This window comes from Pezoporus flaviventris, unplaced genomic scaffold, assembly GCF_033815535.1.
Source record: "Pezoporus flaviventris isolate CSIRO_AGI_PZ_B2104156 unplaced genomic scaffold, CSIRO_AGI_Pfla_v1 ptg000017l, whole genome shotgun sequence".
NCBI lineage: Eukaryota > Metazoa > Chordata > Aves > Psittaciformes > Psittacidae > Pezoporus > Pezoporus flaviventris.
The window spans coordinates 76,280-1,141,423 of NW_026892565.1; the positions used below are offsets into that span (position 1 = coordinate 76,280).

Below are 1,065,144 nucleotides of genomic sequence, written 5' to 3' on the forward strand. Positions count from 1 at the left end.
CTTCATCTGATGTGGCTGAATACTTTGAAATTTCAACTCTTTTATTTTTAGTCGCATTACCCAACCCAAATTCTCACTTTAATAGGAAAAAAAATTAATAATAATCTGTTATTTAAATAGGACTTTTGTCTCTCTCTGCTATTCTCGTTTCATCTTTGGCATATATTTTCTAAGCAAACCTGTGTTATGGATGGAGTCATGTGCTTCCCAAAGTGTGTGAGTGTTTGAGACAGGGAAGAAGACAGCATGCTGGTGGGAGCTGCTGGAGACAGCCGGGCTGTGTCCACGCTTAGGTTTTACACCGTGGTGTAGACCACATTTTACTGGGGTATTTTGGACTTTAACAGAGCTGTATAGCTCTGTCGTACAGTAATAGATTACTGCACATAATAGAAGTCTTTATATAGATGCTGGAGCACATTTCTTAGCTACAGATGTTTCCTTCAAAGAGATGTTTCCTGCCATAGAATCACAGAATGCTTTGAGTTGGAAGGGACCTTTAAACATCATCTCCTCCAACCCCTGTCCCATGCTAAAAACAAAAGCTATTGGCATTTTGTCATACCAAGAAATGTGTACATTAGAAATGCTACTGGGGGATTTCATTGTGCATAACAAGACCCTGTCTTTTCTTCCTTTTCTGTCTGCAGAAATGTACTAGGGGCAGTCACAAACAGATAATACATTAAGCAAGCTCTTAATTGTCTTTCCTTCCATAGCTGTTTTCCTGGCCACCTCATTTTTGGATTTCCTGTGACTCCTTTAGTGACTGCACCATTTAGCTGCAAAAGAAAAGGAAGAATCCAGGCTTAAGCAGTTTGGTTTCCCAAGCAATCATACCTTTTATTATCCCCAAAGCCAAAATTGTTAAATTATGAAGACATTTCTGTTACCTTTGGTGTCTCCAGACATAAAAATTAAGAAATAGAAACACAAAAGTATTTTTAAATTTAAAAAATAGATTTTATTATATATATGTGTGTGTATATACTTAATCAGTGCTTTTGGAGACCCTCATGTCTCCCTCAGGCTGTGCTAGGGTGTACTGACTCTGCTCCATTTGCTGCCTGCTGCAGGGCATCCCTCACCCTTCGAAGTCCAGGGCTGGTCCCACACGTGTCTGCAGTGCTGCCCTGTAGAGAGCCAGGAGCAACCATTCCCATTTGGTAAAGTTCAGCCTGAAAGCAAGATGTAAGTCAGTATTTCTGCACTGTTGGTCATGTCTCTAGAATGTGTTATTAATGGAAAGAAGGTCTAGGATGTTACTAGTCTTGAGTTCCTGTTCTGCTCCAGGTCTTCTGCCTGTGGGTGTTTCTTTCCCTCAGCCCTTCTCTAAACCATTTCATTCTCTTTGACCACAGTCAATTTAGTGAAGCTAATGGAGCTCCTTCTCTTCAGGTCAGTGATGATTTCACATCCTTGAGTTCCTTGCTTAATTCACTGAGAAAATCTGTGATTCTGAAGCCAGTTTTCGAATCATAGAATAGTTCGGGTTGGAAAGGACCTTAAGATCATGCAGTTCCAGCCCCCCTGCCATGGGCAGGGACACCTCACACTAAACCATGGCGCTGTTTTCCGAGTTCCCTCCTTGCCACTGGCACAGCCCTGGCACCGTGCATGGGGCTGGACCACGGGGTTCTCCACTTTCCTGCTCTCATCAGAGGGTGTTTGCTTTGAGGGAAGTTCAGGAGCAGGCTCTGCTCTAATCCTTCCCTCCAGCTGGGGCACGCTGCATCCCTGCCTTCCCTCTAACAGGAAAGTAAGCGGCTCTCAGGAAAGAGTTAAGCTTTGGGATCCTTTGCTGGGGAGAGGGCTGCTCTTTTGTTTGTTTTGAAGCGCTGGCAGGGAAGTGGGGAGGAGAAAATTACCTAAGAGATAGTGAGGTTGCCATGAACTGCACAAAACTGTGAAAGGAGAAACTCCACCTCAGTCTTGAACCATAAGCACAACCCCTGAAGAGAAACCCACCCCACAAGTGAGTGATCTCAAAGGCTTGAACTAAACCCAAGCAGCTCCATGAGCTCAGAGCTGCTGCAGGACTGAAAGCACAAGAGCTGTCACGGCCAGATCCAGTTGTGGTGGGAGCTGCGAGCAGGAATGCTGTTCTGGGGAAGTTTAAACATCATGAAGTGGAGGCAGCTCTGCTGGATTGCGTTCTGTGTTGTGGAGCTGTGCGGTGAGTACTGACTGCAGCGGCTAACCAGGGCTACAAGCACTGAGCAACAGAGCAGCTGGAGACTACTGCATGGGGCAACTTCTTTGTAACTTAGGGAACAAGGAGGGGGACGCGTTTTAATGGGTGTTCAGTGGCGATCGCAGTTTCACGCTGCAGTGATGCTCTACACCAGGCATCCCAGCCAACGCATTCCAGGTGATCCGCTGCACGCAGAAAACGCTGCTGCGTTGAGAAAGAGGCGACTCAGGGTGGAAGAGCACCCTGTAATATTACAGATAACAGGAGGGGATGCTGATGCAGCACGCAAAGCGGTGGAGTGCAGCCACGGTTCAAGTCGTTTCTCAGTCTGTGTCAGTGTAAATTAGCTTTACTTTTGTTTTGTGGTGGGAGCTAAACATTGTCTGGAAATCAAATCAATCTACATAAATATTAATATCTGCTATTCCAGCTCTTCAAATATTCATCATATGAAACAGTGAGATTTTCTCGAGCTAGTGCTTTTTAAAGGGTTATATTTTAGGGAAATATTATAATTTTGGTCCCAAATCCAACAACCATGAAGTAATAAAAAGGGACTTAAAAATGTAAAGCAGCACGCTGTGCCAGGACCCCAGGTGTCTCCTGAAATGTATTTTTCCTTATTGACATGGAATAAGTAGTGAAAGAATTTGCTGTATTTTGTTCTCCTGTTTCCCAGTGCACCTTTCATGTTCCCTTTGCTGCCAAGGTCTATTGCTCATCAGAGCCATTGGGCCTGACCCTCCAGTCTGTTAATTTTATAGGAAGGAAAAAAAAACCATTTTATTAGAGAGAAATAGAAGTGAGGACTGGCTGAAGGGTGTAAGGCACAAGTGTTCACCTGAAATGCAGAACCTGAGTTCCTTGTAGTACAAAGCACAAGTGATAAAAAGCTGTGCCTCAGTAAAGGCAATGGTACTGGGCCAGAGCGGGTTTAAGGCTGCAAAATGTCATTGCTGGTGCTGGCACAGGCGAAGCTCCACAGTTCTGCAGGGCGTTACAGAGCTTTATTAGCACTGGCTGGAAGCGGAGGAGGTTTGGTTCTCTGCACAAGTAGGGATCTCACCCCCAGGCTCTGCTCTTCACCTCTTTGGGGCATCCCAGGGACTTAAGCAGAGGTTTCAGTTGGGCAGCTCCCAATGGAAATCCCAGGTCTGAGGGACTGAGCCTGGATCGGCTCCTGGAGAGCAGCTCCTGAAACACCTTTGGTGAAGGGCACGTGTTTTAAGGGGACGCAGTTCTTCCTGTGAGGGTGCTGAGGCGCTGGCACAGGGTGCCCAGAGAAGCTGTGGCTGCCCCATCCCTGGCAGTGCTCAAGGCCAGGTTGGACACAGGGGCTTGGAGCAAGCTGCTCCAGTGGAAGGTGTCCGTGCCCGTGGCAGGGGTTGGAGCTGGAGGAGCTTTGAGGTCCCTTCCAGCCACTCTGGGATTCTATAATATTTGTACCTAATACAAACAATAATTTTTTTGGTCTTTTCTCTTCTCTAATTACACATTTTTAACTCATCTCTGCCAAACTCGACTTTTTAAAAGAATCTCTTTTCTTGTCCTTTTAAAACATGTTTTCTTCCCTTCATCCCTTTTGCAAGACCTAGAAACGTTGTAAAAGTGAGGGAAGGGAAAAGGAGCTTTCAGACTCGCAGACACTTGGGGGATGTGATTGCTCGTGGTCCCCAGGAGGGCTCCCAAGCACCCAGTGCCAAGGAAGCCCCTTGGTGCAGCAGGTCGGGGGGCTCCCCGCAGCCCCCTGCCCCTGCGTGACACCGGCCCCACACCCATATCCTGCCTGTGAGAAGGAAAAGGGGGAGGGAAGGGATTTTTATCAGATATTTCCAGAGGGAAGAGGGCTCCACCCGCTTGAATTCCTGCCACATGGCTGAGAGCAGTAGGACTGGGGAGGTGTGAGTAATGCTGCTGGAGCTGCTGCAGGGAGCATGGGATGGCTGCGGCCGTGCAGCCGTTCCTCATCCTCCTCTTCCATAGGCAGGGAAGGGCCAGATCACCTTTGCTGCAGCTCTTGTAGCTTCTAGAGCGCTGGCTGAGCTTGGGGAAAGGCTTTGTTAAACACAGCAAAGAATCCAGGGGACTATCCTGGTTCTGTGTCAGGCACTGGAACAGGCACCCAGTTACCAAAGGGTTTGCCAAGAGGTTTTTGTATCAGCCAGGATCAGTGTAGGAACTGGAATTACTGTTTGGGAAGCCCCCCTGGTTGCACCTTCCACCTTGCTGGGGGGGATGTGCAGGGGAGAATTGTAGGATCATGGAATGGTTTGGGTGGACGGGACCTCAAAGCTCCTCCAGCTCCAAGCCCTGCCACGGGCAGGGACCCCTTCCACTGGAGCAGCTTGCTCCAAGCCCTGTGTCCAACCTGGCCTTGAGCACTGCCAGGTATGGGGCAGCCACAGCTTCTCTGGGCACCCTGTGCCAGCGCCTCAGCACCCTCACAGGGAAGAGCTTCTGCCTAAGAGCTCATCTCAGTCTCCCCTCGGGCAGGTTAAAGCCATTCCCCTTGGCCTGTCCCCACAGGCGCTTGTCCCAAGCCCCTCTGCAGCCTGAGAACCCCCGTGGTGGATTTGCTGCAGAGTAGGGCACAAATGATGTAAATGTCTCTCCTGTTTGCTGAGCCTTTGCCATGGCAGAGTTTTGCCTTCTCTGGTCCAGGTTTAGTGCTCAGGGATGAGCGTTGGACCAAGCCAACTACTTTAACATTGATAGTGTTGCTGAGATACTTCCTAAGCCCCATTATTAAAATCTCTTTAAAAATCAGAGGCATTTAACTTCCTAGCTACGGAAGGAGTTTAGGCTTTTTAAATGGGTAAACACAATAGTGAAGCACAGTTTGCTTTCACATGCTTTTGCTCCTGCATGTGCCAGCACTCCCAGGTGAAGATTTCTCTGAGGTTAATAAATGGTTTGGCTTAAACTCTCAAGCCCTTCATACTAACAAATGGGCCGAGTTTAGCAAGGCCAGTAAAAATGTGTGGTGCAATAAATGACCCACTTCAGCTGAGCGCCGTGTGGATTATCCAGCCCACATCTGGATCAGTTTTTATCTCCTGGGTCCAGAGGTTTCAAACAATTTAGCCATGTTTTCTATAAAAAAGGCCTGCATATGCTACAGTAAAGGGGAGGAAAAGCAATACAACGTGACAGGTCTTCTCACAACCGACACTGAGCAATAACCCAGGCTTCATTTTATGATGTTCAGCGGTGAAAAGACTTTGCTTAGAAATACCTCTGGTGCTTTATAAACATCTGGAACAGTTCACAGGTTCTTGGGTGGCTGCAGCACTTGGGGAGGTCAAGTCCAGGGGCTGCATTGTTCTGGTGATGGGAAGTTCCCTGCGCATGCCCAGGCAGACACAAAGCTGTGAGCAAAGCGCGGGTTTAACTTGTGCTGCTCCTTGTGCTGGGCACGGAGTCACGCCTCCTGCTTTGGATTTGTTCATCAGAAACGTGGTGCTTTAGGCAGCTGGAACTGAAATGTCTGAGAGAGAAGAAACTTCTGGCTTCAACAGGAGCCAGAACCTCAGTCCCAGCTCCAGACACCTGCACGGAGCCCTCGGCAGAGCCCCCCCTCCAGCTCCCCGGTGCTCCTGCTCCCAGAGCAGCTGCAGCCTGCACGGGCCTGGGATGGGATGGGATGGGATGGGATGGGATGGGATGGGATGGGATGGGATGGGATGGGGTGAGATGGGATAGGACAAGACAGGATGGACTGGGACAGGACAGGATGGGATGGGATGGGACAGGATAGGACAGGATGGGGCAAGACAGGATGCAGTGCGATGGGATGGGATGAGATGGGATGGGATGGGATGGCACGGGATGGGGTGAGATGGATGGGATGGTACGGGACATACAGGATGGGATGGGATGGGATGAGACAGGATAGGACAGAACAGCGCAGGATGAGATGGATGGGATGGGATGTGCCATGACCACAAGGCCGGGCTAGTGTACTCTCCCCCTCAGCACCCACTGGCTGCAGGAAGAGCCAAGCAGCTCTGCCCCCTGCCTCCCATGGCCAAAATGGACCTCAGGGATCTCAGTCTTTGCTTTTTCTAAGCCATCCAAGTTCTCTGGACCTGATAAGCAGATGCTGACATCCCACACGGAAGAATTCCTGCCAGGACAATACTACAGTGTGCAACACATGAGTGCATGTGTAACGGGCAGGGGATGCTGCCCTGGCGCCAGCGCCGGGTGGCTGATCAGGACCTGTTGGTGCTGCTCCATCTCGAAGGCTGGTTTGGAAAGATGAAGTAACTTTCCTTGGAGCTCAGGTTCCCCTGGGCAGAAAGACAAATGAAACAGCGTGTTTTGTGAGGTTTTCTCAAGTGTCTGGGTAAGAATCTTAAACAGCAAAAGCCCTGAGGTAGAGACTGAAGGTGTTCTACAAAAGGGGAAATGGGTCTTACAAACAGAAGAGGTTAAGGAATGGGAAGCGATGCGTTTCCACTGACTCGTAGTTCATTTCAGAAGGAAAAGCTGGAAGTGTCATCTTGGTAACATACCAGGAAGCAGTATATAATCTTTAAGTTAGAGCAGCAAACCATTCTCCAAACATTCTGTTTTACCTCCAAAGATGTTTTCGCTCATGAGTCAGTGCTGATCCCAAGCCAAAGGGAATGTTTCTATTTACTTTGAGATTGTGCCTGCAACTGCAGATCCAGCTTATTTTTCCTGAGGCGTATAAATGATCTCTTCCAAGAGAGTCTTTCCTCCAAGGATTATAAAGCCAAACTTACTATGAAATCCAGCTTTGTGCAGAGCTTTCTGCATCCCTCAGTAAGGCTGAGGATGGGGAGGGATGCGGGCAGAAATGAGCCGGTCCTCCTCCAGTGCTGCCCCAAGAGCCCTCTGCGCCTCAGGATGCTCGGGGGCAGGCAGGGGCTCAGGGCTGGGAGAGCACCAGCCCCTAACACCTCCCTCTGCCCTCAGGTAATGCTTGTGGGAGCTCAACACACAGCCCCACACCAACGGCCACAGCATCGCAAGGCGCCAGCAGTGCAGCAACCACGGGAGCTGCCCCTGCAGCCACCAGCAGCGCCGAGCTCACACCACAGACATCTGGTAATTACCACCCTCGTTCCCCCCAGTGATTCCTGGGGGCATTTGCATTGGTAACCAGGTTTATGAAGTGCATGGGTTTGCCCTAAGAAACCGTGGAGTTGGTGCAGGGGTTGTGGTCTCAAAAAAGAGCCTGCTAGTATGGGCAACATCTTTAATCCTGGCCCCAAAGATCCCACCGGGGACAACCCAGCACTGCTGTCATCAGGAGGGGTGGATTGGACCCATTCTGTTCAAAACAGCCAAGAGATGATGGGACAAAATGCTCATTAATATTTTATCTCAATATACCTGTTACTTGCTCAGCAAATGGCACCCATAAGAGCTCTGCCAACCTTTCCAATACAAGGCTAGGGTTAGGATCTGAAGGGGTTTGGAGCAGGGGTGCTTGCAGAGATGTGTGGTGCCCTTCTCTCATGCTGTTTGATGTCAGTACATCTTCCTGACAACTCTGGGTCAAGGAGGAGATGAGGGTGATGCAGGGTAGGGCAGGCCATGGCATCCTTGCTGTGGTGCAGTGTATGCCCAGGAAATGAGCCCATTGTAAACAGATTATGAAGTGCTTGTAACAATTAGATAACTGAAGCAAGTCTAATGCACTTTTCTTACACAGCCAATAACACGTTTGGTATTGTTGGCTATGACAAATCAATATTGTACTCGAGTCACCGCAATGCCACGCACTGATTTTAGAGGACTTAAGCTTTCTCATGTCTCCTTTTCATTGCATTTCTTCACAACTGAAGCTGCTGCCAGGTCCCTGGCAGCCAGCCCCACATCCCAGGGACCCAGCAGTGAGCAGCCGAGCCCCCAGCCCAGCGGAGCCCACACACAGGCACTGGGCACTCCCTCGGACCCAAACCACACCAGCAAAGGGGTCCCCACATCTGAGAGCCCAACAATGCATCCCAGCACCATGGCAGAAACCCCAGGGTCTGTGCAGGCTCTGATGAGCTCTCCTGCCCCCACCTCGGGGCATCCTCCCATCCCGCCTGCCACCACGCCACCGCACACCGCCAGGGACAGCCTGAAGGTGAGGATGGGGCTGTGGGACCATGAGGAGGCTGGAGCTGTCTCACAACAGGTCACTGATGCCACCGCTGTGTTCTTGCCCTTCCAGCCCATCACGTGCCACAATGTCAGAGAAGTGAGTGACACTGGAGCCATCTGCTTGCAGCTCAACGAGACCAACACTTGCGTGAGTTGCAGCCCCGGCTGGACACCCAAGGGGGGGACTGCAAGCAAACGCTCTCAGGCTTGCAGTGATGGGGTCACCCACCAGAGCTGGCGGGTTGGTTTGGGGTGAGGAGCTCACACTGTTATCCCTAGGGCAGAGCATCTGAGCTGTGGGGATGATCCCAGCAGTCCCAGGAGGATCCCAAAGGGATGATCCCAGCAGTCCCAGGGTAAACACATCCTCCTGGTTGCATAAAACCTCCTGTTTAATGATTAAGCTCTGGGGTCAGTTTAGCTTTTAAAGTACCTCCCACCATGTTGAACGGGAAATTGCCTTTGTTCTTCTCCTTCCTCTTCCCTGTTGGGAATGCGAGGGCCTTTTCTTGTCTTGCCAACTGCCCTAGGAAAGGAATCAGGGCATCTGAAGGAGCACGGGTGGCTGATCAGTGGCTCCATCTGCACAGAGTCCTAAGGGAATCCCAGGTTTTCTGGTGCCCTTGGCCTTGTGCACTAAAAATGAAGCAGTTATAAAAGCAGGAGAGGGTCTGGCTGCGATCCTGGTGTGGGTGGGAGGCCAGAAACCTTCCACATTGGAGGTACAACCTGTCAGAGGCGTGCTGGATCTTGTGGCACAGCAGGCTTGGCAATGGGCTAAAATGACACTGATCAATCTTAGTGCTGCTTAGCCGTACTGCCACCACTTAGGCGGAGCGAGTTCTTCCTTGGCTTTGCTCTGCAAATGGCATTTAGACTTGCTCCTGTTTACAGGGACTGTATTTTAGCAGGATTCACATGGGAACTCCTCCGGGAGCAAGTGGTTCTGGTCACAGATGCCATCTAGTGGGAAAGGACACTTGGGCACAGGGGCAGCACCCCTTACCCACACATTGCATGCCTGCGCAGACACAGATGGATGCACCTATAGCACACAGGGTACCCATGGAGTCGTGTCTAATTGCACACACTTCCCTCCATGGGAAAAGAGTCCAACTGCCAGGCATGTTTCTATGGGAGCTTTCACCCGAGAGCAGACGTCTCCCGTGCCTCCAGCTCATGGAGTGGGAAAATCCAGCTCAGGCTCAGCAGCCACTGAACCTGGGAACCAGATAAGAGCATCTGTGAGGGGAGCAGATAGGAGGGACCGTGTCTCACTTTCCTGCTTGGCCTTTCCCAAAGCAAATGAGCAATGAGCTGGCACCCAGCACTGCTAATTGCAAGGGGAAATTCTGACACTCCGATGAGTTCTTTCCACAGCAGAGAAAGGAAAATACACACTTGGGTCTCTTGTTCCATCTTGGCCTTTCTCACCCCAAGCCAAGCTCGATAGAAACAGCTGAAACTGATTTGTTTGTTATTCTCCCATGGATAAGTTCCTGCATTTCTCTATGCTAAGAGGATGAGGTGATCCCAGCACAAGGCTGAGGCAGTTCTAAGCAGAAAGAGGAAAGCACTGAGCTGCCTGGTGGCAGCGGCAGGGATTTAATGGGAGCCGGTCTCTGTCTTGAGGGAGGGGAACGGCCACAGCTCAGGTGATGTCCCCAGGTAGGAGGATGTTAGGGAAGCTCTTAAGGTCTTCTAGCAGCTGTGGGCTCTCTGCAAGCTGTGGCTGTAAATAGCCCCAAGGAGAAAGCCTATTCTGTCTGCTGCAGAAACTGGGCTACAGAAGAGGAAGGCTGCAGCTCCTCACTCCTCTTCCTCTTCCACCCAAGAGTCGGTTCGGGTCTAAAATGTGAGAAATTGGTATTATTTTTGCCTAGCCTTTGATCAGCAACCTAGCAAAAACATTGAAGACATTTCCTAAACAGGAAGGCTCAATGCTTCTTTGTTATTTCCCTCCTTTCCCAGCCCCTGCCTGGGACTCTGAAACAATAGGGCTCTTCAGGCAGCTATTTGAGTCCAGAAAGTGGAGAGACTTGCCATGCAATTTCTATCCTAAATTTAGCTTTGCTTACATGCTATTTGCAAGAGTTGCTATTGATACCTTCATTTAATTCATTTTCATTAAGTTAAGAAACAAGAAATGAGCATCTCCATTTCCTAGGTGTTGGCACTGGGGCTCAAAGCAGTGGGGAAGTGGGGAGGTGAACGCCTGACCCCCAGCCCAGCGCTGATTGTCACTTCTGGTTGCTTCTTGCTCAGCTTTGCACAGCACAGGGAAGCCACCAAAACAGCAAGGGTGGATGCCCAACACCCCCATAGCACCAGCAGAGCCATGGTGGTTGGCTGGGTCGGTTCAGTGGCTGGTTTTCTTGCACCTCTTGCAGAAACACTTCCTAGAGATGAAGGGATCGGACTTGTGGAGTGCAATATGTGAGGAGGGCACCCACCGTGTCCCTACCCCCTGCCAGATCAAGCTCGCTCAGTCTGAGGTGGATCATGACTGTATGCTCCTCATCCTCGTCGGCGAGAGAGGTCAGTTGGGCTGATGCCTTTGGCTGGCACTGATGATGGGCAGTGGGAGAGGCTGTGGGGCACAATGCAGAAGGAGGCTTCTCTCTGCAGCTACTCTTTCTTATGGGGTCTTCTGGATACACAGAGCTTTGGTGTTGCCTCAAGAGCAGCTCCTCTCTGTTCAGCAATGGGCAGGCTCCTCGATGCTGACTTCAGCTGCAGCATGACCCTCCGTGTAATGTGCCTCTCCTGTTTTAAACCTTGCAGATCCTGCTACAGATATGCTCCAGGAGTCCCACTGGGAAAAGGTAAATTCCATAAGCAAATTCAGCTGGGAAAAAAAGGGTGGCCCGAGAAGCTGGAGAAAGGAGGTTTTTAGATGGTCAGTTAAGACCTGACCCTGCCTCCATCTCGGAGGTGCTTGTTGAGCGTTGGCACATGAGATGCTTCGATCCCAGCAATAACTGAGGATGTAATCAGCACTTGGCTGCTTCAAAGTAGTACTCTGGCATTAATCAGTTCCTCCTCTCAGCACTCCAGTGAGGCTGCCATTGGCTTGGAAAGCTGAGCTCCAGGTGCCTGCATAAACAGCAGCCATCAGAGCTGCAACAGCAGCGCACAGCAGCAGTGTTTGCACTGGGAGTGTTTGTCCCTGGCAGTGTTCAAGGCCAGGTTGGACACAGGGGCTTGGAGCAACGTGGTCTAGTGGAAGGGGTCCCTGCCCGTGGCAGGAACTGGATGAGCTTTAAGCTCCCTTCCAAGCCAAACTTCTCTGTGATTTGATGCTTTCAGCAGCAGATGCATGCTCTAAATCTGAGGACCTGAGCACTCAGGTCCAAGGGAGAACATTGGGCAGCAAAGCCCAGCTCTGTTTACACGATGTTTAACAAGGAGGTGAAGAGCAGCATTGTTTGAAGCCTGGTGCCTGTTCCGCACATGTTTCCTGTTTGTCGGACTCCCGGCTCTCTTTGGTGGTTTATGTTTTCCAGTTTGGAATAAAATCCCTCAAACGGGGGAGCGTGAGGAACCACCAGGACTTTTCTCAGAAGACCCTGATTGCCTTGGTCACATCTGGACTCATGCTGGCCTTCCTGGGCTTGGCTGGATACTTCCTGATGAAGCGGCGGAGCTGGAGCCCAGCAGGAGAGAGGCTGGTCAGTGCTTACAGATGGCAGAGCAGCAGGTAGAGACGAGCCATGGGGTGCCCAGGTGGGAGAGGAGGGGGCTCAGCACCCACAACCTGCATGTGTGCCCCCAGGTCCTTCCTGGGCAAGGAACAGAGCAGACAGGGTGAAGGGAAACCTCTCCTGCCTTCAAAACTTAGCTGGTTGCTCCTGTGGGGAAACAGCCCCTTTCTCCCTCATACTTCTAGGTCTAACACTTATTTTTGCTCAGCAGTAAGAACTCATCCAGCAAGACCCCTCCAGAGACACCGAAACCTTATGAATTTGTCATTAAAAGTGACGCATTTTAACTTCCCATTCGCTGCGTTTGAGTTATCTGTCTTGTACCAACGCTGTAATAAAGGCTGTTTCTCCCTCTCACTTAACAAGCAATGGTAATAAAATACATCAAGAAAGAAAGAGGCAGAAATTTCCTATTTTCCCCCTTCCAGGCAGGCTGACTGCTGAGGACTCTTCCCTACCAGTGGCTTTTGGGGTGTGATCCCTTTGTAAAGTGAGGATGGGACATGCTTTCCCCTCATCGCTGCTTGTGGGCATGTGGAGAGTTGTGTCCTGGGAAGCCGTTAGGTTATTTCATTGCCAGGAAGGATGCCCTCAAAACATGCAGATGGGAAGTCAAGTGCATGTGTCAGAGGCAGGGATGGTGCAGTTTGGGCTCTCAAGCGTGGATGCCATCTCCTGGATGCTGGCAGCAAGGGATAGGCAATGTAAATCTGTGGCTGCCCATGGAAATGCATGGGAGAGTCAGACCAGTTTCCAGGTGAGGTTTGTTCAGCACACCTATCTCATTGCCATGGATAAGGGTGTCATCAAAGGGGCTGAGCAGAAAGAGAAACTCTGCAGCCTGTGCGGGTGGATGCCACCAAGTAGACAAGGAACAGGGCTGCATGCTGCTAGCCAGGGACCACTAGTGCCCATTGCATTGCTATCAGGCCTGCCACTGTCCAAGACATGGGAGATATCATGGTAGGGATGGAGGATATTGCTCTGCATCCTCCAGAGGCATCTGCTCCTTACAGCAGCAGCAGTAACCAGCCACACAGCACACGTTTGCATTTGCTGGAGCGCAGCCCTGCACTTCCGCTGGCACCTGGCTACGAGCTATAGATGTATTTACAGGCTGAGAGAAAGGACAGGGAAAGAGAAAGAGGCCATTTCCATAGCTTTCATTCCATGGTGCTTCTTATTTGGCTGAAGTGGAAAGCAGAGGTGGTCTGTCATGGAATAAGAGAAGGGTTTGGATTGCAAACCCAAGGCAGGGTCAGCTCCAAGACCTGGTTACAAGAAAAAACCCCAACCTGACAGCTTCTCTTTTCAGGTCCAGGAGAAAAATCAAGCGCAGTTCCTGGCTGTTTCTCTTGCTTCATCTTGCCATAGTTCAGGCCCTCTGTTCCCCTCCTCGCCAGCCAGAGGAGGTTCCCATGCCTGCAGTTGTTTGTACCTCTCCTGTCCAGGAAGCGCCGGCAGCCAAGCCGCTGCCTGCAATCAAAGCCGGTCGCTGTCAGCCCTTTCCCTCCCTTAACTCTCTGTTATTTATGTACCTGTTTAGGCTGAAGACCCGTATTACACAGAAAACGGTAGCCAGGGAAACACAATGTTGATGATCCCTCCCCAGGAGCAACCGGAGCTGCAGGAGAAGCCAAACCTCAACGGCGGCACTCAGGAGAATGGGACTGGCCAAGCATCCTCCAAGAACGGCCACTCGGGCCGGCAGCAGAGCCCCGCTGACACCGAAATGTGAACCAGGCTGCAGGTGCATCCATCCTTAGTGTGAACCAAGAGGGGAGCAGAGAGACAGGGGAGGGTAGGAGTTTTCTATGGACAGTTAGGGAATTGCAGACCTTCTATTGCTACTATTCTTATTCCTGTGAAGAACTTCCAAATCAGCCTAAAGCACATGAAGCACCAAAGACCTGCTGCTCTGCCTCCTCCTCCTCCTTCTCCCACTGACCACACAAGACACTTCTTTGCAGCTCTTTGTCTGCTTTTGGTGTTAGAATAACATGAGAAATGCAATTGCCCTTCGTCCTGGAAGCTTTTAAGCAGAGGCAGACTCAAGGTCCAGAAGCTTTGAGCCAGACTTGAAACAGCCAAAAGTTTTGGTGGCAGTGTGTTAGGCTGATTAAGGTAGTTAAATTGGGATTTCAGTGACAAAAGCCTTCCAGGTTTCAGATGATTTCGGTTATCAGAGGTGTTTTTAATCTCGTCTTTATGTGTAAGTGCAGGATTTCTTCTTTTCTTTTAAGAACATGAGGCATTTAATCCCCCTTCTTGTGCTTTAGGTCTCCTTTAGTATTTCCTACTCCAGCAGAATTTGCTGAAGCTCCGTGTAAAACGTTCCACGTGGATTTGAAGGCTGAAATGTGAATAGACCTCAAACTTGTTTCTTTTTCAACCTTAACCCGTAGTTGCTTTAGAGTGAAGATCTCCCCCAGTCTCTTCATGTCAGGGACTGGAGAGAGCAGTTTGACGAGGCAGAGCCAGCAAGCAATGAGATGGCGAATACCTGATGTGGCTGTAGGTGGCTCTGCAGATGCCTGGGGTTGGATGTCCCACCACCCTCCCTCCCGACACGGGGGGGCTTTGGGAATAAACGATGCCAAAGGGCTCCCAGTGGGATGAGCGCTAGACCCAGAACTGGCTCTGCTCTGGGTGTTTCTCCCTCTGCATCAGCAGCAGGTACATGAACAAAAAGAGGTGTTTTTTTCTTTCAGTAAGTGAAGACCAACAGCAGGAGCAGCTCCTCCCCGGCCCAAGCGGCATCACTGAGGTTGAGCTCTGTGCAGCTCAGTGAGAGCCAAGGCCCGGGGGCAGGTTTGTGCTCAGCCCGAGCACATGCAGCTCATTTTTAGGGAGCCAAAGCTGGTGTGGCACAAGCCTGGTCTTGATGGTGCAAGATCATGAGAGGCTGCAGCTCAGCAGATGCTGGGCAGACCACAATGCCTGCTGGCACCTCCACATCCAAAATAAGGACTAAACCAGCCCTCGAAGCTGATCTACACCCTCACTAGTGACGTTATCACAACCTTTTCTCAGTGCTCAGCACCTGAGGGGAAGGCTTTGGTTTTGGTACAGGGCTTAAAGGGATGACAGCAACATCCATCATTACCTGGGGCTGTTTTCATGGGTGCAAGTGTCATTTAAACACGGTTTAGAGGAGTTCGGGTTTTGTCTGTTTTGGTGTGAATTGATGCTCCCGTATCTCACTGTAAATAAATCCCAGTTGAAAAATAAAAAGTTGACTATGAAAATGCAGTTTCTCCATTGTGTCCTTGGAACAACAGCGTGTTTATCCCACTGGGATGCGTGGCTCTGGCTGTGCCAGCACGATGAGAGGCCAACGCCTCGCAGAGAGGCTGTTTCCCAGCAGCAATACTATGACTAAAGGCTGTGGCTTGTCCTGTGCACATTTTCCCTGCCTTTCAACAACATGTTTCAGGGTAAGTGACGTGCGGCAAACTATAAAACCTTGTTTGTTGGATTGTCTGGTGTTTAACATGCCCAGATAATCCCTGGTGCAGTTTTATGGAGTGATCTGCAAGGCTGGGGTCTGACCGGACAGCGGAAGGGGGTGTGTGCATATGAAGATCATAGAATCATAGAACCCTAGAATGGTTTGGGTCGGAAGGGACCTTAGAGCTCATCCAGTTCCAACCCCTTCCACTGGAGCAGCTTGCTCCAAGCCCCTGTGTCCAACCTGGCCTTGAACACTGCCAGGGATGGGGCAGCCACAGCTTCTCTGGGCACCCTGTGCCAGCGCCTCAGCACCACTGCCTGTTTTGCGGCAGTCTGGGGTAATGTGACCTCCAACAGATCGGCTGCAAGGGGAACAGAGGCAGGGAAATGCAATTCCTTTCTTTCTTTCTCTCAGGAGAGCCCTGGAGCAGCATTCCCAGGGGCTGGATGTGCACCATGGGGTCGGACAGTGCGCGGGGATTGGCTTTTCTTTCTTGGCAGCTGTCTATCTACTCGGCACTACTCACTGCATCAATAGTGGGAGATCTAATCAAACGTCAGGTGCGTTTTTCACAGCTCAGGCTATGTCCTACAGCCAAGACCAGACAATAAAGTTACAGTCAAGTGCTTTGGCAAGACAAAAGGTTTCTCTAAAGCATCCAGATTGAGGGAAATGCCTTGAGTGGAGGTGGCTGAGCAGGGACGGAGCCGAGCCAGCGGAAAAGCCTGCGCTTCCAGCTCAGGAAGTTTTTGCCTGTGTGTAAGCACAGGCAGGCTCAGCAAAAAGAGGTATTATTATTATTCCTTCCTTATCAGCCCCCTTGCATTCCTTCCTTGCGGCCCCACCGTCTGCCTGGCAGCCTCCCCCTCTCCATTCCATGCTGGTAGCTGCTTTTGGGGGGCTGAATCCACGGCAGCTTCCATTCCAAGAGCAACCTGCTTTCCCATACACACGGTTCCAGGCCGAGGCAAGTGCTCTTGCCTGGTTCACGATCTCACGGTCTGCTTGTATATAGTGTATATACAGTTCAGGTGCTGGGATCCTTAGTGTGTAATGCCCTGCATGAAAGCATCCTCTGGGGAAGAATGGTGGCAAATTCATATACAAATATGATACATATACAAATACAATACATACACATATACAAATACTATACATATACATACACATACACATATGCATATACAAATACAATACATACACATACACAAATACTATACATATACATATACATACACATACACATATGCATATACAAATACAATACATACACACATACAAATACTATACATATACATATACATACACATACACATATGCATATACAAATACAATACATACACACATACAAATACTATACATATACATATACATACACATACACATATGCATATACAAATACAATACATACACATATACAAATACTATACATATACATATACATACACATACACATATGCATATACAAATACTATACATACACACATACAAATACTATACATATACATATACATACACATACACATATGCATATACAAATACAATACATACACATACACAAATACTATACATATACATATACATACACATACACATATGCATATACAAATACAATACATACACATATACATATACATATACATACACACATATGCATATACAAATACTATACATACACATATACAAATACTATACATATACATATACATACACATATACATATACAAATACTATACATACACATATACATATACATGTACATATACACCAATGCAAATACAAAATATATCTATACATACACAAATACAATGCAGATACAGATGCAGATACATATACATTACATATATGTTAAATATAAATACAAATATAAATAATAGAATAGAAACTAATATATATCATATAAATAATAGAAATAGAAACAGAAATGGAAATAGAAATAATAGAAATAATAGAAGGAATAGAAATAGTGGAAATAATAGAAATAGAAATGTGATATGGCCAGGAAGTGCTCTGTTTCCCAGCCTGAAAAAGAAGCAGGAGCTCTGACCCCCACCCAGGCAGCCCCAAATCCTTCTGCAGGTTGAAATCAAAGCCTTTTTCAGCAATGAAGCAATATCTTCCTAGCTGAACTGCCATAAAATGCTACTGTGAGTGGAGGCTGGCTTGTTCTGTGCAGGCCTGAAACCAATCAAAATCATCAGAGCAAACAGGTTTTAATTAAGTCTTATTAACAACGATGTCCCTCAGTGGCTCTTCCATCCCCTTCATAATAAAACAGCTCTCACAGGTGAGAAACCTGCCCTGCAGTAGTCAAACCCTTCACAGCAAAGCAGCACGTCCCAGGGCAGAGAAATACAGCTCCTTCCTCACTTTTCTGGTTGTTCGTTTCCTTTCACTGATTTATTGCTGGGAGGAGCTGCCCCGGTGCCCAGCATCCCTCAGCAGCAGGATGGGTCTCGCACAGGCAGCAAGATGCCCATTTGAGGATGAGGATACCAGTGTGTGCTCTTCCTTGGGGAACCCTCAGAAAAGATGAGCTCCCCTGGAGCTCGCCACCACAGTCGTTAACAGAGCTGTTAGAGCTGTTAGAGGCTACAGCACTCCTATTTCTCTTTAATTACACCAGGTAATTCTCTTGAATTACCTTACCGGGTAAGGATTTACCTCTTACAGGCTGAGCGGGACCCGGTGCCCAGTGAACCCACCACCCACTGCGTGGAAACAGAGCAAGCCATGGCCTCATGCTTAAATGCACCAAGGTGCCTGCATGGCTTTGAAACAGCAGGAGGAATAGTGCAGGGTGTATTACACATACCAATGCTGCTATCTGCTGGCTGCGCATCGCTAGAACATTCAGTACTTTGCTCTATGGGGCAGCTGGTGCTCGGGTAACAGTCCCCTGTTGAAGCAGCCCCTGCAGTGGAGTCCTGCTCCACCACAACCCCTGCTGCAGCCCGGAGAGGATGAAAGATAGAAAGGGGCTTTGGACAAGGGCTTGTAGGGACAGGCCAAGGGGAATGGCTTTAACCTGCCAGGGGGGAGACTGAGCTGAGCTCTTAGGCAGAAGCTCTTCCCAAAGCACTGAGGGATTCTATGGTTGTGACTTTAAGGAAGCAGTAACACACAGCATGGGCTCTGCAGCTCATTTTTGAGGACTAGGGAACATCTAAAATGAAATTTCTAAACTGAATTTCCCATCAATCCACTTCCCGTCTGCTTGGTCGATGCCTGATCCTGCAAAATCCACGTGGGAGTTCTATGGTATTTGCTGCACCATCTGCTGCGAGGCCAAGCAGGCTTTTCCATCCAAGCACAGGGAACACGTGTGACACCTCAGGTGCCTGATGGAGAAGAAGCTGCTGGAGCAGCAGTGGTGGGGCCAGGGCACATCCCTGTGACCACAGCTTGGGAATTTGGCTTCAATTCCTGTGTTGTCCCAGTTCGGAGGCAGCCAAAAGCTCCGTCACCATAAGATGGCCATAAAGAGGCCTTGGTAAAGGGTGATGTTTATGCTCCTTCCCTCTTCAATCCTTTTCTAACCATAGAACTGGCATCACGTACAGCCCATGCGTATAATCTGCGACGATTCTGCCTTTGCTTCTGAGGTAAAGGGAAGAGCATCTGTGCAGGGCTTTTCCGTCGCCCAGAAGAGAAATGGTATTTACAAGTATTTGCATTACAAGCACTTCACAGGTGTTTCATTCAGAGTCTTTAATCGTAGCCTTCAGAGCCATTTAATTTGCTGGTGTTTTGATTTGTAGTAACAGACGTAAATGAGATTATCTATCCCCTGGGATAAACTGTCAAAGGCAAGTGCTGAAGAATTGGGCTCTAAAACCATTTTAATGTGCTGGTGTTGCAAACCCTGAGATGGAGCCACAGATTAGCATGAGCCAGGACTTGGGCCTCAAACACAATGTGCAGTGTGAGAAGCACCTTTGAGTGGGCTCACCCCCGAAGGAGGCATAAGGGCAGGAGGAAACATCTGCAGAGCATGCAAAGAAAGTGTGCTCAGTGCCGGGGGGCTTCATGGGTTGCTTTTATAACCATAAAAAATACCAGGAGAGACAAGAATAGGTGAATATAATAATATAATATAGTATAATATAATATAGTATAATATAACATAGTATAATACAATATAGTATAATACAATATAATTAATATTATATATATAATATAATATAATATAATATAATATAATATAATGATGTGCTTTCTTGGAAGAGGGTTGGTTTGGGGGTACAGCTGTGGAGTCCGATGTGGGAATTGCATTGGGTTCCAATTTTCCTATTGATACTTGTTCACGTTCCTCTTCTGGAGAAAAAAAAAAACGGAGTTTTGAACAGTTTTTCTGCTGGTTTTCTGAGGGCAAGTTATTTTCTTGGGGGAAGAAGAGGTTCATTCCAGCTTCTCACTTGAACTGCAGGAAAAAAGGCCTGAAAACAATTCTAGAACCATAGCATCCCAGCCTGGTTTGGGTTGGAAGGGACCTTAAAGCTCCTCCAGTCCCAACCCCTGCCACAGGCAGGGACCCCTTCCACTAGAGCAGCTTGCTCCAAGCCCCTGTGTCCAACCTGGCCTTGAGCACTGCCAGGGATGGGGCAGCCACAGCTTCTCTGGGCACCCTGTGCCAGCGCCTCAGCACCCTCACAGGGAAGAGCTTCTGCCCCAGAGCTCATCTCAGTCTCCTCTCTGGCAGGTTAAAGCCATTCCCCTTGGCCTGTCCCTACAGGCCCTTGTCCCAAGCCCCTCTCCAGGTTTCCCGTGGCCCCTTTAGGCACAGGAGGTGCTCTGAGGTCTCCCCTGAGCCCTCTCCAGGCATTGTGTCTTGCAGAAGCCACAGACGATGTCCCCAGGGCCTGTAAGTAGGAAATCTATTTCCAATTACATATGTTTTTATTCCCATAAATTAACCAATGCTCTTCCCACCCTTGCCTCTTTGCTATTTCTGATTCTTGTGATTCCCCCTCCCCATATTTTCCATCTTGATGTCTGCATCTTCCTTCTTCCCTTATCTTCCGCCGGCCCCAGAGGCTTAGCGCTGCTTTGGCAACATGCTAACATGTTTAGGAACGATAAGACATCTAATTAATAGTTTAATTAGCAGTACAAGGCCTTAATAGTTTATTAAAGCAAAGACATTCAAAGAATTCTTCCCCTTCCTTGCGTTGGTACAATATAATTTACCAGCAAATGATAAACCAGGTCTGAGCAGTGCTGAGGCTTTTAGCAGGGATTTGGTGCTGGATTCCTGATTTCATGGGGGATTTTGCACCATTAATATTATTTTTTAGTTGCTGCTGTTGCTTGAAAACTGTTTACCGCATGAACAACAACAACTGCAAAGGAAGCAGGGTGCTGCCTGAAAAGGGAATGGAGGGAGCTGCCTTCCCTTCTCCTGCACAGAAACAAGTCCTGTGGGGAGCTAAACTTGCTCTTTAAGAGGCTCTGCTGAAATGCCAGGTCGTGCTCGGAGCCGGGGAAGCTCGGCCCGGGCGGGCTCCCATCCACCGCTCCCTGTGCACTAATGGCTGTTAAACCTGATTATTTTTAGATGAAGGTATCCTTGGCTGAGAGCATCCAGAGGGGCAAGGACCAGCTGGAGATCCCTCCTGCTTTTCCCAGTGAGAAACTCAGCGTTAAACCCCCCTTTGGAGAGGGGAGAAGGAACCCAAGCGGGGTTCCCCAGGCCGCCGCGTTTTCCCTCTGACCCACACAAAGATCTCTTTCTATATTTATCACAGTGTCCATCGGGCAGAGCCCACTGGAACCAGGCAGGGGAGCTGGGGAACAACCCAGGGATGAGGCGATCACTGAGGAAAGGGTTGGAGGCAGTGAGGGGGCAAGTGGAGCTCTCACCAGCCTCCCGGCTCCATCCACATTATCCCTCCCCTGAGGCTGGCTGCCTCGGGAATGCTGCAGGGAGATGGCAGCGCCCCAAGTCCTGGCCATGTCCAGGGAGGTTTTGCTTGGCTCTGGATGGAGGCACCGCTGGGGAATTTCCACTGGGCTGCGGCCGGAGCTGGCGGGTCAGGAAGGTGAAGCTGCCTTTGGCTGCAGCAGGGCATGCAGGCACAGCACCCCATGCAGCCGAGCATCCCTCCAGCTCCCAGACCTCTCGTGTCCCCCGGTTCATACCTGCAGAACCAGGGCTCCTGCCCACTTGGACCAGGCAGCTTTTGCCACCCTGTACAGTGGGTGTCCATGGGACCAGAGCCATCCGCTGCCCCATGGTCCCAGTAACACTGGTGCAGGGGGCACAAAACCCCTCTGGTTTGTGCTCCATGAACCCCCACACCGAGGATGCAGGCCAGTGTAACCCATCTCCTTCATGGGTGCTGGCCGGTGCTAGCCCTGTGCTTTGCAGGGATGAAACCCTATACAGGGAGTAAGCACTTGGAATCACACAGGGAAACGTCTGGAATCACACAGGGAAACGATGCAGTTACAAGCCTGGCAAATTGAGAAAATGCAAGACTATGCAATGTTCTTACTGTCAGCAAATTGCTTAATCTGTGCTGAGCCGAGTTTCCCATCCATTAAATGGGGAATGATTATCCCCTGCTCCCTAGGAGGGAGCGAGGAATCTACCCACCGAAGCTTGCGCTGGCGCTGGGAGGGAGATGCGCAGGGACGCACGTAGTGGCTGGAGCTGGGAAACCCAACTTCCGACCTGGAAGGAACGAGTCGCATTTTAAAACCAACCCTTAGGAATTAATTTCTCCCTTTGCTACTTTTTCCCTTTTACTGAGGAAAATCCCGAAATAGATTTATCCGGTCCGAGCAGGACTGTAAAAGGTTTCCGTGGATGAGAACATTCCAGGAGCCGTGGGAAAAAGGAGGATAACGCGGTTCTGGGGCGGGAGGGCACCGGACGCACGGTGCCTCCTGGGACTTGTAGTCCGCTCGGTTGACCTGGCCTCCGCCGGAGCCGTTGCGCAGCACGCAGGTACGGGGCCGAGCCTCCCGTCCGTGTCCCCCGCTCATCCCGCACGCATCCCATGCACATCCCGTGCATCGCCCCACGCACGGCCGGGTCCTATCCTGGCACCCTGGGCTAGGGGAAAGTGAGGGTCTCTGCACGGTCCCGGATTACTGGGCCGGCCCCCCCCCGGATGTGGAGTCTTGGAAAGAGCAGTAGTAAGGGTAATAAGGATGATGATGATGATAATAACGGTAATAATGATGATATTCTTCCCTGTGAGGGTTGTGAGGCACTGGCACAGGTTACCCAACCCAAAACATGCCAGGATTTTATGATTCTATGAAAATAATGATCATAACATGACAACAATATTCATTATCAATAATAATATAAAAAAAAATACTGTGACAACAACAAAGAGAATAATCAAGATAATGATAATGATGATAAGAATTAGAAGAAGCAGAAGCAGCAGCAGGGGATCCTGTTACACTTCAACGAGGGGGTCCACACAGATAAATCTCAGCCAGGCTCACTCCTGTCCTATAGGATAAGCGGGAATGGCTGTCCTAGACCAAACGGGAGCACTCGGGGGAACGTAGGGGCTCTCTCGCTGGTTATGTTTAACACCAGCCCACAGGGGTTGCAAGCGGCTGCTTTACAGCGAACGTCCTGTTTCCCCGGCTTTTCTATTGAGAGCCAATAGCTGCAGGCAGCATCGCAACTGCCTTGCGATGGGTTGTTACGGTCTGGCTCCTGCTTTCCCCCTCTCGCAGAATATACGATGCCACTTCTGTTTGGGGACTGTTTTAACAGCGAGGTGGCGGAGACAAAATTGACTCAATAAACTTGCTTTTCCCCTTGTGCAGCTTTAACTTAGATAAACGGGCTTTAAAGTCCCGCTTTAGCGTGGGATAGGGCTGTTTACCCTTCATCATTGTTAGTTAATTGCTGTTTGCTTAAATATTTAGTTTGGATTAAGTTCTTTTATGTTTTTTTTCTTGAAAACTAATAAATAAAGGTGTGTTTAGGACTGTGGTAAAAGGCTTTGTAAGAGGCTTCTTAAAGATACTCTGCAGCAGGGAAGCTCCAGGAAGTTTTCTCTATATATTGCATTTCAGTTCTCTGACTTGGCATTTGCTGTGTTGTTAATTGTAATTAGTCAAGCAAAAGCAGCAAGGGGAGTCCACTGTTCTTTCTGCTACTGCAGGCTTTGAGTCTACATTACCCAAGTCATTCCTTATCCTGAAAAGTAAAAAGAAACAGTTTGCATCATTTAAATCCACAAAATCCAACTCAGGGCTTGCAGCCTGCCTGCGTGCAGTGCAGGAGGACAGTGCAAAGAAAGGATGGGTTTGAGTGAGTCCAGAGGAGGTCACAGAGATGCTGCAAGGGCTGGAGCAGCTCTGCTCTGGAGCCAGGCTGAGAGAGCTGGGCTGGGGCAGCCTGGAGAAGAGAAGGGTCCTGAAGGGGAGACCTTAGAGCAGCTCCAGTGCCTCTCCCGGCGTGTTGTGTCCCATTCTCCATGACACACTGTCCTCCCGTTGCCAAGGAGCTGATCATATTGCTGGGAGCCAGGACTCTGCTGAACTGCTCCATCATTCCCATTCTTCCTCTGCCTCCTCCCTACCTCCCACTCAGCCCCGATGGAATTACATTAGGAGGGATGATTCTGCAACCACCGTCTCACTATTGGGGCTGGGTTTTGGCAGTTTCAGGCAACAGGGATGTGCACGAGGCCAAGCCCAGCAGTGCGACTGTCAGCCCGGCTGTGACATGCAGGGTGCTACTACCACGGGGTGACTGGCACCTCTGCAGATAACTCAGGTTGCCATGGTTACAGATGGAAATAGGGCTACGGGTTAACTTGGGTCAGTGTTGCGTCAAGCACAACACCCTGCATGGCTCTGTGCACCCCTGGGACAGTGAATGCTGGAACAAGGAATCCCCAGGTCACCTCCCAGCAGTGAGCCTGTCAGTTAAACTTCCTGAAACTTCCCAGGCCTTGGGGTGGAACAGCCTCCTGCGAGCCCTGGGCAGAAGGAGCTGTCACACCCTGTGACCTGTTGTTTATTACTTACTGGTGCTCCCCAAATATTAAAGTCTTCCATAAGCTCTGGTTTTTCTGGGCTTTCACATTCTGAATCATAGAATCATGGAAGGGTTTGGGTTGGAAAGGACCTTAAAGCTCATCCAGTTCCAACCCCTGCCACGGCAGGTTGCTCCAAGCCTTGTTCAATATTTGGGGAAGGAACACTATTAGATATTTAAATATTAAATATTTAGATTATAGACATTAGGCAGAAGCTCTTCCCTGTGAGGGTGCTGAGGCGCTGGCACAGGGTGCCCAGAGAAGCTGTGGCTGCCCCATCCCTGGCAGTGCTCAAGGCCAGGTTGGACACAGGGGCTTGGAGCAAGCTGCTCCAGTGGAAGGGGTCCCTGCCCGTGGCAGGGGTTGGAGCTGGAGGAGCTTTAAGGTCCCTTCCAGCCCAAACCAGTCGGGGATTCTACAATTCTATATTAGAAGCTGGCGTAGATTTAAACCCAATCTGTGCCATCCCCTCATTGCCAGTCCTTGCAGCAGGCTGGGAGCTGATCCTCAGCTCTCCCCCTGACAGGACGAAACGATGCCGTCATGTACGGGCTGGAGCTGCTGGAGCTGATCTCTGGGTTAGGTTTGGGTTTTTTTTTTTTCAAAGGAAAAGAGTTGGCAGGCACACGAGCAAAGCTGAAAGTACTTTCATCTGGGTTGGTTTGTAATGGTTTATGGTTTGTTTTCTCCTTTACGAATTACCCAAAGGAACCGCTCAGAACAAAGGTCTCCCATTCGGGAAAGGGGAAAGAAAATCTACAGGGAGACTAATGTGATTCAGTAGAATTAGCCAAGAAAAACCCCAAAAGAACTGAACAAATGAGAGTATTTTATCTTGGGGGAAAAGAAATAGTTCACCCTCTCATTGAGGTTTGTTTGCAGAAGGATCCCAGGCTGGGCAGAGAAATCAACTCGTGCATCAAAACGTGTTTTGAGATTAGTTTTTAGTTATTGAATGGCTTTTAGGACTTACCTGTGGTTTTCAACCACTTCTGGCTCTGTAAGTACAAAATACCTGTCTCACCTTTTAACCTGTTGTGCACCCGTGCTTTATGAGAGGCTGCAGGAGAGAACTGACCCAGGTGGTTTAAAAAGGCAGTTTGTGAGGAGAAAGCGGCTGAGAAAGGAACCTCTCCTCACTCCTGCTTTTTTACCAGGTTCATTTTAAAGAGAATAGCTTATAATTACATGTATTTAGAAGCACCTGGAAGGCTCACAGAGACCCAGAGGCCACTCAAGAGCTGAACAAGCAAAACCAGTTTAGCCCTGGCCAAAATCATTTGCAATCCCATTGTCCAGGCTGAGCCAAGAGGCAGAGATAAACCTTGGCCAGCACCAAACCCGGCATGACCAGCAATTGCCACCAGCGACGGCGTCGGTTCGACCAGCAGAGCCGCTCTGAAGATGATCATTTTGCAGTAACAAAAGGATGTTTTCAGCTAAGAACAAACACTTCTCGGTGGTAGTTTGGGCGGCCTCAGCAGCGGTGCTGGTGCAGGCAGCGTGGTGCTGGTGCTTAGCACGTCTGGCAGCTCCCAGGCACCCGTGGGTGCTGTGCTGGGGGCGGGAGCGGGGCCACAAGTGCTTCAGATGAATCACAGCAGATTTCCCAATCTCACTGTGCTGGAAAAGCCGTCCCTGGCAGACGCAGGCACTGGGTGGGATGTGGCCTCATCCCCAGCCGTGCTCCCAAGCCCAAGCCTCTCTGCCCAGCCGCATCACCCTCCTGTAGGTGCATCCCTGATGGTGGGCAAAAGGAGGAGCTGTGCTCTTCCATGCAGCCTGCTAGCAGCACAGCAGTGCCAAGAACGCTGCTTAGGAATGTCTAAACAAATTTTTCCCTGTTTATGCATTTCCCAATTGGAAAATACTGCTTTGTCATACTAAGGTTGGCGGAATTCTTCATAGAATCCTGGAATGGTTTATTAGCATAGTAGTATTACTGTTTTGATCTTATTATCATAATTATTGTTATAGATAGAATAATAGAATTCTAGAATGGTTTATTGCCGTATTATTATAATTGTGGCTGTTTTCATATTAGCATTATTAAAATCATTATTATAGACAGAATAATGGAATCCCAGCCTGGTTTGGGTTAGAAGGGAGCTTAAGGCTCCTCCAGTTCCAGCCCCCTGCCACAGGCAGGGACACCTTCCCCTAGAGCAGCTTGCTGCAAGCCCCGTCCAACCTGGCCTTGAGCACTGCCAGGGATGGGAGATTTTAATGGGAGATTTCCTCCTGTCCAGGATTTAACCCCAGGGAGCTGGGAGATGAAATCAGGATCACTGTGCTGCCCATCACCATGCCACCCCGTGTCCAAAATCTCTCCATCATACCATGCAACCCTCCATGCTGCTCCCCCGGTACTTGGAGGAGTGTTGATCCTCAGTTAGGTAAATCCAAGATATTGAAGGAGTGTTTAATGGATTTTTCCTTTGTTTTCCCAGCCAGGTCTTTCAGTTGCTGGCTGTTTTTCCCAGTAGCAGTGATGTGTGCAGGGCTTGAGCAGAGGAGCCTCATGGTTACCTACTGATTACTGCTATAGAAATGAAAAGGAAAAACTCCTGGCTTCTGATAAATCACAACTACATTCTAGCTGCAGCTAAACACTTAAATTGGTAATTAATATCCATCCTTTAGGGTGGGGAAATAGTTGTTTTCCATCCTTTCATGGGCTTTTCTGGGAGAAATAAACTACTGTAGTTTGGAAAGCAGAGGTTTAAATCTGTTTATTTCATACTAAGCATGTTGTAATTCTGCTTATGAGACAGCAAGTCAGCTCTCTGCGTGTGCATGTTGTCCAGGAGGAAATAAAACCAACAGGGACTTACGGCAGTTCCCTCGGGATGTGCTTGCGTGGGACCAGGCTCCTCCTGGGCTGCCAGTAGGAAAGCGTTGCTGGTGAGGTCTTTAAGTCTTTACTTACTGGAGCATACGTTACCTGAATCCCCGTTCTCCAGTGGTTTTGAGAGCAGATTCCCAGCGCCGGGTGCTGCGTTAAGCCTGTGCTGATCAGCTGGAGCTGGGAAGCCGAAGGCCAGCGAGGCGGGACGCTGCCGTCACTCCCAGCGCTCCCATCGGAGGACTGCGTGTTCCTGGGGTTACGCAAGAACGGGCAGCGGGTGCCCCCAGCCCCTCGCTGCCGCCGTGGGCACCGATCCCCCGTCTCCCGTCACAGCCTCTGCGTCCCCACGGGAAACGGGAACCCTTGGGAAAGCAGAAGTGTGGCTCGAATGAGGATTAAGCTATTTTTAGCAGCTGCCTTGTGCCCTGTCCGGGCTCCAGCTGGGATGTTTAATTCTATCTGGGACGACTCCTGCAGTTGCACCAGGATTGATACAAGGATTTCCTTTTAGACCTTGAATCTGTTGTATTTTTGGCTTAGTTGATAATGTGTTTTTTACAAAACCCCCTTTTTCCCCCCCCACATCTACAACAGCTGGAAAATCCAGCAGTAAAATAATACAAACATTGCTGTATAATAAAAGAAGTTGCAGAACTTTTTTACTATCATTATTATTCATTTTACTGTGTAGTTTGGAAACGTAGTCATGGATCAGGAATGTGTTTTACCCTGGGCTGCACAAACAGCACGGAAAGAAAATTGCATCTATTGAGTAAAATCACGTAGTGATACCCATTATAGCTAAACAGCATCAGGACAAGACATTAAAGACAACTCTGAGCACCTCATCATTTACCCAGCCCGTATTTAAATACCTGCTGCTCGTATGTTTAACCTTTGAGAATGTGTTTGTAAAGGGAACTTCAAGGAAGACCAGCAGTTAGGAAAACACCATGAAACACACTTGGAGAGAGATCAATGGATTCCTCCGTCCCTCTGCACTCCCCACACCGGGTAATGTTTGGCCTTTGCAAATATCCAGCCCCACGTGAGATGGGCCGGGCACTGGGTAGGGGAAGGAGCCTGGGCATGGGGATGGTACCTGTGTGGGCGTGAGCTCCCTGTGAAGTTGTCCTTGCCGTGCTCTCTAAGGGCAAGGTGATCCAGCCGCACTGGGACAGGGAAGATGCTCTCCATTGGAAAACCCAGGCTCCGCAGAAAAGTGCCATTCTCCCCTCTGAAAACAGCAGTCAGCCCAAGGGCATGCTCTGTGCTATGTGTAGAAGGGCAGGGTGTATTTTACTCCACACTCCACCTGTCCCCCCGTGTATTTCAGTGACTCATGAAGCTCTGAAGGGCTATTTCCGTGCTCCCACTGCAATCCCAGCACCTCCGGCTGCGCTGTCAGCACACCTCAGCTGCACACAGCACCCCCGCCGGCTCTATTCTTAGCAGCTAATAGCTGAAATAATTACTTTTGTCTCAGCGCTGTTGATTCCTTAGATTTGGAACTGAGCAAAACCTGCAGCTCTGGGAGCCCGGCTGCCCCATTCCTTCTTCCACCACCGGGAAGCGTTTCGGGCACCACACGGACCAGGAATGCTGCGAGACCGTGGGCAGAGCTGTGTTGGAGGATGCTAAATACCGTGAACCCAGCTTCTACACAGGGCATTAGCTCTGCTTTGAAGCAGCTTCGATGTTAATGTGGTGCCACCTCTTTGAAAACGATCTTGGCTTTTCCAGCTGGGATTTTCTTAGACTTCACAGGGTAAATTCCAGGAAGCCAGGTTTTCAAAGGGAGGGGAAGGCTTTCACCTGCAGCTTCCACTCCAGCACCTGCTTAGTTGTGTGGGCTTGCTTTGCACAAAGAATGCAGACATGACTACCCGATGCCAGCACATCCCCAACAGGTCCCAGGAAGGAACCCACACCTCCAGCTTTGCCACCTTTTGATCTCAACCCCAGATGTTCCATCCAATTCACAGAATCCCAGACTGGTTTGGGTTGGAAGGGAGCTTAAAGCTCATCCAGTTCCAACCCTGGCAGATGGGCTTGTTTCTGCTGGTATTCCTTGAATGGAGCTGGCTGGGAATTCTGTGATAGATTTCTGTTGGAAACCATCATTTTGCTGAGGTCATGTTTTGTGAGGGAGCTCTGACAACTTTCACATTTAGAAAAAGAGTTATCCCACATCAGCAGTTGGAAAACATTCTATTTTGCATTTTAAAGCCACTGTCAGGACTATTGGTTGGTAAACTGAAAAACACTGTGCTAAGGGACATTAACTTCTACATTCCCCTGTCCACCTCTGCCCCATTCTTTGCTCCTTCCATGCATCAGAGAAATAATGTCCCAAGCCATCACTTACGTGGCTGCTGAGGTCGAGGGATTATAGATTTACAGCTGTATGGGCTTGCTAAATTGGGCAGGAATTTGTTTGGCATAGTCGAGGCCTTTGCATTATTTGATCTCAGCCTTTTAGTTAAACAGGAACATGCCCTGATTTTAACAATCGCAGTTTCCTGCAGTCGGAGGAAGGAGTGGCCGATGGCATTTAAACCGAAAGCTGAGCCAAGGCTGCACCAGCAGGAAGCTGGAAGTGCAGGCAGCAGCACCAGGGTTTCCTTCGTCATTAAAAGGATCAAGGACCTTCCTCAGAGATTATTCTATCACCCACAATACCAATAATTACGTACATGAGGGTCAGACTGCTGCAACGCCAGGCTACGTTTTACTGCTATTAAGGTCACTGTAGCAGAAAACAGCATGGACAAGCACACATTTCTTCTGCTCCCTGATGCAGTGCTCCCTGATCCTTCCATGATGCTCACAGAAACTGTCAATTGACAGCAGATGTGGTAGCAACGGCTCAGGGTTCAATCACAGAATTATGGAACGGTTTGGGCTGGAAGGGACCTTAAAGCTCATCCAATTCCAATTCCACCCTCCTGCTATGGGCAGGGACCCCTTCCACTGGAGCAGCTTGCTCCAAGCCCCTGTGTCCAACCTGGCCTTGAGCACTGCCAGGGATGGGGCAGCCACAGCTTCTCTGGGCACCCTGTGCCAGCGCCTCAGCACCCTCACAGGGAAGAGCTTCTGCCTAAGAGCTCATCTCAGCCTCCCCTCGGGCAGGTTAAAGCCATGCCCCTTGGCCTGTCCCTACAGGCCCCTGTCATGACATCTTGTTATGCTGTCCAGCACTATCCACACTTTTTCTTTCAATTAGCACGGCAAGCACTGTTTCAGTCAGTGACTAAGTTACTCCTCACTCTGGACTGGCTACTTTCACTGGTGAGAGTGATCTTCCCTGTCCCTGGCCACAGCCAGAGATTATTTCCAGTTACCAAGCTTGCTTCCTAGCCTGGGACTTAGAAAACCAAAGTTGTGCCTCCTGCTTTTAGGAGTTGTTTGACCCCAATCAAACAACACAAACCAGTAACAAAACATGAGCATGGGCTCCATTTCAAACAGAAAACCAGCCCAGATTTTTACCACAGAATCCCAGCTCACAGAAAATGCCAAATCCTGACCAACAGTGTGAGAAGATGCCTTTATTTTTGGGGTCCTCATTCAGTCTTGAGTGCTGAAGCTTCCCAGTGTGCCAAGCTTTCCCAGTTACGCACTCAAGCAGTTCCCCATCGCAGTGCAGCTTTGAGACTTCTTGTGAGCCCGAGTGCCATCATAAAGTAAATACTTACACGCAGGTAAAGGTCGAAATGTTCCATGGCTGGTGATCTGCAAATGCAAGTACACCATAGAATAAATGCTGCCTTACTCCTGAAAGCAATGAAAATGACATAACATGAAATAAATCAAAGCTCCATTTTACTTTCTTAAGATTGACAAAATCATTGTGAGTTAAAAGCACCAGTCAGCTGTCCCATTTCTGAGCCTCCGAGCCTTTGATCTTGCTTCAGTGCTCTACACAATCACACTCAGAGCTTCACGGTGTCTCGTGGGTCCAGTGAGATGGCCTCTGCCTGGCCTGCACCGCACTGGCACGTTGTAAATCATCCGGATGACAATGAGGAAAACAGGGAACGGGGGAAATCCGCACTGCTCCTGCATGTTGGAGCTTCTGAGAGAACTCCGGGGTAACTGAAACCAGCACAGGCAGCTGAACATCACAGAAAACACTGCCCTACTTTAGTGAGTATCGCTGCTGGATGACTCATTTAAGTAGCCGTAGAGCTCTTACAGTTTTACGTTCGTTAACTGAAGTAGTTAATGCAGCTTCGGCCACAGAGCGTACGTGTAAGGCTTGAAGTCCCGTGGGTTTGATTGCATAAGAAACCTCGTACTGTGGCATTTAGTTGATCAAGCACTACTTCTTGTGGTCACATGGACGTCTGATTTCCCCTTGCATCAGCTACAACAGATCTTTTCCATCTTTTGAACCGGTGCCTACCTGTTCAATTCACAAGGGTCATCCCCTCCATCCCACACAGGGAGCCTGTGCTGCTTGCCCAGGTCCTGAGCTCACAGGATCTTTTTGATTGTAGAATCCTATGTGAAAAAGCAGGAGCTTGCAATTCTTCTCATTTGTGTCTGGGTATAACAGGTGTCATTTTCAGTGTAGTACAGACAAATCCCAAAATAGTTCCAGCTCTTCAGATGCTGCAAAGAGAAAAAATAGTGGTTACTTCAGCTTTGGTTGTAGTGAAAAACCCAGAGCTCACAGCCAGCTCTGAAGTCCAGAGTTAAAATGGCAGATGTAGTAGTGATCTGTCCCTTGATTCTGTTTTTCAAATGGGCTGCTGGCTCCCTCACTCGCTCTTTTGTATATCCAGACCGACGCACGAACTCCCTCAGACGGTGCTGGCTCTCCATTAGCTTCCCTTTGATTCCTGATGCTGTAGCTACCACTGATCCTCCTCCACATTTCCCGGTTTTGAGGCTACAAGACAGCAGAGCTCTGCTTCCCCTGCCTGGTGCTGTGGCTGACTGGAGGCACCGGAGTTAATCTGGGGGATGGTCTTGGGGCGCAGAGGCAAGGAGAGAGTGTGCTGGGTGAAGCCTGCTGTGAATACAAACTGCCTGTGGACTTCGACAGAGATTATTGGATTCTGGTACTCCAGGAACACAGTTATTAGTTCCCCTGCCTACACTGAGCATTTTGAATCTGTGTGTGCGATAACACTTATTAATACTGTTCAGATTAAAAGGAGCCTATAGCTTTTTAGCACTTTGACTACCTTATCTTACAGAATCCTTCTGCCCAGCTGCAGAACCACATTCAGCTCAATGTCCTGCACCCAGCATAGCAGGGTCTTGTGGGTCCAGCAGCAGCCTCCTGCTTTTATGCCTGAAAGACCTGTGTTCATTCACAGGAGCAGCTCCTTTTCAGTTGCCTTGTGCTTCAGGGTACATGCCTGCTGAGGATTTGCAAGACGCAGGCCTAAAATCCTTTCTTTTAGGAAGTCCAGTATCAGTTCCTGTCACCGAAACAGTTAATCAAAAAGCACCAACTCTCTCCTGGAACGTGTGTGTGCGAGCGCGCGTGTGTGTGTTTTTGTTTTTTAGAGCCAAGAAGATTTGCTTTGGTTTTTTTTAAAGCAGAAACCACCACAAAGTTGGCTGTGGTTTCAGCTGCGCTCGTTCGAGATTTGTACTTGCTGACTACCAATCCTAAAAGAGTTAACCTAGTAAGGATGACTCAGAAGCAGAGAAGGAGATGCGAGGCTCCGAGCCTCGCAGGAAGCAGAGAAACAGAGGTGAGGAACATAATAATTACCAAAAAAAGGTGCAGAGTCCAGGAGCGACGCTCCCCTCGGTTTGCCTGGCCCTGGCACCGCTGGCACGGGCTCCCTGGAAAGCTGCAGTTCCGCTCTTATAACACAGGGAGCAGGCTGGAGAATTTAGAGCTGCGTCACAGAGCTCAGCGAGAGAGTGAGAGAGCAAGCTCCGTCGATAGGTCTTACCAGCAACAGCCCTGCTGCAGCAAGAGGGGAGAGAAGCAGCAAGAGAGGCAGAGAGGGCTCCAAAAAGAGAAGTAACGCTAACACCAGGGACTGTTCTCCTGCCACCATCCAGTGTCCTTTAAAGATCGCATTCGGGCTCGCTTGGCGTAGGAGGCTTCGCCCATTGACGATGCTGGAGACCCGGCGCGCTTAATCCCATGGGGAGGGAGAGTGGGCAGACACCAAAAGGGTTAACGGAAAGGAAATTTCTGGAACCTTCTATTCTGCGGCGCTACACAGCGAGCGGAGGGCTGAGGACTGCGCAGATGGTGCACGGGCAGAGCTCTTCGGTCCGGTTCGTCTTTCTCACGTACGTACCCTTTGATCAGGATGGGGCTTGAGCTGCATCTACGTATTTAAATTATTTGCAGGGCGTCCCTTTCCCCCGGCGCCCCCGAGTTCAGCTCCCAGAGTGCCTTTCTTATTATTTTGGCTGGGTATGATTGCTCTGTTCTGCGTCAGAGCTGTTTTCTCAATGGAACGACGGCACAGGTTGTACTAATGTCACTCTTGCCGGCATTGCTGTACTGCAGAGGAGGGTAGTAGTGGTGGGGGAGAGATGACAACTTTGCAAAGACTGCTGTTTTCATGTTTTGCTTGGGTTTTTTATCTCTCCCCCCCCACCCCCCCACCCTCCCCCCCCCGGCAGCTCTGTAAAGGCTGGCACGTTGGCAGGGCTTTGGCGGAGGGGTTAACAGGCGCTCTGCGTTTCAGAGCTCGGAGGTTTGTCACTGCGTAGTTTGCAAAGTGGTAAACGGTGACGCAGTGATCATTGCAGGGCATGTCGTCCAGTTTTTAAAAGCACTGGGGAACAGGTAGACGGTGCCTTCCAGACGCTTCCACACCAGCTGAAAGGGGTTAAAGATGAGTCGAGACGGGAAGCTAGCGTTTAGGGATTAAATGTCATCATTTTGGCGTTGGAAAGTTGTTTACCTTGCTCTCTCCGTGTCTCCATGTTGGCAGCCTTCCAGCTCACATGTGATAGTCTTCCCTGTACTGCTGCATCATTAACTAAGTGGCAGAGCTGGCTCCCCATTGGCCGGGGAGGGCTCTCAGCCCAAAGGCGCCGTCCGATTGGTGGAGGAGGTGATGGCAGGTGAAAAGCTCTCTCTGATTGGTCGAGAACTGGGTGTCAAATCTCAACGTTGATTTCACTTGCTTCAAAGTGCCGGCAGCTCCCTGCCCGCTCCTGCTGGGATCCTGGGTGTCCCACAGGCAGGGGCAGCAGGCAGGACAGCAGCAGTTACCTCCTCGGTGCAGTGGGTGCTGGTCCTTGCTCCCACGGGTGTCTCTTTCGTGGGTGCCGGTGAGGTTTCATTTTGCTGTGCAGTTCCGATGATGACGTGTCAGAGCTCCAAACCACGGGGAAGGGGAAAGTCCTGGGGTTTGGGGCTTTTCTCTGTGCTTGCTTTCTTCCTTCTCCCTTTTAAGGTGGTTTAGTGTGAGCAGGACTGTAAACTGCTCAGGGCAGGGACTGCACCTGGAAATTATGTCGTGGGAAAAAGCAAAGCGAAGAAGACTCTTGCCCAAACTCAGCTTTTGTTTGCCCAAGTGCGAGTTTGCCACAGGCTCGGTAACATCAGGAAGGGCTGAAGACAGTCTTGAGTGATGGGTCTGTAAAGGTTTGCCAAAGAAATAATAAGGTTAGAAAGCAGGAACTGAAGGATCGGGAAGGACTGGGTAAGGATGGATGGGAGATGTGGGCAGAGAATGGCTCCAGAGAGAGGATAAGGAAATGAAGGGGAGAACATTCTTCTCTCTTAACCGTTTACTATACTATTTTTTCACCTCTCTTCTTAAAGTGACCAGCAATGAAGATGGCAACTCTGCCTGGAAGTGCTGAGGACACAACCAGCTTTGAGCTTGGTCCTTCTGGCCGAGGAAGCCTCCTGATTATGCAGTGGAGTGGTAACTTTGCTTTCTCATGCGGCAGGGAACGTTTTTCCATAGCCTTTCATCATACTGAGGCTTAAACAAGTTTAAAGATAGGGTAGCATAAGCATTTAATCTGTATTACTCACTCGCTGACCTCTCAAGTGTCAGGTCCGGTTGTTTAGCAACAACTGCTGGGTTCAGAACCAGCTCAAACATGCTGCATCCGCCGTCTCCATTACTTCAGTGTAGCCTGTCCTGTGAGTGAGAGGGAGAGAGAGAGAAGGGCTGTATTTACACACATACACCCACCCTGACCAAATTTTGGTTACAAAAGCCATAAAGGCCGTAGGCGCTGCGGTTTTATCCTCGGCTCCGCTCTTTTGCGCAGTGCCATAGACGGGAGGACGCCATTCCCAACAGCAATGCGGAGCTAGGAGCAGGGAGGGAAGGAGAAAACAGACAGTAGGTGCCACTCCCTACTTTTTCCCCCCCTCATTCCCATCTCCACCTTTCTTGCCTCTCCCTTTTTGTGCCAGATTCCATAGGGAATTTCAGACTCTTACTGCAGTCGTCACAACCCCTCCTGACTCACTGAGCCTTCACTGGCTTTAGCTGGCTCCCTTGGAGCATCCTTGCCTCCTGCAGCGCCAGTTCCGCAGAGCAGGGGAACAACAGGAATAGCAGCAACAACGGTGGTCCCTGCAGCAAGACAGACAGGCATAAAAACACACAAAGATAGGAACAGGGCAGTCATAGAGGTAAATCTGTACAGCCAGGAGATAGACTAAGAAACAGTGATCTGTGGCATAGAAGATGGGTGGGTGGTACAGACAACCCTTTGCATAGTTCCCCATCACACCTGTGGGGGGAAGGACCGAGTTAATTTGCAAAGCTGTTGTCTCTTCCAACCTGGCATTCTATGACATTTCCCAGTCCTTCGAACCGAGGTGAAACTGGCAGTCAGTGCACTTGTTTGGGCATATACGTACTTCTTGAGTATCTGTGTGCAGTGTTGGGATGCATTTGGTTTGATTTCTTTTACTACCATCTTTCTGCCACAGTGCTAGTTTAATTGCGTCTAACTGCAGGGAGGGTAAGGAGACAGAGATAAAAGAGGAGTTATTTCAATGTTAAACTTCAGCTGTAAATCTCATTACTCAGGAATTGAGGTTACTGTCAGCAGGTAAATCTGTGGGACTGGCAAGAAACAAGGCTAAGAAGGGGACGGACATGGCATATTTCTGTAGGACAGTAGCGATTTTGTGCATGGGGATGGTGGTGGTGTTGTACGTGGCTAACTGTTCCATAATGGCTTTCTGCGTATTGATGCAAAAGCACTTGGGCAAGCTGTGATTTCTTCCTCCCTCTGACACTTGTGTGTGTGTGACATTGTGTAAGCTGATTCATTTCTTCTAGAGTTTGGTTTCCTTCCTTTGCAAAGTGGGGTTTATTCTACCTCTCTGCCTTAGTGCGGCATAATGACGCAGTGTTTAACGCGCTGGGGCTGTTGGCAAAATACGTGCAATTTTCGTGGGCATTTTGATTGTTGAAGGACTGCAAAATTTGGTAAAGGAAGTTACGGATTGCAAATGCTCATGACATAAATTTAAAAGCATTACCATCTTCTTCTTCGCTGCTATCGAGGGAAGGCTCTCTGAATGACGCGACAGCCATGATCTCCTGCTGCACTTGTTTTGCCGATGGTCATGTTACATCTGTGACGCAGCCCGATTTTGCTGTTGGCTCCTGTCTGTGCTTTATGGAGTTGAGCTGAGGAAGGCACAAGCTTGAATACGGTTAGAAACATTCATTTAATGTGGATGGTAAAGTTCACAACCATACCTGAAGTGGCAGGGATATTGGCATCCTCCTATCTCCCCACCCGCAGATGGTGAAGGGATCTGGATGAACACAACAGCACCTCTGGCCATTTTGTTGCTCGCAGGGTAGGCTCTGAGCCTGCAGCGCTGCTGCTGCTGCTGCTGTTAATTTCCATGTTACACAAATACTGCGTCGGGCTCTGTGTCAGGAGCTTTACTGATGCTGTGAGAAGCTTCGAGTCTACAAGTAAATGTTTTGCTTGTCTTATTTGGGAATATTCATTAAAATATCCAAATGCCAAGTGTTCTACCCTCACTCCTCTTACAATTTACTTCCAGACGTAGCCAGAAAATTCACTGCTGCTGCGTATTTTTAATAAAACAGTGTTTTCTTACTGTTTAATATGGGTGTGGCTGGAGGGGAAAGACAAGATTTCAGTCGGTTAAGTATCTGTATCGCTGATGCTAATGGACAGATGTAGGCAAAAGCTATGAGTTGCCCATATTCTCTATATATCCATATATAGATAATCCCAAGGCTACGTTGTGAAGATGCCTGTGTAATGGAACAAGAAGGGAGGACTCTCTTCTGTTCCACTCACCCCAAAGTTTTGGTGCAGAGCAGTAGAAAAAGCCAACATAAGAATGTCACAAAATGGTTTCAGCAGCATTCAGAAATGCCAGTGCCGTTTATACTGGCACAGCTCCGAGAGAGGTACCATGAGCTGCCTGCTGCAAGGTCATTCCCTGGACTCACTGTCACCAACCAGTTAGTTCAGGAACTCTCAATCCACATTTCTTGCAACTGTGGCAGTGCTTGAGTCCTGAACCTGGAGGTGAGGCTTGAAAATTAATGTTACTGCAGTTGTGAGCCACTGGGTCCAAAACTGTAGATCCCCAACACTCCTGCGTCTCTGAGGTGTTTTAAAATCGCTATGTATAATTTGTTTCTTGTGCTAACTACAAACACTTTGCACCAGTTCCCTCACCTGCTTTTCCCCCAAGACTTCCTTTGGACTGCTGGGAATCAGCAGTGGTGGTGTAGTTAAGGACTAGGCATCAACTTCCGCCATGTTCCAGAAAAAATAAGTGTCTGCCTGTATTTGGAGTTCTGTTCCTGCACTTGTTACCAGGTGGACTCGGCCAGCGGCTCCAAGTTCACCAGTGGCTCTTAAGCTGGTATCATCTCTCGTGTGCTTGCAGTTCCAAGTACCTCAGCTCAACAGCAGCCTTGTTCCCTCCTAGGTTTCCACGCTTTTCTCTGGTGTTCCTGTTTGTCCCTGTCACTAGTTTTTGCAGTTGCCTCGGGGCAACATCAGCCGTGGATATGTTTGGGCTGGCTGTCGTCTTCTCACCTTCACAGGCAGCAGCAGAGTGGTTAATGCCTCAAGGATCTTGAGCAAAATAAGTTATTTTTTCCCCATCCTGCCCTGACCACGTTTAAAGTCAGCCTTAGCTTTCAGTAGCATTATTCTCTACTTTTCAAAGGGAAAGAACCTGGCTGCTAATCCTGATGCCAGTGACGACTCTTCGCCTACAGGGAGGCATATGTGAGAGCTTGTCTGCTAAAAACTGAGCCAACACAGTGTGATTCAGACCTTAAGCTTTCCAAGGAAGAGAGCTATTTCTGAGTTAAGCACATCTCTTCAGCTCCCCACACAAACACTCTTTATCCAGTGCAAATGGTGCATAGTAGGTGTCCAACAGCAGCCACTGGTATTTGGATATACAGCTCAAATGCTTCTTAAACATTGATGATGGCTCTCAAACATACAGCAAAGTTTCAGTGACAGGATGATGGAAATCCTGGGAACAGGTACAAACCAGCAGCTCACGTGCTCAGGGAAGTCAGCCATAAGTTCGGCCCCTGGTTTTCTCCAGCTTTTTTGCCAGGTCCTTATACTGCAGATAGTGTGAAGCTATGGCAGGGTAGTGAAGGCATGCTTTCGAACATACAGATTAAAGGCAAGGTTATACTTCAGTGAATGTGTGGCACAGAAACTGTGCTTTTCACTGGCACAGGACATTCTTTTGTCTCTTGAACGACACAAAGAAAACCACAGCTTCCCTTGACATTACCTAAAGTCGCTTTTGGGGAACACTACGTTCCTGAGCTGATCATACAAATCACAACAATAATCTCCCTGGGCCTGCTTTTAAGACCTGTATTGACTGATACTTTATATTCTAAGGTGATGCTTAGGTACAGAAGTTAAGAACAGAAAATTGCTTTCCTGGTTTCAGCTACTTTGGTGGATGTTTTTAGTGCAGTTCTGGAATGTGCTGTTCAGTCACGCTGTGCTTGGCTAAATTAGATGAGCTCTCATTGCTGCACCTTCCTGATGCTCTTCCATGACCTAGGTCATGAAAATGCCATGCTTTTCTTCTCCTCTGTAGGTTTGCCCAGTTTCACCTTACTGTTCCTTGTGAAATCTGAAATCCTTCAGAGGGTTCAGTGCTTCTGTAGTTCCTGTGCCCTCCAAATAGGCTGTGGTTTTGCTTAGGAACTCTCAGAGTTTAACCCCAGCTGGCAACTAATGCCACTTGCTCGGTTCCCCCCCTGCTCCCCGTGTAGGATGGGAAGGAGAATCAAAAGAAGTAAAACCCGTAAGCTGAGGTAAGAGCAGTTAAATAATTGAAATAAAGTAAAAAAAAAAAAAAAAAATATATATATATATTAAAATGGTAACAAAAGAGAGAGGAGTAAGACCCCCCAAAACCAAGTGATGCACAGTGCAATTGCACACCGATGCCCATCCCATCCGGAATCAGCAGCTCCCAACCTACTCCCTCTAGTTTCTATACTGAGCATGAGGTTACATGGTATGGAATATCCCTGTGGCTAGTCGAGGTCAGCCATCCTGGCTGTGCTCCCTCCCAGCTTCTCGTGCCCCTCCTCGTTGGCAGAGCATGGGAAACTGGAAAGTCCTTGACTTAGGGTAAGCACTACTTAGCAACAACTACAACATCAGAGCGTTATCAATGTTATTCTCAGACTAAAGACAAACCACAGCACTGTACCAGCTGCTAGGGAGAAAATTAACTCTATGCCAGCTGAAACCAGGATAAACGCAAAAGTGGAAGAAAACTGGATGACTTTAGGCAGACCAATTCAAATCAGCAGATGGGAATCACAAGATTAGAAACTGTAGCCCTAATACCCAACACTCCTAGAATTGTCACCATGCTAAAATCACTCCCTTCAGATCAGAATAGAATCACAGACTGGTTTGGGTTGGAAGGGACCATAAAGCTTATCTAGTTCCAAGCCCCTGCCACAGGCAGGGACGCCTTCCTCTGGACCAAGTTGCTCAAACCACCCACTGTGCCTAGGTCAGTGCTGGCATTCAAGTGTCTTGCCCTCAGAATGGCATGTTCTATATCCAAACCACCAATACCCGTGTGCTGACTGCCAGCTTGTTGCTCAGCATTGTGCAGGAGAATCCTGGCTGGCACCAAACCCATTCTGGGAACAAGCACTGTCAAAACTGACTCAAAGCAGCAAGAGTTAACCACACACTGGCGTGCCTTCAGGGAGGCCATCATGCAAAGAGAAAAGGCTGAGATGCACCTCTAAGACCTCATCACAAGCCCGATTTCAGCCATTGCAAGTGGTACCTATCACCTGTGCAGCCCTAAATGGGCTGGAAAAGCTGCTTCATTAAATAAAGAAGCAAACAAAACCCCTCACCCCCAAACCCCGGAACATTTGGACTGTTTAAAAAAGGAAGGGTTAGACTGACAGGCAGCTCGCTGACAGCTCAGCACAGTTAGACAAACGCTCTGACAGATTACCCTTAATAGGAATCCAAATTAGTGACTTGAATATCAAGCTGGCCTGAGTGTCCCATCACTCAAACAGAGCTAAATGGGACAATAAGCTCCACAGGCTCTTATCCACAGTATGCCACAGCCCAGCATCCAGTCTGCCTTTGGGTTTGGGGGCAGATGGCACAGGGGTTGCAGACCCAGCATACCTGGCTTTTAACTTTACCGTTTATACTGCAATTGTAAAGCTACGATAGTAGGACTAAAGGAATAGGCTACGTTCAGCTCTGGAGTTTGTATTCTGGTCCTACTCAAAGAAAAAAAATCCATTATGCTTCAAACTCCCAAGAGAACTACATGCTTTTGCTGCCCATAATAATAGCAGCATCCCTAGAGCCATCTTCTAGTCACAAGCATCAGCTTCACCAAGCAATGCAGCATCCACTCTACCTTCACTCAGCCTGGGTCAGTGCTACTGCTGACACAGAAATCATTACACCCTCCTTACTAGCTCAGACTGCATGTTAGGGCACATTTGTCCATACCTGACCCACGCAACACCACACAGTAACAGAACTGCACAACAAACAGATGCAGTTACATGCTCCCCTGGGCTGAGGAAGCTTTTTTTGAAACCTTAGAAGTTCACTCATTTCAATTCACCTTACAGGTCACCACTTGCACTGTCACACCCCTCTGTCCTGCACCTGGCCTTGCTCTGACTCATTCCTTGACTGAGGATGATGCATCAAGCTCCAATTCTCTGTATGTACAACGGGAACGCTTTCTGTAGGGGAGACCAGAGCGTGATGAACCATGAGTTTCACTCCATGGTTTGCACACAGGGCTATAGAGAGATCCGTTTTGCTGTAGGTTGTAAAAAATCAGCTCTGTGACATCAGGCTTGCCTTGCTCCTGCAGACTAGATTAAATGTCTTGGGCTAGGGAGGAAGATCCCTTTATGGGGGAGGCCGGGATTTCTTCCCTTTCTGCCTTTGTCTCGTGTAGAATGTATAAAGCAGTGTGGAGTCCATGAAAGGCTTTGAGATGTTCCTCTGAAAGAAGCTACAGAACAGTACTGCTACTAAAATGTGTTTCAAAAAGGAGCAAGAAAACAGAATCATAATATTGTACTTTTCCTACTGTTATGTATTGAAAACTCCAGAACCCACTGACAAAGCCAGCTATAGCTGATAGTACTTGCTTGTCTCCACACATATGTGTGTGTCCATATGTACACCCTGAACACACACCCAGCAAATGTCTGAGATGAGCACTGATTTATTTTTCTGCATGGGTGGTATTAACAGTTGAGTGCTGTGTATCACAGGGTCTTGAACTACTTTCTTTTCCTCCTTCCCTTTGCATGCTGCCTGCCCAAGCACGCTGCTAGGTTTGGAAAGAACAGCCTACACTGGCAGAGATGTATCCCTCATAAAAAGTGTACCTGCAGTTTGGCAGAAAGGGCTGACATCTTCTGGCTGCTTGCAGTGAAGGGGGAGCTTGTCAAGGCTATAAGACAAGCTTCAGGTGGTCTGGAGGAAGGGCAGCAGCTCTGTAATTATGCTGAAGTGAAATATGGTTTTATCAAGCTAACAAATGAGGCACTGGTCATCGACTGCTGCATGGGATTTCTTGGAGAGGTTAGTCTCCTTTGGAGAGGGGAAGGTATGCATGGGTGTTCAGACCCAGTTCAGACTGCTGACAGAAGGGAGACTGAAATGAGCTCTTAGGCAGAAGCTCTTCCCTGTGAGGGTGCTGAGGCACTGGCATAGGGTGCCCAGAGAAGCTGTGGCTGCCCCATCCCTGGCAGTGCTCAAGGCCAGGTTGGACACAGGGCCTTGGAGCAAGCTGCTCTGGTGGAAGGTGTCCCTGCCTGTGGCAGGGGGCTGGAATTGGATGAGGTTTAAGCTCCCTTCCAAACCATTCCATGATTCTATACCTCTAAGAGAAGCTCTCATTTTGAGCAGCACAAACATAACTGACATTTCCACCAACTGTTTTCTAAAACCCTAATATAAAGATTTCTTTTTACTGTTAAGCCACATGCTTACTACCGAGACAAGAAAAAACCAAAGCAACCCCCACCTGCAGCCTGTTTCTGAAAGATGCTGCTGTGGTACTTTATCTGGGCTGCAACCAAGCTCTTGTCAGCAGTAACTCTCAGTCCAGCTTTTCACTGGTACGTGTTAACACTGATATTACAGGGTGCCTCATAAATAACTGTGCCAGCAAGACAGACACTGGGGAGGGAACCTGCTTTCCACTTGTCTTTCACCCTGTTGCCCCAGATAATGGATTTAGAAACTACAGTAAATATGCAGACTGTAATCTAGTACAGTTCTTTCCCCTTCCTCCACCCCACTTTCTTGGAAGGACATGCTCTTTTTCTCTGAGCTTTCCTCTGCTGCCTGTGGGTGTGCATTAGGATGTAGGCACTGAAGCAGATTCTTGGATCTGGTTACAAAACTAATGCAAAGAGCTGCCAAAAACCCAGGGCATCAATAAGTGAAACTCCCAGCTCCAGTTCTGCTGCACTCCATTCCATTTTACATCAGCTTCTGCATCATCAAAGGTGAGACATGGTGGCCAGGCTTTCGTAGATCCTGAGTTATGCATGTGTGGAGTCATATGCAGAGGTAAGACACCCCATCTATTCCCACTGTACAATGCCGGGTGACTACCATGGGCTGTGCTGCACTAGAGCACTGCTCAGCCCTACTCCCATTCCAGTAACCATCAGCCACTAGCTTTCACACTCTCCTACTTCCTCGACAACTTTTGCTGAACCATTTACAGTTTGATTTGCAAATGCTCCTTTTTTAGGTTTTGTTCTGACCCACACTTGGAGTAGTTTCCATGCAATTTATTTTCGTTACCCCTATATGAATTCCAAACTTGTCTCACTAAACTCCACAACTCCTTGCTTATTACAAGCATGCTAATTGCAGGCTGCATGATACAGCTGACAGAGGCAGTTCCATCACGATAGTCACATTTCCTTCCCCTGTCCCAAAGCACCTCATCTGTCCTGTCCTCTCTGCTGATGCTGAGCTCAGGAAGCAATGGAAAGCCACACCACTTTCTCCCTTGGACAGAATGAGGTTTATAGCCTGGTTCCATGGCAGTGGCATGAAGAAAGTGTTCTGTACAACACAAACTCATCACCCAGCACTACCATACTGCACTTCAGGAGCCTTTTTCAGTGCTTGCTGGTCAAGAGCTTCAGCATATTCCACCTGGCTGTGAAAGGAAATGAGTTACTGCCAGAGTGGTGGGTTTCTTCATCACATATTTTCCTCCTACACCAGGCTCAACTATTCATAAGATGCTAAAAAAAAATCTGTGCCAATAAAGTAACTAACCCAAAGTTCACTGTCTTCCTTTCTAATCAAATTCAATAAATGAATTTTTCTTTAGGTACGATGGAGATGAAGGATTTTCTCTCTCAGTCTGCAGCCAAGCACCAGATGTGTCTTCCTCTGGAAGCTGGTTTCACATGGTGGCTTAGATTTTCCCACTTTGTATCTAGCACCATTTGAAATCAGTGTTCTAGGAGCAAGAATTACAGCGTGGGAAGAGAGCAAGCAGCTGCTGAATGCACCAATGGCCTCTACTCCTTAAACCAGCACTTTTCCCACTGGCTATTTTTTTGCCAGCCATCCACTTTGTAACATCATCTGACTTCTAGACACTCATACAAGCACTGTATGCACCCTCTCAAGCTAGGGCCACCACAGAACAGCTGCCTTCCAATGTATTTCTACTTAATAAACAATGGATATGAGTTCAAGTTGTCCAGAGTAAAGTGATCCAAAAGTTGCATCAAAACCAATGCAGTACTTCTTGCACCTTCACAGGCAGAGTGTGTTTTCTTTATTATACAGTCACTCAGATCCTAACATTTACTTAAAGCAAATGTATTTCCACTCTGTGCCTGGGGACTCTGTGGCCATAGAACTTATCATTCCGTAGCTCCCTGAGACTTGCAAACACAGAACAACCTGAAGTCAGCAGTTAAACACAAAAGTGCCTTCAGCAATCATGCTGCTGTCATGCTGGTACCCACAGAATCTACTCGAAGTTTATTACCGGTAACTTGTAGTACTGTTTCTGTAGTCTTCTATCCCCTTGCATCCAAACCACTAAAACGAAGCTAAACTATTTCTTGTTCAACCTCACCATTGTCAAACATTCTACACAGAACAGACGATCGCTGTGTGGATGAAGCGTTTGATCAGAGCACTGAATAGTCAACTTTAAAGAACATGTAGCTGCCATCTACAAGAGGATCCTTCTCTGAGCCAGGAAAATGTCTCTTACACAGGCTGACCGATTTCTCTTGGTGTTCAGAGTCTCAGTTTTTGTCTAGCACCATTTGAAATCGGTTATGATGTAGGGGGAAAAGCAACAGTAATGGAAAACTTCATTCCCCCGCCCCCCAAAGTCCTTAGAGACAAACACCACCAAAGGCACAGACTTCACTAACACGGTATGCTTTTCTGTTCTCCGACCTGAAGTTACACCTGGCCATCCTGCTCAGAAGGAGGACAGTCAGCATCACGCTCAACTAGGAGGGATGCTTCAAGAGAAAGTGAAGCATCTGTTCAAACACCTCACTCAGATTCTTCAACTCAAGCAAGCCAGGGCCCATGTGTCAGCAGAGCCACCTAACCTTGACTGGTTATATTCCATGTGCTATTTGTTTGCCTTAACCTGTTATTTACTCAGATCTTTTTTTCCTTTGAAATAAAATTGTGTCCTACTTGGTATCAAGCTCTGTCTCAGGCAGACAGATGACATGTTCCCTGCAGGACAATACCTGATTGCTGCAAGTCTCTTCATTTCAGTCCCCAGCTCCATTTTCAACCCCATGAACCATGCTCAGAAGTGAGCATTTACACTGAAGTGTACCACTGAGAACCCCACCAGCCACTGACACTATACGCAATGTTCAAGTAGCACCTATGTTTGGTTACTCCCACAGCGAGACCATCACTTGCTTTACCAGTAGATGGCAACAAGAGATTTTTACTACATGCAGCCCTTTTCTTAGCACAAAGTTCATGTGTTCGTGACTCTTTAATTATCAGCTCCAGATTCTAAAGTGAAGGAATTCACCTGGGACTGAGTTTTAGAGAAATGGTACAGAATTAATGGCAATGAGGACAAATTCAATTGTAAGTGTTTCAGTCAGATTGCCTGTCCCGTCAGTGCTCACTGCAATCCTCAAACTTTGGAGATTGTAAACCTGTGTAGTCTACAGATAGAAATTCTCAGTCCACACCAACTCCTGTTGACTATCACAACCTCAACTGAAAATAATATGATTCTATGATTCTATATTAGTTATTTTTCTATTGCATCCTCTCAAAGGCTTTATCTTCTAAGGCAGCTCACTCCACATGTTTCTTTGAAAAGAAAATTAAGCATATTGTGAATGTAAAACTCAGAACTAATCACATTCTACTTAACATCTGACACACACTGGACAACAGTGCCAGAACACTGAGCTTTGCTCTTAGTATTGTACCGCAACAGCCACCTGATAATCTGTCTGATCTCCATCAAGCTTTTAACACATTTTTCAGGAGTGAACGCTGGTTTGGGAAGGATCTGGGATATTCCCTTCCCTTCCAAAAGAAAACCAAATGCTGCTGAGCAAATCAAACCGCATTCTCTACACTGCCAAACTGCAAACTTCCATCTCAACAGTTGTCACCTAACACAAGTTGGGTACATGAAAAATCAGCTGAAGAAGCATGGGAAAGTAGCTGCTTGGCACATAAAGAATGAAAGACAAACACTTACTGCTAAATAATTTAACATTTTTATTTGGAATAGTCTTTACATCTGGAAAAAAAAGGTGTAAAAAATAAGGCCATTTGGTACAGTTGTTTCACTCGAGCATGAAGTGCATTTCAGCATACTTTAAAACATCCAGGATGCCATACATAAAAAGCTACTCGTGACCAGCACACACTCCGTTCCCAGTATATTACCCCAGAGTTTACAAACCATTGTCAAACTAGGTATCAGCTAGACCATGAACAGCAGCAAGTCATTCTGTGTAGCCAAAACCTCTTTTTAGTAACCAGAGTCTATTATGAACTCGAACAATACAGCTGTTGGGATTGTCCCAAAAAGCCCTAGAGAGCCCTAAATAGTTCTATGTTATTCCAACAATCTGCTCACAACAGTGGGGAGCAGTGCCAATCTACCACAGAAAAACATGAGGAGTTTAAAGGCTGCCTTTAAGCTACATCTGAAGTGAGACAATTTGGGTTTTCTGGGAAAACTGGTTCTTGGAAGCTGTCTGTATGCTGTTAGCAAACTCCAGGATTCACAACGCCAAACCCTGTCCTAAGGAAGCTTTTGGTTTTAATAAGGAATTAGGAGGAGGAAGGATGCGATGCATTTAAAGTAACAGCTATCAATGCACATCTGAGTCTCCACTCATGGCAAACACTGTGCTGTAAGCTCCTGTAGTCACAGTCTTGACTCAAACACTTCATGAAGCAAGCAGCTACCTAAAGAGAGCCCTCATCTACCACCACAGCCAGTATATCCATTCCTTCATTCCTGCAACTCATCTGGTTGGTATTCCTTTAACATGGAAAGAGAAGGGAGTCTGACAGGGAAAGGCTTCTGTTTCTCAACAGATATTTAATGCTAAATCTAGTGTTACAGAGCTAAATTTAGCATTACAGTCTTTACACAGATTGGGAACATGGAATACATTATTTCAAGTGAAAAAAGCAAGGAAGCTAGATCCACCCAGTGCCCTATCCTGGAAAGCAAATGTGATCTTCAAAACTGCATCAAGGCTCAATAAAAATCAAGCATCCCAAGGACCTTACTGTGCACTCCCAATAGGACATGGCTACCACTGATTTCTCAGCAGTTCCTTCAATTAAGCACCTTCTGTCAACAGGCCAAGAATTCAAAAGCAGGGAATACCTTTTGCTATAGAAACCTTCAGTTTCCCATTCCAACTAATCTACTGTAGTCTTTCTGGGACTGTATCAAAGAGCCAGAAATATATATGCCTTCTTCTTAAAGGCAACAGAAAAGCATAAAACTCTGATTTAAAGGCACACTTTAATTAACTAGATATACAGAAACCAACTTTAGCAAACAAAGAGGTAGCATATAGAAGAGCTAAACTATGATAGTTTCAAAGAGACATAACCTTAAATGGCACTGACTGCTTCAGGGAAATAAGAATAAAACATTTCAGAACACAAGAGAACATCATCTTTTAGAGCACTTCAAACAGCCAAACTGAATGAGAAGCACATTCAGATTTTAGTGAGCAGAACTGGATAGTCTTCTGTAAGAAAAGACGTAGCACTGAAGGCAGCAGGAGCTGGTACTGGGACAGGGATACATTCAGTGCTCCCACAGACACAAACACTTTTGCAGGCCACATGTATGGGCCTTCAAGACCATTTCACATATACAGAAAAGACAGTATGAGTGGCCCATAAAGAAAAGCAGGTATCTCTCTCTCTATATATTTGTTTTACCCTATTAATGATCTATGATAGTTAATCAGTAGTCTAAGACATGATACAAGATATTAATCTACAGGAACTTTAAGCAAATGCAGTCATTTTCCATTCCTGATTGGGACATTCAACTGCAAATTCCCTCCCACCCCCAAAAAGGTCATTCATGCTTTACAGATCTTATATTCGGCAGTACATGGAGTGCTGTCACGTTTCCTACAAACAGAAAAACAAGTCAAATCAGAGGGTTTACATTCAAATAGTTTTTACATTCATTCTGAAAGCACATCCTTAGTTTTATCATCAAATCAACAGGTAGTCATGAAACTAAATCATTAGTTGCCCTCTTACTAAGCAGCTGCTAGACTGAGGAGATTTTTACTCCATTTCATCCACTAGACTGTCCAGAACAACCCACAAAGTAGAACAGCATTTGATCCAAAGGGATCATTTCAAATGATGAACAGACCATGCCTGAGAATTATCAACAACTGACACAACAGTTACAGGATCCCTAATTGATTTGTGATTCCTAACATCAAGAGCATCCCTTCCAATTCATTTTAAATACAGCATGTTATTTAGTACATATGTTTATAACCAGAAGCTGTGGATTAGGTTATGAGAATTTGGATTCTGTAGCCTGCTAACAGCAAGTTTACAAATACTTAAACATCTGAGGATTGAAATTTGTCATTACACCCATATATGTGTTTAAGTTCTTGAATAATTCCCGTTTTGCTTTGCAGAAATAAATCACATTCCAAATCTCTGCACTACTACTCAAAGTCACTAAGGAGTTCTAGATACCATAATGCAAACTCGGGGTTAATAGTGGAAACCTCTTACTTCAGGGGTAAAGATGATATTACTTAATCCTTACATCAGTTTGTAAGAAACCTTGAGCTTAATTTTCATATATGCAACCCCAAACTTATGAAAACTAGTGAAAGTCCCTTGTTCTTTGGAAGTAAATAAAATCAAGACCTTTGCATTAAAGCAGGAGACATCAATGTTTCAACCATCACCTCCTCAGAATTTGTGCAATGCAGAAAAACAAAACAAAGATACCAATTTACAAAAGGACTTGCAGTGCAAACTGTTAAGGGAGAATGAAATACTGACAAGGATCAGTCAAATGAAGCCGTCTTGTCTTCAACTTATTTTGTTGCAACAAGGTTTGAAGAGTCAGGTGTTTGGAAGAGGTGATTTGACCCTACACAAGTGCAGGAGTAATCATAACTATCATCAAGTGCATCTGACTACTGGACTAAGCACTAAAAGATAGGAGAGGAAATCAGTCTTAAACAAGCAAATCGATTTTGATCCCTTTTAAGGCTACAGAAGTTTGAATTTGAGAAAGAAATCATCTTTTCATAAAAAGGTTTAAAAAGACCACCTTGTTTGCACCTTCTTTTATCCTTCTAGAAAGTTCTCAGTAATCCTGAGATGCACATAATTTGGTTTTCTCTGAATGGAAGCACACTACCACTATAATTCTAGTGTCCCTGTAATGTAGCAAAAGTGGCTTCTACCTCCAACGGTCTTTTAATGACAGGGATTTACACTTTGAGCTAATAAAAGTAACCCACCACTGGAATCCATATCACTGAAACAGCTGCAAACATTCTACTAAGCATGTATGTAGTTTCTATCTGACACAAAAATTTTTTCTTCTTCAAAGACAACCCAACCCTCAGATAGGTGCTTTGCAATCACTGGAAGCTCTCATTTACCACACTGAATGCTAATTCTTTCTGCAATATATCCTATTCTCCTCAAATGAAGGGTTAGCATAGTCTTTCCTCTATGAAACTGAGCTATATTCCACACTTCTCCTGGAATTCTAAGTAAGCCATAATAACACAGACACTTGAGCTTCATTGCAAAAGTCCAAATGAAGTGGAAAGTGTATATATACCTTCTTAAGATTCACTTATTCATTTGTGAAGTTTCTTCCATCTCAGCTGGCTTTTAAAATACATGTTTCCTTGCAACTCTCATCAACTGTATATGAGCTGAACAGCAGAAGGGGAAAAACTGAATGTCCTATAAAACTGGCAGATTAAATACACAAGAAAGAGAGGGCAAGGAAAGATTTGGGCTGGCATTTGAAGACAACAACCCAGCAAGTGTGAGGCACTGAAGCACAACAGTTCAAAGGCTCAGCTATATCAAACACAGAAAACTGAAGAGGAAGAACTAGGCCTTCACAAAAGGAGATTAGATGACGGCTTTCAGACAGAAAGAGGTTTAACAGTCAGATGTTCACAGCGAGGAAGCTTAAGGAAAGCACTGGGCACAGTAAGACTTTTCATGCTGTAAAATTTTCAGGAATAGACCATTCTTTAACTTTTGATGATTTTGCTTCAGATCCCTCCTTTCTACACCCCAAGAAGTCTCTCCACAGATGAAGGCAGAAAGTGCCCAAATAAATTAACTCCCATGTACTCTTATTTGGGCCACACAAAGTGCAGATTGTCCAAATTACGGGTGAAAAGCAATTGCTCAAAAGCGCTAAATTAGTTCACAGCACACAGGTACACAGCCACTCTGGCCCTTCTAATGATCCCGTACTGTCTACATAAAAGATACTTAGGCTAAAACCTCACTGGATACAAGCTAGCTCTGGAGTTCTCCCAAGAAGTACTCCATGTACCTCATTACAAATATGAACTGCAGGAACATTTCCCTCTGGTTTACTTTACGTAAAGGATCCCTTCCTTTGCTTAACATACCCCAGATAAATTCCACCAGATTTTGTTGCAAGGCATGTCAGCTTTGACAAGGTGCTTCTCAAAACATTCTATGTGTACCCCCCAACTCACTCTGAATTTTCATTGTATAGCATGTTACAAATGACTTTTCTAACAAAACAGGCTTTTTTCAAGAAGATAAAAAAAGACATTACTGCAACAAGCAATGCACGAAGAGGCTGCTGCCACCCCTCCAGGAAAAAGCATACACAACCATCAGCTGTTTGGAAGATAAAGTTCAAAAGGCATTATATGTCTCATTAAAAACAGAGGAACAGTACTTCTGCATCTAGTATTTTACAGTTGACTTTGCATGTCTTTGACATAGGGACAGCAATCATTGCTGCTGCAGGAGGAAAAACTGAAGTGGATCCACACACTGAACGTTCTAGTAGCAAGCCAGACTCTTTGCTTGTTCAAACATCGTAAGAGCTCTGGTTTAGGCCAAGTTTCTTTCACATTTTCTATGTAATTAAGCCCATCTTATTTTACTCAAGGTGCCTCTGGTCCAAAACACAAAATACAGTGGTTCTCCAGTTACCCTTCGCTACCATTGGGATATATTATGCAGAAGAGAGGAAGCTCCTTAGTCCATTTCTGAGGCTTCCAGTTCATGTAAGCCACTCTGGCTCTTAAAGCCTGTGAGACTCAGTGACACCAGAGGGTATCCAAGCAGTAGAATAACACAAGCCCACAGAAGCCAATACTACCACTGGTTTTAAGAGGTCAACTGATATATTTTAAAGCAGATACAAACAGTACATTCCTCAGAAAGCGTACCTATGCCAAACAACAAGCTTAAGAACAGTGGGGGTTCGTTCTCTAAAATTAGTGCAAGTGTTAATCAGCAGCTTATCTACACAGCAGATACAAAAATGAAGTCAAATACATTGTTAGGCATTTTAGCTTCCCATCAGCTGCAGTGGTAAGCTTACATATAGTCATCAGATGTTTGAAAGAGTAGATAAAGCTCAAGAAACGCACATTAGCTTTTGTTCATTTAGAAATATGCAATAATAATGATGATAGAAAGTAGGCTTACTCACCCATTTTGTGCAAAGAACTTCTTATAGGCCCAGAAGGCTGCCAGGAACACAACGACTGCCACAATCACTTTAGGAAGAATTAAAGAGAAAAGCCTTAGAGCAATGAAGATCTTTTCTAGCTCACAAAAAAAAAAAACCTCAAAAAGTTCTTCCTACACAGCCCTAAACAACCCCTCCCTCCCAAAAACACCCTCAAATTTGCATGGCTGATTTTACAAATGCTTTACTCAAGACTTTAAGACAGTTCAGCTCAAGAACAGACCACCAAGATGGCAAAAAAAGCTCAGTAACACTAAAACAGATACTATGTCCTAACATTACTTTTGACACCAACTTTGTAAGAAAATGGTAGGCTTACAAAACTGGGTCACAAATGCAAGGACAGAAGATGGACTAAGCACTTCTGTTCCCTGGCACGCTGCCAGTAAACCTAAGCTCTGAGTTGTTTATGGAAGTCACTAAGTTGTGGAAGGCTGTCTTTGAAATCTGTTACAACATCGTACATGAGGGGGCATCACTGCAGTCACAGTGATACCACAATGACCACGATGTCAATTCCAGGTAAAAAGTACAACCCACAGTGTATCTTGTTCAGGTTTTATAAGATACTTACCACAAATGATGGCTGTAATATAGGCACCTAGAAACAGAGTGAATCAGTATCACAAGAGGAACACATGTGCTTCTTAGTCAAACATTACTATACAAATATTCACAAAGTCACCTCAAAAAGATCAAGCACTTCTGTCAACACGATCCTGCTGCAAGGATTGTGTTGACAGTCTGTATCATAACATTTAACTGAAAATATTCCTATTTTTAAATGGGTTTTATCACAACCTATTTTCCTTATGTCAAAATAAAAGAAGAAAGTTTGCATTAAATGATTTCTCCCATATACAAAAGAATGTCCCCATGAAGTAAAGCTTCTGTTACATGCATTTTTATTCTAGTGCAGTGCAAATTCTTACAGTTCGTACTTACTTAACTGGCACGTTGGCACTGCAGGAACCCAGCGATTTTCTCCAGTATACTGAATTTGAGCTTCCCCATGTAATGTGTAGCCTGTGTAACATTCAATCGTTATCATATCCCCCACAGAATATGAAGTTTTTTGTCCATCAATTACTTTACCATAATTTATATGTGGAGTCAAACCAGAACTTATAGGCCCACCTGGAAAGAGAAGGAGAGGAGGGGAAACAGGAAATAAAGGTCAAGAACAGAGCTGGTACATGAAGCAGATTCAAGTTGCAGTCAAAAAGCTGCTACATTTGTGTAAATGTCAGAAGCTCAGTCAAGCCTTAAGACATCTTACATGCAAAGGCCTGCTGCTTCCTACAGGTTGCAGCTACTTCTGCTGCTGGGCATGCTTCAGCCACAGGAAGAGAAATACATGTCTGAGCTTCATTAGGACAAACAGCTGCATGACAGTAATGACAAGCCCTGTCTACACATGCTATTGATTTTACCAATTGAGCCTTACTAACATGCACAGTCTTGTAAAGAACTCCATGTATTCTGTCCTTGGCAAGTTACTGTCATCTCTTCAGCGCCATGAGGGAAAGTACAGTGAGCACTGCACTTGATCTGAACAGACTCTCCTCCTTCATACACCGATTTTGCTGGAATCACTACTCCATGTGTGATCTCCGGGGCACCACACACACTTCTAGTAACTGAGACATGGATTTAAAAGTAAGTTGAGTGATAATAAATTTGAAATCATTCATAATTCACTGACTCACTCCAGAAATACATCTTTCCTTTGTATGAGAAAAACAGATCAGCAGATCTCAATAGTTTAATTTTACAATGCTAAGCATAAATGTTTCCTTTTGAAGACTTAAACATCACTACAGGTGTTAAGATAGCATGATCTTATGATGTGGCAGCTAATAAATTCATATTTGATTGTTAATTATCTTTATAAGCTCTAGAATCATTGCCAGGTGCCTCATCAGACTCATTCATTATGGAACACCCAAACATACTCTTTGCAGAAATGCTTCTCGTACTTGGGAGCTCATTATGCGTGTGAAAACATCTCTCACTGTACTATACAACATTCCCTTTCCCTCTAGCACAAAAAGACAGGAGAAAGGTTATAGAAAGACCTCTGCAATATTCCCAAAGACTAGAGAACACAGACACAACGATTCCGATTACTTTAGAAGGACACTATACATTTCCTCACAGTGCATACTCCTAGGTCTTTCTATCACAATTCAGAAACACATTTTTTCTCCTATATTTACAGAGGAAATCACTGGAACAAACACCATGAGGCTATTATGATGCAGCAGCATCACAGCATGTCCACAGCACAACTTCTATGCACATTTAACTCGAATCTCACTCATCTGAATAGTCTTCACTCAAACACCTAAAATGCTTGCCCACAGGCAAGGCTCCATGTCAACTTCCTTTAGCTTCTGACTCCACCTAAAGTCTTATGATTTTATATTTTAGTTAAGACAGATTTAAAACATTCTCAACATACAAGAGAATTTGGATTCTTTTTAAAGGCTTACTTTTCTTACAAGTTGGTTTTGGAGGAGACCAGGTGTTATTTTCTCCACAGAAAATTACCTCTGATCCATTCATGACATAGCCTGGATCACATTCAAACATGACAGAGTCCCTGTAGGTATAGGAAGGTCCAAATCCACTTGTTTTTTTTCCATTTTCAACTTTTGGATTTTCGCATTTGACCACTGAAAGAAGAAAAACAGCTCTGAAACATTTGTTAACAGTATCTATGCAACAGATAAAGCTTCCTTCTACTAGTTGTGAGCATCCTTATCTAATTCCTTAAAGGTCTCTGGAGAGGCCTTGTAAGACAGTTACTCTCGAAGAAGGTCCTTGTTTTAAGCTACTGAGTCACTGTAACTGAACACAGATGAATAAAAATTGCAGTAATAGGTATCATCACATTCCACTTCCAAAAGACATACTCCTTGCAATAATCTAGCTTCCATATACTTGCTTTTAAGACAATTTTTCTTCAGCTACCCAGGCTTTATGGCCCCTCCACTCCCTCACTTTGTCCTTGTCACTTCTACCAACAGCATGCTCATATATATAAAGTTTTAAGTTAAAGTTAGTCATACTCAGTGTCATAATCAATCAACATCCATAGTACAGTTGCTCTATTTCCACTGGAACTGTATCATACAGTACCAGAGATCTGTTTCTTCTTTTCTACAGGGAAGTCTGTTATATCCTCCCCCGCTAAAGAAGGGACAGTATTGAAGTTTTAGAGTCACATAAAAGCTATAACCCTAGAATGGATTGGGTTGGAAGAGACCATAAAGCTTATCCAGTTCCAATCCCCTGCCTCAGGCAGGGACCCCTTCCACTGGAGCAGCTTGCTCCAAGGCCCTGTGTCCAACCTGGCCTTGAGCACTGCCAGGGATGGGGCAGCCACAGCTTCTCTGGGCACCCTGTGCCAGCGCCTCAGCACCCTCACAGGGAAGAGCTTCTGCCTAAGAGCTCATCTTAACCTACCCTATAATAAATAAGTATATTAAAATAAAAATCTCAACAACCTTTACATTGTGGAGGTTCTTCGCTCCAAACACCATTTAAGTCTGTATCATATGTGCAGAAAATAGTAGCTGAGCCAATCAGCGAGAAGGGATCCGTGCCTTTTGGTGCCTCGTCACACGTATAGGTTACTGCGGTCTGATAAACATAGCTGGCTGCTTCAGTGTGGTGCCCATTGGCTATACTTGGAGGAGGTTTGCAAGGAATTCCTAGAAATAAACATCACAAAGTATCCAATAGAATCTCATTGTTACCTTGTTCATCTCAGAAACAGCCTTGATTTTCATATTACATCATTTAAAATCTGATAGGTAACTATTGTTAAGACAAGCTACAGTTATAACTGAGAGTCACTAGTGGTCATTTGGTATTATAGGGGGTCTCAATTTCAAGAAGAGGCTGACCTTAAACTAATAGGAGCTAATTACCACAGCCACTGATATTTTTCAGTGGTCATGCCTCAGGCACACGCCACAGAGTTCCAAAATACTAAAAACCAAAATCAGTCCTCTTTTACCATCATTTCTTATACTGGAAAGTTTATAGCACAGCTGTTTTTAAATGAACTACCACCATGTGAATATGAACTTCAGCACACTAGTAATTCACTTACTTTCACAAAGGGGAAGATCTCTATCCCAGTCAACGCCTTCATTCTTAATTACACAGGTAATTTCACTAGGTCCTCGTAAACGGAATCTAGACAGGTAAAAATTTTTGAAGAGGTGAAACTTAAGAAATCTCTCATTTCTCCAACAAGCACCCAGAAACTTTGTTTCTGTCATTCTGTTCTGTGGTAAGGGGCACATAACACACCAAGCTGCTGCTGTAATGAGAAAGATACTTGATTGTTTTCTTGTTAACAGTCTTAACTTTGAAAACGAAAAAGAAGCAAATGACACATCACTAAAGGAAGTGATGAAAATCACACCATATTTAGATGTGTACCATCTAACACTAATGCCCTAAAGATACCAATGCTAAAGAAATAAGCTGTTAAAAGGAAAGGGAGGGAAAAAAGTTGCAGGAGGCTAGTGCTTTTAAGTTATTTAACTATACACAGACAAGTGGGCCATTATTCAGTAAAATAATGAAGAGTAATGCATGTGTATTTACTCCCTCTGCCACAGGAGCATTAAAAGAAGACATTAGAGGTAATACCCTAGTCTTCAGAATCGGACTACAAAGCTTAAGCCTTAGTTGATGCCAACAAGTAAAACCAGGGAATCAAATCAAGTTTAGCCGTAGTTGCATTTACTCCAGGTAAAATTCAGGAGACATTTCAAGTCAGAATTGGAATAGAGCCTGCATAAGAAAATCTGGGATTGGTTCAAATCTGGTCTAAACAAGAAAAGAAATAAAAGAAAAAGGACTCATTAACTCTATCAAAATACTTACCCTGCTCTACAAGAAAAAGTAGCTTCTGAACCAAATGTAAGATCTGTCACATTAACAAAGCCATCTCCCAGTTCTCCTGGATGCCTACATTTTCTCTCTAGGGAAGCGAGAAAAAGAAATCAGTCTACATCTCTGTAATTATATACAAAGACTAAGTCTCTGGCATATACTGCTCTTCCTGTCATTAGTATTTTTCATGCTTTGTTTAAAATACTACAGAATCCTAATCCTTACTCGAAAAAAACAACTCTAATTCTTAAACACCAAAGGGAATCAGCATCCGAGCTCATGCACACATTACCTGTACAGAACTCCTCTGTGGGTGACCACTGGAAGTCTTCACCACATGTCCGAGTTAATGATTTTCCAGCAATTCTCATATATCCCGGACGGCAGATGTACGACACCGAGCTTCCAACGGGAAAACTCTTCATTGTGCTGAATCTCTCCTCAAGTTCTGCATACTGCAGCCTGTCTGGAGGCTCACACGTGCCTGTCAGAGCAAGTGAAAAGGGAAACTAACGCACAGTCTTGTCACCAAAAGATATAAGTTGAGGCTTAATAGCTAATTTAGTTGGGTTTAAGGACTCATCGGTTAAGAGGTGACAATCTTAAGAGCCACAGCTGTCTATATATTTAACTAGGTTTCAACTTTTTAATATATATTTTACTTGCAACCAATGACCAACTCTACACTAGTATAGGTTACTCACTCCTTTGTTTTCTCAAGTTCAGCATTCCACCCAGACAATGCATTTCCTTCCAGTTCATATGTTTTCCTCTGTCTAAATCTTGAAGTTAAACACATGACTTAACTCCCTGTATACCCATCTGCAGCAGAAAAAGCCTGTTTATTTAGCTGCAGGGAAAACAAAGGAGCCAGCCACACTCACATAGCTCATTTCCTTTCTTAAGGCAAAAGCCCAGCAGGTGATGGAATTGAGTTTAAGACAAAGGGAGACACACAGACCTACAGACCCAGGGACATACTGAGGTGCTGTTAATGAAGGCGTAAAACTCCTCCATGCCAAAAGACACAGAAAAACACATTCAGGACCTTGAAATCCACATACAAATGCCAGATCCGCCCAGTCACACACACACACGCACAGAGACCTCTCTGAAGATACCCATCATTCAGTCCCTTCGTATTTGCGTTTAGAGATTTCCCTCCGGTTTACACCTCAGCCTCAGGGTCACAACCGGCACCCGTTACCACCGAAGCCTGCTCGTGCAGCACAACCTTTCTCTCACCTTTCCGCCCCAAGGCCCAGCCAAGCCGCCCGGAAAGCTCGCTGCTTCCGCCACCCCCGAGCCCATTTCCTCCTTCAACCCCCGCTTCCCCCCTAAGGGCCCCGGGAAGGCCCCTCTCAGCGCGGCGGCCCAGGGGAGGAGAGAACGAGCTCTGCTCCCCCCCCCACCAAAACACTCCCCCGCCATGGCGGGCAGCGAGCACCCGTTCCTCACCCTGCGCCCGCGTTCCACCGAGCCACGACAGCGCCAGCACGAGCCCGACCGCGAGCCCCGGGCCGCGAGCAGGAAGGCGGCGCGGCGGCCCCATGACCGCGGCGGCCTCAGCGACAGCGGCCGCTCCGCGCCTCTGCCGGGCCACGGCGGAGACGCAGCGCGGGCTGAGGCGCAGGCGCGGTGCTGCCCACCCCGCCTCTTCCCTCAATGGCGGCGGCAGCTAAGGCGGAGCCGCTCCGCCTCTGAGGCCGGTGCACAGCGGCGGTTCCCCGGCGGCGGCTCCCCTGGAGGTGAACCGGGTGTGGGCTTGAGCGCACCGCGTCCTGCGGTGAGGGGGAGAGGCAGAGCGCGGTTAGCGGGCGCAGCTCCAGCACCAGCAAAGGGTCATTAACCGACCCTGGGCAGGGCGGCGCCTCTGCGAAGCAAACTGCGTGTGGTGCAGAGCAGCGTGATAATGATAAAAACACTTAAAACTCTAGAGAAAAACCTAACGCAAGTGTTGTCCCATGCTCAGCTTTTATTAGGTTAAGCAGTCATAGAGGAACGCTGCTAATAAGCGCTCCTAAAAGATGCAGAGCAGCGCTTGGTGATGCTGCACATGTGAAGACAGTCGCTATTAAGACAAGTTGTGGTTAAACTCTTGCTTTCCACACAGGAATGCGTTCATGGATCTTGCTTATCGCAGCGTTTGCATATAGAGAAAGGAAATGTTCCTCATCGGCTGGCAGCAGTGTAGAGAACTCCCTTGGAAATACCCCTGTACCACAGGCAACCTGCGCTTGGTTAGATCCTTGCAGCAGGACGAGCGTTGATGTCCTTTCCACAGTAAAGTGCCTTTTTTTGGCTGCAGAATTCCATTTTCAACATAAGCAATGCTTCCATGCAACCTAGAGCCACTCTCTGTATGGAGAACCAGTTCCGTGCCAGGTTGGTGGCAGCACAGGTGCCCAGCCTAGGGAAAAGATGACACTGGGGAGTTAAAATGAGGCTTTTCCTGGTATAGAGATTGTGTCGTAACTCAGGGAGGGAGGAAAGAAGTTCTGGGAAATGCATTGTTGCAAAGGAGGGATTATTGAAAGCAGCCTCAAAACAATACAGTGGAAGAGCGGATGGTGCCATTTGGTAGTCAAAGCTGGTTATGGTAAGAGTGCTCCGAACAGTGAAAATTCGTCACTATCTTCAATAAATTCAGCGTGAAGACTAAATGAAAATGGCATTGCAATAAGTGTAAAAACAAGCAAACCCCCCCCCCCCCCCCCCCAAGGGCCAGTTCAATGTCCTTTTTCTTAAGGCAGATTTTTTAGAGAGCAAGCTCTCCTATAATCCATACAAAATCAAAGCAGGTTTATGGCAGAAGCAGGCATAGTCTGCAAGTCTGACCTGTGAACACCATCTATTCAGGTGGTGCAAAAGGAAATGAACACATTGAGGGTTTCAGAAAGAAAAACAGGATGTTTATAAGAAAGCCTAGTCCATTTTATTCAGCAAAAGAAAGCATCTTACCATATGATTGAGAGAAAATAGTTTTCAGCTTGAAGGACTATATTGGAATGACTCAAGTTCCTGCTATAAATGACCTTTTCTGTTGAGGAATAAAAATCCATACCTTCTATTGAAGACACGAACACTTTGGTTCAGTTATCTCATTCAGAGGGGTTTGGTAACTGTGGTTTTCATATGTATCATAATAGCTAAGTGGAAAAAACACCAACAGAAAACAGTGAACTGCAAAAGAACACTCAGGTTGGTTTCCTCTAATGAAATAAAACAACATAAACCACACCATTGATTCCAGGTTGCTGTGCCTTGTACAGTTTGCAAGGAGGAGGTGAAGATACAAAAGCCCCTGGCACACTCAGGTAAATACTTGGGGAGTATAAAGCGTATACAACTTGGGACTTGGCAACAAAGGATCATCCAGGAGACCGACAAATGAGCATCCAGGAGACTGCCTTACCCTTCCTTCTGCTTGGAAATAATTTTCCAGACAATGCCTGCCCCCAGGAGAAGCAGGACTCCTGCAGCTACGACTCCTGAAAGAGAAGAGCATGTATTATTCTCACTGTGCGTTTTAAAGTATATCAGCACAAAAGATATAACGAGGCTTATCTTTAAAGCAAGCAGAAGGAAATGGTGCCACCAAAACCACTGCATAAAGCTAAGACCTGGCCACAGAAATGTTTCTAAGCTGCTTACCTACACCTACGGAACCAGACTTGTGTGATGCTGAAGGGAAGAGAAGAAATAAAATCAGCAAAGTATTCTAACAAAATATGGTGCTTCTCATCAGTATTTGATCACTTTACCAATAAAGGTTTTACTTCTAAGGCCTACAATAGAGAATTTCTTAAAAACCACACTATTGTACCCTCTTTTTTTTTAAATACAAAAATCCATTTACACGTTTAAAATTCATCTGTGTGTTTCTATTTGGTCTTTGCTTCATTCACATGTCACTCACTCAGTTTACAGGCGGGTATAGGAGGGTCCCAGCTGAAGTCTTCTTGGCACTGAATCTGACTGACACCTTCCAAGGTGTAACCGTCATCACATTCAAGGGTGATGTTAGTCCCAGAGCGATAAGTGTTTCCTGGAATAGCTTTCTTAACACCTTGAACTTCTGGGAATACACATCTGATCTCTGCAATTAGAAGTAACAAATAAAGGGAACATAAAATACAAGAAATACAAATGTGGGTTATTTAGGACATTGTTAGTGAATTCTGTCTGAATGTAACCAGGATTTCATTCTCATTCCACAGGGTAACTCCTTTCTTTGTGGGTGCAGAAGTATGTTCACTCCCGCACATGAATGCTTATGCAGATCAGCTACTCCACGCTGATATGGCAGAAAATCCTGTGTAGCAGGGTACCTCGGGAGAAGCGTGTCAGAGAAAGAGGTTTTTCTGATACTGGGCTACCAAAACACTGGGAGAAGAAAGGTTTTGTGGAGAATTCTGTGGGAACTTAAGAACCAACTGCCTATAACCCACTTCTAGTCAGTAGAAGTCCCTTGCCCTTCAAAGATGTCACCAGATACATTATCAATAATTACTTTATTAATTAGTCCAGCCATCTAACCTACTTATACCGATTCCATGAAGTGAGTTGCTTCGATGTAAGCCCCAAAGCACCTTTGACAGCCCAAGCCCAAGAATTCTGGAGGAGATGGTTCTCAGTGGAGACCAAAGGGTTAACATCACCCTGTAACTTTACCCTTTGTTTTATGTCCTTTCTTTAATATTTATTTTTACTAACACACGTAACAGTTTCTAAAGAGAGTTCAAACCCATGAGAATGTGGAGAGACGGGGAATTTTTCTGTGAGTGCTTCCTTTAAAGAGCCTCTGGCTTATTTACGTAAGTTTGTGGTATGTTATTTCCTCTCATTGTTATCCAAGCAGCTCCACCAAGGAAGTGCCCTGTGTGAGTAACGAATTTATTCCAGTGAATGCCCAGGTTTCTGTACAGGAACACCCACCCTAGGAATTTTGTGACACTCATGAAGTTGCCTTTAATCAGGTTTGCCTGATGACTGACCTTCACAGTGAGCTACACAGAAGGCACAGAGAGGCATTTTCCAAGAAGGGAGTAGTCAGGCTCATGGGCAAGCTCCAAACCGACCATCAGAGAACTTCTGTGATAGAACAATCACTTCCTCTGCTTTGATAACTGGGGAGTGAGCAACACAAAAAGGGAAGGAAAGGGAGGGGAAAAGTCTACTCTTCTACTAAAAATAAAAAGCTTTTAGTGGAGGACAGTGGGTACATGACTCATTTGTAGTACCAAGAGCAGAGAGAGAAAAACATGCAAGAATTACAGCTGCCTTTCAGAATTGCCTCTATCATACTCCTGTCCTTCTGTTAGCATGAGGTTCCCATCCTGCTTCTTTACAACATTGTACTCTTCCCAGGGATAACAAAGAGTAGTTAAACTCATAATGAACAGATCAACACTGCCTAGCTATGATATAAAAGTGGTTCCCAAGCAAAATAAGGGGATGGAATTCAGTGTTAGCTGTAGGTTTTTCTGCTCTGATTTTGGCCTGTGTAGCTCTCTGAAGATTTAATGCAAATGATTTAGTGTGAATGCATGTATCTGCATGGCTGCATGTCTCCTCAGGCCAGTTCTGGTTCTGCCACCATAAGCTGATTAAGCACAAGCACACCTTTGCACTGAGGAGGAGGCTGGCTCCAGGTTCCTTTCACCGTGCAGTTGATGAAAGCATTCCCAACGAGTGAATAACCAGGATTGCAGCTGTAGGATACAGACTCTCCATAGGAAAAAGTGTCAGAGATGTTGACTTTGAGCTTCCCATTGGTGATGTTTGGAGGACGGAGACACTTCACAACTGGAAAGTCAGGGGGAGAGAAGCGACGTGTTGACATAAAGACCCTTATGGACTGCCAGAGGATAGCTAAGGCACCGTAACCTTGGCAGCCTTGATCCCATTTACTTTCTTCACCTAGGCTCAACAACTGATTTGGTAACCCTATAACTCCATTAGGCTTTGGAAATGGTTACAAACTCGATCTTGTTCTTATCACCCATTCAGTAGTAAGGGACTCTTATTTAGTCCTTGTACAAATCTTTCCCTAAGGCAAGTCATGTTAAATTTTCCTTCTTCTTAGCTCCCTAGAACAAAAACACACCTTAACAGAGCGGAGGATGATGACCCCAGGCTCCAGACTGTGTGCAATACATGGGTGCTGACCCAATGAGAGGGAAGCCAGCCTCGCAGATGTGGCTTACAGGTGTTCCACGAGTGAATAATGTTCTTGCTGGGCCACTGAGAGACCCATGGGCAATATCTGCAGGCTTGGAGCAGGACTGTGCTAAGAAGAGGCACGTGCAGATCAAAACAGAGCTCGCAGGGGCAAGAGAGGAAACTTTTGAGCATCTGTGATGTGGAGGGACTCTGGTCTTGTTTCAGCAAGTCCTTAGACAAACACCACTCCATGCATTGAGAAGATCCAGTGAAAAGAGCATAAACACACCTTCACACCGAGGAGGGGGATGGCTCCAGACTCCAGATGTTGTACAACGAACAGATTTATTCCCAATGAGGGAGAAGCCCCGTTTGCAGAGATAGCGTACAAGTGCTCCTACATGAAAAGTGTCTAAGAAACGTCCACTGTGCTCCCCGTTGACAATGCTTGGAGGAGGCTGACACTTCACTTCTGAAAGAGGAGAGAATGAGAATGTGATGTTCAATTGTAAAAAAGGTGGTAATGTACTCCTCTCCCCTGCAAAAAAGTGGGACAGGTTGGGAGGAGGAGTTGGTGTTCAGTAAATCTTGCTTTTTCTTGTGATATACCTACCTGGCTTTGTGGTGGTGTGAGGATGACGGTAGTGTTCTGCCACTCCATCTAGATGCAGCATTAAGAGTTTAAAATACACATTTGGTTGAGCAAATACAATGCAGAAATTGACCTTAATTTTCCATCATCCTGCCTTTACAGCAAAAATTGCACTCCTGTCCTATAGTGTCCTGCTGTGAAGCTACCAAATGTCTCACTTTCAGGAAATAAAGAGGTAGGTTATGGATTGCAACAAGCAAGCTGAGAAAAGAGCATATCACGTTTATACTTACAGCATTACCAAACACCTGGCTCATCTCCTGTGTGAGGAGAGAGGCATAAATAAAAGGAGCAATTTCTGGTTTCTCCTTAAAGTAGTTGGGAGGAAACAGGAAAAATAAAGTCAGTGTTGGCTTCAATGAGCGGGTAGGAGCAGTGGGGAGGAATCTGCAGTGCTGGTGGGTCAGGGTGCTGATACTTACCCTGCTCACAGACTGGTACTGGTGGATCCCATGTTTTATCAGCTTGGCACTGGGCTGTGTGATTGCCTCGCAAGGTGAAACCTTTATGGCACTTAAAGCTAACGGTGTCTTTGTACGTGTAGCGATACTTCAGAACAGATACTTCCCCATTCTGGATCTTTGGGGCTGGACATACCACCTCTGAAAAGTAAATGGGTTATCTCAAAGAGGAAGCCATGTGTATGCTGTAACTGATGCATATCTGAAGTCCATCCTTAATGTGCCACTGCTCAGAGGAGTTTTATGGGTAGTACTTGGAGGCTCACAGAACAATCATTTCAAGAACTGAGGGCTTTTTAGTACCTTTAGGTACCCTGGAGTTACCACATTGTCAGAGAATCCCAGACTGGTTTGGGTTGGAAGGGGCCTTGAAGCTCATCCAGTTCCAACTTAGATCCAACTTAGATCTCATCTAAATCTACCCTCTAAATCTACGTTATTGTATATATAAACATAGTTTGGTGCCTATAAATAGAATAATGCAAATAAATATATTAAATGGTGTAGAAATCTGTAAGTACTGTTAGTCATTCTCAAGACTACTTTACTATCCCAAGCTCATGCCTTCTAAAGCAATTCCATCTGAAGGAAAGACTAACTACAGTGATCAATCCTGCAAAACAGCTTTGTGGTTTGGATAACAATGCAGTATTTGGAAGATCACGGTTTAATTTGACTCAATATCCCACTCTTGTACTGCAAGACACATTTCTTCCTGAATGTATTATGTTTCTGAAACAAAAGGGACAAATCCCTGTGGGCATCTCATGGCTTTTCTACCTAAGTCTACATAAACAAGCAAAAAAATCCTAGAGGAATATTCTGCTTTAAAATCTTACTCCTCAAGTCCCTACTTATTTTAAGGAAATGCCACTTTTTAATTTTAAGGGCTTAATTTGGCCCTAATTCTGGGCCAGGTCTAGGGGTGACCTACTTTGACAAATGGGAAGAAGACCACTCCATGCGACATCTGGTCCAAAAACCCCGCATCGCCTGTGAGACTGTCCAACCAGTCGGTGCCTGGAGTTGCAGAGAAGGAAATACCAGTTGATCCCAAATAATCCAGCTCATATTTTGCACTCCCTCTCTGACACTCCCCCCAGAGGTTTCCTTCTGTAGCCTCCTGAATTCTGGCTGGTCATCAAGGTGGTATTTGTTGGTTTGACACATGGATATGAAGGAACCAAGTTCTTTTTTCCTAGATCCAAGAGGAACAGCAATGATCCCAAACTACTCTGGGTTAGGTTGGTCAGGTGCTAAGTCAGGACACAGACCCAAGTGATTGCCAAACCACTGGAGCCTCCTTGCGGCACTCTCAGCTCTTACTGGGTGGCCATCTGAGAAGCAGACTGCAACTGAAGTTTGCAAAGGAAGCTGTTAAGCACAAGCAGGGGAAAACAAGAGACGCTTCTCCCTTTCCTGAGCAGGCGACTGGAACCAAAGTAAATGGCATAACTGGAACCAAAATACAGATTCTGCCTTGCTGTGGGAGAATGGCTGCACAGAGGACTGGGTTCAGACACTTCACTGTAAGTTGCCCAACACCAAGCTCAGAAACAGTCAGCAAAGGCAGTGTAGGACTCACCCTTCTTCACATGTGTAGCTCACGGTTGACCCAAAAAGGAGATCAGTCAGAACAACTCTGCCATTCTTTGGTGTTTCTGGGTATTTACATTGCTTCCCTGAGAAAGAACAAGGCTGAGTTTAAACTCCCCCCTTGCAGTTTTGTAAGGCACTATGAGAAGGTACCTTAAGGATCTGTCCACATTCAGACACCAGTGAAGACATGATTTTGAAAAGGCCAAGACCTGCCCAAACTATGTGACTAGTAAAGCCATGTAGGAACCGTTCTTTAAAGAGCTGCTGTAAGAAACCCGCAAATGCATTGGAGACAGTTGTCAACAACCAACACCAAACATTGAGCTATTCACTTTTACAGAACTCTAGCGCTTCAGACCACGTGTAGTTTTGGAGGCATGTCAGAGTTGGGGATACTCTGGGGTGTTTCATGTATCCCGGGGGGCAGCGGTATCGCACAGTGTCTCCAACAGGGAACTCCGTCAGGTTCCTGTATTCCTCAGTGAGCTCAGCAAAGGTTAAGTTTGGAGGTGGGCCACAGCCACCTGTCAGGAAAGAAAACACAGGGAGAAATCGGGATAGCAACTACATAAATGGTATGAATGGTATGTACAGTGAGTATATACATCTATAGATAAATGTTTACAGGCCAAACAAAGGGGAAGGACTGATGAATTCAAGGGAAAGGACGAATCCTACAGGCTTTCAATGGTGGAAATTCCCAGACTATCCATAACTCCCATCTTGGGGTGTACCTGCACACTGAGGAAGAGGAAGGCTCCAGTTTCCTGAGTCAGTGCAGTGAATCGATGCCTCTCCCAGGAGGCTGTAGCCAGGGTCACAGCTGTAATTTACAACCATCCCAGCAGTGAAAACTTCCAAGTCCTGGCTGCTGTGATTTCCATTGTCAATATTTGGAGGTGAAGGACATTGCAGCACTGAAGAAAGAGGGCAAAACAAAATTGACAAAGGGGATGGACACGGTGACAGGCAGGAGGGATGCAAACAAAGTTAAAGAGAGCCCAGCTCCTGCATGTGCTGGAAGCACACTTAAACCTGAGGGTGTTGCTGGATGTGCAGTTCTAACCCTTCCCATGCCAGCTCTGTAGGTTGATGGGTTTGCCAGCTCCGGGATCAGCCAGGCATGGGATGGATGCTCAGCAGGGCAGGACATGGATGCTCAGCTGGGCACAGGGTGGGTACTCAGCTGGGCTGGGGATGAATGCTCAGCAGCGCAGGGGATGGATCCTGAGCCAGCCCTGAATGCACAGGATGCCGCAGCAGCAGCCAGCCCTACCTGCGCAGCGTGGGTAGGGGAGGCTCCAGTTCCCTGAGGCTGTGCACAAGACAGAGGGGTCTCCAAGGAGGGAGAAGCCGGGCTGGCAGCTGTAGCTCACGGACATGCCAGTGGTGAAGTTTGCCTCGAGCTCTGCACTGTGCGTGGCGTGGGCAATGGTGGGAGGTGGAGGACAAGGCAGCACTAACAGGGCAGGAGCAGAGAACAGCGTTTTAGTGCTTTTGCCACGTGGAGAAGCACAGGTAATACAACAAAAGACTGTCACACCTTATGTTTTGTGGGTGAGGCAGAGAGCAATGCCTCATCCAGCACAATGGCCCTAAGCATCCTTCTTCTAAACCCCCACGTGGTGGTACTCACCTGGCTTGCAGGTAGGCACAGCAGGCACCCAGCGGCCATCGGGCTGGCACTTGGCTGCACGGCTGCCCCACAGCACATAGCCCGGGTGACACTGGAAGGTGACGTTGGCCCCAGGGTGGTAGGCAGCGCTCTGTCCTTCAGCCACTTCTCCATCCTGGATGCTGGGGCTTGTGCAGGTGATCACTGGAAGCGCAAAGCAGCAGAGCATGGGCTGGGGAAGGGGCTGCCGGCACTGGGGGTTCCTTCTTTGCTTGTGCAATGTCAAAATTCGAGGAAGGCCATGCAACCATGATGGTCTGTTTCCCTTTTCACTGGGGGTAACAGGATTTACAGCTCACCTTCACACCGTGGGTAAGGGATGCTCCAGGTTCCAGACGTCAAACAAGAAACTCTTGTTTTCCCAGTGAGGACGTACCCCATGTCACAGTAGTATTTCACAGATACTCCTGGGACAAACACCTTCACGTCCTTGCTGTCATGATGGCCATTTTTGATATTTGGAGGGGAAGGACACGGTAGCACTATAGGGAGGGGGAAAAAGAGCTGGTACCACAAGCACCCGCTGTAGGGTAAGGCAGCCTTTTAGCTTCTTTCTTTCCCATTAACTTTTCCCAACTAGATTGGTCTGTCACTGAATTGTGTTTCCATCCTACCCTCCCTAACCTTCCACCCTTCAGGTTTTTCAGGCTTATTCATGTCAAGAATGATAATTTCTCACTATTTGGGCACTTAGAATGGTTAGTTGCCATCTGTGGCCCTAACAGCTTGCTCTGGCCTTTCTGTGGTTGTGACCTGGATCAGACATCAGCCTGGCTAACCCTCTTTGTGGATTCACTTAAATAGATGAAAGCCCTACATAACAAGGGCCTGAATCATAGAACCAATTAGGTGGGAAAAGACCTTTAAGATAATCAATTCCAACCATTAACCTGGCACTGACAAGTCCACCACTAAACCATGTTCTTAAGTGCCATATCTATATGTCTTTTCAGTTCCCATCACCTCATTTATACTTACTCTTTTCACAGGTGGGGACAGGAGGGTCCCACTTGCCCCCAAACTGGCACTGAGACTCTTGAGAGCCCTTCAAGGCATAACCAAAATCACATTCGAAGACAACGGTATCCATGAGTTTGTACATGGTCTCCAGCCCAGTTGATCTTCCGTTCTTGATCTCCGGTCTTTCACAGCCGGTTGCTGGAAATGAGCAGCACAAGGCACTGCTGGGGACATGAAGCTCATCCTGGGTGTGGAGGGACACTGACCAGGGGCAGTACCTGCTGCTGAACCTTGCCATCACTGTCATGGGCATGCCAACATTACTGACTCTTATTCTTACACAAAATACCTTTATTCAGATGCTCCTGAGGGTCTGTCCTTACTAAGGGACAGAAAGGGAAATCCAAGCCGCTTCCAACCTGGCCTTGAGCACTGCCAGGGATGGGGCAGCCACAGCTTCTCTGGGCACCCTGTGCCAGCGCCTCAGCACCCTCACAGGGAAGAGCTTCTGCCTAAGATCTGACAAAAGAAGCCAACACTAACACACCTTCACATCGAGGCAGGGGCCGGCTCCACTTTCCCCTGGCAGTACAGCTAATGGAGGCATTCCCAATGAGGGAGTAGCCATCCCTGCAGGTGTAGTTCACAGCTGAGCCTGGAAGGTGGGTGTCCGAGGGCTGGCTGCTGTGCTGCCCGTTGGCAATGCTTGGAGGGGAAGGACACTTCACCTCTGCAAAAGAGGCAAAGCAGGTAAGAAACGTGGACAGGGCACAAAAAATTAAGAAGCCAACCTTCAAACCCAAAAGGAGGAGGACAGTGGATGCCATTAATTCCTTTGAATATCTGCCATGTTAGCTCACACGCCGGTGGGGTCAGACCCCGCACACCCAGAGCCCTACCTCCACATCGTGGCGGTGGCCCGCTCCACACGCCGTGCTCCCCGTCTGCAGTGGTGCAGATGATGGAGGGCTCTCCAGCCAGCGGGTGGCCGGGGTCACAGGTGTAGGCGACCACATCTGCATAGGAGAAGGTGTCCCTGGAGTGCCCGCTGTGTGTCCCATGGGAGATGTTCGGAGGTGGGCCGCAAGCGATACCTGGAGGCACATAACAAGGTGGATTTCAACAGCTCATTTGCAGGACACACACACTTCCCAGGAAGGGAACGGATGGGGATGAACCCATGTCAGCGGTGATGCTCTCTGGATACAATGACCCAAATTATCCAGAGGCAAACCCTGCATGGAGAAAAAAAATCACACGTGGAAAAGAAAACCTTTGCCCTCACGTAAGTCACCCCCTTACTGCCTGTGTCTGGAGGTGGTGGGACAGTTCTTACCTCCCTTTCCATATCCACTGGGGACACTTGCAGAGAGAGACTGGCCACACCATTCCTACACATGACCACTAAGAAATACTTATCCAGTAACAGGGAGTTTAATTAACAGTTTTACCAGTTTGGACCAGGATAAATAGGAAACTTTTGAAAGTATTTTCAGAGGCAACCAGAACAAAACAAAAAGAAAAATGAAAGATTTTACACATGCAGTGAGTGGAGAAATATTTTGCAATGAAATCTTTCTCTTGAAAGATGTGCCACTTGCAAAGCATCTCCAAGGACCTTTTGTCGTGGCCTACTTACGCTGGCAGACAGGAGCATCTCCACTCCATGAGACACGTGTGCCGGAGACCTCGCAGGTTCTCTGAGAGCCTCCAACCAACTTGTACCTGGAGTCACACAGAAGGGTCTATTAATTTACATTAAGAGATGTGAACTTTCTTTACAACCCTTATAAGTGGCAGCCAAGACTTCTGACTTGGGAATGAGGTTCCTCCATGAGGAGCTGAAAATCTGCTTCACTCTCACTTGGCAGATGGATTCCACCAGTCTCAAGACTCACCCTTTGTTACAAGTGTAATTGACTTTGGATCCCAAGAGGAGGTCTGTCAGGACAATGGCTCGGCCATTCTCTGGATCCCTTGGGTTAGCACATTGTTTTCCTAGGAGGGAATGCCAGCCACCATTAGTCATAGAATCCCAGACTGATTTGTTTTGAAAGGGACCCTAAAGCTCATCCAGTTCCAACCTCCTGCCATGGACAGGGACACCTTCCACTAGAGCAGGCTGCTCCAAGCCCCTGTGTCCAGCCTGGCCTTGAGCACTGCCAGGGATGGGGGAGCCACAGCTTCTCTGGGCACCCTGTGCCAGCGCCTCAGCACTCCCATAGTAAAGAATTAGAAATGTGTCCTGCAGTACAAGAGTGGGATATTGGATCAAATTAAACTGTTATCCCAACCACAAAGCTGTTTTGCAGGATTGATCGCTAATAGCCTTTCCTTCAGATGGAATTGCTTTAGAAGGCATGAGCTTGGGATAGTAAAGTAGTCATGAGAATGACTAACACAGAGAGCGGGCTGCATAAAGAAACCTGGAAAGCTAGGAAAAGATGAAAATCCAACACTTCAGGTTTTTCAACCCTTCCAGGACATACTTTTACAGAACTCCAGTGCCACAGACCACTTCCTGTTCTCAAGGCATGTGATGGCTGGTGACATCCCGATGTGCTGGGTGTACCCAGGCCGGCACACGTATTCCACCGTCCTCCCCACAGGAAAGAGGGTCTGGTTTCTGTACAGCTCCTTCAGCTCAGCAAATGCCAGCCTGGCTGGTGCATTGCAGCCAGCTACCAAGAAGGATAAGCCAGCTTATTGTTAGAGGAGTTAAGAAAAAGCAGAGCTGGGAGAAGTGGGGGTCAGGTTAATGTTCATAGCACTGTTGGAACACTTGCCCTGCTCGCAGACTGGCATGGGTGGCTCCCAGGTGCTATTTAGTTGGCATTGTACCACTTTGTGGCCACATATAACATAGCCTGGCTCACACTCAAAGGCAGAAGTGTCCTTGTGTGTGTGTAGACAGTCCTAGGAGACACTATTCTCCCATTATGGACCCATGGGACAGGACATCTTGCCTCTAGTCTTCAAATTGGGCATTTATGCAGTGTGTGGCTGCAAAGCCTCTGAGGGTTACAATCCCTTTTAAGACACAAGTCTGAAAACAATTTCCCCATAGATGATGTAGGTACTGCCCACATCGAGTGATGCTGAACGCTGAGGTGTGACCCCAGCCGAATTGTGATGCTGGAGGCAGCGGGGTGCTCCTTCAGCCTCCCCTCCTCTGCCTGGCCTCAGCTGCAAAACAGCCCTTGAAGCTCCCGCCCTGGCAGGCACATATTGCCGTTGTCTGGGGGTGCCCTTGTCTTTCTGAGTATGAAGCAGTAGGGACAGAAGGATTCAGCCCAAGTACCCGCACGTGCACACTCAACCCTACCTCCGCACGACGGCGGGGGCCCGCTCCACACACCGTTCTTCTCATCCAGGGTAGTGCAGTAGATGGAGGGCTCTCCATGGAGCGGATATCCAGGGTTGCACGTGTATGTTACAGAAGTGCCAAAGAGGAATTCATCCAGCAACTTGCCTGTGTGCTTCCCATTGGGAATGTCTGGAGGCGGCTCACAAGGGATACCTGCAGAGGGGCAGAACAAGGCTGCCAAATTCAAAGTACTTGAAATCCCTCAGTCTGTGGGGCATAAACACTTGGCCTAGAGATGGAGTAACTGCAATAAAGTGATCTTCCAGGGGAGGCCTTGTAGGCAACTGGATTCCATCTCCCTGGACAGCAATTTCTATGACAGAAAGCAGTCCAACAAGATTAACCTCTCTGGAGGAAACACCTACATGCTTTATTTTTCGTACTGTTTAAGAAATAAAAGAAAACCAAATACTTTCTGTTCCTCTCTTGTACTGCTGAAAACGCTCCAGCTTTCTACAATCCATTCAGCTTTGAGATCTTGTACCTGTTCCCAGAACATTTTCTTACAACATCAAAACAACATTCATGCCCACAGAGCATAGAAAATCCCCGTGAAAGCTTTGACTGGGAAGATTTGTCAGTCTCTGCTGGAGAATATGAACTGAATCCATGCAAACCCCTGGAACTGAAAGCTACTTACGCTGACAAACGGGAACATCACCGCTCCATGCAACACGTCCACCAGAAATCTCACACCGCCTGCTGGCTTGTCCAATTAACCTGTGCCTGGTGTTCAAAGGATTAAACATTCATCCCAAGCCATTGCAGTTTGAGTTACTCCCTCCTCGCAATCACCTTGTCCAAAGCCCCTCTCCAACCTTGTCAGCCCCCTTTAGGCATTGGCAGACAGTTATAAGGTCTCCCTGGAGCCTTCTCCAGGCTGAACAAGCCCAGCTCTCCCAGCCTGTCTTCATGTATACATAAGACAGTGAACACCTTATGTGGTTTATAGGTACAGGACTCGACACAGCAGCTTCTGACAGAATCCATTTATTGGGAGTGAATGAAGAGGAGGAAAAGAGGGAGACTTGCCTCGTACCTCTCTCCTTGCTGTTTTAAGCAGTAGCCAAAACCAGGACTTACCCCTTTTCACAGCTGTAGCGCACTGTTGACCCGAACAGGAGATCTCTCAGGAAACTGATTTTCCCATTCACAGGTTCACCAGGATGGGTGCATTTTTTCCCTGGGGAAGAAAAAACCCATTGTAGGCTTCTGTCTGTCTATACCACGGAGCAGCAGATGCAACTCTTACTCCAGTAACCCATTCACATTTAGTTACCCCCAAAACGGGTTTCAAATAGCATGAAGTTACATGGCTTTACTAGTCACATACTCTTGGAAGACCAGAACAACAGGAAGGTTTATGCAGCATGGACAGAACCTAGCACCTATTCCTTCTTGAACAACGGACACCAAATCAAGGAGCTATTCACTTTTACAGAACTCTAGTGCTTCTGACCACACTCCGGTCTCAAGGCATGTAATAGTAGGTGACATTCCTGGGTGTTTTGCATATCCAGGGTGGCAAGTGTATTGCACAGTCTTCCCCACAGAAAAATCAATTTCATTTTTATGCTCCTCCTTTAGCTCAGCAAAGTGTAACCTTGTAGGAGGCCCACAACCACCTATTGAGAAAGAAAACAGACATGAGAATCAGGCAGGACAAGCACAGAAAGAACACTGTTCTGAGGAAGGCTCTTTCGTTTGCCTTGCAGAATGGATTCTTTGGATTAATATAGCCATTACTAAGCAAACACAACATAGTTTCCCAGAGGATTCCGGAGGATCAGATTCTTCTTACCAGGATATAGATAAATCTTCCACTCACAGGTTTAACAACCCTTTTTTGAGAGGTTTAGGGGATATAAAATAGCCGTGTACCCTGAGGCAGCTGTGTCACGATTTACCTGAAAGTCCAGGCCTCTTTGAGAGCCCTTGGTCATGGTAAAGTCTACCACAGATGGGAACAGGAGGGTGCCAGCTGCCATCCTCCTGGCAGATGACTTTAGCACTGCCTTGCAGGCTGTAACCATCGTGACACTGAAATGTCACCGCTTGCCCGGGTGCGGAGAGAAGCCCTTGACCATCCACTTGCCTCCCGTTCCGTATATAGGGATGTACACAGACAGCAGCTGGAAGCGGTGATGTGCAGAAGTGAAGTGCAACACGAGTTGGAACAAAAGAAAGAAAGAACCCGCAGGCTGTCAATATTGTAATGACAAAATCGATGTCACCTCTATAAACCTCCCCGTCCCACCTCCGCAATAGAAGGGATGGAAATTAGTTTATACCATGCACCACTGTCTATGGGATTAACCTTCTCTGAGAAACTGGTTTCAATGGTCAGGGTCTGCTGTCCCCCCCATCTGAGGAGACAGACCATAAACCCACCTTCACAGCGAGGGCCGGGCTGGCTCCAGTTCCCTGATGCTTTGCAGAACACAATGGCGTTTCCAACCAGGTAGTAGCCAGGATCGCACGTGTATGTTACAGACATTCCCATGGTAAAAAATGATTTGTCTTGGCCGTTGTGACTTCCGTTGGGGGTCTCTGGAGGCATGGGGCACGGCTGGACTGCAACAGGGAGACAGAAAGCCTTAACTCAGTGAGAGAGCAGCGTGCAAGGGAAGGGAGTCACTACGAAGATGGGTTAAAGCCCATAGCAGGAACGGCTCTGCCTGCACACGCTGCTCCTGCCTGCAAGGAGCATCTACAGGCAGGGCCACCAGCAGGCACCCACACTCACCCCTCTCACAGCGGAGCACTGGAGGATCCCAGGTGCCCCCAGGCTGGCACCGAGCCTCGTAGCTGTCCTCTGCAGCGTAACCAGCAATGCAGTCAAAATGCAGCGACTCCCCAGCTCTGTAGGTGCTCTGCAGCTCATAGACCTTCCCGTTCTGCACCTCGGGCATCTCACAGCCGATTGCTGTGGGGAACACGGACAGCAACCTTCAAACCTCAATGCATGGGCCAGATGCTGCATGCACAGCCCGCTCCCTTCTCATCACTGCTGCAAGCCTGCACTGTTCCTACAACCAGAACATCCAGCATCCTTTCCTCCAGCCCCACACCTTGCAGTGCATCCTCCACGCACCTTCACAGCGGGGCAGGGGCCAGCTCCACATCCCAGCCTCTGTGCAGTTGATGGACACATTCCCAACTGGAGCGTAGCCATCCTGGCAGCTGTAGTGCACGGTCACTCCGCGGGGAAACCTGTCCAAGGACTGTCCACTGTGCAGCCCGTTGGCGATGTTCGGTGGCCGAGGACACGTCACCTCTGGAGAGGGAGGGGAAAGCCCATGAGAGTTGTCTGGGAGAGGTGACAGCAGAGAAAGAGCACAACTGAAACCTCCTGCACATCAGGCATGGGGAAGGGCAGAGGGCTCACACCCCAGGTCTGTCTGACAGACCAGTTGTGGGTGCCCTGTCTCTCCTCTGGCTTTTCTGGAGAGCGAGTGTTGAATGGGTTCATAAACATCCATCTTGTCTCCCCCAAAGGCTGTGTCACTTCCCATGCCCGTGCGTGGTCCCCAGCATCATTACTGGCTCTGCCTGGGTGTGCTGCAGCCAGAGCACCGGGAGGAGGGTGCTGGCCTAGAGACCCTTTTGTACTTGGTCTCACATTAAGGGATGTGCCAGTTCTTGAAGATTCACTGAGGATTCCCCACCAGCCACCTCCAGCATGAGAGGCGCAGCACACGCAGCCACAGAGATACCGAGCTCGGGATTCACGGATGTAAGCGTGCTCTTTACATATAATTAAACCTCATACTTCATTAAAGGGGAATTTAATCCCCACTGAAGGTCTCAGGGGCAATGGCCAGGGTGTACCCTGTGCTCAGAGCCACTCTCTAAGCTTCTTGCCGAGGGGGACAGATCACAAACCCACCTTCACAGCGAGGGCCGGGCTGGCTCCAGTTCCCTGATGCTTTGCAGAACACAATGGCGTTTCCAACCAGGTAGTAGCCAGGATCACACGTGTATGTTACAGACATTCCCATGGTAAAAAATGATTTGTCTTGGCCATTGTGATTTCCATGTGGGATCTCTGGAGGCATGGGGCACGGCTGGACTGCAACAGGGAGACAGAAAGCCTTAACTCAGTGAGAGAGCAGTGTGCAAGGGAAGGGAGTCACTACGGAGATGGGTTAAAGCCCATAGCAGGAACGGCTCTGCCTGCACACGCTGCTCCTGCCTGCAAGGAGCATCTACAGGCAGGGCCACCAGCAGGCACCCACACTCACCCCTCTCACAGCGGAGCACTGGAGGATCCCAGGTGCCCCCAGGCTGGCACCGAGCCTCGTAGCTGTCCTCTGCAGCGTAACCAGCAATGCAGTCAAAATGCAGCGACTCCCCAGCTCTGTAGGTGCTCTGCAGCTCATAGACCTTCCCGTTCTGCACCTCGGGCATCTCACAGCCGATTGCTGTGGGGAACACGGACAGCAACCTTCAAACCTCAATGCATGGGCCAGATGCTGCATGCACAGCCCGCTCCCTTCTCATCACTGCTGCAAGCCTGCACTGTTCCTACAACCAGAACATCCAGCATCCTTTCCTCCAGCCCCACACCTTGCAGTGAATCCTCCACGCACCTTCACAGCGGGGCAGGGGCCAGCTCCACATCCCAGCCTCTGTGCAGTTGATGGACACATTCCCAACTGGAGCGTAGCCATCCTGGCAGCTGTAGTGCACGGTCACTCCGCGGGGAAACCTGTCCAAGGACTGTCCACTGTGCAGCCCGTTGGCGATGTTCGGTGGCCGAGGACACGTCACCTCTGGAGAGGGAAAAGAAATTGCCGTATGGGTCAGCTCTTTGCCTTTTTGTGTGCTACTAAGAATGTTCGGGTAATATCTGGAATTCTTCTTTGCCATCCCCATGTCCCTCCCCATCTCCTTTGCTCCGAGCTGTTTCTGCCCCTCCAGAGCCAACCTGCAGCACTTTGGTTTGAGCAGACAAGTGAGGAGAACAGATACATCCTGGCTTTGCTTTCCCACCGCATTTGAGAGGACACAAGAGGGAACCTTCCCCACGGCTCCGCCGCATTGGGACACTTACCCTTTCTGCACAGCGGCAGAGGCGGGCTCCATCTGGAGTCAGCTTGGCACACGCTGCTGCGCGAGCCGTGCAGGGTGTAGCCGGTGTTGCACGTGAAGCTCACGGCGTCCCCTGTCCTGTAGAAATACCAGGTAATGGGTATTCTCCTCCCATGCTGGATGTGTGGGAACGGGCACTGGGCACCTGGAAAAGGGAGAGAAATCAAATGTCTTTTACCTGCACAGCCCTTAAGCTGTTCCTGCTGTGCTGGTTGCTGTGTTGATGGTGTCCATGCAGCTTGGTGATCCCTGAGCAATGGGATGTGGTGGAGGCTGCTGCTGGGGCTGCAGGACCCCTCCATGCCCTGCTAGAGAACCCCAATGCTTCCTCTGTTCACAAAAGCCAGATGTCCAACATTTCACATCAATCACCTGGTGAGGCCAAGAGCCTTTCATGGCCTTTCTGCGTGCTTCTAGCTCATGAGCTGGGAAGCACATCCCCTGGGTCTGATCTGACTGGAAAACATTGGCAGGACTACCCAGGAGCAACCTAACTGCAGTGAAGGGCTCTGTGCATGCAAGAGGCAGCAGGGATGCACAGCGCACCACTGTGATGATGCAGGGATGGACCCAACCAGTGAGAGCAAAGCCTCAGAGGTACAGACCTGCCGGTCCCCCTTACCTTGAGCCCCAAGTGCGGTGGCCAGGAGCAGAGCAGAGATGCCCAGGAGGTGGAAAGCGAAGGCAAGCACCATACTCCAGTCCCTGGCGCAGACTGCGGCTCTCAGGGGGCCGCAGGAAGATATGAGCACCCCAGTTCCCTCCTCATGCGGAAGGAGCCACAGCTGTGGGGCTTCCCAGGGATGCAGGACAGGAACCAGTGGGCTTCTGGGCGTCACCGCTGGGGAGGCTGCAGGTCCCACAAGCTGCTTATGCTGCTGTTTAGGGCCAGGGAGGATGGGCCCCTAGGACACCCAGGCACCTGTGACAGAGGGTGGGTGCAGCACAGAGGTGCTGATAGCTGCACTGTGCCTGCAGCAGGGAGCATCCTCGGGTAGGGGAAGTGGGGCAGAGCCTGGGTCGTGTCCCCAGGTGGTGACTGCAGCTGAATGGGCACAGCTTGTCTGCCCCAGGATGGGAAAGACAGAGCAGGACATTCCCACCTGCTGCCTGCATGGAACTGGGTCCCACACTCACACACCACCCTGCAGGCATGGACCCAGATCCTCCTGGCCTGACCTGGCTGCTCTGGGACTCATCCTAGTCTCATCAGCATCATCCCATGCTGCTGGATGGAAGAATAAAAACCTATAGACAGGACTTTCTGACATAGAATCTGTCACAGCAACCTCCTCTCCCCACCTGGTACCGCAGAGGATGCTCTCTAAGCCTAATGAAGCAGCAAGACACACATTACTCCAGTCTTTTTATCCCTTTTATTGACAGGGAGCTTCCTATATTTACATAGCCAACATTTATACGCAGATTCTAAAGTAAAATTATGTACAACTCAATTATAAACACAGTAGATAAGCTCTCTTCATCAGTAAATGTTGGTGATGAGACCCGTAAGCTATGTCACAGCATTCACAGTTCCTTCCATGTGGTTACAGGGAGATCATTTCAAGCTGATCCCCAAATCAGGTATTAAATCATTTGGAAAAACCACTTGGGACTATATGCAGGAGGAACAATTGTGTTGGGATTAGAATACCAAAACAGAACCACACGCTAAGCTATGAAGCTTTACATTGTGTTTTGTTCACCTCATCACTCACACAGCTTATGGGAAGAGACAGATAAAAATAAGCAGGAATCTGCTTGTTCTGCAAGACTGGCTTCTGAAAACAGGATCTCAGCGAGAGCTGACCAGGACAGTGCTCTGCTGGGAAGGGAGAACTCTGTGGGGCCATTTAGAACAAGACAAATGTGTTGCTGGAAACAGACACTTGAGTTTTTTCCCCCCTCTCATTTGATGTTAACAAATTAACAGGAAATCAAGGGTGAAAATGCAGAAGCAAAAAAAGATGCAGTAGACACATTTCAAACACTTCCTGCTCCCAACCACGCATCACGAGAAGCTCAGACGGGTTATTCACCTTCTGCATCAGACAAAACCCCAAACCTCAGTCTTGCTTTACCAGCAGCTGAAAGTCCTGGCATCTCCAGCTGGATTTGTTTAACAGGTTTAAACTGATCACGGTTTTGTTTCCCTAATAAGCAGCATTCCCAGGACACCTTCAAACCTTTATTTCAGTTTACATGATGCTACATACCTCTTTAGCTTACTAAGAGATCACTTAGCAGGGCCAAGTTAAAACCAGGCAAGGACACCAGCACCACACAGTAGGCTTTCACCAATCAAATAAATCAAGGGCACTTTTGCACATCTTTGGTTTAGGCAAGGCGAGTTGGGCCCCGTTATCCAAGCTGTCCTCACGGCACTGCCAAAGCCTGGCTCAAGTTAGGGATGGGACAGCTTCCACACTCGCCTCCATCCACCTTTGCAAACCATCCTGAACACAACGATCAACTAAGGTCAGGTAAAACAGGATGAAAACAAAGCACACAAAAGACATGGGGTTTGTGTCCCACTGGAGTAAATTAAGGCTTTGGCTTGATGTGCCTCTGTGCCTACCTGGGGTACTGCATCATAGCAGTCCCGAGGCACCCTGGGGCTCAGCCAGCATTGTCGGGGTGCACAGCACCACCTGAAAAAGCCTTTTCAGTGCAAACTCGGCATTGATTCAGTGCAAACTCAGCAGCATCCCCCCATCAGCCGCCCCAGGCAGGTGATTTGTGAGGAGAAGTGAACAGATTCACATGCAGCAGTTTCCTGGTGCTGGGTGGCATCTGCCAAGACATCTGCAAGTTCCACATTCAGCAGATACCTCAAGCCCATGGATGAGCTCTACTGCCCCTGAGCATCCCCTCTCTGTGTCCTTCATGGGGCTTGCAGCCCACTTAAAGCTTCAGGAAAGCATGAAGCCAGTGCAGAGACAGGGTGTTTGTGCGAGGTACTTGCAGAAGAGCCTCAACATGATACGAAGATAGTGCCAGGGCAGAGCTATTCAGCTGTAGTTTAAAGTTAACTCGAGCAAACAGTGAGAACAGTAGCTCTTTGTAATACGGCATTTAAATTGTTTTCTCTCTAGTTAAGTTACTGATCCGTAAGAATTGCTATTTCACAACGGTTCAGACTCACCTTGAACCGCTGCCTATGTATGAACATTTTCAATGCCTTCAGTACTCACAGACTGAAGCATCCTCTTTGTATCAAACCATTTTTTAAGGATGCATCACTCAAGTGAAGACATTCACTGTTAATCCTCACAGCAGCACTCTCCACCTCAGAAAACCCCAAATCCTGAGCAGGACCAGGCACAAAGTGACCTTCACGGGGCTGAGAAACTGAACATGAAGTGAAGGGTTTTCTTGAGCCTACTCTACTGCAGCGTGAAGGTCTTAGGCATCACTGCAGCTTCACACAGGGATAATGCACTTGATTCCTGACCAGCATTCCCAGCCTCCCAGCCCGGCACACAAGTTGCTTTGTCCTTCAAGGTCTGTTGGCTGCTTCTTTGAGACCAGTTTCACAGGAGGGACAAGGGGAGCACTGGGATCGGCGTGATCAGGTCCAACACAGCTTTAGGTGCCTCCTGCTGTGCCCGTTCCCTAATCTAGATGTCCATAATGAGCATTGCCAGCAGGAGGGGGAAGATTCCTACAAGAGACAGATAAGAAGCTTCAGTTTCATTATACATTCAGCTCTCTTTTCCCTCTGTACCCTTTTGCCTCCCCTTCCCGTTTTCACAGCATGATCTTAAAGCAACAACATACATATGACAACAGACAAAGAGAAGGCTTTTAAGTCTATTCCAAACAGAACACCCAGGAGACAACAACAAAAGATGGGCAGGAGCACAGTACAGGGGTGCAGGAATGGGTATGACTTACCAGCAATGATCATGCTCGCTCCACCTGGAAGGGAAGCAAACCAAAACGTGAAACTCAGCATGCAGTCAGCACAGTAACACATCAAACTACCCAGGAGGCTCAAATCCGAACCAATGCACGTGGAAGACAATTCAAGCAACACGTGGAATGGGACCCCGAACACCTCCATGGATGTTCACCTGTTAAACCCCAGATGTATTTACTAGGATACATTTCCAACATGTGAGTCTGTGCCACAATCTGTGTTCTTTTGGCAGTAGATTTTAACTGAAGCTGTTTCAGGAAGAACCAAAGACTTACTACTTGGTAGAATTATGTGATTTGAGGATTCAGAGAGGAAGGAGAAAAATAGAAGACAAAGAGGCAACAAGACAGACATAGAGATTGTCACCTCTGCATTGAGGAGCCGGCTTGTTCCAGTCTCCCCAGGATTTATCTCCTGCAATGCACTGAAGAAAGGCTGCTCCAGCAAGGGTGAAGCCCTCCTTGCATTTATAAGCTACAACGGTGCCATGAGAAAAGTCCATTCCCTTTGTGCCATTGTGCATCCCATTCTCAATCCTGGGGGGCTCTTCACAGAGAGCACTGGGGAGCAGTCCTGCAGGAGGAACATCAGCAGGAGTTGGGCTTGTTCAGCCTGGAGAAGAGCAGACGGCTGCCCCATCCCTGGCAGTGCTCAAGGCCAGGCTGGACAGGGCTTGGAGCAAGCTGCTCTAGTGGAACGTGTCCCTGTCCATGGCAGGAGGTTGGAACTGGATGAGCTTTAGGGTCCCTTCCAAAACAAACCAGTCTGGGATTCTATGACTCTAAGTGTGTTGGAGCACTTCTCCTAACTGGAAAGGTTAAGAGGTGCATGGGGGAGGAGGTACAGCCAAAAGCAGAGGTTGAAAATACTTCGGGCTTTCTTGCTTGGTACTGCACGTTAGACTCAAATCAACCTTCCCATGTTGGGCAGCTCATTGGGCAAGGACAGAGCAGGAGAGGGGTGAGGAACAAAGTCAAAAGAATGAGAAGAGAAAGAAAGCATTTACCTTTGCATTCAGGGGCTGGACCACTCCACTGTCCCTTCAGGTCTTCATCCACTGTACAGTGAATCGTGGCATCTCCAATAAGAGCAAACCCCTCATTACAGCTGTAGGTTACAGCCATGCCAAAGGTGAAGTCTCTGTTCCCATTGGTGAGCTGCCCATTCTTGATAGGAGGAGGTGGTGAACAGGGAATAACTGCATGGAAAAGCAACAAGAACATTTCCATCAAATATGAAACTGAGGTCTAGCTACTAAACCCAAGGCCTCACTGCACAAATTACTCTTGAAATCCTGAATTTTACAGTGGATTAAATTAAGAAGCACCAGTAAGAGCAGCTCAAGCCCAGCATCAAGGCAGCTACACCAGTGCAGCTCCAACTGCTCTCTTAATGGCTCTGTGAAGGGTTTTCCCCTCTTACTTTCACAGTATGGAGGTGTTGTATCCCAGTCGACTCCTTTTCCCGATACCACACATTTGGCGTAAGGTGACTTCTTTAATTTGTACCTAAAGAAAGAGAAGTTCAGTACTTTCCAGACAACAACCCAGGAAGAGTCTTCCCCACTCTCCAACACTGCATGAAGTTCTTAACCAGAGGTTGTCCTTGCTAAGAAATAGGATCTGGCCATCTCAAAGACACTCAATAAGGGCACGAGTAAGAGATGAACTGAAGCAGTTCAGGGCTTTACCAAGCACACGCCTGTTACCAGATGCTCAACTCACTGAAGACATAGTATACGGTTTTACTGGGGAACAGCACTGGGAAACCAGAGAGGGGAGAGGGTGGATATTACTGCCTGTGCTCCCTGACTTCTGACCCCCCGCTGGTCCCCTTTAAGCAGTGATGCACTCACCCTGGATGGCAGGTGAATGTCACCACTGTCTCAAACAGGAAATCGGCTGCACTGACATTCCCGTTCTCTATCGTGGGAGGAGCACATTGCTGCCCTAGAGAAAAAGGAAACAGCACGGGAATGACTTCAAACCCAAGACGGCATGACCCAGATTTCAGAACAGCATCTCAAGCTTGTACAGATCACTCCCACTGTCAAAAGGAGAGGAAGAGAGATACTCACGTATGCAGAAGTCCACATCTGCAGACCAAGTTCCATCGTGCAGACAAGTGACAACAGAGGACTTCCCACTTGCTGCAGCATAACCTGGCTTGCACTGATACTTCAGCTCAGTTCCAGCAACAAAGCCCTCAGCCACAGCACTTGTTAACTCAGCAAAAGGGAAGTGTGGAGCAGGACCACAGTGGACTAACAAGTGGAGACAAAAGCAAGGTTAGTTACAGAAGAGTACCCAAAGGGTCTGCAACAACAGCAGTGAACTGCATGCTTGGAGCACACAACGCCTTAATTTGTTTAAGTCTCAGTGTCTGGGATACAGTTTGCACCCAACCTGTTAGCAAACAGCAGCATACATCACAGTTTGCTTAACTGGAGGTAAGTTAACATGCAGATGGGGAGCAGCTCTGCCTCAGAGACGCTCCTTTGCTGACCAGCAACCCAGCCTGCAGCACTGTGATTCAGCTGAGCTTGGAAGCCAAACCCCCGCTCCACCAGGTCTGGAAGTGGTGAAACAAGTCTGTCAGGTGTAGAAGCAGATTTTGTTCAGCCGGGAGAAAAGAAGGCCTTAGAGCAGCTCCCAGTGCTTAGGACCCAAGCCTGCATGCTCTGCAAGGGCATGGCTACAAGTGCACAAGGGTCAGAAGCTCTTAGACCTAATTCACTGCAATTGCTCTAGGAAATAAATTTGCTTGGACTCACATGGGTCACACGTTGGCAGAGGCGGCTCCCATGTACTGTCTGCTTCACATGTAACTACACTGCTACCATTCAAGAAGTGACCAGGACTGCACTCAAAGGTCACTGTATCTCTATACACGTGCCTAGTGCCGAAGCCAGATAACCTTCTCCCATTTCTCACTTCTGGATTTTCACATCTGACCACTGAAAGCGAAGGGAAGACAAGAAGAGTATGTGTTAGAAGAAGGAAAAGCCCTGCAGTGACACCAGAGATACTGCACAAGCAGCTTCCTAAGAGCACTGCTGTCCCTTCACTTTGAGGGAGGCAGGTCCCCAGCGGGGAACGAGTACTCCATGAACAGAGATGTCATTTAGGGACTGCATACACGAGAGCTTTGTTTCTCATTTGCAGGAAGCCCTGGCCATGGGCAGGGAGAGGGAGGTTGCCTGTGGGCTGAAGCATCCATTAAACCAAGCTCTGCCTCTAATCACTGTATTAAACTCCCTGGGAATCCTTTTAGACTCAAATCAACCTTTTCATGTTTGGGAGCTCATTGGGCAAGTACAGAGCAGGAGAGGGATGACAAACAAAGTCAAAAGAATGAGGAGAGAAAGAGCATTTACCTTTGCATTCAGGGGCTGGACCACTCCATTGTCCCTCCTTGTTTTCATCAGCTGTACAGTGAATTGTGGCATCTCCAATAAGAGCGTACCCTTCATTACAGCTGTAGGTTACAGCCATGCCAAAGGTGAAGTCTCTGTTCCCATTGTTGAGCTGCCCATTAATGATAGGAGGAGGTGGTGAACACGGAATAACTGCATGGAAAAGAAAGAACAGGGTCAGAACAGCAGCAAACTACCTGCGGCTGCTGGCCCCTGTATTCAATTTGCTCAGCTCCACTGAGAATGCTTGTTTGGGGGAGAGATAAGGAGTCAGTCTCATTAAAGGCTAATGGAATTTGCATTAGGAACCACGAAGAAACCATCCACCTGCCATTCCCAAACTACCAGTTATATTGTAATAGCCTCCAGGAAGAGATGTACATAAAACATTGAAGATCTGCTTACTGGCACAGTATGGAAACTTATCCCAAGTAACTTCATTGCCTTTAAGGACACATTGCGCAGACGGTGCCCCAAATAATCGGTACCTAAGAAAAGAAAAGGTTGAGTCTCTTTGGAAAAACTTGGGAAATTCAGAAAGTTACAGTTTTAACAAGATTATCTGGAGAAGCAGAACCCTCAGGAACAGGCCCCAGCTATTAAAAAGCTCTGAGTCCCTCATAGGTGCTGTCTGTAAGCATCATCTCCCCAGGATCCCAAGCCAACACTTACCCAGTGTTACAAGTATAGGTTATTGTGGCCCCAAACAGGAGATCTGTTGTATACTCAAAGTTCCCATTCATGATGTCCGGTGGTCCACACGACTTCCCTGGAAGGGCAAGTGGTCAGCATTATATGTCACACATATATTATATATATGATAATGAAACAGGTGACAGTGCTGCTCACACACAAATAGAAAGGAAATAAAAGCAGAGATAAAGCTAAGGGCAAATAAAAATCCAAGACACACAGTGAGAAAGGAAACTGGCAAGAGCGCAGTGGTCTTAGGGCAGAGGTCTTGGTCCAAAGGGAAGCAGAAGGGGATAGGTACTGACCCCAGGGGTAGTAAAGATGCATTACCAGGAGGGCATCAGACTCCCATGACCTTTTCCACGCCATCCCTTGTTTCTGTGCAAATCTACTATAGCTTTTACGCTATATCACCGGGTGGTAAAGTCATTAAGAAGGGCAGAGATCATCTCCCAGAGATTAAAGTTTCTAAGGAGGTGGGCACTTGTTGTCCACTGCCCTAAAACCGGTAACCCAGAGCATCCTTCGCAACTGTCTGGGATGCAGCAGAGATCCCTCCCCCCAGTCCCAGAGCCCGCAAGGGGTGAACCCACCGATGCAGAAGTCGGGGTCCACCGACCAGCTGGAATTGGAGCCACAGGTGACTACCGGGGCCTTGCCCCTGGCCATCGTGTACCCCGGGCGGCATCTGTATCTCAGCGCGGTCCCCACGGTGTAGGGCTCCTGCGGGGCCGCTGCGGGCTCCGCGAAGACAAACCGCGGCGGCTGCGGGCAGTCCCCTGCTTGCAGAGAGGATGATGGAGGGGGGGGTCTCGCCTCAGCCCTTCCCCGCACACCCACGGCCCCGGCCCCAGCCCCACGCCTCCCAGACCCCCTTCTCGCGGTCCTGGTTCCCCGCTCACCGCAGGCTCCGGGCAGCACCAGCAGCACCGCACAGAACCAGCGCAGCTCCATGGCCGGGAGCCAGCCGCCCTCCGCCGCGCACCGGAGCGGCCCTTTCCGGGCCGGGAGGGGCCCGGCCAGAGCCGGATCTCGTCACGGCTGTAGCACAATTAGCGGGGAAGGTTCCGGCTGCGGAGGGAAGGGGGGGTTTGGCTCTGCTGAGCCCCGCGGGGCGATGGCTCCCACGCCGCGGCCGCTTTCTCCCGTCGTGGTGTGAAATGACCCCGCTTAACGCCCGGGAGGCGGCCAGGCGCTGGGGTTCAGGTCTGCCCCCCGACTCTCCCCGGTGCTGAAGGAGGGTTGTTCTGACCTTGGAGCTCATTAACCCAGCGCGCATCCTGCCCGTCCCACGATCTGCCTTAAGTGATGCCGAAAGGCGCGGAAGTGTTTGCGCTGGGAGGTGCTCAGCTCGAGAGCGGATCGAAGCCACCCCCGGTCCTCCCGTCGAGAGCACTTGTCGGCCACCGTGTGTTGCACCGTGCCCACATCTCGTCATTGCACCTCTCCCTCAACCAGCTGAGGTTTAGGGAGCGCTGGAGGCACCCAGTTGGAAGGGATGGTCGAAAAGGGATGTCCTTAGCGGCATGTGTTAGTGGTGGACTTGGCAGTCCTGGGGTAATAATCGGACTTGGATCATTTTAAAGGCTTTTTCGAGCCTGGTTGATTCTATGATTCCATTGCCTCTCCTCCTCAAAGTAGTATCGGGTTTGCAGCCTCCAGCACAAGCCCATGGAAGTCTGCTGCATCCTGGTTTGATGTCAAACACAACAGCAAGATCAGTAACTGCACCTTTCAGTCCTACCCATAGCAATGTCTTTTGCCAGAACACCAATAAATTCAGTCTCTTGGCAAGCGCCAACAAAGCAGAAGGGTGATTTTTACAGCTTCTGTACCATCACTGTTAGTTTTGTCCCCAAAAGGAGTACAAGGAGTACAGACCAACAGGGAGCAGACAGTTTAATCCTTGAGCCCCTCGCTGCAGCTGCAGCCTGGTGTTTTGGGTGTGGGAATACTTGGGGTTGGGCAAGGGAAGGATGCACCTGGAGAGAAGCTCTCCCCTCCCCTGCCATTGCCCAGTACTGACGCGGGCTCTGCTCCAGCAGCAACCCCTGATTCCTAGGACAGGCTGGGCACCAGGATAGCACTGCAGCGCAACAGCAGCAATTACCTGATTCCATCTGGCAAAGAAGGAGACTGCAAAAGCCTTTAAAGTGCTCTATGAGAAGGTTTGATTAGTCAATATGGCAAAAACCCAACCCCCAGGATATTGCTTCTTTTATATTAGGTATAAAATGTTCCAGATATTCCCTTATTTACAGAACAGTTTTACTGTAAATACAGCTATTTCACACTCGTATCTGCACTCTAGTGAAGAAAACTCAGTTACAAAGTGATTAAAAAATATAACTAAATCTTGCAAGATTGTGTAATGAGGGTGTTTGCTATGAAAATATTTTCCTAGTGGAATGAAACTGGATTTTTCAAGCCTTACTTCAAAAGCTGTAAAAATAAGGTGGTTTTTTTTTCGTACTAAAGCAAACAAAAAGGTATTTAATAAACCAACGTGGTGCTGGATTTGCCAGGAATTTTGATTTTCCTGCTCTTCCACAAAGGAATTCTTCATGGTGAAGTCACACACTTGACTTCAGGTCACCTTTATTGCACTCCAAACTTCATCCCGACAGCGTCAGGAGTTAGTGTAGCAACCATCCCCTCCCTCCAGCCAGCTTTGTGGTGCTCAGGGTGCTCCAACCACTGGCAATTAGCCTGCAATAGGGAAGTGAGTGGTTAATCTGGGTTAGTCGGTGCGGCAGGGATGCGGCTTTGGGAGGAGCACCCAGTTCGTGGCACCGCATGGCCCCGCTGCGGTGACCCATTGTGGGTGCCCCTGTGCCCGTCCCTACCATGGAGTGCCTGGCAGAGGTGCACATGGGTGGGTGCTGCGCAGATGGGGCAGCGGTGGCAGCCAGGGGTGCCGGGGGGGATGAGGTGAACCTGGGTCCCCTCTCTGGCCAGGGGACACACGGAGCAGCTCCAGGTGTTGCTGTGCACAAGGGAGAGGTGCAGGCGGTCAGTGCAGGGCAGGCAGATGGGACCTTGTGGGCTGTGGAGAGAGCAAAGGGTGAGCCCTGATGGGGTCATATAGAATCACAGACTGGTTTGGGTCGGAGAGGAGCTTAACATCATCCAGGTCCAACCCCTGCTATGGGCAGAGCCACCTTCCACTAAAGCATGTGTCAGAAACCACTCCTTGCCAAGCCATACCGCACCAGCACCTGGTTCAGTACCAGTTTCGAAGGCTGGATCAGATGATCCTTGAGGTCCCTCCCAAGCTGGCTCTGATGACCTCAAGGATCATCACCTTTGAACCTGGTTTGAATCAGAACCTGGTTCTATGATTTTGTGGAACTAACCATGGCTAGGGGTGAGAAAAGCATCATAGGCCACAGGTGACATGAGGCTGATCCCCGTGGGGACAGCTGAGGAGCACAGGCTGATTGAGAGACACCCAAGGAAACCACATGAGCATCGTCCAAATAAACCTCAGCCCAGCTTCACCTCACTCTGCTTTGCAAGCAGGCACCACACTTTTGCCCTTACGCAGAGCTATAAGCAAGCAGAACCAACACCTCCTTGTAAACTAAATGGTCATTTCTTCATTTTAAGTGGTGAACTCTCGGTTTTGAGCACGCTGGGTGCATACCGTGGTGCCCACACTGGCCATACCACCCTCAACCCTCAGACCACCCTCACCCCTCACTCCACACTCACCTCTCATCCTGCTGTTGGGGCTGCTCCCTGGCCACCACGGGGCTGGTATCACACTGACCCACATGAGCACGCATCCAGCTTTCACAGACAGGACAGACGTGGTGGCCGCTGTGGAGAAGCACCACTGAGGATGTGCACTGAGTCTCTTCATGGAGACTCCAAAATCCCTGTGAAGTTTGGCATCTCCAGCTCCCCTGGTACTGGGGAACCACCCAGGATTCCAGATACCTGGGATCAGCTCCACCACAAACCTCCTGGCTTTGATAAAACCTGTGATTCTTTGTCTTTTCTGACACATCCTGCTTCATCAGAGAGCTGGAGCAGCTCTGCTCTGGAGCCAGGCTGAGAGAGCTGGGCTGGGGCAGCCTGGAGAAGAGAAGGCTCCTGAAGGGGAGACCTGAGAGCAGCTCCAGTGCCTGAAGGGGTTGCAGGAAACCTGGAGAGGGGCTTGGGACAAGGGATGTAGGGACAGGCCAAGGGGAATGGCTTTAACCTGCCAGAGGGGAGACTGAGATGAGCTCTTAGGCAGAAGCTCTTCCCTGTGAGGGTGCTGAGGCGCTGGCACAGGGTGCCCAGAGAAGCTGTGGCTGCCCCATCCCTGGCAGTGCTCAAGGCCAGGTTGGACACAGGGGCTTGGAGCAAGCTGCTCCAGTGGAAGTTGTATTTTTAAGTGGAAGACAAACCTTTCATGGTCCATGGGCTGCTCTGCATTGCTCTGCTCTGGAACAGCTCCTCCTGTCCCATCACCCCTCCACTCATCCACAGCTTTGGCAGGAGAGCTGAACACAGGGAAAGAGAGGAAAACCTGAATCCACCTGCGCGTGTGGCTTTCCAAGAATGACAGCTGCCCTGCAGAACAGGGCTGAAAGGAACCAAAAGAATTCAAACTGCAAAAGCTGCCCTGTCATAGAACGCTTTTTGTTGGAATGGACCTTAAAGCTCATCCAGTTCCAACCCCCTCCCATGGGCAGGGACACCTTCCACTCTACCATGTATTGACTGTTACAAGCTCTCCCCTGAGCCTTCTCTCTCTAGCCATGTATCAATGCTTTCTCCCCCCAGAAAGTGCCCTTTCCCTCTGGTTTGCTTCACAGGGACCCACGGTACCTCGTGCCTGCTGGGCTCTGGCTCTCCCCATCGCCGATGCTGGTGACCGAGTACGTTCGCGGTGCTGCAGGCTGGGAGCTCAGCCAGTGCTGGCAGACGGCACAGCCACGGCGTTCAGGCTCGCTGTGTGGGGCCAGGGCAGCGTGGAGCCGCTCCTCGCATGTGGGACACACGTGGCAACTCGTTGTGTGGCTGCAGGTGGGGAAGACAAGGGGGGAAACCCTCCTGAGGAGCCCTTGGGGCAACACGAAACCCTCCCGTGAAACCCTCTTTGGCAGCACCGCGTTCATTGCGTCACAGAATCCCAGCCTGTTTGGGTTGGAAGGGACCTTAAAGCTCATCCAGTTCCAACCCCCTGCTCTTGAACACTGCCAGGGGCTGTACCACTGTGGTCAGGCACGGCAGGCCAGAAATAACACTGGTGGGAGCAGTGGGAGTAGTCAGAAGAGCGGCACAAGCTTTTGGACAGATGAACAAGCAAACCTACCAAAAATAGGAATGCCACGGCACAGGCTGCTTCCCATCAGCCTTCATCTCTGGGTGCATCCCTGGATCCCTTCTGTTCGTCTCCTGCTTTTGTAAATGCATATTGAAAGAGCTGAAGAGACAGAAAGGAGAAATGCACAGAATAAAGAGCAACTGAGCAACATGGAAAGATCGTTCTAACCATGCACACATTTACCGAAGGCAATGGCCATCACTCAGAGTTCAAAGGAAACCCTTAGGGAAAGTTATGATTTATATGGGGCAGCTTAGGCTCACTTACTGGGTTTTATTGTCTTTCCGTCTCTTGATGATCCCAATGAGAATTCCAAGGACTACTGCGGGAGCTAATAAATAAAGAAGGAAAGCAGAACAAAACAATACAGAACAAATGCACCGAGAAACCGGTGTGGAATTTCAGCGAGATCCCACGGTTTGGTAAAAGACTGGCAGCAAAATTCCCTGAGATTCCATGCCCAGAGGCCGCCCTCAGCCAGGAGAACACCAACCCCCTCCTGTGTCTGAACAGAAACCGCAGCTCCATGCGGTCGTGCTGAGCTTGTGGAGGGTGTGATCCTTTTATAAAGCACCTCCTAATCCCTTCCTATTTTAAACATGCTCGCAACTTTTAGCACTTGATCCCTTTTGCAACCAGGATGCTCCAAGCCCCTCTAATCTCTTATCTTTCAACGTCTGCAAGGCTTTCTAAAGCAGCGTTATCCATGCAAGAGTGACAGGACGTACAGGTTTTGGTTTGGGTCTCACACTGGCTTCTTTGGCTCCTTTCATGTCATCCTCGCTTGATGCAATGTTTTATACTAAGACATAATCGAGCCGATGCTGCTGCATTAGATGATCTTAAGGTCCTTTCCTACCCTAACTATTCTATGATTCTATTACCTAATGGCAAAATCCACCCCTGAATCCTGACCAGAGTCTCTCAGTGCTAAGGAAATGAACAAACCAAAACCACTGACTCCAAGGATTGAACAGCAAATAACAGCTTTGGGGTAGAGAAGTGTATTTTCAGTTTTAAACTACTTACCAATGCAACTGGGGATGAGGACACTTGCTAGAGAAAAAACCAACGGCACTGACGTTAATAAAATGAAGCCAACAATGCAGCTAACTAAACGGGGTGTGTGTGTGTGTGTGTGTGTGTGTGCTGAATTCTTGCTCACAGAATGATGTTATTCAAACCCAGAAAACCACAGCACTGCTGAGATGACAAAATGCTCTAAACCAATCTGTCATTAGCTACACTCATCATTATGCTCCTCTTGAGTCCCTTGCCCCACTGCCGGAGCTGAGGTCCATAGCCCCAGGCTACCTCCACCCTCACCAACATCCACATACAGCCAAGATAACATCAGTGGGTTCTACTGAAATATTTGGCTGCATGGAGGGAGATCCAAGCATCCAAATGCAACCCTGCATCACATCAGCCAAGGGGTCACGCAGTTGGGATCAGAGAGAGAAGGGGATCAGACCAGGGAATAAGCCCGTGCAACCCCTTTAGAAACTGGAAAATGGACCCACCAAAGCAGTAAAGGCAGCAACAACAGTGAGAGGACCTGATGTGGGTGCAGTTAGTGCAATTGAAAGGTTTCTGAGGCAGAAAGGCTCTCCTGGACTCTTACCTAGCCAGTGGCCATTCTCTGCTGTCTTTTCTTCCGAGGGTTTGGTTTGGTTTGCTGCTGCTGTAGTGCTAACTGGAGAGAGAAACAAAGGAAAACCAGTCAAAATTGTATTTTATTTAATCCTCCATTTATATATGATACAGAGACTACTTCAGATAATAGAATTTATTATGGGCAGGTGACTTGTGTATGTGTGGCTATGACAACAAGGGCTGCAGAAGAGTCACCTGGGACCTCTTGGTGACAATACAGCTGTAGGACAGAGGGAATCTGCTGCCCTGTTTGGCTTTACAGCCCGGTTAAGTGCACAGCAAGAGCAGGATGATTACCCAGGCATGCTTACCCCTGCATTCCGGAGGAGGCCTGCTCCAGACACCACTGACCCCGTTCTCTGTTGTACAATGAAGGGTCTCATTTCCCACAAGCTGGAGCCCAGGGTCACACGTGTACATCACGACTGAGCTGTATGTGAACTCCTCTGTCCCACTGCTGTTATGCTTCCCATTGGGAATAGCTGGAGGCGGAGGACAAGAAATAGCTGGGGGGGGAAGAAAACAGTGACCGTGAGATGCTTTCTCCACAACGTGAAGAGAGAAAAACCAAGAGCTGCTTGCACATGGGCTGCAATGGAGGGAAGCAGGAGCAGGAGCGCTGTTCCCACTCTCAGCACACAGTTACTTTCCAGCCCTTCCTGACCTGCTGTCCTGTGTACACCAGGCAGCACAGCCTGCAGGGACACCAGCCCTTCTGGGTTCCTCCTTTGTGGCTTTCACATGCAAAAGGGAAGAGTGATGATAGAATCACAGAGTCCCAGTCTGGTTTGGGTTGGAAGTGACCTTAAAGCTCATCCGGTTCCAAGCCCCTGCCATGGGCAGGGACACTTCCCACTAGAGCAGCATCAAGGCTGGTCCCTGCTGTCACCACACCAGAGATACTGACCTGACCTCACACGGTAAAATCAACACATGGTTCAGTATTTCAAGTGCTGGAGAGCTTCACTTACCCTGGCAAGCTGGAATTTGGCTCCAGGCAACATCCCCTTCCCTTATGGAACACCGGACAAGAGGTGACTCTCCCTTTAATGTGTACCTGCAAAAGGCACATCCCCAAATCTGCTTGTTGGCAGCACCCAAGCATGTGTCATATCTCCCCCAGAGGTGCTTAGGACTCAACAGGCAGAGCCCCGTGCCCCAGCACACACACAGGGTGATGGGAATGGAGGGTCTTCACACTCACCCATGGTTACAAACTACATCTGCTCTTGCACCCAGCAGATGATCATTGGTAATAACTTTGCCATGTTCTGGATTTGCTGGAATACCACAAGATTTCCCTAAAAAAGAGTGAGATTATCCCAATGTCATCCCCAAACAGAGTCCATCACCCAGCGGGCAATAGCCAGTTCATGCACAGAGCTGAGGGGTTTGGTTATTCCAAGTCTGTGTACAACAAGGGTGCTGGGTGCTACCCCACAGAGCTAGCACCCTACCCCATACACAAGCCACCTATTCATACACTTCAGCTCAGGTTAGTGACTTCCCACAGCCCTCCATGACTGGTCAGTTAACTGACATATAGTTACACCATCGATTCCTTACTACACGTGCTCAGGGAAGGGCCTTTTAACCTGGACAGGGATCTTTTGACCTATAGGCATGATTTTTAGTATTATACTGAGGCTATAATGAGGATAGTTCCCCTAAAGGACACTCTAATCCCATTATGCTGACACATCAGAGTCATATCTTGATGATGTCCATGTGTCTTCAAGATGTACCAGGCTTCAAGGATAGTTTTTCCTGATTGGAGATTCCTCAGGCTTGTTTCTTAATGTGCCTACACAAAGCCTCCTCCCTGGTTATCGATTCTCTTTGTTAGGCAGTGTTGTTTCCAGGTTACCCTGACCTTTGGGAAGCTCTTGTATCTCTTCAGGCTTTTCCACAGTAAAGTGTCAGCTTCATAATTATGTGTCTACACAAGTCCCAGTTTTTTAACTATATGCCTATAATGCTTAAGAAACTGCAAGGATGGGGGAAACCCCACAGACATCACAGCATGGCAATGTCAAACCTGGCATCTGGTGGTGTTTCGTGCCAAACATCATCAAACAGAAGCAATCCTAAAACACAACTCAGACGTAGCACTTGGAATGCAGCCCCGCGGATGCAGCTGGGGAAGGATGCTGAAGCGAAGGGAATGACACAGGGACACTCACTCTGACACAGCTGAGGAACCTCTGACCATGTTAAGTCCTCAAGACACGTGCTGGTGGGGAGCTGGTCTGTGGTGTTCCTGTAGCCTGGGCGGCAGCCGTACTTCACTGTGGTACCAACTCCATAGAAGTTCTGGGTTTCATCTTGCTGTGATACTTTAGCAAAAAGCACCCGGGGGGGGCTGGGGCAGCTGCCTGGGAATGACAACGACACCCTGAGCGTGCAGGTAGAAAGCCAAGGTAACAGTGTTCTGCGTTCATAGAACCGTGCAGTGGTTTGGGTTGGAAGGGACCCTAAAGCTCCTCCAGCTCCAACCCCTGCCACGGGCAGGGACCCCTTGCACTAGAGCACCTTGCTCCAAGCCCTGTGTCCAACCTGGCCTTGAGCACTGCCAGGGATGGGGCAGCCACAGCTTCTCTGGGTAACCGGTTACTGGGCAACCTCCTTTGCCAGCTTCGCCATTGAAGCATTTAAGGTGGGAAGAGCAGCCAGTTCTTCCCGGCAGTGCCAAATCTTCCCCCGAGCTAACCCTTGTGACAGCGGTGCCAGCCTCTCCCCTCGTCCGTCTGCTTCCACGAGCCAACAACCTGCTTTTATTGCTGCATGAGCACCAGCACATGGCTCCAACAACCTAAGCAGGGTTGGGAAAAAGGGTCAGCGAGAGGTTCTCTGCTGAGCAACTTCATCGTGCATCACTTTGGGTGAGGAAACCCTTGAGGCTGCGGTTGCTAAAGCAGCGAACGCTTTCACAAGCAGTGGATGTTTTCACAAGCAGAGTTCCCCTCTAAGCAACTCTTTCCATAGAAAGTGAAATACTTACGCCCACAGAACTCCGGGAGGTTGGACCACTGGGAGGTGGCAAGGCACTGTATGGTATCTGAGAGCAAGGGGAGCTTCGTGTAACCCGCACGGCATCTGTACGTTACCATGGAGCCGACGCTGAAGCTTTCCCGGTGTTGAGGGTCCTCCAGGGGCTCTGCATTGCTTATGGTTGGCAGTGGCCCACAGTCACCTGGAGTAAAACAAACCTGGATTTAATGGGGTGCCTGCTGCCAGCGTGAGTACCCGGGGCAGGGCACAGCATGGGTTTGGGACACGCAGAGTGCAGGACAGCGCAGCACATGCACCCCTGACGTGCACCCGCAGTAGAGCAGAGCATGCGTGGAGCACACAGACACATGGACAACACACATGTACAGGACACACGCACCCAAATGAAACACATGCAGCCACGACGCACATCCACAACGCGCACCTACGGTAGCACAGCACACGTGGAGCACATAGAGAACATACGTGCATAGGGCATATACATCCGCACACAGCTTACACTGCATGGAGCACACACATGCATGGAGCACGCACATGTAGGGGGGGACATGCACGCACATGTAGGGGGGGACATGCACCCACATGGAGCACACAAGCCCCGCAGCACACACCCACAGTGGAACACAGCATGTGTGGAGCACATGGAGCTCACAGACACACGGAGCGCGTGCATTCACGGGGCTCACACACGGAACACCAGTGCTCACCCTCCACCACCTCCCGTCCCCGTGTGCTCACCCCAAGCCGCGGGCAGCAGCAGCGGCAGCAGCAGCGCAGGCAGGAGCGGGCGGCGGCGGCCGGAGCCCATCACCGCCGCGGCGCGCCGGGACCAGGACCCAAGCGGAGCGGAGCAGCGGGTGCGCAGCCGGGAGCGGCCCCAGCAGGGCGGGGAGCGGGGCCCCTCCCGGAGCAGCTGAGAGGGAGGGAGGGAGGGAAGGGACGGGAAAGGAGATGCTGCAGCCGCCAAAGGTGGGGCAGCGCAGCTCGCTGTGGTACCACCGTGCAGCCCCGCTCCTGCACACGCTTTCAGTGAAGGACAAGCAGGTGATGGCCCGTGGGACACAAGGTAAGGAGCAAAGGGATCTGTGCGTACCTGGGATGCAGCTGGGCACCCGTGGGTACCATCTGCCGCTGGCCAGGCACCGCACCGTGCTGGTGGCTCCCAGGGGCACGTAGCCGGGGTCGCACGTGAGCGTGGCTGTGCTGCCCGAGGTGAAGTTCCGTGCAGGTCCCAGCTGTCCATGGGTGATATCTGGGACGGGGCACTGAGCCTCTGGGGATCACCGGCTCCCAAACCAGTTCCAAGCATCACCTGCCTGTCCCTAGGAAGAGGCTTCCTGGAAGAGAGGTTTTTCTGCAAGGAGAGAGGAGAAGGGAGCTTTCCTCCGGTCCGAGGGATGCACAGGGGACCAGAGGGCTCTAAACCAGCTCCACTTTGAAGCTGCTGATTGAGCTGCTTCTCTAACACCCATGCACAGAACAAGGCAGCGTTTCCACTGTCACTCTCCCAGTTAGACATGCAGCTCCTCACATGGAAGGGGAGGCTCAGGGATGTCCTAAGGCCCAGGCAGGCACAGGAGCAGTTTGTTCAGCTCCATGCCTGCACTGGGAAGCTGCTCTGGGCTCCCTGCCCTCCACACGGATTGCAGGAAGAGCCAAAGGAAAGGTTGTGGCTGTGTTTGCTGCCCTGTCCCGCTCTGATGAGCAGTGCTGCTGCTAAGGGGGATGTGTCACCCCACCCCGAGGAAAGGGCAGCCAGCAGCATCCCATCTGCCTCCCTCTGCCTTTGTTATCCAGGAAACGCTGATGTTGCCGCTGGAAAGCTCCATCATTTTATTTTAGTTTACTTCCCCCACTTGATTTCCCTTTCCAATACAATTTAAGCTCCAAGCATACCTAACAAAAGCACCTGCAACGAGGCCAAGGGATGTTTTCATGAGGGAGGAGTCAAGCAGCCTGGATAACATATTCCTTTCAAACACTTCCTTGTGACCACGCTGACAGGTCATATAGAGATGTCTTGGCCACATTACAGGTCACTGGTCACTGAGCTGGGATGGTGGCTGCACAATACAACAGGAGGTTGCTAAGAGGAAAAAGGAGGTGTTAAATGTAGGGGAATTCTCTTGTAAGAGCTGTCAGCAATGACCTCAGCAAGGGAGAGCAAGATGCGCACAAGTATTTGGCAAAGAGCTCTTGCAACACTTGGGTTTCAGGGAGTGGCTGGGTTCTTACGTACTCAGAAGAGCCAAGTGCTCGAGGTTCAACCCAGTGGAATCTCCTCAACAGAGCTCAGATGAGCCCCTTGAACCAGGCTGTTTTCCTACCTGAGGCCATGCAGGAGCATCTCTACCTGCCCAAACCATCAGGCCCAGCTCAGCCCGTCCCCCTGCCCCCATTTACTGCCCCATTTTAACCCAGTAACGGCCCGAGCACCGAAACCTCCTGCTCTGGAGCTGCCCCAGCAGCTGAGCCCTGCGATAGCGGCTCTGCCCTGCTCAGCTGGAGCCAGCAAGAGCCACTGGCTTTATCTTGCCCTGACATCCCTTCCCCATGCTGCAGAAATCAGGCCAAGCAGATGGTGATGGCAGAAGCGACAGCACAGAGGGGAGCCTGACCCACGCTGCTCTGTGTGTGCTCACGCTGCGAGGCTTGGACCTGGAACAGCACGAGCTTTCCAGCAAACCAGGGCTGAGCTGCTGGAGCTGCTCTTGGCTTTCCACAGACCTCGGCTCCTTTCCATCCTTGGGCAGGGCAGCAGCTCCCAGCTCCCAGAGCCTTCCTGGAGATGTCCCTGGGTCTGCCCGGGCTGAGCTGGGGAGCCACAGCTCAGGACCAGGACACTGAGCAGGATTAAGGCAGGTGTGCCTTACTGGTAACATCACTTACCAGAAACACTCACATTCCCAAACATTCCTGCGTGCATTTTCTTTCTTTTTCTGAAGAAACCAAGTTAAATTTTCATATGAGGCCATTTAGAAAAGAAACAAGAGTGCTGATAAAGAACCCCAAATCTGAACATTGCCAACACGTATCTAAAAGCTGATACCTTCCTGAAAACAGCGTCAGCTATGGAAAGGGAAGAGCAGGCAGCTGAATTCACAGGCTACCCTTTATAAGCAATTACCATTTATTACTAATTGCAAGTAAAATCCCATTAAGACTTTGGGAGCTTTAATGTTCAGTGTAGAGCAAAGACAGTAGCCGGCCAGCAGCATAACCCTGCCATTTCCAGGTTCTCTCTTGCAGTGTGACCACACAGGAGGGTGTATTTAGCAGTTCCTTCTCTGTGTCTGGGAGGAGTCCATGTGCTCCCAGCCCGCAGCGTTGCAGAGGGGCCTTCCTCCCTCGGGACAGCAGAATTGGCTTCTTCATGGCTGGTAGGTACCCAGTGGCTGTTATTGTTCATGTCTGAACAGAGATAGGAACTGCAGAGCACTTGGGTCTGAGACAGAAAACACTTTAGCTGAAGAAAGTGCTTCAAGTACGGAAGGTACACAGATCAACATTCGATTTAGCATCTAAAATACTGTGGTTTCCTAACAGAAATGAGCTCCTAACTTTGCAGGGGGGAAGTCAGTACTTGGCTTTCAGCACAACCCTGCCTGGGTGTATCTGCAACTGGAGCATGCTGCAGCCAGGAATTCCTGGGCAGTGAAGGGAGCAGCTCATCTTGGCTGATCGCTGTGGGTCTTTTACAGCCTCTCCTGTGCACTGGTATGTGTGGTGCTGCCTGCGAGCAAGGAGATCTGCAGGTGCGGAAACACTGAGTTGGACTGGCTGAGATATAACCGAGCTCCACCAGAACCTCTGCAGAGGGCTGGGGGCTTCCTGAAGATCTGCAGCTTCCCAGCCTGAAGGAAAGGCTGAAAAGATCCATAGGGAATCCTGACTGCATTCAGGATGTTGCTGGAAATTGCTGAAAGAGAGAAAAGCTCAGCTGGGAATGGGCAAACTCTTGTGTGATTTTCAATCAGTTAATGGAACATTAAAACCTAACCATCATTTTAAAAGATACCTCCCAATGGGTGCTCTGTCTTGATCGTTATCACTTCCAATTGCATGCTTGCAGTCCCCACCCAGACACCATTCCCAACACTCACCCTTTTTATGGGTACAAGAATCCTTTGCACCGGATAGGAAATCTGTTGTAGCAACACTTCTGCCACCTCCAGCTTCTCCGGGCTGCCCATGACCTCGCTGGTGTGGAACAAGGTCTGTGTTAGTACATTGCCTCTCGCTGCTGAACAAGGAGAGAAGTCCCAACACTCTTAAGGCCACATGGGCCAAAGTTACCTCTTGCTTTTCAATATGGCAAAAACTGAGCTAAATCAGATCTGTGCTAAATCAGATGAGGGCAAGGAAAAAACTGCTGAAATACCTTTAATACAAAGCAAAGCTTTTGTAAGAGGAGGTCAATGCAGTCAAATCTCATAGAAGGCAAGAACACAACAAAAAAGAAATCACTTACTTCCACAAAATGATGCAACTTGAGACCGTTTTAAGTTCTCAAAGCAGCCAGCTTGGGGGAGGATGCCAGAGATGCCCATGTACTTCGGAGGACACATGGATCCTTGGCTGGTCCAAGGAGAATGGTAGGGTTTGGTTTTGTACAAAGGAACAACGAATCTCAATGGGGAGGTAGCACAGCTCCTGGACACTGAAGAGGAACATGGGCGAAAATGGCAGTTCCAGGTATAGGAGCAAGCAGGGAGTTTCACTGATGAGTTCCCCTGAACTCCAGTGATCCTACAGGGACTGACCTGGTGTCTTGGAGAAAGAAGAAGAATGGGAGTAAGAGATGGTATTTTGGAGTGACTTTTTATAAAGGCTGAGCTTCATTTCCCATTTCGAAGCCTTCTTCTTAGCTGGGTGGATGGCTTTTTGTTGGGAACCTGAAAGAATGAAAACCATGGTGTGAAATGGCTTAAATGTGATAAAGGAGCAAATTCAGCTGGGAAACGTGGGTCTTGATTCAGTGTAAGATCCTTCCGACTCACTTTGGGGAGGAGGACTCCTTTCCATTTGTTTTACTCCAAGTTTGACAGGTAGCTTTTTCTCTAGGGTATAAAGAGTAAGCATCGCTTAGCACCGCACCTTTCTTACACAGCCCTTTCCTTACTCACTTCAGCACTGCTTTTCTCCCTCTTTCAAATTGCAGTATGACTTACACCTGGCATACCCTGTACTAAGCAATCACAGTATTTTAAGCTGGTGCATCCTAAATACTGAATTCACAATAAATACTAAACTCAGATGAAACCACCTTTGCACGCAGGCACAGCTCTGCTCCAGACTCCCTTTGTTTTGTCCATACTGGTACAGCGGATGCTCCCATTCCCAACGAGCTGGAAGCCAGAGTCACAGCTGTAAGTCACGGTGGAGTTATAAGCAAAGGTTTTTACACCTTCACCGTCATGTTTTCCATTGCTAATGTGAGGAGGTGAAGAGCAGGTAATTACTGCAGGGAAAAAGGTCAACATAAGCATTGCTAAAAGCTTTAGTAATAATGAAAATGCAAAAGGTTTCTTGAGTCCATCTAAAACTCAAAGACAATAAACTTCCGGACAGCTGACGAGGGGTAAAAACTGGCACTGAGATCTTCCTTGATTCTCTTTCTTTTTGTTCTTTCTGTTGTCACATCTTTCTCCTTCTCCATTCCCAGGGTCCCAGAGCACCAACAGACCCCTTGCCATGCCCTGGCTGGTGGTTCCTGCAAGCCTCATCCCATCGACTTCGCTGCAGCCTTAAGTCATGAGAAAATAGGTTGAACTTGTGGGAACAAAACTGCTGAAAGGCAGTGTCAGCAGCACAATGGGGATTTCTCAGCTGCGGTGGTGGTGGTGGAGCTGCCGCATAACATAACAAAAACAGTGTATGAAGACAGGCTTAGACTGGACATTAGGATCTACTGGAGCAAAGTCAGAAATAAGGGTGGATTAACCTTACATTCACAAGTTGGAAGTGTACTCCATGCAACATCGTTCCCTTTAAGCTGACACTGGATGAAATGACTCCCGTTTAATCTGTACCTAAGTGAGAATACACAAGACAAGAAGCATTTGCGTAACTATTCAGAAACAGAGAATGCAGGTTTTTTCCCGTTACCTGTCTGCTCAAGAATGGAGAAAAGGCAAATTTAAAGCAAGCAGATGTGCACACTGATGCACACACTGATAACAGGAGAGCTCCTTCACCTTGCTGTCTGCCAGGATTCTTATTAACCTGGTTTTTAGGTGATTCTCTGCTTTGGAGTGAGCATCTTCCATTGCAAGGATGGGAGCATGTGCTGAATCCTAGAATGGTTTGGGTTGGAAGGGATCCTAAAGCTCCCCCAGCTCCAACCCCTGCCACGGGCAGGGACCCCTTCCTCTAGAGCAGCTTGCTCCAAGCCCCTGTGTCCAACCTGGCCTTGAGCACCGCCAGGGATGGGGGATGCGAATGCCAGACAGCACTGAGGTTAGCCACGGATTCCCACACGGGCTCGGGTTTGCTGAATCAGGAACTGTTTCCCCCTGTCTGCTTCCTGGCGGAGAACAGCCCTGGGATTGATGCTGCTGGCATCCAGTGCCTTTCCCACGCCACTGCCTCCCACTGGGATGAGGGGGTGAGGTGAGGAGCTCCCTCCTGAGCTCATGCAGCAGCTCTAAAGGCTGGGACTCAGCCGCAGCTGCTGCTCACACCCCAGCAGTGCTGCAGTACCCGGTGTGCTGGACCTGCTGACAGCCCCGCTGCGGCGGTGGAGGGCAGGCTCCCCGCAGGCTCCAGTGCTGCCTCCTCCCTGGCACGTTGCTTTTGGGTCGTAAAGGTGTAGCTGTTCTGCCAAAGGCTTGCCAGGAAAGCCAACAACAGCAGGGACCAGTGAGGGGCAGTGAGGGTCTCTGTGTCATTTGGGATGGATTGGCTTCCTGGAAGCTCCATACATCTTGTCCTGACAGCACCAGCACCTTTCCCAACCTCTGATTTACATCCTTCTGCTCAAAAAAAAAAAAAAAATCACCATTTGGGCAGGATCGATAGTATCTGATCTTGCTTATACAGATAACGTTATTCCTCCACCCTGATGTGGTGTTTCCAAAGATCAGCTGAACTGCAGAAGGGTGGGACATGCTGTCATTTCCCCAGCATCCATCCCAAGGGAACATCTGGAGGAAAAACCCCGGTGTTGTATTTGAGGCAGCTGTAAAGACTGGCAGAACGAGCCAGATGATACCAGCTAATTCCTGCTGGGGAGGGAGGGATACAAGCTGGAGATGCAGGAGCTTCCCTTTGCATGTCAGTCTTTTGCAAGTGGCCCTGATTGAAAGCAGGCAGAAAGTGTGAGTCAGCTCAGTGAGTGAATGGAAAGAGTGCTTCACTGCAGTCTTCTGGACATCACTGACCTTTAAACATTCCAACAGAACCCCTTTTTATTCCATATATCTCAAATATGCTAAGCTGAAATGTTCAAGGCCAGGCTGGATGGGGCTTGAAGTAACCTGGTCTAGTGAAAGGTGTCCCTGCCTGTGGCAGGGGGTTGGGACTGGATGAGCTTTGAGGTGCCTTCAACCCACACCAGGCTGGGATTCTATGAAATATTTGAAGCAACTTGTTTTGATGCATGTAGTTATAAACTGAATGTACAACCAGCCCTGTTCGGTTGATGCACAGGGGCAGTTCAATCTCCTCTGCATGCCACTTGATAGAAAAGGCAGCCACAGATTCAAACCCAGTCCCTTCCCTTCAGCCATGTCTTATTCCTTCCCAGCCCAAAGATGCAATTCAAATGGGAAAAGCAGCCCCATGCTCTGCCCTCTGAGCAGCACCACAGGAGTGATACACAGTGAAACAACATCCCAGCATCCCTGCCCTGGACCAGAGCTTGTATTCCAGCAGCAGTGTGCTGGAGCTTAGAACACTGCCCCGGGACTCACCCGTCCTCACAGAACACGTTCACTCTGGCTCCGAACTGCAGGTCTGTCAGTGCGACCAACCTGCCCCCGGGCAGCGCTCCTGGCTCCCCGCAGGCTTTCCCTGCCGGAGAATGAGGCTGGCGTTAGCAGAACCCGCGCTGATGGGGAATTCCCGAGCAAGGAACAGACTTCGGGGGTTATACCCAGTGGGACCAGTGTTTTACTTCACAAGCGTCTTGCAGGAGGGCAGAGGAGGCTGTTTGCGGAGGTATTCCCGTTTCCATAGCTTAGCAGTAAGTTACTCAGCTGTGAAAAAGGTATTGCTGCCACACCACCAGCCTTCATATTACATGGATTTCACCAAGAAACACGTTTGGTCTGCATTTTGAAGTGCAACACAACTGCAATTCGGCACCTGTCCTGTGCATGTACCCCATCCAGATAGAGCCATATGGAGCAGAGCAGAGATACTCACTCCTGCACAGCTCAGCCGCTTCTGACCACTCCAGGTTTTCAAGGCAAGTGCTGGTGGGGGAGCTTTCCGAGGTGTTCTCATAGCCGGGGCGGCAGACGTAGCTCACATTGCTCCCAACAGGAAAGAAGTTAATCCTCTCATCCACCTTGGAGAGGGCAGCGAACCTCAGCCTTGTCGGGGCAGCGCAGCTCCCTGGCAGTCAAGGAAACCTGACCTGAAAGAGCTGCCCTGGGGGAAGCATGCAAAATAAACCCCGGCATTGCAGAGCTGCTCTTGCTATGGTGCTTTTGGAAAGCTCCTCCTGTTCAGCACAGGTTATGGCTGGTTTCTTACCAGGCTGCTATTCTGCTGCATGCCCTTTGGCAAAACAAGGATGGAGATGTGATAACGGCGCAGGCAAAGCTGTTAGTAGGAAATAAGGAGTCGCAGCCTCTGCAGCCTCTGACACCCAGGGTTTGGGAGGTGCAGGAGCATCGTGGGCTCCAGCCACCATCCAGCTGACCCCATCACTGACCAGCAGGGATCCTGCACCCATCAACAAGCAGCAGCCATGGGAAGTGGGTCTGTACCTTGCCAGGGGTGGTGATGCCACTGTAGAGCAGCCACAGTAAAGGGCAGAAGCGTGAAGCCAAGCAAGAGGCTCTTTGGAGCTGGGTCTCAGAGAAAGGAGGTATTTACGGCCGCAGGGCTCGGGCAGCATGGACCAGCGTGCGCCAGGCAGGCACTTCACCATGTCTGATCTCCCAGGGATTTTGATGGTGCCTTCGATGCACGTGTACATCACGCTGGATCCAATAGGAAAGCTGATGGTGTGCTTATCAACGGATGGCCTGGAGTAGGTCATGGGAGGTGGGGGCCCACAGTCACCTGTGGTAAGAGAAGACCATTTTGGGTGAGGCCTCCATTCCCTGGCCCCTTCCCCAGCCCCACTGAGCATCCCAGCTCCTGGGCTGGCCCAGGCTTCTTCTGCAGGCAAAGGTGCCAGGCAGGACTGCATCCATGAGAGCATCAAGCAATGGGTCCCCCCAGGTTTGGGGATGGTGGTGGCATCACCCACCCCAGCCCCGAGCAGCAAGGTGGGATCCAGACAGGTCTCACTGGTCCTCCCCGTACATCCCATGCTCCTGTACTCACCACGAGCCACAGGCATGCCCAGGAGCCCCAGCAAGGGCAGGAGCAGCATGGAGTATCCAGATGCCCGTGCACCAGCAGGTACCCTGCAGGTCAGGGTGCCTGGGTGCTTCCCCCATCCTGGTTCTCCAGACTTCATTGCAGTGATTTCTGTGCTCCTCTGTCAAGCACGGCTAGCTCCAAGGGGCTGTTTCTGAAGCTGGGAGGAGATGCAGCCCAGGAGACCCAGCCAAGCCTCTGCAACAGTGGAAACCTTTCCAGAACACCCAGGGAGCTAAACTCTGAGTCAGGGACATAGAGAGCAGCCAAGGGTGTGGGACAACTGTCATCCACAGCTCAGGCAATGCCTCTGGTCCTCCTGCCTCACCATGAGCGATGGGGGGATAACTCAACCCTTTCATTTGACTTGAGACTGGCTGTAAGCACTAGTTCTTACCAAAACCAAATGCTACCAGAGCAGAAAAGACCCTCACCCAGCCCCAGTCTGTACCCAGGGTAGGTAAATGCCCCCTGGTTATTTGCTGGCAGGTGATGCAACCAGGATCTTCCCTAAGCAGGGTTAGGGAAAGAAAAAATAGAAGCATTTTCCTTTTTGCTTGCTAATTTGTTTCTTGATTGCCTGACTCATTTATAAGCAGGAATGGGTGGGAGTGAATACATCTGCATACTGACTAACAGGCTGAAGTATCCCTGACATCAGTCAGGATGACTGAAACACACTCTTAGATACACGGGGGATGTAACACCCAGTTCTTACTCGTGCTGATGGGTTTTGAGCCTTGCACAGGGAGATAAGACACTTGCTGTTTGCAGTCTCAGGTGAGCTCAGCGCAGAGGGGAGCGAGGTGTCACAGGAGACGGTACAGCCCAGCTCTCCCTGGGGCACAGGCAGTACTGGGGTGGGTCTGAGAGTGCCTCTCATTGCAGAGGATGCTGCGGGGATAATGCACAGCTTGCATTTTCAAAGCATCTTTCTGCGTAAAGATGGGAGGTGCCATCTCTTCCCTGGGTGCTGTCGTTTGGCTCTAGTAACTTTTACAGCAGCTCTAATAAAGCGTTCATCTGGCAGTGATATCCCACTGTAAACCACTTGGGCAGGAGATGAATTAGAGTCTGGATCAGAAGAGCCCTTGGACCACGCTGGAAATCAGCCAGGCAGATCACAAGACACCATGGTGGCACCTTCAGCTTCATTGCAACCCGCAGGGAAGGAGTAGTTGCTGCATCCCAGGGCCACACAAAGTGTAAATCATCGTTTATTGAGTAATGCGAACAAGCTTTGGGTTCTGATTCTCTGCACATCAAGTTACAATATCTATTCTCAGCATTTGCTTGCCAGAAATAAGGATGTTGAACACGACGCCAACAGAGGTATCTGAGCCCAGTGCTGGATCAGAAACCTCTTGCTCTTAAATCCAGGGATTAGCAAGCAGAAGCCTTTACAGAAGCGCTTCTGTGTAGTCACCCTTAACTAGATGTATAGAAATCATGAGCTAGATTAACAGGAAATTACGTAGTTCAACACTCACTGCATTGCTGTTTCTAGATAGCAGGAGTGTGCTGTGCTGTGAGAGGCTGAGCGCAGCGCAGGCAGAGGGTGAGGCGTATGTGCACAAACACCTTCAAAGAGAACCACTCATCTCAGCTGGAAGCTTACTCCTGTGGACTTCAGTCCCCCTCCTCTTGGCTTAGCAGTGACTCAGAGCTCCGTTTACTTTCTTACTACACTTCCTGATAGAAGATGTGACACAGCGCACTTGTTACCCGGCAAAACAGACTTGTCAGGTTTAAGGAAAAGAGCAAAAACCCCTCTGGGCTCCAGCATCTAGCACAGCAAAAGCAGCCTCCCATGCACTGCTTATTACTTGTCTGGCTATAGGCATGCAAGCACAAACCATAAAGCTGCTGATAATCTCCTTATAGATACCGTGGCTAAATAAACTGCGTGTTCATCAAATGAAAGGGGACCTTTACAGTGCGTTTTTGGACTCAGTTGTTCAGGTTTTCTAGTTCCACATTTAGTTTTTTAACCTCCAGCAACAGCTTTTGTATTTCCAGCAGAATTTTCACTTCTGCTGTAGGCACACCGCATTCGAAGGCTGCTTTAATGTAACGAACCTCTTCGCATACATCAGCATCACCATCCTTCTTCTGTCAGAAAGTAAAGCAGAACAAACAAAACCCAGGAAAAAAGGATGTAAAACTGCACTGCAGCAGATGGGAGCCAGCCGCTCCTCAGCTCAAGGCTGACTGTCCCACTTGCCTCAACACAGACCCCATTCCTCACTGGTACCATCAAGCCAAAGCTTTTAAGAAGCTCAAGCAGTTCTTTTCCATACTAGATATCAAGCAGTAACCATCCAGACCATGGTACTTACACACTTGGGCAATGGTGTCCAGTTGCCATCAGGCAAGCATGTGGCTGTCGAAGACATGTCTGAAAGGTGGTATCCCTGGAAGCATTCAAATGTAACAGTCTCATTTGTTTGGTACCACATTTTACCATCCAAAGTGCTATTCAGCCTTCCATTGGCCACGTGCGGTTGTGGACACAGAACTGAAAGGAAAACCCACAGCAGAAGGCAGCTCAGCAAGAGACTCGTTGTTATGTAGAGAGAAAAAGACCCCACAAAGCTTGTGATGCCTGAGGCAGACCAAGTGGACCTGAATCTGTGGAGCCATGGAAACCAGATGTTAAAGCCAAGTTCCTTCCCCAGGCTCTTCAAGGGAGGGGGCAGATGGTCAGGACACATTGGTTGTTTTCTGTCTCAATTTGGCCATCCCCATGCAAGAGGCTGCAGACATCTCTCAGTACAAATGCGCACTGAAGAGAAAGCCAACAACGATGGTGGCTCCTGACCTGCCTTAGAGCCTCCTTTGTACCTGAGCATCCAGAAGAAACCAGCCTGGTAAGCACCAGCCTTGGGAAGTTTGTTTCTTCTGCAGAGGGGAAGGCACTAGGGAAACCCTGAGGACAGACACAGGCACATGATGCTGCACCCCAAGCCCTCTGCACGCTGCTGGTACCCACCGGGCTGGCAGGAGGGCAGAGGAGGGTGCCAGGTGCTGTCAGCCAGGCACCGGCTCTCGGCATCACCACGCAGCACGAAGCCTTTGTCACAGGAGAAGCGCACGACTGCTCCATAGGGAAACGTGAATCTCTCTGGAGTCATCCTGCCCCTCTCGACCACGGGCCTGGGGCACCGGACCACTGCGGGAGGAGAGCAGAGCGGTGGGTTTGGCTCTGCCCTTCCCCAGGGGCAGCGGGGACCCAGGTCTGGTGGGGCAGAGCCAGTTCCTGGTGCTCTCTGCATCAGTTTTATACTCAGAGCCCCAATTCCTGACCATCTGATGGCCATCAAGGTAGGACAACCAGTGTCTCCTGTTTCCACATGGATCATCGCCAGTCCAGAACTGTCAAGCCTGTGAATAAGCCTACAAAGGAAGCAGGATCTCCCAGCAGCCCTGCTCGCTTTTAATCCCATTGAGTGCTAATATTGCCCCCAGGTCCTGGCTTCAGTTTGGTCCCATACAAGAAAAAACAACTCACCCCTGCACTCCGGGGCAGGTTTGCTCCATGCCAAGCTCACCCCATCATCAGAGGTGCAGTAGATGGAGTCGTCCCCAATGAGGGACATACCCTCCACACATCTGTACTTCACTTCTGAGCCGTAGAGGAACAGCTCCATTTTCAAGCTGGAGTGCTGCCCATTGGTGAGTTTTGGAGGAGGACCACAGGCTGTGGGAGAACAGGGAAAGGGAAGATGAGGATTTCCTTCATTTAGCAGGGAAATAACAGGAGAAGCCAGTTCTCGATGTTTATACATAGGGTTGCTCTCCATAAAGTCTTCCTCGCTTCTCGTCAGCACTGGCTCCACCAGTGTTCCCAGAGTGGCCCAGCTAGCCACCCCAACCCAGCACAGCTCGTGTGCCAGCCTTCAGGCAACCTTCCCTTACCCCTCCTCTTCTCCATGAGGAACGATTCTGCTCCTAAACAGGGTCAGGGAACCGTGGGTATCATAAACCTCTTGAGCCCCCTCTGAGAAGTGGCTGCAAGTCCCATTCTCAACATACTTAATTCTAAAGCTATTTAATGATGTGACGTGGACCCCTTCTCCAAGAATCAATACTCAGATGATTTCTTCACTGCTGCCCCTACCTTTGCAGAGATGCAGTTGCTGACACCCGCTGTTGGCGCTCACCTTTGTCGCAATATGGCACAGGGGGTCTCCAAGTCCCATCAGACCAGCACTGGATCCTCTGGCTGCCCCTCAGCACGTAGCCATGCTCGCACTGAAGTTCCACCTGCTGCCCAAAGGTGTATTCATCTTTCCTAGGACTGATTTCCCTCCCGTGTTGGATATCCGGGCTGGGACACTGCACCTCTGAGGAACACCAGCATCAGAAAGAGTTTCCATGGATGGGGTCAGGAGGGAAGAGCAGGAGACATTCACAGGGAGGTGTTTTCCCATAGCAGTGGCCTGCAGACCTAAAGAACTTGCCAGGCAGCCTGTTAATGCTGACAGACGTCTCTAACCGGGCCCGGCATGCTCAGGGATGGCAATTATGTGATAACAGCCATTCCTCTTGGAAGGCAGAATGATCCAAGCCCTGTAATTAGCTATAAATTGTGCTGAAGGGATGAGACATTACGAGCTGCATCACTGTTTGAACAGCTAAATAATCAGTGGGAGTTGCAGCTATTTCTTCCCAGCCATGCTACCCATTGAACAGCAAGCTGATCAGCAGTGAGAGCCAAAGATCTGCTCAATAAAGCCCTTATGGCACGGCAGCACTAGTGGGTGTTTTGAAATGATGTTGTGACCGCATCATTACATTGATGCAAAGGCAATGGTGTACTTACCCTGGCAAAGCCTTGGGACCATGGTCCATGTGAGATTTTGAAGACAAGTGGTTACTGGAGATACTCCAGGGAGCAAAGTATAGCCGGGTCTGCAGGAGTAGGTCACGGTTGTCCCGACTGGAAACTCGCGCTGAAGGTTTCGCTCCGTGTGGTCAATAACAGGAGGGTAGGAACAGTGACCTGGTGCCGGAGTAAGGGACAACATTGACCCTCAAAGCTGGGGGTGAGGCTGAGCCCTGCCTGGGTGATCCCAGTCTATCCCTTGGGCACTGGTGGAACCACAGAAAGAAGCCAAGGGACAGCAGCAGCCATGAGCATCGCTGTGGGGTAGAGTGGCTGAACCAAAAAGCAAAATATAACGATGACAGATTCACCAAAGGATGCGACTCTGATGAAGGTCTTTATTCTATGTATCTCATCGGGTGGCCCTGCGGCAGGCAGAACAGCCCTGCCGTGTCACCCAGGGGCGATGGAAGAGCAGAGAGGACCCCTGCCACCAAAGGTGGGGCAGCGCAGCTCGCTGTGGTACCACCGTGCAGCCCCACTCCTTCACACGCTTTCAGTGAAGGACAAGCAGGTGATGGCCCGTGGGACACAAGGTAAGGAGCAAAGGGATCTGTGCGTACCTGGGATGCAGCTGGGCACCCGTGGGTACCATCTGCCGCTGGCCAGGCACCGCACCGTGCTGGTGGCTCCCAGGGGCACGTAGCCGGGGTCGCACGTGAGCGTGGCTGTGCTGCCCGAGGTGAAGTTCCGTGCAGGTCCCAGCTGTCCATGGGTGATATCTGGGATGGGGCACTGAGCCTCTGGGGATCACAGAGTCACAGCACAGTTTGGGTTGAAGGAAGCTTAAAGCTCCTCCAGCTCCAACCCCTGCCACGGGCAGGGACCCCTTCCACTGGAGCAGCTTGCTCCAAGCCCCTGTGTCCAACCTGGCCTTGAGCACTGCCAGGGATGGGGCAGCCACAGCTTCTCTGGACACCCTGTGCCAGCGCCTCAGCACCCTCACAGGGAAGAGCTTTTGCCTGAGAGCTCATCAGGGTGTTCTTACTAAATACAGCTGCAGCGACCAACTGTCAGTGCACCTTCATCTGGTAAGTAAGAGAAGACAAATCAGTTTAACAAATGCAGTGACTGAGGCCGATATTAGTGGTTCCCAAGTGTGCTTAAGCAGCCATCACCCACAGGACTTTAAACCTGTGTTTTTATCATTGTACACCATCAAATGCTATTCCTGACAGCACTTGCTCTAACAGCTACAACTCACCTGCATGCTGGGGTGGGTGACTTCAGAGCCCTGGCAGCCACTTCCAGCATCACATCTGCACCGGTCCGTGGCAGGACTGCTGATGCTGCCTTTGGTACCAATACCCACAGAAAGAGCATGTCTCTACTCATAAGTGCCTTCCCCAGGCCCCAGCTTAGGTATCAGCACACCCCTGGCAATGCTGGGGTTTGGAAAATGGACTGAGAAGCATCATGAAGTAGAAACAGATGGTATTATCTTACAATAAATAGGGTGCAAAGGTGGTGCTGGCAGGAGGGGGCTCTGCAGGGAGGCACTGGGGTGGGCTGTGCATCCTGGCAAGTGTCTCAAATGGCTTATTTTTAAAGGAACTGTCAAGTTTGAGACAGAAACAGGGTTATTCCTCTTCCTAGAGACATTAGTCAGCAAACACCCACGTCTCCTGTGGGTAGGGTGACAATTCACCAGCTACCTTCTGTGCGGCTGTTGGTTGCCCCAGGGCATAAGCATCAACCTGGGTATCAACCTGCTGCCACTCAGATTGCCAAATACAACCTTTGTCATGAAAAACTAAGCATTACCTGTCTAACTGACTCTCCCCATCTTACCACCACCTTTGCCTTGAGCTCCAGGCTGGAAGGGCATCTCCGCCCCTGGGAACTACTTCTCATCTACTGCATGGATGCTCAAGGCAAAGGGTGATACGCTCCCTGCGACACAAGGTCTGAACTCCAGAAGAGGCTCTGCAGCAGAGAGACCTGGCCCTGCACTGCCCCAGGGACAAGCTCGTGGCCTCCAAGCCAGCCGTACCCAAACACCAGTCCCTGGAAGATTCGTAGCCCAGTTTAAGGCTTTTGAAGAGCATTGGGAATTTGCAGTGGTGGGTCAAGAGGAGCAGCTAAAGAGGAGAAAAGGGCAATTAGCAGCAACCAGTGACCTCAGATCATCCCTACAAGAGCATCAGGTACAGGCAGAGCGTAGCAGCAACTTCAGCCAGGGGAAGGGCTCCTGCTGAGTTTTACCAGCCCACTCACGGCATAGCTGATCCGTAGGCAAAGCTGAGCCCCAGAAGCAAAGCAAACAAGAGGAGGAACACTCACCGAGACTCCCAGCCGGCTGCAGCACAAGCACCACCACTGCCAGGAGATGCCCCAGCCAGCAGGAGAGCGGCATGGTGAGACCCTTCCCAGCCGATAGCTGCTGCAGCGCACTGGGGAAGGGGAAGTGGCTGTGGGAAGTTGGGGACAGGCCAGAGGAGCTGACGCTGCCACCCCTCAGCCCTCCTGACCTGCCCCAGGGGAGGGCGGCCCTCCCTGAGCTCACCAGCAAGGATGTGCCACCAGAGAGGATGCGGCTGCTGCTGCTCTCCCCCATCCCTGGTGTGCTCAAGGCCAGGCTGGATGGGGCTTGGAGCAAGCTGCTCTAGTGGAAGGTGTCCCTGCCTGTGCCAGCGGCTGGAGCTGGATGAGCCTTCAGGTCCCTTCCAACACAAACCATTCCATGAGTCTTCCAAGGTAGGGACAATGGGAATAAAGCTATTTTACAGATAGAACAGCGTTGCAGCATTCTGGCTTCCTTCTGGTGCTCTAAGGGCAATGCTACATGTTCACTTTGCCTCTTCATCCTGGTGGTAGGCAGGGGTGGGGAAGGCAGCCCTCTCTATGCCTAGCCAAGCAGTGATTATTGAAGCACCTCTTTCTTTTCCTACAAGTAAGACAATTATTAAAAGCCAGACACAGCTGTCATTGCGATTGCAGTTTTATTATGATCTCGTGGAAGGAGCACTGCTTGGATCACAAGATGCCTGCTTACAGAGCGCTTCCCCTTTACCGGAGGCTGCAGAAAAGATTCAGCCGTAACTTTCTCTATGCTTTGCTTTCCCCCAGCTGCTCTTGGAGCACACACAAAGATGCAGCGAGCGGCACCGCTGTGGCCTCGGATCCATCTGTCCCGCTTGGGAAGGAAGCCTGGCATTTTTGCTTGGATTCGAGGCATCCTCCATTGGGCCTGCTCTGAAAGTCATCGCTCATCAGGCAGGTAAGTGCTTGTCCACAATAATGAATGCAGCATATATGAATGGAGGAGCAACAGGCTCGACTGGGTTGGAGGGGGTTGTGAGGTGAGTGCGAGTTGGTGGCTCTGACCATGTCCATGTCCCTACAGCATCGGCTTGGCTCCCACAGGGATTTACTTTTCCTTCAGCTCCTTTCTAACTGAGCCCTCGTCAGTATAGCAAACATAACTAAAATGCATAAAGTGATGCAGAAACCTAACAGAGTAATCTCTAACAGAATGAACCACAAATGGGAACTTTCTGACTCCCCGTATGGCCAAAGGGTCAAAGTTCCTTGACTGATTACTTGAATATTAGCACAAATTACAAAGTTGTAAAGAAACCCTCAGTGAGAATGACTGTTCCTCATGCAAAGAGAACAGTTCTTATGATAGCAGTGGTGACAGTCAGCCATACGCTGTGGTTCTTAGCTCCTTTTCAAGCTTCTGGATCTCCAGGTACAGTTTCTGGACTTCCAGCAGAGTTTTCAGTTCTGCCAGAGAAACTCCACACTGGAAAGCTTCCCTGTTTCGAAGGATCTTCTCACACGTATCATGCTTTTTCTTTAAAAGAACCGGAAGAAAGACAAGGCGTGAGATGGCTGCAGGGAGCCAGGGCTCAGCATCCCCCTCCCACCCCAGCCCCAAACCAGCCACATTCGTGAGCTTGGACCACTCCTTGCCCCATGCTAAATGGGGCAAAATACAGACAAAGCCTGGGCAGATGGGCGGGAGCTTGAGCAACCTGCTCCATGGAAGGTGTCCCTGCCCCTGGCAGGGGTTGGAACTGGATGAGCTTTAAGGCCCCTTCCAACACAAACCAGTCTGTGATGACACTTACACAGGTGGGTGGTGGTACCCAAGTGCCATTAGGCGAGCAGGTAGTTTCTGAACTTGAGGTTTGACGGCCATCACGCTTGCAGAAGTAGACCAGAGTTTCATTCACATTATACCACATCTTCAGTGTGTAAATCACAAGGTCCTCCTGTCTCAAGGGCTGAAAACACTGAACTGAAAGGAAAATGCATGCCAAAAGAAGAGATGTAGTGGGAGGAGAAAACACCCGGCAAATCCCAGCTGCTGCTGGTGATTCAGAGGAGCAGCACCCCTGGTCTGGGCAAATGGGGCTGGTACCCACCGGGCTGGCAGGAGGGCAGAGGAGGGTGCCAGGTGCTGTCAGCCAGGCACCGGCTCTCGGCATCACCACGCAGAGCAAAGCCTTCATCGCAGGAGAAGCGCACGACTGCTCCATAGGGAAACGTGAATCTCTCTGGAGTCATCCTGCCCCTCTCGACCACGGGCCTGGGGCACCGGACCACTGCGGGAGGAGAGCAGAGCGGTGGGTTTGGCTCTGCCCTTCCCCAGGGACAGCGGGGACCCAGGTCTGGTGGGGCAGAGCCACAGTTCCTGGTGCTCTCTGCATCAGTTTCATACTCAAACACCAGGACTGACCCTCAGGTGCCTGCAGCAGCCCCAAGGGGACCCCACCAGTCCCTGGTGTTACTGTGGTGCCAAGACCTTTGCACAGGAGCCAGAGGAGCTGCACAGTCATTAAGGTGCACTCGGTTTGGAGCTCCTGGACCAGGGCAGGTCCTGGCTTCAGTGTGATCCCATATAGGAGAAGCATCTCACCCCTGCACTCCGGGGCAGGTCCGCTCCACACCAGGTTCACCCCATCATCAGAGGTGCAGTAGATGGTGGCATCCCCGATGAGGGACAGACCCTCTGCACAGCTGTACGTCACCTCAGTGCCATAGGAAAACTGCTCCTTTCCCAAGCCGGAGTGCTGCCCATTGGAGATTTGTGGAGGGGGGGCACAGACTGTGGGATAAAGGGAACGGATAAGAAAAGGAACACACAAAGAACCATTACACTCAGGTGAGAATCAAAATCGCTTCTGGGAAATCAGAGCAAGAGCTAACTTTGTGTTTGGAGTGTGGCAAATCCACCTGGGTCACATCATCCACAGCAAGAGGACACCTCAGTGCTTTCAGCCCCTCATCATTGCTCCCCAGAAAGAGATGCAGCAGGCAGGTCACCTACGGATGCTGTTTCTCAGTACTGATGCACAAGATTGCTTGTCTGCACTGCATTACACATACCTTTATCACAAAAGGGTAACGGGGGAGCCCAGGTTGCATCAGCCTGGCACTCGGTCATGTCCTGGCCCCTGAGCACATAGCCTTTATCACACTCCAACCTCAGCCGGGTCCCAACTGTGTAGTCTTTTTTGTCTTGATAAACCTCTTTTGCGTGGGCAGTATCTGGCCTTGGGCAACGAGGTTCTAGAGACAACAGAAAATAAAGGATGCCATCAACCTCTTTCCTCCTGGCAAGTTTTCCTGAGCTCTCAGGCTCAGGATGTTTCCAGCAGCTCGCTGATACTGCTCAGGTATGCCATCACTAGGTGAAGAGTCTCAGCAGTGGCAGTTGGTTACGCTGCTGCTTTCTCTTCTGAGGGGAAAACACAGAGAGAACATCCCCTGCTCTCGAGCCTCGTGTCAGCTAACCAGCCCAGCTGCTGTCCAGAGCACAAACCACATCCCCTTCCAGCTGGGCTTCTTGGGAACCTCCTAAGCATCTGAACATTACCAAACCCCAGCCCTTTGCATCCCAAATCCCCAGACCTTGCCAAACCCCCATACTTTCTCCATGGCAAACCCCAGGCAATGTAATGATCCATGTGGATCTTTTGCTGCCTACCTCTTCCTAGTTAACACAGAACTGGATCTGGGGATACCTGGCAGTGGAGCAAAATCCACTACCATCACCTAAGGCTGCATGTAGATTTCTCTGTGAATACCAGCAGACAGCTACAGCTGTACAGAGTGATCCAGACCTGTGCAGTCAGAAATAAGCACTAGCCAAGTCAACATGTTCCACCAGCTTTTACCTACCTGGAAAGCACTCTGGTACTGCTGGATTCCATGTACCATCGCTTGTACACGAGAGCATAATGTTACGGCTACGACCTTTGAAAGCATAGCCATCGTTGCACGTAACTTCCAGTATGTCTCCATACACATAATCTTCTTGACCTTCCTGTACACTTAAGGGCTTTCCATTCCTGATGACTGGATCTGGGCAACGAATTCCTGAGCAATGCCAAACATGAAGTGTGAAACCGTGGCAAAGCCATCTGGCTGACAGCACATTCAGAAGGATGAGCCTTTTGTAAGACAAAGGCACATCACAGCACTACATCTGCCCCAAGCATCCCTGGGCAATCCTGGGGTGTTTGCAAGGGAGTCTAGTGGATGGAGCACACCTCAATGACCTTTTCCCACAGGTTCCAGGGACTAGAAAGCATAGCTGGTAAATAAAGCAAAGAAACCTGTAGCTGGGGAGTAAATCAAAGGAGTTCAAGAGTCACAGCACAGACCACACTGGACACCCAGAGCACCTCCTTCCTTCCCTCACCCTGTGCTTTGCACAACAGCAGAGCTTAGACAGTTTATACATTCAGTATCACACACATCACAAGGGTAAGTAAAGCAAAGGAGCATCCACTTACTTTCACAAGGATAGGGGACTTCAGTCCATGTGAAATCTGGCAGACACCTAATGTGCCATATGTCTTCCCCAGGGCTGAACTGGTGGCCCTCCCAGCACTCGTAGGTAATGACAGTGCCCACAGGAAACAGATTGCCAGCAAGTTTTGCTTTAGCAGCATTGTGCACATCTGGAGGGTCACCACAGCTACCTAGGAATGAAATAGCAATTTAGGGACGTTGCCAGGAATAGATCAGTGAGGTCCATGATGGTACGTAACACACGAGAGAATTTGGGTAAAGGGCTGGGCTCACGTTATTCCTTCTGAGATGCACTTAATCCCTTTGGAAAGGGGCTTTGCAAAAGGGCCTGTAGGGACAGGCCAAGGGGAATGGCTTTAACCTGCCCGAGGGGAGACTGAGATGAGCTCTGAGACAGAAGCTCTTCCCTGTGAGGGTGCTGAGGCGCTGGCACAGGGTGCCCAGAGAAGCTGTGGCTGCCCCATCCCTGGCAGTGCTCAAGGCCAGGTTGGACACAGGGGCTTGGAGCAAGCTGCTCCAGTGGAAGGGGTCCCTGCCCGTGGCAGGGGTTGGAGCTGGAGGAGCTTCAAGGTCCTGTTTACGTTTTAAACCATTACCCCTTCTCCTATCGCTACATGAGGAGGACATCACTGACGGGAAGGCAGTGGGGGAGCAGGAGCAGGGCTTGGTCCAGCACACTTACTGAGCAGACAGCGTGGCGGCGGTGGGTCCCAGAGCCCGCTCTCCCTGCAGGTGGATGCGTCGCTGCCGTTCAGGGTGTAGCGGAAGTTGCAGTCGAACACAACAGTGTCCCCATACGTGTACTCGGCCCGGTACCCGCTCAGCAGCCGCCCGTTCTCCACGCTCGGCTGCTTACAGCTCACCACTGCACCAGGGAAAGCCACCACACAGCAGTTATGCTCCAGAGGGGACATGGAGGGGTTAAAAACATTCCCATAGCATAAGGTGGGTTCACCAAAACGGCTGAAAATGGCCACGAGAAGGCAGGTGGATGTAGCACAGCAGGTTTCTGCATTGTTTTACACAGGCCAGTGGCTGAGATGCATTGTGCGGTCTTCAAAGGCTAATGAAAATCCCATTCCCACATCCCTGCTGACTCACTGACCATGAGCACTCGTGGTCCCTGCAATGGGACACCCTCATTGCTGCTGCTGCTACCAAACTCGGAGGGTCTTAACTGTAAGAGATGATTCCATAAAGCAGAGGGACAGCTCCAAGGAAGAAAACAGCTCTATCAGGCAGGGCAGGAGGCAGTGGGAAGCGGCTATGGACAGCTGCAGTGCCCCAGTGTGTTTGCAAGCACACGATCCCCTCACCTTTGCACTTTGGGGCTGGCTTGCTCCACACGCCATTGACGTTATCTGTGGTTGTACAGAAAATAGAGGCATCTCCCACCAGCGAGAAAGGTTTCTCTCCCTTTTTGACAGCGTTGCACGTGTAAGTGACGGATGCTCCGTATTCAAAGAGCTCTTTGCCTGCTCCACTGTGCTCTCCGTTAGCTATTTCTGGAGGGGGTGAACATGGGATTGCTGGGGAATGGAAAGGGGAATGGTAGAGGGAGGGAAGAAGAAAAGAAAACGTTTGTTTAGAGCCAAAGGTCTGGTAAGAAAAAGCTGAAACGTGAAGCACCAAAAAGGTCAGAAATTCAGGGCAAGTCTCAAGGAGCTGCCCGCCAGCCCCTGGAGCTGTGCCCAGGGCACGGGGTGGTTTTGGGATATACCAGTCCTGTGGGCAGCTCCCTCACAGGCAATGAATAAATAGTTCTACAGGATGATACAGGAAGAAAAATGCAAAGGAAAACCATTTCCAGACTCCACCATGCTTGGAACTGCTGAAACCCTCAGCAGAGCAACGCAACCTCGTCTTTATCCATCACCAATTACATCTGTGCAGTTGATCAGTGCAGGAGCTCTACTTACCCTCACAGATGGGAATATCTCTGTCCCACGTAACAACCCCATTTTTAACCACACACCAAATCTGAGGACTTCCAACCAGTCTGTACCTGTGTGAAACAGGGGAGAGGGAATTACTCGACAAACTCAGGTTCTGATGTGTTTCCTATAACACCCCCCTCTTATTCGTTTGGCTTCCTATCATAATTACAACTCATCAGGAACGGTTTAGAAAGGGCCAGGAAGCTGAATCTGAGTTAAGGGAGAACTGCCTCAAAGCAGGAGATGAAGAAAACTCAGTCTTAAAGCTTTCAAAGGAAAGCTTAAAAGATACTTCACACAGTCTGCAATTCCCTGCACTCATAAGGCTTCTGATAGCACAGGCTTTAATCCAGGGGGAAAAGACTTCAGGAAAATCACTGTGGCAGAAGAGGACCTGCGGCCGGGGTGCTCCTGGCTTACCCAGTGTTGCAGGTGAAGTTCACTGCTGAACCAAAACTGAACTTCTCTGACAGGACGAGTCTGCCGTTGGCTGGCTCTCCGGGGTAGATGCACCGCTTTGCTGGGGGACAACAGGATGGAGCTGGTTCTTACTCCAGTTTTTGGAAGAATCAGGAAAATGCAGCAGGAAAGCAGAAGCCTCCTTCAGTACTGAGCAAGGGGACGGACCAGAAACCTCCAGATTTGCCCTCCAACCCCAAATCACTCCATGAATCGTGATGCTGCTAAAGAGTTGCATCACGACCTGCAGCCAGCCTCTGCAGCTAAAGAGGGGCTTTGCAGTGACCTCGGCAAGTGTGACAGTGCTTCTTCACAGTTAAAGGATTCTCCTGCTGCAGGCCTGAAACACTTATTACAAAGTGCCTGAGCAGAGCGATCAAACAGAGCCAGCATCACAGCAGAGCTCAGCTCTTGCCATCATTGCCAGTACAGTGGAACAACCGGTGATTCACTGCAGGTCACTCGCTTCCCAGCATCCCATGAGGTCAGTTTGGGTGCTACTCCAACAAAATGAGCTGATGGCATCAAGGAAGAAAAAACTGAAAGTCAACCCAGCACATACTCACGTATACAGATCTCCTCTGGCCCATACCACTTATCGCCCCTTCCGCAGGTAAGGAAGTCTCTGACATTAACATCTCTCATGTAACCCGGACGACAGACGTATTGCACCACCGAATTATGGGCAAACGTGGTAATGCCTTTGTACCGCTCTTTGAGTTCTGCAGATGGGAATCGTGGCGGAGCATCGCAGGCACCTACCAAGAGAAACTCCATCAGAAAGATGCTGGGAGGAAAAGCAGCAAGAGTTCAGGGCTGATTTACTCGGAAAGCCCAGGTGAGGACACTTGGGTGGCTAGAAACAAAGAGGAGCAGCACAGTGTGTGACTGGGGATGGCCGAGGCTGGCATGGACGGGGAGGAGCATCACCACACAGCATTCTGTTTGCTCCTCATACCTCATCCAGCACTTTCAATGGCTGGTCACAAAGCCCAGGTAAACCCTTTCCTCTCCCCAGGTCGTATAAATCACTGCACCTCTTTCAGCTGGAATAATTTCGTGTCTGTTTTACACAGAAAGACAAAAAAGGCAGAGGAAGGGGGATTCTGATCACAAAAAGATTTACAGTGTTCTCAAGGTGCAAAGACAACAAGGAAAGGAGAAGGAACCCCAGGAGAAGGTTTTCCTTTGAGGGATGCTGGTTTATCCTGTTGGAGTCATTCACTTACTATCAACAGCCACAACAAGAGCGATGGTGAGGAATAAGCCCAGGACAGCGGCACGATCCCTCTGCCTCCCCAGCTCCAAAGCTGGCATCTTTGTTCCTGCCTGGAGATCCCACAGAAGTTACCACATTCTTTATTCTAGGCCTGTAAAATAGCAGGGGCCTGCTTACACTCAGGGTAACCATAGCTTACACAGACAGCTCTCATTTCTCCATCCATTTCCCAGCAGCTGTAGCTGGGAGCCAGGAGCTATTGTAACCCTCTGCTGGCAAACGGGACTGAGACCCAGCCTAGAGGAGCAGGGTCCAGCAGATCTGACCCAAAGACATAAAAACAGACTGCAATCAGGACAACTGACTGTAACTCTTAAGCCGTTCCCATGGGCTTTATTCCCTTGTCTTATTTATTTGTATTTTTGAGAAAGCAGCTTGTGATTAAACTTTTAAAACAAAGGAAAAGAAAGATAAAGACTCAAACTGGAACATAAACACTTTGTAGCTTGTCAGGTTCAACTACATGGCCAACACAGCCTTCTTCCCAGCCAAGCAGCCAAATGAGTATCTGCCGGGCCACGAGTTTATCTATGCCTTCTGGGAAACGGCCCCTGAAACTTAGGGGTAGAACATTTATTTTTAGTAATGCGTCTCTTGGAAGCAAAGCCATAGTGGGATGAAGTCCTGTTGGAGTCCTCAGTAAGTCCCCTAACAGTAAACTACACAGAGAGAAGTACCTAAGCAAGAAGCTAAATCGGTTTTGTGCAAACAACATTAACTGGAGCAAAACCATGCAACAGACAAGTCCTTCAGGAGAACAAAGTGCTTTACAGAATGGAGTTTAAGTGCTATTTGGAGTAACCTGGTACCCCTGGAGATCAGCAAGACTCCTCTCTGTTACCCAGGATGAGCCTCAACCCTCCCAACACCATGTATGTCCCAAGCACCTACCTTCCCTCCTGGAAACAAAGTCTTTCCTGGTGCTTTCTGCCCTAAACTTAACACCACTCTTGGCTGTTTCATTCCTTTGGCTTCCCTTCAACCCTTGTTACCCCTCTTGGTTTCATTCGATTTAATTTACTGATCCTTCTGCCCCCCTACTTTGATGAGAAGGCTCCAATCCAGTTCAAGAGCAACATCGCTTAAAGCTGCGTGCCTTGAAGTTGTCTTACCTGGAGGTTTGGTGACAGGAGATGGAGACCCAGCGTGTTGAGCTCTTGCAAGGCAAAGGGATGACTGTCCTTGTCCAGTCCCCCTGTCACTGCAGGGCTAGAGGAGGAGTTATGATAAGCCTACAGGCTCCACACAGAAAAGTTTGAGTCCTGCAGAGACCAGCCTTGTGCCATTGACCCATAAATCATTAACCCCTCCTCTGAGCAAGAAGGAAGTCGTTTGTTCAACCCACAAAGCAAAACAGTAGAAAACTGAAAGCAGCCTGGGCAGATGTTGAAATTGTTTGTTTTCTGTGAGGAGCTGCCAGCTCCTTGTTGGAATGATCCCTGCTGAGCAGGACGCTGCCCATTCCATTGTGCAGCAACGGCACCCGGTCAGTGCTGATCCCCAGGTGATGCCCAGGGAGCTCCTCAAGAGACTGCTTCACCCTGGGGCAATGTCAACCATGAGCTGATCCCTCCTGACCTCAAAAGCCTATGGCAAGTGCTCAAAGTAGAGTTTCCTCAACCTACTCCACCTACCTCCATTAAAGCAGCTGAAGCTCAGCAGCACATCAGGTCTCGGGCAGCATCAGCTCGGTGCTCACCATCCATGTCCACAATGGGAACGCAGTTGCCCTTTGTCTCACTGAAAGCCCTTCCCAAATGCAGCTGTCCCCAGTGGGTCATTTTCCACTTGCAAGAGCTTTGGAAGGAACTGAGCCCTTTGCTCCTTTTGCACTTCAGCTTCATCCATGCTTGAATCACCGCCGAGAACCTGGCAATGATGGACTTTTCACCCCAGGCTGTGCTTCTCACATTGGTTTGTTCTGCCAAAACCGAGGCCTTTTTTGCCAGAAAAAGGTACCCCGTCATCCCTACGTTGAGAGGGATACCTCCCCTTCCTGGAGCTCGCCTCGGCTCAGGCCAGAAATGCAATGAAACAATAAGAGGTTTTATTCTATAAAGCACAGCAAAAGGCTCCCTGCCCTCACCCCACAAGCAAGGGCTTGCTCACATCAGGTCTCCTGGTACTTCCGAGCAGGCACTTGCCCTCCACTAAATATTGACAAGAATCCAGTTAATCACAAACACAAACAGGCTTTCAGGATTTGGTTTCCCCATTATGGGTCAGAACAAGCCAATCTGTGTGCTGGAAAAGCAGCAGCTTCCCAGCAGACACCCAGGAGGTTTGTTAGTATGTGCTCAGGGAGCAGCAGCCAAGGTACAGCCATCGCCTGCTCTGACAGCACTAAACACTCCTAAGACCTCCTCAATCCACAGCTTGCAATGGGATAAGCAGGATAAAAGGGGTTTTCCTTGACCATATCCAAGGTGACATCTCTTCAGGCTGCAACTGGAGAGTCCCTTTGGGAAAAGCTGGTTTCCAGCTGCTGGAAATCAGTGTCGCCAGTTGCTCCTCTGTTTTTCATCTAGAAAGAGTTCAAGGCCAGGTTGGACACAGGGGCTTGGAGCAAGCTGCTCTAGTGGAAGGGGTCCCTGCCTGTGGCAGGGGTTGGAGCTGGAAGGGCTTTAAGGTCCCTTCCAACCCAAACCATTCCATGATCCTATGAAAACCAGCCCACAACAGGGCAAATAATAATGGAAAATAACAGCGAGAACTAGATCTGTATTATTTTAAAATCTCTTTATTGTAAATAAATGCTGATGGGATATTTATGCTCAAGTGCAGAGAGTTCACAACAAACAGCACAGGTTTATATACACTGCATTTCTTTGAAACCTAAAAAATCACATTAGGAAGCAGTAGTGCAGCCAAATTGCAAGTAGACGTGTAACATCGATCTTACCAAACACAAAGATGCATTTGCAAACAGTGTTCAGGGACAGAGCAGCAGCAGGAGAGGCAGAGGTGGCACCAGCAGCACCCTTTGAAGGAGGACAGGGTGAGGGTTTAGGATGTACCCATGGAGCTGGTGGTTCCTGGAAGCACTGACAGCAATGCTGCTGCTCCCAAGGCTTCCCCATCACCTGCTGCCAAGCTACCAGCAATAGGATGACTTACAGTGGTGGCAGCTCTAATGGTGCAGGCAGTGTATGCAAACTCCAGCTACCTGGGCTGGTTTGAAGCCTTTTTCCTTGCCTGATTTTCCCCATCACTGGTGGCAGAGATGGAACAGATTTTGCCTGAGATCACTGCTCTCTAAAATAACCCATAATGCTGACGGAGCAGCTGTTGGGCCCCTGGACCACAGCTCAGGGTGGCTGCCACCACCACCTCCGCTGCTAGAAACAGAGACACAGAAAGTGAGGGAAACACAGAAAACTCCCAAGTCATGAAGCAATGCTCCTGAAGGAACCAAGCCCCCTTCCACACCTCCCAGCTCCTCACCTCTACCTGCCCAGCCCAACACACCAGTGCCAGTACAACCGAGAGCACAAGCAGCTGCTGAGCCTCAGTTCAGCCCATTGTGCAATCGCTGTTTATCCGGGGGTGTTTGCACGCACAGTGCCAAGGAAATCAGGTGATTTCAAGGAAAAACCTGGCACAGGGACCTGTATGGGGCTGGGGAGATGTGTGGGGTCACTAGCATCGTCCCAGCCCCACTGCCCCCAAAGGCTCAGCAGGACCCGGGACCATGGCAGGTATGACTCACCCACCTGGCAACAATGATGATCATGAGTCTGCTGCTGCTCTGCTCTGGACACCTGTATTTAGGCCTTTTGAAAGTTAAAATGCAGGAGGAAAAGGCTATTATTAGGCTTTGATTAAAGCAACAAGGCACGAACACTGCCATCTGCAGAGGTGGCTGAGAGGCTCCATCCCATGACCCAGCAGCCTACGACCAAAGCAAGGACCCACAACAGGAATAAGGTACCCACAGTCAGTGATAAGGACCCAGAGACCTGATTTTTAACAGTGATTAATACAAATATTAATTACAACCAACATCATAGTAGCTGCCTTCATGAATCCTGGCAGGTAAAAACATGTATTTTGTCTCCTTACAGCCATTAACTACTCAATGATACAAAGAGAATTAACTCCTTCACAAGTTATTACTGCATATTGTGCATAAACATCCTACAGTACATTGCTACTCCTTTTTTACTCACAGAGCAGGAGATGGCTGGACAGGAGCAGCCAGCCCAATGTGCTTTGTGCGTTTAGAGCATCACTGGAGTGTGACAGCGAGTACCACCATGTAATAGGCTGGAAATCTCTTCCTGCAAGGTTTTTTGGCTCGTTTCTAAGCACTGTGACATTTAAAACCCAAGAACAGACTCTGCTCCTGCACAGCAAACCTGTGCCCCCGTGAGAACGGCGGAAGGAACAAAACTATGACAACTCAGTTTCTCACCCACTCAATTTCTTTCCTCTGCGGCACAATTGCTTTAGATTAACACATGCTTCTGCTCCTCAGAAATCCTAAGGGGTGAGGATTAATGTCTGGGCCTTTGCCATGCCCCTTCCTATCTCAGCTTTATCAATTTACAAGTCTGGAGTGCTTAAAATAACCCAGATTTGAGCTCAAAATCTCCAGGTAAATCTCAGGCTTCAGGGCTGCTGAGCTCCTCTGCAGCGCTTCTCAGGCACAAACCCCTGCTCTGGGTATGGCCAACATCTATTCCCACATTTAAAATAAGCAACCTGGGTCCCAGAAGTTGCTCCTACGGAGGCAACTTGAAACCTGGAGTCAACTTGAAACAGCAGGTCCAGAAGAGCCTCCTGCTTCATACCTAAATGCCCCTTTCTTCAAGAAGGGTAGGAGCAGGATAAAATGGAGTTTGGCATAACTGGCTTTGTTTTAAACTGTCAGAGGGGAGATTTAGGTTGGAGATAAGGGAGAAGCTCTTCCCTGTGAGGGTGCTGAGGCGCTGGCACAGGGTGCCCAGAGAAGCTGTGGCTGCCCCATCCCTGGCAGTGCTCAAGGCCAGGTTGGACACAGGAGCTTGAAGCAAACTGCTCCAGTGGAAGGTGCTGTTCCTGCCCGTGGCAGGGGTTGGAGCTGGAGGAGCTTTAAGGTCCCTTCCAACTCAAACCAGGCTGGGGTTCTATGATTCCAAGTCAAAATCTGTGGGAGAAAACTCAATTTGGAGTTTTGGTGGGGATTTAAGTAACACATGAGCTGCACCACACGGCAGCTTCCTCACCTATGCACTGAACACTAAAGCAGCTTAAACTCTATTAAAAGCAGCATTATGCATCAACATCATTCACAGCTTTTTCATAGGCAAGTTTAAAAACCTTGTTGGTGGGCTTAAGTTCTGGTACATTAAAAAGACAACTGGTAAAAGATCTTGTGCTTCTAGCAAGCCCTGCACATGTGGCCCTGAGAGCAAAGTGATGCTCTCGTTTTCTGTTCTCACAGATAAAAGTGTCCATAGAACACAGGAAAAATGAGAGGAGGAAGCTTAGATCTGGGTGCAAAGCCAAAGCAGGACTTGAGCTCAGTTTCAACAGCACTAAGCTCTTTCCAGAGAGGGACAGGAGGTTTGATTCCCTTCTGCCCCTCGCAGGATCTGCTGACCTAGCAAGCGCCGTGTGTTTTATAGGATGAGCAAAAGCCTTCCCAGAGCAAAGGAACCAGCTCGGATCTGGGGATTTAAATCAGGAGTCCTGAAAACAAAGCTGAGCAATGCCTGGAGCTCTGGGGACAGTTAAACACCACGAGTACTGCACTTGACATTAGAGATGGTAACAGCTAAATAAGAACTTGGGGATTTGGTCTGCTTACACCAAAGAAAAGCTGCTTTGGTGAGTATGAGTATGACCATTTTGTCCTGCAAACACTGCAGTTAATTTCGCTACCTGATGAGGAGGACAAACAGGGGACCCCAGGAAGCCCAGGAATAAATTAGCTCACATCCTTCTCCAATCCCATGGGCAGACACTGCAGCATTCAGAAAGAAAAGACACAGAGAGGCTCTAAACACACATTTCAGAGGAGAGGGTGGGCCGAAGCGGCAGCAGCTCACTGCGCTCCAGGGATGCTCAAGTCCAGCCGCAGGGCTCTTCCCAGCCGTGGAAATCCCAGATGAAAGCCAAACCTCTACACCGTTAAACTGGCCATCCTCTACAAATGAGAGAGAAACAGGACACGTTAGACCAAGGCTAAGTCAGGAGATGTAAAGCAGGGACAACAGAGCTCAGCTTAGTGCTGGGGATGGACAGAGATACTACACCAGCTCCATATAATCACTCTGCATCATTCCAGCATCCATATAATCATTCTGTATGACTGAGACCATCAAAGGGTTTTCTTCTTTACTTCTACCCCAGCAAATAATGAGTTGCCTCACACTTTGCATCATCCTTTAACCTCTTGCAAAGCTCTATGAGAAGGGTTTCCCACCCTGGGACCATGCAAGCTCAGCTTTTCTGGAGGCAATAATGAAGCAGGCTGGTTACTGAGGGTTGCTCACTTTTATTTCTCTTCTCCATAGGAAAATACACTTCCAGAACAAAGAAACATTATAGGAATCATTTCACATATTAACCACAATAAATACTTCTAGTTTTGATAGAACTACTGCCTCAGTGAGGGCTCAACAGACACCACAAACACACTCAGGTCAGTACAAGTGAATTCAAATCACACAAGTTAAAACCCATTAACCAGGATTTCCTACAGCTGCTGTTCATGCAATGTCTCAGAGCACAGAAAAGGCTCCTTTTGTGCCATGGCCAGTGCCTGCCCTGCTCAGATGCAGCACTCACACTGCAAACCAACGTGTGAATCAATAGGTCTAAGCTGTCTTTGTTACTGCACCAGCACTGGTTTGCCATTAAGAGAACCAATGGCACAGCTCTGGAGCCAGTTTGCTGCCAACCAACACCTGAAATCCAGCAGTTGGGAAATCCAGACCCTGCATATGTTCTATTTGCAATTAAAAACCAAAGCAAAGGAAAATTAAAACAGTTTTCCCAACAAGGACACTTCGAGAGTAACCATCATCAGGGCTAATCCATAAGAGCTGCTCACATGCTACCTTCTCAAGCAAAACAGCAGTACTAGGAAGGAAGGAAGTTTGTACTGGAATTGAGGAAGCTGGACCAAGTTGCTATCATTTATCTGCATCCCCTCCTAGGAAATCTGTGTTATTTGTTTAAATATAGGGGGAAAGAAGCACTCCAAGTACATACATTCATTTTCTAACCACACGGCCCAGAGCAAAGGCAAATCCAAAGGGGCAAGGCTTTGATTTTTAGCCTATGGATAATATTCCTCTGATTGGATTCTAAATTAATATTAGTACAGGAATAATTTCTCAGATTTAGCACAAGCTCCCCAGCTCAGGTTCTTTCTCCTTTTCCCCCTCATCATCAACATTAAGGCCTCTGAAACACAGAGAGACAGGCAGCTTTAGGAGAAACAGGCCCTTTTGGCATCACTACTGGCTGGACCATTCTCAAGTTGCCATCCCAGCCTGGGAGATGCTCTGCAGCAGGACCTGAGCCTGATGCTTTGTGCGCTTCCACAGCTTTGGCAGGTCAGTAAGAACACTCTGCAGCATTATTCAAAATGCTATCCCAAACTAGCAAACAGGAGACAGAGGCATGTCACTTTGGGATCAATCCCATACCTTTGTGTCCCATAACATCGCGGTGACAGAGTAAGAGCAGCTGCATTGACAGAATGGTTGGAAGAGCTTCACTTCAAGGACAAAGTGCAATTAAAGCAGAAAACTGCACATCCAAAAGCCAAATACATTCAAGGGGGAGTTTCTCAGGGCTGGAGGAACATTACCTGAGCAGAGGCAGGAGCTGCACCTCCCTTCTCTGGAAGGGATGAGCTGCATCCTATGACAGCAAGGGGAACACCCTGCCACAGGGGAAACAGGAGCTCACCACCCAAACCTGGACCCTGTTTCAACACTTGGCATCTGGAAACTGAACCAGCTCCTGCTTTACTTTCTTTGCACATAACCCAGCTCTCTGACACCAGAGCACCAGGAGTGAGAGGATCTGTCCAAGGGCAGAGGCAAGGAGGGAGCAGAGCCTTGCTGAGAGCAAGAGCAGGTCAGCAACAACCCCAGCAGCCCATGTGCAGCAACAGCAAGCCCCCAAGGACACAGCTTGTGCCATCTCTGAGCCCACCCTTAGGCACCACCACCCTTGGGTGCTCCCCAGCACAGCCTGCTGCTCCCAGAGAGGGACATCACTGTTATCCCAAAGATGAGGGATGCAGCCAGATACTGTGGGTCACCGCAGTGCATGGGGATGAGCATGGCTCAGCGCAGAGGATGCACTGTGAGAGCTGCCAAGAGCCATCCCACAGCCCCATGCAGGGACCTGCTCTGCAATAATGCAGCCAGGTCCCCAGACAGAGCAGCAAAACCCCCCTTCACAAGACAAAACCCATCAGCACTGTGTGTACTGCAGGAGGAGAAACACCCGAGGAGCCAAGAGCAGGGTTGCAGCAGGGTCTGCCCCAGGCACCAGCAGAGCAGGGCTGGTGGGAGCACAGCGAAGCGAGGGCATCTCCAGCCTTTGTGCATGGGGCAGCAGCCGTGGTCTCATCCAAGCCCCTTACTCAGAGGTTGAGGGGGAAGCCAAGGGTTCGTGGGTGATGCTGGCTGCAGGCTCCCTAAAGAGAGGGGGACAGACAAGGACATGTTCTCCCCTTAGGGTGGGAGGGAGTCACACTCCCTTCGCCCCCAGTCAAGGGGCCTCAAAAGGGACGTGGTGGTGAGGACTCAGTGACAACAGGCACCCGCACAGGAAGGTTTATCCACCCAGCTACTTGTCAAGCACATGCTAAACCCCCCCAGCTCCCTCAAGCCATGGGGAACTGGGGCTGAGCAGCACCACTCCCATCCAGCCTACAAAATCCAACAACTCCTGCAAAATCTCTGCCATCCATGGGTCACCAGATGGAAAGGAGACATATATGGGAGCCAGCACTGCTCAGGACGGGCTACATGGCTCAGCCTGGCAGTGCCAGTGCAGCCATTCCACATCCTGGTCCAGGCATGAAGCAAGCTCAGGGTGAAACACACTTTATGGGCAGCCATCAGAAGCATATTCACCAGTAAAACCAGTTGGAGCCCCTGGATTAGTGGGCTCAGCCTGGTAACATACTTCTCCCCCACTGAGGTCCCCCTTAATGACAGGTCCTTAATGACAAAGGAAAAGACTTCCTTCTGCTCCATGCATCTGTCTTTCACCACAGTAGATTCCATGCAATAGTAATCAAGAGAAGTCCTACTTACTAGACCAAAAGAGAGTACATAGAAGCTGCTTTCAGTGATACTCACAGGCAAGCAATTCCCCCTTGAGGCTGCAAAGGAAAGAAGAAACAGCACAGGATAGCTCATAGTGCATTTTAAGGGAGATTTTGAAATAATAGGACAAGCAGCAAAGCAAATGAGGAAAGAAGTGAAGCAACCCCAAAGATGCCATGTCAGGGAGCTGGGGGGAGGCTTGTATCACAGAGGAGCTGATACAAGGCATGGACGGTGCTGCAGTGCCTGGCCACCTCCTCCCTCCACTGCTGCTTATCCCAAGGGCTCCATTCAGGCAAAAGGTCCTGGGGCAGGACTATTCCCTACCACACAGCCAGCCCAGAACCCAGGCCTTACTAAATGCTCCTTCATCACTACAAGGATGAAGGGTACAACTGCAAACGGGGGGGGATCCCTGTCCTGGGGCACCCACCTCAGGCCATCAAGGTCCTCTCCAGCCGAGACATGAAGCAGAATTGCTGTGGCTCAAATCCACCCCAATGCAAAGCCCTGGCTGGTTCGGTGCACCAGAGCCCTGGGATTTGGGGGATGCCTGAGCCTCATGCTCTAAACCGAGCATGGAAACACCAGCAATGTTCACCCGTGCTGCATCACCCCTTCCTTTGCTCTCTGGTCACTTACCCCGAGGGAAGGGGGGGAAGCTGGGCTCACTAATAGCTGGGGAAACATTAACCTCTAAAGCATCCAAGATTAAACAGCTTTGGTAATGGCTCTCTGCACATTACAACACACATGTAATGTGCACATTACTCTGCATGTTACAACATAGGTTCTTTCCAACCCTAACTTCTATGACTCTGTAGGACCCAGCCAAGACCTCCTCAAAGTCCCCTCCAAACCTCTTTGCCTGTGCTCTCCCAGGCACACACCTCAATTTAACCTCATTTAACCTCAATTTAACACCTCATTTAACAGCAAAACAAGTTTAAATGAGCAAAGAAACAAATGGGACTCTGCACCCAACACTGATGAGGGCCTTGGTGCCTTTTTTAAGCCAGATGAAACACCAAGCACCCAAAGCTGCTTTATTCTGGGCACCCAAAGAGCCCAAACTTTGTTCAATAAGCTGCTGACAACGGGATCTGCAAGAAAACAGGCACTGACAAAGTCATGATTCAAGTATTTTCTACCAGGGACTGGAGCAACACTTGGCTGCAGCATCTAACTTAGACAAAGAGGATACTTGTAACTCCTTCCAGTTGGGTTTTTGCCAGAAAGCATCACCCAGAATCAGCCACCCTGCCAAAACCCTACTGCACTGATGGAAACTCACCTGCACAAAGCCTCATGATCACAGAATGGCTTGGGTTGGAAGGAACCACAAAGCCCATCCAGTTCCAACCCCCTGCCATGGGCAGGGACACCTTCCACTCAATCAGGCTGCTCCAAGGCCCAACCAACCTGGTTCTGAAAGCCTTTGGCACCACAATTCTAGTTTAATGGGGTGACTTTGGGGGTTATGAGTGTCTAATCCAGGAGGATTCTTACAGGGAAACAAAGCCCCTGGGAATGGGCTGCATTCCAGACAGGACCACTGACAGCTGCGGGTGATGGTGGGGAAGGGAAACACAGAGAAGGTACCACCTGGACCTCAACTTGCAGCTGCTGCTGGTCGGCCCCATCTCGAGCTTCCAGGGATGGGAAAGGCCCCACGAGGTCGAGAGGTTTGCTCCCAACGCTGTAATGGCGCGGGCGCTTTACCGTGTCCGCGCTGGCCCGCGGCGTAAAGCTGTTCCTTCTCATCCTCGCAGGGCTTTGGCCGGAGGGAAGCTTGTTCTGATCCCAGGTGGAGGGAATCACAAGGAATGAAAAGGGGAACCACAGTTTACAAACGCATCCACGACGGCGCACACCTCCCCTGCAGAGCACCAGCAGGGGCAAACACCCCATCCGCTCGGCTGATCTGCCTCGGAGGCCACTGAAAAGCCTCTTTCTGAGCAGTTTCACTTCCCTTTGAGAGTCTTTTGCTTAGCTTTGTTCAGGGAGGGGTGGTTTTGGGTCATTTTGGGGTTTATTTTCCTTTTCTCCCCACAATCAATTTAGCATAATTAGAAATAGAAAAACTTTCCATTCTTTGTGTTTCTTCTCCCCCAAAGCAGCCGCATTGCCCGAGTAAAGCCAAGAACAACAGAAACAGCCTCCCACTTCTCCAGGCGAGCAATGATTTCGACACAGGCATCACACAGAGGTCGCAAAGCGATCAGTGACTGACTGGAAAGCACCAGCACGGGACCGGGCACAAAAACCTTGCTGAATATCCTCAGTTTAGTGTTTTGCAACCAGCTGGATTTAGCTCCACAATCCCTCCAGCCACAGATGCAGGTTCTCAGTCTCTTCTCTCCTCGTTTATGGTCCCTTGGCATAGGGGATTTTATGTTGGGACACAAAAACCAACCATATCCCAGACAATCAACCAATAGCTCTTTATACAGCACAACAAGAAGCAGCTAAAAAGCCTAAACATAGCAAAAGAACTTAAGATGTGATGCACTTTGATTTCCTGTGAGCTAGCACAGCAGAGAGCTGGTTTACGCTCTTTAATCGGGGGAGCTAATTACAGGCAATCACTACGCACCATTCCCTGATGGATCAATCCCTTTGCAAAGCTGCATTTACAGAAGCAAGCACCTACAGTAACAGCAGCTTCCACAGACTCAGCACATAATTACGTGGTGCCTCCACAAGGTGGATGGCTGAGCAGTCATTGAAGTAAAGGGAGACAGGAGCTCATAAATAAAGCCAGAGCCTGAAGTGTTTCCACTACTGCTCCAAGAGGATTCACGGTGCAAGGGAAATAAATTGGACCCATCTCCTCATGCCTCCAATACGTACAAAGTTTAGGAACACCGCAGTCTTGCTTTGCCCCAGACACTTGTCTCTGCTGATGTCTTGTGTGTTTTACAAGGGAAAACCCTCTGTTCCTGCCCCGCAAGGGCTGCGAGAGCCACCAAGAACCACCCCTAGAACCCAGCCTTACCCCAGTGGCAGCTTTACAAAGAGAAAAGCTCATCAAGACAGTGAAGGAAAAATAAATCACTTCCAAACATTCTGGCAACTCTTTCTGAGGTTATCACCATTAAGAGAAACAAGCAACAACAACTCCATCAACTGAGACCAGGAACTCCAAGATCTCCGTTTTAAACTTGCCCGTTCTGCCTCCTACAATAGCTCCGAAAGCATCTCTCCCTGGCCTGGGAAACAAACTAATTCCACCCCCTATTAATTCTGCTTTGGGGGGGGGATTCTTTCTGAAGCAAGCCTTTGTGCTCACTGACAGCAGGAACTGAGGAGTGTTTCAGGGTCCTTACTTTTGGAATGGGATAAAGCCCGAGCAGTGCAGCAAGAACTTACTGAGTTCAGACAGGGTTTGTCACGATGGGTGTTCACTGCTTCCACGTTCAGGGTGATTGTCTCCACTTTACAGCCTTTACCACAAGAGAAGTTAATATGAGGAAGGGTAACTTAAGAAATAATCATCTTTTATTTTCATACTGGAAACAGCATGGGAAGTGAGCAGCAATAAATGGGTTCCAGTTTTAAGACAGCTCAAACAAACAGGACTTCACACTTGAACTACATTCTGGCTTTGACCTTCACTGTTCAGCCCTGTTATGGGGACTATAGGTCCATCCACAAAAAGCCATTTTTAACTGACTGCACCCCAAACTGGAGGCACAAACAGCCTCAAAATGGGTGAAATCCAGAGATAATTATCACTTGTGTAGGAGATGGAAACACCCTGGCACCCACATATCTCCTCTCCCACTGCTCCCTCCAAACCCTCCCACAGTCCAGAACCTTTATATATATTAAATACACCACCAGAAGCTTCTATAGCTCAGCTGGTTGCTGCCAGACATGAACACAAACCCGCCCATTAGATTCCCTGCCCATGGCAGTGGGTTGGAAGTAGATGACCTTAAGGTCCTTCCCAACCCAAACCACCCCATGATACACACACACATAGACACCAGGGGAAGAAAAGACAGTATTTACCATATGCCACAGGTGTGAGCTTCAGAATGGTGTGGAGAGGGCATCGCAGGTAGGGCAGCTCATCTAGGACAGAGGCAGGCGTTATGGGGTATTATGGGGTGCTGCCCACACCAGCCGCCCCACTCTGCCCAGGCTTTGGGTGGGAACGTTCCACATAGCAATACTGGATGCAGCAGTGGGACAGGACCAAACCCACCATTCCCAACACATGGGGCCAACAAGAGGAAGCCTCTCCAGCTGCACACAGGTAGGAAAGCACCACAGCAACAGCTGCCATGGACCCACGGGAGTTCTACTTGGAGTGAATAAACTTTACTAAAGGCTTTACTAAACTCCAGTGCCACTCACTGGAGCATCATAAAGGAGCCTGCACTGGAACTAGCTTCCAGGTGAGTATGCCACAGAAAGGATCAGCATCAATCAGCAATGCAGCACAACTGCCAACCCTTTGGGTCCCCATGCACCACAAAACTTCCCCTTTACATTGAAATAAAGTCCCTATAGAATACATAAGTGCCACCGGTGAAACAGCAGCTGAGCAGAGAGTGAGCAGCACTCTCCTGCACTTCACGCAGGGAGAGCTTCTTGCTCCCTGCCCCACTGAACTGCAATGGTTAAAGTCTGTGAGCAATGTTTGCTTTGCTTTTTTAAGCACCTCTTGCCTTGTGAGAAATCCAAAGAGCAATTACAAGCCACCCTCCCCGACGCCCTGCAAAGGAAGCAGCAGAGAAACCAGCCCCTTCCACCGCTCGCTTATTTTTGTACCTGCACTCTTGTCAAGAAAATAAGCCAAGAGGCACCTCATAACCGCCTGGTGGGAGATGACGAGGACGTTGCCTTGCCTTTCCAGCTCCATAATTACTGGCTCCAGGCGCTGGACCAAGTCCTGGTAGGACTGGAAAACAAAATGGGAATTTGTCAAGGCATTTCGTAAACAGAGGTTTAAAGCAGCAGCAGCAATTTTAGCACAGCTTCACCTTCAGGAAATCATCAATTTCAGAATCAAAATGCACACATTTAGGGATGATCTGGTGAACACAGGGAGAGAAAACGGCAAAGAGCAGAAGGTGAAACTTAAGGTCAGCAACCCGCAGATTACAGGAGGGTTTGGATTACGGGTAACTCTTCAGGAGCGCCATAACAAAAACATAAAATGGCCAGTTATACACTGAAGGTTGTGAGGTAAACCCAGAAACGGCTCCACACCACCCCCACATTCATCTCCTTTCCATTTTCTATGGTGAAAATTCAGGCTTTGCCCACATGAGTGGGATGCAGAAGCCCCTCAGTGTCCAAGGGGGGCATCGAGGGACTCAGGAAGTGGCTCAGTTCATTGACTGAAAGGCATCATCTGCACACCATGACAAAGGAAATCAATGAACCTTCTCTCTGAAAGACAATTATGGATCCTAACGTTTTCAGTTGCTCACACAAATATTGGCAGAGAAAGAAAAAATAGGTCAAGTCTTTCAATTCTACACATATCTCTTTGGTTTACATATACTGTATCATTGTTATTCTCTAAGGGTCTTCACCTCGCCTCCAGGATAGCGATAAAGGTATTTCTCCTGATCTCTCAATGCAAACTCATCTGGATACTTGACTTCAATTTCTCCATAGGTCATTTCTTCACATACCCCCTGAGGAAAGAACAACTTGTTACAACCCACCCCATTTCAACAGAGGAGATGCAACAAAGAGAAAAAGGCAACTGGCTGAGATGAGCAATTCCTTTATGTGATGAAAATGATGGACAGTATATCTACCATGGCCACACCAATGGCCTTCCAATACCTAAAGGAGCTGACAAAAAAAGCTGGAGAGGGGCTTTGGACAAGGGCCTGTAGGGACAGGACAAGAGGAATGGCTTTAACCTGCAGAGGGGAGACTGAAATGAGCTCTTAGGCAGAAGCTCTTCCCTGTGAGGGTGCTGAGGCGCTGGCACAGGGTGCCCAGAGAAGCTGTGGCTGCCCCATCCCTGGCAGTGTTCAAGGCCAGGTTGGACACAGGGGCTTGGAGCAAGCTGCTCCAGTGGAAGGGGTCCCTGCCTGTGGCAGGGGTTGGAGGTGGAGGAGCTTTAAGGTCCCTTCCAACCCAAACTGTGCTTCTACAGGCTGGAGCACATTATACATGGACATGGTTAGAGATGAATAAGAAATGGTCATTTTATCGTAGTAAATTTGGTTTTAAGCATTATTTTCTGCCTCGGAAAGCTAAAGGCTTCAGTCAGCATTTCACTCACAGCGTCGATCTCATTGAGAATCTTCCACTGCTCGTACATGACCCCCAGGGACTCGGCCGTCTGGATCGTCCTTTTCAGCTGGCTCGTCCACACCTTCAGGTCAACGATTTCCTGCTCCTCAAGGAACTTCTTCAGCGCCTGAGCAAACTGGAGAAAACACCAGGGGAGGTTAGGAGGGAGCAGGAGCTGCTGCCACTCTTCAGAGCATCATTTCAAGGGCCGTGGCTGTTGCAGCAAGATCCATCTGCGGGGCTGCCCCTCGCAGGAGTCGGATGCAGAGCCCGGCTCTGGTCACACAACACATACAGCAACCCGGGTGCTGCCAAACACTTACCTGCTTCCCACGTGGTGACAGACCAGAATCCCCACCAATCTTGCCAACAAGATTATATTCACTCTCACCATGTCGGCAAAGGTAGATGGTACGCGGCTGGACATGAATGTTCATTAGGTAATAGACGATTTTACTCTGGATGTAATCCTGGACTCTGTTTACTAGGAACCGCTGTCCCACATTGATCACTTTAATGAAGGAAAGATCTCTGGAGTCAACATAAGATAAGAACACCCACACGACTGGTTTTAAATATGAAGCACGTGCATCTGCGGGTGTAATCTAGCTATTAATCCTCTAGTAAAGGCATCAGCACTACCACTGGGTCACTCCAGCAGACAGAAGAGACACTGAACTGCTTGCACAAGGAGCTGCATTACGTTGCAGTACACTAGAGAAAAACCCTTTCAAATCACTTGGGAACCACCTTCACACAGGCAACTTTGGGAGAGCAGAGGCTCCAGCAGACACATTATAGCATCCGGAGCCAGAGAACAGCAGCGACAAAGCAAAGCAGCTCACGTGTGCAAGGATAAAATGCACCCCAGGGCTTTGCTTACTTGTCATAGGCATCAGGATCCAGAGGCTGGTAAGTGACCTTGTAGCACTCTATCCTCTTCAGGAAATCATCCATCACGTTCTCCCTGTTTCTCTCTGGGTAGTCAGGGCTGGAAACCTTCACCTCCTGATAAGAGACAGCACCACTTTGTGAGAGTTAAGTAAACTCACCCGGGGAACAAAGGCAAAGCTGAATAACATTATTCTTCCCCTTGGAAACAAACAGGCATTGTTTAACCCTGCCCTGTGGAAAAAACCCTGCTCCTGGAGAGGAAACAAAGGGCAACTCTGAAGGCACTGTGGTGCTTGGCCCTCTGACAGACACAGCTGCCTTGCTGCTCGCCTCCCCCTAACAAGAAAGCACACTTCAAGGTCAAACATTTCTCAGCTTCATTTGATTTCCACCTTCTCACATAGCCTAACTGCATCTTTAGCTTTTCTAAAGCTGCAAACCTTACAGCTGCTTATTTAGGTGAAACATAAGAGCAAGATGTTTGCAGACACTGCTGTAAGCTATTGTGGCTGGTGACCTTGTACTGAGCACCCTCAGAAGGCACAGGCAGCCAAGCCTGGTAAATGCAGCACGCACCAGGATATTGGCAGCAATGACTTCTGGATCGTCACAGACGGACTCCACAAAAAACACCTACAAAGAAGGCAAAGAAGCGTATTTCAGAGAGTCAAGAACTCTACCCTGGATCAAAACTCAAGCGCTCCTGCCCCAGGGAGCAGTAATGCCCCTCGGTGCAGCAACTACAAATTAAACACAGCAGCACCACTACCTTGAAAGCATTTTCTTTAGCAAAACTTAGTATCAGGTCCCGTCTTTCTCGAGTGGTGTTGGTCGCATCAAACACCTACCAGAAAATGAGGAAGCAGCAATGAGCAACTTCATCTAAGGCTTTTAAACCAGCCCCAAAACACTGGGGGTAACAATCGAGTCCCCAAATAACGTGGGCAGCTTTAAACTACCCAAACATAACCCATATTCAGAGCAGCAAAGTCTTACAGCTATTTGCCCACACTCCTCCAAGAGATATGCCTTCACGTCTTGTAGAGCCACCAGGGCACATCGCCTGCAGGAGAGAAACAAGTACTCTTAGAGCTGATGGAAAGCATTCAAACACCAAAGCTTCTGAACCACTGGGAGAGGTTTGAATACCTTCTCCCTCTGCCCATGGAGGACCCATCCCTGCATCCCTAAGAACCCCAGGGATCATAAGGCACCTCTGCCTAAAACCTGCTTGTGGCAGGATCCCTGCATGCACTGGGCTGCCTCATCCCCTAGTTTCAATCACTGTTAATTTGTGCCCCTGAAATACAGAGCCTGCCAAGACCTGAGACTAACCAGACCACCACAGAACAGTTCTGCTCCTTGATACCAACTTACTTGCGGATTTCCATGGCTTCTTTGTTATCATGCCTGAAGAAGTCATAGGACTTGTAAGACTTCACCGCTTCCCGGCGATACACTCCTAAGTTAAACACTTCACACACAAAAAGACAAGCATGTGAGACTGACAGCACTGCACAGGCAGCTCTCACACTGCTTTCTGCACAAGGGCAGTCCCAGCACACACCTTTGGTGGGCACCCCGATCCAGTTGAGGTAGCGGGTGAGCTTCTTGGACACGTAGGTCTTGCCGCGTGCAGGCAGGCCGATCATGACGATCAGCGTTGGGGAGTTGGTCATGTAGGAAGCCCATGCTGCAAACCCAAAACCAACCCAGGAGCATCAGCAGCATCGCAGAGTATCTGAGAGCAAGAACCAAGCCCCAGCCCAAAGCCATGCAGAGCTGCCCATCTTGTGCCAGTATTTAAAGGGAGGCTACAAAGACCACAAGGGTCCCCAGCATAAGAAGGACACGGAGCTGTTGTCAGGCTTTAACCTGCCAGAGAGGAGGCTGAGATGAGCTCTCAGGGAGAAGCTCTTCCCTGTGAGGGTGCTGAGGCGCTGGCACAGGGTGCCCAGAGAAGCTGTGGCTGCCCCATCCCTGGCAGTGCTCAAGGCCAGGTTGGACACAGGGGCTTGGAGCAACCTGCTCCAGTGGAAGGGGTCCCTGCCTGTGGTAGGGGTTGGAACTGAATGAACTTTAAGCTCCCTTCCCTTCCAACACAAACCATTCCATGATTCCAGAAAGATGGAGACTCCCTTGTGCAAAGAATCACGTAGGAAAAACAAGGGGCATTGGGTACAAGTTACCCATGGGGCAAGAGGCAAACTTTGCCCAATGAGAACAATATAATCTCCCCAGGGAAGGGGAGGACTCCCCCGCTGCTGCCCACCGTTACGATCTGGCTGGACAGGGTGCTGGGACATTCAGCCTAGGTCATGCTTTGCCAGGGAAGACTGGACCAGATGCTCAGAACGCCCTTCCCACCCCGGGATTCTAAGATTCTCCGGTCTCCCGGATGGTCAGACCCCCGCCGTGCATCTCCTAACGGGCTCCCTGGTGTCCTCACCGCTCATTAACCACTCTGCGGTCTCCCGGGTGTCAGCTAATGAGCCGCATTAGCCTCGACGCGCCCGCTGAGCTAATGGAACTAATACCAACCTTTAGCCTTAAAGCTATTTGCTATTTACCGACCGGGCAGGAGCCGCCAAGGGCGAACGTGCTTTAAATAAAACACTCACGTTCTAGCAGAAAACAGCCCGAGTCCCGGAGCTGGGAGCGGAGCAGCACCGGGAGGCACGGAAAGAAGGACGGGGATGAGAGCGCCGAGCACCCTCGGGAGCGCACGGGCAGGACACCGGGCACCGGCTGCGCGCCCGCGGACGGGGGGGGGGGGACGGACGCGGGTTGAGGAAAACGCGCGCGGTTTTAAGCGCGATCCTTAAATTAGATATAGATTATATATAGATATGGTTTTAACCCCTAAAGAGCGGCAGCGCGCAGACCCCATTCCGGACCGGGCTTACTCACAGCACTGCTTCTCTCCGCCGCGCAGACCCCCGGGCCTGCCCCTCGGGCCGCCGCCGTGCCGCGCCGCCGCCATGGCCCCGCGGCGGCGCGCCACGAATGCAAATCACACGCAAATTATATGCAAATCCCTACATGAGAAGCGCGAGCGCGCCCCGCTGCCCCCGACCCCGCCACCAGCGCTCCGGTTGGATGCGGCCCAGCCAATGACGGCGCGCGGAACGGAGGTCTCGCGAGAGCGGGCAGGACGGAAGCCGGCCCGTGAGGAGGAGGAGGAGGAGGAGGAGGAGGAGGCGGCGGCGGCGGCGGCGCGGGGCGGCCCCGCCGAGGATGCTCCGGCTGCGGTGCAAGGCCCGGAGCGGCTCCCACCCGCTGCCCGGGCTCACGGCGCACTCCCGGCTCCGCGACATGCAGGCCGCGCTGGCCGCCCTCACCGGCGTGCCCGTCCCGGCACAGCGGCTGCTGCTCGGCTTCCCGCCGCGGAGCCTGGACCTCAGTGACGGCGAGCGGCGGCTCGGCGAGCTCGGCATCCACTCGGGTGAGGGCCGGGCCTGCGCGGTGTGGGGTGTGGGGGGGCGGACACCGGCGCTCCATGGGGTGTAATTAGCGTAATGAAAAGAGGCTGCGGCCCAGCACGCCCCTCATCGGCCGCTGTCGGGCCGGTTCCTCCCCCCGGCGGGAGCTGTCAACACCCGGCTCGCGGTGCTTCCTGCTCGCCGGCAGCGCCCGTCGTGGCTTTACCCGCGTGTCGAGGGTCCGCAGGGCTGGGGCCCGGTGGGTGAGTACTGCGGAGCCTCCTCTGCGTGCTTGGTCCGTGGGCTGTGGTGTTACCGGCTGGTCTGGCAGAGGCGGTTTCCCATCAGGATATGGTGCTGAGGGGGGAAATGAGCACAAGCCGCAATTATAACAATGCAGCCGCGTTGCTTTGGTTTAGGACCAGCAGCACGTTTAAATGCGGTCTGCAAGTAGAAGTGTTCAAGGCCTGGCTGGGCACAGGGGCTTGGAGCAAGCTGCTGTAGTGAAAGGTGTCCCTGCCTGTGGCAGGGGTTGGAGCTGGAGGAGCTTTAAGTTCCCTTCCAACCCAGACTGTTCTGTGGTGCTGTGATTTCCCTCAATTCCTCCTCCTCCTGTGTTTGACAGGTGATACACTGATCGTTGAAGAGGACGCGTCCAAAGCCAAGACTGACTCACCCGTGGTTGCAAAAAGAACGATGTCTAACTCGGTCAGGGAAGCTGTGCCTCTGCTGGCCAGGAGGGTTGTGCCAGCAGATAACTCCTGTCTCTTCACCAGTGTGTACTATGTGGTCGAAGGAGGCGTCTACGACCCCGGCTGCGCTCCAGAGATGCGCAGCCTCATAGCCCAGATAGTAGCAAGCGATCCGGAATCATACTGTGAGGCAGTTCTAGGGAAAACCAACAGGGAGTATTGTGACTGGATCCGGAGGGAAGAGACGTGGGGAGGAGCCATCGAAGTGTCCATTCTGTCCAAGTTTTACCAGTGTGAAATCTGTGTGGTGGACACACAGACAGTCAGGATCGACCGCTTTGGGGAAGATGCTGGTTACACTAAGCGGGTCCTTTTAATATATGATGGGATTCATTATGATCCACTTGAGCGTAAAATCCCAGACTCGGACGTTCCTCCCCAGACCATTTTCTCCACCAGTGATGATATTGTCCTTGCACAAGCTTTGGAGTTGGCAGATGAAGCCAGGCGGAAGAGGCAGTTCACGGATGTGAATCACTTCACGCTGCGGTGCATGGTGTGCCAGAAGGGACTCACGGGACAAGTGGAAGCCAGAGAACACGCCAAGGAGACCGGACACACCAACTTTGGGGAAGTGTGACATCTGCATGAGGACGGTTACATCGACTACCTCATCGGTCCAGAATAAAATTCTGGATTCCCAGATAAGCTGTATGTAATCCTACAATTCCGTTCACAGAGCTTGAAAAGCAAATTAACTTAATGATGGCCAGGATGCACAGGTTTGTTATGGCTAGGGATTTATCCCAAGGGATTTGAAGTAGGTATCTTCTCGCATGCTAATTTATAGTACTTTGGCAGGTGGTATACACTGGCAGCTAGAACTTGATTCCTGAAATAGTCTTTGTGTGTGTGAACTGAGCAGACGTATTAAATCAGGCTCATTCAACACTAGCATAAAATCTAGCCTTTAAATTGCTGACTTAATCTCTCTGTATCATGTGTTCAGGGTAATTAAATTAAGGGTTTGGGAAACACTCAGATCAGCATTATTTATGCTAAGGATTAGACTCTGCACATGCAAGCAGTTCTTGCAGGGGAAACTGCTCATTTGGTGCACACTTAGGGATGGAAAGAGTATCTCCAAAGCTGCCCTATACTATGTTACCATCAGAAGTAGACTGTATTGTGTGTGTGAAGTCATGGCTTTAGAGAAAGAAATGGCCTCTAAGCTTTAAGGTAGCCTTCTTTAAATTAATAAGTAGATGGTTAAGTGTTGAATAAACTTACTAATCCTCTGTAGGTAGTTTTTAGTTGCTTGAAAAATAACTATCAACCCCCTGGTGTTTACACTGCATCAGAACATAGGCATGTTTCTTGAAATAGTTTGGACTCTTATTCACAATAGTATCTGAAATCCTGGCAAGAGGGAAATAGAGTAGTTAGGGAAGTGACTCAGTTTGTTACATCCATTGAAGCAGACTTGGGTATAGCTCATGGCCACAGTGTTACTAAGCTGTACCAGATTCCAAACACTGTAAATGAGCACTTTAAGGTATAGTTCTCACTCCTTCCTGCTAAAAAGTTTTGCCTTTTTTAGAAGGACAGAGAACCCAGAAGGGAGGCTTGAATTTTCTTCATCTGCATTCTGCCTTAACGTGTTTGATTTGTCACCGATGACTGTTCAGTGGCAAGACTTTAATCCTGATAATGAAGGGTGCAGTTTAACTTCCAGAACAAAATAAGCTATGAAGACTGCCCTACTTCTCGGACTGTTCACGATCAGGGAAGTTGAAATTGGTTGAATCTATCTTGCCTCACAGCAGCTGGAAGTGCTGTTGAGGTCTTTTAAAAGGTGCTGTAAAGGTGCATATTACTGAAGGGGATTTTGGTTTTTCCTTGATGAAATGCCTACAACACATGCTTGTTTTAATGACTTTTAAAATATCCTTAACCTGCTCTTTTTCTGTTGCTGTTTTGAGTTACCTTCCTTGCACTTTTACAAATGGGGAGCAAGAACCTGCATCTTCAGACTGAGGCAGAAATCAATCCACTTACCAAAGTGGAACTTAAGATCTAGTGTTACCTAAGCTGGTGCAGCAAAACCGTGTTTGTAGAAGGCACGTTTCACTGAAGTTCTCAGCAGAGGCTCCCAGTTGGACCTTGAAATACAGGAGGGTCTTATCAAGGAAGGAACGTAATTACAGAAGTGCTTTGCTGAATTGAGGCGTGAATAATTAAGTATAAAGGACAGAATCACTATGGACCAGGTGTCTTTTTAATTCAGTATTAAAATACATGTTAGCACTGTTGGGAGTTTCCTATAGAAAGCGACTTAGTTTCCAGTGTTAAACTTCACTTGGCTTTTAGTCTGTCATAGGAAAAAAACAAACCAAACCAAACCCCCAACATTAAAACCAGTTCTCTAGAAGCTGATGCTTACAAACCTAAGGAAATACCTGACAGTTCAAAGGAACTTGAAGATTACACTGTGTTATAACTACTTGAGATGAAATACTGTCTAGGAATGAGACCAAGAGACTGTCAATCCTCAGTTGTATTCTCAGCTTTCCCATGGAAGCAGAGAGACGCCTTGGACAAGGAGCTGAGCCTCACCATTGCCATCTGTAAAATGGACATAAAACCTACCTCAGAGAGGTGTTCCCGGTGACTGGCTGGGGTGGCTTTGAACCAGAAGTGGAAGATACATATTTATTGCCTGCCATGTTTGCAAATGCATATTGGCTTTGGGGAGCTTTGTGTCCTGGATGGATTTCTGCAGGCATGGAAAAGGATTTTTCTTTGGGGTGTTTCTCAGTTGCAGTATTTTGAAGATGAGGGTTATTTAATCCGGAGCGCTGAGCTTTGCTATGTCATGTTTGCATTGGAAATCGGCTCCCAGAGACTCAGTTCCACTCGAGGGAGATGTGTCAATATCACTGCTTGGATGTTTTCTTTTGTTGCCTAGAAAATAAAATCTCTTTGGTTTAAAAAATGTCCACTGACACTGCTGGAGTTCATCTTTGTAAGAGCTGATGCTGTTAGACACTGACAGATGGATTTCAAACAACAGGGATCCGTGGTGCTGCCTGCGAGTCAGAAAACTTCATGTGATTCTCAAACTCTCCCAAAGTGTCTGCATTATCTAAGATACAGGTACATTTGAAGTACAGCCCCCTCTGTTTCAAGTGTTGGGAATGTTAGCTTTGGGGTGGTTTTGGTATCATTTTTACCAGCATTTTTGCCTGCCCTTAACAATACAGTTACAGAAGCATCACAAAAGCGGCCCGCTGATAAGATGAACTTCAGCACACCACTGACATATTTACACTGATCTGTTACTAATTGTACAGCAGAATGTTAGTTACACCTGTTTTACCCTAGAGGTGGGACGTGGGCTTGGGTCCTGGCATGGAATAGCATCACCCATACCCAAGGCCTGCAAAACGTGGGCTTATGTCCTTACCGTCATTCCCAATCCCATACAAGTTTAAAATGAGCATTAAATTCCTTGCTGAATACTTCAACACAGGGTTCAGTAACTAAATGAGCCCTGGAAACGGGAAGGTTTGTTTTGGGGGTGTGCTTACTAAAAGGTGGATTATTACTGGTATTGTTTTACCAAGTTCTAGAACATCCCTCAAATAAAGAGTCCTCGTTTCCTGGTGCCAGTCTGGCTGTTTTACCAGCACTAAATTCCTTCTTTAATTAAAGGAGAGCCCCACACACTAATCATGTGGCCTTCCACAAACATGTATTGTACCAAGAGATACGCATCAACTCGTGGTTCTAACAGCACTTGAAAAGCTTGTCTGAGTTTACGTGCTGAGCAGATGCTGAGCAAGGGCTTTCACTGGTGGAGGCAGCATGTTCCCACTGCAGTAAAGCAAGCGGGAGCAAATGCTTCTAACAGCTTTCATTCCCATTGTAACCCTGTGGCGCAGCGTTCCGGTACCTGTATCATCCGTGCAACCAGTTGGTGTAACAGCTTGCCTTAAACACGTGCTCTGGATTGCAAAAGTTGTGTTGCACCAATAAACGTGACCGATGCATGTGTACATCCTCAGTGCAGTCTGTGCCTCACTTCTGGAATTTCAGGTTCGGGCTCAGTTCACCAGGGTGGTTTTGAGGTCTTCACCCCTTTGCAGTGCAGCCTGGGTTGGGTTGAAGGGACCTTAAAGCTCCTCCAGCTCCAACCCCTGCCACAGGCAGGGACACCTTCCACAGAGCAGCTTGCTCCAAGCCCCTGTGTCCAACTTGGCCTTGAACACTGCCAGGGATGGGGCAGCCACAGCTTCTCTGGGCACCCTGTGCCAGCGCCTCAGCACCCTCCCCATCTTCCTAATGTCCAATCTCAATCTCCCCTCTGTCAGTTTAAAGCTGAATCATTTAGTAGCCAGACTTCAGGAACATTTGGGTTCAGTAGCATGCTTACCCACTTCATGGATGCAATTTCCTAGGGAGTAAATCAGCAGTTTTCTGAAGGACAAACTGAATTCCTCAGTTCTGGGTAAATTCATGTAAAAAAGAGCAATTGCCAAGGAAAGGGCTGAGAAAAGGAACATCTTACACAGAGCAGAATATCTTAAACCTGCAGCTTTTCATGGGCACAGTCATAGCAGAGGCCACTGGGCCAGTTTGGGAACAGTATCTGCTGTACTCATCCCTTTTCTAGAGACATGTTCAGGAGTATAACAGCGCTACAACCCTAATCCACCCTGGGGCCACAAAGCCACCGTGAAACTACACCATCAATGCAGAACACAGGTTCATTTATCTATATAAATATATATATTCATTTATATATATTTCACTAAAGCAGCCTTATCTATTTGCTCTTCTTGAAGCAGGAGAATGAAGCTGACTGCCTTTACCATCAAAACCCGTATGTTAGAGAAACCAGACCAAGACACAGCCACCTCTGGCAGATCTCACTGCTCGCAGCACTGGAGGGCAGCTCTGGCTCCAGCCCCACACAAACCCTGCCATGGGAGAGCCCTGGCAGGGAACCTCTTTAATAAGAGGAACAAAACGTTTGCAGCTTGCTGGTTTCCAAATGACAACTCTTCATCCTACAAATTACATGTCTGCCTGTATCTTAAATCATCCAAAGCATCCAGCTGTAAAACTGCCATCAGGTTTTGCTCTGCTCTGGACCAGGAAGAATAAAATGGCTGCAAGTTGTCTCACCTCAAGCATTCTGAGCACCAAAATGCTTTCTGGAACACAAGAATGCAATGGGGAAGTGAACAAAATCAGGATGGCCAAGAGTGCAGTGTCTGTCTTCTTTTAATTAAAGCCTTTGGGGAAATTTTAGGGAGCTTTATTATACCTTGAGAGCTGACTCCTCATTTCTGCTGCTAAGTGAATGTTAACCCAGCTATGGAAACAGATCACCTCAGTTCTCTACCTCTTTTCTGTAAAATAGGGATAATAAATAGGGTTCCTTGCTCACTTCACAGCTATATTAAGACTTAATTATTTCTTTAAGCTGCTGTGTGAAACCAGGTATTAACTACCTAGTCTTTTCCATAACTGATTGTTAGCATCCATCCTGTCCATACAATTTGGTACAAGGAAAGTGTCCAACAGTCCTACAGAGTCAGATGAACCTCTTTATGTTAACAGGTATGTTACCAGTGATGAGTTTCCACCAGGGGCAGGACTGAACCACTTGTGCTCTCGTGTTTATGAACAGGGTGAGGCACAACGGGTCTGTTGACATGCCAAAGTCCCTTCACTGTATTGCGAAGTTTTCTCTGCATTGTTTGACTACTCACATAGACTTCATGCCGTGTATCTGAAATCACACTTTATTTGGGGTTGTAGCTATTTATATTCATTGGAGGAAGAGGAATGTGGAAAAAGAACAGGTTCTTTCTGGGCAGCTGATTCAGAGAAGCTCAAGACTTCCTTTAATGGATCATGACACCTTCCTGACCTACACAAAGCCCTGCAGGCAGAAAGCTCTGCCTGGTTTCCTGCACAGATTTAAGGCCTTGTGCTATCAGCACAGTGCTCTCGGGACACACTTGCCTTTGCTCATTCACACTGTTTGCATGCACAGTAAGAAAACACCTTGGGGTCTGATTTACTCCCTCCCTTAAAGCTCAGAACTAAGCAGAACTTAACAAAACCAGTGTGAATCCACCTCTGTTTAACCTGCTTCACCACCCAGCACCACGCCAGGCAACACTTCAGAAGCTCTTGCACTAAACCTAGCTCGACGCTGCAATCACTGTCTGTCACAATGCTCAGGCAGTGCTGGGGCTGCTACTGCTGCTCCAAATCCATCACATTCACACCGTTCCCTCCCTCTGCTGCAGGCTGGCATGGGAATCAGGGCTGGCTGGAGCTCCCGAGCCCTCTGGCTCCTTGGTTTGCTTCTCAGCACACGTTCCCTTTCGTAACAGCACACAGCTGGGGCTCAGCAGTGCCAGGGGGAACCTCTGTGCTTCCTGGCTCTTCTGCTTTCTACCATGGCTTTAATTAGCTCTGTTTCCACTTCCCTGTTCTGTGCAGCAGGGAACACGTTGCAACACAGCCTTTTTCTAAGAATAAAACCGCCAAAACGCCAATATAAAAGTTAAAACCAAATTATTGAGGCATGAAAACTGCAATGAATTTAGTGGCTGTCACTGCTTGGATATTCAGAGTTACTCACGTTGCAAAGCACATACAAGTCTATGCTGTGCGTGTTTGTGGGGGCAATGGCCTAAGCACTGTTTGTCAGAGAGAAAAGCTGTGATTTCAATAGGAGAGCCCAAAATCACGGTAATAACAAGCCCCTGCAGTTCTTCAGGTGCTTCTGCAGCACCACCCGGGTCCTGGGGGTCAGCATCACCCAGCGCGGCACTGGGTGCTGCAGGTGAAATAACTGGGCACAAGAGGAACATTTTCCCCAATGAGAACAATCAATCACTGGAGTAATCTCCCCAGGCAAGTGGTGGGTTCCAAAACACTGGACACTCTCTGTTAGGATTCGGCTGGAGAGGGTGCTGGGACATCTAGTCTAGGTCACGCTTTGCCTAGAGAGGATGGAGCAGATGATCCTCAAGGTCCCTTCCAGCCTGGTATTCCAGGATTCCTCTGGAGAGAGGCAGAGGAGGTGGGAATGAACACACAGAGGGGGCTCAGTGCCTGCAGGGAATGGTACCAGGAGGGGCAAAGGGGAGCTGCAAGCTCAGTACCTGAAGAGTAAGCCTCAGAACTGCGAGGACCTGGGCACCTCCTCCTCTAGCACGCAGATGAAGCTTAGAGGTGAAGCTTTCTGCCTTCAGAACCTCCTCACAGCATCCAGCAGCAGGCGGTGAACTTTTGGTCCCTGGGAAAGCTTTGGTGATAGACGAGTACATACCTGTTCTAGCAAGAGGCTGTGGCTTTAGAGCCGAGAAGGAGCCGGGTCCTACCCTGAGCTGAGGGATCTCCTGCACAAAACCACCCCAGAGAACAAACCAGTTGTGGGGTAACGCGGTGAGCAGCGCACAGAGCAAACGCCCAGCACAGGGTTTAATTACTGCGTACAAAAGTGCTTGGGTCGGGGCTGCTTTGGGCTGCTCCGGGTGTCAGCGAGCAGCTATGCTGCAGAACAGGATGTCGGATTAAGGAGACTCCAGCGAAACCCGTGCTGAGGACATCAGAGGGCAGCAGCCGGAGCTGGGAAGTGAGTGAGAGCGGGGTGGTACCGAGCTGAGCAGCCCGCAGCCTCCCGGGTGCTGCCTCAGAGCCCGGCACGCAGCGACCGGGCTGCTTGGGGCAGGACAGGAACGGGTTTTAGGGGCTCAGCTGCCTGGAGCAATAGGAAGAGGTGCTCTGCATGGGTGCAAGATGGACTTCTCTTGCCCCAGTGCAGCAGGCTGCGAGTGAAGGGCTGGGGGCTCTCACCCGTGAGCACGTACCTGCAGAGCGCCGGCACAGCCTTATCTCCACGCAGGAGGGTTAATGTGTAACCCGGCTCTGTTTGGTTAACCCAGGAAAGCAAAGAAGTGCTGGGATAGGCACGGTCAGGACAAGGATTTGGGCAGCGCGGAGCGACGGACGTGCTGGTAAAACAGGAGCAACGTTAATGGTCTGTTCTTTCTTGCCCTTCACTTTCTGTCCTTTTCCTGCTGATGGGCTGCGGGAGAGAGCCTCTGCCCCAGGGCGCACAGGGCTGTGGGTGCTGGTGGGGTTATGTACGTGCTGTGCTTCGGGAAGGTGAAAGCGTGGTGGGGCTGTCCCCAGTGAAGATGGACGAGGTGCTCTGAAGGCGGTGGCAGGGGGAAAGCTGGGGGAGACCCAGCGCTGCCAGCGGAGAGGCTGAGAAAGTGCGTGCTCAGGACAGCAAAGAGCTCAGGCAACTGCTACCTGCACTTGATTTACTTGTTTGAACAGATCTGCCATCACCTCCTTCCTCCCTGAGGTGCGATCCATCCTGCTGCCAAGCAGGAGCAGCCAGGATGGTACCTGCACAGGACAAAGCCCTTTGCTGTAGGGGTTAGGGTTTGCTTTAGACAGCAAAACCACCCCGCTTCTTTAACAGGGATGGAGAGCTGGGGTAGAGGGCTCCTAGTAGCACTGGGTGTAAAAGAAAGTAGCCTCTTCGTATAAAGCAATTAGCATTAATTGCTACCCAGCACCTCTGATGTCTGAGGGCTCAGAGAGCTTTGTAAAGGACAGTTACGGCAGCTCTCCCTGTTAGCTTCTCCTAACAGGATTTTTAGTGGCAGGAGGTATAGACATGATAGGAAAACAGCTTCTCAAGTGCCGTGTACTCTAATGTAAATGCTCATGGGTTTCTTTGCTGTTACTCAGCAAAAGGACCTGTAAAATCCTTCTGGTTCATAACCCCTGGGATTTTACAGCACTGTTCCCGAGCTGGGTGACCGCGTTAGAGCCATAATCACATCAGAGAACTGGTGGGCAGGAAAATGAGCTGCTTTCTGCATAGATCCTCCCCAACACGCGATGAGCCTGAACTTTGCCTCCCCACGGAGGGGAGGGTCCCAAAACCTTGGCAGCTGCTTTAGGTTTCTGCAAACGCTGTTTGAACAGGAGCAGATTACTTCTGCCAATGGCCACACGGTGATGGGCATCCTTGGGGCGCCAGGACCTGGAGGGACCCCCGAGCAGAGCAGGGCCAGGCTTTTTCTGTGCTCTCGAACGGGTGCAGCAGGGAAGTGGGAGGCAATGAGGAGCATTGCAATGAGGCAGCAGGAGCCTCTTGCTGCTTAGAAGCAGATTCACATTTCAGACTGGAAATGTTCTGGGTCACGGTAAATCCACATGTCTTGCGGAAGCCTAAAAACCCCTCAAGCTCACCTTGTGTCCCTGCTTCCTGACAGCTAAAAGCTCTGGCTATAAAGTTATCTGAATTCAATGGAATCCAGGGTATTGCTGTTTGAAAGGCACCACTTACTGCGGTGTCATTTAAGCAGTAAATAATGCCTAAACTGAGACTGAAACAGGGGAAGGATTAGATCTGTCAGGGGGTGCCTGTTGAAATCTGATTTTTTGCGGCATATCCCAATTACAAAGGAATTCTTTCAGGCTCTAACCCTCTGAACAAGCAGCCACTTCGGCTCACTTATCACTCCATCTAATTCCCTGCTCCAAGACAAAAAGCAGCAGTATGTTCCTGTGCCATGGCCAGGTCACGGCACAAAGAGCTCCTCTGTCTGTCAACAAGCAAACCCTCTCGCATGGGTCCCTGTGTGCTCTTGGGGGGGGGGTTGTTTTGCTGTTCTCAGCCCAAGCCTCTCCAAACACCTAATAGGTGGTGTTGGTCCATTTCGGAAGCTCGCTGCTTTACACCCATAAGTAATGATGCCTTTCGTGGGGCACTCAGCATCTCCCCGCAGGCCATGCACCCTGCAAGCATATAACTGTCCCCTCTGCCTCCAGGACCATGCCCCAGGCACATCTCACTGCTAGCAATCCCAGTGGCAGGTTGTTTGTCAGGCAATTAGTACCCCATTTGGGTCCCACTAGTTTGGGGGTGCAGGCTGAATCCAGAAGAGTGGCAGCGGTGCATTGCCATGAGCAAAGGGGGATGCTGGAGACCCGGTGCTGCCCTGCTCCCCGCAAGCTATGCCAGGCACGTGCCCAAACACACCCAGGCGTGCCCCAAAGGAATGGGGGCAGCTCCCCATGGCCACCACACCCCTGCAGCCCCAGAGGAAGGGTGGCAGGAGGAAGCTCTTTGCCAAGAGGAAGCTCCCAGCAGAACAAGGCTGCAGCTGAACAGCAGCGTTTCGGGTCAGCGTGATCAGAGGTTTGGGGGGAAGAGATCCTATGAGTTGGAGCTGGGCTGGGGCTTGCATTGGGATGGGATCACTGATCCCATCACCGAGGCTGAGCTGGGCTTACAGCTTTTTCCTTCACTCAGGAACTACCTTACCCACACCTCCAAGATAACCACCAGCATGGGATGGCTGTGGATAAACAGTCCAGAGCTTACAGCCTCATTAGTTCCACAGCCTGCCTGCTTGCATCGTCTTGGGGTACGGGACCTTGCAGGTTAATGCCTCTCTTCTGCTTCAGCCAGGACGTTGCCCCCCGGGCAGCCTGGAATATGCCTAGGAAGGAGCTGGGAATGGCTGGCTGCAACTCCGGCAGCTGCGACAGCATGGTCAGCACGGCCTCCAACCACTCACAGCATGTAAGTACCCCTGTTGTGCCCAGCCTGGACATGGCTCCAACCCCTGCCACAGGCAGGGACCCCTTCCACTGGAGCAGCTTGCTCCAAGCCCCTGTGTCCAACCTGGCCTTGAGCACTGCCACGGATGGGGCAACCACAGCTTCTCTGGGCACCCTGTGCCTGTTCTCTGCTCAGAACTGCTCCCCATGAGTGCTCTGGAAGCACTCGGGTACCCTGAGGCATGCTCGGGTACCCTGGAAGCACTCGGGTACCATGCTGAGGGCAGCACAAAGACCAAGTGAATTCCTGCTCCAAAGCACTCCCAGATTTCCAGCCCTGCCCCATCTATGGCAGCAATCAGGAGCCTTCACTGCTGCAAGGCCTCCTCTGGGGAATGATACCCAGAGCCCCGATGCTCCCTTGCTGCCTGAAGATGCCGATGCAGATAGTGCTGGCGCTGGGTGAGCTCCCCAGGGAGAGATTAGACCAGTTGGGTAAGTGGGTCAGACTGGCTCCAACAGGGGTGACTTCACCTGGACAAGACAGTGAGCAGTCCTCCTGGCCGACATGAGATTAATTCCTTAGTTAAGGCAGAGATGAGTTCGGGCCATGGGTGTAGATGTGTCATTTTTCACTATCTGTCCATTAAAGCTTGTTTGTCTCCCAACACCGAATCCGAGATTGATGGACTAATTACATCCTGTCTGACTTGGAGCATAATTGATACGTGCAAGTGCAATGCTCAGTCCTAAACAGGTTTTCTATTTGATAGATTGCAAACCAGAACCAAACCCTCTGGGATGTATTAGGGATGGAAAAACTGGTTGCAATATTGCCTGGTCAAAGACTTGGATAAGTGTCTGTCTCTGCAAAACAACTCCACCTCGGACAATTTCTCCTCCCTGCTTGTTGATTTGATGCACACCCCATCCTTTCCTGCCCCTCTTTTTTAATGGTATATTGCTTCTAGCACCTTGTAACTTGGTGCTTCCACAGCAATCACATCTCCTGGTACTTGAAATACAACAAAAAGTAAAGATCTTGCTGGGAGAACAAGGAGAGGGACCACCACCCACAGATAAGTCTTTGGTATTTATGATGTTTAGGCAAGCTTCTGAGATAAATCACTGCTCATCAGTACCCACACCAACAGACCACCCATGGTACCCATCTGCTTATATTCCAAGGTAAAAGACTAAAAGGTAAAGACCAAGTTTCCAAGTTAAGAATAACCCATCTCCTGATGCTCATTTCAATATAAAAATGGCCTTAAGTATATACCTTAGGCTTTTTTTAGAGCCATTTGTCTAGTTTTGTGTAGCTGTAAACACCAATTTCTGAATAGCCACTGGCCAAGAGCTGTCACACATCTCCTAACTTCTTTCTCCTCCCTCTGCTGCCTTTTTTCCCTCTTTTTCAGAGCGATAACAGTTATGACTACTTATCTGTAGAAGAGAAAGAATGTCTGATGTTCTTAGAAGAAACTATTGGCTCCCTGGATGCAGAAGCAGACAGCGGGGTCTCTACCAACGAAACTGACTACACGGAGCCCTCCAAGCTGCCCGGGACCCGGCCTAAGAGAAATTCCATCACCCGGGGTAAGCTGGAAACCCATGGTCCAGCCCTGGTTTGCAAAGCCAAGTGCTCTGCTATGGCTGTTCTGGCTTAGGAGGCAGGAAGGAGTGTGTTTTGCAAATGAGGTGTCCATGGGGTGCATGACTTCATCTCTCTCTTTGCCTAGATCTGGAAAATGGGGCTCCCCTCCTGCAGCACGCAGCTGAACAGAATGGTAAAAACCCCTCTGCCTTCCCAAGGTCAGCTCCAGCAGTGGTTCCAAGCTCAGGCTATTCCAGTCTTCCAAGGATCACCACTGTAGCAAACGGAGCCTCTGACAGCAAAGTGACTGTCCACAGAGTGGAGGACCCAGTGCCAGGAGAGAAATCCCCGCAGGAGATGGCCAAGGACAGGCTTGACCAACCCAGCAGAAGGAGCCAGATGAAATCCCTGGAATCTTTGCTTATCCAACCTCCAGATCCCTTCCAGGATGAGCTGGGGAGCCATGAGTGGTCACGCAGCAATCGCTCAGATGACAAGAGGGAAACAGCCAAGGAGACCAAGACTTGGATGTCCTGGGGCCAGCCCGAGAAATCCACATTGGAAGAGGCCCCTCAGGACCCTGATACCAAGCGCGGGCCTCCCACAGCCCCCAAACCACGAAAACTGCCACCAAATATCATCCTGAAAACCAGCAAAACCAGCCCAGTGGCGCTGGCCGCAGAGCCCAGCCAGAAGGTGAAAGCATCGCCTCCATCCTTGGGCAGCGACGCCACTGCTGAGAAGGTGAATTCAGGGCACCTCGACCCCAAGGAGAGGGAGAAAGCCCGGCGGGAGGCATTGGAGAAGCTTGGACTGTCGCAGGACAGGAGGGAGCCCAGCGCCCACCTTCACCCTACGGCACATCCCCACCCGAAGGAGGTGCCATTCCCCACCCCTGCGGAGCCCGAAGCAGGCGATGGGGCAGCGGAGAGGTCGGTGCCGGGTGTCCGGCAGATAACCTTCAAATCCAACACCTTGGAGCGCTCCGGGGTAGGGCTGAGCAGCTACATGGCCAGCGCCAAGGAGCAGAGCGTCAAGACCAGCAGCTCCTTGGGCAAGATGTCCTTCATCGAGCGGCTCGCCCCCAGCTTCCTCAGGAGCAGCCGCCCCAGGCCAGTGTCCCTTGGGACGGGGAAGGACTTTGCTGGTCTGAAAGAGCCGGGGCAGGCGGAGCAGGAGAAGAGCAGCAAGCGGCGATCGCACCCGCTGCAGAGCTTCCCCAGGCCACCCCGCTCCTCTGTCAGCGTCAAGATTTCCCCCAAGGGTGCCACGGATGAGAACCGGCGAGAGGCGCTGAAGAAGCTTGGGCTGCTGAAGGAATAGCTCCGTGGGCAGTGGGGCTGCTGGGCAAGCGGCTGTCCCCCCATATCCAAGTGCTTTCACTGCCTGTCCTCAGGCAGCACACCCATAACCATGTTCTGCTGTGACCTCTCTCCTCAGCGTCTTGGGGGAGGTACCACGAGAGGTATTTGGAGCATCACCAAATGAAGCACCACCACGTGCACATCACGTTTTGTATATAGCAAATGTATAGGAGCTATTTATGCGAGGTGTCGCTCAGCGTGCGGATGGGGCGTATTTTCCTACAAAGTCTTTAATGCACTTGGGGATTCACTGGAACAGGGAAGCCATGGAATTAGGTGTTTGGCTCATTTTAAAAGGCATTACCTGTGGATAAAGCCTCTCTGGGAAGAAGTACTGGACTCTGCTGCTCCTTTAGGATTTTGTGGTCTTTTATTAACTTTATCAAAGCCTTTGAGGCCTGAGCACTCACCTGCCCCATACAAGTGCCTCCCAAAAGCCACCACTGCCATGTACAAAACCATCAGACCCACGGGCAATGGAGGGGACGCAGTGATGCTCCCCATGCACAAGTGCTCCTCAGGGCCTGGCTGGTTGCACACCCACTGCGAGGCTACGCCCACATCCATCCCTGACACCCTGGATACAGCACTTAGACACAAACATCCATCTTCATTGTGGAGTGACAATGAACAAACAACAGGTTGTGTTGGTGGCAGACCCAGGAGTGCTGCCCCAAAGGAGAGATGCAAGGCTGAAACGGCACCACATCAGCCCCTTTCAAACTCTTCTCGCGTCACTCAGACCCAGCTGATGCTGTCAGTGTTCATGCTACACACCTTTTATGACAAAGGTGGTTTATTTCTGTAATAAATTTGTATATGATCCAAAAAGGCTTTGTAATACAGAGGGATGTTGCAGTCAAAGCTCTGGTAAAGCTAAGCAATGAGTTTAAACCTTCAGTATGTCTTGACTTGAGGAGTGGGGGTGCCTCACACAGCTGGGCTTTGCAAATGAGTCTGAACCAAATACTTGGGCCTCTTGCAACCCAGGACCCACACGAGATGAGATTTTGTGCAAGTGCTTCCAGTGCAGCAAGTAAATACAAAGTCTTCTACAGCACTAAATCATTTCCATCACTGACCCTGCAGTACAAGCAGCTTTCCAAGAGAGTGTTGTGAATACTAAACAGGCTCCTGCTGACAAAACCCAGAGCAGGGCTTCTGATTCCTCTCCAAACAGGCATCAGGAGCTTTGGTTTGCATGGAAAGGAGGGGAGGGCATCCTTCTGCAAAAGCTGTATCATTTCACACAACAAAGGTGTGCACAAGCGGCGGGCATAGCACTGAGCCATGTAAAGAATCCAAGGAATGAGAGAATGATGTCTGATGAGCTACACCTCATAGCAGCAGGGAAATGCTTGTCTGTAGTTCAGCAATTAACTAAACTAGTTCTGGGCTGGCCAGCAGCAACACAAACCTGTGCCTCAGGGAGGAAACCGGAGGCTGCATGGGTTAGGGTCTGCCCAAAACCTCAGCAGGTTGCTCAGCAAGCACCACGTTGTATGTACATTGGCTCCAAAAGGGGGAAGGAGCCTCTGTTATGGAAGGTTACTAACTCATCCAGCCTGAGCCCCGCACCTTATTTCAAGCCCGGAGCTGGGTCAGTAGTGGCCAGGCAGGACCAGCAGGCTGCTGCACAGATGCAGGCCATGGGAGATAACTGCACCCCAGACCTAGGTGGCTGTGGGGATGGCTCTAACCCCAGCATGGCTGAAGGTGCAGCTCTGCCACATGCCTGGAGCATCACCGGTATTTTAATGGGTTTGGGAGCTGGTCAGGGAGGGTTGAGGTACCCTTACACAGGGTGTAACCTGTGAGCTCTAGGCTAACGCATGGACAAAGCCACGGGGGCTGCTCTGTGCCTACAAACGGATGCTCACACCACCACCATCCTGTCCCCTTCCTCCCTAGCTGCCTGCTTGTGCCTGAAGCAGGAGGTAGAATGAGCAGCTTGGATTTAGGAAGCTGACCCCTGACACTCCAAAAAGCTCCGTGGAGCCGAGAGGTGGCCGTGAGAGCAGGATCCATCCACCAGCAGCAGGGCTCCTCTCCGGGTGGCACGGAGCAGAGTCATGTGTAAGCTCTTGCATAAGGTCCCAGACCGGGAGTCACAGAGCCCGAGGGGATAACAGCTCCGTTTCCAATAGCTGCAAACACATCTAGCCTGTAAAAAGCTCTATTTTGCTTGCAGGATTGAACAGGATTGAACAGGATTGCCCATCGTGAGTGATCCAACCCAGAGGGCCCAGCAGCAGCAGCACTTCCCATGGAAAGGCACGGATCTGGAGTTCATTCCCAGAGGAATGACCCTGATCTCCCGTGGCTGCTGTTTCAGTTTATTCTGTTCCCGTTTTACACTACCTGAGCCGTGTGCACTGCTCCTGTTCATGAGCATCCCTCTGCCCCATCACAGCTCAATAAGCAATCTTTGGAAGCGAGGTTTCTGCAAGGAAGTCTAACCAAAACTCAGCTTTCATGCTTGACACGTGTGTTACACTGTAGTAGCCCTGGTTCTAAATAAAGGGCTGGAAGAGAACCCTTTGTTTCCAAAACCAGGTGCTTTTAAGGGAAGTTCAGGTTCTGTTTCAGGCCAAAAATGCTTGCAAAGGTACCTTAATGCTCTCCTTTCTCATCAGGTAAACAAGGTGAGATTACCTTTAAGGCTGCAGTAATCATGCATCTACATTACGCAAGGGATGTGCACTAAGAGCCTTCAGCAGCACAATGCTGGAATCAGCAGTGGATAAAAAGGGATGGTCAGAGGAGAGGAGCGTGTGGATGAAAAAGCACCATTAAACCGTGGCAGCACAGGATTCAGAGAGCTGACCCCTTCACCCACAGCTTAGTATTGCACCTCCCTCTCTGCTTTCATTTCTGTTGTGCTCTCACTGCCTTTAAAGTCAATGATTTGCACTTGAAAGTCCACGGCCTGAGCTGGGTGGAACCTCTCCTGCTGCCTGCCTGCGCATGGGGCAGGTTGAAGCCTGCAGATCCCACAGGCAGCACCAGTTGTCCCTGCTTTGCTCGCAGGGGAAGCAGCATCACTCACAGCAGCATCTATCACCCAGGTAATTGCTCCCCAGCCCTGGCCTGCTGGAGTACTCCCTCTGCGCCAGGCAGCAAGGAGCACACTCTGCTACTGTAACATAACCCATAATCCATTGACTCAAAGGAAGAGATTTACCTTTGCTCCAGCCCAAGAACATCTCTCATCAGCAGTCTCCAGCATCGAGCTGTTCCTCAGCCAAGTGCCCCGGGTTCATCACAACGACCTGATGTCAGAGCTATCACAGCAGCAGCAGCTCCAGTTTGCTGACTGGCAGGAGTCAGAGCAGGGGATGAGCCTCTCTTTTATAAGGGGAAAAAGGTGGTGGGTGATCAGATGAGCTACTGACTGCCTCAGCTGTGCTCCACCAGCGCTAAGAGGCAAGGGAAAGGCTGCTCCTGGCTATTAATGCCAATTAACAGCAGTTGGGGGTGTCTGGGAAGTGGACATGAGCAAAGCAAGAGTAGAAAGCAAATCCGTCTCCAGGCTCAGCCGGATTCCAGCTGAGTTCTCTTGTCTGGGTACCTCCGAAAGCAGCCTTCACACTACTTAATTCTGTGCATAAGCTGTTTGGTTTGTGCTCAGGAGGCAAAATCTCAGCAGACCCCAGCCAAAAACCAGCCGTGAAGAGAGATCCTAATGGAGCAGCAGTAACCTGGGGAGCTGGTAGATGCACCCTCAATGCCTTAATGCAGACTGTACGCACTGTGTTTATGCGGTGCGACGATGCTAGAAACGACCCAAAGGAAACACTCAGCTTTGCATCTTGCATGGAGTATTCATCTGCTTCCTAACTATCAGTCCCATAGTGGCTCAGACGTATCATTTCCATGTCTACATGAGCCTGTCAAGACCTACTATCCCAAGTAAAAGCATTCTTGCGCACATCTTTCATTACAAAGGTTGAATTGAGGAGAAGGGGTTCGTTAAATCCCGGTGGTATCAAAGCACATCAGCTCTGCTGGGAAGTCTCCAGGAGAAATGGGTTGTCTTAATAGCAGGCTTTGTCACCGTGCACTGGGGGTGTCAGCAGGGAGCCTTGGTGTCCCACGGGAGGTTGGGAAGATGGGTTGGTGACTGCTGGCCTCACATGTCTGCAGCTGGAGAACGTCAGACCGGGGCTGGGGGACCCATGGACCCACTGGAGTCGCTCCAGATCTGTGGGAGGGGACTGTAGATGTCCAAGAGCCTTTAACCATGTTCCAATGGGGTTTAGGCAATAACCTGCAGCTGAGTCTCTGCCTTTTCCCTGCTCACATGATGAGAAGACCCCCCTCCAACTCCAACTCCTGCAGAAGGAGGGACACATTACCCCTATTCCAAGGAGTATTGCTTCATTCAGTGCTTTGTGGGGTTTATTATAGGAATGCATGGCAAACAGAGGAGGTGTGGGGAGTGTTCCTGTGCAGTGGCACTTGGTATTCCTATTGCCCCATCCAGCACAAGTGACCGCACAAGGAGGAAGGCAATGGGTCTGTGCAGGACCTCGGGGTGAGGACTCATCCAGCCACACGCTGTGTTTAATACACAGGCTGCTGCTTCAGCAGCGATGCCGTAATCCCCGTAGGCATGTGGAAACCCTGCGAGCCTCTTGGTGGTTGTGATAAACCAGGCCTTTGTGCAGTCAGGTGTGCTGGAAGTGCTGCTGGGCTTCAGCAGTCTCAAGCATAGGAGCAGCATTCCCTGAAAACCAGTGTCCTCCTGGCTCCCCCAAGCCAAGGGCTGGCTGGTGTGCAGCACCATCATGCTCGAACGTGACTGTGCAACCGGTGTCCTTTGGTGAACCAGAGCTCTCAGACCCACACGGTCTGGGTGATGCCTGTCCATGCCCAGGACAGCCTAGTGCAGGGTTTGACCCGATACACTCTGCCTTTCTCCCCACTACCCTGAACGCTGCCACGGCAGCTCCAGTGTGTGGTGCTTAGCACCGGAGAAATAACGACCTGCAGATACAGCAAAGACCAAACCGAACACGTTCAAGCCTTTGGCTGCTGACTCCTGCTGTGTTCAAACGAGCAGGGGTTTCCTGGTTTGGGTTGGCTTTGCTTTACTTGCCAGCGACCCCGATTTACTGGATACCTTAGAACCAAACTACATTCAACGCTCCTCAGTCCTGCTCTTCAGATCCATGCTCTTGGTCAGGCAGGGGCGCGAGCATGCTCCTGCCTCCAGAGATCCCAGCTGTTCCTTGTTTCCAAATACCCTTTAAGTGGCGCAAGAGCCAGAAAGGCTCATTGTTGTTCCTTGGACAGGGGTTTATGTGCAGTGATAACGTATTTGCCTTGCTCGAAGCACACTGCCCTAGCTCAAGTTTAATCATTAACTCCTGCGGGCACTGCAGAGCAAGCGGGGCTTGTCAGGCTTTATTAACAACTGACTGCAGACAAGCTGTGCTAGATGCCGACAGCGACCTTGACAAGTGTGCAGGGGTAAAACACGTGTGTGCAGAGCCCTGGTGCTGCGTGGTGCACACCACACTGATCAGATTCACTGCCCAGCATGTGTTTGCTATTGGAAGGCAAAGAAATTCCCTTAGCAAGCACAGCCTAGTAGAAAAAAGGCTCTAACTTGTCTGAAAGTCTCCTTTAGAAGAAGGTGCAAGGCAGTGGTACTCCCCAGGAGGGTCCTTTCCACATGCTGCCATCACTGTTTCCCTATGGAGCCATCCACTTTGCTGCTGCTGCTCCCATTACCACCCCAGGAAATGCTGCTAACAGCCCACACTGCTCCCAGCGCTGCTGCTGCCCCCACTGAATTCACTTGCTTTTCTCATTTAAAGGGTATTGGGTCCCCATTTGTCCTGGGGTGAGCTTGGAACTCCTGGGACCTTGTACAGAGACCCAGAGGTGCATTCCTGTCCCCGGTTGGATGACGAACCAGCGGTGCTGTGGGTGAGCTTGCTTCTTACAACCCCTTACGACCATCTCTGTCAAAGGCAATCTGCCTCCACCCCAAACACCTTGACACCCCACTGCTCTTCCGAGCAGCTCGGGATGTAGAACCTGGCCCCACTGGCTCCTCCCAGGCCACTCGCCTGGCAGCAATCCCGCTGCCTTTCATCTCTCCCTGCTCATCCCCTCCTAAGCCCGGTGCTGCCTGGCCTGGGGTGCCGGTTTCTCCCAGTTCTCCTGCGATTCTGCTCCTTTCTGTCCGCACATGGGCTATGGCGTTTGCTCCATGTCGTAGCAATCCCAGCCTGGAGAAGAGAAGGCTCCTGAAGGGGAGACCTCAGAGCAGCTCCAGTGCCTAAAAAGGGGCTGCAGGAAACCTGGAGAGGGGCTTGGGACAAGGGATGTAGGGACAGGCCAAGGGGAATGGCTTGAACCTGCCCGAGGAAGGATTTAGAGCCATTTTCCAGCTGGGGGTCCCCCACTCATGGATCATAAACCCTTTATTCCAACAGCAGATCCGCGCTTCCTCCGCCGGGTGAGCGGTTGTGACACCGACACAGGGTGGCAGTGTGTGCCCAGGGAGCAGCTCCCACTGGGCGCCTTCGGAGAGGTGACACTGCAGATGGGGACCAGGGGTGTTGGCAGCCCTTGGGGTGCAGCAGGGTCAAACACAACCCTTGCCCACAATAATAAATGATGCACGGGGATGGTTTCTCGTGGTTTGAAGCCAGGCAGGAGCTTAGCACTGGACAGCCTCTCACCTCCCCTCTGGTGGGATGGGGAGAGAACCAGAAGGGTTAAAATGGGAGAACTCAAGGTTTGAGGTAGAGCAGTTTAATTGAGAAAGCAAAAGCCATGCAGGCAAGCAAAGCACAGCAAGGAATTCATTCACCACGTCCCATCGCAGGCAGGTTCAGCCATCTCCAGGGCAGCAGGGCTCCAGCATGCGTAACTGCAGCTTGGGAAGGCAAACACCACCTCTTCCTTCTCCCTCACACAGCTTTATATGCCAAGCATGGCACCCTGTGGTCTGAAATATCCCTTGCTTCGGTTGGAATCAGCTCTCCCAGCTGTGTCCCCTCCCAGTTCCTTGTGGCCCCCCAAGCCAGCTTTGCTGATGGGGTGGTTCAAGGAGCAGAGAAGCCCTTGCCTTTGTGTAAGCTCAGCTCAGTGATAAGGAAAGCATCCCTGTGCCATCAACACTGCTTTCAGCACAGACCCACAACACAACCACTGGGAAGAGAATTAACCCTAGCACAACCACAACCAGCACACACGGTCCTTCCCCTGTGTGTCCATGCCCAGGGGCTGAGACCTGCAGAGACAGGGTACCCAGCCTGTCCCAGGAGGAGGGGACTTCACCCTTCCTAGTGCTTAGGAAGGTCATAATAGTTCAGGCAAATAGAAGAGAAAGCAGGATATGCAGCAGTTAACCCGGTAGTACAGATAGAATGAATTATTAACATCGCTGGGGAGGCAGAGAGGCTTTGCCTTACAGGAAGCAATAAACCACTTATGAGAACAACCTCTGAGGGCACAGAACACTTCCCAAACCCGGGGCACAAACCTGTTCCCTGACTCTCTGCTGTGTTTCCAGAGCTGAAGGTCCCTGCAGTGCTTGGTTTGCCCACCCTTACTTGGTCCTCAGCTCAGCCTTGCAGCCTCCTCACTGCCTTGCAGAAGTGGCATCAGCTCAGCTTCTCCTTTGGGTCCTCGAATGATGCAGACCTGCAGAGGCATCTCTGAGCACCAAAGGAAGGAGCTGCACCCCAAAGCATCAGCTCAGCCTTGAGCATCACCCAGCCAGGTCTCAGCAGGGAGGGGGTTTGTCAGGGGGTTCAGACTGAACGTTGCAGCTGCATTTGCAGCATGAAGTGACACTGAGAAGCCTCAGGGGACTCCCACATCAGCTTTATGTATCCCATGTTATAGCTAATACAAGGGCAATCCTATTGCTTTGCTACAGATGGGGTAATAAATGTCCTCAGATTAATTCTGCTGAAGCCTAATCAATATTGGGAAGTTTATTGCATGGGTTTGGTACTAAACAACAATTACTGCAATATAAGCAATAATATAAGTAATCATATCATGATAAAGAGAGCAAAACTGCTTAACAGGGATTTATCCTCATCCAGGGAGATTCCAAAGTGCTTCAATGACTGATTTACACAGAACATAATCTGACTTCAAAGGGTGTCTGCTCCAAAGGAAGGGACGAACGGGACCTCTGGACCCAGCCAGCACAGCACTGGGTCAAAACAGAGCCACTGCTGCCAGCTCTCCTGTGAGCACTGAACCGCAGGCACGCTGCAGCGGTCTGGTACAATCGTGCTATTGGAGAGAATGATGAAGTGATAGCAGGAAACACCTTCCTGGGAATTACAACAGGAACGTGGGCAAGCCTTCCTCACCGCACAGCTGGGCTGGTTTATGCTTCTCTGGAAAGAACTCAGCGCCCTGAGCTCCCCAGTGCCAGCTCCTGTCCACTTCCATACCTCACAAGGGGATACTGGAGGAGAGCACTGCAGCAAGAGTCACAAGACCACAGAATCCCAGTCTGGTTTGGGCTGGAAGGGACCTTAAAGCTCATCCAGTTCCAACCCAAACCATTCCATGATCCTACGATATTTCAGTATCAGTCATAGCTAAAGAGAAACCACAAAGCCCACAGATCCAGTTCAGTGCCCTGAGCATGCACCCTGGAGCTCTCATCTGCCCCCAGCCAAAGCAGCACCATCATCTCCATCCCCAGACTCCCTCAAGCTGTAGCTCCCTGCTGTCCAGCCAGAAAGAGGAAGGCAGAGCACATTAGCAACCACAAACCACGCTCTTGTATAAAGGATCCGATTTTGCACTGTTCCTGAAAGAGCAATCTGCCTGATAGCATTTTTATAGAGCTCATTTTCCCTTTGAAGGGGCTAATTCAGCTGGCAGCAGAAAGCCCACACAGTAGAGCAGAGGCTGCTGTAGAAATCACTTCCTCATAAGCCAAACTCCAGATCAAATGGTTTCATCTCAACTTGACTTTGTTGACTGTTCTCCTCTGATTCAGCCTGAGTTTATAACTCCTTTATACTCCTGGGGGTAAAAACAACAGCCTGCATTGAGGTACTTCAACCACCCATAGCTGAATCCAAACCCAACCTAATTCCAGTGTTTCATCTTTCCAGCTCATCAGGCAAATCACTTCTGCTCCCAGTTGTGTTACCAGCTCTCCTTTTACTGATTTTCATCACTGTTGTTATATTTACCCTGACCAAAGTGAAGCTTCAAGAAGAGAGGGGTAAGTTTGGCCAAGCAACAGCTTTTGGGTTGGGGTTGTTGTTTCATTATGATTCCCAAGAGCTGGAGTCTGACCCACTGACCCATCCGGCTCTGCAGACACACATCCATCCTGTGGGTCTATCCACATCCACCAGTGCAGCCTCAAAGCACAAGTGTACCTGAATGAAGAAGTTGATTTTTGATTTTTAATGTGTTTAAGCACATGAAGGAAATGGAAATCCTAAACCTGAAAGCAAGGTTGAGCGTTTGTGGATAGAAGATTTATGGCTCTGTGAGTGCTCGGGAATCCTGAAGTATAAAGGGCAGGGAGCTGTGTGGCATGAGCAGGTATACATTGGGCTGCTTCTCATGGCCAAATCCAGCCTGCTCAGTGCAAAGATGACAAAGACTTGTCCAGAAACTCCTTACCCACGAATGATGTTCAAGCATACATGTATCTGTCCTGTTCTATACCACATCATACCCCTAGGGATGAAGTTAGGGACAAAACCCATCGACAGCAACAGTGGTGAGTGAAAAGACATTTTTCACAAGAATGAAACTGGGAGCAATGGGCCCAATCCAGTGCCTGACATGCTGGTGTGTTTAAACAGGCACTAGAGGGGTGTTCCCTCTGTTGCATCCATGTTTTAAGGAGAAGAAAGCAGCACCTATTCAGGCTGATCTGAACCCTGTTACAGAGCAAATGACAGAGAAAATCCCGAATCCAGAAGTGCCTAAATGCAGGACAGACTCCAGCAAACACAGGTGAGTGTCTTCTGGAACTGGCAATTCTATCTCCCTTGACAGAACAGGATAACAACTGATTTTAAGCAGAGGATTTGCAGCTTAGTATGTAAAATACCTCCACAGGACAGACACCAAGTTTGTAGTCCAGGAATTACAATCCCAGAGTCCATGACTTACGTTCTGATGCCAAATTATTGCCTTTATTAATTCCCAAAAGCCATGGATTTCAAAAGACTTGGATTAAACCCTATATGAGGCTTATACATTTATTACAGGGCTGATGACAGCTCTTGCTTACGCATAGTGAAGTTATCGCTCTTCCTGCTGGCTTGCTTCAATAAAATCTGACTGCTCGCCACCATCTGCAATATCACGCAGCAGCAATTCTTGTTCACTGTGTTGCAAACCTAGTCTTTTCTGTCCCACTGGTGCAGGACAGTCTATGCTGTCCTTGGAAGATTCAGGATGACCAGCTGTATGTAAGAGTCGATGTCTTCTGGCACAGTATAACAACAGTGGGCCTATCTTGGAGTAGCAAAACTCTTCAGACTCGTAGCTTCAAAATCAAATCTTTTCAGCCCAAACCCAAGAAGCAGCTTTGCTTTCTATGCTCACAGTGCTGCAAACGGTGCTTTGCTCCAGGGGGAGGAAAAGCAAGCTCAGGTTTGTTTGCTTTCTGGAGATGCCAAAGTGCTTTGGAACCTGTGACTTGGCAGGAGGACGTTTCCTCATCTCTTAAAGCAAGTAAATCTATTTGCATGGGACAACAGATAGCTTTTACCAGAAACCTTAAGGGCAAAGAGGGCTGCTTGGTTAAAGATATAGGGCATCATCCCTGGACTAACTTTGCTTCCTGGAGATGCATGAGCAGTTGGAGGTCCCCTTGGCTGGTTTCTGCCTGCAGCCAGGCCACCTTCCTCCTGCACACCCTCCTCAAACCCAGGCTCTGTAAAACACATCCCTGTGCAATCTGCAGGATGGAGATGAGGTGAGCCTTGAAGCAGAGATGCTGGCACCTGACAGAAGGGTGCCTGGGAGAGCAGGAGGTGTAGGAAAGCAAACAGAGCTGTGCCTGTTGTGGCCAAGCGAGCTCAGCAATATGCCCAAGACACAATTCCAACAGTTGTCAGAGAAGCAGCACTGGTAGGAAGGACGGGCTTGCAGTGGGATCAGCACCTGTTCCCATCTGTTCCCATCCAGGAGATACGATCTCTCAATTCAAGATCCCCACCAAATCACCCAGTGCAAGCACAGCAACAACGTTCCTCACCTCAGAAGCTCCTTTCTCATCATTGCCAAAGCTGCACATTCATGGGAAGAAAGCAGCTCGATGCTCCTATCCAGAGGAAAAGTACTTCCAAGGCTGGCTTAAGATCTGATCCATTTGCCAAGCATCCCTACTCCACGCCAGGCTCTCGCTGCTCTCAGGCACAGCAGGGACATCTGGAGCTGCCATTGTGTTTAAGCTCATCAGCTTTCACTGAGAGCAGGTGGGAAAAGCTTTGTGTGACCCCCCTAGTTAAAAGAAATCACTGCTTTTGCACCATTAGGACAAGGTAAAGCAAGTTAATGATTCATCCCACACAGCACAAACACTTTCATCTTCATTCATTTTTCTTGCTGGTGCAGTTCCATTTCTGACAGCCCCACACTTCGCAGGGGATTTGTATTTGGGTCCCTGACGTGCCTACAGCAGGAGAGCGAAGAAGTGAGGCTGAAGGTGGCCCCAAAGCTCCTGTTCATTATATTGAGTTTTAAAGAATTTACAATGTTCTTGGCTTGGATAGACAAGAGCAACCCTTGCCCACCCAGAGACAGCAGGGAGGGGAGGCAACCTGCTCTAACAGTCTTTTTGGGGACACTGAGGAGAAAACCCACCTGGTTTTGTCCAGCTTTGCCCTATAAAACCGTTCCACTGTTGGCTGGGGGTATCACAAGATCAGAAGCCAGGTGAGCCCTTGCAGCAAGGGGCTTTCCTGCCCGGGATGATGGGATACACAGTCACAACTCACGGGTGATGTGATGCTAAAGAGGAACGTGCTGGCTGGACCCTTGTGTACTCAGCTAAACTCAGAGCCCATGAGGCTCCCCACTGTCTCTGTGCCAGATGTAGGCACAAGCACCCATATTCAAGGAACCACAGCTGCCCTACCGTCCATGACCTGACCCATGCAGCCATCAGGCTTCTTCCTGATGGAGGTAGAGCTGCCCTGGACCATATCCCAGAGCCCACCCTTGGGGTGGCTGTTGTGCAATGGCAGTGTGTAATCAGGAGGTAAATAACAACCCTCAAAGCGACCACAGAGTCGGGACGGGCATTGGTTCTCCTGCCCTCACGTGGGATGCTGCTCACCTGCCAGAGCTTTTGGATGCTATTCCTTTAAGGCACAACAGGTGGAAATGCAGGGCTAGAGGTAAGAGGAGTATTTAAAACAGGCTGGCACTGCCAGAGCCCGTGTCCGGCTGCAGCAGGGAGCCAGGACACTGGCACCAGGTCCTGAGCTCGGGCACCAAGACACCAGCAAGACTAAGGCTGTCTGTCTAAAGGAAAGAGCCAAGTGTAAGTAACGCTTCTTTGTTGTCTTTCCAAAATACAAGGTCTTTGGCGGCACTGCTCTGAGCTGTGGAAGAGGAAGAACACAAGTTCTGAGACACTTTAAGGAGTCTTCCTCACCCGTGTGTGAAGGGAAGCAGCAGTTCTGAAGGAGCAGAGGATAAGCGTGGAGGTCTTGCTGGTGGGGAGGACCGATTCCTTTTGGAAGCAGGTCAGAAGCATAGGATCAGGCTTAGGATGGTTGTTTTCTTCCCTTCAACCTTTCCTTTCTGGGGAAAAAGATCCATTATTGTTACAATATTTGCATTAAGTTTTAACCTAGAAAATAGCAAATGGTACTAAATATTACTGTGGTCACCTAAACTGTTGCGACTCAGTCTGTGATCTTTACGGTCTTCCGAATCACAACATGGAGATAGTTGGTGGGATGCAGATTTTGATATTTAAGAAGAGAATTGGTGCAGTTACGTCCTAAATGAGCTCTGAAAAGCCATTGGGTTTGTGCAGTTCAAAGGCAAATAACTAGATAACTGAAGCGTGAGAGAATGGGATGTACATGGCATCCTGAAACTGAAGTCAAAGACAGCTGGCAGACTCCTTTTACATTTAAACCGACAGCAGAGGGGTGGGTTCTGCACCCCTCAACTCTTACACTGCAAGGAAATAGTCATATTGGACTTTAACACACAGAAATACCACCTCCTAAATAGCAATTGCGCTGCTGTTATCAGTGCGCACATCAGCACGCTCCATCCATCCAGCAACCGTCACTGTGCTGCCATAGTAAGTTCTTTTGGATCCTAGTGAGTTCCTGCTCCTTGCCATATTAACAGTATTAAACTGGAATCATAGTTTAATAGTGTTGGTTTCACTTTCCAGCCCAAGACATAAGAAACAAAGAGCAAGAAACAAATTAACTACAACACCCTTATGTGAAAAGCGAGATGCTGGTGCACAGGGCATCTAACACCTCAAAGGTCACCAGCTAGTGTCTGGTATAATCTAACAGCTTAAAAGAACATCAGACTAGACCAGCAACCCAATCTCAGCAGGAATTTCAGTCGCTGCCATGGTTTTCTCACCTGTTTTGCAGAACACGGTGCTCAGATAGGACAGTGTTTACCTGGCATTTACAAGTGTTCTCAGCTAGGGTGGTCACAGGTACTGCAGAGGTTCCTAAAAGTTGCCGATTCCCTCTTAAATCCTGATCAAGAAGATCTGCCAAGCTGTTTCTGCTCACTGCATCACCAAATTAGCACCTCCTATTTATACTTTCCATATGGTAGAGGAGGCATTGGTTTGGAACATGAAATACTTATTTTCTCTCTGTGTTTAGGTCAGCTTGATCTTTTATGTTGAAGCTGACTGCTCATTCACAACCCCAAGAAAATGGGGTGGATTTGTGGCTTTTCCCTATCCCAACACAGCAAATAAAACTCAAAGTAAAGCCATGTATGCAGTGATCCTAATGAGAGGCTTAAAAACGGGGATAGCCCCGGTCCTGTGCAGCAAGGGTTCTGTTGCTGTGCCTTTCTTCTAGGCACAGAAATCTTCAGCACCTCCATAAATCACCCCTACTACAATATATATACACTCCTCAGTTTGTACATTATAAATATATATACACACAGTGTATGTACATACTCCTCCTCACAGCGTAACTCCTCATGCTGCTCAGCATCGGTTTGCATCTCTATGCCTCCCTCAAGGTGTGAGTGGGTCCTGCTTTGAAAGTATTTGAAGGGAAAAAAGCTACTACCCCATTCCATGTTATTATTTCTCAACTATTTGAATAACAGTAACTATCTGACCACACAAAAGGCTAGCAGTACAAGTGTGGCAAGTAAATCTTTGCATTTTGTGGATGCCATGGCACAGCCTTGACACCGGTCAGCATGAGGAGCAGTAGTTAATAGCTAACGGATTGTTTCTCAGAGCACAGTCCTGCAGCTGAGTCAGCAGAATTTGGGCACTGGACTCTGGTATTTCAGAGCTTGCTGGGGTTTGCATAACTCAGGGGTCAGGTCCTGAGCTCTTTCAAATCATTCTAAATGTGACCATGCTGCTCCATTGGACTGATAGGGTCACGAGAGCATCGAAGAAGCCCAGAGGTGGGCTTGTGGTAAATGATGTTTAGAAGAGCTATTCCTGCTGGGAAGCTCCTGCACCCATGTGAGAATTCCCATCTCCCAAAGTCAACCGCAGTACTGGTTCTGTGCTCAAAACGCTTCCAAACCTGTTGTGCTGGGACAGGGGAGAGAAGGAAACCAGCAGGTTTGGTGATGCAAAATGAAAGTAAATACACAGAGATCTGAGTTACAAAAGGGAGCGCAGCCCCAGCCCATGGTTGGTAGCAGGCCGAAGATGACCACTGTTGCAACAGGGACTTTGCAAACACCAGATTTGTGCAGCTGAAAGCCTTTTTCTCCTCTGCAAATCCTGTGCAGTGAGGGAACAGGAGGAGGACTGGTGCAAGGCTTTAATCCTGCTTCCCCCCGTTACACCTAGCAAGGTTTTAAGCTAACCAGAACTGGGCGTTCACAGCTTCTATGCCCCATGCTACAGAGCAGCTTCTCAGATGCACCTTCCCAGTGGGAACAAATAGGTTCCCTTCCTGCTTTCCCTCCTGACAAGCCCATTGCACTGCCTTGCAGAGAGTTTCTCACTAGGTTTGTAACGCATCAGGTTTAAGACAGCAGCTTCTTTGCCTGCATGGACACGCACAACACAAACCCTGTGTCCAGGTTCCAGCTCCCCCAGTCCCTCCTGCCCAGCAGCGCTGGTGCAGGCTTCCCTGGAAGAACATCCATGCCATTCCCTCTGGTTTCAGGCCTCTCGACTCTTACATAGCCCCGTACAAACCTTTGCTGTCCCGTCTCTCTCAATTCCCACTCCATGCGCAGCAGCAGCAGCAATACAAACCCCTTGCACAGCCACTTACTTGCAGTCCCCTTCACATGAGCTCAGCAGCATTCTCTCTTCCCTGGAGCTCTGAGGTTTAGACCTTGTGCTCCGAGCAGAGGCAGCAAACCCAGCAGCAGCACTTCTTTGCAAGCAAGAAGGAACTGGAGCTCCTTCAGCATCTCAGACAGCGCTTGCTCATTGCAGAGTGCCCAGCAAAGCTTGTTAGCACCATTCCTGTGGGGCAGGAAGTGTCACTGTCTGAATGCAGTGCAGCAGGGAGGGGGGTTCCAGCCACGCAGTGATCAGCAAGGAAATTCAGCACAGAGTTTTATGTAACCGGTGGCTGTGCTTGCTCAGACTTGTTATAACGGGAGTTTTCTTCATGCACTCAGTGAGAGAGGGAAGGGTTTAACAGCATCCGAGAAAACGGGGCTAGAGGCAACTTGGAACTGAAGGCGCTGGTCATGCAAGCATGCAGGAACCGTTGTTCTTGCGTAGGCATGAAGGCACATGTGGCCTCCAAGATACAAAGACATCTTTTGTGCTCTAACACGCCTCTGAAGACCCTGATGCCATCACTCTGGCACACATCTTTCTGGACACAGCTACAGCTTTGCTCCAAAACCAAGAGGCTCCTGACACAGTTTTGTTGTCTGTAACCCTGAAGCAGCTTTTGGGAAGGAATCAGACTAAGAGGTGTGCCCAGCAGGAGAAAGCTGCACTGGGATCCTGCCTGCACTGCGGAGGAAGGGGTGGAGGGCAGCAAGGTGACCATCAAACAGATCTGCTGTTAACAGGGGGCAAGTATCAAGGCCCTTTTTGTGCCATCTTGTTTGCTTTCTGTGGAATACATTATGTTTGCTTTGCTGGCCACTTGTGGGATACGTATGAAAGAGCATTTGTCATGCTTAGTGAGTTAATGATTAGCCATGGACAAGTAGCCACTGGGCAATTTGAAATCACAATACAAGGAAGAAAGCACAAACAGAACACCTTTCATCTTCACACGGAAATAAAAGCCTTTTTCTTCTACCGGGAATTACCCTTCATAAAACTGTGTCACTTGATGCCCTGAAATCAAATTCTTCTGTATGTTTGGAAAGACTTTCCTTGGCACCTCTCATTTCCTCTGTTCCACCTGGACTAGGCAGGTAGACCAACAGCCATGGCCAGGAAATGCTGCACCATGTGTCCAACAGCACACTCAGTTCACACCAGAGATGATAGCCTGGTGAATTGAGAGGCTTGGCTGCTTCTGAGCCATCCCTGGCTCACACATCCCCCCAGACCAGTGGGGAAGGGCAAAAATATTCACCCTGAAGACTATGGACATGTTTCAGGAGACACAGTTTGGTTTGCATGCCCCAATAGCCGTCACTGAGAGCAGGAGTTAAACACAGGCTTCATGCAGGAACTGTGCTCTGTGACATAAGGAAGGAAGTTTTACGGCAAGACACTGGCACGGGGTGCCCAGAGAAGCTGTGGCTGCCCCATCCCTGGCAGTGCTCAAGGCCAGGTTGGACACAGGGGCTTGGAGCAAGCTGCTCCAGTGGAAGGGGTCCCTGCCCGTGGCAGGGGTTGGAGCTGGAGGAGCTTTAAGGTCCCTTCAATCCAAACCAGGCTGGGATTCTGTGAGAACTGGTTTTCCTAAGGAGTGGTCTTGGCACCCGGGCTCACACGTGAACAGACCTTCTTTTCACTGCATGAGCAACAGTGAAAGAGAATATGACCCCACCTCTTAGACTGTTAGAAGCAGCATTATCTCCTGGCTGGGGTCAAGTGAGCAGCTTTGCTCCGGGTTGCCACCTGGCTCTCATGCCTGCCAGGGCTCAGGGTCTTTTGGACCAGTTTTGGGTCATCAGCCTTGTGATGGGCTGCTCTGATTTACAGCATAAACCCAGAAACCACTTCTGAGTTTGAACCGAGTCTCCTGTGGTTTGGCCAGAACCACCTTTGATGCTGTGCACACCACTGCTGCTGCCTGCCCAAGGGACAATGCCCTGGGGGCCTCTGCTCTGACAAGAACAAGGCAGGAAGGCAAGAACAGTTATAGCCTCCCTCTTCCCCATTCTGGTGCTTGGTAGAACTGCTTCAATGCTGCGTTTCCCTAGCTCAGGTAGCCACAACCCTCATATTCTGCAGGCATAAAGATTATTACTTGATCTATTAACTTCAGAACTTTGCAAGTGTGATTATTCCTTGACTTCTGTGCCTTTTCCAGGGAATGCAAGCAAAATGACTTCACTAGCATTCATCCTCCTGCTCGCCTTCCTCCCAGCTGAATCTGCAAGGAGCAAATACCCCCCCAAGTCATCAAGTAGGTGCAACCTGCCTGGGGTGCTGGTCTTGTGGATGGCCTTAGACTAGAGGTGGCATTACTAAGGGGGAGAGTAGGGTTTAGGGAGGGTTTCTACCCCATCACTGCTATGGGACCTTTCAGACTGCATGATGCTGCGCAGCCCTGGGTCAGTGCTTGCCCTGGTACACCCGACCCGCTCTGCAGTCCCTTCAGGTTGTGTAGCACAGCCAACGCTTACACCCAGCCTGCTCTCCTCTTGCAGTCTCAAGCCCTGTGTTCGGACCACAGCAGGTATATGGTCTGCTCAATGGGTCCGTCACCGTGACGTGCTTCTACCCTCCCAGCCGAGTGAACAGACACGACAGGAAGTATTGGTGCAAGGAATCAGCCAGAGGCTGCTTAACTGTTACCTCCACCAGCGGCTACACTGCTCCAGGCTACCAAGGCAGAGCCTCCATCACCGACAACCCCCAGGAAGAAAACTTCCAGATCAGCATCTCCGAGCTTACAATGGCAGACGCAGGCACCTACCAGTGCGGTGTTGGGGTCAACAGCAGAAGGCTCTCCCACAAAGTCAATCTGGATGTTTCTCAAGGTAGTTACATGGGGCTCCATAAAGCAGTATTTTCTTGGGTTTTGTTTTTTTTTCCATCCATTTCTAACAAGGCTCCACAGACAGCCTGTCCAGTGTCTAAAAGCTGAAGATGCTCCATGCTTTCAGGGAAGAGCAGTTTCCATTTTCCCCTGTGCCCTTACAGAAGGAATTTTTGGCCTAAAATTCCAGCATTAAGAAGACCAGATTAAACAGCACCACACTGCTGAGTAAGCACACAGAGCATGGTGCAAACATGGGACTCAGATCATGGCACATGATCATATAACATATGATCATAGTAGATCAGAATGTATGATCAAAATAGAGAGAAAGCCTCTGCTAACAAAAGCCTTTAGAGGTCGCTGGGAGTTGCAGTTACAACAGAGCAGGCAGCAGACACTGACTGGTCTCTCTCACTGACACAGATTCACATGTACCCGAGGGAGCCGAGCTCTTCTACGTGAAGCTGCACAGCACTTTGACCATGACCTGCAGCTTCGGGAGCGATTATGAGAGCGCAAGGAAATTCCTGTGCAAGATGGGTAAAAACGGCTGCGTCAACATCATCGACAGCTACGGGAAGGTGGATGAGGATTACACAGGCCGAGCTCTGCTGAGCAACATGCAGAGTCCAGGCTCATTCAGCATCATAATCACTCAGATGAGTTGGGAAGACTCTGGGTTGTACCTGTGTGGGGTCGGTGTCTATGGGCAGGATGGAGAGACAAAGGAACTGGATGTGCACGTCTATGAGGGTAAGTTATTCCCTGAGGGCTTTTCCCTTCACTTCTGCTTCTCTTCAGAACCATCACTAGCAGTCTCATGTTATTTAACAAGAGCTTCAGCCTCCCTTTGCAGAGTACTGTTATCCCATCCTCTCATCTAAATCCTTCTTTCTACTCATTTAGCTACCTATCATACACTAAACCATCAGGAATAAAGCTTATAACAAGACTTAGTGTTCCCAGCTATCCAGTCTGCCTAGCCCAAAGCTCCAGCAGGCAAATTTTGCCTCCCATTTTGAGACAAGCAAACTGTCTTTTCAAGACTTAAACCCTTAGATCCCCAAATGACAGATGTACAAAGACACCCTGCCCTTCCCCAGCAAGGCCAGGACAGCCTCCTACCATCCACACCTCTGAGCTTCGCCTCACCTCGCTTTAGCCATAAGAGCATTGATCTGGTAATATTTATTCTCTTGGGAGAGCAGCACATGGATAGGAGTCAGACGTGTACAGATGCTCCTTTCACTTTTCTCTCCAGAAACTAGCGTTCCTCAAGGAAAGCCCACGATATTTGGGGTAAAAGGAAGTTCAGCAACGTTTGAATGCCGCTATAAACTTCTGGAACACTCCTCAGTGAATTACTGGTGCAAGTGGAGACAGAATGGGTGTTACCGGATCATAGACAGCTTCGGGTATGTGGCAGGCTTATATGAAGGAAGAGTGGCCATGTATGACAACCCAGATAACCAGACAATCACTATCATCCTGAACCAGCTGAAGGACAGCGATGAAGGCTATTACTGGTGCATGACGGACGAGGAGGAGGAGCAGAAGTCATCAACTGAGCTGAAGATCGTGGAAGGTACGAGTTTGCGCATTGATGGTGCTCTCCCAGCTCAGCAGGTACAAAACAACCCTCTAAACACCACGAAGTAGCAGATCTGGCCTTTTAGGAAGAGATGCGAGGTCAAACTCGGAAGGTGAAACCTTGTGCCAATCCAGCAACACCTCAGTGGCTTTCAAATGGAAACACAAGGTTTCAGTTTCATGGGAAAGTGCTCACAAAAGGTTTCTCATACAAGTATTTAAGCCATGGGACAAAAAAGAAACCAACCAAAAACCAAGGCAACCTTCACCCCAAGGTGCATATACAGCATCCTTAACGTGAACTTCGCAATGCAAGGAGCACCCCCCCTCGCAGATACACCTCCTGGTTCATCTCTAGCAGCATCACTACCTGTTGACTACAGTTCCCACCACTGAAACCACTAACATCAACCTTGATGTTCTGCTTGCCTTTGCAGGAGAGCCTGCGCTGCAGGGAAAGAAGGAAGTAGAGGCACAAGAGGGTTCCCAACTCAACTTAACTTGCTCGTACCCATGCCGGTACTACTCCGACCAGAAGTACTGGTGCAAGTGGAGCAGCACTAGCTGCACCCCTCTGCCTGCTTCTGACCAAAGGCAGCCAGGGCCGGACGTTACGTGTGACAGCGATGACAAGACCGTTGTCCTGAGCTTTGACTCGGTGGCAAAGGCAGACCGAGGCTGGTACTGGTGTGGCGTGAAGCGCAACGGCCTCTACGGGGAAACCATGGCAGTGTACCTGTCCGTGACCGCAGGTGGGCTCCGAGGCAAAGGCAGGCGGGGGTTTTCCTGCCTTCCTTCCGCTGAGAGGAAAGTCTGCTCCGCAGCCACTAGGCTGCAGCACCTCAAAGCGGTAGGGCTGCCGTCCAGGCGCGGAGATGCCGGCATCACCCTGGTTCTGCCCTTGGCGCAGATGTTTTCGTTCTCTCTTTGGTTTTTACTTCCCGACCATTAAAAAAGCCCACCAGTCTAAAGGTCACTTCCTTCCACACCGTTTTTGCTTTTTAACCCTGTCCTCGCTAATTACTGCTGCTACAATTTGTAGCATGGAATCATAGAACAGTTAGGGTTGGAAAGGACCTTAAGATTCTCTCATTTCAACCCCCTGCCATGTGCAGGGACACCTCAAACTAGGCGATGTCACCCAAGCCCCTGTGTCCAACCTGGCCTTGAGCACTGCCAGGCATGGGGCAGCCACAGCTTCTCTGGGCACCCTGTGCCAGCGCCTCAGCACCCTCACAGGGAAGAGCTTCTGCCTAAGAGCTCATCTCAGTCTCCCCTCGGGCAGGTTAAAGCCATTCCCCTTGGCCTGTCCCTACATCCCTTGTCCCAAGCCCCTCTCCAGGTTTCCTGCAGCCCCTTTAGGCACTGGAAGTCCGTTCTAAGGTCTTTCCTGAGCCAATGCACAGCCAAAATCCACCTCAGTGCCACATCCACCAAATACACCCAATGAGCTTGTGTCCCCCTTTCTATGCTGCTGCTCGTGCCATTAACAGCCCTGCTTCCCTGGATGATACAGGAGGCAGTGCTGGCCGCAGCCTGGAGCCCCTGGATGCTGATGTCCCCAGCGCTCCTGAGGGTGATTTCACTCCCCAAGGAAGAGCCAACAGTGCTGCTTCTGAAAGGTTAGTTTTCTCCAAGCCTGTCATTTCTTATACTAATATTAATACATAGCCTTCTATTAACCCCCTTTTGGTGCTGTGTTTGTACGCTGCATGCTTGAGCAACATTTGAGCACACAAAATATCTTGCCCTCAAAGAACTTCAAACATCAGAGGAAAACAAATACTAGTTACAACAAAGGGCAAGATGACTTGGAACTCACCTCTAGCTCAAGCAAATACAGCCCCAGAAGGAATGGTTGGAGATCCCAGGTACAGCAAAACTCATCGAAAATACTTCTGTCAAGATCAGAGTTTTCCTTCACGTTTATAACCAAGCTGCTGATGGAGGGGGTGGCACAACCTCTGTCCTGCAGGTTTATTTGGTTATCAGTTGATTCTATGTGTTAGGATCCAGTTTATCAGTCAAATCGCATCCTGCTCACTCAGATTTACCACGTTGTAGGGGGTTTTGACTGCTGGACATTCAGGTAGGTTACTCAATCTTGAATAATTCAGCAATGTATTCCACAGATTAGTTACTTATCTTTCCTTCCATTCCAGCCCTAATCAAAGCGGCCCCAATACACTTCTGTTAGTCCTGGCCCCTGTTGGTGCTGTGCTCCTCATCGCTGCGACAGCTTTTGCTGTGTTTAAATACAGACAGATGAAGAGATCTGGTGAGTCCCTGCTCTGCTTCCTGCAGTCTCTCGAAACCTCACATTAAGGTTATGTTAATACTAAGATGAAGGTGATAACTTGTGTGTGCTGGGCTGAGCTGCTCCCCTTGTAACCCCCATGCAGACAAGGCAAAGGACCCCATTTTTCCCCTCCATGCATCCCCATCACAAACGGTGCCTGGGCTGAGGCAGAGACCAGGCACCGCGTCTCCTTGCACAGAGGCTGTTGGGATGCTGGTGCACTCGCACGGATCCTGAACAAGCCCACAGGGTACTTATCTCCTTCCTCTTAACAGAGCTGGTGTCCGTTGGGAGCTACAGGACAAACATCAGCATGTCAGATTTCGAGAGCGTGAAGGACTATGGTGCGAGCAATAACGCCTGTGTGAAAGAGACCCAGGAGACTCGGATAGGAGGGGACGGTAGGTGCTGACCGATGGGATGCTCTCCAGCCCCAGGGGTTGCAGAAGGACCCTACGAAAGCCACAAAACCAGCCACCGACGGCCCCTGCACCTCCCTTTCTCTCCCTGCAGAGTTCGGCACCGCCGCAGCCACCCCAGAAAGTGCTGCCGAGACAAAGAAGGCAAAAAGGGTAAGAGGAGACAGGAGAGAGCCCACTGACCTGGGAGACGCCAGCACAGCCCTTCAGCCCCTGCCCAAGGAGCTGCTCCCTCCCAGGGGCCTTATTTATACCCAGATGCTCCCAAGTAACCTGCATCCAGCACCTGATGCAGATCAGCCTCTGAGGGGGACCTTAACCCTTTCCTGATCCCGTGTTTTAGCAGAGACAGTAACAGCAGCCACCTTCCTTCAGCCAGCACACGCAGTCAGCTCCAGGGAGCATCAGGAAGGTTGGGGTTGGGTTTGTTATTGTAAATATGAAGTACTTGGATGAACCAGAGCCTTCCCCTCCTCAGGCAGTGGTCCAGGGCACAGAGGTAGGTAAGGAGGTCTCCCCCATTTGACCTGCTCCTGTGGCCCCTTGGGTTAGATGATGAGTGCGTGGCACCACGAAGGGTGCCAGATGCAAGCCCTTCTTGTTCCAAGTCCCTAACCAAAGGCAGCGTGGAGTCTTGGTTTAAGTGCCAAGAGCTGAACTGGAGAAACAGGAAGCTATCAGGAAACCAGTAAAACCCAGCAGCTTTAGGACTGGTGAGCTGGGTGCCATCATGCAGCGACAGGCATGACGCAGAGCCCCAAACCTGCAACGTTTGGGGTCTTCCCGTGGCTGAGCAAAGGCAGGATGCTTTCACATTGGTGTGCAGTCTGCCTGTATCACCCTGAGAAGCTCTCAGCCCCAAAACCCTCCCCTTTCCCCCACCACCTGCGGCTGTGGCTTTGCAGCCACCTCACAGTGTCCTGCTGTCCTTCCCATAGAGCTCCAAGGAGGATGCTGACCTTGCCTACTCCGCGTTCCTCCTCACCTCCAGCAGCATCGTGCAGGGCAGCTTGGGGGGCGACGCTGCTGCCCCAGATGTGTCCCCCCAGATCTGAATGTGAGGGACCGAAAGGCAGCAATGACTGGAACCAGCTCCACCTCGAGGACCAGCGCAAGACACCAGCAAGCAGCCCTGGGCCTTGCTCCCACCGTTTGCTATAGCTTGATCTTTTTTATTGCTTAAATTCAGCTTCTGCTCTTTTATTTTCCTTCTCCTTTTCTCTCAAAGGCAGCTGAAAACCCTCGAGAACCATGTTTCCCACTTGATTCCTCTAAGCTTTCTCACCCAGAGGGCAGTACCTGCAGACCAGACATGGTCTGAAGTGCTTTTGGACACAAGCAATAAAAAATGCCACGAGCTTTCAGCAGACCAGGGGACATGCAGTCCATGGGAGGGCACGGGGAGAGCACACCCGAACTGCAGTAATGGTGCAATTGGGAGAGGTGGAGGAGGCCTTTCCCCTCCTTTTACTGCAGCATTAAAGCATCACATCTGGTGTTGCAAACGACATGGGATGGTAGAAGAATCCTACACTTAATGGAAATAAATACCCTGCAGATAAAGTAATGTAGGTAGCAGTAATGATGGAGTTGGTAGCTCAGCAAGGTGCTAGGCAATGGTTGGTTGTGTCAGTCTGCAGATGCTGAGTTTTCATCAGGGATAAACCCCATCATGGACCTCCCACTATAAGCACTGAGCTGAGCATGAGGGTAGCAGCTCCAGTGGGATTTGTGTTTACAGGGCTGCTTTCACATCCACATTGCAACAGTCATCACCTTACTGATAGCAAGGCTGGGAGCTCAAATACAGAATCCCAGCCTGGTTCGGGTTGAAGGGACCTTAAAGCTCATCCAGTTCCAACCTGTGCCATGGGCAGGGACAGCTTCCACTAGAGCAGCTTGCTCCAAGCCCCATCCAGCCTGGCCTGGCTCTCAGGCTATAGCTCATCTCCCTCATCTCCCGGGCTGTATCTCATGCAGGATGGTGGGAAGGGGGCTGGATATTGGAAAAGCTGTGGAGTGGCCAGGACAGGTCTGCACCCGCCTGGAGTTGCTGGAAACGAATGAATGATTCTGGTGCAATAAGCAAGGTGTGCACTTGGGAAGTGTCCCCGGGGGGAAGCTGTCATAAAGCTGCAGGAGAAAACCCCTTTTGCTCTCCCTTTGAAACCCGTTTCCTCTTCAGCCTGCCCGCCGGCATCCTTCCCTCAGCTCCACTCCTGCACTGTGCTGGGAGCCATAGGGATGAGCGGAACGCCCAGAGATGTGCAGCGCTGAGCCAGTGAAGCGTGCATGGACCGAGGCGTGCAACCCCCTGTGCAGGAAATCATCAATGAAATACGATCAATAACCCCTGTGACAGATTAAGCTGAGGGGATGGAATAAACCCCACGCTTCTCACTCAGTCTGTGACCCAGAGCCCACCATGATCCATGGAAAGGTTCACAAGGACCTCCCCAAGTAGCCCCATCTCCTTCACCAGACAGTTCACCAAACATCCAACTGATTCCCTTTGGTCAGTGACAAGCTGTGGTACCTCACTGCATCACTGCTTCGTTCCTAAAGGCTTTTCTTTAACACAAAATCCTGGTATGTTGAAGATACCTGTCATTCGTCAATGGCTGATTTCGGGGTGATGGTATCATGAACACTGATAGAGCATGGAGGGATGTGTTCACCCATTCATGCCCTAGCACCAGGATAAGCGAAAGCCATGCTGCAGAATTCCATGAGAAAGCAAATTACGAGAATCCAAGAGCCGAAAGGCTTTCCTTTGGCAAAAGCAAATATTTGAGGAAGGATCGTGAGCAATGAAGGAGATCTTTCCCTTGCAGTGAATCACCAAATCCCGCTCAGGGTGAAGCACGTGTAGATGTGCTGTAGGCAAATGCTGGTGAGCTCACACTGCCAGGTTATCACCGAGGCTTTTAGGGAAGGGACGAGGAGCCTCCTCCTCCTCCTCTGCAGCTCTTCATCCTGTTGGTGCCCCAGGAAAGGTGCAGTGCCCCCCAGGCTGACACAAGGCTCTGGCAATGCCGGGTTGCTGCCAGAGGTCTGTGGTGGGGATGAAACCACAGCAGTACCTAGGTTCTCCGTGAGGACAGGAAGACCTTATTCCATAATAACAAAGCCTATCCTCTAGTCTTACTCAAGCCTTATGTCTCATGAATGAAGCAGCAAGACTTTATCACTTGAAATATTAGGACTAGGGTGTTACCAGGGTTTGCACTGGTTGCATTTACCTGGGCCCTCACACCAAGTGTGCATAACACCTCCTGGCTGCATGGAGAGAGGGCTTGGGTGCTCTTCATTCATTTCCTAAAGCATTAGACCCCTGTAATTTGCAGATACTACAGCAATATGTATTTATACATTAACATCTTGTGCGAAAACACATTAGAAAAGGGATTTAGAGCATGCAGAACCAGTGGGTACCAGCAATGTGTGTGCAGTCTGTGGTGCCTGAAAAAGGCCCAGGTGTGTGGAAACAGACCAAAACTAACCATAATGCACAATAAAAGTGGTCTAAGGGACAAGGAGGGGTGATTTAGGATCACTCAGGTTTGAACTTTGCTGTCTCTGGCATGCCAGGAAGGATGCATCACCTCTGGGATGATTGCATGACCAGGAGTGACAGTATCTGCTATGAAAGGGCACCCCAGTGAATTCAACAAGTTTCATCAACAAGAAACATGTAATTCCTCAGAATCTGGACAGACTCATCACAGTTTCAGGTGGGGTTTATTTACAGTAATTGTAACAGATTTCCACACAGCTTACTATTGTCAGTAAATTACACAGTACACGCATGACCCTTTTTCTATTCAGCAACCACGTATCTCGTGTAGGAACTGTTCTTGTACTGATAAGGCACAAAATATCATCTCAAAAGGAAACACAGATTTCTAAGGCCTGACATACCTACTAGGACCTGTTCTTGGGAGCATTTCTCACCCTCTGAACCTCATTTCAGCCAGATCACACAGCAGCAGCAGCCACATAAGACTGAGCCCAGATGTATGGGCACTGCTCTGCAGCATTGACTACACCAGAGTCATTCCAGCACTCATGAATATACATTCTCTATACAAAAAAAAATGATAATTTAAGCAGTATTTTTATGAAATGATCATAGTTTATGTCTGCAGCAAGAGAAACCCTATGAGATCTTCCTTGGAGAGCATCCTTTGATAGAAGGCATCTAAGTGAGTGCTGTGCTCATTTGATCAACCTTGATATTTCCACCTTCATGCAAGGCTCTGCTGATGCATTCACCTACATACCCTGTTGGTAAAACACCCAGTGTCTGACTGAACACAGCTGCAGTCAGTGGGATTCTGCAGTGGTACAGCACATTGTCTTCCTGCGCACCACTGGTGTGTGCAACGTGCCAGCAGCTTCCTTAGCCCCAGCCTTTGGTGGGCGGTTAACACCTTCTGCTCTCTGAGACTTCTCCATCCAATCTAGCAGGATGTCCAGCTCACCCAGGGATTTCATTGCTGCAGATGTGACATTTAGCTGAAAGGATATAAAGGATCCAGTTGTAAGCAAAGATGAGTACAACCCATTGTAAGGAGAATCTGAATTGAATTACCAATTATAAGCCTTAGTCACCAACTTACCCCTTCGTAATTTGCAAGTATTTGCTTAAATTTCTCAGTGGATTCCTCCCCACACATGCATTTGTTTTGCTCATGCTAAAAAAATAACAGAGAACTAATTTATTTGAGGGGTTAATTGCAAACAAATAAGAAATAAGCTGGAAATCGCAGCCTGACACCTTGTTAAACCATGGAAAAGATCCTTAAATCAGACTTCAGCAAAGAACAGAGTTTACTTCAACAGGCAGAGGGACAGGATAAATATTGTTCTTGAGAACTAACGTGGGAGTTTGCTGATGAGTGGGCAAGTATAAAAACTTCCCAGCGAGCAGATGCGCTCCTCACATCATGCTGCTTTGTGTCCTTGTTAAAACCATCTTTATAAATAGGCTGCATCTTTATGTTTAGGTTTATTTATGCACCAAGTACGAGGAGGGGAAACTAAACTGGTGCAATACCCAAGACTTACACACTGCCTGAGCGTCCTCTTCATGCTGAGGAAGGAGTTGGCTATGCTGCTGATCTTTCGGTTGATGTATGAATCCTCGGTCTTGCAGTGCTTGAAGACTCTGTCCACGTAGAAGTTGAAGAGGTGATGGGTGATGCAGCACCTTTCTGAAGACTAAGGAATAAAATCCATTTATAAAAGGTCTTCCAAAGTGCTAGACACAGGTAATGACCCACTTTTCTGTCCTCATCTCGTCTCTAACATCAAGCATGGCAGCTGAGCACAGGGGTTATGTTTTGATTCAGATAAAGCTTTTCTCGGTGCTTGATGTAAACTGGTTATATACATAGGGAATTATTTCAGACTGCTTCTGCAGCAGTTCCATCCTCAGCAAGCCTCATTGAGTCAACAAAATAAATAGCTGATTTCCCTGCCCGCGGCAGGGGGTTGGAACTGGATGATCTCTAAGGTCCCTTCCAACCCAAACCATTCTTTGTAACTAGGTGTAAGAGCCTGAGACCTGAAGCAGTGGCCCATGTCTAGAACTTTAGAGTGTAAGAGAGCTGAACAATACTTAGTTATATTTCACCTCCCAAGATCACATTCACCCACTTCTGGCTTCTATAATAGCTTTCCACCCAAACCCTGATTCACTTTGCTATGCTTCTGCTGATCGAGGCAGCGCGGAGTGCAGTGAAGGCTTCTGTAACTGGAGCATCACATGCAACAACAAGAAGAAAATCTCTGCCCACCGTTCCTGGAAAGACAGTCAAGGTGAAAGCCCCGGAGCAGGAACTGGCAGTGGGACACCCACCTCCTTTCACATACGTGATCCACATCACTTTATCCTCCCTGACCTGCCTGGTGTCTGTGTTTCGTAGAAACTTAGAAGTAGTCACGGTGTTGAACAACTTCCTCAGAAGCCCTGAGCTTCACCTCATCACCGGTGTCAGGGTGCTAGCTGGCCAGCATCATTCAGAGAAGAACTGGAGACATGATAAGGACACCTACCTTAACCTTGTGCAGAGAGTGCGGGTGGGACAAAATGCTCAGGGTCCTGATGGGGTCTCTGGCTTGCTGCATGGGACAAGACAGAGATGGTGATGGACATGCCGGCTCCAGAGGGGCTTCGGGAGCCACCGACTAAAGAGCTTCCCCAGCCCTATAAGAGTATGGAGCATTACTTACAATGTTGGCTTTAATTGCAGTGAAGCCAAGCCTGATCTCAGCCGTGCTCATTGAAACCCTGCAGTGTCCGAAGTGGAAGATGCTGTTCCCAGCTGTCGGCATCAGATTCAACCAGCACGACACGGAGAAGAGGCAGAGGAACAAGTGGGATCCCTTCATGCTGCTGCAGGATGCCAGCACAGACCTGCTCAAGGAAGACAATACTGCCTCGTTATCTTCCCTAAATAACACAATTGTGATGCTTGTGAAAATGCACATATTTTATATAGCACTTGTACATGCACACATGTATTAAACCCCCCCACACTGACTGGTATATCCTATCCATTGCTTTTTTATTCCCCATGTGCAAGAGGGAAAATCAACCAACCCCAAGTATTAAACAGAAGGTTTCAAAAGACAAAAAAGCAGTTAAATATTGCATGTAAATAGAAAGTTATTAAAAGGAAATGAATCATCAAAGTAAATACAGATAAATTACATTAGTGCAGCAGGAGGTAACTGCAACTGAGAGCAGCAGATCCCAAAGTCTGATCCCAAAAGAAACGCTTCCCCTTAAAAATACCACACTTCAAATGAAAATTGTTAGCACTGAAAATTAAGGTTATTAATGAAAAACAAAACCCTTTTAGAGAGACATTACAGGAATAAGAGGGAATATGCATAAAGACATAGAGTGTTTTACCTGGTTCTATGATGCAGTTCACACGTCTCGCTGGATTCTGACCTGAAGATCTCCGAAGAACGCGGTTTTATCCCGGTATCAGGAGGAAACAACTCCTGGATTGACTTTTGGAATTTTCCTTGCTTTTCCCAGCATGTATTTCCCTTTGTAATTTACTGAATTAATGAGCTAGTGAAAGGGACCAGCTCCCTCACCCATAGGTGCTTCCACCACCTACGGAGGCGGGAAATACTTGGCATTGTCGTGTCATCTTCCCTTTGGGAAGAAGGACTCAGCCAAAAGGAGGGACCATCATGGGGGTTACATTCCCAAAAAGCCAAGCTTGGGTCCTCCCCCCAGCATAAACCCCATTGCCAAACCCCTCCTGGAAAGGAGCCATCCCCAGCTCATCACAGAGGCGTTGGGATGCGGGAAGCTGAGCAGCAACCTCTCCCTGGGGATGCCAGTGGTCCAAACAGCCCAGGGCTCCTGGCAATAGGACACATGGTGCACTAGTAAAAATAGCATGATTCAGAAAGTTGGCAAGAAAGACCTTTCTCCATCACTGTCCTGGCACATGGGGCCTTCACCTGTCAGGTACAGGGAGCCCTACCCTCAGGCTTGCTCCTCAGGTGGATGGACACTCATCTCCATCAGCACGTCCCTGGTATTCAGAGCCTGGGGATGTGAGAGGCAGGGCTTTGGGGTGACACAGCCAGAAGTCCCTTGGTTTTCAGGACCACCGGTGATCATAATGCACAGTCCGAAGTTATCAGCCTGCAGAAGGACAGAAACCTCACTCAAACCCGTGAGCATCCACCAGCCCAGGAGCAGCAGCAATGCTTTACCCACCAGCAAAGACTTTGACTGCAAAGCCTATGATTACCCTGCTGCAAGCATTACCTGCTGAGCAGAACTGATAGAGACAAGGCCCTTGAGCAGACCAGGCATGCTCTTGTATCAACATTTCAGATCCACACTGTCCCCAGGGATCCAGGTCTGCCAGCTGAGGCGTGCTGTCACATGAATGTGGCACTAACAGAGCAAAACCCAGGCTGGTTCACCACGCTGTTGGCTCTGAGGCCAGTTTGGTTGTTTCTGGTGATAGCAAAGTTCAACATACAAAGAAGAATGAGCAGTGTAAAAGCTTCTTCAACCACCTGTACCCAGGAGGGGAGGTTAGATGAACTTAGGGGGCATGGAGATGGCAGAACACCTCTCTCTGAGTGAGAGCAGGAGCCTGAGCCTGTGGCTGTTGCAATGCAAGTGTCTGCTATGTGCCACTGCCTGTGGGCCGAGGCTGTTCTATAGAGATTTGCTGGGTGAGTAATTTATTGATAACCAAACTCAATGCTGAGCATATATCCATCACCAGGGGACAAGTAGGCAAATAGATTTTATGCCCAGGCGAGTCATAGGATTGCATATAGTGCTGCTGAAACTGCCCCAAAGGCAGCAACCATGCCTCCCTCACCCTTGTGCCTTCACACTGTCAAAGAGCCAAAAGGCAGGTCCAAACCTGCATTTGGCCATGCTGAGGTGTCGGAGGGATTCTCAGCAACCCAAGGCTGGCAATCTCTGCCTTCCTCCCCCCATTCCCAGCTGCTGCCTGGAATTGCAGCGAAAGTTTCACTTGGAGCAGAGGAAGCGGCACCGCAGCGTTCCCCGGTTCCCGGTGCACACCCAGCCTTGGTGAGGAAAGCAGGGAAGAGGCAATGAGTTCCTACTTCATTATGTAAATTGCAGATGACAAGAAGGGATTTCTTCTCTTTTAGGGTTTTTTCCTGTTGGTAACTGAGCTGCCTCTCAGGTCAGCCAAATGCCAGCAGGCAGCAGCCATGGGGTAAAAACTGCCAGGCTGGTGGAGGAAAGATGCTGGGGTGATACAGAAATGGGACTGAAATGTCATATTAGCAGGGTCGAGAGCCTTGCTCTGTTATAGACCTCTGCATGGTACCTGGGTGGGCACCCCTTGGCTTCTCCATCCTGTCAGTGACCATTTGAAAGCAGAGGCTATAGCATGACCCTTGCCATCAGGGCAAGGAGGAAATAACCATGGCAGCACAGGGGAAAACCATCCAGGTAGGTTTCAGTTGGGGGTTTAAGTGTATGGACAATGATGGAGGTTGATTACCCCAAGTGCTGGACCTGTGGGAGGTCCAGAACCCCCACTTTGTGGAGCAGATGGGATGGCATCAGCAGGGATCTCGGCATGCATTGGACTAAGTCCCAGTGGAAGCGAATCATTCAGGCTTGGCTTTCCCAACAGCCTGCCTAAGGGAGGCTTTCACCTACCTGCCATGGAAATAGAGTCAATAAAACAGCAAGTTGTTCCTCGTGTGTTCTGGGAAGGAAGAGGAAAAGGAGAAACAGGGATTTCTGAACCACGGCAGCGTGATGATGCAGACGAGCTCAGACGGTAAAATGGGAACTGACTCCCTGAGGGACTCTCAGCATAATTAAGCCTTTTGGTTACTGCAGGGTTGGGAGTGTGCAGGGAGCAGGGATGTGGCCCTCTCCCTGGAAAACCTTCCAGCCAATGCGAGAGGGCTCCTCCCTTGGGATTTTAAGAGTAGTTAAGCCCCGAATAACAAGCAAAGGCAGCACAGAGGGTCGTTAGCCAGCTGCCAGAACAACCCCCATTTATCATTAGCTTGACTGAGAAATCATTTGGACAAACCCATGGCAAGCATGGGCTCACATCTGCAGTGATACAACTCCAAAAGGCACAGGAGGGGTTAGCAATTCCATGGGGCCAAAGGGAACGTCGCCGGTGCACCCTGGAAAACCACTCTTGGAGCTGCCTCTTGGACTGCTCCAGCCCTTGGCAGCTCTGACTGCTGCCAGGAACAGTGCTCTGGATCCTGCCAAGGGTAGCATCACCCCGCTGTGCAGCGCTGCTGGGTAGCAGCAATGCCTCAGCAGCAGCAGGAAGCACCAGGCCATCGGCTTGCTGAAGTGACTGACAAAGCAGAGGTTCCTGAGGAGCCCATGGCAGATGAGGCACTCACTCACAGACAGCCGGTTACACCAGGGAAACTCAGCAGCCGCTCCCAGCCCTGCTCCAGCATCATGGATTCACTTCCCATGCGCTTCTGCAGCGCTGCTCAGCATCACCGGGTGCTGACCTGACTTTATTCATTTCAAAGAGCCAAAAGCTTTCAGTTTATCCTAAAAAAAAAACCTTAAAAATAGGCTATAGCCAAGCCGTTGGGATGCGAAGGAGCCAGGCTGTCAAGGACTGACCACAGGCACACGTTAACGCCGGGTTTCCAGTAAAGTGTTTCAGAGTGATAAGGTACCGGTTTCAATAAGTGCATTTCAATGCACTTTCCTGCTAGAAGAAGTTGTGATAACGCTTTACAGACCATTCTTGGTTTGGCAGTCTTTTTCACTACTCATCTTTCACAGCAGCATCTCAGATTTGAAATGACAGAAGAGTGAATGCCAGCAATGCCTGCAGTAGTTTCAATAAAAGAGAAAATGAGACTTCATAACAAAGTCCAGCAACAACACCTGAGCTCAGGAACTCTTCCTGCCACCCTTCAGGAAGAGATCTGCCAAAACAACCAGCTCAGCCACCTGAAACAAAAATGCTTGTAGGATTTTACATCCCTCCTGGTAATCCTGTGGCTCACCAAAGCCCCCACCAAAGGACCATAACACTGTTTCCACACGCAGAAGAAAAACCTACTTGGGTTTATGCACTAGAGCCATTTCTCCTATACTTGCAGTGGTGTGAATTGGCAGGCAGACCTACCCTAATCATAGCCGGGTGCTCTGACTGCAGCAGTGGTGCTCATCCTCAGCCCCTTCAAAGTCAGAGCTTAATTGTCAAGCAGTCACCTGGACCTCCCCTTCAGAGCCCATTTCAAATCCCATTTGAATAAGTGAGAACATGGCATGGTCTTCTTGAACCCCAGGGATTCACACCAGCATCCAGATGGATGTCACCCGTTGTCATTCTTTCTGCACTGACAAGCAAAGCCTCCCAAAGCCTGACTGCTCTTCCCTGCCTTCATTAGCACAGTTCATAATTGACAGAAACCAGGAGCTGGATAAACCGAAAGCTTTTGGCTATTCAAAATGAATAAAGTCAGGCCAGCACCGGATGACGCCAGGCAGCACCGTAGAAACGCATGGGAAGCGAATCCACGATGCTGGAGCAGGACTGGGAGCAGCTGCTGGGTTTCCCTGTTGGAACCACAGGCAGTGAGCAGGCTCCCCAGCCCTGCACTCCCTTGGCCCCAGCTCTTTGCATTTTGTCTGCAGCGCTGCTGCCAAAAGTGAGAAAAAAGAATTGTTTTTCTCAGTAAACTCAACAAATGACTCAGAGAAGTCGGCGCAGTTATCGCCCGATCGATGCGGTACATCGTGTGCCCTCTCCTCAGGCACGTTTCTAACCATAACCACTCGAACAGCTCTGAAAGTCAGACTCTCAATACTGCCTTTTAGGGAGCAAAGCACCGGCTCAGCTTAAGGAAATGCAGCTTTTATTCATCCCAGCTCGCGAGATGCCCAAAACTTCTGTTTTCCAGGATCTCTTCCGGAGTGGCTCATGGTGTGCAGGGCTCTTAGCAGCTTTAGGACATCCCCTTGCAGGCAGAGCAGCTCCTTTCCCAGGGCTGAGGGAGAACGTCCCCCATCCTGATGTAGGGCATTACCCATGACTGTCGCTCTGGGGCTGATTCTGCCATCCCCTGTTACCTGCAGCCCATCCCAGCACGTCCCCAGGTGCACGTCTCACCACAAAGGGGACAGGACAGAGCCACCACCCCCAGGGAGCATCACCCCCTTGCAGTGGGTGGCCCCAGGCTCACCCCATCCTCACTGTGCATGTCCTAAGCCAGGTCCATGCCACAGAAAATAAGTCTCAGCCACCACCTTGCTGAGGCAGACGCGACACTCATCTGTGTGACTCACCCAATGGCAGCGCTGCCAAGCCAGGATTTCACCCAAAGAGGGTAAAGAAACCTGTACAAAGCATAGTGCTTTTGGGGTTTTTCCCCCCTCTGAGACTCACCTTTGTGGAAAGGGAAAAGCGTGGTGGAGGATCTCAGACACCAACACATCTCTTCTGCAGAAAACCATGCATTTAGTCACTGGAGTGGGGTTTGAAGGTTAGCTTCTTGCTTCCCTTGTTCAAATGTGAGCTCATATTTTGGTTATCATAAATGGCATCTTCCCCAAAGGGAAACGCATACGGCAGGTCTTTACAGTTTGATAACACTGCTAAAGAGCAGCTCTTCATAGTGTTCCTTCAACTGTCCAGCCCTTGGGCTTCAGCATGTGTTCAGAAAAGGGCAAGTCCAGCTCAAACCCAGGAGCTCTGTGTGATGCCAGGGACAGCCCAAAGGAGGCCAATGCATCACTGCTCAATTCAGGAACTGGCTGGAGAATCCAAGTGCTCTTGGGAAGTTTTCACCCCCAAAACTGCAAGAGCCCAGGAGTTATGAGAAAGGTTTGGATTCCAACTGCTTGGGAGAGAAACCTGGAGAGGGGCTTTGGGCAAGAGCCTGTAGGGACAGGCCAAGGGGAATGGCTTTAACCTGCCAGAGGGGAGACTGAGATGAGCTCTTAGGCAGAAGCTCTTCCCTGTGAGGGTGCTGAGGCGCTGGCACAGGGTGCCCAGAGAAGCTGTGGCTGCCCCATCCCTGGCAGTGCTCAAGGCCAGGTTGGACACAGGGGCTTGGAGCAAGCTGCTCCAGTGGAAGGGGTCCCTTCCCTGTTGGACACAGGGGTTGGAGCTGGAGGAGCTTTGAGGTCCCTTCAACCCAAACCAGGCTGGGATTCTTTACGTTTCAAAGACTCAAATCTGCCGCTTCAATGAATGAGGCTTTTTCAGTTCCCAGGAGGTTTCAGAAGCCTTTTTGATGTGGCCATCTGACATGTTAGCAGTTGGGCTTCTCTGAGCAAATGTCATGCTGGAGTATAGAAAACACTGAAGCACAGCCCAGATTTGGGGCTGCCTGAGGAGCACCTTGCTGGCCTGCAATGAGTGCTGGGGGACCAAGACTGCACGGAGAAAGGCAACTCTCTTGAAAGGTCCTTCCGAGGGAGATGCCTGCATTGGTATGTATGACAAATGCCCCACGAGAACCCCTGTGCAACTGAGATTTGTTCCCTTTGCCTGCACCTGATTTTTAACCTTTTTCTCTCTTGCATTTAACACCACGCTCAGAATTCACATTACCTGCCAATGTGATGCTTCACTTGTCCCTGAACTCCTCTGGACATGGGGTTCCGCTGTTGACAGAGCAAGTTTGCACCTTGGAAAGTGGGCAACCTCTGAGAGACCTGAGACAGAGAACCAAAGAGGAGGTAAAAACAGAATTAGCCATAATTGAAGCAAATAGCTTACTCCAAGGATAGGGATGTTCCACAGTGAGGCTGGGGATCCCCCATGGATGCTCCCCTGACTCACAGCAGCTTGTATGGACAGTTCTGGGGTGCTGCTCCCCACCGATGGGCTCTTCTTTGGAAAAGACTTGTTCATGGCTAGAAAACCAAACATGAAGTTCTGTGAGCATCCAAATGAAGTCGCAGAACACGGCACCAGTTCGCAGGCACCGGCTGCAGCCCATAGAGGTTGAAAAGGAAGAATGATCACACAGAATATAACGATAGCATGGGGACAGTGATCTGGGTTAGTCATCTAGGTAAGCAGTAGCAGAGCAAAGGCTTTACCATACACAACGCACAGGTAGCAAGGTCCCTAATGCTCAGAGGGGCTGCTTCTTATGGGAATAGCAAAGCATCCCTAATTCCTCCTCCAAAGCCTGAGACAGAGCTCTGCATGGTGGGGTTATTTGGATAATCACAGCAATGCCCAGGAGAGAGAAACATCCATCTCATCCGTTGAGAAACATCCATCCCATCTGCCGTCAACAGCACCAACACCGTGGCACCGGCACCAGAGCAGGGTCTGCTGAAGTGCACAGTCCTGTCACCCAGCTCTCCTGCTCCTCCCATCCTGATTTTTGGAAGAACTAGAAACACAGGGCATTTGTTAGAAACCTGGGCTTGGCCTGGGATCTGAGCAAGAGATCTGAACCCCTCAGCACCTGGGTTTGCCCAGGGGGTAAAACATGCTGATGGTGCAGGCAATAAATGATGCCTAATAGAGGAGAAACTGAGTGCTCGCTGCTATCAGCTCAGGTTTTGGATGATCTGGGGAGCAAATGAATCACTCCAATAGCCAGTCAGAGCTGGCTTAGATTTAGCTTTCACCAAAACTGAAACTTGCACATCAGTACAGTAGCTGTGGATTCTGTACGTAACCCAGCTCCTGAACACAGGTTTCGGTTTTGCCTGGGGTAATGTTGCCCTGAGCACATCTTAGCTCAGGACTTGAATCAGTCTCAATTTCACAGCCATGAGGGGCCGAACCTGGTTTCATCGGTGCTGGATGAATGAGAACCCATGTGGAGGCACCCAGGGGGCCCCAGTGCAAGGGTGAGGGTAAGGATAGGGAGGGTGAGGGCAGCAGAAAGGGCCCTTGCCCTCACAGCCACTCAGCTTCCCTATTTCCTACTCTGTTTGGTAGTACATGGTCATGAACACATGGCGAGAACCAGCTTGACCCCAGGAGATCCCCATTCCCACCACAGCCCAGGCAGTTGGAGGACACACACTGAAATGTCCATGGGAAGGGCTTGGAACTGGATGAGCTTTAAGGTCCCTTCAACCCCAACCACTCTAGGAGTCATGATTCCTTCCATGAGCGTGGCTCTTACATTTGACTTCAGATTTTCAGCAAACCCTTGCTGCCAGCCCCTTCCGAGGAGCAGGCGCTGAAACGCCCATCCCTCCCTTCCCGAAAGGCAGGAGACCGCCAGCAGAGGAAGTTCGCTTCAGATCTTGTTTTCTTCTTCTGTTTTTAACACCATTTCCAGTGAGAGGGGGTTTCCACCATTCACATTTATCTTCCACTTCCTAGTTACAGCCCTCAAAACCTCCATGGAAAGCAATAAACAATAAACAGGACAAAAGTGCCCGATGCCATTGCTGAATCTTCCTCGGGTTCCCATGAAAAGAGGACTCCGAGGCAAACTGCTGGGGCCGCACAATGAGACCAGCACCGAGCAGACATGGGGCAGACACCCTGGAGGGGATAAGGTCGTACCCCTGGGAGCAAGGTGATTTCAGCAATAGCTTTTCAATCTGCTGAACTTTATTGCTTTCATAACTCAAGGTCACGATTATTTTGGGTCTTGGTACTTCAGATGCTTTCCAGGAGAAAGAGCCAGGTTGTATCACCCCCTGTCTGTAAAATAAAAGAAGGGAAGATGAAACAGAAGGGGGATCTGAGCACAGGGAGGTACAAAGTTGGGAACAAAACCCTCTGAAACTGCTGAGAAGCACATCTGATGGAATCGCTGCTTACATGAGGCCAATCTCGGATCATTCTTCCTCCCCCTCCCCATGGCACAACTGGCTGTGCTGAGGCTGTTCATTAGAAAATCCTCAACTTAAAATAAGCAAATTCCATGGAAAAAAAAAGAAAAAAAAAAGAAAAAGACTTTCTAGCAATTCTATTTTATTGCAGGTTTTCTCTGGAAGGGCAGTGTCAGCAGCTGATTGTTCTGGGAATCTGCATCATGAAACTTGTTCCCTTTGCTTGGGCTCATCAGAGGAGCCTCCAAAATGTTCCAGTTGAATAGAGCCATCAGTAGATGTTCTCTGCTTGAGTAACACAGTGCTCGGAGCCTGGGCTTCATCCTGGACAGACTGGTTCACAGGGGAGCCCCAGGGGCCACAGTCTTCACACCAACGATTTCGGAGCAGAAAGCCACAGTGGGGCATGTGGGAAACCCCCCGGCAGCACCAGGGATGCTGCAGCATCCCTCAGGGCATCACGTGCCATCACGTGTGGCATCTCCAGCCATGGCACGTGCTTCACTGCGTGGTGTGGGGTGGAAAAGAAAGCCCAGGATTTCCCAACCCCTCAGCACCATGTGAAAAACCACCCCAAAACTCCACCACGGAGTGAGCCAGCCTGTGCTTGGCTTTAGGGACAAGGACTGAAATTGCCTCTGTAAGTCACCCTGACGGTCACATTACGCTTCTGAGCAGCTGGTTTGCACTATCTGATTTCTCAAACCGTGATAACCACTTTCTGTCTTATGACCATTCCTAGTTATACATAACTTGTGTTTGTATTACTGGTCAGAGAGTTAATGCTAAACCATGACAAAGACAATATTCTCCAGGAGATCCACACAAGCCACTAATACCAAAACTAGAAACTCTTCAGAACAGCACTTGTGAAATGATCTGTTCAAGAGATCAAGGCAATTATGTTGCTCACAATGCTCAAAACAAAAGGCAGTGAAGAGGTATTTGGGTAAGTCAAAATGGACCATTATATTCAGGGGATTTTGAATACTTTTACCTTCTTTAACTTACCTGCAAACAAACTCAGCTGAGAAAGCTTCATTAGAATCCGGGAATCACATCATCATTTGGGCTGGAAAAGACCTTTAAAGTCATCAAGTCCAACCAACTGCCAAGTCCACCACTAAATCATACCCTTAAGCACCACATCTACATGTCTTTTCAATACTTCTAGGTATGGTGACTCCAGCACTTCCCCAGGCAGCCTATTCCAGTCTTTGCCAAGCCTTTCCACAATGAAATTGTTCCTAATATCCAATCTAAACTTTCCCTGTTGCAATTGGAGGCCATTCTCTCTTGTCCTACCATTTGTTACTTGGGAGAAGAGACTGATCCCCATCTCTCTACAGCCTCCTTCCAAGTAGCTATAGAGAGCAATAAGGTATGCAATTAAAAGAGTGCAAATACTCCTCAGTTAAATTAATCACCCAAACACATGGGAGGGAGTCTCCATTACTCGATACTTTCAGGTGGCAATTCCAGCTTCATTTAGATTAAATAGACGTTCTGGACCTGCTAAGAACTTACATAAGGCTCCCTCGATGTCATATTGGAAGTCACAGTAGAGATCACCACAACATCTTCTACACATGATCAATAACCTCTTTCTGGACACTTAGATGTTACAAGGCACATCAATGACACGGGTTAAATTTCCAAAGGGTGACTTGGGATTTACCTGTTGGGGCTGATGATGAGTCACATTGTAAGTCTTGGCAAGGGTGCTAGAAAGCAGCTTTCCAGAAGTGAGAAATCCAGCGTCATGCCTTGCCAGCAAAAAGCAGCAGTCCCCTGCATGCTTTGCCCATCAGGAACTGTTAGTCATCGGCAACGGGGCTGCCGAGAGGGCAAACACCACTGCTTCAAAACCGCTCTTCACACAAGGTGAATTCAAAGCCACCACGCCCCTGCCTCCCCAAAGCGTCACTGCTTGCAGAGGGATGAGAAATGGGGAATTTCTGAAAAGGAAAGGAAGAAATGCACTATTATGGCTGTATCTAGAATAGCGCATAAAATACGCAATGTTCCTTTGTCTGAAAGCAATGACAGAGACCAAGAAGAGGAAGAAAATGTACAAACTTGCCCACATGTTGCTAACTACCATAAGAAACAACCCCGGAGTCATGGAAGGCCAGGCTGGATGGGTTTCTGGGCAACCTGATCTAGTTGATGATCTTCCTGCTCATGAGAGGGCTGGACCAGATGACATTTGAAGGTCCCTTCCAGCCCAAACTGTTCTATGATTCTAAGTAAGCTACACACACAGGCAGCCCCTTTAACACAAAGGATGAGATGCCACCTTGCTCCAGGACCCCTGCAGAGCCAAAGCCCAGCTAGCGCTGGCTGCGCAGGACCACATCCAGGACAAAGCTCTCCACATGGCACGCTGTGGGGGAAAAGCACTTGCCTGAATGCCTCCGCTTTGCTGCAGAAAGGCAATTCCGCTTGTCCTGAGGAGTATTTCTTGAGAACCACACCACCCATAGAGGTCCGTGGGAGGTGGGGTAAAAGTGCACGAATGGCTTTTGAGTAACACACTTTCCTTCCTGAAATGATCTGCTTGGCAAACATGAAAGCTGTTTCCTAAAGGGCTCAGAACGACACCCACATCCCCCGGACACTCTTTAGGAAAAGGTGCTTTATTCATTCATGCAACCGCTTCGTAACGCTGCGGAGTCAATGCATTTCCACAGCAGTAAGCACGAGTGAGTCAGAGCGAAACTGCACCGTCAAGATCTCTGACATGGCAAAGGAAACCCAGGTAAACAGAGCAGAGTATCGGCCCTGCGCAAGCCAGAGTTTCCTTTGTGGAATGGACACATCTGGCTTACGCTCGTAACCAAAACCAAACCCAAAGCAGGTTCCAAAACAGGGAGGAGGGAATTGCACAAGGGTGAGAACAGCTCTGCACGCTCCGGGTGGCAAGCTGAAATGACTTCATGGAGACCCACAGGCTGCTCAAAATAGGAGAGGTTTGGAAATGAGAGCTCAGCTCCTTGGCGGGAAGGGAGGAAGGAGGGCTCCGGGTGCCGTGCCGTGGCTGCACCGGCTCCTGCAGACGAGATTCCCGTGTGGCCAAAGACCCTGCGCTTGGATCCCACAAAGGTACCAGCACCTGAGCCTGTGGACGGGGCCGAGAGGGACCCCTTTGCTGCAGGGGACCTGGCTTACAGAGACGTGCCTGGGGCTGCAGCCTTCACTGAAAGGAGCAGGTTTAGCTCTGGGCTATGGAGCTGGTTTAGCTCTCGGCTTTACCCCAGGCTGCATGCAGACCCACTCCAGGGCACTGCTCCTGACAGCAGCTCACCCACTGGCCTTCCCACATCAGTTTTGATGAAACCTAAACAGCCAGGGGGTTGGGGCTGGATGAGCTTTAAGGTCCCTTCAACCCAAACCATTCCATGAGCCTATGAAAGAAGCAAAGAATCTCCCGGGGGGGAGCCAGCAGGGAAAGGTGAGATTCTCCCAATGGAAACAGGTTGAGTTTAAAGTTAACCACTTTTGTCTGAGCCACGGACTGGTCCTGCTCTTCTCCTTTCTCACAGCTTCTGCTGGTGGTAGGGGGAGAAACTGCACTGCTGCATTTAGAGCAGGGGAAATAAAATGGGTCACCAAATAAATGACACACGCTGTGATTCAGATGACGAAGTGTGCCTGCAGTGATTCACTGGGAGCAGGCCTCCCCCGCTCCTCTAGAAGGGGCAACATCAACAACAAAAGAAAACAAATCAGAACACAAAATCCCATGTTGTCTCCTCCTCAAACCCTTTGATTACTGATGTTTCACTCCCTTTACTCTTACTCATGCATACGCACACCAGACATTCCTTACTTCCTCCCCTAAAAATACAATCTAAATAAGACTAAATATATGGTCACAAACAGGACTTTGCATTTTCCAGCTTTTGTTTTTTTTGCAACAAATTCCTTCACAGGGGATTGCAAACTGAACTCAAGGAAGTTCAATGCAGGGAAAGTGATGAGAATTGAACTGATTTGTCCAAAGGAATGGACTTGAGGCAGGCTGGGCGGAATGTGCTCTTTCACAGTAGCAGGGGAGCTTTCAGAGAAAATCCTGATTTCAGAGAAGCCAAATTCGTCTCCCCTTTCACTTTCATGGATAAGGGATTGCCGGTGAAATCTTTATCACAAGGAAGCAGGGGGAGGCGTACCAACACATACAAAGAGAGCAGGAAAGGGGGAAAGCGGAAGAGAGACGTCAGAAGAATTATCTTCCATTCTGAAATGGTAATTTTATCAGAGCTGGGACAATAAGTCCCAGTGAACACAGTACACCCAGTTCGCAGAGCCAGCACTGGGCTCCTTGGATAGGGTTTGGGTCTATTTCTAGGAAATGAAATAGGATCTTAAAGCAGAAACATGAATAGCCATGACCTGCTAATACACTTCAGCTCTGCACACCAATAGTGGCTCAAACCCTGCTCCAGGGATGCAGCCATGCAGCTTAAGGGACACAAGCAGCAGCACATCCCACATCCCAGCCAGCCTGGGCTTTCCCACTGCATCCCAGCCCATCAAAGACCTAATCCCAGCAGCATTCAGACACAACACCAGCGGAAGTTTGGGAGCACAGCCTTGGAGCCTGCTGAAGGCAGAGCGAACTCATTGACTTCAGCAGGTATAGGCATTAACTGGGAAAAAACACATATTAAAGCTTGAGATTTAAGTATACTATTATCTGTTTTATATGTGTATATATATACATAATATGAATTTGCAGCATAGCATTAGAATGCCAAAAGGGGAGGCAGTGCATTGATGCCGGTTCACTAAAAGCAATGCTGCTGATCTATGCATGGTGCTGGGGATCCTCAGTGCAGGCTTGATAGGGGCAGGTTTAAAAACAGAAACACTTTATCCCCTCCTAACAATAAGGCATTCACCTAAAAATGCAGTGTGAGAAGGCAGCAATAACCTCACACAGCGCCTTGTCCTCTCTGCATTATTTCTGAAGCTTTCCCCTTCAGCCACATTTAAATTTACAAGAAGCAAGCAATGACAAAAACAAAAAATGCAGAGTCTAAGCACAAAAAGATTTGATGGGGTGTGAGGAGAGGAGGGAGGTCAAGAGAACAGGAAACCCAAGATGACGGGAAACCCAAGTGACATTTTGTTTTAATGAATGACTTAAAACCCCAATATTGCTCGCCAGGAAATGGGGAGAGGAAACGGAGAGATGTTTTGAGAGTATAAATTAGGGGCTCCATCAAGGTGAAGGCTGCAGATCTGCTTCGATTCCCCTCCTGGGAAATTCAGCCGAGAGCTGGACCAAGCTTTCCTCTCGCACCATGCAGCCCTGCTCCTCAGCCCTGGCCTTGCTGCTCCTGGCTGCCTGCACCCTGCCTACCAGCAGCTCCCCGGCTGAGCCCAGCTGCCTGCACTTCCCAGAGCTCCTGCCTGCAAAGCTGAAGGAGCTGAGGATGAAGTTTGAGGAAATCAAGGATTACTTTGTGAGTAGAAGCCTGCAAGTCCCATCTCCTCCTTGCTCTGCTGTGTGCTGTGGGGTGAGGGGGAAGACGGCTTTCTTCCTAGCACAAGTTTGGTTGGGTGTTACGCGACGGGCTGATGGGGGTGAGCAGAAGTTGGGTTTCATTGCTTGCTGAGAGACAACATGCAAAGGTTTTCTTCCTAGTTTTAGTTACCATGAATTCAAGAGATTTCATAATGAAGCTTTGCCAACCTCACTAGCCAGACTTCCCCCTAAATGTTGCAGACAGAATCAATAGGAAGGAAATAGTCCCTTCTTCAAGGCAACAAGGTCCAGCCTTGCTGGAGAGAATGCTAGATGAAAAGGGAAATCTTTTGCTACAGACTTTTCCTTTGAAAGAACCACAAAAGCCTGAACATGGTATTTTAAGCCTGGAGAAACACTACAATAACTAGCACTTGCTTTGGTACCTGTGAAAGGTGACTGACAGGAGCCTCAGGGTTGCTGAGAAAGCAACACAAGATATACTCAGGGCATCAATGCTGACAGAGATGGCTGGTCACATCATTGCTGCTATTTTAGCTGCTCAGTGTGCTTTAGCGATAAAACAAGGCTATTCTCCAGGTTAAACCTCAAGATAGCGTCATAGCCCATATTTATCACCCAATGAGCACAGCCAAGACTTTAGATTTAAAGCTTGCTGTAAATCTTTCACTACGTGTTGGGAAGGAACATTTCTCACCTCTCAGGAAAGCTTGTAAGTACCTTGGTGCTGCAGGGTGATGCTTTGGGTCTCTGGTCTTCTGCAGCTCTCTGGTCTTCCTGAGCTGATGGTGCAGAGGCACCACAAGAACAAACACCCTCTGCAGACCCCTTTTCCCCATTGACTTAAGACCTAGAGATCACAAAACCAGGGGGATTAAACCCTCCTGCCCCACTGAGCAGCCAGGCTGGGGCAGGTGCCTGGCTTCCAGGGGCTGCCATGACCTTGGGACCTATATGAAGAGCTATTTGCATCAGCAACAGCCTCTTACATCAACACCCTCTGCAGCTGAGGAGGGTTTGCAGCACTGGCAGCAGCAGGAGGAGCCTCACACTAATGAAATCAGCAGCACTGATGTTTGTAAGGTCATTCTCTCGCTGTCCTGACCTAGCAGTAGTTGCACTGCAAGATTATTGGGAAGAAGTTCCTAACCATTCCATGGTCCTATGATTATTGACCAAGGAACTGGCGCACACCAGTACACCTGTAGCTGGTGTTACGGAGTTGGTTGCCCTTTGCTTCCGTGAAGCCATGAATGCAAAGCAAAATGATCGCTTGGAAATGTAACTCCTGTTCCCATTGCATCCTTCTACAGCAATCAAAAGATGACGAACTTAGCATCCAGCTGCTCAGCTCTGAACTGCTGGATGATTTTAAGGTAAGAATTACAATTCTTATCGAACCCCCTTATCCTTCTCCATCTTTTGGCCAGTGTTTTGTAACAAAGGAGGCAGATTGGAAACTGGGACATTTCTTAATGTCACATAAGGACAGTCCTCCAGGCATGCACTAACACATGTGCCTGCAGCAGGGCTGATGTGTGGCTCATCACAGCTGCAGCGAGTGGTTCTAATGTGCTGCAAGTGCTCTGACACCACCCACATACCCCAGTGCTGGTGGCCAGCCCCACTGCAGTTACCTCCTTCCATCCCAGGGGAGCTTCGGGTGCCAGTCGGTGTCGGAGATGATGCGGTTCTACACGGAGGAGGTCCTGCCCAGCGCCATGAGCGCCAGCACGCACCACCAGCAGAGCATGGGTGACCTGGGCAACCTGCTGCTGAGCCTGAAGGCGACGATGAGGCGCTGTGTGAGTGGGGCTCAGCATCACGGGGGGATGAAAGCAATGGTCCAGAGAGGCTGGGCCAGTCTTGGACCAGCAGCAGGATGGGGAGCAGGTGCTGGGTCTCTACAGGAGCAAAAGAACGAGTGTTAGGATGGTGTGGAGGAGCAGGCAGATCCCATAGGGATGGGGTTTCTCCTAGCCCCTACTCTCCAGCTTTCATCACTTAAATAACAGTGATTCAGAGGCTCTAAGGGGACGGGGGGTGGAGGGTCCGTCCCTTACCTGGGTGCGGGGCATCATCGGTCTGCAGCAACGCATCCTGAAACCGCGCCTGCTGTGACTGTAACCCCATCACATGCCACAGGCTGAGTCAGACGGGAACAACCCTGCCCAGGGGCAGAGAGCACTGCAGGGCTTAAAGCAAGGGGCTGGGATAAGGCTCAGGGTCCCAGGCTGGGTCACACCGGGCTCCTTTCATCAGTGCATGGTGCAAAGCAGCCACGGTTACTGCCCCGAGAGCGCCATGGGGCAGGGGAAGGTGGAGAGCAGTGGGGCGGCAGTGACGAGGGCAGGAGGAGGGGAGAGCCGGCGCTGCACGGCCCGGGAAGGAAACAAGGAAACCCGTGTGGTTGAAGCCCTTGTTTTTGTCCCTTTGCAGCACAGATTCTTCACGTGCGAGAAGAGGAGCAAAACCATAAAGCACATCAAGGAGACGTTCGAGAAGGTGAGGTCCCCGCTCCCGTGGCTACGCTGGGTTGGGAGGAGCTGGTGTCACAAGCGAGGCAGCAGGGTTTCCTGCTGGCTTCAGCCTAACAGAGAACAGTTATACAGAATACGTGCTCAGTAATACAAAAACCTAAGGCAGGGAAACCCTGAGAGTGATGCTTGAAGGGCGGGTTGCCCTGAGGGGTTGGGCAGAGATGTCAGTGGAAGGGGACTGCATCTCGCGACCACGCATCACTTCTGTCATCACGTCCAGACTTAGACTTGGCTTTCGCCTGCAGATGAATGAGAACGGAGTCTACAAGGCTATGGGAGAGTTTGACATTTTCATCAACTACATCGAAGAGTACTTGATGTTGAAGAGAAGGAAGTGAAAACGCCTGCGGGTCTGCATCTTGCATACCAAACCCTGCTGGTTTGCCAGAAATCACCTTAGGCTGCACGAGCACGCGAGAGATTAAGTTATTTCTTAGGGTTCAGGTCACTCACTTCCAGTTTAGTATTTAAAAACTGAATTTACTATTTATTACTTCCGATACCTCAGTGTTTTGTGTTTACAACGTCCTGTGGAGAAAGAGCTTGTAAAAATACTATTTATTGTTCACTATTCTAATGCTGGTTACGATTGTGCTATTTTATTCATAGCTTTAAAACACCCAATGCAATGTCCTTCTAGGGAGCAGGTCACGAGCAGAGCTTACCCTGAGCGCAGGTCCCTTGATCAGGAGCAATTCCAGCTCTGAAACAGAACAAGTTTAACGTTAAGCAAATAAGCAATCTCATCACATTCTATCCCTCTATTTATTTGTGCAGTCGGATGGGTTTATGCACAACCACGTCACTGGATCTGCTGGTGGAATTGGGCACTGAAATATTCCAAATATGCAAAATTCCACAGCCTTGCTCAGAGCAAAATAACTGGAAATATAACCAAGGGCAGTTTTTAATCCTGGGCATGAAAAGCAAGGCGGAGGAGGAGGAGGACCTGCACATGATGATGCCACAGCAAGAGCTCAGTTGACCCTGCTCTAGACTTCAGCCTATAGATTAGTCCAGATGAAACTAAAAATACAGTAATAAGAATGAAATGTTTGGTTCTAATAGAACTTAACCATTGCTAAGGCCTGACTTCCAGAGCTGCTGGGTCAGCCCCTCTGCACTTCCTAAAGGTTAATTTTAACTGTTTTCCAGTCTCTGATTGGGTTTTACTTGCTGGTTTGTTGTGGGGTTTTGCTTTTAGAAGGTAAAGGGTATTTCATTAACCACCATTTTAAGGTGGCCTGTGTAATTTGTATTCAAATGCTTAAAGCTGCATGCAGCACTCGAGCTCATGTTGTTTCTAAGCCCATGAATGAGGAGCTGCAGCAGCCAAGGGCTTCAGGGGGGTGGCTGAAGCAAGAGCAGCTTCAGTGCCCCCAAGAACATCTGATTTTAGGGCTCCCCTTCCCCAGTCTCCTGCATGCCCCCAATGAGAGCTACAGGACACTGAGCCAGGGGAAAATGCCTTAACCCAGAGGCATTTGCTTCTAATATTTAGAAGTATTAGGGCATCAATGTGACGAAACACTGTCAGTTTTGTTGTTGCTTTGGAAGCTACCATTGAAGAGAGGCTATTTATACTGCATTTATATTATTTGTACATTTATGGTGACAGAAGGGCATTCCTGCTGGCAGCCTGCCCATGCAGGAACTGGTTATCCCAGAGCAAGGGCAGCTCCAAGCAGGAATGCTGCTCTGTCGGTCGCTCCTTCTACTGGAAGCAATCAGATAGCATGGGAGCCAACTGTACACAACTTCATTTAACTCTGGTACCGGGACACATTAAGCTCCTTTTGAGCCACCTCTGTAGTCATTTTTCCACCAAATACCTTGACTTTGTAGGTTCAGGAGAAGCAAGGACAGCCCTGGAGCTGCAGCAAGAGCATCAGCAGCTCCCTCCCTGGGGGCTTCATGCTGGGCCTTGGCCACGGCTTCTGTCACCACGTGAACTGTTGCATATTTGTCTGTATGAAAAGAAACCGTTTATTTTTGCTAATAAAGACCTCCTGGTGAATGAAGCCTCTGTTCTGGTCACTGTGAGGGTGCTGAGGCGCTGGCACAGGGTGCCCAGAGAAGCTGTGGCTGCCCCATCCCTGGCAGTGCTCAAGGCCAGGTTGGACACAGGGGCTTGGAGCAAGCTGCTCCAGTGGAAGGGGTCCCTGCCTGTGGCAGGGGTTGGAGCTGGAGGAGCTTTGGGGTCCCTTCAACCCAAACCCGTCTGGGATTCTATGATAAATCAGCACTAGGGCATAGGTGCTGAGCCCAGCAGGCGTAGATCCAGGCAAGGAGGACCACCAAGGATTCGCTGAGCCATAGAACCAACTAGGCTGGAAAAGACCCATAGGATCAAGTCCAATCCCTGCATTAACGACCCCAGAAGTGAGAAGACTTGAGGTCCTCGCATCGAAATGCAAATTTGTGACAAAATACCTGCTAGGGATTTCTCACTGCAGGGAAACCCTGGCCCCAGGGCACTCCATGGGTCCCTCAGCCTCCAACTCCAGCAAGAGTTTCAGCCATCGCCCTTTGCAGAGCAGCACTTCCAGTGAAATAGTTGGTTATGTGCCTGCATGTCATGGATTATCACCAGGGCTTTAATCCCTGTACCTCCCTTCCCTGATCCACAGGGGATAGCTCTGGTAGTAATAAACCCAGAACTCAACCACTGGACCCATTCCTAAGCTCCAGCTCACACCAACAGCCCAGGGCTACCTGGTCATGCTCCTGTTTCACTTTCAAGCCCCTTTCTTTGCCATGGCTCTTTGAGGTGTACAGCAAGACTCCAGGTCTCTATTTACAGCTGGGTTTTCACTCTGCATTGCATTAGAAACAGAAAATAATCAGTTAATATAAATCAATATGACAAGTTCTGAGTCTGTTTCTGCCCACACTTAGTCTGGAACTGGTCAGGCCTGGAACTGGTCAGTGCAATTGCTGAGTTTGCCCCAAGAGGTTATCTCTGCTCTCAGTAAAACCTGCACTGCTCAAAGCTTCACCCCAGGCTGACCTGGTCCACACGCTCCCCTCACCCCTCTGCACCTATTTTCATCCCTTTTGTATCATTTTACTTCCATAGGTAAGCAAGAAGCATCTCTCAGAGTCACCATGTGGAAGAGCCCGTGTCTCCAGCGCAAGGCAGGAGCCCAGCAGAGGAAAGGGCAGCATCAGCTCAGCTGTGGTGAGTTTTCAGTAAAGCTCAGTCACTCTGGTTAAAGTAACCACAGGAAGGAAGCAGATGGGATGCCTCTTGCTGTTTGGAGAACAAAGGTTTCCAGGTACCTGATGCCACAGGAGTGGTTTGAATCAGCAGAAAATAGAGGCAGAAGAAGTCATCCTGCTCACGGGGCATCAGGAGACTGGCAAGATGCAGGGATGCAGCTTTGCTCCTCCAAAACTGGGTTGGGAAGCTGGTGGGGCTGTAGAAATGTGCTGCAGGGCTCCACGCAAAGTGAAGTCAGGGCTAGGTCACCATGCAAAGGAGCCCATGCCTTTTGTCACCAAAACACAAGGATGTTTGCATCATGATGCCGATCTGGTGGGCAAAAGCACACAGACAACCCTCTGACTAAGGAGATGTATCACCTCCAAGGAGTTTTAGGAAGGCTATTGTGGAAACCCCAGCAGAAGCCATCTGGGCAGCCAAAGGCAGCATCTACCACGCAGAAATGATGCTTCCAGCAGAGGAGCAATCCCCATGATTCATTTCTGGCCATGTCCTCAAGCAGCTTTTTCCCACTGCTAAAACACCCCAAAGGGCAGCCTGCAGAGCTGAGTCTCAAAGGCACCATTACATCCTGAAAGCCACTGCCCCGGTGCAGTGCATCATTCCCCACACCTAGTGCTGATGTAGTTCCTGCCCATCTCAGTGTCAGTCTGGGTGTTACAGTAACGGCACGAGACTGTCGCACAGCTCGAGGAGGTGGTTTTCCGTTGGGTTTGATCCCACAGAAGCACATGGTTTCCTTGCTGGGTGTCTTCTTCCTGGGAGCTCAGCACATTGCCTCCTCATACCTGGGAACCCGAGCCACCTGCCTCCTGCTGAAAAACAGCGTTCCTTGGCAGGAGGAAGACGAGCATCTACTCTGGATGCTTCAGCCTGCTGGGGTGCCACAAGGACCAGGGCTTTAAGCAATACAGGGGGATCTTAAGCACTAAAGGGGCAAAATCAAACCAATCAAACCCTATTTTAACTATTTTTGAGTTGCAAAAGCTGTCAGAACTTCCCTGATTTGGGTTGCGGTTACAGTTAACGCTTGCTGTTTAATGTGAAGACGCCGCATCACTCAGCCCGTGCCGCTCATGCCTCTCCACGGCCTAGATTTCAGCAGCACGTGACGGAAATCAGGGCTTTTGGCATGAAAGAGGTGATGCGGAGCAGCACGAAGAGGGGCACACGCGTTGCCCAAGGGGCATGGGGGAAGTGGGGATGGCCCCAGCTCTCTCAGGCTGCCACTTTCTTATCTCAGCTGTGCCTGGGTGGTGAGAGCCTGACTAATACCAGGCACAGGATTACAAAAGCCAGGAGTGATGCCACCAGCACCCTGCCCACTGCAGCCATGCTCAGGGGCCTGTTATATGGCAAGGGCTTGTCTCCATCTCCCAGGGACAGCATCCCATGGACCCACCAGGATACAGAGGGAGGGCAGGACGCCAGCCCGGAGCATCCTTTTGAATGTGGGGAACCGGCACATCCCACCCCTCCCCATGGGGCTCCACTTTCAGTATCTGAGCAAGTGAAATCTAAGCCTGACACTTATTCATCTGTGCTCTGCCTTTACCCGTAAGGTGGAGGAGCAGCAGCTCTGGCTGTCTCATAGCGAGAGGCATGCAGGGGCATGAGTGTTTCACCCTGCGGTGGGGGGGTCTGGCACACATCAGGGGGCTGGAGACGGGAGCCTTCGTGGTCTCAGCATCAGCGGGATGGCAAACGGGGCTCGTACAGGGATCACACGCAAGGCTGACGAGTTCTCTCGCTTTCAATGAGCAGCAACAGCAGCCCAGTACGCGCAGGCAGCGCCGGCGGCATCAGTCCTGCCTGAGCCCCTCTCGTGGGACAAAGCACTGCATGCTGCAGGTTAAGAACCCCACAACGCTACCGGCTGCTGCCACAGAGCCCGGACCGCAAAGGGAATGACAAACAGAGCTGGGAGCAGGGGGAAGCGGAGCGGAGCAGCGCCCCTGGCCGCGCACGGAGCGGGCGAGCCGGGGCTGTGCAGAGAGCGGGGCTGTTCCCAGAAGGATGCCTGCTTTCAGCGAAGCTCCCGTCCCATGGGCTGGGCTGGGCTCTGCTGCCGGCCCGGCCCCAGCGCCCGCCAAGGAGCTGAGAACCTGCCCGCGGCTCCTCCGCACGCCGGAGGTTTCGCAATGACTGCGGGCTGGTTACCCTCAGCCACAGAGACCCGCGGCAGGGTGCAGGGGAGCCGCTTGCTTCCCTTTGTGCTAAATCATAGAGCCCCGGCCCGGCTTGGGTTGAAGGGACCTCAAAGCTCCTCCAGCTCCAACCCCTGCCACGGGCAGGGACCCCTTCCACTGGAGCAGCTTGCTCCAAGCCCCTGTGTCCAACCTGGCCTTGAGCACTGCCAGGGATGGGGCAGCCACAGCTTCTCTGGGCACCCTGTGCCAGCGCCTCAGCACCCTCACAGGGAAGAGCTTCTGCCCCAGAGCTCAGCTCAGTCTCCCCTCGGGCAGGTTAAAGCCATTCCCCTTGGCCTGTCCCTACATCCCTTGTCCCAAGCCCCTCTCCAGCTTTCCTGCAGCCCCTTCAGGCACTGGAGCTGCTCTCAGGTCTCCCCTTCAGGAGCCTTCTCTTCTCCAGGCTGCCCCAGCCCAGCTCTCTCAGCCTGGCTCCAGAGCAGAGCTGCTCCAGCCTGCTGCTGCATCCCAAGGCTCTTGATCTTGAAATGCAGCCCCAGGGTGGTTCACAGGGTGCCTGTCAGGGCACAGAGCAGCAGGCTGACAACACAATGCTATGAAGATGCACAAACCTCATGACATTTTTGGGTCCTATCCCAACTGGCAATCTATTTGTGAAAGAGCACGGTACAGATGCTCACTCACATTTGGGATTATTAAATGATGATGCAAGAGGAAGGAAGGGAATTGCTTGAATTGGTTCCCATCTCTTTAGGTGTACCAGAGCACTTCCCGCAGCTTTCTGATGGAAGAGGAGATGGAGATTCCAGCCCACAACATAGGGAGAAAACCTTGCTTGGATAGAGATAGAAATTCAGCAGCTGAACCCAGCCAGTTCACATTTTCCACCTCTGCCTTCTGTGATCTGTTGCCTTTTGCCCCTTGGCAGGGTCTCTCCACCATTTCATCACAGCCTGAAGCAACAAAATCATTTTCTTGGCTCCAGACGAGGTTCCTTTCCTGGCAGCAATGCCAGATTTCTTTTTCCCTGACCTGAAACTTCATTTCCTGACTCTTTTGCAACGCTGACCCTGGCTGCTGCTATCGGCACATCTCGCACACCCTCTCCATAACCTGCTTGCAGCTTCCCACCGCTGGGTCAGCCAGAGTTGCTCTGATTTTCAGAGCTGGGAGGAACAGCTTTAATCTTCCCCGTTGGAAAAGGTGCTGCAAAGGTGAGGAGCAGGATTCCCCTGCACCGGTTCTAACCTGATCTCTGGAGAGCACCTCTTGCTGTTAGCGAAAAGCACCTTTTGCTCCTGGGCACCTAATTCCACAGCTGGCTTTCAGTCATCACTGCCTGTCATTCCAGTCAGCTCCAGGGAGCAGAACCCCTCTAGCTCAACGTTCAAGCAAGCCTGATGCTAACAAACTGCTTGACAAAGCTGGCAGCTTTAAGCATTAACTGAGCTGTGCCAGTGCAGCTCATCCCAAGCTCCAGAGCAGGAAATCCTCAGAACCCTCTGATGTGGAAAAAGACAACCAGCATCAGACCTTCCATGGGAAGCTTTGCCCTCTTAGGCTGAACAGCCAACCATGGGCCACAGGAGAGAAACGCAACCTAAGTCAAAGCCTCTTTGGCCAACAGAAGCCTACAACCAGCTTCCACGCTTGCAGGCACAGATAGGCCATGCAGAGAAAAACATCTACTCCCAATCCTAATCCCTGTCATTAGAAAACCAGAGGGCATCAGTAAAACAGCAACGGCTTCGCACCCAATTGCACAACACGCCTTCCTGTCCCGCTCATCCCCATGGGCCCTGAGGACACTTTGTCCTCCTGGGGTTGTCCAGGGTTGACCAACACTGTGAAAGGGCAGCAAACCACATCTCGAGGAGGGGAGATGTGGCTCCTCAACACCGCCCTTGCAAGAGCAGCAGCCACTTCTTGCATTGGCAGGCAAGGAAACGGAGATGCCCGTGATTCATCTCTCAGGTAGCAGAAGACAGTGATGCTCTACCTGGAGCAGAGCCAGACTTTAGATGAAAAACCAATCCTCTTGCTAGTGAGAAATAGAGGGTTTTTTCCTTAGCAGGAAGTTTGCTGCTAAAAATAAGCAGGTGGGGGGGGGGCAGAAGGGGTTTATTTTCCTACTAAGTGCTAAAAATTAAAGAAGTTGTGGTGAATCTTTCACATCTTCCTTCGCAGTCAGCAGGTCACACGTACAGCCCCTTGATTCTGCGTGGTGTTGGGCGGCTGCGTCAAAACACACAGGTACATGGATTACGTGGAGGATGAGGACGCTCAAAGGTTACCTTACATGGAAATTCAGGTTGAATTCCGCAGCTTCAGCGCCAAGATGAGACAGAACTGTTGGCACAAACCACATCCCTTCAGTGTCGACAGCAGCACGGGATGCAGGCGGATACCTGCGAGCTGGGGGCCCTGGAAGCGATGCGCAGCCCTCCCAGTCAGCTGTCTCAGTGTGCTCCAACACGAGGTGTGGAGATGAAGAACCTGCCCAAAGGCTCCCCAAGCCCTGGCAGCTCTTAGAAAGTGGTTAAAATGAAGGCAGCCCAGCACCAGCATCACAAGAGCAAGGGCAGTCAGAGGTTCCACACAGCACAGGGCACAACAAGGAAAGAGGCATCCAGGTCATAACCCAAATGTGTAAGAGAACAAGTCCTGAAGGCTCCAAGAAGACCTTCAGAGGAAGCCCTAGATGGCAGCGAACCTCAGAAAGGAAGCTGCATCCTGCTTTTGTCATTTTGCTTGTGCCCAGGCATCTTCTGTGTCTACCTCTATAAAACACAGCCTCCAAAGCCCAGCTTCAGGGGGGACACACACTCGTGTTGGAGTGCACTGGGTGCTCATAAATCCAACCCTGCTTCACTGATCCCATGCCCTGAGCATCCCCGTGCTGCCCCTGCCCCGTCTCCAGATTTCCATCCTCCAGTGCCACCACAGCAGGCAGGGCTTGCAAATGTGGGCCACCATCCCTCACGTGCAAAAAGACTTCTACCCTTACACCAAAGATGATACAGCCCAGCTCCCCTTTGAGTGGTTTTCCAAGTACCATGTGTAGCATCAGTGTCATCTCCCGCACACAAAACTGGATTCCTCCACGCTGCTTTTCCTCATACTTACCTGTGAGCCAACAGCACGGAGCTCTCCCCCAGCTCTCCTCTGCTCTTCAGCCTGGTTACTGACAGCACTTTGTGACAAAATCTGTCTTTTTGCGAGCAAAATTTGTGAACAAATCTGTCTCCTGTCTCTTTCTTTGTGAACAAATCTGTTCTTTTCCCACCTACTTCATTCTAGGGCTCTATAAAGACTTTGCTTTCAAACCTGAAGCAACAAAACATTGCCCTGCACGAGTGTCTGTTCTCACCCAACACCCACACGGGCCCAGCTCATTCCCTGTAGCATCAACAGCTTTACAGAAAACAGAACTCTGTTTTTACCCACCCATCAGACACTGTGAAAGCAGTGACAGAAAGAAAGAGTCTGGTGTGACGCAGCGAGGACACAGCCCCCCAGAGAGGGTGGGAAGGAGATGTGGTGGGTGGAAAGGGGTCACACCACATCCACCCCTTCAATTCCCGGAGCTGGGACACCCACGGCAGACCTGTTCTCTGCTGCCAGCTTCAATCCCAATGCCAAAATGGGGGGGTTCCAGCAACCCTGGGAGCAATCTCCCATCCCAGGCAGCTCAGTGGCCATCGGTGCCTGCTCTGTTCTGTTCTGTTCTGCTCTTCCCTCCCCAGACACAGATACAACGCATTGCAGGCAACAGATCTTCCCACTGGAGCTGAGATTTGTGTAATTAAGCACTGCTAGCTCCAAGCAGGCTCTTGGTAACAAAGATAACCTGAACCTCGCCCCCCCAAGACAAGCTCAGGGGCTTAGTGCTTGTTTAGAAACCCCTTTTCTTCCCCCAAACACTGAACCCCGTGAGGCTGAAGGGCACCTGTGGGCTGAGCCCCTGGGAAACCAGCCTGTGCTTCACACCCCCCAGCGCTGCGGCTTTGCTCCGTCCACGTTTCCACACGGGTAGAGCGAAGAGCATGGTGCAGAGGCACCGTTTACTGTGAGCCTTTCAGGTATTAGCTCACTGCTCTGGAACTTGGCAGCTCCGGACGTGAGTGACTCCTCCCTGCTCGGCTTTCGCAAGGGGGACTGGAGGAGCTCACTGAAGCTCCTCTTCTTGCGCGTCTCCGGCTCGCATCTCGCAGCACCTTTGTGGGGTTTGACTTCGTTTCTTCCTGCCCAGCTGCACAGCAGCATCCCCCAGTAAGGGATCTGGAGAGACTTTTACAAGGGATGTAGGGACAGGCCAAGGGGAATGGCTTTAACCTGCCAGAGGGGAGACTGAGATGAGCTCTCAGGCAGAAGCTCTTCCCTGTGAGGGTGCTGAGGCGCTGGCACAGGGTGCCCAGAGAAGCTGTGGCTGCCCCATCCCTGGCAGTGTTCAAGGCCAGGTTGGACACAGGGCTTGGAGCAAGCTGCTCCAGTGGAAGGGGTCCCTGCCCGTGGCAGGGGTTGGAGCTGGAGGAGCTTTGGGGTCCCTTCCAACACAAACCAGGCTGGGATTCTCAGAGGGGAGGTGACAGCCTGGTTTACAGCCCTCATGCAGCTCAGTGCCATTTACACCTTGAGAATCACTGCACACAATTCCAGACAGATTTCTTTGGGATGCACAATGCTCAGGGTGAGGGATCCCAAAGGGCCACCATGTCCCACCAATTGCATGAGCAAGCTTACACTAACCTGAGCTCTTCTAACCCTGCACAAGGACAGCACACCACCATGCTCTGCACATGCATCCAAAGCACCATAAGGAGATGCTGCCTAGGGTTAGGCTTTCCTAAGACAACCCAAACATTTCCTCCTGACAGGTACAAGCCGTTTGCCAGAGATGGCCAATGTCCAAGCCCCATCCAACTTGGACACTGCCAGGCCCCTCATCTTTTAAGGTCTCCCCTTCAGGAGCCTTCTCTTCTCCAGGCTGACCCAGCCCAGCTCTCTCAGCCTGGCTCCAGAGCAGAGCTGCTCCAGCCCTCGCAGCATCCCCATGGCCTCCTCTGGCCTCGCTCCAACAGCTCCACGTCCCTCTTGTGCTGCTGCCCCAGAGCTGGACCAGGACTGCAGGGGGGGCATCCCCACAGTGCAGCAGAGGGGCAGGATCCCCTCCCTGAGCTGCTGCTCACGCTCTGGGGGTGCACCCAGCACACGGGGGGTTCTGGGCTCAATCACACATGGCCAGCACTGGTACCAGCACCCAAAACCCCAGTGCAGCAGAACGGGGCTGCCAGCAGAGGCGACAGCAGGGACCAGTCCCCTGCACCCAGCACCCACAGCCGGATGCACACTTCCCCCTGCCGGCACCCGGGTGCAGCACCCATGGCCACGGTCACATCCTGCATCCCACATCCCCCAAACCAGCCCAGGTAGGGAGGAAACTACAGACACGGGCACATCTCAACCGACCATCCCCAAGCAAAGGGATTGTGCAAGGACCAAAGTGCTGCATCCCCAGAGAAAACCTTATGGAGCTCAGCCCCTTGGGTTGGGTTAAAAGACCCAAGCGCTCTTTTACCTCTTGGGAGGTAAAAAGCAACTTCGAGCCATCAAGGAGAGCAACCACCAGCCTGCAGCACCGGGGTGCTCCTTCACAGCCACACAAGCAAGGAGGAGAGACCGGGTGACGCATTAAGTGTCTTTAATCCAAAGGGCTGAAGAGCAGACTGGGAAGATTAGTATAGCCAACAGACAAAAATAAAATTAAAAAAAAGAAAAAAGGAAAAAAAAGGATAAACCCCAGTTTTTAAAGCAAATTCAAAATCCGCACAGTGTCTAAAAGATCACCTAAAAACTAAAACATTGCCTTAAAAAAAGTTTGGTTTTTGGTTTTTCCCCATTCAAACACATTTAACGCAGTGAAACACCGTGACAAATAATAATCATAATAAGAAGAATTCATGGATTAAAGACTCCCGAGCAGCCGTACTGCTCCCGGGAGCACAGCATCGCTCCCAAAGCCCTGGAGAGCCGGTGGCAGGGATGGAGCTACAGCAAGAGGGGCAGCAGGACCCCAGCCCCAGCCAGGGATGGGGCACTGCTGCTGCCCCAGCTCAAGCTATGGCCCCGCATTGCCTCCACCACCTCTCCAAGCCACCCACTTACCCCAGGGCAGCATCTCCCCGGGGCTGGGGGATGCGGGAGCAGGCAGATGTGGCCGGGAAGCATCTTTTCCCCACATCCCTGCGGAGCAAGGGGGTGATGTTTGTGGGGCACTCGCCTCCTGCTCACCCCCCTGCCCACCCCTGAGGTCAGAACTGGATTCCAGGCACAGGTACAGACATGGGGGCCAGGAGCAGCTCCACGACACACACCCCAGCACAGACAGACAGCGACACGGACGGCACTCGCGGGGAGTCAGGGCTTCCAGGTCAGGGAGCTGGGGGATTTTTGGCTACCCTGCTTTAAAAGCAGCAGTTTTCCAGGCCAGCAAAGCAGCACGGTGGCCACGGGGACCCTCCACCCCCATGCCAGCCCTGCCACACACAGCAGGACGAGGGAGAAGGCAGCTCTCCTTCCCCATCCCACTCCCAAGCCTGGAGCCCATCTCTAGCCAGCACCCACACAGGGAGCACGCTGTCCTTCAGCTCTACAGTAGTTTTTAAAAAATATTTATAGTTCTATACCCTAAAAAGGTCACCACAGGAACTGTCAGGTCTTTGGAGAGGAAGGAACAGAAAGAAAATCAGCATCAAAACCGTTTCACAACAGAAGATAAACTCCAATTACCAGCCAGATTTCACCTAGAGGACAAAGCCCCGGCTGCAGTGTGTGGATCTGATTTTGGGAGGGGGGGAATCTTACCAGGAAGGTCAGAAACACAGGTGAGTAGCTAAAAATAACTAGTCTGGTATAAAGGTCTGAATTCCATGCGCTCATAGAACAGTCTTTTTTTGTGTTTTCCTTAAAAAATATATATATATAGTTATTGCTCTGTGGAGGGCGGGCGGGCGCGGGGCACCCTCAGTGGGGCAGCGCAGCAGGCTCCGTGGGGTTTGCTTTCTTCCGCCTCTTCATCAGCAAAGGGTTGGAGGAATCTTCGATCTTCTTGATCTTGATCTGCTCGTAGTCCACTCGCATGGTGGCCAGGGCGCTCGTCATCTCCTCCTGTGGGTAAGGAGGCAGCCCCATCAGCAAAGGCCTGCATGGGCACAGCCCTCCAGCATCCCCCAGGCAGGTTATCCCCCTGCCATGGGACTGAGCTGCAGCTGGGGCTGAATGCTCCACTGCCACTTATTGCAGCCCCCTCCCAAGCACTGATCTCCCCAGGATGCACTGAGCCCAAATGAGCCTGGGTTTGTAATGAGAAGGCACAAGTGGGCAGTCCCCCTGCGGTACCCGGGGTGCAGAGTGTTTCAGAGGCAAGAGAGGTTTTACCTTCACATCCTCCCATAGATCCTTCTCCTCTTTCAGCACACGGCTGGTGTGCAGTGGGGTCTGGGGCACCTGCATGGATTGCTGTTGAGAGAGAGGAGGAGCGTGAGTTGGGAGCCACAAGCATTCCCTCCCATCCCTGCTCCATCCTCATCCCCACCCCATCCCCATCCTCATCCCTACCCCATACACACCCCCAGCCTCATCCTCATCCCCTCACCTCACCAACCCCGCACTTACCATGATCCAGGGGTGGTTCATGAACTCTGTTATCGTCATGCGCTGAGTCGGGTCCGTCTTCAGCAGGTTGCGGATCAGCTGCTTAACTGGAAGGGTTTGTGCATTAGCGGCTCCCAGCAGGGCTTTCCCCATGTTCCAAACCTGAGCCAGCAGCCCCAAAATGCCACCACGCACCTCCCATTCCCTCCACGCCAGAGCTCCCCCTGATCAAACCCTTCAGCAAAAGCCTCTTGAAGCTGCTGCTCCACCAAGAGGTGCCCCACGCTGCTGGACACAGGGCTGACCCCAAAGGGACTCCTCAGCCTGGGGACCGGGTTTACCTTCCTCCGACACTTCGGACCACTCAGGATTGGGGAACTCGTACTGGCCCATTCGGATTCGCTTCTTCATGCCAGGCGAGATGGCCAGGCCGTGGTTGGAGTAGAAGGGGGGGTACCCGCAGAGCCTGCGCCGGGAGAGGGAGCAGAGTCATCGTCAGCCCAAGCCAGCACCCGAGGGGCACAGGGCAGTGCTGGGAGCAGGAACAGCACAGCCAGGAAAGGCTCAGCCCCAGCAGCCAGCTCGGAAGCTGCATCCCTCCTCCTGACCGTGGCAGGATGGAGAAGGACCCACGGGACTTACAGAATGTACATGATGACTCCAAGGGACCACATGTCGCAGGACTTGTCGTACTTCTCTGGGCCCAGCACCTCCGGGGCTGGTAAAGAGAGAAACAAAGTCCTGAGCCCAAGCGGCAGCACCGGGAGAGAGGGATCTGAGCATCCCATGGAGCTGCAGCACGGCCACGCAGGCAGCAGGGGCAGGAGCTGCAGGCTGCATGCACCAGCGAGCACCAAACCCTGCAGCAGCCACTTCCAAGCATCCCAGTCAGGAGTTGCCCCCAACACCACGCAGCGATGAAGGCTCCAGGCTGGACGCAGAGGCGATGGGCCGCACGTTGCACCATCTAAACCTCCTCCAGCCCTGCAAACCTACAAGCTCAGACCCCCCCAGCCACTTACCCACGTAGTATGGCGTGTAGCACGGAGTGGCCAAGGAGTTGTGCGTGGTGGTTTCTTTAGCAAAGCCAAAGTCCGTGAGCTTTAGCACAGCGTTGGGCCTTTTGGAGGTGTACAAGAGGTTTTCTGGCTGTGGAAACACAGGAAAGATGATGTGAGCAGAAGAGCCGGAGCAGGCTGGGCACTGCCCGAGGCCAAGCAGGGCTCAGCACCACTGGGTGAGCGTGCAGCATGGTACCTTCACGTCCCGGTGCGCAATGTTGATCGAGTGCAGGTACTGGATGGCTTCCCCAATGCTCTTCATTATCTCTGAAGCCTCTGAAGCCAAAAGAACCCCCCCCCATGCCAAACATGAGAAGCCTTTATAAGCAAAACAAGCATCGCTCCACAAGCCAGGGGCCAAACAGCCTGGCTGAGGCCAAAGGGTTTCCTCTACCTGAAGCAGAGGAAACCTCTTCAAGCAAAGCACCCCACAGCCCCCACCCCTGGGTCAGGAGCATGCAGCAAATGGGAAACTCCCATGGGAAGGGATGGGGCACACTCCATCCCTGACCCCTGTACCCAACAGCATGAGCCCCAAGGAGGGGCTTGCTCTGCAGGTGGGGACCCCAAATCTGCAGGGAAACCACCGTAGGATGGGAAGCCAAGGGGGCATCAGGCTCAGGGTTTCAGCCATGCAGAGACTTTTCCTGGCCACAAGAGCAGAGGGGGATGAGATTTATGAGAACCACAGCCCCTGGACTTCATCTTTTGAGGGAGGGAGGTATTCCTGGAGATCACTGAAGCTCCTGCATGTGCTGGCGTGGGATGGATGGTCTCAGGAGCAGCTGAGAAAACACCCCCTAACCCTGCTCTCAGGTGAGCACACAAAGCAGAGCCACTCACACCCACATTCCTCATTCCCCACGTGCAAAGCCTTGCTGGGGATTCAAAACAGCGATTGAGGGAACGGGCTGGACCAGAGACACTCCTATACACATCGAGACACGGTCCAAAGACAAAACTCCAGATCGCAGTGGGCTCCATACCCCGTTCTGTGAAGGCCTGGTCTCCCCTGTCCTGAATTCTGCTGAAGAGCTCCCCGCCGTCCAAGCTGCAAGAGAAGCAGAAGGCGTCAGATGCTGCGGTGCCCGCCCCACACCAGCACAAGCAGCACCGAAACCTCTGACGCTCAGCCAGGAGCTGCACAAGGTCAGCAAGAAACCAACCCCGTCCCCATCCAAACCCTTGGGTGGCTGCTTCTGGGCACGGGGCGTTTCAGAGCCTCCCCCTTCCAGAAATGAGCAGGGCCGAGGCTCGGTGCTGGCGGGGAGGTGCCGGTGCGAGCGGACGTGGTCTCGCCACCAGACCACAGGAGCACATTTACAGTAAAGGCAGGCAGCACGCTGAGCGCTCCCGGCACGGTGGCCTCCTTCAGCTCACGAGCCAGCCGCCTCCCGGCACGCGAACCCCTGCACAAGTGCTGAGCAAGGACCACGGCACAGGCTTGGTGTCGGCGGCACCACGATGGGCTCACTGGTGGCATGGGGAGGCAGAGGCTGAGCCCCGCTGCAGCACAGCTAGCGCCCACGTGAGGTGCTGGAGAAGGACAGTGTGGCGTGGTTTAAACCCAGCCGGTAACTCAGGACCTTGGCACAGTTCCCTGAAGTACCCTAAGGAAAACTCAGCTCCCAGAGAGATCAGGAGTGAGAGCAGGGATAATTCTCCATGAGAACAGTGATAACGGCACTTCCTGCCCCTGCCTTATCTAACAGGAGCAGGAACGGTTTCTGGCTTTCCCAGTGCTGATAGCATCTCCTGCCAGCACCCCTGACGTTCACTGGACATCTGCAATACACATAACACGCAGCCACCGGGGTCAATCACTGCACGGAGACACCGTGCTCATGCTGCAAGTCAAACACTGCCTTGTGACGGGCACTGCACCCAGAGCATCCCTTGGACCACAGGGAGCTGTCATTGCCCCAGGGACGCGTTTCCTACCATTCAGCTACTGCTCTCACCCCACACAAGCCGATGCGCTGCACAGCCCTTTCCCATCCTGCCTGCCCAGCATCCCAGCACAGTTCTCAGAAAGCTCTTCCCACACGAGAGCTGCTCACGGCTGCCCCAGCACTGCTCATGGCGCTCCTCGCACCCACTGCCCCCACCCAGGCAACCTACCACTTGCCAGAGGAGAGGTTTTGGCAAGGAAGCTGCATCAAATCACAGCTGCGGTTGGGATGTGGTTTCAATACTTTCCCCTTCATCCCTCCTCCTCCTCCCCAGGTTACAGCAAACATCTACCCGAATCGGAGCCGCTCGACTGCTGCTGCGAGAGACGCAATAGCATCAATGGAAGCAGCAGCTCGGCTTGGCTGCGCCTCACCCTGCAGCAGGCTGCTGGGCTGCCAGGAACCTGCTGACTCCCCTGACTTCCCATGGCCAAAGCAAGTTTGGTTATGATCCACCTGCAGCGAGAACCACAGGCCCTAAGCCTCCCGACAGCAGAGCGAGTTTTCAGAATGACTCAGAGCCAACCCAACTCCTGTCATCCCTCCAAGACCAGCAGCGCAGCTCCTCTTCCATGGCTTGCATCCCTATGGCTCACCGGCTGCGTGTCCCCACGGTCCACAGCTCCCCTGCAGCAGTGCAGGAAGGTGCTCACCTCCCCTTTTGGCATCACCCCCCCGGCCCTGCAGGGCTGCGGGTGCTCCAGCGGGGACTCACCACTCCATGACGATGAGCAGACACTTCCTCCCCTGGTAGAGGTTCTCGTAGACATCCATGATGCGGACGATGTGCGCGCACTGCGATGCTCGCCAGTGCAGCTCCACCTCCCGCCGGGCCTTCGGGCAGTCCTGCAGCATCTGTAAGAGAAACGAGACCCCATCAGCACCGAGCTCCCCGAGGAGAACTGGGCTATGACTCCCCATGGGCACAGCACCCACTGGAGAAGACGCAGAGACAAAGGCCAAGTGCGGGTGATCTCTGCAAGCAGCATCGAGGTGAGCTCCAGCGCGCTCTGCAATGCCTCCATCCCCATCTAGTGGGAAGAGCACGAAGCCACCCGCTCTCATGAGCTTTTTACCCTCCCTTCCAAGGCTGGTAAAAGCTCAGCCCGGCTGCTTGCCACCTTCCCACGCTCCGAGATGCCTCCCTGGATGCCAGCCATCCTGTGCCACCAACCACCAGGGCTTCCAGAGCGCTCACAAGCAAACCTCTGCACACGGGGACCTGCAAGCACTGCACCCCTGGGTGCCACCGCACAGCCCCGCTGCACCCTCACCGTGGGCACCGTTGCACAGCCACACGTGCCTGAGGAGGGGACGAAGCCACTGCCAGATGCTCCCCAAACAGGAGCAGCTCTTCACTGAGGCTCCTGCCCTTCCCAGAGACAGCTCAGTTGCCAGGTGTAGGAAGGATTGGCTCATCTGCCAGAGACTATTAATGACCACGTTCGTCAGGACAAACAACCAGCCTTAGTTATTATACTCCTAAATATAGAACAACAAACGTGTCTATCTTGAGCGCAGTTCATTTTCCTTCCTGTCTCTGGCAGCTCTAAGGCCAGGCTCGGTGAAAAGCCCCTGTGCAGGTCTGCGGCTCCAGGGTGCATGAGCACACATAGAAACACATCCCCTGGGTATCACAGGGTCATGGGATGGGTTGGGGTGGAAGGGACCTTAAAGCTCCTCCAGCTCCACGGGCAGGGACCCCTTCCACTGGAGCAGCTTGCTCCAAGCCCCTGTGTCCAACCTGGCCTTGAGCACTGCCAGGGATGGGGCAGCCACAGCTCCTCTGGGCACCCTGTGCCAGCGCCTCAGCACCCTCACAGGGAAGAGCTTCTGCCCCAGAGCTCATCTCAGTCTCCCCTCGGGCAGGTTAAAGCCATTCCCCTTGGCCTGTCCGTACATCCCTTGTCCCAAGCCCCTCTCCAGCTTTCCTGCAGCCCCTTCAGGCACTGGAGCTGCTCTCAGGTCTCCCCTTCAGGAGCCTTCTTTTCTCCAGGCTGCCCCAGCCCAGCTCTCTCAGCCTGGCTCCAGAGCATGGCTGAGACCCCTGGCCCACAGGGAACACGGGTTCATGCTCACTGCAGCCCCAGCAGCCCCCCACTCAGTGCCTTGTTACACACGAAACCATCAGCGCTCACGTGAGCCCTGGCAGAGTAGCAGCGATTTGCATCCCTGCCTGCAACAGCATTTGCCTTTTGCCACAGGGAAAAGAAGCAACAGCATCCACATTCAGCCACCCTCCTGTAACCCCGTTACACGGGTTTGGCTCACACCTCTCCTGCTTCCAAGGTGGAGGAAGCTCACGCCAGTCAATAGGGTGTGAGGTGAGCTCTGGCACCAAACCATCTGGAAGCCTGGGGAAGACCAAAGAGGCCGAGCCCCCTTTTGCACCAAGGCAAAAGGAAGCCAGGGCAGGAGGCTGGACAGTCCCTCCTTGCTCCTCTATTGCTTAAATCATCCTAAGAACCAGGTCCTACCAGAGCCAAAGCCATAAGGGTCAGACACCCCCCCCACCCCAGCAGCCACATCAGCAGGGAAGGGGTCTGGAGAACAGCTTGGTTATTTGCAGCTCTGCTCCCAAGAGCCTGGCCTGGGGAGCCAGGAAGCTGGAGAGAAAAACCCATTTGTGATTACACACTGGGAAAACGGGGCGGCAGGAAGCAGCATTCACATCGTTCCGCACAGGACAAGCAGGAGAGCTGCAGAAATCCGTGCTTCCAACTGTCTGAGGTCAATCAGAGGCTTTGAAAGGAGCTGCACTGTGTTTCTGATGAAGCGGGAGGCAGCAGCCTCTATTACCTGCACCAGCACAGCTCTGACGTCTGCTTTTGTACTTGCAGGTGAGCAAACAGCCAGTGCCAGGCTCCCTCCGCTCCCGGGATGCAGAAGCTGCTTCTCCAGCTTCCAGAGGGGCAAATTAAACCTTATTAAAGCAGTGATTTGCTCTATTTAGGAAATGTTCCCATGGCAGGTGGGAGCGGATGAGGCTGCATGGGGAAGACCATTACCGCTGCAGGAGGGATGTGGTGATGCTCAAACCATGCTAGAAGCAACCCACAGGCCTGGCATCACCCACTGCACACACACACACACACACACACACACACACACACAAACCTCCATCCTGCCCCTGTGTGCCCCAGGTAGCCAGGGATGTACAGAGCACAAAGAGAACACGCTGTCCGGTCCTGGTCCAGGCAGCAATCCCAACAGGTCCTCACCAGTTTCTCCTCTGTAGCAGTGAAACCCCCGGTGGGTGACACCCTGATGTGACAGGCATTGCTCTGGCCATAGGAAGGTACTTGGGGGTGTGCAGTAATGCTGCCCACATCCCCGATTTAGCTCCAGTAGCCAGGGCAGCCCAAGATCTGTATTTCTTGGCTTGCAACGAGGAGGCTGGGATGGGAAAAACACCTCTTGTTTCCCTGAGATTCAACAAGGGTGAACTGCCCCCATTGCACTCCCGCTGAGGGCACCAGCCTGGGGACACTGTCCCCTCCCACCAGCTTCCGAGGTTTTGCAACCACAGTCATCCCGAGCACAGCCACAGTTAACCCTTCAGAGAGGGGTGATGGCAGCGGATGGACACCCCTGACTGCTGCTCCCAGCTCAGCTTTTCCACCTCTTCTCTCCTGCTCCCCTTCCAAAGGTCTTCCTGGACATCAGACTCCTCATTATTTCCAATGGGAAAGGGTGCATAAGTGTCTTCACGACGGGGCACAAGAACCACATCCAGCCTGGCCTTGAATGCTTGGGACCTTCCAGAACCCCTGCAGCAGCTTTTTTCAGCACCTCTGAAAGGCAGACCCTGGAAGAAGCTGCTCCTGAGGATGAAATGGCTCAGGGGTGTCCGCAGGGGGACGGCACCCCCCCGAAACCCAAACCCCAGCACGCCATGGAAGGGCCGGGGGGGTCTGCCCCATTCACTCAGTCACACGTTGACCTGAATTCCCCCTCCACCACCTCACACCAAGCACGGGGAAGGTGGGTGGGCGCCCGGGAAGGAAGGAAGGAAGGAAAACGCCGGAGGAAACAAGGGAGCTGGAGCCTCCCACACTCACATGTGTCCTCAGGCAGCACTGATTCAGTCTCACCGCCTCCTCCTGGCATGATGTGCCATGAATCAGGGCTCCAAAGGAAGCTCCCTCCTCCACTGGCAGCGCAGGAGGTCCCAGGCGAGCTGCCCCTCTCCCTGGATGCCACCACAGCCCCAGTGGGGCTGTGAGAACACACTGCGCTCGCTCAGGTTGCCAAGACAGCCCTTACCCGAGAGCCTGCAAGGGAAAACTCAGCCCCCATGGGAGCCTGCCAGGACCGCTGAGGACGAGGCACAGACCGGCACGCCGAGCCGCTCACCCTGCAGGGCTGCCCCGCTTCGCGCTCCAGCTGCTGCTGCAGGCAGGGCTATTTTTATTGCCCTGTGTATTCTGATCGCACCTCGGCTCCCAGCAGAGCAGCACAGGCTGCACTGCCTGGCCTGGGCAGCAAGCACCCCTCCAGCAGGACGCTGCCGCCCCGAGGAGCTCCCCATCGGGCACCACAGGGGTTCAAATGGACTCTTCTTAAGTTGCAGTAAAAATAAACCCACAGTGAAGACAGACAGGCTGCCATCCCCCTGTGTCACCAGCAAAGCAGCGGCTCCCCTGCCTCCATTGCGCACATGAGGTCCAGGATCCCCTGACCCGGGTAGCAGAGGCTGTTTCCTAATAAACCAAAAGGGTTTCTCTCCTCAAAGGATTTGCCTCTTCTGATCTTTCCATGCGAACCCGTCGCCAACTGGTGTCAGCTGCTTAACGCGCTCACAGAGCCGGTGCTGGATGCTCTGCACACGCTGTTCCCACCACGCAGCACTGGGAGGCAAAGCCCCATCGCTCCCTGCATGAGGCACAGCGCTGGAGCGGGCTGATCAGCCCCCACGTGTCTGTCTTCTGCCTTTAATGCCAGCACATTTGGGTGATCACCCCCAAGCTGCTCCAGCAGCACAACACAGCAAAGCTCCGTTCCACTCTCCCTGCTAGGAGCTACAGAAGTAAAGGCACGAGTTTCAAAGCCCAGAAGAGGAATTCTGTTACCAAGCACAGGGGAACTCATGGCTCAATCACAGCACAGGAACAATTAAACGTGCAGCTCAGGAAACCTCCCCCACACGGTCATGGCTCTTTTATATAAACCTTTACATTAACCCATCCCCACTGCTTACATCCAGCAGTGCTCAGTCAGAAGCAATGGGACTTTCCTAAGCTGGGATCACTTCTGCTCTTGCCCACGCACGCGGAGCCACAGACAGGCCCTGCATGAAGAGCTTTAAGCCCCAACAGAGCAGGCAAAAGCCTCATCCTCACGTTTGGTTTGCCTGGGGAAGCCAGAGAGGAGAGGTGATGTGTCCGGAGGAGGAGCTCTGCACGGCTCCCACAGCGTCCTGCCTGCAGCGTGCCCCAGCCTGCCACGCCGGGGTGACTGTTCAGGAGGGTGGCTGCTGCTCCCTGATGGAGACGGCTCCATCTGAGCCTCCAGGTTTGCAGGGCAGGGCAGCACCAGCCACCAGGTACCCCCCATCCGGAGGGATGCGGCTGGACCATTCCGGACGGATGCGAGCGCAGCCGGCTCCGTGCATCAGCGGCTTCATCCCCTTCCTGCTGCGGACAAAAGGTCAACCTCCACATTCACCTGCCCCAGGGCAGATGGAGAGGTTGGAAAAAGCATCCCAACAAAAGATGACAAAGAGGGAACGGGAGCGGAGACGCAATTCAGAGCGAGCAAACGCGCACTGACGCACGCTTGAGCTGCTCGGCCGCATTCTCCAAGCCTGAATTATCGGAGAGCTTGGAGGAAGACCCAGAGCCATCGCAGGGAAAGCTTCCCCCTCGTGTGGCCTGAGACAAGCAGCAAGCCAGGCACAAGGATGCTGCGTGAGCAAGGGCCGAGCTGAAAGCCCTGCAGGGAGCAGGAGCGGGCAGACCCATCCCGGCTCCTGCCAGTGATGTTGCAATGGGGCAGAGGATGGAAACGGGGCAAGGGAAGAGGCGGCTGTTGCACCACGGTTACACAAGGAGCCCTGCTCACCACAACCATTGCACAACCCCTGTGCTCCCACAGGGGTCCCAGCAGCTCCCCACGGGGGTCCTTGCCCACAGAGGATGCTCAGGACCCCCCAGCCCACATTCCCTCCCCAAACCCAGGGCATCTGCTGAGCATTGCCTCTGCCTGTAACAGATGCAGCAGCTATTCAGCCTTTTCAGGCTGCAACAAAAGCCTCTCCCTCCACACAAAGGCAAAGAGCAGAAGAGAAGCCTGGGCTTCAATAAGAGCCACCTGCCAGGGGCCTGTGTCCCCAGTGTGCAATCGGGGTGCTGCCCCCCGGCCAGCCCTGCTCCGCACAGCCCATGTCCCAGCAGCAGAAGTATTCCTGGCACACGGATTTCAAGGAGATGAAGCTCCAAAGCGGGTACCTGGGAGCAGGACCCTGGATGCTGAGGAAGAGCCACCAGCGTGGTTGGGATGAGGAAGGAAAACTCATAGGGAAAAGTCAAAGCAGGCGAATGCTTCAAGACTTGGAGCAAGCTGCTCCAGTGGAAGGGGTCCCTGCCCGTGGCAGGGGCTGGAGCTGGAGGAGCTTTAAGGTCCCTTCCAACCCAACCCATTCCCTGAGTCTATGGAACACATCCCAGGGCCTGGCTCCGCAGGGAACACGTGTGAATGGATGTAATGGGGGGCTCTGAGCCACCTCTCGGTGTTTCAGCCATGGGGAGGCCACTGCCCTTTTTAGCAGCATCCAGCTCTTTTTCCTCTCTTCCCACTCCTTAACTCCCCCCTCTCTGCCGAGCTTCAGGGCCAGGCTCAGCTCTTGCTCCCTCCCCAGGTTCCCTACCGGAGCGGCTCCCGATGGGAAGCGCCGCACATGTGCTTTGTGATAGGAAGTGGTTGATATTTCCAGGTGTGATTAACACAGATGCAAGCACTCACGTCAACCATTAACTAGCACTGACCTACGGCCTCTGCGCTTCCCTCCGCAGGCACAGCCTGAACAAAGCCCTCACCGCGGCACCGAGCTGCCCCTGCCCCGCGCTCACACAGACACCAGGCAGGAGAACGGCCTCAGCCTCCACCACGCAGCCCATGGGCAGCCCCAGGCACTCGAAGCATCACTTCAGGTCCTTTGCTCCATCAACTTCACAGGGACAACCCTGCCCAACCGACCCCTGCCCCAGGGACAGCTCTGGGGGGGGATTGCCCCCATCTGCATCCCAGAGCTGCTTTTGTATCCAGACACATCCCTTACTTCTGTACTTGACGAAACAACTCTTCCCTGTGAGGCACGTCCTGCCCAGCAAAGCTGTGGCTGCCCCATCCCTGCAAAGGGATGAGCTTTAAGGTCCCTTCAACCCAAATCACTCTGCTTCTGACTCCAAGCTGGAAGCGATGTAGGGCAGAGGCTCCGACTGGCCAGACCCACACTTATGAGAAGCCCCCCAACACCCATCGCTTCCCAGCAGCTCCTGCACTGCACAATGATGAAGTTTCTTGGGGCTCAGCTCATGGGTAGGGTGCCCCATGGGGCAGTTCTCCTCCCAGCAGAGCCAGCATCCCATCAACACACACCCCAGAGCACTGCAAAGAAATGTAGATCCAAATACATACATTTAAAGAAGGGAAAAAAGATCCAACCCACACAACTGAAACCACAAAGCTGCATCAGGCCAAGCACTCTGCAGCACCATTCACCCCAGTGCTGGACACGGCACGGCCTGGGGACACGTTTCCTCCCCCAGTGCCAAGCCTGGGGAGGGTTTCACCTACACACCCTCGGATGTCGGTGACGACAGCACCCTTTGCATCATTCCGTCCTTTCCTCAGCTGTTTATTTAATAGAGCTTCGCCCTCGTCATGGGCTCTGTCAACACCAGGGCTCAGCAAACACCTTCCTGGATGAGGCCAGGATGTGGTGCCCCACAGGCAGCTCTGGGGGATCACCACAGGGATGCAGAGGGAAGCATCCCACCGGCAGTCAGGACCCCAACGTGAAAGCTCAGAATGGTGCCAGTCTATGGGGTTGGCATCACACTCCAGAGCAAGGGCTCAACAGCAGAGGTTTGATGCTCTTGAATCTCTTCAGCACACACACACAGGCTGCCCTTACTCCAGAGCCCAGCAAAGCCAAGCTAACTGCCTACACCAAAAGCAACTCCCATTAGCTGGGCCTCACAGAGCCCGAGCCAGCGATAGGAATACCAGACAGGAATCTCCGGGAGGCCCACGGAGAACATCATCCCCCACGAACCCCTCCAGACTGCAGCAGGGGGCACAAGCCCCAGACCAGCTCCAGAGCTCCCAGGGAGCAGATCCAGGTGCCAGCGCTCCGGCCCCGCAGCCGCCCGGGAGGCGCCGGAGCTGCTGCCCAGCAGCATGCAGAGACCACGTTCTGATCCGTCCATAGACTCCGCAGCATCTTACTCACCCAGGCTTCATCAGCCCCGCGTTTGCATCTCTAACAACAGGCACCCAAGGCTGGGCTGCCCGTCTGCTGCAGCGGCGAGGAGCTGGCGAACAGGAGCACCAGGACACCTCCAATCTCCCTCCAAAAGACCTGGAGCGCTTCCCTGCTGAATCCCCCCACCCACAGAGCATCTCACATCCTGACAGAGAGCTGTTATCAGCAACTCGCCCTTATCACTACAGATACCAGGAGTTTCAACCGAGTGGAACAAACAGGGCTGGGAGAGATGGAGAGGGAGATGGCAGCGATCCTGCTCCAACACAGATGCACAGCCCCTCACATCAGGAACAGGGGCACTCCTTGAAAAGCACTGAGGGCAAAAGCAAAGGCCTCTGCAAGGGGAAAGATGCCCTCTCCAGGAGCTTCCAGCAACCCCAGGCTCCCCGAAACAGCCCAGCTCTGCCTGCAGCATGGGAGGTACCCGGAGTCACAGATCCAATGGTTTCCAGGAGATAACCCGGGTTTAAACCTCCTGCCAAGCCCACAACTCCCAACACCCATCAGAGACACTTACGCAAGAGCCGCCCGGATGCTCTCAGCAAGCTGCCCAGTGCAATGGGCAGGGAGGTTGCACAATGGTTGGAGAGGAAAAGGGAGTCAGCAGAGCCCAGAGGGGACAGGGCTGGCCTGAGCAGGCTGCTATGGGTGACAGTGGCTCCGAAAGCAGCAGCTATGGGAGCTGTGGGGCCACAGTTGTGGGACCTTAAAGCCCATCCAGCTCCAACCCCTGCCCTGGGCAGGGACCCCTTCCACTGGAGCAGCTTGCTCCAAGCCCCTGTGTCCAACCTGGCCTTGAGCACTGCCAGGGATGGGGCAGCCACAGCTTCTCTGGGCACCCTGTGCCAGCACCTCAGCACCCTCCCAGGGAAGAGCTTCTGCCTAAGAGCTCATCTCAGCCTCCCCTCGGGCAGGTTAAAGCCACTTCTATTAAGTCACGCTGAGGATAACATACATGCTTCCTGCTCTGCTTGGATCCAATTGCTTTTTCCCCACCCCAGCCGAGATCCCTGGATGCCATCCCCAATTGCAGGCAGCGCTGCTCAGACCCGGCTCCCACCCGCACCTATGGGTGCGAGAAGAGATGAGCTGCGGCTACTGGAATTCCAGGCTGCAGGGATGCGCTGCCAAATTTCCACAGCAGCCCCAGCTTGTGTTCCAGCCGCATTTCCCTGAAAACACACATTTGGCAGGAGATCCAAGGAGCCTTTCGAGCGCTTCAGTGCCACAGACCAGAGGACACTGGGAAGACAGCAGACAGGGAGAGCAGCTCTGGAGAAGATGCTCCCATCCATGTCTGCCCCACAGAAACCCCGGAGATGCTGCAGAGACAAGGCAGGCTGCTGACGTGCTGTGACACAGATGTACCCTGTTCTAGAGCCATATGACAATGACAGCTCCAAACCCCATTTACCCCCCTCTTCTGCGGCCAGCAGACCTGGAGAGGTTGGACTCAAGAGGGAAGCTGGCTGCAGCCAGCAGCACACAACACGAGGCAGCAAAGCCAATTACAAGGACGAAGGACCTGAGTCCATCCCTCCAGCAACCCCAAATCCACGGCCCAAAGCGGGTAAGAAGATCTAGCAGGAGCAGAGCTGCAAAGCCCCAGCCTGGCTGGGCGCCTCAGGAACATTCAGATCTGGGTTTGCATTTCCAACTTTATCCCCAGTTTAGGCTCCAGCTCGCTGGGTGCCCAGGCACAGAATCACATGCAGCCCTGACGCCAGCGGCTTGAATAATCCCATTACCCATGACGGCAAACGCTGCGCCGGCTGCAGAGCACCCCACTGGGAGAGAGCACCTTGTCCCAGCAAAGCAGCACCCTGGCCCAACGCTCCAGTGCATGGGAAGATGCTCCCAGCAGTGCTCAGAGAGGAGCCACGCTGGTACCTGATGGTTTGCACTGTTCCACCACGCTCCAAACAGCACTTGCGGCTCATAGCATAGAATCACAGATGGAACCACAGCATGGTTAAAGCCATTCCACCTTGTCCTGTCCCTACGTCCCTTGTCCACAGCCCCTCTCCAGCTTTCTTGCAGACAGAATCATACCTACAGGAATCACTGCATCTCCAGCAGAACTCGTGTTTCAGGTCCTCTCGGGTCAGGGGGATCTACCAGCACTCACAGCCTCGTGGTCATTAGTCCCTTCCTGAGGCCACAAAGGAAACAGCGAGTTAATGCAACCATTAAACCTGCCGGTCACTGTAATCCCTACCTCGAACTGGTAAGATCTTAAAAGGCTGAGATCTTTGAAATAACTTAGCCATGAGGTACAAAAACCTGACTGTTTAAAAGGCTCTTAAAGCTCTCTGCATTCAGACCTGCTCTCATGTGCCCTGCTCTAACCCCCAAGGGCTGTTCCCCATCCATCTCCGTAAGGGAACAGGCTGTAGAGGCAGGAGCCCTATCCAAAACAGGCACCAGTCACGCACACAGTCCTCGTGCCAGCCAAAGGAACACGCAGTTTAGCATCCTTCAACTGTGGAAGACGAGGAGCATCCACAGAGGGGATGGGACCCACTTTTAGTGGGATACAGGTCTCAGGGGCTTTTAAAACCCAGCATCAGAGATGCTCAACGGCTCTGGACCACGCTGAAATACCGATTCAACATCACCACCCAGGCCTGAAACAGGCTTCTTGGGGAGCAGCTGGTTAAGGCTGTGTTCCAATGCCAGCCCCCGGAGCTGGTGGAGGGATCACCCTGGTCCTCATGGATCCATCAAAGCCACCCTGCGAGGTCCTGCACGGCCTCTCCCAGCTCCCGCCTCCCTTGTGCTGCCTGCGCCACTGCCCACAGAGGAACCAAATGGTGTGGGGCAGCCGCTGGGCTGCTGTGGGGCACTCGGCAGCAGCCAGGCCCCAGGAGCGGGGCTGCAGCAGCCGCCCTGGCCGGCGCAGACGGTGGAGGGGAGGCAGGAGTTATTCTTGGAAACCAGGAGGTGAGGTCATGCTGCCTGAATGCTGCAACTTGAGGCCAGTGGTGCTCGGAGAGGAGCCTGACTCCAGCGAGGGCTGCGGGTCGGGAAGCCGGCTGGAGCCAGCAGGAAGAAAGGGTTTCTTAAGGAAGGGAGAGCTCATTCCTCCTGGTTTCTTGTGCAAACCCCAGCAAAGGGATGGGCTTTCAAAGAGCATCAGCTGCTGTCGCTGCTGCAACCAGACCACCCTGGTGTGGGGCACGTGAGCCCACCATGAAGGGTCCAGACACGGAGCCACGCTGCTCGCTGTGCTGCAGGGATGGCCAAATGGACACTTCCGACCCAGACGCTCCTCCCACACCCACGGGAGCCCCACGCCACCCATCAGGAGTCCATCCATCCCATCGGATCCCACAGCACATCCTGGAGGCTTCCGGAAAGAGAAAGTCCCAGACTGGTTTGGGTTGGAAGGGACCTTAAAGCTCATCCAGTTCCAACCCCCTGCCATGGGCAGGGACACCTTCCACTAGAGCAGCTTGCTCCAAGCCCCATCCAATACTGCCAGGGATGGGGCAGCCACAGCTTCTCTGGGTGAAGAAGTCCCCAACTTGCTCTTTCAGGCTTCTTAGGTAGGAACTTTCTGGGAGTTTCCATCATCTTTGCCTTACCCATCATCCAGCAAACACACCAGACCTGGCTCTCAGTCTGCACAGCTTCAGATCATCAGTTATAAACTGCTTTAAATGCTCTGGAATAGGGAGCATGTGTCTGACAACGCTTAGATCACCACTCACTACCCAGAGGCAGAGCTGGCGCCTCCACAGCCCTGCAGACAGGAGCTGTCCTGAACACTGGGCTTTCCCCATGCCCGTGCTGGCAGATGGCAGAAACCTCGCTGAAGACCAGCGGGAGCTCAGCGTGAATGATAGAATCCTCGTTTTCCCTGGCTGTGTTAAATCACACAGGCAGGGGCTGTGCTTCCACCCTGGAAACAAGCAGCTCAGCTCCTAAGCCTTGTCCTGCTTCTGATGGGCTGCAGGACCTTCAGTAAACCACTGCGCCTCAGTTCCCCGCCTCTGAGAACGTGGGAAACACCACCCTTCTTTGCAAGACCTATGGCTGATGGCATGAGATTATTATTAAGAGGAAGAGCCCCGCCACTTCCTGGGCATGCACCAAAGCAAAACCCAAGCCCCTGCTCCCAGGCTGCAATCAGTCCATCTCAGCTGTCACTTGGGCTGCTCAGGACATGTCACGCATTTAGAAGAGATTATGGCAAAACCGAAACTGTTTAAACAAACTCAAACCCCGAGACAGGAGACTCCTTTGGTCAATGAGATAATGAACCACTGCCTTGGAAAGCTCCCAGCGATGGCACTACGCTTCCCAAAGCTTTTCAACTAGGGCTTGCAGAGAAGGCCACAGCAGAGACATTTCTGATTATATCAAACACGGTAGAGCTAAAAAACATAAATCCCCCACTGAGAGAGGAGCGCAAGCAGAGAGCTGCTCCCCACGAGTGCGAGCCCAAGATCCTCATCTACTCCATTCCTTACGGGGTTATTTTTCCAGCTGGATTTGGTGGGGGGGGGAACAAAGCACTCTGATCTCAAATGAAGCTGCAGGAAGCCACAGTAAACACAGTGCTTTGGTCCCCAAAACAGCTCTCTAAGAATCCTTGCCATGGTGGCAAAGAGAGCATGAGGCCGCCAGCCACCCAAGCACGCTCAGCCACAGAACTGCTCAGTTCTCAGCTATGAGACGCCTGCCCTATTTCCACAACAGACATCTCTCAAGAATAACGACCCACAAAGGCACCGGCCTCCTTCCTCCTTCTCCATCACAGAAACCATCTCTCACAGATTATCTGATGAGGCTGAGAGCCAGACTTAAGAGCATTTCGCAAACACGCCCCAAGGCACCAAGGATGCTCCAGAAACAGGCTGCCATGGAGGGGGCAAACCTGCAAACAGTCTCCAAGGCCCTGCGAAGCTCTTCCAAAGCTTCCCAATCCAGGTGAGGATTTCCTCTTTGAAGCTGGGGTTGGCAGTGAGGTTTATTAGGCTTTTTTAAAGGAAATCTGCTCCAAAGAGCTTCATTGAGAGACACATATGATAAAACTTGCCATGTACCATTCCTCGCTCCCACTTTCCATCTGGCTCACCCGCAAATTAAGCCATTAACCCGTATCTTGCCTAAAGATGAGTCTTAAACGTGGGATTTGCAGTAGGTGAGACAGGCCTTGCTCCCAGCCCCACTGCTGCAGCCTGTGTCACTAACACCAACAGCCTGACCACAACCAAGCCAGGCCAGCGGTGACCTACATAGGGCCAGCTGCACAGAAATGACAAGCCTAATTTTGCCTAGTCATACATCACACCAAGGTACAAGCAATAAAGGGGTAAGAAACCACCTAGACCTCACATTTCAGCTCCATCCATCACCCCTCCACAGACTTTATGTTCCCAACCGGCAGTAAATCACTGCACCTCAAAGCAAGCCAGGTCATGGGTGACTGGGACCATCGGTTGCCTATTTCCCACCCAATAACTCAGGGATGCCACAGTTTGGATATTGCTTGGCACCAAAGAAGAGAATAAAAAAGAGGGTGGAAAACTGCAAAATAAACCATAAAAGCCTACCCGAAAAGGAGTATCTCCCGTTTTCACCAGGTGCTACACAACAAACCCAACGACCATCCATTAACTCACACACAGCGCTATCTTATTTAATGATGCGTCTCTGCCATGGACTACTGCACTGGAAGGAGAAGAAAACTGGCTGTAACGTTTCCACTGCTGCTGGAATGCTCCTGAAGCACTGAAAAGTTCTAAGCAAATAAGGCTTGGAGCAAGCTGCTCCAGTGGAAGGTGTCCCTGCCCGTGGCAGGGGTTGGAACTGGATGAGCTTTAAGGTCCCTTCCAACACAAACTGTTCTGTGATTCTGTGACTCTCAGCAAAACCCTAACCTAAAACGTCTCAGTTTGGGAGAAGGATGTTGCTTGGGACCCAAGAGGAAGCACAAGAAAACCAGAAAACCCCATTAGCATCAGGGGGAGACACAATTCCTGCCTGGCAGCGAGGATTGCATTATTATACAAGACTTTGGAATGGTAAATGTAAAGAGCAGTGTTCCAAATGGAAAGGTTTGCCGCACAACTAAAGCAGGCAGCACAGAGAGATTTCAGCTGTGGCTTCTGGCGTTAGGCCACGAGGATTCTTTTAAGCATCATCTGAAACATGACAACTCGATGGAATCACTTCTGCGGATCCTGCTTTAGGTCATCTTTCCACACTGATCCAGCCCATGAGTAATTCGGATCCAAATACCTCTCGTCAGGTCTCTAAAGGAGCTGCGTACCAGAGGAGGGGATGAAGTCAGCACACATCATGTCTGGAGCGGTCACCCCACCACGTTTGGGCTTGGGAGTCCACTCCGTATACTGCAATCAAACCACTCAAGCCTGTAGCTCCCACTCACCGGGGCAAGCCCGGTATGCACCGGCTCATCCAAGAGCCCAGACTCCCAGCGCTGCAGTTCTGAAGGTGCTGGAAGGAATCACTTACAGCAGCAGCTGTGCTGCTCTTTGGGAAGCCAGAGGCACGTCCGACCGCTCAGCTGAACCCTTCCCTCCCCAGCGGGGAGGTGCGAAGAGGCCGGGGCAGGGGACAGGGAAGACAACCAATGCTTTCCCAAAGCAGAGATTTGGCACTGAATACACCTCACCCTCCGGAGCCACACGGATGCTCCGTGCCACCCTCCCGCATCCCCATGCGAGCTCCTGCGCTCTGAGACACTTTCCAATGCAGCCAAGGAAGCAGCACGACTCATGGAAGTAAATCCTGACTGCACTGCGCTCTGGCGTGGGCAGGATAACGGCCCCGACTATCCCAGTCTCCTCTGCCATCCTTCCCCTTTCAGGGCTGGAAAAGGGAAGTGCTGGAATCTGCACTTTAAATACGTGAGTCAATGTAGAAGCGAGGAGGAGCCCGTCTGTCAAAACAGAAGAGGGTTTTACTAATTCCCAAGCAAACGAGGTGACAACACACGTCGCCTTGGAGTACAACAGGCTGCAGCCCACGAGAAACGCCTGTGCTTCCAAAGGCAAAGTCAAGCTTCCACCCCTCCACTGACCCCCCCTCCTTCACCGCAGGCACCCAGCACCATCCCTTGCCAGCCCCATCACCCCGGCAGCATGACTCGTGCCTCCGGAGCCCCCTGTTCATTCATTCATTCAGGTTAGGAGCCCCACGTACCCACAGATGGGCAGCTCTAACAACAGCAGAGGTGGGGGTTATGGGTTTAGGTGGGCTGGTTTTTTATCCTCGATGGATCTCAGTAACACCGAGGGTTTGAACAGCTCATGTGTGGGCGCAAAGCGCGTGGATGAGAGAGAACACGGCGCTCCCTCCGAGCAGCCTGCCTGCACCCGCGTCACCCGGCGTGCCTGCATCCATTCAAACTTCCCCAAGTCTCTCCAGCAGGGAGACACGCTCCCCCCTTTGCTCAATACAGCTCATTGGGGTAAAGAAGGAATCCAACGCGTTACCTAGGGGGGGTTGAAACACACCTTTGCGGACACTGTAAGGGAAGCAAGCTGGGGATGAGGGGTACAGGTGGGAACCCTGCGATGTTCCCCGTCTGACAGCAGGGATGACAACAGCGGAGACAGAAGAGACCAGCGATGGGAGAGGGACACCCAGGTGTCAGGGAACCCCGTGTTCCGAGATGGGGTGACCCCAACCAGCCTGGGGACCCCCCTCCGCTCCAGACCCTCCCACCCTCCCCTGGATGTCATTTCCCTTCACCTCGCATTAGAAAGCCGGAAAGCCACGTCCTAACAGGGGGAAGGAACATCAATTAAAGGCGGCCGGGCGGCAGCGGCTCCATTGTCCCGGCCGGCCCCGCCGCACGCCCGCTCCCGCGGACGGCGCTGCCCGTTTCCCGTCCCCCCCGTGGGGCCCCCGGGACCCCCCGCTCCCCCCCGCCGCAAACATCCTCCGTCAGTGCCAGGCCTCGGCGCCGCTGCCCGCCCCTCCGGCCCCTTCCGCAGCCCGGCGGCGGGGCGGAGGCAGCGCGGAGCCGCCCGCTCGGTTCCCGGTTCCCCCCCGCTTCCTTCGCCCTCCGTCGAGGGGGGCTCCCCCCTTCGCACCTTGAGAGCGAACTTCTCGCCGCTCTTCTTGCTGAAGATCTCCAAAACTTTCCCGTTGATGCCCAGCCCCAGCACTTGCGTGGTGACCTTGTAGTCGTCCGTGATGGCATTCTTCCGGATCAGCAGGCCGCCCTTCCCCGGGAACGGCGGCGGCCCGTGCTGGGGAGCGGCGGGCGGCGGCGGCGGCGGCGGCTGGGGCGGCGGCGGGCTGGGGAAGCCGGCGGGCGGCGGCGGTGCCCCGGAGAGCATGGCGGGAGCGCGGCGGGCCCGACGGGACGGGCGGCGGGACTCGCGGCCGGCGGAGCCCCGGGGAGCGGGATGGGGCTGGGGACGGGGGGGGGTGAAGCAGCAGCGCCGCCGCCGCCGCCGCCCCCCGCCGGTGCGCCCCGGCCCCGAGAAGAGCGATGGCTCCGGTGCGGCTCCTCCTCCCCGTCCTCCTCCCGGCGCGGCCCGGCTCTGATGTCAGCGCCTCGGCCGCCGGGGGAGGGACGGGGCGGGGCGGGCACCGGGCCTGCGCCCGCCGGGGCTGGGAGGGGGGAAGGCGGAGGAGGGACGGACCGGGGCGGCCCCGCCGCTTCCCCCCCCCCTCCCGGAGGATGCGGGGCTCGGGAGGAGCCGCCGGAGCCAAGCGACGAATGGGAACGGGTCGCGGGATCCCCCCCGCCCGGGGTCCCGCGGGGAAAAAGCATCTCCACGGGCTCGCGCCCGGCTCGGCCACAGCTCCCGGGAGCGCCGGGGACCGCGCGTCCACCGCCAGCACTGCGGGGAACCGCTCCGGCAAGAACAAAGGCGTCCGGTAGCGACTCGACTGGTCCTGTCCCCACGTTCAACCCAGATCCCAACAAAGATGCTGAGGAGGCCGAGAGGGAAGGGATCGTGCCGAGGTGCCACACAGCGTTGGGCTGCCTGGCATCCCCACCAAGGTCTCTTCAGCTGGAGCACAACGGGAAATCAAGACTTTTCATGTAGGCATGTAAAAAGCCTGGCCTGGTTGTCACTGACGCCCATCCCTCCCTAACCCGCGTCACACAAAAAGCAGCCAGTGGCCCTGGGGAAGAGAGATGGAGAAACATGCCCAAAGCCAGGAGCAAGTGGCAGAGCCTTGAGCGCTCTCCTGAGACCCAGCCACTGCTTTTTTGGTAGCCAGGTACATGTCCGGGCACGCACAGGAGCCCCCCCTGCAGAGCCACACCACACATGGGCTCCAGGCTCGCTCTGAACCACAACAGGCTCTGGAAGCCTCTTTGAGATGCCCTCATGGAGGGGCCTGGTTGGAAATCAGTGCCTCCATCCACGCCAGCATCAGCAGTTTCACCAGTGTCACAAGGACAGAGCAAGCCATGGAAGGGGAACTTCCCTCCTCTTCACAACTAAAGGAAAACAACAGCAAAACAAAATGACTGCAGCATTCAGGAGAGTGGGCACCACGGCCATGGTGCACAGGGCCCACAGCAGGTCCCCAACACACAACTGCCACCAGAAGAAAGCAGAATCATAGAATCCCAGCCTGGTTTGTGTTGAAGGGACCTTAAAGCTCCAACAGGGAAGAGCTGCCCCAGAGCTCAGCTCAGTCTCCCCTCAGGCAGGTTAAAGCCATTCCCCTTGGCCTGTTCCTACATCCCTTGTCCCAAGCCCCTCTCCAGCTTTCCTGCAGCCCCTTCAGGCACTGGAGCTGCTCTCAGGTCTCCCCTTCAGGAGCCTTCTCTTCTCCAGGCTGACCCAGCCCAGCTCTCTCAGCCTGGCTCCAGAGCAGAGCTGCTCCAGCCCTCGCAGCATCTCCATGGCCTCTCCTGGCCTCGCTCCAACAGCTCCAGGTCCCTCCTGTGCTGCTGCCCCAGAGCTGGACCAGGACTGCAGGGGGGGCATCCCCAGAGAGCAGCAGAGAGGCAGGATCCCCTCCTGAGCTGCTGCTCACACTCTGGGGGGCAGCATGGAGGGGGGGGGGGGGGTGTTCTGGACTCAAGCACACACTGAATCCAGAGCCTGAAAGGAACAGGACAGGGAAGAGCGGCAACAGGGAAGAGCAAGCTGTATCCTCTGCCCAGCCCTGCACCCAGGCAGAGGCGCTTGCACCAGAGCAGGATGCAGCTGGTCCACATCTGCCATCCCAGCAGCTTCTGTGATCAATACGATCCTCTCAGATTTTCACTCAAGCCAATAAAAGCACAATAAAAGGCAGTTCCAACCCGTGACTGATGGAGAGCTGAGCGAAGCAGCAGATCCAACTAATCAAAGTACATCATTAGCACTGAGAGACCGAGGGAGGTGGCAGCGATAGTCACCAGATGGAAGAGTGAGCAAACCCACACCAGGCACTGGCAGCTTTATAAATAAAGCTCTTGTCAAATCGGTGGTGCCTCTCACTGTGAATCCCGAGTTTCCCTGTGGAACCCACAGCACAGAGGAGGCCTTCACCTGCTCCCAGCACGCTGCGGTGGGATGCTCGCAGCAAGAACATTTCCTGCTGGGAAGGTAGGCTCATTCTGGGAGTTGCAACATCTCCTGGAATCTGACCTTGCATCCTTCACCCCAATAACAAGAGGGTTTGGGGGGTCAAATCCAGTGCATCCTGTAACAATGGATCACAGATCAAAGATGCTTTAGAGCAGCTGGTGTACTCCATGGGGTTTTCCCAGCATCTGCCTCCCCTCACTCCGGCTTGTCTTGGCACGTTTGACAAACTGAGCTTTTAAGCCCAAGTTTGTCTTCACAAAGGAATCTGGGCAAAGGAAAATGAATCCCAGCCCGGTTTGAGTTGGAAGGGACCTTAAAGCTCCTCCAGCTGCAAGCCCTGCCACGGGCAGGGACCCCTTCCACTGGAGCAGCTTGCTCCAAGCCCCGTCCAACCTTCTCTAACCGAGCCATTTCCCTGCTGTTTCAGCCCTCTTTGCTCTGTAGCCCTACGTCCAAGGCAAACCCCATTCCCGCGGCAGCACGGGTGGAAGCCCCGCTTCCCAGGGCAGCCTCCCCAGGGGGTGGCCGCGGGTGCCGCTGGCGGTGCCGGGTGATGTGGTTGAGGGTGCCCGGGGCGTTCAGCGCGTCGCGAGCTCGCCCAGTCCCGGTGCCACCGAGGCCGAGCCGCCGCGAGGTGGCGAACGGCCCCCGCGCAGCCCCGCCGCGACGGGCGGATGGGGATGGATCGGGACGGTCCCTTCGTGCTGTCAGCCCCCCCCTCCGGCAGCTCCTGCGCTGGGACGGAGCCCAGCGCCGTGATTTATGGCGCAGGACCAGCCAAGCGCTTTGAGACCGCCCGGGCTGGAAGGGAAGCACCGAGGTGAGCAGCACCCAGCCGCTGGCACGGCTTCCCACAGCAACCCCCTGCAGACAGGCTGGAGACAGGCTCGTCCTCACATCTGGGGTCCTGTTTCCAGGTTCTCCACGAACAGACTGAAATCAGGCCCACAAGCACCAAGATACCCTTTTCCCTGTTGATCTTTCACAGGGATGAAAGCGTGGGGCACAGCCAGATCCTCTGTCATCCACACATCACACAGCGGTACACAGCAGAGAAAGAAGCACCATGCGGGGACCACCAGCAGGATGCTGGTGGAAAGCTATCCCACTTAAAAGGTGATAATACCCTTAAATAATCCTGCATGCTTTTAGGATAGGGGATAATAGAATTGGAAAGATGTTGTTAATTCCCATGATAGATATTAATCTCATTCGCAAAGCAACGGGAGGATTGGAATAATGATGGGAAGTAGCGCGGGGAGTTGGTGCTGTGAGGTTTTTCCCATGCAAAGGCAGCATGTTGGGAGGGAGATGAGCTCCATGAGGACATGGTGGGATGTGGGGAGCTGCCACCCCAGCTCTCAGGGTGTCTCTGTCCTAAGCTGCGTTGCTCCAGGAGCTCCAGCTCTGCTCCCACCAGCTGCTCCTGCTGCGTCTCAGCCCTTGGAAGCGATCCTCAGGCCTGGTTTGTGGATCTGTTTATGAAGCACTGTGGGATCCTTTAGGATGGAAGGAGCTTTTTATAACCTGGATTTATCACCCAAAAAGCAACCAGGAATTTTCTGCATTCAGTTGCTCATTGAGACAAGTCAGAGCACAGCATTTAGATGGAGAGCCCATCTCCTAACCCCGCCAGAGCAGGGGGTGTCCCTGGCTGGCCATACCAGGACCTTGCCAGGAATATTCCCCACTGGCACCACCCTTCTGTGGCAGAAGGAGAAATGCCCCTTGGCACACAGCGGGGAGAGGCTTCCCCTCGGCAGATTAGCACCCAGCTGGCTCTGGCGTTGCTCACATACTGGAGCAGGATGGCTCCATAAACCCTTCCCGCTGGACATAGCGTAGCTGACACACAGAGCCCATGACTGCAGGAAACACTGCTCAGGATTACATCCGTCTGCTTGACAGGTGCAAGGATTTTCCTCCCTTTTTTCCAGCCGGCCCCTCCACACATCTGAGGCTGAGCTGAGCTCTTAGGCAGAAGCTCTTCCCTGGGAGGGTGCTGAGGCGCTGGCACAGGGTGCCCAGAGAAGCTGTGGCTGCCCCATCCCTGGCAGTGCTCAAGGCCAGGTTGGACACAGGGGCTTGGAGCAAGCTGCTCCAGTGGAAGGGGTCCCTGCCTGTGGCTGGGGTTGGAGCTGGAGGAGCTTTAAGGTCCCTTCCAACACAAACCACTCTGTGACTCAGATTTTTCCACCAGGAAACTGTATTCTGGTTCATCACCCACAAGATGATGCCAAAGCTACTTCCTTAACTCACAGTCACAAACCCCACTACTCAAACACAGAAACACAGATCTAAAAGATTTTCCTTTGGAAGGGATGGAGTCCAAGTGACAAGCAAAAAACCACAGATCCCACACAAAACTGAGCCTGCAAGCAAATATTAGTGCTTGCCTAAGGCACATCTGAGGCCCCATGGCCTCAGAACAAGGAGCGATCAGCATCTCATGTCCAGCCCTCACATCATGACTCCAGCCCAATGTGTCCTGGTTTGTAGGATGGAGCTGTCTGCTTCACCACCTCAGTGACAGATCCCATCTCATGCCTCCCCATCACTCAGCGCTATGTGTGATTTAATGGGCAGCTCTGGAGCAGAGATAGGGAGCCCAGAGGCTTCTGAGTGCCAAATAACTCAGCTGAACTTGAAGAGACTCAGCTCCCTGTCAGCAGGAGCTGGTGTGGGAGCAGGTCAGGAGGGAGCCTCAGGCTCCTGCATGGCCCAGAGACCTCGCAGGGGCTCAGCCAGTGATATCTGTGACCTGAAAAGATTTGGCAGAGGCCTGACACAAGGCAATAAAGCTAAATAAGAGCCTGAGATGGGCAGACAGCATCCCCAGCCTGGGCCCATCCGCCCAGGTGAGCCACAGGACATCCTGCAGGATTGCACAGGATCACCTTGGAGGGACGAGCAGGGTGAAAACCAGAGCACAAAGTGGAAAAGGACATGGGACAGAGGAACAGCAGCACATGAGGGTCACAGGCACCGGGCTGGGTCAATGGGACTTGTTTTAAATCAGCATCCCAAGGCACCCTACCCCTGGGAGTCAGCTCATCCCACACTGCTGAGACCCCAAAGCAGGGCATAGGAGAGGGGTCTTCACACCAACCCAGGCTGAACCCAACCTGCCAGCACCTCCATGAGCCCCAGATGTGCCTCCCTCCTCTCTGTGCCCCCCCCCAACCCTGTAGGCACCCCCGTATAACCCAAATCCCTGCCCGCAGAGAGGAAGCATTAGCGTGACAAGATTGTGGTGATTAGCTCCATTAGCATAAGCAGCTCCTGGGCTGGCCCTAATCCAGAGGGACACAGGCAGCCCATGCACTGCTTGCCATCATCCCTGGGCTGTCCTGAAGGACCTGTGTGAGCTGGAGGAGACGATGCTCACCAGCGTCCCTGTGTCAGTGGGAGCACAGCACTGCATGCCCGCAGAGACCACCCGATGCTCCCAGTTCAGCCCAACCCTTCCTAATGCAATTGTCACATTGGGATGGCTTTTTGGCTCCCATGGCTGCCTTTCAGCTCACGGGCTGCTCCAACAGGAGCACAAAGTCCTCAGGGACGGTTTGCCCTGTGTATTTTATAGTGCAGCTTTGTTTAGCACACCAAGGCAATGCTATAACCCAAAACCACCTCGCCTACATGGCAAGGAGCGCTCTCTGCAGGTTCCCACGCAAACCTGGGCAGTTACACATCCCAGACAGAACAGATCTGCATAAACCACTCTTGACTTGCACCTGCAGAAGGCTCCTTGGTGGGAGCCCAACTCACCTGCATGCAGCACCCAAAGGGAAGCACTGAAGAGCTCACAAGGATCAAATAGAGAGCAAACACTCAATCCTCCCCCTTCCAAAGCAACACAACCACTCCCTCCTAAGAGGAAAGCCCAGCACTGCTGGTAACAAGAGCATTTATTAATAACAATTAACAGCATTAATTGCCAATAATCAGCAGCTGGGCCTCACTGATCTCACCAAGCAGGGAGTGCTGCCTGCCCTGCCTGCAAGGAGAGGGCACTGGGGCAGCCCATGAGAAGGTAAAGGATTTACATTGGATATTGGGGAATAAATCCTTCATTCTGAGGGTGCTGAGGCGCTGGCACAGGGCGCCCAGAGAAGCTGTGGCTGCCCCATCCCTGGCAGTGTTCAAGCTGCAGCCGGGGCATAGGCACCCCCATTTCCCCCTCTAGGGGGGGAGGCAACACCAGAGCTTAGCAACACCTTGAGCCTCCCACCTCACCAGAGCATCCCTCAGCCCCCATCGCCCTCCCGCATGGGTACCGGTGGTGCTGACAGGGCTTTATCTGGGTGGAAAAACACTTGGGGCACCGAGCAACAGCTAAAAGTGCCTGGGGTCAGGTCCCGAGCAGCTGCCGGGGCCGGGCTGGAAGGGCTTTGCCCTGAAGCCGCTGCATCCGCCCCGGCGTGCTCACCCCAGTAACAGGAGATGCCACTGCAGCAGTGCTGGGACCTGGCATGTGGCAGGAGCCAGAAATAGACCTGTTTGTGTGGCAACTGAGAAAACAGCAACGGGAGCAGGCAGGTGGGGGGGGGTCAATGGTTTGGTTTGAGGCCAGAAATAGGTATTTGGGTGGAAGAGATGTGTTTATATTTGAAAGGGGATTTGCTTGGGATGGGAGCCCCATCAGGAGCTGCGCCTGCCTGTGCTGTTTCCATGCAGGTCTGCGTCTCCCCTGGCTCCAGCAACACCAGCGCTGCTTTTCCATGCACCACCCAGTTTTGGATGCTGTGTACACTGGGACACGCTGGCTACGGAGCCAGCAGGGTGCAAAGGCAGGCTTGAAAAGGCTTGTTCCAGCGTCCCATCACACAGAGAAGCTGTGGCTGCCCCATCCCTGGCAGTGCTCAAGGCCAGGTTGGACACAGGGGCTTGGAGCAAGCTGTTCCAGTGGAAGGGGTCCCTGCCCGTGGCAGGGGTTGGAGCTGGAGGAGCTTTAAGGTCCCTCCCAACACAAACTAGGCTGGGATTCGATGAACCAGGCTGCGCCCCGATGTTCAGAAGACATCACCCACATTGCTGTGTGCTATCCCCTTCCCACAGTGGCAGGATCCAGTGGAAGGAGGAAGCTCCATGGCCAGCAGATGGTTTGATAACTGAGTCCAACTGCTTATATGCAATGTAAGAAAGGAAGGGGAGAGCCACCTGAAACGGGGTCCACCAAAAGCTGCATCTCTTGTGGCCCTATGGGGAACTAAAGCATCTTTCTGTTGCCAGTTCATAGGAAGGGCCGTGTGTGCATTAGACCCAGCACTGTGATGAGGAGAGAAGCTCTGGGTTTAGTTTAATAGAAAACAAACATCATCAAGGAATATTTATCAAGGTTTGTGTCATTCTTGCTCCTTTCCCATCACACGGGGATGTGTCAAAGGATCACGCTTAACCGTGCAAGTGCGTAAGAGGGGTCTGGAAACAGTTATAGCAAAGCATGTGATTCCACTCAGCCAGGGAAAAGAAGAAGGAACTCCAGCTCGGAGCTCTTTTATTCTCCTGCCATCTTATTGCTGCTTCTGACAGCCCCACCAGTGTCCCACAGGGCGAGAAAGACAACGATGAGGGAGGTAAAATGCTGCTGCGCAAGGAACTGCAGGCAGAGCATGGAACCAAACCCTCGGGAGCTCAGCTCCACACGATTGTCACTGCAAAACCACCCGGAATGGCTGGGAAATGGAAGCTGAGCTGTTTGCTGCCCCCCCAAACAAGCAGCGTTATAACCTGCCCATGGCAGGGGTTGGAACTGGATGTGCTTTAAACCTGTCTATGGTTCTATTCTATGATTCTAAAGGTGCATTTTTGAAGATCACTGGGGTGTAGGCACCTGGAAGGTGTTGGAAAACACAGGTACCCCCTCCCAGTGCCCAGGGTCCTGCACGGAGGCTGTAAAAGGCAAAATTGCCTGTAGCCACCCCTGCTTTTTCCACGTTTCTCTCTATCTAAAGAAGAAATCAGGATCTAAATCCTCTCCACATGGAGGAAAAGGTGGGCAGCACATTTCTGTGGGCGTATTCATTAGCCCAAGCCTGGAGGGTCTGCCCATCTCCCTTTCCATCCCATGGCAGAGGAGCTGGCAGCATCAAGCCCAAACCATGCCAAAGGCTCATCACTCGCTGAGCTCCACACAGGGCACCAGCAATGAAGGGAATGGTGAAGGGGATATACAAGGGATATACAGCTCATGTCTCAGAGATTCAGCCTCAGGCCAAGGAATACCCCTCTCTGCTTGCCTGGCATACTTACTCTGTGCTTATGGCTTTGAGAGCAGAGTTCTGGTGTGAATGACTTGCATGACCCCTCCTGCGTGATGACTTTGCAGCTGGCTGCCCACCGCTCAAACCTCAGTTCATGTATGCATTGTTTGATCATATAGGTCCTAGCTAAAGGCCTGGTTATTCCAGCATGATTTCATCTTCAGACTATTCCAATATCCACTCATGTACTGTAGGCTACCCATTTATAGGTTTCTAATAAAAGCAAACCGTCCTTAAGAGGCTATTACTGGGTTTCTCCTTTCGGCCCAGGGATAAGCAGGATTCTGGGCTTTAAAAAGCTCTCCAGTGGGCTCAATGAGAAAGTGACAACTGAAGAATGTCATGGCCGAGCTGCGCCGCATTCTAATTCCAGCCCTGCTGAGGAGATCAGAGCATTCCTCACGTGTGGCACAGACACACTGAAACCATCTCCTCACACAGAGCCGGAGAACGTTCCAGGCATCTCCAGCCAGGTGCCACACAAGGTAGTGTGGCACCCAACCCAATCCAAGGCAAATTACATCATTGGGAGAAACGAATACTTAAATAAACCATAATCAGGACTTTGCTAAAGAAAATTCTGTCTTTATTTTCCTTTTAAAAATGAACCGGAATACAACTTGAGGAAATATCTGTTCATTACATTGAGATACGATAGCTTGAGACCGACTTATTCCCAAAGTGTTCCTTCACAGAGTTATAGTCACATGCACCTTAAATGTTTCCTACAGTCCCCACCATATTACACCTCATCACAATACTTATAATAAACAGGCTAACCTGTAAAGTCTTCAGACGTCGACATTGGGTATGAACATCTGCAATGTGTAAGAACCCCTGAATAGTCATTTGATTGCACCGAGACAGATGTAGGCTGGTAAAATAATAAGGCACAGTTCTCCGGATGGGGAGCACGGGTTAGTCTTTAGCAACACTGACTTCCTGAGCCAGTCAGCCCGTCTGCAAGAACTGCATGTGGAGTCCCTCAGTGCAGGGACAGCGTTCACCTACCCAAGCCTGCTCTGATGGCCCCAGGGTTTTACCTGTTCCAGGGGGGTTAAAAAGCTCTATCAGTGGAGAATGCAGAAGGGCTCTTGTATGGGAGGAACAAAGTGTATGCACCTCCCCAAACCCTTATCAAGTTAACAATAAAAATAAAACATAAGAAATATCAAGTGGTATCTGTGAGAAGCTCCAAGTATAAACCCATGATATCCAGTTTACGGAACTGCCAGGAACCCACAGCTCCGGGCGCTCAACATAGAACCAAGTTAGAAAAGCCCTTTAAGGCCATCAAGTCCAACTGTTACCCCAGGACTGCCAAAACTCCTGGCTTTCTCACTGAAGCAAAGGCTTTCTGCACAGTGTGGCTTGGATCTCAGCTGGGTGCTGCAGGGAAGGGCTGCAGAGGGATCCACAGGACTTTGGCTTCCACTTCCACAGCAGCCTGTGGGATTTGGAGCCAACATTGCAGCAGGGATGGCCGGGTGCAGAATCAGCCGTTTGCTTGTCGGGCTAGGATTAGTAAGACATTGCTGAGATCATCATGTGTATGTTCCACAGCCAAAACAGCTATTAGTATTAGACAAGGAAAAATAGAAAGAGCTGTAATCTGCAGTGAATACCCCTTTAAAAAGGACCCCACGTTTAGTCTGGAGGTAGTTTTAAAGCAGATGGGTGTTGCAAAGAACCTCTGCTGAGAAAATGCTGCTTAAAAAGTTTTCAACTGCATCAAAGTCCCAACAGGGCACAAGGATTGGAAGGAATTTCACACTGAGCAACATACTGTTCCATGAAAGCCACAGAATCCCAGACCAATCTGGGTTGGAAAGGACCTTAAAGCTCACCCAGCCCCAACCCCTGCCACAGGCAGGGACCCCTTCCACTGGAGCAGCTTGCTCCAAGCCCCTGTGTCCAACCTGGCCTTGAACACTGCCAGGGATGGGGCAGCCACAGCTTCTCTGGGCACCCTGTGCCAGCGCCTCAGCACCCTCACAGCAAAGAACTTCTGTAAAGCTTTCCAGTAAGTCTGTTGTGAATGCTCAGGTCACTGCACAATGGGATAAAAAACTCTAGCAAAGAGCATCTGTTGTACACAGATCGCTGGGATCAGGTCGCAGTTGGAAAACAAGCTTCATGTTCAGCAGCTGGTGTTGGTAAGATCAAACCTGCAAAGAACTAAAGGCAGCCTGGGGGGGGGTGTGCCTGTAGCACCATGCTCTGCAGGGAAGACAATGGCTTCCCTGTCCCACCGAGCTCAGCGAAACCCAAGTGGCTCCCTGCGTGGACAGGCATTAACTACTTGGAGCCCAGTGTAAAAGCAAAGTGTATCTGTCAGATGGGATGTTCAAGGTGGCATTTGTTTAGATGAAAATACTGCTAAACCCAACAGCTGGAAATGCAGACAATAAACAGAGCATATCATTTACAACACAAAGACAGCAGCAGCATGGTAAACATTGGAAACGTAAAGAAGGTTTAAAACAGAAACGTGATGGCTGTTCTGCTGTAAACCCAAGTAAATGTGCATTTGTTTTGTGCTGACTTCCTAGAACACAGCTGAAGTTCCAGTGGAACCTCACCATGGCTGGCAGGTTAACAAACCCACAAAGCAGAGAGTGACCCCAAACCCAAAAGCTGCTCTGGTAATCTATTGAGACCGGTTTAGTTTTAGATCACTTTTGAAACCACACCATCCAACCACGCAGGCCATGGTCCAACCCTCCACACATGGATGTGGGCAACTGTGCTAATTCACAGGGAACACAAGTTAGGTGCTTGCAGGGATGATTCCTCAGCTCTGTCCCAGCTAGGAGATGTATCAGCTCACGTGGAGGGCTCTCCCAGCGCGGGGATACTGTGTCTACTCACTGAAAGCAACCATTTCATAAAGAAATGGCTTAGTTACTGGAAACAAGACCAAAATATTCCCTGGAATATTTATAGAAAGGATGGAGAAATCCTTTTCAACACAGTAACACACTGCTGAGGCTGCTTCCTTTACCTCCTCACCTACTATGGCTATGTAGACAAGAGCCCCAAATCAGTAAAACAGTTAACTATGCTCTTCATTTTCAAATGCAGTCGTTCCCAGGAAGAAAGATCTAGTCTTACAGAGACACAACTCATAGCAGGCACCCTGTGCAGTCAGGTCATGCTCAACACATTTTCTAGATAAAAAGGAATTAGTTCTTGCCAGCTAATTACTTCAGCTGCAGCTTTACAGCACCAACCTTGAGATTGCTGTGTGTACACCAGAGGCTCCCACATTAGAAGTTACCCTCTAGCAACTACTTCCCAGAAGCCACAAGAGAATGATTAGTTCTCCATTTGGCATTTTAGAGAGGAAAACAGTTTAGAACCAAGATACTGCTCTGTGTTCCTAAGAGAAGACCTGTTTGTACAGCTCCTAGCGCACCAACACTCCACTGCCTCCTGCCAGGCTCAGACACCACCATCACTTTATGCTCTCTATACAAAGTGCTTTCCTATGCATCTTTCCTAACAAGCTATTGCTCCTGAAAGGTTTCTTTCTCCTCACTCACCAGGTATATTCTGTTAAAAAATGCATAGATAAAGGGCAGAGGAGGAAGAAGAATGTTCCTGGCTTCTGAAAACATGCCACATCTATTAGCAATTCTGCTAAAATCAATGGTATCTGCTGCCACTTCCCCCCAAATCACTTCCCCAATTCGCCATTCAAATAAAACTTCACTAAACCCATCAAAATAAAAATATACCAGTCATGTATTATTGTGAAGTAAGCCATGAACATACCATAAACCCTAGTACTACTTGTAGCTGCACAGATAAAGGTTAGACTGTTATTTTACTATTCTTAGTAAGCTTATTGACCTCACACTCGTAAAACAAAAGAACTCAGAAAAGCCATGTACACGAGAATCTCCATAAAACAACAGCCTTGGAAAGTCTGGAGCTTTGGCTCTCTTTCTGATGTTTTATACAGGTCTCCACCCAGCATTTCACCAGTGCTGTAATTAGAGCAGATGAGAAAATGCAGCCCCATCTTCTCAGAGGAAGGGTCTTGCATGGAACACGCGTTCACCTTATCTTAAAATTCCCCCCTGATACTCCCTTTAACATTAAAAACCTGCTACACAGAAACTCATTCGATCTAAAACCTGTTCAGAAAAAGCTCGAAATTGTGTTTAAAATTCTGTGCAGGCACCTGGCAAGAGATCAGATGGTTTTGCAAATGGACTCGGGCCATGTGGCTGCAAGAAGTAACAACCCGAACAAGTTGGGCTGTTGTGATTACAGCTCACGCCACCTTTTCATGTTCTGGGAAGATAAAGGAAGAGGAAATACAAGCTCACGGATTTCAAGAATGAGAAAACACAGACATCTCTCTCTCAAGGACCTGAAGGAGTAAGATTAGAAGTAAAGCAACTCCTCCCATAGGGCGTTTTGATTTGGATTCACCAGTTCTCGCACCTTCTCAATCTTTTCCTGGTATTCCACAGATTATGCTTAGATTTCAGAGCATGCTTCCAGTTATTAGGTGTGCCCCTCCACTCCCAGTTTCTATTTACAGTCCTGGGCCTTACGAACTTGTACTGTCTGATAGGGGTGGCATGTTTGCTTTTTATTAAAAGAGCTCCATGTACTGCAAAGGAATTCACTCTACAGGGGAAAAACTAGACATTAAGCTGACCAGAATCTCAAAGGTGTGAATAAACCAGCTCTTTAAGTTCATCAGTTTTGGTTTGTGAACAACACAGGCAAACAAACACACACACCTGGCAGAACTGATGCTGAAAATGAGTAAATCTGAGCTCCCAAGCAACACGGAATCGATTCATTAGCCCTGAACAAACCAGCACACACTTGGAATGGATCAGTCCTGATCTTGAATTCCCCTCCCAGCTTTCCATGGACTTCTAAAGGAAATAACAACTGCAGAGAAGCTGTTAGTTTGATTGAGATATATCCTCTGTTTCAGGGCATTTCTATGCTCCTTTGGAGAAAGACAGGTAATGTTCAGATGATAAACTTTCAACACCAAATTCCTTTGGTGTCTACATCCCATGGTACTTCTAAAAATCTCAGTCAGGGTAGATAAGGGGAAAGCAATGCAGAGAAATTAAATTCTTTAAACATAAGTTAGCAATTTGCAAGTTCCTAATGCATTACATTAACACATTTGTGCTTTTGACAACTGATGTAAAAACTCTCCCCAGAATAAAAAGACTTCAGTTGGAGATGAACTGAAAGATGTATTTTAAATCCATTTTCCTTGCTGTCATAAGCAAAAGAATCTGTTAAACCGTCCTGATAAGAATCAGTTTGATTTCTAACCCAGCATTACTGGCATGTCTGCCAAACTGTCGTTTTCCTCAATAGCTGAGCTGACCTACCCAGTCAGGTAATATATGCACCACATTGTGAATGAAACAGTTGGATAAAAGTTAGCCCTTGAAATGTGTACATTTTGATGGAGCTTTTTGTAGTTGAGATTTAGCCTCTAATAAAAAGTAAACCCATTAAAAACCTCTGCATTTGACTTCCTTACACATTATTAACAATTAAAATACAAGGGATGTATTCTGGAAATGCATCATTCTCCATTAGCTGACCAGTTTGGGTAGCACAGTACATAGAGGTATACCTCCACTGGAGTCAGTGGTTAAGTTAGCCCTCAGCTTGTTGGCTACTCCAACTACAGGAGGCAACTTGGAACCTATTCCTGTGAAAGAACTTGTGTAGCTGGAAATCCTCTTAGTGGAGGGTTTGTCAGTGCTGGGTGGTTTGGGCGTTCGTTTACAAATCCAAGGGTGCCTTAAAGCTTGACCCGGTGTCATGCGTGTGGAAGGATCCCAGCTGAGACATTCCTTCAAGAACTCTATAAACAAGGGATCATCACAACCTTTCAGTGCTGTCACCCAGTCTTTGTTCCCTGGAGCACCTCGGACTTTACCCCGGCGTGATCGACTCCCATTAAGGGTCACTCTTCCGTCTGCATGTGTAGTCACAGTGCAGTAGCGAGGATGACCCTTAGAGTTGATGAAGTTCTTGGCTCGCTTGGATTGATCCAAAAGCTTCTGAGGTGGCATTCCAAGAAGTTCCATCATACAAGCCAGTTGGTCTCCCTCATCCTCTCCAGGAAAGAGAGGGTATCCAGTCAGTAGCTCCACCAGAATACAGCCAAAACTCCACATATCTATGGGCATCCCATAGCGACTTCCCAAAATTACCTCTGGTGCCCGATAAAATCGAGACTGAATGTATGTGTAGACTCTTTGGTGCTCGAAACAGCTGGACCCAAAATCTATAACCTTGATTCCACTCCTCCCCTGCTGTTTTAGGAGGATGTTTTCTGGCTTCAAGTCACAGTGTATGATTTTGTTTCTATAAAGGGCATCCAAACACTGCAGGATAGAGTGAGCAAACTTGCGTACCAGTTGAATACTGAAGCCCTGAAACTTATTTCTTTTAATCAGCTCATACAGGTTCATACTCAAGAGTTCAAATGTCATACAGATGTGGTTCCGAAAGGTGAAGCTTTCCAGCATGTGGATAACATTCATACTGCCCGTTTTATCCTGCTTCTTCAGATGCTCCAGAATCCGGATTTCTTCTGCCGCTTGGCGATGGAATCTCTTTTCATTGCGCACCATCTTTAAGGCTAAGTGTTGGTGGAGTTTGTGGTCGTAGACTTTAGCAACTTGTCCAAAACTGCCCTTGCCAATGATTTTGAGGACTTCATACCTGTAAGCAAGATGGTCGTGGGGCACGTGAATGTAGCTGCCTTGTTCATCATCATAGCCTCCGTTGTTGGGACCACCGATTACCCCTTGCCTCTTTTTTGCAGCTGGACCCACAAAGTAGATCTCAGAAAAATTAAATATCTCCTGCTGTTCATAAGCAGATAACTGATGTTTGTACTGTTTGACAGCTTGCTCTGGAGCTTGGGAAATGGCTTTATGTGCTTTTGAGGAACTACCACCACCTTTAGAAGTGCTTATGCTCTCTATACTTTTATCTTTCGTCAGGGAAGGAAGAGATCTTTCTGAACTAGTAATTCCCGTAGTCTGAAGAGTGCTACTCCTTCTGTTCCCAGAGTCCTCAAATAATTGCTCCACTTTGACCTGACTTCCAGTCAGAGAGTGATCCTTCATCCCAAGTTTGTTGCTAGAAACCTACAGATGAGAGAAAAAATAAAAGCTTTATTTTACCATTTAAAGCACAGACTGAGAATAAAATCAACACCATGTAAAACATCAACAGATTTTGCATTTCCATTAGGAACAAATGTAAAACGCCTGACCTAAACTCACTTGAGTTACAAGCATAGTTATAGAAGGGTACACAGGGAATGCAGCTTACTAAAACAAGCACCAACATACTTTTAAGTCCATAAAGGGTAAACCCTGGACAGTCAGACACTCCACAAGGACACAGTACCTATCTCTCCTAGCATGCTCGCAGTCGGCAAACAGCCGGGGAGCAGCTATGTTTAGCTCTAACCGTGGGTGCAGCAAACACAACCAATGACAGATGCAAGCTGCACCTGTCCGAAACATGCAACGTAACATCAATGCACAGGAATATTGCAGAGACAAGTGTGCCAGAGGAGACAAAGAAATGAGAGAGCAGGTGACATGAGGCTGGTAGAATGGGCTGAGTGAGGAGCAAAAGGGTGACAAGAGAGAGATGAACCATATTTAAAAGTGAACGAGTGGGTTTTCTGTGAAGGGGAAATACCATCATATCCACAACTCCCTTCAAAATCATGAGAACTACACAAGTATCTTAAGACAGACTTTGAACAACTGAGAACTCTCACTCCAACTTGGTTGACAGTAGTCTGTAACCACTGCCTCTTACCACCATATATTAAGCTATTTACATCTGAAATGGACATATAAAAGGCAAGAAAAGCACTGTGAAATGATTCAAAAGTGTTATTTTTACAATCTAGTAAATGCTGAACTCCCCGGTTCAGCTCCTTACTAGAAGAGCAGCTATCCCCCTTTTCTACTCACTGATGCTCCATGCTGATCAGCAGCAGTGAGGTGTTGTCTTAGCCCATGCAACCCTGAAGAAGCCACGACTTAGAGTAGCAACATCTGTTTTCCATTTTGGCCTTTAATCTAAAAATAAAGACTTGAGGCACATGCCAAAGCGAAGCCCTGAAAACCAAAATAACTACAGAGGAATCGAGCAAAAAATATAAATAAACCTGCAGATCCACAGCAATAAAACCAAATTCCTTTTTAGTTACATACAATCCAACATCTCGGCACAGTCAGTAAATCAGGGAAGTGAATGTTCTTGCCAAAAACAACTACACACGTCTCTTAAAGAGTCTGTTTGTTGGTGCTGCCTTGAAATGTTAACTCTTGCTCGCAAGCCTTCAAAAAAAGGCATTTCCTGCAGAAGTCACTCCTTATCAATGGCAAGTAGGGGCTGTCGGATATATCCTACCAATTGCACTACTCTGGGTCCTATCAACCCCCAAAATACAGTGCACTGGGAGGGACACACCTTTCCACAAAGCCTGAAACACAAAAACAAAGCCCAACCCTGGTAGCTTCGAATAAACGCCTTTTTCTCGGAGCCTGGCTGAACCTGTGAGATAAGAATGACACGTGCAGAACTGCCTAAAAGACTACTTAGTGCAGCAGACTCCAACAGGGACTTCAGAGATAAACATAAGCACAGAATAAGGTTCACACTTGCTTGTTTTCATGGAGGGGACAGGAGAGAAGGGGAAAACCAAACCAAACCAAGCCTGTCCCATAGCAGAAGTCCAAAACACGGTGTTAACTGTCTGAATGTCACCAGTTGTAGCAACATGGAAGTGACCTTGCAATCAGTACTACACCAGCAACTGCTGTTGCTAATGCTGCTGTTTGTAGCAAACATTTGGTACCTTTGAATCCCTAAATAAGGAAGGGATTCATAATTCCACTTATCCTGCAACTATTTCTTAATGAAGAAACTACACCTTTGGATCTCAAACCCAACTCAACAGCCATTCAAGCAGCGAAAACTCCAATTTCATCCTCAGAGAACCAAAACCTTTTGCCATGTGACAATGAGACACAAATATAGATCAGTCTTAACTTGAACTCAGAAGAGCTACACTCAAAGTCAGATGACTTCTGGGGAACACGAGCTTTCTTTCAACAGCTTCTTTTTACAAATCACAGGCTGCACAGGTTTTGCTTTATTGATAAAGCGCTATTTGCAGTCAAGAAATTCAACTGACAAAGAAGATTTTCACATACTTATAGCAGCATTTTAACTGAGAAAGAAACCTTCAACCCAGTTCCCACACAACTGGTTTTGCACAAGCGCATCTGAATTAAACTGAATTAAAGCCGTGTACTCTCAAAGCAGAGATATTTGTGTTCTCTTATAGCTAAGATGAAAAGAATGTACAGCTGCAGACATCAGAACCCTTGAATTGTCATGGAACATTACATTGTAATAACAAAATCTTGCATGAAGGAAAACAAATATCACTTCTTTCCAGATATTTTCCCATTAAAACTGAGCATCACGATGTTCATTCCTGCACACTTCATCTCAGTTCTTGCTCACAAGATACCACTGCGGTTGTGTTTTTTAGATGTGTCATCATGGCCAAACTAAGCGCTGTATAATCCTTAATCTTGCCTTAAGAAGTAAACAGGCTTGATGGACAAAATACAAATGAAGAGTGGGAAACACAATGTTCACAGAGTTATAGCTATATTTGTATTTAACTGGATAGTTCCATTCCATTTTCTCTTTGGTTATGAACAACTCAAGTTACACTATGACTTAAAGCCTGCAGTTTAAAAGCTTCCATGTCCCCGCAAAAAAACCCCAAACCACCCACTGCTCTTCAAACTCCACTACTCAACAAACCTCTGTTTCCTCTACTCTCTCTCAATATTGCCAAAAAGGGAAAACACAAACCCACGCTACTGAGTTTGCCCAGTGAATGGCATGGACCAAGCTAATTAATATCTGCTACAGTAAATTCCCACAAGGTGATGATCTTCAAATGCATCTTACTCCGTGAAGTGTCTATTTTCACTTCTTAGAAAGTGGGTTTTTTTTAAGCTCAAGCTCCTTCACTTCTGCCAGAATTCAACAAGAGCCAGATCACGTTTAGAAAGCATACAAAGGTCAGATCACTGTACAGCTAAACACGAGCATGACTGCTCAGCTGAAAGGGAAGATCTCGTAACTCCACATCTGCTGAGGAAACAGTATGCTTATGAAGAAGCACGTTAACACCTTCACTCCATAAAGAGCTATTTTGCTAGCAAGCAAAGCAGCAGATAAGGGCAAAGTTTTCAGAGAGGAAAGATACTTTTGTAAGACGTTTTGGCAGCCATGCAAACCCACGCTGCTCCTCCTGCTGTTCCCAAGTACTTATCTCCCTGCATTTTCATGAGGGAAGCTAAAATGGAACCGTGTTAAGAGGTAAAACAAAGCATCTGTGGATTTACATACTTACCAACATACAAGGTGACATGGCACAATGCTCCAACCTTCTGGAAAGCAACTTTCTTGATTACAACAGGCTGAGGATAGTAAGATGATTTCTAAGGCTGCCTAACAAGCTCTGTGTTGAACACAGTATCATTTCTATGCTTAGTAAAAGCAATAAGCAATCATGTTAATAAGCTACTACAAAGCTGCACATCCCACTTAGATTTATTCTTTGTGGGGAGACATCTAACTCCTTGACAGTTCTCACTTCCACACAACACAACGTGAAGACCCAGACGGCTTTAAAATACTCACATTAGCTCTCGCCAGGGAAGGAAGTCCTGAGGGGCTGTGTTCTTCATTTGTAGCCTCTTGGTACCTAATTTGATCTATCCTCATGTAGGAGTCATACAATCCATCTCCAAACCTGGCTGCAAACGTCCCACACACGAGCCAGTTAGTCACAACAATTCACAGCTATACAGACAAAGCTGAAATGTGTCTCAGCACATTTCAGGCTGTAAAATCATCAGTTCTTGTTCATTTAATAAGCGACATTTAGGATTTAACTGTGTTTTAATACCACAACAGAATGCAAAGCTCCTGGAAAACCTTAATTTGCGACTCTTTAAAAATCAGCTTTTGCACTGCAAATACATCTTTAATAAACACCAACAGATGCACTCCCCATTTTCCCTTAAGTAGGATAATCCCGAACTGGCCTCACGGAGAGGGACAACCGAAAACGAGCCTAACTGGAATCGGACTATCCTCTAAAGTAGGTTACCCGTTGAAAGCGATACGTGGGAATTACAGTTAGATTTGCTGCCGGGGCGTGCGTGCGTGAAACAAAACGTTCACGTGCCCGTCTGCACCGTGACTGCGGACAAACCCCGTTCAAGAACCGAGAAATGCAGCTCCTAACGCTGCCGGCTCCGCATCGCGCTTTGCCAACGGGAGAAGCCCCGGCGGGAGCGGCCTGACCCGGCCTTCCCGAGGCCTCGCTCCCCGCCGGACCCCCGCACCGGGGAGGGCCCGGCGGCCGCCTCAGCCCTCTCGCAGCCCGCCCGGCCCCGCGGCCGCCTCACCTGCACCGAGGGGCGCCTCCGGCTTCCTGCCCAGCAGCATGGTGGCGGGAGGGGAGCGGCCCCCATCCCCCGCCGGGCCCGCGCTCCGCCGACCGGCGCTGTCCCGGCGCCCGCCCGCCCGCCACCGGCCCGGCCGTTGCCAGGGAAACCGCCCCCCCCCGTCACCCGCCGCCGGGCGGCGCCTGCGCAATGGCGGCGCGGGGGAGGCGGGAGGAGCGGGGCCTGGCCGCCCGGGGCCGCGCTGCGCTCACCGGATGGGCGCGTTACGTTGTGAGCCCCTGCTCAGCCCCTCCGCCCTGCACCGCCCGCTCCTCGCCGCTCCCGCTGCTCCCCCGCCCCGGGAGACGCCCCACAGCAAAGCCCAAGCGCGGGGGAAGGGGCCCCGTTAGGGCTGAGCCCGCTGCGGCCCCGGTGTGTCCGGTCTCGGCGGGGCCCGCGGGGGAAGCGGTTTCCACCCGGACGCTTTAGTGCGGCGGGACCATGGCGGCTGCCGCGGCCTGAGCGGAGCGCGGTGCCGGCGGGGCGCGGGCCCGCCATGTTCTCCAGGGCGTTCCGGGTGAGATCCAACACCGCCATCAAGGGGTCCGATCGGTGAGTGCCGAGGGGGGGGGGGCCGGAGCCGCGCTCCTCTGCGGGGAGCGGCTCAGGCCCGCCTCCTGCGCTAGGCCCGTCCCGGTGCTCGGTGGGCCCGGCCTGCCGTGGCCGGCTCAGCGCCCACAGGGCGGCGGCGGCCGTCGGCTTGCGCTTGTGGCAAACACGGACCGGCGCTCTGAATCCGAAAGGTACCCCTCGAGAGAAGGTGCTAATGTAATTAAATGAGATTCAGGTTAATTATGTCGAGGCCTAACTGGTCCTTCCCCTCTGCATTCCGTGTAGTGATGGTGTCTGACTTGCCGGCCTCTTAAATTCACTTGATGTATCTGTGAGTGGCCACACAAACCCGCCTTGTGCTGCTCACCACGTCTTAAACATCAGTTAAAGTGGGGGCAGAGGGAGAGTTCCAGCTGTTTCTCCGTGCTGTAGGTAACAGAGCCAGGCTGAGCAAGTCCAGCACTCCCAGATCTCTGCTCAGAGCAGTAATGGAATCACAGCAGGAAACAGGGGCAAAGACAGCAGCAGAAGATGTTGGCAGGTCATAGAATCATAGACTGGAATTGGGTTGGAAGGGACGTGAAAGCTCATCCAGTTCCAGTCCCCTGCCACAGGCATGGACACCTTCCACTGGAGCAGTTTCTCACTGTTTTAAAGTAGAATATGAACAGAGAGAACATATTTGGCCTTTTCTCAGTATTATTCCAGCTATCTCATTTGTAAACCCAAACACAAAGCTATCCTGTGTGAAAAGGTGGGAATCTCATGAACAACCAACAAAACAGTAATGACTGTTCCACGAGTTAGTTTGAGTCTAGACTGCTTTGTAACACGTTTGTGATTTTATCATTACAGGAGAAAACTACGAGCTGATGTTGCAGCAGCTTTTCCTAACCTTAGTGCTGAACAATTGGCTGAGTTTATTTCAAACAAGGAAGAGCTTAATGTCATCAAAATATACTGTCACAAAGGGGAGGCTGTCACTGTTTACATGAATAACAAGAACCCAATACTGTTTGAAATCGAGAAAGCTCTGTATCCAACAGGTATGGGGAATGGACTACAAAAATCCTCCCTCTTTACTTACTGGGCACCAGCCTTTCCCCAAAAGATTTCCTTGCATCTGCCTTAAGTACTTACCCTATAATATCGGTATACTTCATAATCTTCAGTGCATTTATTCGAGCAACATCTTTGCAAAATTAATGGCATCTCTGGGTTCTTTTTGCAAAGGGAAATTGATCTGATTTGAGGTTAGAAACCAGGACACAAGTCATAGTTTAGCCTCTTACCCCCCCTTTGCTCTCTTTTGTCCGCTGCAATTCTCCCCTCCTGGAGTAGCAGTTTAGTTCAAAGTGTCCTTGACTTAAGGAAAATGATGCAAACGTGTCTGTATCCTTTAGAATAATTCTCAGGAGCTTGAATGAACAAGCAGTTTAATTTTCTCCATCACTTCTGTTAATTGTAGGATTGCTCTGACTTCAGTTTTCTTGATTGCCCAAGTAACAGGGGGAGTGTTTAGTTGTGGTTAGTATTGTACTGCTTAAAGATGGGAAGAAGCAACAGCTAGAGAAGTTTTCAGTGACGTATCTTTGAATCTGGTTCTGTTTTGGGACAGTGTACACCCTGTGGGTCTACCCAGATCTTCTCCCTGCTTTCTCGACATGGCCCCCTGTGCTACAGAAACTAGCAGGAGGAGCAGGTAAGAGGACTAGAACTTTGCCACAGTGCATGGGTAAAAGGAGTTGCCTTCAGGGCTTTTTTGATGTTATCTTTCCCAGTGGCAAAAATGAACTTGAAACAAAAAAGGGTAAAGAATAAGCACTCAAAAGTAATTCATGGTGGTGACCTAAAAAGGGAAATTAAATGAGCTGTAAAAAAGCTTGTGGATGAAACAAAGTAGGTTAAGCTGTTTAAATGCACTGTTCCATGTGGGAGTGTCAGATCTGGAGATACCTCCTCAGGGTGATGAGCAATGCTGAGCTGGGACACAGAACTGCCTTTGTCATTGGTCTTTTCTATTACTTCCCTTGAGCAGCTGAGTTACTTTGCTGCCACCCCGCTTCCTGTCAATTCAGAGGTGAACTAGCTTATCCTGTGGATAAAAAGCAAGTTTATATTGGAGCCTGAAGTTGTAATCACTGTCAAGTAAACTGTGCTTGTGCAGGTGAGGTTGAATTTGAATTCCTGGATTTCTGGCTCTGCCACCTAATTATGGATCAAGGCTAACAAGAAAGGAGTTTATTTTCTGGAACCTGCTTTGGATGCATTTCAGCCTTAGAAGAATCAGGTCTTTATAAACTTTAAATTGCTGAACTGCTCAACCAGAAAAAGATTAAATTGCAGCTGCTGCAGCCTTAGTCTGGAAACAGAAGTGTATGTTGGGAAGAAATGTCTTTTTCTCATTACATAGGATCTAAAGGAGTCCCTCTGCTTTTGGGGAGATAAAGTGCGTGAATGTGTAGCTATGATAGACATCAGAGCAAGCCTTGCTGCTGACTTGTAGTGACCTAGTTTCTGGGCAGGGGAGGGAAGTCTTACTAATGGGAGAAGAAGGTTGATGAAAGAGGGCTGCAGGTCATTCATCTCCCATGGCAACCAGGCCACCTCTGGGTATGATCCAAAGATAAGAAGCTGGCCAGTGACAATGGCCAACAAAGGGAGAGGTAGAGCCACATCTCAATAAAAAAAAAAAGAGGAGGAAAGACTATCCAGTGCTGCAGACATGGAGGGAGGGAGCAGATTTAGGGAGCATTCAGTTACAAAGAGAAGCAAGGTAGTGCAATTTGTGAATGTGTTCTGTGAATTTAAATACCTACTGTCTGTCCTGGTTAGTTCCATAATACACACATCTGACTTACCTTGTCACATTAAGGTCTTTGTGTGATTTCTGCCCTCAGAGATGTGGATACTTGCTTGCAAGTGCAGGATTCGTTCTAGATTTGCTGAAAGTAGTTGTGACAGTGAATGGGAGGAAAAATACTGTTGGCTTCTTCAGCATAGGCATAAAATCTATGATGCTGAGAAAGAGAAAAACTGAGATGCCTTCAAAACCAAACCATGGAACACAGGTCAGTCTCTGAGACAGCAGGCTCTAGACAGCTGAAGCTGCTGTGAGGGAGAGCAGAAGCTCTTTGTATAGTTCTGTGATGATGTGATGCCACATGTGCAACAACGAAAACTGTTTGCTTACATGCCAATCTATTCATCCCAGGTATGAAAGCAGGAAGCACAGTAGAAGGTGTAGCGTTTCTGTCCAGATTAGCCAGGAGATGGTTAAGGCTTCTTCCTCCAGCTGAGGAGAGTTCACAGCTGAATGTAGCTATTGTGTGAGATCAGGAGGGCTTGGTCAGTACTGGCAAATTTTAGGCAATTCTCTCCTCAGGGAGAGAGCTGCTGGGATAACCTGCCCTTGGGACAGGGGTGAATAAATGGGTAGTTTGAGACACACCTCATACTTCCCAGTTCTGCAGATTTTTGGGATGTGCCCAACAGCCTTGTGAATGGGATCTCCACAGGGTGGTAGCAAGAAGTGCTGTCTTACTAGGAGACAGTAGTAGTTGTAGCTGGCATGTGCTCAGCTATTAAAAGGCTTGGATTTTTTGCTGAGTAACAGGAGGGATGGGGGTGGAGGACTTTCATTGAGAAATGGATGTGCTTTATTCTTCAGATCTGATGCTGCCAGGAGTGGTAGTGCCACCTTCTGGCTTTCCTCAGGTAGAGCGGGGCACGCTCTGTGCTGTCACTCTTTTGGGAAACAGGTACGGAGGATTCCTTCTTCATGTCTTTGCTTAGAAACTAAACATGAAATGAAGCTATTTCTTTTGCAGGGAGACTGGGGGAATTTGAGGCAATCAAAGCAGAATGGTTCTCATGCGCTTGGTGCTCTGTACACTGGAAAATAGAGCAGAAAATAAAATCCACTTAAGTTTCTGCGTTAGGATGCGTTTGAGCGCAGGTAGACAGCTTTAAAAATTGGTTCTTTTGGACCTTTGGGGGCACAAGTGGTAGATTTGGTTTGAAACAGTAACTTTTTAAAGAAAAGATTGTATTCTGCACAGTTGTCTTTCCATAACTGAGGAAATTCAGAATGAGGGAACTGTGCTAAAGCTGTTGGGATTTTCCTCCATGATAGTCTCTTTTGGCAGTGCGTATGCTTCTTGTATTTTGTTAAAGTAAAGAATGTGTCACTGCACAACTTTCAGTTCAGTATCACAGCTGCATGTATCCTTGGGATTCTTTGTAAGACTTCACATCCAAGAAAGATAACCACAAAATACCTAGATGCTTTAAAAATAGTGGCTCGTAAAGAGCAAGGACAGTGTAAAAGAAATTCAGTATATCACAATGGCACAGGCTGTCTCTGTCCAAGTTGCACAGCGTATTTGTACTGCCTTGCTGTAATACTCCCTTCTTTTTCCCAGAGCTCCAGTAGCAGTTGGAGTTGCCACTATGTCCACTGCAGAGATGCTGGCTGCTGGAATGAAAGGGAAGGGCTTTGCTGTCTTGCACACTTACATGGATCACCTCTGGTGAGTATCATTTTCTGACAGAAGCAGGTGTCTGTCCTGACATCTATCCACTGTATATCAGTTCCTTCAACCTGAGTATAATTATTATAGAAATGAAGCTGGAACATCTCTGTTAGATACTCTGATATTAGAAAATCATCTTGTTCTAGAAAAAGTGAATTTTGAATCTTTTTTTCTTAAAAATGGTTATCTCTGCCAGTGTCAACTAAATAAATGATTCACTCTGCATTTGGATTCAACTACTCTGCTCAGTTTTAAATTAACATTCATGTGCAGAACATAGAAATTATGGAGGAAGAGGAGTTAAAAATATATAGTTTTGAGAATGCAGAAAAAGATCCATGCAGCTGCCAGTGCCTTTTTATCAGGCTGACATTTGTTCATTGTCCTACGGGCTTCAAAGCAGTACACAGGAAGCTATGTTATGTTTTCTCTTCCTTTTATAGGGAATATGGTGACAAATCTAATCCTCCTACCTTAGCTCCCTTGGTAACAGATTCTGCTGAAAAGGAGAATGCTGAAGATGAAGAGAGAGAGGGGAAAGAGCCTGTCATCAGCCTGTCCACTGATCCATTGCAGCAGATGAATGTTGGTGATTTGAGCCTCCAGGAGCGAGACAGTTGTGCAATACTGATGGGAAAGGAGGAGCTCGAGGAGAACAGGGCTGCAGAAACAGCTGAGGATGCCAGTACAGAGGGGCTGCAGGAACCTGAAGACAGTAGGACTCCACAAGGTATTTTTGCATAGACATGAAACCAAATTATGCCCCTTTAGTTTCCTGGAGCCCATACTCACAGTCTAGATTATTGTGCGTTGTAGACAGCTCACTGTGAGAATGAGGTAGAGACAATTCTGTGGGTCTTAAAGACAATCTGGAAGAGCCGAGTGCTGTGTTCTGAAAGACACAGTACTCACAGCTTGCTTGTCCTTTTTTTCCCTCCCTGCAGAGCAAATGGATGCATTATTTAATCAGTGCTTTTTCCATGCCTTAAAATGCAAAGTAAAGAAGTCAGATCTTCCTCTGCTCACCAGCACATTTCTACGCAGCCATATGTTCTCATGCTGGTATGTGGTAAGATTTGCATGCTGGGTTCTTGTCTTTCAAACTGTGGAGATCAAGTGTGAATATTTAGGATGAAGTTTCTGACTCAAAAGTAAAACTCAGTCAATCTCTAAGGTTATTTCAGTTCTTACTCTGATGTGAAGATGGTCCAGACCAGGATATGCACTTGGTAGCTCACTGGAGTTGGCTGACATTTGTTTCTAGATTGCTTAGTCACTTAAATGGCTGTTCGCCTACCCACAGGAATGTCAGCGCTAGTTTCACTCATCATGTTCTATTTAGTAGCATGTTTGAAGTAATTCTTTCTCTGTGTGATTTGTATTTGTGCTGTTAAGAAACTTCTAGCATAAGTAGCAAGATTTAAGAAGTGAAGGGTGACTTGTAACTAAAGACCTTTTAAAAAATCCGTTTATAGCCCTGCTGGACAGCAATTGGACATAAAGAAATCAAGCTATAAGAAGGTGAGATTTTTCTGGCTGGTTAAAGCAAGTGACTTCAAGGCAGTCAGAAATACATGGAAAAGGGATTTAAAATGCTTGACTCCACATTTCTGATTGTTACTTCCTTCAGTTCTCTAAATTCCTGCAATATATGCAGCACCAGAAGATCTTACAAGTGAAGGAGCTGAACAAAGGTGTCGAGAGCATCGTGGAAGTGGACTGGAAACATCCAGAGTATGTAGAATATCGTAGTTTTTTAAAGAGTTGGTAGTCTCTGAATCAAAGTCAAATATGCTTAGACTAGCTGGACAGATTTACGTTTCCCCCAGCGTCTAGGGTTTTACTCTGAGTGAAAAGTATTTAATATCACCCGAGTGAAGGCACTTACTTATGTGTACATTTGAAATATATACAAGGACAAATACAGTGATTGCAGCTTATGCTTCAAAAGGCTGTTGATCATGTCCTTTAACCCACAAACGCTGCCCCTCCTGCAGTGGAATGCATCTGGGGGCACTGGCATACTATACAATACATTGTTAGGTTTTAGCTTTCCAGTGAAATGGAAGCGTTAAGTTTCAATCCCCTTACACCAAATAATTCTTGTTTCAGTGTTAAAGCATTTGCAGTACCTGAAGGATTTTCTTCTGCCTCTGCTGCTCATGACAGCAAGAGTGAAGACAGAGAACAAGCATACCATGCTCCTGAAATCATTCCACTTTACGGGGTATCAACAAAAATGATCCCACTCTTTCAGGAATCTGGACACAAGTAAGCACTGGACAAGTCCAACAAAACCATTGTTACATGAAGAGAGATACTAACAAATCCATGCTGTTACCCTGTTGTTAGCCCTCAGGGGGAGGGCTGTCAGGAAAGGTGATGGGAATCAAGAATATATTCATTGTTTCACAAAGGGAAGACAGGCAAGAGGCTGTGACAGCTGCCTTCAGTGAGTACTCACATTACTTCTCCCACAGCTTAAGGGGGTGATAAGTGTCAAAATTGATATAATTTACTTGGATTGTATTAGTTTGCCATTGGATAAGGCATATTCTACCCTCCCACATTATGGTTTACTTAAAAGGGGATGCCCAGATAATTTAAAGAACTCACTTGCCTTCTTATTTCCTAACCTTGTCTGTTTGATGTAGTGTAGATAGCACTCAGCAGCAGCCTTTCTTCAGCTTGAGCACTGTAGTACAAGTTACCCACAGTCCCCTCAAGTTAGGGGTGCTGTTAGGCTCATCCTCCCAAAGTAGGCTCCCAGAAGCAAGGGGCTGAGAGTCTCTGTAATTACTGTGAACCTTTTATCAGGTGTATGGCAGCTGAGGTGTAACAAGAAATCACTCCCTAACTGATGTATTTCAGTACTGAGCTGTTGCTACCAAATGTAGTCAGGGTAGTTGCTGTATTCTTAGTGACAGAACCCAACACCTAACTACTTAAAGTAAAAAGTTTTCTTTCTCTTTAGAAAAGGCAGCAGCCTCTCAAGCAGTGAGGTGAGAAACATCATTATTAACTATGTGAAGGCTAATGAGTTGGTGGATGAAACAAACAAAAAGTAAGTAGACATGGCATTTGTCCTGCCCTGCTTCCACAGGAGGTGCTGAAGTGGGAGCTAAAACGTGAACTACTTTGCTTCTAATGCCTGTTGTTGTTTTGTAGCCTTGTAAAGGTGAATGCCATTCTGTGTGACTGCCTGTTAGATAAATCGGAACAAGATGAAATCTCACACCTTAAATGGGATGACCTCTTGAGCAGGTGACTGTTTTCCCAATGTGGTGTTTATGTATTATGCAGCTCTATTGCATGCACCTCAAAGCCATGTGTTACTGGAGCTACCTAACTTGGAGCTTCCTACTGGTAACACAAGAAAGAAGTACTCTGAGACCTCCGCTTGGAGGCTTTCTTAATCTTTACCATTTAACAAGCATCTAGCATTAACTGTTGTTAGTTTTCCATTTATCTGCTAACCACTAATCAGGGAAGACTTACTAATCAAACAGTGCCTGGTTCTGTGTGTGATCGTGTACATATTTATAAAGCCATCCTTTGGAAGAGGTGGCTGAACATGCCCCTTGCAGGCAATGGTAGTCATCCTGCTCTTTATGTATCACAGCTTCTGTATTTGGGACCTAAACCCACCTTCTAGATCCAAGAGGCCCTAGTATCTGACACAAGACCATTGTTCCCACACATTGAGAAACTTTGCCTCAATAACCCCAATGTCTTACTTGCCTTGAGCTTCTTCATCACACAGTGCTTTGGAGGCACCTCCAGCCTTTCTTGATTTCTGAAGCCAGGTTTGCTCGGGGGACAGTAACACAGCTAATGCTGAATCTCAAACTGAAGTTGCTTCACTCATCTGTGAAAAATACAACTGAGCAATAGCTTAAAGATAAAGAAGATTTTCTGCTGCAGCAGAAAAGCATCGGTGGTACCAGCCTTGCTGTACTGTGTACACTAACTGGATGTATAAACTGTGTTCAGGTGCCTTGAACGACTGCAGCCCTTGCACCAGGTGACATTTTTTGGACAAGAACCTGTTGTGAGGAAAGGAAACATTGAGCCCATCGACGTAACCATAGCACAGAGGTCATCAAATAAGAAGGTAAAAAAGAGCTAAAATGAGGGGGTTAGAGCAAAGCCCAGATTGTGAGAGCATCTTTGGCAGCTCCTTTATCTTGGGGTGAATGAGCCATGACTTGCTGCATACAGTGATATTTGCAATCATTATTAAAACCTGTAGGTGACGATTATCAAGAACCTTGAGCTGTATGGACTAGACCCACAGTGTGTGGCCAACATTCTGCAGCAGAAAGTACAAGCCAGTGCCACCATCGCCCCAATACCAGGAACAAAAGACAGAGTTCAGGTCCAGATCCAAGGCAACCAAATCCATCATCTGGCCAAGATGCTGCTAGGTAAGTAGGTTCAGGAACTGGGCTGGGACTGAGCTCTGAGTATTTACCTGAACTCTTGGTTGTGTTGCAGAAGAATACCAGCTACCTCGGAAATACATTCGAGGCCTTGAGAAGGCTCCAAAGCTTGGCCGGAAAAAGTAAGAGGGAAAATCTACTGTAAGAATTACTCAGATCTCATTATTTATACAAGTGTTCTGCCAACAAATCCAGGCTAATGGAGGGGCCCTCATCATTCAGAAACGAGTGCTGGAGGTTTACAAGGTCTGAGATTCACCCCAATATTAATAACTGCTCCAACTGTTCATTTTTCATAAAATAAAAGACTGAATAAACTCCCTGGCATTATCCTTTCTCATCTATTTTCTGGAAGTTCCTAATGGTGCACTGGTTTTCTGGCTATTTAACATCTTTGGTTTGCATCTTTTAACAAAGGTGTGGTAGTAGAACCTCCACTGAAATGAAAGCAAAGTACATTCCAACACATTGTCCTGCAACAGGCCAGTGTGTTCTGCCATAGATGGTGTATGTCAGAAGTAAAACCCGTTTGGTTTTAGATTTTAGCCTTTTAAACGTTACTAGGTATTAATATCAAACACTTTAGCACTGAGAATGAACTCCATTAGCTGGATTTTTATGGTTTGCATTAATTTTATATACATATAAGCATATTTTAATGTACAACATCAGCTGTGATTTATCACAGGTAGCAGGTCTGTCAAATCTAGATAAAATAGAAGATGAATGGAACACGTGGGTCAGGGTGCACAGGGGTGGATGTTCTGTACCTCTTTAGCTGAAGCTTCAGCACTTCACAGTAGGATTAAGAAAGATTCCTCTATTTTCCCTTTAGACTTAACACATGAAAGTTCCATAGGAGGGCGCCAGAAAAGAGACTCCTTTCATTACTGACAGTTTTATTATTGTTGTCTTTTACACTGTCTGCATATGAACAAGGAGTTTCAGAACCTTCAAAAGAAGCTGGAAGTGAGACATTTTTTAATAAAAATGCCATAGAATTACTAGGGGAGTAGTAAAAATAAATTACAGCATTGCAAAATGCATCTCACTTTGCCATAGAAGCTTTGCTAGTCCATTCTATACACAGTATTTTACATGGTTTACAAGAGACATGAAAAATAAACTCACACCAACTAGGCAAGACAAGATGCTAAACCAAAGGCACTGCCAACAGGAGTTTGCGCTTCAGGGGCTGATACTTCCATCCTAAACACAGAGAGTTTGAGTTTCCAGATCTGCTGATTCTTCAGATGCCCCCATATCTTGAAAAACCAAAAGAAAGAGCCCTCCCTGCAGGAGGTTTTCAGCAGCATTCACAGTAATTGCATAAGAAGCCATGCCTTCTACAAAGACATGCTGGGTTCCAGGGAGGGAGAGGGGAACAGTCACCAAAACTCAACAACGAAAGAGGAAAGCTTTACAACTTTTAGCCAGAAAGGTTTAAGGGATTTAAAACCAAGCATCTGGATCTTACTTCTCAGAACCAAGGGCAGTTTTTACAGTGTTCTTGCTCTGGACTGAACAGATTTATACAGTGCTTTGAAACTCAAAGCACTCCATCAATGATATTTAAATTCCATCAATGATATTTAAATCACAAGTGCACAGTGAAGTAATAAGCATTCTTCTAAATGGACAAACAGCCCCAGAGCATGAAAAGTGCTGCTTCAGTTGGGCTGCTGCCATGTTGTTAAAGGTCATCTGGGTGTAGAGTACAGTACAGCTGGGAGGCCCTTCCTGCACTGTGTGCCAGAGGCCAGAGCCCTGTTAGCAAACCCTTTTACACCTCTGACTAAAGCGTGAGCTGCAAGGAAGCTTGCAGAAAGGGGCGTTCACACAAACCGAGGGGCTTTCAGTGATGCAGGTACTCTCTTATGATTTATAAACACACTCAAGTACAAATCCAAGGGGAAACAAAATAGAATCCCAAGCAGTCACCTTCAAGAAAGAAACAAAACGGTTCCTCATCCCTCTGCGGACAGCAGCAGCCTCACCACAACAGTACTTTGGGATCAGAGGGGGACAGACTGACAAGGCCTCTCAAAAGCCCCTTCCAGCTTCCTCCTTAGCCCAAATGCAAACATTTTACACTTAAGGGGGGGAAAAAAAAAGGCACTGAGGTAAATTTTGGACTCTTCCATATGGTCTCTGCGGTCACCGTTACCCAATAACCTGTTGCCTCCCTTCCCATGTCAGGTGGGATCACTGCAGCCTACAGCGAGCTCGCAGGGACACTTGCTTATCAAGCCAACACAAAACCCTTTCACATGCTCCGCCTGTATTATTGTCCCTTTTCTCTTTACACTTTGTGGTGTAAACCAAGGGAAGGCTGACCCTGGCTGCGAGCAGCATGCCCAGTACAAAGCACCGAGCAGAGTAAACACAGGAACCATCCTCTGACCAGCATCCCCACAGCCTTCCTTGCCCTGCAGACACAGCATCAGTAAGACCAGGGGCTCTGGTTGGAGTTATGGCATTAACTGATGCTCCAGCTCAAGGATCTTTGTGAAGTGCGTGGGTCAGAGATGGTGGGAGCCCTGAGAAAGGGAGAGAGACATTTGCTGTCCTCTCCTAGCTCCACGTAGAGAGCAGAACCTGGGCATGCAGGCAGAGCACCAGTTGCACGTGGGGAGGGAAGGAAGGAGGACAGCACATGTAGAGAGCAGCACAGGGAAGGAGAGGCTGGTGTGTCATGGACAGGAGTAGTGGGAAAGCAGCACAAGGAGGATCAGTGGGATAAAGCATATCAGAGGTGGGCAGAAAGCATCTGAGGCTACTCTTACTCTTCCTGGTGCGAAGGCTCCTGGTGCCACCTCCACACCCTGGCCCTGGTTGGAGCTCCTCTCCCTCGGTGCCAGACCTGTTCATCAGTTTGATTTATGAAAGGGGTTAGGTTTGACTTTTCCTGGGTTGCTCTGGTGGATGTGTATTGCTAAACGTTCAGTACTGACCCATCAGCCTCAACCATCATCTTTATACCTTCCAAACAGAATGTCTTCAGTTATAGGTCCCAATTCCTACAGGGTAGAAAACTGGTTAAAAACCAGCCAACTTAACGTGAGCATCAGGGGGATGTGCTTTCAGTCACATCTGTTTTCACAACTGGAAGTTAAATAGAATCAAAACAGATGACTTTTCCCTAGAATTAAGATCACCAAGTTTCACTAATGTGTACTAACAACTCTTTGGGTGTTGCAGCTGCCTTGGGCTCAGAACTTGGCATTTCCCTGCTTCTCTCAGCCCTGAACATGCCCATAAACAGCCTTGGTTATGGCTGCAACACCCACATGGTTTGGTGCAACCACCTCCTGCTTCCTGTGCTCTACTTATGAAACCAGAACTCAGCCACGTGGGCACACGCAGTGAGCTCAGCACCTCCACACGAGGACACGCAAGTCACTGAGAGGAGCGTTAACAGCAAGCGTGACCCTGCTCAAGACATCAGCCAGTAGGTGTTCCTGCTGGGTTGCAACACGGAGCATCTTCCACGGAGCTCCTCTGACGGTGTTTGGTTGGTTGAGCAGCATGGTTTGAAAACAGGCTCCCCGTTCTCTGGCCCTGGGAGAAGAGCTTTCAGAAGGAGAAAATGCAATATGTTCACTTGAAGGACTTCAGGAGAGGATGAAGAGGGAGGGTGACTACTATAAGGTGTCCTGAGAAGTGTCTTTTCATTTTAAAAGTACTATCTAGCTTAGTCTGATCCCAGTGCTTCCAAAGGGTTATCCAGGCTTCCCTTTGGCTTCTTTCAAGGTCTGTTGCAGTCTCTGTTTAAACTTCTCATACTTCCTTTGCACTTGCTGGATTTTGTCCTTTTCTTCTTTGTCCAGTATCATCAAGAAGTTCTGAAGCTCTGGGATGGAGAACGCGTCCCACTGCAAAACCAGCAGAAACAGAGGGGAAGTAAGCACACATCACTCACCTCATTGATTTTGTGGGGTTATTTTCCCCTCTAAATTAGTGGAGAAGAACAATAAAAGACATTTAAACATGTTAAACGTGGTCTCCAGATGATGACTGGGATTGCTTAACAAATACTGCTCAGCACTGCCATGGGAAGCAGCATTCCTGCAGCATCTACACGACTGCAACCAAAAACTGACTGTGAATTTAGCACCAGGGCGTCCCTGGCTTCTACTTGAATCAGTGGATTACTTCTAACAGCATTTAGCTAATCTGATTTGTGAGGATTAACTCCAGGGTGGCGTTGCTTGGTTCTGTAACCAGATTAGGGGTTGGCCATCAAAGCTGGCTCAGCATTTTCACAGCTCAAGTTTCAGGTTTGTTTTAATATTAAGCTAATTTAGGAGCAAGAAATCACCAAAATCTATCAATATTCTTATTTTCAATGAAGGTCCAAGCAGTCCACTCAGCTGGTAAATTAAGTTTGGAGGAAAGAAGCTGATATCACCCTCAGTAGTTCAGAAAGCAAAGCCCATAATGCACATCCCAGCCCTGCGATGCTGCCACGTTCTCCACAACACAGTTAGCGTGCATGTAAGAGCCAAGGGAAAGAGTCACCAACGTACCTCGACTTCCCCTGTTTCGTTTTCCTTCAGCACAAAACTGAGCACATCTGTGTCAGGACCCGCCAGGAGCCGGAGGTACAGGGGGTACTCGGTGAGAGGCAGCTTCTGGAAGAGCACTGCAAGGGGACAGCAGACATCCGCAGTGAGACCTGGGCTGCCAGGCCAGGGGAAAGCTCAGGAGGTCAATGGGAGCATCTAAAAGTGGTTCGTGTTGCTCAGGGTCAAAGGGGAAGTAGCTGAGTCTCTAACATGGATCCGGAATGATCCTTGTGAGGTCTTAGGTGGCTTCAGCCGCCTTCTGAAAACTGAGTTCTCCATTCGCATGGACCTGTGTAGGTCCAGCCATCTGTTCATGGTTAAAGCCATTCCCCTTGGCCTGTCCCTACATCCAGGTTCCTCTCCAGGTTCCCTGCAGCCCCTTCAGGCACTGGAGCTGCTCTCAGGTCTCCCCTTCAGGAGCCTTCTCTTCTCCAGGCTGCCCCAGCCCAGCTCTCTCAGCCTGGCTCCAGAGCAGAGCTGCTCCAGCTCTCGCAGCAGCTCTGTGGCCCTCACTCAAGCAGGTCACTTCATCTGCCTGCCTGACACACCAAGCCCTGTGAGAAGCCTTCAGGTGTGTCCCTGGACCCAATGGGCCGCAGGGAAGCTCAGAGCATGGACTCACCTTGCCCGTCCTTCCGCATCTCCTTGAACAGTGCAAACTTCTGGGGGTTATCCACCACCATGAACTTCTTGAGGAGCCCCTGGATCACCTCGCTCACCGTGGTCGTGCTGCTGATGTGCAGCTGCTTGATGGCATCCAGCGGCAGGTAGAAGGAGGTTCTCTTGTCCGTCATGTCGGCCAGGTTCACCTCCTTGAGGGCATCGTAGATGGACTGGGGCCGGATCCCCGCCGGCACCGTCACAGGGCGCCGCAGCTTCAGATGCACTTTAATGAATCCCGTGTATGTCCCATCGTCGTTCTGAAGCAAAGGAGAAGGGGGTCAGGCTCCTGGAAGTCTTTCCAGTCCTTCCTAACACCTACAAGGGGCTTTCAGGTCTATAGAGCTGTGGGTGACTGCAGGACCTCGGTCCTGCTGGGACTTGGAGGGTTTCTTATTAATCACATCAGAAGTAACCCATCATTTCGGGTTAGTCACTATTGATTTTGTCCTGCTCCTTCCCCTCTGTACTGACTCAGCCCTTCCTTGTGTCTTATTTAAAACCAAGGCTGATACAAGTCAGTTATGGAAACCATTACATGTCATTTGCACTTAAGTGAGGATTTGAAGCCTCGGGGCAGATCTCTACCCTCACATTCAGCAGGATCTCCCAGCTGTATTCCTCGTGTTTTATTCCCTGCTTATTGGTGAACAGAGCCCAGTACGTACCAGCTTCATCAACAGGCAGTTTGTAACTTTTGCATTGTACTTCTCAATCCTCTGCTTGATCTCCTGGATGGTCGGAGGCTCGGGTTTTTCTTCTTCTACTGTTTGTGTTACATTCTGAAACCAGAACAGACAGGCTTTAGCTGTAATGTGTGCTGGATAACTGCATTCTCAGGACCCCGAGCTCACCCCAGCAGTGTGATGGCAGAGATGGTCCATACAGCCAAGAGGCTTCGTGTGCAGGATGCCACATCTCTGCCCCAAACCACCTCTATGCACCAGTAACAAGCAGTGGAAGGTAACACAAAACCCACCAGAGGCACAGAGCAGTAAATGCGTCCCAGCGCAACCCAGGGCAAAGAATCCAGCCTCTAAAACCTGCTTTCAAAAAGCCACCTCCACCTGCTGAGCTTCTTGCAAGGAAATATCCCATAATAGTCACATCCTATTTCTAGCATTCATGACTTTGCCTACCCAAGCCAGGCAGCCCCTTCGAAACACATGTGCTTCCAGCAGGCTCACCCGGGCAGAGCCTGAAGCTAAATCTGCTGATCACTCCTCACTGCTCTTATCCCAAGCTGTGGGATTACAGCTCAGAGCAGCGGAATCACACCAGGTGGTACAATGACTAATAAACCAGTCACTGCAGACCCGTTCAGTGGCTGCCCATGCGTGGGGCTTTGCTGGGGGCGGCGGGCACTGCTGCTTGCCCAGGATTTAGGGAATATCCTTTTGGAAGGCAAAGCAACAAACGGGCTTTACCTGCAGGTCACACATGGGAACGTCGCCAATGAATGATGGGAGAACACAATCCCATTGCAGCTCCCGGGAGATTCCCAAATGCAAGTCAGGGTTTCGAGTGTTCAAGGAGAGAGGCAATGGATGGCTTTGCAGGAGGCGGGTGGCACGTCGGGTTTGCAGTGAGGCTGCTTTCCTCCAGGGACGCAGAGGCAGAGCAGGAGGTGTTGGGGGAGCCTGAAGGAGGCTCTGATGAGGCACCAGGAACACGCATTTGCAGATGGTTTCTCTGTAGCAGCCTTGAGCCATGCTCCCACCTCCCCTGTGCCCAAGGATCATGGCACTGGCTGCAGGGGCTCATGGACACCCTAGAAACGGAGCACCAGGATGTGATCCCTCCCCAAGGCACCCAGTGAAGTGCTTCACGGAGCAAGGCAAGGAGGAGAGGGAAACCCAGAGCACAAAGCTGAAGCTACTGAGCCACAGCCATGCCCCCGGCAGACATGCAGCGAGCGGGACACCCCCCTGCATCCCATCCGCATCCCCTGTGGATGCATCAAGCTCCAAAGAGGTACCTCAGACAAAAGCACCCACTCGCCTCCAGTGTCCATCTAGAACAGTCTGCACTGACAGAGCTACAGGAGCATTAACAGCAGAGTTACTGCTCCTGTGCCTGTGGGATGGAAGCAAGGACCTATGTAACCCTGCACTGCCTGTCTCTGTGAGGACACACAGCTGAGGAGCATCCCCACAAGGTACCAGCCCAGAGATAAGGATCACATCAACCCATGGTGCCAGACACCAACCAGCAGCAACACTTCCAGCACCCAAGCAGCCTCGATGACTTTATAGCCACAAGACCATTGGAAACTCCCTGCACGAGGCTCCTCTTGTGCTTCAAGGTCTGACACTGCTGGGTTACCCAAAGCCTTTCAATGGGGTCTCCTCCAAAGCACAGCCTGCAGCATCCCAAATCCAGACCTGCTGCAACAAGCCTGTATGTGTCCTGGGCTGTGCTCAGCAGGCTGGATTCCATAGCTCACCCCCTTCCCTGGAGACAGGCTGTAAATACATTCTGCCTGAAACCACGAGCAGCAAGCCCATATTTTATGCGGGCTCACTCAGGAGTTAGCATTAGTGAGAGCAAGAAGCGTGAAGGGATGCGCTATCGAGGCTGGTGAGGCTGAGAATGCAAACTGTAACCTCTAAGACAGGAAAGAAAAGGGGAAAAAGAACCTTGGGAGCAACGCTGCTCTATTGCCAAGCAGCCCCACAGCACACAAGGATGCAGCAAGCTGTAAATAAGCCAGGATTGCCCAAGGCTACCCATGATATTTCTTTTAGGAGGATAATCAAGCACAGGACAAGCTGGAATCCTGGTTGCAATCTGCAGGACAGCTACAGCCTGGGGGTCGAGAGCCCCAGATTCATTGAAGTGAGTCCCAAGTGAGAGCTCACAGCTTCTGCTTGAGAGTGACAAACAGCACGAGACCTCTCGGAACGCTGACCTGGCGCAGCATGGACATGGTATGAGAGACAGCTCCTGGTTCAGGGCCTTAAACCTGGAGAGGGGCTTTGGACAAGGGCCTGTAGGGACAGGATGAGGGGAATGGCTTTAACCTGCCCGAGGGGAGACTGAGATGAGCTCTGGGGCAGAAGCTCTTCCCTATGAGGGTGCTGAGGCGCTGGCACAGGGTGAGGAGAGAAGAATTGAAGACAATGAAAACCTTCCCTTTCAGGGAAGGGAGGACGCGCACTCGGAAACCCTCCACTTCCTCACATCACCCATTTCACAGTGCTGGAGCCTGGCACCCACCAGGGCTGCCCCAGAGTCACCCAGTGAGGCAGCACTGGGTGCAGCCCTCCTGCATGCACAGACCTTTATCTGCAGGGGTAAGACACGCTGGGCGTGCTCACTGCCCGTCACCATGGCACACACACAACCCGGTGCCCACCAGCATCCATCCAGACACGCACCATGAAAGCCTGTCCCTGTCACTGCGATTTGCTTCTCCCCAACAGGGCAAGTCCCTCCCCTCTTGTGATGTTTCCAGCTTAGGAAAGCAGCGTGTGCCAGCAATTAAGAGCTTTTGGAGCAGCTCGTGCGCTGATGCCACCCGGTTTCCATGGAGGATGCACGGCGCATCCAGAGCCGCGGCAGCCAGGAGCGGAGCCGGTCCCTGGGGCTCCAGCAGGCACAAGACAGATGTTAATTGCTTCATGCTCTGGGGAACAGTAATCACTCACGGCTCTGGGACGCCTGGCTCAGGAATGTGGTGCTGGTGGCACCACGTCAGAGCTCTCACACCGTGCCCCATCCCTGGCGGTGTTCAAGGCCAGCTTGGACGCAGTCTTGGATGACACAGCTCAGTGTGCGGTGTCCCTTCTGGAAGCAGCCAGCAGCTGGGATATACCCTGTCAGGAGGGCGCTTTGCCCCTTTCACCTCCTGCCCCAGCAGCACTGGGGAATGCAGGAGACAGCTCGGTTCCCACTTACAAATCACTGCTTTCCTCTGCCCATCCTGCAGCTTCTTCATGCTCAGACCCTCATCGTGGAAAGCACATTAGGAAAGAGCCCCTAATTTCCTTATTTACCACATTGATTTGTTTGGGACTAACCCAGACGGGAGCCAAAGCATCCATAGACCCCATAGACCGCATCGCTCCAGCACCCGCTGCCCATCCAGCATAACCCAGCACTTCCACCACACCGAGCCTTCATCTGCAGCTGGAAGAGCCAACACCCCGACGGCGGAATTGCCCTAAGGAAACGGGACTCCAGCCCTTGGCCGTCACAACCGAAATGCTCACGCAGGCGCAGCTGTGGGTAACAAGTTGTTCTCTCCTTCCACATGCAACTGTAATTGAAAAGGAAACCCTGCATTATGACAATTGGGCAAACGCAGGGTTTAGCAGCCACGATGCGTTCTCTAAGGGTCATTTTACAAGTCATCTTCCGCCCAGCATGGAATTAATTTGCTTTATTAAGCTCCCGGCGTCAGTGGCAGATGGTGTAACAGTTCCCACTGCAGCACAATCTAAGGTGTGCAGAGAAAACCAATCTGCACTGGCAAACAAGAGCAGTGTCCCTGCGTGGGGCTCTGTGACCTGCAGGAGTTAAGGCTGCACCTCCGAAACAGCAGGTTGTGTGGATAGCATAACCCAGCACGGGACACCCCAGCCCCTCGTCCCTCACATCGGTTGTGGTGCAGAAACCCAGGCAGAAGTTAGCACTTCTCACAGTAGCAATGCCTAAGGCCAGTTCTTAGCAGTGCTTTGGTTTTAACAGGCAAACTGCAATGTGCTGGGAGAGTTAACCTGGACCAGCGGCGCGACAGAACAGCGCCAGAGCAAAGCAGCTCTTCCCTTCCACCCCAGGGGTGGCACGGGAGCAACTCCACCACAAGACTCTGCCAGCTCCCCTTCCTCTGGCACCCTCACACCCGAGGGACAAGAAGCCTGTAATCCTTTATGTCTTTTACAGCCCCAAACCCAGCTGGGGGCAGGGCCCAGACCAGCCCAGGGAAGGGAAGTGCTGCTCTTTCCACCGTGTACGATTAAATCAGCTACTTCTTGCTCTCCACTGTACCCAGAGCTCTGGTTTTGCAAAGCTGCTGCTGCAGAACGCGCAATTCTGTCTGAAGGAAGAAAAACAGAAGCTTTTAACCATAAACCGTTGCCACATTTCCTGTTGCACCGGGGCAGGATGAAACAAGCTGTTAACAAAACAACAGCCCCATAGCTCTGCCTGCGCCTGAGCCCGGGCAGTCACTGCTGGACCTGCGGCTCTCCTGGCTGGAAGCAGGGAAGAGCAGCACCAGCCGCACCACGACGCCTGTGCCTGCAAAACCAGCGCATTCCCATCGCCTCCATCGCGCCATCCTCACGTGCAACTGGAAGTGAAGGGATGGCAAGCCTGGAGCTGCCAACTTGCTCCCACTCACACTGCACGGCCACGGATGCTGGAGGTGACCCACCACGCTCAGCTCAGCACACAAGGAGTTTACCCGCGCCTATGAGGCTGCCGTAACATAACCTGCAGCCAGCCGTGGCCTGCAGGGAGATGTGGGCATCCCGGGGCTGCACAGCACCAAGCCCGGGCATCACCGAGTGGTGAACCTGCCTGGCTTGTGGCTGCCCCATCGCTGGCAGTGCTCAAGGCCAGCTTGGACACAGGGGCTTGGAGCAAGCTGCTCCAGTGGAAGGGGTCCCTGCCCGTGGCAGGGGTTGGAGCTGGAGGAGCTTTGAGGTCCCTTCCAGCCCAAACCATTCCATGATTCCATGCATCCTCCCACACCCATCACAGCCTGCGGCAGACGCGCTCCCCTTCCATAGCCTACAGGATTCCTTGCTTGCAAGAAATAGCAGTTGTAAGGAATGGCTCGAGCCCCATCTGGCACTTGGGCTAATGCTTGGCAGGACAAAGGCTGCCCAGAACAAGCACCCTGAGAGGAGCAGGCAGCCGTGACGCTCAGCGCCCATCACCTGGAGCTCAGCCACAGCCCCTTGGCCACCCCAGCCTCTGCTTTGCAACCTACTACTCATCTAATGAGCCGTGAGCTGTGACATACTTATGGGGGAGGTAAAAACCCCATGGGCCATCCTGATTATGGTGACATCCTCTCAAAAGAAAGCCAAGAAAGGCAACAGACACAATCCCTGTTGAGCTGAAGAGCATCCTTCCTACAGCCTCTCCCCTTGCAGGAGGCAGCCCCCAGCCTACAAACCTTTTCAAAGCAAGCAAATCTGCACCATTCCAGACCTCTGCATTGGGAACAACAGCTCCAGGCAGGACCTGGGCGCTTCCTGATGCCGTTGCAAGAGGGGATGATGCCCTCTTCCCATGGCTCCCCATCCCACCTCAGCCCCGCTCGGTACCAAGGAGCCGGTGTGTGGTTGTGGCCTGGATACACAGCTCAGTGGCTTTGCTAGCCACAAAACCAGCCATGGAAAGGCACTATAGGAGAAAGACTGAGCCTGCACTTCCAGAGGACACTCCTTGGAGCAAGGGCCACTTCCCTGCAGCCACGACCCAGACACTATCCCTGTGCCCTCGCTCCCAGCCGGTTTTCCTCAGCAGCTATTTAGCTAATGAGTTTGAATAGCAGAGTGGTGGAGATGGATTTGGCCCAACACCACCACGTTCTTGGCAATGACTGTCTTATCTAGAGGCAGGAGTGGCCAAGCCCTCCCTGGTGTGCTCGGGCACAGGTCCATCACCATTTACATCAGCAGCACTGCCACAGCTCGCATTCCCCAAGCTCTCCCTTTGGCTCCTCTGTTCATTCTGCAGGGGTATTCCAAGGACCAATTCTGAAGGGAAGAGGTCATCAATCCTCAACTCCTCTGCTTATTAAGGAAAGATTTGGTGTAAAACATCAGAAATCAAAGCCTGGAAGCGCTGCTGGCCAGGGAGCTGTCATGGAGAGGAGCATCATCAGCTCACACCCTGCGACCACTGTCACAGCACAGCACAGAGGACTGGAGCGAAATGTGAATGCTTCAGATCTGAGCCAGACACGTCACAACTGCCAGCTCAGAACTGGCAGAAGGGATGGGGCAGCCCCATCACAGTCACCAGGGAGCTGGGACATCTCTGCTCTTGCACAGCTCTCCATCACTGCCAAACACCTCCCTCTTCACCACGCACTCCCACTGTTCACAGCACTATATAGGGAAAGGCTCGAGTGCTCAAGCAAGGAGAGGGGAAGAATTATACAACAGATCTGGAGGAAAAGCCACCAAAAAAACCAACCAAGCATCAAAAAAACCCAATGTATTTCACTCCCTTTGAGAAATTCAAATGAGATGCTGAGGTTTACTTTGGGGTTCAGAGGAAAAGGCAGAAGACAGAGGGGCAGCACCTCTCTGGAGGAGGGGGAAGGATCCTCACTGCATTTCAGAGAGGTTAGAGGCAAGTGAGGGTGGGCTCAGTGTTTTGATTGCCATGGAGATCTTACTTGGAAACCGTTCTTCCTGCCACAGCAGCAGCAATGAGAGCTGTGTGGGTCCTCCCAGGAAGCTCCATCCGAACGGGGTCAGGGCTGGGCAGGACCCCACTGGGCCACAGCCACTGCCTGGGTGTGTGAGACCCTGGAGGCTGGGTGGATCAGAGGGATCCTCAGGAGCAGCAACGGGGAACCCATCACAGGAGCAGGAAAAGCCTCCTTTTCCCTCCCCAGGAGTGGTGCCCCATGGCCACCGCCCGTGCATCCCACCACTAAGAGCTCCATGCCCTGGACCCCTAAACTCGTCAGCCCACGCCTGGATCCCATTCCAGGCAATTCAGGTGCGTTCTGTGCCTCTTGTGTTTTCTATTCTTGGACAGAAACTTGCCCCTTCCCCTCTCTAAGCCGGCCACTGATGCAGGGCTCCTAAGAGCAACCCTGCAGAGCTTTAGGCCATCAGGCTTCAGGCAGAAGCCACCGATCAGAAGAGTCACAGGCAAGAGATCCCTGGTGATGGGGTCACATCTGAGATCTAAACCAGTTCTTTGCTAAGAGAGGATGATTTGCAGTGATGGTTCTGATAACCAAAGGAATCACAATATTCCTAGAAAGAGGCTCTTCAGGCTGTTCTGGGTATTTAGATTAGGTTAATACAGCTATTTCAGTCAGAAAAATCGTTTCTCTAATCACAGTGCTCAAATTCCATTCTACTGTTTGAAATGGCAGTCCCCCCCTACCCCACACCCAGCATATTTCCTCCACAGAGACTGTTTCATGGGTCTTTTAAGACATGCATCCCTACGTTATCCGTATTTAGCTTATTCCTGCCCAGCGCAGGGCTGGTGACTGCCCTCACTGTGCATCCTGGCCTCGGGAATCGTTCCTGGGCAGCTAAGGATGGACAAACGCTGCCTTTCCCAAGAAGGTTAATGCACTTTTGGGTCTGAGCTCATGTCTTCTGCCCGTGGCCAGGAGCGGATGCAGTACCTGGCAGGGCAAAGCAGTGCTGTTGCCGTACACTGCTCTTGCAGTGGTGGGAACCATAGAACCCCAGCCTGGTTTGGGTTGAAGGGACCTTAAAGCTCCTCCAGCTCCAACCCCTGCCACGGGCAGGGACCCCTTCCACTGGAGCAGCTTGCTCCAAGCCCCTGTGTCCAACCTGGCCTTGAGCACTGCCAGGGATGGGGCAGCCACAGCTTCTCTGGGCACCCTGTGCCAGCGCCTCCCTAGGCTGCTCCCCAGGCACACGCTCTCCTTGCTGCCCTCCTCACACCATCCAGCCCAGCCCCACCAGAGCACCTCCACCCCCTCATCCTCCTCCTGCCACGCTCCAGGGCCAGCTCCATCCAGGACCTGCAGCACCACAAAGCCCCCGCAGACCCCTTCCACCAAGGCCTGAGGATGGTTTCCACCTCTCGCTGGAGACACGCAGGAATCCACCTCCGCACACAGTCCCGTTACACAACACCATTGGGTCGAGCAGCACATTCTCTGTGTGGGGGTTTCTTTTGCATGCACAGAAACCATTTACTCCCTGTAATACCAACCCCCCCCAGGCTTCATCTCCTCCAGCAGCCCTGAGCTCTGCACCACATCCAAGCAAGGAGCTGGGTGAAAGGGGCTGGAATATCCCTCTGTGAGGGAGCGCTGCTGAGCATGAATGGGATCAGGATGATCTCAAAAGGTAGCTGAGGATCTGCAGTGCCCTGGCTTGAGAAGAACAGTGTTAAACCAGCATGGGGTGCAGCACCTACTGCACACTAACACCATCATCTTCTGCATCTCCTCCACGAATGAATCATCAAATGACATTTAAAAACCAGCAGTACGTGTCGGTTAATCATAGCGAGAGGGAGCTGCTGCCTAACAGGGAATATCCCACATTGAATTCAAATTGCCAACGGATGGAAACTCTCAGCCCCACCGTGGGGAACAGCTCAGGTCATGGGGAGAGCCCTGAGGATCACACCCTGCACAGAGCTGAACCCCAAAGCATCTGCTGGGGGTGGCAGCTCAGCAGCCTCATGCAGACACAGCAGAGCCTGGAGTCAGTGCTGGTGGGCTGCAGGGGAATCTCTAGGTGAAGGAGCTGCTCCCCGGGCCAGATCTCATGGCTCGGTACCGCAGGGCTCCTGTTCCTGAGTGAAACCCCCACTTCCGCTGCTCAGCGCCTTTTGTGCCTTCTCCTTTTATGCTCAGTTCTAGCTGGGGCCCCGAAGTTTCCGACGGGGATGTTTGGTTGCTTTTGGTTTGTTTTTAATAACCACTGAAAACCCAGGGAGCAGCCTCCTCAGTTTGTCTGCTACAGAAATCCCGTCCCAGGCTGAGACACAGACCAGCCAAGCGCTCTCTCCTTCTCCAAGGCACGTACACATGCACCCGAGCACCCAGCAAAGGGCCGGATTCATCATTCCATTGCTAAGTTCACAGATTCATTTACTCCTGTAACTTTCCCATCTCACAGGGCCAATTTCCACCGATGCTGCGCATTTTGTGAGGCCAACCCACAGGTCCCTGGCCGGAAGCCGGACCCGTGGATGTGAGCTCACAGGGCTGCTGCCTGCCCCCCGCTAGCTGGAAACACATATTTGGAGTCACAAAATCCACTGTGGACCCCCTGGGAAGGGAAAACCGGGCATGCAAAAGGTTGAGACATGGCTGAGATAAACCTGCAGCAGCGCAGACCCCCCTGCATGGGAGCAGGGACCCTGCAAGAGGCACTTAGAGCCCTTCTCCCCACCAGCAGCACTGCCCTGACTCGAGCTGCAAGCTAATTTTGGCAGCACCTGCAGCCAAACGTGCAGGAGCACCAACAGCCACAACCCCCCCCCCTTCCTCACTAGTTCCTAAGCCGTTACCTTGGCAGGGACCTTGCTCGGTGTGCTCCGGAAGAAAGAGGTTTTTGCTGTGAAAAAGCAATCCTCGAGGTCCTCATCCAAGCTGCAGTACCCGCTGCTCATGCTGCTGCCGATGGTCATCGAAGCCCGGCAGAGGCGAGAGGCCGAGCACACCCGGGGCTCACCGGGGGGCTGCTGACCATCGGCGGTCCCCGCTCCGGCTCCCGCACCAGCAGGGACCCGGCTCTCACATCCTCCGCTCGCCGGCGCTTATCTGCAGTAGCTGCTCCTGCTCATCCTCGGGAGCCAGCGGAGCTGTTTCTCTTTAACAGGCAGCCGCGCTGGGTAACCCTTCCCTCTCCCCCTGCACCCGCCTCCCTGCGCAGCATGGAAGGGGCAGAGCTGAGTTTGCTCCCGCTCTCGGCCCCGGGAGCTCCCGCTCTGGTCCCCCGGGGCGCTCACTCAGGCACCCAGCATCACCTCCCCTTCCTGCGCTCGCCCCGCAGCCCGGCCACTTCCTCTCGCAGGATCGGTCACCCCGCTGCTGCACGCTGGGGATGAGGAGCTGGGTTTGGCCGCGGGCACGGCCCGGCCCCTGGGTGCCCCCAGCTCCTCCTTTGATACCCAGCGCACATCGCCACGCAGGCTGGCTCCGTGCTCCTTCCCTGTTAGCGCATCCTCGAGAGCTGCGCTGCATCTGCTGCCTTAGGGAAGCAAGTCCAGGCTGGACTTCGGCTGCTGAAGGGTGATGGGGAAGGGAAGACCCTCCTTGGGGTTCCAGGAGCCCCGGGTCGTCACGCTGTGGGAGGGCGGTGGGTTCCTCTCCGCTCTGCGGCTCATTTTGGAGCAGCAGGAGTGATTTCAGCAGTGCTGACACCCGGCTGAGGCAGCGTCTACTGCAGCCCAGGAGAAAGCAGCTCAGCTTCAGGTCCTGTCTGCACGAAGCACTTGCTCCAGGCTGATTAAGATGCTGTGTTGTCCTTGGAAAGAGCCTCAGAGCAATAGCATTATCCCTGCTTCCCTCTGCCCCCATGCACGGACCCATACCCAGAGCCAGCTCCTCCATCCCACTCTCCCAGCTCCTCCATCCCACTCACACCCTGCATTTTACCCAGCAGCTTTTAAAGCAGCTCTGACCTTCCTTCTTGGTGAAGATCACAGCTCTCTCTGGCGCCAGGCAGGAGCAGGGCGCTGCTCCTATCATCCTCCCTTGGTCGGGGCTCTGCATCCATAGGGATGCAGCACATCCCGGCATGGGCTCTCCCCACCCCTATTCATGAGCAGGTTGAGGGGGGTAAAGGAAAGCCTGACACCCTGTGTTCAAAAGGACTCTGCTTAGGTAATGTATTAATGTACACACCGACAGCTCTCCACCAGACTTCAGAAAAGGAAGAGGGAACAAGGCGTGAGAGCATCGTGCCACTGAGTGAATCCATCCTATGTAACCTTAGGGCAGCTTCCAGTACCTAAAGGGGCCAACAAGAAAGCTGGAGAGGGCCTTTGGACAGGGGCCTGTAGGGACAGGCCAAGGGGAATGGCTTTAACCTGCCAGAGGGGAGACTGAGAGGAGCTCTGAGGCAGAAGCTCTTCTGCCTTGAACACTTCCAGGGATGGGGCAGCCACAGTTTCTCTGGGAAAACACCAAGGCTTTCATACCCTTCCATCTGTATCTGCTTGCTGAAGGACTTGCTACAAGGCTGTGACAGCTCCCTACCCCATCACCAGCAGCATCCCATGAATACAAACCAGGATGTCAACGTAAAGACTGGCGGGAGGATGCAACATCTGCATCTTAAAGAGGAAGGCAAGGATCCAAATGGCAAATAAATAAGCCCTCCTCTTAGCAGCACATGTGCTCCTGAGGTGGCACACACCTCCTCGGCTTCACAGACTCTATTTAGGAGAGAAAGAGGCTTAAATTGAGCATTGCCACACAAGAAGAGAGTGAGCACTGGGCTGGTGAATGGCACAGGCACTGAAGCCTCAGCCCAGAGCATTTCACAATGGAAATGAGCTGCAGGCAGCTTTGCAGTGCCCCACGAGAAGCTGGATGCACTCACACTGATGGGTTTATCCAAAGAGCCCTCACTCTTCCATTGCAATCCACCTGCCTGGGAGATCAGAGCCATAAAAAACCGAACAAATAAATCCCAAAGTGATTTGGCCCCATTGGTTCAGCAGCAGCTCCCATTAATGCCTGGCCAGCTCTACCAAAACCAGGGACCAAACTGGTGCTGCCAAGACCAGTGGAGGCTTCTGTCAGCCTCAGCCTGGTCTGGATTTCACCCAGGGAGGCTAATCTGGGACCCAGATGTAATGTACTCTTAAGTACTTTGCTGGATCACAGCCCACATTATTAATGCCTGGTATTACATGTGAACAGTACTTAACTACATGATATTAAAGTAGCTGTTTCTCTGATGTTTCCAGTTTGCTTACAATTGATAACACTATTTAATGACTTCCAACTATGCCAGCTATTAATTTGAGTTTCTTGCATTTTCAGTGTGCAATCCCCTTCCCCACCACCAGCATATTCAGGCACCCTGGAATACGGACACTGTTTTCCATCCATCCATCCATCCATCCATCCATCCATCCATCCATCCATCCATCCATCCATCCCTGGCAGTGCTCAAGGCCAGGTTGGACACAGGGGCTTGGAGCAAGCTGCTCCAGTGGAAGGTGTCCCTGTCCGTGGCAGGGGCTGGAGCTGGAACCATTCCGTGGTTCTATGGAACTTGAGGATGTTTTTCCCTGATTATCCACTACCCCCAAACAAGGGGGGAGCTTTATCACAGTGATTCACCCTCAAACCAGCCCCCACACCTCCCAGACTCCCGGGCCCTGCAGCCATTCCTAGCACAGATAAGAGGACCCCAGAGAGCACTTTGCTGGGCAGGGGGGCTCAGAGCTGCAAGCCCTGCCCAGGGCCTCGCAATGGGTTTATGGATTTCTGTTTGTAACTGCAGGGACTTCTGTTTCCTTGGCACAAAATGCCTCCCCCTTCCCAGGGTCACACCAGAGACGTGGCAGTGATGAACTGCCCCGAGGCGCAGGCTCAGCGCTTGTTACCGGCACCATCAATAACCCGGCTCCGTTCTCGCTCTGAAGAAGAAACAAGCTCCTCTGATTCTCCGATACAATCCAGCTGTCCTCACGCTGCTGAGGGAAGCCCAGCGACATCAGGAGAGCTCAACACAGCTCTGGCTTCACACCCTTGTACAAATGCCTCCAGGCTCAGTGGAGAATCCATTCAGAGCCCCTTTGCGATGCACAACTCCAGATAAATCCCATCGGACTTCGGGTTAAATGGGACCTTGTTTCTGAGCAGCAACTGCTCAGTCACGTACCAGTGAGGCCAAGCTCTGCAGACCTCACAGCAAAGCACAGACAACAACCAAGCCCACCACAGAAACCCTGCGCCTTCCTTGACAGAGCACCCGTTTCCATTTCCTCTCAAGAGCATCAGCGTCCTCCACAAAGAGGAATATAAATGCACAGTTATAATGAAGGAGAGGATCCAGGTAAAAAAAGCAGCATATAGAAACTGAAAAGGCTCTTTGCAAGTCAAATCCACTGCAGGAGGGTTTCTAAGCAATGTTTCAAGCTTCCAGCATTGTCTTACATCTCAACCTGTGCAGCATCATACAGCTGTTCTGGCAGGTACCCACATTGGGATACAGGCCTCTGCAGCATCACATGGGACCCTCGGTGGGGGTCAAGCAAACAGCTAAGGTGACTACACATCCCTAATACACACTGAAGTGCCTTGATCCCCTGGGATAGCTGAAATTCCTAAACCAAGGTTATCAAGCTCCTTGTAAAATCCAGGCAGGGCAGAGGCACAAGATGTCCAAGGACATGGGCCAGTGATCCGGGAGCGCTGCGGAACCTCTCTGAGCAGACACCCCTCCTGCAAAGCCCGTCAGGAGCAAGAAGCCAGCTCTGAGAGGAGCTGCCAGCGGTCACCATGGGGCTGCTGACCCCCGTGGAGCCCCTTCCCCACGTACCTGGCTGCAGGGCGGCAGGAGGGTGCTCTCAGGTGAGAGCTGGCTCTGGCACGGGCTGGGCCGGCGGCAATCCAGCTGGATGAGGCCGAGGCATTCCTGGTGGCACGTGTACCTGCAGTCTGCATGGAGAGAAATGAGACAGTGAGGCCCTGGGACCTGCAACTGCCACCGAGGAGCAGTGGGGGAACCCCATGGAGGGACCAGGCTCCTGCATGGAGCAGACCGATGCTCGTGGGCACTGCTATGGTCAGAACTCCAGCCAGGCACATTCAGGCACATCTGGGGATGGAGGGAGGCACCAGAACACCTCATCCAGAGCAAAACCTCTCCCCATTTCTTGCTGCAATGCCACAGCACGGGCAGTGTTCCCTTCCCCTGGTCTGCTGGCACACTGAGACACACGACACAGAAGATGCTCAAGTCCCACCAAGCCATGGGGTACACCACTCCCCAGCAGTGGCTCCTGGAAATGGCACCCACACAGTGCTTGCAGCAAAAGCTCGGCTGCTTCGCAAGGAAAGGATGCTTCACCTCCCAGCATCAGACACGAGGCGTGAGACAGAAGTCAAACTGGTTTAGGTCTCTAAATGTGAACGCTTCAAGTGGCCGAGGTAGAGATCTGCCACCAGTCTGGCACAGACACGTCCAGGGCTGTGACCTCCCACCCCCAGCACACACACATTGCCCAGGCACGTACGTAGTGTGCTTTCTTTGGATGCTGACCCATCCTGTGAGGCATTAACTCCTTCAAGGTCGGAATGGCTCGGACCACTCTGCAGAGCCCAGGTTTAACCGCTTCAGTCACAGGCTCCTGCTCACCCCCAGCCCACAGCTGCATTTGGCACAGCCGGCCCCATCCACAGACCCAACAGGCACCACATGCTCATGGCTGCTGCTCCCAAGCCTTTCCCTCAAAGCTTGGACAACTCCAGACCCTCCTGACCAGAGCCAACAACCTCCGTCCGCTTTAACAGCCCTTGTACTTTTTAACCGCTGAACAAACAGCACGACATTTACCTTAAACACTACCCAAAATTCCAGAACCACGTCACCGACCTGAAAATAAATACATATCCTGAAACCAAGGCAAAAGAATTCACTGCACAGGACACGGGAGCGAGAGCCCTTTCCTGCCGCCCGCTCCAAGCCCCTTGTTTTCTAAAAACCTTCCCCTTTTCTTCCTTCAGCATTTGGGTCATTGGGTTTGAATATCTGGAGCTTGCAGGAAAGCAGAGGAACATCCCATATTTGAACTGAAAACAGTGATTTGTGCTCAGCTCTGCTGAACGCCCCAGAGTGAATGAGAGGAGCTGAGCCACTGCTGGGAGCTGGAGCCTGAGGGGGGAAACACTGATCTCCAGGGGAAACAGGGGAATCATTTATCATTTCACATTCATCTGGCATGAGCTGTCCATCATCCTCCCATTCCAAGGCAGTTGTCTCAAGGAAGCCTGAGGGGAAGCAGGGCCACTTGCCTCCTTTTTCCCTTTAATTAGAGATAAGCTGCACTGTTACATGGTAATTTCATGCGTGACCTTTTGAGCAACTGGAAGAGCTTTTAATGGGAGACACTCGCCAAGTCTTTGCTGGAGGTGCCAATATGAGGATGCTCCAGCTGTAGGTTCACCTGAGCACCTGGCACCAGCAGGAAGGCCCTTCTGCCTGCTTAGTGCAGGGTTTGGGCAGCAGCCTCCTGCTCCCAGGAGCTCATCCTGCCGGGCTGGGCTCGAGCATCTCCCCCCTGCATCCTGTTTCCAGCTCTGGAGCTGCAACAAACCTGGAGAGGGGCTTGGAACAAGGGCCTGTGGGGACAGGCCAAGGGGAATGGCTTTAACCTGCCCGAGGGGAGACTGAGATGAGCTCTTAGGCAGAAGCTCTTCCCTGTGAGGGTGCTGAGGTGCTGGCACAGGGTGCCCAGAGAAGCTGTGGCTGCCCCATCCCTGGCAGTGCTCAAGGCCAGGTTGGACACAGGGGCTTGGAGCAAGCTGCTCCAGTGGAAGGGCTCCCTGCCCGTGGCAGGGGCTGGAGCTGGATGTGCTTCAAGGTCCCTTCAACCCAAACCATTCTGTGATCTCAGAAGGGTGCTTGAAACCCGTAACGCAAACCACAGCAATGACAGCTCCCAAGCACACCTCCACATCAGCCCCATCATGGGCAGGCATTTCTTCACAGGATTAAAGCATGGCACGGCCTTAGTCACCGTCACCTATTAACAGCTCTAATCGCTCCGTATCCGGCCGGGAATGCTAAGTTTAGAAGCCCAGCACTGCTTTAGGCAGCAGCCACGTGATGGCTTTGCCAAGAGGAGCAGGACGCCTCCACTTCGCCTTTGAGATAATTTCCCTTGGAGCCCCCCAGGGCAACACTTGGAAACGGCATTTCTTTAACAGAAATAAGCCAGGAGCCAGATTTCAGACTGGGAAAACCTGGGGGGGGCAGCAGGAGTTTCCCTTTTCCCAGAGACAAAACTTCCTCCGGGGAATAAAGTTCGATAAAGTGAAACAGGGATGCCCACTGAAGCACCTAAATATAGGACAGCGGTCATCCTGCCCACTCCCACCCGCCAGATGCCACAGATGTTATGGGGCATCCTTCAGTGTGACCCACATACAGACCCCCGCTCTGTAGGAAAGGGAGACAAAAGGAGAAGGTGCTGCTCTATGGCAGAGGGCCAGCTCCTGGCCCCGGTGACAAGAGAGGCTCCAAGAACCTGATCCCAGCCAGGCTTTCACCTCAAGCAAAACCTCCCGTGTCCCAAAGCAACACAGGATGGGGGTCAATGGGAAACCAGGTACAGTTGCCCCCAGGTTTAGGATGGAAAAGGACTGAAGTGTCCCAGCACCTTCCCTGGGAGGCTCCTAAGCTCCAGTTTGTGGCCAAAGCTTGTGCTGGGCCCTGGTGAAAACACCCCTTGGGTTCCCCCTTCCCTGGGCTGCCAGCCCCGGCACACACGGGGCTGCAGAGGAGCGCTGGCAGAGGCCACACTCCAAAGGGGCCACCGAGACCCTCGTGTGATGTTGAAGTGAACCGTGAAGATGCAGCAGCTCCCTGAGAGCTCCAGTTCGTTACCGATCCCCCCTTGCATTAAGTGAATAACTTCATCGTAACCTCAAAAAGCGAATCACAAATGCACCCAACACCAACAAAGTGAAGGCAAACCCTCGGAAGCGTGACCCAGCTGCCATGGGAGTGCACAGCGTGGAGGAGCAGAGATTTCCTCCATTTCCCTCCGAACCCTGGAGGCCTCCAGCACCTCACACACCCCTTTAATGGTGAGGTTTGATTGTGCAACTTGTGCTGCTGACGACAGGCCTGGGCTCGGTGCCTCTGCCCTCGCCCAAAGGGACGTCACTGGGGTAACCTCAGGGACGCTGCAGGATGTGGTCCTGAGCATGGCGAGAGCTGGTGGTGCCTGCTGCTGCTGCCAGGGACAGGGCAGGACCTGCAGCATCACCACCAGCGTCAGCATCCACACAGACAAGGGGCATCGTTCCCCTGCAAAGCACTTCCTGACATCCCCCAGGGCAACGATCCCCCATCACTGGGGGTCTGAGCAGTTTTAGGGCTAAATGAGATGGTTTCAGTTTCACTTGCCTGAAAACAGTGGTTTAGGCTTCATCCGTCTGCAAACAGACACCCAAGGGTGTTCTCCTGTTTGTTCAGAGCAGCAAGACCCGCCTGGTGACCACCAACCCTGAGAGGGGTCCCTGCAGCACTGCAGGATCTGGAGAGCAAACCCAGGCGGATGCTTCCGAGCCGTTCTGTACCAAAAGGCACATTTTCCTTTCAAGTGGCCCTGGAGCCCCAAGCTGTGCCCACCACAGCACTCCTGTCACAGCGGGGCTGCAGAAGGAGCTGGGGCAGAAGCTGGAGCCACCGGTGCCTGTGCCAGGCAGGATCCCACGTGGATGCGCATCACCAGCCATGCCCTACAGCACAGACAGGGCAGCCCCGCAGGAACCCCCTGAGCACGCAGTGTACACCCAGCAAACACACCCCAACACGCAGACCTACCCCACCACCTACCTCTAACCAGCAAAACCTCCCTGCTCGGCCTCCTCAGCAGCCGGAGCCCCTCGGAGCAAGGCTTTGACTTGGGAAAATGCCGGAAGAGTTTGCGAATTCTCTTTGTCACAAGCCCAAAGCAAGCGGCTGCTCCCGCTTTTCCGTCCGTCATCCTCTGGGAGAGGAGGCTGAGGGCTTCCCAGGCGCGCAGAGCCCAGATGCATCACTGCAAGGTTACGTCTGCTTCCACAAGAGGCCTTTCCTCCCGCGGAGATAAACCACTGCCGTGGTCCATTTAGAACCTGCTGCCATTTGATGGGCTGATTTCTTTCTTTCTTTTTGAGCAATGAGGCAACACAGAGCTCGGAGCTTGTGCATCCCCCGGCCTGCCCTGTTAGCCGTGGAAAACTTTCTATTTCTGGGGCTTTTTGCTTGATAAGATAAAACACCCCAACGGAAGAGATTAGAGAGAGAAAGCGCAGGACCCAGCCGGACCGGGGGGCTCTTTTCAATCTCCTCTCCTCACTTTGCTGCTTTTCCCTTGCAGCCCTCTAAAATGTAAGGGAAAAAGTCCCCAGCGTTTAACCAAAGGTTAAAGGAACACACCGAGATGAACCATATTTATAATGCTGGGTTGAGCTCTGCACACAGATAGGTTTTCAGATCCACACTGCAGCCCGTTCACGGCATCTATCGGTTACAGCTACACCGGGTGTCAAATGATGGGGTGGGACATAAGCACCAGTTTAACAGCGCGGTTGAAATCTGCCACTTTGTACCCTCTACATCACAACCATCCCCTCTCTGGTCAGGACTCACAAACGGAGCAGTTTGCACCACACATCCTCGCTTTTACACAGGGAGTTAACAAAGAGGAAGTTTACCTAATCCTAAATATCACACCAAGCACCATAAGCAATGAGGTAACACAGGGGACTTCTTTATTCCCCCTTTGCTGTTCCAACACCTTGACAGCATCTCTTCAGCTGCACACATCCCTTCTTCCCACCAGACTCATCTAAACCTCCTGGGCCACAGATGATGCAGGAGGAGAAAAGGCAGCCCAAAATCTCACCTGCAAGGTGGGAGCTGGAGCCTCGGCTGGTGTCTCCCTCCATAAATCCTTCCTGGGGCACTGGAGTGCAGCAAGGAACATGATCCCCAAGACCAGGAGCTGTGGGCAGGGCCCTGGGGGAGCCTCAGCGGGCAGGATGCATCACCCTGTGCTCACCCAACCTCAGCAGCGCCCACCACCCCGACCTGCCCCAGTCACCCGGAGGCAGGAGCAGCCTCAGGAATCTGTCTGGACCAGCTAAATGGGATCAAAATGTGGAGTGCTGTGGGTCCCATGAGCTGTGAGCAATTACTGTTTACAGTGGCAAGACCAGAGGCACGACAGAGTCACATCAGAGAGGAGATAGAAACCCAGACAGCACCACTGGTGTGAGCAGAACCTCATCCCAGCAAGGCTGGGCTTGCTCAAGAGGTCATTATCTTAAGTATTATCTTAAGCAAATGAGGAGCAGGGATGTTACAGCTGAAGTCTGCTCTACAAACGAGCAAGAGAAATGTTGAGTGTTTAACCAACTTCCTCCTTAAGGAAATAGCTCCTGATTCAGCGCAGCGCTTGAGCGTGGAATTAACTGCTCTAAGAGATAAGGGTGCCTTCAGACCAGCGTAAGCCCAGATAGATGCTGAAGCTCTTCACTGAACCATGGCCATGTCACAACATCTACAGACCAAAATCTGACATCAGGTACAACTGCATCTGCCACCGAGACCATCGAGGCGGTGCTTCACAACCAGCCTTCCCAGCAGGGAAGCACAGAGCTGCAGTGATTTCCTTGGGAAGAAGCCCCAGCTTCCTCAAGGCCAGGCTGGACTTGGAGCAAGCTGCTCTATGGAAGGGGTCCCTGCCCGTGGAGCTGGAGGAGCTTTAAGGTCCCTTCAACCCACTGTGTGAAGCTGCAGCTCCTCTGCTGTCCCCGCTGCTCCAAAGTGAAACAAACCCCGCTGAAGGCTTTGAAGCTGCTTCAGTCACCACCGCATCCAGCTCCTGCGCCCTGCCCACCAGAACAAACACTAAGGCAGCGCAGCAGGGATGTGCCACCCCAGCCTGCCCGCCCGGCCCCTTCCCAGCCTCTTGCATCGGGAACGGCTGCCGGCAGCAGGACACGTTCCACTCCTCCATGAGATCACTCCTTCAGCGTTCGCTCAGGCCTTGGAAGGTGCCAGCAGCACAAAGCACGTGCATCAGCTAGGAGGTGTTCAAGGCAGCTATAATGGCACAGTGACTCCTCAAGCCCAATTACATTCACGTTGGGACTGAGAACAAGTGGCTTTAACCAATGCCAGCAGCACGGCCAACTTCTGCATCAGCCTCCAATGCCATCGTACACAGGACACCGCACCCACGGCACGGGCAGGAAGGGACACAGACCAGCTTGGGAGGGAGGAGGGATAAATCCCACCTTCCCATGCCACTGAGGATGACCAGATCCGATGTCAATGGAAACAGGCCAGAAGTGCACAACCCAAAACTTGAGGCTGCGAGTCAACAGCAAACAAGTGGTAGCTTCACCAAGGGAGGATCACAACCCCCATCTGCAGCTTTCAGGCAGTTTTAAAGGGATGCACTGTTGGGATCACAGGGAATGCAGAGGATGCTAACAGCAGCTCCACTGAAGTTCCCCCCCCCACGCTTCCCACTGCCTGGTTGTCTGGGGAGTTTTAGGGACGGAACTACTCCCACACTCTGAACTATTCTCCTCTAAAGCGAAAAGGGAAATAGAGTTATTTCAGATTTGTTTCAATATAACCATGGAAAAAATCCAGAGGAGAAGTCCCTCAAAACAACTATTTATAGTACCTGCAACACCACAGAACTCTGCGAGTTATTACCTCAGACCCAGTAGCTCAAACTGCACACGAGCCCTGTGACCACCCTGAAGGATGGCTGGAGAAAGTCTCTTTTGCTTCACATAAACCCAGGCTGTGTCTTTCAGCACATTGATCCATGCATTGCTCCAGTGAATACACTGACTCTTACCAGGTTTTGAGGGAGTTCATAAGGAAAAAGGGAGAAAGAGCAGTTTGACACCAGCATTTACATCACCTTCTTTGGTTGGAGAAGAGAAGGCTCTGGGAAGACCTTGTAACAGTCTTCCATTACCTAAAGGGGAACGAGAAGAAACCTGGAGAGGGGCTTTGGACAAGGGCCTGTGCAGACAGGCCAAGGGGAATGGCTTTAACCTGCCAGAGGGGAGACTGAGATGAGCTCTTAGGCAGAAGCTCTTCCCTGTGAGGGTGCTGAGGCGCTGGCACAGGGTGCCCAGAGAAGCTGTGGCTGCCCCATCCCTGGCAGTGCTCAAGGCCAGGTTGGACACAGGGGCTTGGAGCAAGCTGCTCCAGTGGAAGGGGTCCCTGCCCGTGGCAGGGGTTGGAGCTGGAGGAGCTTTAAGGTCCCATCAACCCAAACCAGTGTGATTCTAATAACACCACATGGATAAACCTGCCAGCCCCGGTGTGTCCCCATGCCACGTTGTGCTGGCTGCATGGTGATGCTGGGGCCACATTTAATTAACAACAATCAGTGCTGAAACCTTAATGCGAGGCAGCAGGGCCATATGGTGCTCCTGCCTCTCCCAATTGCCCTTCATTTCCAAACGGCACCAGGAGGCACATGGAGGAGCCCTGCTCACACCACGCTGTGCAAACCACCACTAGAAACACTGAATTGATTCATGAGCTAAGGAAAGCCAAGCGTAAGAACCACAAGGGGCTGGGCAAGGCACTGATTGCCCTGGTGAGGCTGGTGTTACAGCACACGGCATCATCCCCCGAGCAAACCTGCAACTGAGCAATGAAGCCTCCTCTGGAGCTGCTGGCCGGGCAGACAACCCAAAACCCCGGGGCAGGACGCGGCTCACTCCTTGCCCCAAATAACCACGAGCACCCAGCGCCAGCACTGTCAGCAGCGAGCACACGCTACCAGGTTCTCTGTGACACAGGTCCTGCCCCAGCACACCACGGCCTCCTCGCTTCACCACCAATGACTGATGCAGGTCACACCTTGCCAAGGGCCCTGCAGAGACCCACGGCCCCAGAGCATGAGCACAGGACCCCGTTCAGCCCCTCCGTGTCCTCTCCCACGCGATGGAAGGATTAATCTCTCTTGCAGAACACAAGCATGTGGCCAATGTGAGCGCATGCATCTTGGTGAATCCCACCGGCGTGAGTACTCTTACCCCATGGTTTGGGCAAGGCAAGGCGTGTAACAAATTTCCTGCTTCTACAGGAATTTACACCTCACCGTACAGCTTCGCAAACGCAAATTCCTCCTGCTCACCGAGACCTGCTGCTGCCAGCCTCGCCTTGGACGTGATACTCTCCCATTTCCTGCCAAAACTTCATTTCCCGAGCCCACCCCGCATCAATTCACCTCGGCCGGGGTCCGTGGTCCCTTTGCGGGAGGCTCCGGGCAGATCCCTTCATCCAGGGGGACGGGGATCCCCCCCCAGGATCCCGGTGCGGGGGAGCCCTTCCCTGCAGGTCCCTGCAGCGGGGCTTTGGGGACCCGGGGCAAAGCGGGGCGGGGGGAAAGAGCGGGTCCAGCGCTGCCGCTGCGGGAGGAAGAGCCCGGGCAGGGTGCGGGTAGGGGCTGCAGTGCGGGGGGAAGCGGGGAGGGCAGGGGTGCAGGCAGGGTGCGGGCAGGGTGCGGGCAGGGCGCGGGCAGCACTCACATTCGCAGCGCAGGGCTCGCTCCCGCACCGCCTCCCCGCACAGGTCGCACCATCCGCGGCGCGGGGGCCGAGGGGCGAAGCGGTGTCCGCGGCCGCGCTCCGCCGGCTCCCGCGGTGCCGCGAAGATGCTCCGCACGTCGGGGAGCAGCCGCGGGGCTCCGCTGCGCCGCCGCAGCCGCCGCCGAACCGCCCTGGCCCCGCCGGGGCTCCCCGGGGACCGGCCGCCCATCACCGTGCGGGGCCGGGCGGCAGCCGGAGCATGGAAGCGGGCGCGCAGGGAGGGAGGGAGGGAGGGAGGGAGAGCGGGCGGGGGCACGGCCCCGGGACCGGCCACGCCACGGGAACGCAGCGCAGGCGCCTGGGACCGGCCCGGGGGGAGGAGACAAGGCTGGGCACTGGGGACGGGGACCGGGACCGGCCCTGCTGGGGGACCCCGCCAGTGGAGACCCCCTAAAACATGGAGACCCCGCCCCATGGAGCCCATCGCTGCTGCCATCCCCTTCACCCCCATGACACCTTTCCCGTGGCATTCCCCTCCCCGCAATTCCCACCCCCGTGGGAATCCCCGCCCTTCCAGGGACCTCTCCCCACAAGGATCCCCCCTCTCCGTACCCAGGGCAGTGCGCACATCGCCGCCGGGCTCCCTGCAGCGTCGGCTCCATCCCACCCCAGCATCGCTCCCATCCCACCTGGCCAAAGCGCCTTCCTCTGGGGCGATGATGAGGGCGGAGGAGCCGAGGCAATTATCGCTCCCTGATGAGGCTCCTGTGGTTGTGGGAAATGCCAAAGGGAAGATGTGATGGCCACGTTCTGAAGCGGCTCCGAGCAGGCTCCAGCGCTGGTTTGCAAACCTCTCCCCTGGGCAAAGGAGCTTTTGGGGGTGGCTGGACCCGGTGGTCCTCTGCTACCTCGATGCACTGATTATCAAGTGACTCCCTCCCTCCTCCTTTGAACACAAGGGTGTGAGGGTCCCCCGTCATCATTACACCTTCCCCCTGGCTGGGAGAGGCGCAAGCTTCTGCTATGGTCAAACGCACAGCATTGAGTTTGACGAGGTGCATCTTCACGAGGATGCGTCTGATGCTGTTTGAGATGTACATGTGAAAGGAGTGATGTGCAAGCAGACTGAAAAAGATACAGAACAGTGTATTCTGCATGGTGAGGAAATCTGTGCTGTGCTGTGAACCGTAAGAAGAAACTCTTCCTCATGCATTTTCCCTTTTCCCTACATCCAGATGGAGCTGTGTGCACCCCAGCTTCTGGGCTCATGGGAAGCTGAGTTTGATGTCACTCACGGATTCCTGAGGACAGGATAAGCCAAGGATGTCTAAATCCTTTTCAAGGATTCTAATTTGAAGCCTGGATTAAAACACTGGCTCTGAGTTACAAAGGACTAATGCCATAAGCAGCCCCTAATAAAAGCTTCAAACCCAAAGAGGAATAACACAGCTTGGAAATCCTAGTTTTGTTCCATGCTAAGTAGCAAGATTCATTTGGGGAGCGTCTTTTTCTTCCCCATTCAGGACCCTGATTCACTTTCACACATCCTCTGCTCCTGCCTGAGAACAGCAGCAGATTTATTCCCAGGGAAGGGAAACTGTTTCCCCCTGATTGGGATTTAATCCTGTGCTCTCCACAGAGCGTTCATTGTGTAAGAAATCACCTGCAAGAAAGCAAGTGATGTTTCTGAGAGCAAAGATCTACCCGGCGTCTGGCTGGGAACCTGCTAAAGCCATTCTGGACATGTGCTCTTCCAGGGCCATCCCAGCTGTGAAAGCTGCAGACCTTGGCTTCCAGTGCAAATAAATGTAGTACCCTCTGTCCACACCGCATGCTTGGGCTCACACGGGATGGAGATGGGGCAGAGTCGTTATCCTCAGCTGCCTCTGCAGGCATTCAGGGCTGACTCCATTGGAAGCTCTTTTAGGCCAAGGGTTAAAGTAATCTGGGAAAAAATCCCTAATTACCACTGGCAGGAAAGTTCCTGTTTCATTTGGATTCCGGGAGTCCCCTTTGCAGCTGCTGTTACAGCAGTTGAAGCATGACAAGGGCTGTTAGCAAAACCTCTCTTTTCTTTTTGCCAAGAAATAAATCCCTCTTTACCAAAGCCAAACATGTCCCAGGTCCAGCTCTCAGCTGGTATGAATCAGTGCAGCTCCACTGAATCCAAGGAAGTGTGGCAGGACACCCTGCCTGGGCTCCCTGCCCTGTTCCAACAGGGGATGTCAGTGAATTCGAGCTGGATTAAAACTAATGTTCCTTGGAAAACGAGGAGAATCCTAGAAAATAGTATGTGGGAGAAAAGCTTTTAAGGGATGGCTTCGTTCCACCTCTGCTGCTGCAAGCGGCTGGGTTTGACAGCCAGGATGTTGGGTTTTACAGTTAAAATGGATGGGGAAGTTTGGTGCCAAATTCCACTCGGGAAGGTTTCCTGGGCGTGCTTGGCCTGTTCCGACAGGCAGGAAAAGGCAGGCACAGCCCTGGAGCTGCTGCTCCTGCTTCGGTTGCTTCCTTGCTGAACTCAGAGCAAGACGCTCAGCTCCAAGGCTGCACTGCTCTGCCCCAGGGGCCCGCAGGTCTCCCAGCAGAGGCTGGAACCAACTCCTGCCGTCGTGAAGGTGAGGAGCATCCATGGCAGGCACCCCCTTGCCCTGTCCTCTCTCAGGTGGGGTGCTGGCGATGCCTCTGGGCAAGCAGCATGGTGAGGGCAGGCCCAGACTCGGCTGGAGGCTCTTGCTTTACCTGATGTGTGTCACCTCCAGCAAAGAGGCAGGCGAGGGAACGGGAGGAAAGGTGAAGGGCAGAGCCGGGAGCTGTGTTCTCTATGGAGGGGCAGGTCCAGGCAGGCACCCTCAGCATCCCCGCTGCTGTTGAGTCAGACGCATTGGCTTGCCCAGATGACGGCTCAGCCTCTGCTTCCAGATGCACGATCCAGCCCTGGGAGGTGCAGTGAGCCTTGGACTTTGCTGGTGCCCTCGTTTCCTGGTCCCTGCTCCAGCCTCCTCCAAGCCCAGCACCCAGCCACAGCAGGTGACTTCTGCCTAAGAGCTCATCTCAGCCTCCCCTCGGGCAGGTTAAAGCCATTCCCCTTGGCCTGTCCCTGCAGCCCCTTGTGAGATTTGTGTCTTTGCCCTGATGTGTGCCAAGGAGGGGTGGGAAGAGCCCATCCTTCTGCCGGGAGTCCCCAGCGTGTAAATACACCTACGTGAGCCTGGCTGGGAGGGGGTCATCTCCCTGCCTGGCTTTGGCTCCTGCCTGGGAACGCTGCTCCCCTCTGTGGCTCTGCAGGGTGTGGATTGAGGGATTGGGATGACAACCCATCAGTCACGCTGGGGACAGGCAGGAAGAGGTGGATGGAGGGGACGCGTGTCCGACTGCCCACAAAGAGCTCCTCGATACCCTCTGCTGCTCATGCTCCCGCAATCCCGGACTTCCTGTATCACTGCTCCGCATGGTGATGACTCAGTTATGGTTCCTCATGAAACCCAAGGTCAAGAAACAGATAAATCCATCCTTTCACCTTGTGTTAATGGCAGGGGTGGCTGCTTCTCCCCCTTTAACCTGAAGTAAAAAGGAGCATCACTGCCTTCCCTTGCCGTGGAGAGGGGAATGTGGGAGCCCTCTCATCTGGGATTGTGCCTTGGCATTCAGTAGCACCCCCAGGTTCGCTGGCTTGAGCCAGGGTTTCAGTGCAGGGTTGTTTGGAGACAACGTGCATCCACACAGGACTCGGTTACATGGCTAGAAACATACCCAAAACGAGAATCCTCCCTTGGCTTCCTATTCCCAAACCCAAGGGGGAAATGGGAGAAGAGGTGGCAGCATCAGCGGGCTGAGGTCTGCGGCTCCCACCGTCCCAGTGCTGGAGCTGTCCTGGGCTGGATCCAGTCTCAGCATCCCTCATGCCCACTCCAGGGACCAGAAGTATGTTAAAAGTGGGAGTAATCCCATCACAAGAGGGCAAAAGAGAATTTAGCTGTTTAGCCTCTTCCTCTTCACCACCAGGCACGGTGATACAGAGAAGCTGGAAAAACATGAAGTCCTTCGAGCACTTTTTAAAAGGAAAGAAAAACCCAAACCCTCTCATTTTCTGGTCAAACTTTCAAAGGTTCAGGGTGTTCAAGCCACTCAAAGCTGGCACTGGTGAACGGTGCAAAAGTGCTGGAGGGGAGAGGTAGGAGACAGGGAGCTCCTCCAACATGAACATCAGACGTCTCCATCGCCCTGGACCCAAAGTGCTGCGAGTGTTCGCCGCTGTTGGCTTCAGCAGCCACAAGCTCACCACGTCTCAAACACCAGGGGCTGGGGCAGCCCCACGTAACCTGCAGGAACAGAACCTGTGCTTGCGCTCCCCATGCTGGAACCCTTCATGGATACCCATGGAGCCCACCCGGTCCCACCACCCCATCCTGGGGTTAGGGGCAGGAGCAGCGTCCCTGCACGCTCTTACTCACCGCTCGATGATGCTGTTGTTGAGCTGGAGATCACAAGTTACTGACCTCATCTGCTCCAGGAGCTCCTGCATCCTGCCAGGGACACAGCCACCCCTTACCGGTGCTGCTCAGCCTCCCATTCCCTATGGGAGCAGCTCCGGCAGCTGGAGCGCCCCATGGATCGCACACGGCAGGACCTCAGCTCACCGGAAAGCCATGTCCTGGTGTGCCTGGCTCCCAGGGACAGGGGAAGGAGCAGGAGGAACCGGTGCCAAGCTCTGCCTCTCAGGCTGGAGAAGCCTGTCCAGAGCCTGCGGGAAGGGAGAGGCTCAGCAGCCCCCCAGGCAGGGGGTCTGACCCAGGGCTGCAGGGCTGGACCCCGGTCAGGCAGTGCTCAGGACCAGTGGTGCCGCTGCCAAAGCTCTTCCCCATTCCTTGCTCAAATAGGGAAGATCTTCAGTGTGGATCCCCCCCAGAGCACTGCAGCAAGGTGTTCAGAAGCACCCTGGTGGTCTCTGCTTAACACACGTGCTCAGGCACAGGGTGGGCAGGGTGTGAAGGGGGGGTCTGTGCAGCAGCACCCCTGGGTGGGACCCCCCATGGGCACCTACGCTCTGCAGGCAGTCCTGGCACTGCATCATCTCCACGCTGCAGGCGCTGATGCGGTTGCTGAGCCTCTTCAGATGTTTCTTTATCTCACAGACTTTCCTAGAAACAACAACAGAATTCCCAGTTGACGTTCATCGGCAGTGTGGATCCTTATCCTGGAATGGTTTGTTTTGGAAGGGGCCTCAAAGCTCCTCCAGCTCCAACCCCTGCCACGGGCAGGGACCCCTTCCACTAGAGCAGCTTGCTCCAAGCCCCTGTGTCCAACGTGGCCTTGAGCACTGCCAGGGATGGGGCAGCCACAGCTTCTCTGGGCACCCTGTGCCAGCGCCTCAGCACCCTCACACTAAATGGTTCTATTTCTTTAATAGAGTGTATTTCTGTTCTAGTTCTGTGTGGTTTAATCCAATTTACTGCTTTCTGCAAACCTTCCTGGATCGAAGTTAAAGCCCCAAAGGAAAGCAAATGAGTCACAACAGGGCTGCAAGCGCGGCTGCAGCTCTGCTCATAGCCACCATAGGCCAGGTTATCCAGACACCACCAGCAGCAAAGTCCTGAGGGAGAGTGGGAAAGGGAGCTGCTCCTGCCGGCCACGCAGCAGGAGGGGCCTCAGCTGGCTCAGAATAGGTTCGGTTTGGGGTAATAAAGGAAAGGCTATTTCAGGTGCACGGTCCCACCTCCAGCCCCCAGCAAACCACCTCCAGAGCTCAGCGCTGGTGCCAGCCCAGCGCAGGACAGCTCAGGCTGGAGGCAGAGTCAATTATAGCCGGGCAGGGGTGACGCACGGTGCCCCTTCTGCAAGGGCAGGAAACCAGGCACAAAACCACTCCGGCAAAACACAAGGGACACAGGGACGGGGCAGGGCTGGGCAGACGCTGCCCTCTCCTCCTGCCAGGGCATTCCCGAGCACCCGAGGCAAATCCCACCCTCAATTCCCCCCCAGGCAATTCCTGGCTGCTCCGTGGCAGAGACAGGGACACAACCTGGGGTCGGTTCTAAAGCACTGCGGAAAATCCTCCTCCGTACACGCACACCGGCAGCCCAGGGGAATGGATGCTGCTCTAAGAGCAACCTGGCAATAGAAATCCAGTGTCTGGAACATGCCCTTCCCCTGCCTGCCTCCCCTCACTCTGCTCATGGCTGCAATAGGCAGAGGACTGCGCTCAATCACTGCGAGGCACTTTGCTCCCTGCACTATTCCCCAAGCACCCTTTAACAGGAGATCATTCCTCCTAAGCAGATCTCTGTCTCGATGGCAATTTTGACCTGATAAAATAACCTCTCCCCATCAGAGAGTGAAGAACCCAGAGGCTTAAACTCCAGCTGCAAGTTTAGGGAGCTTTTAAAATCAATCCACTAAAACAACAGGGCAGGAATACATGGCATGGGATAAGAACCAGGGTCTTATTACCCACTGAGGAGTCCTTCCGCAGCAGTTACCGACATCATCCTCTCCATCTGCATCTCAGTGCTCAATTGATAAGAGCGCTCTGGAAGCCCCGGGATTTGTGGGCAATACTTAATGCAATATCCCTGCTCCCATCCCAACCATGTCCAGAAAACAGAGCCCTAAAACCTCAGGAGAAGGCTGGGGCTTGTACCTCATGCTGCTGCCATGGAGGGCCAGGGCCTCCTTGTACCGTTCCACACAATCATCCTGGAAAATCAAGAGCACCTTCCTGGCCAAATGGCCTAAATTCACCCTAAAAGCAGAAAAAAGAGCAGGAGAACACTGGTATTGCCTTAAATGTATGCAAATGAACATCACAGTTCACATGGCAGGAGACCTAAAGCTGGCTCCTGAATGGAGAAAGAGGGGCTGGATGCTCAGTAACGGATTTTGATGTGGGTCTGCATCTATATAGAATCATAGAATGGTTTGGGTTGGAAAAGACCAGTTTCCAACACCCCTACCATCTACCTCTAATCTAATCTGATCTAATCTATATCTACATCTCATCCCCATCCCAAGGGCACTCCTGAGAAATCTTTGCCTTGGACTTTAAGGCAAATGCCCAAGTGGAGATTGAAGCTTTAATTAAGCTCAAGGAGCTGCCTCTTCAGTTTCAGCAGCCCTGGTACGTACTGGAGCGTGCATTTGATTTCCTGGTTGTGCTAAATTCCCCTGATTTCAAATGGAAGCTAAACGGAGGATTTTTAAAGGTACAAAAGCCATCAGACGCTTGACTTCCAGTGGAAGGTGAGTGGATGTGAAGGCAGGGACACTTCCCAAACCAGCATCTCAGCAAATACACGGCCACGAGCTAAGCACTGTGCAGGCAATAGCCTGAAATGCGCTTATCCCCACATCCCAATGCAGGGAGTTGGCCCAACACCACTACCCTGACCCCAGGTCAGGGGTTTTCTCACCTCTTCATCAGAAATAGCTTTTAGCTTAAAGCCTTTGCTGTGAAAGGTCCTGCATGGATGAACCACCACCAAACCCAGTCCCTCTCCCAGTGTTAGCGACCCAGGAACATTTTACATCCCACTGGGATTCAAGCAGACACCCCCCCCACATCTGCCTAGCCACAGTATGGGGCAGGTCCTAGAAAGGGGAGAGGGCTGGGACTTACTTATCCAGCTTGTGTATTTGCTCCTCATTGTAGCTCAGCCCTGGGGAGGGAAGGCAGCACCAGTCAGCACAGGCTCTCCTGTTCACCACCCAGGGAACGGGAATGGGCATCTTCACACCACAGAGCTCACCCCAAGGCTCTGCAGGGCAGCAGCCCCTGGGACCACGGCCACAGAGAGCTGCAGGGCCCCAGTTCCCCACCGGCTCAGCGCAGGGATGTTCCTGCCATCCCAGGGACTTACGCAGACTGGTCCTGGCCTTCCTGAACTGCGTGTAGATGAGCTGCATCTCCTCCAGGCAGCACTGGATCCGCTGGATGCTGGAAGAGGGACGGGGAAGGGGGAATGAGGCCCCTGGAGAGGGGTGAAAATAGCACTGGGGGGAGCCAGCCCGGCCCTCAGCCTGGCTCCAGGTATTACACGTGCGTGCACAGGGCTCTTAGGAGCTGTTTGCAATGGGGGCTGTGCATGGAGCGGTGTCTTCTCCATCCAGCAAAGCTTTGGCAGGGATTTCGGGAATGCTGGTGCCACAAACCTCTTGTCTTCATGCACTTCCTGCCCCTGCTTCACCAGCTCAGCCAAAACCCCATCGAGAGCCCCTTGGAAGACAAAGATGCTGTGAGAGCACTGGGAGAGCTCCTCGTCAACCTGTGGAGGAGATGGAGAGGTTGGGGCTGGCTCTGGATGCTCCCCAGCCCCACACGGAGCTCACCCCCTGCACAGAGCTCACCCTCTGCAGCCTTGTCTTCACCATGGCCACGTCCTTCAGAGCCAGCACCCCGCTGCCTGCAGGAGCGGCCTCGTACCTGGAGACAAGGAAGGATGTTAGGCAGGGTGTGAGGCAGAGGCACAGTCCTGTGGTGGAGGCAGCATCCGAGTCCCTGGGGTGGTTTGTGTGGGCAAATAACTGCGCCCAGGGCAGCGGATCCGAGCCACAACAGAAGCGTGGATCCGGTGCAAACTCACCCGATTTGTTCCCAAATTGTTCACTTCATCCCCGCTGGCTTTGCACCAGCTCAGATGTTGTGCGTTTTCTGCCTCCCTGCAGCTGGCATGAGAGCAGAGCACTGAGCAGTGCTGGCTAAGCAGAAATAGGCTGCTCCAGCCCGTGTTGGGAGGGATGGATAAGCAGCAGCATCCAGCTGCAGCATCAGTGCTCTTGGCACTCCAGCCCTGCGTTATCCGGCTGAAGTCAATGGGAACCATGTGTCCCTATCTTTGTAGATGAGATGGAAATTAAGAGGCTTGCTAAATGGAAAGGAATAAAAGATCAGCAACCCAGCAGCAAAGAACGCTCTGCTGCAACAGGACTGGAATGCAAACCAACCATGGTTAGCTTAGAGAAAACAGGGTCAGCTTTTCCTGGGGCAGCACGGCTGGGAATGGGTGCCCAGGACAGCCAGGGCTTTCCTTGTCATTCAGCCCCATTGAATGTCATTCAGCCTCTTGAATGGCATCTTTGAGAGCCCCATAACTCATCTGCAGCAGCCGCAGCCCGGCGCCTGCATCCCTGCGGCTGCAAAGCCACACTTACAGCACGGGGGTCTTCACCTCAGGGAGCTGCAGGCAGGAGAGCACCGAGAGAGCCCCTGTCTTCTGCTCCAGCACCCTCACGCACTCCGTTTTCAGGTTCCCACTGCCAAGAGAGGAAACAGCCCATCCAGCACTTCCCAAGAGAGGAAACAGCCCATCCAGCACTTCCCAAGAGAGGAAACAGCCCATCCAGCACTTCCCAAGAGAGGAAACAGCCCATCCAGTGCTCCCCAGCAGCCCGACCTCCATCCCGGGGCCAGGCGCACAGGGTTAGGATGGAGCTGATGCCTCCTCGTGTGCACATGGGATGCTGGATGCATGCAGAGCTGGGTGCAGCTCCTGGGCAGGGGGTCTCACCCACTGGGCACTGTCCTGCCTTGTACAGGAAGGGAACGGGCAGGACAGTGAGAATGCCCACAGAACCATGGCACGGGTTGGGGTGGGAGGGGCTCCTCCAGTTCCAACCCCTGCGCTGTTGGGAATAGGCTGGAAAACCGGGAGTGGTTTCAACCCATCAATGACCTGGGAGGGGCCGGGTCCCCCCCTCCGCACCCGCACCCACGCCGGCCCCAGCACTCACATCACCCAGTGCAGGCCCCTCGCCAGCAGCTCCCGGCAGCGCCGCAGGGCGCGGGCGATGCGCAGGGTCTGGTGCACGGCACCCACCGCGCTCTGCAAAGCAACGGGCACTGCCTCCATCCGCACCCCTGCGGCCGGGGCTCCCCGGGGCCGCAGGGACCCCCCGCCTACCTTGGCTGCTCTGCAGTCGGCCACCACGTCCACCCTGGGCACCAGCTTTGGGAACTCGAGCGCCGCTGGGGAGATGCGGTCAAGGGGCTTTGCGGATGGAGCCCGGAGCCCCGGGGACACCTCACACCCCTAAAGAAACCCTGCAGCCCCGCGGGGTTTCAGGCATGGGAGCAGCTGCGATGCTGCTTAGCACGGGTCTCAGGGGTGGTTTAGACCATGGGCGCACGCAGGAATCGCCTGCAAAGCCCGGTGTGATGGGTGGCCACGGAGCAACAGCCCATGGCAGGGGAAAACTGACCCTGAAACCCCCTAATCCTGCATCCCTCATCCGGCATCAAACCCCTCTACCTCCTGCTGTGCGTTGGAGCCCTTATTGTATACACATACATATATAAAATACATATACCCTTAGTGGACACAGAGATAATAACTTCAGCAAATCTCTCTTACACACCCACCCTGCGTGCCCTGCTCCGCCTCCAAGCCACCGGTACTCACGGTCTCTGTATGTGACTCCTACCACGTCTTCCGGCTGCTCGGCGATGCTCAGCAAGGTCAGAGGGCTGTGCTCCGTGGTCCTGCAGAAGTTCTGAGCCTGCAGATTCGGATCCAGCTCGTAGGGATGCCCTTCGAAAAAGTACTCTTGGTGGTGAGGGGCTACGTTCGTTTGTTTGAAGACAGCATCCAAGAACTTGGTGGTACTGAAATGAAGGAGAAACGAAAGGACGGGGAATAAGCAATGAGGGGAGCGCTCAGATTTCCATCACTTCCACAGCCTGCTGCCCTCTTCTTGTAGCAAAATAGCCCACAAGGGCAGCGGAGCCCCTTGGGCAACTTCCCTGGGGCTCTCTGTGTGCCAGGGGCAACAGCTCCCGTTAGTGTCTGAGCCTGGCTTGGTTTAGGCTGGCTTAACTGCTGGCATTCCCCCAGGTTCACCCACAAAGACGGGGCTGAGGCTCCTGAGCTCAACTTCTAACCCAGCCTTGGCATCCTTACGTGTTGTAGGAGTGGATGTAGATGCGGTGGGAGGAAGCCTGTGGCAGGCAGAAGACGTCCACCACGATCCTGGTCAAGATGTCATTGGTCTCTGCAAAAAACTGGTTGAACCCCCAGCATTTCCTCTGATCCACCTCCAAGATGTTGGCCAGGATGGGAACCAGCTGCTCCTTCAGCCCCCTGCGGCAGCAGAAGAGACGTCTGCACATAACCCTGAGCCACAAACGTGCTGAGCACGGGGCTGGGGAGGGATGCTGAGCTCTGACAGAGCTGCTCCCCTGCCCTGCATCCCTTTTCCCTGCCTGTAAAGCAAAGGCCTGGTCTGAGAGCTCCGACATCCGCAGGTGAGAAGCTCGTTCCTGGTTAACCCCCCCTGTGCTCTGCGAGCACCCCCAGCCACGGCACCAGGACGTGGGCCCCGAGCCCGGGCACTCACGTGGAGAGGCGGCAGGTGAGGGGCAGCTCGTAGCTCCACGCGATGCTCCCGTTCTCCTGCTCCTGGACCCCTGCAATGGCTCCAGGAGGCTTCTCAGAGGTGATTTTGTACCTGTTGAAGGGAATTGCCTGCAGCTGAAGCGAGCCAAGTGGTGCCTGTTTGGGCACTGAGTCCCTTGGGCTCAGCAGAGAGGGAAAGGGCAGAGATGGATGGGCTGGGAAAGAACAACATCCACAGAGGTAACAGCTGGACTTGAGGATCTTAAAGGTCTTTTCCAGCCTGGTTACTTCTATGAACCTGCTCTAGTGGAAGGTGTCCCTGCCCGTGGCAGGGGGTTGGAACTGGATGAGCTTTAAGGTCTTTTCCAACCCCAAACCAGTCTGGGATTCTGTGATTCTCTTCCAGCTCCAAAGTCGGGAGAATGCATTTTGAGGGTAAATGTGATAAATGGGGCACGGGTCCTTTACATGCTCACTCTCCACGGGCTACACATCAGGTTCTATGGGATTAAATGAGTTGTAAACTGCAGCCCATGGACCTGCAGTGCTGCTGGCGTGCACCGAGCCACAGCCACATCACCCTGCAGCCCGCAGGGTCACCTCCCGCAGCGCAGCCCCTGGTGCCCCGGGCTGGATGCGGTCCCTACATGGCCTCCTTGTTCCAGCGCGAGCCCCCGAAGGGGACGAAGGGGAGGCTGCCGGTGGCAGCGTGGTAGAAGGTGACGCCGATGCTCCAGAGGTCGACGGTGACGCCGTAAACCTTCTGCTGCGGCTTGCGCAGCACCGCGCGCTCGTACATGTCCGGGTGCTGCAGGGGAGACCGAGATGAGCTCTGAGGCAGAAGCTCTTCCCTGTGAGGGTGCTGAGGCGCTGGCACAGGGTGCCCAGAGGAGCCGTGGCTGCCCCATCCCTGTGCTCACCAGGTACTCCTCTGTCCCATAGACAGACACAAACTTCTCATCATCGCCCAGCTCCCGCGCGGCCCCAAAGTCGGTCAGTTTATAGATGCTCTGCCCATCTTCCCCCAGCAGCCGCATGATGTTGCCTGGTTTGATGTCTCTGTGCACCACGCTGTTCTCACGGAGGTGGTTCATCCCTGCCACTGGGCACACGGGAGGGGAGGGCTTTGTTCAGAGGTAGGAATGCGGGAAGAGATGGAGCTGGTGCTCAGCCCGTCCATCGCCAGCACCCCGAGGTCCCCACTCTGCAGCCTCCCAGCTCCAGGCTGCGCTCACGGTGATGGGACGACCCTCACTCACCCACGCACTGCAGCACGATGAGGAACTCGGACTCAGCCAGGCCGAAGGTGTTCTCCGGGTCCTCCAGCACGCTCAGCAAGCTGCCCCCCGAGCAGTATTCCATCACCAGCACCTTCTGTTTGCTGCTGCCCTGCACGGGGAGCAGCCCTGAGGTCCCCCCACTGTCCCCCACTGAGCTCCACCCCTCCCTTGGCTGGTGGGTCCCTGCTTGGACAAAGCAGGGCTGGAGGGTGACAGGGGACAACAGAGGCACACAGAGTGCTCCAGTGCCACCAGTGCTGAAGGGCTGAGGCTTGGTGTGGAGGTAGAGGGAGGAGGAGGCAGCCCAGGGGCAGGGTTTCGGGGCTGGGACCCCACTTACCGTCTCCTCTACAGCAAAGAACTTGACGATGTTTTTATGGTTCAGCCTCCTCAGCATCTCAAACTCCCTCATCTGGACCTCCGGGGGCCGCCGGTAGCTGACGCTGTTAAAGACCTTCACAGCGACCAGCTCCCCCGATTTCTGGGAGAAGAGGGATCAGAGAAGGAGGGAGCAGGAGGTGGCACCATCCATGTCCTGAGCAGCTCCATCAGCTCCCTCCCTGCTCCCGCACCCGCTGGCGATGCAAACTCCACTGACACTGCAAGGCGCGGGCATCTCGCAGCCCTCATCTCTGCTGTAAGAGCCACCCCGCTGCTCCTCACCACCCTCTGCTTCCTGTCCCTGCTCATTCAGCTCCAGATCAGGTTTACAGCAGGGGCTGAGGCCGGGAGCGCGCAGTGGGACGGGGCTGGGTTCAAACCCTCCTCAACGCTGCCTCTGCCGCCCCGCCGAGCAGGAACTTGCTCAGTGAACACCAAAGCCCGGGGGTGCAGCCCTGGCGAGTGCTTGCACGAAACATGCAAATGGGCAAGGACGGGGCCTTCGGAACCTCTGGGCATTCCCCCAGAACAGCTTCTTCCTCCTGCGATGCCCGGGAATGCCGGGAGGGGACCTGCCCCAGAGCACCCCAAAGCTGCTCCGCACCCACTGACCCGAGCTGGAGCCCCAGGGAGGGAAGGAGCCAACCGAGAAGCGAAGTTAAAGCCCAAAGCAGCCCCTGGAGCTCCCGGGGGACAGCAGAGGGGGCAGGGGCACCCCCACCACGGGGCAGGAGGGGTGGGGGCTCGGGGCGCTGCGGGTCCGGGTTCTCCCCCTCCTTCCATCCGTACCCACCTTGTTGCGGGCTCTGTAGACGGAGGCTGTGGCGCCCTGGCCCAGGCAGTCCTCGGTGCTCCAGAGGTAGCTCGGGGTGCTCTGCATCTCCAGCAGCGCTGCCGCAGGGGGGAAGCACAGGGGTCACCCCTCCGGCGCCCGCCCCGCCACGAACCCCTCCTCGCACGGCCGCGGGCAGCTCCCCCCGCGGGCTCCCGGCAGGGCCGCGCATGGACGGGGCCGTGAGCGCAGCCCCAGCCCTGCCCTGGCGCCGGGAGTCGGGCGCAAAGAGCAGAGCGAGAGGAGCCGCGATGGGGAGGAACCTCCCCGCCCCGGGAGCACAGCCCGGGGGAGGCCGAGCCCGCCCGGCAGCATCCGCGGGAGGAGGAACCGCCGCTGCTTCCTGCTCCGGAGGAAGCCGCTCCCGGTGCCGCGGGGCGGCAGAGGGAGCTGAGACGGGGCTGGAGCAGGGTCTGCACCTTGGGCACCCAAACGGGGCTCCCCCAGCGCTGGGCTCAGCGCTCAGCCCCGGCACAGAGACCGCATCGCACCCGGCTCTGCTCCTGCTGAGCCGGGCCCTGGGGTTCAGTTCCAGCCCTCCCCAAGAGCCGCTGCTGCAGTTACCGGTCCAGAGGCTTCTGCATCCGGCCCCGGGGCAGCCCCGGAGGCGGTGAAACGGCTCCGGGCACAGGGCAGGAACGGAGGGAGGAAGCGGGAGCAAACGGAGCCAACGGCCCTGCCCCAGCCGCAAACACCCCCAGGCGCTAGAACAAGGATGAGGTCCGGCCCTGGCGCCTGCAAACGCTTCCCGAGGGTCCAGAGACGAGCAAAGGTGGATCTGGGACATTCCCGAGCCACGGCGCCAGCACCGCTCTCACCGGGAGCTCCGCGGCAGCAGGATGCGGGATGTAGAGCGGGATGCGAGATGTAGAGCGGGATGTGGGATGCAGAGCGGGATGCGGGATGCAGAGCGGGATGCGGGATGCAGAGCGGGATGCGGGATGTAGAGCGGGATGCGGGATGTAGAGCGGGATGGAGGATGTAGAGCGGGATGCGGGATGTAGAGCGGGATGTAGAGCGGGATGCAGGATGTAGAGCAGGATGCAGGATGTAGAGCAGGATGCAGGATGTAGAGCGGGATGCAGAGCGGGATGCAGGGTGCTCGGAGGGGCCCACCCCTGCCGTGCCCAGCCTCAGGACCTGCAGCTGGGGGTTGTGTCGGGCTGGGGTCGATGTGAGTCTGGAGGCCCCGTCCTCACAAGATGAAGCCTGCAAAGGTCCAGCGAAACATCACTTTGATTGAAGCCATCCTGCTGCAGCTCCGCTGACAGGAAGAGGAAGGGACAGGGTGACTTCCTCAAGTCATTTCCAGCCCTGTTTGCTGCTCCTGTGTCCTAGCACAGGAGCACTGATCTCCCGACACCAGTGCAGTGTGGGTGCAGGCTGGGGATGGGCTGCCCGGGCTGCTGCACCACATCCCTCACTCACCATCGATTTGAGATGCTGAAGAGCTCGTTTCACCCCTCAGGCACCACGGACACTGCAGACAGGAGCAGTTAACACAAGGAAAGGGGAAAGTGAAACCTGTGGGGTGGAAATTCCAGCTGCCAACTCAGCTCTACAGTGAAAGGAAACCAAAACCAAGGGGGTTTTAAAGGCAGAAATCCCAGATTTGGGTGTTTCCTGAGACTTCTGACCTGCTTCAGCTCGGGACAGGGTTGGGGCTGGTGAGGGGGAAAGGCAGGGGGGAAGGAAATGATTAAAATAGTGGATAACACCCCAAAAAGGTTCTCAGGCTGTGAATCTTTCACACAGCTCCTGAAAGGGAAGGCAGCGTGCATTGACACTGGGAGCCCTCGGACATCCCAGTCCGTCCCAGCACTCCCAATGGGTGCGGAGTCCCGCACCTTAGCACCGGGCCGTGCCCATGGGGGATGAACCCCACTGCGGATGCGAATGCCCGGGGGGCAAAACGACGGCCCCGGCCCCAAGCTCGTGGTGAAAGCGGTTGCTCCAGCTGGGGGCAGCAAAGCCTAAGGAATAAAGAGCATCAGCGGCCCTGCCTGCAGCAGCCGCGACTGCCCCATCCCTGGCAGTGCTCAAGGCCGGGTTGGACACAGGGGTTGGAGCAAGCTGCTCCAGTGGAAGGGGTCCCTGCCCGTGGCAGGGGCTGGAGCTGGAGGAGCTTTAAGGTCCCTTCAACCCAAACCACTCTGGGATGATGCTCACCAGTGCCGGTTACCATTCAAATAACCCTGAGGATTCCCCAGGCTGAGGAAGGCCCCTGAGGACCATCCTCACCCTCCCTCTCCTTCCACCTGCACCCTGGCTCTCACTCACACGCGCTCCGTACATCACGCACCAGCATCCACAGGTCAGGATTTCCACCATACCCAAAACATTTATTTCTCCAAAACTATTGCTAATGACAATGGATACATTGCGTTGCCCCAGGATGGATTCAACATTTCCAACACGTTTACTCCTAATACTGTACAATACTGTACCAAAAGGAAAACAAAAAAAGGGATGTACCTCCATATTGTACAGAGTTCTATATACAAAGTACAACTTTACACAGTTTAATATATACACCGTATATATATTGGTGTAGAAGACATGAAACAATGGAAACTGTTTTAGCAAGAACATTCCATCCCACCATTAGACAACTGCTAATAAAGCCCTAAACCCAAGGAGCCCGCGACCGCCGGACTCAGGGTTCAGACCAACAGAGAAAACACACATTTGTCCACTTTGCCACCCCAATTCCCTACGTTACAGCAGACCCAGGAACCACCACGCTCCTGTGGAACACAGCAGAGCTGGCTTTCAAGAACTGCCCTCGTCTGGCTACATGGAGCTGGGCTTGAGGAACCTGCTGCTCTCGAGTATTGCTCCAGCAGTTTGGCACCCTCAGGAGTCCATCCCGTTGGACTTCAGTCATTCCAAGGCAGGACTGGAGAGGAAAGGCTGGTGAAGTCCCCGTCAGCAGTAAGGTTACTCTAGTGCCTTGTAAAGGAAGGGTCCGTCTCTTGTTCCCATTGCAAACTGCTAAATATTTACCCTGTATGAAGCTTGGTATATCAAGTATTAGATAGCAGGGAGCTGCCTCCCTCTCCACCTTCACCTCTTTTTGGCCTGTGGTTGAACACCACCACTCTCGTCTCAAACCACATTATAAGAAGCACAAAATAGAACAGGAAAAAAACCCCACACACAGACTAAAAAAGAAACCTTGCATTTTCCAGGTCTTGAACTGCAGTTCTGGCATCTCCAGATCCACCAAAACCAGCCTCCTAAAAGCAATCCTGGAAAACAATTCATCTGCCTTCTGGTGGGCGCAAGGCAGCGGGTCAAGTAGTTTGATTTTCAAGTACCAGGTTGTCGCACACAGACAGAGGTGAGCAGAAAGCTGATCCAAAGAGAGGATTCTCTTCCACAGTGATATGTTCAGCTCAAACCCCAAAGTTCAGTCTAGAGCCCCAGTGAGCACTTGGCCTTTTTCCAGACCTGGAGGCTGGAAGATTCCACAGGGAGCAATATTCATCCCAGAGAGAACATCACTGCCTCCCATGAAGGCCTCCAGTGCTACCAGTCTGCTAGGGAGACACCTTCATGTCTATGATCATGCTGGTGAGATGTTTGCCAAGGCCAGGTGACGAATGGGAAACCTGCATCTCCAAATACATCGTGCCCCAAGCTGTTGAACCCATTTTCTGTTCTGTTTGTGCTCCTTGGTGATGGAAGTGCCCAAATGCTTCACTTTTCCTTTGACTCTTCTTTTAAAGCAGTTTTCCTACCTTGCAGCTCACAGATCCATGAGTAAATGCAGTCAGGGCTTGACCCTGCCCAGCGCAGGTACCCCCAACCTGATCCATTGCAGCAGTCCCACATCCTGAACCCCAAGGGGCAACAGGCAGATTGGGGCCCAACACTTCAATGCCTTCCCAAGTTGAACAGACAAACAGTCTCAAGGGATGTTTTCCATCAGTACCATTGCCTCCCTACTGAGCTACACCCTCCTGAGAGCATCATCTCCTTTACCTCTTCTCTCCATATGGATTTCCTCAGGCAGCAGAGCATCCACACCCAGGTACACCTATGGAAAGGAGCTGAAGTGCTCACCAGAGACATTTATTCTATTGAAGAACATATCTTGAATGAATTTTGAGGGTTTGACACACAGGAGAAGTAAGGCAGCAAACTCCATCTGCAACGACCTCTTTTTGTCTTATAATATTGCTAGAGCTCTGCCAAGCACGGAGGCAAACAGTGAGGTGGGAATCATGACAGATGGAATTCCTTGCCCAGCTCTGAAGGGTTTTGATTCGGTAAATAAATGAGAACTCGGTTATCTTAACCTACTTTTGTGCAAGAACAATCTTGCCTTAACAATTAAATCAACAAAGAAATCAACATAAAACTCCCCAAACCCAACACATGAGGTATTCATCACAGGAAACCCAAAGACTCTTTCGGAACAGGTATCAAAATACACACATATACAAGGATTTTCTGCTGCTGTCACAGTGCACCCTAATGATTTCATCGTTTTCATTGCAACCAGATAGCCAGGACAGAGAAAAGTGAGAGTTTGCTCATGTCCCACTGCTTTGACATGGATAACAACTTTACAACTGCTAAACCACGAGCCTTTGGATTACCTTGGAGAGGCAGGAATTCAGCAACCGCTGAACCACGCTGCTCAATTCCCAACTCGGGAGAGAAAACATGAAAGGTTCGAGCTTCAGAAACCATGACGACTGATCACCTAAATGGTATTTTATTTTAAAAGCGGTGCTTTGGATTACTTCAATCCAGCATCTGTTGAACAAGAATCCTTTGTTCGTACAAAGCACTATCAAACAGACAGACATTATTCCAGTTATCTAACACTTCTTGTCTTGATATTTGACACAAACGTTACACAAAAGTCATGAAAGAGAATCTCCATGGAAGAGCTGAGATTTCTTCTGAGTATGAAGGTATGAAGTAACAGTGGTACCTCCCCAGGCAAACCACCGTGTCGTGCTTGTCCACCCTGCCTTGGTCTCTTCAATGAGACGCCCACTGGCTTTGCAAGGAGTGGCGCGGACGCTTCCAGTTTCTCCTTCCCACCTCTCCTGCAGCAACTAGTTGTAAACCACTTGTGGCAACTTCTCCCAGCCTTGTATGTTCACAGGGTGAAGCAGGCAAGCTCAAAAGCTCCTTTTTCTGTCTTATCCTCCCCTGTGTGTGCGTGTGTGAGTTTCCTGCTGGTTGGCCAGACCCGGAGCCCATGGCAGAGGAAGGATGAGTTCAGCCTGCTGTATTGCTTGCTGTCAAGTGGAAGTGTCAATCACAGTGCACACCAAAATTCCAGTTGAGTTGCTCAAGAGACAGGTTATCCTGCTAAGCACATTCCCCTTGACAGTAGGATTGTCCCCAAGCTGTGGATGCTAGAGATAAGCACAGTAACTCAGATACAGACAGTTGCTGTTACAGTAACCTGAAGTCTTATTTTTTTCGTTAAATCTCAATTGCCATTCATACTTCAGACCTCAAAGGTAGAAAAGAGCATCTCCTCCAAATGTGCTGTGCGTGGCTGGACACTTAATTCTTAGAAACACGACTGCTAGGCATCAAAGTCTAAAGAAAATAAGGCATTACAAAGGAGCCGAAGTAAATGTACAGAGAGCCTGCTCTTGACACAGATTAACTTTGGTCATTCATGACCAAGAAGAAAACAAACCCAAAACCTCCCTACTTAACAGGAAATGCCAGAAAGTTCTGCCTGAGCAAAAAATTACAAGTTTAATCCTAGTTTTCCCCAAAAGAACAAGTGATTCCTTGGTGGCAAAAGTCCATCAGAACCTGAGAGCAAAGGTCGCTGGTCACACTGTTGGGGAGCTTCCCCTGCAGGAGGAATGGGGCATGGTCCAGCGACAGCCACACACGTACCACGGCGCTTCCCAAGGGGAATGGCTGCTACACATCAGCTAAGGAGGAATGGGTAATAGTGTTCTCATGGAAATCTTCCCGCTGTTCCCCAACTGTAGGGCGCAGAGCGCGTTGGTGTTTTTAAAAGCCATCCTCAACATGGATATATAGCTTCTGTGGGGGGGTGCGTGTGGGGATGGACAGGGACACAGTAACCCCCTGCCCCTTTCTCAGGGTCCCAGCCTAAATGAAACAGAAGAACACATTTCAGAACCTGCTCTTAGAAATGTGAGCTCTGTTCCTTCTTTTTGAATTCCCAAGTGCTAATGAAAACACCACTGCTGTCACAAGGAAGCCAAGGGTGAGAAACCCACAGATTTCAAAGCAAAATGGGAGAGAAAAATGACTTTTCCTCTCTTGTCCTTGCCTGAATTTCTGTGATGAAAACAGGAGATGCGCAGGGTTTCATTTAAATCCCAGAAGAGCTTGGGAAGGAGGTGAACTGAGGGTCAGCCAGAGTCTCCTCTCCTGCAGGACTGTGGGATCTTCACCACTGTAAGTGGCACACGCCTTTTATTTTGCTTCATTAAATAAACGTCAGCATTATGGAAGATTCTCAGTAGAGTACAAAAGAGTTCGTGCAGCCTGCTAGAGGCTGAAGCATTTGCTGCCTGCCTTATAAATACAAGTCCTAAGCACTCATTCCCATGTCTTAGTCGTACGGAGGGCATGCCAGCCTAGCAACAAGCACGTAGGGAAGCCACTCAGAAGCTGCATGCTGTCCCATCACTGTCCCCAGCAGCATCTCCTACACTGCTCTATGAGAGCAGAGATCCCTTAAGCAGTTCACAGTGGTCACAACCACCGACCAAAGTGATTGCAACCAGGGAGAGGGAGAAGATAACAAAGCTTGAGAACTTCTGGGTTGAAGTTTTTACAGTGCTTGGAACAGGGATTTTGGTAAGGATCCATCCTGACGTATGATCCAAACAAGAATGTGTGCGTTAGGAAATGAACTCCCATCAGAGTACACTTAGTTTCCAAAAGTTAACTTGTTTGTACATTCAGTCTCCCGAGACCACACACCACAGCATAGCCCATGGGCTGAAAATTACACTCAGAAACAGTAGAGCTGGGTTTAAATACGGGAGAGCAAAGGGGGGGGATGGGACAGCTACACTGTCCATAAGCAACAACTGGGCTCTTTCTTCTGCTCCTAAACCTCAGGAACACGTTTGTTTGTATTTGCACAGACACAGATTACGCAGAACTCCACAAAACCTAAGAGTGCTCCAGAGTGAACTATTCTTCATGACAAGCATCAACTAAAGCATGAGGCAGGATGGCCAAGAGCCCTGGCCCTGGGGGGAGCAAACAAACAAAACCCGAGGATGGGATGGATGTTGAGAGAGACCCTAAACCATCGTGGCACCAGCGGGCGACGTAATCATAGTAAGAATGCACAAGAAAGGGGCATGTCCAAGCTCCACGTAACCAGTGGCACCAAAACATGCAGTAGACTAAAATCTATCCTATTGTTTCCCTGTGATAAATGAAACACAGAATACAGAAGTCACTACACCAGTATTCAAAACAGGACGCCACTGAGTATTCCTTTCAGCGGCCAAACACTTGAACAAGGCATCAACTAGAAACCAAGATCCAACTCATCACTTTGCGTGTGTATTTCTTCCTCCTCAGCTTCACAGTGACCCGAGCCCGCGTTTCCGAAGCGCAGCCTGACGGACATCACTGATGCGGGTACATGGGATGAGGTTGTTACCACTTAGTTCACTCCCAGGAAGTGCTCCCAGCAGGAAGGAGCAGTTCACAACTAACCTTCAGTTCAAAAGCAGGAGTTACATGGGAAGTTTCACGTCTTTGAACAGAGTCTCCTTGTCTGAAACGACACAGCTGTATCCACGGAGCAGCAGCGCGGAGCTCCTCAGACAGTACAGGACTTGTCAGCAGGCTGCTGAGGTGCAGAGGAGGCAACGCCAGGGTTCGTGGCGTTGGTTTTAGGGAATACCGTGGGCTTGGGCCGCGTGGCCGGAGGTTTCACCTGCGTGGCCATCTTCACTGACTTCACGGGCCGGAAGGTGCAGGGGATGTCACCGGCGGTGCTGGCGCTGCGCTGGAAAGCTGGTTCAGTGTCCTTGAGGATCTGAGTGTGCAGAGGGCTGGAGGGTTCCGAGGTGGGGGCCACCACTGGAGACGTTTTCAAAGGCTCCAGGGTGTCGAGGACCACGTCTGGCGTGTGCTTGACGCTGCTTTGCCTCTCCAGCTCCCGCAGCTCGTTCAGAGCAGAGTTCATGGTGGCTTCGATATCCTGCAAACACAAAAGAGGAACCGAGTGAGGACCAGAACCCAGACCCGTGAATACAGAGATACAAGGCAGTCTTTGAGAGCAACGTGTTCGTTTTCAGCCTGTAAACACCAACGCTCCAATCAACTGGCAGGGCAAGGACCTTTAGGTGTCAAAGTGAAACCCATGCCAAACTACACTGCAGTACATACTGAAGCCAATAAGCAGTAACATTTTCCGTATCGGGGAGCAAAGTCATTGCCAGCACTGTCTCAATGCTAAACTGGTCCTTCACTGGTCCTGGTGCTGCTTGGACTTCAAGGACAATCCCCAAAACACAGCAATGAGCAAAAAAAACCACGGGATTCCAAGTATGAGGACCCATTCTTGTACTTTATTTGGCACGTGAGATTCAGGAGAGTAAGTTCTTGAAGAAAAGCCTGATGATTTTGACACTGACTGATGGAGCTCACACCAACTGCTGAAATCCTTGTGTGCTCCTGCTGGTTTTCCTGCTGTCCAAGTTGTCCGAACCCAGGTCAGAAGGGCTCCGTGGTGGCCTTGGCAATGCTGGTACAGGCTGGTCTTGATCCCAGAAGTCTTTTCCAACCTGGTTGATTCTATCAAACTGCAGCTGGCACTTGTTCCTCTCATAAGGTATTACAGTTACTAACAAATACAAGGAGAACTTAAAGAGATAAACTTGATAAGGAGATGTCCCTGGTAAGAACAACTTAAGGAGACAGACTTGAGGCCTGGCTGTAGCAGGAGCGCCGCGTTGGCTCCAGCCTGTGCGCTGAGCCCTCCGGAGCTCCGCATCCACCGGGGAGCAGAGGAGCTCGGCCTGGCTCTGACTCACGCTTTGGCTGCAGCTTTGGAGCTTCCTCAGAGGTTTTTCAGGGGGTGGGGAAGGTAAATCAGGGAAGGAATGGTGGAGGAAGCCAGAGCCAGTAATCCGACACCCCGAGTCTATCTCGAGGCCAGGCACATTTTACTGATGAAGTTAGGGAAAATATGCAAAATGCATGATGATGGTGAGCTGGTGTTTGAATACAGAGTACAGGGCAAAGAGAAACACTGACTTAACACAGCTTCCCCCTCCTTCTATCCCCCCTTCCCCCTTTTATTCTCTTCTCCCCACTCCTTTTCTCTCTTTCCCCCCTCCTCTTTCCTTTTTCTCCCCAGCCTCTTCTCCAACAAGAACAATGGAGTTCAGGTTCTGGCAGGAAGAGGAGACCAAACAATTTCAGTCAGAGCGTAATTGAAAAAACAAAGAAATTGATTTGTGTCAACCAAAGCCTTGGAAGGACAAAGAAAGATGAAAACAAGAACCTTATATTATAATTCTACTGTAACAAACGGGCTAAAGATACTAACCCAGCAAAATACAACCTCCCATCAGAATACGGATCAGGTTTTTATGTGGATCTTATCTGTTGTTTGGTGCTGCTGTTTTGTCAATAAGAATTAAGTTTAATTTTAACATCTCTTCCCCCAGCTCCTTAGAAACCTCCGGACTCCTGAACCAGGCGGAGAAGTTGGGTCTCCCAGGGCTTTGTAATCCGAGAGCCAAACATTCCTTGGCTTTAGATAGATCCATCGCATACTGAAAACAGTTGGTACAGGCAACATGTGTGTGCAGGCACATCTAACAGCTTGGAGAGGGAGAAAGGGAAGATCCTTCATGGAAGAAGGGTATCTGTACTGTTAGCATCGTTCACCCTGTCAGTAGCTGTCGCTTGCTCAAATCAAAGCCTGACTTGCAACTGTTTTCTGCTGAAAAGCCTGGAGCCTGGCTCCAGAGCAGAGCTGCTCCAGCCCTTGCAGCAGCTCTGTGGCCTCCTCTGCACTTGCTCCAACAGCTCCACATCCCTCTTGTGTTGAGGCCCCGGAGCTGGACACAGAGCTGACTTCCCTTGTTACCTGGTGAGGGTATGGAGCCAGTCCCAGAGGCAGAGGTCTGCTAAGCCTGAGCACAGCTGCACAAGCACCACTAGCCTGCCCTTGTTTCAAGGCACTTGTCTGAAGAAATAACTAAAGAAAACTAGCAGTATCATGTTCAAAGTTGGTTTCCAATCATGCAGTGAACCCTGTAAGCATATAAAGATGCCCTGTACAACTCAGCAGCCTGCTTTTATTTTGGCTGTACTACTCCACATGCTTGCAGTGTCTAACCACATGCAAGTTTGCACAACTGACAAGAGACTGTTAAAATGACACTAAATACTTTACTTTTCTCATGTCCTGAAATCAGGATAGCTTCATTTTTTGCTGACAGCTTTGAAATACATGTAACTTTCTGGACTGGACATTTTTATTGTTGAAACTAAATTCTGAAGCATGAACAGCACCAAGTTTTTTACGGAGGAAGGACCTCAGTGTTTATCTTTGCTCATGAAAGCAGTCTCAGTGACTTACAGAAAGTGAGCTTGAGAGACTAGACTCAAGCTGTGCTGTAAGTCAATACTGCATCGAGAGAAGGGAAGGGAGAAGAGATTATATCAGACTCGCATTAAAACGTCTCATTGTGTCCAACATCCTTCAAGTTTCCAAAACAAATCTAAGGCAAAGCGCTCCCATTTACCTGTGCAATAACTTCAGGGTCCATGGGCCGATGGTTGTTGAAGCTCTTGGACCTCCCTGCTGTCACAGTTTTCCGGATCTGGGGGCTGTCTATCCTGTTCTTCAGAGACGAGTGTCGGCTGATAGAATTGAGGCTGCCATGGCCACTGATGGAGCATTTATCTGGAACCTCCTTGGGAAGACTTTGGCTCATAATGGGCTGAGATGAGGGTCTGGAACCGGCTATGGCTCCTGGGGAGGCTGGTTCTGCCATTGAACTACCTAGTCCATGGCTCTCACTTTGACGGAAGGCTCTTCTGATGCTGCCTGACTCTGGTTTCTTTCTTTGCCTTCAGTCACAAAAGCAAAACAAATCAATACAAGCAGGTACACGTAACGGGCTGTCATTTGAAGATATCCCCCCAAAACAACACAGAGGACAATGGGAAGAGACATGAAGATGCCCAGATTACAAATGCACTCGGGATTTTAGGAGTCTTTGTGGAAACAGTAAAATCATTCCAGTTTAACACTTCTAACAACAAGACTGAGTTTCTGGCAGCTGTGCACATTCATAACAAAAACGGAGAACTCGGATGGAATTAACTTGGTCAAGAGGAAAAGGATTTATATTTGAACAAAAAAAACCCTCTGTGCCATCGACAGGTTTTGATGATGTGTTTTTATTACATTAGAAGAGCAGAGCTACAATTTTTGACTGGAGGACACAGTATAAGTCTACTAAGCTCCTGGCCCAAGGCATCAAGTTGTTATTTTCAGAGACTGATAAGCAAAGGACCCCTTAGTTTGGGGTTAATGACAATTTCCAGTATTTGCTGGTGGTAAGAGATGTTTCTTTTTCATTGCTTTAGCAGCATCACAAGGCATTATCTGTGTAGGGCTACAGATACACCAAAACATGATGTCAAATGGATGAGCTGGTCCAAACAATTTAGTTTCTACCCCAGCACCATGCGGTCTGACAGCACGATTCCACTCAAATCATATGAAGGCCAATGCAGCAGAATACTTTATGCCATAGGTCTGAAGCTTGGCATCCATTATACAGGGAAGGATCCATTTATATATAGCACCAGCCCCATGAGTAACTGCAAGAAAGTGTTAACTCCAGTAGGATTTTGGCATCCAAATAATAATTCAGTGGGTGGCACAACTGTCATTGCGAAACCATCTGATTTAATTTTGCTCAAGTCTGTTCACACATAGGTCAGAAGATTCATTCCTAAAGAAAAAACAACAAAATGAGTCTTATGCTACTATTGCTAAATATCAGTTTCCCTAGGAAAGGGAAAAAATACGGGAGTGGACATTACCCAGGCTGCTTAAAGGCACTACATACAACACTACACACAACACTACCAAAACCAGCAGATGCTGAAGCTCCAGCACAGGTCTATTCATTATATACCCATAAACTAAGGACCAGGCTCTGTGTAGGACATGAGCAGGTCCAAACCTTTAAAAAGGATTAATTTCTGTTAATGCCTTCATAGATCACACTTTGTTACATTAACTGAAGGGTAAAAACATCCACTCCCATCATACTGCAATTTCATGTTAATATCTTTACTGCACAATAGAGATAGGCGGGGTTCTTTTACTACTAAGGAAATAATCAGAGAGATATGGGGGATAAGCCTGGTCCAGAATAAATCAATAACAGAACAAGGAATTTAGTCTGTTACTAGCTTAGTTACACAGGGGTTTTATTATGCTGAATGTTGGCTAAAGTAACCAATTGTGGTTGAGAAGGTAAAGTTAGCAACAGGGAGGTGTGTTGTTGCACTGCAAGCATATGGTTAGTAACCTAAGGTGAGAAGTGCTGGAGAAACAAAGAATGTTACAGGCAATGCCAGATGGTGGGCTGAGGCGCTGTCATTCAGCACGGGACGTGACACTCGTTTCTGAAGGCACTGCCGCCCACCCCATAAACTAAAGCATGTTAACTGTAAATGAGACATAACAAATCACAGGACAGGATAACAAATGGGAACACAGGATTACAAGAACTCATTCCGCTATTCCCCTCCCTTGCTCTGTGCGCTGAGCTTAGAAAATAGGACGTATTTGGGCAAGAGGGAACAGATGGCACCTTCGAGAGAGGGAGGAGAAGCCGGTGGGATTTTAAATGAGCATTGGCCACGCTGATGACACAGAAAGAGGGGACAGCAAAATGTGATCAAGTTAGAAGAGGGGGAAGCAGATTAAAATGGTGGCAGCGCTCATTAGTCAACCTTTGCCAGGGAAGGAAGTCTTTTCCTGGACCCATCACCAAGATGTGTACAGTTAAAGTATAAGAATGCAAGGCTGTTCTTACTTGTTGATGTTTGCAAGGTAAATATCTGCGACGTGACCCCCACTTGGGCAACTGGCACCAGCTCGAGCCGTCACTTTTTCTTCCGGTGGCTCAGAGTTTATTTCTATCTCAGACTTCGGACTGGATCTTTCAGAGGCACCATCCTCACTAGGAAGGAGGAGGGAAGGAAATCACAACCCGAACAGGACCAACAGCAGCGGCTTTCAATCACAGCACTGCGAGCACACATACAGGACAACAGCACCGTGCTGGCATCTTTCTCTTAAGAGTTATTATTTGTCTTTCAAAGGAGAGAGCCTGATTTCTGATGGGCTTTCAAGGGTAACATACGTGTCTTGAACGACGATATACTGATGAGGAATAAGGCCGTCAATTCCATTGTGGCGTCCCTCCCACCAGTCATCTGAGGCCCGCTGATAGAGCAAGAGAGAAGCTCCTTTCTTAAAGGACAGCTCTCGTGCAGTCCTGCCAATGTAGTCGAACTTCGCTATCGCTTCTATGGGCTCACACTCTAGGAGATAGAAGGGAATAAACAAGAATTCACTAAACACTTGGGCTCAGGTAAGTATTCAACAGTTTAAACCTACCAGAAAACAGCCTCTGATGAGAGCACGGAAGAGGATAAAATGCTGCTTCTTAAGGCAGCAGAGGGTTGAAGCAGCAAGATTCAGAGGGGAACCCCTATAACAGGAGGATGTTGCTATTTCAGCATTTCCCTAATGTTTATGGGATGGACACATTCCCATTTCCCAAGTCAGAAACCACTTTCAGCAATTGAAATCTACCAGGGTGGAAGTGGCAATGGCAAAATTAGCATCCCAGTAACATAAAGCACCAAAGCTGAGGAGCAACCAGGTATGGTCCAGACAAAAGCCTGCCTGTGGTCTGCTTTCTTCAAGGCAGTTAAAGTAAACCTCCTGGGCAGGCAGGGGTTGTTATTGACATTTAGGGAGGGAAACATCCTCTCATTCCAAGCTGCTTCAGAAATAAAGCATCCATTCAGAGGGAAGTTTCTGCTGCCTGTGAGGTTCACCTGACCCAGGAGACCGGATTCAGGCTCTGTGGGAGGCTGTGCTATTCATCCATGGAGGTTAAGGAAAACATGCAGTGCCTCCAGGCCGTGGTCTGTGCAGGCTCAGGAGGGCAAGCTGCTCCCCCAGCACCGCACCATGCCCAGCACCGCTGCGCTGGGAGCTGCTTACCCTGCTCCGAATCCAACCGCTCCTGGAATCTGAACTACAGCCATGCTGTGTGCGCAAGCAGGCACTAATCTGGGTCCCTGCAGGACTCTGCTATGATACAGAGGGACAATATGGGCATTTAGACACTCAGGAAAGTCAATATGAAATTCACGTGGATTATTTTTGAGGCTTAGAAAGATCTGCCATTGGTTCAGCCTAAATACACATTAAGGCAGCTCCTGCTTCTAGGCAGGAATCAGGGGAATGGAGATGAGCTCAAGCACACAGCCCCAGCAGACTTCAGCCTCTAATTACTTTAAAGGAGCTTTAACAGAGCTGAGGAGTCCATGGAGGTTGAGTTCTTCCCTGGAGAAAGAGATTTGTGGCTGCTCCTCCTGGACAAGGAAAAGAAGCCATTTCATACTGAGATCTCCTCTGCATCATGGAAGCTTCTGCAGTGCAAGAGCCAGCCAGAAGGACTGAAAGGCCAAACATGAGCCACAGCTTTAACAACAGGGAGAGCATACGCTCCAGAATTACACCTTCAAGGCTGCCCATAGGCAGGCAAGGTAGTAACTGGGCTTGAAAAACTGGTGTAAATCCATCCATTACTAAACCAGGCAGCCAGGATTCGAATCACACATTCAGGTAAGCCTGTGGACAGCCTCACATGAACCCTGTTATCAGCCCTCAGCAACCAGAGGAGATCTGCAGAGGAGAGCCTGGCCCATGGTTGCAGCCTGCAAGAGCTGCCTTGCTCCAGACTCCCCAAAGCACATGGTTATCCGGGTTTGGCCCCTTCATTCCTCTTGCCTGGTCTGCCTCTGGAGACAGCTGCTTCCTAACACTAAGGAAAAGCTAACGCTGGGTTTTGGTGTCCCCTCCACTCACGAAGGGGATGGGACCTGGTAAATTCCATCTGTTTCATTAAGAAGTGTTTATTGTTCCAGATGAGTGCAGCACTCAGGTTTCTTATGTTTCCAATTTGCTTTTTAGGACTTTGGCTTTCATCCAGAGAAGTGATTTTAGCCTCTAATTTCCAGTAGCTTTTTCCTACTACACTTATGCTCAGAGAGAAGAAAGCTGTGTGAATGAAGAGCAATAAGGCTAAGCCAAACAACCATCTCTGCCAGTCTGACAGCCTGCACAGGAGAGCAGAGGCTTAAAATCTTTCCACTCATCCCCATAATTTAACAAACATACAACCAGCTTGTCTTGAAGCATTTCCGACCTCTGATGCCCGTCTCAAACCAGAGGGTCCACTCACTGGAGGCTGATGGTGAAGAGCTCTGGTGCTCTGCAAAACACAACCTCTCCCCCCACCCCAAAACTGATTGCTTCCTCCCACGAAGGCGGCTGGGAAGACAGATTTACTTTAGGGGGATGAGTGCCAGCCTCATGAAAGAGCTAAAGGAGCAAGTGCTTCCCATCTAAACACTGAAGGAGTGAGAAAAACCTAACAAAAGGAGCAAGTGCTTCCCATCTAAACACTGAAGGAGTGAGAAAAACCTAACAACATCCATGCTGGAGTTGTATGCTGCACCTCTGAGAAGTGTGCCCGAGGCGTGCCACTGCACGGCTCCATTAGAAGGATGTGATACTCCTTAGCCAGCCCTTGCTCTGCTCCCTCTAAGAGATAGAGGCCCAGCTCCCTCCTCTGCTTCAGTGCCAAACGCTCCTTCCCAAATGCTTCCTATGGAATATTCCATGTAGGTTGCAGAACTCCATCCAATACGCCTCCAAATTTTACCTTGCTCGGGGCCCCCATGCAGTGTAGTTCCAGAGGCTGCAGAACTGTGTCCTGCTCTCATCTCTAACTGCTCACTTTCTCATCGTTGCACCCTCTTAGCCACAGAAGCGATCTAAAAACCCCATCAGAGACAATGCAAGTGCACACCAGCCTGCAGGCTTTAGTCCTGGGCTTTACAGTGCAGGATGAGTTAGCCTTTCCTTCATTACAGCAATGAAATTGCCCTTTCTATAGGTACAAACTCACAAAGGACATGTTCTTGTGGGTTTTTGAGAAGCTAACACTTTACAGAAAGAATATTGTTCAAGTGAACTCATGTTTCATTCCTGCAGGCTTTGTGTTTCCTTCCAACAACCTTGGTGAGGAGTTGCTGTGACAGCGCTTGACCTTGCTGAGGGAGAATGGATCTCCAGCATTGCAAAGCAGTGCTCAACATCCTTTACTTTGTTACTGCTGCGTGAACACCATGAAGCCAGCAGGAGCACAGGAACGCCATAGGAAAGGGTTGTTAGGCAACTGCTGCAGCAAAGAGAGCAAAAAGCAGCACAGAACATGGCAGGGCTATCGAAAACATTCCTGAAGGCCAGCTCAAAAAGGATGCCACCTAATTCTAAGGGAATGCTCCCTGCTCCCCACCTTCACAGCTGAGGCCATCACAAGTAAAACCACCACAGAACAACCGCAGGGGGCCAAACCACAAGAATAAAACCATCTTGTGCCCTGCTTTGGTCAGTTTGCTTCACGCACTGGTCAGTATTCTGGGGATCACCATGTCACACCAGTAACATAACCTTTTTCTCTGCTCTGCATGGGGCTCATGGATACAGCCATTTCCCATCACAGGAGGCAGCTTTGGAAGCACCCATCACAGATACTCAAGGACTGAAGCATCACCTTTTCCTTAGGAAATACCACAGAATCCCAAGCATTGGCACCCCTTTTTACTGCTCACATAACAGAGTCTCCCCAAGGAGACCTGACGAGAGAGGACCCTCTACCCTAAAACCTGGCTCTCAGTGGAAGACAAACAGGTTCTGATTTTATTTTGCTTGCTTCCTTAAAGCAGACCCATTGGGGCTCAAAGCCCTCCCAGTCCCCTCACCAAGGCTTCCCAAATGAGAAATGCCTGGCACCACCTGATGGGAGCGCTGAAACACATCCAGCCTTTGGCTCTCCAACTCTAGGATCCTTCTAGGATACAGATAAGCTCAAACAGTCATGCTAAGATGAGATGCCCTTGAAAAGAAGGTATACTTTCAAAATAAGATTGCAAGGATTCCTGTTGATCCTACACTCTTCTACTTCTTGGCATCAAATGCTGCAGGTGACATTTCAAGTGCCTAATCTAATTTAAACTCTGATTTGGATTTCATCTTGAACTTAAATTGCATGGCACTGTCTTCTCTGCCTCCCCCACAGCAGTTTTGCACCAGTTAACCAAGCAGCTAATAGACTCCACATACCATCATCACTGGTGTGGTGTTCAGTCGTAACGTCCTGAACAGAGTCTTCTGTTGAGGCTCTCTCCCCATGAGGGCTTTCACTACAGGAGAAGGGAACAGAGACGGTGATTTACACTGGTAGAAATTGAGGTTCCTCATCTACAGCAATCAAAGGTAACCAGGAACATCTATATCAGAAGTCAGAGAATCACAGAACGGTGTGGGTATGAAAAGGCCTTAAGATCACCCATGGCAGGGACACCTCACACGAGACCATATTGCCCAAGGCTCTGTCCAGCCTGGCCTTGAACACTGCCAGGGATGGAGCATTTACCACTTCTTTGGGCAACCCATTCCAGTGCCTTGGCACCAATACCTGGGTTCCTCTGCCTCACACACTCTGTGGGTGCATTTGCACGTACTTAAGTTAGCGTGAGTGAAACCCAAGTTTTCATGTGATCAAGCCAAGTGAACACCTTCATTACAACCTTCTTGTGCGCTACCAGGAGAGTCCAACTTCAGGTCTTATAACCCAGAGCTTTGGAGACGTTGAGAGGTCAGACAGCATGCTGGGTCTAGCTCCTCTCTGCCACGCCAGAATCCCACCCTCAGCTGTACTCTCCACTGTAAACAGCCCATTAGGTGACTGATGAGAGAGCTGCCACTTCCCGAGGGAAATGATGTCTCAATTCAGAATGGTATTTCCAGGTCTGAAATACTTCCATTGCCATCTCCCCCCTTCCCTTTTATCACAAACTTATATTGTCCCATTCATTGCACCAAACAGCTCCCACAGCCAGATTAATTGCCTGAAATCTTTATCCACAGAGCACCTAAACCACCAAGAGTACTCCTTTATGAAGGAAAGCTTTGACAGGATCAATAGACAAGTGGCAACCAAAGGTTATGTTTTGGTAAGAAGCTCCATGAGCAGTGCCCTTGGGACAGGAGCAGAGAGGAAAAGCAAAAAAGAAGCCTTTATGCTACTTAATAAAGTTACAGAAGAATTTGAAGCCAAATGGAAGTCCCAAGAGGAACACAGCATTGAGGGCTAAAGTTTCACACAGACTGTGAAGTAATGATGCATACAGCCAAAACCCACATGCCTCTTCCTATCCATGCCTCCAACAGCACTTTCCACCAAAACCATCCCTGTCCTTGCTGCAGACTGAGTCTCTCTATCACGTGAGCCCTGGGATACACTCATAGAATGGTTTGGGTTGGAAGGGACCTTAAAGCTCACCTACTCCCAACCCCCTGCCATGGGGTGAAACCCAGCCACCCAGGGCTTCCCATTGCAGCATCCCAGGTTAAACAGGGCTTGGAGCAAGCTGCTCTAGTGGAAGGTGTCCCTGCCTGTGGCAAGGGCTTGGAACTGGATGAGCTTTAAGGTCCTTTCTAACCCAAACCATTCTGGGATTCTGTGATTCAGCTGAAGTCAAGGATTCTCTCTGCTGCTTTGCACACTCTGTGGTGAGAAGCCCTATGGGCGATAACTAACAACTATCTAAATACCAGGCCTATGAGAAGGCTTGAATGGGAACCAGATGCTTCTTCCTGGCTTTAAGCAGTCCCCTCTTGCTTGCTTCTACCCTCCTCTCCTTAATAGGTTCTCAGGTCTGGGTGGTCAGGAAAGGCAATGAATGCCTTCAGAAAATCACTGTTACCTTCCAGGACATTTTGCCTTCTACATGCTCAAGTGAGGTGTCACCCATGCTGAACATGTCACATTCTGATTCCCTTCACCTTATGGGACAAAACCTCTTGGCAAAGTGGATGTGTTTCCTGAAGGTCACAACAATCCTTCCCTTTCATTTTCTCTACAATTCCCTCACATATAACATCAGTTAAAAACATCAGAGTAAGGGTAAAATTAACAGCACTTCCAAAAGAGGTTCTGGCAAGTGTGCTGCACGCAGCAGTTAGCCTGGAGGAGCCTCTCCTCACCCGCGTACGTGGAGCAAGCTGACAGTCAAAGCTATCCTGAAGCAAGCTGGGCAGACAAGGCTTGCTCTGTCACCAGAGTGCCTGCCTTTCAAAACTGCATTTATTTCAGCATAGGAAAATAATCATTTGCATTCCTGGGACACGGGGGGAGGGAAGGGGAGCTGGGGGGAGAAGCAGGACACAAGCTAACATTCCTCCTTTTCTGAGGGAGAGAGCAGCTTGGCCGGTAGGAAAGCAAACACCTCCTTTCCTTCCCCCACTCCCCAACCTTCCACCCCAGATGACAGGAGCCGCGCTGCCTGAATTGCTTCCAGATGTGCCTCTCCAGCTGCGCACGCGGCCAGGCCCCGGGAGCTTTAAGCTGGATGGAAATGGTGATTTTGCATTCCTGCCTCTTCCCTCCCCCACCAGCAGCTCTGCCCTGGAAATTAAACCGTGGCACAAGCTTTCCAGGTTCAGCTGCGAGTGACCCCTGTGTCTGAAGCAAAGGCGCTCAAGACAAGCAGGGAAAAAGGCAAAAGCAGGAGAGAAAACAAAGAAAGAAGGGGAAAAAAACAGAAATAATGGCTTAAAGAAGGTTGGTTTTGGCAGCTAATAAATAAATATCCACCCATTCATCTCCTCCTCTCTCCTACCAGTAATCCTCGGTGTTTCCACCTCTGCTATACACTGGTCCCTCCAGTTCCCTCGGTCCCGGGAAGATGTTCTCATGTTGGATGATGATGGTTTTGATCAATTCATTGACATGAGCTTGGCAAGAGACTTGATCATGACCTTCAGGCACAGACATGAGCGTTGGCCCAAAGCAGATGGCTAAATTGTAGGGATCCATCATGTTCTCTTCACTGAACTGAGATAAACTGCAAAGAAGACAGAAGTGGGGAGGAGGGTTAAGAGCAGAAAACATCATCAACATCATCATCATCATCATCATCTGCTATCATCATGCATCACCACAGCTGAGCTTGGAAGGTCTGCTTTGTGCTTTCTGCACCTAAATGGTATCCACTTTCATTTCTGGAACTTCTTTGACATTGCATTCATATCACTGGGATGAATTCTGGCAAGGCTCATACACCCAGGACAACAGGTTCAAAAGCAAGCTATGGTGGCATTTGTACCTTGCAGCAATGTTAAGGTTGGTTCTGCCATTCATCCCATTTACCCCAAGGGCCACGGTGCTCCCAAGGATACTCACTGATTGAGGAATGCAAAGAGGTATCTCATTACAATCAGAGTGGTCTTCGGCAGGTTCAGAAGCACCTTCCGGATGTGGAGCGCTCGCTCTTGTAGATTATCCATTGCTGAAGGGAAGAAAGAGCCACACCGAGTCACCCTACCTGCAGCCTGCCACCGAGTCCAACCACAACCAGCGTCCTACGACGGTTCCTGCACAGCTGAGTTAGGTGAGCAGCCAACAGAGCAGCAGCAGGATGAAAGATCCTCCAGCACTGCTCAGCAGCAGAACCTGCTGCAAAGAACCTTTGACAATGAAGGTTCCTCAACACTTGGAACTTCACTGCAAGTTCCTTCCTAGCGTGGGAGCACTGGATGTCATCTGTCTCAACAATGGCACAATAGCTCATTCAAGTTAGCTCAGAAAGGTGGGTGTTTAAAACAGAAACTGTACAACACTCAGAGGAGAATTAACATAGCTACAGGGTGAGGCAAAAAGCTCTGTGTGCAGCAGCTGCTGAGAAAGAAGTGGGCAGCATAAATCATCTCAGAAGGGAGAAGTGATTTGGAAGCACATTTTACTTTTCATATAATGTGAATTCAGCCCTGTAAATGCATTTATCAGGAGAAGAAAACCATGAGCTGTTTTAGAAGCACTTATCTTCTGCTTTACTTCAAAGGCTGCCACCGCAAAGGCCATGTCACTATAAGACTTGCATAATAGGATCATTCTTTGATTCTGAAGGACATGGCAATAGTCGGGCCATTTAAAATGAGGCTGCTCCCAGACAAACCCCACAAACCTATCAGAACCACCTGTGAAACCATCCAGAATATTAACAACTTGACTGGGACTGCCCTCCTGACTGATATTCTTGAACAGGAGTCAAGAGATGGCCCCTCATGGGTATGAAGCTAAGGGGTAGACAACTGCTGCCTTGCCAGCTGAAGAGATGTCGTGGTCCCAGCATGTACCAGCATGGCAGCAGCCATACAGCAACGTGCATCTAACAACATAAAGGAAAGCACCCAGAACAAGAAACCTGCTTCTGATGCCTTCTAATGAGAGGTCTTATAGGTTATTTTTCACAAGTCAGCGTTTTGGGTTTATTCTGTTTTAAAAAGAATCCTATCACAAAGCAGCATCTCAAAAAAATCCATGACAAGCCCTTGAAATCTGTTCATTTCTACCTCCTTGCTCATTCATAGCAAAATTGCTAGGAGAGGAAGGCTGGCTGCGAGCAGGGAACCGCCCAGTCTGTGGCTAACAGAGACCAGGATCCACTGCAACACAAACCCAACCAAAGGAACCACACAAAGCTCATTCTGCAGTCAGGAAAAAGGGGAAGAGGAGGAGAAAGAAGTGGGAGATGAGAAAAATGAATCCGATTTCTTTTCAGCTCTTCATATACTTACTGACACAGGCAATCAGATCATGAAAGATGTCCTTGGGGAAGAGAGGGTGCTCCAACCCTCGAAAATAGAGCTTCAGAACTCCTGCTATTGAGTCCATGTCATGGTCATTCTGGTCCCCAGCCAACGGATCTTCCCCTTTGTGACAAGCAAAGAAAAGCAGGCAAGAAAAATCAGAATAGTGGAGAGAAGCACCAGACTGGAAGGATGCACCTCAGCTGGAGAACAGGATTTATGCAGCACAAAGTCAATCCCACCTACTCCAACTGCACCACCAGCACCTACTGCTGAATTGGCTGGGGTGGGGGGGAGTGTTTCTGACAGATAATTTGTTGCTGCAGATATGCCACAGTTTGTCTGGATTACAAAAGAAAAGATGCCCACTTAAGGGGTTGTTCCCTAAGGAAAACTCCCTATCAGATATAATTAGATTTAATGATGGGGCAATCCTCAAATTGAAGCTATATATATCCATTATGTGACTGAAATTACCAAAGCTTGCCTATTATCTTAGTAACACACCGGATAATAAATGGGCTACTACAAACCCGAGCATTATCCTTGATATTAACTGCCACCAAGGGTTCTGGCTGAAGTAATAAACTGCAGAGACATTATTGTTAGCTTTGTCACTTCTGTATATCACATGCTTTATGGAGACAAGCAAGATGAAGTAAAGAAATATAACATCACCTTTTTATTTCTGCATGTTAGTGCAGAACAACTGCCTCCGTTCCCAAAATGACTGGTATTGGTTTAATGTGAAAAGGGGTCTGACTCTGATAGAAAGCCTTCACCTTCCGCTTATGAGACACATTCTGCTTTCCCTAGTCTTGAGGATTTTCATTCTCAGGTAGATGGAGAGGAAGACAGGGGAAATGAGATGCCACATTTCACACATACTGTTCAGTAAATGTCTCTCTTCTGAAAAGCAAAATAAACTTGCTATGCCTCATTAAAACCTGTCTCTCAAGCACAGAATACACTAACTCTCTTTTTTAGTGATGTATTCAGGGAACTGACACAAGTCCTGATGTTTCCAGTGACCCAAGGAGGACTGGGGAGGCAGGCTGTGAGGACTGCCTGAAGATCCAGTCCCTTGAACCTGCCCAGCCAGAAACTGATGGGTCTGGAGGCTCCCAGCCATTCTCTGCCTGTGTAGGGCATGGTTCTTCACATCCCAAATGCAATCTATTAAAAGCTGTGTCAGGTTAACTGTGTCTTGAAATGCACTCTCTCCCTTGCTGACATTTAGAATAAATGTAGCTTAGCTGTGCCTCAGTAACACAGAAAACATCAAATTCCCCCCTCCAGCAGCCAGCCTATTTGCAAAGAACAGGGGGAGAGGGTAGAGAAATGCAGTTACACCCCATAATGAAATTCTCTATAGCCTTTCGTGTTACAAATAATCAATAAGCTATCAGACACCAGAGAAGATTGAATTCAGAGCATTTATTATACAGACACTCTACAAGATATAAAGCATAATGCCAAACAAGTGAGTGTTCAAGGTTAATGAGCACTGGGGAGGTGTTTGGGCTGGGCTCACTTAGGAAACACAAGAATCAAAGGAAGCAAATCTCACAAGCTGCATTCAAACCAGGCCTTTCTAGGAGAAATTCACACATTCGGCAGTAACTTCTCAGATATTGGAACAGATCAATCTTACCTCTCTCAAATGCATTTTTTATGTCATTCACTTCAACCTGTGACCCAGACACTCGGAATATTCCTTCATGCTGCAAACCTGTAAGATGAGATGTTGATAACAGTAAGATAAGATAAGCTGGCACCTTCATCAGCTATTAGCCTAGATGAGAAAGGAAGCATAAGTAACACAGGCAAAAAACCCACTGTATTTTCCTTGTATGTCCGGGCATGTTCAGAATATGTAAAAATAGAACTCAGCATATAGAGAAAATACATTAACCCTTCTTTGTAACCTGACAGAGTACCCGGGTTCCAACAGCCACATGTGTTATCTCCTGCCCTGAAGGGTCCCCAAAGGATTTTACAACCCACAGAAAGTCATAAACTAACAGTGTATCAGCCAGAGGTAAAATATGGCCAACTACACAAGGAAGCACCTTATTTTGCAAAGGCCCAGAGCAAATCAGCCACTTGAAACAGAAGCATTTAATTACCCCAGCCTGACCTCCTATCTAGGCTTCGAGGGGAGTCTTTAAGCCACTCCTGCTAAAAAGGAAGCATTAGCAACATCAGAAAGCCCAGTTATAAAGGAGGCAGCTGCGACACGCTGCTCTCAACAGTGAAAAGAAACAATCCCAAGTGCAGGGAAGCAAGAAGGAAAATGACATTCATCCCACACCTACACAGCGACACACTGCAACTGTCAGTCAGGCTACCTCCAACAACGCTCCTTCCTGCAGCGTGCGTGCGTGCGTCAGGCAGCTTTAGCACTGCTGCTGCCTAACATGGGCTTGTGGTATAAAAATCCCACCCCTTCTAAGTCCAAGCTGCACCTCTGTGCCATGACCTGACACTCAGCGCACGAATCGGACAGATTTTCCCACAGACTCAACGAAGTTAACCCAGGAATAAGAATCTAAACCTCCTGATGTGTAGATGGAGGCCCTCAGTGACCTGGTTTAGAGGTGGCCTTGCAGTCCTGGGGTAAAGGTTGGACTTAATGATGTTAAAGGTCTTTTCCAACGTGCCCCATTTGTCATGCCCAGTTCTCACTGCAATGTGGTTTCAATGATTTTCCCAGCTAACGTCCAAGTACGGCCTTAATGAAGGATTAAAGTAAAGATGATGAGAATGGGACTCGAGATTAGAGTTTCTAATCTGGTAATTAAACAAGGAAAATGAAATGGGACCCACTACTTGACTCTGTTGTGCTTAATGAAGATAAATTCCATCCCTTTCTACATATGTTAATTCATAGCTGATTTCCATGCTCCTAACAAATTATACCAATTAAAAATGAAAGCAAATTACAATAAACATATAAAATCTTTATGCATCCATGGCTGTGAAGTTAACCTTGGAAACAGGTATAAATCATCTCACTGTGGCAATGAGCAAGCAATTAATTCACTACTTGACCTCCTACAGTGTGTTCCTCCTCCTCTAAGAAAAGCATTGATTGTTGGTGCTGAAGGCCACACTTCAGGGCTCAAAGCAAGGTGAGCGGTGGTGAGGCACGAGTGGTATCTGAGGCTGGGAACCTTATTTTACAAGAAGCAAAGGGATACTGCTGGAAGAACAACATTTGCAAGGATCCCCTTTGTCCATAAACTCACCGTGTCTGCTAATGAATCGTATGCAGCTCTCCACGACCAGGGGAATGGCTTGTGAGGAATCCTGGAGAGAAGGATTTAGACAAGAGCAGTCAGAACGCAGAGCAATGGTAAACGTGGAGAAAAGAAGAAGAATGGAAAGAAAAATCATCCTCTCATTTGCCACCTTCTGCTTCCAGGCAGTTCCAGATGTGTTTAGTGAATAGCCCAGCAGTGACTGCTGTCACAACCCACTCAATAAGGTCCTTGCTCACAGCAAACAGTTGTCAGTTCAAGGCCCCGGCGCAGTAACATCTTCTAGATGGCCTGTTTCCAGCTTATACAAGATTCAGGATGGAAATGTGCCTTTACACTTTGCTGGTCTCTGCCTCACAGATTACTTTCCAGACAACTGAATTTCTGCAGTGGCTGCAGTTATTCCTCCCATTTTGGGGAACAGCAACTGAGCAACCGAAGTGCTGCAGTCTGCTTAAGGTCAGATGCCAGTGAGTAAAATTACCATGTGATTAATACTTGAAGTGTCTGTTTCTGTAGTAGGAACTCGCAGAGAATCACATATTCTGGGTGCCCAGCAGAGATTAACCTCTCCAAGCAGTTCTAAATGTTAGGTGCCAATCCCAAAACCCCATTAATCCCCATTAAGCTACTGCGAGCTATGGGTTCAGGGTTTGCAAAAACATCACTTTCTAATTCAGGTTTCCAAACCAGAGGCAGAATATGCTCCTGAGACACCTCAAAAGCTACCTGTGAAAATGGCAATCACAGCACACACGGGATTCATTTTCAGCATAGCTAAGGACCATTTTAGAGCAATTAGGGACAACAATTAAGCTTAATAAACGAGAAAGGTCTGACTCTGCACATCAAAACTCCAACTTGCTCTCTTACTTCATTTCCAGTGTACAAAGAGCCTAAAAAGTACAAAGCAGTCCCTCAAGACAGACTGTATGAAAGACAATTCCAAGCCAAATTTTATCTTTACAGCATTAAGAAGAAATACTTTGGTTTTTTCCCTATCGCAAAGAAACACATTTGAGCTCATCAGGTACTGAAGAGTAACAGATTATCCACCACAGCCAGGGAAACAAAGCATCCCTGCTGTAAGTGCTTCTTACTAGAAGGGGGAATGGCTTTAACCTGCCAGAGGGGAGACTGAGATGAGCTCTCAGGCAGAAGCTCTTCCCTGTGAGGGTGCTGAGGCGCTGGCACAGGGAAGCTGTGGCTGCCCCATCCCTGGCAGTGCTCAAGGCCAGGTTGGACACAGGGCTTGGAGCAAGCTGCTCCAGTGGAAGGGGTCCCTGCCTGTGGCAGGGGTTGGAGCTGGAGGAGCTTTAAGGTCCCTTCCAACCCGAACCATTCCATGAGTCCATGATTCATGTAAGAGAGGGAGGAAGGATAAAAAGGACTTGCTTGCTTTCCCTCTGTCCTCCCCTGCACACACATCCCTGCTTGGTTACTTGAGGAAATGTTTGTTACCTGCTTCCTTACGGTGGAGCTGCGCCTGCCGCTGGGGAGAGCCGAACCACCCATGGGTGCAGGAGGGAAAAAGAGAAAAGTCAAGATAATCCTCTACCATCCCCATCTGTCCGGTCGGAATTCCACACCACCCGTATTTTGGAGGAGGGAAGGAGCCAGACAGACAGGTCAACCACAGGACTTAGTCTCATTCAATTCACGGCACTTCAGACAGATTTTAAGTAAGTTTCTATCACTAAAAACCTGGAATAGGCACCAGGGAGTCCACTGCTTTGACAAAAGATTACCCTTGACATTCTAATTCCAACCATGTGGAAACCTGTCCCATAGGGCTCCTGGTTGAAGATGGAGTTTGTTATCAGTTGCTCAGAGCTGTGCTCCAAAAGAGCTGCTCCATGGAGGGGAGAAGCAGGTGGGAGCAGGCTGGTTCCTCCAGGGCTGCTAACAGCTTGCACTGGGGAACCCTCAAACACAGCACACACCAACCAGGCTAAGCCATCGTGGTCTCAGTTATTTCTGTGGGTAGACATTAATTGTAGAAAATAGGGTAAATAAGCCATGCTTGGCCAGGATTCTTCCCTCCAAATCGATTACTGGGGTTGAAAATTCCTAGAGTACCTTGTAAAAATGAAGCATGAGGGATAATAGGAGAGAGGCCCTATTGTAGCACTGAAGCCAGTTCCCTGCTCGGGTAGATGGATGCTGAATTCTAAATCAGGTGATGAGAAGTGTGATTTTGATTTTTTTCAAAGGCTGTACAGTGTATTAATACAGAGGAAATTCCTTTTATCCCAATCAAAACCTGAATGAAGAGAAAGAAATGCGATTCCATGGGCTGTCACCGACAATAAGGTCTCTTTTAAGCTATTAGCAGTAATGATTCTGTGCTATTTAAAAGTGTTTCATGATGAATAATATTTTATTATTACAGATGTCAGGCTCTAATTAGGCCCTGTCAGCTTTGCTTTGCTGGAAGGAATGTGAAAAGTAGTAATGACTCCAGATCGGTAGCAATCACCTTCCTTTTGTTAACAAGGCAGGATGATGCACAGCCCCTGCTCCAGCTCCTCGTGCCCAGCAGAGCTCCTGGAATCCATCAATTTGGAGATGGAGATTCGTTATGATTTAGCACAAGCCCATGAGGAGAAGCTTAGTTAAGGTTTTGTGATTAGAGCTAATTATAAATGAAAAGTTCCATTCTCCACAACCTCTACAGTGCTACAATCCAGGGAGTGTCAATGGGATGAAGAGCTTTCCAATTTGTTCAGGGATGTGGATCTGCTAAAGCCAGTCCAGAGGAGGCCATGGAGATGGCAACCCAGGGTCCCAACAAGCAAGGGGAGGCGCTTAAGCAGGTTCTGCATCAAAAGAAATACTCCTTACTCACCCAACCACAGCTTACTAAACAGATCCATAAGCTGCACCACTACCTTGCACTGACGCAAGTAATTGTGATGGTATTCAAAGCTGTATGAACTAGCAGGGACTTGCTTATATATTAGCTAAATAAGTATTTTTAACCAACAGATACAGATCCTGGGCTGGTAATAGATCTAGAATGGTAGTTTGGCCTTAAAACATCATCCCCTGAGCCACACCTACCTGGCAAGGGAGCAGTCAGTCCGTTGACCTGGTAAGAAGACAAAGAAATACAGCATTAGGAATGGAAAAAATACTTTCTACAGCTTTGCAAAGCCAGGTTTGGAAGGAGATGGAGGAGAAAAGCCATTGGAGATGGCGGAGATAAGCCATTGGAAAGGGAGGAGGCATCTCTGGGGAGCTGGACAGGGGTTCCTCCCCGCAGGAGCACTGCTGGGGAGAGCACAGAAGCCCATCCCCACGCTAAGGACTCCTGTTAATGCAGCAGCGTTTTAATAACAGCACAAGGAAAGCGACCCAGAAAACTTGTGCTATTGGGAATTGTCCAGGCAAGGCCTTCTGCTGGTGCAGATCATCATCAGTGAAACCACACTGATTTACAACAGCTTAAAAATCCCCCTTCCCTACGGCTGCCTTCCTGCTCCTGGGGAGCTGGAAGAATGAACGAGGGAAACGTCTAATTGCTGATGGCTGACAATTAGCTGCACGCATCTTGATAGCCACTCTCCTCTCCCCACGTAGAGCCAAAACAGTGCATAATTGACAGGAAAATGTTATTCCAAAGCAGCATTTCCAGCCACCTGTCCCATTCCTACCATAGAATATTCATGTATAAAAATGACATGGCTACGGCAACAGCAAGGGGCTCCTACAGAAGGGTGACAAATGAGTACGGTATGCAGGGACATAATTATTGTAGCTAGGAAGACTTGATGCTATTTTTATTACTGGAACTTGTCATCTTTAGATCCAGGTAATTTGCAAGAGGACTAATAAATGTCACCTGAGGATGGGCCAAAGAAGAAGAAGAATTAGAAGAAACCCATGCATTTTGCAGCGACTGAGGACACGCAGCTCATTTTTCACTAAAGGTTCTAATCATGCTCCGGGGACTTGTGAAGGGAATTTTATTTGTCCATTTCCCAATTAAGGGGCATTTTATGGATAAGTCTAGGCACGGTCCCCACTTTGTACCATTAACCTGCTAATGTGGGCTTGGAGCTGTAATGTACCTCCCTTTGATCTCACTGATGACAAAGTGAGCTCTCGCTGACACACACTGGGTCCCTTCACAGGGGGACTGAGGAAGCTCTGATTTGCAAAGCAGCTACGTGAAAACAGAAGCAGCCTTCAAATCTGCATAGCAATACAGGAATCACATTTAATTTCCTCTTCTTTTCCCCCACCACAGCTTGAGATGGATTCAAAGGGCAGGCAGGTTAAGAGGAAACAGGGCTTGGTATGCAGAGGTCAGCTATGATCCAGGAATGTGATTAGTCACAGGGCAGCCCGGGTGTCACTTGATGATATTTAGAAGCAAAAGCAAAATACCCTAAGGACACAGATCTTTGGCTTCAGCCACCCTTTCTACAGCTGAAGAGATGAGCAGCTTTAAACAATAAAGCTCAAAATGATGCCAACATCCCTTACCTTGTGCTTTTGGTCTGATAAACATGAAACTCTTAATGACTGCAGCAATAAGTACTGCAGGGTTTATAGTGCATTTTTAAAGGGAAAGCAAAGCACTTCAAAGGCCACATGCTGTTTAAGTTTTCATTCAGAAGATTTGCACACCGTAAACCTCGGGGAGTCCAGTTAAGTTCCAGATCAAAACATGAGCCCCACTCCAGCACATCAACCCAGGAATGAGTTGAGCCCTCTTTTGACCTGACATTTAGACTATTAAAACCTTCTCCTCTGCAAATACAAGGCAGGCAGGTTTCTATGGAAACTTGGATGCATAGTTTAAGTGTGTTTGGCCAACAGGATCTGCCCATACCATGAAGGGGAAGAAATCTGCCTTTGTTCTGACACTAACAGCAAACGCATAGTCAGTTCTGGCTGCTGCCCCTTGACTAATGCCCTCTGGACAGGCAACATTTTTGACATGCTCTGAAATGTGTTTGATTCTTCTAATAAAAGCCTGGGCTCACATGCACTGGTTTGGTCTGGACTGAAGCCACAGAGGTGAGAAGCAGCTGAACTACCATGCAAATAGAACTTCTGCCCAGGCTAACATTGCAATACTGCTCAACCAGCAGTAAACTGCAAATGTCAAGGTCTACCCTGATACAGATCATGAAGTGAGAAGCAGAACACACACGTGTACAGGGAGAGGACAAGATGAACGTGTGTGTGTGTGTGTGTGTGTGTGTGTGTGTGTGTGTGCTTCATCTTATCCATTAGTGATTCATTAAGCATTTTCTGTGCACCATTAATCCAACAGCCACGGAGCTCATTTGGCTTCTCCAGCATGCAGAGCAGAAAGATAAATTCAGAAACCACGAGTATGGCCACCTTGCATCAGACATCCAAGCCCACTGCACTTGGCTCGCTAACTGGGTAAGTGCAATAGCCTAGCTACTAGCAGATGAGCACTGCCAGGACTCACTTTCTCCCAAGGTCTTCTGAAGAAGGTCGTGTTTGGCTTGGAGCTTCGTTATCAGGTTCCTGCCCTCCAGATACTCCTTCATTTTCTGCGAAAGTGGAAAAAAAAACAAGACTGTGAGTGGAAAATTAATTTCTTTGATTGCATTTTAGGTTACTGGATTCTGAACATGATGCTGAAGAGAGAATGAAGAGCTCATAGCTGTAAAGTGGAGACCTCATAGCCGCCTTCCAACAGCTGAAGAGGGGCTTAAAAGGATGCTGGAGGGGACACTTCATCAGGACTGAAGCGATAGGATAAGGGGATGGGTTCAAGCAGGGGAGATTTATGTTCAATATAAGGAAGCTCTTCCCTGTGAGGGTGCTGAGGCGCTGGCACAGGGTGCCCAGAGAAGCTGTGGCTGCCCCATCCCTGGCAGTGCTCAAGGCTGGGTTGGACAGGGCTTGGAGCAAGCTGCTCTAGTGGAAGGGGTCCCTGCCCGTGGCAGGGGTTGGAATGGATGAGCTTTAAGGTCCCTTCCAACCCAAACCATTCTGTGATTCTACGATCCTATGAATTACACTGACATTTAGGGCGCAGAGGATGAACCAAGTCCTCCCGGGCTCTCCAGCAAACCTGGAGTTCAGTCCATCCAGATCTGCACTGCAATTCCTATTGTTTCACTGTGGAATCAGCTGAATGTTTGGCATCTTTTCAAGCCATCCGAGAAGCTGTCATGCCTCTCCCCTGCAGACAGGGCGGAATGGGAATGCGCTTCCCTCGCGCGTCACGGGCAGTGAATGAACAATCTGTTTTAACAAACTAAAAGGCTGCTACTGTGCTGCTTCTCTCACTTAACCTCCCTCACCCCACTTTACTTGTCACATAGCGCGTCTGCCTCCACGCTGGATGATACCCAGGGTTGCAGGGGGGGCACGGGACAAAACAAATACAGATATTATTGAGGTTCAGATTTGTTCTCTGGGTGCAACATTACACAGCCATGCAGTCATTTCCCCCCCCCTCCTTCTTTCTGGTTTTTCACAGCTCTGCAATTGCTTGGGGTTCTTTTTTTTTCACAGCTCTTTCATCTCTTGTTTTGCAGCTCAGAACAGCATTATTTATCTCCAGGGTGCTGCAGAGCATAAAACACTGCTGTACAGTAGCTGTCCACATTATAATTAGGACACGTTTACATACATAGAACAGAACTCTTCAAATAGCTCCTGATTCTAAAGAATGGCCTGTGCTATTTGAAACATTCAGCTAGCAAAATGAACACAAGGAAAGGATTCACATTTAATAGTGAAACGTCCCCGTTCCTGTCTTCATCTTTCCCCAAATCCATCCATTTTCTTTGGGTTCTGGTCCAGTATAGCCAAATTAGACTGAGGTGAAGAACAGTATTTTAGCAGTGAGAGTGCCCAGACCCTGCTTGTCCTATGCAGGTCTTAATAACAGCAGCCTCCATGCAAGATGTGAAGAACTGTGATGGAATATACACATACACATTGTGCTGGGGAGGAAAAGGCACCAGGGAGACCTGTTACAGCTTCATCACTTTGCTGCTCTGCTCTCTCCTTAAGGCTGGAGCAGCCACATCTCCAAGCAGCCAGAAGCAGCCCAGCTGTGTGCAGGCTGCTGACTTGTCTTCTCAGCCTTTGGACCACTCCTCTGCTTGAGCTGCCAACCCAAAACCACAGCTGGTTTGATCCTTCATATCTCCCATCACTTGTTCAGCCTGGAGAAGAGAAGGCTCCTTCAGGGGAGACCTCAAAGCAGCTCCAGTGCCTAAAGGAGCTGCAGGAAACCTGGAGAGGGGTTGGGACAAGGGCCTGTAGGGACAGGGCAAGGGGAATGGCTTTAACCTGCCAGAGAGGAGGCTGAGATGAGCTCTTAGGCAGAAGCTCTTCCCTGTGAGGGTGCTGAGGCGCTGGCACAGGGTGCCCAGAGAAGCTGTGGCTGCCCCATCCCTGGCAGTGCTCAAGGCCAGGTTGGACACAGGGCTTGGAGCAAGCTGCTCCAGTGGAAGGGGTCCTTGCCCGTGGCTGGGGCTGGAGCTGGAGGAGCTTTAAGCTCCTTTCAACCCAAACCAGGTTGGGATTCTCTGATATCCAGCAGCAGCACTGAGGGTGGGAGGAACCTTCCAGGAACTAAGGAAGTGTCCAGCACGAGCTCTGCAGCAGTCGTGTGCACTGACAAAAATGTCTGTGTTGGGCCTTTAATGAACTGCCAAAGTCTGTGTTTTATGTCCCTTTGGTTGACAACACTGGAAGAAAAATGTCACAAGAATTAAGTTCCTTTGAAGCGTCTCAGCACTTCCTACAGTTACTACTTCCTATAGTGAATAATTCAACTTTCTGTTGTTTTAGAAGAAAACAGGAAACGTGATCACTGTGGCAAAAAAACCTAACCATATTTCTTGACATTTCCCTGCAGAATCTGCTCCCCAAACCCCAACTCTGTGTTTTGCTCCATCAGTTAAACAGAGCATGCTCTGGCACTCGCCCATGCTCAGGCTGATGGCTCTGGCTCCGAGGCATCAGTAGTGGTCATGTGAAGACCATTGCCTGCCTGCAGATGGGTACCAGGGATTGTCAGAAGGGAGCAGAAGGGAAGGCTCCTAGCCCTCAGTGCAGCATTTCATGCATTCTGTTTCCTCATGCCTAACATTCTGTACCCTGCCTGTTACAAGTATGCTTATGAATAAAAACCCCTCATTTTAAAATAAGGCTTCAGGCTGTTTTCAGTGAATTAAAGAGCCATTAGCTTTTGATTTCTGGCTTAATAAAAACAGTAAAAAAAGAAGAAAATAATCAAACTCCAGGAGAACTCCTAAGGATTTAATTTCTAGCAGAGCACAGCTGGAGCCAGACTAAGCACAATCAGATGCAAAGCAGCAGAAATATCCTCAAATCATGTTATTTTGGTGGTGTAAAAATGAAGAGGGGAAGGGGTGTTGTTAAAAACTGAGCATTTGGCACCTACCAGCTCCTCACAGCCATGCAACTTTGGCATCCTCTCTGAGTCCAAACCTACTGCAGTATTTTTGCAGTGGGAACCCCTGATCAGGTGGCATATACAATGAAGTCAAACACAAACCAGACTGTTAAACAGGGAAGTTCAGGTAAGATCTTAGGCAGAAGCTCTTCCCTGTGAGGGTGCTGAGGCGCTGGCACAGGGTGCCCAGAGAAGCTGTGGCTGCCTCATCCCTGGCAGTGCTCAAGGTCAGGTTGGACACAGGGGCTTGGAGCAAGCTGCTCTAGTGGAAGGGGTCCCTGCCCATGGCCAAGGGTTAGAGCTGGAGGAGCTTTAAGGTCCCTTCCCACCCAAACCAGGCTGGGATTCTATGCACCCTCCCACACCCATCACAGCCTCATGCTGGCTCCGGTTTCGCAGCAGTGGTACCCAGGCCACATCCCCAGCTTTGTCTCCCCGAAGTCGCTGTCACCTCCTTGCTTCAGCTGTCTGCATTAGCTCAGTGCAAAGTCAATCATCATTCCTATGCCTTTCACTGACACAGGGAAGTTTAAGCTTCTATTCTGAATACAAATCTTCCTTCAAAGCCTTAACAACAGAGCAGTCTCGGCACCAGAATGCAGTGACATGCCTCTAGTGGAAATACAGATTATACTAGCGTAGAGATGCTACAGGCAGTACTCCTTCAATTCAATCCCCATGGTGGCATCACTATCTTTACCTAAGAGCTCTGCCTTGCTAGCAGTGCAGTATACACTAATACGGAATATTCTTTCAAACTAGTATTTTCCTTTCCATTCTTATCCCTCAGCATTTAGCACATCATAAGGTATGAGGAGATTTAAACCTCTGTTCTGCACTGCACTTTGCTTTTCCCCCACACAAAGAATGCCTCGCCCAGATCACTGCACAGCTCTGTCTTCAGTCTCATTAACATCATCGGAGTGTTTGCTCATACACTGAACAACCTGCTCCTTATAGATTCAAAGCTTGAAATCCTAATGAAGGGCAGTAGATCAATCAACCAAGCATCCGATTAGGCTGGTTAGAGAGGGCTTCCAAGGCCAGCTCCGTTCTGCACAGTTTCAATAACCAGCTTCACCTTCTACAAAGGCTTTTTCATTTATTTAAGTCAAAGCCTGACAGGGACTATCCTGTCAGCGAGTTTAACCTGCACAGAAATTTCAGGCTTCTAATAAGTAACACCATTCTTGGAAGAGGAATGTAAAGGGCATTAAATATAGCAAAAGATGCCCAAAGGAATGACAAAGTAACCAGGGTAAGAGGTATGATTTTCATCTGCTGGTTTGAAACATCTTTTAAATGGAAATGAATTCAACAGTTCAACATCAATCTAATTTAGGCATAAAAAACACAGAGTCTGTTATGAAATTCAATCTAAAAAGCTCTTAGCATCTTGTAAAAAGGCATCGACTCAATTAAAAGCTGATGTGAGCTGAAACTGTAAGATGATAACAACAAAAAATGAAAGAGCTCAACATTCCTTTAGTTTGTATTATTCCTGAAATTGATATTTACAAGCTATTGGGCTCTCCCTCACACAAATCCTTTTAGATGCAGGAGAAATCAAATTTTACACAATTTATCCACAGCCTAAGTTTGCATCAACAAAGGGATCCCTGTTTATTTGTCAAGAATTCAAAGCACCCGCTTTTAAACCCGAAGATACTTACCCTGCTTGTCCAAAAATCAATCACAGCAGCATTTTTGCAAGGCGATAGCATCAGTTTGCACTCTCTTGTGAGTGCAATTCTAAATACATTACACGTGCTTGTACTGCAAATTAACTCCTTACTGTGAAGTAGAACTGCTCTGTCTCCTGCTGGTTGGCCCGTCTCTTGGCAATGCTGGGTTTGCTCATGAATGTTTCCGAGACGGTGGATTTCACAGACTCCATGGAGTTGCTGTACTGAAAGCAGTCCGAGACATCAAAGTCCTCTATCGTGACTATATCCTGGATTGTCTGGAGCGTAGCTTCCATAGTCTTCTTAACCTGGCCAGCAGAAATCAGAGTACACAAAAAATGAGGATAGGGTGTTGCAAGAAAACACAGAGGTAGTAAGTACCCCAAAGTGTTTTACTAGATGCTGCAAGGGCTGGAGCAGCTGAGAGAGCTGGGCTGGTTCAGCCTGGAGAAGGAAAAACTCCTTCAGGGGAGACCTTAGAGCAGCTCCAGTACCTAAAGGGGCTACAAGAAACCTGGAGAGGGGCTTGGGACAAGGGCCTGTAGGGACAGGCCAAGGGGAATGGCTTTAACCTGCCAGAAAGGAGGCTGAGATGAGCTCTTAGGCAGAAGCTCTTCTGTGAGGGCGCTGAGGCGCTGGCACAGGGTGCCCAGAGAAGCTGTGGCTGCCCCATACCTGCCACTGTTCAAGGCTAGGCCAGACGGGGCTTGGAGCAGCTAGTGGAAGGTGTCCCTGCCCGTGGCAGAGGGCTGGGACTGGGTGAACTTTAAGGCCCCTTCCAACCCAAACCATTTTATGGTTCTACTAATAAACAGGTATTACTGGTTTTGCATCCTGTGTGCCACAAGTAAGGTTATTCCTTCCCCAGCCCCCACTCCCCACTGGAAGTGGTAAGAGGGTTGTTGATCTGTGGTTCATTAGCTCACCTCTTCATTTTCAATCTTAAGCGTCGATAATCTAGACTGCAATTGCTGGCACCTCTGCACTAACTCACTCTGGACTGGTTGCTGGGCACATAGCTGCGACTCCTGGAAGAGAAAGAGCACTGCTTTTAGAGTGCTAGGGGGAAGAAACACATAATCAGGAGCACTGCAGTTACTTCATTCAATTATTAGAAGCAAACAGCTCCCAAAGTGCTTCATTTAGAACTCCGTAGCCCTGGATTTCAACCAGTGGAAAAGGTCCGTGTTCAAAAATAGCACTTCCCTTCCTGAGTGTGCTGAAAAGGGAGCGAGAGAGAATGTGAACATCAAAGAAGCAGTAGAAAATATTAGCTACTCGCAGTCATATAAGCTTGTCATGTGTTCTGGAAGCCTGACGTGCTTTATTACAGATATTAGGTTAAATCCCATTGCACATCAGGAAGAACGTGGTTCAATGCATTAACCAGGCAGCCTGGGGCAGGCTCAGCTCAGCTCACCTACCTGTACACTGCAGCAACAGGCACAATTCATGCATAAGGCTATTTTTTAAAGGCAGAAATTGAAGTTTTATCACACAACATCACATACTCAATCTGGTATATGCAGGACCATTGCACCAAGGCCATCAGCCTGCACTGATAAACCCTCATTTGGCCTTGAGAAGAACCAAGACAAATGATCCAGTGAATGGGAGCTGTTAAGTGCATGACAGCCTGCAGGTGATGCTTTTTCCTCCCAGGATCTTAGAGGATACTTCCCAAGCACAGAACAACTGAGAGAGGTCATTTGCAGTCTGAGGGTTTCACTTAAGGGGGAAGGGACAAAGAGGAGCCTTAAGCAGTGATTATAATTCTTAGCCCAGAAGAAGAGGTTGGCTGCAAGAGACCTGACAGTGCTTCCTCCGTGTTCAGGAGGAAAATCCAGAAATCCAACCAATTGACCTAAATTACTGCATTGCACATGTGTTCCCATTTAGAACTGGTTTCAGCTTGTGTGACTTTAAACAGCTCCCAGATGAGTAACCACATCTTGATAAACCTAAAAAGAGAGATTTCCATTGCCAAAACCTAAAATCCTCTGACGGCTTTGTCTCATAGGGAAGATGCACAAAGCACCATTGTAAATTTTTCTACTCTACAATTCCACACTCAAATCCTTCCCAAAACCAGCATTTAAGTTTCTTGTTGCCCCTTCAAATCTCAAACTTCAGTTTGTCTTGGGGGGAAGGGGTAATCTTGTGGGTTGAATGAGAGGCTAAAACTGTTTCCTATCCACACGTAGTATTACACTCCATGAAGTATAATACTTAATGAAGCATTTTCAGCTTCAGTAGCTTTGATAGTCAAAAAGTAAGAGCCATATTCTGACATCTGTGCCATGAGCCTCTGCTTAATCTTTACATCAGCTAAAGCTTCTCTCACCCTCCTCAAAACAGAGCCAAGCAGGTGGCCTTGCAGTGAGTCTATCTATCAAAGACAAGGGCAGTAAACAGGCAGAAGTGGAAGTGTTTACAGAGCTAGAGCTGAAGGAGGACTAAAAACTGACCATGTCACCCATGTGCGGCTGAAACTCGAACTTCATGGGTGGACAGAAGACGTTGTTGTACATCTCCATCAGGCGCTGCTTATCACTGTTGGCATCCAGGTTCTCCACGGCGTTTTCTATGGCATCCAGACCCTCGTGCTTTGACTGTTCCAGGTTTAGCTCAGCAGACAAGAATGTCCTGAGGGCTCTGTTGAGGCTAGCGTGGTATCCCAGGTCACAGCACTGCTGGAAAAACACACACAATTCCATATGAATAAGCAAAGAAATCCTGCAATGGATATTAAAAAGCTTCTGAAGTCAGAAGTTACCGAAATGGATAGCAAGTTGTGGATGTTTTATCATCTTCTGGGTACCAGCACAGTCCCACATGACTCACTGACTGCAGAGGCACTTTGACTGGGGGCCCTAAGAGCAGGCCTTAAACAGAACTTTCAACCTATAAGCCCACATCAAATGTCAACATCATGTTATAATTAGTGCCAAGACAAGAGCAGCTTAAACTTACAACAGTTTGCAGTCATGGAGTAGTAAAGACTTCATTTCATGGTGTTAAACAAAAGCACCCTGGAAGTGGCTATGTTCAATAACACGACAGCCTATTTCTTTAAATTCTACCCTTACTTTAGGGGCACTGATTCCCACTGAACATAATCCAAAATCCTGACACAAAACTGTTCCAAGTAAGAGGAAAACAAGGCACTAAAGTACTACTGTAGTAACAAGCCACAGGGTTTGGATCATCTGTAGAAGTTGATCTGCATCTAAATGCTTCTACCCAAGAAACAGAAAGCTGCTTAATTCAGTGTACGGCAGACAGCAAGAACATGACCTGGACATCACAGGCATAAAGAGCAGAGTCATCCAAAAAGCAAGGAGCAGGCGGCTGCGCTGACTTCACTGCTGGGGTGAAAGAGAAGAGCACAACTCTCGAGCAGAAAGTGGTCGTGGTCAAGAATTTCCTGGCTGTGACACCAGGATGATGTCACTGGAAGACAATCCAGGAGCTTCATCTCCACTGTGGCTGTGCAGCCAATTCTTCACGTTTCAGAAGGGAGAAAGGAGCTTTTCATTAGGATCAGAACCAGCCCGAGTTCTTCAGACATCCAATAAAGGGAGCAAGCAAGAAGCCCACCTTCTTGGAGTTACAAGCAAGATTACATACACTAGGAGACAATCCAACAGGAAAGAAAGCGACCATCTGCTTGATTGCTGCACTGCTCTGTAAGCAAAATTCACATGAAAACTCCTCGCCCATCATTTGGGTCTCATCACTGTCATTGTGTGCAAACGCAGAAAGAAAAGGAAGGGGAGGAAAGAGGGAGGGAGAAGACCATTCCCTGCCTGCTCAGAATTGCTGTCACCACATGCTGCTCGGTGCCTGGCTCCTGTGCCAACCAGCTGTGGCAGGTGGTAAAAAGAGCTGCAGTTGCCGGTTAGGCTGGTGGCAGAGAATTAAAGGATATTATATTCAATCAGAAAGAACAAAAACCAGACCCAAAAAAGCCCCAGCAACAAAAGATGCCTGATTGAGAATGTGCACGTGTGGAGGCAGTCTTGGATCGACAGCCACTCTTCTGCATGCACATCAGAGTGATGCTCTCTGCAGTAATGTGGGGAAAGCCAGACTGAGATGGATCAACAGGCCAGCCAGGATCAGGATCAGTTCAGATTTAACAGCAGCAGTGCCTTCTTTTCCCCTCCCACCGTGGGCCAGGCCACTGCACACTCACCCAGGGCAAGCAGTTTGTCCTCCCTGTGCTCGCCCTCCTCCAGCACACATCTGCATAAGAGGCAAAGCTGATCCACTGCACAAGGGGAGGTGACTGGTGGGACTGGAAAGTCAAACGGGGCTTCATATTTTACACACTACCTTGCTGAGCAGCAGGACTACATTAAGCCAAGAAACCTTGGAGAGGGGCTTTGGACAAGTGGTGTAGGGACAGGCCAAGGGGAATGGCTTTAACCTGCCCGAGGGGAGACTGAGATGAGCTCTTAGGCAGAAGCTCTTCCCTGTGAGGGTGCTGAGGCGCTGGCACAGGGTGCCCAGAGAAGCTGTGGCTGCCCCATCCCTGGCAGTATTCAAGGCCAGGTTGGACACAAGGGCTTGGAGCAAGAGGCTCCAGTGGAAGGGGTCCCTGCCCGTGGCTGGAGCTGGAGCAGCTTTAAGGTCCCTTCCAACCCAAACCAGGCTGGGATTCTATGAACACACGAAAGCTTTTGGCTTTATGTTACTGAAACATTTGGCTTCATGCGCCAGAAAACATTTCTCAGCCCACTCCCGCACTTGAACATTTTTCAGAGGCTAACGTACCACATTCATAAACGTCTCAGTCTCCCCATCCCTTTTCTGGGTTATATAAATGTTTGATGAAATCATTCTCAAAGGAAATCAATTTTTTATAAGAATTTAATGATAACCCATTCAAATTCACTTCCCAACAGGACAGATCATTAACCCTTTGCCAGCTGGCAGCTTTCAAACACATCCCAAACAGAAGATTTAAGAAGAAAGAGCCCTCTTGGTTTGGAATGCAATTTATGCTTGGAAAGGAAACTCTGAGATCCTGGAGTAAACACCAATAGTAAACCTACTCCGGGGAGAGGACCATAAGGATTCACCCCCACTCCCCCCCACGTTTTATGTTCTTTAGATTCTGTCCTAGTGACCCTTTCATAAATAGGAGTTAATCCAAAGTTCCCCATTACTGTAATGTTTCATTAGCATCAAAGAGCTGCCTCAGTCCACAAAGTCAGGAAATTCAAAACTACTGGGCTATGTCAGGAACAATTTCTTGCTCTGAACTCACAAGGGAGAATTAACTCACTGTTACCCTGCCCTGCACACTGGAAGCACACAATGGGCTGTGCAAACATGGCAAGTTTAATGCTGTTTGCCCAAACACAATCTACTTGCAAGCAACTCGGAAGATTGCTTTTAGATTCTATTTCAAGATGCAGTATCACCAAAGGATTAAATCAAGCAAGAGAATTAAAAGCTGGCTTTAAAATCACATTTTTAAGTCAGATGCTTCTGATAACCATCACTGGTTCTAACTGTTAATTTTTGATCCACCAGGATCAAAGGAATCAAACATTGTTCTGCAGACTCTTTACTGTATGTAACCAAATGGCACAATTCAGATGTCTGAAAGGTGTGAAGAGGCAGCAGGTACAAACCAAGCAGGCCTCTTCAGCACAGCCATTGTGCAGATCACGACCCTTTACAATAACAGTGGTTCCCAAACCATCCAGTACTGAGAAGCCTGACCTCCAAAGGACAGGCTTAAATAAACACCCAGCAGAGAAGTGCACTTCATGGCATTTTATGATCAGCTGAATAAATGCATTATATATACTGTTAGCTATGATAATAGCTGACTAATTAATAATGATCAGAGTGCTCTTTATTGCCTGTGTCTAGAGACACTTCTATCATTACCTCCCCCTCCTACAAGGCAAGCTCCCTCCAGGCTTTGCAGCCGAGTAGCTCTAGCAGTCCTTGGCAAGCAGAGTAAGAGCAAGCAGCAGGCAGTGACCCAGACACAAGGTGTTCAGTGCATCTGGTACTCCAGTTCTGCCCAGTGAAGAGGGGAGTTATGTAGCTGTGAGATGTCTCAGGATTCCTCGCTGGTTTTACTCAGCGAAAGGAGGGTTTTGTGTTGTGTGTTTCACTAAAAGCAGGTATGATATCCCCTGAACACAAGAGCTTGCAGGTAGCTGGGGAACAACTTCCTGCTCCATTACTCAGTTTCTGCAGAGAGCATCCTTAAGGAAATAGGGGACTGGCTTCCATAGCCAGTTAATTTCTTCATTTCTCTGTGTGAACAGAGGCAAGCAGAACCTCCATCACTGGTGGACTGAGGTATCACAGAACAGGAGGTCTAAAAAGCAGGGAGGTTCATCCCTCTTGTGAAATATGCTAGAGAAAGCACTAGCCTTGAAATAGATGGAATTTTGCAAAACAAGTTAAAAGTAGCTTTAGAAGATGCTTCTGTCCTCAGTTTCTGTTACCAACTGCTTTACCAGTTCTACAGTTAACATTCTGTTTGAAAATGTGCCTCTGCGTTACAATTCTGCTTGTCTGCTTAAAATAGTAAATAAAAAATGCCAAGCAACTGTGATACTGAAGCTGAGTTTCATGTTAACTAAGCAAGTCCTCCTTCTGCACTTTTCAGTGTCAGGTTTCTTGCGTGAGTTTCTATCTGTGCAACAAAACTGAGTTACTCAATGACAAAAAGCTCACTTAACAGCTTAGTGACCTGCTGTTCTGCCTGTTGTTACCCTCTAAGCTGCCCATCCACGATCCTCATTTCAGTGCTGTACAGAGGTTACCAGCTGTACTAGTGTAGAAGATGTTGAAGAACGAAGGAAAGACACATGAGGGTTAGTGGCAATGATACTCATTGCAGGCACCCAAGCAGCAGCACTTACATCAATGAGATCAGATAGGTCATGAATGTAATACTTGAATACAGATGCATTGGTGGCTTCCAGAGCCAGCAGGTACTCGTTCCTTGCCTTAATAGCCTTCAGTCTGTTTTCTGTGTACTTTGCTTGGCGCTAGAAGAGAACCACAAACAGAACAGGGGTTATAAAGAGGTGCAGCAGGAGTAGCAGCATTCTTAGGAGCACCAGAGAACACTGCACAATCTTACTGTGCTCACACGTTTCTCTTCATTTGGATTCCATTTCATCAAGACTCAAAGACTTAGATTAATTATGTGGATGGTTTTAAGCAGTACTACACTAAACAGTTCTGCACTTCAAGTCTTCTCTTAAAAGGGGCTGCAGGCTGGGGAGGACAGAGGTTAGAATGAAGGAACAAGGTGGGTTTATGAACCAGCTCCAGCACTACCACGGTGGCTGATAGAAGTCATAGGTAGTCTGAGGGCTGGTGCAGGCACCCCACCTCCTCCAACAGAAGCTAGGCCTAAACTTGGTCTTTTCAGAGCCTACATCCTCCCCAGGCACTCTACACAAGCACCAGGGCAGTACCTTCTCCTTCATTTTCTCTATTTTCTTGACAGAGCTCCGTCGAACATGCTTCTCCTCAAACTTGACGTTGGAGGTTGAGTCAGGGGAGCGCGGTGTCTGCTTGTCCTCTTGCTTCACCGACTTCCCAATCTGCTTTTCCTCCTGCTTCTCCGCCTCTTTCAGTTTGCTCTGAGCACTGATGCTGTCAGCGTTGTACATATGGTAGGTCTTCATAACCTGCAGAAAATGACAGCCAAGAGTCAGAGCTCCACAGTTCCATTTGCTGAGGAAGAAATGGGTTTACCTAACCACCAAACTACACACCCATGCATTCTGCCTTACTTTAGCTGCGTGACCAAGCCTTAGGGAGAATAGGAATGATATATCTGGAAAGCTCACAGGTGAGGAAGGACAAAATCCTAAGGAAGAGGTCACATGCTTCAGCATATTGGCCAATGCACCCCCAAAACTGTACATTTCTTTAACATACCTATTTCATAACAGCTGCCCATCACGTTTATATTACATACAAATGCCCATCATGTTATATATCATACTAAGCAAACACATTCAAACAGTGCCCAACAAGCCAGATCTGGTTGGTAACTGGGAGTTAGAAATATCTCAACTGGCAAAATGGGAGTTTTCCCGTCTCAACAAAGCAGGACAGAAGACGCCTGAGTGGAAGTGCGGCTCTCAGAATGAATCTGAAATCAAAGTGGATGATGCTGCAGCTGCTTCTTTGTTTCACTTTGGCATGCGCCTTCTTGTATGATCCAATAAAGGAGGCATAGAAACCAAAACCAGATACAGATTAAACCCAGCTTCCTCACTATTCAAGGGAAATTATATACCAATGTTGGGAAATGACAGCTTTCATCAGCAGGTAAGGCTGCAGAAGGAATGCCTGTCAGTCTTCCACCTGGATGAATCAGGCCTTTAAACATCCCAGATCCCAGGGAACTGTCCTGCAGATCAATAATCTGAACATACTGGTTGCCAAAGCAGCTCAGGTTCCATTTGTTTAAATCCAATTGGAGATGTAGAAGTACTTCTGTTCACCTTATCTAATGGAAATAGTATTAAAAGAGTGTGGTTCTGTTGCTCAGGGAGAAGCGTACAGGATCCTGGATAGACAACTCTTACTATAGCACATATTTTTAAGTACAGTCACAGGAATATTCCCCCTTCATGTCACAGGATATTCATGTCTAGCTTTGTGTTAATGAAACAGAACAAAAACACCAAAGGACACAACATGTCAAGTAGCTTTCATCCCTCAATGCAAAGCAATTCAATTAACATACCTAAACAAACATCATGATGACAGCATTTCTATAGGGGCCCCCCAGAATGCACAGTTCCATAGAGACACCCCAACAGTGCCATTCCAGCGTTCATAAAGCCCCCTCTTGCAAATCAATTACTTCAGATGAACCCCCATTTACACCTATTTCACCTCAGGTTGAACCATAACATGATTTCACATAAGGAAGACACATGCTCTCCCTTCACGCAGTGATCAGCAAAGGTTTTCAGATACAAAGAGACGTTGTATTTAAACATGAAAGCGAATGGGAGCGCAGCCAGTGTTCGAGAGAGGCTCGCTGAATAATTTACACACACACACTTTGGGCTCCCGCATATGCTTAGACTATAAAGCAGGCAGTTATAATAATAGAGGCAAAGCAGTTTCTTTTCCTCTATCACTGAGAGTGGAACTGGCAGAAAACAAGAGAAGCAGAGAGAGAAATCCCAGTTTTAATGATTTTATCCTGCTGATGGTGCTGCATGGCACCCACAAGCTGCCTGCTGAGGGCAACAACGCAGTCATGGGCTGACACAGGATGCTTCCTACCAAAAACTTACAGGTCATTATAATCCTCTAGGCTTTATCTATGGAAGAAAACTAATCCCTAGCCATTTTGCCTGAAAACAGGGATTGTGCTACTCCTTTGGATGGGCTCGGAGCAAGCTGCTCAAGTGGAAGGTGTCCCTGCCTGTGGCAGGGGCTGGAGCTGGATGAGCTTTAAGGCCCCTTCCAATCCAAACCAGGCTGGGATCCTTTGAAAGAGCAAAGGAAATGTATCTCAGTGTAATGACCCAACGTATCGTTAAGGAAGGACAAACAAAAGGACATTTTGAGCAACAAAACCGTGTGTGGGTTCTGCTTTTCAAAGAGAACCAGCTCAGTAACAGCTGCAGAAAGCAAGAATTTAATCAAGCAACAGGCTTTTCCATTCATCCATGTGAGCAGAGACGGCCGGGAGCAGCATATGAACTTTTATGCACACATTCCTTCTCCTTCCTGAGGCAGTGCCTCGTTCTCAAGGTTTCCAACGGATAGACCGGGAAGCAAAGAGCGCAGATGGAGGAGAACGACTCTGAAGGGAGCTGTTTTGCTGAAAGAGCTGAGGAACAAACAAACACAGTGGGTCCCCCTGCTGAAGCCGTGTGCTGCCTTCTGTACAGAGACCACACAGCACCATGGGCTGAAGACTTGCAGTGTATTTGGAAGTAATTCTAATTATGGAATGGTTTGGGTTGAAGGGAGCTTAAACCTTCCACTGGAGCAGCTTGCTCCAAGCCCTGTGTCCAACCTGGCCTTGAGCACTGCCAGGGATGGGGCAGCCGCAGCTTCTCTGGGCACCCTGTGCCAGCGCCTCAGCACCCTCACAGGGAAGAGCTTCTGCCTGAGAGCTCATCTCAGTCTCCCCTCAGGCAGGTTAAAGCCATTCCCCTTGGCCTGTCCATACAGGCCCTTGTCAAAAATCCCTCTCCATGTTTCTTGTAGACCCTTCAAGTATTGCAAGACAGTTACAAGGTCTATAATATGTCTTACTCTTTTTAAACCCAACACTGCAGCTAGTAGCAGATGTGCATTAAGGTGAGATCTTTGAGAAGTGGCGCCAACACTTACAGAGCTGAAACAACAGAGGGATAGAGTGAAAAAGTGAGATTTATGGTGCTCTATAGACTGGTGAGCACCAGCCGCCCTGAGCTGCACAGCCTGCAGACATTTATCAGCCTTGGTGCTTAGTCCTTGCTTTAACGGCAGGCTGGGAGAAGTCAAACACTTCTTCCTTCTGCCTGAAAAGATGCCAAGAGAATCAGTCTGATTTACCGTGTAGAGTTCATTCAAGACTTTCATCAAGTCCTCCTGGAGCTGCAATCCCACTTCCTTGCTCTGCAACAAAACACAGAAATGAAAGTTAATTGGGGAAGACAGTGAAAAGGCAGAGGAAGTGAGCATGCTCCCCAGCTAGAAATACTGTAGGCTCGATTAAGCACTGCTATTTATGCCAGCAAATCCAATAACTGCTCAGCCCAGAGCCACTGCTGGTCAAACTGTACAAACAGGATTAACACAGTGAAATGTTACATATGCACAGGCAGAGAAGCCTGACAGTCTGGAGACAGGGAAATTTCCAGAGAACGTGGGATTTTCAACAGTGTAAGCCTGGAAACACACGGATTTAGCAGGATCGAGCAGAACGATGAATGTGGGACAGGTCGGTATGGAAGCTAAAGAAAGGCAGGATAAGGAAGCCAACAGGAATGCTCCTCCATCGTGCCATGAACCAGGCAATACTTCAAGTGCATGAGAGCCATCTATCACATCCTTCACGCTCCCATCTCTGTAGGCAGCCCTGCTGCTCCTCCCTTTGACCCTGACCTCACTGCCAGCCCTGTGCCACCGCCTGCCCACCCCTCTTCACCCTTACTCCTTGTCCCTCAACCACACGCATACACACGAGTTGCCGGTGCCACCTCATCGTACTGATCCCTGAGGATATGAGGGTGCTCAGATGGGGCCTGGCAAAGCCTTATGGAGACAGACCCATGTGGGAAGCCTTGCTGCAAGGTCTGCAGCTCTCACTTGTGTGCACATACTACATTGATTTCCTGGATTCACCAGAGCAGTCGCTCTTGAATACCTTCAGATACTGGAGTAGAAATGGCTCGCTGAAGATGCAGTGTTCCATGGAGTCCTAGAATGCTTTGGGTTGGAAGGGACTTGAAAGCTCCTCCAGTTCCAACCCACTGCCAGAAACAAGATTCACAGTTTTCCACCTCTGAAAGAAGCAAGCTGAAGCTGCTGCTCATCACTGCACTGACATGGGTGGCAAAGATTTTTATGACTGCCTTTTCCCTCAACACTGGAGATGATTAATGGAAGTGACTGGCTCTGCCTGAAATGCCCTCAGCACTGAACTCGCACAGAAGGAGCTTTTCAGCTGTGCTGGTTCAAGACTGGACCAATCGCCTGCCCTTCACCCAGCTCTTTTCAGCTCATTTGCTTATTTCCTGCATAAAATTGCTCATTCACTGTAAAACTGCTGAAGCATCAATTATGCGAAAGATGAAAATGAATATTTTAATGCATGTTCAGGTTGAAGAAGAAAAGCAGCAGCTTAAGAGCTGAACTGTCAAAACACCCAAGTCTTTGTGCTTCCAAATGAGCTCTCAAGAAAGGAACTGCCAGATTGCTGGACTGGAAAAGAACTCCCATTAAGATGAAGGTAAGATAGATCACAGGTGCCATGAAAACAGGAGCTGTGCAATGATCACTGCTCGTTTACTGCTGCTCCCTCTACTGATTCCACCACCAAGAACAGGTTTAGGGAGAAAATTAGCTTGGTGGCCCTGATAAATGAAAAGGCACTGGAGGAAGCAGAAGGGTTCGCTTGGGAAAGGCAAAGGAAAACGCCTTAGACATTAGCACGGTTGCTGTTGCTCAAGTGCTGTAGAGGGCGGTGGACCTGACACACAGAGAACTTGCCTGAGGTCCCATAGAGCTCCAAGCGCATCCAGGTTAAAACCAGCATCACACAGGCAGGAGAGATTTCAGGCTCACGCCAGAAAGTGGCATGGAATTACAACTGAAATGCATGCCAAGGATAATCAACCGCATCATCTCTGCGCTTGCAAACGTCTCCAGGTACCAGCTGCTATTTCAACATCAATCTCTTTATTATGTTGTTCAAAAGCAGACGGGGTTTAGAATGATGCATTTTGTAAACAGCCTTCCAGGAAAAAGCAATAAATAAAAGCAAAAAAAGAAACCTGGTAAATTTTATCCTTCTCTATTCCTGGCTGTACCTGCAACTGGAGCTTGTCTGTACATCCCCTAAAACCCCGAGGAAGGGCTTGTGCAACCAAATCTTATCTCCTTGACTCCAATAATGAACTGTGGGGAGGGATCGTCCCCACAAACTGTGTCATCTCCTCACCCCATCATGGCTAAACACTTGTCCTCCTGATCTGGGAGATTATCTACTTTGATGCGCATCATTAGGGCACTCAGATTATGGCACAGCATGGGAGCCCCCCCACGCCTGAGGCTGGGGAAGGGGAAAGCAGGACAACCTGCAGCCTCAGTGTTGTGCTCACAAGCTGCCTCTTCTCCAGCCCGAAACAGTAAAGTGAAAGAAGCCGCCCTAAGCACACACATGCATCAACATACACGCTCACACATGCACACATACTCCTTTGTTACAACAGGGGGTACATGCACCATGTGCAGAGCTGGAAGTTGCTGCCACCCCTGGCTGGAGCACAGATTCCCAGCGCTCGGTGCCAGCTCCTCAACGGCCTCTTTGTTCCAGCCTCCTCCCCTCCACCTCCCGGCTAATTCAATCAAGATGGTTTTGGGATCCACTGCAGCACTCGCTTGGCTGTTCCACATTCCAGCACACATTAACGACTTCAGCTTCAAAATATTTAGGGGGGATAATAAATAGGAGAGCTGAGGAATGTTGTCAGCGTTTCATGCGCCGGATCTCCAGCCTCACTAACGTGGATCCAAATCTGGTTCAGCTTCACCAAACACGCCGTGAAGTTCAGGAGATGCTTTCTGTGTAAGCTCCACAACAGCAGGGAAGCACTCAGAAACCATCAGAGAGGGAATGAAATGCACGGAGATAAGAGATTTTATCTGATACATTGCCTAAAATTATGTCAGCCCGCACCAGGGCTGGAACTGGAACCCAAATCTGCTGAGCCTGGAAACTGCTCTCTAACACAACCATTTCTCTCCATCATTTAAAAAGGAATAATTCGGGTATTTATTCATAGAATCCCAGCCTGGGTTAGGTGGAAGGGAGCTTGAAGCTCATCCAGGGATGGGGCAGCCACAGCTTCTCTGGGCACCCTATGCCAGCACCTCAGCACCCTCATAGGGAAGAGCTTCTGCCTAAGAGCTCATCTCAGTCTACCTAATAGCTAATCTAAAACTAAATATTATGCATTAGTTAACATCTACTTAAGAAGCTTGTTAAAGAGAAGCCTTGCAAGAACTTTATGGATAAGGTGCTTGGCCATCATCACACGGCCCTGCAGAACAGGAATTCTGGGAAGACCTCTTCTAAAGCTTCAGACTCTCCAGGATTTAAAGCAAAGCTAGGAAAACAAATCCTGTGTCATGTCGTACAATATCCTTGCACGGTTTGGGTGACAGCTCATCAGTTCCCAGTGTAATGGTGCATTATGGTTCAGTCACCCATATTTAACTTACAGTTGTATTATCTAGTTTTCTCCACTAGTGATTTCTTTCACCACTATGTCAGTAATAAGGGATTTTCCTTATGACAGCAAACACTCTACTCTGAAAGACCATTCCTACATGAAACCATGTCACACCACTGCCTCCCATACTCCAGGCTTAAAGAGTCTCTTCCAAACAACCCCTATCTCCTATATCTCTTATTTTGTGCTGAGTCTACTGAAACTTGGCCTTCAGGGACTCCATCCCAACAAACCAAGCAATTTATGGCTTAGGTTGGGAGGGATCTTTAAGTCCTTCTCCTCAGTGCTGCTCCAGGGCCAAAGGCAGTGTATTCCATGCCCAATCTACACGCAGAAGTGACATTTTTAGCCTGTAACATGCAGTAGAATTACTCCAGCTGTAGCCTCTGGCATTCAGTACATCGCCCTGGTCACCAGGCTCTGATCCCACCACTGCATCTGACCAGGTACGAAGTGCTACCAGGGTAACAGAAACCATCACTCCAATCACAGCACCACACTGGTGAATTCACTCCCTCTCCCTTCCTCCACTCCACTTGTTCTAAAAATAAGCAGGTAGGAAAACTGGGAGGCTTCATTTCCCCAGTGAGAAATCAGAAAGCAGCACTTCCCAACAGGCTTCTGTAGCCTTTCCTTTGGGGAAAAGAGGAAGAACTCAACAGTGCTATTCCCTGAGGCACCTAAGGCAGAGGAGTGCAGTGGGTAAGGATGCACACGTGAGAGCAGAGCTACAGCACATACTTACCATGTCTGCACCTCACTTTTACTGATGGTATTTGTCAGTTTACATGCTTACACTGGTATGGAGAAGTGCCCAGAATTTTGGCCAGGGCACTTCCTTCCTGTGCATGGGTTTTCCCTGTGTGGTGTATTTTAAGACCTTTCATACACTGGTACCAAGGCAGCCATGAGACACACTGCAGCTGTAAAGTAGGTCAGCTTAAGCACAGACCCCTTTAGAGAATTAATAATTCTTCTTCCTTGATTACCACAAGGCTTTTAAGCAACTCGTTGTGGATTTTCCACTTCACATCAAGTACAGTGTACTAACAGATAAACTGGTTTTTCCCTGTGATCAAAGGTATTAAACAGGAAGCGAAGTTTAAACCCTCAGCTTTGTTTTCTTCATGTTTTACATGGTTTTCTCCCCATACATATCACGACTGCACTTGATACAACCATGTAAAGGAATGCTGTGCTCTCAAAGCAAGATCCACCCTCTCAAAGCAAGCAACCACCCCTCCCTGTCCCCTGTCTATACCAGGAGTACACGTCCACCTCAATGAGACTTAAAGCAGGATGGAGTTACCGCTCTGAGCATCTCCAGTGTGGCTCTAGGTTAAGAGACAGGAACTTGTGCATCTGCAGAATAAATCTGCCTTTCACTGGGCCCAACCATCACCCCAGGACCGCCAAGCCCATCACTAAACCATGTCACTGAGGGCAAGCTGACCTCCCCCCGTGGCCACCCCTCAAAGCCCATCGCTGCCCCTGCTCTCCCCTCATGATCCCCCATCACCCCTCATGCAAAGAAATCAAGGGCCACATTAAAAGGATGGGGTGATGGGGGGACAGAGTGAAAAAGGAGGAAAGGGAACATCAAACCCAGAATCAACCTAAATGGAAGACTATTTTGAACTCAGGGCCACGCTGAAGAGGATAAACAGGAAGCAATCAGAGGATTGCTCTCCACAGCAGTAGGAAAGGCACCGACATCAAAGCCGGACAGTCATACAGGAAAGGGAGAGGTGACCAGAATAGCAACACCGGGTGGCACACAGGCTTGAAACCAGCCCTGCACGAAACCCAGGGCTAACTCCTGCGCAAATAAGGAAATACGACCTCCTTCCTCAGGTGTACCAGTCTGGTATTAGAACAATTCCGCTCAGTTTTATTTGCTCGAGAGGTTATTTATGTCACCATTTATCTTCCCTTTGTTTTGCAGTAGCGCACAACTGAGGTGACACCATTCCTGAGGCCGATGCCAGATCCCCACTGATGCCAACAGGATCTATCTGCTATAGTTTCCAGCCCTGACTGACAACATCATCTACTGAGATGTGAAAGTGATCTCTTAGGAGAACCCAAGACAAAGGCTGTGGAAAGAGAAGGGTGCTCAAATACCTCCACCTTCGGCTGCAAGCCTCAGTAAGTTCTAACCCCACATCTGGTGCAAACAGCCCAGTGCTCTGATACTGAAAGGTTTTACAGGGAGAGCTACGTGAGGAAGTAAACAGATCCCAGAGGCAGGAAGAACCAGGGCTGACACACGCTGTACGTCCAGCACCACTTCAGGGCTAGCTTTGGCAGCAAACACAGCTTCTCTTATCAGCAGAGCTACCTTTGAAGTGGCTGGCAAGCTTCCCTCTAGCACTCAGGCAATTGAGACCCTCCACATCGTAACACAGCCCTGGAGAGGGATCTTTTCATCATGAGACAGGGACAGAAGAACTGCACAAGCAGAGCCATGGACCAAGGAGGCTTCCCATGGCACTGTGAAGGTAAACCCTTGGAAAAGCCATGTGCAACGCTGCTGGAATCCAGGAGGTCACCGATTTCAGGACAGACCCGTCCAAGCTCAACCATCAGCACTGCTGTGCCCTTTGTAGAACTGGGCCAGGGGTCCAAGAGTGAACACAAGAATCGGTCTCAGCCTGTCCACCGGAGCCACTGGAAGAGACAAACCCACATTTGCCCCCACCAGTTCCAGTGCTCCTCTGCACAGCGAGACCTGGTTTGGGCTCATGCTGCTCCAGCCACACCACAGTAGCTCCCACCCGCTTCCCTTCACATCAGTGCCACCCTCAGGGATGTGCTTCCTTCCCAGCTCAGACCTTATCACGCTCACCCAGGCCCCTCACAGCCCTCAGGCTGGATTACGGCTGCACGCTGTACTCAGATCGCTCTCGTTTGAAGCAGCTCACCACTTCACACAGTGCCAGATACAGAGTTTAGCAACAAAAGGGATCTTAAGTACATCTTTTTTTTAGCCTGGTTGTTCCTCTTGGCTCACCTGCTCCATCCCAGCAGGACACAAAGCCCTGAATTATAAATGGCCCAAGAAAAGGATCTCATGCCTCAGGATTTGATTTCAACTGCTCTCAGTAAATGGGGAGCTCTGTATCCTCTCCATTTCACAGCATTATTTACAAGCCAGTGAGCAGCTCCTAAATGGAAGTCACTAGAGCACCTGCAAGCAGCCAGACACATAGAGCTTTTCTTAGAAGGTCTTTTCCAAGCAGAACTGTAAAGATGTGATGTTCCTCAGGCCTTCAAATAGCAAAGCGCCCTTGTTTTTAACACAGGTCCCCTGGGTAGGATGAGCCAAGGCCAGAGAGCTCCCAAACCAGCAGCAAGATTGGCAGCCCAATTCCAACAGCTACAGTTGCCACTGGCAAACAGGAAAAGCCACGCTTGTCAGAGACAAATAGCTGGGATTTCGAGACAAATGCCTTCTGTTTGTGTTAGAGCTGCGAGAAAGCAACCAGAGGGGTATTGGGTTTTGGTGGTCAGTGGTTTGGTTTTATTCCTCTACCCCAATCAACCCAAGCAGGACAAACCCATTGCCATGGTTTATATAAGGCTTTTATAGAAGGGGCTGAAAATTAAGCTGCTCTTTTCCAGCCAAATTGGGATCCTATCCATTTCCTTGTAGTGCTTTGCCATGGCATTTTCTCAGCCACCTTCCTCAAGCACAGCCTTTGTTGAAATTCAGTGGGGAGATTACTCCTCCTTTGGAAGGATTAGGGGAATTGAAGAGTAGCTGCCATTCAGTAATCCCATGTAAGTATCTAATCAACCATAATGTAATTACCAGAAAGTTTTAAAAGGTCAAAAAGGCCTTAGCATGATGCTACTTGAGAGGGAGAAGGTTCCTCCTCTGCCTGGGGAGTGACTCAAAAGAAGAAATAAAAGCAAACCAGATTGTCACACATTCTGTTCCTATCCCTTAAAAACTCCAGAAATACACAGAGGACAAACAACACAACTGTCCACTTGTTCGCATTCCCCTATGGAAATCAGCTGCCAACACACACAAATACCTGCTGTAAAAGAGCAAACACATCCTGCTCTCCAGGTAACGCACAGCACACTGCTCCCTCAAGTGCATCTTGACATGAAACATCACACACCATAGCGAGCACCGTTTGCTAGCAGTCTAAACAGACTGCTTTACACATACTGGCCTCATCAGTTAGAGCAATAGAGAGACACTAAGGAAGACCGGAATGCTCTTTCCTCGAGACATTTAGAAGACTGTCAAGACCAGAGTGAAAAGCCAACGTTACTGCTGACTGCACCTAAACAGATCGTAATCCACTGACACCGTTTTAACTTAACTGACACCAGTGGAGGCAAGAAGACACACGTGAAAGTACACCAAGATCTTCTGATGAACACTGTTCCTCCCCCACTTCTCTCACAGTCTTTATGTGATTTAGGAAAAGTCTCCACTAAAGTACTCCCAGAAAGCTCAAGTCCTCCTGCAATCTCTTCTCTAGGCCTTGCAATAGTAGAAAGAACTCTCCGTGTCATGACACATTGCAAGGGGTGAGCAAAGAGAAATGGCTTTCAAAGTCAGACCTGCAATGTTTTTAATGTGTCACCTTGAAGATGTTAGAGCCATTGACTGGAGAGACCAGGCATTACCATTCAAGAGGAGCTCCAGAGCTGCCCTATCATGTTTCTTCTACTGGAACAACAGAGTCTTAATAGACGAATCCTCTCCCACGCTGTCCCATAGTATTTTCCAGGTAGGAATCAAGGGGAGGCTCACCAAAGAGACATCAGCTGCATGTTCTCCTTTTCCAGAGAGGACAATACATCCATTTCTTATGTAGCATGGTAAGAATTCTCCCCGGTTTTTCTTTTAGCAGTAGTTTCTCCTCCATGGGAAATACAAGTTTAGTTTGAGAGAGCTGGTCCTGACTATATTCAGAGTTGAAGACCTGGAGGGTTTCTGCATATTTAATAGAAGTTTCAAACCACATACAACCTCTGATGAGGAGATTAAGAGGAAAAATCAGCCTGAATCGAGACCAAAAAATCAAAACTGACCACTTGTGGGACCATCCTAAACCACTGCAAGACGAAAATGACTGAAGAAATTGAAGTCCAGCACAGTCACCCATGAAGAGGAAGAAAGCCCATGTGTCAGCACAGCCACCAGTGACTCGATCCACCAGTTAACAGCTAAAATGGTATCTCAGAAGGGACAAAGGAAGTGGTGCAGCATTGAGTTACCTTCTTGAAGAGGCGCCCCGAGTCCTCGCTGACCTGCACGAAGCGTGGGATGATGTTGTTGAGATAGATGTCACTGAGCGTGGTGTGGTCCCTGCTCTCCCGCTTCACCTGGTTGAGCAGGAGATTCCAGCAGTTCACTGGGGACAGCACATTCTGATCCTTCCTAGAAAGGACACAAAACAGAAACAAGAATTGGGTAGGACTGAAGTGCACAAACCCATTCTGCTCAAGATGGTCTGTACCTAGAAATGCTAGAAATTCAGCTACAGGATGCATGGACTGCTGAGGAGAGCAGAGGATGGCTATAAAATGGCTATTGCACACCCAGAAAACACACCCTAAATCACACAACTGCATTCACACGGCCACAGGCTTTTGTCCCCCAACAAACAAAGGCAAATGTAAGCTCCAGGATGCCAAATGTAGGCTTTGATTTCTGCTTTTAAATCCAAGATTCTGTGCATAAATTACAGAGCCTGAGGGACAGCGATAGCTCCAGTGTCTGACACCAGGTTTCCCTGCGCTATCTCAGGCAGTTGGGACTTCACTACAATAATAAGATTTCAGATGCTAAATAGCATCTGCATAGGAAACAGAATGTTGTGGTTTATGTACATGTGAGCATATATATCTGTCCTGAGCAAAAGAAAAGGCAACACTCATAAAACCAGCTTGATTTTCTCATCTTTGAACTTCCTCCACCTTAGCACAGCTGATTCATTCTGCACCCTGCAAATAAGCAATGCAAAGGGCAAAAAAACAAAAGGGAGATGAGAGGAACCTCAGTTTATTTAGATCAACGTTTCATCTACTAAAGGGAGTAAGTCACTTAAAGCACCATTTCTTAAGGCACTAGATGAAAGCGAGGAGGCTCGCGGGGATGCTGCATGGCCCTGGTTGGAGCTGGCACGTCGAGGTGTAGTCTGAACTCAGTGTTTACTTCTCCTTAGATCTGTTTATCATTTGTTTACAGTACAGTAATAGTTATTTAGAAAAGTAAGGCAGACCTGGAGGAAAGCCAACGCTGCTCTTGATTACTGCAAGCAACTGCAGCCCATTTCTTCCCTCTTAAAAGAAACGTGGTTTCATTTCCATTGAAAGAGAGGAATATTCTGCACTGAAAAGGACAGAATCTGCTGCAAGAGATGTCTGACACTGGGCAAATTAACCTGTGGCAGAGTTTCATTACCCTTGCCATGACATCAGTGATTGGATTTGCAGTGCAATACAGGTAATTTTAGATAAGAATAGTTTCAGACCAGCTGATCACGATGCTTTGTTTCTCAAAAGAATACGAAAAGCTCAAGGAAATAACTGCAGCTTGTGATGTCCAAATCTCCTTCCAGGGTTGGAGTGTGTGTGTATGTAGTGGGGGGAGGAGGGGGTGTGTGCAAAAAGGATTCCGGGCTTTTGGGTCTCCTGGTGTTTTGAGTGAAAGGATAATAGAAAATAAAGAATGGGATGCAGAGATTTTATTTGGAGACAATATTTGTCTCCCTACTGTACGTCCTGTATTGCAGATACTGCTGACGCGCAAAACCAGATGGAATGATCAAAATGCAGAACTGCACAAGGTTGAAACTGCCAGATGTTCAGCTCTATAAATCAACCAGTCACCACCCCCCCCCCCCCATCTGCAGTAAGCATTTGCAGCACACCGTGTGTTTTGTTACTATGCCAGGGAGCCAAACACTAACTGCGAGACCCAGTGTAAATCTATGGGCGCTGAGCAGGCTGCAGCAGCCTCCAAGGGCACACACTATCTGATGGAGATATAAAGCTGCCACCACGAAAGAAGGCAATATACACAGGAAGGGTTTTTCTAATTTAGAGAGACAAGAATCCAGCTTTCCTCCACTGAAGAGAGGGCAGGAGGAGGAAAGGCATCTCCAGAAAGAGCTTCTCCAAGGAGCAGCGCTGGGTCAGAGGGGTACACACCATCTGCACAACCACCACCTCCACCAACAAACTCAGGTGGAAGACAGGAAGCAAACAAAGGAAGAATTGTGGGCGATTATAAAGAGAAGTTGACGAAGGACAGTATTCAAAGTTAAAAGCAGGCTGGTCTGCTCCTTTACATCAATGATACAAAAGGACTTTACACACTGACTTTGTATTTGCTCTCTAAAGCTGGAAGAGCTGCAGCAAGTGAGAATTAATCAACTACCAGGAAAAGGGGGGGAATTAAACTTAGGAACAAAAAGCTCAGACTCCACCAGCTGAGTGTGTTGTAGCTGTTCAAAACCCTGCCTCAAAACCCTCAACAGCCTGTTACAGCTTCATCACTCTGCTGCTCCACTCTTTCCTTAAGGCTGGTGCAGCCACAGATCTCCAAGCAGCCAGAAGCAGCCCAGCTGTGTGCAGGCTGCTGACTTGTCTTCTCAGCCTTTGGACCACTCTTCTGCTTGAGCTGCCAACCCAAAACCACAGCTGGTTTGATCCTTCATATCTCCCATCACTTGTTCAGCCTGGAGAAGAGAAGGCTCCTTCAGGGGAGACCTCAAAGCAGCTCCAGTGCCTAAAGGGGCTGCAGGAAACCTGGAGAGGGGTTGGGACAAGGGTCTGTAGGGACAGGCCAAGGGGAATGGCTTTAACCTGCCAGAGAGGAGGCTGAGATGAGCTCTTAGGCAGAAGCTCTTCCCTGTGAGGGTGCTGAGGCGCTGGCACAGGGTGCCCAGAGAAGCTGTGGCTGCCCCATCCCTGGCAGTGCTCAAGGCCAGGTTGGACACAGGGGCTTGGAGCAAGCTGCTCCAGTGGAAGGGGTCCCTGCCTGTGGCAGGGGTTGGAGCTGGAGGAACTTTAAGGTCCCTTCAACCCAACCCACTCTGGTATTCTGTGATCCTCCGTCTCATTATGAATCTTTGCTCTCTATTCCACAAAGAGCACTTGGCTCCTCACAGATGTTCCTACCGAGGTATCTGCCCAACCCCATCATGAGCAGCTTGGATGAGTTGTGAGCATCATGGACCGAGCATCATGGCAGTAGCCAAGGGACCAGAGAGCGGCACGGTACGAGTGCCTTGCTTTTCCAAAGGCAACTGGGAGAGATTCAATAGTTAACTGGGCAATTCCCAGCTGTCCAGGCTGCCCTACCACAACCCCCGAAGCTATTCTAAGGCACCACATAGCAGGAATACCAAGAGCCCATGAAAAGCATGGTGAGTAAAACTGCTGGTGTCTAATGGCGCCAGATGGGCTGTTGACACACTCCGTGTGGTTACACATGAAAGCCCATCCTGCAGGAAAAAATCATCACATCCCCACACGCTTCCCATCCGCCACCGGGACTGTCACCTTCGGATCAGGGCTGCGAGCGCCGCAGCCGGAGCTCAACCTCGGCAACCACAGCTTTTCCTTTAAACTCCTTTGAGTTCTTGGTGTCTCTTGGTTTCATTAACCCCTCCAGTGCCTCCTTACAATGGTCCCCCTTGCCTTTGTCCAGGTTCAATGCTGTCACAGCAAGGGTTTTATAGGAAGCGAGACAAAACCTCTCCGTACTTACTAGTGACAGGCTTGCCAGCACTGGCAAGAAGCAGATCAAGGCAGGTCTTGAGACAGAAACGAAACAGAAAAGGGAAGAGGCAGTTACTTGCTACAGACCTTCCAAGAAGCCTTTCAAACTGCACACATTAACTGCTGAGGCACCCCTAAACACCCAGCGCTTTCAGGGCTGGAACACGGGCACGGTTTTCACAACACCGAGCAGAAGTTATACAACTGTTTACAACAGACCCTTTTCTATCGTCACCACAAGCAGATGGCAGGGAAGCAATTTGCCATTCTCATTAACCATTTCAATCCTCAAAGGAGCTGGCAAATCCACTCTGCTTCCAGTTTCATGTCACCACGGAGGAGGGATGGGAAAGGGAAGAACAACACGCAATAGGGACCGATGGGTATCACTGGCATTGAGCTTGGCTTCCACTGGTTCCACAGACTGATCCGAGTCTGTATTCGCCCTTCAGCAGCAAAACGGATGAGATCAACCCAAAGTTTCAAGACCTGGCTATGAACTTGCCCAAAGTGCTGATGATTTCTCATTCACAACTGTTTGACTCCAACTTGCCCCGCAAGGAGCGGAGGAGGAGGAAGATGCCAAGATCCACGTCTATTTCCAGCACTATTTACACTGGTTTCAAGATCGTGTGATGATAGCAAAATCTGGAGAGTTTATTTAGGTGAGCTCACAGCAGTCGGGGGTGTTTGGGAGCAGGAAGAGGAAGCTGTGCACAGATTCTGAAGGAACCACAAAGTATGAAGCTCTGTGGTTTCTTGGGTGTTATCTTGATGGGGCCCTGTGCAACTTCCACTTCAAAGGTTCAAGAGATCAGAAGGGAAGATTGAGTCCCAAGTATCTGAAATGTCTTAATTAAATTACTCATTCATACAAGGAAGAGACAATCCAGGATTCATCTGCTTTAAGGCAAGTAGGAGACAGCGATGAAGGCCGGTGACACTTGGCTGGGTGCTGCAAGGTAACCCTGTTCAGAGCAACAGACCTTAAAAGACAACTCCCTTCCCCACAAGAGACTAAAACCAAAACACCACACCCAAACCCCAGGAACACTGGGTTTCCATAAGGAGCACGAGACAAAGGAATGGGTCAGATGGGAACGAAAATGCTACTAAATAGAAAGAAACATTTAAAGGACAGAGGCACATCACATCACCTGCGTGAACAGAAAACTCCTCTGACCGTTCTTCCTCTGAACCGAGGGGTTTGAAGCAAGTCTCTGGTGGTACACACAGAAACTGAAGTTTCCCGTTCCACCTCCCTCTGTCTCCCCAGATATTCAGGATGTTTCCTAGAGGTGTGCAACACACGTTCCCAGATCCTGGAAGAACTCCGTCCAGAAGAAATTCATCACTGTGAGGGTGCTGAGGCGCTGGCACAGGGTGCCCAGAGAAGCTGTGGCTGCCCCATCCCTGGCAGTGCTCAAGGCCAGGTTGGACACAGGGGCTTGGAGCAAGCTGCTCTAGTGGAAGGGGTCCCTGCCTGTGGCAGGGGTTGGAGCTGGAGAAGCTTTAAAAACCATTTTATGATTCTATGATCCATGTAAGACTGGGAAGAAGGACAAAAGCACTTGCTTGCTTTCCCTCTGTCCTGGTTCAGGTTGGAAGGGACCTTCAAGGATCAGGCAAGTCCATCCGCCTGCAATGAGCACGGATAGAATGCTTCATGCTTCTAAAAACCTTCCAAATGTTGTTACTCAAAAGACTTGGGGGGACAGGAAATGTTCAGGGCTCAGCTCCATCAGAAGGAACCACAGGTCGAAACTGCCTAGGACACTAATTATCCATTCGAATGATAACACCACAACTGAAGTCCACGTGACACGAATGCTTTGATACCTCCTGCACGGCGTCATCTCTCCTGCAAGAAACCACTGCAGCTTTAAGAAAACTCCGCTGGATTTCTCTGCTCATTCACATCCACGTCTGATTCCCCCTCAAAGTGCTCCTGACACAGCTCAGCCTTCCCTGCGAATTCTGAGGATTACAGGCATGGACATGGATGCTGCTCCCTGCCCTCCTCTTCCCAAAGATTCCAGTTATGAACATCTGTTGTTTACAAGGGCTCAGCCTGAAGGTTGCCAGACTTACTCTGCATCTTCTACTTCGAGGCAAAGGCTGCCAGAAAGCCATCTGAATTTCATGTTGGGATACCCTGGACATCCAGCTGACAATCGCACCTCAGGATCCTACTTCCAAAGATTATCTTCATCTAAAAGATGGCCTTAAAATAGCAGTTTATTTTCATGTTTCCTTGTTTCTTTTCCTTTTTTTTTTTTCCCTTGGAAAGAATCACTGAAGCTTTGCCATGGTTTTTACAGTCTTCACTCATTCTTTGAATAGGAAAATGCCTTTTGGACAAAATCAAATTAAGTAGAACTGAAGCCTGGTATTAAAGGTCCTGGGGCTTCACTGCAGTGGGGCAGAGCCTCCCTCTGAGGATGGATGTCAGAGCAGCTCTGTTGCCTACAGGGACCCCAAGAGCCACAGGCAAGAGGAACACCGGGATGGATGCTCTGATCTAACTGCAAACAAGAGATGCTCAGTGACTACCCCTTGTAGTCATACACACTTTGTAACCCTCAGGCTTGCTCAGCCTGGAGAAGAGAAGGCCCCTTACAACAGTGTTCCGATACCTAACGGTGGCCTACAAGAAACCTGGAAAAGGACTTTTGATGCAGACATATGGTGACAGGACAAGGGGGAATGGCTTTAACCTGCCAGAGGGGAGACTGAGATGAGATCTGAGGCAGATTCCATGGGATTCTATGGTACACCACACCTGTGACCAACAAGCTCTTTTAACAACTGGACGTGTAAGACTTGGGCTGTGGAACGTAATTTTCCCTGCAGTCCTTACATCTTGTGTAAGGATATTTACCACTGGGTACTGAAGCAGCCTTTCCCAATATATATGGATTTTATATGACTATTCTCTTTAATAGTCTTTTCTAACTGAAATAGCATTTTTTTAAGAGAATAGGCAAAATGAGGCATAACAGCCATGGCAGAGTAGTTAAAAGTAAGTAGAACCTGGGATACATCCAACTGCCATCAACTTAGATGTCACCTTGGCTAAATCAATCTGTTCCCCTTCTTCAAAGATGCAAAATGAGAACAACACACACCTACCTCTGTAAATCATGTTAAGATGCTCCAGTGAAGCTAGCTTCACACTCTGCAAGGGGCACACAGCCTCCAAGCCCATCACCAGCTATCCACTCTTTGCTGTCAAGCCCCAACCACCTACATTTCAACTCCAAACTGTAGCCACCCGATCACCTCTGCTGCAGCCACATCCAAGGAAAATCCACCCCATGCACGGCATCTGTTAGAAACCCAACACAAGCTGCACTTCACATTGCTCCCTCCTGTGAGGGTATGCTGGATGGAGGAGGAAGCCACACAACCCAATTTCCAGGGTCAGCCCGAAGCCTCCTGCCCTTGACAGTGTTCCTGAAATGAGCACATCAGGAGCAACTTAGCAATTACATCCTAGCTCCTGAGTATGAAAGCACATGCAAATTACAGGGTAGCTGCCTGACAGATCTCCTCCTTGACAGCATGTTATGGGAGCTAAAAACGGCAAGTGACATGGTAAGCACTCCCTGAATGATATGGTACCTTCCGACACAATCATCATCGCATGGGAAGAACATGCTATTACTGTGTATTTATAGGGGCACAGCCAGGCAATTACAGAGTAGCCACCCTTCCATGCACGTCTTGGAGTCATGTAATACCAGGCTGCTCAGGAGGAGAGGGATCATGGTTGGCTTTGATCAAATGCTCTTTCGGGGGCTTCCAAATGAGATTACAGCTGCAGCATCTACAGAGCAGGTACCAGCCAAGTCCCCCTTCACTCTTCAAGCAGTGTTGGGGATAGGTTAATTATAATTGGAACTGCTTCCTTACTGATCCCTGTGGTATTCTGACACATCCCTGAACGTTACAGCCAGCAAATGACTGCACAAGTCATAGATGGAGCTGCTCAGGTCAGCCAGCTTTACAGCCACTGCTGTAACACATCCTGCCCACACACCCAGCAGCCTCACTGTTAACAATCGCTTCTTCCCTTTATTCTAACTCTCGACCAGCTTCTACATTTGGGACTCAACCCCTGCAGGGGTAACACATTCCAAAACCAAGATGGTTTTCTCCCTCTCTGCTCCATTCTGGAGAGACCCCCCCCCTGCATCCTGCATCCAGCTCTGGGGCAACAGCACAAGAGGGACGTGGAGCTGTTGGAGTGAGGCCAGAGGAGGCCATGGAGATGCTGCGAGGGCTGGAGCAGCTCTGCTCTGGAGCCAGGCTGAGAGAGCTGGGCTGGGTCAGCCTGGAGAAGAGAAGGCTCCTGAAGGGGAGACCTCAAGCAGCTTTTAGATGTGGCTGCCCCATCCCTAATGGATTTCCAGATTCTTTCAGGCAATGTCCTGGACTTGACGTTTAATTCAGCAATTCAAGTGAAGATTTTATGTGCTGACAGAATCACCAGTCCAATCGAGGCTGCACTCAATAACTGGCATATTTGAGGTCAGTTTTGTGCAGGTACAACTTTATAAAAGCCCATCTAAAGTACAAACAGCTCAAAAACCAGGGGCAGGGGGCAGTGAGGAAGACGCATTAGAACAAACACCCTGCAGTAACACAACCAGCAGATTTAATTGCCATGAAGAATGACACCATGTAGGATTTACTGAACAATGGTAACAACTTCACATTGAAAATTCACTCCAAATCTCAAAATAGGAAGCAAGCTGTATCCAACATTCCCAACACTGAAAGCTGAACACAACAGCGTTTCTGATAGGATGCAATATAAAGGAAACCACCTCAATTTTCACCAGGAAGAAGGACAAAATCAACTGGAAAAGATCAATCATAATGCACAGGAATATGACAGCTCAAGGCACCATTTCTTTCGTGCCATCTTAAAGGCATGTGCAGAATATGTGCAGCTTAAAGCTGTAAGAACACTTCCACTGTAAAGGAAACAAAACACTTAAGACCATTACAGGTATACAGATGCATAGAACAACTCTTCTCCAATCTATCAGTGATGCTCAGTCATGTTTCCCCACAGTGCAGCACATTGTGTGTTTTCAATGAGAACTGAAGTAAATCACATCAAAGCTGCCCAGAAAGGAAACAGAATGGTGCCTATTGAATGGCTTTCACAAAGCAAGCGTCTAATGGGAGGGGAAAGCCGATACATCCCCACATCCCTGCAAGCACAGCAACAACAAAACAAAACACAGCCAATGACCCCAACAACACTAACAGTGACACTGCACTGTGGGTGGAGGCAGCCCCAGATGGATCCTCTCAGCCCAAACTGTCCAAGGCAGGAATGATTCAGATCCAAAGCTGCTTTTGCTCCATGTTTTCCCCAGCTGCTCCCCTGACAACAGAACCCAACCAGCTTGTGCACTGCCCGTGTGTCAGCTCCCGCAGCGCTGTGGCTCTCTGCTGGCCACCTACTCCTGGGGCTCATGGCACCGTGCCACACCTGTGCCACACCGTGCCACAGCCTGTGCCAGCCCCTTCTGCATCCCTCCTAGGAAAACCACCTTCCTCCAGGCAGGGCTCAGCAGTAAATCAGGCAGCTTTGAACCCATGAAACCATGACCATGCCATCCCAGCTCCAAGAGCTAAATGGGGAACAACCAAAGCAGTATGGTCAGACCTACCTGTAAACAATGGTTCAGGCAGGTGAGACAATTCATTGTCAATGAGGACATCTTCAAATTCTAATCGAGTCTCAACAGCTTGGTATCTCGGGATTCCCCCCACCATGGCACAGCTCTCTTCGGAAGTACTATTGACCTTACTTCTCTGCTGTTCTGAAGTGGTAGTAGCAGAGAATGCTACAAACTGAGATACAACACTTCAGTCCTACACTGAGTATGTGCAGGATACTGAAACCAGAGAGCTGCAACAGCAAACCCCAGCACAGAACAGATGGCAAAGAGTTACCCTTTAAATAGAACCGACCACAGCCACCGACACTGAAGGAAATCCTGGGTTTGCCCATCGAATCTGCCGTACAGCTTTGCCCACCTTCCCAAGAAAATGACTCCTTTTAGACATGCCAGTTTTTACCATCCCATTCCCTACTGACAACATGCGACCTACCAGGTATTACTGAAGTGTAGTTAGCAACCAGGCTGTGGAGGAAGATGAAATGAGTTCTGTGTTTAACACAAACTTGGGAAACACTTGATTCTGACATTCCCAAGTGCTGGTACCTACATTGACTCTATCAGCTCTCTGCTGGCATTCCTGTCCTTGCAGCCACATCTACAGGGGGAAAAAAGGGCAAAAACAAAAGGCAGATACTCTACTTGAATTGCTGGTCTTTGGTGCTCCTAGTTTTAGCCAGGAATCTCTCAGCCAACTTCTCCAAATTCCTTGAGTAATCCATCTCAATCTCTGCCTTCTTGCGGAAGAAATCCTGCAAGTCCTGCAGTAACTGGACCCGAAGCTCACACTGTTGGTCAAGGCATTTCAGCTGCTCTACCAACTGGGCACGGATCTCTGTAACAAATAAAAGCACTAGAGATTAAACAGAATCCCATTAGAGAAAACACCATCAAAATTCTCCAGTAAAATACAGTTAGAACCACGTTCCCTCATTCATATATAGCAGCAAAAAAGCTCCATTAGGATGAAATGTATCTGCAGACAGAAAGTGATTGCAATCGCATCTCGGATGCGCCAGCCACAGGAAAACCATCCAACATCCTGCAATCCCTGGCGCAGCCCTTGGAGCAGAGCTTTGCTGCTGGGGAGTGCATCAGTTACAAGTGTCAAGTGCATTTTTGGCATCAAGGAGAAGTGGTCACTGCCTAAAAATGTACTGAATCTCAGCTTGGAAAAAGGACTGAATGCTGCAATACCCCACGTCGGCTCAGGGAGCCACCTGGGGGAATTGCTATCCAATTCCTTTGCAGGCTACTCCTGATGCAGAGACAAGACATTGCACACACTGGGGCTGCCCCCAAGGCACCAGTTTGGGATTATTCAGTTAGTTCCTGAGTCGCCAACAGTGCAGCTCTCATTACAAACCAAAAGTCACCGAAAAAGATAAAGACACTCCTTCAGAGAGCCAATGTGATGGCACTTGCCTTGAGAGACTTATCTCCAGGAAGACTATAAAATACCTATGTCTAAAGGACCCATAAATGACACAGATACAGGTGGTAGCGTTCTATTATGCAGAATTATTACTGAAGTTATCTATCTATATGCACACAATAGTTCACAAACAGTTTTCAAACAGTTTACAAATAGAACAACTCCTCCCATTACACCTTTAAGCCAGGGTGCTCTCATCTTACCCAGTCTGAATTTCAGGGATGGGAGAGTGAAATGACTCTGCCCATGGTCAAACAGGACAAGAAAACATAGCAGGAGCTAATCTCAGAATGCAGAAATATCCAGTGGTGCAGCTACTGGAGGTTATTTGGCTTTTATACAGGCAATAAACTCAACATGAAAACAATAAAACGTGTATTTCCATCTCTGAGCACTCCAGCTTCAGAGATGCCTGCTATTGCTTGACTCTGACTGCTGCTCTTGCCAAAGGTTCTCAGAGGTGTGTTGCCCCAAGATGAATTCAGAATCAGCAATAAAGTAAGGAACACGCAGGTCTTGGGCAGGCACAGCTTTGTACCTCTGCATCCCAACCACAGGCACCCACAGCTTCCCCACCACAACTGAAGAAGGGTGAGTATCACTTCCCAAATGCAATTTGCTAATCCCTGCTGCTGTGCACATCATCTCCATCCGGCTCGATTCCCAGTTACAAAGCTACTAGCAGACTTGCAGAACCATGCATGAGTGCCCTGTTTAGTCAATGCAAACAAGACAACCCCATTCTACCTGTGCCTTTGTCATTAACACTTTCAGGAAGCACAGAAGGTGAGGCAGTGAGGCAGGAACAGCACCAAAAGGCACGGTCAGGGAGTGCTTCCTCCCCGCAATGAGCCAGCCTGCCCAGTCCTAACACTCACCTGCAGGTCTGGCATTCAAGAATCCCAGCCGGGTTTGTGCTGAAGGGACCTCAAAGCTCCTCCAGCTCCAACCCCTGCCATGGGCAGGGACCCCTTCCACTGGAGCAGCTTGCTCCAAGCCCCTGTGTCCAACCTGGCCTTGAGCACTGCCAGGGATGGGGCAGCCACAGCTCCTCTGGGCACCCTGTGCCAGCGCCTCAGCACCCATCAGCTGGATGAAACACAAAGTACCACTTCCCAACAAGATCAGCACAGCACGCGTGTAAACTGTAAAACTACAACAAAGCTCAAGCCCTTGGTTCTCAAGGTGGGATACTTCACATGCAGCTCGCTCGCTGAACAGCAACAAGTAGTAGTAACCTTTTCCTTCAGTAAGAAATGCAGTATCAGCATGCCTTCATTCTAACTACACTCAGTGTTTGTGGCAGGGAGCAGGGACAGATGATGGGGCTGCCCGCAGGGGAACAATGAGCTATTCAGCCCCTGCTTATCGAGCCTGTGGCGCGGGGCTGGAGAGGGCAACCTTGCTCATCTTTCAAACACACAGCACGCAGTCCTGTGCCACAAAATCCAATCAAGAATGCAGGAATTTCCTGAGGCTTACTGGAGGATGAAGTGTCTGCTTGTTTTCCCATTGCTTACACAAGCATAAGGTTTTTAAGTCGGGCTTACTCCGAGGACAGAGCACAGCCGAGCCGGAGCTGTGTGTGAGCTCTAACCCCCGGGTCACCGCATCACACGGGACCTTTTCATGTCTGCAGTCACAACAACCACTTTCATTTGGAATTCACTGCTTTTGCATCCTTCATTTCCCCAGGTTGTTAGGTTAACAGCCACTTGAAACACCAAAAAGCCTTCCCCCTCCTTTCCTGTTCAAATAGGATCCCACCCACTGTGATCATTCAAGACGAGGAACAAGCTCCTGAACACCCTGCTCCTGCTGCCAAGGCTTCAAGTGCCTGAAGGTGAATAAACACATTGAAATCAAGGTCAAGATGCCCATAGAAGAATTGGGATTAAACACCAGGTATTCTTATTCTCACACTAAGCCTTGCCCTGGATGGCAGAACCCTTTCTATTGTACTTTAAGCTCACGTGGCTGACAACTACATAATAAAACGTCCTCAGTAGGAACAGCAAAGTTTTCCATCCATTTCAAACAAACCACTTCTTCACTCCCATCACCAGATCCATCAAGGCACCTGGGGCACAGAGGGACACAGAGCTGTATAATGCCAGACAGGTGAATAGTTCTACTTTTCTCCCCTCTGCAATCACCTTCTCAGCATTCCCTGGAGCAGTCAGCAGGCTTGTCTGATGAATGAACCCAAACGGGATGAAGGAACTTCTGCCTCCTGTATTTTGGTGACATTTGTCATTCTCAGCATTTATAATGGATCATTTTCTTTTTCCTTGCTGAACTTAGAAGCATGCAGAGCATTGATAGGCATAATTATTATCATCCAGTTACTGTCCATGAATAAAATGCTGGTATTTAAGTAATGATGCCTTCAATACTTCCATGGAAGTGTCATCGCCAGTAGTACCTACCATAAGAAAGTTAAGAGACATACTACATTTGAAGCTACCACCATACCTGGTCATAAAAAACCTGGATGATGTTCATTAATTGACTGTTCCTGCTTGGAAAAGCCTAACAGTTTAAACGAGACCAATGACTAGGTGCAGATCCAAAACACTCCTAAGCTACAATCTTGGGAAGGATCCAGTAAATGAAACTAATAGTAGGTTATCCTTTATTTATTACCCTTAAGCAGATTACAAGAACTGTGGTGCAATTATGGGCCTCTACTGAACAGTGGCAGCTTCTCAAACTTCAAACAAGAGATGGGTTTCTGCAAAGCTCCTGGCAAGAATCTGTTCTATCAGAAACCCATCATGCCCGGAGGAGGTGGATACGCACTGACTGGAACAATACCTTGCTCTGCTACAGCATCCACAGTCAGCTTGGGACAAAGAATTTGCCAAATGATTACTTCAGGCTTAAGCATCCTATAAACTGAAGCTGGAAGTGTGGAAACTGAAGCTGGAAGTGTGGAAACCAACTCCTTCATTCTTCAGCAGGTCATGTACAGAGTGAATGGGATGAACTCAGATGCAGGAGACTACCTTGCCCGGTCATCTCACTCTGAGCAACATTCCTGTTCCAAGCAGGATCACCTCCCAGAAGACCCCAGGATCAGAATCCTCCCAAAGAGGGTTCCAACTCCTCCCACTGATAAGCTTGAACTGCTCTAACTGGATAATGACACGGTGAATCAGCCTGCGCCGCACAGAGCACCAGGAGAAGACCCAAGCAGCCTGAGCTGCGTTTCAGTATCTAGCTCCATCTCCATGTCTGCGCGCTGCAGCTCTCTCAAGACGTTCCCACCTCTCTCCCAAATGCCATGCTGTATAAAAAGATGACAAGCTTGGGAAAGGAGTGGGATGACAACAGAACAGAACCACCAACCCCCAGCTCCCGCCCAGATTAAACAGCGATCCTCCCACCCACACAAACCCGCTCCGACTGCTGGAGCCGAGCTCCCAAACCGGCCCTGCTTCTGCCTGGATGCAGTGGTCCCCGCCATGGCTGCTGCCAGGAGCCGTCCTTCTCGGTAAGGTCGGATGAGCTCAAGACAAGCAGGAAGCGTGTCAAAATCAAGGGAACCCGCTCAAGCCATGGCTGGGAAGGTGGAAACCAGCAGCTTCAAACCTCAGCACATCATCCTGACGTCTCGGGACCCCTGCCCCACACACGGGCTGCAATGACGCAGAAGGATTGGAAGATGCCAAGCAGTAAATTGTGTGCACAGCTCTAATACAACCTTATCTTTCAGGCTACTCAGCAGCGTATGAAAGACAAAGCGGAACAAATGAACAAAACCTCCACTTCATAGAGAAGACTGGAGCAGCAATTTTAATCATAGAATGGTTGAATGATCGTGGTTTAGATCTTGTGCCTCAAATCCCTGTCTCCTGAAAGCTGCCACATACTCAGATGCTGAGCACTGGAGACAACAGTGGTACAGGCTTCCCCTGCTTCCCTTTGCAAAACCTGTGGAAGGGCAGGTTAAGATTACAGTTTAGGTTGACATTAACACTCCATTCAGGCTCCAAAACTGGAAAACAGCCAACACTACAGCTCTGAGTAGAACTCAGAACCACTTCATAGCGAGTTCAGTTTCAGACAGTGTTTTGGATTACACATTTTGACATATTCTCTGCATATTGCTAGGAATTCTCCTATCGCCATACATAAGAAAGCCTGTGCTCCGAAAGTGAAAGACTTTGTAGCTGGATGAAACAGCCTCAATGTATTTTAGGTATAGGACTCCAAACAGGGCTCTGACAACAGCCCAACAACCCCGGCCGTGGCTGGGAGCTTTAGTGACTTTGGGAAGCCTTTAAGGAGTAAAAGCAAGGATTTCACTGCACAGACCACACTGCTCGCCGAAAGCTGCTGATCATCACAGCCATACAAATCTCCCTGCTAATCTGCAAACCAGGCTTTGAAGTGAAAATGGTGGAAGAGAAGGAAATAGAGTCTTTTGTTAAAGACCAGAGCCAGGAGGGAGATTCAGGTTCAGGTTCTTAATCCTGTCAGACAGCGCATGCCCTCAAAAAGGTACATTTTCCTTTAAAAACCAGGATATCCCTTACCCAACAGTAGCATTGGGGAATGCACGTGGACAAGGATCCCTTGTTACAAATATACAAACAGGACTGTAGGCATTAGGAGCTGCCATTCAAGTACAGCCTGCGCATGGATTGAGGCACAAGATGAATGTCTAAAGTTTTGCATCAGTGAAGTAAAAGCAGCAGCGAGACACATGCTGGAAAGCAAGATCAGGGCTGGTCTCCATCCCGGTGAGGAGCCGAGGACACTCAGCTTTGATTTTCATACCTACATCACAATATATTTGCATCACTGATGACTTGGGTGTACCAGCTTTTCCAGGCACAAGAGGAGTGCCTCTGGAAGCAGCGCGGCAGCCGATGCCTTCTGCTTCATTGCAGATACCCAACGCCTTCACTGCCCTATCTCCAACAACAGAGCATGGTAACTCCTCCTGCCCACAAGAGCCAAGTCCTCACCTTTGTAACTCACAGTGTGCATAAAGCCCCTGATAAAACCCCTGTGAGGGTGCTGAGGCGCTGGCACAGGGTGCCCAGAGAAGCTGTGGCTGCCCCATCCCTGGCAGTGCTCAAGGCCAGGTTGGACACAGGGGCTTGGAGCAAGCTGCTCCAGTGGAAGGGGTCCCTGCCCGTGGCAGGGGCTGGAGCTGGAGGAGCTTTAAGGTCCCTTCCAACCCAAACCAGGCTGGGATTCTATGATTCAGTCAGGAATAAAGCTAAGCACATGCCGGCCACATTGCCAAGCAAACTACTCCTGCTTTCTCATGAAACCAAGCCTGGCTATCACTAAAATCTCAGTTTCTGGATCCTTTTTGGGAGAGAGGACAGGAATGGGGATTTCCACTGGGTATTGCACAAGGCGCTTGCGCTCCATGGAAGTTGCTTAACTGCTCCTCTCCAACCACCCTTCATTTCCAACACACTACTGACACCCCTACTTACCATCTTAAATTAAAGCTGATCTTTAAGGGCCCTTCCAGCCACAGCCATTCGACAATTCCACGATTTCAAAAACCACGGAAAAGTTGTGCAGGGATGAAATACCAAGTCTGGGCAAGGCTCATGGGCAGCGCTCAATCCTGGCCTTCCCCATGCAGCATCAGAGTGTGTGCATTAATCAGAGTGACCCTGAAGTGTGGGAAATGCACAGGAACACCCTTCAGAAGCCACGTTAATTCATTCAGAAGCAAGGAGCTGCCTGGGTGTGGAGCGAGGGAGGGGATCCAGGAGCCAGGGCTCTTCGTTTCATCACAGGAGATTTGAATGAAGAATGCTGCACTGCAGTGCTCCACGGGGCACCAGGGAAGTGCCTCTGTAAAGGGAGAGGCTGGCACTTGCTCTCACCAGAAACTTCTGTTTATTCTAGGATGAAAATGCAGCAGGAAGAGACAGCAGAACAGGTCCATGACAATACAGAGAAGCAGGGACACGGCTGGGCTCCTGCACCAGCTCCTGGCCCTCTGCGGAACTGGGGCTGTGGACATCTCCGCAGGGTCCTCGGGCTGGATTCCCTTCCCAATGCCACCGTAAGCGTGCTGCACAGCAAGCAGTTGGGAAACCCATCCCTTAATGAAGGAAGCCAAAAGAAATGAAGAAAAGCATCTAGAACTCTACCCTGAAATCACCCTGAAGCAGATGTAGATCATCCTCATTGCATCATTCTGCAACATGCTAAGCCTTCTCTTACGCATCACATGAAACACACCAAAAACACCCAAATGGGTTAGAAAAGTGCACTGCAAAATGTAGAATTATCAGCTTTGCCTTTGGGTTTGGTTCAGATGCAACCAAAGACAAAGGGGGCTGGTTACGTCTGTCGACGAACCATCAGCCATTAGCTACTTGACACCAGAAAGTAAAAGAGACATTTGCTATTCTAACTTCTGCAGCCCCAGACTTACGAGTAGTTCAGTTAAGAATTATTCTGATCAGGAGGAAGACCTTTACATATGCCTTCATCCTAAACACTCGGGTTTCCCTAACTGCTGGGGATTAAATCAGAAGTGAAACAACTGCTCCTTTTGCCTTCCAAACTGTTTTCTCCAAGTGCCTCAGCTGCATTATGTCAACTAGCGTGAAGGGTTTCTTTAATGGTGGAGCAGTCCTAAACTGAATTGTTCATCAGAAACCTGTAATGTGAGCATTATTTCTGGCATTTGCCAGATGTTCTCACTGCCTCAATTCACTTCAGGAATCCCAAACTACACTCAGTGTACACTACACAGCACCGCACTACCACAGGCAGACGCGTGCACAGGCAGAAGCATCTGCAGGTGAGAAAGCAGCATCCAGACACACACAGACACATCAAATCCATTAAATCCTTCCTTCTGCTCATTGTTTCCTCAGGAAAACAGCCCAGGGATGAGCCAAATTCCCCAGCCCCAATTCACAGCCCCTTTGGAACTACTGCAAAGACTCAGTTCATTTGGCGTTATGATTTTCCATGTCTCCATCTGTCAAGGGTGCTCCAAAGGTTAATAAAGTTGGGAACTGCTGAAAGATGCTGGGATGCAAGAAGCCAGCAGCGGTATTAGTATGAATTCTTACTTCTTCCCAATCAGAGCTGATAGTTTCACTCTCAGACACAAGTATTTCATGCCAAATAACATCAAGTGCATTTCTCAAATCAATGAAATTGCTACAACAGAAGTGGCAATTTAGGACTTACAGGTTTTAATCTCTTCAATGAAAAGGAAAACCCTTCGGTGAATTATGTCATCTATTTAGAGACACAACCAGAATGATTAATGCTGGTGTCTGATTTAATTTCACCTCAGGATTTCTCCTCCTCCCTCTCCTCTTTGGTAACTAACACATTAATGTGCATAAATGATCAAGAAATAAATGAAGAGGCACAGAAAGGGACATGGAAACAGTTCTCCAGCACAGTAAACTCAACTGCAGACCCCCTTCCAGTAGACTGCCTAACTCCACTGCTGTCTCAGGCAGCCAGGGAAAGACAGAGAAATGTGGGATTGGATTTCCAGTGCATCAAGGCTTTTCACCTTTGCTTTAAGCCAACATTCTGCAGAGCCAACACCCATTTACCTGGAAGGTTTCTTACAGATCCAACAAAGGGGATGGGAAGAGGCTTCAATTTAAAGTCACTTTAACAGTGAAAGGTAACTCTGGATTAGCACCACTGCCCCAGAGGGATCCTGAAGCGAATCCCTGGTGTCACCAGCACATTCCCCTCCTGGTCCTTGGTCTCATTCAGACAAACCCCACCTGGGAGCTGCCGCAATCCAAAGGCGCCCATCAGCCCCCAAGCCCTCCTGCCTCCTCACACAGCTCCCAGCTCCTGCATCCCGGATGCTCCGAGGCTGGATGTGCTCCTGGACAACACCTCACAGACCCACCTGGTCGGTCCCGAATGACCCAGCGAGCGCCCGAGCTGCCTGCAGGCCAGCAGCCCGCAGACTTGTACAAGTGCACCATGAAGGATGGCTGCAGCCCTGCTCCTCAGTCCTGCTCCTCTTCCCCCTGGAACGCCAGGCAAGGCCCTCAGTCCATCGAGAAGGAAGACAACTGTCCCAGGAAGGCAAGGGGCTGAGTCAAATATATCTCAGCAGCCCGATGCCGTCGTCACAGCCTCCCTGTCAGTCCCACAGCCACTGCCCTGCGTGTTTCTGGGAGCTCTGGGAGCTATTCATTAAGCAGAGACATTCCAGGAGTGGTGAATAAGCAGCATCACTGCAGACATTTCATAGATGACTTCAATGAGATCAAAAAGGTCCGAGCTATTTGCCTGGGGTACCCGTGGACACAGATGACAGAGCCGGTTTCCACCAGAGCAGCCTCTTATTTTCCCCACTGTCATAACTAAGACTGCCATTAAAGCCAGACCATTCCATGCAATCAAAGTAATGCCTCCTTAGAGTGGCATGAGAGCTCCTGAGAAATCAGGCTTATCTGTTTAGACACGAAATCAAATTGGAGCATTGTCATTCACATAGAGTGCACCTCAGGAACGGCAGGTACAAGCCTCATTTAAAACCATACACACAAAAAATAGGTAGAAAATCTCTTTCCAAAGTCTCTGGTGATCTCTGGCTCAGTTTTTGTTGACATTCATAAGTAGTTTACTCCAGGAATACTCACTGAAAGCAAAGGTATCTTAAGCAGGCTTTTCCTATAAAATCCTAGGAAGCAGAAGGCATTCCTTTAGAGTTATAAATATTCAGCTTTCTAAGTGGAGGGCTGCTGTCTTGAAAGGAGCTTGCATTTTACTCTATAGCACCTCTTGTAAAGAGGGAAATGAGTCTTTGACAGAGCCTGCAGAGCTCGAATTATGTGAATCATCGGTTTTCTATCAGTTCATTGTCAGCTACAGCAACACCCATTAATCAGCACGGCTTAGGACGGAGCAGGAACAAGGAGATGCTCATTTGTCATGTGCCTTTGTCACAGAACTGACACTGAAACTGGGGTCCTCCTTTTTACACACACCTGCACACACACTGGATCACCTAGAAACCATTTCTGTTGCTCCAGCTCTCACAATGCATCACTCCCAGTTCTTACACTGGAAGGTATCTAAGGTTCTAGCCAGGTTTGGCACAGTGGCAACTTCTGCAATGGAAACCAAATTCAAACCCTGATCTGAAAATGTTTCCTCTATGCTCCCCTTCGTCAATCTCCAATGGGAAAAACACCCATTTCCCAAAAAAGGCTTTTTCCAAGGAAGCAACGATGCAACCCAGTGCACAGACTGCAGGCATTCTTTACAATTATCACACAGAAACAGGACTAAGAGTTAAAAGAAAAAAACAAGCCTTTTAGATACATATATAGAGATATAAATATACACACGCACAACTTTAAGCGAGCTGAAGCCAGAGTCTGAGACGCAAACTCAGGGACTAATCAGGATTCCCAGTACCAATTAGATAACAGAATCAAAGCATTCCCTGAATTGAAGCATCCTGTACCGCAGACATCAAGTACATGCTCACTAAAGAGCAGAGCATTTCCAGTGTCATTTCCTTCCACTTCTGAGAAGTCAAAAGGAGCCCTTTCTATCAAAGAGCAGGAAGCAGGGACAGAGGGAAGGAAACCATCCTGCTCTAAAGGAGCACTGGAAAGCCTGGGCAAAGCCAGAGAGAAGACACTTGTGAGAAATGCCTGAATCAAGTGTGCAGAAGTTCAAGCTTTGCAGGATTTGAGTTGACCAAGGATGAGGACGGGGAGTCAGGGAGGCTTCGGCATCCTTCCAACCCCAACCACTCTATGGTCCTCGACGCACATAAGAGCCTGCAACCAGGAGCTTGACCCTACAGATCATGTCAGGTGGATTTTAGCTTCTGCTGCTGATACCCAGAGAACTGGAAGAGCCTAAGAATGGCTGCCAGACCCAGAGACCTGCCTCCAAACCCCAGCTGGGGCAGGGAGATGGGCACAATCTGCAAAGAACAGTCATGGATTCCCAGCCTGGCTTGGGTTGAAGGGACCTTAAAGGTCATCCAGCTCCAACCCCTGCCATGGGCAGGGAGCCCTTCCACTGGAGCAGCTTGCTCCAAGCCCCTGTGTCCAACCTGGCCTTGAGCACTGCCAGGGATGGGGCAGCCACAGCTTCTCTGGGCACCCTGTGCCAGCGCCTCAGCACCCTCACAGGGAAGAGCTTCTGCCTGACATCCGACCTGAACATCCCTGTTTAACAGCATAGGCTGTGTTTGGAGCCCTAAAGCAACACGGAGTTCAGAAAACTCTTCTGTTTCCATGCAGCCTGCACGAGCCATGCCGTGTCCCCCCCACCCAGCTCAAGCTCTCCCCAGACCCTGAGCATCAACTCACTGCATTTCTCATTTGCTTCATGCAACTCCCTGAAACAGAAACTGTTCAGTCCTTAGAAAACACCACCCGAAATAAACCACTTAAATGAGGATTTATTGAAGCCGTTTGGACAGGAGGAAACCAAAGCACACGGAACCCATTCACTGGTGCCACTCTGGTACTGGGTGGGACCTCTTTTCCCTCCCTATTTGAAGCTGCTGCCTTAGGCCAAAAGGAGCCCCCGCGCCAGCCCCGTGCGGCACCAGCCAAAGGCAACACGGAAGCAGGAGCTGAGCTCTGGCTCCTCCGCCAGCCTTCCAACCAGGAATGTTTGTGTTGGTTCATTGACCAGGGCCTTAAAACAACACACCCACAGCAACCAACCGACCAACCAGCCCAGCAGAGAAATTGTAGACATAGCAAAGGGGCTTCCGAGTGCCAACTCTGTCATGGGCCGCTCATTCTCAGTTTCAGTGTGAAGCGAGGGTCAGGTCTCTCCATCCTCCTGCTGAAAAAAACACTTTGAATGAGAGAAAGGAAATGGCCTTTCCATGCCAGTGCAGGCAGAGATGTAAGAGCGCAGGAATATCCTAGGGGCTTATTTAAAATGCTAAAGATGGTGGAGTATTTGGTCTGGTTTGGGTGGCTTTGCTCTGCTTTTTTTAAGATATATATATAACAAAGCCTATGTGAGGAAACAAAAGCCTGTCTCAGGAAGGGCTGTGACTAACACTGCTTAAGCTGCAGCAAGAAAATCAACAGCACAGTAAAATCTCTATTGATAAAGTTATACATGTAACTTTCAACACAACTTAGATAGGATTTAAATGCTGACAAGACCTCAGATAACTTACAAAATCCAGCTATTGACACCCCTGAACTATGAATTACTGATACATTCCATGTTCTTTTGTTGTCCATGACATGCACAAATCATTAATACCTTGAAGCTGTGACTGACACTTTAAGTTCTGGTAGTGATTGACCACTATTGGCATTCCAGGCCAGACAGGTTTGTTACCACCCTTTACAATCCAACACTTCCACAAGCACATCAGGACAACTTCCAGTGGGAAATGAGGGGTGAAAGCTTCAGATGCCCTGCTCCTGTTTTCAAGAGGGTGAATGGCAATTTCCCATCAACATGAGAGATCTGTTCCTCTCCTGCTATAAAGCCATCAACTACCTGTACAGAAGCAGTAACCCTATCAAAGCGAGACACTGCACCTTACAGCCTGACTCACCCCGAGCCCATCTGCACAAAGCATTCAGACAAGAGCTTTAAAACCCCAACATCTTGAAGCGAAGAGCCAGACAGGATTACAGAGAATGAGCTGTTGAACGTGTTGGAGGCAGCCAGAAAATCTTTGAAAGCAGACAGAGAGCAGGAAATTGGAATCCTTTTGGGATCAGCTTATGACTTCTCTTTCTCTATTTCAGTGTTTTCAGACATCAAACCCCAGAGCAGGTGATGCACTGGGGGTTACAGGGAGCCCACAGTCCAAGAAGCACCGACAGATCAGGTCACTGTTTGCCATGAGAACCGGCGCGTCTCCTGCCCAAGTCACCGCCATGTAGAAGCATTTCTATCCTTGAGAGCTCCTACCCTTGATCTGCTAAAGCAGATGCACTGCTCCAGACAAACTGCTGAACAGAGTTCACATTTGCCTTTCCCATTAAGGAGTCCACATGTCACTTGCCAAAGGCCATACAGATAAAGTCAGCTGAACTTCCCGCTGCTCCCCCTGACAGCTTCATTTACTGTCTCAGATCTGGAGCAAGCCGGACAACTTCACATCTGCTTCCACATTTCATTTTTATGACACTCCAACATCTGCAGAGGATGCTGCGACTAAAAAGAAGTAAAATGCTTTAAAAACCTTGGATGCAATTAGCTTATTTTCCTGAAGCCAAGGGATCACATAGCAAGTGAGGATGCTCTTCAGCGAGAGCAAGGGGTCAGTCCTGAATTACACACACTAGTGCAATTCCAGCAAATAAAGCTTGTGAAAAGCAAAGTAGATGCTCTGCCTTAAGTATTTCATTGTTTTAAGAAGCTCAGGTTCCTTTGATACTAAGAAATGCAGCATCATTACATCATTGCAAAGAACCAAGAACACAAATGTAAAGTGCTGCATGTACCAACACAACAGCCCTTTCAGTGCAGGACAAATCCTTTCCCCTGTCCATACTGAGACTCTCCTTCCTAACCCTGCCTTCACCCTCGTTCCTCCTTTGTGTCTGCAGACAGGGCAGACACAAAAACCCTGTAAGAAAACCCCCTGCACTGAACAGGTCTGTGTGCAGCACAGCTGCTGACGTTCTATTTGGCTCCCCCATAGCACGGCTGGAAGTCTACTCTGAGCTGGACAGGGAATACCATCACACTAATGAGACAAGCATAAGGCATCAGTCGGTGCAGCATTCCGACTTACAAGTAACCTCCACTGCAAGCCAGAAGTGCAAACCCTCCCCAAGAACAGGATGTCCAGCTTTTAATCTCCTTCTAAAGCACAGCTAAGAAGCCACTGCATGGGAAGGAAGTCAAGCCAATCAAACTGAAGACAGCCTGAGACGTTGTGGCTTTCCACCTCAGCCCAACCTGAAGAACTTCATTTTTTAGCCACTGTGACACTCAGAGGCACCCCTCTGCATCCTCGTAGGTGATGCCCAGAAGGATGCCACTGAAACAAACAGCTCCATTTGGAGCTTGTACCAGCAGTGCAGATTGCCTTCCTCAAACTGAAGAGCCTGCAGAGGAAGAAGTCAATGTGGCTGGCGACAGCAGCCGCTTCCCCTGTGGCTGGACCCACTGGAAGCAGCACACATGAAGCAGAAAATGAAGCGGTGAGAGCAGCTACTTCTCCCCCTGTACTCTGCAGAGAGGGTTTTAGATGACCCCCCTGCAAGAGGAGAGCCTCAAGGCAAAGTGTTAGTGAAAGTCTGCCTGATGAGCACATTCTCCCACTGACCACACACTTCACTCTAAGTGCTGCCCCTTGCTGCAGCACCCACAGCTATCGAAAGCTTCAGCTCAAGATTAGCCTGTACTTTCCTTGATTTCACAAGAGACTGCGAACGAACACAAAATTCTTTCCTCAAGAGGTTTCGGTTCCCTCTTTCTAAACACTGCATCAAGGCCTTATGACAAGACAGTTCCTTCTCTGACACCTTCAGATCGCCAAAAGCAGACACTTGCCCGTTACTCCTCGCTGCTCAACTTAGTGTTTCTGAAAGACAAAGATCAGCTATCATCAACCCGACAAAACTGAGGCCAGACGTGGATGCGGGGCTGATGGAAAACCAGGGCAAGACTTCCCTCTGGAAACAAGTCAGATAAAGAGCTCTAAAAGTTATATTCAAATCAAAAAAGTATCTTCAGTGCTGTGGGACAGTGTCTGGAGGGCTTGCACCAGGAGAGCTTCAACTCTGTAGCATCACACATGAAAAATGCCTTTATTTCACTGTGAAACTGGCAAATTTGTCTTCTAGGGCTTCCTCCTAATGCCCGAATCATAGTGGATTTATGGAGCTGCTGCTCTTCTCCTCTAAAGCTTGAGGAGATAAAGGGGAAAAGGCACCAGGAAACCAAACTTGAAAAGGGCACTTCAATACAGCACATAGGGAAAAATCGGATACAGTTGTGGGTCCAGGGCTTCAAAGGTTTTGTTCTGCAATAGAAATATATAAGGCTTTGTTACTCCTAAACAGTGATGGATTGGGGCAGCAAAATGCCGAGAAACCCTGTTCATTCCTGACAACAGCCAGGGTTGAGCTGAGCTCCACTCAGCTACAGCAGCTTCCCCCAGGACTCCCAGGTTTCAGTGTATTCCATACACAGATCATCACCTTTCTCCTGCAAGCCTGAACCTCCTTTTGCAAACAGAATCATTACAAAAAGCCATGGAGACAGGCAGCTTTTCAACTTCCACTTGACTCATCTGTGCAAAACCTGGCACCTTCAAGCACTCAATGGGGAGAACGCGTAGAGCCTGTTAGAGTCTTAAACCTACACAAAGCAGAACGTGCAACTCTGCTTTTAAGCAGTCACTTTGCAGCCATTTCCCTTCACAACCTCCACCATCCCCAGCAAAGAAAAACAGCAAGAGGTCTCCAGTGAGGAGCATAGGAGAAGGAGATCCTGAAAGACCTCTGGCTCTCCGAATTCAAAACATCACCCGCACACAATGGCCCAGGCGTGAGGCAGCGACTATGGCTTTTCATTCCGGCTATTGTCATCTAAGAATAGCCCTGAGAGCCCCCACAGCCCAGCGCTGGCCGCATTGTGTGCTCTCACCTTCCACCTCCCCATCCCAGAGCTATTTAAAGTCTAAGCCAAGCCAGTTTCTCTTTGAATGTCAGCTCTGTCTGGGAAGTCGGAGCTAGCGCAGCCTTTGGAGATCGCTGGGTTCTAAAACCATTGCTCACCCACTGAGCAGTGCAGAGTGGATCTTGTGTTTAGAACAGCACTAGAGGAAATAACACAAGGAGGATGTCCCAATGTATGAAGGACAAGGAGCTGCTGGAGCAAGTCCAGAGGAGGCCATAGAAATGCTCTGAGAGCTGGAGCAGCTCTGCTCTGGAGCCAGGTGAGCCTGGAGAAGAGAAGGCTCCTGAAGGGGAGACCTCAAAGCAGCTCCAGTGCCTGAAGGGGCTGCAGGGAACCTGGAGAGGGGCTTGGGACAAGGGATGTAGGGACAGGCCAAGGGGAATGGCTTTAACCTGCCCGAGGGGAGACTGAGATGAGCTCTGGGGCAGAAGCTCTTCCCTGTGAGGGTGCTGAGGCGCTGGCACAGGGTGCCCAGAGAAGCTGTGGCTGCCCCATCCCTGGCAGTGCTCAAGGCCAGGTTGGACACAGGGGCTTTGACTCTCGTGAAAACCCCAGGCAGAATTTCTTCTATCTGCAGGCACACAGAGCCAAAAGCTCCTCCCAGCTCCAGTCCGGGTCCAGAGGAGCAGTGATTCATCCTCCCACTCCCCATCCAGGCTCCCGCTTCCCTGCTGGAGCTGCCAGGCAGAGCTGGAGCCCACCACCCCCGGCAGCGGGGTGCACGGATCCCTCCTGGAGACAGGAGTCCCTCCCGGCAGCGCGAACCGTTGGTAACATTTCAACTGCTGCAAAGAGGGAAGGGATTTGAATCGAGACCTGAAAAAGATGAAGGTTGAGTCACCCACACTGACTTCTCCCTCATTAAACTACGTCTGACTTACTCCCCATTTGCAGCTTGCTGCATATGGACAGACTCTTAGAGAAAAACATAATTAAGGAAGCTTTTAGCAAGCAAAGGAAAAAGCCAACCCCAAAAGTGGACTCACGGACACCCAGCTCCTCTCCACCTCCTGTGTTCACTGGACTTCTCACTCCATTTAAAACAACCTTGCCAACAGGAGACAACTGAAACTGACCTCTATCCAAATCAAAATGACAGCAATAAGGCCATTAGGATGCTGCTTGGCTTGATAAAAGATGAGTTCAAGCCATAAGCCTGCAGCATTCAGTGGCATTTTCCAGCCCTCCTAGGGATGAGCCACTGCTTGCTGTTAAAACTCTCTGAAGTGGCGAGTGGATGGGTCCAGAGCTGATGTATAGAAATGCTGAGCAAAAGAACTAAAATTATCCCCCCACACCAGGAAGTTAACAGTAGGTGTATGGAAATATTAACTTAGGCACGGAAGGACACACGGCCTGCCCTGTTTATTTAGAGTAACCACATTATTAACCAGTTTGCCATCACTAATAACAGACATACCCGCTGCCACTGCTACACGGAGAACATCTGCTGTGGAACACGTTAGCGTGAAGAGTCCAACCTCAAACCAAGCTCTAGCACAAAGTGAAATGCCCAAGGACCAGGCACTGCTCGCGTTCAAGCCCACCTCCATCACCAGGGAGGCAAAGTGGATTTTCCTTCGCTCCTGACACATTCTCCTTCCCTCAAACGCATCCGATTGCTTGGTCTCTTTCTGCCTATTCTAGTCCCATCTGACAAGAGAATAAAATAAACCAGCCTGAACGCCTTTGTGTGGCTTCCCAGCATTCGGGAGCATGGAGAAAGCTTCCTGAAAACATCCTGACAGGAGCTCGCAGCGGCCTCCTGACCCTTCTCTTGCTGGACGAAAGAACTGGGTCAGAAACCAGAGGCAGTTCCCAGCACCATGCACTAAAACCAAGGAGGAGGTCTCTGCTCTTGTTTGCTCTGGCACAGCCCCTCTTCCCCACAAACCCAAAGCAGACATCCCCTGGGACCAAGTCAGTCCCCTCCAAAGAACCAGAGCACTTCAGACACAAGAAGAGGCCAGGGAATCATCCCTGACAAGTGCTTCCCGCTTGCTCCACCACTGAAATATTCAATGTCCACAACCTTTGTGCTATTTAAACTCAAAACCTTCACAACACTCTGAAGCCCAGCCTTCAGAACAGGGCAGGTTTGCTCCAGCACAAACTATTTCTCACAGACTTAGGAAAGCGTCACCAAAACCCCAGCACAAGAGGCAATGCAAAGAGCATCCCTTTGAATGCTCTCAACCAGCCTGTCTTCTGGGAAGCTCCAAGATTTAAAACATTTTAAGTCTATATTTGACATGCAGGACTGGCAACCGAGTAGCTCTGCCAGCGCTGGAGTTCACATAAGCCTTTAACTCCTAAAAATACATCGTAAAGAAAACATTCATTCACGACTCAATCCCAGTGGAGCAAAAAGAGCTTTGGAAGCATCAAAAAAAAACTGGCACTTAAAATAGCAAACCTGCTTGTCTGTGCTCGGAAGCTTCAGGGGAGCGTTGACTTCCTACTTACTACCCAAAGCGTTTCCCAATGGCAGAAGTCAGGGAGGAAGAAAAGAGAAGGAAGAAAGTCAAATGCAGGGACACGTTTCAGCCACCTGAGAATCCAAATCTGGACTGTGCAAACTTGGGCTCATTCATGGAAACGGTTTTGCCCAAACCATCTGAATTGGTTTTTACAGGACAAGGTTTGTAAGGACAAGGGGGAATGGCTTTAACCTGCCAGAGGGGAGACTGAGATGAGCTCTTAGGCAGAAGACACCTTCCACTGGAGCAGCTTGCTCCAAGCCCCTGTGCCCAACCTGGCCTTGAGTACTGCCAGGGATGGGGCACCCTGTGCCAGCGCCTCAGCACCCTCAGTAAAGAATTCCTCTCTAATACCTCATGTAAATCTAAAAGAACTTTGCACATGTGTGATAAGAACCACTCCGTGAAAGAGCTGAGCACACCTGTGCTCTGGGAAGTTAATGGTCAACAGGTTTCAATATTACTGCCATAAGCTAGAAGCACATCAGCAAGGCTTCAGGGGCATCTCTGGTTTGCGAGCAAAATAAGCTTTGAGAGGCACATGACAGAAGCAGAGAGCAAAAAGGAGGAGGGGAAGGAAAAGGAACCCTTTTTCCTTGTACGTCCTGAGCCCTTAGTGCAGAGACTTGAATTTATTCTCCTCATTGCTGTCAAAGACTCAAAGCAGCTCTGTAAACACAGCGTAACCTTTCCACAACAGCCCAAACCCTACAGATATAAAGCAATTTACTCCTTCCTACAGATACATGCAGCCATCACCCTCTGCATGCACCTCTCTCTGTAAGATCTCAAAGGAGCCTCCTCCTTCAAAGGAGAGGCATTGATCTTTAAGAGCTAATACATAGTCAACATCGAAATACCTTGGTACAGCACAGACAACAGCAAACCTTTCACCAGGGCCAGAATCCTTAAACTCAAGGTAACAGCAAATTAGCAGCACTTTCATCCCAGCCATAGCAGCTGGTTGTGCTGCTCTGGCTTTGGTAGAGGGTGGGGATGAATGAGAACTATTTGCATGAAGCCTAATCATAAAACCACTGAAACGATGCGAGTGAGCTGGAAAAGGCAACAGAGCAGGGAGAAAATTATAGCTGCTCCCTCCGCTTCCAGTAAGCGTTTATTATGGAGCTGCACAAGCTACAAGATGCTGCTTTCTGAGGAACCTCCAGCAGCAGAGAAACAACAGACACCTCATCTGCTCCATACGTGTTGGTCTGGGAATCTCAAGCTCCTTCCCAGAATCCTGATGGAGCCTTATCTCCTCCAAGACAGCAGGACTGTGCCATCTCCTACCTGGCTGCTCCTTTAAGCTAGAAATTCACCAGTAACAGAGTGATAAATCACAGCAGGAATGACCAAGTGCTCAAGACAGTGCTCAAGGCCAGCTTAGACAGAGCCTTGGGCAACATGGTCTAGTGTGAGGCGTTCCTGCCCATGGCAGGGGGTTGGAACTAAACAGATGATCTTAATGTCCTTTCCAACCCTAACTATTCTACAACTCTATGTGAAGCACAAAATAACTTGACGTTTCAGGACAAAATAAAAGGAAAATCCAGAAGAAAACACTTTCTCATTTGCTGGCAGTGGCTGTCATTGCTTCAAGGGCATAGGACTGTACCTATAGAGACCTTCCAAAGAGGCCAGTGCCAGAACTGGTTCCTTTGTTTTAGATCTGAAATGAACCTACTATCCTGAACCTCTGGGGGCACCTGGGGGGGCATTTGTAGCCAAGATTTCTAGGGAGAAAGAAAGGTGGAAATTCATGGATGGAAGGAGCCCTTCACAGCTGGCTTCTGACAAGCACATTCTCATGGGCATGGGGGACATGATTTGATTTAAAGCCTAAGTAAAGATAAGTATGAAGATAATGAGTAGGAATGTGTTTGGCATTAAGAAACTGGGCTAAATGAAAGGATTTCTCTTACACTTCTGGGTGAAGCATTTTATCATTACAGGCAGAAATTCATCATACAATGGAAGGTAACAAGAGCATATGGGTTGATAAAAGATCAAACCAACCTCAGAGAAAACACAGGCAATCTGGATGGGATAAGAGCACATGGAGGAAGAAAAAGCAGTTCAGCATTCAGCAACAAGACTTCACAGCACACAGGAAATTAAATCAACACTCAAGGGGTCCAAGAGCCGGCTCCAAGGGGTGCTCAGCTGAAGTTCTGAGTGTATCCAGCAGCCCTGCTCAGCAGTGCACACATCTCTGGTCACGTAGTAGGCTCCCTGCTATGACACTTTACATTTAGCACAGACAAAGCTTTGACTAGCAAAGAGTGGCACCAGAGTAACCAAGAACTGATCATGGCACAGCTCTGATTAACCCAGCAGAGATTCACATATTTAAGCCTCTCCCAGCATGTGTGGGTGCTACCCATCCTTCATCTCCCAGGTTTTTCAGTTCAACAGCACAACTCATGGAAGCTCCCAAGAGCCAGAAAATGATAAAAAGAAAGGAGCAGAACAAGGAGTATCCCGTTTTTAGCCATTCAGCTCCAGGGGGAAAACACGAGAGAGCAGTTTCATTCATAGCAAGTTGAGTTTCCATCCAAACACCATTTCTGTATCCTGTGACCTTTGTAGTGTTGCATTTGTTCCTCCCTCCACGCATTGCTGCAGCCCTTTCCCCCTCCCTTTTCCAGCTGCACACTTTTAAGTCATTTACTGGCAAAGCCTTTTGCTCCCATTTCAGCATCTTTCTGCAGCACTGGAGTCCACCCTGTTGAGCTGGGACACAGACAGGGACGAGCAGCCCTCTATGGAGCAGAAATACTGGGACGAAGCAGGCTTCCTTCTTCAACAGATGGAGAGAACACAGAAAAGTTAGGAAGAGTTACTTTCATTAAAGAGACCAAAGCAAAACCAGGCTTCTTTCCAAACCACTTCACAGAGATACTCGTTTATTATGTTTCTGAGTAACTGGTTATCAGGACGCAGGGGAAAAACCTCCCCGGGCCTGCTGAGAGCTCTGCACCTCCACAGTCTGTAACACACTTGGTATGCTCCGGTTTGTCACTTGAAATGAAGAAAGCTTCACTTCTAAACTGCCTGGATGGTTATTCCAAGCACAACACTTCAGACAGCCGTCCCCAGATGAACTGGGATGGAGGAAGGAGAACTGCCGTACACCAGTGAGCACACGGCTACCTTCTGTGGTTGCCACAACACTGCCCAAGTTGAGCAGCTCAGTAGAGGTTACTTGGACCCATAATCCTGTCCCTATGTAAAGTTTCTTCATATTTTAACAACAAAGGCTTAATGAAATATGTGAAGCTTGGTTTTATTCTTATTATTGTCCTAAAAGCAAGAATATCACATGTGTTTTGGATACCAGGCACTCTTAGCAGTAGAACAGCAAGAGCACTGCCCAGTGTTAGCCAGCACAAAGAAAAGGATTTTGTAGGATTTCTCATAACACCTAAGTGCTAACGAGCAGGAGCATCCTCAAAGACACAAGAGTAATTTCTCCCACTATACTTAAACCTCATCCAACAGGCATCTTAAGTATTCCCCAATCATAACCATACATGACATGCCACCACCCAGAAGCTCCTTGAAATTGCCCATCAATTTAGTTTCACCCTGCCCTCCATGGATCATTCCCTCCCTGCTGAGAAGGGGAAGGAAGGGATCAATGCTTAACAGAAGGTTGACACAGGGAAGTGACAATCCTGCCTCATCTCATTCAAATTGCTAAAACAACAAAGAGGGACTGCTGTGAAGGACTTACTACCACAAGGTGGGCTTCCCCTTGATTTCGCACCACTAAGTCCCCAGCAACAGCAACCAGGATCCTATTTTACTATTGCAATATCCACACACACACACTGAACAAGACTGAATGGGCTGGTGATTAAAACATCAGCATTTGCCACATTATCTGCTGCATCATCCATGCTGCATCTAGAGGTGGTGGAATAGGATGGAAGGGAAATTGGGAGGGTGAGAAATGAGAAACAGAATGGCACCTCATCCATCATCACCAAGTCTCAAGGTGCAAATGCTGGCAGGGGACAACACACACCATGTGCTACAGCAACAGCTTAAAGCCATCGATCCCTCCTTTACTGGAGGGATCAATGCTGATGTGCTTGGCAGCCGAACAAATGCAGCTTTTCAGCCTTCCCTCGTGCCTTGCAGAGGCTAAAACCCAAAGAAAACAGGAAAATATCTTTCTAAACAATCCCATTTGGATAATAAGCCCCAGTTTGTGCTTATCATGCTCTCCCTTTTCAGGTAGCAAAGAAAGGCTGCAGAAACAAACGTGTTCATCACGCTGTAGTGTTTGCCTTCTGAAAACCCACCAGTGACACGGAACTGGTTTGATTGACTGAGGCTTAGGATCTTTGGTCAGCAAACAATCGATCCACTTGTTCAGAGGGAGCAGTTTAGCAATCCTGGCAGCTACAGGGCTGTTGGGAACAAACCCCCCTTCCTCATGGGACCATCGGAGCCTGTCCCTGCATTGCTGTCCAAAGAAAGAGGCAGCGACTAATTCCCAGGCAACAACCAGTGTTATTTTAAGCAGATTCAATTTGAAGCCCTCCTCGTCTATAAATCGCACAGCTCTGTGGCTTACTCTCTGCATGAAAACCCTTGTCCACTGACATCAGTGCAAAACCAAACCAAAAACCCTGCCCTACTTCAAAGAAGGGAAGCCAAAAGGCTCTTCCTGGAAAGTCCTATGATCCAAAGAAGCCAAGTGCAAAGTTAAGAGGACTGACCAAATAGCGCTGCCACAGCACTTCACAACTGCAGATTAAAATCCACTCCTGCTTTGGAGTTCATCTGCTTATTCGGCTCCTTCTCAAGAGACAAAAAGCCAGGAGCTGCAGATGTGCCACAGGAGAAGGCAGCTCCTGCCTAATGCAACCGGTTTCACAGCAATCAGTGCGAAGCACAAGTTTCTGCAGCATGCTGAAAGCACTGAAGACCCAAGGATTTCTGCAGCACATTTAGCAACACCTTGAGAGAAAGTGTTGGAGGAACAGTGCTCATTAGAGAAAAGAGGAACCCTATGAATGCCTTGAGAATTCCTCCTCACCACTGCCCATCCCCAAAGGCTGTGTAGTGCCATCCTAACATCATGCCCACGCTGCTTCAGAGTGCGAGCAGCACTCCCAGCTCTTGTAACACATGAGCCTTTTACATTCAGAATTGCAGAGGAAGTGATTTCTTCTCTTTTTTCATTCCCAGCCCCCTTCTATTTGTTCCAAGCAACGATTAACTCTCACTGGGGCAGCTCCAAGCAAAGTGGCTGGCTCAGAAGCTTTAGTTTACCAACAGTAGGTAGTTACTCCCACAGAACGAAAAATAACCTTTTAAATGGTTCCAATCCATTTGCAGCATCTGCTTAGAAATAATACCAGCTTGACACAGTTACCCTATCCCCACATGTGTTTTCTGACTTGAAGAACTCATACCAAGAGCTTCCCTGACCACTACCTCGAGATTTCCCCAAAACAATGCCCTGTTTTGTCTTTGGTAAGATTGTTATTTTGGAAGGAAAGGTGAAAGAGAAGGTCAAAAATGAAGAATGGTCTCAAATGATGGAATTACTGCAAAGTCCAGAGCCTTTCCCCATATTCTCCCATACTTTTTTATCCCTCAGCAAATCAAACCATAACTGCATTTGCTCCAATCGCCTACAAAACAGTGACCACATTCAGAGAGCAGGACTCCCACGACGTTGTAGGAATTCTCTGAGAGAAAGCATGAAATCTGCAAAAGTCATACAAAAGGGAACTAAATAAAGTCCCCAGTAATGAATATCAACTGTGCGTGGCATAGCGAAAAGAACATGTGTTCAAACATACTTTCCATCTCAACAAAGGTTGAGATATTTCACTCTTCATAAAGACAGCTGAAAACGTTGACCAGGCAAAGAGACTCTTCCAAGTACATTCCCAAAATGGGCAAAAATTAGTAAGTATTAAAAGCAAAAACAGGAGTCGAGCCTTTAAAAGCAACAGGAAAAGATATTGATGTGTACCCTTCCCACGAAAGGAAAGCCTTTAGAGCTAAGGAAGAATGTCCGGGGGCTCCTTTAGTTGGCAGTTTAGGAAACTGGCTCTCGCCAGTGAAGTGTTCATAGAAAACCTACTGGAGTTACACTGGAATTCCCTCTGCTTTGGATGGATCTGCAGCACTTGAGTGGACTGACTCCTCTGCTCAGCTTTGCTCTCCAGCCTTGCAGTATGTGATGAATCTGCAGCAGAGGGATTCTGGAGATGAAGAGGTATGAAGGGAGACTGCATCCTTTCACCTCTTCCTAGTCTCATCAATAAGTCATTAGTAGGAACCATACATAGGACAAAGAAATACAAACTATTGCTGTAACATCAAACCACTCTCCCAACAGCCCCTTCCCCCTTTCTAGCAGCATGCTGCTTCATTGGCCTGATCCAGCTCCAAAGCTCCAGGGATTAGCACTATCAAGAACTGCAGCAAACCAGATGATTCTCCAGCAACTCCATAGCCAGAGTTTGGAGGAAGTCATTGTTGCAAACAAATGGAATCACTTACACGCACAGAGTAATGATTAACTGCAAAAACCCCTTAAAAGGTAGTTTTACATTTCAAATGTCAATGGTAATCCAATACTTCCAAACTCAGCATCTCGAACCTCAGAACTATTCCAACTCAAGCGCCCCAGGGTGCGTGGCTGAAAAGGCCATTTACACAGTGTGTTAAACAGGGGTTGCCGAGGAAGTGGCCAGGAGCTGTGACTCTGGAAAGCCCTCACACGTGGTGCTGGGCTGTGCAGCCAGTGCCACAGCGTGCAGTGACCAGCTCAGGGACCTGAACAGAAGACAAACACGAAAGAGGAATCATCCCATATATACCTAAGGTCAACAGCACTGAAGATCCCCGGGGTTTAGCAACAAAACACATTACAGTGATTTCAAATCAGTGATCTAAGGACAGTCCTACCAATACCTTCTCCAGACGAGTGCTGCATGTGCAGTGTTAACAGGGAAACTTCCAACAGTTGAGAGAAATGCCAGTTTTGTTTCAAATCACCACCAAAAGCATCACATTTCCTTTCTAGCCCCCACATTACAGCTGCTGCTTTATGCAGCATTAAAGGCAAAAGATCCCGATCCCATCGAACACACCATCAGTTGTTCAACCCAGAGACCAAAAAAAGGGACTTATCTGAAATTTATCACTGATTTGGGGGAGATTAAAAAGGAAGTTTCAGACATTCCAGTAGCCGGAATCTGATGGGAGGCTTTGCCCAAAGCTGTTCTTAGTTGAAGACACACTTGGGTAAATACCACGCAGGCACCTCTGTGCTGTGCTCACTCCTGCTATAAATCACCTCATCTCTTCTCCATGTTCCTGGTGCTTTTCGGGCTGTGCTGCAAGATCTGCAAGAGATGTATTTTAACCTTTGCTAGAGACAACTCAAGGACAGAAGTGGTTTATGAACACTCAGTGTGTGAAAGAATTCAGGATTCCATCTCTGCAGCCCAAACCATGAAGCTATTTACTAAAGCTTTATACAAACTAATTAAATATAAGGCTCTCCCGGGACATGAGGAGAAAGAAGAGAAGAATTACGAGATAAATCACTGGCTTTTCTTTCCTCAGCAAATGTACACTCCAATTTAACACATTAAGCCAAAAATCAGTGTGACAGGCCTTGGTTGGGACAGATAGAGGCAGCACCCACATCTCACATGGAACACATTGCACAGCATCAATTCATTATCTCTGCTTTACCGCAACTTGCACAAAGGAATTGGGAGAGACAATCCAGACAAGGGGATGAGCTGGAGATATCAAAGGCTCCATATGGAGACCACAGGATCTCACTTTCCAGCTTCACAGAACTCATAATCTTTGCGAGCACATGGTACAGAAACGTATCAAAGCAGCACTTCCCTCCCCTGCTGCCCCCATGTCATCTTGTCAGGATTCCTCCCGCATGACATGCGGCCATCGCAGAGCTTCCTCAAAGCGAGGAGCACTCTCACGTCTTGCAAGAGGAGCCCACTAATACCGGCAGCCTCTCTTCTCCTTGCCAACAGCACGAAGCGTTCAAGTGCAGACAACACAACCAAGCAACCAGAGACAACATGGACCTTGCCTGCATCATCTAAAGGCAAAAGACTCGAGGTCAGAGCAGTTCCTGAGGGAACCCACCCTGTCTGTGGGTTAACTCACTTCTGCAGAAGAAAAAGCTTCCGTTGAACCTCCAGATACTGGAATCCATGGGGTCATGGACAATTCAGGTTGGGAGGGAGCAGAGGAGGTCATCCAGGCCAACCTCCAGTGGTCAGCTCCAAGATCAGACCAAGTAACTCAGGCTCTATCCAGCCTGATTCCAGCAGCCTCCAAGGAGGGACACACAGACCAGCTTGTCCTCAACCTCCCTGCACAAGGAATTAGGAAGAAACACATCACTCCCTCTACATCCCCTGACCACTGCACAGTAAGTTTGATGTGTAAGAGGCAAACAGTCTTCCTCTTCAGAAATTCATTTCATCCTGCTCTTGATCCCCTCTGCCATTAGCTGCACATGTGAACCATGGGAAGAGCTAACTCCAACCCAGCAGAGGCACAGAACTGGCTGTTGGAAGAAGACAACAAATACCTACAGCTCATGGCCATGAGATAACAGAGTTTCACTCACCAGCACCCTGTCACCCCTCCACACCTCCTACAACAAAAATCATCAAGTTCATCAACAGAAGATCAAACCCTCTGCACACCAACAATCTAACAGCCATAACCAAGCTATCTCTTAAATAGGTTTTGATTAACAACTTAAGGCTATTAAACTTCTAAGCAAAGCTCAATCATTCCATTAGTAATAATTTACAGGGCTTAAGTACGTGTTGGTGGATTAATGGTTTTAAATGAAGCCTCTAAACACAGTTTCTAATGCACAGCCAGAAAACACAGTAAGCTCCTAAACGCCAGTGTAAAAACTACCTGAGTTTTCTCATCTGAGAAACAGATGATACCTTACAATTTACAAAGCACACCAACACCCAGCTCATCTCACTCCTACATGGCATTTCACAACACAAGAGAAAAGACGGCAAACAACGCGCGGTCAGAGTGAACACCATTTCCCACAGATCAAGCCAGAATTCCACCAGGACACCAACACTTTTACGTTAAGGACCCCGGTGTGTTCAGTGAAAAGACAGCATTATGGTTTTGGATTGGAGTGTGCCTTTAGTCCCATTTCATCTTTTCACTGTGGCAGGGCAAGCAGCACATCTCTGGAATTAGAGAGGCAGGAGGACCCATTGCTCATGAGAGCCAGGTCACTACCCAGCTCACAGCATGGTACCTATGAGATGCAAAGCAAGTTTCACGACATTTTAAGATGAGTGCTTAACTGCAAAATCTCCCCCCAAACCCCATATCTAAAAGCAGAGACATGACAATCCCTATTGCCAGAGCAGCTGGTGAAGGGTTGAAGCCACATGGGGAAGGGAAGCTCCCCCTGAGCTTTAAAGCACACGAGGCGATGGGGAGAGGATCGTTCCGATGCTGGATTCTTGAGCTGTTAAGGCCCATCTCTACCTCCCTCTCCAGGGAAGCACAGATGGATGAGCACCTCCCATCAGCCACTTCTGGACTGTCCTGAGCAGGGAAAGCTGAACTGCACAAGGGGGGAATATCCCAGACAAACCCTTAGATGCCTTCACGCTAATTCAGGAAGGAGACCCCCTTCTCCCAGCTCCACGTAAGCCAGTTACACAGCCCCACTCTTCTTAACCCCACATATCTACAATAGGAACAGCTCAGAAGGCAAAAAAGCAAAGAAGTCTAAATGCCACTACAATGCTTTGCTTTTGGGACCACATTTACAGACAGATTGACAGGTGACTGCATCGTTTTGGCAGTGATGGGCAGTGAAGGCTCTTCACTGTTGGTCTCTTCTTTGAAAAGGGAAAGATTTCTTTCCTAAGAGAAGAGAGATGAGAAGATGCACTTTGCTAAGTCTAAATCCTTGTGTCTCATTATTGCATCCAATGCACAAATATTGGGACTACAAGTTCATATCTACCACACACCTTCTGACGGGGTAAATAACGAAAGGACATAGAAGCCTCTAATTTTACACTGACTTCAATCCCCATTTCCAAGGACAGCCAGAAAACAGGAATAGAAACCAAACTAGTGAAAAAGAAACACGTTCTTCTCCATTTCCAGCTTTAAGAACCCCGAAATTGAGATAAATCATCAAAATAAACTCCTACCCCGTGGCAGATTTGCTCAGGTAAACCTCGTGAACAGCAGCAGCACAACCGCTTGTAGGTGCGGAGCACTAGGGTCAGCACAGGACACGCACCGTGTAGGACATCATGGTTGAATGATTTCCAAGCAGTGAGAAATAACTAAATACCTCCCTGCAACACAATATTTTAATTGCCAGGTTTAACCAAGGTTTCCTGCTCCCATGGAAATGGCATTTCTCTAACTCACACTGATTTCAGTCCACCAGCCCTGCCCAAAGGCCATCTTTCCTACATGCTACAAGCATACGGAGCAAGTTTGAAGCAATTAGATAAATCATTACATCTCAGAACTTCCCACCAGCCACAGCTCAAGCCGTGCCCAAGCCAGAATTATTTGTTCAAATCCACTTTATCTCGAGAACTTTGCAAAAAGCAGCAGCTAAGCAAACATTTCACCATCCTTTTTTCTACCCAGCCCGAAACCCAGCCAAGGAGATCCTGCAGAAGACTTCCACAACCATTGCAAATACACCTCTGACTCTTTATTGCCTGCCTTATGATGATGGGAATAACACTAATGTATTAGTTGCATTCATGTGTATACATATGCATTACATACGTGTGAATACACACGCACACACACCGCAACCTTAAGGTGTCACACTCAAAAGCACAGCAAGAAAAACCAGGCAGTGGTATTAGGGAGTCACCAAGAGCAAAACCCTCAATAATGGAACTTTCTAGCACAAGCAGCTTCACAGGGACCCTCAGCACAGTCCCTGTGGCTACCAGAGGAAATATGCTCCTCTGACACTACACAGATTTCTTAACAGATTCCCATGATAGGAGGAGGATTAAAAAGCAATTAAGCAGCTCTCATATTTCAAACGCAAAGCCGTATTTCAGAACAGCAGACAGAAAAATATGGCTCTCAGAACTCAAAAAGAAATCTGTTGTATGGTGTAAAATAAAGCCCTTCCCGTGATACCTTTAAACAGCAATTCCATAGTAGGAACCTACCCCATGGGGACGAGCAAAAGCATTGCAAACCCGATCCAGCATTGTGTTAGGAAAAAGCCCTGCAAATTCCAGGCAATCTGCAAATGATTTCTCCCTTCCCCACCCAAACATCTCCTGCAAACTCCTACAATTGCAGTCAGGACTGCAACAGCGGAAGAGATGAATACAAAACCATTCCTACCTTTAACTTGAGTGTCATATTCGGCTATGATCTCCTTATCCTTTTTAAATTTTGCTGGCGACGTCATGTTTTCTGTTCCCAAAAAAAGACGAACCTCAAACCCGATCCACCAGAGCACGAGACAGAAATGCAGTCGCCCTCCTCTCAATGCGGTGCCGGGATTTTCTGCTCGCCTTTCCCCCCCCCCAACAAAAAGGGCAAAGAAAATAAATCAGTCCATGGAGAGAGGCTGTGAGACGAGCACAGCAGCAGCAAAATGCAGATGTGAAGAGCTCAGTGCATGGAAGAGGCGGCAGTTTTGTCTCCCTGCACCAAAACCTTTAGCAGCAGCATCAGACTAGCGAGATCCTGCAGCCCCCAAAGGCTCTTCCTGATTGCTAGCGTTAACAGCACAGCCAGGGAGTGGAAGTCCTTCCGCACAACATGTTCTCTGCGGGGTTGGTTTTGCTTTTTCCTTTTTTTTTTTTCAAATGGGCTCAGAGATGATGTAAATCAGATCCCAAACCGAGGACGAGAAGCCGTTTTCTTTGGTATGCCTGCAAACACAAATAAAGCCATATATATATTACATAGATACATAAAATCACGGCTTGCAGGCAGCAGCCACAAGCTGCACAGCCCAAATGTGCCGCTGAAAGGAAAGCTGCCCTGACATCGCAACCCGTCCTCTGAGCAGGGCTCGGACCCGCAGACCGGCCAGGTACCGGCGGGGAAACGCCTCAGCAGCCGCCAGCCCCTCCGGCGGGGGGAGCAGGGGCTCGTTCGCAACGCGGCTCCCCGGGGAACGGGGAGGGCAGGGGAGGAAAGGAGGTCCCCGGGGGCAGGACCGGCAGCGGAGCCGCAGCATCTCCCGCTGGACCCTGCATCCAGTGACACCGGCGCGGGAAGCGCAGGACGAGCCCAGCCCCCCCCCACCGCCGCGCCGGCTCCATCCGCGGCTCCTGGGGGGGGGTTCGGGTTGCCGGGGGTTTCCTCAGCCCCCGCTCCGCTGTGCGGGTCGGCGTGCGCGGAGGGAGGCGGGCGGGGAGCGGCCCTTGGCGGGACGCAACTTTTCTCCCGCTTTTTTTTACGTATTTCATTCTTTTTCCCCCATTTTCTTTGCGCCGGGAGGGAAGGGCCGCGGCCCCCGCGGGAGATGCGCGGACGGAGGAAGAAATAAATAAACACGGCACCCGCCGGATCCGCATCCCGCCCGGGAAGAACAATGAGGGCGGCGGGGAGAGGAAGCGGGAGGGGGCTCCCGTGGGGGGGCCGGGGCTGAGGGACGCGGCTCCGCGCCCCGCCTCAGGGCCGCGCTGAGGGGGGCAGGCGGCGGGGGCTGCCCGCAGTCCCCCGGCGGAGCTGTCCGGGGAGCGGAGCGGAGGGGACCCGGCGGCCGAGCGGGGCCATTACCTGGGTGCTGCGGAGCCGCCTCCCGCAGCCGGGCGTCCTCCGGCCGCTGGCGCCCGCCACCCGGGTGCCCCTCAGCAGCCCACCGCCGCCCCGCCCCTTCGAGCGGTCTGCCCAATCAGAGGAGAGCGTTGGACAGGAGTGACGGGAGATATAGCCAGTCAGATGGCTCTATCTCCCGGCTTGTCCCGCCCCTTTTCCCGCCGTCTGCGCAGGGGCGGGGCGAGGAATGCAAATAGCCTGGCGGCGTGGCCAATGGGAGCAAGGCAGGGCGTGCCCCTCCACCAATACCCAGGTGGTAGGGGTGGTGCCACCCGTCTTCTCCAATAGCGGGCAAGGAGAGGGCGGGCCCCGCTTCACATCTCCACTAATCAGATGGGGAGGGCGGTGCCCGGCGCTCCCAATGGGAGGTGGAGGTCGGGAATTCAAACTGACAGAGGGGAGCGTGGCCGTTGAGGGCTGCCGGCCCGGGACGGGACGGGCGGCAGTGACCGGGAGCGGCGAGGCCCGGCGGTGGCCGCCGCCATGTCGGTCAGCAGCTGCACCTTCGATGACCGGTGCGTGTCGGTGCTGTGCTGCCGGTTCTGCCAGCAGGTGCTGAGCACGCGGGGGATGAAGGCCGTGCTGCTGGCGGACACCGACATCGACCTCTACTCCACCGACATCCCGCCCTCGGGGTAAGCGCCGGGCTCCGGGGGGCGGCCGCGACGCACAGGGTCCCTCTAGGGAAAGGCCCCCAGAGCCCCCATCCCTCCCGGCCCGCCCTCAGCCCCGGCGGGACAGCAAGAGCAACGCTGTCCCTCACCCAGGAATCAAAGCCCTCATTTGAGCTGTTCCTGGGGCAGGTGAGGCCACAGGGAGTCCCGGCAGCTCCTCCCTGGGGCAGAGATTAGAAACTGAAATAAATCCCCGTAAACAGAACAAACCTGATCGCGCACTGGCTCCAGGGTGACTCCCCTCCTCCCGCCGCTTGCGTGCTGCTTTCCCATGACGGCATTTGAATGCTAAGGAAATCAGGTTGCAAACCAGCATGTTAATGAGAAAGTACGGGTTAAACAGGAGATAAGGACTCAAAGGTCTGGTTTTGGATGTCCTAGCCTTTAAGCTATTATTCCATAGCCTCACCGAGATTCACCAGGAACTAGGGCAATGTCTCTAATCAGATTTTGGGCTGCCGGTGCCCCACAGCCTGCGGTGACGAGCATGTGTTAGTCAAGCAGTAAGAGAGGCAGCACTTTCTGGTTTCATTTCTGAGGACCCAGAATATATTGCGGCTGCCCCATCCCTGGCAGTGTTCAAAGCCAGGCTGGATGGAGCTCGGAGCAAGCTGCTCTAGTGGAAGGTGTCCTTGCCCGTGCCACTGGATGAGCTGTAAGGTCCCTTCCAACTCAAATCACTTGGTGATTCTGATTCGTATAACGTCACATGGGTGTCTTTTAGTTTCCATATGAGCATGGCTGGTAGCTGACAGGGAAATGGGGCTGCGTGATCTTGGGAGGGTTTAAAATAAACCAAACATACAAGAGTAATGGTAACATCGTTGTGTGATTTCAGCCCTGAATTGTCAAAACGTCATAGTAGGAATCACAGCCACATCTAAACTTCAATATTTTGACTTTCTTCCCATCTAGCACTGTTGATTTCATTGGAAGCTGCTATTTTACTGATCTCTGCAAATGCAAACTGAAGAACATTGCGTGTTTAAAGTGGTAAGAACACCCTTGGATGACTCTAATGCCTCCTCAAGCACACCACAATGTGTCCAACCTCTCCACTGCAGCCTACTGCAGCGCGAAGAGCTGAGGGCTGAACGAACAGATTGCATTCGTTACTTCAAATGTAATGCTGCTTGATAGAAACTCAGCCCACTACTTCTGGGCTTGGCTGCCAGTCTATTTCTGTGCAAGTCCCAAGTGGAGATGTGACAACCTTGTCAGTACTGTGAGTAGATGGGAAAGCTTGTGTGCCACCTGCCTGATTAAATGTCTGCTTCAACACAGAGAGAGTTGTGTGAATAAGGCCGCAGGAAGAAGTAGTTACTCATATTCTAATTAATAGAACATCCTCTTGGCAGATCTAGCTGTTGCTAGCAGATGGAACATGCTGTCACTAAAGTTCTTGGAGTTCTTTTATCCTCTTTATTAATTTCTGATATTTAAGGGTAAAAACAACAACTCTCAAAGAGCTCACAGTTAATTGAGATCCTTTCCACTTCATAATCCAGATTTGTGCCCGGTTTGGATTTAAATGATGGGGGGGGGGGGGGTGATAGGAACACAGGATTATATTTTTAGGTATAAATAGAGAAATATCTCACCAGAGCGTGGCTGAGAAAATAGAAAAATGGTTGTTCAAGGCTTCACCCTGGGAGAGGAGATAATGCTTTGATATTCTCAGTCTCATTGCTCCTACTACTGATACTCTCCCATGCACAGTGATTCTGTACAGATGGATGCCTGGTGTGTGATTAACTTCTGATTCCAGTGGAATCACTGGGCTTCAAAAAAGCAAATACCCCACCATTTGTTGGTATGTAAGCTAATCTGATTACACAATTCAGGTTACTAAGTGGCTCTCTATGCCAAAGATCTAAACCTTAGATATTCTGTAACTCCCAACAGATGTTCCCTCTGTATTTAAGATGCTTGTTTAACTATGTTCCCTTAACTTTACCAAAATAGGAGCATTACGATACCTTGCCTATTTAAACATTAGCTTTAGCTGCAAAAGCCAACAACATCTGTCTTTTTAGATTCATGCTGCTTATTATTTCCCTTGTCTTCCTAGTGGTAACGTTGTTGGTTATCATGTGATTTCTCCCTGCAAACCTTGCCTGCTGTCTTGCAATAATGGCCACTTCTGGATGTTTCATAGCCAAGCAGTCTTTGGCATCAACAGACTCGACTCTTCTGGTAAGGAACACTTCTCTTCCCTAAAATCTGGAATTCTAAGACCTCTTCCTATTGAGGCACCTCAATATAGTTAAAGCATCTGGAGGGAGTGTAACATATGGAGGTATATGGCAAGTGTTACAGGGCTGCTAATCTCACGAACTCCTTGTAGCTCCTTTGTAAATGAAAATTTCTAAGTAAGTGGAAATATCTCTTCATCAAACAATTTAACTCTCCCCTTTTGTGGGCAGAAGTCAGGATTTTCGGAACCAACACCATAAAGGAGTATATACACAGCCACCAGGTGCTATTTATAGCAGTATCTCCTGGGCTACTAAGCAGTTGTCCAAGGGACACTCATTGGGTGAGTCATGCTGTCACTTTGCCCCTATATAACCAAGTCCTCATTAGCTCAATATGAAGTTACAGCTCGTGCTGGTTAGTTTCTACAGGTAGGTGTTGTTTGGATGCCAAGTGTCAGGAACCATTTGCCTTGAGTCCTGAGGAACATGTAGCGTTCTGACAAATCATCCCCCCTCCTTGCAGACGGGAGGAACTTCTTGTCTAAACCTTTCAGTGTCACCGCGTGTGTTAGATCAATGCGTTTCAAAATAAATCAGCCACGAGGGGATTATCAGTAGCTACATGAATGAGCTATATAAATACATCTGTGGGCAGGGACTTATTCTCCTAATTATGCTGTAAACACCACCCCTCAAGATCACTTTGGAAGGAAGCTAGGAAATAGTCTCGTGTATTTATGATGAACACGACTTACCAGGGTTTGCAATGACTGGAGTCGTTATTTTCTCTGAAAACACAGTTGTGCAACGTAAAAATAAGGTCACAATCCAAAAATAGTTGTGTTTCTTTCCTCTTCCCTCCTTTGTCTCCTTTCCTCCTTCCCACCAGGTGTCAATGTATTGCTCTGGGGCAACTTGCCAGATTTGGAGGAGAGCACAGATGAAGATACAACCTGCATCTCTGAGGAGGAGTATATCAGATAAATATGATCTACAAGATACTACAATATCTTCCCTCCATTCGTTGCACTGCTGCTTTGCTTAGACTTTTTTTTCCCTGCTAGCCCAGCAGAGCTTAAATAATACAGGAAATCTGGAAAACAGTCCTAAAAAAGGAACATCTCATCCTCCTCTTTCACTGTAGCCTTCCTTTGGCTCTCGGAATCTGCCTAGTGTGCATCTTCTGACTACAGACACACGCCTTGGCTGAAGCTGGAAAAGCAGATGGAAACTGCATTTACATTAAAGTCTCAACAGCTGATAATCCTTCTTAACTGTATTTTTATTTCTTTCCTAAAACAGTATTCACAGTACAAAGTCTCTCAGCTGCTGTAAGTACAGCTTAAAAACCTTAAGGAACAGTCGGTCTGGTTGATGAAGTTATGAAAGAGCTCTGCTCTTGTGGTCAGACACACCATTACCCAGAGTTTCTATTTGGGGTATATAGAGCTGCTGACTAAGTGGCTGAAAATATTGGAGCTTTGGCTTTTTGTTTGGGCTCTCCTGCTTGTTCTCTGGGCAGCTGGGGCATACTAGGATGCTCCTCAATGTAAACTCAGGAACTGTCTTACAGTCTTCCCATCTTCATCTTTCAGGATCATGTTTTTGTAGAGATCAAGTTCATTTCCCCCTCCCTGATAAACCCTAAATACTGTTACTTCCTGTCTACTACAACTTCAAGGCTACACTGGAGATTTTCCTAAGGTCAACACCAAAACCCATCCAGGTTTTGTTGTTATTTTCTACCTCTTGCAGGGCAGACATCCCTCCAGAAGGGGAACTCTGTCACCTGATCACGTCAAAAGAGATCAGGTTAAATGCTTGGTGTTCATGCCTAACCTTACATCCTGAAGTGTACAGACAATCCTATAAGAAGTAATGGATTCAAAGCTCATTATCCAAGTTGTTACAGCCATAGCATTTAGCTTATGAACCAAATACTGTCCCCTTCAGCTAGTCACCTGAAGGATCACCTTTAGAAAACTCAAGGTACAAGTGTGTAAGAGAACAGAGCACACTTGTAAATTTGGGTTGGTGCAGAATAAATCATTCTATAGCCTCTTGTGATATTTGGAAGAGGCGCAACGAGGACAGAGCTGAATTGTGTTAGTATTCTTACTTCATGTTATATATTTCCTAATTAATGGTACTACCTCTTCTGCATTGTTTAAATGTATATTGGGGTGTGTATATATATGTATGTGTGTGTATGTCTTGGTTTGACGTCATGTGTTACATCAGCTCATGAAATAAAAGGCTTGGACTACATGGTCTTCTGGGTTGTAGTAAATCTGGATACATAATTACATCAAAATGATGAAGTGGGATCTTGTACGTGTATTAAACTAGTTGAATTATTAAGTTCTTCATGACATTGGTTGAGAGAGCCGCCGAGAAACCTGATTGTTTCTCAGCCATAAAGGTGTTTAATCAGGCAGCTCTCCTATGACACAACATTCCGTTTGGTTTCCAGTTTCCCATGCTGCAGGAATGTGACCACACTGTGACTACAGCACTAAGCTGGCAAGGTGGCATCTCTCACAAAGAGTTTTCCAACAGAATTTGTGAGCTAAAAATACACGTGATTGGTTTTGTCTAAGTAACACAATAGTTCAAACAAAATCCCCATGAAAGAACTCTGCTTTGGTGCAAGCTCAATGCCTGCCATTTAGAACCTTCCCAATTCCAAGTCAGTGCTGTGGCAGAGCTGACTGGAGAGCCATTTTCCCACAGGGAAGTAGAGGACTGTAATTTCTTCACATTAAGTCCATCATTGTGTTTTTGCTCCCTATCTGTTTGTACACATAAAACTGGAAGTTCTACTATGAACTATTTTAATTGCACAGGCCTGTTTGAGCTAGTTCATCCCAGCCAGGCATCAGCTTGAAATAAGAAATGAGCCAACTTTTAAGTAAGTTCAGTCCTTTCTTTTCCTGAGTCTAAAGAAGCTATAGGTATTATATACAAAGCAAATAAACATCTATTGCCTTGGCTGGCATGAATGTTACCGAACAAGCTAATCATGTCTAGGGCTACCTCTATTCTTTCTATCATCTAAAATTAAAGAGATCTGACTAAGCAGTCTGTGGTAAAGCCTGCATTCACAGGGCCTTAAATGTTTTGGGTGAAGTTTCCAAGCATCACCCTGTGTAGGGAGAGACTTTCCAGGTTGATGGATGTACCCAATACAAAAGGGCAAGCATAAAACCAGATCAGTACTTCTAGAAACACTCCAAGCGCTTCACCCCACCCAAAGCTTTGTTTGAAATAAAACAACTCGGGTCTCCATGGGTTTTTTCTCTCTGTACTCTTCAGCATACAAGATGCGTGTGTTTTAGCACAGCGCTGGGACCTGTTGTGAATCATCTGGAAGGTGATGCTTGCAAGGCATTTTGTATAATAAAGCTGAATATTAAGACAGATGATGTCCAGAATTAATGTATTAGCAGGGTTCAGCTTCCCAATAGATCTGTGGTCAGTCTGATACAGGAAGAGGCAGGCAGCTGTTGTCATCTGTGGGAAGGATTGCACAGTGAAGTTTGATGGGATCCTTGCTGTACAGCCAAAGCCAAAAGCAGAGCACAAAGCTGAAGAACAAGAACTGACTCCTAAGGCCTTTCTCTTCTGCTCATTAGGGTGCACAAGGCAAGTAATTAAAGACCTTTAGTGCCTCTAATCAGATCTGGCTTTATTCCAAAGGGACTGAACACCAGGCAAAGGGTCTAGACTCAAAGTCAGGACTTCTGCAAAACTTCCAAAGCCTCCTGGCACCAGCAGCACAGCCGAGATGGATGCAGCCAGTCGGAACACCCGCAGCATCACGTCTGCCACAGGGCGCAGGTCGGTCACACACGGAGCCAGGGCTGCTCCCAGCAGCTAGAAGATGTTGTGTAACACAGACTTGTAGGCTCAGGGTCACGGACTTGTTTGGAGGAAACATTTGGAAGTCGAATTCCAAAAGCCACTGGAGGATAAGGAGCTTTGGTTTGATTTTTAAATCCCAGGGACCTGTGTAATCACGCTGCCATCGACAGTCAACCATTTCCTTTCCTGCTATGCATAATCTGCAATGCACAATGCTAGCTGGAGGGGTAGGAGAAAGTCATAGCAAGACAGTGATAAATCAATCCCCCTCCATATTAAATAAGACTTACTAGAAAAGGCACATTTAAAAACTCTGAATTATTCCAGAACAGATTAATACCTAATCATAACCTAACATTTATGCAACACCATTCACCCCAAAGTGCTTTACAATGACAAACAGTTAAGAATTCTTTTACCACTGAACTGCAGCCAGCTCCAGGATGCATAGCAGCTGCCAAGTAGACAGCATGCTGCAAGGACCAGGGCAAGCATCAGTCCATAATGAAATACCATATGTGATCTCTATCAGTACAAACTGATAGGCTGATTACCAAGGGAGGTTCAACTTGAAAGACACTCTTCTTACACAGCCTGGAATGCAGTTCATCCACTTCAAGCTAGATGACAGACGGGTCACCTCTCCTAGGACAGAACCTGCAGTCCCTGGGTTTGAATCTGAGGAAGAGTCCTATGGTAAGAGACAGAAATCACTAAGCTGGCTTTTATTTTCTGCTCTTCTCTCTGGCATGCAAGAGCTGGCACGCTTGTTCAAGTCAAGACAGATGATCATTTATTATAAATCACCCAATTACTTTGTCATGAGAGGTCATTATTACATATTGTGTGGTTTCTGAAGGCATACCCCAAGGAACAGTGCGTGTCCCAAGTAAACAGCCTTTGTGTGCTGCTATTTGGATTAAGGGAGTGTCTATGGGCCAGTGTAGTGTAACTGTGGGTGCCTATTGTGCAAGAAACTAAGAGCCCAGCGACCTGTAGGTTCAGAGAGCTCGCACTGTAAATGCAGCAGTCAAGGGACAGTGAGGGAACGGCACCACTGCCTTGATCGGAGGCAAAGCCCCAGCTGTGTAAGTCTGAAAGAGACTCTTCAGTTCCAAGATCAGAAGAGAGAGCTGAGCTGTGCCTGTTCCTGCAGCCATGCATCACTTCTGCCCCTTCCAACAGACATTTGCAAGTCTATGAATAGATTCAGCTCTTCCAGCACACATACTCGATCATCTCATACTTCAAGCAAGGATCCTTCTCTGTGCCAGTGTTTCTGGCGTCCTGCACGATTAGCTTTCCTCTTGCTCTAGCACACAATGTGGATATCGCCTCTAGCCAAGCACCCATAAAAAGCCTGCGAAGAGAACAGGTTATTCCAAATCTGTGCAGATCCAGCATTCAGAGGACTGAGGGATGCGCTCTTCCATGTATGCGCTATACAGGAATGATGAGAGAAAAGCAGGATGTCTGCCTTGAACACCTCCTGTGACATGAGCTCCAAGTGGCTGATGCACCAGCCAACATTCCCTCTTCCCATCAGGAAGATCAACTGTGCCGCTCCCTGAAAGAGCATCAGCATTTCCAAGCAGCTCTCAGCCAGGGGAGCACTTGAGGTGCTTTGCTGCCTGCGGTGTCTCCTGTCATCTTGCACACATGAAACAAGCTTAAAGCGAGCCTGCACTCTATTGATTTCTCATCAGAAAGCATACCTCACGTTTTGGCCAGCGCTGAGGGGGCAAAAACCCCACCACAACAGGGAACAAAGCCGGTCACAGAGAAGCCAAACAAAATCTCTAGCGTTTCCCTTCTTATGTCATCTGAACGCTGACAGCTTGATGTCTCTGGGTAATGCCGCACAAGGGAAATTAGCACCATCGCACTCTTCAGCGCTGCCATCTGCATGTCAGCGTCTGCAGACACTTGTGCAGGCAGCTCCAAAGCAAGGCTGGGACAGGAGGCTTGAGCTTTTGCATTGCTCTGAGTGCGCTGATTTCCTGGAGGAAAGTGCTAATTAAAAATACCCCAGGATCGCTCCGACGTCGCGGCAGCCACGCTCGCACGCGTCCCTGCTGTGCCATGGCAGAAGCTTATCAGCTCATCCCACTCCAGCATATGGCCTGCTTTTGGAATAGGAAATTTCCACTAACGGAGGAGACTACGCTAGAGACGCCCGTGTTTGGGGACTCTAACTTCTATGGGACCCTAAAACCAAAGGGCAACAGGTCCCAAGCCTGCTGGGGATGTCCGATGGTTCCATACGTGAAAGCAAGCTAATAACAACTGAAACAATAGGGAAAGCATCGCCTGATTTTGCCTCTTCCTATTGTCCATCTGCCTCTCGGAGCCAATGCCAGGCCCCAGCAGCAGGCTGCCCAGAGGAGCAGAGGGGTTTCAGGCCAAAGGACACTGAGGACACTGGGAATACAGAGCTCTCACCCCCTTTGCCCACACCCTTAGGAGGCTTTGTCAGAAGCTGTTCTGCTGTTACCAGTTTGCCTTCATTTCAAAACCTGGAGTCTCCATTTAATTCTGAGACCAGCAAGGCTTCAACAAGCACAAATCTGGTCTGTCACTGCTGCCACGCTCCCGGAACATGCCCACAAAGCTTTCCTCAGCAGCCATTGGCAAGGGAAGAGCTACAGGGTAGTGTGCAGCAAGCTCAAGCTGCTTTGGATGCGAGGAGCTTCCAGTTGCGAGCAGACTTTGTCCTGAATTAAAACCACACTGTGTGAAGCTACAGACCCAAACCCACTTGAAGACAGCATAGACAGGCTCTCTGCCCAGCCCAGGACCGAGGCTGCACCTTCCAACCCCATGTATTCAAGCAGAACTGTGCATTAGGCTGCTAGACCCGGAACCCAGACACTTTCAAGTGCAGATGTTTGAGGTATTAGAGCTCTGCTTGCTGTGGCCAGTGCACTTCTCTTGGTTCATCACCTGAACCGCACACAGGGAGAGAAGGATGGGCTTAGAGCACCAGAACCCCAGCACTGCAGCAATGTTCTCCTGGGGTGGGCAGCAGAGCCTTCAGTCAAATAACAGAGTTACTTGGTCACAGGGGCAGATGGACTGACACAGGGTGACACTGAGGGAGGGTTGTGGAAGCTCCCACAGTGTCACCCACATCCCCTCAGATGGCAATGAACACCTAAAATGCCTGGACAGGAGGAAGCAGTCTGCTCTTGTGCAAAGACCCAGCGCAGAGATGTCCGCAGCGGCTCTGCCCCTCACTGGAGCCCAGCTTGGAAGCAAACGTCACTCTAAAGTGGGTTTTACCCCAAAGTCCAATGGCTTTCTTTGCAGCTTGGGAGTTGAGATTCAGCTCAATGCCTTTCCCAGCTCCCTGGCAGCATTCAGCAGTGGCAGGAAGTGTGTATGCAGCAGAATATGCCCAATGCTTTTCATTCCAGCCCTTCTGGGACATCAGAGTTTAAAAGCACCTGGACCCGGCCACTCTAAGAAACCTTCTGCCTTATTACGTGGCTCCCTGCTTTGATCGGATACAAGCGCACCAGTGATGCATGAACACGGATTGCTCCTACGTTTGTGCCACTCGGATGGCACAAAGGAACGCTCAGCAAATGGAGCGGCACTCGCTGCAAGTCAACCATGAAACATCACAGGACCTAACGCCAGGCAGCTTTGGGGCAGCGGCTGTGATAGCAACCTGCCACTCTTCCTGCATCACTTGAGCCTCTTCTTGCTCCCGCCAGCGGGTTCAAAACGTGGGCGCTGATGGCTCTGGCATTAATCGCGGTGTCTGTTGCCAGACCTGACAGCAACGAGCGCCACTTCCCCCTCCCGGTGCCTTGCTGCTGTATTTAAGGCAGTCCCATCACATCGTGCGCTCTAATGGCCAGCAAGAGATGCTGCCTGGATCCAAGGCTGCTCTTTTCCAAAGCCCAAGGGGAAGCAGTGCTGTTATCCCCACGCACTGTCCCTAATAATGTCTGATTCTATATTCTCAGTATTCTCCTTGGCCTCCCAGGAGAGATCAAAGACAGCTCTGTTTGGGTGTGTGCATGCACATACATGCATGGAGAAGACACATTAATTATGGTCTGAAAACCTCTCTGCTACAGAAAGAACTGGTTCCCTCTTTGTCACTTACCTCTCCCCCACAAAAACTCACCCTGGCCCAGGTTACTCCTTGAAAACAAGCTTGGATTGCAAATGACCCGGGGAGAAGAGACATCACCCAAGTGTATCTTGGCTCCAAACCATGGGCTTTGAAGAGCAGAAACTCCACACCAACGCAGGCTTTGATGCCACAGCACAGAGACAGTGATTGCTTCTTAACCTTCCCTGCTCAGCAATCACTGCACGGGAGTCTATCACCCCGTGGAAGGGAGATGTTTGTGGCTCCATCACAGCCACACCGTGGGCTCAGGCTGTTGGTTAGGACTCAGACCAACCTCAAGACTGATCTCGTCTCTTTAGCTCCTGCAAAGGGGGCTGCTGATGGCAGGGCACGGCCTCAGAGGGATGGAACGAAGCAGTGGGAGGGAAGGTTCAAAGCACAGGTTGAGTCGGGTGAATCCATCCAGCCTGGGATGCTGGCTCCCTACCAAGCGATGCCAATAGGAGCAAGAGATGGGCCTGCTGCTCTGCTCGAGCAGGCTGCTGGTCCCTTCACACACACACACACACACCCCTTTGCCTTGGTTAACGCCTCAGGACAACTGCCTCTGTTCTACAGCGCATGAATACCCCAGTATCTTGGAGATAGGGCTTCCAGAGCTCTAAGAACGTGTTCAGACCCCATTGCAAGTCAAGCAGGAGCACTTCTGCCTCCTCCATCACCTTCTAAACCCTTTGTAAAACACAAAACCCCACTGCTTCCTCTTCCCACTTCTAAACACAACCCAGCAATGGTTTCATGCTAAAACCCAGCTGTTTCATGCCTGACAAGCTGCCTTGCTTTTATCTGGTGCAAAAAGCCCCTTCCTCAGCCCCACCGTACCCCCACATCCCCTCCTGTGTTCCCATGGTGGTGCTGTACACTGAGGGTGACGGTTCTAGCTCGTCATCCTGCTGAAGTTATACTGGGAAAGCATCACCATAAGGTTACCACTGCCCCAAATTGTGCCCCACACATCAGGTGCCTTCTCCAGCTGGTGGACAGGTCAACTGCGTCTCCTTCAAACCAAGGTTGAAGCACACAGATAACAGGGCTGGGGGTAACACAGCCCATGCATGCCTGGACATGTCCCATAGGGATGGGGGGTTCTTCCAGCTATGGGTCTAGCACAGGAGGTGTCACAGCATATAAGACACTGGCATGGCAGGGGGTTGGAACTGGATGATCTTAAGGTCCTTTCCAACCCTGACTATTCCCTTATTCTATGTTTCTATGATTCTATTATGCTCAACAGATTTGCATTAAGAGAGATAACAGAAAATCCAACTGCATTTAGAACTGAAGCCAATTGTAAAGGCAGGAAGGTTCCTCAACACAACACAAAGTGTTTCATTCTCTGATAACAGAGTGAAATGAAGATAGCCAGGAAAAGCAAGAGCTGGCTATCAATGGGAACAGAGAAAGGGACACTGATATTTTAAGGCATTCACCTTTAGGTTATAAGCTGCTTATCTCAGGCTGCTGCATACGTGGTCTCCTTGGGAACCGAGTCAGACGATAAATCAGATGTGCCAACATTTATCAGAAGCTCCAAGTGGCCACAACCATCGGCTCCTGAAGCAGGAATGCCCAATGGGGTTTGCAAGCCTGGAGGCACGTAGCAGGGGATGGACACCACTATTAAACTCCAAAGGGACGTGGCCGATGTTCCTGCTCCTCACTGCTGCATCCTCCTGGAGCCAGGGGCTGGGTCAGAAGCTCCAGAGGAAGGCAAAAGGCGGAAAATGCACCTTGTGTTGTGCAGCAATGGTGCATCAAGGTCCGTGTGTGATGTGCGCGCTCAGGCACAGAAGTAACCCCCCCACTGCTCTCCGTTAGAGGCGTGTTAGAGATTGCTGGTGTCTTAGTCTGAGCCAGGGGAAAGAAAGGCAGTTCATGGCTAGGGGTAGGAACAAACACAGCTTGAGGGAAGGCACCAAGATCAGTGCATGAACCATGGAACGGTTTGGGCTGGAAGGGACCTTAAAGCTCATCCCGCTCCAACCCCTGCCACAGGCAGGGACCCCTTCCACTGGAGCAGCTTGCTCCAAGCCCCTGTGTCCAACCTGGCCTCGAACACTCACTCTCTGCACATTCCCTCACTGCAATGCTCCTGCCAGACACAGGGATAAAATCCAGACATTTCACACCTCAAACACAACAAATCGCACCCAAACCTCGCTTTTAAACCCATGGAAACCACCCAGCCAGTTCCAAACTGCTCTGCTGCTTATCTGTAACCAAAAGAATTCCATGGCAGCATGCACGGGGCAAGGGTTTTGGCCAGGAATTAACCAGCAGGAAGGCAACGGCCACAGCGTTGCTTGGCAAGTCCCATGCATCCTGAAATCCCGAGTGGCGGTGGCATGGGGTGTGCTGCACAGGGGATGCGATTCCAGCAGTGGCCCCCGGACGGGGAGCAGGGGCACCGCAGGAACTGGGTGCAAACAGTGCTAACGTCTGCTCAGCGGTGCTCGTGGCCCCAAAGGGGACGAGTCACCCTTCCCCTGAGCGCTGCGGGGGGACCCAAGAGCTGCGTGTCCTTAAAGGGGATAAAGCCAAAGGGAGCACGGACGCTTCCTGCTGCCCGGGCAGCCCCAGCCCCATTCCACACCGCGGCCTCCGCCGTCTCTTACCGGGCTGATGCAGCCCGGGGCTGAGCCCCAGAGCATCCGGTACCGGCACCGGCCGGACCCCCGGCCGCGCCCTCGGCAGCCGGAGCCACGGCGCCACCTGCCGGACCGTGGCGGTAGCGCGGCCGCCCCAGCCCTGGGGGCAATCCCGGGCTGGTTTGGGTGGAAGGGACCTTAAAGCTCCTCCAGCTCCAACCCCTGCACGGGCAGGGACCCCTTCCACTGGAGCAGCTTGCTCCAAGCCCCTCCAACGTGCTCCACAGAAGAGCTCCTTAACGCCTCAGCCCTTTGCCACCACGAGCGTGGCATCTCCAGAGACCTGAGATGTTCAGATCGAGGAGAACCTCAGGGGTGAAATCAGGAGCCACTCTACCCTGGAAGGGCTGGTGCAGGGCGAGCTGAGAGCTCTCACACCCCCAGGATGTCTCAGCACCTCCAGACAACCACCTCAGACTGCAGCATGTTTGTGCTTTACTCCATTCAGCGCCACAACAGCCAAATCCTCGAGCTGCTTCACTTCAATCTCCTCCATTAACCACCAGCCTGCCTGAAATGAGGCAAAATCAAGCAAATGAGGTGAAGAATGAGGTGTTCGGAGGATCCCCATCATTAACACTTGGGTAGTTTTTAAGCATTCCCAACACTCTCATTGCAGTTCCCCCTCTCTGGTGACAGCCTCTGCTGCCGCTTCGCTTGTCTCCACGCTGAAGCCCAAGCCACAGCAACAATAAACCCCTCCGTTTAATCCAACGCAGCCTCCCAGCAGCACACACTCTGTAGGAACTTATTAACCAGCTCCCAGCTTGCTCCCTGCATAATCAGTTTGTACTTCAAAGCCTCCACCAGCAGACAGAGCTAAATGACGGCGTTAGATTCACTCATGTATGAAATCCATTAGTTTGGGGGCAGGACAGTGGATATTGGTTGTCAGAAGTTGGGATATCAATTGAATGGGCTTGCCCAGGGTCCTGGGGACCTTTGTAACTCCCCAAGCACCGCCTCATGCTCTTCTCTCCTGCTGCGGTGTCAGAGCTGCTCTGCTCCTCCTCCAGGTGATGGGATCATAGGATAGTTAGGGTTGGAAAGGACCTTAGCATCATCCAGTCCCAGCATCCAGCAGGATGCACCCCAGAGGTCCTTAGTGCAGCCTGGCCGCCGGGATGGGCAGGGAATTCTGTTACCCACAAACCACCAGGAGGGAACAGAGCATCAGGCTGAAGCAGCAGGCACAGGTCCCATCAGGGAGCTGCCCCTTTCCCCTGCAGCTCTGCTTTCCCCTTGCACTAATCCTGCCCCAATTACCTTTGAGGACTTCAGCACTGGTTGAACTGTATTGAGGGCTCTCCATGGAAGCAAGCAACTGCAGAGACCCTGGAGCCAGGAGCACCAGGGGCAGGCTCAAGCCTCCCTGCCTCGCTTGGCTGAGCACGAGGGGTTTAGCACCGATGTTCGTGTCTCACCCTAGTCCAACAGTTAGCTGTAAATCTGCTGCCCGTGCTTGCTCTCACCTCGGTGTCACAGGCACAGTGCTCTGCTAAGCCTCGGGCTGGGATCGGATGCTCTGCAAGGAGAGCCCACAGCTCCCTGGGTCATGGACCCAAACTCCTGCTGGCATCAGTGACGGACAAGCAAAAGCTCTTTAGATGGAACCGGATGCAGACGATCTACTAAACACATGCAATTACAGGGCTTTGAAAGGCTCGGGGCAGAAACACACACTCAAACCCCCACCTAATTTGGAATGAGGACTCCATGGGAGCATGGTCTCTCTCAGTTTTCATTGTGCTGCCAAACAGAACCCCATAAAACCTCAACCAGCGCAGGGAAGATTCTCTCCCTCCCAGCTTCAACACGCTCCGAGGCTCCCCACGCTTGCCTAAGCTGGCGTGGAAGCTGCCCAGAAGGCAGGATGCAGAACAGATGCAGTTCCGTCGCTGCTACAGCGATACCCATACTCTCATACAGAAACCCTGAAGTAAAATCTCTGGCTGATGCTTGACCCGCACGTTAACTCGGTTCGTCTTCTAGCCGACAGCAGCTCAGGGAGACAGGGAGATAATGTAAAGGCCAGTGAAGACATCCATTGATCTCAGGCTGGGTTTCCCTACCAGCAGGCTCTCAGGGCAGGCTGCGATCTGTGTGTGTGATGAAGCGATCATCCATCACAGCCCGAAACACCGGGGCGCAGACCACGCGAATCCCAAGGGATGAAAGCATTCGTCTGGCAGGCCCTGAGACACCGCTCCTCCAAAACGGGGGGCACCCTCCCCACTTGCAGCAGCACCGAGCACAGCCCCGTGGCCTCTCAAATCCGTCGTGCAACCGGCTCCTCAGGGCGCTGGGGCACTTGGCACCGTGCATGCAGGGAAGAGCCGGAGGCAAAGCCATGGTCTGCTCCCGGCAACCAGCACTGACCCCAGCCAGGCTGCCGGAGCCCAGCCTCCCAGTGAAACACCCCCCTCATGCCCTGCCTGTAAATCAGTTTAACTCCTGCCGCAGCCTTCGCCTTCCTTTGCCATCTCTGGGCACTGCGAGGCACCAGGTCAGTGACTTCGGGCAATCGGCTCCCGAGCAGGGGCAGGATCACCTCTGCTCCACGGTGCTGGAACACCCTAGTGGGCAATCAGCAGGAAGGGGAGCAAGCTGCGTGTGGAAGAGCTGCTCATCACTGGCTTTAGCACCAAAGCACCGATCCCAGCTGCTGCCTCCCCAGAGCAGCTCTGCTCAGCTTCAGAGATCTTCCTGCTCTGCGCCCAGATGCACCCATTTGTACACAGGAACCCAAAGGAACCAGAGATTGAACTTCAGGTTAAAGGCTCAGATGTTCACCCCCGAAAGGTTTAAACCAGACCTCCCATGGAGCTGAATAACCCCCAGGACGATGGGGTCTAAACCCGAGTTAGGCGACAAACACCGCCTCCCAACACCAACATTAGCAGGCATAACCCTCGGTTCTCCCTGCAACGAGTGTCCATGCCGTGTCCTCAGTGCTGGGGAATGGCGTCCATGGGGTCTTCAAACCCACCCGGTGCAGAGCGGGGACAGCAGAGCCCAGTGCCTGTGCTGCAGGGCGCAGGACACATCCCATGGAGCCAGTAACAGCTCCGGGCTGCCCGATCTGACCTCGCCAGCAGGCAGCACATTGTGTGCAGCCCTTGTACTTTATCACCTTCTCCTCGGCCACCCCACACCAGGAGGGGATTAAAGAGCATTAACTGCCTCCCCAAAGGCTCTCACCCCTGCCAAGAACCGGGATGAGAGCAGTTGGAGGATTAACTCCTCTTGTGCTAACCAAAGGACAAAGAACTGGGTGTTAATGAAGGGCTTGTGCAAGCCTCGGAGCTGGTGCCTGTTTCAAACTGGAGCTGGCAGTGCCCGTCCTCAGGCTGGGGCACAGGGAAGCCGCATGTCCCAGCTGACACCAGGGAATTCTGCTTCAGTGGGTCACAATCACACCGGGTGCGGGGCAGCATCGCCTGCGCTGTGCGGAGCTGGGTGCTCCCCTGGGAGCTCCATTGGTATTGAAGCACAGGCAGCAGAGAACCACAGCACGGGAGCGCCGAGCAAAGCCAGCATCCCGGTGTTACAACTCCATCAACCCCACGAGGATGCTCTGCCCACAGCCATTTCACGAGGAGCAGCAGTGCATTTAGAGCACAGCTTTCTGCTGCGCTTGCAGAAGGGAGGAGGCAGACCATTAGAGCTGTTTCCAAGGAGATTTTCACACACTAAGATAGGGGGGAACCCAACCCACATTTCATGCGGGCTGAAGGCAGTAATTCCACTGGCACTTCTTATCTGTGCAACTACAGCAATGTGCTTCACTGGGCTTGTTTTGTCCTATTGTTAGACACACAAAGGCAAGAAGTTGCTCAAACAGCTCAAAGGAAGCAGTACACCCAATAGCGGTGCTTCCAGAACAAGTCCTGGTGCTGTGAACTCGTCCCACAGCATCTTAAAGCCCCTTTGCTTGGCAGTCCAAGGGCTCCCCATAGGTAAGAACCACCCAGTGTGTTAAGTGAACGATGAGCTGCCCTCCGTGGGCAACCAGCTCATCCCCATAGGATACAGGGCCTGGAATCCCACCCACGGATCACACCTGCACTGCACAGAGCAAAATACCGGCCCTAAAGAAAGGACCTTTCCCAGTGTGGCCATGGTGGGACTTTGGAGCCGGATGGGGTCTCCTCTGTCCCCAGCAGAGCTGACAGACCCCCAGCAGCCTGCCAGGAGCAGACAAGGAAAAGCTGCTTGTTTCCAGCCTGGAGACACAGCGTTGGGGGGGTTATTCCTGATTTGAAGGTTGCAAATCTCTGCCTGTGTCTGCTGTTTAAGTGCTGACGATGACCACGGAGAGGGAGTGGGGAAGGAAAGGGAAGCAGCTCAGCTACCGAAGTCTTCAAACGTCCCTGGCTGTACAGGGAAGCCAACAGGGAGAACGCGAGGATGACAAACAAGCAATCTGCTGTCCCCAAGATGCCTGCAGCTTCCATTTCCCCTCTGGCAGTTGCCTCTGCTTAAGCAGACGCTTTCCACACATAGGGGTCAAGTGAAAAGCCCCAGTGAAACAAGGGAAAAGTAAACTGCAATAGCTGTTAACTGCAATGACCCCCCCGGACTGGCTCTGTGTTACCCAACAGCAGATTCCAGCGCTCTTCACCAGCCTGCAAAGTATTCCAGGGTCACCATGCAGGGAGGAGAGGCTGCTCCAAACCCACCCGGAAGGCTGCGGGGTCTAAGGGGGGACAGTTCACAGCACGGATGGAGCCCCCCAGGTTTAGGTTCCAGGCAGTGCTTTTAAGCGCCGACACCTCAAAGCTCAGCTCTTCACCCTCAGCTGCTCTTGTCCTGCTTGTTCTACAGCTCCCTTGGGTTTTCCAGGCAAATCAGACCTGCTTGTGCCACCCGGCACTGTCCCCAGCAGGCAGCCTCTGGGGCACGGCCATGTGCTTAGCATGTTTATTCAGGCTCCCAGACAGCCTCGCTAATATTAAGCGGCATCAGAGGGTTTAATTAAATGGAAAAAAGCCCAAATCTGGATGAGGGAAAGGGGGGAGCAGCGGGGACACGGACACATCTGCCTTAGGATTGCCTTACACTGCCAACTGCTCCCGTCCTCACTCCCCAGAGCTGCGACTGCACCGCACGACTACACAGAGATCTCCCTCCTGAGCCCAAAGGGAGTCCCAGTTGCAAGCACTGGACCAGGGCTCCACTTAGATACAGGTCAGGGGGTTGGAACTGGATGCTCTTTAGTTCCCTTCCAACCCAATCCATTCCATGCACCTATGGAGCCGGGTCAGCGGCAGGAGGGATGGAGGCCTTGAGCCTGTAGAACCTGGAACATCTCAGCAGTTCCTGTTTCCAGGAGGTGGAGGGAAGTCAAAATGGCTTCATTTTGACACAGAGTTGGTGTTAAAAGTAGCACGAGATCCCAGGAGCTCCCAGCCCTCAGCCTTCCCAAGGAGATGACCCCAAGCTGCTATAAAGCAGTTGCAACACCATTCATTTTATAGCATCCGAACCAGTGCAAAAGGACCCAGTCTTGCTTTCGGCTGCCCTGACCCACAGAAAGCATCTCAGTGATTAAATGCCAACGACAGCCCAAGTCTGCTCCGTGCTGGCAGCACCACGACACCATCACGTACCGCAGATACAGCCCCTGTGTTGGGAAGGGAGCCAAACCAGCCCCAGGCCAACAAGGTTCACATCTTCATTCACCCAGCGAGCTGCTCACAATGCAGCCCCCAGTTCAGCAATCCCAGCCCCTTTACCTCTGTGTTCGAGGTCTGAAGAGCACAGGTTGGCTCTTGGTGATGGAGACAGCACCTCATGTGCTGTGCTTCATGCGGATTGATGCTACCAGCTGCCGATTCAGCCACGTAAGGCAGTGTTACCTTGACAAACCAAGCCTCCAGGGTGGCTTTCTGCGGGATGCACTAAAACAGCAGTGCTCAACTGCTCTAAGCACCAGCCTAAGCACCAGGCTGGGGTTTTTGCTGTATCTCAGGGACAATCTCCATGCCCTTCCCACACAGAAGGAAAGGGCAGCACATCAGAACAAGCAGCCTCAGGACACGGTGCCAGTAAATGAAGGTCCCACTGACTTTGCTGCAGGGCTGAGACCCACAGAGCTGATGCCCAAATCCTACTCTGGGAGCTGCTCCAGGGTCCCCCCCATTCCCATCTCCCGGGACAGAGGGGGTAGGGATTTGGTGGGATCTGCCCAGCAGGGACAATGCAAACCAGGGGCAGTGTCCCCAGCCCTGACCCGCTGCAGAAGAGGGGGCAAGGGGAGATTCCCAACCTCTGCTCCTGCCCGGGAATCCTACTGGGGTAAAGCCTCCAGCAAAGCAGCAGGAGGGGAAGCAGCTCGCACCTTCCCACCGGAGCGGGATGCTGGGGCCAGCCAGGGAGGGGAGCTGCCAGGCTATAAAACCCGGCAGCGTTCACACGGGGGCAGAGCCAGCAGCAGCAGCAGCAGCAGCAACCACCCACTTCCCAGCGCATGGACACCAGGGCACCGCTGCCCCACTTCTGTTCCCAGAGTGAAGAGGCCAAAGAGAGACTTCCTTTTCCCCTTCAATTCCCAGCACAGGAGGAGAGGGGATGCACAGAATGAGTGATCCAGGGAGAAACAGGGCCTCGGGAATGCTTGGTGCAGAGGAGAGGAAGATCAAGGGCTGAACCAGAGGCTCTTGCACTGCTTTGCTGTACAGAGCAGCCCAGAAGAGGACTGCAGCCGCCCAGCAAGGGGTGAGGTGATGCTGAGCTGCACCAGGAAGAGGAGACAGGGGCTGCGGTGCTCAGGGGCAGCGCTGACCATGACAGCTCAGCCCTAGGAGATAGGGAAGGGCTGAACCATTGGAGACAAGTGCTGGAGCTGCCCGAAGGGATGGAGCCAGGCTGGGGCTGGAACAGCTCTCATCACAGCCGGCCTGGGCACAGCCAGGGTCTGAGCCCCCAGACCCTGCCATGGGACCCCAACCTGACCCTCCTGCACACCCGGGACGAGGCGCTGGCCAAGGCAGAGGTCGGGGTGCTGGCCACTATCCTGGCTGTAGCGACCGTTGGCAACGTGGGGGTGCTGCTGGCCATGTACCGCCGGAGGAGGAAGATGAGCAGGATGCACCTCTTCATCCTGCACCTCGGCCTGACCGACCTGGGGGTCGCCCTCTTCCAGGTGCTGCCGCAGATGATCTGGGAGGTGACCTACCGCTTCCTGGGGCCAGACCCGCTCTGCAGGGCCGTCAAGTACCTGCAGGTGCTCAGCATGTTCGCCTCCACCTACATGCTCATCATGATGACCCTGGACCGCTACATGGCCGTGTGCCACCCGCTGCACAGCCTGCAGCAGCCCAGCCGCCAGGCCTATGTGATGATCGGGGCCACGTGGCTGCTGAGCTGCCTCCTCAGCCTGCCCCAGGTCTTCATCTTCTCCCTGCAGGAGGTGCGCCAGGGTTCGGGGGTGCTGGACTGCTGGGCAGACTTCAGGTACCCGTGGGGCGCCCGAGCCTACATCACCTGGACCACTTTGTGCATCTTCATCCTGCCCATGGGCATCCTCACCGTCTGCTACAGCCTCATCTGCTACGAGATCTGCAAGAACCTCAAGGGCAAGACCCAGAGCGGTGTCCCCAGCACAGGGGCGACCACAGTGGCCGCCCCTCCTGCTCCCTGCTCCTCTGAGAGGGGCCCCAGCGGGCAGCCCTCACGGGTGAGCTCCGTGCGCACCATCTCCCGCGCCAAGATCCGCACGGTGAAGATGACCTTCGTCATCGTGGTGGCCTATGTCGCCTGCTGGGCCCCATTCTTCAGCGTGCAGATGTGGTCGGTGTGGGACGAGGATGCTCCTGATGATGGTGAGTAGTGGTTGCGATGCTGGGCTGCAGCCTGAGGTGCACAGAACCCCCTTTGCATCGATAACAACCTAGAGTTGTTGTTTTGTCGTGGGGAAGGCAACAGATTTGCTCCCCATCAGTGTTTATAGGAAGCTGCTTGCAGAGTCCAATCATTGCTTGTTCTGGAAGCTCTCGGAGCTCTCCCAGCCTGCTCAGGGGTAGAAGGAACTTTATCCAAGACTGAAAGGCCTCTAGGAAATACTTTAGCCAGCAAACAGGCTGAAGGGAGGTCCAGAAGCTGCTGGGATGTGATGCTGCGGCACATCCCCATTACAGCACTTCAGCCCCCTGCAACCCTCGGCCAAGGGCAGAGCCTGGCTCTGCCTCCTGTGCTGCAAGCCCCCCTACCCAGATAACACCCATCAGACGGGATGGGAACGGGACAGGGGGCACGAGCCCAAGCCGAGAGGAGCCCCCGGTCCGGGGCGTGTCTCAGGTCTCCCCTTTGCCTCCGCAGACTCCACCAACGCGGCGTTCACCATCACCATGCTGCTGGCCAGCCTCAGCAGCTGCTGCAACCCCTGGATCTACATGGCCTTCAGCGGGCACCTCCGGCGGGGCGCCGCTCGCTGCCTGCGCCGCTGGGGCAGCCCCCGGCCCGGGCTGCGGAGGGCGGGCTCCACCGGCAGCCTCTGCAGCAGGAAAAGCACGATCCTGAGCCACAGCCCCGGGCCGAGCCTGCCCCTGCACGGCGGCAGCGCCAGGGACAGCCTGGGCTCCCCCTGCGAGGAGGGGGTGACCGAGTCGGGCACGCTCTAGGCTGCGGCAGGGCCCGGTGCCCAGGTACCGCTGCTGCCAGATGTGACGCCGCAAGCGCTGTCGCTGCGGAAGCGCCTCTCCACATCTGGCAGCATCGCCCTCGCCTAAGGCCGTGTGCTTCACGCAGAGAGCATCTTGCCCTGGAGTGCTTGGTACTGCGCACGCTGCAGGGGGGGAGATGGACGGAGCCCCACCGGCACTGCCCGACCACAGCATCCGCATCCCTCACGAGTAAGGAAGCCGCCCACGACGGGGCTGCTCTCCTGCAGGGATGCCTCGCGCCCAGGGGATGCTGCACCAGTGCGGGTCTGCCTGGAGGGGGCTGAGCTTTGAGTGCTTAACAGACGCGAGCACAGCAGGAGGCAATGTGGCTGCGTCTGCCCGAGAGCCGCCTGCAAACGGGTCGCTCATCTCCCGTCCTCAGCCTGCAGGAGAGGAGGCTCTGGGGAGGGCAGCGGCAGCAGGAACGAGCCCTGGCCTGCAGGCCCAGCCCCAGCCCTTCTCCCTGCACTCTGTGGGTATCCCAGAAGCTGTTTTGAAAGCATGAGGCAGGTGAAAGCATCCCCTTGCTCCAGCTGAGCTCAAAAGCTGCTGATGGGGGGGATGTACAAGTGAGCACTGAAGGTGCCAAACTGCCTGCAAGCAAGGTGCATTCTTCCCTCTGTTATCCCAGGCTAACTCTGTAAAACTAGCACACTGTGTTTCCAAATCTTGTTATTTTCACTTGACTACAAACCATTTGAGTCAGCTCCTCCAGAAACTCAGTTTGGACTCATCTCCATAAACCTTTAGCAATGCCCTCAGTAATTGCTTGGGGTTCTGACCATTTCCCTCCCTGTGCCCTTCAAGCTGGGCCAGATCTGCACAATAAAGCCATAAACCCAGTGCCCAAGTCCCCAGATCAGTGCCAAATCGATCATCACAAGCCTTCATTGAAGCTCATCGCTGCTGAGCTGATTGGAAACGCACTTGAGGCAGCTCCATCCCTGAGGAAGTGGGGCTGTGCTGGGAGCCCCCTAATGAAGCCTCTCCCTGTGCTGGGTGTAAGCACTGAGCAGGTAGGGAGACACCAAATCCTGCATTCAGGGCATCCGGTACAGGGAGAAAGGAAAGCAAAAGGTGGGAGCCAGAGAACATCATCCCCTCCCCACAGGGCAAAGGGATTTCACTTGCCTGTGCTCACGTGGAGACCTGTGGCCCAGTCCTGTGCCCCTCCAGCAGCCAGCCCAGGCCCCCCAGCTGCAGGCTGGGATATAAATCCCCTGGGAAGCCCCCATCTGATTGCTGGTTGGGCTGATGACAACGGCTTTCAGCTGGGGGAGGAAGCTGTGGGGCAGGACCATGCTCCTTGCCTGGCCCCAGCATCCCTCTCAGTGGCCACGCAGCCACCCCAGTGACAGCTCTGAGGGCGATGGGGGCTCGGGTATCAAAGGAAAAAGGGTGCAGGGAAGGGCAGGGAATCAGCACAGGGAAAAGCTGGTGCAGAAACTGTGTTTAAAAGGGTTTTATGACAGCAATCAGCAAAGAAAGCATGGTTCAGAGGAGCTGCCACCCAGCGTGGGGGGATAGTTTGAAGACCACTGCATTTCCCTCCCTGGAATGCATCCCCTTTGAGGGGTGGGGGCGATGCTTCATTTGCTTTCACACGATGGGGAAAAAGCCACCACACAGAAGTGGAGAGCAGGGAGGAGCTGCGCTGCACCCAGCATCCTTCAGGAACAGTGATGCCTTTAAGGGCTCTGCCAAGCAAATTGCACTGGTTCGAGTGTCACAAGGGATAAAAGCTGCAGGAGCCAGCCCATGCCAGGCACCGAGTGAGGGGAATGGGCAGAGCTTTGGGCATCCCGGGTCTCAGAGCTTCACCTCCGTGTACTCCATGCACTTGGCAGCCGCGGGGCCGGAGCAGGACCAGAAATCAGCTTTCCTCCTCTTCGGGTCCACGTTGACGTAGTCAGCGGTGGGTCCCGGCCCGTGGCCTTTCCCTGGGAACACCAGGGACGTGTAATTGAGGTCTTCTCCTGAGCAAGGGCCCTGCAGAAGCAGACACGGGCCCCAGGTCAGGCACCAGCATCCCCCGGGGTGGCTTTGCCATTGAAAGGCCACTGCAGAGCTCACTTGTGCCCAGGGATCAGCCTGGCTCCTGGGGAGGGGGAATGTTGGATACAGCCTCAGTGCCCTCGGTGCAATGAGGTTCAAGGCATTTGCCCCCTCTGTGGGTCTGAAGCCGGCACCAGCTCCCCTGCTGTGGTGGTTTATGGCAAAGGCCCCTGCCCGTGGCCATACCTGTGGGCAGGAGCGGCTGCTGCCCGAGTCCTCCGAGGTCTCTGAGGATGTGTCACTGCTCCCTGGAAAACAGGAAGCGTCACGAGCCCCATCGCTCCTCGGGGCAGAGGCACAAAAGAACCAGGGAGAGAAAGCAAACGTGCTCAGGAGAGGACGTGAAAACCCAAAGAGCATCAGCGTGACCCCCCCTTCATCCCCTGCCCATGGGAACCGGGCTGGGAAAGCCCAGAGCAGGCAGGAGGGAACTGGAATTGTGCTGCTCCGGCCCCTTGCTCCCTCCTGTCCCCAGGGGCAGCCGGTGAGGGCCTTACAGTGCACTGCACAGACACACTAACACCCATTTGTATTCATGGAATCATGGAATGGTTTGGGTTGAAGGGACCTTAAAGCTCCTCCAGCTCCAGCCCCTGCCACGGACAGGGACCCCTTCCACTGGAGCAGCTTGCTCCAAGCCCCTGTGTCCAACCTGGCCTTGAACACTGCCAGGGATGGGGCAGCCACAGCTTCCCTGTGCCAGCCCCTCAGCACCCTCATGTTCCAGGACCTGCAGGACCCCCTTACCCTCATAGCCTGGTCTCTGCAGCCCTTCCCCTCCCAGTGCCGAGGCCGGAGGCTGCTGGGGCTGCTCCTTGGGGCTGCTGCTCTCCGGTTTGCTGCAGGAGTGGCCGGCTGGAACCAAGAGGGGAGTCAGCATCAAGCTCCAGCCCTGCTGGACACGGCAGCTTCAGCTGCACCAGCGCACTGCGGATGGGTTCTGATGGCGATTCCCACCCCCTTCACTAACAAGAGCAATAAAAGAAGACAGAGCTGTAACAGGATGTAACCCCCGGTGTGACTCTGCCCGCACCAGGCTGGCACAGCGCCGCCGTGCTGCCCTCTTCCTGTCCCACGCTGATGCTTGGCCCAGCCGGGGCTCCAGAGGGTCCCTGGGGTGGGGGTCCAGCTCCTGCACACACTCCACAGCATCACCAGTCACTCCCTGAAGCGGGAGCAAGAACCAGACCCAGAGCAAGGACTCGGTTGTGCTTGGGGCAAATGATTTCCAGTCTCTGAAGTGGGGATTGCGAGCAGGAATGAGGAACAGAACAGGTAAAACCGGGTAAAGTTTACGAGGCAATGAATTACCTATCTTCCTGCTGAGCATGATGTAAAGTGTCAGCAAGAGGAGAGCATGTAGGACCAGGGTCACAGCTGAGATGGCAACCGGCACCTTCCTGAACAAGAGGAAAACAGTTTGTCCAAGCGAAGGAGAAAACCCGACTCTTTTAAACCGCTCGGGTGCTGTTGGCTGCCTCTGCTTCAAAGCACGGTTTAGACCAAGGTTTGCCCCTACAGTTTCTGCCTTTAAGGCGGTGTGCTCAGAAGCCTGGGGCTTCAGTTTCAAAGATGCCTGGTGCTGCCTGCACTTGTGTCGGGTGCCCATCTCAGAGAAGGGCTCAGCATCCCGCAGCCAAAGCCCCTGTGTCCAACCGGGCCTTGAACGCTGCCAGGGATGGGGCAGCCTCCCCACCCCATTGACCCCTCCATCGCAGTGCTCCCCTCCCTGCCCGCAGTTCTCACCCCCCGGTGCTGTACTCACCACTCACACGTGCTCATCCTCCCCGCGGTGGATGTGACACCCAGCCAAGTGCCTGGGGGCTCGGGGGGCACAGGCAGAGGCAGCTACCCCTGATGGCAACGAGCCGAGACGGTCCCGTCGAGCTCCATGCTGCTCCACGGCAACGCAAGGCCCCTCGGACGCGGTGGTGGGTGCGGCACTGCAGATGTGATCACTGGCACTGCAGATGTGATCACCGGCGCTGCAGATGTGATCACCGGCGCTGCAGATGTGATCACCGGCACTGCAGATGTGATCACCGGCACTGCAGATGTGTTCACCGGCACTGCAGATGTGATCACCGGCGCTGCAGATGTGATCACCGGCACTGCAGATGTGTTCACCGGCGCTGCAGATGTGATCACCGGCGCTGCAGATGTGATCACCGGCACTGCAGATGTGATCACCGGCACTGCAGATGTGATCACCGGCACTGCAGATGTGTTCACCGGCACTGCAGATGTGATCACCGGCGCTGCAGATGTGATCACCGGCACTGCAGATGTGATCACCGGCACTGCAGATGTGATCACCGGCGCTGCAGATGTGATCACCGGCACTGCAGATGTGATCACCGGCACTGCAGATGTGATCACCGGCACTGCAGATGTGTTCACCGGCACTGCAGATGTGATCACCGGCGCTGCAGATGTGATCACCGGCACTGCAGATGTGATCACCGGCACTGCAGATGTGATCACCGGCACTGCAGATGTGATCACCGGCACAGCCTGCCCCTGCGCCAGGCTCCGGCTGTGGGAGCCCTCCCCATAGGCAGCCCTTGCAGAGCCGCAGGCTGCCCCTGCCGGTACCATCGAGCTCAGGGGTTTCAGACGCTGCTGCCTTGGTACGTGACTGGAGGCGCTGGGCTCCATCGCGGCGCTGAAGGTGACCATGACGGGAACTGATTCTTCTCACTTTAATCCTCCCCCACGTTTCTGGGGTTTGTAATCCATGAAAATGTTGTATCGATAATATAAAAAGTAACCCCACCATCGAAGAAAGCCACCGAAAGGAGGCCACAGGTTTGGTGTCAGGCCCTTGCACTGGTCATGCTCCGGCCAGAAAGGTCAGGAGCATTGGAGACACCTTGGATTTAATGGTGCTTAAATGGTGCTTAAACGGTGCTTAAACACTCGCTTGGTGAGTGCTTAAATCCTATTGAAGTTCAGGGGCATGGGCCTGAAGTGGGCCCCTTGCCTTGGCACCTGTGGGCACAATAACAAAGAGTTATAATAAAGGAATTGAGTGTTCATTTTGTGAGCAAAAAAAAACACTAAATCTTCCCTCAGTGCCTATAGACTTAGTTTCTAAATGGTTTACACAAGGAGGAGTCTTCAGCTAAAGCTTTGATACCGTGATTAAAGGAGCTGTAATAACACAGTTCATAGCCTGATAGATGGATTGATAATTAGAGCAAAGGATTATCCATCCTCTGGATCAGATTCCATCGTTTCCTCTGCATTTCTAACAGTAACGAATCCAATCCTCCCCAGTCTCCTGTGAAATTCCGCTTCCCCAAAGAGCTTGGTGAGTGCCAAGCTAAAAGCCTGCTTCTGGCTGGAATATCCCCTCTCCCTCATTGAACTGCTCTGTCCCCAGATATCCTTCTCAGCCTGTCAGTCTGAACTGGCTCACTGCCTATGGGGGGGCAGGAGGTGCTGCTGCAGCTGATAGCAATCTGAGAGACGAGCTGCTCAAAAGGAAATTGCAAAAGAAGACCCAAATGCAGCTATCGGTGGCAGCAGCTTCTTTGCTGAGCTGGGCCATGAGATGGAAGCGATGATATGCACGAGCATATTGAAGGGTCTGGTTTGAAGATAACAGCTGGGGAGACGCTGGCAGCGCATGCACTTGTTTGCTGTATCAGGTACCCTGCTGCGAGCCTCCCTCCCTGCAGCCCCCAGCACATTAACCCGTTCTCAAGCACGATGCCCTGTTGCAATCAAAGCTTGGGTACCGAGGAGTGAATTCAAGACGTCCACGCTCCATCTAAAGGTAGGAAAAGCCATGGGAATGCCTCAGGTTATTCTTGTCCCATTCCAGTCAGGCCTTGGTGCCCCAGGTTAAGGCTAAAGCTCAGGCTCAGCAACGTGTGCCTGCAGCCACCCCTCGGATGCGGGCACCAAACCCAGCTCCCATCCTGATGCACAGCCCCTCTGCTCTATGAGGCACTGCGTATGAATTCATATCCAGCAGTGCTTTACCTGGGGGTAAAGAGCTTCCCACACCTCCCCTTCCCTGCAGGACTAGGGGGAGCTGGCCTTAGGGATGCTTGGCCAGGGTTTTGGGTGGCCAAGCAGGGCTCCGGTGCTGCAGCCGTGCCCAGCGGTGCCGGATGCGGTCTCGCTCTCCCCCCATGGCGATGGCAGAACGAGCCCACACAAGGTTCCATGACGCTTCAACTGCCTCATTTAAATACATTTGGGTGTTTCTGTGCTGTTTTGCAGCCGCTTTTTCTCCGGGGCTGGGATGCTCCATCCCCGTGGGCACATCGCCTTGTTGCTCCAGCTTCCAGCAGCTTGGTGCTGAAGGCAGTTGAGCTCCATGGAAGCAAAGTGGTCCCAAGGGCAGAGAGCCACGCAGAAACTGCTCTGGGTGCTTCCATGTAGAAGTCTTCTATAGGGGTGAAACACTGTAAGTCATAAGGGGCATGACCCCAGAGCCTGGCACCAAGGGGCATCCGCTGGCACTGAAAGGGCCTCCACATGCCCAGTTTTCTGCTTTCTGGGAGTGTTCTGTGGTAGGCAGTAACTTGCAGCATCACTCTGTAACGGTGGGATGTGAGCAGCAGACCCAGTATCATGGGTTCACAGCAGACCTGGGGAGCACTGGACCACTGTTCCATTGGAACTGATTTTGCAGCTCTCACACTATGATGCTGTTTTGGTGCTGGAGATGCCCTGCAGCAGCTTGGCCTCTCCTGCACTTTTTCCCTTGGCAGGATAGGGCCAAGAAGCAAGGGACCCCCCTTACTGAGGGGCTCCTGACCCATGGGGACAGTGCACGCTGGTTCTTAAACACCTCCATCACCACCACGCTGCAGCAGCAATCAGAGAACTCCCAGCATCTGGATTAATCCCTCTCTACTTCCCGAGGGCAAGGAGAGAAGCACAACGTACCCCTCGTGGTGGGTTCACCCCCGGGAGCTGCATCTTCAGCTGGGGTCCCCTGATGGGTCCCCACCACGGGTCAATCTCTGCCTTTCATCCCCTGGGCCCATGGGGACCGCATCATCCATCACCTCCATCCCAGTCCCTCCTGCTTCACCCACAGCTTCGGTGCCACAGGTAAACGTTGAAGTGAAGCCTGGTTGCAGTGTGTATTGGAAAGCGGGTGCTGCTGCTGCAGGGGCTGGCTCTTCCAGTGATGGATAAAGAGGTTTGGAGGTGGAAGAAGCCTGTGGTGAAAGAGCAGGCAGGGGTGCCAAGAAGCGCTGCTCGGGCGCCATCTGAGTCACTCGGAGCTGATCGTGGAAGTGGCTGAGCTAAAGAAGTGCAATAAAAGAGCAGAGGTAGCACAGTTCGACCCGGGAAGGAGGCTCTTGGAATGGGTGAAGCACCGTGCGCCCAAGGGGTGAGAGGCGTGTTTCCCACACACGGTGCACAACCTATTTCATAACCTATTTCTAGCGTGTCCAAGGGCACGTGTGTAAAGCTGGATGGGTACCACAGAATCATGGCATCGTGGAACGGCTTGGGCTGGAAGGGACCTTAAAGCTCCTCCAGCTCCAACCCCTGCCACGGGCAGGGACCCCTTCCACTGGAGCAGCTTGCTCCAACCCCTGTGTCCAACCTGGCCTTGAACACTGCCAGGGATGGGGCAGCCACAGCTTCTCTGGGCACCCTGTGCCAGCGCCTCAGCACCCTCACAGGGAAGAGCTTCTGCCTCAGAGCTCATCTCAGTCTCCCCTTTATGACATCCCCTTAAACACACTTTAGCACCGCTGCTGCCTGGAAGCACCACAAGACTATTCAGATTTACCTCTAAGAGTCTGGGGTTCAAAATGACTTAAAAGAGCTAAATCCAAGTTAAAATAGATTTGCTGCTTCTAAACTTTTTCATCTCCATAATTTAATGCTGAATCAACTGTCCCCAGTCTGCAGATTATGATGATCCAATTTGGGGTTTTTCCACTAAATAAACTATTTTGCTTCAAGTACTGGCTTGTCTATCCTATAGCTCCCACTCACGTTTATCTCCGAAGCCCAGCGACCCTTCAGGCTGGATTTGCTTACAGGATTTTTGGCTTATAAACCATGTCTGTGACAATCCACTTGCTGCTTTCAGCTGATCTTGGCACTTGCAATGGCTTTTGTTTTAGGAAGGGTTTGGGTTTCAATCCCTTCCACGAATATGTGATGAGGACAAGAAGGGAGGCTGGCACATTCAACTGCATCTTATGAGGGAAATGGGTAACACGCTTCCAACCCAAACCAGTCTGGGATCCTATGCTGGGATGTGGGGCACCCGCACGGCCATGGGCAGGGCAAAGGAAAGGGGGAACACTCCCCCAAAGCATTCCACCAGCTCAGCCGGGCTGAGTGACGGCGAAGGGTGAGGGCCTGGTGCCGGGATGGGAGCCCCATCCTCCTCCATCCCGCACGCCCCGAAGGCTGCCCTGCTCCTCCAGCACCAGCCCCTCGCCCACTAAAGCAAACTTGACCCCGGAGCGCCCGCTCTGCCTCGCCTGGGCCGTGGCCAGTGATTCATTGCTGCTGCCAGAGCCCGGTGTTGACTCGCAGAGGGGCGTTATCGCCGCGCGCCGAGGCCGGGGTGTGATGTTGGTATAAGAGCAACGCCGCGGCGCTGCCGCAGAGCCCGGCGCTGCTGCCAAGCCACTGAGATGAGGCACCTCCTCCTGCTCGCCGTGCTCTGCCTCTCCCTGGCCACCAGCTTGAAAAGGTAAGGGGGGGTCCCCAGGGTGCTCCCGAGCTCTCGGAGGGGCCCTGCGTGGCAGTGATGGACGAGGCCCCCCAGCACGGGCACCCATGCAGGGACCACGCGGTGCTTTGCTTCTCTGCTCCCATCAGTCCAGCAGCTCCGTGGCCATCTCCATCCCCCTGAGCAGGCCCATCAGCAGCAGTGGCTGCAGGATGAGGTCTGCAGGATGAGGTCTGTAGGATGAGGTCTCTGCAAGCAAACAGGGCAGAAAACACCAGCGTGAACTCCCCTTGGCCCTCATCCCGTCTCCCAGCCTGAAGGTCCTTCCCCATCAGTCACATTGAGCTCCTGGCCACGTTATGGCTGCGAGCAGGCCAGCGCCGGGTGTCTGAGCTCTCCTGCCAGCTTTGCCCTCCATCTGCTGCCTCCTAAAGCAGATCAAATCCCTGCATCTCACTCTGTTAGAAAGCACGGTGGTGGGGGATGCTGGACCCGCATCCCGGCGGTGCTGGGACCCCCAGGGCGGGCACAGGGACTGGGGTGGGTGACCAGGAGCGGGGCTCCCGCAGGGTGACGCTGAGGAGGCAGCGCTCCCTGCGGAAGCAGCTGCGGGACCGTGGGCAGCTCTCCCACTTCTGGAAGGCGCACAGGCTGGACATGGTGCACTACAGCGAGGACTGCGCCGCCTTCACGGACACCAACGAGCCCCTCATCAACTACCTGGATGTGAGCACCGAGCGCTGGGGGGGCTGAGCCCCAAAACCACATTAGTGCGCGAGGGCGGTCCCCGATGCCCAAAGGCTACCCCCACGCTCCCTCCTGCTCACAGAGCTCGCTGCAGGCAGTGTCCTGACATGCTCCTGCCTGCGCCTTTGTGCCTTGGAATGTGGCGATGACAAGGGACAAGGGAGCACATTCATGGCGCGAGCTGCCTGTGCACCCCCCGAGCCCGCAGGCACACAGCAAGGAGAGGGATCCCCCATAGCTAACACACATCGCATGCATCAGAGAGCACCCCATCACAGAGGACCACTTCAGGTCCATCCCATTCACCAGCAGCAGGAAGGTCCTGTCCCAAAAGTCCCTGCCACTCTGCATCCCGGTGATGAGGGTTCCTTGGGAGCCCAGCAGGAAGGTGACAGCCCCTGCACCAACCATCCTGCCTTGTTGTCCCTTAAGTACTTGTTCACCTGGCACCGTGTGGCTGTGACAGACCAGGCAGTGCCCTGGTGCCAGCCATGCCCCACACTGAACCCATCCATCCCCTCCAGACATCCCAGCACAGGCTCCCCTTTGCCCGGGGCGGCAATGGCTGACGGTGCTTTGTGCTGCGCTCCGGGCTAGATGGAGTACTTTGGGCAGATCTCCATCGGGACCCCCCCCCAGAACTTCACCGTGGTCTTTGACACCGGCTCCTCCAACCTCTGGGTGCCCTCCGTCTACTGCGTCAGCAAAGCCTGTGGTGAGTAGGGGCTCCCTGACCAGCCTGCAGTGGGGTGACCCCAGCGAGGCCATGGGGTCAGCAGCACGCAGGGATCTTGGGGGACCTCCCCACCCAGCCCAGCTCTCCAAGGCACACACAGATAACACAGACCCGGGGTTGTTTGCTCAGGCACAGGCGGCAAATCACAGGAGCGGGACCCGGCACCATCAGCCTGGAGATAGGGGAAGTGCTCGTTGGGCCATTCTGCTGGGAGAGCCTTTAAACAAACAAGCAAAGATGATAGCACACAATGCAGCTTGTGAGCGAGGGGCCGGAGGCAGGGGCAAGGCAGGCACAGAGCATCATAGACCCATAGAATGGTTTGGGTTGGAAGGGACCTCAAAGCTCCTCCAGCTCCAACCCCTGCCACGGGCAGGGACCCCTTCCACTGGAGCAGCTTGCTCCAAGCCCCTGTGTCCAACCTGGCCTTGAGCACTGCCAAGTTCAGATTTAGCCCAGCTCTGGTCCATTCTCCTACCATGAGCAATGCCCCCAGATGTTGAACTGTGTCTTGGTAGAGCCCTGATCCAACGCTTGCCACTGTGACTCCCTTTACACTCGAGGGAGAAAACTCTGCTCCACGTCTGGTCGCTGCCACCAGCCATGGGGAGGGCTCTGGGCACTGTGGCACTGCAGACACAGCATTCCCACTGATGGCTCCCGTCCCTTCCCCAGCCCAGCACGCCAAGTTCCAGCCATCACGATCCAGCACGTACCAGGTGGTGGGGACGCCCTTCTCCATCCAGTACGGCACCGGCAGCTTGACGGGGGTCATCGGAGCCGACCAAGTGGTCGTGAGTCACCTTCGGCTCCTCCTGCTCTGCACAACGTCCCCGGGGCTCGCCCACAGGCTCGGCATCACCGCTGCCCCTCCTCGCCGCAGGTCGAGGGCCTCACCGTGAGCAACCAGCAGTTCGCCGAGAGCGTCAGCGAGCCGGGGAAAGCCTTTGTGGATGCTGCGTTCGACGGGATCCTGGGGCTGGCCTATCCCTCGCTGGCCGTGGGGGGCGTCACCCCCGTCTTCGACAACATGATGGCTCAGGACCTGGTGGAGCTGCCCATGTTCTCCGTCTACCTGAGCGCGTACGGAGCCGGCTTTGCTCCGGGACACGGCTCAGAGCCGGGAGTGGCTTTGGGGGGACAAAAGGCAAAATGGGTCACGGGGAGAGTGAAGGGATTTTCCTCGAGGAGTCATGGGATGGGTTGGGTGGAAGGGACCTCAAAGCTCCTCCAGCTCCAACCCCTGCCACGGGCAGGGACCCCTTCCACTGGAGCAGCTTGCTCCAAGCCCCTGTGTCCAACCTGGCCTTGAGCACTGCCAGGGATGGGGCAGCCACAGCTTCTCTGGGCACCCTGTGCCAGCGCCTCAGCACCCTCACAGGGAAGAGCTTCTGCCTTAGATCCAACCTAAATCTGCTCTGTTTCGGTCCCGTGCTGATCATCACGGGCTGCAGCAAGGAATGACCCAAAGCATTTGTGGGAAGCAAGTGGAGATAAATGCACCTCTTTAGGATGAGGTGTGCAAAGTAAAAGGGAGGAAACCCCTCATTTATCCTCCTTCTCCTCCCTCCAGGAACCCGGAATCATCCCTGGGAGGGGAACTGCTCTTTGGTGGCTTCGACCCTTCCCGCTTCACAGGGACCCTCAACTGGGTGCCGGTCACCCAGCAAGGGTACTGGCAGATCCAGCTGGACAAGTGAGTCCGGGGCAGGGAGGGAAGGGCTGGGCTGGGGCACAGGAGCAGGATGAGTCCTTCGTGCTCCTTCCCTCCTTCCTCCTCCCCCAGCGTCCAGCTCGGGGGGGCAGTGACTTTCTGCACCAGCGGGTGTCAGGCCATCGTGGACACGGGCACGTCGCTCATCACGGGTCCCACCAAGGACATAAAGGAACTGCAAAGCTCTATTGGTGCCACTCCTGTGGATGGCGAGGTGAGAGCGGTGGTGGGGAGCGGAGGGGGGCAAAGCCCTGGGACCCCCCTTGCCCTATGGGGCAGCAGCGCTGAGCTGGGGCGGTTTTGCAGTACGCTGTGGAGTGCAGCAGCCTCAGCGTGATGCCGGATGTGACCTTCACCATCAATGGGCTGCCCTACACTCTCAGCGCCCAGGCCTACACCCTCATGGTACTGCCGCAGCTCCAGCACCCCCAGTTCCCAGCGTGCCGGTGGGTGACGAGCTCCATGCTCCGTGCATGGGACTCGCGGTCACCATTCCCACGTGTTTCCATACGGGTGCGTGTCCGGTTTTACCCTTCTCCTTCCAGGAATACAGCGATGGAATGGCCTTCTGCACCAGCGGCTTCCAGGGCATGGACATCCCCCCTCCCGCCGGGCCCCTCTGGATTTTGGGTGATGTCTTCATCCGCCAGTTTTACTCCGTCTTCGACCGTGGTAACGACCGAGTGGGGCTGGCGCCCGCTGTCCCCTAAGGCTGAGCACCCCTGGGGCAGGATGGGAGCGGAGCCTCAGCAGGGCAGGGGCTATCGGTGAGCCTGGAGGTGATGAAGGCACCGGGGGCTGCAGCTGGAGAGCGCAGCAGAGGGTCCTTGCGCACTGAGGATGCCTTCAGCATCGCTGTGATCTGCTTTGCGGCTTCTCTTGGAGGGGGGTTTAAGCACTTGCCAATAAAAGCTTCCATAAACCAAACCCTGGCGTGCTCGTGTTGTGATGGGCAGGACTGGAGCAGAAAGGTCACACCTCGGCTGGGATTTCCACATGGGCAGAAGAGGACACTTTGCCCAGGTAGAGCAGAAAGCAGAAGGTGATGAGGAGCCTGGAGAGGCCCTGGGGCTGTTTCTGAGCCGCAAACCTGCAGGAACAACCAGTGATTTCCAGTGAAATCTGCTCTGATCCTCTGGGGAGCTCACAAAGACAACGTGGCTGTGGGTGCTTGGAGCCGGAGATGGAAAAGCAGCTGCACAGCTCTGCCATAGGGATGGGTTAAGGGGGTTGTCAGGGGCTTTGAGGGGCTATGGAGGGAATGGGGCCCTGGGTGTCTGGGGGGAAGGGGGGGGGCTGCTCTGACCCGCTGCCAGTGCAAGGGATGCAGGAGAAAGCAGAAGCAATCACAGCTCATGAGTGATGCACCCTGAGGCACATGCAGAAGGCAGAGAGAAAGGGAAGCACAGAGCAGGGTTATTTTTATCTGCGCCTCCAGATCCAACACTGAATCCAGGCCCTGCAGTGTCTGCAGTTGAGGATGAGGTGTCAGGGTCCTCTTCCTGCCTTTGGGGCTGCTGCATCCTCCCCAGAGCAGAGCAGGCTTTAGGGCTGGGTCCGAGTGCTGGAAATCGAGATCTGGTTGTAAACGCTGTGGTTTGCAACAGGAGGAAATCTCTGCCTTATTCAGGGTATCGACTGTGCCACTGACCAGCGTATGGCTTCTGAAACCGGTTCCTCTATCGACTTCACCCCAGCTGCTCGCTCCCCAGGCAGCACTGGAAGATAAGGTGCTGGGGCTGCTGGACAAAGGTCTCCTCTCCCTCTTGGAGCTTAACTCTTAGCACACCAAGGTGCTGCTGGGCACCAGCCCATCACCGCAGCTGCAGGCAGCAAAGGAGCGCCCAGCTCCCTCAGCATAAGGACCACTCAGTGCCTCCAGGCCTGGACTCGACCAGGACTGCTCAATGCTGTTGGGGTCCCAGAACATCCAGAGTCACCTTGGCAGGTCTGGGGCATCCTTTGCCTCCCTACACCCACACATGATAGATGCTCAGGGGATGCTGCTACAGCAAATACTGAGCATTCCAATAGGGAGCAACCCATCTCCGACTGCAGATGTGGCTGAAAATCCATAGGGAAGTTTAGTCCTTCCGATGCCTTTTGCTTTCTTCCCCTTCCCTCACCGTCACGGCCCTGCAAGCCTCGGGGAACTGCCCATTCCCTCCTCATCCACATGAGCCTGTCCTCAGGATGTGGCAGTCTCCAGCTTGTGTTCATCATCTCCCAGCTGCGAGGTCTTCCCCATAGTCACAGGGCACAAAACCCACGCTCTTGTTCCTCAGAAGCGCTGACTTGGTGAAGCACCAGGGCAGGATTGGAGCTGTGCTTGCAGGACTGTGCTTGCAGTCTTGGCCATCACCTCCTCTCCACCACTGCTCCCGCTGCCTCCATCCGGGCGCCGCTCACACCAGGAGCAATGACAAGAGCAGGAGCTTTGGGAAAATCCCTTTTCTTGTGATCCCAAGCAGAAGCTGGAGCCGGTGCTGGGCTCCGGGCTGGGTGCAGCCCCTCCTGCCCAAAAGCAGAAGTGGCTGCAGGCATCAGCTCAGCAACGCAACTGCAAACCCCATCTCCGGCTGCGAGGAGGGATGCGATCATCTGACCGGGTGAGCAACCTCCATCCCGCCGGCCTTGGAGGGGCACAAGGAGAGGAAGGAGGGCACAAGCAGTCAGGGGAGAGGTCGGACAGCAGAGCCCGGCTGCAAGGGCAAAGGTGAAGGAGCCCGATGGAAACGGGCTGCAAACAGGGAGCAGGAGAGAGCTGCTCCAGGGAAACACCAGCCTTCACCCACCACCCACCGGTGAGAGCAGCTCAGGAGCTTCTGCTCATCCCAGCCCCTCCCAGCGCCTGCCCTGTGGGGGATAAAACCAGACATTTCTGGCCAGACAGGTCCCGGAATCACACGTGGGAAACAGGAGGATTTGTGCTGCCGAGAGCAGCGAATCCCCCCGGGGTCCCACTGGGGGTGCTCAGGGGAAAAACCCGACAGAACCGAGGGCAGCCGGTGCCAAAGCACAATCTGGGGCCGCGAATGCGCCTGCTTCCACCCTGCCCCTCTGCTGCCGGCCAAAGGAGCCGCGGAGCCCACAGCCCCCTCCAAGGGAACCTGTCCCTCCGCTGCCCGCCTCTGGGGACCAGACCCCAGCCCCACCTCGCTCCTGCCGCGAGCCGTCCCCAGCTCCCAGAGCCTCTTATCCCATCCCTATGGGGGCAAGGCCCGGGGTGGCTCCCGCGGGGCCGCTCAGCCCTCACCCCCGCCCCGGGCAGGACCGCGGGTCCTGGCCTCAACGATCCCGGGTCCGGGGGGAGCCCTGCGGGAACCCCAGCGCCCGCCCGCGGCTCCGGCTGCATCTCGGCCCCTTTCTGCTGATGTCACGGCCCGGGGCCCCGCAGCCGCCTTCCCCGGGCAGGAAACCCTTCCCTGGATCCTCCTCCCTCGCCTCTCCCCTCCCCGCGGGAGCGGAGCCCGCAGCCCCGGCCACCCCACACGCGGATGCCCCGGCAGGTGAGCGCAGCGCCCTCCGTCCCCGCGGCCCCGGGGCTGGGCACGGGAGCGGGGAGCGGCCGCCGGCAGGGAAAACCGGGCCGGGAAACTCCATTTTGGGCGTGAAGCTCCGGGAACTCCGGCGCACGGGGTGGGAAGTTTGTGCGTGCCGGGACACGGGGCGCTGCCCGCGCCGGGGATGATGCCCGCAGCCGGGATGTGGTGGGAGGGGGGAGCGGGAGAGCCTGGACCCCACAGCCCGGGCAGGGGGGCTGTGCCAAGCGGGAACAGCGCGGGGCTGGCCAACGCATGCGGGAAAAACGCAGGGATGAGGCTGTCAGCGTTTCCATCCGCGCGGAGCCAACGTGGACAGGGCAGCCGGGAGGGACCACGGGAGGATGCTGGACCCCAGGGATGGCCGGGCACAGAGCGCGAGGGACACCAGGGATGGGGATGCGGCTTTGGGGGAGCCTTTCGGGGTGCTCCCGGCATCCCTGGGCTGTGCTGGGGCACCCAGGGGATTCCGGACTCCTTTAATAAAGGCGCTTTTTCACAGCCCCCCCCCCCCCCCCCCCCCGGTGTGTGCCGGGTTTCGGGGGTGCGATGGCACTTCCGAGGGAGAGGGAGAGGCAGGGAATCGCTGAGAGCAGTTCAATGCTGTGCTCTGGTGCGGAGCAGTGGCGTGTCTGGACGTGCACTGGCACCTCAGGAGCCAGGCCCAGGCTGCAGCACGGGGAGTTTCTGCTCCCAAAACCATTGGGATGTGAGCATGGGATGGTGCTGGTTTGTTGTGGACATGGGGATGGTCAGGGTGGGAGCAGGGAAAGGCCTTAGGGAGCCAGTGGGAGCTGGCCCCATCCCTGCAGCTCCGTGACTCCCTCCTGTCCCACAGGGTCTGTCCATGGATGCCAGCAAGAAGGTGGATCTGAAGATAATCATCATTGGAGCACTGGGGTAAGGGGTGGTGCCGGCAATGGGAGGGAAGCGCAGGGGAGCCTGGGGCTGTGCAGCCCCTGTCCTTGCTGCCGCCAGCCCCTTAAGCCTGGCTTTGCAGGGGGCTGTAGCGATAGGACAAGGGGCAATGGGTTCAAACTGGAACAGGGCAAGTTCAGGTTGGAGATAAGGAAGAAGCTCTTCCCTGTGAGGCGCTGGCACAGGGTGCCCAGAGAAGCTGTGGCTGCCCCATCCCTGGCAGTGTTCAAGGCCAGGTTGGACACAGGGGCTTGGAGCAAGCTGCTCCAGTGGAAGGGGTCCCTGCCTGTGGCTGGAGCTGGAGGAGCTTTAAGGTCCCTTCAACCCAAACCATTCCATGATTCTCTGTCCCTTCCCTCCCACCAGCGTGGGCAAAACCTCCCTCCTGCACCAGTTTGTGCACAAGACGTTCTATGAGGATTACCGCACCACGCTGGGTGCCAGCATCCTCACCAAGGTCCTCGTGGTGGACAACACCTCCCTGAAGCTGCAGGTGAGCAGTGGGGCTGGAGCCCTGTGTCCCACCGTGTCCTGATGTCCCCAAGTGCCATCAGGGTCATGGGGCACGGGGCTGTATTCACAGAGCCTGAGTTTCAGCATCCATGAGCAATCCCACTTGAGTTTAGGGGCTCAGCACCTCCTGAAGCTAGTCCCCTGAGCTTACCGTGGCACAGGGCTTGTGACGTGGGTCTGTACCTGTGCCCTTCTCTGCCCTAGATCTGGGACACAGGGGGACAGGAGCGATTCCGATCCATGGTGTCAACCTTTTACAAAGGCTCGGATGGCTGCATGCTGGCTTTTGACGTGACAGACAGGGAGTCCTTTGAGTCCCTGGACAACTGGAGAGATGATTTTCTGGAGAAGGTCATCCCAAGGGAGCAAGATTTCCCCATGGTCGTGCTGGGGAACAAAATAGACCTCTGCGACCGGCAGGTACGGGTGGAGGAGAGTGGGGTGTGTGGATTGGGACACCTTGGTGCCCTAATGCTGGTCCTTGCCCTGCAGAGCCAAGCTTCTCCCTATGCTCTCACGAAACCCAGGCTCCCAGGCAAGGAGCTGTTGAGCTCCCAGTGCTGCTGCCTCTTGGAGGGAATAAGCAGAGTCCTTCCTTCCGCTGCCCTTTGCAGCAGCGATTGTGCCCAGGAATGAAGCATCTCAGCTGCCTGCACTGCAGCGTCCACCCAGCAGTGCCTGGGTGGACATCAGGGTCCCCTCCACCAGCTCCGCTCCGGGCTGCGAGGTGGCTCCATCCTCCTTTCCCGCAGGTATCCAAGGAGACGGCCTCAGCCTGGTGCAAGGAGAAGGACATCCCTTACTTCGAAGTCAGCGCCAAGAACAACATCAATGTCGCGGAGGCTTTCGAGACCCTGGCAAAGCAGGCGCTGGCAACGGTGAGCCCACCCTCCGGTGCAGAGCATCCTCCTGCCCCACCGCGTGGGAGAGCCCCAGGGAAGAGACCCCACCAGCGAATGAGTGCTTAAAATAGATCCTAAATCGGCTGGGAAGGAGCCAGGATTGCCCTTTCTCCTTGCTCTCCCACGTGTGGCACTGAGCAGCGCTCCAGCACTGTCCTCTAGTGGCCGTCCCATGGGGACCTCCGTGTCCCCGCACCAAGGGAGCTCCTCCAGGCGGCTTTTCCATAGGTTTTGTCCTCAGCAGTGAATCAGACCCGCAGCTCTGCTGCCCAGGCCCTCAGCCCGGCTCGGAGCTGGCCCCGTTCACCCTTTCTCTTCTCTTCTCTTTCTTCCAGTACAAAGGGATCTTTGAGAGTTACCTAACTGACTCCATCAAACTCACACCCAGCGACAAGCCCAAGAAGAGCTGCTGCTGACCCCGGGCAAGCACAGCCCAGGCGGGCCGGACCCCACGATGTCCATGGCCATCCCGGCCTCGGAGGCTGCCCAAGCCAGGACCCCATCAGTGACCACTCAGCACACTGGGACCGGCTGCTTGCGCACCCCAGGACTTGCTGCTTCCCACCCGTCCGGAGCTGCTCTCCCGCCGTCCCCCTTGATCCGCCGGCACCCGAGCGGGTGACTCCCCGTGGTGACGGTGCCAGGGCGCTGCTCCGATGCCCTCCCATGGCCCTTCCCATGCGCGGTGTTCCCGGTGGGGAGAAGCGGGGCTGGCGGCCACGGCGCGGGGCTGAGCCCAGCCAGGTCCCCTCCTGGGCTCAGCCGCTGTGGATGCAACCATCGCGTGCCTCAGTTTCCCCTGCTCCCATGCAGGAGCCACCTCCCGCCTCACTGGTGAGGACCCCCAGTGAAGCCCTTGTCAGGGATCCTTTTTTTAGGGAAAGGAATTAAATCGTTCATTTTTATTTGTAGACACCCCCTTTATCCATGCACGCGAGTACATGGATGCGCTCCTGCGGCCCCGCAGCAGGAGGATGGGGCGAGGGCTCGGCACAGAGCGGTTGTGCAGCGGTGGCCAGGGCTGGCTGTCAGCAGAGGGAGCCCGATGGGAGCTGAGCTCAGCAGCCGCTCCCCTTCTTCCATCCACCCTTCAGGAAGCTGTGGAGGCAGAGGCTGGGGCTGGCCCCTGAGGTGGCCGGGGCCATTCCCCACGTCCCCGGGGCTGGATGGACACAGTGGGTCCCTGTGTGCACCCTGCCCTATAGGCCTCCATGGTGGCAGGGGGCTGTGGCAGGGGGATGCAGGCAGGATGAAGCCGGGGGGACGGGGGGCTGCAGCGCTGGGATCACACCAACGGTCCCCACAGAGGCACATAGAGAGGATTTGTGCCTCCATATCAGGATGTGAGCACCATTAACTATTTCCTCCCTGGTGTAGCCGTTGCCCAGAGCCCTCCTAATGCCATCATCCTGGACCAGCTCTGGGCTGAGCATCATCCATTGTGCTCAGCCAGGTTTGGACAGCCGATGTTAAGCACCATCCGTGTCAATAGCAATATTGTTCCCAATTACACCCTCCCTGCGGCAGCTCTCAGTGCTGGAGGCAGATGCAAACTTATCTCATTTATCCCAGTGAGCAGCAATTTGGCTCCCCAGAGCTGAGCAGGACAAATGTGCTCAGCAGAGAGGGTGCTCAGACCTTCTGCTCGCTCCACAGCCCTCGTTCAGGCTCTGGGCTTGACCCGAGTGTGATGGAGCCCACAGAGCATCATTCCAGACACAGGAATTCTGCAGCAGATTGCAGCCGTGGGAGCCGGCAGGATCCCCATGGCATCACCGCCCCATGGACCCAGGTAACGTGCCTTGTGGGTGTGATGGAGCCGACCGCAGCCATGAGGCTTTCCTTCTCCCTCCATCCCTCGGGGTGGGAGCACCAGCGTGGTCCTGGGACAGTGGGGATTGCTCCAGGAAGAGCTGATGGGGCGGCACTGGGCCAGGCAGGATGCTGGCCGGGGCTAAGCTGGTAACATTATCCCGGAGCCGAAACCCGATGAAGGCCGGGCCGAGGGGTTTGGGATTGCCAGGGTCAGCTTGAGCCTTTCTCAGGGTGAAAACCCAAGGCAGGGCATTTGCGTTGTGTGAGTCAGGGAGCTCCTGCGCAGCCACGGCACCGGCTCCCCTGGGCACGATTCACCCCAGCTCTCACCCTCCTGCCCCGGCTGCTGGAGCCAAGACAGCAGGGATGCTCCCAGCTGCGATGCTGGGCTCTGCTCTTCCACCGTCACAGGCTTCCATTCGTTCATTTCATGTTTGTTTCATTCCATTCACATCCACACAAACCGGGTAAGACCCTGGCCTGAGGATGCTGATGATGGAAGGAAACCATCAGCACAGACACAGGAGGACTCGGTACCTGCAGCGTTAGCACCTGACACCCTAAACCCTTGCTCTGCAGTTTGCTGCGGTGCTCCCGAGGTTCCATTGCTCCCATTCCGCCTTCACCACCTCAAACAATGCACCATGAGCTCCGTCTTCCCTGGTGGAACCTGATGGTTGAGCTCTGGTTCCAGGGAGCCTGGTGGGAGCCTGGGGATGTGCATTGCCGAGGGCCCCTCCGCAGGGCTGGAGATAGCGGCTCCTCTGCAGCTCCCTGCCTGCAAACACATCCCCAGAGGGCAGGGGCAGGCAGCCCCATCCGCCCTGCGGCGCCGAGCACAGGGTGGGATGGAACCCTATGGAACCTGGGATCGTTATAACCAAGGCACTGGAAAGGGGCTGCAAAAGCTGGGAAGTAGCTTAAAAGGCTGCAAAGCAGACTTTGACAAATCGGGGGTTTGATGCTCCAAGGGCTGCCCTGGAGCCAGGCTCAGAGAGCTGGGCTGGGTCAGAGGAGAAGAGAAGGCTCCTGAAGGGGAGACCTGAGAGCAGCTCCAGTGCCTGAAGGGGCTGCAGGAAACCTGGAGAGGGGCTTGGGACAAGGGATGTAGGGACAGGCCAAGGGGAATGGCTTTAACCTGCCCGAGGGGAGACTGAGATGAGCTCTGGGGCAGAAGCTCTTCCCTGTGAACATGAAAAACAAGATCATGGCATCAAGCAAAGCCGTTCCTCTGCCCTCCAGTACCATGGAGCAGCAGGGATGCAACCGCATCTGGAGGATGCCAGCAAGAGGCTCTGCAGGGTACAAGTGCCGTGCCTGGATGCTCCTGGTCCCTCTCATGTGCTGGGTTTGCTGTTGTGGCTGCGCCTGGAGCAGCATCCACCGCACACCAGCCCCTCTTCACATGAGCTGCTTTATCCATCAAGGCTGCTTTATTCCACCTCAGCAGTGAGCGCACTGCAGGTGACACTGATGGGGTTTGTGTGACTTTCCCCTGCCAGGAACGCACAATTAGGCCTGGCTTAAGCACAGTCAAGAGGGAGCAGACACCGTCCATCACCCTCTGCCTCGTCCTCCACCTGTCCATGGCAAATATTGATGCTTCTCCTCCAAACCCATCCCATGGGCGCTGCTGTTGCCGTGTCCCCGCTGCAGTGAGTGTGCACGTCGGGGCCATGTGGGGCCGTGGGGCTGTGAGCAGCACATAGAGAGGATCAGGGGCTGTGGCCTGGCCCCTGTCAGCCAAGCACATGCTGAGGTCAGCAGCATCCTGTGGGGCACCAGCCAGGGGATGCTGTGCTTGGAGCAGCTTCCACCGCTCCTTGGGGTCGATGGGCATTAACAAAGCCCTGCAGAGCTGCTGAGTGCTGTGGAGAGGGTCCTGAGCACAGGGGTTGGAACTGGATGAGCTCTAAGGTCCCTTCCAACCCAAACCATTCTGTGAATGATGGCTCTATGAGATGCCCAATGGCCCTGTTAGGCAGCCTGGCATCCCGAGCTGGCTCCTGGCCTCGTGTGACCAGTACCCAGCACCCCCCTGCCTAAACCCCCTCTGAAAAAGGCGAAGCAGCTCTTTCACCTGGAATCTGGCTCCTGATCTCAAGACCAGGGGCGACAGGAGCTCCACTGAAGCCACCCTGCCTTGATGAAAGCGTCTTCTGCAGACCCTGACCTCAGAGCCATGAATAATGAGACGTTTTATTTCAGTGACTTATCTCCCATCACCCAGGTTTGAGCGTTTGGGCCTTAATGAGTTGCCCAAGGCCACATAGCAGGCAAGGGAACTGACACGATGCTCCAAAGGGACCACGTTCGCTTCTCACCCACTGCCCCCCTGCTCCCATGGCCCTGCACCACCTTGCACGAACACCGGCGTCAAGGAGGGGGAAGCTGTTGCCGAGCTCCTCCTCCCTGCAGTTCCCACATTTTTAGGTTGAAAAATTCCTCTTTTTTTTTCAAATTGGAAAACCTCCCTTTACTGGAATCCAATTGTTCGAGTGAAAAAGCCTGATTTCACCTGGCTCCTCACTCAGAATGGGCAGAAAGCCTGGGGGGGGGGGGGGGGAAGCAATGAGTGTGGGGGGAGCCAGAGCCTGGATTCCAGGCGAGCGGGGTGCTCCGCACGCACGGAGCCCGCGGGCTGGGGTGATCCCGCTGCAACCCCTGCGCGTTTGGCTGCACCCAGCCCCTGGGAGCTGCCGAGCTCCGGGAGCATCGCCGGGCCCTGCTGAGCGCACGTGTGCTCCCCGCTGCAGGCACCGAGCTCGCAGCCCCGGCGCAAACGAGATAACAGCGCTCGCCCAAGGGCGCCCGAGGCAGAGCCGGGATGCGGGACCTCAGCACGCTGCCGTGTGCGGCCCCGCGGTGCTCTGCGGGGCTGCCCCTCTGTGGGCAGCGTCTCCTCGGGGTGATGCTTGCCCTGGAGGCTCCAGAGGGAGCTCAGGGTCAGGGGGGCGGGCTCCAGCCGACAGAACCCGCTCTGCCCCTCGAGCAAGGGTGCCCGACGTGGCAAAGCCTTCACTTCGGGGATGCGCTCGCGCGCTGCACTCGTGGTGATGGGGTCCAGGGCTCTCCCATGAGGTCTCCCTCTTAAGACAAGGGCCAGCACCAGCGTGAGAGGGCTCATTCCATAGACCCATCAGGAGGAGAACCCTTCCCTTGCCTTTGGAGACGTTTCTGCAGCGCCAAAGCACGTTGTAAAGGCTGTGAGCAGGTGAGACACAGCAGTTCCCGGTGTCAGACAAGCAGGAAGCTGCAGTGCCTCTCCCCAGCTCTGAGTTCACACCATTAAATAAACCTCATGAAACATCAACGTGGGGCTGAACCACAGGGGCAGCTCTGAAGCTCCCAGCACCTTTCAGCATCCCACGGCGGAGCCTGGTGCTGTCAGTAACCCCTCCGTGTCCCTGCAGGACACCGTGTTCCTCGCTGCTGCCCTGATAAAGCTGCTGAGGCTGGTGCCAGCTCAGACCTGCAGCAAAGGGAAGTGTTAGAAGTTGGCGGCTCCCTTTCAAGTGGGACCTGGGTCCCCATCGCCTGGCACCGCTCCCTGGGAACAGCAATGACCAGCCCAGCATAAGGATCTTATGCTCCTAAGCAGAAGCTCTGCCCTGTGAGGGTGCTGAGGCGCTGGCACAGGGTGCCCAGGGCATCCTGCAGCCCTGCTCCAGCAGCGGCCACCTCGTTCCTGTGGGAGTTTGGACCCCAAATGCCTGCTTTCCTTTGTGGCTGAGGCACACAGCTGAGCTCGAAAGCTCCTGAAGGGGTGGACACGCAGGGAAGCACCAAATCCAGCCCAGAGCCCGGCTCCTGCCCATGCCCGCGGCTGCATGAGCCCTGTTTCCTTGGCAAAACCGAAAGCAGCAGCAGCAGCTCCGGCTGCAGGTCCGAGGGAAGGGGGGGGGGGAAGAAAGGAGTAGGAAGGGAGGCAGGAAGGCTCCGTGCAGGTCCCACCACCGTCAGAACCCCTCTGCCCCGGGGCAGGCGCTGCCTTTCCCCTCTGCCTCTAACCTCAGGCTTCCAAAGCAGCTTTCTCATCGTTTCCAGCAGTAAATTACCCCTGAATTATTGCCCTCATTAAGTGCAATTTATCTGCTAATATTAATCATCTGCAAATAAATCCACACATTCCAGCACTCGGTATGCGCTTATCGGAGCCCAGATAAACAGCTCAGCAGTCCCTGCGCCCAGGGCTCCGTGCTTGACTCTGAGGAGTCCCTTTGGTGTCTTCCCATCTCCCAGAACTTCCCAGCTTCCTGGGCAGCCCCAGCGCTCTCCAGGCACCATCCATGCCCTGTCAATGGCCGCATCCCAGCAGAGTGCTTTGGGCCACACGTGTGGCCGGAGCAGAAGGAGGTGGAATTGGGGTTGTATTTATAGCTACAGCAAGTGGAGTTTGACCAGGACTGCACCTCCCATTGCAAGACACTCCAAAGGACCATTGGTGTTGTACGGGGCTGGCTGTCTGCAGGGGGCAAGACCTTGCATCTCCCCGATCACACCCTCTGGGACTTTGGAATAGCAGCTCTTGCAACGGGAGCCTGTCCCCACGCAGCAGGATCTGTCCCCGTGCAGCAAGAGGGATACTAAGGTGTGAAGGACACAGAGCAGCTTGTGTAAGGCAATGCCCCAGCCCAAGCACCACTGGGTCCCTTTGGCCACGTTGGTTTTGCACCCTGGTGTAACTGCAGTTACTGCGCGTTGGCCAGGGAGCAGCGACGTCCCCTTTTGCCCTTTCTCCATCCTTTGTGGTTAGGATGGAAGCAGGGCTCTGTGGTCCTACATTGGAATGTCAGTTTGGGAAAGGGGGGGGGGGGGGGGAAGGTTCCATTGGTGGAGCTCTGCTAGGAAAAGTGCCAGCTCAAAGGTGGGCAAAGAAGTCCCTTTTAGCATTAGCTGCTGGTCCAGGCAGTTTAGCGATGCGAGCATCACCTCTGCAGCAGAGATGCTGTTTCCCTGTCCCTGCGGTGCCTTGTGAGCAGGATCCCTGGGGCTGGGACCTTTGGGTGCTGCTGCTGCTGCCAGGATTTGCCCCGTGACAGGGACCACGCTGGGCTGGCCCTGCCATGTCATGCGCTTCCGTCTCAAAGGGCTCCGTGCGTATCAGGCTGCCCTTTAAAAATCACACTTGATAGGGGTTATTAATGATATTTACAGGATAACTGCTTGGCAATGATTACCTCTGTGAGAGCGCAATGAATCAGCCCCCTTGCCTCTGCCACCCTCCGGCAGGGTGTTCCTTTGGCATGCTCTGGCACAGCGATTGATTGCCGGAACATGAGATTTCTTGGCAGTAACTGCTGATGCCTTCTACATGCACAAGGTACCAGAGATCAATTCCTTCCACAGCAAGTAGCTCCTCACACATTCCTTCTAGCGGCCTGGTCCTTCGGTGACGTCCCCTGCTGCTGTGCCTATTCCATCACATCACCTGCAACATCCTGACTGGTACCCAGTTCCTGTGCTCCTGAATCCCTCTAGGAGGAGGGGAGACCACGAGCCCTGGCACAGCTCAGCACAGTGGTGCCAGTGGAGGCTGGGGACAAGGGAATGGAGCCCACACCTTTCACATGTTAAATAGAATCATGGAATGGTTTGGGCTGGATGGACCTTAAAGCTCATCCAGTTCCACCCCCCTGCACGGGCAGGGACACCTTCCCATAGACTGAATTGTTTCCTCCTCTAGTGGAAGATGTCCCCACTAGGCCAGGAAGCGACTCTTCCCCATTCCTCTCATCCCTTTGAACCTGGAAATAAGAAAGAAACTGCTTTCCACTGCCAATCCCCTCCTCAAAGCCTGAGCTGCAGGGTCCGGCGCTGGCACAAAGCTCTCCATTGTCCATCCCGGAGACAGAGCACAAAGGCCAGGAGACGCTGCCCACCTCATCCAGGCCAACAAAAGCATCTTCTCCCACCCCGGGTCCAAAGCAGGCGAGGGAGGGGGCCGGGTGATGGTGAATATGAGCTATTGTCACCGGGAGCACAGAGCGACCTGCAAAGGGGATCAAACGGCTGAAGCCAGCGCAGGAAGGGGTGGGGTGGAGGGGGACATCCAAAAAAGCCCTTGTCCCTCTTCAGATCTCCCCTTATCTCCCCGGCTATCTCCTGGGCTTAGCCCGGGCGCACTCGCTGGCAATTACCTGCCCCAAGCCAATCAGGCGCCGAGCACAGCCCTGGGTCCCCTTCCCCGGGGTGGTTTATAAATGACTCACGGGCTGCTCGGAGCAGAGCCCTGGCGCAGCTCCTCGCCTGCACCTCTCGCCTCGTCGCGGCTCCCCTCCAGCATCGGCCCTTCCTCGGCGCAGGTAACCCCGCTCCAACAATCGTGCTCTTTGTCTGGGTGGGCGTGGGGGGTTTGCACAGCTCCGGGTGGGAGCTGCACTATTTGGAGAACTCGTACTTCTGTTCCCCCCCCCCCTTCTCTTTTTCTCCCTCCTTTCGCAAAAGGGGGTTTTCCAGCAGCAGATTTACTCAGGAATTAGCAACACCAAGGATCCAAGAGCTTGATTGATGGAGAGGGGCTGGAAGAGCCAAATGCGTGACTGCATTATTGCCAGAATAAATCCTGCCACCTTATCCTGGCTGGCTCCTGCTGCGCTCCACAAAGGGGGGGTTCCCTGGGATAGGAGAGGCAATACCGATGACAGAGCATTTGTATATATACATATATTACATCTATATTTATATATTGATGTACCACTTCACACAAGTTTTATATATTTATATAACATTTATACATATGTTTCTGGGTCCTTGTTGTCATCAGAGCTTTCTGTGCTTGGGACGATGGAAAGTGGTCCCGGTCCCGAAGATGCTGCAGTTTGCACACACAGGCACCCGGAGGCAATGGGTGAGGAGCAGTGCTTGTGAGCTGGAATCTAACCTAGGCAAAGGGTCTCAGCTCCTGGGGCATGCGTGTATGTGCGCATGCAATCAGATGAGGAAGGAGTTTTAAAGCCGGGAATGGGAAGTGCTCCCAGTCTCATTTCATGGATGTTTAGGTCCCGTTTGGGCAGTGGCCCTCATGCGCAGATAATAGAAGATATCCCCATAAGCCTGCTCCACTGGGTAAACTGCTGCTCACGCAGCGGGGATGCTTCCGCTCTGCCCTGATAAAAGTCACCCACACCTTATTTGTAAGCAAGCTGAAAAGCTGGGGACCCGTCCCAATATTTCCCTTGGAGATAAGTCCTTGCAGTGACATTTGTTGCTGGCCACACTCTTTTTCTGCCTCGAGCCAGAGATTTCCAGTACAGAAACTGTCTCATCCTTGACCGCTGGGAAAGGATGGACTGGCTGACCCCAGAGGTGTTTTTCCTTCCCAAAGGAGCATTTGCAGCAGGCATCCTGGATAAGTGCAGGAATGCTGCAGTCTGCAAACCTGGTAATTCCTTGGGATTTGCATTGCCCACCTGCTTTTCAAAGGCAGAGGGCAAGGTCTGTGTTGGAGGCATGCGGAGAGCAGGAGACTGCAATGGGTTCATCCCTACAGCCCTACACCCCAGGCTCTGTGCCCACTGCCTGGCCCCAGCCCAGCCCTCCCTCACCCTGGTTGCAGCAGCACAAGCAATGTGGAGTGAGGATGGGGTGGGGAACAAGAGGGTTAATCAAACCACACAAGGAACAGGCTCCATCACCCCTGTGTCAGTGCGGGGCAGATCCCCCATGCCCCCGGCATGTGCTGCATTGAACAGCATGCAAGGAGCTGCTGAATACAAGCATTTCACTTCACAAACACCCTGTGGCTTCACCTGCAGTAGATGGCAGATGTCCGCAGATCTCATTATGCTGGTTACCAAGTGCAGAGCTAGTTTGGTTAGAAACTCGTGTGAAGTGGTACATCAAACATTGGCACCGGCCCAGCGACGGCAGAACAAGAGTCCGGCTCCTGCCCGGTGCCTGCACTGGGCTGGGTCAATTGGAATCAGCAAAGAGGCATCTGCCCGATGGAAATCACCTACTGAACACGCCAAATATTTGATCTAAGCAAAGGAAGAGCACACTGATTTAATGCCGGGCTGCCCCGTGGCAAGGGGGCAGGAGTGGAGGAACTCGGCTGCTCCCAAAGGGGGATGTTAACAGCGGGGCTGCAGCACGGGACGGAAAGGTGGGAGCTGGAGGGAAGCAGGGATGTCTCCTCCCTGCCCTGCACCCGTGGTGTGCGGATCCCTCCGTGCCTCCCCACGTCAGGCAGGGCCAGTTAACACCTCCCAGCACCCCTCTCCCTCCTTCTCCATGTCCCCCTCCGTCTGGAGTTCATTCCATCAGCCGTCATGCCGGGTCCTTGCGTGCTGCTGGGGGTAAAATGGCTTGAAACAGCTTCGCTTTATGAACTGTATGGGCTCTGGCGTTTTGCCTTGTCTGAGGCTAAAAGCCCTCCTTGGGATAGGATGTTTTCCATAACTGATCTATCTGCTCGCCCAGCATCAGCCTCTGCTAAACCCCAGCTCCAAATGTGAGCAATCAATGTGTGGCACCGCGTGTGCCGGCTGCTCAGCTCCCTGGAACAGCCACCGCTGCCCTGCCGCTGCCTCCTCCCCTTCCCCACGTCACCAGGAAAGGTGATTTTACCAACATGCTTGTGCCAGAAACGTGGGATCCAGATCAAACGAGGATGATCGGGGCTGGAGCACCTCCCATGTGGAGACAGGCTGAGGAAGTTGGGGCTGTTCAGCCTGGAGAAGAGAAGGCTGTGTGGAGACCTCAGAGCAGCTTCCAGTGTCTGAAGGGGGCCTATAGGGATGCTGGGGAGGGACTCTTCATTAGGGACTGTAGTGACAGGACAAGGGGTAATGGGTTAAAACTCAAACAGGGGAAGTTTAGATTGGATATAAGAAGGAAATTCTTTCCTGTTAGGGTGGTGAGGCACTGGAATGGGTTGCCCAGGGAGGTTGTGAATGCTCCATCCCTGGCAGTGTTCAAGACCAGGTTGGACGAGGCCTTGGGTGAGATGGTTTAGTGTGAGGTGTCCCTGCCCATGGCAGGGGGGTTGGAACTGGATGATCTTAAGGTCCTTTCCAACCCTAACTATTCTATGATTCTATGATTCTATCTGGCTTTCCCCCTGCAAGGTGCTGTCTTCCTGAATCAGTTCAGCTGCAGATGAACCCTATTCAGAGCCAAAGGGAAAATGAAACTCAACTGGATTAGAGTGATCTTAGCGGTGAGGAAAGAGGTGTGGGCAGTGGCTGAAGACACTAACCCCTAGGAACATGCTGGGGGTCCCTTGGTGACAAGCTCCCAGTGTGGACCATCACCCACACTGCCTGGTCCCTAATGCCAGGAGGTCGGAAAGAGGGAACAACCTGGGAGCATCCAATAGAGGTGAATTACACAACACCCTCCTGCAACCCCTGAACTGACTGACAGCAAAACCTCCTCTTCCTCCTGCCTGTGTGCTCCGCGCGCCCAGCTCCATAGCAGAGGTGTGAAAGGGGCAGAGCCCAGCAGTGCAGCCGCCCTGTCCCGTGCCCCAGTGGGAAGCACAGCGCAGGTTCCAGGGCAGGAGGTGACAGGTTCCTCGCTGACCTTGCAGCACTTGGGCCCTTTCACCGCCTTGCCCCAGGGCTTCCATGGCACCTGCAGCCAGAGCCGGGCGCGGGAGGCTGGGAATCGCCGTGGATTCAGTGCTGAGGGCACTGATTGCGGGGAGCAGGAGTCAAGACCTTGTCCTGGTGTCGCAACCGAACCCTTGCACCTGCGCTTGCCTTGTGCAGGCAGACCTTGCCTCCTGGGGTAGGGGGGAGCTGCCTTTTACAACCGGTTCTTGGGCAACTGTGCTGGGAAAGAGGTGTTTTCGGTGAGGATTCCGCCAGGATGTGGAAGGGAGCAGACCTCCGCCAGCTGAGCAGCCGTCAGCAAGAGCTCTGTGTGCAGCGCCTTGTGCAAGGAGAAGGGGGATGGAGAAGGGGCAGACAAAGGAGGAAATGTTATTTCCAGAGCACTGGTTTTTGCTCCCTAAACCGTAGCAGAGGCATGCCCTGAATGTCCAGCTCTTGCACTGGGGTCAATCCGGGCTCTTGTATCACAAGTAAGGCAGTGAACAGATTGCTTTCCCACTCACGCTCCTCGGTCTGGGGTCCCTTTTGCATGCCTATGCCAGCGAAGGCAAGCGGCTTTATGCCAGTGGCTCCTATCAGCGCTAGCCAGAAACCTCAATGTGACTTTCCTCTTCCCAAACACAGCTATCACCAGCGCAGGGATGGAAGATAAGAGCCCAGTGAGCGCATGCGCAAGATGAACACTGGAAAAAGGTCCATGCTTGGCATGCACAGCCTGCTTTGAGGCTGCTGGGGCAGGGGTCAGCCGGGTAGGAGCCGATGGGTCTCTTAGCTGATGCCCTACTGGGACAATATCTTTCACCCACGTCATGCCCTCGGAGCTCAGCAGTTCTGCCTTCGTTCACTGCCTGCCCCAGTTTCTCAGTGCATTTATCAGTGGGGCCAAACTTCACACTCCTCAGCATCCCCCACTGGGGAACGGGCTGCCTGGAAAGCTTGGAAGAGGAGCTCTCACTTGGAGCTCTTCCCCCAGAACTTGTCCTTTCATTGCCACACCATTCTGGAACTGAGCTGTGAACACCCTGGGCCCTGGCTCTCTGCTTCTCCCTCCATGCCCATCGCATCGCTCCAGCATCCTGCCCCGGCCCGGCAGCCCTGCTCTTATCCCACCACCACCAGCACAGCTGGGTTTGCCTTTTGTGCAAGGAGCAGTCCCCCAGCTCGTTCCCTTTAATTCTGAAACCTCAGAGGTTTAACCTGCTGTTTGATGTAGGGCAAGGCCAGCGATAAGCCAAGGCAAGAACCCGACTGTGTCCGAGACGCTGACATCATTAGCCTGTTTGTTTAAGATGGAATTTAATCATGGGGATATTTTCCCCTTGATACTTGCCTTGTTTATTATTTTCCCTGATTGCCAGCACTTTCGCTCAGCAGGGGAAATTCATTAAGGAGCTGGGATAGAATTGGCTGCTCCAGGCTGGCTGGTGGCAGGCAAGCGATGGAGCCCAGAAAGAAACCAAGAGGGGCTTCTTGCCCCGGAACCTGGGGGGGTTCTCACCCTTCAGATGCCTGCTGCTGAACCTGGACCTGGGCTACACAGTGGAAACTGGCAACGGAGAGCAGAGCTGTGGGGCTGGGAGCTGGGAAAGGCTGGGAACCTGCCCAGCAACGGGAGTGGGAGGTAGAGACAAGGCTCCTGCAGCCTGACGTGGGAAAAGCAGGGAATGAGTGGTTATCAGATGGGCTCCCGGTATGAGCGTCGGGACTGGGAAAGAGCCTGGGACACTGCTCAGTGTTGCCCTGCACCAATCAACCCTCTGAGAGGTAACGCTTGGAATTGCTCTTGGAAGGGTATCTCCAGCTGAAAGGGAGCCGCAGGGACGCCAGTGCCTGCAGAGGGCACTGGATTCAGCACCTGGTAACGCAGGAAGAGGGACACGGGATCATAGCATGGACTGGGTTGGACACGTCTCCTCTTTGCCTTAGCTGCCCTCCAAGGACATAGGCTGGGGTCTCTCCCAGAGCCTGGAATCAGAAACACAGCATTGCTGGAGCTGCTCTACAGCAAAGGCACCGGATTGCCCCCAGGATCACTGCAGGAGTGGGGTCCATGACCTCCCTTTCGGAACCCATTAGCTCCTATTTGCATAATGATCCCATTGACCTAAATTCTCCCAAGTTTCAGCTGCCTGCATCATCCTTCCCTTCCTGCCCTGGACTGCTGGGCCACTGCTCCCTGTTACTCATGTCTTCCAGCCCCTAGTCCGAGGTAACTGCTTATCAGCGAGGGCTGACACTGGTCCTGTGGATGGGCATTTTGCCAGGGCACTCAGTGCCTTCACCGCCTTCAGCAGTGCCAACAGAGGGGAGAAGAGGATCTCCCGCATTCAAATCACTCTGCGAGCTCTCCGCAACGGGGATGTTGTTTCTTGGTGCATTCTCCTGCCTGAATCACCAGCTTTTTCCACCCCCTCTTCCACTCCTGTGTTGGGCAATGACCCACTTAGATACAAGCATTACCACAAATAATTACCAAGATCCCTGGTTTATACCTGACCACTTCCTTCCTCCACTCCCAGCCTCTCCAGACTGATTCTCCCCACTTCCAGGGAATCGCTGGTCATAGTAAAATGAGGGTTCTGTGGAATTTATCCTCTTTGGTAAGAGCCAGCCACCAGGCAGGACTAGCGCATCCAGATAGCTGGGCATCTTCATCACTGAAATGGAATAGCAACGGTTATCCTCGCGCACATCACTTCCTAGCCTTGTCTCATGGCAAGTGAGGAACGGGACGGCTGCTGGATGCAAACGAGCCCCTTTGGCAGTGGAAATGAGCCCTCGGGTGGAAACTGCCTTTAGTCAGTGTCTACTTTGCCTTGCAAAGCCCGGCCAACCCTGCTGGCAGGTGGGGAAACTGAGGCACGGGAAAGGTCAAGTGATCTGCCCGAGGCAAAAAGGCAGTGACTGAGATTGCAGAGCTGAGATTGGCACCCCTGCTCCCGTGCCACACAATCCGGGGCGCTGCGGTCCCCTTCCCGCTCATTAGCATCACCTCCACGGGGCCGGGGGAGAATCCCAGTGCCGGGAGCAGCAGCCCCTGGTGCCGGGAGAAGCCACTCCCAGGACCTGCCCCTGCGCCACAGGGAAACTATTTAGGGTGGAGATGTGTGGGGAGGGCTCGCAGGCGCTGGAGGTGTCCGGTCTGTTATAGCGCAGGTGGGGCCGGCTCCGCTCACATTCCTGCCTTTGCTTTTCCCTCTTGTTCCGTGCCGGGAGCAGAATCCAATGATCCAGAGATGAACCAGGCCAGGCCTCGCTACGTCATCGAGCGTCCTGCCTATTCCCTCAGCCTCTTCGACGAGGAGTTTGAGAAGAAAAGCAGAACTTACCCTGTTGGGGACAAACTGAGGAACCTCTTCAGGTAACAGCAGGGGCTGAGCAGAGACCAGGCTCGGTCTGGAGCTGGGCTGCGATTCACACCTGGGGATGCAGTCTCCATTTCTAGCCTGGGAAACCTCCGTGATGTTCAGGGCTTGGGTGGATGAAAGGCACAGGAGAAATGCAAATCGTATTGAAGCAAGTGGAGCTGGTTACTCACTGCTGGCAGGAAGGGTTTGCACGGAGTGCAGTTGGGATGCGGGGGTCTTTTCCAAGAGCTGTTCAATAGGGATGTCAGGATGAGGGGGTGGGTTACTTCTTTCAGCTTTCCAGCTGGGATATCCTTGTATCAGCTGCCTCATTAAAACCAGCACTGCCCTTCCTTAAAGGAAGATTAATAATTGTGCAAATAAAGATGAATAAGCTGGCTGAGCACCGTCTTGGAAATCTAGCCCCATTGCTTGGAAGAAGGGAGGCAGTAGCACAGGGAAGCAAGACCATACACGTCAGCTGGCAGAGACAGTGCATGTGCCAACCCAGAAGCAGTCTGGGCTTAGGATTTGGTGTGGGAGAAAGACTGAGACATTCCTAGGACAACCCTTCCTCGCTCCCTTGCTTCCTCCCTTACGTGCTTGTTTTTCCCGTCTCCTCCAGATGTTCAGCGTCCAGACTCAAGCTCATCCTCTTCAGCCTCTTCCCGATCCTCGTGTGGCTTCCCAAGTACAAAATCAAGGAGTACATTTTGCCTGATGTTCTCGGGGGCGTCAGCGCGGGGACGATCCAGGTGCCGCAAGGTGAGATGCGATGAGCCGGGGTCACTGAGGGGGGACGGCACTTTGCCAGCTCAAGGAGAAGCCTGCACAAGTCCACTTTGGGGGGGATTAGCTGCCAGAAGCTCTGCCTCTGACCTGATTGTCCCTGTCTTCCTCTGTGGTGCCCTTCCCTGCCCTCTTCCGCCCAGAAGGCAGCAGGCACAGCACCTTCTTGGAGCTGGCATGAGTGTGAGCACGGCAAGGGGCTGACACCACCCTCACAGACCCATTTCCCTTGTGCTTTCCAGGGATGGCCTTTGCACTACTGGCCAATCTGCCTCCTGTCAATGGGCTCTACTCCTCCTTCTTCCCATTGGTAACATACCTCTTCCTTGGGGGTATCCATCAGATGGTCCCAGGTAAGAGTCTGCGCAGCAGCCGCCTGCACAAGGCAGTTAAATACTACTCACTGTGTTCCAGAATAGAGGTGTTTGGGCACGTTTGGTCTGCCAGGGGTTTATGGGATCCCATATTCTGGCTGCACAGCAGGATCTCACCCCAGTGACCAACAGCCGCATCCTGCCATGGGGCTGGTTCGGTGATGGGCTGGGTGACTCGGTCCGAGCACCTTCCAGGACAGGATGCTCTCTAGAGAAAGCCACTGACATCACTGTGTTGTGCTGCAGGTACGTTTGCAGTCATCAGCATTATTGTTGGCAACGTCTGCAATGAGCTGGCTCCGGAGTCGGACTTCCAGTACTTCAACCACACCACTAATGAGACCAGCGTGAACACCACAGCCCTGGAGGCGGCCAGGCTGGAGATCTCGGCCACCCTGGCCTGCCTCACCGCCGTCATCCAAGTAAGCGCTTGTATGGCTCCCACACGGAGCCAGCCACGTATTGCTGGTGGCAGGAGGTGGGCGATGCCTCGGAGCCGGGGGTTTGGGGGATCCCAGTTTTGGTGTGAAGCCCTCCCGGAGCGGAGCAGGTTCCCACCACAGCTCCCGAGGCTCCACGCTCCTGACACCCCCCCATCTGTCCTGCCCTAGCTGTGCCTGGGATTCGTGCAGTTCGGCTTTGTTGCCATCTACCTCTCCGAGTCTTTCATCAGGGGCTTCATGACAGCAGCAGGGCTGCAGATCCTCATCTCCGTGCTCAAGTACGTCTTCGGCTTGACAGTCCCATCTTACACCGGGCCCTTAGCTATCGTCTATGTAAGTGGGTGCCTTCCCTGCACCTCCTTCCCCAGTGACCACCCCACCGCAGGCACCCGGGCAAGGGGGGCTTGGGGAGAAGGAAAGGGTGGAGGGAGGGGGAATACGGATGTCCCATGCTGCTGCCACTGTATTTCCTTACAGTGTTATCTGTGCATTAGTTTCCAATTAGAACTACTGAAAGGGGCCTGGGATTTGGGGAGAACATGAACTGTGTTTTACAGCAGGAGACTTGCACAATTGTGATCAACAGAAACCTTTCCTATGAGCAGGATTCCCCATTCTTGGGCTTTCCTGCATCTCCCATGGATGCATCCTCCACTGATGCAGCCAAAACTGCATTTAAGTGGGGAGCACAGCCCCAGGGCTGGTTGCTGATCCCAGCAGCAGGGTTTCTAGCACTTCCCTCACCCTCGTCACATCTCGGGGTGTTTGCAGTTGATTGTGGTAACAAATGATCTCCATTCTGCTGTCCACACTGTCCAGAGTCTCTGGTTCCCTTTGACACCTTCTCCTCTTCTCTCCCCTTTAGACTTTCATTGACATTTGTAAAGGTCTGCCCCAAACCAACGTGGCCTCCCTGGCCTATGCCTTGGTCAGTGCTGTGCTCCTGATCATTGTCAAGGAGCTCAACCTGAAGTACATGAAGAAGATCCGGATGCCCATCCCCATGGAGATCATCATTGTAAGTGACACGTGAGCTGTTCCTTAGGTCCTGCAGGAGCCAGTCCCTCCCCTTACCTGACAGCAGAGAATCAATAGAGTGACTATGATGTGGGCCCCACATGTCTTGGGCCATCCTCGTGGAGGATACCTCTGGTGCCCACCTCATCCCTGTTAGGCTGTACCTGCATCCTGGTGATGCTGAGGATGAGGAACATAACTCCTCATGGAGAAGTTCTCTCCTTTCCTAGCCCAAATCTGGGGCTAATTTTGCACTGTCAGCCTCAGGAGTAAAGCAAGCTTAGTGCTCCTGAGAGAGCTCATGCTCCTTCTGCTCACTGCTCTGTTATTCTCTGTCCTTCCAGGTAATAGTTGCCACTGCCATCTCCGGCAGCTTTAACATGCCTGAGAAGTACGGCATGCCAGTCGTTGGGAAGATCAGCATGGGGTAAGCGCATGTGCGGGTCCGACTCAACTTCCAGCTCATTTTCCTTCCTCCTCCTCCTCCTGCAGCCTTCCCTGCCGTACGACAGCCCCCGTCCAGGACTGCCCAGTAGCACCGCTGCACCTCCTTACGCAGCCGCCTCCATCCCTCCCAGCCACCCGTGGGCTGTGGCATTCCCAGCCACCCACCCCGCTCCTGTCACAACTGCTTCCCTCCTCCGCTCCGAGCGCAGGTTCCCAGCACCAACGCTGCCCCTGGTGCACAAGTGGAAGGACATGATCGGCACGGCCTTCTCCCTCGCCATCGTGAGCTACGTGATCAACCTGGCCATGGGGAGGACGCTGGCAGCCAAGCACGGCTACGACGTGGACCCCAACCAGGTAACGCTCGGCCTGGAAGGACGCAGCCAAGGAGCTCTCAGGCGTGAAGGGAAAACCTCACCGCATGAATGGGAGGCTTTCAAACGCGCCCTGCTCCTGCAGCCGTGCTGCTCCCGTGCATGCGGGCTCCCGTGGCAGCTTGCCATGGAGGGGGGAAAGGACAGGGCAGATCCACCTCGTGTGCACGGGAGAGCCTGCAAAGGGAAGGGAGCCTCAGGCTGAGCTCTGCGCCTTGCTGAGGCTCCAGCCCGCAGTGCTGGCAGAGCTGTGTGTTTGCTGCTGTTGGAGCACAACGAGCACGTGTGTTTCTCACCGAGCACAGACCTGGATTCCTGGTGTGTCACCCAGATACCGCGGGAGGCAGGACATTAAATAATCCTCTTTTGTCATCCCTGGCACAGCGGCAGCTTTCAATAGCAGCCACACATACCGCATGGAGCCCTGCCCTGAGTGCGTCAACAGATGACAACGTGTTGATGCGGAATCGGGCTGCCAGGTCTCCCTGCTATAGCAGAGCCCACCTGCTCTCATTGCAGGGAAGGGGTCTGGGACACTCAGGCAGCAGCTCTCCTGCCCGGCAGCTCACGCCCTCTGTGCCATCGCTCCCCTCTGATGGCCGTGTCCCTGTCTCCATAGGAAATGCTGGCCCTGGGCTGCAGCAACTTCTTCGGATCCTTCTTCAAAATCCACGTCATCTGCTGCGCTCTCTCGGTCACTCTCGCCGTCGATGGGGCAGGAGGGAAATCACAAGTGAGCACCTTCTCCTCTTCCTCTCTTCCTCACCTGGCCCACAGAGCAGCTGCGTGCTGCCGGAGTGCTCCAGGCTGCTGGGGTTAAAGCAGAGCTCCCTCCCTCCCAGCCCCATTTCATTCCCGGGATGATTCTCTGGATCGGTCACTGATGCAGGGCTGTAAATCCCAGCCTGGATTCCCTGGCGGAGCAGCCCGAGGGAGGGCTGGGGTTATCTGGGGGATCTGCAGAATCCTCACCTCTGTCTTACTGCAGAGGGCAGTTATGCCACGGGCTGGAGCAGCAGGAGACAGAAGCCCGGGGGGGGTTAGGAAGGCCCTGGCGTCTCTGTATGCGATTTCTTTCCTCCTTTGCTGCAGGTGGCAAGCTTCTTTGTGGCCATGGTGGTGATGGTGACCATGCTGGCGCTGGGCATCTACCTCGAGCCCCTTCCAAAGGTAACAAACATCTGTACAAACAGCGTGGCCGCTGCGTCACGCGCTCCACGCACCCAAGGGAGGGCAGAGGCTTGCTCCAAACCCCCCGATGCAAACTGCTGCCGGCACCGGGGGCTCCTGCCTGATTGCACTGAGGCTCTGCAGGAGAGAGCAGTCTGAATGATCCCACCCAGAGCCCAGCGGGATCTTTGTGTCACCCTTGCCCATCCAGAGAGAGGGCTGGAGCAGCTCTGCCCTGGAGCCAGGCTGAGAAAGCTGGGCTGGGGCAGCCTGGAGAAGAGAAGGCTCCTGAAGGGGAGACCTGAGAGCAGCTCCAGTGCCTGAAGGGGCTGCAGGAAACCTGGAGAGGGGCTTGGGACAAGGGATGTAGGGACAGGCCAAGGGGAATGGCTTGAACCTGCCAGAGGGGAGACTGAGATGAGCTCTTAGGCAGAAGCTCTTCCCTGTGAGGGTGCTGAGGCGCTGGCACAGGGTGCCCAGAGAAGCTGTGGCTGCCCCATCCCTGGCAGTGCTCAAGGCCAGGTTGGATGCAGCCTGGAGCAGCGTCCACCTCCGGGCTGATCCAACCCCATCTCCTCCTCAGTCTGTCCTGGGAGCCCTCATCGCAGTGAACCTGAAGAACTCCCTCAAGCAGCTGGCGGATCCCTTCTACCTGTGGAAGAAGAGCAGGCTGGACTGCGTGAGTGCTGGGCACGGCAGGCAGCGCAGCCACGGCCACGCAGGGCAGAGGCTTCGGGGGGCAGGAGGATGCTCTCAGCCCCCTTGATCTCTTGGTGGGATCTTGGCTTCCAGCCCTTTAGCACCAAGGTCGGGAGCAGCAGCAGAGCCCAGCTGAGCACTCTCACGCTCAGCGCACGGCTCCCAGAGGCCTGAACTATTCCCTGCTCTGGGTAAATGCCAATCAAGCTCGGGAGCCTGTTTGCCCAGAACTAGCCAAACCGGCCCTGCTCGGTGCCGAGTCAGGACCGCAGGAGTCACACAATAGCCCTGCAGGGTGAGGAGAGCCCTTCGCAGTGATAAGGACCCGAGGCAGGGGTTGATGGATAAACCCAGGCAGGGGGTGAGGGGAGCGAGAGCGCGGTTTGGAAGCGTCTGACATAAGCCAGCAGTGTCTGAAGGGCTCCCACGGAGCCAGCATCCCGTCAGCGCCTGGCACACGGCCTGTGGGGGAAACGAGGAGTCCAAAGGGGCTGGGCTGAGTGGAGAGCTGCCCCAAAGCAGTGTTCGGACAGGGCTGGAGATGGGTGAGCAGAGCAGGCAGAGGGCTCACGGGGGGGATCAGGAGGGAAAGGCACCCTCCATCCACACATGGAATCATGGAATGGTTTGGGTTGGAACGGACATTAAGATCATAGAATCATAGAATAGTTAGAGTTGGAAAGGACATCAAGATCATCCAGTTCCAACCTCGGTCACAGGCAGGGATGCCTCACTCCAGACCATGTCACCCAAGGCTCTGTCCAACCTGGTCTTGAACACTGCCAGGGATGGGGCATTCACCACTTCTCTGGGCACCCTGTGCCAGTGCCTCAGCACCCTCACAGGGAAGAGCTTCTTCCTTATATTCAACCTGAACTTCCCCTGCTTCAGCACTAAGTGCAGGGATCCCTCATAGCCCAGAGTGAAGTCTGGATGGAGGGAAGCCCTTCTTGTCATTTATATGTACAACACATATGAATGAAGATGCTGAAATCAAAATTACCCTGATTTTTCCCAGGTCAAAGTTAGGTTTATCAGGGTTGAGGATGGGATTATAATAACCTGATGGTGATTTTCAGAGGCCATGGTTATATGGATATGGTTATATGAACTGGGTGATCCTGAGGTCCTTTCCAACCCAAAGCATTCCATGGTTCTATGAATTCAGGTCCTGGTGTTTTCACCCCGAGCTGTGTAGTTCCTGGGGTGCAGGCTATCAGCACAGAGCCGTTCTCCATCCCTCACCGTGCCCATGGTAGAGGAAGAGGTTGTGCCATGCTCTTCTCTCCCTGCAGCTGGTCTGGCTGGTGAGCTTCCTGTCCGCCTTCTTCCTGAGCCTTCCCTACGGAGTCGCTGTGGGCGTGGGATTCTCGGTGCTGGTCGTGGTTTTCCATACCCAGTTGTAAGTCCCGGGAGCAGCCCCAAAGAGCAAAAGAGAAGGAAAACCTCACGACAGATTCCTTTTACGAGTGACCTCTGGCCCGTGCGGGGCAGGGACGTGCAGCAGGAGCCCGGGGGAGTGCAGGTGTCCTCCTGGAATGTGCAAACAGGAATGGCAGGCGCTAATTTACTGCCGGCCCTGTGCACATCCCAAGGCAGGGGAAGGCTGAAGGAATTCACTCCAGCTGCCTGCATAGTTCCCAGCAGAAAGTCCTGCTCGGAAGAGGAACGCGCCCCGTGGATGTGTGTGAAGGTTTCACACCGGGTTTAATCCCTTAAAGCCCTTTATTGACATTTCCCAGCCTGGGATCTCAAACTGCTGACTCTTTGGGGTTTTTACCCTATAGGCTCTGCAGGGATGAAATGGAAGTGTTTTCATTAAGCCAGTTTTCATCCCTTGCTATGGAACATGGAGTGAAGCAGTTTGCTTCCCCTCCACCACTTACTCTAACGCTGATTGCCCCTTCTCTCCCAGCCGAAACGGCTCTGCCCTGGGCCAGATCACTTCCACTGACATCTACAAGAACCCGAAAGCCTACAACAAGGTAAGCAGAACCCCAGAATGGTTTGGGTTGGAAGGGACCTTAACATGACCCAGTTCCAACCCCTGCCACGGGCACTTGAGCATCCATTCTTTGCCACAATGTGGTGAGGACACTCGAGCCCATGAGGTTGGCTGCCGACTGGTTTCAGGGGCAGCAGGAGAGCTGCTGCTCAGTTACCTGCTGCCCCAAGCCCCCATCACCCTGCAGCACCCCAACAGGCCTGGGCTGAGCTCTTGTCTCTGTTGCAGGTGCATGAACTTAATGGCATTAAAATCGTGACCTACTGCTCCCCACTGTATTTTGCCAACTCGGAGATCTTCCGGGAGAAGATCATAGCCAAGGTGAGCGCTGCCCTAATGCCCTTCTGCTTGCAGCCAGCCCCAAACAGCCCTTGCTGTTGCCCCTGGCTATGGGGCTGAACAGACTCTGCCAAAGCAAAGCCTCTTTCCCACAGACAGGGGTGGATCCTGGCAAAGTGTACTTGGCCAGGAAGAAGTACGTGAAGCGGCAGGAGAAGGGCACGGCACAACCACCACCAAACCTACCCAAACTCCTGCTGAGGCAGAACAAGGTAGCTCGGTCTGGGTTCCTGTGTTGAGGAATAAGACCCCAAGTCCCCATCAAACAGCTCCTCTTGACACAGGATTTTCTGCGCTGTCTTCCTGACCACACTTTGCTTCCTTTCCTTCCTGCCTACATCTCCATTCCTCCCAACAGCCTAAACCTTAAGATGCAGCAGAACTGGAAGTGGCTGGGATTAAGAAAGCTCTAGAGATGGAAACGGGGTGAATGATCTGCTAGGAACGGGGCTTGCCCTCTTTCTTTAAAGATGCCCTTTGTCAGCGTTTCAGGTTAGAAGTGCCCTTCTGAAGCACATTTCCCAGCTTCACTGGAGCAGCCTTGAAGCATGTGAACAGGAATAACTTGAAATTAACTCAGTGTACTCCAGCCCCAAGGGACACTCAGCCCAGCACCAGGCTGGAGCTAGTCCAGATTAAACCACTTCCTGCCACCGGCTACTTGAGGTGCGTTCACACGTCAGGATCTGGGCTCGCCCTGCCCTCACTGCGCGTTTCTGCTTTGCTGCAGACCCTGTCTTTGCAAGAGCTCCAGAAGGACTTCGAAAGCAGCTCTCCAACAGACACCAACAACAACCAGACGACCGCTAACGGGGCCAGCATCTCCTACGTGACGTTCCAGCCCCCTGGCACCAGCGCTGCCGGCTCCAGTGAGCTGGGCAGCACTAATGCTGTACAAGGAAGCACCTTCCTGCCTGCAGCAGAGCTCGACCCTGTGATGACAGCACCGCCCTACCTCAGCTTCCACACCATCATCCTGGACATGAGCGGAGTGTGCTTTGTCGACCTCATGGGCACAAAGGCGCTGGGCAAGGTCAGTTCTGTTCTCCAAACACAGGCAGGCAACGGGCACCTTCTGGGGCAGCTGGGATAAGTGTTTACCCTCCTCTCCATCAGCATTCCCAGGACACGCGGAAGGGCCTGGATAAAAGACTTCTGAAGCAGAAGTATCATTAATTCGCTCTCTCCCTTCTCATCCCTTCTAGCTGTGTTCCAGCTACCAGAAGATTGGGATTAAAGTGTTCTTGGCAAACGTGCAGGGTAAGAATCCGCACAGAACCTATTTCCATGTGATCTCCCCCCATTCGTGTGCCCCTGGCAGGCAGATCTTTTCGTGCTCCTTATGCAAACTGTGTGAGCTGTCAGCCTTTTGATGGACCCAACTAGCCCAGATGAAAGAAGAGAACAGAAGAAAGGGAAGAGAACCCCTGTTCTGTGTCTGAAGTAGCTCCTTTCACTTGGGAAGGGATACAACTGGAACTTCTCCATGTTTAGCACGTAGGAAAACAGATCCCTGCACTAATTCCTGCAGCAGACCTGTTTCTTCTCCATGCACCCCAGCCCTGCTTTAGCTCAGAGGACCACTGTCAGCCTTTGGAGGCTTCCTTCTTTGGTTTCCTTCTTGCTCATGGGTCTTTCCTTCCTTCAGCCCAGGTTTACAATGACATTAGCACAGGAGGCGTCTTTGAGGAAGGGGGCCTGGACCGAAGTCACCTCTTCCTAACAATCCATGATGCTGTCCTCTTTGCACTGGCAGATATCAAGGAAGTTGTCCACCCGCCCAGCTTAGAAGAGGTAAATTTGCTCCCCAGGATTTCTGCAGCTCACAGGACTCTACTGTGAGGTTTACTCACTGCACAGAGGCAGAATAACCCAATACTGCACCCTTCTTCCCTATCTCAAGTGGTAAAGGTCTAAATCCTACAAAACATTTTATCTCCTAATTCTGACGTATGGGCTGGCACCTATGGATTGCATTGATTCAATCCCTATCCAGATGAATGTTGTCCTAGCCCGGAGAAGCCAGAAGAGCTGTTCCAACACTATGCTCCCATTTGGTGGTGTCTGGGATATGCAGCTGCATACAAAAGCAGAATTTGACCCCCAGACATGAAGGCAAAGCACATTCACCAGTGCTGGAATAGCCCCAGCATCCCTGCGTGCTCCCCTTGGTGGGAGGAGGAAAGGCTGAGGCAGGGATGTGGCACATACTCACAACACAAGCTACTTCCCCAAATGCAGGCTGGTTTATTGCATGGTAACTGGAGCTGGAAGCAGGGCAGTGTCAGTCAGTTATCCCCTGAGAACAAGGGAAGGTATCTCCTATCTCAGCAGAGAGATATCTACGTGCCAGCTCAGTCAGAGGAGATAAACCCCTGCAACGGGATTCCTTCTGTGCCTCTTCTTCCTGGGCACTTCCCTGGGAGCACGTGGGATGTTTTAAGCCTTTTTCATTCCTTTCACACACCCCCCCGCTAATTCATGGATTTGATTCTCTCCGGCACAGAGGCCAGACCAGACAGAGCTCTCCATCTATGATGAGTCTGCGGATGAAGGCAGCACAGAGTTCAAGAACCTGGAGGAGGTGAGCTCCAGGGTCAGGGTCACGCGTTCAGCTGTGGACATAAGGTGGCAATCAGAAGCTGTGGTCGGGAGTGATGGGGTGGGCAGTCCCCTGTGCCAGGCAAACTGCTAGACACAGAAATGCTTTGAATAGCTGAACACTGATTTAAAACCCCTGTCATGAGCTCTGGCAGGCACCTGGATGAGGAGCAGCCCTGGTTCCCCACAGGGCAATCCTTCAATCCAGTCTGGGTCACACAGTCAGACCTGTGGTCTCCACGCACAGGGGTGAACTTGGAGAACCAGGTTTAGCTCAAGCCCAACAGTCCCTGGACAAGTTTTCCAGCAGGCTTTGTTAACGCTGAAGTTATCTGCACCCACTGAACCCCGGTCCGTGGGAGGAGACACATTCCAGTGCTGACCTTCCCCATGCTATCCATGCACGGCTGGAAGCACAGTGACCTCCCTGCCTCCGGCTTTCCCTTGCGGAGCAGGGCTGGGAAGGGCTGGAGTTCCTGCCCTCATTCCCCTGTGTGACCAAATGACTTCTGAGCTGTGCTGCTGGGTGTGTGCCACGCATCAGCCCTAACCCAGCGTGTCTTGTGTGCCCTTCAGGAGATGTTTGGCAGCATGTTCCACTCAGAGACCCAGACAGCTCTGTGAGCACACAGGGAGCCTCAGCACAAGGCAAACCCTCCCAAAGAGCCTCCTCTCTCCCATCCCCTCGTGAAGAGCTGCACTTCTGCCTGGGGGATACAACAAGTTTGCAAAGCAAGAGGCCATCACCCCTCTTGAACTGGTACATTCCTCCCTCCATCCTGCTCTACTTCTGGTCTTGAGGGCAGCGTACAGAAACACTGGAACCAGGAACTCAGGAAACGCCACCCCATGAACTACAGAAGTGCAGTGAGCTCGTTCCAAGGCAGGTGCCTTAACACAGAGGACAATTACTCGCTATTGCCAAGAGACCCAGCAGTCAAACTGAGATCTGAGTGCATTTTATGCCTGCAACTGGGGGGCAGCCCGAGTGAGGCCAGGACCATCCCAGGCAAAGGAGCCTGCCTCCCTAACACAGAGCCAGGCAGCTGGGAGCTTCATCATCCCCAAGTCTGACGTTCTCTTCCATTGGAGTGATGCTAATAACAACTGCTATTCTAGTTTCCTTTCCTGATGCCTTCCCTTCTTACCCAGTGCTGATGTGGTGACAATAATGACAAGATGACAATATAAAGCCTGGAAAATCAAAGCATAAGCCAAGGCTTAAAGCACCCCTTTCTTCAGTGCATTTCAACCGCCAGTATGGCTTTTATGGCAATAAGATTAGAAAAGATTTAAGATAAAGACACATTGGAATGAAAACCATTTCCCTTATTTGAATTGCGAATCTTCCTACAGAGTATTGCCAGCACTGGGGTAAAATGCAAGAGTCAACAAGTGAACAGTAATGGAAGCAAAAGTGGACAGTTTGTGATCTTCACATGAATGCAAAAAATAATGGCCTTAATAATGAAAGCAAATTATAATTTAAGAAGCTATTTTATTTCTCTATTAAAAATATCAGCAAGCTTTAATGCACAGGTTTGAGCTACCTATCCATTATTGAGCTGATTCCCCAGCACATTGCTAGAAGGCTTTGGGGCGAAACTGGGGCTTTCCTCCAGCTCCCAGATGTCTCCTGTAAGGAAACCAGAACTTCATGCACCATCACACACACCCATCCAAGGAAGCAAGAGCAGGACCTTGCTGCTTTGGTTTTAGGTACCTAAGTCACCATTTCTCTACCTCAGTTTCTGATTATGTGGCGCAGGAGAGAAATACAACCAAAGAGGGTTGGTTTCCAGCAGGAAAACCCCACCAAGTAATGGTTATTGCTTATTTTAATCTTAGACAGCAGTGCTTTTCCCAGAACCATGTATATAGCTTGTTCTAGAGGTAAAATAGAGATGAATTCTCTTGTATTACGCATGGCAATGAGTATGGTAATGGTAATGGTCATGGTGATTACTCATGGTCTCTTGCTACTGCCCGAGCACTGCTTTCACTTGCTCACTGGAAGAAAGCAACCAAGCCATCGGTGCAATGAACAAGAAACTCTCCTGCAGCAGCAGATCCATGTTTCTGTATCACTGAGGTGCAATCGCACAACCTCAGTGGGCAAACGGCCTTGCTGCAGGCACAGTCTCCATTTCCAGGTGCATGGGGAAGTGAATCAGGGAAGCTGAAATCAACGCCGGGGTCGGAATATCTGCGTTTCCAGTGTCCTTTATTGCTCTCAAAGCCAGCGATGCTGATGTGTACCGGCTCCGAAGCCTCACTCGATGAACGCGGATGTACAACCAGCTCAGAAATGTTCGTAATTTATTTAATTTAATGTTGGTTTCATCCTTTCTTTTTTGATAATAAAGAATGTGCGAACACCCATCTGCTGCTGCTGAGCTGAGAGCGGGCTCCCCGCAGCTCCCATCCAGGATGCGGCACTTCGGGACACGTTATGCCATGAAACCAGGCAAGGAGCATGGATTGGAGCGGGACAGCACTGTCACTATCCCACCCCACTGACGCTGTCCTCCTGCCTAACCTGTGCCCCTACAGCCCCTCCGCACGGCCACCTCTTTTACCGTCAGGCACACTGCGGGAGCAGCATCCTGAGCCCCTGCGCTGTCAGCGGGCTCCGGACACGCTCTGAGCCACGCTGAGGGGATGCTCCCGTTCTTGCTCGCTGCGGTGAGGACGGGATGCGGTTCAACCCGTCCCCAAACCGCCCCTTTGACACAGGAAAGACATGGCTCCATGCAGAGAACCCAACACCTCCATCCCATCCCCAAACCGTCCCTTTGACACAAGAAAGACACGGCTCCATGCAGAGAACCCAACACCTCCATCATGGCCCCAAACCGTCCCTTTGACACAAGAAAGACACGGCTCCATGCAGAGAACCCAACACCTCCATCATGGCCCCAAACCGTCCCTTTGACACAAGAAAGACACGGCTCCATGCAGAGAACCCAACACCTCCATCCCATCCCCAAACCGTCCCTTTGACACAAGAAAGACACGGCTCCATGCAGAGAACCCAACACCTCCATCATGGCCCCAAACCGTCCCTTTGACACAAGAAAGACACGGCTCCATGCAGAGAACCCAACACCTCCATCATGGCCCCAAACCGTCCCTTTGACACAGGAAAGACACGGCTCCATGCAGAGAACCCAACACCTCCATCCCATCCCCAAACCGTCCCTTTGACACAAGAAAGACACGGCTCCATGCAGAGAACCCAACACCTCCATCATGGCCCCAAACCGTCCCTTTGACACAGGAAAGACACTGCTCCATGCAGAGAACCCAACACCTCCATCATGGCCCCAAACCGTCCCTTTGACACAGGAAAGACACGGCTCCATGCAGAGAACCCAACACCTCCATCCCGTCCCCGACACCCGACCGCCGCCATTGCCACCGGGCCCGGCAGCGGCTCCCACGCGCGAGCGGAGGGGGCGGGCCCAGCGCGCCCATTGGCCACGCTCCCGGGCGTGGTGCGTGACGATTGGTGCTCGCCCCCGCCTCAGCCGGGGCCCGGCGGCAGGGTGAAGTCCGCCGGGGATGGCGGGCGGGAGCGGGCGGCGGCGGCGGGCGCTGTTGGCGGCGGGCCTGGCCGCGGTGGCCGCGCTGCTGGCGGTGCTGGCCGCCGTGCTGCTCCGCGCCTACGTGCTGCGGGCCCCGGCCGTGCCGCGGCTCTGGGCCCGCCGCGGAGCCCCCGCCGCCTTCGGTGCCGGCGAGAGGCTGGAGCTCAAGGAGGCGCTGCGAGGTGAGGGGGCCCGGCCGGGCCCGCCCGCCCCTGCGCTGCGCCTGCCCGTGGGTGCCGCAAGCCCCGGCCCCCGTTTTCATGGGGTGCCCCGGGGCTGTGCGGTTCCCTCCGCAGGGGGAGGCAGGGCCACGGGGGGAGCGCACTGTGTCCGTACCCTCAGCTGCCGGGTGGTTTTAGGGAGGCTGTGACTGGGACCCGCGTGTTGCGTGGCAGTGATTTGGTGTTGGAGAGCGGCCTTGTCTGCCCCTGTGCTAACTACAAAGACAAACGAGACCTGTCTTTATGAAACAATCTGTTAGCACGGCCCCACTGTTGAAAAAGAAGCTTGAACTGCCGTCTGGCAGCTGCCAGAATAGGCTGTGACTATGAGGAACTGGGTCACCCAGCAAAACGCAGCTGCTTCTGGGCAGTGGCGTTTGTGACAGCATCATTCAGCACATTAGGATGAAGAATGAAGTATCTAGGGAAATACCTTGGCTGGCACTGGAAGGAAGTACTCGTGTGCTGCTTGCACACAGCTCAGCTCAAGCACAGCAGTCTCTTCTGGTAGTGGCAGCTTTTCCTGTCCTGTGCGATAATCCTTAAAGCCTGGAAAACATTCGGGAACAGAAATATTCCTTTCCCTTTTGACATGCAATTTAAGTCTTGTTTGGCTGATTTCCGTGTCGAATGATTTCTATTTCATATTCCATTGAAGGTGCCATTAAAATCCCAACTGTTTCCGTATCTCCAGAGGACTTGAATACAACTGCCATGGCAGAGTTTGGGAATTACATTCGGAAAGGTACTAAACTCATTCTTAACCACCTCTGCTGTTCAGTTTTCTTTTAGTAAATGGAGAGTACATATGGGGTTCTTGCCTAGAATGGAAGAAGCTTAAAAAGCTTTGTTTTCCTCCAGAAAGGACTGGCAAAACCTCTGTACCATGCAGTGATGTAGCATGGCCAGAGCTAGAACAGAGAAGGTTCAAATGGCTTTTTGCAGTGGTGGGGTTTGGTTCTTGACTTATTTAAATGACCTTTTTAATTCCTTTCTTCACAGTCTTCCCAGCTGTGTTTTCTTCAGAGTTCATCCAACATGAAACTGTTGGTGACTACAGCCATCTCTTTACTGCCCAGGGTTCTAACCCTCAAATGATGCCCTACATGCTGCTTGCACACATGGATGTTGTGCCTGCTCCCCCGGAGGGTTGGGAATTCCCTCCTTTCTCAGCTGCAGAGCATGAAGGATTCATCTATGGACGAGGAACTCTGGATAACAAAAACTCTGCCATAGTACGTCGCCTTGGTAATATCCTTTCAGAGAGATACAGAGCCTGACAAAAGGTAGATTGGAGGGATCTGTTCTCTTGAAACTCACTGTATTGTTTCTCCTGCCCCTCTTTGCCCTATGTAAATTGTGTATCAAATGCTGTGTTTGAAGTCAGGGATAGACCTTGTGCACTTTCCCAGGTGTCATATGGGCATTCAGAGCCAAACTTGGCCCTTTGCAAAGGCTTGAGTTTCAAAATAAACACTGTTGATTTAATATTAGAGTCAAATACCGTCTAGCTAGCCTGTGGCAGAACAAAGAGCTGTTGTACGAAGTACATTTGGGAGGAATAAAGTCTGGAAAAGATTGTGAAGGGTTTCTCATTTGGGAAAAGCCTGATGGAAAAATTAATAAGGAAAATAGTCCTTTGTGACTTGCAAAGATCATTTCCATGGCAGCCCTCTATTTCAGTTTAAATAGATGTTTAGCAAAGCAGTGTCCCACAGGCGCCTGTGGCTGCATAGACCATGTTCCTTGAAAGTTTCTTGAGGTTGTTTAATCATCAATATCAAAGCCTTGCAATTTACGGCCTTGGTTTGATGCTTCCTTCTACTGTGAAGTGCATGAGTAACTCCACAAGTGGACAATAACAATGAACAGTTGCAGTGAACATGGCAAAGTGGGAGCTGGCAAGGTGGAGGCAGTGTCATTTCTTCTAAGAGAAGAGATTAGCTTAAATTTAAAAACCAGGCAAGATGATACCAATACAGCAAATGGGAGATTTCATTTCTCTTTCTGTTTCTGCCATCTTAGCACTTCTTGTACAAAATTGAGTTCTCATTCATATAAATGGATTTGGAAGCTCAAGTCGGAGCCAAGCTGCGTGTTGGACAGGCAGCTTAAAGAACAGAGAGTTCCTTGGATTATCCCAACTGTGATGGGCTTCCTGTGCAGTTTGTCCCTGACTTCACCAGCAGCAAGAACAAGCTGACACTGTATTTTGTGTATGCACACTGTCACTGTGTAGCACACCAAGTCTTAAACATTAGTGATCAAAACTATTGCAGTGTGTTTCCCAAAGAATGTGAACATCCCCAGTAGGAGCTGTACAAATAAAAGCTCAACTGTGAACAGGACAAAGTCTCCTTAAGGGCTGTGAATGCATCGTGTTTCTTTGACATCACATTGCATTCTTTCATGCTTATTCTCCTTTCTAACACACAAGAATAGTATAATACATTCTGGGTTTTTTTTTCTGCAGGGGATTCTGCAAGCTCTGGAGTTTTTGCTGCGAAGAAATTACAGACCCCAGAGATCTTTCTATGTTGGTATTGGCCATGATGAAGAGGTATTTTCTTTCACTGAAATAACAAGTTGTTTGAGTTGTTCATGTATGTCACAAGGCTTAATTTTAAAACATTGTTTACCTAGAAAGTCTTTCCTGGTTTTCTGGGTTATGTGGGCAGATCCTGTGTCAGGTACGTGGGCATAGTTAATATTGATCATTTGGCTTTACGTGACATTGACAAAGGGGTTGGTGTGATGAGCAAAGGGAAAAGGACACAGGAGGGTGCTAGTGCAAATTCTTTTCTGCACGGAAGGTGCAGCAGGAGTCACGTTTTGGAGTCCATGTAGTACAGGAAAGGCTGGCTTAAGATTTACATGCTTGTTCCAAATGGTCAGGAAGAGCAACCAGAAATGTTCCCTGTTTGTTGTGGCAATGCCCACTGGTGCAGAGAGACAGATGAGGTGGGTTTCTTTATTCATGTTCGAAATAGGAAGAATTATTAATACCTCTTTAAAAAGACTGACCTGTGAAGCTCATGGCTCTGATGTATCACCATATCCAAGAGCCAAGGGTTCACAGCAGTGTTCAGTGGCGTGTGGATGGGAGCATTCCCCAGTGTGGATACAGATTCATCTGCTACTGGGCCATTAATGGTCTCCAGTGATTCTGCTGAGAAGGATGGAAGGATCTCCTGACAGGTTGCTCTGGAGCTGCTCACTAGGGGATTTCTGGCATTCTTTGCATTGTAGCACTGGGCACTGTCAACAGCAAGATGTTTTCCGGTGTCCTTCCCAAGGGGATGGTTTCACCTGATGCGTTCCTCTGGCTGATTCCCACAGGTGTTTGGTCGGAAGGGAGCGATGGAGATGGCAGCTCTGTTGGAAGCACGAGGAGTGAAGCTCTGCTTCTTGCTGGATGAGGGCAGTGCCATACTAGATGGCATCGTCACAGGGGTGAAGAAGCCAGTAGCTGTGTAAGAGAGAAAACACATTGACTGTGGTGTAAATGACCCATTTTCAAGAATTAATCTGTAAGAAATGACCTTGCTAATGGCAATAAAATACGTTGCCAAGGCATGTGGCAGTGTTGATGCTGCTAAAAGCTACAGCAATGCACAAAGTGCAAGCAAAGGACCTTTGGTGTTTGCTTGCTGTCCATCACAGCTGTGCTGACAGCAGCAGAAAGCTCCATTTAGCCAGGACATGCATGCTTTTGCTGTAGTGTCTACTCACTGGAGAAGCAGCCAAGACATCAGCCCTCGTGTTGAGGATTTGATGTTGCTGCTTCTTTAGTGTTTTTTATGATCCTAAAAATACTCAGTGTAGATCTTTTTGCCTGTGGTCTATGCATGTGTTTTTAGTTGCATTAATCATTTACTTCTTTATCATTGGACAGAATTGCTATCACAGAAAAGGGCTCAATAACACTGAACTTCACTGTGGAAAAAGAGCCAGGACATTCATCCTTTCCTCCAAAGGAGACAAGTATTGGCATTCTTGCAGCAGCAATGACCAGGTGAGAGCTTCCCTGTCATCTGACATCCAAGAGAGTTCAGCAGGCTCCTAAGTCACTGATAAGTGGCTTGTTAAATAGTTATAGTTTGCAAATTCCCAAAATACATTGAAACTTGTAACTCCCTTTGCAATGCAATCCTGAGCAAAGGGACAATTGCCAAGTAAAATAGTCAGAATGTGACTGGGGAAATCATCTCTGTACATGTCTGTGTGGATAGCAGATTGGCTCATAAACATGTCTTTTAGAAAAACTTAATATGTCAAGATGTGATGGAATTCAGTGTGGTATTTTTCTAGATTTACATGTATTCCTTATAAGTGTCAGGCTTTGGGATTTTTTCAGCTGTTCTTCAAAGAAAGACTTTGTATGGGACTGGAATGCTCAGGCATCAGTCAGGGAGCTGTGCTTGCAGATGTACTTACCAGGAGAGGACAGTGTGATTGCATCTCAAATCCATGGATGCATTTCAGAAATCAAATTCCTATCGACCTTCTGGAGTGACAATAGTCAGAGGGGATCTAAATGCCACATGTTGGTGTGCTTTGCCATAGACTGGAGCAGAATCCCTTGCGGAACCTGTTTGGCCATGGGCCAGAACTCATGACTATGGAGCACCTCGCATCAGAGGTGAGGAAAGAACTATGATTTCATATTAGAAAGTGAAGAGCATATGAATTTCGAGTGTAGTTACATAGTCTCTGGAAAAAGGGAGGCTTAACCTGGCCTTTCCCCCAGGTAATTGTTTCAACAAGAGCTGAGTGACTATGCATTGTCTTGAAAACTAGAAACCTTCTGATTTGTGGTTTTATTTCTTCCACTTAGTTCACGTTTCCCCTCAATCTCATCATGAGCAATCTGTGGCTGTTTTCCCCTGTTGTCAGCAGGTAAGAAAATACATTCTTGGTAAGCATTCCCAGACCTCTCACCCTTCAAAGATGAAGCTCAAAAGCCATTTCTAGTCTTCCCAGCAAATAGTCCTACCACTTCATAGCTTAGACAGTGTCAGTGCTTTCCTGTTAATAACCACTTTGTTAACTGAATAGGCCATTATTCAACTTATTGCCTATGGAATTATGGTGCTTCTGGTTTACTGATATTAAACTTCTTTCTTGTTTCTTTCTTGTAAGAGTTCTTGCCTGGAAACCTTCCACCAACGCCTTGATTCGAACGACGACAGCAGTGACAATGTTTCACGCAGGAATCAAGGTAGCTTCATTTTGACCTTTCTCCGTGTAGTACCATAAGAGAATTGGGGCATATAGTTTGCACCTATTTATACCTCGTTATAAGATCAGCATGGGCCCTGGTCTTGGACCCTTTGCGGTGTCACCACCAGTCTCATTTTTACTCCAGGTGTGGCTTGGTTTTAGCCACAGTTGAATATTACCTCCTTTCAGAAGTTATCTGCTGTCTGTCACAAAAAGATCTCTGTGAAGTAGTGTTAAGATTTTAGGGTGGAAAAGAGTATTTTCTGTGTAATCATACAAAGTATCAATGTCAGTATTTGAAACTCACTGTCCTAAACACTTTCCTAGCCCAGATGGGGTTGTGTTTGTGAGCACAGGTCTGCCGTTTACCTCCGTTCAAGTATGGAGTGTGCACCTTGGACCGAGTGATAACAGGTTCTGGCTGATACAGCCAGATCTTGCCCTGATAAGGAGGTGTAGCTATCCAAAAATACTGTAGCCCTGGAAGATAAGCAGGCTGTTTGGTGTGTCCCTGAAAAATCTGTTACTGAAAAGCACCACTGGACAAGAAAACAAGATGCAGTGGCTGAACAGTGACACTGAGTGGCCAGGACAGAAGTGACACCCTGTTTTCGTCTTTTCGTTGGTTTTTTTTTTTCCTTACTGTTCATACCTTTTTTGTTTAACAAAAGTATAAATATTGACTCTGTAGAAAAAGAGTCTTCAGTAGCACCGTTTAAATGAGTTACATGTCTCATACTGGGGAAAAGTAATATGAAGATGAGGTACAAATAGTGCTTAAAAAGACTTCCAGGATTTCTCAGTATAAGGTTTCTTTTCTCAAGAGGAAAACTTGTATCTATCAGCAAACTTAATTTCTTGTTGAATTGATGAATATTCTTTATGGATTTATCTACATTCCAGATGAGATGTACAGTGTTTTAACAGAGAGTACAGAAAGATATCCCACATTTCATGTTAGTGGAAACAGTGAAGCATTAGGCTGGAGTTGTCTGAGCACTTTCTGAGTTTGCACTTGGCATTTTAATCTGGTTTGAACTTCCTTTGAAGTGTTGGTTCTTCCTTTTTTTCTTTCTAGCTAAATGTCATCCCATCTTCTGCAAAAGCAACTGTGAACTTCCGCATCCACTCTGCAGAGAAGGCCACCGAGGTACTTCCAGCCTTACAGCGACACTTGGCCATTTCATCGCCCCCTGTATTCATACAAGCAGTAGAAGGGGATGATTTGGGAATTGCTCCTTTATGAAGACTGTCAGAAACACAGCCTATCAAATGCCTTTTCTCCTCCTTTGAGACGGATTACAAAGTGCATTGTTTACTGTGGCTTCTGAATGTGGAGCAGAGCAAGAGGCATGGCTTGCAGTTATATCGAGCAGGTTTCAGAAGCCTTTTTGTGCCAAAAGAGCACATGGATCATATGCGGTTATGAAATGGAAGCATGAAGGTTTGTGACCTGTGAGAATATGGGAATCTTGTACATCTCAGTGGGTATGAAACATTTGACAGTAAATAACATCTTCCCTTCCCGAGCTTTTCTGGAAGTTTACCTCTCTGGAAGCTTTTCCTGGATTAGTTTCTTCAATGACCCAACTACCAAGTTGTCAGGACTGATGCAGTCCAAGAATACCTTGAGACAATGATGTGCATCTGGTTACACTGGGGTCAAAACCAATTACCTTAAGTATCAGCCATTGACTGAGTGAGAGGAAGAGAGGCTGCCCCCAGTTTGTCCTAACTCTGCAGCTGTATTTGGCTGACAAATGCTCTCTGGAAAGTGGACCATTTGTGGCCATCTCTCTCATTTCTTTGGCTTATTTAATGCCTGTCTTTTTACCCACAGGTGCTAGAGACAGTTAGAAACATCATTGCTGACGACAGAGTGAAGATTGATGTTGTGGAGGCGTTTGACCCACTCCCCACCAGTCCTTGGGATGACCAGTCATTTGGAGTCCATATTTTCCAAAGGACCATTCTGGATACTTTCCCAGATGTTGACAGTGTAGTCCCAGGTAACAGCAAGCACAGGATGATGATTGTTTCCTTTCCAGCTTCCACCCTGCTTTGCTCTCCCTCATCCCCCACTGTTGACTTGTTTCCATGTTGTGTGTACTCCTCCACCCCAGCTGTTAACTGCTGGAAACAGCTGTTTTTTCCTCTTGATTCCCTTCCCTCTTTATGTTTTCAAAGTTTTCATGTTGTTTTTTAGTAGTGGAAGTACAAAAAGCAAACAGGAAACTGACAGAAACAATGAGCCTTCCATTTAACTCTGCACATACAAAGGAATCTCTTCGGGGAAGAAAGGAATTGTGAGGGAGAGTAGGAGGTCTTCTTGCTTTAGGTCTTCTTTTATTGTTTTCATAGCTGGCAAAGCCATTCCTGCTTTTCTGTATTGTGATCCCAGCCCCTTCCCTTCCTCACAGCTCCTTCCTAGTTCTGTACTGTTTGACTGCAGTTTGATGCTTAAGCTTTAGTGTCTTGGGTGTTCTTACAATGATTGAATCATACGTTCAGCTCTTAGTGAATGTGCTTCCAGGATGTACCAATAAGCTGTTCCCAGTGCTTTTTGGGGGATTATAAAGACCTGTTAATCAGATGCCTTTCCTTTCTTCTGGGAAAAGTGGGGCTCATGAAATTGCTGCTCTCATGCAAAGTAAAGCTGAGGTTTGTGTTCCAGGCACGTGCATCGGGAACACGGACAGCAGACACTTCACTAACATCACAAACGCTATTTACCGCTTCAACCCACTGCTCCTGAGCTCAGATGATCTCCCCAGGTACTGTCTGTGTGCACGTGGGCAGCAGTTTGGGGTGGGGACCTTGGAAAGAGAAGATGATCAGTGTTTGGCAGAAGGAAACCCAACCTTGTGTACCTTGGCGTGGTGGCAGCACTGCCTCACATTCCATTAGGCCATCCATTTCCTGCAGACCTGGGTGCTGCGCAAAGAGGGATGGACGGAAGTTAATGCTGGGAGAGCTTTAGCACTTCTTCTTCACCTCACATGCAGACATGACCTCATGTAGGTGTCCCAGTGGGCACAGCAGCAATGCTGAGAAGCTCACTGGATCCTTTATGCAGTGCAGCAGAGTGGAAGGTGGTGTTCTGATAGCTGGCCTTGTTTAAGAGTTGTATCCATCTGTTTGGACACATGCCACTCTGAATTTACTTGCTTCTTAAAGCTGGAAGTTAGGTTTCCTGGAGCAAAGTGATAACAAAGAACATCATGCAAGGGACTGTTTGCTTATTTAGCACGTACTGGATTTGTTGGTTCAGTGAGGTGCAGATGATACAGGAGGAGAGCTCTTGTAGCCAGGACAGTGACATGAATAGGCAGGGAGATGGAATACTGTTTATTCCTGTCTGCATACACCATGAACTTGGTTGTGTTCTTAGCCTTAAAATCAGTCAATTTGGTTGCCCTGAGGAACAGATATTGCAGTATTTGGTGTATTCTGCTGTATTTTGATGTTGTGCATTGCGTTATGAAGTGAACAACCAAGTAGGGTGCTGGGTGCATGCAGGTGGGTCACAAACACACCCTGGACTGAAAAACATTCTTCTTTTTACTTCCAGGATCCATGGGTTGAATGAGAGGATCTCAGTTGAGGGTTACGAGAAGCAGGTCGAGTTCCTCTTCCAGCTCATTCAGAACTGTGACACTGAGAAGCTGCCGGAGCCTCATGCCAGCTCCCACGAGCTGTGAGGAGCACCCCTGAGAAGAGCAACTACTGAGGTGGATGAGGGGATGGAGGGGTCTGTGCTTGTGTTTCATACTAAGCTGCATCTGGACTTTGGGGATTGTATATTGTGATTTCCATACAGATGGAAAAACTGCTGGTTCCTGCTTTAGGTTGTGGTTTGCTGGACACAACACAACAACTGACCCTGATTCCTGCTCCTCCTGTGACTTCCAGCCACTAATAATGGTATTAATTTTTTCAGCACTTTCTTTAAGCCTCTGAAATTGGCAGTCACTTAAATCTGAGCTATAATCAGCAGTCACTCACCTGCCAGTAAAAGAGGTGAATCTTCTGCGGGTGCTTTTGTTAACTCATTTGATGCAGTTAATGGATTCCTCACAGATGCTGTGTGTGTCAGCTCACATGGAGGGGTTGTGCCACGCTGCGGGTTTCATGTGTCTGGCAGAGTTACTCCAAGGGTTTGCAGCCCTGTTGCTTGGTGGGGGCTTCTTCCCCAGGTGATGCTTTCAGCCAGTGGTAACTTGCTCCCCCTGCATTCTCCCATGCATGCACTGATTTCTGCCTCTAGTTTAAAATGAAACTGAGCTCTGGAAGTCCCAGTGAGTTGCTTTAACTGTTGTTGCCCTGATCTCAGAGGTCCTGAAAGCTTTTCTGTCTCTTCAGTGACTTTGTGTCTGTCTCTCACTCCTTGGCACGGCCATGCGTGTGTTGTGTGGTGGGTGGTGGAGCGAGGAATAGCAAACTGCATCACTGTTGTCTGCTCCTGAATCACCTTCTGCAGTGTGTGTTTCTCTTGCTCCTGTGAGAACTTGCTTGGGAAGACTGGTGAAGCCCTTCAGTTTCTTCAGTGCAGCAGGAACCTTTGTTCCTTCACTGCCTAGGCCAGCAGTTTCACTTAGTGCCGCACTTCTGTTGACTCAGCTCTTTGGGACTCCTGATGCGGACATTTGATGTTGCCTGTTTCATCTTGCACTAGCACTAGTCTTTGTTAGCACTAAAAGCTTAAGCATTCTTTTGGCCTTCAGAGTCTCTTTAGTTGAGGTTACTGTTATTCATTAAACAAGAATTAACAACTAGATGTGAGCCAAAGACGAGAGTGGGTGAAAGCTGACCTGCAGGTACTAGTGCAGCTCCTCCTCTTGCACTGCTGCAGAGATGTGTCTCTCTTTCAGAACTTGAATTATACACTGGAATGGGTGGTGGTTCTGCTCTAAATTCATAGTGTAAAAGGTACTGGAATGTACAGGAAACACCCCGAAGTGTATCCTGAAAAGTAGTGATGGAACTGTAATTCCTGTTCTTTCCATCCCCCATTCTCTTATTTATTTGCAGTCTGATCTTATCAGCCAATGAGCTCAAGCTGTATCCATCTGCTAAATCACCGAAACCAGACTGGCATTTTCATCTTACAAAACAAGGAATGCAGACTCTTTCCTGATGAATATTCAATCTTTTAATGGAACTATATAATTGCAATACAGTCATTTCCACACCTGATTCGACACGAGAGCAAGTCCTAAAGTTTCCATCAAAACAAATCCACACATTTTCCAGCCTGCTTTAATCTTTGCGCCCTTCCTGGTGCTCCCCTTTCTCTACCAAATGAGCTCACTCTGTTTATGCATTACTGGGTAGTAAATAGCTTGCATCTTTTAGGGTTTATTTCCCTTTGACTGTTTGCCCTGATGTCATGGATTTGTTTAGCCACGTGTCTGCGGCTCTTTTGTGAAGGTGTCAGTCCTCTTGCAGACTCCTGCTGCAGACACAGCAAAAGCCGTGTGTGAGGGTACAGCACAGCATCAAATACATCCCTGGCAGTGAGAGGGGGAGGAAGGTTTTGTTGTTTGGTTTGGTTTTTTTTCCTCTGGAAAGTGTGTATAAAGATGACTGAGTCTAAAGCCATCACTTTGCCTCTAACAGTATGGAGTTAACACTGTTCAACATTTTCATCCATGACCTGGGTGATAGGACAGTGTGTCCTCTGAAATGTTTGCAGGCTTTAACCTGCCGGAGGGGAGATTGAGATGAGCTCTTAGGCAGTTCTTCCCTGTGAGGGTGCTGAGGCACAGGGTGCCCAGGGTCCTAAAGACATAAAACATCCTTTCTATTTGCAATCTGCTGTCCCCAACCCCAAATCACTGCTGTCTCTGCTCTGTGAGGGCTGTTTCTTTAAAGGATGTTCATCTGAAGATCCATTTTGCTGCTGAAGGGAGAGTGAAAGGCAAACAGCCCTGGGAAAGCAGGCTTGGTTTGGCAGGTCCTGTGCAAGTGTGTGCCATGAGGTTTTGCTAATGCAGCTTGTTGCAGAGCCTCACCGAGCGCTGCTCATCAGCCTGCACCGCGTAGATGCTCAACAGAGCTTTACTACCTGAAAGCTATTAAAACCCTAAGGGGGAGTTGAATGCTGTTGGTATTCGTGTAGCATGTTCCTGTGTTCCATCCACAGCAACTTCCTTTCCTTCCCTGCCTGGAGCCAAGTCTCCAAAGCTGCCATTCTCCTGACAACAGTTACTCAAAGTGTCCCATCTGTAGCTGTCCAGCCAGAGCAGGCTGCTGGGGAGCAGGGCAGCTGATTTAGGGTCATGAGGGCTGCTACACCCTGGAGAAAAGGTCACGTTCCACACCTGCATTTTCTAAAGAAAGCTGTTGCTGGCTTCTGTTTCAAAGGGCTTGGGTTATTTTCAGCTCTGAGTGACCATGGAGAGCTCAGGCACAGAGCTGGAGGAGAATACAGGAACAAGGTGTTTACAGGGTTGTTTCCTCCAGCCTTGCATTTGACATTTGCATTCTTGGCTCCTTTGCCATATTCCTGGTGTTTCAGGGAGCTGGTGATATCCATTTTCTCAAGCAAGTGCTGGGAAAGCTTCTGCACTGTGCTCAGCCCACCACTGAACCCTAGAGCTGGGAGTGCTGGAGAGAAAGACACCCACTGAGGAACCCTGAGGTGGCTCAGTCATCACATAGCAGCAGCCCTCACCTATTGCTTGGCCTGACCTTCAGCACTCTTCACTGCTGCCTGCTGCTGCCAGGTTGAACCCTCAGGGGTTGAGTCCTCTGCAGCTCCTCACAGAGCTCCAGGAGCTCTGGAACTTGTCCTTTTAGTCCCCAAATTCAGGCTCTTGCAATAACTCTTTAATGGAACCCCACTGCTCTGACCTGTGAGGTCTCCAGTGCAGCACTGGCAGTTGCCTGCCAGCATCTCCCAGTGCCCATAGCAAGGCTGAGGCGTGCAGAGGGCTCTGTGTGTGTGTGTGTGTGTGTGTGTGCACTTTGCTGTGCAGGGGCTTGCCTCTGCTTTCCTGTTCCACAGCTTCCCAGGGCAGCCGAGATCAAGAGCTCAGCATGGTGGGGAAGGGAGTGACCTGCTCCGCTCAGGAGGGATCCCTGTGCTGATTCCAGAGCTGTGGAGCTGGGCCCCAGAGGAAGCTGCAGTCAGCTCTCAGCAGGAAGGAAAATGACCGCATGGAAGGGTGGTTATGCAGGGGGTAGGGACAAAGGGTAAATGCTCTGTCACTGATGGATGTATCTAGGAGTGGGTCACAGCCTGGGCAGTGGGGTGTGAGACAACATGCAAGTCATGCAGCACATCCCAGGGTGCTTCTCATTCAGCTTTGAATTTCTCTTTCTAATCCAACACCGTTGTATGTTTTATTGTAGCTCCGTAAACCCTCACATCACTTGGACACTGCCTGCTCTTGCACTAGGAAGGCAACCAAACGGCAGGGCCTGGCTGTAGCTCTGCTGTTTCACCAAGTAACCAGCTCCTTGTTCACAGCAGGAGCACTCTGCTCGGGGACTGTGCTGGGTCAGTGCTGAGGCTCTCCATGCACTCTCTGCCCAGTTACCACAGCTACAACAGGGTATTCTCATGTTTTGTATGGCGAAGGTGATTAGAGAAAGGCAGCAGTGAATTACCACCAGGAATTGGTCCAGTGGCCAGAGTAAGGGGTATGAACTCCTACTGGTTGTATAGACATCAAGGCCAGCTTGGACAGGGCTTGAGGCAACCTGCTCTAGTGGAGGGTGTCGCTGCTCGTGGCAGGGGGTTGGAACTGGATGAGCGTTAGGTCCCTTCCAGGCCAGATCGTTCCATGATTCTGTGATGATCAGAAAAGGTTAATCCTCTTTGGGATTTGGGGGTCTGTGCTATCACTGGGGCAGCAGCTGCTGCCTTGTGGAATGCAGGAAGCAAAGACCTTCCACCTCCTCCCTGCCACGTGCTCTCCCATGGCAGAAAGCCCTCGGGATGGACCTGCCTGAGCTTGACCTATGTTTGTCACAGCAGGCACAGCACGTGGGGCACACATGGATTGGGAGCGGTGGTCATCCGGACCTTGGAAAAAGGATGGTGATGGGATTGTTTGCTTCCAGGCTGGTAAAACACAACTTCCGTGCTCCCCATGGCAGGACCAGATTAGGCTCAGCTTCTGACGTTGTTCCTGCCCTCATGAGCTGCGTTTGCCCTGGACTGACCTCTGTGGGAATAAGTCATTATCCACAACCTGTTCAGTCTTTGAGTTTGCCTCTTGAGATTCCTGGATACAAGTAACTGAGAACCAGCTTCCTTCAGCATCCTTGGTCCGAGAGAGCGTGGGCTCCATCCTAACCAGCATTAGATCGGTGCCACACAGCAGTGGGGCTCAGCAGAGCAAAGGGACCTCTGTGACCACTGTCAGAGGTGGGTTGTTTGAGTGACTGTGGCCAAACCAATGGATTTTGTTGGACTCTTGTGTCCTCCTCTTGCCATTGTGGTCCCCTCAGTCGGTGGTGAGTGCTTGGACAGCTTGGGAGTGCCAGAGTCAGGTGTGGAACACATGGGCATGGGGTGCAGTGGTAAACTCTTTCCTTTCCAAGCCTTTTGTTGCCCTTGGTACCTGCGGCCCTGCAACTGGAAACCCATTTCCTGCCCTTTCATCCTCTGCCTTTCTGATCTCTGGGGGGGATTTTATCTATTTCTGTTTTCTTGTCTCAGGCAGCTTTTGTGTCTGCGCAGCCACTTCCTGAGCGCGCAGCTGGGCCCTCTGTCATCAACAAGGTCACGTTCTGGTGCACCATGTTTTTAGGGAGGTGGGGGAAGAGCAGTCACCCTGGGGGAGATATGGCTTTTCCAAGGCAGCAAAGAAAGATGGAGGCAGAAGGAGAGCCTGACCGACCACGTTTGTGGTGAGTGCCACAGTTTATGGTGAAGGCTCCAGGGAGACCTTAGGGCAGTTCCAGTGCCTAAAGGGGCTACAAGAAACCTGGAGAGAGGCTTTGGACAAGGGCCTGTAGGGACAGGCCAAGGGGAATGGCTTTAACCTGCCCGAGGGGAGACTGAGATGAGCTCTTAGGCAGAAGCTCTTCCCTGTGAGGGTGCTGAGGTGCTGGCACAGGGTGCCCAGAGAAGCTGTGGCTGCCCCATCCCTGGCAATGTTCAAGGGCAGGTTGGACACAGGGGCTTGGAGCAAGCTGCTCCAGTGGAAGGTGTCCCTGCCCGGGGCAGGGGTTGGAGCTGGAGGAGCTGTAAGATCCCTTCAACCCAAACCATTCCATGGCTTTATGAAAAATTGAGCTTAGGAAGGTTTCTGGATGAGGTTGCTCAAATCCAAGCAGAAAGAAATGAAGCAGCAGAGCCCAGAGCTTCAGAGGCATCTCGATCCCAGTGGATCTCTTTCTGCCATTGACTGCCTTTGTTTCCTTGGTTTAAGAAATGAAGTCACCAGCTCTGGTCACACTTGACTCAGTGTCTGAGGTGGTGAGGGAGGAGGATTCCAGACCCTGGGCTGCTCCCCCTCTTCCCCTCACACATGTGCTGGGTCACAGGGCTCGTTCCTCATTCAGTGACCTGCCTCCAAGGCTGGGGACGCGTCATGGCTCTGGGTAATCACTTGGCTGGTGAGTGTTTCCTGGGAGGAAAGGAAAGGCAGGAAGGAAAAACAACAGCTGGTCAGAAGTTCCACTTGGGCAACAAGGCAAAAAACCAAGGGGGGAACTAAGAGGAAAACATGAATCAGAAGAGCTGGTTTCATTCAGGAATTGAGAGCGCTATGAGTCACTGATCTCTGCAGAAGATGCTGCTGTTTACGTACGTGTTTGTTGTGGGCCGGTTTCATGTAAGGAGATGCGATGGCGTTCCCAGTTTTCGTGGCTGAACTGTCTCAGAGAACCCTTTGAGCCGGCTTCCCTGAGACAGCTCCATAGGTTGGAGCCCACGGGTTGGAACCCCTCTCTTGAGACGGCTTCCATGGTCCCGGGCTGACAGAAGAGGTCCCAATGCTGAGTGGCTGCTGCATGGCTGAGGCAGGAATAGCCTCGTGTGTGGAGGTACCGGACCCCGGGTGGGGGACACCAGACACCGCTGGTGCTGGGGGCGCAGCAGGCTCTGCCCAGCGCGGCTGCCCCGGTGGAGATGGGGGCACCCCTGAGCCGGGATCCCCGCTCCCAGCATCACCCCAGAACCGGGGGCACCCCCGAGCCGGGATCCCCGCTCCCAGCATCACCCCAGAACCGGGGGCACCCCCGAGCCGGGATCCCCGCTCCCAGCATCACCCCAGAACCGGGGGCACCCCCGAGCCGGGATCCCCGCTCCCAGCATCACCCCAGAACCGGGGGCACCCCCGAGCCGGGATCCCCGCTCCCAGCATCACCCCAGACCCGGGGGCACCCCTGAGCCGGGATCCCCGCTCCCAGCATCACCCCCGAACCGGGGGCACCCCCGAGCCGGGATCCCCGCTCCCAGCATCACCCCGAGACCTGGGGCACCCCTGAGCCGGGATCCCCGCTCCCAGCATCACCCCAGAACCGGGGGCACCCCCGAGCCGGGGTCCCCGCTCCCAGCATCACCCCGAGACCTGGGGCACCCACAGCCCCTCCATCTGCGCCCAGCGCCACGTGACCCTGGGGCCACGCCTCCCGCGCCGCGAAGGGGCCGGGCCTCCCCGCCCACGGTGGGGCGGGGCCAGGCGTGACGCCACGCTCAGCCGGCCAATGGGTGCGGCGCGCGGCGCGCTGGGCAGGGCCACGATTGGCGGGCGGTGATGTCAGGGCGGGCCGGGCACAGCGCGGCGGGCAGCGGGGGTGAGCACCGGGGCACGGCGGCACCGGGGGGGAGCCGGGACCGCAGCGGGGGCTGCGGCGGCGCCGGGCGCACGGGGGGGCTCGGCGGGGGGCTCCGTCCGCTCCGCTCGGGGCAGCGGCTCCCGGGGCCGCAGCAGCGGCGGTGCGCGGGGAGCGCGGTTCTGCGGCCACCGGGGCAGCCTCGGGGCCGCGCTTCTCCCGCAGGCCCTGCTCCGCGCTGGGCTCCTTGGGGCAGCGGCGCTGCACGGGGGTCCGGCGGGGCTCGGCCTCCGGGCGGGGCGCGGTGTGCGGGCACCTCCCCGGTGTTCGCTTCGGGGGCTCGGGGAGCAGGGAGCGGGTGCTCCCCCGCGCCCCTTGCACGGCACTGGAGGGGCCGCAGGGGGAGGTCGGGGGGTGCGCGGCCGGTGGGTGCGCCCTCAGCGTGTGCTGGGGCAGGGTGCGTTGGGATGAATGAGCTGTGAATGCTGAGCGCCGGCGGAATACCTGTGCTCCTCCCATGCGTTTCAGGTGAAAGAGGAGCTCTTGGAGAGCGCCCTGAAGCCGGAGGCGGTTCCGATGCCAGCTCCCACCCTGCAGCCTGCTCGGCCCCGTGAGTAACCTGAACTGGGAGCCTGCTGTGACTTTAAATAAGAGCTCTCACTCGTGCTGTGAGGTGAGAAATCCTCCTGGAAGAGGCCAGCCGTGACGGTCGGAGCGTGCTGGTGTTGCTGGGTGTTTGGCAGACAGCACAGGACAGGCTGAAGCAAAACCCCCCGGAGGCTTCAGACTCCAGTTCTGCAGCGCCACTGGAGCAGGTACCAAAGCCCTGGCAGCAAGAAGAGCTCTTCTCAATTGTTTCATCTCAGAAACCCAGCTCCTCGGGTCTGCTCTCTGCTTCCTCATCCCTCTGAGCTTATTCAGTGGCCTTCATCTGTTTTTCTCTCTGCCTTGCGCACCCCATCACAGCAGTCGTGCCTCTGGAAGAGGGATCTGGAGAAAGATGCACTGAAGTGTCATACACCAAGGCAGAAGAGCTTGGATCCTGGCTCAGTGGCCGCTGCACCACACAGCGCTGGGGAGGAGGAGAATCGGAGTGAATCTGCTGTAATTCCCAGTTCCTGCAGTGTTCCCTCCGTGTGCTTGGTGTCCTCCGTTCCTGGACGTTGCTTGATGGGGATCTCTGCTGCAGGAGCAGTCTCTGCACTCCAAGGCAGGCAAGCAGGGATAGGGGAGGTCGCCTCTAGATGCCGGGAAGGCCATTTGTGTAAGCTCCTGGCTGAAGATCCCCTCTGGAATAGCTGCTGGCTGTAGGCCCACCAAGCCAAGGGTCAGGATAGCCTCTCTGCAGCATGTCTTCCAAGCCAGAGCAGAAGGAGACCCACCAGGCCAACGGGGCTGTGCTGCCCATCGTGCCCGTGGACTGCCGTGCCAGTCCAGAGCGAGGGCAGCTGGTGGAGCCCTCGGATTTCCTGGGACCTGATGGCGCTGGGGTGGAAGTGGTGGTGCTGGAGTCCCGTGCCAATGCTAAAGGGGTGCGGGAGGAAGATGCCCTGCTGGAAAACGGCAGCCAGAGCAATGAAAGTGATGACACCAGCACGGACCGAGGCCCTGAGCCAGCCTCTCCCCTCAAGGAGACCTCCTTTTCCATCGGGCTGCAAGTCCTCTTTCCCTTCCTCCTGGCAGGCTTTGGGACAGTTGCTGCTGGAATGGTGCTGGACATTGTGCAGGTAGGATTGCTCTTTCCCTGGCACGCCGCTGGGCTCTGCATCCTGTCTCTATAGACCATGGTTTAATCCCAAGCCAGGAGACACTGGAATGGCACGGCTAGTTCAGCAGATAGCAACTGGGAGGGATCAGTTACCTTGGATGCTGGTTGGGTCAGGGGGACCCTGGTGATGCCTGGGGCGAGGGGAGGAGAGGCTATGTGTTTTCCACCCATGTGGGTCTCTGGCAGCACCTCAGCCGCTTCACCCCCTCTGCTGTGCTCTGGAGCACGGAGCTGGTTTGATGCCCGCAGCAGAGGAGGGTGAGATGGTTTGGATGGAGGAGGCAGCCATTTTGGAGTTCTGGCCAACCCAAACTGCTCTGCTGGAAGCTCCTCTGCTTGCTGAAGGGGGGTAAAACCTCACAGTGTTGGCAGAGTTCAGCTCCTGCCCCCCTGTGCCCACAGGGTCGGTCAGGTTTGCAGCGCTGCGAGGCCAGGCAGGCGCTGCTCTTGCTTGCTTTTCCCTGGTGGCTGTTTCCCTGCATGCCTTTGTCCAGTGGTCATCCCTGTGGCTGCTGTTCATGAACCTGTGCAGTGACTCAGAACAGGAAAGGCCGGCTGGGCTGAGTGAAGCCAGGCGAGGTTTACCAGAACAATCTGCTGCAAAAGAGCCGTTCCGAGCATGTTTGCCTTTGCAGGCTGCCTGTAAACTCATCGTGCCTCTGGCAGAGTCCCAGAGCCAGGGATCTGAACCCAGCCTAAAGCCTTTCCTGGCAAAGGAGCAGCCTTTGTGCTGAGGAGGAGGTGGGCAGGGGGGGATGTTGCTGTGTTTGCATCATTCCTCTGTCCCACAGCAGCTCAGCGTGTGGCTCTGCAGCGTGTCCTGCCAACTCCCGTTAGCCCTGGCACTAAACGAGGCATTGAAATGCCATAGGGTGGGAAGGGGAAGTGTGTGGTCCCTGCCTGCTTGGCTGGGGAGCTGATTTGGAGCTGGCTTCCTGGAGATCCAAAGCCTTGGATGAACGGAGGGTGCACGTGGAGTGGGTTGCTGGAGCACCGGGGTGGCTGGAGCCCCGTTGTGGTGGATGCAGCCGTGGTTAGTGATGGATGGAGGCCTCCATCCGCTCGGGTTCCACTGTTTTGGCTACACAGACTAATCAGGCAGTGGTAATTGGTTCCCCTCTGGGAGCACAGCAGCCCCTTTAGCCATGCTGTCCCACTGATGTGTCCCTAGGGATTTGCCTCTGCTCCCTGTGGGCCAGGTGACTGCTCCTGTGTGTGCAGTGCAGGACTGTTGGCACAGTCTCCTCTCCCAGCAGAGCCCTGGTTTTGCTCCAGCCTTGCCTGCTCCCTGCCGGTGCTTTGCATGGGATGGACAGTATTCCAGGTGGAGGCTGCTCCTGCAGTCAGCATCCCTCTGGAGCAGCACCTCCTGCACTAAGGCCGCTTGTTCCTTGGCATTGTGGAGAGGGAAGCAGCCACAGCTCCAACCTGCAGCATCCCCTCCCCTCGGGGCTGCTGTGAGTCACCACCCCCTTATCAGCTGAGCGAAACCACGCTCCTGACTCCTGGAAACCCAAATGACAGCAGGGAGAGGCATCTGCCACCAGGAAACAGCAGGGTGCAGGTGCAGAGCCTCTGAAGGCAGCGAGATGGAGGCAGCTGAAAGCACCACCTTGGGGGGGAGAAAGGGATTTTGACAGCTCAATGGCCTGAACTGAAATCCACATTTCCTCTTTCCCTGTTTTGGGTTCCCCACACAGGCAGGCTCTGGTTGTCCCCTTGGAGCCGCAGTGTGGGCACACGGCTCTGCAGGGCCTTTGCTCTCTGCAGGGTGCAGGGAGACCTTCAAGCCCTACTGAATGCCTGCAGACCCTTGTTGTGTAACAGATTAAGAGAGCTGGCAGGAGCCCATGGGGCCTGCTCTTTGCAGTGAGCGAGCTGCTGATGCCTGCACAAATCTCCTTGTTTTCCTTCCCCAAAGATGGTTTTTGTTCCTTTCTCCAGGAACACCCATGCCTCGCGCAGGGAGGTCCAGCAGCACCGGCTTCCAGCACAGCCTCCTTTAAAGGGTCATTTATAGCCAGCCCCTGGGCTGACTAATGCCAGTGTTCCTTTCCTAGTGATGCTGGTGACCCCCAGCTCGTCCCGCTGGGAAGCGGGAGCGTGTTGCTTCCTCCTTGAGTTCTGGGTACTGCAAAGGGAAGTCGTGGCAAAGGATTCACGGATGCAAGAGCAGCCAAAGAATCAGAATGCTTAAAAACAGGCTGGGGAGAGCCCAGCTCGCCTGCCTAGGTGTGACCTGAAAGGAAGCACAGCCTGGAGTGCCGCTCTGTTGGAGGAGTATTCCAGGCGGATTCTCCCTCCTGCCTCTCCCAGTGAGCACTGAACTCTGATGTCCCCTGCTTGGGGACAGAATGGAGGGGCCCCCACAGCCCAGGGGTTGGGTCCAGCACCCACCGTGGTTTCCCGATACGCCCATCACAGCATAGCAGAGAGGGGACCGGGTGCATACATCCTCAGGAGCCGTGTCCTCGAGCACAGGGAGGGTTGTGGCTGTGCCTGAACGGGCTGGGGCAAGCTGCTCCAGTGGAAAGTGTCCCTGCCTATGGCAGGGGTTGGAGCTGGAGGAGCTTTAATGCTCCTTCATCCCAAACCAGGCTGGGATTCTGTGACACACCCGAGCAGCTTCCATCCTTGCCCTGGGGGCTGGACACGGTCAGCTTGTCTTCCCAAGCTGTCAGAGCTGAAGATTTACAATGACTGAAAACCACTTTTTCCCATTGAGAAGTGGTCCCAGTTCATCCCCATGACACATTTACCTGTCTCCTGTGGTCACAGTTTGCTCCCAGATGGCTTTGGCGTTGCACAGGACCTGGCAGGAGTTGGTTGGCTGGGGGCACAGAGGCTGGAAAACCAAACAGAGATAAGGCCGGTCCTTCCCGCAGCAGTGACTTGTGTTTGCTGGAAGGTGTTGGCCAATCGAGTTCCTGGTCCAGAAGGGAATGCGTGTCCTGTTGGCTCAGCGCCCTGCGGTGTGGCACGGCCAAGGAGGGAGATGGAGCCGTGCACCGGGAACAGGAGGCTGTGACCGTGCTCCGTGCTGCTGGGAGCTCGCTGTCCTTCGGGGAAGGAGGAGTTATTTTGGACGTGGGGCCTTCCTGCCAACAGGGAATGGGGCAGGGAGGTTTCTGTGGTTGGGGGGGTTAAATGCAGCGGTGTGGGTTCGTGTGCTCAGCCTGCAATTACCCCTCCCACTTTCCTAACTACCCGTGGCTGCCTCTTGTGCCTCGTGCCCAAGGGAGCTGACGTGGCTGCAGAGCCACAGGGCTCAGTGGATCCTGCTGCAGGGTGAGCTGTCCTGCCCATGGCAGGGGTGATCTTCAGGTCCATTCCAACCCAAATGATCCTGTGAGTAATGTAGGTGCAGCTGAGGGAGGCTGAGCAGAGGCCGTAGTGGGGTAACTGCTCCAAAGGGTGTTTGTAGGGAATGGTTCCCTACAAGCTTCAGCCCTCGCTTCTGCCACCGACTGCAGGTATGGGGCCAGATCTCTCCATCCTTCCCTGTCTTGGCTTCTCTCTGTGTCACGTTTTGCAGTGGTTCATCTCAGGGGGGTTGACCTGGAAGTTGAAGGCTGAGCCCCTGAGATCCAGGTTTGGGCTCAGGAACGTGTGGTCACTGCTGCACAGACACAGGAGACCACAGCAGAACCCAAACTGGGGCAGAGGAGGAACCGGGTTGTGTGCTCAGAGCCGTGCACGGGCTCTGGGTCAGTGACACAGGGTCCCAAGCAAAGGATTCCAACAGCCAGGAATCCTGCCCCATCCCTGGCAGTGCTCGAGGCCAGGTTGGACACAGGGGCTTGGAGCAAGCTGCTCCAGTGGAAGGGGTCCCTGCCCGTGGCAGGGGTTTGAGCTGGAGGAGCTTTGAGGTCCTTTCCACCCATCCCAGGCTGTGGTTATTTACTGGCCTTTGTTTCACTCTTGCAGCACTGGGATGTCTTCAAGTACGTGACTGAGGTCTTTATCTTAGTGCCTGCATTGCTGGGCCTGAAGGGGAACCTGGAGATGACGCTGGCATCTCGCCTGTCCACAGCTGTGAGTATCCAGGGAAGGAGGGAGCGGGATACCCGCTTGGGAAGGGCTGGGAATGCCTCTGTGTGTGTGGTGGCTGGGCGGACACGTCTCTGTCAGTGACCACAGTTCAGCAGGCTGGGAAGGTGCCTCTGGACTGATCCGATTTGAAGGTTTAATAGTCCTTAAGCTTTGCTGGCAGCTCCCTTCCGTGTCCTGGCTGCTCGTGGGCCTGGAAGCTCAGTGTGTGAGCTGCCTTTGGCAGGTAGAACTGTTCCAAACCGGCTTGGATCCAGCTTTCCTCCGGAGGAAGCTGGGTGCAGGGACGTCACCAGAGCAGGCTGCAGGCAGCCAGGCTCAGGAGGGCTGAGAGGCTGCAGAGGGCTGTACAGCCAAGGGGGGACCTTGCGGTGAGAGCGAGCAGGGGGACTGGCAGCCTCTTGAAGCTGATGGAGGGGCACGGCTGGGCACTGCTCTTGCTAGAACCCAGTCTGATTCCTGGGAAGCAGGGAGCTCCCTGCGAGAGAAGGGGCAGGCGCTGTTACCCCTCAGAGTACGGGCTTAGTCCAGCTGAAAATGAATTCCTTTGTGTATAAATGCCTCCGTAACAGCAGCCTGCCTGTGGAGCGGAGCCGAGCCTGCCATCCTCTCCTCTCCTCTCAGGGACAATAGCTCTCCTTCCTCCTGCAAGCCATCTTCTGCTGGAGCGTGACAGCCAGTGACTGCCTGACGTCTCCATGTATCCCATGATGGGAGCATGCAGAGCTTTGAGCCTCACATCTCCGAGGTGTTGGCTGCCTGCTGCCAAGCTGTCTCTCTGCTGTGCGTTGCCCTTGCAGCAAGCAGCCCGGTCCTCGCCTTGACAGTGCAAAGGAGGTGATGTGCCTTGGCCCGAGAGCACTACTCGGGAAGTGCACTGAGGTGTAGGGATGGAGACCTGTGTGCCTGGGTGGCAGCAGCAAGGATAGCTAGCAGAGAGCTTAGCTTAGCTCCCTGCCTCTCAGCATTCCCCTTTCTGGCTGCTGCAGGGGAAAGCACAGGAGTGTTGTCAAAGGTCTCTGTGTCTGCTCTCCTGGGTCCTCTCTTGTTCTTTTGTTTTGAGCAATGGTGAGATCCCAGCTGTGACTCTTTCCTCCTCAGGAGTTTCTTGTTGGCCTCTTCTTGAGGTGCATTCCTTGATAGCAGCAGAGCCAACGTTTTGAGCTGCTCATCCAGGTTCTGACACTGCTCTGTGTGTACCCTATGGGATGCTGCTCTTCTGCACTGAACCAGTGGCACATGAGCATCATATTCTGTAGAGCCTGAGGCTGTCCCTGCAGCCCTGGGGAGCAGGAATGCAAACAGCATTTCCCTTGGCTTGCCCAGTGAGGGGACCAGCTCCTTGATTCAGCCCTCATTCTGTGCGGGAGCAGGGTACTGGGGATGCCTGTGCCAGCATCACAGGCAGGAGCTGGGCCGTGGCTGCGTCCCCTTGGTGCTGGTCTCCTCTCCCCAGGTGCTGCTGGGCAGGACAGAGCTGCTGGGAGGCTTCGTGCTGCCCCAGCCCTGCTGTGCTCCTGTGCCAGGGCTTGCAGGGACAGAGCCTGAGCTTTGTGCTGGGAAACAAACCCCTTTGTTTGAGTCCCTCTCTGTTGTTCAGGGTCCTGCTGTCCCACACGCAGGCTGCTCTCCCTCATGGCCAGCTCGCCCTTGCTGAGCAGGGGCTGAGCTGCGGGGCTGCTTGGCCCTCCTGGGATGAAGGCAGCAGAGCACTTCATGCTCTTCCCTATGGGGCTGGGAAGGAGCAGGATTGGCAGGGAACCGAGACTGGACACAAAGCCCCAGGGATGTGAAACTTCGTGCTCTGGTGGCTGCAGCAGGGTCATGAGGCAGCGGGCACAGAGAGCTCCCGTCCGGCCGTGCTGGGTGGCTGCTGCCTCCTCCTGCCCCTGGGCTGATGGCTGAGGGGTGGCACTAGCCCCATGGGCCAGCACCCAGGCTGTGTCCTCTGCTTGGCTCTGCCCTGGCTGTGCTGCCTCTACACACATCCCTTCCCTTGTGCTCTACCTCTTGCATCAATGCATGGGGGTTTGGGGTGATGAGAGCTCCCCATGACCCAGCTTCAGTGTGTGCTTGAGGCCAGAACCCCCCCGTGTGCTGGGGGCACCCCCAGAGTGGGAGCAGCAGCTCAGGGAGGGGATCCTGCCCCTCTGCTGTGCTCTGTGGCTGCCCCATCCCTGGCAGTGCTCAAGGCCAGGTTGGACACAGGGCTTGGAGCAAGCTGCTCCAGTGGAAGGGGTCCCTGCCCGTGGCAGGGGTTGGAGCTGGAGGAGCTTTAAGGTCCCTTCCAACCCAAAGCAGGCTGGGATCCTGTGGTGGGATAGGATGATCTCTTGGGCTTTCCTGTTTATCCTTTGCCCTGTTCTTCCCTCAGCGTGGGGAACCCTTCTGGGGCTTCACGGTGCGAGCCTCGTGCTCCGGCCGCAGGGAAGCAGCCCCAGGTGCTCTCTCAGCCTGTGGCTTCCTCATTAGTGCTGCATTAAGGTACCTCAGAAATTCCTTCACAATTAAGGATCAAAACTCCCATTAGTTAAAGGATTACGGTCCTGTTGCCAGTGACTACAGCTGGGGTATGTTAATCCCAACCTAATTGCCATGGGGCTGGAATTTTAAGGTCATGCTTCACATGGAGCTCAAATTCCAGTGCTGGATGTGCTCAGGGCTACTTCAGTCCCTATTTTGTTAGTTTGCCCCCAGTTCCTTTCTCCTTCCCACTAAACTGAGCAGGATAATTCCCTGCAGAGATGGGCACATCCCGGTGCTGGCACCTCTCGAGCATGCAGTGAGGAGGGCAGGAAGACGAGTTGTTCACGACTGAGCCTCTCCCTTGTTTCCTCGTGTTCAGCTTCTAATAATCCCCGATTAGATGTAAGCTTATCCCTTCCCACCATAAGGACCTAGAAGGCGCTAGGGAAGAGCAGAACCCTCGTGCTCTGCCATCACAGCATCGTGCATCACCCAGCAGGGGGTCAAAGCAACCCGCGGCTGCTCGAGGCTCTCCGGTGGCCGCAGCGGTGCCAGGTGGCCCCTGTGCCCCAGCTGCTTCTCGTGGCACTGCCCTTGTTTCCCCAGCCTTTAACTGCGAGGGAGGCGCTGGGCCAGCTCCCCCTGCCCCTGTGCTGCTGCTCCGGCCTGGAGCAGGGGGTCCCTGCGCCCCTCGGTCCCTCCCGGCTGCGTGACCCCAGGGGCAGCGTGACCCAGCTGGGCCCGGGCCAGGCTTGGCTTCATCACCACTGGCGTGAAGGCAGTGAGTGAATAAGCAGCAGTGCGTGCCTGTGCCCGGGGACAAAGTGGAGCTTGTTGCCTGTGCAAGGTTGTTCATCAGACATTCCACTGAGGTCCATTCCCCTTCAAAACCCCTTCTGTAGCGGCTCTGGCTCCACTCCTGTGGAGTGTCAGCCCCTTCCTGCAGCTGGGAAGAGGATGCTGATGCTGAAACAGGTTTGATGTCTGATGAGACCACGGTAACCTGGGAGAGGCTCTGTCCTCACCCAGGTGCACAGCCCCAGTGACACTCACAGGCTGGGCTCTTAGTGCAGGACACGCACGGACACAGCCCTTTTCTAGTGGGCTGCCCTCCCCTGAGAGCTAAGGATGCGAGGTCCTTGCTCTTTGCTGCTCCTGGCACAAGCTTGCGTCACTGAAGGGTAGGAATCTGACTGGTCACAAGTGCTCAATGCTGTCAGTCTTCTGATGCTTGATGTCCTCTCGCAGGCTAATATTGGCCAAATGGATACACCCAAAGAGCTCTGGAAGATGATAACGGGGAACATGGCTCTGATTCAGGTAAGAGCAAAGTGGAAATACGGGCAGTTGGTGCAAGCCCAGTTTCAATGCCTGGGGCTTGCTATTGACTGTCACTATCACACCTCTGATGGGGAGGGAAACGGCACCTTTCTGTCCCACAGCCACCTACCAGGACAGTTTGCCCTGGGGGTTAGGCTAGGTTAGATCCCTGCTAACGGTGTCCTGTAAGGGTGTCCATGTAAGGTGCCCTGGGTGGTGTTCCCCTCCGCCCAGCACCATGCTGCTCTCCAGTCCTCTCAGAGAGTGCCTGGGTTTCATTTGCAGGTTCAGGCCACCGTGGTTGGCTTCCTGGCCTCCATCGCAGCCGTGGTGTTCGGATGGATCCCAGATGGGCACTTCAGCATTGACCATGCTGTCCTGCTGTGTGCCAGCAGCGTGGCCACTGCTTTCATTGCTTCCCTTGTTCTGGGTGAGAGGCAGACCCTGCGCACCCCCCTGCACCTCCTCCTGAAATGCTGGGTTCCCCCCGGCCTCATCCCGTTCTCTCCCTCTTTTTGGCTGCAGGCATGATTATGATTGGGGTCATCATCGGGTCCAGGAAGATGGGGATCAATCCTGATAACGTCGCCACGCCAATTGCTGCCAGCCTGGGGGACCTCATCACCCTGGCTCTGCTTTCAGGGATCAGCTGGGGCTTGTACAAGGAGCTGGGTGAGGAGCAAGAGGCGGCCTTTGTCTCTCCATGGTGCTTCCATGTGCTTCTGCATCTCCCCCTCATTTCACCCTTTTCCTTTATCCTTTCTGTTCTCGGGGGCTCTGGAAGCTGCCTCAGTCAGTGAGACCCAGTCAGGGCTGAGAAGGGGAGGGAAGAGCCCTTCTTACTGCCTTTTAGCTGGAGGCAGCCCTGGCAGCGCTCTGCATGCACCAGGTGAAGTGCGAAGGGAGAGGTTGTCCCCTTCCAAGCGCCAGGGGCTTGACTGTGGCTCAAGCATGGGAGAAGGCAGCTTTGGATCCTGTCTTCTGTACTGTGAGCCCCAGCTGGGTGCCGAGCTGCAGCTGCAGGCTCCAGACTTCCTCCTCCCTCCCCTCCACCTTCCTTCCCTGGCGCTGGCCTAGGGATGTGACTCAGCCAGGTTCAGCCAGAGGTGAAGCAGCCCTGGGAGGGCTTGCCCGGGAGTGGGAATGAGCGGTTGAAACTGAAGAGACCCCTTGGGAGGGCACCAGGAGAAGGAAAGGCCACGTCCTGCAGAGCTGAGGTCCGGTTTGCCAGCCCTCACTGGAGTCCCTGCCTGGCAGCAGGGTGTGGGCAGGTCTGGAGAGCTCAGCGCCGCACCTGGCTGCAGCAGGATGCGCCCTTGAGGTGTCGCCTCTGCTTGTTTCCCCCTCAGAGAGCAAAGCCTACGTGAATCCTTTGGTATGCGCCTTCTTCATCGCCCTGCTGCCCATCTGGATCATCATTGCCAAGAAGAACGCGGCCACGCGGGAGGTGCTGTACTCTGGCTGGGAGCCTGTCATCATCGCCATGGCCATCAGCAGGTGGGGATTCCTGGGAATCCAGGGCCTTAGCACCGCCGCAGCCGCTGCACGGGGCACGGCCAGGGAGGAAGCGGGGATCCTGTTCAGCGCAAGAGCTCCCTCTGCCCTCTGCTGGGCAGGATTGCTGTTGGTGCTGCCCTGCGCTGAGCTGCACGCTGGGGTTAGGCTTGGATGGGGTTTGGCAGCAAGGAGAGCAGATCCTGCGACAACTGCCTTCCCTTGCCGAGCCTGACCTTCCACCCACGTGCACCTTCATGGGTGCTGCCTCAGCCCTGGGTGCACGCGCTGAGCCCTCCGCGCCTCGCGCGGGTGATTCCCCCGGCGGTCAGCGCTGAGCTCTTCATCCTTCCCTCTGCAGCGTTGGGGGTTTGATCCTGGACAGGACGGTCTCGGATCCGAACTTCGCTGGCATGGCTGTCTTCACGCCCGTCATCAACGGTGAGCCCTCCGCGCCCGCAGCCCCTGCGTTCTCCCTGCTCCCCGTTTCAGGTGCATCCAGGACCCCTTTGCCAGCGGTGGGGTTTGCCTGGGGCTCTGCAGCCGCCGGGTCCCCCGGTGCCAGCCCTTCCCCGGCAGCCTGGGCCCTGCAGGGCGTTTCCCAGGGGCCCAGCGCAAACTCCTCATCCCCCGGCCCCTTGTTTGGGCCTTGTGGCACCTGCTGACACCAAGATTTGTGTTTGCAACTCAGAGCCAGGACATCCGATCGCTTTTGACCTCCCTTCTGCATAGAGAACCAGGAAAACCCCTTTATTTCGTTACCTGCAGCAAGAAAAGGGGTTCATTCTGAGCCGGTGCATCTTGGGGCACAGCTTCCTACAAAGAACAGTAACTTTAAACTTCCTGTGTCTGTCTGGGTGCCTCACCCACCGTTTTGCTTCACCTCCTTGCTTGCAATGAAAGCTGCAGTGCCAGAATTGCATCTGTGTTACGCAGGGGCCGAAGGGGACGCTGTAGAACAGCCTCCTTTGTCCCAGCTCTTCACATCCAGGTCAAAACCAGACTGGGCTGCGTGATTCCAGCACCTGGCAGGTCCAGGCTGGTCGCTGTGGGCCATCTCCTGACTGCTCTCTCCTCTCTGCAGGCGTGGGTGGCAACCTGGTGGCGGTGCAGGCGAGCCGCATCTCCACCTACCTGCACATGAGTGGGATGCCTGGAGAGAGCCCGGACACGGCCCCTCGCAGGTGCCCCAGCCCCTGCACCACCTTCTTCAGCTCAGGTACCTGGGATGGCTTTGCTCCTGGCTGAGCTCCCTGCGGCTGCTGGAGCAGCGCCATGGGCAGCGGTGCCTGGAGCCTGCACCCAGGCAGTTCTCAGCTCAGGGATGGGGCTTGAGCTGCCCTCTGGAGACGGCCGGGCCTCAGCAAAGCTTCAGTGTGAGAGGGCAGAGCTGTGCTGGGTGCCCCCTGCCCTGCCCTGCTGCCACAGCCCTGCCAGTCCTGCACCCCCAAAATCCCCTCCAGATGGGGCCAGGGCACGGAAACCTGCCTCGAGGCTGCTGGGCTGTGGAGCTGCAGCGCCACGGAGCTTCTCGCTGCCAAAGGCTTCGAGCAGCTCTGATTTGAGGCCCGGCCCAGCCCCACGTTCCAGCCCAGGGACAGCCAAGTCCTGGCACCTCTGCCCTGAGCACTGCGGGGCTGTCACCACTCCAGCCGCTATCTGCAGTGCAGGGCTGAGGGCCCAGTGTGCAGGTCCCCGCTCGGGGTCTGGCTGTAGCTGTGCTGCCTCGTCCCCCGGAGCCGGGGGGGGCTGCAGAGTTGTGCTCAAGCCTGAACCCATCTTTGTTCCCTTGCAGATGTGAACTCTCGCTCTGCTCGTGTGCTCTTTCTCCTGGTGGTGCCTGGACACTTGGTTTTCCTTTACACCATCAGCTCCATGCAAGGAGGGCACACGACGCTCACCCTCATCTTCATCGTCTTCTACATGACAGCAGCACTTCTCCAGGTAAGCTGGCACAAGGGCACACTGCCACGTCCCTCAGTGGTAGCTGCGCTCCCGAAGGCACAGCCACAAACCCTGTCCCCAGGTAAGTGATCCACATGCTAGGGAGGTTCTGTTTATCAAATAAGCTGGTATCGACCTGAATAAATGCTGCTTTGTTGATAGCTGTACACACAGTTCTTCCTTCCTGTCATTCTTGGCAAGTTTGGAATCTCTCTTTTGTCTCTTTAAAGCCCTTCTGCTAGCACAAGTGTTTAACACGCACGAGGTGATCTATCCTCTGTGGTGCTTTAGCAAGTTTAAACCTGCTGCTGAGGAAATCAGGCTGTGGAATGAGCAGGGACCCCTGTGTCTTGTGGGGCTCATCCAGCCCCATCCGCAGTGCAGCTCCTGCAGGAGCCTGGGGGCCTGTGCTGGAGGGCAGGAAGGGTGCCCTGGTTGGGGCTTCTCCCAAAGCCAGCTCCACTCATGGGAGCTGTGCCTGGTTCCAGTGCCCCCTCACAACAGCCCAAGGCAGCGTGAGGAGGTGACTCAGAGCATCCGTCAGAGGCAGAGCTAAGACTTGAGAGGATCCACTGCAGGTTTCTTCTGTCTTTAGGTACCAGTACAGCCTCATGGCACTGATGGGGAGGAGCATCCCTCCCGGCGGTTCCGGCTGCTGGGAAGCTGCTCTTTTATTTCTGGATTAAATATTTCCTGTGCTTCTGAGTCCCCTCTTTGCCCAAATCTCTTTAAGCTTATTCTGGTTAGAGCTGAAAACAGAGGGGCAAAACTTAGGCTTATCTCGTGTTTGAGTTCCAGTGTTCTCCCTTTTAAGCCTAAATTTGATGGTGGTGTGAAGCTAAAGAGGGATAGGGCAGAGGCTGGGAAAGAGCAGCTCTGCCCTGGAGCCAGGCTGAGAGAGCGGGGCTGGGGCAGCCTGGAGAAGAGAAGGCTCCTGAAGGGGAGACCTGAGAGCAGCTCCAGTGCCTGAAGGGGCTGCAGGGAACCTGGAGAGGGGCTTGGGACAAGGGATGTAGGGACAGGCCAAGGGGAATGGCTTTAACCTGCCCGAGGGGAGACTGAGATGAGCTCTGGGGAGCAAGGTGGTTCTGAGCAGCTCTGATCCCTCGGGATGAGGTTGTGTCTCTGAGCTGCCCCCATGAATCCCGGGGTTGCAGAGGTCGGGATCTGTGGCTGATGTGGCTCTTTTCTTCCTGCCCCCAGGTTCTTATTCTCCTCTACATTGCTGACTGGATGGTGCACTGGATGTGGGGCAGGGACCTCGATCCGGACAACTTCTCCATCCCATACTTGACTGCGCTGGGGGACCTCATTGGAACAGGGCTCCTTGCTCTCAGCTTTCACGTCCTCTGGCTCATTGGTGACCGGGACTCTGATGTGGGAGACTGATTCCCCCCTCTCCCAGCTCTCCTCCTCCTCTCCTTCTGTTGTTGTCATTCTTTTTCCTTCCCCCTTGCTCTTTGCTTCCTCCCCCCAGCCCTCGTCTCTCTCGAGACTTCTCTTTGATACTGGATTCTCATTATTTTCAATGGGAATTTTATGTGGTTTCTATTTCAAGCCAAGTTTGTACAGAAAATAAATCTAGTTTTAGGAAGGCCGAACCCCCAGGCGTACCGAGACAATCACCAAGTGCCATTTCATCTTAGCTGGGTCTGACCCAAGGCTCCAGGGAGGCTCCTGGGCAGTTGGGTCACGCAGGGAGCCCCCCAGTCCCAGGAGGTGAAAAGCTGCTGCTTTCCCTTCATAAGCCTGTTAAATACCGGAGGGAAGGGGTTGGATTTACTCCACAGGCACCTCCTAGCACAGCGCGAGCGCATGGCTGAGGGTGCTGCGCATCTCCTGTTGCCCTCCTCCCTCCCAAATGCCCCTCCTGTGCCTGGCACCCAAAGCACGCGAGTCCCTGGCGAGGGGTTCGTGAGGATGCTGAGGAAGGGTCCCCTGTGCCGGAGCCCCCCTCGCTGTGTGCCCACAGGGGAGTGAGGGCTCTGGGCCTGAGGACTGCAGCTGCTCTCTGCTCACCCTCACTGGGAGCTGGCTCCAGCCCCTGCCACGCTGGGGCTGCAGAGGCCGAGCTCTCCCCATCCATCCTTGTCCCCTCTGCCTGCCAGGGCTCTGCTGCAGCACTTCTGGATCCCGTCCCGGCTTTCCTTCGTGCTCCCATGGGCACAGCCCTGCTCATGGCAGCTTTCCTGGAGGCGTGGATGGAAAATAGGAGGGAGGTTTTACCAGCTGGAAACTTCACCCATTGCGCCCAGGTTGAAGTGATGTGCTCAAGCAGGGCGAGTAAAGAGGCTCCAGGGCATGAGTACCACTTGAATGCCCAAGTGCGTGTGTAGGGAAAGCTCCTCACGGCTGCTGGGGTGGGCAGAATGCAGGCTATCCCATGGGATGGGATGTTCGTGCTGCACTGCCTGAAGCCTGGGAGCTGCCAGCATCTTCCCAAGTGCTAGGGGATGGCTGCAGCACCTTGCATCCCAGTCCTGGAATGGCAGCCAAGCTCTGGGCATAGGTGGCTGTGCTGCAGCTCTGCTCCTGGCCTGGACACTGCCCACCCTCCTGTGCAGCTCCAGGGTGGAACTTGCAAGCTGTGGATGTGGTCTCTGCTTCACCCCTTGCTTTAAGTGTGTTCCTCGCAGCAGAACCCACCCGTGCTCGGCCTCATCTCCCCTTAGGTTGACTTCTGTCTCTCATGAACCAGTGCTTGTCTCTTCCTGGCTTTGTGTCCCCCCAGCGCTGGGCATCTCTGCTTGGAGAGTGGGGCTGTGCGGTGCTGGGAACGCTGATGCTGACCTGGAATGGGGCCAGGCCGGGCTGGAGCCCTCCTTGTTGCCCCGGACCCTTCCTGCCCCAGAGGGTGCTCAGGCATTGGAACAGGCTGCCCAGGGCAGGGCTGCAGGCACCGGCCCTGCAGTGCTCACACACTGTGGAGACGAGGCCTCAGTGCCATGGGGCAGAGGTGGCCTGGGCAGTGCTGGGGTAAGGGTTGCACTGGGTGAGCTCAAACAGAACCGGGCTCGTGCCTGCTCCCCTCTCAGGCTGTAAAGGATCCTTTCCTGTTGCCGCTGGGTGTAAGCGGGTGCTGCTGCTGCTGCTGCTGTGCTCTGGGGGCAGAGATGGGATCCTCGTAGCCTCTGATGCTCTGGGGATGCTTTCCCCTTCCCCGTGCCCCGTAGCGTTTGCTCTCCTCTCCCCTCCCCGTGATCACACCATGCTCCGGTGCCGACTGCTCTCAGCTCTCCTTTGGCCCCAGCTCTGCTCGGACCAGAAACCAACCCCCCCGTTCCCCTGCAGCAGCCGCTGCTCCCCCCCATTCTCTGCCCAGTGCTGAGGAGCAGAGGGTTCCCTCCGCGACCACCTCTGCGGGTCCCTTGGGTGTCGCAGTGCTGCGAGCTCCCCAGGCCAAGAACCCACCGCTCGTGGTCTCCTGCGGCCGGAGGGGGCTCAGAGCATCGCTGGGGGGGACGCGATTGGAAGCTGCCCGTGGATGGGGAGAGCCCTTTCCCCCGCTGCACTCCTGCTGCCTGCTCGCCAGCCCTGCGCTGCCCACGCCGGGTTCCTCTTCCCGCTCAAGGCACAAAGACTTTGGTTATTTATAGTTCCCGTGCGAGCTGTCGCCTTCCCTGGTGAATGATTCTGGTTAAATAAAGAGGACGGTTATTTATGCGGACCCTGGTGCCTCCTTCGCTTGGTTAAAGGTCTCTATGGGGTGTGAGGGGCCCCTGTCCATGGCAGGGGCTGGAACTGGATCACTGAAGGTCCTTCCTAACCCAACCCATTCCGTGTTTTGCATCCTTTGCTTACACCGGAGCTCTTTGGACGTGCACTGGAATGAGCCAATGCCCTGGTATGCAGGAGGAGCGCTGGGATGTGGGTAACTTATGGGGTTACCCCTGCTGGGACCCTGGGAGCCGCAGGGGTTCCCTGCGTGGGTCCTGTGCTGCCCATGGGTGTGAGGGATCAACCGCTGCTGCAGCCCTTTAGGGGCACCCTGAGCCCCTCGTTGGTGGCTGTTGAAGGGTCCCCGTCCTCCCTAGTGCAGGTTTGGGGCTGTTTCCCCCCCCCAGCATAAATCCTGCCCCATGCAGGGCCCTCGGCAGCTCCCGTTCCTCGCTGCTGTGGGTCAGCCCCACACATGGAACAGTGGGGCTCAGAGCTGCCTGGAGCCAGGGGGACACAGGAACAGGCTTGGGGATGCAGGAGGCACGGAGCTTGATGCTCTTGAAGGCCTTTTCCAACAGGGCTCAGTCTGTGAACCCATGGGGCTGGGGTTGGGGGTGCAGGAGTCCATGGGGCTGGGGTTGGGGGTGCAGGAGTCCATGGGGTTGGGGTTGGGGGTGCAGGAGTCCATGGGGTTGGGGTTGGGGGTGCAGGAGTCCATGGGGTTGGGGTTGGGGGTGCAGGAGTCCATGGGGTTGGGGTTGGGGGTGCAGGAGTCCATGGGGCTGGGGTTGGGGGTGCAGGAGTCCATGGGGTTGGGGTTGGGGGTGCAGGAGTCCATGGGGTTGGGGTTGGGGGTGCAGGAGTCCATGGGGTTGGGGTTGGGGGTGCAGGAGTCCATGGGGCTGGGGTTGGGGTGCAGGAGTCCATGGGGCTGGGGTTGGGGGTGCAGGAGTCCATGGGGTTGGGGTTGGGGGTGCAGGAGTCCGTGGGGCTGGGTTGGGGTTGGGGTGCGCGGGGCGCGGCTCCTGCGCCCGGTCCCGGCAGCGCCGCTTTAAGGCTGGCGTCCACTTGTCCGTCACGTGACCGTTTCACGTGACGCGGCGGCCCCGGTGCCGGTGCGGGTGCGGGATGGGCCCTCGGGACCGGCTCTTCAAGGTGCTCGTGGTCGGGGACGCGGCCGTGGGCAAGACCTCGCTCGTGCGGCGGCTCGCGAGCGACAGCTTCAGCCGGCACTACAAGAGCACGGTGGGAGGTGGGGCCCGGGCCGGGACCGGGAGGAGCGGCCGGGGGGGCGGTGCCGGTACCGGTACCGGTTGTTCCTTGCTCGGGGCCCGGGCTGTGCCCCCAGCACCCAGCGCAGCGCGGCTCCCGCCTCACCCTGACCTCGAAGCTCGTCCGGTTCACGGGGAAGAGCTCCTGCCCCAGAGCTCAGCTCAGTCTCCCCTCGGGCAGGTTAAAGCCATTCCCCTTGGCCTGTCCCTACATCCCTTGTCCCAAGCCCCTCTCCACGTTTCCTGCAGCCCCTTCAGGCACTGGAGCTGCTCTCAGGTCTCCCCTTCAGGAGCCTTCTCTTCTCCAGGCTGCCCCAGCCCAGCTCTCTCAGCCTGGCTCCAGAGCAGAGCTGCTCCAGTCCTCGCAGCATCCCCGTGCCCTCCTCTTGACTCGCTCCAACAGCTCCAGGTCCCTGCGGTGCTGGGGACGGGGGAGGCTGCAGAGGAGCAGCCCCTGACGCGGTTTCCTTTCTTCCCGGCTGCTGCAGTGGACTTCGCGCTGAAGGTGGTGCAGTGGTCGGAGTCCGAGACCGTGCGGCTGCAGCTCTGGGACATCGCAGGTACCCGAAGCTCTCAGTGGCTTCTTCTGTTCCCTTTTCCTTTCCCTCCCTCCAACAGGATTCTCCTGCAGGGGCAGGGCTGCCCTGCTCCGAGGGGCTCTGGTTTGCAGGGGTAATTTCAGTGCTCAGTCAAAGCCCATCCGCAGCGCAGGTGATCAATCCATCACCTTTCCTTCCCTGTGTCAAAGCCAGAACAAAGTGCATGGGAAACGGGCTCATTTGAAGCTGGGTTTTTAACACCTCAGCCACGAGGGTGTGTTAAAATCCCTGTTTCTGGCAGGGAATCATGGAATGGGTTGGGTTGGAAGGGACCTCAAAGCTCTTCCAGCTCCAACCCCTGCCACGGGCAGGGACCCCTTCCACCGGAGCAGCTTGCTCCAAGCCCTGTGTCCAACCTGGCCTTGATTCCTGTGTGGAGCAGCTCCAGGCACTGCTCCAGCTGCTGGGATCCGGATCTGTGCAAGCAGAGCCAGCGGATCCCTTGGGAGCACCCAGGGCAAGGGGAGGCGTGGGGCTGGGTCGGGAGCAGGGGGTGCTCCAGGAGGCAGCACTGGATGCGGTGAAGCAGAGCGAGGAGCACCCACTCTGAAGCAGCAGCTCTGGATGTGGAGGGGGAGGAACACAGGGCTGCGGTTTCCTCTGCCCGGCCGCATGCTTCTGGAGTCCCTAAAAAAGCAAGGAGGAAGGAGAAGTTTGCAGCAAGGAGCTGGGTTCAGCTTCAGCCCCAAAAAGGCATTTGGAAACAAGGGCAGCTGGGGGGCACAGAGCTCTTGGGGTGCCCTGAGCAGCAGGGGATGGCCACAGCGATGGTCCCTGCACACTGCTCCTCTCCCCTGAGCTGTGCCGAGGCACTCGGGTGGCTCGAGGGGACTCAAAGTGCAGAGCAGAGACAGGACTGGATGGGAGCCCCAGGGAGAGCACGAGGCTGAGGGAGAAGAGGTCAAGGGAGGGGATTGTTCGGCTCTGCTGCGAGGGCTGGGGCAGCTCTGCCCTGGAGCCAGGCTGAGAGAGCTGGGCTGGGGCAGCCTGGAGAAGAGAAGGCTCCTGAAGGGGAGACCTGAGAGCAGCTCCAGTGCCTGAAGGGGCTGCAGGAAACCTGGAGAGGGGCTTGGGACAAGGGATGTAGGGACAGGCCAAGGGGAATGGCTTGAACCTGCCCGAGGGGAGACTGAGCTGAGCTCTTAGGCAGAAGCTCTTCCCTGTGAGGGTGCTGAGGCGCTGGCACAGGGTGCCCAGAGAAGCTGTGGCTGCCCCATCCCTGGCAGTGCTCAAGGCCAGGTTGGACACAGGGGCTTGGAGCAAGCTGCTCCAGTGGAAGGGTCCCTGCCCGTGGCAGGGGTTGGAGCTGGAGGAGCTTTAAGGTCCAGCCCAACCCAGTGTGGGATGCTGCTGTCAGAAATGCTGTTTCTCAGCATGCTCCTGACCCATGAGGTGTGACACGAGCGCTCTCAGTGCCCCCATAATATCTCCCCGGTATTTAAGTGTAGGTTTAGTGCCAGCTGAGAACGCGACGTTCTGGGATAAACGTGTTCCTTGCATGAACAAACCTGGAAGTGATGCCTCGGGGGGGTCACTTCTGTTCCCTTTCCATCCCAAGGGCAGGAACGCTTCACGTCCATGACCCGGCTTTACTACAGGGAGGCCTCCGCCTGCGTGATCATGTTCGACGTCACCAACATCAGCACGTTCAGCAGCAGCCAGAAGTGGAAGCAGGACTTGGACAGCAAGCTCCTGCTGCCCGATGGGAGCCCCGTGCCCTGCCTGCTGCTGGCTAACAAAGTGAGCAGCTCTGCGTGAGCTCTGTGGGCTCGGCTGTGCAACAGGGGTGCAGAAGGGAAGGAGACCCCTTTAGCAATGAGCTCTGCCCAGAGCTGCCCCATAGCTTGCGGTCTCTTTAATCCCTTCCTGCATGTTCTGCCTCTCTGAGGGTTCTCCTCGGGCACTGGTAGGACTTGGTGTGAGAGGCACCAAGATGTTATCAGCTGCCCTCTCCCAGGAGGCAGTGCTTGTGCTGCTGGAGCTCGAGCTCTGCAGCTCCTGGATTAGGAAGCTTTTGTGTTGTGCTCTTCCACTTGCAGTGGCCTGGGCGGGTTGTGTGTGGTGCTGTGGGTGCTGCTCAGAGCAGCCCGAGGGATGCCTGGCTTCGTGGGGATCAGGTTTCCCCGTGAGGATTAGCTGCTGTCTTTCCATCGTCTGTTTTCCTTTCATTTCAAGCCTACCTTTATGCTCTTCCCATGCCTGTGCTGGCTCAGCAGCTTCCCAGATGCAGCCTGAGATTTGCTTGCTTTGAGAGAGCCTAAAGCTGGAGCTGACTCACAAACGTGATGGGTGGGCAGGAGAGTGGCTTCTCTTCTCTCCTTCACAAAGACACCGTTCCCTGATGGCTGTTCTGAGGTTACCAGTTAGCTGCATTAAGGAAACCTGTGTGGCTGACACACTGCACTCACCTAATACAAGCTGTTATCATCTGTATTGAGTCCCAGACTGGCCTGGGTTGGAAGGGACCTCAAAGCTCCTTCAGTTCCACCCCCCTGCCATGGGCAGGGACACCTTCCACTGGAGCAGGTTTTCGCCCTGCCCCTTCCCAGCACACACGTCACACAGGTTACCTTTACAGCTAACGCGTTTCCTTGCTAGCCAGAGGCCAGGCAGATTTTGGATGAGTGACGGCGATTCCCCATACCTCCATTCCGTGCGTGCTTGACTGAGGCGTGTCAGCATCTCTGAGGAGATAAATAGATGGGTGCTTGCAACATCCCATCAAGAACCTTGCCCTAAGAGCTCTCTATCGGTTGTGATCTGGGAGCTGTGATGGGCTGAGCCTGCTGCCTGCCTGCACACGGGCAGTGTTTGCTGAGGGGCACAGCTCCCCTCCCAGCTGAAGAGCCAAAAAGCTGACCTTCAAATGGTTCTTGTTTTCCAGTGCGACCTCTCCCCATGGGCAGTGACAAGAGAAGAAGTGGATCGGTTCAGCAAGGAAAATGGTTTTTCTGGCTGGGTGGAGACGTCTGTGAAGGAGAACAAGAACATCAATGAGTCCATGAGGTAGGCACAGTGGCTGGCGATCCACCAAAGAGCTGATTCCCTCTCTCAGACACGGCTGCCTTTGAGGTGAGGGAGATGCTGTCAGCAGGTAACAAACAGCAGCAATAAAACACAAGTAAATCTCCCAAGGGAACCTGAATTCTGAAGGGTCAGAGGCTTGCTTTCTCCTTGGTTAAGCTCTGATGTGCTTTTGGTGACAGAAAATCATTTGAACAATACCAGGGATGTTTCTTCATATGCTGGCCTCTACCAGGAGGATGGGAGTTGTTGTGCAAAGGTGTTAGAAACTCTTTGGTGATGTACCAGTCCTTCAGGGGAGGATCTGGCCTTGTCTGAAAGGTGTTAGACTGAGGTTTTGCACCTTGAGGGTGGGCAGTTAGTACATAGGGAGCCTCTTGCTGTGTCCCAGTCCTAACCTGGACCCAAGGTGAGGTGGTTGCTGTGTTACCTGCTCATCACATGGTCTTTGATGCTGGCAGGTAATGGCAGTAGCGCTGTTGTCAGTGCTCTCGGGTTCCTTAACCTGCTTGTTTAGTGAAGGTCTGGAGTTCTGTGTCCTGTCGGAATGGATTGCTGTTGATTTTTGCTGTAGTGCTGGCCCCGTGCCTCCTGTTAAACCAACCCAAACCAAACTCACGTGTGTTTGCCTTCTAGAGTCCTCATTGAAAAGATGATGTCCTCATCCGCTGGTGATGGAAGCTCCTCCGCTGCTGGCAGCGGGGATTATATTAACATAAAAGAGCCAACCCCGCCAGGCTGGGCTTGCTGTTAGAGCACTGACGGGGCCATCTGCTTGGTTCTAGCAGCAACCTCCTCCTCTTGTTGTCACCATCGTATTTTCCTAACCTGGATGTCAGTGGTTTTGGGGGTATTTCTGTTCCATGCTCACGAGCTGCCTTGTGTTCAGTGCAAACTCCTCCTCAGCAGAGCATCGCTGCAATGACTTGGAGCAAGGGAAGAAGGGAGGAGGGAGACGATTCCCCTTGCTCTTGTGTAGTAGCAGCTGGGAGCTCTGCTGCTCGTAAAGGAGCACGGTCCGTGTTCAAGCATGTGCCTTGGATTGATTTTAACTGATTTGGAGCACTTCTTCCCCTGCCACGTGCTGGCCTCGAGCAGGGCGAAGGAGGGCAAAGGTATATTTTTAATGCCGTTGCACCTTTTATTCCCCACTGCCTGCACCCACCATACCCAAGGGCACCAGTCCCAAGTGTTGTGACCTTCATTCCATGCACACGCTCTATGCCTCTGGATTCCCAGTGTGGGAGTGCAGCAAACTCTTTACTTTGTGCTTTGGAAGTGCAGACCTCTGCTTACATGTCCTGGAGGGACCAACACAGCTCTTCATTGCCAGTAAGTGCCCTTAGGATGGGAAGCCAGATGTGGATGAGCTGGTGTGCTGTGCAGCCAGACCCGTGGAATCACTGGTGTGATTTGAGAAACTGGGTAGTACATCCCAACTCTGGTGCTTTACAGCAGAGACCTCAGGCTTTCATCAGGAATCACCCAGTTGCCTCTGTCTGTCCTTTCTCACTCAGCCTCTGTCTAGCACAATCACTCTGCTGCCACTTTATTAGGGCATGGATAGTGGAATGATACTCCTTTGTATGAGACAACAACAACCCTTTCCCTGTAGCCTGCCATCTCAAATAGCTTTGCAACTGCTGAGGAATTGCTTCCCCACAGCTGTTCTGTAGCCAGGAGTGACTTTGGTGGCAGGGCTGATGTGGGACAGGGAGCTCCCTGAAAGCCCTCCCGCTGGGTTTAGTGGTGCAAGGGGGGAGCAAAGGAGAAGACTTTGCAGGACAGGAAAGAAATGGAGAGCACATCCCCAGGTACTCACTGGTGAGAGTGGTTCTTGCCAACAACAAGAATAAGTGGGTAAAAGCTCACTAGATAGTTACCATGTTAAATTGGCTTGTCCTGATCCCTGCTAAGGGAGAGCTGTGTTTCTCTGGCAAAGTCTTCCTCCTGTCTCTCTTTGCTTTCTATCATCTGTGGAGGGAGAAGGTGGTAAGAAGGTGGTAAGAAGGTTGGTTACCTTCACTGAGCACACTGAAATGTGGGGTTTCACACTCTGGAGTTGAAAAGGATTGATTAGGAAAGAGTAAGGGCTGAGAAACTGAGAACTGCTGCTGTGTTCCACCGTGTTCATGTCAGCGCTAGGGTTCTGTCATGCAAATGGTGCCAAATTTGGGGTTATAGGCACTTGAACATACCCTTGCCTGTGCTGTTGTAGAAACATGTGAAACGTGTAGAAGTGGTTAGTGACCAAATGGAACTCTTTGAATTTTACTTCCTAAATATTGTGTTGAAAAAAGTTGTTTTTTTTAATGCTATATTTCTAGTTCTTGATGGAACATGGGGAGAGGGGTCTGTTTTTTTAAAGGATTTCTCATGAAACCATTTAAGCTTCATGTTTTATTTATTGCTTTCTCTCTATACACCTCTAAAGTGTTTCAGCAAAAAGACCAAGTGTTAGAGCTGCCCTTAGAGTGGGGAAACTGAGGCCCACAGTGGGAATCTCTGCCCAGGACCCAGTCCCTGAGGTCAGCTTGGCACTGAAGGTTCCTAATTCCTGTCTCCATGATCCAGCTGCTCAGCCCTGTGTCCTGTAGGAAAGTGCCTTTATACCTTTGGCATGTTGGTGTGGGATGTGCCAGCGCCTCTTTGGGGTCTGGACCTTCTCACCTGGATTTCTTCTTTCTAAGTGCCTCTCAAAAGCAAGCAGAAAGCCAAAGAAAGCTCTTTGAAGGTTTTCCTCTATGATACATGATTTCTGCTCAGGCCGGTGGGTACCAGTGTGTGCCTTGGCCTTGGTTTTCCTCCCACACTGGTTGCTGCTTGTTCACATCTCAACAGACACAGCAGCCAAGTGTCAGAGAACAAGCGTGCACAACGGAAAGAGCCGTTGCTTGAGATGGGCATAACCCAACCAGACAGGAAAAGGATCTGACTGTGCACGTGTGTGTTCTCAGAGCTCATAAGGTGCTTAAAAAGGCAACCCAACCCAACCCCGCTTTGACTCAGTGCTGTGAAACAGAGGGGTTCAGAAGCGCTCCTTGCTGGGGCAGGCCGTGTGGGGAGAACACTGAGATGGGTTGTGCCCAGCTTGTCCTAGTGGAGATAATTCTGGCTTTTCAAACACCTCAAAGGGAAAAACCACTTTGGAGCAAAGCCATTTCTAGCAGGATTTTAACCCAAGGGGAGCCTCGCTCGTGCAGATGGAGAAAAACTTGATGCTTTCAAATATGAAGCAGAAAAGCCTCAGCTCGATTCTGATCAATGTGCTCACTGCAGCAGGAATGGAAGTGCACTCGGGCTCCCCTTCTGCTGTGCCTGCTTTGACTTCATACTCGCTGGGTGACTCTGAGCCAACTGCACCTATTTCCTTCTCTTCCACGTGGTGTTTCTCATGCCTGTAACTTTCATTTGTGGTCGTGGGACTCCAAACCACATGAAGTGTAAGGGTGTATTTTATACATTGATGACAGCACCCTGGGGGGCCACAGAGCTGGGAATTTTTACTGTAATTGAATGGGAAAGCGTGAGGGCAGACTGCAGTTCAGAAATAAGCCAATAATAGTAAAACTTCGCCTTGTTTTGTTTGGTTAAACCACTTGCTGTTCCACAGAAGTATTGTAGAGACAGGGTTCTGATTACTGTAACGTTGCATATTACCATGTTGATTATAAAGAGGTTTTCTCCATCTCAGTCACTGATGCAGCATTGCAGGGGGCTGAAATAAAAGCTTGATGTTGCTTACGGTGGTGGTGGTGGTGCTTTCCTGTCTCCGCAGTCCAAACAACTGGGTTCACAAGTTCAGCCTAGAACCAGGGTATGTACAAAACACAACGCGTGAATGGCTCCGTGTTGCCAGCAAAGCAAAGCAGATCCTTGCCACTGAAATCCCTTTCTCCAGTCCCCCGTTCTTACTGACCTGCAGGCAGGACGTCAGCTTGCAGAGCTCATCCCTGACTCGGGCCTCGTGGCTTTTAATCCAATGGAGCCCGCGCCGAGGAGGAGGAAGAAGAGTCCTTGATGTGGTTGTTGGTAATGCACCTTGCTTAGGGCTCAGCGTGGTTTGGGGCTGGCTCTGCAGGCAGTTGCTTTGAGTGCTCCCCTTTCTTTCCTGGTCGCTTTGTCCCTAACATTGACTGCACCAAGGACAGAGTGCATCTGAAGTGAACAGGAAAATGGCAGCAATTCCAATGGAGGCAAGTTAAGCTCAAGCAGGGCATTAAATGAACCCCAGTTACTCCTATAATGAGGTAAAAAGCTGGCCATAGTTGTACTGTCAGGTAATCTGGTGTCTTAAAAACATGGGTTTAGGTAGTTTTTAATGAAGCAGATGAGTGAGCCTCTCTAAAGGCAAAGCAAAGCTAACTTGCAATGGCAGAAGCTGCCATTTTCATGGACTGTGGAATAAGTTCTAGTTTTCCACGGCCAGTGCAGCTCCTGTTCTAAACAAAAGGAGTAATTTGGGGGTTCAGGGAATTTAAAGAACACGAAACCTTCGCTGGACCTGGGAGAAGTCATCATGGTCTTTGTGTCTGTGGGGAAAAGTGATGAAATTGGTGCTGGGAATGAAGTCACCGCCTGGTGAAGCCGATGGTCTGTGTTTCCTCAGAAGAAAAGGATTGCCCAGCGGATCCGCGAAACAGGGAAGTGATGTGCTATAAAATAAAGAAATCTGTAGATTTATTGGAGATTCCACCACACGACTTGACTTGATAGGGGCCTGCAGGGACAGGCCAAGGGGAATGGCTTTAACCTGCCAGAGGGGAGACTGAGCTGAGCTCTTAGGCAGAAGCTCTTCCCTGTGAGGGTGCTGAGGCGCTGGCACAGGGTGCCCAGAGAAGCTGTGGCTGCCCCATCCCTGGCAGTGCTCAAGGCTGGGCTGGACGCAGGGCTTGGAGCAAGCTGCTCCAGTGGAAGGGGTTGGGGTTGGAGCTGGAGGAGCTTTGGGGCCCCTTCCACCCAAACCTTTCCATGGATTCACCGGGCCCCGCTCGGTGACCCCGTTCCTCTCAGCTCCCTGCTTCCCCCGTTCCTGTATGCCCCGCGGCGGCGCTCCGGGAGCGCGTCCCTCAATGGCGGCCCTCCTGCATGACAAAGGGCCGCCCCTCGGCACTAACCGCCCTGCCTAACCCGCGCTAGGCACGGCGGCCCCCCGGGGCAGGCCCGGCCTCAGGCAGCCGGGCCCCGGCGCCCGCTTCCCCGCGGTTTCCCTCCAAAACCGCGCCAGGCCCCGCGCGGCGAAGCTGCGGCTGCGGCCCCGCCGGCGCCCCGGGGACAAGGCGGAGCGGGGCGGGCACAACCAGGCCGGGTCTGCCCGGAGCGGGGCGGCAGCACCGGGGCCCCGTGGCGAATCTGCCGCGCGCAGCGGCTCGAGCGTGTGGGGCGTCCGCGCCCCCCTCCTCTCCCCGCGGGGCAGGGGGCAGGCCCTCCCCGCCGTGATGGTTCGAACTAGCCAATGGGAAGCGGCGCTCCGCCCGCCGTACCCAATGAGCGCGGGAGGGGGCGGTGCCAGCGGGTTAGGCTGCGTCGCTCCCCCCCCGCTCGCATCCTCTCGGCGGCGGAACGCGACCATTTTGCGGGGGGGATCGGCTGAGCGGCGGCCACCGCGGCGGCGGCGGAGCGGCGGCGACCGGGCCCGGGGCGGCCGCGCGGCCCTCGCAGAGGAGCGGGTGTCTGCGGCGGCGGGGCGCGGACCGGCGGCGGCAGCGCCTGAGGGGGGGAAGAGGCGGCTCCGGAGGCGCGGCCCGAGGCGCTGGGCCCAGGGCTCCCGCTCGCTCCGGGGAGGGGACGGGCGACGCCGAGCCCGCACCGAGCGACCGTTCCGTTCCGATCCTCCTTCCCCTCCGCGCCGGGCGACGCTGCCCGCGCCGGGCCCGAACCGCCGGGGAAAATGTCCAGGCCTGTCAGGTGAGTCCTTGGCGGGGCGCGGAGGCCCCGCTCCCGCCTCTCCTCCCACCCGCGGCGCCAGCGCTGCCTCCCTCCCTCCCTCCCTCCTTCCCTGCTCCCTCCCTCCCTGCCCGGGCCCGGCCCCCGGCGCTGCAGGCCCTCCCGCCCGCCCTGCCGCAGGCCTCGCCGCAGGCCGTGCCTGGGGAAGGGGCAGCCTGAGGCCCGGGCGAGCCGCGGAGGGGCGGGGTGAGGGGCAGGGAGGCCGCGCGGGTGCAGTCCCGGGCCCGTGTCCCCTCTGTTCCTCCCTGCGGTCACACGTTCCCCGCCACCCGGTGCACTGATCGCTCTCTCCGAGCGGCCCGGCCTGGTTCGCCGCCTCACCGAGGGGCCGGTGCGCTGCAGGCCCGGGGAGAGGCTGCGCGCAGCGTTTTGTAACGGGAAGAGCGCATCCCCGGTGCCGCAGCCCCCGCGGCCCGCTCCCCGCGCGGGGGGAAGCGGAGCACGCCGCAGGGGGAGGGGACCCGCAGGCACGGCGCCGGGCCCGGGCAGGGTCTGGGCCCAGGGGCTGTGCACGGAGTTAAACCACGTTTAGGGGAGGAGTTGGGAGGAGCCGCCCCCTCTGGTGGGAGCCGCGCTCAGCGCACGCCCCTTTTCCTCTCGCCTGGTCGCTAAGAGCGGTCCCCAGGTCCGTTTCCTACGGGTGTTTCCCCCTTCACCCCTGAGAGCGCTGGGTTTAGCCCGTGGAAGGAGGAACCCGTGGGGCGTTTACGTAGCGGGCTGTGCTGTCAGCCGCAGGGGAGGTAGGTCCCGGTGGTTGTGGCTTTGGTTGCACCCGGAGCTGCGGGGCTGCAGGGTAACCTGAGCCACGGGGTTGGATCGGGGTAACTTTGAAATCCCAGGGCATGTACCTGAGGCGGGCAGAGGGAACTGGAAAGTGCTCACAGAGCGGACTTGAGATTCGAATTGTCTTTATAGCGAAAGTAAGAGGTTTCATCAGGTATTGTTTGAATGCTCTGAAATGCTTTCATTCTCAGGGTACTTTAAGTAACTGGTTGTGCTTTGATTCCCAGTGAGCAGCCTGGTCTGTGGATCCTGGGTGTCCTGTGGAATAATTGATATGAAATTAATTATGGCTGTAAAAAGTTACACATGTATGTTTATAGGTGGTGGCCTTTGTAGTTAAGTAATGTTTCTAGCACACAGGAGCTAAATAACTGGAAGCTAGGACTGTGCTAAGTGGGGGAGTTGGGCACAGTGGTTAGGGAAACCCTTGGTTTTTTCATAGCTTTTTTTTTTTGCCCCAGTAGTATGTGTTCCTGCATGCAAAGGTAAGGGCAGGTAAAGCTCAAGTTCCAGCCTTAGGGAATTGTCTTGGGTCCAAAAGGTGGGTTAATAGGAGTGGGTACTCCCTGCTCTGCAGCATCAGGCTTTGGCCTTTTGCAAGGCAGGATGGTGGCCAAGATGGACTGGCGGTCTGATCTTGAATGATAGTGCCTGTGCTCTGAAATAGAGGTGATGTGACTTTGCTGCTCAGGGTGACACTTCAGTGCCTGTTCTGCTGGTGATTAACTTGCCAGCCCGGGAGGCTCGCTACAGGTAAGGGAGGTGTTGTGTCTCCCCAAGTAGCTCCCAAGCTTTCTGCTGTTCAGTAACTGTCTGAGCCACCATTTGGAGACAAAAATAATCGATGAATAGAAATGTGCCCGGCCCTGCAGCGTTGTGAAAGAGCTGACTTGGGTCACCCCTGCTGACAGGCAGGAAAATGAGGTGCTAAAGTCCAGGCTGCTAGCAGCAGCAAACCCTTTGGCACGTGTGAGGAGCAGGTCTGGCAATCTACTATGCAGCTGTGTTAAACAGCCCTCCCGGGGGAAAAATGTCACTCCTCAGTGGCTGGTGCAGGCTGCTGCCGTGCTAGGGAGTGACTGGAGAGCTCCCTTCATGGGTTTAAATCAGAAACTCCTCCAGTTGTTGGCTTTGAGATGTTGTCTGGATGTGTTGGCTTATTGCTAACATGGAAGTCTGGGGAAGGGTTTCTCATCAGAATAATACTGAGTGTTGGAGAAGTTTTCCTGTGTTCAGTGGGCTTAGAATTAATTTATTATGTTTACCAGTTTCTGGTGGATCTGCATGTGTTTAAAACAAGGAATTTCGTAAAATCTAGCCCGTGTCCTTGTTTCTCCTCCACTTGTTGGTAGAATATTGCCTTAATACTCTGGTTCCTTTAAAGTGGTAGTGAAGTCCTGGTATTTACAGGCTTCATTTGCCTGGCCCTTGGACCCAAGTGCTTTCTACACAATTAACCTGCTCCTGGGTGGGTAGTGATGGTATCTGCCCTATTGTTGGCAAATGGCAAGGAGTGGAAAGGAAAGGAAGCTCCAGTCACTGAACCTCTGCTTCATGTGGCTGCCTCCACTCAAGCACTGCAGAGAGCGTTTGGAGCTGGTGGCTGCATCGTGCCATCCCTTCCTGTTCCTTCATACAACTGAAGTACCCAATTTTGAGGCACTGTTTTTATAAAGAACATCAATTAATGTGTTTCAAGGAAGAATTTTGACTCTCCATTGGCTGGCCTTCGCTTCTGCTTTTCCTTGCTGGCCGCTTTCACTCGCTGGTAATTCCTTCCCTGCAGGCATTGGGCGAGTAGAGGAGTCACAGGGGTTTTTGTTTGTTCATTTTAAGATTAAAGCCAGTTATGAATTGATCCATCTCAGTGCTTCAAGGCACTTAATTTTTCTGTATTAGTAACACTTGAATCCCAGCCTTCTGTTGGCACCACAGGGGAAGGGGAACCTTTGACATTTTGCTTGCAGGAAAAGCCGTATTTCTCTAAATATGAATTGTACCTGGACAATGTAAAGTATAAATATTGTGATTTCTTGCATGGAGTAGGAGGGAAAGCAGCTCTTCCTTGGGGATTTAATTTAAGGAATAATGTGTGATCGTGTCCAGAGATAATCTACGGATGCTTTCCAGATGAGCAAAAAGATCTGATCCTTGCTCTGAAAACGTTCAGCCTGAAGAGAAACAGAGCAAGGCAAAGGTGCAATAGGAATTGAAATACCAGGAACAGCACAGGTTGCAGAATTGATTTGGAAGGGGGTGTTTTGGGGCTTGTGGTTTTCCTCCCTCTGCGCTGCATCAGGCCATTTCTGTATTGTATTGTATTTAGTAATTGCAGTTAGGCTCAAATGGAGGATGGCCCCAAAACTGTTGCTGCATAAATCATTTAATTGCTTTATGGAGTTCCAAGTCATGTGTATCCCTAAAAACTCCTACAGATGCCATGAACAGTGCTTAGTCTTAGAGCATTTGGAATTACCCCAAGTCCAGCCCCAAACAATGACCTCTGTAATTGGGAACCTCTCCTCCAGTCTTGTCTGAGTACAGTTGTGCTGGTTTTGACCATCTAACACCATAGCGATGTGCTTTAGGTACAGAACTGTCACTGGGCTTCGATGTTTCAGCTTCTGCTGTGTCCCTGTAAGTGAATGTTCGTTTAAGGCTTAAATCCAGCGCTGGGTGTTTGTTTTGCACAGCTTTAAAAGTATGTGGGAAAAACTTCTCCTGGCTACCTTATCTGTGGGTAAAAGAGGCACCAGAGGGATGCTTTTAATGGCAATACTTATTGACAAGATACTGCCCTCACAGTGGGACATCTTTACCAGGTGGGAAAGGGACCTTGGAAGTGAACACTTTGACCTGCACTGAGGGAAGGGCCCTGATGTTCCTCACAGTGCTTGGTTTGATGGTGATAGTGGTTAAATGCTGGAGTTCAAACCAAAAACCCCATCAGTAACCATTTATTCTGTCATTTATTTGTCCTAACCATTGCTCTTCAGTGCTTGATGAGATGGGTCACCAGCTTTTTGAAGACTCCCAGCATTGCTTTTCAGGAGCTGATGTGTTATTTTGTTTAAACTGGGGCTTGATCTGTGGGTTTTAATGCCTGTGGAAATACCTGGGGAGCTGAGCATTCCCTTTACAAAGCCAGAAACTCCCTGAATGGTGGTAATCTGACATATTGACTTCCAAAGGCTGAGGAGTTAGGGGATTTACTAGCTGAAGATGGGGTATTCCTATACAATCCTTACTCGGCTTGGTGGGCATTGAGTATGGGTTATAAGAACCGTTGGGTATTTCTGAGTTCTTAGTAAATGACTTGAGCATTACTTTGCTCAGTAAGTGCTGAGGACTTGCTAGAAGAGTTCCTCTTTATTCCAGCAGTACTGGACTGACTGCTGTTAAATAAACTCACACTATGGCAACTTCTCTCTCTGCCTTTTCTCCCCCAGTTCCTTTTCACATGCACACTGTAAATGTTAAGCTGAATGGCAAGTGAGTTACGTTAAAGTTTCAGTGTGTATTTGAAACCAGCTTGAGCAGTATCCATCCCAGATGCCTACAAGATTGTCTTATGCTCAGTCTAACTGAATGTAAGAAATGGTTTATTGCCTGGTTGTAAGAAATGGTTTATATCTGGTTGCTTGCCTTAACAGCTTCTAGTTTTTGACTAAACCAGCACTACTTTTTCTCTGGCTCTAAGCCCTAGTGTACTTATCTACTCTGTTTTTATCACCTTGGCATAATAAAGGATGCAGTCTCTCTCTGCAAGCTTGTAGTTACTAAGCACTGCACATCAGTGCTGTTGACAGGTCTACAGCCAAGCATAAGTTGATCTCCATGGGGTGAGTGATGAGTATAGAGTGAGGAGAATGGCAGAGGCAGGAGCAGCTTGTTTGCTGGTTCTGCCCTTGGGAGCTTCTCCGGCTCTGTTGGGAAGACCTGCACGTTTCTGTCTGCAGGAATCTCACTGTAGGTTATTCCTTTTCCTCTGCTCTTCTCCTTGCCCTGCAAAATCAGATCAAGCAAGACAACCTGCCTTCTCTCTAGTTTCCTTCTGCCATAGTGATGGGTTTTTAATACCAGTATCGCTGCTCCTGTTCAGCAGGTAGTGAGAGCCTGGCAGGATTTACTGTCCAGCTGAACGCAGGGTACAGAGTTTAGAAAGGGGAAGGATGTTTTCCATAGGGACAGTGTTTTTCACTGAAGTTCTGTTGTCTGTGCTGTGTTTTCAGGGCCTGATTTAATCTGGGTCTCTGACTGAAAAAAGGAAGATACAGCTGTGTGTGACCAAGTTACGACAAGGTGGCAAGATTACAACTTCCATCTTGCATGTTAGAGAAGTGATTGAACATCTTATTTAGTAACTTCATTGCTCTTCACATGCTTACTAGAATAAAATCAGTGCTTTCACGTGGGAGGCACATCAGGAGGCAGTCTTCAGGAAGGCTGCCTGTTGGAATAGGAATTGGAGTTCCTGGACAGTGCACTGTAACAGGCTTTGCCAGTGGCTGTGTTCTTGAACTGGTGTCTTCCTGTGCTGGGGCTGTGAGCGAGCAATGCTCGGGAGCATGTTGCTCTTGTACTTTGTTCCACTTGCGCGCACTCTGCAGCTTGGATGCCGTTCAGCCTGTAGCAATCTAATGACTGGTTTTACTTCCCTTCTCTTTGCTTGTTGGGGCTTTCTTTGTTGAGAGCTTGGAGTTTTGGGGGAGGTTTTTAGGGATGCTCTGTGCAGGTTGTGCTGCTTCATCTTCTGATGCCTGTTGCTGCAAGCCATGAGGAGAGGTGCTTGTACAGGAGGCCAACTCGCACTTGATTTCAAATGGATCAACAGCCAGAAGGCAACAGTGGCCTTTGAGACATCTTTCGGCTCAATGCTCTCGGCAGCAATGCATGATGTTAATTGCAAAGCGCAGTCCAGTTTGCGTGTGGAATTCGGCAGGGCAGGAGAGGGGAAGGGCTTTGTGGTCCATGTGCTGGAGGGGGCTTGTGTTGCCTTCTCTGTGCAGTGGTCCTCCAGGTCCTGCCCCTTGCTTGACTTTTCTGGCTGTAGAGGTGAGCATGGGTGGTGATTGCTGCAAAATCAGCTTTGCCACTGGCTTTGAGTCAAAGGGGTTGGAAAGCAATATGGAAATGCTTCTCTAATTCATGCTGATATTTGTGTGCTTGTTTTACACCTGGAATCCTGGTCTTAAATAACACAGCTGTGCCACAGGGTCTTAGGGGAAGCTCTGGCTTAAAGTTCAGGTTGATGCTTTCTTGAAGTGCATCTTTAATCTTGGGGTGGAAACACTGCTTTAGAATAGGCTTTCGCTAGTGTGGTGATACATAATGACAGCTCCATAGTGTGAATGATGAAAGAGCCATGTAGTGCAGGTTAAGATGGCTCTTCCTCACTGCAGCCATGAGCCGTAAGAGAGTGCTACTTGTCACAAAGCACTTCTCAACTCCGAGGCTATAATCCAGTCTATTATAACAGCTCCTTAGGAAAATGCTAGAATATACTCAGTGTTTGTCTCTGACTTCAAAGGTGTAGGTGGCTTGCTTAGGAGAGTTTGCTTAGAGTGTTTTTAGGCTGCAAATCCTGCACTGGAAGCAAGGATATGGCACGTTCTTGGTACTTGCAGAAAGCTTTTGCATCTCAAATTGCTAACTTCTTTTTTCCCCTTACTTTTGAACAGGAACAGGAAGGTGGTCGATTATTCCCAGTTTCAGGAATCAGATGATGCTGGTAAATGACTTTTTTTCTTACCAATGTAATCTTGGGCCTAGTTCATTTATTGCTTTGCGTATCAACTGTTTTGCTTCTGGTCACATCTTTAACTTACATTCGAAGGACTTTCTGCTCTTCACAGCCTGAACTGTTAATAAGTATTTGCAAATATAATGATCCTCATATGCTTTGTATTAAGCAAACAATGGTGATAGAAATCTTACTATTTAATGCTTGTATTGTTGTAGTGCCTTGAGGCTGTTGGCAGCAATGATCTTCTTCCTTGGTCTATGTTATGTTCTGGGGCAGCATCTCCCTGATGCCACTTTTTCTCCCATAAAATATGTTTCCAGTTTAGTGGGATGCCAGTTAATCCCATAATGTCAGGAGGCATTTTTGGGAGTTGCATCTCCAAAGCCCCAGTCTTTATGTCCCTGTGAATTAATGGAATGTTGCTGGAAGCCATATGGAATACGTTTTGTGCTCTTAGAAAACACTCATAGTGCTACTGTTTGCTCAGTGAGGCTGTGCTGATAATGAAGACAAATGTGCATAGTTCTTCATTGCAGTCCTGTTCTCGTATTGTATAAGGTATTGTGTAATAGTTGTAAAAAGTTACTGTGTAAACTACTCCACAATGACATGTGTTTTTTCCCATCACAGCACAGTAAATAAAGTGCTGTTAAAAGCATGCAGAAATATGTAGGGATGTTAGCTTGTAATAGGTTTAGATAACAACTCTGTTTCTGTAAAATGAGACACTGTGTCCTCTTGTGGGGCTTTCTGTAGCTCATCTTCCTATGTCGGACTTGTTTGTGTGGGGCATTGGTTGTGCTGCCAGTGGAAGAAAAGGTAAATCACTGGTTAAAGACAGCACTTTGCTTCTATAAAGTTCTGTTTGAAGCCTTGTGGTTTTGTTATTGTGTTGGTTTGGGGTTTTTAAGGGCTTCTTTTTGATGTGCATGAAATGGGCAGTTTAAGTGATAGCTGAAGAAGTCAGTTTGCTGGGAACTAGGAGTTTGACTCGAAGCCATTTTGTGCTGTCCCATCCAGATGAAGATTATGGAAGAGATTCAGGTCCCCCATCCAAGAAAATCCGTTCATCTCCCCGGGAGGCTAAAAATAAGAGGAGATCTGGGAAGAACTCTCAGGAGGACAGGTAAAAGCAGTAAATCCTAAGAGGAGTGATTATAAGTGGGGTTCAAGGTCTGCAGTGTAAGTCACAGAGCTCTCAATCACAAAGCTTGAATAGCTTGAATAATCAGTTTGGACATTGAGGTGGTTCTTTCTCATCCAAATAGACAGAGAAATCATGTGGAAAGTACTTGTCACTAGTACTTTGTCATTGAAATTTCCAGAGCTAGATGGTGGGAATGGGAAGGAACATGATCAGAGTTACAGAAATTGGCAACTGTTCCAATTATCCAGGTAAGTCAGTGGCGAGATGCATTCTGTTTTACATGTTTTTTCCATGTGCTTGGAGCATTCAAAGAATCATGGAATGGTTTGGGTTGAAGGGACCTTAAAGATCCTCCAGTTCCAACCCCCTGCCATGGGCAGGGACACCTTCTGCTTGTCTAAGCCCTGTCCAACCTGGCCTTGAACAATGCCAGGGATGGGGCAACCACAGCTTCTCTGGGCACCCTGTGCCAGTGCCTCACTACCATCACCACCACTCCTGCCTAATATCTAATCTAAATCTCCCCTCTTTCAGTTTAAAGCCATTCCCCCTTTTGGTTAAAGATTAAATGCATCAGTACAGTGGCAGTTAGGAACTGGGGCCATTTGTTATATTTCTTTATCATTTCTAGTTTTGTCTAATTCATAACCAGAGTAACCTGCTTGGATAACTGAGTTGCTCCAGCAGTGTGGAGGGACTCTGTTCTAAGTGATGTCCCACTGAAAAGTGGAAGTCTTTCCTGTAGAGTGAAAGTATCTTCCTGTTTACAGTAACTATGGTCAGCAAATGATTGCCATAACATCTCAAGTCAACTGACTGCCCTCATGAGAGACACCAGCTTCAGGGATGGAGTTTATTCATACTCTGTAAGCTCAAGGTGTCTCTTGATCCTGTTGCGCTCTACACGTAGGAGGCTTCCCCGTCATCTTCCTGTTCCATGAATGTAGGCATGCAAATATTTCCATGGTCCACCTGCTGTTGTGAACTGAGTGGGAGAGACTTTTCACCCTGGCAAGTGCCTGGAATATCTGAAATCAAGGATTTAATGGATATGACCTGTAAAGAGATTGGGCTGGGCAGCTCCCAAAGCAATTTAGTAGCTGACCTTGATGTCCTTTTAGCTTTGGGGCTTTTTAAATCTGTAAGAACAGTTCTGTGTGTATTGCAAAACTCACAGAGGGCTTGCATGGAAAACCAGCTTATATCTTTAAGGGACTGAAACCCACACAGAAAACATCCAGGCCTGAGGGGCTGTGGTGGGACAACTTACCTAAACTATGAGATCTCGAAGTGTTGTGTGGCAGCTCCAACTGCCAGATCAGAAAGCAGCAGAGGTTTGATCTATTGTAGATGTTGTACATCATTGGCCCTTACCAGAGTCCTCACCACTCCTGCTTAGAACACTTGCTTGCTCCCTGATTGGAGTGCATGTTCTTACATGCTAAAAGGAAAGCCCTCTCTGGCCAGTGGGAATGACTAATGATGGGGGTTTGGATAAGAGCATGAGTACCTGCTTGATAGGGATGCCCTCTGGTGAGGGGTGGTGAAACTCCCTCAGAAATGAGATCATTTGAGAGATTGTAAACCAAATATGTGCTAGTCAAGTGCTGTACAGCAATAGAGGACGAAGGGGTCCGAAGGAAGCAGTGACATAATGTGATGACTATAATATTCAGTATAAAACTTTATTCCATTCATAGGCTCAGCCATGCATTGTATAAAACTTAATTTCTAACTGTAAAATGCAAGACCTGTATTATTGGTAGGGTTAAGAGTGAAGTGCATGGTTCATCTCAACCTTATTATTTCCTGGTTGGATCACTTTAAGTTTGTCTGTGATTCAAAGGTTGAACGTTACCTTTCCAACCATGATCACTCCATTCACAGCTGAGTAATTCTGAAGTATAACATACGATGTCCAGGACAAGTGGCTGTTCCCAGCCTGGAGATCAGTTTGCTCTCTGCATATTGGTGTTTTCCATATGTCAGTGCCTGAAACCAAAGTTAAAACAGCAGCCAAACCCTGTCTTTCTCTCATTTTCAGTGAGGATTCAGAAGAAAAAGATGTGAAGACTAAGAAAGATGATTCACATTCGGCAGGTAACTAACTACATTGTGTAGATAGTGTATCTACAAAGTGAAGAGCAGTTTGTATGAGTTACAGGAGTAGGGTTTAGCATAGGAAAGAAACTGTTCTGCCTAGAGAAGCATGCACTTTCCTAATACACTTAAGCTGGATGCTGCTTCTTGCTGCTGTTATTTCCCATCCTGGTTTGGGATAACTTGGTTTTGTGTTATAATATGCAGCAGATAGACGTCTGTGAATCTCTTCCCTCTAGTTCTTGTCCCTGTTTCAGAATGATACAAGAAACTTCATAGCTGTACCTTTTCCTTCCAGATGAAGATTTTGGCAGCGAAGATGATGACTTAGGAGCAGATGATGGCAAAGCTGACAGTGACTATGAGAGCTCTCAAAAAAGCAAAAAAGGAAAAAAGGCTAAACCAGAAAAGAACAAGAGGGCGGCCTCCAAATCCAGGAAAAGGCCTGCAGGTAAAAAACAGTGAGCATCTTAATTCTGCCTTGGCCTGTGTCTTGCACTTGTGCTACCTCAAGGTGATCACTGTTCCCTGTCTCCTTATAACGTGGTGACTTTTGCTGCAGAGGACAGTGAGGATGAAAAAGAAGACCACAAAAATGTGCGTCAGCAACGACAGGCAGCGTCCAAAGCAGCCTCTAAACAACGAGAGATGCTTATGGATGATGTGGGGAGTGAGGAGGAAGAACAAGAGGATGATGAAGCACAGTTCCAGGAGAGTGAGTAATATGGGATTGTAAAAAGTTTGAAATCAGTGTAACATGGGTATGGTTAAACAGAAGTTTATGGGTTTGGCCAGATAGCAGAAGGAACCTGGTTTGCTTTTTGTCTGTGACAGTGAAGATGTAAGTTGTTCTTCTCAGTAACTTATCGCTGCATGTCTGTCCAACAGACCAAGCTTTAACACTTGTGAAATTCTTCATGCTTTTTGCTGCTATCCAGTTGCTTTTGAAGCATTCATGCTCCTTTCAGATGACAAAAAAGTACATTTTATCCTTGATCTAATCAGGGAAGGACAGTTTGTTTCAGAAGAGATGGGTTCTGCTGGTAATGAAATCTGAAATACTGAGTGCGAATGACTTTGCAATGGAGTTAAGAGTGCCATTGAGAAGATCACTTCTCTCACCCTTATTAAGGAGATGGAGCATCTGTAGAGGCCCTCAAAACACTCGCTGTGTCATTATACTAGTGCTTTATCCCTGGCAGTGTAAAGTCGTCTGCAGTGTCATTTAGCACATAGGTGGAAGCTCTTAAGGTCACAGAGTCCTGGTTTCCTGTCTCTGCAGTTGAACTGGCAGATCCCTCAACTGTATCTTCTGCTCCCTTTTCTTTTCTCAACAAAACCTTAAATCTCTTTATGCTTCCAGCAGATTCAGGAAGCGACGAAGACTTCCTCATGGAAGATGATGATGACAGTGACTATGGCAGTTCAAAAAAGAAAAACAAAAAGGTCTCCAAGAAATCCAAACCAGAGAGGAAAGAAAAGAAAATGCCGAAGCCCAGGCTAAAGGCTACAGGTGAGTGTATGCAAAGAAAACTCTTCCCTTTGCTTTAGAGGTTAGTAGTTCCTCTTTCTGCTCCAGAAGACTTGGTAGAAATCTTGAGATCAGGAGCATTCATATTAAACACTGCTGGGGATGGGACAGCCACAGCTTCTCTGGGCACCCTGTGCCAGCGCCTCAGCACCCTCACAGGGAACAGCCTCTGCCTAAGAGCTCATCTCAGTCTCCCCTCGGGCAGGTTAAAGCCATTCCCCTTGGCCTGTCCCTACAGGCCCTTGTCCAAAGCCCTCTCCAGGTTTTTTGTAGGCAATGTAATTCATGTAACAGGCCATGATTTAAAGCGGCACCATGTAATAATGTGGCGGCTTTCATTCTTAATTAAGAGTTTGAATTGTTATCTATGTCTTGTTGAAAAACTGCATAGATAGCAAAATTTTCCTTATTGAGAAGCAGCAGTCTGAATTTCAGCCTGTTGTAGCCAAAAAATTTGTGCTTGTGGTGTCATATCTGGTGATTGATCAGGACATGGAATCAAATAGTTCTGATATCATTAGCTAACTTTTCAGTTCAGCTTTACTAACTATGTGACAGGAGGATGGATCCAGGAGGTGGCTGGGTTCTGCTCCCAAGGAGCAAGGGACAGGACCAGTGGAAACAGCCTCAAGCTGCACCAGGGCAGGTTTAGATGGAGCTGAGGAACAATTCCTTCCCCAGAAGGTGCTCAGGCATTGGAACAGGCTGCCCAGGGCAGGGCTGCAGTCCGTCCCTGTGAGTGTTCACTGTGGAGACCAGGCCCTCGGTGCCATGGGTCAGTGGTGGCCTTGGCAGTGCTGGGAACGGTTGGACTGGATGAGCTTCAAGGTCTTTTCTAACGCTTAGTGTAAAACCACCATGTGTTGCTCAATCCTGGTTGTATGAAGCCACGTGACAGTTTTGCCTCTGTTGCTGATCATAACTTTTATAAGCTCTTTCTTCTTTCAGTGACCCCCAGCCCAGTGAAAGGCAAAGGGAAGGCAGGCCGCCCCACAGCTTCCAAGGCAACAAAAGAAAAGACCCCATCCCCTAAAGAAGAGGATGAAGAGCCTGAAAGTCCCCCAGAAAAGAAAAAATCAGCCAGCCCTGCACCAGAGAAGTCAGGGGATGAGGGCTCTGAAGATGAAGCACCCTCTGGGGAAGATTAAATGGCAGTTGAGGAAATCTTTGTTTAAAAAAAAAAAGGAAAAAAAAGAAAAAACCCAACAAAAAAAGAAAAAGGAAAAGAAAACACACTTAGGGGTAGAACACGGTTTTGGCTGTGGCTTGACTCATGGGCTTTGAATGCTGTCTTTACTTTCAGCTCTTTAATACAGTGTATCCTTTTTTTAATAAGAGGAAACCCTTACACAGTCCTGTTTTGAAGTCAATGTTCTCTGTTGGCCATTCTGTTCTCCCTCCCCCAGGAAAGCCATTGGAGACAAAATTAACAGACCTTTGAATATATATATATATATATATTTTTCTTTCAAGGGATAACTGCAGTTGTGAAGCAATAAGGGTTGAGACTGATACGTGGAAACCATACTTACAAATCCTTGTTAGAATAGATTGCCCAGTGCTGGTAAGAGTTCTTTCAGACTATTCTTCTGGGTTTGAATCTGTGGGGAAAATGAAGCTATGCTTTAACAGACTTCTGGTGAGACAAAAGCACTCTCAGAAACCAATGTAGTTGGTAGGAATTCCAGTTGAGGAAGAGGAAACACAGGGAAGAAAACCTGTGTTTCTTGGATTCAGGCACGCTTTTCATGGAAAGCAATCCTGAGGCTTGTAGATGGGCCACTGTCTTCTATTTAGTAAAGACCCTCTGATCAGAATGCGAGATCTTTTGTGTTTGCTGGAGAGAATACTGTTCTGCAATAGGAGAATTGCAGTTTATTCTCTACAAATCCAGATAGACAACCTACAAGCTTCTCCCATCCCTTAATTCTTCCACAGTTGGCTATAGGTGGGCAGGATAAGGGAAGAAAAATTGCAAACCATTTGAAAACCTCTGGTTTCCAGTTTGGGATTGTGGCAAATGTCTCTAAAGTTTTCCCAAGGAAACAAAACAAAGAATCAACGGGTAGTGTAAAACTAAATTCTTTAGCTTTTGGGGCGAGGGATGTCCTTTCCTAAATGTGAAGCAAAGGATTCCTGTAATGCTCTGGTCAGTCTCGGATCCCATGAGTCACGCTGAAGTGTTTCTCTTCTCTCCTTCCATCTGGCCTCAGGAGGCTGTGCAGTCAGAGCTCAGCCTCTCCAGCTCCAGTGTTGGACAGCAGACTTCCGTGGTAGTGCACGTCACCACGATCCCACTTCCATGTCTTCATCCTGCAGTGTGGGAGGCTTTGCTCTCACATTGACATGGCTGCTTCTGACTGTCGGTCATCATTCTGCTCCCTAAGCCTGAGCAGTGCTGACTAGGGAACAGTGGTAAAGGATGAAGTTGGGAGGAAGTGGAGTTTGGAAGCAGTGTAGTAGGGCTCTGTTGTTCCCTAATAAAAAAGCAGGATGTCCCCCTCAAAATGCAAGACACTTGAGATGTGTGTGGTGGCATTTAAATGTGTTTTTATCCAAGCAGCCATATCCTTGTTTTCTAAAGTACCCAAGCCCTGGGTTTCAAACCCCGATGCAGAGGTTGCTGCCATGTTTGTTGGTGGAAATACTCAAAACTGGACCTGCTGTTTTTCTCTTTTTGAAACCCTTTGTGCTTTCTCTGTGTCGCTCACAGTTATCTATAGCTGAGAAGCTTTGCATCCTTCCTTTTTGTCACAGAGCTACACAGTTTGTAACCAGCCTCTTGAAGGTTAACATAAGGCAGCTAATCAGTTGGATTGCTGGTGCACGTGCTACCAGGTGTTTAATCCTATCTGGATTGTAGAGGGAGACACTAATATGACCAGGAAGGACGTTGGGCTGAATGGCGTAGGAAGCCTGGAGATGCTGATGAGCACAGTGTGGAGCCTAAAATGTGGAATGACTATTAATCTAACAGCCGAGTGATTGTCTTGTGTGATTCATAGCCATGGATTTTATTGAGGCTGGTAAATTACTTTACCTTGGCTTATAAAAAATTAAGTTCTCTAATATTCTTTAATGAAACTACTGTTGCCGTTACAATAAAGATGATCGGTGTTTCCATTGTAAATCTTTTTTAAGTGGTTTAATTTTGCAGAACAGCTTAAGGCTGGAGCTGAAGTATCAACTCTTGATAAAGAAGCGAATGTAATCCCCTCTCCTCTCCCACCCCTCTTCCCCCCTGCCAGGTTTCTGGGAGAGCAGAGTCTCTTACCTCCACTTCTTGGGTAATACGGGGAAAACAAAGGGCCAAGTTTTCAAAAGCAGTTGGATTAAAGCTGGGGATAGAATACACTTTAGTGACTGGCTGGGCCACAGGGTTGGTCCCTTTCAGTCCAGACTATTTCAAGTATTGTCTATTGGCTTCTTAGGGAGTTTTTTCGCTATTAACTGTAGAATACCTCTAGCTGACTGGTCAAGCGGTTGGTTCTGTACCTGCCGGACCAGGGATTATTTCCTGAAGAGTGTCTTTTGTAAGTTCCACTGTATGATCTTCTTTTGCTAACACAGGTAACTAAAGTGAAGGCTGTGAAAAACGAGTTCCTGTTGTTCTCAGTTCAGGTTTTGGACTGGATTCTTTCCTGCCTGGCAGTTTCAGCCCTTGCTCTAACAAACCTGTTCTGCTTTCTCATCCGTTCGCCTCACGGCTGGTACAGGCTGCTTGATGCTTCTCTTGGAGTTTGTCACAACCCAAACACGATGTCAACCCTGTCCTGCTGCTGGGGTTTTGTACCTTTTCCTGTATCTGACCATTTCGTGCAAACACTATGTTAAGCCCAAATGGTTTCTTGGCTCCTCTGTTAGAAACAGTGGTTTCCATTTTTACCGGTAGAAGAAAACAGTGAAGGTTGATGCTTTTTAGTTATTGTTTTTAGCACACAGCATTTTTCAATAGTGGCACTTACCATTTCTAAATGTCCTTTTTACTTCACTTGTGTGAAGCATTCTGTTTCCTTGAAGGAAAGCTGTGAAAAACGCCTTGCTTTAGGTGCTGGAATAGGAGTTCTTCCTGGAGCAGAAAGTTTCAGTCGCAGAAGAAGCCTTTGAGAAAGATTGTCATCTGTTCCACAGCTGTAGTTTTGGAGCCTTTGCAGAGAGGTGAATGGATTTATTCCAAAGTTCAGTTAAGTAGTGCCCTGCTCTTAGCCTTTAAATGGTAGTTCAGAACTAACTTCCATTGTATAGCCTTTTGTCCATTCTGTTACTGAATCTACACCACTGTGTTCAGTTTTGCAGCTCTATGTCAGTAGTCCTGCTTTTAGAAGGCCACAGGGCTTGAACACTGGCAATTCCGGTTGGAATTTCATACTAAGGATTACTTGCTTCACATCCTATTTGATCAGCACGAGAATGCCAAATATGCCTAGCAAAATGGGGTTTCGGAATGGATTGTAGGGGAGAGCAAGACTTGGAAATGGGGCAGCCAAGAAGCTTTTCGTTCTCTTTTAGCTTCATCAAAGCAGAAGAGCCATGTGGGGAGAGAAGCAGCACACCTTAGATGGCTTCTGCTCGGGAAGCTCACCACCGCCAGGGCTCGGTGCTCAGTGTGCTCAGCTCCTGTGGCAGCACGGGGCAGCATCAGCAGCAGGTGATGGCCTTCCCGGGCAGTGGCAGGAGATGTGCTGGAATTCCTTTCTTTTTTTCCCTTTTCTTTCCCTTTTTTTTTTTTTTTTTTACCCCTCCACTGGTGATGGTCCCAAAGGTACAATAAACACTGAGGCACCCAGGTGAAGGAGGGAGGGAAGTAAACTGTAACATGCTGGAAGCTTTTGAGCTGTAGAAACTGGTGCTTTGCTTTATGTAATTTGTTTGTGAAGTGTTTATTTTTATAACAGATCATATTGTTGAACACATGGTTCTTAAAGACTACAAACTGATCCATGAGTTTAATAGTTGAGAAGTGGATGTTCATCTGTTGGGGGAGGCAGGATCTGAAAATGTAAGCAGATGGATGTTTAAAGGGACACTGTCACAAAATAGTTGCTGGCATATAGGAGATGTTAGATTGGGGGGGGTGGGTCACATCTATATGTGGAAATTATATATTCTATATGTATATGATCAAATAGACAATTTTCCCTGAACTTTGACTATTTTCCTACAGTTTTGGGAGGTTTAAATACAAGTTCTGCTCGTGACAATAGTAAGCAACACTAACTGTTCTGTTTTACTGTCCAAGGTGACTTGGTTTAAGTACTCTTGAGGAGCATCAGAGCTCTGAAAGACGACAGTGTCCTTCCGAGACCTCCCCAGATCAAGCGTACCCTTGTTTTAGCCTTCCCACCTCCGTAGATGACTGGCATTTGAATGTCTTTTCATTGAACTCTTTCTATTAAAACCAAACCACAACTGTTTCTTAAGTGTAGTCAAGTTCTCGCCACGTGCTGACTCTTGTGTCTCGACCACTATCGGGATTGACTCTCTAGACTGCCTGCCCCCCTCACCGCGAGCGGGTCCATCGCCGGAGCATGCTCAGTGTGACTGCAAACACCATTGTGCATATGCTTTGTATATTGGGGCGAGGGTTTTTTATATATATATTTTGGGAGGGGTCGTGGGTGGGATGGAGAAAATACTCAAATCCGCTTAAGCCAGACTAATGTGTGTAAAACCCCCCAAAGTATTTTGTGTGCGAGTGCGCGGGTGTGAGTGCGCGCATGGGAGCGTCTGCCATCTCCTTCCCTTTGTGTTCTGCAGATTTGTGAGTTTTACTTTTCTTTCCCCGCAGAAGCAATTGTTCCAGAATAAAACTGTAAATAAGAGCTACGTAAGTTTTTGTTTGAACCATGAACATCGTGTCACAGCAAACCCTGAATAATCACTTGGAAGGTAGAGGAGGAGACTCCAGGTAGGGCAGCATTAGATGGGATGCAGTGACTATTTGTCTCGAGTATTCGCAATCCCCTGGTGAGCTTGGCTCAAAACCGGGCTCCGCGGGCCCCCTGCTCATGCCTTGTAGCCAAGAGAGGGGCTGCTGCAAACAGCATTCTGGTGCCATTGGCGGGTGCGGTGTTTCCATCGGGCTGGTGCTTCTTGCAATACCTTGACAACGCTGAGGCCTGCGGCGTGGTACTCGCAGTGAAGTCTGAATGTAACATTAATGCTTTATTTAAAATAAAAGCAACTTTTATTTTTAATTATTCTAAAGAAAGGGGTTCAAGTGGACATGCCTGTTGACCATGTTCATGACTTTCTAGCTACAACCTTCATTGGTAGAATTGTGTGATGGTCTTTTGTGCTACTTAATTTTACATATTCCAGTCTCTGTATGTACCTGCAACGAATGAAAAAAAAAGAGAAAAAAAAACCCACAAAAACAACCCCCTGCTTTGCTTTTATTGAAAGGGTTCCCAGGACTGCATACCTGCTCCTGAGCTCTGGTTTAAGTATGTGTATCCTTCGCTTGTATTTTGTATTGAAAGAAACCACAAAGAAAAAGAACCCTTTATTGTTCAGCATGTTGGAATTGTGTCCCCTCTTTTATTTTTTCTCCTTTTTGGAATATATTAAGCAACTCATTCTTCTGTATCTTTTATTTTCTTTTGTAAACTTTTTGGTTTTGTTTAAAAATGGCTTTATAAAAGGGCTTTTATAACCCATAAACATGACTTGTGTAATTTTTCTGCTATTTAAGGGTCTTCTGCGGTGGTTTTTGTGCCTGTCAGCTATGAAAACACGTATCAGAGCACATGGGGTTCATTCCTTCACGGAGCTCGTGTGCTGTCCTGGGGAGCATCAGTCAGGTTTTGGTCAGAGCAGTTTGGTGCTGACCTCTTCCCGGTGCTGTGGGTTGAGGGGCAGACATGGGAAGATGTGAGGAATGAAGTTGTGTTTGCCGTAAGGAACCCAGCCTCGGGCGTGGAGAGGGCTGTGAGCTGTGTGCAGTCCGAGACCCGTTGCAGACGGCCGTGATGAGGGGAGGTGAAGCTTTGCCCGTGTCCCGCTTGCCCCGGGAGCCTTCCCCGTGTCACCCACGGCCCAGCCCGTGTCACCTCTCCCGCGGCCCCACGGCGGCCTCTCCCTTGCGGTGGTGGAGGGAGGAGGATGCCCGCGGGCGGCGGCCCCGGCTCTGCCCGCGCTCTGCCGGCAGGGGGCGCCCCGCGCCGGGCTCCCGCGGTGGCGGCGCTGCGGGGCCGGGAGGTTCCTGCGGGAGCGGGGGCGGGCGGTGCGGGAGGGAGGGAGCTTGGAGCTCACCCGGCTCCAACCCCGACCCCTTCATGGAGCAGCTTGATCCGAGCCCTGCGTCCAGCCCGGCCTTGAGCACTGCCAGGGATGGGGCAGCCACAGCTTCTCTGGGCACCCTGTGCCAGCGCCTCAGCACCCTCACAGGGAAGAGCTTCTGCCTCAGAGCTCATCTCAGTCTCCCCTCTGGCAGGTTCAAGCCATTCCCCTTGGCCTGTCCCTACATCCCTTGTCCCAAGCCCCTCTCCAGCTTTCCTGCAGCCCCTTCAGGCACTGGAGCTGCTCTCAGGTCTCCCCTTCAGGAGCCTTCTCTTCTCCAGGCTGCCCCAGCCCAGCTCTCTCAGCCTGGCTCCAGAGCAGAGCTGCTGCAGCCCTCGCAGCATCTCCATGGCCTCTCCTGGCCTCGCTCCAACAGGATCAGCCCCTGGCAGTGTTTGTTTGCACCAGGGTTAGGATGAGGCTGCTCCTGGATGCTGAGGTACCAATGGTTCACTGTAAAACGGCCCCCGTGACCTTCCCAAACAAGTGGCTTTGGCAGCTGGTGCCTGGCTGCAGGTTCTGCCTCTCTACCTCTTCCATTTGGTTTATTCCATCGTGTTGGAAGGTGCTGAAACGATGACGTTCCAGGCTTCTGGAATGCAGTGGTTATGGAATTCCTCTCTTTCTAAACATACCAGGCAATTAACCTGAACAGGTATTCCTACCTCCCTGCTTGGTACCTGCGGTTATATGTTGCACTGTTGACATGGATTCTTTATTGGGAGCAGCTACAGAGTTAAGTACAGCTGCACTGCTTCAGGTTTGGGATTACTGAGTACTCAGCACAGTTGGTGCTGCTCTTGTCCCCACAAATAAGCACTACTCACTTGAAGAACTGGTGCAATGCTTGGCTCCTTCTTCCCCACTGTCTTTGACCATCCTGTTAGTGTATGCAGCCTTGGGCTGCTTTTCCCCTCAGTATTGCTCGGTTGGAGGCAGCGTAGGTACTGACTGCTCAGCCCTGTAGGCAGATGCTGTAGCAGTTAAAGCAGAAGTTAAAGTTCCCACTGTCTTTGTAGCAGTGCTCACAGGGAATTAATACCAGAAACAATCTGTGTTCAGCTTAGTGGCTCTGTGTCCGAGAAGTGGACACACACAGGGATTTGTAGCTACAGCAAGCGCTGCCAAAGCAGGGGGATAAGATTCCCTTGGCAAAGGATGCTAGCTGTCAAGTTCTAATCTAGCGCGATTTTGCCTCAGGAATATCCTGTTGGTGGTATTTGGTTATAGGGTGAAAATCAAGTCCAAAGGTGGAATTCAAGATTAGATGTGTTTTGTGCTGGACAGCTTGTTTTGGCTCTATAGGTGGCCTTGAAATACTAAGAAAATGGGACAAAGTTGATTCAAGGAGCTGCTGTTCTTTCCCACTTTGCACGTTGAAGGAAACCTGGAAAAATGCTGGAAATGAAGGCATTTCCCAGCTAATTCCCTGTACTTTAAAAGCGTATTTTGAGGTACAGTTTTGATGCAGCAGACCACAGAGTGGACAGGGTTTTCTTACTTCTCTCACTATTTGGGGTCTACAGACCATACCGTACGATAAAGCAAGTATAGAAGGGTACCAGTAATAACCCACAGTCCCACAGGGTCGGTGCAGAGCTGTCCTGAGCGTGCAGGGTCAGGGGAGGTGGAGCTCTGAAAGGCGTCTGTTGGTCGTGCACTGATTGGAAAGCACTGAACGTCTCTAACGTGTGATGTGGGAGAGAGACTTGAATTCGACCTGGGAGCGCTGCTTGTTCGTTCAGAGCCACATCCTGGCTAACACACGTCTCCAGCGTGCCCCAGGAAATGGGGTTGTGTGCGCTGGGCTGGTTTTGCCTCTTCCCACAGATACAGGTCAAGTTCAAGTGCTGTTATCCCGCTGTGGGCAAGCTTCGGAATGCACTCGACCCCCCTGGGTGAAAAGACCAGTGAAAGGCAGCTCCTTCCTCGACGCTGAATTCAAGTCTCTGGCTCAAATTGAGCCCTTGGCCTTGACCCATGCTTGCGGTTTACTGCCCTGCGTGTGAGTGGGTTTTGATGGGCAGTCAGTGAAAACAATCTTGCACAAAGCTAAAGCAAAGCCGTTTCCTACTCTGTCTCCTCAATAATATTTCATTTACCCTTCAAAATGATAAGGTTTGGTTTATAGTCCGGGGTTGCTTTGTATTTGCTCGCAAGTTCTGTGGCTTGAAGAGATGCTGGTACTTCATTTCGCTAATCTCTTGTCTCTCAGGTTGAATAACATTTGTGTTTTGAGCAGATAACAGTTCCAGCAGCAATACGTTTCCTGTTGTCACACTATCTTTTTTCCTTAAGCAGTTGGCCTGGGTACGAGGGTTTGGTTACCATTAGCAGTAGTGGCTTTCCTCACCCGTGGGGTCTGTTAGCTCAGTTCATGACAAACGTTTTCAAGCGCTCGGGATTGATTGCAGTGGTTTCTGTCTGAGCTCGTGTGCTGCTGCTCTCCGAGATGAAGGCAGCGCTGACTTAGACAGAAAACGTCTCTCTGCTTAGGTTTGTCTGGGTTTAGGTACACGGTTTTCTGGAGGTTTGCTACAGAGGATGTTCTTGTAGTCTCTGGTAAAGCACGTGCTGTGTTTGCTTCACTTCCTGAGAGATGAACAAAGGGAAGGCGCAGTTGGAGTAAAATCCTATTTATTATACAGAGCCATCATTTCTTTTCCCCTAAACTGTTTTTTTTTTTCCTCTAAACTGGCTTTTTTCCCCCTTTTAATTTTACTTCGCTGCTAGCTGTGAGGCTGCGTTTGAAACAGCTCCTTCTGCCCCAGAAAGCAGTTCCTGACGTCACCTTTAAACTAATAGGTGCCACGTTTCTCCAAGGTCTCACACTTGGAAGTGACTCTGGTTCTTTCAGTCTCACTCGCATTAAACTGGTGTTGCCCCTTTCAATCTCTAATACCAGTTAAGGGACTTGGAAAGCAGCTTTTCCCATCTCCTTTTGCCTTCAGTCTGGTTTAAATCCATGGACTCTGCCTCCCACTAACCAGGTGTCAGCCGGATGGCTGTGCTGTGCCTAGCGGAGAACAGACACTGTGAGCTCTACTTTCAGAGGGGCCTAAGCCCCTCTTCAGTAAGGTAACGGTTGTCCTGTGCGGTTGATCCCATTCTGACAGCGCTCATCACATCAGATTTGAGCGCTCACTCTGCCATATGGAGCAAGGGGGTGACTGTCTGGGATCACTGCTGGGGGAAGTCTCCAGTGATGCTGGTGTGTGTCGATCCCAGGCAATTCCTCCTCTGTTAATGAGCTGTTGAATGGCAGTGACCCCTGAGGAAGTCTCCTGAGCTGCTGTGGCTGGGAATGACATGGGATTGTCAACAACAGCATCTGCAGGGGTCATCATGGCACAAGTTTAACGTTCAGGTCAAAGCCATCCCTGGGATTTGAGAAGAGGCTGATGAGAGTGAATTAATCACAGTTACCAATGCACGTTCATCACTACCATGCTCTATTTGTTTGGGAATAGCAGAAGCAAAGGAGCTGATGCCTCCTTCCTGCCTCCCGGCTGGGACTAGCAATGAACAGTCTAGAGAAGTGGGACACAGGAAAATAGCTTCTAGAGGGGTTAAAGGGAGAGAAGGGCAGGACCTGTGAAGACACAGAAACCTGGGATGATGGTAGGCAAAGGAAACAGTGTTTGCCCTGTTATGCCACTGTGAGATTTGAATGGAAAACTCTCTTCTTACGCTTTTGGTGATCCCTTTTTGTTGCTTTGTTTTTTTTAATGAACTATAATTGAGCTTCTCGCAGTCCTACATCTCTTTGCAGGCAGGTGTATGGCCTCATTCTTTCCCATCACCTCCTCTATAAGCAGGATTCATCATTCAAAGCCAGGTTGGACACAGGGGCTTGGAGCAAGCTGCTCCAGTGGAAGGGGTCCCTGCCCATGGCAGGGGTTGGAGCTGGAGGAGCTTTAAGGTCCCTTCCAACCCAAACCATTCCATGAGTCTATGTTCACCCCATAAAGATCCCGTTTCTCTAACAGCTGCTCCCAACCAGTGCCTTGGAAAGGAGCAGTTTGGGTGCCTGTCTCCTGCGGTCACTTCCTGCCTGTGCACTGCAAGTACTGCAGAATAAACATGCTGGGGAGTATTTGCACTGTGCTGTAAACAGGGTGCGCCGTGTTTGCCTGCAGCAAACATCTGCCCATCAGTTGTATCTTCAGGAAAAGGGGCAGCTTTGCTCTTTGGAAGTGTCACAGACAAATTGCTCTGGATCAACTGGTTGGACAAGAAAGTTCCTCCTGGGCAAACACGGACCGGGCACTTCTGTGAGGATTTTCTGGTTATTTTCTGGTCCAGGTTTCCTGCTTCCTTCACCAGTGATGAATGTGGCGGTTCTCTGCTGCCTTTAATACTGCTCTTAACAGCTGGGCTGCTGGAGCAAATCTGCCTGGAAATCTCTGGTGGTATCCACGACGATGCCCAGTTCTTCACTTCATGGATGGAGTTTGTCTCAGGTTAGACTCAAGTGTGTGTTCAGACACCTATCATTGCCTACAGTGGGCCCAGTACAACCAGGTACTGGGACCACATCCCAGCCTGTTCTTGGGGTGCAAGAGGAACTTGCCCTCTTCGTGTCTGTTTTAGTCCCATCTGTCCTATCTCCTCCTACGCTCAGATGTCAAGATCTAGGCCTGTGCCCACCTATTTGACTCCTCTCGGGACACCTGCAGGAGCAGTTTAGACTGTGATGGAGCCAAAGAATTACTCTGGAAGAGCTGACTTCAAGTTCTGCACAAAGCCCTCTGGCAAAGCTGAGCACTGCCATGGCAGCAGCAGGGCTCGCTGGTGCAGAAGGATGTGGACTGGAGGAGTTGTGCCTGTGTGGGATGGGAAGTAAAGAAGGTGAGCGCAGCAGAAAAGCCAAGGGCGCTGTCAGAACAAGCCTTGGGACACGTCCAGTGTGAGCTGAGTGCTGTGGCATTAGGCACTGCCTGCAGAAAGGGTTTGGATTTGTCACCAAAGGCAGCTTCTCTCATTGTTTATGCCCTGCTTTAGTCAAGGATGGGGAGCTTCTTATGTCCCTTTGCAAACAAGTGGAATTTCATTCAAGAAATCAGATGCAACAAGCAGCAAGACCTGCTTTTTCATCTGGTTCTCCTCGCTCGGGAGGGACTGGAATTAGTGAGTTATTGTTCAGTGAAGGCCCTGGTATGCAGGGCCCCTGGTTCCATCCGTTACCCACCTCGTGCTGCAGCCCGCGCTGGTGGCTGAAGCTGTCCTGGGAAATGGAGTGGATGGCTCATGGGGTGCATCATTTGCAAGCGACTGAGCAAATGTGTGGCAGGGAATGGCTTGGAGGCTGAATGGGAGCTGACAGTTTCCTTGGCACCCGAATCAGAAAGAAATGCCGTTGCTTTGTCTCTAGCTTAGCCAGAACTAAAGAACGGCAGGGCAGAGAGTAGCTTGAAGGTGCAGGTACCAAACATGCAGGGTGGGAACAAGCTCAGTCAGAGGCAGCTTTCTCTACCCAGATTTGAATCAGAATAGGCTGTTTCAGAAGGAAAACCCCCAGATCTTATCCCGGGAGCTGGAAATGGCAAACTGACACCGGAGCTGTCTGCTTTGCCCATGGTGATGATTCTGGCTGCAGTGAAATAGAACCCCCTTGGGTTAAGGCTTAGAAGTGGGCAGGATGTGAGCAGTTACCTAATGCTGAAGCTACAGCTGAGGACAGTGGGACCTTTCCCAACCTGGCATCTATCAGGCTGTTGCTGTCCCTGCCTCAGGAAGGGACTGAGAGGGCTCAGGAGCGATGTGTTAGGGGAGCAGAGGCAGGTGGTAGCAGAGATGTGTTGTAGGTTGCACAATAAGGTGGTGCAGAGCGATCCTTGCCTTTACAGGGGCCTCCCGAAGTGGTGCCTGGCTGTCCTTGGGGTGCAGAGGGTTAAAGAGCTCACTGGGGTGTGCAGCGCTGAGGATTAAAGTTCAGGGTAGCCCGAGGCTCAGGGAGCTGGAGCGTGGCTGCTCTGGGGCAGGGGACCAGAGCAGGGCAGCGCTTCCTCCCTGCAGGGGCAGGTTCAGCCCTACCTGCACACCAGAGCTCGCAGCGGCAAAAGCAGCAGCAGGGGAAGAGGCTCGAGTGGAGCCGCTCAGTTCCTCCTGAACCTCCCCTGAGTGAAAGTGTGGGTTCTGTGCTGCTGCTGCTCCCTGTCCGCCCACACAAGGGTGTCCCCGCAGGGTGAGCGGCAGCCACAGCTCCCTTGGCCGGTGGCACAGCTCGGGGCTCCTGTAGGGCAGAGAAGGCAGCTGAGCCCCTGGTGCTGTGTGTGGGGAAAGGAGCTGGAAGAGGCAGGGGTGAAGAATGCAGCGGGGGGGCGGTGAAATGCTTGTCCTGCACTCTGCAAACAGAGCGGCTGTGCCCCATGCCAAACCCGGCTTTCCGCGCTCGCACGCGCGCTTGCAGGGCCAGCTCCTTTCCTCCCGCGTCGCATGCAGGGGCAGGAATGGTGACGCTCAACAGCAAACAGTGGGAGCCATTCCAGTGTCAATAAGGATTCTGACCAGGGAGCAGCTTTGTTTGCTCGGCTGCAAAGGCCTCGGGGTCCGGTAAGTGGTACACAGTGACCCCATCTCCCGGCCCAGCAAGACAAGCTCCCTGACCAAATCCACTCGCTTGAGACGGGCTTTGCAGAGTCTCAAAACCCAGGAGGCTGGTTAAGTCTTGAGACTCCAAATGAAAGAAAACCAGATGAATTGCCTTTGGTTTTGGCAGGCTGGGGCCAATCACGTTTCCAGGCTTTGCTCCGCACCCGAAAGACGTGGAAATGGATCTGTTCAAGAAGAAACAGAAAACAACAGAGCGCCCCATCTCACTGAATCCGTGACTTTGAGACTATCACGAAACTTAGGACGGAACTGGGGGAGCTAAAAGCTGTGCCAAGCCAGTGCAGTGCTGCTACAGTGTCCTCCCTGCAATCTTACATGGAGGAAAGCAGCTTTTGCACCATTAGTAGGAGGCAGTAAACCTGTAGGATGTTTGCTGCTGGAGAGGAAGCAGGAACATGTGTTCATGTTCCTCAGTCTTCAGGAGCAGCCCGGCACTGCTCCAGGGAGGTGACACCTCTACAAGGAACCCCCTTTGCAACTGCAAAAGCAGCTCCTGTAGTTTCTGTAGCTCCCCTGCCCCACATTGTGCCTCCTGGGTTCTGCTGACTGGGGCAGTTTTGCACACACAGCCCCACTTCCACCCCTTGAGTTGCCCCCTTGATGTGTTGGAGGACCCTGGTGCCTGCGATGCTGCTCTCCTCGGGATCCAGCCATCCCTGCTGCCCTGCCTCCCAGCCGCCACGGCTCGGGACGGCGTTGAAAGGCTCGGTTTTGGCACCCCAGCGTTTTAGTCTGGTGGCTTCTCCTGAAACGCTGGAGACAAAAATACATTTCCTGTTTAGACAGAGAAGATAAGCCCCAAAGTGCAGCCGCCTGCTCCGGCTGCCTCCAGTATAAACACCCTGCGCAGCCGGGCGCTGCTTTTGTTTCTTCTGGTGCCTTTCTCTCGTTCGAGGTGCATTAGGCACAAGTTAAACAAAGGCATCTTCTGGGCTCATGGCACAGCAGTCCGGAGCTGGCGGCTTGTCAAGAAAGAGCCTTCTAAAAGCCCCAGGTATCCGGCATGAGTTTGCTCTTGAGGCGGCAGCGCGAGGCACCACTGACGTGCGTTTCTGCTCCGCATTTCTCTGGGCTTTCCCACCTTGGTATGGGAGTGCTGTGTAAACAGTGACTCCGAGGCTCCCTGGGTGGGGTGCTGGCCATGGCTTTACTTTCTCTGCTTCCAGGGACTGGAGGGTTTGTGTTGTGACTCAGCAATCGAGTTCCGGACTTGAGGTTTCTGTCGCCAGGCACGAAATGGGCTTCAAGCTACCTTTGGCCAGTCTGGGGCTGTTGTGGCTGCCAGAGTGAATCGGAGCACCCATGAAATCCCCGTGCAGCGAGTTCAGGATCTTTAGAGGAGATGAGGATTGTGCCTTCTGCCAGCACAAGAGGCTGAGCTGTCCCAGCGCACCCTGTGCCCAGGGTAGAGATGGTCTCTTGCTCCTGGCTCCTTGTCCCATTTGCCACGTGTCCCGGTGCCAGCCCCCTGTCAATACTTTAGCCCATCCCATGAGCTCCTCTTGGCTGGGTACATGAGATCTAGATAAGACAAGGGCAAATCTAGCGTCTGATCTAATCAGGCACGAGCAGCTGAGATGGCAGTTGACTCTATTTCTCTCTTTTGATAGATTAATCTGGTTAGATACCCACGATGGCTCAACAACAGCAACGTGTATAACATGCTCCGGAGTCCTTGGCTGGTCACTGGATCAGGAGCACACAGGAAGGCTCGGGAAAGGCCTTGTCCTTTGGTCTTGCTCAGCTGTCACTGGTAGGTGTGAGAGGTGTAAAGGTGTGCAAGGGCAAAGGACCCGAGCAGGGCGGAGTGGAGGTTCTTGGTGAGATGAAGAGCGAGGAGCTGGGGCTGTGTTCCCCTGCAGTGAGAGCCCCGCTCTGCTTTCTCTGCATGGACGGACAGAGTGCCTGGGGTTTGAAGAGATCATTGCACTAAAGCCTCATTGCACCAACTGGAGCCTTTATCAACAAGTTGCCAAGTGCTTGGCAGTGTGTAAATATTGGTATCACAGCTTTAGGAAAGGGAAAATTTGAGTATTAAGATACTCAGATACTGAAATATTTGAGTAGCACCTAACTTTTGTAGTCCCCTTTTCATAGGGAGACCTGAGAGCAGCTCCAGTGCCTAAAGGGGCTGCAGGAAACCTGGAGAGGGGCTTGGGACAAGGGATGTAGGGACAGGCCAAGGGGAATGGCTTGAATCTGCCAGAGGGGAGACTGAGATGAGCTCTTAGGCAGAAGCTCTTCCCTGTGAGGGTGCTGAGGCGCTGGCACAGGGTGCCCAGAGAAGCTGTGGCTGCCCCATCCCTGGCAGTGTTCAAGGCCAGGTTGGACACAGGGGCTTGGAGCAAGCTGCTCTAGTACAAGGTTGGAGCTGGAGGAGCTCTAAGCTCCCATCCAAAACCTTTCCACGATTTTCGGAGCTCCAGCCTATTGAAGCCCCGTGTGTTCAGTGAGAGGAGCGGAGCCTCCTCTTAGCGACCCTCCAGGAGCATCCATCACCACAGCCTGCAATTGCTGGTTTAAAGCTGGCTGCTTGTGCCCGCAGCAAGAGCACCCGGTGAGTCAGAGCCAGGAATAGAGGATAGGAAACTCCAGTTCATGGGGCTGGTCCAGCCACAGCGCGGGGGCATGCACCTACCGAGAGTCAAGGCACTAATGGCTGTTTAATCACTTGTGAGCTTCCCTGACCCGAAAACAGGGGCACTTCTCCCCACCCAAATTTGCACTCTGGCACTTGCCCAGTCCTGGCCCCGCTCTTCAGTGTCTGTTGCCGCGTTTGGTCTGGGCTTTGTTTTGTCTTTCAGCGAGTTCATGGCTGCATCTGCGGTGCCAAAACCAGCTTTTATGAGCATTCTTTTTCCAGGAAACAGCGGTGTCATCTCTCCTTGTCGGGGAGCGGGTTCCCATCACTCCAAGTGACAACACATGTAGGTGCTCCTCTGCTTTCCCTATGCAGGGCGAGTCCTCCCAGCAAACTTCGGGAGGGAGCAGCTGCCTCACAGTGAAAACAAGACTTATCCTGCTGATCCCAGCTGAAATACCACATGGAAATGGGATTTTTGACCTTGAGAGCTACGAAGTGGCTCAAAGGAGGGACCCTGTGAAGATGGAAAGGAATGAGGACTTTAGGATGCTGCTGCAGCTATGGGAGGGCTGGGTGAGTGTGTTGCAAAACATAGGGCTAAATCAGTCAAGCAGCTGCTTTTGTCAGCCACAGTCTTGTCTCATTTCTCCTCTCTGCTCACACACAAAACCAGCTCCTTGTTGATGCAGATGTTTAAGGAAAGCTGCTCTTCCTCAGGGCTCTCATCTCGAGGGCTCTGGATGAATGGGAGCATTCACTCCTGCAGTCACAATTGTGGACAAGTTCGATACCGGGCTGACGGCTGGAGCTGCCTGCATGAGCACGCACACCGTGCCTCTCACGCACGCATGTGGTTTCGTCTCCCACGGAGGATGTCCAGGGGCAGGTCAGAAGCTTCCCAGAGCTCGGCAGCCCATTTGCATACAACGAGCAATTACCGGTAATTAACACATTAGTCAAGCCCGAAGAGAGCAAGAAAAGGACTCATCCTTGCGGGTGCTCCAGCGGGAAGGAGGGAGGGCGGAAAGGGGAAGGCTGGGCTGAAGAGCCCGTTACTGGCGCTGAAGGGCGGCGGAGGGACGCGGGGTCCCCCCAGCTCCAGCCCCGCTCCAACCGCTCGGGGCAGCGGGGGGGGGTGCAGGGGGGCTGCCCCACGGCGGGGGGGCGGCAGGGCCAGCGCATGCTCCCTGCCGGGCCCGAACCTGCCCATTTAACCGGAGGCGCGGGCGCCGCAGCGGGGCCGGGAGAGCCCCGGCAGCCGCCGCCGAGGTAGGGTCTGGGGATGGGGATGGGGATGGGGATGGGGATGGGGATGGGGATGGGGATGGGGATGGGGATGGGGATGGGGATGGGGATGGGGATGGGGATGGGGATGGGGATGGGGATGCCTCCCAGCGCAGCGCTTGCAGCCGGGAAGGGAGCGCGGCTCGGCCGGGGCGAGGCGGCTGCCCTGGTCCCGCGGATGCTCCCGCGGAGCCGCCGCGCACCGGGACGCGCCCGCAGGTAGGGCTGAGCCCCGCCGGGCTCCCCAGCCCGAGTTAACGCGCGGTGGGCGCGGCGTGAGGGCTTCCTCTGCTTTGCATTGTTACAGACGCGTCCGCCGGGTCCAAGTTCGTGTTCAAGACGGCGGAGCAGGAGCAGGGCTCCGGCAGCGCGATGTGAGCGTGGGCTCGCAGGGACAGGTCAGTGGGTCCGTGCGGTGGAAGGAAGCCCGTGCTTGGCACCGGGAAGTGTTCACCGCACCTACCTGCGGGCTCCGCTTAGGTTTGCCGCCAGGTTAATGCGTCTCTCCCCTTCGGCTGCTGCAGGAGGCTGTTGCCTTAAAAGTGGTACCTGGGTGTTATAACGTGGACGGTCCGTAGGTTACCGCCTGTGTCATCGCTGGAGACTGTGGTGGGCAAATGCCCGTTTATGATAAACGTAAACTGAAAGGTTAATTTGTCATCCCGCAGCTGACGGCTGTAGGAGGCAGGGAAAAGCGCTAGAATAAACGAATAGTGGTGATGGCCAGGCTTGGCAAGGCGCTTGGTTTTCATGCTGGTGTTTTAAAGGAAGCTAGAAGTTGGAAGGGAAATGTGTCAGGAAGTTTTCCTGGTCCTCATCTTGATCTGTCAGGCCCGTGGGCAGCGCAGAGCAAGTGGCCAGGCTCAAACCATGTCCCCTCCTGGCACTGGTCTGGTTCTGGATGTGAGTTCAAGAGCACAGCGTCTGCACGTGTAACATGAGAGTGACTGGAAATGCATAGCAACAGAGCGTGAGGAAGGACTTCAAAAGCACCCAAATGACCCGGGCTTGGAGTCATGCAGCCGCTCCTGAGAAACATGCACCAGCCTTGAAACACTTTCTATTGTTCACCCACCAGCAATTTTCTTTCCCTTTTTCATGTGTGATGCTACCTGGGCTTTTTCCCCTCATCCGTATCTGCTACCACCCTTGCACTCCGTGGGGAGTGGTGGTGGAGCCACGAATTGCCAGTCCCGTGCTGGGATTCCTGGCAGTGCCTTAAACTCTGGAACTTATTCCTCCAAAACCCCGTGGAAGCTTCTGGGTGTGGGATTTGAAAAGAGGCTTAGAAATCGGATATGGATAGCTAGAAACTCCAGAGTTAACAGCCAGTAACTGAGAGGTTTACAAGGGATGTAAATCCCTGTATTTCAGGGCCATAAGCCAATATTGGGATTCAGTCGGAAATTTAGGTGGATTTTAGGTGCAGTGTAGGTGGATTTTTCCTGTGCTGTCCGCTGGTGAGTATCTGCCCCTACAGCTGCTTGCCTGTGCGGTGTCCTCTGTGAGTGTCTTGTCCTCTTGAAGAGGTTCCAGTTGAAGCACCTGAACCTCAGGGTGTTTCCCAACACTGAGCTGCTGCCAGAAGGCCCAAGCCACGTTGCTTTGGGTAGAAGCTGCCTGGAGGTAACAGTAACGTTACCTGTGAGCATCTTGCAGGCTCCAAGATGATCATCACTGTAATATAATGCAGCACAGTGTCCTCGGGACAAGCTCCACAGGCAGCATCTTTGTGAAGTCAGCTTTTTAATGCCGCATCCATAGCGTGAGATGCTGAAATCACAGGGCTGGTCTGAAAAGCATCAGATGCATTGCGTGATGAAGTGACAGGGCAAAACCTGCAGCCTCTAAAGGTTTATACCACTTGTGTCACAGTGGGGCTGCAGAGCTTTCAGATGAGCTATAAGCCGTGTGAGTAACCTCTGTTTATCCTTCACCTTTCCCTATGCTGGAGCCCTTCATCTGAGGAGTGTCTTGTTTTGGCAGTTGATTGGGGTTTTCTTTAATGTGATTGTTGTTATGGCTTTATCTTGGCTAAGGCAGCGTCAAGGAAAAACACTTGACCCATAGGGTGAAAGCTGTGGAGTTTGTCATGGATTCAAGGCTATAAGGGAGCAGAAGCAAAGGGTGGCAGAGAGCAGGGCCATGGTGTGGGGACCAGCAAACAGTAGCTGTGGAGCCTTGTACCTCAATAGAAGTAGGCAGCAGAGGGTACACAGGGGGACATGCAGAAACCAAGGAGCCTTGAACGCTGCCAGGGATGGGGCAGCCACAGCTTCTCTTGGCACCCTGTGCCAGTGCCTCAGCACCGTCACAGGGAAGGGCTTCTGCCTTATCTCCAACCTGAACTTCCCTGTTTGAACCCGTGAGAAGCTTGTGAGCTGCTCTCAGCTATTTTCAGTGTTGACTTGGTTTCTGAATGCTTCATATCCGACATCACATCCCCATGTGAAAGCAGGAGCCCCAGGGCTCAGCGAAGGCAGGAACAGAGTGGCTCATGGAGGGATCCTTGCCCCTAGAAAACGGGGAAACAAAGCAGCCTCTGCAAGGCAGTCAAGCAGTGTGTGTGCTCATAGACCACCTGTAAGCATGAAGCTGCACAGCATGAAGGCAAGCTGGCGCTCAGCACAAACCAAAGGCTAGGAAGCGAGCACAGCGCAGGGTTAGCTTTGCATTTCTGTGTCCTGGTGCTTGTGTTGTATCTGAGGCTGACGGAATCCATGCGTCCCTCAAAACCTGTTCTTGTGCTGTGGTAGGAACCTGAGCGTGATCTGGCATGGCAGAGCTGTAGAAGGTGCTGATGTGGCCACCAGCTCTGCTCCTGGGTTGCTTGCTCAGAGATCAGCCCAGTGGAGCCACAGTCCCTATCTCGTTATGATGATGGGTACACATGCTGCTCCTTGGAGGTCCTCACACTGGGGCCCTTCCTCCTTGTTTTCACACCCTAAAATGTCAGTTCCTCGTGCAGTTCCCAAATATTAGTTTAAGGTTTTGCCAGCCTGCAGAAGAGGAGAAACAGAGCCCCGGGAATATTGTCTGGCAAAATAACTGGGGTGGAGGAATGTGGCCCCAATGGCTTCTTTGTCTCGGTGCCGGAGGGTGGCTGGAACACACACAGCAACAAGCAGGTGCTTCACTGCGGGCTCTGTGGCTTTTCTTTTACTGTACGTGCTGCTAGTCCAGATCTGGAGGACCTGGCCCTGCCTTGCAGCCAGGGAAGCCTTGTTTGAGCGGTGTGAACTCACAGGTGAAGTCTCCTAGGTGCCAGGTTGGGAATACGCAGAAGGTGCAAGGATGGACCATGGCAAAATCAGGTTTGTTTGACAAAAAGAACCACTGATGGGCACTGCTTGGGGTTGTGAGGGCTGGGTTCTTCAACCAAGGGAGCAGAGATTTTCCCACCTTGACGTTGTTGGAAGCTGGAGTTCTCTGGGGTGGTTTGTCTCCGGGAGCCGGGACGTCAGGGCAAAGGCAAAGAGAATGAGTGCAGTGAAATCCGTGCGAGCTGTCAGCACCCACAAGATGTCAATGCTCTTGCAGAGCAGGCTGGAGCCAGCTCCAGGGATTGTGCGTACGGAGTTGTGGATAACATCTGACTCTTGCTTCAGATTTATGGGTTAGGGCTTCCCGTGAAATGGTGCATGCAGTGAAATCTGTGGATCAGGCTTTCTGTACTGAACATGAGGAGCGATTCCTGCTGGGATATGACCTGCAAAGATCAGCCCCCACATCTAACACTACTCTGCCATCTCCCCCCCCCCCCATTGCCTGCTTCTGGAAGCAATGGAGCAGAGCTGGTTCTTTGGTTAGCTTTGCAGGGGTGTGTGTGCTCATTGTGTTCTCTGACCTCTCTGCACACAGACCAAAAGCCTTTACCTTGCTCTGGAACCTGCACAGGAGTTCTCTCCTGGTGCTTTTGTGCCTATCCCATCAGCAGTGCTCTGTCTGGGAGCGATGAGCAGCATCTGCTGCTGATCCAGGATGTTCTGCTGCTCCCAGGCCTTGTAGTGCCACTTCTGTTGGGATCTCCTGTTTGGAGGCAGGGTGCCCAAAGCATTTTGGTGCTCTGCAAGCCCTGAGATGCCTCTGTTGGTGCTGAGCATCCTCTGTTAGTGCTGTGGTTATCACTGTGTTACCATGGGCTGGCTTCTGGAAAACGTTCCCGTTGCTTATTGCTGTGCCAAGAGAATGGAGGATTGTTCTGCTCCCACAGGGAGCTTCCTCCTAGGTCTGTGGTGAGAGGCAGCTCCTAAACACAAAGAGATGGAGCACAAAGGAGCAAGGAGATGCCAGTGGCTTCAGTCTGGGTACCAGGTACCGCTGGTGGTGTGACAGGGGAGGGCTTTGTGCGGGCACTGTTGCTGTTGGACTCCAGAGGTGGATTTGGGAAGGGCTCTGACAAACAGCTCCTGTGTGTGCGGGGCGGTGGGAGCAGCTGGAGCAGTGCTACAACAAAAGGCTGCTGTGCTACAGCCAAGGCTGCCCGAGCAGTGAACGGGCCGGGAGGGGTGGCGGGTCCAGGAGAGCGGCTGGGTGCAGTCTGGAGAGGGGTCTGACCGAGAGAAGTGTGGAATTACACAGGGAAGAGCTGCAGGGGGAGGGAAGGAGGACGGGCACTTCGCAGCCATGAAATCTCAGCCCCTGGATATTGTTTCGGGGCAAGTTCCTTCAACCTCAGTGCTCCAGATCCATCCCTCCGGCCTGGACAAAGCACTGGAGATGGGCTGTTGGGGGCAGCCCCCAGCAGCCGGGGGAAGATGATCCGACAGGGCCCCTTTCATCTGGGATCCCTGGGCACAGTCTGCAGTTGGGCTGCCCCGTTCATCACTGCCTGCGGCCGGCGCTGATAGCAGTGCCTGAGCCTTTCGGCTCTGCTGCCGTGCCTGGGGCTGATGCACAGGCAGAGTGGCCCAGCTCCGTGCTGGGGATCAGCCCTTCCCCAGCTCTGTCTGGGCAGAGCCAGCGCTGTGCTGGCCCGAGGCTCCCTGGCTGCTTGCCCGAGGCAGCCTGGAGCATGCTGTGATATAGCCAAGGTCTTTCTGCTTCATTTGGAGCTCACTGAACTTTACTCCAGTCAACAGAGGCAAGAGAGAGCCCAGTGTGGAGGGAAATCCTGCCTCTGCTCCAGTCTGAAATGCACAAACTGCCTTTTACCCTCTGCTCTTCCAGCAGAGGTTTTCAGTGAGCGGTCCTTGAACTTGAACCCCATGCTTAGGTACTGAAAAGCTCATGATTTGGGACAGATCCTTTCCAGGTTCAAACCAGAAGTCGGGTTCCTGTTCCCAAGGAGGGACGGCGGCTGCATCCCCCTCCTGGGGAAAGGGCAGCTTTGAGCCTTGGCTGTTGACCAGTGGCAATCTCTCCCCCCGAGATGCTGGATGCTGCTGTGGGGTTTGTGAGAGTGGCTGCAGCTTAATGTAAAGTCCTGGCATGCTCAGGGCCTGTAACACGTGAAGCTGGTAGAATGGGGAGAGGAAAAGGCTTTAAGTTTCCCATAAAGACCTTCCAGTGAAACATGTTTGAAACACTAGAATCTGATTGCTCCTTGGCTTTGCAATTACCCAGACAAGGTCGGGCAGAAGGGAAATCGTAGAATCTCCTGTTTTCGGAGCCAGCCTCATGACTGGGCTGGCGTGATGAGAAGACTCAGCTCCAGCAGTGATGGGGGGCCCTCATGAGCACAGGGAAGTCGCTGCAGGCAGGAGTCGGAGCTTGCGCAGGTTTTGCTACCGTGGGCACATAAAGCTGTTGTTGTGCCGAGTGCTCGGGACTCTGACAGTGGTCTTTGACCTCAGAGCACCCTCAGGAGCCCGGCTCTGCCAATGCACTCGTGCTCCTCGCCCGTCCCTTGGCAGCGGGCGCTGGTGTGGCAGCAGATGCCTCCCTGGCAGTGGCTCACACTGGCGCAGAGCCCCGCGCTGGCTGCGGGAGGTGGAGCAGGAGTCCAAGGCACTGTGAGTTTTGCTTTATTCCCTTCCCCTGTCCCACATCCATCCCCGCTCCGGAGGCAGCAGCCGCAGCATCTCTTCGCAGAGCATCCCAGCTGTTCCCAGGAGGGCTTTGGGCTCCTGCCCGCGGGCTCTGATGCGAGCGGTGGGGCTCTGTCCTCACGCTGGTCCTGGGGCTGGTCCTCGCGATGCAAAGGCTCTTTGTTTGTCTCGTCAAAGCCATGACCTCATCTGGGAGGCAGAAAACGGAGCGGGAGAAACCCCCAACCTGCCACTGGAGGTCAGAGGCCTCGCTCAGAGAGATGTCAGCGTCAGACCGCGCCGGCAGCAACACAAGCGGGCTTGCAGAGCACAAAATGACCATGAAGAAACGGCCTGACTGCCATGGCATTACAAAAGAGCCCATTGCTTCGGTGTGTCCGGGACCCAAAGTACAGCCTTTGGGGAAGAGCATGAGGTCACGCTCCTAAACCTTGAAGCCAAAGGGACTGCCTGAGTCTGGGCCGGATGAACCCTGGGAAACGGCTTTTCTAACGTGGTTCCACGACTGCCACGTGTGGGGTTTTGGCTTCTCCCTCTTTCCTCTGCAGAGACCTTGGCAAACACAACTGCTGCCAGAGAGAGGTGAGATTCAGTGATGGGAGCCAGCAGCTCCCACTGCGCTGTCAGAGCCCTCACTCCTACTTTATAACCATCTGAACTGATGCTGATCTGGAGTCTCAGCTGGCCCCATGACTGCCACAGCTTCCCAAATAAACCAGGAATGAGGAAGCTCCATCGTGGGATAGAGCTCCTAGAGCCGCCTTGGAGCTGCAGTGTGCTGGAGGAGGAGAAGCCCAAGTATGGCCTTAGCTTGCTGAGGACTCAGATGTGCCGTTACACAGCAGTGGTGTGTGGGAAACAAGAAGGTCCAGTTTCACTTCCCGTTTTCCCAGTCCTGTGAGCACTGAAGCAGCTCCCACCTCTTCTACCAAATGGGGAAATCGTTCTTCTGCTCAGCTCTAGGGATTTAACAGCTTCTGTCACTGTTGTGAGTGCTCAGCTCCTCCCTGTGAGGGTGCTGAGGCGCTGGCACAGGGTGCCCAGAGAAGCTGTGGCTGCCCCATCCCTGGCAGTGCTCAAGGCCAGGTTGGACACAGGGGCTTGGAGCAAGCTGCTCCAGTGGAAGGGGTCCCTGCCCGGGGCAGGGGTTGGAGCTGGAGGAGCTTTGAGGTCCCTTCAACCCAACCCATTCCCTGAGTCTATGGAACACATCCCAGGGCCTGGCTCCGCAGGGAGCACGCATGGATGGATGTAATGGGGGGGTCCGAGCCACCTCTCGGTGTTTCAGCCGTGGGGAGGCCGCTGCCCTTTTTAGCAGCATCCAGCTCTTTTTCCTCTGCTCCCGCTATTCCCTTTACAACCAGCCCATTGTTGGGGGCTGCAGGGCTGGGTGGAGTGTTTCAGGCTCAAGTGTAATTTCAGCGCCTCTAAAAGCCTTTGGAGGGCTCTTCCCCCCTCGCCAAGAGGACAGCAGCGCCAGCAAGGGCTAATGGGATAGATTTACTCTGCGGGCTCTCCCTAATCCCCTTTGTGGGCCCGTTGGAGTGGACGCGGTGCAGGAGCCCCCGGGCTCGGGCAGAGAAAAGGCAGCTCAGCGGGGGGGGTTACACACTGCCACGTAAATACAGACCCTGGCCATGGGGATGGAATCTGTGCCCAGGAGCTCGCTGCAGAGGGGGGCACTGCGGGGGTTTCCCCCTTTCCACTTCAATTTACATTTGTATTCTTCTGCTAAAGCTAAGAGCAGGAGGAGGCGGGGGAAGAGGGTGGCTCAGCCCAAGCACCGGGCGGTGGGCTCAAGGCTTGACCAGCCCGAATGCCACGGTGACGGGCTCAAGCCCAAATGAGCTCAAGTGAAAAGCAGGACCAGATCGTGTCTCACCTCCCCTCCTGCTCCAAAGCAGGGGCTCCTCTCATGAATGAAGGCAGAAGCCTGGGGCGTGCAGGAGCCAAGCAGAGCTCTGCTGGAGAGGCAGCCAAGCCTGTACGGAGCTGTTCGTAGCAGACCTGATGCTGGCACAGGAAAGGGTGACCAGAAGTGAGGCCCTTGAGAGCAGAAGCTGCAAGTGCTGCTGCCTTGGTTGCGTTGTGTGTGGTTGGGAGTGTGTGAGGCTTCTGTTTGCTTTGGGGATCTTGTGCCAGTCCTGAGGAGGTGAAACACTGCGAGACCGCCCCTTCGCGTGGCAGCCACGAGCAGCCCCGTTCAGAGACTCGGGGAATGGGTTGGGTTGAAGCGACCTTAAAGCTCCTCCAGCCCCAACCCCTGCCACGGGCAGGGACCCCTTCCACTGGAGCAGCTTGCTCCAAGCCCTGTGTCCAACCTGGCCTTGAGCACTGCCAGGGATGGGGCAGCCACAGCTTCTCTGGGCACCCTGTGCCAGCGCCTCAGCACCCTCACAGGGAAGAGCTTCTGCCTAAGAGCTCATCTCAGTCTCCCCTCTGGCAGGTTAAAGCCATTCCCCTTGGCAGCAAAGACAGAGACAGATTCCTGTTTGTGCCCCCAAGGTGAGGAGCAGGGGGCTAGAGCTGCCCCCTCTTTGCTGCTGGTCAATCAGGCTGACACCAGAGCTAAGGCAGCCAAAAACCACAGAAAACTCTCAACAGCCTCTTGCCCTCACAGCTACACCTTTACCTGAAGGAACCTGGAACTAACGCTTCCCAAAGCTTGTGCAGATGGGAACCAGCTCTCTTGGGCTTGGGAACGAGCCCTGCTCATGGTGATGACTGCTCAGCCTCCAAGGCTGATGGTGGCATTGAAGGTGCTGCAGCGAAACATTGCAGCGTGGCAGGAAAGAACCCACCCCTGGTCCTGCCCAAGTCAACTGCATCCCTTTGAACCAGACTGGGTCTTCCTTGTTCCCATCCAGGGCATTTCCACCCGCTGCTGCTGTTCTTCCCCTAAGCCGAGCTCGTAGAATGGAGCTCAAAGGAAGTGCGGAGTTAATTCAGAGGGACTCAAGCGCCCTTCTCCCACCCCTGCTTAATGAGCACTCCCCTCTCCCCACACTGGGAATGGGGTCAAGGAGATTTGGGAAGGGAGGGGGAAGGGGAGAGGGTCAGGAGAGGTCAGGTGAGGGCTCCATTTCATCCCGCCGGGCCTGCCAGAGCTATTCTCCATGGTGTATTTCCCATTCAGCTGCAGTGAATGGGCACTGATAGCTGTGAAAGGATCTGGCACTGGATGAACAGCCCTTCCCTAAGCGCTTGCTCTTGTGCTCTCTCCCACCCTTTCTTCCAAAGGGCTTCCAGGGAGCAGGGGATTAATAACACTCAGAAAGAGCCCCTTGCAAGGTTGGAAATGGACCGTTGTGGTTATGAATGGAAAGCCAAAGGCTGGCAATACCCTTGGCCCTCCCTTCCCTCTGCTGCCCGAGGGGGAATAGGCTTCTGCACCCAGCCTGTGGTGACGTGGGTCTGTATCACCTGGGAAGCGCTGGGCTGGAGCCCTCCACATCCCCACCATCTCCTGCACTGCCCAGGACCAGCTCCTTCAAAAAGCCAAGGCTTTTCCTTTATTTGCTAAGGAAAAGGCTTTTGTGGGGTCATTTCTTCCTCGTAAGACAGGGCTCAGGTTATTGCAGAGCCCTGACAGGTCACAGATAGCTGATGAATCCAGTCCTCTGCTGGATGTGATCATTACTGTGGCTGTTTGAACCATGGGGTAGGTGCACAACTGTCATACATCAGAAGGGCTGCTACCATGTTTATAACACCTCCTGTCCCTTCTGCATCCACGTGAGAGACTGGAAGGATTATGGAGTATCAGGATATGGATTCCTCTGAGGAACAAATGAGGTTTTCTCTGCCACGTCCCTCAGTCTTCAGTCTAAGCACTGTCTGGAGGTGGTTACTTGTAAGATCCATTGGAAAGATGGGAGGGAGGAGGCGAGACTGCTTCCAGCCATGCTTGTGCACATCCATCAGTGCACATAGTCCTCTTTCTGCAGGGATTTAGCGTTGGTTTCTTCTGGAAGTGAAAGATGAGCCCCAGGGTCTGCTCACGGGGGTGCTCAGAGCCACGTCTGCACCGGCGGGAGGGAGACGGGAGGTGAGCTTGTGCCGGTGCTGCTGTGTGTGAGCGAGGCCGTCCCGCTGACACCTCCAGGACGCTCCGCGCTGGCTCCAGTGCGTGGCTGTGCCCTCGCTGCTGCTCTTCTCATGTGCACATCCTGGGGTTCCTCATGTGGAGCCCGCTGCGCCCCGGCCCTGCAGGGAGACGTTTGTCACAGCTGCCTCTGCAGCGTGCGAGCAGGGGAAACGCGTGACTCCGGCCTGGGGCTGCTCTGCCTTTTGAGGAACGGGCTCTGGAAGCGCCAGTCCCTGGTTTCACCCCTACCCCTTCTTGCTCCCTGGCAGCGCTGCGGGGTGAGCTGTGCTCTGCAGGGGCACGCTGCCTGCTTCCTCCTGCCCTCCCGGCTGCCGCAGTGGGCGAGAGCGGAGGAGCGGGACGTGCCGGGGCTGCAGGAGGTGCGGGGCTTTCTGCTGTGGCTGCCCTTGCTGGAGAGGCTCCTGTGTGCAGGTGGGGGGCAGAGCCCTCTCCTCTGGTCTCCTCTCTGCCTTTGTCCGCATCCTGCTGCTTTGCTCCTGCCCCAGGACCCGCCTCCTACCTGCTGCCAGCTGAACCAACCTCTCGGCGTTGATCTGTTGTTTCTCTGCAGAGGAAGGGCAGGAAAAGGTTGGTTTTCACGTTTCAAACCGAGGTGTTTAAAGATGCTTTACCTTCCCTCGGGACGGAGAGAGGAAGAGCAGGGGAAGGCATCATCAGCTCAGCAGCAGGCGATGTCCCTGTGGCACGACAGCTCGGGGAGCAGCTGTGAAGGAGCCCCCCATGTGGCTCCCTTCTGCTCTGCGTGCAGGAGCCCTTCACAGGAGGGCTCTGTGTCCCTTTGGGGGAGGATCCGAGGCAAGGGGCTTGGCACTGTGCTCTGTGTTGTCCCTAGTGTAGAAGCTGGGGGAAACTGAGGCCGGGGGAAGTTCTTGTCCCGCAGCTTTTGGACCTGTCTGACTGTGAAAGGGCCTCCCCATCACAAGATGCCAAATCCCACCGGGCTGTTGGCAGCTCCCTTGTGTGTGAGGTGTAAATGCTGCTGTTAGACCAGGAGCCCCCTAGGACGCGGTGACTGACTCCTTCCGCATCCAAAGCTCATATTGCTCCAGAACCAAACCAGCCCAGAGCCTGCCAGGGGAGCCTTGGAAGAGAGGGGCGGTTTAAACGAAGTCTTTGGGCTGGCTGCCGGGGCTCTTAGAGGCAAAGCTGCAGGGAACGTCGCATCTTTAACCAGCAAGCACCGGCCCGTGCCCTACCCCGGCCCGCGCAGCCCCAGCCCCTCAGCGAGCTGCTGCCGGGGCCGCGCTCCGGCACAGCGACATCGCCGCGCTGGTGCCTGTGTTTGCCCAGCGCAGGCGGGGCCGCGGTGCTGCTCACACCCCACCAGGGAGGGCCCTGGAACCAAACCCTGCGTGTACCTGCCGCGGCTTCCAGCTCTGCGCCCGACCGCTTCAGCTGCTTCTCCCGAGGGCTGCGGGACCCGGGGGAGCAGCTCGGGGAGCCGGGGACCACCTCTGACCGCGCTGCCTGCAGGAGGTGAGTCCCGGCTTCTGCCTTCCTCTCTGCAGCGCCTCCCGAGCCTTCCCCTCCCATCCCTCTGCCCCCGTCCTCCCTGGCCTGCCCTGGTGTTTCTGCCCAGCCGAGCCAATGCATCTCCTGCGTGCTGGGAACAAAGTGAAAAGCGAGGCGTTGATGGGGATTGGCACCAAATGCAGTTTAAACAGGAAAGGGCTCACCTGGAGCTGCAGTTTGGTTGCTGGTGGCAGCTTCTCCTCTCTGACTGTGCGTGAGTATTGCTTCTGGATCATAGGGATTTCTTTGGTCCTTAAAGCCCTGTGAGGGTGTGGAGGTGGAAGAGACAGGTCTTGTCTTCCCTACTGATAAATCTTCTCTGTGTGTGTAAGACATCTATCGAGTGTTTGGAGTTTACCTTGGGATAAGGAGGGATAAGCCCCCTCAAGCCTGGACTGCAGCAGTCAGTGGACATTACACCTCCCTCGCAGGTCTATCTTAGAGCGATGGTGACTCGGTTCATTCTGGCTTGGGAGTCTGCTCCCTTTAGCCAGCAGCACCAAGGCTTGTGCTGCTGGAGCTTGAATTTCCATCCCAGGGCTGTCAGCCGGCTGGGGACCCATCACCCGTGAGCAGGGCTGAGCATCCTGTGTGTGGCCCACATCTGAGGACGGTGCTTGCTGTCCCCAGCCCTTGCAGATAGAGCGCATCTGAAGTAAGGCTGAGCATGTCTGGGGCCTCCAAGCGCGCCTTTGAAGCCATGTCTGGTGATGAAAGGAAAGCTGTTCTGTTCCCACCTGCCTTCCCTTGCTGTTTGACCTTGGGCAAGTCACTTGAATGTTCACACTTGTTAAAAGGAGGTATCTGTTGTGCCAGTTGGGGTCTAAGCTGTTGGGAGGGGGCGACCTGAGAGATAGGAAGGAAAATCATCAGTCCTTTTTGCGTGTCATTGGCAGCCCGTCAGCTCCTGAGCTCAGGAGGTGCCTCCCCTCTGCAGCAGCAAGAGGCAGGGAGTGATGCTTGCACCTCAGTGGGAACCTCATCACCACACATCCTCACCCACTCATCTCCATGGGGCTTATTTGAAGAGGGGAAGGAAAAGACTGCAGAAGCTGTCCCAGCTGTACCTGTCTGCTCACTTGTGCCGTGATGGCATCAAATGCATCTGTGAGGTTAGGGAGTGCTCACTGGCACCGCGTTTGGTGTTCACATGGGGTTTTCTCTCTGCCCAGTGTAGCTGTGGCACGGCTGTGGTCCAGCGCCGCTGGTTCAGCCACTGCTGAGGAGGAAGGGGAGTGCTGGGGATGTTCCCTGTTCCCATTCCTCTCCCCTGTAATGAAAGCAAAGAACTTGGAGGGGCACCAGGCTGCACAACTGGATTCTCACCTCTTTTCCATCTGCGTTCAGCCTCCTCGACGCAAAGCACCGGGGAGGCACAGGAGGCTGAGGCTTCTGTGCAAAGTGGGATCGTGAATCCTGAGAACTAGGCAGCAGTTTGGTTTACTGTTGAATCAGTGGCTGTGAAGGAGCTTCATGTCTTGCTAAGGCACCCTCCCTTCCCTAGCATAGCCACACACCAGTAGGTGCTTTTAGCAAGACAGCCCTTGGGTGGACTAGCTGCTGGGGCTGACATCATGGCAGGGTCCTAGCAGGTTACAAAGAGGCATCTGCTTACTCTTGCTAAGGCTGCTTGGCCCCTGCCCTGCTCTGGTGGCCTCTCCCCTCTGCAGAAGGCTGGAAAGAAGGAGCATGTTACAGGGCAAGTAAATGACTCAGCCTAATGAGTAAGGTAATTGCTGTTCACTGTTAGATGAGGCTAAAGTGGGTCAGGTTTGTTTGTGAAACTCCATGGAGGCACCATCTGTTCCCTGTGCCCTGTCTCGGGCTGGAGATGGGATTTGGGTGAAACTGCTCCCCTGGGAGCCCGCGGAGCAGTGCGGGTGATGCCCTGTCATTAGGCAGTGGGGTGGGTCCCCGGGGATGACCCTGTGTGACTGCAGCCCTGAGCCTTGAAGGGGCTTCTAATTGATTTCACTGGGAGAGGGGACCCTAAGTCCTTTGTTTGTCTGCTCCAACTGCCCCTCTCTGAGATGAGGCTGGACATCAGCCCTCCCTTAGCCCAAAGGCAGAGTTGCATTTCCCCAAACCATGGCTGACACTTGACACAAGCCCTTGGAGAGGAGCCCAGCACCGATGTGGTTGTGTCTCAATCCTGCTGCTCTCGCAGATGTCCTCTCATCACCCTCCTGTGTGACTGCCCCTTTCAGCCATGACGTGTCTCTGCGGTGCTTGGGTTTAGCGCTTTCCCCTGCCCTGGACCCCGCTGTGTCTAAGCTCTCTCTCCTTACAGACCACAGCATGTGAGCAGAAGGGGAAGCCTGGAGTGGGATCCGTGCCTGCCCACGCCTGGACTCAGCATCGCTGGGGCCGCATCTTGCACAAAGAGGAAGAGGAAAAGACACTTCAGTCCCCCTTGCTAAAGATGGGGGGCAGCATCTGTGCAACAGAGCAGGCAGGGAAGCTCCAGACCTGGCCTGTGGGGCATCCCTGGCTGTGCCGCAGCCGGAGCACAGCAGCTCGCTGGCACTAGGGCTGTGGGCCGGCTCGGGGCAGGCAGCCGGGGCCAGCTCGGGGCAGGCAGCCGGGGCCAGCATGCTCTTCCACAACAGCAAGACCCAGCTTCTGCTGGTGAACTCCCTGACGTTCGGCCTGGAGGTCTGCCTGGCTGCAGGGATAACCTACGTGCCTCCGCTGCTGCTGGAAGTGGGAGTGGAGGAGAAGTTCATGACCATGGTTTTGGGTAGGCAGCTTTTCTCTCACCTTTGACGTGCTTGTTTTCCCTTTGGGTCTGGAGGGCAAATAAAGGCGTGAGGGCTTGTCTCTGAGGGCACAGCAGAGGGCAGCCTGTTTCTGGAGGAGGGGGCTGTGTCCCAGGGAAGCATGCTGAGTTCCCGAAATGCCTGGGCTATTTCTCTGCGGTGCAAACAGAGCAGTGTGCTCCAGACGTTAACATCACCTCTTCTTCTCCAGGGATAGGACCTGTCCTTGGCTTGGTTTTTGTCCCGCTGATAGGATCCGCCAGTGACCACTGGCACAGCAGCTACGGCCGGAGGAGACCTTTCATCTGGATGCTCTGCCTGGGAGTCCTGCTCAGCCTCTTCGTTATCCCACACGCCAGCAGCCTGGCCAGCCTGTTTGCCCTCAACCCTCGTCCTCTGGAGATTGCCTTCCTCATCCTGGGCATCGGCTTACTGGACTTCTGTGGCCAGGTCTGCTTCACCCCCCTGGAGGCTCTGCTCTCAGACCTCTTCCAGGAGCCAGACAACTGCCGCCAGGCCTTCTCCATGTATGCCTTCATGATTAGCCTGGGGGGCTGCATTGGCTACCTGCTTCCAGCCATAGACTGGGGGGGCAGCTTTCTGGCCCCGTACCTGGGAGGGCAGGAGACCTGCCTCTTCACCCTCCTTGCCATCATCTTCCTCGGCTGTGTGCTGGCCACGCTCTTTGTGACAGAGGAGGCAGCCACCCAGGCAGATGCTCTGGATGGCCCGGCACTGAAGGATGCTCCCCCTAAGCCCTCACCCCCTGCCTGCTGCTCTTGCCACGTCTCCAGGAGCTCGTGTCTCCTGCAGGCCAGGCACACGATGCAGGCGCTGAGGAACCTCTGCACGCTGGTGCCGCGGCTTCACAGCCTCTACTGCCGCATCCCCAAGGTCATCCGGCGCCTGTTCGTGGCCGAGCTCTGCAGCTGGATGGCACTCATGACTTTCATGCTGTTCTACACAGACTTTGTTGGGGAAGGGCTGTACCACGGTGTCCCCAGGGCCAAGCCAGGCACGGATGCCAGGCGCCACTACGATGAAGGTGAGAAGTGAAGCAGCTGCTCCGAGGCTGCAGCATCGGTTCCCTGGGACAGGAGGGGTCATTGGGAGCTGGGGTGGGCTCAGCTCTGCTCGTAATGCACAACAACCTTGCAGAAGTTCTGCTGTGAGATTCCCATCTCACGTCGCTCTCTGGGGAGCCCTCAGGCAGCTTCCCCACTTCTCACCCCCTTCTCCAGTGCTTTCTGATAGTGCTCACCACTGGAGTCTGTAGCTGCCACGTCTGCATCATGGGATACTCACTGCAGCACGTTACCTGCCTGCTCCTGTTGCCTGCTGTCCCGTGTTGGCTGCTGTGTGCTGCCAGAGCCTTGACTGGCTCCTGGCCCTTCTCCTCTCCCTGATCTAAGTCTTTTATTCTTGGAGGCACCTTCCTGGCCCTCTTCCTCCTCCAGCTGTACATCTTGCCCTCTGGTTTTTCCACTCGCTGCCTCTGTGAGCTCTGCAGTACACTGCCTCTTTGTGCTGAGTGTCTGTTTAACTTAGAGGCAGCTTAATTATTATTTAACACTTGCACTGTACAGCTCCCAGCAGGTCAGGGCTCCATTGTGCTGGCTGTCACAGGAACATATGTTGAGTAATGATCCTTGCTCCAAAGAGTTAATGGTTTTAATTCCCTGAAATCTGATAGAGCTTTGCAAAGGGTAAGGTCCAGATTGCTACCGGATGCTGCACTCATTCAGTGCATGTTATATACTTTACCTTGGCTTAAGCACAACTCCTTGTTCCTTTCATTCTGTTGCTGGTTTTGGCATCAGATAACAACAGATCCTGGTTCATGGGCAGGTGACAGATGCTGGCTTAAGAGTAGGAAGGTGCAAACAGCTTCCAAAGACAAGGACGCCGTTTGGATTCCTATGTCCCGTTGCCCCTCTGGTTCGACTGGGGTGCCCGGGAGCATGTGTGGGAAATCCTTGCTGCTGGCGGAGGGTGGGAGCTGCAGCGTGGCTGCTGCAAGGCAGGGATGCGCTGGTGAAGCCTGGGGGCACTCTCACCACCTCCGCTTCCCTGCAGGGGTCCGCATGGGCAGCTTGGGCCTCTTCCTGCAGTGCATCACATCCATCTTCTTCTCGACAATCATGGACCGGATGGTGACGCGCTTCGGGGCGCGCGCCGTGTACCTGAGCAGCGTGGTGCTCTTCCCCGGCGCTGCCGCCGTCATGTGCCTCTCACAGAGCATCACCGTGGTCACCATCTCGGCTGCTCTGACAGGCTTCACCTTCTCTGCCCTCCAGATCCTGCCCTACACGCTGGCATCGCTGTACCACCACGAGAAACAGGTAGGGATCAGCTGCAGAGGGCAGGGTGCCGCCAGGACAGCCTGGCCAGCCTCTTGGAGCCGGTCCAGTCAGTTCAGTGCATGGGAGAGAAACACATGCCTGTGTGCAAAGGTTTTCCACATGGGCCTCTTGTCTCCAGGCTGTCTTCTCTGGAGATTCATCTGGAATGGAGCTGATGAGAGTTTGGCATCTCCTTCCTCAGGCATCCCCTGCTCACAGCAGGCACTGTGCAGGTTTAAAAAGCGGGGAGTGGGCAAGACGGAAGAAGCGAGCTGGGGTTGGTGTATCAAAAGGGATGTCTTGTGTTCCTGTGTCCTGCGTGTTGTTAGGGAAAGTGGTGCAGGTTAGTTCCAGCTGTGCGCATTCTGCAGCCAAGTCACATCTGCAGCTCCGAGATGTGCTAAAATCCTCGGGTTTCTCCCTTTGAGGCCTTGCTTTGCAGCTGTTGTCCCTATCATGAAGATCAGTACCATGAAAACTGAGGTTCTTCCTATTCCCCTCACTCCAAGAGAAATAAAGGGGGTGAAACTTCGGACACCAAGTGCAGTGAGACGTGGGGTATAGCTGGGTTTGGTTTCTTTTGCCCTGCCTTGGAAGTTCCTCCTTCCTTCCCCGAGCACTTTGCAGCAGGCTGCAGGGAGACCCCAGAGAGGTAGATCCTAAAGTGCCCTTGGATTCCCCATCTGCCCCATTTCTGTCCTCCTCTTTTCTCTCCCTGTTCAAACCTCTCCTCCCTCCTGCTTGCCTCCCCTCATTCCCTCCTCCCTGCTCCCTCTCTTCCCTCCCCTTTTTTACTTTGTTTTCTCCCGTCTTTCACCCCTGCTCCTGAAGTGAAGCAGCAGAAGGGGGCACCCGCAGTGGCTGCTGCTGCCCCCCCCGTGCGGCAGCCTCAGGGCCACCTCTGCTGGAGCTCCGTGCTCTGCACAGCCTGCGTAAGTCACTCTTCTCCTGCATGGCCTCTCCTTAGCGTGGCCACTGAGCCTCATCCAGGGCAGGAGGACGCACTGAAGCCTTGCTGGAGGCGCCTGCTGGCGTTCCCCCCTTGTGCAGGAGGTTGGGCACCGCTGCGCTCCTCGCTCCCAGCACTGCCCAGCAGCTCCGGGGGAGACCCCTGAGTCCCCACTTGCAGCACTGTGGCAGTTCTGGTGTCCCCCACATAAAACGGACATGGAGCTGCTGGAGCAAGGCCAGAGGAGGCCACGAGGATGAGCAGGGGCTGGAGCAGCTCCCGTACGGAGCCAGGCTGAGAACATTGGGGTGTCCAGCCTGGGGAAGAGAAGCTGCGTGGAGACCTCAGAGCAGCTCCCAGTGTCTGAAGGGGGCTACAGGGATGCTGGAGAGGGACTCTTCATTAGGGACTGTAATGACAGGACAAGGGGTGATGGGTTCAGACTGAAACAGGGCAAGTTCAGGTTGGAGATAAAGTTCTTCCTTGAGGGTGCTGAGGCACTGGAATGGGTCCCCCAGAGACATGGTAAATGTCCATCCCTGGCAGTGTTCAAGGCCAGGTTGGACATGGTCTCATGTGGGGTGCCCCTGCCCATGGCAGGGGAGTGGAACTGCATGATCTTCGGGTCCTTTCCAACCCAACCCATTCCATGATTCCCTGAGATGAAGCTGTTGATTGAGGCTCCTGTGCTCGTATCCTGCTGCAAGGGGTGATTTTAAAGCAGAAGTTCCCACTAAGCTCATTCCTGTGAGTATGGATTGCTCTGGATTTAGGTTAATTCTCCGCACTGGCTATTCACCCCCCTGCCAGAACATGTATCTCTGAAGTCCCAGCCTGGATCGTTATAGGAACCCAGAAAACATGGCCTGAGCCTTGAGGGCAGCTGAGCAGGCTTTTGAGAACATCAGTGTCGCATAGGAAGGGCTGGAGCCGCAGGGGACATCGTCCTTTGGCTCACACAATGCCCTTTCTGTGCTGGGTTTGGAGCCGCTTTGAAGCGTGATGGCAACAGCAGGCATGTGGGAGGGTTTTTCAGCTCCACGGAAGATCAGTGCCGGTCCTGGATGGACGCACTGGAGGATAAAGTCGTGAATTCGAGAGCTGAAGGGTGCAGCGAGCAGCCGAGCAGAGCCCGGGTGATGCCTGGGGAGGGTGATTGCTCTGTGGTGAGGTTCTCATCTGGTTTCTGTTCCGTGATCGAATCTGAAGCTGTTTGTGCCGCGGGTCCGCAGCCGCGGCCTAGGGCAGCACGAGCAGAGCCTGACGCCCCGGGGCAGGGCTGGGGGGTGCCCAGGCTGCTGACAGCATTGGGGTGGGCTGCAGCAGGGCTGGGGTGCCCCAGCTGCCGTTCCCCCTCGCAGCAGGGAGGCCGCGCTCTGCTCATGTCCCCCTTTGGCTTTGTTAGCTCATCCTCCCCGCGTGGAGAGCGGCTTCCGTGGCCTTGCTTATCTGCTCTGCCCCGTGCAGACCGGTGCTCGCGCAGAATGGCCCGGGTTTCCTGCACCGGCTGCCCTGGCCACACGTGAGTGCCCTTTTGTTGGTGTGAAGGTCTGAACACTTCTGCTGGCACTGGAGTGGCCTCTCCGGCTCTGGGGTGCACCCAGGGAGGGCACTGGCCCTTGGCTCCTGTCCTGCAGGATGAGCTGGTTCAGATGGGGTGAGCTGGTTCAGGCTGGGATGAGCTGGTTCAGGATGGGATGAGCTGGTTCAGGATGGGATGAGCTGGTTAGGATGGGGTGAGCTGGTTCAGGATGGGATGAGCTGGTTCAGGATGGGATGAACTGGTTGAGGATGGGATGAGCTGGTTCAGGATGGGGTGAGCTGGTTCAGGATGGGATGAGCTCGTTTAGGATGGGATGAGCTGAGCTGGTTCAGGATGGGGTGAGCTGGTTCAGGATGGGATGAGCTGGTTCAGGATGGGATGAGCTGGTTAGGATGGGGTGAGCTGGTTCAGATGGGGTGAGCTGGTTCAGGATGGGATGAGCTGGTTCAGGATGGGATGAGCTGGTTCAGATGGGATGAGCTGGTTCAGATGGGATGAGCTGGTTCAGATGGGTGGGGTGAGCTGGTTCAGGATGGGATGAGCTGGTTAGGATGGGATGAGCTGGTTAGGATGGGATGAGCTGGTTAGGATGGGATGAGCTGGTTAGGATGGGATGAGCTGGTTCAGATGGGATGAGCTGGTTCAGATGGGGTGAGCTGGTTCAGGATGGGATGAGCTGGTTAGGATGGGGTGAGCTGGTTCAGGATGGGATGAGCTGAGCTGGTTCAGGATGGGGTGAGCTGGTTCAGGATGGGATGAGCTGGTTCAGGATGGGGTGAGCTGGTTCAGGATGGGATGAGCTGGTTCAGGATAGGTGAGCTGGTTCAGGATGGGATGAGCTGGTTAGGATGGGGTGAGCTGGTTCAGATGGGGTGAGATGGTTCAGGATGGGATGAGCTGGTTCAGGATGGGATGAGCTGGTTCAGGATGGGGTGAGCTGGTTCAGGATGGGGTGAGATGGTTCAGGATGGGGTGAGCTGGTTCAGGATGGGGTGAGCTGGTTCAGGATGGGATGAGCTGGTTCAGGATGGGATGAGCTGGTTCAGGATGGGATGAGCTGGTTCAGGATGGGGTGAGATGGTTAGGATGGGATGAGCTGGTTAGGATGGGATGAGCTGGTTCAGGATGGGGTGAGATGGTTCAGGATGGGATGAGCTGGTTCAGGATGGGATGAGCTGGTTCAGGATGGGATGAGCTGGTTCAGGATGGGGTGAGCTGGTTCAGGATGGGGTGAGCTGGTTCAGGATGGGATGAGCTGGTTAGGATGGGATGAGCTGGTTCAGGATGGGATGAACTGGTTAGGGTGGGATGAGCTGGTTAGGATGGGATGAGCTGGTTCAGGATGGGGTGAGCTGGTTCAGGATGGGATGAGCTGGTTCAGGATGGGATGAGCTGGTTAGGATGGGATGAGCTGGTTAGGGTGGGATGAGCTGGTTAGGATGGGATGAGCTGGTTCAGGATGGGGTGAGCTGGTTCAGGATGGGATGAGCTGGTTCAGGATGGGATGAGCTGGTTCAGGATGGGATGAGCTGGTTGAGGATGGGATGAGCTGGTTCAGATGGGGTGAGCTGGTTCAGGATGGGATGAGCTGGTTCAGGATGGGGTGAGCTGGTTCAGATGGGATGAGCTGAGCTGGTTCAGGATGGGGTGAGCTGGTTCAGGATGGGATGAGCTGGTTCAGGATGGGATGAGCTGGTTCAGGATGGGGTGAGCTGGTTCAGGATGGGATGAGCTGGTTGAGGATGGGATGAGCTGGTTGAGGATGGGATGAGCTGGTTCAGGATGGGATGAGCTGGTTAGGATGGGACGAGCTGGTTCAGGATGGGATGAGCTGGTTCAGGATGGGGTGAGCTGGTTCAGGATGGGATGAGCTGGTTCAGGATGGGATGAGCTGGTTCAGGATGGGGTGAGATGGTTCAGGATGGGATGAGCTGGTTCAGGATGGGGTGAGCTGGTTCAGATGGGATGAGCTGGTTCAGGATGGGATGAGCTGGTTCAGGATGGGATGAGCTGGTTCAGGATGGGGTGAGCTGGTTCAGGATGGGATGAGCTGGTTCAGGATGGGGTGAGCTGGTTCAGGATGGGGTGAGCTGGTTCAGGATGGGATGAGCTGGTTGAGGATGGGATGAGCTGGTTGAGGATGGGATGAGCTGGTTCAGGATGGGGTGAGCTGGTTCAGGATGGGATGAGCTGGTTCAGGATGGGATGAGCTGGTTCAGGATGGGGTGAGCTGGTTCAGGATGGGGTGAGCTGGTTGAGGATGGGATGAGCTGGTTGAGGATGGGATGAGCTGGTTCAGGATGGGATGAGCTGGTTCAGGATGGGATGAGCTGGTTCAGGATGGGATGAGCTGGTTCAGGATGGGATGAGCTGGTTCAGGATGGGATGAGCTGGTTCAGGATGGGGTGAGCTGGTTCAGGATGGGATGAGCTGGTTCAGGATGGGATGAGCTGGTTCAGGATGGGATGAGCTGTGCCCAGTGCCCGGCTCCCGTTGGCACCCGCTGAGGAGGTGACAAGAGGAAGCTCAGTGCGGTGTCCCCAGGCAGGACCGGGGCTGCCTTTGGGCTCCAGCACAACCAAGGCACCACTTGGCCGCATCCCCCGGTGAGCCAGGGCTGCTTCGTGCCCTGCGGCAGGCGGGGAGAGCCGGGCTGGCTCCTGGGGACCATGAGGGTGGCTCCTGGAGCCCTTCTCACCTGGGGATCCTGCCTCAGACCCGCTGCGGGCTCTCGCACCCTGGGAGCCCGATGCAGCACACACGAGGCACGGCCAAGAGCCGGGTCCCCCCTCGCCTGCTGGGCTCCGTCCGCCCGCCCGCCCCTCCTCACGCGCCTCCTCCCTTCCCTAGGTGTTCCTGCACAGGTACAGGAGCAAAGAGGAGGAAGCTGCAGGTCGCTTGGACAAGAAATCCTTCTCCAAAGGCCTGCTTCCCAGCCAGAAGCTGCCTTACCAGAACGGGCACGCCGGGAGCCTCTTCTCCTCCTCCTCCTCCTCCTCCTCCTCCTCCTGCCCGGCTGCCGGCTCGGCCCTGTGCGTCAGCTCCTCCTGCGACGTCTCCCTCAGGATGATGGTGGGAGAAGCGGACTCGGTGGCCCCCGGCCGAGGGATCTGCCTGGACCTGGCTATCCTGGACAGTGCCTTCCTCCTCTCTCAGGTCGTCCCCTCCCTCCTCATGGGCTCCATCGTCCAGTTTACACAGTCGGTGACGGCCTACATGGCCTCAGCGGCTGCTTTCGGCCTCGTAGCCATTTACTTTGCGACCAAAGTTGTCTTTGACAAGAGCGACGTGGCCAGGTACGCGGTGTGATGGAAGGCGCGCGCGTGCTCACGAGGCCAGTGGTGCCAAGCCCCGCGTGGCTCCTGCTCTCCCCACGCTGCTGCTGTAGCCCAGGGGTAGTTCAGGGGCTGAGGGCAGGGGAGATGCAGCAGCGCTAATCTCAGGTGTAAATAGGAGGCACTGGGGCCTTGTGCTTTGGGCCATCAGCGCTCTCCAAAGGTGCCTTCATCGAAAGACAGCACTGCACAGCCAGCACCAAAGGGGTTGGGGGGGGGGGAGAAAGGAAATGGATTTTTCCTTTAATAATGGGTCATTTTCTAATGGAGAGGGGAGGGAAGGAATCTTCCGCTCTCCTGTTCTCCGGTTGGAGCTGTACCCTCCTGCCCAGCTTCTTGCAGTTCTACTCAACCTCTTGAGCAATACTTCTGCAAATAGGACACTGGGAGGAGATTTCCTTGGGCAAAAACGTAGGATGGGTGGCTAAGGTATGGCCATGTGTACGCACACGCTTCCATCCCACCTCTGCTCTGCTCTGCCTGCGAGAAACCATCAGGAGAAAAGTGACTGTCTTGTTTCAGAAAAACAAGGTAAAGTTTCATTAGGAGCGGTTCCAAAAGGTGACTTATCTTTTACCTATGTACCAGCTGGCAGCAGAGGGAAAGGGCCTCTTCGTTTCTTTGCTTTAATGGTTCTGTTTAGCTTTCCTCAGTCACTCTGCCCTCAGTGCTCACAGCTCCTGCCTGCTCTCCCTTAACAGATCTGGACCTGGCCCCTCAAGGATGCTGCCCTGGAGGGTTTCCAGCCCTGGGACAGTGAGAGGGGGCAGGAAGAGCTCTGCTGAGGGAGCTGCAGGGGTTTTCTGCTGTCAGACAGTTGCGTTTGGCAGCAGTCACTGCTGCAGCAGGTCCCCAGCACAGTGGCTCAGCCACTCAGAGACCACCCATACCCCAACAGGAGTCAAGGGCCCGGCCCATAGGCAGCACTTGGACTTTGAAATGATCCCAACTCAGCTCACAATCACCAAGTGGTTTGTGCTGAAGGGACCTTAAAGCTCCTCCAGCTCCAGCCCCTGCCACGGGCAGGGACCCCTTCCACTGGAGCAGCTTGCTCCAAGCCCCTGTGTCCAACCTGGCCTTGAGCACTGCCAGGGATGGGGCAGCCACAGCTTCTCTGGGCACCCTGTGCCAGCGCCTCAGCACCCTCACAGGGAAGAGCTTCTGCCTAAGAGCTCAGCTCAGCCTCCCCTGGGCAGGTTAAAGCCATTCCCAAGGCTCCCTTCATGCCCTTGTCACAAGTCCCTCTGCAGCAGAGGAAAAGCATCCCCTGGTCTGTTGGAGGCTGTGAGCGTGCAGAGGAAGCTCGACAGCCCTTAACTGCTGTAGACCTTTGGCTGCTCCAAACCCCGTGTCTGTGACTGCTGTTGTGTGGGCAGCGAGGGGCACTTGTGAGGTCCTGCTGAAGGGCAAAGTGTTGCTATATTTGCCTTCCTCCCTGGCGTGGAAGCAGAGCTACTCCCTTGCTGTCTGCAGATGGTCCTGCCAGGGCTTCTCCCAGGCTTTTTAAGCACTTCTTTCCCGTAAAGGGTCACTGGTTTGGGTTTATTTCTTCTCTAATTATATGCCTCCCTTCCCCACAACAAGGTCTGTGTGCTGAACTGCAGCTCTTGGGGATGGCTTTGGCAGCTGCTTAACCACCTACAGAAAGAGTGTTTTGTCTGTCCTTCCTCCCCTGGTCACCGGCCACTGCAGGAATAAGTCTTTAAGGCAAAATGCTAATGCCAAAGGTGGGCTGGACAAATGCTCCTGGTGATCAGAGACCTCAGAGGGAGGAGTTTCCCAGCAGGTCCCTACCTGAGTGCTGCACATTGTGTAAAACTGGGGAACAGAGCACATGGAGGCTGCTACGATGCTAAAGAGCTTTTTGAGCCATTTGTTTAAGTGCCTAAAATCTTCCACCCCAAGCTACAGGTGCATGGGTTTGATGATAAAGGCCTTGGGTGTTTCATTACAGATCCCTAAGTGATAAAGCAGCAGCTCCAAAGTGTCTATTGAGAGACTTAGGTTTGTCCTTCCTGGTTTCTGCTGAGGACACGTGTATCACACAGGGACCAGCTGGGGACTTGGGCATGTCCTAGTGCAGGTGAGCACATCCCTTGTGTGCTGTTACTGATGGAACCTCTCTGGGGTTTGATCCTGCTCCACCACTTGTGGGTATAGGTACAAGCTCCTCATGAGCTTCTCATTTCAGGTAGTAGGTGCACCAGGTTGCCCAGAGAGGTGGTTGAATGCACTTGAGATACTGGAGGCCAGGCTGGATGTAGTTCTGGGCAACTGATGCAGTCAAAGATGCTCCTGCTCATTGCAGGCGGTTGGAACTGGCTGAGCTTTGAAGGCCCCTTCCAACCCAGACTGTTCTGTGAGTCTGTGATTCTGCTTTCTTCTCCCAGTGAATCACGCAGTGCCTCTCCTTGTGCGAGACGTGGGTTGTGATTGTTTGCTGGGGAGCAGGAGGAAGGATGGAGGGTGCCGTTTGAACGCAAGGCTGTTGTGAGTGCCTGCCTTGGGGAGGGACGTGTGCATGGATGTGGGGGTTTTGTGCGGGATCACCGCCTGTCTGTCGCGTTTTATTTATTCGGTAGAGGAAATATTTTGTCTCCAGTGCGGGAGGAGCCGGGATGGCCGGGATTTGTATGGGAAAAGGCATTAAAAGGTCTTTAAATGGGAATTGGCTCCCCTATGGGTCTGTGATTGTGTGTGTGTGTGCGTGTGTGCGCCGCTGGGTGGCGCCACCACCGCGGCGGAGAGGGGCGTGCTCTAGGGTTCACGGGGGGGGGGGGGGGCGTGGCCTCGGCGCTGGCCCCGCCCCTCCGGCAGCCGCGGCTTCGGTCCCGGCTCCGGTTCCGATGCGGGAGCGGAGCCTCCCGGTGTCCCCGCGTGGGGCTCTGCCCCGAGCATCCCGCCCGAGGGAGGGGGGACCCCAGGAGCCCCCCGAGCCGAGGCTCTCCCGTCCCTGCCGGCGCTCACGGGCTGAAGCTGGGACCCGGGGTGAGTGGCGGCGAGCGCGGAGAGCTGCGGGCTGCGCTTCCCCAGCAGCATCCACCCGCATTGCTGCGGCCGGGGCTGTTTGTCAGCCGTGAGGCCTGGCTCTGCTCTGGGAGGCTGCGTTCAGGCTCTTGCAGAGCAGAGGAATTCTGCGCCTGCTGCCCGGGGTGAAGCACAGAAAATCCCTTTTCCCACGGGGCTGCAAAATGGGGCTCTTGACAGAACCTGGCCTCAAATCGCTGCCACCACCAACCCCTAGAGGTGGCTTGAGCACGACTCCTCCCGGGGATCGATGTGTTGGGCAGAACACCGTCACCTCTGCCGCTCACGCTTGGTTTCCCGTCGCGGGGTGCGAGGCTCCCCTGATGCCATAAGGAACACCGGAGAGGAAAGCTGCTGGGGACTGCTCCCAGGCAGCCTGCGGGTCTGCTCCTCTGCAGCTCCATGGGGCCCGAGGCCTTCCTCGAGCACAGCCTCCAAGGAATCCCTTGGGGAGCTACAGGTTGCCTGCAGAGCCCCAGTGAGGACAGGAGACCTCACACAGCTCCTATTGCAGCAGCATTGCACACTGTGGCCCTGCCAGAAGCATTCCTCCCACGATGGAAGCCTGTATCCAAAGGGATGCCAGCAAATGGAAGCCTGTATCCAAAGGGATGCCGGCAAATGGAAGCCTGTATCCAAAGGGATGCCAGCGGCAGCCATCACCTCTGCTACCTTTGAGGATTCAAGTTGCTTTAGTCCTGAACTCCAGAATTCCCTTTCCCAGCGCTCAGGACCCTGCGGAGCACTGCTGACAGGGACTGCCTTGACTGGTTTGCAGGAACCTCATGGACTCAGTCACTCTGGAAGAGGTTCACAAGGAACTTCGGGGTTCTCCTTCACTTGGAAACTCCCTTTCTGCATTAAACGTTAAAAGATGCTTCCCCCTGGGGTGGTTCAGGTGCTGCAGGAGCAGGATGCGGCCTCCACGCTGTGTCTGGAAGGGCAGGGATGGTTTGTGGGTGCTCGGGCACCGCGCTCACATCCCTGTGAGCCGCAGCAGTGCCTGGGGGGTTCCATGTGTGGGACCAGGCACCTTCAGGAGACCACACAGGGGATGCTGGGCTTGGGAACCTGGTGTCTGTGTCCTCGAGGGCCCCGTGAGCTGACCCCACACGCTCTGTGTGCGATGCTCTCTGGAGGTGTGACTGCCTGGGCTGGCTTTAAACCCACTTGTTGAGGCACCGGTAGCCATTGTAACCACAGCGTGGTCACTGGAGAGCCCTCAGCACAGCCCCGGGCAGGCTGTCTCTGAGCTGTCCTGTTCCCTGTTCCCAAAGCAGCTTCAACGCAGCCATGAATGCTCTGTACCAGGGTTGCACTGTGACAAAGCCAGCACCCTCCCTTGGGTCTCAGTTTACTCCTAGTTGTAAGCCACATGTGCCATAGCAGCAATAGCTGCCCTGTGGCGTAGGTGGAAGAGGGCTGAAGAGTTTAATTGTGTATTTTGTCCTTCATAAAGTCCCCAGAGATGTTTGCTGCTGGGGGGGATCCAGCTCCTTGCAGCCCACTGGCGTCCTGCAGGGGAGAGCGGTCCCCGCACCGTGTTTGAGCAACAGGCTCCCAACTGCCTGGTTCTTCATCTGGAATATTCGGGGATGCTCACTGAACCCTGCAGTGGTTGGGGTTGAAGGGACCTTAGAGCTCCCACCCCTGCCACGGGCAGGGACACCTTCCACTAGAGCAGCTTGCTCCGAGCGCCAGGGATGGGGCACCCTGCGCACGCATTCAGCTCCCTCAATGGTGCGCGGTGCAAGGGGCAGGAGGCGCAGCAGCAGCTCCAGCAGAGTCCTTTCTGACTTGGAAGAAAGCAATTCCCGAGCTTCAGCAGCCGCCCGGGAGGGTGCCAGGGGCTGGCACAGCCAAGGGGGGAGCGCCCGCAGCCGGGCCGGGCACTGAGAGCCCTCCCCGCACCTCAAGCTGGGGTTTGGCACCCGCGGGCTCTTTGCAGCTCAGGAGCGCTCGTGCCGCCCTGCTGCTGTCCCAGTGCTACCCCAGAGCAGGACCTCACGCGCTCGCCTGGAGCTGGCTCCAGTGCTGTGGTACCCGAGTGCTCCCCTTCCCTGCTCCCAGCTCCTCCACAGCCTCCCTGCTCGCCCTGGGCCTGCCCCATCCTGCCCCCCTCCGCTCTCAGCCGGAGGCAAGCGGGGAGGTGCCGTGTTTCCAAGCTGTGGAGCAAGAAGAGCTCTGCCTCATCCTCAGTGCTTCGCTGTTCTCCATCTGCCGAGGCCGTGCCGGGGTGGATCAGTGCTGGGAATGCTGGTGCCCTGCAGCTCCCCACGTTTGTTTTGCCATTCCTGTTAAAGAAACCACAAAGGGAGGGGAGGGATGGTTCTGGAATCAAACACCCAGATGTGTATCTCTTGTGCAATGCACATCAGAGCCTCACCTGCTTCCCTCTGGGGACTTGGGGAGCGCGGCTTAAAAGGCAATAATTGCCTCTCCTTTGCTCCAGTGAGGATGCTGTTCTGGAGCAGAAGCGTTGGTTGGGGAAGTACAGACGAGATCCGTGGTGTTGGGATGGGGACTTGTGCCTTCCCGCAGACAAAAACGCATCACACCACCGAGCTGCTGCACCGTAACCCTGGCTCCATCTCAGAGGGTGCCAGTAAGTGAGTGGCACCGCGTGCCTCCCGTGGTTCCCACTTGGAGGAGTGGGAATGAATGGGAGGAACCGGTTGCCTTGTGCTGTCAGGTTGCTAAGCAGTGCTGCTTAAGCAATGCAGGGCAAGCAGAGAGGAGTTGTGGGAGAGCACAAGAGAAACCCAGGCAGAGCTTCTCCATGCGCAGCCGGGGCTGGGGATGGAGCCGTGTGTGGTGCAGAGCCCCCCAACCCCGGTGACAGCAGTGACATTCCCAAGCTGCAGCCCATGGGGAGCAGGTAAGGCCAGTGCAAACCAGGGCCTGGTTTAGGGCCCCTTTGCAAACACATCTCTAAGGTCATAGAATCACGGGGTCACTTGGGTGGTCCCCAGCCACAGGCGGCCCTGAGGAGGGAGAGGTGGGGAAGGGATGCCGGTGGGGAAGCTTTGCAGCCCTATGGGGAGGTGTTAACCCTCCGCAGGCTCAGCCGCGCTTCCCGAAGCTGGGAGCGAAAGGGATGAGAGCCCCTCACTGGTGTCCCAGGATGGGTTCGAGCTCTTCCGGAGCACAAATCCAATGTTTTCCTTGCAAAGAAGCGGGGTAGATCATGGCCTTGGGCTGCCAGAGCTCACACGTGGGGAGCAACCTGGGGACAGAGGGGTTAAGGGCACCGTGAAGCTTAATGAGTCAAGGAGCTCAATTAAACCAGGTGCTGGAGTGAGCTGCCCAGAACCAGCCTCCGAGCAGGCAGGAGCCCACTCACAAAGAGGCTGGAGAAGGGAAGAGCACCTCCATGTAGGAATAAGGCGATGGGCGAGTGGCTGCTGCTCATCCCTTGCCCTCTGGAGCATCTTTCCCAGGCTGGATGCTTGTTTTCAGCACGGGCTCGGGACAGGCTGCTTGCAGGGATGCCCCTGTCCTGCGAGCTGCTCTCCATTACAGGTAACACTTTGCTTTCTGATGCCTTGCTGCTGGCAGGTTCCCTGCTGCTGGGGTGGTGAATCCATGCCTGGAGCCTGTGGAAGAGGAGGGGGTATCTGCTCTGACTGCACCATCTGTTGGGAAGGGCTGCTCCTTGCCTGGGAGAGCGCACCCAGAGGAAGCCTTCTTTTGGCTTGGGAAGCCAAGGGCGGGCGCGGGGATCAGGGATGCGATTCCACGGATCCGGGCTCGCCTTTGGAAGCGTTGGCTTTTTGCTGTGGATGACACCAGTTCCGTCCCGCCTGCAGGGAGAGCAGCGCGTGCTGCAGTCTGCTCCTCGCCTCTGCTGCTGCACACGCTGGCGCAAGCAGCCTCAGCACTGGGACCCATCTCAATGGTGATGGTGGCTCCTGCCTTCCCCTGTTGTTACCGTGTGCTTTGGGCTGGACCAGAGTGCATTTGAGGAGCTGTGCTTAGGAATTCCATTTGGGATGTGGGAATTGGACATTAGGAACGGTGCTTTTAGTGGCAGGACCGCGTAGATGCCACGGTAGGAACTAGTTTGGCAACGTTGTGCAATAACCAGAGGCCTGGTGCACAGCTTTAGGGCTTAACTTTCATAAGCACCTGGAACCACCCCCAAGTCCATGTGAGTCAGTGGAGATGAACCCTTTGGAAGGCACCCAGCCTTATCTGGAATGCTGGGTTCAGTTGGGCTCCTTCTCCACAACAATAGATATGGGCAGGCTGAAGAAGGGCCACAAAGATGATCCAAGGGCTGGGAAGCTGAGATTGCTGGGACTGTTCCAGCCTGGAGAAAACAAGGCTCACAGGAGACCCTACCCTGTTCCCTTGTCTAAAGAGGGGCTACAAAGCCAATGAAGACTCCCTTTTTACAAGGAGTCCCATGGAAAAGATGAGGCGTGATGGGTGCCAGTTACTCCTGGGGAGATTCCAACTGAGAACATCAGCCTCTGGAATCGCCTCCCCAGGGAAGAGGTGGGTTACCCAGGGTTGGACAGTGTTAAGATTTGGCTGGACAGGGTGCTGGGACATCCAGTGCAGGTCCCCATTGTGCCTTGTGGGCATCCTGCAGCATCCTTGGGACCTCTGGGTTAAAGCAGCATCTCCATGTTCTGGAGCAAGGCCTCGTCAGCTGCTGCATCCTTCCCAGTGCTTTTGCTCCTCAGCTCGTGCTCTCAAGCCAACCTTGCAGTAAGATCCCTCTTTCAGTGTGTTTGGAGCTCTCTGTGCTTCCCTGCCCTGCCTGTCCCGCGTTATCCCACAGCGGGCAGCTTTGTCTCCCTTTCTCCTGCTCCCAAAGTCTCTTTCCAGGCGCCGGTGTCTGATTCACCCGAAATCCCCACTGGAACGGTTTTGGTTTCCTTTTTGTGCTGCCTCTTTCTCTTTAAATGCCTCTGCATGAGCTGCGTTTTTAGCAGGGCTTTTGCGCCTGAGCTCTTTCCAAGCCCGGCCTCGCTGCCTGCTCCATTGGATTCCATCCCTTTGTCTGTCCTATATTTTTCTCCCCTTGTGATGTTGCCGAAGATAGGAACAAGCCCACGTTGGGCTGCAAACCCACGGCCCGGGAAGCAGAGCACAGCAGGAAATGTGTTCTCCCTCTAAAGATGCCCTGATGCATTGTCTCTGATGGCTGTAGCTGGAGCCCTTTGGGTGTCAGGAGGTGGCACCTTTGGAGGTGACTGCTGGCCCTCTCCCGTGGCATCCTGGGCTGTCCTTCTGGGTTCATTCATGGTTGTTTCCTAACTGAGTGCTCAGGAAATAGGAAGTTTGGGGGTGCTGGGAGGTTTTAGCGCTGCAAAGGGAAACAAAGGCAGGGAAGAAGCTGGAGTCATGGGGATGCGATGGAGCTCTGCTGTTTGCCTTGCAAAGCCTGTCCAGGCCCCCTCAGGAGCTGAAGCATCGCCTTTGCGTGGCCCTGGGTCTTGGGAAAGGCTCCTTTTCGGAGCTCTGAGCGAGGGATGCTCAGTGCCCAAGGGGAAGGCAGCAGCACAGCGTGTGCCGGTCCTCGGCGCTCTCCATCCCCACAGCGCGGAAACCGAGCTTCCCACGGGAGCTGCGAGCATCCCAGTGCTGGTCCTTTCCCCAGGAGCCGGGTTTGGCTCTGTCGGAGGCACCCACGTGCAGGTGCTGGCAGGCCTCCCACCGGGACTGCAGGAAGAGGCTTCATTGTCCTCCTGTTCGTATCTGGCGGAGGAGCCCAGGCGTCAAAGGGAGCAGGAGGGAGGATGAGGCACAGCAGGGGATAAGGGGGAGATGCTGGACCGACGGCTGTGGCTGTGTTGGCGAGCATGGCTCACCCCTTGGCTGGACTCGGGCATCCTTAGCACAGCACAAGATCAGGTAGACGTGAGGAGGCCGCTGCTCAGAGCCATAGGAAAAGGGGCCTCCTCTGTGCCTGGGTCACTGCTTCCTGCCCCGGGCATTCCCAAGGGGAAGCTGCCCTGATAACATGGAGATAAGTGTGGAAATGGGATGCTTTGTGCAGGAAAAAGGAAAGGAAAGCAGCACATGGAGCACTGCAGAGGGGCTTTAATGAATCTGGGAGCTGAGGAACTGACCCTGGGCTTTTGTGGAGGATGTTCTTGTTCTTGTCCCCTTTTCTTCCCTCTCTGTCCATTCTTTCTCACCTTTTTTTCCCTTAAAACTGGAGCTGGGGATGAACAGAAACAGTGAATTTTACCCTGAAATGTGGTAGATAACATCTGTAAATGCGTCAAGAACGGTCAAAACCTTCTTCCCCCTCCATTAAGCGCTCCTGGGGGGGACCCTGTGAGACTCCTCTGTGGTCCAAAGCCAGTGGCTGCGGCTGCCCCATCCCTGGCAGTGCTCAAGGCCGGGCTGGACACAGGGGTTGGAGCAAGCTGCTCCGGGGAAGGGGCACTGAGTCCCCTTGCGGTCCCACGGCTTCGTGCGCAGGCTCTGCGGGATGTTGCTGGTCATTTAGGTTTTAATTCTGCTTTTATTTGGCACTTTCGCTCTTAATTATTTTAATTTTTATTTTGTCACTAATTGAAATTTATTTTCCAATTTGTTTTTCTTTTCTAGTTTTCAGTTTCCGAATCTTCAATTCCATTTTAATGAACTGCTCCACCCCGGCGCTGTTCTGCGGCCCCAGCCCCTTCCTCGCTGCTGCCACGGCCCGTGCCGGCTGCGCCGCCCCGCTGCGCCCTTGGGCCCGCGTTACCGGTGACACCGGACGCGAACGGCTCCCTCCGGGCCGAGGGCACATGGCCGCGGGCGGACGCTAGGCCCCGGGGGACTACAGCCCCCAGCATGCCCCGCGAGCCGCGGGCGGAGCAGCGCCACCCCATTGGTCACCGGCGCCCTCAGCCCGGGCGGGGATTGGTCGCGGTGCGCGCCGCTGGGGGGCCGTGGGCGGAAGTGTGGGGTACGGCGGCCGCGGAGGGACGCGGCGGAGGGACGGGCGCTGCGCGTCCCGCCATGTAACGCGCCGCCGCCGCCGCTGCCCTTCGCTGCTCGCCCGGCTCCTCCCGGCCGGGATGGGGGCCCGGGGCCCGGCCCGCCGCGGGGGTGCCCGGACATGACGGGCGGCCGCGGGAGCCGCTCCAGCACCTGCCCGCCGCGACGGCACCGCCACTCCCGGGGACCGGCGGGGCTCCTCCTCGGTGAGCGGGGGCGGCCGGGCCCGGCGGCTTCCGGGCCGGGGGCGAGGCGGAGGGAGCGGACGGGACCGTGCGCGGGGGCTGCGGGGCAGGGCTGGGGGGGGGCCCGTCCCGGGGCCGGGGTCTCCGCCTCGTGGGGGGGGGGGGTTCAGCGCCGTGTCCGGGACCCGGGACCCGCTCTGCAGAGCGGCAGCGCCTCGGGGCTCGGTACCGAGCGGCAGCCGCCGGGCCCGGGGCGGGGGAGGCCCGGTTGTTGTTCTCCTCCCCGGCTCCGCTCCCGTTGTTCTTTACCGCTTGGGTGCCCCAACGTGTGCGAGGGGCGGGCGCTGCCCACATGGGTGCGCGGCTCCCCGGGGGAAGCATGCGGGTCGCTGCCGTTGCCCTCGCGTTCCGCGCACACCCGCACCTCCCAGCGCTCGGGAGCCCAAACTTCCCGGGATTCCCCCTGTTGCGCTGCCCGGGGACCCCGCGGTTCGGCCTCAATGGGGGCTGCTTTGAAGCAGAAACGCGGGGCTGGGTTTGGAGCCGAGCGCGCTGTTGAGGGGGTGCAGCATCCCTGTTGGTGCTCATCCTGTCGGGAAGAGGCGCGATCCCTGCGGCAGGAGCCGCTGCATGTTCCTGCCTTTTCGCCGGCCTGTTTATTTTTAGGGGCTTAGCGCCTGTTTGGAGGGAATGGTTGTTCCATCGCCATAGCAACGGGGCTGAGTTTGTGATAAACATTATTAAAGGAAACCTTTTCCATCGTCAGCGAGGCTTCCTTTCCATAATAAAGTTAGGAGCGACGGCAAACGCTGACCCTTTTGTTTGGGCTTTGCTCCGGAGCGGGATGTGGACACCCGGCCCCTCACTCTTACCCGAGGATGCTTTTCAGCAGAGCCTTGTGCCTTTTGGAGCTGATTGCAGCTGCTGTGGGTAAACTCGCCCCTCAGCCCATGGTGGTGGCAGAGGAGGAGGAAGCAAACGTCATTAGTGAGGAGCTGCTGCAGGGACCGGTGGGTTTATGGCTTACACGGAAACGATCCCATCAGTGTCGGGCACAGAACTGATCAGAGGTGTTCCGAAGTTTAACGTTCCTACTCTCTGTCCTAAAGCTTCCCGTGTGCTCTTTGGTCTGGTATCCTATAAAAGGAGAGGTGGAAAAGGGGAGATGCTTCATCTAAGTCCATAAAAGCAGGCAGTGAGGTCTGCTGTCCGTAAAAGAGGCTGCACTGAGCTGTCCTTAGGCAGGGATGAGGGAGCAGAACGGTTGTAGCAGTGCAGGATGTACATGGACTGTGCTGCGAGGTCCTGATCAAACAGGTTGAAGGGTTTTAAGGGTCAGGATGTGCTGGGCAAAGCCCTGTTGGACGCCAAAGCTGGCACCGTTGTCTCTGTATCAAGGTCCACAGAGCAGTAGAGCGGTTTGGCTCATCTGCTTCCCCTAACGTGGGGCTTCAGCCATGAGCATGGTGGGAATCCTGGGGCACTGTGCTCCTTTGTGGCTTGGTCCTGTGTGCTGACACAGAGGTGAGCACCAGCAAATGCCTGTGAAGGAAAGGAAATGCTTATTTCTCCAGAGGTAAAAAGCTGAAACAATTTGCTCCCGGAAGCCAAGTATTTGCTCAGCCCTGGTTTCAGGTGGAGTAACTCAGTTTGTGAGCCAGGAACCCCACATTTACAGCAGTGTTTGTTGTAAGCAAATAGAGCCGTCAGGCTTGGAGCGGGATTGGGCATTGAAAACTCTGGAGCTGCTCTTATCACCAGGACATCCTCCAGCATTTCCTTCCACCGAGCTTCCTGCCTCCATAACCACGGCTTCTCCTTCAGACCAAGCTGATTTTCCTGACTGTTTTGGAAGCAGCGGCGCGGTGAGGGCCCGAGCCAAGGGGAAGACAGGAATTCAGTGGAGTTTAGGGTGGTTTTCCCTTGTTCTTGCCTGGTTTTAGTGTGCGTTAGAGCAGGTTGAAGTTGTTTGCTCCTTGGGAAGCTGCCAGGGTCTGGAGTGTTTTGATGGTGGTGCTGCAGCGGTAGACGCCTGCATCTTGACTTTTGGTTCCTTATAAATAGACCTTTACTATGCACAGATTTACCTGTGGTTTACCTGTCTTGAGGAGGTGAGCTAAGAAAACAGGACATGGTGATAGTAAGATTACCTCTGCAGTGCTCTGTGTGTGCTGGAAGAGGACTGAGCACCCTCACACGCTTCCTACCAGGTCAGAGTCTGTCCGTAGCTACTCACAGCCTGCAGAGGCTGGGTTTGGATGGAAGCTGTGCCTTGTGGAGCCTTTACCAGCCACGTTTCGCCTCTGGGCCCTTGGTTCAGGCAGTGCTGGGCAAAGACTTGATCCAACCTTGACGTTAACCCTGCTTTGAACAAGGAGCCGGGCCCGTGACCTCCACAAATCTCCTTCAGCCAACGCTACCTCATTGTTTGTTCCCTGGAGCAGCTCTCAAGGCCTTGTGTCTGCAGAACCATTGCACAATGCAGCGGGAGCTGTTGTCGACGAATTCCTCCTGCTCACACACCGTGGCCATCCGAAACCAGGGAAGGGGACGGAGCAGTGCAGCAAAGTGTGCTCAGTTCAGCTTTGCTGCACGCGAGGGGGGTGCTCCTGCGTGCTGTTGCTCACCTCCTGCACTGCACTCAGTGTGAGGTCCCCAAAACCATCTCAGTGGTGCTGTGGCTGCCTCTTTTCTTGCCTTTTTGCTCGTTAAGAGAGTGTTTTTGAGCGGAGGTTTCTCTGTCGCCCTCTGTATCTGTCTCTGCTGTTTACTGCTTCCAAAGTCATCCTTTTGAGATGTCACTTCTGTGTCAGGTACCCGGGCAGCTGAAACCATGCCATTTAAATAGGTGGTAGCGCTGACTTTGCCCTCGTTGTGACATCCCTTTTTCCCTTTGCCCCATCCTTTGTTCCTGTGGGGGCTCTGACAGGGCTGTGGACCTGACTGCTTCCTTCAGTCCAGCTGCAGAAGTCATCAGGCTGCAGATGCTTGTCAGAGGCTGCTGGAACAAGCTGAGGTGGGAGATGGCTCGAGCTGTGCGTGGCGCTGAGGCCAAGCACAGGAAACTGCCAGAAGAGCTTGAAGAGGGGGGTTAGGGCAGGTCCCCTGCCCTGCTCAGCGTCGCGAGGTGCCTCTCTCCTCTCTGAGCACCAAGGGTGAGCCCTAGGCTCTGTTTGCAGCAGTAATGTAGCTGCTGGCCACAGAGATTCCCGTACGCCGCTTCCTAAAGCGTTCCTGCTGTGCCACCCGGGATTGCGCACTCCTTCCGCACGGGATGCAGAGCCTGGAGGCTCTGTAATCAGCTGCGTTGCGTGGGGCCCGTTGTGGCACAGGTAATGATGAGAAGGCACCGGAAAAGATCTGTATCTCGGCTGCTTTCTGGAGGCTCCTGGCTTTGTGAAGTCCAGGCCTCAAACCCAGCTCCTGCCACCTCGGTTGAAGCTGCAGCAACCAAGTTTGCAGCGCTTGGATTGAGAGTGCTGCAGCCAAATTCTGTCAGCTACTCAGTATACTTGAAGGGTCATCCGTAGGCGTCAGAGAAGCTCTCAAGACAATAATAGTGCTCTATTTTAGCATCCTCATTACAAAGTGTAACTGCCCTCTGCCTCGAGCAACTATTTTTTCCTTGTACTCAGCTGGTGCAGGATTGGAAGGGCCGTTGTTGCCTCTCTGCCTGATTCCCTCGTTGTCTTTTCAACTGAGACCTTTCTCCATGGACTCTTAGAAGGAAAATAAACTTCAGCAGAAAAAGGCAGTTGGAAGCAGTGTGCTTGTAATCATTGGCGTGTTCGGCTTGAAGGCAAAGCAAACTGCTGGGCTTTTCATGCTGATGGGGGCTGTGCTGGGCGATTGATGCCTTCTTGTAAACGTAGATGTTGTTCTGAAAGGAGTTGAAATGCTGTTTACTGATGGTGAGAGAAGCAGCATCTCTGCTTTCGAGTGGGACAGCAGGGTCCTGTCCTCACCCTGATCTCTGTAGTGCCTCCAGCTGATGGGTCTGTAACACCAAACCCCTCACTGCAGAGGTGTGTTTGTGAATGGAGAGGACCAGAGAATCTTCTGATGCTTTTGAGTCCATGGCCCTGGAAATGGCTGTAACAACGCAGGTCCCACCCTGTCAGGGCAGCTGAGGATGTCCTGCAGAACATGGGTAGCACAGGGAGCTTCCGCTGCTGCTCAGTCCTCTGGTTGCACAGTAAAGGCTCATGAAAGCATCAGCCGCCTCCTGCCCCAGGTGCTGAAGAAGGAGGAACCTTTTTACCATGTTCTCAAACAAAGAGAAGTGCTCAGTGCTCATCTCGCCTCTGCTGGTTTTAATTTTACATCTTGTGTGATGTTTGCTTTTATTCTGCTTCTTCCTGAAGAAGCAACAGTTCTTTCATGTGTTCTCTGCCTAAATCAAAGCAGCTTTTTATTAAAGTTAAATGAAGTGTCTTGATTCATAGCACGTTGTCTCCCATGTACATATTCTACTTCCCCAGTTAGAGTACACTCCTGGGCTCTGAAGTGGCAAGTTCCACCTTGCTTTGACCAATTTGAGGGGTTATTTTCTGGCCTTCCCTTTGTATATAAGCTTCAGAAAAACTATGTTCCTAGCTGCACTGAGGTATCTCTCCATTGTTCTCAAGTATTTAATAGAGGGACGTTTGTTCTTTCATAGTGTAACCTATCCATTAGCAAGTCCAAAGTGCTTTCTGCCTTTCCCACCCTGTCAACATGTCATAACATAAGACTTTTAAAAGGAGAAGGTGCTGAGGATGTGCTCTGTATCCTCCAAATGATGTGCAGGGTCATGACATCCCTCAAGCCTGTAAAGGTCAAACATCAGTGGTAACTTGCTTGATCCAACACTCCAGTACGGTCTCTGACTGCTCCTGGGAGAAGGATCCTTCCAGCTGGAAAGCTGCAGTAGTTGGGATTTAGGCAGCGCAACCTCTTGGTAATGGCTCCTCTGAACAACAGAGCTCTTCACTGGGAAAGGTGGGGTTTTTCCACCACTTTGGTCACTCCATGTGTACTCTGCATTGGGACCAGGCAATAATCCTTGCCTGCGGTAGAGGCTGGTGAGCACCGAGTTAGTGGCAAGGTGCTTCCTCCTAATGGGAAGCAGGCTGATAAAATAACGGGGTGAAATCCTGGGATGAAATCTGCATGGATTTTAGGGAGGAGGAGGCAGAAAAAAGCTTTTGCCACTCAAATGCTGCTGCTGATCCAATTGCGCCGTGGTTGCCTCCCGTTGCATCAGGCAGCGCTGCTTGGTGCAGGGCTGCTGCTGGGCTTTGCGAGTGCTGTAGCTAAACGGAGCGTGGGAATAATCACTCAACTTCATTTTCCTGCTCTTTCTCTGTTAACACCTATCAGTGCTATTGACAGCTCGGCAGGATGGCAGCAGCGAGGCCCTACGTCTACACAGCACCCCGTGCGTGTGCATCATCCTGACAGGATAATGATGCTCCGCAGCATGCGCGGCCTCTGCGCTGCCAGCAGGCAGAGACAAGATGTTATTGGCAAATCCACATCCAGGCTGGAGGAGAAGTCCTGGAAGAGTTTGCATGTGGTTGCCTGGAGTTCCCGTATGGTTCAGCTGCCACGGGGGGAAGAGTCTCAAAGCACTGCATTGAGCAGCTGAGATTTTCTTAGAGTACGGAGCAATTACTTTGGGCAAGCATGGATTTGTGTGCAGATAGTAATTACCAAGGAAAGCACCTTGGGCCAGCATAGCGGGGTGGTGTGGGTGTCCTGCTTGGAGATTGCTCCTTGTAATTGCAGCAATTTAACTGTCTTGATCAATGGAGCAGCCCTGTGTAGCCAGGTAAGCTGCCATTAGGCAGGGAGTCATAAAAATAGGTTAAATGCAATGGGCTGGGCCCAAAAAAAAGTACCTGCCTTGGGGCACCTTATTTAAATAAGAATGTGTAGTCCTGTGTAAACTGTCAGCAGTAATCCTGTTACAGGGCTGAGTGAATTCTGAAGCTCTGAATTGTAGACTGTTCTCTTCCTTATATAGGGCTGGGTAAGTGCTGGGCAGTAATGAGATTGGAATAAAAGGCTTTGGTAATGAAGATGAACTGGCAGTCCCGACCAGATCTTGCTTGCCCATGCGTATACATGGACCTCAAGCAATACGAGTGTGGGTCCTGCTTGCTGAAGCTGGGCTTGATGCCTCTGATTTGGAGCTTCTGCCCATGGATAGCGTTTGGTGGCTTGGGCTGCAGATCGCCCCAGTGCTCTATAGGTTTGCCTGTGCTGAATTTGCCTCTCTGTGTGGGCAAAAAGCCCCTCATAGTTACACATATCGAACCACTTTTAGTGTAATTCATCATGATGGTTGGTATTGCAGAGTGATTTGCTTTGTTTGCAGTTCATTGGAAGACATTTAAGCTGCATTAATAGAAGTTGTTCTGTTGTGGAATAGGAGAATCCATATGGGATACTTCATTAAGATAATTTGATCTGGTTTAATTCATAGTGTGTCTTGTACTTGCCTTGTGCAGACAGGATTATTAGTGTTCTGCTTGGAAAGAGCTGTGGAAATTCAGATTCATGTGGTCAGATATGGTCAAGGAGAGATGTCATCTCTGCTGCCTTGTCCGTCCTTGGTGAGATGATGCATCGACTGCTTCAGTGCAGGAAAACCGTGCTGGAAGTGCATGAGTCAAGTGCGGGGTCCTAGAGTGTCCCAACCTAAATGATTGATGGAGGGAAGACGTGGCAGGAGTCAGGAGATAAGCACTGGCAGCATTTGTTATCATTGTCTTTACTTTCATGTTTGCTCTCTTAGAAAAGACAGGGATGATGTGTGGAAAAGAAGAAAGGAGATTGGAAAGGGAGACGGGGGCTTGACTGAAAGGGCTGCGCACCAAGAGGCAGGAGGAATGGGAACTGAAGGAGAGCTGAGCTGTTCTGCACTTCATGTCCATGAAGTGGTGCCTTGATCCGCTCTGCTCTCGTAGCGGTACCGAGGTGGGTGCAGGCAGGGGAAGGAGGTGTCGAGGGGTGGTTGGGTGTTACCTGGGTGCACCTGAGCTGGTCTCAGGACAAGTCAGAGTGGGTGAGCATGGAACAACTTTGAAAGTTATTTTTTTGGCTTGTGACTCATTGCAACTTACCCAAAGTGACCTGATTTAGTTAAATGAGGCTAAATATAACCCATGTGAAAAGTACTGACATGTGGGAGGAGACGACAGCAGTTGGCTCTCAGCCCCTGTTCTGCAGGGAACATCTTTCACGACTGGTGACTAATAATTTTTACTCTTGCTGGCTTTGGAAATAACATCTCTGCTCCGTTACCCCCTTCTAGGGAGACTGAGAAAATGCACTGCTCCTAAACTGCTGCCTCTTATCTGCCTTCCAGCTTACTGCTATGGACAGTGCTATCACCCTGTGGCAGTTCCTCCTCCAGCTCCTCCAAGAGCCTCAGAACAAGAACATCATCTGTTGGACCTCCAACGACGGGGAGTTCAAACTGCTGCAGGCAGAGGAGGTGGCCAGACTCTGGGGAATCCGCAAGAACAAGCCCAGTATGAACTATGATAAACTCAGCCGTGCTCTCAGATACTATTATGTGAAGGTAACAAAGTCCTTACAGCCACCTCCAATCCTTATCCATCTTACCAGCTTCTGCCTAATGGGCTTTGTTTCCTTTTTCAGTCCCTTCAAGGGGATAGGTGTTACTTCTGTCTCCCAGGCTTAACTAAGGTGTGTTAGCTTAGTTTTAGAGGGGTTTTTCCCCTTTGGTTTTCACTTTGCTGCATTTCCTCCCCGCTGGTTGTTCTAAGGTTCCAGGTAGCTGTGTGCAGAATGTTGCCTTCTTTGATTTATGTCATTGCTAAGACAAATACGTCCTTGAATACTAATCCCCTTTCCAAGAATACATGCCCTTGCAAGGGTTAAAATCCTCAAGACTCCACTTTAAGCAGCAGAATGAGATTTAGTTGAAGGTGTTGCTGCCTGTGGCAGGAACTGCAGGGGCTTTGAGGTCCTTTCCATTCCAGACCACTCTGATTCTATGAGATGGTGAATGTGGAACCACCTTGAGATCCGTCTGCAACTGTCTCTGAGAAGGGGTTGTCAAATCAAGGGTCTGCAGTGAAGCAGCCCAAGTATGCTTCATGTATTCAGAACTGCACCTCTGATGTGGTCAGCAGCTTTGGTCCAGCAGAGTGAGATGCTTCTCTTACTGAGCTGATGTCTTCTAATAACTTGGAGAGCCTTTCATTTAGTGCTCAGGTGGTGTCAGGAAGCTGAACCAGAACCACAGCGTGGGAGCTGCACCTCGCTTGCAGTGAGCCATTTATCCCACTGCTGTTACTGGGGGGGTATAGGAGGTACGAAATCGCTTCTGAGCAAGCTGCCCCTTTGGTGCTGTTGTGTGGAGCTCACTGCTGGGCAGCACAAATCTGACTTTGTACCGAGAGGTCTCGGTGATGGTAATTGTACGAGACATTAAGAGCCTTCTTAGGCCCAGACTGTGTGTGGCGTTTCACTTGGGAGCAAAACAAGTTTGGCATCTGCTCTTTTGTGGTATTGAAATAGCTGGTTTGCCTGCATTCTGCTGACTAGTTCAGCTACCTACTTTCCTTTATTATCATCTTATTAAGAATGAAGGTGGGTTGATGGGAAGCATTAGCTCTCCATTCTGCAAACCTCTGAGCTTTACTTCTGCAGGTTCTGCTGTCACATTGCACTCACTGGACCCAGGGCAGTGATCTTTGCCGTGGGGAATGGGTATTTGCTTCTTTAACATATGAAAAGGTTTAAGGCTGCTGTTAGTTTATTTAATGTCAGCTTAAGCTCACCTATTAGAGCCTTTATTCTGCAAGCTCTGGAGATGCCACCTGAGGAGCAGAATCGCCTTGCAAGAAAGCAGGGCGGTTTTAAATAAAGAAGGAAGGAACAGTTTTTGATGGAAGATTACAGACTCCTGGGTTCCTCTGTCTATTTCAGGCAGTGTTTGTAGGAAGAAAATTAATCTGGAGAAGGTCTCAATGCATATTTATATCTTCTTACCCACAGAATATCATTAAGAAAGTGAATGGGAAGAAGTTTGTGTACAAGTTTGTTTCTTATCCGGAGATTTTAAACATGGATCCGCTTGTCGTGGGCCGGATAGAAGGAGACCCCGAAATGAGTGGTTTTGCAGAAGTCAGCAGTGCTCCAAAGGATGTGGAAAACTGTGGGAAGGAGAAGGCCCAGTCCTGTGCTAAGTCCTCCAGCCGCAATGACTACATCCACTCCGGCTTGTACTCCTCGTTTACTCTGAACTCCCTCAACTCTTCCAGCACCAAACTCTTCAGGTCCATCAAGATTGAGAACCCAGCTGAGAAGCTGGCCGAGAAGAAACCAGCTCAGGACCCAACACCCTCCGTCATCAAGTTTGTGACCATGCCCTCCAAAAAGCCTTCATCGGTCCCCTTGGTCTCCACCACTTCCACGGTCTCTGCCACTTCCACTGCTTCCGCCACTTCCACTGTATCCTCCCTTCCCATGGGAACAGAAGACACTCTCCAGACCTTGGAGACCCTTGTTCTACCCAAGTTACCTGTCCCTGAAGCTCCAGCCCCTTTGCCAAACCTAACCACCAGCTTCACCCCAACGCCCCCCATATCCTCAGTGTCCCCCAGCCTGCAGGTTCCTTCCACACCCCCATCGCCACCCCTGAGCTCTAATCCTGACCTGGACATTGACACGGACATCGAATCCGTGGCTTCTCAGCAGCTGGAGCAGGCTCAGAGCCTTCAGCATCAATCCCCAGAGCCCAAAGAGCAGGATTCATCTGTGCTGGAAAAGGAATTTGCCAATCACCTCTCCAGATCCAAAAAACCCAAAGGGCTGGAGTTGGCTCCTACTCTCGTCATTACAGGCAGCGATCCAAGTCCGCTGGGGATTCTGAGTCCTTCTCTCCCAACTGCTTCTCTTACTCCAGCACTTTTCTCTCAGGTAACCCAAGTCCCTTCCTGGTTTTGGTGTTTAAAGGAACAATAGTGGTTGTGTTCTCTTCAAAAATGGAGAGGGAAGCAAGTGGAAAAACACGTAGTCCATAGGTTGTGTTTGGAGTCTGGAAACTTAGTCTGGCACTCCCATTTTGTTCATACTTGGGATTAGCTTCTCCCCCAGAGTGTGCCCAAGTGGTGTGTCAGCTCTGCACGTCTGTGCAGTGTTGGCGTGTGGAGGCAAAACCCAAAGCAGCACCAGCAGGATCCTTTGTGCATCTTGCCAGGGTGCTCCTGAATTATTCCCAAAGCCCTCAACCCTCCCATTTTCCTTCAGGCTGATTCTGAAACTGCTTTAAAAATAGAGAAGCACGGAGGTGTGTGCTTAGCAGCTTGCTTTTCCTGGGTTCAGGAGGCAGTTACTGCAGACCAGAGTATTGTGACTTTGCAGCAGCTGCTTAATTTAGTTGTTATCTTTGTGTGGGAAAGGAAAGTTTTTATGCCTCATGGAAAATTTGGAGGAGAACCAAATCCAAGTGGGCTGTTAAATGGGTCTGGATGGGTTGAATCTCTTTCCTGTCATTCGAATTGGAGGGAAACTGCTGAGTGCAAACTGAAATGGCTGAGGGCAGGGAAAACGTGGAGGGGAGTCGATCTTTTGGCATCCTTCAAAGTATTTGGCCTGAATCTGGAGCATCCGGAGTATTCGGAAGCTGGATGGACACTGTCAGTGCCACCCAGACCACGCGGGTGCCCACGACCTGCTCTTAATTCTCAGGCTGAGTTTTCCATGGCCGCTTGCAGGTGCTGACTTGCAGGAGGAGCTGATTTGCTGTAGGTTGCAGCAGGATTTGGCAGCTGTTGGGAGAAGGGGGCCAACTGCTCAGCAAGGGGAGGGCGAGCCGGATGGGGGTGGCTGTTGTGGGGGTTGTGGGGGCAAGGAGGAGGGAAGGGGAGCTCCTGGGCTGTGGAGCCAGCCCTGTGCAGCTGCAGGAGCCGGGATGGTGGCTCTGGATTGATGCGGGCTCCGCGTTGCTGGCACTGCCGCTTCCCACAGCTGTTCTCTCCCTGTGTTTTGCAGACTCCCATCTTGCTGACCCCCAGTCCCTTGCTCTCCAGCATTCACTTCTGGAGCACCCTGAGCCCCGTTGCTCCTCTGAGTCCTGCCAGGTTGCAAGGTGCTAACACCCTCTTCCAGGTAAGTTCAGCCAATCTCACTGTGATTCGCAGTACCTTCCTCAGAGACCTGCAGGCTCCAGCCCAAGTACCTCTTGTAGGACCCAGACAGTGATGTGTCTGGTGTCTATCCCCAGTATATACATAAAAAAGTCCCCTCTATTTAAAAAGGATACATCCTTACAATTATTCATGTTCCTCTTTCACCTTTTGCTTTGGAGGTGGAATAACCACATCCACTGCCTGAGTCTGCTTAGGCAAAGGGCAAAATATAACAGGCTTGTATCTGTGATCTCTGTGGAGGAGAAGGAGGTAGCTTTGTATGTACTGTGAGTAGAGGCGAAATGCGTTGGACACTTTATGTACAGCTGAGAATGAACTGGGGAGCAATTCAGAGCATGTGAAAAACCTGCGTTAAAGTCACTTACTGAGGATGGCATCAGTGCTCAGCGCAGAGGTTATCCTCACTGGGTTGCTGCACTCTGATGCAGGGGCATCACAGTGAATTGCTTGGGGGAAGCCAAGGGTGTTTTCATTTGTGTTTTGAGGTGTCTTTTTCTTTCCTGGGGGAGTCTCCACAGGCCCAGATAGGACAGGAATGGTGAATGGAAATGGCCTCTTGCCTAACGGTTGTGTTTTGTTTCTTAGTTTCCATCAGTGCTGAACAGTCATGGCCCATTTACTCTGTCTGGACTGGATGGACCCTCTACCCCTGGCCCGTTTTCCCCTGATCTCCAGAAGACATAGCACATGAACTGACGGGAAGGACAGATTGGCAAGCAAGGGAAAGACAGGACACTTAACCTGAAACCATGTTTTTTAAATGAGCAATTTGTAATTCCCCAGAGGTGATCAGCAGTTATCATAGTTTTTGCCATTCCCAAATCAAATGCCTTTTTTGCAAAATTCCCTTTTTTTGAAGACCCAGGTTGGGAATGTTTGTGCAAACGCCTTAATAGGAGCTGCAGCTCCAGTCTCTTCTCTTCCCTCCTTGGATCGGAAGACTTCCCTATGCTTAAAGGGAGCTTTGGTTGGTGTTGCAGTAACTGAGTCTGCACTGACTGCAGTTAAACAGTGTCAGAGAAGTCTCTTCTCTGGGACTCTTGGAGAAACCCTCTGTTCTTCTGCTTCCTGTGCTTGGCAAGAAGAAATCTAATCATGATCGAAGCTGGCATTCCAGGAAATGCTTGGGAAAGGGGTGTGTGCGCTCAGCTTTGCCTTGGGGCCTGATAACTTGTGCAGCAACAGAGCAGCCCGCATCTTTTCTGCTGTAAAAACAGCTTGTCTTTCTGCAGGGAGAGCTTTTCAAGGAATACCCAGTGACTGTGTTACTGACATCCGGACAGTTTTCCAATGGCATCGTGTCCCCACAGCCCAGCTCCTCAGGGAAGTGAGCTGGAAAGCTCCTGGATGCTTCTTCCTGCCCTCCCATCCATGAGGAGGCAAGATCTGGAGCCAGATGAGCAGTGGGATTAGATCCTTCCAGTTCTCAGAAGGTTTGAATGAAGTCCAAACATTTCTTGTGCCAGAGACCCGTTACAGAGCCCTGCTGGAGCAGCACCAGGCTGGTGGATTTCGCACGCAGGTTTGAGGGCGGCTCTGGATTTGAGAGGTTGCTGCCTGATGCTCGAGTTTCAGCAGCCCCAGCAGTGGGTGAGAGCAGTAATGTCTGAGCATTGACGTTCCTGCTCTTGCCCCTCAGCTGGAGTGGAGAAGCTCCTCTTCTGCCCGCTCTTATTTCAGGTTTTGCATCGGATCCGGTGCTTTCTTCATTTGAGGAGGCACTGGATCGCAAACGAGTTCAGCTCAGTCTGTGCAGCCGAGAGGGTACCACGGCCTGTCCACCTCTGAGGAAATCTGTGCTTGGGCTCCTCTTCTTGGTGGCCGTGTGTGCATGGGTTAACCCAAGGTTGGTGTCCAGAGCCATGAAACATGGGAGAAATGGAATCTGTAGTTAGATTTTTACACCTCAGGAGGCCTTTTAAGAGAGCGCTTAAGAGGAATCAAAGGAGAGAGGCTCTCCTCTTGCAGGCTGATGCTGTGCTCTGTTGGTGTGGGGTGAGGTGCCCTTCTGCTGTGGGCATCTGACGTCAGGCAGCAACCTCTGTGTGCGCACACTGAGCTGGTGGCATAAGGTGATCCTCTCTGTAAAATACCTGCTAGAAACCGGCTGGAGGCCATCTCTTTCCTTTGGCTTTCTTCACAGTGGTGATGAGCAGAGGAGGATTGTGCCTCTACACAAGCGGAGCTGACAGCACACGCTATGTCAGTGGCACCCATCTGCAGAAGTGGTGAACTCGAGCTTTCCAGAGTTTTCCTTTTGCCACTTTTGCAGGCTCTGAATTCACTTTAAATACCCAAGACTTTACTGCAGTGACGTTATCTTCTGTGTTCTGGCATTGAAAGCTGTGCAGCGCTTGGTGTGTTCCTGACAGAACACCCGAGACGGGGGGGTGAGGGGGTTGCTTTTTGGGCATTGTTCATCCCCAAAGTCCCCTGCCCGTGGGAGGTGGGAGGGAGGAGGTGGAGGTAGCAGGGAGTGAGCTCGTGGTGAACTGTCTTCCTGTTCCGTTGCGTCAGAGGCATGATGCTGCTTCGCGTTCAGCCATCAGCAGATGCAGGGTGAGGTTCCTGTGCCAGCAGCTCTTCAGATGACAATGTGCAATATTGACCTTTTTTGTTTTGAATGCAGAAAGCAAGCTGCAGATCTTAACCAAGAGCAGGCACCGGGAGTTCTCTGGTTTGCATGATGCCTTGTGAGTCTGCTCTAGAAAATATATATATAGCTATGTATAAATAGCAGCACTTTTAATGGTTGTTTTAGGCTGGCCAATTTTATTGCCCACCAAGTGTGAGCAATGTTGCAGACTAGGATTAGAGTTTAAAACAGAATTAATGAGCACTAAAGACTTGCAATTTAATTGCTTCCCTTTCCTTGTCCCCTATGGAGAAAAGCCAAGTTTATTTGTTGTGTATGTGCACACATGCACTTAACTGCGTGTAAACTCTATCACTTTCAGCATAGGTATGCAGGAGAACCAAGTGCTAACGTAGCTTGTTCGTTGTGCTTGGCCTGGTTTCATGCTCTTCTCCTCGCAGCTTCCTAAGATCCCTCTGTGTAGCTGGTTGGAGATACACATTCACCTCTGGGGATGCCATCCTAGGGGAAATGACTATGAATATGCAGCCTGAATGTGTTGTTTTAGTCTGAAATACCCAGCTTCTTCACAGATAGCACTGAGAAGAGGATTGCTTTGGCTTCTTAAGCACCTGCCTAGGAAAAGACAGGATCATAATCTCAGGAGGCAGTTGGGAAAGCACATAGAGAGGGCTGGGGAGGTGGGAGAGGATCCGCTTGCCACCTCTTCTCCATTACAACTTTCAGGTCACTTAAGATAATATTATCTTGTATATATGCTGCCTCATTAAGCACACATTTGCTAACAATTGTATTAATTGTCAGCTTTTCGGGATCACATTCCTGTGACTTCTTGGAGCTTGGTTCTGTGCATTGCTGGTACTCCACAAGCTCACTTCAGGAGCAGTTTGCAGCTCGTTGCAACTTGTTTTCCGTGTAGGGAAGGTTGGGGTTAATACTGGCTCTCTTGGTGATCATGGATTATCTGTAATATGGGTGTAGCACTGTGTTGGTTTAAAAACATCATCATGCAGCCTTACAGAAGCATCTCATCACAGCTCATGTTGCTGAGGTGGTATTGCTGACTGCTTGGTAACACTTGCATCAGTGAATTCATTAGTGGTGGTAGAATTAGGCTGGATGAGCTTGGAAGCTGAACATCTGCCCTGCTTCTGGAAATCTCTTTATGTGTCACTGCTGCTCTATAATAGTACTGCAGGGTTTGAAAGCTTGTGCTGCTGTTGCTGTGTGTGTGCCCTGTCAGGCTTTATTTGAGATGCTGAGCTGTCAGGATGCCACCAGCGACTCGTGCTGCAGGCAGAAACCGTCCATGGGAAGTGGAATGGTGTTAGTAATACCCCGTGGTTGTAGAGCCCTTCTTGTTCTGTCTTACCTCTTTCAGAGGATGTGATCCTCGTGCTGAGGGCGATGGAGGCAAGGTCTGGGTTTGTTTTCTTAACAGCAGCTTAAGTTCAGCTCCTTGTTTCAGTGATCAGTCTTCAGCAGGGATGCTGAATGTGATTCCCATGCACTGGCTTTGGCACATCCGAGTTGCGTTTTGCAGGAGGTCAGGAAGTGATAAAATTCCTTGAATTTGAGAATTCATTGTTTTCACTTAGAGCATCCTACGGCTTCAGTGTCCATTTGGCGCAGTGGAGCGTGCGTTGTAATATGAAAGCCTCTGGCTGTTCAGTGGTGGGTTTGGGAGAGTTTCTCCCTCTGCTGTGTCCTCAGCCCTCAGATACGTGGCTGAGGGATTCTCCTGGGGTTTCAGCGTTCACTTGCAGCAGGGGGGGCTGCTTCTGCGCCCGTCTTCCTGCACACAGCTTACAGAAACAGCGAGCTGCGGGGCTGCCGGGCTCCCTCACGGCTTCAGCCTCCCTGTGAGACCTTCTGCAGGGTGAGAGCAGTGGAAGAGCCGGCCTGGAGCCTGGATGCAGTGTCTCAGGTGAGCACAGGCCCAGTTCTGATCCACGTCTGGTGCTGAGGTCAGGGCTGGAGGTTCTGGTTGGCTGCCCCATGGTTTCTTCATGCATCTTTTAGTTACCTTTTGCTACTGTTTTATAGCAGTTTTGTATGTACCCATACAAGTCAACCTCTTCCATTTTTAATGCGTATTTGTTTACAAGACACATCTCAGTGTTTATCAAGAGGCTATCTTGGTATTGTCAGCTAGGAAATTAAACTACGTTGGTAGTTAAGGAACATTGTCAAAGGTGGCAGGTATTTTAAAACTTGATGGTTGAGCTTTGGGTCTCCATCACAACGTTGTTCTGTTCCATTCCTTAGTTCTCCTGGCTAAGAGCCACACGTACCTTCTGGGTGCCGAGGTCCTGGCTATGGAGAGGTTCAGAATCATGCAGCATGGCATTGCAAACCAAGGGCCCGAGCCCCACGGGCTCTTACACCCAGCGGATAAGTTGAAAATCCATTGCAATTGCAATCATGAAGCTCTTTGGGGTGATGTCATGAGCTCTGGTTATCCTTGCCTAAACAGGACTGCTTATGGTTTGATTTGCATTTAATTAAACAGTGATGGGCAGTGGCTGCTGTTGAGCCTGAATGAAGCAGATCTGCTTAATGCAGAAGCCTTTGGCTGTTCCGCTGCTCTGAGTGGTGGTTGGTGTGTGCCGTGCTGCAGCTGATCTGCTCAAACCAGCTGCTCTCAGAGGAAGATGGAAAGATAAAAAGGCAGTGACATGGTTTTACACCGTCCCTCAGGGCTGTTCCTCGTGGCTCGACACCTGTGGATGCCCCATTCCACTCGGTAGTGCTGCCTGTGCAGGGGCCAGGGGTGAAAGCTGATTCCAGACAGGATTCTTGACAGGAAAGCCAGCTCTTCTCTCCATAGGCTGCTGTTGGGCACAAGGATGTAACAGAGGAGCCACAACAGCGCTTGCCTGGTTTCTGCAGCCTGTGTTTAGCATCACCAGCCCCTCTGTCCGCACGGCCTGACTGTCCTGGTGCCACCTAAAGCAGAAGGGTTAAGTCTGGGGGATCCTGAGCCTGTTACCCCTGTGTTACCCTTGCCTGTGTACAAAGAGCAAGCACAATTAAGGGGGAGCGTGTTCACTGCAGAACATGGATGCTTTCTGGAGGATGCAGCTTTGCTGACCATAACCATGCTTTGCAAAACAAGGTAAGGAAGCTGGGCAGGACCCGATGATGTCTCTTGAATGAGTGTGCTGAAGTATTCTTTACCTTTCGGGATAGCAAGATATCCACTTCATCTCCATTATTCCACACAACAAAGTCCAGCTGACTAGAGCTTAGTTTTGTTCACCCCCTCCCAAAGGACGTAGTGGAAGATTTGGCTGTGGAGCTTGTGATGTGTGCTGAAAAGCAGGCTTTGAGAGCTGCAGATGCATCATTCAGCTGAGACTGGAATAGCTCTTGTGAACATACGTGTGGCCTCACGTGCTCACTGCCTGGGAGGATGAGTGTTCTCACAGAGCCTGGCTTTGCACGTGTGGAGGTAACACGTTAAATAATGCTGCCACGTACACCAGAGCAGGCGCTGCACTCTGCAGTGCCACTTCCTACACCCTGCTGAGCTATTGGGAGGCTTTTTAGTTCCTGGTTTTCCATGATACCCCAGTGTGTGGATGAATTGGTTGCCAAAGGTTATTCCTCACTGCACCTTTGACATTCATAAATGTCTTAACTGTGTCTCTGAACAGTTTTATGGTCATGGAACAAAAGTTTGGACTTGTCGTACTTCAAGCCCTTGCTCCTCTGTTGAGACCACGCATTGCAGGAGGTTTTCATCTCAGAGGTGGGCTTTGAGCAGGGGGTTAGCGGAATAATGCTGAACCTGGGGGAATCAGGGCTCTTTCAGTGGAGATGTGGGTGAGCTGCGAGCAGCGCCGGCAGGAGAGGGAGGAGAAGGGAAGCGCCGTGGCCAGAGCCGGTTCGGGCCGCGGGCAGCACAGGCAGCGGTGCTGTACTGATAACTGGAAGCTGTTTTTTATTCTTTTCGGGGTTTATTTCCTTTTTCTCTGTTTTTTGAGCACAGGAAGGCTCGGAGGATGGGCTCTGCATGGTTCCGTGTGCGTGCTGTGTGCTGGGGGGGTAAATACCTGGGCTTGCTCTCGGCTCCTTGAGCTGTGTTGTGTTTTATTGGGGGCTGGCATGTCTTAAATCTTCAGGCTTTGAAAAGGCTTTCTAGACTTGTGTTGACTTTTCGTTCTGCTCTTGTTCAGTTGCACAGAGGTTTCTATATATGATGTGCTAGTTCTAACCTTCATGCTCTGTGAACAGGGTTGAGATTATTCCTTGTAGTTAAAAAGAGAGTTGTATTCTAAACCTCCCTTTTCAAACCTTGTTTGTATTCTGTTGCAGTGTTACCAGATGGCCTTATGTACGTCACAGTGTTTTGTGATAAGTACAGTAGCACATTTAATGCTTATCTCCCCCCCCTCCCCTTTTTTATAGCTGAGAAGTATATTCTTTATAATAGAGATGAATAAAAGGGAAAATTCCAGCAACGTGCACATAGGATATGGGGGCTGTCTCCTCTAACGTTCTATTGTGGCAGCTGGAATTAACCTGGGACTGAAAGGACTCTGAGTAGGGATCGGAACCAGCGTGAGACTTTGTCTTGGGAATCCTGCGGCTCCTTGAGCCAGCTGCTGGCAGATGTGAGGCCTGTGCTAGAAACTTGTAAATCAGAGTAGATCCATTGGCTTCGCTGCAGCTGGTCTCACTTACCCCAGCTATGGCTCCGATGAAGTCAGGGGAGGGAACCTTGAAGTTCCATTTGAGAGAACTTCATCAGCTGTGGTAACGTGGGGCAGGTGGTTTTGGTTTTAAAGTGCACATCTGCTTTGGAAAGTGACTTCCTGATGCCTTTAGTGTTTTACTGCTCAACTGAATGTTCAGGTGACCCTGGGTCCTTTGCAGTGATGTCTGCAGTGGTTTTATCCTCCAGCAGCTCTGCCTGGGGCAGACTGAGCAGACAGTCACATCGGTAAACTCACTCTTTAATCTGGAATGGATTCTCTTTGCTTTCCTGTCATTTTAGTAGAACCATCAGTGGTAAAAATAACACTGAAAGCAGCAGCGTGAACGCTTTCAGTTACTCTTTCCAGACCAGAATTGCATTTTATTTATCTTTATATATATATCTATAGCACCAAGTCGAGCGACAAAGCACGTTAAGTTGTAGTGAGTGTCTTAACTTCCTACACTGGAGACTTTCTTTCTAGACACAGTCTTTTAGAGCCAGCTGCAATCTGGCACCACTTTGGTGCTCCTGGTGCAGTTGGGTGAACTCACCTGGGAGAGAATAGCTTCTCAGTCTAACTTCTTTTTAAAGTAATACCGTATAGGAAGAGTATCTTAATGCCATTGTGTTTCTAAAACAAATGCTGGTATGTAATGCAAGTACATAAATAGCCAAAGTTTTCAGTAATTGTTCAGTGTTACTAAATTTGCTTTTATTTAACCTTCCGAGATAACATATTAGGAAGACCTTCAGCGTGTCGATAGCAGATTGGAAAAGAAGGGCTGATCCCTTTGCTTAGAGGAGAGCTGCAGTTATTGGGACACATTTCAGGTTCGAATGCGATTTGGGGGGGGGGGGGCAAAGTTCTACAGTGCAAAAGTGACTTTGGAGGAGGTGCACTGCAAGGACACCTCCTGGTACTGGGGGCTGCTGTTAGAGCGCGCTGGCTGTTGTTCCTCGAACATCACGGAGGTCTTTCCTGAGGAATCAGGTGACTTTTCTATTGCTTCGATTTTTGTGCAAAAAAAAAAAAAAGAAAAAAAGAAGAAAAAAAACCAAACCTGACTGTATTGCAATCTTTTTTAAGAGCGGGGTGGGAACAGTTAAAGAAAACTATTTTGTGTAAGAACTGACCGAGGGATTTGCTTTGTATAATGCAGGCTGGCTTTCCAAAAGCATTGTAGCAGATTATCCAAGTCGATCCTATGTTAATAGTTATGTGCAACAGACATGCAAAACAACTGTATTTTTTTAAATAAATATTTTTAACAAAGCTCCTGCTCTTTTGGCCTCTTCCTTTTGGCACCAGAGAGAGGAAAGGGAGAGTCGCAGCTGCAGCGCTGCTGGCTCAGTGATGCTGAGGGAGCTGCGAGGCCCCGAGCTAACCTGTCCCTTCTCCCCAGCCAGGGCTGGCCCCTGTCCCACCTGCCCTGAGCCAGGAGCTGGAGCTGCCCTTGCACCCCCTCTGTGCCAGGTCAGGTGCTATTGGGTGACCGTTTCCTTTGGGGAGCAGCTCCGTTCTCAGGGTGGAGATGGGAGCGGTCACATACACCCCTACCATCAAGAACTGTTACCCTGACATTCAGCTGCGTATTAGCAAGCTGCACGGACGTCAGGAGGTGGTTTTGAATGGCTGACAGTCCCGGGTGTGATGTACATGGAACTGGGCAGGCTCCTTTCCAAATCAGCTCCCTCATTGTATTGTTTCATGCTCGCTTCCTCTGCACAGGGATGGAGAGGATGCTGTCATGGTGGGAGGGGCTCCACTATTAATGACAGACTGGGGGGTGCTGCACAAGGGCTTTGCTTTTTCATCCTGGGTAGCTCAAGGAGAGTAACAGTGGCATCCCCTGGTGCCAGAGCAGAACTGCAGCACCCGGGCTGTGAGGCTGCAGGTACCTGGAAACAACGGATGAGTTTAGCCCAGGATTCACCTCATCTCCCTCCTTCCAGCAGCGGCCTGATGCTCACTCAGCTTTAGGTCTAACAAAGGCAAGCCAAGGAGTCTGTTCGCTATAGAACCATCCTTGGGAGATAGAGTATGGAAGGCAAGATCTGCTTGGAAAGCCAGAACCACTGAACCAAATGCAAGTTAAAAGAGATTACATTTAGGTAGCAGCTGATAGCCTTGGCCAGGAAGAGCTGAATTATCCAAGTCCAATCATGCTGAGAATCTAGCAATCAATCACCTTTAATTAAACACTGCTTTATATACACACGTACATATGTACACCCACATACAGCAGTTAAAGCAAAAAGTACATGTCCAATCACTCACTGAAGAAATAGATGGATGGGGCTTTACACTCTTCTGAAGCCAGTCCTTTCTTCATCGCTTGTAATAGGTCATGCGTGGGCTATGAGAGTACCTTAAAGAAGGCACCTGGATAATAAGTATTGCACAGATTAAGCAGCTGGAGGCTGGCTCCCAAATACCTCTGGTTAAGCTTCAACTGGAAGCTAGAAATAAAGCCACCCTAAAAGACACTGCGACCGTAGCAGCTAAACTAGTGACTGAAAGCAAAACAAACCACAAGTCAGTCTTGACTCAAAACCAAGGTGAAAGCTAATGATTTTAATGATCAAGAGGCCCTAGCATGCTGCATAAGACACTGGCTTAGTGAACAGGGCTGATGATGATAGTGCATGAGAGAGAAGAATCAACTGTGCAAATACAGATGGGTCCTGCTACTGCTGTGCACTTGGTGGGCTGGCTCTACCAATGGTGTAGGTTTCCCCCTTTGGCAGTGTACATGGAGGTGACACATACTCGAGTCAGTGTTACACAAAAAGGAATCCAATCCAGTATTGTGCTATAAAGTGGTGGGGCTTCTGTACGTTACAGACCAAAAGAAACATCTTCCGTTCAATGTCTAAGCCAGGAGAGGCTCAGTCTTACCTATGGGACAGAGAGAACCTTTTCCTTCGTCCCCTTCATCCTGAACTGGTAAGAAAGAAGGTGCATCGGCAGGAGGAGCTGCTCCCATCACCCCTCCGTACACGGCCATCAGACGCAAGGGTCATGCTGATGCTGGTCCTTTTGGTTTGTGTGACAGGGGCAGCTTGTGCTTAGCTTGAGGCAGTGTTTCAGGATGTTGTCTTGATTCCGACTTACCCAATCTCATGTGCTTTTGATTGCAGAAGACTTGCATGATTCAGTCATTAGATGTGAAATCATCCGTAAGAGCAGTGCTTCGCTGTGTGGTTTATTGCTTGGCTAGGGCTTGGCCGCTGCTTCAGCGCTGGTACTGCCCCGTGTCGTCTCTCACTGCTGCTTTGTCAGGGGAGGCATCGTCCATGTCTGCAACATCGACATCAGGTTTGCATCACAAGAGCAGCAAAGCCCAGAGCAGCTGCATCTGCCCCATCCCTGGCAGTGTTCAAGACCAGGTTGGACACAGGGCTTGGAGCAAGCTGCTCCAGTGGAAGGGGTCCCTGCCCGTGGCAGGGGTTGGAGCTGGAGGAGCTTTAAGGTCCCTTCCAACACAAACCATTCCATTAAGACAGGCCTCCGTTTCCAGTAACCTGGACCAGTGTTTGCCTGTCCCTAAAGCACCTTTTACAAAGGGAGCGCACAGAGCACATGCAGACTGAGGGGACAGGTAAGAGAATTCCTTATCAGTGAGGCTTTTCTCTTTGGATGGCAGACCCGCTCATTCCCTAGCTCCTGCCAGGGAGCAGCACAGGGAAGGCTTGTGCAGTCTGTGCTACTGTCCAGCAGCAGTGCAGTGCTTGCACAGCCAGCCCGTGGAGTTACGGGTCCTGTGTGAGTCCTACTTGATCCCTCGCTTCTCCCCCAGCAAAGCGAGCAAACCCCGAGCTGTGGCTGCCAAGGCTTTGTGGGCAAGGCCAAGCAGGAAGAGGGGACGGGAAGCAGCAGCAAAATAACCATTTCCTTGCATTTTGCTGAGGCCCTGCAGCCCGGCTCTGGAGCGCTGCGTGTGCCGCTCTTCCTCTCAGTCTAAAGCAGTGCCGGGCGCTGGGGCTGCCTTACCTGCTGAGGGCTTGGGGTACATCCTGTGGAAAAACAAGAGGAAGGCGTAGAAGGTAAAGGCCAAGCCTCCAAAGATCATCCCACACACCAGGAAACTGTAGCTGCCCTGATCATGTATAATCTGCAATTGAAAGGGGGAAAGGGAGCAGATGTCATCACAGCGCTCAGGTACCTCAGCCAGCAGCCGGTGGCAGCGTTACTGGTCCTTAGCTCCAAGGTAATGCAGTGGTTTTTCCCCAGCAGCTGCCCAAAGCCTGGACTAAGGTTTCGGCTTAAAGGCTGCCGTCAGTTTGTGCTGTGCCCTGTCCACACTCACCGATCCCACCAGTAACTGCAGCACCATCTCCCCAATTCCAGCTCCAGTCACCAGAACGGTCGTGGCACAGCCTGCAAAGAAACAGCGCAAGTGATGCTGGGGCAGCCTGCAGGGATGGCCCCATCTGCCACGGGTATCTCCATGCAAATCACAGAATCCCAGACTGCTTTAAGGTCCCTTCCAACCCAAAGCTCCTCCAGCTTGAACAACACTGCTCAGAACCAGAACTTTCCTCCAGGCTTCCAAGGCAGCATCCCTGAGGATGGAGGGAAGGAGGTGCTGGCTCTGGGCTTGACCATCTACCTGCTGCCAGTGCCTGGTCCCTGCTCACCTTTGTACTGCAGGATGTCCTCGGTGTAGGCCAACATGCTGGGGAAGGCGCTGCTGAGGAACAGCCCCAGGGATGCTGTCCCCACGAACAGGAAGACGACGCTGTGGGAGAAGATGAGGAGCAGGAGGAAGGTTATCAGGACTCCGACCTGCAAACAAGAGGGTGGAAAATGCTGAGTGGCAAGAATAGGACCTGGACTCAATTTTAATGTAGAAAATAGTCTGGAAAAGGAACATAAATGCTGACAGAAAGATCACACCCTGAGAAACCTGACAAATAAAAGCCTTTACAGCAAAGAATTTGGTGCTTTTTATGACAGGGCTTTAGACCGTAACGTGGTACCCGGGTCTCATCTTCACTGGGTAGAGACTTCAGATTCTAGCTGAAACACTTTTCAGTTTTAAATCCGATACTGCTACTTCCATAATAATCACATCTCAGTCCCCGACAGCTCTGTTTGAGCAGGCTAAGGAATGAACTCACTCAGAAACCAGGCAGAGCAGCAAAGCCAAAGAACCAGCTCCACTTAAACACTGCCCTGGCCTCTCGCCTGTACCAGCAAAGCCATCCGAGATGAGGCGCAGCACCCGGCACGGCAGGGTCACCAGAGGGAGCCCTGCAGCACCACCACGTCAGTTCGTTGTTAGGCCCCTGGGATGGGTGCGTGTCTGTACAGAGCGATTTGGGTCCTAGAGACACTGAATTCCCCCTGCAGTTTGCCGTAAGGCTCACCTGTACCTCCCTGCGTGCAGCAGCACAAGGGGCTCGGTGACAGGCAAATGATGGTGCTACCACCCTTGGCTTTAAGGGGACGTGCGGCAGCTTCCAACCAGGGCTGGAGGCTGCTCCCTCTTCTCCCCACGTATTAGCAGCAGCTAAGGCAGCAGTCCTGTCCTCAGGGTTCTTAATGGGGCAAGGATGCAGGCTGGACCAGGGATGCGGTCAGTGGCAGGCATCCCCTGCTCACAGCACCCGTGTGCTCCAGTGGGAGCTGCACTCAGTTGTATCCCAGCCCCGGTGCATTTGGCTCTGTCTGCTGGTAGCCAAGCTCAAAGTGCCCACGCAGGGGCCTCACCTCCTGTCTGCACAGGACACCAGCCTCACTGTTCGGAGCTGTGGCTCCTGGTCTGTCACCACCCCCTTGGCTTTGCAACATTAACTGAGCCCTGCTACGAAGAGAACTTGTGTAAATTCACTGCCTTCTCCCTCGGTTCCTCTTTGGGTGCAAGCGTGAATGGGCACAATCCCCTCCCTGTTGGCTGCCACATCCTGATGCACATCTTCCTCACGTATCCTGACGGGATTCCTGCCCTTTCCAAGCGGATGCTTTTGGTTAAGCAGCAGCTTCACATCACGTTGGTTTCTTTGCCAGCTGCTACAGTCCAAGTAGAGAATTTACTGACCTCTGCTTTCCCTCTCCCACAGCTGACATGGGCATTAGTCCCCTGTAGAGGCCAAAGAGAACGTGCAATAATGCTAGCAGGCACTTTACGAGGTGCTTTCTATGCTTAGATCAACTGAGGATCGCTCAGCAAAGCGATGCAATCAAGTGGTAAGCAAGCCTCGGCTCCCTCATGCACTGGCATCGGCGACAGGCATGCAGAGGAAGGCTTTACCCTAGCTCTGCCCATCACCACCAGAGCCAGGCAGCATCCTGGAGGCGAGCAGGATTAGACCCACAGTAAACCCAGCCTTACCACGTTGATGAAGACCATCGTTGCTGGCTTCATGCGGTAGGACACGGGGATGGAGATGAGCCTGCCCAGCGTGATGAAGCCCCAGAAGAGGCTGGGCAGGTACCCGGCCACCTTGTGCACTACAGAGAGCGGCTCCTCCACCGCGTAGCTGTAAATGAAGCCCGAGTACTCTCCCTGCAGGGGAACACAAGAGCAGTCACAGCGCTGTGAGGACTTCCAGGCTTTGCCCTCAGTTATTCCCAACGCTGTGGCAGTGCTGGAGAGCCCACCTATGGATGCGCTACCGAACCGCACCGAGCCTTGTTCCCAAGGGTTGGCAGCTGGAGACAGGCTTCCACCAGGAGCAGAACGCAAGACTTGAGCTCTCCTAAAGGGCAAGACTCGCACTATGACTGGGTCAGAAGCATGCTCAGCTCTTCTCTGTAGAGATGCCCTCGTCTCTAGGGGCTGCCTCGTCCTTTTGGAGCCGTGCCCTCTCAAACACACCACATTAAGAACCTGGAGTTGATCACCTTGACGATGGAAGCCCTGCAGAGTCCCTGTGTCTGACAGCTACTGCGTGTAACCCCGCTCCTCTTCCAGACCCTGGTTAATGCCCTGGCAAGACCCAGCAGTGTTTTACCGTGAGCCGAAGCCATGGAAAGACAAAGAGCAGCACCTTGCCAGCATCCTGCTCACCCGGACACGAGTGCTACGCGTGGTGCACCCAGCCAGGGCCACGCTGAGCCCGCACCATCCCCACGTGCTCTCAGCTCGGGTTTGGAGGGCTCAGGACACCCATGGAACAAAGAGCCACGGTTGTCATGAACTAAGAGGAAGCTGTTCTTGCCTCTTGGCTGACCTGAGAAGAGACCTGCACTGCATCCAAGAGACACCATTGCAACCCTGAACCGGTTGGGTTAGTAGCGCTCTGGCTGCACCAACACAGAGCCCGGAACACAGGAGAAGCCACAAAACCCTCCCAAGAAGCAGGGCGCTTATCAGCCTGACTGCCATTAGCTTTGTGGGCTGTTCTAAGTGGTTGGGAAGGAAGAAAGCCACAGAGCTTTGCTCAGAGAAGATCCCTCTATCAGCTGAACTCACCACAATCCCATCAGTCATGAAGAGAACAAGAGCCCCAGTGATGTGGACTGCGAAGTAGGTGTAAGAAGCCCCTCTGAAGTTTTTGCTTTGGCAGCAGCTAAATAAGTCATCATGACCTGGTGAGAAACAATGCAAAGCAAACTTAGCTGGAACATCCCCCTGGGGCTGGGTGCTTGCCAGCCCACGCTGGGGTTTGGTTTGTGCTCAGACTCATAGAGGACCACGAACAACAGTGGAGCGCTGCTGACTTCCGCTGGCACCGCCTCTGGCTTTACCTACCACAAGGCAGACGGGCTCGGTTAGGGCCATAGGCTGGGGTCCTCACTCTCCGGGGTATTTGCTACTTCTCTTTCTGTAGCTGCTCGTGCTCCTCTTCCCCTTCGGGAGCTCCACATTGCTCTTACGGCCAACAGAAACAAGCCCGTCTGCCCACAGCACTCGTGCTTGGAGCCCCTGGGCTTTGGGAGCGCCATGCGGGGCACGTTCCTCTGCTAAACGCTATTTACACCCAACCAAGCCAACTCTGGGAAAGAGAGGGAGGACGCGGAGCTCGAGTCACCCCCTCGGAACAGAGCAAAGCCGGGGCTCAGGACCCCTGGAATTCCCGACTCCCATTTACATCGCCCCGCTCCGGGCTGCGCCAAGGGCTGCTGCTAAGGAGTCCTGCCCAGGTGAGATGCTCCTGCGTGGCAAAGATGAAATCCTCGCTACTCGCATGGGGAAGGGGGGGTTTTGCCAGCACAGACGTGTCTGTCAAAGACGGCAGCGTTCCCCATGCAGCCTCTTCCTGCTTCCCACAGGATTCATCCCAACTGCTTCTAAGAGGAAGACCGAGATCTGAAGAACGTGAAGCTCCAACGGGTTTTATGGAAACGGGCAGCGGGGCTGAGGAAAGGAACCATCAGTGTCTCGGCTAAGGGAAATGCCTTCAGATGAGCACAACCTTACGAGACAGCAGAGAACCCACCGTGTCGGGGACACCCGTGATCCTTCCCTGCAGCACCTCAACGCATCTCTAACGGCCTCCACCTGCAACCATTCCCTAAACTTCCCCTTCAGGTAAAGCCACTGCTTCCGACAGCCCTAAACCATGCGCTCCCTCGGAGAGGTTTCTCTTGGGCACCAAAGAACAACGCTATCGCCCCAGAACGGGGGCACTCACAAGTTCAAGGGCAAAGCGTTGCTGGGGTTTAACTTCTGCCCCCGCGCAGAGGCACCGTCCTCCTTCCTTTCTCATTCACCCATCTGCGCCCCACGGTTACAGCCCCCAGCGAGCTCCCAGCCTGGCCCAAGCCCAGCGGGACACAAAGGGGCCCAACTTCCACGTGTGCGTGAGGGCTGAGCCCAGCTTGGAGCCAGCAGCGGGGCACCGAGCTCCGCGCACGGGTCCTGGTCCCACCTAACCCCAGGGCTGCCCCGCGCTCACCTCCTGCTCCGTGCGGCCGCTGCACGGCGGTGCTGAGCTCGTCCTTGTCCGCCGGGCGCGTCTCCATGGCCAGCTCGTCGGCAGAGAGCAGCGGGTGGCTGCTGCTGCTGAAGCACGGCACCATCCGCTCCTTGTAGAGCAGGAAGAACACGGCGATGGGCACGGGCAGCTGGGGGCGACAGAGAGGGACGGCTCAGCACGGCTCAGCACCGCACAGCTCGGCTCAGCACGGCTCAGCACGGCTCAGCACGGCGCAGCTCGGCTCAGCACGGCACAGCTCGGCTCAGCACGGCACAGCTCGGCTCAGCACGGCTCAGCACGGCTCAGCACGGCGCAGCTCGGCTCAGCACGGCACAGCTCGGCTCAGCACGGCTCAGCACGGCTCAGCACCGCACAGCTCGGCTCAGCACGGCTCAGCACCGCACAGCTCGGCTCAGCACGGCTCAGCACGGCGCAGCTCGGCTCAGCACGGCTCAGCACCGCACAGCTCGGCTCAGCACCGCACAGCTCGGCTCAGCACCGCACAGCTCGGCTCAGCACCGCACAGCTCGGCTCAGCACGGCTCAGCACGGCACAGCACCGCACAGCTCGGCTCAGCACGGCTCAGCTCGGCTCAGCACCGCACAGCTCGGCTCAGCACCGCACAGCACGGCTCAGCACGGCACAGCTCGGCTCAGCACGGCTCAGCACCGCACAGCTCGGCTCAGCACCGCACAGCTCGGCTCAGCACGGCTCAGCACGGCACAGCACCGCACAGCCTCCCCCCGATGGCATTGTAGGGGCTGCACCGAGCACCTGCAATGGGTGCCCCTCGACCCCGCTCCCATGTGCGGCTCTGGCAGCCCCAGCACAAGGACAAGGAGCTGTGGGAGCAAGGAGGCCACAAAGATGCTCAGGGACTGGAGCAGCTCCCATATGGAGACAAAAGAGGGGAGGCTGAGATGAGCTCTTAGGCAGAAGCTCTTCCCTGTGAGGGTGCTGAGGCGCTGGCACAGGGTGCCCAGAGAAGCTGTGGCTGCCCCATCCCTGGCAGTGCTCAAGGCCAGGTTGGACACAGGGCTTGGAGCAAGCTGCTCCAGTGGAAGGGGTCCCTGCCCATGGCAGGGGTTGGAACTGGAGGAGCTTTAAGGTCCCTTCAACCCAAACCATTCCATGTGCCTGGATTAACCTCCAGGAGCAAGGACAGGGTGGCAGTGGGGTAAGGAGCTACTGCAGGAGGGATGGGGGTGTGCTAGGAGAGCTGGTAAGAAAGGGAAAAGATAAATGACAAGCTGAGAGCAAAGACTCTGCTGTGAAACACAACCGGGGCATCTCCTGAGGGTCCTGTGGGATGGGAACAATTCACCTGGGAACAAGGGCACTGCAACAGAAGGCACCTAAATACAACGCTCACAAAGCACCGTACCAGTCCTTCATCACCCAAGTGTCCTGGTTTCCGAGCACCTGCCCAGAGAACACAGCAGTGAAGTAGCTTTTGCTTGTGGACAGCAGGAGAGCTGCGCCTGAAACCCTGTGTGGGGGAACAACAGCAGCTCCAGGACCTGCTCTGCCCGGCTCCAGCCATTAGCAGAGGTTGCTCAGCACCTCCTAAGAGATGAGCTCGTGGTTCCCAGGCCAACACCAGCAGCCCTGCAGCTTCAAACGGCCTCTTGGTACCGAGGGACCTGGGACTGGCCTCAGGGCTGGATCCATCACAGCAGCATCGCAGCATCACCCCCTGCACCCTGAGCACAGCCACGGCTCAACGGTGCCTTCGAGGCAAGGGAACGTCCCTATTTTGGGGGCAGAAAAAGCAGAGGGAAGCAACCAGAGCCCATTGCCGTCTCTTCCCACCATAGCCGAGTTTATCCTGCAGCAAAGTGTGGGAGAAAGCCAGGAAATCCTAAGGGACAGCTCACCCTCCGGCCGCCCAGGGCTTGTTTTCTCCATGTCTGTGAGCAAGTGGGAGCCCCAGCTCCAAATTTCCTGCTTTTTGTTGGCTCGAGGCAGGATTTAAATGTATGGAGAATTCCTCCCCACCCCATCCCGCCCCTCTTGCCTGAATTCATTTTTGAGGACTTCATTGTTCTGGGAACAATGGGAATAGGAACAGTGAGTTCGGTCCCATGGAAGAGAAAGGCATTTGCTTGATAGTTCCAATCCTTCCGGAGGGCAGGACCTGGTTTTATTCTTCCAAATTGCAGATCTGGCAGAAAATATCCCCATGCAGAGGGCCTGGGCCATGATAACATCCCTGAGCCCTCCAGCCTTAAGGAGCACTCAGGAAAGGTCCCCAGCTCCAGACCCCTGCAATTCCCACTCGAAGGCTAGGCTTACCCTTGTTCCCCACATCCTCACCTCTAAAGCAATGGCACCAAAGTCCCTTTTGCTTTAGCCAACCGCACCAGCTCCAGGCTGGCAGCACCACGTTTCTTGGCTGCCTGGGACAAGGCAAAGAGCGGGGCTGGGTCAGCCTGGAGAGGAGAAGGCTCCTAAAGGGGAGACCTGAGAGCAGCTCCAGTGCCTGAAGGGGCTGCAGGAAACCTGGAGAGGGGCTTGGGACAAGGGATGTAGGGACAGGCCAAGGGGAATGGCTTTAACCTGCCCGAGGGGAGACTGAGCTGAGCTCTTAGGCAGAAGCTCTTCCCTGTGAGGGTGCTGAGGCGCTGGCACAGGGTGCCCAGAGAAGCTGTGGCTGCCCCATCCCTGGCAGTGCTCAAGGCCAGGTTGGACACAGGGGCTTGGAGCAAGCTGCTCTATGGAAGGGGTCCCTGCCTGTGGCAGGGGTTGGGGCTGGAGGAGCTTTGGGGTCCCTTCCAGCCCAAACCAGGCTGGGGCTCCCTTTGGGCAGGCAGAGGTTTTGCTACAAGAACCATTTGCTTTGGGCTTTCTCTGCTTCACCACCGTCAGCGGATTTTGTTTTTCCAAGGGGGATGAGGGGCATCCCAGCATTCTCCCATCATTACAAGCTCAAGCAGTTGCTGCCTCACACAGCCCAGCCTGGGTATCACCCAGGCTCCTTCCCTCCCCTTTCTATTTCGGTCTCTCCCCCCAGGAGCACGGGGCTGTTCCCTGCTATTGTGTCCAGGCTACTTTTAAGCAACCTAAGCACAATGGAGTATCCCACACTTCCCCTGGGAAACCACCTTCCGGACAAACACGGCTCTCTCGGAGGAACATGTTCCTCATTTCCAGCCCCTTGGAACGGGCTGGATGATGAAATTTCCGTTCTGTGGGAAAACTGGATTTTAAAACCGTGGGTTTATTCCAAATCTGGATGAAAACCCCCAAATTTGCTCTTCTGAATGAAAGGTTTTGGCCGGGAGAAATCCCAGCGCTTCATTTCGATAATGCTCAATCACTGCATCTCACTAAAGCAAAACCGTTTTGCCTCAATCACATCAAAACAACCCTTCCGGCAGCTTCACCCGCTGCAGCGATGCCAAACTGAGACCTTTCCACTCTAAACAAATGAATCACTTCAGCTGGTGTCTTGTCAGAATACACAGAGCCCTGGGAAAACCGGGCTGGAGCAGGGGCTCCGGCCATTCCCTAACCAAGCTGCTGCTCCTGCTTCCCATTCCTGCAGCTCCCTCCTTCTATCCCCTTCCCTGGGGGTTTAAATCACCCCCCTCTTTCTCTGACGCTTACAGCCTAAGGAAGGGGCAGCAGCCCTGAGCTGCTCCCAGCACCTGCAGGCTGTGGGTTGGGTTATTCAGTTCAAACAAGGGACCGAGTCAGCTCCCTCAGCCAGGCTTTGGCAAGGGGACACGCTCAGGGGCTGTGCACGTCCGACTCCACGCTCCTCTTGTGCTTGTTTCCCAACCCTCATCCCTACACCCATCAGCCTCCCAGCAAGGCCACCACCAACCCACGGCACCAAGGGCCTCGTCTGCACGGGCTGAGAGCGCTTCCAGGGATGGTGACTCCAGCACTGCCCATCCAAAACGTCCCTGGGACACTGCTAGGACCAGAGCGGGGTCTGGCAGCCCCATCGCTGCGTTCAAAGCGGCTCTTAAACGGTGCTTTAAACCCAGTCAGCTCGCTCAGGACGGACTGGCAGGATAGAGAAGGCTCCGGTGTAATTTAAAGCACCTCTCCCCTGGCACACCGGGAGGTAGAGGTGGTTAAAGCAGCCTCCTCCTGGGCAGGGACTGCTCCTTTTGGCACTGTGCAAAGGGACCCATTCCAGCACCCGCCTGGCTGATTATAGAGCACCCCATAGCAAGGGCTGCGCTCACCGGGGGGACCCCATTGGCAGCGCTGCCCTCAGCATCACTCCTGGCACCAAGAGCACCGCTGCAGTAACACGATCTGGAGTCATCGCTCCAGACCCACACGGGACTCCTGCCACTGGGGGAGCGACAGCCACAGCCCAGCAAGGGACCAGCCCTATTGAACCACGCTGGGATTTGGGTGCCAACTGGGGGGTAGGGAACAGGGCAACAGCAAAAGAGCAGCTCTGGGACAAAGAGGACAAAAACCATCTCACTCACAAAGGGCCACAGGGCTCCTGCATCTGCCGCAAGCCACCAGGGCACCAGCAAATAGGCAGAGAGCTCAACTGAGCTTTCGGCCCCATAACTCGGTTCATCAATGGCACATTGCTATAAATCAGTGCAAACCACCTCCCACTGAGTCAGCCCCATACAGCTCCTCCCCAGGCTGACCACGGAGCGAGAGCTGGGGCTCTTTGTGGTGTCCCTCCTGCCCGGGGGATGCTGGAGGTACAACCTGCTCCCAGCACAACCATCCTCACCATTAGCATGTCCCGCATCCTCACCCCCACCTCCCACTGGGACCCACCTAATGGGCACCGACACCCCCCAAACACCGCAGCAACCTCCAAAGCCAAGACCCAGGGATGCCCCCAGCACTTACATTGATGAGGGCCATGATCCAGAAGGCGTAGGAGACACGCGTGACCACCATGCCCTTCATGGGCAGGTCGTAGTGGGACAGGTTCCCTGGGTGATGCGGGACCAGGGACTTGCGGATGTGCGGGAGGTTGCTGGAGGCGTTGGCCGTGGAGTTCGAGAGGATGCAGTTGGTGTCCGAGAGGAAGGGGTCAGCAATGAGCGGGCTCAGCAGCGCCCCAAAGCCCACGAAGAAGTGAAGGGCCTGTGAGAGATGGGACACGGAGGTAAAGCCGGGGGGACGGCTGCTCCTCTTCCTCAGCCGGGGGGGATGAGGGCTCCCTGCTCACCTGCAGGAAGATGGCAGAGTCCTTCTGGTAGATCTTCACCAGCTGCATGTTGGAGATGGTGTCGATGCAGCCCATGGCCAGCCCTGCCACAGCCATGACCACAGCCAGGACCACCACATTGTGGCACAGGGGGATGATGGCAAAGACCAAGGAGATTGCCAGCGACGAGGCAAAGAGTGCAAACAAGGATTGAGACAACCTGAAACAGGGAAAGAGGAAAGACAGGACGGGATTAGCACAAGAGCAGCACCCACCCCACAGCCCCAGGTCAGGGTAGGCATTAGCAATGTGCCCAGAGGCTGTAGCTCCAATAATGCAGCTCCAGTGCATGCAAGGGAGATGCTACACACCCTGCACTGCCGTGTCTCCACACTGCAGCCACAGCCACCTCCTGTGGGGACAGTGACACCTCAGAGACACATTTTGCACCCTTCAAACCCCAGTTCTGCACACTTCAAGGCAGAATAACACCCACAACCTCCCCTTGTTACCTGGGCAGATCTGGGTGTGGGAAAGGGACATCGGTCTGTATCGCACGAGCAGGCATGAGAGCTGCTGCGCAATCCCAGCTCCCAGCAGAGCATCCACATCACTGTCACCCCACACCTGCCCTCAGGTGCCATCCTGCCCCACAGGGAACCCCCGAGGCTCCCTCCCCATGCCCTGTGCCATCTCTGTGCTGGCAGCATCATCCTCTCTCGCAGCACCGCTGCCATTCCTGGTGCAGGCAGCAGCTTCCCACCCATCAGAGAAGGCCCGGGGCTGCAGGCAGAGGTAACGCTGGTACCCGGCCCCCCAAGGCTGGCAGCATCCCAGCCCTGCCTGCGCCTGCTCTCGGTGCGAGCCGAGCCATGGAGCAGGCGCCGGGGCTGGCACCGTGATGCTCCGGAGCTGCCAAGTGGAAAGGCAGGAAGGAAGGAAGGAAACGGGGACCAGACAGCGAGCACTGGAACAACCAGAAAGATGGGACTATAGTCAGCAGAGGAGAAGCAGCACAGGCACAACCCCAGCCCCGGCTCCCAGACCCTGGGAGAAGCCCATTGCCGTAATGAGCTGGGGATGTGGGACACAGCTGCCCGTCCCCAGCACGGACACGTAACCCGTGAGCAAAGCACCCTCATCTCTGCTAACACCCACATCTCCTTGCTCTGCCCAGAGAGGGAGAAGGCTCCATGGAGGCACCAGCTGGAGGTGCAGCAGAGCCTCGGTGGCTGGTGCCAGCCCTCCTGCCCCGAACAGCCTTGGCACATCCCTGTGTTCGTGCACAGCCCTCGCTCACCTGCAGCCCTGGAGGGATTCATCCCTCCACATCCTGCTCATTGCTTACAACAGCACCGGGGAGAAAACCAGGTCAAGTGCAGGTCTCCTGCTCCTCCTGCCCTGGCTGCACCAGAGCCCCGCTGGGTGCTCGCGTCTCCCAGTCCGCACTGGAGAAGCCAATGCTTTGTACAGCTGCAAGGCCTCATCTCCCTCTGACAGCAAAACGGGAGCCAGCGTGGGATTCCTGGGGGAGGGATGAGGGAGGGAGCGGAGCGAGATGTGCACAGTCACGGCAGGAAAACCAGCCAGCAAATGGGAGAGAAGCAGCTCTGAGCCCGGAGAAGCAGCGTCGAGCACCCACTGGGGTACAGCAGTGGGGAAAGGGGCAGAGGCACAAGCAATGGGGAATCCAAGGCTGAGAGCGACAGGCAAACGCCCTCCAGGGCATCCCAGCAATGCCTCATCTCTTCTGCAGCCCCAGCAAAGCAACCACAGCACCAGTTGTGCACGGCAAAGGGAGCGCATCCATTGCCACAGTTAAACATTAATTGCATGTTATGTCCTTAAAAAGCATTAAAAACATCGCCTCACTCCTCCCCAGTGAGCAAAAATCCCTGCTCCGGTCATAGGGCATCAGTAAGATGCCACAACCCCGCTGTCCCTGGCATTAATGGGACCAAGGAACCACTGCCTTCCATGCTAGAGCCCCAAGATGCAGTCACAGGACACTGCTCAGCACCCAGCAATCAGCTGAGAGGTTTCTTTAGGAGCAAACCTCTTTGAAAGCATCCTCCAGTGAGGTACCCCATGACTTTCAGAGCAGGGCTGAACCCTTGGTGATATTTGGAATGCCATGGACTCTGCTTTGGGATCACCCAGAGCACGTCCTGGCTCCGTCATAAGGCTCGAGGGAAGCTCTGCAGCTCCCTGCAAAAGTTCTAGGCTGATCTCTATAGGATTAGGATGGTTAATGCTATCCTACAGCCAGCAAAGCCTCCCCTCTCCTTCCCACGCAGCGCATAGGACCCCCCCTCCCGGTGTTCCTGTTGCAGCAGGAACTCTTTGACTTCAAGTATGTTTGTTCCCCCACCCCAGGGAGCCTTTTCTAAATCGCTCACATCAAGAAGAATAATGCTAATCAGGCTAATTCAGACTTGCAAAACTGATCATTAAAACCCCAGAGCCCCGAGGGGATGGAGCGAGGACAGGGATGAAGGCAGCTGCATGGATTATCCCGCATCTGCCTCCAGGTCCCCAGCAGGAAGCCCTGGCCGGGCTCAGGGAGCGCTGCCTCCCCGGAGGAGCTGGTGTTCAAGTCACCGTGCCCTCTGCTCTCTGATACAAAAGGCTTTGCTGTCACTTGCAGTGAGCAGTGTCCTGCATGCCCCAGCCACGTGCTCGAGCAGGAACCTTCAGAGGATGGGATTCTGAGGGCAGGGCCATATCCTGCAACGTGTGCCCGGGTAATGATGGAAGGAAGAGGGGCAGAAGGGTCCCATCCCAGCACGGACCATGCAAGCACCCTCTATAAAGCTGCGTTGTTCCGAAGCAGAGCCTGTCATTACCACCCTGCAAACCCCAAGAGAGGAGCAGCCTGGTGGGAACCTGAGCTTCAATGGGTCCTGCTGCCCCATGGGGAGCTGGGCTTCCCACAGCTCCCTGGGAGCCAGGGAAGGGAGCACGCAGCAAACCCAGGTCTCCAGCACAAGCACCCACCCCATCTCCACACCACTCAGGGAAAGGCACAATGGCAAACTTCACACTTCCTTGGAATCCTGCACAGAGGGAATGCCGGAGCTGGTGCCCAGATACGGAAGGGACGGATGCCATCATTATGCTCCGTCCTCCCAGGGCTCCAGCGGGGCTGAGAGCACAGAGGCTACAACCCAGCCTTCAGCAGCTTCTCTGCTGAGAGGAACCAAGCCATTATTTAGGTCCCACCACCCATTTGTGCTGCAGAATCCACTGCCACAGCATGGAGTCCATCACTCGGAGCAGCCAGCTCAGACCGGCACAGCCTTTAATCACAAGCAGGCAGCAAAGCCTACGTTCCTCAGGCAGCAGAAATCAAGCACAGCTTGCAGCCAGACCTTGGCTCGGCCAGCCTGCAGGCAGGCAAGGCACTGGGATCCTCTACTAGCAGCTACCCATCTCCTAAGTGGAAAACACAGCTTGTCCAGCACTCCTCCCTGCCTGGCAGGCTTTGATTTACAAGCCTGCAGCACGGCCCAGAAGTAGAAATCCACAGCAGGACAGCTCGATGGGCCCGTCCCCGGAGAGGGGATGCTCCGAGTCTGACCAGTTAACATCCTCACCCAGACCCACACACTACATCACACCGCTCCGAGTAAACCCCCGTGGTGCTCACAAGCTACCGTTACCCAAACCATGCCCTCCTGCCTGGCTGCTGCTCGCAGCCACTTTGCCAGAGCCCCTTGCCCTGGAGGCTGGCATCACAAACGCATCCCGGTACAAGCAGCACCCGCTCTTCTCCCCAGAGCTCAAAGTTCGGGAGTCTCTGAGCACAAAGCCCCATTGGGGTGCATGGAACCGGCTGGGCGAGGGCGAGAGCAGCGGGGAGGAAGCAGAGAGCAGGAAACAATCGCGCATTTGCTCCTTCAAGCACACGTGAAGCAGAGCGAGGGCTGGCAGAGGCGCTGCCGCTGACCCAGCAGCCCCAGATCCGTGTCAGACCCGGGGCAAGGCTCCCGTGTGCTGCCCCCACTGCCATGCAGCCACCCCTCCGGGCACAGCCCGACCAGGAGGTGCTCCATGACCCCCCCGGGCCCTTGTCCAGACTGGGGTTCAATGTACCAGGATGGCAGTTTAACAGGTGCTCTAAAGCCACCCTCATCAGCCACAACCCACAAGAGCTGAACGCACCACCTTTAAACGGCATTTTACAGTGAAGGCTTCATGCAAAATTCCCCCATATTCTCCCCGTTAAAACACACATACGACGAGTACACCAGAGACAGCCCGAGCTCACACGTTACATCACTGCCTGAAGAACTAGTGACAAGGTAAATAAGCAGCTGAAGCTCAGTCGCCACCAAGCCGCAAATCAAACGCCTGTTTGGCCATCGTCAGGGCTGAGCCTTCGTGTGGGACTTAAAACACATCCTGGACAAATCCCTGCCCGCGTTTCGCGCTGGCCCATGGAGTGCGCTGCTGCATCCCAGCAATGGGACCACGAGGGCCACTCGCGTCTTGCCTCGTGCTCGGTCGCAGGGAGCACAGCAGTGCCCCGATCCCCGACACCGAGGTTGTCCGAACAGGCTTCCGACGACACTGCCGTGATCGAAACCCGGTTTAAGGCAAATCCCCTCCTGGAAGTTCTGGCTGGAACTTCACCGAGGCTCCCCCCATGCTGAGCGCCGGGGGAACGGTGGCTTCTCTGCGGGGTACGGGACCAGGCGGGAGCGGGGAGCACGGCTCCAGCCCCGCATCCCAGGGGCGGTTTTCCCTCCCCTCGGGCTTTCCCATCCCGGCTCGGCCACGCCAACCCAATGGAGGAATGCGGGGGGGAGGCGAAGCCTCGGACAGGGGAAGGGGGGGGTCTGCGGGAGGCGCCTTACGTCCTCTTGAAGACCCCTCCGAGGCAGCTGCCGAGCAGGAGGCAGAACTGCTGGGAGAAGAAGACCCAAGTGATCTGGGAGAGGGAGCTCTGTGTCTGGCAGCGCAGGTCCAGCAGCGTGGGCCCCAGGAACGCGATGCAAAGCCCGAAGCTGAAGAAGACGCTCCAGTAGGTGAGGGTGGGCTGCAGGTTCCTCCGGAACCGCGCCGACACCCGCTCGTCCCACCACATCCTGGGCGGCGGCGCGGGGCGGCCACGGCGATGCGGCTCCCGCGCCGCCCGGCCCCGCTCCCGGCTCCGCTCCCGGCCCCGCTCCTCCCTTGCAGGATGTGGCTCCGGAGCCCGCGGCGCCGCGCCGGGCGCTGGCTCCGCCTCCGGGACCGGGGACCGCCGCCGCCTCCCGGGGCCGGGGCGGAGCCCCCCCGAGCTCCCCTCCACCCCACGGAGCCCCCCTTCAGCCCCGGAGCATCCCCGTTCCAGCGCATCCCTCCGGGGACCGAAAGCATCCCGACTCCCCCCACCCCCGGTACTCCCAGGACCCCCATTGGGGGTTTCTGTACCCAAAAGCTGCCCCCCACACACACACTGACACCACGCTCCGGCCGCAGCCGAGCACAGCCAGGGAAGGAAGCCCCCAGGTCCCTTTTCTCCTGCTGCTGTGACCGTCCCTGCGGTCTCCCGTACCCGTAAATAGGTTCAGGCGTTCCAGACAAACGCAATTAAAGTTGCCCCTTCTGTGGCCGAGAAGCACAAGATGGCTCGGGGGGGGGGGGGGGGAAGCTCCTGTTTGAAAGCCGGAGCAGTTGATGCTTACGCAAAAGGTCTCCTCTAGAGGCTGGGTTTATAAATATTTCACCTACTTTAGCTAGGAAAGACTATGGCAATTTTTAGAACACTCTTTCCAGGCAAAGCAGAATCGATGGCTCTGGGCTGGCTCCAGGCCTGCGCACCACATCCCCTCCCATGGCAGAGCCAGGGACCTCACACACGTACTCACACATCCTGTGACCTCAGGAATGCTGCTCCAGGCTGCAGGTGCTCATTTCCACCTGGACATAGCTTAATGTTTAGCTAATCCAAATTGCATCCGAATCCTCGTTCTTCCCTGTCTGTGGTATCCACTGGAGTCTTCCCATAGGAAAAGGAGCAGAAGCCTATCCTCTTCCACCACCAAAGTGAACTGTGGGGAACAACAGAGGGCAGGTAGTGGGCAACAAAGCCCTCATTGCCCTTATGTGCAGCACCTGTGGGGCACCTGAAGCCATTAAGCAATCAAAGGACCAGCACAGCTGGTGCAGGGCTGGGGTAATGTTCTGTTTTACTGATGGGGAAATTGAGGGTCAGAAAGGAATGAACCATGGACATGGAGTGAGTCACCAGCATGGCCGGAAACTGGGTTGTACCATGACGTGATAAAGCATCTCCCTTAACAGCCTGATGGAGGGGAGGGAGAGGCTGATCCATGGCTTGGGAGCCATGGCCTTGGGCTCTCCCTGCCAGGCAATAACCAGCTTCCAGAGGTCACACCACTGCAGAATCCCTCATTATCCCAACACAACAGCCCAAGGGAGGCAGGATTGTGACAGGAAAGCCTTTCCATCAAAGCACTGCTGGGAGAGTCATCTCCCCACCCTCGTCCATCCATCTCCTTATGCATGGAGTTACCTGATGGAACAGCAGATCCACACACCAGGAGCCATGCTCCAAGAAAAGGGCTGACAGGGCTTTACCCGTGGTTCCCCTGGACCATTCTTGTTCTCAAACTTGGTTCCCCCTTTACCAGGCAGGGAGTCAGGCGACCTGCACCCTGCTCCTGGCTTCCCTTCTTGCATCACCAGCACTTAATAGCATCAGCTCTCTGGACCTTGACTTCCCCACCCATAAAATGGCTGAGCAACACTTTGCCCACCTTTGCAGGTTCACTGCATCCACTCCTGGGTGAAAAGGCAGCATCCAGGCACCAGAGGTTACAGATGGTAGTACAGCCTGGGTTACAGACGGTAGTACAGCCTGGGTTACAGATGGTAGTTCAGCCCCTATCCCAGCTGGAAGAGCGGACCCCCCTTTGCTAATCAATGGCCTAATCAGCACTCTTCCTTCCAGGAATATCGAGCGTTTTATCAGGGATAACACAAATCCTGCAGAGATCTGCTTGCAAATAAGAACCAGAGCGTAGGTGGGTTCGTCAGCATGAGAACACACCGATCCTTTCCGGCTCCACGCACTGGAGCCCAGCTCCTCAGAGGCACCTCATAGAGATGCAAGCCACAGGACTAGGATAGGCAATACCCGAATTAGCTTCCGAGGAGGCACTTGAGGCTGTTTTCCAAACTGCAATCAAGGTTATACTTGCAATGAATTAAACACCCACACTCCTGCGCCTGCCGCACAGCCAACTCCTGAATGAAGGCACAGCGGCGCAGCGCGACTGCGGGCGGCAGCGGCACCCGCTGCGTCCATCACAGCCATCCCACCAGTGCTCGAGGAACACCTTCCTTTGCTGCCCGTGTCCTCGCACGCTCCTGGGGCAGGCAGAGCCCCTGCAGGGCCGGGCGCTGCAGCAGTTTAATCCTTTCAGCCGGTGGGGCAACTACTTCTCCAACACCAAACCCCAGCCTGGTTTGGGTTGGCCGGTTAAAGCCATTTCCTTTGTCCTGTCCCTACAGGCACTCGGCCAAAGCCCCTCTCCAGGTTTCCTGCCAAGGGCCGAGATATTGTCAAAGAGGTTCCCTCTCTCCCCGAGACCACAAATGGCAAATGCAGGCTGACACCCTCAGAAATCCCAACACATCATCCCAGTGATGCCCCGAGCTGGGGTGATGGGCTGAGGAGCTGTGCGTGCATTTGGGGACAGGGGCACTGATGATTTCAACAGCTCCAACTCAACCCCGAAGCCCAGCACCAAGCTTGGGCAGGTAAGGAAATAACCACCCTGAATCACTGAACCTTACTGAGACAAGATGTGATGCTTCTTACAGCACAGGGTCAGCTCTCCATATGGGCTGAGGCTGCATGTAAGAAGCTCAACAACCCAGCACGAATGGGCTGGGCTGCACAAGAGAGGTGCTCACCTCGTGTTGTTTTGGAGTCAAGGGTTTCAGAACACCCTGTGAGATTTGGAAAGCTTGGCTCCACTTCTGGGTCAAACATCAGCCTGAGATGTTGGCTCGGTTGGTTCAGATCCTGTAACACTTGTCTAAGAGGAGGAAGCACTCACCTACATGTTTTCCTACCGCCCACTCAGCCTGAGCTGGAGTCAATGTGCTTCCTCCTTTACTGCACTAAAACTGCTGCAGAGGAGGGTGGCCTGCAATGGAATGACCAGGCTGAGCCTCCCGACCTGGACCTGTAATTTAACAGCACACACACCATCCCATTTAGGGCATCTGATATCCCTGCTTTGCAGATACGCTGAGAGACCAGGGGAGCAAACAGAGACCGGGCTTGAGCATCCTGGTGAGGCATGGAGGGGCATGGAGCAGGGAGGTCACTGCTGTTTGGGCAGCAGGGAACACCTGGGCACTGGCTGGACCCCTGGGCAGGACTGTCGTGGTAGAACACGGCGTGATGGGTCTCTTCCAACACAAACCAGGCTGGGATTCCACGTGTGCTGGGACACTCGGTGCATTCCCTGCCGATGCCACCGCCCCGGTGAGACTGGAGGAATGAGAGCAGCAGAGGGAGGAACTGGTTCAGCAAACAGGTCCTTCCTGGGGACCTGCCCATGTCAGGGCCTGGATGTGACTCAGGCGGGTTGGGCAGAGCCGAGGTGCAGCAGGGCAGGGGGTGAAGGGCATGGCCCCCTTCCCGTCACCCGCGGGCTCACACCACGGCTCTGGCCCCAGAGATCCCACAGGTGCCCCCATAATCCCACCTCTGGCTCTTCCCAGCTCCGTGCGGCTGCAGCCTCTCTGCGGCACTGATGGACCAGAGCACAGGACCACGGAGGGGTTGCTGTGCTGAGCAGCCTGACCTGAGGGGGACTTTTGGCTGCCAGAGCTGTGGGAAGCAGGGCTGCCCTGTCCCTTCCCCAGCTCTGCCCTTCAGTTGCTTTGCAACCGCGGGCTGGGCAGGTCACAGCTCCGTGCTTTATTTACCCGATAGCCTTATGGCAATATTTGTTCAGGGCCTTAGGATCTGCGCGAGGGACCACAGGAACCTTCTCCTATTGCACACTGGCTCCTGAGGTCTTGTGCTTCAACCCTCTGCCAAGGTCACGGAGTGCAAAAGTCCTTTTGCATTGTGTCTGGGGCTTCTTTGCTCAGCACGGAGCAACTCACCGCTCTGGAGCCCCGCAAGGGATGCGCAGCCTGGGCCATCAGTGCTACCCAGCTGACATTCAGCCCCAAAGCAGCTCCTGCTCCTACCAAAGGAGAAGAGAAAAGAGACATTAAACCCTGTACAAAACTATCCTGAATTCAATGAAGTTTATTGTCCAGTCTTGGCCTCGGAGCATTCACAACACAAGTGGAATATCAGCCTCAGCAATAAAATAAGCACATCCACAAAATAGTCCAGGTCACATCTGAAATACAAAAGTTGAAATAGAAAACATTCAGACACAAGATTGAGAGATGGATACAATCCTTTATTTTTTTTTAAACATTTTTTGTACCTTTCCATTCATTCCAGAAAAACCTTCCTCTCTCTCTCTATATATATAAAAATCATTGCTTCTTTTGGAATAAATCTTTAAAATCATTTCTTTTTAAAACGCATCTTCCGTTTGCCCCACACTACTTAAATATATTATTGGCATTCTGCAGATGGATCACACCAGAGAACATTCACAGTCTGCGCGTCCCGGCTGCTCGGGTCTGCTATTCCTGCTGCAGGACAAGCGTGATGCTGAGGATGGAAGGCGGCGGCAGTGAAGGCTCCACAGAGCGGGTATCACGGTGTTTGTGCCCAGACGTAACAGCGGGAAGCACAAAGGGGACACCCAAGGGAGCGCACGGGGACAGGCAGTGAGACCACACCACTTCCAACCTGGTGGATTTCAGGATCAAGCCCTGACAGCCCCGGCAGGACCCGCTCCGCCACCGCTGGCTCCATGCTCCGAGCCAGCTCCATGCAGGACACCACATACGTGCCGGTGGAAGTGGAGCGGGGCTCCATAGAGCCAGGCAGGTTCCCAAACCAAGACATCTGAGCCTGGGAAAACGGCCTTCCAATGGCTTTCATTATTTCCCTCTCATCATGTGTAAAGGGAAAGGAAAAAACCCACTTATTTTGTCCCTAGTCTCCAAGATACGATGTGGTTTTGCTATTTAAAGTCCTAAATAGATCTGGCACCGCATTGGCCAGGAAAGGCGTGTGCATGCGTGCATGGAGAGGGTGAGATTAAACAGCTCTGCCTCTTTATTGCTGTCCTGTAACACTGACCTTGCTTCACACATGCCGTTACTTACATTTCTTGAGCTAGCTATCAGCTGGAGAGGCGACAGAACAGGGCCTTTTGTGAGGGACCAGCCAAAAACTCCATTTTCCACCAGAACCGGTAACAAAACCCCATATTTGCAAGAAAAATGTCTGGAAAGACAAAACAACAGTTTTCTTTTGTCAAAGCTCCAGGATGGGGGAACCCACGGAATGAAAGAAACGCCGGAGAGCCACAGCCATTCCCAGCATCTTCATTAATGCTGCTGTAAGCATCCAGCTGGGGAAAGCCTGCCTGGAAGGAGCTCCTGGAGCAGGCAGGGAGCGAAGCCATCCCAGCCCCACCATATGGGGCTGCCCTTGCAAGCAGCGGGAGCAGAGCTCAGGAGTTCTGAGACGGGAGCATCACAATCAAACGGGTTGGAAAAGCCCTTTAGGATCATCCAGTGCAACCGTTCCCAGCACTGCCAAGGCCACCTCTGCCCCATGGCACTGAGGCCTCGTCTCCACAGTGTGTGAACACTCGCAGGGACGGTGACTGCAGCCCTGCCCTGGGCAGCCTGTTCCAATGCCTGAGCACCCTCTGGGGCAGGAATTGTTCCTCAGCTCCATCTGAACCTGCCCTGGTGCAGCTTGAGGCCGGTTCCTCTTGTCCCCTCCCTTGTTCCTTGGGAGCAGAGCCCAGCCCCTCCTGGCTCCATCCTCCTCTCAGGCAGTTGTAGTGCCCAGCACAGGGGGTTATTACTTCCTTAATCCAAGAGATGCCCATCCTCACAATCCCTGTCAGACCCATGGTCCTCAGGGGACCTACACAAGCAAGGGCAGCAGCGACAGGAGCTCAACTTGCTCGGCGGGACACCAAATATTGACACACAGGAACCAAACACCCACTGAATGCGGTGGAACAAAAGGGGTTATCTTGTATTTGGGCTGTCAGTAGCTCACAGGGCTAATAAATATTAGTGTTTCCTTTGAGGAGGATTTGTACGGGGAAAGGCAAAGGCTATGAAGAACAAACAGCAGCTGAGAGGCTCTTTGTCTTTGCCATCTGACCCCGGGCAAGGCAGGTCTGTCTACATGATCATTGCTAGGCTTTCCCCCCTGGAGGTGACCTTGACCTTCAGAAGGACTCTCCCTCTTGTGGGGTTAGAGCTGCGCCTGCAGGGGTGGTGATGTGCTGTGCTGTGCCCCCTCCTCCCCGTGACAGCCCCAGCAAGAGGCAATCTCTGTGCACGGGGACGGCAACGCCAAGGAAGAAACCCACACAGAGACAGGTCACACATCCAGGATGAGCTTCTCCAGGCTGTGTGGAGGGGGTTCCTGCTCCCCCTGCTCTCATCGGGGCTGTATCCCCCAGGCACAGCACGCTCTGCACCCCACGGACCTGCGCAGAGGACGCTGTACCCGTGAGCCTGCCTGCTGAGCTCCTTCTGCTGGGAGCTGCCTGGGAAGAGCGTGTCTGCACCACAGACCCCTGCCAGCCCAGGAAACGCCTGTGTCAAGGAACAGATGACAACGGGAGGGTTGAGGCTGCCCCCTCCCATTGTGAACCTCCCCGCTGCAAAGCCCCATGGAGCAGGAGCCGGGGGCAGGCACCAGGCACTCACTCCCCTGCCATGGGGGTGAAGTGCGTCACTGGTGGCTGCTCATGCTCTTCCCTATCAACTGGAAACAATTAATGAACTATTCAGCCTGAGCTGCGCTGGACACGGCGAGAGGAACGGAGCAGGGATGGGCAAACCTCAAACAATGCAGACGTCTGGATGCTTGTCTAGGACAAACCCGAACGAACAGCCTTGGTTGGACCGGGGATGGGGGGTGTCAGAGGGCGCAGCAAGCACTGCCACAGGGAGGAGTCGACCCCGAAGCTTTGGGGACCTCCAGGGTCTCCACGTTTATCCTCACACTTTGCATTTTCCAAGGATCCCAGGACAAACGACACGGAGCAGAGCGGAAAACAGCCCTCGCCCCCTGGGAATGGGGCAGGAGAGCGTGACGGATGAATGCATCGGCATGTCCTGCCAGTCCCAACGCCAGGTGATGGTCACAGCACCTGCCAAGTCCCGAGTGTCCTGTCCACGTCCATGGCTGGAGGCTGGAGGTGGGCGAGAGGACCAGCGAGCAGAGCAGGGATGTGGGTATTATACAGTGGGGAGACGACGCTCACACACTCGCAGACGTTTGAGGCTGTTTGCGGGCTGCGGGGGAGAGGTGCAGCAGGGGCCTCTTCACTCGGGATGGATTTGGCACATTCCCGAAGTACCGAGGGGAAGACACACCAGGAGCAGTCCTCGGCCAGCAAAGCCCGTTCATACCTAAGCGCACATCCCGGTCACACAGCATCAGTCTGAGTCAGGGCTGGTACGATCTGGTGCTGGCTGCAAACATAGAGGCCAGGCAGGGAGGTTTGAGGGAGGATTTGCTTCTCTGCGGGTCTATTTCTGGTACCCACAGCTGAGCTGTGGGAGGGTTGGCACCTCTCCCCCCTTCCTCTGGGTAGAGCCGCACTGAGGTGGGTGTGTGCAACACGCTGCTGTGCAGAGGATGCTCAGCACGGGGGGAGATGCTGGCTGGGAGCCATGTCCTGCCCCTCGTGACGCTGGCACAGAGGGTGGTGGGGCAGCAGGATCCGAGAGGAAGGGGCTGCTCCATCGGTGCCTGGGGAAGGGCCGGATGAAGGCCTTGGAGGCAGCACAGAGCCAACATCAGGCTCCACTTCTGCGCAGCCCCACCACCAGGTATCTGCTCCCCAGGCAGGATAAGCCAGGCCTGGCTCTCACAGCTCAGGACATCCCTGGGGAGCATCCAGCTGACTGAATTTGGGAACACAATGGAGGGGGAGATGCTGGGGAAGCAGGGGGAAGCCCCCCCCCCCCCCCCCCCCCCCAGCTGCTCCATCCTTGTCAGGATTCAGGTGCAAAAGATGGGGAGAGAAAAAGGGATTCTAGACAGGCAAGGGCAAATAAGGGAGGGCTGCCCTGTGTTTTGTGCTTCACGTGCAGGTCACGTCTGATGGGGGTAACATGACAACAAGAGGGGAGAAAGGCAACAGGTCCCTCAACAGCAGCTATTAGGGGCTGTGGTGGTGGGGACAGGCAGGGGAGAGCCTAAGGCCAAGGGCGCTTCAGCATGGTCCTGCTGGAGTCAGTAACTGCGGTGGTCGGGTGGGAGCTGCCGTCTCCTTTCTCAGTGCTCTGATCTCCATGGTGACGAGGGGAACACGAGATCCAAGTTTAAAATATACTCTGCCTCCTGTTCTTCCCTCGGGCTGAGGAAGAGAGAGAAAGATGGGTCAGAGAGGTCAGGTGGGGAGCAGCACTTTGCAGAGGAGGTTATGAGCCCACATCAGTCCTGGAGGAGGGAGCGGCGTCTCAGGACACAGAGATGAGACTTTGGTACCGTGGTAAATGACAAGCAAGGATGCCCCGGGGATGATTTATGGACTAAAGCAGGAAGCAGGAGGAGGTTTGGCTTTCTCCTATGTGGGACCCACTGAGATCCACCCCAGTGCACCCACGGCACCACGTGGGGTCAGGACGCTTCTCCCCAGTCCTACCTGACTGCTGAAAGGCTGAGCCTCGGTAGCCAGGGTCCTTCTGAAGCTGGATCTCCTTCAGGGAGAAGATGGAGGCATCTGGCGGGGGGGGCACACAGAGACGGGTCAGTCCAAGAGGGACAGCGGTGCCCCAGTGCCCTGCACCTCACTGGAGCTGCTCCCTCACGCTCATCGCTCCCGTCCCAGCCAAAATGCTTCCTGCTCCCGCAGCCCCCACACTCCCCCCAGCCCGGCTGAGCAGAGACGAGAGGCAGCGGCCACAGCTGCGGCCCCCCCGGGGCTCCACGTGCACTTACTGTCGGGCAGGAGGTGCACCCGCTCCCCCAGGCTCTTGAAGTACGGGTGCCGCAGGGCTGCCTCCGCCGAGATCCGGCCCTTGGCTTTGTACTGCACACAGGGAAAGGCGGTTACACACCGGCTGCCGCGGGAGCTGCACCGAGGCACGCGCACGCACCGGGGGGCACAGCGCACCCACACGCATGGGAGCGCCCAAGCAGTACGATGCATGCGGGTGACCGTGGGTCCAAGCACTGCACGCACCATGAAGGCAGCTCCCAGTGCTGCTTGTGCGGGCGCAGGGCACGGCACGAGCTGTGTGAGCACAGCGGGGCACTGCTCATGTTGCACCTTATGGAGCATCGGGCTCGTGCCCTCTCACTCGCGTTGGAGAGGACACGGTGTAAAGGTTGGTTCTCCGTCCTTAATGGGAGGTCGGTTATAGCATCCCATTAAGGTTATAGACTATAGCCTTATACAAGGCTATAGCTGTAGGGCCATGGCTTATTCTGCAGCCACAGCCCCTCTCCTGCCTGGCTCCAGAATCCCTTTGCCATCCTCATGGGGGGTGCTCTACCACTCACCAAAAGGAGGTTCATCAGCAAGTCAATGCCTTCCGAGTCCAGCCTGAGAGAAGGAGGAAATAAAGAACGGAGCATTACTGCACCCAGGAGACACTGCAGTGGTCACCGCAAGGGACGAGCGGCACCGGGACCTCCACGCACAGCTGCATTAGAAGCTGCCACCCCCACATGGAGCAAATGAAACCGGTGCTCCCCAGCCAGCACAACCCCGCCTCCTGCCTCCCATGTCCCTGCTCAAGGAGGTACCTGGGGGCGTGATTTATTAACGGCTGCGCTCGGTACTGTGTGAAGCTGTACGCCTTGAACTCCTCGTTGGACGTTATCCCGGGCCAGGTCTCTTCTGTCGGGGTTCCTGGCGGGGGGAAGAACGGAAACGGGCCACGGTTGCGTGGTGCAGGGAGCAGCGCCCCGCGCAGCGGCTGTCGGCGGCCGAGAGAGGCCGGAACCGCCCCGCACCCGGCCCGTGCGGACCCCGCTCTGCCCCCGCCGCCGTCCCGCGGTCACGCACTGCCCTCCCGTGGCCGTTTGCGGGCACAGCACAAGCCGGGCCTCACCCAGCAGCCGGAAGATGAGGTGCAGCTCTTCCTTCACGGTGGAGCCGGGGAACATGGGCCGCCCGGTGACCATCTCGTAGTGGATGCACCCAACGCCCCTAAAGCGGCAGCAGAGACCCTGGCATGAGGGATGGAGGAGCCCTGGGGGCACCCCCCTACCCCTTGGCCAGGGCTGAGGTTGAGGTTCCGGGAGAGGGAAACGAGCTCCAGGAGCTGCGTCCCCCCTCCGCTACAGGAAACCATTCACCCCGATGTGGCTCCAAAGGGCTGAGCCCAGGGGACACGGAACCAGAGTGATCCCAGCACCCTCCGGTGTAACCAGCGCTGGGCATGTACAGTACTGAGGTGGAAATGCCCAGCCCAGCAGCTCAGAGGGCTCAGGGAGCTGGGGCTGGAGCTCACCACATGTCGATGGGGGTGGAATACTCGGTAGATCCCAGCAGGACATCGGGGGGCCGGTACCACAGCGTGACCACCTCGTTGGAATAGGTTTTTGTAGGGACTGACTTGGCTCTGGCTAGTCCTGAGGGCGAAAGGGACGGGCGTTGAGGAGCTGCGCCTCTTGGCAATGCTGCACCCTCCCCAGCGAGCTCCACTCACCGAAGTCAGCCAGCTTGAGCTCCCCTCTCTCGTTGATGAGCAGGTTCTGGGGTTTGAGGTCTCGGTGCAGGATCTTCCTCCCATGACAATAAGCCAGACCCCGCAGCAGCTGGAACATGAAGATCTGTGGGGAGGAGAAGGGGTTTGCATTTAGCATGGTGACACGGGCACCAAAGTGAGTCTGCTCATGGGAGGAAAGCCCCCTCGAAGCTGGCCTGGGGTGGGATGCGCTACAGGCAAGTGTTCAGGCCCATCACCGGGGGATGAACAACGTCTGCATGCACAGTAATTCTATGGAGGGTGGCAGCGAGGGGAGCAATGCTGGTGGAGCATCACAATAACAAGAACGAAGCACACAGAGAAGGGGTCCAGGCTCACACAGCCCCGCAGCACCACGCTCCCCTGAGCTCCCCACACGCAGACATCCCCGTCCTACCTTCACGTTGTGCACGCTCATCAGGTTCCCGCAGTTATCGAGGTACTGCTTGAGGTCGTTGTCCTGCAACAGGAGGCACACGTCAGCCTCTCCTGCCCCGACCCGCAGCCGTCCCCCCGTTCCCACACAAAGCCCCCCAGACCCACCAGGTACTCGAAGACGAGGGTGAGGGACCGCTCCGTGTGGATGATGTCGTGCAGGGTGACGATGTTGGCGTGCTTCAGGTTCTTCAGCAGTGACACTGCAGGGAGAGGACATGGCAGGATGGGGCAGCAGGCCCTGGGGCTGCCCTGTGTGACTGCACCGGTCACCCCACACCAGCCATCCCAAAGCCATCCACGACCTAGCACTGCATCCTGCGATGGGGAAAGCCCCTCCTGGCCTCACCTTCCCGTATGGCCGTGCAAGGTGCCCCTTCCTCGTGCTCCAAGCGGATTTCCTTCAGGGCAACGAGGTTCTCGGTCAGCTTGCTGCGCCCCTTGAAGACAGTGGCGTAAGTGCCCTGGGTGGGGAGAGAGAAAGCACAAGCCCTGCAGAGCACTGACCAATGGCACCACACTGGTGTGCTCCGTAACACTTGGAGGGAGGATCACTTGAAGCAACGGCCAAGTCAGAAGGCCACAGAAAGACATTCTAGGAATTGCTAGGGCATTGAGGGAATTTGGCTACAGTCTCCCTTTCTAAATTCAAATCCATACAGGGCATTCATGCTCTACTCACCTCTCCCAGTTTGTCCAGTTTAACATAGGTTTCCAGCTTCCCAAACCCAATATCTGACTGCAAGAGAGAAAGGAAAACATCACTGGGAGGGATCACGGATGCACCAGCATCAGGCTGCACGACTGCCCCTTCCCCCTGCAGCTCCCTTCTCCTCTCAGCCACCTCCCTGCCACACCACCGCCTTTCCTCCAGTGCTTTCCTATACCCTGGTCTTTACCAGGACTCTGCTCATTGTGTGCTGGTCAAATGGAGCGTGAAAGGGACATTTCCCCATTGGAACGAACTCTTTTGTGCACTGCTGAGACCTGCTCCCAGTGAAAGAGGGCAACAGGCCACAGGTTTAGGTGCTGCTCCTTGCTGCTTTCTGTGGGAACAGAGACACCTCTTTGGTTAGTCTGGAATATAAAGTCATGGAATGGTGTGGGCCGGAAAGGACCTTAACATCATCCGGTTCCAACCCCTGCCATGGACCTCTGTGTGCCGGGTAGGGGATGGCTCCCAAGGCAAATCACTGCCATGCCTCTCACCATCACCAGATGGAGCTGAACGGACAGCGGTCAGTCAGCAGGGGCTCTGCAGGGAAGGGAGGCACTGAAGGAGCCCCTGCGCTGTGCCCAGGGCCCTGCCTGCAGAACCAGCAGCCCCAGGGGTTGGATGCTCTCACAGCATCATCCCCTGTTCCCCAGCTCTGCCGCACGGGAGGGCTTTTCCTTGCCACAGGCTCTGCCCAGACCACGGAGCTCTCACAAGCTGCTCACGCAGCAGGGATGCTGCTTTCCTGCTCACACAGGCTGCATCTGGACCAGCAAATCCCAGGGGAACAGAGCGGATCTCTTTATTCCATGTTGGCTTCCCCAGACCCTCTGCAACAGCCGGGTCCTGAGCAGGGAACTGAAGTGGCTGCTGCAACCAGAGGTGCTGTGCACACCCCAGAGCCATGAGTTTTGCAGGACCATGCCTCATTCATGGAGGGGACCATGAGTATTGAGGGCACATTGCTCTGGCTGTGTCTGGTTTACTGATGAGACAGAACAGGCAGGTAAATGCGGGCTCTCCTTTCCTCCTCCCTCCCCTGAAAAGGCACGTCAGATCTGAACAGCCCTGCTGAGACCTCGCTGTTGTCTCTGTACAGCACTGAGCACCCCTGGGCAGCAGGACACGCGCCTGCACCGGTGTAAATAGGGCAGCAGGTTTTTACTCCACGTGCTGATGCTCTGCAGTAAAGAAACAGATGCCAACATTAATGCAAGGGCTAATTCATTATTTATCGGCATCTGCATTTCAAGCAGCAGCGGCTCCAGCACCGGAGGTTTTCCACCTCCTCCCATCTGGAAGGAGCCAGGCCAAGAGGCAAGGCAGGGACGTGCAGAGGTGAGTGAAGGGATCTGCACAGCAGAGATGCAAGTGTGCACGGTGGGGGAATGTGCGCTGAAAGGGGTTTGCATGGGCAGAGATGCGTGTGTCAAAGGCACGGGGAGCTCGCACAGCGGGGCACTGCGTGGGTTGGGGGCACTCAGCTGGCTGGGGCTGTGTGCGTGCCCTGGCTGCGGTGACACTTACGAGGGAAGCCCGCCGGGACATCCTGCTGAGGGGCTTGGGGAACTCCGGGCTCTCCATCTGCAGCTTCTGCAGGAACTCGGGGGGCAGGCGGATGTCCATGGGCAGGGAGAGGCGCTTGCTGACATCCTGCAGGGAGGGACGGAGCAGCAGGGCATGAATGCACCGGATGGCAGCACTGGACAGGGATGTTCTTCACTATGAGGGTGCTGAGGCGCTGGCACAGGGTGCCCAGAGAAGCTGTGGCTGCCCCATCCCTGGCAGTGCTCAAGGCCAGGTTGGACACAGGGGCTTGGAGCAAGCTGCTCCAGTGGAAGGGGTGCCTGCCCGTGGCAGGGGCTGGAGCTGGAGGAGCTTTGAGGTCCCTTCAACCCAAACCATTTGGTGACGCAGGAAGAAATGCTCTCTAAATAGAGCTAGTCTTAGCAATGGGGGCAGCATCTGCGGGACCCTCAGGCAAATTAAAAGGGAAAGGGGAGGCGTGCACAGGGATGTGCACTGGGCTCTGTCAGGTACCATGGGAATCATGCCCAGTGCATCCAAGAGGACGCCAGGGCTCAGGTCCCCACGGGTCAAGCCCCCTCTCCCAGCCAGCAGGTAGGTGACAACCAGCACCCGCCGCATCCCTCCTGCCCGCCCCGTCCCGCAGCAGAACCTGCCTCCATGGAGAAGCGGCGCTGGGTGCCGCTGCGGTAGCGCACAGCCATCGGGGTCTGGCCTTCCCCCTCGGATGGGGAGATGGGGCTGGTGTCTGCTCGGAAGTCCCGGCCAAGGTGTCCCAGCTGCAGGTGCCCTTGAGCCAGGTCTGGGGACAAAGAGAAAGGAGAGTGAGCAGAAGGGCCAAGCCCAAGGCACTGCTTTGGAGAAAAAAGAGCGAGAGCAGGCAGGGATGCTCTGGGGCCATGGGAAAGCCTCCTCCCTTCTCTGTACCCAGGAGGCACAGGGAATACCTGCTCTTTGCTGCAGCCTCCTGAGCATCACCACGCACACAGCACCCCTCATGCAGCCCCTTGCAATGAGGCTCCCTTTTGGCAGAGAGGGAGAAGGATGCAGAGACAGGAACCGCTTCATACCCAAGGCCACGCAGATGTCCCATGTCCCAGCCCAGCGCTCAAAGCATCACCGCAGGGCTGAGTGTTCATCTGAACCTCCTATTACCTTCACTATCATCACGTTAGACAAACCACGACCTGCCCTTTGGAACCCCTCCCTAGCTCTGTGCTAGGTCTGTATGAAAGCATCCCAGGAAGAGAGCCCTGCCTCTGGGGAAACACTCGAGGCTTTCCTGCCCCAACCCTGAGAGCACAAAAGCCCTCCTGGAAACCCAAGCAGCTCAGAGAAACAACTCTTCCCCAGGGTCCCCAGGCTTGAGGCCTCACTGAGCCCAAGACACCCTCAAGAGAGCAAGAAATGAGGCCCTTGTCCACAGCCCCTCTCCAGGCTTCTTGTGATGCCCCAGTTTGTGCCTTGGAGCCCTGCCCCTCGCCAAGCCCTCCCCCGGGCTGCACAGACTCCCTGCCCTGCCTAATGCATGTGCTGAGGCAGCCAGGGATGAGCTCATTGCTGGAGGCTGCTTGTCACGGGGCACTGAGCAGGGCTGGGACCTGGCTGCAGTTTGCTCAGCTGATGGATGAGAGGTGGCAGGCAAGTGACCTGGGAAGAGGCGTGCGTCCATGCCGCGGTCACTGCGGGACCAGGGGACCAGCGAGCTCAGGGATGCAGGGTGTGCACAGACAGCCCGCACCGAAGGGATGGGATCAGCCCAAGCCACTGGGCTCAGGAGCATCAAACACTGCAGGAGGTGCTGGGCACACAGGAAGGACCAAGGCACAGAGGGCCCCCTTCTCCCAGGGCCGCTGCAGGACGCTGGTCCCTGTCCCTTGCTCACCATCTGTTTGTGCAGGAAGGGTTTGGAAGCTTACCCGGAATTAATCACAGGTATGAAATTAACGTGGATCAATTAAAGCAGATCTGATCTTTTTAACTTGCTCACTCCCGAAGCAAATTACCTGGAAAAGGCCACTGAAAACCCGAGTGAAGGGAGTTCAACCAATCCCCTTCAACTGAGAGGTTGGGTGAATCTGTGCTGGTTCCCACAGGTAAACAAGCCCAAAACCTTGGTCAAAGATGCAGCCTGCCCTGAAAAGTGCTAATCTGCAGCCGTGCCTCCGAACCAGCAGCCCTGCAGGCAGAGCAGTGTCAGTCTCCTCATCTACAAGAGCATCGGATGTAAAGCCAGAGGTAAAACACCACCAGTATGGGACTGGGGATATTGGAATACGGGAATGACACAGAGAAGAGGTGAAAGACCGCAGGCTGGGGAAAGCATGTCAAAACACAGAGAGGGGCAAGGTGGGATGTGCCACTGCACCCGTGTTGTCGCGAGGCGCCCATCCCGCACGGATGCTGGGGCTGGGGGGGTCCCGTGGACCTTGCTGGGTGCTCAGAGCAGGAGATGGAAGCTGTGGGCATGCAGAGGCGAGGAGCGGTTGGATTCTGCTCCGCATTTCATGTGGATTAGGGTGAGCCCCGGCACTGCGGGCATGAGGCTGCGGGGGTATCAAAGGGAGCTGAAGGGAGGCTGCAGACACAGCGGCTGCCTCCGCCAGCTCCCGCCTGTCCTTATGGATACCCTGAGCCACTGCCTCTGCCAACACCAGCTTTGATCCCCCAGGGAAAGGGGCCAGAACCCTTCCCTGCTCGCCTGACTCACAGCTTCTAATTACCCTGCGGAGCATGAACGCTCCTCACAAGGCTCTGTTAGACCCAGGATCATCCATCCTCCTTCCTCCCCTCAGCACCGCTTCCCTGCGCCCTTGCTCTCCACAGGGCAGGGCTGGCTCTGATTTATGCCACTGCAAACCGGGACTTACCCCCTGCAGCCCAGAGACTGAGGCTGGATGGGCTCGGAGAAGCTGTGGCTGCCCCATCCCTGGCAGTGCTCAAGGCCAGGTTGGACACAGGGGCTTGGAGCAAGCTGCTCCAGTGGAAGGGGTCTCTTCCCTAAGGTCCCTTCCAACCCAAACCTCCTGGGATTCTGTGGTTTGTGTGATTTGTCCCGAGGACAGACCATGTTGGAGCTGGCTTGGGGCAAAGTCCTGCCACAGACACGAGCTGCTGCTGAATGCCACCAGCTCTCACCAAAGCCAACGGGAGACACCAGGATGTGACACCTCAATACCTGCAGTATGGGGAGGAATGTGTGGATGGGGGAGCCCAGGAGCGGAGGAAGGAGACTCCCTCCTTCAGCCTTAGTGCGAAGCTGGAGCAGCCATGGAGAAGGTTCCCATCTCTGAGATCAGACCCAGCCCAGAGCCCAGCCGGGCCCGCTCTATCCCAGGGCCTTTCTTCCACCTCTGCCTCTGCAGCTGAGCAGCCTCCATGGCTGAGGAAAGGCTGCCTAGGGCAGGGCTGTGTGGGATGAGCCGCACTCAGCACCCGAGGCAGCCCATGGGCAGCCCTGTCCCGTCTGCTCCGCTCCCCGTGACGGGACGTGTCCCACCTGGAAGCCGTTTGCTTCCCCATCTGTTCTGCTGCCCTCGGGCCTTGTTTTATCGGCCTCTGCGGATGAGGTCCGGAGAATGTCGGGGTGGAGGGAACAGAGCAGGGATTTCCCATCACAGCAGCAGCCCAGGAGGCAGGTTTGTACCCAGGAGAACGCCTTGGCCCATTGCAGGAGCGGGAGCAGCTCTGCACCTACTGCTGGAGCATCTCATAGAACCACATCACAACCTGGTGTGGGCTGGAAGGGACCTGAGAGCTCATCCAGCCTCTGCATCACCCTCCTCAGGGTGACCATTCCCAGGCACCAGAGAGCAGGATCTGCAGCCTGTGGGGCCCTGGGAGTGCTGATAACCGGTGACTGCCGATGCTGGAGGGTAAAGACAAAGGGCATTCCCTGAGGAGCTGGATGAGGTGATGAAGGAAAACCAGGGATGTGCTGAGCTCGGCTGTGATTCGCACTCTGCCTGGGCTGTCCGGGGTCACCGGCTCCCCGGGAGAGGAAAGGTCCCTGCAGGCAAGGCTCCTGCCATGCAGGCAGCCCAGCGGCACGGTCAGAGGTCCTGGGTGAGGGAGGTGAGATGTGAAGCAAGGGGGAAGAGAAGAGCTCCGGGCTCTGCTACCAACTTTCTGCACCGCTGAAGCGAAGTCATCTCTGCACTTTGATTTCTCCATCCAGAAAAGGGAGAACACCCCTTCGAGAGCTAAAACCAGGGCCCTCTCCAGACCCGGCAGCTCCCACGAGGTCCAAACCTCACCACAAACCCAGCGAGAGGGCAATGTGCACATAAACCCCCTCCTCATCCCTCCCAGCACCACCAAAGTGATCTGCCCCCCTCCACCAGAGGGTACCTCGAGTTGGAAGGGACCCATCAACACCATCAAGTCCAACTCCTTCAGGCTGAAGCCTTTGGCTACTTCAGGAGCAAACCATAAGCCCAGAGCACGGGACTGGCAGATGCTGCTTGTGCTCATTTGCCATTCAAGGGCGCAGGAAGAACCGTGACCAACAAACACCTCATGAAAGCAGAACAGAGAAGTCTCCTCTCCAAGCCCTGGGTTTGCACAGCAGAGACAAGGAGCCCAGGCTCGGCCATCCCAGAGCAGAGGTTCCCCAAGCACCCAGGCCTTAGCCTTGCACCATGTTATCCCCACAGCTTCTGCACATCTAATTAAGGGCTCAAGTCTAATTATAGCCCTGATAGCTTGCTAGGGTGTGAGGGGAGCTGTGCGTGGGTCGGAGCAGGGCAGGATGAAGGGATGCTGCTGAGGCCAGCCTGGAGGGATAAAGAGGAGCATCGGGAGCTGCAGGGGTGAGGGGAGCCAGCTCTAAATGAGGTTGCCTCATCTCCTTTCAAGCAGGTTTGCTGGCAGAGACAACCCCTCCCCGCCGGTGCCAGGCACTTACATCAGGGCCTCAGCCCCTGCTTGCAGCCAAAGCTTCCAGCACTTGTGGCTGCAGGGTGAGGGGAAGAAGAGCTTGAACGTGACCCAAGTGATGCTGAGGGCACCGACAGGAGTGAGCTGTCGGGAGGAGGCAGCAGCAGGCGCACGACGTGATGGCCAGGAGCGCTCCAGCCTTGCTCCTGCAGCAGCAAAGCTACCCCTGGACGAATCGGGTCTGACTTTATCAGGTTTCCAAAGGGCTGTCAGTGCTCTGCCTGCTTGCCCATGCACAGCCACCTCGGCACGACGCGCTCCCGTCTGTGCCTCTGCCTTGATGTGCCCACAGGAGACAGCAGAGCCTGCCCCAGCCTGCAGGGAGGCTGCTGTTTGCAGAAGGGATGTGCCCTGTTCAGCTGATGGAGGCGTTAACCCTAAACCTCCCTGCTCCCTGGGACCTGCACCCCAGGAGCAGTGGGGTCCAGGAGCCAGGGCTGGTTCCCTGGAGCATCAGGGATGGAGTCCCTGGTGCTCCCCTGCTCCTGGTGGAGGTGTCAGCCTGGAGAGGCTCAACCACCTTCATTGTGGGCAGGCAGGAGGAGATCCCACACTTCCCCACTCTCCACCTTAACCACGGATGTGTCATTCCTCTCCATTTTGTGCAAACACCTTTCCCTCCTAATAAGGCTTTCCTTATGCAAGTATAAATCTCTGCAGATCAGATTTAATGACACGGTGTTAACGCTGCTGGATAGGGGGAAAGCAGCACAGACACGGGGGCAGTAACTTTCCACAGACCCAGCGAACGGCCTGAGGGCTGGAGTGGAGCTGTTTGCAGGCAGCACTGAGCCCAGATGCTCCTGAGCAGCCCCAGCCCGGCGCAGGGGCCCGGAGGCTCCTCACCTTCATTCCTCTGGTTGTTGAGCTGGTTGAACTGCTCCGTGAACTCCGTCAGCGACTCCTCGATGGTCTCTGTGCGGGGAACCGAGAGCGAAAACCTCCGCTTGAAGTTCTTCATCTTGTTCATCGTGGCTCGTGCTGCGAGGGATGGCAGAGCCCTGCGGGGAACGGGACAGAGCAGGGTGAGAGCCTGGAGGCAGGTACCAGTGGTGAGCCCAGAGCAGGGCTGTGCACGCTCCATCAGCTGCACCAATACAGGCTGCGCCTTACAGCATCCTCGGAAACTCCAGGAAAGAGGGGAAAAGCAGGGCAGAAATAGAAGGAAAGCAGTGCAGAGTGAACAGCGATGAGCAAGTTCAATCCCCGAGAGCCACAGCAAGGGGAGATGCTTCCGGCTCTCAGGCTCCCGAATGACTCATCTTGTAGAGGCTTTAGAATGGCCTCAGCCACGGATCTGATTAAAGCAATAAAACCCTTAAAGGAAGAACCCCCCCCGGGGACACATGGCAAAGGGTGCGGAGCTGAGCAGCCATGGAGCAGGCTGAGGGAGCCACACGTGGCTTTGCCTTTCCTGCTGTGGCTCCTGCCAGGTCTGTCTGAGCCAAAGAGCCACAGCTCTGCCCCTTCCAGTCCCAGGCCCCGGGAGGTTTGGGCCTGTCCCCCTCCCCTTCCCAAGCCGATGAGCACAGGGGTGGTCCTCCACCAGCCTTTATCACCCCAATCCTCTAACCTGTCTGGCAGGGGATTTTCCACTCACACCACTGGGCTCCTTTAATGCTCCTCTCAGCCACCGGCCCAGGGGGGATCTTAAGGGGAAAGTCACAGAACCCCAGCCTGGTTTGGGTTGAAGGGACCTCAAAGCTCCTCCAGCTCCAACCCCTGCCCTGGGCAGGGACCCCTTCCACTGGAGCAGCTTGCTCCAAGCCCCTGTGTCCAACCTGGCCTTGAGCACTGCCAGGGATGGGGCAGCCACAGCTTCTCTGGGCACCCTGTGCCAGTGCCCCACATCATCCCTGGGTACCAAACAAGCACCAAAAACTACACAAGATTGGTCCCTTCCTACACACACCCTGCAGCTCCTCCTGGAGCAGGTCACCCCCTGCTCCTGGCTGCTCCTGCTACAGCTGAGCAGCCAAATTCCCTGCCTCTGCTACCCCTGGGCTTATCAGCACAAAGTGATCACATTCCAGACTGATGCGATCAGACACAGCATCCGGGAGCTGCTGCATCGCGTCGCCAGGGCAACGGGAACACTTGGCTTGACATGCCTGCATCTGAAAGCTTAAAAGATTATCTGTCAGCAATAAAACCACTCTGTTTGGGTGTCTGCCAGGCTCTGCTGTGAGGCATGGCACCCTGCTGTGGGTGCAATCCCCGAGGATCCCGGGGATTCACCTGAACCCTGGGACTTGCATCCCTCAACCATCCCCATTCATCCCCCACCTTTAATGCTGCAAAAGCCTGGCCAGCAATGCTTGTGTACCTGGAATGAGGGCTGGGGTGTCTGCCCGGGGGTGGGAAGGGAGGCTGGAGGCCGCTTTCAGTTGCAAAGTGAGGCAGGAGGATGCTAGACACATCCACTTGAGGCTTCAGACACTGCAATGTTTCCTGGGCACTACAGACACAAAGATGCTGGCAGCAGTGCATTAGGCATTAACAAAGTCTCCATGCTGGTGCTTTCCTCATGGCCAAGGGTAAAGTCTAAAGAATAAAATCCCTGATGCTCGCAGCAGGCACATCAGAGGCTCAAACAAAAGCCAATCCACAATGCTCAGATAAGTCCCCAGTGACTGTTCTTTCAGAAGGGAGCATAAGCAAGTTTCCACCCATCTCTGCACTCTGGCAGCATCCTGAGAGGCTTTTGCCCACGTCCATAGCACAGTTCAAGGGCACATAGCAGCAAGCACTGCAATGACCTGACTTCAAATCCCCCTGAAGGTACCAGCCTGCCTTCACCTGGAACAGGCAGAGAAGAAAGAGCTGCATGAGATCCCCCTCGCCAGTCCCTCAAGATGCTTAAATCACAGCTCAGAGAGGAAGGGAGAGGTTTAGCAAAGCTGTGCACCCCTAACAGTGGGTAAAAGAGTACCCAGGATGGATCCCAAACCCGCTCCGTACTCATTGTCTCTTTGGGTGCATCCCTTTAACAGCTAAAGGGAGCATCCCAGCCCTCTCCTACAGGGTGGGAAGGAAGACTTGCTCGTGGCTGCCTCTTGTTCCTCCCCATTTAGTGTAGGAAATGGAGGCATTTATTGACCTTCCAAGAGAAAGGGACACTTGCAAAGTGAAGCAGTGACATCGCTTGGTTTCCAGCCTGCGGGGTCTCGAAGGGAATCGCAGCAAGCCCTCAGCAGCAGTCATCCAGGACGGAAGAAGCTGGCTGCTTAACAACATGCAGGAACACGACGTTGCATGGCAGGACACGAGGGGAAGAAGCAGTCTGAGGTGGCAACAGGGAATTTAGGCATCAGTAGGCAAAAATGAAATCACTCCGGTTGGGATTTGGCCAAGGCCCAGGGATTAAAGCCAGAGTGTGAATGATCTGCACTTGCTGTAATACAGTCAGAGTAAATACTTGGCTGAAACACTTCAAAGAGCCCAAAGCTGAATCCCATCAGGAAAACCCATCACATGCCCAAGACAAGATGTTAACGATTCCTTAAACACTGCGTTTGAAGCTGTAGTTGCTGCACTGGCAATAACCACACTCTCTATTTCACAGTGAACCATTCCCAGAGGCATTGGGGCTGGGACTACCCACATGAATCTCTTGCATTTGTAGAGCAAACCCCTGCTCTCTGCTGTGGAACTCAAGAGGCAGGTATTTTAGGCACAGACAAACCATCATCAGTGTCTGAACCTGCCCCTTTCTCCCTCAGCACATTGCAGGGGCTCGGAAAGCCTTTCAAGCAGTAACCACTTTATTGCTTTCCACAGATAAGTGGCTCCAGTTTTTTCCTTCCCATTACAAAAGACTCCTGCCCCCCTTTCCCAGCTGAAAGGGTGGGAGGCTTGGAGGGCCTGGGATGCTTGTTTTAAACCCAGAGGTTCGCAGTTGTGTTTACAAGGCAAAATGAACAGCCCTATTCAGCAGCTGCAGCTCCCGCTCCCGGCTCTGAGGCAGCACGGATTCACTGCTGCGAGCAGCAAAGGATGGATCCTGCTCAGGGAGCCCTGTTTGCTCTGCAAACACAGCCCTCGAGCATCGCTGCGTGTGGCTACGGGGCTACATAAACAAGGAGTCGAAGCTCCAGTTGAATCATGCCCCTCCTCACATCACAAGGCTGGAGACCCCCTAAAGGGGCTCCAGGAAACCTGGAGAGGGGCTTTGGGCAAGGAGGAATGGCTTTAACCTGCCAGAGGGGAGACTGAGATGAGCTCTTAGGCAGAAGCTCTTCCCTGTGAGGGTGCTGAGGAGCTGGCACAGGGTGCCCAGAGAAGCTGTGGCTGCCCCATCCCTGGCAGTGTTCAGGGCCAGGTTGGACACAGGGGCTCCATCCATAGAGCACCCTCCTGTGCACGCCCAGCTCCTCCAATGCCCCCAGATTGCCCCAACAGGGCCAGAGCCGTGTCCTGGGGATGGGCACTGAGGGGATGGGGAGAGGTCTGAGGCTGCTCTGGAAAGCCAGAGGGAATTCCAGCACTCGGGATGACTCTCACATAGACCAGGGCCCAGGCAGCAGCTGGGAATCCCGGCAGGGCAAGGGCAGGAGGGCAGGGAAGGATGTCAGCCCCTGGCCACCGAGTGACCGCCTCTGTGGCTGCTCAGCTGTCGGGATGGAATCTTCCCTGGGTACCAAGCTCCCAGCTGGCCCCTGCCCAGCACAGTCTGAGCGCTCGGGGTAGGTTGGTTCCGATGGGCAGAGATGCAGCAAGGAGCAGCACGGCCCTGCAGAGCGGGGGCCCCATCCTGCACAGGCTCTGGGGTGAGCAGCGATGTGCCCATCACGCAGAAGTTTGCAGCAATTCCTCTCGGCAGAAGGTGAGGGATGAGGGCAGAGCCAGGCCAGCTCTCTCCTCCCTCCACATCTGCACATCGGGCTCAGCTCTGAGCCTGACATTTCCCTCCTGTGAGTGAGCAAAGCCCCTGCCAGGAGGTCAGGATCCTGCAGGAAGTGAGGGCAGTCGATTCCTATTAATGTACAGGAGCCCTGCAGCAAACAGCAAGACCTCAGGGCAGGGACTGCAGCGGGCAGGAGCCTGGCTGCCCCTCCGGCTCCAGCATCCCTCGGTTTTACCAGCTATAAATCAGGGATGATGACACATCCTTCCTCCCCTCCAACCCAGCTTGCTGGTGTTTCCCTCGCTGGGAGACCTGGTTCATGGGTGTACAGCACCCAGCACTGCAGGGTTCCCAACCCTCACCTGCAGCATTGCAACTACCCCTTGGGAAGTTAAGAGACGCTCATGGAGTGGTTTGGGTTGAAGGATCTTAAAGCTCATCCAGTCATGGATGCCACGGGCAGGGACACCTTCCACTACGCCAGGTCGCTCCAAGCCTTGGAGCACATCCAGATCTCAGCCTCAAGCAGACATGAGGATCACCTGGGAACGGTGAATCTATGGAAAACTTCCTGCCAGGCCAGCCTTTGGAGACGCCCCAAGCTGTGCTCAATGCACGGCTGAGTGCAAAGGAAAGCTGCTCTGGTAGATGCACATCTCTCCCCTCACTTGTCCTGCTGCTGACAATGAGCCCAGTAAAGGAGCACACAAAGGAGGTTTGTTCTGCCTTTGTGTATTTTGCCTTTCTCTGGGTCCACAGCCCAGTGCGGAGCAGCCAGCAGCTCTCCCTTGGCTCTTCCCTTCCCGGCTCTTGGTGAGATCAGGGCAGCGAGGAAGGCATTAAAATGATGGACATTATTCCAAACACTGGGCACTTATTCCTCAGGCGATGCTAACCTGGTGTCCAGGGTTTGGCTGGAAGAACAATGCACTGCTGACAGCAGCTACACCCCAGTCCTGCTGGGAGCTCAGCGCTCCCATTGTCTGCTGCACTGGGCCACCCTGGAGGTGCTCATGTCTGTTCCTATGGCACATTCCCCCTCTCCAGGATCCCTGTAGATCCCCGGCTCCAGCCCAGCCACCACGGCTGCTCTGCACCATTAAGGGCAGCAGCAGGAAACAGCTTTGTCCCTGGAGCCCAGCACTTGGCTCTGGGACAAGACGCTCCCTTTGCTATCCCATGTGCTATGGCAGCTATCTGTTATTGAGACTTGCTTTATGGTCGCCCAGGGCGTGTGTCCCCCGATGGCAGCGCTCTCACTTGTAGGACAGAGCTAGACCATAAGGAATGTGATGCTTGGGAGCAAGGAGCTGTGCTGGGATTGAGAGGGCAGCAGCACTCTGCAGCTCAGGAATGCTCATCAGCCTCCTGGTATTTTGCCATTCTTCCCCTTCCCATTAATCTCCTTTCATCCTTTTATCACTCGTCCTTCACAACGAGCCTGCTGCTGTGTGTGCACCAAGCGCCAAGCACTGCAGCATCAATACAGGTCATTCCCAGCAAAAGCCAGCCTGGTCCTTGCCTTGCCCTGCACTTAACACAACCCAAGCAGAGGGTCCTGAATACAGAAGCACAAGCCAGAAAGTGTTCACGGATCCTGCTGAGGACATTCCATACAGCCAGACCAAGCCCTGTCATCCCTGCAGCTGGCAGCCAGCATTCCCAGTTGGCTGGGAGAGACAGAGGAGAGGGTGCCAGGTTCTGACTGCCAACAAAAGTCATTCCCCGTAGCACAAAGCCTCATTTTCTGTCTCAGGAGTGTTTAACCTGGGGGTGAGGCTGTCAGCACCTGGCTGGGAAGCAGGATCCACCTTATGGGAGAAGATCCCTGATACGGGAGGGACCAAGGTCACCAAGCCTCTACCAGCACCATCCCGCGGGATGAGGCTGTGCAACGCTGCCATCCACACCCTCACAATGTAGGGTCTGCTGCTGCCTTCTTAATTGCTATTTTCATCCCTCCTTTCCCTTCTCTGCTTTAATTAGAGCTTTCCCTCCGTGCCCAGCCCACACAGCGCTCCCGGAGCTGCCGTGCACACCAGCGTTCATGGAAAGCCTGGATTCGCTCTCGCTGCCGTGGCCAGGAGGAGCCAGGAGACGTCTCCTTCTCTAACAGAAGGCACTGGAATGTTCCCCCTGTGACCCACGGATTTATTCCTCTTTCTGGCACAGAACAAGGCCAGGAGGAATCAGCTTTGCCCAGGGCCGTGATCACGGCTCTGCTGGCATCACGCTGCCCACAGGGACAGCTGAGCAGGGGCACGGCACAGCCCCGCTGCCCGGCTCCCCTTTCCAAACGCATTCCTAAGGAGGGTATTTAAAGAAGCGGCAATGCCACCCCGCACACCCGAGAGCCACGAGGAATGTGGGACATGCACGCAAAGAAAAGGAGCTCCCAAGGAAAAGGCGAAGAAACGAAAGGCAGAGCCTTGGGAAGAGGCTTCTGAAAGGGACCCTGGTGCCAAGGGATCTCGACAGAAAGGAAACAGCTTTCATTTCAAGAGAAGCACAGCACTGATAAGAAGCAGCAGCACCACAGGCACTCAAAGCTCAGTACTTGGCCATGTTTTCTAGGAGACTAGAAGGAGTCCTTGCTCTACCCTGATCCATAGACCCATGGATTTCTGTACCACCCAGCCCTGGCAATGGGAGGAGGAGCTGGGGAGTCTGTACAAGCAGCTCCATGGGGAATGAATGCTCCTTCCCCCTCCAGGAAGTTCCCAGCTCTGACCCAGCAGCTCCTTGGAGCTGATGCTGCCACTAAACCAGCGCCAAAGAGCCCTCAGACAGCAATAGGAAAACAGATGAATGAAAGGGGACCTCCTCCTGCCCAGTCCACCGCTGACAGCGCCAGGTACGGGCCGGGTCCCCCCAGGACGATGCTCCGGAGCAGCAGTACCACTGCTGGGCATCAGGCACATAAACCCCTTCGCAGCAGGGCGTCGGGTCTGTTCAAGGCTCTGCAACACTCACGTGGCAGGAAGGCAAACACTGCAGGTCCCCTGCCCTGCCAAGGGCTGCACTCCGCTCCTATTTAACCATAAACCAGTTGTGCAGCCACCCTCGGAGGGCTCCGTGCACGTGTGCGGGTGTGATCCTCCCTCAGATGCAGCCACACAGGTGGGGAGCGCGAGGAGCCAACGCTCCAGGGACCCCAGGAAGTCAAAGCCCAGCACAAGCTGTAATTGCTTTTGGCAGCCGTCTCCCCACGATGATAAAGATAATGCTGAAACAGCTTTTACCCAGACCCTTCCTTATCACAATTACCGCAGTTCCTGTGCTGAGAGCGGTGAGATGCTCTGTGGGCATCTTGGTGATCTCCCTGGCTTGGCTTTGCTTCCCAGAGCCAGAGCCCACACCTCACCCTCAAGGGATTGCTCTGGTCCTTGCTGCAGGCAGGGATGAGGGAGTTCTGCTCTATTAAGCCGCTGTCAAGGCTGGAGGAAGGCAGGAGAGTTCCTGAGCCAAGAGGTGGCTGCCAGGGATCCCGCTGCGATAACAGCACTGTTTTGAGGTGGTGAACTTGGCAAGAGCTCCGTGTTGCTGCCTGGATGCCAGGCTTTGAGGCACCCTTGTACCAGCATGAACAGCCGCCAGGGATGGTTCTCCCTTGCCCCTGGCTCCTGCACATGCACGACCTCAAAAGCCACCAGCTTTGCCTGCCCTGGGGGGATGCACGACTGCTGCAAACCCTTAAAGCTGTTCCGGTGCAGAAGGATTTCACTTGCTCTCGTGTCCCTGCGCTCCCCATCTCAACGTGCAGGTTTTGATCCATAAACTGAAGGGAGCCAAGTGTCCCTGCCATTCCTCCTCTGGCTTCTCAGATCTCAGCACTGATACCATAACACTGCTCTCCTTCTTTCCGCACAGGAAGCAAAGAGCCAGGGGCTGGGCAACAGAGAGAAAAACTGAGATTGTCTGGGCCACATGCAGGGAAGGAATCATGCAAAAACAAACCAGAAGGGATTTTCACAGCAGCAAACGTCTCAGGGAGCAACTACTGAAAGCAAATGATCCTCAAATAGTCCTGCTTCACTTAGGATCTGACTAGCACAAGCAGTGCTAAATGAGGGGCTCCCCTAGATGTACAGAAGCTCCTGAGGGTTGTCAACCAGCTTGGACGTGTGCCCACAGGGCACAAAGCTCCTCAGTACCTGTCTCAGCTTCCTCAAAGAGCTGGGAGATGGGAGCCTGGTGTGAGATGCTCCTCATCCCGATGTCCTCTGGTACCTCCCTGCCCCTGGGCAGCGCGGGGCAGGATGCGCCTGCAGATCAGCCTGTCCTGCTACGGCACCCTCCGCCATCCTTCTGCGCCTGCAGGCACCCACACCCCTCATACCCTCACCCTAAGCACCACCCCGGCTCCGACACCTTCGCGTTGCACCAACCGTGGCCACGTCTGGATACCAAAGAGATCTCGGGTGAAACATCCCAACAGAGGCAGGGCGCCCGCAAACCCCTGCTCCCCTCCGCACGGAGGGCACCGCTTCCTGCGGCCCCGGGCACTCGGCAAGCGCAGGCGGTTCACATCAACCTTGTTCCCAGTTAAACTGTAAGTGACATCTGCTCCACGCAGCCAAACCAAGGCCCAGATCGCTGCTCCGTGGCCTGGAGGTTGCACTGTCAGTCATGGGAACGGCAGCCAAAGAGTGGATTTGCTGGGGTTGAGAACAAGTTTGTAAGGAGATAGAGGAGGCTTTAAGCTCATTTTTCCACTTCTCCCTTCACTCCCAACCCCCCTGCAGAGAGCAGAATCCCCCGCACAGCTCCGGTGTCCTTGACAAGCCTGATGGGTTCCTGCACAAGCCTTGGCAATGGGGGGAGATAACAAAGCCCGGCAGGAGATAGAGCGAAAGGGAGCAAGGGAGAGCAGGAAAACACATGGCTGGGCTCCCCATGCCTCGGCTGCTGTGAGGAGGAGGTAGGGGCTGCGCTGCTGCATGCGCTGACCCCAGCCTCGGTGCTCTGCCCTGGGTAAGACACCAGCAGCACGGCTGGAGCTGGTTTGAAGCAGAGCCCTCATCCCCCTCCCGAAGCCAAACACAGACGTGTTTCCATGTGGTTTTCCAGGCCGTGAGAGTCAAGGAGACTCAAAGCTCAGAAAGCAGGAGATGAACAGGGACTACATTAAGCAGGGCTGTTCAAAGCTCACTTGGTTGCATTCAATTCTACTCCTCTCCTGCCTCGCCAGCTGATAAGCTGTGTGCTTCATAGGCAACGCTGGAGATAAGGAAGGATTATCTGAGACCCAAAGAGACAGGAGATTGGGCCTGTGCTCACAGAGCAGAGCATCAGCCGAGCCCAGGTGTCCCCCTCGCAGCACCACACCGGATCCTGAGTGGTTTAACAGTGGTGGGGTTGCTTGTACACACTGCATTTGCAGTGCTGCTATCATAGCGCAATTAGTTGCACAATTAATCATTAAGAAGGGATTGAAAGGGCTTAAGTACTTAAACAGAACACGTGCTGCTAATGGGGATGTATTAAAACATGTCTTCGCCCTCAGATGCTGTTGTGTTTTCCTCCTGTGCAGAGGAAGTACCTGTTTCCATCACTGCTGGGCTCTGAGGAATCCCACAGCACAACAAGCACATCTCTGCATCCCAGCCACGGCTCTGGGGACAGGGCAGCAACACAAGGGAACGAAATCTCCCTGCTATTGCTCTTTCCAGGGCTGCTGAGAGCTATTGCTAAAGCAGGAGGATTGTGGAAGGGAGGGATGTGAAGCTGGTAACTGGGGTGTTAGGATGGAGAGAGCAGTCTGGGGACACTGCGTCTTTGGGACGAGACACAAAAGAGCCTCTGGGTATGACCAAAAAGAGCATTGAACCCACCGGTTCTGCCTCCTGCTGAGACTTTACCCAGGCAGGTAATGCTGCTTCTCTGACCCACACTCATTTACATTGCAAATGGTGTTTGCAAATTCCTGCCTCAACCCCAGGTACCAGGAAGGCTGCCCAGAGCATCCACAGCCCTTCTGGGACCCTTCCAGGCATGGACGTGGGGCTCAAACTACCACTCCTGTAGTTTCAGGTCCCTGTATCCCCATCTCCTTTCAGCTCTTGATGCTGAAGATGGTTTGTGATGGCCCCAACAGCCCATCCTCCCCACCTCAGACCCAGTTTTCTCCCTTGAATCAAACACCAAAGAGGCAGAAAACCAACCCCCTTGGCTGCTTTGAGCATCCCTTTAGGGTTTCTTGCCTTGATCACACAAGCCTACAGTGAGACTTGGCCCTGCAGAGGTTTCCTCTGCACTGGGCAGCATTTCAGCCTCTAGCTCTTCAAGAAAGAATACAGCTGATGGACTAAGGGTCTTCTGCTCCACCTGAGGGGTGATACGGGCTCTGCATGGTCCCCCAGACCCTCAAGGATAGGGAGCTCTACCCATGGGCAATGCCTCCATCACAGCCTCTCTGCCCCTGGGATAAACAGGGGCTTTCAGTCTCTGGAGTGGCCAAACTACCTCCTCTGGCCAGTGCCATGCTGAGGAAACACCACCTCAATGCCTTTATTGTCGAGCAGATCACGAGGGCTGCAAAGGCTCGCCCCTAGATGTGGTCTTCTTCAAGCAGGATGGGGAACGTTGGCAGACCTGCAAAGGAGGTCCTGCTCCCAACCACAGCCTGGGGTGGAGCTGCTCCCTGTTCTGGACTAACACTGGCCTTCAGTCCCCTAATTGCAAACATGAAAAGCAAACAGCACACGGAGGTATCCAGCCACAGGCTGACCTGCTCTGTCCCTTCTGAGAGCCCGATGGGCAGGGCTGGAAGTCAGCTACTGCAACATGGGCAAAATACAAAGGACAGGTAAGAAAAGGCTGGGATTTGTGAGACAGCTTGTTCCCGACTGCCAGTACTTCCCGCATCCTGCGGCACAGCGATTACTGCTCTCTTTAGTTAAGCTGACCAAGCCTCAGGAGTAGCTGTAGCAGAAGGAGCAATGCGCTTTAGGCTGAATGCAGATTTTCCTTTGCTGCTGCTTCTTTGCACTTAAATCACTGCTCCAGTTTGAGGCGTGGAGAACAGATGCTGGAGGGTTATTATGCCTACAGGAACACAGGGATGGCTCCTCGCCCTTCTGTGATCACTGTTTGGTCAAGGGTGGCCAAAGCATCTCACTCATAGCAACTGCACTGGGTGAATTCCGCTGTCATCCTCCCTAGTATTCAAAGCAGGAGTGCAGAGATGGGATGGGACTTACCCAAGGTCACATAGCAAGTCAGTGGAGATTTGGCAGTGCATCCTACCCCATTTCCTTTGGTTGGTTGGTTACGGATCTGCTGGATCAGGACTGGATCCTGGATCACACTATCAGGTCACTGGGATGCTGGTGCTGCAGAAATCTCTAGCTGTGAACTGGGTGACAGCAGAGATGACACAAGCTCACGTTATGATATCCTACTATGAAACCAGAGAGGACTTGTGACACTCACAGCCTGGGCTGGTGACAAAAGCCCTGTGTTTGTGCTGCCTTCAGCAGAGCAATGCTGATTTAAACCACTCAAGCATCTGGTGAGGCAAGGCAGAAAGGGGGATTTAACCGACCACCATGGCTAGATGCACTTGCTGGGTGAAAAGACACCATTTCAGCTGCTGTTACAGTTTTCAAACCAGATTTTTCAATTCCAAAAGAAAAAGAAAGGAACCCAAAGTGCTACTGAAGGTCCCTGCAGGTCCCTGCCTGCATCCTGGGGTATCTATCTCGGTGCATAAGCCCCCAGTCTAAGAGGGTTTCCATCCCATCATGCTCGGAGGCATCAACCTGAGCTCCAGGTGATGTTCCCTGCTGGAACACAGAACCCCCAACCCTGATGAACTGAACTGCATGTGCATGCTCACAAGCGCAGAGCTAAGGCTCCCGTTCATAAACCTTGACATATTTAGCAGCTAAAAAAAGACACGGCTCCAAGAGTGGGCAGTGAGACAGCGGGGGGTGCAGCTGAAGCTAAGTGGGATCTTGAATCCCAACCCCTGAGGGAGCAGCATCCTGACACTTCCCAAGGTAATTCAATAGAGCCAGTAAGAAGAAAGTATTTAAAGCAAAATAGAGAAGCAGCAGAAATAACCGGAACGCTTGGAATGTTTGCGCTTCCCCAAAAAAGGCACATTTGGATCTCTTCGGATGTTTCCATGTTTATGGTGAGCTCAAACAGCCTCTCCTTTTTCACTTAGCAAGTCAATTAGAAGTCACCACAGCAGCACCCCATGAAACTGCTCCAACCCAGCCCCATTCCAACCCCCCGGCTGGGGAAACCTGGCTTGTTTTAAAGGATACAGCTGAGCGTTTGGGGATGGGGAAGGGAGAGAAAGGGGCAAAGGGTTCATGTGGAGGTCTCCAGTGATAAAAACATGATGGGAGCAAAGGGTGCCCAAAGGACAAACAGAATCTCTATCACCTTGACCACAGCAGCAACAGCTCCAGTGATACCATGGGCTCCTGCGGCTGGCAGAGGTGACAGCACCAGGCACTGACAGCGCTGCACCAGGGATGTGCTGCCTGGATAATGCATTGGTTGTATTATGGTTGTGCCCACTGGCCCCTGAGCTTGAGGGCTTGCTGTGCAACAAGCATCCCTGCTTCAATGCAGAGGAAGCTAAAAGGGAAGCAGAACAGAGGCACAGCACAGCCTGAGATGCTCTGAAATGGCTCCACCTGAGCTGCTCTGGGAGACCTTGCTCCCAAAAAGCAGTGAGCATCCATGGAATCACAGAATGGTTTGGGCTGGAAAGGACCTTCAGATCATCCAGTTCCAGACGTATCCCTGCAGGTCCTGCCTCCACGTTGGAGCATTCTGCACTCAGCACGAGAGAATTCCAACAAGAGCTGCTCAGGTGTGCAAAGGAATGGTCAGATCCTCAGCCCAGTGGGCTGGGCTGGGCTGGGCTGGGGACCTGTGGCCATTTCCCAGTGGGAATGCAGCGTGCCCAGACTTAACTGCAGAAACCTGGTACTTAACTGTGGTGGCTTGAAGCTCACCCCTAAAAGAGTGGGGAAACCCAGAAGGCAGGACGACACAGGGCTCAGGCTGTGACAGCAGCTACAGCAAGGCACACAAAAGGAGGGAGGCAAAGAAAGATCAAGATGAGAGACTGCAGCGGTGCTGGCAGCACAGAGGAACCCCAGCCACCTCTGCAGCCTTGCTGGCTCTGCTCCGGGGCTGGAAAACCATCTCACAGCAGCTCCTTTTCCAGCCAAAGATGGGAGCTGAGATTGTGAGAGCAAACAAGAGGCGGATGAGCTGCAGGCAAAATGCTACCTGAAAAAGAACCCCCCCCCTTGCTTAGCAATGTAAAGAGAGCAAAAGATGCTCCCTCTGATTAGAGCGATTCTGCAGTTAATTGTGCACCAGATTGCAATCGGGGCTTTCACATCTGCATCCATCAACAGGCTGCTTTCTGCTATCAGATTGCCCTTGACAAACAGCAGAAGCAAGGGAATTTAGAGGAAAGCAAACCCAGGTCAGCCCTCTGCATGGACAGAGTTTGCTGAGAGCACTTCAAGGGCCTTTGGAAAAGAGAGACCTTGGTGTTCCACCTGTAAAGATGTAAACCAAGACCATGCCGTAAGCCAGAGCTGACCTTTGAGGCTTCCAAGCCCCTCACTGTGCAGATCCCGGGCTGGGAGCTCTGAGCTCTGTAGCCAAGACACCCTGCGAAGCTGCTTTGTTTGCCTCAAGTTCTCGGAGCGTGGAAGGAGAATTCAGGAGGCTCTTCCCTCCTGGAAACTCTTGCTGTGACTTGGACACGACTCCAAACACGTGGCCCAGATTCTCTGGAGCTTCTCAGAGCTCCTGGCCCAGAGCTCAGGTCCGTGTGGAAGCCAGAGGAATGTCACAGGGTTTACAAGCATTGACAAGCATTCATTTCTCTCCAGAAGGGCCAGCCCAAGGGCACGGGCTCAGTGGAACCCGCAACGTGGATACCTGAATGCACACAGGGCGTACAGAGCGCACACAGGTTTCTGTCTCACTAAGGGGCAGAGCACAGCACAGGGAGGATGGAGGTTCCTCGTGCACTTGGGAGGTCAAATCTCAATGCCCTGCGCTAGCACAGGCTCCCTGCAGCACCCTGAGCAAGCCATTTTCTCTCTCCGCTTTCCTGTGTGCAAAATGAAGTTGCCTTCATCTCTCTCGTCTGGTTTCAGTGCCAGCGACAGAAGGCAAAAGCTGTCTCCTCCTGCACCCGTGCTCTTGGCTGTCCCCAGCCCAACTGTGCTAAACCAGGCAGCACCAATGGCAATAGATGCACTGAGGTTGAAAGCAGCTCCTTTGGAAGGCAGTGGGAAGCAGCCAGCACGTTCCTTCAGCTGCATCTCAGTCACCTGTACCGGAGGAATGTGTGACACCATCACTTTGCTCTTTGTCCCTCCAAGCCTGTCTGAAGGGTCCATTCAGGGGCCCACAATGAGTGCTTGTGTAGTGAAAGGGGCCTTTGCAGCACTGAGAAGTATTTTAGTGCTTCCATGCCTATCTCTGCCAGCATCCCAAAGCTCTATAGATCTCGGGGAGCAAAGCTCTGGGAACAAAGCAAGGTCAAGTGTTAGCAGATGGGGGAACTCAGGCACAGGGATACGCTGACGTGTCCAAGGTCTGTCAGAATCCTCAGCAAGGCCAGGGACAGGGTCACACCTGCAGAGTCCTGATCTTTAGTCACAAAAGCTCGCCTTTTCCAAGCAGGAGAAGAGAGGAGGAACCCCCAACCATTGCTGGGGAGGTTGTTCCACTACTTGTTTAGGAGCTGCCCTCACTGGACATGGTACCTAAACATCAGGAAACTGGGGGCTAAATGCCTCACACCTACACACACAAATAAAGCTTCATGGATGGGGTGAACCTGGTGTCTTCCTTCTGTTCCTGCCTCTGTTCCTTCTTCGAGCAGGCTCTGATATATCCCAACAATGCACTTGTGCCTTCTGCAGGGAGGAAAGGATGCTCTAGACTGCACTTGGAAATCTCTGCGTGCCACTGTTCCCACTGACACGAACTGACCAGTTAGCTCATGGCCTGCTGTTTGCATCAAGGGAATCTTTTAAGGACCATGGGAACTGGTTTTCATGACTATCCACAGATGGGGTGCCCAGATTCCATGGCAATGCCTCGTGAGACTGCACAAGACTGTTTGCATTTCCCACATCTCAGCTCTCTGTGTTAGCACATGCTGCCCCATTACTACTACAGAGCAAATTAATCCCATTTCCTTGCAGGAAGAGGGTCCTGTCGGAAGGCACTTGCCCCTTCACAAATCTCAACCAGAGGCACTAACTTTTTGCCTGCTGTTTGCTCAAAGCACTTCCCCTTCAGGCTCCTTCTCCAACCCCCGCACACATCACACCATTCATTTAGTTGATGCAGAGCACCAAAAACCAACCCCAGCAGCCCCAGGCTGGACCCTGATGCTTTCTTCTTTTCAGAGCTAATGCCACCATTGTGCCCACCACCCAGCACACTCATTCCAGCTGATGTTCAGAGGGAAGAGCCAGCAGTGTATTAAAGCCTGACTTTACAGGAGCTAGTGCTGGCATGGCAGAGAGACCAGGCTTACCCAGGGGAGTATCTTGCCAGCGAGGAGGGGGACAGCATCCAGGGGGCAAGTTCTGCACGGCCCTGGGAACTTGTCAGAGCAACAGGCGCATTAGGGGGATGTAGCTGAGACCGACAACCACAAACCAATGCAGCACAATGAGAACGCCAAGCCGCCGGCCAGGGGCACGACTGCAGCCCAGGAAGCCAGCGGCGGCAGGATTCCAGCCTGGGAACCTACCCCACTCCCCACCAGCTCCCCTGGAACCTTTCACACCGTAGCCCCCCCCCCAGAGGGACCCATGCCAGGGGTTTCCACCGACCGCTGCGTGCTGAAGCCGACAGAGAGCGCAGGGTTGAGCAAGGGCTTCCTAAAGCGTGTTTAGGACGACCGAAAACACGCGCAGGGCTCTCCCCCCGCGACGGCAGAGCCAGGTACAAATCCCTGCTGCGCTCGCCCGGAGCCGGACCTCCAAGTTGAGCCGCCCCCTCCCCGAGCACTTTCTGCCCAAAGAGTCCCGAAGGCAGCGACGTTCCCCGGCCGGCGGGGCTGCGGGCAGCCACGGGCAGCGGTTACCGGCACTCACCCACCGCCGAGCAGGTCGCTCTCCCTCCTTCCTCCTTCCTGCCGCCGCCACGCCGGGTCCCGGGGAAGGGCAGGGGCGGCGCAACGGGCGCTGCGGGGCCGCTCCGGGGACGGGGCGGTGGCGGAGCGGGGCCGGAGCGGTGCCGGAGCCGGAAGGGGTTGGAGCGGTGCGGGAGCGGTGCGGGACCCGGCGCTTGGCTCCGTGCGGCGCTGGCTCCTCCCCGCCGCAGCCCCGGGATGAGCTCGGCCCCGCTGTGCCCCTGCAGCCGGGCCGGGAGCGGTGCGCGCAGGAGCCGCGGACACGCGCGCCCACAGCTCCAACCTCAGCGCCCCACTCAGCGAGCTCCCTCCGCAGCTCTTCCTCCTGCTCCTCGCGGCCCTGGGCACGGCAGGGAGCGGGAGCGCCGGGCTCCGTCACTCCGGTGGGGTTATGCGTTCAGCTGTAGCTTCACCATCCATCCCTGCCATTTGTTGTCTTATATTTAGCCAAAGTCTGTTTGCCAAAAATAGAGCAGCCATGGAAGGAGGCTGACTGGAGGTGCCAACGCTGCCTGGCTGAAGCTAATTAGTTTCTTCTCTCCCCGGCTCTATGAATCCTCACCTTCCCCCTCCAGAGCATCCTGTCTGTCAGGAGAGTGTTTGTAATTAGTGGGTATTGCCTAAATCTGGGGCATGTGCGGGAGGTTTCATGGGGAGGGGGAAGGCAGAGGGATGCCCCCGGGACACCTCGGCAAGGAAGGAACAAAATCCATCTCCAGAGAGTATGGAGAGTGGGAAGCTGGAGAACACAGAGCTGGCGAGGAAGAGGAAAGGGGGCACAAGCTCTGCCGGAAATCCTATTGCTGGGAAGCATATAGGAGCTTATACAGGATTTTCTCCTTCCCAGATTCCACAAGGAAGGTTGTGCAGAAGGTGTATATTTGGGCTTCCTTCGTTCTGTTGCTAGCAGAACTCCTTTTTCCCTTTTCCTCTTAGCGTGTGGGAGTCTCGGTGGACTTGGAATCATCAAGCTTGCTGGGAGACACTTGGAAGAACAGGGAAGTGCTTCACAGATGGCATTGCCGAAGTGTAAAATCTGAGCCCCCGTGGAGGAAAGGGGTGTTTTACCAGGACCCATTTTGTTCACTTTAGCCTGCCCCATGGCAACACCGAGCCCGGACCTGAAGCCCTGAGTAATGCTCATCTGCTCTGTGGCTGGGGTCAAGCATCTGACACCAGCTCTTCAGTCAGTGCAGTCAGGGAGCACGGGAGCGAGGACCCAGCTGAGCTCACAGGGCTCAGTGGGCTGGAACTGCCCCTGCAGAGCTCGGGCTTGAGGCTGGGGCACGATGGCTGCAGCAGGGGTGAGGCCCATCCTCTGTGACACAGGGCGAGCAGCTGGCTTGTGCCCCGCACCGCAGGGCGCAGGGAGGAGCAGCAAAGGGGGAGACCCAGAGGCCCTCCCCTAGCCCTGGTCAATGAGTACCTGGTCATGTGTGCTGCAGAGTCAGCGCAGCCCGGGGTGACGTTACCGTCACGCTCCCTTCATGCCACTGGCTGCAGGAACCAGCATGTTTCCTGCAGGCTCTGGCATGGCTCTGGCTTCCATCCTTGCATCCTTGCCCATCTCCTCCACTTAAAGGGGAGATGTCTGCAGGAGGGAGGTATCTCAAGCAATGTGCCTTTCCCAGCACAGCACAGCCCTCAGTGTAACACCTGCTGCCACATGCTCCATGCCACAGCTATGAGACCACTGAGTCCCTTTTAAATCAAAAAGCAAAGGAGATCTCCAGCAAAAGCTGTGGCTGAAGGAGAGAAAGCCCCCAAACTGGAGATGGACAGAGAAACCAGCTCCAAGGGAAAGCGATGTGAAAGGGACAAAAACATTACAAGCCATTAGCGGACAGACAGGAGCTCAGTGACTGTTACTGGTGCATAACATCCCTCATAGACATAACTGACAATAACCAGCAGGAAGGGGTTGCTGTAAGCCTGGCAGGGGTGGCTTTGGGAGGAGGGTGTGGAGAAGGGAAGCCCCCAGCAGGGACCCCTGGACATGCACCTTAGAGAGTGGCGGGAGGGAGCTGCGTCCCAGCCTGATGCTCACCAGCACATGGGACAGGAGCACAGAGCATCTCCCTGCCAGACTGCTGCGGCACCACCGAGACTCTGCCCTGTGTAATGGGGCTGGGTCTGTTCCACCGGGAACAGCCCAGAGCAAACTGTCCCTTAATGTGTGCTCTGTGAAAGGCAACGCAGGCTGAGGTCGCTGGTGTTGGACTTGGCACCCAGCAGCGGATGCCTCTGCAGTGCTCAGCAGTGTTTGCAAGGCAGCGCCTGCAGGGAGGTTCTCAAACACAGAGGCAGAGAAGGAATTGCTCCTAATCTCCAGTCTAAGAGCAGACAGTGTGTCTGTGGTTGTGATTACCTCAGCTCATGCTGGGGGAGACTTTGCTCAGCAAATCCTTCCCCTTCTCCCAGTCATGCAGTTCCCAGCACATCCTTTGCCTTGGGATCCCTTCCTGCTCTCCCTCTTGATAGGAATTGCATCTTTTGAAGATCTTCCTCCCCCCGGGGCCCATCTGCTGTCACCTCCTTGCAAACAGCCCCTCAGCCCAGCTGTGCCCTTGCTTGGAGAGGGGGGAGAAGAGGGAAAGCTGCAGCAAGCAGGGGTCAGGCTTGATGGAGACTGGAACCACACAGGGCTGTGACGTCCGTAACCCAGGATGATGGCTCTGAGCTGCTCATGCCATTGGCACAGTGCGAGGGCATCCTCCAGGTAGAAGTGATCCCATCTCTGCTGTTCACCACATCCCTCTTCGCCCCTCCTGAAACCACAGCAGCCAGAGGTGCTGAGCTGGGCTCCTGTGCTAAGCCAGGGGCAACGGTGCCTTGCTCCACAGGCTGCAGGCACCAAGCAGGCTGCAGTGGTTTCCAGGAGCAGCAGGGAAGGCTGCAGCATCCTGAGCAGCATTTCAATCACAGACCCAATGGGGTTGCCAGGGCTGCTCCTCTCCAGAGCCCTTCTTGTCAGCAAACACCACTGCAGAGATGCAAGAGAGGGACCACGGATGCTGGGGAGCCAGCACAGTCTCGGGGTGATGGGGAGAGCACCTCAGACCCATGGCCAATGCAAGGGCAAAGAGCTGAGCAGAGGTGATACCAAGGCTCCAAATGCATAAAGGTGGAAGGGGGCAGCCTGTCCTCTTACATAGCATCTGCTGTAAGCTGTTAGCCCCCATTTAATCCCAGTGCCCAGACTGGGGGCACCCTGCCTGCCTGCCCACTGCAGGTGCCTCGTGTAGCACCCTGTGAGAGGCAGGAGCTCCCCTACACCATCTCCAGGCTGGAATCAAAGCCCGTGGGAGTCATTTGGATGTGCTTAGAAGGGAGCTGACTGGAATGAAGATGTCAAAAGGAGCTGAGCAATGATGTGCCAGGCCCAGTAAGAGAGAGTTAATGAAGATACAGCCTCCGAACAGTGTGTACCCAGTGGGCATCACTGTCTCCCTTGGAGAGGTCTGGGAGCTCCAATCTGCAACCCAGTTCTCTCACATGAGAGTCCTGGCAATCCCAGGAAATACAGAAGTATATTGAACCTGACAGCTTAGACTGGAGCAATAAACAGCAGCAACAGGAATGTGCTTGACTTGGAATCACAGCTCAGCTCCCACGGGTTTCACCTGCTTTCTCCCTGCTCCTCCATCCTCATTCCCCTGCCCACAGAGCAGGGTCTGAGTTGCAGATCCCTCCAGATCCCCAGCAGCTCCCAAGCACGTCTTCCCCCCTACCAACCTCACATGGACATGCATGTGTGCTGCTGTGTGTAGGTCTGCAGGGGATGTTTTACAGTGACTGCATCCAGGCAGCAGCTCCCTTCCCGCTGCCCTGCCATTCAATAGCGACACAGGCACCGAGTCATGGAAAGAGAATGTGTTCAATGCTTCCCCTGCCCATGGCCCTCTCTTGTGCACAGGCAGGCATGTGGAAATCATTGCCTGGAGACCAGCCCTGCATTTCAGCAGCAAGCAGCCTGCTTCAGTCTAAAGGCTGGCTGCTAAGTCAAGGAAAACTGGGATATGAGCCCTTGCCTAACTCCAGGCCAGCCCGGAGTGTCCGGATCTGCTCATGGCCACTTCTAGAGGCCAAAGGCACCCAATGCTGTCCCTGCAGGTTGGACACGGGCTTGGAGCAAGCTGCTCCAGTGGAAGGGGTCCCTGCCCGTGGCAGGGGTTGGAGCTGGATGAGCTTTAAGGTCCCTTCCAACACAAACCAAGCTGGGATTCCTAACTGAGCCCAGAAGAACCGCAGCCTGCTCTTGTCCTGCACAAGAGCTCCCTGTGAGCACCAACCACCCTAAACTAAACTCGGTGCAAAGCAGTGGTGTTGCCATGCTGGGTGACACGTTCACACCGTACAGTCGGCCGGAGCACGGCTGACCCTGGCAGCCATCAGGCCAACAGCAAACTGGTGAATCCAGCAGCATCTCCATGGAGCATCACCATAACAACACATCCACCAATCCACACCAGAGATACACGCACGTAGCAACCAGGAGCTGCCAAATGGGGGAGAAAGGTCCAAAGTGTGCCCCAAGTGTTTCCTGCAGGATGCTCCTGTCAGTGAACAGACCCCAGCAGCACCATGGGCAAAGCCAGAGACATGCACCCGGTACAACAGGCACCAGAACTTCTCCCCCAGCAAGTAGCTCTGGACCAGAAGCATCCATTGCCCTGCCAGTGGTGTGCCTGGAAGGGGGGTTTGGCCTCTGCCGTTGGTGTTTCCCTTCGGGCTGCGAGCACCCTGTCCATGCGCCAGAGCAGAGAGAGGAAGCCTCAGTGCCAAGGTAGGGCTGGCACATAGAGATGGGGCTGGCACCTCCTAACAGCACTGATCTTCGTAGCAATAGGACAAGGGGTGATGGGTTCAAATGGGGTTCAGATGTTATCTGCAGGGGTTAAAGCCCCTCAGCTCTGCAGAGAGGAGCCCAGGCGCCAGCGCTGCCGTTCAAAAGCAGCCCAGCACCATTCCCAAAGGAGTTTGCTCCTGGGAGTGGACCTTGTCCCTCCTCACCCCCCGTGAAGCAAGGGCAGGGAGAAGTCCGTCTTTGTCCCAGGACAACCCATCTCTCCCACTGACTCAGTGACAAAGCTTCCCCTTTGCAAGGGTGAGCTGCACAGGAACACAGTCCTCCCTGCTGGGAGGAGGTGAGCAAGCGCACAAGGGCTTAAATCTCTGCTTCCTCTTGGGAGCAAGGAGCACTGGGGTTAAGGTACTGCAGGGCAACGTGCCTGGGCAAACCTAACAGCCCAGACGCTTCTCTGCACCAGTGTACACCAGAAACACCAGCAGTGTCTGGTGCTTTCCTGCTGACGGGAAGTGGGAGTCCCTGCTTGGACTGGGACCAGTGATCAAAACCAGCATCAGATGGGGTTTTCCAGCCCAAACCATTAAGACCCCTATTAGCAGGATGCAATCCTTCAGTGTAGGCAGTGCAGGAGGTCTGGCTAAAGAATGATAAGGACTCTACGGAGCCTTTGGCCACAGGGGTGGATGGATGGATGGATGGAAGAGGAGGAGCCCTGGCAGCAGGCTGGCACTGCTCAGCAAGAACAGCTTGGGTGGCACCAGAAAGGGACTCCCTCCCCGCTGGCTGCAGCAGCCTCGGGATGCTAAGCCAGGATCTGCTGCTTGCCTCAGTCTGTAGCTATTTTCAGCCCAAAACATTGATGCAGGCAGAAACTTCAGCGGGTATTGGAGGATAAATGCGAGACCAAGAAGAGGGAAAGGGCTTGAACTGCAGTGCCAGACACATGCATGGTGGAGCACAGAGCAAAGCACCCTGGAGAGGGCAGGAATGGTGGGGATACACCCAAGAAAGATGCTTGGATAGCTGGAAGTGGAATCCGTGCAGTCCCACCTTCCTGGGTATGCTGGTGCTTGTGCCAGCCAAGCTGGAGCCCTTGCAGCCCCTATGGGTCTGATGGGTGAACATGGAGCTGATGTTCACCCCACACCACCCACTGACCAGTCTGTTGCTGCAGCAACAGCATCCCCAAAAAACTCCCAGTGGGGCTGCTGGGGGTGGCAGCCACCAACACCCAGGGCATGGGGTGCCCCTGATGGGGCTGTGTGTGAGCTCCTCAGGTCTGTGCTCCTCAGTGTCAGTTCCTATCTCCATCCCAACAGGCTCTATGGAAACCTGTGCTTGAATACAACACTTCTGCGTCCACCTTCCATCACACTACTCTGATGTAAAGCTGAGAGGGAAATACCAGTTCTGTTCCCCAGCGTACAGCTTTGTTACACAATATATAGCCTTCGCTCTCTTGGTTTAGTGCTACTCAAAAGCCCCTTGGGTAAAACCAGCTTATTTTTAGCTGTTTACTTATTAAACAAACACAAGGGAAGCGAAATGTCAAGGCAGTTTTGCATACCAAGCTGGGCCCTGTACATTTATCCTGTCACATACAGGGATGCTGGACCAAACTGGCTCTGCAGCCAGGCAAGGAGTGTGGGTCCTGGTGCTGCTTGGAAGCCAGGCACCTCCTGGCTGTGGGATTACCTGCTGTGTATCTCTATTTAGCTGGCTCTGTGTATGATCTCCTCCCTGGTTTCACCATGTTTAAGCTTTCCACACCTGCAGCTAACAAGGAAATGCCCAAGTCCAGAGCCACAAGTGGAGAAGAGGTGAAGGTCGATGGGAGGGTTGGTGGAGCGGAGCACTGAGCAGAGCCCTCGTCACACACAGGTGAATCCCAGTGATTTCACTGCTGCTCCGTGCCTCATTTATAAAGTGCTTGAGGGAGATGCGTGCTTTCAGCACAGGCACCGAGGCTTTGCCACAGAGCACGGCACCACTGCATAGGCTGACGGCTGAGGAATGGCATCACGGTGGCTGTGTTCCCAATATAGTGTGGGGCAGAGCCTGGCTGACAGCAGCCGGGCTCTTGGGCTGGGAAAGCACCATCAGACATCTCCCTTGAGCTGGGAACCTCCCTGCAGGCCGGTGCCTGGCTCCACTGATCCCTGCTGCTGCCTAGATAAGGCACGGCTGATGGGCCATGACTCAGCACCCCATAGCAGGCACGAGGAACAAGGGCTGAGCTCCACCGTGCCCAACCCTGCTCCTGGCTCTTACCTGGCCCCTGCCATGCCCCCAGGGAAAGCCTCCCAGGCAAGCAGAGGCAGGCCCCAGCAGGCTCACAGCCCCATGAGCAGCAGGACACGGCGCACGGGGAGGCAGATGGACAAGCATGGGGATGCCTGTGCTGGGGAAGTGGGCTGCACAGAGCTGCCCCACATCCACACAGCTGGCGTTCTGCTTAGAGGAAGGCAAAGAGGAACCCGGGATGTGGGGGCTCAGCATCTGGGGTCCAGAGGTTACTACTGCATGGAGCAATGCTCCAGAGCATGGTGCATGGCCTGTGCAGCGTGTGCCTCTGCATTCCTGCCTCGGAGGTGCATCCTGCGTAGCAAGCAGCGAGCATCAGGGATGGTTACAGGAGCCTTTTCCTGGAGAAGGGGATTTTACCCCTGTGCCCGTGCCCCTGCTTGAGCCCTTTTCTCCTTGACACAGCTCCTGGGCTGCCCTGTCCCTGCTCCCAAGTCAGACGCCGGTTTTCCCCCGGATCCGGGATCATCTCGGGAGTTGATGGGAAATGCTTCCACCTCGTGGTCCTCTGGAGAAATTACTCCAGAGCCTGCACCTAAGCGGCGCGGATGAGACGGACACGAACAGGGCCAGGCCACCCATTCTGCTCGCTCCATTGCCTTCACCCCGGCTGGACCGGGGAACCCAGTGCCTCTGCTCAACCCCGGTGCTGACTGGGTGCTGGGGCAGTGCAGAGCATCCCGTCACCAGTGCACACAGCAGGCAGCGGAGCCCAGGCTTCCCAGCATGCAGGGACCAGCACTGGTGTATCCCATAGGGCGAGCATAGAATCACGGAACGGTCTGGATTGGAAGGGAGCTTAAAGCTCCTCCAGCTCCAGCCCCTGCCACGGGCAGGGACCCCTTCCACTGGAGCAGCTTGCTCCAAGCCCCTGTGTCCAACCTGGCCTTGAGCACTGCCAGGGATGGGGCACGGACTGGAGGTGCTGCAGGGCTGAGGAGGGGCTAAAGCAGCCCCTGGTGTGTTAAAACACCGCCCTCGCAGCCCAGGCGTGCACACACTCAGGTACACGAGCGCTGGCCAAAGCTCAGCCTGGGGCACTGAAGCTGCTGAACCTGTTCTGCGGGAGGGCAGCATCACCCCGCGCTGTGCCTGCGCGGGCAGCAGGCGGGGAAGCGGCGGAAGAGCCCTGAGCCCACGGCCGTGTGCCCGTGGTGGTCCATGGGGAACGCTGCAGGGCGGGGGGTCAGATCCCTGCGTGCATCCCCATCCCGCTTCCGCCACCAGCAGCAGCTCAAACGTGGGCACTTGAGTTCTGCTCCGCTGTGGGAGCTGCCTGGGCTTTAATGCTCTAGAGAAACCCTTCAGGTTTGCTGCTGGGACACAGAGGTTTGGCTGGGGACTGCACAGGATCACCGCACATTAAAGGGGGTTGAGACAAATGATCGCTCTCTCAGCGAGGCAGCGCCTCACTGCTCCCACGAGCAGCCTCTGGCCCTGCTGCCCGCTATGGGTGGATTCTGGTAAAGCACCCCAAAACCGGGCGCTGATCCCCGCTGCTGCAGGAACCATGGGGGGCTTTGTGAGAACGCTGTGGTTCAGGGTAGCTCTGTCCCCCTGGAGTATCCCCAAGGATGGACAACCACCCGTCACTTCTGCCCTGGGTGCAGCTCAGCAAACGCTGCAGAAATCCAGCTCAATATGTGCCCCTTAGAGGATGTAACTGCTCTTTTACAATTAACTCTCAACATTAACAGCTTAGATGCAGCTCTCCTGTGGCTTACAGGGGATGCAAACACCCATCTGTGATCAGCAGAGTCCTTGCACTACATTCACCATCCTGCTTGCCCAAGTGCTGCGCTGATGGGATCAGCCCCTCACCATGTCTGTCAGCTTTACCTGTTCTTGGAGGTTTCCTCTGGCCAGGATCTATAGGAGGCAGTGCCCCAGGTGCAGAGGTGCTGCCGGAATCTTCATCCTGTGCATCAAATAGCCGAGTGTTTAATTCCTGCACAGGTAATGGGATGCTCCTTGCTGAAGGACAAAACAGGATTTCCCTGATGGCACCTGCTGCCCTAAGGATCCCCTCTGCCCTAACAAAGGTGACTGATGGAGTGTTCGCTAGGCCTGAGCGAGGCTCAGTGTTGTTTGGTAACAGCAGCGATGTAAAGTGATTACATCTCCGGTAGTTTTGCCTTTTGTTAAAGAACAAAGTCCATGAAGATGGCAAATCCATTCGCCATGCTCATGTGCACAGCGCAGCGTGACTGCTCCTTCCGATGCCAGCCAGAGGACCGCAATGCCATGGGGATGCCGCAGCGAGACGCGGAGCTGGATTTGAGGTGGGAAGCGTGTTCGCATCCTCCAGCAGCTGCTTCTCCACAATCATTCACTGAGCACAAGCCTCCAGGCGAGGGGCTGCCTGCTCCCTGTGCTGCCCCTGCCCTGAGGAGCAGCAGCAGCAGCAGCAGGGCCTGGCTGGTAGGAGATGGAGGCAAAGCGGTGACATTGCTGCTGTCGCAGCCAGCGCTGCGCGTGCTAGGAGCTGTTTGTGCTCAAACACGCAGTCCCCGACCCAGGCTCAGAAGAGCCTGCAGCCTCCAAGCTATTCCCGTGAGGAATCGGTAATGAATGCAGAAGAGTGAGCAGACTGATCTGCAAGCACAACGTGTGTTGTTGGAAATGGTGCCTGTCACCCAAGAGGCACAGCGCGGCTCTTGTCACCAGGCAGGGACTTGTCAAAGGGGGGGCACTGATTTCTCATCATTCAGGTTTTGCAAGGGAAGGGGCTGTGGCTGCAGGAGCCCTTTCCCAGCTGGGCCTAAAGGGAACTCAACAACTCCACCTCTGTCTGCAGCCCTGGGGAGGAGCTGGATGCTCACATTGACACTGATTGGAACATTCAGCTACTTCACTCAGCAGGGCGATCCCGCATGGGGCTGACAGGTAACAGGTAGGCAGGGTCTGAACCAAGATAAGCCCAGGTTGTCATCCCAGCAGCACACCTTACCTGCTGTAACGAGGGGAGAGGCAGCTTTAAAGGCAGGACATGGATCTCTCTGTCCTGGCTGGAGCTTGAAGGAAGAGCTTTCCTTAATAAGGAAGTAAGGATCGGGAAGTGCTTTGCTCAGCCCATACGGACACTTGGCACTAAGGAAGGACTGGGGGTTAACCAAGGGCCTGCTAAAGCACGGTGAGAAACCTGCCAGTCACCATATGAGCCCTAGGAAATGAGCCCTCAGGCACCATATGCCATGGCACAGGCAGGGAGCGGGGCAGCTCCAGCAGCATCTGCCCGGCACCAGCTCACCTCCTTCCCGGCATGAAGCGGGGAAGGACAGTGATGGGGAAAGAGGGGAACCAAGGGGCAGGATGACACATGTTCAGCCCAGCCCAGCGGCAGAACAGCCGGAGAGGCAGAGCCAATAGCTGCTTCTCCTGCTCAGTCCACCTCTACCCCTCCTTCGAGTCCTTAAGTTGCAGCTTTTAACTACCTCGGTGTTCAAAGAAAATAGGATGCTCAGCGTGAACAGAAGGAAGAGCCCGCTGACAGGTAGACAGCATGGACCCTGATCCCGGCAGAGCTGGCTGCTGAGAGAGGTACGTGCCTTCCAAGGCAGGGATCCGAAAGCAATCACATTTGGGATGCAAACTCAGAGCAGACTTTAATTTTCCAGCAGGGGGAATATGGAAATCTGGCTCCCTCCAAATGATTCATCCCCTCTTCCTACCACCACCACCACCTCCCTTCCCCTGCATCCTGTCCCCATCCCTCCCAGCACAAAACACTTTGCTGCATCTCTCCATCTGGGTGCCTTGGTTGGGTGTCTTGGTGTGCTCATGTGTGCCCAGATGGGGAGCAGAGGCCAAAGCATGACCTGGGAGCGCAGCAGGACAGGGGGTGGCACCTCTGGGCTGATGGGCTCTGGATGCGGGTTGGCTTGTGCTGATGCAGAGCAGGGATCCCAGCTGGAAATCACCATCCTTGGGGAGTCGGGCGCTGCCCTGCTAGCACACAGGTGCTCGGGATGCAATGGGGGCTCACCCAAACGGGTGCCTTTCCTCTGGCTCCCAGGGAAAAGGAGGGAAGGGGCAGGGGGAGGCAGTGAGCAGGGATAGCACCCACTCAAAGAGGACCCTGAGCCAGCACTGCCATCACTCACCTAAGGCCCCTGACCCGAAAGGCGCTGGTTTGGGGAGAGGGGAGGCCTGAAGGATGCCTCTGATGCACTGTTGGCTGTGCGGGGGAGACCCTCTCCTCTTGGCTGGGAGGGGACCTGAGCTGCTGCTGAAGGGACCCCACAAAGGTCTCTGAGGAGGCAAAGGGTGGTGGAGGTGGCTCCAGGGTGGAAAACCCCCTTGTCTGGCAGCAGGAGACAGCGACTTTCCTCCCTTTGCCGTGTGGGAGGTGCTCAGGACCTGCTGCCCCCGGGATTCCTGTGCCGTTCACGCTCATGTTTAGCAGCACAGAGCTGCTTCCCAGGCACACCACGGACGATTAAAGAGGGGGCAGAGGAGCTGTTGGGATGTCCCAGGCAGGGCCAGCAGGATCCAGGGAGCCTGGAAGAACCTCTGTGGTCCTGAGCAGAGCAGATGATGCGTTCACTGGGGCTTTGGCCTGCCCCATCCCGGGCTGGGTGCTGCGACCAGGGCTGCTCACAAGGGGTCCCACGTCCCATTCCCACCTCCACCTGGTGCCAGCGCCGGTTCCTGCGCCTGTGCTGGGATGAGCGCGGTCTAACAAAGCCTTTGTGGAGATGATGCCATCAGGTGGCGCTTGGGAATAGGCAGCGTGGCTGCGGAGCACTTGTTGCACATCGCAATGGGGAACGGGGAACGGTGGCCCCCGGAGCTGCTGGCCACCCAAACCCACATCTCCAGCCCTACAGCTGCGGGAAGGGAGCACAGACCCTCTGTGGGTGCTGGCAGGGATGCGCGCAGTGTGGAGATGGGAGGATGAGCATGGAACGCTGCCGCTCTGAGCTCTGGCGCTGAAAGGTGTGATTGTGATTATAGGCTATTTCTTTGTCTGGCATGTGAGCTCAGCCCTGCCACCTCCTTGGCAAGCTCTGCTTGCGTGAGAGGCTCCTTGCATGCAGTGGGACACGGGGCTCGGAAGGCAAAAGGGTCTGTGCAGCCTGCGGAGCTGAGGAGGAAGAAAGCTGCTCAAAGTAAGAGCATCCACGGCACCTCGAGTTCCACTAAACCAGCTCCAACGCAGCTTCCACTTGGGGAGCCGTCCTCAGCGGCAGGATCCCAGCTCAGACAAGACAGCAGGGATCTGGGTGTGGGAAGCTTGGATGCCACCGCCAAGCTGCGCAGCACCTTTTGGTGCCCTCAGTGTGGTGCAAAGCGTGGCTCGGGCAGGGTCATTCCAGCTCTCTGGCAGCATCCCATGGGAGCGGGCAGGCTGGCGGCAGCGCTGGGCTCTCTGTGGGAGCGTGTTGGTAGCAGGAGCCGCGCCGGTCCCAGCGCGCGGGAGCACGTCCCCTGTTAATCAGCGTTTAATTAAAGGACACGCTGACATTTGGAAATCAGAAGCATCCCTCGCGTGTGGGCCGCCTCCGTGTGGGCCGCCTCTCCCTGCTGCTCGCCTCGTCTCTGAATCACTGCTGACATTTTGCCAGATTAGGATGCGACTCCCTCCTTCCTCATGCAAATACATCGGGAAGGAGACACGAAGCCGCGGCTGCTCCTCAGGGACAGGGTTTCTCTGGGGAAGGACCCCCAGTGGTGTCCTACAGAGACCCTGGCTGAGGGGCAGGCTCTGGTGTGGTCAGTGCTGAGGCAGGGGGTGCTCACCATGGGGCAATGGGCTCTCCCCCTGCAGAACCACGAGAAGGGTCTGCAGCAGCAGCAGGGGATGTGCCTGAGGGGATGAGAAGGGCTGGGTGCGGGTGCTGTGCTGGGAGCAGGGTGTCCTTGGCCCGCAGGGGCAGGTTGGGCCCTGGGGACCCAAGGGTGGGGATGGGAAGCTGGGATCGATACCTCGCTGATGGCATCGTCCCTCACAGCCGGAGCGGCGGGAGCCCGGCTGGGGCAGGGCCTCCCCCGCCCGGTGACGGGGACCCCTCTTGTGTTCTCCTTGCCTTTTCCCCTCACCCCTTTCCCCTTCCCCTTCCCTTTCCCGTTCACTTCCCTTTTCTCCCTTTCCCCTTTCCCTTTCCCCTTTCCCTTCCCCTTCCCTTTCCCCTTCACTTCCCTTTTCTCCCTTTCCCCTTTCCCCTTCCCTTTCCCCTTCACTTCCCTTTTTTCCCTTTCCCCTTTCCCTTTCCCCTTCCCTTTCCCCTTTCCCTTCCCCTTCCCTTTCCCGTTCACTTCCCTTTTCTCCCTTTCCCCTTTCCCTTTCCCCTTTCCCTTCCCCTTCCCTTTCCCGTTCACTTCCCTTTTCTCCCTTTCCCCTTTCCCTTCCCCTTCCCTTTCCCCTTCACTTCCCTTTTCTCCCTTTCCCCTTTCCCCTTCCCCTTCCCTTTCCCCTTCACTTCCCTTTTCTCCCTTTCCCCTTTCCCGTTTCCCTTCCCCTTTCCCTTTCCCTTCCCCTTCCCTTTCCCCTTCACTTCCCTTTTCTCCCTTTCCCCTTTCCCTTCCCTTTCCCCTTCACTTCCCTTTTCTCCCTTTCCCCTTTCCCCTTCCCCTTCCCTTTCCCCTTCACTTCCCTTTTCTCCCTTTCCCCTTCCCCTTCCCTTTCCCCTTCACTTCCCTTTTCTCCCTTTCCCCTTTCCCTTTCCCTTTCCCTTTCCCTTCCCCTTTCCCTTTCCCTTCCCCTTCCCTTTCCCCTTCCCCCTCCCTCACCTTTCTCGCCCATCTTCCCTCACGACCGGATCCCCTTTTCCCTCACACCCCCCCCCCCTTCGCGTGCGCCCCCTTGTGCCCCCATCGTGGAACCCCCGATCCCGACCCCGGCGGGGGGCTGAATCCATCTCCTCTCCCCCGGCCGGAGCCGGGTCCCAGCCGCATCCCGGGTCCCGGGTCCCGCCTGCACCGAGGTGCCCCCCCCCCGCCCCAGCACCTTCTGCTGCTCTTGAACCGGGGCCAGCGGTCGCGTTTCTCTGCCAGCCCATGTAAAGGGAAGAGCAGCGAGGGCTGGGGAGGAGGAGGAGGAGGAGGAGGGCTGGGGAACCCTCACCGCTCGCTTCCCCTCGGCTGCTCATTTCAACCTCCTTTCAAGCAGAAATTGCTCACATTAATCAAGTGAGAATGTGTTTGCAGCCCTGCAGATTTGGCAGCGCGGAATCAAATTCCATCAGGAGCAGCAGGAGGACGGGAGCCGGTATCTCTGCTGCGCACGGCCTAATAGAGCCATTGCCAGAGGAAATTGGATCTGAGAGCTCCCCGAAATTAATCTACCCTTTACAGAGATGCCAGGAGATGTACATGACAAATGAGCGTTTGCAAAGGAAACCCAGCGCATTGGAGCAGGGTGGAGCTGCCCCTCGGCCAGCATCTGCATGGGCAGAGGCACACGAGCAGTGTGGAGGAGACCCAGAGTCGGGTTATAGGAGCTGCTGGGACAGGGGAGAGGGGCAAAGCTACCAGTGCTGCAATAAACACATCTCCTCTGCTCCTCCCAGCAGTGCCAGAGCTCGGATCCTGCATCCCATGCCAGCACGTGTGCCATGGGGCCGTGAGGAGCATCTTCAGCAGCATTCCAGACTATATCAGCAATAGTCACAGCGGGGCCAGGGCAGGGATTGTCCCTTGTACCAGGCACTGGTGGGGCTGAACCTGGGGGGTTCAGTCTGGAGACGAGAAGGCTCAGGGGGGACCTGATCGCTCCCTACAACTGCCTGACAGGAGGATGGAGCCAGGAGGGGCTGGGCTCTGCTCCCAAGGAACAAGGGATGGGACAAGAGGAAGCGGCCTCAAGCTGCACCAGGGCAGGTTTAGATGGAGCTGAGGAACAATTCCTGCCCCAGAGGGTGCTCAGGCATTGGAACAGGCTGCCCAGGGCAGGGCTGCAGGCACCGTCCCTGCAAGTGCTCACACACCGTGGAGACGAGGCCTCAGTGCCATGGGTCAGTGGTGGCCTTGGCAGTGCTGGGAATGGTTGGACTGGATGAGCTTAAAGGGCTTTTCCAACCTGGCTGATTTTATGGTCCTATATCAGAAGCCCAGCAAAGCAGAGCCAGGGCTGGCAGGAGCGTGGGGCAGCCCCATGTGCATCCATGCTGGCTCTCTCCATGTTGTGCCATGGTGGAGGGAGCAGGCAGGGGTTGTAGCTCACCCAGCAGAGCCGGGGCTCAGGTGCCTCCTCTCGCCCCTCGCTGATGGAGCCGCTGCTGCTCTGAGGTGATTGCTGCTTTATTGGCTTATTTTTAGCCAGGCTCAGAGCAAGATGGATGGGGCTTGTCTTGGAGAGCCTTGTGCTGGCAGCAGGAGCCCGGGCATGGCGCAGCAGTGATTGCTTTGGAAGCTGCCTTGGAAACAGATGGGGTGAAGCTCCCTGGAGCTCGCTCCTGCCCTGGGACCAGTTCGTAGGGTGGGCACGGACCATACGAGGTCCCTGCTGTTGGGCAGTTACCTCCAATGGTGCCCCCCCAGCCCGGTTTGCTTGCAGCATCCCCCAGTGAAAACCCAAAGACCTGTGGGACCAGGTTGTGTCTGCCCTGAGGGTCTCCCATCAGCCCAGGGGTCTGTCTTCATGCTGGTGCTTCTCAGGAGCAATCCAGCAGCACCCCAGGACTGAATCTTGACCTTCATTTCCCAGCTTTGTTAGCTCCATGGCCCTGTACATGTGGATTGAGCAGGGCTGGGCAGAGACAAGGAGCATCAGGGAAAAGCAGTGCTGGATGCATTGGGCACAAGGCGCTGGGTACCAGACTGGTCCAGGCTGCACTGAAGAGCAGAGCAATGTCCATAGCACAGCCCTTCCCTTCCCTTCCCTTCCCTTTGCTCCAGAATATCCCTGTGGAGGGAAGCGCCTTGCTGCGCGCATGAGCTCAGGGTCACTGCACGTGAGTCAGGTTTGCAGTGCAGGTGGGGTTGTGCGATTGCAATGGGGTAAATGAGGCTTGGTGGGGAGTTTTGCTCCCCAGATCAATGCACTTCTGTGGGGTGTTGTTGCGGTGCCCAGGAATGGTGTGTGGCACCCGGTGCCCTGCTGCTCCTGTGCTGGGAGCCGCAGCCAGCAATGCCGCAGGGAATATTGATTAGTTTTACAGTGTAACCTGACAGAGCCTATTCTGGGGATGTAATGAAGACGGATGATCCCATCCCCTCGCCCTGGTGCTTTGGGGAGGGGGAAAATCATTCGCTGCATCCTAGAAGGTTGCTTCGTGGTCCATCACGCCTCGCTCTTGGACTTCATCTTATTTCCACTTCTCTGGCTGGTTTGTAATTCTTTCCATCTTCATGGCTCTCTGCCTTCCCTCGTCCCAGCACCCTGTGTCTCACCCCACCACATGGATCTGGTGCTCGGGCTGGTGCATGGTCCAGACCATGAGGGGTGCAGACTGCAGCACTGGGGTGAACGGGGAGAGGACTTGTTTCAGGCTCAGTGGAAAGCTCTCCCCACAGCCAGAGCCGTGATCCAGCCTTACCACAGCTCACCTCTCCCTCCTCCTCTGCTGTTCTTCCCTGTCTCTCGTTCTTCACCCTCTGCCCATCTGCGTCTGCAGCCCCAAGCATCCCGGCTGCAGCCCCGCTTACTGCGAGCACATCCCACCTCCAGCATGGGGAGACTTCCGCTGAGAAACCTGTGCTGAGCCAAAAGGCTCGTCCCAGGACCCCTTAAACACCAACCAAGGGCAGCTCTGTGATGAGCTCCTTCCGCAGCCTGATCTGAGCCTTTCGAAGCCACAGGCGGTGCGTTTCCCTCCACTGCCCAGCAGTTGTGAATCCATATTTACCATAAACCCAAGCTCCATGCAGGAGGCAGTTAAGCACAGTCATAAAAATGACTTACGATTGGTCAGGATTTTCGAAGAAGGAAGCCCATATATTACCAGGTCTTTATTTCTCTTCTGGTTGTTACCCTTTAGGATTCCTGTTTTCAGGCTTTTCCCAACAAACAGTTGGAAATGTCAAGGAGGTTTTATAGAAGAGCTGAGAATCCTCCAGAATCACAGGGCTGCAGGAAGGAAAAACTAATCCCAACTGTTGGATGCACGAGGTGGGATCTCCAGATGCTGCTGGCACCCTCTGTGCAGTGCCCATCTCTACTACACCTTCAGATGATGACCTGAAGAGCCTCACTGCTGCCTTCCATCACATGCAAACCCTGACGCTCAGAAGGGATCCTCTGCTCCGACATGATGCAGGTGTGATGCTCAGCAGCTCCAGCCCAGGGAGATGCCCCACACTGGAGCAAAGATTTCCAGGGATAATGGCAGCCCCTGGTTTAAACCTTTGAGCCCATTAAGGCTGTTTTGGGCTGGGAACTTTGGCATTCCCATTGATGCTCCGTGCCTCCAGCCAAGTCCTTATAAAACCAAGGGGAAAATCATCCTGCAGCAAACACACGGTGCTTTTCCCAGCCTCATGGATACTCACAGCAGAGCAAATGCTCTTTTTCTCAGCTAAGGGAACTAATTCCATGAGTAGTGGAGCTCCGCTGCGAGCAGAGGGCTGGATGCTGTGATAGGGAGGAGAGGAAGCCACAGTGCCCTGTCATTTTGAAGGAAATACATCTAAAAATAGGGCACCACAGGTACCTGCCTGGCTGTCGCTGCCTGCAAATACACCATGAACACAAGGATGGACCGTTGTGTGCTCTGCAGTCCTTCCACCACCACTTCGTCAGCCTGCTTTAGGGTGACTTTGGTGGGAAGGGCTTTGCAGGGACAATGGGGGTGAGGAGCTCATCCTCTCCTTCCACAGCCGCCTTTTCCTCCTGCTCCCAGCTCGTGGTTTCAGCTTAGCATCTGGGCAAGCTGCGCACCAGGGGCAGAGCGAACCTCGGTGCTTATGGCAGGCCAGGCTGACAGCTCCTGCGAGCTCGACGCCGCGAGCATCGTTTCTCGCTGATCGCAGAGGGAAGGAATGGAAGCAAATCTTTCATGACACATTTATTTTTGTCATCTATTTATTAGCTGAGAGCAAAAGTCCTGCTGCATTCTGGGGATTATGCAAATCAGGGACATCAAGGCAATTAAAAGAAAGCCCAAGTGAGCACAATGTCAGAGCCGAGCAGATGCTGAGAGACAGCACAGCCCTCCCTGGCCGCTCCTGCCCTGACGCAGCCCCCAGCGTTGCATCCGGGTGCTCCTGCTTCTCCTCCAGCTTGTGTGGTCAACCCCGCCAAGCAGGTCATTAGGCCCATGGGCCCCACACATCTCCCAGCCTGCTGCTTTGCTGTGGGGCTGCGTCTGCTGCCCCTTCCCTCTTTGGGAGAAGGATGCATGGGATGTCTGCTGCTGTTTCTCCCTGTTTGGGAGAAGGATGCGCAGGATGCCTGCTGCATCCCCATTCTCATCACAGGCGCTCGCTGTGCTCACCTGGACCGATGCGGCCAAATCAATGCTTAGGCTAATCCCAGGCAGAATTTGGGTTGCTGGGATTGCTGAGGGGGTATCCACAGGGCAGAGATGAAGAGGGTCCTTGCCCGCTCTATGGGACCCGCCAGGGAGAGCATCCCAACAGAGCGCGGGGTGAGGTAATGCCATGCTCATGTTGGGTCAGGCACTGCCGCGGGAGGAGGATCTGGCTCGCTCCACGGGTCTGAAGCTTGGCTAAATCCCCACTGAATCACCCGTTGTTCCACTGACAGCTCGGGATTTATGAGCGCTGAAGTGGATGGATGGCAATGAGCAAGTGAAAAAGCCAAGTCCCAGATCCGACTTGTCTTCCCCTCGGCAGCTCCGGAAGACTCAGGATGTGTGTTTTGGGATTTAATCCTGTCTGAACCCCTCTATTTTGAGACGGAGGTGGAGGGGGAGCTTCAGGCAGCTGGAGTGCGTGTTGGTAGCTGCATCCAAGGACAGCTCCTGCCCCGGCAGCTCCTGGAAGTGGAGAAACGCCGTTTCCCAAAAGCCTGTGGAAGAGCACAGGGAGGCTGGCGCTCGGAGACATGGAAAGATGCGGGGAGCAGCCAGAGAAACACGCTCCTATCCTCACTCTGCTAATTACACTCATTAGGGAAGGAATCCTGCCTCCGATTGAGAGCCCTACCAGCTCCTTTTCATCCCCCTGCCTGCCGAAAGCACGCACCGGAGCGCTCGGGAGTTGGGCTCTCTCCTGGAAATGGGCATTTCTCCTCCCAGGTCAGAGGCTCTTTTGTGTCTGCCTGGCTGGGAGACGGGGCTGAAGACAAAGCAGGAAGGGAGAAAGCGGGAGAGAGGCGGGATGGGGCGAGCCGGCATCCCCGCGCCGGGGGGACCGGGTGCCTCGGCGGTGGGCTGCGCCGGGAACGGGAAGCGGAGCAGCGGGAATGCAGCCGTGTGCGCGGCTCAATGGGGAAGTAATTTATGCACTAACCTCAGCCCGGGGTTGCGGGGAGGCCTCTTCCCATCGCCCCTTCTACCCGCCTCCTCCCGCCCTGCAGCCACACACAGCCTCGCGGCCCCCTCCGCAATTGGGAAGACACCTATCGAGCACCGCTCTGGCACTGCTGGGCTTTTGTTCCTCCTCCTGCCGTGCTGCCCGAGCTGCTCCTGCCCTCCGCGCCGGCTGCCTTAAGTTGCTTGCCATGATCCCCAGCCGAGAATCGCCGTCCCGCTGACGTCCCGCGGCGGAGGCGGCGGGAGGAGAGACGGAGGAGAGCAAAAGGAGGAGGAAAGCGAAGTAAGGCAGCGTTTGTCTCCTTTCTTTGTCTCAAGTCTTGCCTGAGTTGTGTGCGCATGGGGGGAGCGGGGCACTCAGGAGGAGCGTGTGCACGCTCCGTGTGCGATGGGCATCTCATGAGCACATGTGAACCACACGCGGCCACCGTGTGTTACCTGCGCTGCTCCCCGCCCCAGGCAATGCCTATGGGCACCCCAAAGCAAGTCAGGTCCTTCCTCTGCTCATTGTGTGCGCTGAGAGTGTTCTGTGTGTGGATGTATGTACATTAACAGCTGCTCACGCGGTGCTGTAGCCAATGTGTGGCATTCACTTGCATATATTCTTGTTAGATGAAGTTATGTTCTTGTGGGTATAAATGTAATCAGCTGAAACAAATTGAATCCTCTTTGGTTTAGGGGAGAATAATCACCAACCAGTCAAAATCCATCACTATATGAACGTTTGTGGGGATGTGTGTGTAAATGTGTTTATACACATGTGTCTATATGTGTATATATGTGTTTATACACATGTGTCTATATGTGTATATGTGTGTATATGTGTGTGTATATGTGTGCATATGTGTGTATATACGTGTGCATATATGTATATACACATATTCACGTGTAATCATGTTACTTATGCTGACACACAATTACATGCAACACATGTTAATGTATTCACCAGCTAAATTACACGTGAGCTCTTTAAGTGCTGGATTTCAGGATGAAGCGTGCACTTGTATGAGTGGTCCTGTACATGAATACATGCTCATGTGCATATGCTAAGTTTCTGTCTAAGTACCACACACAAGAAGTGGGGGTGTTCTGTAGGACTGGGGGGGGGGGGGGTGTTGTGTGTGTGTGTGTGCAAACACTTTTGCATTGATGGCAATAGATACAAAGCCCTTGCACCAGCCCCGATTGCAGAGAAGGAGGAACTCTGCCTGGTGCAGAGCGTGCTTTGCTTTGCGATGAGTGGGAACTGAAGGGCAAAGAACAGATTTGTTGGTGCCTGTGCCTCGCTGAGTACCACTGAATCCTGCAGGAGAACAGCACGAGGGGCTGGTGTGGTCGGGATTGCTGGAGCTGCATCTGAGCAGTCCTTCCTCCGGCTGCAAACTTGCAGCTCCGGCACCAGTGCTGGTATTTGGCACACAGAGGGAGGCTCTCCGGGTGCTCTCCGATGAGGTAATCCCAAGGAAAGATAAGGGAAGTGCTGCATGTATTAACCTGAGCGGTGATGTCAGCGAGGGGAGAGGAAATGAATGACTTGGAGATAGGAATTGCCTTGGTTTGGGTGTCATTTGGTTGCTGCCGTTATCTCGGATGTGCCGGGGTGGTGAAACCAAAGGGACCTGAGGGCTGGCGGGGTCTGGGGACACCAAACAGTTCCTGTGGGCTTGTGCAGAGATTTGGGTGCTCTGCGTGTGTGCCCATGAGCCTGGGTGCACCCCTGGGTCTGCGCTGTGGTAGCCTGTGGTTATTAGAGAATAAGGGACCCAAGGGATGTCCCCTCCTGCTTTGTGTCTGTGCATCCCCAGGGAGCGGTGGGATGCAGCAGCAGGGTCGGGTGGGACCAGGGCTGGGACGGCTCCAGGCAGAGAGAACAGGCTCAGGTATGGGCTTGGGGCCACCTTCACACTGTGCTTATGGGTCTCCCCATGGGGTTTGTTTTCTCTCCTCCCTTGGGAAGGAGCAATGGGACCCAGGTGCCCTGCCCAGCATGGGGAGCGATGGAGGGAAGGTCTCCAAAGTGCAACAGAGACACTCTCCACCAGAATCTCGCCTCATGCTAATGGGTATCACATTGTGTCCCTGATGACTTGTCAGCAGCATGTGAGAAATCACTGGCAGCAGCGAACAGCAGGGCCAGCAGGAGACGGAACACAAATACCTCACATCACAAATGCCTCCCCTGACACAGAGGATGCACCCACGATGCTCCCCAAACCTCCCCACTCAGCCCATACAAACCTGTTGGTCCCCTCTCCAGGGTTAACCTGTGCTGTGTCTTATCCCAGCCCCACATCTCCTCCGCTCGGTGCTGCTGTCCCTGCACGCTGCCTGTTGCACTGAGCTGCTGATGACAGCAGAGGACAAGGAGCACCCATGAGCTGGGTGAGCCTGAGCTGGGCTTGCAGGAGATGGTCCCTCCGGGGCTGCCAGCTCAACACAACCACACAGAGACCCTGCAGAGCCCGAGGCAAGAGCCAGCTTCACCTCTTGGTGCCTTGACTTGGTTCACCCACCCCTGGGAGGGTTTGGTGGAAGCTCACATGGGGCTTCACCGCAGCACAGCCTGGATGGAGCTCCTGCCAGGAGCGCTCTATTGCATGCGCAGGTTGGTGAGGGCAGGGGCAGCGGTGTTTGTAAAGGAGGCTGCAGTTTCTCTTGTTTGCGCCAGTGCAAATCCAGTGAGGAAAAGGAGACTCCGTGGATATGGGTGCTTAAACCCCCTTCAAACCCGCTGTGAAGCTCTGGTGTGAATTCCAGTCTCTGCTCCTGTCCCAGGAGGGAGCTGGGGCTGGGGCTTTAGAGGTGCTGTTTGAGCTTGTGCCTGGGATGGTGAAGGCATGTGCAAAGGGGGTTTGGGGTCTGGTTCAGTGGATTCTGCCCTGATTTGCGATGGTGGGAGATGGGTTGAGCTCTTTCCTTCCCAAGGCTGTGCCCAGAGTGATGTCCCTCCAGGCACTGGAGTCACCGGAGGCAGGTTTCAGGGAAGTGTCTCCCCAGGGGAGCTGAAGGTGCAGGGGTGATGCTCATCCTGCCCCCTCCAGCTTTCCTGCAGCCCCTTCAGGCACTGGAGCTGCTCTCAGGTCTCCCCTTCAGGAGCCTTCTCTTCTCCAGGCTGCCCCAGCCCAGCTCTCTCAGCCTGGCTCCAGAGCAGAGCTGCTCCAACCCTCGCAGCAGCTCCGTGCCCTCCTCTTGACTCGCTCCAACAGCTCCAGGTCCCTCCGGTGCTGCTGCCCCAGAGCTGGGTGCAGGGCTCCTCCTCTTCCCTCTCGGACAAATCAGGTTTATGCTGTGTCCTGAAGGAGCGTGCGGTGGCACCTGCGGAACCGGGGCTATTTTGGCCTTTTCCTTTGCTGTGGCTGCCAGAACACCCCATGGAGGGAGCCTGGGGTCTGTCTGGTCTCCGCTCCATGCGCTGCAGCAGCGCCGGCGGCAGCGGCTGTGCGCAGGCTGTGACTGCTGCTGCAAGCAGGGCTTGTTGGGCACATCTCCGGCTTGTCTTGGACAGGGTGCTGCAGGCAGTGTGGTCTCATCCTCAGGCGCGGCAGGGATGCAGAACCGTGTGGCTTTCCCAGGCTCAGCACTAAGGATGCGCTGTGTGATCCCGGATGTTGTTCAGCTCACCTGCCCTCCCTCGTATTGCCTGTAAGGGGGTTTATAGAGCATCCTGCAAAGCTTTGGGTTATATCCGTCCGTTACAATGACGAGATATACGGTGATGAGAAAGCTAGTTAAAATCCATAAAGAACCCCAGTATCACCCTATCCATGGGACATACAAGAGACAGACAACGTGCACCTTCAGCTGTACAGAGCACTGCAACCAGAGCTGCTTTGGAGCCTCCTCTTCCCCATGTAAATGTTTCTATAAAGCCAAAAAGTCCACCCGTAATGGCTTGGAGGACAAGGTAATGCCTGCTGAAGGCTGGGAAACGACATTGTTACAATGACAAATACTCTCCAAATACCCAATTCATGATCCTGGGCGCCTTATAAATGTGATTAGTAGATCTAATCTTGCTGTGCTGGAGCCAGTTGTCAAGACAGCTTGAAAATGGATCATTGCCCAACTGACTTCAACTGCTCCCCAAGTTCTAACAGAATGTTTGAGAGCGAAGCGAGAGTTGGGTCCTGCACTCCCTGCCCTGGGGCATGAGCTGGAGAGGGAATGGGGAGAGGGGACTGCAGGTGATCCCCTAAAAGAAAGGCTGATAGGGATGCAACTGCTATGGATTTCTGTGGAAAACAATATCCTTTAGGTGTGCCCAGCTCGGTCGGTCTCTGTTCTTGAGTATCCGTCCATCTGTCCGTCCATCTGTCCACCCACCCTTCCCACTCATAAGGTACGTGTTATTTCTCTCCACCTTGCAGCGGGGATGGAGGCAGCCCTGGAGAGGCTTTTCCCACTCCTGAGACATGGGCAGGGAGCTGGGGAAGGGAGGGATGAGCCCTGGGAAAGGTGAAGCAGTGCTCAGAGCCATTGGCTTCCTTTGGTGCTGTGATTTTGGGTGCTCTCACTTTGGGTACCATCATGCAGGTACCCCCAGAGGCGATGCCCTCTCCTGCCTCTCCGGTCCTGCTGGGAGCTGCTGGGAGCAGGGTTCCTGCAAGCCAGAGAATGAGATTTCAAAAGGCACTCAAGTGCTTTTGGGTACCTGGGGTGGTTGCACCGGGCTGTCCGAGCATCCCGGTGCCCCCAGGACTGGTAAGACCAAGGTCTGCTATTGGTGCCTTTACTTGGGATTCTCCTGGGGATCCCGGTGGGAGCGTGGTCTCAGTGCTGTGATTTTGGGCAGCCTGGCAGGAATAAAGGCTTGGGGGGGGGGGCATTGTGAAACAGTCCCCAGGCTCCCACCCCCCTTCCCCACCAAAGAGCCCCCCACCTTCCCCAAGGCGGGACAGAGCGCACGGGGGAGGCTTTGAGCGTTGATCCAAGACAGAGCGGATTTGGGCTCCCTGTCAAATGTTCTCATTGTCTGACCCTTGTCCAGATGCCAGCAAAACCCTTTGGGAATTTCCCCCTCCACCCAGCGCACCGGCTTTAATTACAGAAGAGGAATGCGAGTGCAGAGCCCTGCTCCTCCCGCCTCTACGCTCCGGTGCCCGCACATAGACCCCGAGGTCTGGGATGGAGAAGGGATGAAGAGGGGCCATAGGGAAGGACAGCAGCAGAGATGGGCACTGGGTGCCCCTGCCTGGTGTGGGCAGGATGCTTCCCAAACCAAGGGTGACAAGAGGGGGCTTGTTCCCCCCTGTCCCATGCTGGCAGCAGTACCCGAGCAGCAGGACATGAGTAATATCCATCCCACTGGGGGAGTTAGATCAAAGGCAGTGAAGTAGATACAAGAGGTTTCTGCTTCACAGACCAGAGGCTGCAGTTCAATAGTGCCTTTGTTACCAGCTCTCCGGAGCTGGGGATGGAGAAATACCTGACCCCCCGCTCCCTCCCTCCCTCCAGCCCCTCGGTGCAAAACCATTTCAAGTATGCAACACACAGCGAGGCTCCGCAGAGCCATGGGGATGGCAGCAGGAGCCTGGGATCCACAAACGGGACCCCCCGTAGCCACGCGGGGCTTGGAGGTGATGGGATGAGGGGCACCTGCATCACTGCACATCCCTGCGCATCCCCGAGCATCCCTGCACATCCCTGAGCATCCCTGCACATCCCTGTGTGCTGGGGTTTGCTGGCAGGGCCAGGAGAGGATGGTGCAGGTGATGCCATCCCAAGTCCAGTGCCGGGTATCCTGGTGTCTTCCCATGGAGAGGATGCTACGCTGCCAAAGGTGAGCTCAGCCATGCTCTGGGCTGTCCTCGGGTCCCTGTGGTGCGGGGCTGGGGTTTTGGGATGGGGACGTGTCCCTGTGCTCTGATGCGGGCACTGGAGCTGTCCTGTGATGGGTGCAATCTCCTTGGGAAGGTCTTGGGTGCCAAAGCAGAGCCACAAAGCAGAGAGGGCCATACCCAAAGAGTTACTAAGTTCAGATCTACCCCTCGATGTGCAATGAAAGTGTCCTTAGTGTACCCCTGGGGACCAAGGGGTTGGGTTGGTGCCGGAGCTGGGGGGCAGACCCATAGGTGGGGGTCCTGCGTGCACACAGCACCCCAGGATATTTGCTGGAGGCGCTCCCCAGAGTACCCAAGGATGCAACACCAAGGCCAGATGATGCTCGTGCCACGGGGCTGCACGTGGGTGCATCCTCCTGCGGCTGCTGCAGGGTGCAGGGGCCGGGCCGGGAGCGTGGTTGCGTCAGAAAGTGGCTTTTTTCCCTTTCCCATTCACGTATGGGAGTTAAAAGAGGTAAAACCTTGGGAAACACCAGTTCAGAGCTACCCGTGTGCTTCGGAAGCTCGGTTTGTCGGTCGAAGTCATGTTCACTGCTATTCTGAACGGCAGCGGGCAAATTCCTTCCTCCCTCCAAAGCCGGCTGCTGCATAGCTTCAGAAACGTTGAATTTCCCAAGGATTCGTGCTAGGGCAACAAGAAAGGGAGTTTCCTACCCTCAGTGGCGGAGCTGACCTCATCAGCTCCTGGCAATCAGCAGTCACTGCTGCGGAATGAGTGAGTCCTGGCAGGGAAAAGGATGGAGGCAGAGGCTGGTGCTTTCCCAGGGACAGCCTGGGCAGTTCTGGTGCCCCCGGGCACAGGGAGGTGGAGAGGCTGCTGCTAAGGGTAAGGGCTGTGTCCGGCTCCTGGGGGAGCTGCTGGAGGTGTTTTCCCCATGGACATCGCCTTGTCCTGGGATGCATCTTCCGGGGGTACGGAGATGGGAGCGCCCCATGGAACACATCACCTTGCGTGCGTCTGTGCTGCTCCATTGGCAGCCAGGGTGACTGCGTTGTAGCTCAGGGGTTTACTGGGATACTTAAAAGCAGCACAAAAGGTGTGATGGGGAATGCACGGACAGACGAGGTGTAGCTGTGGCCAGGACACTGCAGAGGGAGGCTAAACCATTTCCCTGCCTGCTCCTTGGCCATGCTGCCAGTGATCCAGGCTATGGCACGTTGTCTTTTAAGCAGGGAGGGAGGACCACATAGACGGAAGGGCTGCTTTCCCTCCCACCTCCTTTACCCCTTTCTTCCTTTTCTTTCCCCAAAGACTGCTGGCTTATCCTGGGTAAGCCCTCTGCTGTGGTCTATGGCTTTTTATTCCTATGTGATTGCTTTGCCTAACTCATGTAGGGCAAAAAGCCATGGGCTACACAGAGGAGGGACTGCACCTTCCAGGCACCTCCGCACCCGCCCGGACTCCTGATCCCTTTTTAATCACTCATATTTATTTGGTAACAAGAGAAAGGGGGCATTGAAGCCTTGCAGAGCACAGGGACAGACAAAGGGGGACGGGGATGGGGGGGGCTCGGCCTTTCAGGCGCCGTCGTCCCCATTCAGAGCTGCTTTTCTTTGGCAGTGAGAGCTTTTCTCACACGGTTCAAAGCGTCCCCACCTGCAGCCCCATGGAACAAAAGCATCAGGCAGAGACCAAGGGCATGGCCAAGGGCACTGAAACGCCTGCAGGTGACAGCAGGAGCCCTTCCTGCTGTCGGTGGGTGTCCTGGGGGCTGAGAACAGCCCAGCACCTCCAGCCCCATCTCCCCACCGATCGTGACCCTTCCAGGGGTGCTGCAGACCGGGCAGGATCCATCCCTGCGGTGACCATGAGGCCACAGCCAGCCCATGGACCACGGATATGTGGCCGGGAGCATTGGGAAGGACAGGTTTAATCAGAGAGCAGGACGAGTAGTGCACTTGTTAAACACAGATCAATGTCTGTGAGCACAGCAGCCTGGAGAGCAGGGTGGATGGGGTGGGAAGAGACCCCATCACCACAGACCCCACCACCACTGACCCCATCACCACTGACCCCATCATTGCTGATCTCATCACTGCTGATCTCATCACTGCAGACCTCATCACTGCAGACCTCATCACTGCAGACCTCATCACCATAGACCCTATCACTGCAGATCCCATCACTGCAGAGCCCATCACCGCTGATCCCATCACTGCAGACCCCATCACCAGACCCCATCACTGCAGACCCCATCACTGCAGATCCCATCACTGCAGACCCCATCACTGCAGATCCCATCACTGCAGATCTCATCACTGCAGACCCCATCACCACAGCCTCTGCTGCCTCTGTCAGCACCTGCGCACTGGTGGGGGTTCCAAACCACCTTTGCCAAGCAGGAAGGAGCGATTTCTCTTTTCTCTTTCCCTGTCCTCTCCCCTCCTGCACCGTGGGTCACCTGGTGTCAGGCTTCCACGCTTATTTCACCAGCCTGGAATGCACCTTTAAAAGGAGCAGTGATTGAAAGAGCTCGGAGCTGAGGCTCAGCTGCAATCCCATGACTCAGGGAGGTGTGGAAGGAAGAGAATCGTGAAATCCCCTGAGTTCCAACAATGAAAGCAGGAGAGCTGGCAAGGCTGGGGCCCAGAAAGCAGCAAAACCAAGCAGCATTCGTCAAAGCGAAAGGATGGAGCCAACCTCCCCGGCCTGGTTTAATTATTTCTTAATGAGGATTTGCTCATTCAGAAAATTCACCCCTGACAATGGCTGCCCAGAGCCATTGACGCTGGTGGACACGCATGGCTTGGTCCTGCTGCTCCCATCCCAGCATGGGGATCCTGGTGTGAGGGTGCCATTAACCCCCAAGTCAGGGAGAACAGGGCAAATCAACCAGAAATACCCAGGTTTGCCATTTTGTGCAACCCAAAACGTTTCACTGGGGAAGCAATGAGCAAACCCCTCTCTGGGGGGTCAGTGGCTGCAATAAAACCCCAGGCCAGCCTCAAGCCCCCTAGCAAGGTTCTGGCAAACACTGGGGGAAGAGCTATTGGGGATCCTGGTGCAGGGGTTCAGAACCCATCTCCGGTGGTGGCTGCCCATGGTGAAGAGAGCACGGAGGGATGCAAACACTCATCAGTATTTTGGTGGCTGTTGGGCAGATACCAACTGATGAGAGCAGTGCTATGGGCAGCCTGTCTGCACTGTGCTGGCCAGATGCTCCACCCGAGACTTGCTCTCACTGCCTTGTACACCATTGATTCTCCTTTTAGCAAGGCAGGCATTAAGCAGGGAAGAGATGGAGCAACCACGACTGGGTTTCCATGGGGTTGTGGCTGGAGCAGCCAGGATGGGATGAACTGAATGGGTCCATGGGATGGGGTGGCTGTGCTCAGGAGCCAGGGGACCCAACCTCTTTCTCACCATTCCTTGCTGAGCTCCAGCTCCCCCCACGAGGGTTTGATTTGTGGTGTTCAGTGTTTGACCCCAGGGCGGGCTGGAAGCCCTTCATGGGACAAGTGTTCTGATGGGAGCCATGCAAAAGGCATTGGCAGGGACCCCTGGAAAAGGTCCATGGCCAAGAGGAGGTGTTGCCAGCACCAGGTGAGCTCTCGGCTTGTCTGGCATCCACCTCCCAGCAGCAGCTCCAGCACCTTTCAATTAGCACAGGCTCTACCTGCGGCTGCGATTACTGGGCAAAGCAGAACCCCTTGGTTGCTGTGCTTGCACAGCATTCGGGGCATTAACTAAAGCAGGAGATGAGGCTGGCGTTCCCAAAGCATCTTCGAGAACTTGGGTACACCACCGATCATTGAAATGCAGTGATTGAAATCCCATCCCGGGTCCAGAGGAGTGAGCTTGAGGAAGAGCCACTGCAAAGGTGGCTCCTGGCCAGCTGCACCCAAAGGCACCCGCAAAGGAAGGTGCTGGAGCAGATGGACCCCTCCAGCAGTCCCTGGGCCTTCCTGAAATCCCAGGAGCGCAGTGGGACAAGCTGCTAATTACAGATAACTGCTGTGCATGAGTGAGGCATCCACCGTATCCCAGATGGGGATGGATCCACCATGCCGGTGGATGAGGCACAGGCTTGTCCTGCGCTGCCTTGCAGGAAGGCAAAGCGCAGCCGCATGCCCCGACACAGAGTCCCCATCCCGTATCCGCGTCCCGGGCATCCCTCGTGGCAACAGGAATGTGAGAACCAGGAGGCTTGTGCACAGCTCCCACATAGTGCTGGGGAGAGCAGGGCTCTCATCCCACTGGGATCACTGCCTGCTGCTAACCCGCGTGGGGATCGGGATGGGATTTGCCTCTGTGCGCTGGAAGAGGAGCAGGAGCAGCGCTGGGTCACCCAGCCCCATGGATGCTGATCCCAGGAGATAAGTGCCAATTATTAATAGTTTAATTACAGCCAGATGATAATGAACTGGAAAGCTGGGGCCTTAATCAAAGCTGTGACAGCACCAAGTCCTAATGGGACACAGTGGGACTCCCAGCACCTCGCTAGCAGCACCGGGTTACCCTATAGAGGGAATGCTGCTCAGTGGGAGCCTGGGGAGATCTGAAATCACAGGATGCCCGGAGGGCACAAGAAACCACAGTGCACCCCACACCCCCAGCAGGCAGAGCCATCCACGTGTGGGGCTGCGCTTTGCATGAGCAGCTTCCCCAGGCTTTGATCCATGACATTATCCCGGGTATTTACCCCCCCTTTGCACCAGAGGGTTCAGTTATTCGAGCGCTGATCCCGCACCGAACTCGGACAACCTCCGGCGGGACAAAAAGGAGACAAATGTGGGATTGGATGGGAATGCTTTATCCAGCTCTGCTCCGGGCAGGGAATGCCGCCTGCGCCGGTTGTGCCATGGAGCACCTTCCCCCTCCCTCCTGCTTGGAAATGGGTTCTTTAGGAAGCGGGGAGGCCACCGGTGCTGAGTCAGCCCAGGGCTAATGAACACCCGGGCTGCCCATTGGAAATTTATTGCACCTATTAATTACAACCATTAACTGCAGCCAGTGAAATCTCTCTAATGAGGACCCTGGCGACTCTGCCTTCCTCGGGCAAATGAATGGGGGGGGGGGAAGAACCAATGGGCTCAGCAGACTTTACAGGAGCCGTGTTTTAATTAGCGCTGCTGCTCTGCAAACACGCCAGGCAGCATCTTCGCCCTTCATTATCTCCCCTTAAAGGGATGCTGCTGCTTTGCAGGTTAGTTTTAGCCCGGCCCCGTCGTTGTTGGGTTTCTAATGCGGCGCTGCTCATTATAGGAAGTGCTTTGAAGGCGGTTTTCTCGTAGGGCTGGTTGTAAGCAGCGAGATGGCCAAGGTTTGTGGGGGGAAAGGGGGGGGGGGATAAAGGAAATAGATTCTGAAAGCTTGGCTGAGCACCAGCGAAACTGGCATTAAACTGAAACACAGCCCCAGGGCTGCACCCACTCTCCTGCAGGACGGCTTTAACCTGCCCGAGGGGAGGCTGAGATGGGCTCTGAGGCAGAAGCTCTTCCCTGTGAGGGTGCTGAGGCGCTGGCACAGGGTGCCCAGAGAAGCTGTGGCTGCCCCATCCCTGGCAGTGTTCAAGGCCGGGCTGGACACAGGGCTTGGAGCAAGCTGCTCCAGTGGAAGGGGTCCCTGCCCGTGGCAGGGGTTGGAGCTGGAGGAGCTTTAAGGTCGCTGCATCCAAAGCCAGGTTGTGATTCGATGCTATATTATGGGAAAAGGTTCCATGAGCTCTGGGCTTCTCCAAGGGTGTCTCCTAAGTGGATCTTAGAGAACCAGGCTGGTGATCCCCAGACCCTCCTGAGCATCCTGGCTGCAGAGGTGGACGATGCTGACTTGCTATCACGAAAGGCAATTGAGATGAATTTCTGGGAATGTTTCTACATTTCACTACGAATTCTTTATCCCATTCGGTTCCCTGTAAACCATGGGAGCAATTTCCATTGCAAATGAGCTCATTTCCCAGGAAAACAAACCCCAGCGTGGCAAAAGGCAGCTTTGAAATGTGGGGTTTAAAATGCAAAACTTCATGTGGGTTTTCTTCCAACCAAGTAGCTAAAAGTGGATTCAATGCCCTTGCTCAGCAATGGAAACACTGGGGCAGGGGAAGAGAAGCAGCCAAGCACCCCTTCCCCACTTACATCCACTGCCTGTATCCCTGCCTGCACCTCTGCCTACATCCTTGCCTGTATCCCTGCCCACATCCCTGCCTGCACCTCCCTGCTGACACTGCCCTGTCTCAGCCTCCTGCCTGCCCAGGGAAATGGGTAATTGCTGGCTTAAGGAATAGACTGTGTCCAGCTGGTTCAGAAAGACATTTCTTAGGGCTGAGGGAGAAGTGCCATTGCTAAAGCGAGCGTGCTGATTCCAGACAGCTCCCAATTCATCACTGTGACAGTGACAAACATGGCCCGGGGTGATGCACTTCACTAAAGGGAATTCTCCAGCTTCATGTCCTTATTGCTCCTCGTGTTTGCACTGGAGTTTCAGCCAATTTGATCTCCCCTGCATAGAAAGGGCAGCACCGGGCTGTGGAGCAGGCCCAGCCCTTGCAAATCAGCGCTGCCCAAGCCAGTTCATTCCTATTGTGAATCAGTCCTTGCCCCTTTTTCTACCTTTTCAAGAAGGGGAGCGCCGGGCTCAGCTCGGCTGCCTCTGCTCTCCAGGGCTCATTCATCATTGTCTGCTGCCTGAATGGGAGGCAGAGGCGCAGCCTGAAAAGCCTCCGTGCTGCAAGCTCCTCTAAATATATCAATAGCTCCTAATGGAAACCGGGGTCCCAGCCCCACCTCCCAGGCTCTCACGGGGGGCTTTGTGCAAGGGGGAGTGGCTAGGATGGCCACAGGGGTATAGGGGGGACTGGTCCCCATGGGGACCTGGGGGGTCTGGTGCAGATGTGTTTGCCTGGTTCATATGAAGGGTGTCAAGTACTGGGTGAGAGCCCTGCATAGGCAAGGAAAGCATTTGCCCAGCCCGGTTTTGGCAGTGCTGGGTCAGACCTGGTTGTGCCAGACCAGGGTGCCAGCTCCCACAGGTTTCAATGCTTCTCCCTTCCCGTCATCCCTTCCCCAGCTGAAGCTGTGCAAAGCCAAGAGGATGCAGGGCTCGCAGGTGAGTGGCTCCCATCCCAATGCGCTGCCCCACACCCAGCCATTCCCTCCAACGTCCCATTCCCAGCCTGGTAACACAAAGCAGCAGCAGCAGCAGCACAAAGGGAGACCTGCGTGTGCTCAGGAGACATTCAGGATGGGAGGCACATGAAAGGGCTTGTGGTCACTGTGGGTGAGCTCCGAAGCAGCCTGGTTCAATGTGGGTGCTATAGACAGGTACACAGATGGCTGGGGATGGGGGGCAGCAGCAGGAGTGGGTTGAATGGGATGCTTTGTGCTGCAGCTGGGCCCTTGGAAAGGGGAAAAGAGGAAAGGCAGGGATGTGGGATCACCCCCTTCATCATGGGGAGAGTGTGGAGCGATGGGGGCCCATAGACCCCACTTGCTTTGGCTTCTTTCCCCCATGTTTAATGTTCTCCTGGTTGGCCCTGCTGTGCTGTGGGCTGCAGGCAGCGGGCTTGGGGCTCCCAGCAGTGCCTGGCTGGTGATGGAGGTCACCCTCTGCTCACCACTGCCAATGTCCATGAGCCTCGGGAGGTGGCAGTGCCTCATACACTGAGGCTGCCACTTGGTCCCCAGGCAGCATCACCCCCATTGCACAGAGGGGTAAACTGAGGCTACGAGATGTTCCCTGTTCACGGGGAGCAGATGCTGAGTCCAGGCATTGCAGGGAGCTGTGAATGCTGTGGTCCCTCTGCACGGCTGGGGGCTGGCACGGTCCTGGTGCTACGGATGTGACTCGCTGGGCATCGAGCACCAAAATCAGAGCCGGTCACCAGCAAACTGTGCAGGAGCTAAGAACGGAGCCGGGAGAGGATGAAGGGTTCATTCAGACACCATTTCTGCACACGTTTGATATTTATTTCTATGTAAACCCAGCCTTTCACTTACATCATCACACTGCAGCTGTGGGGCCAGGACGTGGGCTGTGCTTTGGGGCACCAGCACACACAAAGGGAGTGAACCGCGCTCTCAGCTCTGCCTCTTTGTGCCATAACCGCCGGTGCCAGGGGCTCCCAGGGGCCTCCCCCCCAGCCCTCAAACATGCACCAGGCCCTGCAAGCTGTCCCCACGTCTGTCCCGATTGTTCAGTGCTGAGGAGAGTGGGGTTGACCTCCTTGTCCTTCAGCGGGTGGGGAATTGGGAGTGAGCGGCTGTGGGGCTGGATAATGGGATGTGCACCCATGCAGGGTGATGCTCTGTGATGGGGGGGGGGAGGCTGGTCCACACCCTCCACCTTCCCTGTGCATGGAATCACAGAACCAACCAGGCTGGAACAGACCCTGAAGATCAAGTCGAACATTGCCATCACCCAGGAGCTGCCCTGACTCCTCTCCCTGTCCCCATCCAGGTTTCCCTGGGGTGCTCCCAACCCTCTCCTCCTGCTCCGGGTGATGCCCCAGTTCACCTTCGCTTGCTTCTGCGGGCTCCATGGTTTCTGCAAGATGAAGAGGAAGAAAGAAGAGCCCAGCGCGGAGCAGGAGACCGCAGTGTGAGGAGCAGGCTCCTGCGTGCATCCCCCTGAGCTGTGCCTTGGGACCCATCCCCTTCCCCTTGGTACGCTGCGGGGGGGGGTGTGGGATTTGCTGCCTCCTTTCTTCTCCCCTCTGAGCATCACCCTCTGCCTGCACTGCATGGAGGGGTCACAGGGGCTGGGGGCTCGGGGATGGTGCTGGGCAGGGGAAGGGGAGCCCGGGGCTGAGCAATGGCTCTGCGGGTGTTGATCTGCTCCAACGCATTTATCCTGCGGCTTCTCTCATTTCCCCTCCCTCTTCCTAGATTCTTGTGGGGCCAAAAGCATGGGAATGACCTTGCAAGAGGCAGAAGCGGATGCTGTGGACGTTATCCTTGTGCTGCGCCCTCAGCACCTGAGCAGGCAGTGATGGAGGGACCCTGAGTACCAGCAGGGCAGAGACTCCCTCCTGAGCAACCGAGCCTGCCCTTGCTCCAGCAAGTCCCAACACACAGACATGGAGGGGTTTCCAAAGCCGGGGCCAGACCTTGTCCTTCCTGGGGCCCTGTTGCTGCAGAGCCTGGCCCTGCCTGGTGAGGAGCGGCTGAATATCAGAACCAAGCTGGTTTGGGGTTGGTTTGTGCTATGAAGCAAGTGCCTGGCACTCCAGGAAGCCGCTCTCCATGTCCTGCCCTGCTCAGGTTTTCCCTGTGTCCCAGATATTCCTGTCATGTAAACCTGAGACAGGCACCGCTCACCCACCCCCGTTCCGTGTGCGTGGAACGCATCCCATGTGCACACTCAAGCACAGTTATTTTCCCACCTCCCGGATGGATGTAGCTCTCCAAGCAGCAATATGTTTTCCACCATGGCTCCGAGCAAAATGCTTTGCTCCTGGGTTGACCTCTATTGTGTTCATAAACGGCTTGCGGTGCTTTTTGATTCCCCCATCATAATGACTTGACCTCTGGATTGACGGCTGAGGCTCCTTTCATCTCCACATTGTTTCCCACCAGCCTCCAGCCTTTTCTGTAGCAAACCTGCCTGGAGCCGAGCCCCATTCCGCTCACTTCCATGGCTCCACAGTGGGCAGATGGGGTTTTTCCTCTTTCCAGTGGCAGCATTCAAACAGGGCAGCGTCTGCTCCTGAAGGCTGGGATGTGACAGCTCTTGTCACAGTGCAAACACTCTGTCTTCTTCTCTCTCCCCACATTCACAGTCCCCTGGCTTGAAGGTCCCTTCAATCCAAAAGCCACTCTGTGCTTCTATGATCCTATGGAATAACCCAGGCTATCCCGATGCAGGCACTGCAGCAGGATGGGCAGCTTCCACCAAACACCCCGCAAGCATCAGCTTGGGTTTGAGTGCTGTGTCTGCACAGGCAGGGCTATTTCTGCATCCCAGGTGGTTCCCGAGAGAAGAGAACAAGACAAAGCCTCCTTCCTCCCTCCCGCGGGCAGGATGCTCTTCCAGCTGCTCCATGTTCCCGCGCTGACTCCCTGCATGGAGAAGTATCTCAGGCAGCCTCATAATGCCTTCAGCCCATGGCTGGGCTCTATCCTCCCTGTGCATCTGCTTCCCCACAGCTCAGAACACAACCGCTGCCCCAGAACACCAGCTTTGTCAGGCTGTTGGTACTCAGAGGACAAAGAACAGGCAGCTTCAGGCAGCTCCAGGTGGGCACGGGCATCTCAATGGTGATTAGGAAAGATGCTGACCTGGTTCTGATCCTGGTTTTGCACATCAGCACAGCCTGCGGGACTCGGGGTTTGCAGCCCCAGGGCTGTCCTTGGCGAGGACCTTGGGATTTATCTGTAGGCCAAAAGGAAGGTGGTGAAACACAAACTGTAGTGCTCTAATGTAGCTTTAGCTTTGCACTGTAACGCGTGGTGACCAATGGGGAACACACGAGCCTAAGGATGGATGAATCACTGCTCTGGAGTTACTGCAAGTGTAAAGATCCGGATCAGGCTGGAGTTTGTTTTATGGCAGCAGAAGTCCAGGGAGAATGAGATGTCTACAGAGGTATCAGCTCTGCAGGAGCAGGCCTGGACTGGACCCCAGCGCTCAGATTGCTCCTAAGTGTGGCTCAGCCCCATCCCTATGCAAAAGCCCCATCCCTATGCAAAAGCGCATCAACCACAAGCACAAGCAGGCGGGGACAGGCTGAGGGAGCCAGGACCCAACAGAGCCCTGCTTCAACTCAAAGGGTTTGCTCTGGGGCTTTGCTCCATCCACTAAATCTGCCTAATTCCCCCCATAATAAACCCTCATTGAGCCCTGCTGAAGCTTGCAGCACCAAGCAGAGGGGAAGCACAGAACCATCCCTGCAGCATCTCCTTGGTGCTGCCGAACGAGGAGCAAAGCATTAAACCTCTTTTTATTGTCCTTTCCTTTCATCCTTCTGTCTGGATTTCATCACGGAGGGACCTACCCAGACGTGTTCCTCAGGAGTCTCCCAGCCCCAGTAGCCATAGAAACCAGCTATTTTTAGCCTGTTTTCATGATGCCAGTAAATGACTTTCCTCTACTTTGGGCAGAGAGAAGACCCCGTCAGGCTCCTATGGTAAATGAGCATCTCCAGCAAGGCGGGCGTCCTCTCCCATGCACAGACACTGAATGTGACAGCTGTAAATAAGCACCTCTATCTACGCACAGGGTGTTGATTCCTCCAGCATTTCCCATGCCAGAGCAGGTATCCATAAGGATTTTTAGAGCATGGATTTTACAGACGTTTGGAGATCAGGTTTTATTAGGTAAATGACGAGCTTCCTCCTTTCCTTCTTCAAGAGAACCCCTAATCCAATTACCCATGGTTGGCAACGGGGTCAATGAGGGTAAGAGCAATACTAGGGGCATAACTCAGCCCCACAGCAATGCTTTTACTCTGGGGTAGCTGCAAAACTCGCAGCCAAAGGTGGAAAAGCTCATTTGCCTGGGGAACTATTCGGTACACACTGATGAGCAAGCCGGGTAACGCAGCAAGAGGGGAACCGGGGCAGAGCAGCATTGCCCTGGAGTGCTCTCTCAAGCCATCGTCTTCCGGGATGTTCCCCTTCCCAAAGCCCATGGGGACATTTCTGCTGCCCTCCTCGGGGGTATCAATGCCGGGGCTGCAGGAGCATCCCTGTACCCTCTGGGACCAGCAATCCAGCAGAGGTGATGGAGACCGTGTCCTTTGGTGCCTGCCGGGTACCCTGGAGCCGTAAACACCCTGATCCGATGGCTTCTGCCGGCACGGGCCTCGTTTACAAGGTTGTCCTATAAATTATAGATGCAAATCACGGCTGCGGTTTGCACCCAGAGACTCGCCTATTGATCTGTCTGCTGCTGGCTGCGGTTGGGGCCACGGCAGCCCGGCGCATGGCAGCAGCGGGCTGTAGGGGGTCACTTGTGCATCTGTGCATCTGCACTCGGACCAAGCACGGTGGTTCCCTGTCCGAGCACGCAGGGAAGCAGCTATGGAGCTGTTGCAATAAACCGGCTCGATGATGCCCCTCAGAGACATGGACTTGGTTTCTTGTGTGCTGCTTGCGGTCCTGAGCCGGGGTGGGAGCAGGATGGGAGGGAGGCGGGACTGGGGACGCTGTGGCCGGAGACGGGCAGGTCCCATCACTTCCCAAGCCTGTGTGTTCCCACCGAGCCCTGCTGCAGGGTCACCCCAGAGCGGGTGCCGAGCAGGAGCTGCAGCACAGCCCAGTGAGGGGTACGGGAGCGGCGCCAGGTCCCGCGGCTACAAACAAAGGCGGCTTCCACGGAGGCAGCCGGAATTGTGCGCACATCAACAGAGCCGCACCGGCACAGGCAGCACAAAGCACCTGAGCCCTTCCCACCGGGCCCTGGCCCCAGCTCAGCGCACGGAACGCGGCTGCCGCTCCCGGGGCCTGGCCCTTTAAATCCGGGCAGAGCAGAGCGGGCGGGCGGGGGAGGTCCCACCCCCGGGGCGGGGGGGGGGGGCGGGTGAGCCCCTCCCAGCACTATGGTACAGCCCACAGGGGCGTGGCTGACCGGGGGGGCGTGACTGCCCAGGGGGGCGTGGCTGCCCCAGGGGGCGGGTTCAAAGCGGGGCCCGGTTCGCTCCGCCGGACCGGAACCGGGACCGGGACCGGGCAGCCCCGTCAGTGCGCGCATGCGCGGAGCGCTCCGCCGGCTCTTGTGGGCACACGGAAGCTGCGGCTGCCGAGACCTCGTGGCGCAACGGTAGCGCGTCTGACTCCAGATCAGAAGGCTGCGTGTTCGAATCACGTCGGGGTCACCGCTCCCTTCGGGGTTCCCTTTTTCGTGGCGTGCGGGTACAGAGAGCCGGGGCTGGCCGCGGGGAGCTGCGGGGATGGGGTGGGCTCTCCTCGGCTGTTAATTCTTGCTGTGGGTGACATGCGATGCCTCAGTGGTCCCCCCGGGTGCTGCAAACGAAGGGGCTTGTGGACCTGGGGCACGGTCGTGCTTCACCCCACATAAACGAAGCAGCTTCTCACCTAATCGGAGGTGTCCCTGCCCGTGGCACGGGTTGGAACTGGATCAGCTTTAAGGTCCCTTCCAGCACAAACCATTCCATGGTTCTGGAAGGTTTGGAAGTGCCAAATCGCAGGATTTGGGTTCCCTCCGTGCCTCCCTGCACCAGCAACCCTCAATGGGCTGATCATAGACAGCTGTGACCTCAAAGCGCTGGGGAATAGGGTGGTGGTTGGTCCTGGGTATGCTGGCGAGCCGTGTGGTGGGAGCGATGGCATCAGCCGGGATCCCAGTGATGTAAGTAATGCTTTAGGAATGTTCTTGTCTTCAGGCACTTGTGCAGGCTCAGAGGGAACTTTGGCAACAAGGCTGGGGAGGATGAACCTCATGGAGCCACCAGGAGCTGGAGCTTGTGCTGACGCTCATCTCCTGTGGTGCTGTGGGAAGTAAGTGGTGCCTTTCTTCTTGCTAAGCTATTACTTGGAATGAAGCACAACACACAGCGCTCCACACAGAGCTCTTCTCCTGCCTTTATAGCAGCAGAAGCAGCTCTAGCTTTGACTCAGGCGTGCACTTAAAGCTATTTTGGAAGGAAGGATGAGGCCAAGTCTAACCTGGGGGATGGAGAAAGCTGTGCTCAACTCCAGCTGCTTTAACCTGTTCAGCAGCTGATGGGCTGTGTACACCTGAGCTCCTGCTGTCCTGATCTCTTTCCATTAAATGCCTTTTGTCTTGACTAGCTTCTCTTTTGAACCTCATTGCTTCTTAACAGCACGTAGGAATGATGCCTTGAGCTTCTGCTGCCACAAAGATTGCCTTTGTGTTTGAAAATAGGCTAAAAGAAAGAGGAATTGAATCCCTGCCCTGCTTTCACTGCTCCAACTCTAATTAAGGCTGGGAAAAAACAACCTCCTATCTGGAAGCAGAGATCCTGAGCACTGAGCTCCATGGCATGGGCAGTACCAAAGCCAGTTGTAAGGTGACAGCAGGATGTGTCCAAACCTCCCTCTGGAAGCCTGAATAAATACTTCCCATGTGTTTGCTATGTGGTGTGCAGTTGGGTTGGCGTTTAATTGTGCTGTGGGGAGGGATGGGGTGGCTTAATGCAAGTGACTGGAGCCCTTGGAAGGATAACACTGGAACCTGAGCATCTTCTCTAATCTCGGTCTGCTGCTGTTAAACAGTTGAACCATTATTATCATCATTAGCATTATTATGATTTAAAAGAAGCCCTCCAAGGTGCTGTTCTCTTCCCTGGCAGGCTCTGGCAAAGCCCCATTAGTCACTTCTCTCTGATGATGCATCAACTTGGGCTTGTCCCAGCAATGCTTGCTGCTGTCTTTCTAATTCTGCTCCCATAAAAGGTGAGAATTGGGTTTTTCTTGGATAAACTTCTTTAAATAATAGATCTCATTTTTCTATTTCAGCTCCTGGGACACTTCCAACTTTTTCTCTTCCAGAAGGGTTTTTCTACATCAAAGTGAAATTCCTTTCCAGTTGACTTCACCACTGAAGTTACATCAGAGTAGCTGCTAACACCCAACACTGGGTAAGGCTCAACTATTGTGTTAGAGAACACCAGGGGGGAAGTCAAAGGTTCTCTTATGTGATCTTTGTTCCTTTACTCTCGGTGAACATGGACTCCTCTTTCCAAACCCCCTTTCGCCTGTAGATGTTTGTCTATCGCTATAGATGTTTATCTATAGCAATGGGTTTTGTGGGCTGTGAGATGGGTACCTGTCACTTGCCACACAGGAATAGAAAGGCTACGGGAATGTCGCTGAGGTCACCTCATTTTATCCTTCCCCCATTGCTTTAGTGCAGAGAGGGAAGAGCATTGCTCCAGCAACCAACCCAGAGAGACATTAAAGAGCAGATCTGAAGCCTCCGTCCTGTTGAGGGGAGAAAGGGGGAGCAGCTCGAGGCAGTTTTGCCCTTTAGAACAAACAGCTCTGATCTCTGGTGTTGATTTCTTCCCCCTCATGGGGCTGGCAAATGTGATAATCAAAATCAGGTCACCAGAGACCAAGGCATGGAGGAGCAGCTGCTGCGTGCGGCCGTGCACGGGGTTTCTGTGCTAGCAATGATTCATTTGGTCTGGGTCATATGCATGGAAATGTGCTGCAGGAGCATCACTGGAACCCACCATTGTGTTCCTGGAGCCCTGACAATGCTGCTCCTTGATCTGTGGGCTTGACGTGGCTTTTCCCTTCTCGCTATGGCAAACAAACACGGGCAATCTACCTTTTCAGGCGGGCAGCATTACTTCACTGTGCTCCGTCTGTGTGTGTGCTGCTCTCAGACTGGCAGAGCAATACCTTCAGCACGGAAAGCATCGACTAAGTGAAGGCTACAGCAGGGAGTTGTATGGGAAGCAAGCAAAACCCTGCTGCAGCAGCACTGTGGCTGAACAGATAAAGGCAGAATGGAGAGGGTGAAGTGGGGGGACCGTTGTGGGGGTCACCTAACCTGAAGAATCAGAGCTGAAAGGGGTTTGTACTCGAGTAGGATGTTGGGGTTTAATCTCCAAAGGCCTTTTGGGGAGTTCCTTCCACTCAAAAGCTGCTTTGCCCCCACCTTCTCTTTCTTGTGATGTCCTTTGAAGTTCCCTTCAAAGATGAAGCCAAACTTCCCGTTTCTGCTGGAGCCTGTAATGAGGATCCAGCTTTGTCTCAGCAATTACTCGAACGGGGTGAGTTTTGTTGCTGCTTTAAAAGGGAGAAGTTTCAGACTCCTGAAGGGTTTGGGCACGTTGTGAACCCCCCTGAGCCACCAGCTGTGCATGGGGCTAATCTGAGCGTGCAGCAGCTGTCATCACAAAGGCAGAGCTGGTTCAAGCACAGCTGCTTTGTGCAGGGATTGGGAATGAGTTAAAGGAAAAGGTGCTTTGCTGCTTGGGCTGCGTTGAGCTGTGGGGCTGGATCCGTGGCTGTTCGCTGGGGTTTGGTGGGTGACCCCAACACGAGTGGGATCTTCAGGCTCCAGTGTGGCTGCTCACCGCTGGCTTTGTCTGCAGCCCCTCTGTGATCCTGCAGCCCTGCTCTGTAGGCGCCTGCCTGGATGCTGCTTGGTTGATGGCGAACCAGCACCCTGACAAAGCACGTCTGTGGCCACCGAGTGCTCCAGTGGCTGCGCGAGGAGCTCTGTGTCACTGATAAACTGTAGCCGTATCACGAATCCCATCCTGCAGCCTGGTGTAGGAGTTTCGGGTGAATTCACTCGTGTTTTAAGGAATGTTTTTTTCCCTTTCTCCTCACTCAGAGCTCCAGGAGTAACCTTTGGAACAAAAGACTTCAAAGTGACAGCAGCCGGAGCCTCTGGCGATAGTGAAGTAATCTGCTAACGCATGAATATTTGATGTCTCTACAGCTAACTGAAGGAAATTGAGTTGATATCAACTGATGTGCTTTGTATGAGCTCCTGACAAATGCAGCAATTACCTCTAATCAGTTAATTACAGCATCCTTCTGTGACCTGCCTTCCAGTTGCTTGAGCTCTCTTTTGGAAGGGGAGTGAGAAGCTGTTCCACTCAGAGCTCTTCTCTGGCTGCTTCAGTGAGGAAGTGCTTCCTTGTTATGCTATCAGAAAACACATTGCCCTTTAATGCCACAGTGAAAGTCATTGGTGTGCCCTCAGTCCATCTGGCTCCTCTCTTTTGTTGCCTTCACAACTGCAAATGCCTGAGCATCAAATGAAGCTTCTGTTGCCTGATTCAGGTTAATCAAGAGAATAGCAAGGAGGAAATGGAAGTATCTGTACTTGTTCCACATTCATTTTGTCATCTTTGCAGCCGGCTATCCCTAGTGAAGTGAACTCGTGGGGCTTCCAGCACTGTTCCTGTCTCTGCATTCTGCCTTTCTAGCAATGACTATTAAAGGCAGCCAGGTTAATTTGTGGCAACAGAACTTGTACTCCATCTCTTAAGCTGATGTAGTAGCTTTCAGTGCATTCATGAGGATGACTGTGAAATAGTAGCTAACAAATGAAAATCGGTGCCACTTCATGATGGGCCATCTCTCATCAGGGTTTTAAATAGAAAATTAGATAAAGGATTGATAAAGAATAGAGGACACATCAGATGACTGAGTGATAAAGCACTAACTAGAGGATTGCTTTACTCCCCACTTCCGGAATGTGAATTGTATGAGGCTGTCGGTTCCATACCTTTAAATCAGCTTCGCATTGTTCCTGTGTGTGTGGACCCCTCACAGGGGAAGTGTCTTGGTTAAATGTCTGAATAACGAGGACCTGGGCTGCGTCCTGTGGCATTGAGGCCTTTGGTTTCATTCCCTGCCCACAGCCTGCACTAATGGCTCTGTCCTGAAACATTAACAGGTAGCAGGGACACTGCCGGGGATGAGCTGCTGAGGGACCAGCTGGCAGCAGAGCCCACGGCACTCCCAAGGCTTTCCGTAGGATAACGGTACCATGACATTAACTTACTGCAGGCACCTCCCTGCACTCCTCTGGGGACAAAACCCCTCCAAGGCACAACCCTCAGACTGCTGCCCCATCCAAAGGAGGCCATGAGTTATGGCATCTCATTTGACTTGCTAATACGGCAGTACGGAAGCACTGACCTTGGTCTCTTGGTCTTGAGCTTAGAAATCTTCCATCTTATCTGTGTTTATCTAACATGCACTTCAGTGTGCTGCCCAGTCAACCCTGAGCAAAGGAGCTTGCTCATTCCAGAGGAATTCTGGCAGGGTTCCCTCAAGGCATTCCACTTCCTTCTCAGCATGGCTCTAGCCTGGAGGTGGGGACCATAAAGGAGGTGGGGACCGTAAAGGAGGTGGTGCTCTCTTTTGAAGAGAATGATTTGGGAGAACTTTTTGATGTAGTTGTGGGATAAATTCCACTTAACATCTAAAATTCAGCCAGGGATCATCTCGAAACAGGCAATTCCGAGCGGATCTTTTAGCCCAAGCACTTACCTGTGTGATGTGCAATGTAAGCTGTTGAAAAGTCTAGCATTTAGTCTTCAGCCCTGGAAATGGGCCTTGTTGCACGATGCTATATCTTTGCAGGGTATGGCCATCAGCCTCTTTGGCACAAGATTCCTGCCTCTTGGTGGCACCCAGCACAAAGGGACTCCAGTGTTGAGTGAGGCCTTGGAGCTTGTACCAGGGATGTTGATTATAAAACTCTTTTCCTCACATGCAGATGTTTGAGCTGCTGTGATTAGATGATGTATCCAGAGGCAAATTACTGTTTATTGTGCATTACTCACTGACCTATGCACTACATGAGTTTAAAGTGGTATTTCTTTTTCCAGCAGGATGAGAAAATGATGGACAAGAGCACAGTGATCTGACAATAGCAACTGGTGTTCCAGAGGGATCCATGTTAGCAGAGTAGACTGCAGGTAAGCAGCCTTTATTTTAACCTCATCTCTTGGGGATTTTAAGTACTTCCCAAAGGAGATGTGGACTCGGGGTTTTCCAGATACCTGCAGAAGAGCGATCGCTCTGGGTACCAGCAGAGGAGCCCCTTGACCTGGCTGCTGTTCTGCACTGCCTTTCCTCTTGCTGCCTGAGCTGTCTCACTTCTCTTTGCCTCCAGCTCCTTACCCTGCTTTGTGAAGTTCCCTTGCGGGTGTGGGTAGGATTAATGACAAGCTGACCTCCCTCAGCTGAGCACCGACCCCGGTGCCTCGGGTGCAGGAGGGCTCCCAGCACCATCCTGGTGTCCCTGAGGAGCTGCCTCCTGTGCCCTAATTTTATGCACTGGAGCCTTCTCCACAGAGTCCTGTCAGCAGGGATCTGTGCTTGGCAGAAACAGCTGTGGGAGAGTAATGGCAGCAAAATGGGTGCTAAATAGGGAGTAGAAGAAGTGCTGGAGCAGTGAGGTCACTTAGAATCGACTTCCCTCTGTTCCCAGAGACAGCCCAGGATGGGCAGCAGCTGGGCTGGAGATGGCTGGAGAGTGGAAGCTACAGAAGACAAGACATGGGTGAGACATCCTCTTCCTTCTGCACCTGCCTTGTTCTTCCTAGGGATGGTTTTGCTGCGTCAGGATCTACTCATCACTTGGCTCTTCTGGCCTTTAGCTCCATCCAACCACGCTTAAGATCTTGCAGGTGCAGAAGCAATTTTGCAGCCAATCTATAAGGACTGAAGGGAATGTATAAAGAAGGTGGCCAGAGGTGCCTGCAGGCTGTCACGGTCCAGCCAAGCTGGAAATGAATTGCTGTGGATGGACACATGGAGGGGTTCTGATGGCTTGTCACAGAGGACTAGAAGCCAAGAACAGATCTTAATCCAGGGAGAATTGGGCAAAAGGCCGTTGTGAACAGATTAATGTTTGCCCATGAACTTAGCTTTGGGGATCAGCAAAACAAAGGTGAAAATGCTGAGGAATGGACCCGTTTCACTGCGGCAGCCTGTGAAACAAAGCATCTGACTTGTGAAACGGTTCACTTTCAAAGTGGTCCTTGTAAAGCACGGGATGCTCCAACACCCCACCCCAAAGGGAAGAACCCCGGGGTCTGCTGTTCAAGGGAACGGTTTCGGACAGGCCAAGAGTTAATTGAGCACAATCTCATTATTGCTTACATAGAAAACCCACAAAGCTGCGCTGAGGTGTTTTACCCAACGCCCCTTTCAAACCCTTTCTCCCCACAGGCTGCCCTTGGCTCTTATCCCTGCCTGCCTCAGGAATGATCAACCCTCGCCTCCTTTGAAGACCAGAGAACAAAACTGCGCCATTCCAGGTCCCTGCTCCTGCATCAGCTCCTCCTCAGGGCTGGACACAGTCTGTGGAGAGCCCAGAGCACTGTGGGCCCTGCACCGGAATGTGTTCACTCCTGCTGGATGGGTCGGGAGGAGGATGCGATCTTCCATGGTAACAGACCCTCTGTGAGCACTGAAGTGATGCAGCCTGGGGTACCCGCAGACCTCTGCCTTGTCTCCATGCTGTGGTAACCCTGCACGGCCCTGAGCTGTTCCCAGCCCTGCTGTGTCGTGCATGAACCCTCTTCCTGGGAACAAACAGCTCTTTGTGTATAACCATGGACTTGTGTTTTGCTGCTCTAGAAGCCTGCGAAGCCAGATGCATCCATCCCCTCCCTGCCACACAGCCCAAGGCTCTTCATGCTGCTGCTGCCGTTCTGCTCGCTGTAGCTGATTGAGTGTTACTGTGCATGAGGGGGGCTTGCCTTTTGGTTGGGTTTTCGTATTCCCCAGCAACCGTCTCTTCAAAGTGCCCCTGTGTCCTGAGCTGACGTCTCTCTGTGCCTGGCAAGTGGGCAGACACAGCTGGTGCACTTCTCCCCCTGGGTTAAACGCTGCCCCAGAGCTCCCGAAGCTCTTGGTTCCTGTCTGCACGCATTACGGTCTCTGTCTGTGCTGTAACCAGCTCAGGGCCCTGCAGGAGGGAGAATTAATGAATTAACTACTTAATGAACTGTCAGATTGCCGCATCTCTGCGAGGGATGACAGGGGAGAGGCCCGAGGGCTGGCTCTGGTTCCCCTGCATTGCTCTCTTCCATCACCAGCAGTGCCAGGGATGCTGTGTGCTTGGCCCCCTCTTGGAACAGAAATGCATGGGCAGGTCTTGGTCCTCTTGCAGGGTTTTCCTCCCTTTATCTACCTGATCCTGATCTCTTCTAAAGGAAAAGCCTTTTACTTAAAAGCTTGTGTGCTTTTTAATCCTTTCTCCCTATTTTCTTAGCTCCTGGTCTGCTCAGTGCAATTCCACGTGCCTTTCCCATGCACTTGGCTGAGTGCTCATTGGATCGAGTTGGCTCAACCTGAAGGGATGCAGGTAAGGAGGGAAATGAATTCCCAGAATCACACAGAGCGGTTGGGACTGGAAGGGATGTCTGTGGAGCATCCAGTCCAACCCCCTGCTAAAGCAGGTTCAATGTCTCCAGAGCATCCCCCCATCCCTGGGCAGCCTGTTCCAGTGCTCTGCCACCCTTAAAGAAGCTCTTCCCCATACTCGGATGGAACTTGCTGTGTTTCAGTCTGTGCTCCTTGGCCCTGACCCTGCTGCTGGAAGATGTTTATTCCCCACGTTTGGCTTGTGGCATTTGCAGGAATTCCTGCACCTCTCCTGCTGTTCCCATGGAAACAGATGTGGAATTGCAGGAAGCTGCTCCAGGTTTCCAGCACTATTACGTTATTCTTTGTGCCATCTTTGTAATTTCCAAGCAGGTTGGAAAAGTTCTTCCTTTAGAGCACAAATCCGTGTCCCTCAACCTTCCTTCTCTTCCAAGGTATTCCGGTCCTGTGCAATTCCCATTGCTCAAACAGCATCTGCTGAGCGAAGCCAGCGCTGCCTTTGTTTGGGTCTCTATAGGGCTCTGCACAAGCTCCCTCCTTCCCAGTTGCTTTCCAGCCTGTCAGGTCTGACTCATGCACTGCTCGGGCAGTGGCTGGGGCTCCATGGCCGAGCTGCTGTCCCTGTCTCACTGCTGTTGTCCCATTTAAACTGGCCCTTTTCGCCTTCATCTTCCATTTCTCCTGTCTCCTGCAGGTGTTGACGTGGTGCAGACTGCTCCTCGTGGGAAGGTGAAGCTGCCTGTGCTGAGCTAAGAAGTGATGCAGGGGGGTTTGGAGGTACCTTGGTTGGTTTTCAATGGGTGAATTAAACACTTATGAAAATGAAAGGGTATTTAATAAGTTATTAACATCCAATGTGTAGGACTGTGAGGATGAGGGGTATCGAGGCTTCTGCTTCCTCTTTACCCATAAAGGTCACCCAAGTACCAGACAGTGTTGAAGCTGGTCCAGTGTGAGGTGTCCCTGCCCATGGCAGGGGGTTGGAACTGCATGAGCTGTAAGGTCCTTTCCAACCCAAACCATTCCATGGTGCCCATCACGGGAGCTCCTTGGTTTGATGTGGGGATGGAGAGGAGCTGCCAACCCTGTCCTGCAGCCGCCCGTTTCCTTCCCCAGGAACCCTACCCCTGCAGCCAGGAGGTTTGAGAACCTCCTGTGCTTTACCCTGGTTGTAAGCAGGGAGCTCATTGGAAGCCTTTGTTCAGGTCTGTGACCACTGTGGTAAATAACAACAGCTTCCCAATGCCAAGTGTCTGCTAACGCCCCGGTGCTCACAGCCCCCTGTTGGAATCCAGCTTGATGGGGTCTTTTCGAAGCTCTTAAGTGAATGCCTTTGTAATGAACATCTTCGGGTTGGATTGCCCCCCTGCTTGAGGTTTTTATTTAAATGCAAATTGAATCCTCCCACTGGAAAGCTAACAGAGATTTAAATAGCAGCCAGGGGATGAGAATGTGCTTTATGGGGAGTCATTTGATTCCACTTCTTGTTGATTTCCTCATCTTTCTTCCTTTACGGCCAGAGCTGCTTTCAAATAGTTCCCTATCTCGACTATGAGCCATGGGGAGGGGTCAACCCAGTCTGCATCAGTACAGGGCTGAGCTTGGGGTCAGCACCGAGGGGCTCTTTGTCAGGGCTCAACCTGGAAACTCCTCTGAGCACCTCTGGAGCCTGTCCCTGGCTCAGGGAAGGGGACCAGGACGTGGAAATGGGAGTCTGGAAGATGCAGGTTCAGGGGCTGTTGGGCTCTCAAGCCCTCGATGCTGCTGCGTGGGTACCAGCCGTGCCCCGAGCTGGGGGGTCTGGGCCGGTGGGAAGAGCTGAGCACAACGCTGAAAGGAGCAGGGATCCCCGAGGGTGTTGAGGACTCCCAGAGCTCAGGCACTTCCTGAAGGACTGGGGATGTCTGCTGGGCTCCACTGCAAGCGCGTCTCTGGGGAGGTGCTGTGAAGCTCGGTGGACGCTGCGTTGAGAGGATCGTTCTCGTTTGGCTGTGGCTTAGAAGTGTTTTGTTCTGCAAAGTTACTCTGCAGCGCTTCGAGGGGCAGCAGGGCAGGGCAGGGGAAGCCTGGGATGACTCTTAGGCTGGGAGCGGGGATCCAAAGGGTCCTACATCCGTGCAGCGTGGGGTCCCCCAGCTCCCAGCCACCACTGGGACAGACCCAGGGCTGCTCTTGGAGGCAGCTCCTGCTGTTCTTGCTCCCCTCCCTTCGCCCATCTCCGTCCTTTGCCTCGGAGCTGTGTGCTCGCAGGCAGGGAGGGCGGGCTGAGGGAGAGCTGCTGTTACAGAACATCCTGTGCGAACACAGGGAGCCATAAAAGGCTTAAACTATGGGGCTGGTGATGCAGCGGGTACACAGAGGCACGCACAGCCCGGCTGCAGCGCCGAGCAGGAGAGCAGATGGGGAAACGCGCTCCCCGTTCATTGTCCTACATCTCGGGAGGGTGAGGATCAGAGCTGCTGGATTGATGCTGATTCCATTCTTCCCTTGCATCCCTCCCACACAGCAATCCCAGCCCCAGCTGCTCCCCATGCTGCTCGCATCCCTGCCACCGGTGCGGGAAGGGAGGAGGAGGATGCTCCACAGGCACTGAGGATTCGGGCATTGATAGAGCATCTCTAAGCAGAGCCATGCTCCACCTCGACCCAGCGCTGTGAGTACATCCCTGTGCTTCCCAAGCTCTCCTGGCAGGAGGGAGGGAGTTTCTGCTGGAGGTCAGTGGGTGATGGGGAAGGGAGTGGGATGCTTTAAAGCAGGAGCTGCTTTCTCCCACTGTCAGGCCAGGCTTTTAATAAACCACCAGAAACAAAGCTTTGAGACTGTGCTAAAAGTGGGTTAAGGAGGGGGCTCTCCTCCCAGCCCCATAGTCCCAAATCCCACATTTTCAGCCCTTCTCCCAGGCCAGGCCCTGTCTCAGCAGCGATGGTGTTTGCCTTGAGCTGCCCCCAGCTGAGGTCTGACCCAAGCTCTTTCCGTCCCCTGCGGAGGGATGCAGCCTAAGTACAGAGTAATAGGAGCTTTATGAACGTCACCAGTGAGGCTGCAGGGCTTGAAAAGCACCTTCTGCATTTGACCCGTGCCAAAGAGAAGCTGCTTGTGGGGAGAGCGGAGGCAGCAGCTGGGGCAAGGGGAGGAGATGCAGGATGCTGCTGGGAGCTGGACCAGGGACGGGGCATCCTTGATCTCGCAGGTGAGTTATCTTTCCTCGATGGAATTATAGCTCTCTCCCTGGAGACAAACTGGGATGTGCATCTTGTTCTGCTGGTTCTTCAGCCCATCCAGGAGGAAGGATGGGCTGGGATCTTCCTTGTGCTCATGGGCACCAACAGATTAAGCAGCTTTTCTTGCTGTCCTGGAGCCTGCTAAAGCTCCTGGCACCCTCCTGATGCACAGCTGCTGTGGAATATTTCCTTCCACAGCCTCTCTGCCTTCCTCCCGTTAGCAACCACTGGGAATTGCATCTGGCATGGAAATGATCCCAAGGGACTGGTGCTGGGGGGGCAGAAGTGAAGCTGGAAGGGGGGGGTCAGCTCGGTCACAGCCTCTTCACCTTCAAACTGCACCTCCTTATGTCTGCAAAGGGAGATGCTGGGGAACAGGAGTGGAACGAGCTGCCTGTGAGCTGCTGCTTCTCCTTTGCTTGCCACGATGAATTCATGCTTTTGCTCTTCCCTTCTGCCTCTCTTCTTGCCAAGTGGGTATTTGCAGAGGAACCAGTGGATTTTGTTGTTGTTGTTCCGGGGAGCTGTTACTATGGCAAGGAAACTCGATTCCATGCGAGGGGAGGTCGGAAATGCCGGGCTCAACGTTTCGTGCCTGCTCTGTTTAAAGCCTCAGCTGCCGGGGTGTGAGCAGGGAGCAGCAAAAGGAGCCCCTGCCTCTCAGAGGGTTTCTTTAAAGCCTTTTCTGCTTAAAAGTTGGAGGCTTTTGGCAATCCAGCTGTGGTGCTGCAGATGTGGAATGGCGAAGCCTGCAGAAAGGGTGTCTGTGGCTTGGTGGGGAGGGATTTAGGGGTCTCTTCTGGGTGCTGAGCAGGGAGAAACGTGGACTTGGAGCGTCCTGGAAGCTCTGCTCTCCCCAGTGTCCTGTTTGGCTGTGTCCTTGCTGAGATGAGCGTTTCTTTATAGCAGGGGTTGGTACCTGAGCCCTCGGGGCCTCTTCACACCGTGCTGGTGTTTATCCTGCACTGCCAAGGTGACATTTGTGTGCTTGTAGGAGGGAAAGCAGCTCACTTCAGCCGCAGTGATTAATGGGGAGGCTTAGGGGCTGCTCCCACACTGGAAGCTGTGTTAGCCGAGGTGCACCGTGTCCTACCAGCTTCCAGTGAAGGTGAAGGCAGCACAAAGAGCATTATCCCCATTTCCCATCCTTTCTCATCACTTGTCCCTTATGTTTGGGTGAAATCCCTGCTTTAAGCCAATATGGCGTGTGCCACCCAGGCAGGACCAAGGTCCCTGCCCACGCAAGGTGTGTTGAGGCTGTGTGGCGGCATCCCATCCCTGGCACCTCTCAGCACCTCCGTCTCTGCCCCTTGAAGCAAGTGATGAGCATTAAGTGGTCTGGGGCCACACTGGGAGCGGAAGAGCTGAGCCACAGGGATTGATGGTCCTTTCCCTTCTCCGGATTGGGTTGGACTCTGTGCCTGGAAGTCAGGAAAGCACCGGAGTGCTGCTGAGACCTGGAATTGTACTGGGAAGAGAACCAGGAGCAGGCAGGGGGGAGCTGGGCTGTGCCTCACACCCCTCCTTGGCTCCTGGGGATCTCTTTGTGTCCCTACTCCTGGCCTTGTACCGTGGATGCTCCTCGGGACAGGCACAGGTCCCCTGCACCGAGCCTCTTTCCAGCTGCCTTTGTGCTGTGTCATCTCTCCCTGCCCTTTACTTGACGGAGTGCAGGCAGGCAGGGCAGAGCTGAACCGAAGCTGCTGGTTCCTGCCGGCGCCGAGGAGCGGGAGCTGTGATTTCATCTCGGGGTTTGTGTGCTATTTCCAGCACATTGTCCCTGTTCCTGCCTCTCCTGTGACGCCGGGAGCACTGGGAACCGCTGCGGCTGCCGGTGCTGCCTGGGTGGCAGCCAGCCCTGCAGCCCCTGTGCTCCTGCAGCCCCTGTGCTCCTGCAGCCCCTGCAGCCCCTGTACTCACACGTTCAGGTGAGTACAAGAGCTCTGCCTTGGAAGGCAGCGGTTTCGTTAGCAGGTTGGCGTCTGGGTCTGCTTTAACCTCCTCCTGGTGACAGCGAGGAGCGTGGGGACGCTTGGCAGAGGATGGGAGCAGTGGTGCCTGGAGCACAGCGCCTGAGGGGGATGTGATGGGTGCCCTGGGTCTGACCCAGGGATGGAAACCTGGACTCGGGCTGCTCGAGAGAGCAAAGCTGAGGGTGAGCTCTTGTGGCCCAGCTGAACTTGGGATGAGATGCCAGGACAAAGTGCTGTGGTCTCCTGGATCCTCGGGGTGGCCCTGATGTGGCCACTGCCTGAGTGAGGGTTTGAGGTGGTTCTGTGAGTGATGGAGGCTCTTCAGAGCAAGTGGGACAGCATCAGTTTGTGTTGGGTTGGATCTGCCTCGGTCTGAGGGAGAATTCAGGGGTCTGTTTCTAGCATGCACAGTTTCATGTGTTGGATAAATTGGCTTGAGGGCCTCCCTGGATGGAGGGTGTATGTGTGAGCGTGGCTGCAGTGTATGGTGATGTCTCAGGGTGGATATCCTCAGTCTGAGCATTAAGCATGGAACATTTGGGAATCTCTCTGGCTTTTCATCTTCTGGGGCCTTTTTGCATTGCCTTCCATCTGGAAAGGTGTCAACAGGATCCCTCCTCACTGTGCTCGTTGCAATGCATTCTTTAGGGTTGTGCATGAGCCTAAAGGACACCCTGATGGCTGGAGGGGGCAGGTTTCTGCTCCAGCTGGGTTGTGTGCTGGCTCCTGAGGGATTTCCAAACCTGGAATGGCAAAACCTCTATGGGATGAGATAGGAAATAAAGGGAAAGCAGTGACCAGTGCTGAGATCGCTCTCCCTGTTCAGCCCATAGAGCAATCTAATACCCCCCAGTGCATCTCTTATAAATCACAAGTCACTGCAGGTCATAAATGCTCCACAGCCACTTGGCACAAGACCTTTTGGGGTTGCTGTGGGTGCTGAACTGTGCTGAGCCCTTACAGCCAGGGTTTCTGTGCCCTGGAGGGCTCAGCACTGTGCTGGCCTCTCCTCTGATAAATTACCACTCATTTTGAGTTTAATGTAGCCATTTAAGGAAGGAAAACTGTTAATGCTCCCAGTGTGTTTGGGATAAGTGATTCCCTCTGCCTGGGAGGAGACCACGGCTGCAGGGAAGGGGGTGCTCGGGCAGCTCCTGGCTCCTGCAGCATCGCTTCACACTGGGATTCAGGTGATGCTGAAGGGGAGGGAGACCAAGTGTGGGTAGAGGGCTTCACGCTGATTTCATTGTCTTTAAGCAGCGTGGAAGCCAAGAATAGCGAGTTATGTGCAGTTATGTGCAGTTATGTGCAGCTGGACTGGGGCAGAGCTTTGCATTGCTGCTGCTGGGGGTGGGTCCTGCTGGTTCTGCTCTCTGGGACCGTGCTGGGCTGAATGGGCAGGTCTGGGCTCTGCCTGCTCCCATGAAGGACCCACAGAAACACTCCGGCCCTCTCCAAGGGCTCTGAGTCACTTGCTGTGAGCTGCTGTGCTGAAAGCAGCCTCTTCCAGGCCATTTGAGACAGTTCTGCTTGAGCTTTGGGTAACCGTAGTGACAGCAGAGACACTGGCACCAGCAGCGAGCTCTGCCTCTGTCAGGCGTTGATGCTTGAGGGGGTCTCATCGCAGGGCTGCACGTTAGAGCTGGAGAAGGAAGGGCAGGAAGACGACTTCTCTGGGGTCTGGAAGCGGGAGCCAGCTCCGCTCGTCTCATCTGTGGATGTGCCAGTGGTCGTGCATGAAAACCCACCTGACAGAGGTCAGTGAGTCCTGAGAGCCCCGCTCCACAGCTGCTTAAGCTGCCCGAGCTCCCCGAGCTGATCCAGCTGCCGGCAGTGATGCGCATCAGATGAGAAGGGATTGAGGGGAGAGGAGACCAGCAGCTGGTGACCTGAGCCCTTGTCTGCCCCTTTCTCCTCCTCCTTAGCATTGCTTTGTGTTCCTTTGTGCTGTGCGCATGTGCCTGCTGCTGGGGGCACGCAGCCCAGGGAGGTGTCATTTGTTAACCACCACCTTGATGGTGTCCAGCTGACTATTTGGGAATGACAATAAAAAGCCCTGCTCAGACGTGTCGGGTTTGGTGCCAGCTCGCACTCGTGTGGGAAATGGGTTTGGTGGATCCCAGCCCAGTGGTCTGAGACCTGTTTCAGTGATGCTTTTCCATCGCCCTCCTCTCATGACACTCGCAGAGGAGATGTAGGAACTGTGACCATGGAAAACGATGTCCCCTTCGGACGGGCCCTGCAGGCTGAGCCCCACAGCAGAGATGAGTCTGGGGGGGTGGTGATTTGTACCTGAGATAACAGCAACCACCCTGCTCAGGGATGCCTCTGTCTCCCTGCTTACCCGATAAACACAACAGGCACCCCAGTGCTCTATACACAGGGTGAGTCTGGGGTACAGCAGCCCGTGTGTGTGTGTGCACCCCTGCGCTGGACCTGCCCCGTTGCTCCGTGCTGTGGTCTGTGACAGCAGCAGGATTCCCGCTGGGATCATCCCAAGTGTGACGGGTGATGGCAGGCGGCTGTAGGTGGCTGTTGCTAAGCTACAGGCGGTGCCTGCTCCGGCTGTCAGGGCTCGGGGAGCTGCAGGGCTGTGGCAGGGCAGGGGGTGCCGGGGGGGGGACAAGGCCTGTTTGTGGGTCAGGGAGTCTCGCAGAGCCCACTGCAAGGGGTCTGCATGGATAGAAGGGGGGGCGATGCTGCCCTAGCCCAGGGCTGCGCTCACGCAGGAGCCTGCTGCCTTTGGGGCTCTTATGGCAAGCACTGGCTCTGTCCTACAGTCCTGTGTCAAAGATTCCCATGCTGGAGAGGCTGCTGCCTCTGCCAGGGGTGAACGAACCCCACTTGGTTTTAAGGGCACCGAGTTACACAATGAAGGTGGGGATGCTCAGTGCAAACCACATCCCATTCCGTGCTGGGCGAGCGAGCAAGCCGCTGCCTTTGTTCCTTTCTGTTTGCCCTCTCTCCGTCCTGCTGCTCTAATGAACCTCATCTGCGTGCTCCCAAGAGAGGAGGTGAAGGGAACTCCATGGGTTCCCAGCGGAGCCTCTGCCTCCCCTCCCCGCGCTGCTCTGGTCCCTTCCAGCTCCGTGCCTGGGCTGCAGAAGCAAGGGCTGGCTCTTGCCTTCCCCGGGATGGGCACAGGGGTCAGGGGGAGTAACCAGGGCAGAGAGGCAGGGTGTAAGGGAAAGGTCCCCAGCAGGCAGGGGAACAGGCGGGGAAGTGAGCAGACGCTTGCAGCCCCTCACTGGGAATGTCGCCTGGGGGTGGGGATGCTCGGGAGCAAACCGGCTCCAGCCCCTCCTGCCTTTTCCTTGTTATCCCCATCCTTGTGTTTCGTTTCTAGGACCAGTCTCTGCACAAGCTGCTGAAGCAGAGCCGGAGCTGCAGGTTCATGGAGGCGCAATGAAAGGTACCGGCCGCTGCCGCTGTGTGTCGGGGGGTGGCGGAAGGGGCCGGAGCCTGCCGGCAGGGATGCTCCTGCCGCAGTCAGTTTGCACCTCATGTTTCTCCGTTGCTTTTCCCTGCTCTGTTTCGCAGCGTAGGCAGCCCCGTCCCGCGGGCAGGCACCGATGCTCTGTGTCCCCCCCAGCCACCATGGAGCTCGCTAACAGCAAAGACTTCCAATGGAAAACCCTGGCCCCGCTCCCGAGCCGCAGGGTCTACTCCACGCTGGTGGAAGCCGGGGGGCAAGTGTTTGCCATCGGGGGCTGCGATGACAACGGGGTCCCCATGGACTGCTTCGAGGTCTACTCCCCCGAGGCCGACCAGTGGACATCGCTGCCCCCCATGCCCACGGCCAGGGCCGGGGTGGCCGTGGCCACCTTGGGCAAGAGGATCATGGTGATCGGAGGGGTCGGAGCGAATCAGCTGCCGGTGAAGATAGTGGAGATGTACAACACGGATGAGGGCAAGTGGAAGAAGAGGAACTCGCTGAGGGAGGCGGCCATGGGCATCTCTGTGACAGCAAAAGGCAAGGAGCATCCTGATTCCTGCTGCGTCCTTCCCGGCCAGGCGGGGATGCCTGTGGGTGGTGGGATGGAGAAGGGCTCCGTCCCATCGGTTGGTGCATCAGGCACTAAAGCTTTCTTGCTTGCTGCAGCTTGCGTGCTGCAGGTGCTGGGAGAACAGGAATGATGCTGCCGGCTGAATGTGAGCCACAGAACAGCTCTCAGAAGACAGACAGCCCCGGTCCAAACCCAGAACCAGCCAGGAGAGAGTCAGCTTCACGTGGGCCCAAGTCGTTGTGGAAGGAGGGGAAATGGCTGCCCTTGTGGCTCAGCTCCTGCCTCAAGCGGGGCTGGTTACATCCCTGCTGGGCTCTGCCTTACCAGCCCATCCCATTCATTCCATTGCAGAGCAGAGATGTGGATGTGGACTTCCTTTAGCGCGCTCTGCCCTGCTTTGAGCCTGGAGCTGGGCTCGGGGAGCTTCCCACCCTGCCTGGGATTAGGACTCTAATCTGCAGGGAGCATCTTGGAGAGCTGCTTGGCTTCTCTGCTTAAGTGGCTTTAAAAGCTCCCGTCACGGAATGCTTAAAGATAATATTTACCATCCTGGAGATGGATTTCTCTCTGGTATAAGCTTGCCTGACTGATAGAGCAGGGTCAATGTGCTGTGAGAGGCCAGGAGCAGAGAGAGCTGCCCAGATCCTTGCAGCGTGCAGGCTGCTCTCTGCTTTTAGAGCTGCAAGGCCAAGGCTGCTCTCACTGCCCTCCTGCATCTTGTCTGCAGCACGAGATGCTTGTTGGAGATGTGGGTGCTGTGCAGGTAGGGGTTGATCTGGGGAGCCAGGTTTGCCATTGGTGGATGGAGCTGATGGGGAACAAGGAGTCTCAGTGCCTTGTGTTGGCTCTGAGCCCCTGTCCCAGCCTGCAGAGCTGCCTCCTGTGCCAGAGCTTGCTGGGGACAAGCAGCAGATGAGCATGGGAGCAGCAGCCCTGGATGAGGGAGTGGGGTCGGGGAAGAGCATCCGCGTTGCTGCAGGACCAGCATCGTCCTCCTGTGCCCCAGGGCTGGGAGCTCGGTTGTGGCTGCCCCCTCCCTGGCAGTGCTCAAGGCCAGGTTGGACACAGGGCTTGGAGCAAGCTGCTCCAGTGGAAGGGGTCCTTGCCCGTCGCAGGGGTTGGAGCTGGAGGAGCTTTGAGGTCCCTTCCAACCCAAACCAGGCTGGGGCTCCAAGGAGTGACCAGCTCTGTGTCGTGGGGGGTATTTCTGATGCTTCCCTATAATAACTGCGGGATTCTTTTTACTTCTTGGCCCTGTCCAGACTACCGAGTCTATGCAGCTGGTGGGATGGGATCCGACCTGCGGCCACACAACTACCTGCAGCACTATGACATGCTGAAGGACATCTGGGTGTCACTGGCGGCCATGCCCACACCCAGGTACGCTGCCACGTCCTTCCTGCGAGGCACCAAGATCTACGTGCTGGGTAAGGAGCAGTCCTGCCTCCCCTCCTCCTCCTCAGCGAGCGGCTCCTTTGCTCTGGGCACTGGGAAGAGGCTTTTGGGAACGTTCTCCTCCATCTCGGCCTGCTCCCTCGTGCACTCAGACACCCCGAGCTTTGCAGAGGAGGGGCTGGTGCTGGGTTTGGGTCCACCACGAGAGCGCCTGCACCCTTGAACGCCCTGAGAACTCATGGTGCTGGGTGAGGGACCTCTCCCCTCCCACCCATCCATGGGTGCTGGCAGCCAAAGGTGCAGTTGGTCTCTGCCCCATTCTCAGTCCTGCAACTGCACCAGAAGCCCCTGGGCTCAACCAAGGTGTTAAAATGCTTCTATACGTTATATATCAGCCAAGCACCACCCAGCTTCACAGAGGCTCTGCCTTTATAGCTGCTTTGGAGGCTGCTCTAGGTGGGCAATGTCAGACCAAGCCTTTCGCAGGGGATGACCATAGAATGGGTTGGAAAGGAGCTTAAATCATCCAGTTCCAACCCCTGCCATGGGCAGGGACACCTCACACCAGACCCTGTACCCAAGGCTCTGCCCAACCTGGCCTTGAACACTGCAGGGATGGGGCATTGACCCTGTCTTTGGGCACCCTGTGCCCATGGTGCATTAGAAAGGGAAGCCAATGCAGGGGACCGCTGCTGTTTGCTCATGGCTCAGGATCAAGATGCACAAGCCCTGATTGCTCCAAGCCTCCACGGCCCTGCCTTGCCTTAGGGGTTACCAGAAAGGACTCTGATGTATTTTGCACTTTGCTTGCTGCTGGCAGACAGCCTGTGGGGCCGGGGGCAAGCCCAGGCTCTGCCTTCAAAGGCATCAGAGCTGCGAATGGGTCCCATTTCAGCAGCTCTCTTGCTCTCTGCCTGCCCTGGGAGGCTCCTCTGGTTCCTGGTGCTGTTGCCTTGGTGCTATGAGCCAAGCTGACCCTTCCCTCCCTCTGTCCCGCAGGTGGAAGGCAGTCCAAGTACGCCATCAATGCCTTCGAGGTCTTTGACACTGAGACCCGGTCGTGGACCAAGTTTCCCAACATCCCCAACAAAAGGGCCTTCTCCAGCTTCGTGCCCACTGAAGACAAGCTCTTCAGCCTCGGGGGCCTGCGCCAGGGCCGGCTCTACCGGCAGCCCAAGTTCATGAGGACCGTGGACATGTTTGACATGGAGCAAGGTGGGGGCTGTCCCATCTCCATCCTGCCCAAAGGAGCGGGGCGGGATGGGGCTTTGCTGTCTCTGCACACCACAGAGCGCTCATCCGCTGGGTTCTGTCGCTTCCCGCTTGCTTGGAGCTGGTGCTTTGAGCCCAGCATCAGGGCAGCAGAGGAGAACCCCAATGTCCCAGGTACCCTAACGTGGCAGTGAGGAACCTGAGCCCTGTGTCCCCGGGTTTCCTTGTCCCAGGGTGCAGCAGCAAAACGGCACTTCCACAAGCACGTGGGTCAGAGAGGCCGATGGTGTCCCAGGCGTGGATGCTCCTGTAATGCCCTGTCCCATCCCTTCCAGGTGGCTGGATGAAGATGGAGCGCTCCTCCTACCTGAAGAAGAGGCGAGCAGACTTCGTGGCTGGCTACCTGAAGGGCAGGGTTGTCGTGGCTGGGGGACTCGGTGAGGCTGTGGGCACGGTGGTGATGCTTTAATAGTGCACGTGGGTTGTGTGATCATTACAGAGGGGAGAGACGCTGGCCTGAGGGAGCAGGGAGAACAGACCCCATAGGGGATGGTGTCCAGAGCACAGACCCTGTCCCAGCGCAGACAGAGAATGCTTCCCACTGACCCCATCCCTCACTGTGTGCTTCCAGGAAACCAACCGACCGTCCTGGAGTCCGCGGAAGCCTTCCACCCCGAGAAGAACAAGTGGGAGAGCCTCCCCCCGATGCCCACCCCGCGCTGCGCCTGCTCCAGCATCGTGCTCCACAACTGCCTGCTGGCCGTTGGGGGGGTGAGCCAGGGCCTGAGCAGTGCCGTGGAGGCTCTGTGCATCTCCGACCCCTGAGCACGTCCTGCCCGCAGCAGGACCCTGCCCCTCGCTGCCTCCAGCAGTGGAGGTGATGCTCCTGGTCCTGCCCTTCTCGGGTGCTGCCATTCCGGCCCCATGGAGGGGAGGAGCACCTTGGCCCCTCCAGTTGTCTTTGGAGCTCTGTGGGCAATCCCAGGTGAAGGAGCTGCTCACAACTGCATTGGGAGCATCCGGACAGGTCAGTGGTGGTTCAGGGAGAACTGGTGGGATGTCCTCTTTGAGCATCCTGGGTTTGATGTGTGCTTCCCAGCACAGATCCTCTTGGCTGGCAGCAAGGGAAACCCCTACCTTGCAGCCAGATTCCGGGGATCATTCTTTTGCCTTCATAGCAAGGCTTTTCCTGCAAACCTGTAGCATTTGACTGTTGGTTTGGAGTAGCTGGAGCTGCCAATGCTCCTGGGAGGGAGGGATGGATGCCCAAGTGACTGTTTTGGTCAGAGGGATCTTCCTTTTGGCACAGGACTAGCACAAGTACTGCCTTTGCTGGCTTTCATGCAAAGATGGCCTCAACCTACAACGTTCCAAGTTGGTTTTTAGCTGCTGTAGTGATGTGGGACTGTTGTCAGCCCTGGGAGAAAGGAGGTGATGGTTTGCTCAGCAAAGCCAGAATTCCCTGGCTGTCGCCTCCTCTTTGTGCTTCCCAGGCACTTCGTGGGAGAGGTGTCTGAACTGTTGGGCACCAGTTCTAGCTTGTAGCTCTTGCACCATTAAATGCTGTATTCAGAAAAGCCCTTGGAAAAGCCCTGTCTGTGCTATGGGCTCCATCGGGGTTATGATTGCTTGGAAATGTGGGACCCAGGCTGAAAAGGGGGAGAGGGGGCAGCGCAGGTGGCTGTAGCCAGTGATGTCCCCCATGCTCTGCGTGCTGCCCCATCGCTGAGGCTCTTCCCTGTGAGGTTGCTGAGGCGCTGGCACAGGGTGCCCAGAGAAGCTGTGGCTGCCCCATCCCTGGCAGTGCTCAAGGCCAGGTTGGACACAGGGGCTTGGAGCAAGCTGCTCCAGTGGAAGGGGTCCCTGCCCGTGGCAGGGGTTGGAGCTGGAGGAGCTTTGAGGTCCCTTCAACCCAACGCATCCCCTGATTTTCATCCTCCCTTTAAAGCGGTTCCTGGCCGCAGGAGCAGGGTCCCGGTGCAGGGGGAAGGTGGGGGCCCCGCCGGTGCCGGCCCCGCTCCCGCCGCTGCGGAGCACCGAGGACACCGTGCGGCGGCCGCGGCAACGGCACCGGTTGGGGGATTGTGCTCGGGGCCCCGGTGAGGAGCACGGAGCCCAGCGGAGGGCTCGGAGGCTGCAGGGAACGGGGCGCCGGGAGCCGGCGTTTGGGTCTGAGAGCATCCCTGGGGGACGGGAGGTGCTGAGAGCATCCCTCTGCTCGCGTGCAGCCCTGGGGTGCTGCCTCCCTACCCTCATGGAACCCCCCTTTGAACGAGGAGGATGGAGGGGAAGAGGGAGCCTTCTCCTCTTCCAGAGCAAGCCCGTGTCTCCCAGCACAGCCAATCTCCGTTCCGGCTGCCTCTGCACAATGAGGGTCTCTGGCTATTAATGGTTTTCCTTTGTCCTTAAGGAACCTTTCCCACACACAGCACAGCCCGATGCTGCTCTGCTCTCTTCTCATCAGCGCTAAGCCTTGTTATTGCAGCGAGGCTGCTGGCCAGGGCTTAGGGTTCAGTGCTGCTGTGCTGGCTTTGTTAAGCTGGAGCAAGGGGAGGAGGAATCCGCTCCCTTTGTCTGGCTGCAGCACAGCTGGAAGCTGATCCTTTGCTTTCTCCCTGCAGAAAGGCTGGAGAGTGACAGACAAAGCAGTGTCATGGGAATAAACCCGCTCCAGGACTTAATGAAGGGATGTCAGGGGCTGGGGACCAGGCTGGGGGGAGATGGTTGGTAATCAAAGTTGGGGATGTGCCCAGCATTTAGAGAGGGAAAGAGCAGCTCTGCAGTGAGGGGCAGATCCAGGTCAGCTGCCTTTGTAGTGAAACTCAAGTTCCCATCACCAAGCAGGATGCCTGCTTCGGCCCAACCAGCAGATGCTGTGCTGCTGGGTGCTCCTGCCTGGGGCTGCTTTTTCCTCTTCACAGCCAAGTTTTCCCTAGGAGTCTGTGTCCACATCTATCCCAGTTCCAGGGTTGGGAGCTTCCTGGGCTGTGTGCTCTGCAGCCGTGTCCTGCTCTGTCTGCTGCCTTCTCCCCAGATCCTGCTGGGAAAGGCAGAGGCTCCAGACACTGTGTGTCCCATCTACAGCACTTGCACTGCACACCAACAGTGGCTTGGTCAATGTTGCTCCTGACCCCCAGCCTCTCCTGGGCGTCCTTCTTGTTGCTGGCCTTCTCTGCTGGTTCGTCCACAGACTCCTCTGGACCAAGGGCATCTCCCATGGGGATGATGGGTGCCCAGCTCCTGAGCAGCACCAGGTTATTGCAGGTCCTTTCTAGGCTCATCAAAGGCTGGAAGGAGATGCTGTGGGACTCAGCAACAGCCACGCAGGCTCCTCAGAACCAGCGGCTCTGTGCTGCCCTCCGAGTGATGGGGGACCCTGAGCCAAGGCTGCGGAGCAGATTCAGTCGTACCCTGCCTGTGTGTGTGTCCTGGGGATTGTTTTCCAGCTGGGCTGGGCCGAGCAGTGCAGGATGGGCTCCTGTTCTCCCGGTGCTCTGAACGGCAGATGGCATCCACGGGCTGAGCCCAGGCTGGACCAGCACCTCCCAGCAGGCAGGAGGATGGAGGTGCTGGCTCCCAAGTGCCGCTGGGGCTGTGCAGGGATCCTGGCTAATAAGGATCCAGCAAATAGTTTGATGTGAGGATGTGCATCTTCTCCAGCATTTCATTACCACGAACGTGCATCACCTCTGACTGCAATCACCTTGCAGTAGCTATGGCAGAGCTGAATCTGCTCTCAGTGCCCCAGGCACCCTCACAGGGAAGAGCTTCTGTCTAACAGCTCACCTCAGTCTCCTCTCTGGCAGGTTAAAGCCATTCCCCTTGTCCTGTACCTACAGGCCCTTGTCCAAACAATGTCCTGGGACATGGGACTCTGTTCCCCAAAGCCACCCAAAAACAACCATGGTGTTTGCTCTTCAAGGCAGGGAGCTCAGGGAGCTGCCACCCTCATCTCCCACTGTGAGCATCACTGTTGGCTGTTGTCTAACACTGATGCCGGTGCAGGTGTGTAAGGGGTGTCAGCATAGAAGACCTGTTGATCTCAAGGCATATTTGCTGAACCTTTCAATTGTGGATGCTGGTGCAAAGGGAATCTGTTAGAAAGTAAAGCAAATAGAAAATAACTGGGTTTCAACCCAACTTTCGTTCCAAAATACACAGTAAATATGACCTGCATTGGAGAGTGGTCACCAGCAACCCTGAGAAGGGATTGCCAATGTTCTGTACTCCTTAATACCTGTTCTCAGCCCTGCATCGAAGCGGGAGCACATTTCAGTACACCCAGTGCTCTGACCAGTGCATTGTGGCACTCTTCCTTCCTGACCTTCACTGCATGCATCCGCCAGCTCCTCCTGCCCCTGCGGAGCCGCGGGAAGCCCCAGCCTGGTCCCTCTGCCCAGGTTTCACCTCCTCATCGGCGGCCGCCTCTTCTCCGTGCGCCTTTATCTGCAGCCCAGCCGAGCCCTTGAGTTTTCCCTAATGGGGCTCCGCAAATCCCGGCGCTGGCAGTGGCCGTGTCCTCGCCTGAACCCCCGCTCCTGGACGCTGTGTTTGCTGGGAGCCAGGATCCCCGCTGCCAGCTCCGGTGGCTGCTCCGGCACGCGGTGATGCCGGGGGCTCTCCTGCCCGAAGGCATCGCTTCCCGTTGTCCCCAGGCAGACCGCGTCTCCATGAACAGCAAAGTTCCTTAGGACAGCCTCTGGCAGACGGGGCTGTGGAGCAGGAATGCCTCCTGGAGCTTCCCATGGCCCCGAACACAGAGCGCTGCTCTGCTCGGCTGGTCCTGGCCAGGAGCGGGGATGCTCTTTAGGATGCGCTGCCCGTTGGTTGTCAGCTGGCCAACGCTCCCCGAAAGGGACCCGTCCTGGTTTGAACGCTGTTGCACAGCTTCAGCGAAGAGTTTATCTTTGGATGGCTGGGAATAGAGCTCCTCCGTGCTGCCAGAGCTGCAGTGGCACTGGGGAACACCGGTGTCTGTTACAGCGGCTGGGAGATGGGGTCCTGAGCTCTTCTGTGGCTGGCTCAGCTGCAGAGCAAGAAGGACACCAATGCCAGAGTCTGGCCTTCTGCTCCTTTCTGCTCTCCTCACCACGCCTAAGGAGATATGGCAGGACCTGGCTTCACAGCACCACAATGCAGATGTTACCGGGTTAATGGGGTTTGCAGAATGCTCCCTACAGATGAGCAGTCTGGGCACAATCTGCCCATCAAGTGGTTCCCAAGCTGGGAAACATGAGCGTGGCTTTACCCAGGGCAGGTGGATGTGATGGGTGGATGGAGGGGTGGATGGATGGATGTGGTGTAATCCACATCTGCAGTGGAAGTGGCCTCTGCTGTAATCATTAGATGTGATAGGCAATAAATGACTTTTCAAAAGGCCCCTATTGGTGCTAATGTGTTTCCCTCCTTCTGCTGATGGATGGGGCACCCCACTGGGAGGGTCAGAGCAAACCCAGCTTCCTCAGAGGACCAATGGCTTTCACACCTGCCTGAGCACTACTGAGGAATGCTGCCAGCTTGGAATGCCACTAACAGCGGTGATCATTAAACCTAGCATTTCAGTGCCTGCTGGGGCTCTTTCCCTGTTGGAGGGCTCGCTGCTGTCAGCTTATCCACAAGCAGAGGCGCGCAGAGCCTTGCTGCCACCAAACCCAACGGTAGAGTCCTAGGTTTTGCCCAGGACGTGGCTGTTTAGCACTGAGGCCGTGCTGGAGCATTTAGTCACCAACAGCCAAATCAGCCCCAAGTGAGGAGCCTGCAAGTGAATAGAGCTTCCGTTCGGACAAAGCAGCGAGGTGATTAGAGGAGCGTTAAGCTGGTTTCCCTGACATGGAGCCAAATTCCTCGTTGGCTTTCACGTTGGTTTAGTGGCCACGCACTGAGGGCTGTGGTGCAGCCCAGTTTGGGATTCCTAAGGCTGCAGCTGGGAATTTCAGTGGATTTCCCCGCTGCCGCGGTGCTGTTACAATGGAGGATCCTTATCAGTGGATTCCAGTGGACTTAGGTCTGTGTCCCTTGACATTTCCATTAAAATAGGCTTCCTGAGCCGGTCTAGAACAAAAGCATGCCTAAGCCTGTGTATCAGCAACAGCACAGCAAACTGCAGAGGAGAATTTATCTGCTAGAAACAGAAAGAAGCTACCCAAGGCTTCCTTTCATCACCGGGAAAGCCGCCGGGAAGCGTCCTTATAAACCAACGGGGGTATTAAACGCGCTTAAAGTGCTTTCCTGGCCCGGTGGGCTAACGCAGGAGCTGCTGATAGCTCTGCTGGGCTCCCAGTGTTTGGGGCACACACGCGTCTGTAACTTAGGAGAGTGAAATCACTATTGCAGTAATAAGGGAGGTTTGGACCTTCCCCCTTCTCCTGCAATATCTGGGCTGTGCCTGAACAGGATCCTGTTTACTTTGACATTGAAATTGCAGCAGTTGAGTTAATCTCATCTACGCCTTGTTTATCTTCCCTATGGGCCCTGCTGCCCGTTCGTTCGCAGAGGGAAGCATAGCTCCTGTTACTGCACAGTAAATAATTCATTATCACAGCCCTGCTTGTGTCTTCCTCAGGCAGGCTCGTGTTAAACCAGGGGGAGAGATTTACCCCTGTGTCACGGTGTGTTTGGGGAGGTTGGAAAGGATGCAGGAGCAGGCTGGAGCTGCCAAGGTGTTCATCCCTGGCATCCCGTGTGGAGCGGAGGTGCCACATGGCCACAGGCAATCAGAATTAGGAGCAGTGGCAGTACGAGATAGCTGTGTCTTTACTGCATCGAAACTATTTCATCTGTAGTTCGTCCAGCGCTGAGACAGATCACAGTGATGGATGAGCAGTGTCCCGGTGCGTGGCTGAATCCAGCTGTACCCTGCAGGGCAAATGTCCTCAATGGGTGATTTTATCATCATCCTCCAATACCCAGATTGCAAAACCACCCAGGGCACGGTGACACTTGTCTGGGTCTCATCCTGACACGGAGATGCTTCGGCTGCAATACGTGGTGGGACACGGCACCGCTCCATCCTGAACCGCCTCAGGAACACAAAGCCCGCAGAGGGGCCGGTGCTGGATTAAATCATCCCTCCCAGACGCTTCCAAAGCCCTGAGCTGCTGGAAGTGGTGGGAAAATCCAGCTCTGAGCGCGGGGATGAGTAATGCTGGAGCTATCTCTTTCTTCAATCACTACGGTGTGTCCTCACACATGCCAGAGCTGGGCAAGACCTCTTGTTTTGGCTGCTCTGGGGAAGTGATTGCATTCTTTTAATATCTCAAAACAAAGATTTACCACAAGGGCAAAAGAGACCACACGGGAGGTGCTGCGGAGCCGAACAGAAGCTTCTGGGAGAAGCCTTTGTGTGGGAGCACCCGAGCAGCCACTGATGTGCTCCCCCAGTGCCACCCGCACAAGCCGGGCAGCCAGGAGGGGAAGCGTGGTCCTGGGATGAGCGCGGTCCGGCTGCGCTTGCCCGGGGCTCTCACTGATGTTGCCCTCAAATGCTTTATTCTGAGTCCCTCGTGCTGAGTCCCTCCTTGCAGCTTGCGTGTGGGTCTCGGCCGGCTGTGCATCTGCCTGCCTTGTGTCCCTGCATCTCTCCTGGGGTCCAGCACCCAGGCGCTTTGCTCTGCACCCTCCCAGTACTCTGGTCCTGAGCTTCTTAGAATCATAGAATCCCAGACTGGTTTGGGTTGGAAGGAGCCTTAAAGCTCCTCCAGCTCCAACCCCTGCCACGGGCAGGGACCCCTTCCACTGGAGCAGCTTGCTCCAAGCCCCTGTGTCCAACCTGGCCTTGAACACTGCCAGGGATGGGGCAGCCACAGCTTCTCCGGGCACCCCGTGATGAACTCACAGCCTCTTCTCAGCCTTTGGGTCCGGCTCTCTCCCTGCATCACCCGGAACCTCCTCAGCTCCCCATAGTCTGCGGGACCCTTTCACAGCCGCTGCTTCCCCTTTGTGCCTGCGCTGCCTCTGCCCCCTCTCCCCCGCGCACCCCAGGCTGCGGCTCCCCTTTATCCCCGCGCTCTCCCTCTCGCCCCATGGGTCCCCCCTAGCAGTGGGGTCTCCCCGCAGCCCCCCCTCGCTCCTCGCACCGGCTCCCGGGCGGGGCGGCCGCCGCCTTGCGGCCAATGGGCGCGGGGGGGGCGCGGCCGCCGCTGCTTTTAGCGGCCGGGGAGGGCGGCGCAGCCGGTACCGGGGCTGGAGCCGGGCGTGGAATGGAGCCGGGCATGGAGCCGGGCATGGAGCCGGGCATGGAGCCGGGCATGGAGCCGGCGGCGGGGGCAGCGCTGGCCGCGGAGCTCACCAAGTCCCCGCGGCCGCTGATGAAGAAGCAGGCGGTGAAGCGGCACCACCACAAGCACAACCTCAAGCACCGCTACGAGTTCCTGGAGACGCTGGGGAAGGGAACCTACGGGAAGGTGAAGAAAGCCCGGGAGCGCTCCGGAAAGCTGGTGAGGAGCATTTCTTCCCTTCCCAGCCTCCGCGCATCCTCCTAAGGAGCCGGTGCGGGCTTGCTGAGCATCCCCCCCGCGGTGCCTCCATCCCTATTCCCTAGCCCCAGTGCGGCCCCGCAGCCGGTCCCGGCGCAGTGTGCGGGGAGGCAGCGGTGCGGGAGGACCCAGCGCCTCCGGGGGCTGCAGCTCCTCTCGCCCACTTGACCGCGCCGGGCTTCCTGGTGAAAGGAGCCCGCAGACATCCGGCAGCCCAGAGCAAACACAGCTCTCGAGTCTGAAGGGTTTTCCCCTTCCTCTCGCCCCGGTTCTTGGCTGGGTTTGGTGCTCACCAGCAGCACCCGGCCCCTCTGAATCAAGGGGCTCTGTGTGATGTGTGGCTCAACCCAGAGCAAAGTGGTGCAGTGCTGGGAGTGTGGAGGGAGGCCGCGGGGAAGTGGGTGCTGCTGTCATAGCATGGTTTGGAATGGAAGGGACCTTAAAGCTCATCCACGGCCAGGGACACCTTTCACTAGCCCAGTTGCTCCAAACCCCATCCATCCTGGCCTTGAAGCTATGCAGCCCTGTCCTTGGGGATTCTGCAAGGGCATAAGGGGAAAATGACAGTGATTTCCCTGCCTCTGTTCCATCCCCAGCACGCAGCGGTGTGGGATGGACCCCACGAAAGGCACTTACACATCCACCAGCCTTGAGGCCATGGGCGAGCAAGGAGGTTCGCTGTGACCAGTGAGACTGGCCCAGCCAGGCACAGATGGGCAGAGCAGGGTGTGAGATCAAGTCACGAACACGCTGCAGAGGCATGACAAGGGAAACAGCTTGAATCTGAGAGGTTTTCTTGTGTAACGCGACAGCTCGTCACTAAGTCGCATCCACCACTTCCAGCAGCCGGTCTGATTCGGAAGAAGCTGCTGTTTTGCTGCATAATCAGGGCCTTGAAATGCAGCTTCCACCCACAGCCCTAGAAGGGTCCCTCCCCTTGGGATGGGTGAGAAGTCTTGGCTTTCCCTGTCTGCTCCTCACAAAGCTGGAGCAGGGAATCTGAACTGCAGGAAAACCTACCTATGTGGGGGAGCCCCTCAGGACAGGGCCTCCTTTGACCAGCAGCATTGGGCTATTGTAATGCAAACTGAGCACGCAGGCCAGTGACTCCTCAGTAGGAGACAGTCACAGCTTTGACGAGTGCCTCATCGGGCTGGCCGGGTAGGAGCAGGAGGTTTAACCGCAGATGTCTCCTCTTCCCACAAATTCCTTCTTGGAGCACTCAGCGTTTCCGGACCTGGTTAATCTGCAGTTTATCCGGAGCGGGGTGCTTGTTTGCTCCTGCTCTAAGTGGCTTTCACTTCCCAAACACCGAGGTGTGAGAGCAGGAAGTGCCACCTCCGCCGGTTACCCCTTGCGGGATCCCATGGTGCCGGCTGAGGTTGTAAAGCTGGAGCTGCTCCATCCATGGGGTTTGCCTCTGGCTGATCAGAAGCTGCCCCTGTCAGATGCACTGAATGTTGAACCACCTTTGTACTGCCCAGCTTGATTCTTTCCCTCTCAGTTTGAGCCAGCCCACCAGGACTTAGCCTGGGGTAAGATGTCTGATCAATTGGTCAACTGCAGGAAAGACCAGGCTCCTGCAGCTGATTTTGAGGGGTTTCCATGAACATTCTTTAAAAACGCCACGTTTTGTGGTTAGAAAGCCTTTAGGTGAAACGATGCTCATGCCTTTTGATGTGTGCCCTTAGAAAACTGTGTCCCTGAAGCATCAAGCATTGTTTTCCCTTTTCTTTTTCTTTGTCCCTGCACCTTTTGGGTTGAAGGCTCAGCATCGTGTGCCATGGTGGTGCAAGCTGCCCTGTGTACCTGTTTGCATGGTAGCATCCGGGCCCTGTGGGACTCACTTGCAGTGTCTGTGGGCTTGTGTGGTGTCAAGGGGAAGGCAGCACCTGGGATATTCCCAAGCAGCAAAGGCTCTTTTGATCTCCAGCAAGGGGAGAACCCCGGTCTCTTCCGCAGTGGGTTGTAATCCATATTTCATGGAGCATGAAATGCAGCACTTTGCAATCTGGAACAACTTCTGAAGTGCTGCCTGGGGTTGTAGCTTAATGCATCTTTCAGCAGCTGCTGAAAATACCTGTTCTGCCCCCAAAACTTTAATTAAAGCCTCTTTGACTTGGAAAGTACTTTCAAGTTCTCCAGGCTCCTACAATGGGGCTTCTTGGGGCTGTCTCCTGCAGGAGATTCTTCTCGTAGCACTGGTGGTGAAGGCACTGTGTAGGCTGGGCCTGGTCCCCATCTCCAGGATGGGCAGACATGGCCTCATCTGTCCCAAGGGGAGATGCTCTCCTCTCAGCCCTCTTGGGTAGGGGATGGTTTGGAGCAAAGCTGCTTCTCAGCATCCCTGGGGAGGGAAGGGATGGCAGGGAGCACCCTCCCTGCAGGGAAGCATCATCCCCCCCTGAGCGGCTGCTTCCATGTCTGCTGTAGGTGCGGATCCTGACGGTGCCGTGCCCTCGCTCTGTGCTGTGCCCGTTACACAGGCAGCACTCAGCAAGGGTAGCCCTGGGCTCTAACAGTGCCCTAAACCTGCTCCCTGCTGCTGCAGCCCTGCTCCGGCTGCCTCGGAGGTCACTAACTGCAGGCTCAGAGGCGAGGGCGTTCTCCAGCACTGCTGGATGCAGCCGATGGCATCTCCCGAGGCTCCCAGCGCCGGCAGCCTGGAGCCGCCGGGGTTTTTATGGGCTGTGGATCTTGCCCTGAGCTCCGGCTCCACAGCGGAGGTGCAGGAGCACCTTGATCAGCAAGCAAATGTGTTGGCCTGGATGCTGAGCCCTAGCAGGGAGGTGAATAGAGCGAGCCAAGAGGAATTTGGGAGGGCAGGAGAGGCTGATTTGCTGCATAAAGGCTTTGCCTTCGTTCTAATGGGGGTCAGGAGCAAAAAGCTTGTTAAACTTTAACCTGTTCTTAGTGCAAAGGTCGTGGAAAAGAATAGCTGGCTTTCGAGAAGCTATTAAGCACTTTCAGTATTGCTTTGTACAGAAACCTGGGCCTGGGTTATTGAACTTCCCTTGGCCGGAGTCCATTCCGCTTCGTTACTTCAAGCCATAAGGCTGGTGCAGGCACCATGCTCTCATGGTGCACAGGGGGCACCCCCTGCCCTGGCCAGTGCAGCAGAGATGTGCTCTGAGGCCAAAGGGATCCCATGGTCGCCTCTCTCGTGCCCATCTGAGCCCTCAAAACTGGCACATCCTCCTCCCATGAGGACACCGATGTGGTGGCTTTCTTGCTGCTTTAACATCTGGAGACCTGCTGTGGGTACGATGGGCTTGGCTTAGCAAGGGCTGCAACCTTGCTCCGAGCCTTTTGCTGCCTGGTGGGGCCCAAGGAGTGCGGTTTCCAACCCCCCTAAATCAGAGGGAATCACGGCTGAGCACCCATCCTGCACAGCCAAAGCTGGAGGAGGTCCCTGAGCATTGAAGCCATGAACATCACTGCTGTGCTGGCAGTGGGGGCCGGTGGGTGCCCATGGCCCCTCTCCCCGTTGCTGGGAGACCAGCGTGGGGGTCCCTTTGCAGGATTAATGCTGTTCTGCATTCTTGCCTGGTAGAAATAAAAGAGGTTCTGCTGGATTCAGTTGTAAATTCAACCCTAGGAGCACATTGTCTCTCCCCAGCCCCTTTGAAAGAGGATTAGAAGGCGTCTATTCTCCAGCCTTTACTCTTCTTTCTCCTCCCCTTTCAATTTCCTTGTAGAGGATAACTTGAAAAGCTTGGAAAGGGGCTGCACCCTCAGCGCTGGGTCTCCCCTAGGCCTGCGCCTGGGAGAGAGCTGCTCTTTATCCCGAACTCTCTTACCTCTCCATAATCAGCTCCTTGAAATAAGCATTTACAGGGAGAGCAAAACCTGGTTTGTTCCTTTTCACTTTCCTGACCCCGGGAAGACGTTGTTGTTGTTGTTATCTTCCAAGTCATGTGTGCAGGTCACATTCCTTTGGCTGGCTGCGGTCCAGCGGCGGCTGGAGCCTGGGACACAAATCCTGTAAGCCACGACACATAAATGAGGAGCAGGGCCTCGCCACCTGCGGGAGCAGCTTGGGAGCTCCTCTAGGAGGAGCGGGCAGCAGGCTTCCCTTGGGAAGCAGGACCTGGGAAGTCTAAAACCCTATTTGCTAAAGCTTATTGGAGTTGATGGGGAAGCTGGGCCATTGATGCCCTGCTTGTGAGCCCCTTCCCGAAAGAAGAGGGGGGGTTTCTTGCTTGGCACCAGGCTTTGGGAAGCTACAACATTCCTGTCTCTGGCAGACGGGTGACCCTGTGTGCGTGTTCCCATCCGCAGGTGGCGATCAAGTCAATCCGGAAAGACAAAATCAAGGATGAGCAGGACCTTGTCCATATCCGGAGAGAGATTGAGATCATGTCCTCCCTCAACCACCCCCACATCATCGCTGTCCATGAAGGTGAGAGCCCTCCTCTTCCCTCTCCTCCCCTTTCCAAGAGCATCCCCAGGCATCCCAGGGCTGGGTACCAAGGTTGGCTACCAGAGCAGGATCTGCAGTGGGTCTCACATTCATGCTCTCATCCCCCTGCTCATCCGGAGCCAAAGCTGTTGGCTATCTCCGGTGACTCAGTGCTGCCGGTGTTCCCCTGCACTTTCCTGCAGCTTCAAGGGGAAATACCTGCTCCAGAAATAGCCATTTCCCATCCCATCCCCTCCTGCCTGGAGAGGGAAGCTGATTCCAGACAATGACGTGGCCTTTTGAGTCAGGAAGCTGGTGAGAGGATGTGCCGTGATGGGGAGCTGGTCCCCATGAACCCCAGTGCTGTGTGTGGCTCTGGTTGTGCTGGATGCTCATCCCAACCACAGCAAGTGCTGGAGCAGTGGGAATCTGCAGCTACGCTCTCAGCCTTAGGCAGGAGCTGATCTCAGTGCTGGAATCCTCATTCCCTCCCTGGAGCATAGGCAAACCAACCCACAGGGTGCTGGGAGAGCTCTTGGTGCTGCTGAGCTTGGCTTTATGGCCAGGGCTGCCCCATTCCCAAGGTGTGGGGCAACACCAGCCAAAGGGGAACTTCTCAAGCTATAGAAAGGACCAGACTTGGAGCAAACCCCAACTGGATCAGTCTTTGCTTAAACCCCACGTGCCCCGTGCTCTTCGTGGGGCTGGATCTGCCCAGGTTCATTGTGCTGGGCCAGCACGTGGCCGGTGCCACCTCGCTGGTGTATGTGAGGTATCCAAAGTCCTTCTGTACTCCAAACAAAAGCGAGTGGCTTGGCAGCTCCTGCGCTGTGTTTGCAGGGACTGAGTCACCCATTGCTGGAGCTGAAAATACGGAGGGAGTGCTCTGCAAACAGCTCTTGGCTTGGACGTGTGGGAGCAATGGGGAACGCAGGAGGGCCCCATGGCTGTGCCCGCCAGGAGCTGCATCACCTTTCCCCTTGGCAGGGCTTTATCTAGTGACGAACCACGGGTCTTGGTCCCCTTCTGGCAGAGCAGAGCCCTTTCTCCTATGGCCGCAGCAGCCCCGGTGGCCCTGTGGGATGAGGGCGACAGCTCCGGCCACCCCCTCCTGCAGACACCCCAGCACCTCCTGCTCCGCAAAGGAGACCAAGGGACAGGCAGTGGGGTGGGAAGTGTTAGAGCCACCCAGGGCTCCAGCACTGCTTGTGCTGGGAGCTCGGAGCATGCCTCTGACGGGTTAATCCCCACCCCTGGCAGTGTTTGAGAACAGCAGCAAGATCGTCATCGTGATGGAGTACGCCAGCAAGGGCGACCTCTACGACTACATCAGCGAGCGGCAGCGGCTCACGGAGCACGAGGCACGGCACTTCTTCCGCCAGGTCGTGTCAGCCGTCTACTACTGCCACAAGGTGGGTGGGCTCCGCATTCCCACCGGGAGGGCGCCGGGGTGCGCAGCACGGCCAGCTCCAGGCAGGGCTGCAGCGGGCGCGTTGGGATGCGGTGCCCATGGCTCCTGGGGTGCCACCCTGCTCCCGGCGGCACCGGTGTCGGGACGTGGTTTACAGCTCGTCCTCATGGTGCACCCAGGGGCGTTTACTGCTCCTGTGATTGCTGTCACCGCGTCCTGGTTGCGTGACCCGACTTTCCCTTCCTCAAACGTGCTGTAAAGTAACCCCTGCTCCCCCTTGTGCAGAACGGGATTGTCCACAGGGACCTGAAGCTGGAGAACATCCTTCTCGATGCCAACGGGAATATCAAGGTGAGAGCCTGGCCATGCTTTGGTGTCACCCGGTGAAGGGGTCTAAGGGATGCTGCCCACTGGGGATGGACAAGGGGTGACAACAACACCCCACTCCCTTAGGACACGTGCTTCCAGGGGCTGCAGTGAGCCATCTGTCAGCTCTGGGCCTGCTGCCATCAGCTGCAATGCTCTTTACCCAGGAGATGGGGAGCCAGGAGGGTGCTGGTCCCTGCCCCTGCTGTCTGTGCCTGGCAGTGGAGCCAGAGAGGCTGCAGAGCCCCAGTGCTGCCCAGTAACACCAGAATGTACATATGTGCCTGCTGATAAGAGGGCAAAGTCTGAACACTGAGGTCAAAACCAGCCCAGCTGGATAAGGAAGGGTTCTCCCAGGGAGATTCCCAGCTTCACTGGCCCTGGGTGATGCTTTTTGTCTGCAGCCTCCCAGAGAGGAAGGACACGGCCAGAGCTTGGAATTGGTGATGGACAGGGTGCGGGGCTCTATCTCTGCAAGGGGTGACTTGGGAATTGGGAGCTTCTGTTCACTGCGAGGTGCTGGTGCGAGGGGGATGATGAATGTCCCTGAAGCAGCCTCATGTGGCTGCGAGGGAGCTGGAGGCTCTCCCTATAACCACACCTTTGCCTCTGCTCCCAGTGTGCTGATGATGGAGCCACAGAGCTGCCATGGGTGGGATGCAGCAGCCTCAAGGGCAGGAAGCCAGGCTCCTGCTGCTCCCTGAGCACACCGGGGTGCTAAGCACAGCCCTGGATTCAGCCAGGCTTGGAGCTGGGGAGCTTTGGGGCGATGCTGCTGGGATAACGGCTCTAAATCATCTCTCCAGATTGCAGACTTCGGGCTGTCCAACGTTTACCAGCAGGACAAGCTCCTGCAGACATACTGCGGCAGCCCTCTCTACGCATCCCCCGAGATCATCAACGGGAGGCCATACAAGGGCCCGGAGGTAGGTGATGCCTTACCCCTGTGTGCGGGAGCCTCTTCTCTTTGCTTGCACTTGGGGAAGTCACTGGTTCACAGAACCACAGACTGGTGACAGCCCTCCCTTGGGACTGCCTGGGAGGGTCCTGCAGCCAGGGTGGGGGCTGGGGCAGCCTGGTCCTGCTGTGCCCCCTCTCCAGGCTCATCTGTCCCCCCGGCAGGTGGATAGCTGGTCCCTGGGTGTCCTCCTCTACATCCTGGTCCATGGCACGATGCCGTTCGATGGCCACGACTACAAGACTCTGGTCAAGCAGATCACGAGTGGGGACTACCGGGAGCCCACCAAGCTCTCAGGTAGGCAGGTCCCCAACACCCTGTGTGTGTGTGTTCCCTTCCATGTGCAATCCTCAGCCCCTCACCTGCCCCTTCCGCAGATGCCTGCGGGCTGATCCGCTGGATGCTGATGGTGAACCCGGAGCGCCGCGCCACCATCGAGGACATCGCCACGCACTGGTGGGTGAACTGGGGCTACAAAGTGCCCCTTGGGGAGCAGGAGCTGCTGCGGGAGAGCGACTCCCCCCTGGCCACGGTGGCAGAGTGGCTTCGCCGCTCCTCACGGCCCCTCCTGGAGAACAGCTCCAAGGTGCGATGCTTCCTGAAGCAGCACCTGCCCGGCGCGGCCCTGGAGCGGCAGCGCTCCCTCAAGAAGTCCAAGAAGGAGAACGACGTCTCCCACGCGCTGCAGGAGGTGGCCCTGCCCCCGGAGAACCCCTCCAAGTCCATCCTCAAGCGGCCCAAGGGCATCCTGAAGAAGAGAAACTCCTGCGAGCAGAAGGTGCCCGGCCCCGGCCCGCCAGCAGCAGCGCCCATGGGAGAGGTGAGGGGTGAGGATGATGAGGCGGCTGCTGCGGGTCTCACCCGCATCCTGTCCTCGGGAATGCTGCCTGGCAACGCGGCCGCCGGAGCAGTGCCCGCAGCCGTGCCCAAGAAGGGAATACTGAAGAAGCCCTCGGCGAGGGAGTCGGGGTATTACTCATCCCTGGAGTGCTGCGAGTCTGGGGATGTCCTGGATGCAGCCAGCTTGGACCTCGATGGGAACGTGTTTGCTGACACCCCGTCCCCGGAGCCGGGCGCCCAGGGTCTCCCTGCGCGCAGGAAAGGCATCCTCAAGCACAATGGCAAGTTCTCCTCTGGCAGCACCGAGGGGGAGGGTCCCCCCGGGCAGGGCTTTGGGGGGTTCAATGAGGTGCCCCTGCCCCAGGCGCCCCGCGCCCGCCCGTCCAGCGCCGTCAGCGAGGACAGCATCCTGTCCACGGAGTCTTTCGAGCAGCTGGACCTGCCCGCCCGCATCCCCGCCGGCAGCAGGGGCATGCGGGGCTGCGTCTCTGCCGACAGCCTGCTCCGCCTGGAGGAGGAGGAGGAGGCGGAGGAAGGGCGCAGGCTGCGCCGCTGGACCGTCACCCACTGCCGGAGCCCGCTGGCAGGGAGCAGCGCGGCCCTGGCCGGGTGCGGCAGCGTCACCGAGCTCTACAGCCGGGCCGTGCCCATCGGCATGAAGCTGAGCTGAGGGCACCGCCACCGCGGTGCTGTGCGTGCCTGGGGGTGCGGAGCCGCGCCCCGCACATTCACCTTGCAGCCTTGTGCCCCGCGGGGCTGGGGGGGGAGGCACTGGAGGGGGATGCCCCAGGCCATTAAATGGACCCAAGCCCCAAGTGATCCCCCTTGGAGGGGCTGCGGGGCCCGGAGGCTCCTTGCTCCATCCTGCCCTTGCAAGCAGGCTCATCTCATGGTGGGGAGGGTGAAACCAGGGGGCTGGGTGGCTGTTTTTGTCTTTGCACTGTATTTTGGCCGCACAAGGTAGCGATGGGGTGGGTGATATACCTCAAACAAGCTGGACATGTAGCAGGGTACTGGGGAGGGCTGGAAGCTGCTGCAGGGCTCTGGGCTCTTGGGATGTGCTGGCAATGGGTCCATAGCGCCCAGACCCTGGCTCTTCCCTCTCCTGCACTGAGAGACACAACTGGATCTGGCCAAAACCCCAGTCTGAGCGCGCTCTGATGCCAATGCGGGGTTTGGGGGGGGGGGGGGGTGGGTGGGTTACTTTTTAATGGTGAGAGGAGGAAAACAGAAGTGCCTTTGGGGAGGCACCACTTTATTTATTGCCTTTGCCCACCTTGGTGCAGAACTGCAGCAGCACGGGATGTGTCTGGCTCCATCACAGCCTCCCGCAGGTCCTCAATGGAGGGATGGAGGTGTCTGTGCTGTCTCATGTGCCACACGTGGAAGCTCTGTTGCACTATTGCCACATACCCGCTGGCCCTTTCCCTTCTCCAGGGTGTGGTTTTCCCTCCTCCCTACAAAGTGGTCTTGGAAAAACCATTAAATTCAAAGCAAATGGTAGATCTGAGCTGTTCCTGTGATTGCTGTGCAGCACGGGCTGGGGGGGATAGACAAGGAGGTGGGATGTCTCAGCATCCTGTGGGATGGGGCTGGGTCTCACTCCATTACAACTGAGCGTGAGTTAGCTCTGAACACGCATTCTATGGGATATAAAACCTCCCTGTGGCTTTGGACACGTGTTCTGTGCATGTAAAATCTCCATGCACTGTGTGGGTTTAAACTGGTGTCCCCGTGCTGTGCGGTGCTGAGCTGTGATGAGGTTCATCCCTTTGCTGGGGACTCAGCACCCACGGGAGGGTGATGGATGGAGGCTGGACCTGCTGTTGGGGTACCCAGCACAGTGATGGTGCCAGCACTGAGCCCCTGACCCAGAGGGCAATGAATGAGCTGGATCTCGGCTGGAACAGGTACCCTTGGCTGCCTCTTCTCCAGCCCTTTTCCCCTCGTTCCTTCCTCCTCTCGTGCCATCAGAACCAGTTTTATGGCTCTGTAAAGCACTGGAATGATTTCCAGTTAACAGGAGATGCTCCAGTTCTCCACCATGGCGATCCTGTGCCATGGAGGCAGGGCTGCCTGCCAGGAATGCTGCCCCTCTGCCCATGGCTGAAGCCGTGGGGGGCCCATACGCTCTGCCCCCTACTGTGCATTCCCTGCGTGCTTCCCGTGCTATTGGGAAACTCCAAGCTGCTCCGAGGGCATCCAGCTTATCCCGGGCAAAGTCCCAGTGCCCTGTGGGTGCTGAGGGAGAAGTGGGAGCTGCAGCACCTGCGGCTCCAGCGCGTGGAGCATCCCAAGGCTGGGCTGAGGTTTGAACTGAGGGGCAGAGCCTCCTGCTTGGTTTGATCCCGGAGCATCCCGGGGTGCTGCGGTCTGGTTTCAGCAGTGATGCAAGAGAACCTCCCCTCTTGCTGAGCTGGGGCGCTGCGCAATGGAGCCAATGGAGCCCCCCCGGCTGAAGGAGCGGGTGAAGAAGCCCCAGCCCAGAGGCACCGCTGAGACCCCCCCTCCGCACCGTGCCCGTGTTCCCGGCATTCCCGCGCCAGCCCTTGGCAACGCTCCTTTCATCCCAGCCCTGGTTTCCGCTGCCTCCGTATGGCAGCTCCCCCCCCCGGGGGCTGAGCCCCCCTTTCAGGCCACCACTATTATTAAGGGCTCTCTTTTATCCAGCCCTTTCATCCCAAGGATTCTCAAGCCCTTTGCTTCCCTCCTGCTTCCCGAGCTCCCGGAGGCTGCTCAGCTCCATCCATCCCACTCGGTGAGGGGGGGTTTGACGTGGGTGACCATGACCTCAGCAGCATTTCTGCTGAGAAAATGCCATCTTTGGGGCATTTGGCCCCTCTGTGTTTGCTGCCCCGGCGTGTGGGAGCGGAGCTGTGCTCCTGCAGGGCTGGCTTGGTGGGTCCTTGCACCCCTATGGTGGGCGCTGGTCACCTGGGGGTCCCCATGCGCCATCCCCGAGCACCCCCAGTGCCCGTGGGGGGGACAAAAGGGGTGCTTTGGGTCAGGGCTGGGGAGCAGGAGAGGCTCCAGCGCCACTCCCAGCAGGTCCTGCCCGGCCGGGCTGGTTTCCCCGCACCGGGAGCTGAGTCACCCCGCGGGCCCGCTCCTGCCCGGGCTTGTGCCGGAGCACGGATGTGCCGGGCCCATATTTGGGCTCGGAGCAGGGCAGGAGGAACAGGACTGGGGGGAGGGAGCCGTGTCCTGTGACCCAAAGCACATCATGGGGCTCTGCTCCCCATTGCATCTTGTCCCTGCTCACGGCAGGGGTGGAACTGGATGAGGGTCCCTTCCAACCCAGCCTGTGGTTCTTTAACAGCTGTGCATAGAACCCCCCTCAGAGAAAGGCAGAATGGGTTGGGTTGGAAAGGACCTCAAGATCATCCAGTTCCAAGCCCTGCCATGGGCATGCTGGAAAGGAGACGATGGCAATGCCACCTTGGTTCTCAGCAGCCAGCTCCCGCTGATGCCCAGGGCACAGAGCAGCTCAATGACGCGCAGGCGGATGCCCCAGGTACCCTGGGGTTTCGCCATCAGCCGCCCGCTGGCTGTCATCTCCCCAGCAGCCACCTGCGGCCATTCCTTCCGGTGGGAACCTCCTCTTGGTGGTTTTCTTTCCCTCAGCTTTCCTTCTGGAGCACTTTTCTGCCCGTGGGCCCGGAGCCAGCACCAGTTCTAAGGCGTTTTGTCCTAATGTGGAGCCAGAACAATTAACACAACAAAGTCCCGCTGCTGCTTTCGCCTGTGATGCTTTCAAAGTGGGGCTTTTGTCTTAGGATGCCTACACAGGGACCTGTTTGATTGCTGCAGGTCTTTGAAGATCTGAAGAAGAGAAATCCCCACATGAAAGTGCTCCCATCTTCAATGGCGCTTTGCTGCAGGCTGGAGCAGCCCAAGGAAGGGGAGAAAGCAGCACCCGGGAACTTTGATCCTGTTCCTTGGAGCATGAGGAATGGCTGCGTCACATCTGAGACCTACGCATGGGATCCTGGACCTCATCTCCTGAAGCCCCTGGGCCCCTCTGGACCCCGGTGGTGCTGCTTGGATTTCTCCAAGCAGGAGGACTCTGCTCATGTCTCCAGACCGGAGCCTGCAGCACTGGGGCTGCAGCAGGAGGGGGCAGAGCATGGAGAAGGGATTTCACCTGAGGGACCATCTCCTGTCATAGAATCACAGAATCCCAGCCTGGTTTGGGTTGGAAGGGACCTTAAAGCTCCTCCAGCCCCAACCCCTGCCACAGGCAGGGACCCCTTCCACTGGAGCAGCTTGCTCCAAGTCCCTGTGTCCAACCTGGCCTTGAGCACTGCCAGGGATGGGGCAGCCACAGCTTCTCTGGGCACCCTGTGCCAGTGCCTCAGCACCCTCACAGGGAAGAGCTTCTGCCTGAGAGCTCATCTCAGCCTTCCCTCAAACCTGCCCTGGCTTCCACCCTGCCATGAGCTGACGGGATGTGAAAGCCACACAAATGCTCTCACCCTTTGCCTGAGCATCCTGCCCAGCACAGCCCCATCCTCCAGGCACGGCTGCACGGAGAGCTCCATCTGGCAATAAACCCGTGTGCTCCTCAGGGCCTTCCCCCATGCGCAGAGCAGGCATGGGAGGCACTGATGGGGACACTGAACCAGCCCCGCTCTGCATCACCCAGCGAGCGCAGTGGGGCCCTGGCACACCCCGATGCTGTCTCGGTGCCAGGCTGCCACCGGAGCCGGCTCAACCGCTTCCTCCGGGTGCGGGTTTGGCTCCGTGCACAAGCAGGTGAGGCAAGAGACGAGCCCGTTCTGCAGGCAGCGGCGCACGCGTGGGGCAGAGGTTCCCAGCTGGGGATGCAAACCTGCTCCTCCATGACAGTGATGTCCCCACCTATGCAAACACCACGAGTGCAAGAAGCAGGCCCCGTGGCAAACTCCCTGGTAGGTCCTGTGGGTACTGGTGTTCCCATTCCACCTGGAGGAACTGGAATCTGTAGCTCACACAGTTACTCGGGTGCCTGGAGATGCAAAGCGCGGCCTCGCTGGATCATCGGGGCTGCCTCGCTTGGCTGGGTACCACCTCCTGGGTTAGGGACCAGCCGGGTCCAGCCCTCCCAAGAAACCTGTCTGGGTGCTTCTTTGCATTCAGAGCACCCAGGTTTGCTGGGAAATCGCCCTCCCCTGCAGCTCCCAACGGTCCTGTGCTCCGTTCCCATGTGAGACACGGGATGAGCTCCCCCATGGCGCTGGGCTGCGGGACGGAACCTCCCTCCTGGTGCACAAAAGGCTCTTGGCAGGGGTGTTTCAGAGCCTTCTGCTCTCCACAAGGTAACGGCGGCCCTGTCGTGAGCTGGGGCAGCAGCAGGGTTCTGAGCCCTTGGCCAGCGCCTTTGGCCATTTGGAGCCTGCTGTGGGGCACCAAATGCTGCATTTGATGTACACTGGGACCTGCGCAGCCTCGTGAAGGCACAACCGAGCCATGGCCTCAGCTGGTGCCTGGCTGGATGAGACGAGGCCGTTTGAAGGGGAGGGATGATGCTGCCCCGGCCCCTGCTCCTCCCTGGTGGCCTTGGCCACAGCGGGGACCCCCAACCCGCAGGCCCCGGCAGCCCTGGGGACACCACCATCGGTTCTGCCTCATCTGTCTTCCTCCTGCTTTCTCTTGTGCCTTTCTCCCCTCACCTCCCCTCCCTCCCCTGAGCTTTGTAGCTGCCCGACAGCCTCACTTCCCCCTCCAGCCCTTCCCTTTGATCCTAGGAAAGAAGCAATTGATCCTCCTTATCTTTATTGCGGTAGAGACATTCCCAGCACTGCCCTTAATTAAATTCCTCTTCATTTTCCTCCTTAAAGCCTCCCTTTACCCCAGCCCCAGACAAGTGTTTTCAAACGTGCAATTAGGTTGTGAGATTGGCCACAAGCAGCCAGATCCACGGGGATCAACATGCAGTTCAGGGGTAACCTTGAGCCTTTCCCCTCCCTGCGGAGCTGAGATGGGGGCTGACGGGTTCGTAGGAGCTTGAGGGGCTGCCCCATGGGTGTATGGGGCTCAGAGGCCGGCAGGAGCAGGGAGCAGAGGACAGCATGGCCCCAGCACAGCACCCACAGACGCTGCCCTTCCTGAAGCCCGGTGTCACCACAAGCTGCTGCTCATGTGCCTTTGGTGGCTGCAGAGGGATGCTCTGGTCTGCCCGTGCCAACCTGCCTGCCCCTGCCTGTCCGCACCCGCACAGGGAAAGCTTCTGCTTTGCCTCCAGCATGAACTCCCCCTGCTCCAGTCTGAGCCCATCATCCCTTGTCCCACCACTGACGCAGTCCCTGCCGGCACCCAGGTGAGCCCCAGCGCCCCGGAGCTGCCGCCGGCTCTGCCTCTGCTCCGCTTTAAGCCTTTCCGCTCGGATCTTTGTCCTCCAGACGCGCTGCCCCCGGGGGCAGGAGCATTTCTCATGCAGAGCAGTCGAAATTCCCCCGGAGACAGCGTAGGAATGCGAAGCATTTTATCCCCGTACCAGCTCTTTCTTTAGCGGGCCTAAGCTTGGGCGGGGGGGCGGAATGCCTGGGGTCCGGCCGGGTTTCCCACTGATGAGTGCCAACATCCCCCCCTTTCCTCCTCATCTTCCTCCTCCTCCTCCTTGGGACCCCCCCCCCCGCACTGCACTCCACGGTGTGCCTGGGTCGGGGGTCCCAATGGCTGCCTGGGTGAGGGTCTCCATGCCAGGCTTTGCAGAGGGGCGAAGGGGGTGTGGACCAGGGCTGAGGCAATGCCAGTAGCACCCCAAAGAGGAGGTGAGCACCTCTGGGTTCCTGCATGAGGAAGCAGCCTCCAGCTCTTGGTGCTCCTCTCCTTGGCAGCAAGGATGCTGCGAGGGTGTGTTGGGAGATCCACCAGCAGAACAGAGATCAAATACCGAATCCAGGATCAATCACTGCCTCGCTCACCTCCAAGAAGTGCAATTACCCCTTAGACACCAACCCCATCCTTACTGCTTCCAAGCTCACTGTGGTGACAGACCATCCCGCAGGCGAGGCAGGGGAAGGGGGCCACCCCTCACCCCGGGCACCCCAGGGTGCAGGAACCCTCCAACCCGTCTTTGAATTCCCCAGCTGAGCTCCCACCCTATCCCCCTGGCACGCAGCGGGCACCAGGCTCTGCGTGCACCCGTGGGATGCAGCTCACAGCGCATACACGCTGGGAAGGGGTGGCTGAGCCATGGGGTGACGAGGGTCCCAATGGCCAATGGCACCAGGGCCGTGTGCCCCACAGCCACCAGCGCTGCCTGGGTCCCCGCTGGCGCTGTCCCTCTGCCTTAGCCCGCTCTCAATAGAGAGCCCAGCTGCAGCTATTACATAAAGTGCAATTAGCGGCGAGGGCGAGGGAGGCCTCAATGGCATTAAGGAATTCCTCCCGGGCTGACGTCAAAGCTTCCCCTCTCCTCCCGCCACCGGCACAAAGGGGCACGTTATGAGCCCCCGCTGGGAGAACGCGAGTCCTCAGGGAGCCCCATGCGGGAATTGTCCCTGTCACCGGCAGCTCCCTCCTCCCCCTGCGCATGGGAAGGTGCCATCAGGCCCCGTGCGCCCCAGGAGATGGGCACTCGGCTGCACAGGGAGCGGGAGGACGCTGGGTGCATTGGAATGCTGCTCCAGGCGGGATGGCACAACCCAGCCCATGGACACTGCTGCTGCCCCGAGCAGGATGGGGTGGAAGTGGGGACCGGTCCAGGCAGGGGTGCGGGCAGGTACCAGAGGTCCCGCGATTCCCATGGGGATGGACAGCAGTGACCCAGCACGCTGCAGGAGCTGCTCCAGCACCGGGGCCTCCTCCAACCACTGCCAAGGAGGTCCCAGGGGCTGTGGGTACCAGGACGCGAGCGCCTTGGTGTGAATGCCCCGAAGTGCCACAGGCCCCTTTGCTGATGGGGCAAGGGGAGGTGTCGGGGCCCATGCCCTGTGCCTCCACCCTGCGCTTTGCAGGGGATGCAGTGATTGCGGGTCCCAGGCATCCCCCGCAGACCCCCGGGCAGGGGGACGGGGCTGCTGCGGGCAGGGGAGGGTTAAGGCGCTAATTGAGGTGAGGGACCCGCCCTGCCCCATGCGGCATTTAGGGAGGATGCTCCCGAGCGGCCCCGGCGCTGCCGCTCGTTCCGTTTCCGTCCCTGGCGGAGGCCGGGGGCCCCCCCGCGGCCGAGGGCCTGCAGCGCCTCGGTCCCGACCGGTAGCAAAGAGGCTTTTCCCCGTCCTCTTCCCCCTTCGGGGTCTGGGCTCGGGCAGAACGCAGGGAGCTGGGTTTAGGGAGCCCAGGCTCGGAGATGTGACTGCTCACGGCTTTGTTCCCACAGATACTTAATGGTGCGAAGAGACCTGGGCCGGGGCAATCCCAAGCACAGCTTTAGGCTGGGTGGAGCCTGGATGGAGCAGTGTCGAAGGGGAGGACTTTGCGCCGCATCCACAAAGGTCTGTATTGTCCCTGCTTGGTCCTGGGAGCGTGGAGGAGGTGGGAGATGTGCAGCTTCCCCTCTGGAACTGCCTCTGCCCCTCCTGTGGGACCTCAGAGCACCCCGTGCCCTGTGCATCGGGCTGTGAAGTGCCACCAAAGAGGTTAAGGGCTAAATTCTCAGCTAAGGCAAACTGGTTCTAAAGTCAGTGGCGTGGCACCATTTGTCCCAGAGGAGGCTGTGACTCTGCATATTTATATATATATTTATATATGTGTGTGTATAGATATATTACATAAATATATATGTATGAAATCATCTCGGACCCATCGGAGCCAGCATGCTGTGCTCTGGCGCAGGGCCGCAGGGGCTGCCAAGGCACCTGCTCGCCTCCTCCTGCTCCCCCAGCTTCAGTTCACAAGTGGGAACAGTCTTGGGTTGAATGGGAGCTCACACACACACACACACACACACACACACACAGAGGACACGGTGCAGGGGCTGCCAAACAGCGGCGGGATGCAAGTCCAGGGGTCCCTGAAGAGATCGGATCAGCGGCAGCCAAAGGAAGGGGAAATAAATAACAGAGGGGGAAGCAGCGGAGGGGATCTCACTTGTGCCGGAGCCCACTGCAGCATCGGGTCCCCTGTGCCTGCCCAGGCCCCTGTGGGCACACAGGGACAGTGTCACAGCCCTGCTCTGGGCTGCCTGGGCGGTGCTGGGGTTGGAGGAGGCTGTGGGGTGCACACGTTCTTGCTGCGTTCACCTTGGACCCGTGTTCTCCTCCAGCACCTGCTTTGCTTTTGCTCTTGCTCTATCCCAGGACCGAGATTTTGCTGGCTTGGTTGTCAAGGATGAAAGGGAAACTCCATCCCCAGCCAGCCCTGCGCTTCTCTCTGCAGAAAGTTTGCATGGAGCTGGGTTCGGTCCAGCTCAACCCTTCCCACCACAGGAAACCTCTGCAGACCTCCCCACAGACCTTCAGAACAGAATTACACTTAGAAAATGCCTCCAAAACCCTAGAAAAACCCCGCGCCCCATAAATATAACCAGTTTCTTCCAAAACACCTCTTCATTCCCCATCCCACCCTCCTTAAACATCCCAGGAGATCAATGGATCCCAGCTTCAACACGCTCCGAGTGCTCACCGCTGGCTGCAGCGAGGATGGAGAGATGGGAAAGCAACTGAACTGAGTGTGTGAAGAAGCAACCTGAAGGCTTTGGACCACGGTCCCCCCAGCCCTCTCCTCTGCAGGAAACGGAAAGCCCCCCGGGCTGCAGCAGCTGTGGATCAGCTGGGGAGCAGGACGTGCTCCAGGAAGTAGCTGATGGAGTCCCAGTGCTTCCAGAGGAAGAAGAGGAAGAGGACGAGCAGGGCGGTGCTGAGGATGCGCATGCGGGTCTTCATGAGCGGGGTGATGAAGTTGGCGATGGTGGAGACGAAGACGAGCAGCACGGCCATCAGGGCCAGGATGACGTTGATGAACTTGCCCAGCAGCGCCCGGGCGTTGGCGTTCTCCACCCCTTCCAGCTGCACCACTTGCTGCTGCTGCTGCTGCAGTTCCAGCTTGGTCACCCGCGTCAGGCAGGACTCCACCGCCTCCTGCAAGGGACAGCACGTCAGCAGATGGACCTCATCTGCCCACCCTCTCCCCCTCGCCCCATGGATGGAGGGTGCAGAGGGCTCTGAGCCATCACGCTCCCCTACCTGGATGTCCCGTGCCCTCTCGTAGGACTGGTAGGCCACCTTCTCCTCCATGCTGGCCAGCTCCTGCTTCAGGTTGGTCATTTCGTTCTGGTGCAGCTCGGTGAGGTCGTTGAGCTGCTCCTCCAGGCGCTCGTACCTGCACACAGGGGATGGAGGGGTGCTGGGGCAGGAGGTCTCCCCATAGAGAACCCCCTGCCCTACTTCCCCTGGCACTGGAGAACCCCCTTGGCCCCACCTCACTCCTGGTTCTAGCTGGTTATGACGCCAAAGGGATGGGTCTGTCAGGAAGGAGGGCAATGGGGATGGCAGCTCCCCATGTCCCTGGCTTAGCCAGACAAGCCCTGTGGTTCCCAAAGAGCCATGGAATGGTTTGGGTTGGAAGGGACCTTAAAGCTCCTCCACTTCCACTAGAGCAGCTTGCTCCAAGCCCCTGTGTCCAACCTGGGTGATGCGCTTCCACCCTGGCACCCCCCCCATCCCTACCTGTACCGCTCCTCCTGCAAGCACTGCGTCATGTAGGTGTAATCCCGTTGCAGCTGCGTCTTGAGGTCCTCCATGGAGTCCTCCAGATGCGACTGGCTCTCCTTGATCTCCCGGAGCTCCTCCAGGATGGTGTCGAAGTTATAGTGGTGGCTGTCCAGCGTGTTGCACTTGGGGCTCCCCAGCCCGCCGGCTCCTGCCCCGGAGTTGCTGCCTCCAGCCGAGCCGGAGGTGGCACTGGAGCACTCGTCATCGCTGCCGTACTTGGGGCTGGAGACCAGCGTGGCGCTGCCGCTGAGCGCGCGCGAGGCCTCCTCCGGGTGCCCGTCGTCCAACGTGTCCTTGAGGTGCGCGATGTTGTCCGCGCTGCCGAACTTGTTCCGGATGAGGCTGGCGAACTCCCGCGGCTTGGAGACCACGGCGGTGTGCGTGGCCTGCGACAGACCCGAGAGCCCCCCCTTGACGCCTTCCACCACGCCGCCGCTGAAGCCGCTGATGCTGGAGCGAACGTTGGCACCCACGTCCTTGAGACCCTGGTGCATGTCCCGGAAAACATCCTTGGGCTGCCGGGAAGGGCCGTTCTGCTCGATCTCCTTCAGCTTCTTGTGGTAGTGCTCCAGCTTCTTGTGGAGCTGCGCGATGGTCTGAGCCGACTTCTGGTTCTTCTTCTCAAAGACCTGCTTGATGCGGGACGCCTGCTGCTTGTCCGCGTTGTTGGCCAGCTTCAGGTACTCGGCCACGTTGTCGTCCCGGGCCTCCTGCTCGATCTTGATCTGCTCCGTGATCTTGAGGATCTTCTGGTGCAGGTGCTCGATGGCCGCTTTCGTCCTGTGCGGGTCGGGGGTGCCCTCGGGGACGTCCAGGCAGATGGTGCCATCGGTGTCGCCGTGCCCGGCGGCGGAGGGCAGGCTCAGCGCGGTCACATCCCCCTTGTCCAGCTGCGGGCAAAGAGAGAGGAGGATGCTCAAGGGAGAGAGGTAACGGCCTGGGGAGAGGGTAGGAGGGGAATGGAGCTGGGCAGGAGAGCAGTTGACCAGAGCGATGGCTGCATCACCAGCAGGTCATGGCGGGGGTTCTCCCCCTCTGCTCCACTCTGGGGAGTGCCCCCCGCAGTCCAGTGTCAAATCTCCACCAAACCAGCGGAGAGCTCAGGAACTGAGCAACCTGGAGGGATTTCAGTCTCCTTTTCAGGCTTTGCCTTTTAGCCTCCTGCCCGCAGCAGAAGGGGAACTGCCCCAGCCTGGTCTGTGGGTGTCTCCTGGTCCCCAGGGAGCAGCAGGCTGCAGGAGCAGGGACTCCTCTGCTTGCTTTTCCAAGGTTTCTCCCCTGGCAGGGCCAGACTCCTCCTGCAAGCACAAGCTGCTGCCTGGGAAGCTCAGGCACAAACCCATTCCCATCTTACAGACTTTGGGAGAGCTCCTCGCCTGAGGCCACGCTTGGAATCACCGGCAGAGCCTGGACTGAAAGCCAGGTCCTGCCTCCCACGCTCCGCCCTGGCCGCGCTGCTTGGAACAGTAAATCACTGAATCCTCCCGGTTCCTGGGGTTCCCATGCAAATCTCAGTGGTTGTATAAATGGCTCCTGGCATCTAATTGAGCTGCTTGAGAGTTAAATACTGTTGGCAGACCTGAATAATGTCTAATTTCCATCACACTTTCCCCGAATGACCCTTTAATAGGGATAATGCTGCGAGATCATTACTTAGGAGCGTGTTATCACCAGGAAATGCCTTGTGCAGGAGGGAGGAATGTTCTCAAGATGCTGCTTAGGAACACTCCGGCCTGCAGCAGGTCCTGCACGGGGCTGGGAAAAGGGGGAACAAACACTGATGTTTCCTTGCATCTCCTCCTTCCCTGGTGCTGCTGTCCTGCTGGGAGCCTGCAGGCTTCCTGCCAGGGTCTCAGCACGGAGACAGAGGATTTCGCTTGGGTTTCTTATCAAAGGGCAGAAATTAGAAGCAGGAAACAGACTTTTTTTTTGTCCAGATCTGCAATTCTTTGCACAGGGACAAACCAGACAGAAGGAAAAGGCAGCCCCGGAGATGCTGAAAGGGGAAAGCTCAGTGGGGCACTGAAGGGGAGAAGTTGCTCAAGCTTTGTTTCCAAAGAGGGGAAAGGTTTGGGAATCACCCAAAGCTTTGCCCCTGCAAAGCTGATCTCTGGGGTTTATTCATTGGAGCATATTTGGGAGGGTAGGAGGGTGGGGAATGGCATGTATCCAATGCTGCTGACCCACGCTGACAGGCCTGGGGTGAAACCTTCACCTGAGCCCCACTGAAAGCTCTGCTTGCCCTCAGCCACACCATGGGAAAGCCCCATGAGGTTATTGCTTTGAAAGCAACCCCCCAAAAGAGACAATACCGATCTCTGCAGCATTACCAGCCACTGCCTGCTAAATCCCAGCAAGCCTCGATGACTGTGCAGTGGATTTAGCAGGGGGATTAATAGAAGGCACACTTTCCCTACATGCAGAAAACCTGCTGCTTCGGCACAGCGAAATGAAAGGGCTGTTTCCTAGCGCTTGTTTTCCAGGCAGGAGAGCAGGGGCTCATGTGGGATGCGGGAGGAATGCAGGACGCAGGGAGGGAAATTGTTATCAACAGAATTCAACCCAGGACAGCTGAGATATGCTAAAGGCTCAGGCTAAGGAGCTGAGCAAACAGGACCTGGAGGGCCACGGCTGGGCACAGTTATGCAATGCTGGTTTCTTTGATGGAGCAAAGCCTCGTGGTAGGTGAGGAGCTTGGGGACCGGGTTGTGGCTGTGGCCCCAGCACAGGGCTGTGGGGGTCCCTGCACGCCCCGGGCTGGAAGGGATTGAAACCCATTGCTAACAAATTGCACAATAATTGCAGAGCTCAGCGCAAAACTCCCAGGACGCTCCCTCATGCCCTGAACTATTCCAGTTTCCATCCCCTTCAGCCTACTAGGAAGCGCAGTGGATGAGCTCATGCCGTGGCTCTGGCTCCACACCCATCCCGAGCAAGGACTTTCCCTGTGAGATGTGATCGTGGTTCCAAGCTGAAGTACAACGTGGGGATGAAAGCTGCACCATGAGCACCTTCAAGCGTGGAGAACACAAGTCCCACCGAGCTGCCAGGGAATGCTGGGCAGACCCGGGAGCTGCTGCTCTGAGCTGGCCCCTCTTCCTCAGAGCACTTTATGGGCACAATGTGGGACAGGATCCACCCCATGGGTTGATGACTGCAAATCAAAGCCAACGTGACAGGGGCTCTGGGTGTCCCCACGTGCATTCACAGCCGGAGCAGAGCTCTCATCCCCCTCGACCGCGTTACCCATCCCAGGGCTTGAAAATAGAAGCAGGAGCCCTGATTCACACTTCCCAGCCTCCTCAAGCCTGCAGCAGGGACCCGAGCAGGCAGCCCTGCGTGCTCCCCTGCCAGCCCTGCATGGACACAACAGGCCGGCAGCAGCTGCCTCTGCTCATTCACCGGCTTGGGAATGCTTTTCCTTACATAATACAGGCAGGAACGTGAAGGTTTCAGCTCGCAACGGAGCTCCCACCCCTGCGCCGGCACGGACCGTGCCGGTGGGTTTCATTCACCGAGCGCCAGCAGCGGAGGTAGGTAAAGCCCCCGCGGCTCTCCCTGCCCATCACCATCCTCCCCACCCCAAGCAGCTCCAGCACCTACCTCCATCGCCGGCAGCGCTCGGGTGCCCCAGGGCTACTCGGTGTGGGCAGCTCGGCCGCGTCCCCGCTGCATCCCGGAGCCGGGCAGTGATGCACGGGCAGCGCTGGCGGCCATGGCCGGGGCACAGCGGCAGCTCCGGCAGCAAAGTTTGGGGGTAGCAGCGAGCGGGGGGGAGAGGAAAACCCCGGTGCAGCCCCCGTCAGGGCTGGCCCCGTGTCCCCGAGCGCTTCCCGAGCGCGCCGGGCTGGAGCCGATGGCTGCGGCGGGATCGCCGAGCCGGGAGTCGCGCCAGAGCTGTTTACAGCTCCCAGCGCCGGCAGCTTTCAGAGCTGTAACGCAACCCCCCCGTCCCTGTGGCGGGATATTCACACGCCTCCAGCCCCATACGCTGCCTGTGCCCTGACGCAGGGGGTCGGGACGGGCTCCTGTCATCTGCTGTGTCACGTACCAGGGCACGGAGCTCGGGAGGGGCAGCAAGCACAGCCCCGGCTGGGACCGACACGCAGTCGTCAAGCGGGGATTGGGAACTGGGAAGCCTGAGGGAGCTAAAAGCCACTTGCGCCAGGACCTGGTGGTGTCTTAGCCGACACCATGCAGGGAGATGGACCCGGATCCAGCCCGCTCACACCATGGAGAGTGATGGGGAAGGCTGCACCGAGCCGACGGGAGAACAGGCGATGCCCCGGGAACACATCCAGCCGGCTGAGCAGATACAAGTGCTGGAGATGTTAAATGGGACAGCCAAAAAGCAAGCAGCGAGCTCTGGGTCTGCAGGAGCTGGTGGCAGTTTTGAGTCACCCTCCAGGCACTGCATTATTGCTGGGGCCAGTGGAGCTGGTGAGGGGCTAAAGCGAGATTCCTGGGTGGGAAAGGAGACCCAGAGCTGTGATTTGAGCCCAAACCGGTGGGGTTGCACAGAGCAGGGTGATGTGGCCCCTGCTGCAGCATCAAGCCTGGATAAGAGTGATGGAGGGAAGCAGAATTCAACCCACAGACTTACACCAAAGCCCTCAGTGCACAGAGCTGATGCTGGGGCTGTTTGAAACAGCCGGAGATCAGAGCACCAGTGCAGCCCCAGACCAGGAGCTACACGAGGAAGGGTCATTTACAGCTCTGGTTTGAGCTGTTTCTCATTAAAATCCCAACCAAACGATGAGACAACAGCAGCTTAGGAAGCATTTCCAGGCACACAGTGAATTGTGCAGGCCAGACCGATGAGCTGATCGTGACCCAGATGCATGTTTAATGGGGAAGACTGTGCTGCTCCCACCGCTGAGCCGAGCCCAGCACCGCTCAGCCTCCTGCTTCCCATCACCTCGGACTTCCTCTACATCCATCCATGCCCTGGCAGGGGAACCTGCTGCCTTGGAGAGGCTCTGGGTGCAATGCTGCACCTCTGAGCGATGGTGCTCGTTGCTGCCTGTGCTGGAGCTGGCCCTGCCCTGGCAGGGATGGATCGGGAAGGTTTGGTTCCACAGCTCCACAAAAGCACCATCCCTTTGGTCCCTTCTCATCCTGCGAATGGAGCCTCCCTACACCTCACCACAGCCACCAGACACCCTTGTAACGCCGGCAGAGCTTCCCTGTGGGAATGCTTCCCTTGCTGAGCTCTGACAGCTCCGGAGCAGGGGCTGCCTGTGCTGCTCAGATAACCTCAGTGAAACAGCAGGAAACCGGCACAGCAGCAGCCTTGCCGGGGCTGCTCGGAGCTGGGAAGGCATTTCCTTGGATCACCTTCAGCCCTCCCAGCCTGTGCTTGCAGCCCTGGACACAAGGAGCAGGGAGGAGGCAGAGCCGGAGCAGGCTCTCATGGACCGATCCGTGATGTGAAGCTGCCAAAGCACAGTTCAGCACCAGGAACTAAATCCCTTGGATGCCTTTAGCCCAAGCTCTGGATGCTGTGGCCCCAAATTCCTGCTCAGGGTATCCCCAGCCATGCCTGGCAGGGGTTTGGATGAGAGTGTTTGGGGGCAAGGGACAGGCTGCACCAAGCCCCTGTGTTTCTCAGTCTGTCCTCTCCAGAGGACAGGATCTTGTGGGCAAAAGCCTCCTTTCCCCATCTGCGTGAGCAACCTTTGTGCATGCCAGTGCTGAGCCCCTTTCCTGTACGCTCACCCATCAGCAGCGGCTATGGTACCATCCGTACCCAAAGCCCAAAGAGCAGATTCCCCAAGGAAGTCACAGCCCCCAGGAGCAGGAGCCAGTTGTGCCTCCCATGTGGTGCTCAGCCTCGACAGGGAAGGGTGAGAAGGAGCAGGGATCATCCTGGAGCCGCACAGACACTGCAGCCAGGGTGGGGTTTGCAGCCTGGCCAAGCCCGGGGCCGTGGATGCCTGTGGGCAGGTTACTGAGGGACATCATCTTTGGGTTGCTGTCTCTCATAGCATCACTTCTCGGTTTAGCTCAGGAGCCAGAGGTCACTTCCCATCGCTCTCAGCAGGGTGGGAAAAACCCCCAGCTGCACAAGCACTCTGGAAAACACCCTCTGCCTCCCAGCTCCCCCTTCTGGGGCTGCCCCAAAGCCCATCTGCTTCCCTCACAGCCTCCTGGGGCTGCCAGGCACAGCCCTGCTTCCTGATAAAGAACTTGATAAATGCCAGGATGCTTGAGATGAGACTTTGTTATTCCTTGGACACGTCAGGCAGCTGCATTCAGAGGAAACTGCCTCTTCTCAGCTCCCCAGCACAAGGGGAATTTTAGGAGCAGCAAATAATGCAGAAGCAAGACCGGTGCCTGTTGATGCCCCAGCAGAGCAGCAGTGCAGCTTCTTCCCTCCCTTTCACATGCAGAAACCCTGCTGGGATGGCAAAGAAAATCCCTGGATGGCCACAAAATCACAGCACATTTGGTGTGTGCTGGTGCTGGGTGGTGCAGAATCCAGCCCTGAGCACCTACAGAGCCCTGGTCCGAGCATCTCAGCCACGAGACGGGTCACCTGGTGATGCCACACAACATGCAGAGCAAATGGTAGGCTTGGGCTTTGCCTTTACATCCCAGCTGCGGATGGGCTTAGCATGGAGAAGCAAGGAGGAATTCCGGCTGAGCTGCACTAGAGTGCTCTCAGCCAGGCTGGGAAAGCTGCATATGGATTATTGGGAGCCAGGACACTGCTCCTGAGCCTCACGTTCCTGAGTGCATTTGGTGTCCAAAGCAAGTGGCTTCTTGGCCAAGATCTCAACCCTTGCAAGTGGGCAGCTGCACAGAGCCCAGCAGCAGCCTGACCATCGCCTGCAGCTCCTCACCCGGGCATCCCGAGTCCTTGCCTCGCCTAAGGAGCAGGAAGGAGAGCAGAGGGGAATACTCACGAAGACACCCAGCAGTGAATTTAGGAGCAATATCCTTTTCCCGGGGCAGGGCTCGGGAGGATGCAGCTCTGCCATGAGGATGCCCTGGTCACTCCTGCAAAGCGCCTGGCCGCTGCTCCGGGAGGCAGCCGCATCCTCTCCCTCTGCCATGGCTGCGGGGAAGGAGCCGAAGGGGCCGAGGATCGCACAGGGAGCGCTTGCAGAGGAGGCAGCCGAGGCTCTGAGGCAGCCAAGAACAAGCAGCACAGGCTGGCGAGCAGGGAGGGAGCCGGGAACAGGCTGGGTGCCACAGGGGCCGGTCCTGCTCCTCCACAGGGCGCTGGGAGAACAACAGCACCGCCAAGCTCTGCCTGCCCGGCTGAGCTGGGACGGTGCCACCGTCCCATGGGGCTCTCGGGGCAGCAGGAGGGGAGCGGATCCAGGTGGGCAGATCCCGGGATCCATCCCTTGGGCTGTGCCCACCCCTAGCCAGTGTTCCCTCACCTAGCACCGCATCCGCCAGGCTGGGGACTGTCCCCTGTGCTTGCAGGTCAGCGGGAGGGACAGCTCTGCAGGGAGGGCTCAAGGACCCCTCACGGGTGAGGCTGCTCAGGGCCCTGCCGACGCTTGGAGCATGTGGACAAACCCCCACTGCTGTACAGGTAATGGCGCTGCCCTTTCTCTTGCTGGGGGACAGCACTGGACCCACCAGCAGCACCCCCAGCCCCTGCTGCGCCCGGGTTCTGACCCCTCTGTCAGGGTGTCTGGGAGGCTTTTCGGCAGGTTTTGTGTGCTTGAGGCAGAGCACAGCGAGGCGAGGAGAGGAGAGGAGAGCAGGCACAAGGCAGGACCCTGCTTTGCTCATCCTGACTCAGGAGCCAAATCCTGCTCTCAGTGATAAGCCTGGAGTGGCAGGGGATGGGCAGAATGGAACAGCAAAGCCATGGGCACTCACTCCTCAGTCCTGCCCTACCCACCTTGTGCATCCATGCTGACCCCCAGCTGCCTGCTCCGTCTAAATCACCCGGGACAGGCGGCATTCCCAGTGCCTGCCTGCCATGGAGCGGGAGCTGCTGGTGGGCTGGAAACAACAGCCATATGTCAACGAAGGCTGAGGAACACGCTGTCTTTTGCTAGGGGGTGAATCAGTACGAGAGCCTGATATTCTTCTTCAGCTGAATTAATTAAGCAGCAATCTCGGGTATCTTTGTCTTCACAGCTATTATCTGCTTTTCCCAAAGTGCTCCTCAACGCATCACCCCAACAGGAGTGAGGGAATGAGTTCCCACCACCACCCTTCGCTCACACTCTCATTCCCCTGACGTGGGGAGGTAGAGAGGTGGGAGCTGACCTGGACACGATGCTCTCACACCTCCAGATCCGTGATGCAGCCAAGGTCAGTCCTGCCCCCCCAGAACCCTTGGGGAGCTTGTAGGGATGCTCCCGACTCATCCCCTTGGGATGCTGCTGAGGGGATGTGGGGCCAGAGGGCTGCAGGCAGCACAGCTTTACCACCACCATTCTCTCTGTTCACGCTTGCAGTCACCACTGGCCTGTTTTAGCTCCTTCCCCTGGGATTTTAACACCAGAACTCGCCTGCAGTTTGGGTGGGAGGGGAGGATGCGCGTTGCCTCTGTCAGCAAATCCTCCTGAAGAGATGCAAAGGACTTCCCTAGACACATGGAAGTGTTGGCTCTTGTTCCCAGCTGGGGAAACTGAGGCAGGGAGTGAGGGAAAACCACTGCCGCAAGTCTCCTGCATGGGTTAATGCGGAGACCGCAACCAAAAGCAGTGAAACTTGAAGGTCCCATGTGCCTTTAGCTGTGCCAGCACCTCGGGGTGCTCCACACCTCCAGAAAGCAGGCTGCCTGCGACCCGTCCTGGGTAACCAGAGCTGTAGGAGGTGACAAACCACTTCCCTGCCCTGAAACCGATCGGATGCTGTGGAGCCAGAGGGAGCAAGGATGAGCTGGACATGCTGTAGCCAGAAAGGAAAGGCCTGGGCAGGGGAGATGAGCTCTGCCTGGTGGCCCTGAGCTGTCCCATGGCCTCTCAGCCACTGATGGCCACAGCCACGCGGGGTGATGCTCAGGGACTGCGGGTTTCTCGCTGCTGACTCTAATCCGCCTCACCCCGATATAGCCACTGACCCGCTGGGCAGCTAAACTTAGCAGGATGAATCCTGCCCTGTGGCAGCAGGGCAGTGGGGACGGGGCCATAAGCACAGGTCCAGGACCCTCGGACCACCTCCCAGAGGCTGGGCAGGCCCCAGGGGTGTGGATGGAGGAGACAGGAGCAGGGAGATGGGGCACTCAGGCCATGAGCTCAGCTCACAGCCTCGAGGGAGCCAGACCCGCCCGTGAGCCCAAAGCGGAGACGTGGCACGAGCCCCCTTTAGCCGCCCCCGTTCCTCCCCTGTGTCTCACGGGAGAAGCGTCCCGGGCAATGCGGCACAGGGAGGGCCCGGGGGTGCAGCAGCAGCTGGTGCTGTCACTTGCGAGGGACACCGAGGGCAGAGGGGCAGGGGCCAGGTCCGGTCCCTCGCATCCTTGGGGAGCTGCTCGGCGGGGCTGAGAGCCTCCCACTCGTGACCGGTGGGAGCGGATCCCGCGGGGGAGCCGGCCCGGACGGGGCGGGCGCAGCGCTCACCGCTGCGGTAACGCTGCCCTCTAACGGCCGCCGGCCGGCCCCGCTCCAGCCCGGCCCCACGGGCTCCCCCCACGCTGGTTGCGGGGGGCTCGGGGGGACCCCCCCCACCGGCCCGTCCCGGCGCTGTTCTCACCTGCGCGTGGACCATGCCGCAGTCCCCGCAGGCCTCCGTGCAGCTCCCGGGCAGCACCAGGCACAGGACCCCGCGGCCGCCCCGATCCAGCTCCGGCCGCCCCAGCGGGGATGGGGGGGTCCCCCCCGGGGGACTTTGCCCCGCCAGCCCCGGTGCTCGGCTGACCCCAGCGCTGCAGGGCCCGGGGGCTGCGGGGCCGCCCCACAGCCGCCTGCGTGCGGCTCCAGCGAGGCGCTGGCGGGTCACCAGGAGCAGATTAGTGAGGTAAGGGGAGAGCTCTGAGCGCGCTCCCTGCCCCTGCCGTGCCGCTGCCGCCACCACCGTGTCCGCAAGCCAGCACGTCCTCGTGTGAACCGCCGCCGCCACCGCCGCCACCGCCGCCACCACCGCCGTGCACTCCCTGGGATGCACCAGCACCCGCGTACACCCCAACTGTGCCACCCTGCTTGGGCTGAGAACCAGCCATGCACGACGGGATGCACATGAGAGTGGATGCTGGAGGTCCCGTGGTACCCGCAGCCCTGCAGAGGGGACTTCTTCCCAGCCCACCAACAAGCAGAGCTCCGTGGTGCTGCAAACCGGGGAACACTCATCCCATGGGCACCCACCGACCAGCTGCGGCTCCTGGAGCGCAGTCACACACACAACCTCAGTCCCAAGCTGTGTGCAATTGCAGGTGGGAGGCAGGGGGATGTCGGAGCCAGCTCACCCTCATCCGGAGCTCTGTGCGTGCACAAGGTGGGTAGAGCAGGGGGGAAGGATGCAGGGGAAGCATCACCCTGCAGAGCACAGCCTCGTCCCAGCGTGTGGCACAGGTGACAGGCCAGCAGCCCCTTTGGGGTCATGGCTTGGTGACGATGCCCACAGTGCGGGCAGTGTGGGGACACACGAGCATCTCTGGGGTTACACCATGGGCCCCAGTGAGGACCAGTGCCTGGTGCTGAATGCTCAGCCTGGGCCATTTTCCCACCTGCCTCCTCCAGCCGCCCCATCTGCTCCTAGCAGCTGCCTCTTGGGGGGACTTAAGGGGGAAGAGCCATGTGTGCCTGGCCTCAGCAAGGCAGAGGGTGGCCCAGTGGCGGTGAGGAACAGAGCAGCGAAGGCAGGGAAGGGAAGAACTGTAAGAAGGCAATTACAAAGTAAAAGGCAATAGGAATCAGTAGCTGCTCAAAAAGCGCTTGCTGAGGCTGAGCAATCCCACAGGGGATTAACCCAGCGTGAGCTCAGCCCCTTATGCAACGGGAGGAGAAAACAGCATGGCATTTCTGGGGGCAAACCGGGTGCAAGCTCAGCGCTGGGGTCTGACAGAGCAGAGCCATGTGTGTGCAAGCCTGGCAGCACCATCCAGCCCCGAGGAAGAGGGCAGGAGGATGGGTTTCCCGAGGGCTACAGGAAAATAATACAGCCTGACAATATCACCCAGCTCTTGTTTCTCTAAACAGGTTATTTTTCCACTGCCTCACAAAGGCCCAGTATCGCCTCTCTCCTTATTACTCTTTGTGTCATATGCAGTTAATTATTCATCCCCTTTGTGCTGCTCCGGGAGCGGACACGGACCTCGGAGCTCCTGTCCTGGTGTGAGCTGCTTTAGCTCACAGCATCAGCCATAACCCCAGGGGCTCAGAGGGACCCAGCTCCTTGCAAGGCCAATGCCACAGGCTGGAGGGATGGAAGTTTGGCTGCTGGTACCCAAATTACCAACCCGGATGGCTCCTGGCCCTCCTCAAGCGCCTGGTCCGGGTGCCGTGGGCCAGTGGGGACTGCCAGGGAAGGGCCAGGCTGTCCAGATTTGCACATGGTAAAGGGGAATAGAGGGACCTGGGCAGCAAAGCCACTGATTACAATGATGTTTATCCTCTGGGACCAGATTCCCACATCCTGGCAGTGGCCCTGTCCCCCCGTGGCTGTGGCAGAGGAGCAGCACTGTTACAGCTACTCCTGTAACAGCCACCCAGCCAAGAGCCCCCTGATGGGTGCTAGGGCCTGCCTGGCCACCTCCTCACCCCGAGCCCTGCAGCTCTGTCAATTCACTGCTGTATTTTCAGGTAAATTAGGACAAACAAAGGAAAACGAGGGCTGGATGGAAGCATCGCCCTCTCTGTAAGCTCTGCACGAGGCTGCTTTAAAACTCACTTTGGACATGACCTGTTTGCAGCCGCTTGGCCAGCCCCTTGCAGACACCCAGTGCTGGGCTGCCTGGGCTCCCCTCCAGCCCCGTGCCGGGGTCCCACCGGGCACAGAGCTCCTGACAGACCCCTTCCTCTCTCCCCCAAACCCCACTCTGGGAATTGGAGCTGGGCACGTCCCTGCCTTCACTTCTCTGCAACAGGAGCAGCAGCTCCAGCAGCTTCAGGCCCTGACTCGCTCCCAGTCAGGGGCTGCCACTGTTGTCGTGCACACCCAGGGTCACCAGGGACAATCTCCTCCCGACAGCATCTTGGGGTGCTCTGCACCCCGTCCTGCCACAGCCCCCAGCGTGTGCTCGTGCCCCCACGGTACCTTATCGGCCAGGCACTCGGTGTCTTCGGTGAGCAGGTAGACGGCTCCGCTCTCGGCCAGCAGGATGGCAGTGTCGGTGGTGGAGGAGGACCGGGGGCGGCCCTGGTGCTGATGCAGGATGGCCGTGAGGCTGCTGTCCTGGGGGGCCTTGCGGAGGAGATGGGGGCTCCCCTTCTGCGGCTCCAAGGAGCCGCTCTTGGCGCGCCGGCTGCCGCTGTGCAGGCTGGTGCCGCGCTTGATGGAGGGGCGCGAGCGGATCTGCTGCAGCACGCGGTTGAAGGCGGTGGGACGCGCCGGGAGGTCGTGCAGGGACACGGCGTAGGACACGCGGTGCATCTCGGGGGACCTCTCCTTCTCGTCGGGGGAGTCGTGGTCGGACGCGGCGCAGGGCGGCGGCGCAGCCTCCTGCGAGCTCTGCTGCTCCCGCTCCCGCGAGCGCCGGCGGCTGTGGAAAAGGTGCTTCAGGCCGTGGCCGAACATGGACCCTTCGGAGAGCTGCTGGATTTTCTGCGGGACAGGAGAGAAAAGAGCCCCGGTTACTGCTCGGAAGGGACGGCATCGCCCTGCTCAGCACCCACGGCTCGGGTGGACGGTGCCCGCCCCGGCACCGAACCGAAACGCAAAGCTCATGGGCTCAAAGAGCTTCTGCAGGGCTCTGGTGACCCCACGGCAGCCCAAAGTGGCCTGGGGAAGGGAACACAATGCTGCTCGAGCACTTCACTGGATACCCACGGAGAAGCATTAAGCATTAGTGGCCGTTCGATGGCACACCGGGCTGAGCGCGGTGGCTCGGGACGTCTCAAACTATGCAGCTCCAACGGCATTCCCCGTGCTGGAGCAGCAGCTACCCCGAAACACAGCAAGAGCAGCAGAAAGACCCTTCAGCGCAATGGAGGTTACTCCCAGCCTCGGAGCCTTGGCCACAGTGCCAGGAGCCAGCCGCTCGCTGGAACAGGAAGGACGAGGGAGCGCTTTTCCCTGGGGGATTTTCCATGGCTCCGGAGCACAGCACGGACCGGGCTGGCCTCGCTTACGGAGGTGGAACCGCACCAAATGCAGTCCCTGCTGGGCAGCACTGGTGTTCGGGCACGCTGCTCCCCTGGGTTTCCTGTCCCAGGGGGCTCAGGCTCCTTTTCCCACACGGGACGGCTCCTGGGAAGCGGGCTGGCCTCAGCGGGGTCATGCAATATGGATGTGGAACGGATCCTGCTCACGTTACAGCCGGGGCACTCCGGAGCGGGTTCCCCGCAGCCACTGGAATGCCCAGATTTGCATCCCCAAGAGATCCTGGCTGGGTGCCCTCCACAATCCCTTGTGCTGCGGGCGGCAACTTCCAGCACCTGCAAAGATGGATCCCGGATCGCAGGGATCCCAGGTCTATGGCAGCTGCCAGGCAGCGATGTGACCCTGGGACAATGAAAGAGCCTCTCTGCTCCCAGAGCCCCCGCAGCTCCCGGGAACCCAGCGCTTCCCAAGGCACAAGTCTGCCCTGCTGCTCTGCCTGGGATTTGGAGGGAAGCTGAGCACTCTGCCCGTGAGGACGCCAGTCCTGACCCTGCTGACGTTCAGGGGCATCTCAGCACTGATTTACTGCGCCCGGGACTCTCCCCAGGGATGCTGGTTCCTGGAACTGCAGCACCGCATTTACCGGTGGTTGAAAACCAGTGTGAAACGGGCGCAGGACTGGGAACTGCTTGGCAAAGCAGTGACGTTTGAGACATGGCCTCCAGGAGCTGCAGAGCGCAGAGGATTTCATGGCCAGAAGGGATTCCTCCTCAAAATCCTGGGCATAGAATCATGGAATCAAAGTTTGTGTTGGAAGGGATCTTAAGGCTCATCCAGTTCCACGGGCAGGGACCCCTTCCACTGGAGCAGCTTGCTCCAAGCCCCTGTGTCCAACCTGGCCTTGAGCACTGCCAGGGATGGGGCAGCCACAGCTTCTCTGGGCACCCTGTGCCAGCGCCTCAGCACCCTCATAGTAAAGAATTAAAGCCAGGAGTCACAAATCCATAAGGGCCTAGTCCTCGTCACACCTGTAGTACTGGCAAGGAATCAGCAATCAGATCCTGTGTCACTAAACACTTTAATCCTCCTGTTACCCATCCCCAGTGAAAATTCCTGACCTTTTGGTTTTTCCTAGGAAATATATAATAAATCGACGGTGCTGAAGTGCTACTTTGGGAAATAGTGATTTAAATTTTATTCTATTTATAGAGTCTCTATGGAAACGGAGGCAGCATTAGGTAGGTAATAACTACAAACCCACAGATTTCTCCCATCAAGGGGATGGCACAGTTAGCCCTTTAGAAGGTCTCCATGAAAAGAAACGACCAACTTCCTTCCTTGAGTGTAACCCAAATGAAGGTGAAGCCAATAATAAAGGAAATAAAGGAGAGGAGTTTTCCCTCCTCAGATGGGTTCTGGGCCCATCTGATAGAAATTCACCTCTTAAAAGAAGCCCCTCGGGTCCTTTTCAAGTGTTAATGAAAGAGCCTTTCGTGGGCTCTGCAGGTGAGACTCCCAGTGGGATGGGAAGGGATCTGCACAGGGAAAGAGGGGAGGGAAGCAGAAAGAGGAATCCCAGCATCGCTGCTCCAGGCTTGAACCCCACCTTGTCAAGCTCAAGGCTTTCCTGCATTAGTTGTTGGGAATGGTCACCACAAACAAGTGCTACTGCAGAGCATTTGCTGATGGAAACCCTCTCTTTTCCCACATTACTCCAGGGTTCTTATTGCACTTCCAAAGCAGCGGCATTTTTCTGGCACGAAACCACTCGTGGCTCAGAGCAGAGCATCTGCACGGGCTATTTTGGAACAGCCATTGCTTAATAACTGATGCAGGGGACACAGAGACTCATTCCTCAGTACAGACAGCTGTAAAGCACTGAGATTGATACAGAGAGAGCTTTACTTCTGTTGTCTTTTCCTTTACTGCAGCCAGGGTCTCCCACTCAGCAGCAGGGATTGTTTCCACGGACTTCAAAGGAGCAGCTCCTGCTTCATGTCCCAGGTATGTGGATCAGTTCTTGAGACAAACCAAGCGTGGCCAAGAGCTGGAAAGCACCCGTTTTAACCCAAACCAACAATACCTGGCAGGCAAACAGTGGCTGTTTGGTCTGGAACACTGCTCTTCGGCAATGTCCTGTAGGAGACATTACCAAATGCTCATGGTGCTGCCTGTGCCCACTGTGCAGGGATGCGCATCCCTCCTTCCCTCCAGGGCCGGCATTCCTGCTGCTGCCAAACAGCCACACAGCCTGCAACCTCCCAGTTCCTCGCTAACTTCCAGCCCTGCCCCGACATCCAAACCTCTTACTCGCCTTTCAGACGCACACAGAGAGGATCTGGTTGCCACGACCTTATGGCACTGCCACACGCTGCCAAATCCTGCTAATTACCATTGTGATCAATTATTCATAGCCATGGCCCACCCAGAGGCTCCAGCCAAGGCTCTGCAGCCCTTTAAAGACATCGCACAGATGCAGTGGAAGACTATCGTACCCCACCCCATCCCATCCCATCCTGCCTCATCCTATCCTATCCTATCCTATCCTATCCTGTCCTGTCCTGTCCTGTCCTGTCCTGTCCTGTCCTGTCCTGTCCTGTCCTGTCCTATCCTGTCCTGTCCTGTCCTGTCCTATCCTATTCCATCCCAAGCCCTCCTGCCACTTTCTCCAGCGGATCCTCCTGTGGGTCCTGGGCAGGGGTGTCCCCGCGGGTGTCCCGCAGCCCCCCACAGCACATCCCGCTCCTCCCGCTGCCACAAACGCCAAGGAAAACGTATGGATGCTCTAAAATGGAAACCCGAGCACTCCCCCACGCACGCTTCTCCTCCCGGGGCCAGGATGAGAGCACAGCCATGTGACAAACATTAGTCACGTTGTGGAGCGCTCTCCCCAAACGCTGCCGTGCCACGCAGCTCCCCAACCACTCCAGAGCAACATCTGCAGGGCCAGCAACAGCTGCCCAGATGTGGCTCTGGCCATGGGGACGCTGCAGACCCCTGCGAGCTCCCCGCCTCGGGTGGCATTTCCGGGGTGAGATCTTTGCTACCAGATTCCAGAGGAGCCAGATGTGCTCCTGGGGGGGATAACAGCGAGCGGCATCCCACGGCTGCTTCTCCCACACTGTCACCTCTGCAGCTCCCGAACTGATTGCTGGGATGCTGCGTGCTGAAAGGCAGTGGGAAGCAAGGACGGGGACCCTGGGGGATGGCACTGTGGGCAGGTGGGCATGGAGCATCCCACTCCAACATGAGTGTGTGCCTGCAGGCACACAGCACACAGCTCCCGGGAGGGCAGCACATCCTGGCCTCATCTCTTGCCCTCTGCTGTGCTGGCACAACCCCCGGGGGGACCTCATGTCCCTCTGGGTGTACCCCAACAGGAGGACGGGACCCAGGGGGTCCTGGTGTGCAGCTCCACACTGTGAGAGTGGGAACCCGCTGGGGTCCCTGCCAGCAGCCCGAGTGCTTTGGCTGAGTGATGCCCCGGGAGATGATGGATGCGTCTGCTCCAGGGACTGCACTGCTCCTGCTTGAGCTGCTTGACAACAGCAGCTCCATCCCGCGCACCGCAGGGAGCCGGCTCACCTTGGCCGTGTCCTTTCCACACCAAAATATGCCTGGATGTGCGCGGGATTAACTCGAAACGTACCTGAGGGCTTAGAACAGGGGCTGGCGACCTTTATGGAGAGGAGGAGAGCTCACATCCTCCCTGCAGCCTGCACAGGCACCAGCATGGGGGGGGTCTGTGAACTGCATCAGGGGGTCCCCAACCCCAGACCAATCCCGTATAGTGAAAGGATTAAACTAGCTGGGTTTGAGCTGCTCTGAGGCAATGGGAGCTCAGTGCTTCACCCCATCCCAACCCCGTATGTGCTGGGCACTGAACATCCCATGGTGGGGCCTCCCCTTGTCTTTCATCCCCCTCCTCCCCAGGAGAGGTTCCCCAGCTCCAGGAAGCCCAGGGGAAACTTTATGTCCATGGATGTAGAGTTTGGATTGGGCCCTGGGAAAAGGGAAGAGCTTTAAGGCCAGTGCCTCCGGACTCCTGCTGTTCTTGGCTTTCAGGTTCAAAGGAGGAAAAGGTGGGAGCCATGAAGACCAAGACAGTGAAACTGGAGATGGAAACGATGCCAGGCTTCAGCTTTCAACCCTCGGCTCCTTTGGGAAAACAGAAAGAGCCAGGGCAAACATCCAGAGGTGCTGAAAGTGGGAGTGGGGCCAAGAGGTGAACACCGTGGTGGTGGGACACCCTGGAGACCCCGTCAGCTGCGAGAGGCTGGATGTCTCCTGCAGTGCTTTGTACGGCTCCAGTCACTGCGCTGCAGAGCACAGAGATCCCCGCCACCTGATGTGTTTGTGAGAAGGACTGTGTCATGCATCCACTCTGCTCCCTGCCAGAGCTCCTTCCACTCCTCCCTAATGGAACCCTCGCTCTTGGCAAAGGAGCTGGAGCCAGGAGCTGCTGTGGATGTGCCGGGGTCAGGGGATGGAGACAGCACAAGGCAGGCTGTTGTCTCCAGGTTGCCAGCTCAAATCCATCTTCAGCTGGCAGCAAACAACAGCTTACATCTGGTGTGTGCTCCCCATCCACAGGGAGATGGATCTTGGTGTGTGACACCAGGCACCAGCATGAGAACAGCAAAGGGCCCCGCTTGTCTGAACCCACCCCACGGTGGTGAATGCTGGGGCAGGTCCAGAGGGGGTTTGGGGCAGGAAATCCTTCAGGTTCTATTAACGATGCCACCAAGTGTAGCAACAGGAGGTAGAGGCTGACTCCGTGGTGGCTGTGGCAGGGCCAGGCAGCACGCCCGGCCCCGCTGCGGCACCTGTGGGCAGCACCAAGATGCAATTCTTCATGTGTCCTGCCTGGCACAGCAAGTCTGAGGCTTCCATCCATGAGGGCAATTAATTGCTGAGCTACAAATGCGTTAAAGGTGAACAGCACAAAGCAAACCTGCATTAGGGCATCAATAAAATCAATGGGCGTTTGGCCACTGCTCGCTGCGAGCTGGACCGGGCTGCAGACCAGGCTGAGCATCAGCTCTGAGCTGGATGCGCAACCAAGGAATGCTTGGCTCCGTGGCCATCCCCTTTGGAAGCTGCAGCTCCCTTTGCCCCATGCTTCCCCCCTGTTCTGACTCGCTGTGCAGGTGAAAAGGGCCCAGATGGGATGGAGGGAGGCTGGGGGTGATGCGGATGAGAAGAACCCCCCCGGTCAAGCCAAGCTGAGCCTCCTCGAGGTCAGGGTGTCCCACCCCATCCAGCCCTGAGCAGCATATCCCCACGGATGTGCCTTCCCCTGGCACCAGGCTCTCCCCTCCGGCTGTTTTTAGGGCAGCAGCAGCTGTAACATCACGTCAGCAAAGCCAAAACAGCCTCAGGAGCAGGAGCTGCTGCTCGGACATCGAGGGGAAGGTACCACGTGTCCTGCAACCAACCATGGGGCTTCCTGTGCTTAAAGCAGCCGAGTTCTCCTACGGGAACACGGCTTTTCCTTCCTGGCTGCCTTGCTGGAAGGGATGCAGGAATGGCACGGCAGCAGCCTGGCAGGGCTGGCTCTGCTTCCCTGACCTTGACCATGCCGGTGACACCTTCTAGGCCAAGCGGCAGGCTGGGGTCCCCCACAACAAGGATCTCCATCCGGGATGCCAGGCTAAGTTTTGTCCAGGTCTCTTTGAAACCCAGCACCTCCATTACCACCACGGTGCGACCACCACATCGCCTTTGACAGCGCTGCCATGAGCAGCCCCTGGAAACAACGAAGTTACAAGCAGGGAATTCATCTCTGCAACATCAAACCCCACCACATGCACACCAATGGGACCCTGTTGAACAGCCGGGGGTCAGAGCTGCTCCACTTCCCAACCCACGGCATGTTTCTGCCCGATTTCCCACTGGATGGCCCTGTCCTGCCCCCCTGCATCCCTGCCGCCGGGACCCGGTCCCTTCCCTCCCGCAGCGCTGCAGTGCCGCGGCGTAACTTGTTTTCCTCATGAACCGGACACAGCCCGAAGGCACCGGGAGGAGCAGCCTCGGGGCCATTTACGCGCTGTCACTTCCCGGCTGCCGCAGCACTAATCCCATCGCTGCCGAGCATCTCCCCCGTAGCCAGCACCGGGGTGACTCTGGCTGCTCTCCACCGGGCTCTGCACACCCCAGGAGCATGCCCACCCCTGGGAGCATCCCCTGCCTGGAAGCATCCCAAGGTGGGACCACTTCATCCCAGGAGCATCCCCATCTCAGGAGCATCCTCATCCTGGGACCATCCTCATTCTAGGACCACCCCTATACCAGGAGCATCCTCATCCTGGGACCATCTCCATCCTGGGAGCACCCTCATCCCAGAAGCATCTTCATCCCAGGAGCATCCTCATCCTGGGACCATTTTCATTCTAGGACCAACCCCATCCTGGGAGCATCCCTATCCCCAGAGCATCCCCATCCCACATCCTCCAAGGTCACACCTGTAGCAGAGCACGGACCAGGGTCTGGGGATGCTGGCACCCCATCAAGGCGTCCATCCCACCGGGCCCCCCACTGGTGACGCCATGGGGTGCTTGCCCGACTCTTGACCCCAAGGAGTCCTCCCCCCTCCGGTGCCCCCCCGGGGTGCTCGCCCCGCTGCCAGCCCACAGGTGCCCGGCGCTCACCTTCAGGTCGGGGGGCTTGGTGCGCGGCGGGGGGACGGCGCCCGCCTCGGGGGCCGCCGCCGCTTCCCCGGGCTTGGCCTCCATGGCAGCAGCGCCGGGCGGCTCCCCCGCGGCTCCGGGGTCCTCCTCGGGCTGCCGCAGCTCGTCCGAGCGGCACCGCTTCATAGCGGCGCGCCGAGCCCCCGGGCGGCGGGGGGAGCCCTACGGCCGCGGCGGCAGGCGGCGCCCGGGCGGCCGCTGCGGGCCCCGCGGGCTGCGCGCCCCCCCCGCCGCGCCCGCGCCCCCCCCGCCGTGCCCGGGCCGGGCGGCGGCTCCGCGCCACGGCGGCTCCGCGCCCGCCGGCACCGGCATCGGCATCGCCGCCGCCGCCGCGGCCGGGGCCTGAGTGGCGGCTGCGCTAGCCAATGGCGAGGGGCGAGGGGCGGGGCCGGCGGCAGTGGCTGGCGGCGATTGGCGGCGCGGAGCTGGCGCGGCGCGCGGGGCTGGCGCGCCCGCCAAGCCGGGCCGACAGCGCGGGGACGGGGCGAGCGGCGGGGGAGCTGCGGGGGCTTCGCGCCCCCTTTCGATACGGTTGTTAATCGATATTGTTTATTAATTGGTTCTCATTGTAATTAATGACGAGACCTCTTCCGCGCCCCTCGCAGCGCGGCAGGACTACAACTCCCAGCGTGCCCCGCGAGGCGCGCAGGCTCCTTGCGCCCCTGAACTACATCTCCCGGTATGCCCCGCTGGCCGGGGTCCGCCCGGCCTCCTCCCCCTTCGCCCCGCGGCGCTCCGATAAAGGTTCCGCGCAGCGCGGTTTGCCGAGGCGCTGCTCCTGCGGAGGAAGGCGGCGGCGGGGGTAGGGGAGGCGGGAGGGAGGGTGGGTGGGGGGAAGCGAGGAAGGCCCGGCCGCCGGGGCCTCGCCGTTCCCTTGGGGCGGGCGGAGCGTCCGGGAGCGGCAGGCTGGCAGGGGCCGAGTGTACCCCGCGGTGGGGAGGGGATAGCGGAACGGACCCGGAGGACATGGAGGGTGAAGGGGCCCCTCTATGGCGGGGTCCCGGCGGGGTGATCCGGGAGCTCTGCCGCTCCTTCGGCCACTACAACCGGCACCTGGCGCGGCTGCAGCACAACCTCCGCGAGACCAAGAAGTTCTTCCGCGACGTCAAGTACTGCCAGGGGCACCCCTTCGCCTCGGCGGCGCTTGGCGACGGCCTCCCCGCCGCGGCCGGGGACGGGGCCCCGCAGGACGGTGAGAGGCGGACGGGGAAGGCCGGGCCTGGGGCGGGCGGGGAGGCCGGTGCGGGGAGGGAGGCGGCTGTAGGGGTAAGCGTGGTGCTGTGGGGTGAGCCGGGGGGTGGTGAGAGGGCTGGGGGGGCCGGGAGTGGGCTGTGAGGAGCTGCTGGGTCTGGAATGGGGGGGCATGATGGGGTGGGAGCGCTTATGGAGCGCAGTCCTGGGGCTGTGAGAGGCTTTGAGGGGCCCTTCTGCTCATCATCGTGATCCTTATGGGGTCTGGGAGGTGCGGGGTGGTAGGAAGGTGCAGCTCGTGGGGCTGGTGTGGGTGACAGTGTGTTTGTTGTGGGTAATAGCAGGGATGGTGCTGGGCTTCATTCATCACCTTCATCCCCGTCTGTCGCGGTTGCAGGCTGTCCTGCCGTGTGCACAACTCTGTACAGAAGACTGTCTCGTGAGAAGTTTACTGTGACATGACATTTATAAAGCTCTTTATTCGTTTCCGAATGGCTCCTGCGTCACCTCTCTTGGCTGTTTGTCCACGATACTTGTCCGTTCCTGGCTTACCCTTCCTTCATCTGAAGTGCTGCTGAGCTCTTCTGTCACCCTGTGTGAAAGCAGGGCTGTCCCACTGTGCCGGGTCTGGCTGAGATGGGGTTAATTTAACCCCTAGCAGCCCCGCAGTGCTGTTTGCATTGAGCTAGAACAGTGCTGATAACCCACCAGGGGCTGGGCTGGTGCTGAGCAGTGGGAGGGGGTGTAGCCAGGACTGTCCCAGAGTGCCCATGGCCTGGCGACACAGGCTGAGAGAAGGGAGGAGCAGGGGGTATTTGTTGTTATGGCAGTTGTCTTCCGGAGCCACTGCTGCCTGTGCTTCATGGGAAGTGGCTGGGCATTGCCTGCTGATGGGGAGCACAGAATAAATCTGTTGTTTGCCTTTGCTTCTCCATGGGGCCTTTGCCTTTATCTTGACCCATGAGGGCTTTCTTTTCCATCTTCTGTTCTCCCCTCCCTCCCCTGCTGAGGAGGGCAGTGGTAAAGCAGCTTGGGGGGCACATGGTGGCCAGCCAAAGTCAAGCACATGCATGGAAGCTGTCAGAACAGAAGGGAATGTACAAGTGTGCTGTTTCTGTTTGCATCTCTCTGGCTGCCGGGCAGTAGGAACTAGTTGCTTTCCGTCATTTCTGTGGGTCTCAAGGCTGTTTGAATGGCAGCACTTCCCTGGAGTTGCTCTTCTGCTTGGTGACTTCCTGTGAAACAGTGTGGGTCAAATAGCATCTTTGCAGGTCTGCTCATAGAGCTCTGTAGGTGGGGATGCAGCATTCCTGATGTGGGACACAGGTATCACCAAGCCTGGTGTTTCTAATACAGAGCACTTGGAACCTTTTCTGTTTAAATACCTGCCTTGACCCAGTTTGACTTCTGCTCAGTTTGACTTCTGTTGCCAACTGGCCCTTAAATGCCAGGGCCCCAAGGAAAGGCTCTGACTGCTTCAGAGCTTGTTAATGCAAACTAATGACAGTGTGGCCTCTTGGTTCGGGGTTTCAGGCGGCAGAGGCTGGCTAACATTGACCCCTCTTGTAAAAGAGACCTCAGCTCAGTATGTTTGAAGCTGGTGGTGACATCTTCCAGGCAGGGCACACACAAGCCAATAAAGCTGCTGGAAGGTGGGAAGTTGTCTTGAGGGGAGTGTGGGAAGAGGAAAGGAGAGGATGAAGAGCAGCACTTGGGGGAATAGGGAGGCTGCACAATAACTGTGAAGCAGTGAGGACGAGGAGCCATTGATGGGTTTGGGGAAGACGTGGGAAGATGCGTAGCCCGGAGCCTTGGTATTTCTTGTCTCTGTAAAGTTTTAGTTGTGTTGGACATTTCTCTGACACTTTTCCCCTCTCTGACAGGGGGAGAGCATTTGAACTCTCAGGGGGTTTAAGGAGCACAGTTCTCCCTGACAGAACCACTTTTGCCTCGAATCTGCCCTACAGGTGGTGTCAAAGGGAGAGGAATTGTGACCAATTAATCCTGCAGACCTTCTGCAGTGGGAATTAGTCTGTGAGTGCTGATCTTTTGTGCAACACAAAGAGCAGGAAGGTAAATGGGCAGGACACTTACTACTGGGCTTGAAGTGCAAAAATAAACTGGGAGAGTAAATTCGGATGGCTTGGAAACAAACCAAATGTGAAGGGGTTTGCTCTTGAGACACCTCTAAGCTGCTGTACCAGCATAGAACTGCCCCTGGAGTCAACTCAAGCAGCCTAAAGCACAGCCTGAGTTACTGTGTCTAAAATCAGACCCGAGTATCTGCTAAACTGTGTGGTAGCCACTGACCTTTCAGGTAAGCTGGGGCAGCCAGGGTTGGATACTCGAAGGAGCAAATGTCTGCTTGCTTTTATATCCCACTCTCCTCTGCTTAGGGGCATGATGGGCAGTGTTTGTCCATGAAGGGTTGTCATTGGCCAAATGCCTCCTCTGTGGCCTCGGCACCAGGAGTTACTCCTCATGGTAAATTCAAGGGTAAAAAAGAACTGCCTTCCAGCTACTGTTTATGAGGGGAGGGAGGGAGGGATTGTTGCTTGCACTGTCTGTGTTTCTGAAGCATTCAAGGAAATGTTGTCTGTTCTCCAGGTCTGCTTTGTCATGAGTAGGCTTTGAAGAATGATGTGTTGAGGTATGCTGACAATCTGCAGCTTGAGCCTGTGCAGCTCTGACAGCTCTTTATTCCTGTGTGTTGTGTACTAACTTCCTGTCAAACCATATTTTTAGGGACTGTCACAGATTTTACTCAAATACGTAAAGATACTAAGAAACCCAAACCAGCACAACCCTTTCTATTAACAGTAGTTTGCTTCATTCTGTGCTTGAAATTTGAACTCTTGGCTGAGGAGCCCGAGATTTGGGTATTTCTTTTGCCTTATGTCACAAGTAAACTGAGTTTACTTTTTTAACAAGTAAGCCTCTTGTACTCAAAGCACAGCATCTCCAGAGTTCTGGCCAGCAGCTCTGGTGTTATCTTAATGAGTGTGTGTGGAAAGCCGCGGGCTTGGTAGCCTAATGACTCTGTACAGAAATGCCTTTCATAGGGGGTGAATGTATAAACCAGAGGGGTTAGAAGAGTTCTCATCCTGCTGCTGTGTTGACAGAGGGTCTATATCCTGGTTAAAATGTGACTACTCTGCCTGTATCACTATGATGCTCAAAAGGTTGGGGCTGCTATTGTGCTGTGAGGTGTGTCAACATGAGAAGATGGGGTTTAGGACTAGATAATGTGTGGAGGGGTGGCTGGGAGGGTACTTGTGAAAGAAGTCCTCAAACACATGGGAGGAGGCACTCACTAGCAAGCTTCAAGTTAAGCAGAAGGTGAAGCAGGGTTCTGCAGGCCATAGGAGCTACTAATGGTGTAGCAGCTGTGTATTTTGGGGTATTGAGCAGGAATTCACACCACTGTGCTGACAGGTGTGTGGTGGAGCCAAAGCTTGATTTATAGAACTGAGTGGGTTAATAATAAGTCCCGTAGTGGTCAAAATATGCTGTGAATCATAGAATGGTTTGGGTTGGAAAGGACCTTAATATCATCCGGTTCACCCCCCTGCCACGGGCAGGGGTGCCTCAACACTAGATCGTGTTGCCCAAGGCTCTGTCCAGCCTGGCCTTGAACACTGACAGGGATGGACATTTACCACTTCTCTGGGCCAGAGCCTCTCTACCCTCACAGGGAAGAACTTCTTCCTTATGTCCAGCCTGGACTTCCCCTGTTTCAGTCTGAATCCATCACCCCTTGTCCTGTCACTACAGTTCCTGATGAAGAGTCCCTCTCCAGCATCCTTGTATCCCCCTTCAGACACTGGGAGCTGCTCTGAGGTCTCCACGCAGCTTCTCTTCTCCAGGCTGAACAGCCCCAGTGTTCTCAGCCTGGCTCCGTACAGGAGGTGCTCCAGCCCTTGCTCATCCTCGTGGCCTCCTCTGGACTTGCTCCAGCAGCTCCATGTCCTTCTTACGTGGGGGACACCAGAACTGCACACAGTGCTGCAAGTGGGGACTCAGGAGGGTAGGGCAGAGGGGCAGGATCACCTGCTTTGACCTGCTGGTCACATTCCTTGTGATGCAGCCCAGGATATGGTTGGCTTTCTGGCAACCATCAGGAATGGAAAGGTTCCTGTGAAAGGCAGCAGTATTTGCTATAGGTATGGAGGTCCAGCCATAGTTAAGCACTGCTCTGTGTGTGTACTATTGAAGCTAGAATAGGAAGACAAGTGAGACCAGAGGTGTAGTTGGCCTTCCTTGAAGAGGGAGTGAGTAAATGCTTATGGCTTCTCAACCTAAAATTCCATAAACAGCCTAGGATTCATGTGTCAAGTGTTTGAGTGAATTATGAAATGGGTCTTGGTGAGAGACGTCCTTGTTTATGGACAGGCCTCCTTTCATCAAAAGAGGCTTAACAGGATGCATACACTTGAGGACTCCCCCTGCAGCCATCTGTTTTGATGTCTTTATCACATGTCTCCCAGTGGTATAGTACATTGACACAAAACATACCACCAGCTGAGACCTCTGGCAAAACTTCTGTCACAAACAGGAGCTGTTCCCATAGATATGGGAGTATCCCTGCGTCTCTTCAGGAAGCAAGATGTAATCTGTTTTTTGTTAGGTAATTGGGGGCTCATATTCCTCCGTGCTTGAATTCTTTATGTTCTGAATGGTGGCATCACCGTTCATGAGGGTTTTCACCTTATGTCTTATTCGGATGTGCAGAAATAGTGATACACTTTCTGCAATGCAGAATGTGAGCAACAGCTCCATCACCGTGCCCTTACTTCGGGTTTGAGAGCTTGAGGTTGCTGTAAGATGGATTTGTGCAGTGTTAAACCACTGCCATGATTTGGGTGCCTTGATGGTGGACTGGATTAGTTGTGAAGTGCTGAAAGCTCCATCGCTGGCAGCGTTCAAGACCAGGTTGGACAAAGCCTTGGGTGACATGGTCTAGGGTGAGGTGTCCTGGATGGTCTTAAATGTCCTTTCTAACCCAAGCCATTCTATGATCTGTGAGACAACTGAATCTGGCTTCTGGTGCTGGTTCCAGGTTTGCACTCAGAATATTTCACTGTGACAATGTTAGTGTAATGGCTTTGTTACTGATAACCACTTGTAGTTAACTTGTTGACCGATCACAGGGAGGTTGTGTGCATGAAAAGATGGAAAGTGTTTAAAAGATTTCTATATCCATCCTGTGCTTCAATAACTGAGCTGAGCTGCTGTATTTCAGTCATTTTCTGCTGGCAGTAAGTACCTGTAAATGCAGAGGCCACCCAGAACGAGGAGAGGGTGCAACCAGCCTCTTCTTTCCTTCTCCAAAGCCTGGGCAGAGGTGGTTTGATGCGTGTACAGCTGAAGAGCAAGCTTGAACTCCAGTTGAAGCTTCAATAGATGGAACCAGATCAAAGAAGTTCTTTATCTTGTAGATGAAGGCTTCAGTGTCCCATTTGTGGCTTTTTGCTGAATTTTCTCTTTCTGAGCTGCTACCCAGATTCTGCCCTTCACTTCATGTGGCCACTCTGCTATAGCTCTGGGTCTTGAAAGGCTTCTTATGGTTCTGAGCCATCCCACTTCAAGTGATGTCTCCCATAACCTTTTTCCAAGCTGTCAGTATATGGGTCCAGCATCTGGGGCTGTGTGGGGCAGAGGTCCAGGAGAGGGGCTTGCTGAGACACAGAGAGGGGTTTCCTTAGTGTTGTATGGGATGGAAGGATCCATCTTGGGGCTTGAGATGCTGAAACAATTTTGGATGCCGGAACATGATTCATTTTAATAGCCCTGGTGAAACGGGACCTTTCCCTACAGAATCCCTGCTGCTGCTTCTCTGCTCTCTTGTATTTGTGTCTCTTTAAACTGGCATCCTGTTGCTTTGCCTGATATCAGGGCAATCGTACTGGGTTCTAGCTGTGAGCTTTGGCAGCTCTTTTGGGGACTGCTGTCACCATTTGCCATTTTGTTCTTGGGTTCCATCTGCCTTCAGCCCTGGGAACACGGGCCAGCTCTCTGCCTGTGGTGGAACACTGGCTGCTCTGTGCTCCAGGGATTGTGCTCAAGTGCAGCAGATGGGGAATTTGTTTGTATCCCGTTTTTTTGTACTACCAGAATTGCTCTGTTGCTATGCATAAGGTAACACAAAGCTACTTAGACTTCAGCTTCGATGGCTGAGCGTGGGAAAAGCTGTATTTAGGACTTGTAAAAGAGTACAGGAGCTAAATTCAGGGCTGAGACTGAATTAGTGTGGTAAGGCAAATGCAAGGAGTTGTGGCACTGTGGGCTAAGAATTTGAAGGGCCTGGTTAGTGGGATGGTACAAGTGGTGCTGCAGATGGAGGATGGGTAAGGTGAGTCCTGCTCCTGTGAAGATACAGATGTTGTTTCCTTCTACAGCTTAAATCTTAAAATCCATAAGAATATCTGGCAAACTGTGCCTATTTCAACTGTGTAGGTTAGGAGAGGAATGTGCTGTTGGTGTGCTTAAGGGAGCAAAGCTCCCTCGTGCTTAGGCTGCACTAGGAACCTTCTGGCTGCTGGCAAAGAGTGTTTGACTTGGGTTCATCTCTACCCTGGTGAAAGCATGAGCTGGGTCTGTGCTTGCTGACAGAGGCTGTTGGTGCTGCTGCCACGTCTCAGCAAACTGGGTCTTGTCATCTGCCTCCTGGAGAAAAGCAATTTAGCAAGAATCTTTCCCTGAGGCTAGAAAGGAGCTTCTGCTGCTTTAACATCAATGATCGTAGCCTTTGGTCAACCAGCTTGTGCAGTAATACTCATGGGATTTGGTCAATGCAAAGTATTTGGCATTTTGAAGTGTGTGGGGGGAACTGTCACCTATTCATAGTTGAGTTTATTTCTGGTATGCAATAGGAACATTCTGTGCAGCCGAGGCATCAAACTGGGCAAGAATTAGCCTTGGTGACCCATTGGGCCTCATTGAACTCCGGAGCAAGGCAAAACAATGTTCCAACCCAAGGCAAAATTAGTCCTTTGGTTGTTTCAGCCTTGACAACAGTTGCCTCTTGACTCTTAGAGCCTGTCATTAACCTGCTGAAGAGAGCTCTGTGTAAATGCTTTTGGGTGGAATAGGTGGGGAGAACCTACTCTGCCTGGAATAGGTGGCAAGTTGTCTTGATGGCTTTGTGAGACAGCCTGCTGTGGATCTTTGTGTGGGGCTGGTAGGCATGCTGAGCTGCTGACACTCAGGAGACATAAGCAAAGCCTTGGTGCTGTGTGGGTTTCTTAGCAGGCTGTGGGACAGTGATGTGTGAACATTTGGCTTGGAGATGAGACTTCTTATTCAGCCAACCTGCCCTAATGCAGCCTGTCCTCAATTCTAGGGCAGAGTTTCATCGCCTTCCCTTGCCATGAAGAAGAGCAGCTGCAGCGGACCGTGAGCTGGCACCCTTGCCTGCTGATCCTTGGCCAGAACTGCAATGCCAAATGCCAGTTACTCAACATCCTGCTGGGGGAGAAGCTGCTCCCCACCACCAAAATCACCAACGAGGAGAACTGCAAGAGGCGCCGGATCCGTTTCACCCATGGGACGCAAACCCGGATTAGCCTGGCGCTGCCTGGGCAGTATGAACTGGTCCAGATGATGGCAGCCCACCGTGGGCACTGGGACACCATACCAGAGGAGGACCTAGAGATCCACGGGGACAGTGAAGACCCTGCTCACCAGATCGCAGAGCTGGAGGTCATGCTGCCCTACTCACTGCTAAAGGTAACTTGGTGTCCATGTACCATTGTCATAACGAACTTCAGATATAAGTTATAGGCCATAATAAAGCAAATGATGAAAACTCTCCAACACAGGAATTCATTTTAATAGGGGAGCTGGAAGTCTGGTGTTAGGATTTTAACTGGACATCACCATCTGTTTGTGTGCTCTGTTTCCATGTCAACTCTGAGCATTAGCATTCCTCTGTAATGTCTGCATCCATCTCGGAAGCCAAGCTTGCTCACATGGAACTCCAAGTGTCTTCTGAAGTTTTACTCCAGTTTCCAGGTCATTCAGAGTTAGCTTTGCTGTCTGATAGTAGCTACAAGCTGTCATGCAAGAAAAAAGCTTAATCCAACATCTGATAAAATGACCTGACTTCCTTTGAGAGAATGGCTCTTTACATCCCTGTGGTGCCAATGGAAGCTGAGGATGTTAAGAGCTAGAAGGTGGGAGTCTGGTCTCAGAGCTGTTCCTAACATTGCATCTTGCTTTGTGCCTTTCCTTTGACTTGCCCGTGTAACACGTTCCTGTTCTGAATGTTGCAGTTTGGTGTTTAGCAGAGAGCTTTAAAGGCGGGGGCTGTATTTCATAGCTTTTTATAGCTTCCATAAGTTTCCATTGCATTTCATATCTTACTGCGATAAGGATCTTAGTACTTTGCTATTGCAGTAGAATACTTGTGGAGTGTTGTGCTTGGCAAAAAAGGGGGAATATCTGGAATAGAGAATTCCTAAACAGAAATTACTTGAATAGGACCTCTTGTCACTTGAATGAGAGCTTGAATCTCAGTTGAACAATAAAATAGCAAAGTAAGTTTTTTCTGGATATGTGATTGGGAATAGGCAGCAAATGAAGACCCAGTATGCATCAGTTTGAAATATGGTTGACAAAGCCAGTCTGTAGCTACATTTAAGCCTATCCTAATAAGATCAGCCACATCAATGCTCTGTTGTGGTGCTTTTATGACTTCCAGTATCCACAGAGAGAGGACAGAAGAGCCATGTTTGTATAAACCCGGTGAGGCATCCAGTGCTTCCGCAGAGAGCACCAGCCCAGCTCCTGGTGCTGCAAAATAAACGCCTGTTCTGGATCTTCTGCCTTGCTATGAGAGAAGAGGATTTAGCTTTACATTTATTTGGGCAGTTTACAACCCTCTTTCAGATTTCTCATGTGAGTGACAAAGATGCCTCTGTCTGCCTTTGGTTATATTTAGGCCACTTAGATGAAAACAGCTACTCAGATGGATTTGAAAAGGGTTGGTGAAATAAAAAGCTCTTCCAATAGAAGAAGAGGGTCAATCACAGCTAGCTTCACATGGAGGCGAAGGACTCCTTCCATGAATTCAAGGGGCTAAAGGATGAACACAGTTTTAAAGCTGATGGGAGAACATAGTGCATTTTAGCAGGTAACAGGGTTAGGGATAACCTCCTGCTCGATCACAGGAGTCTCAGCTCCTGTTGAGAGTCATGTGGGTTTTTCCACCCTTCCAGCTAATGTGAGTTCTCCAGCTCTGCCCACACACCCCCAGATGACAGTTCTTAAAGTGAATGTCTGCTGCTCGTGGGCACTATTCCTGTACCAAGTGAAATATGGATCTGGAGCAATAATGGATGAGGGTATTTGGATGCTATCCAAAGTGTCATGTCTGCAGAACTGCTCCGAAGGAACTTAACTTGTGAAGCACAACCAGGAGCCCAATAACAGTTGCATGCTTGCTGCTAACCTGATATTCAGTACAGAGCTTAAGGGACCAAAGAATTTTGAGGAGCTCAGCACCTTTTGGGCAGAGGGGGAAGAAATCAACCTGAGTTTTACCGCACCAGGTACCTAGAACCCCTTGTTCATAGAATCATAACTATTGTTAGAGTTGGAAAGGGCCTAAAGATCATCCGGTTCCAGCCGCCTGCCACAGGCAGGGACACCTCACACCAGACCATGTCACCCAAGGCTCTGTCCAACCTGGCCTTGAACACTGCCAGGGATGGGGCAGCCACAACTTCTCTGGGCACCCTGTGCCAGCGCCTCAGCACCCTCACAGGGAAGAACTTCTGCCTTGGATCTAACCTGAACTTCCCCTGTTTCAGTTTGAATCCATCACCCCTTGTCCTGTAACTACAGTGTCTGATGAAGAGTCCCTCCCCAGTGTCCTTGTAGCCCCCTTCAGACACTGGATCTGTTTGGTTTTCTCCCAGCACACCCTGGTAGGTGTACTGTGTTTCATGAAACCCTCATGTTCTAGCTACTCAAGCACCTTACCAGTATGTGAAGGAACATTTGTGGGCCTGTAGTGTGGACTTACAGGAGATGAGCATTTCATTTGTGCCTCTCTCTTTGAAATCATACTTGTTCCCCATAGTGAGGGCACTGACCTACCAATGGGCTGCCCTTAGAGGAGCTGTCTGTGGCTTCGGGACCTGGGGAATGCTGTGCAGCTCTTCATGCCCGAGAGCATCTTTACCAAGAGACTGCACTGCTCAGGCTGGCTGGAGCACCTACTTGACACACTGCTGGCCTGTGCAGGCACCTAATGCTAACTCGGACTCCTTGGTGCACATACTTGTGTGCTAAAGCTGGTTAGCCATTGCTCCGAGGAAAGAATGGCTGATTTATTAGTAAACAGTATCCAAATATTAACTAAACTGCTTTCTGTCACTTGGAGATAAATTCAATGCAAGTGCAGAATACACTGCTTCTGAATATTGACCTGCCAGTGGAGCACCCTGAGTCCGATACCCAGGGTGGGATCGTGCTTCCTCAGAGGATGTCTTATTCCAAACTTGTTTCACAGAAAAGGGGGTGAAGAGGGAGCCAGAAAGTCCCATTAGCATGGCTTGGCTGCTGTGGCAGCGCCACTTTGTGCTAATAGGTTGGTGAACTTGGTTATTTTTAAACTTAAAATCTCAGGGAGGGGAAAAACATTGGCAAAGCTGCTCTGCTCCTTGGGGATCACTGCACAGGAATGCATCTAGGTCATGGGGAGTAATCCAGCTAAATGGACAGATTGTTAGATTTATACTGGGAGTCAACAGTTGGCTCTTCTCCTAAATCTTATCAGTTGTGCCTGGAAGCTGAAAGGGACTTCTCTGAAGGGACTGGTTTTCCTCTGGATGGTGCAGCTGAATGGGAGGAGGGTCTCAGGGCTGAAAGCTGCTGCTTCGTGCCTTTGTCTTGCTTTGGGCCTCATGGGACTCTGGGTCTCAGTCTGAAGAGTTTTAGACAGGATTTGTAGGGAAAAAAGCATTTTCCACTGCTCTGGCAAAGCTGGAAGGTGACAAGAAAGACAAGATGGTTCTGTGAGCTCTGGCACAAGTGGTCTGGGTTTATTGTTACATCTCTTCAGGTCCTGCAGCTGTGATTCACCTTGTATGAATCAGGAGCTGTTACAAGCAGCAAAGGATGTGGTTAAGCACCTATTGGGTGGTTATTTTAATGTCCATAGAATCTTTTAGGTTTGGAAAACTTGGCAGGATGTGCCCTGATCTGATCAGCAGTGTTTGCTGGAGACCAGAGGTGTTCAGCTTTCTTTGAGTCTCTCTAGATGAGAGCTCTTGAACTCCAGCTTTGGATCCTCATGGAAGCAGAATAAAATGGGAAGATTTCAGACCAACTGGGGAGGAGTGTGTATAAAAACAAACACAAAAATCCCAAGTAGGATCTGAGGGTAAATATACACCACAGATTAATAGGGAGGCAGTGGAATTAGCTCCCATATGTCATAAATGCAGTAACTGTCAGACTTGAGTGATTCACAGACTATTCTGAGAAGGCAGAGTATTCAAATTGGTTTAGCAAAAGCCTGGGCCTTCCATCCTGATCTGGCTGGGAGGAGTTTGGGTAAAAATGGGACTAAATTGGATTTAGCTTCTCAGCACCTCAGCTCACAGAGCAAACAGTGATTGAACTGCCCCCAGCCTGGCAAAACAGGAGCAGGTCCTCTTGGGATGCAGCAGGTAAACGCTTTCTAACTGATGTTGACTGAGGAATACAGCACTTAAGTGGTCCCTGAGTGCATTCAGGGAGACTCCACTTGTCTTACTGGAGGTCAGGACCTACTTGATCCTTAATTTTTATTCTAGGATGATGGGATGCAGCGGTCGTCCTGGCATCGCAGCTCTGAATCTGTGGATGAGTACATGGTGTCTGCATGGTATTCTCTTTAGACCCTTTTGTATTGGTGTTGACAGGCACCTCTGTATCACAAGTGGAAAAGCTCTGACTGATCTTTGCATTCCTGATGTCCGGGTTGCTAAGTGGGAGGCTTTCATGTTTCAAAAAGGGCCTTTTTGTTAAGGAAAACAGAAATGAAGTTACTTAAGAGCAATTTCATGCTTCCAGCTCTGTCAGAAGTGTTCCAAATGTGCTCCTAGCGATGTGACCTTGTGAGAGCCACCTTAAAAATTCCAGGAATCCGGTGTGAGTCAGAGGTATTCCCATAGAAGAAGAGTTCATCCCTAATAGTATGAAGCTTGCATGGCTTGTGCTTAAATTCTGTAGGCCATTTAAAAGAGGGGAAGCAAGGAATGTTACTGATGCCCTCTGGAAGAGGCTGAGTGGCTCCTATGGAAGGAGGAGACCCAGTTGCTGCTGTGTTGGTTTCCTCCCTGTCTCCTAGAGACAGCACTGGGTTCCTCCTGTGTTTACAGTGCCTGGGGTGAGTCAGCCTTTCTGGTGAACATTGCAGCACTCTGCATCCCGCTCCAGCCTCCGGTGCATCACACAGGTTTGAGTTCAGCACCGTGGAGGCCCGTGGCCATAAGGATTCCTTGCTGGCTCTGAGAGCAAGTGGGAGATGGGGCCAAGGCTCCTCATTTTGTTCACGTTTTCATCGTCTCCTCATTTTTCTGGAGGAGAAAACGAAGAATGCTCAGCTATCACCGCTGTTACAGATCAGAGATTCTGGCTTCAGTTCAAAGCCTTTGACACTTCCCTTCCTTAGGGGGCTACAAGAAACCTGGAGAGGGACTTTGGACAAGGGCCTGTAGGGACAGGCCAAGGGGAATGGCTTTAACCTGCCCGAGGGGAGACTGAGATGAGCTCTTAGGCAGAAGCTCTTCCCTGTGAGGGTGCTGAGGCGCTGGCACAGGGTGCCCAGAGAAGCTGTGGCTGCCCCATCCCTGGCAGTGCTCAAGGCCAGGTTGGACACAGGGGCTTGGAGCAAGCTGCTCCAGTGGAAGGGGTCCCTGCCCGTGGCAGGGGTTGGAGCTGGAGGAGCTTTAAGGTCCCTCCAACTCAGACCAGGCTCGATTCTGTTTTACTGGGGTCATACATGCAATTCTAACACTTCTTGCACATCCAGAAGTGAGTCTCATCTCCTCCCTTGGAAGGGGAGGAAGCGGGTTCAAAACTGGCCCTTTTTAGTAGGGTTACTAAGATGTCATATCAGCAAGAGCATGACCAAAGCAGTGAAACTACGTGCAGTATGAAAGCTAGTAAATAAAACCCATCTCTTGGTTTCATTTGGATCTGCAGAAAGTCAGAACTAAAGCTTAGTTACAACCATCTGTTCCTCCCGTCTGTCCTTTGGCTGCCTACTCTTTGGAATCGGTTGTTGTGCTGCCTTTGTCTTGGCAGCAGTGGCTGGTGTGGTGCTTTCTACTGTTGGAAGCTGCACTGAAAGCTGATGGTGTGGCTATCTCCTCAAAGAGCTGCAGCTTTGCTAAACATCAGCAGGAGAAGTTGCAAAACGGGGCAGCTGTAGGCTAAGGAATGACAGGGACCACTTTGGGAACCTTGTTCTAAGTTTTGATCTGAAATAACCTAGAACTCGAAGGCTTAGTTCGACATCAGAGTAATAACTAATAACTTAGTACGAGATAAGAGCATGATGTTGTGTGTGAGTCTCCGTAAGTGCTCAAAAGGGTTTGGGTGTTTCTCCTTTTGCCCTTTGTGAAGGAATTATGGTGCATTTTTGGATATATCCATTTTCAAAAGGCTCTGTACAAAACCCTGTGTTTTTCACTTCCTCCCTTGCTAGGAAGTGGACGTTGTGGTAGCACCATGTCGCGGATTCCAGTCTGCTGAAGCCACCCTGGGGGAGTACGTGAACCAGGTCTTGCCTGTGGTTGTCTTTGCCATCAGCGAGGCAGAACTTTCCTCATCAGATGAGAACGAACTGCGCCAAATCAAAGAGAAATTCTCTTTGCCCATTTTCTTCTTCAAAGTGCCCGAGGTGGGGGCTGACCTGATCTCTCCCAGAAAAACTGAGCAGGAAAAGTCCTCCCTTTACTGCCAGCTGATGGACTTGGAGTACCTGAGTAGCAACCACTGCAGCTGCGGGGTGCCTGGTGCCGACGCTGATGCTCAAAGCATGCTGGTGGAGCAGCTCGAGAAGCTCCGGCTCCTGAGCACCTTTTCCAGGCAGGTCCTTCAGAAGCACCTGGTGGAAGCAGCCACCAGTTTAAATGAGGTGCACTGCCGCTGCCTCAACATCTTCATCAACCAGGCCTTTGACATGCAGCGGGACCTGCAGATCACCCCCAAGAGGCTGGAGTACACCCGCAAGAAGGAGAATGAGCTCTACGAGTCGCTGATGAACATCGCCAACCGCAAGCAAGAGGAGATGAAGGACATGATCATAGAGACTCTCAGCAATATGAAGGAGGAGCTCTTGGAGGATGCTGCTAATATGGAATTCAAAGGTAACTACTGCTGGAAGAGTAATGGGAAGGTTGGGGTCTTTGAAGAGGAGTGGCTTCACTTCCAGTCTGCTAAGAGAAGGTTAATGGCAGCCTAGGCAAGTGGCTTTGCAAGAAAACTCAGAAGTAAAACACAAAGAACTTATCTATAGCATCTTGTGAGTAAAAAGCAGTCCTTAAATGAGGCCTGAGCCTCATGTGCAAAGAAATACACACACATATTTACTGCAGGTGTTTTATCTTGTGCTGCCCCTAACGCAGACTTGGTTTCCTACGAATCAGACCTTTATCCCCAGAGCTTGCTGCACAGTTCTCAGGGTATGTGACTTTGCTGCTTTTGTTTCTTATTCTGCTGAAGAAGAAAAGAACTCTCCCTACTGTGCCTCGGGGAGACTTGGGAATAAATCTGTCCTAAGAAAAAAAAGCTCTTTGAGATGTAGCAGCAAAGGTTTGATTTGTACTTTGTGTGATTCCTTTGAGAGGCTTGCGTAAGACTTTTGGGTCGAAAGCGTCCTGAAATAAAATCCTTCTGGGTAGGTAGAGTTCTCCCTTTAACCCCCCCCCCCCAAATCTACAAAACATACTGTGCTCCTGAGGCCTCTGCTTGGCATTTAGTGTGTGGGTTTGGCAAATGGAAGGATTCTAACTGCAACTTCTTGTAGCACAACTTCCAGGAGCACAGGAGCTGGAAGCACACACAAGGATGTGTAAACTGTGGAGGGTGAGAGGCTGCCCAGAGTTTGTCTGCAGGGATATGGGGTCTATCATAAACCTCACAGTGAACAGTTGTAGGTTGGATATTTCACAGCTCTTTCTTCTCCTCTGCTTCTAAGTAGAGGTTTCATAGAATCATGGAATGGTTTGGGTTGGAAAGGAGCTTAAGATCATCCAGTTCCAGTCCCCTGCCATAGGCAGGAACGCCTCACATAGGCGATGTCACCTAAGGCTCTGTGAGCCTGGCCTTGAACACTGCCAGGGATGGAGCGTATACTAAATATTGGTTTATGTTTAATACTGCAGGTTAGGATCTGATGGGTTTGCTTCTGCAGATGGGAACTGGATGAGATCTTTCTTGTTCCTTGAAATGGTTGCTTTGTAGTGCCCCCGCAAAAATGTAATCCTCATAAAGAGCTTGTTTTAATTGCAGTATAGCCTATTTGCATGCCATAAAGTACCACAGTGAGCTAGTGTACACTAACAGTAGTGCGTTAATTCTACTGTGTAGGGCTGCTATTGTTCCATTAGCAAGACAGGTAATTCCTGTGTTCTGTCTGTCCCACTCTTCCCAGAGCTGGAGCACTGTGGTACCTGAGTTCAGGTTTCTTTACATCTAGGAGTATGTTTAGGGGTAGCACAAGATAAAAAACCTGCAGTAAATATGTGTGTGTACTTATTTGCACAGCAGGCATCACTTGGAGTGTAGCATCTTGTTGAATACCAGTATCTGCAGTAGTACCCTAAAAGAAGGAAGGTGTTATCTGAAGGAGCTAATGCCATCTGCCGATCACTGGGTTTGTGTTAAGTACACTAGACTGGTGTTGGCCAAACTCCAGAGACAAGGTCTTCATCTCCTGGTAGTAATGTAGTAGTACTCAGTGTGGGAGCAGTGATTGCTCAGTGTGTGTTTAAAAATACCAGGGTGGTAATGAACCTTTCCAGGGAGCAGGAAAAAGGTGTCCTGGAACCAGGGTGGTTGTTCTGTCACTTCCTTCAGAACATTCAACATCCAGCAGTGCCTATGGATGGCCTGGAAGCATCTCCTGGCCTATACTTCTTTAGATGGAAATACAGCTGTGTGCTTCTGCCCTGTGCTTTTTGAGGTGATAGTTGACTTGTCATCACTGTAAACCTGTAGTAGCTACAGAGTGCTGGTGGTGAGTATCCTGTGAATTCAACCACCAGCTGGGGCTGTGCTGGAGCTCCTCTACAAACCACTCCAAGCAGCTCAGCCCTTGGTTCACCGATGCTGTGTTGCATACGGAAGATGCCTCTTTCTTTTCTTTGATGCAGATATCATCATTCCTGAGAACGGGGAGCCTGTCAGTTCCAAGGACATCAAGTGTTGTATTAAGCAAATCCAGGAGCTCATTATTTCTCGGTTAAACCAAGCAGTTGCCAACAAGTTGATCAGTTCTGTGGACTACCTGCGAGAGAGCTTTGTAGGGACTCTGGAGAGGTGCCTGAAGAGCCTGGAGGAGTCCTGGGAGGTTTCAGTACATCCTGCAAGAAGCTGGGAGAAGTCCAAGGATGTTTCTGTACACATCACAAGCAATTATCTCAAACAGGTCTGGTGGCTTAAATGGCTCTCTAGAGTATCCTTAGTAATTGTCTGTGTCCTGATCCAGCAGGGGTGGGAGGAGAAATGCTCACTGAAATGAGAGGAACAGAGCTCTGGGTGGGTCTGGTGGCATCAAGGGAGGCTCTGAAACCAGAGAACACTCACGTAAAGGCCCAGTAGTTACCTTTCCAGTATCTGGATATAGAATCCAGATAAAAATACCTATCAGCTTAATACAGGAAATAAATCGAACCAAGTGAATCATGGAGTATCCCGTCTCATTTTGGGAGGGTCTAGCACATTTTATAGTGATTAAAGCTTGCCCAGTTCCCATACTTTCATCTTTCCCCTGCTTTCTAGATCCTAAATGCAGCTTATCATGTTGAAGTCACTTTCCACTCTGGCTCAACAGTAACCAGGATGTTGTGGGAACAGATCAAACAGGTATGGGCATCTTTAGCATTGATTTCTGGTACCTGTCACTGCAGTGAAATGCCTTTGGAGAGCTGCCCTCTAACTTTTAGCTCTGGGCCCATGCATGGGAAAGCTGTTGCTTCCCCATTAAAGCTGTGTGTATAGTTTTCTCCTGGGGATACTAGTACTTGATTTGAAGGAAGTATCTCTTTGGTGTTTCCTTTCTGTTCTGATGGTCAGCATGTTGAACTTGCTGTTTGTTTTGGGTAACTGGTGGGGGTTTGGGGTTTTCTTGTGGGTGCTTTGCTTGTTTTGCAGTGTCACTTCACCCTCCTCCCTCCAGAGCAGCCCACGTTTCCTCAGGTCTTTACTTTAACAGGCAGGAATATAAAGCATTCACCTTTCTGAAGTTCTTTCTCTGAGCTGTTGATGACCTTTACTGCTTCCTCCCCCTTGAGATTCCTTGTGTGGATGGGAGGATTATGACTTTTTTTCCCCAAGTAGGTGCAGTGCAGATGGAGTGGTACCAAGCCTTCCGATTCGTCCTTCAGTCTGGGTGAAGGATCCAGCCTGGCTGTGCAGAGCTGGATTTCTGTGGCTTCTAATAAAGGGTGGAGCAGGGCATCTTCATCAGCCAGCAATTTCAGGGATGTGGTGTATGCCTGCAGCAAGGATTCCCACACCTTGACAGTGTCTGTCCCCCAAAAAGCTGCTTCCCTGATGCTTTCATCAGTTTGGGAACAGTTCTCTGGGTTACTGCTCATGCTCTGCCTGTTCTTAGCTGAGAAGCTGCACCACAGCTGTGCTTTTCCAAGTGGTGGTTGTCCAGCCAAGTGTGTTCTTGGCCAGACATGAAAGGATGGTTGGCATGTAGAATTGAACTGAGCAGATATTGAGGAAGAATCAGATCTCTTAGTATGTGTGTACAGCAACAACATGTTAGCTCTAAATTGTTACTAGTTGATTGCAATTCTGTGTGCAGATGACTGCATTATCACAGGTATCTAAGCAGGGTGAGTTAAGTAGACTGACCCTTTGTGGGGTTTTTGTGCTAGTGCCTTAATTCTCTCTCCTGTTTGAGTAGATAATCCAGCGGATTACCTGGGTCAGCCCTCCTGCCATCACCAGTGACTGGAAGAGGAAAGTTGCTCAGGATGCTATTGAGAGCCTCAGTGCATCCAAGTTAGCCAAGAGCATTTGCAGCCAGTTCCGGACCAGGCTAAACAGCTCCCATGAGGCTTTTGCAGCTTCTCTGCGTCAGGTGAGTGTGTGGAGCTGTTGAGGAGGCCTTGGTTTCTACCCTGCCACTTCTGGAAAGAGGGTTTTTAATTGCAGAGAGAGCTAAAATTGCAGCTCATGCAGTTAATGCTGCCATTCTCTAGGCAGAGGTGGCAGAGATGATGCGAGTGCCCTAATACAAGGTCCTGCTTTTAGGCATGCTTTAAGTAGGATCTTTACCCAGTTGTACAAGGACCATTGACCTCTTTACAGGAGGCTTCAAAGCAGGCAGGATTGCAGTGTATGTGGGCTATCTCTTGCAGTTAGAAGATGGCCATTCTGGCAGGCTGGAGAGGACAGAAGACCTGTGGCTGAAGGTGCGGAAGGACCACGCTCCTCGGCTGGCACGGCTCTCACTGGAGAGCAGGTCCCTTCAGGATGTGCTGTTACATGGTGAGTGTTGTGCTTGATGTTCTCTGGATTATCTCCTGCTCCCTCCTGAAGCAGGCAGTGGGTGTAATGGAGTGGGAGAGCTGTTTTGCTTTTCACTCAAGTGCTTCTGTGAGCCTCCATCTGACACATGGTTGAATGGTGCAGCTGCTGGCCTGTGCCAGGCTCTGGGCTGTCAGCCTGATGGTCTACAGGAAGCAATGAACATGGTTTGAAGTCTGACTAAATGGATGTTGTGCCTTCCAGGCAAACCAAAGCTGGGCCGTGAGCTGGGCCGAGGACAGTACGGTGTGGTCTATCTGTGTGACAGCTGGGGAGGGCATTTCCCATGTGCACTCAAGTCTGTTGTTCCTCCAGATGAGAAGCACTGGAATGACCTTGCACTCGAGTTTCACTATATGAGGTGTGTATCATGAGCACTTATCTCCTTGCACATGGATCTCCTTAACTTCACTGCTGCAAACAAATGCTATTTGCATAGGCACAGCCTTGCTTGTTATAATTCTATGCTGCAACCAGTGACGACCTCATGAAGCTGCCCCTTCTAGCAGAGGCAGGACAGCTTGCCAGTGCCGCTGCAGAAATGCACCAGGCACAGCATGGGAGGCAGGCATGCTCCTTCCTGCCTTAATGTGATTCTCTGGTGTGTGTGCTGTTCAAGTGCAAAGTAAATTAGAGTTGAGTATGATAGCAAATGGTTCTTCTCACTTGATTTTTGGTGTTGGGAAAGGAGGGATGATTCAATCTGCCTTTGTCCTGTCTGAATTCACAAAGGAAGGTGATGGGTCTGTACTGCAGAAACCAGCTTGTTTTCAGTCAAGAGCTGCAGGCAGGTACTGCAGTGCAGACAGCTGAAATCCTGCAGTGTTTCTTTGCTGCTGTAACCTTTAATGGGCTTTCTTGTGTTTTATTGGATTGGGCAAATGTATATTGTTATGGTCCTCAGAGCTGTGGGGTGCTGTGAGCTGTTACTGCATGGTTTAAGTGTATTGTACTGTTGTGCTAAAGCTGCAGCTACTGGGCATTTGTCTTTCACAAGGTGAGGCTTGGCCTGGGGAGGAAGGTATAAAATTGACCAAGTCTGTGCTGAACTGCTTCTAGGTCTCTGCAGACACATGAGAGGCTTGTGCATCTCCATGGCTCTGTGATTGACTATGGCTATGGAGGAGGCTCCAGCATTGCCGTCCTCCTCATAATGGAACGGTTGCACAGAGACCTCTATACAGGACTAAAGGTAACCACAATCTCTATGTATATGTGTATATATGTGTTATATCCCTACATTAAAACAGTCCACATCTAAATACCTGTTAATCTGTAAACCAGAGGTAGAATTGCTTAGTTTTCAGTGTTTTTTTGGCACATTTGTAGGAATGAAATCTGTGTTTGTTCTTCAGGCTGGGCTAGAATTAGAAACACGATTACAGATTGCCTTGGATGTAGTGGAAGGAATCCGTTATCTTCACAGTCAGGGACTTGTGCACCGGGATATCAAACTCAAAAATGTCTTGGTAAGGAAAACTTTTGTATCTGGCTAATCCTGAAGTCTTACAAGGCCCTTTTAGTGGGAGGGAGAAGCATAATGGGAATGAAATAATAGCTTTCTTCATACAGGATCTTTTAACTTGTTGTCTCAGCCACAACTTGCCTTGCAGTGAGGGTTCCCTAGCTCATTTCTCAGGCAGAAAGTCTAGGGGAAAGGGAGCAGTTGAGTGACTTCTCTTGAAGGTGCAGAGCTTGAGCTACAAGTAGGACTTCCAGTTCCTGGTTCTATTAAATCCCAACCACACCCTCTATGGAGAAGACAAGTGAAGGCATGTCTTGTTACTGAGCTGAGCTAGGTAAATGTTCAAGAGCAGACAAGGAATCAGAGAAGCTCACTTAGGGACAGGTGCCCAGCCCCTCAGTGTTAAACAGTTGAAAAGCAATCCTGAACCTGAGAAGTGTGGTGATCAGCTGCCTGTGTATGAATTCTTCTACAGCTTGACAAAAAGAATCGAGCCAAAATCACTGACTTGGGGTTCTGCAAACCAGAAGCCATGATGTCTGGCAGTATTGTAGGCACACCCATTCATATGGCTCCTGAGCTCTTTACAGGTATGCTCATTGACTGAATCCGCTGCTGTCCTGCTCTGCCTTGAGTTTTGAAGGCCATTCCTTTGAATTAGGATCCCAACTTGCTTAATAATAAACCAAACCACAAACCAAACCCAAACCCCAGAAGCAAACCTGCTTACAATGCATGCTCTCTATTTTTTCCTGTATTTTAAGTCAGTCTTAAATTTTTGCTTACTTGAAAGAGAACTGTGGGATTCATAAGCTTTGCTGAAGTTGTTAATCCTCTTGGCAATTGGAAAGTTAAATTCTTAGTTCTTAGGAAGCTGGAAATATTTGGCTTTCATAGGCAAATACTGCAGAAAGGGTCCTCTGGAAGGGATTTCCAGGCTGTTACTAACATGTGGAGTGTGTTCAAATTCACTGCGAGTTGTGCTTCTAGCAAGCACTCTCTAAACATTTCTCCTGAGCAAGCATCTTAGGGTAGCACTGAGGTCCAGACAGAATCCTTTTGGTCTGAGATGCTGTCCCTGCTTGGACAACATTGCAATTACACAAATAGGAGCGCTTCAATTTGATTTAGACAGTACCATTCGGGTGGCTCTTAACAGTGAAATACTCATGCCTAGCAGCTTAGACTTGGCCTTGCAGAGGTGAGCATCGGCTCTTAGTGTGCTCAGTCTGTTCTAATTCAGTGGGTGAAATTGCCCAGCTTCTGGGTTGAGGCTGATGTTGGCTCTGACAGACCCCCAGCAGCAGCAGAACTGAGCCTTACAGATGTTGGTGTTGAAGTCCAAGTACCTGCAGTGGTCTGTGAGCCTCAGCCTGGGAACTGCTGGTCCAGGTTAAGTGCATGAATCCTCTGAGAACCAGAAGGTGTTAACTCTTATCCCTCTGCCTTTGGCAATGATTCCTGCTGGGTTCCTTGGCTTCACACAAGCCTTGCCTTCAGGCACTGAAGTTGTGGCTTTAAGTTGAGGCAGTGGAACACTGACATTTGCTCTCAGACTGCTGGGTTTGCAGTGATGAAGGTGCTGTTTGTCCTGCTGATCACATGTGGTTTTGTCACAGGGAAGTACGATAACTCAGTGGATGTTTATGCGTTTGGCATTCTGTTCTGGTACATCTGTTCGGGACATGTGAAGTTACCAGAGGCTTTCGAGAGATGTGCAAGCAAAGATCACCTTTGGAACAACGTTAGAAGAGGTATAAATGGCTTATTTGAACTCTCTTGGTTGATACTTTGATGCTTGAGTATAATTGGAGGAGAGGAGAAAATCCATTCTTAGCCCTTGTAACCAAAAGGTAGAAATACAAGTTCTGTTGCTGTACTGGCAGTCTAAAGAGTTAAACTTGGAGATACTCTCAAAGTCTAACTAAAACCAACAGGGATAAAACAGGCTTTCAGTTAACCACCTCTTTGCCATAGTGTTGTAGAACTCTGCCAGCACACTGCTTGACCCATGTGAATAGTACACCACTTCGGAAGTAAACCAGGCCCCAGAACCAGCCAGGCATGATCCCCTAAGGAATGTTTAATCCCCTGCAGTTTCTAGAGGCTGTGGTGATTTGTACATTGTAGTGTGCAGCATGCTGAGGAAGCTGAATGTCGAGTCAAACACAGAGTTGTTCCCCAGAATATGAACTTACTCTCATGCTTGTGTAGGTGCAGTGTATGTTTTATGGTAGCTTAATCCTTTGTGCTTGCCTCATGGTGTTGGAATGTTTCACTTCTTTGTCTCCTTAGTTCCTGTCCATGTAAACTCTCCCCTTCTCATGTGAAAAAGATTTAACTCAGATGACGGAGTCTTGTATTTATTTGGTCAAGAGGCTGCACTCAGTGCTTGTTCTCCTGTTGAACTGGCTCCCATGGCCACCACTGTGATGGGGGGGACCTGAGTTTGATCCCAAAGAGTTGCAAAGAAGCAGCTCCAGTGAAAATGGCTTTAACCTGTCCAAGGGGAGGCTGAGATGAGCTCTTAGGCAGAAGCTCTTCCCTGTGAGGGTGCTGAGGCGCTGGCACAGGGTGCCCAGAGAAGCTGTGGCTGCCCCATCCCTGGCAGTGCTCAAGGCCAGGTTGGACACGGGCTTGGAGCAAGCTGCTCTAGTGGAAGGGGTCCCTGCTTGTGGGCTGGATGAGCTTTAAGGTCCCTTCAGCCGAAACCACTCTGGGATTTTAGGAGAATCGATGTGTTGGCCATCTCCTGGAATGTTGTGCATGATCTCCTGAGCAAACCCAGCAATGCTCCCAAGAATGTCAGCACCATTGCTAAGTGTAAGCCTTTATCAAGAGCATTAGACCCCGGCCAGTCCACTTAGGTCACTTCAGCCTGCACTAGAGCAGTGGGCATCAGGCAGTGTTTTCTCTGGTTTGAGCTGTACTGATGGTAACCAGGTCCCTCTCTTTTTTCCAGGAGTTCGCCCGGAGCGTCTCCCGGTGTTTGATGAGGAATGCTGGCAGCTGATGGAAGCCTGCTGGGATGGAGACTCCTCCCAGCGCCCCCTCTTGGGCATTGTTCAACCTATGCTGCAGGGGATCATGGACAGGCTCTGCAAGTCAAGCTCTGAGCACCCAAATAAAGGGTTGGATGACTCGACTTGAAAAGGAAGCACAGAAGAATCTTTGATTGTGGGAGAATTCGGAAGCCCTGGCTCTGCAGAGGGCTTCTTGAGGTGTAGCTCTTTGTGGCTAACACGAGTGGGACAGGTAATAGCAGCCAGAAGAGGTGAGACCTCGGGGATGTTCCATCTTGAATAGCAGCCTGAGATATCTCCCCCAGCACACCCCACTGATGCCAGTTATCCCGCTGCAGCTTTTACTATGGAGTTGTGCAACTAAGGTAGAAAATCCATGCCCTTGAACTCAAAGGGATTTTTGCCAATCCCACACAAACACCAATCAAAGAAACATCTCTTGTGCTTCAGATAGCATCTGTGTTGCCAGGAGTTGATCACAGCAGTCTTTACTTGGGAAAGTAAAGACTTTTCCCATTAACTGCTGGTCCTGGGTGGCCTTTGGTCCACACATAACTACATCCCAGTCACTTCCCGATTGGCACCAATTACAGCGTGGTTGGAGAGGAAGGAGAAAGCAGAGGCTCTAAGCTGGGAAGTGTTCAGAAGCTAAGAGAGCATCTCTGGAGGAGCTTCTTGAAACACTCAACATGTTTACATTGACAGGAGCAAAGCTTCCATGTTTTACCAAGGGGGTTTACCTACTGCTCCAGTGCAGTGCAGATGCCCCAGGTTATAAGCTATTTATCCTTTCTGTACCCTTCACCTCTTCCTTCTGCAAACAAGCTCTGTCTTTCTGGTTATTCTGCTTCATAAGAGGTATTTGAATGTCTGAAGAAACCTGAGCAGCCTTTTCCAGCCTTCCAGTGCAAGGGAAGGCTGCTCAGAGGTAACACAGTGGAATACCGAAACCAGGTTGTTACAACTAATGACTGTCCATGGGGGAAATGCCAATTCCTTTTAATGACATTTGGGGTTTGGAAAAGCAGTTTTAACTTGTGCTGTGACAGCCATAGTTTTAAAGAGGGCTTCTTCAGCTTTTTATTTCAAGTCACATGCTTGGTGAGAGCATACTCGAGGGGAAACAGGTCATTCATTCGTTCTTCAGTGGCTGTGTCTGTTCATCTGACCATTGCACTCCGGGATCCTGAATTTGGCTGTATTGAGTAAAAAAGGGGGGGAGGGATCCTTTGCAACAAGGGTATAGGCAGGGGGGGCTGCTTCTGCAAATAATCTCCTTGCCTCTCATGTATTTCTGGGGCAAGATTGATCTTAATGTAACCTACTTACAGGGTGGAGGCTGAAATAGAACATGCACTTTGTTCATGACATGAGGAAATAGTGAGTTGGCAAGTTCTCCCTGGGCTTCCTGTTCCTTCCAGTTGCAGAGGATGGGCACGCAATGGCTTTGTTTCCCAGGAAAGCTGACACGCTGCATCTGAAGTAGGGGAGGGATGTGAAATTACTGCACCTTGTGGCTGGAATTTATTGGCTAGGATACAGCAAAATGACAACTGATAAGTCTGCCTGGTGAACAGCTTGAACAAAGGAAAGGGATACATAACCCTGCAGTATTAGTTTAAATCTTCCTTTGTGCAATAAACAGAATTAATGCTTTTTTATGTGTATATATATATAAAGACTTTTTTTACTTACCTGCACGTGTGGGCATTATTCTGGTCTGTGGTGGCATTAATGGTGTGGTTCTGTCCAGACACTCAGGAGTTGCTCCCAGCGCAGCCACCCGGAGCCACACGTGCAGGATGAACCCTTCAGCATCCCACTGCCTTGGTGCCACCAGTGCCACTAACAGCATTAACCCTGTCCAACTGTGTGTGCTGCTCCGTAACACTTATTTAAAGCTAGGAGAGTCAAGGTCAGTCTCTTGCATTTATTAGAGGTAGCTTCTGTAAATAATAAATGTATGAATAAAATCTCAATCTCTGTATGTGCAATCCCAGAACTGTCGTGCGTACCTTTTCCTGTATGGCCATCTCCATCTTCAGCTGATGCCTTTTTATCCCTGGTTGTAGCTGCCTTGTTGCCATTCAGTTTCTCTTTCGGCACAGGTGGGGAGGGATCTGCAGGTTTTCCCTGGCTCAGTACAACGTCTCTGCATTACTTTGGCCTGAGCTTGTGCTGAGCCATTCCACACACCCGCTTCATCTTTAAAACTATAGAGTTTTCCCTCCCATTAGAACAAGGCAAATGAGGTGAATAAGGGCTTTATTCACCTTCCCGAGGCTGTACACTGGAGGTGGTTCTGAGCTGAGCAGGTATTAAGGCCACCTTTATCTCCTCGCTCTATTGAAGAAGTTTGTCACAGTGTGTTGTAAAAGGGCACCTAACCTGCACATCGCACCTGTAACCAGGGGTTGGACTGACCTGTACCCAGCCCCAGCCCAGTGCCGGCTGTCCCGGTATGGAGCGTGCTGCTCTTTCACACGAGCTACGTCCCAGAGGCTGATGGTGGTCAGCAGTGAGGGGAGACCTCCCTCTGCCTTCCTGCAGCAGGGATCAACCCAAAATGGTGCTGGGAGCAGACTCATGGGATCTGCTAGAGGAGGGGCCGGGTCCCTGCACGCTTCAATCGCCGCCGCTGACTTGCTCTGCCCGGTTTTAAGCCTTTTATTCACATCACACATAACGGGACGAGCACTTGCGCTGTACTGGGTGAGGAAGGGGCTCGGGAGCTCCTCTGCTCTCCCTGGGTCATACTGGCCCTAACGCAGAGGGTTACTGCCGGCATCTGCCTCGGTTTGGGGCTGGAGCCGGGAGGGGGGCTCCGTGTGTGGGGATGGGGAGCGCAGCCCCTGCTCTCCCTGTGCCCCCGTTTTAGCTTAAATCGGGGTGGGGGGAGCGCATTCCCCGGCCCAGCTCCGCCGCTGTCACCGCCCGTACCCCGCCAGCGCCGCCCCCTGCGCCCCCCGCCGGTTCCTCCGCCGCCCCGGAACCTCAGCCCCGCGGCCGCAGTGCCCGCCCGGGCCGCTCCCCGCGCAGGCGCCGGGCTGCCCGCCGCGCTGCCTGAGCGCCGCCTGAGCGCCGCCGGCCGCCAGCCGCCATCCGCAGCGCGGGGCGAGGGTCGGTGCCGGGCGCGGTGCCCGCGGGGCGAGGCGAGGCGGGCGGCGAGGGGCTGGTGGGGAAGGAGGAGAAGGGGAGCGGGGCTCCGTCAGGCGAACCGCGGGGCGGCGCGGAGCAGGCCCCCGGCGGGGTCCTTCGGCGACGGTCACGGAGGGAGCGGGACGGCGGCCGCGATGAACCTGGAGCTGCTCGGTGGGTGCGGGGGGTGCGGGGAGGGCCGGGGGGTGCGGGGAGGACCGGGGGGTGCGGGCCGGGCCCTCACTCAAGCGCTGTCTTTGCGTTTCCTTGCAGAGTCCTTCGGCCAGAACTACCCTGAGGTAACACCCCCCCCCCCCCCCCGCCCGTTGCACCGAGCGGCTCGGTACGGCGGAGCCTGACCCCCCGTCCGCCCCCGGTGCTGCCCTGTCCCCGCAGGAGGCCGATGGGACCCTGGACTGCATCAGCATGGCCCTGACCTGCACCTTCAACCGCTGGGGCACGCTGCTCGCCGTGGGCTGCAACGACGGGCGCATCGTCATCTGGGACTTCCTGACCAGGGGCATCGCCAAGATCATCAGCGCCCACATCCACCCCGTGTGCTCCCTGTGGTGAGAGGGGCGCGGGGCTGCGGCGCTGCTGAGCTCCGGGGTTGCTCTGGGGGAAGGTGGCCCTGCCCGTGGCAGGGGTTGGAGCTGGATGAGCTTTGAGGCCCCTTCCAACCCGAACCAGGCTGGGATCCTGTGACTGAGCCCCGCGTATGCACCCGGTACGGGGGTGTCGTGGTTTAAACCCAGTCAAGTGCTATGCAGCCAAATCCCCCCGTTCTGCGCCAAGCCTGGTGAGCTGTGGTGTGGAAAACCCCTTTGGTTGGTGTGTGGAGTATCCCCCTGGCCAGTGTGGGGCAGGTGTCCTGGCTGTCCTCAGCTTCTTCTGCCTCACGTCACTAGCAGAGCCTGGGAAACTGCAAAGCCCTTGATGAGGGTAAGAAGGGCTCATCAGCAACCAAAACGTCAGCGTGTTATCAGTGCTGTTCTCAGGTAGATGCCAAGCCACAGCCCTGTACCAGCCACTGGGAGGAAAATTAACTCTATCCCACCCATTAGCAGGACAGAAGAGCTGTTCTTTTTGATGGAATTTGCCTGTGCCTGTGTTTGCTGAGCATCAGGTACTGATGTCCTGACAGCTCCTAACACCCAGGTGTGCCAATGGCCTAAATGCCAGCCTGCTGCGGGATACTCCCTGCATTCCAGGGGAGTTTCCTTGGAAAGAATTTGGAAACAGGTTATGCCTGTTAACGTTTTGCGTTACTTTTCACCCTAACAGGGTTATACCTGATACAAATCTCAATGAATATATATATATGTATATGTCTGATCATTTGGTCTAATAACTAGAAATTGGGGGGTTTATGCATTTGAGGAGTAACTGATTCAAATTGCCTCATGTTCCTGCAGCTGGAGTCGAGATGGTCACAAACTGGTGAGTGCTTCCACGGATAACATCGTGTCACAGTGGGATGTGCTCTCTGGAGACTGCGACCAGAGGTTTCGATTTCCTTCACCCATCCTGAAGGTTCAGTACCACCCTCGAGACCAGTAAGTCCTGTGAGAAAGGGGTTGAATGCTCTGATTTTGGTAGAACTAATGATGATTAAAACGTTTTTCCTGTAGTTTGCAAGGGGATTTTTTCCATATTTAATAGAGGGGTTTAGTGTTATTGTCTTGTGATTTGTTGTGGCTCTTCTTGTTATCAAAATAGCAGGATGGGGAGAGAGTAAACATGGGAATGGGCCTTGGAAGTGTGGGCAGAAATGTCTCCTTTGTTTTGATGTTTTCCAGAGAAGAAACTCCTAACCCTTCTTTTCCTGCTCTGCAGAAACAGGGTTTTGGTTTGTCCCATGAAGTCGGCGCCGGTGATGCTGACGCTGTCAGACTCCAAACACGTTGTCCTGCCTGTGGATGATGACTCTGATCTCAATGTCGTGGCCTCCTTTGACAGGCGAGGGGAATACATTTACACAGGCAATGCCAAGGGGAAGGTGAGGCTCCAGCAGGTGGCACTGGATGCCATAGCTTTGATTAATTCCTGACTTTAGCAAGATGCTTCATGTTTCTGGGTTGCATTCTTTGTTTTAGTACCCAAATAAAGCTTCCTGAATGTCTCTTGAGCGATTGATCCTGCGTTGATACAATCTTATGAGCAACATCATGCCTTACCTTTGAAGATCTCTAGGCTACAATCTGTATCTCAGGCCTTTATGTTGCTTTTGACCCTATTTGTTGGATCCTTTTCCAGTGTAGATAAAGCAATGCTTATGTCGCAGAACTGTCGCAGAAACTGTAGTACAGCTACAGGTGCAGAATCCCAACTATTCCTGTGTAGATTGCTGAGGCTTCTGTTGTTAGGGTTAATAGCTGATGGAAGAGGTAGCAAAAGGGGATTGAATTCTAATGATGACACTGATTGCCTCCTGTCTCCTTCATCTGCAGATTTTGGTCTTAAAAACAGAAACTCAGGATCTTGTTGCTTCCTTCAGAGTGACAACTGGAACCAGCAACACCACAGCTATTAAATCGATTGAGTTTGCTCGGAAGGGAAGGTGAGGTACTCCATCTACCAAGTGATAGCTTTAAAGATGAATTGACAACTACAGGGTAGATTGACTCGGCATATGAGGTGTTAATACCCCCCATAATTCTTACATGGAACATAGAATCATAGAACAGTTTGGGTTGGAAAGGACCTTAAGATCATCCAGTTCCAACCCCCTGCCATGGGCAGGGACACCTCACACTAGGTGATGTCGGCCAAGGTTCAATCCAGCCTGGCCTTGAACACTGCCAGGGATGGGGCAGCCACAGCTTCTCTGGGCACCCTGTGCCAGCGCCTCAGCACCCTCACAGGGAAGAGCTTCTTCCTTACATCTAACCTGAATTTACCCTGTTTTAAACCATCACCCCTTGTCCTATCACTACAGTCCCTGATGAAGAGTGCCTCTCCAGCATTCTTGTAGCCCTTTAGATGTTGGAAGGCTGCATAATCTGATTCTTTCTATTTCTCAGTCTATTAATGTGATACATGTTCTGTGCCCTCCTTTTACAGCTGCTTTTTGATAAACACAGCTGACCGGATAATCAGGGTGTATGATGGCCGTGAAATTCTCACTTGTGGACGAGATGGGGAGCCTGAACCCATGCAGAAGCTGCAGGATTTAGTGAACAGGTAAGAGGCAGCAGGGTGGCTGGTCAGCCTCACTGGCAGAGGTGAGGTATGCATGCTCAGCACTAATGGGAGAAGGCAAGATCTCAGTCTCAAGAACAAACCCACTCCGCAGTCCTCCAGCCTTCCTGCTCTGCTCTTGTCTCAGGATTTAACTTGTGTTGCTGTCTTTGCCTGCAGGACACCGTGGAAGAAGTGCTGTTTCTCTGGTGATGGTGAATATATAGTGGCAGGGTCAGCACGACAGCATGCCCTGTACATCTGGGAGAAGAGCATTGGAAACCTGGTGAAAATCCTGCATGGGACCAGAGGGGAGCTGCTCTTGGATGTAGCGGTAAGAAAACTGACTGCATTTCTTGTTACTTTGAAAACTAAGCTTTCTTAATTCAAATCAGTTAAACTCCTTCTCTTTTCTCTTTCTAATAAATCCAGTGGCATCCTGTCCGACCCATCATAGCTTCTATTTCAAGTGGTGTTGTCTCAATATGGGCTCAGAATCAAGTGGTAAGTGTTTTAGATAGTTTCCTTAAGAGGATTCCCAAACTTAACCTGCAGTATTAAGCATAATCCAGTATTTATTATATGCTCCATCCCTGGCAGCGTTCAAGGCCAGGTTGGACAAAGCCTTGGGTAACATGGTCTAGTGTGAGGTGCCCCTGCCCATGGCAGGTGGTTGGAACTGGATGACCTTAGGGTCCTTTCCAACCCAAACTGTTCTGTGATTCTATTCCAGTGTTGTATTTTCAGTAAGAACTAACTTGTGTGCTTCCTAATTTACTGTGTGACGGTGGACCTGAATGAAACTTCATTTTATTGTGAGCCTGTGTGTGGCTTGGGTGATTTTAATGCAGAATGAGACTGTAATTGTTTGTGTCCTCACTCCAGTTGTTGTTCCTTTGCATAAGGTAAAAATCACTTTGACTTTGTGCTTTAGGAAAACTGGAGTGCCTTTGCTCCTGACTTCAAAGAGCTGGATGAAAACGTGGAATATGAAGAGAGAGAGTCAGAGTTTGACATTGAGGATGAAGATAAGAGTGAACCAGAACAGACAGGTACTGTGTAAACTGTGTTTTCAGTCTAATTACATATCCGTACCAGAAGTGAAAACTAGTGCTCATAGTGGTATAGGTGGGTGTTAAATGACAAAACAGGAGTGGGTAAATGAAGACAGGTGAGCTAACACAGTAGGATTCAAGGCCAGGTTGGATGGGGCTTGGAGCAACTTGGTCTCGTGGAAGGTGTCCCTGCCTGTGACAGGGGCTGGAACTGGATGAGCTTTAAGGTCCTTTCCAACCCATCCCGTGATTCTATGATCTTTCTAGAAACTCCTCCCCTCTTCAGGAGGTGTTTTACAGCAGAAAACAGCAGATAGACACGGATGGTTGTCCAGGCCTCCTCAGCGGCAGCAGCAGCACTGAATTGTAAGCGATGGCCGCACAACCTGGCCACTTGGTGGTGCCAGAAAACTGTGTCCTGTGCCAGCCTGCCTCTAAGGACAGAGAGAAGGATTATTCCCAGCACACCATAGAGCTTTCCTCGCTAGCAGGCTCTGCAGCACTTCTCCTGGTTGGATGAATTGCTCTTTGGCAATTTCTAATATTCAAGTGTAATGTTGGTTTGTGGGTATTAAGCATTCTTTCCCTGAAATTTGGTCTTTTCCTTACTGTCTTGAATTTACCTTTTTGCCCTGGTTCTTAGGTGCTGATGCTGCAGAAGATGAAGAAGTGGATGTCACGAGTGTGGATCCCATTGCTGCCTTCTGTAGCAGGTGAAAGAATCTTGTGTTTAAAGTATGAATACAAAATGTATCACTAATATTCCCTGTATAATATGTTCTAATAACCCCTAGTTTTAAATGAAAGCAGACATTTTTCCTTCACAGTGATGAGGAACTGGAGGACTCCAAGGCTCTGCTTTACTTACCCATTGCTCCTGAAGTTGAAGATCCAGAAGAAAACCCCTATGGGCCTCCACCAGATGCGGTTCAGAGCTCTTTAACTGATGAGGGAATAGGCTCTGAGAAGAAGAGGCAGTGCTCCTCTGATGGACCCCAGGCACCAAAGAAGAAGCCCAAAACCACCAACATTGAGCTACAAGGAGTACCTAATGATGGTGTGTAGTAGCTGCAACTGTTTTAGTGCTTGTTCTGCATTTGAGATGGCTTTGAGCTTTGCCTTTACCTTGTCTGAAGAGCAGAAGTTCAGAATGCCACTTGTTACTTTGAAGTCACTTCTTATAACACTTATGAATAGCTGCCCACTCTTGCTGGCATTTTGCAAGCTAGGGAGAAGTAAGATGTCCTGATACTGTTAGTTTTTAATGCTGTTTATATCTGGTGCTGTACATGCTGAGGTTTAATTCACTTTGGTGCCACGTTGTCTTTCCACAGAAGTCCATCCGCTGCTGGGTGTGAAGGGAGATGGTAAATCCAAGAAGAAGCAAGCAGGCAGGCCTAAAGGATCAAAAGGTAAAGACAAAGATTCTCCATTTAAACCGAAACTCTACAAAGGGGACAGAGGTGCTTTACCTCTGGAAGGAGCAGCGAAGGGTAAAGTGCAGGCGGAGCTGGGACAGCCTTTGACAGGTAAGGAACCCAGCGGGAGCGTCGTTGCCTTGCTTGGTGGCCTTGCTTTGTACAGACCCTGACTTAATATAGTCCTAGTTTTATCTTCCCAAATGGCACTTGCTCACTGAATGTTCAGCTGCTGTCAAGGAGAGGCAAAATTTTACAGCACTGTTAGACTGCAGGTTGAGTACTAGTTCAAAGGCAAAACATCTTTGGATATCTTTTTTATAACTTCTGTCAGTTCTTCCATAAACAGTAACAGGGTCTGGTTTTGGTGGGTCGATGTTGAGGGGGGAAAAACGTAAAGAGTGAAGGCTTCTGAAGCTGAAGTTGACATTTTGTGCCATCAGTACGAGGCAAAATGATGAAGAACAGCAGAGTTCTGTAAGCAGAAGTAGGAAATGGAGCATTGGTAATGGTCTGTTTGGTGAATGAACCCTGAGAGGAAATCCAGGAGCTGAATTTTCTTTTCCAAACTACACGGCAGCCTTATTTAAATTCCAGGCAGTGCATTTGCTGGCAATGAGGGTAGGTTTCAGTGGACTTTAATCCTTTTTCCCTCTGGTCATGTTTTGTTGGTTGTGTACAAAACCAGGACTGTTGCAGTCACCTTTGCGGGGACCCAGACTTAGTCTCAGTCTCCTTTGCTACTTCAGCTTCTTCACTGGGAAAAGTCCATTTAAGCTCAGTGACGAAAGCACATGTTTGGATGAAGTGATGTGGACTCCGCTGTTTATTGCTTTTAGAGTGTATTTAATAAGTCAGGGTTGATACATAGACAGTCTCAATGGCACTGCTATATCAAATTTTGCACTTCCTTGAACTCAGCCGCTGCTGCTGTGGATTTTAGACTGTACAGAAGTGATTTTATTCCCCCTTTTCCTTCCCTCACTGCTGGTCCTACGCTACCCACCTTGCTCATTGTCCTTCCTGCTCAGCTCCTGTCCCACTGCTTGTACTAGTACTGACAATTGCTGTTTGCAGAAAAAGGGGAGGGGATGAAAGCAACTTAATCTGTAAAGTATGATAGTAAAGGAATTACCTGGATTGGGGAGTCCTCTGGTGTCTTTGCTGGCATCTGTGACACATCCTGTCTGCTCTGTTGTACATTGCTGGATGGATAAGCCTGGTTTGAGGACCAAATGATTAGACCATTACATATCCTTGCACAGCCGTATGTGGGAGGATTTCTGTGTGGTTTTGCTTGTAGTGCTGCCATGGAGTTGTTGTAATAGAGTCTGACTTGCTACAAAAGCCAGCAGTGGAACTTTACTGTTGCTGAGTTTGGGATGTGGATATCCAGGCCAGACCAGTGATCTTTGGGGTTTGGGCACTGTAAATTGGAAGTTTTCTCATGAACAAATGCATTTAAACTCATGTTCTCCACTTCACCAGTCTAGAGGAGATGGTAGAGCTTTCTGAAATAGACTTTTAGCCTTTGTTGCCTGGAAGCAGTTGAAGTTGGTTTTCCGTGGTGCAGTTCTTTGATTTGATTGGGATATAGGCAAAGAATCAAAATGAAGGACATCTGTCTCTCGTTAGGACCTGTTGTTGTGCTTCCTTCTACACTTAAGAGGATTTCTTAGATCCATGCAGTAGATCTCAGTAGTCAGTGTTGGAAGTGTCTCTGTAAGTCACATTGTGAGAAGAACGGATCGGCAGCTAAAGGAACTGTTGCTTGGATCTTTCCAAACTCACAGGAGTCTTTTAGTCCATGAAGCTTATGTCTGCCTTCCTTTACTCCCTTTACGCCTTGCGCTTACAAGTCCTGTTTTGGGCAGCCAGTTTTTCTCGGTTCCACCACGTGCAGATGCACGCTTCCACATTGAAATGGCCACCTGTGATCCTGGAGCCTCTCCTGTCTCTCATGCGTGGAGCTGTTAATTTTGCTAGTTCCTTGTGCTGTTGCTTTTGAAGTAACTAATCAGCTACTAAAACAGTCACACAAAGGCATTTCTCTCATATGCCCTAATACAGTGTCTTGCTGCAAGCTGCATGGCTGGGATGAGGAGCTTGGCACTGGTGCATCTGTATCACTGTGCTGTGCAGTCTGGAATGTCTTCCTCAAGCTGCTGTGTCAAAATTGGGCTTCAAACAGACTGAGGAGCTTGATGCATTTTGTAGCTTTAGAATAAAATCTTACAATTTGGGTTAACCCAGGCTTAGGTGAGGCTTGTTTTCTGTTGGGATTTCGCTCTCGGGTTTTGGGACTGTTTGACACCAGGTAAGTTGCTTTGCAGCTTTGTGGAGTAAAAGCTCAGGAGTTTCTCAGCCACCTTGTCACAGACAGTACCTTGTTGGTTGTACCTCATTAGACTGAAAAGAATGGCTTTAGCTGGGAAATCTTGTCCTCCTTTCTCTGGAAATGCTGAATTTGGTGGTCTCTGACTTTTAGGAACATCTGTTAGAGGCTGGTTACTTACTTTTGACCTGTCTTTGATCTCTTTAGCAGGTGGTGCAATCTCAGAATTGTTATGAAGACACTCTCCTTTAGCTTCCTGTATGCTTTCCTATTTTGGCACCATAATGTGGAAACTAGATGAAATGCTCAGTCAGAGTGGACTGACTAACACAGCAGACTGATTGCTCATGGATTCAGGGAGTGACTTTCATTTGAAATGACTATGGAAGAGGAAGCAGCTTCATTCCTCCTTACCTGCCTCTGCATGGAACAGTGTAAGATGCTAACTCTCAGGTCATGCGATTTGCAAAGAGACTCGTTGGACTGCCTTTGTGGTGATATATAGAACTGTAAAGTGAGCTGGAAGGGACCTCCAGAGCTTACCACCATTGTCTTTTAAATCCCCTTTTTTTTATTCCTGGATTGAAGAATACCCAAAGTGTGCATTTTTATTCCTGGTGACTATATCCTGCAAACATCCCTTTCTTTGCTGTTAAGTTTCATTTCAGTGAGTTGTGACTCCTTCCATGCCAGCTTCTCACCTTCCCAGCTTTTTGGGTAGCTTGCTATGATGTCTTCTGTGCTGAGGCTCCTGCTGATTACGTGCCAGGTGGACAGAGACCTAAGGTGAAGAATCAAGAGACCCTCTGAAGTCTGCAAAGAATGAAGCTTCATATTGTGAACAGTTCAGACATGAAGGATGACCCTGCTTATGGGAGGAAGGAGCTCTAGATAAAATACTCAGCTGTTATGCTCTCTTTTAACCTGTGATATGAAAAGCAGTGTTGGCAGTTTCTGTCCTAGCAAAAGTGGTTTTATTCTGTCCCTTTCCTGTGCGGTGCCCTACCGGAAGCAACTGGTTTCCTCCTCGGCTGATAGGAACTGGCAGATAGAGAAAAACCAGAACCCCACCTCTGGATCAAGAATGGAAGATGAATGCTAACAGCTCACTCCCAGCCATGCTTTAACCATTTCCTCCTTAAAGATGGTTGGAATATTTTCCTTGTGGGAATGGAAAGAGACACTTTATCCAGTAGTGATAGCCTGAGAGCTCTGTACCAGACCGACTGTCTGTTAAAAGGTTTTCATTCCTAATGCCCTTTGCTTCATAGACTTTTATAGTTCCTATGCAATTACTTTTAGTTTTCTCCCAGCTGTAATTACTGAGCTCATCATTGTGTATTGGAATTGTCAAAGCATCCTGCAGACAGTAAAACCCAACAAGAGGAGTCGTGAAGAGATCTCTTCAGTTGCAGTTGGAAGCGTGCAGCAGTTGCACGAGATGAAGTATGGGAAGAGAGGAGACACTTTGAATCAGGAGGGTTTTTAAAGCTGGTGGTTTCATTTCTGGCTTTGGTGCAGTGGCTGCTTCGTGTAATGAAATCCGTGTGTACAGTAGGAGTTTTCCTTGTTCTTTCTGCTTGTAGGATGACTTGCATCTCCCCTGGAATACTGTTGTGTCCAATCCACCCTAGTGTGGCATGGCTGACCCCACGAGCTTTAAAAGATGCACAGGCAGTGGCTCTTCAGGTTGTCCTAAAGCATGTGATTTGCCACAGACTCCAGCCTGTTTCTGGTAAACCTTTGCTGTACAGTGTATATGTCCTTGGTTTCTTTTCTTCCATCTTCTGTTTTATTTTCTAGTATCTGTAGTTTTGTACAGTATTTGACAGATACTGGCTTGGTGGTAGTCTACAGCAGTGATGGTAGGTTTTGTGGTTGTAAATAAAGAGGTATGTTTCATTTCCTAAAGTCAATGGCTAAGTCTTGGCTTTTCCATACAGCCCTGACTGTGGGGACAGTGGTTAGGAAGAGCAGCACAGCTCTGGTGTGAGCACACTGTGCCTTCACCACAGCTGGTGTGTTCCTTTGGGACACCTGAGCACTACGTGGGTTACACTGGGATGTCTCATCTGCGGTTTGCTGCGGTGGCAGCAGGGGAGTGGTTTCTGTTTGATACACACATCACTTGAACATGGGGCTTTGGGGTCGGTGGCTGCACGTGGCACAGGGCTCGGCCTCGCAGCTCCTCTGAGCGATGCCATGGGGCCGGGGCCGGGGCCGGTGAGCCCCTCCTGAGTCAGGCAGTTGATGTCAGGAGCCTTTTGTGTTGAGCCCTCATCTCAGAGGACTCACTTTGGCTTCCAAGGAAGGGGAGTTCTTTGGGGCCACGTTCTGCCCCAGGGCTGTGACATCAGCACTGTTCCCTTGGGAACGGGGAGATGGGGCTGCAGTGAGCCCTGCACAGCCAGGATAAAATACTGCTGAGGTTGGCTTCCATTTTCAGTGCTGTAAGATAGCCAGAGGTTGCAATGTTGGTTTTGTGATCTTGGTCACTTGGGGAGTACTTTAGGATTTGGGATGTGTGTATATAATCCAGAACTATGCAGGTGCTGTGTAATGATTCAGGTTTTCCTCATGCCCCAAAAGCATTTTAAATGTTCCAGGAGTGATTATTTGTAGTTTGGTGGGAAAGTTAAATTGGAACAATACTTCTTTATGGTGGGAATAGACTCATAGAATGGTTTGGGTTGGAAGGGACCTTCAGGATCATCTCAAATAGTCTCTAAAAGTTTTGCAGAGAAGGGAGGATTTCATCTTTAAGTTGTCAACTATATCCAAATGGCTGGAATGTGGTGGATTAAAACATCCTGCTGCCCTGTTCCCGCAGCTGCACTCATGATTCACATTCTGACCAATGCAGTAATGTGTTGCATCTCTTTCAGCAGCATTGTGCTTCAAGCCTGTCTCGTTGGAGGATTTTTCCTAATTGAAGCATTAGGTCTTGAAGGTGATGCTGGCAGCATTTCAGAGCTACCAAGTTTGAAGACGTCCAGAGAATGCCTGTGGTGACCCATCTGATTGACAACCCCAGCATGGAGCCCCTGGGGAGCAGCCACATCCTTGGGCTGCTCCTTTGTGCTTTCCATGTGCCTTTGGTGGCTTCCCTTGCAGGCGTTACCATCCCCGCAGAGCTCCGGTCCGTTGTGGCCCCGGTGGTGGTGAACACCACGCTGTGCAGCGTCACCTGCGGGCTGGGCTTCAAGCTGGAGGAGCTGTGCGAGCTCAGCCCGGGCGGGCGGAGGCAGAACTGCACCGTGCGCCGCACCGCCTGCCTCGCCAGCTGGCACTGTGGCTTGCACCACTTCACCCTCGCCGTGGGCCAGCCCTTCCAGCTGAGCTGCCTGACCTCAGACGTCGCGGGCAGTGGGAGCCCAGCCTACAGCTGTGCATGGAGCTTTGCCCCAGGCCTCATCACCACGAAGGACGTCCTGTTCAGACCTTTCGGAAACCCCAGGCCTGTTGTCAGGTTTTCCCCTACCAAGGAGTCGGACGCAGGGACTTACCGATGCGAAGTGCAGGTGGTAAAGACGTTGAGAGTGGTCAAGAGGGTCTACTTTGCAGTCAGAGTGATCCAGAAGGACCTGGTGGATCTGAACTTCCAAAAATTCCTGACTTGGGAGCAGAAGTTAGCAGCAAGCAAGGTGGAAGAGAACCTAGAAACGGGTGTCTATGAAGTGCAAGAAGAGGAGCCCTTTTGGAAAGGAGAATTGTTTTATCAGTGCTTGCTAGGAATTGGCAGTGGGGTGGCAGGGGGTATCTTGCTGAGCGTGGTGCTCCACTGCTTGCAGAGGATTTGGAGAGGGAGAGCTGCAGAGCAAGGAGCTAAGATTTAATGTCCCTTCTTGTCTGTCTCTTTCTTGATGCAGTGTTTCATGGGGGTGGTTGTGGGTTTTCTGGCTGACACAGTTTATTCCCAGATACTTTCTGAAGCTTCAAAGTAATTTAGTACATGGCCATAGAACCAGAGCTTGAGTCTTAATGGAGTGGTGCAGAGAGAGCTCCAGATGGAGCAAGGCAGTGTGCCTCCCCATTGTGTGAAAGGATGGTCTGGAATGGTCCAGACAGGAGTTAAAGGACACCGAGCCACAGAAAACTGCTCATTGCCTTGCTGCGTTCCTCTAACAGGCCTTTATTTTTCTTCTGTGTGTTTAGGGGATTTTATTTAGCTAATAACTTGTGATCCTTATTCCTTACTCTTCTGCCTTGCTGAGGGCTCTGGTGCCAGGAGCTGACACAGATTGCCCTGTGGTAGGTGGTGTTTCTCCAGCAAGAGGTGCTTTCGAGGCAGCATACCAAACCTGCTTTCCTAGCTGTCTGGTGTCCTTTCCACCAGCTCAAAGTAGATCCCCACGGTCTCAGTAACTGTGGGGCAGTGTTGGGACAAGCAGTGGGTGCCTGATTCCTTAGGAGGGATTTATCTCCTTCCACTAGAGCTGGGAAAAGTACCTTCAAGCAGTAGCTTGGAGCTTGCCCTATTCCTTTGTAGTGGAGAAGAGCAAGGCAGGGAGCACTGGGGAGCCCAAGCAAATCTGCTGCTTAGGAGCATAACGGGGTGGCTTTAATCATGACTCAGAGCTGAGCTCGTTCCTAAGGGAGAGGAAGGGAGGAGCTCAGTGGGCTGCAGAGCTTTCATTTTGCCTGGTGATTAATAAGTATAAACCACGCAGCGTCTCCATAGGCAGTATTGTTCCCCCCCTTTGTAGCAGAATTCACAGAGGGACCTATTAAGTGCCTTCTCTTTCTACTTTGCATCTTATTTTACAGCAAACAACTATATTTACTACGTCTATTTCCTTTTTTCTTTCCCTATGAACTAAAGAACAGGAATGCACAGCACAAAATATTACAGATTGAAGCATGCTATTCCTTTTTGCCAGAAGAACAAAAAAGATGCTTTAATATGGAAAGAGTTGCATGTGGAGGTAAATACCCAATTTGATCATCCTATACAGAAAATCAGGCTGAAATAGGAAGCTAAATCTTTGTGTGCAGTGAGGAAGGCAGGAAGTGTATCAGGTCAGTGGGCTGTGGACCTTGAGTAGCTGTACCCAAATGGAGGAGCAAGCCTGTCAGCAGGCTTCAGTTCCTGGTGTGTACTTGTACGAGTTCCCTCTTTCCATGGGGAGACTTTAATGGGCACAAGAACCAGCCAAAGTTTGGAACCTGACATTTGGCAGTGCCAGGAGATGCCTTTGGGAAGATGCACTGCCCCTTCCTGATGCGTGGGGCCACCCTTTTGGGAAGGAACTTCCCACACACCAGATTTACAGAGCTCTTTTTGCCCCCTGAGCATGAGGAGATGGGTGATAGTATTGGTGAATGTAATGCCCATCACAGGGGAGAGGAAGCTGCTGTCTGCTCCCCTGTCTGTCGTGCTGGGTGGGATGAGACCTGGGCTGCTTTGGGGCAGGCTGTGCTGAAGAACTCCCTGAATAGCAGGAGCAGACATGCTTGGATTGGGAGGTAATGGCTAAAATCAACAGAGAGAAGCTGCCCCATCTGGAAGAGCCTCCCTGCTCTTTGTCATGGAAATGACATTGCATCTTGTGGGCAGCTGTGCTTCAGACTCGCAGAAAGATGATATGAAAGGTCCAGGACAATCCATTTTCTCCCTGCTTAGCTGAGGAGGTCAGGGTGGGAGCCAACAGGGTCCTTCATCTTACGGTGTCCTCTCTTTGTTCTTCTGAGGGGACCCAGATGCCCACAGCAGGAAACATTAATACATATTTTAATGGTTATTTCAAGATGGATAATATACTTATTTTTAATGCTTGTTTTAAGGGGTGGGTTTGTGATGGCCAGTGCAGCTTCAGCTGTCAGAAGGGATGGATCTCGGCTTCTTACTGGCATCATGGCTGTTTGAAATGACACTCTCCTGATGTGCTTTTTGAGGTTTGGCTGATGTCTGGATTAGCTGGGGGTGGAGGAGAAGGAAGAGAGAGCAGACTGAGCTGGGGGGAAGGAAGGACACAGAAAGGGAATAGGGGAGGTGGGATGTACAGGGGGTCAGTGAAAGCTGAAGCAAGGACCGCTCGTAACACTGTTCTCTCCCCATCCATATGTTTCGTTCTGTCTCTTCCTGTAATATCCATGTTTTCTTAGCCCCTGTCCCTGTTCTTACCAAAATAACTGACTCAATTACAGGACAAAAAGTGTCTTTTTCTGCTCTGCATTGGTAATATGGTGCCTGAACCACTTCTCAGCCCAGTTTGTCTGCCTGACCCATGGGGAGGCTGCAGCATCCACACACACCAACCCTGCTGCTGACTGGTCCCAGCTGGAGGCTGCTTCTTTGGACAGACTTGTGCTCAATCAGTATTAGGAGGCAATTAGCATTGTACAAACTAAAGGCAGACAGATTGTGTGAGGGAGGAAGTCAATTTGCTAATGGCATTAGCACTTGGAAGGGAGGAGGGAATAACAGAATGGGGAGGCACAGGCAGCTTTTCAGTTGCTGTCAGCTACTGAAGCTTATCTAAATGGAATAACTGGATTGCCTTAACTGCTGGAACTTGAGTGGCTGCAAAGAGGAAAACAAACCCCTGTAAGCTTCTATGGCACCGAGATGGGGCTGTCTGGCTCCTCCATACCCTGCACATTGACCTCTGGGCTTGCTCCAGTGCTGATGCTATGCAGCTCCATGTGCACCCCCTGGTCAAGCTCAGTGTTTCTTGTAGGGGCTGCAGGAAGGTGAATGCATCCAGAATGGGCGGCCTGAGGGTGAGGTTCCCCATGACCCCAGTACTGCTGAGCCCAGTTTCTCATCTCCCCACTCGCCAGTGGAGAGCCTCAGGCCTGTGGCACTTAGGGTTGCTCTGGCTGATCTCCTGACATCCTTCCTGAAGGCACAAGGAAGCAGTAGATTTAAGGCCAGATAGAATGACCATGCTGAATGAATCCGACATCACGTAGACGAGGTGATTTCATGCCGCAGTTGCTGCTGTGAAGGGAATTCTTTTCTCTAATGGAAGTGAACCTTTGCAAATCTGCTTGCTTGTGGCTGATCTATTGGATATCTTCCCTGGAAGGTTTTCAGGCTTGGTTTAAAGGCTGTGATTGATGAGGAAGCTCTTTGGCAAGCTGCTCCAGCAACCACACCTTTAGCTAATCAGGTGCATGAAATCTTTGACTTTCAGTTTTCTAGCATCACTTCCCAGCCATTGGAATACTGGAGGGAGCACATTACATTAACAGCTCCAACCTCAACGCTTGTGATTCCTTACTCTAGGGACACTCTCTCTCTTTTGGATAATCACTGCCATGGAATAGAACTTGAGTTTACCATCTCTTCATTGACTTGGCTTTGACTGAGGGGTCCAGCTCGGTGCAGTGGGGTGTCACTGGGCTCCTCGGCAGTGGTACTACTGGCATTTAAAACCGGACAGAAGTACTCCAGACTCGTAGCTGTCTAAAGCCTCTGGATACCTTTATTTATGAGCTGCGTGCTACTGGAGCCAATAAATACCCATCGTTACAGTAAGTACAGTCTGCTTACAGCTGGTTTTCTTACAAAAATAGTGTACAACAAAGGTACTGCCCCGTTAGTGTGGAGCCGGTGAAGCTGGAGTAAAATGCTCACAGCAGGGGTGTCTGTGGCGCAGGCTCAGAGCAGATGGGATTTAGACCCCTCAGGCAGTAGCTGAATGTGATTGCTGCCTTACCCAACTGCTTCCTTGGGCACATACTGAAGTGTCTCCTGTTCAGGGCACAAGTGTTCAGCTGGCCTGATTCAAACTGCTCTAGCTGCGGGCTGAATTTAGCCCAGACAACCTAAACCCAGAAGCTCCATCTTCAGTTTGCAGGTTCAGTAGTGTCAGGTAGAAGGTTATTTTAAGGCTAAATCAGAGCTGTGAAGCTTCTCTCACGTGGGAGGCTGCAAACACTCCACCTTGGTGGTGTGCTCTTCACAGCACCCTTGTCGAGCTGGTTCCTACTCCTGACACATAGGATGGACCCCCTGAACTGAGGTGCTGAGAGCAAATCCCCACCACTCAGCTCATCCCTGTAAGTCAATCTCTCCAGCAGACACTCAGAAATTAAATGCAGGGGATTCTTAATGAGACAGGAAGCTGATTTGCAACTCAATGCAGTGGTGCCAAGCCAGGAAGCTCTATGAAGGTGTTGACATCTGTTTCTCTCCCCTGGCTCTAAACACCTTTTAACCCCTGTGCTGCATTTTAGGAAGCTCTGCCTTTATAGAGGGCTGCTTCTACATCTCTTTCTCCTGTTGGTGCCTCTGGCTGGGCTTTATATATAGGGGTTTTATATATAGGGACCCTTTGAAGGGAATTAGCTGTGTCCATGGGCATGGCAGCCCTTGGGAGAGCAGCAAGTCCTGTATCAGACTTCATCAACATGAGGGTTTCTGTTGCGGTCCCCCCCACAGAGTGCTGGCAGGGGCAGACCTGGGGCACCTCCAGCACCTGCAGCTCCATTTGGTGGAGGCTCTTTGGTTGTTTAACCTGGCTGCTTTGGTTTGGTCCTCTCCTGAGCTGTGCCTGTGCTGCTGCAGGGGCATCATCCAGCCACGCTCCGGAGCTGCACAGGTCCTCTTAGTTTATGCCTCCTGAACACTGTTATGGCTGCTGCTGGTGCTGCATATTGATCAGGTAACCTTTGCCCAAGCCCTCATTTCCTTTGCTTTTGGGTTTTCCTTTCATCCCATCTTTTGGGGAAGAGGGGCTGAGGCCCAGTGAGGTGGAGGCGGTAACAGGGATGCGGAATGAGGCACAGGGAATATTTGCTAAATGAAGCTTCCAAACATCAGTAAAAACATCTTAAAATCTTCAGGAACATCAAGAGTAAGATAGAACAGAGGTGTAGCTGTTGTCCTGATGGACGGGGGAGGTCAGGGAGAGCTGTGGAGGGACCTGGAGGAGGCTCAGGCCAGGCGCTAGGGTGATGGTCCCTGCCTTCACTGCCTGCCTCAGCCATCCATCAGCATGGAGCTCGTGGCTTCTTTTTCCCACTCTACCCCATCGGCTACAAGGGAGCAGGGAGGTCCCCTGGAGAGGGATGTTTCGGCTCATTCCTTATGTTTGTTTTTCTTTGCTTCTTGTGTGCTCAACACACCGGGGCCTCCTGTCTGCATCCCCTGCTGTGAACCTACCCCCATTTACCTTCTGGTGGGCCAGATGCTAAAAACATTGTGATGGGATCCTGGGGATCTATCCCATAGGCAGGACTCTGGGAGGCCAGGATTTATGTCATCTCAAATGCTCCCTAAGGCACGGTACTTTTAAAGTCATGGAATCAGGGGATGGTTTGGGATGGAAGAGTTGTTAAAGCTCATCCAGTTCCATGCGCAGGGACACCTTCCACTAGAGCAGGTTGCTCCAAGCCCCTGTGTCCAACCTGGCCTTGAACACTGCCAGGGATGGGGCAGCCACAGCTTCCCTGGGCACCCTGTGCTAGTGTCTCTCCATCCTCATAAATGGATTGGGAAGAGCAGGGATTGGTACCTACAACCCATGTGTCAGTGCTGCCATGCACAGCCCTGCCTGTGTCCAGTGGTGCTGGAGCTGAGCTCACTCAGGCCATTGGTGTTATCCACTGGGAAGGAGGAAGGAGGCAGGTGAAGGGATGCCCTTGGGATCTGACCAGGGAGCAACATCAGCTTCTCATTGACTTTGCTTGGTTGCTTTACCAGGAGACAGATTTTAATATGCAACCTCTATTCCCAGTCATTTTAGTTAATGGGCACCTCCCCCTGTACTGTGGGGTATCAGCCCTCCCATTTACATGAGCTGTGCCAGCCTTGGAGCTGGAATTCTTGGCTTGCAGCCCCAAATGGAGCCTGCCATCATGGCTGGAGGGAGACGAAGCTGAGCCCAGAGTGAACTTTGTTGCCCCTGGGCTGGCTCCTGAGTCTCCAGCTCTTGTTTAACTTCTCTGATACTCCTTTAATTCCTCCCTTAAGACCCCCTCTCTACTGAAATGGGAGATGCGGACACCTCTGTCAGGAGGCAGGACTGCCTCTCTGGATTAGCCAATGCTAAAGAACTGTCTCCTTTTCCCTTACGCCTTCTCCTCCCTCCCAAGAGCTAAGGAAAGAGGCCAACAGTGTGAGAAAACCACCCCAAAGCACATGGGCCGTGGATGACATTGAGCGTTGTACCTCACAGCAGAACGGTTGATACAAACAGGAGGCTGGGCTTGCAAGTTAACACCAGGGTTGTCAAAAAGGCTTTTCACCATCTAAGCTCCATGTTCTTCAGGATGGGGCAGAGATCAATCCCTCTCGTGGCTTTATCTCCTTGGGCTGCATATTGTGAGTGGGGAAAGCAGAATCCTGTCCCATGATCCGTTGGAGATGGCTGTGAGTGGGCTTGGGATGGAACATGCTGATCACTGTGAAATCTCAGTCCCCAGCCTCCCTTTCTCCCCCCCCGAAATTCACTGTACATGTTTAAAACCAAAGGGTAACTGTAGCAGTCTGGTTATTTTAGTACATGGCTTCATAAGGCAGAAAAACCGATTGGGTGCAGTGTGGGGGCAGTTGCTGTCAGAATTCATGTGGAATTCTTCACTTGTTTGTGTATAAAAGCTTTAATCTCGGTTAAAGACCCATTTCTTGTAGGAAAGCTCATGTTCTTCCAAAACACCACCAAAAAAAAGGCTCTTTCCCTCTTCCTGCCTTAAACCCACGTTGTCAAATCCTTTTGCTGTAGTGCTGCCGTGGCACAAAGGTGATGCTGCAGCAGCCAAGTGTTGAGGAGTTCCCCACTGCCTTGGGAGGGAGCGTGTCCCGAGTCCTCTGCTGCTGTGGCCGTCGTCAGAGCTCCAGGTACCTGATCAGGGCCGCCAGTACTAGAGAGTGAGTTGTGATGGTGACGGCGTGTGGCACCGGCCTCGTCACAGAGTCCTCCACCATCATGCTTGTCCCTGCAAGAAGGGGAACAGGCAGGGAGTGACTTGTGTTGCACTGAAGCAACCGGATCCCTTGAGGGAAGAGTTGGGAAGGTTGGTAAAATGGTGGTTCTGGAGCTGGGCTTGCTCCTGTTGGGATTGTCCCTGAGGAGCCTCCCAGGAAGGGAGTGGGGTTAAAGCAGGACGACGTTTACTGTCCTGCTGTGCTATGGCCAGGTCATTGCCCATCAAAGAGCAGTTGCAGAATGCCAGGGAAGTGGTCCTGCAGACCGGCACCTTGGTTGCCAGGGGTGTGCAGCACCCTGGGGATGGGTGTTTGTAAGGAGGGGGTGTACTCAGAGGAGTGCCCCTACCACTGTTCCGGAGGATGTGAACCTCCGCTGGGATTCCGTCTCCGCCAGGGCCCGTCACCCGGATCTGGACGAAGGCGTGGGTGAAGTCTTCAGGGACAGGGATGTCGAGCTGGTTCTTGTTGGCCAGGAACAGCGTGGGAGCGGAGTGGGAATCCTGCCTGTAAAGCATCTGTTGGAAAAGGCAAGGCTGAGTTTGTGTGCGCTGTGCTTTCCTTAGGGTCACCTGTAGGAGAAGCCAGCTTCAACCTGCCTGTACCTTGTAGCCCGTAACTGCAGACTCGTCTGCCTTTGCCACCACTGGGTCCCACTTGATGTTGACTGTAGACCCAGAAAAAGTCCAGGAGATGTTCCCAGGTGGCCTCTTTGGTGCTGAGATAGGAAACAAGGATGTTAGGGATTGATGAGGAGGTTGTGCTGGTTACAGCTGCCTCCTGAGGCTTTACAGTGCTCACTGAGGTTGGTTTGAGCCCAGCAGAGGTTACTCTGAGCTCAGATCTCAGAGGCAATGCAAGGCACAGGAGTTCTATGGCCTACTCTAAATGGTGTTAGAGCACCAAGATAAAGCTCCTATGGGTCCGGGGGTCACTGGGGATCCTCTGGGGGAAGCAGCAGCCCCAGGAAGGCCGTGGTCAAAGCAGGGTCACTCACGTGGTTTCGTGGTGGTGACGTTGGTGGAGGGGCTGGGGGGGCCGGTGCCAGCCCGGTTGTACGCTCTGACAGACACGTGGTACTTGGTGTTGGGGTGCAGGCCTGTTACATGAGCTGATGTGACCAGCCCCGCCGTCCTCACCCTGTCGGCTGCCTCCTCTTTGTCACCATCCTTCCAGTACCGGATCTGAGCAGAAAAGGGAAGGATCGGTTTAGTCAGGGTAGAAGCACCTGCAGATACCAGACCTGGTCCATCCGTGGAATCATGGAATGGTTTGGGTTGGAAGGGACCTTAAAGCTCCTCCAGCTCCAACCCCTGCCATGGGCAGGGACCCCTTCCACTGGAGCAGCTTGCTCCAAGCCCCTGTGTCCAACCTGGCCTTGAGCACTGCCAGGGATGGGGCAGCCACAGCTTCCCTGGGCACCCTGTGCCAGTGCCTCTCCATCCTCATCCCCAGCTGGTGCTGGAGACTCTTTGGTGTTTGTACATTTTGCTTAGGATGTGCCTGGGAGTAAGCTGACAGCCTTCAGGAGCGGGGCAGCCACACTGGCCCCATTAGAACTTGTGCTGTCCATTACTTATCCCCTGTCCTTGGAAGCAAAATGCCATCTCGCTGAGCCTGGGGGATGTTCTCTGCTGGGTTTTCCAGGCTGTTTCACTTTCTCTCATTCACATGCCGGCTCGTACCTCATAGCCCAGGAGCACGCCGGTCATGTCTCCCTGCTCAATGGGCTCCCAGGATACATCCATTTCTGAGGACAGAACAGCCTTGGCTATAACTCTGAATGGAGCCACTTTTGGTTCTGAAAAAGATAACACAAGGGAAGAAAATCCTTTCCCTATCTCCAGGCAGCACAATGGCAGTACTGAAACCAAGGGCTCTCCCCGTTACCGTGCAGGCAGACAGCTGGTGTTATGTGCACGGAGTAAAGCAAGAGGAAGGGATTTAGGGACTTAATAGGACAAGCAGGGCCACAGATGTGTGCTGTGAGGATGTGTCTGCTCTAGGGCTCCGGGTTATAGGGAAACATCTCCCTGTGTATTTGACGTAGGTCAGTGTTACAGTGGAACTTCTGCCCGCTGCTCTGAGTTAAGGAAACCTCTCCCGCTGCTGAGCTCCCTGAGAGACCCAGCTCTGCCGGGAGCTGCTTGAGGACACGTTGGTTGGTTCATGGTGCATTGAGAGCCTCTGCAGCCCCTCTTTACCCTCTTTACCTTCCTCTGCCGAGTACACGATGGCGGTGAGGCTCTCCGGTCCCTCTCCCTTCCTGTTGTACGCCTTGATCTTCACTTCGAAGGGGGTGTAGGGGCCGATGCTCTCGTTGCGGTACACGTAGTGCAGCGACTCGGCGTGCGGCACCCTGGCTGTCAGCCACCCCTCCGTGCCCTTCTTGCGGAAGGACAGGAGGTAGCCAAAGCCGTCCCCGTTCTGGTAGTCCCGCAGCGTCGGCTGGGAGGGAATGGGAAGAGAGAGGAGCCTTGGTCCGTGCGCATTGGAGTCAGCGCAGCGTCCGGCTCGCAGGCACCGTCACAGCACCGGCTGCTCGGAGGGCACGGCGCCTGCTCCTCCCCGTGGCCCTCTCCCAGCCTGCCCTTACCGTCCAGTTGATGATCAGCTCGTTGGGGGCCCCTCCGCCTCCGCTCAGCCCAGATGGTGCCACAGTTGGTGCTGTCAGGTCCCCAAACAAAAGCAGACAGCACAGGTGGGGTTAAGGCAAGGGCAGTGATGGAGATGAGCACAGACACTGCACAGGCTGGGGGTAAGCCAGGCCTGGAGAGCTCCTCTCAAAGTGCTGGGCTGGGTTTCCAGCCCTGAGTATGTCACATACTATAGTCCAGAGTCTGCCTAGTGCCTGATGAGCTTAATTGGAGGCAGCACATCTCGGAGGAGACAAGAATCAAGCTCAAAAGCAGGGATAGGGAGGGGAGCTTTAACAAAGGATTTAATATGCATTTGGTATGTTAAGAGCAGTTCTCTTGCTGTTCTTACATCCCTTCTGCTTGCCCGTGCAAGCAGCAGAAGATAGAATGAACATTCACAGCCATTTGCTGGGAAGTTCACCTTGTCTTTGCAGAGCTGTGCTCTGTGATCTGCTGGAGCTCTTCCTAAGCGTTAGTGCCCAGAAGGTACAGGATTTGGGGCTAGGATTAATAATGGTTTAATATCTTGTATCTTGTGCTGGTGAAGTGAGCTGCCAGCTCTAGTACTGCTCTGTCTTTGACATGTAAATGGGCAAAGAGGCATAAATGTGATGGCATCACCTCCAGGAGCACTCAAGGAGATGACTGGTTATTTGTGACCAGGGCATGCTGCAAGCCAGCCTTCCCCCTCCAGCACCCAGGTACCTTGGATTCCCCTTTCCACCTCTGAGCACCTCTGCACATACCTGCTTCTTTGGTACGGATTTTGCTGGAGGGTAAACTTGGCTCCCCAACTCCAAGGATGTTACTTGCTAAGACCCGGAACTCATAATCCATCCAAGGAATGAGGTTCACCACTTGGGCTGTCTCAGCGTTGCCTTCAATATTTACAGGATCTATATAATCCAATAACATGAGAGGGGGACAAATAGAGCATAGGAGCACAGAGCAAGAGCTGGGCACCCAGCTGGTGCCCACCACACGGGCCATGCCACCACCACTGCCCTCAGGACACTTACTGGTGCGCATTTGCTTCCAGTTGCTGGAGAGGAGGGTCCGTGCCTCCACGATGTACCTGGCAATGGGGCTGTGGTTGTCAAAGCCCCTGCTCCAGCTCAGCTGGACCGTGCTGTCACTGATGTCTCTCACCACCACCCCCCCAGGGGGGCCTGGAGGTCCTGGGGAGATGGGGGACACAGACACGTTACTGAGCTGGGAGATCTGGAGGCTCATTGCTCTTCATGTTGGGCCCGTCCTATATCAGGCCTTTCTTTTCTGGAAGCCTCCAAGTCTGGCCTCCAGAAAAGCTCATAAGCCGCTCGCATCCAGCTCAAATGTTAGATGCCCATGGTACGGGGTTGGAACTGGATGATCTTAAGGTCCTTGCCAAGCCAAATCATTCTGTGATTCTATGGTGCGCTGGTCTCGTGGGAAGAGAAGCTGATCCCTTGCAAGGACCATGCTGTTACTTCAGGCTTGTGAGGAGCAGGGGACTTTACAACAGAGAGGTTACCTCTGACAGTCAGCGTGGCTGACTCCGAAGCACTGTCCACCACGGTCTGGGCTGTACACGTGTACCGCCCCGAGTGCTTCAGCTGCGTGTTGAAGATGCTGAGGTCTCCAATAGCTTCCTTCTGCATGGGGAAAAGACAGTGGGGAGAGCACTTGAACATGCACGATCATAGCCGGCATTCAACAAGGTATTGTCTTTGTGTAGCAAGGTTTTGGTAGTGAAGGGGCTACAGAGGTAGTCCTAGAGTTTGTGAAGCCCATGGATTATCACGTTGGAGACATCGCCTGTCGGTGGAGATGTTCAAGGCCAGGCTGGATGTGCTTCTGAACAACCTGGATGAGCCATTCCTGTCCCCTTGTGCCACTGGTGGGGAGGAGGTGGAGAATTCAGGGGTGAAGTTGAGCCAGGGGTGAAGGGAGAGGTGAGGGGAAGGTGTTTTGGGTTTTATCTCTCGCTGTTCTGCTCCGATTTGGTTGGTAGTGACTCAGTTTCCCCAAGCTGAGTCTGCTTTGGCCGTGATGGTACCTGGTGAGTGATCCCTCCCTGCCCTCACCTTGATGCATGAGCTTTCTATTCTGTTCTCCCTGCCCTGCTTGCCCTTTCTACTCACCACGCTGGCCCGGCGGTAGTGCCCCTCTGACTTGTCAAAGTCAATGGGGAAATCATCAAGTGACCAGGTGAAGGTCAGGTCCATAGTCGGATCATGAGATGCGTGGCACTGCAGAGTGAGGTTTTCACCTACATTGATGTCAGCACTAGATGGTGCCAATGTGATTTTGGTGGCATCTGCAGGGAAAGAGCAGGGAGGGCTGTTAGCTCCACACATCCATGTACCAGCTCTACACGACTGCTGCTGAGCATCCAGACCAGCTAACGCTTTGCAGCTTGTCATCCCTCTCTGCTGGCTGGGGTTTTACAGGAGGAGGGTGGTTAGAAAATGGAAATGCTTTTCCCAAGGGCTGGTTTTTGGTAGGGGTGATTTGGGGGGGTCAGGCAGGAGGATTGCTCCTCCACAGGCTGAAATGTCGTTGGTTCCCTGAGTACTGCATTGATTCTGGGGAGTACAGGGAAAATCATGGCACTCTTAGACATCTCTTGTTCAACTGACTCCAAGTCAAGGCAAACATCTCTACCTCGGACGGAGAGGATCCCAGTACTGTTGGCTTTGCCCATGAAATTCTCAGCAAAGCAGGTGTACTTCCCCTCATCGGATTTGCTGATGTTCTGGAGGATCAAGGTGCCGTCTGTGGTAATAGTCACCCTGGAAGGGAAGAAGAACCACACAAGAGGAAGGTTACAGTGGCTGTTCACTCTGTGCATCTGACAGTTTCCAACACCTGCTGATTTGAGAGGAACTGGTGATAAGGCTCAAAATACTCGTTCTCTAAAGAAGCTATAGATGTAGCAGCACGCTTTGGTCATCAAGTCCAGGCTTCTGGCAAGAAAAACCCATTTTAGCTATGGTTTCTAGGTAGAGGCTGACCCAGTGCTGCTACCTGCTGCTGTTGACCAGAAGTTCAGTCCCTTTGGTCCAGAGAATGGTGGCTTTAGGTGCTGCTCTTGGTTGGCAGGGGATGATGACCTTCCCGCTTCGGGCTGCAGGGATCAGTCGCTTCACTGGGTTTAGTCTAAAATCTGGTGCTAAGGCTACAGGGGGAAAAAAGAGGATTGAGGCATGGTTAGAAAACACTGCAGTGGGAGCATTTAAGTGCCAGGTAAGTAGGCATCCGTTTGTTGTTAGGTGGTTTGGTAACAGAAGCATGGCAGTATCTGGTGAGCGAGATGAAGGAGGGATTCCTCGGCTGCCAGCTGGTTTCTAACCAGAAGGGCAGATGTTATGTGTTGTAATAGCAATGGGGTATGACCCTAACAAGTGCAAGGTCTTTGAGAGACACAAGAACAGCTGCTTTTGAAAATGTAGAGGATATTCTCTTCAGTTCCCTGACCAAGCTCACCAATGGAGGCATCCAGCTTGCCCACAACTCCTCCTGGAACTGCAGAGACAGAACTGGATTTTATCTGTTGCAGTGTGTTAATGTTGGGCAATTGAGGCCTAGGGCCTTTAATTTCTCCCTGGCATCTACTGACCACGAGGAGATAAGCTTTTAGACTGATAAGGACCAAGGCTGGCATCAGCCCAGTTCCAGTCTCAGCACCCATCAAAGGCAGAATGGGTACCGAGCTCTTTGGCCTCTTTCCTCTCCAAAAGGGGAGGTTGTGTGGTAGGTTAGAGCTTGTGCTGCTGCTCTCTGTCCTGTACACTTTCTGTAGCTAAACAGATGTCCTTGTTCTCTTTCAGCATTACTGAATTTACACAAGATTTCAATTTTAAAGGGTTGTAAAGGGTCTTGTTGAACCAGCAACGACATTCCAATGGTGAGTGAAGCCAGTTTTGTCTGCTCTTATCACTCTGACATCGCAAGCACAGGTTGTTAGGAAAAGATCTAAAATGCTTCAGTGTCCCATTGAAACCCAGAGCACTGGGAAGTGAGGAATTACCTTGCACTGTTAATTCAGCACTTGCATATACTGTGCCATGCTTGTTCTCAGCCACACACTGATACATGCCAGAGTCCTCCAGGACTAGCTTGGAAAATCTCAGCTCTCCACCGCTCACTTCAATGCGGTTCTGTGCAAACAAGAGGATGAACCCATTAGATGAGAAAAACACAAATGGAACTCAAGCCTTGTGTGCTCAGGATTGAGTTTCATTACAGACTCTGATGCCAGGTTGGAGCCAGCCTGGTTTTCCATAGGAGGAAACGCAGGACGTGTTCATGTCTGTCCAGTCACTACCCCACATCACTGTGCTCTGCTGAGACTTCGGAGTGCCTATGCAGCAATGTGCAGGTCATACAAAGACAGGTCCAAGGTGCTATTTATCCACCCTGGGAACTGGCTGTGAGTCCCTGTAGTTGCATGAAGCAATGGCTGGGATGGTAATGCCGGGAGAGGGGACTTGCCGTGGGTAAGGACTGTGGCATTGCTTTGCAGCCTCATGGGGGCACATGGGATGCAGGATGACAGAACGGGGTTGAGATGCGCTTGCAGCGAGGCAGGGGAGCAGCAGGTCCAGCACTGCGGGTTGTGGCTGAGCTGCCCTCGCTGGGTGCTGGTACCTGGGAAGTCAGGAGCTGCCCGTCCCGCAGCCACCGCACCGCGGGCCTGGGTTTGCCAGCGGCCACGCAGCTCCAGCGCAGGTCGGAGCCGATGTCAGCCTCCGTGTCCGTGATCACCTCCAGCCACTCCGGCTGAGCTGCAGAGAGAGGCGCAGAGCGCAGGAGGTCAGGTGGGAGCCGCGGCGCCAGGCGGGCAGCGGGATGCTCCTTGTGCCACCTCTGCTGGCACGTGCTCAGCACAGCCTGTGTCAGCACCGTAATTGGGCAGCGATGTGATGCAGGGCTGCGGCCTCGCTGGCTCTGGCTGCAGCCGTGCGTGTGGGCTGCACAAAACTGAGGCAGAATCCAGATCTGAGGAAGAGTTTTAGGGGTTCCCTTCTATCTGCAGTTGTCCCTGAACTTCAGGAAAGCCTTGATTCAGACTAAGATAACCAGGTTAAGTTCTTGGCTAGATCTGATTAACAGCTCCAAGCATTAGCTCTTGTGGAAGCAGCCTGGGCTTGGAGAAGATCTTGGTTGAGAGCCAAGATTGATTATAACCACTATTCTCCCTTCCCTTGTTACCTCATTGTTGCTAGAATGATTTTAGAGCAAGTTCGCTCTCTCTACTTGCTGTAGTAGAGATCTCTACAGGTCTTTGTTAGGGCTTTGCAAAATCAGGGCTGGTGAAGGCAGGATGAGAGCTGGTGCTTTCACTCCCAAAGGCTCAGTCCGTTGCCTGGGGCATGTTGTTTTGCTCTGGAAAAGCATGTGCTTAAATGTGTTACCTTGAATGATGATGCGGCCCTGGTAGGTGTCTCTCCCTTTGATGTTTTCAGCCTCACACTCATAAGTGCCTTCATCCTCGAAGCCAACATCCTGGATCTGCAGGAGGGGCTCGCTGCCGATCCACTTGGAGGACTGGGAGCCATCCAACTTCCTCCACTTGATCCGAGGAACAGGGCTATGGGAGAGTAAAGCCGGTGATGGGCAGCTGCAGTGCAGCACACTCCATCCCCACGTAGCCACCCAGCTCCCATCCCTGCTGGGCCTTGGCCAGCAGGACAGATGGCTTTAGCCAGCTCCTCCTCCTGCTCCCCCTCCATCTCTGGTCTCCAGCAGACCCACTGAGGAGAGGGGTTGTTGAAGTTGCAGGTTTTGCCATGCTCCCCCCTTCCTGGGCAATAGACGCGGCACTCACTTTCCAAAGGCAAAACACTCCAGCGTCACCATCTGCCCAGCCAGAGCGTAGGTGTCTGCAGGAAACCTGGCCTTGATACTGGGAGCATGCTGCCTGGCATCTGTGAAAGGAGAGCACCGATGAGTTCAGGATGAGTGTAAAACAGCACAAGTGAGGTCTGAAAGGGCAGAGGTACTTGGAAGTTCTGCTTTCCTAAACCCTTGTGTTTGGAGAAGGCAACAGAGGCCGAGCTCAGTTTTCTTTTCAAACCAGCTCTTACTAAAGACTCAGAATCTCTTTACATCTCATGGAACCATGGAATGGTTTGGGTTGGAAGGGACCTTAAAGCTCTTCCAGCTCCAGCCCCTGCCATAGGCAGGGACTCCTTCCACTGGAGCAGCTTGCTCCAAGCCCCTGTGTCCAGTCTGGCCTCAGGGCTATTCTCCTTCATTTCCTACCTGTTTACTCCCTTTGCCCTGCCCAAGAAGTCTCCTTACCTTCTCCTCTGCAAGGTCACCAAAGGCAGAGGAGTTTGAGGGCTGTGAGCCTTGTGCCCTGCCTCTTTTACAGGCACAAACCCCTCTGATGGGGTTTGTAGGCACACGAACAGTGAAGCCTGGAGAGAGGGCTGCTTCCTCCAGGCCCCAGGCAGGTAACACCTCTGTAAGCTCCTCAGCTGCCCTGCGAGGCTGCTGTTGCCCTGTGGAGCATTTTCCCATTCCCTGTAGGATAATCCGGGAGCACCGACCCTCTGCGGCGAGGCTGAGGCGGGAGAACTTGCTGAACACACTCTTGGTGATGAAGTCGATGTGGCTGGTGGCAAAGCAGGAGTAGTTGCCCAGGTCAGAAGCCTCTGTCTTGGCGATGTAAAGGTTTCCCGTGGTCTGAGAGACGAAGCGCCTCCCGTCGGCTGGGATGAAGTTGGGAAACTCGTTCAGGAGCCATCGATAGGATAAGCCTGTGGGGAAAGGGAGCAGCGTGCACGAGTGGCTGTGTCCTCTCGGGTGCGACTAAACCCGCTTGCTGTCTTCTAGGCCAGGGTGGTCCTTGGATGGTGCTTGTTTTCCCCATGTGAGAAGCCCTGCCTCTGTCTTGTTGCTGAATGAAATCCAAATCCACTTCCCTGGCATTCCCAAGGCAAAGCACGGCGTGCTTCACGTGGCTGGGAATCCCTTTATCTGCTGTCCCTCTCCACCAGCAGCGCTGCCAGCCCCTGCTAGGGTGATGCTTACCTGGGTAGTGGGGAGGAGGGCTGCAGGCGAACATCACTCCCCATCCCTCAGTGATCTTCACGGGGTCACGCTCCTCTGCAGAGAATTCCTGCAAAACTAAACGTGGAAAATCAAACCTGTCCATGGGTGAAGGGAGCAGCCAGAGCAGTGGCTGTGTTTGACCCCCCGTCCACAGGCTGCTCTGTGCAGCGGTTGTACAGAGGGAGATCCAAAACTATTACTGGCTTTCTGCCGCACTCCCATGGTAATGGGAAGTGCCCAGGGATGATGTTGGCTTTCATGCATGGAAAAGCTTCTTTCCAGCCCCTGTTAATGTGAGCACGGGGCTCAGTTTACCCCAGCCCATGTGGCCACACTTCATTTACCTGGTGGAGACAAACTTACAGCCAAAGCGGAGGGAGGCTTCCCTGCTCACCACCGTGCCCCTGGAATTAGATGCCACGCACTGGTAGGAGCCAGCATCCTTGGCTTTCACTGGGTTGCTTATCACGAGATCACCTGCAACCAGCTGGTAGCGGGAATCTGGCTCCATCTTTATCTCTGTGCCATTCATCTTCCACCTGCCAAGAGGGGTGTAAAGAGTGAGCGCAGTATAAACCATGGAATCATGGAATGGTTTGGGTTGGGATCCCCTCTGGCAGGTTAAAGCCATTCCCCTTGGCCTGTCCCTACAGGCCCTTGTCCAAAATCCTCATTGCACCTCTTGTGGTGCCTGGTGCAGGCTGTTCTTTGCTGGGATCTGGGTCAGATTGAGCCTGTGTCCTAGGAGGGACGGCACATCCCATGTGGATGGGGAGGCGGGCTCCCGTGGTGGTGGTTTTTCCATGATGGTTGTGCCCCACATCTCACCTGTAGGTCGCAGGGGGGCTGGCTCTGGCTCGGCAGGCCAGGGTGACTTTCTCTTCTGCTGAGCCTTCGGGGAAGAGGGTATGGGCTGGCTGCTCTTCAAACACGGGCCCATAGTTCCTTGTGCTGCTCTGTGCCTGACACCACACTGCAAGGAGGGAAGAAAAGCTCAGCTCCATTTAGCTGTTTCTAAACTTGCCATTTTCAGTTCCGTAGGGTGTCCCTGCCAGCGCCAGAACCAAGGAAGAGCAACATGAAACTCACACCCCATATGTGAGCCCAGCCCCAGCCGGGGCTCTGGGCAGATAACGTGCATTTCCCACTGAGCATCTCACACCATCTCTGCTGTGACAGAGGGACCAGATGGGCCTGAAGAGCTGCAGATGAAGGAGATCTGACGTGTGCCTCCTGCAAACCTGTGCGCAGAGACTGGAGCTGGGAGCCCCTGGATGCCCTCCGTGTCCCTGCAGTGAGGACCTGCTGGTTCCCCTCTGTCTGGTTGGTTCCTGTGAAATCCTCTCCAGGACCCTGCCTCCCTGCAGATCCCCTCCATCCCTGGGTCTGCAGCATTATCAGCTCTCAATGACTCAAACCTGCTGCTTGCTGGGGTGCAAACTGGTGCTGCTGGTAGCAGTTCTGTTCAACTAATGGGATGAGCTTGAGGCTTCCTTTGTAGTGTTCAGAACACTTTGTAGTGTTCAGGGTTTGGTCCTGGATATGGCTCAGGCATAGGCACAGGAGGAACATAAGAACCTGCCTTCTCCTGCACTGCGTCACCTTTGGCGTGGTGACGGTGTTTCACTGGAACCAGCTATCCACAGCATCTCAGTGCGTCTCAGATGTGGGGCAAGTGCTGGCAGACCCCCTTCCACACAGGCTGTATGGAAATGGGTGTGCAGATAAGGAAGAACAAAGCCTGGAAATCCCTCACTGCGGGAGCAGCTGTTGGGATAACGATCACCAGGAAGCCTGCTCCCTCCCTGCACCCTGTCCCTTAACAGGGATGTGGCCACCTCAAAGCAGAGCTTCCAGCTCGGTGCCCCTCTGCCTCTGGAGTGAGAGGCTTAACAAGCTCCAGGATGCTTCCATGCTTTATATGTGAATGAATAACTGTCTTCAAACTGCCATGCCAGCCAGCAGTCTGCTTCCTTCCCCACAGCACTCAGCATGCTCACCAGTTAAATTAAGTGGCTCCAGCCAGTGTGATGTTTTATGCAAGAGCAGCTTCCAGCAGGGAACAGCCAGCTCAGCACTGCTGGGCTCGGGGGAAGCAGCCCTTTACCTGTAGCTCCCGGGGTTCAGCTCATGTTCCGGCTGCTCTTGCATGTGGAGATGAGGGTGGGATGGGAGATAATTGGCTCCGTGGGCTTGGAGCAGCTGCTCCCTGTGTCCGAGCATCAGGCAATTACCAGGCCCTCGGTGCTGGCAGCAGGGATGTGCTGCTGCTGCAAGGGAACCCAATGGTGCCACTGTCACACAGGGGACAGCGGCTGGAGCCTGTGTCTGATGCTCTGGGAGAAGGGAAAAGCAGCGTCTTCAGTGTCTCATTCCCTCCCCATCAGTGTGGGTGCCACTTCCCTTCTAGACCAGTTCTGTTCACAAAGGAGAAGCGTGTGTAAGCATTGCTCTCAGCAATGGCTGTGCTGAGTGGGTCTGAAGGAAGTAACTGCAGACCAGCCAGTGAAGTAATAATGAGTTAACAGAGAATTAGTAAGAAAGGAGGGTGTTGTGTTCTTATGGGTGGTAGTGAATGGATTAAGGTTTAAACCCCTTTAATTTTGAGATTCATAATGTATGGGAAATAGTTTCTATGTCTTTACAATTAAAATATCTATTATTAACACTCACATGCTGCTTCTAATGGGATGCTCTTTCCACATCAAGCCTCTGATTCCACCCAGAGTCTGCACCCCCTTGTTACCTGCTGCTGTCCCCTTCTCTCTGCCAAGGTTATGGACTACAACTGTCAGGCATTGATTTTCTCTAATGTAATCGATGCCAGGAGTTTGGGTGAGGTTTTAGCTGCAGTTCCAAGGTGTCTGCTTGATGGCGAGGGTGAAGTGCCTGGATTTCAGTCATTAAGCAGAGCACCAGTTAAAGTCATCACTCAACAGTTACAAGGTGAGGATATGGCTGGAACCAGGAGCTGAGAGCAAAGCGGAGGGGTGAATCTCAGTTCCTCTGAACACTGTCATTCTTGATGTTACCAAAACCTTGGGCTCTATCATTTTATGCAAGAGCAGCTTCCAGCAGGGAACAGCCAGCTCAGCACTGCTGGGCTCGGGGGAAGCAGCCCTTTACCTGTATCATTTGGGTAGTGGGGAGAAGACAAACACAAACTAAAGGTCTTTAAACCTGCAAGCCAGATCTGCAGGAAGCAGTGACCTTGCCTTATGCAGCCCTACTTTGTGTGTTAAAATCCAGCGAGGAGAGCGGGAAGGATGGTAAATACACTGCTGCACCTCTCTGGACCAACCCTGGTTACTGGGGAAGGTAAATGTTAACAACTAAATAAATAGGAATAGGTGAAAGTGGGAATTGAAAGTGGGAAAACCAGGTTGGAGACTGCACGTAGCACAGGGAGTGACTTGTGCTGCTGGCTGGGAGAGGAAAGTCCTGGATGCTGACGGGACAGCGCAGTGTCTGGGTGGTTGAGCGTTACTCCGAGGATGGGGAGTGTGCCGGCAGCCAGACCTGGAAAGCCCGGGTGTCCAGGAAGCTGCTTTCCCTCTGTGCTGAGCTCTGCTGGCGCGCAGGGAGCTCCGGACCCCCGCAGCCTGGAGCTGGGCAGTTGCTGCTGCTGTCGGGCAGCCGGACGCAGACGCCTGTGCCCCAAAGCAGAGCTGGTCTGTGCGGCTCCCGGAGGAGCCCGGGGTTGTTTTTAAGGAGAAGCTTTCTGAGGAGCAAAGGGAACGCCTGTGCCTGGCCTTGGACTTCGGGGTTTCCAGGGCTCTTACTGGAGCGGGAGGCTTCAGCCGTCCCCGACGGCCTCGTTCTGTGGAGCCTCATCCCTGGGCACCTCAGGAGCTGTAAACCTTTCCATGCTGCTGGAAGTCACCCCAGGCAGGGGCCCTGAGGCCAGCCCCACTTCCCAGGCGGCAGCTGACAGCCCGGACCTGGGGCGTTTGGGTCTCCGTCCACGCTGCAGTGGTTCCTCGAGCCTTATCTATAGCTGGTCCCTCGCTCCTGTTCCCAGGGAGCATTTCTCTGTGTCCCAGCTGGCTCCTGAGATCCAGCCCATCATCAGCCAAAGGTCGAGAGGAAACGGCCCTCACGGGCTTTACACTGAGTCATTTTCTGTGGGCTCAGCTTGGATGAGGAGCAAGTTGCACGAACTCAGCTGGTTAATGGGAGAACCAGACTCCATCCTCCTGCCTCCACCAGATTTGGGTCACACCAATTGCCAAACAGGCTAATTGCATCCCAATGTAGGGCAGCCACCCCTCCCTCTGCCTCCTCAGGGACCCAGAGAACATTAAAAGGTAATTAGATATTTATAAGGACAGGCGAGCAGTCTCTGCCCAGGATGATGAATTACCTTGAAGGCATTATCTTGGTCTCAGTGGTCTGAAATGAAACATCTCCCTGCTGAAAAGGGACCTTTTGGGGTGCAGCCTGAGACTCCCCAGGATGCAGAAATGGTCCCTGAGGAATGGGGGAATCTTTGCAGTCGGGGAATGGCCAAAAAGGGATCCCTAAGAGTGCATCCTGCTGGCAGGAGGATGTTCCTCCTTGCTCCAAGGCGAGCACAGCCTGGCTGTGAGGGACACTGCTCCTGCCAAGGCATTGCCGGAGGTTCTGCATCTCTTGCACTTCACCTGAACTTGAATTGAGAAAGGGGGAGGCTTGTGTCTCAATCCCTGTCCTTTTCCTTGGGTGGAACAAAGGGAAGTTGGGCAAAGCTGCATAAACCACCGGAGAATTGGGCTTGAGCATCACAGAGCACAGAGAGGCGCATCCTGGATGAGCAAGGACCACTGCATGCCCTGGGTGGCTCCTGCTCAGCATCTCCAGCAGCCCCTCTGGCTTCTCCCATGGAAACCTCGGGATGGGACAGGGATGTGGGGGCTGCACTTACCCAGGAGGGTGATGGCAGCGAGGGATGTGCGGACAAATCCAGCGGCGCTTCCCATCCCGTGCCTCCGGGCGGGTTAGGGCTGAGCCTCAGTGCGTGCGTGGGGACGGCGGCCCTGGGTGAGACACGGACACAGGAGTTAGAATGAGGGAATGGTTTGTGCTGAAGGGACCTCAAAGCTCCTCCAGCTCCAACCCCTGCCACGGGCAGGGACCCCTTCCACTGGAGCAGCTTGCTCCAAGCCCTGTGTCCAACCTGGCCTTGAGCACTGCCAGGAATGGGGCAGCCTCCTTTACCTGCTGCTCACTCTGCTTGCGCTGCAGCCCAGCACACGGGGGGTTCTGGGCTCAAGCTCACGCTGAACCCATCTCAGGTTCAGTTTCTCATCGACCAACACCCCAAGTCCTCCTCGGGCTGCTCTGAGTCTCCTCTCCCCCAGCCTGTGCCTGGGATTGCCCCGACCCAGCAGTTACGTGCAGCGTTCCGGTGGCTCGGCTCCAGGCTCCAGCATCCAGCTGCTCATCCCCGTTGGCCACAGGCCCGGGGTGGGAGTCACACGGGGGCAAACATCCAGAGCAACACACAGGGGCTGAAGGAGCTCTTTTGCTTTGTGACAGATCTGCCTGGGAATTGTTCCTCCTCCTCCCTCCTATCCCGTATCCTTCCCAGCTCCACAGCAGTGCCTCCTTCCCAGCAGGTCTCAGTAAAAGCAGAGCCAGAAGCACACAGAAATCGTTCGTTCCTGTTATTTGGGGGAAGAGGCATCTTTAATCCCAGCCCTTCAGGCAGGGACTGACCATTCCTGTGCCGCATCCCAGATGTGGAGGGGTTTGGGGGGCCCAGCTCAGCACCGTGCTCCGCACCCAGTGAAGCGGCTGCGCAGCGCTGGGTTATTTCCTGCTTCCCCTCTAGGCTTAATGCCTGTGGATTGTTAATAAAGGGAGCGCCGAGCACCTCCTGATGCCCTGGGCACGGTCGGTGGAGCAGGGATTCCCAACGGAGAGAGCCCAAACAAGACCCACGGAGCTGGTCCCTGCGCTGTCCTGGCTGAGCTCCCCCGGGGCCGCATCCCGCACACACCGCTCTCCCCTCGGACCCAGCGGGGTGTCGGGGCCGGGTGTTCCCCCCTCGCTTTGTCTTTGCTGTGGAGATGAAGCGCGGAGGCAGAGCCCCACGTTCCCAGCACACAGCCCCCGGCTGCCAAGAGCCGGGCTGCGGGCGCAGCTTCTCCCTCCGCTCCAGCTGGTGCCGCTTCCACTCCTCTCCCTGCCCATCTGCCCCCCGAGCAGGGATTAACTCCTTACCCTGGAGGATGCAGCCCCCTGCACACGGCTGCTTAACCCCCCCCCCCCCAGTGTCCTGCTCATTAAAGGCAGCCCTGGAAATGCACCTGAGCAAACAGCGATAGCCCCGTGTTTGCTTCACACCCTGCTGCCGGGCAGCCCCGGATGGGTGAAGGAGCCCACAGCCAAAAGGAAGATGTTCAGAGGATCCCAGCCTGCTTTGGGATGCACGGACCTTAAAGCTTCCTGCCTGCCCTCAGCTGCTCCTTCCCTGCTTAAACCCGTACCTGACAGCCCCCCAAATGGGGCTGGTGCTTCACGGCGCTGCGTGGCCGGGAAGGAGGGACCCTGCCACGAAGGGGGCTGAGTGGAGGTCCCGCAGGGACAGCGGGGGAGAGACGCGCTGATACGGACGCGGCTCCATCAGCTTGCTCCCGCAGCCCTGAAGTGACTCAGTCACATGAAATCGCTTGGATCATGCCCCAAATGGTGTCCTGAACCCACGGCCGTGCAGCAAACACTGCCTCATTGTTCCCCCTCTGCCTGCTCCTCTCTCGTGTGTCTTGTGCTCCCCTCGTAAGCACTTCGGGACAAGGACCAGCCTTTAGCCCTGTGTTTTGCAGGCAGCGCTGGGCTGTGGGCTCGCTCCTCCAGGTCCCTGCAGTTTGGTTTCTTCACCCAGTGCCCAGTGCTGGGAAGGGCAGAGAGCACCGGAGCTGTTCCTGCACCCGGTGGCAGCTCAAAGCCTTGCTCCATCATTGCCAGCCCCTTCTCTGAGGCTGAGTCCTCACCCTGTGCCTGTGAAGGCACTGCCCGGCTGCAGCTTTGCTGCTTCTGCCCTTTGTTCTCTCTGGGCAGCCTCAGCCCAGCTTGAACTCCTCTAGAAAAGCTTTGGGAATGTGATAGCCAGGGAGAGCTCCAGGTCCAGTGAACACAGGGGAGAACAGTGATTCCCACAAGTGCTGACGCTGCGTTAGTTTGCAATTGGAGAGCGGATGAACTAATCCTCTGGGATCCTGTTTGGTGTGCTCCTGATTGCCTTGCACCTAAGTGCCGCCATCAAATTGTGCTCCGGGCCCTGACACTGGGAGGTGACACCTGGGATGTGCTGGGACCCCCGGGGCACCTTAAAGCCATGACCCTGAGCCCTGGATCCTGCACCCAACCCTCGGCTTCTCCATAGAGTGGTGTGCTTTGTAGCTCATATTTAGACCCACTCTCCCCCCTAATTAGAATAGGGCCCATGGGAACTTGTTCTTTCCCCTCTTCATGGGCTATTTTGACAGTCACTCAGGAGCCTTCTGTTGTACTGAAAGGGGATCTGTCATCCCTGCTAATGGATGCTGTCATTAATACTTCCAGTAGCAAGGGAGGCCATGGGCATGCTGCATTAGCCCTGTCCTCTGGAGCCCCTGGACCTGGGAGGGATCCATTATCATGGAAGCAGAGTTAAAGAGTGGCAGAGAGGTTGTGAGCCTCTGGGAGAGGGGACGCTGCCTGGTCCAGAGCCCGCAGCGCCGGGTATGGGTGTGGAGCAGCATCCTTCGGAGGAGGTGACTCCAGCAGGACCCTGCGCAGGCAGGGGCCAGAAATGGCTTTTGGTAGGAGATGGGCTTTTACCAAGAGGTGACATGGCCAGAAGGGGCCAGATGTCCCCAGGACAAATGAGTGTAACCCCATCTGCTGTGGCTCGGTGATGAGTGCTCATGTAACCTGCAGCATTCCTCAGGGAAGGATGCTGAGGGTGGGGGGTGCAGGAGTGCCCTGAGTGTCTCTTAAGGAGCATTGCTGAGGCTGGAAAGGATGCGCTTTTGGTGGCTGCTGCGTTTTGCCTTGCGAACCCTTTCAAGCTGAGGTACATTTTGTCCTGCTCCAGAGCAGTCTCAGTGCCTGGCACATGGTTCTATTGTATCTGTCCTCCTGTAAAGCTGCCTGTGCTCGGGGGAGGCTAATTTAGACACGAGCTCTGCATTGAGCCCTTTCTGAGCTTTTGGGGGTTCAGGAGTGTTGATGGCTCCAGGACCTAAGGTAGAGGAGTGCTGTGGGCTCTGCTTGCTGGCTCTGGTCCCTGTCCCAGCTGCAGCAGGGCTGTGTCCCATAGGACACACAAAATCAATGGCTTTAAACTGAAAGAACAGAGATTGAGATGGGATCTTAGGGAGGTCCCTTCCAGCCCAAACCATTCCATGGTTCCATGACAGAGGGGAGAGGAGCAGAGCTGTGCCCTGGTGCGCTGGGGGATGCTGGAGCAGGATGCTCAGGGCAGATGGTGCTCACAGCCGGGGCTGGAGCTGGATCTGTCCAGATCCATTTGTTCCTGCCCGATGGACTGAGGCATCCCTGCAGGGACGCGCTGTGCACCCACAGCACCCACAGCACCGCGAGTGCTGCCTGCGGGAGGGCACGGGGGCACCTCTAGCCCTGGCGGGGAGGGTTAAAGCAGTTCCAGTCTCTGTCCTCACTGCTGCTTCTGCACCTGGGCCACGCGGGCAGCGGGCAGGGGAGCAGCGGTGCCAGGGTTGTGCTGTTCAACACCCGGCTTAGGGGCAGGGGCAGAGGGTCTGAGCCCTGGCACGGGAGCAAAGCCACCAAGCAGGGAACAAGAAGCTTCCCCAGGCCCCATCAGTGCTGGTGCCTCTGCCCCGGCCCCTGCCCCAGCTGTGGGCAATGACAATCAGCCCTCGTTAGTATAACTGCGGGCAGGCGTGGGCTCTCCCTTCCCAGCCCAGTGGAGAGCCCGGAGCTTGTGCTGCAGAGAGGTAAAGGAGGGTTCATGTTTGATTTGGGGGTGTTTGAGCATGCAGAGGAGGAGGGTGGGAGCCGTGGTGCGGCAGGACCCTGCGCGGAGGTGATGGGAGCAGGGGTTTTGTTGGGACGGCTGGGAAGGGTGCTCTGAGCCCCTTTGGGACTCCTGTCCCTGTGTGATCTGCTGCAAGCTCGGTGGGTGCTGGAGGCCTCTGTGTCCCCGCATCCTGCCTGCCTCTGGGCGCCGCTGCCTGGGGTGCGTTGTGCTGAGAGAGGAAGGCAGCAGGATGCCAGTGTGGGGGCAGCGCGCTGTGAAGCTGCTCCGCTTGCTCCCGCAGAGGTGAGCTGCGGTCGCTGGGGCTGAGGCTGGTCCTGGTGCTTCTGTTGAGTGCGTTTGGTGCCGCAGCCCTGCTTGTGAGCCCGGGGATGCTGCGGGGTTGCAGTGAGTGCAAACCGGGTCGTACCCGGAGCAGGTCCGAGTCCCCACACCCGTGTGCCAGGGCACGGGGAGCGCGCTTGATGTCCCCAACCCCTGGTGTGCTGCGGGCTGGGGCAGGAGAGGCTTTGGGCATCCCTTGCTGCTGCTCTGAGCCCAGCCCCGTGGCTGCCCTGCTGTGTCTTATCAGGCATGGATTGACTCAGCTGTGAGGGAACTGGCTTCATGAGGATCCATATTTGAACTTCTGCCTAAGAGCTCGTCTCCATCCCCCCTCGGGCAGGTTCAAGCCATTCCCCTTGGCCTGTCCCTACATCCCTTGTCCCAAGCCCCTCTCCAGGTTTCCTGCAGCCCCTTCAGGCACTGGAGCTGCTCTCAGGTCTCCCCTTCAGGAGCCTTCTCTTCTCCAGGCTGCCCCAGCCCAGCTCTCTCAGCCTGGCTCCAGCCCTCTGGAACCCCACAGGGACCAGCACAGGATATTGGAGATCAAAGGAGACCAACAGAAACAGCCGGGAGAGCTCCCAGAGGGCTCTGGCCCCGGGGCAGAGGGGATGGAGGAAGCTTTGCTCTCTGAGCTGCCTGGCTGTTGGGCACACACACGGGGCTGGACCGGGGCCGCCAGCCCGCAGCTCCTAACCTCTCCCTGAAGACTTGTTCAGTGCCTGAGTCGATAGCAGCTGGAAGGATGCTTAAAGCCTTTGAAAACAAGGCCACAAGCGGCTCCAGTTCAGCGCTGGGGTGTTTGAGGTGATGGGTGATTGATGGGTGATATGATTCTGTGTGTGTGCCTGGAATCCGTGTTAAGGGCTGGTTAGGGATGCTACAGTTCCAAACGTTGGGCCCTTCCTACAGGCACTCCTGTGAGGCTCTCTCCATCCTGCCTGGGAATGTGGGTTATTGCCCTGGAGCTGCACGGGAGGGGATGCTGGGATGGGAAGTGAGTCAGGGCCTGGCTGTACTCGCTGCTATTGTTGTCCCCAGAATAAAGCTCCCAACTCAAGCTTCCCATTGCAGGTTTTCCTTTCCTCCTGCAGCACAGCTCCATGCGCTGAGCATGCACTGAACCCCGGGACATCCTCAGCACTGCAGCCTCCCAAACCCACCCACCTTGTGCTATTAGTGCTGCCGTGGTGTCAGCAGCAGAACCTCTTTGATGTGGCACTGGTATAAATAGCTCCCTACCTGCGATGGAGCCGGGCTCCATCCACTCCCCTGGTGCCTCCCTTGGCAGAGCCAGGCCTGGGAAGAGGCTGTAGTGAGGGAAACCAAGTGCAGAGCTTGGGGAATGTGTTCTATGGGGAAGCCCTAATGTCTCCCTGCCCATCTCCCCAGTCCCACAGCTCCTCAGCTCTTGCCTTGGCCCCACTGCACCTCTGGGTGTGAGATGCTGGGGAGGATGCAGTATCCCCATGCGGAAGGGGGATGCTCTTTCCCCTAGGAGCAGGGTAGGGTATCCCCTGCAATCATGGTGTATTTATTGTGCTGCTTGGAAGGCTGTGTCCAACCTGCTCTCCTGTCTTGGTTAAGGTGGGGTCAGTATTTAGTCTCTAGAGAGTGCCAGGCAGCAACCAGTGCAAACCAGATCCTCCCATTGTGGGCTCCCTGCTTTATGGCTCCCTGGTGCAGGACTGATAGCTCTGCGTGCTGGACAATAAATAATACATGGACTCAAGCAGGACGGGGCTGGGCTCAGTGCTCCCCAACTGGCTGTGGGTGGGAATACCTCGTGTGCTCCCTTGGGACATCTCCCGTGTTGCCAGGTTGCACATCCCTCCGCTAAGGGCCTGGATGCTGCGACTGCCCTGGGGCAATGGGACCAAGGGCGAGTGTTGTAGCAAAGAAAACATTTTGGGCTCAAGGGAAGAGCGTTTGTGTAGTTTGAGCATTTGATTTCCTTGCCTTGATTTCCCTCTCGACAGCTCCACAAGCACCCAGAGACGTGTAGTGTGAGGAGCAGACAGAAAGTATCTAGGAAGAGCCTGATGCATCCTTATCACTGCGGGTTTCAATGTTTCTTCCCTTCCCTCTCTGTGGTTTTGACTCTTAAACCACTCTAAGGCACCTCTCTGGCTTCTTTCTGCATCTCTGAAAGCCCCTGGTCGATGCTGGGGTTTCCTGTGTGGCAGATTCATGTGGCCACACTGCAAACTGCCCTGGTGTGAGGGGATGTGTGCAGCCATGTGGTCCTGTTACTGCAGAGCCCTGGGCTTGCAGGGTTGCCATCAGCCCATCCCCAAACCTTCCTGGGCATCTTTGGTTCCTCATCCCTGGAAAGCAGGGCTCATGGTGCACGAGATTGATTCAGGAAGGAGGGAGATGTGCCTCTGGCTGTAGGATAACCACAGGCAGTGCTGTGTTAAGCCAGCCCCTTGTGAGGTAGAGTTAAACCTGTTCTGAGCAGAAGGGCAGTGCTTTGGGAAGCTGAGCCTGGGGCTTGCTGGCTCCTGAGCTGCTTGGGGAGCTGTTGGGATGCTCCACTGGGATGTGATGCTTTCCAGGTCACTGTGTGGGATCCCTTCATGCCCAGCACCTTCCAGGGAAGTCATCTCAAAAGATGAGTGGTCATTGCACACACAGAGTGCTGCAGGAGTCCTTTGGGGGTGCTGAAGGCACTGAGGAACCTGGGAGGGTCCATGGCTTTCTGTGGATTACTTGGGCTTTGGGCACACACAAAGCATGCAGGTGGCCGAGCATCCAGGCTGGGCTTTAATGCATGTGAGCTCTGGGTCTGCGTGCGTGGGGAAACCCCTCCCTAATGGCACTGTGGGGTTTCTGCCTTTTAGGCTCCAGTGATGGTAAATGCAGAGCAAATGACACAGGCCATTAAATTCCTTGCCGAGGGTTTGAGTGACAGGAGTCGTGGTTGCTCAGGTTGAGAGTAACCGAGTAGGTGATGGAGAGGAGCGTGAGCATCCCTTTGTCTCGCAGCGCTCCAGGGAGCGGCTGGGCATGGTGGGACCCTCTTGCTATCTGCTCTCTTTAGTCTCAGATAGTTCTGATCTCCCTATGGGAAGTGCAGTTGTCTCTAGGAAGTTCGGGACCTGCTGCTTGCCCAGCGCAGGGGACTCTTGGGGTTGGTGCTGCCAAGCTGGGGTTGTGCTCGGGACCGAACAGCCTGGAGGGGTTCTGTGGATGCAAACCTGCTCCTAAGTCTTGTGCAAGAGCCTGTGCCTCGGTTTTGTACCCCTGGAGATGGCCTGGGAGGAGCAGGAGCTGTTCTTGGGGTGAGGCGGAAGCCTTGGGCTGGGGTTGCGCCCAGCTCTGGGATCTGAGGCTGCTGCTTCCCACCCTCAAAGCAACCGGTGTCTCCTCAGAGCACCAATCCCGTACGAGTGCTCCCCGCTCCAGCCAGGAGAATCCCGCTGAGCTCCTGGGGGCCCCGGCTCGGTGTGGGTGAGCTGCAGGGGGACGAGGGATCCCGGGAAGTTTCGGGATGTGCGAATGCACCAATCCCGGGAAGAGCGGAGCCCCGGCCTCCCGCTGCCGCCTACCCCAGAGCTGAGGCCTGGGGGGGCCGAGTGCTTGTCTGTGGCTTTGCACTGAGCGCCAGAGCCTCCCTGCAAACCCCAACCAGCCTCAGGCACAGAAACACCCCCGGTGAGCCCGGAGCAGCCCCATCTCCCACCCCTCACCCGGGGTGCGTAAGGAGGGGACTCGGGATACCACAGTCCTCCTCCCGCAGAGGAAGATCTGGGGCTGCTCTGGGCTCTGCCCCCCGCCCCGATGCTGGAGATGCCGAAGTAGTTTTGTGCATTAAAAGCGCTATGAGCCCCCCACGAGGCGCCACGTTCGAGATGCCCAACACCCCCCGAAGCAGGCTCTCCAAGTGCTTCCAGCCAGAAAGCGCCAGGAAAAGCCTGGCAGCGATAAATAACGGGGATATTCCAGACTTATTCCGTAAGAGACGTTTCTGCTGCCACAAGTGACACAGCGCGGCCCCCCCTTCCTCCCATCCCCGCCCCAGCGCAGGCAGAGCCTGCATCGCGAAGCCATCGCCGCGGCAGAAGCCCAGAGCCCCCCCCTGCTCCCGGCTCCCCAGCGCTGCCGGGGCCGGGCGAGGCGGCTCCGGTGGATGGGGAGCGGTGCCTGCAGCCCGGAGCCTCTGCGGGCGGAGGGAGAGCGGCGCTTACCTTGCGCGGGGCGGTGCGGGCGGCGGGGCCGGCGGCCGCGCTCGGAGGCAGTGCTCGGCTGGTGCTGGCCGAGCGGGGCTGTGTGCGCCCGGAGCCACTGCAGCATCTCTGCATTAGGATGTGCTCCTCCCTCTCCTCCCTCCTTGCGTGCGCGCTCCCTCGCTCGCTGCCAACCTCCGCGCCGGTCCCTGGAGAGGGGGGCTCGTTCTCCTCTGCCGTTACCTCACTTGCCACAGGCCAGGGACCCGTCGCAGGCAGCATCGTGCGTAATTGATGCTTCTCCTCAGCCCCCTGCCTGCTGCTCCCCAGCAGCAGCCCCTTGTCCGTGCCCATCGCTGCCGGCTCCCCCCTGTCCCTGGGGCTGGAGCAGGTGAAGCCCTGGGGGAGTCCGAGCCTGTGTCAGTGGGGGCAAGCAGGAAAGGGATTAGCCCCAGATGGGGGTATCGCGGCAGGGGCAGCCCCCCGTGCAGCGTGTCTGTGTTGCTTTATGTGTGCACCCCTGTGCCTAAATACATCCGTGTCTGTGCCCCACGTAACCCGTGCTGGCAGAGCTCTGCACACAGTCACAGCGGCCCCTGCGAGGCTGCACCCAGAGTCCTTCCCAGTGAATATCTGTAGCCATAAGATCATGGAATGGTTTAGGTTGAAGGGAGCTTAGAGCTCACCCAGCTCCAACCCCTGCCACGGCCAGGGACCCCTTCCACTGGAGCAGCTTGCTCCAAGCCCCTGTGTCCAACCTGGCCTTGAGCACTGCTAGGGATGGGGCAGCCACAGCTTCTCTGGGCACCCTGTGCCAGCACCTCAGCACCCTCACAGGGAAGAGCTTCTGCCTAAGAGCTCAGCTCAGTCTCCCCTCTGGCAGGTTCAAGCCATTCCCCTTGGCCTGTCCCTACATCCCTTGTCCCAAGCCCCTCTCCAGGTTTCCTGCAGCCCCTTCAGGCACTGGAGCTGCTCTGAGGTCTCCCCTTCAGGAGCCTTCTCTTCAGGCTGACCCTGCTGCTCACACTGCAGGACATGGTTGGTTTCTGGTCTGTCAGCTCAGCGAGAGCTTCTCATGAACCACCTTTGCTGTTTTCTGAGTGCTGGGGGGGTGATGCTCTGGGCTGTGACTGTGATGCTCAGGATACCCTGCAGGTTCTGAGCTTGGGGGGGGGGAGAGATGCTGCTGATCTCATGGCTGCTTAGTGAGCTGAGGTGCAGTGGGTGGTCCCCATGGTGTGGGGCTTTGCTAGTGGGGAGGTTGCTGCCAAGCTGCAGCAAGGTGGGAAGCGGATCTGGGAACATTCCAGGAACCACACCGCACTCTCCATCCCTCCCAGCTCCAGCCCAGACCTGTTAATGATATAAGGAGATCAATGGGTGCTGGGGCTGTCCACAGGTTAATGGCCTGCAATTACAGAGGAGTAATTAAAGCATTAGGATCTCTATTGATTGGCAGAACTCCAGCGATCCCGGCTTCACCAGCAAATGGGTGCAGGCAGGAGGATGCCTGTGATGGAGCAGAGCTGGTCCCATCTCCCTTCCCCTTGCTCAGCTTGCTCTGTTCTCTGCTTCCTGCTGCTGTTTTGGGCTGAGACTGGGAGAAATTGGCCATAACCCTTCCCACAGACCTCACCTGGGGACGCGGGCACCTTTGTTGGGCAGGAAGAGCAGGGCTGGAGCCTGACCCCCAGCTATAGGACCAATGGAGGGAGACCCAAGAGGGGTGGTGAGCCCAGCAGAGAGAGGGAGCCGTGCCTTCTGCCCCCTCTCCTGTGCCTCTGTGCTGTCAGCAGCTCTCTGAGGGTCTCTTGGCAGGGGACAAGGGCATTGGTGGCCTCTTGACTGCTCCTCCTGGTGCAGGCACGGATTGAGACCACAGTGATGGCAGCTGGGGGGGGCAGCAGCTCTGAAAGGGCCCCCTTGGATGGTTCTTAGTGCAGTAATGGGCAAGAGGCTGGAGAGGGGGAGGAAGGGTAATGGGACAAGTCTGTCTGCATTGATCCAGTGCTGCTGCCCCACCAGGCGGGCAGAGGTCAGGGGAGATATGGGTGTCATTACTGTGCCATAAAAAGAGGAGTGCTAATGCATGTGTCTCCCCCCCATATCGATTGCAAGGATGAGGATGGGTCCGTTGTTGCCTGCTCCTGGATGATAAAAATACTATGTCCTATGGGAATGCTGGGAGGAGCTGCCTGCGCAGCCCTTCGTGAGGCTGAGACCTTGTGCTGTGGGTGCTGGGAAGTGGTGCCTTTGTACTGGAGGGGTCCCTGGGCTCCAGGTAGCTTGAATTCCTGTATCCAGGGTCAAGTCAATTCCTCCTTCATCCTTCCTTAGGGCAGGGGCAGAGGGCAGCTGATGGGCTCCTACCGGGGGCAAAAGGTGCTTTTTTTGCTCTCTGCTGTTGAAGGAAGCGGTGGGGAGGGGGTGGACGGAGCCCCCGCTGCAGCGCTGGAGGAGGCAGCATTAATGCTCTCATCCTATTAAGGAGGGCTGCAGCAATTACATCTTCATCAGCCAGATAGACTCTGCCGGCTCCCCCCCATTCTCGGCAAGGCTTTGCACCAGGGAGCCTCTAAGAGCACTTCAGAGCCTCAGGGGCAGGAAGGGGCCGGGGGGTGCAGGATCGGCCCCAGGGAGGCATCGCTCGCTGCTGCGGGGCTGCGCGGGTCAGGAGGGGGAGCTGCCGGCCCTGCCGCTCCCGCGGGCCGTGCTCGGTGATGGGCAGCGAGGAGGCCGGGGCCCGGGAGCCGGCAGCGCTGCTCCGCGGGGTGGCTGCAGGGCTGCTGCAGCAGCTTCCCCTGGTGCGCGCTGACAGAGGTGAGCGGAGGCCTTGGCCTGGGTTTTGAACAGTGTTTTATTTCATGTTTAGTGTTCTCTATACAAAAACTCCGCTCTGTTCTTTATTACAGTGGTTCAAAAAACGGTCTGAGGGGTTTGGCCTTCGTTCGTCTCATGCAGTCGGTTTAGAAGTCCTTAGATTCAACACCTTTTCTTCCACAGTCCGTAAATCCTCTTGCTGTATACTGTTGATTTCACAGCCTCAGCTGTACGTTTCCCATTGGAACAAGTGGGTTAACGCAGAGGTGGTGGGTTTTTTTTTTTGCTTTCAAAACAGAAAAGGCAAATAAATACACAGAATAGTTGAGAACAACAGGGAGGTTTCACAGAGAGGATGGATGGATGGCGAGATATTTACAAATTAAAGAGGAATGAAACAGCCCAAAACTTCCCTTCTGATGTGAGCAGGAGGAACAAACACAGAACTCTGGGCTGCAAAGGAAGGACTTTGCTCTGGGTTTGATGGGGGGTTTAGACTGGGTTTGAGGACCAAAGCCCGATGCCCACTTGTGAAGGACATGGAGAGACAGGCGCTGCTGGGCATGGGGAGCTACTGATGCATTGGGCTGTTAGAACCAGAGAAGCTTCGTTATTCTCATTAATAGAACAGGTCTTAGTGCAAGAACTAGAACGTGGTCGTCTATGTTCCACAAGGTTTGCTTATTGCTGAACTGAAACGGGTGCTGCTGGCACACATCAAGCCTGGTACGATGGGGTGCAGGTTGGACCCGCAGCTCTGCTGGCACCTGCGCACTGAGGAGAGGTGCTGGGACCCTCCAGGACGGCTGGTGGCATGGACAGAGCAGTGCTGCGTGCCAAGGTAAGGCACAGCAAGGGGCTCCAGTGATGGCTGGTGCTGTGCACCCATCCTGCTCCCCCAGCGCCACACACAAGTGACTGTAACGCAGGGACTCGGGGTCTGTCACTGAGACAAGGAAGCTCTGGCAGGGGGGTGCTGTCAGGACATCGCCACCGGATGGATGCAGCATCACTGCAGGGAGAATCGGAGCAGCCTCAAGGTCACAGAAGCGTCCTCTTGTGTCCCACACGTGTGCTCCTGTGGTTCACAGCAGCCATAGGTGCTGTGCTGGGGCGGTGCAGGCTGCGTCCCTGTGCTCGGATGCAGTCAGCAGGGTCTGGATCTTGTCTCTGGAGGAGTTTTTGGCTCGAACCAGTTTAGATAAAGGCTCAAATTTGCAATCTGGGAGCTGGACCCAGGCTCTGCTCCCCCTGGGCTGATTTCGATCCTGTCTCTGTTAACTGTTGGTGCCCAATTTAAACCCTTTATGGAGATGTATCTTCTGCAAAATGTGAAGGTGAGGCTGTGTGGATCCCAGGGAGGGATGCTCAGCCCTGGCGTGGAGACTGAGCCCTTAGGAGGGGTCCAGCCCTTGGAGCTGGTACAGATCCCTTCTGAGCATCTCTGCTCACTGTGGAAGTCACACTGTAGGCAGCAGTGGAGGTGACCAGCCTGTACCTGCTGGAGAGGGGCAGCTGGGGATGGAGAAGTAAAGCAGCTCTTATGGGGTGACACCAGGGACAGGCAAACCAGCCACTGGCATGGAGCGCACCCAGAGGTGCTCCTCGTGCAGGGTCTCCATCCCTCTCCTAGTGCTCTATGGAGGCTCCCTCAGAAGCATGGCTGTGATGCCCCTGTGGGGTGAATGCATTTTGGGGGTGGTGTGGGGTCACCCTGCAGTGGTTTTGGTGGTCGGAGCAAGCCAAGTGCTTTGCTCCTGTGATGCAGTAACTGCACGTGCAAGCGTCTACTGCATCTTTAACAAAGGGAGTAAAACACGTGAAACTGAGGATGAGTTTTGGACTTGGAATTCCCTTTTGGCTCCAGAGCTGTTGGGGGAAGCTTCAAAGAAACGTTGAACCTTTTACTGCACCTTCTGATCTCCGAGTGATTTTTGCACCAGGCAAATGTATGAGGTTACACATAACTTACACTGAGGTTCCCCAGGCCCTCTGCAGGCATCTCCTTCCTTTTCTGGTTACTTATGGTTACAGGACTCTATCACTGGTTTATGAGGCCTCTGGGGGCAAGGGCAGGACTGGCTGGGCTGAGGTCAGCTCCTTCCCTCCCGAGACAACCACTGCAAAGGGGGAAACCCTTCATTTCCAAGAGAGGTTTGCTTAGGAAAGTGGTGGTTAATGACAGGACAGAAACACAGGCTTTAATATAAATGGCACGTAATACAGATACATGACACAGACTGTCCTGCTTCCAGGAATGCCTGACCGGTTCCATGAGGTTTGGAGGTGTTGCGTGGTAGCCGAGGTCTTGTGGTCCCCGTTAGCGGTCGGTCCACAAGCGGCGAGGCTCTGATGTGCCGGGTGTGATGGAGGTGCCCAGCTCCCGCAGCGGAGGCTTTCCCACAGCAGACGTTGTTGTTTCTTTCTCTCCTCATTTCCACTGGTGCTTGGGAAGGGTTTTACACCAGCTCAACCTTGTAAGCACAGCTGTAGGCTTGGGAAGGGGTTGCCCCCACGACCGGGGCTGTGTTAAGTTTGGCCTGGTGTGTTTGCTTAGAAAGGGAGTACAACTGCTGCGTGTCCTGGGAATGGGATGGAGATGCCTCCTTAAACCAGACCAGCGGTGAGTGGCGGCGGCAGAAATTGGCTCGTCTCATGAATGGGTTTACACTGATGGTAGCAGCGAGACGCGTGGCTCCTGCTCTGTAAGGTGACACAGATGGAGGACCCTGCAGATGGGTTCCTGTGCGGTGCCCTGGGGTAGCACAACCCCCCTGGATGTAGGATGGGCTCTGCCTGTTAACACCAGCCTAACCCCTCCATGCTCCTATGGTGTAGCTCCTTTGCTGTTGGGTTTGCATCCAGCCCTCTCCTGTTTGCTCTATGTGGTCCAGCAGTGGTGCTGACTGGGTCTGGGCTCTTCCCTGAAGGGCAGGATAGTTGTGCCATTAGCAGCGTAAAGAATGTGGCAAAGTCCCAACAATCCCTGTTAGTAGTAGTGTTAGCGGTACGACTTCAGAGCAAACCAGCTTGAAAGCTAAAAGAGGAATTGCATTAATCCTATTGCGTGTAATCCATTCTGCCGAACAAAGCCACCCTCCTTGGAAACAGAATGGAAGCGAAATCCATCCGCCCGCCGCTCCGTGCAGGAGTCTGCTCTCTCTCGGCGAAGGTACCTTTGGTTTTCGGAAGTGCAGGCAGTGGGAGAGCACACACGGCACTGGTCACTCAGCACCGCCTGCCACCAGCTGCCCTCCGCAGGGATCCGTGCGCTCTCCGCTGGGAGCTGCCCAGGCATCCATCCTGCTCCGGCGGCCCGGAGCCCAGCGTTAGGGGTGCGTAAGCGGGTGGGGGAAGAGGATCAGTTCCTTGGACCTCTCGGGAAGTCCGAAGCTGTGTAAGGCATGAGGAGGAGCGCTCCCACCCGAGCTGCGCGGTACCGGGTTAACGTAGATGGCGAGTTCCCTCGATATGTGGGGAGGACAGCGGAGGGGAGGCTGCTCCGGTGCTCGCTCCTGGAAGGGTCTCGGTCAGGGTGGTTGATGGAGGGGGGGAAAGGCCACTGTCAGAGATGAGGAGGGGGGTTTAGTGGAAAACACTGTAGAGCTGGCTCATCCCTGGTGCCTGGGGAAGACGTGGACCGCGGGTTCTGCCTCCCTCCCTGGCTCCCAAAGGATGCACATCCCTGAACTGTGCAAGCTGCTGATGGGGAGCTGCGGGGGATCCTCCACCCAATCCCTTGGGTGCTTCTCATCCTGACCTTTGATTCAATCTGGTTTTCGATACGTGATTTCTGGTCCCCTCGTCCTATGTTAATACTGGTCCTGCTTCCACTCCCTCTTTGCTACATAAGATACATGGAGTTACCTTTAAAAGAAAGCAGGCATGGTCTGGGGGAAGTTCCCCCCCTGTTCTTACAAAGCAAAGACTAAATCTGAATGGTTTGCCTACAATTACCCAGGCAAGCGATGCTGTTCTCCAGGGCTGGGAGGGTGAGCGGCACCTGAACGTCCTTCCACAGATCCCACAAGCTCTTCTGCAGGCTCTTGTGTCTGAGGATGCTCTGGAGCCCTGTGGGGGTGCTTTGTGAGTGACCTCCCCATGGGCTTTGCAGTGGGAATGGATGGCAGAGCCTTGGCACTGCTGTGAGTTATGGTGCCAAGGGAAGTGGTGGGAGCCTGCCCTTCCCTGCGTAGGTGCTGCTGGATCTGCTGGGAAGGAGGTGGTGGTGCTGGCAGCTTGGGAGAGGCTGTGGGCAGGGTGCTGCCGTGAGGACGGACATCTCAGTCACACAGTGCCGTGGTGTCGCTGCCCAAAGGTCCTCTGCTTTCCTCCTGCCGTGCATTTCTGCTGCTCACCCCTTTCCCCTCCCCAAACTCACCTCTTGGTTTCCTTCCCCCCTCCCCTGTTACCTGAAACCTTCCTGTAAAGATTAAAAAGAAGAATGGTTAACTCCCTCCCAAAAAGAACCAAAGGGGCCTTGGGGGGGGGGGGGGGGGGGCCTGGGCAGCCGAGCCCACCCCATGTCCCTCACCAGGCTGGCTCGGGGTACTGGGACCAGCCCTGAAGCTGGGGTGCAGCTCAAGCATCCCGCTCCTCCAGCCCCTGTGGCTCAGCCCAGCTTCCAGCTACAGCTACAACCCATCCGTGCCCCGTGAGTCCTTGCTGTTTGCGTGTTTGCTAAGGAGAAGATGGCATCGGCAGCCCCTGGGCTGCCTTTTGCTTGGGGTTTAAACTTGGTTTCCTATTTTTTTTGTGTTTTTTCTTATCATTGTTGGTTGCTTCATTCACACGTTGCTGTTGGAGGCGGCGGCGGCTGTTGTTTAACCCCCATCCACTACAAACACCTCCAGCTCTTTGTGGGTTCAGTGCATTGCGCTATGCCAACGAGTAAATAGCATTGACTGGGGAGGTGGCTTCCGAGCTCTCATTGCCTTCAGTCTCCTCTTTGTCCTTCTTCACCGTGTACTGGCCGATAAAGGAGCCGTCCTCGTTAAACTGCCCTTCTCCCCCCTCTCCATAGTCCACCAAGCTATCGTCGCTCTCCTGCTGCTTTATCGTGCCGTCCAGGGAGGTCTGGCTGTTGGGCAGGGGCTTGTTGTCTTCATCGCTGGGTAGCAGAAGACAGACACCGTTAAGGGTTGAGAACAGGGCTAAGAACCTTCAGACAAGGTCTGGATATTCAAAAGATAGATCCAGTGTGTGCTTACATGGAGCAGAGCCCCCAGATGTGGGATGCTCTGGGTGCAGACAGCGAGTCGTGGTGTGTCTGACCCGTGTATGAAGGCTGGGAGGCATCCTCCACGTAGGAGGAGTGCTGTGGTGGGTGTTTCTGCAAGCCCAGCCTTCGTGGGTTTAGTTTATAGCAAGCAGTTGTAGGGTTTTATCCTCCATTACATACAACGCTTAGATCAGTCCAACTGGATGCATGTTCTAAATATCCTTCCCTTGTCATTGCTTATATTCTTTCTTTCTCTTAGCATTTTAGCTGCCTTTGGTAGAACCTGGTTTAGTGAGGTTTGCTTCCAGGTTTCCTTGCATAACCCCCCCACTTGACTGTTTAGATAGCTACATGCAATGGGGAGTGCTCTCAAAGCACTGGGAGGGGGCATGTATAGGATGCCAAGTTCTGTGCAGCTTCCAAAACTCATGGGAATTTACCTTTCCAAGCTTATTTCTGAGCATCTAAAGCTTGTTTGCTCAATTCTTTCTCCTTTTCTCTTTTTCACTCAAAAGATTAAGCCAGGTCACTGTAAAATAAATAGTCTGACCCACGGAAATAATCCCCAACCCTTTAAATAAACCCTTTTACCAAAGAAACAGGGCAAAGCTGTTCCCTCTCTGGAGGGCAAAGGCTGGTATCTCATCAATCCAGATAAGGTTGTGTGGAGGATGAGAGTGGGTTGCTATATATAAAAGGTAATTTTCATATCAGCTCGTCCTTACTTCATCTGTATCTTGGGGCCAGCATGCAAATTGTGTGTTATTCCTCAGGGTCTCACACATGTGCCTTGTATTTGTCCTCCCCCCTCCACCCCTGACTCTCTGCTGGGCTTGGTTTAGTTCTGGACTCCCCAGCATGGCTCTCGACTCTGTTCCCTCATTTCCCTTAAACCCAGTGCAAGCGCAGGGCTTTGATTGCAGCCTGTGGTAGTCAGTGCCCACATAAAGGTGTTTGCTTCCCACAAAGGCACGAGAAGCACTTTGCTTGGGCCAGGGAGCAAACCCCTCTTCAGCTGGGGAAGGCATTAAGTCTCTCTCATGCCATTTAATTAATGGCATCAGCTCTGTACAGTGGGGGAGGAATTTGGTATCCCACAGTACAACATGCAGCTTTCTCCTGTATTTCCTTCTATCAGCTCTTTGTGGATTAAAGCAATATTACAAAACCCAATATTTGAGGCCTTGTGTTAACTTGGCATCACAATAAAACATAACTTGTTAGCTTGGAAAGCAGCTTCTTTTATGGGGGTGAGGAGGAAGAGAATTCAGCCTGCAAGCAGGGCTGCCAGTTAGGAAGCCTAATAAATGCCAAGTAGAGAGTGGCAAAACCCAGCTCCCTTCATTTGCAAGCCAAAGCCCAAACCTTGGGAAAGGTTAAAGCTGAATCTAGAGCCAGCTTTTCCCTAAGGGGGGGTTTGCTTGTGCTTTCTTGCACATACCCTTGGTTTTACCTCTCTCTGTTACTGTTTATCCTGTTAGTGCATTAGGAGGGTGAAGCAGATAGGCATCAGCAGCTTGATGCATTATAACCCTGTTAAGATTTCGGGGGGGCGGCTGATGTGTGTGTTAGAGAACCAGAGCACCCAGATGAAAACCATGTGGGAAACATTGTCCTGAGCTGCACAAATCATTGAGAAGGAGGGGGGGAGGCTTCAGCCAGGGCTGAGACCAAGAGCGGGCAGGCAGATTGTTTAGGATATAAAGGCTTTTGGCTTGTGTCCCTTGCCACCATCCTCTGGGTGTCTGGCATCAGGGTGAGTGCACCAAGGGCATCATCTCCAGGTCCAGCTCCACCAGGAGGGATGAGCTACTTGAGCATGTGGCTGGGGGTGCCCAGCATATCCCAAGCAAGAGGCACATCACTGGACATGGGGGTACCCTCCGGTGCCAGCAGGAGTTGGAGGGATCTTGTTCAATGTGTTAGGTGGAGGCAGGTACGTGGGAATAGGGAGGGGGAGGTAACAGTTTCAGCTCTAAAGAAACAAATAGCTCGAAGGGAGGAATATAAAGAAAAAGCTAAATGTGCCGGACTTCTGGCAGCACGTGGTCCTACCTTTCAAGAGACCTTCATGGTCCATGTGGATAGACCAGGTGAAAAGGAGAAGAAAGAATGGGAATAAAACAGAGAGAAGCAGAAAGAGCCTGATCAGAGAGAGATATGATGAGGTCTGCATTTACAGGGGCAGTGCTACAAACCAAACGTCTGCATTCCTCATGGAGCTGATTGCCTCGTTATACCAAATGGAGCCGGTTTAATTGAGCCTCCGTGGCTTCCCCTGGCAAGCTCCTGCAGAGCAGCAGTGGGTGGTGCAGGTGGGCTCTTCACAAAGGGCTTGTGCTCGAAGTCCATTAGCAAGTGGCTGGGGACCAGGATGTGCAGCGGGACAAGGGCCAAGTGAGGGGGTTGCTCAGTTTCCCCTCCAGTCTTGTGCTGGGTTTCCTTGCTATCGTCATGCACGAGTCTCGTGTTATCTATTGAAAACCTCCACCTCCCCTGGCTGCTTCACCAGACCTCTCCTCACATGGGTGGCTCCGTGTCCTCCTGTCTCGATGCCTGCTGAGATGGTCCATTTGGGACAAGCTGGCGCTGCCTCCACCATGTAACCTGTGCCATGGGTTATCCTGCATCTGAACTGGAGCCCAGAAGCTAAAACCACTCACTTCCTTTCCCGTTGGCCAGGGTTTCCAACTGACTCCCGCATGAGCAGCTTAAACATTTGGTATAATGAGGCACAGTCACTGGCACAGAACATTGGCCAAGGATAATGGTTTCCTGCTTTGCAAACAAGCTTCTCAGCTTAGCCTCTGCTCAGGAAAACCATTATTCTGTTAGTGGAACAGGAAGATGTGACAGTATCTCTTAATTATAGGCTGCAGAGATTTGAAAGTTGCATGCACAGGGCATTAAGGATGTGAGATATGATGAGAGCGTATCAGACATGCTATGTGGAGGTGGGGAGGGAAACCAATGAAGAATTCATGTCAGCTCAATCCCTGTCCTTGCTTGAAATACTAATTGCTACCCTCCTTGAGCCTAACGTCACAATCAGGTTGAATCTTAATCAGCCAACGGGGTTCCATCTCGGTCCTTCAGGTTCACCTTCCTTTCTGCCTCCCATTACTTCTCCCATGAAACCTGTTGTTCCTGAGAAGGATGGGGCAAAGCTCGAGGGTGGTTGGGGGTTGGTTTGGTTGCTCTTGCTTGACATCTATGGGATGGCGTGACTGGAACTGCAGGAGCATCTTGGAGCTTTCTTGTTGCCCTTCCACTGACCTCTGCCTTCAGCTTGCAGACTTTGGGAATGGGGCTGTCAATGGAAGTCTGAGCTTCGGGCAAGCAGAAGCTGCTGTGTGCTGGGATGGGGGATTTACCCCTTCCTTCCCACTGCCTGGAAGGCAATGCCCTTGCATGGTGCCTGGGCAGTAAATGCAGCACTGGGGACTGTCTCAATGCTGGCAGCCATGCCAAGAGCTCGGTTTTATTCTATGCAAGGCAAGTGGTGCCCACGATGCAATTGCCTCGGGAGGGGTGCAGTGGGGAGGTCTGCCCTGCAGCCACCTCAGCGGGCTCTGGAGCAGCAGGTCTCTGAAATCAGTGGGAACGGCCCGGAGCTCGGCTGTGGAGACCTTGTCTGAGGTGCAGGGGATGGGGCTGAGCCCACAGGGTTGGGTGCGAGCACCTCCTGGGTGAGGAGAGCTGCCAGCTTTGCTATGTGGCGTTTGCACCATCCCCACAGGGCACCGAGAGCATCCCTGGCGTGGCTCAGAGCATTAAGGAGACTCAGCTGCCCAGAGAAGCTGTGGCTGCCCCATCCCTGGCAGTGCTCAAGGCCAGGTTGGACACAGGGGCTTGGAGCAAGCTGCTCCAGTGGAAGGTGTCCCTGCCCGTGGCAGGGGTTGGATGAGCTTTAAGATCCCTTCCAACACAAACCAGGCTGGGATCCTATGAACCTCTTCTGGCTCCTGCTGGGGTGTGTTTGTCCTCTGCCTCGTGCCAGCAGAAGCCTGGGGAGCTTTGGGCTCACGACATCCTTTGGAGGAAAAACGTTGCTACTGCAATGGAGCTACTGTGCTCCCAACAACATTGATGTGATCGTTCTGAGGGCTGCAGCTCTTCCACCTCCATTTATGTGCTGCGTGCAGGCAGATGCATTCCTTTGCTTCCTCTAAAGCCTTCAGTGGAACACGAGTGTCTTGCTATATCCCTCGCTGAATTGTAAATAAGCTCTTCCCATCTTTGCTACTTCCATTTGTAACGCTAGAGGTATCAGTAATGACACGGGCTTTGGTTAACCCCTGTTTTGAAGGCAGGAGAGAAATTCCTGCTGCCTGAAAGGGCTTTGGATCCTGCAGCTCACATGGAAAGGGGCATTTTTGTTCTCTAAAGGAAAGCAAAGCCCAGTTCAGGGCTCAAAGGGCAAGCTGGGTGTAAGCAGTACACCCCCTCCTGTCAAGTGTGGGCAAGCCAATGAGACCTGACACCTTACCTGCTCCTTGGGGCAGCCACCCCCAGCAGCGGGGCTGCGAGTGCTGCATTGCACAGGAGCAGGCTTGGGAGAGCCCTGTTCCTTCCCGATGCATCCCGCGAGTTTTCCTGGAGCAGAAATGGGCACTGCTGCTGCTTTGGGTGAAACCGAAGTGGTTTCAGCAGACCCTTGCAGGGCTGGGGTTTGCCTGGGGACCTGACAGAAAAGCATTGACTGGGATGCAGGCAGCCCCTTGAATCAGTGCTCTGAATGCTTTTAGGGCTCACCCGCTGATCCAAACATAGCTTTTCTCTCAGGGTACTCTCTTATGGTTAGCAGAGAGGCTGAGCTACAGGGTGATGGACCTGGAATATCCCCAGGCTGCTGCAGAGTTGATGTGTTTTGTGCGTGTTAGGAGTGACACTGAGCTGTGCCCCAGGTACCTGCTGCCAGAGCCCCAGCTCCCTGCCTGGACTGGTCCTCCCAGGCTGCGGTAGAGAAAGGAGGAGACCCCTGCAGCATCCTCACAGCCTGGTTCCTCTTCCAGGGTTTTAGGCAAGGAGATGTTGCCTTTGGTAGAGGGCTTGCAGAGGGAAGGAGGCAGGAGGAGGTGAGGGCTGTGATGGCTGGGAGTGGGGCTGATGGGGAGCCATGGGGACACATGCCAATGGGAGCATACCTGTAGTCGAACGACCCGTCTTCTACATTCTTGTCTTCAGGATTGAGGTGCTCGTCTTTATTGTCTCGTACTGGAAAGAAGCACATCAGCAATGTTCACGTTAAAAAGCTGTGCAGGAGGTAAAAGCTTTATGGGATGTAACAGCAGCTGGTGTTGAGGCTGTGAGAAACCTGAAGGGTGAGGTACAGCTTTTCATTGCCTGGTAAAACCCCAGCACCAGGAAGGGCTTGCAAGGGGTGTTGGTGTGTAGTGGCCCCAGGGCTCAGATAGGGAGTGAGGATGTGAATTCCCTTAAGCCTTATCTTTGCTTTGCAAAACTTTAATGACATTTTGGCCTGCAAAGGTCCTTTTCTAGATGAGGACAAGAGAATTTGCAGAGTTAGAGGCTGAGTTGAGCATCGCAGGAGGATCCACCTCTGCAGCACTGAGCCCTCACCAGAGAGCTGTAATGAACTGCAATGCTTCCCACTAATAAGAGTTCCCACTACAGAGAAAGCAAAGCCCTTGTAATCACAAGCATCCATCCGAGAGCAAGCCGATCTGATTAGCCCCCAGAAGCCTGGAGATGTTTAAACCATGAGCACAAAGGATTGCCATGCAAGGCTCTTACCCGGGTATTTCCCACCTCTGCTCCTTTTAATGAAGCAGACGATCAGCAGGATGAGGACCAGGAGAGCGATGGCGCACATCAGCCCGATGAACCAGCCCTGCGTGGCGATGTCCACGTGGTTCTTGGTGTAAGCTGGGAGGAAAATGGAAAGGGAAAATAACCAAACCCGTAAGGGACAGGCCAGCAGCACAGAGGGGATTGTAAGACACAGTCCACTGGTTTAGACATTGTCTGTAGCACTGCATTGGTGTGTGTCTGCGTGTATTGACCAGGTTATCTGAGGCTGTGGCACAGGGATCTGGCTTTTTGTTTCCTTTTGTGGCATTGGGTCAACTTAACGTTTTAGCAGGAGCTCCAAAGGGTCACAAAGTAAAACCTAGCACAGACCAGAGAGAAAGGGACATTGCAAATAATGGCAAAAGAAGCTGGGTAACAGATCTGATCTTTCATTTGCTGTGTCTGAAAACTGCCCTGGAAGCACCAAGGTCTAAAGGAGATGTGCTGAGCAGATCCATGCCTGGTGTCCAGTGGGGCTGAGGAGCACCCCTGGGTCCAGAGGGTGGGAACAACTGGGATTCTTGCTCGTGCAGGGATTACAGAGGTGATGGGTAGTGGCTCTGCTGCCACCCCACAGGGGTACTGCTGCTTTTGGGTGCTCTCCAATGAGGGGAAAAGAGGGGATTGGGGAAGCCCACCAAGACTTGGCCAAAGGCCGAGTTGGGACACGGTGGGAACAGCTCATTGAGGACTGATAGCTGGGTCCTGGGTAATGAGAGGTGTCCTGGGCACACTGAGAGGTCTGTTCTCCTCGGGCAAGCTCTATAGCACTGCTCCCAGCACCCTCATGAGGCTGTTGAATGCTAATATGGTTCATACCAAGCAAGGAGGTGCCCTGTGCCCCAGCCACCACTGTGGCTCTTAACGCCCGTGTCCTCCCTCACGTACTCTGACTTCTTGATTGCAGCTCCCATACACGGTCACACAGACAAATCTGTGTCCTATAAATAGCAGCAGGCTGCCATGTTCTGGCTCTCATTGACATGCACTTCTTATTCAGCAAGACAGAGCAGAGGAGAAAATAACCTTCAGCGCAGCGGGGGGGGCTAAATTTAACCAGGCTGCAGTGCAAACAGAGATGGGTATTCCTGGCAGGAGCACGGGAGAGCCGAGCTGGATGGGACTGAGTTGGGATTTAGCAGGGTTTTGCCTGAAACGGGCCAGGCTGATGCAGCAAACATCCTCTTTGGTGCCCGTGTGACAAAACCCAGGATGGTGCTTCCAAAGCAAACATTAAAGGGAACCCTCCTTTAACCTGTTCTGAATGAAAGGTTCTTGTAAGAGACAGCAGCTTTGAAACCGGATTGAATTGGTTCAGTTCCTAACCCACACCATCTCGCGGCTCTAAGCATGTACTTATTCCATGCAGACTGAATCCAAGAGAAGAGGTGCTTTCCTTAGGATGAAATCTAAGGTAATTGCAGCCAAACTGTGACAAGGAAAATCAGATGGAAGAGGAGAATGACCAAAAAGTTCTGTTTGCTAAAGAAATGATCTCAGATCCTGAACACTGTGAGCAGCGCCAAGCTCCTGCCTCCCATTGCCTTGGCTCCCTCCCGCTTCCCTTCCCTCTAATGCTGCCACATTTAATATGTACCTTCAGTACAACCTGAGCTACAAGGTCCTCAAAGGTGCGCTTGTAAAGGAGACAATGAGATTAGAGCAGCAGAGCTGAGAACTGGATTCAATTAGCTGAGTGCTCGGGGAGGGAAGGGGAAGGAAAGCTTTACTGGGAAGCTTTGAAATGGAAAACGATTGTATTGGTGCTCCTGGTGGGATGGGGTTCCTACAGAAACCCCTGCCAAAGAGGAATAAGGGGGTCCTCAGAGAAGTGGGTTTGTGCCACCAGGCAGATTGGGTTTTACAGGGAGGGAGGGTTTTGGGGACCGAGGGGATCCTGCAGTAGGATCGTGGCACTGCCTAGCACCGAGGGAGGGGGATAACTGCCATCCTTCCCAGAAAAGCAACACATGACGACAAGCTGATAGTGCCAGCAATCGTGTACTTGAGTAAACGAGTGACTGTCATTGCAGCGCTGAGAAGGGGAGATTAAATCTGCGGCTGTCAGAGAGGGTGTTTTGATTTGCTTTCGCACAAGGCCAGCGTCAAGGGGAAATAGTGGAAAGCAGCTGCGTGATCCAACGGGGATTGATTGGAAATGCAACTGCAGCGGTCTTATTTATAATGAGCTAGAATCCTGTCGCAGAAGACCCAGTACCTAGCAGTCACTGTGTGTGTGCCAATAGCAAACCTGTCTTCCACCCACAGAGCAGCAGCATTTTTGTCTTCCTTTGTCAAGCAGACCATTAGGTGTGTGAAGTCTCACACGGTCCTCTTCCCTGTGTCTGTACACGCCGGGGAGTTTTAGTTCTTCTTTAAATACAGATCTCTTTGTAGTAAGCTGTGTTTTTACAAGGGGCTGTAGGGACAGGACAAGGGGGAATGGCTTTAAACTGACAAGAGGGGAGATTCAGGTTAGATAATAGGACAAAGTTCTTCCTTGAAGTATTCAAGGCCAGGCTGGACAGAGGGGCTTGGAGCAAGCTGCTCTAGTGGAAGGTGTCCCTGCCTGTGGCGGGGGTTGGAGCTGGAGGAGCTTTAAGGTCCCTTCCAACGCCAACCAGGCTGGGATTAAATGGTAGAATTCTATGGTTTTAGTTCTGATGTGTCCTTTCCTGCTGGAAAGAGCCCTGGTTCCTGAGCTCTCGATCAGAAGCAGTCCTAGGGCAGTGCCCTGCAGCCACAGTGCGGGTGGATTTTCTTACCTGCCCTCAACCTGAAGGACCGTTTGGCAAATCTATTTGCAAAACACAAAACCCAAAGGCACAAACCCCAAACGCTGCTGTTGCTTTGTCAGAAGCATTCCTGATGGGTTATGGTTGTCAGCAGGGACCACACGCTTGTGGCAGCAGGATCCAGCCAGCAGCAAAATGGATCTGCAGCATTTATGCATGCAGGGATGGGGAGAGCTCTGCATCCCACTGTGATAGGGCTCAGGTCACCCATCTGCCTCTATCACAGGGATGAAAGTGGCCCCATCCTTTAGTCTCAATGATAACATCAGTAGGAACCCCTCAATTACAGAAAATAGATATGCCAAGACTGCCAGCATCCATCAGCCAAGGATATTGCTTCCCCCCTCTCTGTCTAATGATTCCCTGCCCTTCCTGTCTGTTGTGCAGGGGCTCTGCCCTCTACCTCCCACATCCCAAAGTGGGTGAAAAGCAGGGGAGAAAAGACAAAAGGCGGGTCCGGGTTGGGAAATACTCATCCAGGAACACACGTTGCATGGTATGAATGGGGGCTCTGGAGCCGGTGGCGATTTGAGGCACGGGAGGGTCCAGAAGCAAGAAACCAAATTGGGGATGCAACCCTGGAGCTGTTTTGGAGAGAGACTGAGTTGCAAATCAGCTTTTAGTGTCTGGTTTGGAATGGTCACATTAGACCTCAGGGGCAGGACAGAGCCAAGGTCAGCACTTGCAGGTTGTTTCTCAGTGTTGGGCAGCATTAGCCATGCAGAAACACCAGCGGTTGCCATCTGTCCCTGCATCATCTTAGCACATCAGGGAATTAATCAGCAGTGCTACGGCTTGCCAAAGTTTTGGACACCAAATAAGATGTGCATAGGGAATGCGGGGGGAGCTGCTGCCCCTCCAGCACTCCCTTGCTGTGCATTGCGTTTCCCTTTTGCACTTCTCAGCAGAGAGACTTAATCAGTGCTTGAGCTTTCCATTACACGGCTGGACGTGAGCAAGATAATTGCAGGTCTTTGGAAATCACAGCCTCCCTCTGCCACCTCTCTCGGTGTGGGCTGCTCAGTGGTGCTTGCTGCTTGGTTTCTCAGCTTTGGGAGGACGTTGTGCACAGATTCCTACAGCAAAGCCCCGGGTGAACACAGGGGAAGTTTTGATTTACTGAAACTCATCGAGTGTGAACGGTGATGGTTTATAAATGCATAAAGCTCAATACAGAACCCATGGAAGGCAATAAGGGGGTTTCTCGGGCATTCGGTGGGCAGAGTGCAAAGCCCATCAGTAGAAAGCTGTAAAAATCACTCAGGTGCTAAACCTGGAAATTGCTTGTGCAATTAAATGTGATGTTGCCAGAGGAAAGGTAGCTGGAGGATGGGAAACCCAAGTTATACGTGACTAGGACTGAGGCGGTCTGCAAACACGCTGTTCTCCCTCCCGCTCCTGCCCCTCGCCTCTGTCCCATCACCAGGCTCTCCCCGCCTGCCCCTCTGCCACAGCCGGGGGCCAGCCACGTGCACGTTCTCCAGGGCCAAAGCACCACCACCACCATGAGTAGCAACGCGTGTGTGGAAGTGGAGACGCAGTGGCAGGGCTTCAAGCAGAGCCGCTGGCAACAGGAGTTCTCCCCCCTCCTTCAAAGGGATCCCCGTCCCCTCCTGGGGCTCTCCACCTCCGTGCCACGCAGAGCAACCTCCTGGTGATGCTGGGGTGGCTCTTTCATAAAGGCAGAGATGGGGAGGGGGCCACTGGGGTTGGATGAGGGCTGTCCCATGCAGTCATGGTCAAACCACCTCCCGCCACCACGCGAATGACGTTGGTGGTGATGGATGTGACATGCCTCGGAAGCGCTGAAGCCCGTCTCACCTGAGCTGGTGGTAAAGGTTATGTACGAGTGCTCGCTGGGGCTAGACCATATGGGGAACACCCACAGCTTGTACATCATTCCCGGCGTCAGATTCGCCAGCTGCACAGAGGAAGGGGTCTGAGCTTTAACAGGGATAGATTTCTCTGTGTTGTTACCTGAGAAACAGAAACCGCACATCAAACCCAGCCGCAGGAGGCGCGGAGAGATTCCCGTGTTGACACTGCAGGCAACGCATTACACTGTCCCTGGCCACTGAGCAGCAATAACCCAGCTGGGTGGGCAAGGAGCTGTTAATGGCTTTGTGATCATTACTCACTGAGAAGAGAAGGAGCTCAGTGAGGCAGGAATATGGAGTGGGTTTGGCTGCATCCTTTCTGTGCTGGGAAGACAGACCCGTAGCTATCCAGGTCTCTCCCTACTTTTAAGCCCTGATGGAGCCTTTATCTGCCCAGCCTCAGGTCTGAATAGTTGGGAATTTATCTCAAAATACGGCCTTTGCCTGGTCCTCCTCAGCTGCATGGAGATGCTGCAGGACTCAGTGAAGGAGCCAGTTCTTGTGCTTTTGGGAGTGGGACCTGGGCACTGGTTTTGCTGGCAGCTTAAGGAGGCTTTGAATGAGCTAGATACTGGGCTAGCCATGCTGTGGGACTGCTCACCCCTGCTAGCAGGCTGTTGCTTTTGGGGGTGAGAGGAGCTGGGTCCTTCAGCTCATGGGGTGGTTGCTCCCAGGCTCTATCCAGGGATGAGCTGCTCTTTGCACTGTGTCAGGAATCATTTGCTGCTGAGTTTAATGCTGAGCATTAATCCACTGAATTCTAAGCGAGCTGGAAGTGAGGCTTTGGTCTGTGGCTCTGGAGGTGCGCACCTCCCGTGCCGTGGGGAAGGAGAAGGGAGGCTTTGGGGCAGAAAAAGTGCTGCCTGCTTCAAGTGACACTACAAAGGGCTGGAATGTCCTGGATTTCCTCCCTCTCATCCAGATGCTGATAAGGGTATCCTAACCCACTGCTGCTGTAGCCCATCCTGATCCCAGACCCAGCTCTGGGAAAGCATTGCCCCTACTTTGTGCTTCCCAGTGATGGGGAAGACCCAGCGCTGGCGGTGGGTGCTTTGGGAGCTTGGATACTTGGCATTTAGGACTTGGGAAGCTGATGTGGATGCTGAATTTGGGAAGGCTGAGAGCTACCCAGCCTGTGCTGCTACCAAAGCCCTGCAGGCTGCAGAGCAAGGCCAGGCACTGGCTGTGTGCTGGAAACTCTTTCAAGGAGAAATCAAGGTCATCTTTAAGTGATCTTGTAAATGGCCAAAAGTGGTTTGCTCTCAATGATCACACCTACTCGGTTCATAAATGCTGATTTAAGACTGGTCTACTAAATAATGTGAGGGCTGAAATGGCTGGGAAATAAAAGTCAGAGATAAGCAGTAGTCGTAACTGCCTATCTATAAAAAAAACCCCCAACAACCAACCAACAACATGTAAACATCTTTCTAAGCAAGTACTAAAAGCAGAGATACCAGCTTTGAGTTTCCACACCAAGGATGTAGCCTTACAATGTTAAGAGACAATGATATCCGATACGACGGGAGGTTTGGGATCATAGAGGATTCTGCCAACTCCAGGTTCAAGAAGCCCATTTTCAAAGCCATTGCAAACTGCTCTCCAATTTAGATAATTTCACTTGTTTAAAGGTTTTTCTTCTTTCACACATATATATTTATATTTTCAGGCTCTTTAATGTGTGACCACATACAGCCCTATCTTGTGGCAGTAAGCGCAAGGAGGGGGAATCACTTGTAGAGCACCAGGATTAGCTCTGGTGCCCTCTCAACAGCCAAGACCATGACCTGCCTTCCCTTCCCCATCCTCCGCATGGGCACAGAGCATCATTCCACACCCTCATCAAGGTTGCAACCACTGGAGCTGGCAGGATCTCTACTGGCGTCGCCACCCTGTAGAGTCCCCACGCGATCTGATGCTTACTGGTGATATACTTAACCACAAAGTCAGTTCCTGCAGAGTAATTGTGGCTCCAGGTGATGTTTGCCCAGTTACTATTAGCCATAGCTCTTATGTCCCATATGGACGATCCATTGGTGGCTGGTGGACAGGTTAGAAGAGGAGTTAGTATTTTGGATTATACATGAATGAGACCCCATCTAGCATCTGGTGTTGGTACAACCTTACAGAGTCATGCCTGATGTTAATGCTTTGGTCTTAACCTACAAGTTAAGTCCCTAAGGATATATTTGTTCTTTCCAAGATCCCTCATTTTAAACCTTTGCGGGAGGTTTGGTAGCAGAAGCTCATTGTGTGTTGGTGTTTAAGTCCAACTGCCCTCAGCTCATCTTTGGAGTCTGGAGGCTCCTGTGGCACATCCCTGAGGATTTCGGTCTGCAGGGAAATCTCTTGACTAAACTCATGTCCAAACGGACACATGCATGAGTGCACACGGACTCCCTGCCACAACGGAGGAGGGAAGACTGGGAGAGAACATTGTCGTGTTACTGGGTCTAGAGACAGCCAGTGGGGCAATGAAGTCACTCGTTTCTGATTTTGAAGTTAAGGATTGTCGACGTTGCTTTGGAGAGCGGATGAACTTCGTTTCTAGCCACTAGAGCTAATGCACTGGTTTAGTGTGTGCGTGAGTGGCATCAGGTAAGTCGCACCTTGCTTTTATTGCTGTTATTTACTTCAGGGTGCAGCTGAGGTTTTGGGTTGACAAAACACAGATCAGTAACTGCAGTCCCCGGTGCTGGGGCTTTTAGGGCATCCTAGCTTGGGAACTTGACCTAGAATCCCTCTTGCAAGCACAACCTGTGCTGTCACACGCTTGCCCTGTCTGCCTGCATTACAGCTCAGCCTCTTCCCCTCTGTCCCCAGGGCGGTTGGGGACACGGGTGGCTCCTCTTGCAGCTCCTCTTGTGCTCTCCCTGCTCTGCAGCAGCGTGCACCTCACCACTGGCTTGCCTGTTTCCAGTTAGCAGTGCTTCCCCACGTAGTCACTGCACAGCGGCTGTGTCGTGGGAGCAATCACCAGGACCTCATCTCTAGGATGCAGCTCCTCTGTCTGTCTTCCACCAGTTTTTAAGGTGGTTTTGCTGTGGTTCAGCGCCCAGGGAATGGTTTCACTGGCTGGAGAGGTGCCAAATTCATGTTTCTTGGGTCGGGGCTGCACCGGGATGAGCACAGAGCAGGAAATGTGCCTCTGAGTTGCAGAGCATCGGGTGGAGGCAGGACCTCTCAGCACATGGTTTTGGTGGGGTTTTAACCGTCCTGAGCTAATCTTATGCAAGAATGTAAAGAAAGGGGACTGAACAGCTTGAATAATCCAGTTTCTGAGTTAAATGGGTGTCAACTTTGATCCTCATTATTGCTACTCTCTCTTTTGCACCTCTGAGTGTATCCTGTCCAGCCATGCAGCTGTATTCTTTCGACTGCATTCTCCTTTTCCTGCTAGCTTGAGTTATTTCTGACTAACCTGAGTATAACTGCCCATAATTATTTAGTAAGTGTAGACTGCATTATAGCAGTGTTTTCAGACCAAGGCTCAGTGGGATACAGCTCTCTGCATCTATCAGCAGAACACAGATCGGGGGGATATGCCTTCACCAAAGCAGAGTTTGAGCACCCCATCCCTAGCTGATTGCACGAGGAGTTTCTCTTGACCTGGTGCACACCTGCGTGCAGGAGCTTAAGACTTCCCCAGCTCTCCCGTGGGCTATGGTTAGGTTCCATCACAAAGAGCAGGAGCATAAACCAAAAGACTCATATAAGTGATGACAGGTCTCTTAGCTAACAGTTGGTGGGCTAAATTTGAAGTGACATCTATAACAGTAACAGAACCCCCTTTTAATGGCAGAAAGACATGAGATAATACTTCAGAGAGCTTTCGTAGGGTCTTACACCTCCTTCCCAAGCACTGATGCTAGTTCAGCACCACGGCACTGCAGGGAGAGCTGTGTTAGCCCTGAGAGTAGACCAGGAGGGTGGCACAGGGACCCCCAGATTGCCAGGAGCCACTTGTGCACGTGAATTCCCAAGCCTGTGCCACCTCCATCTCCACACCAAGCCATTCCCAGAGTGTGGAATGCCTTAACTTTCCCCTGTGCCCGTTATTAACCCTGGCTCTGGGCAGGATGCAGGGAAGGTCCCAGTAGGGTTAGAGGGGTTAGAGAAAAAGGAAAGCGCAGTACCCAACTCCTGCTTTGTGGTGGCTGCCGGAGCCCTCTCTGTAGCTGCTGTAGTGCTTGCGGCGATGGTGGCGGCTGTAGTGGTGGTGGTGGTAGTAGTGTCGGTGGTGGTGGTAGTAGTGTCGGTGGTGGTGGTAGTAGTGTCGGTAGTAGTGGTAGTAGATGGGGTGGTTGTAGTACTGGTTAGATCGACTGTAGTTGGAGGCACCCCAGTTGCAGCTGGGAGAGGGAAACACTGGCTTTTTAGAGAGGTGATGGCACCTCGGGGCTTGCACTCGCCATCCCCAAGGCTGGACATGCGGCACGCGAGGGGAGCAGAGCAGACAGCGCAGGGACAGGGGTGAGAGGCAGCAACAGCACTGGGAAACACGAGCCTGACCCGCTTGTCCCATCCCCATCCCCACGCGGAGCCGGTCACAGGCAGGGAATGATGCTGGGGCAAAGAGGGGCTGCCCCTGTGCACCCTCCACTTGACCCCTTTCCCAGGGCTGCAGGACCCGCTTCTGCCTTTGCTCTGCTGCCAGTGCTCCCCAATACCCTGGTCTTAAATAGAATGGAGGGATGGAAGGAGGGGTGTGAAGGGTGTCTGGGGCAGGCACAGGACAGGCTGTCCTTGCTCCGTCATCCCCCAGCACATTGCTGGCACTGAGAGCACTCAGAGCTCCCTGCAGTAAGAAACAGGATTTATCTCTTAAGAAAACATAATAATCCCTTTTGTCGTGGGCCAGGCCTGCCACAATCCCCTTAATTCAGCAGCCTCTGGACTACACCTCCAGCATTTTTTTGAGCTGCCAGTTCAGCCTGCAGCTTCTCAGCCATTCCCTTCCTGGCTCGTCTCATCCTGCAGCCTGTGATGGAGCAGCCTGAGCATTAAGGTGGATTTTTGCTCTTTGGTGAGTGATGGACGGTGCTTTGCCATCCCCACCCCTCACAATTTACACTTGAATTAGGATAAAGGGATTGATGCATCCCGAACTGTCCAAGGGGAAAGTCTGAGCAACTTGTTTTCTAAATAGCCCCCGTCCACATCTCACCTGCGCTGAGCAAAGGGCTCAATGTGCACTTTGTGGGGTCAAGGGGATCCTGACCACCACCAAAGTGAACTGCAATGGCTTGGGTCTGAGAATGCAGCTGAAATGCTGCTTGAACTGCCTGAGGTAAATGAGCAGATTCACCCTGCGATACTTGCATTCAGTTATATTTACTTTGAGTGTAGATGGAGGGATTACAAATCCCCGTTAGGCAAATGAACCCAGCTATTGGAAATATCACCCACGAACACAAACAGCCCAAGGAAGCACTTTAAAAGGTCTCCAAGAACTAAACCAGGGCTTGTTTTCTCACCACTGCGAGCCAAGCCCTGAGACCTCAGCTCCCACAGAGATCCAGCAGCAGCAGAGCAGAGCAGTAGGTCACTCAGCCCATCTCCACGGGTACCAGCACATCCCAAACCCACCAGCCCACCCCAGGGTGTGCCCCACGCAGCATCCAGCCAGCCCCATGCAGCAGTGCAGCCACCCAGAGAGAGCACCCCGCGTTGCACGGCCAGGCAAGGGGCTGGGGACAGGGAGGGGACCTGTTCCCATAGGAAATGGCACGGCTTTGTCCTCAGGGGTTTGCACCTTCCCAGCTCATCACTGGATGAGCTTTAAGGTCATTTCCAACACAAACCAGTTTGGGATTCTGTGGTCCCCATCACCTGGTTCCTGATGAAAGGCTTTGCTGTGCTCTGGGTTTATACGTTACAAAAGCCTTTCTTGAGTTGAGAATATGGCTATCCATCTTTGCTGATTCACAGAGGTTAAGAGATTGGTGTCACCAGGTTAATGCCACCATTACCCTGATTAAGCTGCAGCTCCTCAATAGGTTTGCAATGGACACAAACAGCGTTGTGGACACTGGTTATTAGCTATTGCAGTCCCAGCATTTCCCTCGTGAATGCCTGGCTCCCCTTTAAGGAAAATAAGACTGAAGAAGGCACAAAGTAACTTGCTGAAAGGCAGGAGCTGGTGGGAAACCTTGTACAAGCCCCCTCTCCAGCTCCCAGGCCTGTCTCTGCATCACGCATCTCCCTTTGAGGACTGTCTGCATCACCTAACACTGCTGTAATGGCTTTAGCAGAAGGAGAGCTTCAGCTTTAATGCTCCTCTAGCCCTTAGATGGGAAGAGATTATCTGGGATAAGGCAAAGCTTTGCAATCTCTCGTGTAGGGCACCATCTTTATGTAGTACATGCAGATATACACGGCAGGTGAATCTGCAGTGCCAAGACCCTCCTGGATGCTGCATTGACCCATTCATCATCAGGCTGTGCTGCTCAGCTCTGGCTGGCAGGATTTACCCAAACCACCCAGCACTAATGGAAGCAATCCCTGAGAGCAGGGATATCACAATATAAGAGGAATAATGATGCCAGCTCACTCCTGAGCAGGTCCCTCGGTGAGATCGAGGAGGGGGTGATGGCACTGGGGGTAGGAATGGTCCCAGAAGGACAAGGAGCAGGGGAAAAGTGGGATGGGGGAGTCTGGGAAGCAATAGCTCAGAGAGGGGAGGATGCTGCAGGATGGAGGAAGGTGACTACAGCTGGGCAGGGCTCCCGCAGCCATGAGGGGATTTAGTCTTAAGCTGCCTTGGGATTCAAAGCTGCAGCCTCATTTGTGTTTCAATGGGAAATGTATGCGGGGGAGAAGCTCAGCTGGGAGATTTGGGGGAGAGAAGATAAGGGGCATTTTCTAGGCTTTGAAATCGAGCCCCTAATGAGAGCCGGTTCCAGCCTGGGAGGAGATGAAGCGGCCTTTGACAGAGATCAGAGCGCCCCAAAGAAGAGGGCCCCCCGCCATGGGGAGCCTCAGCCCTTCCCTGGGGTGCTGGGGTCCCCCCTCGCTGCCCACCCTGCCAGGGCTCGTTGCAGAGGCACAGATCCCTGCTCCCAGCAGCACGGGGGCACAGGGGCGGGCGGCCAGGCATTGCCAGCACTGCAGTGAAACCCAGCCCGCACACATCCTCCTACACAAGCAGCTGCAATTCTCCCTCAGGGCTGGCATGTCGGAGCCCTGCAGGGCACCCTTCCTAACGTGGGGCTCTGGGGAGAGCTCTGACAGCATTAGCCTCAAGTGTAAATACAGGACTGAGCCTTGCAGTGCCTAAAGGGGCTGCAGGAGACCTGGAGAGGGGCTTTGGGCAAGGACCTGTAGGGACAGGCCAAGGGGAATGGCTTTAACCTGCCAGAGGGGAGACTGGGATGAGCTCTTAGGCAGAAGCTCTTTCCTCTGGAATTCTACTGTTTGTGTGATGGGGGAAAACAGTCTCCCCTCTCTGAAAGCAGGAGGCGATGCAGAAAAGGGACTTTGTCCCTTTCCCAAATGCTGGAAACAGGCTTGAAATCACCCCACTACACCCAGCATCCCCAGAGCAAAAGCCAGCACCAGCAGTTTCCCTTCTCTTGCTCCCACCGTAGCCTTGCCCATCTTCCTGGAACCATCTCAAGGAGCATCCAGCTCATTTGGAGGCCCCATCTTCGCTAAGATGCTTTTTCTGTCTGCAAGATGCATTATTACCCTCTCAGGTACTGGAGACCGCAGAGCAGAGGAGATGGGTGGCTATAATGGACCAGGGAGGCAGCACTCTGCCTGCAGCAATTAATAGGCTAAGTAATGAGGGAAATGCTTGCAGCAGGAGGGCTGAGCTCCTTGCTGCAGCCTGGCTCCTCTGGCCAGGAGCGGCCAGGAAGAAGGAGCCCAAAAAGCTGTGTGGAATAAAACCTGAGCGGAAGACTCCTAAAAGCAAAAAGGGGGGGCTTGAAAGTGGGGCTCGAGTCCTGCTCCGGCATTGCAGGGAGTGGCTGCATGGGGTTTGGTGCAAAACACAGGGAACACCACCCAGCCATATGTCTCTTTAATTATTTAAAGGTGCTTTTAATGTGGTGTTGGGCTGTAGGAAGAGCTTTCCCTTGGGTGTGTCTACAAAATAATTAGGCTTGGAGAAATGGGATGAATTTTTCATGGGTTTTGATCAGCAGCCAAAGACATTTGCAGAGATTTTCCTGTTGTTTCTCCTCACCCTCTCCCAGCTTTTAACAACAGAAGGAAATTGTGAAGTCTTTACCCTAAAGTGTCCCAAATCCGATAGCTCTAAGAAAGTCAAGAATAGAAAGGAGCAATTGAGCAGCCTCTGAAAGAGAGGGGTCAGCAGTTCTTGCTGTTCCACTGCTGTTTCTAAAATGAACAATAGGATCTTTCTCCTCCGGTTCCTAATTATGGAGGGACAAGAAGGGAACAGAGAAAAGTCCATCTTTTTTCCTTAAAGCCTAAGACCAACGACCGTTACAGTCTCTGATGAAGTTTTTCCATACACGTGGGTAATCTAGGATCCAGTTTTGGTTTTTTTCTCACCCATACCCTAAATGAGAGCCCTTTTCAGATGTCCTCCCTTTTCCTTTATCACCTCTCCTTTTGCCCAGATCTGGCTTCAGGAAAGATAAAGCCTTTCCTGCAGGAAAGTCCTCGCGCTTCACTTTGATTTCCTCAGGCTGGTCCAGTTTCTCAAACGCATCCAAAGCCACTCTGACCCTGTCTATGTGAGGTTACTCCTGAGAAAAAGGCCTTGTTCTCATCCTTAGTGCCAGCAGCCCATGGCAAAGAGCATTTTCCTGCAGTTTAAGACAACTTTCACTGTGAATCCGTAAAGATCCACAAAAATCTGGGTCACTGAGCAGGGAGGGATGCTCCGAGGAAGGTCAGGCAGTGTTTCACTTGAACCCTGTCCTTGTGGGGAGGAGAAACAGCCTCTTGGGACAAACAGCTCTCACAGCTAAGGAGATGAGACCCTGCTCAAGAGTGGGACAAAGACATGTGCTGGGTCTCACCATGGCTCACACTGCCTTGATTCCTCTTGCTGGAGCCCAGCACGGTGAGGAGCTGTGAACACAGCTGAGTTAGCACTCAGTGACCTACTACTCCAGGCAGCACTTCTTCCAGCTCTGGCCTATCTTTGCTCATTATTTCTCCTATCAGAAGGTAAAATACAAGGGAGCAGTGGGCTTTGTCATTGAGTTATCCTTTAAATGGCAAATAATTTACCTAGCTTCCAGTGGTGGGGGAAATTGAAATGAGATGCGGCTGGAAGGCTAAAGAGATCACATTGCATTTTCCAGCTTCAGCAATAGAAAGGTACTTTAGAAGGTAATCCTGATCCACAAGGAAAAGCTGGATTCTTGTGGACAAGCTAAACTCTGGCTGAAGTAGGAGCTATAGCAGCAAAAGAGCCACCCTAGACTCCTAGGACAGAGATCCTCTAAGCTAAGAGGTGATGTCCGTGCACAGTTTCCCACCACCCAAAGCAGACCAATCTGTTACCCCCTTTATTTCTTTTTAGGAAGAGGAAAAATACAGCAAGAAAAAGATTGGCGTCTGTTCAGAAAGGAAAAGGAAATGCAAAATTATAGTGGGTAGGGAGACATCACTGCAACAAAATAAAAGGAGGAGAAACATCTATGAGGTAGGAAAGCAAAACCTGTGGGTGCAGAGAGCAGGTCCTGCACTTGCATCACTTGGGGAGAGCCTTCCCTAAGAAGCTGTTCCTCTGTGGGAAGCCCCAGGGCTGTGTCCAGCCAAGGCAAAGCAGGACCTCTTACAGAGCCCTTGGTGCGGGGCCAGCGAGTGCTGATGCTCCAGACCAAAAGCATTTAGGGCACGTTTTGGTCACGGGGCTCAAAGGGTCCCTGGTCCTGAAACACTGGCTCAAAGGTGGTGTTGGAGGTGGGGGGGAAAGTCCCATCTGCAGCTTTGGTATGAGGCGGGCGCCCTGTGGGCAGCCAGCAGTTCTGCTTTGCAGGGTTGACATCGGGTGAAAGTGGGGTTTGGGGTTCCTTGGAAGCAGTGGAGATGCTGCCCCTGTTACCAGAAAAGGGTTCTCTCTGCTGTAGGAACACGCAGTCGAGGGCAAAGCCAGCAATAGCCTCGCATGCAGACATGCACAGCTGCGGCACAAACATTGTCCTTAACCCTTTCAATGGGCACCTGGGAATAAAAGGGTTCTCCTGTACAAAAAGCCCTCAAAGAACCATGGGGAGATGAGTGGCTCGTGGTGCCCGCACGCTGCACACAGACCTGTGCGGCCAGGGGAGGCAGCAGCTCCAGCAGCAACCGGGAGCTGCTTTCCAGCTTAAATCCTGCAGGACAGAGCCCGGCTGCAGGATGGGCACCACCGAGTCAGGGCTGGGTGGGGGTGTTGAGGCTTCAAAAGGGAGAGGGCTTTGTGCAGACCTGGGATGAAAAACCTCTTTAAGAGGGCATCTCGACCCTCGCTTTCGCTCATCATCGGTGGCAGCTGCACTGTTCCGTGGCCGTGGCTGTCATTAGGCAGCTGGGAGGCTCTTAAGCCCCATTCAGAGATATTTTGATCTCTGCCGACCCCCCCTGCAGAGCCTGCCCTTGTCCCTTTCTGCCTTCGGGGCTTTGCCTTTAGCTGCTGTCGTCTCATATTTAGCCCAATTTAGCCTCCTGCCACTTCATCTTCCCATTGAAAGGGTTAATGGAGTGCATGCTTAACTGCCAGCACCCCGAGCAAGCCTTGCCCCATGCCTGTTACCTCCTCCGCTGGTACGGTACCTGGGGTTGGCGTGGCTTCAGAGGGCAGCGCCAAGATAGAGAGGGGAATGCGAAGAGAGCAGCATAGAAGAGAAGGAAAGAGAAAACAGAGGAACATATAAAAACAACCAGAACACACCAACAAGAGACTCAGGGACCACTTGCACACAGGCACCAGGCTTGAGAGAGAAGGGATAAATGCATTAGGTACAACCCTCCTTGTGCATCAGCGCTGTTCGCAGAGGGCAGAGAGCAGGGATGTCCCCTTGGGCGATGGAGATCACCTCTTAAGACACACACCAGCTCTGCTAAACTATTTGTGACCCTCTGAATTTCTCCTCAGTGCTTTGCTGGTGTGTTTCTAACACCAGTGCTCGTCCTGCCCTGTGTGGGTTGGAGCCCGTGGTGCACAACGTCAGCATTGCATTTAAACTCAGGTGAATGAGTCTGGCAAGCAGAAAACAACCTCTGAAGGCATTAATGGGTTCAATTGTCTTAATCTGCTGCTTTTTTTACATTCCAAGCTTGTCTTTTGCGTAGCTTTCCAGCAGGTAGCTTCATATCCAAGTGGGAATTTGGAGCTGCTAATGGTACTTACGTGCCTGGCAGGGAACCTTACCTTACCTGCCATTTCCTGATACCAGTCAGTGCAGCAAGGTTGGTTATGGTATTATTTATCTGTGCTCTTCTCAGCATATAGAAACAAACCCAGTAAAGCAAATGGATCTGAAACAACTACAACTTTCCACTACCAGCACCACCAGCTTCTATCTGCATTCTGTTCTCTATCCTTTTAAAGCAGTGTCGTGCCCTCTCTCATGTTTGCCAGGGTGTAACTTAGCTGATTTCTCTCCCATAGCATAAGCAGCCCCATCTCCCATCCTGTCACTGCAATGAGCGATGCTGGAGCCCACCTAAAAGGTGTCAGGAAGCATTTTATTTCCACTGGGTCATCAGGAGGAATGACTTTTCCTACTCAGAGCCATTAGCTGGGGAGGGGGAGATGGAAGAGAGACAGAAACCCCATTATATCGGGGCACTAACCAAATCATAGGTCTCTTAGCAAATGCTAAGGAAAGGAAAGAGAAAGCTTTTGTCTCCCGCTGCTCCCTCAGGGCTCCTGAACTTTCACTTAGTTTGATGAATGTCCCACAATGGGCATTTGATCTGATTACGAACCTGGAGCTGGGGCTTTGCTTTGGAGGCTCAGGGCAGCTGCTGGTTATGGGGTGGCCGGGAGGTGGCCCTGGAGCCCCTGCCCTGGGGGATGCAACTGCTGCACCCCCTTCGAGCCACGTCAGAATCACTCACATCTGCCCCTTAGCTCATGCAGAGGCTGTAAACTGGAGCTTCACCTTTAGCACGGGCAGAGCAGGATGCCCTCCTGCTCCTGGGCACATGAGGAGCACCGGCTGCTTGAGGGGGCAGCAAGGTAGTTCCCTGGAGCATAGGACAGTATCCCCAGTCACCTCAATAGCGTTACTGCCGCAGTGTTCGATCCTGTCTGCCTATCTTTCTACCCATCCATCCATTCATTCATCTGTATCTATCTATCTATCTATCTATCTATCTATCTATCTATCTATCTATCCTATCCATTTCTCTGTCTGTCCTGCAGTAGAATGTAGCTGAGCACCAGTTGCTCTCTTGTACTGGTTGCCCTGTGACCACCCCATCCTGACCTGCAGTTTCTGGCTCACAGAGGTACCCTCGCCCCCTCCCTCCTCGGCAGAGCCAGGAGCTGGTGCTGCTGCACCTACCTTCATTCAGCAGGGCTGGGGACTCCTCCACCAGGGTTTCTCCTTCTCCCACCTGGGTCCGTGCGCGCAGGAAGAAGCGATAGCGCGAGATGGGGTCTGTCCTCTGCACGGTGAACTTTGTCTGGTTGGGAGAGAAGTTCTCTACCAGGGTTCGGCCTGTTTTGGATCCGTTAACTGGGGAGGAAAGGGAGGCGGTGGCGGCTTCAGCCTTGGTGCAGAGCACCCTGCGAGAGCTCCCTCATCGCCTCACCCCAGGGCCAGCCTGCGGTCAGTGCTCAGAGCCACAGCTGCTGCTCAGCGCACTTCAGTTGGTGGCTTTCGGGCTGGGGACCTGCTAGAGGGGATGCTCAGGGTTGTAGAGGCACAGCACAAGTACCAGGGTCTCGGAGGAGGCTGGACCCCCCCCCCCCCGCCCCAGGCACTGTGGGCTCTGCACTCCCAGCACATTCCTTATACAGCCAGGACCTTGTGAGCCCATGAACTGCTCGGAATGAGCCTGAAGGTCTTTAAATCAGAGATCAGGCTCATTTCCCTTCACTGGTGTGAGCTGCTGAGCACCCCCCACCCTCCCTGGTGCTGCAGCTGCCCAGCACTGCTCCAGGGTCCCCTCGGCACCACCGTGCCTCACCCTGTGGTCAGTCTCCAGCTCCTTATGGAGACCTTCCTGTGCTAGGGGAGGGGGTGAACAGCAGCAAGGAGCACGTTCAATGGCTCCATTATTATCACTAAGAAGATAACACATGGAACGTACAGGCTTGATATCTAAGGCTGTATCCTGTGAGGACTCCATTGGGATGCTCTGGGTGATCCCACTCCAGATTGATGATTTCCAGGTTTGGCTGTCGGATTCTTAAATACCGGGGGGAGCTGGGCACTTGGGAGGAGGATGGGAGCAGGGAGGAGAGGGAAAGAAAACACACAAGAGAACATACCTTACAATACTGTACACAGTGCAGGCTGAGTGCTGCACTCGACGCTCACAAATACACACACAGATCACACACTAAAGGTCAGAGAGCGACTGAACAAGAATCTGTGCCAGAAACCATGCACCAGGCCAGGGTTTTCAGCAGCGTGTGTGCAGGGAGCAGAAAGCAGAGCAGCTCTGCATGCAACCCAGCAGCACCGTGCCCGCACAGCACCCGCGAAGGATGCTGCAGTGTGAAGCAGAGCTATGACACAGTTCAGGGCCACTTCTCTATGTTATACACACATTTTACAGGTCTTATTTACAGCCCCCACCCAGCCCAGCATCTACATCTCATCTATTTATCTGTTGGAACAGTGAAAAAGAGTAGAGCAGCTTCTCTTATGGCAAAGCATCACTGTGTTACTGACACCTGGAGATCCAGAACGGGGCTGGTGCTGTGCATATACAGTGGTCCTTACCCTGAGGACTGGCTGCTGTTATGACTGCTTATTCAGAGCTAGTAAAGGAAGGAAAGCATTATACATTCTTGAATGCAGTTATTCTCCTGGCTTACTCATGATTGTGGTGTCTTAACTGGGGAAAGAACTCGGTGCTCTGATCTGAGGCATCAGTGATTTCTGTTTCTTATCCAGAAGTTTTGCAGAGTATCATTCAGTTTCCTAAACACCATTGTATGTTATATAGATAGAATGGATGGGCAGTAAAATAGCTTATGGTATAGGAAAAAATATATCAAGAGTTTCCTTATTGCAAGAGTCCGATCCACTATAATCACTTCAATCAGTGCCACCCATGTATGCATACAGCCACCCCGAACCCATACAGGTACCTCAAAATCTGTGTGCCTCTAACACCCAGGTAAAGCAGCTCCATCCAATGCCCCTGACTGCAAAACCACCCTATTGAAACAGTCCCTTCTCTTGGGACAAGCTGACTTGAGGCTGATCAAGTGAAACCCCTTAGAAAATGGTAAAACAGGAGCAAGAGTTCCTTGTGCAGCAGGAATGGGATGAAGGCGAGAAAGACCACCACAGTATTCTGTGTTACTTGAGACAGGATTTGCTTCCAGCCTCTACTCTTTTCTCCTCTTGCATTTTTGTGCTGTTCTGTGCCCAAAGATTCCTCACCAGCCTCTGGAAGTGCAGCTCCAACGGAAAGGTATCAGTGTGCCTATAAATAGCTCTTGTGACAGCAAGGAAATGAAAAGCTCAAGTTCATCCTTGACACAAGCTCTTTAACCAGAAGAATGAGGTGCTCTTGCCTGAACAGCCTGACAGGGTATCAGTGATGGGCTTTCAGGAGAAAAGCACTCGGGTCTTGGGCAGATCTGACTGCCGTTTACTGAGCACAACGAATACGTTCCCTCCTCTTCACCGACCCGCAGCGCAGGAAGGTGTGGGGACATGGGCAGGTCAGGCAGCAAATCAAGGGCAAGGGGCTGTGCTGTGCTGCTGAAACATCTCTCTTGCTCCACCTCAGAGCCGATGTGTTCGAAGCACCCGGAGGGCATTTTTGGGTGGCCGAGAGTGCCAGCAGTTGGCTCTAGGTGCGGAGATGTCACCTCTCCCGTGGTGACAAAGGCAGAGCCGTGTGACAGTGATGCTGCCCACAAGATGCTCGGCTGAATCTCATCCCTGGCACATCTCCGCAGCAGCATCACCTCTCCATGGAGCTGAACCACCCAAACCTCTCCCTACATCACCCCCCCAAGGAACCTACCTCCTTCTGGTGTGGGGAACTCCTTAACTTCACTGCGTGGCCCATCTCCTCTCCCGTTGGTTACAACCATCTCAAGCTTGTAGTTGCTGTAAGGAAACAGCCGGGACACTATGCCCCGGTTTCGGTCTCCAGGAAAACTCACATACTGCCGTTTTTTGGAGACCCACAGGTTCTTCAGCAAACTACTGTCTCTCCAGAAATAGGCCTTCAAGAAACATGCATGGCAAGTGAAGCTTTTCCTGTGTCAGGGTTGGTTTTCTTTCATTAACAAAAGCAGAGCAAAACTTTGCCTCTCCAAAGAGCATCTCGTGGCTGCAAGAAGCCTTTTAGAGGAGTTAATGAAGCTCCACGTCCCCCCAGGCAAGGCAGGTGAGTGGTGTTACCCGAGGAAGAGGCTGAGCACGGGGTTAGGAGCTTACCAAAGGTCACACAACACTCAGGTCAGACTACAAAGAGCTGTTTTCTGCTTCCCAAGCCCTAGGCATCAAGTGATTCTCCCTTTCTACCCGTAGTGATGGACAAGGAGAGGTGGGTCACGTCCAGGCACAAAGGAGAGCCTGCATTTGGGAAGTCTCCCATTTGAAGCCCTGGCTGTAAATCTTATTTCATGCAGAAATAAGATTCATTCAGAAAACAGACCAGAATGACAGCGCAGAGGCAGGAAAAAGGAAAGCAGTACCCAGGGAGCTTGCTTTATGCCCAGCACATCATTGGATTTGAAATGCTGTTTGCAGGACACGTACTTTTGGTGATGGCTTAATCTCTGTCCAGACTTTTGCTTGTTTTGAATGGGGTCTGTCCTCTGGAAATGGATGCTAGGTTTTTAGCAATAAATATTCACCATTAAAAGAAACCACACCACACCAGGATCCAAGCTGTCTTTAGTTGTCTGTCAGTACGACCGCTGGGTTTAGGCTTTGCAGGGGTTGGTGTCCATGAGAGATGATGTAGGAACTTTGGGGATGACAAAAACTTAACCTCTTGGTACCCATCGGAGGTGGCTCTTCCCACAGCCACCCCATGGGCAGCTCTAGAGGCAGGGGACACCTTCCTGCATGGGTGCAGCACCCCACGTCCCTCTCTGGGCGAACAAGGGCAGCCCCGCTTGCCTTTAGCACCTCAGATCCTGCAGCCCCAACCCTGTCCAGGCACCAAGCCAAAGCCCTTCATTGCTGGTGCTGCTCTGGAGCAGAGCTGGGTCTGCACCCAGCCATCCAAGAGGGGTTTGATGGCTGGAGGAGCGGTTTCTGTCATCCCCATTGCAGGAGGTTAGCTGTATTAATGGTGAGCACAGAGAGGTTTGGGGTTGCTCACTCTGTACTCCTTGAGCTGTCCCTGGATGGTGTCCAGGTGCACTCGGGTCCAGGTCAGAGCAACGGCAGTGCTGTTTAAAACTCTTATCCTAACATCCGTAGGCGCAGCCTTGGGATCTGAGCGGTCGGGATAAAGCAGAGTGTACGTTAGGTACCTGCGGTACCTGAAGACCAGACAGATGCCCCTCTGCCCCCCCATCATCTTTCCATTGTCAGGCTCTGCCATCCCTGTTTTCATGGGGGTGTTCATCTCCTTTTCTCCCTCCTTAAAGTCAGTTTCTGAGGGTTTCCAACCTTGATAGAATAGCAGTGACAGGCCCGTCCTCAGCCTCCTGGCTGCCTTCAGTTGGGGTCAGCAGAGCCTATGACCATGCAGATACACAGAACAGCATCACCTCCCTGCCCAGCACTCTTTCTCACTGACATGTGCATGCTTTAAAAGCTGACTGTTGGGTTTTTAGCATGGGAAGGGGAGAACTGAAACTGGATGAGCTTTAAGGTCCCTTCCAACCTAAATGAGTCAGGGATTCTATGGTTACCTGGCTTATCTACCTTACTTATTGGTACTCCTGAAGTCACACAGCCAGGGACCCACCACTGATGCTGCAATGCAAGGAATTAATATATGTTTGTTTAAAAATAAAGCTGTTGTCAGGAAATCTCATTATCCCAGCAGGATGAGAGTTGTTCAGGAGCTCGGATGCTACAGGCACAGAAAGTGATACCAGGAGCCCAGAAAGAAGGTGGAAAGAGTTAAACAACCTGGGGCTGTTCTGTGGGACCAGGCAGAGGTTTAGGATAAGCTGAGCCAGTGTGTGTTGCAAACAGGAGCCCAAGCCAGGGCCTTATAGAGAGGCACAAGAATCCAGTCCAGGATGAACCAAAGCCCTTATGGTTATGGGTAGCACCTCTCATCCGAGGTGAGGTCAGGGCAAGGAATTCAATGGGGGTTTAGCTGGAATACAGCCAATCCTCATCCTAAGGGAAATGTGACCATCTCCCAAACCCAAAGTGTTCTCTGGGTGCTCCAGAGAGCATGGGAGATGCTGAGTGAGCTGGGTCATGCAGGCAGGACCCAGGACAGAACCCAATGGCCAAGCCTCTTTCCCATGCCTGGAACTGGGTTTTTGTGCCCATTCAAGCAGTGCTGTGAACACGTCCCAGGCGCAGGCACCAGCTGGGGGGGGCTCCTGCCCTGAAACACTGAAATCTCTGCCTGAGGAAGTACTCACAATCTTCTCCGGAATAGCCGATGTAGGTGTCAGGCTCCGGTGCTCTGCCAAAGTCATTCTCTGCCTGCACCTTGATCTCATAGGGTACGTAGATGGGGGTGTTCCAGACAACATGCCTGGGCGCCTTCACCGTCTCATTGTACCAGCTCCCTCGGGGGTCCCTTCGCCTCCATCGCACGATGTACCTGAGGTTGGGCCCGTAAGCTTGGGTTGCATTCAGAGGCTTCATGGACCAAAACAGGAAAACAAAGTGAGGAGGAAGAACTGCATTGAACAACTGCTGTGGAGCTCTGAAACGTTCTGCTCAGCAGCTGGTTCTCATTTCATGCTCCACCAGCAAATCTCGAAGGAGGTCAATGCATTCATTCCCAGAGAGTCACATCCCAAGCCCTTGCCCTCCAGACCCCAGGCAGGACCAAGACCATAGCCTTATATTCCAGTCCATGCTGCTACTGCAGTCTCTATCCTCCTTACAGATGCTGGTTTGTGGGTGACACCTGCTGGTCCATGAGGAAAAGCAAGAGCTGCTCTGTGAGCCCTATGTACTGCTTAAGGGATCAGACCTCCTGAGCACCCTCCCTAACCTGCATCTCTGACCCAGCATCTTTTCTTTGGCTGACATAGTTCAAATGAGTGTTTTTGTCACAAACCTTCTCCTAGGCACTAACAATGGCCTCGCTTATAGATGCATCTTCTGCTTTTTATTCCCTTTCTGATCATGAAGGCGTTGGTACTCTGCGTGGTACCTCACACATGCTAGAGATGCTGAGTTCTCTCTGTCATGGCGTCTGTGACCCTGATGGTAAGATGCTGGGCCCAGCAGCACAGAAGAACTCACCGTCCAGGTGATCTCCATGTTGTTCTTCTGGGTCCCTGCACCTTGGACTCCTGTTGGGTTAATTTCAGGACCTGAAATTCACATTGAAATAAAATAAAGAGCAGTTCATAATGGTGGGGAATGACTGGCGCAGTAAAACCCCCTTCGCTGTGCAAGCCAAAAGTACTTCCAAGGCAGAAGTCGGTGGCCTGATTTTTCCAGAAGCTCCCATTCAGGTTAATGGAACAGGAGCCTCTCAGAGCTGGTGAAAACCAGGCCATTTATTTAGGAGCCTCTTTCCTGTTCTCCCTCAGAATGTCCTACATTGACAGAGCCATTGTGCCCCGGGAGCCGAGTCCTCCGCTTGGCATCTGAAACAGGACGAGTAATGCCCAAACCCAACACTAGATGCCAGCCGATACCGCAGACGAGGCTCTGCAATCGTTACAGTGCGAAATGCCGCGCAACGGCAAAGCTGGTGAATTCCCAGTGGGAATTCTCCCAGGAATTCCACAGGGCACAAAAACTGAAGACAAAAGCCTTGGTTGTGGGCTGGGACCATAAAAACGGGCAGGGACCCCTTCCATAGAGCAGCTTGCTCCAAGCCCGTGTCCAACCTGGCCTTGGGCACTGCCAGGGATGGGGCAGCCACAGCTTCTCTGGGCACCCTGTGCCAGCGCCTCAGCACCCTCATAGCGTGGATGTGGGCTCCTGGCCAGCTCTGGCAGTGGAATTAGCAATTTTGGAACAAAAATGCCTTTTACACTCGAGTCTCATTTTCCAAGAGGCTTCGGAGCTTCCTGCGGTCAGAAAGGATGAAAGCCTTGCTTTAGGGAGCTTCTCTGTACCACAGAACCGGCCTTTCCTTCCACAGGCTCTGCTGGAGTGACCTTTGCATCAATCTTTCCATCTGAGTAGTGCTGCATGGACCAGCTCATTCCCTCACCTGTGCGCATCTGTTCCTGTTACAGGAGCTGGGAGCATGCACCACGAGGAAGGGGTCTACATGGAGAGTGGTGGCCAGGAGCTAAGAACAAGAAGTCTCCACGGCAAGAGGGAGCGGGTGGGTGGTACTCACGTGCCCCGTTGGTCTGGTAGCGCTCGGAGGGCACGCTGGGCAGGCTGCTGCCCACATCGTTCACTGCTATCACCCGGAACTGGTAGTTGACGTAAGGAGAGAGGCTGAGGATGGCCGAGTTGACGCTGCCGGGGTACCGGGAGTGGTTGTGCCACATGCCAGGCTGGAACCGGTCCTCCTCAAACTGGACGATGTAGTCTGGGGGAGAGGATGGGAGCTGGGGTTAAGGGCTCAGCTCGCAAGGGGACGGGAGGAATGGGATGGACGCGGGCAGAGGGTGCGGTGGCACCTGTGATGGGGCTGTTGTTGTCGTCACCCGGAATCCACGTCAGCCGCACGCTCCTCTCGGCCAGGTCCGACAGCTCCAAGTCCCGGGGCCGGTCGGGTCGTTCTGGTGGCCGAGTAACAAGAGAAATGAGGCTGGGATTGTCCCGGGAGCGAGTCCCGTTCCCATCGCTTCGCCCTGGCTGCCCCAGCCCGCACCCAGGACATGAACTCCATTCACATCCTGCAGCTCTTGGTGGAGCAGAGCAAACGCGCTCATGTTCTAATAGTGCCATGCCTTGAAACCCTGCCCGCTGCTGGGTTTTCTCAGGCAGTAAAGCACAATATAGTGGCTGAGCAGGGGGACAGAAGAGCTTACAACAAACTACATGCAGCGGTCCAAGAAATAAATGTGAACAAATGGAACAAAGGACACAAAACCTCAATGAAAACTAGTTAGAAATGCAGTGGGCACCAACCCTGGTTTCTGTATCTGCTCACAACCCACAGGGTTGCACAGAACCGGCTCATGCAATAACAGTAAGAACTTCCTTCCAATCAAAGGTCAAGGGATTAGCGATTTGCTTTTCTCCCACCAGGGCTCACCATTTCCAGGTATGGGTAAAGCCACTCTTGCACTCTGCAAGTGGGACACACAGGACCTTCCTACCTGCGGCCATCTGGATGGGTTTTCAAGGACAACCTGGGCAGGACTTGGAAGCTTCAGCTCCCACCTTTTCAGCTGTTTTCTGCTGGTGTTATTGGCAAGGCAAAAGAAAATCATTTCACAAAGTAAAGCAAACACCATGAATTAGTGGTGATTACCTTTGGGTAAGTCTCTCAAACGGTTAGCGGGGACGGCTGCAAGGTAAGACATTGGTTGTTAACGGGGTTAGTTTGGTCTTTAAGTCTGGGTGGCCAGAGCAGCACCTGGCAAACAGAAAGTTACACATAAAATCATGGATTACAGAAGGATCCAGCCCTGCCTGGGGACCAGAGGAGGGACAGCACAGAGAGCTCCAGGCAAGCTCTGCACACCTTTATCCATCCTTGTAGTACACAGCAAAGGGAGACATCAGCCTGTTATAGAGTTGATTAGCTATTAGGGGAGAAGGAAGGGAAATAACTCAAGCCGTGTCAATCATTGGGCATGTGTGCTCATGTTGCACTCTTATAGGGCACTGTGGGTCTGTGCCAGCAGCACTGCCAGGTTGGGGCCCTCTGTGAATGCAGCAAGACCTGAGGTGGCCAAGAGCAGGGATTGATGAACTGTGTTGTACCAATAGATCTCACAGGGTACATAAATGGGAATGGGGAAGGGGCTTAGGTTTGTCACTGTCTGCATTGCAAAGGGGACCTGCAAGGTCACCCCTGGGTTTGCAGTGTTGCTCAGCACCCTGACATTCAGTTCAATTCAGTGACAAATTCAGGGCTGTTCTCCCAGAGCTTCAGCGTCCACATTTGGGTATTTTTAGCTCTGTAATAACCACTCTGGGTTTTTTTTGTCTCAAATGCAAGTTTCCCTCAACTCATTCAATGCCATTGTCTGAGCCGGAGATCAGGCAGCGTGTCCTTGCCGAGTCCTGCAGCAATGGAACAATTGCTTTGCCAGCATCTCCTTGAGCATCTCTGCTTCAGAGGACAATCCTGTGATCACCTTTTCCATCTGACCTTCAGCTTGTTCTATTAAAACAAAGCACTTAGGACAGCCTTACCTAGTACAGTGAGGTAGGCTTTAGCCGAGTCCTTGTCCAGCTCCGTGCTGGCTACGCAGGTATAATCCCCTTGGTCCTTCTCAGCCACACCATATATTGTCAGACCATCATCTTCTTTCTTCATCCTGAAAGGGATGAAAATGATGATCACACAACTGTGCCCGAGTGCATTAGGCAGCAGGATTGAGGTCTAAGTGTTCTCTGATAAAATACATATAAAAGCCCAAAGAGAACAGGAGTACATCGCTGGTCTGAAGATGGTATCAGCTAAGGACGTGTTGAGTTATTCTGGGAAATCTCATTTTCTAAGGAATAAGTGAATGTGCTCTGCTGTGTACAGGGAATAACCACACTTTTAGGACTGCAGTCTCAGTGGTTCACGTCCTGTGATCACATCTCGCTGCTTGAGAAGGGAGTCAGCTATGGAAAAGGAAATTGTAGTTGGACCTGATAGCAGATAAACGTTCATGTTGAAGTAGCTTGTTGTTAACCCACCCCTTTGCCCCAGGTGTCCTGAAATAGCTGTAAATAAAACCTATGAACTCCTGGTTTACTGATAAATCAATATTATTTGCTAGGCAAGAGCTGTTGGAAGGAGCTGGTAACATTCTAAGTGTCAAGAAGAGCCAAGGTTGCCTAGATGAGGCCTCCACGTTCATCCATATTATCCGTGGTGACTCCTGAGACGTTCACCGCCCCAGGCGGATGAGAGGCCCCACGGCAGTGCTGCCCACAGACCTGTTCCCCATGTACAGGGGTGCGTTGTCCTTCAGCCAGGTGACGGCGAGCCTGAGCGTGGGGTCGTGCTTTACGCGGCAGTGGAGGTGCAGCATGGAGCCCCTCTTCACCACTTGGTCTTCGGGGCCTCTCACGATCCTCGTTGGGTCTGCAGCAAGGCAGGAGGGAAGCGTCAGGCACCGAGCTGCTGGGCTTAGCTCAGGGACGAGTGGGGTCACTTGGGAAGGACAAGCAGGCACGTCAAGTGCTCGGCCAGCTTCCTATAGTGAACTGTCCAATGTTATACAACATTAAAAGGGAACATCTCTACCATGGTCTGGATTCCAGCTTCAAATGACAAGTGCCCATCCTGCCGACGGGCTGCTGGAGCCCACAGCCCAACCCTCCCTTAACCTGAACTATTCTTTCTGCTGCAAGTTTCAGGGGACCCAAGAGACCATCTTGACCCAGAGCCCTTCGTGCCCCTACCTTTAACCTCCAGGCGAACCTGGGCCTCTGCTTTGCCCAGGATATTGGTAGCGACGCAAGTGTAGATGCCCTGGTCCTCCTTCCGAGCCATCTCCATCTCCAAGCTCCCGTTCTCATGTGCCTTGTAGTTTCCTCCATCCAGCGTGTTCCCCTGGCCGTTCTTAAACCTCACAACACCACAGAGTGCTATTGTAAGGGAAGAAAGAGGAAACCTCCCCTTCCTAACCCTCTGGGCTGGCAAGGGATGTGCTGCAGCTCTTACCATCTCAGGGTGGGGATGGGTGAGCCAAAGAAGGGGCAGTCAAGTCGGGTCCTGTTGTTTTGAATCACTTTGATGAGCTGATTGCGGGGGGCCAGTATCCGTGGGGGCACATCTGCAAAGAGCAAAATCACAACCATTGAGAAAGAAAACGACAGTGCCCAGTTTCTGCCATTCCCTTCCCATTCACCCTCCCCACTCTTCCGTGTTGGCACTTTCAAGACTCAGTAAAGCTTCTCCATTCCCTCTTTAACCTTGCTTTCATCTTAGCACCAGCAGGACTTGCTCAGCCTTGCCTGGCTTTGCAGGTTCATGGCAATGGGCTTCTGCTCCATGTGCCTTTGTGCATTAGCCTCAGAGCAGCTAACACAAAGAGGAAAGCACATAGAGAACTTCTGCAGGGAAAACTCGGAAAACTCGAGTATGGGGCATTCATCTGCCATGAGCAGGGTTCATCTTCCATCAGGACTTACCCAGGACACTGACAAAGGCATTGGCAAGGAGGTAGCCATGCTCGTTGGATGCATTGCACTGGTACACGGCACTGCTGCCGATCTGGGTATCCCGAAATACAATGGTGTCTCCAGCCACCTCTCGGCTCGGGTTGGGGGGAGAACCTGCAAAACAGAGAGTGCTCCTTCAGCTAAGATTCACCAGAGAACATCATGATGCATCCCTCTGCCTGCAGACCAAGCCAGGCGAGGGTACAGCCTGCAGAGACACGGCTCAGCTGGCCTCAGCTCAGACCAGCGGGTGGTTTATGCGCTGTGATGCTGGAGCCCACGCACGCAGCTCAGCGGGTGCCTGGCTCTCATGGTCAGATCCTTGGCTGGGAGGCACGGCCTCTCCCTGCTCACCTTCTATAGGCTCGCCGTTCACCAGCCACTGGATCGCCGGCTTGGGGTTCCCGTTGGCGCGGCACACCAGCCTGCCGTCCTCACCGGGGGCCAGGATGAGGTTTTGGGGTTCATCCAGCCAGTACGGAGCAGCTTTAAAACACACCAACGCACCGGTTATAACCGCAGCAGCACGACCTCACCCAGAACCCCCTCTCTGCTGAGCTAACGTAGGCTTCCCCGGGTGCCCAAGGGGGGAAAGCCTCTTCCCCCCCATCTGTGGCCACACAAACACGCAGCCACTGATATCAGCGGGGCCCTGCTGGGTTACACACGTCTCACACTGCTTTCGGGTCAGTTTGGGCAAGCAGCGAGGGTGGCTGGATCCAGCACAGAGGAGCCCCTTCCATGCTGCTGGTCGGGAAGGGCAAAAAGACAGCAAGGTAAAGGTGACGTACCCTTCACTCTCACCGAGATCGTGTGGCGGATGCTGCCCATCTTGTTGGAGGCCAAGCAGAAATACTCCCCGGAGTCCTCCTCGGAGACATTGGAGATACGAAGAGCCTTGTTGAAGTTCTCCAGCTTGGTTTTACCGACTGGGAGCTCTCCTCCTTTCTTGTACCACATGATGTCCGGTGCTGGTCTAAGGAGAGGGGAGGAGATAAATCCTTTTGCAAGGCAAGAAAATGACTCCTAAGAAAACAGTTGAGAACCTTGTCCTCAGTGGGGAACCACCCTTGGACAGTGAGCGCCCTGCTCCTGTGAACAGGGCTGCAAAACTCTGCTCTCCTGTTCCTCCATGTTCTTACACTCCAAGGATGTTATGACAGCTAAAAGGAAAGGAACGATGCTTTCTGCACCACTGATTCACTGGGAATGCCAACACCAGAGGGACGGGGAGCTCTTGGAGTGAGTCCAGGGGAGGGCACGGAGATGCTGCGAGGGCTGGAGCAGCTCTGCTCTGGAGCCAGGCTGAGAGAGCTGGGCTGGGGCAGCCTGGAGAAGAGAAGGCTCCTGAAGGGGAGACCTGAGAGCAGCTCCAGTGCCTGAAGGGGCCAACAAGTGTTCAAGGCCAGGCTGGATGGGGCTTGGAGCAAGCTGCTCCAGTGGAGGGAGTCCCTGCCCATAGCAGGGGGTGGAACTGGAGGAGCTTTAAGGTCCCTTCAGCCCAAACTATTCCGGGATTCTGTTCTATGCTTCAGCATCCTGGTGCCAGGCCACCCTCTCCCCATCTCCACCAGCGGTACATACACTCCTGAAGCGATGCACTCCAGCAAGAGGTCCACTCCTCTGAGCACCATCTGACTGCTTGAGGTTCCATAGGGATACATGAAGCTGGGGGTCGTCTCCGTAATCCCTCGGGCTGAAATCAGCAGGAGAGAAAGAAAACAAACACACAAACAAAACACAGTGCTTTTAAACCATCCTTTGGTGCAGCAGCGGGGAGGGCACGTAAGGGGTGGGAGTACACAGTGCTTGCAGGGGGGAGCTGTCAAGTTCCTGGTCAAGCCTGGGATGCTGAACTCATCTGGAGAGTGGAGGAGGGCTCAAGGTAATATTTAAAGTAAAAATGGGTGGAGAGGGAATGTTTGGGAGGCAGAGAGGTAAAGGAACAGCAAAGGATGGGCAGAGGGAACTGAGCCGCAGGGATGGTCCCATCACCATCAGCTCCCAATGGGGCAGTGCTTTCCTGCCTGCCCCTGCCTCTAGCACAAAGAAATGGTCTGAAATCAGATGAGACTTGGAAATCCTGATGGACACAACATGTAGTGAAAGACAAAGGGAACAAATGGGCACAGGAAGGGTTTACTTGGACAACTGAGCTGCTTTGCAACAGGGATCTCTGAAATATGGAGCATCCCAGCACTGTCTGGGGCTCCAGCAGCACCAGGGAGGTTTCCCACCCTTACATGGAGCTGCTGGACCTGGAAGGACAGTGTCCTTTGGGAAGGAACAACTCAGCCACCAAAAGGGCAAATTTCAGGACTGGACAAGAATGTTGAACAGGAGAAAACCAGGATAAGACAGGAGATGACTCTACACGTACACACAGCGAAGGTCTCTTCGTAGGGCACAGAAATCTGTTATTAATGGAAAAAATTCCATTAATAAGTGGAATTATTAAACTAGATCTTGATCAGTGAGGACAAAACAGGATGAGATGGGCTTGAAAGCAGCAGTAGCAGAGATGGAGGTTACGAGATTAGGAGAGGGGACAGAATGGCCGGGGCTGGCACAGGGTCACTGCAGATACCAAATGGGTCTGTGGGAAGAGCCCATGGAGCAGGATCTCGGGGTGCAGAATGATCCCTTTCCTGCTTCTTCGATGAGCAGGAGGCAGCCGGGGTGCCCAGCACCATGAGGCTTTTGGGGATGCCCACAGCTATTTGGGAAGCCTCCCCACGCACTCTGGTAGAGAAAAAGGGCTGGGAAGAGGGAGGGCAAGGGCTGGTCACGGAGTTGCCATCAGCTGGCCCGAGGGAAAGGCTGGGACTGGGCTCACAGTGGGGGCGAACCCAACCCCAGGAGTTGAACCGAGCCTTTGAGACGAGCCCGGAGCCGGAGCCCAGGCGCACACACGCACCCCACCGCTCCACACCCCGATCCCGCGGGATCCCGGCAGCGCGTGCTCCTCAGCGGGTTAGTCAATTATTGGATTAATGGATTACCAGGAAGGCAAATCTTGCCCTTATCCTGCAGGGCCAGCTCCTGGGGCAGGCACCGCCAGGCTGGTCGCTCGCCTGCTTCTGGGGAGGATCGCATCCTGGTTAACCCCAGCCAGCCCATGCCGGGGCTGCGCCGGGAAGGACAGAGCCAGCGCCTGGGCTTAGAGCTGGTGTTCATCATCAGCTCCCATCCCTCTGGCCAGCCTCATGAACTTCTCTCTGCTCACGCCATTAGGAGAGTGGGATAAGGCTCTATAAGCCACTACTGGCCTTTCTTAGCCATCAGGCTGTGCATTTCACCCCCACAATGAACCACTTGCTCAGGAGCCCGGGTCATAACTAGAAGAGATAAGCAGCAATGTAAGCTAGATTTTACAAGCCATATATTAATGATGACAATTAAAAATAAGGGAGATAAATTAGTATCCTATCCACTTGCTTAAGAAAACCGACAGCAACGCTGCAGAGCTGATCAGCTTCTTGCCTTAGTACAGCATTCCTAATCCATATTTTGTTGTTTAGAACAGGGAGCAGCCAGGAATTCTCTCAGGCAGAGGAACTGCTCCAGCTGGATGCTGTCAGACAAACAGCAACGTTTCACTCGTGTTTGGATGGAACAGAACTGGAAAAATAAATCCTGTGGCTATTTATTACTGCTCAAAAATGGGCTCTGCTTCCAACCTATTGCTGCTGTGTCTCTGTGAAACTGGACCCGTTCAGCTGCGAACAAGGTATCCCAGGAATGGGCACTTCTCACCTACCCCTCCCCACAGCCCTGACCCAAGGCATCTGAAGATTGAACATCAACTCGTGTTGCTGCTGAAAGGCAATAATGGGAAGGAGCACGTGGAGGCACATCCCATCTGTTCCCTCCTGCACACTGAAACCAGCTTTAAATCATCCCGCGGGTTTGCCAAAGGAAAAAGAACAAACCAGACTTTCATTTCCATTTATAAAGGAACGAGGTGAGAAGCTTCTGCTAATAAAGGATTCAATTAATCCTTTCAGATCCTTTTTCTTTCAGAGCTGCAGACAGTTTGCCCAGGCAATTAAGCTTTGCAGCAAGGAAATCCCTGCACCCATAATGAGACACGGGGAGAGGGGCCTGGAGGAGTCTCCCGGATGCATCCCCCACAACTGGCCTGGCCCTTGTGCAGTTTGAGCGTCCCACAAACCGCTCGTGCCCCACATCCACGCCAGCCGGGCCCACATCCCGAGATGAGCTCGGGCACATCCATCACAGACTGCTCCCGCTGCAGCCCATCCCTGCACGCTCTGCAGAGCCCTGTGCCTGCTGGCTCTGGAGCTGAGCCCGTGCCAGAGGGACCAGCACCCCAAGGCAGAGGGTCCAAGAGCCCCAGGTCTCCCAAAACCTAAACCACGTGGGAGACAAGTCCCTATTCCCCACTCCCCACCCCTAGGAACTTGCTTTGCTGCAGCTGGTTCCAGCGGCCAGGATGGCTGGATGGGGCATTCCGGGGAGAAACACAGGCTTAGCAGAAGGAAAAAGGGCTGAGGGTAAGAAGCTTATCAGCAGATCATTAAGGAATGCTGGTTGGAGCTCAGGTTTGCACAGGAGTGTGAGTGAGTGATCTGAGCCCACTGTTCCATAAAGCATTCCAGGGGATGGTAAGTGCACATAGCCCATATCATGCAAATACCAGACAGCTCTGCACCTATGAACAGAGATCTGTGAGGCTGTGCAGATAAGATCCCATTTTCCTACCCAGGTGACTACTGAGCATCCTTTTTCCCTGCACAAAGATGCGGAGCAGGAGATCAAGAAGCCCACAACCACCTCAGTGGCTCTCCCTCCCCAGCTGCAAGCACCAAAGCAGTGCCCAGCCAGCATGAAGGTGTCCTCTTTGAAATGCAAGCACCATTTACACTCTGAGGTGCATGATACATTGAGAGGGATGCTCACCACTGGGTTTCTCTGGTCCCTGGCCCCATATGCCTTTGATGGAGGCATCACCCATGCTCAGCTCTCTTCGAGGCATGATGCAGCTGTTGCAGTTCCCATTGAAGCTGATTTTGCCAGCAATCCCCTTCCAGAGCCATTTGTACAAATGCCTTCAGACTACACCCAGCCCTTTCTCTGCCACCAGCACGTGCCCAAGGCTGGTTCCTCTGCTGAGCTCCTCAGCATCCTCAGGAACCTCCCAGTCCAGTGAGATGCTGCATCATGGTTCCCTCGACTCTCATGGGGACACTGCACCCAGTGTCCTCACCTGGCACATCCTCCTCTCCTCACACTCCAACTCTCTCTGCTCTAAGCTGGCAAAAGCACTTCTTGTCCCCCAAAGTCCCCATGGAAAAGAAATTGTGCCTGGGTTCTGCAAGGCACAAAGCAAGCTGGGGCTGCAGGTGGGAAGCTGAGCAAGACTTCGCTATAGGACATGGCTGGGGACCAGTGTGGGGTCCCCATAAGCAGCAAGGGGGGCACAAAGCAACCCCCTGCCCACACCAGTACTGGCCTGCAGCAGTCAGGCTCTGTGGTGGTCTCTGGTTCACCCCCCTGGTAGTGCCTGTGCTCCCCGCAAACAGCCCCGTGTCCCCCCCATGCAAACCCCTGCTGCTGCCCGCGTTATCCCACCCCATCCATGACACTGCCAGTCTGTTCTCAGCACCGGGAGCCACGTGCTTTGTGTCTGAAGCATAATTTGAGTCTGGGATGGGCTCTCCCAGCAAACCCAGGCTCCGGAGGTGATCTCCCTGCGCAGACAAAGGGGAAGAGCCTCAGACAGCATCCAGTGCATGCACAACATCATCACAAAGAAACAAAGCACCCGGAACCAAACACTCCTTTTTGTCCCCTTTTCTCCCCGTGTTTAGCTGCAAACACAACAGATGCTCTTTCTGAAGACAAGGAGAGGGATGGTGGGTCTTATCTTTACATTATGAGCCTTTGCTGAGGACAAGCCACCTCTTCAGCAAGGTAGCAGCCTGGGCTTACTCGGGCCAGACCCTATGAACCCAAACACCTCTCGAGCCTCCGTGTATCTGGTTAATTCACTTAAAACTCAATCACTGGGAACAGTGAGAACTTCAGGGGGGGTTTATCACCCTTTGGCTCATTTTGCCCCACTTGTTTTGGCAAAGTTGAGGCCACAACCCACATGTGGGGACACGGGCACACACAGAGGGGTTAGCAGGAGTCAGTCAGGTTAGGCAGGAGGGGGTTAACCCGTGGAGGTCTCCAGCAGCCAGCGTTGACTCACCACTGTACATGGCAGTGTGATTTCGTAAGGACGTTTCGTTATGGGGTTTCTCTGCAATAAACAAAAGACCATGAGCGTCCCGAGGGCCACAGAGGGGCAGGGGCCAAAGCACTTCCCAGAACACGAGAGCAAGGCAAACAGGGAAGAGCAGGGACACAAACACACTCTGAGCACAGCTGCCTTCCAGGACAGACACCACAGCAACAAAGGGGAGGCAAAGAGGACTCAGTCCCTCCTATGGGAGGGGAAAACACATCAATGGGTGAAAACTGCATCATAAACATTTCCTTGGGGTGTTCTGTTTGTTATAAAGACATTTATATCTTTGGGGAGGGGGGGAATAGATCTGTTCCGTTTGGAGAAGAAAATGGGGTTTCTCTCAGTTAACTGAAGGAAACACATTCCAGCTCCTCTTTCCCAGCATAAGGCACAGGCTGGACCCAGCCAAACAACTGCATAACAGTGCAGAAGGTCATGGGGAAGATGAACAAATAATAACAATAATTAGGTCCTAAAAGCACAATCTGGTGGAAAATCCCTTTTCATTTCCAGATAATTAAAGTAGATGTTGCCACGTGCAAAGCACCAGCTTTTCAGTAACCCGCTGCTCTGGTGTACTGACAGCCACCACCTCTGCTGGAAGAAGAAAGCCCACAACTGCTGAGGACCTGCCCTCAGCTCACACCGCAACCCAAAGTAGAGCTTTGGTGTCCAAGAACACCCTGGTTCCCGCTAGGATGTGGCACAGCCATGCTATGGAGTCATCTGCCCAACAAGAGGTGCCAGAGGCTGTGTTGGCTACCACATAGCTGTCCCCCTGAGCCTGAAGTCAACAGCCACACACCATGGGTCTGTGCAAGGGCATCAGGAGAGCCCCGCAGATGCCCAGGGGGTACCTGAACCTGGATACCAAGTGTTTAAGGCCAGGTTGGACAGAGTTTGGAGCAACCTGCCCTAGTGGAAGGTGTCCCTGCCCATGGCAGGGGTTGGAACTGGAGGAACTTTAAGGTTCCTTCCAACACAGACCATTCCAGGAGTCTGTGATTCACCAGAGGATCTCTGTATCACTCCCCAAAAGCTTTGCATTTTCCTCCTCTGGCAGCCCAGGGCATGGCAACCCCATGCAATGATTTCTCAGCAGCTGATGAACTTCCTTTAAGGACAGGCAATGCTCCTGTCTTAAGGCTGAGATGATGGAACAGCTTGAGACAACGCGAGCTCATCTCCTTTGAACATCATAAAGAACTTTTTGTACCCAAGCTGAAGAGGAATTAGACCCTCAGTTCTTTACATTATAAGGGCCTCTGTGCAGCTCTTGGGATGGGGTTTGCATGTGATGATAATAGAGCAGAAAGGAAAGCGTAAAGAGGATCCAGGAGAACTGAAAGCCATTTCTACAGAGCTCAGGAGCAAAATGCTCTGGTGGCACCTGAGTGTGCAGGAGGGGAGCTTGTATCTGTTCACAGGAACCAGAACCTCTTCCACATGTTCTCTAGAGCTGCACAAATCGGGATGGAGCCTTTGGAGGCTCAAGTGACCACAGGTCTTTGTTTGCCAGGACTTCTCCAGCTCACACTAGTGCAGGGCTCAGTCCTTCCCCAACAGGTCCCCCCGCTGTCCGGCCAGCTCTGTGCACACATGAGGAATACTCACAGTTAACTCCCTACACACATCCCTCACCATTAGCAAAGAGCTGATACTCTTTGTCTTGCTGATTCTCCACTCATGCTTTGCACCAAGGAGAAGCTGTTACGATAAAAGTGCAAACCCCCCCCAGCCCTGTGTGCTCTCACATCACTCTCAGCTCACTTTAACAGCATTACTTCTCATTTAAGCTGCTGCAAGATCCAGTTAAGCTCCTAACGCCAGGATCTGGGAGCACCTTGTGCCTGCTTCGTACAGGAGTCTGCTCCCCAAGCCTTGCATCTGCCAGCACGCACTTACAGGGAACAGGAGATGGCTCCTGCCCGATGGCTGGGGCGCAGATGCTGTTCCGTGCTGACTGCTGCCCTGCACATCACACACACCCCGAAGGAGAGCCCAAGCTCTGCAGGACCCGCACCAGCTCCAGAGCATCGCGTCCTGCAGCGCTCTGGCGTGAAACGTTAGCATCAGGAGCAAACCTGCCTTCAAGCATGCCTGGAGAGAGCCACGCACGTGTTCCTCCTGCTCCCCAAGCCAATGCTCCTCACCGCGGTGAAGTACACGAAGTGAAGTGCATGCAGAGCCCAGGGGCTCAAGCCCTCCTGTGATCACATTCCAGAGCAAAGGAACAGCTCCTGCCCCATAGGTAAATCCTGAGCTGTGCAAGGTTCACACACACTCAGTCCCCCAGTGCAGCACCCGCACATGAACCTGGAGCAAACCAAGGCTCTTCCCAGCTTTTCCAACTAGGGAAGCATCACTTGATACTACACATTTCCTTCAGGATGGGGACAGTGCCCCACTTGTGTTGAAATGCTTTCCAGTCTACCCCAGACACGCAGATACCCGCACCGAGCTGCCTCTGCATCCCTCAACCCTCATCCACACCGGTTCTTGTCCTACCCTAAATGAAACGCAGGAAGCCGCTCTTCTCCCTGGTAGCTCTCAGTGCCGTCAAGGACCGAAATCAGGTGTGTGGAAGGAAAATCCTGCCCGAGAGGCCAGGGAAGAGCCACCCCGAGCAGTCACCGTGACACTTACTGGTTTTCACCTTGAGGGTGTAGGGGTTTTTCTGCTGGATGGTGTGGGTGAAGTGGAAGCGCGCGTTGCAGCTGTAGTCGGTCTGGGCATCCTGCAGCATCACGTTGGAGAAGTACAAGTCCCCGTTCTGGCCCTGGGAGACACGCTTGTCCTGGTGGATGGGCTCCATGGCTGCAGGGGAGGAGAGGCATTGGGAGCAAGTCAGGTACCCCACAGGTGGTAAAGGAGAAAAGCAAACCCAGGACCCAAGCTGCACATCATAGAATGGCTTGGAAAGGACCTTAAAGCTCCTCCAGTTCCAACCCAGGGACACCTCCCACTGGAGCAGCTTGCTCCAAGTCCCTGTGTCCAACCTGGCCTTGAGCACTGCCAGGGATGGGGCAGCCACAGCTTCTCTGGGCACCCTGTGCCAGCGCCTCAGCACCCTCACAGGGAAGAGCTTCTGCCTAAGAGCTCAGCTCAGCCTCCCCTTGGCCAGGTTAAAGCCACGTGTGCCACACGAGTGCCTCCAGCTCTGAACAAGCAGCAACAGCGCTCAACAGAGCCATTTGAAATGGCCACTGCAGGTGATGGAAAGGTTGCCCATGGGGTCCATGGGGAAAGGGGTTTTCTCCCAACTCACAGCTGCTCATCCAGAAGATGACGGGAGAGGGCAGGCCCGGCGGCGGGTTGCACTGCAGGCTCAGCGGAGCACCTTCATCCACCTCTATCACATCCACCTTCTCCTTGGGCCACAGGGGAGACTCTGCCATTAGAAACAAAGACACCACGTGAGGAAGGGAGGGTGGCAGCGCTGCAGATCTGTTCCCTCTGGACCTGGCCTGGTTTCGATGGCTTGGCCTCAATGCAAACTTCATTGCTATACACGCAAGATTCCAAGTGTACCCCTGTTAGCTACAGCCATCACCCCCGTGCCTTCATCCCAGCCCTGTTGCTGGATACACCCCAACACAGGTAACAGGTGAGGCAGGATGAGATGTTTGAGCACTCCACGCCTCTTCTACGAGCTCTCATGCGATGCCCCCGGCTTTCAGGCTGCTGGCTCTGCCGTTACTCACTAGAGACCTGGAGGTGGATCTTGCTGGAGAGGGCAGTGCCGTAGTCATTCCGGGCAAAGCACTGGTACTCGCCCTCATAGTCCTCCGGCCGGCCCCCGCTGTGGAAGTCAATGACCAGCGTCCCCGACCGCCGCCGCATCGACACCTTGGGGTCCTTCGCCACGTTGAAGAACTTCCCGTTCCGCGTCCAGGAAAAGCTGCAAGCACAGGGAAAAGGTTGGGTTTGTCACCATGCACCGTGTGGACCCGGCGAGGTCCTTACCTGAGCTCTAATGAGAGCAGAGCTGCAGCGCAAGGGCTGAGGACGCGCTTACGTGGGCACAGGGTTCCCTTTGGCTTCGCATTCAATGAAGATGTTATCCCTTGGGTCGACGATGTAGTCCTTCACGGACTGCTTGGTGATTGTGGGAGGTTGAGGCACTGCAAAGCAAAGGAAAAGCCATGAGGAGGGTTGTGTGGAGAGGGTGAATGCCTTCTTTGCCATCCTGCAGCAGATCCTGGTGGGGTTTCAGCTTCTTCCCTAGGCTGGATGGACAATTTGTGCTTTAAAGACCTCCAGCACCTGGGGGATTTCCCATGGGGGTGCTGCTCATCTCCTCTTGAACCCTCAGCACTCTGGGCACCAGAAAGCTCCTGTTTCTCACTTGGTATCTTGGTGCCATTAAGGAATTTCACAGTCACATCTCCCTGCGACCGCAGACTGAATGAGACCAAGTCCTGGCTGCAAGCCCCAAAGAGAGGGGCTGCAGCTGGGACTGGGAGCCAGAGACCCACAGCAGGACCGTTACAGGTCCTCCCTGTGCAACCCTCCCCGGGTTACCCCAAAGAGGTGCAGCACTGGGGTCTGGAAGGGCAGGGCGTGTGAGGAGCATTGCGCATGCAGGACATGGCTCTGCTCCCGAACTGAAGAGCTCAGTCCTGTGGTTGACCTGGAAGGAAGCTGCTCAGGTCCGAGGCTGTTTGCTCTGCCCCTGAGAGCTACAGTGATGCCCAAACAGGTCAGCCCATGGAGCCCGTTGGGCACACGCACCCATGCAAGGCAGAGGAACCTGCTCTCCTCTGAGCATTAGCAGTACCAAGCCCCTGCAGAGGCAACATTGGCCTTGCAAAGACAGACCAGCTCCTGCTCCAGGAACAGCAGCAGAGCCCAGGCACTCCTCCCAAGCTCCTCCAGCACCACCATGCCTGGGGCTGGATTGTCCCAGATCTGGCCACAGAAGTGGGCAATGCACCCAGTCACCATGTGCCAAGCCACAGCCACCGCGGCCCCTGCGCGGCACAGCCCCGTCGTGCCCTGGTTGGGCCATGCAGGACAGGCATGCACACAGGGCGAGGGGAACACTTACATTCACTCTGAATATTTGCTGTTATTCCCAAAGTGCAAGCATGATGGGGAAAAGAGAAAAGGTTAATTGAGGAGCAAACCTGCACACGTCACGTGCACAAACGTGGAGTTATCGTAGGGCTCGCAAACACCACCCACAAATCACTTCACGATCCCAGCGTGTCCTCATCTACTGCAGAAGAGCCCCACTGACACTAACAAAGCCAGGGCTGAAGGAAACACCTCGCTGTGTGCATCCGGCAAAATTCCCATTGCTGGGAACAAGAGTGCTGGCTCCAGGGTACTTTCACCTGCAGGGACTCGAGCCTGGGACCTGTTCCCTGTGCCCTCAGGTACCACAGGTCTTTATTCCCCTCCATAAACCAGAGCTCTCCCACCCTTTATCCTCAGTCATTTCCGAATGTCAGCCAGAAGCCACCACCTCAGGTTCTTCCTCCCCATTTTGCTGCCCAGAGCCAGGGGCCAGCAAGAGCCCAGAGGGCAGAGCCCCCTCCTGTCAGGACAACTTTGTGGCTTCAGACCCTGGCACAGGGCTGCGCTTCCCTGCTGACGCTGGGGATGCTCTGCACAGCGGCAGAAGGAAGAGGCTCCCGCAGCGCTGGGCTGATTGTTACAGAGCAGCTACGGGAGGGAGCTGGGCCACAAAGAAATGGCCCCCACCCCAGGTGCATTCAGACAGCTCCTGAAGATGCCCGTTCAGCAGAAGCATCAGCCCGTGGCCCCCTTCCTCCTCTCTCCATAGCCCCCAGCTCTTCCATAAAACATAATTCCCAGCTCAGAATTAACCACCAAGTCCCAAAGGAGAGAGAAAAACCACATTGCTCTGCAGGACCTGCCTGGGTCTGCACTATCCTCAAGGACATAGGTGTCTACTCATGCCAGGTAAGACCAGCAACGTGCTCGTACATGGTTGTGAGCCCTCTGCTCAGCTTTTCCGATAAATCACTGTTTGGTTTAGACAATCTCAGTGGCTTTATAAAGTGGTTTATATCAAGAAAACAGCCCCAAAGAAGCACCGGTGAAGAAAAGTTGAGGCAGGAACAGGACCTGGGCTGGGCACAGCTCCACCTCCTCAGCGGGAGCCTTTAAAGGGGTAAACCACAACTTACAGTCCAGAGGGACTTCAATGGTGCTGACGAGGTGATGAAGGTAGAGAACGAATGCTATTCCTGCGCAGGTGAGGTGGTGTCTTTGCATGACCATTTTGGACGCTGGGCAGCCTCAGGACCTCAGTCGTGTCCCGCAGGGGGAGCAGAGCAGCGGCACGCACGGACGGATCCTCAGCTGCAAAGCAAACACAGAGCCAGCATCACCGACCCGGTCACAGCCCCACCTGCTGCCTGTGGGTAACTCTGGAGAGAGCGTTTCCAGTCCAAAGATGTTGGTGTGAAGGGACAGGGGTTGAATATGCCAGAAAAACAGCCTCCAGGCTCTGGTGACCCAGGTACAAGCCCATGGTTGTGGTCCTCCCGGCCGCTGGCAGAAAATCAGCCTTTTGGGTTATTTGTTATCTCCTGACCTCATAGGTTTAGGCAGAAGCTCTTCCCTGTGAGGGTGCTGAGGAGCTGGCACAGGGTGCCCAGAGAAGCTGTGGCTGCCCCATCCCTGGCAGTGCTCAAGGCCAGGTTGGACACAGGGGCTTGGAGCAAGCTGCTCCAGTGGAAGGGGTCCCTGCTCATTTCCAGCTGCTTCGCTCCCTGTGCCAGATGTGCAGCAGCACCATCCACACCTCCCAGGGATGGCCAGGTTATCACATGCATCCCCATGCTTTTTATTTTGCTGTTAAACCCACAGGCTAAATGCAGATTAATAAAGAGTGAAAAGGAGGATAAATCGTCCCATTTGTACCATAAAACCCCTTAGAAATGCTGCTGTGGCGCATGGCGGCTGAGATACAACCCTCTGTAATAGAGTTATAAAAAGGACATCAGCCGTGCAGAGAGCTCAGCTCAGAACAAGAACGGAGCCAGGACAGCGAGCAGTGGAAAAACCCAACCTCACTCCATGCTGCTCCTCCAAGGTGGGATGTGGCCAGGCAGGGAGCGGTGCAGAGCCCGTCTCCATCACACATAAATCAGCTTTGGATGCTGCTGCTGCCCCTTCAGCTGCTCCCAAGCCCAGTGTGGAGCGGGAGGGAGGGGGCATTGGGAACAACAGAGAAACAGGGGGGTGCTGGGGGGCTCCAGGTCCCGCAGGGAATGCTGCTGGGAGCCAGATGTCACAGAGAACAAACAGCCCTGACACGTGGCCCAGGAAGCTCTGTGAGCCCTGGGCTGGCTCAATCCCAGCACAAGGCAACTCTTAAGGACACTTTTCCCTGTTATTCTTGTAGGGAACCAGACGTGCTTGATGGTTTCTCCATCCAGCCCTTCCGGGGTGTGAGCAGGGTCTCTGGGGCCTGTTACACCCCAGTGTTCCAGTTACACCCGATGATGGACTGTGGGTTGGGAAGGGGCTTGGAGGGGAGCGCTGCTTTGATCCTTTCTGCTCCTTCCAAGGATTTTCCAATCCAGCTGTTGCAATAAAAGAGTTACAGGACAGAATGATGATAGGAGCGAGGCAGTGATTAAAGTCACGTCCTGGCCTTGTGCAGCCCTGTGAGCAGGTCACGCTGAACAAAGCCTTTCTGATGACTTCTTTAGCTTTCTGTCCAAGGGAAAATGGCATTTTGATCTGTAGCCTTCCTTTTTAAAGCAGTTCATTTCTGCAGTTACAGCGTAACGTGAGTAATGGGTCAGGGGGTTTTATGCCCTTCTGCTATGAGTCCGACTTCGGAACTGAATCAGCCTGAATACTGCAACCAGGGATTTTGTGAGGCTGAGGTTTCTGGGGTCCTTACTGTGCTCGCACACTGATGCTCCCCCTCACTGCCACAGAATGCTTTAAACCCCTCTTCATTCACAGATGAAGTACAGGAGGAAAGGTGCAAGACAGCAGGCATTTAAATAGCACACATTTAAATGCTGCTGGCGCCTGGAAAGCAAAGAATGCATTGGTTTCTGTAAGCTGCCACCAGTTCATGTGAAAGAAACAGGAGTGACCTGGAAGAGCAGGCTCCTGGCACAGGTGCTTGGGAGGTATTTGTCTACATGGGAATGCCCTGGATGCTTCCCGTGCCCGGACACCAAGCAGGGAGGACAGGGCTGCCCGTGCAAGACCAAGAGCAAACAAGGACCCCAACAGAGCAGGCACAAAACGCATCCCCACCTTCAGGAGAGCAAACACCAGGCTCCTCCAGGGCCCCTTTGTCCGGGGCAGATGTGGGTGCTCTGTGCCCCAGGAACACGCTGCAGACGTGCCTGCGCGTGTAGGTGGGTGCTGGGGACCGGCAGTGCCCGAGCCCCTGCCCATGCAGAACACAGCCCCCATTGTCCGGGTGCTCCTCACCCGGGGCCAGGGACATCTCCCAGCACAGAGGCTGGAACTGAAGGGGGGGCATGAACGTGCTCATGTGGGGATGCTCAGAGTCGTGAAGCTCACCCAGCGTTCAGCCTGCACCCGAGCACCAACAACAGCCACATCCCGCTGGTTCTTGCGGCTCCAGGCAATGGGGCACACTCAGATGCCTTTTCCCCCAGATGCTTCCCCAGAGTTCAGAAATGGTTTCCAGACTTGTTGGTGTTTTCCCTCTCCCTGTGACTCACTGCAACATCCTCCCAACAAACAGTCTGCTTTGCGAAACACATCCCAGGCCTTGTCTCAAACCTCCCTCCAGAGGCATCAAGCAGGCACTGGGGGAAAAGCTTAAATGCAAGTAAAACAAAGAAGGGGCAGATCCCAGGGGATGATGGAGGCACCCATGATGGGATGATGGAGGCACCCATGATGGGATGATGGAGGCACCCATGATGGGATGATGGAGGCACCCATGATGGGATGATGGAGGCACCCATGATGGGATGATGGAGGCACCCATGATGGGATGAGGTTCCCAGCAGGGACCAACCCCCATGAGATGCTGATGATCTCAGCACCCCCCAGGCAAGTACACCTTGATCTCAGCAGCCATGTGGTGAATGGGATGGCACTGAAAGCAGATCCAGCCCCCACATCCTGCTCCAGGGTCATTGCCCGGCTCTGCTGCAAGTTTCACACTCTCAAGTTTCTCCTTATGTAAAGTCACCACTCGCGTACCAATAATTAAACCAGAAAAGAGCTCCAGGCACTTTGGAAGCCACTGTGAAACCTGCAGTGAAAGGGGAAAAAAGGCCAGGTTGGACGCAGGGGCTTGGAGCAAGCTGCTCCAGTGGAAGGTGTCCCTGCCCGTGGCAGAGGTTGGAGCTGGAGGAGCTTTAAGGTTCCTTCCAACCCAAACCATTCCATGGGTCTATGAAAAATCAGCTTTTCTGACTCCTGCAGGTCCTTCCCATGCCAGGAATGCTGTGAACGGTACTGCTATAAAGGGGCTCTCTACAGACACTGCCTCCTTTCTCACTTCACAGCTCCCAGGGGGCACCAAGCGGGTGCCCACCAGGCTGGCAGAGCCACAGACCTTCACAGCCATGCAGAAGAGACTTGGAATCTCTCTTTCTCCACACACACGTCAATTCTGTCCGCACACTGCTTCCTCCCTGCCTTGGGATGGGGGAAACCTCTCCTCTCCACAGCTGGCGGAGAGCTGCTCTAGTGCATCCTCATTCCCAGCCCCAGAGCATCCCTGCTTCCCCACATGCTGCCGAGCCACAGCTCCCATCTGCTCGGCACCAACAGGTTTCCTGTTGGCTTCGGCTGGCACGGCCAGGAGAGGTGGGAGGGGGAGGTTTGCCTATGGCAGACTCTTTCCCAGCAGACAGGGGCTGGCTGAGGCTGGACATGCTCCGCTCGTTAGCAGGACATGAGCCACATGCCATGGAATCCACTTTGCTGCTTCTTCAGCCGGGCTCTGCAGCGCTGGAGGGCAAAGGAGAGAGGCAAATACCTCCTGCTGCAGAAACGCACTCACCCGTGAGGCCCCACTCGGCAGGAGCCAGGACCCTGACCCAGTGCAGGCTGATTTGGCCAAAACTTGGCTCTTCATCATCATTCCCAAAACCACAGCCCTGCAAACCACAACATGCGGAATGTCCTGCTCCAACCCCAGTGGGCTTCATCCTGCCCCCGGGAAGCCGAGCAGAGCCAGAGGACTTCCCCTGGGAGCACAAAGAGCATTGGGGAAGGGTTGAGATTAATTCCCAACATCTTAATGAAATGAGACCTTCCCGAATGAGGATGGGAACAAATCCCTTCCCCACAGCCCTGCTCCTGCAGAATGACCACAGGGATGAAGCAGAGAAGGGGCTGTGGAGCAGACGCAAGAACAGGAAGCAAGGGGAATCTCTGGTTGAAGTTAAATGAAATTAAACCATTCTGCAATGAAGGATTGGTTTTAGTCAGCTCATTGGGTCCAGCAGGATGCTTTCAGGAGCAATTAGGCATTTATCCTTATTTACGGTTGTAAGAGGAACAGTAAAACTCGAGCTGTTAGTGTTCCCAAGAAGATTCCTACAGCACCATTTAATGCATTTCAACCACTTAATTAGTACTGATTGCACAGAGCAACATTTCCACAAAGAGAAAACCCTTTTGGTTTCAGAGAATGAAAAACATTGGTTTAGAGGGAATACATTCATGGGATTCCCTAACAGCAACTAAAGGCTCCGCTTTGCTCCTGCTCCGTTCAGGCTCTCACCGGCCTTCCCGCACCATATGGAACACATCAGAGGGGTTTCCAGGTTGCTGACTTCCTGGCCATAAATCCGCACCCCCCTTTTGTTTGGCAGCGACAGGACCTTCTGTCACACCTTGTGGAAGCCACCATGTGTGTGCCAGCCCATCCCGACACCGCATCAGTGGAACGGCTCCATGGGGTTGAAATCCATGCAGGGAGCAGGGCCCGCCTTGTGACATGGAACCTGGCTGACAGGGATGGACACATCCACACACCCTTCTATTTCCCTGGTCATGCACAGATACCCACCAGATGCGTGTACAGCTGTGCCCCTACAACCCGCACAAGAAGCCTCTCAAAGCAAACTTTGCATTACAGCACAGAAATCAGTGGGGAAAAGGAAAAAAATGATTATGAGTCATTCAGATCCAGGGGGGACACAGGGGCTTGGAGGAGCCTGCTCTAGCAGAACGTGTCCCTGCCCACGGCAGAGGATTGAATTGAGTGAGCTTTAAGGTCCCTTCAACCCAAACCATTCTATGAAGCAGCAAGGCAATGATCACAAGGACAGGATGATCCAGCATTCCCACCCCAAGGGACAGCCCGTGCCCTGCCCTGGGGACAACCGCAGCGCTTCCCCCTTGCCTCTGCTTGGAGGAGAGAGAAGCGCTTTGTGCATGCCTGCGGTTGGGTACAGCTTGCACAATTGTTCTGAGAAACAAGGGCCGGAGCAAACACCAGCAAACCCATTTGCATCTCCTCTCCTCACCCTTAAAGCAGAATCGTTCCCCTCCTCTCAGAAACCAGCGCTTCAGACCTATGCACCCTCTCATCACGGGCAAGAAGGGAAGTCAGGCTGCTCACGAGAACCAGGTCCTAGGCTAAGGTTACTGATGGCCCAGTGCTTGTAGACAACCATTTCCTGTGCCTGTCCTATCCCCTTTGAGTCTCCAAACACATCTTCGCTCCTCTCCACTGCAAAAAAGGACATTTCTCTAAACACAACCCACAGCAGCTGCCACCAAAGGATGGTTGGGGTCAGAAAGGACCCAAATATCAGCCAGTTCCAACCCCTTGCCATGGGCAGGGACACCTCACACTAGACACCTCCCACAGACTAGTGTCCAACCACTGCTGATGCTCCATAGATGCTCCAGGCAGCCCCATTTGGGCAGGATAACAGCCCATATACTCCTCCCATCAGGTTTGCAGCACATGCTGAAGAACCACATCCTCAGGGAACAGATGCCCAGGCTGTTTCTCAGCCCCTGCTCTCTCGGCTCACTCCTCCATGGGATTTCTGCCCTCTGTTGCAGTTTCCTTTCACTCCCTGCACCCCTCCTGCCTCGCCTCACTCGTGGGTGAGTTTTCAATCCCAAGCCCCATGGGCTGTGTGCATTATAAAGGGACTGAGCAAACAAACAGGCATTGAGAGAAAGGAATAGGGATGGCTTCCTAAAGTCACCCACCAGCACATGCCAGGAAGAGCCGCGGCAGCATCCCTGTGGCTCTGCATAGGGCAGCATGTGGGAGGTGGGAACGAATCTGTCAATCCCTGAACTTTAGAGCTGATGCTGGCATTGAGGGGATTTATACTTCAGCTTATCTCAACAGCTCTCAGCCAGAGCCCATCCAGCCTCCTCTGCAGCACTCTCAAGCCAGGACCAGCTGCAGCCATGCTCAAATTCCAGAAATGCTTAAAAAATACAGGATAAAGGGAATTACTGCTCTTGGTGTTATTGCATTTCGCAAGTTTGACTGCAAACAGTGGTCGTGCTTTCAGGAGGTCATTCATTCCCTTGCAGAGCTATGTCTCACTACCGAGAGCGCAGGGAACTCCAGGGACAGGCTCTTAATCTCTCGCGGTCATATCTCGGTGCTACATAAATGTGAATTCATTTATCATCCTGTCCCTCTGATAATGTAAGGAAATACTGCCGTTCTATCACACAAAGGGACTCCAGTCCAGAGAGGTCAAGTGTTACCCCAAGGTCAGACAAAAGATATAGCATGAGTGGGAAATGAGCTGAGATCATTGGGTTTAATCAGAAAATACCATTTAACCTTTACAAACCGGTCATAGTCCAAGGGGGGGATAAGGGGAAAGCGTGAAGCTTCCCATGGAAGATGACAGCGTGGCCTCACCAGCTGGCCCATCACCCTCAATCCCATTCCTTGCCCGCAGCAGCTGGGAAGTGGCCCCACAACAGCCGATCCGCGGGGCTCTGGGTCACACCAGCCCCTCTAACCAGCTTCCCACCCTCCCGGGGAGCTGCTGCTTCCCACAGCTCCTGCTTTCATCAGCGAGGGGGAGAAGCGGCAAGGAAGGAAACCCGCAAGGATTCATTGGAGTTATCCCTGGTTAAAAACAAAGAGCATCGGTTCTGCATGGGCTGTATCCTGGCTGTGATGTGACATTTAACGTGTCAGATATGGGGTACAGCTAAGAGGAGAAAGCAGTCGGTTTCACTTGGGGGGGGGATTTTTAACAGCTCTTATACTGCAAACTGTTTGGATGAATACATGGTCACTTACTGCATGAGGATGTTGCTTTGAGAGGGACAAGGCGCTGGCACAGGGTGCCCAGAGAAGCTGTGGCTGCCCCATCCCTGGCAGTGCTCAAGGCCAGGTTGGACACAGGGCCTTGGAGCAAGCTGCTCCAGTGGAAGGGGTCCCTGTCCATAGCAGGGGGTTGGAACTGGATGAGCTTTAAGGTCCCTTCAACCCAAACCAGGCTGGGGTTCTATGAAATTATAGCATTCAAAAGGTGAAGGACTTGAGCATAAAAGCGTTAACACTCGTGGGGTGGGATAAGCCCAGAAGAGCTTTGACAAGAGCTACCAGGAGGCTTTGCCCCGGGGCGCAGGAGGCAGAAACGGCACCAAGGGCTGTGACCAGCTCTGAGGAGCCACTGCACAGCATCGCAGGGCAATTCCTTCCTCATCTCATCACAGAGCTCAGGAAACAAAGCAGGATGGTGCAGCCACCCCCCCCTCCCCGCACCTTCCAAAGAGCTGGGAATGCCACATTCCCAGCAGGAACACCACACAGGAGCAGGACAGGGCAGGGGTGGCAGAGATGCTGAGCTCCATGAGGACCCACCTATGCAACCCCATAGGTACATCCCCAGGTACTCGCAGGCTCTGCTCCCCCTTCACAGCCCCTCCCATCCTTTCAGCTGCAACACTCCCAACCTGTCCCCCTCATCCAGCACCCCCCAAAGCCACCCCAGCCTCCAGCCAGGTCCCAGCCACCATCTCCCCCCGGTCTGTAACCGGATCAAACACGGAGGTGTCACTGACAAGGCAGGAACATGCCTCCTGGTGATCAGCCCTGTAAGCAAGCTGTACTCACAGGCACCAGCTCTTCCCCGGAGCCTGGCCCAGGGCCCTCAAGCTGTCGTATCCCCTTACAGCTCCTCAGCACGGGCAGGCAGCTGCCAGATGCTGCCCTCCACTCTCCATCCACCATCCGCAGCCCAGGAAGCCCCCACTGCAGGGAGCGTGGTGTTCCTCCCCATCCTTACACTGGGTATCAGCCCAAATCCAGGGATCCACCTCCCAGCGAGTCACTGTACGTGATCACACTGCTCTGCTCTTCCCAGCCACAGCCTCGGAGCACATCTGGTTCCCATGTTCTGCAAAATGCCTTTGACATTTCATATCCAACCCCGGGCACTTCGGCAGCGGGGACAGAGCAAAGCAGCAGCAGATCTGACATTTCCTCCCTGAGCCATCTCATGGGCAGCCTTTAGACGGGATGACAGCCAGAACAGGTTGGAGAAGTGGGAGGGGACTGGGAACGATCCTTCAGGACCTTATATAAAGATGCAAACAAGGCTGCCTGCAAGTCTGGCTCCATCAGGGGCACTGGGTTTGCTTTTGAAACGGGCTTTCCTTGCACTGTGGTTGATTACTTAGGCCCTGATTCCGTGTGGGGAGTCACGGGAAGGAGATCATTACCTCTCATCCACATTCCCCTCACAAGTCCCATTTCAGACCCAACTGAGCAACCCTTTGCTCCTGCTGGAGACACTCAGTTCTTCCAAGTTCAGTGGAAGTTTGGCAGAGAGACCTCGATGCTCTGAGGAGTTACAGTTCAAATCAAGCCAGCTCCGTGCCATCCCCTGCCTCGCACTCAGCACCCCGACCTGGGCAGGCTGGGTGCCTTCTCCCTCTGCCCAACACTTGCAAGTAGCTCATTTCCCAACAGAAGCAGTTGGCAACCCAAAGTCAATGGTCCTCGTGCCTCCCATCAGCCTCAATCACGTTTTAGTAGCCCAATCCTCACTGCCTGTCCTTCAGATGCGAGGCATCAACAGCCTTTGCCAACAGACTGTGTTTTAGCCTGGGATAGCAGAGACCTGCGGAATCACACGTTCTTCATTACCCCGAGCTCAGAAGGGGAACAACATCCTCCGGTATTTCAGCAATGCTTTCACAAGTTTGCACATTACTCTGCATCAAATTCTCACCCTTTGCCACACAGTCATTAATATTGCCAGCACAGCCACTCCATCTGCCTCCTGAGCCCCCTCCAAAGCAGTTATAAGTTAATTGGTAGAAGCATTTGGCTTCTACATAACGAAGCTGGCATGAAACCAGCTTTTAACCTTCAGGGCTGAATACAGGATGCAGGATGGGGATTACTTGTTTACTGTGCTGAAAAGAAAAGGGATGTGTATCCGTGTTGAAAGACCAGGCTGGGGCTTTGTATTGCACAGGATCCCAGCTTGGTTTGGGTTGGAAGGGACCTTAAAGCTCCTCCAGCTCCAACCCCTGCCACGGGCAGGGACCCCCTCCACTGGAGCAGCTTGCTCCAAGCCCCTGTGTCCAACCTGGCCTTGAGCACTGCCAGGGATGGGGCAGCCACAGCTTCTCTGGGCACCCTGTGCCAGCGCCTCAGCACCCTCACAGGGAAGAGCTTCTGCCTAAGAGCTCAGCTCAGTCTCCCCTCTGGCAGGTTCAAGCCATTCCCCTTGGCCTGTCCCTACATCCCTTGTCCCAAGCCCCTCTCCAGCTTTCTTGCAGCCCCTTCAGGCACTGGAGCTGCTCTCAGGTCTCCCCTTCAGGAGCCTTCTCTTCTCCAGGCTGCCCCAGCCCAGCTCTCTCAGCCTGGCTCCAGGGCAGAGCTGTTCCAGCCCTCACAGCAGCTCCGTGGCCTCCCCTGGACTCCCTTTTCCTTTAAAAGACCCAAAGGCAGCGAGGCTGTGCCCGGCCCTGTTCCTTCTGCTGCAGAGCACCTCGCACGGGCTGTGCTGGAGGAAGGAGCTGCAGCGCTCCTGGCACAAGCTGTGAAAATGGGAAGGCACAAAGCAACTGGTCCATACCCTGAGAGTGCACAGGCAGGAAGAGTGTGGGTGTCTGTGGTGGATGGCAGGTAAGCAAGAGCAGAAAACACCCATCCAGCTGCGGGACTAAGCATCACTTTGTGATCTCCCGCTGTGTGCCGTCATACCTGAGACCAGACGCTGTGTTCATCCAGTTTGAGCTGGGGATACACCAGGTAAAGACCTTTACCTGCCTTCTCTGGGCTGCAAAACATTCCCAGCACCCGACGGGAACATCAGAAACCCGTGTCTTACAAACCCTTGCCAAGACAAACCTCTCACTGAGACTGAGCTGAAATCTGGTGTTGGTTTCCTAGGAAAATACTTGAAGGATCTTCCCCTTCACAGTACTCGGGGAGAAATGATCCCCTGGATGAGACCTGGCATCACCTCTGGCAGGAGCTACAGGGGTTGCTGGTGCTCAGCATCACTCAGCCAAAGCATCCCAATGCTTCCCTTCCCATCTCATCCCGGCCAGGCTCCAGCCAGGCAGGCTGCCTGCCCTGCCTGCAGTGCTGCCTGAATAGAGCTCAAGGAGCCAGCGCTCAGCCAGGCACTGGGCTCAGGACACGACCCGTCCCTGGGCTTCCCAACCCCTGTCCCCGAGTCCCTTCCCTCAGGATAGGAGATGAAGAAATGCAGAGCATGCCCCACGCTGGCTGAAGCAATATGGAAAATAGTAAACATTTATCACCTGGGTTTTGGAAGTTTCTCCCCCTTTTCCTCTAGCACAAGCCGCTGACATTTCCCAAGCAACGTTATTCCTACACTGGAGAAACTACGCAAGTGGTGGCTTTAAGAGCGGAACAGAATCCAAAGGAACACTACACACCAACTGATTTGGAAGAGTAAATTTGAGTTTCTCAGCCAAAATGCACAGAGAGAACGGCGTGGAGCTGGATCACTGAACAAGGACACGAGCCATGCAATACACCAATTGCCAGCGTTCCACTGTTTGGTGTAGTGCTGATGGCACCTGCACCAGCCTTGGGGCTGCTCAAGCCCATGTCCTGCCTGTCCCCAGGGGCCAGTACCATAACGTAGGCACTGGTACCACTGCTTGTGGCTGCTGGGCTTGGAAGTTGAGCCTGGCTTCTTCCAGGCTACCACAGAGCTGCGCTCTAAAACCCCAGTGAGAGCCGACGGCACTCGAGCCTGACCCACTTCGATGTTTCTCCGCTTCAATACTCGGTTAGAAGCGTTGATAAGGCAAGCATATGCTTAAAAGATAAAGTCATCTCTCCCCAGAGATATCTTCACAGCTCATTTATTACACCCCCTCAAAGAACAGAGGGCAAGAGCCAGCTTCAATTGTCTTGAAGCTACAACGAGGGATGAGAGTTCAGTTTTGCCTCCCAGCCAGTTCCACTCCTAACAAGCTGCACTTCAAGGCAATGCGTTCATCACACGAGCAGCTCTATTTCAAACCCCGCATGAACAAAGGGAGAGCTGGCCACAAGCCTCACCACTTCTGGGCTCATCCTGTCTCTTCCCAGCTGCATCTTTATACCCATTTCAACGAGGCTCCAGGCTCAAGTGTTACGCTCTAATTTAAGGATGGGATTTTCATGCTCGCTTGCAGACAAGCAAAATGGTAAAGCAATACCATCCCTGTCAGAAGGCACCAAAGGGCTTCACATGATGAGCTTCGGCTTGGTCCCAAGCAGCACCAGGTGTTTTTTCTTGCCTGAATACGTGTATAGATAGACAGACAGACAGACATAAAGGCAATAACAGCATTTTCCAGGTGCTCTTGTCAGAGGAAGAGCATCACTGACTGGCTGCAGGAGGTGGTGCAGTATTTATCACCCTCTGAGGAGGGAATGCACTTGTAAACCCATCACTGAAACATTACCATTACAAACGTGGACAGAGGTACCAGGTCTGCACCATTTCGGACATGGGAAGATGCCCAAACATTACTCCCTGAGGGCCTCAGCCTGCTCTCTCTCCATCAGAACCAAGCCTGCTGAAGCAGCTTGATAAAGCTAGAAATCCTTTTCACTGCCCATAAACCTCTGCTCTTTATGATCTTAGCCTCACAAGCAGCTGCTTCTTTCCCTAGCTGGCTCCTCCAAAGCATTCCTTCCAACGCATAAAGGAAAGCGTCCAGCATTTTCCAGGAATTTTCAGAGCAGGGTGAGTTTGGAGCTCTGTTATTTGAGAATCACGGGGGAAAAGGGTGCAATTAGCTCCAGAACAAGCATCTACTCTGGGTGGCAACCTCAGGATCCTTCCCCTGGCGTCCAAACAGCCCCATGTGACAAGCGGATGCCAAGCAGCCGAGCCTCCCTCCCGCTCAGGCATGCATACAATTCCCATAATATCTGCCTCCCAGCCCTGCTCCCAGCCTAGGAAGCTGGTCAAAGCCTGCAGGCACCTGTAACCCTTTGTGTGCTTTGCCTGGAAAGGTTGGATCAGATGATCCCTGAGGTCCCTTCCAACCTGGAATCCTGTATTCTGTGAAGCAGTGTGCTCAGCAGTGGGAAACCGAGGAGTTCCACACAGTAGGAATGAAGCCGGCAGCACCATCCCCTGCCTGGGAGCACACAGGGAGGCACAAAGCCATTTAGGATCTGGAGCATCTCCGAGTCCCACACTGAGACCCGAGTGGGGCAGTTCAGAGCAGCAGACACCCTTGCGGGATGCTGGATCCCTTTCTGGGGATCACAGTCCCCAGCGCTTCCTGCAGCCCCTCGCATCCCATGGGAGCCTGTGGCCATGGCAACCCGCAGCCATGTGCGGGAGCATCCACATGAGCAGAGAAGGGGGAGAAGCTGCTCCTGAGCTAAAAATTATTCATTAGGAATTAGTGGGAGCCCCAAGGAGCCCTCTGAAGTGCACTCCCCCCCTCCACCCCTGCCGGGGAGCTGGCAGCAAGGACCTTCCTCCCTGTTCCCCTCGGCAAAAGGCTGTTCATTTGCTATTAAAAGATGGAAAGAGCCCATTCCAGTGATGGCAGCTCTGCAGCACCAGCCCCTCAGTGCCTTTTGTTGGGGGTGTTCTTAATTAGGGGAAAAAACCCTAGAAGGGAGTCTCTGAGCAGTTGGCAGAGACTGGTCCCCCCATCACTGCTCCTCTAGTTCAGCTCCTGCTGCAGCCCAAGCCCCATGAGCTGCTCCCATCAGATTTCTGACCTCAATTGGAATTCTTTTTTGTTATTAAGTACTATTTTTACTTTTTTAAGTATTATTTTTACTTATTTTACTATTATTACTCATTTATTTCAAATGTCAAGCCTGATTTCACACCAGAATGTGACTTGAGGCTGCGGACCCCCCCGAGGATGCAGCAGCACTATGGGTAGAGGGGGGAGCCCCTTTCCTGCCACAATTACATGGTGGTTGAGAAACCTCACCCTTCCCAGCCCACCAAGAAGCATTTCACACTGAGAACTGCAGCCAGCTGCTCCCGTGGCTCAGGGGCAGCTTCTCCCCATCCCTCTGGAGCAGGCACAGGGGGTTTGCTGGAGCCATAGCAGAAAAGGTCAGCACTGCCCAGAGTCCCTGCTGCACCTCAGGGAGTCCACTGCCCATCCAACAGCTTCACTTCAGCTATTTCGTGCTCATTTTCTGTGGAGTTTTGTGCCACTTCTCCCTACAGAGACACACGCATGGGAACGTATTTGCCACCCTCCAAGCAGTGCCATCAGCTCAGCATATCACCCTGGGACACGGCTGGCCCTGCTCCATCTGGGGATGCTAATGCCAGCCAGGTCACTGCTGGGGTGTGGGATGCAGGTGGGCTGGCCGCACATTCCAGCTTTCCACTGCTTCCCAGCACACTGCTGGATGGTGACAAACGGCTCTTGTGGCATCTCCACCACCCCAGCCCAGCATGGAGCCCAGGGGGTGTAACTTTGACCTGACTCCCAAGGCTGGGTCTGCACAGCACAGTTACGGGTATGGAAAGAAGAATGTCAGGGAGGAGGAACACAAAAGGCAGCAAAACCGAGCTCATGCAGAGGCTTTGGTTTCTGCTTTCCCAAATTTAGATACTGCACAAGCAGGAGAGAGCTGGGACTTGAGCTGCATTCATGGATCTGCAGGCAGCTCCGGGTCCATGAGGCATATAAAGGCAGGCCAAAGGGAATGGCTTGAACCTGCCAGAGGGGAGACTGAGCTGAGCTCTTAGGCAGAAGCTCTTCCCTGTGAGGGTGCTGAGGCGCTGGCACAGGGTGCCCAGAGAAGCTGTGGCTGCCCCATCCCTGGCAGTGCTCAAGGCCAGGTTGGACACAGGGGCTTGGAGCAAGCTGCTCCAGTGGAAGGGGTCCCTGCCCATGGCAGGGGTTGGAGCTGGAGGAGCTTTAAGGTCCCTTCCACCCAAACCAGGCTGGGATGCTATGAACAGATGTCTGATGAAAGCGAACCAGCCACACTGAAAGCCAGTTGTTGCTATCAGCACTTTCAGGATAGGTTTTCCCATTCAATCTTTCAAGAGGTTTTCATTTTAATGAGCTCAAATTACAGCAACAGACAGGTAGGACTCATGTATAGAACCCGACACAGCATCTCCAGAGCAACCTGGCTGTAATTACACCCAAACCATCTGACCATTCTGCCTGTGTCAGAACCTGGAGCAGCTCAGAGAACAGCTCCCACCCCACAGCACAGGGAGGTCTAAGGGCTGAATCTGTGTACTGCGATGGGCCAGCCATTGCTGGGAGATGCAGCATCCTCCTTGCACCACACAGCTCACAAACCCACCTGGGCAGAGGGGAAGAGCGGGGAGGCAGATTTCCTGGTCACCAGCTCATACATGCAGGCTGCGCTCTGTGCATGGAGCTTTCTAGGTCCTCAAGAGCCAAAGCATCTCAGCACAACAGACAAAGCCTGCCATTAAACAGCAATGAAAACACACAGCACAGTTTGTGGAAGGTGACACTAATCACCTCCCCAAGGAGCTCACCTCCATCATCTCCATCTCCTCATGCCCAGAGGCTGCAGGGTGCAAGTGCCTCCTGCCACCACTGCCTTGGGGCTGCCTGCGGTGCAGGGGTGCAGGCAGAGCCCACCATGGTAACTGCTCTGCTCCCCCTGCTCCCTATCTGCCCGGGGAGGGGTATCTATAGGTGTTCTGGAATAAGCATCTTGGATCCAAACAAACCCACAGCACAGCGCAAGAGAGCAGGAGGCTACAATCAGCTTACACCCAGATTACTGAAACTCCTTTTGCAAGAAAAAAGCTTATTAGTAACCCAAGAAGCCAGGACAGCACTTTTACATCTTGCCCTAAAGCTCTCTGGATTAAAAGAGAGGCATCCTAATTAAATCAAAAGGTTCATATGCTTCTGGTGATGCTGGTATTTACACCAGCACCAACCCCCTGCAGAGAAATGGGCTGCTTCCATCCCAGCACAGGCAGCATTATTCGGCTCCAATCTCGGTGACAAGCAGGAATTAAGGGGTTAGATGCACACGTCATCCCAGCCTGACTCAGGAAAGAAGGGAAAGCAGGAAAGTCAGAAGACACAGAGATAATGGAGATCAAACCCCAATTAACTGGCCCTGGACAGCATCCAACCATGGCAAAACGGGGCAGCCAGAGAGCAAAGGGGGGTGCTCAGCAGCCAGACCCACAGGACTCACGGGCAGAGCCACCAGCAGGTCTCATCCCAAGGCAACTCACGCCATGCCCTTGGGACATGCAGACAGCCCCCAGGCAGGACACAGCCGCAGTTTCCCACCCATCCTACTGCAAATGCCTTGACATCCAAAGTCACCTCCACCACCACCTCCTCACAAGTTACTCCAAAGGCGGTCGCCTACCTTCGCCTTTCCCATTTAAGACAGTTTCCCCTCTCCAGAGCCCGGGTTAAGGTTCTCCATCTCCTCTATCCCAAACACAAGGTGCCTCCATGTGCCGGAGGGGATGTGCATCAGCATCCCCCGGGGTGAGCCCAGAAATCACTGAGCTGCTGCCCAAGACCCTTCCCCATCCTGCCCCTGCCCCACTGCTACAAGGCTGTGTTACCCCCAGCCCACCCATCCGCACGGTCGGTGAAGGGGAGAAGGCACAATGGCTGTTATTAATAACTCCAACTTTCTTTTCCCTGCTCTTGCTGGATTTTCCTTCATGAATAATGCAGGAGCTGTGGCTCAGGACACTGCCCACTCTGTCCCCCACCGGTCCCAGAGCCAGCAGGGAGTGGGTTCAAGTGCCAGCCAGGGCCTGTCCCTGTGTCCTGGGCGCCAGCACTGCCGGTACAACAAGGTTTTGTTCCCAGATGCAGCTTCCTTTTGTTCCAGCCCCGCTGGCAGCAGCATTCGCTGTGGCGAGACAGCCCCGTGCATCATGCGGCAAAGCAGAGACCTCAGCGACACCGGAGCCGGGCCGCGGATGGGCACTTCCCAGCCAGGGATTCCTAAGCATTGCACCAGTATTCCAGCACAGTTTTTCCCCTCTCCAACAGCAGCTATGGAAACCAAGGCAATAAAGGTGCAGAAGGATGAGGAAGCCTCATCCACCGCGCTCATTTGAGTGATACCCAGGTAATTCGAGTGCCAGCCCTGCCGGTACCAAATTGAAGTGCGAGAGCGTGCTTTAATTGAAGATACTTCCCCTTTGTCCTGTAGCCGCAGTCCTGACCTGCCCCAGACACAACTTTGATCTACCCCAAACACAGACTCTGCTGAGGACATTACTTAGTGCAAGGTACGAGAGGAAGCCCAAGAAGTGTGAACCCCTCCAGTCCAAGCCTAGGAGGATTCTGGCCCACGTTTGAGAGAACACGTTTGGATCGCATGGGCTTCCCTGCCCTTCTGCTAGCAGAACGCGAAAACTCCCCTTGAGTTCCCAGAGCCTGGTCCCCGTGCAGACAGCACAGGGCACACTGCAGAGCCAAGGACCTCCCAGTGTCTCTGAAACCCTGCCTGCTCCCCAACAGCCCTGGAGACCTGGGTGCAGGGTGCCCTGCCTCAAGCTGCTGCGTGTTGGGAGGTGCATGGGCTCACACCAGCCCCCAAAACACCCCCCATCCGTCCTGTACCCCCATCACACAAGCACAAACAAACAGCAAAGCAGCTGCCTCCTCCCCAGCCCCGCTTCGCTCCCCGCGTTGTGCTGAATCACTTACTGCATCGCCGGCACCGCTGCTGGGACCTTCCCAGAACCTTGTGCAGTGCCCAGCAGCATCAGCTGCGGGTTTAACTCCTGGAGCATCGCAGCGCACCAAAGGCATCCCGAGCCGGGCAGAGGATAATCACCTCCCAGCAGGCTGCAGCAGAGCCTGAACCATCCTGCCCTGCATATAATTAACCGTGTCTCCAGCGGCTCAGTGCAGTTCTGCCAGCCGGGCTCTGGGCCCCAGGGAGGGCAGCTCCAGGGTGCGGAGGGACGTGGGGCGATTCCCGGCGTGGGGACACGCAGACGCATCTCAGCTCCTTCCCACTCGCCGGCAGCGTGGGCTGAGCACTCAGACGGGAAGGGGTTTCCCCACTGTGTCCCCCCGGTGCAGACACAACGGCTCAGAGCACAGAGCAGAGGTGAAGGAGAGGGCGAGGACACGGGCAGAGAGCAGGGGGGAAAGGGAGTGAAGCTCACAGAGCGCTTTGTGTTGGAAGGGACCTTAAAGCCCATCCACCTCCAGCCCGTGCCCACGGGCAGGGACCCCTTCCACTAGAGCAGCTTGCTCCAAGCCCCGTCCAGCCTGGCCTTGAGCACCACCAGCAGAGCCCTGGACCTGGAGTCCTTTGCAGTTCTGCAGTGAGAGCCAAAGGCTGCAGCAACCCCTGCACTACGCAGGCACCAGCTCCCACACAGACCCTGAGCCCCACTGCAGAGCACTTCTCCTCCCAGTAACCCCAGCACAGATGCTCCAGCCCCCCCATCATCACCCAGTGCCTGTGCTTACAGGAAGGGAGAGCTTGCTGGCATCCCAGAGCTCTGTGGAGGAAGCAGGATGGGGCAGGCAGGACCCACAGCCTGTCCAAGGACAGAGGGACACTGGGGGGAGTGGGGCAGCCCTTCTTAAACAGAGAAACAGGAGACTGTTCTCCTCCCAGAAACACCTCCCTGGTCCAAAAGACTTCTTATGGATGAGCAGTGGTGAGACCTCCGGGATGCAAGTCACCCAGATGACTTTCTGATCCAGAAGGACCGAGGTGACTCTGCTATTCCAGCTCTGACGTGACAACACCCCCACGTCTGAACCTCAGACCCTTTCGGGGCTCACTCACCCCTGTGGTACATCCTAGGCTTTACTGTGTTCCCAGCAGCAAGACACAGCTTTTAAAGAGGCAACCCCAAAACTGCAGAGAGGTGATTTGATTTAAGAGATGGGCACAGCCTGCGCGTGTATCCCAGATCCAGTGGTAATTAGGAAACAGATGGGGAAGGAGGGGAGGGAGGGAGGAATCTTTGTTGGGTTAATTGTCTGAAGTCACTAAATGAAATAGAGGTGGCCTGATTTCCCTGGAGGATCCTACATAAACTTAGGGATAGACTTTTGCCGACAATAAAAGAGGGAGCTTCCAGTGAAGGACAGCAACAACTAATCAGGCAAGAACAGAAGTGATAAACCCGTTAAAACACAAAGATCCCCTTTGTAGCTTCAAATAAGGGATCGACCAATCTGACCCACAGCTTCATTACCATCCTATTAAAATGCTATCTCTATTTTCCTGATTAAATGCCCTAGAGTGGAGAAGTCTTTTTGTCTTGGTTGCCCTCCAGGGACAGGGGAGCTTCGGTGCAAGAGGACCAAGCCCCATGGGTGGTTCAAATGACACCTTTTTGAGCAAGCTCTTCAAGTCTCTTGCTCCCCAAGGTGCCCTCCAAGGATCAGATGGACCCAGAACGTGATATTTCAGAGCAAACACAGCAACATCCCCCTTGTTTCCTGGCTCCCGAGGGTTTGCTGCCAATGCCCACTGGACAGTGTATGCCAAGGGGTGTGTTCTTCTGTGCCCCAACAAGAGCACACAGCTCACCCCCCAGTGCTGCTGAACTTCCTTTAGCAACCATTACCATTCTAACAACCTCAAGCCTCAAACAGCCCATCACAAGGTTACTGGTGACAGTTCACTTCATCAGAAGCACGGCGCTCCTCAGTTTCCCCCATGAAAGGGCATCACAACCACCACAAACTGCTTTCAGTTCGGCGCTGCTGTCTCTGTTTCTCATTAAGCCAGAGCAGCTGCTGGGACAAGGACAGAGCCAGTCCTGCTGATCTGGATTAGTGACCCGGGGCGAGCCAAACAGATTTCAAACCACTCGAAAATTAGAGTGGGGCTGGAAGGGAGAAGGATAAAGGGATCAGATGCAATGGGACCGTGCGAGCAGGACCAGACCTTGGGATTTGAAGCCATAAGCCACGTTGCTACTAATCAACCAGTTACCCCTCTCTGGTTTCCCCTGTATTCAAGCAATGCTTTCCCTATCTGGTGAAATTAAAACATGATTCAGCCTCTTAAGAAATAAACACAGATGAGATACAAGATCCGAGTTTAAAAACTGAATTACTTCTAATCTGTAAAGACTGCCTACTGCAGATCAACTGAGCCATCACCATACCAAAGAGACCAAATGAGGGACAGGGATACACCTAAAACAGTGCCCAGAGCCACTGAATCTTGCCAGGGGACTGCAAGGCCTGGTCTTGCCACTGTGCCCAGCATCTTCATTTCCCCTGTGCAGGATTGGAGCAGGTTGGGCTCTGCCTGCACCTCTCTATGGGGCTGTGGCTGCTGGAGCTGCAGAACCCATGTGGCACCTCCCAGTAATATTGCCCTGAGCCCATCGAGTGAGACAGCAAACCCTTGCTGACAACCCTCCTTCTGACCTGAACAACACAGAGTAACCCAGGAGGACAAAGGGATGCGCAGCGCACATCAGCACCATCATCCTGGAGCTCTGCTCTCCCTAGGGCTCCAGGCAGCAGCAGGGCACTGCCGGCACTGCAGGCAGCAGTGTCCCATCACAGAGAGCCAGCCCCTTCCAGCAGCACACAGGAGGAGAGGCAGAGCCTGGCAGAGGGGGTGGCCTCAGTCGTGCCACAGAAAACAGTGGCAGGAGGTCAGAAACAGGGCTGGTTGCCAGCAGCAATTCAGCCCTGCTTGGAGATGAATGAGGTCGCTGGGAATTAACAGTCCAGCACCTCTATTGCTTGAAGATGGGGACAGCACAGGCTGCAGGTCTGGGATACAGGGAATAAGGAGGATGAATAAAGGCTCTCCAAGGAAGATGAGCCGTGTTCTCTTTTCCGGACACTTGAAATCCCATTGATCTTTACAGGCTTACACTGAGCAATCAGGACTTCAGGCAGGTGTCAGATTCACTTGCAGAGACCAGGACTGCACTATCCCCAAGGCACATCCCTTCTCCCACCACAGGCTTATGGAGAAAGGCTGAATCTGAACCCTTGCACCCACTCCACATGGAGCCCCATAGCGCAGCTGCCCCTGTGGGCAGCAGTGACTGGATCCATCTGCCTTTCTCATCGCAGCATCTGCTTGGAATCAATACCAAGAGCATCTCCGGCACAGCTGAACAAGCCCCTTTTTACCAGACAACAGGCAGAAACTGCATTTCCATTGTAGATAAGCATTTGTTTTGCTTTCTGGCATGTAAGTTCTGTGGCTGAGCACACACCACATCCCTGCTGTTTGCCTGCACCGATTTATTTCGCAAGAACTCCTTCTGACTGAGAACCAGGATTCATTGCAAATTGATGGACATCTGTTGACTTGAACCAGGTGACAGCAGTGATTTAGTGCATTCAGTAGCCCACATAACAACTACTTGGTGCTTAGACAGGGCCTCGAGGTTTCCTGACATGAGGAGAACACACATACCAGTCCCTGCAGCATGGGCAGTCCTCCTTACCTACCTATAGGGAAATTGAGGCAGGGCATCTAAATGACTGGTCCACCCCCAGGGTAGCTACACACATTAATGCAAAGCATTCCAAGCCTGAATTAGGTAATGTTAGCCCCATGGATACTCTCTGCCACTGCTAGCAGTGCAAAGCCATCCTTGAGTCAAGCCACACCACCCCTGCCTGAGCACGTCAGGGAGTAGACACTGAGAAGTTCATTAGTGCCATTTCCCCACTTATCACAGCCCGAGGGGGGTAACAGCACTGGTGACTCGCTGGTCAAGCGGGGAGGCCCCTGTCCCCGGCTGCACTGAGTGCAAGTGACACGCTGCTGCTCGCTGTCTGCTCCTGCAGCTGACAGCACAGCTCTGCTGCCTGCTTCAGACAGGAGCGTGATGCTGATCCCTGCCCATGATACAGCCACGCTGGTCAGTGCGGGTTAAGCTCCCTCCCACGACAGCAGCCTGTGTGCCGCTGCTCCCTGCACGGATGGGAACCAGGGGCACAGGGATGTAGCTCCCTGGCGTGGGGAGGCAGCTCCTCGTCCCTGTGCTCCTTCCCCACTCCCGTGGTCACACACACCAGCCTTCAGAGAGCCTGAGCCTTGGCTGCCAAGGTACCCACACACCTGCAGTGATATCCTGCACCCACAGACCAGGACCAGACACTTACAGAGAAGTTCAGTTTCTCCTTTCCTTCTTATCCACTCCTTCTGCTGGAGAAGGTCTTTTCCAAAGGGTTCCTGCCTGGCTGGCTCAGACCTGGTACACATCAATGCTCCAGCAAAGCAGCTCAAAACACCATCGTTCACGTTAAACTGATGCAGTTTTAAGCACACAGAGCGCTAAGAGCAGAGCACAGGACTTCTCAGCCAAGTCAGGAAGTTGCCAGTGTGGCACAATTGTCTTCCCATCAAGCAATCTCCGTTGTCCCCATGGAGCTGCTGGGAGCCAGCTCCTGCCTTGACATCAGCAAACGGAAGCCTACGTCATAAAGCACGCGGAACCCTGGTCCCCATGAGCCATCTGCACTGATCACACCTAGATCCAGCCCAGGGCACAGACGTCTGCACTCACCGCGATATCTCATCGCCTGCAGCAAGGGGAAAGTGCCTGCAAGACTTTCTCAGGCTACCGCAAGGCCTTGCAGCCTGCAGGACAGTCTCCTGCTGCTTGGGGTGTGATTCCTTCTGCCCCATCAAACTGTCTGCATTACCCAGTGGACTAATAACAGGTTCTAGCAATGCAACCACATCTAAGGTGAAGCAAATCAGGAGCTCGGCTAACAGAGATTTCGGAGATAAGGAAGGAGAAGAGCCTTCCTTGCTGCTAGGAGAGGGAAATGCCATTTAAAACCAGACACTGCTCTGGCAAAGCCCAGATTGAGTGAAGACTAAATCAGAGCTGACAAGCTGACATTTGAAAATGCAATTAGGTGCCTTGTAGAGCCACCCTGTTATCTTATTGTTAATTATACGTTTGCTCAGTCTAGGAGGCAATACACTTATTTAAAGCTCATTCTCAGGCTCTCCTGCTTTGACTGGTTGCTTCAATCAGGAACCCATGTCCTTCCCCCCAGCCCTACCTCCCTGTGCTGTGGTGAGTTTGATTTCCACAAGGACCATCATATTGTGTGTGCATTTATATAGCTCCCATCATAAACCTGCTGTTGGGAAAGCATCTAGAGCAGGTAGTGAATTCCAAGGATAAAAGGGTTTGGGGAACAATTGAATGCCAATAAGAGAGCTGAGACTCGCTGCATTCAGTTCCTATTTATGCAGTTCAAAGTGCCCTCCCTGCCCAGAAGGGACAATCCCAGTCACCCCACGGGATTTAACTAACCTGTTTCTGCAGCGCTTGATCCAAGCTCTGTAATCAGAGATTCATTTATTCTCATACAAGCCTCTAACTCCTCTCTTAATTGGGATAAAGAAGTCTTAAACATATTAATGTGCATCGTGGACCAGGGCCATTTTATGAACATAAGCATAATTCAGCTTTGTTTGTCTTGCAAGGCAGGTTAGGGGGGAGGAGGAAGCAGCACAGCTGAGCAAACACAGTCATCTCCCGAGTAAAAAGCCTGCCAGGGATACTTAGAAAACACAGGTTCCCCAGCTTAGCTCCTGGTGCTCACAGGAGCCGGTGCTGCCTCCATCCCAAACCCAAGGCTCTATAGAGAGATTGGTCTACTTGGAGAGGAAGACAAGGAAACCAGAGCCCATGAAACCCGGTGTTAGAGAGAAGCCTGCCCTACTGGGCTCAAGCCAGATTAGCCTCACAGCTGTCACCATGGCCAGGAGAACTCGGGTGAGCTCAACCCTAAATACATGGCTGTGGACCCAGCTGCTGCTATGGCTGGGAAATAAACCCCTGTGGGCCTTGGCATCTGGGTAGCAGAGCTGTCAATGACATGCCAGGCTGTGACACGCAACACAGCATTTTGAAGGACACTTCTTTTGTACACATTTGTCTCCTAAAAAGTGCAGCCCAATAGCACATGTATGAATTAGCTCCAGTTCAGATTTGGCAAAGGGAAGGAGCACTTTGCTTCGATAGAAAGTTCAGTGTCAAGACATTCTTTATTAGAACCCAGATTTACTACAGATGCAGTGGAGGAAGGAAGCAGGATGATCAATTCACTGAGTCGATCGGATGTGGTTTTCAAGAGGTTGCTCTTGGTGCACCCTCACACCCACAGCTTCACTGCAGAGGGCATCAAACCCGACTTAGCTACACTCCCTTCGACTTGCCATGGGAGAAGTCACAATATGCCAAGGTTTAAGTGGCCACTGGTGCTGCAAGACTTGCAGCTCAGCTGCAGACTGCTCAGAACGACAGGGCCAAAGCATGCTCTGGGCCATGCCAGATGCATCATGAAAGCAGGGCTGGCCTGAGGGGTCCCATGCATGCTGCCACACGTGCATGGCTACAAAGCCTCGGTTCTCCATCCCTCTCCTCCCTCCCACTTGCCTGCACACATCTGTGAGCACGTCACAGGGACTGGAACAGAAACCAATGAGCTTGCAACAAGCAGCCTTTGTTGCTGGGTCTGGTAAGAATCTGAAAGCAAGATTTCACGAATCCTGACACCATTTAAGTGACAGCAAGAAAGGGAGCTTTTTCTAGGCCCTTAACTCAAAAGGGTGCAGCTCAGTGTACAGATGTGTCTTTATCAGCTGCAGAGCCGTGCTCTGCTGTTAGGCATATTCGTAACTCTCCCAGCTAGCACAAACGGGACTGTGTAATTAAGCATGAGGTGGCTGGTGGTACCATAGCCTACTGTGGAACTGTTCAGAGCCTGTGGAACAAGATGCAGTCCTAATCATCCAAATGGCTTGAGGAAGAATGGCATTCAGCACCACTCACACACCAGAGCACAGGCAGCTCCTCATTAACTGAGCAGACTGGGTAAAGCTTCCAGAAGCAAGTCAAGAGTCAGGGCTGGCCTTCACCTTCTCAGTTTGTTGTGTGAGAAGGGAGTGCTGCAGTTTCTTTCCCTCCCTCCTGCCCCCTGTGAATAGACAATACAAACTGCTGTGAAGATCCAAGAAAAGCAGCTTCCCAGGATGGGAAGTTGATCCTTGTACATCAGAAAGGATTCACAAAGCCATGCAAAGGGGGAGCAGGTTGGTTTGCTTCCTGCTGATGAAAACCCTGAAGGTAACAGGATCACAAGCCACTTCTGTCTGGAAGGGACCACAGCAGGTCACCTAGTACAGCCATCAGCTGGAAGCAGGATGAGCTATACGGTCAGACCAGGTTGTTCAGGGTTTGATCCAGATGGGTCTTTAAAACGCTCATCCAACAAGGGTGGAGACCCCCAGGCCTCTCTGGGTAACCTAAACTACTGCTTGAGAGCCACCTGGGGATGGGGGGGATTCGTGCCTCTCCCTTGCATCCTCTTGTTTCACCTCTGCCTGTTCTCCCTTCTCCTCACCAAGGACAGAAGGAGCAACAGGGAGCTCGTAGGCAGGGATTGCGGTGGAGCCCGGGGTGCCCCCGCCACCCCCAGGAGGGTTCAGCACCCTGGAGAGAGGCAGACTGCGTCCTCCCACCCACCCACCCACGCTCGTAACTCCCTGACCCGCAGCGGTTTCACTCCTCCTCAGGGGTACACCATCCTTCGAGCAGAGAATCGTGGAACTCCAGCCTGGCTTGGGTGGGAAGGGACCTTGAAGCTGTGGTTTCGTTTGCATTTTCAGTGTAAATACGCATAGAACCACAGAACCATCTAGGTTGGAAAAGACCTTTAAGATCATTGAGTCTAACCATAAACCTAATGCTGCCAAGTCCACCACTAAACCATGTTCCTGAGTCTTACATGGAAAGAAAAGTCTTCAAGTGGGGAAATGTCCATCCTAGTGCTGCACCGAACCCGTGCAGGACACCAAGCAAATTAAACAGAGGGCCTGGATGCTTGGTCAGGGTCACAGCTCCCTGAATAACCACTAGAACACAGAAGCCACTTCTCGAGGTGCTACTACTTAATATGAACAGAAAACAGCAACAGGTCAGTGCCTTAGCCGGTGGTCTCGGTTTGGGAAACCCCACATTCCCTTTTAACTTGGAGCTTCTTGAGGTTATTGGCAGGAGCAGGAAAAGTGAACATTTCACAGCAGAAAGGGGATTTCACCACATTTTCTGCAGATTCAAGGTGAGCCCCATCCACCTCCCAGCTTACACTGAGCTGCCAGCCCTGCCTGTCTGTGCCAGGGCATGTCAGGAGGAACGCAGGCTGACAGTGAAACAGTATCTGCTTGCTGTGACTTAGAAGGTCTGTAAGAACCCATCAGGCCTCATGCTGGAAGACATCAAAATCTACTGCCAAAAAGGCATAAAGCAGCAGAAAGCCTGCCAGGAACTCAAGCAAACCTCCAGGTTCACCTTGTGCAGTGAGAATAACAGCACCAGGCTATCACAGCAGCAAGAGGATGGGATCCAAAGGATCCTGAACTGAGGTGAGCTCAAGAAGCAAGGCAAAGAAAGACTTGTCCCTGCCCAGCATCCCTGGGATCTTCTGTTTAGCCACACAAAAGCATCTCTACTTGTTCAGCTGTTAATCCTTCTCCTCCTATCTTATTAACAAGGGATGGTGATCCCTATAAGCAGGCTGAGGTCTAAATCCTCCTCTGTTTTAATCCAGGACAACACAGAATGCTTTCTTGCAGATCTGGATTTAAAAAGGAAAAAGGAGGGGGATTGTTTTGCGTGGCAACAACTCCGAGTTCATCCTGAGCTGGATCCCTACAATTACACAAGTATCCTGGACAGCAGAGGTAAAGGCAGCAAGGTCTGAGCTGCTTCAAGCAGGAGGAAGAGGGCAGAAGTCATCCCACAGCACTTACAATTCTTCTTGAAAGGAGTTACCCGAGGGCAGGCAGACAAGCGAGACCTCCCCAACAAGGTTTGCCAGAGCCTTTCAACAGCTCTAACCCCTAAATGCAATGCTGGGTCTGAGCTGCCTGCTTGGGTTTGAGGTACAAGGGAATATCTTGGGAAGGGCAAACTAAACCCAGGCAACAGGGAAGGTTCAAAGAGGAATTTCCAGCGGTTTTTTTTCCCTGGATTTTCTAACATCTCCTCCCAGGTTTTGCTTTAATTCACATTTATTCATACCGTTGTCCCTGCCCATGGCAGTGGGGTTGGAACTCGACGATCTTAAGGTCCTTTCCAACCCTAACTATTCTATTCTAAGTAAATTTTTTTTTTTTTTTTTTATGCAGGACATGGAGACAGTGTAAACTGGGATTGATTTAAACCTTCCCAACTCAGCTGCATCTTTATTTCACCTGAACAAGCAGTGCAAACCTTTTCCTTGTGAGCTCCTTACCAGATCACACCAAGAACAAGATGGAGCCAACACTCCCTGAAGTTCTGGGTAACCTGTCCAAGCCTTCCCTCTGCCCAGGGAGGCTCCATTTCTGCAAGCACTGGTGTTTATCAAGACACTGTTTGGTAGAGACCCCCCATAACTGCCACATTTCTGCTCAGTGGGGTTAAAGAGATGAGGGGAATGGAGAGGGGATTCAAGTCTGGCAAAGTACTTGGTACCTATGAGTAATTCACCCCCCCCCCCCCCCCCGAGCCTTCTCCCAAGGTCACTGGGTCACCTGACCAGGCTTGAAACACGGCAACGGAAGTAAAACTCCTTTCAGTGGAGAGTTATCACATAATGGTTTGGGAAGGGATCTTAAAGCTCATCCACTTCCAGCTCTTGTCCTGTCCCTACAGGCCCTTGTCCCAAGCCCCTCTCCAGGTTTCCTGCAGCCCCTTCAGGCACTGGAGCTGCTCTCAGGTCTCCCCTTCAGGAGCCTTCTCTTCTCCAGGCTGCCCCAGCCCAGCTCTCTCAGCCTGGCTCCAAAGCAGAGCTGCTCCAGTCCCCGAACAAACTGCTTTAACAGCCGTGCAGTTACCATTTCCCATCCACCAGAACCAGGCACCAGCAGACGTCCCTTTGCCTCCTGTCCATGTGCACTCTGACTCTCCTCACAATCACAGGAACCACCAGCAGCTGAGTCTGCATTTGCAGCTTTCCTTTTCTAGTCCCCGATGTGTTACTATTCACACCTGATCTCAACACCTTCCCTGCACAGGCTGCACCTCACAGCCCACCCATGGACTCTCAGTGCTGTCCTTCCAAGAGGGGTACAACCAGGTGAAGACCTACACACAAGGGGCTCGTGAGCAGCCTTCCCACAGGATCTCAGGCAGAAGCTCTGGTATGAAGACAGAGATCTTGTTTCTTGCTGTTATTCACGTTATTTGACCACCTTTGATGCTTGGTCACTGCAGAGAGCCTTTGCAGTGGCACTTTGCCAGCAGCAGCATCGATTTTCTACACAAGACCCATGAAGACAATTAGATCACAGCAAAGCAAATAATTCATTATGAATTAATACCTTCTGAGAGCTTGGGATATTTCCCATTTAATCATTAGCCGGCAGAAGAGATGATTGGATTGACTGACAAGTTTAAATCAGGCCCCGAGCCACAGCCAAGGCAACACAAAGCGGTAACCCCTGGCGAGACGCTGAGGATGATGATGGAGCTTTGTTACCACCAGCTCCATCCTATAAGCAGGACAAGGCCGGTCCCGACGCCTCAACCCCTAGGAGCAAAGTCCATCTTCAAATTTAACACCTCGAGCCCATCCTCCCGCAGCCCTCCATGCATTATTTATGTAGTACTCGTGTTACAGCTACACAAAAAAAGGGAAGTCAGCAAGGGCCCAGCCCCAGCCGTTAAATACAATTGGATGCTGAATTGGAGCCATTATCTCTCAAGGTAGGCCCTGCAAAGTTTTCGGGAAACAAAGCAGTCATGATGCTGATCAATTTAGCCCTGCTGCCGAAGGGGGGGGGGGGGGTGGGATTTCACAGGAGCACAGGCAACAAGAAAGGAGGCAGCATCGCAATAAAAGTCACTGGATTCTTGCTTTTGTCCTCAGCATCTGCTGGGAGCACCCCGGAAACACTTAAACTCTGACAGCGCCACAGTATCCATCTTAAACCAGCCAGGCATCCGCTCCGCCTGTCAGCATCCCGGTTTTCCTGCAATATTCACCTTCCCCTGCCCCTTTCCTCTGCCCCTCTGCCAAAAAGCATTCAGAAACTCCCCATTCGACTTTCACAAGTGGTCCACAGGAGCACTTCCAAGGACTGACCTTGAAAAAGAACCTCAAAGGCAGCACAGAAAAGGCAAAAGCAAGCCCTGCCCCGGCAGCGAGACCCAAGCCCTTCCCATGGCAGAAGGGATGGGGTTTTCCAGAGAAAACCTTCCCGATCCCTCGTCCCTCCCCACATCCCCATGCCCGGAGGCCTCGCCACGCCGCAAGCGCTGCATCCTCTCTGCGCCCCGTCCTCCAAGGAGCAGCTAAGGCCACCGAGGAAGATGCTACACCGCGCTCAAGCCAACGGGTACCTCTTGCAGGCCACGCTCCGCCAGCAGAGCATCCCTCGGTCCCTGCAGCCCATTCCTGGGGTCGGGAAAGGCTGAGCCGCCCGGACAGCCGGGAGTACAAATGATTCAGCACTTTCCCCACCTCCAGAAGCCTGATCGATGGCCGGGAGCTGCTCTGCGGGCACAGGCAGATGGGAAACACGCAGTCACCACCAGCGGCGGGGCCCGGCTCCTCCAGCGCAGCATCCCAGCCCGCTGCTTCCCCAGGGGCCTCCAGGCGAGGCCGTGCATGCGTTTTCCCAGCCCAAGATGTTCCAGATGAACACGAATCCACCCCAAAAACCACGAGAGGGAAGCATCAGTGTGCGGCCGCCCCGCAGGGCGAGCTTTGCTCCTCTGGGGACCGAGCCGTGCCCTGTCCCACCAGGGTCTCTAGCCGGGATGCGACCCCCTTCCCCGAGCTGACATATCGGGATATTATCGCCACGCATAGACACGATGTCATGACGTAACAGTAAAAATCCCGTCACATGCCAGAGCCCGGTACCCGGCTCCCCCTCGCATGCGGAACCTGCCGGGGAGGGCAAAATAAGGGGGAGACCCTGCAGGCAGCGGGTCCCAAACCCGCGGTGATGATGCTGATGGTGCGGAGCCAGCCCGCCCCACACCCAGCCCTGCCCGGGGGGTGCCGCTGCCGGATGGACCCGAGCATCCCCCGGGAGCGCCCCACATTCCGGTACCCCCGTTCCCCGCTTACCTGCTCCGGGAGCGCCGGGACTCGCCGCAGCCGGGCTCCGTGCGCCGCACTGCGCGCTCCCGAGCGCGGCCGCGCCGCACTGCGCGCTCCCGGGCGGGCGGGCGCGCCCCGGGAGGAGGCAGGGAGGAAGGCAGAAGCTAGCAGAGAGTGAGGAGGGGTTCATTAGCGGTGCCCGTAATTAGCAGCTGCAGCCCCGGCTCCGCCCTCCCGCCTGAGCCACCCCCAGGAAGCTCCCGCGGGCACTAAAGCACAACCAGGGGCCATAAACCGGGGGGCGAAGCCCAGCTCAGGGGTTTGGGGCAGGGGAGGACAAGCGACCCGGTCACGGCCCTTCCCCGCCTGCAGCACCGGTCCCGGGCGGTTCCGTAGGCTCGGGGCTGCTGCAGAGGAGCAGCAGCACCCTCAGCCGTGGGTAAGGTGCCTGCTGGTGGCTCCCTGCCATGGGCTCGCTCCCCATGGAGTGACCCAGCTCCTGCCAACATCCCAGCCCGGGCATCTCATCGGTGACTTGGTTATCAGGAATGTCAGTTTAATTAAAGTCTCCCCCCGTAGGAAGCACTCACAGCAAGAGCAGCCACTTCCCTCGCCCTGCATCTTATTGCACAGCAAATGTTCTGCTGAGGCTGTGAAACTTAAACTAATATAGGCACTTGCTCTAGCAACACACTGATCCGTGTGGATTTAGCACATATTCTAGACAACACAGAATCATAGAATAGTTAAGGTTAGAAAGGACCTTAAATCACCCAGTTCCAACCCTCCCTGCCATGGGCAGGGACACCTCACCCTAGACCGTGTGATAACACATATCAAACATGCTGATGCACATCATATATATTCAAGCCCTTTAGGGGTTTACCAAAGAAAGCTTTGAGATCCCAAAGATACATTTGCATTTGCATGTGTCACCATCCCGTGAAAGCCAGTGAAGAATTCATATGTCAGAAGTTAAATGTGTGTCCTGGACCACCAGAGAAAAGAACCTTCCTGCATGGATCTGGAAAAGAATCTGTACAATGCAGGTTTCCAAAGGAGTAGGAGCTGCAGGAACACAAAACCCGATTCCAAGAGCAGTGGAAATCACACCCTCTACTTGCAAGATACAACTGGGACAGTTACTGGTTAAAACCAGCATGAAGCTGGGCCTAGGTGCTTGGGGTTTTGCAGCAAGCATGTGCTTGGACTAGAAGGATGTCCCATACAAACAGACATCTGTGACCTCCTGCAAGGCAGAGCCCAGTCATGAGAGGTGAGGGCTGGCTCCTGACACGGCCCTTGTGGGCTCCTTCCTTGCCAGATCCACTTGGATATTTGTCCTCACTCAAGAGCTCACAGAGGTTCCCTTTCTTTGCTGTCTCCCTAGGGATTCACTGCAATCAAATTAACATGGTTAACCAGGGAATGGGCAATGAGGAGAAATGAGCTCCTCTCCTCCAACCAATCTCTTTGGACAAAAAAAAAGTATTGATTAGCCTTAAAGTATTTGTACTTGGAAAGATGGATTCATGGGCTCCCTGCTATGACACTTGAGCCTCTCGGGGAAAGCTAGTGATGGATGCACAGCCCAGGCACTTGGTTTTAATGGAGCAGCAGCTTCGCTGCCCCAGGACATAAATCACGGTGTTGTCGCAGCCAGTCCGTGCTTCCCTGTTTAAGAGCACAGGACACAGAGCTCATCCCATCTTGCCTCCTTAATGCCCTGGACTTTTATTCGGTGTTGGCACAGAGGATTTAAAACCAGGACTGGCATTTAAACACACTCCTCCTGCCTTTGCAGCCCCTGCAAGCGCGCGGCAGAGCACAGACTTGGTAGCTAACAATTAAAAGGGGAAGGGACCCTTCTGCTATGAGGGTGCTGAGGCTCTGGCACAGGGTGCCCAGAGAAGTTGTGGCTGCCCCATCCCTGGCAGTGTTCAAGGCCAGGTTGGACACAGGGGCTTGGAGCAAGCTGCTCTAGTGGAAGGGGTCCCTGCCCGTGGCAGGGGTTGGAGCTGGAGGATCTTTAAGGTCCCTTCCACCCAAACCAGGCTGGGTTCCATGATCCCGTTCAGGAGCACCCAACCCCAGAGGCCTCGGTATTCCCTTGCCAGCAGCACCGCCCCTCTGCGCCTGCAGAAGGATGCAGGAACCCACCAGCCCCGGTCCCCTCCCCGGCGGCGATGCCCAGGAGCGCCCGGAGCCCGTCCGTTATCCGGTGCTGCCACCTGCAGCCCAGCGGCGCTTCCCTGCTGGAGAGGATGGGGCTTAGCGCACAACCCCCCCCCGCGGGGCCGCTCGTGGCTCACCCAGAGCCTGTGTGTGCGCACCACGGGCTCAGGAGCAGAGGAGAATTGCAGCGTGTGAGTCAATGGGTGCAGTGAAGGAGAGGAACCAGCGACCCTGAGCCGGGTCTGCGGGCGGGAGGACCTGCACCAAGTAAAAATCCACATGCGAAAGGGCTTGGAGCACCCTGCTCCGGTGGGAGGTGTCCCTGCCCGTGGCAGGGGTTGGAACTGGATGAGCTTTAAGGTCCCTTCCAACACAAACCAGGCTGGGACTCTATGAGCCCTCAGCCACAGCCATACGCCCAAGCAATCCTCCAGCAGGTTTTGCAAAGCAGCATCCCAAAGCAGTTGTTTCCCTGAGTTTTCCCTCTAATAACCCCCACTCTGGGTCAAATCCCTCTGCACCGTTTGCAGCCCCAGGCTCCAGGTCTGGAATGCTCCCTGCAGGGACCCCACTTTGGGGCAGCCCAGAGAGGAGCCCACGGGCACCAGCACCCACAAGAGCAGAGCATGGCAAGTCCCCCGCACTGAAACCTCTGCTGCACAGCTCCAGGCATTCTCGGAGAACCCCGTGTCCAACACCAGGAAATATTAAGCAGCTTGATGTGAGCAAGGCTTTGCTCTGATCCTGCTCTTTTCAGACAGGTTTCTCAATCACATACACTCCCTCCCAAACTCCCCTACTGAAGTGAAGGGCACTCCCTGCGCCAATGTACTTATTTACTGCCAGAGGATTAGGAGCTTGCTCAGCTGGGAACGATCAGGCCAGCTCCTATCACCTTGATTTCTAGCACAAGACAGCTGCTCATGGTGCAAGATGTCTGTAACATCCCCCATCATAACCCTAAAGGTTTCCAGCACTCTCCAGAGGGCACAATTCAAAGGTTATGGTTTCCAAAACACCTTTCTGCATCATGTATCTTGTGCATCATCCATCTCTATTGCTTATCATAAAGAGCAGTAGACATCATTTTTGTTTTTCATCACTGGATGGAGGAATTGTTAGCATAGAGCACAGGGACACAAGTACCAGCTTCCGCAGAAGTCAGCCTTTACCTGTTAAAGCCTGGAAAACCTGTTTGGGAGCCTACCTTCAGCCTGAAATGACTGCTGTGAACCTGTTCCATGCACTACACCACTAGATTGCAGCAGAACACCAATTTCTGCTGCCAGCACGCTTGCTGGACAGGAGGATGGAGCAAACAGCAACAGGACTGGAACATCTCGCAGCCACAGAAGCAAAGATGTAGGTGGGGAACCCTGCAGCAAGTGAGCTGCAGCAGAGAAAGCCACTGCCTTTGGGATGCACAGAGAGGATCCCACCTATTTGGCTGGGCTGAAAGCACGACCCACAGGTGCAGCACTCAGCAGCACTCTTGGGCGGTTTGCCCACAGCTTTGCATTGCATTGGAGGCCCATGTTACACCCGTGGAACTGGAGCATCCTTTCCTACCGAGTCCAGAAGGAAAAGGTGACCTGGAAGAAACAAATGAGCTGACAAAGACAATGTGCTCCTGGAGCTGGAGGGGCTGTCAGCAAGCAGCTCCTCACCAGTTCTCCTTGTAGAGTGAAGGCCAGAGGGCTGTTAGTGTCCAAGCACTCCTGAACTCCAGCCCAGCAAGACCTTGGGCTGGGATCAGTGTTTTAGAACTGAACTTTAGGCTCTTAACTTGGGCATTTTGGCCTCAAAGCCCAGAGGTGAAGTTCTCCCTCCTGCTGCTGTTCCCATCCCTTTGCTCTGTGCAGACCAAAGGTCCCCTCCCTGGGGATGAGCTTGGCCATGTATTAGTCGAGATCTGCTGCATTTCCCCTGGTGCCCCAGAAGGACAAGGACCTTCACTGCTGTCACTAAACCCAGCAGCTCTCTCACAGCTATAGCAAATGACTCAGGGTTGTGTGGAAGGAAGATGTGCAAAGCCCTCATTAATCATGAATAATTAATAACTAACAAGTATTATTTAAAATACCGGAGCAGGAAAACTCCCTGTGTGGCTATTTTTGATTTGTAAATGCCAGGCTTTTAATTAAAAGGGGGGAACATCATCATCATTCAACTGGTTTTAGCAGCCAGCAGTCTGGGGTTTGGCTGCTAGAAGCCCCAGGCAGAAAAGGGCAGTGAGAAGCTTTGAGTCTAAAGGATGTGCCCCGATAGAAACATCTATTCCTGGGGCTGGGAATTCCATGGAGGAACTGTCAGCATCGGGGCCATCACTCAGATCACTGCTGCCAGGAGGGGAAACATCCCACTTGTTGCACTGTGCCTGGCATGTGTCAGTCCTAAAGCGATCTCTGCCCTGGGGTAGCCTGTTCCAGTGCCTGAGCACCCTTTGGGTGAAGAACTGTTTCCTAATCCCCATCTAAACCTCCCCCGGAGCAGCTTGAGGCCGTTTCGCCTTGTCCTGTCGCTTGCTCCTTGGGATCAGAGGCCGACCCCACCTCCCTGCAGCCTCCTGTCAGGTCATCTGTTCATTAATCAATAGGCTTGGTCCTTTTGAGGCACTTACAGAAACCTGCCTAAGTAAAGCCATTAGGATTGGGTGGGTTTCTGGTACCTGTATTCCCACTTCAGTTCTCCCTGACTGAGAAGCTGCTGCAAGCTGGGTCTTTGCAGCATCAAATAGCTTGTAAAAGAAAGGTCACAGATCCATAGTGCTTGTTTTGCAGGGGAACAGCAGCATCGCAGCCTGAAAGGTACTGGAGGTCTTTTGGACAAAGAATTCCCACCTGGAATCCTAGAAATCATATAAGTAGACTGCATTAGCTACACATCATAAATATTGATGCTGTTGCTAAGGGGAAGGAGAGCTGGGTTCAATGTTAATGGACTGATGTTGGCATGCGGAAAACACTCCAGGGAGCAAGAGGGACAAAATACTGCTGTCAAAGAGCTGAGTGTGCCTCCCGTGGCTCCCGGGCAGGGCTCATGTCCTGGCCTTGGGAACATGCACAGCTCGGTACACGCACGAGTCCCTCCTTGCTCTCTTTCTCTCTTTGGGTTAATCACAGAACCCTGTGAAAACAGCGGCTGGTTTTGCATCTGATCTGAGGGAGAGCACACGCCATGGGGCTTGTGCGGGCAGCACCAGCATATGGCTTTGGATGTGTCCCTGGGGCAGGGGGATCTGCAAGGCCTTGGGTGCCCCAGGCCAGAGCTGCCCTCTGCATGGGCTGTTGCTGCAGGGACTTGGTGAGCTGTGCAGCTCCTTAAGGAGGACACAGCTCTTGCATTTCCATCACTGGCAGTGCTTGGTGGTCTAGCAGGGTGGTGCTGGCGCCAGGGGACAATAACGCCCTTCCCAGTGACCAGAGGCTGGGCTGTGCACGGGGAGATGGCCAGAGCCGAGCACCATCCAGCCACAGGCCAGCTGATGGAGGAGGGTAGGTTTGGAGAGGGCCAAAAGAGACCTGTCCTTGGGAGTTCACCCTTGTCCCACGGAGCTGCAGGGATGGAGATGTCCTGCCCCGTACTCAGCATCCCCTGCCCTGCGAGGCTGTGCTTGTCCTGGTGCAGGAGAGGAGCGCTCATTAAAGAAAGCTTTGCAGGAGAGAAGCTCCACACAAGATCAGGTTATGAGCAACCACGAGCTGTTCCCAGCCCCAACGGTGACCTGGGCTCCCCAGGCTGGCCATGGGGAGCACCACTGCCTGCACTGCCCTCTCCCCATTGCAGAGGCACATCTACACCCCACAGAATTACTGCTCCCTGCCTGCAGCACTGACAGATTCAGGTATCTGAGATGATGCTGACCTTGTGCCTGGAATCCTCCTCCCTCCTTTCCCCTTTCCTTGTTTTTCCGCTCCCTGCCTTTAAAGTCCCAGAGGGCTTCCACATTCCAAGTGCACAAGGTGCTCCAGAGGCCAGGCTTCCACGGCTGCTTATTATTCACAGCAGAACAAGACCTAGACAGCAAATTGCTTTGTTGTTCCTGTGAAGGCAATCGATCCTTGCAAGCTTAGTGCCTCTGACATGTTTATTGCTGGCTGGGCACAGGGAAGGATGCTCACAACAGGGCCTGGGTGCTCCCGGGTTCCCAGAGCTCCGGTGTGGAGCAAGCGTGAAGGCTGGGATTAACCGGTAGGATTTTGAGGCCAGGAGATGTGGTTCTGGTTGTCTGATCGCCTGCACAGGCATTAACTCTGGTATCCCCTCGGCAGCCACTGAGCACCATGGGTGCAAACCGGAATTAAAAGTCCAACTGAGAGCAAGGGGCTCGTAACCCCCAGAGACCAAGCTCAACCCCATCCCAGGGCCATGTGAGACTGAATGAGATGAAACCCCTTAAGCAGCAATGGAATGGACTGGTTTCTATTCCTGATTCCCAGCACCGCACAGCACAGTTCAAAGCTCACTCTGAGCTAAAGCAAGTGATAGGAGAAGCCAACGCAACCGAGTCTGGTCTGGAGAGAAAGTGATTACTTGTTAATGGGCCAGGCTGAGATGAGCCTGTCCCAGCCCTGCAATTGAGGCAGTAAAACCCCCCGCTGGGAACCTCTGCCACAAACTCGTAAGAAAGCAGAGATCTTCAGAGAGAATAAGAGCTCATAAAGCTGCAGGACACACACATCATTAACAACACAGCAATGGCTGAGCCTGCACAGGCAACAGGCAAGAAACACTGGAGCAGCAGCGCCTGGTCCAGTCTTCCCGGCGTGAACATCCTGGAGGAGATGCTGCCACATACGTATGTTAAAGCAACGCAGATAATGAAGCAAAGTGTAAGCAAATACCACAGGGAAAGAGCTGCTCATCAATCTCCCCACCTGCAAACAGGAGGAGGTGCAAGCAGGGCCGGCCGGGCTGCAGTCAGTAAATCAAATCATGCTCCAGCCTGCACATCTCAAAGGCAGCTGCAAGCATCCGACGGTGCCTGACTTGACTTTTACTTTTGCTGATACAGACCCAGCACTTTGCCACTCCAGCATCTTTTCCCCGACTGTTCATTGATTACCAGGCTGCAAGGGACAACAGTCATAAATTCATTTGATCTTGTTTATGGTATTCGTCTGTCAGACTTCCCCAGATCAATCCCCATTTAAAGCAGAATATTTCTTGCAGGGAAAAGCATATCCATGCATGGCAGAAACCTCCCCTGAAGCCCCAGAGCCCTCTGGTCCAGCCACCCACAAGTATCACTCTGGCCATGGTGCAGAAAGCACACTGGGGTCCCACTTCCTTCACTGGGACAGGCAGGGATTTGACCCATGAATAGGTGGGAGGGTAACAGAGCCAAAAGTAAGGTGGTGGATGGGGAGCAATGGCCCCGGAGTCACAGCGAGCTGGGGTCTGAGGGTGCTGGTTTGGGTGTTGGGCTCCTGTTGCTCCAAATCAGATCATGGAATGGTCTGGGCTGGAGGAGACCTTAAAGCTCATCCGGTTCCAACCCTCTGCCCCTTGCTTCTCTGAGCAACCTGTGCCAGGGTCTCACCACCCTCAGAGTGTAGAATTGCTGCCTCAGACCTACCCTAAACCTCCCCTGTTTGTTTGAACCCAAATAAGTTCCTGCCTTCACTTCCCCCCTCCTCACCCATGGCAGAGTGCAAATAACCAGGGTTTTCCCTGGTTCTGGTGTGTGCAGCATCACCCTGCAGGGGCTGGGGCTGTCTCCTAACGTGGGGCTCAACAGCTGCAGTTGGCTCTGGTGCACCTCTGCTCTCCCCATACAACAAGGAAGAGCCCAGGAGCCTCCAGCAGCCCCCCCTGGCCGTGCCTCCTCTGCCCTGGGGAATTCAGCCAGTTAATAGCGAGCCCACCGTGCTGCTGGGATGGGGCTTTACTGCTCTAACCAGTAACAACAAGAAGCAAAAAGAGCAGCTGCTGGGACTGGAGACTTGAAAATCCATTAAAGGATTTCTTTTTTCTCTTACCCAACCCCTTGGGGTTTGCAAGCTCTGCTCTGTGTTACTGCTCCAAATGGAAACCCAGAATAAATGCATATTTGAAGTAATAAAAGCCCTTTCGTGCTAAATCCGAGTACAAATTAACAATTACTAGTGCTGTCTAATGCCTTTCTGCCTCAACATTTTCATTTATCAGCCCTTCTTTCATCCGCAATGCTCCAGGTAGTTTTTCTCCTCCAAGATACTTATTGTTAGGGAGGGTTGTTTTGTTTTGGGCTTTTTTCCCCTCTTTCATTCCAATCTAACAGCAGGAGGAAAGGGGTTTATTTGCTGTTCAGACAAGAAGTGAGAAGCAAAGGAAGGCACAAAGCCCTCACCATGCTCCAGGGCGGGATGAGCTGGGACCAACATTCCCTTGAGCATGATTTTAGGAGGAGGGATGATGACACCACATCCTCCTCACCCTGCAGGGGAGACCTGGGGGTCACTGTGTGCCATGGGCACTGTGCTGGCTCCTTGCAGTGAGATAGCTGAGCAGGGCGGATGCTGCATGGGTGGCACTGGTGGATGATTGTCACCCCTGCTGTCACCAACTGCCAACAGCCTCCTCTGGCTGGCAGGTGGCAAAGGGAGCTGGGGACAGGGGGATTTGGGTGGCTTTGCTCAGGAATGAAGAGAGGTGGAAGGGTTTTGTAGGAGTAAAAATATCCCAGCATTGATTATCCCCCTGCCAGCAGCATCGCAGCACGGATACACGGTGGGAGGAGGACAGGAAGTCTGTTGCTTTCCTCAAGGATCTCAAAGCACTGATGGAAATCTTCAGGGCGTTCAAGGCCAGGTTGGACACAGGGGCTTGGAGCACCCTGCTCTAGGGGAAGGTGTCCCTGCCCATGGCAGGGGGTGGAGCTGGAGGAGCTTTAACCTTCAACCCAAACTGTTCCATGATTGAGTCTATGAAAATGAGTGAAGGAATTAGCAGTGGAGTGAACTGAGGGCATGAGAACAAGAGAAGGCTTCCCCCAAGCCCTGCTCGAGCGCTGTGCATGTTTCCTCTTCACACCCCATTAAGTTTATGGGGAAGCAGAGGACAGCTGGGTTCCCTATAGCTGCTGTTGATTAGTGCTCTGCAGAACAAGCAGGGCTGAGGGATCTGAGCACGGCAGTTCCGGCAGAGAAGAAAGCATAATCCATGGGAAAGCTCTCAAAATACAAAGGGATGCGACCCAATTTCCAGCTATTCCCTCTTTTGACCAAGCATCTCTGAGGACCATGGAGGGTTTTGGGTCAGGATGTGGGATACTGAGAGCCACAAACCTCATCCTGCATCAGGGAACATCAAGAAACCGACTGTCATCACCTGCATCGTCACTGATGTGCATGAGCATCATCCTTATGTGTACAGAAAGAGGGATCCTGAGGGGCACCCAAGCTCTAAACACTTTCACTTGTCTCAAACCTTGGGAGAGGGGCATGAAAGGCACCTTTAAAAAGAAACCCATTATGCTCTGCATAACTTAGCAGGAGGCACCACCCGGTTTTGCTCTCCCTAAGAGACGCACACAGCTTCGCTTTGATCCAACTCCTCACAGCATCACCAAGCACAGCATCAAGCGAGCACCCTGCGGTTGACCCTGGGAGGAGCAGGGAGCCCCATAGGCTCATGCCTGTGCTCAAGACCACCCTGGGCTCCCTCACACCCCTCCATGGAGCCAGAGCAGAGGCCAGCGCAGGGAGGGGGCAAGTAAGGAAGCTTTGGGGCATTTCCTTGGCACCAGAGTTGTCCGAATGGTTGCCAGAAGCAAGCCCCTGTGGGACTTGTGGGTCCTCTCCCAGGAATCAGTGGGGCTGAGGCCAGGACACTTGGGTCAGAAGAACCGGCTCTGCTGTTGGCTCATTAAATAGCCTCACGATTGCCCTTTCTGGCCTGCAGTTGCCCACCAGTGAGATGGGGACAGGCAGGATGCTCACCTCCTGCTGTAAAGCACTTGGGGGTCTCCATAGAAGCAGAAGGGGTCCAACAGTGCCTTGCCTGGGGTTGCTGTGGGGTTATTCGGCCTGGTTTAAAACGCAGTTCCTATTAGCTGCCTCTGTTCCTCACTGGGGAGCACAACGTGCTCTCACAGAGGCTGTACCATGCTTTGAAATTCAATTCATTGCAATCAGCAGCAGCACCGAGGGCAAGTGGAGAAAGCCAAGACCATTGTCTCAGTTAATAAGATAACAATTTACCACGGGGTGGGGCTCCTTTCCCTCTGCCTCTCTTCTAACAGACCAGCAGACGCTTAGAGTCGCCTGCAAGTAGTTGGGTAGAGAGGCTGCTGTGATTCCAATCCCCCATCCACCCCATTACCAGCCAGCAATGCTTCTTGTCACCAGCCAGCGGCATGTAAAATATTTACAGCCCTGTCTTTTCCCTGGGGAAGGATCACAATAAATCATTGGAGCCAACAATAAATCAAAAATTAATCTCCTGAAAGCACGGGGCCGGCCCCATCCCTCCGAGAACAAGCAGCAGGATTTATCAAGTAAATTGGTGCTGGTGTCTGCGTGGGGTGTAATGGATGGGAGGGCAGGAGCTCAGACACTAGGGAAAAAGGTGGGGAAGGGCGCCGAGGTTAGTAAATGCTACCATCCCTTGTCATACACATGGGCTTGATCCTCCTACTCTGCCATCTGGAAGTGGGAGCGCCCGCTCCTATGCACTAGCGGGGACCATCAGATGGGGCTGAGCACAGAGAGGAGGTTACAGGGCTCTGTGCAGGGCAGTGGTGGCATCTTTCATCTTTTCTAACACAGAAATCTAAATCTGTTGGAACTTTGGGGCAAATCCAGAGGAAGCCCTGATGGATGGGGCTTGGAGCAAGCTGCTCTAGTGGAAGGTGTCCCTGCCCGTGGCAGGGGGGTGGAACTGGAGGAGCTTTAAGGTCCCTTCAACCCAAACCATTCCATAATAAATATACTCATCCTATTGGCATAACCTAATAATGACCAACTTACACCACCAGTGTTCTATAGGATATCACTCTTTTAAATGTCCATTGCTGCTGCAAGCAGTGCACCAGCATCCTCACTCCTCTCCCCAAGTCACTCCCACCCACCATCGCAATAATGATCAATGCGCAGTGCTCTTGATTACTGCTCTTTAAGAAGCTGATTTATCTGAATACCAAAATAGCTCCCCCCCACACACACACTTCACAGCCATTGCATCCGCTTTTCCTGCAGTGGATGGAAACATTCCTTTTTGAGCTGGCTTTTTACCCCCTCTGCAACAAATGAAGGCTCAACTCCTCTGTGGTAATTGCTCCCAACAGACTTGCTGTGGGCACCTCCTCTCTTTCTGCTGCAATCTGATAAAGTCAATCCTATAAAGCCTGGTTTAATCAATCTTACAAAAGAAATAGATTAAGAGATTAGAGGAATTTAGAGAGATGACCCCAAACTGTGCAAATATCCAACTGGAGGTCGCTGGGATGAGCTGGAGCCCCCGATGCACAGGGGCCAGCTCTGCCATTCCCTCAAACCTGCTTTTGTTAAGGCTTCTCCTCACATTTGGAGTCTCTGAAGTGCAGAGAGGATGTGGAATTCGGGTGATTTGTTGCTAATAGGTGGATGCAAGCATCAGTTTCTAAGAAACATGATGTACGAGGTGCCCTCACTGCGAGGCTGGCTAAGCTGGGCAGCACATGGACTTGGGAAGTGCCCGGGAGCATTAGTCTGACTGACAAGCAAACAGCCTGAACAGGGTCAGCACATTTGTGCCTTAGCGCTTCCCTTAATGGAATCAGAAACATCTCCAACAACGAATTAATCTCTGTCAATAGCACACATAATAGGGCTGCCCTGATAGGTTCTCAGGACGAGGCTCCTTCCTCTCCTGCACAGGACAATTTGCACTAACATGCACCTGGATGGCCCCAGAATCCCTGGTCCCCCTCCAGAGCCACCTCGCAGCACTCAGCATCACTTTTTGTTGTCAGATTATCACATCTTGTCTATAAACATCACACTCACTTTCCTTTGTTCCATTTTCTCTCGGCTGGGCCAGGATAAACCAGAGCTGTTATTCCTCCAGCTGTGCCCACAGCAAGCTCAGCTTCATGCCAGGGATGTGGACACTGCAGGCATCCTTCCAGCCAAGGCAACCCCATCCCTGCCCCTCTGCCACCATGACCAGTTTGCAGAGAGCAGGATTGTACATCCGGGTTTCTCCATCCGCTCATCTCCATGCAGCCATCAATCATCTCTCAGTGGCACATCAATCCAGCATGTAATTATCTACCCAGGATGGTTTATGGCTTGGCTATCCGTCCGTATTTCTATTCATCTTGCTCTCCATAAACACCAACACCCACCTGCTCACTCCCATTGCTCTTTCCAGCGGTCCCTCCTCTCCTCCTCCTGCTTTGCCCAGGAGACCCTTAACTCACCCCAAGGCTCAGGCAGACCAGGAGCTAAACCTCTCCCAGCAGCAGGGAGCGTTTGCCTCCGGGATTCTGGATGTTACCGACACCAGGTACCCTATGAGCACACACAGCATCCAGAGCCAGTACACAGGGCTGTTGGAGCAAGTCCAGAGGAGGCCATGAGGATGCTCAGGGGCTGGAGCAGCTCCTGTATGGAGACAGGCTGAGAACATTGGGGTGTTCAGCCTGGAGAAGCTCAGAACAAGGGTGCCCCACAGCGCACTGCAGAGCCCCACTTTGAACCCAGGGCTCCTGCAGGAGCCTGGAGCCAGGCTTTCACTGTAGAACAGCAGCAAACTGTTTACAGTTGTACAAAAAGGCTCTTTATTTACCACAATTACTACCAAGAATGTATGGCAAAAACACCAAGTTATGAGAAAATTGCTAGACTGTATTTTCCTGCCAAAAATGAAGCCTGCTTTTGGCTCAGGCTTTGGTCTTGTACCACACACACTGGTTTGCTCCTTCCCATGAGGAAAGGGAAACTCTGGCCCTGTTGGAATGCCACTGACACTTATGGGATGGTGTTTTATGGTCTCCAGAGGAGAGAATGAGCTGGAGGAGGGATGCACTCACCAACTGTTGCTGGAGGCGGAGAGGATGGAGCACGCTCCATCAGAGCATCTGAGCTTGTCAAGACACTAGGAGCTGAAACTGGTTCCTCCCCGGTACAGAGGAGAACACGAGGCTGCTGCAGAGTTACTGCTCCAATGCAGCAGTGTTTATCCTGCAGCAGTTTCCCATAATTACACTGACAGTACCCGACAGTCCCACATCAGCCACCACGAGCTGATGCTCTCCCTGTCCTGCTCCTTTTCCCCTTGCCGCTGCTCTCCAGCTTTCAGATTATCTCAATGATTTCTAACAGGAGATCTCAGGTCAGGAGAGGTGAATCTGGGCAGATCTTTGCTTCCCAGGAGACCAGAGACCCTCCCAAGCAGCATCTGCAGTTCCCAGCATCATTTCATGTCCAGTAGCCATGGGCTCAGATGGGGTTTATCCCAGATCTCAGATTTGGGGATGAGCTGTAGAAATCACTGCCAGCCCATTGTAATGGATCATCCCACCTGGCTCCCTGCAGCACTTGGCTATCAGGCACATTCCTCTCCACTCCATGACTCCTTCAGTGCTCACAAGCATCACCTACAGCCTCGATATCCCATATGGCTGGTGACACAAGTGTTTCTTCTGGAAGGAAGCTCACAGCCTGAGCTGGAGGGGAGTGTTGGATGCGGTACAGCTCCTCTCAGCTCCGCACCCGAAGGATGGAGAGCCAGACAGGCATCTCTCATTCTGCAGCTGTCCCTTCCACATGCTTCCCTATGCAGACCCAACCATCTGGGCACATCACTTCCACCAGCACTCAGTTTTCTCCACTGGCTCTGCTTGGATTCCATTCTAAATTACTTTGCTTCCTTTGAAAGCTCACTGGGGACCTTCCCATAAGGCACATCTAAAACTTTCCATCTCAACTTTCAACACAATGAAAATTTTCATGGAATTTGCTCTCCTTGGGAAAAAGCTCCTTCATTAGAACAAACAGAACAACCAAAGCTTGGATTTCCAGAGGAAAGGTTTCATTTTGCAGATGTCAATCAGCTGCTGGCTCCTCATTTCATTAGGCTGCTGATGAATGCAGCGAGTACCAAGTGAAGAGCCAAGCCCCAACCCATGCAGTTCCCCTGGGGATCTCGCCTGTGCCCCCTGCCCACATCTCTCCCCAGGCTCCTCTTTGCTCTGCATTCCATGCAGAAATCCTCCCCTGCACCCCAGCCTGCCCTCCGGATCTCTGCTAGGAACACTGCACGTGGCTTTTCCCTTCTTGCATCCATTATTGATGATCGTGGCCACATCAGACCTCTGCAGCACATCCTGCCACCTCGGGCAGCACCGTGTGTGCACTGGAGCTCCAGGGATGGCTTTTTCAGAGCCACTAAAGGGCTTAACAGCTTCCAGGGGCGCTGCCAAGTCATCTGCTCCCTGGTCCTTAACTGGAAGCTGGGCTCACCCCTTCCTCAGGGGAAGCCATCTGGGGAAGTCTGGTGAGAGACAAGGAGGAAACAGAGGGGACAGATGTGATCTTGTCTTGGACACGCTCCCAGAGAGGCTGCTCCACGCTCGCTTCTGATCAGGGCAGCAGGTTGGGGAATGTAAATCACCTCCTTCAGCAGAGGCTTCAAATCAATGCACTTTGCTCTATTCCACTGTTTGCTCCATACCCACGAGCCTGGAATGAGGCACGTTCATAGGATTGAGAGGTCAGATCCTTCCCACACCATAGCAACACCAGTTTGCACCAGCCAAAACAAAGGACCCCATGGGGCTCAGTGCCAGTGGTGATATGGGGCTGCCCGGTGGCTTGTGCGGGGAGGTGATTCAGGAGGACGCTTCCAGGCTTTTGGCCAGCATTTGAAGTGCAGGTCAGCCTGAGTTTCAGTGTCCAGCTCCCTGTTGTCCATCTGCCTTGGTCCCGCAGAACCCATTTGGGGTGATCAGACTGACCAGGATGTGAGCACAACTTGCCCCGAGGACAGAGCAACGTTCACATCTTGGTACCTGTGCTCAGCACAGCCCAGGGTGAGCAGATTCCCACTTGGGCAGCAGGGACAGGGATGAGCCCTTGGTTCAGCCACTGCTACGTGATTTCAACAGTGGCAGCTCCTCTGTTTGCTCAGAGGATTTGGAGGATGTTTGCACAGGTTTCTGCACTGAAAAGTCAAAACCTTGCACTGTGAGCAAGCAGCAGAAGGGAATCTAAAAGGAGTTCATGGTCCTGCTGCTGATAACCTGCCCCAGGAGACCAGATCCTATGCATGGATTAATCCTCATCTCCCCAGCCTGGTGCAGGAGCTGCAGAGCACAACGGGTCTGATGCAGAGGGACCAGGCCAGCCGTGATTGCTAGTCATGCAGGAATATTCCCACATCAATGGCAAAGATGCTGAGGCAGTCGTACCGAATGTAAATACATAAACTGCTTCACTATTGATAACAACCCAGTTTATTTTATACTCTGGCCCATATACAAAGTGATTTTGGAGGCAGTTGGTGGATGAGGATTAAGAGCAAGTTCTTGCACTGAATCAGGAAGTAAGTCCTGTTAGAAACCTCCTGCACACATGCATCAGGCACAGGGATTTTGGTCAAGCTCTGTAAGTGCCCACATTGGATCTTTTGGTGCTTTTCTGTTTAAGGCAGCAGCCACCAACTCAACCCCCACCCCCAGGTCTCTCAGGACCCATCTCAGGTGCCTACATGCATACACCCAAACCCGTGCCTGGAGAGCATTCAGCCATGAGCTGTCAGCTTGTACCTTGTTGTATTTATGGGATACACAGAGTTTACAGGCTCCCACTTGTAGCACACTCACTTACATTGCCCAGCGTGGACCCACAGCGCACTGCCAGCCCAGGCAGGGACTGCACAGCCACTGCAGCAGGTCCCACACACCTTGGCGCACAACACACACTCATTCCTACTCATACAGACGGCTTCCAGTGCCCAAGGCTTCAATGACAACAGAATGTCTAATATTTAGCACTCCTACCATGGCATATTCGTTCCATGTATGCACAAACACGAAGCAGCAGACTGAATTAGTGAGATGCTGCAAAGAGAAGGAAAATGGAGAGACACAGAAAGGAGAAGAGACAGACTGGAGGGGGAGGGATAGGGAAGAAAAGGGGAATACAAAAGACCAAGACAGTTGAGAGACAGATAAGAGGTCTGTATAAAAATAGAAGCCAACTTGTTCTCCCTTATTTATGCACAGCGCAGCTCTGCATATCAACAGCTAAAGAAAGGATTTCCCCCCAGGGCTCCGGGGCAGCCCTCCAAGGGAATATCCATTGCCAGGAAAGAGTGACAGACGAATCCTTCCTCTCCCTCCTTCCCCATGGAAGGAGTGCGGGTCCCCAGGGCTGTGCCTCCACTTTAAGCGCTGCTCCTGCCACAGGAGACGTGACAAGCAAGCAGGAGCTAAAAGCACTGCAAGGAAGAGTGAGCCCAGGAGCCCCACTTCAGGCACTGGGACCCGGTCACGTAGGAGGAATCTGTGCACTTACACTGGATGTGCGCTGAGCCTCACAAAAGCCCTCAGTGTGAGCGTGTGACACAGGCACCCCCCGCCCCTCCTCGCTCTTCCAGGATCCGTTACTAAGGGCTCGGGGTCCTGGTCCTCCTCCTTCCCAATCCACTTCTCACCGGGAAAGCGGAGCACGTGGAGGAGGGCAGCAGCGCTCAGATCCTTACTCCGGTCCCCCAGGAAGAAGCCATTTACTTCTCCAACCGGCAGCACCGTCTGGGTTTTCCTTCTCCCGCTTTCATCGTGCGGGAGATGAAAGAGCTGGAGGATTTCTCTCTGCCTCCCGCTCTGCGCTGGCCTCCTCCACACCCTGGGGATGAGCAGGCATCAAAAGGCTCTCAAATGGAGCATTTCTCAAGGCAATATTGACTGAAAGGTTTCCTTAAGTGCCCCCTGATAGGCAGCAGCTGATGGGGTTTAAAGGCAGTGGCGAGCGAGGCTGATGTAGGAGATCTGCTCTCAGTGCCCTCAGGCAGCAGCGTGCGGACACCCCTTTCATTGCAAACAACAGCCCCCCGGCCTGAAGCACGATCGCGTTTTAAAACGAGCTTATCCCTGCGTGACACCAGCCGGGGTGAAACCAGGAGTGAGCACAGAGGTACCAGGAGCCTGGTGCCCAGAGCCAAGGAGCTGCTGGCTGCAGGCAGGATGCTGCTGCTCCTGTCCCTTGTATGGTCCAGAGCTAACGGACCTGCTGCACCTCGGGTTTTTGAGGCTAAACTGGAAGGAATGAGATAACTTACATCTAAATCCAGCCCCACTTGTGTGGGGACAGATGAAGGTGCAGACCCCAGACCGGAGCAGCAGCTCTAGCAAGGCTCCCTTTGAAGGCACAGCAATTCCTGTTCATTCTGTGACACATCTGATGCCACCACACACAGTGGCCAGTTCCCTGCAGTATTCCAATGGGTGCTACTTGGCCCATCATAGACTCAGTGAAGTTGCTGATAAACACATTATCTTGCCTCACTGTATGAATAATTGGTAGCATTACGGATGCATGAGCCAGCACAATGAGGACCTGAAGGTTGTGCCATGTCACAACAAAGTGAATGCCACCTCAATTTGCAACAAGGCTTATTACTCAATGTCAGAAGCTTTGAGAGTGAATTCTGGCTCCATGTAAATCAGGGTACAACGTTGAGAATGGGGCAGCTCTGATTTATGCCAGGTGATGAACTAGTCCATAATGTCCATATGGGTCCATAATTATCCATATGGACAGATAGAGACATTCTGCACAAAGCCACTACTGTGCTGGTACAAATCAAGGTAATAAAAGAGGCTGATGATGTGTTAGATGCCCATTAAAAGTCCCAGGCTAGTAGGAGAGTCAAATTTTCCAATTGCTGCATGCCCTAGGTGGACTAAATAATGTCCATTTCATTTTGTAAGTTGGTTGAAGCTGAATTAGAGAGAGATTAACTTAATAAACAGAACACTCCAGCACCAGAAGTGTCACATACTGACAGCGCATATGAACACCTTAGTTTAAGGTTAGAACAGGCATTGCAAAGCATGATTTTACTGCCTGGGAAACACATAGCAGAAGAAGAGACCTGAATCCAGACTTCCCAAAAGCCACTCCAGTGCCTGGACCAGCTTTTCCAGCAGCACTGCAAACCACTCCAGGAGGTGGGATGTGGCATAGGAGCGAGGAGGAGGAGGATGGCAGATGACTCAGCTTCCTCCATACTTCAGTGGAGATGCAGGATGAGCAAGCAGGGGATGTTGTGCCTACCTGCATGTTTGCAGCCTTCTCAGGGGGAATCCTGGAGAACTCAGGATGCTGAGAACAAGCACACACACTGGCGCAAGTGGGAGCATAGGGATCATGCTCTATGGAGTAGGTTCAAGGCAGGCTTACAGGAAGCTTAGCAAAGAAAGGTCACTGTGCCCTGAGACTCCTGAATGTTTGCAGGCTGCGCCATAGAAGCAGGTCTCTTTTCCTGCCTTTAAGCCTTGTGAGCCACCAACAGAACCAGATACCTCATTTAATTCAGAGCAGGATAGCAGAGCTAATAAGCCCCAGCAAAGCAAGCATTAATAAGGCACTATAAATATCAGTGTCCCTCTCAGAAGCAAGGGGGGTGCAGCTTACAGCAAGATGTCTTGCAGCAAACCTAAGGCTTGAACTTGCACAGAACTCCCCTCTGATCAGCGATGGGCTCCCATTATCCACAGCACTGCCTCTTTGGATGTGACATTTTCCTCCAGCTTCCCCAGCCTGATTCAAACCCCAGCCACCGAAAGGGAGAATTTACATTTCCAATTCCTAGGCAATACAGTCCATTAGGTTTAACAAGTCAATGAACTTCACATGTAACCTACAGCAAGCATCAGCTCTGTGGCTATTCACTTCAACTGATTACCTTGCTCGCTATATCTAGGAGCCCCTGGCGTGGTCATGGCAACTGGTTTTGCTTAAATGCAGCTGAACAGTGAAGTTAATTTTAGATGAGGTGAGGAGGAAGCTGGTGTGCCAAGGGAAGCTCAGCAGCTCCATTCCTCTTCTCAGCTTCTCTAATGGAAATGGCTCTGCCTGCCAGCTCCTTTGCTGTGCCCTTGTAGTCATGCATCGGGCTCCCAATGCTTGCATATCCCCGTTGGGAGCGCCACGCTTCAAGCATCCCTGCACCAGAGCAGCCACGTGCAAGTCCATCACTCATCCATAACCCCTCCAAGGCACCAGCACATCACTGGTTGGATCCCTCTCCTGCAGCCAGCCCTCCTCAGAGCTTCTCTGCTCAGCTTAGTGCACAGGCAGAGGGGAAAGCAGATGGTGCGGCTCCTCACATCCCAGGGTACGTCCCTAACCCAGGTAGGCTGGCTTGCCCTTCCCTTCCAGCACTGACATTATTTCCTCTTGGTACATAATAAAGGTATCAAAAACATCTTTAAAAGCCCAGGTCTGGGTAGTCATGTCCCAGCTCAGTGCACTCACCTACATGTATTATAGAACCCTTTAGGTTGGAAGAGACCTTTAAGATGAAGTCCATCTGTTAACTGATGTGAATATTCATACCTTAGCGAGGAAATTCCATAAATAAGCTAGAAGTGACCTTAAACTTAATTAGCACTTTGGTCTCAGGAAGTGTATTTGGTTGTTCTCAAGAGAATGAAGTAAGTGGTAAAGGGGCAGCTCTTGGAAGCAAACCTGCTTATTACTCAGGTCCTTCCTCCAGCACAGCAGGCAGCAAGCAGAACAAGGCAGCTTCCAAGCCCAGTTTTCCAAGTCTTATCCCCAGCAAGCCCCTGGAATGCCGAGGCCAGGTTAGCAGAGCTTCCTTGTCTCTTCACTGCCTGCTCCTGCGATGTTTCTGGCTCCCTGTGCTCACCCACACTGCACCATCCAAGGAGCACCCAGTCAGCGCTGGGACCCTGCTGCACAAACGTCTCCTCCCTGGGCTGCTCTTTTCATCATCTCAGCTCTTTCCCCCCACGTAACCACACAGAAGCCAAGGAGGGGCAGCTGCTGCAGGCTCCAGCCCGCACTCAGTCCCAGCACAGCGCGCTCTGAGCTCCTTCAGCACCCAACACAGGCATTTGCTGCCAGTACTGATTCCAGCAGCACCCACCCCACAGCCTGGCTTCCTAAGAGCAAGGTACCTTCCTCCAGCAGGCACCCTGCAGAGCCATGGGTGGGCAAACAGATGTGCATCACCCTGGGGATGTGCAGAATAGAGCTATACATGTGGTACATGCGGACCAGTCATGTGTTAGAGTGTTTGTTATACGGCTACACACTGTCTACAAGCCATCACTGTTAATACATACATAGACACACTCGCATAAAGCAATACTGAAATAAAACCAAGACCAAAGCGGCCTTGCTTTGGCTCCAAACTGCTGCCTAGCATAAAACCCATGCCTGCCTGCATTGAAGAGTGTGTATTTACTTCTAAAGCTCAGTATCTACCCAGGCAGCAGCCCTGCCATGCCTGTCACCCACTACGACCATACTCAGCTTTGCTTTTGGTGCTCAGCCTTTCCCAGCTCCAGGGCTCTGAGATGGGCTGACCCAAGCCCTGGTCCTTGCTGCTGACACGAGCCCATGACAGAGTCCCTCCAGGCCAGGCCCTCAGAAGAGGGGAAATAACCAGGATCTCTCTGGTAATTCCAGCTGATGCCCAAAACCGGAGCAGAGAAGCAGCAGCTGCTACAGACTCTTCCAGGCGACAGTTAAAATACAGAGAAGCCCATTGAGTTTGATTAACCAACGTTGTGATTTGTAATTTTGCTTAATGCTATTAAAGAAAAGCATTGACCATTTGCTCGGCAGAAAGACTGGCAGAGCACCAGGCTTTTGCGTAATGAATTCAGAGGATTAATCCTATTAGACTCCCTCCCTTCCCCCGCGCCTCAACTTGTCTGAAGATGAGGCACAGATGCAAAACAACCCAAGCAAACACATTGGCTGGGCTGCATCTGATATCTCCTGACCTTTGTGCTGGCCCTGTGCAGTGGCAGAATGACTCAGGAGGTGAGGAGAACAATGCTGATGCTACCACAGAGCCCGGGAGACTGTTCCAATGCCTCCAGCAGCTGAACCACACAGAACAACAGGGCAAAACCTGGTGTGGCTGAGGAGGAGGAGGCACAGGGACATCAGCAGGTTACAAGTGGTGTGTGTGTGAGTGGGGCTGCACCCCACTGCATAGCACTGTAACGCCCTCAATGGCTCACATGCATTGGTGTGGTCCAGGGGGTCAGCATCATTGCAGAGGGCACCTACAGCCCACTGCTCTCCATGGAGGGTGTCACCACCCTGAGCTCACCCTGACCAAGCAATAACAATGGAGGATATGCAGGAGAAGGGCTGAGGACCCCTCTTGCCTTCCCTCCACCCCTGAGAGGCCAGCACAGAGCAGGGTTGGATGGGAACAGCCCTGGACTGACCTTTCTGCACCCACCAAGGCAGCAGTGGCCCAGTGCTGCTGTTGGGGGACAGACCTGGAGACCCTCTGAGCAGCACCCCAGAGCATGCTCACTGCTGCCCTGGGCCTGCAGCAAGCGGTGCCCATGGGGTAGGTTTCACACCAGATCCCACCTTGGAACCATCAGAAAGGCTAAACTAACTTCCAGTGCTTCCCTTACCTCTGCCACTCTCCCACCCCAGCTCCATGGTCCTCCAGCTCCATGGAAAGCATTGCTAATGCTCCTCCCCAGGAGCAGCGGAGGATGTTAGCTGCTTCCCTTTGTGGTGCAGCTTGTCACCTATAGACAGCACCACGATGGCGTCACGTCATGACATGTGACAAACCTCTGCATTAAGAGCCATAAATATTTATATAGCATGAACAGAGACAACAGAGCTGGCACGGCAAAGCCTGGCATATCATTTACAGCTTCCCCAGTGACACCTGTGTGTCCCCCATTGGGCACCTCCTCCCCAGCAGAGCAGGAACATGCTCCTCCAGGCACCGAGGGTGACAGATCTCAGCTAGAACTGACTGTGCAGTCCTTCCCTTCTCCTCCGAGGACATCCCACACAGTCAGGCACCAGCTCCAACCAAGTGAGCAGAGAGCTGAGGAAATCAGGACCACCTACAGCAGACACACAAACCCAACTGCACCGGTGAGCTGCAGGCATTGACTGCTACTTTTAGCCATAAGGATGCCTCTGTGCTCATTGCTTCACCTTCCTTAGTGGTGTCCCAAAGCCAGACTTTGCAGCAGTACCTGGTTGCTCCCAAATCCAGCCGAACATGCTGAGATGAGCCCTTCTGGGAGCTGCACCTCCCCAAAAGCTCCCGTCTGTGCATGGGCAACAACACTGCACCCTCCCTCCCTCCTTTAGGCTGTCCCTCCTTACCACATCACACACGTCCAGAGCGCAGGCCGGGATCACCGCTGCAGCTCCCATCCTCAGTCTTCTGCAAGAGCTGTGGTTACAGCCATTGCTGGCAAGCTCAGGAGAGGGAACATGGACCCCAGCACTCCCCCAGTGCTGCACTGAGGCTCTGGAGGTCCAGCAGCATCATTAATGGAAGCAGCTCCTCCTGTGCAGTAGCTTTATTTGCAGAGAAGCTCTCCCACAGGTGCTGAGCGTCTTCATTTCCAACACTTCTCAGGTGTTGGATGTCAATCTTGATGGAAGCGGAGCTCAGACTTTGTGTTCTTTTCCATTAATAGTTTACTAATGAACTTCTTGGCGCATGTGTGCGAGCAAACAGCCAAATTCAAAGCTACTTTCAGAGGTGGTTCCGGAACGTGCATTCAGAGCTCACTACCATGAGCATCCAAAGAGCCATCCCACTGAGGAGCAGGGGCACAGGGGGAGTAACTGAACCCCAGCTCATAGAGGGGGTTCATGCTGCACATCTCCCATCTGCTGCTTGTGCATTAGCCCCTGTTTAAGCTGGTGCAGGAGTTCTTCCACAATTGATTTTTAAGAGAAGACCTGGAAGGGAAGACCGAGGAAACTCGGAACCTGCTCAAAAGCAAGTTTCAAGCCAAGATCTGTCCAGAAAATGATTTCCTGTGAGGCATTTACTGTGTTTGCACAGGGTGCCCAGAGAAGCTGTGGCTGCCCCACCCCTGGCAGTGTTCAAGGCCAGGCTGGACACAGAGTCTTGGAGCAAGCTGCTCCAGTGGAAGGGGTTGGAACTGGATGAGCTTTAAGGTCCCTTTCAACAGGAACCATTCCATGGTTCTGTGAGGAGCAAACATCAGATCCTTCCCTCCAACCTGCCCCAGCTTCTTCATGATGTAACCTCAGGGCAGTGATGGTTGCAGTGTCCAGGGAGCCCTCGCCACCAGCCCATCCCATCACTGATCCATGGTGGCTGTTGATGCATCCAGAGAAATGAGCAAGCAAGGAGCATGTGAAGTAATGAACATTGCTCCTCGCACCCTCCTCAAGGCCATTTACACAGCTCCCATTCATTTCTGGTAACCTGTCGTTATTTTAGTTGATTCTTTCTGTATTTTGTGCTCTGTTTGCTTCCACTCGCAGGGACAGGAGCAGCGCTGCTCACTGCTGAAGGGGTGCTGGGGCTCTGCAGAAGAGCAGATCCCAGAACTGATGGTCACCCAGATGCTCTCCAGCCACCCCACGAGCAGTGGCCACTCACTCCCCTGCCCCTCAAGCAGGGCAGCAGAAGTGTGGCTTCAATAGCCAGATTCCTTCCTCCTCTTTATCTCACATCTGGTTTTATTCCAGGGGGGGTTAATTTTCTTCCTTCTTTCTTCCCTAAAGCAATCAAATGGCACCTTTGCATGGGAAGCCAGTGCTTTCTGCCCATACCACCACGTAAAACCAGTGCAGCCCAGAGCATTCCACACACTACTGATGACAGAACCAGAATGCATCCCCTGAGCAATCCCAGTTGGCCATTATTCAAGCCCCATTAGCAGCTTATGCTTGCACAGCCCATGCTGGAGCTCTGCTCTCACCTGGGAAATCCCGGCTGGGACTGATGCTCTCCTGGTTTGGGGATAGGTAAATCTCAGATGTATTCATTTCCCTGACCCATTTAGTGGGCCACCTTCCTAATTTCCCATGCCTTTTACCTCTTGCTTTGCTGGGAATGCTCTGCTGGTGCTGCAAAGGAAAGGAGTTATTATTCAGAAAAGAAGTGGGAGAGATGCTATAAATGTAAAGCGCAGGAGCAAGCTTTAATCATCCTCATCATTAGTTAATTGCTGTAGACTGAGTCCATTCCAAGGAGAACACAGAGTGTTAAATATAGATGTAGAACTGGGATCTATTTTTGTGATCGGATCCTGCGGCTGCTCTTCCCAAGGATGTCAACACCGGGGACTGTCAGAAGAGCGTCAGCCGCAGTCAGTGGGATGTGGGCTCCTACCCAGAGCGGGTGGGAATGTGCTTGGCTCCAATGGTGCCTGACGGATGAGTGCAAGGAGGATCCCACTGGATTCCACACTCAGCTTTTGGGGAAAACCTGTGGAACCCCTCGTTCTGACAGCGCCTCGGCCAAAGTCGCATTAGGGAATCAGCCAAGATCAGCTGAGTCCTGCCCAATGCTTTACCCATCAGTTGGCTTCCTCCCCGTACAGAACCGTTTGAATCTGTTCTTGGGCCTCAGACTAGCAGAAGCCCTTGCTCTCCCCATTGCACGCTCCCCCATTTCAGAGCCCTTTTTGTCCCCGCTATGTACCTTTGGTCCGTGTCCTCTCTGCGCTTTCTCTCCTCCTCTCTCCTTCGCCCCACTCAATGCACTCCACTAAAGGTTCCCTTCTCCCTTAGGGCGGAGGCACCCGTGAGGAGCAGCTGCAAATGGAGGGTTTGAAAGGCGCTCAGTGGCTCTGTCCTCAGTTACCTGTCCAGAGATCTCTCCGGTCCAGCACTTGTAAAAGCACTTTCCCATTAACTCCTCCTTTGCAGAGGGCTTTGCAGCAGCTCTGAGGAGGGAGCAAGATGCTTTCCCTCCAGCCCAGGCGCAGGGTGATGCGGAGCAGGGCCCTGTTTCTCCCTCCAACCGCCAGGTTAGCAGAGGCTGCTGGAGCTGAATCCCTTGGCAGCGCAGGCACTCAGGCTGGTGGCTCCAAGAGATAAATCCCAAACAAATGCTTTTTCCCATGGCTGGCAGGGAGGGGGGTGCTGGGCTCCCCATATCTCATAGCCATAGAGAGGGCAGCGCTGCCCCTCCTGTGCCATCCTGCTTGGCTCTGAGCCTTGCTTCAGTGTCTGGCTGCATATGGGGACAGGGTAAGGACAGAGGAGCGAGCACTGCCTGTGCCTCAGTGTGAGTGGGATAGGGCAGGAATCAGGGAGCAAGCTCATCCTTAGGGGGGACCCTCCTCATGGTCCTTGGGGCCCAGGGTGGGTGTGCAAGTCCCTGAGCACCCCAGCGTGTCCCAGCAGTGATGGAATCCCTGTGCTCACCCGGGTTATAAACCTCACGTGGTGGATGTGTGTCCATGCAGAGCTGCGTGCATGCCACAGCAGGTGACACCATCCACGGTCACACAGTGTGCGGCACAGCCAGAGCCAGGGGATGCCTGTGCTTCATCCCCACACAAGTGTGCTGAGGGTGCTTGGACAAGCTCGGGCGCACAGTCGTTTGTGGCTGTCCGAGCATGTCCAAGCAAGCCCGTCCTTGAGCAGGGGCTGGGGAGAGGAGGATTAAATGCCAAGTGCTCTGCGGAGCTCTGCCGCGGGCTGATGCCTGATGCATTGAGCCTGCCGGGCTCTTGACAGATACCTGGGCTCTGACTTTGCCGCTCGCTGGCAGCGCTCCTGCACTCCCAATTCTGCTTCACTGAGCTTCATCGGGTCCTGGGATGAGACCTCAGGGGTGCTGCGTGTGCGCACACAGGGCAGAGCCCATCTGTGTGCGAGCACACGCGTGTTCATGTGTGTGCAGGCGGGTGCATCTCCCCAGTGTGGGTGCACGCACGCCTGGGTGCTGAGCACTGCTCGTGGTGTTTCTGTGTTAGCGTACAGCGATGCTGCATGAGCGAGGCTCCCCTCGGCAGGACCGTGTCTTCATGTATGGGCTCTGAGTGCAGCTGCTTCCAATTGGAGCAGGGACCCTGGGGCTGCGGGCCCTGGGCTGGGGAAGCCTGGTCAAGCCGAAGCCTGGAAATGAAGTCCCCATCTGGAACAGCAGAGCTCACCCGGGAATGCCCAGGGAAAACAAACACTGCTCCGAGCAATACAAGAAGGGCAGTGGAGTCCTTGAGAAATGGGGTCAAAGCAGAACTTGAGTCCAGGAGCTGAGGAAAGGGGTTTGCATATGGATGTCCTCTCCTCCCATACCCTGAAACCATCTGCATTTGGTGCATCACCATCAGACCCAGCTGAATGAAGGCATTGCCATGGCCCTTTCTTGACATATCATCCAGTGAGCCTGGTGATGACCTGAGATACAAAGCCCCTTTGAGCAAAGCACTGCTCAGGCCCCGCCAGTTTGGAGCTTGTTCCCAAACCATTTCTGTTTAGAAGCACAAGAGCTCCTTCTAAACCACCTTGAGTCCCTTGTCTCTGGCCACCTTTCCCTCACTCGCTCCCCCCCATCATTTCCCCTTGGAAAATAGCCTGTCTGTTCCTTAAATAATGGCATTTCTTTGTACAATTGCAGGAGCTTTAATACTTCTTACTCACTTCTATTGGTAAAATCAAATCAATTTACCCACAGGCTCCTGATTTCCTTCAGGTTTCGGGGTTTTTGCTAGCATTGTCCTTAATGTTTCTCATGATTCTTTGATCTGACAATCAAAGGGATCCCTTCAGCTGCTCACACACACACCAGGATGTCGGCAAACACACGATCCATAAAATATACAGCATCCTTACACAGGGATTTACATAACACTGACAATGAAGGCATCAAAAAGAATCATTTATCAGATTTAGGAGCAATTACAGCAATGGCTCTTAGGGAGGGGGAGGCGGCTGGAAGCTGACAGCGGGTGACATGAGCTGGTAAATGCTCTCTAACAGCTCCAGAAGTGACACTCATTCTGTTTTACACCTTGCCAAGAAGTTCCCAGCTACCAGCAACTCCAGACCTCCCCACGGCCCCTTGTTTTCCATAGCTTGAGTGACAGCAGGTTTGCAGAGAGACAAGAGCTGGGGCTCTGCATTAAGCATCCTTAATCCCTGCAAGCGCCGGCGAGCCCCAGAGAGGGAGGACGTGGGCTGGCTCCTTGCAAAGGATCTTGCAGCTGGATATGGCTCCAAGCATGTGTGATGCTCCAGTGCTCCAGCAAGGGAGCGAGGGAGGTGGTGTGAAACGCCATGGACCAGGGTAGCATTCAATCACCTCTCCTGAAGCTGGGAAACAGCATTCCCAGCAGACAGCCCCCAGCAGTGATTCAGGTCCCACAGGCAAATCTAGGGCCCAATCCACATTTGACCCCAAAACTAACTGCATAAAGAAGTGCAAACCTATATTGCATGTGCCAAATTTAACAGCATGGCCTCATAGTGCCAGGTAATTATAGATCTGTGGGAGAACTGGGGCTACCGCGTGTCTGGGAAGGCAAACAGCAAATGAACCAGCCCAAAGTCAGCAGGTTTGGGTAGAGTTCACACCTGAGAGCTCTTCTCTTTGAAGGTCTCCTTTGGGGAGCTGAGCAGGGGACTCGCAGGCATGGCTTTGGGTGTACATCCCATCTCCTATGCCCCCCGTGGCACCAGCGCCGAGCACCCTCAGCCCAGCAGCAGGATCCACTCCTGCTCAGCCCAAACAAAACTGAGGATAAATAATCCCGGAATTTGTAGATGCTTGATTGCCATGGCAACCGCGCAGCCGCCTCCTCCTGCGCTCCCTGCCAGCCTTGGAGCTGGCTCCAGCTCCCCCAGCTCCCATCTGCTTTCCAGGGCTGCAATCCCACCCCTTCCCCTGGCTCAGCTCTGGCTCCGTGTCCAGCTCATGCTGTCGCTGGGGTTGGTCCTTGGCACTGGGCACTGACACATCCAAGGATGCAGCCCATGGACTCTAAGGCAGCTGTGATTGTCACCATCACCCCATGTTCTGCCCCGTGCTCAGCCCTTCTGTTACCAGGAGCTGGGAGCAGAGTGGGGGCAAGGGGCTCATTCTGCCCAGCCTGGGTAGGAATCAGCCCCCTGAGACATGTGAAAGCAGCACAAGTATGTTCTAGCGCACCAAAACCCCTCAGTCCCAGGTTTCCTCTCCCCTCTTTGCACATGCGGAATGTGCATCATCCTCTTAATTCTGATGGGTTTTCCCTTCCAGCCATGCTTAAGCCAGCTCCCAACAGGCAGGGAGAGAATTGCTCCCAGCCCACTTCACTGGCACGAATGGAAATTGAGATCAAAGATGTCGGGGGGCGGGGGGGGGAGCCCTGGTCCCGGGAGAACCTGGGAGCATCTCGGAGGTGATGCCCAGGTCCAATCCTGTCCCCAGCGAGGGCATCCAGGGCTGTGCCTGGCTCAGGAGGCAGCTGAAGCAGGGTCATGCCCTGCTGCTCCTCCGGGAGGGCCTGAGCCAGCTCTGGCCTTGCTGTGGCATCACTGCCTCTGGGAAGAGCTGCCGTGGATCCCTCCTCAGAGGCAGCGCCGGCGCTCGGGGGTTTTGCTGCGCTCTTGGGTTCTGCTCAGGGCAAGCCAGGTGTTATTTATAAAACCAGAGAACGGCAGAAATGGAGAGGGGGAACCCGGAGCGGCTCCTGAGTGCTCATGGTGCGCGTGAGCGAGCAGCCGCTGGGATCCCATCACAGCCTCCTGCCCCTCGGAGGACACCGGGCATCGGTGCAGGGAGCTGAGCCTGGGAGATCCACAGCCCAGTCCCACCCATCACACCCTCCTGCCCCATCCCTGGCAGTGCTCAAGGCCAGGTTGGACACAGGGGCTTGGAGCAAGCTGCTCCAGTGGAAGGGGTCCCTGCCCATGGCAGGGGTTGGAGCTGGAGGAGCTTTAAGGTCAATTCCACCCAAACCAGGCTGGGATTCTCTGCTACTCCCTCTCACACTGGGGCCATGGTGAGGCAGAGGACGAGGACGGACAAGGGCTGCTCATAGATGAGTCATTTGCAGTGATTAAAAAGGGCTCTTCTTTTATTATAAAGGAGCGGTGGAAGGATGCCAGTGAACATAACCTCTGTGAGTGCTGGAGGAATCATTCCAGGGAGGAATTAGCAGCACAATATTAGTTGCAGGCAAAGAACTTAATTAGCAGATTCAGCAGAGATTCCGATTTAAAAACAACCCAAGATAGGAGGAAGCCTTGTGCTCCCCTCCTGGCTATTCTGGGGATGGGGCAACCCAAGGGGAGCAGCATCTCTGTATGGGGCTCATGGTAAGCCTTATACAAGCCAGGGAGGAGCTGGGAGGCTGAGACTGGTGGGAATAGGGAAGCTGAGGACCCTGACCAGAGCCCTGGGGCATGGCTGAGGAGGGATCTGTTTCAGTGAAGGAGGCAGCGCTGTGGGATCACAATGCAGCGAACACAGCATTGGGCCCATGGGGTCCTGCCTGCGAGGGGCCAGGCAATGGCCGCAGCATCACCCAGCTTTAACACCCCCTGGGCTGTTCAGAGGTACCCCCAGCTCCATCCCTGCTCCTCTTCTCTCTCCTCTTCTTCCAGCAGCAAACTCAGTGGCCAACGTCCATCTCCTGCCCCATGCTGGGACACTGGGCCAGTGCTCAGCCCCCCCGTGCTGATGCCAGCAGCCTGTGAGGAGTAAGCATGGCCTGGGGATATGGATGGGAATGGGGCAGGTTGTTTCTCCTGGAATCCCTACTTTAGGTCCCTGCAGGATCTTGGGAAAACACAACAGCAGGACACAGCTCGTTTTCCAGTCTGGAAGATGGGAAGGAAGCAGCAGCCTGTGAGGAGCAAGCAAAGGCTTGTGGAACCCACCTTCGAATGGAAAGGGGAGACAAAGGGAGAGGGGGGGAAAGCTCCATGTGTGTGCACTTGTGTGCATGCATGTGAGTGTGCACGCATGTGAGTGCAGGAGGACATGTGCCTGCGGGTGAACACGCATGTGAGCTGAGCATGTGTGCGTGTGAGCTCATACATGACCCACGCATGTGTCAGCAGCCCCCATGTGCACACAAGGGGAAAGAAGGTGGCTCCCATCGCCATGGAAACGGTGACAAATAACACAATACACGGGGACACGGCACTGCCTCTGCCTCGTGCTGGGATTCTCCCCCTGAGCAGCATCAAAATGCACCCGGGGGCAGCGGGGTCCCTGTGACGGTGACACTGCGGACACTCAGGACCACAGAAACCATCACTTGTGTTCTTCCCTCTTGCTCATCCCCTTGCATTTCTGCTGAGTTTCATAGAACATAGGACCATGGAATGGGTTGGGTTGAAGGGACCTTAAAGCTCCTCCAGCTCCAGCCCCTGCCACGGGCAGGGACCCCTTCCACTGGAGCAGCTTGCTCCAAGCCTGTCCTACAGGCCCTTGTCCAAAGGAGTTTCTCTCCTCTCGGTGGGTTTTGTTGCTAGCTGGGGCTGATGTCCCTAGGTAAAGGGTTCCAGCATGAGCCTGCATGGGGTGGGAGCTGGGCATGGGGAAGGGTCCCCACTCCTATATCCCTGCAGAATATTGGGAAAGCAAACTGGAAGCACACAGTTAATTTTGCAGTCCAGAAGGAAGCAGCTCCCAAAGCACCATCTTCCCAGCACATCCCTTCTACCTTCCAAGACTGATTCTGCGCCTGGGAGGAGGCAGTGGAAGAGGTAGCTGGACCTGGGAGACAAGAACATGCAGACACCAAAGGTGTTAATGATGCGCTAACGAACGCAACAAGTTCAGCTGCAATGGGCTGATGCTGCAACCTTTTAATTACATTCTTGTCTGGCAATTAAAGAAACAAATCTGACTCTTAACGCAGCACATTGCACACGAGTTCCCTTCTGCAGCACTGGGTCCTCCTTTCCTTACCAGCGAACCCTGTTCTCTGTAGGAAGTTTATTTCCCCTTGGACCAATCTCCTGCCTGTAAATTGGATGGTGGGATGGGGTGAAGCCAGCAAGGAGCGGGAGGGAGCCACATCAAATCCCTGCCGTGCAAAGCACATTCCGCATAAAGGCCACCTCATTCAGCCGCTGTTCGTACAATGGGGACTCCATCAGGTTCACTTCCCCCTCTAACTCGCTTCCCAGGGTGGCTGTAAAGATGAAGAAGATAAAGGGAGCTGCTCCTCCTGTGCTCCTGGGGCTGGCAGAGGGAGTTAGTCTTTCCTGGGCTCTGACTACGGCTGTTTCTGCATCTTTATAGCATGGCCCCTGATTTACAATCGGCTTTTATAGCGGCTGTAAACCAGCCCCAAAGCAGAGAAAGAAAGGAACCAGAAGAACATTTCCCCTTCCCACCCGACGTGGGGTGTGAGCAGCCGAGAGAGCAACTGGGAGAGGGTAGGCTGGGGCTGCTGCTTGGCTCTGAATGGGGAGCAGGGTTACCCAGGGCTCTGTGCTCCTGCCTGTGGAAAGGATGGGGCTTGGCATTGGTCTCTCGAAGGAGGCTCGAGGCTGGGTGTGAATGTTCTTTAATCAGCCTGCAATGAGCTCCGGTGGGTAGGGACAAGGACAGCCCCATAACTCAGGACACTCGCCTCTGCCTTGGAAAGGAGTCCTGAAGAGTCCCATTTCCTTTGCTGCTGCAGACTCCTGGTGTGACCTTGGCCTGGCTGTATAGACCCAGCGCTCCAAATGTATTTAGATACCAAAATCAATGGGGGCTTGGATGTGGATGCTTAAATGTCTTTATCGATCTGGCCCTCCCTGTGCCTTCCTTTCCCTGGCTCTGAAGCAAGCTTGGCCTCCTGTCCATGGCTGAGCAGTGCAGGGGTTTGCTGCACCCCAGAGCCAGCACCCCAGCACTGACTGATCCATGGCTTTGGGCTTGTCCCCTCACCCAGTGGCATCTGTGCTCCCCCTTACTGGGGGGAGATGGGGGTGTTTGTGGGTGGTGTTTAACAGGCATGGATTGATCTCAAAGGATTTGGATATTATCCCAAAACAAGTACTAAAAGACACTGTAAAAAACATATTAAAAGATTATTAGGGACATAATAGTAATAATAATGTGTTAATGGTGCTTGATACCACAGGGCAACTGCTCCATGGAGGAGTCAGGGGTCCGGATCAGGTGAGGTCAGTGTTCACACACCTTCACTAGAGCAGCTTCCTTCAAGCCCCTGTGTCCAACCTGGCCCTGAACACTGTCAGGGATGGGGCAGCCACAGCTTCTCTGGGCACCCTGTGCCAGCACCTCAGCACCCTCACAGGGAGGTTCCAGGGCTCAGGTTGTGCGGGTTGGGTTTTACTTGGCGCTGTTGCCAAAGGAGAAAGCTCATGGATCCGGCAGCACAGACCATCAGAGCCCTGGGCATCGGGGGTAATGTGCAGCTGCCCTGCCTGGAGCAGCAGGGATGCTGTAACTCAGGAGCAGCCAGAGCCAGCCTGAGTTATGGCTCTGTCCTGCACCAGCCATAACTCACTGTCTGCCGCTAGGATGTGATTGGGTTTATCCTGCACAGGGGAGATGAGGGGGGGAAGCGGTGTCTCCTCTTTGGCTCCAGAGAAGGGGCTGCAGCAGCTTTTCCCAACACCTCCAGGGTTCATGACTCCATCACGCTGCCTGAGGGAGCTGCTGTTATGTCCTTAAATCATTAAAGAATAATAAGAACCGTGACACCAAAACCAATTCCCATCTATGAATGATGCCGACGGGAGCTGCTCCTGCTCCCACTGGGAGGTACCAGAGTCAGGCTTGGCTCAGCTGATGCCTGGGAGGAAACTGCTGCTGGGAACGGATCCTGCCTAAAACAGCCCTGCCACAGAGCACAAGGGACTGGGGGAACCCTCCAAGAGTCCCCAGGCAGGTCAGAGCAGGGTTCTGCCTGCCCTGGCAGAGGGGTCTGTGGAGATGCTGGGATGGGAAACCTCATCCCTCCTTAGCCCAGCTCGTTGCTCCAGGTACAGGACATGAGAGCTGGAGGGGTGGGATGGGAGCAGCCCAATGAGGTGAAACAGGCCCTGGGTTAAAGATGCTGGAGAGGACAAAGGGGAGATGCTTTGATGCCCGGGTGCGTGTGAGCAGGCTGGGCTCGAAGGAAGGAGAAACCCCATGAGCTGTGATGGTGCCCTCCAAATCTACTGCTTCTCCATAGCACTGCCTCAGTACTGCTTCCCAGGGAGTTCATGTTGTGTCTTGAAGGGTAAGAAGGGGGATGTGAAGCTCCTCCCAAGGCTCTGTGTGTAAGTGCTGCAGGTAAAACATCACCTGAGCCTGCAAGGAGCCGCTCCTGCAGGGGAAGTGTTTAACCCCTCACACCGTGGGGATAATGTTCCAGGTGACCTCAAGCGCGGAAGAGGCCCAAGAACTGCTGACACAGCAGGGACAATGAATGAGTGCTCCCTTGGCTAAAATCCCTGCAATCAGAACCTGGATCAGGCTGCACTCCTCTGCCCGAAGACAGCATCTCGAGGGTGTGTACATTACTCATCATCTGCAGGAGCTGCCCTAGTGCACAGGAGGAGCCTGTTTATGAGCAAGGTGTTAGACACGGGGGCTTGGGGCCAGCCTCTCCCTCCCCATCGCATGGTACCCATGTGTGGAGCAGGGGGATGCCTGTCTCCATCTCCTTGTCTCTTCCCTTGCTCACAGTGGATGTGTTTACAGCAATGCCTCTCATCCTGCACCTAAAACAAAGGGGGAAAGCAGCTTAAACCATGACACTGTCCCGTGTCACCAGGAGTGAGGTGGCTTTAGTGTCCCCCTCCTGCACATGGTCATAGAATCCCAGGGAAGAGCTTCTGCCTGAGATCCCATCTCAGTCTCCCTTCTGGCAGGTTAAAGCCATCCCCTTTGTCCTGTCCCTGCAGGCCCTTGTCCAAAGCCCTTCTCCAGGATTCCTGTAGCCCCCTTATGCATTCACTGAGTAAGGGACCTGCCTGAGGCCACAGGGAGTCTGTGGCAGAGTTAAAACTCAATTAGTCTTAAGAACAAACAAGCACCTTTGAACCCCCTGTAGTTGGAATGAGAAGTGATTAAATGACCTGGGCTTAACAGCGTTGTTCAAGCTTCCACCAAGCCTTGGATGAAAGCCCTGAGCAGTTCATCTGGGTTCAGCTGTTTCTATGGAGTTCTCTTGTTATTTCAGCCCGGAGCGAGGTCTCTGCAGCACCGTCTGCTCCGATCGATGGTGCTCTGGCAGCTGGGGAGGGAGCTGCTGCTGCTGCTGCCCCGTCTCCTCCGGGCCCATGCTTGGGGGTGATGGGTGCCCTGGAACAGTGCCCAGGAGCCGCAGGGCTCTGCAGAGGGACCCAGCCAAGGGCAGGAGCATCCTGCAGCCACGTGGCTGGGGCTGGCAAAGCTTTCCCTCCTCCTCCCTGAGCTGAATCCTTCCTCTTGTGGCTGAGACAGGAGACTGAGCCCTGGGGCAGACAGGTTGAGAGCCGCCATCAAGTACCAGTGATTACCTGTGCCCTCGGAGCAGCCGTGCTGGATGCAGCAGCCTGGGGGGGCTCGAGGTGCCCCCTGCACTGCGGGAGGTGCAGCTCTGCCCTCCTGCTCACGCAGGCTGTGCAGGTGATGCTGCTTGCACACAGGGATGCAGCACTGGGATGGCCATCAAGTGGTCTGCAGTGGTTTGGGGTGGCTGGGGGCCTGCTCAGCCCCTGGGCCTTCAGTTTGGGTGGGGGAGAATGTGATGTGTACAAGGCAGTTGAGCAGAAGGTACCCAAGCCCCTGCTCCCTCTAAGTACCCATGGTCCTGGAGCAGCAGGATGTGGGCATCAGTTTCTCCAGCTGCCCGGGAGCTCCATCGCATGACAAGTGCCTTTCATTGGGTTCTTATGGGGTTCCTGCAGAAGGAAGGGGCATGGCCCTGCACTCCCCAGTACTTGGATAAAGCCTCGCATTTCGCCCTGTGCTGTTTGAAAAGCCAGGAGGGGATCTTCCAGCTGAGCCCCCTCTCTGACTCAGTTTATGCTGCAAAGTGAGGCTAGCATTAGGCATGTGTCCCCAGTCAGTATCTGCATAAACGCTTTGCTGAGTGGGGGCCAATACGCCAGAACATCACCCATTTGGTTTGGGCTCATGGGCAGGGATTTTATGCGATTGAAGTCCTGCCAATTAAATCAGGTCACTCCAATCTCTCCTTTCTGCCTCTCTGGCTCTCTCACATGTTTGTGTCTGTTCTCCATCCCTGCGCTCCAGCCCACCGCCACAGGCAACTGCTCTGGGAATGAGCCAGAGCCCAGCTCTGTTCCTGAGCATGAAATGGGGATTCAATGGCCACTGTGGTGGGGGCATCCACAGAGCTCTAGCACTGCTGGATGGGGCTGGGAGAAAGTGCTGGAAAGCAAAGGGTGGGAAGCTAATCCCACCCTAAATCCTGCCTTGGTCAGAGCCCCACAGCCGTGCCTAACTGAGCCACCTCTCCCTACATCAACACTGGGTGCCAAGGCGGATGGGGTCTCCATCCCTCACCTCTCAAGGTGAGTCACAGGCAACCAGGCCTTCAGATGTCTCCCTCTGAGACACAGCAAAGCAGGAGGCAGCTTTTCCCCAGTGTTTTTCAAGGTTAAGAGCCTCTGAGCACCCCTTTGCAGGGAAGGTGAACCAGGGGCAGCATGTCTGACCTAGGAACCCAGCCACCCCAAGGTGCTGCAATACCCATGGGGCATCTGTTCTGTCAGCTTGGGTGCACTGGGGACGGGGTAGGTGCGAGAGACCCTCGGGACCATGCACAGACAGATCTTTCCAAGGCAAAGCGAGGCCTTTGGGTGCTGGTGGGCACCCACAAGCCCACCCTGCTGAGCCTCCCACTTCCCTCCAGACCATGCAGCATCGTGGAAGGCAGCTTGTGGAGAGAGAACCCGAGGATGTGCTGCAGGTGTCGAGGGCTGCGAGCTCAGCCCTTGCCGGAGCTTTTCCTCTCTGGAGCTCGGCAGCATCACCCCGAGGTGCCGGCGGCGCCCCTCGGGTGCTGGCAGAGCCGCAGGGGTTAAGGGCGCAGCCGGCAAGAGCGGATTCAGGTGGGAGGCTCGTTGTGGCGACAGGAGCCGAGCGAGGAGGAGGAGGAGGAGGGCTGGGAAAGGGAGGGAACAGGAGGAGGAGGAGGAAGAGGAGGGGGCAGCGTTTGCAGGCAGCGGCTGCAAAGGAGCCGGGCGAAGGGAGGGAGAGGTCTCTCCCCGCTGCCTCCGGAGCTGAGGACAGCCGCAGGGGCGGCCTCCAGTCCCTTGCTCCCCACCACAAAGGGACAAGGACGGACCCCCCCACCACCACCCCGGCCTCGGGCAGGTCCAGCGCACCCCGGCCCTTTGTATGCTGGGGGGGGCTCTGTGCGACCCAGATGTGCGGGCAGCTGCGGCCGATGCCAGCGGCGCCGGGGGACGGGAGGAGAGCCCAAGGGTAAGTGGGGCTCCAGCCCCAGTGAGCGCTGTTTGGGGGGCGGTGGTGACTTTGGGGGGGCCGGGGGGGGGGGGCTCTGCGACACGGAGCCGCTGCTCGGCAGTTTGCGGGGTCGGGGTTTTGTTTGGGTTAATTTTCTCCTTCTCCTCCCAGAGGAAGGGGGTGAGAAATGGTGCGTGTGAGATGTAAGAGACGGGAAAGCTGGTACAAAGGGGAAATGAACCCCGCAGCCCTGCGCGCTCCGGGAGGGAGGCAGCCGGGGAGAGCAGGTTTCCCTTGGCACGGACGGGTGCGCGGTCCTGGAAACTCTTCTGGGATCGAGTCGATCCCCACCGAGGCACCGGTGGGAACGTGGGGTGACCGTGACGATGCCGAAGGGGGGGATTGAGACGGAAGCGGCTGGGAGCAGCGCCGGGTGCTTTAACCCCTCCGGGGAAGTGTGGAAGGAGCGAAGTTGAGCGCAGAGAAGAGACTGCGTTAAATAAACCAGCCTGGTCCTTTGGTCTTCCCCCGCCTCCGAAGGGTGATGGCAAAGCGAACCCCGGGGGCAGCCGTGTCGTTGCAGTGTGCTGGTCCTGACCCCCTAGCCTTCCTGACTCCCTCCTCTATGTGTGCACCCACCTGCACCCCTGGAATCCCTCATCCCTCTGCTGTGGGTGCGTGGCTGTGCCCTTGAGAGCGATGGGGATCAGGGCAGGGCCCCTGTGCACCCTTGTGCTGATCCAGTCTGGGAAGGGTGCTCAGGGCTGGGGGACCCTACGGCTCTGTGTGTGGCTGTCCTCGCCTCTCCCCGATGTTTGGGCAGGCACCGGCTCTCCTCACATCCTCTTGCTTCACTCCAGAGCCTGGAAAAAGGGATCTGAGGGCTCTTAACAATGCCCTTTGCCACCCAGGGCTTGTCCCGGCCTCGCAGTGAGACCCCAGAGGGAAAAGGACCCTTGGAGCAGTGTTTCCCAGGAGGCTTTTGCTGGGAGTTGCAGGCAGATGCTGCTGTCAGCTTTGGGCATGAGGATCTTGTTCCTCAAGCCTTGATCTAGCAAGGCTGGGAGGTCAGAACCATGCACAGTCGCTGCCTGTCTCACCCACCTCGTGTTGCTGTGCCGGTGCTGAGCCAGGACCCAGCCCTGCCCTTGCTTTGGGAATGAGCATTCCTGCTCCCGCAGCACGGATGCGGGCAGAGCTCACAGCAAGGCTGAGAAACAAATATCTTGCTTCTGTCTCTCAAAGCCTGAGCGCGGTGCAGCCCTCGGGTGATGGGATGGCTTGCATGGTGGCTTCATGCAAGTTTCCCAGCGCGCTGACTGCTCCCTGCCATGGGGCTTTACCTCTTGTGGGTGCCCATCAGTCCCTGGTTCGTGTCTGGGATGTGGGGTGCTGTCACCCAGCTCCCACCCTGGCTCCCTGTGCCCCTGGTCCTGCTGGCCCAGCCTCTCTGCTGGGTGCTGGCTCTCCTTTCCCCCTCTATAGGCATTAGGGGCTGGTCTGGCAGGTTGTGGCTGTGCAGGGCAGGGCTGAAGCCCACATCTGGGGGTGAATCCCTGCTCCTCAGCCATTTAAAACCCCTTCCTTTGGGTGGGACCTTTCTCGTCCTCTGCAGTGTAAAACCGGGAGCTGCCAGGGCTGAGCTGTGCCAACACCCATCGCAGAGCCTGCCAGCTCCCGCTGGTGCAGCGGAAGGGGGTGGTGGGTTAGGCAGGACAGGGAGCTAAACCCATCCCGCCGCACGGGGGGTGCTGGAACACCAGGAATCCTCTTTCCCCACAGCGCTGCACATTAAGCTCTGTAATTGCCTCCGCAGGGAGCCGGGGCAGCCCCTCTGCTCAGTGCTTCAAAGGCGGTGCTGGGGAGGCTCCGGTTCCCAATGGAGCTCCAGCAGCTCGCACCAGATGTGGCTGCTCCTGCTTTGAAGAGCAGCAGAGGGATCGGCCCTGCTCCTCGCTGGAGCTCATTGCTGCCATTTAGGGTTGTGATCCTGAATTTCCTGGCTAGAACACAGGGATGGAGGAAGGTCCAGAGCTCATTCCAGGGGGGCACCTGAAAGGTGGGGACTCCATCACCCCACCAGCACCAAACACAGGGAATGTGAGCACAGGGCTCTCTCGCTTGCTTTATTCCCAGCAGATGAATCACCAAAACCACCTTCAGGGCTGGTGCTGGTCACTAAATGCCTCCTCCCTTCTGTCCTAAAAGCTGCCCATGGGATAACATTCCTGCTGGCACGCGGCTTATTTGCTAAAGAGTAGAGGTGCCAGCCCAGGACCCGTGTGACCCCCTCTGTGCCACAGCAATTCACCACCACCCTCCCTTCTTGTTCTCACGTCCTTTTGGCCAGGAAACACCTTCAGGGGATGTTTCACTGCCCTCCACCCCAGACAAAGTGGGAGGCCCCCGGCACTGACCCCTGGCTGCTCCCCCTCTGCTCTGCATGGGGTGGAGGGCACCCCAGGGCTCTGGTTTTCCTCCTGGAAATGGAATTGTTTCCCTCCCATGCTCTCTTCATCCAGAGCTGCGGCTCTGCCCATCCCTGGCTGGGGAAAGCCACCAGACAGGGAATCGGAGCTGCTGCCGAGCTCAGTGCTGTCTGCTGCTTGCTGGGAGAAGAGCATCAGGAGAAACATCACGATTGGATGAGCTGAAAACTTCTCCTTGAGATGGTAGCCGGGCTTTGTCCGTACGGCCCCGCACTGGGCTCTGCCTTTGAGCTCAGATTTTGGTTGCTGATGCTCTTGAGTTATAAAGCCAGGACAAGCCCTCTTTGCCCTTTTGCCCATGGCCCCCTCCATCCATCCCCACACATGTCCCTTCCAGCATCCCTCTGTGCTGGACCGGCTGAAATGTCCGACTGTTCCAGGACATCAGCCAGCTCATAGGTGGTGAGGGATGTGTGCAGGTTTAGTGGCTGTTGATGGCAGAGAGTATTTTGTGATATATATATTTATAGTGGGTTTTGTAAGAGCCTGTTCCAGTGAGTGGGTTTTAGGAAGGCGATAAACGGCTGGGAAAACAGCTCTGCTTGCACCTCGGGCAGAAGGGAGAGCCCCAGCACCCGCTGCCTTCCCCCTGCCATTATCCATTATGGTGGGGAGCACCTGGGGCTCTTGGATGTGGGAAATGAGGTCCCACAAACGGCACCATCCCCATCAGGGAGGGATGAGGGCACAAATAACCCCCCTGCCCCTCGAAGCGAGGAGCCCTTGCGGTCGGTGCTCCCCAGGAACTGTTTGCAAACACGCTGCTGAGCAGGAATTCTGTGTCGGCTCTGCTTGGCGCGTTAACGCCGAATAACAAATAAAAACGGGAAAATTGGGATCCGTTCCCAGACAATTCACAAAGGGCTTTAATTGGGACTTAAGTAGTGCCTAAGTCTGGTGCTGGGTGTGCTTGTCACCCAGACAGGGAAGAGGGACAAACTTAGTCAATAAATTACTTGTGATAAATTATTCACTGGCTCTACTTGGAATTAATGCCAGCTCCCCCCTGCAGCAGCAAAGAACGGCTCCAGTGGCTCCTGACCCCATCCAGGCTCCCATCAGCTTTCAGAGCCTATCCCAGGTGCTATCAGAAAACCTTATTTTGTGGCATTTATAACCAGCCATAAAACAAATCACTCCAAGATTAAACCCGTGTGTGAGGTCGGAGTTTTGTCCTTCCTGCTGGCCAAAGTGGGCCGGGGTTTGGGTTCTGGTTTTGTCCTGTGACACTTCCTGCTTGCTTGGACTGTAAAAGCCTTCATCAGCGAGGAATCTGGAACCAGCTACAGGGGGCTCCAGTTTGAACCAGCCTTTCCCAAAGGCAGAGATGAACCAACTCCAGCTCCCTCCTTTGGGGGCAGAAATAAAGAAAGCATCTTTGCCCCAGAGCCCAGGGAAGCTCATCCCTGCTCTGTCCTGTGTCCCAGCAGGACCTTGTGGCTACAGATCAACAGCCTGGGAATACAGAGGGGGAAATGTAAAGGAGAAAAACTACCTGAAACGGAAAAACTGGGGGTTTTCCCTGTGTGTGCAACATTAAAATGAGCCCATTTGGTGTGTGCTGGACCCAGCATTTCTACTGGGGGTTGGTCGGTTGTCACAGTAAGATTATCACATTTAATCAGACGGTTTGGTTGTTCAAACCACTGTTTGGCAGCACATAATCCCATCCTCTCCCTTGACTGGAAAAGCCCATTTGGACTTTGGACTCGTTGTCCCAAAGAGGATCTGCAGTGTTTGATCCGGCTGCGCAAATCCCCGCGGTTGATCAGAAGCTGCATTTCCCAGTGGAGCTTTTTATTCCCATGGAAAATCCTGCCGAGTCCTATTTCTGAGTCACTTTCCCAACCTCCCACGTGCTGCCACAGTGCTGGGGCCGGGCACGTTGTCCCGGTGCTGCGCTGGCGCAGGGCTCCGTGCAGCTCCAGCTCGCCCGCACCAAGCCGCAGCCCGTGGCTGCTCTGCTTCCCACCCTGCGGCAGGGCTCATCCCCAGAGCCAGCCCTTGGAAGCACAAAGGAGCAGGTCCAGGGTGGGCTCCGTGGGGATGCTGCTGGGTTGGAGCACCGTGTCCAAGTCCTGCTCCTTGCTGGAAGCGCCGTTGTTCTTCCCTTCCCATGAAGCTGTTGCTGGATAAGGCAGAAGGGTTTTGGTGAGGCTCCAGCTTCATGGCTCTTGAGTGCTGTTGGCTCCCTCTGTGCTGGTTAAACCCTCTTGGGAAGCCGCAGACCCCCTTGTCCCCCCTTCCCTGGCCGCTGTTGTCCTCCCTGGCTCAGCAGCCCCAGGTTGTGCTTTGCTTTAGTTCCTGTTTCTAAGGGTGAGGAGCAGGGATTGGGCAGGGAAAGCAGCAAGGCCAAAAGCAATGGTGGGTGTGCAGGGAAGGGGAGATGGGCTCTGGCCTCATGGAGCAGCCTCTCCCGGCGCATGGCGTGGGCTGATGCAGATGCTTGATGCCAGCTGATTTTTCCTGGTGTCCTTGGTGCGGATGCTGTCCTCGGGCAGTGCCTGGGAATAACTGTGGAGCCCAGTGGTTTCTAAAGCAGGGAGGGGTGAGTTTGCAGCCAGGGTTGGTCGGGCTGAGTCCTCCCTGTGCTGAGTTTCACTGAGGAGCAGCTCAGCATCCCACCAGCATGGTTGGAAGCATGACATGGAAGTGGCACCTCAGACCCCAGCTATCGGGGGGTTCACACAACCCCTCTTGCTCCTCACAGGGCTGTTGTTCTGTGTTTCACTGGCTCCTGCTCCCTAAAAGCCGTTCCTTCCCAGACCCCCGGCCCTCCCTGGCCTTCCATCCTCCTTCCAGGGAAAAGCCAAGCCGTGATTTAGCAAAGGAAAGCACCAGGGATGCTGTTCCCAAAGCTGGATGTATCACAGGGGCACACCCCACTCGCTGCTGAAGGCCCCCCCCACACCCCACTGTGCTGGGGCACTGGCAGCCCCTCATCCCTCGGGGGATGCATGCCCTCGGGGCTGCAGGCAGCCAGGAATTGCCTCTCCCAGGCCCGTGCTGCTGCAGGATTGCCCCAGGGTGCTGCTCGCTGCTCTCCGCAGCAGCCCGGGATGACTAAGAGGCAGTGAGGCACTCATCCCCATCGGAAGAGAGCTAATTCTGGGAGTAAGCGGGAAGAAAGCTCCCGGGGGGAGAGGCTGTGTGTGAATCCAAGACAAGTGGGTGACATTTCCGCCAGGCACGTGCAGCTGCGGGAGGGGGGACACGCGTGGGACCGTCGAGGGCTGTGATTCCCGGCTGGTGGAGAGCAGCATCTCCTGCTGTGCCCGTGCTCGGAGCTTGCTCCGTCCTGTGACAGGCCGCCAGGACAGGGACCATGTTTTCCTGTTGCATGGCAGCCCTGGGAACTGGGGGCTTTGAAATTAGCATGGGAAAGGGGAGGAAAGAGACTCGAGGGTCACTGCTCGGCTCAAAGCTCTGGCTCCAACGCATCAGTGCCAGGGTCTGGGTTGCCCCAGCTCATCACAGTCTTGGTCCTGCAGGATAATTCCCTCTCCACCAGTAATTCCCTTCTCCCTTCCTCTGCCCCAGGCTCCCAGCAGCCACTGAGATGATTTTAATTAAGATAAATCCAAGTGGGGTTTGCCATGAATAAGCCCAATTCCTCACCCATGAAGGGTTCTTCCGTCCCTTGGAGCAAGCTGCTCTAGTGGAAGGTGGCTGTGGCAGGAGTTGGAACTGGATGAGCTTTCAGGTCCCTTCCAACCCAAACCATTCCATGTTTCATTCTGGGGAGGGACCTTTAACAGCCACCAAGGGCCCTGAGCTTCACCTATGGGCAGTGGGACCCCGGTGCAGGAAACTTGGTGATTTGAGGGCTGGGTGTTGGGTCCTTCCCAGGGGTGGGTGCAGTGAGGGATGTGCAGCCCCTCTGGCTCACGGTGCTGAAAGGACCATCATGGTTTGGGAGGAATAAACCATCCCCATCCCATTGTAAACCACCTCTGTGGTCTCTGCTGGTGCCAAAGCCCCACTGCTCCCCAGGGAGGGGCTCAGCACCCCCAGGCCCCATACGGGCAGTGCCATGGAGCCATCCCAACTTCCCAAGCGCTTCCCAGCCAGGGGTTCTCTGGGCACACCCAGGGCTTTGCCTCCATCCCCATTGAGCAGCTCCACGCCTGAGGAGGGGGTGCAGCATCCCCAAAGCCGTGCCGGCAGTTGCTATGGCAACTGTACATTTTTCTTATGATTCCTAATGACTTATTGCCATTTGCACCAATCTCCAGCTGCTTTTGTGACTGCTGGAGGTTGACTCCTCCCCCCTCAGCCCTAAGAGCAGGCACATCCCAAGTGGGGCCAGAACCTGGGCTGGGCTGGGGGTGCCACTGTGGTGCCTCTGGCTTCAGGAGCAGCATCCCTGCTGCTTCCCAGGGAAGATGTCCCCTGGTGAAGGTCTGAGCTCTTCCTGGGTGAACCCCAGAACAGGGTCTTTTTGCCTTCAACCGAGGGCCAGGTCCTGGTTGCTGGACCTGGGCTTTGGCCCTGGGCTTTCCTCTGTGTGTTGAGCAGGAGAAAAAGCATGGAGGGTAAACAGAGACCCAGGGGACAGAGCTACTGTCATGGCCAGGACCAGCTTCGTGTCCACCCCTTTATTGTCACCCGTGTCCTCCGTCTGGTTGAAACACTGGGTTTGCAATTCCTGCTGAATTGTTTAACCCTGAGCAGGAATCTGCATGCGCTGGAGCTCACATAAAAGCATGGGAAGTCTTGGGAGCTCCTGGGGTCAGTGACAAGCTGCTGCAGCACAGGGGCTGGGGCCTGTCCCCCTTGCCTGATGGGTTGTCACCAGCCTGGATCTGCTCTTGTCCTTGCTTTGTTATTGCTGGAGCTTCCCTCCTCTTCACCCTGTCCTGCAGGCACCGAGCTTGGCTGCTGGATGAAGCACAGGGAAGGGAGAACTGAGCTGTCCCTGGGCATCTGCCAGCCCAGAGGGGTTTGGTGGAGTCTTAGGGCAGCTCTGGGGCAACAGAGCTCCTCAGGATGTGGTCTGTGGTGGGAAGCAGGATGGGATCCCGGCCTCTGTAGGGCAGGCTCAGCCCCTTTGGAGCATCCCGCATCCACAAACACCATTGGGATGCTCTGTTGTGTCACTCCATGGGGTCCTCAAGCCCTCAGGAGGTGCTTTATAACTCCAGCCCATTATCACAGCCATCTGGCCTAAGGAGGCTCGAATATGTCAGCAGGATAACAGGGTGAGACCCCCTGCAATTAGGAATTACCCTGACTTCACAGTGCTCAGAAGCTGCCGCACTCATCCTGACCTTTCTTCTGCCGGAGACCAAAGGGAGCAGGGCTGGGCTTTCCCCCTGTTGTTTGTGTGATGTGGCCTCGTTCTGCACCCAGCCACAGCTGCTGCAGTCACCTGCCCATCGCTTTGGTGGCACCAAACCCTGCCTGTGCCCCTGCCACCAGCGAGTGTCCCTGCAGGATGTCCCAGGCTCTCTTCGCCCCTGAAAGAGCGTTTTAAACCATGAATGGACAGGAAAGATGGAGCTGAGCCCCGCAGTGTCGGTCCCTGGCTCCCCAGCACTGTCTGTGCAGCGTTCCCTGCCTGCAGCAGGATTGCTGAGCTGGAGGAATACTGTTTCCAACAACAGGCACCTCTAGAGAAATAACAGGAGAGATCCCACCATGGATTAGAGTTTAATTACACCCAGGAATTCATTCCCTTTCTAAAGCCTTGTTTAATAACCTGTTCCTCCCCACACCCCCTCCCCTGCTGAAGGAAGTGTGAATGAAGAGCTGTGATTTATCCCTCTGAAGGGACCAACATCTAAACACTGGGATGGCAAAATGTTTCTCCCTAGGGGGACATTCTGGAGCAGCTCCTGCCCTCCCTGTGCTCCAGACCCAGCACCCTGGGCTGCCGGGTGCCACCTTCTCCAGCGCTCCCATTGTCACACTGGGAGTGAGTGCCTTATTCCAGGGATTTTGCTCAGCAGGAGGACACGGATGTGCCCTCCCTGGTCTCTGTCCCCCCTGCCTGTAGCCCTGGTTGACTTTACAGCTGGCCTGTGCAGCACCACGTGGGTATCAGAGCTCAAAATCCTTTGACATTGCTCAAAGCATCCCCACTCAGAGGATGCTGCCCTTGGCCTTGGTGTGGGTAAATGAAGGGGGGAGGTTTTAGAGGCTGCTCTGCAAAAGAGCCAGCCTTAATGGCTGTGCCAAGGGGTATCCATCCTCCCTGTTTGTGAGTGGTTCTGCCAGGGAATGTCACCAGGGATGATGCAGCACAGGCAGCGTCTGGCCATTGGTCTGCCTGATTTAGGGCCAGAGATGCCCACAGGCTGGGATGGGGTCCAAGCCTTTGTGCTGGACAGGATGAGGACCCCGGAGTGTCCAAGCAGCCAGGAGCAACACAAAGATGGACACGTTCCTCTGGGGCTTTAACATCTTGAGACAGGAAGGCTCTGAGAGCCTGCTGCAGCTCTAGGCATGCTCCTTGTTTGTCTGATTGGAGAGATGAAGAAATGAATGGGAGAGATCTGAGCATCCCTCTTCACCCGCAGCTCCTCTGCAGGACTGGCTTTTCAGGAGGACTCGGTGTCCAGAGCTTCAGAGCTGTCTGCATTCTGTAGATGAGCACATGGGAGATGATTCCTTTGCAACCCCTATCCCAAATGGTTAACAAGGAGCCGTTTCCCTGCGGCGGCGGCGTTCCCTCCCACCGCAACAATCTGCGGGGTCTTTCCCTGTCTCTGCAACGTACAACAGAGGGAAATGGTTTGTCATGGCAATATAGATCATCATTTCCTGGCGTGCACCTGTGTCTCCAGAACACACAGTGCTGCAAGGCACAAACACACAATTGCGGGGATTATGAGCTGCTATTGCTGTCATGTCGCAGCTCAACAGGCGTGTACAGCCACAGGAGCTACCACATCCCAGCCCCTGGCAGCCGCCTCGCTCCGTCCTCTGTGCCAACGGGAGCTGCTTGTGGCTCAAATCAGGCCGGGAATAAGGACACACCCCCCCCCCCCCCCCCCCGGCTCCTGGGTACCCATCTGCAGGGGCAGGAGCTGCAGCCGGTGGGAGATGCTGTAGAGCTGCCTCGCTGGTTGTGTGGGATGCAGAGGGGCCAGGCAGGGGAGCAGGGGCAGCAGCAGGGCTGTGGTGGTGGTACCGTGGAGGGGAACCAGGCTGAGATGTCCCCTGCTCCCACAGAGATGCTCATGAACCTCGCAGCTAATCAGCAGCGTGGGGAAGGCCCCTCTGCTGGGCAGTGATGGAGAGGGGATCGCTGGGGGCACATCACAGCAGGTGAGATCCCGCGGGAGAGCCACGCTCCAGCCTGCACCCCAGGACACGGGGCTGGTGCGAGCCTGGGCTCTGCAGCCCCCTGCAGAGCTGGTGCCCACACACGGAGCACCGTGGCACACAGGAGCCTGCCAGGAACCCAGCGGGTGGGAAGCTGGAGCGAAGGCAGGAGCGGGAGGTCTCCGTTTCCGCTGAAACCTGGCACCTTCCGCCTCTCTGGCAGCCCCATTAGCAGCTATAAATACACCCGAGCGCTCACAACACCCTTTCCCCAGCACCCTAGGGATGAGAACCAAGAAGGGTGCTCTGAAGGGGGAGGTTGATTGATGGGAGCTGGGCTTGACGCAGCGCGCTCGGGGCCGGATGGATGCTGGAGCCGCGGCGGCTGCAGCACTCACCCGCCCCGCTGTGAAGGGAGCTCCCCCCGGCTGGGGGGGGCAGGCAAGGCGCCTGTGCCACCGTGCAGGGTGAGGACCATGGGTGCTGTGGAGGCAGCAGGTCCAGCACTGCTGTGCCATAGAGCGGGGAGTAACACAGGCTGAGCCCAATGAGGGGCTCTGGGGGTCTGGCAGCCCCTGGGCTGGTGATGCCCAGCAGTGCAGCCTGCATTCCTGACTGGAACTCCTTTTCCTCAGCAGGGTCCAAAGCCAACCCACCTGGGACTTGGAACAATGAATTCCCCCGCTGTGCGCGCAATCAGGTTCTGAAGAGAACAATTAACTGGTCACAAATTGTAATTGTCATCTCGCTTCTGATTTTAATTTGCCCTAATGAAGGCTAAGTGATTCCGTCTCGCTCTTCCTCCCACGGCCCCACGGCCCTCGGGCATCCCCGCCTGCAGCAGGGCCCTCCCTGGACTGGAGAATGTTGGAGGAGGCCAAGGAAAGCTATTAATCCCTATTGAGAGCTGCTTGGTTTCAGATCTCATGGCCAATAAAAGTTGTATTTAAGGGAATTGGCTGCCTGTGTCCATGCATTCTGGTTTGTCACAGCCTGCTTGCCTCTCGCGCTTGCCCTTTGAAGCAAGGGCTGTCATTTAATCCTCATCTAAACCAACGTGCTTTTGTTTCCCCTTTATGGCTTTAACTCGCCGCTGCTTGTAGGTGTCTGCCTGGCCCCTGCTCCCCCCACCACATCCCCACCTCCCCGGCACATCGTCACCCGCAGCACCTCTTACATCTCGCTGTGGTGTCTAATGAATTCACGGCCTCACCGAATTGCCTTTCACTTTAATACTTCATTGAGATTGAAGGATGTGGTTGCTGGGGCTCAAATACCAAGTGGGGCTCTGGTGGAGCTCAGGTCGGAAGCTGCCTGATGCCAGAGGAGCAAAACCGTCCAAGTCTGGTGAACTTTGCGTAACTCCCGAGCCTCGCAGCCTCCCTTCCCCTCTGCCTCAGCAGGAAGCGGATGCAGGAGCTGTCACCGGGGTACAGCAGCCCCAGGCGCTGGATCTGTTCACACATCGCATCCTCCGCCCCCGAGAAGCCCGGCCCCGGCTCTCTCCTGCTCTGCAGCTTCTGTGCATCACTGAGCGCAGGGCAAAGCGGCAGGCAGGGAGCAGGCTCTGCTCCACGGTGCGCACAGCCTCCCCCCAACCGGCACCAAGGGCAGGGTAATTCTAACACAAGCACTAAGGAGAGGGCTCCTTAGCCCTGATGGAGAGCCTGAGCCTCCTCTGGGGTAAAGCGCTGCAGCTCTGTAATAGCAGCGATTAAAACTGCAGAGGGAATGAGGCGCTGGCAGGCGGTGATCACCCGGACTGGAGCAGGAGCTCTGATAGCTTTATTTTAAAGGGGAATGGACTTTCTGAGCCCCTTGGATGGATGGAAACCTGGTTCCAGAACTTCTCCAAACCCCATGAGGTTGAGTGGCCTCGAGCTCCACGCTGGAACACGGCTGCTCTGCTGCCTCACCCCATCTAAAGCAGCAGGCAGGGAGCGGAGAGCAGGAGCAGGGTACGTCCCTCCTGTGGTGCTGTCCCCAGAGCTGGATGTAGGATGGGGGGGGTCTCCCCTCCCTCACGCTCTGGGGATGCAGCCCCGCATTCCCCCTCAGCTACCCCAAGCAGCGGTGCACACCCGGCGCAGGCAGCTTGGGGTCACCAGTGCTGGTCCTGCTGTCAGCGGGTGGGGACCGGCAGCTCCTGGAGCTGTCACTCAGCGCTGGGCTGGCAGCAATCACATAATGATGGGGCCTCATCAGGACCAGGAGGAGCCCGTTAGAGCCTGTTTAATTGGTCGGGTCCTGTGCGGTGCTGAGTGATGGTGCTTGGCTGGGGAGGGGGAGCTCTGTGCTCGCTAAGCCCCAGGTTAATCGTTGCAGGTGTTTTGCAGGCAGAGGGAAGGATCGGCAGCTCTGGGTGAGCTGGGACTTCCCTCTGCTGTTCTTAGAGCTCTTCTCTGCAGTGGGTTCATTCTGGGGAGCCTTGGGGCTGTAAATCTGCACCCTCAGAGGAGCCTGCCCCGTCTTTGAACCCTCAGCAGCGTCTGTTTGAGCTCTTCCCTCCCGTTCCTACCCTGCTTGGTGCAAACACCCTGGAGGTGGCTGCAGAGGAGGCACAGGAAAGGTAAAAAGTCCTTTATTGTGCTCTGTGCTGTGCAGGGGAACACTTGTTCTGCTGCTGCTGCTGCTGCGGGCTCTTGCTTGAAAATGGTTCTTGCCTTTCCCTTCTCTCTCGGTGCACAGGCACACATGCGCCTGCAGCCTGTGTCAGCCTTATCTGGCTTTTTACAGCCCTTCTATATACCCGTAATGACACATCTGAAAGCTGCTCTGAAAACAGCCCCTCTCCCTCCTCCTGCGCCGGAAAGGGATAAAGATCCACTCGGAGCTCAGTCATGCGGAGAGCAGCTTCTGTGCCTGTTTGGAAAGCAGTGTTCTGTCAGTTCCTTCCGAGACAAGGCGATGGCAGCTTGTCTGTGTCCTGTCCCCCCGCCTGCCCATGCAGCTCAGGTACCCTGACTGCAGCAGCTCCCCCTCAGGGATGCACCCCCCCAGGGATGCACCCACCGGCTGCATGTGTGCTCCTGCACACATCTGCCATGGGGAATGCTGCATCTCCAGGCTCTGGGTTGGGTCTGGAAGGGGAATCTGGGCTGTGCCTTAGCAAAGCTTTGCTTCTAGAGAGAGGCCACAGCTACTTTCCCTCCCATCCTATGGACTCAGCCCTCGCTGTGCCAAATTGTCCTGCTGCCAAGCTGGGAACCCTTGAGTAGGTGGGACAGGGGCAGCAAATGTTCCCAGTCCTCTTCCTGTTCCTATCTGGGGTTTATCATTATTATTTCAGTTTAGCTCCCCTTTGAATGACAGCTCTCTCAAAACAGCTCATTTGGAAATGTCAGGTCCGTTCTTGCTAAGTCATCAGTCACTGTGATCGGTGCTGACAGATGCCCTGCAACAGTGCTGCGGTATCTAATATACTGAGCTGCAGTCCTTTGTAATATCACATTAGTTTATTTATACAGCATGGTATGAAATCTCTCCTTTAGCAAAGGGGGAGGGAGGGGGGATTAACCCTTCCAGCAAGGTTTCCCTCTCTGCATGTTCCATGTGGAAGCCAGGTATTTCCATCACTTAAAGCTCCTCAGGTCACTGGAGTTGAAGCAACTGCAAGGTCCTGGACCATGGTTCGCTGTAGTAGCATTGGCCTGGTGAGAACGGCCACTGGACTTCGTTCCTCACTCATGTACTTGTGCGCAAGTGGGATGTGCTGCATCCTGGCAGCCAGCATCCTGGGCAACTCCATTGCCTTCCCTCCGCACTTGGGCTATATGGCAGGGGCAGGGGTGGTGCTTTAGGCTCCCCATTCACCTTCCCTTGTATTTATGCAGTGCTTGGCCCCATGCAGACCACAGCTCCTTGGCACCCTGCCTCCTCTTGCTCTTGGGGACAGCCATGGTCCCCAGGAGCAGGATGGCAAAGCCCACCCTGAGAGCTGCTTCCCTGCAGCCCCTCATCTGCCTCAGGGAGCCTTTCTTTGCTCTCATTAACGTGTCTGCGAAGTGCCTGATGTGTGAAATATCCTTGTTATTGGCTGGAATTGGCAGGGCCATCTGGGAATCACATCTGCTCTGCTCCCTGGGCCAGGGCTCTCCGCACGAGCCTCTGTTGGTCTTGCTCAGTTTACGGCTTGCAGCGACCAAAGAGCTCGGGCTCAGCTCATGGACGTGCTCCTGCAGCCAGAAACCATGAGTGGGACGAACCGTGGTGTCACCCATGGGCGCCTCCATCCCTGCGATGTCACCCATGGGCACCTCCATCCCTGCAGTGTCACCCATGGGTGCTTCCATCCCTGCAGTCCCACCAGGCAAAGCAGGCAGAGATTTCTGCTGGAGCAGGACTGGGGCTCCTGCCTCCAGGGTGGGGATTCCCTGGATTCTCCTGCCTGCAGGGCAGTTCTGAACTATGGGAGCTGTTCCCCGAGTGTGGAGGAGCTCAGCAGGGCTGGGATGTTCCCCCTGCCACCAAGAGCAATGCCCTCGCCCCCAGCATGGGCTGCACTGAAAGGGTTTGGCTTGGAAAGCACCAGCAAAGCCCCTCTCCCACAGGGGACTTTGCACCAGGTTGTGCTCTCTGTGGCATTGACCTCGTTTGAATCTGCCTGGCTTTGGCACTGCTGCTTTGTGTCCCTGCTGCTTTGCACCTGCCAGGATGTGGCTCTGGCCACCTCCATCCTGCCGGGAGATGCTCACGGTGCTGCATGTGGGTCGGGAATGTGGGGACCCCTCAGTGCAACATTCCCTGTGCTTGCTCAGTGTCTGTGCTGGTGGGGGGACCAGCCCCGGTCCTGGGTGGCAGGTCCGTGGTGAGCTCATTAGGAAAGACCTGGAGGTGTTTTCCAGACGCTTCAAGAGCTCACCTGAATTATTGAACACTGCTCTGCAGCCAGTGGGGAGGAAGAACCGGGAGAGCTCATTACTGGGCTGGGAGCGGCTCTCAGCCACGGCGTGGTGGTGCCAGCACGGATCCTGCTGCTGGGCACGCTGCTCTGCGCAAGGGAGATGTGTTCTGTGCCTCTGACCCGGGCTGCGTGGAGCTGAGCCTGGCCAGGAAGGTCCTAGGCGGTGGTGCCTGTGAGCTGGTGGTGGCTGCAGCGCTGGGCGGTGGGAATGAAGCACAGCAGATGAGGGTGTTGAATGGGTTCGGGATGCTCAGGGCGTCCTGCCTCGCTGGGACCCCTCTGGGGGATGCTGGGGCTGGCACATGGAGCTCCCCACCCACCTGACTGGGACCTCACTGATCACGGACTTTTCTAAAGCTTCTGGGTGCTTAAGGAGGCAACTGCCATTTGAAACCCTGCACTAGGCTCTCGAAGGCTCAGCAATGGCTTTTACAGCTGAAGAGCTCTAAATTAGCTGCTCCCACTCAGGAAGAAGATCCTGGAGATAGCTCTGGAAGCAGTGGCTGGGTCGGGAAGGGCACTTGGCAGGCGGGGGATTGTCAGGGAATAGATAAAGCAGCGCAGCAAAGGCAGTGATAGGAGCAGAGCCTGCAGGCTCTCCTGCCATGGTTTGGAGGTCACAGGGGGAGCTGGCTCCCACCCCAGGAGTCCCTGCCACTGTGCACGGCCACAGTCCCAGCGCTGCTCCCCAGTGAGAGCCTGTGGCACCAACTGCTGCTGCCAGGGAGGAAGGGAAGGGGCAGGGAAGAAGATGAGGGGCAGGGCAGAGCCCTGGGGATGAGCCCCATGAGGAATAAACCTCCAGAAAGCCTCGGCTCCACTGTGGGAGCTGGGTTCTGGAGAAACTGCTTTGCAGGGACCCCAACTCCTTCTTGAGCATCCCTGACCACAAGACACCCGGTGTCCCAGCAGGATGGGACTGTGCTTATTCCTAGGCAATGAGTAGGGGACAAAAAGCAGCTGCATGGGCAGTTTGTGACTAAGCAAAGCCAAATCCTATGTATTCCAGGCTGGAGGCTGTGCTGGAAGATGGCAGCAGCATCTCTGGGAAGCCATAGGAACCTGTGGGAGCATTTTGGAGGCAGGCAGAGCCACTGCAACCCTTCCAAAGCCTGGAAGCAGCAGAAGAGCAACAACAGGCTTATTTCCCAGCCTTCCTCATTAAAAGCCATCCAAAGGGAGGGAGAGCAGCATCCAGATAAGAAGCTCCTGCGTGAGGCTCTGGCAGATGGGCTCGATAGTGAGGTGCAGGCAGCGGGTTGCTTTGCATGCTCCCGGCAGCTCTTTATCTCCTGGCTGCCTCCTCGACAAGCAGAACTGATGCTCTCGCTCTCCCTGCCAGCAGAGCTGCAGGAGGAGGCCACAGGCAGCATCCCTGGGTCTCTGTGCAGGGGTTCCCCATGCTCCACGCTGGTTTCCTTTAACCAGGGGGGAAGCTGCAGGAAGGGCACAGCCTCCCTCGCTGGAAGCAGGCAGCAGAGCCGTGCAGTGCATCCGGATCTAATGAACGGCCTCCAACAGACAAAGTTTCTCCCCTTGCAGCCGCTGAATGAAGCTGCCTGACGCTGTGTGTGGCCGCAGCACGCCCGGGGTGCGGAGCAGGGTGTTGCCATGGTGCGGGGCTGCGCTGGAGCATACAGATGAGGGATGCTGCTGGGTGCCGGGGGAGCCGTTGCCACGCTACGGGCGGGATTCGGTGTCTCTCCTTTATCTTGGGCTGGTTCCTGGTGTGTGACGTGGGGGCAGAGCTCCCGGTGTCGGGATCTTTGCTCCGAGCAGAGGAAACGCTTTTCCACCCCGGTGCTTTGAAGGTGCTTGCATAGAGATAGGAGCAACTGGGAAACATCCCAGGGCCCTTTCATCAGCGGGAAGCAGGGGATGTGTTTAGCTTCCAAATCCAACAAGCACTTGCTTTGCCAGTGCCTTGCATTGCAGGTTTGTGAGGGCTTCGGAAGAGCAACCCTGAACTGTTTTGCCACAGTCCCAGCATGGATCTGAGAGGGAGATGAGCCCAGAACCCTGACCCACAGGTTACCCTGCCCATGCCTTTGCATGGAGCAGTTACCCATCAGCAGCAGGAGCAAATTAAAGCCCAGGGCACAGGAGAGCAGGGCTCAGCCGAGCCTCCACTAAGGCCTTCAGCTGCACTGAACCCTCCAGTGTTCCAGGATGTAAGTGATTGAATGATTCCTCATGGGGATGAGAATGGCTTTGCCCTACTGTAACTGTACTTGGAGATCTAGATCAGGCAGGCTGGATCCCGCCCTGTGGTGAGGAGGCAGTGACGGAGATCCAGGGACAGGCATTGATGGGGACCAGGATTTAATGCAGCATCTCCCTCCAGATAGATGATGTAGGAGTGTTTCTGGTAACAGCAGTGCACCCTATTTTTAACTTTTACAAGTAATTGACAGAGAACTCTATTTAATTCCTGCTTTTATCATCTATAAAAGTGAAGCTTTTACACGAATGTTTAAATGGGGGAGCTGCGACCTCAGCCTGGGGACAAACCTTGCTATGTGCCATCACAGAAGGTCCTGATCTAAGAGCAGCCAGGGCTGAGAGGTGAGAGGGGGGCACGGTGGCCTCGTGTTGTCTCATTGTGCAGAGGGCCTGGACTGGCAGCTCGCGCATGTCCCTGGCTGCGAAGGACGCGATGCCCAGCTCATCCTCATCCTCCCACCCCGGGATCCTGCCCTTCCTCCTTCTCGCGCGGGCTGGAGCAGACCCGAGCTGTGCCATCGAGCAGCAGGCAGGAGGGGGAGGGTTTTCCCTCAGCATCCTCCCAACCGCCGCGCCCCGTCCGCCTCCGGCAGGGCCCGGGGCAGGGACGCGGAGGCGCAACAGGCGCACGGGGAGCGGCGGGCACGGCTCCGGCTGCTCAAAGCCGTCACGCAAGGGCTCGGCGGGAGGGGCCGCAGTCGCTGCCGCCCGTGGGGGCACGAGAGCTGCTGGTGCAGAGGAGCCACGGGCACAGCGGGGTCCCCCTGCGGGTGCCGGGCGCCCATCGCCTTCCGCCCGGCAGCGCTCGATGGGAGCACCCGGCTCTGCTGGCGCAGGAGGGGAGAGGGAAGGGCAGCAGAGCCCCGGGCCGAGCCGCAGCCGCTTATCTCCAGAGCCAGGCTATGAGGCAGGTGACGGAGGGAGAGAGGCAGCGGGTGAGAGCTCCCAGACCAAGGCTCCTTCCACCGGGGGATTTATCTCCGGGCTCCCTCCAGTACACCTGCTGATAAAAGAATCTTCCCTTCCCTGGCGCCATCAATTCTCATTCTTGGTGCTTTTCGAGTTGCTTTTTTCCTTATATACCCTTTCCTTGGGTTTCTGCTGACTGCTCCTGCAGCTGCACACCCCCTCTCTCCCATGCTCCCCATTTCATCTCCATCTCCTGGTGCTCTCTATTCCATTCCTTCTCCTTCTCACCTCTGGTCCTCTTTCTTTACCTCCTTGTAGCACTTTCATTCCCCCTTATTCCTTCACCTTCCATATTTCTCCACTGTCCCCCCCTCTCCATCCCTGAGCACACCTGCCTGGGATGGAAGGAGATTCACCATCAGCGAGTGACACCACAGACGGTATCATGGCAAATTCAGGCTGGTGCCACACGGAGACTGGCCCTGGGCACTTTGTGCTTCATTTCCCCAGGTAAAACCCTCACCAAAGGCACACTGGGGCTCCAGGGCTCCAGCACCTTTGCAATCCCACTTGGCAGCAAGCTGCATGGAAAGGAGATGTGGGAAATCCAGCCTTGAGGGTAGAAGTCACAGAAATGCCTTGGGGAAGTGAAGGGAGTGGGTACATGCTGGGAGAACAGGGAAGAGCCAAGTCAAATCCCTGGGGTGGGGATCGGGGGAAGAAAAGGCATCGGGGGGTATTTTCCACTTCCCCATGTGCTGGGGCACCACAGGGAATGTTCCAACGCCCCCCGGAGCTGTATTTTAGGCACAAAGCAGCAGAAGCAGAAGAGCAGAAGCTTCACCCATCTCCTCCTGTCACTGTCACCGAGCCCACGCCAAGGAAGAGCCCGGAATAGCAGCCGGGGGCTGGTGGGGAGCTGGGACGTGGAAGCTCTCCAGAGCCCAGACAGGGTGTCCTGGTCCCACCTCACCCCAGCAGCCCCCCTGCTCTGCCCCTGCCTCCTCCTGGCTTATCCAAGGCTCCCGTTATCCCGGGCAGCGTCTCCCACTGCCTGCAAGGCAGCGGCTCTGTCCTGGGGAGGAGCTGCAGGCTGCCCCCTGCTCACCCGCACAGCCCCAGCCTCATGGCTCTATTCATTAGCCTTAAATCTCAGTCCCGCTCTTCCCTGCCTTGCTCTGAGTCTGGGGAGAAACCAAGGGTTTGTGGGGGGTCAGCTCCATCCCTCCTGAGGTCTGTCCTGCCTCTACCCTGTACCACAGGGTTGGGAACAAGGTGCTTTTGCTGGGCTCTTCCTCACAGCCCTAAGGAAACAATCCCCCACGTTCCTCTGTGTTACTGTTCTGGGGAGAAAAGATCCCGTAATATTGTATGGCCGGGGGGATTTACAGTCACAGCAGTGCCCACGCACTTACAGAGAAAGCTGTGGGTCCATCAGGAGGATGTGGGAATCAATAGAGCCTTCCCTGCTTTAATGCTGTTTCTCCAGGAGATGCTTTAAAAGCCGATGCCCTCGCAGCAGGGGATGTGTGGGATCGATCCCGGTGTGAGGCACGGATGAGGTGGTGCTGAATAACCTTTGGTTGGAAGCCCTTTCCAGGGAGAGCAAGAGGGGATGAAACAGAGCCGTCCGGGGCGGGGGGGGGGAGTGTTCCTTCCCCATCCCGGCTGGGTTTGATGCTTTCCTTCCTGCTGTGGGGGAGTCTTTTAAGCTGGGAGAGGCTTTGGGGCTTGGTTTGATTTGTGTCAGCCTGGGTCAGGAGAGCCACAACGCATCAAGGAACCAAAGGTGGGGCGGTGGCAGGCTCCTGTGAGCCCCATGGCTGCGGGATGGGAGGCGCTGAGGGGCTCCTTCCCACCCCAGCCCCTCACCAAACACCCCACAGAGGAGGCCTGGAAAGGGTGCAAGGAAATGGGGCAAGGCCGTAGCTGCACCCAGCAAGGGGGGGCTTAAAGGGCTTCTCCGTTCCCCAGCTTTGAGTGAGCCCAATCAGTTTCCTGCTCCCAGGAAACTGCCCCCACCTTGGGCCAGTGCTTTAGAAGGATCCGGGGGGCTTTATCCTGGGGGCTTTGGGTGGTTGCCTTGGGTGCTGTGGCTCCGCCATGTAGGCTGTGCTTGCTCACATGCTGGTGGCCTTGGACAGGGCATCTGTGGGCTGGCTGCACTCAAAGCCTCCGGGACAGGAGGGCATGGTTAATGCCGTGGGTACGAAACAGATCGGATGGAGGTGCTGGTCTGTGTTGAGGCTGGGCTGGCTGCTGGGGGGGGCTTTGCCACACACACGAAGTCTCCTCTAACACAATTTGTTGTGGGGCCTCTTTCAGGAATGACCTCGAGGAGGAGCCCAAAGGATGCAGCCGGCTGCAGAAATGAACCATTTTGGGAGGAAGAGGAGGCGAAGCTCTGAGTGAAGGCTCCAGCCCTGGTTGTGATGTGCTCTGGGTGGGGGGGGCCAGGCCGGGCACCCGGCAGCAGGGGCTGATCCTGCCAGGGGCTCGCATGGAGCATCCCCTCCCGCGGATGCTGCTCCCACCCTGCTGTCGTCCCACGCCCCGCTCCGGCGCTGCCCTGTGAGCGCTCCTGCCCGGAGGGCGCTGGTCCCGCCAGCCAAACATGAGACGCTTCCCAAGCAGCTCGCTCCTGCTCTGCGTGGTGGCCGCCGCCGCCGCCGCCATCCCCATCGTGCCCTGGAAGGTGAAATGCCCCCCGCAGTGCGTGTGCCAGATCAGGCCCTGGTACACCCCCCGTTCCGTGTACCGCGAGGCGGCCACCGTGGACTGCAATGACCTCTTCATCCCCGCCGTGCCCCAGGACCTGCCCAAGGGCACCCAGACCCTGCTCCTGCAGAGCAACAACATCGCCAGGCTGGAGCAGGGCGAGCTGGGCTACCTCCGGAACCTCTCGGAGCTGGACCTGTCACAGAACAGCTTCTCTGACGTGCGGGACTTCGGCCTCCGGAGCATGCCCCAGCTGCTCAGCCTGCACCTGGAGGAGAACCGGCTCTCCCAGCTGCCCGACGGCAGCTTCCCAGGGCTGGGCAACCTGCAGGAGCTTTACCTGAACCACAACCAGCTCCGCAGCATCGCGCCCCGCGCCTTCGCCGGGCTCGGCAGCCTCCTGCGCCTCCACCTCAACTCCAACCTGCTGCGGGCGGTCGACAGCCGCTGGTTCCAGACGCTGCCCAGCCTGGAGATCCTCATGATCGGAGGGAACAGGGTGGATGCGATCCTGGATATGAACTTCAGGCCCTTAGCCAACCTGCGGAGCCTGGTTTTGGCTGGGATGAACCTGAGGGAGATCTCGGACTATGCACTGGAGGGGCTGCGGAGCCTCGAGAGCCTCTCCTTCTATGACAACAAGCTGGTGGACGTCCCCAAGCGGGCACTGCAGCAGGTTCCTGGCCTCAAGTTCCTGGATCTGAACAAAAACCCATTGCAAAGGGTCAAGCAAAGCGACTTCACGAACATGCTGCACCTTAAGGAGCTGGGGCTCAACAACATGGAGGAGCTGGTGTCCATAGACCAGTTTGCCTTGATCAACCTCCCCGAGCTGACCAAGCTGGATGTGACCAACAACCCCAAGTTGTCCTTCATCCACCCCAACGCATTCCACCACCTTCCCCAGCTGGAAACCCTCATGCTCAACAACAACGCCCTAAGTGCCTTGCATAAGCAGACAGTGGAGTCCCTGCCCAACCTGCAGGAGATCAGCATCCACAGCAACCCCATCCGCTGCGACTGCGTCATCCGCTGGGTCAACAGCACGGAAAACCACATCCGCTTCATCGAGCCCCAGTCCACGCTGTGCGCGGAGCCCCTGGACCTCAAGCGGAGGCACATCCGGGATGTGCCCTTCCGGGAGATGACAGACCAGTGCCTGCCGCTCATCTCCAGCCGGAGCTTCCCCTCCCGCCTGGAGGCGGCCGACGGTGACAACGTCTCCTTGCATTGCCGAGCTCTGGCAGAGCCCGACCCAGAGATCTACTGGGTCACCCCTTCAGGGGTGAAGCTGATGCCCTACACGGAAGAGGGGCGGTACCGGCTGCATCCAGAGGGGACCCTGGAGATCCGTGGGATCTCGGCTCGCGAGGCCGGGCTCTACACGTGCGTGGCTCACAACCTCGTCGGGGCAGACATCAAGAGCATCAGCATCACGGTCAACCATTCCTTCCCGCTCAGCGAGGACAGCCTGGAGCTGGTGGTGGCCGACGTCCAGGCCTACCACGTCCTGGTTGCCTGGAAGCCGCATCTCAACACCGTCTCCTCCAACCTCACCTGGTCCAGCTTCTTGCTTAGCTCTAACCTGGACATGACCAACGTGGCGCGGATCCCCATGGGCACCCACTCGTACAACATCACCCGCCTCCACCAGGACACCGAGTACTGGGCTTGCCTCCACGTGGCCTTTGTAGACTTGCAGACCAAGGTGGCTTGTGTGAGTGCCAGGACTAAGGAGGCTGCCCCACGCTACCTGCTCCTGGAGGGCAGGCGGAGCATCCTGATGGTGCTGGTCCTCTGCCTCCTGCTCCTCGCCGCCGGCCTCGTGGCTCACTACGGCACCGGGGCAGCGCCGCGGGGGACCATGGCCATGCGCGTGGTCTACCCCCCCTTCAGCCAGCCCTGGGCTCGGGGGCAGCGTGGGGGGCAGATCCTGGCTGTGAAGGTGCAGGCAGCCCCCCCGGACTGCTGAGGGCTGCTGTGGGGCTGCTGTGGGGCTGGGGGACCTGGGGGGGTTGGGAGGGGTTGGGGGGGGGGGTAGGGCAGGGAGGGAGAAACTATTTTTTACCAAAAACCCCTGAACTGAACAAACCCCCGGGAATTCCATGGATGTGAGTTCGGGTCGATGGGAGAGCAGCGGGGCTGGTACTGCCGCCTCAGGGTCCTGGCAGGGTCCGGATCCATGTGCAGGGTCTGGGCCTGGGCACAGCTCCGGAGCAGCCGGGAGGGCTCAGCGGGGCCCCAGGGGACGATGCCCTGAGCGGTCGAAGAGCCATACAGGTGATCAGAGTATCACCCCTTCCGTCCCATGTCCCATGGCACCACAGACACTGCAGCGGCGTCGGCTCCTCCGCTGGGCACTCCCTGCTCTGGAAATACAAAAAGGCCTTTTCCTTTGGGATACATCTCCTCTTTGCTCCTTTTTTGGGTTGTTTTTTGAGCATTGAGATAATCAGCCACAACCCCCCCCCCAGCACCTCCCTGCCCTGTCGCTCGCTGAAGGGAAGCAGAAGGGAGAGGAGGGTAAAACAACAGAGATGCTGATGGTGACACATCTCTCAGTTGGCATCCCCATGGGGCTGGCTGGAGCGGGTGGGATCCTGCCTCCTGGTGTGAGCTCAAAGCTGCTTTGTGAACCTGTGGGTGATGTTGAAGAAGGAAAAAAGAGGAAAACTGGGAAGAAAAGGGGAGGATTTTGCTTTTCTGGTCTTGTTTAAGGAAAAAAAGGAAGTAAATCCTTTGTGTTCTGGTGAGTGACTGCAGGGCGTCATGGCAGGAGCCCCTTGCAGAGGCTGCGGGCTCTGTGGAACAGCCCCTGCACCCTCTGCATCCCTGGGCTTGTGAAGGGGAGGATGCACCGCTATCCCCTGGGATGTGCCAAACCGAGGGATGCAGCGAAGCCGAATCTGATGCTGCAGCGATGCTCCTCTCCCTGGTTCATGTGAACGAGCCATTCCTTTGCTTGGGCCTGCACCTCGCCCCTGCCTGTTAGCGGGAAGGATTCTGGGCTGGGTCGCTGCAGCCCCAAACACAACGTGCCTTTATCAACACACACCAGAGCCTGGTGCAGCCCCGTGGTGTCGGCACAGTGCACATGGAGCTCAGCCAGCACCTTGCCCAGGGTCCTCCCATGGGAAAGATCAGGAAGACCCATCCCAGCCAGCCCTGGGGGTGATGGGGTGAAGGTACCCCAGGAGTTGGTGTCTCCATGTGGATGCGGACTCCCTGGGGTGGAGCTGGTTGTGCCTAATTGCTGGGGCTTTGAAGGGTCCAGAGGACCCTGACACAGTAAAAAGGCAACTCCAGGTAGAACAAGGTGATGGGGTTTAAGCAGCAGAAGGGATTCAGCACTGAAACAGCTTCACTGGGCACAGGGAGCAGCAGGCTCCATCCCAGGGCACTGCGCAGGGATGCAGCTCTCAGAGATGCTCAGGTGAAGAGTAGGGGTGGGTCCATGACCTCCTGTCCTCTCCCTCCCTCTCTCCCATCCATCCAGGATGTCAAAGGCTTGTTTGGGAAACGCTTCTCCTCCAGCCTGTCCCACCAGGTCCCACCTCGGGGCACCGGTCTCCCCCCCATGAACCACTCTCCTGAGCTGCTCCTCAGGTTTAACTTTTTCTTTCTTTCATAATGTATTTATTGCCTTCATTTGAGGAGAGACAGAAAATCCCTCATTCCCCTGCTTCTGCCCCTCTCCCTCCTCCTCAGTGCAAGCAGCATCGTGGATTCCATGCAACTCAGCTTCTCCCAGCAAAGCCAAGCGAGAACATTGTGTGCCAGCCTCTATTTTAAGCACCCAATAAAAGTGATTTTTGGAGTGGTTCTATCCCTGTGTCCTTCTTTCACAGAGCCCTTGGACCTGCCGTGGGTCCCATGGTGGAGATGCCCAGTCCTCAGTGCCCCCCTTGCCTGCTCCAGAGGCTTGATGGGCACCTATTGATTAATGCATTAAGGAATCAAAGCACGCCTCTCCTCACCAGCGCTTCCTCAGGGATGATTGAAATCAAAGCACCCCTCGGGCAGTGCCAGTGGGGTGATCCATGTGGATGATGCCATTCGGATGAAGCAGCTTTCAGAACCTTTAGGACAATCTACCGGTCAATGTCCAGGGCAGGCAGCCTCCTTCCCAGTGCTGCACTCCCTCCCTCCCTTAGCGCTGATCTACAGGTGGGGAAACTGAGGCACAGAGCTGCTCAGTGATTTATGGTCTTCATAAGGCCCTTTTCCCCTTCCAAGCACACCCTGAGGTCAGGAGCAAGCGCTTCTTCAGCCTTTCCATCCAGAAGTCACCAAGGAAAGGAAGAGGGGATGGCACAGGGGTGATTGGAGCTCATCATTCACCAAGGAAATGGATTCAGCTGTGTTCAAGTGGGTAACTGGGGCTAAATTCAGGCTGATGGGAAGCAGCAGGGTGGTGGCATGGGGTTGTTTGGAGCATGAGGCTAGAAAAGCTCTGACCTTGCAGGAGTGATCACCATTTGCAGGGGATGCTGTTGTGGGCTGGGCCTGCCCCATAGCACTGGGGTCTCTGGAGGACCAAGGACTTGGAGCCATCAGTGATGCCAATGGAGCATGGGTGCTGCTGAGGTGGGTACTCGCTGCTGGGGCTGCTCCTCCTGCCCGGGCAGGCTTAAATCATTGATTCAGAACCCAGTGTACACGGGGGGCATGTTGGGGCCCAACCCCACAGTGAGTGAGGGTGTGGGAGCCTCCTGCTCCCATTCTGGCTCTGCTCCCACAGCAAATCAGGTGGCTCCAGCCTGGCCTTGAGCACTGCCAGGGATGGGGCAGCCACAGCTTCTCTGGGCACCCTGTGCCAGCGCCTCAGCACCCTCACAGGGAAGAGCTTCTGCCTAAGAGCTCATCTCAGTCTCCCCTCTGGCAGGTTAAAGCCATTCCCCTTGGCCTGTCCCTACAGGCCCTTGTCCAAAGCCCCTCTCCAGGTTTCCTGGAGCCCCTTTAGGCACTGGAGCTGTTCTAAGGCTTTCCCAGAGCCTTCTCTTCTGTGTTAACAGGGAATTACAAGGAGCCCAGCTCAGTGGCAGCAGCAGCAGGCAGTGAGCGTGGGGCTGCCGTGGGGTGAGGAGGGCCCCATCTGGGGGCTTTCCCCAGGGCTGGATGAGGGCTCAGGGAATACAAGGTTTTGGCAGGGACTCGATATGGGGAGATGTGGAGGAGGGGGCAACAGCCAGAGGAAATGGTTAAAGATGGGATGGGCACCATCGCCCGGGTCTGGGTCCTGTGGAAAACCCCCAGGGCGAGCAGCAGCTTTGGGCATTGCTGGGGCAGAGCCAGGAGCTGCCCTGCTGCAGGTTTAAGCCTGGCAGAGTCCAGCTGCTGTTCTTGGAGCTGCTGCAGGGCTGGATGCGGCCCAGCCAACAGGCACCAGCCCTGCCTGAAGCTGCTCCTCAGAACAGGCAGGGAACAAGCAAGGGCAGGACAATGAATACAACCAGATCTGCCAGAGGTGTCCGCACGTCAGGGAGCAGGGAACCAGCTCTGGCTCTCCTGGCACCGCAGCTGGAGCTCTGTGGTCTTCCTACAAAGCCATCAAGGTGCTCTGCATTGTGAAGCAGCCTCTCCTCCTTGGCAAGGGATCAATCACTGCTGGGCCTGTGTGGGGCTGGGTTACAACAGATGGGCAGAGCTCATTTGGTTTCCTGGGCTCCACCGGCATCGTGAGCCAGGAGGAACCCAAGGAAAGCCAAACACAGCCCATGGGACTGGTGTCCCTCACTTGTGCCAGCTGAAAGGTGGGGTCTGTGCACCCCGGAGCTGCCAGCGCCTCGCTCTGTGCCCTGCACGGCTGGTGGGGGCCCTCCTGTGGTGGTGATGGGCCCTGGCAACCAACTGGGAACGAACCCAGCAAGTACTTAGCCTGGCTCGGGAGATGAAGCCGAAGCCGTTCCCCTTCTGTGGCTCCCGATGGCTTCCACCATCTCCTACCTTGTTGTAGGGAGACGTGTGCTGGGAGGGATGGGAGGTCAGTCCTCCCTCCCTGGAACTGGGCATGCAGGAAGATCACAGGTTCCTTAACTGGGAACAGGCCTTGACTCTATGGTTTTCTCTGAAACAGCACAAATGAAAGACAGAAGAACCCAAATTATCACAGAACGTGCTCAATTTAATTCAATTCATTACACACAGGACACAAACCCAGCTCATTCTGCGATTCACGCCCACTTTCAATAGTGCAAACACAGAGATGGTTGTTAGATGGAGCAAGCACTCCTGCTCGTGACTGCGGCACTGCCTGCGGGTGCAGGGTGGTATGCTGCTCTACACCAGGATTTGGGAGCACTGGGGGAGCTCCGGCAGGAAATCCCCCTTTCCAGCCAGCAAGTCTTTCAGCCAGAGGTACGACGTGTTCCTGCCTTTGGGCTGCTCCTCAGATTGGTTGTGTCTTCTAAGGGTTGGAGATGCAGAAGGTAACTGCAGAGGTCAGTGGGCTGCATCTTCCCGAAGCATCCACTCCGTGCAGCAGGCATGGGGTGTCCCACACATGGGTGGGCAGCAAGTGCATGTACCCAGGGTAAAAGAGCACAGGAAAGCAGGACTGCGATCACAAAGCTGCCTGTTAATAAGGTGCAGAGAGCAAGTGGATGGGATGTGTAACCAGCCTGTGGCAGATGGCCAGACACTACCGTGGACTTGGAATTCCACCTCTTCAGAGGAGCAAGGAAAAGTCCAGTCACTGCAGACAGGTAACTGAAGCAGGGCTTCCAGAGCAGAAAAGCTGCTGCCCAAAGGTCACCTGTGCTTCTGGAGCTGTTCCAAACACAGTTTATCACCCCTGTATAATGTGTGGGTCTCGTTCTTGCTCTTGAGAAGACTGCTCAGTGCCAGATATAATCATCCTGCTAGATGCAGGAGGATGGAACAGCCCCTGGGAAGCTGCACTATGGTCTCCATCACAGTCATGCACCATAATAGATATGTAACACAGTCAGAAAGTTCATAGCTGTCCTCATGGTAACTGCTTAGAGTAAGCATTCCAGGGGGCTGCTCCAAAGGATCTTTGTACCTCATGTAGCGGCTTTCTTTAGGCTAAGCTGGCTCCACAATCCATCTCAGCAGAGGGATGCTGAGGTTTGTGAAGAGCTGAAGCAAAGGCTGCTGTGCGTCAGCAAACAGTCACTGAGAAGAGCAAATGCGACGTGTGTACCTCTGGCTGCCAATACTGAGCATTTACCTACACGTGTGGTTTCATGCTGCAGAGCACTTTAATGTGCTCAATGGCACTCTACAGTTCCCACACCGAACTTAAGTACCCACCAAAGGAAGGATTTCGCTGGTTCTGGGGATAACTGGAGGCAAAAGTGGCTGAAAAGCAGAGGGATCAGTACGTGAAACCTGACCTACAGTACACTTGTGCCAAGAGACCTCAGCAGGCTCCTGAGGAACAGCAACCAATGTCTCTGAAGACAAAAAGAGCAGTGAAACAGATAAACCTTTTTAGTCTGGGCATTGCCAGCCAACTCTGCTCCTAGGAGATGTGCTGCAATCACTGCTGGAGGTTACCAAGGAGCTCTCCTCTCATATTGCACTTCATAGTAAACCCACTGTGAGAGAAGAACTCATCTGCTATCAGACACCAATGGAATATTCAGAGAACCAAAGTCCACCCCCTGAGCTCTGAATTCATCTACGTGAGACAGGCAAATGCTCAGCACCTCCAGAAGAACAGAGTTTCTGAACTGGGACCCCACATTAACAGCCACATCTGGAGAAAAGAGGTGACAACGCTTCCTGGCCAATGTCCCGTCTGTGCTGTAAGCTCAGGGTGATCACTGCATGCTTTGAGCTACTTCAACCACACCTGAAATCTGCCCTTCCTAACTAGTGCCAGAAGAGCAGCTCTTGGTACATTGCTACTTATTTAGACTTAAAGCAATAGAACATTCTTCTCTCCTTTCCCTGCACTAAACCTCTCCCCAGCCTCCAAGCCCCAGCCACAACCTGGGCAGTTACAGCTACACATGGTGTGCTTGCACTGCAATAGCTTATTCTTCTATAGGAAGGAAAATCAACAGTAACATCATCTTATGTCCACTAGTACTTCAGCTAAAAAGAAAGAAGAACTTGACAAATGCAGGTTGTAAACACCGTGGTTCTACTGAACAAGAAGTCACAGAGATTGTTACACTCCAACTTTTCTTGCAATTTGCTCCTTATCCTGAACTGCCACACTGAAAACAACTTGGTAATGGGAAGTGCACACAGCCCTTCAGAAGGGGCTTGGTAGAGACATTCCAGCCCATTATCGAAACTTAAACGCTCTGGACTTTTTGGGTTTTGATCACCACAAATCACATGCTTTTCAGTGCAGCGAGACCGGAACAATTCCCTAAACCTGCTTTTAGCAAACATTCAGTTCTTAGAAGCTATCGGGGCGAGGGGGAATTCACAGCATTCAGAAGTGCCACAAAGTGCCACCCTGTGCCCTGCGGAGCCTGATAGCCTCCCAAGGACAGGAACTAGCCAGCAGGAACTCCCTTCGGTGATTCCACGCTGCTGATCTCAGCATGACTAAAGTGCATCACCAGCAATTGAAAAGCCCTTTAGTTAAGGGAGCAATAAATCAGCTTTTCCATGTGGATTGATTCCCATGGACTTACAGATAGTACACCTAAACACCAGGTATCCTCCAACAGTTAAAACACAACTGTAAATAACAGCCAACAACAACAGTCTAAAGTACAGCCAACAGAGAAATCATCACAACACTATGCAAAACATGAAGTTGATCTGACTTTTGGCAGTGATAGGCAGTGATTGTATATAGCACCTACTCTGTTATCTTTGCAGAGAAACAACTCTACCATCAGGACCTTCTGCTGGACAGGATCCGGGTGTCTCATTGCACCCCTGACCTGCGGGGCTGGACCCATGCACGGAGTGTGGAGACAAGGGGAACAGCCTAGAGAAGCACCAAGGTATGAGCATCACCTTCTCTTTTTCTGTCTTCAGGTGTGCTTCTTAGACTAGAGAGGGAATTCTAGAGATGATGAAACAGGGTTTATTCTATGCACTGTACTGAATGCAAATGCCTGTGTACCTGAATGGTGAAGGCACTATTGCTACTGCTGCATGATACAGGCCCTCCAAAACCCTGCAGAACAAAAAGGTTTGAGCACACACTCTAGGATGTGATCTCAGACTAACACCAAGCACAGCCCACAGACTAACCAGCTGCAGTCAGTGCTTTACAGAAATCACCATTTTTTTACCTCAGAGGCTCATATCCTGTCTTTAAAACTACATCATGCTCTGAATTGAGCATATTTAATCTGACAAGATGAGGCAGACAGGAGCTGCAACGGTGCTGTAAGCACAGAGCTATGAGAACATCCCCAAACATGCACAGAGCTCTCAATTAATCCAGCTGGCAGAACAGATTCTGAGCTAATGCTGGACAGGCTTCAGCAAAGCTATGCTAGGTGACATAGACCTGGATTTAAATGGGAAAAAGAAGAATCGATACCAATGAAAAGATCCAATATCAAAGCAAAACCTAACAGCCTATGCTGTTGCCATCTGATCTGGGACCTGAGATAGCTATGGATTAAAAATCTGGGAGGGCTTATTTCAAGACTGGTAGCAGAAGGACCTTCACCTTATCTAACAAACCTACGTTAAACCACACGAAAGAATCAGAAGCCAGGTTGTTTAGTTCTCACTGCCCTGAGGAGAACTGATGCTTGGACCCTCTTTCCCACCCCTGCATATATGTATGCATCTCAGAGGCAGACTCCCCCCTTCAAAGGCACTGCACAGGGTTTGACTCACCGGAGAACACCACTCCAGCAGCCAAAGTTCTAACTCTTTCCAAAACTTGCTTTCTTCAAGAGCCAGTTGTCAGAACAGAGCATCCCAGTGACAGCACTGAGCTGAAATCAGAACATTTAGACAACTTCAAAGCTGGGATGTTGAGATACCAATGTGCCAGTTGCTCCCTGCTCCCCATGGGCTTTAATTTAAATGGACATTTGAAATGTGGATGCTGCTTCATTGAATGTAAAGGATTTCTCCATGCTCTTGGTCAGATTTGAATCTTACTTCTCTTTGGTATTCCCTGTCTGAGCTCTGAAGTCAGGGTTGGTGTGAGTGCAAGGAAACCTGTGTGCAATCTTTTGGGGGAGAAGGCCTGAACTCGCACAACTACCCCATAAAGATCCTGATCACCATCTCAATGTCTTTCCTGCACACAGGGCACGGTGATCTCTTTTTCTTCAGCATCTTTGCACACTTGAAACAGGCCACAAGATGAGCAGTCCTTCCATGGACAATATTCCCATCCCGTGGTCTGTGATGGCACAGGAAGCAAGGGTTCAGCAATTTTTTGATACTCTCTAAAGACTGAATTTCCTCCTCCTTTTTATGCTCAGTGAAATGCAACAAAGACTCCTGGCTTTCACATTCCTGTGCCAAATCCAAAGACTCAATAGAGCTGCGGGGATCTACACGTGATTTGGTTTCTACCACGTACAGCTCTTTGGGTTGGCCAACTGGAGCTGAAATAGTCCTTCGGCAGTCCGGGACATCGATCGCTTCATCATCCTGTTTGTTTTGGATAGCATCAATGCTGGACAGGGAAAGAGAATGAACCAGTTTGGGACAATCTGAGTACCAGTCTTTCCGCAAGGCCCAGCAGCGGTAACAGTACCGTTTGCCTGGAGAGTTAAACTTCTTGCATTTGGTGCATTGCCAACAGTCCTGAGGAATGAGTGAGGCAGACGAAAACAGCAGAAGTTAGAGTATTCCTGCATACAACTCATTTCCTCTACACAGGAAAAGAAGCTAGTAAGATTCATCAAAAAAGGACATTTAATATCAAGCATAAGCTGGTGAATGTGTGATTGCTGGTTTGATTATCACCAGCTCGAAAGCTTGAAGAGAATCTGGCCACCCCTGTGCATTTTACAGATGCAGATCTCTTACGCATTAAAATATGCCCTTCCTCCCTCCCGGCCTTCAGCACTTTGGAAGAATACAATGTTCTCAAGCTGTGCAGTTTATTGAATTTTCAGCATCTCACTCTAAATTCAAGCGTAGAGCTCCTGGAATCAGTCAGGAATACATTTCCCAGACTCACTAATCACTTAGCATCTGCTCAATCTGTACAACTAATAGCAGCTTACTCGACTACCCCACGTAGCAAAGGCAAGAGCTGCCCAAGTTCAGAGCTGTGATTCAGCTGTCCAGTGCCAGGGACATCTTTATTTGTCAACGGTGCACAGACTAGAAAATTAAGCTTAAAACTTAGGGTGCCATCAGCAGCAAAGAGCATCATGACACACCATTGCTGACTTCCAACAAAACCCCAAAAGGCAGGAAGAAAAGACTTGGATCAAAACAGAACATATGCAGGAATACAGATTTTATGTCCCTCAGTATGAAGGAATTCAGGTGAGGAATGGGGTAGTAGAAAGTGGTGACAATCCAGTAATTACTGCTTATTCTCTCTTCCCACCTTCTTCATTTAAAGGGGGAAAAGAGCTGTGCTCTGTCCTTAGAGAGGCACTGCAAGGGCAAAGATATTACAGAAGCAGGTACACAGGCTCTCCTCCTGACAACGGCCAAAGTATCTCAGCAAAATGGGGTGAGATGAGGAGTGGATTCTCTAATCCCAAAGGTCAAGCCAACTTCTCTACATTCCTCAATGCAGTTTATAAAAAACCTGCTTTCGACTTGATTGGGGGTCGGGGGGGTTGGCCTTTGAAAGTTGTGCAAGAATCAGCTTTTCCTACCACAACCAGCAGCAGCTGTAGGATGAGGTTTTTACTACTATAGCAAGGATGCAGCACACTCCAAGCAAGGAATGCTGACCTAAAGGATGCCTACCTCAGAAGCAGCTTCTGTATCTGTGTCATCACTTAAGCATTGAGAATCTTCAAAGTCATTCAAACAGATACCCTCAGTCACCTGGAAAGAGTGGAAGCATTGTTAAAGAGGTGGAATCATCTCTATCTATGGTGGCACTGTACACCAAAACTAAAAGAAATACATCACCACCGTGATAATTAAGTCATTTCTGTAAGTGAATCAAAAGCCATTTTATATACTGAATCTATTACAAAACGTTACTAAGCCTTGCTAGGCTGAGTTACAGCCATGTCTGCCTGCGGTCAACTCAAACCTCTCCCTGATGCACACAAGAACCTTACAAATACACATACATACGCACCTGAGTGGTCCTATTAATTTCCATGGAAGAAACTCAATCCTTTCAACACTCATAACCAATCTCACCCTTTCAGCTCTGGATGGTTATAGATCTACCTCCTCCAAGACAGGCACAGTACCATGAGATCAACTAAACAAGGCCAGGCTGTGGAACCCAAGCACTGTGGCTCTTTGAAGAGGTACCTTTTGGTCACCTTCCTTCACTTCCTCGCAGTCAACTGCTTCCACCTTGACTGCAGCACTGTTCTGATCCGATGAGCATTCATTAAGGAACCACAAGTCATCAGTAGTATCCGAAACGATGGCAGTGTCTATGTCCTATTGGTAAACAAACAGGGGAGACCACTCTGAGCTCAGCAGCAGTACCAGCACCACAGCTATCACACCTCTCCCCTTTTCATCACTAACAGCCTGCTCAGCCCTGGGCAGCTTCTCCAGTCACCCCTGGGAAGGAAAGGATTCCCCCTTCTAGCCATAAGCTGCTGGGCACCACACTACAACCATCTGCACACAACTCTGAACCCAGAAGATGGGCAACTCCTGACATACAACCAGTACTCCGGAGTGCAGAAGGACCTCCAAGGGCTGAACACAGCCTCCCAAGAGCACCTAGTTTATTTCAGAGCACTAAAGGTAACCATCCACCTGATATGAAAGGCTAGGACAGGAACACACAAGAGAGAGGCTGAAAATCCTGGAGTGGGAAGGGGAAAGAAAGAATAAGAATCATTTATTTACTTGGAACCCAAAAGAGGAGAGGAAGAGAACACAGCACGCCTATTTAAAATGGCTACACACCTGGTTAGTCTGAATATCTGTTGATCCATTACTTCTGGACTTGTAATTGCTTCTGAGGTTGCCTAAAAACCACCATGGAAGACCAGCTACATCCCATTCCTCAAACACTAGGTCCAGTTTAGGCTTCTTGCTTTTAGAGAGGTTTTCTATTAAGTCTTTGTCTGTAAGAGCCAAGTAGAATCTAAGTCATGCCACACCTACATTATTTAAGAGACCAGCAGAGCAAAATTGGGCCCCACCTCATTTTAGCAATCTTTCTTGCTCCTTACAACCAGTTACTCTACAAGCTCTGGGATTTGCATGAGTGCACTGGGATGTTACATCTGCAACACATCTGTACTCATGCATCTCCCAACAGTCACTGCACAGCCAGTGACTGTGAGAGGCATAGAAGCATCCCAGTGCTCCCAGTGTTTCTCGAACAGTACAGGTCCTTTTCAGCTTTACCTTAAGACTCAACACAGAACCATGACCACTTCTTTCAGAGATGTAACCAAGTCAACACCGAGCCTTGAGTGACTTAAGATGCAGACAGAACTGTTTCAAAATTAGTTCAAATTCCCAGTGATGGGAGCTCCTCAATTCTCAAACTTGCCCCAAAAGAAGCAGGAAGGCAAGAATCCATCCTCCATAACCTCATGCTTCAGCCTCCTTTTTAGCCCATGTAGTTTAGTCTATGATCCTAAACTCACCAGTCTGAATTTCAAGATAACCTTGAATCTATCTCTGTTCAGTGCCAAGAGTTTCACAGGCACAGACAAGGACTGTTCCTATCTCTTTTGTACTTGCAGCCAGGAAAATATCTACCACTCTCATTTGATCTGGAAATACCCACTCTTGCAAAGATTTGGTTTTACAAATTAGGTTCCTTGATATGAGGACGACATGAGAACAGAAAAGTAGAACAACAGGAAAATTGCTTCCATAACATCCAGCAATTCATACAAGTGAACCAGCAAGAAATCCCCAGACATTAAAACAAAGGAAATGTCTAAATATGAAGGAGCTGTATTACACTTAAGCTGGGGAGAAAAAGCATTCCATTGTTATTCAGTTCCCTGACTGGTTTGCAGATAATGACAGCAGCCTGCTCAGGCTGTGTTCTGTGTAATCAGAGCAGAGAGTCCCTTGGGAAGATAAATGGATGCAAGTATAATTCCAACATTTACAACACCCTGCAGCAAGGTCTGTGAGATTTTTCATGGCACTGTTTAGTGACAGATGTGGTTTTGAGGCTTAACCTGCCATTTTATTCAAAGTGTTTGTTTATTTATGAGACCAAATAGCCAAGCTACAATACACATCTATCATCAAACCCCTCTGGCGAGCATTTGCAGTTCTCTCAATCTTTAGCATAAACCTCTGATTTTTAAAGATTATATTCCACAACAGGTTTTCATTAGTCTCCCAACACCCTCTTCCAGCATTTTGCTGATGCAGAGCTCAAAGTGTCCCATTGGAGAAGCAGCACAAGAGCCTGCACACACTGTGTTACTGCAGAAGAGCTGGCACTCACCTTCGTAATGCTCACATTTTTGCTCTGAGGTAGACAAAGCAGCAGGATTGCTTTCACCTTCCATGATGCCAGGGTCAGAACCTTCTTGCTGGCTGAACTGCATGAAGGAAGGAAAAAAGAGATGTTAGTCCAGCAGAGCTTATAGGGACAAGGGGATGTAGCACTTCCATTCCGAGTCACCAGCTGCAGTACAAGACCAAGAAGTTATGAAAGGTTTCTGAACAACTACACACTATTAACCCTTTAAGAAGGCTAATGCATCTGTACCAGCACAAACAATACACTTGCAACCTAGGAAAAACCTTAAGAGTGGCAAAAGTTCCAAAGTTGCCATCTTAATGCAGTGACACCATGATCTTTTCTGATTCTCTGGCCCCCAGTGTGAACAGACACCTCCTGGATCAGACCCAGTGAATCCCACAATATACCTGGATATATTGAATGTGCAAAGGTTTTTCCTAGGTTTCAGATTCTGCCTGAAAGCTTCTGAAAACAATCCTCCTAAACACAAAACTTGGTCACACGTTTTAGAAAGCTTAATTATTTGGCAATTCCTACTCAGAGAAGGGGTGGGAGAGAGCGGGGGAAAGACATGAAAATACAGAGCACGCTGGAGGAACTGAGGACTAGAAGTGCTACACCCCGAGAAACGCGCTCAGAGACTGGTACTCTGTTATGAAGAGAACAGAGAAGGGTCACTCTGTCCCTGCTCTGTGGACTCCAAGAACTTTTCAGGAAGGTGAGGACCTGGCAGCCAAGCAGCACAAAGTTCTGGCAGTCCACCATGCACAGGTACAGAGAAGGGGCACTCTGTACAACAAAAGAAACCACCAGGCAGTGGGTTTACCTTCAGCTGGTCTTGGCTTGGCTTATCGACGCTCTGTTCCTTTGCGAGACTCTGTGCAGCATCTAGATGGCAGGTAAAACAAAAGAAAAAACCTTCCCTGGTAATAACCATTCTCACAACACAGGGTCTTCAGCAAGCAACCAACGAGCCAGGCTTGGCAGACCTCGAAGGAAGCCTTTCAGAGAGCTCTTTCTTCCTTAAGAGAGCTGGCCATCTCCTAGAGAGGCATTACTCCAGTTTTGCTAGGTACACACAGAGGCATTAGCCTATGCAACCCAGAGTCTGTGCCTCCTTGGAGATGAAGCTTCATGAAAACTCACAGAACCTCCTCCTTCCCAAGGTGAAAAACTACTTTTCCTGCTGGCTGTCCTGCCATCACAAGCTCTAAGCCCTTTCTGCAAAAGATCTGCACAGAGGCAGAAACCCAGAGCAACAGCAGAGTGTGGGGACCTCTTGTGAAGGCTGGATCAGATCCATGCTGAAGGTGGTGAACAGATAAGAGGAAGATCTTTATAAATACCTGAGGACACCACCTCCTGCACCTCAGGATGAGACCGAAAAACATCTTTCTTAAAAGCCTGGGCATGAAGAACAATTCCTAGACTACAGGAGGGAAAATTCCATGCACAGCAAGCTCTTCCCTGGGTAACTGTGTACACATCCGGAACACAATTTAATCCAGATGATTATGCTGGCCCCAAGAGTTAATTAAAAGGCCAACCTCAACAGCAAGAACAGTCACATTACCAGAAATCTTCCTACACAATAGGAGAGCTGCACTTGTGAAGTCACCCTTTAAACAGAAAGATGTGCTAGAGAAAAAAAGATTGAAGCATGGCTCCTGCTGGATCTCCTTTTAATCCAGCAGGGAAATTCCCTGCTGAATGCCAGGCTGGCAGGAACAGTCCCATTCATTCATGAATCATAGCACTGGTACTGAAACCTGCTGCTATAGGCAGAAAAGTGGACCTCAAAGTATCCACAAAATGGACCAGAATACAGAACCACACGACATGGTTCTGTCTCACATGGTCTGCTCTCCATGCATTAGCTCAGCTTCCCTGTCTTCTCTTCCATCACCCTACAGCTGCTGCAGTCACTGATTATTTAATACCTGAAGGAAAACAGAAGCCAACTGGCTCGTCCATAAGTGGTTTGGCTCTGCAGTGATATTAGAAGAGGTGAAGACTGACCCTTCTAACATGACAAACTATAATGCAATAATGCAAATTAGCCTTAAATACTGTGTGGAAAAACACTCCACTTACTGGAAGGCTTCCTTTCTTCAAGCCAACACATACTATACAAAATGTCCTTAAAGTGAGATATTCCTGAGTCTACCTCAGGTGAGTCACTTAAGCAGAAGCTTGCTAAGTAAGGGCACCATCTGATAAAGAGCATTCTGTCAGAGCTTCCTCTTTATTACCAAGATGTTCTGCAGTCCCTTGCTTTCTACAAGTGTACTTAAAAGAAGTGGGCGAGATAACCTGCAAAATGCTGTGCTCATAAGCTCTAATTTGACTAATGAATACAAGCAGCTATTATGGAACATGAAGACCTCTTCAAGCTCTATGGCACTTCCAGTTATTCCTATGTTGCAACGAAGGTAAAACACCACCTAGGGTCATCTTACCTACGTATTTGTCAAAGGTCTGCCAAGAGTGTTTCGTTTAAATCATGCACACACATACACACACACAAGCAGACACAGTGGTATAACTCAGGGATCATAGCCCCTAAAGGAACAGTGCTTCCTTTGGCAGGTTTCAAGGTAGTTACACCAGGACTGGAGCACACTCGCACACGCAGCCACACACACCCAGCCACAGGCACACACCAAGTAAAAGGGGACAGGGCAGCAGAGGAGAGGGTTTCACTGGGATCCACATACACTGCCTGTAGGGAAGAGGGCAGGGCATCACCAGTAAAGGAAACAGCACAGTTATCCTGCAGGTAACGTGTTTAGACCGAGTCCATTTAGGAAGATTCTCCTATATAAGCAGAGAACTGAGCACTTCAGAGCTGTGTTTTCTCAGTCTCTAAATTTGCACAAGCTTTTGTATACATGTGCAAATACAGACTAAGCCCTTATGAAGAACCAAGTCCATACTATCTGCTGAGAGACCTCAGGAAGTAGGGCACACAACTCCACAACTCCCTCATGATCTGCACACTTGTAGTTTCATCAGAAGTCTTTTTAGCCAATGAAGATTACCACCCATATAACGGGCTCTGGCTGCAAGGAAGTCATCAGCTGAGATTAAGTTAGAATAAATCTTAATTTATGACTAAAGGGGTTTTGATGTAGATAGATTTGGTTTCTCTTATGAGCTGGGAAAACAAAAGTCACCTTTAAAGGCTCAAGTGTTTGACTAAAGTCCAGCCCTCCTTGGCTCGCAGAATCAGGCTGGGTTTCCAGCACTCTGATGTTGTCTCAAGACTATCCAACTATAAAATGAGGTGAGAGAAAGAAGTCACAGGCAGCCACGTTACTCAGACAGTTAACTGATGTCATATCACAGCTACTGATGGTGCACACACAGAAAAGACACAGACTCAACGAGATTGTCTACTCAAAGCCTTCAGCAGCAGTTTGGTTCAACTTCAGAAACATTTCTCTTTTCTGAATATCATTACTTACCCAAGTTACATCAACACTACATTGAATATACTTGCCCATACTGTGACAAACCTACCTGCCACTGCAGCAGAAGTCAGGTTCCGTTTCAGCATCTCATAGACTGGGCTGTGGGAAAGAAGGTGCCAGCTGAGTACATCCACAATCCCAAACAGCATTCCACTTTTCAACCAGGGATTGAAACTCTCTTTTATTAACCAGACAGACTGGGAACTGCAGAGGGGTTTTCTGCCACTCCTAAAATCTTGCTACAGAGAAGTCTAGCTCAGAATTTAACTGAAGGATACAGATTTTTACTCACGTGTGAGATCAAGGGCCTGAGAAGATGCAGAAATAAAAGGGGGAAAAGATGTCACCTTCAGCAGCTCACTGTCTGCACCATTCAGAACAGGCTCTTGATAACAAAGGAGCTCAGCTCAAACTTGTCAAGAGCATTATCAATAAGCCACTGAGCAGAACACTTGGTATTCACAAGGTTTATCCAATGATGAACAGCAACAGTGACACCAAGAGTTTCCTGTCACCGCAACCTCTGTAATACAACATTACAAAGGTGACTTTTTCCTACCTTGGATCTTTCACAGAGAAGCTCTCCAATCCCAGCAGTTCTCCCAGCTGATCTCCTCCACAATAGACCATGTGTTGCTGCCTTTTGTCATATAGCTGCCTCACCATGATATACTGTCCTAGGTAATGCATAACCTGTGGACACATAACATACTGTTAGCCCTATCTGCAGCTGAAACCAAACCACAAAAGACCCTGTACATTTGCTTTAGTTTCTGATACTTGTATCCTGCTACCCTATAGTGTGAGTCAAATTGTACCTGCTTTTTATGCACATCTGCAAATTGTTGGTGTCTCCCAACCAAGGGGGAGTTATGCTTTACCATACTGCTATAAGGTTTGTAACTATTAACACTTGACAAGAAGGAAAAACTAGTGCATTGGTATCACAAAGAATGACGGAGAGGAAACATCCTCTGAGAGCCAGGGGACACTGCCAGCTACAACAGATCAGACTTAACCAAGTTAAAACATGAATCTATACAAGTAACCTGCATTTAATACTCAACTCTCCCCATTTAAACCATTCAATTTGGTTTCGCAAAGTTTTTTAGGAACTAAATAAGTTATTTCAATGCCTTTAAGTATTTAAACTAAGCCATGGGGCTCTGCAGGAGTATCTGACACATTCATAATGAAAACCCTGTGCATGTGATTCTTTGCAGACAGGATACTCTCGTAAATTACAGTGTCATGGTTTTAATCTTGTACACATATTGCATTTTAAGCTGAAAAGAAATGAATTCTCTGAGGTTTAGCTGACAGGCCATTTCAAAGGAAAGTTGGAAGAAAAATTCAACAGGAATCCAATTCTTGAGGCTTTCATGCACTGAGCAGAGAGCAAGACAATTGAACGGCATCTCCTGCGCTCCCTCAGGGATGTGGCTATCCCATCCCTGCTTTCTCTAAAGACAGTTTTTCCAGGATAAATCATTTTCTTCTATTCTAATTCCTCCAGGGGCTCTCAAAGCCATTTACGATCAGCACTATGGCTGATCCTATGGCTATCCCTTAGGATCCCTGGTTTTGCAGACAGGGCTTCAGAGTACTGAAAGCAGCCAGTCCCACCCCTTCCCCACAAAGAGCCACCTGCCAAACAACCAAGGAAGGGCACCCTTCCAGTGCCCCGAAGCTGAGCCCACCTCCTTCAGTGTGAAGGTTTCCCCCTGGGCGCCTGCAGCCTGCAGAATCTTCAGAAGTGGCAGTTTGGGCCGCACCTGAAAGAATAAACCACAGAATTTGGTTTGAATGACCCAAAGCAGTGAGAGGAAGCCCCCTGACACGTGTGCCTGGTGTCACAGCCAGCAAACACAAGTGACCAAGACACAGCAAGCACAGAGCTGACAAGCCAGGGATGAGGTGGAGGTCGTGGAAAGCACTGCTTGCCTCAGGCTAACCTGCTGAAGGCTGGGATTCGTTTTCACAAGGAATCTGCACAGACAGCCAGCTCTAAAGGCTTTAATCACTCACATTGTCCCATTAACTTTGATGTCATTCATCCTGGGAGGGAAGACTGGAAATTCAGATCCTTGGTATGTATGGAGTCCTGAGCAGTGACTAACCAAATGTAGTGAGTCATCTACTCAGGAGCAATGAGGGATGGTGCATTCACATTGCAACTTCAAGAGCAGTGTGCCTGAATTTCCTCTATTAATGCAGTGAATAAGTGAGATCTGCTCTGTACAGACCTATGTATTTATTAGGCTCCATGAACAAGCACATAGTAAGAGTGAATCAAACAGAAGGCGTGGTTAATGAACACCGAGAACCTGCATTTTCTGTGCAGCTCAGTCATAAAGCAGAATCTTTCATTCCATAAAACAGAAAGCACCCTGAGAACGATGCAACTGCTCCACAAGCCCTTTAGCTTTCACCCACACCCCCAAGCAGCTCTGAGTAGATGATGCTATATAAAACAGCACCAAGTTTTAAATAGCTTCTCACTCCCCCCCATCCTGCTACTTCATTTATTCCACAAGAATTCCAACAATTCCTAGGAGAGTGCCACCACATGATCCTGTGCCTTGTGCACCCACTGTTTGAACGCTACACAGCTGTGTACAATTTTATTGTACATTGTACACTAAGGGATGCTTCCCACACTGAACCTCTTTTGTTCTCCTTGTCTATCAGATGCTAGTGCAGGAAGACATTTCAATCTGTCTCAGGACAGAAAGCCCAGTCCTCAGCACACCATGTTCATTGCTGTTTCCCTTGCACTTTGGGCAGGTTTATCCTCTCAAGGCATGTCATCTGTACCAGCTGTGAAGCCCTCACTCATCAGTGTTAGGTGGGTTCACTTGTGTCTCACACCCACTCCTCTTTTTCTGCTTATATAAATGCAATGGTAAACCCAACTTCCTTTCCCCAGGAGCAGAGCCTGCCTGCAGTCCTCCATCTCCTTAAGAGACAGCCTGAGCTGCAGCACCATATTCCTGCACTAGGTAAGAAAAGCAGGGTTTGTTTATCACTTGGCTCTCAGATGGTATTTGGCAAAATATTTCTGTTTTCTGAAATGTGGATGTGTCTGCTTTGCCTGTTTTCTCCTTATTGTATTTACTAAATGCATTTTCAAGCTCAAACAGAACAGCTCATGTCCAGCCCCAAGTCTCTTTCTCAAGAACAGCTTTTCTCTAGGAAAAAGCTCAGCACAGCTCAAGTGCTTGTTACAGCACATGATTTTAATAAGAGGAAATTATGTGTTTGCACTCATTCATTTCTCTAATGACCACTCTCAAATGGATTTGAAGTAACTTCTTGTACATCTCTTTCTGATTAAAGAAGCAACCTAGTTAGCTTGCTCATTTTAAAATGAGCCCTTAGCTACCACAGTAAAGTCAAAATGGAAGTGTTTAATCCACACTGCCTGGGACACTGAGTGGTGACAATCAATATTTTGCTACTAATATCAGAGCCTATTTACTTTTTGCATGCAGAGTGAATTGGCTAAATAAGCATATCTGACTTGGCTACATTTCAAAGCTTCTAAATTAAGCTTCAAATGGGAGGCTCTCTACTTCCCATCAGCTTATTTCCAGTCCTGCCACATCCCTTCATGTTGTAGAGATGGTTTGTACAATGAATTGGCTCTGGAAGGTTGGATGCCTGTCCTGGAGAAGCATTTTAGATGAGATTTTTCCTGTTATTTGCATGTTTCTCTTTTCTGACTGGCTGTCAATATGGTATTAAGACACACTTATCATGGTGACCTTGGCTCAGGGATACAACTACCTTTTGTTCCAAGGAAATTCTAGGAATAGTCAATAAGAGGAGTACTACAAAGGAGGCATTACTGATTAGACAAAGGTCAGCATGCAAGGTTACACAGCCCCACTACAACTGTCACAAAGAGCCCAGCGTTAAGGGGGATGCTGTATGTAGAATACTTCAAGTACAGGTCCAGCACAAAAATATGCATTATACAATTTCTCCTCTGGCCAATCTGAAGTGCAGTTTTCCCCTCCTTCCCCTTTAATGTTCATAAATCCTTGATCTGATAGTGAGAGTAACACAGCTCCTCAGAATAAAAGCCCTACTCCATTAAGCTAAGTTCTTCTAACTTAAATGTACCCAAAGAGGTTGAATTTGATGGAAGAAATTGCTGCTTTAGCAAGGAGAAAGCAGTGAGAGTAAGTGGGAGAGGCAATTACCTGGTTAGCTTGTCCAAGTGCTATTCTGCAGGCATTCTCAGCTGCTGGATGCTGGGCAGAGCTTGGAGATGTCATCGTGGCAGTGATGAGCTATTTAGAGCAGAGACCTATAAATGAGAGGAACGTTCATGTACCAGCAACCTGCTCTTGAGTTCAACCACTTCCACTTCTTAGAAGCTTCAGGAAATGAGAGTTTAAAATTAGCCCTGCATGCATCTCTTAAATGGCTGCTGTATAATGCTAATATTTCTGTGCCCCTAATGTGCTCTGTTGAAACTGGATCTGCTTTGCCTTAGCCAAGCTGCATCCAGCTGCCCAGTGCTGGACAAACAGCCATGAGGAAACAACTGTGACCGATTTCCTGTGGCACTGAGGATGGTTTGGCTCTGCCCATCTCAAGGAGCAGCAGCACAACATGGTGAGGAACTTGGGGACCTGCCAGCTGAAGGGAACTGCCAGTCTCCATCAGGCTCTTGGCAAACTCTTAATGTGGTGAAATCCTGCAGTCAAGAGTTGGGGGAATAGAAGGTGAGTCACAATCAGCCACAAGGGAAACCTTCAGATTCCAAATCACCAGACAGCAACTCCCTGATTGCCCAAAGGAGTGGTCAGTGCAGACTGCAACAATCAACACATTCCCCACCTGCCTTTGCCAAGGGCTGAAAACCTGCCAAAAGCTGCTGCTGCAGCCTCCATCCCAAATGCCCAGATGCAGGCTCTAAACCAACAGTTTGAGCAGGTGAAAGGATCCTTTCCTGGAAAGGAACAAAAGGGGAAGTCCTGCAGCTATCTGAATTTGTCAAGCCCTATCAGTTTCAGCACCACCCAGGGAGCACAGCTTCATATGCAGAATGATCACTAATGACTCATGTTCACAGCCCAATCCAGTTTGCTCCACCCCACACAACACCTTTGAAAACGTCTTTATGCTTAAAGGATGGTGTCAGTTAAGCAGCCACTGCAAAAAGTAACTCGGTTACAAGAAAATCTCCATTTCAGTGTGAATCTGGTTGCTATTCTGCAAGACAACATCAAGAAATCCTTTGGTGAGCCTAAGGCCGGAGCATGTGATGAACTGAAAAGAGTGGCTCCTGAATTTGCTTATACAGATGCATCTTTGGGAAAGCTTTTCCACGTGCAATCTGGCAGCACTGCCGACTTTCAACCACTGCAGGAGTTCCAATCTGAAGGCAAAAGCTTTCAAAGCAGTATCTAAATTCTTTCACAGAATTTCCCAGCTGCAGTAAATGAGTCTGTTCTTACATTAGCTACAACGAATGGGAGCCAGTATGAGCAGCTATATTAAAGAGTGAATGCTTGCAAAACAAACCAGACTTCTGCCTGAGGAATGTAACCAAATTATCTCCATGTAGACTAAACAGGCTGAACAGGCAGTGTAGAGAGTCGGCAATGACAGAGACCTGAGCTCTGGCACCAATTCAAGTTACTGTGCACTGGTAACCACCCAACCCCATGGCTCACCTGCCCCAGCAATTAAAACTGAGTTGCAATGAGTTTGTTAGAAGCTACTGATAGTTCTTACAGCATTGCATTTCTCTGAAGTAAGGCAGTAGCAGGAATAAAATCACTCCCAAAGATCAAGCAGATCTAAATATTTAGGAAAGCTTAATTAAAGCATGTTAAAGTTTGAAAAACGACATTGATCTAGGTAATAACCCAAAATAAGTGACATAACAGCTAAAATTACTTCCATGCTACCAGTGCCTTACCTTTTAAGCAAGGTTTCTACTTGGTTATGCCAAGCACACTGCACCACGAGCTGCCCACAGGACCCTCTGTGCTGTGCAAGCTGAGCTGTACTTTGCACCAGCCAGAGACCAACTCACCAACGTTGAACTTCTCTGCTGGCAGGAGGAGCACGAGGATGGGCCTGCTGCTTCCCTGCGCTCCTGCAGTGCTGGAGAAGCTCTGCCTTGCCTGGCTCAGCTCCTCCAGGCTCAAACTTCTCCTGCCTCTAACTGCTGGAGTCAGAGGGGAGTCACTGAACACATCAGCTGCTGGTAAGAGCTTGAGCTGGTTTGAAAAGCAGACAAATGGGAGAAAGCAGTGGCTTTCCCTGCCCCGCCTTTGGGGAAACGGACTGCTACCCCCGGCTGAGGGAGTCAACTCAAGATCACTTTAACTGTTTCAGTACTGGGTTTACTAGAGAAAGGCAAACTCGTGCCTTGCCTCCTGTCATTATCTCCTGTCATAGCCTGGAAGCACCCGAATTCACTTCAGCCAAGTGAACACAGCTCCAGTGAATTTACTGCTCTTCCCCTCTACACATGGAGCTGCATCTATAAGAAAATGGATGCTGGAGCAGAGCAATAACTCAGAGGAAGCTGTGAATCACCAAGGAGTCATGAACCAACCGTTTCTTCCACCCAAGCACTTTATATGGTCATGCTTGCCACATGGACAAGTCATCTGCCTGGTGTGTGAGGAGAGCTGCTTTCTCTTCAGAGACCAAAACCCCACTAAACCGCAGGTTGTGATGCACAGTGAAAACAGGGAGTGTAAACTAGACATAACTTATGGCCTCTGATGGCTCACTCTGGGTTAAGGTCTGATGGTTTTGTCCTTCATCCTTTTTCATGCTTTCAAATAAAGCAAAATGTCTGTCGAGGACAAAGCTGCTGTCCCACGTACTGAGTCACGCAGGAGGGAGGCTTTAACCAACCAATTCGTGGCAACTCGGAGCTAATGAGGTTGGCTCCTCTCGGTGTGAGTCCCTGGGCTTCTTCATGCCCACAAGTCCTCCTGCCCACCCATCTCACCCAGCCTGCGATAGAAACCCCATTTCTCCTCCCTGTAGCTCCCACCTTACTCCATCCCTAGCTCCACCAGTGATGTCACAGTGCTTCCAGGGCCACAGGTTTCACCTGCTCCCATCCCTGGGCTCCCAGCAAGTCCATACATGTCCTTTGAGAGCCACATGATGCCCCCCCAGCAAGTGCTGCCTGGTCCCGGTGCCACTTCACGGGGCCTTGCAGTAATGCAAAGCCACTTGTGTCCTTTTCTTACTGCAACAACTGGTGTAAGCATCAACCACCTGCAAACCATGACCTGTCAGACAACAGGAAGCCTTGAGCTAACGTAAGTTCAACGGACAGCGCAAAGTGCTCAGCAGGAGCAGCGCTCGGTAACACTCGAAGCTCGGGAGCCCGTTTCTCATGGCAGTGGCCGCACGCTCACAGCGAGCCCCCAGCACAACCGGGCCGCAGGATGCTGCTGCCGAGACGCGGTTTCTCCAGTGCAAGGCGGGTTTGGCTCCTGCCGTTAGCACCGGGTATCTGTCGGGGTGGTTTCTGCCCATGAAGCCAATTTTGACGCAGAAATGCGCACCCCGGCCCGGGTGCTCCCGTCCGCCTCTCGGGCGCCAGCAGCGGAGACCCCGCTGAGCTCCGGCCCCGCATCCTCTCACCCCGCACCGCCCGCACCGTGCCCCCGAGGCGGCCTCACCCTACAGCTGCTCCATGGGCACCAGGCGGGCCGCAGCCGGGGGGAGGGAAGGGGGGGGACGGGGCCCCTACACCCCCCGGGGGCTCCTCTCCACCATCTTAGCGCGGCCTCGGGCGCCGCTTCCCCTCACAGCCAACATGGCTGCGACGGCGCTTCCGCGGGGCACCGGGCCCGCGCCGCCGCGCCATAGAGCGCAACGGAAGTCACCCCTAGAGAGGACGGAGGGCCCGGGCGGGGAGCGCGCCCGCCACCCCCGCCGTGGAGGACCGAGCGGTGCGTGTCCCCCCCGCCCCGCGCGAACCCCGCTCCGGAGCCGCGGGACAACGGGCGGAGCCACCGCGCCCGGCCCGGCCCGGCCCGAGCCCCCTCGGCCCGGTACGAGCCCACTCAGCCCGGTACGAGCCGCCCCGCACTCCTCCCTCGGCCGGGTACGAGCCCCGCCTCGCGCCCGCGCGGACTGATAAGACCGGGCCACGCGAAGCGCTCGCAGAGCCCGGATAGCTCAGTCGGTAGAGCATCAGACTTTTAATCTGAGGGTCCAGGGTTCAAGTCCCTGTTCGGGCGACTGCGATTTTTCTTCACCTCCTATACTTTATTGTGGGTTTATATTTTTATTCCCCCCCTCCGGCACTGCCCGGGACCCACGGGAGGTAGGAGCCGCTCCTGCCGGGGGGAAAATGGGTTTTGAGGAGGGGAAAAATCATTGTGAAAGGAAGGGGAAAAATAAAACCGAACGAAAAGCAATCGCCCGAACAGGGACTTGAACCCTGGACCCTCAGATTAAAAGTCTGATGCTCTACCGACTGAGCTATCCGGGCTCTGACGACGTTCTTTCCTCTGCCTATACATGCCGCTGCCCACGCGCTCCACGGCTGCCTTCGCTCCATGGCTACCTTCGCTCCTCTGCCTGCCCCCTCCTGCAGCCCACGTTCCTTCGGACACTCTCCATCCAAGCCACCGATGCCACGGTGATGGCACAGCTCCGGGTTCCAATAACCCAGCAAGGGCTGTTTCCCTTCTTGGTCCCTGATGGAGGTGTGTGGTGGGCTGATGGGCAGACGGGGGTCCTCACTGACAGCCGTGGGTCCATCTGCCTCTTCCCCCACAGCAAAGCGGGGTGCAGCAGGGATGGCTGTTCTGGAGGGGGTTAGACTAGGTTCGAGGAGGACAAAGAATAATCTGCCCAGGGCAGGGGACACTGGGATGTGATTTCTGCAGCCACCCAGCTCAGCTCCATGGTTCCCATGTGGTTTCACAGGCAGTTGTGGTGCTGGTTGGGGTCATTCTTCCATCAGGGCTTGGAGATGCCCACCTGCACCAGGGGACCCCCAGGTCCCAGCTCCCTGCACGGCACTGTGAATCCCACCACAACCTCTCTCCATCCTCCCACCTCCTGGTGAGGGATCTCCAGTGAGCAGGGAGGCTGGAATTACACTCGGCCACAACTGAGCCCAAACCACGGGCTGTGACCCGCAGCCCTCCCAGCCCAGCTTGTGGCTCTCCATCGTGGTGCCGGGGTTTTGGGAGTGACCACAACCCCCCCCAGTGAGCGCCTGGCAGCGCCGGCCGCCCGCAGGAGCACACCACATCCACCGCTGCCCATAGCGTGCTCCGGGGACTGGCTGCCGCGGTGGGAGCACGGCCCCCGCAGCCGGGGGACTCTCGGCTGCCTCAGCAGCGCAGCGGGGCTCAGGGAGCTCCGCCGTGGGGGGAGCCGGGAGCACCGCGGGCACGCCCTGGGGGGACCCCGCTCCGTGCAATGCTGCGGCCCGCCGGGAGATGGCCCCGCGCCGCGCTGCGCCCCGCCATTGTCCGCTGCTCTCCCTCGTCCCTCCTCCCTCCTTCCTCCTCCTCCTCCTCCTCGCGCCGCCGCCGCGGCGCGGCCCCGCCGCCGCCGCCCGCTCGGAGCAGGTAGGGCTGCGGGGACCGGGGCACGCGCACGGGGAGGGGAGGGGGGGGCGGCCCGGAGGGGCCCCCCCGTGCTCCCACCGCGGCTCCCCCTTTGCACAATGGTAAATACCGGAACGGGCCGGTACCGAGAGCCGTGATTTCACCCCCCCCCTCCGGGGGAGCTGGGCAGCGCCACCCCGAGGCTCCAGCACAGTCCCGGCACTCCGGAGTCCCCCCCCCAGCACTAGGGGCGGTGCTGGGCGGGGGCATAGGGGGGACCGGGAGCGACACCCCCGGAGCCGGACCCCGCGCTCCTGACCCGGCCCGGGAGGGGGGAGGGAACTGGGGTGATTTTTATGTGCAGAACAATGGAACGGAGCCATCAAAGTGCAAAGTTCCTCATCTGCAAAGCGGAGGGGGGGGGGGGGGGGGGGGGCGAGGTCCTGTCGTCTCCCATCGTGTTAGAGACCCCCCAGCGGGATGGGGATGGGGACGGGGACAAGCACAGGGCACCGAAGCCACGGGGGGCGCTCCCGGGATGCTCCAGCTGCCCCTGCGGGGCCGTGCTCTGCATCCTGAACTGGCTCACGCGTGTGTTTAGGAGTGAGCTCCAGAGGTCTGGGAGCCGTTACCCCTGAGCAAGGGGATGGAGCGGCTTCCCCGCAGCTGCTCGTGTGTGTAAGGCCAGGCAGGATCTGGGCCGCGGGAACCAGCACTGCTGTTATCAGGGAAAATCAGTGTTTTCCTCTCAGAGCACAGGGATGGGCAGCAGGGAGCTGGGGGTGATGGAAATAAATGGGGTGCTGGCCCCTGCGTTAACTGCACCAGGAAGGCGCCAGCCCCACCTCGCCTCGGGAGCACCATCCTCAGTATCAAGTGAAGCCAGAGCAGGGAGAGCATCCATGCTGCTGCCAGGGCCCAAAAGCAGCCAAAAAGAGCTGCTTCTCCAGGCCAGGCACCAGCCCTCCTCACACACTAAGGTATGAGTAGGTGCTCTGTGTGTGTGTGCAAGCATGGCCTGGTGCATGCTAAGGACACACGTGCAGGCAGTGCATGCCAGCATCCCGGCTGTGGGGCAGGATGGGGCAGTGATGCTGGGGCTCGCAGCATTTGTGGTCCCATCCCAAGTGGGGGGTTTCCCTATGCGCTGGGTGCACGCAGGCGTGTGTCCAGCCTGTGTCTCTGCTGTGTCCTTGGGCTGCAGCTCTCTCCCACCCTGCAGGCACAGCAGCACTGAACAGCATAAGGACTTGGTTCCTATTGCAGACTGGGTCCTGCGGTGTGGGGCCAGCCAGCACCTCCCTGCACCCCAACAGGGTGCTGTGGGCAGAGGGGTGCACCCCAGTGGCTCCAGCACCTTGAGGCTTCGCTGTAGGAGCAGCTGGGGCAGGGAGAGCCCTGCAGAGCGTGTGGCACTGGGATGACTGGAATCACGGCAGCAGGATCCATCCCTTGGGGCTCACCTGGGGTGCTGAGATGCAGGCAGGGAGGGCAGCGCAGGCAGGGATGCAGGCAGGGAGGGCAGCGTGCTGCTGCAGGCTGTGCATGCAGGGCTGCAGCCGGTGGGTGCACACACACCCGCGCTGCCGTGCAGGCAGCCGCGGTGCCGGGGGAAGCAGAGATTTGCATAGGAGCCGAGTGCCGGAGCTGCAAACCTGTCCCTGGCATGCCCTGGGGAGGCTGAGCACCGAGATACATGGCTCTGGGGATGGGTGCTGGGTGCGGGAGCAGCCAGGGTTGGCTCATTCCCAGTCTGGCTGTGTCTGTGTTCCCCGAGCCAGGGAGGAGGAGGCACCGGGTGTCTCGGTGATGGGGATGCAGCAGTGGAAGGGACCCCGCTTGCTCTTTTCTGTGCTCCCATCGGTTTGCAGGCGCTGGGTGAAGTGAAGCATCTCCTATGGAGCTGAGCACGGGGCTGTCGAACCTTGGCTGCCCAGGAGGGCTCTGTTGTCCCCTCTTCTTCCCCTATGCCAGTCTGGGACACCCCATTGTCCCCTCCATCAGCCCCATGGTGGGCTCAGCTCCAGGTAGTGCCTCTGCAGAGCTCCCTTCTTCGGCTGCCCCCAGTCACACCAGGGACATTCCCATCCCAAACCCAACCCCTCTTCCCAGGGCAGGATTTCCTCCCGAGGGGGGAAATACGTATTAAAATGATGGAAGAGCCTTTGGCATCGTGCAGCTTCACATCCTGCCTGCCCCGGAGAGCTTGGACCGGGCTGGGCTTTGCTGGGCTGTTAACAAGGAGACATATCGGCTGGAAGAGGAAGGAATTCCTGCCATAAGGCAACAGGTTGGAAGCGAGTGGCTCCGGCTGTTCCCAGGGTCTGGTGCGTGCAGGATGGCAGCTGCCTGGCGTTGTTTTGCTGCACAGCACGGACTGGGGGGGGGTCTCCTCATTGCAGACCTGCCCCGGCCGTGGGAGGTTGTGGGGTGTGTGGAAGGAGCCGTGTCCTTCATACCCAGCCTGCAGGAACCCTGCTGTGGGGCTGGATCCTGGTGGGCAGGGATTAGCTCCAGGTCCTTCCCGTCACGCTGCTGGGGGGAACCAGCTCCAGACCCCCTTTGGAAGCTCCCACAAGTTCCTTGACTTGTGGATGGGAATAGGCAGAGCTGCCTGGAAGTGTCTGGGAGGGAATGGATCCATTCACACTGAGCACCTCAGGAGGCTGGGTTTTGTTGCGTTTGGGTTGTGCGGAGTGTGGCTCCAGGGATTAAATTCCCTGGGTTTCAGTTTCAGTTTCCAATAGCAGGTTCCCTGTGGGAGCTCCAGTTCCAAACCAGGGTGAATACTGGGGCTCACCCAAAGGGGTTTCCTTGGCCATGACGCTGCTTGAGAGGTCCAAAAATGCTCCATTTCCATCCCATTTTGAAAGGGAAGCAAATTGAGACCAGAGAGTTTCCTCTGGAGCCGGAGGAGCTGGGGCTGTCGTGCTGGTGCTGATGGGGGGCCCTGGGAGTCTGTCCCCTCCATGTCACCACCTGTGTGGGTCTGGCTCTGCTTTGCAGACCTTGGAGCATCCCCGCTGCTGGAGGATGGCCTCAGGGATGCAATGCTCAGTGATCCCAAGGCAGGGAAGCCGCCGGCATCCTCCTACCCGGGCAGGAGGTGCTGGGAGCACAGCCCTGCTGCAGGGGAGCACCAGGATGGGTGGATGGACCTGCAGGCCCGGAGGTGAAGGCTGCTGCTTTATCCTATTCCTGGCCGCTCCTCCCTCCACAGGGTTATAAACGGGTGTGAACTGTGTCCCTGAGAGGCACAACCTCCATCCCCAGCTCCCCATCAGGGACTGCCACTTCAGGGCTCGCTCTGCTCCTCACCCTCAGGTGGTTGATGGCTTCCCAGATGCTTTGGACATCTCAGAGCTGCTCCCAGCACAGCTGCCTGCGAGGGGAAGGGAGGGAGGGAGGGATGGGGGGAGCTGGGGTGCACAGGAGGTCCCTGCAGCTCTGTCCTGGGCTCCTGTCCCTGTCCCTGGCTGGAGCCTTGGCTCTGCTGTGGGATCCTGTGGGATCCTGGGAGATGCTGGGAGCTGGCTGCTGAGTGCCTCAAGTTGCCCCCAAACTGATGCTCATCTCTTTGCACAAGGGCTGGGGTCATCCCTGTGAGGGTGCTGAGGCGCTGGCACAGGGTGCCCAGAGAAGCTGTGGCTGCCCCATCCCTGGCAGTGCTCAAGGCCAGGTTGGACACAGGGGCTTGGAGCAAGCTGCTCCAGTGGAAGGGGTCCCTGCCCAGGGCAGCAGTTGGAGCTGGAGGAGCTTTAAGGTCCCTTCAACCCAAAGCATTCCATGATTCTCAAGGGCTGTGCCCACAGGAAGGCTGACTTCATGAACCTGAGCAGCACAGGGATGGAGAGATATCCCTCACACAGCAGCAGCTCCTGGTGGGTCACAGCAGGGATGTGCCTCTCTGGGTCCCTGCAAAGCTGCAGCCTCCCTGCGGTGCAAACTGGGAAGAAAGTTGTGTTAAACTCGTTCAGAGCTTAGGGCAAAGGGGCTCCAGGGAACAAGGGGGTTTCCCTCCTGCGGATCTCCATGGAGGGTGGAATCCCAGGCGGGATGGATCCCCTGAGGCTGACGTGACCATGGCGAATGCCAGGAAATTCCAAGTCAGAAAATGATCCCTGTTATTAGCAGTGGGGTTTTAAAGAGGGAGAAATTCTGCTTGTGTCTGCGGCTCTGGAATTCCTGCCTCCGGAGCTCCCAGTCCAGAGTCGTGTTTGTAATGGGATGGGCGTTGGGTGGGAACAGGGCAGGATCCTGAAGCGGGAGGTGCTGGTTGAGCTCCGGTCCTGCCCCTGCCCGAGGACTTGGAGGGCGACCAGGAGAGGTCGGGGCTTTTCCATGTGGATTTGCATTGTCCTGGTGCAGCTGCGGAGGGAAGGGGCTGAGCCACCTGCTCGAGATGCTCTTCTCTGGCTGGCGTTGGCACCATGGGGTTGCTGTGCCTGGTGCAGGCTGAGCCTTCCTCCCCATCCCCATCCCTATCTGTATCCACAATCCCATCCCCTCCCCATTCCTATCCACATCCCTATCTCCATCCTCAACCCCATCCCTATCCCCATCTCTATCCCAATCCCCATTCCCGCATCCCGGCTGCCCTGGTGCGGGTCTGGCTGCATCCCATTGGCACACACGGAGCCTCAGCTCTGCCAGGTGGGATTGTTTCTCTGTCAGGACCTCAGCGAGCTGCCGATGCTTCTCTTGGAGACGGGACTGGGATTGTGGCTTTGTCAGCCACCAGAAATGGGTTTTGTTTTATTGCTTTTGGGTTAAAAGCACGTTTTCTTTGCTCAGCCTCCAGGAGCACTGCCAGCCTTTGGGATTCCTCCTTTTCCAGGAAAAGCCCACAGCAGCCAGCAGGGACCGAAGTGCTGGTGAAGGGGAACATTCCCGGCCTGTCAGGTCCCCATGGAAGCCATTTTTCCAGCTAGACCCTGAGCTTAACCCTCACCTCTCCCCATGCCCAGGTGGCCGGCGGTGCAGCATGCCTTCCTCCTGACCCTGCGCCCGGCAGGAAGAGGTCCTGGGCCCCGGAGCGATGTCCTCCACGCGCGGCAATGGGGAGCACTGGCAGTCCCTGGAGTCGGTGGGCATCAGCCGCAAGGAGCTGGCGCTGGCCGAGGCGCTGCAGATGGAATACGACGCGTTATCCCGCCTGCGGCAGGACAAGGAGGAGAGCCGGGCCCGGCAGCACGGGGACCAGCCCCTCATCTCCTGGGACGAGCCTGCGGACAGGAGCGGCTGCACTGGCATCAAAGCGGCGCGGGGCCTCTCCGGCTCTGACCCCCTGCTCAGCTACAATGTCCCACTGGTACCCGACAGTGCCCCCGTGCCCGGAGCCCCCCCTGCCGGCCCCAGCCCCCTGCCTCTGGACCCACAGCCCTGGCTGAAGGGGCCTCTGGCTGGGGAGTACCTATACATCCTCGAGGGGCCGGGGGGGGACTTCCTTGGGGAGCCCCTCAACGGCACCGAGCCCCACAATGGCAGCAGCAGCTCCCCGAAGAAGCTCTCGCCGCCCCCTCTGCCCCCCCGGCACCTGCTGTGGAGCTCCCCCGAGGGCACCCAGCGCCCGGGGAAGGGGTCCCCCCCGTCCTCCACCAAGGGACCCCAGCCCAGGGACGTCAACACGTTCTCGGCGGCGCAGGAGCGCGCACACGGGAAGCTGCTCGGGCGCCGCATCTCGGAGGAGGACCCGTACGGCATCAACGATGCCATCACCTGCCTCAACCTGAAGGCCACCTACGAGTCGGAGGTGCTGCGCGAAGCTGCCCGCGGCTGGAAGGAGGGCAGAGGCATCTTCGAGAAGGAGCTGAGCGGGAAGCCGGTGGCGCGCAGCAAGACCATGCCCCCGCAGGTGCCCCCGCGGATGTACGGGTCCCGCTTCAGCAGCAGGAAGAACCTGGCACCCAACAAGAACCGCAGGATCTCCGGCGACCCAGTGAGAAGCTTTTGTCTTCCTGGTATGGGGCTGGGCTGGAGCTGGGGCAGTGGCGGAGCTGGGAGGTTGCCAATGGGGCCGTGCACTCGCTGCGTTTCCTGTGCTCAGGGTTGGTTTTCTTTGCCCCGTCCCTGGGGCTCCCCAGTCATGTTTGCACCCTGGTCAGAGGCATCCATGCTCTGAGACGCCGTCCCTGGGGCTCAATGAGCCCGTCCCAGGTTGTGCAGCTCCCCAAGGGGTGCAGGATGGTGCAGAGCCCTCGGGGGGGTGATCCAGGGCCGGGAACCAAGGACACGAGGGTCCTGCAGCTCCAGGGCACAGGAGCCGCTGCCTCGGGCTGTGCTGCAGGGGGTTCACAGCAGGCTCGTGTTGAGGGGTCCCCACATCCTCTGGGAACAGCCGGGAGCCTTCTCCCAAGAGCCAGGCCATCGCTTTCCTCTTGGGCTCGCAGCAGCCTCCCTGAGCCCAGCTCCCTTCGTCCTCTCCCCGAGCAGCAGCAGGATGTGTCCCCGCTGTGCACAAGGCGCTGGGGCTGCTGCTGCCCCTCCTGGGGGCTGCTGGGTGCCTGCTGCTGGCTCTGGAACAGCTCATCCTGCCCCCAGCAAGAGGAGGGGATCAATGAGGGCCGAGGTCACCTCCCTGTCCCCGGCGAGCAGGGACACAGATGGGGCCAGGGGGAGGCTGTGTAGGGCACTCCTCAATGCCAGGGGCTCATTGACAAAGAGCATCAACCCCTTCGTTAGGGGCTGCTCTGCTCCTACCTTGCTCTGCCCCCACCTTGCTCTGCCCCCCCCCCCCCCCCCCCCCCCACTGCCTGGGTTCATTGTCTGGCAGTGGGGCCGTTGTTCACTGGGGAAGGGCGATGGAGGCCCAGGGACCCCAGTGTGTGGGGATCCTGCCCCGGCGCCACAGCAGCAGGAGATGGGCATAGGCATGGGCAGCGCTCTTCCAGGGATGGGGCAGCCACAGCTTCTCTGGGCATCCTGTGCCAGCGCCTCAGCACCTTCACAGGGAAGAGCTTCTGCCTTATCCCCAAGGTGAACGTCCCCTGTTCCAGTTGGAACCCAGCACCCCATGTCCTGTCTCTACCACGTGTCCCCGGCACTGCCCTCCCCCAGCCGCAGCAGCACCGCGTGCACACAGTCTCTGCGTGCCCGGTGCTGTAGCAGGGAGCTGTAACCGTGGGGCAATGGGCTGGAGTCCCCCAAGGACACTGCAGCCAGGTCATGGGCTCGTGCTCTGCCCCACAGGTTGCCCCCCGGCCACACTCCTTCGCCAATGGCTACGAGCTCTTCGAGGTGTCGGAGGAGCGGGACGAGGAGGTGGCTGCATTCTGCCACATGCTGGATGTGTGAGTACCCGCATGGGGCTGGGGCCTCCTGCTGCAGGGCGGCCCACACATGGGGTGCTCGGGGGACCGGGGTGAGCCCCAAAGCAGGGCAGCACCCCTGACGTGTCCCTGCCTCGCCAGGCTGCGCTCCAGCTACAGCACCCAGGACTATTCCCTGACTGGCCTTGTGTGGAGCGCTGTGAACCTCAGCCCCGAGCAGCTTGGCCATGGCGTGAGCCTGAAGGTGACGGTGGTGTGTGACAGCCTGCGGGAGCCCCTCACCTTCACCTGCGACTGTGAGTGCTCCCTTGTCCCTCCCCCTTGCAGCGAGCCCCAAACCCCCGGGGGAAGGTTGAGGGGGGTCCCACGGTGCTGCTGCTCCTCCCCGCAGGCTCCTCCACCGTGGACCTGCTCATCTACCAGGCACTGTGCTACACACACGATGAGCTGCACAGCATCGACGTCGAGGACTTTGTGCTCAAGATCTGCGGCTTGGAGGAGTTCCTGCAGAAGTGAGTGTCGGGGGGGGGGCACACAGCACACCCTCAGCATTCCCGGGCTCACACTTGGCCCATGTGTAGCCGCAGCAGGGTGTGATGGATGGCCGGGGCTGATCCCGGCAGGAGCCTCTCCGCTCCGTCTCCTGCCTCCCAAGCCATGGTGATGCTCTGGTGTGTCGTGGGAGCATCTCTCCCGGTGGCAGGGTATCCATCACACTGACCCCCGTGCACCTGGAGAAGGCCTGAAAACCGGGGAGCTGCTAAACAAGCTCTTTGGAGAAGCATTAAGAACAGCCACGTCATGGTTGGAGTGACAGAGCCTGGCTTCTCCATGTTCCTGGGGGAATTACAGGCAGAGGTGGAAAAGAAACATGTCGGGAGCAGTGCGAGGGCACAGAGCATCAGGACTGCGGTGATGGGGATGGAGATCCGCACAGATACCTCCCTCTCCCGCTGCCTGTCCTGCGAGAAGGCTGCATTTCCATAGGGATTTGGGCGTCTTGCAGCTCGGGAGAGCTCTGCAGAGGAAGGTGCAGGAGCCTTGCGTGTGAGGCACGCACGAGCCAGCTCCTGCTGCTGGAGTGCTGCCCTGGGCCTGGCTGGGCCATGGGAAAGCTGTGGGAGCTTTGCCATGGGCTCCGGGAGCTGCTGGTTTAGGCCCTAAAGGGGCGGCTGGGAATGGCTCAGCCTGTGCGGCCCCGGAGCGGAGGGCGCAGGGAGCCAGCTCCTGCCTCTGGAGCGGCAGGGCTGCGTGAAGGGGGTATTCCCATCGGGAGTGCCCCCCTGCAGGATGGATCCAGGCAGCTTGGAGGGAGTTTCCCAAAGGGATGGAGCTCCTGACTGTGTGGGAGCAGCACCCTGGGCACGGAGCGGGACGGGCCCTGGCGAGCTTTTCCCCACTGCTGCTGGGTCTCAAAGGAGCTTTGGGAAAGGCCTGGGACATAAATCCCTTTTGCCACCAGTCTTTTCTTTCCACATCCTCCCGTGGCTGAGGAGATGCTGGATGTGCCAGACCCCTCCCTGTGGAGCCACCGGGCACTTGAGCTCTGCAAACCACCCTGAGCTGCTCCCCCTTTGCTTTGGCAAGGCACAGAGGGAGCAGGACCAGGCACGGGGTGCAGGATGCCAGTCCCAAGGGTGCCTTTCCCAACCCTTCCTCCACCTCTTGCCATTGCAGCTCCATCCTGCCTGGAGCTCCTGTAACCCCTCAGCAACTTGCCATGGCTCTGCCACACAGGGCTGGATCAGCTCCAGGAGGGCTTCCCGTGCTGGTGGGCATGGTGGGACCAGGCTGATGCAGCCAGAGCATCCTCCAGCTCCTTGGGTCCACACTCACTTCCCACACATCCAAGGGCAGGTCCTGGCAGGATGGGCTCCTCCACACCCTCTCCTGGCTCCATCGTGCCAGGTTTTCAGAGGGCACAAGGGAAAGAGGGAAAACAATAGCTTATTCTTTACGTTTCCTAGCACAAGCTACCCGGTGGCACAAACATCCCTTTGCGGCCAGGCTGAGCCCAGCCAACGCTGCCTGGCTGAAGGGCGTTGGGATGGGGGATCCTGGGTTGGGTTTTGGGGCACCCCACGGGGTGGAGAGGGGCTGTGTGCTCACCGGGACGGCTCTGTCCCTGCAGCAAGCACGCGCTGGGCAGCCACGAGTACATCCAGCACTGCAGGAAGTTCGACATGGACATCAACCTGCAGCTGATGAAGAGGAAGGGGCTGCGTAGTGACCTGGCCCGCACGGTGGGTGCCCCCTCTCCCCCCCAGTGTGGGGAGCAGAGCAGGGGTGCCCCTGGCATCTCCCTTCTGCAGGAACACCCAGAAATGGCGAACGCACTCTCTCCATCTCCAGGCAAATGATGACCAGAGCCCCTCCACCCTCAACCACTACATCCACCTGCAGGAGAGGCCCATCAAGCAGACCATCAGCAGGTAGGGGGACAGGACTGGTCCCCTGTGCTGGGTGCCCTCTTGGCCAGGGCTGAGCTTCGCTGTCTGTCCTCTAGGCAGGCGCTGAGCCTCCTCTTTGACACCTTCCACAATGAGGTGGATGCTTTCCTGGCAGCTGAGGTGAGCAGCAGGGGCCAAGGGGGCATTTTGGGGGCCACCTTCCCTCATTCACTGCAGTCTCTTTCCCCTTTTTGTTATGGGGCTCTAAGGGTGCATCAGGGAAGGGTAAAGCCATGGCAATGGCGCAGACTGGTTCACCTTGCCCTTGGCTGCTGGAGGCCCTGCCTCACCCCCACTTTGCCCTCCACAGGGAGACTTCCCGCTGAAGGCAGAACGGGTGATCCAGTCAGTCATGGCCATCTGCAATGCCCTGGCTGCTGTGGAATCCCAGGAGATCACAGCAGCGCTCAACCAGATGCCCCCCTGCCCTTCCCGCATGCAGCCCAAAATCCAGAAGGTGAGAGATGGGCACTTCCCGCCGGTGGGAAGTGCGTTCCCACATCGGGCTCCGTTCCCAGCTTCCTCCTTTCGCACCACATGGAAAATTCCTCAAGAGCTGGGAGCAGGCGCTGCCTGGCCCCGCTGCCTGCCCAGGCAGGGTCTGGTTACACGGCTCTGGCTCTGCGAGCGGCTCCCCCCAGGGCTCACTCTGATGCTGCTCCGGTGGTTTCTCTTTTTTCCTCAACAGGATCCAAATGTTCTGGCCAAGAGGGAAAATCGAGGTATTTGTGCTCTCCTCCCCCCCTTCTGGGCTCAAGTTCTTGGTGCTTTTAATCTTCAACCCCCTCAATTAGTGAGGCCAAAAGGGTTTTGGTTTAAGGAAAGAGGTGATGGAGGTTGTTCCATGAGCCCAGCAAAACGGGAAGCCTGAGATCCTCCCTCTCAAACTGCGTTGTCCTGGGGGATCCTGCCCAGGCTCCCTCCTGCATCCCAACCCCAGCCCAGTGGGATGCAGTGGGGGGCGGCGGGGGGGCCACCACCCCACACCACCCGTGTCACCCCTGCAGAGAGGATTGTGGAGAGCCTGACGGCCGCCATCCTCAACCTGGTGGAGCTCTACTGCAGCACCTTCAACGCGGACTTCCAGCCGGCAGTGCAGGGCAGCCGGGAGCACGGCGCGGCGCGGGAGGCTCGCCTGCTCTCCTGCCCACTCGCCTTCACCGTCTATGCCACCCACCGCATCCCCATCACCTGGGCTGCCAGGTACGGGCTCTGCCAGGGCCCCGCTCAGCCTCTGCATGCCCTGCGTGGCTGAGGAGCTTGTCCCTGGCCCACAGAGAGGGATAAAGGTGAATTGAGATGGGATCTGAAGCAGAAGCTCTTCCCTGTGAGGGTGCTGAGGCGCTGGCCCAGGGTGCCCAGAGAAGCTGTGGCTGCCCCATCCCTGGCAGTGCTCAAGGCCAGGCTGGACACAGGGGCTTGGAGCAAGCTGCTCTAGTGGAAGGTGTCCCTGCCCGTGGCAGGGGTTGGAACTGGATGAGCTTTAAGGTCCCTTCCAGCCCAAACCAGTCTGGGATTCTATGGTTCTCTATGCAGCAGGCATGGATGGAATAAGAGCTAAACTCACCCCAAGCCTCCTAAAGGGCAGGAATATTGGGGTGTGGTGATCAGCAGGCAGTGAGGGTTGCTCACAGGCAGCTGATGCTGGAGCTCCTGGGCAGGAAGGGCTCTGCCGTGCTCACCAGTCCCAACCCCACGCATCCCTGGGGATGCAGCATCACTGCCGGGCTCAGCATCACCCCAGGGATGTGACAGATGGCCCCAGTGCAGCAGGGATGGGCTGCCCTTGCCCCACACCAGCGACGTGCTCCTTTGTTCTGTGCCTCGGGTGCCCTGTACCCGCTCCCAGCTCCACGCAGGGGGGATGTGGGGGTCCGGGTGTGCGAGGCACCGGCGCCAGCAGCAGCCACCCCGCCGGGGACCCCTTGCCTTTGTCCTGCCCTTAATGTATTCCCCTTGGTGAGTGGCTCCGAACAAAGCGGGAAGCCTGGGAAATGCCGGCATCCCCTGACCCCGGCCCTCCCTGGATTGTGGCTCGGCACCTGCCACATGGGAGGGCCCCCCCAGCAGCCCCGTGTGATGGTATGTGTGGTGGCATATGGTGATGGGGACAAGGCGCCCAGCGCTGCACCCCCTTCCTGGCACAGCCCCTTTCCTAAGCCCAGCTTCAGGAAGACGCAGCTCCCATCCTCCCCACCCCACTGCTGTGGGTCTGCCCCATGGTGGGGTGCACCCCCAGCTCACAGCTCCCCTGCCCCAGCTGAGCCCCCCCGGCTCACAGCTCCCTCTGTTCCTCTTGCAGCTATGAAGATTTCTACCTCTCCTGCTCCCTCAGCCACGGTGGCAAGGAGCTGTGCAGCCCCCTGCTCACCAAGAAGGCCAACGTCTACAAATACCTCTTTCACCTCATCATATGGGACCAGCAGTAAGGCAGCACCCGGCCGTGGGGTGGACAGGGGGTCCCGGTGCCAGACCCAGCCTTCCTCTTGCCCTGCTCCTGCAGCTCCTCTCGGCACCTCTCCCTCGGTTTTGGGTGTTGGAAGCTCTTGTGTCATCCCTGGGAATAGCAGCAGCCCTGCCCGCCCTGGACCTGCGTGTTTGGTCCCGGGAAAGGGGATCTGCTCCCAGAATAGCTCCGGGAGCAGGCAGGGAGGCAGCGCCGAGCCCGGGCCGGGCATTCGCAGGGAGGTGGGGATGGGACGGGGTAATTTTAGAAGGTGCCGGAGCCCCCAAGGACAGGCGCCGAGCGGCCGGCGGGGAGCGGAGCCGTGCCCGCAGCCCCGGCCCCTGCTGCCCATGGCGGGGATGTAGCTGCCACCCTGGGCTCCCAGGGAGCATCGCAGAGGAGCCTCAGCCCCGGGGTCCCACGTAGCCCCCCTTGGCCGTGGGACGAGGTCAGTGCGCGGTGGGGACCCTCCATGGCACTGGGATGCGCTCCCCAAACCCAGCTGCATCCTGCCCGTGTCGTGGGGCCCTCATCCCGCGCTGGGGGCATGCGGCACCCCCAGTGCCAGCAGCAAGGGCGCCGCTGGGCTGGGCTCTCCGGGGACACACTCGGCACCCGCAGGCAGGGTCCGGCCGGCCCATGGGGAGCTCGGGTCCCGTCCCCGGCAGGGCTGAGCCGTGGCTGCTCTCCCGCAGGATCTGCTTCCCGGTCCAGGTGAACCGGCTGCCGCGGGAGACGCTGCTCAGCCTCACGCTCTTCGCCGTGCCCGTCCCACCCCCGGGGGGCTCCTCCGACACCAACAGGCAGCGGCGCGTCCCCGAGGCCCTGGGCTGGGTGACCACCCCCCTCTTCAACTTCAGGCAGTACGTGGGGCACCCCCCATGGGGCACGGCCGGGGGGGGGGGCCGGTGCCTCGGGGGCAGCATCACCGCAGCGGTGCCCTCACCCTTCCTTCTCCTCCAGGGTCCTGACCTGCGGGAGGAAGCTCCTGGGCTTGTGGCCGGCGACCCAGGACAACTCCAGAGCCAGGTCCAGCGCCCCCAACTTCAACCAGCCCGACAGTGTCATCCTGCAGGTCTGTCCCGGGGGGCCTGGGGACACCCCCCCACCGAGCCCCATGTGCGGCTCCCACTCACCCTCTGCTCTGCCCCAGATCGACTTCCCCACGTCTGCCTTCGAGGTGAAGTTCACCAGCCCGCCGGCAGCTGAGCTCAGCCCCAGGTACGAGTTCGGCAGCCTGGGGGAGGAGGATCAGCGCCAGCTGCGGGAGGCGATGCAGAAGAAATCTCTCTACTGGTAAGTGATGGACCGGGGGTGATGCTGGCATCGCCCTGCGGGGGGGGACCCTGCTGTGACAGCTCAGGGGGTGTCAGTGTCTGACCTTGCTGGGCACTGGGGATGATGCTGGAGCCTGGTGTTGCCAGAGCCGGGTGCCTGGGCAGGGTCTTTCCATTCCCCCCCAAGGGAGCAGCTGCCCAGCCTCTCATCCAGCCTGGCACAGGCCAGGAGTCATCCAGCACTGGTTATAAGCGACAGGATCAAGTGTTGGCAGCTGCACAGAGCAGGGCTGACCTCGTTGCAAACCTGCCCAGGGGTCCCTCAGGGGACAGCCAGGATGTCCCTGCAGCAACTCAGTCACCCCTGGGCATGGGTGCTGGGCTCCCGGCTATCCCCTCGGGGACAGGGTGCAGCGTGGGGATGAGGGGAGTCCCCAGCATCCTGCAGCCCCATAGAGAGCAGCCCAGGGGGACACAGGCAGGATCACGCTCTCCATCGCAGAATCATGTCACGGTTTGGGTTGGAATGCCATCCCCTCCCTTGCCCCAGGCCTCATCCTTGACCCTGTCCCCAGGCTGATGGACATGGACCGCAAGCGGCTGTGGGAGAAGCGGTCCCACTGCCACGCGGCGCCCGGTGCCCTGCCCATGCTGCTGGCCAGCGCACCCAGCTGGGAGTGGGGCTGCCTGCCCGACATCTATGCCCTGCTCAGCCAGTGGACCTACATGAGCCACCAGGATGCCCTGGGGCTCCTGCACGCCACGTAAGGCACGGGTGGGCTGCGGGTGCCGCAGGGATGCACACTCTGCAATGGGAGGAGGGGTGCTGGGGATGCTGCCCCCATGAGGCCTGTCCCCGCTGCAGGTTCCCGGACCAGGAGGTGAGGAGGACGGCTGTGCAGTGGATTGACTCCATCTCCGACACGGAGCTGCTGGACTACCTGCCCCAGTTGGTCCAGGTGCGTGGTGGGACGGGGATGTGCCATGGGGTGCATGGTAGGACCAGGATGTGCCATGGGGTGCAAGCTGGTCCCGCTGTGCCCCAAAACTATCTCCGCTCCAGGCCCTGAAGTACGAGTGCTACCTGGACAGCCCGCTGGTGCGCTTCCTCATGAAGCGGGCGATCTGTGACCTGAAGATCACCCACTACTTCTTCTGGTAGGTTCGGGGGGGCTGAGAACAGTGAGGGGGGACCCTGTGGCTCTCCTGACCACGGCCTGCCCCTGCTCCGAGCAGGCTGCTGAAGGACGGCCTCAAGGACTCGCAGTTCAGCATCCGGTACCAGTACCTGCTGGCGGCTCTGCTGTGCTGCTGCGGGAAGGGGCTGCGGGAGGAGTTTGACCGGCAGTGCCTGCTCGTCAGCATGCTGGCCAGGCTGGCCCAGCAAGTGCGGGACGCGGCGCCGTCTGCGCGGCAGGTGGGTGCTGGGGTCATAGGAGAGGGTGCAGGAGGGAGCTGGGGTGATGGGAGGGGTCCTGGGCTGTGTCTCAGCCCCCCCCCATCCATGCCCATTCATCCCTGCCCACCCACCCTGCAGGGCATCCTTCGTGAGGGGCTGGAGGACGTGAAGCAGTTCTTCAAGGCACACGGGTCGTGCCGGCTGCCGCTCAGCCCCAGCCTGCTGGTGAAGGGGATCGTGCCCCGGGTGAGTGCTGGAGCCGGGGGGCTCGATGGGCTCCTCTCCCCCCCAGCTCACCCTGACGGGCTGTGCCTTCCTCCTGCGGCAGGACTGCTCCTACTTCAACTCCAACGCGGTCCCCCTCAAGCTCTCCTTCCAGAACGTTGATCCCCTGGGAGAAAACATCCGTGTCATCTTCAAGGTGAGCCCGGCACCCCCAGCACAGCCCCGGCCCCATGGGGCTGCCTCAGCTTTGCCCTCCGGCTCTTATGGCTCTTCCCCACGGGCTCGCAGTGCGGAGACGACCTGCGGCAGGACATGCTGACGCTGCAGATGATCCGGATCATGAACAAGATCTGGGTGCAGGAGGGGCTGGACATGCGCATGGTCATCTTCCGCTGCTTCTCCACTGGCCGTGGACGAGGTAACCCCAGCATCAGGGCATCCCCGGTGGCATCGACCTCAACGTCCCCTGTTTCAGTCTGAACCCATCACTCCTTGTCCTATCACTGCAGTCCCTGATGAAGGGTCTCTCTCCAGCATCCTTACATCCTTCAGACACTGAAAGCTGCTCTGAGGTCTAAAACTAATGATGCTCTTGGGCTAGCGACAGCACAGGAGGTCCTGGGGCTCTGCTAGAGAGGAGCTGCTGTGGGCAGCTGCGATCCACTTTGGGTCTGAACCCAGCAGCCCATCTGTAGGAGCATGGCTTTGCAGCTGTCAGTCAATGGCTGGGGAGTCAAGGGGTTGTGCTCTGCGGGCTGGGGTCTTGGCAGCCCTCAGGAGGGATGGGTGCTCTCACACTGCTGTCTCACTGCCAGGCATGGTGGAGATGATCCCCAACGCCGAGACCCTGCGCAAGATCCAGGTGGAGCATGGCGTGACCGGCTCCTTCAAAGACCGGCCCCTGGCAGACTGGCTGCAGAAGCACAACCCTGGGGAGGATGAGTATGAGAAGGTGAGGAAGAGCCTGGCAGGGTCTCCGCTGCTCGTGCCCCACTCAGCAGGGATGAGACCCCCTCGCGTCCCGTTCTCCATGGTTGGCTCCTTCCCTCTCTTCCCAGGCTGTGGAAAACTTCATCTACTCCTGTGCCGGCTGCTGTGTGGCCACCTACGTGCTGGGGATCTGCGACCGGCACAACGACAACATCATGCTCAAGACCACGGGGCACATGTTCCACATCGACTTCGGCAGGTTCCTGGGCCACGCGCAGATGTTCGGCAACATCAAGAGGTGAGAAGTGCCCCCGGGGTCTCCATCCCCCCCAGCCCTTGCTCTGCAGCCCCCTCTTTGTGACCACTGTTTGGGCATCACTTTCTGTCCCTCCCCGACACAGGGACCGGGCACCGTTTGTCTTCACTTCGGACATGGCGTACGTCATCAACGGCGGGGACAAACCCTCCAGTCGCTTCCATGACTTCGTTGACCTGTGCTGCCAAGCCTACAACCTGATCCGCAAGCACACCCACCTCTTCCTCAACCTGCTGGGGCTGGTGAGAGCCGGGGCTGCGCACCCCTTCCCACCAGGAACAATCGAGGGTTCCTCCTGCCACCCCTCGCCCTCATCTGTGCCTTGCCTCCCAGATGCTGTCCTGTGGCATCCCCGAGCTCTCCGACCTGGAGGACCTCAAGTACGTCTACGATGCCCTGAGGCCACAGGACTCTGATGCTGATGCCACCACGTACTTCACCAGGTAGAAGACACTGGGGTGTGCAGGGGCAGGAGAGGACGGAGGGAGCCGAGGACGCAGGCACCGGCTCGGCTCACTGAGCGCGTGGTGGCCTCGTTGCAGGTTGATCGAGTCGAGCCTGGGCAGCGTGGCCACCAAGCTCAACTTCTTCATCCACAACCTGGCGCAGATGAAGTTCACGGGCTCTGATGCCCGCCCGACCCTCTCCTTCGCCCCCCGCACCCACACCATCAAGACATCTGGCCGGATCCGCGACATCTTCCTCTGCCGCCATGAGCGAGTCTTCAACCCCAGCAAGGGCTACGTGAGTGGGGACGGTCAGGGGCAAGCGAAGGGGCTGCCTGGGTGGCTCTCTCCTGATGCTCCTCTCTATCCCTGCATGGGTCCAGGGCATCCTGGGCTCTCCACTCCACGTCCCATCTCTCTGCAGACCTACGTGGTGAAGGTGCAGCGGGAGGGCCCAGGCGAGGTGACCTTCGTGCAGCGGAGCTTTGAGGAGTTCCAGGAGCTGCACAACAAGCTGCGCCTCCTCTTCCCCTCCTCGCTGCTGCCCAGGTACCCCCACAGCCCCCCACGGACCCTCGGGGCCCCCCAGCACCCCCGGGCTCTGCTCAGCATCTGTCCCTGCAGCTTCCCCAGCAGGTTCCTCATCGGGCGGTCGCGGGGCGAAGCGGCGGCCGAGCGGCGGAAGGAGGAGCTGAATGGGTACATCTGGCATCTCATCCACGCCGCACCCGAGGTGGCAGAGGTGCGGGGCCGGGGGTCCCTGCAGGGTGGGGTGGTGCTGGGGGCACTGGAGAGGTGGGGAGGTGCCTGGGGGTCGATGCACCACATCCAGCATCAGTCCCGAGTGGTGCGGGATGTGCTCGCGGCTAACGTCACCTCCTTGCCCCGCAGTGTGACCTCATCTACACCTTCTTCCACCCCCTGCCACGGGACGAGAAAGCGGCCGGCACCAACCCGACCCCGAAGGCAGCGGGTAGGGGGGCTGGGGGCAGTGCTGGCACGGCACAGGGTGAAGCGAGAGGCTCCCATCCCACCCATGTCCCTCCTCTCCTCCAGATGCCACGTGGGCTCGGCCCCTGGGGAAGGTTGGTGGCGAGGTGAAGCTCTCCATCTCCTACAAGAACAACAAGCTCTTTATCATGGTGATGCACATCAGGGGGCTGGTACGTGTGCGGTGCCCGGTGGCAGTGAGGTGGAGGTTCACCCCTCTGCTGTGCTCACGGGGTGTCCCCGGCTCTGCCCCACAGCCACCGTTGCAGGATGGCAATGACCCTGACCCCTATGTCAAGACCTACCTGCTGCCTGACCCCCAGAAAACAACCAAGAGGAAAACCAAAGTGGCCCGAAAAACCTGCAACCCCACCTACAATGAGATGGTGGGATGGGGATGGGGATGGGGATGGGGATGGGGATGGGGATGGGGATAAGGATGGGGATAGGGATGGGGATGGGGATGGGAAGGGGATGGAGATGGGATGGGGATGAGGATGGGGATGGGGATGGGGATGGGGATGGGGATGGGGATAGGGATGGGAAGGGGATGGAGATGGGATGGGGATAGAAATGGAGATGCAGATGGGATGGGGATGGAGATGGGGATGGGGGATGGAGGTGAGGATGGGGATAGGAATGGGATGGAGATGGGGATGGAGATGGAGGATGGAGGTGAGGATGGGAATGGGAATGGGATGGGATAGGAATGGGATGGAGATGGGGATGGGGATGGAGATGGAGAGGGAGGATGGAGGTGAGGATGTGGGTGGCAATGGGATGGAGATGGGAATGGGATGGGCATAGCAATGGGATGGAGATGGGGATGGGAGATCTCAAGGGGTCTGTAGCTGAGAGTTTGCCCAACTCTGCCCCCCAGCTGGTCTATGATGGGATCCCGCGGGGGGACCTGCAGCAGCGGGAGCTGCGCCTGAGTGTGCTGAGTGAGGAAGGCTTCTGGGAGAACATCCTGCTCGGGGAGGTCGGCATCCGCCTGCGGGACCTCGACCTGGCGCAGGAGAAGATGGGCTGGTTCGCCCTGGGGTCCCGCGGCCACGGCACCCTCTGAGGGGCAACCACCGGGGCTGGGGACCCCGCGGCTCTGCCCATCCCGGGATGTGCCTGTGGGGACCGGGCACCGATGGGTGCTGCTGTGGGCGGCTTCTCTTTGAAGTTTACCTTGTGTCAAGGGAGCAACGCGGGGCGGGAGGAGGGAGGACCGCGGGGACGGGGGGACTCTTCCGTTGGGATATCTGTATTGGAGTTGTTTTCTAAGTAACGAGTAGCGTGAGGCCGGGCACCGGGTGCGGAGGAGAGGGGAGGCACGGGGACGGTCGGAGCTCGGGGTACAGCTCCAGCCGGGACATTCCCATCTGGGGATGTCGCTCCCAAAGGTGAGCGGTGTGCTGGGGCTGGGCACGGGGCCGGTCCCATGGGGCTGAGCCCCCAGTGCCGTGGGGACAGCTGGTGCCCTGCCCGTGCCCATGCTGGTGGGACACCCATCACCCAGCTCATCCTCCATCTGTCTCCCGTCCTCCCTGCGGCCCCGGGGCCGAGGCGGCTGCGCCGGGGCGGGTTTGGTGCCTGTGGTGCTTTGTTTACAGCAGGAGCTCCGTAAACGGACGAAAAGTTTCTCAGGATCGAGAAGAATGAACTGAACCTTTATATTAAAAGTTTTAACTTGGAGCTGGAGCTGGAGGGATGGGGGGGGATGGAGGGATGGGGGGGGATGGAGGGTTGGGGGGATGGAGGGATGAGGGGGGATGGAGGGATGAGGGGGGCTGCAGGGTTGGGGGGGGCTGGAGGGATGGGGGGGCTGGAGGGTTGGGGGGGCTGGAGGGATGGGGGGGGATGGAGGGTTGGGGGGGCTGGAGGGATGGGGGGGTGTGGAGGGATGAGGGGCCTGGAGCCGGGGCCTTGCTGTCTCCACCAGGGGGCGTCGAAATGAAGGAGTGCACCGGGTGGTGTGGGCCCTGCCTGCGCCCCTGCCTGCACCTCTTGCGCCCCTCCCTGCACCACCGCCCGCCCCCGAGCCCAGTTTCCGCGGTCCCAGGCGCTGCCCCCCTGCACGCGCAGTGCCCCCCCCCCCCCCAGCTCCTTCTCCCCGTAACCCCCTCCCGGCCGGGGCTCCCCGCAGGGGGTCCGCGGGGCTGGCGCCGGTGACGGGGCAGAGCCCTCCGCCACCGCAGGGGGCGCTCCCGCGCAGCTCCCGCTGCCGCGCGGCTGATGCAACCTCGGTAGGCGGGAGTGGCGGTGTCCCCGCCCCGGGTTCGACCTCTCATGGGGGCGTGGCCATCGCTGCACCCAATGGGCGGTGCCGGGGTCTGTGACGAAACGAGCGCCTGCGCGGTGCGGGGCTGGTACCGGTGCTGCCCTCGGGCCTCTGCCGCCATTTTGCGTCAGCGCCCGCAGCAGGATGGAGTCGAGCAGCCGGTGGGAGTCGCCCGCAGCCCGGAGCCCCGTAGCCCCTGCCCGGAGCACCGCTCCGCACGCACCGCCGCGCCGCAGGGAGCGCTGAGCAGCACCCTCCGACCGCTCATGGAGCAGAGCGGCCGGGAGCGCGGTGGCCTGGGGTGGGCCCGGCTGGGCTTCGCCGCGGCCTGGCCCAAGCTGGCCGGGCCTAGCGCGGCCCCTGCCGGAGCCTCGCCCCAGGCGCCCCCGCCCTTCTCATGGCTGCGGCTTGTGTCGCAGCTCCTGTCCCCGCCGCCCGCTTTGCTGCAGCGGCTGCTGCCGGGCCCCGCGCTGAGCAGCGCGCTCTGCCCCGCCGCTGGGCAGCCGCCCGCCAAGGGCCCCCCGCCGCCGCTGGTGTCGGAGCCGGCCGCGCTGGACTGGGCCAAGGAGACGCTGGAGAAGAAGCGGGAGGGCGGCGCGGAGGCCCCGCCGGGCCTCTGGGGTAGCGAGCTGGTGCGGAGCCGCCTGCTGCCCCTCTCCGAGCTGCGAGTGGACCTGTACGTGCGGGGCCTGGAGCAGGGCCCAGGCAGCGGCTCTAGAGAGAACCATCTGCCACAGCCGCTGCGAGCCGAGGGCCCTGCCGAGGCCGGGCTTTTCCGGGGCTCGTTGCCTGAGGCCGAGTTCGTCCGCAACAAGCGCTTGGCCTTTCTCCAGCCGTGGCACTTGGGCAGCATTGGCCTGACCGTGCCGGAGCCGGACCACGGCTACCACAGCCTGGAGGAGGAGCAGCAGCACAAGGGCGGTTGGCAAGAGGAGGTAGGGCCACGGCGGGACCAGAGGTGCGATGCTGGGGAGTTGAAGCGGCCCCAGGAACCGAGCGACACGGGGACACGGTCCGGAGGTAGTGGTGCCTTGGAGCAGGAGGGGGACCGGGGCTCAGCCGAGAAGGGGACACTTGAGGGGGAAGCCTTGGGTGAAGAGGATGGCGAGGACTCGGAAATAGAGCAAATCCTTCCCGTTTCGGTGAGACCTGCCTGTGCCAATAAGTTAATAGACTATATAATAGGGGGAGTTTCCAGTGGGGAGGAGAGTGCGGATGATGAGGAAGACTGGGATGATGATGACGATGGTTTCGATAGCGAAGAGGAGCTCCCCTTGGATTCAGACGCCCGTAGCCAGAACGGGGAGAGGCTTCACCTCTGGAATTCCTTCTATAGTTTGGATCCGTACAACCCTCAGAACTTCACAGCCACCATTCAGACATCTTCTTGCGAGCCGGGAAGGGACATGTCAGATGTAGAAGAGGAGGAAGATGATGATTCTTCGTGGGTCGAGGAGTCCTCGGGCTCTCCTCACCCCAGTTCTGAGGAGGAATGGGACTGTAGCAGTGGGGATGAGGCAGAAAACTTGAAGCTTTGGAACTCATTCTGTACCTCAGATGATCCCTATAATCCTTTAAACTTCAAGGCAGCCTTTCAGACAGCAGAGAAGAAAGGGACGCCTGGTTCAAAAGGAGCAGAGAGGCCAAGTCTGGTCACTTCTGAGTGTAGTCCCTTAACTAACTGTGGGGGGGAGCTGGAAAAGCCTGACTGTGGGGTCACGGTGCTGCATGGCATTCTTTCTGCTGAGAAATGTCCCAGTTCCAAGAGGAAAAAGGTACAGACTTGGGTTTTGGGTTTGTGTTTTGGTGTTGCTAAAATTGCACCCCATTGTTGCACTGTGGGTGAGGGGACTTGGGTTTCAGGCACGAGCGTACCTCCATGAGCTCATGGTCTGATTATTTGGCTGAAATGAGTGTGCCTCATCCTTTCCACGTGATGGGAATTTCAGAACTCAGTGACGTGGGGCACTTCCTCACATTCCTTTTTTAGACTTGGAAGTTACGTTTTCCTCTGAAGAGGTGGCTTTCGTTCTGTGTTTGTTGTCAATCTCTGTTGTGTAGTTGCCATCCTCACAGAAACAGTTGAGATCCGTGAGGGAAGTTTTTCCTTTGGAAAATACCTGTTGGAATAACACTGATAAAGTACTTTGGGACCTTTGCATACACGTAATGTAATCCAGGCTTAAAGCTTTCAGAGCTGGGACAAGCCTGTTTGAGTTACAGACAACTTTTGGAGTAGGAAGAACTCTTCTGTTGGGGATTAACACAATAATACACTGAAAAGTTTGAAAACAGAGTATAATAATACTCCTGTTTTCATGTAGAAGACTTAAAATGCAGCAGTCATTTCAGTGCAATCTGGAGCTGGGCTTTCGAGCACAAACTGGAAGGTTAGCATGATTCTGAAGAGTTTGTGCATTAAAAAAAGGCCTTTTAATACATGTGCCAGGATTCAAGTAAATGGGAATTGCGTGTCCCTTAAGTTCTGTGATGCTATACATGGACTGGGTGGTTTTTTGGGGGTGGTGTCTTGAGTCTTGCCTGATACTTCAGGCATTAGTATGAGGAAGAGCTTGTGATCCAAGCCCCAGGGTAATCCACTATCATGTAACTATCATGTTTGCTTTAATGTTCGTACAGCAAAGAGATTTGTTTGCTCCTTTAATTGAGAGCCTGGCTTGGAGGTGACTTCATACCTGTCCCTGCTGGGGCAGATGGTGCTTGCAGACTTCATGGGTCTCACAGGACAAACTGTTTGGTTTAATTTAAATGGAAAAGACTCCCAGCAGTTCCTGCAGGAGGTTTCTGTGTAACTGCAATAGGTAGGGCAGCCCTGAGGAGCTCTGCTGTAAGCTCAGCCTGCACCTCCTCAAGGCTTTCTGCCTGTCAGGGATGGAGGTTACACACGAGTGATGTTGTGATTGCTGTGTGGTTTGGTTCTGTGTAATCCTGGTGAAAGAGCCGTGACCTAGATGCAGGATTTAACATGACGTTTCAGCATCCAGTAATTGTGCCCAGGGGTGTCTCAGACTGATGTAAAAAGGATGTAAGGTGGGAACTCGCAGAGGGACAGGCTGATGTAACAGCTGCCTGTGCTTGAAAGCACATCATTAGACCTGTCTGCAAAACAGAGCTGAGGTTGCCAACAATCTTCAGGTCATTCATCCTGTTTCCTGTCTGGCACCTTACACTCACACAGCAGCAAAGCCATCAAACCCAGGAGCGCTTTGTTTTGCTTAAGTTACCAATGCCTTGACACTGGAGGATGGGGGCTCTGATGCATCTGCTCTCAGAGGTGACTGCAGTCCTTTGGGATCGCCGCACTAGATTTAGATGACTTCTGGAGGCTTTCACACAGTCTCCTGTGGCTCTGTCCTCAGCTGCTGATTATTCCTGGAGGTCATCTCTTCCATAACTGTTATCTCCATATTGGAAGTTGCACAAAAAAGCAATCCCAGTACACTTCCGTCTGTTAGCATGAACCGAGGCTTCTGTGTTAAAACCTAGGAATAGAGCAGCAAGTGGTTTGTATCTCCCATGTGTTTTCCTGACCTTCCAGAACTAGCTGTCCTGCAGCAAATCCCCTGGAACCACCTGTAAGGACAGCATTTGGCTTCTCTTCAGGGATCGGTCCTGGTGTGAGAGCTGCTAGATGCTGACAGCTCCCTAGTTTGTCTTTGTTTTGTAACTAAATGAAAAGCAGCACAGAATTCAGTAAGAGCCTTGTCTAGTCTGGCTTTTGCTTATATCTTGATAACGGAAGGACTTAAATCCTTAGTATAGTCATACTCTAACCACTGTCAAGTTTAGATCCCAAGCCTATACATTTGCTTTCTTAAAATAGCTGAATAGCTCTTAAACGCAGTGAGGAGTGAAAGGTTTTGATGCCTGTTTTAAAATGCCATCACTTTGATTCTCTGTCCTTGCCTGAGCTGAAATACTCCGGAATGTGGAACCAGCTCTGAGCGGATGGGTTTGTTCCAGTCACGCAGTGATGAGTGTTGCTTCCTTCTATGTAACCTTGTGTGATTCCTTATCCTGGTGCTGGCAGTGACTCACGTGCTTGGTTGCTTCACAAAACAATTATTCCTCCCTTTCTTTCTGAAATGGAAGCTTTAGTAATGGGAGCTGGTGGCTGGAGGGTATCTCTGTAGCCAGAAGTGCCTTGGCAAGTCCTGAGTAACCTCCTGCACTGTGGCTGTGTAAGGTTATAACCCAAGTGCTGGTGGCAGGGGTGTTCTTGAACACGGAACATGCTGTGATCTGCCACTAGCCTAAGGAGGCCTCTGAGGCTAATTTAGAAACTCTGTAGTAGCTTAAGCTCGACTTTGGAAGCCAGCAACTGGTCGTTTCTAAAGCTGAGCTGACACATGCTCTGGCCTAGGTAGCCTCTTGGAGGCTTTTGGCTCTTTGGGGCATTTAGTAAGTTCTGTTTAGAAAGAAAACCTTGTGCAAATAAATACCAAGCTCCTTCTGCACGTGTGCTTGGCTAATGCTTTACTGCTTGTCTTTTCCAGGTGACCTTCCTTGAGAAAATTACTGAGTATTACATAAGCAGTGAGGAGGATCGGAAAGGACCCTGGGAAGAGATGGCACGGGATGGATGCAGGTTCCAGAAACGGATCCAGGAAACGGAAGAAGCGATAGGATACTGCTTCACAGCAGAGCATAGACAGAGAGTATTCCATAGACTCCAAGAAACCTACTACAAGAGGGTTGATCTCTTCTAGCACCTTCAAAGACCTTGTAGTTTGTGTGACCCTGAGCACTCATGAACATCTTCAAAACAAGTGGCAGCTGCATGTGGTCTTCTGAAGTGGGGAGAGAAGTGGGATTTTAGGACTTTTATCCCAGTTGGAATATACCTGTGTCCCATTTTGATATCCAGACAAAATCTTTTGAGTATCATCAAGGGTAGGGGTGGTATAATTGCATTCCTTTTAAGTAACACTTGAGGGACAGACTGCTTTAGGTTCAGTCCATTCCAGAAATGCCTTGTCTGCCGTATGTTGGGAAGTGGTGACTCTTCAGTTGGATTTTTTGCACTTTGAAAAAGCAAAACCTATTTTGAAGGAAATATTTATGGGGTTCAGAACCTAATTCTTGCAGTTTTGATTTAAAGATTTCAGAGGTGTGTGCTCTTCTTGTGGCTCTCCATTTCCTCTGACTTGTGTAAAAGCCTCAGATTTCATTAGCTAATGATGTTTACTGTGCAAAATGCCTTTTAACATCCCAGTTTTGCATGTAATATACTGCTTGAGTGTTAGTGTGGTGCTTTGGTGTCTTACTGTTTCAGTCTAGCACACTGGGGGATTCAGGGGAGCTCTGGTGCACTACGAGCCCTTTGGTTTATCCTTATTTAAACACATACCTTTACCCAGTACTGTTCCAAAGGGTGCTGGCTGCTTGTGCACCAAACCTCTGCTTTCAGGGCAGTGAAAAGCCTCATCCCGATCAATAATTAAAGCTTCACAGTATGTATTGAGGTTGATTTGAATTTAGGTAGCCACGCATAGCCCCTAGTCCTTTAGTTAACCTTAGAGGAGCTTCTCTGTAATGGATTCTGCTTTCTGAATATGGATTGAAGTGAAGGATTCTTCATTATTTCTTGTATCCAGTGTGCTCATTCTGGTACTTGCGAGGAGAATTCTCTTTAACTTATGGAAATCTAAGGCTACAAATTGCTGCATTCTTTACCAAAAGCCAGTATTAGTACCTCTGTGCATCTGCACTTTTGTTCATCTGTTACCAGAGTAACATTTCATGTGTGCGATCTGGAAGGGGAGGTCCCTGGTGGAAGGCAAACACTCCTTATTTATGTTCTTAACTTCCAGTGTGTAATTGTTGTTGTAGTCCCACTAAGGAAGCAGCACCAGTGGGATATGTTTGGACGTGAAGGATGTTGTGTGGCTGGTATCCAAGCAGATATGAGGTTGGAATAAATACCAAGCATCACAGAATTAATCTCTGTTCACATGAAGTTGTGTGAATAAGTGATTTGCTACTTGGTTCCTTCAGCTGTTTCCCTTTTGTAAGGGGGAAACCCCAGAACACTGCAGATTCGTCCTGTCACCACTTCTCCCTGCTACAGAGGGTTAACTGTGAACTACAGTAGTTACCATACGATGTTAAAATACAGCTGATGCTCTAGCATTACGAAAGCAATGCAGCAATGTTATTTGCCGTCCCCATGGCATAGAAAAAATACTAACTGGGTTCTCCTTTCATACAATTGGAGTTTTGAAATTGTAATTCTAATGATGCCCTCAAAACCTGTGAAATACCTTTAATTTGCAGATCATTTCCCTGTATCACATTTGATAACAGGAGTTCTGCTTTTTAGTTTAGGAAACATGGAATGATCAGTGGGGAAGAATAGAGAGCTTGTTGACTTCTGCTTCAGGTGTGACTGATAAGTAAAGATGCTGTTCATTGCTCTTGATAGAAGACACTACAGTGGTTTTCCTGTGCCTCTCCTGGTTTCCTTGCTCTTGGAGAACCTGGTGCTTCAGTTGCTCTGGAAAACTTGGTTTACTGGTGCTGGGAAGAAGCTTTAGAGTGGTGAAAATTAACCCTGCAAACACTGATCTGCTGTTTGCACAGGCTTGGGAAAGGCTCTGCCTGGGAGTGAAACAAACTGACACAGGTATAAGCTACATTAAAACCTGTTACTTCCAGAGTGCTTCTGATGTTAAGAGGTTTTTCCCAGCCTGCAGTGTTCTTACTGAGCCATACCTGCTTGGGTCAGCTTTCTTCTCTCCGACCTCATGTTTAAAGCAGCCACTGTGAGGTGAGCAAAGGTTAACAGGAAGTTCATCACCATACCCACCACCCGAGCCAGGTTGTCACCGTTGTCCCTCTCAGCTGTGTTCCAGTGCTCCTACAGGATGTTCTTGCAGTGAGACAGTAAAAACTTGGGAACTTTAAATCAAAACTGTAAGGATCAAATTTTATTTTTGTATAATTTAGAGAAGCTTACAAAAAAGCAACGTTCCGCATTGGCTTTCTACGGATTTTAATTGATTTGTGTTGAGTTTGTTGGGGTTTTATATCTAAAGTTCTATTTCTGTACATAATGAAGCTATTGAGAACTAATCTGGGAATTGGAATAAAGATATTTGCAAGATAAGGCCACGTTGGTTTTCTTTGGAAGCACGTTGGAAACAACCAGGTAACGGATGGGAGGGCATGGCAGGGCCGAGCCGGGGCTCGGCTTCCACCGTTGCCTTGTGCTTGTAAGTACCGGGGGAAGCGCGGCAGCCAATGGCAGTGCAGAGGAGGAGGGACCGGGGAGGATTGACGGGAGCGGCAGCCAATGGGAGCGCCTGGACTAGAAGGCGGTTCCGGCCAATGGCAGTGACGAGGAGGACCGGCAGGGGCGGGTTGACGGGTGCGGCTGCCAATGGCAGCCCCCCCTGTGCCAGCGGTGGGAGGGCGGACCGGGGCGGATGAACAGCGGCGGCGGAAAACGGTAACGGCGGCCAATAGCGGTGGAGAGGAGGGCGGAACAGGGCGGGGCATTGGTGCGCCAGCCAATGGGAGGGGCCGCCAATGGCAGGGGCGGAGAGGAGGGACCGGAGCGAATTGATGGGGGCGGCTGCCAATGGCAGCGCCGGGGGCGGGGCGGGCTGGCGGGGGCGCAGAGCCCGAGGCCGGAGGGGTCAGGCGAGGGCGCTGCGGCGGGCGCTGAGCCCGGGTCCCTCCGCCGAGGGGAGGAGCGGGTCCTGGAGCCCCCGCTTGGAACTACCGCGAGCGGCGCGCTCCGGTCCGCCCTGAGGGGGCGGGGGCGGGGTACGTGCAGGGACAAAGGATCCGCAGAGCGGGCGGGGAGCCCCCGGGCGGCCCCTCCTGCTCGGTGGCTCGGGTGCGGAGCAGCGAGCTCCTGTCTGAGCCCCGCGCGTGTCCGAGCGCCGCCGGCGGGACGGATCGCAGCGCCTATAGCGAAGAGCCGAGGGTCGCTGCCTTGGGTCCTCCTTCACCGGCCTTGAGCATCCTGCAGATGAGCCGATGTGCAGCGAGGGCTCCGGCTGCCTTTATCCGGGTCCTGCTTTTCCCGTTCCCTGGGGACTGTGCAGGGCGCTGGGGTCCGGGCTACCTGAGCAGCGCTGCCTGTGAGGCTGGCGGCCCGCTGGGGGGCCGTGGCTGGGCGGTGGCAGGGGTTATCTCCGTACACGGCGATGGCAACGCGACCGCTGCAGTGAGGTCGCTGCTTTCCTTCTGAGTCTGCAGCTTCTTGTGCTGCAACTCTTCCATTGCCAACAGTTCCACCTGTGTAAAGGGGAGCCTCTGTGGGTACTGACCCCTGCCAGCTCTCCCCTTGCACAGTAACGCTCTTTGGAAGGTGATCTGGAGAAGTGAATTGAAAAGTTCTATCAACAGCAGATGGGAACGGGAGATCTGCTGTCTGATTTTACCCTCTTGTTTAATTCTCAAGGATATTGGCTTTATCTTTCCTTCTCCTTGACTCTTTTCCAGCTCACAGGAGCTATCGATGAGGTGAAACGGTTCTGCGTGCGGTATTAGAAACAAGGGAGCTAAAAAGAAGAGTAGGCAACTTAAACAAGTGTATTATAAAGATGCTATTGTATTGAAACATGAAGGGGGGTAATTTCGCCATTTAATACTTCCTTAATGGCTGGCTGGCAAGGATAATCACAGGCTTTTAACTCAAATAGGTGTTTCTGCCCACGTAACATCTGGTTGAGGTCTGACTCCTCACACATGAATCGGGAGGCAACAAAGGACTGTACCCAGGGCTTGGCAGCAGTAGTGGGAGGCCGCTGGAGCTTGGGCTGATCCCAGACGTGGCAGGAGGGCCACAGACTGGCAGGAGTTTGCTGCTGGTCCTTGGCACCCTCTAATGCAAATGTGGAACAGGCAAAACCGGCTTCGGCAGGAATGTTTGCTTGGAGCTCTGTGGCAGAGAGGGAGAGCTCAGGCCCAGGGCTGTGCGGGCTTGGAGCTAAACCCATCCCTGCGGAGCGCTGCCAGCAGCTGGAGAAGATGGAGCAGATTCCTCTGGCAGCAGCATCCTCCTGTTAGTGGCAGGATTGAACCCCAGCTCTGTGCTCCTGCAGGTGCCCATGGACTCAGGGATCTGCAGGGCAGTTCTGTGGCTTTGGGACCGCAGGGCTCCCATCCAGCCTGTCCTGCCTGGTCCAAGGGGTGCTCAGCCTGGCAGGGGAGCATCCCTTGGGGTCCCCTCAGCCACGTCCATCGCTGCCTCGGGGCGATGCTGATGCTGTGATTGAGGATGAACACATGGGGCTGCATCTGTGTCCAGCTGTGCTCAGCTCCCCCCCACTTCCCTCAGCCCTGCTGTGTGGGACCAGAGCAGGACTAGGAGCCAAGAGCCTTGGTGGGATGTCCACAGCTCAGGGCCGTGGGGCTGGAGGGAGGGAAGGTGCTTTTGAGCACTTTCTTCTCATGCACCAGGTTATTTTGTTTGCAGATCAGTGAGAGGGCACTTGGCTGGGACCCCTCAGGGTTCCTCAGCCCTCTGAGCCTTTGTAATGAGCAGTGCAATGGACCCATGAGATTCCACTTCTCCCTGTATCCCCATCATTGAGTTAACAGCACTTCAGTGGCAGCCCTCACTTCAGTCTCTTGCTCTTCCTGCAGTCACTCACTGTTAGACACTGTGAGACTAAAGCTATAAAGGAAGGGGATGAAAAGGAAGGGCTGGGGATGCTTGTGGGTGTTTCTGTTGCTTGCAGGACTCAAAAGAGCCCATTTGCTTGCAGCCTTTGCAGTGACCAGCACCTGGTTTGTGAGCATCTCCTGCCCTGGCCTGTGTGCTCAGGAGCCGTGCAGCAGGAGGTGCCTTGGGACCACTCTTAGCACACTGCCAGCAGCCGGGCACAGCACATCGGGCCCTAAACTACTTTGTGAGTAATTATTGCACAGTTAAGAGTAGCTCAGAAAGCGAGGAGCAAGAAATCAGCTTCGCTAATCCCAGAACGGCGTTTGTGCCAGGCTCAGCTCCTTTCTGGAGTTCTAATCCCTCTCCAGATGAAAGGGGAATGTTTGCACTTGGACAGGGTCTCATCCCCATGAGTGTGACCAATCTGCTCGAGTGGCGATGACAAACACACAATGGTTTGTTAGTCCCTTCTCAAGGCATGTGGCAAAATCTCAGCATTTCAAATGCAAGGGGGGGGGTTATCCATGAAGATGTGGGCGTTCGGCACTAACGTGAGATCCAGTTTTCCAGCAGTGCAAGTGACAGCCAGCTTTGAGGGGAAATTGGTTTTCTGTGTGGAGCAAGCATTAAAAATAGGAGCTTTGTGTCAAACCCCACGTCTGTTTTGACTAAATCCCAGATAACAAGAAGAATGGGTAGAAGACAGAGCTTATACAGAGAGCTCCAGAACCCAGGAGCCAGGATTAGAGAAGAAAGGATGCGAGTGGGTGAGTGCAGTTGATGATTGTCATGTGCCATCCTTGCACCCAGGGGGATTGCTGTGGCTTCTCTGGGTGTGCCTTGCTTACAGGTGCTTTGATCTGCAAACCTGCAAGAGATCCATCTGGTTCATGGCACCAACCATGGCCAAGGTTCAGAGCCTCATGGTCAGGTTTGGAACCATCTGGCACTGGAAGTTAATCACTGTGCATGGCCAGAAACTCTTTCCTATCAGATGGTCTTGGAATGGGGCATCTTCAGACCTGTCCCTGGGTAGGAGCCTCCAGAACGATTTGTGCTGGTCCCTTCCAACCCAAACCAGTCTGGGATTCCCTGATTCTTCTGAGCAGCTCCCCAGGGGATGGCATTGACTGTCCTAGGACAACCAAGAATTCCAGAGGTTACCGGCTCAGGAGTGTCTGCTCCCAAGCAGAGTCTGCCCTTGCAGTGCCTCGTACCATGGCAGGGTCTGTTATTACCACACATTGCAGCATCTGCTGTGATTGCTGCACCCATCTCAGCTCATCTCACCCAACTCCTGCATCTACAAGAGCAAGTTTTGCACCAGACAGGGCGAGGCTTACAAATAAAACCACTTTATTGAGTTTTTGCTTCTCTAGCACATGGCACATGGAGAATTAAGACACAAGGTGCGATGGGGAGCGATGTGTTTGTCCTTCACTCGGCAGAGGGTTCCTCCTACCCAGAAAAGCATATCCCCTCCTCTGCCGGTCCTGATGCTCAGTGATGTGGAGGAAGGTGGGCACTGAACCGGACCTGGAGCCTGGTGGATGCAGTTGTGGTAACCTGCTGTGAGGAGAGGCCCTGCCTTGCTCGCAAGCCGAGTTTGAGCTTGAAGTTGCTTTTACTTGACTTAATGACAGTAGAACACAGAGCACTGAGGGACTCCAGAACTCAGGGAAAAATCCACCACGAGCAGGTGTCCAAACCCCACAACTGTCTGGTAACAGCAGCTGATTCAGCTGCATTGCAGACTGGTACTTGGGGTGTTAGAACTGCATTTGTGGCCTCTGCAGCCAACCAACCACCAAAGATTCCTTCTTCCCAAAACTTGCTCTTCCTCCAGGGTCTGGGCCTTAGAAGCATTTTTCATTAAGGAAAAACCCTCTTGGTCATCCTCTAGTACCAGGATGCGATAAAACGTAAAGAAAGATCTGATGTTCATGCAAGGATGTCACCTATTTCTGTGACCTCTTCCCCCCTTTATGGCTGAACCCCACCAGTGGTAGCGCAGTTCTCTCCACTCCAGGTAACGCAGTGGTGTACGGCGGGGGGGATGAGCAGCAGCTACAAGAGGGTCCTAAGAAACTCTTCATGCAAATAGCTCTAAGGAGACTTCAGATACAGGGGAAAGAACCAGGTTTTCCTCCCTGAGGAATCAACAGCACTTTTTTCTCTATGGATACAGGGGTTTGGGACACACTGCACAGACTTCCACAGCTCATCAACACCTCGGTAGGAACAGGGAGCCCGGGAGCACGCGGCTGGGTTTGGGCTGACCACAGGAGTCTTTCACTGCTGCTCTTCCCAGCAGGCACTGACAGTGCAGCAGGGACGTCCCCTCCCCAGGCCCCCTCCGAGCACCTTTGCACCATTCCAGCCTCCAGGCACACCAGTCGCTATTTTACACGTCGTTTTACAGCGCTCTTGTCTCAGTCCTTCCTCCTCTGGAAGCATCCGTACAGTGAAAGCCACAGAAAACACATCACCTTGGAGACGCATTAAGACAAGGACGGGTTTGGCCACAACACAGGATTCTGCCTTTACTTACGCAACAACAACCAGACAAAGCCTCGCTGCTGCCGCTGCCCCTCAGCGAGAAGTTGCTGAGGCCGCAGGCCAAGGGCACGAGAGACGCGGTTCGGTCCCGCTCCGGATCAGGGCGTGGGGGGCGGCTTAGGGGAGGGGCAGGAGCCCTGGCTGTCAAAGCTGGCGGCGCGGCCGTGCCACTGCGGGGAGACACAGAGGGAGCGGGGTCTGAGCGAGCCGGAGCCGAGAGTGCCCCGTGCCTGGCACGGCCCGGGGCCAGGCTGGGCAGGGCCCTGGGCACCGTGGTGCGGGGTGAGGCGCCCCTGCCCACGGCGCGGGTTGGAACCGGGTGCTTTAAGGCCCTCTCCAGCCCAAGTCTGTGATCTGAAACGCTTCCCATCCCTTTCCCACGCTCCCTGTCTGCTCTGCTGCAGTCTCCTCTCTACGGCATCCTTCAACTTACTGAACGCCTGCGTTTAACCGCCGAGGGGGAATCAGTGAGCAATGGAGAGCATCGCTCTGTAAACCCAGGCGCAGGCGGAGGGCTGCTCGCAGAGGAGGCAGCGCAAACGCAGCAGTGTGCTGGGGAGGCAAAGCTTGCTCTGGGGTCAGCTTTCTGCTGCTCCCTGGCTCAGTGCTTTCTGGTTTACAGAGCCTGGCCGGTGATTTCCCTCCACAGAAGCCTCAGTGCCCACAGGGCCAGGGACACTTCCCAAAGTGAAAACCACGTCAGTGGATGTAGCAAGTACGGTTTTTACCACGCTTATGGATCATACATTATCAGTGATCAGCCCTGGGGGCTATTAGAACCATTCAAAGCCATCGCTCTTCAAGCCTTTGAGCACTTGCCCATCTCCCCATCCTGTTTGATCGCATCCAAACGACCAACGACAGACATCCCCCAGAGACAACAGGAGGCACAGCGCTCCCAGTGCTCCCTTCTCCCCACGGATCAATTCCCTCCTCTCCTGCATGAGCAGAAACCCTTTGGCTCATGTCAATGCTCTGGCGTGTACGGATTTCACTTGTGTGGCTGAAAAGTCATTCAGTAAGAGTGGCCCTCCCTGGGTCGGGCCTGCCCATGCAGCACAGGGAGCACGGTCCTGTTCCTCTGGAGCCAGCTGGCAGAGCCTGACTCTTAGCGTCCACTTCATAAATGTGCATTTTGATGGCTAGAGATAGGGGCAAGAACCGGGCCAGCTTCCTTCCCCTAAGAGGCAGTGGGTGTAAAGCAGCTCACGGTGCAGATCTGCATCACACGCACTGCATTTCATCGGGGCTGAGCAGGAACTGGGACTGGAGGAGCTGGGAAGCTTGTTCTTCCCAGCACCTGCCCTCAAGTAGGAGAACAGCTTCTTCTCTGTGTCTCCTCTCAAACGTATTTGCTAAAAGCCCTGAGGAACTGATAATGGGGAGAAAATCTCCCACTGAGAATTACCAATAGAACAGCAGAGAAGCAGAGAGTACCATGAAAACGGTTTTTTTGGCACCTCTCTGCCTCGTTCTGCCTCTGGTTACAGCGTTTGATCGTGCAAAGATGTAACGGAAACTCTTCCAAGAGCAGGTTCAAGTAACCTGTGTGCCTGAGCAGCCCGGGGCTGGGGTCTCTTCTTTCCATCAGGAAAGGTGACCCATTCACTGTGCAATTGAACAGTCACAAGCAGCTCAATGCAAGTCAAACATGCCCAAAAGTCTGGAGGGGGCCGGATTTGCATGGCTTTAAAGATAAACGGTTGCTCTTCATTAGGGGCATGACTTGGCCCTCAGCAGCGGGTTTCATCTACAGCGAGGTTTTGAAGAGCTCAGTGCCCCTGTGCTGAACCGGAGGCACTTGGCAACATGAAAGACCCATTTTGCATCTCGCTGCTGCTGCTCTCTGAGACCCGAGTTCGTCTTTTAGAGAGAACAGAGAAATCTCCGACTTTCAGAAGTCCCCTTCAAGATGTGCTGTAATTTTCTATTGCTTTTTATAGAGCCATCGCTTTTAACCTGCCTGATGGATGCTTTGGGAAGCGCAGAGGAAATGGCAACGGGTGGGATGATTGAAGTACCTTGGGGAGGTCACGGTGGGACCTCCGGGCTGAAGAATGGGAGCAGGTTTGTGCTGAGGACAGGAGTTTATTGTGAGGATAACTGAAAAACGCATCAGGGATTCTGGTCTTCTGCTCACAAACTCTTCCAAATGGCTGTGTGAGGACAGTGCTTAGAAGCCTGTAATTAATGATTCATTTGCACATGTTCTGTCTCTAACGATGATGGTCATTACAGAAGTACCCTCATTATGTTTGGTTACTCACTGCTGATAAATATGGAGCAACCAAACACAATGGAATGTAACAGGAGCAAGCTTCCCTGAAGGCTCCAGCGATGAAAGAGAGGAAAGGGCAACTCCTTCATGGAGGAAGGGCTAGAATCGTGCTGCCGACCCAGGAATGAGGGGGTTGGGATGTGTTGGTGCTGCGGCTGTGGAACAGACCCAGTGCTCCCAGGGTCTCATGTTAAGGAGCCAAGCCCACAGCACAGGAGGAGGCTTGGCCCAGGAAGCACAGCCCCAGGGGCACCAGGGTCCGTCCATCCCAAAGTGCTGTGGTGGGAGCTGAGGGCCGGGGCCAGGCCATGCTCCTGGTGGAACACATCCCTGAGGGACCATTCCTGAGAGCATCACCAGAACCTGGGACTGGGGCTGCCCCATCGCTGTCAGTGCTCAAGGCCAGGTTGGACACAGGGCCTTGGAGCAAGCTGCTCCAGTGCAAGGGGTCCCTGCCCGTGGCAGGGGTTGGCGCTGAAGGAGCTTTAAGGTCCCTTCCTATGCAGGGCAGGATGCCTTCCTCACCCAGTGTGTGGGCATCCAACACGGAGCAGCACTGAGCAGCTCTGCGTTCAGGGTTCACAGCTCCAGTCACCCGCTCCTCAATTTATGCACTCAGAAAGACAATTCAATGGCAGCCTTTCTGCTTTTAGTGTAAGGTCAAGCACTCAATCAGGAAAGACATTGATGTACAGCAGAGGCCATCAGCTATCGCTCTGGCAAAGAGAGACAGTCATGAGGATCAGCTAGAGAGCAAACGCTCCATTTGCTGCTGTCTGGCTGCAAATGCCTTTGATGATGAAGATGATGAAGATGAAGGCGACTGCTCAGGATTCCAGCACAGCCTGAGCTCCCTCCATGAAGAAATGAGGGTGGGAAAGGGGTGGAGGGTCAGAGCTTCTCCCTCAGCATCGGCATCCACGTGCAGATGGAGTGAGCAGCCGGCAGCCTGGGGGCCGGGACTGATGGAGTGTGACCCTGCATCCCACCACCAGCCTCTCTGTGCGTGGGGACCCTGACCTGAGGATATGGGACACAAAACCCAAGTTGCTTTTAGAATGCACACACACACAGAGGATGATGATGCGATTGCTCAGAACCACAAATCCCATTTCCCATGAATTTGTCCTGTTCCGTCTGGTTGCTTTGTTATTCTTTAAGGGACTTGCAGACAGCGGTGCTAACAACTAAAGGGAGCATTTGCTGGCTGGCTCGGAGGAGCAGCTGACGGCAGAATACCAGAAGAGATGATCAGAAGCTTTGTTCCTCTGCTTTTGAGCAGAGCTCCTGACCTATGCACGGGAGGGGAACATGATTCACTCAGGTTGTTCTTGCAGCGTCTGGGGGGCTCAGCAGAGGTTTTCAAAGCACACCTGAGCAGGTGACTCATGTGCAATGGCTCCCAGGCTCCTCTGGATTCTGCACAACGGTTATGTGGGGTTCTCATTGATCATCAGAAACCTCTCAGGGATCTTTCTCTCCATCTCCCACGTGCAGTAGGAGGAGCTCCCGGCCCTGGGGCGGCCAGGGCCGTGCTGTGGGGTGCTGCACACGATCGGACCTGCGCTGGTGATGGATCCCTGTGCTCCCGTGGCGGTGTGCGGGCACCCACTGCCTGCGCAGACAGCTCCGGCTCACGTGTGGGATGCCGGTGTGCGAGCATGGAAAGGGCAGTGACAGCCTGGTGCTGCTGCTCAGCACCCACTGCACCGACTGCGTCCCTGCCAGAGGAAAGAGCCGGTCTCAAAGATACAGAGGGTTTGGTGCATGCTGAGTCAGACTGGAGGGTAACCGAGCCAGGAGCCTGCCTTCCAGTGGAGCTCAGCATCAAGGGGGGGGGGGGGGGGAAGACGCTTTTTGTTTCGTACTCTGGCTCTGAGGGAAAAAGTCTCCTCAGGCCAGACGCAGCGAGAGGTTTTATTGCCTTTGGCCACAAATGCTGCCTTTCTTCTCACACCTGAAGTGTCAGTGGCGCCTGTGCCAATTTCCGCATCTCTCCCCTTCAGAATTTATGACCTAAATCGGGCAAAGCCCCAAAGAGCTCTATGGGAGGGTGAGAAAATGGAGAGCAAGGAGGAAAAAAACGCTAGAGATGGTCAGAATGGTACCCACGCGTTTCAGCCCTGGTTTATAATCTGGGGCCGCAGCAAGTGAATCTCTTTCTCTGGGGATGCTTAAAGCAATCCCATTTGTTCTATTTATTCTCCCTCAAAGGCTTGGAGATGAGTCAACAGCAAAATCGTTTAGGATGAGGAAATGGGAAGTTGAACTGGGCGATGCCTCGGGGCAATCGGTGCGCAATCAAACAGCGCTCCCCTCCCTTGCTGCTCCCAATCCCTGATTTAGAAACAAAAAGCAAAGAAAGAGAAAGGAAAAGGCAGCAGAGGCAGAGGCGCACCCGTGAGCTCAGCCCCTCTCCCTGCTGCGCGCTCCAGGAGCTATTTCCAGACCAGACAGAAACGTTTCCTGGAGTTCATTTCTGGTGAGAAAATTCCCTCAGCTCTTGTCAGGAAACCCCAGGGAGCTCTCGGGAGCCGCTCCCCGGCTTCTCCTGCACAGGTCGCGCGTTAAAAGGGAAGAACAACTCCACAAACCTCTTTGAAAGACTTCTTCACCTCCACTAACGGATGCCAGTGCGCTATGGGCTTGCGTGGGTACGCCAGCATCTCGTTCCAGTGGTCTCTGCCCAGCCCCTCGGCATTGACCCCCACGCGGCAAACCCCGATGATCTCGTTGTGACCCACTCTGAGGAGCAAGAGAACAGCAGCAGCGGTGTCACTCAGATCGCCTGTGCCTGCTGAGGCTGCTGGCCCTGTGGGGTGGTGATGATTTGCAGGACAAGCAAATAGTGAAGGGGAACACAGTCCTCACTCAAGAAAATGCCATAAAGCAAAGGACCAGCTTTAAGCAGTTACTATTCTAGCAGGTAATTCTCCATCACCATAAATATCAATGACACTTTAACAATAAATCACTAGAGACAAAGTGATGGCACAGAGCCATGCAACCACAGCCCTGATGCTATGGAAAATGGCTGCTGAACAGGAAAACCTGCATCCAATGGGACATTTTCCCCTCCAGCCCTCCACAGCCTCCCACCTACCGATCATAATCCATGACAGAGATGAGCAGGCTGACTTGATCCATGTTCTCGGGGGGAATGTCAAAGATTATTGCTTCATTGTAAGTGGGATTAAGTGTGTTTTTCTTTATGGTGGTTTTCTTCTTTTTCAGTCTTCGCCCGTCACAGAGCAAAGACACTTTGACATATGGATCTGGGGAGGAAGAGGTAGGAAAAGGCCTTCTGCTTATGGAGGTTTCTTTTGTTACCATCACCACATAGAAACAGCATTATCAAAGGGTGACTGTATGTCACCATGAGCTAAAGGCACCCTCAAATGTACTTTTAGGAATATGGATGTCTGGGTACCAGCTGAATCCACCACCTCTTGTACTGGTGTGAGTGATGTTGGGAGGTCCAGGCCCTGCAGAACCAGCCATGAAGACTGCCTGGGAGGCCGAATCAGCCACTTCCATCAAGTTTTGATAAGGGTTTGCAAGCGTAAGGAGGCCCCTTCTCAAACCAAGAGCCAGTATCCATTGGGTGACAATGCACACTCAAGCATTCGAGCTTGCTTTAATTGCACGGCCACAGACAGCAAACCAGTGCTTCCTCTAAGCAAAATCAGAACTTGTCTAAAAGAGCACAATACAATGCAGCATTGTGGCAATCTGAACTTTTGCAGGGATCCTTCCAGAACTACCCAATTGCTAACACTGTATAGCAGAGTTGAGTAAGGGAATTTTAAAGCCCATTATCCCAATGTCAAAGAGCAGAGAAAGAAAAAGGATTAGAGCAGCTCTGCTTCCCACTGGCTGATGATGGCAGAATGCCCTCAAGTTACAAATAGCTCCTGTTTGCTGTAAGGGCTGCTCAGGCCATTTCAATGCATTTTCAAGTAACAGTTAAACGTGCAATGTATTCTTGCAGAAACACTGAACTGGCTCAATCTGAAGTCTCAACTCACAGACATTTCAGATGGGATCAAGCTCCAACTGTGTAGAAACACTGAATGCAAGAGGCTCTTACCATATTGTTAGTGCTTTTAGTACAAGTCATCAATTAAATTCAAACACTGTGATGGTGAGCTCTGGGAAAGAAATTGCTTTTTTATGTTGAAATCCACGATTTGTGCATGCTGCGGTTGCAAGTCCCTTTGGAACTGTGGGTGCAGACAGTGTTCAGGTGACTTTGATCCTAACGTTTGAGTACTGGTCACTGTGCAGGAGAAGGAATATTCCCATGGGATTTATCCATGATCCTTTCCTAATCTTGGGGTGAAATGATTGATTGAATAACTAAAGGAGTTATTTGATGGAGAATTCCCTACTCACATGGCACTGCCAGGGTCAGTATCTGCAACAGAGCTGAAGCGCTCAGCCCGAGGGATGGATCAGAGCTTTGACACTGCAAACCCTTCAGCAGGGATGGGAAAGCTGTGTGTGTATAATCACCTTCCCTGGAGTCATGCCTTGGGGAGTGGGATTTAAAGATAATTCTACTTTTAAGCTTCTGTTCATACTTAAACCATGGACAAAGCTTTGTTGGGTTTTTGTGCCGTGACACAGCCTCGGCATAGAGAGATGTATGCCCACTATCCATTGAGGCTACCTGGAGGGAGAAGGAGGAAGTGTGGATGCTATGGGGTCCTTCTCAGCCATCGAGCACCTACCTGAGTAGCCAGTGATATCCATAGCCTTGAGATTCCTGCATTTTATGACAGTCAAGGTGAGGCGACCTGCAGTTGGCAAATAGCACAGGGAAAACATGATCTCCCCCAGGTCCACGCTTTCCTTCAATAAAACAGAGAACACGACATTGGAAACGTGCAGGAACCAGCTCACTGCCTCCACCCACCACGCAATGCTTTGTGCAGGGCTCCCACAGCACTCACACTGCAGCAGGCTTTGCTCTGCTGTCATTCTGCTGTGTTTGACACTTCACTGCTGGGAGGTGCTTCCAGTGTATCCCAACATTACCTGGCTAAAAGGAATATAGGAACAGGAGAAAAAAATGTGTGTCCAGATGTTACAGCTTCAAATCATAGCTAAGGACCATTTCCATTGCCTCGGTGAAGTGTGTGCTTCCAATTGGAGCATCACAGCTAATGCTCTTCTCTTTTTCTGCTCCGTTGCTTACACAGGAGTGAAGTGAGAACTAACACCAAATGAAGGCCACCAGGAAATCACATCAGCCTCAAGTTTTGCTTGAATGGACAGCATGGATCTTCCAGTGCCAAGTGTGTGACGCTACCATCTGTTTCCTCAGGTGGAGGAACGGGATGCAAATACAGACCACAGGAAGGTGAGACCCTGTACACTGCAACAAATGCAACAAGTGGCTTTTAGGACACTCCAGTAATAGGGGGTTATGGACTTTGTTGGTGCCCAACACATCACCAGGGAATGCGAAGGATGCACTGACAGTGATTTCTGAGCATGGATCACTAACCCGTTACAGACGGGGGATCAGAGCTTTCAAAGAACAATGAATTACCCTGTTCAGTGGCAATTGAGCTTTTAGACTGTGACCAGCTTGGACCACCAACCCCTGCGAGATGCCTTCAGAGAGCAAAAAAGTGCAGGAGAAGGCATGGATGTGTTTGTATGGGAGCAGGGAATTGTCAGCAGGTGGCACTCAGGAATGTTTGGTGCTTTCTGCATTACAGAGCCCAATGCAATTTGCTCTTTTAGTGCCCCATAAAACAACATTATACATCGCTCTTAGCACCTCTTGTACACGCAGCCTTATCTACTACACCTCCTAAAAGCCCATTCCATCATTGCCTTGCTCATGGGAATTCAGAAGAAAACAGCAAAAACCCAACCCAGAAATACTATTTAAATTAGAAAGCAGGAACACGCGAAGTCAGCAGAAAGATTCCCAAACACCCCCCAAAAAATGAATTAAAGGAAATTATCTTAATTTGTACATACAGATCTCACATCTGTAGAGCAAACAACTCGTCTATTTTTGGAAAGAGAGTGTTTGATTCATTTCAATGGCACATAATGATCTGCTGAAAAGAAATTGTAGCTCTTAGTAGTAGAGTGATGGAACTAGAAAGACAAGTAAATGCACTTAAAGCTTTGTTAAGTGTTAGGAGAATAGATCTCTTGATGGCTGAGATTCGTGCCAAATTATTCCCTTCTCTAGTAAGGCAAGGATGGGATATTTATTCCATGGGCAGAATACTGATGAACGTCATAGAAAAGTCTTGATTCTTGACAGGGCTTCACTTGACTAAAAACTGAATTAAGAAGCTTCTCAAGCACCGAGTACACTAAAGACCCAACGGCAGCAGGGTGTTTTCTGGCCAGAACAACGTGTGACGCGACTCGTATCTAAATAAACGTTGTCTCCGAAGGTGCTGTTTGCTGGTAAATAGGAACTTAATGATCTCACCCACTCGGAGTTCCTCCTCTGATCCCTCTCTCTAATGAGCCCACAGCATCCTAAACAGCTTGCCTTCCAAGGCGACACAATGAGCTCGAGTCCCAGCCTTGCCGTCAGTAGCTGCCAATGAAAGACGTGGAAGCATTTACTGAGTTCTGATCCCTATACCTTTAGTACCTCTTGATGTGTCCTCCTGGAGTGAACTTCTTGCTTCACAAAATATTACTAAAGGTGCCTTATGAAGGGGCCAGGATCGTTTCCATCACACATGAAATTGCTTTTGGAGCCCCTGCAGCTTCTCATTCACGGCTTCATTTCAGCTGCAGCCTCTTGGCTGCATCGGGTGCCCCCGCATCACGCTGCTGCCTCGGAGGCTGCTGAGCTCCATGAAACCAGCTTTACCACTGGGGTCACTGTGCCCCGAGAGCTGACCCAAGCTCTGCTCCTTGCTGCCTGGCTCCAATGTGGCCGATGTCAGAGGACAGAGCTCACAGAGCCTCATTCATTCAGTGTCTGAAAACGAGCCCGCAGAGATAGCACTAGAGAGGGCAGTTTACTTTTCAAACACGGCACTTCTCGTTACCTGCAGATGCATTCTTCCACTTTTAGCATGAATTGCTTCACACTGCACAGAGCCTGAAGAAATAACTGCACTGAGGAGGCGCTTTGCAAGGAGCACCTGCGAACACTGCTGCTGCATCAGAACTGAGCTTGAGGGCTGGGGTTGCACCTTTTCATAGGATCCCAGACTGGTTTGGGTTGAAGGGAGCTTAAAGCTCCTCCAGCTCCAACCCCTGCCACAGGCAGGGACACCTTCCACTAGAGCAGCTTGCTCCAAGCCCCTGTGTCCAACCTGGCCTTGAACACTGCCAGGGATGGGGCAGCCACAGCTTCTCTGGGCACCCTGTGTTCGCATCCCCAGCTCCAGTCAGAAACTGGAGCCATTCCTCACCACAGACCTCACTGACACTGCAGAAGAGCTGAGAATGCGTATTCTGAAATGATGGTTAGAAACGGTTGTTCTGTTCTCAGAGAAATGAGCACCTGAAGCTCACTGTGTGCCGGCTGCACTGAGCCCTGTGTTTGCAGCACAGTGCAGCAGCACTTGGTATCCACACAACGCACTGGCTCTGCTCTTCCGTGCATTCCTTGGTCCATGTTTCGGAGTGACAAGGGCAGGAAACCTTGGACACAGACATCAGCAGAAAGCAGCCCCATATGGGACTGTGAGAGCACTCCCTGAACATCATCTCAGCTCCTATTCCTCTCCTTGCACTGAGAGGACCTGTTCAGGGTATAAAATGAACATAAATCGGTCCTTGGCCTCCTTGCATTAGGTTAAGAGATTTTTCTTTGCAACCATAAACACAGGAGGGTGAAAATCACATCCCGTGGGTACCTGATTTTCTTGCAGATTATAGACCCTGGGACATTTCCAGCATTCCTATCAGTACTTCCTAGGGAATAATGGAAGCTGTGAATCAATAACCTCTGCAGATTTGAAACCAACAATGCTTCACTGATTCACAGGCTGTACACTCATCAATCCAATAGCTGAGTGCCAGCGATTTGAATAGCTTCTGTCATTGCCTAAGTGTGTCCCGATCTTCTAACCCACACAGTTGATGGAATGTATTATTAGTCACCCAGGGCTTTCTTTGGCTATTATGAAAACTGTATTTACCCTTCTCATTTGTGATTAAACAGAAATGTCCTTGGGTGTGTGAGAGCTGACTGAGATGTCCCAATATTGGCCCATTCCCAAAGAATGGCACAGGAAGGATGAGGGGATGGAGCCAAATGTGGCACTTGCCATTCCTGTGGGAGGCCTGCAGGGTTGCTGCACGATGCGTCTTGGGCATGATGTTGGCTCTGCTCCTCTCACACCTTCTTTGGAAGCTTTTTCCTCACCAAGCCTCCTGTTGGTGTCTCTCGCCCTGGTTTTGGGTTGGTTTTGGTTGGTTGGGGTTTTCCCCATTGAATTAATTCATTTCAGTAGGGAAACCTCCCCTATTCCCCACAGAACCATGCCAGCAAAACACAGAACACACCCAGGCTAAGAACCCCGCACCTGGCTGCAGTGGGGTGCTTTACGTGCTTTTCTTGTCCCAGTTGCATTCCTGCTCCCAGGTCTTTCCCCCTTCAAGCTCTTGAAGCTTTGCCATGCTCTTTGCGTGCTGATCATAGAGCAAGGAAAGGGAAACCCCGGGGTTCCCCACCAGGGCACATCACAACCTGGCAGGGCTGCGTCTTGCAGGCAGAGCAAATGCAAACAGGCAGATGCCCCCACAAGGCACCCACATGTGTGATGCCCCTTGTTCTGCTCCCAGCAGCCCTTGGCCAGGTGAACGATGCACCCGAGGCTGCTGTGTTCCCTTTCGTTCCCCTTCACTAACGATGGCAGGCACGGCTGTTTGTGGGTTGGAAGCCACGAGCGCCCGCACCCTGCCACAGCACCGCGCAGCCGGGAGCTGATCCTCTGGAGCAGGTACTCACCGTTGTGGCGTACTGGATGTCCTGCCAGATGGAAGTCTCCCGGGAAAGGTCTGAGGCCTCGAACAGGTTCTCCAGGATGACTTCTCCTATCATGTCATGCCTGGAGAACCTGTCGAAGTCAAAGACGCTCAGGTGGAGCTTCCTGCTCCCCAGCTCCTCGTGGGGCACGGGGAAGTGGAAGGACTCATCGAAGGTGGGGTTCAGGGTCTTCCTGTGCACCCGTGTCTGGAACTTGCGCTTTCTGTCGGGCAGGAGGTAGATCTTCACGTAGGGGTCAGAGCTGCCACAGAAGTCTTTGGCTGGCAGGTCGAACGCCCTGAGGATGCGCACGCTCAGCGTCTCGCTCTCGTAGTCGTACTTGAGGGTGAAGTTGATTTTCCCACAGGTTTTTGCTGCCTCTTTCTTGGGGTCCTCAGAGTCAACAGATTTTTGCTTGTAGAGCTCGGGTTTGATGCGCCCGATGCTGGTCGGCTGCTCGGCCACGGCCGGCACGTCCATGCCGTAGTCCATGCTGGACACGTGCATCTGCCGAGGAAGGTGCCTCTTGAAGGAGATGTGCCTGCAGGAGGAGCACACAACAGCTCTGTGCTTTCCAAGGGTATTTCTCTCCTTTGCCTCCCTTACTACTGTTAAGAAAGCAGGGAGAGCGCGGAGCGCTGCTGACTGCCACGTGGGAGCCATGTACGGTATGGAAGTGAACCCGGAGGGAACACCGCCGGTGCTCACAGGAACCAGTCCAGCACATCTCCTAACTCCAGAGTGTGCCTGCGACAAGGTGCATCGTTTCACCTGTTACAGGAGAAACTGCAAACAGCTAAATATATGAGACCCGACAACTCCTTCACCAAGACACAGGCTAGCCACTATGAACACTCAGTCCTTACAATTCCAGGAAGCATAGAATCACAGATACCAGCACTAAAAAGCTTTTAAAGTGAGAGAACCACAACGAGCTCAGAAAGTTACGTTTTATTCTGGGTATTGCTGCTTCCAGACTCTGACCAGAAACGATAGATAATTCTTGATGGGGAGGGACGCAGAGCCTCATTCGAAAGCTGTCTCTTGCCTTGAGCTCCCCTTCAGCACACGGGAAACCATGTGTACCAAAGCTTTATCTAAGCAAAGCATAAGAGCTTTCTGTGGGCTCATGGCATTACTTCAGATTATCTGGTGTTTACAAGAGCAGTTTTATGGAGCCATTTAACCATGCTAATAAATGGTACAGCCAGAGCAGTAGCTTCTGGTGATCCACGGTGCTGGAGCCCTCACTTCTCCTTGGCAGGTTCCTCAAAGGTGTTTTGGCCTGGGCTAAGCTGGGCTGTCAGAGATCCCAAACCGCATCCCTGGGTCTGGCTGCCTGCCTGCGGTTCATGCTGGGCTCTTTCGCTTGAGAAAGTGGGTTTGAAACCTTCCCACATGTGCCCAAGTCCCGCTCTGCTTGTGCTCATTCATCCAGGCTGAGCTTTCTTCTCTTCCCTTGGGAACTTGCAATAAAAGCAGAAGGAGCTCGTGCGTGACAGAGGCCGTCGGCTGCCCACAAAGCAGCGCAGCCAAATAAGAGTGTGTGGCACAACTGCAGGCAGCACCGTGGTGACGTTAACTCCAGCTTCTTCCAAGAGAAGGCTGTGACCCAGGCCTTATCAATCCTGCAACATCACAGCCCATCTGAGCAGTGTCTGCTTGCCCAGTCACGCTCTCACATACAGCATGGGCACAGCCAACAGAGCAAGCAGAAGTGCTGGGGGCAGCCAGGAGCCTGCGATCACCCTTTCCTGTCCCACTTTCTCAGCCTGATGTCAAGGAGAAGGCACCGTATTTCTCAGTGCTCTTGCCAAGGAAGTGTCCCGGGGTCTGTGCAGCCTTACCCTGGCTCCCCCCAGGGTGATGCTGACATCTCTGTCCCCAGCTGAGACAGACCCACATGGGGCGCAGCTGGTTCTAAGCTTGTGCACCGAGCGATGCGTCAGCTCTGCTTATCTAATTGTGTCTGCTGGGAGCCACAGCAATGAGGGAGAGCAGAGAGGTCTGACTGTGCCTGACAGCATCCCATCAGCAAGGCTTCAGCCTGCCTCTCATCTTCCAGCAAATTACAATAGCCAAAGCGTTCTGACAGCTTGACACAATGAGGTCAGGTCACAGTAATAGGGATTGAATCCTGTTTTTTTTCAAAGGGCCCGCAGTAAGCCAGTCTTAGCACATTAATTGGTTAATGACACCAAGTAATCCGGCATGTAGGTGGGAGTGTTTTCTTTAGCCACCCTGAAGGTATCTGAACCTCAGGCTCCGTTAAACAGCCACCGTGAGGCGCAGCATCCCTGCAGAGCATTGCATCCCTGGCATTCAGCCCTGAGAAGGCTCCAGGAAGACCTTAGAGCAGCTCCAGTGCCTAAAGGGGCTACAAGAAACCTGGAGAGGGGCTCTGGACAAGGACCTGTAGGGACAGGGCAAGGGGAATGGCTTTAACCTGCCAGAGGGGAGACTGAGATGAGCTCTTAGGCAGAAGCTCTTCCCTGTGAGGGTGCTGAGGCGCTGGCACAGGGTGCCCAGAGAAGCTGTGGCTGCCCCATCCCTGGCAGTGTTCAAGGGCAGGCTGGACACAGGGGCTTGGAGCAAGCTGCTCCAGTGGAAGGTATCCGTGCCCATGGCAGGGGTTGGAGCTGGAGGAGCTTTAAGGTCCCTTCCAACCCAAACCAGACTCAGTGATCCCGCTCACCTGGTGGAAGACGCAGGCTCTGTTGTTTGCCGCTGGATCCGCGTGCGCCGCATGATGTGGTCCTTCATGGACATCTGCACCTCTGCGGGGATGTCTGGCGATGTGTGGCTGATCTTCACCGCTGCCTCCAGGAAACTGATGGCGCCCGTGTCCTTGAGCTTGTCTGCCATGCTCTCCTTATGGCAGCCTGCCTCGCTCTGCAGGACGGCCAGGTTAGAGGATACGGCCTTGTTCCTCCAGGGAACCCAGCACAGCTTCCAAAAGAGAAACAGGAAAGCTGCCACCAGGGCCAGTCCGCACACGATCACTATCACAGCAAGGAGGCTGACAGAAAGCTCTGTGGGGGGAGAGAAGGCAACAGCGGCAGGGAGAGGGGAGGAAGAGGGAAGGAGGAGAGAAAAGAAAAGAAAGATGGTGAGAGAGCCATAAGTAAAGGAAGAAATGTTCCAAACTGACTTAAGTCATGACTAACAGGGGGTTCTTAGCAGGTTCTGCATCAGGAGTCAAACCCAAGTGAGCATCCCCTGCAGATCAGGACCATGTCCTGCCCCAGACACAACCTGGAAGAAACACGTGTTCCAGATGGCAGAAGTTTTACACCATGATGCTTACACCAGCCATAAAACATCATTCTTGGTTTGCTTTCTGCCACTGGCAAACTGCTGAGCCTGAAATCAAGAGGAACTGCAGAACTGGGTGATGGAAACAAGCAGAAACTGCCTCTTTGCTTCATAGCACAGGTGTTGAGACACTGTATTAAAGCATCTCTCTGCCATGATCCTGGAAGCAGATTGCTGTTACGCTGTCAGTGCTCACATCTTGTCCAGATGTGCCCATGGGGAATAAAAAGTAAATACCAATAAAGAAGAAACAAATCACAAGCTGCTGATGCAGTGCAAGCAAACATGGAAGGAGGCTGTACAGAAAGTACTACACAGTCTTCCTTATTCCAAAGAGCATAGGAGCTGCGTCTGTTCTCTGCTGCTCTGAGTCACTTTTACCTCACACTCTGCATTTCAGTGTTTCAGTCTTTTTCTGGAGAGGCAAGAGCTTCCACAGCTATGAGCATCAGGAAAAGATGCAGCTATATTGTGTATATAGATACAGATATATACACATGATCCAGGCAGTGAAATGACTCACAGCGCTTCAAAAAGAGAAAATAGTGGCTATTTTTAGTTCCTTTCTTACAGGATATTAATTCCCAGATTGCCACCCAAACCAAGAGCCAGCCAGAAGTCCCTGCAGCTTTCCCTCTCCCTCACCAGCCTCCTGTACAGGTCACACTGCAATATGCATTTGCTGCTGTAGCTCCAAAGTGGGAGCATGGATCACTCCTGTGATGAATAAAGAGGTCCCATCTTACTCAATAATAGATAGGATTGTACAGGTCAGGGGCTGAGCTTCCTTTGAGATTTGGCTAAATATGTTCCCACCAAAGCAGAGAGGGCAAAGGTACCATTTTCCTATCCTTTTAGGCCTTGGAACTGTGCCCAGGATAGTCAGTGTCAAACGGGTTCATCAGAAAACTGAAGGACTCGGTGCAGACACGTCTGTTATCACAAAGAGAATCATTGCAGTGTGGAATCCATCACTGCTGGGAGCTGCTCCGTGACTGGAAAGTTCCTGTTAAGACACCTCTGCCCATCCCCAGCAGCTCTGCTGCCGCCCCAGGCTCATTAACGGGAAACATCAGAACCACTCCGTTAGCACCCCTGAAAACCTGTTGCCAGGTCGAGAGCCTTCTACATCCATGCCACTTCTTGCTGAGCTGGCATTCGTAATGGATTTGACAGGATTCACAGCTCCTTTCCTGCATGACCTCCTCCTCCTGCCTCTGACAGCTCACATGAAGCACACGTCCAAGGGATCAGGATTTTACAGGCTTTTTTTAAGCATCTGCCTGGGAAGAGCCTTGGTTTGTCTGCAGATGACATGGAATTTGCCAAGACCTTTTCGTGGCTTATTAAACTGAAACACGATTTGGACAGAGTTGACCTGAATTGATGTAATGAGCTCTCTGGTATGAAGTTACTGCTATGAAAATGCTTATATTCAAAACGTTATGTTTTAAATGTCCTTTCACTTACAAGACACTGGAAACCCAAGCTAATTCCTCACCTAACAGACAATGCCCCAGGGCCAGAGGTTGCTTGGCTATTTCTGGCATGGATGGACATAAGGCTTGTTCTCCAAAGACAGAACAGACTAAAAGGGAACCTCAGCCAGGGAAAGATTAGCTCCTCTATTGCTGTTATCCCACCCTGTGCAGCATTTGGGGCCAAGGCTTCCTGAGCAGAGGTTAAAGAGGAGTGAGGGATGAACCATTCTGTGGTTCTATGGTCCTGTGTCTGCATCCAGCAGTAAGAAGGGCTTCGTCTAACACAGAACGGCACAGGAACAGTTCAGCCTCTGCTTTTTCCCAGAGCATCACCACTGTTATCGTCCTGAGGAAGTCCTGTCTGAGGAAAAATGTAGGAAGTACATTTCTGTTCTGCTCTCCTTTAAAATAATACCCGAATTATTTGTCACTTTGTTATCAGGTAAGTGGGCCACTGAAGTACAGAGAAGCTTCAGCCATTCCTCACCCTTGCGTTATCTCACTTGCTGCTGGAGCCTCATCCAAGCCCAGCTCCCTTGAAAGAAATTGCCATGTTGGAAAATAGATTTTGTTACAACTTGTAACTGAAAAGATAAAGCTTAAAGAAGGAGGCGGCAAATACAAATTAACATGGTTATTTTCCAGCCCTGCTCCCCCCTGGGACCAAGAGCTGCTTCCCAGAGGAACCCTCAGCTGAAAAGTGCGTTTAGCTCAAGAGCAGCAATGATGAAGCTCTCGCATGGCTAACAAGAAGGGAGGGAAGAACAAGCAACAGAAAAGACAAGGGTGCGGATGTGAACATTTACCTGCATGAGCTGATATATTTAGGATAAGTCACCAAGCTGTTATTTATCCAATGAAGCAGAGACAGCGCCCTCAGGGATGATCTGGCTCACTTAAGGGCTTTTTGAGGCAGAGGCTTAGCATGGTATGTAAAGCAAAAGCGCAATAGTGAATTTGTGACCCCCTACATCTCTGTGTGCACCCAAACCCCTCAGAGAACAGAGACACTGCCCCTACATCCCACAGCAGTGCCCCAGAAGTGGCCATCCACAGTCACCACCAGCAGTCCTTGTCCTTCACTGCAAAGCAGAGACCTTCACCGAAAGCATTTCCACACCAGGAGAAGCAGGGCAAGGCTCCTCTCAGCCAGGAATGAGCTTTTGATGAGTTGTGCCACAGGTTCCCCACCAGAGCAACTGATGGAGAGAGAAACAAATGGAGCTTTCTACCACTTTCCCCCAGGACAGACGTGAGCACATCCGCAGCAAGGGCCATGGATCACGGTCTCTGCTCTGCTTTCTGTTAGAGAGCAGGAGAAAGCCATTCCTGAGAGGCTAATGGGAAATGATAATTTATCACCGCTTACGCAGTAGGAGTTCAACACCAAAATTGAGTCAATGGAGATGCTGAGCTCCCACCCCTGCAGCCTGGCATAAGACAAAATAATGAATCAACGTCCCCAGAGACAGCATAAACAGCTTTGACTTGTTACAGAAACAACAGTGCCCTTCGGGTTTCTTGTAGCAGGAGCAGCTCTGTTTGCGTAGAACAGTTACACAGAAGGGAGCAGGGATGAGGGCAGTGGGAAGCTGCCCAGGTGATGCTCAGGAGATGCTTGGCCCAGGACTGTCCTTCTCTGGCAGAGACCTGATCTCAGGGCAGCACCCTGCTGCCAGAGCCATGAGGAGCAGTGGTGAGACCAGCACGAGGACAGGGACATTCAGGGACACTCTGGGTCAGTGCAAGGGACACAAGCTGAGACTGGACCATATTCAGGCATTTAAATACAAACAAGTGTCACGACTGTGGGTATTTGACAGAGGACTCCAGCAGTGAGATGCTCTTTGATGGAAGAATCTCACTGCAGAAAAGACCCGAAGCCAACAGCAAGCAATGGGGATGCCAAGAGCACAAAGGAGAAGGTCTGTTAGCTCTCAACTTGACCAGCAAACAATCTTCTTTCTCTTCTGACTTCTTGTGTGTTTTCACTGTGTTTGTAACATCTCAAAAGCTGGTTATTGAATCTTACCAAAAACCCCCCACAGGATGGCTCAAAGCTATAAAACTCCTGAGAAGGCCACTACTTCCTACTGCCTTTCAGATAAGAGATGAGATGGAACAGGGCAGGACAAAGGGGCAGTGGAGCAATTGAAAACTGTAAAGCTTAAAGAAATATAGGCAAGGGGGATCATTTCTTGGCTAGTTCACCTCCCCATGCACTCAGAGAGCAGCTCCGCAGTGCAGCCATCCCCTGTTTCATCTTGGATGGGAGCTAATTAAGAGAATATGGTGGAAATACCGTTCAGCTTTATGTCCCTGCTGACTTCCTCATACCCAAAGTGAGATACCAAAGGGGATAATTAGCAAAGGGCAAACAGAAAATGATTACTAACATGACAAAGCCATGATTACAGCAGTCTATTAGCTGCAAGACAATTCTGGCCTAATTATGACAACACTGACTTTTATTACTGTGAAGTAGCTTGAGCTCCCATTGAAGAGATTCATGTGTAACTCAGAGTTTAATGCGAACAGTTATATTTAATATCCTGAAGAGGTAATTTAGCTTTCTTTCCACCCACTCCCTATAGAGAAAACAAAACATGCTGGATGGCTCCCGCAGTGCTCCAACACCTATTAGTCATTGCAGCGACCTGTTGGATTTAAACAAAGTTTGAATGCCATGAGTGCACGTTCCAGGGGCTGAAGAGATTGGATGCTATGAGCGGAGGCTCGTGCAGGAGGAGCTCAGCTGCAGCAGACACCAGGACTTGATCTGACCCCCCATGTGCTGGGCTGCACCCCTAGAGCTGAGCAGCAGCTCGGGGGAGATCCTGCCCCACTGCTGCGCTCTGGGGAGAATGTTGTTCTATTTCTGTAGGGCTTTGGAGGGATCATGCGTTCAAATGATGGATTACTGTAAGAGTCATTGCTGGAGGACAAGACGGGCAGCTCTGGGGCTACAGAAGACCACGTGAGACACCCACTAACTCTGATCTAATTTGCTCCCAGCTGAGGAGCATCAGCAGTGTAAGTCTGATGAGCTGACGGCTGCAAATTGGCCATGAGAAACTGTGGTGGATCTTGGATGCCTGAGGCGGGGGCAGAGGCGAACACAGAACAACCCCAGGGGAAAAGCAGAGGTTTCCATTAAACCCTGGCATAGACATGTGTATTTAGCAGCATCATTCAGCGCTGAAGCTTTCCAGAGCAAGAAGCAGGGACCAGACAGAGCAGAAACCAAATGTTAAACCAATGCAGCAGCACTAAAACACGAACCACAGCAAAGCAAGGGAACTACCCCTTTGGGAGCACAGCTTGGAACGAGCCCTGCAAGGCACCATGGAGCAGCAGCAAACACAGCAATCCTGAGCAGGAAATCTGCTGCTGGTCCATCATGAAGGGCTGCGCTGGATGAGAGGTGAGCTGCAGCGCAGCAGCAAGCAACGCTCAGCCACCTCCTTCTCTCCCAAGCATGCCACAGCCATGGGAATGGTGACAGAGCAAAACATAGAATAGACTCATAGAATGGTTTGGGTTCAAAGGACCTAAAGATCATCCAGTTCCAACCCTTGCCATGGGCAAAGATGCCTCACGCCAGACTATGGCACCCGGGGCTCTGTCCAGCCTGGCCTTGAACACTGCCAGGGATGGAGCATTCACCACTTCTCTGGGCACCCTGTGCCAGGCCTCAGCACCCTCACAGGGAAGAGCTTCTTCCCTATCTCCAACCTGAACTTCCCCTGTTCCAGTTTGAACCCATCACCCCTTGTCCTGTGACTACAGCCGCTGATGCACCCACTGACACCCTGCTCTGGCCAACAGGACCCTGGGCTGTTTGTCAGGGGCACAGGGACCATCGCCTGGCCAAGGACGGTGCTGCATCCTCAGGGTGCCAAGGATGGTGCCGCATCCTCAGGGTACGTGGGAGAGGAAAATGTAGTCACAGAAATACTTGGTAGCCCCAGAAACAAATCAGGGCCGGTTTATCTCCTGTACTGTTAGTGAAACCCCACTGACTGCTCCTCTCCACTGCCCAGTGCAGGACAATGGTGTGAAATAGAGACCTGAGAGGCCCCTGCACTGTGTGAACCCTCACACAACCCTGGGACAGTACTTCACAGTATCTCCAGGTGGAGGCAAGCAGTGTTTCCAGCTGCTTTTTTCTGTGAGGCATGCCCAGATCTTGTTTTGTTGCTCTTTCAGTAATCCCAGAGAAGCCAGGACAATGATGGTGAATGGAAAACAGTGCGAAAGCAGGAAGAGTTTGCACAGGTTGCTTTACACTTGCACGCTCGCTTTATCATATGCAGCTCAATGGCAAACCCCCTCTCACACCAGCAGAGGGGTGGGAATCCTCATGAGATGAACGCTGCAGATGTCCCGAGAGGAGGCGTTCAGGGCCTCTGAAACATCCCCTTGGAATCTCTGCAAGCTCAGCCTTCCCCTTGCACAAAGCTGAAAGGGGATTTATCCCATTCCCACGCTTCCGCCATCCTTGGACACTGAGTCTTGTACTATCAGCTCCCACCAGCTTCCTCCTGCCAGCGTGGGCTCTGCAGGAACCCAGACAGAGCCTCCTCATCTCATGTGCACAGCCAGCTCTGCGATGGGTGATAGGCACAGGGAGACAGGGATGCTCAGACTGGCATTTGCCAAAGTTTCAGGGAGAATAAAACTTCTTAAACATTAATTTGCTGCTAGCACGGGGTTCCTGCCATGCAGGAGCTCATTGGAATGCAAACTATAAGCTTCAAAGGAAAGGATGAATCAGAAGCTATTTTGAGAGTAATTATATAAGATGATAAAATTCAAACCATCTCATTATTGCACGTTAAGGATGAAGACAACCTGCTTCATGAGGACACCTTACAGGGATCCTCCTGTGTCTCAAGCAACTATGAGCTATGGACCAAGCGCAAGCAGCAGCCTCACAACTTCCATCCAGACAAAACTTCCTGCATAAGCAATGACAGGGCTTTCTTCACTATTCACTGTAATTCTTTAGGGAATGCAATTCTTACGCCTGGAAGAATAAATAGAACAAAAGACATGGAAAACTTCATGAGAAGTTTGGTTCCTTCAACAGTTTGCCAGTTGCTGTCCTGGAATCCCCATACAAAGTTATGAATCTCCAGTTCAAATTATAAATGAGGAGAAAACAGCGAAACAATAAATTTGCACATGGAATAAGGTAACTACTGCAGCAGCTCCATCCAGAGCCACAGGGAGCAGCCTGGGTGTGCGTGCAGTGGGAAACCTCCGTTTCCCCATGGTGTGATGGAGACTGTGGCAGCTCACCCCTGCGAGAGGACAGGGCTGTGGGGCCGGGCCCTGCACCGTGCCCTGCCTGCAGGGAGAGCAGAGAGCGGGTTTTAGTCCTGCTCACAGAGCCAGGCTGCAGCTGAAGCTCCTGCTGTGCCTTGGCTCGGAGGAAGCAGGAGCAGGCGGCAGGGCTGCGAGCTGCTCGCTCCCGAGGGGAGGGCACCGTCCTTGCTGCCCCCCAGCCCCTCGGTAGGGACCCTCCCACCCAATGGGCTGAGAGAGCTGATGAGACAATGCATTAAACAGGGACAAGGGGGGGAAATCGAGGCTGTCATCTCCTTTGCTGCCTGGCGGCTTCAGTTTGGTGCTTCCATCACCCAGGGAACAGACGGCAAATGCCCTCGGATGCACAGAGGGAGATGCTCCAGTTCCGCTGAGGTTAGAAAAGCAGAAGAAAAGCTGAACAGAGTAATTCAGAGGGAAACACTGGAGATGATTTTCAAGTGCAGAGCCAGCAGTGACGTACTTGACACACAGGTACTTATATATCACTGAAAAAGAAAAACTAAATAAATACGTATGGAAATGCACAATACACCAAACAAAAGAATGCAATGGAAGAGGAGACCTCGGGAGGCTGAACTGCTTGTGCTTTGCTCACTGAAACAGAATGGAGAAAGAGTTAATTGCAAAAAAAAAAAAACAAAACAAAACAAACTCCAAAATCAAAGGATCATGAAGAGCTGACAAGCAAAAGACATCTGTGTACCTGCTACATGGAGGAGAAGTCTCTACCACATCAGGTTCTGAACAGCCAAAACAATACATGAGACCTCAGCAAAATCTCTGCTAAGCAGTAATAGCAAATAGGAGTGAGAGTCAGACACCCCTGTGCTGACATCCTCTTCCTCATCTGTGTATTTAGAGACAGACAAACGAGTTCTGTCCAGCCACAGGACTTTATGGATTTAAAGCCATCTTGTACAGAGGAAAGAAAAGCAGACTTTCAAGCTTAAAAAGACTGCCTGTTCCTTTCCTCATCACCTTCCTCCAGACTGAAGGTGATGGGTGGCTCAGTGAATGCTCACATAAGCCAAATGTCTTTAAAGCCCAGATCAAATCATGGCTGACAAGGATTAGAATCAGAAAAGAAATCTCAAATCTGGGTGGGAAGATCCAGACAAAAGATATTAAACCACGAAGGTCAGTGCTGGAGACAGGTTTAACATGTCACCTACTGCCATGGCTGGGGGCTGTTAGGATAACACCAGGCTCCGGTCACACTCGCTGTGCAGAGCAAGTCACTGTAACATCTGGAAGAGCTCTCTTGCACAGCTGGCAGTGCCCTGGCAGGCCTGGCTCAGCCTGGGATTTGGGGTGTAAATTCCCTTCTTCTACCATCGTCTTGCCTATGAGTGGCTGTGGGCTTTGTACACAACACTGGGAGACCCTTACCAATATCCCCAGAAAATAACACACCTTAGACTGGCCATGCCCCAGCAGAAGAGCTGCAACGGGAGAGTCTGATCGAGGGCTTCTGAAGACCAAACGTGTTGGTATTCAGTGGTTATCGACCGTCCAGGCTGCATCAAAAACACATTTTGTTACCCAAACTCTTGCAAGCAGATGGGAACTCGGAGCTGTCAGCAATGCAGCATCTCTGTTATCAAAAGTGACAAAAAAAAACAAAGAAAAAGACAATGTTCCAAACCAAAGGAAATATTCCCCAGGGACTTGGGGTGCTTTGTGTCTTAATTGGCTGCTCTCTAGAGTGTTATAAATGAGACAGTAAGAGTTGTCATTGCTTTGTGCCTAACTGATGGCAATCTAATGAACTATTACAAGCCCCGCTGCATACAATTACAGTACATAGCTGTGGGCTAATCCCACGACAGTTTAGCACATATGCTGGAGCAACATCTGTAAACGACTCGGCAGCATTGAACACAAGCAGCACCCCTGATCCCTGGGCTGAGGCTGAGCTGAGCATCATCTTCCTGCCATGATGTGACCATGAACACACAGGAGCTGAGCCAAGCATTGAGGATGCACCATGGAATCCTGATGGGGGAAAGTCTCTATCCAGACCTGCTGACGCTGAGCAGAGCTGGACAGAGAGCGAAGCACCAGGACACATCTGGGAAGCAGGAATACAGCGGTGGCTCACGATGCGATGCAAACAAAACGAGCCAAAGCTTTCAGCTGTGACTCTGCTTCCATTAAATGATCACAGAGGCTGGACCTTAACGTTTCCCTTCAAAACTCCGGCCAAAGCTGTGACTGCTGCGGGGTCCCAGGGCCCGGGGCAGCAGCACTTCAGTGATGGCTGCACCAGCACGGCCACGCTCTGCCCTTCACCTCCCACAGTGAGGTTCAGATGTGGGGAAAGCTTCACTGCTCCTCCCTCCTTGACTCCGCTGTGGTGCCAGAACCCCTCAGAGAAGGTTCCCTGGCGAGATCTCAGGATAAATAAAGCCTGGCTGGGAGCAGGGCGAGGGGCTCTGCCCGTCCCTGCCTGCAGCCCTGGAGGGTGACCCTGCCGCAGCCGCTGACCTCATCCCCACGCAGGCACTGGGCAGCCTCCAGCCCTGTGAGCCCGGAGCAGCTCAGCCTGGGGAGGGCAGAAGGCCCCGGGCATGGACAAGGTGGCCCGGGAGGCTTCCCAGAGGGTTTCCTTTGGCTGAGTGACCCCCCAGGGACACGGAGCCTCTCCAGTGCAAGGCGGCTCCTCAGCTATAGCAAACCGTGCTGGAGGAGCCCTACTGCCCTGCAGGAGATCCAAAACAGACAAAATTCAGCCAGAACTCCCTCAGCTCCAGATGCTGCAAGGACTGGGTGATGCACAGATCCCTGTCCTCGGGAGCACAGGCTGGAAATTAAAGCCATCTAGACCCGGTATGACCACGCAAGCCCATGTCATGCCCTCTTCCTCTCCCTCACTTGCCATGCTGAGAATACCTGGCACACAAAAGACCGTCTGCTCTGCAGGGCAAAGCAGCACCGGCTCGTTTGAAGCAGGATACAGAGCAGCCGAGAGGGATCCTCAGCCACCAACCTGCCTGGGACCGGCTGCTTGGTACGGAGACCCGGCACTGAAGTGCTGCAGTTGTTATGGAAAGAGCATTTCTTTGTTCAAGCCCTGCTGAATGATCAGGGAACTTCCTCCCTGAACGGCTCTGCTCCTGTCATTAGCTCCTGCTGCTGCTTCCATTAGCCTGTAACAAAGAGAGATCTTTAACCCCTGAAATGTACCACGCAGCAGCCCGAGTGCCTGATCCTACAGAGCGATTCAGTAGATTCCGAGATCCTGTCTCCCTTTCCCAATGACTCCTTTCACTCTGCACCATGCAGCGCAGCATCCTTGTAGCATGAACCAGATTCAGAACTGAGCTCAAATAACTCAGAGCGAATGCTCACAGATGTCCAAGGGATGAAGCACTGCATCCGGGAAGAAGGTATTCAAGGAGGTGCTGGCTGTGCTCACCTAACACTGTGTTCTTACATGGGCACATGCATTTCTTCACAGCAGTTACAAACATGCATAGAAAATCGGAGTAATACTTGCATTAGCAAAGACAGTGCTGTGTTAGAATTACCATTCCATGGAACCAAATAGTGTAGGACTGTATGGCTTAATGATGGTTCTGAAAGGGCTTGCATGAACTGAGCTTCTGGCATCCTGCCTTTAGCCTTTGCTGCAGTTTGCTGTGATGTTGTCAAACACTAAGCTGCTACAGCATAACAAACTCAACTAAACATAAAGGTGGCCTTGATCAGCATCTGCAGGTTCCCTGTGCACTGATTCACCTGCAGGATAACTTTCTTGTTTTCCCACTGACATGGAAAACGCACAGTTAATGTACAATGACTCCAAAGATCCCTTCTCTGTCCCTCCAGGATGCCATTTTGCAGTGTATAAGTATAATTAAAGCCAATGCATGGCAGAGGGACAAATCACATCTCTCACAAACAACTGCCAGCATGTCTGTTGTGTTAGTGAGTCCATTGGGTTGAAACAATAAGGGCTGTTGCAGACAAGCTTCCTGATTTCACGATACACAGAGAGGAAGGAAAAAGATATATTATCACATTCGACACAGAAATGGCAAACATTAAAGCTAGAAAAAGCTGCCTAACCCACGAGACATGGAAACCTGGGGTCCTAAAGCATGAATATGCGATTGTACCTAGAAATGAGAACAGTGAGCAGAAGAACAGGGAAGATAAATGAGGATAGCTAAAACTTCAGTTAAATGAATGCATGTATCAGACATGAGACTCAGTTCTAGTTCTGCTTTCCCCTCTGAGCAATGACTGCACACATGTGGGGCTGTGCGCCTGTCAGTGAATGCCTGGTACGTGCAGCAGGCTGTGCACATTGCGCTGCTCGCACTTCAGCAAGCAAAGATGTCAATCAACAAACACCTGCAAACACAAAATACCAGCTCCTTCGAGTCATGCCACAAAACAAGGGGGGAGATCAGAGCCAGGCTATGCCCTGGTTTGAACCAGCTCCAAGCACATGTTGCCTTTCAGTGAAACACAGGGAGAATACTAAAAGCAGAAGGAAACGTTTCACCGGCAAAGCCTGAAACTGCTGAAGCCAAATGTTTGTGAAGGAAAAGAGGCTCCAAATGAGGAAAAAAGGCAAAAAAATGAACAAAGTAACTCCAGAAATGTGCACTTACCCCGAGGTGTCTGCTCCGCAGCTCCGTCCCTGGTCACTGTCCTCAGCCTGCTCACATCCTCAATTAACACCAGCAGCAATCTGGCTGCCTGTTTCTATGGAGTTGTAGATGCTGATCCCTGACTATGCATGAGGCTACTGCAGCTGCAATGGAACAGGCTTTGAGGTCCGCAAAAACCCCTCCAAACATCATCAGCCTCCCTGTACTACTTCAGGAATGAATCAACCAACAGCAATGAGGCAGATGCAAACCCGAACCTATGCAGAGAGCTCCCTACATCGCTCCTAAACACACACAGCTCCAGAGGTGTGTTTCATTTACCAGGACCATCACAGTGCATAGCCAGAGGTAGCTGTAGAGTCACAGATCCGCACACAATACATAAGCAGAGACACATGTTCACAGGCAGCCTATAAAATCCATTTTCCCTACATTTACATTGCTGCTATTAACCTTATTTTAATAGAGTTTTGCAAACCTTCCTCTGGCAGCAAGGTTTGAACCTGACACCTTCAGGATCAGAGCCCAAACCTGCTTTACTTGAGCTAAAGAGCAAATCTGCTCACGGCTTGGGGTGGCTCTTTCCTGCTGCTGGACCAGACCCTTGCAGAGAAAGGCAAGATCCATTTTGCAAGTGCATCACTCTGTGATAAGGAGCATTTCTGCCCCAAGGTGCGTTTCCCAATGGAAACACAAGTTTCAGTGATAAACAGTAGCTTTGCCCGGGTGGCTTTAAACATGTTTATGGTTGTATTTGCTTAAAATACACTTGATTCAGCAAAGTGTGTCTTTACAGCTGGGTATGTAAATTCAGGACTTGCCCATATTTCATAGGCAGTGACTGCAGGCATCCCGTATCAGCGAATGGGCATGTCACCAGTTTCCCATTAGTCAAACTGTCCTATCCAGGGGTGAGTTTTTCCCCAAGGAAACTGCTCCATAAGCAATTCCACCATAGCAAAGGGCTCTTTCTGCATCAACGTTCCTCCAGTGACTAAACCCCTCTATTGCAGCATAGATTCACCCCTCTTTCTGCCTGCAGCAAGAGCACTCACGTACTTGTGGGTTTAACATTTAGCAGCATTTCCAAAGTGCCGGGAGGGCTCAGCGCAGTACGAGATGTACTCCCTGCATCAGGGAGTTTAAAAAGAACAGTTCACACAAAGGGCAAAACACTGAATGTGCTTGGAATGATGGCAAGATCCAAGCTGACACAGTGTGCTTGGAAACAGGCACCAGCATAAGGTCTCTTCTGCTTTTGCTGTCCTTTTTCCTGCTCTCTCTTTAATTTTGCTATCAAGCACTAGAGCATATCACTGGGGTGAAGCAGTGCATGAGGAGGGTACACAAACTGTGCTGAGACCAACAGGGATTGCTGTGCACACAGTTCTGTGCTGGGTGAAGACTGCAACGTCTCTGCACAGCATCCATTGTATCCTGTACTTATGCTATGGGGCAGTGAAGCTTTTAACACATGGATACATTGAGGCAAGTAACCCCAATTTATGTTATAAAGTCACAGCATGGCAGAAATCAAACCCAGGGGGCTGCTCCTGGATGTGCTCTGATCCTGGTGTAAATTCCCTCCCGTGCTGATGCAGCATCCTTTAAATGAGCAAGCATCACAAGCCACAGGCTCCAGTCACACTCCATCAGCTCTGCATGTTCATTTCAGAACGATCACTTACTGTTTAAATCTCTCTGTGGAATCGAGCTCCCATCTCTGTACCATTCCCTTCTTGGCACAGCCTACCAGGACTGGCTGGAAGCCTCTGTCCACAGCCAGATCCACAGGGAGCAGGACCTGGTTCAGACCAGCACTGGAATGAGTCGGTAACACAGGTCAGAGCAAACCGAGTGACAATGTGAGCGTGCAGAGAGGCACACAGCACACTTCGTGATGGTGAGAGCTGCAGCTGGTACCTGGTGATGCTGGAGGATGGAGCTGAGCTACCCGCAGCAAGGACCCTGGGCAGGAGCAGCCAGGGGAGAGCTCGCTCCACCACAGGAGTTTGTATTGAGCCCTGGGAGCAACATTTGGCTCCCTGTTTTCCAAAGACCCTGGATCCTGTTGGTCTCCAACAAGCAGCTCTGCTCCCAGGGGCAGAGGGACAGGGTGACAGGGGGTGGCTGGCTGTGCCCAGTGCAGTGATCCCATGGGAGCCTGCCCTGGGCTCCCCTCCATTGGCAGCCAAGTACTTTGCAGTTCACTTGGGCTTGTCCACAGATTCTCCCAGCTCTATCCTAGAGCACCCACTGCACCTCCAGGGCAGAGAAGGGACATATCCGTTTATTTAAGGCACACCTCCGCAGTGGTAAACTCTGTACCTATGTTACAGGCATTTTCACTGTCTACAGCTTTTCCTGTGTACTAAGTCACACTCAGAGCATCGCTGCGCAATGGCTGAGGACCGGCAGGGAAGAGAGCTGTCAGATGGAGGGAGCTATGGGGGAGGATTTCAGATAGGCACAACAAAAGGATGCTGCATCTTGCTCGATCTCAGGGCCCACAGCCAAGAGATCAGTTCTATTCCTGGCACCGCCACAGGCCGAACTGCAGGCGAAGCTCGCCCTCGCATCCCCCTGACGCATCGAGACCAAAACCTTCCTCATCCCAATACATGACTTCTGACACACTTAGCTCCCGGGTTACCTGCCAGCAGCAGCCTGCAGTGCTCCTCTGTGGATGTACAGTAAGGTATGGCATACTGGAGGAATGCTGCAGCTCTATTTCTCTTCTTGACTTTAAGAAGGAGAATCATCTATTGCATAACCCAAAGTACAGAGTCAAGGAGCAGCCACTTTATACACAGCAGCACTTTCCACATTCAGTCCAAGACGGTTTTAAGAGAAATAATCACTTCATAAAACCAAACTCTGGCATATTCTTACTTAAACTCCCCAGTAACATCCTTACAGTCACAGTTTTTTCCCACTTTCAGATGCAGTTCAAGGCTAATGATACCTGGGTCATTTCTTTCCACTCCGCAGCATCCCTGGAACATATTGCTCGCCATTAATACATGAAACAACAGAAAAAAAACAAACTACCTTGGAAGGTCTAACAGCAAGCAGAGCTGGGCAGAGGCAGCCCTGGCTCCCAGCTTTGGCAGCACTGGAGAGCTTTTGTCTGCCTGCTCACAGGCAACGTGAACTTCATTGGGGTGCTTGACAAGCCAAGCTGAGTCAGCAATTAGCTAATAGGAAGAGGTAACAAATTGAGAGGAGCCACAGACTTCACGTGATGATGATGACAAACAGGGCCAGGTCTCCTCCAGCCTTGGCTGCCGAGGCTGTGCTGTCCAGCATGGGTATCAGGACTCGTGCCGGTACCGTACCCTGTCTCAAAGCTGTATCACTGCTCATTTCCACACCACCTCTTTCTGAGGAAGGACTTGCTGGATCTGAACGTAGGACTCCACCAGCCAGTTTGCTTAACACAAGCCTTCAGTGTAAAATGGACAAAGCACAATTGGCAGACAATGAAATAAACATCCAGACACTAATGGGAAAGGTCTCTCAGCACCGCCACTGTGACTTTAGTTAACTCTCAATGCAAACAGATTTGTTTCCCTTGCTGAAGCAGTTTTATATCCAGGCATTCGAGCAGTGTTAGTACCCATCGAGCCCAAGCAGTGTCCTCAGTGTTGTCTAGACATAAAAATGGGCCCCGTCATGCAGAACAGAGACAATAGTAATAGCTGATAATGCACCTGGTACAGGCAGCCGGCCCAGCATGACTTGCCCAGGGCACTGGGCAAGAGGCTGACGCTTAAACCAAGAGCAGACAACGGTTTAAGATGTTAGAGGCAGATGGTGATGTAATCACAACCTGAAAGCGAGGTCCTGAGCAGGCTGCAGGATAAATGCAAACCTCTCGTATGAGAGCACGCACACCAAGAGCAGGACAGTCAGAACAGGTCCATTTTGGTACCAAAGTACGAACTGACAAAGCAATGCAGCCCATTATTTGCAATCAGCAGCTGCACTGGATGCAGTGCAGAAGGATGGCACCAGCAGTGGTCAGAGGCCTTGAGGACAAGCAGGGGTAAAGCAATGCCATTGTGAGTTGATGATGAAGTCACAAGCAGACTGGGATGCGAAAGGAGGGTGCTTGTTGGGCAAAACAGTGCTGGAAGCATCCCTGCAAGCAAAGAGACGGCAGGAGCCCAGCAAAACCAGAGAGCTCTGGGTGCCACTCACACCTGGGGCAAGACACGGACAGAGAGGGCCAGAAGAAACCAAAGCAGGGTGACACAGAAAGCCTTGGGCAGGGACTGATGGGCTCCTGTGCTGTACTGGGGCTTTGCTGGGTCCTCAGAAGGAGGGAAGGAAAGCGATGCTGTGCAGTCAGGCTGGTTTGGTGGATCACTACCTACGGAAACCTTATCAGAAGCCCTTGATGCAGATGTTCCAGTGCACAAACAACTTACAACGTGGCACCAGGAATGCTAAAAATGTGGGCTTTTGGGGTTTGCTCCTCAGCACTGGGCTGTGAGCTCCCTGCCAATGTCCTCTGAAGTTACAGCAGGAGACACCCCCTCTGGAACAAGCTTGGAGCAGGAGCGTGCAGAACAGTAACTGCTTCACAATAGAGAAAAGCCCCTTTGCTCTCAGATCTCTGACATGGCAGCGCGTCTCCCTGGCTCTACAGGCTGGCGAGGAACAACCTCAGGCAGTTCTTAGGGCAAGTCAACCGAACACATGAAAGATCCTTTACTGGTGAACAAAAATCACTGCAAGTCCCTCCTTTTCTCAAACTGGGACAATCAGTTCCTGTCCTCTCAGCTACTTAAATGGGCTTTTTACTACTTTTTGGCTTATGCAGGACAGGAGTGTCTGGGTTTTAAGCATAAGGAGCTTTCACAGCAACTTCATCTCATGAGCCACTTCCTCACCAGCACTTCACACTGCCCTGTGCCCCATCCCCATTCAATTACCCCATCAGCCGTTCCCATGGGCTTCATTGCTCCTCATCAACAGGTGGGGCAGCACTTGCACCCCAAGCTTCCCATGGAACACGTGTAAAGGCAAAACAGCCCCCTGGGTCTTGGAAACATCCCCCTCCCTTGCAGGGTCCTCCTCCCTCCCTCCGGCTGCCATCACAGCCCAGCTCGGGCACAAGGACCAGGGCACTGTACCTGGCTCGGAGATGATCAGGCTCTGGTCAGAAGGCAGCAGGAGGAATTCCCTGCAGGTGTCCAGGTCCAGGCCAGGCAGGCTTTTCTTCTGGCACAGCTCGGTGACAATGCGGATCGCCTTCTGACAGTGGCTGTCATCCTTGGTACCACTCATCTCCCCACCGCATCCTCTGCGCTCTGCCTCTGCTGTCTAAGAAAGTCAAACTGGGTGAAGAGGGGCTGTTCACTTTTAGTCACACACACGGATTCGCACCGGTTCCAGCCTCTGGCATGGCAGCACCCTGAGGGACACCCAGTGCCAGGCAGTGCTCCCGCTCCACCAGCCCTCCTCAGCATTCAGCCCAGGGGTGCCTGCTCAGCCTCCACACACCACCACTCACTGCGGTCCTGCCAGTGCTCCTGATGCCTTACTGCCTCTGAGATCAGATCTGTTTGCTGCCAAGGCGTGTTCCAGGCAAAGAACCTCCTACCACATCCACTTCTGTGCCCTCCGTACTACGGTGTTAAAGCTGCAGCCCAGAGAAATCTGGTTTAACCCTTTCACTGCTGCCCCATCTCTGTTCTTCAGGTGCAGTCGCACATCCCAGCCCCAGAGCAGTTTTGCAAGCACAGTGAAAGCAGAAATCTCCCTGTTGAGCACAGCACATCATCAGACAAGAGTGACAAGATGCTCCCACCAACACCGCACAAACTACTTACAACTGCCAAAGGCAACAGAAGAAAAGCAGCAGGTTTCATCGATTTGTTTGTGCTGGTCCTAACACAACCACAGGCTACAGATGGCAGCAGAGATAGAGAACACCATTGAATTTCATAATTACACATCTTTTAGTATCATTTTCTGCAGTATCTGTTAATGCCTATTGCAGTTCAGCAGGCAGGTCATGGCACACGACAGGGCTGTGGTTCCGAACAGGGGATCTGGCTGACAGGTATGGGAGAAGCAGCAATCGTGTAACAGGCAATTAAAACCCTGTGCAGCAGAATGATTCCGTGCAGCTCCCGGAGCAGAGAAGCCAGTACAGATATAACGAGCAGAGGGGAGAGCCAGCACCACCACATTTCCCCAGCACAGCAACAGCTTTCGCTTGAGCCGTCAAAACTGGCACCAAAAGAGGGATTCCTGGAATACATCAGTCAAGCATCACATCTGGAATCGGAATTTACCTTAAAGAGATTTCAACAGAGGAAATAAAACCCTGAACCAAAGCTTTAGAAAAAGGTTAATGTCCAATTGAGAGCTTGAAACACAGAAATCAATAATAAAATCCAATTAGTTGGGGAAAAAGCTGATTTCATTTCAAAGATCATACCAAGAACCTTTTACTTTTAAAGCTAAAGTCACCTTGGGTCAATTATTCACCTTCATTTCACACCTGAGGCCTCCAGGCTTGCTGGGCAGCAACAGCAGAGCCCACAGCATCAGCATCCACGCCCTCCACAAACGTTTGTTTCTTCAGAGCACAAACCCAGACTTTCTTGCCCTTTGTAACCCTGAGCTTGTGTCACCTGCACCGTTTGCTGCCCAGCATCTGAGCCTGGAAAACAGTGGGGCAGCAGCTGCCGGGGCTGAAGGTCCAAACCCTGCTTTTCCCACGCAAGGACTCACGCTCTGACTTCTCTTCCCTGCCGTACCCACCCATGTAGCCTTTGAGGGACAAGATTTCGCCTCTCACCTCCCGCTGGGAAGCTCCCTCTTTGCCACATGGAGCTGCACAGGGAAAGCTCCAGAGGAGCCAGACCCCTCTCCTCAATCTCTGCAGCTCCCATCACCCTCCAGCCACTGCTGCCGGTCCCCCCTGCCCAGCCACACTGCAACAGAGGCACGAGCCCAGATCCAGGCTGCTGCAGAGCATCCCCTTTGCCTTGGACTCTGTCGTGTTTCCCCCTCCCAGCCTGATGAGCAGAGGCAAGTGCCCCCCGACCTCCCAGGCCCTGGGCAGAGCTGGTGATCTCGGACAGGGTTCAGCAGCTTTGGCTCACCCATATCCGCCCTGGCATTTCGGGCTTCCCGTGTCTGGCAAGGTTTTCCCTGCAGCTGCATTCATGTGGCATTTTGGGAAGCGTGGGTGCCTTCCTCTCACATGGTGGCATTTACGTCCTCCTGTGCAGTGGCCTGATGTCACATTTAGAGAGGCAGAACTAACAGCTAAATAGATCAAGCTGCATCTGTGGCTAGTTCAGGAAAGCTCAGAGTTGAATAAACGTTGGGGGGAAATGGCTCGACCCAGTTGGGTTATGCAGAGAAATGCATTATATGCAACAACGGAGACCTTGAGTTACCTTTGAAACAATCGCTTCAGACAGGACCACAAAAGGAATCGAGACTGGCTTTGGTTTGCATCAGTCAGAGGTTCACCCACTGCCCATAACCGAGACTGAAATCAGGGCAATCATCATCATCTGAGGGCGAGCAGATGGAGAAGGGACGGGTACTTCCCTTCAGTAAAGCAGAAGACAAGCCCCAAACACAACACAACCACAAACATTTGAGACACTGGGAAGTTCTGGGGCACATTGCAGTTGGTCCACAGAATGGCTTGGGCTGGAAAGGACCTAAAGATCATCCAGTTCCAAGTGCCTGCCATGGGCAGGAACACCTCACACCAGACCATGTCACCCAAGGCTCCGTCCAGCCTGGCCTGGATTAGTAAGAGCGTGTTCAACACGTGTCTCACTGTGGGCTATTTCTGTCTGGAGTCTGAACATGACACATGTTTTTCTATTCAGTATATACCTGCTCACGTCTGTGGCAATGTGGCTACCAAGGTGGAGCCGTAAATGTATTCAGCTGGGATGGAAATGCTCTTCATTTAACTTTGATGAGGATCTATTTGGTGCTGATGATTTATTCTTTCTTAAATAACAATGAAGTCTGGAGAGGGAGCAGCAGCATCTCTCGACGCCGGTTCAGGGATGCCAGTCTGATATTGTTTACTCTCCCAGTTAATACAATAATGGGAAACAGCTCAGAAATGATTCAGAGCTTCTTGCAAGGAAAAAGGAGGTTGATCTGAGTCCTTTGGCAACATCAACGTGCCATCTGTGCACCTTTACATGCCGCTTGGATGTAGGGATCTGCGGATACTGACTCTGTGAGCAGCGAGCAAAACCAGCATCCTCCCCTCATCTCTGTGTGCACAGAGAGGGGGACATTGCCCTGCTCATCAGAATAGGGACAGAGCTTTACGAACTGGTTTAAATGTAATGGTAGGAGCAAAAATAGAGCTCAAACTAACTTCAGGCTGCTCTGCTCATCTCCAGCACAAGCAGTCGCCATCACGATGGTCACCAGGACCCTGCTCCCTCACACTTCTTAGCAATGAACCCTGCCAAGGCTCCATTTCTTGCACAAAGCAACAGCAGAAACGCAACAGAAGAGCTGCTTCCCCACTGGTGTGGACCCGGCCGCTGCACGGTGCCTGCTCATTCCCTCTGGAAGCTTTCTTGGGAGCAATCGCTCAGTTCCAGGCATGCTTCTCCTTGAGCAGCCTGGCAAGACAAGGAGGGAGGAAGGCAAAAGTAATCCGGCATCTGCAGCCTAAGGTGCCAGTCCTGGCCAGTGCAGGCAGCAGCAGCAGAGGTGCGAAGTTTAAAGGTAACTCATTCACGTCCTCAGCATGTGATGAACCTGCACAGCACAAAGGCCACCACGGCGAGGGGTGAGCCGCGGCTGCTGCTGGCTCCTGTCCTGAGGTGTCTGCAGGGTATCGCTGTGTTCTGTTGACTCCATTGCTTCCACGGCAAGAAAACGGGGCTTGGTGTCCTGAGAACGTGCTGACTCCAAGGAGCATTGCAGCTTATTGCACAGAAAGATGAACAGGGCTCTTTGAGGCTGAGTGCGTCCCGGCAAGCAGCTTTCCAGGGGCAGGACTGTCATCAAACATTGCTTTCTGGTGATGGGACTTCTGAAACACATTTTATTGACCCGGAGTCTTTGCATAGCCTCAAGGTGACCACTCACAGCAGGGCCGGGAGCTCTAAAAAGCCATTTCTGCTCCAGCAGCATCCGGTGGCGGAGAGACATCAGATGAGATGGTATCGGGGGATGCGGCTGTGTTGCAGCTATCAGCCAGGCCCAGAGCCATTAGCTAAATAGCTTGTGGAACTCTGACCTTCCATTCCCCAAGCACCTGCATTTAACAGGAGCACAATCTGAATGAACTGATGGAGTAGAAGCCCAGGGCCCACTCCGAGGTACCTGCCCAAGGACTTTTCTCCACCGGTGCACCCAAGCCAAGGGCAGATGTGAGAGGCATGAGCCCTGCGGGCACAGCCTTGGATCCGCCTGGGCAGCCCGGCTTGTTCAGGACCGAAGGTTCTGGGAGCTAATGGAGCAAATCCTGTCACCCAGACAGGGACCAACAGGAAGGAGCGCGAGGCTGGGGTTAGACCCATTTCACTTCCTCGGCCTCCTTGATGAAGTTGGTCACTGCGGGCCCCCAGGGCACACGCGTGGTCCTGCAATGCTGCCAATACCTCACCTGTGTCTGGTGTCCAGGGGCTGGAGCTGGAGGAGCTTTAAGGTCCCTTCTGACCCAACCCAGGCTGGGGAGCTTCTGCCACTGCCAGGTCACTGACGCTTCCAAGTCCATACAATCTCACAGACCCACAGCCATGAGGTGGGCAGTGTTTAGATGTGAAACAGCCCTGGACCACATCGCACACAGCTTCATCTCAGCCCAGCTTCCATCAGGGAAGGAGATGGCGAGACACAGAGAGTGGGATAAAAGGATCTGGATAAATCCCATGTGTGTACACAGCAGCGACTGAACACATCCATCTGCAGCTGCCCTTCCCTGAGCTGTGGGCAGTAACACCTTGCAGGGAGCTCAGGAGGTCACAAGCCCAACCCTCCTTGGAATAAGCACAGGCTTTAGACCACAATTGTTTTCATGGAAACAGAAAAGCAAAGCAGAACGTATTTAATCTCAATCTTCTGGAAGAAACAAGAGGAGCCGTTATCTGCAGTGGAAAATGAGGAGTTATAAACCCGGTTTTGCCTCCAGGGCGCTTACAAAGTATTTGCCTTATTCCAGTTATTTTTATGCCTCCCAGTGGAAATACAAGTAATAAAAATAGCAGTTTTTCTGTAACAGAGAAAACAAACCCAGTGGTGCCCAATTATGCTTCGGAGAGAAAACACTGCTGTGGGTTTGTGTCAGGAGAAGATTAACACGTGGAGAGAAGCCCAAGTGCTCTTTGATTAACTCCATCAGGCCCCAGAGAGCCAGAGGCCTGCAGGACCGGCTCCCTTTGCCAGTGCTTCCAACGAGGGTTCTCCTCTCCATACAGGGAAAGCTCCTGCATCCCATTGCCTGACAGCATCAGGGCTTCGGCCACTGAGTCTCATTTACTCCTTGTCTCTCCTTCTCCCCGCAGCTTCCTCCCTGCCCTCTGGGACTCTGGGGCTGGGTGCTGATGGGTCCTGCTGCTGCAGTACAGGTAACCCCAGCGCATCCTGGACCACGATGCCAAACATCCTCCGCAGGATCCACAGCCCTCAACCCGAGGGATTTTTTAGCTAGAGACATAGAAATCTGCATCGAAGTGCTCATGGGCAGCTTGTCCTCAGTGCATCCTCTGCAAGGAGCTCCCCTGGGAGCCCACAGTGCCATTTGCAATGCTCCTGAAGAAGGAAAGAAGAAACCCCTTTGCCAATCACTTCAGCGCTTGATAATCTCCTTCCACAGGTGACAGTGGACAGAAAAGTCAATCCTTAATGTCAGATGTGCTGGCAATTGGCTCCGCTCCTGAGGATCCTCACAGAGCAGCCCCAGTTCACTCATTGGCCTTGGAGCATGGGGGACTTTTCCAAACCGTTCATTTCTGTTGCCTCTTCTTGTCCCGAAGGAAGAGGAGCATCAGGCCCTGCAGTAGGGACTAAGGGCGTCCCTGCCAGCTGCCCATAGAAGAGCCATGTAACAGAAGAGCAAGAGGCTGCTCTCCCCAGGCATGAGGGTTCACAGCCCAGCCCCAGTACCCAGGAGGTGGGACATGGGGAAAGAGGATGGTGCCTGCCTCATAGCAGGGCTTTGCTGCTGCTGCTGCTGCCAGCATCAACCCCTCTCTGCCAATAGACTCCACCGGGTTGGTTTGTTTCTGGTTCACTGATCACGTTATGTCCCAAGGCTCCAAGTGAGGCAGGACACAGCCATTAGCACCGGCAGAGCCGTTTGCTCTGTAGGTCTGCTTAGATAAGAGTCAAACACTCTCCCCACCTCCGTCCCCAGCCAGCGAAGTGCCCTCCACCATCACAGCAGGGCGCAGCCTTGGGCACACAAAGCCCCTGTCTGTGTGGGTACGTGCCCCCGGGATGCCGGTGGTCCCAGCCTCTTGTCCAGCCCCTCACAACTGCCCTGCCAGAGCCCTCTGCCATCTCTGTGCAAACTCAGGAGCAGACAAGGCAGAGCATTGCGTAGTTTAAAGGAAGAAGGGGATGAGGGGATCGGCTTTCTGCCGGCTCTGGTGAAGCTGTGTTGAGAGCACCACCTGGTGACACATCCCATAGTGAGCTTTTGAAGAGCTAACAGTGAGTTTACCAGGTTGGGAGCAGAGCTAGGGGCAGCTCACAGCTCATGGCCTCTGCTCTTGTGCAGGACGTAGCTGATGGCAGAAGGCCGATCGTCCACAGATTGTTCTGTGCTTCTTAATGGAGTTAGAGCAGCTCTGACTTACCCGCACCTTCCCTGCGGTGCTGAGCTGATTAAAGCTCTGATCAGTAGATAATCTGCCTTCATCCGGAAAGCAGAATCCATCTCTGGGCATGGTCCTGCAGCACGTGGTCAGTAAAGACCTGTGGCTGCAACACCTTCCATCCATAGCACACGGGAGCCGGTGGAGCAGGTGAATGATGGACATCTGGGGCTCCCCGGAGACACAGAGCTCAGTTGGACACTTTGCATCTTGGCCTGAAGTCAACAGCAAACCTGCTGTGGAGATCCACAGCACAGACCCTGCTGCAGAACCGCACTGAATGCATCTCCAACCTTATTTCAGGTGGATGGGGACCCCTGTATCAGACCCGCAGCTCCAGCACACCCCAATGGCACATTCCAGCCCCTGTTCCCTGTCTTGTGATGCCACCCATGGAATACTGGGTTCAGTTTTGGTCCCTGCTGTACAAAAATGATGTGGATGGGCTGGAGAGAGTCCAGAGAAGGGCCACAAAGATGATCCAAGGACTGGGAAGCCATGTGAGGAAAGGCCGAGAGCTGGGTTTGTTCAGCCACTGCTCTGGGGATACGGGTCCATGACCTCAGCCTTCAAGGCCAATCCCAGGCACACACTTGCCTACAGAGCTGCAGGTGTGAGCTCTCCAGCCGCAGCAGCTGCTGAAAGGGTTCAGGGGCAGGTTCTGGCTCTTGGTAGTTTCAGGAGGGGAAGGTTTCCCAAGGCAGGAACGCTGGCAGGGAGCTGCAGCACTGACCTGCTGAGCAGCCCAGTCCGTGTGGCTGGAGCAAGCCAGGAGAGGCCCAGGAGGGAAAGGAAGAAAGGAGCCAAGTGAGTCCAGGGGGGAAAGCAGGGCCTGAGTGAAGTCAAGAGGCCAAAGGTGCCATCCAGAGGGACCTCGACACGCTTGTGAGGTGGGCTGATGCCAACCTCATGAAGTTTAACCATGCCAAGTGCAAGGTCCTACACCTGGGTCAGAGCAATCCCAGGCACAGCTACAGGTTGGGCAGAGAAGAGATTCAGAGCAGCCCTGCAGAGAAGGGTTTGGTGGTGTTGGTCGATGAGAAAATGAAATGAGCCAGCTTCAGTGTGCGCTCGCAGCTCAGAAAGCAACTGTATCCTGGGCTGCATCAAAAGGAGCGTGACCAGCAGGTCGAAGGAGGTGATCCTGCCCCTCTACTCTGCTCTTGTGAGACCTCACCTGGAGTATTGTGTGCAGTTCTGGTGTCCTCAACATAAAAAGGACATGGAACTGATGGAACAAGTCCAGAGGAGGGCCATGAGGATGATCAGGGGACTGGAGCACCTCCTGTATGAAGACGGGCTGTTCAGCCTGGAGAAGAAAGACCTCATGGCAGCCTTCCAGTGTCTGAAGGGGGCCTATAGGGATGCTGGGGAGGGACTCTTCATTAGGGACTGTAGTGACAGGACAAGGGGTAACGGGTTAAAACTTAAACAGGGGAAGTTTAGATTGGATATAAGGAAGAAATTCTTTCCTGTGAGGGTGGTGAGGCACTGGAATGGGTTGCCCAGGGAAGCTGTGAATGCTCCATCCCTGGCAGTGTCCATGACCAGGTTGGACGAAGCCTTGGGTGACCTGGTTTAGTGTGAGGTGTCCCTGCCCACGGCAGGGGGTTGGAACTGGATGATCTAAAGGTCCTTTCCAGCCCTAAGTGTTCCATGACTCTATGATTCTAAGGCGGCAGATCCCGGTGCAGCCGCAGGAAGCGATGGCGCAGCTGAGGCTTCAGGAGGGGAGCAGCCGGGCGGGCTCGCACCGCAGAGCGCTGCGGAGCCCGGCCAAGGGGAGCGGAGCAGCCCCCGGAGCTCCCTCTGCGCCCCTGCCAGCAGCTGCGGAGGGCGCGGGGCTGCAGCACCGGCTCCCCCCGCGCGGAGCACACCCGGCGCCAGCAGCGGCTCGCGCAGGCAGGGCTCGGTCCCGCAGCAGACCCCTCCCCGCCGGAGCGCAGAGGCCGAGGTTCAAACCGTTGCTGCTCCGCTGCAGGGTGCGAAGGACCCGCGGGAGTGCTGCAGGGGCCTCAGTTTCAGCAGCAGTCACTGGGCTTTAGCGAGGGGAACCAGACCTTTGCCTAGAAGAGGCTCTCTCACGTGGTAAGAGAAGTGACACCGAGCAACCACAAGCACTTACAGACAAATCCAACTTCTTTACAGCCCGAAGCCAGGGCTCTGATGGAACAGACATTCTGCGGTCAGAGCCTTTGCCAACTGCAAACACCGACAGCACAAACACACCTTCGAGGTGGTTGGCATCCCAGGATGCGAGACCTCTCTCATGGCTTGCAGAAAGATCATTCAGGGGTCATTTTAGCTTCTGTGCGTGCTCACTTCACTTCTTGCAGCTCTGGTCAGCTCGAGTCCAGTTGAGATCGGTGCCTGGAAGGACCTGCCAGGGTCCTGACTTCCGGTAAAGCAAACCAGACTGGCTCCTACTTTAAGTTGCACAGCTGTAGCTGAACAAGGCCATACCCCAAGGTGTGAAAGCCCAATTTTGCCTTTAGTTTGGGAGATGGTAAGTCATGAGGCTGCGTCAGTAGCAGCACAAAAGATGGATCGATCAGTTGGAGGGAGCTCCAGACACTAAACTGCAGCTCAGGGGTAGGTAACACAACAGCATTGCTTGTGCACAGCCTTTCACTGCATGCAAAACACACAGGATGCATGAGAAACCTCCTCCTCCTCCTCCTCACTTGTAAAGACTGCCACAGCCTCACTCCCAAGATGAGCATGCTGACCCCAGCTACACATTCACTACAGACTCATTTCCAACAGCTAGAATGCACCATGAACCTCATAGAGCAGAGTAGGGCAGAGAGACAGCAGATGAGGAGCATCATCCAGCTCTGGGTGGGATGTTAGCAAGTTTGCTCAGCTCCCTTCGCATTTCTCCAGTGCTTACTGGGGCAGAAGCAACGCCTTGGAGCCATCCCCTAGAGTTTGCTGTCAGGTCTATTGGGTCTTTGGAAAGCATCCCAGCTCCTGGAATGAGACACCCATGAGCTGCACACCTCCTGCACCAAAGTTCATAGGATCCCAGCCTGGTTTGTGCTGGAAGGGACCTTAAACTTCATCCAGCTCCAGCCCCTGCCATGGGCAGGGACACCTTCCACTAGGGCAGCTTGCTCCAAGCCCATGTGTCCAGGATGACAGCAGCACAAAAAACACTAGAGAAAACCTTAACATACTTGTATCTCATGAACTAGGTGAATATAAAGGTCATTTTATGGGTAAGTAAGCACCGAGTGGTGAAATCCCAGCATCTCCAACACCTTTGAATCAAGTTTCAGTGTTTTCCATCTTGGCACATTACGCAGCTTCGTGTGGTCACACTTGAGCTGCTGCCCTTAAGCTTTCATCATGGTACTTCCAGGATGCAAGCACCAGAAAAGCCTCTTGCCAGACACAAACCAGTATCTAAGGACCTAACGCAGATGCGCAAAGAAGAAGCTCAAATTGAAAGAGTCATTTCTCTAATTTAATAGAAATAACCAAAACAAAATGGTTTTTAAACAATGCTTTAAACTGACCTAATACAACTTCTACAGCACATTCCAGAGCACTTAACAGGAAGTATTTACAGGCAGGTAATGTATTAAATAACCAGGTAAAGAAAAACTTTTAGTACACACCAGCAAAAAACACAGGAACAGAACAATTAGAAACAGTAACTTGGTTTAAAAAAGTTCCATATGATTATTCAGGTAATACAATACCACAGAAACAGCACTTTTGTCTGAAGAATCATATTAAAAGATGAGAGGAGTTTACTATGTGCAAAAAAGAACCAGTTCAGTTACTGGAAGCAAGAAAGAATCAAAGAATGGCATGAATTTAACCCTTCCATGAGCATGTTAACATGTAAAACAGGCTTTCAACTGCACAAGTCTTTATAGGCTTATATACATGTTTGATGGTGTCTGAACTGAAGGAATACCCCGTTTGTAGGCCATTAGCAGACATGCACCTCCTTTTCTGACACGTAGGTTACTCTAGAGTGGATGCTGCAACAAGTCACAAAATGCCTTAGTACCTCTCCTTGTAGAGAGTCCGTAAATCCTAAAGGAAACAGCCTTGAGCTGGAAGATCACTCAGTAGAAAAGGCCAGAATCACATCTCGCACATTGAACAGTCCCCTTGTAATAAAGGTGGAAGTTGCTGCACCCACACCTTGAGAAACAGGAACCCTCCCTATCCGAGGACACAGCGCTCACGCTGGAATCTGTCTGGGTACACTGCGGTGTAGGAACTGGTTTTTAACAAAAGAAACCTCTGTTATTTTACCCAAACACCTATTCATTAGAGAAATACGGAACTTTCCCCAGTTTGCAAACTCAAATGCCCCACTCTCAACAACTCCTGCACACTTGTGGTTTTAAAAGCTAGACTTCGTGATATACATACAAGCCACCAGCCAAAGGGAAGGATGCCTGGCATGCTAATAGGCAACAGACAAAGCAGGTTTATTGCTTTTTCCAAGGAAGAGAGTAAGGAAAACAAATCCACAAGAGCTTTAAAACACTGCTGCCATTCCCTAAACTTCTAAAGGTCAGCCGCTGAACTCGGTCATACAGAACACTCCATCTGGGGGGATTTTAAGGCCTAAATTTAAGGACTTCTGTTTCACAAGTCCTTAAAATCCACCCAAATCTGCAGAAATGTCCATGAAACATTCCAGTGATCCAGCACTTGGTGTGCAGACGCAGTTAGATGCACCAGCAGTGGCGACATCCCTACAAACCCCAACCCAACTCTCAACATTAAACAGAGCATTGCTATTTTCAAACAGTTGGGAACATCTTTTTTGGATAGTAACTCTGCCTTATGTGCTACAGACCACTTCATTCCAGGGCACAGCTTACTACAAGACCTGAACCTATTGAGCTAGTTAAATCATCACTACTCACTAGTAATTACATGGCAGGATACCTGCTGAGGTAATCGAGAAACCCACAAGTAGCATACTGTACACCTCCCACTCTTCTTTCAAAAGAAAGTTCTCTTTTACTTCTTTGGATTAACTTAAATGTCAGGGTCATTTACAACAGAAAATTGAGACACAAATGGGCTTTTTCACAACTGCCTTAAATGAGAGCATATAGTTACAGCATGTGCCAGACTATCTTCTTGAGACCAGGTTAGAACACTGTGACCATGAGGACAAAGGGGATGGGACACAGAGTGCATGCACCACACCTTTGGTCTGGAGAAGTTGTATCTGTGTAAACCACACTTTAATTCCCAGGGTGAGACACAATCACTTGCACATATTGCACACACATCATCTGGCACAAAGAAGAAGCTGAGTAACAGCAGCCTAAACCCCATTAAACTGCTCTTGAACAAGTTGCATACAGCGTGGCACCAAAACCTTCGTTTGACTGAACAAACCCTTACCAGCTCTATGATGAATACTTACAGACTAGAGGATCTGCAAATGGATTAACAGAATTTAGCTAGTTGCAAAACAACCATTGAATTGTCCTGGGAGCTCAAAATGAAGGGGTGGGAAGAGTAAAAGAGACTGTTGGTTTCCTCTATAAAGAAGAAACACACTTTCTTGCACAAGAAGATTCAACCTCCTGAGCACTGATGAACTGAATGGAAGGGCCAATTCTAAAATTCAGTGGGTTATGTGCAAGAGCAGGGCTTGAACCCTCAGCAAGGCCAAAGCTCAGCATCACCTGTGGCCTGCAAGTGAGCTAGTGGAGTACCGGCAAGTGGTGGGTGAGCCTCTTCTGTCTTGCTGTAGGGAGTTAAGCTGTCAGAAGCTCCCCCAGAACAGACACCAGCT

General features: G+C 53.0%; 46 protein-coding genes, 6 long non-coding RNA genes and 3 other non-coding genes across 123 annotated transcripts; 33 read left to right on the forward strand and 22 right to left on the reverse strand.

The window, feature by feature from the left end:
- The first annotated feature begins 1,859 nt into the window (after nt 1–1,859).
- On the forward strand, nt 1,860–15,273 carry CD34 (CD34 molecule). 3 transcript variants are annotated; one of them, XM_061454865.1, is made up of 8 exons: nt 1,860–2,176; nt 7,139–7,270; nt 8,014–8,300; nt 8,388–8,465; nt 10,708–10,855; nt 11,102–11,142; nt 11,824–11,988; nt 12,230–12,315. In XM_061454865.1, the coding sequence occupies exons 1-8, from the start codon at nt 2,098–2,100 to the stop codon at nt 12,233–12,235; spliced, it is 936 nt and encodes a 311-aa protein (XP_061310849.1). In that variant the 5' UTR covers nt 1,860–2,097; the 3' UTR covers nt 12,236–12,315. The 3 variants fall into 3 exon arrangements, with proteins under 3 accessions (XP_061310849.1, XP_061310850.1, XP_061310848.1); XM_061454866.1 differs by having other exon boundaries at nt 12,233–12,315; XM_061454864.1 differs by lacking the exon at nt 12,230–12,315 and adding an exon at nt 13,568–15,273 and having other exon boundaries at nt 1,861–2,176.
- Nucleotides 15,274–31,048: 15,775 nt separating this feature from the next.
- LOC133270045 (uncharacterized) lies at nt 31,049–39,545 on the reverse strand. The gene is made up of 3 exons (XR_009743656.1): nt 36,168–39,545; nt 33,078–35,877; nt 31,049–31,960 (listed from the first exon to the last, which is right to left on the reverse strand). It is a non-coding gene; the product is annotated as an uncharacterized LOC133270045 (long non-coding RNA).
- On the forward strand, nt 36,848–45,587 carry LOC133270047 (uncharacterized). Its single transcript, XR_009743658.1, has 2 exons — nt 36,848–36,974; nt 44,187–45,587. It is a non-coding gene; the product is annotated as an uncharacterized LOC133270047 (long non-coding RNA).
- Nucleotides 45,588–46,580: 993 nt separating this feature from the next.
- LOC133270036 (membrane cofactor protein-like) lies at nt 46,581–58,651 on the reverse strand. The gene is made up of 11 exons (XM_061454860.1): nt 58,494–58,651; nt 57,328–57,519; nt 57,027–57,123; nt 56,242–56,327; nt 55,631–55,837; nt 54,614–54,796; nt 53,570–53,758; nt 53,064–53,255; nt 52,693–52,719; nt 52,080–52,146; nt 46,581–48,493 (listed from the first exon to the last, which is right to left on the reverse strand). Exons 1-11 carry the CDS (start codon nt 58,585–58,587, stop codon nt 48,442–48,444), a joined length of 1,386 nt encoding a protein of 461 aa, XP_061310844.1. The 5' UTR covers nt 58,588–58,651; the 3' UTR covers nt 46,581–48,441.
- Nucleotides 58,652–58,992: 341 nt separating this feature from the next.
- Nucleotides 58,993–76,677, reverse strand: CR2 (complement C3d receptor 2). Its single transcript, XM_061454837.1, has 33 exons — nt 76,507–76,677; nt 76,159–76,338; nt 75,804–75,986; nt 75,009–75,191; nt 74,661–74,840; nt 74,306–74,488; nt 73,822–74,046; nt 73,348–73,539; nt 72,998–73,097; nt 72,555–72,640; nt 71,873–72,067; nt 71,037–71,228; nt 70,446–70,545; nt 70,187–70,272; nt 69,447–69,641; nt 69,095–69,277; nt 68,566–68,745; nt 67,887–68,069; nt 67,549–67,731; nt 67,189–67,371; nt 66,647–66,829; nt 66,245–66,436; nt 65,899–65,995; nt 65,248–65,333; nt 64,275–64,454; nt 63,814–63,861; nt 63,490–63,672; nt 62,661–62,843; nt 60,955–61,134; nt 60,690–60,719; nt 60,451–60,526; nt 60,100–60,184; nt 58,993–59,445 (listed from the first exon to the last, which is right to left on the reverse strand). The coding sequence occupies exons 1-32, from the start codon at nt 76,535–76,537 to the stop codon at nt 60,103–60,105; spliced, it is 4,743 nt and encodes a 1,580-aa protein (XP_061310821.1). The 5' UTR covers nt 76,538–76,677; the 3' UTR covers nt 58,993–59,445; nt 60,100–60,102.
- On the forward strand, nt 59,195–60,850 carry LOC133270046 (uncharacterized). Its single transcript, XR_009743657.1, has 2 exons — nt 59,195–59,318; nt 60,289–60,850. It is a non-coding gene; the product is annotated as an uncharacterized LOC133270046 (long non-coding RNA).
- A 1,688-nt stretch (nt 76,678–78,365) lies between the features above and the next one.
- Nucleotides 78,366–111,984, reverse strand: LOC133270094 (complement receptor type 1-like). Its single transcript, XM_061454976.1, has 28 exons — nt 111,735–111,984; nt 96,120–96,299; nt 95,016–95,207; nt 94,198–94,389; nt 93,219–93,315; nt 92,986–93,071; nt 92,326–92,520; nt 91,983–92,054; nt 91,388–91,414; nt 90,626–90,689; nt 90,347–90,457; nt 89,860–90,051; nt 89,436–89,531; nt 88,753–88,860; nt 87,774–88,084; nt 85,941–86,069; nt 85,632–85,817; nt 85,018–85,114; nt 84,751–84,833; nt 84,307–84,498; nt 83,704–83,886; nt 83,008–83,193; nt 82,786–82,879; nt 82,353–82,438; nt 81,937–82,128; nt 81,297–81,503; nt 80,906–80,929; nt 78,366–80,672 (listed from the first exon to the last, which is right to left on the reverse strand). Exons 1-28 carry the CDS (start codon nt 111,805–111,807, stop codon nt 80,629–80,631), a joined length of 3,699 nt encoding a protein of 1,232 aa, XP_061310960.1. The 5' UTR covers nt 111,808–111,984; the 3' UTR covers nt 78,366–80,628.
- LOC133270042 (complement decay-accelerating factor, GPI-anchored-like) lies at nt 99,135–100,698 on the reverse strand. The gene is made up of 5 exons (XM_061454872.1): nt 100,293–100,698; nt 100,027–100,086; nt 99,790–99,921; nt 99,498–99,686; nt 99,135–99,226 (listed from the first exon to the last, which is right to left on the reverse strand). The coding sequence occupies exons 1-5, from the start codon at nt 100,513–100,515 to the stop codon at nt 99,135–99,137; spliced, it is 696 nt and encodes a 231-aa protein (XP_061310856.1). The 5' UTR covers nt 100,516–100,698.
- C4BPB (complement component 4 binding protein beta) lies at nt 105,764–109,171 on the reverse strand. The gene is made up of 5 exons (XM_061454873.1): nt 108,727–109,171; nt 108,075–108,263; nt 107,556–107,735; nt 106,903–107,081; nt 105,764–106,675 (listed from the first exon to the last, which is right to left on the reverse strand). Exons 2-5 carry the CDS (start codon nt 108,211–108,213, stop codon nt 106,514–106,516), a joined length of 660 nt encoding a protein of 219 aa, XP_061310857.1. The 5' UTR covers nt 108,214–108,263; nt 108,727–109,171; the 3' UTR covers nt 105,764–106,513.
- A 509-nt stretch (nt 111,985–112,493) lies between the features above and the next one.
- LOC133270029 (C4b-binding protein alpha chain-like) lies at nt 112,494–121,141 on the reverse strand. The gene is made up of 14 exons (XM_061454840.1): nt 121,007–121,141; nt 119,845–119,985; nt 119,182–119,373; nt 118,577–118,676; nt 118,139–118,224; nt 117,536–117,748; nt 116,902–117,084; nt 116,201–116,389; nt 115,584–115,781; nt 114,789–114,971; nt 114,319–114,507; nt 113,825–114,004; nt 113,528–113,697; nt 112,494–113,250 (listed from the first exon to the last, which is right to left on the reverse strand). The coding sequence occupies exons 2-14, from the start codon at nt 119,930–119,932 to the stop codon at nt 113,095–113,097; spliced, it is 2,127 nt and encodes a 708-aa protein (XP_061310824.1). The 5' UTR covers nt 119,933–119,985; nt 121,007–121,141; the 3' UTR covers nt 112,494–113,094.
- Nucleotides 121,142–125,163: 4,022 nt separating this feature from the next.
- Nucleotides 125,164–139,364, reverse strand: PFKFB2 (6-phosphofructo-2-kinase/fructose-2,6-biphosphatase 2). Of its 10 annotated transcripts, none has more exons than XM_061454849.1 (16): nt 139,250–139,358; nt 137,907–138,032; nt 137,717–137,813; nt 137,336–137,402; nt 137,109–137,183; nt 136,916–136,972; nt 136,329–136,453; nt 135,769–135,976; nt 135,435–135,581; nt 134,728–134,832; nt 133,958–134,087; nt 133,193–133,255; nt 132,548–132,621; nt 130,781–130,972; nt 129,209–129,231; nt 125,164–126,024 (listed from the first exon to the last, which is right to left on the reverse strand). In XM_061454849.1, the coding sequence occupies exons 1-16, from the start codon at nt 139,320–139,322 to the stop codon at nt 126,009–126,011; spliced, it is 1,578 nt and encodes a 525-aa protein (XP_061310833.1). In that variant the 5' UTR covers nt 139,323–139,358; the 3' UTR covers nt 125,164–126,008. The 10 variants fall into 10 exon arrangements, with proteins under 10 accessions (XP_061310833.1, XP_061310834.1, XP_061310838.1 ...); XM_061454850.1 differs by having other exon boundaries at nt 129,164–129,231; XM_061454848.1 differs by lacking the exon at nt 125,164–126,024 and adding an exon at nt 126,360–128,538.
- A 160-nt stretch (nt 139,365–139,524) lies between these two features.
- Nucleotides 139,525–144,519, forward strand: YOD1 (YOD1 deubiquitinase). The gene is made up of 2 exons (XM_061454869.1): nt 139,525–139,784; nt 140,387–144,519. Exons 1-2 carry the CDS (start codon nt 139,577–139,579, stop codon nt 141,091–141,093), a joined length of 915 nt encoding a protein of 304 aa, XP_061310853.1. The 5' UTR covers nt 139,525–139,576; the 3' UTR covers nt 141,094–144,519.
- Nucleotides 144,520–147,648: 3,129 nt separating this feature from the next.
- CUNH1orf116 (chromosome unknown C1orf116 homolog) lies at nt 147,649–154,862 on the forward strand. 3 transcript variants are annotated; one of them, XM_061454858.1, is made up of 5 exons: nt 147,649–148,116; nt 148,427–148,498; nt 150,975–151,092; nt 152,492–152,669; nt 152,813–154,862. In XM_061454858.1, the coding sequence occupies exons 3-5, from the start codon at nt 151,006–151,008 to the stop codon at nt 153,988–153,990; spliced, it is 1,443 nt and encodes a 480-aa protein (XP_061310842.1). In that variant the 5' UTR covers nt 147,649–148,116; nt 148,427–148,498; nt 150,975–151,005; the 3' UTR covers nt 153,991–154,862. The 3 variants fall into 3 exon arrangements, with proteins under 3 accessions (XP_061310842.1, XP_061310843.1, XP_061310841.1); XM_061454859.1 differs by having other exon boundaries at nt 147,649–147,926; XM_061454857.1 differs by lacking the exon at nt 147,649–148,116 and having other exon boundaries at nt 148,204–148,498.
- Nucleotides 154,863–166,276: 11,414 nt separating this feature from the next.
- On the forward strand, nt 166,277–184,062 carry PIGR (polymeric immunoglobulin receptor). 2 transcript variants are annotated; one of them, XM_061454841.1, is made up of 11 exons: nt 166,279–166,545; nt 171,665–171,760; nt 172,005–172,337; nt 172,763–173,092; nt 173,601–173,924; nt 174,367–174,681; nt 175,446–175,551; nt 176,092–176,207; nt 176,504–176,629; nt 176,742–176,800; nt 177,586–178,016. In XM_061454841.1, the coding sequence occupies exons 2-11, from the start codon at nt 171,679–171,681 to the stop codon at nt 177,700–177,702; spliced, it is 1,908 nt and encodes a 635-aa protein (XP_061310825.1). In that variant the 5' UTR covers nt 166,279–166,545; nt 171,665–171,678; the 3' UTR covers nt 177,703–178,016. The 2 variants fall into 2 exon arrangements, with proteins under 2 accessions (XP_061310826.1, XP_061310825.1); XM_061454842.1 differs by lacking the exons at nt 176,742–176,800; nt 177,586–178,016 and adding an exon at nt 183,953–184,062 and having other exon boundaries at nt 166,277–166,545.
- On the reverse strand, nt 178,161–183,195 carry LOC133270041 (interleukin-20-like). Its single transcript, XM_061454871.1, has 5 exons — nt 182,885–183,195; nt 182,708–182,773; nt 181,718–181,870; nt 181,270–181,344; nt 178,161–181,165 (listed from the first exon to the last, which is right to left on the reverse strand). Exons 1-5 carry the CDS (start codon nt 183,140–183,142, stop codon nt 180,974–180,976), a joined length of 744 nt encoding a protein of 247 aa, XP_061310855.1. The 5' UTR covers nt 183,143–183,195; the 3' UTR covers nt 178,161–180,973.
- A 13,077-nt stretch (nt 184,063–197,139) lies between the features above and the next one.
- On the forward strand, nt 197,140–200,362 carry IL10 (interleukin 10). 2 transcript variants are annotated; one of them, XM_061454875.1, is made up of 5 exons: nt 197,140–197,416; nt 198,753–198,815; nt 199,092–199,244; nt 199,879–199,944; nt 200,225–200,362. In XM_061454875.1, exons 1-5 carry the CDS (start codon nt 197,255–197,257, stop codon nt 200,315–200,317), a joined length of 537 nt encoding a protein of 178 aa, XP_061310859.1. In that variant the 5' UTR covers nt 197,140–197,254; the 3' UTR covers nt 200,318–200,362. The 2 variants fall into 2 exon arrangements, with proteins under 2 accessions (XP_061310859.1, XP_061310858.1); XM_061454874.1 differs by having other exon boundaries at nt 199,879–200,279.
- A 10,677-nt stretch (nt 200,363–211,039) lies between these two features.
- Nucleotides 211,040–238,918, reverse strand: MAPKAPK2 (MAPK activated protein kinase 2). Of its 2 annotated transcripts, none has more exons than XM_061454863.1 (10): nt 238,810–238,918; nt 216,737–216,876; nt 215,056–215,120; nt 214,266–214,345; nt 214,031–214,157; nt 213,651–213,726; nt 213,350–213,474; nt 213,030–213,115; nt 212,793–212,873; nt 211,040–212,522 (listed from the first exon to the last, which is right to left on the reverse strand). In XM_061454863.1, exons 1-10 carry the CDS (start codon nt 238,813–238,815, stop codon nt 212,379–212,381), a joined length of 930 nt encoding a protein of 309 aa, XP_061310847.1. In that variant the 5' UTR covers nt 238,816–238,918; the 3' UTR covers nt 211,040–212,378. The 2 variants fall into 2 exon arrangements, with proteins under 2 accessions (XP_061310847.1, XP_061310846.1); XM_061454862.1 differs by lacking the exon at nt 238,810–238,918 and adding an exon at nt 232,585–233,027.
- A 2,950-nt stretch (nt 238,919–241,868) lies between these two features.
- On the reverse strand, nt 241,869–252,953 carry DYRK3 (dual specificity tyrosine phosphorylation regulated kinase 3). 3 transcript variants are annotated; one of them, XM_061454834.1, is made up of 4 exons: nt 252,845–252,953; nt 252,072–252,187; nt 246,934–248,464; nt 241,869–245,296 (listed from the first exon to the last, which is right to left on the reverse strand). In XM_061454834.1, the coding sequence occupies exons 1-4, from the start codon at nt 252,882–252,884 to the stop codon at nt 245,184–245,186; spliced, it is 1,800 nt and encodes a 599-aa protein (XP_061310818.1). In that variant the 5' UTR covers nt 252,885–252,953; the 3' UTR covers nt 241,869–245,183. The 3 variants fall into 3 exon arrangements, with proteins under 3 accessions (XP_061310818.1, XP_061310820.1, XP_061310819.1); XM_061454836.1 differs by lacking the exons at nt 252,072–252,187; nt 252,845–252,953 and adding an exon at nt 249,311–251,681; XM_061454835.1 differs by lacking the exon at nt 241,869–245,296 and having other exon boundaries at nt 245,890–248,464.
- A 310-nt stretch (nt 252,954–253,263) lies between these two features.
- Nucleotides 253,264–262,730, forward strand: EIF2D (eukaryotic translation initiation factor 2D). 3 transcript variants are annotated; one of them, XM_061454843.1, is made up of 15 exons: nt 253,264–253,435; nt 254,291–254,481; nt 255,054–255,137; nt 257,106–257,196; nt 257,860–257,967; nt 258,414–258,700; nt 258,915–259,032; nt 259,446–259,491; nt 259,601–259,704; nt 260,083–260,241; nt 260,945–261,034; nt 261,139–261,234; nt 261,964–262,084; nt 262,223–262,397; nt 262,468–262,730. In XM_061454843.1, exons 1-15 carry the CDS (start codon nt 253,380–253,382, stop codon nt 262,536–262,538), a joined length of 1,797 nt encoding a protein of 598 aa, XP_061310827.1. In that variant the 5' UTR covers nt 253,264–253,379; the 3' UTR covers nt 262,539–262,730. The 3 variants fall into 3 exon arrangements, with proteins under 3 accessions (XP_061310827.1, XP_061310828.1, XP_061310829.1); XM_061454844.1 differs by lacking the exons at nt 259,446–259,491; nt 259,601–259,704; XM_061454845.1 differs by lacking the exons at nt 253,264–253,435; nt 254,291–254,481; nt 255,054–255,137 and adding an exon at nt 255,173–256,506.
- Nucleotides 262,731–265,478: 2,748 nt separating this feature from the next.
- RASSF5 (Ras association domain family member 5) lies at nt 265,479–290,836 on the reverse strand. Of its 2 annotated transcripts, XM_061454867.1 has the most exons (6): nt 290,589–290,836; nt 281,842–281,960; nt 268,309–268,422; nt 267,603–267,900; nt 266,942–267,057; nt 265,479–266,287 (listed from the first exon to the last, which is right to left on the reverse strand). In XM_061454867.1, the coding sequence occupies exons 1-6, from the start codon at nt 290,815–290,817 to the stop codon at nt 266,135–266,137; spliced, it is 1,029 nt and encodes a 342-aa protein (XP_061310851.1). In that variant the 5' UTR covers nt 290,818–290,836; the 3' UTR covers nt 265,479–266,134. The 2 variants fall into 2 exon arrangements, with proteins under 2 accessions (XP_061310851.1, XP_061310852.1); XM_061454868.1 differs by lacking the exons at nt 281,842–281,960; nt 290,589–290,836 and adding an exon at nt 277,850–278,700.
- Nucleotides 290,837–291,714: 878 nt separating this feature from the next.
- On the reverse strand, nt 291,715–304,525 carry IKBKE (inhibitor of nuclear factor kappa B kinase subunit epsilon). 5 transcript variants are annotated; one of them, XR_009743654.1, is made up of 22 exons: nt 304,370–304,525; nt 303,536–303,676; nt 303,175–303,304; nt 302,836–303,017; nt 302,563–302,723; nt 301,917–302,027; nt 301,481–301,660; nt 300,983–301,185; nt 300,485–300,549; nt 300,315–300,406; nt 299,736–299,837; nt 298,932–299,007; nt 298,737–298,849; nt 298,445–298,521; nt 298,204–298,243; nt 297,229–297,330; nt 295,633–295,729; nt 295,229–295,332; nt 295,043–295,114; nt 294,342–294,910; nt 292,293–292,867; nt 291,715–292,147 (listed from the first exon to the last, which is right to left on the reverse strand). XR_009743654.1 is itself a non-coding variant. In XM_061454839.1 (20 exons), exons 1-20 carry the CDS (start codon nt 304,454–304,456, stop codon nt 294,877–294,879), a joined length of 2,169 nt encoding a protein of 722 aa, XP_061310823.1. In that variant the 5' UTR covers nt 304,457–304,525; the 3' UTR covers nt 294,317–294,876. The 5 variants fall into 5 exon arrangements, 1 of the variants encoding a protein (XP_061310823.1); XR_009743653.1 differs by having other exon boundaries at nt 291,715–292,533; XR_009743652.1 differs by having other exon boundaries at nt 291,715–292,867.
- A 2,198-nt stretch (nt 304,526–306,723) lies between these two features.
- On the reverse strand, nt 306,724–399,654 carry SRGAP2 (SLIT-ROBO Rho GTPase activating protein 2). Of its 4 annotated transcripts, none has more exons than XM_061454877.1 (23): nt 399,549–399,654; nt 398,157–398,692; nt 368,847–369,039; nt 358,990–359,152; nt 350,342–350,404; nt 347,239–347,454; nt 346,675–346,803; nt 342,244–342,465; nt 340,702–340,803; nt 339,886–340,083; nt 335,115–335,199; nt 332,726–332,753; nt 331,124–331,154; nt 329,651–329,711; nt 328,054–328,131; nt 326,388–326,522; nt 324,994–325,099; nt 324,431–324,655; nt 321,870–321,949; nt 317,806–317,986; nt 317,476–317,622; nt 315,160–315,487; nt 306,724–312,599 (listed from the first exon to the last, which is right to left on the reverse strand). In XM_061454877.1, the coding sequence occupies exons 2-23, from the start codon at nt 398,221–398,223 to the stop codon at nt 312,216–312,218; spliced, it is 3,222 nt and encodes a 1,073-aa protein (XP_061310861.1). In that variant the 5' UTR covers nt 398,224–398,692; nt 399,549–399,654; the 3' UTR covers nt 306,724–312,215. The 4 variants fall into 4 exon arrangements, with proteins under 4 accessions (XP_061310861.1, XP_061310860.1, XP_061310862.1 ...); XM_061454876.1 differs by having other exon boundaries at nt 342,244–342,468; XM_061454878.1 differs by lacking the exon at nt 368,847–369,039 and having other exon boundaries at nt 342,244–342,468.
- Nucleotides 399,655–400,055: 401 nt separating this feature from the next.
- On the forward strand, nt 400,056–404,732 carry FAM72A (family with sequence similarity 72 member A). Its single transcript, XM_061454881.1, has 4 exons — nt 400,056–400,222; nt 401,177–401,254; nt 402,333–402,457; nt 403,349–404,732. Exons 1-4 carry the CDS (start codon nt 400,071–400,073, stop codon nt 403,441–403,443), a joined length of 450 nt encoding a protein of 149 aa, XP_061310865.1. The 5' UTR covers nt 400,056–400,070; the 3' UTR covers nt 403,444–404,732.
- Nucleotides 404,733–419,964: 15,232 nt separating this feature from the next.
- AVPR1B (arginine vasopressin receptor 1B) lies at nt 419,965–421,742 on the forward strand. The gene is made up of 2 exons (XM_061454977.1): nt 419,965–420,944; nt 421,441–421,742. Exons 1-2 carry the CDS (start codon nt 419,978–419,980, stop codon nt 421,740–421,742), a joined length of 1,269 nt encoding a protein of 422 aa, XP_061310961.1. The 5' UTR covers nt 419,965–419,977.
- An 8,584-nt stretch (nt 421,743–430,326) lies between these two features.
- On the forward strand, nt 430,327–434,585 carry CTSE (cathepsin E). The gene is made up of 9 exons (XM_061454979.1): nt 430,327–430,527; nt 431,076–431,232; nt 431,851–431,968; nt 432,665–432,783; nt 432,873–433,072; nt 433,563–433,685; nt 433,776–433,917; nt 434,010–434,108; nt 434,249–434,585. The coding sequence occupies exons 1-9, from the start codon at nt 430,469–430,471 to the stop codon at nt 434,411–434,413; spliced, it is 1,182 nt and encodes a 393-aa protein (XP_061310963.1). The 5' UTR covers nt 430,327–430,468; the 3' UTR covers nt 434,414–434,585.
- A 2,465-nt stretch (nt 434,586–437,050) lies between these two features.
- Nucleotides 437,051–440,246, forward strand: RAB7B (RAB7B, member RAS oncogene family). The gene is made up of 6 exons (XM_061454980.1): nt 437,051–437,212; nt 438,084–438,145; nt 438,530–438,656; nt 438,881–439,096; nt 439,429–439,554; nt 439,914–440,246. The coding sequence occupies exons 1-6, from the start codon at nt 437,201–437,203 to the stop codon at nt 439,992–439,994; spliced, it is 624 nt and encodes a 207-aa protein (XP_061310964.1). The 5' UTR covers nt 437,051–437,200; the 3' UTR covers nt 439,995–440,246.
- A 7,131-nt stretch (nt 440,247–447,377) lies between these two features.
- On the forward strand, nt 447,378–465,352 carry SLC26A9 (solute carrier family 26 member 9). Its single transcript, XM_061454882.1, has 21 exons — nt 447,378–447,698; nt 454,173–454,314; nt 454,926–455,065; nt 455,332–455,442; nt 455,710–455,885; nt 456,075–456,239; nt 456,772–456,924; nt 457,268–457,350; nt 457,580–457,727; nt 458,364–458,477; nt 458,837–458,914; nt 459,498–459,593; nt 460,909–461,015; nt 461,529–461,598; nt 461,847–461,939; nt 462,053–462,169; nt 462,688–462,990; nt 463,163–463,217; nt 463,606–463,751; nt 464,464–464,541; nt 465,135–465,352. Exons 2-21 carry the CDS (start codon nt 454,190–454,192, stop codon nt 465,180–465,182), a joined length of 2,406 nt encoding a protein of 801 aa, XP_061310866.1. The 5' UTR covers nt 447,378–447,698; nt 454,173–454,189; the 3' UTR covers nt 465,183–465,352.
- A 2,770-nt stretch (nt 465,353–468,122) lies between these two features.
- On the forward strand, nt 468,123–478,718 carry PM20D1 (peptidase M20 domain containing 1). Of its 2 annotated transcripts, XM_061454950.1 has the most exons (14): nt 468,123–468,327; nt 469,025–469,111; nt 469,369–469,601; nt 470,840–470,926; nt 471,706–471,839; nt 472,262–472,381; nt 472,933–473,008; nt 473,204–473,265; nt 473,509–473,587; nt 474,668–474,739; nt 475,430–475,598; nt 476,264–476,363; nt 477,161–477,320; nt 477,410–478,718. In XM_061454950.1, exons 1-13 carry the CDS (start codon nt 468,123–468,125, stop codon nt 477,288–477,290), a joined length of 1,554 nt encoding a protein of 517 aa, XP_061310934.1. In that variant the 3' UTR covers nt 477,291–477,320; nt 477,410–478,718. The 2 variants fall into 2 exon arrangements, with proteins under 2 accessions (XP_061310934.1, XP_061310933.1); XM_061454949.1 differs by having other exon boundaries at nt 477,161–478,718.
- A 3,552-nt stretch (nt 478,719–482,270) lies between these two features.
- Nucleotides 482,271–498,972, forward strand: SLC41A1 (solute carrier family 41 member 1). Of its 2 annotated transcripts, XM_061454951.1 has the most exons (11): nt 482,271–482,451; nt 484,852–486,050; nt 490,019–490,126; nt 493,856–493,927; nt 494,213–494,357; nt 494,453–494,599; nt 495,277–495,424; nt 495,783–495,862; nt 496,506–496,640; nt 497,217–497,365; nt 498,569–498,972. In XM_061454951.1, the coding sequence occupies exons 2-11, from the start codon at nt 485,673–485,675 to the stop codon at nt 498,752–498,754; spliced, it is 1,548 nt and encodes a 515-aa protein (XP_061310935.1). In that variant the 5' UTR covers nt 482,271–482,451; nt 484,852–485,672; the 3' UTR covers nt 498,755–498,972. The 2 variants fall into 2 exon arrangements, with proteins under 2 accessions (XP_061310935.1, XP_061310936.1); XM_061454952.1 differs by lacking the exon at nt 482,271–482,451 and having other exon boundaries at nt 484,838–486,050.
- A 3,176-nt stretch (nt 498,973–502,148) lies between these two features.
- RAB29 (RAB29, member RAS oncogene family) lies at nt 502,149–507,351 on the forward strand. Its single transcript, XM_061454954.1, has 5 exons — nt 502,149–502,277; nt 502,785–502,856; nt 504,454–504,635; nt 505,780–505,901; nt 506,556–507,351. Exons 1-5 carry the CDS (start codon nt 502,154–502,156, stop codon nt 506,671–506,673), a joined length of 618 nt encoding a protein of 205 aa, XP_061310938.1. The 5' UTR covers nt 502,149–502,153; the 3' UTR covers nt 506,674–507,351.
- A 4,287-nt stretch (nt 507,352–511,638) lies between these two features.
- NUCKS1 (nuclear casein kinase and cyclin dependent kinase substrate 1) lies at nt 511,639–528,583 on the forward strand. 2 transcript variants are annotated; one of them, XM_061454884.1, is made up of 8 exons: nt 511,639–511,826; nt 518,330–518,379; nt 519,415–519,520; nt 521,586–521,641; nt 521,940–522,092; nt 522,204–522,356; nt 523,005–523,154; nt 524,121–528,583. In XM_061454884.1, exons 1-8 carry the CDS (start codon nt 511,810–511,812, stop codon nt 524,318–524,320), a joined length of 885 nt encoding a protein of 294 aa, XP_061310868.1. In that variant the 5' UTR covers nt 511,639–511,809; the 3' UTR covers nt 524,321–528,583. The 2 variants fall into 2 exon arrangements, with proteins under 2 accessions (XP_061310868.1, XP_061310867.1); XM_061454883.1 differs by having other exon boundaries at nt 511,641–511,826; nt 523,008–523,154.
- Nucleotides 528,584–540,806: 12,223 nt separating this feature from the next.
- Nucleotides 540,807–563,448, forward strand: SLC45A3 (solute carrier family 45 member 3). 4 transcript variants are annotated; one of them, XM_061454888.1, is made up of 5 exons: nt 540,807–540,921; nt 554,837–555,286; nt 555,517–556,350; nt 557,382–557,647; nt 562,990–563,448. In XM_061454888.1, exons 2-5 carry the CDS (start codon nt 555,139–555,141, stop codon nt 563,446–563,448), a joined length of 1,707 nt encoding a protein of 568 aa, XP_061310872.1. In that variant the 5' UTR covers nt 540,807–540,921; nt 554,837–555,138. The 4 variants fall into 4 exon arrangements, with proteins under 4 accessions (XP_061310872.1, XP_061310873.1, XP_061310871.1 ...); XM_061454889.1 differs by lacking the exon at nt 540,807–540,921 and adding an exon at nt 541,101–541,155; XM_061454887.1 differs by lacking the exon at nt 540,807–540,921 and adding an exon at nt 552,467–552,510.
- A 10,020-nt stretch (nt 563,449–573,468) lies between these two features.
- On the forward strand, nt 573,469–590,368 carry ELK4 (ETS transcription factor ELK4). Its single transcript, XM_061454890.1, has 5 exons — nt 573,469–573,652; nt 580,986–581,201; nt 582,647–583,570; nt 584,645–584,761; nt 585,388–590,368. Exons 2-5 carry the CDS (start codon nt 580,995–580,997, stop codon nt 585,484–585,486), a joined length of 1,347 nt encoding a protein of 448 aa, XP_061310874.1. The 5' UTR covers nt 573,469–573,652; nt 580,986–580,994; the 3' UTR covers nt 585,487–590,368.
- A 4,581-nt stretch (nt 590,369–594,949) lies between these two features.
- On the reverse strand, nt 594,950–611,334 carry MFSD4A (major facilitator superfamily domain containing 4A). Of its 2 annotated transcripts, XM_061454891.1 has the most exons (10): nt 610,974–611,331; nt 606,136–606,334; nt 605,811–606,050; nt 600,951–601,119; nt 599,525–599,640; nt 598,442–598,615; nt 596,745–596,892; nt 596,414–596,484; nt 596,098–596,218; nt 594,950–595,404 (listed from the first exon to the last, which is right to left on the reverse strand). In XM_061454891.1, exons 1-10 carry the CDS (start codon nt 611,201–611,203, stop codon nt 595,340–595,342), a joined length of 1,533 nt encoding a protein of 510 aa, XP_061310875.1. In that variant the 5' UTR covers nt 611,204–611,331; the 3' UTR covers nt 594,950–595,339. The 2 variants fall into 2 exon arrangements, 1 of the variants encoding a protein (XP_061310875.1); XR_009743659.1 differs by lacking the exon at nt 599,525–599,640 and having other exon boundaries at nt 595,379–595,404; nt 610,974–611,334.
- Nucleotides 611,335–619,309: 7,975 nt separating this feature from the next.
- CDK18 (cyclin dependent kinase 18) lies at nt 619,310–647,108 on the reverse strand. 2 transcript variants are annotated; one of them, XM_061454894.1, is made up of 17 exons: nt 646,529–647,108; nt 631,902–632,033; nt 630,422–630,576; nt 625,294–625,439; nt 624,638–624,763; nt 623,078–623,134; nt 622,745–622,859; nt 622,504–622,598; nt 622,358–622,420; nt 621,922–622,045; nt 621,724–621,844; nt 621,322–621,419; nt 621,014–621,119; nt 620,768–620,810; nt 620,204–620,294; nt 619,908–619,985; nt 619,310–619,619 (listed from the first exon to the last, which is right to left on the reverse strand). In XM_061454894.1, the coding sequence occupies exons 3-17, from the start codon at nt 630,543–630,545 to the stop codon at nt 619,585–619,587; spliced, it is 1,422 nt and encodes a 473-aa protein (XP_061310878.1). In that variant the 5' UTR covers nt 630,546–630,576; nt 631,902–632,033; nt 646,529–647,108; the 3' UTR covers nt 619,310–619,584. The 2 variants fall into 2 exon arrangements, with proteins under 2 accessions (XP_061310878.1, XP_061310876.1); XM_061454892.1 differs by lacking the exon at nt 631,902–632,033 and having other exon boundaries at nt 646,529–647,101.
- A 24,583-nt stretch (nt 647,109–671,691) lies between these two features.
- On the forward strand, nt 671,692–681,085 carry BLACAT1 (BLACAT1 overlapping LEMD1 locus). Its single transcript, XM_061454955.1, has 3 exons — nt 671,692–671,836; nt 680,293–680,498; nt 680,721–681,085. Exons 1-2 carry the CDS (start codon nt 671,757–671,759, stop codon nt 680,435–680,437), a joined length of 225 nt encoding a protein of 74 aa, XP_061310939.1. The 5' UTR covers nt 671,692–671,756; the 3' UTR covers nt 680,438–680,498; nt 680,721–681,085.
- Nucleotides 681,086–684,577: 3,492 nt separating this feature from the next.
- On the forward strand, nt 684,578–684,649 carry TRNAW-CCA (transfer RNA tryptophan (anticodon CCA)). The gene has a single exon. It is a non-coding gene; the product is annotated as a tRNA-Trp (tRNA).
- Nucleotides 684,650–686,678: 2,029 nt separating this feature from the next.
- Nucleotides 686,679–693,431, forward strand: LOC133270098 (uncharacterized). The gene is made up of 4 exons (XR_009743669.1): nt 686,679–687,538; nt 688,108–688,177; nt 692,518–692,610; nt 693,325–693,431. It is a non-coding gene; the product is annotated as an uncharacterized LOC133270098 (long non-coding RNA).
- A 7,956-nt stretch (nt 693,432–701,387) lies between these two features.
- On the forward strand, nt 701,388–705,317 carry KLHDC8A (kelch domain containing 8A). The gene is made up of 5 exons (XM_061454981.1): nt 701,388–701,797; nt 703,094–703,258; nt 704,226–704,441; nt 704,774–704,875; nt 705,070–705,317. The coding sequence occupies exons 1-5, from the start codon at nt 701,422–701,424 to the stop codon at nt 705,261–705,263; spliced, it is 1,053 nt and encodes a 350-aa protein (XP_061310965.1). The 5' UTR covers nt 701,388–701,421; the 3' UTR covers nt 705,264–705,317.
- A 7,285-nt stretch (nt 705,318–712,602) lies between these two features.
- On the forward strand, nt 712,603–722,392 carry NUAK2 (NUAK family kinase 2). Its single transcript, XM_061454895.1, has 7 exons — nt 712,603–712,873; nt 717,194–717,314; nt 718,575–718,726; nt 719,011–719,076; nt 719,898–720,017; nt 720,214–720,346; nt 720,427–722,392. Exons 1-7 carry the CDS (start codon nt 712,637–712,639, stop codon nt 721,557–721,559), a joined length of 1,962 nt encoding a protein of 653 aa, XP_061310879.1. The 5' UTR covers nt 712,603–712,636; the 3' UTR covers nt 721,560–722,392.
- Nucleotides 722,393–729,535: 7,143 nt separating this feature from the next.
- TMCC2 (transmembrane and coiled-coil domain family 2) lies at nt 729,536–751,538 on the reverse strand. Of its 3 annotated transcripts, XM_061454896.1 has the most exons (5): nt 751,350–751,538; nt 743,695–744,201; nt 731,482–732,416; nt 730,999–731,134; nt 729,536–730,893 (listed from the first exon to the last, which is right to left on the reverse strand). In XM_061454896.1, exons 1-5 carry the CDS (start codon nt 751,512–751,514, stop codon nt 730,582–730,584), a joined length of 2,055 nt encoding a protein of 684 aa, XP_061310880.1. In that variant the 5' UTR covers nt 751,515–751,538; the 3' UTR covers nt 729,536–730,581. The 3 variants fall into 3 exon arrangements, with proteins under 3 accessions (XP_061310880.1, XP_061310881.1, XP_061310882.1); XM_061454897.1 differs by lacking the exons at nt 743,695–744,201; nt 751,350–751,538 and adding an exon at nt 738,435–738,584; XM_061454898.1 differs by lacking the exons at nt 743,695–744,201; nt 751,350–751,538 and adding an exon at nt 735,130–735,603.
- LOC133270060 (uncharacterized) lies at nt 734,302–741,470 on the forward strand. Its single transcript, XR_009743660.1, has 4 exons — nt 734,302–735,059; nt 738,484–738,717; nt 739,047–739,075; nt 739,633–741,470. It is a non-coding gene; the product is annotated as an uncharacterized LOC133270060 (long non-coding RNA).
- Nucleotides 751,539–752,217: 679 nt separating the features above from the next.
- On the forward strand, nt 752,218–777,035 carry DSTYK (dual serine/threonine and tyrosine protein kinase). Its single transcript, XM_061454947.1, has 13 exons — nt 752,218–752,580; nt 759,922–760,307; nt 766,282–766,945; nt 768,953–769,227; nt 769,581–769,664; nt 770,719–770,895; nt 771,176–771,305; nt 771,549–771,705; nt 772,404–772,536; nt 772,700–772,813; nt 773,285–773,399; nt 774,429–774,563; nt 775,772–777,035. Exons 1-13 carry the CDS (start codon nt 752,355–752,357, stop codon nt 775,957–775,959), a joined length of 2,784 nt encoding a protein of 927 aa, XP_061310931.1. The 5' UTR covers nt 752,218–752,354; the 3' UTR covers nt 775,960–777,035.
- A 1,975-nt stretch (nt 777,036–779,010) lies between these two features.
- RBBP5 (RB binding protein 5, histone lysine methyltransferase complex subunit) lies at nt 779,011–788,869 on the forward strand. Of its 5 annotated transcripts, none has more exons than XM_061454900.1 (14): nt 779,011–779,144; nt 779,244–779,269; nt 779,367–779,539; nt 780,386–780,526; nt 780,807–780,969; nt 781,421–781,530; nt 782,034–782,153; nt 782,331–782,484; nt 782,583–782,654; nt 783,085–783,202; nt 783,849–783,918; nt 784,033–784,262; nt 784,540–784,734; nt 787,166–788,869. In XM_061454900.1, exons 1-14 carry the CDS (start codon nt 779,126–779,128, stop codon nt 787,192–787,194), a joined length of 1,620 nt encoding a protein of 539 aa, XP_061310884.1. In that variant the 5' UTR covers nt 779,011–779,125; the 3' UTR covers nt 787,195–788,869. The 5 variants fall into 5 exon arrangements, with proteins under 5 accessions (XP_061310884.1, XP_061310885.1, XP_061310887.1 ...); XM_061454901.1 differs by having other exon boundaries at nt 787,169–788,869; XM_061454903.1 differs by having other exon boundaries at nt 784,540–784,617.
- A 135-nt stretch (nt 788,870–789,004) lies between these two features.
- Nucleotides 789,005–790,798, forward strand: TMEM81 (transmembrane protein 81). Its single transcript, XM_061454905.1, has one exon. It carries the CDS (start codon nt 789,958–789,960, stop codon nt 790,792–790,794), a length of 837 nt encoding a protein of 278 aa, XP_061310889.1. The 5' UTR covers nt 789,005–789,957; the 3' UTR covers nt 790,795–790,798.
- A 6,230-nt stretch (nt 790,799–797,028) lies between these two features.
- Nucleotides 797,029–821,181, reverse strand: CNTN2 (contactin 2). Its single transcript, XM_061454943.1, has 23 exons — nt 821,012–821,181; nt 812,421–812,532; nt 808,346–808,490; nt 807,881–808,056; nt 807,497–807,592; nt 807,013–807,222; nt 806,286–806,385; nt 805,873–806,048; nt 805,106–805,242; nt 804,486–804,615; nt 803,483–803,633; nt 803,120–803,247; nt 802,597–802,772; nt 801,987–802,107; nt 801,493–801,651; nt 801,220–801,369; nt 800,431–800,501; nt 800,048–800,282; nt 799,520–799,635; nt 798,832–799,018; nt 798,440–798,552; nt 798,184–798,352; nt 797,029–797,845 (listed from the first exon to the last, which is right to left on the reverse strand). Exons 2-23 carry the CDS (start codon nt 812,473–812,475, stop codon nt 797,736–797,738), a joined length of 3,111 nt encoding a protein of 1,036 aa, XP_061310927.1. The 5' UTR covers nt 812,476–812,532; nt 821,012–821,181; the 3' UTR covers nt 797,029–797,735.
- Nucleotides 821,182–828,550: 7,369 nt separating this feature from the next.
- Nucleotides 828,551–904,941, reverse strand: NFASC (neurofascin). 22 transcript variants are annotated; one of them, XM_061454921.1, is made up of 32 exons: nt 904,789–904,941; nt 875,451–875,625; nt 874,343–874,360; nt 873,311–873,416; nt 872,997–873,193; nt 872,561–872,683; nt 871,939–872,109; nt 869,254–869,304; nt 864,618–864,729; nt 863,825–864,009; nt 863,388–863,519; nt 863,004–863,147; nt 862,534–862,645; nt 862,272–862,438; nt 861,804–861,951; nt 861,066–861,190; nt 860,176–860,211; nt 859,376–859,477; nt 859,087–859,284; nt 858,030–858,100; nt 857,192–857,414; nt 855,961–856,076; nt 854,647–854,851; nt 852,748–852,870; nt 851,997–852,170; nt 850,258–850,272; nt 843,654–843,869; nt 841,441–841,557; nt 839,462–839,617; nt 834,789–834,920; nt 834,179–834,248; nt 828,551–828,920 (listed from the first exon to the last, which is right to left on the reverse strand). In XM_061454921.1, the coding sequence occupies exons 2-32, from the start codon at nt 875,542–875,544 to the stop codon at nt 828,689–828,691; spliced, it is 4,071 nt and encodes a 1,356-aa protein (XP_061310905.1). In that variant the 5' UTR covers nt 875,545–875,625; nt 904,789–904,941; the 3' UTR covers nt 828,551–828,688. The 22 variants fall into 22 exon arrangements, 21 of the variants coding, with proteins under 21 accessions (XP_061310905.1, XP_061310907.1, XP_061310908.1 ...); XM_061454923.1 differs by lacking the exon at nt 904,789–904,941 and adding an exon at nt 904,053–904,195; XM_061454924.1 differs by lacking the exon at nt 904,789–904,941 and adding an exon at nt 904,174–904,192.
- Nucleotides 904,942–940,971: 36,030 nt separating this feature from the next.
- Nucleotides 940,972–963,759, forward strand: LRRN2 (leucine rich repeat neuronal 2). Its single transcript, XM_061454906.1, has 2 exons — nt 940,972–941,250; nt 961,351–963,759. Exon 2 carries the CDS (start codon nt 961,640–961,642, stop codon nt 963,713–963,715), a length of 2,076 nt encoding a protein of 691 aa, XP_061310890.1. The 5' UTR covers nt 940,972–941,250; nt 961,351–961,639; the 3' UTR covers nt 963,716–963,759.
- A 4,087-nt stretch (nt 963,760–967,846) lies between these two features.
- On the reverse strand, nt 967,847–987,648 carry MDM4 (MDM4 regulator of p53). 4 transcript variants are annotated; one of them, XM_061454907.1, is made up of 11 exons: nt 987,411–987,648; nt 983,946–984,052; nt 981,438–981,512; nt 980,297–980,430; nt 979,787–979,836; nt 977,091–977,152; nt 976,244–976,340; nt 974,728–974,888; nt 974,113–974,247; nt 973,588–973,668; nt 967,847–972,459 (listed from the first exon to the last, which is right to left on the reverse strand). In XM_061454907.1, exons 2-11 carry the CDS (start codon nt 984,018–984,020, stop codon nt 971,905–971,907), a joined length of 1,425 nt encoding a protein of 474 aa, XP_061310891.1. In that variant the 5' UTR covers nt 984,021–984,052; nt 987,411–987,648; the 3' UTR covers nt 967,847–971,904. The 4 variants fall into 4 exon arrangements, with proteins under 4 accessions (XP_061310891.1, XP_061310893.1, XP_061310892.1 ...); XM_061454909.1 differs by lacking the exon at nt 987,411–987,648 and adding an exon at nt 985,797–986,099; XM_061454908.1 differs by lacking the exon at nt 987,411–987,648 and adding an exon at nt 985,793–986,099.
- LOC133270065 (uncharacterized) lies at nt 982,474–985,429 on the forward strand. Its single transcript, XR_009743661.1, has 3 exons — nt 982,474–982,585; nt 982,667–982,739; nt 984,346–985,429. It is a non-coding gene; the product is annotated as an uncharacterized LOC133270065 (long non-coding RNA).
- A 253-nt stretch (nt 987,649–987,901) lies between the features above and the next one.
- Nucleotides 987,902–987,974, forward strand: TRNAK-UUU (transfer RNA lysine (anticodon UUU)). Its single transcript has one exon. It is a non-coding gene; the product is annotated as a tRNA-Lys (tRNA).
- A 181-nt stretch (nt 987,975–988,155) lies between these two features.
- TRNAK-UUU (transfer RNA lysine (anticodon UUU)) lies at nt 988,156–988,228 on the reverse strand. The gene has a single exon. It is a non-coding gene; the product is annotated as a tRNA-Lys (tRNA).
- Nucleotides 988,229–989,272: 1,044 nt separating this feature from the next.
- PIK3C2B (phosphatidylinositol-4-phosphate 3-kinase catalytic subunit type 2 beta) lies at nt 989,273–1,008,729 on the forward strand. Of its 2 annotated transcripts, XM_061454913.1 has the most exons (33): nt 989,273–989,321; nt 994,268–995,238; nt 996,489–996,589; nt 996,710–996,864; nt 996,960–997,080; nt 998,700–998,811; nt 998,921–999,000; nt 999,075–999,138; nt 999,329–999,475; nt 999,707–999,740; nt 1,000,026–1,000,221; nt 1,001,321–1,001,443; nt 1,002,160–1,002,327; nt 1,002,428–1,002,539; nt 1,002,618–1,002,760; nt 1,003,317–1,003,505; nt 1,003,607–1,003,700; nt 1,003,805–1,003,899; nt 1,003,978–1,004,158; nt 1,004,279–1,004,386; nt 1,004,469–1,004,561; nt 1,004,654–1,004,783; nt 1,005,181–1,005,317; nt 1,005,424–1,005,593; nt 1,005,697–1,005,853; nt 1,005,945–1,006,054; nt 1,006,154–1,006,355; nt 1,006,482–1,006,606; nt 1,006,682–1,006,799; nt 1,006,949–1,007,030; nt 1,007,114–1,007,220; nt 1,007,305–1,007,433; nt 1,007,928–1,008,729. In XM_061454913.1, the coding sequence occupies exons 2-33, from the start codon at nt 994,339–994,341 to the stop codon at nt 1,008,114–1,008,116; spliced, it is 4,872 nt and encodes a 1,623-aa protein (XP_061310897.1). In that variant the 5' UTR covers nt 989,273–989,321; nt 994,268–994,338; the 3' UTR covers nt 1,008,117–1,008,729. The 2 variants fall into 2 exon arrangements, with proteins under 2 accessions (XP_061310897.1, XP_061310896.1); XM_061454912.1 differs by lacking the exon at nt 989,273–989,321 and having other exon boundaries at nt 993,305–995,238.
- A 610-nt stretch (nt 1,008,730–1,009,339) lies between these two features.
- On the forward strand, nt 1,009,340–1,016,451 carry PPP1R15B (protein phosphatase 1 regulatory subunit 15B). The gene is made up of 2 exons (XM_061454914.1): nt 1,009,340–1,011,094; nt 1,013,837–1,016,451. Exons 1-2 carry the CDS (start codon nt 1,009,355–1,009,357, stop codon nt 1,014,047–1,014,049), a joined length of 1,953 nt encoding a protein of 650 aa, XP_061310898.1. The 5' UTR covers nt 1,009,340–1,009,354; the 3' UTR covers nt 1,014,050–1,016,451.
- Nucleotides 1,016,452–1,021,606: 5,155 nt separating this feature from the next.
- SYT6 (synaptotagmin 6) lies at nt 1,021,607–1,053,331 on the reverse strand. 2 transcript variants are annotated; one of them, XM_061454916.1, is made up of 7 exons: nt 1,052,664–1,053,331; nt 1,035,466–1,035,802; nt 1,032,753–1,033,311; nt 1,028,533–1,028,653; nt 1,026,903–1,027,074; nt 1,026,394–1,026,544; nt 1,021,607–1,021,691 (listed from the first exon to the last, which is right to left on the reverse strand). In XM_061454916.1, the coding sequence occupies exons 1-7, from the start codon at nt 1,052,815–1,052,817 to the stop codon at nt 1,021,620–1,021,622; spliced, it is 1,566 nt and encodes a 521-aa protein (XP_061310900.1). In that variant the 5' UTR covers nt 1,052,818–1,053,331; the 3' UTR covers nt 1,021,607–1,021,619. The 2 variants fall into 2 exon arrangements, with proteins under 2 accessions (XP_061310900.1, XP_061310899.1); XM_061454915.1 differs by having other exon boundaries at nt 1,035,466–1,035,800; nt 1,052,659–1,053,331.
- Between the last annotated feature and the right edge of the window lie 11,813 nt (nt 1,053,332–1,065,144).

What these genes read in the sequence shown, in the direction of transcription:
- CD34 (XM_061454864.1), top strand. Translation starts at nt 2,098, where the DNA reads ATGCTGTTCTGGGGAAGTTTAAACATCATGAAGTGGAGGCAGCTCTGC. An exon ending in TCAACGAGACCAACACTTGC is followed by an intron (nt 8,466 to 10,707) that starts GTGAGTTGCAGC and finishes CACCTCTTGCAG; the next exon opens with AAACACTTCCTAGAGATGAA. An exon ending in GCCCAGCAGGAGAGAGGCTG is followed by an intron (nt 11,989 to 13,567) that starts GTCAGTGCTTAC and finishes GTACCTGTTTAG; the next exon opens with GCTGAAGACCCGTATTACAC.
- LOC133270036 (XM_061454860.1), bottom strand. Translation starts at nt 58,587, where the DNA reads ATGGGGCCGCCGCGCCGCCTTCCTGCTCGCGGCCCGGGGCTCGCGGTC. An exon ending in ACTTTTTCTTGTAGAGCAGG is followed by an intron (nt 56,328 to 57,026) that starts GTAAGTATTTTG and finishes TTACCTGTCTAG; the next exon opens with ATTCCGTTTACGAGGACCTA. An exon ending in AAAACCAACTTGTAAGAAAA is followed by an intron (nt 53,759 to 54,613) that starts GTAAGCCTTTAA and finishes TCCATGTCTCAG; the next exon opens with TTACTAGAAGTGTGTGTGGT.
- CR2 (XM_061454837.1), bottom strand. Translation starts at nt 76,537, where the DNA reads ATGTGGAGCTGGCCCCTGCCCCGCTGTGAAG. An exon ending in AGCACTAGAGTTCTGTAAAA is followed by an intron (nt 73,098 to 73,347) that starts GTGAATAGCTCC and finishes TTTCTTCCCCAG; the next exon opens with GGAAAAAATGCACCCATCCT. An exon ending in ATTTCCAAGCAGAAGGAAGG is followed by an intron (nt 60,185 to 60,450) that starts GTAAGGCAGTCT and finishes TTTTCCACTTAG; the next exon opens with CTATTATGATACATATGAAA.
- LOC133270042 (XM_061454872.1), bottom strand. Translation starts at nt 100,515, where the DNA reads ATGCTTATGTTGACCTTTTTCCCTGCAGTAATTACCTGCTCTTCACCT. An exon ending in AGCTGTGCCTGCGTGCAAAG is followed by an intron (nt 100,087 to 100,292) that starts GTGGTTTCATCT and finishes TTTATACCCTAG; the next exon opens with AGAAAAAGCTACCTGTCAAA. An exon ending in AAGGAGTCCTCCTCCCCAAA is followed by an intron (nt 99,922 to 100,026) that starts GTGAGTCGGAAG and finishes TCATTCTTTCAG; the next exon opens with GTTCCCAACAAAAAGCCATC.
- C4BPB (XM_061454873.1), bottom strand. Translation starts at nt 108,213, where the DNA reads ATGGAGCTGTTCCTCTACGGCTCAGAAGTGAAGTACAGATGTGTGGAG. An exon ending in TCTGCCCTCCTGCCAGCCCG is followed by an intron (nt 107,082 to 107,555) that starts GTGGGTACCAGC and finishes TTTTCCTTTCAG; the next exon opens with TTCTGTGTCCACAACCGCAC. An exon ending in GGACACCATTGCCCAAGTGT is followed by an intron (nt 106,676 to 106,902) that starts GTAAGTACCATG and finishes ACTTTCTGACAG; the next exon opens with AAGAAGGATGGTGATGCTGA.
- LOC133270094 (XM_061454976.1), bottom strand. Translation starts at nt 111,807, where the DNA reads ATGCCGCTCTCCTGCTGGCTGGGGCATCTCCTGGCAGTGGTGGTGCTT. An exon ending in CGGAAAGACAATAAAACCCA is followed by an intron (nt 90,458 to 90,625) that starts GTAAGTGAGCCT and finishes CTGTCTCTTCAG; the next exon opens with CTCTTTCAATATGCATTTAC. An exon ending in AGCGAGCATGATCATTGCTG is followed by an intron (nt 80,673 to 80,905) that starts GTAAGTCATACC and finishes TGTCTCTTGTAG; the next exon opens with GAATCTTCCCCCTCCTGCTG.
- LOC133270029 (XM_061454840.1), bottom strand. Translation starts at nt 119,932, where the DNA reads ATGCCAGCTTTGGAGCTGGGGAGGCAGAGGGATCGTGCCGCTGTCCTG. An exon ending in AGTACCAGAGTGCTTTCCAG is followed by an intron (nt 114,972 to 115,583) that starts GTAGGTAAAAGC and finishes TGTTGTCTCTAG; the next exon opens with AACCTCGTTGCCCAAGGCCA. An exon ending in GGGTACCACCACCCACCTGT is followed by an intron (nt 113,251 to 113,527) that starts GTAAGTGTCATC and finishes GTTCTTTTAAAG; the next exon opens with AAAAAGCATGATACGTGTGA.
- PFKFB2 (XM_061454847.1), bottom strand. Translation starts at nt 139,322, where the DNA reads ATGGCGGCGGCGCGGCACGGCGGCGGCCCGAGGGGCAGGCCCGGGGGT. An exon ending in CGGCGGAGAGAAGCAGTGCT is followed by an intron (nt 138,033 to 139,249) that starts GTGAGTAAGCCC and finishes TTGGGTTTGCAG; the next exon opens with CATGGGCTTCCTACATGACC. An exon ending in GATCGGGGTGCCCACCAAAG is followed by an intron (nt 137,814 to 137,906) that starts GTGTGTGCTGGG and finishes TTGTGTGTGAAG; the next exon opens with TGTTTAACTTAGGAGTGTAT.
- YOD1 (XM_061454869.1), top strand. Translation starts at nt 139,577, where the DNA reads ATGCTCCGGCTGCGGTGCAAGGCCCGGAGCGGCTCCCACCCGCTGCCC. An exon ending in CGAGCTCGGCATCCACTCGG is followed by an intron (nt 139,785 to 140,386) that starts GTGAGGGCCGGG and finishes TGTGTTTGACAG; the next exon opens with GTGATACACTGATCGTTGAA.
- CUNH1orf116 (XM_061454858.1), top strand. Translation starts at nt 151,006, where the DNA reads ATGCCTAGGAAGGAGCTGGGAATGGCTGGCTGCAACTCCGGCAGCTGC. An exon ending in CCTCCAACCACTCACAGCAT is followed by an intron (nt 151,093 to 152,491) that starts GTAAGTACCCCT and finishes CCTCTTTTTCAG; the next exon opens with AGCGATAACAGTTATGACTA. An exon ending in GAGAAATTCCATCACCCGGG is followed by an intron (nt 152,670 to 152,812) that starts GTAAGCTGGAAA and finishes CTCTTTGCCTAG; the next exon opens with ATCTGGAAAATGGGGCTCCC.
- PIGR (XM_061454841.1), top strand. Translation starts at nt 171,679, where the DNA reads ATGACTTCACTAGCATTCATCCTCCTGCTCGCCTTCCTCCCAGCTGAA. An exon ending in CAATCTGGATGTTTCTCAAG is followed by an intron (nt 172,338 to 172,762) that starts GTAGTTACATGG and finishes TCACTGACACAG; the next exon opens with ATTCACATGTACCCGAGGGA. An exon ending in GGATGTGCACGTCTATGAGG is followed by an intron (nt 173,093 to 173,600) that starts GTAAGTTATTCC and finishes TTTTCTCTCCAG; the next exon opens with AAACTAGCGTTCCTCAAGGA.
- LOC133270041 (XM_061454871.1), bottom strand. Translation starts at nt 183,142, where the DNA reads ATGTGCATTTTCACAAGCATCACAATTGTGTTATTTAGGGAAGATAAC. An exon ending in CTGCAATTAAAGCCAACATT is followed by an intron (nt 182,774 to 182,884) that starts GTAAGTAATGCT and finishes TGTCCCATGCAG; the next exon opens with CAAGCCAGAGACCCCATCAG. An exon ending in TACTTGCAAATTACGAAGGG is followed by an intron (nt 181,166 to 181,269) that starts GTAAGTTGGTGA and finishes ATATCCTTTCAG; the next exon opens with CTAAATGTCACATCTGCAGC.
- IL10 (XM_061454874.1), top strand. Translation starts at nt 197,255, where the DNA reads ATGCAGCCCTGCTCCTCAGCCCTGGCCTTGCTGCTCCTGGCTGCCTGC. An exon ending in AGGAAATCAAGGATTACTTT is followed by an intron (nt 197,417 to 198,752) that starts GTGAGTAGAAGC and finishes ATCCTTCTACAG; the next exon opens with CAATCAAAAGATGACGAACT. An exon ending in AACTGCTGGATGATTTTAAG is followed by an intron (nt 198,816 to 199,091) that starts GTAAGAATTACA and finishes CTTCCATCCCAG; the next exon opens with GGGAGCTTCGGGTGCCAGTC.
- MAPKAPK2 (XM_061454862.1), bottom strand. Translation starts at nt 232,833, where the DNA reads ATGCTCTCCGGGGCACCGCCGCCGCCCGCCGGCTTCCCCAGCCCGCCG. An exon ending in CTACACGCCATACTACGTGG is followed by an intron (nt 213,727 to 214,030) that starts GTAAGTGGCTGG and finishes TCTCTTTACCAG; the next exon opens with CCCCGGAGGTGCTGGGCCCA. An exon ending in TGAACCACCCCTGGATCATG is followed by an intron (nt 212,874 to 213,029) that starts GTAAGTGCGGGG and finishes CTCTCTCAACAG; the next exon opens with CAATCCATGCAGGTGCCCCA.
- DYRK3 (XM_061454834.1), bottom strand. Translation starts at nt 252,884, where the DNA reads ATGCTGCTGGGCAGGAAGCCGGAGGCGCCCCTCGGTGCAG. An exon ending in CTTCCCTGGCGAGAGCTAAT is followed by an intron (nt 248,465 to 252,071) that starts GTGAGTATTTTA and finishes TCTCATCTGTAG; the next exon opens with GTTTCTAGCAACAAACTTGG. An exon ending in AACCACTGACTCCAGTGGAG is followed by an intron (nt 245,297 to 246,933) that starts GTATACCTCTAT and finishes CTCTAATTACAG; the next exon opens with CACTGGTGAAATGCTGGGTG.
- EIF2D (XM_061454843.1), top strand. Translation starts at nt 253,380, where the DNA reads ATGTTCTCCAGGGCGTTCCGGGTGAGATCCAACACCGCCATCAAGGGG. An exon ending in GCCATCAAGGGGTCCGATCG is followed by an intron (nt 253,436 to 254,290) that starts GTGAGTGCCGAG and finishes TTATCATTACAG; the next exon opens with GAGAAAACTACGAGCTGATG. An exon ending in TCTGGCCAAGATGCTGCTAG is followed by an intron (nt 262,398 to 262,467) that starts GTAAGTAGGTTC and finishes GTTGTGTTGCAG; the next exon opens with AAGAATACCAGCTACCTCGG.
- RASSF5 (XM_061454867.1), bottom strand. Translation starts at nt 290,817, where the DNA reads ATGGGCGGCCGGTCCCCGGGGAGCCCCGGCGGGGCCAGGGCGGTTCGG. An exon ending in GATGCGGAAGGACGGGCAAG is followed by an intron (nt 267,058 to 267,602) that starts GTGAGTCCATGC and finishes GTCCCCTTGCAG; the next exon opens with TGCTCTTCCAGAAGCTGCCT. An exon ending in ACGAAACAGGGGAAGTCGAG is followed by an intron (nt 266,288 to 266,941) that starts GTACGTTGGTGA and finishes CTGGTTTTGCAG; the next exon opens with TGGGACGCGTTCTCCATCCC.
- IKBKE (XM_061454839.1), bottom strand. Translation starts at nt 304,456, where the DNA reads ATGCAGAGCACCCCGAGCTACCTCTGGAGCACCGAGGACTGCCTGGGC. An exon ending in CATCGTGCTGCAGTGCGTGG is followed by an intron (nt 303,018 to 303,174) that starts GTGAGTGAGGGT and finishes CCGTGTGCCCAG; the next exon opens with TGGCAGGGATGAACCACCTC. An exon ending in AGGGGCCTGCACTGGGTGAT is followed by an intron (nt 299,838 to 300,314) that starts GTGAGTGCTGGG and finishes CTCTCTTGGCAG; the next exon opens with TGGGAACCTGAAAACGGAGT.
- SRGAP2 (XM_061454876.1), bottom strand. Translation starts at nt 398,223, where the DNA reads ATGACGTCGCCAGCAAAATTTAAAAAGGATAAGGAGATCATAGCCGAA. An exon ending in ACTGACTGCTCCCTTGCCAG is followed by an intron (nt 331,155 to 332,725) that starts GTAGGTGTGGCT and finishes GGCTCTCCCCAG; the next exon opens with CGGCAGGCGCAGCTCCACCG. An exon ending in GGAAACACCGAGGATTACTG is followed by an intron (nt 321,950 to 324,430) that starts GTAGGAGAGAGG and finishes CTTCTCCTGTAG; the next exon opens with TGAAAGCCCTCATGGGGAGA.
- FAM72A (XM_061454881.1), top strand. Translation starts at nt 400,071, where the DNA reads ATGTCGGTCAGCAGCTGCACCTTCGATGACCGGTGCGTGTCGGTGCTG. An exon ending in ACCGACATCCCGCCCTCGGG is followed by an intron (nt 400,223 to 401,176) that starts GTAAGCGCCGGG and finishes CTTCCCATCTAG; the next exon opens with CACTGTTGATTTCATTGGAA. An exon ending in AACATTGCGTGTTTAAAGTG is followed by an intron (nt 401,255 to 402,332) that starts GTAAGAACACCC and finishes TTGTCTTCCTAG; the next exon opens with TGGTAACGTTGTTGGTTATC.
- AVPR1B (XM_061454977.1), top strand. Translation starts at nt 419,978, where the DNA reads ATGGAGCCAGGCTGGGGCTGGAACAGCTCTCATCACAGCCGGCCTGGG. An exon ending in CGAGGATGCTCCTGATGATG is followed by an intron (nt 420,945 to 421,440) that starts GTGAGTAGTGGT and finishes TTGCCTCCGCAG; the next exon opens with ACTCCACCAACGCGGCGTTC.
- CTSE (XM_061454979.1), top strand. Translation starts at nt 430,469, where the DNA reads ATGAGGCACCTCCTCCTGCTCGCCGTGCTCTGCCTCTCCCTGGCCACC. An exon ending in CCCTCATCAACTACCTGGAT is followed by an intron (nt 431,233 to 431,850) that starts GTGAGCACCGAG and finishes GCTCCGGGCTAG; the next exon opens with ATGGAGTACTTTGGGCAGAT. An exon ending in CCACTCCTGTGGATGGCGAG is followed by an intron (nt 433,918 to 434,009) that starts GTGAGAGCGGTG and finishes GCGGTTTTGCAG; the next exon opens with TACGCTGTGGAGTGCAGCAG.
- RAB7B (XM_061454980.1), top strand. An exon ending in ACACCTCCCTGAAGCTGCAG is followed by an intron (nt 438,657 to 438,880) that starts GTGAGCAGTGGG and finishes TCTCTGCCCTAG; the next exon opens with ATCTGGGACACAGGGGGACA. An exon ending in CAAAGCAGGCGCTGGCAACG is followed by an intron (nt 439,555 to 439,913) that starts GTGAGCCCACCC and finishes TCTTTCTTCCAG; the next exon opens with TACAAAGGGATCTTTGAGAG.
- SLC26A9 (XM_061454882.1), top strand. Translation starts at nt 454,190, where the DNA reads ATGAACCAGGCCAGGCCTCGCTACGTCATCGAGCGTCCTGCCTATTCC. An exon ending in GACGATCCAGGTGCCGCAAG is followed by an intron (nt 455,066 to 455,331) that starts GTGAGATGCGAT and finishes TGTGCTTTCCAG; the next exon opens with GGATGGCCTTTGCACTACTG. An exon ending in GTGGTTTTCCATACCCAGTT is followed by an intron (nt 461,016 to 461,528) that starts GTAAGTCCCGGG and finishes CTTCTCTCCCAG; the next exon opens with CCGAAACGGCTCTGCCCTGG.
- PM20D1 (XM_061454949.1), top strand. Translation starts at nt 468,123, where the DNA reads ATGGCGGGCGGGAGCGGGCGGCGGCGGCGGGCGCTGTTGGCGGCGGGC. An exon ending in GCTCAAGGAGGCGCTGCGAG is followed by an intron (nt 468,328 to 469,024) that starts GTGAGGGGGCCC and finishes ATTCCATTGAAG; the next exon opens with GTGCCATTAAAATCCCAACT. An exon ending in TTTTCCCCTGTTGTCAGCAG is followed by an intron (nt 473,266 to 473,508) that starts GTAAGAAAATAC and finishes CTTTCTTGTAAG; the next exon opens with AGTTCTTGCCTGGAAACCTT.
- SLC41A1 (XM_061454951.1), top strand. Translation starts at nt 485,673, where the DNA reads ATGTCTTCCAAGCCAGAGCAGAAGGAGACCCACCAGGCCAACGGGGCT. An exon ending in GGGCTTGTACAAGGAGCTGG is followed by an intron (nt 494,600 to 495,276) that starts GTGAGGAGCAAG and finishes TTTCCCCCTCAG; the next exon opens with AGAGCAAAGCCTACGTGAAT. An exon ending in TGACAGCAGCACTTCTCCAG is followed by an intron (nt 497,366 to 498,568) that starts GTAAGCTGGCAC and finishes TCCTGCCCCCAG; the next exon opens with GTTCTTATTCTCCTCTACAT.
- RAB29 (XM_061454954.1), top strand. Translation starts at nt 502,154, where the DNA reads ATGGGCCCTCGGGACCGGCTCTTCAAGGTGCTCGTGGTCGGGGACGCG. An exon ending in GCAGCTCTGGGACATCGCAG is followed by an intron (nt 502,857 to 504,453) that starts GTACCCGAAGCT and finishes TTCCATCCCAAG; the next exon opens with GGCAGGAACGCTTCACGTCC. An exon ending in AACATCAATGAGTCCATGAG is followed by an intron (nt 505,902 to 506,555) that starts GTAGGCACAGTG and finishes TTTGCCTTCTAG; the next exon opens with AGTCCTCATTGAAAAGATGA.
- NUCKS1 (XM_061454884.1), top strand. An exon ending in ATCCAGGAAAAGGCCTGCAG is followed by an intron (nt 522,093 to 522,203) that starts GTAAAAAACAGT and finishes CTTTTGCTGCAG; the next exon opens with AGGACAGTGAGGATGAAAAA. An exon ending in GCCCAGGCTAAAGGCTACAG is followed by an intron (nt 523,155 to 524,120) that starts GTGAGTGTATGC and finishes TTCTTCTTTCAG; the next exon opens with TGACCCCCAGCCCAGTGAAA.
- SLC45A3 (XM_061454888.1), top strand. Translation starts at nt 555,139, where the DNA reads ATGCTCTTCCACAACAGCAAGACCCAGCTTCTGCTGGTGAACTCCCTG. An exon ending in GTTCATGACCATGGTTTTGG is followed by an intron (nt 555,287 to 555,516) that starts GTAGGCAGCTTT and finishes CTTCTTCTCCAG; the next exon opens with GGATAGGACCTGTCCTTGGC. An exon ending in CAGGCGCCACTACGATGAAG is followed by an intron (nt 556,351 to 557,381) that starts GTGAGAAGTGAA and finishes GCTTCCCTGCAG; the next exon opens with GGGTCCGCATGGGCAGCTTG.
- ELK4 (XM_061454890.1), top strand. Translation starts at nt 580,995, where the DNA reads ATGGACAGTGCTATCACCCTGTGGCAGTTCCTCCTCCAGCTCCTCCAA. An exon ending in CTCCAGCACTTTTCTCTCAG is followed by an intron (nt 583,571 to 584,644) that starts GTAACCCAAGTC and finishes TGTGTTTTGCAG; the next exon opens with ACTCCCATCTTGCTGACCCC. An exon ending in GTGCTAACACCCTCTTCCAG is followed by an intron (nt 584,762 to 585,387) that starts GTAAGTTCAGCC and finishes TTTGTTTCTTAG; the next exon opens with TTTCCATCAGTGCTGAACAG.
- MFSD4A (XM_061454891.1), bottom strand. Translation starts at nt 611,203, where the DNA reads ATGTGGTGGGACGAGCGGGTGTCGGCGCGGTTCCGGAGGAACCTGCAG. An exon ending in GCGGCCGCACGGAGCAGGAG is followed by an intron (nt 599,641 to 600,950) that starts GTGAGCGCGGGG and finishes GTTTCTCACCAG; the next exon opens with GTCATGATGACTTATTTAGC. An exon ending in TGCAGTTACTGGTGGGATCG is followed by an intron (nt 596,219 to 596,413) that starts GTGAGTGTGGAC and finishes TTTCAATTGCAG; the next exon opens with ATTATACATGATCAGGGCAG.
- CDK18 (XM_061454894.1), bottom strand. Translation starts at nt 630,545, where the DNA reads ATGAACAAGATGAAGAACTTCAAGCGGAGGTTTTCGCTCTCGGTTCCC. An exon ending in TCCACCCCCATCGACATGTG is followed by an intron (nt 621,420 to 621,723) that starts GTGAGCTCCAGC and finishes CTGCCGCTTTAG; the next exon opens with GGGCGTTGGGTGCATCCACT. An exon ending in TGCTGATGAACCTCCTTTTG is followed by an intron (nt 620,295 to 620,767) that starts GTGAGTGGTAGA and finishes CCCTGTGTGCAG; the next exon opens with TACAAAGCCAAGGGCCGGAT.
- BLACAT1 (XM_061454955.1), top strand. Translation starts at nt 671,757, where the DNA reads ATGGTGCAGGTGATGCCATCCCAAGTCCAGTGCCGGGTATCCTGGTGT. An exon ending in AGGATGCTACGCTGCCAAAG is followed by an intron (nt 671,837 to 680,292) that starts GTGAGCTCAGCC and finishes GTCCCCATCCAG; the next exon opens with GTTTCCCTGGGGTGCTCCCA.
- KLHDC8A (XM_061454981.1), top strand. Translation starts at nt 701,422, where the DNA reads ATGGAGCTCGCTAACAGCAAAGACTTCCAATGGAAAACCCTGGCCCCG. An exon ending in CACCAAGATCTACGTGCTGG is followed by an intron (nt 703,259 to 704,225) that starts GTAAGGAGCAGT and finishes TCTGTCCCGCAG; the next exon opens with GTGGAAGGCAGTCCAAGTAC. An exon ending in TGTCGTGGCTGGGGGACTCG is followed by an intron (nt 704,876 to 705,069) that starts GTGAGGCTGTGG and finishes GTGTGCTTCCAG; the next exon opens with GAAACCAACCGACCGTCCTG.
- NUAK2 (XM_061454895.1), top strand. Translation starts at nt 712,637, where the DNA reads ATGGAGCCGGGCATGGAGCCGGGCATGGAGCCGGGCATGGAGCCGGGC. An exon ending in CCGTCTACTACTGCCACAAG is followed by an intron (nt 718,727 to 719,010) that starts GTGGGTGGGCTC and finishes CCCCTTGTGCAG; the next exon opens with AACGGGATTGTCCACAGGGA. An exon ending in GGAGCCCACCAAGCTCTCAG is followed by an intron (nt 720,347 to 720,426) that starts GTAGGCAGGTCC and finishes CCCCTTCCGCAG; the next exon opens with ATGCCTGCGGGCTGATCCGC.
- TMCC2 (XM_061454896.1), bottom strand. Translation starts at nt 751,514, where the DNA reads ATGAAGCGGTGCCGCTCGGACGAGCTGCGGCAGCCCGAGGAGGACCCC. An exon ending in CCAAGCCCCCCGACCTGAAG is followed by an intron (nt 744,202 to 751,349) that starts GTGAGCGCCGGG and finishes CCTGTCCCGCAG; the next exon opens with AAAATCCAGCAGCTCTCCGA. An exon ending in TTGCAGGAGGAGCGGTACAG is followed by an intron (nt 731,135 to 731,481) that starts GTAGGGATGGGG and finishes CCCTGTGTGCAG; the next exon opens with GTACGAGCGCCTGGAGGAGC.
- DSTYK (XM_061454947.1), top strand. Translation starts at nt 752,355, where the DNA reads ATGGAGGGTGAAGGGGCCCCTCTATGGCGGGGTCCCGGCGGGGTGATC. An exon ending in TGTGGGAACAGATCAAACAG is followed by an intron (nt 769,665 to 770,718) that starts GTATGGGCATCT and finishes CTGTTTGAGTAG; the next exon opens with ATAATCCAGCGGATTACCTG. An exon ending in TCAAACTCAAAAATGTCTTG is followed by an intron (nt 772,814 to 773,284) that starts GTAAGGAAAACT and finishes ATTCTTCTACAG; the next exon opens with CTTGACAAAAAGAATCGAGC.
- RBBP5 (XM_061454899.1), top strand. An exon ending in TCGGCCAGAACTACCCTGAG is followed by an intron (nt 779,270 to 779,366) that starts GTAACACCCCCC and finishes CTGTCCCCGCAG; the next exon opens with GAGGCCGATGGGACCCTGGA. An exon ending in AGCTGCTCTTGGATGTAGCG is followed by an intron (nt 782,485 to 782,582) that starts GTAAGAAAACTG and finishes TAATAAATCCAG; the next exon opens with TGGCATCCTGTCCGACCCAT.
- TMEM81 (XM_061454905.1), top strand. Translation starts at nt 789,958, where the DNA reads ATGCCTGTGGTGACCCATCTGATTGACAACCCCAGCATGGAGCCCCTG.
- CNTN2 (XM_061454943.1), bottom strand. Translation starts at nt 812,475, where the DNA reads ATGGGAAGCGCCGCTGGATTTGTCCGCACATCCCTCGCTGCCATCACC. An exon ending in CGCTGCCATCACCCTCCTGG is followed by an intron (nt 808,491 to 812,420) that starts GTAAGTGCAGCC and finishes CCCTCCTTGCAG; the next exon opens with TGTGGTGTCAGGCACAGAGC. An exon ending in GAGTGTTTTGCCTTTGGAAA is followed by an intron (nt 806,049 to 806,285) that starts GTGAGTGCCGCG and finishes ACTCTCCCATAG; the next exon opens with CCCTGTTCCTCGGATCAAGT.
- NFASC (XM_061454921.1), bottom strand. Translation starts at nt 875,544, where the DNA reads ATGGTCATGCAAAGACACCACCTCACCTGCGCAGGAATAGCATTCGTT. An exon ending in GAACGGCGAGCCTATAGAAG is followed by an intron (nt 863,148 to 863,387) that starts GTGAGCAGGGAG and finishes TCTGTTTTGCAG; the next exon opens with GTTCTCCCCCCAACCCGAGC. An exon ending in GACGGGTCGTTCGACTACAG is followed by an intron (nt 828,921 to 834,178) that starts GTATGCTCCCAT and finishes TCTGCTACCCAG; the next exon opens with CGATGAAGACAACAAGCCCC.
- LRRN2 (XM_061454906.1), top strand. Translation starts at nt 961,640, where the DNA reads ATGAGACGCTTCCCAAGCAGCTCGCTCCTGCTCTGCGTGGTGGCCGCC.
- MDM4 (XM_061454907.1), bottom strand. Translation starts at nt 984,020, where the DNA reads ATGACATCTCCAAGCTCTGCCCAGCATCCAGCAGCTGAGAATGCCTGC. An exon ending in CAGATATTCAGACTAACCAG is followed by an intron (nt 974,248 to 974,727) that starts GTGTGTAGCCAT and finishes GTTTACCAATAG; the next exon opens with GACATAGACACTGCCATCGT. An exon ending in ATACAGAAGCTGCTTCTGAG is followed by an intron (nt 972,460 to 973,587) that starts GTAGGCATCCTT and finishes CTCATTCCTCAG; the next exon opens with GACTGTTGGCAATGCACCAA.
- PIK3C2B (XM_061454913.1), top strand. Translation starts at nt 994,339, where the DNA reads ATGTCCTCCACGCGCGGCAATGGGGAGCACTGGCAGTCCCTGGAGTCG. An exon ending in GCAGGATCTCCGGCGACCCA is followed by an intron (nt 995,239 to 996,488) that starts GTGAGAAGCTTT and finishes TCTGCCCCACAG; the next exon opens with GTTGCCCCCCGGCCACACTC. An exon ending in TGCAGCCCAAAATCCAGAAG is followed by an intron (nt 999,476 to 999,706) that starts GTGAGAGATGGG and finishes TTTCCTCAACAG; the next exon opens with GATCCAAATGTTCTGGCCAA.
- PPP1R15B (XM_061454914.1), top strand. Translation starts at nt 1,009,355, where the DNA reads ATGGGCGGTGCCGGGGTCTGTGACGAAACGAGCGCCTGCGCGGTGCGG. An exon ending in CCAGTTCCAAGAGGAAAAAG is followed by an intron (nt 1,011,095 to 1,013,836) that starts GTACAGACTTGG and finishes TGTCTTTTCCAG; the next exon opens with GTGACCTTCCTTGAGAAAAT.
- SYT6 (XM_061454915.1), bottom strand. Translation starts at nt 1,052,817, where the DNA reads ATGAGTGGTACCAAGGATGACAGCCACTGTCAGAAGGCGATCCGCATT. An exon ending in GGATATCACTGGCTACTCAG is followed by an intron (nt 1,027,075 to 1,028,532) that starts GTAGGTGCTCGA and finishes CTTCCTCCCCAG; the next exon opens with ATCCATATGTCAAAGTGTCT. An exon ending in TCTGTCATGGATTATGATCG is followed by an intron (nt 1,026,545 to 1,026,902) that starts GTAGGTGGGAGG and finishes CTTGCTCCTCAG; the next exon opens with AGTGGGTCACAACGAGATCA.